The sequence below is a fragment of the Melanerpes formicivorus genome, unplaced genomic scaffold, assembly GCF_026170545.1.
Source record: "Melanerpes formicivorus ecotype bairdi unplaced genomic scaffold, bMelFor1.0.p_v2 SCAF_3, whole genome shotgun sequence".
NCBI classification, from domain to species: Eukaryota; Metazoa; Chordata; class Aves; order Piciformes; family Picidae; genus Melanerpes; species Melanerpes formicivorus.
In genome coordinates this window covers 31,993,071-32,838,352 of record NW_027142355.1, presented here as the reverse complement: position 1 = coordinate 32,838,352, position 845,282 = coordinate 31,993,071, and the positions used below count along the sequence as shown (strand labels likewise).

The 845,282-nt window shown below is 41.3% G+C and overlaps 7 protein-coding genes and 3 long non-coding RNA genes across 41 annotated transcripts in view; 5 read left to right on the top strand and 5 right to left on the bottom strand.

Moving 5' to 3' along the window:
* Nucleotides 1-61,915, bottom strand: part of PDZRN4 (PDZ domain containing ring finger 4) — a 278,600-nt gene extending 216,685 nt beyond the window's left edge. Inside the window, exons 1-3 of one of the 2 annotated variants that reach the window (XM_068170212.1) lie at nt 61,241-61,915; nt 58,629-58,715; nt 53,545-53,649 (exon numbers count right to left, since the gene is read on the bottom strand). In XM_068170212.1, the coding sequence (XP_068026313.1) occupies nt 53,545-53,649; nt 58,629-58,715; nt 61,241-61,915 (867 nt within the window). Of the gene's footprint in view, nt 1-53,544; nt 53,650-58,628; nt 58,716-60,754; nt 60,830-61,240 lie in introns of those variants that run through there. The other variant, XM_068170214.1, reaches the window with a different exon arrangement.
* Nucleotides 61,916-116,700: 54,785 nt separating this feature from the next.
* On the bottom strand, nt 116,701-370,587 carry CNTN1 (contactin 1). Its single transcript, XM_068170206.1, has 25 exons — nt 370,451-370,587; nt 289,382-289,425; nt 256,850-256,954; nt 211,970-212,099; nt 195,834-195,963; nt 194,459-194,631; nt 189,706-189,801; nt 188,505-188,711; nt 186,500-186,596; nt 186,161-186,342; nt 184,939-185,063; nt 181,575-181,692; nt 179,933-180,083; nt 178,926-179,053; nt 176,350-176,525; nt 164,239-164,359; nt 163,388-163,546; nt 159,412-159,561; nt 154,244-154,314; nt 150,706-150,940; nt 145,937-146,040; nt 139,425-139,611; nt 137,816-137,928; nt 135,922-136,078; nt 116,701-119,313 (listed from the first exon to the last, which is right to left on the bottom strand). Exons 4-25 carry the CDS (start codon nt 212,079-212,081, stop codon nt 119,234-119,236), a joined length of 3,072 nt encoding a protein of 1,023 aa, XP_068026307.1. The 5' UTR covers nt 212,082-212,099; nt 256,850-256,954; nt 289,382-289,425; nt 370,451-370,587; the 3' UTR covers nt 116,701-119,233.
* Nucleotides 370,588-370,679: 92 nt separating this feature from the next.
* LOC137458897 (uncharacterized) lies at nt 370,680-418,047 on the top strand. 2 transcript variants are annotated; one of them, XR_010992003.1, is made up of 6 exons: nt 370,680-370,759; nt 376,286-376,435; nt 409,562-409,610; nt 412,979-413,036; nt 416,167-416,230; nt 416,555-418,047. It is a non-coding gene; the product is annotated as an uncharacterized lncRNA (long non-coding RNA). The 2 variants fall into 2 exon arrangements; XR_010992009.1 differs by lacking the exon at nt 370,680-370,759 and adding an exon at nt 370,868-371,163.
* On the bottom strand, nt 409,326-577,690 carry NRCAM (neuronal cell adhesion molecule). 26 transcript variants are annotated; one of them, XM_068170032.1, is made up of 35 exons: nt 577,511-577,690; nt 530,211-530,300; nt 505,111-505,263; nt 489,540-489,704; nt 487,116-487,133; nt 484,595-484,700; nt 481,758-481,954; nt 480,854-480,976; nt 480,325-480,495; nt 479,838-479,894; nt 477,195-477,306; nt 474,991-475,175; nt 472,674-472,805; nt 462,857-463,000; nt 461,609-461,720; nt 460,523-460,689; nt 460,292-460,439; nt 459,630-459,754; nt 458,644-458,673; nt 457,234-457,335; nt 452,219-452,416; nt 452,035-452,105; nt 450,714-450,939; nt 450,292-450,407; nt 445,096-445,300; nt 444,775-444,897; nt 442,941-443,117; nt 441,878-441,913; nt 433,214-433,279; nt 432,558-432,683; nt 431,207-431,359; nt 425,558-425,689; nt 422,264-422,342; nt 416,508-420,489; nt 411,686-411,763 (listed from the first exon to the last, which is right to left on the bottom strand). In XM_068170032.1, the coding sequence occupies exons 4-34, from the start codon at nt 489,628-489,630 to the stop codon at nt 418,650-418,652; spliced, it is 5,568 nt and encodes a 1,855-aa protein (XP_068026133.1). In that variant the 5' UTR covers nt 489,631-489,704; nt 505,111-505,263; nt 530,211-530,300; nt 577,511-577,690; the 3' UTR covers nt 411,686-411,763; nt 416,508-418,649. The 26 variants fall into 26 exon arrangements, with proteins under 26 accessions (XP_068026164.1, XP_068026284.1, XP_068026174.1 ...); XM_068170034.1 differs by lacking the exon at nt 577,511-577,690 and adding an exon at nt 577,414-577,499; XM_068170063.1 differs by lacking the exon at nt 416,508-420,489 and having other exon boundaries at nt 409,326-411,763; nt 577,511-577,679.
* A 125-nt stretch (nt 577,691-577,815) lies between these two features.
* LOC137458726 (uncharacterized) lies at nt 577,816-585,700 on the top strand. Of its 2 annotated transcripts, none has more exons than XR_010991925.1 (4): nt 577,816-578,035; nt 579,721-579,799; nt 581,908-582,107; nt 585,414-585,700. It is a non-coding gene; the product is annotated as an uncharacterized lncRNA (long non-coding RNA). The 2 variants fall into 2 exon arrangements; XR_010991931.1 differs by lacking the exon at nt 585,414-585,700 and adding an exon at nt 584,995-585,324.
* Nucleotides 585,701-596,309: 10,609 nt separating this feature from the next.
* PNPLA8 (patatin like phospholipase domain containing 8) lies at nt 596,310-640,698 on the bottom strand. Of its 2 annotated transcripts, none has more exons than XM_068170030.1 (10): nt 640,488-640,698; nt 638,157-639,370; nt 637,338-637,487; nt 636,031-636,182; nt 634,276-634,370; nt 629,806-629,977; nt 624,615-624,672; nt 622,029-622,223; nt 599,107-599,302; nt 596,310-597,187 (listed from the first exon to the last, which is right to left on the bottom strand). In XM_068170030.1, the coding sequence occupies exons 2-10, from the start codon at nt 639,276-639,278 to the stop codon at nt 596,913-596,915; spliced, it is 2,415 nt and encodes an 804-aa protein (XP_068026131.1). In that variant the 5' UTR covers nt 639,279-639,370; nt 640,488-640,698; the 3' UTR covers nt 596,310-596,912. The 2 variants fall into 2 exon arrangements, with proteins under 2 accessions (XP_068026131.1, XP_068026132.1); XM_068170031.1 differs by having other exon boundaries at nt 640,524-640,698.
* A 15,339-nt stretch (nt 640,699-656,037) lies between these two features.
* LOC137458681 (arg8-vasotocin receptor-like) lies at nt 656,038-662,094 on the top strand. 2 transcript variants are annotated; one of them, XM_068170028.1, is made up of 2 exons: nt 656,038-657,107; nt 658,153-662,094. In XM_068170028.1, the coding sequence occupies exons 1-2, from the start codon at nt 656,192-656,194 to the stop codon at nt 658,350-658,352; spliced, it is 1,116 nt and encodes a 371-aa protein (XP_068026129.1). In that variant the 5' UTR covers nt 656,038-656,191; the 3' UTR covers nt 658,353-662,094. The 2 variants fall into 2 exon arrangements, 1 of the variants encoding a protein (XP_068026129.1); XR_010991902.1 differs by having other exon boundaries at nt 656,634-656,722; nt 658,153-658,240.
* A 7,895-nt stretch (nt 662,095-669,989) lies between these two features.
* The window catches only part of LOC137454550 (uncharacterized), a 259,476-nt gene continuing 84,183 nt past the window's right edge, over nt 669,990-845,282 (top strand). The window contains exon 1 of the long non-coding RNA XR_010990644.1: nt 669,990-670,008. This is a non-coding gene — a long non-coding RNA (uncharacterized lncRNA). The remainder of the gene's footprint in view (nt 670,009-845,282) is intronic.
* On the bottom strand, nt 710,701-719,771 carry THAP5 (THAP domain containing 5). Its single transcript, XM_068170008.1, has 3 exons — nt 719,572-719,771; nt 716,717-716,906; nt 710,701-712,172 (listed from the first exon to the last, which is right to left on the bottom strand). The coding sequence occupies exons 1-3, from the start codon at nt 719,652-719,654 to the stop codon at nt 711,204-711,206; spliced, it is 1,242 nt and encodes a 413-aa protein (XP_068026109.1). The 5' UTR covers nt 719,655-719,771; the 3' UTR covers nt 710,701-711,203.
* Nucleotides 719,878-729,281, top strand: DNAJB9 (DnaJ heat shock protein family (Hsp40) member B9). Of its 2 annotated transcripts, none has more exons than XM_068170024.1 (3): nt 719,878-719,969; nt 723,586-723,813; nt 725,597-729,281. In XM_068170024.1, the coding sequence occupies exons 2-3, from the start codon at nt 723,597-723,599 to the stop codon at nt 726,025-726,027; spliced, it is 648 nt and encodes a 215-aa protein (XP_068026125.1). In that variant the 5' UTR covers nt 719,878-719,969; nt 723,586-723,596; the 3' UTR covers nt 726,028-729,281. The 2 variants fall into 2 exon arrangements, with proteins under 2 accessions (XP_068026125.1, XP_068026117.1); XM_068170016.1 differs by having other exon boundaries at nt 719,890-719,985.

Below are 845,282 nucleotides of genomic sequence, written 5' to 3'. Positions count from 1 at the left end.
CGAATTGTAGACTGCTAATTGTACCGTATGTGGGTGGGAGATACCATCTCTGAGACTTTGTTCAGGTTGCATTACTTTTCTCCTGTTGGAAATGCATTCCTCCACTTCCTCCACCTCATTTCTAGATTCATATCTAATGGTACTACTAAGAGAACAAGGAAAAAAAAAAAAAAAGAGGGAAATAACCAGTCTGACCTTATGGATTGTTCCCTGTATGTCAACCTGACGAGACATAAGAAGGTGCTTCAGAACAAATGCTTACTCTGACAAGGAGCAAGCATCTGACTTGGTTTCAGCTCAGCCACCATCTTAGTAAAGGACTGTTGGTTCATTCAGATGATGAGTCTGGAGAGTCTTCACAGGACAGGTGAATGTTAGACATCACAAATTATATTCCAAGGAGCTAAAAGAAACCATTTAAACAGATCCAAACAGGAAGGAACAACATGATTCTGGCAACGATTCTTGCAAGTCTCAGACAGTCAAAGATGCAAAGCTACATCATCAGGTGATAAGAGATAAATGATAGGAAAAGACAGCCAAGAGGAGTTATATACCTGTAAAGAACTGCCAGGATAAAAAAATAATAATATTAAAAGCTGTGCATATTTGTGAAATGCAGAGAAGTGGTAGAAGTCATTCGTGATAATGCAGCTTTGAAGGAAATCTTTTCTACGCAGATCTCTGGTTTTAAATCCTTGGCTCTGACGCTGCAGAATTGAAAACAAACAAGCAAACAAAAAGCCCACAAACAAAACCCCCACACACCAAAACCCCAAATACTTATTACACCTTCTGGAATTCAGAAGCATAAACAACAGTTTTTGTTGGCTCAAAGACAGTTTGCAAGACTACAAGCTCATACAACTTGAAAGTTAAAAAGTATATTCTAAAATGAGCACAGTCTCCTCTCCAACCTGTGGGACCTCTGGCCCATCCTCACTCTTTCCAGACAAAACTCAAGGCACTTCCTCCCTAAATTGCTTTCTTCCATTTACAGCACATTTACATATACTACTCCATATTTACATATACACACATATGCTACATATTTACATATACATATTTACATACACTACTTCTTGCATTTACAGCACATATATATGAAGCGCTTCTCTATTTTACCCACATAATTTCTTTTTCCCAAATAATGATGAAATTCTTACCTATTGCCTTCACCTTTTATTTCCCATGTCTGCTTCCCTTCCCATCCCTCCCTCTCCTTCTCCTTTTTCTCTTTCATTCCTATTTGACCTCTCTCAGCCAAAACCCAGATGCAGCGTGCTGTCAGAGCCGAGAGAGGGGTGAAAAACAACCGCCAAAAAGGTCCACTCAGAATGTGGCTGAACATAACTTTCCAAACCTGTTCCTTTGGTTTTGTGGACTACCTTTTTTGTAAAGACTTGTTCTGCATCAAACAGGATGTTTCTAACTGATGATGGCATCAAGCCCATTTCCCTGTTTGCTGTATTTCCAGATAGGTGATTTCTCTTTTCTTTTTGCAGAAGAACCATTTCTTCAACTCCACCGGAGTGGAAGGTTTTATTTAAATCCATCTTTAAAAGTGCCCTCTGCAATAGCAAAGGTTTGGGGGATTTGTGTGGGGGTTTTATGTTTGTTGGGGTTTTTTAATAATAACAATAACAAATTACTTTGCAAATATTAAGAAACCCCAGACAAGCAAGCAAAATCTCCAGAATTCAGATATCTAGCCTATGATGAAGACAACTTATTTCACTGTACTCTAACTTTTCTTCCCCTAGAATCTGAATTGCAAGCTGCAGCTGAAAACACCCTTTTGCTCCTTATTTGAAGACTGCCCAGCCCAGAGTCTTAATTATGACTTCAAATGAATTACAGTAACAGTTACTAGGAGCTCTTCCTTTGCTTTACAGTATGTGAGGCAAATTTTACCCTCCTCCCTCCAAATCAGTCTTAGCTAATGAAAATTAGAAACAACTTTAATTACTAAGAAAAATATTCCCCCTTTCCCAAACTGTTAGGGTTTCTTCTAGAAAGGCACAAACTACTCTGGAGTTCTGCAATTGCTGCATTGAGAAAAACACACAAAAAAGATGCAGGTTTGCTTCCACTATGTTATGCTCTATCATGACAACCCACGTTAAAGTTGCATTCTGACAGTTCTCAGACATTTCAATGGGTAACCCAAAAAAAGCACAGATTTCCTGTGTGGAGAATGATACAACAGTTTTCAAAGTCTTTTTCAAAGTCTCTTTTTTCAATAGAGAGGAGCTGATGGTTGCTTTAGTAACCCTAAGTTTCCTCATGTTTTTTTTAAAGCTTTTTTGACTTCCTTTATCCCAATAAATTATGAAAGAATTAAAAAAGAAGGCAGGCATACACATTTGATGGGAAAAATAGTGGCTACCAACACAAGTCTCTCCACGCTCAATATACTTAATCCTCCAGGAAAGGCGCTCTAGGGCTCACAGGCTGCAATGTGCCTGAGCAGGTATGTTTTGTCATTGACAATGAAGAAGTGTTAATGTATTTATTATCCCTGAAAGCTCTAACATAATTCAAGGTCTGTATGCTCCAGTATTTTCTACAGAAAGGCATCAGCTTTCTATTAATGCTTTCTTCTAGTAGAATTTGAGTTAACATGACGAGGTCTGGGGTTTTTTTTTGAGAAAGGAAGGTGCTCAGTATTCTCATGAGACAAAGATGTGTATGTTCAATGACTACTGACCAGTCACAAGAAAGGAAATGTTGGGGTTTTTTTGATGTGGTCTGTATGTTTAGAAGTGCTGCAGGAGGCGTCACAAAGAAGTGGGGGGGAAAGGTAGCTGCAGGCAGGGTTTGACCCTGTGGCTCAAAGAGCTAATAATCAGCTGGAAATCTGGGGAGAGCATGTAAAATCTCTATTCAGAATTCTTCTACCTCACTAAATGAGAAGACAGGAAAAAAAGGCTTTCAATTTCCCTCTGATCCCATTAATAGAAAATATTCTCTACAACAGAGACTATTTTCTCAGCCCAGATAGAAAACTTTCAAGCTGCCCTGGACCTCTAAGCTTGAAAGTCAGTAACAGTAAGTCAAGAAAATCTGTTCTGCTTGACATTGAGGGATTCACTTGATAAACCAAGCTATTTTTTCCAAGCTGGCAAACATCAATGAGCATATGCTCATTGAATTAACCCAGATACTTCCACAGTTGATGGTGCTCCTGACTATACCAGTATAAATAAAATATTAATCAAAACAAAGTGGATGCCTTTAAAAAAAAAAACCACAAAAACAATAAACCAAGCCTGCTAATACATGTCATCAACAGCAATGTTACACCGAGTATGTCTCAATACTAAAGAGGAGCCAGAAGATCAGGTGGACTGTTGCTGGGTTCCAATAACACTATACCATTACTCACTGCAGCTTCTTAATATAGGTTATCTCCTGATTGCAGTAATGACTTCAAATGACTTGGCTGTGAATTCCTATCATTAGCTTTTCCATGATGAAATCTGTTAGTAACAGCAGTAATTAGTCCCACCTTCAGACACTCTTAGAAATAACTCTTTCTAGACACACCCAGCAAATGCAAATACTGAGACACAGCAGTCACTTTATCATTTTGGTTTTGTCAGCACTTTTAGTCCACCTTCAAATTACATATGAAAAGACTTGACTGTCTAGAGCACTTCCGTACAACAACTTTGTTTTCCTTAGCAGCTTGCCCCACGGACACAAATTCTCAATGATGTGTTCATCAAGATTATGTGGTACAATGCAGCAAACAGTCATTTATCATCCGTGTCACTAGGCTGTAAAAGATTTCTTTCCGATGTAGTATTGACAAATACAGCAAATTATACATGGCTTAGCCTGGTTTATGTTGCTGCCTCTTCACAAATTCTGTCAGCTTCAATTTCTGGTCATGAATATCAACCCTTGTTCTGGCAACATATGCTATAAAGAGCAAGTGATTTCAGATAGCAGATAAGACAACTCAGAAAATTACTTACAGCCATGAGACTTAAGAGGCAGCATGTTTGTTTATGTGGGCCATGGCTTAACCCTCCAATCACTCCAGGAATTTCAGATGTGCTATTATGCATAAATGGAATGACATGTTAGAAGCAAATTGGGGGGGGTGAGGGGGGAAAGGGCAAAGGGTGTAAGGTCAGACAGACCGAATCAGAAGTTTGTGAGCAAAGAACAGAGAGAAAACTACATGTGAATAAATAGTAAATGTGTATGGGATCTATAATACTGCAAACAAGGGTTTGAATAGGTAAAAAAAAGTTTCTATGTCTGCTTATTTGAGTATTGTATTTCTGAGGTCAGTAATGCTTTTTAAAAAATACCAACACTGGAATTTGCATCATTTTAGAGATGCAAGAAAGCATTCAAAATACGCAAGGAGTCTGTCATTTATATCTACTCTGATAGATAAGCCCATTTCCTACATCCCAAACGTGGTGCCATAAGACTTCTTGCCCAAGAGCACACCAACTTCTGGCCTCTTAAACCACTTTGCCTGTATTTACAAAACTATAGCCAAGAATGTTTCAGTGAAAATTAATAAAATACAACTACCACAATTATGGTTATAAAATTAGATATGATTAATTCAATGTATTACTGCAAGTTCCAGTTCCAGTGAGATAAAGCCTTTCCCTTACTTGTTTTCCAGATTCAGGAAGCCCAGGCAGCCAAGAGGGCCAATGGCATCCTGGCCTGCATCAGGAACAGTGTGACCAGCAGGAGCAGGGAGGTCATTCTGCCCCTGGACACTACGCTGGTTAGGCCACCCTTGAGTACTGTGTCCAGTTCTGGGCCCCTCAGTTTAGGAAGGATGTTGACTTGCTGGAACGAGTCCAGAGAAGGGCAACCAAGTTGGTGAGGGGTTTGGAACACAAGCCCTATGAGGAGAGGCTGAGGGAGCTGGGGTTGCTTAGCCTGGAGAAGAGGAGACTCAGGGGTGACCTCATTGCTCTCTACAACTACCTGAAGGGAGGTTGTAGACAGGCAGATGTTGGTCTCTTCTCCCAGGCAGCCACTACCAGAACAAGAGGACACAGTCTCAGGCTGCACCAGGGGAGGTTTAGGTTGAATGTTAGGAAGAAGTTCTATACAGAGAGAGTGACTGCCCGTTGGAATGGGCTGTCCGGGGAGGTGGTGGAGTCACCATCATTGGAGGTTTTCAGGAGGAGACTTGATGGGGTGCTTGGTGCCATGGGTTAGTTGTTTAGGTGGGTCGGATTGGTTGAAGGGTTGGACGCGATGATCTTGAAGGTCTCTTCCAACCTGGTTGTTGTTTATTATTATTATTATTAATTATTATTAGGAAAAGCTCATTCACTGACCTTCGCTGACACTGCAGTTACTGAATATTGGGGAAATATGCAACTGCAGTAAGAAATGCTATGCCACAACCATGAATACTGATGGAAAACAAACACAGCAGATCTAAGTCAGGGGTCTGAGATTTGATGAACTGTATTTTCTTTTGAACTTTAGAGATAGGAAACTACGGTGACAAACAGGGCTCCTTGACGTAGACAGACTCCCACAAGATATGAAAGACACAAGTGTGTTGTTATTTCTTTCATACAGTTGGGGAAAAGAAAAATTAAAAATCACTACCATAGGCTCTAATTGCCTCTAAAAATGAAGAACAAGTCTTATATGAAAATGTGCAAAGAAAAAGGGGAAAAGGAAAACACAAAGCCAAATATAAAACAAACACAAAACCAACCCAAACAAACACACATACACGCAAAACCCACCACACATTTCAGCCAAGAAAGGATCTTGATGAAATCAAATTGCTTAGCAATTCTGGACTAACAATACTGTTTAAACTGCCTGTAACACATTTAGACCACAACATTTCTCCTGTTTCGGTAAATGTGCAAAATAACAAAAAATAATTACTAATAAAAGTAAATTGTAAGCTAAGAAAGCTTTATTGCTGTCCTCATATGCTATTGCTACAGCGCTTATAAAAGAGAAAACTTATCATTATGGTTCTTAAGTTGAAGCCACAAAGGATGCATTTCCTTAAGCTATTTAACAACACACATCTACAACTAAACAACTGACATGAAAACACAGAGTAGGTAAGAGCACCAATAATATGCCAAGCTCTGCCAACTGCCACCATGGGGTGCAGGTACCTGACAAATTTAATTCAGGAGCAAAGGCCCAGCATCAAAACAAACTGGGGCACACAGCTAGTGGTCAGACAGACACACCACCAGCCCAGTGAAGCCTTGCAGTATGTAAGGTGGTGTAGAAAGGCAGTTACTCCAGTGTGAGAGCACCCACAAAACTGGTACAGAGTGTGGCCAACTGCTGAAGGTATATTCATCAAATCCATTACATTCATGCAGGTGGAGTAGAACTTAACTTGTTTGTTTTGGATTACTGATTCAAAATGCATAAAACCTGCTACCAGCTTGACAGGAAAACATTTAGTTAGTCTTCCAATTTTGCAAATTAGTATTCTGAACAGGTTTTAAATGGGATTTTTTAAATTGGCATTTAAACTTTTAATTTTCCTTTTCCTGTAAGAAAAAGAGGAAGTGGAGGGGGGAAAAAAAGGAAAGCAAAATTAATATGAAAATTGTATAGCTAGTCCAGTGTAAATGATGCAACATGGAAGAATGTGAAAGGATTGTACTGAAGACTGCATCAGACCAGAAAACTCAGCAAATCTGTCAGTTAAAGCAGCTGACATTGCTTTATGGACTCCATGTGAGACAAAAGTTTTTATGGCCTTGATGCTCTCATTAGTAGTATTTTTTCTTATTAGCAAACTATTGATGAAGGCAAGATCTTCGTGTTGTGTTCAAAAGATCACAATGACAGAGATTCTACCATCTATCACAGTATCACTGTATCACCAAGGTTGGAAGAGACCTCAAAGATCCTCAAGTCCAATCTCACACAGTCTTCTATAGCAGATCACTGCTACTAGTGTCAAGAAATCAAAGGAATACTAGTTGAGACAAAACCACAAAACTGTAAAAAAGGCCTAGTGCAAAACACCATTTTCACTTCAACAGGACTTAAAGCAAATGTTTCAAAACATTCACAGAAGGCGCACGAGTAAGACACAGCTTTGCATACACACTCTGACATATAAACACTTCCTAACTATTATCCAATGAGTATCAGTATGCAATCCAGGTTGAGGCTGGTCTCTTCTCCCAGGCAACCAGCACCAGAACAAGGGGACACAGTCTCAAGCTGTGCCAGGGGAGGTTTAGACTCGAGGTGAGGAGGAAGTTCTTCACAGAGCGAGTCGTTTGTCATTGGAATGGGCTGCCCAGGGAGGTGGTGGAGTCACCATCCCTGGAGGCGTTCAAGAGGGGATTGGACGTGGCACTTGGTGCCATGGTCTAGTCATGAGGTCTGTGTTGATAGGTTGGACTCGATGATCCTCGAGGTCTTTTCCAACCTTAGTTATACTGTGATACTGTGAGGTACCTCTGACATGATATAAATTACCTTGCAGGGGGGTTGTTGTATGCTATATTGTTTACACCATATTTCCCAAATTCTTTTAGTCTGCATAGGGGCAGCCACCTCCCTTGCACTAACATGGTGGTCTCTGCTTTGTTTATGCTTTTTCTTTCTGAATGCAGACTTTCCTCCATCTGTCAGCATCTTTCTTGGCTAATTATTGCTTATCAAGTGTGTTATAGCCCACTTCAGTCATCAAAAAAGTGCACATTGCACTCATTAACACAACTTACCTCCATCATATCTAAGTACTCGCCAGCATGAAATAGCAAATAAAAACATCTAAAGTGAGAGTGATTGAGTTAATATTGGATCTACCCTTGCTTAAAGCTGTATTAACTCATTTAATATAAATTGCTGCAAATACAAATTGTATCTTCCCTGTTTTATCCTGAAATATTTATACATGCATATAGGACAATATAGTCTGTGGAAGCTGGGCCAAGTCTAATCAAAGACTAGTAGTATCACAGTGAAATTTTCCTTACACGATGAGAACTTCAAAAATGCAGACACATCACACCTCCATCTTTGCAGAAAGTCTTCTGTCCCAGCAACACACTATGTTGTCATCCAGCCTTTCTTAGCCAACTTGAAGTTACACTTATGACAACTTCCAAAGAGTTTCAACAAGAATTCAGCTGTATCACAAGCAACCACCAAACGTGATGATTTGCTAAAAACCTGAACAATAGAAGTTTAACTTTTAGAGCTACATCCCTTTAGCCACCCTGGAGAGGTGCAATTCACTGGCCTCTTTCTTCATTAACTGCCTGCTCCGTACAGGTCATTTCCTGCTTCACACTGGCTGCCTAAAACAACAGTCCTGCCTAAATCACATCTGTAAAATCTTTCAGCAGATGGATCAGTGCCAGTCCCTCATGCAGCTGAAATATCCACTGACTGTACAAGCTCTTCAACTTTAGATACTTTGTGAGCTGCAGCCTGCCTTCTCGTGTACAGGCTGCAAAACCTGCACTTTCCCAGTGAGTTCTACAAGCACAAGAGTTTCACCCTCTAAAGAATCCATGCTTCAATTTCTTTATACTGGTTTTAGCCCTTACCTCCTTTACTTAACTCACACATATACAGAGGTCCTTGCTATTAATTGCAAAATTACTGTGGATCAAAAAAACCCACAACAACAAACACCCACCCAAACAAAACAACAAAAAAAACCAAACTACAAAACAGTACACTAGAGTAAGATTAACTCCCTGTGAGATAATCATGTTGAAATGATAATTTCCATGAGTGAAATCTCTCATTACACATTGTTTTCTTTAAAAAGTAGAAAGCAAAGCCATGAAAGCCTCATTGTACCAGTTTAACACAAGCTGCTCTCACGAGCAAGCTCCCCGCACCAAGATCAAGAGGGAATGAAAAACAAACCAAAGTGAGCTGAGATAAGGAGAGCTTAATGAAATGACACAGTGTTACCTCAGCTATTTCACAGAAAGGAGCAGTAGCAGAAGCCAGTGATGAAATGGGTCTCCCACATCCCAAGCCCCCAGCCGGTCCAGCGGAAAACACCAACACGCCAAACCCAGAAACCAAGAGCAGCAAACAGAAAAGGAAGTCTCCCACGTCCCAACCCAAACTACAAGTACTACGATACTTTGCTCCAGTTAGAACTTTCATGTTGGACTGACGGCATGATGTCATCATGCAGATTCAACTCAGCCCCTGATCTTTAGAGACTCCTATTAAATCAAGCAGCAGCAATCATTACTTTAGTCTTAACCAGGTCTTGCATATCTATCCCTGTGAATTATCTCAGCAAGGAGGGAAAGAAGCAGAATTTCACAAAACATCCTGGTTGGAGTACTTCAAAAGATACTCTGAAAGAAGCTACAATGCTGCAAGAAAGCCAAGGGTGAGACAGGACAAGGTAGAGAAGACATCTGAAACTGCTGTTTTCAAAACCTTTCACACGAACCCAGACCAGTACTGTCCCGGAGTTAGTACAGGGCTGTCCTGGAATGACACTGAGAAGCAGCATTATACAGCACACTGTACCAAACATATACGTGGAGGACTCAGGAATATTGCTCAATATATGATTAAAAACTTATCTAGCTGTAGCAGCAAGGATAATCACTTAAGCTTTAAGATGACTGCAGCAAGAGCCTCAAAGTCTCTACAAGGCCATTGATTCACACTCCCAGGGGAACATAAAGTTATTAAAATTGAGCTAGAAATACTGCAACAGGGAATTAAGCTACAGATTTGGCCCGTAATGAAAGGAACAGTGATGAAGAGCGATTAAAGCACAGAACTGAGTTGCAGAAAACCAGAGTGCTCAGCTCAGCTGTTTACTTGCCAGATGACGTGACACGGGTTACACAAAGCCCAACATGCACTCCCATTTGTTCCAAGTACACATGGGTTGGGCAGAGCAGATTCTGCCTACCTGACCCCTAGAAGCGGGGGCATTTCTGTCATACAGTGCATTACTTTATCCCCTTCCCTTTGTCTTGAACAGTGAGGCTCATGGAAGCCAACCAGCAGCCCTCTGCAGGTATAAAGAAAAGACAATTTTGGTTGGATTCATGCAACTAAACGCAAATGCAGCCAATTTCTGGAGCTGCAGCCCATGTATGTCCCTAGATTGAACCAACAGTGCTTCTCAAAAGGCTGCCAGGAAAGAAGGAAACTTATGAGACATTTGTTCCTTTTAAGCTGCTCAACATCTTCATTTTGTATCTCCAAAGAGTCCCAGTATCCTGTTTGCCTGCCTCTGGACTCTGCCAGGAGAAAAACAGAGGGACCTTTTGTTATCTCATTCAAGTACAATAAGATTTTCACTTGGTAGGTCCTGAAGACACATATTTATTGCTACATTGTTCTGGGGAATAATATTTGAGCAGTTAAGTAAGATTTGGGAAAAAGCAGGTTGCTGCAAGTAAAGAGAACTTCTTTGTACGATCACCTCTATGACTGCAAAAAGCTTTGAAGGAGAAAAAAACATAACAAAGAAGATGAAAACTGGGTAAAATTAGCAGAATGTGCAATAAATTCCTGGTTTTTCTAAAATTCATGACTCTTTTTGCAAGAGCGTTAGAAGGAACATAGGTAGGGAGTAGGGCTGGCACTAAGCAAAGAAAAACAGCATCCATTCCAGAGAAAATAACCTGAAAGGCCACAAAGGCCATGAGAAAAATCAGAGAATTCCATGCAGTATTTCCTTCTAAAGTGTTTGTGGAGTATGAGACCAAAGGACTTGTCTTAAAATCCCTATGGAAACAGGCAGAAAGCAAGAGCAGAAGAGGCTCCACCACACTGCATCCCACAGCACTGCCTGTGCTGAATTACCACAGGTGGAATTGTGCATATACAGACATCGCTCAGCAAAGGGTGGGGGGTCAGACTCTGACTGAGCGCTCCTGCCACGTCCCAATATGAGCCAAGGGCAAATCTCCCATGCCACAACCATCAGCATCCAATGTGCAGCCACTAACCAAAGTGACATGTGGAGGGAAAAATAAATAAAAAGAGACAGACATACTCCTGCCTCCACAGGAATTATTGCATAAATAAGTTTCTGAAACTGCTGCTGTAGGGAAGTAGCTAATACTATGTGCAGAACAGGAAAGGAGCACCTCCTCAAGGCATGCACATAGCCCACGGTCCTCCAGGCTTTTCCCAAACTGCTCAAGTATCTCCATCACAAAGAGCCCAGCTCCAGCCTTTCCCACTCACCTGGCAACAGCTTTGTCAGCCACAGCCATAGAATAGACACCTCCCCCCAGTCCATGGAATGATGCCAGTCTGACAGGTACCTTGCAGGGAATACCGTCAGGGAATGGGGCTGTTGCCACGACCAGCTCTCAAGCACACTATCAATGCAGTGCCTGCTCCTACCGACCTGTATGAGCATGTGTGTCCCTGTACACAGAACTAAATGCCTGGAAAAAAAATGAAGTTGTTACCACAGGTGATATACAATACACCAAGACAGTCTTCCCTTTGCTCTGTCCCCCTGATACCAAAAATGCCATACTTTGCCTGAAGCAACCAGCAGGAGCTGGGCATATTAATGTTAAAAAAGCCTATACACATCAAACTAACAAAACCAGAAAACCTAAACAAGCAGCTGGAAGACAGGCACATCACAGCCCCCACAAACAGAGGAGAGAAGGAAAAATATGATCAGATATTTTTGTGCCAGAAGGAGGGTACCATGAGCAGACATATCCCAGCTGGGACCACCTGCTGGGTTCTGCAAGCACAGGCAATTAAACTGCAGACATTAAAGAGGGCAAGACAGTGAAACCATTCCCACAGAGCCAGGAACTCCTCTTTCTTTGTCCACATCTTAGAGCACTCTTTCATCACTCCCATACAGTGGCCAGTAAAAGTTTAGCTTGTTGAAAAGCTCATAAGCCTATAGAAAGAAAAAGGCTCCTTGCTGATGAACTGGCAGAAACACAGCTTTATATGCACCTAGCCATGCAATGCCCCACATGACATCAGAGTTGTGCCATTGCTTATCATGGAAGAAATGGTTCACAAAAAAAAACAACAGAGGGGCATTACACAGGCTACATATGCTCTACAGATTTTCAAATGTTAACTTGCAGTGTAAGAGTAGCAATTGTTCTTGATAAAAAGTCAAAATATACCTGGGTTACTACCATAAGAGTAATAAGGACTGATGACAGGCAGCGCAAAAAGGGAGAAGTGGGAAAGAAGCCAGCACCTTGAGAAGTGGTCAACAGGAAGACAAAAGAGTCCAGAGGGAGTGTAAAGCAGCAGGGTTTAGCAATAACCTAAATTGCAGTGAGTTAGCAGCTGGCAGAACATACTAATAACCAGGAGATTAATAGATTTTTCCAGTATGAGCTCAGAAAACAACATAAAATAACATTACAGTACCCGCATTTTAGAACAGAGAATGAAGTAACAGGTATTAAATGAAGCCAGAGCACTAGAGGGGCGGGTGCAGAGCAAAGTCCTGGTGGGCACTCTGCTAAAGCTCCTACTGCAGCAGACTGCTCAAGCACCTACCAATAGCTCTTAGTTTTTAAAAGTAATAGCAAGCCACTGAGACAAACTTTTGTCCCAAACTGGAAAGCATTTCCTGTGGTTGTAAAGGCACAAAATTCTGCTGTCTTTATCTGGAAATTTTTACAGCACAAAAACGTTGAGTGCAGGGATTAAAAAATGAGCAGGCTGCATCACATTTAGCAAATGTCACTAGCAGGAGTAAGTAAGAAAAACTAAACCAGGTATTGCTGCAACAGGAACAGAACAAAGAGGAGAAAATGCACTCTTTGACCTTAAAATGGGCTTAGTACCAGAAACACACAAGCTCTGTGTCACTGCTGACTACATGGATTCCTATACACTCTCTAGTACTTCTATTACAAATTATTTTTGTATTCAAATCTTTACTCCTCTGCACTGCAGTACCCAAAACAAGTACCCCTATTACAAGAGGGATGTGGAGGTGCTGGAACGTGTCCAGAGAAGGGCCACGAGGATGATCAGAGGGCTGGAGCACCTCTCCTATGAGGACAGACTGAAGGAGTTGGGGCTGTTCAGTCTGGAGAAGAGAAGGCTCCGAGGTGACCTAATTGTCGCCTTCCAGTATCTGAAGGGGGCCTACAGGAAGGCAGGGGAAGGACTTCTCAGGATCTCAGGTAGTGATAGGACTAGGGGGAATGGAATGAAGCTGGAGGTGGGGAGATTCAGGCTGGATGTGAGGAGGAGGTTCTTCACCATGAGAGTGGTGAAACCCTGGAATGGGTTGTCCAGGGAGGTGGTCGAGGCCCCGTCCCTGGGGGTGTTTAAGAGCAGGCTGGATGAGGCTCTGTCCAGCCTGATCTAGTGTGGGGTGTCCCTGCCCATGGCAGGGGGGTTGGAACTAGATGATCCTTGTGGTCCCTTCCAACCCTGAATGAAACTATGAAACTATGAAACTATGAAAAGCTGAGCTAAAAGATCTTTTGACCACAGTTCAGAAACTCTTCCAACTGAGAAATTTCATGCTCAAGATTTTCTCTCTCACCTCCTTTTTTGGTCAGCAAGACATTCTGTTTCAGCCCCACCCCACTCCACTCCCCCTCCCCCCCCCCCAAAAAAAAAACCAACCAAAACCACTAAGAATAAAAAAAAATAAAGTTTGTGTCTTATTTTTAAGAATGGCAAAAATACTTTTTTCAATTTATTAGTTCAGGAGTTGAAAATAAATTGTCAGATTCACAACTGCATAATACTGACAGACAGGAGCACAGATAAATTCTGGAGAAGAGGAGACTCAGGGGTGACCTTATCGCTCTCTACGACTACCTGAAGGGAGGTTGTAGACAGGCAGAGGTTGATCTCTTCTCCCAGGCAACCAGTACCAGAACAAGAGGACACAGTCTCAGGCTGCGCCAGCGGAGGTTTAGGTTGGATGTTAGGAAGAAGTTCTATACAGAGAGAGTGATTGCCCATTGGAATGGGCTGCCTGGGGAGGTGGTAGAGTCGCCATCATTGGAGGTGTTCAGGAGGAGACTTGATGGGATGCTTAGTGCCAAGGGTTAGTTGTTTAGGTGGGTTGGATTGGTTGAAGGGTTGGACACAATGATCTTGAAGGTCTCATCCAACCTGGTTTATTCTATCCTGTTCTATTCTGTATTGCAACTCATGTTTATTACTGGTCATGTTGGAGCAAAGATATAGTTGTGCAAAGTCACAGAATCATAGAATCAACAAGGTTGGAAAAGACCTCAAAGATCATCAAGTCCAACCTGTCACCACAGACCTCATGAGTAAACCATGGCACCAAGTGCCACATCCAGTCCCCTCTTGAACAACTCCAGGGATGGTGACTCCACCACCTCCCTGGGCAGCACATTCCAATGGCTAACAACTCTCTCAGTGAAGAACTTCCTCCTCACCTCGAGCCTAAACTTCCCCTGGCACAAGTTGAGACCGTGTCCTCTTATTCTGGTCCTGGTTGCATGGGAGAAGCGACCAACCTCCTTCTGGCCACAACCACCCTTCAGGTAATTGTAGACAGCAATAAGTTCTCCCTTGAGCCTCCCCTTCTCCAGGAGAAACAGGAAAATCTTTTATTTGCCTTGCATCTTGTTCATGGAGGATTATTCAGGCCATACAGGAACACCACCACAGGAGGATGTAGAGAACAGCACTACTAAATCTCCGCAATGCTATAATAAAAAAAGGTTGTTATGACAATGCTACAGAGCTCCTTTGTATTTCCAGACATATTTTGGTGATAAAGTGTTTTAAAGTCTTTCTGCACTTTGTACATTCTTTATGAATATGCACACTTAAGAGTGCTGTAATAAGGTGGGAAAGGTAGGATGTGTATTAGTAGGAATTCACTGGTAGGATCCTTCTAACTTTTCATGACGAACAAAGATAGGCACACTTGCTGCTGCAAGTAAAGAACACAAGGTGCTATTCAAAATTGGCACAAGGAATGCCTAAAACATCCTCTGGCAACTCATTAAAGAACTGAATTAGTACTAATGAAAAAGGGGGGGGAAAAAAGCAGAAGGGAAAAAAAAAACACACAACCACCAACACAAACAAACACCCCTTCCCCCAACAGGGTCAGTGATCAACTCCAAAAGATATAAACTCAGCCTTTTCTATGAGTGTATCAAGAAAGTGGTTATCCACACAAGCACAGCTGACGAGGAATTAGGCACTGAGTTATGAAAAAGTTGCAAAATACTTCACAAACATCTAAGTGTGAAGCTTATTTATGGAAACCACCAAGACATAGCACACACACACACCCTTTTATAGCAAAGGGTACACAAATACAGTTAGCAATGAGAGGACAGGAAAACGCATCTCACTTTGGGGTTTAGATCCAGGATCCCTCAAATTATTGCCACAGGCATGAATTTTCTAGCAGATAGAAAGGAGATTTTAGCATTTCATTAGCAAGTTTAGCTTCCATATCAAATAACACATACCCATGCCCCCTTACTCCTCATGACATAAAAAACGTATTCTCCCCAGCTCTTACTCCCATATCCAATTTAGTAGTGGTGGATTTATGTAACTTTGCATATGCCTCCACAGTATCCAGATCTGCCTGTTGCTTGCAGTTACAGTTGCATGTGTTGCCCACGTTAATGGAAGCTCTATAAAGGTGTTCTCTACTGCACGCTGTACCTACAAATGCTACTTCTCCCCTTGTAGGATTCCCACTACTCACAAGGTCTCAAGGTCTCAAATTCAGCTACCTCCAAACAAAACAAAGGCTCTAAGAAGTAAAAATTGTGTCAGCAGGGAAAGTTCTTCTTGCAAGTTGCTGGGAAAAGAGAATGACAGATCTTTGTGACAATACCTGAGACTATAAAGGAATTAATTTCATTTTCCCACACTACATCAGACACAGCTGCAGCATTAACTGACTTACACATCCATGGATGTGATATCCAGAATTCCCTAACAGAGCTTCACAAGAGCTAGTAGCATTTGAGGAATTTAAATTCACCCTTTCCAGACTGCTAAAGCTATTGAAGCTTTATGAGCCCTGGATGCTTTTTTCTCCTCTCAGTTTCCAAATGTGAAACAAATACATGTTAGCAGAGACCACAACACTACACTGGCTGACTGTTTGGCAAAGCACCTTCAGACACTGCAAGACACAGAGCTTCTCTCTGAGGACGGATCCACAGAACTAATCCACGTCGGGCTCTCAGAAGATCTCTTCCAACACAAGAGAGGATAATTCAAACACAGTCTTGTAAGACCAGAATAACTTTGATCTTTTTACCTGCATTAAACTTGGCAGCTAACAGTTTAAAATAAGCCTGCACTGTTCACAGCGAGCTAAATGCCTATAAAGTCACTCATCCCTTTCACTGGGCTTATCCATGCATTTCTCCAGTACAGTCAGGCAACTGGAGGCTATGGCTGCAGAATGACTGGTCTCTCCAGGTGAGAGGCAAAAACTGTCTCCTGGACTGAAACATGAAGGAGAATTAGTTAATCTGAGCCATCTTTAGTCTTTGCAATGTTTCAGTTGAGTAGAGCTCGGGTGGTGCAAAATGTTTAGAGTTCAAATACCACCCATACCCATAAACCCAAACATGCCTTTGCACGCTTGCCTTCTATCCCTATGTGAGCTATTCTTTAAATTCAAACAGTATGAGCTGACCTGATTCATAAAGAAATTATCTTTAAAGGAACAATACTTAAACATAAACTAGATAATAGCAAGGGCCACGAGGATGATCAGAGGGCTGGAGCACCTCTCCTATGAGGACAGACTGAAGGAGTTGGGGCTGTTCAGTCTGCAGAAGAGAAGGCTCCCAGGTGACCTAATTGTAGCCTTCCAGTATCTGAAGGGGGCCTACAGGAAGGCTGGGGAGGGACTTCTCAGGACCTCAGGTAGTGATAGGACTAGGGGGAATGGAATGAAGCTGGAGGTGGGGAGATTCAGGCTAGATGTGAGGAGGAAGTTCTTCACCATGAGAGTGGCGAAGCCCTGGAATGGGTTGTCCAGGGAGGGGGTTGAGGCCCCACCCCTGGAGGTGTTTAGGACCAGGCTGGATGAGGCTCTGGCCAGTCTAATCTAGTGTGGGGTGTCCCTGGCCATGGCAGGGGGGTTGGAACTAGATGATCCTTGTGGTCCCTTCCAACCCTGACTGATACAATGAAATCACATCAAGAGTACATTTCCTTTATGAGCACTTGTAGCTTTTTAGGGAGGTCAGCACAGCTCTGTATGGTTGCAATGTAATTTTCACCTTCCTGACATTTCGATCTTTTGAGAGATGCATGAAATGGAAATTATATCATGAGTTAAGTTAAAAAGATTCTGCTACTTATTCTTCAGTATTCAAAAACTCTCATTTGAAACTGGAATAAAACAGATGTCAGAAATAACTTCTGCATTTATACTTAACACCAAAAAGCAAGAAATAGCTTATGGCACGGTAAGGATAGCGGAACGCTCATTAAAAGAGTTCAGTAGCACTACAGCTGTTCTGCATAAACACACGTGGTTAGCTTAAGCATTACTTGGCTGGATTTTTTGCCTTTTGCAAAATGTTACTGTGGGTATAAAACCAAGAACTTTGCACAGAATTTAAAGATACACTAGCTATTTCTTAATAAATCTCTCCCAGTTCAGACAGTAATAAATTCGATAGCCAGGTTCTCACTTCCCTGCTTTTCTGGCAGTGGAACCTTCTCACTTCTTTAGTTTTATTTTTATCAACTTATGATTCATGGGAGATTATATGGCAATACCACTTTGAGTGCAGTGACTATACTCATACAGACATGCACATTAAAACAAGAAAAAGTTTATATTCTGCTTTGGCTCCCTCAGTCACAACAGTAACTATAACACATGGCAACTGCTCCTGTATTCTGAGCAAATACAGTTTTCTTCTGCCAAAACTACTGCAAATTATTTTTTCAAGCACAACTAATGAATAGTTAATTGCTTTTTGCTTTGTTTTCAATTTCCAGAATTGACCTGGGGCACTCTGTTTCTTTGACAAAAAAGGAAGATAGATAATGGGCATTTCTTTAGGGTCTCACATCGATCATTGTTATCAGGACAGGAACAGAGATCGTTCATACTGCTCTGCTGATAATTCAAGAAGCTCATGATGTGAAGTGGCCTCGAGTTCAATGTTTGTTTAGCAGAGGAGATTTCAAGTTTCAAGTTCTACAAGAAAAATAAACACATTCTTTCAGGCTAACTTTAAAGGTTCACGACTGACAGTTGAAAAGAAAAATAAAACCCTCGAGCCCTAACTTCAGGGAAGCTATTTTTTTTGGTGGTGGTGGTGGTTTTTTTAGCTCATCATGAGCAAAGCTATCTATGTGAAAACCATATAGCTCAACTAAGCCTTCTAGCTGCCTTTTCCCCCCTTCTTTTATTAACTAGGTCCTGAATCAATAATCCATTTTAATGACACATGGAGGCAGTGATTTTGGGCAATATTCATGTGCTAATCGAGATAGTTAGCAGCAGTCAAACAAAAGCAAATGAACAGCTGAACTACAGCCATGTGACTGGGAGCCTGCCTAAAGGCTGAGGCTGTCTTGCCACCTCTAGTCCACAAACCAGTAGGGCAGAGACCTGGGAGGTGACCCATTTCCCTAAAAGTATGCTTATTCTAGGAGAGACAGAGGATGCGAACAGGGATATCCTACAGCTACTGCATATTTTTATTGAGCCTGGCAGCTCCAGGTAGCCTAACCTCCCCTTTGCAGCCAAAATCTTCTTCCTCCTTGACCAAATCTCTTTAGGCAATCTACCTACTTCTCTACAACCACATCCATGCATTCACAGCTCTATGCAAAGCCAGGCAAGCCAGCTAACCTGCTGCAATGAAAAAGCTGCAACCCATCCTAAAGCATGGGTCCAGAAGCCTGTCCAACACCTCTTGATGGTATGAACCCCATCTTCAGTGCTACACCTGTGGCCAACATTCCTCACATCCCCTGCACTCTGCAAAGCACAATTCTCCCAACAACAAACTGAAGATAATGCCTAGAAGCAGAAAACTTCATCTGGAAAACTCGGTTAAGATGCAAACCATCAAACACCAGCTTTGGTAATGTGATTCAGTAGCATCAACTACCCTGTTATGCTTCTCAAGAACTATTTCATCCTATCTCAAGATGTGGTACAAACTTACAACCAAATATTAAAGGGACAAACACAGTCCAACTTCTCATTTAAAAAAAAAAAAATCAACTCCAATTTAGTAATCCTCTTAATATCAAAGGAAAATGAAAGCTATTCTGCCCAACTCTGCAAATCATTGCCATTTAAGAAGGGGGGGAAAAAAAGACAATCCCTTTCCTCACAAATCCCACAGACGTAGTCCTATAACTGAAGGCCAAAGTATGCTGTATGTTCAAGCACAAAACTCAAAAGTCTGCCAATACTATAGCTCCTGACTTCTTCAGTTTTCTAATTCCCACAGACACCTTCTTTTCTCACTGTAATGAATGTACAAAATTCCTATGCTGAATGCTGAAAAAGAAACTGAAGCCCACCCAACTCCAAATTCCACCATCTGGAATCACCTATTTCAAACTGACCATCAACAGGAATTTTCAGATTTGTTCTACCAATACTTAGCAGGAAGTTTAAGAACAACTGGAGACTGGATAGGGCTCTGACCTAGTGTGAGGTATCCCTGCCCAGACAATTCTGTGAGCTCCACAGAGTTAGCGGGAAGGAAAGAGAAAGATACTTCAATGGAAGGTTTCACAGATAATTGCTGACATTCATGTAACAGAAAGAGCATAACCTTCTGTCTATTCCAAACACCAGAAAGAAGGCAGGTTGAGTAGGTGATACAAGAGCCTTTGCTAACTACTCACAGGACTGTTCTCAGAACATTTCCTTCAGCATGTGTTCTAGTTTCTGTTCTAATTAATCACTATACTTTACCTTAACCCAGTTTCCTTGCCTAAACAGACTCAGAAGCAGCTCTCCATTTTGCAAGAAAAGCAAATAACTTGCCTTGTTTTGTGTACCTATCAAAACAGAAGCTCCAAGGGTTAAAAAACATCCCACAGCAACAAACGCTAGAGTGACAGGAGTAATTTAAGATAAAAGCTAATGCTGATAATAATGGCTATAAAAATCACCTACTTTGGAAACTGGTAGCCCATCCATAAGTACCATACAAGACAAGCTTTGGAATAGCTCTCTAAGGGAGTACTACAGGCTAGATAATTAGTTTAAAGCTCCATCTCTAAGAGTTGAAAGGATACTACAACCTGACAGCCTGCACCCAGTCCATGGCTGTCTTAAAGGCCTCATATCCAATAATGAGTAGTATGAAGATACAGAATTTAATGATATATTTAATCAAGAGTGCGTTTTGTTTTTTTCCCTAACCAGAAGACTGTATTTAACAGAAGTCAGAGGAAACCTTCAAAGTATATAGAAAGCTCCATCTCATGACCAAGGTCAAGCTATAAAACACTTCCAGAAGTGAAAACAAATTCAGATCGTCTAGTTCATCCTCTGCAAGAAGCACATCTGTCCTGTCATCATGAAAAATGGTCTGGATAGGTGTCCCTGAAAGGTTTATATAGAGCTGTGTGCTTATATAACCCTTCAACCTCTTTCAGCTTAGGCTAGAGAGGTCACTTACACAGACCAGTAGCTGGCTTCAAAGCTGCTGGCTGGAAAAAAAGTGACAGCAATGTATCCTTCCTTACCCTCTCAGCATGCCCACTCCAATTATTCTCCTATATACTAACTTTTGTGATCAATCACATTCCATTTTTCCTTTCTTTGATGATACCGACAGCCTGGCTCCATCTGTCACAGGGTGAAACAACCATCTCTGACTTCAATACATTATATGAACTTCAAAACAGGGCCCTGTACCAATGAAGATTTTAAAGAGTTTCTTGGGGTTTGTTTTGGGTTTTTTGTTTGTTTGTGAGGGGGGTTTTTTGGTGGTATTTACTTCTTTGTAGTTTGGGGTTTGTTGTTTGGGGGGTGGGGTGGGGCAGTGTCGGTTATTTGTTCAAAAAAGGTCTATTCCAAGCTGAAGGCAAGTAGAGCTTAGACTCAGTTTCAGTGAAGGCAGAAGTATACTTATCTTTATGATGGTTCCACATAGTAAGTGTTCTCTTCTGCCTTTTGAAAACACATAATCACAGTGTGTTGTTTCAGGAAAAGAAAGTCAAAGAAAGCTTAAACTTATGTAGACTGCTAGTCATTATTGCTTAGAATACAGCAATACCTTGTTTTCTAATTTCAGGAAACATGATACTGTGTTTGGCCTACAGAAGGCAATGCTTTCACTATGACTGTGTGGTGAGCTGGGATATACACCCCTAAAACCATCAACATGCCTGTCTCTTCTTGATTATATTTTAGTGTTTCTACTGACTATTCATTTCCCACCAGTCCAACTTCTTACATGTTAATTGACGTGACACTGAAGCTCAGGTATCACTGACACAGATACTCACAGATACTGAGATACTGATGCTCTTAGTTCTGCAATGAAGACATCCCTGCCATCCATCACAGCTGGATACTCACATTGTTTGAATAGATGCTGGGTATCCTAGTGCATCAGGATGGCAATCATTTTGGCTTTTCTCCTTCCCCTGTAATTTTTGTCAAAGGTATCAGTGAAACATCAGCCTTAATGAGAATGCTGAAATCTGTAAGTGTGGAACGAAATCCATTCGGGTTCTTTCAAAGCCTGCTTCAAAACTCAACAAGTTTTATACATAATGAAACCTTTGTCATTGCTCATCATTCTCTGGATATCAGGCAAAGTTCCCTTACATACAGTAGTAAATAGACCAAATAGTCTACTTAAACATCAGTATCTGCAGTCAAGGTTTTAGAAGTTAAAGACCCATTACATATTAAATCATATTGTATGGGCACATTTGGCTCAGCAGAACCTATAGTTTCTTCATAGCCTTCTCAGCTGAAGGAAGTCACTGTGCCTGGTTTGTCTGAAATAGGCTTTGGACATTATTAAAACATAACACAAAATAAGTGTCACACAAATCAGGAACCTCACCCAGGAAAAAAAACAAAACAACAAAACAGCACAAAACAAACCAACCCACCCCCCCACAAAACCCCACAACAACCAAAAAAACCCCCAAAACCAGACAGAATAGAATAGAATAAACCAGGTTGGAAGAGACCTTCAAGATCATCGCGCCCAACCCTTCAACCAATCCAACCCACCTAAACAACTAACCCATGGCACCAGGCACCCCATCAAGTCTCCTCCTGAACACCTCCAATGATGGTGACTCCACCACCTCCCCAGGCAGCCCATTCCAATGGGCAATCACTCTCTCTGTATAGAACTTCTTCCTAACATCCAACCTGAACCTCCCCTGGCGCAGCCTGAGACTGTGTCCTCTTGTTCTGTTGCTGGCTGCCTGGGAGAAGAGACCAACATCTGCCTGTCTACAACCTCCCTTCAGGGAGTTGTAGAGAGTGATAAGGTCACCCCTGAGTCTCCTCCTCTCCAGGCTAAGCAACCCCAGCTCCCTCAGCCTCTCCTCATAGGGCTTGTGTTGCAAGCCCCTCACTAACTTCGTTGCCCTTCTCTGGACTTGTTCCAGCAAGTCAACCTCCTTCCTAAACTGAGGGGCCCAGAACTGGACACAGTACTCCAGGTGTGGCCTAACCAGTGCAGTGTACAGGGGCAGAATGACCTCCCTGCTCCTGCCGGCCACACTGTTCCTGATGCAGGCCAGGATGCCATTGGCCCTCTTGGCTGCCTGGGCACACTGCAGGCTCATGTTCAGCCTACCATTGACCAGTACCCCCAGGTCCCTCTCCACCTGGCTGCTCTCCAGCCACTCTGACCCCAGCCTGTAGCACTGCATGGGGTTGTTGTGGCCAATGTGCAGAACCTGGCACTTGGATGTGTTAAATCTTATGCCCTTAGAAATTAGTATGTTCCATCAGCAAGTCTTGAAAAGCAGTCTTAATCAAACATGCCACATAAGGAAAGAGCACGTTAAGACTTTCAGTAATACTCCCAACAGAGACAATGGTATTTTTTTTACCCTATTTAAAACAATAAAAAATTAGAATCCCACCCACCTAGACATCCTGTGAGGTTAACTAGGAAAATTTAATTCTTTGGCACTGGAAACAGTAGCCTACAGAAAAACCATTTGTTTCAAGGTTATCATATGGTAACAAGGTGAAAACACACATTGAAGTTTGAACATGCTCACACTTTTGAGGCTGGACTGGAGCAGGAAGCCAGGCTCCTACAGTAGGATGTCAGGCTCTTGTGCAGATACACCCTCAGCACTGGTGGGATTTTGACTGCTGATGAGTCCTTTGACCAAAACCCCAGTGAACAGAAAATGTTCCCATAAAAGCCACTCTGATTGAAGCCAAAGGCCCATCAAGTGAAAAGGCATTTCTGCAGCAGATGAGCATAGCCAAGAGAAGGTGGTCAGAGAAAAGCAAATTCATACATTCTCCCAGCTTCTACTGGGAAGAGATTCACAGTGGAATTTACAGTCTTTGAGGGTTCTTCACTCCATTGATCTGTTGATTTAGGGTTTTTGCTTGTGTCAAGTGAAAATAAAAGTATTAAGTAATTTAGAAGGGTGGGTTTGAAAAATGCTGGAAGTTTTGACTACAGTCCTGTCAAAGCCTTCAATATTTGCATGTTACAGTTCAGTGCAGAACTTGAAAAATCTCCATGTCTCAATACAATGATATAGTAGAGAGAAACAGGGGGAAAATCAGCATCCAAAGGGAAAAATGAAAACAAAAAAAAATTGTTTTGGACAACATGGTGCTGTTCAAGCTAGAATTTGGATCCAGTTGGGACACTCAAGTTTCATTTATAAAGGGTGATTTCCAAGACTATGCTTCCCCCATGCTGGAAACACTAGTTTGCTATAGGTTTGAAGGAGAAAAAAAAAAAGCTTCCTTAAACCCAGTGATCAAAGGCAAAGTCAGGGAACAGAGGAAATACTGCTGCCACTTCCAACATAAGCAGACTCTGACAGAAAGATAAATCATTTGACTTTTAAGCAGAAAATTGTGGAACACTTTCTGTCTGTTCATGACAAAGTTGTCTTGGGACATAGCAGCTTCTTTTCTCCAGCAATGTTGCAAGTGAAAAAAGCGGAAATGGATAGTGACAAGGAGAGAATCTGATTCCAATTTGCAATTTCAGGCCCAGGAAATGCCAGCTCTAACTTCCCAGGTAAGGTTTAACACTGCACACACAGCAAAAGATACTCTCCATAGACTTTATTACTTCACTTTACAGCAGGGTTACTGGGAAACATTTCACGTTACTCACTACAAGGATAAACCCTATTTTTTTCAAAATACACATTTGCACCGCAGACCAAATTTTGCATTTCAAAACACAAATTCACAGTATCACAGTATCACAGTATAACCAAGGTGGGAAGAGACCTCGAGGATCATCGAGTCCAACCTATCAGCACAGACCCCATGACTAGACCACGGCACCAAGTGCCACGTCCAATCCCCTCTTGAATACCTCCAGGGATGGTGACTCAACCACCTCCCTGGGCAGCCCATTCCAATGACGAATGACTCACTCGGTGAAGAACTTCCTCCTCACCTCAAGTCTAAACCTCCCCTGGCACAGCTTGAGACTGTGTCCCCTTGTTCTGGTGCTGGTTGCCTGGGAGAAGAGACCAACCCCTTCCTCACTACAACCACCTTTCAGGTAGTTGTAGAGGGCAATGAGGTCACCCCTGAGCCTCCTCTTCTCCAGGCTAAACAATCCCAGCTCCCTCAGCCTCTACTCATAGGGCTTGTGCTCAAAGCCTCTCCCCAGCCTTGTTGCCCTTCTCTGGACACGTTCAAGTGTTTCGATGTCCTTCTTAAACTGAGGGGCCCAGAACTGGACACAGTACTCAAGGTGTGGCCTAACCAATGCAGAGTACAGGGGCACAATGACTTCCCTGCTCCTGCTGGCCACACTATTCCTAATGCAGGCCAGGATGCCATTGGCCCTCTTGGCCACCTGGACACACTGCTGGCTCATATACAGGCAGCTGTCGATCAGTACCCCCAGGTCCCTCTCTGTTTGGCAGCTCTCCAGCCACTCTGACCCCAGCCTGTAGCTCTGCATGGGATTGCCGTAGCCAAAGTGCAGCACTCGGCACTTGGACTTGTTGAATACCATCCCATTGGACTCTGCCCATCTGTCCAGTCGGTCAAGGTTCCTCTGCAGAGCCTTTCTACCCTCGAACTGACTAACATCTGCTCCTAACTTGGTGTCATCTGCAAACTTGCTGATGACTGACTCAGCCCCCTCATTCAGATCATCAATGAAGATGTTAAAGAGCACAGGGCCCAGCACTGATCCCTGGGGGACGCCACTGGTGACTGGCTGCCAGCTGGATGTGGCACCATTCACCACCACTATCGTAAGCAGGAGTAACCCATGCACCATGAATTTAATGCAATTTCTAGACCATTACATTTTTCAAATATTTCCAGTGTATCTTTAGGTTCTTTATCCATTCCACCATGAAAAATAAATTCTTGGTATATCAACTCCAGTGACAATTACTTCAGTCTGAAAGAGGTCACTAACTATTCCAGAGGATTGGAACTAAGAGGGGTTGGAACTAGATGATCCTTGTGGTCCCTTCCAACCCTGACTGATACTATGATCACTGGATGCAGTCCTTCTTTGAAGGACTTGAGGCTGAGGAACAATTTTAAAAGAAGCCAAGTTTTTATGCTTCCCTGCTGACAACAAGGGTTTCTCCATACCATAAAAGTCATGAAAAGGAAACTTTCATGTACCAGATAAAGGCAGCCTGTTCACATATTGGGATGAAAGCAAAGAATTTCAGGAAGAAAAACAAATAATTCTGGTTTTGTGTTAATGAGGAACATAACTCAAACCACATTCTTACATGCAGGCATTTACAAGATCTCATTCCAGCACATTCCCTTTGTTGCATTATCAGAAAATTTACCAAGCTGTTCAGATAATGCCATTCTAATTTTTTTTGTATGTGTTAGGCTAGGTTTCCAAAACATTCATGAAAAATAGCATGTACTCAGTCAGTGAAACTTTTGACCCAGCAATCTGGCACCGGCGTTTAAAGTTAACCCCAAACCATCAAACTATGAATTTCCTTACTCTATTGCAAGCTCATTACTGGGACAAGTAAATGGTAAGATCCTGATGAATGGCTGCCACTATTCAATAGATTGAAGAGAGTTTGAAAATGCCTTATCTGTACTCTCTGGTACAGGAAGATAAAGGAAAGGGTGGATAATAACCTTTCATATTGCCTTCAAACACAGGATTCAGTCTGCCTGGCTCCGTGCTCTATTATTGTCTATTCTCACAACATTTATAAGAGAATAAAAACAATTTTCAGGCATATGATTTTTTGTACCATTTTACAAAACAGAAGTGCCATGAATAGCATTCCAAATGGTCCACAACAATCTAAATCATTTTACTAAGTTGCAATTACAAATGTCAAGCATGTTGTGAATGGCACCTACACATAATAGGTTGATTACAACTTGGTTTTCTGTGCTTTAATCATAATTGTTTCTCTCCCTTATAAAGGTTAACACAGAGAGGCAGGGATGATCACAACAGACAGAAACTTCTCAAAACTGATCCAAATTGAAACTTCTAAATATTACATTAAAAATAAAAGATTGCATGTACCTTTTCTTTCTTTCTGACTTGCAAAGAGGATCTGAAGAGATTTTGCTATGTACTGTTATTCTCTGTGTTACTTTATTGCAAACAGACCAGCTCTTTCCTGCCCTGTTTTGCTCAAGGACTTTCCATGGAATCATAGAATTGTTTTGGTTGGAAAAGACCTCTAAGATCATGCAGTCCAACTGTTGACTAACACCACAATGGCCATTAAAACATGTCCTGAGCTGCCATGTTTACACATTATTTTAGCATCTCCACGGTTTGTGACTCCACCACCTCCCTGGGCAGCCTATTACAATGCTTGATGACTCTTTCAGTAAAAATCTTTTTTCTATGCCTCTTCCAGAGCAATCTGAAGCCCTTTCCTCTTTTCTATCATTTCATATCAGGGAGAAGAGACCAACCACCACCCCCCACACACACATACACACACCCACCCACCCTCCATTACAACCTCCTTGTAGGTAGCTGCAGAAACAGATATGAAGATACAATGCATTCAGGCTCAGTTATTGAAAAGGTGGTTTGAATTGTCTGAATTGAACCTCCAGAAATCTTTACTACTTTGACTAATAGCCAGTTAGTTCAAATTATGGATAAGCTGACCAAGAAGAAGGGGTACAGGTTAATAAGAACACATACTTCAAATGGAAACCGAGGAAAGTCTACAACACCTCCAGTCTTCCACTACAGAGGGGAAAAGATCAGGTATTGCAGTTTCCAAATGGAAAGAACAGACGTACATTTTGCCTGCCTTAGAAATCTACTGCAAGCAACAAAAGGACCAATGCTGGTTTTCCTTCTTCTTAACCTTCATCTTTCTACTTAAGGCAGCATATCATTACAAGATCATTTGTAGTGATGCTTGGGGCACCAATTTTGAAAAACAAACAGCCAAACCCTTATGGTTTAATGACACAATGCTGTCAATGACATAGTAGGATCCAGTCCACCCTCAGCAAGTTTGGAGGTGACACCAGTGGTGTGGTTGACACACCTAAGGGATGAGATGCTATCCTGGGGCATTTGGACAAGCTCAAGAAGGGGGCCTGTGTGAAACTTGTGAGGTTCAAAAAGGGCAAGTGAAAAGTCCTGCACCTGGGTAAGGGCAATCCCCAGTATCAACACAGGCTGGGGGATGATGGGATTGAGGGCAGCTGTATAGAGAAGACTTGGGGGTACTAGTGGGTGAAAAGCTGGACATGAGACAACAATGTGTGCTTGCAGTCCAGACTGCAAATCATACCCTGGGCTGTATCACAATAAGCATGGCAAGCAGGTCAAGGAAGGTGATTTTGCCCCTTTACTCCACCCTGGGGAGATCCTATCTGGAGTACTGTGTCCATCTCAGAAGCCCTCAGCACAGGAAAGACATGGCCCTAATTGGAGCAGGTCCAGAAGACAGCCAAAAAAACCAGACAGATGAAACACCTCTCCTAATGAGGAAAAGCTGAGAATTGGGGTTGTTCAGCCTGGAGAATAGAAGGCTGCTAGGGAACCTTATTGCAGTTTTTCAGTTCTTAAAGGGAACCTATAAGAAAGCTGGGGACAATATTTTTAGTAGGGCCTGTTGTGACACGACAAAGGTTAATGGTTTAAACTGAAGAGAAGGGCAGATTTAGACTAGATATAAGAAAGAATTTTTTTATGATGAAGGTGGTGAAGCACTAGAAGAGGTTGCCAAGAAAGGCTGTAGATGCCTCATCCTTGAAAACATTGAAGGTCAATTCGGATGTGGCTCTGAGCAACCTGATCTAGTTGAAGATGTCCCTGCTAGCTACAGAGGGGGATTGGACTATATGACCTTTAAAGGTCCCTTCCAACACGGACTATTCTATGACTCTACATAACATGCTGATATGTGTACCTCATATATATACCACATAGTACATATATATACATGTTATTTCCTATAGAACTGCAACAGTAATTCTGTCAGTGTTGGCTGGTGAATCAGCAAGTAAGTACCCAGGCCTAAGCAGGTTTTCTGTATACGTGAAAGTTGGAAAGCATATGCGAGGGTGACGGAACACTGGAACAGGCTGCCCAGGGGGGTTGAGGAGTCTCCTTCTCTGGAGATATTCAAAACCTGCCTGGATGCATTCCTGTGTGATCTGCTCTAGGTGATTCTGCTCTGGCAGGGGGGTTGGACTAGATGATCTTTTGAGGTCCCTTCCAACCCCTAACATTCTCTGATTCTGAGATTCTGTTAAGCCTAGCTATGTTCTGAAGCTAATACACTGCAAACTATACAAGTAACACATCCATGCCCATTATAGGCAGGACAAGGAAGTCAATCTGGATGCACTCTACAGAATTCTTGGGGGTTTTCTGAGCACTAGCAGTGAAAATACAGACTCCAAGAAGCTTTTGATTTTCCTTTTAAACACAGAAAAAGAAACAAAAATCATTCAAGACATCATCTGTTTCTGGCTAAACACTGACTCAGATCTCAGACGTTGCTACAGCACTTGTCCAAGTCCAAAACTACTATGTGCCTCTACCACATGCTAAGGGCTGCAGGCAGCAGTTGACTACAGAGCCTTGGAGATGACCATTCCAGGGCCACCTCTGAAAAGGGACAGTAAATATTTAAAGGTGGAATAAATTGCCTATTCCCCAGCGGGCCTACTCTATGTGGCACAACAATCTGTAAATGAATAATTGCAGGCAAACAATATAGGTTAGATGATGCATGGACTGCCCCAAGAAACCAAATGTAAGGTTCAAATATGGCAGGTTAATGGAGGAGAAGGGTAGGCAGCTAAGGTCAACAAGAAATCGGTCTTGCCTGACCAGTACCAGTTCTCCCACCTTGTTCTCCTGAAAGTTCTTCCTGTTAAAAGGCATTCATTAACTTAGTTCTTATCACTGGGTAAATCTGATTCATTGACTCAACAGGGTAGCTTTCTCTCCCCAATCTTTGGATGTCCACACTCACAGAAGTCAATTGTTTCCTAATATTTAAAGGACCCCTAGGACCTGAAGCTAATTCTTGTCACTGTCAATCAATGCTGGCCTACATTAGCTTTTCAGGTAATGTATGTAAATGCAAATGCTCAGCTTGATTAAGCATTAAAACTATTATTAAGTGTTATTATCCGGATTTCTCATGCTCTCACAATATTTTCAAAATTATAATCAGCTATGAGCCAATATAAAACAGTTGGATAAGAAATGCCTGCACCAGCCCAAGGAAACTTCCTGACAGCATCAACAAAGAGTAATTATATATCATTAAACATCATTGGCAGCAAGCATTATTGAATAATGGAAATCAAAAAAGAGGAGTTAAGAGAGGTAGGGAGGTATGTTTGCCTTACAGGCAAGATGTGATCTTGATCAGAGTTGTACACCGTGCCCTGTACATCTTGCTGCTGAAAATTGTCTGTATTCTTTAAGGACAAAATAAATGGAGCAAAAGCTCTGATCCGAGACAAAGATCAGCAATACTTAATTAGTAGCACAGTTGTAGGACAGCACAAATTATAGTACTACCTCCCAAGCAGTTTCAGCATTTCCATGAGTAGATTTAGGAGGTGAGCTGCAATCCACACCTGGGCATAGAAAACCAGAGGGAAAAAGCTACTACCATTTGGTTCTTACAGCTACTGCACAGGACATGAAAGCAGAAGACACTGTTCATGAGATCACTAAAATTTAAAGAGTATTTCATTGTGCATTAAGCAACTTTCTACATTTTTACATCTTTTCATCAGTCTCCCATCTACTTCCAGCCTCGTTTCATCATGCTTTTACTTACACTTTTACACTTCCTTTTACTTACCATTTGATAAGTAAAACCAGGGTTCTGTACAGTTTTATTTTCTCTCTCCACACACTAGTCCCTTGGGAGCAATCACAGAGTGACTCCAGTAGCAGCTCTGCCGACAACACTGAGTCCTGCCTCAGAGCGTGGTGGCAGCTGTTCCACAAAGCTTTTCACACAACCACTACATGAGATATGTCACACCTACAGGCAAATCCTATAGGTCAGTCACCTGCAACACTCAGCATTAAGTATGAGTCCACACAGACCACAGCAGTTTTCCCAGTGAGTGGGCTGGTCTACGTGAAAGTCAGGTATGAAAAACTAAGGTACATGATGCAGCTTGCATATGTATATAAACACATGCATTCAAATCATTCTGTATGCTGTCTTTCTGAAGGTCAAACTACTTATTTCACGTTGGTCATTTTCAAAACAAGACTCTGAACTCCAAGCTTCTGCAACTGAAAAATACACATACCCACAACTCATATGTCATATTTTATTTATAGGAAAACAAAAACCAGCAGCAATGTCTGCAGAAATAGTTCCCTTGACATTTTCAAACTGCAATGAAATCATTCATTGTATAAATCCCTCTTAATGAAAAGGCAAGTTCATTAATCAATAAAGTCATTATTCAGAGTGAGGAAACGGAATAAAATGCACTAATATGGCCATTTAGCATTTTTTCGTAAGTCAACTAGTGCTTCATGTAATAGCAGTTCACAGAAACATCCTTACTCACTATGCAAGGTCATGGCACGAGTGCTGTGACCATTTGAGGCTGTGCCTTTAAGAAAGGGGCACTATGGCTGATTGTTTTATAAACAAAAGACAGGTCTAGATGGATTTCATTGGTGGATTGGTAGAGTGCAGCTTTAAGTTTTGAGTACGACTGAGACTTTCCTCAGTTCACTTTCCCTCCTCCCTTCTAGGCTCTCTGCCAGACTGACCTTGGACTGATAAGCGTGAGGCCTACAAACCTACTAATATTTTGCTCTAATTTATAACTGCTTTTAATTAACAACTGCTCCTTTCCTCTCTTTCTAGCCCTCTTTGGGGAAAAAGGGGAGAGAAGGGGGGTACAGAGGGGGGAACCCTCCTCAGTAGAGGAGGGAATTTCATTCCTGTATTACTTTGCTGTATATTTCTGTGTATATATTGTAAATACTGTAAATTGTGTATATATACCCTGCATACCCTAGAACTGCTTGTAAATATAGCATTTCCTTTTTGCTCCTCCTGCTGTGGCTAGCTGTGGTCAATTTTTTTTTCCCTTCACTTTGTGGGGGGGAAGAAGGCTGGGCCTTCCTCTCAAACCCACGACAAAGGCTCTAAACTGCAAAATTATTCAGAAGCACTCTCCCTAAAATGCATCATTTCCATATTTAATTTTATCTCCAACCCCTGAACTTCAAGCTATGCACTACTACTTCCAGACTGTGCTCTTCCAAGTCTTTGCTGTGAGACCATTATAATCTCCACATTATAGAGCAGTTCCTCAATAATTGGAACTGCAAGGAAGATAACAAAACTTACACATCAGCTTCATATTTCTCAAGTAGAATCAGTCCCACTCAACATACTCTCAAGCCTGTCCCAGAGAAAGCACTATCAGGACCTCAAATTTTTAAGTCTCCAACCAGCAAAGAACATTTTTCATAGAGTCATCTCCACCACTATTACAAACATTTGTATAAGTGGTAGTCTCTGAGCATACAATATACTGTTTCTTTAAGTAGCAATATTACAGCACTGAGGAATGAGGGAGAGCCTACACTTAACCAACAGGACTTACATCCTCTGTTTCTTAATGTATCTGTTCAGATATAGCAAGGAGGTCATGTCATTCTAATTAGCATTCTGTGGACAGTCACTATTAAAAAGCCCAGCTTGTCAATGGCAGGTAGCTGTGGCTCTTCTCTACTTGAGTGTCTATCATTAGTCATTGATCCAGCCCAGGCAGAAAACCAAGGGGTCAGAGCAAGCTACATGACTGTGGTTTGAGTTGGGCTCCAACACTGAGTTTTTCTTGACTAACCTGCATAGAGTCTGTAGCAAACCTTCACTCCTTGTGTTACAGCATACAACAGTACCTAACTTAAAGCTAACAGACCTCCCAACAGCTGAGAAAGACAGTATTAAAACCTCTACTGCAAGGGTCTGGCATCCCAGAGGCCTCAAGGATAGCTGAGTGCTTAGTCCCACATACAAGAAGCCAGACCTTGGTTTCACATTTCCCAGCTCCTGAATGTTGGAAAGCTTTCACCTCAGCTCTAGCTTATTGCACTTCAGCTCTTTCCAGCTTTATAAACAGGGAGATAACTCTTGCATTCACAAGGGATGTGATAACCTAAAGGCACTCTTCAATGCCCTTGGCTGTGATTCCATCCTCACTCTTTTGCATGGGAATTTACGGAGAGCACGAAAGCAGTTTAAACCATAACACTTTGGTCCCTTCCATGTACTTTAAATTGTGTTTCTAATTAGTGACATCTTAAACGTTATCATTTTGAAGATAGAGGTGTTTGCAACGTTGATAAGTACTCCTTAATTTCTTTCTCGGATAAGGTGGGAACTTACTACTTCAAAGTAAGCATGGAAAAAACACTTTTTGGCCCCAACTGTTTGGGCACAGATCTCCATCGCTGAGTTTCCTCCAGAGGAATAATCTCTGAATTGGTTTATATGACACAGACTACCAGCTGCTCTCTAACATGCCTCTGTACGAACAGTGCAACTCAAACATTATCAGAACTAACCAAGACCCCTCCACCTGATAGCGCTGCAAAGCCTTTTTCACTTCTGCTTCAACTTAGCTTACAAGACCAGGGAGAAAACAATAATGTAAAACATTTATTAATGTCTTGTTTTCAATGCAGAACCCTGACAGGACACACAATACAGTAGTCTTTGCCAAGCAATTAAACTTACAGAAGATAAGCAGATGACAAGAATTAAACTCATTAATTAACTACATAAAAGCCGCAGATAACAAAAGCAGAGTGCTCGACACTTCTCCAATCCACACAGCACAGTCCCTGCTACCACCTCCTTCCCCATTCTTCAAGCAGCACTGACCACCTTCCTCTTCTTACTGACAGCAACTTATAACTTAATTCATCTGACCCATGACTTTTTGTATCTTCTCAAACAGCATTATCAAACAACAGAAAAAAAATACATAAAAAATAAGAACAGAGAAGACTGATTGTTTTTAGATGACTGCAGCCACTAACTGAAGACTGAAGGCTTCTGCACCAAGAAGGCAGCAAAACATATTTGAAAGCCAACTTCAAAAACACATTTAACACAGAAATGTCAATAAAAACAAAAGTGGCCATCAGAAGCCATTTTGATTTCACCAAGTTCTTCTGCCCCAGTTTTTCACTCTTTCTGTATTCTACAGTTCACCCTGAAATCCATCCCCTCCAAAATAGTCCACATCCTCCTATTTCAAAACCCTACTTCAACCATGACTTCCCCTCTGTTCTAGGCTCCTCATACCTATTGCAGTATTTCAGCACTTCAGACTCGCCCTGCTTACACCTCCCCTCATCTGCTAGGCCATCACTCCCTCCACCACCTTCCTATTAGCTGCTGAGGCCAGTGGGATGCTTCTCTGTCCAGAGGCTGGAAGAGACAGCAAAAAAACCCAAACACAGCAACAACAAAACAACCAAACACCAGACATAACCTCAAACAAATAAATACACTTCTAAGGGAAGAAAAATATAACAGTTTTGAGCTAAATGTAGCATGGTAAAGATCCTGAGGGTCTTTTCCAAACTGAATGTTTCTGTGAAAGAACATGATATTAATCTGGTTTACAAATCTGGTGTGTAGAAAAAGGTATGTGCTGTCTGTAAATGGGCTTGGCACAGCCCTGAAATCAACTGGCTTTTTACTGTGCAGCTCCCAGCTGAGTAGTTGTACCCAGATCTTCAGGGATTCCCCTCTTTGTTTCAACAAGGCATATTAAGAACGGCTTCAGTTCAGAATTTAGGGTTAATCTGTACTATTACTGAGCCTAACCAACAGGAGCTTCTTCATAAAAGCCACTTATGACTACAGAACACATCACACAGATGCACTCACTACCTGTGTGTATTGACAAGCACAGTATTTACATTTAGTATCAAATTTGTCTGCCCAGAAGATGATGGCCAGAGGTATCCTTTTGGTTTGCCACAGACACAAAATCACACCCTGACTTGTCTAGTCACAGATCGCAGCATACCGTAAAATGCTGGTGGTGTGATCTGCCACACATCATGTGCCAGGAGAAGAGGGGAGGATGGGGACCAGGACAGAGACACGAATAGAATAGAATAGAATAGAATAGAATAGAATAGAATAGAATAGAATAGAATAGAATAGAATAGAATAGAATAGAATAGAATAGAATAGAATAGAATAGAATAGAATAGAATAGAATAGAATAGAATAGAATAGAATAGAATAGAATAGAATAGAATAGAATAGAATAGAATAGAATAGGAATCAGACCAGGTTGGAAAAGACCTTCAAGATCATCAAGTCCAACCCATCACCCAACACTCTAATCAACTAAACCATGACACCAAGCACCCCATCCAGTCTCTTCTTAAACACCTCCAGTGATGGTGACACCACCACCTCCCAGGGCAGCCCATTCCAATGTTCACTCCTGAAAGACCTTCTGGGAGCTGGCAGAACAGCCACAACTGTATGGGTCTGACAACCTGAGAACTTAGGTACAGAGCCAATATTGCCATCGTTACTCATCACATTTGAATACTATCAGCTTTTGCTGTTAGTGACTCTTCTAGATTCAGCTGCAAAAAACACAAACAGCAAAACAACCACCAAACAACCCACCACCACAAACCAATCAAAAAAAAGCCACAAAACAAAACAAAACCCCAAACCCTGTGTTCACTGTTCATCCCTAATGCATACAATAGTGACTGCCCTTCATAACCAGTCCCTCAGTTATCCACAAAAACAGAAGAATCAGCCATCACACTGCTATCACAAATTTCATTACTTGAAACTGAATTTATCAAAATTCTACAGATCAGCTTTAAAAGCTCACAGCTTCTTGAAGCACTGCTGCATGAAGGAATGAGTACATGCACTCAAGGCTGTCTTTTCTCTGCCCTTTCCCCACTGCCTTAACAGCATCACTGAATTAAAGGACATAGAAGGGAGGGAAAAGTAGTTACTGTTGACTATCTTCACCTTGATGAATGATCCTTCTTACTGCAAAGCTACCTTGGTTGGAGACTGCAAGCTGTGTCATACTATTCAAGAGCAGTGTAACCAGCAGGAACAGGGAGGTCATTCTACCCTGTACACTGCACTGGTTAGGCTGCACCTCAAGTACTGTGTCCAATTCTGGGGCCCCTCAGTTTAGGAAGGATGTTGACTTGCTGGAACGAGTCCAGAGAAGGGCAACAAAGTTGGTGAGGGGCTTGCAACACAAGCCCTATGAGGAGAGGCTGAGGGAGCTGGGGTTGCTTAGCCTGGAGAAGAGGAGACTCAAGGGTGACCTTATTACTCTCTACAATTACCTGAAGGGGAGCTGTAGACAGGCAGAGGTTGGTCTCTGCTCCCAGGCAACCAGTACCAGAACAAGAGGACACAGTCTCAGGCTGTGCCAGGGGAAGTTCAGGCTGGAGGTTAGGAGGAAGTTGTACACAGAGAGAGTGATTGCCCATTGGAATGGACTGCCCGGGGAGGTGGTAGAGTCACTGTCACTGGAGGTGTTCAGGAGGAGACTTGACAGGGTGCTTGGTTGTTTGGTTTAGTTGGTTGGGTGGTGTTGGATGATAGGTTGGACACTATGATCTTGAAGGTGTCTTCCAACCTGGTTTATTCTATTCTATTCACAGAAACAACTTGCATTTGAAAGGAATTCCCTCCAAAATGATTATAGTTTCAGACCATGAGAAGAGACAATAGTTTGCTACTCACAGGAGCTTTTATAGTTCAATCAGTTCCAAATCCTCACATGTAAAGCAGCAGTTTGAGAAATTATGGCAGTTGGAATGGAATAAAAATGTTAAGTCTCATCACAAAAGCAGTTTTATAGTCATATAGGAACTGAAACTGGAAACCTGTTGTGAGGGAAAGTTAAACTGTATCCAAAATTCACAGTTCAAAAGGCACATTAGAAAAAAAACCAAGAAAGAGAAAAAAAGAGGCAGCAGACTGGAAAAAAATCTGTTTAACAGATAAAACTTCAGATGTTCCTTTTATACTATCCCTTGCACCTTACTACCTAGCCTACTAATAGCTTCACCATATCAAATAAAATGTTACAAGCCTTTCCATTAAAGAGTATTTTAAGAAAGTTGGGGTTTAAAAGGTTTTTGGAAAGCACCACACTGAACATTAAATGTTTATATCACTTTCTTTTAGTTTGACTCCTTTACTTACATTGTTAATTCAGGAGGCAAGGATTATATTTTACACCGGTGTTCAGGTATCTGCTGCAGCAGTGTTCCCTATATTCTCTGTAGCTTCTGTCAGTTCAGTAATACTAGCAAAACCATCTGATCCCCTAGAGTCCAACATGAATACAGGACCATTCTATTTTCCTTTTGCTAAAGTCTAGATTTAAATTAATAATAATAAACAGGTTGGAAGAGACCTTCAAGATCATCGCATCCAACCCATCAACCAATCCAACCCACCTAAACAACTAACCCATGGCACCAAGCACCCCATCAAGTCTCCCCCTGAACACCTCCAATGACGGCAACTCCACCACCTCCCCAGGCAGCCCATTTCAATAGGCAATCACTCTCTCTGTATAGAACTTCTTCCTAACATCCACCCTGAACCTCCCCTGGTGCAGCCTGAGACTGTGTCCTCTTGTTCTGGTACTGGCTGCCTGGGAGAAGAGATCAACATCCGCCTGTCTACAACCTCCCTTCAGGTAGTTGTAGAGAGCAATAAGGTCACCCCTGAGTCTCCTCTTCTCCAGGCTAAGCAGCCCCAGCTCCCTCAGCCTCTCCTCATAGGGCTTGTGCTCCAAGCCCCTCACCAACTTTGCTGCCTTTCTCTGGACACACTCCAGCAAGTCAACATCCTTCCTAAACTGAGGGGCCCAGAACTGGACACAGTACTCGAGGTGTGGCCTAACCAGTGCAGTATACAGGGGCAGAATGACCTCCCTGCTCCTGCTGGCCACACTGTTCTTGATGCAGGCCAGGATGCCATTGGTCCTCTTGGATACAGACTACATACATTTACACACAACATACTTTGACAGGAGTGAGGTTTTTAGGTCTGGATTTTGCTTTGATTTTGAATAGGAAAAAATACAACAGCTTTCTAATTGCTAGACAACAACGTACACATGAAACTTTGAAAAAGTCTCCTTATAGCATTTAAACAACACCTCCTATCCCAAATGTCACCAAATTCAGAACTAGCCACGAGTGCACCACAGACCAATTAAAACCAAATGGAGACTAAAAAAATACAGAAAATAAACAATAAATAAAGTTCCCCCAACCAAAACTGTAAGGTATTTCTACAGCCAATGTATCCTTCCAGCTGTAGCTTTTAATGCCTCCTCAGAGAGGCATCCTCAGAATCAATGCATCTGACACATGTGCATCCTAAAACCTGATATTCTTCTCCACAGCTAAATATGCTTGTTCAAACTGAGTGGAAACATAAAACCACAAAGCACCAGAATAAATTCATAGCCATATCAATAAAGATGACTAAGAAAAACATTTTGCAGGAAACAGCCCCCACATGTCATAATTTCTCAGCCCTCATTTAAAAAAAAAACCACAAGCCACCAGCACACAACCAAACAAAAGCCCTAAAACCTTTAAGTAAATATAAGAAATCCCTCTATGTCAGATTTAATGAAAGCACCTTTTGCCCAACAGCCTGCCTATCTTTTACAACTGTCCTCATTTGATAGGAGGCAGACTTCCTTCGTGTACCTTAGATGTCCATACAAAACAAAAACACACATACCCCCCAAAAATACCCCAAAAAGCAACAAAAATGCAGATTAAAATGTCTTATTTTGAGCAATGAGATAACTGGCATTGTTCACACACACAGTATCACACAGTATCACTTAGGTTGGAAAGGACCTCGAGGATCATCGAGTCCAACCTATCAACACAGACCTCATGCCTAGACCATGGCACCAAGTGCCACATCCAATCTCCCCTTGAACGCCTCCAGGGTCGATGACTCAACCACCTCCCTGGGCAACCCGTTCCAATGACGAATGACTCGCTCGGTGAAGAACTTCCTCCTCACCTCGAGCCTAAACCTCCCCTGGCGCAGCTTGAGACTGTGTCCCCTTGTTCCGGTGCTGGTTGCCTGGGAGAAGAGGCCAACCCCTTCCTGGCTACAACCACCTTTCAGGTAGTTGTAGAGGGCAATGAGGTCACCCCTGAGCCTCCTCTTCTCCAGGCTAAACAATCCCAGCTCCCTCAGCCTCTCCTCATAGGGCTTGTGTTCAAGGCCTCTCACCAGCCTTGTTGCCCTTCTCTGGACACGCTCAAGTGTTTCGATGTCCTTCTTAAACTGAGGGGCCCAGAACTGGACACAGGACTCAAGGTGCAGCCTAACCAAACCAGAGTACAGGGGCACTATGACCTCCCTGCTCTCTGCCCTCTCCTGTTCTCTCGCCAAAAGAACATCACCAGTCTCTCTGTCTTTGTATGGTCTTTCCCTGAACGAACTCCATCTCTCTGAAGTCTGCCAAAAGCGAAGCACTGCTGTCCTGCTTGGGTGGCTGGCATTCTGTACCATTTCAAGCACACATCTGCATCTTCACTCACTAAGACCCATCACCAAGGCTCCACAAACAGCTACTCAGATTCCTCCAGAAACTGGAGAGTCAGCTGTCTTCTGAAAAAGCGCTGAGAACAGTCAAAGCTGAGATCTAGGAAGTGCTCTCAGCTGACACAGCTGTTCACATCATTTCTTCCACTACAGCAGAGTCAGCTAAACCAGTGGTACACTGATTCTTAGGGAATTCAGATTGCCTTCCAACATTTGGGCTTACTTTATTCCAATCCCAAAAATATAGAGATTAATGAGACTGGATATGACATGAATCTGTATGTTAAATGATTTCAAAGCTGGTTTCTAAATAAGGAGACCTTACTGGAGCACTTCAAGTTCATCTTTTCTCATGCAAATACCTGTCAGATTTTGAGTAACAATGTTCTAAGTTTAGCAACCAAAATATCTGTAACATAGGATAAGGGTTGATCTGGTTACTGTAGGTCTGTTTTATTTGTTCAATGAAAAATGTAACACTCAGAGTGTCATTAAGTTAAGACTATGGAGTTAGAGAGCAGCATCTCAAATAGCACAGCACAGTCTGCGCATTCCAAGCCCAGTTTTGTACCTGAAATTCCTTTTTGAGTTTAAGCTGGCATTTTACATATGATGAACATGGAAACTGATTCCTTGTACATACAAGTTCCCATTTGAATTAGTGAAATATATAATTCCAGAACAAAGGAATGTCAGACCTATGTGAAATGGAATGTTAGAAAGTTAAACATTCAGTATTCAGTATCACTAAGGTTGGAAGAGACCTCAAAGATCATCGAGTCCAACCTGTCACCACAGACCTCATGACTAGAGTAGGGAGGACACTACTGCCCACTGTAGGCTTGAACTCACAACCTTCCCATTAAGGGTCTTATGTGATATTACATTATTTGCCCTTAAATTTTATTTATTCTTGGGCGACACAAGATTCAGAAAGCTTCATTCTGGTTTTACAAGAGCTCTACAGTAAAGAGGCCTTTTATTCCAACAATCTGAAGTAAAAAGCACTAGAAAGAAGCAGGTTCATATGAAACTTCCAAAGAGTTTAAAATTCATCATTGCTATTTTCGTCTTTGAGAGGACAAATAAATCTTCTCCTAACTCACTGCACTGAGATTTCAGAGTGAACTAATCACCTTTGCTAAAAATAGGTGCCTAACTCATCTTCAATACTTACAGAATGAGAAAAGATATTTATCATTAGGCAAGATTAATACAATCTTAATTGTCCTGTGTGCTCTGAATTCTCTGACACTAACTTTACATAGGCGGATATTGTTCAGAACTTTGTACGCTGTTGAGTACGATCAGTACTCAAACGAAGTAAGATCAGGCAGATGGCTTGGCACAGCCTGGTTAACATCAGTTGCTATTGTTCACCTACTTAATAAGACAGATTCATTGTGGTTTGGCCAGTCACTTACTGATAAAAGGTACAATAAATGAACTTGGGCAAAATGCAATTCACCTAAAATCAGAAACAGCAACATCAGTGATGGTGCATGCAATTTATGATTAGAATCAAACAGAATCAAAAAAAAATAGACCAGACCAGGTTGGAAGAGACCTTCAAGATCATCGCATCCAACCTATCATCCAACACTACCTAATCAACTAAACAACTAAACCATGCAGCCAAGCACCCCATCAAGTATCCTCCTAAACACCTCCACCACCTCCCTGGGCAGCACATTCCAATGGGCAATGTGTTCAAGAGGGGATTAGACGTGGCACTTGGTGCCATGGTCTAGTCATGAGGTCTGTGGTGATGGGTTGGACCTGATGATCTTTGAGGTCTCTTCCAACCTTGGTGATACTGTGGTAATCACTCCTCTATGAAGAATTTCTTCCTTTTGTAGTAGTCCAGCACATATTTCTCTATCCACTCCATTAGCTTCTCAGGTGTCATTTAATCTCTAAGTGGCTCACTAAAAGTGTAAAACTTAGCATCTGGGTATGGAGTTTAGGCTTCTCCCCTAAGAATAGAACTTCAATAACTTGAAGCAACACATCCTGACAAGATGACAGAGAAGTATAATGCTGGCACTTGTATACAAAGCAATAATTCTGGTTAAGAGAGCAGCAAAAGAAATCTTTTTGTTGTTTTTGAAGTATATAAATTACAACAGACAGGAAATTTCAGATGAAAAGGCATCTTGTACGTGGCAGCTACAATGATTCAGATTGTCTGCCTGTGCCTCTGTCCTTGTTGATTAGAAGAATAGGGTAGCCAGATAAAAACATTAAATATCTGTGCTTCATTTGCCTAAGTGTAGAAAATAAGGGATTGAGCTAACTTTTTTTCCTTCTGATACAAAGTTTATGTTATGACATACAAAAAATCAAGTCAGAGAATGATGCCACACATCTGGCACTAGCACAAGGTGGACGCAGTACTGCAAGGGAAGGCAACAATTCAGCTTTCTTCAGCAGACTGCTGGAGTTTTTACCGTGCAAAAAATGCAACTAAGCTGTTCAAGAAAATGGCACAACAGCCTCAGAGCTCCTGGAACATTTATGTTTCAGGCTGCAGTAGCAGCTACTGTTAAGAGCAAGCTCATGGGCAGGCAAAGGTATGCACTGAAAAAGCTCACTGACAGCACAAAGACCATATGGCTCCACACTTGCCATGTGCCAAAGACTAGCCCAGCTCAATCAAACTCTAACAGAGAAGTGTAGGGATCCAGATGTTTTCATTCGTGCAAGACAGCAAATCCTTTCCATTTAAAATAGCATGCCTTCTTCCTGTGAGCTGCTGGAAGGATTCCAGATATTAACCCACTGATCAGCATGCTTAAAGAGACAAATGCAAAATTGAAAGACCATGCTCTGAAACAGATGGGCAAGCTCTGAGCCACTGGGTCCCTCAAAGGTTGGATGTCTCAAATGGTCAAGAAAAGATAAGATGAAGGCGAAAAAAAACCCTTCATGTTCTGTATCAACCTTTTATGGACCTTCTCCTATATTAGATGACCAATTCTAGACACAGATTTATAATTTATCTCATTTTAAAGAAGATGAGCAATTTGACAGGTGTGTGGAACACAGTGAGGTTCAGATATGGTTTTCATACTCTAAAAGCAAGTAGAAAACAGCAGGAAGTCAACAGCTATAATTCACACACCCCCTCCCCCCCCCCCATAATTTTCCCCTCCCTCCTATTTCCCCTTCTTGCTACCTGTAAAGACAAACATATTCCTCAAAGAAAGTATTATGCAAAACATATCTTGTAAATAACACACATAAACCTATTATGTAAATAAACAGAGCAGCCATTACTTATTTTGTCAACAACAGTTCATACAGAAAATGCTTTCCAAAATGAAGAAACAGCGTTGAGTCATTCTGCACTGCTTTCCTACAGCAGCAGTAATTCAATCAGGTCCACAAACAAAGCTGTAAAATTCCACCACATTTGCAATTCCAAACAAGGCATACACTTACTGAGATGTCCTTCTATTAGTAACAAACGTACTTAGCTTAGTACTTGATTTTACTTAGCCTACTCTTTGATGGTAGCTTGAAGAGAACATATCTGTTCCTGCCAATTTGAAAATCACTTTTTCCATTACAGTATGGTTCTACACGCTGTAGAGCTTTGCACTTTGGAGAGCACAGGTTTGCAAACAGCAACTTTTTTTACATGATTACTTCCATTTTCAAAGCATTTAGAAAGCACAACACTGTACCTGTTTCCAATTACTCCTATTCACAAGTTTTAAGGAGGAGCATCCTCCTGTTCAACCCACTGCTGCATTTCACAGCTTCTTCAAGATTAGGTTCTTGCTTTTTTTATTTAAGTGAAACCATGAATAATGGCTTCATTTTGAGTATTTCTTCACTGGCAGACACTAACAGCTTCTTTTTTTTTTTTCCATTCAGCCTGCAATTATTAGCAGGCTGGTAGCTACTTCTTACAAATATAATTAGCTGATTAAGAAAAAGGGAAGAAGAGATCAAAGCTCTTGGAGCGTACATCCTTGGATTTCAACAATCAATGCAGTGACTTAAGAGGATAAAATACTGCATTCGTGCAACATACGTAGATTGTCATCTCCTCAACCACAACAAAGAAGTCCCTTCATGAAAGGCTGAAGAAGGCTCTTTCACTTTCTGAAAATGTCAAGAGCTTCTTGGGTGCCAGAAGCATGTGCCGTGGACGACAGCTTTCTTGCACGTCCTTCTGCTCCAAGTAAAAAATTCAGTGTGGTCTCAAATTTTAACATGTACTACACATAACTACACATGTAGCTGGGCTTACCAACAATTATTCCCACTAGTCTTCAACATATGAGCCTCAAAGGGTTAGGCCATTCTGAAGTGCTCTCTGAAGCTTCTAACTACATAGCTGACAAGGTTAACAAAAGCCATCAGAAAACACCTTTCCTCTCAAACTTTCCAGAGCTCTCCAGGTTAGGGCACTTTAGTTTCTTAGCAACCATCAAGTCCATCATATCTATAAGACAGATTTCATCCAAGACCAAGGCAATGATACACAATCACACCTGCAACCATCTCCCCATTTTACAGAGAGTTAGCTTGGCAATGGAAGAGGAAAGCACTTTTTTCAGGACTGACCCAAGATCACGTCCAGAGCAAAGCCCAAATAGCAGGCGTCTTCAGAACAAAACTTTGGCACCTTATAAAGACGCATTTCTGCAACCTTGTCTCCTCTAACATAAGCAGACACTAACATGTAAATGTGTGTGTGAGAAATTACTTGAAAAATTCTTAAACAAAACACTCCCTGCACATGCCCTTCTCTTCCTGGGAAAGGAATGAAAGCAGCAGCAGCAGCATCTGACAGACGTTAGCTCAAGAAAGTGCACATGAACACCTCTAAAACCTCACATAAACAAAGATTTCCTCCAAATCTGCTACCTCAGATGGAAATAAAACTGTGTTGCTTTTGCTGCTGGGTGAGATGAAAGTGCTACAGTTCCATTGTTTTGCAAGATTTACCTCAAAGAGTAAAAAAAAAAAAGAATATATAATTCATGGGACATGCAGCAAAGACAAGCTCAAACAGGGCATCTAGGAAGATGCTGAGTTTCAACTTCCCAAGTTTCTGACACGTTATCCCTCAGGGGTGAGATTAGACACTTTAAGAAGCAGATGGGTGTGATCAGGCTTTCACATGTTGCCTAGGGATCTGTGGTACATGGCAGCAACACTGTTTGTGGGATCTCACGGGTTCTTATGTTAGCCAGCTCTTCCACAGGTTAACCAAGATCCTTGTCACCTAAAAGCACCACTGACTTGTCAATTTGGTTACTGTCTCACTCTGTAGGCACAGTATAGTTATTGTGGTTCTATACCAGTGCATTTTCACCTTATGTCCTTTGCCAGAGTTCATGGTAGAGTATATAGATGATCAGAGAATCATAAAATGGCTTAGATTGGAAGCAGCCTTAGAGATTATCTACTCCAACCTCCCCACCATGGGCAGGGACACCTCTCAACTAGATTTGATTGCTCAAGGCCTCATCCAACATCCCCAGGGAGGAGGCATCTCCCTGGGCAACCTATTCCAAAGTCTCACCTCCCTTGTACTGATGAGCTTCCTAAGATCCAGTTTAAACCTCTCCCTCAGCTTAAAATCATTCCTTCTTGTCCTATTGCTGGGAACCCTTATTAAAAGTCCCTCTTCAGCCTTCCTGTATGATCCCTTCAGGTACTGGAAGGCAGCTCTAAGGTCCCACTGAAGTCTTCTCTAAGCTGAACAACTCCAGCTCCCTCAGCCTATCCTCAGCAGAGACATTCCACGGCTCAGATCATCTTTGTGGCCCTCCTTCAGACTCACTTCAACTGCTCTGCGTCATTCTCAGGATGGGGACACAGTATTCAAGGTAGGGTCTCACAAGAGCAGTATAAAGGGGAAAATCACCTCTCTTAACCTGTTGGCCACACTCCTCTTGATGCAGCCCAGGATATGTTTTGCATTCTGGGCCACACAAGCACACTGCTGTTTTGTACTGAGGTGCTCAATCAATACACACAAGTCTCCATCTTCAGAGCTACTCCAACCCGCTCTGTACCCAGCCTGTATTTGACCCAGATGCACAACCTTGCACTTTGACTTGTTGAATCCTCATGCAGTTGGCACAGGACCACTCCTCAATCCTGTCAAGACTCTCCAGATGTCCTCCTTTTCCACAGGTTAGTTACCCTTATTCTTACATCCCCTTCATTCTTCCATCTTATTTACAGGCAAGCACTGGAAAGCATTCCTGTCAAAACAACATGTGCCTGTGCTTTTTAGTTGTAAAGCTCAGTTTCCTGTTTTTCTTCTCCCTTGCATGCTCTCCTTCAACCTTCCTTCTGTTCTTACAGTGACCCAGCTGCTATAGAGATCCACCACAGCCAGAGCAAAACAGAAATATCTCATTGGAGAGAGGGGTAAAGCACATTCAAGATTCCAACACCTAACTCATGTACACTCAAGATCTATTATGCCTAACCTAAGCCACCTAGCCAAAGACCCAACATGGTAAGAGTCGCATAAAACCCATTGTGAAAGATTATTTTCACCACATTCACTTAGCTTGCTCTCTTGACTCTTTTCATGCTGGATAGCATTTCAGAAATACACTGCCTCATCTGCCTTGTGCCCTGTTGCATCTACTCTGATATCTTCTTTGCTTTGTTCACTGGGAGCCCCTTGCAGCATCCAGGCACATAGGATGGTGCAGTACACCAGTTACCAGTTAGCTGCATCTCAGAAGAGCTATGACTCCCAAGATAAAGAGACTTGCTGCAAAGGATGATAGTGCCTTATCTCTTCAATATATCAATTCTCTAAGTACACTCACTGGAAAGTTCATCAGATGGTCATATTCCAACCACGTCTGGCATTTCCACTTTGTTTACATAACAGCCTTGTGAGTATTTCCACAAAAACAATGTAGCATTGTACTTGTACAGGTGCCTGGATTCTCTAGCAGATCAAGGCCAAATGAATACAGCTGGGACCTCAGCAAGCTGCCAGCAGATAGAAACTTCTCGGTTTATACCTCACAAAAAAAACCCAACCCACCTCTTAAAATCCAAAGCATTTGCAAGTTTTTTTCATGATGATACTTTCCACATTTTGCCTTTTTGTGAACCTAAGACTCCATTCAATCAACTTAGGCAGCCAATACTGACTTTCTGATCACAAACCCTTAAGTCATTATTACCCTACTGACACCGAGTTATCCACTTCTTAGCTATCATTTTTGGTTTATTTGTCCCTTTTTGTCAGGACAGGAACTATTTTGTGAAGTCTTACTCTTATTTGCTAGAAAACATTTACATACAGAAGAGTAATTGTATCAGAAGTCCATTATCTGACACTTTACCACCAAAACCCAAACAATCCACACCAACACACATTTTAGGTTACAAATAAACAAAACATCAGGTTCTCTTTCCAAAACACAGACAGTGCATTGCTGTAATTTAAAGTGCTTTTCAGAAAGATGAGATCTCTTCTCCTAAACACAACATCTACAGTTTAAGTCATTGATAAGAGGAATGCAGGCACCTCTCAACACCTGTAACAAGTCCAGTCAAATTTAGACTACTCATATTTGGTAACTCAGGCAGTGAAGTACAAAACTCAAGCATTCCAGGATGCCCACAGCAAGATGTAAGCTTCTAGCATAGTCAGTCACTGAACACCAAGTTCCTACAACTACACATGATCCAGCCTGCACAGCTTTCTGAAAGTGGACAGCAGTAACCACCATTTAGATAACATGCTAGCCAGAGTAAAGACCAGGAGGAAGCAAACCTCAGCTACCGGTATTTATGCCGTCAGAGAACCCCATCTCTGACATCTAGGAAAGTATCCTAGCTAGAGATATCCTAGTAACAGCATTTGCTACCTTCTCTCTCAAAGTCAAGATACTATGAAGTCAGAAATACAAGTACTGTTCAAGAAGGCATCATATAATATACAAAAACGCAAGGAAACTCACAACGTTGGCAGGACCAATACGCCAGATACAGCTCTGGAGAACCTGCATCTATTTCACATCAGATAATCCTGACTCTCAAACACCTGCTAGCACTCAGCTCATTTTGAAGAGGGTGAGTGGAGGCTGGGCTGACACAGGATAACCTTTGCCCAAGTAACAAGGGCAATCACCTGGATAGGTAAACTCAATCCTTTGCAGGTAGGGCAGAGCCCATAAATCAGATCTCTCCCTTCTTGGAAAAGTATCACAGTATCACAGTATAACTAAGGTTGGAAGAGACCTCGAGGATCATCAAGTCCAACCTGTCACCATAGACCTCATGACTAGACCATGGCACCAAGTGCCACGTCCAATCTCCTCTTGAACACCTCCAAGGACGGTGACTCCACCACCTCCCTGGGCAAGTACTCTCTGTTAAGTAAAAAAGTCAACACAGGCAGCAGTTCCTATTCAAATGAAGTTATGTACTAACCTGGTCACACCTGATTTTAAGTTCCTTCAGACAGATTAAATAATTCAGGTGTCCCAAAACCTGTGTCTCAACAGGGGAGGAAAAGGTGAAAAGAGGCTACAAACATTTCTAAGCCTATAGTATAATGAATTTATTATGCCTGGGATATTTCAGACTAACTAGGAGTTATGTAATGAATGGAGGTGCCAGACTTGGTGACCTGCAACATGACATTATGAATCTGTTAAAGATTTAAGAGAACATAATATAGCTAAGGCTACTTTGGGTATATTGAGATCAGCTGAAATCCACATCACTAGAATTTGCTATATAAAGGTTTCCTCAGCCCCTATCCAGACCTTACTGGCCACATTATGTGTAGCTTTGGTTCAAAGTCATCCCAAATCTACCAGCTCTGATCCCAGCAAGAGAGGTTTTTAAGCTATTTCTACAGACAGAATCTGTCAGTGGAGATTCTTAGCCAAATAAACACGACTAGTATCAAAGATTTTGCTTAAGCAACATAGTGAGTGTAATGACAGAAACATGCAGAAGATAAAACATCACAAGGCTGACACACAGTACAGTCAGCAGTCTGGCAATAGTTAAAAAAATTCTGTGTAGGCGCTCTGCAGATGTAAGTTACTTCTGCCAGGATAAGCCTCAAGACTTCATCTTTATTGAATCTGGCTTTGCTGACATGCCCTTCAAGCTGTTGTATGAGTACTCTCCAAAAAAGTGAAAAGAACAAAGGGAAACATGGAATAAGGGCTGAAGCCTTATTTATTATACACTTGCAGAGCTCAGGCTGCATAAACAAAATATGCAGTAATAGCACATATGCATCCATCTCATTTTTCAAATAGACTTAAAAGAACCCAGACTAAAAATGCTTTCCTTCCCTCTCTTCTTCATCATGCCTGCCTCTTAGCCATCAAATTAATGAGAATCAACTGACTAAAACACTAAAAGGCCAACATTCTCATTTCACTTGAGAGTAAAAGAACAGAAGCCTTTTCCTTGCAGTCCAGTGGAAGAAAAACACTTTAACCTTCCAGATTATGATGTAATTAAAGTAAGAGTATTTTGGTTTTCAGCCTAAATCCCTTTTACTTCCACACAAGGTTTTTCACTGCTGTTGTGTTATGAATAGAATAGAATAGACCAGAATAGAATAGACCAGACCAGACCAGACCAGGTTGGAAGAGACCTTCAAGATCATCATGTCCAACCTATCATCCAACACCACCTAATCAACTAACCCTTGCAACCAAGCACCCTGTCAAGTCTCCTCCTGAACACCTGCAGTGATGGCGATTCCACCACCTCCCCAGGCAGCCCATTCCAGTGGGCAATCACTCTCTCTGTGTAAAACTTCCGCCTGACCTCCAGCCTGAACCTCCCCTGGCACAGCCTGAGACTGTGTCCTCTTGTTCTGGTGCTGGCTGGAAAAGCTACTGCAGAAGGTACAGCCATGACTATAAAACTTTATCTCCCAAGTGATGTGAATTAGTAGTAGCTCTTTTCCCTTATATTGATGAAATATTGCTTGGATTGGGTTGGGTTTTGGCATGGGTTTTTTGTTTGGTTGGCTTTTTGGTTTGGTTTGGGTGGGGGTTTTGGTTTGGTTTGGTTTTCTGGGTGTTTTCTTTTTTTGATTCAGGAATTTCTTCTATATTGCAAATTCTGACCTGGTCATGTATTTTATGTACAATGCTGAAGTAAGAAGATAAATGAGCATATCCCACTTTAGTAATACAGTAGTATTTTGCAATATAATGTCTTACTGAATGAAAGGGGACTTGAGAAAATCAGTCACTGTTTTTTACCTAAAGTTGGGCTCAAAACCAGGGGAGATTCTATTTTTTTTATACCAAATTTGTGTAGAATATTACACAGAGGAAAAACAACCCAAAACCACTAAAAGTCCTAAATGACTTGTTAACTAGGCATGAACCAGCATACTTGGAGCTCCATTCAGTGTGGTGCCATTCTCATGTGAGGTTGAACTGACCACAAACTGGGCCTGTCTTCTTTCACATCACCCTGTCAACCCTCACCCACCACCACCTTGCCAGTCTACAGATATCTGTTTCATCATTCAGGTCCTCCAAGACAAAACATTCTCACCTGAGTGTAAAGTCCAAACAAAAGCCAATCTTTTTCAGAAGAAAATGTCAAAGAAGCTCTATGGCCCATATTCTAGGTACACTGGTCTCAAAACCCTGCAGGAACTCAAGTCATTTCACAGTATCACAGTATAACTAAGGTTGGAAGAGACCTCGAGGATCATCGAGTCCAACCTATCAACACAGACCCCATGACTAGACCATGGCACCAAGTGCCATGTCCAATCTCATCCTGAACGCCTCCAGATGGTGACTCCACCACCTCCCTGGGCAGCACATTCCAATGACGAATGACTCGCTCGGTGAAGAACTTCCTCCTCACCTCGAGTCTAAACTTCCCCTGGCGCAGCTTGAGACTGTGTCCTCTTGTTCTGGTGCTGGTTGCTTGGGAGAAGAGACCAACCGCTTCCTGGCTACAGCCACCTTTCAGGTAGTTGTAGAGGGCAATGAGGTCACCCCTGAGCCTCCTCTTCTCCAGGCTAAACAATCCCAGCTCCCTCAGCCTCCTCCTCATAGGGCTTGTATTCAAGGCCTCTCCCCAGCCTTGTTGCCCTGCTCTGGACATGTTCAAGTGTCTCAATGTCCTTCTTAAACTGAGGGGCCCAGAACTGGACACAGGACTCAAGGCACGGCCTACCCAATGCAGAGTACAGAGGCACAATGACTTCCCTGCTCCTGCTGGCCACACTATTCCTAATGCAGACCAGGATGCCATTGGCCCTCTTGGCCACCTGGGCACACTGCTGGCTCATATTCAGGCAGCTGTCGATCAGCACCCCCAGGTCCCTCTCTGTTTGGCAGCTCTCCAGCCACTCTGACCCCAGCCTGTAGCTCTGCAATGGGTTGCCGTGGACAAAGTGCAGCACTCAGCACTTGGACTTGTTAAAAGACATCCCATTGGATTCTGCCCATCTGTCCAGTTGGTCGAGGTCCCTCTGCAGAGCCTTTCTACCCTCTAACTGACTAACATCTGCCCCTAACTTGGTGTCATCTGCAAACTTGCTGATGACTGACTCAGTGCCCTCATCCTGATCATCAATGAAGATGTTAAAGAGGATGGGGCCCAGCACTGATCCCTGGGGGACGCCACTGGTGACTGGCCGCCAGCTGGATGTGGCACCATTCACCACCACTCTCCGGGCTCGGCCCTCCAGCCAGTTCCTAACCCATTTACGTGGCATTTTCACACTTAAGAGTAAATTTCTTATGAAACCTGATTTCTCCCCTTGGCACCCTTCCAAATAGCTATAATTTGGCAAAGTTTCTGCCATAGATAATGATGTATATAAAGTAGAAGGCATCATTACTTATGTCTGCCAGGCTTGGTTCACAATTCCAGCTGCCAATGCCACAGGACTGTGAAATTCATTTGCTGCGCTAGGTTACCCACAAGATGGTCATCTAAAATGTACACAACTCATTGTAGTCAACCACGTGCAGTTAACATTTGTCAAACATCTGATAAAGCACTGAAACAAATTACCTTCTTTATTTAGCAACATGCCTTGAGAACAGATTTTCCCTTGATTTAATGGGATAGTTCTGTCCATTATCCCATTAGCTACGCATTGCTAGAAACACCCTGAGCACCATATTGCCAAACAACTGACTGAAGCTGTTCAAGGCTCTTCAAACAACACTGGTTCCTTCTGCTCTTGATTACTGAAAAATGGTCTCACAAAATATCACCCATTAGATCAGATGACCAAATGAGTGAAAAGCAAGCAATATTACTAAGTCCCTCCTCCTATCACATTTTCACCAAAGCTCATATTCCATGTGTCTGCCAACACTTGAAATAGTTACACCATACTCACAGCAAAAGGTTACATATTGATCTTGCACAATAAACCACAGCAGTTGCTGGGAGGGCACCCTGCTGCAAGCCATTGACAGCTATGTATGGTCAAGGAAAAAAAAAAAATCAGCTTTTGGCCTCCAGTTGCTTCCTAGATCTAGTGTGGAAGAATAATTACTTACTTGCATTTAATATTAGAAGTATTAATAATTACCATTTCTCCTCCTCTTTTTATTTTAGTCTAACAAATTTTTAAACACTGAAACATTTAGCAGAATATTTTGCCTAACCTCAAACACTTTTAAATGCTTGCTTGAATACAAAAGTAATATATCTTAAAGCTGTTGTGTATTAATATGGTAGAAACAGTGCTCCTCCATTCAGAGCTGTATGAATAGTTATGCTAAATTGGATATACAGTTTCACACAAAACTGAAATCTGCATGTTCTCAGTGGCAATTTGAGCATCAATGTGACTTTAAGCAGCCAGATTTTTTTTCAACAAATAAAAGCCCAGGATCAATTATGCTGGCATTTTGAGAAATGACCTCATGTTTAATAAATGCTGATTTGTGACTTTTTTCCTTCCTTCCTCCAAAACCACTCCATTTCATCTTAAAAATCAAGGCACTATAAAAGAACAATAAAATAAAGCAGGAAGCGTTGAGCAAACGCATAAAACTGTATAGCCAGTCAGTCTGTAGAAAATACAATGTGGTAAGTGAAAGAGTAATGTCAGAAGCAAATAGATCTTTTTTTCAGCATAGTGCCACTGCTGTTACCAAAAAAAAATCGAATGTGAAAGCTTTTTGTGTATCTTGGAGTGATACAAGTTATGTTGCAAGTTCAGTTCTGTTCAGCTAGCCTGGTTTCTACTAGAGATATATTTACCTGCCAGCCAAGAGCATGAGCTTTCTTTTACAAGAAAATACACTAATCTGGTTTTACACACTGCTCTAGGCTCCCAACATTAAAAGCAAAGCCAGCATTCAAAAACCCTTGGCTTATACTTCGACTCCTTAACAGCGATATAATGCAAGAAGCCAGCAGCAGCACTCCAGATTTGTCTTACAATCCACTTGTTTCATGTGTCTTTGTTCAAAACCCCATCCAACTGGCAAGTTCATAGCACGCTAAGCCTCCCCTAAACCCAAGGCTGGAGTGATGTATCCTAAACAAACCCAGCAGCTACTGGTACATGCTGTCATTCAGAGAATTTTATTAGAGCTGCAATGTGAAATACCATTTTGACAGGACCCTAAGGATTCTATTTCAGTGACCAAAGCTTTTCCTTCAAGAAGAGAGCTAATTATAGTTACACATGTAGGCTAGGGAGCAGCCTATTCTTCAGAGTTACTGATTCTCTAAAAATTATAGTTTCTCCAGGGAAAAAAAAAAAACTGGCTACAACACAGGAATAAACTTGAAAGTTTCCATGGTAGAATATTATATTACGTGACTAGGAAAGACTTATACTGGTGAGAAAAAAGAGGATCTACTTCTGATCATACAGCCCAATGTATTTTCTTTAATTAGTCAAGAAATCTCACAGCACTGCCCAGCAGCACAGCTTCTCTGCAGTGTTCCAGAGTTACAACAATGATATTCCCTGCACAGGGCAAAATCAACTAGATTAAACATATGAATTTCCATACAGCCATTTGTTTTCTTTCTCAAGTTAAAGAGAAGAAGGACAAAATGTCTCTCTCGCTTATTATTTCAGTGTCTATACCTTTGCCTCACTTCAATCAACTTAATCCCAACACCAATACATTTAATAGTTGTTGGAAAAATCCAGCATGTGTCTTTGTACCTGAGAAATGTTTGAGTAGTTCAATGCACAAGCATCATATTTAGACACGCAAAAAAAAAGAGGAAAAATACAACATAGTATAAAAACCATCAAATCCTTGATTAATCTGATAATATAACAGACTAATCCACTGGTGGGTTTTTTTTTCCCCTTACCTCAATAATCTTGTCATGAATTTGCAGGCCTTCAGCTTTGTCTGCAGGTCCATTTTCCAAAATCTTTGACACATAAATTCCCTCAGCAGGCTCCTCCTGATTGTTCTGTACCAGGCAACGGGGAAGTTGGAAAAGGGATACATCAGCACAAGAAAAGAGATGGCACTAAAATCAGCAGTAATGAAAAATGCAAATCCATCCAAAGCATGCACTCTGCTTTTCTAGCTAAGAATTAAGCTCCTTGGGATTTTTTTGTTTTTTTTAAACTTGCTTAACACAAACTAGTCATTAATCAAAAAGACAGAATTAATGAACTATTTCAGCATTTTTAACAAGATTATCCATTTAGTTCTGGTGATTTTAGTCTAAATGAGACACAGGGTGCAACGGTAATCAGATCCCAGCTAAAATATTTAAAGCAGACCTCAACTTCACAGGAGACAGCAACTAGTACATAAATGTATTGAGAAAATACTCATAAAAATGGATGCACAAGTGATTCTCTCAAGAGGGTAAGGGCTCCTGCAGTACTGCTCCATGTAAACTTTCCCCCCACCACCACCCCTGCATTTGAAAATAAAGCTGCAAGGAACAGTGACATTATTTAGCCAGCATATAGTAGTGATAGGATTTGGTTGGAACTGGTTAACCTCATAAATCCTATTCACATGAGAGACTGAGAACTTGCTCAGCTGTGAAATCCATACAGATCAGCTGTCGACCAAAAGAGAACCTGCTTCCAGTTGAGCTCTATGCACTGCTAGGTACAATTTGCATGAAGGTCAAATTTAAAGCAAGCTTAAGTTATGTGCCACAGCTGGAACGATACACCTGATGTTGTTCCACATGCTAAAATTACCTTATTTCACCATGATAGTTTAAAACAGTTTGAAATCATTATTAATAAAGAAATAACACCAAGCAGACACCACCTGCTTAAACTATTTTTAAGTGTTCATACAAATAATAACCTGGGTAATTAATAAATGAAGCACATTTTTTCCAGGCTCTTTATACTTTGGATAGCAGTTTACATGATGCTTAATTTCCTTCTGTGACTGGTGAATCCCTGACCAACAGAAGAAAAACCCAGGCACAAATATAGGCTGGGCAGTGACTGGCTTGAGAGCAGCCCTGAAGAACAGGATTTGGGGGTGCTGGTAGATGAGAAGCTCAATATGAGCTACCAGTGCACACTTGCAGCCCAGAAAGCAAACTGTATCCTGGGTTGCACCAAGAGAAGTGTGGCCAAGAGGTTGAGGGAGGTGATTCTTCTGCTCTACACCACTCTTGTGAGACCCCACCTGGAGTACTATGTCCAGTTCTGGAGCCTCTATTACAAGAATGATACGGATGTGCTGGAATGTGACCAGAGGAAGGCCACAAGGATGATCACAGAACTGGAGCACCTCCCCCCTGAGGACGGGCTGAGATAGTTGAGGTTGCTCAGTTTGGAAAAGAAAAGGCTCCAAGGAGACCTTATTGTGACCATTCAGCATCTGAAGGGGGCCTACAAGTGAGGGACTTTTTAGGGTGTCGGTTAGTGATAGGACTAGGGGGAATGGATACAAGCTAGAGGAGGGTAAATTCAAAGCAGACATTAAGTTCTTCACCATGAGGGTAGTGAGACACTGGAACAGGTCGCTCAGGGAAGTGGTGGAAGCCCCATCCCTGAAAGTTTTTAAGGCCAGGCTGGATGTGGCTCTGGGCAACCTAATGTAGTGTGAGGTGTCCTTGCCCATGGCAGGGGGCTTGGAACTAGATGATCCTTGAGGTCCCTTCCAACCCTGACAATTCTGTGATTCTGTAAACCATACACGTGCAGGTTTCTGGGTCCTAGGCCCCACTTACAGGAAAAAATATTTAATAAAATATTCTCTTAATAAAATGATAAAGGCTTAACAAAAGCTGGAGGTACTGTAAAACAGGCTTTACAGTACGTGGAAGCTGTGCTGTGCAGACTCAACCCAGGCAGATTTCTGGTTCACAAGTATTTGTTGAACACAACGTTAGTCAGACAAGGACTTTATAAACTTTTTTTCTTTGTCACCAAGATTCAGAGAAGCAAAAGGAAAACTTATTAACAGTTCCAGCAATATCATGAAATTATGAACGGACCTCCACTGAGTTCTCATCCAAACAGCAAGAAATAAAACTCTGATAAAAGAGGCATAATAGCTGTTGATGTAAATGCATGAGGGTTATGGTCCTTTTTCCTTACAAAAACACAAGGCTAGGTTACAGTTCCTTTGCCTACATAAAATGTTTCTTTCCCCCCCCCCCCCCCCCAAAGAAATGTCACTGAATTTTTCAAGAGTAATAAATGACCCAGTAAGGAACAGGCTATTTCAGTCTGGCTTGTGGTTCCACTTGGTAGCATGTGCTGGTATCCACCAGTTCTGACCTGAAAAGGTAGCACCTGATTCCACAGGCTGCATGGCAGAGGATAGAGGGGAGCTATGTAGATGATAGATAAAGATAGACAGATGTTCAGCCTGGAGTAGAGGAGGCTCTGGGGAGGCCTTCCAGTACCTGAAGGGTACTGAGGGAGGCCTGCAGGAAGGATGGAGAGAGACTGTTTACAAAGGCCTGCTGTGACAGGACAAGAGGCAATGACTTCAAGCTAGAGAAGGCGATATTTAGATCAGGAACAAGCTCTTTACCATGAGGGTGGTGGAACACTGGAACAGGCTGCCCAGGGAGGGGGTTGAGGCCCATTCCCTGGAGATATTCAAGGTAGAGCTCAACAAGGCCATGGGCAACCTGATCTAGTGGAGGATGTCCCTGCTGACTGCAAGGAGGTTGGACTAGATGACCTTTGGAGGTCCCTTCCAGCCCAGCCCATTCTATGATTGGTTTACTCAACCTTTAGCTAAGTCTGTGGGTGACTGCAGGAGTCCCAAGCCATGCCTGCAACACACATCTCCCTCCAGGTGTCCTTAGGAGGGAACAGCTTCCACAGCTGGCTCAGCAGGACAGTCCTTCCAGCCAGCTGGGGTCCAGGACAAAAGTGGGGATCAAATCAGCCCTGCTCTATTACAATAATAAATTACCTCCCAGAAACACATACTTATGTGAAATAATTCCTCTCCTGCCAAAATAAGAGACAAGCCTGTAGCGAGAAGTTCCTTTCCTCTTTCCCTCTCTCCAGGTAGATGGTGAACAGTGGGGAACCCCATTATGGACGGAAATGAAACATAGCCAGAAGAAAGTATGTATGTACATTCCCCAAGTCACCAAGAGTCACCTGGTTTCCAATGGGAATAACCTGCATTTTACTTATAAACCACAAATAATGTGGTGAAGGAACACATTCCCATGTAGGTCACCAATAGGACACCGCTGTTCTGTTCTGCTCTTCTGCTGCAGAGACTATGCTTTACTCAAGGGCACGTTTTCCCTGAACAACCTGAATGTACAGATTGCCTTCATGAACTCTTTATGTCTTGTTGGCAAACAACTCCTGTTCTAGGATTTCACTTTATGAACATTTATTTTTTCATTATATCAGTCAACACAATCCTTTTTTTTTTCCCCCCTTCCATATTCTTTGTCTCCAGATCTGTTGAGCAAGACCTCACGCTGGTATCTGGGAACTGACAACAAACGCCTGTGGTATTCAGGTTTATCACAATGAGAACAAAACAGAACAGAATTTTCAAATTTAACTTCAAAGGCTCAACCATCCCTGAGATCTAGCTCTGCCTCACAGCTCCACCAACTTCTCCATCTTCAACTACCAACGTTAATGGAAAACAATGACAATTTCCTTATCTCTGGTCAGCAGTTCTATGAACCTTCATATATTTATGATTTAAACCTTCATATACTGTAATTTAAAATTCCAGGATATTAATTTGAAAAGCCTGTTTGTAATATAAAAAACATTTCCAGCATGCATTCTCAGCATGTAAGTACTTCAGAGAAGCTAAGCTGCCATACCAGGGAAGTTGAGCACTATGCTCCCTCTTCCCTGCAGCTACAGCTGTAAATAGCAGAAGTCACACTGCAATCCAAACTAAAGACTGTCTGGACTTTGTTACTGGTATACTCAAAATATGGACATATTCAAAGCATGTGCATTTTATCTTTGAGCCACCTGTTGTCTTATCCTTCCACCAGAAAACCTAAGAAACTCTTGCTCTGGATTTATAGCATCAACATTAGATAACTGCTGGTCTTCATACTTTACCCACGGGGAATAGTAACTCTGCAGCAGACAGTGAACTTCTTAGGCTAATGGGAACAGACTCTTTGGCACCACTAAATATAGCTTTAGAGCAGAAGATTGCCAAACTAATACACAGGGTCCTATTTCCCTCCTCGATAATAGTAAGTCCCACTAAACAAGAACCTGATCAGTGCATAATTATTACCAAGCTATTAATTTTCCAGTTTAACAGGTTTCTTTACCCTTCATATGTAATGACAGTCCTGATGAATGCTTTTGAAAGAATGAAGGAAAAAAATACAAGCAAGCATATTCTTACACATATTCTATTGGGGGTTAGTGATCCTTATGTATGTTCTATGGTTTTCAATGAACTTTGTAAATACACACTGATAAGACTAGATTGATTTAAGATACAAGATCAATGAAAACTCTGATTAAATTCACAAAGAAAAATGAAAGCAGGCATGTGAGAGCAGGACATGTGTTTAAACTATCTGAGCTACAGAGGTAAATTTTCATCTCTTTTAAATGGAAAAAAGTGGGGGGGGAAGGAAAATCTGTTTCCAAAAATTCCAATGGCTTAATCCTGCAACAATGACTCTTGTAAGCAGCCCCAGAGATTCCCATTGAATGGTTTGCATGAATACATATTACTCACATGGTAACTGTGGGCAGATCAGCCTAAAGTAAAACCAATGGGAATACCTTTCTTGAAAATGGGAATAATTCACCTCTCACAAGATTATGTCTTCAAAAGAGTGACTGCAATTAGACTTGATACTATACAGGTCTTCTATCTATGGAACTGATTCCATTCCTACTGTTAGCAAAAGTAACTCTTTTATCACTAACAGTGTATGTAGTGACAGAAAGTATGGTCAAAATAGCCTACATTTACTTTTCTCATTACCTGATTGGGTCGTCCTCCTACAATATTGAATCCCAAAGTATCATTTTCCCGGTGTAGCATGATCACTAATGGTTTGGGTTCTCCTCCCTAAGAAGCAAGAGATGAAATACTGTTAAAGAACAGAGTTGCAAAAAGATCCTAGGTGAAAGCACTGAAGTACAAAAGATTTTTAGCTGAAGAATTTTCCTTTAAGATAAGGCTTTAAGGAAAATTAGGCTGAAAAGATAGCAAAAGACTTTTCACTGGGAAAAAAAAAAAAAAAATCAAAGGAAAAGTCACATGCCACTGAAAAGTAACAGGTAACACCTGATTATCTTCAGTGCTGAAGTGAAAAAAAACTGCAGGCTTTTGGCAGAAGGAATGCTCAGCAACACTGAAAAATGTCAGAGCTCCAAATGCCTGGAAGTATCTAAGAAAGTTAAACCCCCAACTGTGTCAATGTTTCAGGTATTAAACATATAGGTTAAAATACACAATGCTGTAATTTTCAGACGCCCAAAGTCATGTGGCATCACACATTTCACAGCAACTGTTGCAGAAGATACACACAGAACACGAAACCCATCTCTTCATCCCGACCTTTCACTTCTCTCCAAAAAAAAAAAGAACAAATACAAAGTGATGTCTGTAAAATGCATAAACCAAATGTTCAAAGGCAATGAGGGATTTTAAATTAAAAAAAGTAAAAGATAAAAATAATTAAAAAAAAAAACAAATAAATAAACCACTTCCTTCAGTGGAACATGTAAATAATGTTCTAAAATGAAAACACAAACAAAACAAAACAAGTATTTTTGTTTTGTTTGCTATGGACTCCAAGTCCATAGCACAGCAAGTTAGTTTATTTTACCTTTTTCATATATGCTGCTAGTTTTATTTCAGGATTCATATTCTCCACTAAAAAAAACCCCAAAACCAACCAACCAAAAAACTAAAAACAAACCAAACCAAACAAATATAAAACACCCAAACCGGTATGCATCCAGCACCGTTAGGTGGTTGTGGTTGCCAGTTAATATAATGCCTAAATAAAGTGTACCTTTCTAAACACCCACAATATAACGCTTAAGGATGAAGCCCATATTTTATTCGCTGTGACAGCGAAATGTTTTACTGCCTCGTGATATGTTTGATTTTAATTAAGTGCATTTTTTACTTTATTGATCGTTTTTCTTCCAAACGCCTGTTTTGTGTATTCCCCTTGTCCCATCTGCCTGAGCGGGTTCCGAGAGGCAGCACACACAGCAGCACCTACTGGCAGCGCCCAGGATCGCCTATCCTCACACCTCCTGCCAACTCCTGATCTCTCTCCTCGGTTCCACAACCCTTGCTTTTCTCATACGTCCCACACTCCTTAACAGACGCTGCTGCCCCCCTTCATATGACCTTGTCCCATCTGCTATAGGAAGAAGCATAAATGTATGAGCACACCTCCTAGAGCCAGCAAACTAAGCCTCCTGGATTAACTAACCAAAGCAAAATTTAACAACAACGAAAGATAACAAAAGATAATAAAAAGTCCCAACATTAAGTTTCTCAATACCACAAAGACCTATGTTTCTAGGCATGCTACTGTCCTGCAAACAACCTCCTTTCCCATCTCCCATGCAGCAGTCAATGTAGTTGATGTGTTCCAGCACACTATATTGCCTCAAGAGTGCGTTTGGCTGCTCAGACCTTGTCCAGTTGGGATTTTGCTTCACAAGGGTTCGTGAAAATTTGGGTAAAAAGACACATTCTTTGCATTAAAAAACTGCTCACCACAGCTGGAACCAGCAGTGCCAGAGCCTGTACAGCAACCTTACAGCCAGGAGCTAACACTCAAAAACCAAGCAACTCCCTTACAGCGAATTAAGTCAGCTCACCAGTGCTCATGACAGCTCGGATGGCTTATTTAGCCTAAACGAAGCCAGTGGGTATCGGAGCAATGTCATCAGACCTGAGATGAGAGCCAAACACTACATCGGTCTCTGCTATGAACAGTGTCAGCTGTTACTCTATTCTACCAAATGAGTGACTTTTCTGTCCTTTCACCATCGTTTCCAAAGTTATCCTCCGGGTTTTTTTCAGCCAACTTCTCTGCTGCTCAAATAAAAGTTAAAAGCCACACACCGGAGCTGTCCCACCTGGAGCCAACTGAGCACCAAGAGCAGACGGATCCCTGCGCTGTGGGGAGGCCTGATGCGGGAGGAACCGGGACGCGTTTGCCGGCTGCCCGCCGAAGAGACAATCCCCTCTTCCTTCCCATCGGCTTCCCGTCCTCTCTGGCCAAGCAAGCGACGAGCCGCGCTCAGCCACCGCCGCCACCAGGCACGGCCAGACTCTTCCCTGCCAGGGTTTTCGACGGGCGCCGAAACAGTGACCGACAAGAAACGTGTCCCCGGTAGGGGCTGGTGTCTCTTTCTCGCCGGGAGGCGAGGGACAGGCAGAAGATAAGCAAGGGAAAGGATTGAGATGAGTCCTGGCACAGACCTGGGGGAGTGCCAACCCCCCGGGGATACCGCTCGCACCGTCACCTCGACAAGTCGCTTCCAAGAGCGGCAACAGCGACAGCGGGGCCGGGAAGACCATCGCTGCAGGGGGCAGGCCGGCGTCCCGGCCGCCGCACTCACCTTGCTGGGCTGGCTGCCCGCTAGGTCCCGGGTGATGCTGCTGATGTGGCTCATGTACTGGCCGAACTTCGCCTGGTACCGCCGCGCCGTCAGCTGCACTTCGCTGTGGAGCGCCGACAGCTGCGCCAGCAGCGACTTCTCCCTTCTGCTCCAGCGCAGAGCCTCTCTCTTCAGCTCGGGACCCGACCCCGGGCTGCCGCCGCTCCGCAGCGCCCGCAAGCCGCGGTGTCCGCCGCCCACCCGCGGAGGCTCTCCTGGCGTGGGCTGCCGCGGTTGCTCCGCAGAATCGTCTCCTGAGTGGCCCGCGCGAAGCCCGCCCCGCGGCTCCAGCTCGGCGGGGCCGGCCGGCGGCGGTCCGTAGCGGCACGCCGCGAGGTGGGCGGGCAGCTCCCGCAGCCGCACGGTGCGCCCGCAGCCCCGCAGGCTATAGTCGCACTTGACCTCCAGCTTCTGGACGAGGCTGCGGAGGGGCAGTACGGGGCGCAGTTCGGCGGCCGCCAGCGGCCGGCACCGCAGCGGACACCGCCGCCGCCTCGCCGCCCAGGGCAGCAGACAGCCGGCGCAGAAGACGTGACCGCACGGCGTGGACAGCGGCTCTTCTAGCACCCGCCCGCACAGCTTGCACTGTAGCTCCGCCGCCACCGGCGCCGCGAAGCGCGACGGGTCGAAGCCCATGGTGCGGTCGGGGACCGCGAAACTTTAGGCGCAGCAACCCCGGCCCGGCCCTGGCGGCGCTGGAGCCGCTCCCTGCGGGCGGGCGGAGGAGCGGGGCTGAACCGGCGGAGGAGGGCGGCAGCGCTAAGCTAGAGCTCCCAGAGGCTCCCCTCCACCCTCCCGCATTAACTCCCTCGCCCCAGTGCTCCCGCCCCACGCCCAACCGCGGCACCACCTCCACCTCTCGGGGCGTCCTCGCTACGCGACGGTGCAAGCGGACGAGACACGGGGATCCGCCACCGCCGACCTGCCGCGGCGGCCGAGCTGTGTCCCCGGCAGGTAACGCAAGATTGGCTTGTGGTCGTGGGGGTAGGAAGCGGACAACCTGCAAGGCAGTGAGTCGTTTTGGCTCTTTCGCTGCCGCACAGATGTACCGGTGAGTGTGGCTGTTTCATTTCTCTCCGAAGAGCTCGCTCCTTTTTTTTTGGATACCCAGCAGCTGAGGTCCCCAGTACTAATGCCTGCTTTGTTGCTGTATCAAAAGAAAGAGTCGGGATGGCAAAACTGTTTGTCAAGCTTCCTTAAAAAACAACGTGTATAAAAAACCACTTTCATTTTAAGAAGAGCTAAAACACAGCAAAATCTGGAAACACATACTTAGGATTAATAGCCTGGATTCTACCTCTTCATTGCTGTACAACCCACAACATACACTGAAACATGAAACCCCTAACACATTCCCCACATAACTTCACTACTGAAAACACAGGGCCAGATTGCTGCCCCCCAGCCCCGTGGAAAACCTCCCAGAGGAGAGTGGGAAGGAGCCCTCTGAGAGATTTCTTCAATGGGATCCTTCATGTGCAGGCTGGACATCACTACTTTTGGAAATGACAGAAGGTTTGGTCTGTCCAGGCCCAGATCAAAAGATATTTTCTGGACTGAGGACTCCTGAGGCAGAGCCAGAATGTGCCCTCACCAGTTCTGCAGTTCTTGCCTCAAATGCTGAATCCCAAGAGCATTTCTCCAGGAAAGTCACCAGGGTTTCCATGACCCACTAATGAATTATTCTTTTCCATGACTAAGAAGATGACAGTGGAGCAATGCAGCAGAGGCAAATATTCATCCCTTTTTCCCCAAATGAGGGAAAATTCTCTGCAGGCCTGTCCTTAGAATTGCATCTGGGACCACAGATCTCAGTTACAGTTTGTTTAATAAGAGTTTCTTGGCAATTTGAAAAAATGACAATTGACAATACCTCACAGAACATCTGCAGACCCAAAGATTACCGGGAGGCACCAGTAACCTGCCATTTCCGACTTGCCACAGAAACCCACAATGTCAGTTGGATTACCATGGCCTTAAAATACATCAATGAACTGCAGCATCAGATATATTCTCTTAGCTTGGAGGAAATGCACTGTAACACATTATGCAATATTTCATTACAGATCAAAATCACAGTCTTTCACACACACACAAAAAGGAAATTCAGCACCCTGGGTAACTAATTATGCTGTTAATACTGGGTTTTGATCATGTCATATATGCACTGATTTTAATTGCTTCACTCAGTGTCAGAATCAGTGTCATTCTGAATGTTATAGAAAGTTACTTTAAAATAGTGTTCTACTCATTCATCCTTGAATCTAACTATTCATTTCCCCTCATTATTTGTTTATGCCATCTCTTCTGCCCCAGTGTCCCAATGTATCTTCTTTATCTCCTTATATATGGCCCAGACTCTCAGGTGTGAACTCAGAAGGTAAAGTCATAAATTAAACTGGGCAAAGAACAAGCCCCAACACTGGCACATGATCTGTTAAACTGCTATTGCCTCTGTCTCTGCTAACCTGTTGACATGATGCGTGGAACAGTTTTGGCCAAGGCCTGCAAGCAGCCTCCCAAACCACACTCAGCACAACACAAGGGTTGTAGGGTTAGTTTGGGGTGGCCACCCTCCTTCGGGGATGACAGCTTAGGGGATGAGGCTGCGAGGTGTTCTGGAGTTCCTGGCACATTTTATTTGACAGTACAAATACCGCCAAAGGGACAGTATAGCCAAGTGCGAGCCTCAGTGCCTTTAGGCTTCTTTTAAATTAGATATAAATTAAATGAAGGTCTAGGAATCCAACAGTAGGCATATTAAAAACAAACAAACACAAAAAAAACCCACTAAAAATTCCCATCCTTTCCGTCTCACCTTGGGCACTGATGAAATGTCAGTGTCCTGGTGAAATGGTTCAAAGCAGTTATGCCCTTCCTCTCTTTGTGATGGACTAAGAAACTATCTTTCTTTGCCAAGATGTTTGCATGGATGGCAGCACAGGTGACTGGGTTTATATCAAAAGTAATCTGAGTGCAGGAACCTGAAATACAGATAAATGTACAAAATTCTTCTAAAGGTAAGAGCTGTCTGCATACCAGACCTCCAAATGGATACCTGGAAATGGGTACACATGGGTAAAGGCATACAACATTACCAATATGCTTACACTGGATTATTCCCAGAATTAGTCCTATTGGTTTTAAGGTAATCAGGAAATGAAAATCACAATTCTCATACTTCCCAAAATAGTCCTTAAAGAGACAACATAATTATAGCCTTGTTTGTTCAGCTGAAGTCTCAGCACCTACAGCCTCTCCAGCCATAGTTTCACTGCAATGGTCAAATGCAGATTTAGTGAGATGAAGATGGGCTGAGGAACACAGGAACAGCAGAGCCTTCAGGGGCATCGCCTATGGCTGTGCTGGCTCTGCATAGCTCTACCACTTGCACTGGAACTGCACCCTGCCATGGATGAAACAAATGTTACATAGTGACTTGGCTTCAGAACAGTCCAGATCTTTAGCAACTTCTACCATGTTCCCTTTTGCTTTACCTAGTAAAGCAGCAAAACTCATTTGAAATAGGAAAGCACGTTTTGTTAGTCATATGTACTTAGAGACATGCACACACACACAAGCATGCTTTGAGGAAGGATTTGGTGGGGGGAACACCGCTGCTGAGAGAGCTCTTTATCAGCACAGAAAGCCTGCTGCTCCTGGGCAGCAGAGATGGGAGAAAGAGCTATTTCAAGTATAAAGTCAAGGGTTATTTCTGCCTGTAGCTCTTGCCTCATGCTAAGAGGATCTTCAGTTTAAAGTGTGAACTATACAGCTGTTCCCAAATCTTCTGATGAAAGGATCCTGAGATAAGAATTAACGCTCTGAAATCCTGAAGGTGACTGGAAGCCTCCTGATTCCTCTGAAGTTAATGGGGAAAATCCAATGAACTTTCAGTGTGGGAATAAAGCATGTATATTTGGCTTCCCCCTCTCATTTTCATGATCTTTTTTTCCCCCCTATTATTCACCTGCAGGGTTGCAAAGGAATATTCTTTTCCCAGTCACACTAGTGAAACCTTGTAAATAATTTGAACCAGGAGGACTCAGCAACTTCACTCTGAGAGCAGAACTTAGGCCTGAGTATTTGCTATTAAAATCTGTTATTATCAGAACCCTAGAAAGAATTAATGCCATTGCACTTTGGCAAAGAAAAGATTATGTTTCATTGTAGAGAATCACCTCAGAAGTTTTTCCCCCCTTTATCTTCAAGTCAGCAAGCATTTTTTCTGTACCACAGTTTAACATTGCAATAGAATAAACCTTTATTTAGAATAAACCAAACCAGGTTGGAAGAGACCTTCAAGATCATCTCGTCCAACCCATCAACCAATCCAACCCACCCAAACAACTAACCCATGGCACCAAGTACACTAAGAGAGTTTGCTTAAGTGTCCCTAAGATGGAAGAGTGAAAAAAGAATCTGAAAGCTCATGGTTATTTGCTGAAACCTGAACAAGTATTTGCATTCACCAGCTGAGGAAACTTCCAAAAAACTGGAGACATTTTGTTATGAAGTTTACATACAGAAAACTTTTGTGATCTATGTCGTTCATCAGCAGAAAACTACTATAGGAGGTCTGTTTAATTACACTTGACATCAACTGTCTCCATGACCAACTTTGACCACTAGGGAAATGAGGAGGAACCTCATGGGAGGTCTGGATTTTGCACTTGCCATTTTCATGCATTGAATGGCCTTAAGCAAGTCACACAGCTACTTTTCACTTGCTGCAGTATTCACAGCACTCAGATGAAGTCTCTATAAAACACCTGTCCCTAACAAAGTCACTGCATTAAGGCACCAGCCTTTAGGGCAGTCAACAAAGTCACAGTCTCACAGAAAACACCTGGTTGGAAGAGACCTCAAAGATCACACAGTCCAACCCCCAACCCAGTATAGGGTCAATCCAAAACCATGTCCCTAAGCACCAGGTCCACAGTCTGCTTAAACAGTTCCTGGGATGGCGACTCCACCACTGCCTTGGGCAGACCATTCCAATGGTTGATAACCCTCTCTGTAAAGAAATATTGCCTAGCATTCAGCCTGAACCTCTCCTGGCACAGCTTGAAACCATTTCCTCTAGTTCTGTCACTTGACACCAAGAAGAAGAGGCTGCCCCCCCCCCCTCATTCAATCCTTCCTTCAGGTAGTTGTAGAGAGTAATGAGGTCTCCCCTCAGCCTCCTCTTCTCCAGGCTGTACAAAGAGTCATCTGCACCTTGCAAGATGAGAGGGAGGTAAAAGCACCTTCCAGCATGTGTTGTAAAGCCTGACCTGAGAGGTGTGTTCTGAGGTCACCCACTGTGCACTGAGTGTTGCAGAGAGAAAATTAGGGGCAGTGAGATTGTACATGATCCTTTAAGAGTCAAGGAGCCCAGCATTATAAAAACCAAATGCTCCTGACCATACCTGTTAAGCCTTTAGGAAACTTAACTGTTGGAAATTAAGGATGCCATCAACTCTGGACACCTCCAGCAGCTGAACAGTTATTTTGTCAGTAGTACATTTCTACTTGGGAGTTCTGTGGTTCCAAGTCTGTAGGTAGATAGGAGTGCTGAAAGGTGGCTTTTCTACATCTTCTTAAGAGAATATTTTGACAGTAAACAGTTGGGAAGGAAGAAAGTGCTGTTATGTCTTTTACAGGTAAGAAGGCAGTAAATTAAAATTCTCCAGGTTCTGGGTCAGTATGGCTCATTTAAACTGGGAGTGTGTCTCAGAGCAGGGAATAGGGACTTCCTCCTTCTTTGTCTTTAGGATTGACAAGGCAAGGCCAATATCTAAAGTGGAAGCCCACATCTGTGTGATACAGCTGTCCTTCACCGAGAAGTTTCTGATGGTCAAGGAAGCCAGCAGAGAGGGCAGGCAGTAGATCAAGTGGGAAGAGTGAAAGGAAAGCCAAGAGCAGTGTTCTGACCCAAGAGTGAGTGGAGGTGGTGTCTGGACTGCAGGAGTGCATGGGGATATGCATATCTTAAACCTCTAACAGCAAACTACTAGGAAAGGCAGGAGCAAGCTACACACTTGACCCATAAGACAAAACAGATCAAAACATTTGTTCTAGGGTTGAGACAGTGCTTTTTGTTAATTCTTTTTAATCTTTTTTTCCCCCTGTTCAGTGTTAAAGGCAAGCTATGTTTTAATAAGGCAAGAAAAAAGGACCAAGAATTGATGAGACCCAGGCTGAGAGAAAGCAGCTCTGCCAGGGTGCTAACCTCTCATATGTGCCAGGCCTGTACCACATTCCCACAGCCAGCTGGATCATCGCTCAGCTGCCTGGGAACAAGTTCACCTCAGACTTGTGCTGGCCACCACACCCCTGCCCCATGCCACTCATGTGGCATTTGCACCACTGCCGAACTGTGGATCCAGCTGCAGCCTAAGCAGAAGGCCCTAGCACTGGGGACAAACTCAAAGGAACACAGAAGCCTTGCCTTCGGTCTATCTCATTTCCCTTTCCCAACCCAACTGTTGCAACTCCGACGTGTCCCAGTTCCTAAATTTGTTGTGCAGAGCTAATCCACTGTGTATTCACCTGCTGCAGACACCTCCTCTCAGCACAGAGCTGTTTCCTAAAGGTATGCAGATTGAAAAGCTTTCTCTGTTTTAACATCCATTAGCTCAAGGGGAAAAAATAGGATGATTTTTCACATTACAAAACCTCACAGCTGCTGTCACAGAGCAGAGCCACTCACAGAATGAGATGTGGTGCTCAAACTGGTTTGGAAAGGGAGTGCCTCATGGCTGGTGACAGGCCCTCCAGAGTATGGCTAAGACCTCTTGCCCTGACACTACCTGGTCAACCAGTAAATATATAGTAGCAATTCCTATGGCTTCCTTATCAGGCAGTAACATTTCTCAAGAAAAGTCACCTTGCCCATTATCAGTAAAATTGGGCATGCCACAAACTGAGATGAAAGCAGAACCTCAGCAATGGCTTAGATAGTTTCTCAGATTAGTAGAAATGCTTCAGAATATTGCCAGCTCTCTGTCTTTTGGACATCTCTTGCCAGTGGGACATCCCACTGTTTAGAAAACTACCTTTACCTGTACCTTTCACAGTATTAGCTTGCACTTCTACTGACAAAAGAGAGAAGAAAGCCATGTTCAAAAAGATAGATGAAATAGGACAAACTAAAAAGAAAAAAATGGGGGACTTTTGTGGCAGGATTTTCAGAGCTCTTATGTAAATCTGTGAATTTAAACCTTTGAAATTAAATGTAAATATAATTGCCACCAGAATGTGTCTGGCCTTCCTCTGAGCCAGGTGAGCAGCCTGAGAAATGCGTGCAGGGAATTCTGATTACTTTGTGCATTTTAACATGACACGGACTGGAAAAAGCTAATAGCCAAAGGAAACAAGATGAAAATTAAAGCAACTATTTTAAAAGAGTAGCTAAAACATAGTTTCAGTCAGTGGATGGGAATACAGGAATTTGTGCAATAGACACAAAAAGGAAATGAAAACTCAATATCTTAGTGTTCAAATAGAATAGAATTAACCCGGTTGGAAAAGACCTTTGAGATCATCAAGTCCAACCTATCACCCAACACCATCTAATCAACTAACCCATGGCACCAAGTGCCTCATCCAAAACACCTCCACTGATGGTCACTCAACCACCTCCCTGGGCACCACATTCCAATGGCCAATCACTCTTTCTATGAAGAATTTCTCCCTAACATCCAGCCTAAACTTCCCCTTGCACAGCTTGAGACTGTGTCCTCTAGTTCTGGTGCTGGTTTCCCAGGAGAAGAGACCACCAGCCACCTGGCTACAACCTCCCTTCAGGGAGTTGTGGAGAGCAATAAGGTCTGCCCTGAGCCTCCTCTTCTCCAGGCTAAGCAACCCCAGCTCCCTCAGCCTCTCCTCAAAGGGCTCATGCTCCAAACCCCTCACCAGCTTTGTTGCCCTTCTCTGGACACGTTCCAGCGACTCAACATCTTTCCTAAACTGAGGGGCCCAGACCTGGACACAGGACTCAAGGTGTGGCCTAACCAGTGCTCACTACATCATGATTCCAATTAGTACTCTTGAAAAGCTGGCTGATGGGGCTTAAGGTGAGAATATAAGAATTTTGCTTCTGCTTCATCCATGTCATCTACTTGTTTGCTATCTTTACTGACATTTGTGCATAACAGTGTTCTCTTCAACCTCCTTGCCTGACGTCTCTATACACAAAACAGGCTAAACAAAAATGGCCAAAGAACACTTTGTCACATGCAAAAGCTGTGATAATCCAAACATTAAATTGATCCCAGGGATGGCCCCTCTGAGACCCAGCTTACATTAACACAAATAACGCCCTTCTGAAAAAAAAGAAAAAGAAAAAGATTTCCTGATGTAATGAAGTATTTGTAGGGCTCTAGCAAACAAGACTTCCTCAATTAGAGACCTGTAACATTAATGTCTAATGCTTGCATTTGACACTAGGAATATTATAACTATTTCAAGTAGTAGCTATGTCAAAATATCATCATATGACTGAATATGAGCCAGCACTATGCTCAGGCAGCCAAGAAAGCCAACAGCATTATAGCCTGTGTCAGAAATACCGTGGCCAGTAGGAATAGGGAAGTGACCTTACACAGCACTGGTGAGACCAGACCTCAAGATCTGCGTTCAATTTTGGGGCCCTCACTACAGGAAGGGCATTGAGGTGCTTGAAAGTGTCCAGCGAGAGCAACGAAGCTGGTGAAGGGTCCTGAACACAAGTCCTACCAGGAGTGTCTGAGGAAGTTGGTCTCTTCTCCCAGGCAGCCAGTACCAGAACAAGAGGACACAGTCTCAGGCTGCACCAGGGGAGGTTCAGTCTGGAGGAAGTTTTACACAGAGAGAGTGATTGCCCATTGGAATGGGCTGCCCAGGAAGGTGGTGGAATCGCCATCACTGGAGGTGTTCAGGAGGAGACTTGACAGGGTGCTTGGTTGCATGGGTGAGTTGATTAGGTGGTGTTGGATGATAGGTTGGACGCGATGATCTTGAAGGTCACTTCCAACCTGGTTTATTCTATTCTATTCAGCCTAGAGAAGAGGAGGCTGAGAAGAAACTTCATCACTCTCTACAACTACCTCAAAGGAGGTTGTACCAAGAAGGGGGGCAGCCTCTTCTAGGTAACAAGTAATAGGGTGAGAGGAATGGCCTCAAGTTGCACCAGGGCAGGTTTAGATTAGATATTAGGAAAATTTTCATCACGGCAAGGGTCGCTGCATACTGGAACAGGCTACCCAGGGAAGTGGTGGAGTCAACATCACTAGAGGTGCTTAAGACATTTTTGGATGAGGTGCTTAGGGACAAAATCTAACAGTTGCCTACAGGGAGATGTTAGGTTATGGTTGAACTCAATAATCTTAAGGTCTTTTCCACCCAGGCGATTCCACAATTGTGTGACAATATAGAAGCAAATGTTGTGGGCAGTGACAAAGGATACTTTAGGAGTTTGTAATTTTTCCAGTTCTTGATCTTTTTAGCCTTATTTTTTTCTCTGGGTCCTATTTTCCTAGAGCTACACTCTCACAAACAATGTATCAATGAGCCTGCCTGTATTGAAATACACACAAGTGCTTATTCCACAAGTACACTTAAACTACCTGAATGGCTTATGTTTTATTATACTTAGAATATCTTTTACTTGCCTTGTGCGGAAGATCACCTTGATCAGTTATTCTAAAAACACATCTAGAGCATTATTCTTTCTATCAGCCCCTCTCATTAATAAGCCCCACTAAAAGCAAACAGAACCTGCTCCAATGTATGACTTTTTTCCTTGTAGGTGGATGGGACTCACTATTACTCCACACAAGACCTCTCTGCTGGCCCTTGATTAGGTTAGAAACTGTGACCTTTGCTGAGAGAGAGTGGCTTTTCACAGTACTTTGTGTTTAAGCTGTGAGACAACAGCACTAAAGGGACTGCAGGGAGCTAGAGCCAGGCTCAGTGCTTGATGCCTCCATGCTTTCTGCCTACTTCCCTCACTCAAGTTTCAAGGCAGATAGAGGACCACTCAAGAGCCTGCAACCTTGCTGCTTGGGCCTTCGCTGTCTGGTGTCCACTAATAGCAGAGTTCATGTTACTATGTCCTTCACTGAGAATAGATCTCTCCTCTAACTTTTAGGATCTTTGTCTCCTCCACATTTGTCAGATTTGGTTGACAGAAATAAGGGGTTGAAATGGCATTAAGGAAGGGACCCAAGTAGGCATACACACACAGAGAAGGTTGATGCCAGGTCTTCTCTTCTCAGGAGACCAAACTAAGAAGTAGATTACCTGATAAATCCATACAGGTAAAGCCACAGTAAAGATACTTTGGCTGTTTCTCTTAGTACTTGAGGGAGTGCAGTTTAGCTGGGCATCTTCTGGAACAACATTCACAAAAAAAAAATGTTGAACTCTTTCTGTTTCTGGAAATGTCAAGTGCTGAATCAGCAGTTTTCTACCTCCTGGTTTATCAGCTTTCATCCTAATGAGGCCAAAAATGGAAAAGAACGAACCGATGCTTGGACATGTATTTTATTCTTTACATTTTGAGTTTGACCAACAATTTCTACTCCATTTTTTTTTTTTGTGAGAGACTCAGACCTATTAAAGCATATTTGGACAAGTTAAATCTACATTGTTCCTAAGCTGCCTATCATCACAAATTCATGAACGTTAATTCTGGTGTACTAATGGAGCTTTCTAATGACTACTTACTCCCGCACTGAGGATTGACATGTACAGCCTGATAGTCTTGTTACAGGGTGTTTTATTAAAGTGCTAGAGCAGCTCCTACCTGCTATATTACCTCATCACCATTTTATTAACCTATACAACTTTTCAAGAAAGAAGCCTGGTTTGGAAATGCTGAGCAGCCAACTGCTTCAATGACATCAACAGGAGATAAAAATACTCAGAATCAAATGCACTTTTAGAAAGGATGATTGTGCTTTTTTCTTCATATACCTGTTACACTTGTCCTGTTCAGCCCACTCAGATTTATTTTATAGTGTTGCCTCCCTTCACCCTCTAGCAGTACTGTAGCTGCATGAGGTTCTGCTTGTATCTTAGCAGAATCAGATCAATAACACATAATTTTCATAGTATAGTATCAGTCAGGGTTGGAAGGGACCACAAGGATCATCCAGTTCCAACCCCCCTGCCATGGGCAGGGACACCCCACACTAGATCAGGCTGGCCAGAGCCTCATCCAGCCTGCTCTTAAACACCCCCAGGGACGGGGCCTTAACCACCTCCCTGGACAACCCATTCCAGGGCTTCACCACTCTCATGGTGAAGAACCTCCTCCTCACATCTAGCCTGAATCTCCCCACCTCCAGCTTCATTCCATTCCCCCTAGTCCTATCACTACCTGAGATCTTGAGAAGTCCCTCCCCAGCCTTCCTGTAGGCCCCCTTCAGATACTGGAAGGCCACAATTAGGTCACCTCGGAGCCTTCTCTTCTGCAGACTGAACAGCCCCAACTCCTTCAGTCTGTCCTCATAGGAGAGGTGCTCCAGCCCTCTGATCAACCTTGTGGCCCTTCTCTGGACACATTCCAGCACGTCCATATCTCTCTTGTAATAGGGGCTCCAGAACTGGACACAGTACTCCAGGTGGGGTCTCACCAGAGCTGAGTAGAGAGGGAGAATCACCTCCCTTGACCTGCTGGCCACACTTCTCCTGATGCAGCCCAGGATCTGATTGGCTTTGCAGGCTGCAAGTGCACATTGAGAGTTCATGTTGAGCTCCTCGTCCACCAGCACCCCCAAGTCTCTCTCCTCAGGGCTGCTTTCCAGCCAGTCACTGCCCAGGCTGTACTTGTGCCTGGGGTTGCCTCGACCCAGTTGCAGGACCCTGCACTTGCTCTTGTTGAACCTCATGAAGTTGGCTTGTGCCCACCTCTCCAGCCTGTCAAGGACCCTCTGGATAGCCTCCTTTCCCTCCAGCGTGTCTGCTGCACCACACAGCTTGGTGGGTTGGACATGATGATCTTGAAGGTCTCTTCCAACCTGGTTTATTCTGTTCTATTTAGTATGAAAGTCTGCTATTAACTTCTAAGGGATTCCTCACCTAAGTGAGATAAGGAGGTAGATTTAGGCCTTGGTTGTGTTTTATAATGGATTAAGGGGCAGCAAAATATTGTGTATTAATTTGATATTTTGCTATCAGTTTTTTGGTTGGTCTTTTTTTAATAGAAACAGGGGATACATAAGCTGCAGATTGGGAGAACTTAGCATTTTTGCTTCAATGGGAAAATCTAGATGCATTATCTGGTCTACACTGAGGCATGGCTTCAAGTTTCTTACAGCTCATTTTAAAGCCAGACCATTTGCCAAAATTAGTAATGATTCAAACTGTAATAAAAGCTGAAGTCCCTGCTAGGTCATACATATTAATGCACCATCAGCATAAAATGCCAATTCAAATTCACTGATGACAGTCTCCATCCCATGAGAATCTGAAAGCAGCATTAGCACATTTTGTCAAAGGCTCTCGTGTTAAAATAATACATGGTTGTAGGCAAGAGGAGAGACACAGAAAAGACTTTTTTTTCTGTAGTAATCAGACTTTAAAGTTTCCAAATGTTATTGATCTCTACAGCATCAGAATTTATCCACCTGTGTGTTTGAGCAGTCATTCACTGCTCACCGGGACAACATCCAAAAGTGGCAACCTCCTCTGAGGCAGAAGGTAGATGAACACGGTCTGTTGGCATTTTATATATGAAGAGATACTCTCATTCCCAGGTTGCCTGTGGAGAACATCAATGAGACTCAAAATGTCATTGGATTTGATTGTGTCCCGTACTGAATTTCAGTGCGTCACTCCTCAGGCTGGGCTTGCAAACAATGCGTCCTTAACAAACACTACCAACCCTCTGCAACACCCACTGCCTTCAAGCAGTGTGATTCAAACGCTTTTGTTTCTATTCAGCCCACTTTCAGTTTCATGTTAGCAATGGAATGACTCTCTCCTTCCCTTTCCACCCAAATAATCCTCTCCTTAAAAAACCTCCAGCTTTTAGTGATTAATAGCATTTTGCAAAATCTGGCTAGCCCTTTAGCAGGAACTGTCTGAGTGTCAAGGCTAGGGACAGCAGAGCTCAGGGCTGTCTGTCATTATTCCTGATTCTGCCACTGATGTGCTTTGAGATCTTTAATAAGTTAATTAACCTCTGTGACTCAGTGTAAGCACTGGTGTAATGCACGTAGTAATACTGAACAGAGTCCCACAGATGTAAGGCATGATAAAAGGGTAGAGGACTATTATTGTTACTAGTGATCATTAGTTTGAAATCACAGGCAAACCCAAAAACAACAAGTCCGTTGCAATTAGCTGAAAAGTAGGGTTGTGATATTTAATTACCATTAAAAGGGTACACGATGAAAAATGCATTACGTATTTTCAATTGTACTGCTTGGAGAGAGAGAAGAAATACCTCTGTGGGATATTTGCAGCAAAGACTGGAGGTAACAGCTCTGAAAAACTTGGATCACTAAATGTTGTGATTTTTCTCTCCTAGAATGCAACTTATTTTTCCCTACTGTGTCAGGCAGTGTGGCTATTGTAGCAAGTCTATTTTTGTATGCTTGTTAGTCTTGTGCACTGAAAGATAAGAAGCCATAAATCTGAAGGTTAACTGTACTCTTGTGGCTGCTCTTACTGTTATTATGCTTAATGCTAATTGTGTGTTTTAGAGAACCCTAGGTTTGGGTCAGAGCACTTTTGTCCTGTGTGCTGTACAAACGGATTAAAAGATATTCATAGTCTCAGAGAGGTAGCAAAAGTATCACAATATCACTAAGGTTGGAAGTGACCTCGAGGATCATCGAGTCCAACCTATCAACACAGACCCCATGACTAGACCATGGCACCAAGTGCCACGTCCAATCCCCTCTTGAATGCCTCCAGGGACGATGACTCAACCACCTCCCTGGGCAGCCTGTTCCAATGACGAACGACTCCCTCTGTGAAGAACTTCCTCCTCACCTCGAGTCTAAACCTCCCCTGGCGCAGCTTGAGACTGTGTCCCCTTGTTCTGGTGCTGGTTGCCTGAGAGAAGAGACCAACCCCTTCCCGGCTACAACCACCTTTCAGGTAGTTGTATAGGGCAATGACATCTTTAAGCAGTGCCATTGGTTGTAGCTATCTTTCAGTTTCTTTTAAACATTGACCCTGGGATAGAATTAGATTTAAAAGAAAATAAAGAAAAGAAGAAAAAAGTCTTTTCCATCAGTTAGTGACCAGAACTGAATATTGGGCAGTCTCAAAGATGACATTCCTTTCCAGCTGTCAAGAATTTTCCTTTATTGACTTGTATGTTTCAGCCTATCAAAGAAAAGTTTAATTTGTAGCTGAAATCCTGACCCTCCCATGAATCATGTTTTGTTTTGAATGCAAAGGGCGTCTGTCTGGCAAAGCTGGCAGCCTGATCTCCATAAATATTGTTCTATTGATAAAAAGAGGAATTGGATATAGGGACTATCCAAAATAAATATTTTGCAGGGATCCTGAATGCCTGAATACAATGCAGCAAAGGAATGTTATCACATTTTAACTAATTCTCAGGCATAAGCTGAAGGGAGTATTAGTTTTAGTTGAAAAACTGTCAAAACGCACTTTGCACCTTTCATTTCATGTAGGAAACCAAAATGGACACCTATTTGGGGGTTGCTGGTTTCCCTTTTATCATCTGTAGGGATTTGCCCTTGACTTTATTGGGAGCAAGTCTGGTCTTTGTAGTTTCTAGGATATTTAGAAGAGGATTTCAATGAGGTTTTCAGAAACAGCAGCCCAACATGATCCTGCCCTTTGAGTGGAGGTGGATGGAAAAAAGGGCCCTTTGTGCCCTCCTAGTCAAAAGCTTTTGCCGGCTCAGGGTGACTGTATCCTCATGCTGATGGGGCAGACATGCAAGTGGAAGATCAGCTGTGTATTGCAGGCAGTAGGTAATGGCTGTCCCCAGGATCACAGGAAACCTGTATGCCTCCCTTCAAGTTGGGAAAGCAGAGAGGCCAAATTTCTCCCAGAAACAATCTGTTCTGGGACTCTCTTGGCCTGGCATACCTCCTTGCTGCCCCCTCATTACTCCCTGACAAGACCATGGCCCTAAATATGAAAGACATGCTGCTGTATGCTGGCATACCTCCTCTTTTCTGACCCTTTTGCTCCTACAAAAGCTATTTACAGAAGGCAGAAAATGCGTGCAGAAGGAGGTGAATATGGAGGATTACTTTGTGAGAAGTCCTCAGAAGGGCTTAGAAGAAGTGTCTCAGCACTGTCAAGTCATGACAGAAAATAATCTGACACAGATGCATGAGCCAGCTTGTTCTGAAGTCATCAGGACTGTACCTCTGCATATCTACTGTCATCCTCCTGCTGCTCTTTTCCCAAGGGAGCAACTGAGGAATTTCTCAGAGGCTTTTTCTGCTTATCAATGAATTACATTATTTTGTAACTGCAATATATAGTCTATGACTAACAGAGCACATATTTTTATTGGCTCATCTATTTAAGAAAAGAGAACTCCTGGCATTAGTGCTGAACTGTATACTAAAATTCAAGGATAAGTTATGACCTACTATTTCTTTGTCCCATAACTCACAGCACTACTATGACTGCCATGAAAGAGAACATTTGTATCGTGTATGTGACAGATACACCAAGACTGACTGTTTATTTTCTTCTCTCTTCCTATAAATTATTCATCTTTCTGTACAGTATACCTCCTGAAAAGCATCTCCTGTTTCACATTATTTCATTTTTTAATATGTATGTTCATAATAAAATCACAATAAAACAGTACTTCTGTAATAAAGATAATGGCATTATTTACTTGGAAGTAGATTCTGTACTGAAACTTCCCTTTTGCTTATGTTGTAGATCACGGAGAAGCTTTGCATCTATCACTTTTCCTTGCTGACAGATACAAAGCTTCCAGTGAGAGGTGGAGATAGCATTTTCCCCTGTGTTAACCCAAAAGTTTATGATAAAGTACAAAGAATATTTGCCAAAACCCAGACAACACCAAGAGAGTCAGCCATGCATTTCCCCCGTCATTCTGAATGCACGGGCACTCCTGTTGGAGCACACTGACACACCCATTTGAAATCAGTGCAGGGCTCAGTGTGAGGGCTGAGGCTGGAGGAGGTTTGCCTAGGAACTCAGCCCTGGGCAGCATTGGTTGTGTCACACTTTGGCAGTGCTTCAGCCCAGCCTGATGTCTGTGACCCCAGCCACAGCCTGCTCCATCTCTCCCTTGCCAGCAAAGCTTAAGATGACTTCTTGCCATGTTTCTTGCACAAACAAACAGCACACCTGAGGAAGGCTAAAGAGCTGCTTGTAATAGGAGTTAAGTAAAAAAATTCATGAATAGTTCATGAAAATGTCACACAGCCAAAACCAAGGGCACAGGAATTCAGGCAACCTAAGAGAAATACATTGATTTTTACTATGCCACCCACTAGACGGCAGTTCTTAAAGCCTGTTTGAGGAAGGCTGGACAGCTAATGAAACCACAGCTACTTTTCTTGATTCAATGATTCAGTACCATTGCTTTTGGATACCAAACATTTTCCAAAGTGCTGCTATGCTGAAAGTTACAAGAATGCCTTTCTGATATATCTGTCAGAGATCTGATATTTCTAAGCACAAGCTGAAGTTACTGAAGAATTTTGCTTAAAGCCAGCCTGTGTAATATGGATCTCTGAACAATCATTTCTGCTTTGTTCATCCTCCTCTTTTTCTGCAGTTTGCTCTAATTCTTATAACTAATAAAGTGGGGATCTGGGGGTAGGCTTTTGGTAAACATCAGACAAATACACATTAAGCCAGGAGAAAAAAAATTACTTCATTACATTAAATTTAAGACCTCTGACAAACCATTTTTCTCTCTGAGAGTGCAATGCTTTTTCCACTGGCAAAAGAGTTTTGCATCTGTACAGAGATTAACACCTGGAACAAAGTTTTCAGGCTATGCCTACTGTTGTACCATGAAGCTATAGCTGCATCAGAAAAGAATAAAATAGCTGAAGTTAAATGTCCTATCTTAGAAGCACCGAATCCAATACAGCTGCCTGAATGTAGGTCCCTAGTGCCCTTTCACATTCTGCAATGTCCTACCCGGTACCAGGTACCTTGCCTGTCTCTCAGAGTAGAGAACGCAGGTTCCCAAGGGTTCACAGCCAAACCTGACAGCCCCTTGTAAGGGCCCTGAACACATTTTTCTCTTGGGAAATGCGATCAATTCACTGATCACTGCACAGCTGATTTACTTCAAACATCTCAAGTACATCTCAAGACAAAAGGACTATCTTCTTGCCTTTGTGTGTGTTTTAGCCCCTGTGGGCAGAGGTGCAGTACTGAGGAGTTTGCCCAAAGAGAAGCTTCCACAACCATTACTAATGCCAACGTAGTCACAGGAAAACCTTTGTTTAGTTTCAATGAGCTTTGAACAAAGCTCACCAAGTCATTGTTTCTCTTAAAGACAGCTGAGACCGAGAAATACCAAATAAGAGACAAGACATGACTGCAAAGTTCTAAAATTAAAGCCATCAAAGAGGTGTGACAGGCAATACACAAATAAACTGTGTTGTAAAAAATTGTACTGTTCTTACAGCTACAGTTTCTACCAAAAAATAAATGTGGTGGAATCCAGAAAAGAGCCTGCTGTCTCCAGGTCCCAGGTCAGCAATTTAACTACAAAGGCATTCTTCTTTACCTGTCAGCTGTGAGATGGTAACAGAGATTAGGTTAAAGATGATTATTAAGAGCTCAGAAGTTAGAAAATGCATGACCTAGCACTCACACAACTTTTAAGCAACAACGCAGTGCATGTACCCTAGGATGCCATCTTTCATCACATGCTCATGTCCTTTTTTCCTTCCACAGGTCCCTTCTTAGTGCAAAAAGCTGACTGTACTGTAATTAATGAGTGACAGCTCATGATTTTCTCTTGTTAAGCACATAGCCCAAGCTGTCTTTGTTCTCCATTGCTGAAGCTATGCCATAAAAGTAGGATTATTCACAGCCTCAAGAGCTTTTTTTACTATGCCTTTCACTACAGCACGTATGTACCTCGCTGTCATTTGTGACCTAGTTTCACAAAGCTCCTCTGAGATACAGACTTTCTATTTTTCCCATGTTTCAGATTTGGAAATGCAGTGCAGAATGACTGATGTTGAGTTGAGCAGCATATGGAAGCCTCAGGCTCCAAGGTCCTTGGATATGCCCTGGGAGCTTGAAGAGGAAGAAGCCTTCTCTCTGGTGACTTTAATTGGTGAGCTCCAACCATATTCTACTGAGAAGTTGGGAACTGCAGCATTTCAAAGGAATGTCCCCTGGCCAAAGGTGACTTTTCATAGTGACAGTAAAAGATAAGGACAAACCCTGTATCAGGAGCTTATATGAAAGGACAAACATCCCATCTCCAAGTGGTAGAAGGCTCTACAGCGCTTAAAATACAAGCTGCTATGCAGTATTGAGACAGGTAGAAATATATCTTACTTTATATCTCATGCTCAAAACTGTACTGCTTTAGCCAAAATATTCTTTGGAAAAAAATAAAAAAGAAGTCACATGGAAAATTTCATTCCAAGGGGAGAAAGTTTGGAAGAGTTGTGAGAAAACAGGGTATTGCAACAGGAAATGTGCAGCCTTAGGAATATGCTACTGGTCTGACTGCAGACTCAAAGCATCCAAAAGCAGAGATGTAACATTGAAAGGAATATACTGTAGGGCTCAAAAGAAGCCACAGTAAGGACACCTACAAAACTAATGCCTGGCATAAATTAAAGCCTTTTCACAGATAGTAAGCCCAGAGGATGTTGTAGTCTGTATTCTGGTTATTCATACTTCAGACTTGTGGCACCATGGAAATATCCCTTTCTTGTTTTCCACTGCCTGCTTGCATGGAAAACCAGCTTGCTGGTTATATAAAAATTGAGGTTATCAGCAATACTACTAATTAGCAGTGTAGCTGCCAACTAAGAAGTTAAACCCTGACAAATATGACCTAATGTTACACAAATATGCTTCATCAATCACAGTTTCAAAAAAAATATGCACCAGACAGTATTTTCTTTGGACTAGTAATGGAACCTATTGGCAGTTAGTGTAATTGAAGGCTAGTAAGCAGATTAAAATGTTTGGGGGGTTATAACCTCTACTTGTGTACACACACACAAAAAAGGCTGAAAGTGTTTAAAAAATGATACAGCTTTGAACTAGGGCTTGTTTAAAAGGGAAGAGTTTAGTGGGAGCCTAAGGATCTACAGGCAAAACCAGGTTCACCATGAGTCTGGCCACAGTCAGGCTTTTGGTTGTCTGATGGATGCCTGCTGTTGCTGGCACTGATCTTGCTCACAGCAGCCAGTGGTGTGCCGCAGTTCTGGCATTCCCCTCTGTATCTGTCTGGTATTGCAAGGGAGCTATTATTTCTTTGTCTTACTGTGTGCCCTAAACTTTGAAGCTGTTGTGGAATATCAGTAATGTAGAGAAGCCTGAAGGGCTATTAAGGTGATGGGCTTGTTTGGTCTCTTCCCTTCAAATGGAGTAGAGTCAATTACAGTTCATTTTAATACATTTATTAAGTGCAGAATTTTTTGAATGATGGTTTATAACAGATGGGAACTGAGGAGTGCAAAGACAAATAGGCACAACAGCAAACCAAAAAGAGACATTCAGCATATTGTGTTCTTAGGTTTAGATGTGAGGAAAAAGAAGGTGGTAAGAAATCTTGCATGGGAGAATTCACTTTACAGTGCCATTAAAAAAGAAACACACCAAAAACCCCCACAGAAACAAACAAAAACAACAGTCCAACAATAAAGATGAACAAAACATCCCTAAATATTTGGTCTGAATGCCAATTTCCTACATTCCATACAAGAACATAGACTATCTTCTCTCTTTTTTAAGTGCTGTCACATCAGTGTACTCATCTATTTTAGTACTGACTCAGTAAATCAAGGATACGTCTCACGGCAATATTTATTTAAGCAGCAAAACATTACTCATGCACATAGAGAACTAAGGTTCCATTTATGTTCAGCAATTTATCATTAGACTCTCTGGATTCACATACCATCCCAGCAAGATAAGGAAGTCTGTGAAAAAAGCTCTTACTTATGAAAAGGGAAAAGCAAAATCTGGATATTACACAGATTGCAGTGCAGCGTGCTGGAGGTTTTAATTTAGCATTGGCCAAAGAGAACAGCACTACAAAAGCAGAACATGCTACATGAAAAGAAGACGGCTGCAAGCAGCAGCAGCCACCTCTCATGAACCCACTGACTTCAGTGGCCTTCGGATGAGGCCCAGAAAAAAAGCCACTTCATATGGCAGGCAAATTTGATAAAGGCATAGTCTGAATCAGAAACAAAAGGAGTTGTGGGGAGCTATGCAGAGCAGACCATGAAGCAGAAATAAATAGTATTCATGCAGTCAAAGAACAAGTACAGTAATTGCATTCACTCACATTAAATCCAGTTGACCGATTTCCATGTAAGGAAGATTGAGTTGGGGGGGAAGAATTAAAGTTAAAATATATCTTCAGGATCTGGGCTATACAACTAAGATGAGCCCTGCAGGCAACACTATATCCAGTATGCTTGGCATTTGGCCCTCCTTTGTATTTCAGTTGGGTTTTGCTAATCAAATCCTCAAAGGTTTATAACTTCTACCTCCTTTCCTGGGATCACCTGGCCACCTCCCCATTATGTTTCCAGCATAGCTAAGGTCCACGAAATGCCACATACAAACATTTTGGCCTTTGATACCTCCTCATGAACATGGGTAAGAGATGCTTTTGCCACTAATTTAGGACAGGGTCTCCACTGAAAGAGGTTTCCCTTGTTCCTTATGAAATGAGGAAAGGATCCTGCTGAAATGGCTACACACCAGAAAGCAGCACACAAATGCAGGTGCAAAGCTGCAGTGCCAGATTCCTTCATATCTCCATAGGTACTAGAACTCTAGGATTTTAATCTTTTTTCTAGGTTTTCCAGGGCTGTTTCAGTAAGACAACTATGCAAGTGATTTAGTCAGCAGAAGACAGAGTGAATCTCTTTTTGTTCCAGTAAAAATGGGATTTGCCTGACCTCATTTTCAGCTTCAATAGAAGGAGACATTCAGTCTGAATCTTACAACAGCCAGCAAAAGGGGGTCTAGGGCATCCTTTAAAGACACATAGGTGCAAGATTGGAGAAGAAATTTCAATAAAGCCTCTTATTTTCTCATTACTAAAACAGTGACTAGAAAAAAGAATAGTATGTCATGCCTGTGTGGAAGGTTCAATTAGTGGCAGCAAATGACAACCTAGTTGTGCTTGCCACAACCGTGAATGCCAGGCTGAAGGCACATTTCAGTGCACAGAAATTGTTATATACTTATTAGGCATTTTCCTGTTGATTGTTTGATTCCTGAACAGGAAGAGTTTACCTTCTGCTAGCTGTAGTTTTTCCCACTCCAGAAGCCATCCCTTTCCCTTTCATGGAGATCCTGGTTGTCCTGCAGGGACAGAGACCTAGGTAGGAAAATGTGAGAGCATATCTAACATCATGTTATGTTGGCCTTCAGCTCAGTCCCTCCTTTTTCTGTCCAGCTGCTGATTGTTGCATTTGCTACAGGGCATTTTCCCCGGGTGCTGCAAGAGAACATGGACAAAAGAGAAGAGAGAACAACTCTGCAGAATAGTTACTTTTTGCCTCAGCAGATGCCCCATCCAATTTGTACTACAGCATCACAAACAGCTCTGCAGTCATGGTGCTTGAGCCACCTCACCAGTTTTTAAAAAGTCTTTTCTTGTGTATCTGTTTTTTTCCCCAGAGGTAACCCAGGCACATACAAGATTTTGGATTCTGCACCTTACCCAGCCTCCTAATTTTAAGGCAATTAAGCCTCTTTGAGCATCTGGCTGCATATAAGCATGAAGAGTAAATAACATCCTGTACTTGCCTGTGGATGTTCAAAGACCTTACTAATGGTAATATGGGACTGCTCAAGAATGCCTCATGTTATGGGGTCACTAAAGTAGAAGTCTTATGAGGAGTAGCTGAGGGAAATGGAGTTGTTTAGCCTAGAGAAAAGGAGGCTCAGTGAAGACCTTATCACTCCCTACAACTACTTGAAAGGATGTTATAGGGAGGTGAGGGTCAGTGTGTTCTTCATAATAACAAATGATAGGACAAAAGCAAATGACCTCATGTTGTGCCAGAGGAGGGTTAGATTGAGGAAAAAAAAATATTCACCAAAATGGATGCCAAGCATTGGAACAGGCTGCCCAGGAAATGGTGCAGTTAGCATTCCTGGAAATATTTAAAAGACATGTAGCTGTGGTGTTTGTGGACATGGCTTGAGAGCGACCTGGCAATGCTGGGTTAATGTTTGGCCTTACAGATCCCTTCCAACCCAAGCGATTTATGATTCTATAATCTTTCTTGCAACAAAGCTGCACTTGCCAAAATATGACCTATGAGGAGCTTTTTCTGAAGGACATGAACATTAACTTATGTGTCTTCAGAACAAACATTAATGGCTGAAACAGTTAATATGTAAAAAAAGTTTTTCCTATAGTCATTCTTCCTTAGGTTTCTGAAATGATGTATTCTTTTATCCCCCCTCTAAAATTAGTACATCACCTGTGATGCACAGGCAAGCTGCTTTCATGGGCTACAAGGGAAGAGTGACTATGGGCATGCAGTAAACAGTTACCAAACTGCCAAAAAATTCTTTGTATTGTATACTCAAAATGCCTTAACCAAAAGACGAACCACATGACATTAAATTGGGGTTGGAGTGGCTGGAGAGGTCCCAAACAGAGAGGGACCTGGGGGTGCTGATCAACAGCTGCCTGAATATGAGCCAGCAGTGTGCCCAGGTGGCCAAGAGGGCCAATGGCATCCTGGCCTGCATTAGGAATAGTGTGGCCAGCAGGAGCAGGGAGGTCATAGTGCCCCTGTACTCTGCTTTGGTTAGGCCACACCTTGAGTACTGTGTCCAGTTCTGGGCCCCTCAGTTTAAGAAGGACATCGAAACACTTGAGCGTGTCCAGAGAAGGGCAACAAGGCTGGGGAGAGGCCTTGAACACAAGCCCTATGAGGAGAGGCTGAGGGAGCTGGGATTGTTTAGCCTGGAGAAGAGGAGGCTCAGGGGTGACCTCATTGCCCTCTACAACTGCCTGAAAGGTGGTTGTAGCCAGGAAGGGGTTGGTCTCTTCTCCCAGGCAACCAGCACCAGAACAAGGGGACACAGTCTCAAGCTGCGCCAGGGGAGGTTTAGACTCGAGGTGAGGAGGAAGTTCTTCACCGAGCGAGTCATTTGCCATTGGAATGGGCTGCCCAGGGAGGTGGAGTCACCATCCCTGGAGGCGTTCAAGAGGAGATTGGATGTGGCACTTGGTGCCATGGTCTAGTCATGGGGTCTGTGTTGATAGGTTGGACTCTATGATCCTCAAGGTCCTTTCCAACCTCAGTTATACTGTGATACTGTAATCAAGGTTTGAATAGGCACCCAGAAATCACTGTGACCTGAAACATGGCTATGTGTGTACCGAACTCTACAGAAGCACCTATGACAAAAATGTTGTGTTTTCAAACACATTTGCACAAACATCAAGAAACCAACTAGTTTCATATTTATCAAATGCTGATCAAAGCATTGTTGCAGCTAGGAAGAAAACATACATCAGGCCTTATCCCACACCTAGCTTATTATCTCAGTCCTGTAATCCTGTAAGATATGGTTTAGATAACCTTGCAGTCACTCTAAGATAAACTGTTAGCAAATATATATATAATCTAAATTTAATTGCCACTGGAAAGAAATTAAGTACACTGGATAAAAGGATTGCTTTGGGCAGTCACTGATATGTAGTCTTACCTTTCATATTTAGGTATTTGTGTTTTCAACTCGTGGTTGCCTCAATGCCTGTCCACAGCTATTGCTCCTATTCTTCATAGTAACTGCCTTGGAAACCCTCACAACAGGCTTGGTAGTAGACTAACAGAAGTGTTTAAGGGATTCCAGAGGTCATGTAGTCCAAATCCCTCTGCAGTCAGCAGGGGCATCCTCAACTAGATCAGGTTGCCCAGAGCCCTGTCAAGCCTCACTTCGAACATCTCCAGGCATGGGGCCCCAACCACCTCCCTGGGTAACCTGCTCCAGTGTTCCACTATTGCATTTGGCCATTGCACAAAGACAGTTCACACAAGACATCTTTTTCACCCTGCCATGTTGTGCAATGATTTCCACACACACACAATAGGGAAGGAGAGAACGCTGACAGACTGCTTTACCTCCTTCACTTCAGGAAGGCAAAAACTGCTACAGAAACTGGTTTACAGTGTATTCAAAGAAAGAGAGGAAGAGGGAGAGAGAAATTTGTTTGAAAACCAGCAGTGCTACTTTGAAACATGAAGTTCTAATTCATATGACTCACACTAACTACCTTCCCCAAGCTAGCCAGATGACAAAGCATGTTATAATTATGTGGCTAGGATTGAAATGCCCTTAAAGCCTACGTAACTAGCCAAATGGACTCCACTAAAACCCACCAAGGGCACTAGACCTCACAACCAAAGACCATAGCTAGATATTACAAATGGTAAGGCTGTAGTCCAGTGAAAACATGGTGCTACTTGCAAATTGTTTCTCCCTAAAATGTTTTCTCTGCTGAATGCTCAAGCAGAGTGACACCAGTTAGTGGCCACACATTACAGTTTTATTCCTTCAATCCTTTTCATTACAGCTGAAGTGATAGAAAAAGGGAGGTTTTTTTCCCTTGCATAAAGCTCCAATTGAATAGGCAGGGGAATTGTCAATAATTAGAGCTCTCACTCCTTAAATAAGGAAGAAAAATTCTCAAAGGACATTTTCATAGCAGGATTAGTGTTCTCAACATGGGTCATCAACAGCATAGTTTTCCTCTGTATATCAAGTAATTTGGCCAAATGAGAACACAAGGAGACCACAAACTGTGGCTTTCACTGGCTGGACTCTATCAGCCTTCCATGCTTTTGCTCCCTGTTCATTGCTAAAATGAAAATAGAGCTCTACAAGTAGTGTGCAAAAATGTTTCCATAAACCAGTACTGGTTTGAACAGCCAGCTGCTCAACGCACTGCAAGACCACCCAGAGAGTCCTCAAAAGGATAGGTAAAAAGAAAAACCCCAACAACAGGAAATATTTTCAATGTAAAAAAAATAATTAAAAAATCATTTAAAACGTAGAATGAGACAGAAAAATGATACCTACAAATTTCTGCTTCCCTTTATTCACTAAAACTTTCTATTCCTCTTCCATTTCCTCATCCATACTTCTTAGTTCAAATGAGTTTGTTTACTTTTTCCTGTAACTGTTTTGCCTTCCCCTATACCAGTCTGACTGTTCTTGTTCCCACCTTCAATATGTCCAGTTCTTCCTCTTCCCAGCTCTCTATCCCTCAACTTTTCCATCTATGGCTCCTTCATTTTATATCATATTTTCCATTCCTCCTTCCCTAGTGAAGTGATGAAAGCTAATGTCTCCTCCCTGCCACAGAAGTAAGAACTGGAGCACAAAGGCTAAGACTCTTGTCACCTGGCACGGGCAGCACCAGGAATTCACCCTGCTGTTGCAAGTCACAAGTTTCCCTCTGAAGAATGCAGGAAAGTTACAATACCAATATTAATTTGATTTTCATTTATTTTATTTTTTTTCCCCCTTGCAAGGATTTGAAAGAGCTCTTAAAGAGCTTAGTCTTTTTTCCTAGCAACTCAGTTCAAATGCCAGGCCTGCCACATCTATTGCCCTTCCCACAAGCCTACAGCTGTTTGGGTCTACTTTGCGAGACCTAGCAGGTATCCTAATCAATCTATGGATTTAGTTTTGGCAGTGGATCAGGACTGTTCCTTAAATTTCAGAGATTAATACAAAATAATGCCAATATAAACCTGAGATATTCTATTTCCCTGAAATCACTGAGAATATATTACCTAAACACAATTTAAATAGATTCACCACTACTGAGTAATTCTCAATGATATTTTCTCCTTTGTTTTTAATTTTGGGGAGTGCTTGTGTATTTGGTTCATGTTTAAGTGAGGTTTCTAGAGGTTAATGTCACTGGCAGTTTACCAGGATGTTGTCAGAGGCTGAAGAATAAACCTTGCCTTCAAAACAATGCATCTTTTGGCTGACTTTCATTGTAATCAGCATTGCAATGCCACTCCTTGTTTCTTCTGAACTCATCAGTACAGAGCTGTTGAAAACAGCCTGATGCTTCTCCTTTGCCTCCTGACATTAATCATCGTCAATTAAGTGACAATAAAGTTCAGGTTAATGCAAACAGACATTAATTCTTGTCATCTCCCCATTCTCAGGAGTATTCAAGTTGGACAAGCTGAGAGAAACATTGAAAATATATCCCAGGAAAAACATTCAATTAACATCAGCATTGGAGGGCTTGTCAGAGACCTGTTTTAATGTATGTCTCATTTTCCTCCCAATAACTTCACTTGGTGAAATCCCAGTATCTGCTCAGAGTCAGATGTAGAACTGAGGTGTACTTTTACAAGCATCATCATAAAAGCTTTTGTATCCTTGCTGCAGAATGCACATCAGGCAGTAAACATGACAGGCTCATTTTATAGAGACTTTTAACAGAAACACTGAAATGTTCCCTCACACTGCTCAAATGTAGGACTAAATCAAACTGGGGACTTAAGGGCAAGCAATATTTCTTGAGTGGCAAAAAACTGGAATTAGGTTATTGTTTTCCCTTTCCTTCCCCCAACTCCTCCCCCAAGTGGAATTATAGTCATTTTTAAATTAGCTTAGAAAATTTAGGAAGCTGTCTCTAGTTGAAACTCCTGCTGTTCCAATGTGTGTTGGCAGTAGTCCTGAAATGCCTCCTTCAGCTGGGTGAGGTGGTATCCAGCAGCTACCTGCTCAGACAGCATTCGCAGCTCAGTGCCTAGGCTTGGAGGATTAGCAAGCAGATCTCTTTCCTGAAGGATTTTAAGTTTATAAGGTCTGCTACCTCTTTCAACTAAAGTGCTCACAGCTCTTTCTAGATACAGGAGCTGCTTCTTTAGAATAGAATTAACCAGGTTGGAAAAGACCTATGAGATCATCAAGTCCAACCTATCACCCAACACTATCTAATCAACTAAACCATGGCAACCCCATCCAGTCTCTTCCTAAATACCTCCAGTGATGGTGACTCCACCACCTCCATGGGCAGCCCATTCCAATGGCAAATCACTCTTTTCATGAAGAATTTCTTCCTTACATCCAGCCTAAACCTCCCCTGGTGCAGCTTGAGACTGCATCCTCTTGTTTTGGTGCTGGCTGCCTGGCAGAAGAGACCAACCTCTGCCTGTCTACAGCCCCCCTTCAGGTAGTTGTAGAGAGCAATAAGGTCACCCCTGAGTCTCCTCTTCTCCAGGCTAAACCACCCCAGCTCCCTCAGCCTCTCCTCATAGAGCTTGTACTCTAAACCCCTCAGCTTTGTTGCCCTTCTCTGGACACATTCCAGCAACTCAACATCTTTCCTCAACTGAGGGGCCCAGAACTGGATACATATGCTCTCCATGGTTTCAGTTCAGCCCAGACATTTGCTACCATTAAACCAATGCTCAGCTGCTGCTTCATCACCTACTATCCAGCCCTGGACACTACTGCCACTATCACTACTCCTCTGAAGCTTGCTGCTGCTGCAGCCCCACTGGTCATCAATCCCCATCCTATTGCATTGTCTCCTGGCAGCCTTCACAGAACCACTGCAGCACTTCTGCCTACTGGACATATGAAGGATCTGTGCTCCACAGGGAGAAGGAACTAGAAGTTGTGATTGGAACTGCCTTTTTTCCCCCCACCTTCTTACTTTTTAAGGTGAAGAAGGGCACTTTGGAGAGATGTCTCTTGTTCACAGGTTGTCAGATATCAACCCATATATTACAGTTTTGTGAACATGAAGTGAAAAGTTTAGCCATAGTAAGAAGACACACTCAAGACTTGGAACTGTCCCATCATCTCCTCTTGCTCTCCAACAAGAGGAGGGACTGGTAGCACAGCCAGGGAAGATAAACACTCATACTGGGGGGCACTCATAAGACTAAGGTCACACCACCACTTCCATAAAGCAACATACAACCCCCTGCACTTTCACTGCCAAATGCCCTTTCCGTGGCTTCCCATCCTGGGGGGGGCATTTATTTTCTTTATGAATAGTACCAAATGACCAGGAGCAGAGTGCCAGTTAGTGTCTCTTCTATAAACTCATGCATTACTTGTATTGGAAAAGTGTCTTCAAAATGAAATCATAGAAGGTAATTTACAACAGCAAAATGGTGTCCACAGCATTTTAAGTTTCTCATACCTATAGTTTTAATAAATATTTTCATCTGGGCAGTCTTTTACATACTGCACTGTGCACATAAGTGCTGGCAGGTAGAAAAGCAGGCTTGTTGCTGTCACAGGAAGAGAGAACTTGAATTATTTACAAAGGAAAAGTGTTCAGTCTGGGAATCACAGCCAAATGAGGAAAATTAAAACTCTAGCTCTCAACTCCTGCACAGTGCAAAGGCTATAAACTTAAGATCACCCATCCTGGTTTTTATGTGGCTAAATGACATCTGTATTCAGCAGATAGTTAATATACCAAGTGGATGGAGGTGGACTTGCTTTTCTCTGCTTTGGTTCCTTTAGCATTAATGTATGCTAAATACATGTCTTGACACAGAACTTAGTCTCTGACTTAGTGGTCTTATTTTTGGAGCATACTGGCTTTCATGTTTCTGTTGCTTCTGTGCACTGTTCCTTTTTTTTAAGCTTGCAGAGGTACAAGCCTGCTGACAGAATGACTCAGCTGCTTTTCTCCTATTACTGCTATGTATAGCACATATCTAATGGCAATGATGAGTATAAAAGGATAACCAAATGAAGAGCATGCTGCTTTGTGGATGAGTTGCTGGAACGTGTCCAGAGAAGGGTAACAAAGCTGGTGAGGGGTTTGGAGCACAAGCCCTGTGAGGAGAGGCTGAGGGAGCTAGGGTTGCTTAGCCTGGAGAAGAGGAGGCTCAGGGTACACCTTATTGCTGTCTACACCACCTGAAGGGAGGTTGTAGCCAGGTAGGGGCTGGTCTCTTCTCCTGGGCAACCAGTGCCAGAACAAGAGGACACAGTCTGAAGCTGCACCAGGGGAGGCTTAGGCTGGATGTTAGGAAGAAATTCTTCACAGAAAGAGTGATTGGCCATTGGAATGGGCTGCCCAGGGAGGTGGTTTGAGTCACCATCACTGGAGGTGTTTAGGAATAGACTGGATGGGGTGCTTGGTGCTATGTGTTAGTTGATTAGGTGGTGTTGGATGATAGGTCGGATTCAATGATCTCCTAGGTCTTTTCCAACCTGGTCTATTCTATTCATATATGCTACTACTGCATAATGTGGATACATATGTTCTTCATCTATGCCCACTCAAGGAATTTGACTTAAAGATGTACTTGTTCATTATAAGAAAGATAATGCACTCTTATTGATACTACAACACCACTCAGAAAAAGGCAGATTTTACATCCTTTCTGCAGGAATTTGTTGTAATGGGAGTTCTCTATTGCCTCAGGTTATTGGTGTTCACTGCTCCAGAAAATGAACCACAGTTTTTACTAGAAAAATAACCTTTGCCCTAATAATCTGCTCCCAGAATGATGGGGGCCTGAGCTCTCCTGCACCTTTGGATATTAAAAAGAGGTGTAATTGTCTGAACTTTAAGAGCCAGGTTGCACAGAGGACCCTACATGCTAGAGCTTTCCTTTTCTATGGAAAGGAACTACAAAAAATTGGTTTGTTATTTCTGATCTTGTACAGAAGCTCTGCACTGCTGGTAATCTTTCCTCTATCAGACACACTGAATTCTGGAAATCAAAAGCTGCTGAACATCACCTTCTGCACTGAAATAAATGAGTGGGAATCACTTTGCAAGCAGACACTACTGCAGAAGGAGAAAACAGCTAATTTCTGTTTATTTACCTTCTAGACACTAGACATGAGGTGGAGATCACAAAACTGGCTGCAGTCCTTGAAAAACTTGAAGTGGCCAAATTATGCCAAAGAGGTCCCCCAAAGATTATTTCCATAAAGGCAACACCATCTCACTTGGTAAAAGCTATTTTTCATCTGTTAAAAGTCAAGGAAGAAGTCAAGAAGGAATTAAAATTTGCATAATTTCCATCCTTGTGTTCTCTCTCACACACAGTCAGTCAAGCTCATTAGTGCTTCTGAGGCTGCTCTGCCTTAAAAATATCACCAAAAATTAATTATGACTCCTAGCTGTCAAATAAAGAGGTGACACTGGGGAGCAATCTGGATTGCATGATAAGATGAGTTCATTTGAACAGTGTACCGTTGAATGCAGTTAATGTCATTAACCTTGACATCAAGAATGTAGGTTACTGTTACACTGACTGTATTTTGGAGATCAATAACCACATCAAGGATTTAAGGGTCATCATTACCAGGCAACTAATCATGCATTCTTAATGTGAGGCTGATCCTGATTCCATGACTGCATTTGTGCAGACTGTGAAATGAACTCTTTAGGTTGTCAAGGTCTAAGCAAAAACTCCAAATGGAAGACAGAAGTGTGTGAGAAACTTAAAGATACATTGCTTTGAATCACCATCGTTTTTATAGTCAACTGCCATTGCCTGGCCTGTCAGAGTCATGCAATCAGCTCAGAGATGCAACTTGGATTCAAAGGGAAACAACCAGATATTACCACTTAGTTCTGATTGTCTGGGGGGGAGGGGACACACACTTCAACACCTTTTCTTCCTCTCCAGTTCATGACAATGCAGCCAGAGATGTGCACTGGCTCATCCTGGACATCACAGCTCCACTCTGCAAAATCTCCCCTGGGATCATCAGGCTGCCTTTGCACCCCTCTCCTCAAGTAACATAAGCTCTAACCCTGGGCTAGAAGAGGAATTCGGGGGGCCAGGCCCAGCCACACTATATTTCCCCCCTTCCTATACTTCACCCCTCCCCTGGTCCTCCAAGGAAACCTCCTGCCAAATCCCAGTATTCTCCAAGTGGATGACTACAGCCCTACAGCCTACTGCTTCCTCATGCCTCCAACACAATTTGACTTTTTCACCAGAGAAGCCTTTACAAGGCTCACAGCTTTCTTGGCATCCCTCTTTTAACCAAAGGGCTTTTTAACCCCTGGCATTCTTCTGCCTTTAACTCTCTCTGCTGCTGTGCCAGGATAGCTTGCAGAAACGAGGCCTATAGGAGGATATAATCGCTTGGGAAAGGAATGTAATTAAAAGAAACATACAAAGCAATTAAAAAACCCATCTTCTGAGGATGCTCAGCTGGCACAGTGAGAATCTTGCCGTGGATATTTAATTGTTTGTGTTATTAAGCGCAGACAGGTTGGGTTTAATTCAAAACAAACATGGCAATTAAATAAAAGCTGTATCAATACAACATGGTAACTACAAAGTTAAAAACAAAACAAAACCAAACCAAGGAAAACATGTAGGAAACACTCAGGATTTCAAATAAATGGGACTCCAAATTAACCAGAGTCCTGAAGTTTTATACTCACTGAAACATTAGGAACCAGACATAACACTGGTGCAGCTACCTTGATTATTCCTGGTTTTCCAGATAAATCTGCATCAGATTATATTGCATTTGATGTATCAACAGCATATAAGGAACTCTTCACAGCTGAATTTGTGTGTGATACATTTTTTCCTTACATGTTGTGCTAGCTTATTTTAGAATAGAATTGTCCAACCTATCATCCAACACCACCTAATCAACTAACCCATGCAACCAAGCACCCTGTCAAGTCTCCTCCTGAACATCTCCAGTGATGGCGATTCCACCACCTCCCCAGGCAGTCCATTCCAATGGCCAATCACTCTCTCTGTGTAAAACTTCCTCCTGACCTCCAGCCTGAGCCTCCCCTCACGCAGCCTGAGACTGTGTCCTCTTGTTCTGGTGCTGGTTGCCTGACAGAAGAGACCAACCTCTGCCTGTCTACAACCCCCCTTCAGGTAGTTGTAGACAGCAATAAGGTCACCCCTGAGCGTCCTCTTCTCCAGGCTAAGCAGCCCCAGCTCCCTCAGCCTCTCCTCACAGGGCTTGTGCTCCAAACCCCTCACCAGCTTTGTTACCCTTCTCTGGACACATTCCAGCAACTCATCCACAAAGCAGCATGCTCTTCATTTGGTTATCCCTTTATCCTCATCATTGTCATTAGATATGTGCTATACGTAGCAATAATAGGAGAAAAGCAGCTGAGTCATTCTGTCAGCTCCCTCAGCCTCTCCTCACGGGCTTGTGTTCCAAGCCCCTCACCAACTTTGTTGCCTTTCTCTGGACTCGTTCCAGCAAGTCAACATCCTTCCTAAACTGAGGGGCCCAGAACTGGACACAGTACTCGAGGTGTGGCCTAACCAGTGCAGTGCACAGGGGCAGAATGACCTCCCTGCTCCTGCTGGCCACACTTCCTGATGCAGGCCAGGATGCCATTGGCCCTCCTGGCTGCCTGGGCACACTGCAGGCTCATGTTCAGCCTACCATCAACCAGCACCCCCAGGTCCCTCTCTGCCTGGCCACTCTCCAGCCACTCTGACCCTAATTTTTAACTGTCACTGCATTAATATATTACTGTTAAGGTTTGAGTTTCTTTTCAGTCTGTGCATTTTATTTTGCCATTTGATGGAAATGTTTGATAGAAATCCTGTCAAACATTGGAATTCTGTGAGATAATTCCCATACCCATCAGAAAAAGTGAAAGGTTTTAACTAAGAAAAAAATCCAGACTTCTTATGAATGACAGTACTTTATGCAGTATGTTTCTAACCAATTTACCTATTCTTATCTGAGAGAAGAAAGTGACTCTGTTTGTGTGATGCAGAAACTAATCAGAAAGACTAACTGACCATCATAAGACCAGACAAAGAAACTACTTCAGGGCTGTTATTAAATATTAGGAGCTCTGGATTTCTCATCATCTGCTCAAACCTATAGGTAAAATTACACCACCTACTCCAAATAAAATACTTAATATAACAATACTTCTGATCAGGGAATGAGATAAAGTGTATCTTCCCCAGAGCTAACCAATTCTTTGTAGCTGTTCCTGAATTCTCATACTTATTCCCATTATACCCTTACTGCCCCAAGAGTGCATGCAGACACTTCCTAAGCCAAGTCTCAGAAAAAGCTCAGTTTTTCCTCTTGTCAAAACTGTGTTTGGGAGGAGGGAGTAAAGTGAGCTTGAATGAAAATGTCGACACTAGAGCTACTGTGAAGAATAGCAAACACGATGCCCTAATAAATAATCCCTGGTGACAGGTTAGAAATCAAAGCTCGTTAGCACATAGAGGGAAGACAAGCATTTTAATGCCTCTGGATTCTATCCAGTGCAATTAACACCACATATAGTATATTGTTCACCTAAAGCCATAAATCACAGTAACAAGTGTCATATTATACACAGATCCTGAAACCACAAGAATGAAAACAAGGACTGGCTTAGGGGGAAAAAAATATGTAGAGGATATATGATTTTTTTTTTCCATGACCAATTGGATACTAAACATAGTGCTGAAAATACTTTCAAATTCTTTCAAGATGGATAGTCCTCATAAATATGTCTGGAGGACTCCATTTACCTGGGTAAACTACATTGCTGTAATCCCTGTGGGCCCAGCCCTACCAGGGTAAGTAAGCAAGAATAAGACAGTGGTATGCCTGAAGTGAGTATAAAAGCTCACGTGCATTAGTCAGTACAGGACTTGCTGTAATTTTTTGGTAAAACTCTTCCTGAAGCATTTAAGGCAAAAACTAGTGACACCCAAATTCAAAAGATGCCAGAGCCAAGAGATGTCTGAAACTGAACACACCACCCAGGTGCAGATTAAGCAAACTAGTGATTATTTCAGAGTACTTTGTTTCCAGGTGGGTTGGGCCTCTGGAGGAGTAGCTGTTAAGATTGCTGCTGCTGCTCAAACTCAGGATCACCTCCACTGTTTGATTGTTGTTATTTTAATGACTTAATGCACTGCTGGTGGAGGCAGATCTCTTTACAAGTCATGTGCCTTTTCTGACATCTTTTTATGCATCCTGTCATAGTATCATAGTATCAGTTAGGGTTGGAAGGGGCCACAAGGATCATCTAGTTCCAACCCCCCTGGCACAGGCAGGGACACCCCACACTAGATCAGGCTGGCCAGAGCCTCATCCAGCCTGGTCTTAAACACCTCCAGGGATGGCGCCCCAACGACCTCCCTGGACAACCCATTTCAGGGCTTCACCACTCTCATGGTGAAGAACCTCCTCCTCACATCCAGTCATCTTTTATCAGTAATTAATGCAGAGCAGTAAATACATTGAACTGATTTTTTCTTTTTAAGCAGGAAGAGTTCTTAGGACACTAGGCATGCACAACAACCAGTTGAGAGAGCCATCACCTTACGGCAGAAACTCTAAATACTGAAATGTCGAACAGGAAAAATGTCATTCTGATAAACTTTGCGACCTAAATGCTGAACCAATTCTTTTCAGAGTGTTTTATCAGCAAAGCAGTGCACAGCACAATTGCAGTGCCAGTGATAGTACCAGAGGCACAGGGGATCCCAAAGGCCAGCACCATCCTGAAGTGTACAAAGGACAGAATGTCATTGCATGGGAAGCCTCAAGGACCTGAAGCCTCTGCCTGCTCAGCCACAGTAATAGTAAGCCTCCCCTGCTTTCTCAAGTTCCAAGGTATGCATCCAGTCAAGAACAGGAAATGCATAACAAAGTAAGGGGGAGCAGAAATTTCACCTTTGTGCATGTTCTGAAGGGGTCTTTACCCCACTTCTCATTTCAAGATACTACTGAAAGCATTCAGTTACATGTCTAAATTTCCTTGACTTCCTTAAGACATTGGCTCTTCTAGAAGGGCATGGCTGTAGTTAAGGCAGAGCAAGATTGTTACCATAGTTTTCTAGTCAAGTGTTGCCTATGGATAATCTTCCCAGCCCTACTTTGTCTCTGAGAACAGACATACCTCTGTCCCACTCTTCGTAATTTACCCAAGTTCTACAAGCAGCATTATTAAGACAGGAGGGAGCAGATTCCCACAGATAATGCTTTTCATCTGATCCTCATGCAAAAATAGCCAAGCAGCTATACCACAGGGAACACATGAAGGCGTCTTGGATTGCTCTGTATGTGCAGAGAGGGCTCAGTATGGACTGGTAGTGTGCTCAGTCATGGCATCAGAGTTGAAGTCCATCCCAGCCTTCACAGCACTTACTAATGAGGCAATTTCTGAAGCCACTGGCACACTGTAAATGACCTGGTTAGCCTTCAGCTACCTCCCTGGCTGTTCCAACCCAGCTGACCACAACATTTACAGCTGCAGCTCCAGTAATCATATAATTGTGTGGACAGCTTGTGGTGTGAGTCCAGTGCAAGAGTTTGTTCATGCTACTGTACCAGAGTGTACAGCCCTTATTGCATCTTTTACAGTTCAAAAAGCATACAAACCATACAGAAAGATCATACACCTGTATTGGAGGATTTCTGGAAGCTAAGTGAACCTGTGGCAGCTGCACAAATGACTCCTTGAATTAAGCAAAAGATTGAGGCCAAAGTCCCTATAGTATCTTCCATTTCCCTCCCTCCCCTCCTCACTGGGAACCTTTAACCAACATTTTGCAATAGCCACCACTGGCAGGGTTTAAAGATTCTTAATTACCTGCCACCCTTTGGGTAGGCAATGCTTTCTCTCTGTCAGTAGCACAGCCCTTGGTAGGAGACTGCATCAAGTTTATGGAAATCCATGTGAAAGAAGTCACAAGATTTCCTAGCTTGCCCACATGCCCGAGTCTGCTGCATCCTCTCTGTAAGCAGCTATGTTGAAGCCAAGAGAAGAGGTCAGTCTGCCCCGGCCTGTTTGCTACCCTCAGAATTTTCTCTGCAACCCTGAACTTTTTCCCAAAGTAACCTGAAAGAGCTTTTCACAGTCATGCTCATTCTGTGGGACTCACAGCAGTTATCTGGCAAAAACAAACAAACCCAAGACATTTCCAACAACAAATTAAACAAAGCAAGTACCAACAATCCAAACCTGCATGGATTCTCTGAGCAAAACCCATAACAACATCTTGTCTGTTTACATTCCCTAAACCACTCACCATTTATTCTACAGATGTGTTTTGATGGCAGCATTTGGGGCAGCAGCCAAGCAAGGATAAACACAGAGTTGGTACTTACAGGAGAAAGAAGAAATAGATGAAGGAAAGTTATACTCAGCCAAGCAAAGGTATGGAAGTCACATTGAGCAGGAAGGCAGCCCTTGGGAACAGGAAAAGGAGGAACCACAACAAACATTCTCTCCTCAGCAAACTTCCCCCTTTATACTGAGCATGATGTTTATGGGATACACCTGCAGACTAGTTTGGGTCAGCTGCCCTGGCTGACTCAAAACTGCTAATGGCCTGCAGTCATTGTGTCTGTTACTCCTTCTGCACATCATGCTTGTGATGGCCATGCTGGGGCACATAGTGTTGTTCAAGCCAGTTGCATTTTCTTGGCAAACTGCAGAAAAAAGAGATACTCTGTGCTTATGCTTCTGTGTAGGGGAGACCACTGCACAATCTCTATGTTTTAGCAGTAATTGGATGCTTTTATTGGTTTCATTTAAGCCTTGCAGGCCCTCATCTATGAGGAGTAATAATATTAATTCTTTACATTACCAAATTATTGCAGGGTGAAATATACTATACATGGTAAAGTGCTCCTTTCTGTTGTAAAATGCTAATCATGAATACTCATATCTGAAGCTGGTTACCAAGTTGTAGAAGTTGAAAGTCACCAACCTGATTTACCAAACCTACTTATCTGATTACTATAATCTGATGAAAATACAACTTAAACCCTGAATATTTTGCCCCAGGATATTTTAAGATCAGTGACTGATCTGTCCAAATCTTGAGGGCTGGTAGGATGGTCTCCATGTGGTTAGGCACAGCTATGGAGCAGATGGGGTGTGTGTATGCAGTGAAACAATGCTGATTGAAGTTTATAGTCCTTGTAGTCCAGACTGAAAATTCATCTCTGGTCCCATCACTCCTGGAGTTTGCTTTCCTTAAAACTTTCTGACTGAGCAATGGTCCCGCTTAATACCACCTTCCCCTCTCTGGTATATTGCTGCCATTGGGTTTGCTTGCTGTGAGTTGATGGGGAAGGCTCTGATTATATGTTGCAAAGGCCTTGTCTGTCCTCCTTTTCCTGACACCAAACCTGGAAGGTATCTGTGGTTACTCACTTCAGCATCATTAGAGATGAGTTTAATCTTGCTGGTTTATCCCCCCTCTAGCTACATATTGGCTTAGAGCACAACATCTGAAAAAAAATCCAGTATTTCCATGGTTCTCACCATTGTACCTCAAGCATAAGTAGGACGTAGGTAGGGTGTGAGGAATATATTCAAAGCATATACATTTAAATGCTGAAATGCCAGTGTTTGCCAGCCTTGCCTCCCTGGCCTCCCTCAATACTCAGTGCAGACAGAGCGTCTCCCCCAGCGGGCAAGTCAAAGCGTGCAACCAAGGCTCCTCTCTGAGTCACCCCCAAATTGCCTTTGTTGATTTACTCCAAATGGAGGAGGGGGAGACCTGTTTCCTGACACAGGCATCCCAGTTCCGTGCCTAAACTTTGGCAGAGTCACTGACCTCCCATCTTCCCCGGTTACATTTTTTTTTCCACTTCTCCAGGGAACAAAGAACAATGTAAGAACCACAGGTATTACGACCAATTGAACTAAGCACAGGCTAGGAAAAAATATACTCTTGCCGCATTGCCTTAATGGAGAAACAAACCCTGGCCAGGGATGTGTGACAACAATGTCTAAATCTGAAAGATGGACTAGGATGATACCTGGTGAAACCAACCTTCTCAACTTTTAATGAATCCTGCTGCATGTATAGACCCATAAGCAGGTGTTCTATATATGGGAGAAAACTGGTTCTTTTCCAGTGCATCCTCAACTCTATGCAAAGCAGGAGGAGAGCAACTAAAGTAAGATCCAAAATGAGATATCAGATAGTTCTTTCATCCAGTTTTAAATATATGAATATATAAATCAATGTGCATGTTTATGTGTCTGGCTCCAATTAATAAGCACCCATCCTGTGCCTCAGGCTTCCTGACAAGCATCAGAATTAATAATTTAATACATGGAAGAATGATAATCTTGTGGTTACGTCATTTGAAAGTTGGTTTCAGTTCTTGGCTCTGCCGTAGATTTCCTGTGTGACCGTGGGCAAGTCACTTAATCTCCTTGGCCAAGAACCTCCAAAGTATGTAGGTGCCTGATCCCACCAGTTAGGCGCCACTGATATCTTCAAAATAACATTGCTCAGTTGTTACTTCAGTGGGTAGATGTCTAATTTCTGCCAGTAGGCATAAACAGGGGTTGCTGATGTCATCCCGCAAGCTAATGAGCTGCTTCAAGGCCTTATTCCAGTTCAAACTCCTGGGTCTCCACCACGTCACGGCTGGGGAAGCTGGATTCAGCTCACGAGACCCCAGATGGAAGTTCAGAGGATTTGCCTACCTAGCCAGAGAGAAGCAAGTATTTTTGGCAAGGGAAAGCACCGCCTTTTCACAAGGACTCTGGATCCTCAAAGCTCTTTTCTCAGCTGTGAAGGTTTTTCCCCATCTATCACTTGTCTGAACCATTAATTCAATCCTGCGCATTCAATTAGATAGCAGAGAAGTACAGTACGGGGAAAACCAGAGAAAGGACAGAGGGGTGGGGATGCCCTCTACAACTACCTGAGGGGTGGTTGTGGCCGGGAAGGGGTTGGTCTCTTCTCCCAGGCAACCAGCACCAGAACAAGGGGACACAGTCTCAAGCTGCGCCAGGGGAAGTTTAGGCTCGAGGTGAGGAGGAAGTTCTTCACTGAGCGAGTCATTCGTCACTGGAATGGGTTGCCCAGGGAGGTGGTGGAGTCATCGTCCCTGGAGGCGTTCAAGAGGAGATTGGACGTGGCACTTGGTGCCATGGTCTAGGCATGGGGTCTGTGTTGATAGGTTGGACTCGATGATCCTCGAGGTCCTTTCCAACCTAAGTTATACTGTGATACTGTGACCATGCAGGGAAGGTGACATACCCTCTGCAGCCCTTGGGAGGGGAGCAACCATGTCTAGGCAGTGCGAGCCTCTCCACAGCAGGCAGAAGTGCCCAAAGGCTGTGACTCTTCACTTGCTGTGAGCCTGTTGACCTGCCTTTCCCTTTCTCCTGGTGCTGCTGACTTTCAAAGGGGGAAAACTCATGTTCTTCACTACCAAAGTCCTCACAACAACAGCAAGGGGCTGGTGAGTGCCCCGAGTCCTCTGTGCAGCAAGAGCTGTGACCAGAAACTCCTTAAGCAGTTAAAGAAAAGAAAAAAAAGCCCAACATCAAAACATGCTTGCCCTTGTGAGAGATTTGGCAGGCATTTAGCAACTGGGTGTTACGGGGTCCACTTCCCCCACCTCCCTCAGCGGAGGTTTGATGGGGGAAGACAAAGGCGTGAAATTGCCTTCCCCTCCCGCTGGGGACAGGTAAAAAGGCTTCATTCTTCCCGCCGGGAGCTGAAGCCCCTCACAGGTATTCACCCGTGGGGAGCAGCCCGCGCTGGGATTTGAAACTATGATTGGTTGTGTTCTTCACGCCCAGTATATATTGGCACTGGACACATTGTCTAGGAAAATCTTAACGTGAGTGACCAGAAAGCTATCTGCGCTCTCATTTTGGCTCTCATTTTTGGATCAGTTTTGGCGTTCATTTTGGTCTCGCTCTGCTCTTGCTCTGGATTCACGGTGAAATCGGAGAGATCAGCACTCGGACCTGACTTCTCCCCGGACCTGCCTGCCCTGGGGTCCCGCTGCCTGCCTGCTGCTGGAGTGACCCTGCCTGCCGTAACACTGCGGCTGTAGGCTGGCACAGGCCGGCAGTGCGGCTTCCCTTGCACTGCTCAGGCAGTGCTGCTGCACCAGTCTCGCCTCGTGGCAGCTGTGCCTAAGGGCACTTTGATTTTGGCGGGTCCCTTTTCCTTTGGATTTGTGCCGCATTATCCACACATTGGAGTATAAACTTGCAGTTCTGGAGCCTGCCGAAGAGAGGCCTAGGGACTATCTCCCAATTCCTGCTCCATCCTGGTGAGTGCAGTCGGCGCTGTCTTTGGCTTTCCCTAAGATCCTGGTTGCCTCTGATTTTATAAGTGGGGTAAAGCTATTGTGTGGCTTAGCCTTTTCCATTTTCTGAACTCTCTAACTTGTACTAAAGTTGCCCACAAGCATCCTGGTAGATTTCACGACCGAATAGAACCTGTAAATAAAACCTAACTAGTTTGTGCAGAATTTAGGGGCTGGGTTTTGAGGAAAATAAAGACAACTGTAGTTTATCATTCCCGCCTCGTTAATTGAATCCCAATCAAAACACTGGGTGATAAGAAAATCCATGTATTCTCCCTGACTCCAGTTACTGCATGAGGGTGGTGTTGGGGGCAGCTTGTATTCAGTGGCCAGAGCTGTGGCTCAGAGCCCACTGCCCATCTTTACAGAGGGACTTGACCAGCACTGAGTAAATCCTCATGCAAAGGGAGTTACCTTTGCATTTTGCTGTTACTTCCCTGTAATTCTCTGGAGGAATAGCAATGCTTTTAGACTGTTGGGAGTCTTAGACGTTGAGGACTGGATTTAAACAAGTCAGTCAAGTTGTTCAGGTCCTTAGCATACCTGCTAAGCTCAGCCAGTTGTACTTCATCCCAGGAAAGAATAAGGAATGCAGACCCTTCCCAGGAAAGCTGCGCTTGTGCCTTCCTGTATAAACAGATGCCAAACAAACCCTGTCCTCTCCAAGTAGCAAAAGCAACTCAACTGCCTTCTCTTGTTTCCTGTTTTGCAGTCCTAGCCTCTCCTTTCCTACAAAACTGTAGCTAGGGAGGCACAGAAGAATTACACAGCAAATCTCAGGTCTGCCTCAGAGGACAAAAGCTTCCCCTAACCCTGCTGGTCAGGCTCTGTGAGATTTCGGCAGAGATCACAATACGTGGGTAGATTTAATCAAGTTGGAATGGAAGCTGGCTCTGCTGAGTTCAGTGTAATGTTAAATAGACAAATGAACTCCCATAACACACATTGCTGGAGGGAAGTTAGTTCAGGATATCTTCTATCCCTCTGCGTTGTTGAAGAGTATAGTGCTGCAACAGTGAAAATTTAGGAACTCCTTTGTGGCTTTTAAAGTTACTCAGCACGTGCTCAAAGTGCACAGACTGAGACATTACAGTAATGAACAAAAGAAGGCAGGAAATACATAAAAACAGCTCAACATTTAGAAAACAAGTATTTCAGAAAGTAATTCTTCTATACTTCTGCTACAGGCATCCTCTAGAAGCAATCTTCCCAGTCCTAGTCTGCAGTATTATCAATCCTTGCAGTCAGCACCTGCCCGACAGATGCCTCCAGGCAGGATCAGGGCTTGTGTTGTCCTTCTTGGGATGATTTCTAATGGATAATACGATGGAAAGAACATAAAATTGTGCAGTTGAACTCTTTTCCTCTTCAGCCAAATCATTGCAAAGGTTGATCTTTTTCAGAGTTGGTCTAGCGTATCTAGCACTGACTAAGGTTTGATCTAGCACTGACTAAGGTTTGATCTAGCACTGACTAAGGTTTGATCTAGCACTGACTAAGTTTTGATCTAGCACTGACTAAGGTTTGATCTAGCACTGACTAAGGTTTGATCTAGCACTGACTAAGTTTTGATCTAGCACTGACTAAGGTTTGATCTAGCACTGACTAAGGGTTGATTTAGCACTGACTAAGTTTTGATGTAGCACTGACTAAGGTTTGATCTAGCACTGACTAAGTAAACAGTGGATGTAGCCCTAGCCAAGAAAGTAATCTACCTGTAGGTGGAACACTGGCCATAAAATGCAGTGGAAAGGCTTCCATTATAGCTTTTGGACTACTCTGGACTGAAGGGAAGAGGGTTTACTCCTATTGTCTGGTAGGAAGTAGCAGGCTTTTACATCACATATTATTGTTTAGAAGAGCTCTGTCTCCTATGTGATCTGCTTTAGGTGATCCTGCTCCCGCAGAGGGGCTGGACTCAATGATCTTCAGAGGTCCCTTCCAGCCCCTTGCCATGCTGTGATTGCTCTCTGTGCTGTGGTACACAAGCACAAAAGCATGAAATGCTTTGTGAGCTTAGTCATCATTACATGTAATGATAAGCATTTAGGAATAGTTTATTAACATCTGGCGGTCGTCAGCCTGTAATGAGAGGTAATTTTAACACACCCATTCAAGAAAATAAATTTCTGATGCTTAATGGACAGAAACATTAGTATCCATAATGGAAGGAATTTTTTTCAAACAACAACATTACTTGTTTCCATACTTTTTTTAATGTGATTTACTTTCAGTGTGGTGTTGAGCACACACTTTACAAAGAAAACAAACGGAGGCTTCCTGTTATGAGCCAAAGGAAGTAAAAACCTAAACAGATGGATAGTTTAATGAGCATCTTCACAAATCCACATAATGCTTTTTCAGGAGCCCTTCATCAAGTCTGTGTGTGCATTATCCAGATTTTGCTGGCAGTTATACCACAGAGGAGCTGAGTGATTGCATATCTCATACAGCTATTGTTTAACTCCTTCACACAGCTCTTTAGCGGACTGAACACACAACCTACAGATCCTGTCTCACAGGAGATTGGGATCAAGAACTAGAGACTGGGAAAGAGGGTCAGAGTGCCAGCCACAAACACCCCAGGCAACAAAATATCCTGCATGCCCCCTTAATCATAATTACTGTCCCCATGAGCACACAGCTAGCTGCCCTGTTGTTTAATACAGGCCAGCAGAAGAGACTTGCACAGCCACCCAGCAGTACCTGCACCTTTGTGGAAGAGAGCTCAGGTCCAATCCTTACAGCCCTGTTTGAGAAAGAGGTATCTGATAGCTGTTGGTATGATTAGTGGCAGCTTTTATTCATTCACTTCTCGTAATGCTTACAAACTGTATCCAAGACCTGTGAATTATTTGGGATTGTTCATTTGAAGTCCTCTGCTTCATGAGGTGTCCCATCCTTGGTGCTCCCTGCTGAACCCAGGCATGCCCTCTCACTGCATTCACTTACTCTAGACTCAGGCTGCTATCTTTTTGTTAGTTTTGATGCAAAAGGGAATACAAGCTTTTGGAAGTAGTTCTTACTCCTTTCTCATGCTGTTCCTAGCTTCACCAGCGGTAAACACATAGTGGACATGATGTTTGCAGACATAACAAGAGAATCACAAGCAGGGATGAAGAGGCCATTCTCCCACTCAGTGCTGGTTAGGACACACCTTGAGTACTGCGTACAGTTTTGGTCCCTGCTATACAAGAAGGGTGTGGATAGGCTGGCAAGGGTCTAGGGAAGGACCACAAGAATGACCAGAGGACTGGAAGACCTCTCATATGAGGGGAGGCTGAGAGAACTGGGTTTATTCAGCCTTGAGAAGAGGAGGCATAGGGGAACCCTCATCAGCATGTACAAGTACCTCAAGGGCGGCTATCATGAGGAGGAAGACTCCATTTTTACAAAGAGTCCCATGGTAAAGACAAGAGGTAATGGGTACAAGTTGCTACTGGGGAGATTTGGACTGGATGCCAGAATTATTTGTTTCCCCAAGAGAGGTAGTAGACTCCCCTACATTAGACAATTTCAAGGCCAAGCTTGACAGGGTGGTGGGCCATCTCACTCAAACTACATTTTTACCCTGAAAGGTTGAGTAGATGATCCTTGAGGTCCCTTTTGGCCTGGTATTCTATGGTGATAATGTACTGGAGATCTTTCTTCCTTGTCTGTGATCACAAGAGCAGCTGCACATTTGTTGAGACTTAGAATGGCAATCCTGTCTGCCTGCTCTTGCTCCAAGCTCCAGGGCAGGGGGACCATTCTCTCCTCCTGGTTTGACATCCCCGGCAGATCCCTGGATTCCTTCCCAATCAGCTATCCCCCACTGCAAAAAGAAGTCCTTTCTTCACTGGCTCACTCTACATTTTCTCCTTTCATCCTTCCTAGTAGAGATTGGCTCAAGAAAAGAGGTAAAAACCTTCAAAGGAAGTAGATCTACATTGCTTGCTGAATGGATCTGCAGGGTTTGCTAAGAGATGGCTATCTTGAGACGTGCTTTTCTTTCCCACTCACTCTTTTCCCAGCCATGGGCATCAGACACCTCCCTGGGGATGAGACAAGGATGAGATGGGGATGTGATGTGTCCTTGCAGGTGGGGTTTGGCTCAGCAGGGCCCATGGCTGGGTAGGGCAGCATTATGGGGCACTAGAGATCAGCCTTCCTGCAGTCTTGGTGGAGTAGGGGCTACCCTGGGCCTTATATCTCTCCTTTGTTGATGTATTCTTGGAGAATCTACTCATGGGATGAAGAGCTGCAAAAGGATACACTTTGATTTTCATATGTATCCCAAAAAATCAGCAGAGAACACTAGCCTAATGAAAAATTAATAGTAGATCAGGAACACAGAAACCAAAACCTGCAGCATTCCTGGAAGTAAACATGAAAAGGGAAATGCTTCAAATGCTGATCTTATCTTTGTGATTTTAGAAAAGGATCTTCTAGAGGCAAGGTAATTTTTACAAGCAGCTTCACAAATGTGCTTTCTCATGAGATTTTTCTGCATCCTCTGTTTACTTGCATTTTTAAAGGTCAGACATGGAGCTGACTTCCTTTTGAGTTTTGATGCTGTAAATTAATTCTCGATAGACATCACAGCTCCTGGCATAACATCAATGTTATTGTAGCTTGCATGCAATTATTCTCACAGTGTGTTCTAATTCATTAATTCCTGAGAAGCTCATACTGTCAACAACACTCTGATTTTAATGATATCATTAGAAATAATCTTTTTACTTCTCTGTTTGTTATTTCTCCAGTGGCACAGTTCACAGAACTAACTCTTCACTTTAGTTGCCCTGAGTGTCATCTGTGGCAGGGTGGTACAAATTCAATTTCTCTTGAGCAGACATTCCACAGCATTTTACGTGTTGCATAGTAAGGTTTGAGTCTTTCATTGATGATTAATCTAAGTTTTCCAGCATTTTAAGATCTTGCTGCAAAAACAGTATTCTGGCTGCCTTTCTTAGGGCAGGCAGCCTCCCTCAGCTTACCTTTACATTCATAAGAGGTAACCAGCTGTCCAGGTAGATCTGACCTACCCTCAGCAATAAGCACAGCTCTCCTAAGTAAGCTCCTCTTGTGATAAGCAGGAGTGTTATCAGTCTGTCTCAGAGCTGAATGGCTCATTGAAGACTACAAGTCTGGCTTCCAATACTGTTTCATTTAATCAGCTCAAGCCTTAGAATAAACCAGGTTGGAAGAGACCTTCAAGATCATCGTGTCCAACCTATCATCCAACACCACCTAACCAACTAACCCATGTAACCAAGCACCCTGTCAAGTCTCCTCCTGAACACCTCCAGTGACGGCGACTCCACCACCTCCCCGGGCAGTCCATTCCAGTGGGCAATCACTCTCTCTGTGTAAAACTTCCTCCTGACCTCCAGCCTGAACTTCCCCTGGCACAGCCTGAGACTGTGTCCTCTTGTTCTGGTGCTGGTTGCCTGGGAGAAGAGCCCAACCTCTGCCTGTTTACAACCCCCCTTCAGGTAGTTGTAGACAGCAATAAGGTCACCCCTGAGTCTCCTCCTCTCCAGGCTAAGCAGCCCCAGCTCCCTCAGTCTCTCCAGCAAGTCAACATCCTTCCTAAACTGAGGGGCCCAGAACTGGACACAGTACTCGAGGTGTGGCCTAACCAGTGCAGTGTACAGGGGCAGAATGACCTCCCTGCTCCTGCTGGCCACACTGTTCTTAATGCAGGCCAGGATGCCATTGGCCCTCCTGGCTGCCTGGGCACACTGCAGGCTCATGTTCATCCTACCATCAACCAGCACCCCCAGGTCCCTCTCTGCCTGGCTGTTCTCCAGCCACTCTGAATACATAGAGCTGGTAATGGAGTATCCAACCTGGAGTGAAATTGGCTGTGGTGAGCAAATCCTTCATTGATGAACATACCCTGTCTTCCTACGCACAGCCAAAGTTATGTGTGTATTTCCCCCCCCCCCCCGCCCCGTTCTGCTATGCCGTATGTGGGAATAAACGCTGGCATCCCACAGTCCATCAGTCATGTTGTGAAATTAGATGAGAAATCATGTGTTACTCACCAGGTAATGCACAACACATGTTTTTGCTTATTTTGAAACACATGCCTTCAAATCCTTTAAGTCATCCATGACTCTGATGCCAAGTCTTTTTAAATTGCTGGAATATATCCTTGATCCTCCAAATCTGATCCAGTCCTTTTAAAAGAAGCCTATGCAAGGTTTGACAGAAGTAAAAGTTACACTGTTCTTACCTCTTTCTGTCTGGGAAATTGAGTGATTGCAAAATCCCTTAAGAGACTTTGCTTTCCTTCACAGGTCGACCAGGTATAATGTCCTTTGACAGCTTTATATAATCAATGTTCAAATCCCTAGCTGGGTTTTTGTTTTAAGGAAAGGAGGAGTAAAAAATGGAAAGGAAAGGAGGGAAGTGGAGGGAAGGGAAAGAGAGGGGACCCAACGAAACTTCAGGAGAATCAAGGAGAGAAAAGGAGAGGAAAATGTATTTTTAATCATGGAAATAACCATTTTAGTTTATGTCTGCTGGAAGGCTGAGCTAAGGGACAGCACTGGTTGACTTGCTGGAATGAGTCCAGAGAAGGGCAACGAAGTTGGTGAGGGGTTTGGAACACAAGCCCTATGAGGAGAGACTGAGGGAGCTGGGGTTGCTTAGCCTGGAGAAGAGGAGACTCAGGGGTGACCTTATTGCTCTCTACAACTACCTGAAGGGAGGTTGTAGACAGGCGGATGTTGGTCTCTTCTCCCAGGCAGCCAGTACCAGAACAAGAGGACACAGTCTCAGGCTGCACCAGGGGAGGTTTAGGCTGGATGTTAGGAAGAAGTTCTATATAGAGAGAGTGATTGCCCATTGGAATGGGCTGCCTGGGGAGGTGGTGGAGTCCCCATCATTGGACATTTTCAGGAGGAGACTTGATGGGGTGCTTGGTGCCATGGGTTAGTTGTTTAGGTGGGTTGGATTGGTTGATGGGTTGGATGCGATGATCTTGAAGGTCTCTTCCAACCTGGTCTGGTCTATTCTATTCTATTCTATTCTATTCTATTCTATTCTATTCTATTCTATTCTATTCTATTCTATTCTATTCTATTCTATTCTATTCTATTCTATTCTCTACAGTAACACTGGCCAGAAGCCACCAGGTTATCACATCACAACAGCAACATTCTGGAAGAAGTAAGGAAGGGAAATAAACTATGTTAACAGCCCTTTATAAGCCTAAGTGCCTGACAGACAGAAGGTTTCTAGCTTGCTAAGTACTGATTAAAAAAGGACAAAGTCAGTGATTATGCTGTTTCTAGATATAAAATCCAGTTTTCTACATCCTGGAATCAATAACTGCCAAAGGTGTGGGTTATTGTGCTGTATATCAACACACAGTTACAGTGAACATTGACGCTATTTTCTAGGTCATTTGTATCAGCACATACTTGGCTCAGGCTTTTGAGAGTCTGAATTATTGATTTCTCCCTTGTTTAAACAGAATTATTTTCCCCTCCTTTCTCCTGTACATCTGTCTGAATCACCACATCCACAACATCACAGAAAAGTCGGTGTCATAGGTAATGATAGAAAACTGCTGAACAGAACCCAATGCTTTCTTGGCTGTCAGAGCACGAATTTCAAATTGCCAATATAAAAGCTGCCACAAAACCTGTAGAATTCATCTCTACTGCTTTTTTTAAGGTGTCATTTTTTGTCAGTGTCTGTTTAAATCCCAAGCCTGCTTTAACCTACTTGTAGAAGGCTCACATATATAAACAGAATAGAACAGAACAGAATTAACCAGGTTGGAAGAGACCTTTGAGATCATTGAGTCCAACCTATCACCCAACACTATCTAATCAACTAAACCATGGCAACAAGCACCCCATCCAGTCTCTTCCTAAACACCTCCAGTGGTGGTGACTCCACCACCTTCCTGGGCAGCACATTCCAATGGCCAATCACTCTTTCTGTGAAAAACTTCTTCCTAACATCCTCCCCTGGTGCAGCTTGAGACTGTGTCCTTTTGTTCTGGTGCTGGTTGCCTGGCAGAAGAGACCAACCCCCAGCTGGCTACAACCTCCCTTCAGGTAGTTGTAGAGAGCAAGAAGGTCTGCCCTGAGCCTCCTCTTCTCCAGGCTAAGCAGCCCCAGCTCCCTCAGCCTCCCCTCATAGGACTTGTGCTCCAAACCCCACTCCAGCTTTGTTGCCCTTCTCTGGACACCTTGCAGGAAGTCAACATCCTTCCTAAACTGAGGGGCCCAGAACTGGACACAGTACTCAAGGTGTGGCCTAACCAGTGCAGTGTACAGGGGCAGAATGACTTCCCTGCTCCTGCTGGCCACACTGTTTCTGATACAGGCCAGGATGCCATTGGCCTTCTTGGCCACCTGGGCACACTGCTGGCTCATGTTCAGCCTACTGTCACCCAGTACCCCCAGGTCCCTTTCTGCATGGCTGCTCTCCAGCCACTCTTACCCCAGCCTGTAGCACTGCATGGGGTTGTTGTGGCCAATGTGTAGAACTCAGCATGACCTAGCAACATCCTTAAACATACCAGGGGTTACCTGACCTTTCTTCCAAAGGTGGTACACCCTCTTTTTTCTCCTTAATTCCTTTAGAAGTTCATTAACCATCCAGGCTGGCCGTCTGCCCTGGCAGCTCATCTTCCAGCACATTGGCACAGCCTGTTCCTGTGCCTTCAAGAGTTCTTCCTTGAAGTAGTTCCAGCCCTCCTGAGCCCCTTTGTTTTTAAAGGCTGTTTCCCAAGGTACCTTCTGAGTTAGTTCCTTGAGTAACCTGAAGTCCACCCTCCAGAAGTGCAGAGTGGAGGTTTTGTTGCTGCCCCTCTTAGCTTGACTGTGTATTGAAAATTCAATTATTTCATGGTTGCTGGACCCCAGACAGCCTCCAACCACCACATCACCCACCAGCCCTTCTCTATTGGTAAAAAGGAGGTCAAGCAAAGCCTTATCCCTGGTAGGCTCACGCAGCAACTGGGATAAGAAGCTATTCTCCATACACTCTAAGAACCTTCTAGACTGCCTCCTCTCTGCTGTGTTAAGTTCCCAGCAGGTATCAGGCAGGTTAAAATTTCCCATAAGAAAATCCACTCTTTTGTACCATTCTATCACACATGAAATAGAGGAATGAAGCCGACTGGAAGTCTTGGGATTTGATGCCAAAAGAGACATCACCTTAGCCATGTCACGAATAGAATAGAATAGAATAGAATAGAATAGAATAGAATAGAATAGAATAGAATAGAATAGAATAGAATAGACCAGACCAGACCAGACCAGACCAGACCAGACCAGACCAGGTAGGAAGAGACCTTCAAGATCATCACGTCCAACCTATCATCCAACACCACCCAACCAACTAAACCATGCAACCAAGCACCCTGTCAAGTCTCCTCCTGAACACCTCCAGTGATGGTGACTCCACCACCTCCCCGGGCAGCCCATTCCAATGGGCAATCACTCTCTCTGTGTAAAACTTCCTCCTGACCTCCAGCCTGAACCTCCCCTGGCACAGCCTGAGACTGTGTCCTCTTGTTCTGGTACTGGCTGCCTGGGAGAAGAGACCAACCTCTGCCTGTCTACAACCCCCCTTCAGGTAGTTGTAGACAGCAATAAGGTCACCCCCGAGTCTCCTCTTCTCCAGGCTAAGCAGCCCCAGCTCCCTCAGCCTCTCCTCATAGGGCTGTGTTCCAAGCCCCTCACCAACTTTGTTGCCCTTCTCTGGACTCATTCCAGCAAGTCAACATCCTTCCTAAACTGAGGGGCCCAGAACCGGACACAGTACTCGAGGTGTGGCCTAACCAGTGCAGTGTACAGGGGCAGAATGACCTCCCTGCTCCTGCTGGCCACACTGTTCCTGATGCAGGCCAGGATGCCACTGGCCTGCAGGGCAGGCATGGAGGAGCTTTGTGAGAACTGGCTGAGAACAGCTCTTTGAGCTGGAGATAAAGTCATAGGGAGTCCGCTATGCATCAAAGTATTCTGCCAAAACACAGTTAAAGTAAGATCAGTAATTAACGGCTTCAGAATGCTGTCATAGAGAAGATCTGACTGTTGTGTATGTCTCAACATCTATGGCTAAAATCCTCCTGAGCAGAGAAAATTATATGTGATTTCATTAGTACCATTGGCTAAAGATGAACTCACAAGACAAATCATAGCACTTTAACAATGAAGCATAAAAGGTGGATCAGTAAAAGCCAGAGCACAAGCAGCCTTGCCCTAAATCCCTGTGTAAGGTAAGCATCATGGATTGAATGGAACCTGCTGCTGTTATTCATACCATGCTGCAGTCATGCCAGCTTCAAAAAGTGAAAGTACTACCTGGAGCAAAGTACTATGGGGCTTGAAGTTCAGATTGCAACATGGGAGGCTTCCTGTTCCGGTTGCTGCTTCTGGGTTCTGAGTTCTTGGGTGTTAGCTTTTTCTCTGCAGGGATGGAGGCAAGGTGTGTGAGTGGGGTAGAGCTGCTGGGTTTGGTTTTCTGGTTTATGCTGTTTTTTTCCTGTATTTCACTTTGCTTCTTCAGCACATAGGCTAAGATAAGGTAATCATGCATTGTATTATTAGATTATTAGACATGCATTGTGTAATAGATTATTAATTAAGCTAATCCTGCATGATGGTTATGATATCTCATGTTACATTAAACTCTTACCTCTTCATCTCAGCCCTGACTTTTGTGTGTTGCTCTCCCCCTCACTTTTGTGTTGGGGGAGCAGGCAGGTTAGCCCTTGTGCTAAACCACTACAGTAAGTTAGTAGTAGGAACTGAGCTTTTGCAGATCCTACAGTAACTATTAAGTATCAGTCTGTAGCCAGGTAATGACTCCTTGGCACTGTCTACCCTTGCTGACTGTGGCATGTGCCCACCTGGAGCTGCATGCCCACTTGAACCACCAGAGAGGATCTGAATTTGCCTGGAGTTGAGCAGCCAGTGAAACACAGAAGGGCTGATGATGGACTATCTACGTACCATAGAAGCACTTTCCTATGTGCTGCTTTCAGCAGGTGCCAAATAACTGAAGATTGGAGGTGACATGGGTGAGAACAGCACCATGACAACCATCTAGAGGGGACAATAACTGGTCAGTATTTTTGTATTTCTCTGCTTGATTTGCCTTTTTACCAGACATTGCCATGTCTGCTGCATGCTTTGGGAGAGAAAGAAATCATTCCTCATTTTTTTGTGAAGCTGATAGATGACAGTGATAGCTATGTCAGCACACTAAAGAGCAAAAGCATCAGATTTTAATGACACTATTAGACTCTTAAATATAAACCAGTAAATCCACTCATCAATGCTCATAGGAGGTTGCCTGTTGAAGTCACCAGCTAAATTATCCAAGTCTTTGGGGGAAGGAAAATTTTCGTGATTTCCAATGTCATCCATATTAATCAAGAGAAAAGACCAGAGCCAAGATCAGCTAAAGTGAAGAAAACACTTTCCAGATGTCTTTTCATGATGTCCTTCAGAAAAGACTTGGTTAATTTGCATCCAGGTAAAAGAAAAATGTCAGCCTGTCAAGAAAGGGTAGGCAGTGCTACTTCTGTTTGAGGTGTATTACTTTTTACTACCCATTCATGGGGACTTCAGGGCTTTCTGTCCTTTCTTCTTTTCCGAGCCAAGGGATCAGGCTCAGCCAACATGGATTTAGGAAGGGCAGGTCCTGCCTGACCAACCTGATCTCCTTCTATGATCAGGTGACCCGCCTGGTGGATGTGGGGAGGCCTGTGGATGTAGTTTACCTGGACCTCAGCAAGGCCTTTGACACCGTCCCCCATAGCAAACTCCTGGCCAAGCTGTCAGCCCATGGCTTGGACAGCAGCACTCTGAGCTGGGTTAGGAACTGGCTGGATGGCCGAACCCAGAGAGTGGTGGTGAATGGTGTCACATCCAGCTGGCAGCCAGTCAGTAGCGGAGTCCCCCAGGGATCAGTGCTGGGCCCCATCCTCTTTAACATCTTTATTGATGATCTGGATGAGGGCATTGAGTCTATCATCAGTAAATTTGCTGATGACACCAAGCTGGGGGCAGGTGTTGATCTGCTAGAGGGTAGAGAGGCTCTGCAGAGAGACCTCGACAGGCTGGACAGATGGGCAGAGTCCAACGGCATGAGATTTAACGCATCCAAGTGCCAGGTTCTGCACATTGGCCACAACAACCCCATGCAGTGCTACAGGCTGGGGTCAGAGTGGCTGGAGAGCAGCCAGGCAGAGAGGGACCTGGGGGTGCTGGTTGATGGTAGGATGAACATGAGCCTGCAGTGTGCCCAGGCAGCCAAGAGGGCCAATGGCATCCTGGCCTGCATTAAGAACAGTGTGGCCAGCAGGAGCAGGGAGGTCATTCTGCCCCTGTACACTGCACTGGTTGGGCCACACCTCGAGTACTGTGTCCAGTTCTGGGCCCCTCAGTTTAGGAAGGATGTTGACTTGCTGGAGCGAGTCCAGAGAAGGGCAACGAAGTTGGTGAGGGGCTTGGAACACAAGCCCTATGAGGAGAGACTGAGGGAGCTGGGGCTGCTTAGCCTGGAGAGGAGGAGACTCAGGGGTGACCTTATTGCTCTCCACAACTACCTGAAGGGAGGTTGTAAACAGGCAGAGGTTGGTCTCTTCTCCCAGGCAGCCAGCACCAGAACAAGAGGACACAGTCTCAGGCTGCGCCAGGGGAAGTTCAGGCTGGAGGTCAGGAGGAAGTTTTACACAGAGAGAGTGATTGCCCATTGGAATGGGCTGCCTGGGGAGGTGGTGGAGTCGCCGTCACTGGAGGTGTTCAGGAGGAGACTTGACAGGGTGCTTGGTTACATGGGTTAGTTGATTGGGTGGTGTTGGGTGATAGGTTGGACGCGATGATCTTGAAGGTCTCTTCCAACCTGGTTTATTCTATTCTATTCTATTCTATTCTGTTTTTGGAAATAAGAATAATGTTACAGTGGCAAGGCAAAACAAACTAGTGGCAGGAAGATTCAAGTGGATCATTTCTGGAAGAAATGGAGAGGGGCAAGACTCCACTATTCTGTGCAGAAGGTACTTCCTGGGCAGTCCAAATAACCTAACACTGTGAGAAGAGTGCTGGACAACCTGTGCAAGGATGGAGCACACACAAGTACTAGAAGATACAACAAAATCATACTGCTGCCAAAGGAAAATCCTTGGCCTTTATCATACTGTCTTAGCCTGAAAGACAGACATTTCTGTGATATATTTAAACAAACAAAATGTCTGAATGATAGCATTTGGAAGTGCTTCAAGATCTGTGCTGGAATGTATTTGAGTATTACCTTATGTCTGTTATTTTAATTCCAAGTGCAGGAAGTGCAGCCTAATGAAGAGCTGAGGCAGATCAAGGCTGGAAGAGCTGGTCTTCAGCCAGACATCTATTATTTAAAAACGTATTTTTTAACATTTTCTGTAGGTATAGACTTTGAAGTCTGGAAACAAAGAAGTCTTACTAACAAACACATTTGCTCTTTGGCTCATAGAAATAATAAACCTTTTCTCCTACTAGTTTGTGTTCTATGCCCTATCCTTCACCTACTCGGTGTCATTGCAATGATCTTAGCTTCCATCTACTGCAATGCCATGTGCTTAGGTCTTCCCCACAGCCAATGTTCATCCTGTGCTGTCCAGCCCTTGGGTGAGGCAGGAGCGAGGTGAGCTGTACCTGGCACTGGGATGTTTGCTTGCTGGGCATCTGGTAGGGCAAACAGAACAGAGAAGACCAGTGGCCTTGCTGCAGCTGCCTTTAATGCAAATCCCTCATTTAAATCCCTATCTTCTATTCAGAATACCATTTTCTTCTGAATGATAGCTGCTGAATTTGCTTGCCATCACACAAGAAGTTCAAAATCATTAACAGAGAACTGAGACTCAAACCCTTATTTCTCTTAAAAACCAAGATAAAAATACAAAACTTACCTAATCAAGGTAGTCATAATCTCTGCCTCCCCAGACCGAGCAGGGCATGAGGAACACTGCCACTGACTCTTCTCATTTGTTATCTCTGAAGAGAAGTAAAAACAAGTTCTGCAGCATGACTGCTGGCTTCATGAACTTATGTGCCACATTTGGTGCATTTTCAGGCCTGAGTATGACCACACAAAGGCAGGCAGTATCTCAGTTATTCTTGATGCCATCTCTTGAAATTACAGTGATCACACAAAGCCTTTTAATCAGTTAAAAGTATTGCCATTTCAGCCATCTTCCTTTGTAACACATTGTGCTGGTTTGGGCTGGGATAGAGTTAATTTCTTCCTAATAGCCTGCATGGGGCTGCTTTGGAATTGTGCTGAAAAGTGTTGATAATACAGACATGCTTCAGTTATTGCTGAGCAGGGCTTATACAGAGTCAAGGCCTTTTCTGCTTCTTACCCCACCAGTGAGTGGGCTGGGGTAGGGCAAGAAGCTGGCATGGAACACAGCTAGGATAGCCGACCTCAACTGAGCAAAGAGATATCCCAGACCATATGATATCATCCTCAGCAATACAAAGGCAGGGAAAGAAGGAGGAAAGGGGGGACATGTGGAGTGATGGCACTTATCTTCCCAAGTAATCACTCCGTGTGGGGGCAACCTGCTTTCCTAGAGATGGCTGAACACATTCCTGCCCAGGGGAGGCAGTGAATGAATCCCTTATTTCACTTTGCTTGTGCATGCAGCTTTTGCTTTACCTATTGAACTGTCTTTATCTCAACTCACAAGTTTTCTCACTTATCATAGTATCATAGTATCATTAAGGGTTGGAAGAGACCACAAGGATCATCTAGTTCCAACCCCCCTGCCATGGGCAGGGACACCCTACACTAGATCAGGCTGCCCAGAGCCTCATCCAGCCTGGTCTTAAACACTTACTCTACTGAACTCTACCCCATCCCACTTGGAGTCAGGGGGAACATGTGAGCAGCGTGGTTGGGGTTAGTTGCCCGCTGGTGTTAAACCATGACACACTGGAGTAGAAAATGTTGAATGAAAAAAGAATCTGCTCAGTTAACTCTTGCTTCCAAAAAAATGCTGACAAGCTCTCAGAAGGCTGTCACTAGCATTAGGAAAAATCTTTCTATCTATACAGCCTATAATCAAAGCCAAACAGCTTAACTCCAGCAAAATTCACAGGAAGGCGGGGCATGGATACACAGGATCTCAACCTGTCCATGCTTTTACTGTCACAGATGACCACATCACCGTTACAAAATTAGGAAGTTCCAATTCAAAAGACAGTTACTGTATTTTGAGTAACATTAATACATTTATTTAATTGTATTTTACTTTTCATTCATAAAAAGGACAAAGCACAGTCCTGCTCTACTCATTTGAAAAAAGGGGGGGAAAAAAAAAAAAGAAGGTAAAAAGTAACTAAAAAACAGTTCAATATTCATCAGTATCAAATAATAGTAATATCAATTTTCCTGAAATATAAAGAAACAACAAATATTCTATCTATATAAACTTTAATTAGGAACTTGGCGCCTTCAAGCAGATGATACATTAGTTTCTCTTGACAACGACTTGAAACAGAAGGTCCCAGTCAAATTTACACAGTTATGTGAAACAGAAAAATCTCCACCTCTCTGATCAGCATGTGAGACCTACCTCATCTGTGTGGCTGACTTCAAAAAGGAAGTGGCTTTCCTACCCAGGTGGTTTCCATGCAGAAACTAAAGAGTTTTGCTTTTTACACCACGTGTTGGAAAAGTAAAAGGCAATCATGCATTTGGCAAAAGATGTAGTTGTGGTGGCAGAGTATATAAAAATGAGTTGCACTGCAAAAGAACCAAACCAAAGGAAACAATAAACCACAATTATTTGTGTTGCTTTTTTGTACAGAAGGCTTACAGCGTTATTAGGTTCTCATGTATGAAGACAGCTCGTTTCTCTTTCAAATAATCATACAACTTATGAAACCCAGCAGTGTTTGACACTTTGACATTCCTCTTGTAGGGAAGTTAACACTTTCACCTATTTAAAAAAATTTCATCTTGTAACAAAGAGTTAAAATTAAACTGAAACAGTATTATTGATATTTATAATGAAGACTCTACACTTTTACATGTAAATATATAGTACAAAATTATACAAATAAAAGAAGGGGGTGTAAATTATCAGTAGGCCTATTCTTGCTTCATGTAAAGATTATTATGGACCTCTATAATATCAGTTCTAAAAAGATAAAATCTAGTCCTAAGTAGCTAGCAAGGTTGTGCTAATAAAATATGATTCAAAGCTTATAGTTCTTGAAGCATCAGACATTGCACTATTACTTGAGCCAGCTGATTCAGTATCACTGTTTCTTCAATGTTCACACTCAAACTAATTCCCAGCACATCATGGAAAACTAAAGGCATGTGCATTTCTTTAACAACTGAAAAAAACCCAAACAGACCGACAAAACCTGCCAGCACTGAAACACTCTAGACACAGTCAGAACAAAAACATTCTCTATCTCCATTAGAGTCCCCAGTTTGCAAAGACCATAGTAAACACGTAGCCTCGACTGACAGTTGGGATCTGACTTGCATGTCCTAACACATGGCTGGATCATTCAGTACTCTAGCACATAGGGAAACGGTCTTTAAAACTCTTATTTACAACACTATCAACAATTAGAACAGTATCAAGTCCTTGAAAAAGCATATAGTCCTCCCAAATGTATGCCTTCGTTTTTTTGGAAGGTAACACTTGGAATCTGCAGCATAAAAATGTAAATATAATAATTTATTTATTTATTTTAATTGTGCTACTCTGGTTTTTTTTTTTGCCATTTACTGTATATCTTTTTTTTTTTTCCCCCTTCTCTTTCTATATTTTAAATCTTCTCACTTTCAAAAATAACATACCTTTCCCACCATTTCATGGTCCACTTGGTTGATCTTAACATGGACTCCATCTCCAAACTCCTAAGTGTTAAATTGCTACCTTAATAATAGTATCAGTAATAACGCTAAATCGAACCAAACATTTACGCTCCTTCCCTGAAAGCTGACGTTTGACTCCTAAAATCAGCAATAATGACCAGAACAGAACTTTTCAACAGAACTGTTTCAAGAAAAGAAGATAGTAAGTCTTGTGGCAGCAAAGAACAGGTAAATTCCTTTAAGCTGAGCATGGGTCTTCTGAACATGCTTTAAAAAATTCCTTGTCCCTGACTTTTATTCCAAGGTCTTCAAATTCTCTCCAACAGCCTCAAGAAATATAGCTCTAAACAAAATGAAATGTTTTTGCTTTGACTGTCTCTCTAAAAACCCAGTAATCCCAATAAATTATGATGGGGCCATTCAAAAATATGCAGTACACAAAACATATAGGATAGTACAGACAGACGTAGTACTCTTACATTTATCACATACAATCAACATTTCAATCTCTATTATATTTCACAATTTGTTATTCAAGTTAAAGCACCTACGTATGGTGATTTTACTTCCACTGTACAGCCTATGTTATTGGGTTTTAACACTGTAACTTGCCCCATTGGACCGAATCATGCAACTGTCACAGATCAGCATAAGTGTTTTCATAAGGCATATTGGAACAAGTTAAAAATATTTCTTAGCCTTTCAAAAGTTGATTTACGTCGTGAAGGAGTTCCTGGATGCCTCAGTCCTCTTACAGTTCATAGGAAATTGGTAGGGTAATTTATTTTAAAGTGTAATTTATTTGGCTTAGGATGGTGCCACAGGAATCAAAAAGAGTCGTGGTCCTCATCTTCAAAGGGAGTCCTTTGTGTTAGGTGGAGGACAAGGTAAATCCAGCTACATTCAGAATCCCGAGCAGGCGAGGACACCCAGGGTAGGCACCACCAAGACCAGGAGCAGAGTTGGTACTCCAACAGCAGCACCTGCACATGGAACAGATAATAACATGGTGTTGGTCTTACTTCAGGATTACTTGTGGTGAAGGGGAGCAGCCCTGCATGCAAGAAAGAACACAAGGTACCAAGGCAGGACGATCAACTGGCGTATCTCAGGACAGCCCCTACCTGTGTGGATGATCTGAAAGGGACAAAAGGACTTGCTGCAGTACAGCAGAGGACCCTGCTGGAGTTGTTTATGCAGCATGTTTATACAAGCAGCAAGGCCACTCAGAACACATCAGTGTATTTTGATTTGGCTGGTCCAACAAGCCAGAAGGTTGTATCAGGAGGCAAAAGGTCAAAATAAATATTTAAACATGTGAAAACAGAATTAATGGAGCCTTTGAAATGCGACGAAGCAAAGAGACACCTTTGGAAATGTTAATGTTCATATGATCAGCAATAACCTGAGAGACCTCAAAGAGCCTGGTCCGTTTGTTTACCTGCCAGATTACACAGTCCAGATGGCTGACTTCTACCAGTGTGGCATTCAGGTCTGTTAAAGTCACAAGGGTCTTTCTTAAATAAATATTTTAAGACAAAAAATGTTAATTGATAGCTTACAAATTTCACAGGACTCGTGCTGGCAAGGACATGAGAATTGCTATGACATTAAATGGCTCATCTTCCCATGGTCCAACACTCTGTTAAGAAGCATCTGTATCAGAAAATACCTAAACCACACTATGCCCAGTTGTCAGTTTTGGAGCTGGGCCACAGGAGCTGGAAAATGGGCTGTTCTGTTACTCCAGAGAGGACTCATCTAGGTCAGGATGACCAGCACAGACTGCTCATACAGCTGCTGAACACAGACTAAGGACAGAAGTGCTTGCAGCTGGTGGTGACAGTCCCGAGCTGCTCCTGGGACTGTCCCACCAGACAGCTCTCCATCAGATGTTCTTCTGCACAAAGTAAAAGCATACTGAAAAGGTAACATGCAAAGCAAGCAGCACAGATTACATGTTCTACTTAACAACAGGCACAGTATGACAAATTTCAAGTATTCTTTCATGGAATTTGTAGTCTCCAAAGAGCATTCATATTTTATTGTTATACCTCTTGCAAGGACAAGTAAATCACATCATCTGGGCCAGCATCATGCAGAGAGACAGATCTGTAGGTTTTACAGGTCTGCCTCAGAAGTCTCTGCATCTTTCAGGATAAATAAAGAGTTTAATTCTTCACTTTGTGTTTGTCTCAAATCTATTAATTAGGTGCTTTATTAATTTTAAGTTAGCAAAACAATATCCTGAGGATGAAAAAGAAATTGTGTTTCAAAAGATGTTTTTGGACAAATAAGCACCTGTTAAGTTACCTTCAAGTGTTTACTTCTTGCAGTATTTCTGGCCCACAATAAAATGGAGAGAGTATGAAAACTAGATGGAAATGGAATTGATTGATCATAAACCTAATTTTTTATAACATTTGTGGGCTAATTCCAAATCAGAAAACCCCAGAGTCTTCTTTGTATCACTGCAGGGAGCTGGGTCTAAATGTAACTTTCATCCAAGAGCTCTCTCTTGAATGTGTTGAAGCAGTGTGTGCCCTCCCCACCCCTGGAACAGAAATGTGCTAGTATGCTTATGAGGTGACCAAATACCATGCAACAGGATGTGCCTACAGCTGTTCATACCCACTCATGTACAGCTCCTCAGCCAGCAAATCATTTAACAAAAAGGGGATCATAAGCCCCTAGGAAACAGAAGGCCTAGGGTTTTTTTGAGCTGGCCTTCAGTAATGAATTTAAGTGTTATTAAGTAAGGCAGATCTGAAAGGTAGTGTCTTTCACATCCAAGTCATGACTCATGGAGGAAGCTCTATGAAAACTCCATCAGGGGTCAGAAGACAGGCTCCAAGATGGAAACAACTACTTCCCCTCCTGTTTCTATTACAGAAGTTGGAAACAAGTACTTTTAGGATCCTGGTTTCTCCATTTTCCCACCAGAGAGAAAGTCCCCAGACAGAATTTCAGAGCTTCCCCCACAGAATTTATTTTCAAGTCCAGCCATATTCCTCTTACTGTCCACTCTTCTTTCTAGGTTCATCACCCTATGCCTCCTGGCCCTGGTCACCACCCAAATCAAGTCTTTCTGCTGCTCCATTCTCTTCCCTCTTCCCCACACTATTCTTTACCCCTTTTCTCTTGCTTCTGACACCTCGAAACTCTCCACTGCTACTATTTCCATTCTTACCCCCACTGCTGTGGGGATGCTTTATGAAATCAAGATTTCTCCTAAATTCTTTCTGATGTCCAAGCACTTAGAAGACCAAAAGAAGAGACCTAACAATCCATCAGTTAAGCTCAGCTGTAAAGTGTACATTTCTATGAATAGCACCTTTTTCCAGAGGAAGCAGGATATCCACCTCAGCGAAAGGCAAAACTAAGGAAAAGATCAAAACATTGTTTTTCCATCCAAAAAGAGAGGAATTTCATGCTTCAGATGAACATAGAGGTATCTTCAAATATATTTTCATGCATAAGAACTGCACATTTTGGCAACTGAAAGTATTTGGGTATATTTGTCTGTACTTTTTAGTGAGTTATGAGACACATTCATATTTTCAGTAGTCTTTATCCCCAACTACAGAAACAGTGGTGCTTAATGAATGAATAATATCCACAGAAGAAAAGCAATCCAGATTTCATGTTTAGGAGTATCCACATAAAATATATTCTGCCTTTGACAAATCAGGGTAATGCAGTTGGAAAGACACAACTGAACTTGTGTTTTGAATGCTTCTAATGAATGAAAACATGAGGAAGCAAGCATGAGGAAATTGCTATTTGCATGTAGCTATTCTACAAAGTGACAGGAATAATAAATCTTCCCCTAAGATGTCCTCACTGGCTCCAGAATTAATAGTTAGCAAGTCACTCCATTACAGCAGTTCCTTACAAGGATTAGGTACTATTGCAGAGTTATATATATCAGAGCTTTCCATAAGAAAGCAAATCCTACCCTTAGTTATCACAGTATAGTATCATAGTATCAGTCAGGGTTGGAAGGGACCACAAGGATCATCTAGTTCCAACCCCCCTGCCATGGGCAGGGACACCCCACACTAGATCAGGCTGGCCACAGCCTCATCCAGCCTGGTCTTAAACACCTCCTGGGACAGGGCCTCAACATTATCAGAGCATTAAGAGGACAAACACACCTTAAACAGATCATCTCTTCTGTTGCTAGATTACTAACCCACTTGTCAGGAAACCATACTTTACTGGAAACACCATTCACCAGTGCATGACAGCCAGTACACTTCTGTAGCTCATGAATGGAAATTAATGTAAGTTTGCCTAAGCACACACTACAAGATTTAATTCTGTCCAGTAATGCAATTGTCATCTGCCTGTTTTAACAAACTTGAAAAACACCAGATCAAGACTAAATGGACATGCACAAACAAACATGTGGAAATGAAAACAGAAGGATTATTAGGCTACTTCTGAAGTCTGGCCTGGTATGAGCTGGATATATTTAGTACCTAAAGATTCATTCTTTCCTTAGTGTTATAATTTGTGATCTCTCCTCTCAACCAGCATCTTGTATATCCAGTGTGCATACCATTGTCTACTGCAGTCATCAAAGTCAAGGCCAAAACCAAATCAGCATCACGTGACCTAACTACAAATCTAAGACCCCATTTATGGGCTTCATATCAAGAGTCCTTATTTCTTTCAAATGATCAAACACACACCTTCATTTTTTTTGTTGTTTGCTTTCCAACAGCCCTAAGCAAAAGTTGCAAAATGAGGCAGTATTTCTGTGGAGGTCTTAAAACTGCCTGCCATGAAGTTCCTGGAGTTGGTATTTTCACAGTATCATAGTACCAGTCAGGGTTGGAAGGGACCACAAGGATCATCTAGTTCCAACCCCCCTGCCATGGGCAGGGACACCTCACACTAGATCAGGCTGTTTTCAAGACAAGGACTAAGCTATTTAGAGAAACATATACTCAGATTGCAGCTCAACACTGAATGCAATTTGCATGGGATGTGTGCAGTTAACCTAACTTTTTTCCTGTTGTCTCAGCAGCCTCTCTTACAAATGGCTGCTTATCTGAGTAAATGAAGAGAACAACTGCTAGAAGGGTTTTCCTTCAGTATCACAGGCACTTCTAGTAAAGTCCCACTAATCCACAGCTTTCTGTTTGTATTTTAAATTCTCTGTTTTCATCTCAATCACATAAAATCTGGGATGAAATCTTTCACATTTCTGAATGGAGATCCTAGATTTTACTGACATCTAGAATGGTATGCAACAGTCTTCCAACTATACTCAGAAGAAATGAAATAAATTCAATGCCTAAATGAAACAGGCAATGAACCAGTTCAGACATTGATGTATTTCCCAAGCCTTCATAATAATTTGTTATTAAAAATACATCACTATTTTCTTTAAATGCTACTTCAAGAGATGATATTTTTGGCCGTTCTCCCAACATCAGTATCTTTTTACACTGGATTGTAAAAGAAAACCTAGAGGCCTGTTTAGAAATCTTACTTTCATCAGTTCTGTGAACCAGGAAATTAGTTACTGATCATCTGTGAAGCTGTCAGAAGTGACTAACTTCTCCTTCTCAGTGGAAAGTGTTTGCTGTGCCAACAGCCACAAACTACAAACTATTCCTGTTGTGACAAAACTTTTTCTCTGATTTTGTTATCAGGACAGACTGTTCAATAGTTAATTTGTATTAAATGGCATTACATTTCTTAGTTTCCAGGTACTGAACATTGAGGGGGATGTGTCTACCTGACAGTTCTAGTCTGAGGAGTGTGTTTTTAAAGTATCTTAGCTGTCCCCTTTATCTGGGTTTGTTCTGCATTATGGAGTTGTCTTCAATACACTGTGCAGGACTGGATTAGAGGCAGTGCAAAGTAAAACCTGACATGAGCATACAGTGTGGAGCTGGATCCTCACTGCCACTGTTTAACTCTACAGACCCACTGCTCTCCTGCTGCAGGAATTGTTCAGGCAGAGGCAGTCTGGCTATCTGAACGATACAGTTGCTGCAACACATTTTTCATGCTACAAGTTATCATACATTAAGTAAGAGTAAGGAAGAGAATTTTTGCTTACCAGGGCTGGTATTTTATTATGATTCATGAAGGATTTAAGTTTGTAACTTGTTAAGAAATGAGCCTGCCATTGTGTATGTCTTGCAAAATAGATTTCTATTACTCTGAAAGACAGGCCAAATGTCTACTCATTCTCCTGTAAATAATATTTTCCATTTGGTCTGTGATCCATGGACTAACCTTCTACCAGGGCCATCTGCTTTTATAGCTCCCCTTTTTACTTTCAGAAAGGTAAATGAAAATGTTTCTCCATGCTTCTAACTAAGCTTGTTCACCTCTCCTCTCTGGGAAAAAAATAGGCCACCTGAAATAAAGCCCCCTTGGATCTCTGCCTGCTGTTTGCTAGTTTCTTTAGCATCTGTTAGGCTTTACTAACAGGTCTTTTCTGAGTATGGTAGAACAGAAAAGCAAGAAGGTTAAGCTGAACTGCATAAAAGAATCGGGTGGGTTTGTAGTTCTGTCATCTGGCTTCTGATAAGAAGTTCCACTTTTCCTAGCTGAAAACGCTGTCTTCATGAAGGACTACAGTGAAAGAAACAGGTAGAGTCAGATGACTTAAGTTCTGCTATCCCTGCTCATGGTAAATGGAAAATAACTGAACTAATTAGAATATGCTTATCTTGCATCACTGGCATCATTGCTAAGTCATGGGTCCAACTTTCCCTTGTCTAGGAATAGCTTTGTTTGGGCACGAGGAAATTTTCCTCTTGCCTGTGCCACAAACCTTTCAAGAAAGGTGCTGTGGAGTAATATACAGCCCAGTGAATTCCTATTTTGTAGCAAAGTAGATATATAGATGGAAACAATACTGCCTGTGCACCTGCCCATGCTTTGTGCTATGTTAAGGTTTGCTGTACATATGTGAAACAGCTTTAAAACTATTAAAAAGAAAAAGAAAGAGAACAGTAAGAACTTATTGGAAGTGCTGCTGATGATCTGGGTTGTTTGTCCATTCCATGGTGCACTCTGTCATCTCCTACTTGAAAATCCATATGCCAGAGCCAAGTAAATGTTTTGTTTTGTTCTGGCAATACTGCTTGGCATGTTGGTAGTGGCAGCATGCAGCAGCAGGGGGTTCTCTTCCATTGGCTCTAGCCCTGCTACCGACCTGGGCTGCCAAAATGAGAAGATGTTTTGGACCCTGAGAAAAATGATACTATTTTCAGTCAGTGGGCTATTAATTAACTGCCAATAAATGCAGATTGGTTTTTTTTCTGTCAGAAACCTCTTCCCCTTCACATATATTAATGTTCATTAGAGATTCTTTTGCATGGAGAACTAAACAGAAGACCAGAGGTAATATTTTTCAAATATACTCCTTTAAAGCTTTATACTCAACAAATAATAGCAAGAGCAACTGTGGGGGTCCTCCTGAGACACAGGCTACAGCTGTAGTTGTACTGCAGACAAATTTTGTGAGTTTTAGGATCTTACATGACTTAAATGCTTATATGACTTAAAGGCTTGTCATACCTCTGATCATCTGCCCTGGCCCTCAAGCTGTGAGTGGTTACTCCAGAAAAACTGGCTTACCAGCAGCACTATTTCCAGGCCAAGTAAGGCTGAATCATGTGCTCTGCTAGGATGAGGTGTTCACTGCTGGAAACTGCCTGCTGAAGCATCAGGAGGAGTGTGGAGTGAGTTTCGATAGCTCACCCCTCTAGAAAAGCTTATCTGTAATTATGGTGATTGTCTGGTGTGAAAAAAGCACTTGGCTGTAAATGTTCCAACATAAATGTATTCTGCATTGCCTAAGAAATCATGGTTGCCAGATAACAATTCAGAAGAATTAGATCATTGTCTCAGAGAGTCATTGACTGTGTTTTCATCAAAAAGGGCTATATTTTTAAGGAATAAATAGAAGGGCAGAAGAGAAAGTTTCATAGTAACCCTGAAAAAGAAGAAAAAGGACAGATATTCTTTGGACAGATGGCATGTCTGGGGATTTATGAGGACCTTACTCTTTCTTCAAGAAAATAGGGATTTGGGAATATTTTTTTACAAATAAATTCCCCCCATGTGTCATTCCTTTTCATTTACAAATGCTTCTCCCTCTGCTTCCTTGAGTGCAGCAGCACAGAAAGCAAGGAACAACAGGATCAGGAAACATCCAGGGCTGGGGAGCAACATGGCAAAAACACAGCTGATAAAACTAATGGGCTGAAAATCAGCAAAGAAAATAAGTTAGTTCAAGAGGCTGGCCCAGTTTGAGTTTGGCCTTGGCTCATCAACAGGGCAGAAAAAATACCCAGAGCAAAACAGTGTAGTTTTTACTGCTAAGGATACACGTTGAAGAACTGAGTTGTTGGCCATCTAACTCTTGCTTCTATGAACAGGCTTTGGAATGCAGTGAAAGTGAAATATATGATGCTAAAGGCAATTATTCTTAAAGGTGAGAGTACTTTGACATTTATGTCCTTCAAGTATTCTGAAAATGGCATGAAACATTGCACTATGTAATAAGATGTACTGCTCACTATATCTAAATATATCTATATATAGAGAGAGAGCAAATACAGAATTATGATCACTGGCACTTCAAAGATACTTTTGAGTTAGCAAATATATGTGATTTTATCTATTCTCTAAAGCTGTAGCAACAAACAAATCTGTTTATACACAAAATGAACCTGCCAAATAATCACAGTACAAACTCTAATTGTAAGGAAACATTTATCACTGAATGTAGTGTCAGTAGATCTGAAGTTCAGAAGTTATACTGGTTGCAGGAGCACAAAATACCTAGACATACCTAGTTGTACCTCTGGGACTGGCTAGTCTGACCTCCCACTCACGTCAGGACTACTGCCAACACTGGATGTCATCAGCTGCAGCTTTGCCTAACTGGCACAGAAATCTCTAAAGATGAAAACTCTGGTTAGCCTGTGCCAGCTGCACTACCATCTGGGTGAAGGTTTTTCCCAATGTCCAGCCTGAACCCCCCCCACATTGCAATTTCTGGCCACTGCTCTCCTTTGTATAATTTGCCATCACCAAAACTTTGGATTCACCGTCTTTGTAATTGCTCTTTACACAGTTAGTAACCATGCTTCTGTTAGATTGCCCCACTCCAGCACACTAAGCCTTGGTGTTTATTAAAGGAAGTAGACTCTGGAAACTTCCTTAATTCTAAAGAGCTGTGCATCTTCCCTGCTACCAAAAAATAGAACTTTGGACTGAAGTAACTGAAAAAGTATCACTGCTGTCTTTGTCAGAGAATCTCTGAGTGTTGTTCTCGAGAGCTTTTATCAAAAGATGAGTTACAGCAGGCATCCAACCGAGGTCATAGATTCGTAGAGTATCTCCAGGGATGGGGCCCCAACCACCTCCCTGGGTGACCTGTTCCAGTGTTCTACCACCCTCATGGTTCCTAACATCCAATCTAAATCTACTCTTCTTTAGTTTGAAGCCATTGCCTCTCAACCTATCACTACAGGCCTCTGTAAACAGTCTCTCTCCATCCTTCTTGTAGGCCCCTTTCAGGTACTGGAAGGCTGCTATAGAATCATAGAATGGTTTGCATTGGAAGGGACCTCCGAATGTCATCTGGTCCAACCCCCTCTGCAGCACGCAGGGGCATCCTCAACTAGATCAGGCTGCACAGAGCCCTGTCGAGCTTCACTTTGATGGTGTGATTCACTCTCCTCATTAAGAAGAAAAGGAATCTGACTAGATTAGGTGCATAAAACTGAGAGGTGAACAAAACAGAGAGGTATGACTACGCCACCACTCCAAGGCACCCATAAAATGTAAGATAGTTAATAATGTAACTGAAAAATACCACAAAGGTTTGAATAAAGCAGTTCCACGTCTTGCTAGTAAAAATTAATACACATAAGGATTGTCATGAAAAGAAAGTATTCCCTCCTTTATTCCTTTACCCCTGTGATCATGTCTGCAATCCTGTCTAGATTATTAAGGGGAAAAAATTAATGAGATGAGTCTTCCAAAGATTACTTTAAATCACTCTTAACACTACTTGGCTAGCTTTGATTTCTCAAAGCAATTAAAAACATTGCATAATGCAGTCCAATAGTTAAATGTCCTAGCAAGAGGTGAAAGAAGAGCATGCATTTGTATTAAATTAAATCATTATGCATCAAAGGGATTACACTATTAAAGCAAAATACTCATCTTGGCATTCGCTCTACGAGCTATGCGATTATTTCGGTGATATTCTTCTTTGCTATAGTGCAACACTTAAGCATAAGAGAGTTAAATAACAATAATTTTGGGGTTTTTGCATCTTCCTCTAGTCACAGTATACAATCAATATAAAATATAAACCATTCTGTTTCATTAAAGAAAAGTTGTTTAATGTTCCTGTGTTGGTGGAACAAAGAAAGCCTGAAAGGAGCTGTAAGATGTATCTCAATGACTAGAAAAAATAATGGGGAAGTATAGTTCAGACAAACTGAATGTGAAGGGCAGACCTTTAATCTGTTGATGAACTGATGATTCTGCTGAAACACAAGCAAGCAAAAGCTTACTGAATTAATCTGAACTAATCCTTTGTTGATCAATTACATATTATTCAGACATGTAATTGTACACTTTCTTGAAGCTGGCAGTATATGGCCAACTTTAGTGAGTCTGACCAAAGGCTTATGTAGCTCAGGAGACTGACTCCAAGAATGATAACAGATGCAGGGGAAAGGAAAGGGAAAATAAATAAATCATGACATACAGAACATGACTTTCCTCTGACATTCTTTCCCATTTGTGTCCAAGTGGCTCCTAATCTACTTTGTAGATTCTGTTCCATAGCACCTGAGTCAAAGACTGAATATGTGGCAGAGTTTTAAGTAAAGGCTGACAGAGCAAGCCTGTTTGTAACTTTGCTCTACACACCACCTGTAGCAGAAAGTCCTCCAATTCAATTTTGTGCTATGCAAAAGAGTATTACTCTGATAGTTTTCAATCTGCTATCTGCTCACATTACTAAGTACAGTCATTTTCATAACGTGAAAAAAAGCAACTAAGCTTTTCCTATTGACCTCTCTTACTGTGTCTGTAACCTACCAGCAATCCTTACCACCTTTGCCTCTGGTGAATGCCTCACAGAGAATTCACTTCATAGCTGTGTTACTCTTGCTGATTTTCTCTATACTTCTATAGTATTTTTCTTTGCTATCTTCTAGCATCTTCAGTACCTTTATTTTCTGAGCTCCAACAAGAATACATGTTCTCCCTGGCAGTCACACCTTCCTTCTGGGCCCCTCAGTTTAAGAAGGACCTCGAGACACTTGAACATGTCCAGAGAGGGGCAACAAGGCTGGGGAAAGGCCCTGAACACAAGCCTTATGAGGAGAGGCTGAGGGAGCTGGGATTATTTAGCCTGGAGAAGAGGAGGCTCAGGGGAGACCTCATTGCTCTCTACAACTACCTGCAAGGTGGTTGTAAGCCAGGAAGGGGTTGGTCTCTTCTCCCAGGCAACCAGCACCAGAACAAGGGGACAGAGTCTCAAGCTGCACCAGGGGAAGTTTAGGCTCGAGGTGAGTAGAAAGTTCTTCACCGAGAGAGTTGTTCGTCATTGGAATGGGCTGCCCAGGGAGGTGTTCAAGAGGGAGTTGGACGTGGCACTTAGTGCCATGGTCTAGCCGTGAGGTCTGTGGTGACAGGTTGGACTCCATGATCTTTGAGATCTCTTCCACCCTTAGTGATACTGTGACACAGCATTTTTGCAAGCGTGGGGATAGCCAGCAAAATCTCCACTACGTAACAAACTGAAACATGTACAAAGGTGTATGAAGTTGCAAGAGACTTCTTTTCTGCTAATGCTTAAAGGCACTGTACAGTTCTCATGCCTTCATGTGACCATGCAACGGCCATCAGTGGGAATTCTGCAGACAGTTCCCAGGCACAGCACATGGCACCTCAGACTGAAGATGAAAGCAGGAAGAAGTTACATAGTCCTTTTCAAGACAGTGGCCATTTTTTCTGTTTTCTGATATATAGGAACTACAGATTCCTCTCTTGTCAGGATTCTGTGATAATGAACAACCTACCCTGTCCTTGTTTTGAGTGATATTGCTCTCTGTTGTGTTCTAAATCCATGTACACATACATTCCATTTCTAGTTATAAAGCCTGTCAATCACGACAGCACAGCTTAGTGGAGAGCCTTATGGTTAAAAATGAAGTTTTGTTGTGTTGACACTTGGTGTGCATCCAACCATTCCCATATAAATAAACATAAATGGAAACATATTTTTAGTTTAGTGGAAGCTTTTTTTGGTATGCATAATAAGTTCCAAGATCAGTAACACAGGACTGCCATGCCAGTTAGAGGATGCTTTCATCAGGACTCCTTATGATTTTCACCTGGGTTCTCATTTCTTGTTACTACAACCAGCTTTGCACTACGTGGACCTTTTCAAATGATGATCAAAAGTACCACATAAAAAGTGAATGACCACCTGATTTACTGGATACTCATATGTGCAAGAAATACTAATGTCCCCTTTCAATAACAGTAATGAAATAAAAACATAAAATAAGAAATATGTTTTGATGAGTTACTGCAGGCAAAAAAAAGAGGCACTTTCCTTTGAAAAAGCTGTGCTTCAAAGGAAATGCTTTTTCAGGATCCTAAAACATGCCTCTGGCAAATGGAATTCATATGTGTATGCATATGTGTGCAGTGAACACAGAGAAGCTGTAATTTTATTCTCTTGCTATAAGCATACACAACATATTAATGTCCATGCCACTATTTAAACTGAGAAATTAACCTGGTTTCATAGTTGAAGCTGAAGCTGCATGGGGAAGGCCGCCCCTGCTAACTGCAGAGGGGGCTGGATTAGATGACCTTCAGAGGTCCCTTCCAACCCAGACCACTCTGATTCTATGATCTTCCTGGTTTCAAAAATCAGGAGTTGCCCCCTACCTCCACACTCAGATGACATTTTAGAATTTGAGAGCTTGATTCTATTTTTCCCTTACTCTGTCATAGACTGATTGCACTGCAGCCAGAGCAGTTACACAAGCAAAGCGACAGAAGTTCCTACTGATTGCAAGAGTGCTTTGATTACATTAATATTATCATTATGACAAAGCACTGCAATCCTCAAAGCATGCAAGAAAGAAAGCAAGAAAAAAATCCCATCCTTTTAATACATTTCAAAGCAAACAGATAAGCCCATTATTAGCAATTGAAACTGACTCCTTTGGTTAAACAAGCTGTTCCAACTTTCAGCTGGTTGTGGTATCTCAAGAATGAAGTTGAAATCATGCTGCTCATGAATCTACTGTAACGGGCTTGAAAAGCATCTCCCAACCCTTAGCTGTACCACAGGCATTAGCCAATAAAATACAACAGTTCATGACTACATTTTACACTGATTATAGCTCAACATATATATATCAAGTGATGTTACAGTAAGCATTTGTGTTTCCAGTCATAGGATACGTCCTATTTCAGTAATGGCCACTACATTGCAGCTTTCTAGCAGCACAGTAGCTTCATCTCCTCCTGTTTGGTCTCCATGATGTATGTGCTCATGCAGAGGCACTTCAGCTGGGCTCTCAGCTGGGTCACCATCTTAGAGAAACACTCCTCAGTTCCCTTAAAGTGTTCTACTGACATTTCCCTCTTGGCTCCTACTAGCTCAGGAGCCCCTGGTTCATCTCTGTAAGGCATTGACTGTGCTGCACTGTCCCCAGCATGCTTCAAGGCAACAGGGTGAAGGCTCTTACTAGCACCTTGTCCCTTGTGTGTCATCCCACAGTTTGTCATAAGCCCCATACTGTTATCCCCCTTCCCCCTTCACATCTACTTTAAAGTCCTTGCAATTTCTTGAGCAAAGACTCTCTTCTCCCTTTGAGAAGGGTGTCTCCCATTTGATGTCAGCAAGCCTAGTGCTGTGCAAACCATTCCAGTGTCAAGTAAACCAAAATTGTGGCTGTGCAACCAGCCATGGAGCAGCCTGAATCCCTGTGTTCTTTCAAATGTCACTGCCTGCAATGAGAGAAGAACAAATACCCTTTACCTCAGATTCCCCTAACCACTGTCCAAAGGCTCTGAAGTATCTTTTGATCACTCTTGGACTACAAGTTGCAGGTTTCTCCTCACTTACATGGAAGATCAATAACAGGTAATAGTCTGAGGACTGCACCATCAAGAAAATGGTATTGTTTTCCAAAAGAATTCAGTTCAATACACCTGAAATATAGGCCAAAAGATGTCTTCTGGTATTTTGACTGGTCTCCAGCTACTGATCCAGAAGACCTCAGGTCTACTGCAGATTTTGTCATGCCTGCCAGGATTGTGTGGATGTCCCTGGTAATCTGGGGCATCTCAAATGTTACGGGCTTTGTTTAAGCTTCTCAATTACACCCTAAATGACAACTATTATAAATGAGAGCTTAGACACCTAACTCAAGTTTATTATGTAGATTACCTTGGACTTGATACTCTGTGAACAGCAGGAGGAGATACAGGTTTTCTAGACATTCCTCTCTTTGATGCAGCCTTCCAGTTTGCATAAGGTCTGGTCATTCCTTGTCAGGCTCTTTTGAACACCTGCCCTAGTTGCTTAATTTGCCCTATTCACTCATGCAGGAAAATAATTTGGTTTGCAAACTCCAGATTCAGATGCTTAAAGGTCAAGTAAGGCAATGCTTGTCTCTGAATTTTGTAAGATGCCTTATGTTTTGCCTTAGCTATTGTTTAGATCTCTTGTTAAGCACATAACTTCCATTTCAGCCAGTCAACCACTAGAACACACATTCTTATGAAAGCAAACCTTCTCTTCTTTGTATGTTTCTGAGAAAAACATCATCACCTAGAAGGTGCTCACCATTTTATAATCCCTTTCAGGCAATTATTCTAAACTCTGCCAAGCTACTGGAAAATTTCCTTATGAATAAAAATTAGGAGACATAATTTGCCATATATAGGTGTTAAAACTACATTTCATTCTGCTTTTCAGAAAAAGCTTGATTTGAAACCAGAAATAGCCTGAAATACTTGCCCAATTATCTGTATATTGCATATGCCAAAGAGATTACCCTCCTCTTTGTCTCCTTTTCTATCATACTTTCTAAATTGAGTTCAGGGAATGCTGCTTTTATCTAGGCCATGCGAGGCACAGTCAAACTCTATCTAGCTGGGGAATGGTAAGTTGTGGCTGAATATTTGCCTGCAGTGTGAAAACAGAGAATACAAAACTCTATGAACTAGCATTTGTAGAGTGGTAGTTCTCCCAGAGGTGCTAACTTTGTAGAGGTATGCTTGGGGCAGGCATTACTGGCAAGACTGATAAGCTTGGGCTCAACATCGTACTGACACGATGGTTCTCCTTCCAGACTGGAAAAGAATCTCTCTGCTACCACCTAAAAGGTCTGATGATAGATGTTCATAGATGCGTGATGCGAAGATGATCTAAGGCATGTCCCAAAGATAGCAGTTGCTTCAACTTTTTTGCAGCCCACAAAACATGTTAAAAGTGATTCCCCCAGTGTATGACAGGCTTTGTAGAAGTGGTTGACTTCATACCTGACAGAGTGTATGATTTGTGGATTCAGAATTCAAACAGAATTCAGAATTCAAAGCACAATTATTGAAGAATGTCCATTCAATTTCTAGTGGAATTTCACAGCAAACAGCAGTCTAAACATTTTCACTCAAAACCAAAGGTAAAACACCTAAGGAACTGTGTACCTGAACCAAAATTGCAAAGTAGTGAAAACTGATGACAACATCACATTCACAGAGAAACCCAGACAGCATGGGAACTGAAGCCATTCAAAAACCAACTATACATCATAGCCACGTACAAAATTACACACCCAGGAGAAAAAAGAGACATGCCACACAGATCAGGATGGCACACTGTATCCTGAAAAGTAAGGATTCCAGAAATGATTTAGAACTGCTGTTGGACAAGCAAGGTGAAAAACATTTTATGATCCAGTGCAAGGAAATAAACAGGCAATGAAAGCCTTTAATGAACATTGATGGAGTAGTCACTGTAGGGAGGCAAGACTCCCTCTGCAGACAGCAGAGCTGAAACAATGCACATAGTATCTACAGTCCTAAAGGAATTCTCAGAAGCTGGAGAAGTGAAAAAAAAGAGTTGTTGAAATTATTTAAGACCTGAAGAAAATGTTATCACAGAGAAATTCAAGGCACTCCACCTCTTTAGCATTTGATTAGTCAAGTTACTTATATACATTTCCTAATGGGGAGAACACATCAGGCACAAACAAGGCATTCTACCTGTTTAGCATTTGATTAGTCAAGTTACTGATATATATATACATTTCTTAATGGGGGGAACACATCAGGCACAAAAAGACTCTTTAATCTAGACAAAAGATACAAAAGGAAACAATGATCAGACTCCCAGAATGGATAAATGTAGTTAAAATCTAGTCCCAGAAATGTCAACAGTGCAGGCAGTTAATCATGAGAACAACACATCTGGCAAATGATGGATTCTCCACCTTTAAGATTCCATTTGACAAAAAGTGGAATAGATGCTTCAATAGCTGCAAACAAAAATGGTAATCCTGATGAGTTAACACTAGGTGATACAAACTGTACATACTATTAAAAAGCAGCATACTGGAGGTCCACTCCTTTAGGAATAGGAACCTCCACTTACCGTACACAGAGAATACAGTGCAGGCATTGCTTTATTTAAGGCACAGTAATGGCTACACCAGTTGTATGACAATACTGTTAATAGTTAGTAATTAATATTCCTCAAATTCATTTTTAAATGACAAGGACAAGAATATAATGCATGCATTTAAACCTTAACCTTGTAAAGACATTATTCAAGTACTTGATATTTATTCCTATGTTCTGCTTCATACACTGTGTGCTAAGGCACTACCTAGGTTACAAAACTAAGAAAAGACACATGCAGAGCATGCCTGAGCTTGTATTCAGAGTCAAAACTGAGCACAAGCTGAACCAGCCTGAGCCATGGTCTCTTTACCTATCATCCACACCACTCCAATGCTGAGCCTGTTGCATTTCTCACTGCTTATTTACATTTTTGCATCATATCTTCTCTCTTTCCTGAAAAGTGGACCTTCCCTAGCAACTGGCCTGTGGATCACTGTGAACCACTCACTTTTCTCACTTACTTTGCTTGCAGAGGAAGCTGTCAAAGGAATGAGATAGAGAGGCAACAGGAACTAGAAACCACAGGATTATTGCAAGCTAACATCTTGAGTCTGAGGACTGCATCACGTAGTTGTGCTTGCAAGACTACTAGAAATGGCAGCCTAATGCAGCACCAGTAGAAACAGTTTGATATTTGGAAGACTGGCAGTGCTTCCAGGATTGAGTTGGACTGCTGCTGAAGTGTCCTATGTGCTTTATGAGGCTTCAGAAATATTTTAAGACACTCTAATTCTCAGAGTACTCACTGCTGAAGAGTTACCTCTCAGATTTTGGATGGGAATGGTGTGCCCATCTCTAGACAGTTAACAGAAGGAATATAATCAGTTCAAGATATTCAGTAGTGTGGGAAAGAAGAAGGGAAGTTATCTCCTCACCTGAAATCTTTATTTGAGCTACTTCTCCATCTCCTCCTTCACTGTGTGCACGGACCTCCACAACGTATTCACCATCACTGGGGACTGGGACCTCTATTGTGTGCTTTCCAGTTGAAAACAACTTGCCTTCATGTTGCCCATCTGGTCTATAAAGTACCTGGGAAAGTCATAGCAAGTATAGTTATTGAAATGTTGTATTTCTATGAAAACTGAAAACACATTTACATAGGTACAATGTGTCAGTGAAAAAGAATTAGGTTTGTACTGATAGAACAGAATAAACCAGGTTGGAAGAGACCTTCAAGATCATCGCGTCCAACCCATCAACCAATCCAACCCAACTAAACCATGGCACCAAGCATGATGTATGAAGCCTATATATATCAAAAGAGTAGCTGATGCTACTTTATCTATTTTTACATCAGATGAATCTGGACAGGATGCTTCCTCCTTATTTTCTCTCTTGTAAAATTATGGTACCTTTGGAAAAATCATTTCAGCCCTTGCATTTGAAATAAGTAAATGATGGAAGATAATAATGCAGGGTGGCAGAGAGGATCAAATAAAAATCTGAGAACTCAGCTGGGTTTTATGACATTAAATTTGTTAGCATTTTCATAAATGAAACAAACACTAATTATATTATCAACTCTCAACTAATGCAAATGTTGAGAGTGGTGAAACCCTGGAATGTGTTGTCCAGGGAGGTGGTCGAGGCCCCGTCCCTGGGGGTGTTTAAGACCAGGCTGGATGAGGCTCTGTCCAGCCTGATCTAGTGTGGGGTGTCCCTGGCCATGGCAGGGGGGTTGGAACTAGGTGATCCTTGTGGTCCCTTCCAACCCTGAATGAAACTATGAAATGTGGTGGCATATATCTTGTGAGACTTACAGAAATTATCCTCACTCCTTCTGAAATAATCTCTGTGAAACACTATCAGCAATTCTCAGGAAGCAGTTCAACTCAAGCAAAATTTGTATGTGTAGATCATGATACTAAGTTTCTTACCACCAGGCAGGCAGTGGTTAAATGGGAATTACTTTTTGGAGCTTTCTGTATGCCCTGTAGTTAGTATATACATCTGCTCTAGTTATACAGTAGTTGCACCTAATGAGGTTAAATGTCTGGAGAAGAGGAGGCTCAGGGGTGACCTCATTGCCCTCTACAACTATCTGAAAGGTGGTTGTAGCCGGGAAGAGGTTGGTCTCTTCTCCCAGGCAACCAGCACCAGAACAAGGGGACACAGTCTTAAGCTGCGCCAAGGGAGGTTTAGACTCGAGGTGAGGAGAAAGTTCTTCACCGAGCGAGTCGTTCGGCATTGGAATGGGCTGCCCAGGGAGGTGGTGGAGTCACCATCCCTGGAGGTGTTCAAGAGGGGACTGGACATGGCACTTGGTGCCATGGTCTAGTCATGAGGTCTGTGTTGATAGGTTGGACTCGATGATCCTCGAGGTCTCTTCCAACCTTAGTTATACTGTGATACTGTGATGCCCCTTCCCTTCCTCTACCTTTTCAAACTTTAGGGAAATCTTGTTCCAGGAACTGTAGCTCCCATGGAGATGGGCAAGGAAAGCTGGAACGATGCATATTGGTATAAGGAAAAACTACTGAAGAGTTTGGGGCTTTTAGTGCTATTTTTAGCAGGTTGCTGCAGTCAACTGATTTAATTGTCCCACCCAAATGAATTCCAGTGCCTCAATGCTTTCTCATTGTACTGACTTGAGCCCACTGGCTTTGCCATAAGCCTACAGGACATCTGTGATCTCTGAGCATGATATCTTTGTTTTTGGCATGTAGCTATGTTTAAGTCTGATTAGGTACAAGCGTTCAATACTGTACTATAAAATGCACTTCATGTAGCATACACAAAGATAAAAAATGTTTTCAAAGATCATACTTTGTATCCTTCAACTGCAGACTCGTTCGACATTGCCTTCACGTGATCCCAGGTGATGATGTACCTTGAACCAGATCTTACAGAACTGATAATTCTTGGACGCTGGCTTGGAGCTGAAAAGCAACATAAATGCTGCACATAAATGAGATTTCATAAACATTCACTGATCCTTTTATAAAGCCATGCAAAAATTCCCAAAGGGAAATTATGCTGATGTGATATGATTAAGGGAATGAACTGGAGTGAACTGTTACAGCTCCAGCCAGGCGATTTTGGAAGGCTTGTGCAGCGGCTGCCTTGTGGGTTTGCCTCTCTGTCTTGCCAGAATGGAAGTGGCCAGCATTACCCTTCACAGTGCTGTTGACCATTTGTGTTTGTTGGCATGAAATCATGTTCAGAACCTCCCAAAAATGTGGCTTAAGTCATATATATTCATTGAGATTAAACATTTCGCTAACCATTTAGAGGCATTTCTACAGTATTTACTGCAGTAGAAATTGCAGTACCCCACAGCAGAAACCATTAATTATATTTCAGACAATAAGCTTATAAAATGGTCTTATTCAATGCAAATGAACCCTGCAGGTGCAAGTTGCACAACAGATTATTTAGTGGCAGAAATCCTCACATTAGTTGTATGTATTTTTAGCCCACATAATTGTGTTTTAAATACACAAGATGTATTTCTTAATTGAACGTTGCTCCCCATATGTTAGTGCTAGGTATCATCATTAAGTTAGGAGCTATATTCAGAAACCTATTATGACATGTAAATTCAAGAGTGTCATTCAGATCATCCACTTTTCAAGGCTGCCTGATTCTGGCTCCCTCTACTGTTAATGAAAATGGCAATTGGTCACATTTTAATTGTAAGAATACAAAGCTTCTCATTGCTGATTAAACATAAAGACAGTGCACAGCTGTCTAAGTAATAGCTGGTCTGAACTGGTCATCGTTTGGAACACCATGTCCAGCTTGGGGGCCTCCAGTAGAAAGACAGACATCGGTAATCTGGAATGAGTGCAACAGAGAGCCATCAACCCAGTGGGGAAATGGCTCACTTGCCCTGTGAAGGGACAGTGAGACAGATGGGCTTGTTCATCCTGGAGAAGAGACTACTTTGAAAAGGTCCTAACAGCCCTGTCTGTTCTTATAGGGATGTTATTGAGAAGAAGGATCCAGGCTCTTCAAAGTGGCATGGAAGGAGGATGAGTGAAAAATGGCACAAATTTGATTAAAAGAGGCTCAGAAAAAGTCAGGCACTGGAACAGGTTCCTCAGTGAGGCTGTGCAGTGTTTATCCCTGTAGGTTTTTGAGATCCAGCTGGATAAAGCCCTGAACAACCTGATTCAAGCTTGTAGCTCACCCTTCTGTTAGACTACAATCAGTTTCTTCACTGCCTTTTGGATGCTCTCCACATTGTGCATGGCAACAAAAGAGAGGAAGGGGAACCTTAGTAGAAATTTTCAGACAAAGGACCAATCCCACATCAAGGGAGTACACTGGGTCTATGGATGAGAAGCCACACTTGAAAAAACGAAGGAGATGATGCAACCTGCAATAATGAAATACATGACATTATACTTGAGCCCCTGCTCCATTTACTTACGTGCTTTCCTGGTAATAATATCGATGGTTCTACTGGGAGGTCCATAGCCTGCACTATTGAAGGCAGAAACGTCTACATGGTAGCGAGTGTTGGGCTTCAGATTTTCCACTTTGGTTGAGTATTCTTGATTGCTCACTTGCACCCGCTGTGCAGCTGCCTCTTTATCATGAGCAGCCCAGTAACGAATCTGTAAGCAAGGAAATGGGAGGATTAAATTTAACATACTTAGTCACAAAGAAAGCTCTTACAAAACTTAGGCAAGTTGGGTATTTTTCTACCACATACTCTGGGTAATAAGTGAACTAAAGCACGGAATTCCTTCTACAGGTGGTGATTTTAACCCAGTTGCACACAAAGAAATGAAAACAAATTTATTATGAAACCTTTTCTCACAGTGGTTTAACTTCTCACCTAAGGCATTAGAAGTCTGGGAGATGAATAATGCCTTCAGAGAACAGGGCTATTTTCTTCTTGCTGTTTTGTTTGAGCATTTTACTCTGTACTCTAATACTGTTTTCCTACACTACAGAGGATTAAACTCCACTAGTATTTTCACAATAGTTTGTTTAAAATATCTTACAAATGTAACTATTTTGTACCTCTACCTAGGAAATGAAAAGTATTCAGTCATGTTTGCTGTATGTGGAAGCCCAGATATATGCACCTAATAATTTTCTAAAGTTCTTCAGCTAAGTTCCATCATATTTCATATTCTAATATGACATTTGTCAAAGGAGGTTAATGATTAAACCATGGGAAAAGCATCAGTGTAAACCTGTAACGTCTCAAAAATCCAGAGTCAATTGACCGTAACAAGGCAGCCAAGGGGACACTGGGGACGAAGAGGGTGGCCAGGGCACTGCCCATAGTGTTACCACATTTCAACTGAGAGGTGGTAACTGCTGCACAGCAAACAGCCTGTAGGACAATGAAGCTGGTAAGGTGTCTGGAGAATAAATCTTATGAGGAGCAGCTGAAGGAGCTGGGGTTGTTTAATCTGAAGGAAAGGGCGCTGAGGGGAGACATTATCGCTCTCTACAACTGCTTGAGAGGAGTATCAGTTGTGGCACCTACCTCTACAACTACCTGAAAGGACACTGTAGAGAGGTGTCTGTTGGTCTCTTCTCAAAAGTCACAAGTGACAGAAGAGGAAGAAATGGCCCCAAGTTAAGCCAGGGAGGCTTAGGTTAAGTATTAGGAAAAACTTCAATATCAAAAAACTTAGCAAAGACTGGAATAGGCTCAAGGATATGATGTAGTAGCAGCCCTGCTAGAGTTAGACATTGGTTGAACTTAATGAACTTAGAGGTCTTTTCCAACCATGGTGATTCTGTCTTTTTTTTTTCCCCCAATAAACTGTTCCATTCTACTTTAAGTCATTATGCATTATGAAACACCAGTTTAAAAAGAATAATTCCTATGGAGGGATGGTGTTCTGTAGGATCTGTCACACAGAGAGAGTTCTGTTTTGCACAGCCTTGTGAGATGCAAATGAGAATGAAGACACTGTCAGTCTCTGGGTTTTGTCTGGTTTATAACCATTTGCATAAGATTAAATTACTGCAGTAACCTGAAAAAAGAGAAAAGCCATGCTCATTACATTTTGGTTTTGAGTGGTTTTACTCTCAGAGTTTCTGCTCAGCTTCTAGTGTCCTCCTAGTGATTTCTGGCTATGCTACCATCTTAGAAAATTGTTTAGGAAGAGGTTTACCTTGTTGGCAAATTCAGGCTCAAGGAAAAATCTTGCTTTGTAAGAGTTGTCTGGTGACACCAGGAATCCTGTTAATCTATCTTTAAATAGAAACCACTTTAATCTTCTCTTCACTGATGTTAGTTTTCCTTGGAAACTTCATTTGAGGAATAGGTTAGAGGAGCAGATGGTTTGTTGAGGTGTTAATATTACAGTTCTCTTTACAAATTATAGGTATAACCCTGTACTTTGGCAAGGCTTTATTTCCCCTTGTTCAGGTGTAAATTAATATGTTTAATAAAAATACTTCTTTTACCTCAGAGCACATACTGTGGCTGAATAATAGGTGAACCAGGGGCCTCATCTTCACCTGCTTCTAATATCTTTGGACTTGATAGCAGCCAGTATCACTATATAGAAGTTAATCTCATCTAAAACTAAAGTCTCTTGCCAAGGTTTGCTGCCTCAAGTCTTGCCCACCACTATTAGTGGTTACTCGTACTTTCATTATTACAAATGTCAATATTTTAATAGCTTTTCTCACTCTTTCTTTGTGCAGAGAGAATCACACTGTATTTGCAGGCCAGTCTGGCTCAGATTTCTAAATATGGCATGCATACTTGCCTTTCAGCAGGCACAAACAGATAGCTTTTAGTTATATATCTCCTGCACTGTTTTGGGAGTTTAATCCCTGATCATACTAAACATCAGTTTAATACACATCAGTGATTTAGGCACTCACATTCAGGGAATTCCCACATCTCAAGGTAATTATTTTACTGAGTTAACAGCCTTTGCCACAAAACAACTGAGGAATGAGCACCAAATTGATCCTGCAGCCTTCACCAGCAAGGTGGTAACCTCCACTTGATGAATGGTTTCCAACTGCATGGATCTGAAACTGAAAGGCGGTTGTAGCCAGGAAGGGGTTGGTCTCTTCTCCCAGGCAACCAGCACCAGAACAAGGGGGGACAGTCTCAAGCTGTGCCAGGGGAAGTTTAGGCTCGAGGTGAGGAGAAAGTTCTTCACAGAGAGAGTCATTAGTCATTGGAATGGGCTGCCCAGGGAGGTGGTGTAGTCACCATCCCTCAAGGTGTTCAAGAGGAGATTGGACGTGTGTTGTAGCACTTGGTGCTATGGTCTAGTCATGGGTCTGTGGTGACAGGTTGGACTCAATGATCCTTGAGGTCTCTTCCAACCTTGGCGATACTGTGATACTGCCACAATCATTTCAGCTGAAGATTGACTATGATCTTCAAGTCAGAGTTTTAAAAGTAAGATTATAATAAACTAACTGTTACCCATAAATTGCTGCTGTTGAATGCAACTGGCTGTATACCATGAGCTGGTAATTCTAAGTGGCTGACTCAAGTGTGAGCTTGAGGATGTCACGTCTATCTCTGTCCCTGAGCTCAAACAAGTTTCTAGATTGCAGCACAGGGGAGTCTGTGAAATTCTACATGGCCAGAAGTTTATTAGCTATGACAGGACCAATGGTAGCTTTACTGTTGATATTAACTGGCTATCAAAGACTAATTAATTCATTCTATTATGTTAATTAAGTACCTATTTTACCTGGAGATGGCAAACACACTTTATGCAAAGCTTTTGTTAATAATGAAGCATATGCTGGAAGGTTTTTAACACCTCAGACTTGCAAAACTTTCCACAATGCTATTGTTCATTTGCACTACAGTGATGCTAAGGGTGTTAACGCAACAAGTAATACACAACATAAAAACAACCCCAAGTGAGAACAATGAGTGAAAATGTAAATTACTTCACTGAGAGTACATTGCATTTCAAGAAGAAGTAATATAATTTAAAAATTCAATTAGAATCCTAAATATTATTGTTCTTGGCTGCACTGCTGTGGACTAACTAATCCTATAGTGTGTGAGCTGTGTCACACACTCAGAATGTTTGTCTTCACCTCTTCATTTAATATGCAATCCCATCTATGTATTTGGATCACTGCAACTACTCTTGGGAAAAAAGAAAAATTGAAGTAAGATGACCATCCTGAGAGCTAAAAAAGTACTGATTTCTTTATTTCTAAAGAAATATTTCTATTTCTCTATCTAAATTAATGAAATAAAGTTTAAAGTTTCTGAAATCACTTGGAAATTTCTTTCACCCTCTTGCCTTATCACTTCAAGAAGTCATATTTCCCTTGTTTGCTCAGTAACCCCTCTGTTTTTCTTGAAGACCTGGTGCCCTGTACTTACCTTGTTAGGGTAACTCACAGGTAATGAATCCCCAGAGTACACAGAAGGGTGTTTCAGCCTTAGCTCTAGTCTGTTGTAGGAGATAAGCCAACTGTGGGAAGGAATGCCTTAGCCATCATGAATTAGTGCAGCCTTTTGTGCTGAAACTAGGGAAAACATGCTCTCTTTCATGGTCCTCTCCTCTATTCAAATTTTACTATATTTAAATACATCCCAAGCTGTTGTAAGAGTCATGAAACAACAGCTCTCATATTTATGAGAACTTTACAAAGAAGAATCATAAGAGATACTTTACCCATATTAAGAAAGAATGCTAATAGCATATTTCAGTAAAAAAGTGACAAAGGTGGGGACAAATTTGTTTAACAAAATAAACCTTCATCTATTGCATAGAAGCAGCAGGAAATACAGACAGTGTCTCTGGTAGTGCATGCACTGAGGAGCTGTGGCTTTCAGCATGCCATTGTAAGAACTCATAAATCTTAAATTCCCTATATGGATGGAGATAGTTTTCATACTCTATCTCTTCTTTAAGTGTGAGCTGAGGATACTCCTCTGTAATGGCAAACGTGTCAGCTCACACTCATCATTATGAGGGCAGCCATTCTGACAGTATGCATTAGTGTCAAGAAAATCTGACTCCTCCTGGTGTGAAAAGCATCGTGTCACAGGTGAAATACCTTCAGATGCTTTGCCCAGGGTACTCCCACCTCTTAAATCCTAGCACGTAAAAGGCTGATTATGTGATTTTTAGATACTCCTAAAGACCAAAATGAAGCTGAGAAGGTGTTTTGGTGAATGAGGGATTATGCTAACCTGTATTAGAGCTGAGCAGTAAGTGAAAAACAAATACTGGATTGTTTCTTGATGCCAATAGAGACAGAGCCTTCCAGATGTATTAATTGGAATTTATAATGTAGTTTGAGTGCTCCTTTCCCCAGAACTTGTATTGTAACTTCATAACAGCTACCTGCAGCCTTGCTCTTCTGGAAGAGCCCTCTCTGTTTCTGCCCTGTCCTGTGGCTCCGCCAGGACTACGGGGAGATCTGACCTTCAGAAGCACAAGACTTCATTTTGTTCTTGATGTAGAAGCACAAGCTTGCCCTTTCCTCCTTTTCTTCTTTACTAGAAATGAGGCTGGTGATTGCTCTACAGAAAAACACCTCAGCATTAACACCTTACTGTGCTCCATGGGGCAGTAACTTGTGCCTGTCAGTCTATTTTGTTCTGTAGAGAGATGGGAACTGTTTTCCATAGTCCTGACAACTAGGAGATTTCTTTATAAAAAGAGAAAAAACATAAGAAATTCATATCCTAATGCCACTGCTTGCAGTACATATTCAGGCCACCCCACTTATCCTTACCACTCCAGCTTTCCTACCTCATTCCCTGTTAATCCCAAGCTCCCTCAGCACTCTTTGTGGCTGCTCTCTCTACATCCCCTGGTGTGCCTGTTTTGATTATTCAGGGAGTGCAAACTTCCTGCCTGGTTTCTGTGCAGACTGTCCAGCTTTGGAGCACAAGACTGCTACATGGCTGGCTGAATCTCACACACCTGGCCATTCCATCCAGCTCTCAGTTATGACCATGAATTTGTCCATCCTATTCTGCTGAATTTGTTGTTTTTATGAGACACTATGCTAGTTCCTATTGAGATCTTTGGTATTCTTAGAGTACCCCAAAAGCATTACATAAATCTCATGGAGACAGGAAATACAGAAACAAGTACTACTAATTGAAAGAACACTGATTCATTGATCTTGGTTATAAAAATCCATTCTGTCAGGTCACTCCACATTTGTATGTGCACTACCAGCAAGCAGCCAACAACTTAAATCAAAATCACTAGCAAACCAAGGCCCAATTCCTTATTTTGGAGTGCAGCCAAAGTAAACTGGATGCACACAGCAGAGTTCATCAGCATCCACTGTCCACAGATGATGTTACAGCTTCCCGGCAGGAGTACTACCTGGTTATTCCTGGCTGCACCTACCCTGTGGCTGTCATCACCTTTGTACAAAGACAAGAACAATTTGTACTGGTAATACAACTTAGTCTTGGACCAGACAAACATAACTTGAAGCTCTTTTTCACGTGGAGAACAGCAACCACGAGCAAAACATTGATGTCTTGCACAATAGCACTGTCTCTGTTCTACTGGATTCTGGGCATTTGTCATGTCGTCCAACTTACTGGGGATTTGTGGGTGAATTATATTAGTAACTGCTGATAATTTAAATTGGCCACAAGTTAGTGATAGTTTCACATCTGTGTTGACAATAACACCTAAAATTTCATTTCAGTGTGTTTTGAGAACACAGAAATACGCATTTGATTGTGTAACACAGGTAAGATTCTTTGATCAAACAATGTCTTTTCTCACTTGAAGAGTGAGCACAAACATTTGTTAATGTTTTAGCAATGAAGTGCACAGCACCAAAACCAATCTCTCTTAGGATGTGAAATCTGTACAGCAAACAACAATGGAGAGCAGTGAACCCTAAAGGGTAGACTGCAAGAACAGGAGTTATTCCTGCATTTAACTGTTGAAATTAAATGAATGAGAAGATACACAGTGTCACATCCAAACTCACCTGATATCCATCCACAGATTTATCAGAAACATGGTGCCAAGAAACAGACATTTCAGAAGATGACAGAACTTTCACATTCACATCTGTAGGTACTTCAGTTGGAGCTGAAAGACAAAACACACATTAAAGACCCCATCTCATCCCATGTCAGTGTCATACTTGCTTACAGGGGCTCTTCTCACTTCAGTATTTTGTATTGTTTTCTTGGTATCGGGGAGTCAAGCATGTCAGTCCTTAATCTGGTTTTACTTGAGTAAACTTTACATTCAGTCATGATCTGTATGGGAAATGACTCCATAAGAACAAAGAAATTATCCTGTCACTTGGCTCAGACTATGTATCTTTATGTCTCAACTGGTTCCATGCTGAAATTTGTGTAAATTAAAACCAGGCTTTGATAAACAGAATGAAGCCTCCAGTGATCTTTGCACACAGATTACATACATATTCACGCATATGTCATTTAGTCACGATGATACAAGGCTTTTATGAGACCAGATATTAGATGTAGAGCTGACCAATAGCAATATACATTTGAAAACAGGTGTGAAATAATCCAATAGCATTACTGGCTATGAATAGCACCCTTCTATGAGGCATAAATCACACAGGTTGTTGTGGGTTTGGGATAAAGGCCCAGCCTTCTCCCCCCACAAAGTGAAGGGGAAAAAAGCACCACAGCTAACCACAGGTGGATGAGCAAAGGAACGCTGTATTTACAAGCGGTTTTAGGGGCTGCAGGGTGTATATACACACAATTTACAGTATTTACAATATATACACAGAAATATACAGCAAAGTAACACAGGAATGAGATTCCCCTCCTCCAGCAGGAGGAGGGTTCCCCCCTCCCCGTACCCCCTTCTCTCCCCTTTTTCCCCAGAGAGGGTTAGAAAGAGAGGAAAGGAGCAGTTGTTAATTAAAAGAAGTTATAAATTAGAGCAAAATGTTAGTAGGTTTGCAGGCCTCACGCTTATCAGTCCAAGGTCAGTCTCAAACGGTCACACAGGTCATTTTATTTGTGTTATTAGTTGTGGAGAGGAAGCAGTGCAGAACACAGACCACTATAATGGGGTACACTTGCATTCAGGGCTTAGAATACCAGGTTCTAATTTCATCATAAGAAGCAGTTATTTCACTGCTGCTTGCATTTTAAATGAGGTAAGGAATTCATAAAGCATTAAACTTAGCAATGTCTACAAAAGCTAAGTTTTCCAAGCTAAGAACAGCTCTCTGTCACAAGTCTATTGAAACAAGTTGCAACAGACAGGCATGGCAGCCCAATCTGAGGAAAGCTTTCATACATTTAATCTTCCAAATGGGCATCCAGTCAACTATGCATCAAAACAGCCACTGGTAAGAAAAAAAATCAGTTACATCTCTCGTGAAAAGTATCCTAGGTAACAAAATAATCCTATATGCAAAGTTACCTTTTGTAATTGTCTTTCAGTGACTGTTAATAATGCAAATGTATAATTAAAAAATTATACATTATTGCAAAACTGTTTTCACAGTGACAGGAATTTAGATAAGCAAGAGGCCTGTGCACTCCTTACTAGCAATCATAACTCAGTTATGGCAATGGCAGCTATGACTAGTATTTGTCAGACATGGGATCTGGCTTAAAACGTGTGGGAACACAGAAATTTCCTGGTATGCATATATACACCCCTCTGGAATACTGTATGGCCACATTACTCTAAAATTTCCATACTACCTTTGAGAAGTTGTTGTCTGACAGCAGCAATATCACTTGCCGATTCAGAGGTGCAGAAGTACAGGTGGAATAGATGTGGTCATCTAATCTATTCCCAAATCACTGTCAGAGTCTTCTCCATTGTATCAAGTACAAAACTTGCCCAAATGGTCCATATTGAAAAGTTCCATCTGCTGAGGATTTTGATACAATACTCTGAGCAATATTTCACCTGCTTATGCTTGTTTATGAGCTCCAAATAATTTATATCCTTACTTGGCATTTAAGTTCTATAAATATTTTGTAGTGTCTCCTGAGCCAGAAAGGTGACATCAGCTGCTTTTCTCTAGTCTTCTAATTCAGTAATTCTGTCAGCAACAGAAGCAGTCAGGTGGGCCTCACATTCTCTTCACTGAAAACATAGCACACATCCTCTACATGTGACTACATAAAGTTAAGCCTGGGAACCAATAAGCATACTACAAGGTACAGAGGTGACTTTGTGTATGACTTATCAGAAAAACTCCTCCTAAGCTGCCCCACAGTTCCTGGATTTGATGTGGTCAGTAGTCAGGTCATAGGTCTGCACAACAGTTGTAGGTACTACTGGGAAGATTTGGAGCACTGTGAATCTGAGAGTCTTGGTGACTCTTGTGCTTGAAATCAAAGAAAAGAGGTAGGCTCAATGAGCTTCTATTGCTTTTGCTGCCTGCATCTGGCATCACTGAACAACAAGTGTTCCTATCAATTGCCTGGACTTTGCTAAAGTCCATTTTAGAACATTATAAGCCAATGAAGGGACTTCTTTATCTGGAAGCTGGCATATCTGCCACACACTACTGCCCATCTGGTTTTCCTCTGCCTTCTAGAGTTAATAGAATTTGCCATGTCTGTGAACTTAAGAGAGCTACATGAACACTGCCATTCCTGACGTGGTTAGTATAATCCTAACAAACACATGGGAGCTTATCAATCAGCTGTCAATAACATCTCTGAGCAAAGATGGATTTGGAAACATTATTTGACAGATGCGGCTTTTATTACACCATAGCTATCACTTACACAATTGCAAAAGCAACCATCCTGCTGAAGAGGATATCCTGAGGTGCACTTTTCTGAGAAAAAGGATTGGCATTAACCTCTTCAGACAGCTAAGTGTTGCTAGCTTAAATCCTGAATTATCATAAGAAACAAAAGACTATTTTATCTTTTCTCTGTGTGTGGGCAATTTGTGTCCAAAGTTCCCATTAGTGCTAATGGGAATCACGAACATAAATCTCCAATAAAGTACACAGTAAAGAACAGAGTAAGAAGTGTGAGAATGTGGCCTTGTTATCATATACCTTCTCTTGGCTCTTTGGTTTGGGTCTGTTGACTTTGTGAAGGAGACTCTGCTCTATGGGAAGAAAAATATGAGCAATTCTTTGAGTTTCTGGCAGAAATTAATAAACCTCATTTCTTTAAAAACAGGCTTGAGTGATTACATTGCAATTAGGATACTGTATACGTTTCTTCCGATTTCAGATAAACCTCCTTCTACTACTTTCTCCCTCCTGCTATGTCTGGTAATATCATTTACATTTCCATTTTATAGATCACAGCATGTGAAATAATTCCAGTAAGAATTAAGACAAAGAATATTAGTGAAATGTCAAAGAGGTTTTCATTACATTATTCACTGGATAGCTCTAACATCCAAACTGTAATAGACGATGTGGTAGGGATAGCTTATACTAGACTTAACTGTGGCAATGGTAGCAATAAGCAGTGTGAGCAATCTGGCAGTATAAGCTTAGAGCTTGACATGGTGGTAGGCCATGCTTAGTATAAGCATAGAAGTAGCTAGCAGTTTATCAAAACAGTGCTGTGCCTGCAGCACTGTAACTAAAGCCAGGCACTGGTAGCTATAAACACAGAGAGTTATCTTGGAATAACAGGATGCATACGTCGATCAACAACCTCGCGTGGTACTAGTAGTTTAACCAATAACCTATAATAGTAGGATGTGGGGTCACTGGTGGGGAACCAATGAAGCTATGCCAACGATGCTCTGCCAGTCTATAGAAGCTGTAGAGGTTCCCTTAATAAATGAACAATACTAGATCATATTGGTCATCCGTACTGATTCCATTCTCCGTCGTCAACATGTAACATGCTGGAAATATGTTGCAGTTTGAGTTGGGTGCCCCCCTGCAATGTTTACTTCCTGTGTCCAGAAGTCCAGCCCAGAGGGGTGGACACAGGAAATTATGTAGTATTTCCTACCCCAATTCTTTGCACACTATAAGATGCAGTGCGGAATCTAGCACCTCCTCTTCTCTTCCTCCTCCGTCAGCCGGTAACTGGGGGAGATGCCTCCTGGCTTTGGGCCTGGCTAGGCCCAAGGCCATGGGGGGATGGGCAGTCTCAGACGTGGCCAGCTGAGATTAGCCTAGTAGTGGGGGGGAAGAAGGAGCCCTGGGGGTTTTGGGTGTACCCTCAGGTGGGGATGGGATCTCTCTGGGTCTGTTTTGGGATCTTTCTTTGTCACTGCGCTTTTGGCTTTCTGTAAAAGTTCACTGCTTTGTATTTAAACTTTCCATCACTTTTGCAATCTGTTTGTCTGAGTGTTTATTGTTGCCAGTGGTGGGGAAGGGGGCTGCCTCAACCCAGCACAAAATATAACTAGACACAACTGAACTACCATTCCTTCACAATTTTGGGCTAAATTCTGATAGTGATCTACTGATGTGTGTGGCTTTAGTGTGGTCTGTTATGAAGACAAAAAATTACACCTATGTCAAATGCAAGTATTAAGATCACAAAGACACCACTGTTAATGGTGTATATGTTTAGGAGACCAATATAAAGATCAGAGTTTTTTGTTTTTGACAGCAAGTACAACCAAGTGTTCTGCATCCCACTGAAAGCAGAATCTGACACTGTTTACTCAGAACAACTGCAAGTGTTTTGTGTGAGGAACACACATCCCCCTTGCTGAAGGTGTACGCTGCTACATAAAGCAGCGTCAAGGTTTTTTCTGCTGATGTTGAATGGTGCTAATCTGGACCCTCAGTACAAAACTTTTACTCACCATCTTGTGCTGAATAGATGACAGCAGTGAGACTGAAGGGTCCATCCCCTTTGTTGTTAAAAGCTTTCACTTTTACTTGATACTGGGTTGACGGTGGCATCGATTCATCCTTGTGGACATATCGGCCAATTTCAGGATTAGTAACTGTAACTCTTCTCCATTCTTTCTCACCAAATGGCTTGAAAGCCACTATGTAGCCAAAGTTATTGCCATAGTGGTATTCTCTTGACAAAGGCTAAAGTAAAAAGATAAAACATTAATTTTTGTAGCCAATTAAACATTGTAAAAACACTAAACTAAGGTTCCATTTTATCCTGGTTTGCTTCTAGTTTTCTCCCACTCCCTTTAAAAATACACCATCTTCCTTTAAAAAGATACCATCTTCATTATGTAGCCCTGCAGCAGCTGCTGATTGGTTACTGAAATATTTTAAGAGTTTGCTCCTTGTTCAAACTCAGTGCAAGACCTGTGGCCTTCCAGTATCTGAAGGGGGCCTACAAGAAGGCTGGGGAGGGACTTCTCAGGATCTCAGGTAGTGATAGGACTAGGGGGAATGGAATGAAGCTGGAGGTGGGGAGATTCAGGCTGGATGTGAGGAGGAGGTTCTTCACCATGAGAGTGGTGAAGCCCTGGAATGGGTTGTCCAGGGAGGTGGTCGAGGTCCCGTCCCTGGAGGTGTTTAAGATCAGGCTGGATGAGGCTCTGTCCAGCCTGATCTAGTGTGGGGTGTCCCTGCCCATGGCAGGGGGGTTGGAACTAGATGATCCTTGTGGTCCCTTCCAACCCTGACTGATACTACGATACACTGCCAGATCTGAAAAGGGTGAAAGGCAAAGTAAAAGTTATAGCACCTTACTGCTATAAAATAAATAGAACACACACAACGTTTTCTTTGCTTTTCTGTAAAATAAAGCACACTGTTGCTCATTAAATACACTAATGGAATTGCTCATTATTACTGAACTTCTAAAGAAGAGAAAGACCATTAGTCACAATGTTGAATAATCACATCAATTTGCAAAAGAATCTTTTCAAAGGTATTGTTTTTTCCTGTCTAGCACACAAAACTTCCTGTGAACAATCCTGGAGTAAAATATCACTAAATCATTTCAAGCTGGAAAGTTTACAGATCAGCCACCAACTAGATGATCCTTGTGGTCCCTTCTAACCCTGACTGATACTATGAAGACACATCATGTTCTCCTACAGAAAGAAACCAAGAATGATTGTATACTAAAGCTGCTGTCAGCTGCAGCTGGCAAAAAAGGCTTTCTTAGGGTGTGATAGTGGATATGTAACACACACTATGTAAGCATATGGGCCTGTGTGCATGTGTAGAGGTAAATATTCTTGCTAAACAAGACAGAGGAGAGAATTTATGTGGCTGTCCCAAGTTACAGTAGTTTACCTAAATTTGCTCATCCAGGCAATTGACACAGCCGATGATGAGAGATGGACACATTCAAAGAGTGAATCATCCTACCACTTTGTACTGATGATGGGAAAGATCCAGTTGCTGATTTCCTTTATCTACTTAGCTTCTAATTGGTAAAAGTTTAAGTGAAATTGTAGTCAATTTCCTATACTTAGGAATAATGGAAAGTATAAAATTATGGAAGACAAACTGCTGTAATGGATTTTGCTTTATTTACCAAAGTGCAACAGTCAGGGATCCATCCTCACTCCACGGATCCTTTCCCACAACTATTAGACAGTGCAGCCAACAGGCCAAAATCATGTCACTCATCAGTGCATCTGAAGGCTGCTTAATTTGTCTGACTAAATAAGCTACTCATTACAGAACATTACAGATGACGTTAGGTAAGAGAAGTGATTGAAATATAAATCTCGTTGGGTGTGCAGGAAAGACTGAATTGATCTTGTACTTCAGGTCTTGCATTAGTCACTATTCCCTTAGTTATAATGTTCTTTGTTTAATTTGGTCACAGGCAGGTTTTCACTGTATTGAAAGTGCCATGAGTTTTTTAAGACCAGGCTGCATGAGGCTCTGGCCAGCCTGATCTAGTGTGGGGTGTCCCTGCCCATGGCAGGGTGGGGTTGGAACTAGATGATCCTTGTGGTCCCTTCCAACCCTAACTGATACTATCATACTGTCTGAAAAAACCTATTCCTCAAAGACACAAATGGCCTCACAACTTTATGAAGGTGAACAGAGGAATCACAAGCAAGATAAACCTGGTAACTTCACATGTTAACCTTTGTCTTTCTCTGCCAGACAGAATGTCTCTGTAACTGTTTTTGCTGGATACTGAGAGGCTCTAACATGAGGCAGATAGGCTTTTAAAAAATTTATTTCTCCTCCCTGGCTATTCCAAACACCCTTCAGAAGACTTCAACTCTGTCTCTCTCATGCAACTTTTGCCTGCACAACAACCTTTACTTAAGAATTCTTATCCTCTCTGGTTCTGGGTTTTTGCTTTCTTCCTGTCTTTATTTCTCTTTTCCCTTCTTCCCTGCTTTCAGAAGCATGTAGGTAAATTTAACCCCCCACTGCTTCAATATCAAAATGAAGACAGCTTTTATGTATAGCTATACAAACAATACTTTTAAACAACAAAACACCATAGATTGCATAGCTATAGAACATGAGAGAGAGAACATTTTCAGAAGACTTTGCTTACTGAAAAGTTTTTTTTGAGAACACTGATTTTTTTAACTTGTCATTCCATTATTTTTGTTAGCTATTGGAATGGGCTGCCCAGGGAGGGGGTGGAGTCACCATCCCTGGAGGTGTTCAAGAGGGGATTGGACATGGCACTTGGTGCCACGGTTTAGTCATGAGGTCTGTGGTGACAGATTGGACTTGATCTTTGAGGTTTCTTCCAACCTTGGGGAATTCTGTGTGATTCTGATCTCTGTCCCTTCACTATTTCTATATTTTGTTTAATACACAATCATCAGAGAAAGACAGAACAAGATCAGTATGTGGATATCAATGAATGGTTAAACTGTAGTATGAGGCAACGTTGGTTTATGCTAGTAGTCACATCAGTGTAAAACAAAACACAAGAATTTCCTTAAAACTCTAGTCAATAACTGTGACAAGCTAATTTATAGAACAGTCATGTATTTCAGTTATTTTTTTGGGGGGGGGAATCCTGTAAATTTGTGCACAGCACATTAAAGTAATAATTAAGACATTTTATTTTATGTTGGGGGGGGGAGCAAATCTGCATGCCATTCAGATTGCGAGTTAAAACAAGTCTCAAAGGCAAAATATGTAGAACTTAAAATGCAGTTACATCAATGCATTCGTGGTCAGTGTGTGTTTCAGCCTCTTTGAAACATATTCAGTAAATGTTTTACATCATATGGTAAAATTGCCCAATACATCAACATCTAAACAACTGTCTTCATTCCATGTATTTTATGAGAAAATGCTGAAAAATAAATAAATATACTGTATACAAATTCTGCTCTCACAGAAACTAGTGACATACTACCCATGGGTTTTTCAGAAGGAGGAGATTAGAGACAAGGAAGTATAGGTTTCATACCATCTCAGTGCAACACCTACCATCCATGTTATTGTCAGCTCTCGATTGCTTCCCCCTCCTCCTCCAACGTCGGACGGAGCCACATTAGGAGCTAGTAAAACAGAAGAGACAAGAAAAATGACTACAAGGCATGCAATCAGTAAAAATACCATTAACTACTTTTCTTTTTACCAGGAGGGCAAATGAGCACATGCAGCATGCATCATTAAAATAATGATAGTCTGTCACAGCTCTGAGATTCTGTGGTCTTACCAAGACTAATGCATAGCTACTGCTGCAGGAAATAGATCAGTTCTAGCCATAGCTAGCAATCATTCTTATTTTAATCATATTCTCTACAAATATTGAATTGAATATGCAGAAATGGAGCTCTCCTCATTGCTCTTAAGAGAAGCACCATCTATTGTTATTTTGCTTCCTCAGATCGTGGTATGCCAAGGGCTCGAGTATCCAGGACTTGCACATCTCAACCTTAACAGAATGCACTTAGTTCTATTTCAGTATATATATACACACACACATACATACATGTGTATATATATATATATATATATATATATATATACATACACACATACACACATATAATTTTAAACATTAAACCCATGGATACATCTCTGAAGCATTTGCATCCTATTCCTATTCCAGGTGAGTGGCACATGTCTTCTTTATTGGCATGTTCAGAATAGGTAGGTGTTCAGAAGCTAAGCTGGCACAGAACACAGAACTTTACTAATTGCATTTTACACTGATATTCAGTATAATGAAACAAAACCTATTGTTGCAGAGCCAAGTGGTAAAGCAGCATACCTTCAAGGACTCCCACTGCAAATCATTTCTCTATTCTCATTTTTGTAAGACTCTTTGCACTAAGTGTGATGATTCTACTGTTGTCATCTTTGATGTCTGTGGTGTATCTATTTGCTGTCACTCAATACTGAGGACACAGAAAGCACCATTACAAACTTAGGAAATGATGGTCCACCTATACGGTATGTCCCAGGTGACCATGAATTAGCTGCATGCCCTATCTACATGAACATGTTCTTTCTTTAAAAAATTCTTCTATGATCAGGCATTTTCTACACTAACTGCTGAATGTCACAAGATTGTAAGGGTATGGTTCCTCAGTGCTCTCTCACTAGTTAAGTAAGATGCTTCCTGAGGCATTCTCTGAGGGTCAGCTGAAAAGAAACACAAAGCAGAGACCAAATAATATTTTCAGAAAGGAGAAAAAACAATAAACTTGGAATCAGCATTCAGTGCATGGCTTGCACTATTTGTTTCTGGCCTTCCAGAAAACAAACCAGTGGAGAACAAGACTAAACATACATGCTGTAACAATTCAAGAGGAATCTTGAATTGACTACTTGATGTTGTTGTTACTGAAATGCACAGTACTCACATTCTCTGTTATAAGCATATAACTTCAGTGCTAAGTTAGAAGGATAGGTTTGCTAGAATGCTTAAGCAGTCAAAGAAGATACACAGGCTGCCAGAGAAGAGAAAAAGACTCTCTAATGTCTTACAAATCACACTTTCCAAGAGAATTGCCTTCATTCTCTCAACCATTATTCCCAAGTTTCTCTCTCCATTAAGACCAGGTTACTAAGTTGGGCATATAATTCACCTATACTTAGACAATTATTTGAATGCATCTAGCAGCTAAAATGCATTAAAGCAGATTTTTACCCACTGAATTTCAAGAAATCACTGTGAAAACTGTTACTGATGAAGCAAGCAGGTTTCATGAACAAGAAAAATCACAGCACACATTCTTAGCGTGCTAATAAAAGTGTCTGAAATTAGTTACCTATGGGAAGAGAGACTTCAGAACTGAAGACATTGATAACATTTGATTTTGACAATCTTTGTAAGTTATACAGTCCAAGGGTGTGTGCTGCTGTTTAACACAGAGCACATGTTAAAAATCACCACAAGTTGTGGATATGGATTGTAGTTTGTGTAATCAAATATCTGCTTTCTTCGGAGTTACAGAAAAATGCACATGTAGTACTCATTCTGTAGTGCCCTGGAAGTTTATGGTGCAACCCAAATGCTATTGTTGGTGCTCACAATGAATTCCAATCCCTGGCAGAAAATGCATTTGGAGGCAGAACTCCATCTGCAAGCTGTTACTGATTTATATCCTATTTTGGAATGGCAAGAAGCATTGACTGATGCCAAGGAAGTCTACAATAACATTTTGCTTTGTTTCACCTAGAATGTCTCACAGTCTGCCAGAGATTACAATGGTGCTGTGCATGGGGAATCAGACAACAGACTAAACAGATGGCAGTCTTGCAAAAGCACCACCTTCTGCTACGAAACTGGATGCCATGCCATCTCTTTGGAGGCAAACAACAAATACCTGTAAACTGTGTGAACTACCAATATCCCACCTGAGAACATTATTGCCTCTTCCTTTCTGTGTCTTTTCTGACATTTCAAGAATGTCTATTGTGCACAAGACATGCCAAGAAACATTCGTAGATCTCTAATTTAGAATCACAGAATCATAGAATTGTTAGGGTTGGAAGAGACCTCAAGGATCATCTGGTTCCAATCCCTGCCCACAACAGGGACACCTCACACTAAATCAGGTTACTCAGAGCCACATCCAGCCTGGCCTTAAAAACCTGCAGGGATGGGGTTTCTACCACCTCCCTGTGCAACCTGCTCCAGTGTCTGACTACCCTCATAGTGAAGAGCTTCTTCCTAACATCCAATCTGAATCTACCCATTTCTATTGTTTTTCCATCCCCCTAGTCCTATCACTACCTGATACCCTAAAAAGTCCCTCACCAGCTTTCTTGTAAGACCCCTTAAGATACTGGAAGGCTACAATAAGGTCTACTGAGAGCCTTCTCTACTCCAGCTTGAACAGTCCCAACTCCCTCAGTCTGTCCTCATAGGAGAAGTGCTCCAGCCCTCTAATCATCTTCATAGCCACATTCCAGCACCTCCAGATCCTTCTTGTAATGGGGGCTCCAGAGCTTGTCACTTGTCACTAGCTCACCTGTCTCCTTTCTAAGGGAGCCCACACCATCCCTAGTCTTCTTTTTACCATTAATATACCTATAGATATTTTTACTGTTCCCCTTGGTCTCCCTGGCTAGATTTAATTCTAACTGAGCTTTAGCTTTTCTAACCAGGTCTCTTGCTGCTTGGTCAGCTTTTTTACATGCCTCCCATTCTACCTGTCCTTCCTTCCACTCCTTATACAGTTTCTTTTTGTGTGACAGTGTGTCCAGGAGCTCCTTGCTCATCTATGCAGGTCTCCTAGCATTCTTTCCTGCTTTCCTCTTTGTGGGTAGGAAGAAGGTGATCCTTGAACACTGACCAGCTGTTGTGGGCCCCTCTTCCCTCTAGGGCTTTGTCCCATGATACTTTGGCCAGCAGATGCCTGAAGTGATCAAAGTCTGCGTGCCTGACATCCAGGATTGTAAGCCTGGGATACATCCTCCTAGTTGCCCTGAGGATCTTAAACTCTACTGTTTCATGGTCACTGCAGCCAAGGTTATCCCTGAGCCTCACACTGGTCACCAGCCCTTCCCTATCGGTGAGAACCATGCCCAGCATCGCAGCTTTTCTTGCTGGTTCCTCTACCATTTGGTAGAGGAACATCCTGGAATTAGATTTAGATTCCTGGGCCTTCAAATACAGCTGCTGACCCCTAAAACAGATGATCCTAATAGTCATTTTCATAGGCAGTAACTTCCTTTTACTTTAGCATTAAAGTTCTGTGGTTTTGCCCCTTACCTGTCCAGATTAGTTTTACCAATCAGTTTCTCCTTTCTCCCTGATTAACAAATTTTTTACTGGCCCACATGTGGGTCTTTTTGTATAAAGATTTTCAAATTTGCAATTCAAATACGTTAATTTCAAAATACTAACTAATCAAACAATGCCCTGGCAGGCATACTTTGCACTTTGGTTTTGCATTTCTCCTTTCAAAGCTCAAGCTATAGGAAAACAACTGTAAATACAACTAGGTTGCTCCTGGGTTCTAATATGTGTGAAGCAGGATATAGTGGTACACAGGCTTTGTTTGAAATGGTCTTCTTGCTGTGATACATTAACTCCAAGCACACTACTGTTATCTCCTTTGTACAGTCAAACCAGAATGCATTATCTGGAACAATAAGATCTAATTCCTCATTTGAGTGAGGAATGAATTTTAAAAAGGGTATGTCTGAGCCTAAAGGATATCCTTAAATATGCTCTGAGATTTAAACATTTGGCAATTAGACTGATAAGGGCATATGTTCTGTTGGATAATGTCACAGCTTTGACATGGAATAAGGACACAAGAACAAACCTTCAATCAGAAAAAAAGCCATTATCCAGCATAACACACACCCTATCATGGACTCTTACGCTAGAATACAAAGCAAACAGCAAATGTTTTCCTTGTTAAACACATGTGGTCTTCCTGAAGTAAAGGCCCAAGAATGGGGATACATTTACACACAACATACAGTGAGGGATCTCTGAAAGTTACAGTGTGACACTGTTTCAGCAATGGAGGCAGACTGGCAATTTCTATCCTTTCCTGTCTGCTTTGATGATACTACAAGCCCTATGAGGAGAGGCTGAGGGAGCTGGGATTGTTTAGCCTGGAGAAGAGGAGGCTCATGGGTGACCTCATTGCCCTCTACAACTACCTGAAGGGTGGTTGTAGACAGGAAGGGGTTGGTCTCTTCTCCCAGGCAACCAGCACCAGAACGAGGGGACACAGTCTCAAGCTGCACCAGGGGAGGTTTAGACTCGAGGTGAGGAGGAAGTTCTTCACCAAGCGAGTCATTCGGCATTGGAACGGGCTGCCCAGGGAGGTGGTGGAGTCATCGACCCTGGAGGCGTTCAAGGGGAGATTGGACGTGGCACTTGGTGCCATGGTCTAGTCATGGGGTCTGTGTTGATAGGTTGGACTCGATGATCCCCGAGGTCCTTTCCAGCCTAAGTGATACTGTGACTGTGATACTGTGATACATCTGGACAGTTTGGCATTTGCTTACTAAAATCTGTAGTAGTGTGTTGATAAAAATATGCATATTATAAATTGCTTGACCTTTGTTTTCCCCCAAATACCACTTCCCCCTTACCCCCCCAAATTAGAAGCCAGACTCATTAAAAATGTGAAAATTAAGAAGTACATTAAAACAGCTGACACTTTCTGTTTACGTACGAGCGCCTTCAGTTCGGATTCTCTGTGACGGCATGCTGGGCTCTCCTGTCCCCAGGGTGTTTGTGGCTATTATTCGGAACTCATACTCCATCCATGGAATTAAATCTATCACAGTAGCAGATTCCATATTTCCTTCAATGTCTGCTGGATCTGAAAAACAGGGTAAGAAATGGCTTTAAACCCCAGAGTTTTTACAATAAGGTTAGCAAGTCTAGCAAAGCCACCACTATGCTGCAACAATACACATCCCACTGGAGGACACCATGTTCACGGGATCGCAGGATGCTAGGGCTTGAAAAGGACCTCTGGAGATCTTCAGGTCCAATCCCCCTGCCAGAGCAGGACCATTTAATCGAGCACAGTTCAGGAAAGTCTCCAGAGAAGACGACTCCACAACCTCTCTAGACAGCCTGTTCCAGTGCTCTGTGACCCTTACAGTAAAGAAGTTCTTCCTCATGTTGAGGTGGAACTTACTGTGCTGTAGTTCACATGGGCACCTGGTCACCACTCCCCCTCATCCTTAGTGAAATCCAGTACCTAGGGGTACTGGTTAAGAGTAGGCGGAACATGAGCCAGCACTGTGCCAAGAAGGCCAGTGACATACTGGCCTGTATCCGGAACAGTGTGGCCAGCAGGAGCAGGGAGCTCATTCTGCCTCTGTACTCAGCACTGGTTAGGCCACACCTTGAGGACTGTGTCCACTTCTGGGCCCCCCAGTTTAGGAAAGATGCTGACTTGCTGGAACGTGTCCAGAGAAAGGCAACAAAGCTGGGGACGGGTTTTGAGCACAAGCCCTATGAGGAGAGGCTGAGGGAGCTGAGGTTGCTTAGCCTGGAGAAGAGGAGGCTCAGGGGAGACCTTATTGCTCTCTACAACTACCTGAAGGCAGGTTGTAGCCAGGTGGGGGTTGGTCTCTTCTCCCAGGCAACCAGCACCAGAACAAGAGGACATAGTCTCAAGCTGTGCCAGGGGAGGTTTAGGCTGGATGTTAGGAAGAAGATCTTCACAGAAAGAGTGATTGGGCATTGGAATGTGCTGCCCAGGGAGGTGGTGGGAGTCACCATCACTGGAGGTGTTTAGGAAGAGACTGAATGGTGTCCTTGGTGCCATGGTTTAGTTGATTAGATAGTGCTGGATGATAGGTTGGACTTGATGATCTCAAAGGTCTTTTCTAACCTGGTTAATTCTATATTATTCTAATTCTATCCTATTCTAAATTACTCTTCTGTCCACTCAAACAGAACCATTGTAAACCTCTTATGGCATCGAAACCTGCGCTCGTTTCAATCTCTCCATTTAAATGCTATTGTGCCACAAATTCCCAGAATAATTTTGAATACCCACAGTGAGAATGTGATCCCCTTAACTGGGAAGAGCAATGTAAATGTAAACAACAAATTACCTAACCCATTCATACACGTTTCCATACTGTGGAGGTGAATACACTTCTTTCACAAAATACACTTGACATTATGCAACCTGAGATGAATGATTTGTTTTTGGAATGACAGTAGCAGCAATAACAACAACAACATTTCCACAGTGCAATGCCAAAGTAAATTTGTTGGTTTTTTCACACTTTGTAAATTAGCACCATTTAATGACAGCCTTAACACTGACAAGAAATCAGTTTGGACTATTCATCATTCTTTCATTTGAAAGTGAACACGGAGCCAAACTGGGAGGAGTCCAGAAATCAAGTAAGAGCTTGCAGCGGTGCCAGTGATGGTTAGTATGGTGTTTGGTTGGTTTTTTTGAAGGAATCATCTATTAATCAAAATTATTGAGTGTGTTTCAAATGAAAAAGCAATGGTTTTGAAAATACTGGAAGAGTTCATTTCAACTTTTCAAACATGAGTAATTTATATCTTTCCTGCTAGCCTCTTAGTAAAAGAATTGAAAAGAATCTAGATTCCTCTGTTCCACTCAAAGTGTGAAACATGCTACAGGGTAAGACTGAAAGTCTGACTGCATGTCTCAATGACTATCTCACTAATTCTGTGAAGCATCACTTGAGATGGAGATGTGCATCTCATCATGCCTGTAACATTGCAAACAGGGTGTCTTCCTGAAAAGTGAGGGAGATGGGTTCAAGTGTCTGCTCTGAACCAGGCAAAGCCAAGATCTGAATCCAACACTTGTATCTCCTATCCTGACATAAACGTGAAGGCTGGTATAGAAGGATCCTTCCTCCTGTGTATACTGTCAGTTACTTGAACAGCTCTAATTTCTACATTAATCATTTTTTTAAAGTTCAAAGATATCTATTCCAGAGAAACAATTAAATAAGATGTAAGATGCAGCAAACTACTTCAACTTAAGTCATATACTAGTGCTGGCTATTGGAGGCAATTATATACAGTAGAGCTACATATATTCTTGAATAAAAGGTAGTAGGACTAGTATTTTTAACTTTTCCTCTAAAAATGTAACAGATTTTCACATCAATATGTCAGTTGGGATGGCATTTAACAAGTCTAAGTGCCGGGTGCTGCACTTTGGCCACAGCAACCCCATGCAGAGCTATAGGCTGGGGTCAGAGCTCCCAAACAGAGAGGGACCTGGGGGTGCTGATTGACAGCTGCCTAAGCATGAGCCAGCAGTGTGCCAGCACTGTGCCAAGAAGGCCAATGGCATCCTGGCCTGCATTAGGAATAGTGTGGCCAGCAGGAGCAGGGAAGTCATTGTGCCCCTGTACTCTGCTTTGGTTAGGCCACACCTTGAGTACTGTGTCCAGTTCTGGGCCCCTCAGTTTAAGAAGGACATTGAGACACTTGAACGTGTCCAGAGCAGGGCAACAAGGCTGGGGAGAGGCCTTGAGCACAGCCCTGTGAGAAGAGGCTTAGGGAGCTGGGATTCTTTAGCCTGGAGAAGAGAAGCTCAGGGGTGACCTCATTGCCCTCTACAACTACCTGAAAGGTGGTTGTAGCCAGGAAGGGGTTGTTCTCTTCTCCCAGGCAACCAGCACCAGAACAAGAGGACACAGTCTCAAGCTGCGCCAGGGGAGGTTTAGACTTGAGGTGAGGAGAAAGTTCTTCACCGAGCAAGTTGTTCGTCATTGGAATGGGCTGCCCAGGGAGGTGGTGGAGTCACCGTCCCTGGAGGCATTCAAGAGGAGATTGGACGTGGCACTTGGTGCCATGGTCTAGTCCTGAGGTCTGTGTTGATAGGTTGGACTCAATGATCCTCAAGGTCTCTTCCAGCCTTAGTGATACTGTGAAAAAAAGCCTATTTCTTAATCATTTATCTCTGTAGTTTCAAAGAACAACTTAAACGAAAGGCAATAGCTGAAACTATTATCTTAGTATTTAGAAATGCTGAGTATGTGATGCCCTAATTCCACAGAAAAGCACTTAAGTTACATTTTATTATAGTAGCATAATGAATTCAACTGATAGGACAATTCTGCATAGCTTGTGGCAATGCTTTCTTTCACAAAGCATTCAAAGATATGTTAAAAATATTTTCATAACTGCACTTATTTTCATAATGCACTTACATTAAATCTTGCAAAGAAATATCCATTCATATGCCCTGTGTTCAGGTAGGTGCCTCCTCAATTGCACTAATGTGGCACAATGATGACATCCAGTGGTTAGAAGGATAATCTTGGCTACGTTTTCTCTAGGGGTGCCAGTTTTACCACAACTACAATTTTACCCATCTTATGGCATAACAATTACAGACACTTGTTGGTTGTCCAAATTAACCTGTAAATATTTTTTTAATGATTCTAGAAGTTTCAAGCAACAAGAGGCAAAACCCAGGTGAAAACGCTGGCTGGTTCTTTGACATATTTCTTGACATGCAGTTCAGGCTCTCCAAATGCTGAGAACAAACCTGACAGAACTCAAACCCTATAGGAGACAATAACAGCATCCCAGGCTTCCTTTTATTGTGGCTGTTTAACCAAGCTTACTAACAACCAAATACTTTAAAACCCATCGTCTTTCATTACTTCAGGAATTACTCTTACCTGTTTTGGCATCTTTCCACTCTTCAGATAGAAAGGTTTTTGACTGGATAGTGTATTTAGAAATAGGGCTATGATTGTCTGTTCCACGACTCCAGGTAAGTGCTACAGCAGTGTCTCTAATGTCTTCTACTCTTATACCTCCAGGAGGGCCTGGAGGACCTGGGAAAGAAAAAGATTTATAGTTCAATTCACAGATTAAATATTCTAAAAAACTCTTTCCTATTGGTGTTTAACAGATACAAGGCTTTTGAGCCTCACTTTCTACTTCAGAACTGACTGAAAATGCATATATATATTTTCATACTCTAAATGCACTTGGACCTAATAAATACCAACTGAAACTTTGCTATTTTCTGAAAGTAGCAATACTGAGATTTTCTTAAGTGAAAAAATACTTTGAAACTGCTGCTAACCATTTTCAAACAGTGGGCTCAGAGTAGGAAAAAATACACACTATCTTCCTTCCGAAATTCCACCTAATGATCACCTTCTTGGCAGTCCACCTTTAATCTACACTTCTGCTTGTGCCATGCTGGACTTGACTGCAATTTATATGTAAAAACCTTGTAACTTACATGTGAGAAAAATCATACCCTGAAAGATATTTGTATAGACCTCTTCTGAAAAAGCCATGTGCCAGGAAATGCTAGGGAGAATATACACTCACTTAGACCTCGAAATACCTGGAATAGAATCAGCATCCTGAGTAGACTCTAAAGACTTAGCTTGTTCATGCACTTCTCATTTTACTTTCTGCAATTTCTTGAGAAGAAACATTCTAAACTATCAGAAACACTCTGCTTATCTAGATGAAAACCAGCCACATTTCTGTCTTACCTGGAGAAGCTTACCTCTTACCACAAGGTCAGCTGAAGCTGAGGAGTTGTCCACAATCGTCTGAGCAGTGCACGTGTACCTCCCCGCGTGCCGCAGCTGAACGTTTTTAATGAGCAGCTCGCCATTGGACTTAATCTGTCACAAAGACAGCACTCAGTGAATGTAGCTGGTAAACACCCTGTACAGCAGTGTGATACATGACTATACAGCCCACCTAACTAGACACACAGTGCTCGCTGTTTCTGAACAGCAAGTACTTACTTCAAGAGCAGATCACTCACAAAGCTATGTCTGATTTATACGACAGCTGCCGAAATTGCCCTTTTGCCTGAGGCTCTGCTGCTCTTTACTGGACATGAGAAAAATAGACATCTTAGCCAGTATTTTGTGGGGTTTTGTTTGTTTGTTTACTTTTGATTTTTTTGTTTTGTTTGCTTTACAACATCTCCCTTTCACTTTTTGAGTCCCCCTATCTGAATATTAAATTTAGTCATGTAATGTTTTCATAAAGAGCAGTTAGATGATTTTTCTGCACCCTTACTTCCTCTGCTTTTAATGCATGTTTGTAACATGTCATGGAGTCCTATTAACAGCAGGATACTGTTTGGCTCTTCCTTTAAAAGCTAAAGCAGTACAAACTTCTTTTATTGCCAACTGGCTACAATCAAAGCCCAAATACAGATGCACCAAAGAGTTACTAATCTGCGGCAGTTGCAAAGAAACAGTAACATCCAACGTGTGTCACAGGTCCTCAGAGGAAGGACCACCCCAGTTCTCTGCAGTGATGTTGGGTGATGGACAGGATGATGGCAGTAACTGTAATCCCCACAGTAGGAGCCTGGGCTGTTTGGGCTCTAGGCTGGCTCTGAACTAGGATGGTCCAGGGTGCCCCCTTCTTTTAGCAACCTAGGATGGGATGTAGTCCCAGGGTCCACACAGATGGGCCAGTGAGGCCTCAGTTTGTGGTGATGAGGTTCCTGTCTTGCCAGCCACACTATCTCACCAGCTCAGTCCACCCTGATGCCTGGTGAAGTAGGAGCTCCAAAGAAGCAATTTACTTCCTGTTCAATGAGGCTCATACCCTCAGCATCATTATTACAGACCCCAGTATTTCCTTAACACTTATCACCAATATGAGACTATTGGGAAAATATATAGCTGTGTTTTCAGATTGTTGTAAGATCCACTATCTGCTGCTTCCTGTTGCAGTACAGATAAGCAAATGTGGCAGCTACTGTCCTTTACACAAGAACTTCTGGGATGTGTGCAGAGCACATGATTCCCTAGCTGATGAATGACACGCTGCAAAGAAGAAAACAACATTCCATGTGTGCCAGAACAACATCCTGCACGAGGCAGACCGTTCAGACATCCTGGTACCTTTTGTAGGAGAATATTTCTAGCTTGTATATGGGGCTAGATTCTACCAGTTAAATGAAAGAAAGGAGTATTTAAACAGCTACTTTGGGCAACAGAGCAACTGGGTGGGGGTAGGGATGCTGTAGACCTCTTCTGTTAAGGTCTTCTGGGATTTCTTCTGTTAAGGACACTCTTAAGACTGTAATGCTGGGAATTCTGCAATGCTGTAATAAAGGACTTTGGAGATTCTCTACTCTCTGCATTTCTGGAATTCCATTATGGAGCAATAATGGGGCTCATGCTTCATTTGTCTCCCAAGGGCCTTCCTGAATTGGGGGTTACTACAGGCAAATAGTGAAATATTTTTACCCTATGACACCTCTGTGAACCCACTGAGTAACGAGATGTGCCCCTGCAAAACAAGTAGAAGAGAAGGCTATATCCACCACAGGTATTCTCAATGAAAAACACATTTCATGTTAAGGAAGGGATCTGTACAAATGTTTAAAAACAGTATCAGAGTATCACAGTATAACTAAGGTTGGAAGAGACCTCGAGGATCATCAAGTCCAACCTATCAACACAGACCCCATGACTAGACCATGGCACCAAGTGCCACGTCCAATCTCCTCTTGAACACCTCAATGGTACATAAAAAAGAAAAAAAAAAGAAATGGCTAAATATTTAGCTGTGAGATTCAGTGCCATCATGGAAGATTCTAGGGAAAAACAAAGACCTTCAATCCAATCTCAAATATTAGGGGCTGTGATTAGTGTCTCTGCATCTAGACATTCTGAATCAGTAAGATAAAGCCATGTCATACAGTTCTGTTTCCCAGTTGAAAAGAAGAGGGGGGAAATAGGCCGCACCTTGAGTACTGTGTCCAGTTCTGGGCCCCTCAGTTTAAGAAGGACATCGAAACACTTGAACATGTCCAGAGAAGGGCAACAAGGCAGGTGAGAGGCCTTGAACACAAGCCCTATGAGGAGAGGCTGAGGGAGCTGGGATTGTTTAGCCTGGAGAAGAGGAGGCTCAGGGGAGACCTCATTGCCCTCTAAAACTACCTGAAAGGTGGTTGTAGCCGGGAAGGGGTTGGTCTCTTCTCCCAGGCAACCAGCACCAGAACAAGGGGACACAGTCTCAAGCTGCGCCAGGGGAGGTTTAGACTCGAGGTGAGGAGAAAGTTCTTCACCTAGCAAGTCGTTCATCATTGGAATGTGCTGCCCAGGGAGGTGGTGGAGTCACCGTCCCTGGAGACGTTCAAGAGGGGATTGGATGTGGCACTTGGTGCCATGGTCTAGTCATGGGGTCTGTGTTGATAGGTTGGACTCGATGATTCTCGAGGTCTCTTCCAACCTTAGTTATATTGTGATACTATGATACTGTGAAATAAGTTAAATCTTTTCCAAATGCTCTTAAACTAGCATGCCAGTTTAAAGTCTATATTTGGGGGAGATTAAAATAGCCAGATAAAACGATCCCTGTCCTTTCCAAACCCGAGGGAGGATTTTGGATGCCAGCTGGCAAAATTCTGGTGACAAAAAAATTCAGCACAAGCCGACATCTGCTAACAGATTTCTTCGTTCCAGTGCAAGAATTCACCTCTCAGAAATTACTGAAGTAACCTGATGATTGGATAAAAGGAGAAGCGTGCACACATGAAACAAACTGCTTAAGTCTGGCTAGTGCTACTTCAGCTGATTGACTCTTTATTTATTTAGAATAAACCAGACCAGGTTGGAAGAGACCTTCAAGATCATCGCGTCCAACCCATCAACCAATCCAACCCACCTAAACAACTAACCCATGGCACCAAGCACCCCATCAAGTCTCCTCCTGAACACCTCCAATGATGGCGACTCCACCACCTCCTTGGGCAGCCCATTCCAATGGGCAATCACTCTCTCTGTATACTCAGAGGGTCAGGAAAGAAATGCAGGTTACACCGTGTCTTTTCAGTTGTTGAGTGAGACAAGTGTTGTTAGCAATAGTCAAACAGATGTTGGGTCAGTGAACCACACAGTATTCTCAACACTTTTTAGCTTTTTAATTTTTATTATTTATTTATTATTGACCATTTCTCTTGTAGTTGTTATTAAATATGTGCATGTATATGTATTTCCCCCATACTTTTCACTCAAGACTAATAATACAGGGCTTTTAATTTGATCTGCCAAAGTGCATGCAGGGTACAGAGATGAGGTGAATCTGTGCAGGTGGCCCCCTCTGAAAATCTGTGGGGCTTACTCCACAAGCAAACAATGTCTGGCTGCCTGAATAACCATATGCAAGTCTATTTTATCTCCAGTGGGCTCAGCAACACTGTCGATGGCTTTCAGAAAGAAAAATCAATGGGTGTCAGTATTTCTGCGGGAGCAGCAAGGGCAGCTACCTGCCTCTCTGTCCTTCAAAATATTGTAACAAAGAAAGAGAAGTTAACACTCCTTCAGTTTTCAGTTCCAGGGTTTGCTTTTGTGCTTTGGGGGTCTGTGTGGTTTTTTGTGTGGGGTGGGGTTTGCTCGTTTATTCTTATTCTTTATTTGAGTGCTCTGTCTAAACCTTTGCTATATTAGCACTAAATGTCATTCTAGAAAGAACAACACTATGAATCTCATCACTGTTTGCACTCTAATCTGCAAAGAAACATAAGCAAAAATTGAGCAAAGCAATGAGGTTTAGCAAAATTGCATAAAATTAGAATTATGATAATCCTATTATTAATTCAATAACAAATGATTAGAAATTCATAACAGACATTAATAATTGCTAGCTAACTAGCAGTCTTAGTACACATCAATTCCTATGTTAGCAGTTTAATTAAAAACCTTTATTATATTTATTAATGATGTGCTCTAACATTACTTGCCCTAACATCAATTTCCCACATGGAAACTTGGTCTTAAAATCTAAATGATGAAAAACAGATGGGAAAATATAACATAATTTAGAAGACAACCAACAGACATATGCTGCATCTTGCTGGTTTAGAAGCTCTCCTGGAGCAAGGTTTTATGCAGTTGATGATGAAGCCTTCCATGCTTCAGAAGCAGCCCAAGTTCTTGGTGGTAAAAGAAGAGCTTACAAAGCAAATAAAGAGCATGGGCATCAGCAAATTCTGTCCACAAATTAGATATGAATGCACTGTGTGCTTTCATTCAAAAACCTCAACTTGGATGAGTTTAAGAATGCCTTCCTTAACTCAGAGAATACTGAATCACAAACTGGAAATAGTGATGCCAATACTCAGGGATGTTCCAAGAGTGGCTCACCACCCAGTTATTTACCAAGTTTCAAGCAAAAGCCTTCATCATATGAGGCCTATATTTATGCTTTAATAGCATTGTATGTCCTATTTCATAGTGAAATTCACTGTTCTCTTGATAGTGCACTAAATTACTGAAAGCCATCAGCACATGCCCTTTTGTGATCTAAAACAATTTGTAGGTATCTAGGCTTTTGACTGAAAGCAGCATCTGCTGCTGTTGTTGGGACCTCCGAGGCAATAAAGGAACTTATGATACTATGAAGCTAACAAGTCCTTTGCAGTAATAAAACTAACCTGGTAGAAACAGAAAAACCTGGTATGCAGGGACAGTATTTGTTTTTATTTATTCAGGTTCACAAAGGATACATCTGAGCTTCAGAGGTATTTAATACACAATAGAGATAAGAGGATTGGTAAGAGCTGATGTAGAAAAGATGGGGTTCTTGGTGATGAGATCAGTTTTTCCAAAGATAGCAATAATTTTAAACGTCTTTCCTTATTGTCTATACCTAAAACTAACAATCCTGAGTTCTCATGAATTTTGTTTCTGCCAGTGGAGGACCTGATGGCACAAGTAGAACAGATAACCCAACAGCTATTGTTAATGTAGATGTGATTATAGCTGCTTTCCTCATATTGAGATCTGCAATGACATGGCGACAACATCACCAGTGCAGGTCTATTATATCAATCCTATTCACAGGAGAGCTTATCTCACTTTGTTTTGTAAGCCACAGATGGCATGAAAAGTTATGGGTAAACAAAAAACCCAGCAGCATAATAATGACAGTAACTAAAGAATCTCTTCCTTCAGTGAACTATATTTATATGTAAAGGAAGTACAGTGTTAATTCTACCCCTGACCTGTGGGTTGGGAAATATTTCCAATGAATACAGTATTCTTCCCCATTCAGCATACCACTGAGAATGCCTGAGGACACTGTGCTTTGTACTAGCATCCCTGTGGTAGCATTCCCTGTTATTTCATTCCCAACACCAGAAAAACCCTAGGTACTTGGTTCACTTATGCTTATGGATTACAATTTTATGGCTGATAAGGAAAATTCACAATTAACTGTTAACTACAATTCTCTGAGTACTGCTCACACCTGGCTTTCTCAGCTCCTGCTGCCTAACTAGAGATGGATTTTGGTACTTTGTAAAGTCTCACAAACACAGATTTACAGTCAATTTATTTTGCTGTGTATTTTTTTTTACTTCTGGTGTATCTTGATTCTTGGAACAGACTACAGCTTTTTGTGCTAGAAATAGCACTGTGGATTAATAACAGGTTTCCTCAAAGGCTTCTGTCAGAACTAACTGCTCACTGGCTTCACCCTCAGTACTATGTCTTCTGCTTGCTTTCCCCTCCTGGCTCTTAACCACCGACTCCAAGCATTTCATTCCATGCTCATTACATTACTGTTAAAGCCTAGCCTATAAATTTTACCCCAAACCTAGCCAAAATATGCTATTTCCAACTCACGCATGGCTAAAGCATGTCTGTAAGAAACATACTGAGATGAGGCCTTCGGAGACTTCTGTGATTCTTTTCCAGGAAAATCAGTAGCCCAGCCTGTTACTTGCCCATGCTACATAAACCTGCCCCCTCAGAGAGAAAAATTTTTTCCTCATGTTTACACAGAACTTTCTGCACCTCAACTTCTACCCACTGGCCCTTGTTCTGTCACTGGGCATCACTGAGAAGAGCCTGGTCTCAGGCAGGGTCTCAGATTCACTGATACTGTTTAAGACAATAAACAATGTAGCTAGTACAGGAATACTGATGATATGGAAAATATTTTAGAGTCTATACATGGCTGTATGTGATCAAGATTACTGCAACCTATGTTTGGACTCTTCCTAAGTGTAAGTACAAGTTTCTGACTTGAACCAGTTTAATTATAAAAGCTTTAAGCTTGCAAAAGACCCCTAGGACCAAATTCAATAATGATCATGGAGATCCTCTTTGTGACTATCCAGATTGCTCCAAAAGCACTAAAAAGTTACATAGTTTCATTTTAAAGAGAAATGTTGTAATAAATGTAGTATACTTATTTGAATATAAAATAAGTCAGGTTTTCAGTCTTTATGCATTTAGAATAGAACAGAACAGGATAGGATAGGATAGGATAGGATAGGATAGGATAGGATAGGATAGGATAGGATAGGATAGGATAGGATAGGATAGGATAGGATAGGATAGGATAGGATAGGATAGGATAGGATAGGATAGGATAGGATAGACCAGACCAGACCAGACCAGACCAGGTTGGAAGAGACCTTCAAGATCATCGCATCCAACCTATCATCCAACACCACCCAACCAACTAACCCATGCAACCAAGCACCCTGTCATGTCTCCTCCTGAACACCTCCAGCGATGGCGATTCCACCACCTCCCCGGGCAGCCCATTCCAATGGGCAATCACTCTCTCTGTGTAAAACTTCCTCCTGACCTCCAGCCTAAACCTCCCCTGGTGCAGCCTGAGACTGTGTCCTCTTGTTCTGGTGCTGGCTGCCTTGGAGAAGAGACCAACCTCTGCCTGTCTATAACCCCCCTTCAGGTAGTTGTAGAGAGTAATAAGGTCACCCCTGAGTCTCCTCTTCTCCAGGCTAAGCAGCCCCAGCTCCCTCAGCCTCTCCTCATAGGGCTTGATTCTATGATTCTATGTAGTCATGAGGTCTTGGGTGACAGGTTGGACTTGATGATCTTTGAGGTCTTTTCCAACCTTATTGATTTCTATGATTCTACATGACAAAAAGTAGATCCATGAAATAAAATGCCTGAACATTAGCTTTCCAGACTACCTGAAGTGCTGTATCTCTATGGGACTTGAAACAAAGCGTTAATGTTTGGTTCCTCGATCGGAGATGCAATCATTAAGTCAAAAATCACTGAATTTAATAGTAAGATTTTAAAGACTCCACTTGACACTTTGAAAACTACCCAATTAATATATATATTTTTTTTTCAGGGTAAATATTGTTGTCACAGGAAATCAAAACAGCAATGGGAAATTTTCTTTTGTTAAATAAGTACTAATGTAATGCAAAATAGTGTTGCCCTCAGGAAATGATAGAGACACCAAAGCTGCTATTAAAAAAAGAAGACTTATGCAGGCATTTACATGAATGCCATTAGCATTCCATTATGTGCATGTGACAACAATATTATTTGGAGAATTGAAATACTGTGGTTGTGTCAAGTTTCAGCATGTCGATACGCTTTGTCACATAAATTAATAGCAGTATCATCAGGAAGGCAGAGGAGCACCCTTCATCAACAGGAAATTATAGCACAGAGAGCATGCATAACATATTTTAATATTCATAATGGAATATTTCTTCTTTTGTGTTTGTGAGTTTGGCAGCATGGGACTCCACTGCTTCTAGCCCAGCAGTTAGGGTTGCTGCTGTCTAATGCACAGCTCACCCCTTTGCCTCTGAGAAAGCCTGAACAAACGTGCCACCCAGTGACTTGAGCTCAGAATTGCTAGAGAGATTGAAGCAGTAGGCAGGAGAAAATCCCTCACACAGGAAGGAGAAAATCCCTTATTGCAAGAATATGATACGAAATGAAGCATAAATGTTGGAAGTACAAGTCCCAGAGTTATGTCTTATATAAATATTTGTATTGAATTTGCTAATATTCTGCACTTTTCATTACTTAAGTGATAAGCTGCTGAATAACTACAAACTGCAGTTCCAGATTTCAATTGCAGTCTGTCCACTTTGTCCTGAGTGAGAAAAACTGATGGAATAGGAAGAAAGATTACCTGCACTTGCTTTACATTTGAAAGCACACAAATGAGGTTCAGGAATGCAAAACAAGAAGCTGCTCCTGCTTCAGTCATTTCTACCAATATTGATCAAATGCAAAGAGAGAACAACAGACAAAACAATATCCCTCAGGAAGATGGGAGTTACAGACTGACAAATAAGTTAATTGATATTTGGATCTAAACTACTGCCTAAAGGCAGCCCATTTCTGGGTCTAAACCACAGCAGTTACTCTATAACCCTATGACCCCTCCCCAGCAGAGAAAGGGAGAAGACCCACAGACTAAAATAAAAATGGATTTAATGCTGATACCACTATCAAGACAAGATATATAGAGCTATAAACAGCCCAGCAAAGCAACAGTCATGATATGCAGGAAGGAAGCCCTCAAGAACAGCAGATGACTAAGGACCCTAACAGGAAGCCCTCACAGAAAGCTCTCCTCAGTAACCCTGTATAGGACTTGTTTACATACTGAAAAAGAGCACTGTGACTTCTCAGAGACATTTACAACTCAGCAAATGAGCAGGCTGAAGCAACTCTGACTTTTGAAAGGACTGGATTGCTCCAAATTAGACTAAAATAGTTGCCTCAAAGAGAAGGCAAACAGATAGTGATCCATGGAAAATCAAGTAACACTGCCAGCCTAGGAGAAAGACTCTGCAAGAGGCACTGTTACATGATATGTAATTTTGGACATGAGGTTGAAGGTGAAAATAGCCCCTGGTGCTCCCAAACACTGCAGGCACCACTAGCAACCTTTCCTCTTCACATCTGCAGTACCTAAATGCAAGGATTTTTGTATAATGGAAACCCAGTACAATAGAATAAATATGTACATATTTATTTTTACTTTGCCTCAAGTTTTACTAGCAGAACAGAATGTCTGCCAGACAGCTGGCCTGCAGAGCTGGCAGAAGGAGCCAGGGAGCAGCATAGTTTTTCTCTGTTCCAGAATGGGGTAGTTGGGAGATCTGCTCCGCCGCTTCGATCCCCACAAGTCCATGGGACCAGATGGGATCCATCCTAGGGTGCTGAGAGAGCTGGCAGAGGAGCTGGCCAAGCTGCTCTCCATCATTTTTCAACAGTCCTGGCTGACTGGAGAGGTCCCAAAAGACTGGAAGCTGGCCAACGTGGTGCCCATCCGTAAGAAGGGCCGGTTGGATGAACCAGGGAATTATAGGCCTGTCAGCCTGACCTCAGTGCCAGGCAAGATTATGGAACAGGTCATCTTGGGTGCAATCACACAGCACTGACAGGATGGCCAAGGGATCAGGCCCAGCCAGCATGGATTTAGGAAGGGCAGGTCCTGCCTGACCAACCTGATCTTCTTCTATGACCAGGTAACCTGCCTGGTGGATGTGGGGAGGCCTGTGGATATAGTTTACCTGGACCTCAGCAAGGCCTTTGACACCGTCCCCCATAGCAAACTGCTGGCCAAGCTGTCAGCCCATGGCTTGGACAGGAGCACACTGCGATGGGTTAGGAACTGGCTGGAGGGCTGAGCCCAGAGAGTTGTGGTGAATGGTGCCACATCCAGCTGGCAGCCAGTGAGTAGTGGTGTGCCCCAAGGATCAGTGCTGGGCCCTGTGCTCTTTAACATCTTTATTGATGATCTGGATGAGGGGATTGAGTCCATCATCAGTCAATTTGCTGATGACACCAAGCTGGGGGCAAGAGTTGATCTGCTGGAGGGTAGAGAGGCTCTGCAGAGAGACCTCGACAGGCTGGACAGATGGGCAGAGTCCAAGGGCATGAGATTTAACACATCCAAGTGCCGGCTTCTGCACATTGGCCACAGCAACCCCATGCAGTGCTACAGGCTGGGGTCAGAGTGGCTAGAGAGCAGCCAGGCAGAGAGGGACCTGGGGGTGCTGGTTGATGGTAGGCTGAACATGAGCCTGCAGTGTTCCCAGGCAGCCAAGAGGGCCAATGGCATCCTGGCCTGCATCAGGAACAGTGTGGCCAGCAGGAACATGGAGGTCATTCTGTCCCTGTACACTGCACTGGTTAGGCCACACCTCGAGTACTGTGTCCAGTTCTGGGCCCCTCAGTTTGGGAAGGATGTTGACTTGCTGGAACGAGTCCAGAGAAGGGCAACAAAGTTGGTGAGGGGCTTGGAACACAAGCCCTATGAGGAGAGACTGAGGGAGCTGGGGTTGCTTAGCCTGGAGAGGAGGAGACTCAGGGGTGACCTTATTGCTCTCTACAACTACCTGAAGGGGGGTTGTAGACAGGCAGGAGTTGGTCTCTTCTCCCAGGCAACCAGTACCAGAACAAGAAGACACAGTCTTAGGCTGCGCCAGGGGAGGTTTAGGCTGGAGGTTAGGAGGAAGTTTTACACAGAGAGAGTGATTGCTCATTGGAATGGGCTGCCTGAGGAGGTGGTGGAGTCACCATCACTGGAGGTGATCAGGAGGAGACTTGATAGGGCGTTTGGCTGCATAATTTAGTTGGTTGGGTGGTGTTGGATGATAGGCTGGACGTGATGATCTTGAAGGTCTCTTCCAACCTGGTCTGGTCTGGTCTATTCTATTCTATTCTATTTGTGAAGTTGACGTTGAGTATTAGGTAAAGGAGTGTGTCATTAGACATAAGAAGAAGGGATTTTTACTTGAGGTATTAATTTTGAATAAGCCTGATAAAAGACTGCAAAAAGATAACCACATGCAGACATGACAGATCTATGATTCCTCTCTGTGCCAAAATGAGCGTCTTTGTATTAACTTGTTTAGCTTTCACACAAAATTTTCTTGCTAAGCATTTACAGACTGTTTGACTCCTACCCACCATCTGGGCCCAGTCCTGTGCCAGGTTCCAGAAATATTGATGAGAAAAACATGGGAAAGCAAAAGTGAATGCACATGCACACTTTGTCAAAATGATTATGATCAGGCTACTTACTTAAGAGTTATGTTCACTATTCATCAGAGCTGGATTTAGCTGTGGTACAACATAATTATGTCAATTTAGGTATCTGATTTCAGGTATCTACCTGCAAGTGCACATATGCCCCTGTACTCTGCTTTGGTTAGGCCGCACCTTGAGTACTGTGTCCAGTTCTGGGCCCCTCAGTTTAAGAAGGACATCGAAACACTTGAACGTGTCCAGAGAAGGGCAACAAGGCTGGTGAGAGGCCTTGAACACAAGCCCTATGAGGAGAGGCTGAGGGAGCTGGGATTGTTTAGCCTGGAGAAGAGGAGGCTCAGGGGGGACCTCATTGCCCTCTACAACTACCTGAAGGGTGGTTGTGGCCGGGAAGGGGTTGGTCTCTTCTCCCAGGCAACCAGCACCAGAACAAGAGGACACAGTCTCAAGCTGCGCCAGGGGAGGTTTAGACTCGAGGTGAGGAGGAAGTTCTTCACCGAGCGAGTCATTCGTCATTGGAATGGGTTGCCCAGGGAGGTGGTGGAGTCACCATCCCTGGAGGTGTTCAAGAGGAGATTGGACGTGGCACTTGGTGCCATGGTCTAGTCATGGGGTCTGTGTTGATAGGTTGGACTCGATCCTCGAGGTCCTTTCCAACCTAAGTTATATTGTGATACTGTGACATGCCTGCAAGATGTCTAAATTTTAACTTGATTTCATGTTCTTAGCATACTGCATATTTCTATACCTGAACAAATACAATAGAAAAAGTAAACCAGAAAAGACAGGTACTCACAATAGAGAAAACCAGACCTTCATGTATTAAATAAGGACCTACAGCATCTTACCATGACATTCCTTTCGTAATGCTCGTGCTCTTTCTCAAAATCTATTACGAAGCCGTTTAGAGACCAAATGAATGTCAGGTCTAAAGTGGGATCATGGGATGCAATGCACTGCATGGTAGCATTCTCTCCAACGGTGACATCAACATTCAGGGGAGCTAAAGTAATCCGTGTAGCTTCTGTGAAGTTAACAGCAAACATGGAAAATTGCAATGAATAAATGCTTATTCAAATGCAAGCTCAGCTCTATAACTGTTTGATTATTTATTAAATCATTCTCTCAAGCTCTACTTTACATGATATTCATACAGCTATGTTTCAAAAGACCAAAGGAAAGCTTTTACAACTGAAATGACTCATTTCTCTGTAGCTTTCCCCTGAAAATGGCTTTTTCAGTCTCTGAATCACATGACTATTTGAAGCTGTTTTTATTCATTGACTATACCTATCTAAGGTAGAAAGAAGACAGATGATGACTCTTATGTGATTTGTGTTGCATTTCTGGTTTTAATTATAATACTTCTTATGTTTTAAAACCTGCCTCCAACAAACAGGAAGTTCTACTCCGTTGTCAGTCTGTCAGACTTCCATTAGAGCAATGCAGGGACTATCTACTGAGAAACAATCTAACATATACACAACAAACAATGCAAATAGTTATGTGTGGAAAGGAAGAGAAAATAAAAGCAAAGGAAGAAACGTAAATATTCTCCATCAGTGTCTCTTACTACTATAGAAACAAAACCAGAGTTCTCATGGTACTTGCTAGGGGTCTTGCCACATGCACCAAACTCATATAGCGAATGAACAACATTGTTTTGGAGGGGATTGATTGGATCACTGACACTTGAACCTTTTCTTTTAAATATCAGCATACAGCAAAAAGAGAGAGTATCTTCCTTATGCCACGACATGGAGTGTCTTTCCCATCAATGAGAGTGGGAATAGGGTACCAAACATCTGGAAGACAACAGCCATATGAGAAGAGCTTGCTACCAGTTAAGACCAAGTAGTGGGGACACATTATCCAAAATGCAAAAACAGTTTCTAAATATGTCATCTGCCCCTTCTGTTCCTGCTGTGATGCAAGGGAGATGACTTAGTCTTTTGGATGAATCAGAGCAGAATTGTCTGAAATACTCTAATTATTTTTTACCTAGTTTAGTGTAGGAAGAGGTTGTTTTCAGATAAGTTTGGGGGGCTATAGGGAAGATTTGCCTTTGCTCAAATTAGAGAAAGCTGTGTTTTGTCTTTGACTCTGAAAAGAATGTAAACACCTTGTAACTGAAGGAGAGAAACTAGGCAGAATTTGGTTGGATGTGTTAAAATATTGTTTTGTTATTTCAACCTACTGTATGCCTTAATTACATGTATGCCAGAAGAAAATATCCAATTAAGATGTGACACATGTGCCTTCTGATAGACTAAATAACTTTGCTGTATAACATAGTAAAGGCCTTCGCCTGCTTACATCTTGTCCTGGAAGCATTGCTCTGGGTAATTAGAACATCTATATAACAACAAAAGGAAGCAGTGCAACGAGAAGAATGAAACATCTATATTATAACAGTTCAGAAGGTTTAAAAATCACTGACTTGAGTGTTTCACTGTGCAGACTGAATCCTGATTTTAGAATGTATGATATGACTATTAATGGATTGGATATTTATTGACAGAACCAATCAAAGTAATTCAATGCCTGAGAGAAATATAATACTGCAGATGATAAAAAATATCTCCAAACATTAAGCAAATTGAATTAATTGAAACAAAGTCATAGAATTAATTTGGTATGATAACTTTTGCATAAATCAGCCACAAAACACACATGATTTGATTACACAGATAAATTCTAACATCAGTACATCAGTATTGTGGCATTGAGCTGCCTCACCCAGCATGATCTCTAGAACACACATTAAAAATGTGGTTGATACATGTTTCTTCTGCTGTCAGTAATATTTGATAGACACAGATGCTCATGCATGTCATTTTTCCTGTCTGTATTCTACAGCTATTTATTTATTTATCTTCATATTTTAAATAAACAGTTAAGGATATCAGTATTCAATCAATAAACACTAATACCCCATAAAGGAAGAGAATTTAACAGAGCAATCCTGTGGCTTTATGCCCTTGTCTCACAAACCTAATGTGTATTTCATTAACTGCAATGCAATCTGACTTGCTTACCCCATAAAAAGAAACAACAGAAAAGCCAAAAAGCTCAGGCAGTTCACTAAGAATCCTATTTCTCTGTTTGAGGCAAGGTCCCAGAATTACACCTTAGCCTGACCACTAAACTGCCAAATGGAATGTATCAAAATGTGCCAGTTTAGCAGATCAGATTTAATAATCTCTTAAGGAAAAATCAACCCTGAAGATTCACAGCCTGAGAAGTGGTGCAAATGTGCACAGTTTCTACTAAGCAATATTCTTTAAAAGCATCAATTCATTGTTTAATGAGCAATTAAATTAGAAAGGGAAGACACAAAATTATTTACAAAAGCAGGTCAAAAGAAGTGGTTTTGGGTTGAGGGATTCTGTCTGAAAGAAATGAATGCTGTTTAGAGGTTTACCTGTCATCTCTAGAACACCAGTGCTATTAGCTTTCCCTCGGTTGTTTTCTGCAAAACAGGTGTAGCGACCTTCATCCAGCTTTGTGACGTTGATAATTTCCAGGCTCCCATCATCCCAGATTCGTATGCTACAGCAAGTGCAAAAAACACATCAGCAGAGGTTAGATTTTTGTATTATGCCACAATGCTTTCAGTAGAAATGTAGTAAGTGAAAAGACTGACTACAAACGTCTCTTGGAAGTTCACACACAATCACAGAATCAATAAGGTTGGAAAAGACCTCAAAGATCATCACGTCCAACCTGTCACCACAGGCCTCATGCCTACTAGACCATGGCACCAAGTGCCACGTCCAATCCCCTCTTGAACACCTACAGAGATGGTGACTCCACCACCTCCCTGGGCAGCCCACTCCAATGCCTAACAACTCCCTCTGTGAAGAACTTTCTCCTCACCTCGAGCCTAAACTTCCCCTGGCACAGCTTGTTCTGGTGCTGGTTGCCTGGGAGAAGAGACCAACCGCCTCCTGGCCACAACCACCCTTCAGGTAGTTGTAGACAGCAATAAGGTCCCCCCCCTTGAGCCTCCTCTTCTCCAGGCTAAACAATCCCAGCTCCCTCTGCCTCTTCTCATAGGGCATCTAACTACTGTATTTATAAACACTGCTAGGAAAGAAATATTTCAATAGACTGTGGCATGATTAGATACCCCACACTGCTGGAGTGAGAGTACTTCTACTTGTTTATAGACATTCAAGTATGTTTCATGCCCTTGTGATCCTATTCAATTCTGAAATGCAAACAGCACCAAACAGACTGGCTAAAGTTAGATACCCTACTAGCTACTTGGAGCCACACTGCTACTGACTGGTTGGTGTATCATTTTCCTGAAGTTACACATTCTCCTGGCCCTGAAATCTGCAAAAGTGAGATCTAGACTAAAGGATAAATAGAAACCTAAGGCAGAATTTCTATGATTCGCAGTGTCTGCTAACTGCCAATACTGACCGGCTCCCATTTACAAGCAATTCTGTTCCTTTGCTCCATGAGAATTTTGGCTTTGGAGCAGCTTTAGGCTTGCATTCAATGATTACACGGCCTCCTTTAGCTGCTAGGATTTTCTTCTTCATAGGGTTCAGTTCAAAAGTAGGAGGTGAAGCTGAAAGCAAAAATTTACACAAGTACTGTTAGTGGATTTTCTGCATAATAGATTTTGTTTGTAACATGAAGGCAACTGACAGAACTATTGAACTGTAGACAAGCATCCATTATCCAGAACAGTGAGAAAAATACTAATGGTATAAAGATGTGGTGAGAAGTAGATGGTGACCTAAATGAAACAGCAAAAAAATCATGATGTAGTTCTCTGCTGTGTTACACTAGAGGTTTCCTTCTGTTGGTTTCTGAACCTCCATCTAAATTTAATCTACCAAGATCAAAGTCTCTGCAAATCAATACAAAGTTCCTCCCTTTCAAAAACTTTTTGATCAGTCCTACTAAAATTTAGATTCCTAGAGATCAATTTCTGTAAAAGGTTGCTCAGTGGATCATACTTTCAAAGAACAGCTTGGTTTATTGTTCAGTGGTTTTAACCTTCCTCTAGCAGCTGTAAAGCTACATTCTTCTTAGTAGTTTGCTGTCTGGCCAGCTGGCCTCAGGCATTCTCTCAGAGGCACAAAAGTAATGAGACACTCATGCATTCGTGGTCAGACCTCTGCTTACTAATTTTCTCTTTATTTGTAATCAAATAAAAGAAAAAATGCTTTTAATTATTTTGTGTCTTGGCATATCATCACTGCTAAACATGCCAGCAGAGTGTGTGCACAGCTTGAGAAAACAGAGCTGTTAGTTAATTACAGCAGTATAGAAAAAAAGTGATTAATCCAGGCTAGTAGTGAGTATATAGTAATGGAGTGAGGAACAAAGTACTATTACGTGGTGGGTTGGAGAAGTCAAAAATAGTTTAGCTCTTGGACAAGTCTGGAGGAAAGTGTGAGATAGAAAGAACCCAGACTAACTACTGCAGGGAAATCTCCTGTCATAAACCTCTCTACTATCAGTAAAAACATCAGAAATTGTTTTAAGCTGGAGCACTCTGGATCTGAAAGTCAAACTTTGAACAGGGTGCTCCTTAGGAAAACATCATGAAGTATGGAACAGCTATGTTGCACACAAACATTGCACTTGGTCTGAATGTGCTGTAGCAGGCACAAGCAAAAGGAAGAGATTCACGGGCCTGGTGACTGACCACATATGTTCTTAAAAAAACATATTTTGCTCTACAGAGGAATAAGCACAGGTCACACAAAAAAAACAAAACACTTCTCAATCAGTTTTGCAAGTTTAAAAGGTTGACAGAAGCTTCACACACTTCATATAACTTTTGTACTACCAGTTCCTCTGAGGGACAACAGCAGCTATCAAACTTATGAGATAATACAGCAAACGTTCTCCATAAATTAGTAACTTGATCCCTCAAATCACTGCCAAAACCCAGCTAGGGAGGTCAGACAAACCACACCTCACATAAACTGAGTGAGGGGTCTTAGCTTTATCCTCACAGGAATCTGTTACCAAACCAATGCCTGCAAATACAATTGCTATCTTACTGGAACCTGAAATGGTAATTAGAAGAAATCATCCCACTGACCCACAATCTTCAGTTCCGCATTCGCATAAATGGTTCCATGTGTGTTTTCTGCTATACACTGGTACATGCCAGCGTCGTCAAAGGTCAGACTTTGTATTCTTAGTTCACCTTTCCGAAACTAAAACATAGAATCAACAAAACAAGATGTTAATGCAGGCTATGCATGCTAACAAATTCACATCCACATCCTTTTTCTTTTTTTTTAAGTGACAGTGTTCATAAGGAGTCCTCATACAACACTCGGACACCAGTGAGATTCTATTTTATCCATGTTACATTTCAGTGCTGGGCCCCACGCTCTTTAATGATGATCTGGATGAGGGTGTTGAGTCCATCATCAGTAAGTCTGCAGATGACACCAAGCTGGGGACAGGAGTTGATCTGTTAGAGGATAGGAGAGCTCTGCAGAGGGACCCTGACAGGCTGGACAGACGGGCAGAATCCAACGGCATGAGATTAGTAGGCTGAACATGAACCAGAAGCATGCCCAGGTGGCCAAGATGGCCAATGGCATCCTGGCCTGTATCAGGAATAGTGTGGCCAGCAGGAGCAGAGAGATCGTTCTGCCCCTGTACACTGCACTGGTTAGGCCACACCTTGAGTTCTGTGTCCAGTTCTGGGCCCCTTAGTTCAGGAAAGATTTGAGTTGCTGGAAGGTGTCCAAAGAAGGGCAACAAAGCTGGTGAGGGGTTTGGAGCACAAGCCATATGAGGAGAGGCTGAGGGAGCTGGGGTTGCTTAGCCTGGAGAAGAGGAGGCTCAGGGCAGGCCTTCTTGATGTCTACAACTACCTGAAGGGAGGTTGTAACCAGGTGGGGGTTGGTCTCTTCTCCCAGGCAACCAGCACCAGAACAAGAGGACACAGTCTCAAGCTGTGCCAGGGGAGGTTTAGACTGGATATTAGGAAGAAGTTCTTCACAGAAAGAGTGATTGGTCACTGGAATGGGCTGCCCAGGAAGGTGGTGGAGTCACCATCACTAGAGGTGTTTAAGAAGAGACTGGATGGGGTGCTTGGTGACATGGTTTAGTTGATTAGATAGTGTTGGATGATAGGTTGGACTCGATGATCTCAAAGGTTTTTTCCAACCTGGTTAATTCTATTCTATTAAAATACGATGTGGTCACCTTCCTTTTTTGTAAAAAAAAGAAAGGTTCAGAGTCAATCAAGTATTTTTCTGGAAGTCATAGCTGATTGGCATTAGATACATCTACTCTTCAGCCTACTGTTACCATACCAATGCAAACACTACTAATTCAGAAATAAGAAACAAGAAATAAAATTAATTTTATATACATCAGCTTGGTTTTGCCATGCCCACTGTTCAGCATGTTCTATTCTATGTGCATTGTTTTACAACAGTAAAAGGTCAAAGCAAGTTCCAGTCAAGTAGAAGTTTTTCAGAAGATTCCTCTGAGAGGTAGAATGAACTATTTCATAGAATCATAGAATCAGTCAGGCTTGGAAGGGATCACAAGGATCATCTAGTTCCAACCTCGCCCTGCCATGGGCAGGGACACCCCACACTAGATCAGGCTGGTCAGAGCCTCATCCAGCCTGGTCTTAAACACCTCCAGGGATGGGGCCTCAACTACCTTCCTGGACAACCCATTCCAGAGCTTCACCACTCTCACAGTGAAGAACTTCCTCCTCATGTCCAGCCTGAATCTCCCCACCTCCAGCTCCATTCCATTCCCCCTAGTCCTATCACTACCTGCTATCCTGAGAAGTCCCTCCTCAGCCTTCCTGTAGGCCCCCTTCAGATACTGGAAGGCCACAATTAGGTCACCTTGGAGCTGCCTTCTCCAGACTGAACAGCCCCAACTCTTTCAGTCTGTCCTCATAGGAGAGGTGCTCCAGCCCTCTGATCACCCTATTACTTTGCTTTAATCTAAAAGGAAAATGTAAATAAAAGTACTTAATCTCTCAAAAAATCCCAAAGCCTTCTGCATAAAATTGCACAGTGTCTGGTGGGGTATGTTGCAAATTACAAATAGGTGTCAATCTGGTTTTGAAAGATCACATTAATAAATTCTCACTTCCTGTGAAAATCAATCTGAAAAGTTTTACACCATGAAAATAAGTCAACTGGAATGTAAGAAGGAGTGAAAGATTAAAAGAATACTACTTATGTGTAAAAAAGAGAACAGATAAAGGAAACAGATTTCCTGTACGGTTCAATTAAAAACACATTTAAATCAGATTTTCTTCAAAGAATCTCTCTTTTGTGCTAATTGTAATACCATATTATGGTAGTTCACCATAATTACCATTATCTGATTTAGAAACAAGCTAAATGTTGAAGGCAACTTAAAATAATTTTGCTATTTCCATTTAGAAATCATCTCATAATATTAATACACAGCATAACCTTTTGGTGTACTAGTGGAGAATTATGTATCACTTTCCGCAAGCCAGTACGCAGATTTTGCCAGTGAGAGTCAAGTTCAGTGGGGACCATAAATGCAATTCACTGGCTAAATTACTTATTTATAATAACTACTGGAGGTAGGAAACAGCATTGTCTTTTCTGCTTTAAGCCATCTCCATATGGCAGATGGTGATATCCTCACTCTCCCTCCAAACTCCCACATTTCACTTAAGATACACAGCCAAAGCAGCGCTACCTCATTGTCTGTTTTTGTTTGCTTGCCAAGATCAGTGTCACCACAACTCAACAGATTTAGCATTACATTTAGCATTTAGCCCTCTTTGATTCTCTTTGTTCTTTAATGGCTCATCACACAGTACAATTAATGGATACTAAATACATGCCTGACAAGCCTGGATGGAATATCTGCTTTGTTTAAACAGAATATCCAATGCAATAAACTTAAATTATCAAACAGTGCCCATTTAAACCTCACATCATCTAATATAATGGAACTTTGCAATATTCTGTGGCTGCAAAGAATATGAAAAAATATATGACACAGGAAGACTGTTGATCATTTAGAAGTTGTTCTTTCTTCTCTTGTCTCTACTGACTCCATTGTTTCTTCTATTTTCAGACAAAAGGACTAATTTTAGAGAGAAGCTGATAGGCAATTTTTACCCAAGGAGAAGAAAATAGCATTTACTTATAAAGGTCTGGAGAAAAAAAAAGGACATCCATCTCCTAAACTCGTGGCAAAAAGGCAAGTTCTTAATTCAGAGCTGAATATTAAATAACCTGAACAAATGCATTTCAAAGCTGAAGACTGTGATAAAACTTTTATAAATAGACTTTAATCCCCAGTGCAAGTGGAATCAGTAAATATTTGTATCATAATTAATTTCCTTTCATCCCTTTAATAATACATGCCTCCAAAAATAATCTCCATCAGCTAATCAACCAATCCTGCATTAAGCATGGCAATATACTTACTGAGGCACCATTTTTCAGCCATCTGATTGTTGGAATAGGCTTGCCAGTAGCTACGCACGGCCAGTAGAGGTCACTGCCTATATCCTTCTCTGTGTCATTGATATGTTCGACCCACTCGGGAGCGGCTGAGCACAAAAAAGATGACACCTTGTAAATATAGCAGATACATATTTAATTACTATTACAGGCTGCTAATTTCAGTGCTTATCCCATGATACTTCAGGGAACACACAAAGGAATGATGATAACCCAGCAATGCATCAGCACAGTGCCTTACCGCACAGTCTCAAAATAACTTCACATTGTTTCTTATGTGAAGAAAATATGGATTTGAAGTAATGCTTCACCAATGCCCACTGATAGAAGATGTTACTGCTTACACTGAAATATGAAAGTTATTTCAGTAATGTCATAAAAGTGATAAATGTCATAAATAGTGAAGTTGGTAAAATCATCTACGTGCTGCAAGGGTCCCCAAGAAAAAATCCTTTTGGCCTAGAGAAGATATTTAAGGAATTACTATTGAAAATGTCCCAGATTTTCCTAACCAAATAAATCTAGTTATAGATTTTCCCTATTACAACCAGCAATGACCTTCCAATGCCAATTCTGAATTTGTCTCATTGAAGTTCAAGCACTTAACTGAGAATCTTAACCTAGGAAATGTTCTCTACGGTCAGTAAAGGTAACTTGGATGTTATGTGTGACCTTTTCATACTACAGTTTGGTGGCATAAGTCTCAGCCAAGAAGGCAGGCTACTTAGGACGGTTCCACTATGAGCAACAAGACAATTTTTGTGGTTCCCTCATTTAACCAAATGCCTGAAGGGAAAGGAACAGAGTCTAAAGAATAAAGAGAGAGAGCAAAGACAGAAAAGACTAACATAATAAGGAAACAAGTATAACAAACCTAATGGTCTCTCCTTCCTGGAAGTTCTTTCACTTCTAGTACTCTAAACTTAATTTCCATTATGCAAAATGGAAAGGTATATATGCAGGTATTACAACCAGACAAATTGAGTAGTTGTTCAGTAAGTACACAAATGTTATGCCTAGCTTTCATCATGGGAGTTTTAATTTTGCTCTCTTCTCTTGAACAGCACTGGGGCAGGGTAATGCTATGGGTCAGCAGTGACATCAAGTGTGTGAACACAGCCACTTTCAAAGTAAATAAAAGCAACACAGATAGTGAAAAATAAAATTGTTGAATTGCTCTACCTACCTTGTACAAAAACTCGTGCTTGATGTTTATCTTTTCCCTTATAGTTTTCAGCTTCGCACTCATAAAGTCCTTCATCTTCATACTGAATATTGAAGATCTTAAGAACTGCACCAGACATGCTTATCTCAGCAGTGGCTGGCATGGGTTCAAGGTATTTACTCCATCTGAGTTCAGGAACAGGACTTGAAAAGGTACAGTAAAGTATAAATCATCATGTTCAGAACGGGCTGCTAAACTGCAGACTAAAAAATGTGGGGTTTTTGATGAGGAAACATGTATTTCCATTCCCTGAAATATGAAAGCAAATGGTGCTCTACAATAACTGTAAAACTCACTTACTTGCCAAGAGCAAAGCACTCCAGCGTCACATTTTGCCCCAGGAGAGCATATGTGTCCTTGAACTTCACCTTGATGTCAGCAGGATATACTTTTGCACCTAACATGAAAGAAAGATTCTCAGAAAAGGCACAGCAGACTGGAGTATAGTGAGTAAAACTACCACAGCTCAAGAAAGCTGTTCTTAACATTCTGATTGCAGTGAATAAGAGCCTGGCCATCCAGGAAGTCTGATATACCACGAATCTTTTAATAGTAAGGCAGAATTGTTTTACTCAGCAACTAATTCTCTTTCTCTGGAAGTAATGCCTACAATTTTGTCTGGTACCATGCCAGAACAAAACCTCATTTACTTGCACTTGAAATGTGATGATGTACTGTATGTAGGTAGACAAAACTTGAGCCTCTGTTTTTCACACATCCTTTTACTGCATGGAATATTTTGAATTATTGTGATTTTGACCTAAATATTATCTTAGTAAGATAAGAGAGTTAGATCCAACAAATCTGCATCTTAATGTGGGCAGAGGGATGCTAATGCAATCAAATCTACCTACTGGTGATCCCTGTAGGACTCCTCTTGGCAGCTCTAGATTAAGATCTCAGTGTGAGTTTTGGCCATGGAAAATTTGAACAAAGATCACTGATTTGTAATTCCTCAATTTCAATCACAGTTCTTCACTGCAATATGGGAAATTTGAAAGATAAAAGGGTCACTGCATCCTTGATGATCAGTTTATGAGACTGCTACAAGCTGAGGACCATAGAGATGGTTCCTGCAGAGTCCCAGAGGGTACAAGAAGCTGAACAGTCCATCCCCAGTGGGTGGACACAGGAAATGATATTACATCCCATAATATTGAATCTTCTATATAAACTAGCTGCATGGCCAGTTCTTCACTTTTCTCCCTCTCTCTGCTCCTGGTGCAGGCTGTTACCTCTTGCTTGGTATTGTGGGGGAGGTTTCTGGCCTTCAGTGTTGTTCAAGAGGAGATTGGATGTGGCACTTGGTGCCATGGTCTAGTCATGGGGTCTGTGTTGATAGGTTGGACTCGACGATCCTTGAGGTCCTTTCCAACCTAAGTTATACTGTGATACTGTGATACAGGGGCCTGACTGATTTTTGATTTTTGCTGTGTAATTTTGGCTAGGTTGGGCAGGGAGGCATAGTGGGGGACACTGAGGCCTGGTTTGTGGCCTGGTTGAGGGGAAGGTTTTGGCCTAGTGAGGTTTTGGGAAAGCCCAGGTAGAGAACTGATCTGAGGATGAACATGGATTGTGTATTTTGTATTTTTGTATGTATTTGTGAATAGCATTTCTATTTACATTCCCAGTTCTGAGAGAATGTTTGTATTTTACTCCTTTGTGGGGGGGAGGGGAGGGAAGTAAAATATCTTTCTGTCTGCTCAAACTAAGACAGAGACTCCAGTGACTGAGTTTGAAGTGGCAAAAGGGAACCTGGCTAGCATTTGAAAAACATGCATGGTGAAGAATAATCCAGTAGCACAAACCCACACAGGTGTTTTAGGGGATTGACCATGGGACACAAAGCCCTCAGGCCACTGCTGGATAGGAGATTTCAGAGGGAATTTCTTGGGGAAAAAAAATCAGTTCCTGAAGCTGTTTATCAACTTTTATGTAAATGTTCTGCTTTACAGTCATGCCCCTTTGAACCCATGCCACGTCCAGAAAAGATATGAAAGATTTTGGGATGAGAACAGGGGCTTATCACATAAAAGAGATGGGGACTCTGGGGATGAGAACTCTGTTCTCAATGATATGAAAGGCAATTTGTGCATGAAACTTTGGAGATATCTTTCAGTGGTGTTTTTGCAGATGGGTATGACTTGGACCACTTGATCTGGAAAACTAAACAACGTTGTGCAGTAGCCATTACCACTTGCCATATAATTCCCCTCACAGCACTGAAAGTAGTTATGAATGAGTAAAATTAAAGCACAACCAGTTCGACCACTGTACAGACACAGCGTTTACAACAAGTACTTACGATCGGACTGTGGAATCAGGGGAATAAATTTGCTGAATACACTCTTTGTTATTGAAGGGCTGGACACAAAACATGAATAATTGCCCTTATCTGATGCCTCTACATTTGCAATGTAGAGATTGCCATTGGTCTGTGACACAAACCGCCGTTTGTCCAGAGCAATGAATACTGGGAACTCATTCAGAAGCCAGCGATAACTGAGATCATCTGGAAGAAAATATTTTCTAGTCAGTATTAAGAACCAAGACTAGCAGCTATTTAAGCTATGATACACGATCTGCATATAAATTACTCTGATTTCTAGCTTATAGGTCTTTTCTTCAGGAGAGGCAGCTATGTAAGAGAGAATATACATGTCTCAGTAGCCAGCTAATGCCTGTTTACACTGAACATCAGGGTACTGCTGCCATGAGTACAGATTACTGGGGACCCCGCTACAGTGCACACAACTTTCCCTGAGCACAGCCTTCCCACAGGAACCCAAGTGGGGTGGGAGGAGATGGGTGGGAGGAGATGGGCAGCTGGGTCTTGGCCTCTGGCAGCTGAGAAGCCCTTGACAGGCTTGTGATTAAGAAAAAACCCTTAGAATATTTTAACTTGCAGTGTTACTCAGTTCTTCAGTTCCTCACAATACTTAAGACATGGAGTATGAAAAGTAAAACATTATCCCATTTTACAAAGTAAAAGAGATGGTAACAGTCAAATTCAGCCCTCACTGTGCAACTGCAGATGCTTGAGGTTATGGGCATAATCTCTGCAGAGCTCTTCAGTTGATAATGATGAGAAATAGACACTTCAGAGAACAAATAATCTCCTCTCTGACCCTCTGGGGCTGCCTACTGCTGTTCCATTATTTTTGGAATGATGTTGGGCCCTGTTTTGGATCAACAGAAAGTCTGGAATGACACAGTGACACACCCTCTGGTCTTCTGAATGGCAGCTCAAGTCTCCCCTCAATTATCCAGACCAGTCTGAGTAATTTTGTTTGTAGTATCAAAACTTATGAGCTAAACCAGAAATACTCTCTACATATGGTCAACTACAAGCATATATTAAAAATGGAAACCTAACCTAACCAGCAGGTCTCAAGCTGCATTGATGCTACTGCTTATTTAAACTTAGAGAAAACTTTTAAAAGTAAGTATTAATTTATCTTTTACTCTTAAACCAGCTGAAAATTAATCACTTTGAGATTAATTACCTGGGTAGTGGTAAGGAGGCTCACAAAGAAGCACTGCTCCAACACCTTCTCGTACTTTAACCTCATAACGTTCCTCAGGTGGAAAGGGATCCAGATCTAGTTAAAAAATGAGGAGATGAGGAAAACTGGGGGGTTCACTACTATATATATTTTTAATTATTATTTTAAGCACTGTAGAGATTAATACAGAAATAGAACAGTATATGTCAAACTGATACTTGTGTACCCATAATGCCAGTTCTGCTCATTTTGTCATTACCAAACAGTGAATTTTTTCAGCATTTTAACCCATGTAATTACAAATGCTGGGGAAAAAAAAAAGTGGTGCAGATTGCATCCCTAAGAATAGCTACATTTGAACAAGGAATCCCAGGCAGAGAAAGGAAAAGGATTTTAGGCTATTCTTAAACTGGTTTCTCCAAAATGCAAGTTTAATTTGTTACCATAAGTGGCTTCTCTAAAATGAGTTGGCTGCCCTCCTTGACAAGTCCTGCAGCCAAGGACTGGTAAGCAGTTAGCTCAGACACATCTTTTGTGCCAGGGGTTTGGAACAGAAGTGACTCAGATCCCAGGATAAACCTTAGCTGACCCCCTTTAAATCAGCTTCCATACAGTAGGGTAAAAGGATAAAGGAGTAAATCCTTCATGGAGCTACACATTATCCCACAAACCGGGAGAGAACATTAATGGTATGGTCAGTGATAAGACAACAGTTGCATGAATAACTTCAGCTAGGTCAGTAATTGCACTTTACTGCTTCTTTTCATTCGCATTTTGTGTATCCAGTCTGAAATTAAACTACAAACATCCTGAGGCAGGGCATCTTGGAATGGAATGGGCTGCCCGGGGAGGTGGTGGAGTCACCATCATTGGAGGTGTTCAGGAGGAGACTTGATGGGGTGCTTGGTGCCATGGGTTAGTTGTTTAGGTGGGTTGAATTGTTGATGGGTTGGACACGATGATCTTGAAGGTCTCTTCCAACCTGGTCTGGTCTGGTCTGGTCTGGTCTGGTCTGGTCTATTCTATTCTATTCTATTCTATTCTATTCTATCTTCTCCATTTTTCCAAATGCAGTGAGATTGTAGAGACCCTTACTGGACTCTTGCTGTAAATGTTACTGTGATGCAAACAGTATATTAGTAATGGCAAGTACACAGCCTCTGAATGCAGTATTCTACCACAAAAGTCATTTACTTTAACTTCATTCAGATTACTTCAGCCTTCTTTGAAGGCAGGTAGCTGTCCAGTTCTACTAAATTCCCAAGGCTGGCTCCAGAATATAAGCAAAACTTAAGTTCAAGATCAGCCAGACAGAAACAATAAAGCAAACAAATCAGGACAGAGCTACATACAAAAAGAGACTAAGTAGACAATGGAGACTATTCAGTACTGTAAAATATAATGTACAGTTAGATAGATCCAGTAGGCACTCTGCATGACCCCAAAATAATGAATCACTTAACTCTGTAACAACTGCTACCTTTACTAAGTAAGGTACAATGAAAGGATTCCTGCAAGGCCAAGCACAGCTGTCAGACTTGAATGACTACAAGAATCTAGGAAGCAAACGTCATTATGCTTTGTCAAATGCATGAAAAAAACCTCTAAGAGAGTTATGTCAGTGTCAAGGGAAAAATGTCTCTCTGAGCTTATGAAATACAGCACAGCAGATAATAGAGATCAAACAGACCAGAAGTTAATAGAGATCTTTCCAGTGACTGACTGGATCTTGACCAAATTAGTGCCTAAATGGCAGGCGTTGCAATGGGTCACTCTAGGGACTTCCAAATATTATTTTAAACCATTTTACTCTGTGCCTAACTGCAATTAAGGTGTTGATTTCTCCACAACTACCTCCCAGCTAATTTTATTTCTTGAATGACGTTTGAAGCTTTGGGACAACCACCACAAATTTAGACATGGAATAAGCCAGTCAATTTGTATATCTAAAATGTTAGGCATGAAATAGACTGCTCTGTGCCAGGTGCTTGGAAAAGTCATACAGTTACTCAGATGTAATTGTAGACTTTCTCTCCACTTATGAAATGCTCTGTACTCTGATTGGGTCTTGGTATCTTCTTTGCATAAGCACTACTTGGTTATTACTCAGTAATTATGATAAATGTGATTCCATGAACTCTTAATTGGAAGACATTCATTTTTAGCTGGAATGAGTGAATTAGCATAATCACTGCACTCCTATAAGCACAGGGCTAATATATACAGAGTACGGAAATGTCTCTTCCCTGTCATTCTTGTGACCCTTCCACTATGAAATTGCTGGTCTACTGTTCTGCAACTGCTTCCCACCAAGCAGAACAGTCTATCACCTCTGATTTTGCTCAGCACACCCCCAAAAGCTGGTAAATACTCCTGCAGGGTAAGATTCCTTCCTTCAGGGGGTATGAGTGTAACAGATGAAAAATATTTTAATGAGGTTTAAGGCACTAGATATAAAAGAAAGCCAGTTCTACTAGAGTTCTCAAATGGGTTATCAGACATGCAGTTTATGAGAGATTGTGACTTTTATCCAGTATCTTCAGTAAATTTGACAAAAATAAAATGCCTTCCTCATGTACAGCTGGGCAAGACTTTATAAAACTCTTCTAAATGCTGCTATTTTTCAAGGAGATTGTGCACAAGCAAAGGAAAAAAAACCTCCACTAAAGAACAAACATTTTCTATATTAATATTAGCAACCTTGTATTCAGCTCCTTAGGTACAGTGATTGTGGAAGGAAATGTTTTTCACAGGTGATTGTAAAAAAGGTGGAAGAGAAAACAAAACATTGTAAAGAAAAATGAAAGTAGCTTTTTTTCCAGCTAGCTTTTCACTTCTATTCCTGGCCTCTTTGCCCTATTATAAAGTAAGTATTATATATTAGGATTCTGTTCAGTGTAATTATCCAGTCCACTACCTTCAATATCCAGCTCATGCAGTCAGTGAGTTGGTAAACAGGAAAACAGGCCTCACACTGTTTTGATTCTACTTAGTTTTTTTCATTTACTGTGTGTATTAGTTTAATTTTATTTAGCAAAGGCTATTGCTGTAGCTTTTATCCTGCTGTTTTTTCAGGACTGGCAGCATTGATGCCTATGCTGAGTATAAATAAATATCCTGTAAACTGAATTTTGATGCTGCATCTATTAGAAATAAATAAAAACCTGGCCTTCTGTTCATTGCTGAAATACAAATTAAGATCAGATCAACTACAAAATGTGAGCCATCATCTTATTAAAGCCTCTAAGGTTCCTGCATTTATGTGGTCCCCCAGTCTTAGAATTACCAGCAGGAAGCAGAAATTTTCGCTTTGTCTCTGATCTTATAGAGTACAGAATGAATTCAGCTCATGGAGGCTGCTGAAAGGACAGAAGGGGCACCAAGCACTTCAACACTGAAGGACACACAGGGCTTTGTGAATGGTTGCCACTAAGAGCAGATTCAGGGTTTTGTAGATTTTCCTTTTTTCCTCTTGAAACAAAAATAAAATATATATATATATACAGGGGGGAAAAAATCTTAAGGCAAAGTAAACTAAACATTCCAAACACTGTTGTCAACTTTTCCACTACTTTTCACATAGCACATTGGTTTTTCACAACGCATGTATCTGTTGACAGCGCAGGTCTGCGTATATGCAGACATTCACAAGACTAGTTTATGGTAGTCACAAGATGAAAGAAACATTCCCAACAGGGTCTTCATGCTAGCCTAGGACACTTTACTAGCAAGTGCCATGCATTCCTCTTGCAAGCATCCTCTAGAGTTTGCATGGCAGCAGCGACTCCTCACCATCAAGAGCATTAAGAACAGTGTGGCCAGCAGGAGCAGGGAGGTCATTCTGCCCCTGTATACTGCACTGGTTAGGCCACAACTTGAGTACTGTGTCCAGTTCTGGGCCCCTCAGTTTAGGAAGGATGTTGACTTGCTGGAACGAGTCCAGAGAAGAGCAACAAAGTTGGTGAGGGGCTTGGAACACAAGCCCTATGAGGAAAGACTGAGGGAGCTGGAGTTGCTCAGCCTGGAGAAGAGGAGACTCAGGGGTGACCTTATCACTCTCTACAACTACCTGAAGGGAGGTTGTAGACAGGCAGGGGTTGGTCTCTTCTCCCAGGCAACCAGTACCAGAACAAGAGGACACAGTCTCAGGCTGCACCAGGGGAGGTTCAGGTTGGATATTAGGAAGAAGTTCTACGCAGAGAGAGTGATTGCCCATTGGAATGGGCTGCCCAAGGAGGTGGTGGAGTTGCCATCATTGGAGGTGTTCAGGAGGAGACTTGATGGGGTACTTGGTGCCATGGGTTAGCTGTTTGGGTGGGTTGGATTGGTTGATGGGTTGGACACGATGATCTTGAAGGTCTCTTCCAACCTGGTTTGGTTTATTCTAAAAAATAAAGGTTTATTCCATATGCCCCTACTTGTGTCTTTCTTCTGTAACTATTTCCCCCCAGGTCCTACCACAATTTAAAAGGAGAATGGACATTATTATCTCAAGATCTGGCTTCATCAGTCTCTTGAGTTAATAATTTAAGAATAACTCACTGGGAAGGATGCCATGTCAGCTGAATGCTGAAGTATATTACAATGCTTACAAAACTTTGTGTTGGTCTTTGCAGCGTAAGACACTTAGGATACTGCTTTTACAGAATAATACAGCTATAGCACATGCTAGCAGAAGACACTGGAGTGTAAAGCAGTGGGCATGTCAAGCTAACCATGATGTCTCTGAGTTTTGACACAAGCATTGACTTACATCCAAAACTCAGAGTGGCTTCACTGCTTCTGACAGTTCCGAAGATATTCGACACTACGCAGACATATTTTCCAGCATCCCTTGACTTCTCTGGATTATTGATAACAAGTCTGCCTCCCACCATACTGTAACGCTCTTTGGTTAAATCAATGTCCCAGTTGTTGAGTTTCCACCTATTAAAAAAGAAAAGCCAGATGTAAGATTTGGCCCCAAAAACCCCAGCCCATAAATTAGGATAATCTGTACAGGAAGTCATTAATGTACTTCTATATATGTTTTAAGTTTTCATTCACCAGGAGTGACAGGTCTTTTAAACAGAACAGTGTCAGTCCACTTTGGCCTTCCCAGAGATGTGACACAGGTTAAAATACAATTGCTGCCCTGAAGTAAAAGATGCTTGAGCTGGGTGTGAAGGAGTTAGCTAGTGATCAAGCACTGGGATTATAAACATATCCTCAAACAGTTATCTAAGATCAAATTGGTTCCCTCTGCATCTTTAAAGTATGGACTACTGAAATTTTTAAGAGTTTTGTGCAAACTTTCTGCACAAATGTTTCATAATACTCTCACATTAATTACTGTAAAACCCCACAGGCAGTTCATTGAGTCACTGTAACTTTTACTTTAGGGACTATGAAAGGAACTTGGTGGCCCAGGTCTGGCCCTTTCTGAGTTCAGCTTATTTAAAAAGAGTTACAATACATGAAGAGGGAACCAGTATTCATCTCTATTTATTACTATGTCCACAGGGGGGAGCCAATAACCCTCTTCGAAGGGCTGACAAACAGGCATGCCCAGCACTCTTACAACAAAGCAGAGCTGCTCTGCTAATAGCAACACAATTGTGTAAAACAGTTACTGTGAATTACGTGTGAATCTCTACTAATAGTAGCTGAAGCATTTTTCCACAACAAAGTTTTTCATATCTTGAGTAGCATAGCTGACTCTCTACAATATGGTGGATGCAAAAAAAGCAACATAGCATGTAGAATATCCAGGCTCAGCAGCCAGTACTTCTGTCAGAGTAAAACAGGATAACAAAGCCATTCTATTCCAAGAACAAGGACTTGAACCTGTCATCCTTAACCTAAGTTAGAGAGATAGCTGCTCATTTATTTTTTAAAGGTCACTCTGCTGTTGTTTTACATCTGGATCAGTATTCCTCTCAAAAGCTGAAAACATTTAGCAAAAATGAAGTTTATTGTTTTCAACAGAGTCTGGATGCTTTAGCAGAGCGAATCAAGGTTGATCACAACCATTTTTTCCTGCTTTAAAGACTCCATATTTACCTGTTAAGATAGCAAATCATTTAAAGCCACAACTTGAAACACCCAACGAGTAAAATATGTAAGACCTGAAAATCAAAAGAAGTTACCTGTAAGTAGGAAAAGGAACTGCTCGAGCTCTGCAGTTCATTGAAACTTGCCCATCTGAGGACTCTTCTGGATAGATGGTATCAATGGGTTGCTCCTCAAAAATGGGTCCATAACCTTTGTTCCCTTCCTCTGAAAAAAACAAAAAGGTAGAGTTTGAAAATAATTGCTTTTCAATCAGTAGTGAAACTAAAGATTAATTTACATCACACCTTTCAGATCAAAAATGTAAAGGCTAAATAGTGACTCTCTGAAAATCAAGTTCTATGTGCATCAACAAAACTAGAGCAGTAGGAATAACAGAAGTGCTGGCCTCTTCACTGAGTCCTACTTCCCTGTCTTCTCCACTGACATCATCAATTATATGTCACAGTTTATTACAAATGTGATGGAGATAATTTTGAATTGAAGATATGCCCTTTGGGAATGCAATGAGATCCACTTACTTCACACATCCAAAACAACTACAAACAACTATCCAGAGATTAGGTCTTCCATATCTGTGCTGCATATAAAAATCCTTTACATGACTTGTGATGCTACACTAAAAAGATAAAATTTAACAGGCTCAAGAGATAAACCATAATATAACAGATTAGTGTCCTTAAATCAAAATAAGATTTGGTACTCATGCCTTTAGAAGTCTTGCCCTTGGTTATAAAACATTTCACAGTAAAACAGACAGCTTTTAGAAAATCTAGAGAGGAATCTCTCTATGCAGCTATAGAACGTGAATTATGTCAGTGCTAAAATATCAGATATACATAAACCAATCCTTTCAGAGATCTTTTTCTTCTTGTTGTTCCTAAATTCTGTATTCATAGACAGACACTGGATTACAGCACCAGCAGAACAGTGGCTACAGATAACAAGGAAGTTCCTTTTCCAGTTCATAGTATCATAGTATCATTCAGGGTTGGAAGGGACCACAAGGATCATCTAGTTCCAACCCCCCTGCCATGGGCAGGGACACCCCACACTACATCAGGCTGGACAGAGCCTCATCCAGCCTGCTCTTAAACACCTCCAGGGACAGGGCCTCGACCACCTCCCTGGATAACACATTCCAGGGCTTCACCACTCTCATGGGGAAGAACCTCCTCCTCACATCCAGCCTGAATCTCCCCACCTCCAGCTCCATTCCATTCCCCCTAGTCCTATCACTACCTGAGATCCTGAGAAGTCCCTCCCCAGCCTTCCTGTAGGCCCCCTTCAGATACTGGAAGGCCACAATTAGGTCACCTCGGAGCCTTCTCTTCTCCAGACTGAACAGCCCCAAATCCTTCAGTCTGTCCTCATAGGAGAGGTGCTCCAGCCCTCTGATCATCCTTGTGGCCCTTCTCTGGACACATTCCAGCACCTCCAGATCCCTCTTGTAATAGGGGCTCCAGAACTGGAGGCAGTACTCCAGGTGGGGTCTCACCTGGAGTATGTTTGGGGGGAAACCCCCATGTTTGGGGAAACCCCCACCATTTCCCTTGGGGGTGGATGCAGGTTCAGAAAGCACTGTAATGCTGCAGTTTCATTTTTAAAAACAAATTCATGTAATGAGAAGTCTTTCAAAGACCAGGAATTAGACAGAAAGCCAGAGCTTCTACAAAAATGGTCTACTGTCTTTGCTATTTAAAGCGTAACGTTATGCATACTGCTAGATCAAAAGAAGTCATTTCCAAAGAAAAAGGCAAGAATCACTTTTTTGCTCAGAGCCTTCAATAACAGAGACACAAACCTGATAGCACTTAAGAACTCTTAAAGAGGAATGCAGAATAACAACAGCCTCTAGCAGCAAACAGCCGTATCATATGCAGCTGACTCTTTCCACCTCAGGACTCCAGTGACGTTGTAGGCCACTCAGGCATTTCATGGCATGCATTTTGAACGCTGCCAGCACTATTCATTATCATGAATGTCCATTCCTCACACCTATAATGTGCTTTATATACATTCAGGATAGCTTGCACTACTGCTGCAATCTATCCTGAATCTGGTTCCAGAAGTCTGGCTAGGCAGAAAAAATTGCACAGACTGAGTATCATGTGTGGATAATAATAATAATAATAATAATAATAATAATAATAATAATAATAATAATAATAATAATAATAATAATAATAATAATAATAAAAAACAACCAGGTTGGAAGAGACCTTCAAGATCATTGCGTCCAACCCATCAACCAATCCAACCCACCTAAACAACTAACCCATGGCACCAAGCACCCCATCAAGTCTCCTGAAAATCTCCAATGATGGTGACTCCACCACCTCCCCAGGCAGCCCATTCCAATGGGCAATCACTCTTTCTGTATAGAACTTCTTCTTAATATCCAACCTAAACCTCCCCTGGTGCAGCATGAGACTGTGTCCTCTTGTTCTGGTACTGGCTGCCTGGGAGAAGAGACCAACCTCTGCCTGTCTAAAACCTCCCTTCAGGGAGTTGGAGAGAGTGATAAGGTCACCCCTGAGTCTCCTCTTCTCCAGGCTAAGCAACCCCAACTCCCTCAGCCTCTCCTCACAGGGCTGTGTTCCAAGCCCCTCACCAACTTTGTTGCCCTTCTCTGGACATGCTCCAGCAAGTCAACATCCTTCCTAAACTGAGGGGCCCAGAACTGGACACAGTACTCGAGGTGTGGCCTAACCAGTGCAGTGTACAGGGGCAGAATGACCTCCCTGCTCCTGCTGGCCACACTGTTCTTGATGCAGGCCAGGATGCCATTAGCTGTCTTGGCTGCCTGGGCACACTGCAGGCTCATGTTCAGCCTACCATCGACCAGTACCCCCAGGTCCCTCTCTACCTGGTTGCTCTCCAGCCACTCTGACCCCAGCCTTTCATTCTGAGATATAAACTGAGTGTTGACCAGTGACATGAAACAGCATGGTACAGAAAAGAGAGAGGGTCTGTGAAAAGATCAGTAAGAAATGTTCACACTTGAAGTAAAGTATCATGCCTGTGTGAAGTCTGGAGAGGAAGGAAGGGCAGATTGGGAGTACAAGGATAAAGAAGACCTCATTGAAATTGTGTGTAAAAGAAAAGGGAGAAGTAAAAGTCGGGAAAGGAAGAAGGAAATGGATGCTTTAGATAAAATGAGCATGAGAAGAAAAGCACATTTGATCTGTTCTAGTCCTGCTTTAGACAAAAGGATGGACTTCCTGACCTCCCAAACTTACTGCTGTATTTTCTGGGTATACTTGTGATTTGTACTTTAAATTGGAACAAAAGTTATCACCTAACTCTGACTATTTGAGGCATTTTGCAGTGAATTCTGCAAACAAAATTCAGACTTTTCAAAAGTGGTAAAACATATTAAGAAGTCTTAGCAAAGGCCAAGAAAATATCTACACAGCTGGTGAGATCATGGGTTCTGTGCAAGACTTGTTGCTCCTGGAAGGTGGCCCTGTCATCCCCTCTTCAAGCAACAATTTTCAGCTGGGTAGTGTCATTTTCCCTCTAGGCATTCCTGCAACACTTCTTATGCTTGTCTGACTTCTTAGGCAGCTGCTAAAGCTAAAGAGAGTGGAAATCTACTAAATCTTAACTTTCTGCATTATTTTGCTGCCAGTGTACAGGGTGGAATAGGAGCAGGGGTATGTATAGGCTTCTACCTGCTGAATAGAGGAAAGTTATTAACTGAACCATCTGAAAGAATGACTACCTAAGATAGATGTGTCTAAATGCCTTACTACTACTTACAGATGAGCTACAAAATGATATTGGTACACATCTTCACTGAGAGAGTCACTAGTCATTAGAATGGGCTGCCCAGGGAGGTGCTGGAGTCACCATCCCTTGAGGTGTTCAAGAGCAGATTGGATGTGGCACTTGGTGCCATGGTCTGGTCATAGGTCTATGGTGACAGGTTGGACTTGATGATCCTCGGGGTCTCTTCCAACCTTGGCGATAACTGTGATACCTTTGTGTCCCTGCATAGGCCTGTGAGAGATTATAATACAAAACATCCAGCACATTGAGGGAAAATACCCCCCAAAACAGCAGAAAAATAACAATCAGAAAACACCCCAGGCAATTACTTTCAAGCCATCTCAAGAAACTTCATCAGGAGAGGAAAAACGAAGGCACAATTAAAGGGCATATTCTCTGAATCCTAATTCCTTATAGATTTAATTCAGGGAATGTCAAACTTTTCCACACAAATATGTATTAAAAAATGAACTCTCATTCAAATTACTTAATTTTGCACCATACATGCTTATATAGAACATTGAGGCAAACCATTTTCCAGCCCATACACACTCCTGTTGTGACACTTAGGTCACAAAAAGAACAATTAAAACAAAATCAGTAGCAAATAACCCTTTTATCAACCCTCTACGTATCTCACTTCACTCCACATCCTTCTAGATAACCATCTGCCCACTCAACTGCTATGCAGCCTCTATGTGTACTGCTCCAGGTTCTCCCTCTTGTGTCCTTTGACTAGGAAATTATGCTTATCTGTAAATATAAATGTACTGCAACACTTTTCAATATAGCCACCATATAGATCCACTTGTGCCTCATTTCCAAAAGCCTACTCATGATTTGTTATTCTGAGAGAGCAATTTCATTAGTTCAGTATTTATTTTCATAATGTAATCCTAAATAAATGTGTAAAATCTATCTATGGCTCTAACTACACTGACACTAAAACATGTCAAACACAAACTTGGCATAATTTAACAACATAGCAGACAAATACTGTCTTGACTTTTGAAAGCTGAATTACTTGAGCAAAGCTGGTAGGAAGAAGGGAAGGGACTGACTTGTCCTAACCAAATGCAGTAATTGTACATTAAAAATACCCTAAGGTAATCATATAAACTTCCATCTTATCTTACAGGTCTTAATTTACAAACACATATAGGGAAATCATTCATTCTGTTCATGATACCAGAGGTACATGTCCTTTATATAGGTTTACTGCAGACAGGAAGAAGGTTGTGTAAGGCTGGGGAGAGTTAGGTCACTTGGTCAGTTTGGGATTTGAGGATCAGGAGCCTGACACATGGAGATGATGCGGAAAGAGCATTTCTTAGTGGGTTAGAGCATTAAGCAAAAATTTCCTCTGTGGAGAGAGAGCAGTCATCCAAATCACTTTCTGACAAGTCAATTTATTTTATTATCAGCTAATTTAGTTTTTACATGCCTCTAATTAATTTTGAAAATCAATTTTCCTCACAGATTAAGGACAATACCATGAAGTAAAGCTGTATATAATTATGGGAACCACTATGTGCCTGAGTACAACCAGAGAAGGAAGTTAAAAATATCTATTTATTGAAGATTACCGTGAAAGGTTTTTATTTCACAGGTAAAAATAGCAGCTCGTGATCTTATTTTTTCCAGTAGATTAAATAAAACCAAGTGTTTATGTTTGTTTTAGTAGTTCTTAGCTACAAATTGCACATATCATGTATGCTTTAGAGGTTATGTGTGGCAAACAATGGACCATAAAATTATTTTAAAGCTTTTTCATATAGATAGTATGGGTTTCCAGCACTCCAGTATCTCAAATGTTAATGGGATGACACAGAGGAGATAAATTCAATAGATGAATTTATGACATAACTATGCAACTCCACCTTCTGCTTCTTACTTCTTCTTCAGGGCTCAGACACCCAAGGAACATGGAGAAGATCAAGCATGAAGAGCTATTATTGTCCTTACACCCTCACGTGTCCAAAGAGAAGTGTACCTGTACCTTCTTAGCCAAATCCCAGGGAGCTGGGATTGTTTAGCCTGGAGAAGAGGAGGCTCAGGGGTGACCTCATTGCCCTCTACAACTACCTGAAAGGTGGTTGTAGCCAGGAGGGGGTTGCTCTTTTCTCCCAGGCAACCAGCACCAGAACAAGGGGACACAGTCTCAGGCTGTGCCAGGGGAAGTTTAGGCTCGAGGTGAGGAGAAAGTTCTTCACCAAGAGAGTCATTAGTCATTGGAATGGGCTGCCCGGGGAGATGGTGGAGTCACCTTCTCTGGAGGTGTTCAAGAGGAGATTGGATGTGGCACTTGGTGCCATGGTCTAGTCATGAGTTCTGTGGTTACAGGTTGGACTCAATGATCCTCAAGGTCTCTTCCAACCTTGGCTATACTGTGATACTGTGAAATTTGAGTATCCACTAGTGAAAGTCACAGAAATAAACATTTTTGTCCATGACTCTTATGCAGAAATGTGCTAAAGTAGTCATTTTATTGACATTTTTAAGCAGTTTCCTCCATACTAGATAATTCATCAGTTCCTTTTCCAAACTTTCCAAATATATTATTTTTTTAATGTAATACCATTTTGTTTACCCTTTAAAAAAGATGCAGTATCATTTACTGCCTAGTCAGTCAGCAAGTGTCAGTTCAATCTATGAAGATCATGGGGGTTAAACCCCCATATGGTATTTGCCTTTATGGGACTGCGAAGTCAGACAGCTTTCCTAAATCCATTTCTGAAGCAGAATTTAGTGCTCAGATTAAATGACATTAGATATGATGAATGGGTATGTGTGAAGCTGAAGACAGCTCATGAAGTCAGTAATTTTCTGTTTTGTAATAGAGCTGAGAAAATGATAACCCCAGGCAGCTGGCACATGGTGGCTGAAGTCAGGCATCTTACTCATGTTGTAGTACTTCATTTAACAGAGTCAGACTCATCATCACCAATATTTAATGACTCTTTCTAAGTTCAATCATGATCTTCTCCTTTTTTCTATCAGGTCTATACTTAGATAGTTTCAGAGAGTTAGGAATTTCCTGGATTGGCATTAACAAGGTGAGAGTTCACCACTAGTGCATTGCTTTCCAGGACACCAGGTTAACAGAGCAAGCTGCAGCCCAGTGAACCCAGCACAGTACAGAATCACAGAAAACATCCACTTGGAAGAGACCTTAAAGATCACCCAGTCCAACCCTCGATCCATCACTGAAGGGTCAACACTAAACCCAGTCCCTAAGCACCAGGTCCACATGCTGCTTAAATACTTCCAGGGATGGTGACTACCACTGCCCTGGGTAGACCATTCCAATGCTTGATAACCCTATCAAGTGAAGAAGTAATTCCTAATACCCAGCCTAAACATCCCCTGACACATCTTGAAACCATTTCCTCTAGTCCTGTTGCTTGACACCAAGGAGAAGAGGATAGAATAGAGTAGAGTAGAGTAGAGTAGAATAGAATAGAATAGAATAGAACTAAACCGTGGCACCAAGCACCCCATCAAGTCTCCATCCTTGCTCCAACCTCCCTTCAGGTAGCTGTAGAGAGCAAAGAGGTCTCCCCTCAGCCTCCTCTTCTCCAGACTGAATAACCCCAGCTCCTTCAGATATTTCTTGCAGGTCATGTGCTCCAGGCCCTTCATGACCCTTGTTGCCCTTCTCTAGACACACTCCAGCACCTCAATGCCCCTCTTGTACTGAGGGGCCCTGAACTGAACACAGTACTTGAGATGCGGCCTCAGCAGCACTGAGTACAGGGGGACAATCCCCTCCCTGTTCCTGCTGGCCACAGTGTTTCTAATACAAGTAGGTTTCTTCTGACCTTTGTTGACTACCACTCATTCTTTCAATATACCTATTCCAACATTTTGTTTAATCGATTTGTTATCTAATCTGAATGCAGAACAGTAGAGCAGAAAATTCCCAAAGGGAACAGTACACTGCAATGTTACTGCTTATTTTTCATAATGGTTTGCTCAAATGCCTCTCAAAGACATGTCACTAAACCACTGTAGGACAACTGTGCATCATTCTGTCTTCATATGGCTAGTATAAAAACAAGTACAAATATTACAGATTAACTTTTACTCTTACTTTCTAGTCTGGCATATTATAAGAGATTGCAAGTACACCTTAATTTTCTACATACTTTACAAGATACATCTTCCCACGCTGGCTCAGAGGGTAGGTATAATCTATATTATTCTATCCTCAAGAGTAAAAATAATCTTTCAACTATTTTCTTATTTACAAAGCTATTAATACTTTTTCTTCCTAGAATGTACAAGTGACCCACATGTGGTTTCAGAAGAGGATTATATATTTCAGGTGATTCAACAGAAAGGTTAGCTATATAGTTACATGGTAATTCAGTGGGCAAGTTTAAAGGGGAAGTCAAATATAAAAGTCACTTCCCTCATATCATTCACATTTCGTATTATCATGTGCAAGAGACTTTTTAATGGATGTCTACTTGTATATTTGCCTTATTTGTTCTAAAGTGCCTTTAATTTCATTGAGTCCTCAAATTAAACCGCAAAGCCAGAGAAGCAATTGAATCTTAATAAGGGAAAGAGATGATTAAACAAAATGGAGCAAGCATTTCCTCAACCAGTACATAGGGCACGCAGGCTTCTGGAAGGGCTCCTAGGTCCAGTACTATTTAAAATGTGATTTAAGCAGGAAGAACAACTTGCTTGAATACATCAAAGAGAAAAACATTAGTGTATAAGGAACTGTATGCAAAAGAAACTAACAACGAAAATGATGATGGATATTACTGAAGCACAGTGAAAGGCTGGCAATAAAGTATGTGGGGCTATATATGCCTGTAAGTTCAGAGGCCACAGTGGACTTATCTCAAGGCGTTAATCCTGCAAACACTTCTGTGCATGCATTCTACATACTAGTAAAAAAATCCAAAGCCCCAATATCAGAAGACCAAATCTCCAAACACTAGAAGGAAGTGCTCAAAAAGAAAGCAAGAAAGACTTGAATGCTCCTCAAGACCTACAGATTGCATACTTTAACAAATTACCATTTTGCCTTAAAAAAAGGCAAAACTGTATGAATTTGCATTTAACAATGTCTGCAAAAACCAATTCCTTTGGAAGATACTTGTAAGAAAGTTAACAGTGTATTTTTGATGGATCAATACCTTGTAATCCCACTATAATGAAAATATATTTTCAATGAATGATAGTGACAGCTTTAGGAAGGGATGCTGAAATACTAAGATCTTTAACTTCATCTTTAGGAACGGTAAAATGGCAATACTGTTTGCTTAAAGCGAATAAAAATGAGACAGAATTGAAAGTATTTCATTTAAGTTTGTTAAAGGCTTCCTATTTTTCCAGAAACTTGATCCATTACATGTAAGTTGATCCAAATCAACAAGCTTATGTGTTAAGTGCAATATTAAACATATGTTCAAGTCTTTTGCTGGAGAGAAACCAACGTGATGTTAAAACCCACAAATTGTAACATGAGTGTCAATCACAGTAGCAAATCACAGTGAATTTTTTTTCAAAGGTCAGTGTCAGAAAGAAGCTGAAATGGGTGGAAAACCTTAAGATCCTGTTACTCCTCCTGTGCACCAATACAAAAATATTTCAATTAGCATCTTTACTTTCTAACAAGATATCAGGATCTCAGGTAGTGATAGGACTAGGGGGAAGGGAATGAAGCTGGAGGTGGGGAGATTCAGGCTGGATGTGAGGAGGAAGTTCTTCACCATGAGAGTGGTGAAGCCCTGGAATGGGTTGTCCAGGGAGGTGGTTGGGGTCCCATCCCAGGAGGTGTTTAAGCCCAGGCTGGATGAGGCTCTGGCCAGCCTGATCTAGTGTGGGGCATCCCTGCCCATGGCAAGGGGGGTGGAACTAGATGATCCTTGCGATCCCTTCTAACCCTGACTGATACTATGATACTATGTAACAAGACTTCCTGTTCTATTTCTGTTCATGCTTCCTGTACACTTCTCTATTACCCTGGCATTTAATACCACCAAAAGTAGCTGCTCCAGACAGTCATTTGGTATCACTCCCATCAGTATTGATCTACCCTACAGTGTTGTATCCTGTTACATATTTCGCATGAGAGAGTGACAAAGATCTGTTGACACAGCGTGTGGCTAGATTAACCTTGAATGTTAATGGATGCAGAAGAGAGAAGCCATGGATTCATTCATTATATTAACTAAGTTGTAAAGCATCACAAGCCTAGAAACCATTTGATACTTTGAAGCAGTTCCCAAGTACTGTTTTCAGCATGCCACAGAAATGAGGATCTGACAATATGAGAAGTTCATGTTCAAAACCAAGATGGTCTCGGAATCAGACAAAGTATATCTCTATGAGGCTCGCAGGTAAACAAGGCACTTGTAGGTTTCTGAGCATTAAGATCACAAAATACATTCTGATTTATGTCAGACACACAGCAGTAGCATGAAACAGTCTTCTAAGATCCAAGCAGGGACATGGTAGACAAGGTTAACAGGTATTCAGATATATTCATCTACTTTGTATTTTAGAAGAAAATGCCTCTCTCTCTTTAGCGATTGTGAATAGTACCATATGTTGTAGCAAAGCATTTTGAATAATGTAGATTCTGGCCTTCAGTTCATAATATGCATTTTTGAACCTACTGTTCCAGAGAAAATCCAAGCTATCCATTGTTTCATGTTTAGGGGCTGGATTTTTTAAGCTTCTCTCATAATCAAGCGAGAAAAATTGCTCTTGGCATTCATGGAGAGCTTATCTGCTCAATCATTAATGTGTTTGTGTCCACAAAATGCATGAGGTTGCATTTTATGCTATATAAAGAAGATTATGTCATCCTGATGGAGAAAGGGGTACCAGTGTAAATTAGCAAGATGCTAGTGACATCATTTTTACAGTATCACAGTATAACTAAGGTTGGAAAGGACCTCGAGGATCATCGAGTCCAACCCATCAACACAGACCCCATGACTAGACCATGGCACCAAGTGCCACGTCCAGTCTCCTCTTGAACACCTCCAGGGATGGTGACTCAACCACCTCCCTGGGCAGCCCATTCCAATGACGAATGACTCGCTCGGTGAAGAACTTCCTCCTCACCTCGAGTCTAAACCTCCCCTGGCGCAGCTTGAGACTGTGTCCCCTTGTTCTGGTGCTGGTTGCTTGGGAGAAGAGACCAACCCCTTCCTGGCCACAACCACCCCTCAGGTAGTTGTAGAGGGCAATGAGGTCACCCCTGAGCCTCCTCTTCTCCAGAACCTAAGAACCAGTCAGGACTCAAACAGAAAAAGTAATCATTCCCTACTTCATATTATACCAAAGGGTTAGATTGTCTTTGGGAACCCTGCACCTACTTTGGTGGACCTGAAAGAGCAGGAGGGTTACTTTTATCTCAGATGTGCCAGTGAGGTCCTTGAAGAGCTGTGTAGTTAATTAGCTAGTTTCTCCTTTGTAGCAACTTTCAGGTATGAAAAATGCTAATCCTTGACAGAGCAACTTTTCCACCTATGCCTAAGGATGATGTGGTACACTTCGCTTGTGATCTCAGACTGCCAAGAGGACTGCCAGCCAATACCAGTTACAGTAATTTTAAAGATACTCACATTTGCCTACTAGATACTTAAATCATTTAGGTGATTCTTCCTTCAAAAGCAACTTAAGAGCCTACCATGTTGATCTTGCAGGAATGGCAGTGCTCAGCAAATTAGGGATGAAGGTAAAATGCAGCAGTTACTCTGCACAATCTCCCCACACAAACCATACAATGAAATACCTGCAACGTGCTCAGAAGTTCAGCATGCTGTCACATCCTCATATACACATGAAAATAACTGCCCTGCACTGACAAGCCCGCTGTCTTAATGGCTTTATCACTTTATTGGCGTTTACTGAAGCTTGTGGTCCTAGTGATTTTTGACAATAAGGCAATATGTTCCCTAAAGAAGCAGAAGTACTTTTGAGACTTTTTTACCCCTGGACCTCATTCTGCACAAATCAAAATAGTTACTAGAGTAACAAGCTGCCTTTTGAGGCCTGATCTGACCTAAACTCAGGCACTGCCTGGCTCTGCAATAAGGTAAGAAGTAGAAAAGTTGGATGAGAAATAAAATACTGGAGGAACACAGTAAGATGTTTGATCTATCGATTGTTTTTATAGCCAAATGTGATCAAGTATTCATTAAGCACACATATAGGGCCTCTGCAGCTTTTAATTTTATGAGAAAGAAACAAAACAAACTTGTTGCTGAAAAAGTCTTAAATCTTTTGGTGCAAGGTTATTTATTACCCCCAGTGAAGCTACAATCTACAGTAAGGGTTGCTTTTCAGAGTGCTCTTGGAGCAATGCAAGGCAAATGAATGCAGCAAATCATGCCTCACAGACCGCTGTGATGATTGTCAGTGATGTATGTGGAATGTACTAGATCAAAGGAAAGCTTGAAAATTCAGACTTAGCACCAGGACATGAATTTAACAGGGAGTCAAAGGCAACTTAGATACGTGTTGGAGAGAGCCCAGATGTCAGGGGAAAGAAGAGTCAAATACTACCAGTAATAGGCATGAAATAACTTTCTTGGCAGTGAACTGACAATCATCACAGCATTCCGTGAGGAGTGATTTGCTGCATTCATTTGCCTTGCATTGCTCCAAGAGCACTCTGAAAAGCAACTCTTACTGTAACTGCCTGTTCTATCAGTAAGTGAAAGACCAAATTATTTACAGCTTTTTCACCAATTTATAACTGCAAGACTACATTTCAAGCACTAATTTACCTGGAAAACAAATATTTATCCTGTCTCATTGCAGAAGATATCTAAACTTCTGATGCACTGATTCGTGTAATATTTGCCTCCCTTCAGCCAAGTAAATGCACATTCCCGCTGATGGGGGATGGCCCTTCATTGCGACAATTCTCAGCTTCTGCCTTTGATCTCCACAAAACAGGACTGGCTGAAAGACCAAGGTATCATTTCAAGGCAAACTCCAGATTTCTTTAAAAACTATGTATTTCAGTTTGGGAAAAAGAAATCTTTTCAGATTTCCTGCAGCAGGAAAATACCATTTTGAAAACAGTCAAAAACCCTTAGCTGATATGAGTGTCACAAGATCTGGCACCCTTTCAGGACAAGTTCTGAACATCTCAAGTAGCTTCAGGTTTTCAGCTTCCTAGCCCCTTGTTTCCTAAATATTCCTAGCTGGTAAGTCTGAAAGCTCTCAACATGAATTCTGAATACCTTCAAGTGTTTTGGATTTTCTGGATGATATGACATTTTCATTGCCAAGAAATACACTGGAAGGGAAAATTGGCCAAAGTAACTGCCAGCAGCTCTAGCAGTCATTGGAAATGAGAAACCTTCCAGCAAGACTCAAGTGCTGGGGCAGAGAAAAGACTACAGCATTAGATTTACATAACCCAGATGGGTACCATAAACCCTAGATGACAGCAGCAGTGTAATGGATCTTTAATTATTTATGCTAAGTAGAGCAGGTCTAAGAGCAGAGTGTGTGTGCTACTCAGGCTTGCAATGATACACTAGGAGTAAGAAACTCTGACTGCATAAGACACTTGGAGGTTGGTATTGTATATTGATAAATGGTGGTAGGTCTGGCTTTTGATGAAAAACATAAGCAAGTCCTGGATTTATTCCACACCAGATGATAAATTCTGTTTCTTTGAACTGGGAACAGTGCTATTAGAACATGGTCCCATTTGAAACCCTTCTCACCAGTGGCTCCTATTCTTCTTACAGAAATCATAGCCAATTTCAGGCAAGGAAGAGATCAAACAAACATTGCAATGAATACATTCACACATACTCAAACTGCATGCAACATCATCATACCATCTTTGTTCTTCCTACATTATTTACTCATTATCCTCACAGCACACAAACTTCCCATGCCATTTTAAGGGACCGACCGGGAGGTGCATTCTGGTGCCAAGATTTTTAGCTTCTGGGCACAACTGCAATGTGCATTATATGTAAGTATTAGCACTAATCATCTGACCTTGCCCTTCAAGAAACTAAATGAACTACATGATTGACTCAACTTTTTTCATCAACGAGGATCTGGCATTTGCTTGGCTGCTGCAGCTGATACTCATATGTGTAGCATTACTGATGGTAGCTGACAACCTTGTTTATTAGGAAAAGGCCAGTATTGAAGTGATGAACTTTAATTTTTGTGCAACCTTCATATCTTAACAATTAAAACATATTTGAAACACATAATGAATATATTGCAAGCATGAGATTACAGCATTTTCAAAGCTGTTATTATAACAGGCGTCAGTACATGCTCCAGAAAACTCATATGGAGTAAAGAACTGAGTTGAAACCCTCTGTAGAATAAGATAATGTTCTCACTGAACTAACAAGCACTCCTGTGAGCTATGGAGTAATTTTTTGAAAGTAATGAGCTTACATCACTGTGTTAATCAGATTTGTGGACTCAATAATACAAGCAGTATGATCTCATGGTAGAGAAACTGAGGAGATGCCTGAAATGGTAGGCCAGATTAAGTAAGACTATGAAAAGTTGATTTCAATTAGAAACTCATTAATTACATGAAGAACCCAGAGAAACACAAGAATGCTTTTTGAAATGCAGTAGGACTAGCTTTGTAAATTATACCTCAAATCAGGGAAGGATCTAAAGCCTACCTTGAAAAGAATAGAATAGAATAGAATAGAATAGAATAGAATAGAATAGAATAGAATAGAATAGAATAGACCAGACCAGACCAGACCAGACCAGACCAGGTTGGAAGAGACCTTCAAGATTGTGTCCAACCTATCATCCAACAGCACCCAACCAACTAACCCATGCAACCAAGCACCCTGTCAAGTCTCCTCCTGAACACCTCCAGTGATGGCGATTCCACCACCTCCCCAGGCAGCCCATTCCAGTGGGCAATCACTCTCTCTGTGTAAAACTTTCTCCCGACCTCCAGCCTGAACCTCCCCTGGCTCAGCCTGAGACTGTGTCCTCTTGTTCTGGTGCTGGCTGCCTGGGCATGTTTGACAATTCTGATAGCCTTCTATGACGGTGTCTACCTTGACTTTAGCAAGGCTTTTGACACTGTCTCCCATTATATTCTCATAGGCAAGCTCAGTAAGTGTGAGTTAGAAGAATGGATGGATTGAGAACTGGCTAAACTGAGAGGGTTCTGATCAACAGAGAAGCATTCAGTGGGAGTCCTCCAACTAGTGGTGTTCCCCAGGGGTCACTACTGGGTCAAGTCTTAACTGAACATCTTCATCAATGACCTGGCTGAAAGGATAGAGTGTACCCTCATCATATTTGCTGACAATATGAAACTGGGAGGATTCAGCAAGATCTGGACAGATTGGAGAGCTGGGCAAAGCGGAACCTAATGAAGTTCAACAAGAATAAGTGTAGAGTGCTGCACCTGGGGAGGAAAAACACCATGGATCACTATGGATTAGCTGCTGGAAAATGGCAACCTAGAGAAGGACCTAGGAGTCCTGGTGAACAATCAGTTATCCATGACACAGCAATGTGCCCTTAGTGCCAAGCAGTCCAGTGGTATACTGGGGGCATTAAGAGGAGTGTGGCCATCAGGCCAAAAGAGAGTCTTCTCACCTTCTGCTCTGCCCTGGTGAGACCACATCTGGAGTATTGTATCCAGTTCTGGGCTCTCAGCTCAAGAGAGGCAGGGATATACTAGAGAGTGTCCAAAAGGGAGCTACGAGGATGATTAAGGGACTGGAAAATTTGTCTTATGAAGGAAGGCTGAGAGACCTGGGTCTGTTTAGCCTAAAAAAGAGAAGACTGAGAGGAGATCTTATTAATGTTTACAAATAGCTGACAGGTGGGTGTGAAGAGGAACTCAGTATTCCTAAGGTTGGAAGAGACCTCAAAGATCATCGAGTCCAACCTGTCACCACAGACCTCATGACTAGAGTAGAGAGGACACTACTGCCCACTGCAGGCTTGAACTCACGACCTTCCCATTAAGGGTCTGATGCGCTACCAACTGAGGGACCTGAGGGGGTTAAGGAAGGTGCTAGTAGTATCCTGTGATAGGACAAGGTGCAATGAATACAAACTAGAACACAGGAATTTCTACTTCAACACGAGGAAAAAAGTCTTTAAGGGTAACGGAGCACTGGAACAGGCTGGAACACAGAGGTTGTGGAGTCTCCTTCTCTAGAAGTCTTCAAAACCCACCTGGATGCATTCCTGTGTGACCTGCCCTAAGTGGTCCTGCTTTGCAGGGGGGCTGGACTTGACAATCTCTGGAGGTCCTTTCCAACCCCTACCATTCATTGTAGTAAGTATCCTTCCTTACAGATCTATTAATTCTTTAGTAATTTGCTGTATTGCAGAAACAAATTACACCCATGCAAACAGCATAATTGACCTTGAAATGCATAACACTGAAAACAGTTAAATAAATTAACATGGGAAGTCATCTTACCTGTCAAGCAAAAGACCAAACAGGGCATAATAAGATGATAGATGAAGAGCCACATGGTTATCTTCTGTTCAGTGATTATCTCAAAAGGAATTGTGCCTTGCAACACTAACATTCAGACAGCTAAAAATACCTGGTCAGAGAGAAAGAAAAAGAAGTGATTAATACTGACATAAGGCTTTATCTCATATGACATTTAACTTGCCATATTATCATATTATCTGTCTCAACTGAACACTCAAGAGTTAACATAGGACAGAATAATTTGAATAATAACTGCATTATCAAATTTTCTGGATCAAATGAATGATCTCTTTTATTCAGATTGTTTAAGAGTAGCCAGAGTTCCAGTGACAGTCATATGGTAAATGTTAATACTGAATAGAATAGAATAGAATAGAATAGAATAGAATAGAATAGAATAGACCAGACCAGACCAGACCAGACCAGGTTGGAAGAGACCTTCAAGATCATCGCGTCCAACCTATCATCCAACACCACCTAATCAACTAAACCATGCAATCAAGCACCCTGTCAAGTCTCCTCCTGAACACCTCCAGTGATGGCGATTCCACCACCTCCCCGGGCAGTCCATTCCAATGGGCAATCACTCTCTCTGTGTAAAACTTCCTCCTGACCTCCAGCCTGAACCTCCCCTGGCGCAGCCTGAGATTATGTCCTCTTGTGCTGGTGCTGGTTGCCTGGGAGAAGAGACCAACCCTTGCCTGTCTACAACCTCCCTTCAGGTAGTTGTAGACAGCAATAAGGCCACCCCTGAGTCTCCTCTTCTCCAGGCTAAGCAACCCCAGCTCCCTCAGCCTCTCCTCATAGGGCTTGTGTTCCAAACCCCTCAACAACTTTGTTGCCCTTCTCTGGACATGCTCCAGCAAGTCAACCTCCTTCCTAAACTGAAGGGCCCAGAACTGGACACAGGACTCCAGGTGTGGCCTAACCAGTGCAGTGTACAGGGGCAGAATGACCTCCCTGCTCCTGCTGGCCACACTGTTCCTGATGCAGGCCATCTGAACATCCACTTACAGATTCATCTTCCTAAATCAAAACTATGCTTTGGGCTGGATCTAGACTCTCTCTTTCTCTCTGTGAGAACATCTCACAATACTAGAAATGTTAAAATAATACATAGTTTCTAATCAAATACGGATAGTCCTTTAGGTCAGCAAGTAGAACATTACAATTAATGATTTGAAAGTCTGTGGAACAGTGAAACCTCTTTCAGGAGTAATTTGTCTAGTATATCAACCCTTTTAAACTTTAACATGGTCCTCTGGATCCTTTGGAAAGGCATTATTAATTTTTATGAATTTCCTTTTAAATGTTGAATATAATCATTATTGTGATGTCCTGTTTGAAGTTCTCTCTTTCCCCTCTAGGAGAAACTCGCTGTATTTATACTAATGCCAAGCTAAAGAAATAGGCAGGGCTTTTCTTGAATATTCAAAGATTTTAGATACCAGTTTTCAAAATACTTTACTTTCATAACAAATTTTACTTCTTTCAGTCAGAACATTTTGCTAGCTTTTTGTTTCAGACTGGTGGCTGTTATCTCTTTCTTCAGGGCAATGTGTCATCATGTTTGCAGTGTGCAATTTTCTATTTTGTTTAATGGATTTCTTTTCTGCCATGAATATATAAATGCATCCTTTGTGTCCATCACATCTTGTTCATACTTCTCTTGATTGGCTCTGCTGAAGCCCTGGTTAAGCTATGACCTTCACACAAAGCTTATTGTTGTCTCTCAGGCATACACTGATAGAATAGAATAGAATAGAATAGAATAGAATAGAATAGAATAGAATAGAATAGAATAGAATAGAATAGAATAGAATAGAATAGAATAGAATAGAATAGAATAGAATAGAATAGAATAGAATAGACCAAACCAGGTTGGAAGAGACCTTCAAGATCATCGTGTACAATCTATCATCCAACACCACCTAATCAACTAACCCATGCAACCAAGCACCCTGTCAAGTCTCCTCCTGAACACCTCCAGTGATGGCGATTCCACCACCTCCCCGGGCAGCCCATTCCAATGGGCAATCACTCTCTCTGTGTAAAACTTCCTCCTGACCTCCAGCCTGAACCTCCCCTGGCGCAGCCTGAGACTGTGAGATTTTCTATTCCTCTCAACATATTAAATTTGTTGCTATTTCATTATAAAATATGCTTATACATACTTGAATACCCTTCAGTAACATGAAGCCTAGGACACACTGGCATGCTAAGACAGCACTATCACTTTTTCCAGGATGTAACCTTGATGCTGCTGTTTTCTAGCTTTCCATGCCAAGTACCAATGACTGATAGAGGCTTCTACCCCTTACCAAGATTCTTGCTCTTTCCAGGTCAAAATTATTACAAAATTGCCCTCTTTTTCCATAATTCAAACATTTTAGACCTTGTTTTGAAACTGTCCTGTTTCCCACTTCTGACACTAAGAGATGAGTACATCTGAATTTCCAAGCGTATGTACAAACATACTTGACTCCCCAGGTATGCTTGGGATAAATTCTGTCCTGATTAACACACAGCCCCTGGTTTGAGATGCTGCAGGACAAGCCTGTCTCAGTGTATGTGTTTCATGTCTGTCCTTAAGGTGGCAACCATTGGGCCTTACATTTGTCTCCTCCTTGGAATAACGCTATAGAAAATATTTACCTGTACATGTCTCAGATAGTGAGTCTCCCTTCATGGGGTGTTTTATTAGACTCATAGAAAAATGGCAAGAAATATCACAAGAGAACTGCTTTAGCTCAGAAATTAGAGAAGACATTGCACTTTTTAGCTGTTGCCTTTTTTGGCAGATGAAATCTTCAACAAATGGATCAAAATTAGTTGTCATGACCCTAAAATCATGGCTGTTACATGAAAACAGAGTCCAGCAAAACACATATGAGAGCTAAACAGGGATCTCCAGAGCTGAGATTTACCTAGAAATACTGCCTGGAAGAGGTTCTTATGTTGCCAACAAAAGCATATGCTTACTGTAGCTGGATCCAAGGGGAAGAATTTACTATCTTTACCCTTCTGCTTCTGTTGGCAGTGAAGTTTCTTCAGATTATGTCACACAAAAGATACTCACAGCCATTTTAGGCATCTGCCTTAAATGACCAGGGTGTAACAGCTGTGTCTATGTGGTTTCTCCAAAAGATGGTGGTAGGCTACCTCAGCAAATGACTTTGTACACTTCTGCAGCAACCATATCCAGCCTATGAAGCTTCTTATGTTATGACACTGCCTTGCCTGAAACTTTTATTTCTAAGTGACATGAGTTAAATTGCATAGTTACACTGAAATAATGTACATAATTAAACAGCAATGAAACAGGAACTCCATTGGGAACAATGGTAATTATGCACTAACTCATAGTGATAACAGTGTTCAAGTGTATTGATAGATGAAACTGTTAGGAGTAAACCTGCGTTCACTCTCTGATATTACAGGCATGAGCACAGACAGAAGATCCTTCTTCCTGCTCCTTTGCTGAACTCTGGTTTGATTCTGGAAAGTTACCTTGTCCTCTATCTCCCCAAAAGTTCCTTTCTGTTGGCTCAGTAAAAAATGGCTTTAACACTGGTTCAAATTACAGTAAACAAAAATTGTGTCAACAAATGCTATAAATATCTCTATTTTAGTCAGACACAAAAATATACACCCTGCCAGGATTAAAATCCTACCCCTTGCTCTCCTTTTGGCTGAGTAGGTTCTGTAAATAGAGCACGTCCATCCCTCCTGATTTAGCTCAGCCTGTGGATAAGAACTGAAGCTGTTCCACACCACTCTGCTGAATTTTAGCAGAACTGCCTGCTATGAGATGAGACAGCATGCAGGTTATCATCTGCATGTCTGAAGTGGTATTGCTACCACCCAGCTGCCCAAGAGTCCAGGCATTTGTGGGGCAGCAGCACTTGCGCTGGAGGCAGCACTGCAGGCTGCAGTGCTCAAACGCCATTATCTGACTCCTCTTTTGCTTTACAGCTCTCAACCTTTTTTCTTCACAGTGTGAGAAGGATATTGCTGCCTAAGTGAAATTCATTCCTGAACAAAAGCGCAGTCATTAGTCCAACTCAATTTTCTCCCCTGTAGAAGCAGACAATGATTGTGTGCCTAAGCATACTCCTTTCAGTTTGCCCACTACACCTTCCCTCTTTCCTCACAAGGAAGCATCACAGCTTTAGCAAATGAGTAAGACATTTCAAAAATATGTAGTAAAATGTGCAGGCATTCAACTGCAACTGTGTCAAGTTTAATTACTATCTAATGCTCATTAACACATTCAGGTCCCTTCTGACAGCTCAATTTCCCAAAAGAGCTAGTCACCACTACAGCACCTTTCCCTTGTAGATTCCCCGCTTCTGGAGAGCTGTCTGGAGTGCAGTCCTCCAAAAGGGGTAAAACTGGGACAGTGGCTGCTGAACAGGGACCTCCCAGAACACTTCTGGAGGACTGCACTATGAAGCTTCAGGAGGATGAGAGGTGTTTCCAGGACACAAAGGTTGACCTGCCTCTCTATATTACCCATTGTAAAGGTTCTTAAATGTCCCAAAATGCACTTTAGGAAACTATCTTCCACATTCTCTGTGACTTTCTTAAGGTCTTCACCTTTGGCCTTCATTGAGGAGGAAAAGATACTTGTCTTACAGCTATGAAAATCGCCAGTGTTCTCCATTACTTCCCAACTTAATCCAAACACAGACAACATCATCATTTTGCAAGCATATAAAGCATTAAAATGTAGACACAAAAAAAGGAAATTACAAACAGCAGGTAATGGAAGTCAAATGAACAAATACCACAAATTCAAACCCAATGCAAATAGGCTACATAATCTACTAGGTATGGAATCAAGAAGGGGTGGGTATAGCCAAGGGCAAGAAGAGCAACAGTGGGAGACGTCAGAGGAATGAAAAGGAAGCAAAGAAACAGACCTCAGCATTACAAAGGGGAGGGGTGTCATGTGGGGTGTGTGTGAGGATGAAAGCAATAAACCAGCCCAAAAGGGCAGTCAGAAAGAAAGGCAGAGAGGAAAAGTGATGGAAAGGTAGGTAGGTAAGGCACATGAGGATTAGTCGTTGCCTCTGTCAGTAAATGCCAATGTTTACCATGGCAAGGTCTTCCCTGAACCTCCCTTGATGAGGCTTGGTAGCAGTGTAATTACTGCATCAGCCCCTGACATCTGTTCAGGGCTGCCCTCTGGAGCCCTAAATACTGAATGGGCAGAGAAGGGGCAAAGAAAAGCATTTAGGAGCTTTGGCTTGGTACACTTATATAGGAGAGGTAGATCAAGATGCTTGATACGATTCTCATCTCCTGCTGTATTATGATAATTATACACATTCAAGTTTTAGAATTGGTAGAGATTCTATCCAGATTAGACTATAAATAGATACAATGATCTAGAAGATCTCTCTGGCTCTCTGTCCTTTTTCAAAGCATGAATATATATATATAATTGTAATAATTCACTAGTAAATTAACACAGTGGTATGTTATAATCAAAGCCTTTTAGAAGCCACACAATACTTCAACCTAATCAGTGTTTTGTATTTGGTTTTACTCCAGGCTCTTTTTTAGTGATTTCAGTAAGTATCTGATTGCTTGTTATCTTGATTTTCTTAAGAGTTGACCTCTTTTGCTATGAGGACTTCTCATAAATCTTATTAGTTGCTCAGTATTGAGAATTGCCAGGAAACATTTTTGAATTTAACCAAAGTCATAATGTACATTGCATATCATTTCTTGGATCACCCTTTCTTTTTCTACTAGTTTGGTCTTTGCAATTTCGTTTTGTGATCAATCAACAAGGTTTGGCATTCTGTGCTAGACTGTGCCTTTAGAAAGGGCACTACATCCTATTCAAGAGTCTGGCTTCTCAACCATCACCCATAATCTGTTTATTTACTTCTGAAACTAATACTTTAGCTTTCTCTATTACCAGAAAGGTGATGACAGTCAAGTTCCTTAGCACTACACAGATTCATCTTGTCATGTTGGTCTGGGATTACTGTAAGCAGACTACCAAGCCTGTGCTGTTCTTACAGCACTGCTGCATCTATGAAAGATTTTTGATGTTAGTTGGTTTTCTCTTAGAGCCCAAAGGTGGCTTTAGTTCCCTTCACAAAGGCTTGTAGAAAGGAAACTTCACTTCCTTTTGATCATCTTTGATTTCTATAATTATACTCTTCAGTTCTGCCAGATTTGTTCAAGTGGAAACAGAAGTTCAAATCTACTGCCCAAATACTGCCCACTGGCCCTAACAGTCCACCACCAACAGTCCTGCTTCTAGTATTTTCCACATCATCCTATTTAAAGAACAAGATACTTTCTTCATTTCACATGAATGAAAGTCAGCTAAGAGGCCCATCAATTTGATGGCCCATGAATACTACACTCTTCTTGAACAGAATTCACACTTCCAAGGACAATGTGCAAGATATTTGCTTTCTGTGGCAATTTTCTAGTGCACCATCTTTGGAAGCAGGATGCTGGTGATTAGTCACACTGTGAATTTAACTGTCCTGCTTCCTTTATATTTACACATCAAAGAATGCAGACCTCAAGAATCAGTAACTTCCTCATCCAGTTGCTCAGTGGACAGTTTTGCTTTTCTGTTAGGCACTTAAGAAGTCCTCTAGGACTTGTCTTTGCTTGCCTGTTACAAAATCTTTCCCATTTTTATTTTTTTCAGTCTTTGTTTTAGCTGTTTGTTGTTTTGTCCTCTCAGATAGTTAATGCAACTATTGAGATGTCTTGTTTTTCTTATTTGCAGCCACAGATTCATTACGAATCAACATTAATTCTTTTCCCTACAAGGGTTTTAGAGCGGCCCCTCATTGTATCACAGTATCACAGTATAACTAAGGTTGGAAAGGACCTCGAGGATCATCGAGTCCAACCTATCAACACAGACCCCATGACTAGACCATGGCACCAAGTGCCACGTCCAATCCCCTCTTGAACACTTCCAGGGACGGTGACTCCACCACCTCCCTGGGCAGCCCGTTCCAATGATGAATGACTCGCTCGGTGAAGAACTTCCTCCTCACCTCGAGTCTAAACCTCCCCTGGCGCAGCTTGAGACTGTGTCCCCTATCTATCGCATCTTGCAGCTAATCAACGACTCTGTAACGAAGAATCAGTTAGTGTTGCTCTTATAAACATATCATAGGATATGTTCTAATTTGTGGCAAGATTACAACTGATATATAACTAACTAATATATATATAAAACCAACTAATATATTCATATTAATGATGAATATAGTTTGGTTACTTATCCTGAGTCATTGAGCTGCAAAAGAGTTTTGGTTTGAAATAGCTTCAAATAATGAAGTGTTGCTTAGTGGTATGTAAACACTGGGTTTAGTCATCATGTCAGCAGCAAAGGGTCAGGCAGCCAGGCCTCCAAGTCCCTGTTCACACTGTTTGCTTTATCAGCAACTGGCTGTTCTTTCTTAATAAAAAAGAAAAGGATGACTTACTGCTGCCATAACTCATAGGCATTACTCACACTTTTCTGAAAGCATGCTGTAAGGGCTTTGCTGCTTAAAGAATCCCTGGTAAAAAATGTCAGCAAACAAAAATCAATAAATCTCCTTCTATGAACGAGCATCACACAGAACAGGACGCCATTCTGTTCCTACACTTACAAGTAGATTCCACTGGTGTCCTAAAGCCTAATTAGTTTAACTCTGACACCAAGACGACAACCGAACACGCCCAAAGCAGCACGAAAAAAGGTCAGCCACGAATATAAATAAATATCCACTATTAAAACTGGGAATTCTTTCATATGGTAAAGAGGGTTTTCTGGTTCCTTTGGTTGTCAACTTTCAAGGGACATTAAAATAAAGGGGCATCTCTTGGAGTTCGAATTTTGCTGGAATTTATACAAGACAATAACAGAATATTCAGGATATCATCTTTTAATTAAATCTAAATGAAATCAATTTCTACAAAGAGAAAAATCACTATGGAATGGAATGGAATGGAATGGAATGGAATGGAATGGAATGGAATGGAATGGAATGGAATGGAATGGAATAGAATAGAATAGAATAGAATAGAATAGAACAGAACAGAACAGAGCAGAGCAGAGCAGAGCAGAGCAGAGCAGGACAGGACTAGGACTAGGACTAGACCAGACCAGACCAGACCAGGTTGAAAGAGACCTTCAAGATCATCGTGTCCAACCCATCAACCAATGCATCAGGAAAATGAAGTAAGATTATACAAAAGTCTTCATCACTCTCTGGGCATTTTCTGATTTTCACATCTTCTTGCAGTTAGTAATACCTTCTTATTCATCAGTAAAGGAAGACATGGGAATGAATCATGTGCATTCAGTGTGTTGATAGCAGATGTATTTATATACATAAAACCGTAACAGTTTATCCACATAATCTGTAACTCGGGATACTCTGCAACATACTTCCTATTGTGCAGCCAAAGACAAGCTGGGTGGGAGATTTCATCTTCAAACTGCATGTTTCCTAGCAACTCTCTTTAAATCAGAGTAGCTTTTTAAAAAATTTACATCAATCACTTGGAACTGCTGCGAATGCTTAAAAACATCCCTTTCATCCTGTGAATAAACAGGCAAATCAAGACTAGCAGCTGCAAAAAGGAGGAAAGAGGAAAATCAGTCCAATGTTTACTGGAATTTGCTGGTGGACTCCAGAATAATAGCTTACTTGTGTCTTTTGGTTTGAAGCACACACATTTCAGAATAGCTATTGGTGAGATGCATTGGTGGTTTTTTACAGGTTTCAGCTGCCATCCACTGTTTCAAAGATCCTCTGTGCTGTCAAGGCTGCTTTTCAAGGATACTTAGGAGGTAGACTTAGTTGCACTCTAAAAATTTTAAAAGACAAATGATGGCTATATTTGGTTTCATTACCTACAACTAAAGCACTCTTTCTCTGGTTTTCAGGTTGTTTTGAAAAACAGAACTCTGTTTTTGAAACCTTAGTGTATTGCTTGCTAATCAGCAGTTGATGCTTTTCATGCATGCGTTTTCTGTAAAGCCCTGTGGCTCCTAAGGCATGCAGCGCCTACAGAACTCTCACTCAATGCTTAGTCAGCAAAGGAGGACACATGGACACATACCACCACAACTGGTGGAATAGAATAGAATAGAATAGAATAGAATAGAATAGAATAGAATAGAATAGAATAGAATAGAATAGAATAGAATAGAATAGAATAGAATAGAATAGAATAGAATAGAATAGACCAGACCAGACCAGACCAGACCAGACCAGACCAGACCAGACAAGGTTGGAAGAGACCTTCAAGATCATCATGTCCAACCTATCATCCAACACCACCCAACCAACTAAACCATGGCACCAAGCACCCCATCAAGTCTCCTCCTGAACACCTCCAGTAATGGTGATTCCACCACCTCCTCAGGCAGTCCATTCCAATGGGCAATCGCTCTCTCTGTGTAGAACTTCCTCCTAACATCCGGCCTGAACCTCCCCTGGCACAGCCTGAGACTGTGTCCTCTTGTTCTGGTACTGGTTGCCAGGGAGAAGAGACCAACCCCTGCCTGTCTACAACCCCCCTTCAGGTAGTCATAGAGAGCAATAAGGTCACCCCGAGTCTCCTCTTCTCCAGGCTAAGCAACCCCAGCTCCCTCAGTCTCTCCTCACAGGGCTTGTGTTCCAAGCTGACTGGCCCCACTAGCAGGGATGAGGGATGGGGGGACGGGGCCACTGCCAGTGGCACAGAGCAAGCTGGATTGTATATTCCACATCATGCTGACGTTATGCTCATTGAAATTGAAATAGCATCATTATCTTCCCTGGCATCTCTCTGATGGAGATTCAACAAGATCATAGTCCAGCATGCACTATTACTACATTAAAAAAGGCAATGTGTAAGATGATGCTATTTGTAATTACCAAAACCTGCTGCAGTATCACATTCTGTGGTCTGCTAATCCATCTGCAAAATGAATCATTATGACAACACAATTTTGGTCACTTGGTCATTCTGTTTCTTAAAATATTTCATGGAATAATTTCTACCATTTTTACTGCAATATTGATCATGTTTTGAAACATTCTGAGAAACATGAGGGTATCCTTCTTTGAATAATACAATTTTCTAATTCTCCTTACAGCACCAACAATCTGAGAAAGTCTTCTAATGTGGGAAATGCCTGCAAAATATTTGCGTAACATAATTAAACTCACCAAGAATTTTGCAACGCAATTACACAGAATCACAGAATCACCAAGGTTGGAAGAGACCTCAAAGATCATCAAGTCCAACCTGTCACCACAGACCTCATGACTAAACCATGGCACCAAGTGTCTCATCCAACCCCCTCTTGAACACCTCCAGAGAAGGTGACTCCACCACCTCCCTGGGCAGCACATTCCAATGATGAACGACTCTCTCAGCGAAGAACTTTCTCCTCACCTCGAGGCTAAACTTCCCCTGGCGCAGCTTGAGACTGTGTCCTCTTGTTCTGGTGCTGGTTGCCTGGGAGAAGAGACCAACCCCCTTCTGCCTACAACCTCCCTTCAGGTAGTTGTAGAGAGCAATAAGGTCTCCCCTGAGTCTCCTCCTCTCCAGGTTAAACAATCCCAGCTCCCTCAGCATCCCCTTGTAGGGCTTGTGCTCGAGGCCTCTCCCCAGCCTTGTTGCCCTTCTCTGGACACGTTCAAGTGTCTCAATGTCCTTCTTAAACTGAGGGGCCCAACTCATGTACAACTTTTTCTTTTCACAAACACAGAGTAGCCCTAGGTCACAGCACAGACAGGTTCTGTGCTGATGGTGCAACAGAAAATTCCTTTCCTAAGATACCAAATTTTGACAGCAAGACAGTGGTATATTAACTGGGAGATGGCATCTCGCATGACTGTTTGTTTTGCTAGTTTATTTTAACGCTGCAATCTGTCTGTGTTTTTAAAGTCATCACAGAAACGCATTTGCAATTTTGAAGAGGTAAAACTTCAGCATTTGTGAGTTGTCACATGATCCAAAGTCCAAACATTTGCAGCTCATTTTTTGGACTCTTGAGCAGAAACAAGATGACAAAGAAAGAAGCATACAGTCCTTTGTCAGTGCGGCAACTCAAGGATTTAAGTAGAAGAACAGTGGAAGAAAAGAAATAATGCAACTGTTTAGGACCTCAGAACCAGGAAATCAGGAATAGTCTCTGTGTGATCATTTTGATGTATGCATTTCAAAGCTGTTACTTTTCAAACTTAACTTTGTCTTTATACTTTCTTAGAGTAGAAATAGAATGGAGATCAGATAGTGGGACATTAAAAAATGTTGAAAGGTAAATGTCTGAAAGGAAACTTGTGTTAGGTTTTCTGTGAGAATAAAGCACTTTGTGATTGTTATGAAAAGATGAGCTTCGTAATACATGCAGCAAGCTTCACTCCAGGAGTACCAGCTCCCCTAGCAGAGTTCCTATCAAAGACAGCTTTAAGACCTACCCTAACAGTGAAGCTTCCTCTCTGTTTTTTCATGTATTAAAGCAGCACAGTGTGTATATGTTTGCTATGAGAAGACTATTAATTGTTTACAAGCTGAAGTCTATGGACATTTACAGTGGATAGAGAGGACCAAATGACAGTTCAAGCATCAGCAATAAAGTGTTAAATAATGTAGGTTAATTTACCTCTCTGGTGCACATGAGAATTCAATAAATGCTACATTTCCCACGCTTGACATGGTCAGATCCCCTTTGCTTGTTACTACTGTAACATGGTTAAGACAGACAAATAAAAAAAGCTCTCTTTATCTATGCTATCATATATATCACTTGAGATTACAGTTGAGGAGATTATTCCAGGCACACAGCTATACTCTTCCAGCAAATTATATTATTATTATTATGCTATTACACCTGCCTACCTGTCTTAGAAGAAAAGCAATTAGACTGAGGAGAGAAAAAACCTATGACTTCTTTCCTTTGTTTATCTTCCTCTGCCTTGATATTTGTTTTGCAGGATGCAGTTTGAAGAAATCAGTTACTAATGTACAAGATCAGTATTCATTAAATAATACAGTGCTATGGCTATAACATGTAACAGGTCAGCAGGTTTCACTAATTGCTCATACTTTTTTCCACCACTATTTTATGCTTCATGGCACACCTCAACTCAACATTGTTTGTTTCAACACACTGCTAGTGTTTTGCAATTTGTATTTATCCTGCAAATAGTGTGAACCTACAGCAAAATCTAAATGTACTTGAATTAAATACAGAGAAATGGACAGATGATGGTCTTAAGTGACCAACATCAAGAGGTCTGGGCTCCCTATACATTCTGAAATAAATGTATCACAGTATCACAGTATAACTAAGGTTAGAAATGACCTCGAGGATCATCGAGTCCAACCTATCAACACAGACCCCATGACTAGACCATGGCACCAAGTGCCACGTCCAAACCCCTCTTGAATGCCTCCAGGGATGGTGACTCAACCACCTCCCTGGGCAGCCCGTTCCAACTTTCTCCTCACCTCAAATCTAAACCTCCCCTGGCGCAGCTTGAGACTGTGTCCCCTTCTTCTGGTGCTGGTTGCCTGGGAGAAGAGACCAACCCCTTTCTGGCTACTACCACCTTTCAGGTAGTTGTAGAGGGCAATGAGGTCACCCCGAGCCTCCTCTTCTCCAAGCTAAACAATCCCAGCTCCCTCAGCCTCTCCTCATAGGGCTTGTGCTCAAGGCCTCTCCCCAGCCTTGTTGCCCTTCTCTGGACACATTCAAGTATCTCGATGTCCTTCTTAAACTGAGGGGCCCAGAACTGGACACAGTACTCAAGGTGTGGCCTAACCAAAGCAGAGTACAGGGGCACAATGACTTCCCTGCTCCTGCTGGCCACACTATTCCTAACGCAGGCCAGGATGCCATTGGCCCTCTTGGCCACCTGGGCACACTGCTGGCTCATATTCAGGCGGCTGTCGATCAGTACCCCCAGGTCCCTAATGTGGCTCACCCTATGCCTCACAAATTTGATTTAAACCATTCAGGTAAAACACAATACTTAAAAAGTAATAAGTAATACTAAAAAAGTAATAATTTACTGCTGTTAATACTAAAATAACAGCAAAGTGACACATTTGCTAATCAAAGTTACAAAACAAGCTAGTGTCAAAAACAGACGTAAAATATCAAATCAGCTAAGTCTCCACATTGGCATCACATCATGAAGTAACTAATTCCTTAAATTCTAAGAAGGGTTATCTCAAAGCAATTATCTGCTTGAAATAATGCAATGAATTTGGTTATAACTGAAGTACATTCTGAAGATACTGTTTGAAACTTTGGATTCAAACCTGAATCTGTACGGTTCTAAAAGGCTATTTAATGTCTAAAGCACAAACTTCTTGTTACTAATTCTGATGGCTTCATTATTCATTCTCTGTGGTATATAACCTACAGCTCTTCCTGACTCCAGACAGACACAGGATAGATCTTAAAAGAAACATTCAGGTGAAAAGTCTGACAGTTCTTGTTAGTCTCTTATAGCAGGCATTGAAGAAGTTTCCATCAATTCAGGAAGGCATTTTAAAGAGTCTCTTGTTAAGATTGTATTTCAGGGTCATTTTGACGCAGGGATCTTCCTTTCTGGTGTCTTCCCTTTCAAGAATTTTATTGACATTCATGCTACCAGGCAGGCACACAATTGCACACTTCAATCAAAGCTCTGAAATCTGGGGTTTTTCCTATCTAATAAAGCTAAAGGAAAGATGTGGGAAAAGAAAATGCATTTCATAGGATATGTTTGACCTGTTCAGCTGATATTTGCTATTTGGAAGTCAATTTAAAATTATTCCTACTGTACTTGCACATGAAGAAAGTCTGGCTTTAAACCAAACCACAATTAACAATAAAGACAAAGCAGCCACAGTGTTTTGCAATGCTTAGAAAACCACAGCATTCAGGGCAGAAAGGAATAAATTATGGGGGTCATAAACCAGAATGGGTGTGCTCTGGAGAGCAGCAACTCTGAAAAGCATCTAGGGGATAGAGTGGACAAGCAATTCAACTGGGGTTTCCAGGACAATGCTGTGGCTAAAAGAACTGTGTGACCCTTCGGGAGTAAGTTAATATGAAGCTCAGTTATCATGTGAATTTGCTCATTAAAAATAAGCAAATTTGTTTGGAACTCATGTTGGAACACTAAACAATTATGATGCTGGGTGATATTTATTAAAAGGGACTGGGGAAAAAAGACTGAAGAGATGCAAAATATACATACAAATAGAAAAGGAATGGACAAAATTACTTATGGCAAGTTTCCCTGTTCAACCTATCTGGCATGCCAAGCTGACAACTGAGGAATATCCTGGCCACAGGATCTAGGAATGGGTTGAAAATACTGGAGACAAAAGGGTCCTTTAATCTGTCAGAGAAAGGGCTTAACACTGATTCTGGAGAGATTCAGATGCGCTGTATGGTGAAATTTTAGCAAAGAATACAGTGACATTCCCAGTTCTTGACATCTTCAGTAAATACCAAATACTTTCTTCCAAGTCATAAAGCACTGGACTAAGATCTGATGCAGCTGGTTGAAAACTTACCTACCTCTGAGCTCCCACAGTCTTTAAGAAGTGGAGGTGCAGAATGCAGGCTGCTGCTGCTGTTTCGGCACAGAGTTTTGCCGGAGTGTGATCCTGTGTTTTCAGACTGGCAAACCTTGAGCCTGAACCTCCAGTTCTACTCCATTTCATAGCACACCCCTTCAGTGCTCTTTCAGAAAAGGCCACAAATTAAGTTGCTAGGCTCCAGCAAAAGTTCAAAGGAAATTATTTTTTAGTGAGCAGCATTTTTTATCACTTCTAACAAGCAAAAAACCTCCAACCTACTTCATGTCAGAATACTACAAACAGCTGTGGAAACTGCAAACATAGCTGTGACCGGGAGATCAAAAACGGAGAAAGAATCGATTGCAAAAAAACCTTCTTGATAATAGCTACATCAGTAACAAAAGCTCTTGAGGTGATACTGGGTTATGAATTATCTTGAAAGATGTTCCCTTCACATAGAAATAAAACACCTGCATGAAAAAGATCTTTACAGCCAGCAGCCACTCAGCATTCCATCGGCAGCAAGGTTAAAAATAAATCTCAGTGTATTCCGGCTAAGCGCCACTGCTTCTCTCTCAAAAAAACAAGCTTCATGCTGCATTTTAAGTTGATGCAATAGATCATATGTCAAAGAGCTTATTTTGAAGATTTTTTTCATCTTGATACCTCAAGTGTTAAAAGTAAAGATTTTCAAGACTGGCTTTTAGATCTATTCTAAAGAAAATACAATTTTTAAAGCTTATTTAGGGCTCTCCCTCCTTTCTTTCCCCACCCCCCCTGTAAGTATTCTACTCATTCCTACCAATGCATTTAGCACTGGCATTTCAAACTCCACTGCTCTAGAAGAAATTCTGTTTACTCTCACACCTACACTTTCACTCCTTCCCCAAACACAACTCACTTCTTAACTCTCATTTTTTATTTTCAGCCCTTTTGGCCTATATTCAAGACATTCAAGATGAAGACAGCCACACCCAGTCCATTTCTTGTCAAATCTGTCTAGCACCAGGAACCAGGAGCCTCAAGAACCAGCCTTGTTATACCTTTATCTACTAAACAAAAGCTTCCTCATATAGCACTTTATCACTGCTTGCAGGCATTACCTAAATATTTGTAAGTTTTCTATGGTATGCACCCCTTACTATAAGGCAAGCTTTGTGATATTCTCATGACTTTTCTGTGAAGCCACTCAAATATTTATAATCTGCCTGAAAGGCATCTGCAGCATTTTCCTTAATCTCATTTAGTATATCCCAGTTTATTAAACTCCAGAAGGCATAGTTACACACAGCACTAAGACACTGATTTCTGAGACTCTCTATGCCTTTATTTGAGGGCCTTTCATCTCATGGAGAAGATAAACTAATCCACAGAAGTTTCTGAATTGTACAGATATTTACCTGAGGGAAGGCAGGGAGAGACTGAAACTCCTAGCGACATCTAGCCTGAGCATCATTCCATTTTGCTCTGCATTGTATTGATTCAGTACTAAGGAAGGAACTGTTCATTCCTTAAACCTCTCTTTAAAAACTGTGTGGCGTGACTTTGATTCTGTGAAATGCAGCTAATGAACCGTGCACAATGATTTTCTGTTAGATCTTGGCCTTCTCTATTATTTAATTGGCAATTAGTTCAACATACTGCATTGCACGCACTGCTACCAGGTTACTGGGACAGAAAGTCCTTTTTCTGAAAGGAGTAAAAGCAAAGGAAAATGGTATATGAAATTCCATCACTGGAAAGGGTGTTTGAAAACTCATCACTACCAGCACTTGGCAAAGGCTGAAGAAGGCTAACAGATTGTGAAAACACTGTCTCAATAGGGAGCATCCTGCCAGAGGTCAGGGTGATGTTGCATTAAAAGAACAGACTAATAATAAAAGCCTTTAAAACTGACCACAGTGTTCCTCAGATTTCTTGGCTGTAATCAACATAGAAACCTCAGGGCTTTTATTTTTATTAATTCCCCCTTCTTTTACAGAAAACTGAAATATGACACAACTATTTATATTTGCCTTATTTCTGCCTGCAATATAACAAGTGGAGGATACGGAAAGGAATGACCAATATGTTCATCGCTGCTGCTTTTTCCACATCAGTGAGACCCTGGAATGGGTTGTCCAGGGAGGTGGTCGAGGCCCCGTCCCTGGGGGTGTTTAAGAGCAGGCTGGATGAGGCTCTGGCCAGCCTGATGTAGTGTGGGGTGTCCCTGCCCATGGCAGGGGGGTTGGAACTAGATGATCCTTGTGGTCCCTTCCAACCCTGAATGAAACTATGAAACTATGAAACTATTACAGCTTCAGATTATTACCTGAATTCCCAGCCACGTCAACCTAAGTGAATCACAGATTTCGAGAGTCTTGAGAAGCTGCCTGATTGACAAGTGTGTAACTACACCTTCTGGATAAGGCTACACAATTTGAAAATGAAGCAATCCTCAGTTAGGACTGTGTCTTAGCTGTACAATTTTCTGTGTCAAGAAGTACTTTTCAGGAAGGTGTTGTGGGATAAGAAATGTCATTTCAGGAGTTAAAAACGACAGAGGCTGATTTTAAGAATGATATGGCATCTTTCTTTCTTTATTTTTCCACGTAGAGAATTAAATGCAACAATCTGTCCTAATGTCTTGAAGCAGATAAAAGAGTAAGTGATGTATATAACTCTTGTGCATCCCTGCTGTGATGCAGCTGCTGCTTTTGTGTTACTAATGGATTTCTCTGTTGGCAGAAAAGGAATCTCCAGTCCTTTTTCAACAGGTGACAGGCAAAAACAAACTGCAAATCTTTGAGCTGTCCTGACAGGGAGCCAATTACCACTTCAGCTGACCAGCATCACTTGAAAAGAAAAGTGAGCAAGAAGAAACATGACAGATGATGAAACAAAGATGATAGAAAAAAATATAATTAAAAAAGAGGATTCAATGCTGAAAATAAGAACAACCTCAAAATAAAATTGGGATAGCCTCCTAGTAGATGTACTGTTTTCCTTCCTCCTCTTTTGCATTTGATGGGTGTAAATGCAAAGGCCAGGCCTCTGTGGACTTGATCTATGGATCTTTTCTGGTATCTTAACAAAACACACTTTGCCCCTGGCAAGTTATTCCAGTTCATTATTTCAGTGATTTGGGTTTTAATGGAGTGCTGCGTTTTATTCAGCAGTAAGTACTGGCATAAATTTGGGAAGCAGGGCTGGAGAAGGGGAGAAGACAGAGGGAAGTTTTACTGATCCCTTCCAGTTACAAAATTCTCCACAGGAGGAAAGGCTACTGGCCTCAGGGACAAGGATGCAAAACAAAAGGGGATAAACATGGTGATTTGGCTTAATAATATGCTACCCACTATATCAAACTGGATTAGATACAGTTCATTTCCTGCAAAAGTTTCCCAAGCTTTGCTTTACACTGCCTTGTGCCAACGAAGAGAGTTGTTTCCTGCTACCCCATAAATGTGGGTTTAGTAGAAAGATACAGCTTTAGTACAAAGCTGCCTATTGCACGGTCCTAATGGCAAGCCTCAGCACATGGCATCTCCAACTCTTCAGCTTACTCATACACTGCCCCCCTGCTACCTCAGCTGGGTGATCAATGATGGGCAGATGATAAAGGTCTCTCCCATGCATGCAGTTTTACCATGTTTAACAGCTTGGAGCAAATCAACTTACAGGCTGTAATAATGAGTGGCAGTCCTAACAAAGTACTTCCTTGTTTCTTTCCTTCAGAGTTTGCAGAAAACCTGCCAATACATATGGTGTTGCTGGTTTTGTCATTCACAGCATAAGGCATTTGATTTGATTTGAGCTATATGTAAAAATGCATTAGAGAGAGACATAACTGAAAAGTACCAAAATTCTGTCAGCTGCTTATCATCTTCTTGGAATGGGTATAAAACCTAAGTCCTTTGGGAAAGGGAATGAGTGGTGCCATTGGAGACCAGCCTGTGCAGGGTGACAGGCAGCTCAAACAACATATCCATTAGATCCTCTGGATTTTGTTCTTCAGTCTGCATCTCAAACTGTTGGAACAGGTCCAGAGGAGGGCCACAGCAGAGGGCTGGAGCACCTCTCCTACAAGGACAGGCTGAGAGAACTGGGGTTGTTCTGCTGGAGGAAAGTCCATGCGGGAACCTTTCTGTGGCCTTTCAGTACTTAAAAGGAGGTTTATAAGAAAGGTGAGGACAATCTTTTTAGCAGGAACTGTTGTGGCTTTAAACTAAAAAGAGAAGAGATTCAGACTAGGCAGAAGGAAAAAAATATTGTTTTACAACGAGGTGGTGAAACACTGGCCCAGGTTGCCCAGAGACGTGGTAGATGTCCCAGTCTATGGAAACATTCAATGTCAGGCTGGACAGGGCTTTGAGCAACCTAATCTAGTTAAAGATGTCCCTGTTTACTGCAGAGGAGGTTGGCCTACATGACCTTCAATGGTCCCTTCCATCCTAAAGCATTCTATGATTCTATTAACATGTGGTAAGGTAATAAACAGAAGAAGCTTCTTTCTGTAGAAATAACTGGTACAAGGTCTCTTAGTTCCCTCTCAGGCCTCTATTTTTCCCTTGTCATTCAGTCTGTAGTGAAGGACCTCCCAGACATGCTTCCTTATAAATGCCTCATAAAAGCAACTACTTATTTTGCCAAAGCACAATAAGAAGGTCCATTTCTACAACTGAAAAGAAAAAGCCATCATGAGATTAAACCAGAACTCTTCTTCATGAGAACTCTACTTCATTAAGTGTACAAGGTCATATAAATGCTCAAAGCTAAATTGCTTTAGGACATACATATCTTTCTTTAATGCAAAGAGAGATTAATATGAACTCACAAACTGTCTCACAAAAGTAAGCTGTAATTTTTGCAAGGATGAATTCACATTCTGTTCAAGATGATCATCTGTGTTGCAAATGCCAAAACAACCCCAAAACAAATTAGACAAAAAAGACACTAGTGATGGAAGTTAGAACCCAGGGCGTGTTTTGTTTTGGACTCATTCCCTTAGCCCACCACCAAAACAAGCTGGCCTCTGCCTGCCTCAAATACTTAACTTGTAGGAGACCAGCTCTCACTGTGCTGCCAGGAACTGATTGCATCCATTGTGAGACAATGTAGGACATTGTCATGAAAAGGCAATTTCTATAGGAACAAAGCCCAGGAGACTGGCCAGTCAAGGAGGGACCAAAAATGCCTTATATGCCTCTTAGGGCATAACCTACCTCTTCTGGGCAACTAACTGATAGCACATCCAATCTTGCCATGCCTCAGCTTTATTCCCTTCAATTATTTATACCTATTCACATTTGGACCTTTATTCTATCATTGGCAGAGTCGCACAAAATTAGCATCTCACAGTGATCTTTATACACAGTCATTTAGACTGAATTTGGACACTGAGTCACAAATAAATTGATCTGAGTATAGCTCTGTTCATTTAAGCTGGAAGATGAACATTTTCAGGAGCGAAGCATAGAGTCCATCTCTTTGATTACTTTGATTTTCAGTAACTATTATTGTCATTGCACCACAGCATCTAATATATTATTCACCTACTCTTGTAAATGATTTTGGTACAAACAGTAATTTCACTGAAGTTTAAGTGTTGGGCAATGTTTTGAGAGAAATGCAACCAACTATTAGCAAAAGGTATTTCAATAATTACTTATTATAAAACAGAAGTTTCCTTAAGGGTCTGTGTGGGGAAAGAAAAAGTAAGCTATATTACATGAACCTTAATGTAATGAACATCACTTAAGAGTCATAAGCTGTTTATTAAATCTCCTTTCCTTCTTGCTGAGGAAGCTTACGGTTAAAGAGGGACAAACTGCAAATCTCAACGCTTCTCCTAAAGCTGTTGGAGTACATGCAGTCATAGTATCATAGTATCATAGTATCAGTCAGGGTTGGAAGGGACCACAAGGATCATCTAGTTCCAACCCCCCTGCCATGGGCAGGGACACCTCACACTACATCAGGCTGGCCAGAGCCTCAGCCAGCCTGCTCTTAAACACCTCCAGGGATGGGGCCTCAACCACCTCCCTGGACAGTCCATTCCAGGGCTTCACCACTCTCATGGTGAAGAACTTCCTCCTCACATCCAGCCTCAATCTCTCCACCTCCAGCTTCATTCCATTCCCCCTAGTCCTATCACTACCTGACATCCTGAGAAGTCCCTCCCCAGCCTTCCTGTAGGCCCCCTTCAGATACTGGAAGGCCACAATAAGGTCACCTCGGAGCCTTCTCTTCTCCAGACTGAACAGCCCCAACCCCTTCAGTCCTCATTCAGAAAAACAACTTGAAATTTTACAATGTAATATAGAATGTATTTTATTATTATTGTCTTAATTCAGAGAGGTGCTTGATTCTTGGTGCTCTTGGTGCCACTTCCAGGGATGTTCATAATCTGACTCACTCCAACACAAGTCAGTCGTAGTTATAGATGTTCAGCATCTTTTAAAATTAAGTCCTGTGTCACTGTAAATTACTTAATTGCTGTAATTTAACATGTGTCTGGCACTAAGGTGAGCTTTTGATGAATGCTAATACACAGCAAATACTGTAGTAAATGATACCTGTAAGGAATACATTTAGATGATGAAAGGAAAGACATTTTTAAGGAGGCTATTTCTGCTTGGTGAGTCTGGTGCTTTATTTTTTTCCCTAGCTCTTAACATATCATCATATTAAAAAAGGATATGCATATTCTATTCCTTTTTAGGAGAAAATCTGTAAAGGGCTTATAAAAAAAGCATAGTTCTCAAACAAGTTCTATTCAATATATCAGGGTCAAGTTTTCCATTTCATCTTGTATGATACTTAGCACCTCTCTAAACAGACTCAGCTATGGCCCCCCCTCGGAAAAGAAGACATTCAACAAAACAATGTGAAAAATGGGAGTAAGACGTGACTTTTTACTTTACAGAGCTTCTCTTTTCAACAGTATCCCACAAGGACCATATTTGAGGGAGAAAAGGCAAATAAACCCCCTTCATTTCTGTCTGAGCTGCTAATTTCAGGGTTTTTTTTTAATACAAAAAGCTCTACTAAAACCCAATATTCTCAGGTCTGCTAGAGGTACACAGACCCAACAACACTAAATTACAGAAAGAAGCACTAATCTAGGATTTAACTGAATCTGATTCTGGATTCTGCTCTCATTTGCATCTCCAACAGCAAAGAGCAATCCCACAAACTGCTACAATTGTGTGGTGTGTTTTTTTTGTTTGTTTGGTTTTGTTGTTTTGTTTTTTAAATGTATGTGAGGAGGAGGTTCTTCACCGTGAGAGTAGTGAGGCCCTGCAATGGGTTGTCCAGGGAGGTGGTTGAGGCCCCGTCCCTGGAGGTGTTTAAGACCAGGCTGGATGAGGCTCTGGCCAGCCTGATCTAGTGTGGGGTGTCCCTGTCCATGGCAGGGGGGTTGGAACTAGATGATCCTTGTGCTCCCTTCCAACCCTGACTGATTCTAGGATTTAAAAAGCCAAGATAGTCCTTTTAACTGATATAATACAACTAGAGGGCAGTTGAATGCCAGACGATTGTTACTGCTGCAAAATTACCTTCTGCTAAATGTAACAATTAACACCCTAACTGCATTTGTATTGTGCTAATGCTGAGAATCCAGAGACAAAATTGAGCATAAGCCATTGCAAACCTGAATATAATAATAATTTGTAACCAGCTGAGTCTTAAGATTTCTATTACTCATAGCAGAAGTGGCTTCAGCTTCTCTTATCAACACTACAAATAAACATGCATTCATCCCTAATAAGCACTGCAGGAAGTCAACTGTGCAATCTTAATGATCCTAGAGCGTTTTCCTAAAGTATACAGTTCATAATGTCAGGCAGATTCCAGAATACTATGCCAATTAGGGTATCACGCAGAGCAACAAAAAGGCAACACCAGCTGGAGGCATTCATTGAACCTCGTTGTCAGTGCAGCAATAAAAGAAATCCCGCTCCACCAAAATGAAAACAGTAAACCAAAGATAAGCTCAATTGAGTCAGAAAGTAAAACAATCCTGAGCTTCAACTTCAATGGCGGAGTATTGAAGATCTTTGGATAATCTATGAATTGACAGGATTGGGGGGGGTGGTAATTGGATGCCACCACTGGATGTCACTGGTGCTTCAAACAAAAGGCATTCTACATGCATTTATCAGGCTTCACAGGTTGGAAGGGGCAGCACTGGGAGTTATAAATACATACTAAAACTTTTGTTCAGCTTCCTTTTAATTTTCACCATCTATCCAACTTAATTCGGAAACTGAAGTTGTTCAGTAGGTGTCAATAACACTTAAAGAAGTGAAAGAAGACAACATTAATTTTACAGCTAGTAACCATTCTGCTGCAATTAGCCTAATGCTAACATCATGGTTTAGTTTGTTTTACCAGGCCTTCTGGGACATTATCTGTTGTATTTACTCTTGTGTCTATTCAACACAGACTTGACAACTTCTTTGTTGTATGCTATCATCTTTGTGTTTTACCTCACCCTGAATTTTACTGGCCAGGTAAAATGGGATACTCAAGCCAAGAACAGTAATTTCAAGTTCAACTTAACTGTGTCGTGCAGTTACACCATGTTGAGCAGAGAGGGGGTATTAAGCATGCTAACTTCAATGGGTGGCTTTAAATGAGCTTTCCAAATGCCATGTGTGAACTTGCTAATAGAATAGAATTAACCAGGTCAGAAAAGACCTTCAAGATCATCACGTCCAACCCATCACCCAACACCATCTAATCAACTAAACCATGGCACCAAGTGCCTTATCCAGTCTCTTCTTAAACACCTCCAGTGATAGTGACTCCACCACCTCCCTGGGCAGCCCAATCCATATTCCCAGAAGCTGGAAAGAATGTGCTACATAACAAATGTAAACATCCTCATCCTAAATTTAGTTCACGCTCTTATGGGTGCCAATATCACGGGCTTTTGCTTCTTAATTTACAAAACAATGACACCAGTTTCTGTAAGTTCCACATTTTTTTTGATGTATCCATTTTCTACTCCCCCAAGAAGGGAAGAACTATCTTTCATTGCAGCCACAGAAAGGTCACTTGCTGCCTACTGGGAAGGGAAAGCTGGCTGTGATTACTGCTTGTAAGCACAAGCACCCATTCTCCTCACTTGAGAAATTGACTTGTTGCTATCAATTACATGCAGTTAGCTTTTCCCTGGCAAGTATAAATGCTTTCATGCAGTAATTACAGCTGCTCTGATGTCCCCAGAAGGAAGAAGGGGAAGAAAAATAAATGATGATAATTTGGTTTTAGTACTTTTCACTTAGATTTTATGCTTTTAATTACAATAATGTTACAAATTCATAATTCAGAAGATTTTTTTAATGTAGTTTTGTTTAGTATTTCATAAACTTAGGCTACAAAACACTGTAGCTTTGTAAAAACTCCTCCAACTCTACTGCACTGCTTGTGGGCTCAGAATAAGTAATCTGAGACACATGATTGGCTCTGGCCAGCCTGATCTAGCGTGGGGTGTCCCTGCCCATGGCAGGGGAGTTGGAACTAGATGATCCTTGGGGTCCCTTCCAACCATGACTGATACTACGATACTATGATAATATCATTAAGAATACTAATTGATTTGATACACCATAGCTCATTTATACCTAATACATTTACCATAACAAATCAATAAAAATGAAAAATATATTACTTTATACTGTGGTATGTTTTGTGCTCGAGGTGCAGCTGGGACTTAGTAAGAGACATCTCTCTCTAGCATTTCTTTGTGCATAGACTAAAAACTGCAGCATTTGCATGCTCCTTATGTATTTTATATCCTTTTGCAGCCATTGATGCTACATGTCTAGCAACAGTAAATTAGTTATGAGGAACTGAGTGCAGCAGGTAATAGTACCCTTCTTTTTAAAAAAAAGAATATAGAAATTCAGATATTTATGTATGTTATGAGAAAAAGCAGTAGTTGTTATTTTTAAAGTGAAATCTCTGTGGAATGGTAACTCAAAACTGCACCTCGAGTACTGTGTCCAATTCTGGGCCCCTCAGTTTAGGAAGGATGTTGACTTGCTGGAACGAGTCCAGAGAAGGGCAACAAAGTTGGTGAGGGGGTTAGAACACAAGCCCTATGAGGAAAGACTGAGGGAGCTGGGGTTGCTTAGCCTGGAGAGGAGGAGACTCAGGGGTGACCTTATTGCTCTCTACAACTACCTGAAGGGAGGTTGTAGACAGGCAGATGTTGGTCTCTTCTCCCAGGCAGCCAGTACCAGAACAAGAGGACACAGTCTCAGGCTGCGCCAGGGGAGGTTTAGGTTGGCTGTTAGGAAGAAGTTCTATACAGAGAGAGTGACTGCCCATTGGAATGGGCTGCCTGGGGAGGTGGTAGAGTCGCCGTCATTGGAGGTGTTCAGGAGGAGACTTGATGGGGTGCTTGGTGCCATGGGTTAGTTGTTTAGGTGGGTTGGATTGGTTGATGGGTTGGACACGATGATCTTGAAGGTCTCTTCCAACCTGGTTTATTCTATGTAATGCTATGTAAATACATGCTCTTGTAATATCTGTGACAGTTTTAGGCTGTGCCTTTAAGAAAGGGACAGCTACAGGATACTATAGCTGAAACATTTAGGTGTAAAAAGGAAAACAAAGATAATTCTAAACGAATTTCCTGGGCAGATCAGTAGAATGTAACTTTAAGAACTTACAGTCTGAGTTCTGCTTTTTCTTTTCTGTTCTTGGACGGAGTGCATGCTGCTGACCTTGGACTTATGAGAAAGGAAAACTAACTTTCTTAACTTTCCTTAACTTTGAGCTAACAAAATTTCCCTTAATATCCATTTATCTTTTAATCCTTTTTCACCCAGTTAACTACTAGGGGAAAGGGGAGGAAGGGGGGAAAGGGGTTTTGGGGGAACCTGGGGGGGGATTCTCCTCGGGAGGGTCTTTCTGTGTTATGTTCTTTCCTCTATATCTTTGTATATACTGTAAATACTGTATACTTTGTATATATTCATTGCATTTCATTTTGCTTGTGAAATACAGCTTTTCATTCACTTCTCTGACTGAGTCTAGCTGTGCTTTATGAGGTGGGAGGATTAAACCTTCTCACTACCACAATATCAGTGAAGATCAATTGGATTTTTATGAATTTTTTTAGCAGAAAACAATGCCTGCCAGCTCTGCTGCTCTTTGAGGAAATCAGAGAGAAAGGCAAGTCATTGCTCATTAACAGTGACAAAGAAATAAATTAAAAACTACTAAGTGTTACTAGGAGAGAAACACAAAACACACCTGAAAATGGTGCCATTCTACAGGTGCCTGATGTCCCCAGCTGAGCCACTGCAAACAGTTCTGGTCTTGGCATCCTCCTCCTCTCCCAAATACTGTAAGTGGGAAGGGTACTGACTGAAAACACTGTGTTGACACGAGAAGCATTGAGGAGGAACCAGCACAGTGCATTCTGCTTAAAGAGTCTCTTGAGCAACAGCTTGTTCACGCAATGTGCACCACAGAGAGTCTTCATTTAGGATAAAAACACATATGGAGCACAAGTTGCACTTTAATTTCATCCAGAGAAACTCAGTCTGTGTGCTCCTTGCAGCTTTACAGTGAAAGGAAAATACGGTGGATCAGCAGCAAAAGCTCGCTGCACAGTACCAACGTGTACTGTGGGCCCCACCTCTAACTGTGTAAAGATGTCACATTCTTTTTAATTAATTCAAGATCAATTACACAACTGTGCAGTACAGAAATCTCCAAAACGTGATTACATCCAAAGATGGCAGCTGTGGTTTGGGAATTCCTAAGCAACAAATTTCTGGGGACAAACAATTTTGTAGGAGCGTAGTAAGCAGTCTTTGCCCTCTTTTTATACTCTTTCTTCAATTACTTGAAATTCATGGGGAAAAAATAGTAGGCCAGATGGACTTCTAAAATTTTATGTGATTTCTGATTCTGCACTGAATTTTCTTTATGCATATTCTCACTATTCCTAAACCACCAAATCTTGGATGCATGCCTCTTTGCATACAGAAGAAGGAGGGGGTTTGTGACCATCTCCCTTCAGCTTCCTATTACAAATTATGAGACTTTTTGGAGGTGGCATCTTTGATTTTTCTTTGCTTCTCATGTTGCACTGCTGCCTTAGCCAGATGGAAGGCTTTGCTCAAGTACTGCAAAAATGTTATTTATTATTATACATGTACTATAAATTCTGTTTATACAGGGTAAACCCCTCAAATGTCAGTATCACACACAGTCAAGATAACGAAGCCTCTTGGTGTAATGGGTTGGGGCAGACCCCCTGCCCACCACGGGCAGAAATAACGACTCGGACAAACTGATTGCAAAAGTGATGGAAAGTTTAAATGGAAGAACAGTGAGTGTGTACAGAAAACCAGAAGCATAGTGACAAGAGAAACCCCAAAACAGACCCAGAAACATCCCATCCCCACCAGAGGGTGCACCCAAGATCCCTAGGGCCCCTCCTTCTCCCCCACTGCTAGGCTAGTCTCAGCTGGCCACATCTGAGACTGCCCATCCCCACCCCCTGTGGCCTTGGGCCTAGCCAGGCCCATGGCTGGGAGATCTCTCCCCCAGTTACCAGGGGGCAGAGAGGAAGGAATGAGGAAGTGCCAGACCCCGCTGTGGACTTTATAGTGGTGCAGGAATTATGGGAATGGAATACCTGATTTCCTGTGACCACCCCCTGGGCTGGGCCCACCCCTTGGGACCTCCCAGGTGTTGTCTGTGCAGTGGCATCCGGGCCAGCACCCAGCCTAAACCACCACACTTCGTCTGGCCACAATCACACTGGAATACATTTCTTCTTCTAGCCTAATCAAAGACTGGCTTCCAGAGACAATTTCCTTTTAATATAAACTGCTTTTATACTGTCGCTGTGGTCATTCTGTGCTAAAATGACTAAACCAACTGAACTCAGTCCACACTCATGCATTCACCATAGAGTTAAACTTCTATCATATCATGACCAAATTGCAGATCTATTGTTTCACCTACATTCAGTCACTTTACTACTCAGCATTTTTATGAGAAGAAAACAACCCACAATTTTTCAGTCTCATGATGACAATTTTTTTTCAGCTCTGAATGAAGTCCACAGGAAAACAATATTTGTGTTAAAAGGCATTGTGTAATAAAATAACATAGGAAAGAAAACACCAGAGGCTAGCAAAGCAGAAATGCCTGCACTGCCCTAACCAGAAAGCTTGTTTTACTAAACCTGTTTATCTTCTTTTAACAAACCTGGATTCTTAAAAGTAGGTTTGAAATCTGAGCATGGTCTTTTAAATAGAAATAGCTTGGATTTAAACATGTCATGCATCTACATGGGAATATGAAGTAGATTTGAACTAGCTTGTAAAACAAAAATAATCACATTTATTTAACTTGCAGAGTTCAGAGACTAACTTTAGAGGACTACAAAGCTTACTTCCTTCTTTTAGTTGCAAATGATAAAAATATGATCTCATGTACACTGTTCTGACCTCTGAAGATCTAAAGGTGACATTGATACCAGAGACATCCATCACTGCAAGGCTTCCATTTCACATTTGACACTGCAAGTCCATCAATTTTCTAATTTCTAGCCTCATACTGTGTGGTAATGGCAATGATGTTAGATCTCTGTGTAACATAAAATGAATCTCTTACATCATTTTAAAAACCCCTCAGTTTAGGAAGGATGTTGACTTGCTGGAGAGTGTCCAGAGAAGGGCAACAAAGTTGGTGAGGGCCTTGGAGCACAAGCCCTGTGAGGAGAGGCTGAGGGAGCTGGGGTTGCTTAGCCTGGAGAAGAGGAGACTCAGGGGTGACCTTATTGCTCTCTACAACTACCTGAAGGGAGGTTGTAGACAGGCAGAGGTTGGTCTCTTCTCCCAGGCAGCCAGCACCAGAACAAGAGGACACAGTCTCAGGCTGCGCCAGGGGAGGTTCAGGCTGGAGGTCAGGAGGAAGTTTTACACAGAGAGGGTGATTGCCCATTGGAATGGGCTGCCCAGGGAGGTGGTGGAATTGCCATCACTGGAGGTGTTCAGGAGGAGACTTGACAGGGTGCTTGGTTGCATGGGTTAGTTGGTTGGGTGGTGTTGGATGATAGGTTGGACGTGATGATCTTGAAGGTCTCTTCCAACCTGGTTTATTCTATTCTATAATTTAAGTTCCATAGTATTTCTGATTGCCCAATGTTTTAGCATCAAGTGTCTGCACAGATGAATCTTAGAGCAATTTATAACTTATCCAGGCTGCAATTTTTGGTGTAATATACTGAAGCACTACATAACTTGAGGTGACAAGGGAAAACACCCTCATCAGAACATGTCTTTGCATATAATCATTTGAAGCTTGGCAGTTCTGGGATGCAGCACTACTGGATCTGAGCCTAGGGAGCCTGTGCAGACCACAGCATGGAAGCCTGAAGCACGTTGTACACACAGAGACAGGCAAAGACAACCTATCCTGGCATCCTGTTGTGTGATGTGTGGTGTGGACATGTCCTTAATGCCTAAGCACCAACTAATATTCATAGAAAACAGATGGGTTGGAGGAGGTTCCAAATGCCTGAAGCTCATTTTTGGCTTCATGCTGCTCCTGCATGGAGTATCTGTCAGCTGTATCCTAATGTTTTCACTTGTTTGGAATTAAACTTCTCTTTCTTCATACTCTGTTTGTGACTCTGCACATGTGTAGTGTCTGCTGTACTGATGACTCCCCACCAATGAATCTGCTGAGCTGGTCTGGCAAAGTTAAATGCTGGGGGGAAACTTCAACCCACCACATTGAGTCAGGCCACTTGCATTTTGCCTATCACAACATTTGCCAATGAGTCCAGGGAGATTTTTTTCTTAAGCAGCACTTTCAATGCTAATGAATCTCTCTCATCTTGTTCTATATTAGAACTTGCTATTTAAATCCTCTTAAGGTCTATTTTTTTTTTCCTTTTCAACAATTTAAAATATAACAAAGGGGGGTGTGTTTTAATACGTCCTCAGAGTTCAGCTGATGCAGTTAAAAACACTTATGTATACTGCTCCAATTTGTGTAACAAAATACTTCAACCCCTAATTATTGTATTTCTACATCTCAAGAGAACATTACAGCTCATGGAACTTATTTTAGAAAGTCTAATTAATCTGCCAACACTTCATTAAAAAGTAGGATGCAAACCAAAGGCAAAGTCCCTAAATAACTCATGTATGTGTGCGTGTATACATATATGCCTACACACACACATCAGTACTGCAAATCTTGAAGAAGAATTAAAAATAGAGGGCTCCACCTATCCTCTTATCATAACTAATTGCTTATTCACTGTTTGAAGCCTGATATCACCTTGATTCACACATCGGCCACAACAACCCAATGCAGTGCTACAGGCTGGGGTCAGAGTGGCTGGAGAGCGGCCAGACAGTGAGGGACATAGGGCTGCTGGTTGATGCTAGACTGAACATGAGCCTGCAGTGTGTCCAGGCAGCCAGGAGGGCCAATGGCATCCTGGCCTGCATCAAGAACAGTGTGGCCAGCAGGAGCAGGGAGGTCATTCTGCCCCTGTACACTGCACTGGTTAGGCCACACTTCGAGTACTGTGTCCAGTTCTGGGCCTCTCAGTTTAGGAAGGAGATTGACTTGCTGGAGCGTGTCTAGAGAAGAGCAACAAAGTTGGTGAGGGGTTTGGAACACAAGCCCTATGAGGAGAGGCTGAGGGAGCTGGGGTTGCTTAGCCTGGAGAAGAGGAGACTCAGGGGTGACCTTATTGCTCTCTACAACTACCTGAAGGGAGGTTGTAGACAGGCAGGGTTTGGTCTCTTCTCCCAGGCAGCCAGCACCAGAACAAGAGGACACATTCTCAGGCTTTGCCAGGGGAGGTTTAGGCTGGAGGTCAGGAGGAAGTTTTACACAGAGAGAGTGACTGTCCATTGGAATGGGCTGCCCAAGGAGGTGGTGGAGTCACCATCACTGGAGGTGTTCAGGAGGAGACTTGACAGGGTGCTTGGTTGCACAGTTTAGTTGGTTGGGTGGTGTTGGATGATAGGTTGGACGTGATGATCTTGAAGGTCTCTTCCAACCTGGTCTATTCTATTCTAAAAATGAGTAGTTCTATTAACATTTAATTAGGCATAGAAGTTACCACCAAAAAACTAATTCCTAACCACTGCAATTCAGAGTTGCTGGAATTAACATCAACAAGGAGATATTTTAAAGATAAATGCACGTCACAAGAAGTATCTAAGGTAATTTATAACTTGTTCCTGTGTTTCCTATTTTAACAAACTAAAATGCAGAGAAAATTCCACCACTATGCTGTGATTTACTCCTTAAAGTCCCTTACAACTCCTTGAGTCTTCCCTGTTTTCTTTCTCTGATTCAAGTAAGAACAAAGCTGGACCACCTCTCTCACACTCGTAATGTCTTATTCTAAGTAAATGCTAATAACAGTAGCTTGAAGCAGAAAAGGAATTTGATTTCCTTCTTGTTAGCTCTTTGTGGGCTTCATTTGCTTGTGCCAAATGCAGTATTGACCACTGCAGGCACAACACAGTGCATTACCACTCTGCCTGGCAGTGCAGTCCTGATAACCTGAGAAATCTTATTGGAGGGTCATACTCATCCCTTTGCCAAGGGGCTCAGACTTTCTGAATCCCACAGAAAAACAATCAAGAAACCTGCTGTCAGGTTTCACATCCCACACTTACTTATGTGTGCTTAGCTAAGGAGGCCACTAGGCCTGAGTAACCTCTTTATGAATCTGGAACTGTTCTTTTACTGAGGAAGGCTGAGCAGCAAAATCTGGATTTTTTAGAAGAAACTGGTTAGCTTCCCTAAACAAACAGTTCAACCAAACAGTGACTTCTTTGATTTTAATGCCTGAATTGCAATGGTGTTTGAATAAGCTGAGCATGAGGAAAGGACACCACTGTATTCACATTGGAAGAGAAATTTTCAAGACATTGAGGTTAGTAAGACAGCACTGTGCCATTCTGGTACAGTCAAGATGTCCTAACTTGCCCAGTTTTCAAGGAAGAAACAAGAGTGACTTTGAGACTGTCCTAGACTTAAACCCTCCAGAGGACTCTAGTCCATAGGATTTTAAATCTCTGGCTGGAGGGCACTTTCTGGTACTGCCTGTTCTGGACTCCAGAACTGTGACAAAGCAAAATACCCAGACAGCTCTGCAAGATCATGGTTTTGCCCGTTCCATCACTAAATGTACTTGATGAGCTTTCAGAGACATGAAACACTAGGTAGGTTTGCACAAGCCTCTTCATTGATGCATACCTAATACCACTGGAGTCAGGTAAAATTTAACAGAAAACTGTTAACAAAATGAATCCATGAGATGTGTTACTGTCTTTTACTCACATTAAACCTGACAAATACTCTCATTGAAGTGACCATCTTGAGGACATTTTCTTTATCTGCAATTATCACAGTGCAGTACACCATATGCTCTCCCACCAACCTTGTATTAGAAGAGCAGTAAGCTAAAGACAGACCCTGTTTGGGCTTTAGAATAAATGACTCCATGACACCAGACAGCTGTGCAAATAAAATGCAAGGGCAAGAAGAGATGCTTGTTTTACAATGCTAAGGTCTTCAGCAGAGCTGCTTCTGGTCTGACAAATAAAGGTGGGACAGAAAGGTTACTTATAAAGTCACTGAAATCTTTGAAATCATTGTGCCATGCCTAATAAACTCCCCTGTAGACTCCCATGAGGAGGACAGAAGGACAATGAAAGGACTCAGAGAAAATTGCAGTCACTGGGTATGCCATGCTGCACTAAACTGTACTCAAAACAGTCACCTCTGAGAGCATATTCAAACTGTGTGGGTACTGCAAGTGTGTATGGCAAAATCAGAGAAAGCCTTGAGGACAGTGATACCATGTTGAGAGAAGAGGCAGAAAGAGATTTAGTTTGATGGCTGGGCATGCTGTCTTTTCAATGTCTCAATGTATAGTGGTAGTACGAAAATCAAAGGGCAGCAACATTTACACTGCTGGGCCTATGATAAAAGGCAATGAAATGGGCACAAGCACCTGGTGAGGACAGGGATGGTTGCTAGAAACCAGACTTCAGAAATGACTCTTCACTTCAATGGTTAGCTTTAGAAAAATGAATTGGTTTTGTCTAGAAAGAAATTTACAGCCATTGAGGGAGGAGGATTCTGCAACAACCTTCCAGTGGAAGCCAACAACTGTTCTTACAAACCAAGATGTTTTGGAAGGAAGTTAAATAACACAATGCTTTCTAATAGCAGGAGGCATTTCCCCATTCTATTTTTAAAGAAATCCATTCCTAATAAAGCACCAGAAAATACCATGTTCCAAAAAATGAATTCAAAGGTAAACAAGTAACTATTTGAATATGGCAGCCCTTTATGCTTCTGGGCTTTGACTACTGTAAATCCTTACACAGGCACCTGCTGTCTTTCCAGATCACTGCGTCAAAATCCATCCTTACATGGAGGTGTTCAAGTTTAGATCAAGATCAGCTTGTTATACATCAAAGGTTTGAAAGGCCTAAGGAAATTATTCATGTCCTAATGCCACCACTCTTCAAATAATCATAATGAAAAGATTAACCATGAGACCCTGACTGTGCCTCCCCACAGTCACATTTTCAGATGAGGAACAGAGGACAGAAGCAAACATTCCAGCTTCACCTCTGAGCTGTTTTGTAGAGCATTGCAGTATCAGGGATCAGCCTCAGAAGCAAGCAAATGGGTACAGAAATGCTCTAGTACATTTTGGAGCTATGCATTTCTGCATACATGAATTTCTGCTTTAAGTCCTTCCCATGGCTGGTCTCCTGCTTCTCCATCCTTCCTCCGCCCATCCACAGGAGACATTTTTGGTACATGTTAATACAGTGCAGACATGAAGAAATAGTATCTCAGAAAAAACACCAACAGATCTAGCATAAGGGAGATTACTGGTTGACTGGGGGAAAAAAAGAGTGGTATAAACATCCTTACTTTCAGCTGCCGATTTTGGGCTGCTTTATCTATATTGTACTGAGTACATTATGCACCAGTATATTAAGTACACAGACACAGGCATTTTGTTGGAACTTCTAAGGAACTAATTAGAATAGAATAAACCAGGTTGGAAGAGAGAGGTTGGAAGGGGTGCTTTCCCCTTTACTTATTATTTATTTATAAGTTATTATAAATAAGTAAATAAGTTATTTACTTATTCCTTGTTCTTTTAGCTTCCATGAACTGCACCTTAGCCTTTGGTTTATCTACTTCATCAGATATGTTTCAGCTTAACTATTGCTGCAGAAATCTCTCTGAATAAATAGGTATGGTGAGTGGGTTATAAGCAGCCCACATGGGTTTGGAGAACAACTCTTATGAGGAACAGCAGAGGGACCTGGGGTTGTTTAGCCTGGAGAAAAGGGGGCTCTGAGCAGACCTTATCGCTGTCTACAACTACCTGAAATGAGGTTATAGTAAGGTGAGAGTCAGTCTGTTCTCTCCAGTAATAAGTGACAGGACAAGTGGAAGTAGAATTGTAGAATCAATAATGTTGGAAAAGACCTCAAAGAGTGTCAAGTCCAACCTGTCACCCAAGACCTTGTGACTACTAAACCACAGCACCAAGTGCCACATCCAATCCCCTCTTGAACACCTCCAGGGACAATGACTCCACCACCCCCCTGGGCAGCCCATTCCAATGGCTAACAACTCTGTGAAGAACTTTCTCCTCACCTCGAGCCTAAACTTCCCCTGGTGCAGCTTGAGACTGTGTCCTCTTGTTCTGGTGCTGATTGCCTGGGAGAAGAGACCAACCACCATAGCCTGAGGTTGCACCAGGAGAGGTTTAGGTTAGGTATTAGGAAAAATTTCTTCACAGAAAGGGTTTTAAAACACTGCAACAGGCTGCCTGGGGAAATAATGGAGCCACCATCCCTGGAGGTGTTTAAAAAACATTTAGATGTGTTATTGAGGAACATGGTTTAGTGGTGGACTTGGTAGTGTCTGGTTAATGGCTGGACTTGATCTTATAGGTCTCTTCCACCCAAAATGATTCTATGAATGAATAATTAGTGCAAAGAGTAACATTTATATAGGCTTCAGTTGTACATCTTTCAGGCTAAGCGAAAATAAACACAGTAAATACAGAAATGAAGAGCACACATTTTCTCTGGACTCAATTGCAAATAGCTGGCAGTATAAGGAAGTATATAACTCAAGACAAGATGCATTCCAGAATCAAGAAAACAAAGTCACCTGCAAAGCCTCTGCAGGCACAGCAGAGATACAATAAAAGAGAAAAACTCAAGAGTCACCTTGAAAAGCACTGAGGCAGAGCATTCATCTTCACCACAGGGAACAAAGAAGCAGCAAACTACAGCATCCAGGATATACTGTGGTAGTTAAGAGAATGAAGTTTCTCTGGGAAAGCACATATTTCTGCTTTTAACTTCTTTTATCCTTGTACTTTCCCTGCTTGAGGAAGGTTTGACATGCCTGTCTAAACTCCCATTGGGTTGAAAACAAGAACATGTTACAAGAGAAGAGAGAAGTGTCATGAAGCATTTGAAGAGATAAACCAGTTCAAAAAGAGATTAAGCAAATTCCTGGTGGACAGGTTAATCAGTGGCTGGGTCCAGATCAGGCACTCTCTGATGGAGAAGAGGGAGGGGAGGTAGAGTAGGGGAAGCATTTGTTGTTAGCAACCATTCAAGACAGGATGCTGAACTAGATCCAGTCCAATAGGACTTTCCTTACAGCTTTGCATTATCTCTCTGAACAACTCTGCACTGTATCCATTTTCACTCAAATTATCCTGCTATCATTTCTCTGAATACTACTAAACCTTACTTGGACCCAGCCCTTGGGAAAGGGTCTTTACTGTCCTCTGGAGAATTACAGTTTTCTTTTTCTCAACAAAATCCCAATAAAAAATAATCTTCATGATCTGGATGGTTACCAGGCCACAGATGAACTTCTGGTTGCTGTAGCCCAGGTAGATCTTTCTAACACTGATATTATATAAAAGGGTTTATATTTTACACCAGATGGTCCTCAACTGTCTGGCATCTTCTTGTTTAATGTGTTAGCTTATCACCAATTGCATCTCAGGTGAAAATTAATGTAGTCTGGTTTACATTTAAATGTGTCCCAAATGAAGATTCAGAGGAGCATACACTGGGGACAGAGGGAAGGGGAGCAATGTGTTTCCATCTTGTTAGTATGCTGAGCTAGATACATTTCCATGATAGCTCCTGTAGTATATGTAAGTTTGCTTCTAACCTGTACTGCTTAACTTCACCTGACTCCGTACGTGAACACATGGCAATTTATTTCATAGAACTTAAACTGTCTGAAAAGCAAACTGAGCATTTAAAAAAAAAACAACTCCCTGAGAGACAAACTTCAAAATTATAAAGATGAACTTACATCGTCATTCTACTAGTGACAGAAGGTACAAACCTGCTGCAGAAACTATCACCAATGCCAAGGATTGTAACCTCCTCGTTTTGGGCTGTAGTCTTGGCTTGTGGCATAACTCAGAAAGTCTTGAGGGGTCTGGCTGCCTCCCAGCAGCCTGTGATCACCTGCATATGGGCAGCTGCTCTGAGCCTTTGATGTACTGCACACAGCAACTTCTTCAGCTGCCAGCCACACCACTGGCACAACCCCCACTGTAAGATCTGAGCGCTGCCATCCAGGTTAAGACCATGGTGTATCTAACTTGGCAGTTCTGTCCCTGACAGCATCCCAGAGAATCCAGGCAGGATGCTGTAAACCTGCTACTTCCCCAGAGCACCCTCTGCTTCCAGAACTTCAGGATTTGGAAACTTCCCACATAGGAGGCAGCACCTTTCTGCTTAACAGCTCTTGCTGGATTGCTCTTCTGCAAATTAACTGCTCAGCCCATAAGAGAACGTTTTGCACCTACACCATCCTGTGGCAATAACACCAACAGTTCAAAGATTCAACCATATGGAAAATACATTCTTTTGTTTATTCTGAACACTTTTTTTCACTACAGAACAAGGGAGATCATAATGAAATCATTAAAAGAAGCAGTGATAGTGATTCCTATTTATGTTTTGCATGCCCTTTGTAATACTATAGAGCTCTCCTCACTCTGCTCAGACAGCTCTTACCACAGCTAAAGATGCTTGCTTTGCATCTATGCTACCTCACGTGTTTTGAGAAGTCTGGATATTACATTTCACAACTAAATTCTTCCTGTTTCTTATTTCTTGTAATGTCACATCATTCTGTCTCTCCTCAGCAGTACCGAAGAACTAATCAGACTAGACATGACAACTGGAATATAGAAAATGACACATGATGATTCAAGCACACATTTCTTCTTGGTGCTTGCTAGAAGTAAGGACAGGGACACAAAAATATCCTGAAAGTGAAGTGACAATGATTTGCTCCATAAGACTAAAATTAAGGAGTAAACTACTACAGTGCACAAGAAACAGCCACTCTGAAAACACACCTGCTCAAACACACCAGAAGACCACTAACATGGCTCTTTTTGTAAAGGGTACATAGATACATGCTATCAGAGGAACTCAACAAATCTGGAGTGCTCAACCAAAGTACATCTGAAAAAGTATGAATACAGGGCCTTGAATTCAGTAGTGAGCTGCTATTACTGAGGTAGAACCTGCTCACCTAACGAGGGTAAACCCTGGGTCTGGAAGGAAAGGTATCCTTCTTTTGGCAGGCAGAAATGTCTAGTCATGGAGTATTCCCACTATGGAAGATTGCTGTGTTCTCTTGCTTTCCTAGGATCGTGAGAGGACATGTAAACCTCCATGGAAAAATACTCTTTGCATGGATTGCCTCACAAATTTACTAGCCCTCGTTCTGAAGCTGCAGTTCCGTCTTTAGTGACAATGATACACAACAGCACCCCACCAGTACAAGAACCTGGTCTCTTCTGTCTCTTCTGTGAATTAGCCAATAAACTCCAATTTCACATAGCACATGAAACCCTTGGGAAGCCAAAAATAGACTGAATAAGAAATTTATCTTTCTGGATTTTTCTGCTTCTTACCACTAAGAGTTGCTTCTTCCCATGAAGAGAAAATACACAGGAGAGTTTCATACATCATTAGTGTCAACTTATTAATTAGCTAAGTCTAACTTTTCTAAGCAGTAGATTTCAGAACAGCTCTGCTGGCTAGCAGGAAGAAAGAGGAGGGGTGTAACACTTACCTATTGTGTTGGAGCTGCCTAATAAGAACATGAAGTGCTCAAACACAAGGGTTCAAGTTTCCCAGAGACAGGGAGAAGGCCAATGGCATCCTGGCCTGTAACAGGAACAGTGTGGCCAGCAGGAGCCGGGAAGTCATTCTGCCCTGGTACTCAGCACTGGTAAGGCCACACCTTGAGGACTGTGTCCACTTCTGGGCCCCTCAGTTTAGGAAAGATGTTGACTTGCTGGAACATGTCCAGAGAAGGGCAACAAAGCTGGGGAGGGGCTTGGAACACAAGCCCTATGAGGAGAGGCTGAGGGAACTGGGGTTGCTTAGCCTGGAGAAGAGGAGGTTCAGGGGAGACCTTATTGCTCTCTACAACTACCTGAAGGGAGGTTATAGCCAGGTAGAGGGTTGGTCTCTTCTCTCTAGCAACCAGCACCAGAACAAGAGGACACAGTCTCAAGCTGTGCCAGGGGAGGTTTAGGCTGGACGTTAGGAAGAAGTTCTTCACAGAAAGAGTGATTTGCCATTGGAATGGGCTGCCCAGGGCGGTGGTAGAGTCACCATCGCTGGAGGTGTTTAGGAAGAGACTGGATGGGGCACTTGTTGCCATGGTTTAGTTGATTAGATAGTGTTGGATTACAGGTTGGACTCGATGATCTCACAGGTCTCTTCCAAACTGGTTAATTCTATTCTATAATTCTAACTAAGGATGAAGTGACTAGGCCTCAGCATTGACGCTTGGAGAGCTTTGGGGGCCAACCTATCAACACAGACCCCACAACTAGACCATGGCACCAAGTGCCACGTCCAATAATGACTCGTAAGTTAAGATCAACTGTCTCCTTTTTTCACTATGATTTGTATCTTTTTTTTTTTCTTTCCTGAACCACAGGGAAAAAAAAGTCTTCAAAAGCCCATTGGGGATTTCTGTGTGTCCTAAGATATAAAAAGCATTTACTTATGCACATTAACATGAGAAATTATCTTGCCTTCCATTAGAAAACTCCCATAATACAGTACTACTGCAGGCAAGAAAAGAAATTAGCAGCTGTAATGCTGATAGTAGTAGCCAATGTGAAGATAATGAGCTGTGCATAATTGATAAGCAGCTCAGGTACAGCTCCTCTGCATGTCTTATGGCCTCTGTGGACAATATGGTTAGCTGTGGGAGGAAACAATTGACAGGGTGTGTTGAGGCTGCTATTGCCCATGAATCTTGGTGCAGGGAAATGGAGTTTACATTTCTATGCTACAATTTCTATTCACATTGAACTTCATTTTGAAGTGTGCAATTCATGTGAGATGTAATAGTCATATAAGACATGATTAGTAATAATAATAATTAGCAATAATAATATACGATTCTTTGGGATATTGCTATTTGGGTTGCCTGGAGAAATCAACAATTTATATCAGTATGACTCAGCATAACCAAACATCTCAGACAGCATCAAATCCCAATCAATACTAACAGTAAATTCATGTACTTTGCATTTGTGATATTAAATCACTATGGAACATCAGCAAACCTGTGACTAAACAGGCCTCCCTATATCCAGTGACTGCATTACCAAAAGGCTCCTTGTGAGAGCTTCAAACACCGTCAACACAAATAATCCTCCAGAGACTCCAAAGAGATCACTCCCTGCTTAGATATGAGGGAGTCTGGAGAAGCTCTTGCTTTTCCTCTCAAGGGCTCCTCTTCTCCATCACAAACCCTCTTCTTCCTGTATTCCACTCAAAGTCTCTGCAGAAATACTGTCAGTGGAAGTTTCTGCTGGTTGCACTCCCATTAAACTATATTTGCATGTAGTTGAAAGGGCTCAACTTGACTCACTCTAAGAAACAGCTTTCCTAAAAGAGGTAAAAAGTAAAAATTCTGTTGATACCTCTGTCCCATTTGGCACATGAAAGCAGTCTGTCAGTTCCCAGCTCACAGCCCTTGGCTGTTTCCTGGCTGAGACTTCTCCCCAGGGCTGTCTCTGAAGTTTTTCAATCAAAGAGCATGAGGGAACAGCACGCTCTGCCCAGGAGGAGGACAAAGAATGGCCAAATTTCTGACTGCTCTGCAGTCATTCCCTGCAGCTATGAAACCCCGCTCATCCTCCACTAAAAGGGAGGTCTAGGTCTTCGAGACCTAGAAACTTAAATAAAGACCATGTTTAGGACAAATCCAGTTCTGGCCCTACTATGAAAGACTACATAATTTGGTCCCTAAAAGCAGCTGAAATTTCCTCACAGAACATAAACTAGATTTGGTACAGGCTGGATATAAGTCACTGAAATTTGTAAAGCAATTTGTGATGACAGTCTCTGACATGGAAGTTCATTTCTTTGCTGGTCTAATGAGTAGTCAAGAGATTCAATTCATTCAGGCGTCAGTGCCTTCCTATAAGGAAATCCAGCCTTTGCATACACAAAGTGACTGCTGGGATGCCAAAGTGATCATGTAGTCAGGTATGTACTCTTATTAATACACTTCTTCATTTCTATCAGTTAATCCAATCCAATTTTGTATGTAACTTTTAGCACCATTTTCTCGTCAGTAATCACCAGTGTGAAACTCTGTGACACAAAAATGTCAAACTGCCGGCATTTCTCATGTCAAGAGCACCAGTAAGACTTTCGTAGTCTGTTGGGCTTCTCCACACAGAAGCAAACAAATAGCCTAACGATAATGTCATCCTGTAACAGTGTACAATGAGAACAGCCTTGTATCTAACGAATAAGAGCATCATTCCCATCCACTTTGAAGAAGGATTTGGGATGGAAGATCAGTTGCTGGGCTGAAAAGGGAAGAATGCTGTGGTCAGGTCAGATTTCAGTCCCCAGAGGAAAAGCCTGTATTTGAACTCCCCATCCTGACAGTTTGGGATTTCTGTGCCTTTATGTAGTCTACCTGCTTCCAACACTAAGCCTGCCACACTGTCCATAAGTTACCCTTGTGCACTGGCACTGTAGGAGGCAGAAGGAATACCTGTATCAGATCCATGCTTTAAGACACTCAATAAATAATAAAGGCTCAAAAAGCTCATCTGAAAAGCTCTAAAAAAAGTTTAACTGACCTACATTAATCAATGAACTCATAGCTCCCAGCTCAAAAGGCAGGTGAGTAATTATTTTTATAAAGTAATCTTCTGAGTACCAGTCCTTTTTTTAGTAAAAATGATACTAGTAGAAATCCTAAGACATTCTTACCAGTTTCCTCTAAGAGATTAAAGACCTTTTTTCCAACACACTGAATTATTACTGTGCTATAAGGAAGATCCTCAGCAAATGGGATAAAGGAATTTTAGTTCTGTTTCTCCTCAGCTAGCTCAAATGAGGTTTCGGTGCTATCATTGAATGATGTTTAACAGAAGTCACCTCCAACTCCTTTCAGTGTTATTTACAGATAAATGCTAACAGAAGGCAAATGTGGCTATTCTTAGTCACAGCTGAAAAACTACAGCTCAGGGAACAGATCTATTGAGTAAGCAGGTATTACCTACAGACACGCACACTCTGACACCTTATTCTATTAACAAGCACTGATGAAGTATTCACAGGTTACTTACATGAAATGCTTCAATGCCATTATCAGTTTTCAACTGAAGATGTATTCAGTCATAAACAATCACTTGTGACCATTTCTCTAATACAGCAGGAAATGTAAAAATAAATAAATGACCAATAACAGTGTATAGCATGAGTTACAGGAGGGAAAAAACCCACCACAAACCACTTTTTGCCATGTTATCAATAGCATAGAAGCATGTTGCTGTGAGCAAAGATATACGCCAAAGTATTTTGTTATTGCTAATCTACTATTTTCCACTTTTGGAACAATCCCAACTGCAGGATCATTCAATACACATTAATCCCTGTTATTAATACTTCTTATTAATATGCATTAATTCTGCTTTCTCTCTCGAGTAACAAATGAAGCCCAGTATAGATCAAAAAAAACAAACCTTTCCTTTTATTTATCATAGAGGCATAATTCATAAATGTGACGCCACTTTACTGCAGCAGAGTGTGATAATTTGTGTTCATTCGAGTTTACATGATGCCTAATCATCAGCTCCTGAAACTTCTGAGTTTCCTAGGCAGTCAACCCTTTAGTAATGAACTGTACTGAATGGGTTTGCCCTGCAGCCTAGAGCAAGAACAAAACCAGTAAGATTTGGTAGCAGATGCCAAGTCTCTGATTGCAGATGCATTTATTATAAGACAATTTTCCAGAATTAAGTCCAAGTTGGTTAAAATTTGCAGTGTCGTGATTTAAGACAGACAAGTACCGTCACTGAATCTTCAGCATTATAATGAGAACAAGAAAGAGAATATCCCAACAGGTTATTAATGGAGACTTCTGTCCACACTAACCTGCTTTTTTTTCTAACATCCCTTACTAATAAGAACCTTGCAAAATCTTCCCTTCTTAACCTTTTTGTCTGTATAGTACCCTGGATCATTTCTTTGTATTTTAAATTATATAATTATCCAGTTATCTGAGGGGACTGGAGAGAACAACAACAAATTCTGTTCTTTCTCTAATTACCTATAGTAACAGGAACTAGTTACTGGGCTGCCTTTGTTTTACTTGTTTTTTTCAAGCTGTCTTCTCTGCAGTGACTGAAATATTTACATATGCTTCTTTGAAACTCTCAGCCAAAAAGACTACAGAACACAGTCCCTGGTGGATTTCGATGCCCCTGGATACCTCTGTCAAACGCCTTGGAAAATTCTAGCTGCTTATTATTCTAAGTTATTTCTTAGAGAAAAATAGTATTTCCACTTCTTGACCATTTATCACTCTCATTAAAGACAGCTAATTTAAGTACCTCAGTTTCAAGGAAGGGGGAAAAATGAGAATATTGTTGCAAGATAAGCGTATGTCTGTGACCCTGCGAAGCTAGCTGCGATGCTTTTTTATGATGGTCAGTCCTAAGTCATAAACATGACCTAAGTCATGTTTATTCACTGATACATCTGGAAATAGCAGCAAAGCACTGCTTCAGTAAACCACATATGCTCTGAATTCAGTTTTTGAATGTGCAACCCTTAGCTGTACACATGTGTCATTCATTCTCTCTCACGGAAATATTTACGCTCTTTTACCTAGTTCTTGTGATACATGAAGAGAGGTACTCTGTAATTAACCAAACGAGAAGTGTTGGGAAAGGTTTTTTTTTTTCCTGCTGCTACTCTCTTTTTATATATCTGTTTCCATGGTTGAAAGCCTGTTCAGTCTGCAGATTATGCATTTCAACTGATAACTTCATGGCAGAAGCGAAGAAAATATAATCAATCCTCCGCGGCAAATGCAGAAAGACTACCACGTTTGCAAGCGGCCAGCATTGTGTTACTACTGTGTGAGCTCTGTGCTGATGTCACCCTCCAGGTTTCCCAGCTCGTACGCCCAGAGGTGTGTTTGCACTCAACACATGCAAGATGCAGCGCTTGCCACGGAGGATTTTTAACAGCTCGCTCTCTCTCCCTCCCTTTCTCTTCCACCCAGATACTTCTCTTCCCTAGACATTTATTTTTCTTCTCTAGGCTTCATCTTGCTGCAAGATCCGAGGTGGCTACAGACAGGCAGCTAGTGAGCACCTCCCAGACCTGCATGACTCAGCATCCAGCAGGCCTTCAGGATCTCAGAAACCGGCACCGCCCCTTCCCAGCCGCTGAACATATTTCTTGTTCCCGAGACTGCCAGCTTCCCCCAGCGCGGGAAGGGAGGGTGACAAAAGGACATACTCCTGAGCAAGAGCAGGTGGGGGTGCAGCTTGCTAGGGCGGCAGGGTATCGGCTAGCCCACAGGGCTGTACAAAGCACGCACTCCCACACCCAATGGTGGGCTCAAAAATGCCACTTCAGTTCGATGAATGCTTCACACATTTTTAACCAAACAGTATTAACAATGCCTGACCTCTGGTACAGCATTTTTACAGATAATTACTAGGTAATTAACGACCAAACATACTGTTCACCTAGGTCCTTATGTGTTTCTGTGCAATGTGGCATAAGGACTTAGGGTTCCAAGGCATTTTAGGTGTCAATGCAAACTCAGAATAAAAAGGCATTTACCTGGCTTACCAGCAATGCCTTACGCCTTCAGATCACACAGCAAACAGCTTTCAGGCTTATTAAACTACCTATTTCTCAAGCCTCCGTGATAAAATGTTTCTTTGAAAGCATGGGTGCATCTTCAAGTTCCGGAATGCAGAAACTAAAGCATTTTAACTGTGTTTTCTAAACCACTAAAATCTACAAATGGACAAAGCATTAATTATGCAGATTTATTTATTTTTTTCTTTTTTTTTTAGCATTTATTGTCCAAATCATTTAATGGGCATAAAAAAAGTGTGACTCAACTCAATCTTCTTTTAAAAGGTGGTATCTTTACTGCACACCTACGTTGGTTAGATAATTTTCTTTAAATATAACCTAAGATGTCAAATGTACACATGAGAGGAATGTAAAATTCTTTTAAATTTTTATTCCTTTGATTTTTCTCTAGCAACTTACATAATTACAAATAGCTGTCTTTGTACATAAGGGCTTCAATGGTATGTAGTTTTATGAAGGACAATAAGGACAGGCTTGTCTACTCAGTGAATGCCAGCCCAGACTTTTGCCCAAAATGTAAGTTTGATGATCCTAGTTATTTATAGGACAGCCAAGCAATAGATTCTGGGACTCCTTTTCCTGACACACATTTTACTGTAGCTTGCAAATGCTACCAAAAAATGTACAGAGAAAGGAGAAAAAAAAATAGAGTCAATGAAATTCATTGTCATTACTCAGTTTGAACCACTAATGAAATAGATCATGTTATTATATTGATCATCTCAGTGACTGTCCTGCCCCCCCCAACAGTGCAGTCATCTGTCACAGATAAAAATTGATCAGAAATGCACACTCTGCAACAAACTGCAGGATTCCAAAAGCGTAACAGTATTTACTCTCAGCGATATTTAAACAACCATTTAAAACCAATCAGACTAGTAGGATCCATGCAGCCGTACCCACCCGAGAATCCTGACTCTGCATTCCAGCACAGATATCTGAGTCAATGTAACCACACTGCATCATCATAATCCTGCCTCAGCACATTCTTCTGCACTCAAAGCCACAAATAAAAATGCCCTTTTTTTACCTTAAATGGTGAATTCCTGCTTGTCCTTTTGTTCATAGTAAGTATTCCAAGTCTGTATCTGAACAATACAAGATGTTTGCAGCAATAAACTTCACAGATCCTCTCCTGCGGCAGAAAGCAAATTAAACAAAAAGAGAAAAAGAAAAAGGAAAAAAAAAGACTTAAACTGTGACCTCAGAGTAAAGCACAGCCATTAGCATCCCTCAGCCAACCTTCGGCAGAAAGCAGGTTAGACGGCAGGAAAGCCGGCTCTGTACATAGCTGCAATGCTTTCAAATCAAGCATTCTGTGCTGTAAGCTCGGGGATTTATATCTTCTTAAATAGGCCGTCCCACTCAGTGCTGCTTGTGTGCATGAAAATATGAAGCATTTCACTGCAGTCACTTTATGCAAGAAACTACCCCAGTCATCTTTACAATCTCTGTCACTCTGCTCTGTGCTCTGAGACTAAAGAATGAGCACAGCATGCATAATTCATGCATTAAAATCTTCTGTGCACTTCCTGCAGCAACTGTTACATCCAGTAATGGGATATTGATCAGCTCATCACTAAAACAATAGGGGCTGGGCGATCGCTTTGCTGCAACAAACAATATTCCATCTAAAATGGGATGCAGAAGCAGGCTCCCCCCCTGCAGCACTCAAGCATAACTCCCAACATACATGGCATGACATTTACATATTGCAGTGTTTAATCTGGACACTGTATTTCTATGACCTTTGAAAAAGGCAGCATTAACTGAACCTTTTACTTGAAGTCTGTGTTCTCTGCAGTCTGTTTCTCCTCTTAACACTACACAGCAAGAAAAGCAAGCATGCTTTTACTAACCCCATGCTCAAAGCACAGTAAACCTCCAAAAGCAAAGAGCAGCTGTAAGAGCTTTCTACCCATGACACATTCTTTGCCCTATATACACCCGCAACTTACTCGTACTAAGAGCCTAGACCACTCCCACTTGAACATATTACAATGCATCTATTATATTTTAGCTGAGCAAAGATGCACATATGCATCATTTCTGTTTAGCACATCTCACATAATTTGGTCTGCCAGATCAATTAAAACAAATCCCGAAGTTGCTATTTCTTTCCACAGATCTGAGCATCTTCCAGCCTTTTCAGCATACTCCCTTTTCTTGTATCCCATCATTTAAACAAGTCTCCTCAACAGTCTACCAGCCCTATCTTTACAATCTGTCTCCAGCAGCCTCCACCCTTTGCCTGCCACGTGCTTCTTTCTCCATACACTGGAAAACTGTAACTGCCACTGTTTCATTAGAAAAAGATGACAGATGGAAGACAGGCAAAAGGAAAACACTAGAGCCATGACTGAGGTGAAACACCAAAGCAGTAACAACAAATAAATTAAGCAGAATCTTTGCTTACTCTGGTGTTGGCAGACAGCATAGCTGCCAGAGAGTGAACCACACAGACCTGCAGTTTCCTGAAATCTATGGAATTATTCCTTACTCTTGATGGGAGTTTGGGTCTGAACTTCTATCACTAACATACATTGTCATCATTAAAATAAAGCACTGTAATTGAGGTTTACACAAAAAGAAATTCAAGGGGCTAATAAGACCTATAATAATTATTCCTTTCCAAGATCAAAAAGGTACAATTGTCAAAACAAAAAATGAATGGAGACACTCCACGTTGATGAAAACCTGAAACTGGGGTAAACTGCAGACTCTTCTGCAATTGTAGGCACGAGTCCTCCCAAGTGAGTTAATGGACTATTGTCTGGAGCAAGCAGGATTTGGCATACAGTCTGGAAACTAGAATGAATAGAGGCTTTTTCAGAGGAAAACAGGGAAGATGCTTTGCTTAGTTTGTCTCTCACCAAAGCAATCACCCTTCAGTATATCTAGGATCTACCCCTTTTCCTTATGCTAAGGCATGCCCATACAGTCATTTCAGTGAGCTGGCAAAGGTCCTGACAAGAAATTACTCTATGCTTTTCTGTATGTCTTTTCTCAACAGCTACCTGGGCTATGATACAACAGCAGTTAATCTCTACTTTGTGATACATCAAAAACATTGCCAAATTCATCACCCATCTACCCCAAGTGCTGGGTCATAATCATCTTTGACAAGCACTAAAACTGAAGTTACAAGCTGTAACAAAACATGTGATGTTATGAACCTGATTGCTTCATTAATCGGATTGGAATGGGAAGAAACCTCACAGAGATGAGATTCATGCACCAGGTCATCCAATCCTCAGAAGCTTGCTCTGCCCTTACTATAATCAAGTATTTGGGAAGTGTGCTGGGAAAAAAAAGCTCATGTAGGCACTGGAGACTAGCTCATCCTACACTTACCATTACAGTGGGCATCTGTCACTTCTTACTATTTTGGGATTGTGTTCCAGATAAAGATCTCTAAATTTGGATAGCTAGCAGTGCATGCCTACACATGAGGAAGATGTTTATCCTCTGCCAGAAGACTGTTAGAAGCTGTTCAGCTGTCCAGTTCTTGCAGTCTATTCAAGGCTGAGTCGAATCATTCCCATCTCCACTGACTGTATGGACTACTTTCTGTCGGCTACGGCTTGACTGTGGATGTATGAATTGCATGGAAATACCAACACACAGACCACTCAATTGAGACATCTCAATCTGTCATTTGTATCTGCCAATCTGACACTATTAACTGTGACTCAAACCACTGTCACCCTGCCTGTGGCTTAACAAAGCACTCTTTTTTTCCTGTCACAGGAAAATGTGGTCATTTTAGGCACAGGTAGACTCTGACATCTCTTACTCTCCCTATTCAAGATATGTTTGGGATTCCATAAAGCCAATGAGCAATTGCTTGAAACTGATTTCTAACAAATGCCCTAACACAAGTGCCACTTTGGATAGTTCTGTCCAGAATATTAATTTTCAGCATTGGCCTAGAAAGAAAATGTCTTTCTACATTTTATGAGGAGATAAAAGGTAAATGAAATGCTGAATTTCAAATGGATACTCTCTATGTAAAGTTTGAAATTGAAAACATCTCTGTGTGGATGTTACTGGGTTCCTCAAAGGAAGACTACAAACTCTAGGAATAAAGTAAGTCTTCCCTCCATCAGAGAACTTTGTAAGGAGTACAGACAATAAAGAGAGGAACTGGTATCACTTTCTTTGGAAGACTGCAAAGGTAAGGACCCTTGAGGTCCCTTCCATCCCTAACAATTCTATGATCCTATGAAAATTTCCATTCTCAGTACTACTAAACAGGAACAGTACAAGGAACTCAGACTTGAAAGAACCTTCTCACCTGTGAGAATTAAGCTATCATTTAAAGGCATGATTCATGATACAAGAGGCTTATAAGTACCAATAGCCCACTGCTGCCAAAGATGACTCAGATTAGTTGGATTTCTCAAGAAGAAAGGAACCTTTTCTTAAGCTGTTTCTGGGTTTTAGTTTATTGATGCCTCTTCATTAATGTTCCTACTATAGCTAACAAGCAGTTTCCAGCTTGTAAAAATTAAACTCAGTGTGGGAAGACATTGTGAGTGCTGTGTCTCTGGGGAGAGTATGCTTATAGTTCTAATAAACAGTACACTGCATTCATATTTAACAAGTTACTTTAAAGAAAGTTACTTTGCAATGAATTTCAGGTGAATAAATCTGTATGGTGCTCTGTTGGATCCTGCCTTCTGCAGTAGGCAGTGATCCCTACACTAGAAGATGTGTGCTTTGCAGTTTTCCTTGCTAATTGTTTTGACAGATTAAAAATTATTGTACTAATAATCACCCACCAGTTGTGTATCATTCTACTCTGAGATATTTAAAGAGTGTTCAAATAGAGAACATTCTTCATGGTGATAAATCAGAGGGTACACTTCAGAAATCACTTTTGTTCACATGATTCTAACCAGTTTCTTAGGAGAATATAAAGAGTTGATAACAAAAGCTGAATGGTTGCTAGAGTCCTTGTCTTGAAAACACCCTTAACAGAATAATTTTGGTAAAAATAAGTACCATAATCCAAGGGAATTCCAACTTTAATAGTGGAAGTACAGCATACAATGAGCTTTGTTTAGAAACAAAATGCTGTGAAATGCATAGTTACAAACTGATTAAGATCTAGGTTTGAGCCTGCACTCCTTTGGATGTATAAAGCTTTACAAAGACACTCAGATATAGTCTGTAAGAGAGTCTGTGTCTTCTGCAACCTAGCCACCAGGGGTGAATTGTTTGGGTTTTTTGTGAAGTAAAAGACGACCAGCAACTGTCAGATTTTACTGTGTTAAGAGTAGGAAGGACTCAAGCACATGTGCCTCACTGAGACAAGGGTAATCATTTTCTCAGCAGCCAAGCGGCAGACAGCCTAAACAGTTCCTGCTCCACCACCACCATTTTTGCACCCATCCCAGAGCCTGGGGCAAGACGCTGAACCAGTCAAGATACCACAGAGAAGAGCTCGCCCCCAGTATGGAGGCCCAGCCAGCACACATGGATAATGTTGAAGTAACCATCAACACTCTTCCTACCTAACTGGGGGCCCACCAGGCCCCCTAGCCTTTCCTTCCCCCCCCACCCCCTGTCACCCAGTATGCACCATGGGGTCTCACCAGTGATGACAGGAGAATCCCTCAGCCCTGACAGACTTAGCTTGGGGCTTCTGTCTTTCCTGGGGGGCGTTAAAAAGGGAAGTGGGCAGGGAGGGCAAAGTGGCCACACCTGGGGTGGGAGGAGACTCCAACAGAGCCCAGGTGCTCTGGGATTTTTAGATTGGACATCAGGAAAAAAATTTTCACAGAAAGAGTGGTCAGGCATTGGAATGTGCTGCCCAGAGAGGTGGCTGAGTCACTGACCCTGGCTGTGTTTAAAGGTCATTTAGATGTGGTGCTTGGGAATATGGTTTAGGAGTGAACTTTGTAGAGTAGGGTTATCGGTTGGACTTGGTGATCCTGAGGGTCTTTTCCAACTGGAATGTTTCTGTGATTCTGTAAGAAGGGTTTCACTGCTCAGATGGGTAAAGTCTAGAAACTGGACAAATCAGCATTTTGTGAAGCTACCTGTGTCAGGAAACAGAAATACAAGTGTTTGTCATTGGTACCTTTCATTACATTAAAGTACTGCCTATGTTAGACGTGTATCCCAACAACAATCCATTCTGATAGAACATTAGACTTCAATGCATATTTATTTGCTTTTTTTAGCATTCCCTGATTAGCCAGTGATGAAAAAACATGTAATGAAAATGGCTTACACTCCTTGCTTTATTACTCCAGTTCGACGCTTCTAAGATAAATGATCAAATTGTGTTCAGATTCTTACTATGCCTAGGTAGAAATCAGAAGCTCACAGGCACAAACACAAATGTTGATCCTTTATAATGAACACCAGTTTCAGCACAATACAGTGTCCCATCCCTCCTGGCACATTATCCTTTCAAAGTAGAAACTTCAAACTTAGGAACCTTCTACTCAATTTGAAACGGGAAAGTGTTCAGGGGTCTGGAAGATTTTAAGGTAAGCTAGAGAGTGGACTCTCAGGTACTTTCAATCATGGGATCCCATTTCTAGCAGAGTATACTCTGAGAGCACAAAGCTATTTAATACAGCCATTTCTTATAGGTGTCTTACAAATCTCAATGTTATTTCAGTAACTAGTTGCTCAAATCCCAGTATTTCATGTTCCTCTCTATATTATTCATTTGTTATTCTCCCTTACTGGAGCCAGCCCCCAACCTTGGTTCATAGATTCAAATAGTTAACACTATTCAGCTCACCACTAAACCATGTGACTAACCACCAGTTCTCATTAACATCTTCTGCTTCCCTTCTTACACTGAGCAAAAGCTCTGTTCTTCCACAACAAATTAATTCTGTTCTCCTTCACATTTTCTAGGTAGAAGAGTCTTACTCTACCATTTAACACATTCACAATGACTGTCACCTCGACTCCAATTCTCACATCCTCCTGTCTCTACTTGTCTTTCCACATGCCTATTTCTCCAACAGTAGTCTAACAAAACAGGAATTTGGTTTTTTTTCTCCCATCACCTTCCCTTCCTTTCCTTATTCATGAAGCACAGAAAATGCTTGTGCTCAATCCTGTTTCACCCTCCTTAGAACCACAGGCACCTCACATTTTTTCATTATTTTCTCTCAGAAAATCTCATTCCCACATCCCTGTTTGCTTTAATTATCTTCCCATTCCCTTAGTTTCTTCACTTCCACAAAGTAAAACATTCCCTAGTGTTCCACTCAGCCTCACTTGCCACCATAACATCTTCCTGCCTTTCTTCATCTTGATATAACTTTAAAATTACTGCATGAATTTCCATCCTTCCTCTCCTGCTGGTGTTCATCTTTTGCACTCAAACATAGCACTCAAACATGTCTAGCATTTGCAGTTAGCCAGACCCCAGGAACTAGGCTCATTTTCCAGTTCTTTCAGACATGCCAATGTTTTTTTCATGGTTAGGCGTTTTTGCTTCTGGAGTTTTGGCTTCCTTGATACAGTCTTATCCTGATCTCTGTAACTATTGCTCTGGATGTCATTCAAAGAACACTTTCATGCTTTCTTTGGTGCTCTGCAGGGAATTATTTGGTCTTTTCTCTTAAAACTTTACTCAGGTAAAATCATCTATAAACACAGTGTCAACTACCATCTCCTCTTTGGATACTACACTTCAATACTCTAAGACTCTTCAAATTGGTATCTCAGTCATTATAAATTCAGCCATGAGCTTAAGATCAACCTAGCCAAATTAGGGGGTGTATTAAAAACTAACCATATCAGATCCTTCCTGAATCACTGTGTGCAGTGGAACTGTCTACTCAGCATTTAAGGCACCTGTCCAAACATTATCTCCAACTCATATAATCCTTAGGCCGTCAACTCCAGAGAAGCTTTGCAGAATCTTTCTGCACAATACTGTTTATATATAACTTTAACTAATATCCTTGTCCAGATGCTTATCATCTCAGGACTCATTTCAAACAAAATGTTGTGTGGCTGGACAAATACATCATCTAATCAGAGTGCTACTGCAAGAAACATTCTGCTGGTGCATCAGACTGTGTGAACTCTCTTCTGGCATCCCTCCACTCCTTCCTTCAGTAACTCAAATACAAGCAACCTCATGTTCCCTTCCATGGACCATTCTCATTATTATTCTCATCTGGTACTGAACAGTCAACTAACAATTAGTCTGTAAGTTATTTTTTATCAGCCCCTTGTTAATTTTCAGTCAAGCACTTCCATGCTTCCTCCCATTATACTTCATGCTTTGGAAGAACTCTCTGCAACACCTGCAAAGTCACTCCACTGCCCTCCTTCAAATACCTTCTTAAAACTCATTTGCTATGATAATTACCAAAAAACCTGACAGCATATAGGCTTCTCAGCAAAGCTGAGACCACCATCTATCCTCACAGCGGATTTTCTTTCACTGCTCTTTGCAGTTCCCCATCTGTCTTTGCCTTTGATTTTATACTTCCACTCATAATTACTTATGACTAATTCTCATGGGGAGAGGGACAGACTTTTTATTTAGTTTGTTCAAAGGAATCTCTGGTTGAGAACCGTGGCTTTTCACTATTACCATGAGCAACAGTACCAGCAGGCACAGGAGACTGCGAATCTAACAGAGGCTATCTAATAGAACCTGGGGAAGTCAGGAGTCAAATTTGCACTGTCCCATTGTTACTATGGAGGAGCCATATGAGGCTGAACATAAGAGTCTTTGGCTTCAACAGTAATAAAGGCTGTATCCATGCTAATACACAAAACTTCCCTCCCAACGCTTTCCCTCACTTACAGAGTGATTTACTTCAAATCACTACTGCTTCAAAACTAGCATGAAGGGCAGCATGACTTGCTGCACCATATCCCTCTACTGACTGTCTGCCATGCTGATGGAAAGATTCTCTTCTTCAGGTCTTCTCTTCACTTAGACTTCTTGTCACACCATTACCCTCAGGCCGACAGCTCAAGCACACTACAGGACTGAAGCTCTGTTTATGTTCTGAGCTCTTATGCTTAACAAACGATCTGTTCAATATGATCCTTTCCTATATCCTCAGTACTGCCGTTTTGTACTCTACTGTGCCTACTTCCTCTAAGATGCTTCTGACCTCTGGATTGATTTTTCTATCCAACATTAGTTAAGAAGTCTCTTAATTTGGTTTATAGTCCTGATTCATCATGCTAACAATTTTTATCACTGGATAAACAAAAGCTCTTATACTTGACTTAGTAGTAATTCCCTGTTGGGTTGCTTGGCTTCAAAGCCAGATCCTTCCTATATCCTCATTCACAGACCTACAAAAACATCAGGGAACACCACAGTAATCAAATGAATTATATGTCTTGGAGAAAAGTGGAAAAAGCTGAAAATGCATCAGCATGAGCAGAAATTCAAGGGCACTGCCTGTACAGATCACAGCAACAAGTTCATGGCTGCCCGCTCTTTAAATGTGCAGTTCAAGCCACTGAATGTTTCCAGTTGACTGAAAGGCTTTCACTACAAGCCATTCACCACACTCAAAAACCCAAGAGGCAAACTCCTGCATCCAAGGATCTTGCTGATGTTGCTCTGAAAAGGGTTGGGCAGGAGGGGTCTTCTGGGGGAGGGCAGGAGCACAGGCAGCTGAGTGCTATGGGCAGCCACACAGCCCCTCAACCCTGGGGCACAAGTACATATTCCCTGAATAAGCAGCAAAGGACTTGGCTGTTTGCAAGCATGGCAGTTGTGTGACAGGGCAGGTCTGAGGTCCTCCCAGGATGGTAAGGTGGCAAGCCAGTGGCAGCAAGGTGCCTGGCCAGACACAAGCAACACAGTTCAAGGTCCCAGGCAAGATCAGCCCTCAAAGCAGCTCCTGGAAGAAAGAGGGAGGACACTTCTCATAGCTTTCCTACAAATCTGACCCCAGGTTACACTGCTTCATCATTTCATAGTTGCATTGAGCATTGGAAGAACAAAGGAGCTGTGGAGCCTGTTGATGCATTCAGGACCCTGATGTGTTATGAGCAGGAAATAAAAATGATGAGATTTTCCACAAAGACTGGTGAGGTGAGAGGAAAGATAGGGCAATAAAAAGAAATATGCAAGAGAGCTGTGAGGTTTGGTCTAAAGCTATGGGAACAGAAGCTATGGAAACCATGAACCAAAAATGACAATGACATCAGCAGAATGATGAGAGGAAGGCCACAATGCAGGCAAGGACGAGTGAGGGAGCACAAAAAAGGAGGCAGGCATGATAAAACTGGGTGGAGGTGAACAACAGGTGAGACTCAATGGCAGCCTGAATGTAACTCAATGGACCAAGAGCCAACAGAGTGGCCAAGACTAAATCAAGGAGCAATGATTTGAGGCAGTAGCACTGACTGTCACAGTTTACTTTTGTTTGCTTCCTGTTTCCAGGAGACCGTGTTGGTGTTTTTTTCTAGCTGTAAAATGCTCTTGACATCCTCAGTGTAGCATGTGTCAGAAGAGAGAGACTGAAATCACAGGTGCTGCCAGCCTGCTTGCATGCCCCTCCACATGTCACCCTAGTGAAGTGGACCTAGCCAACTCCTGAAACCTGGGCAGCAGCCTGGTCCCATTTCAGCAAGATGTTATGGCCACAGGTAAATAAAACGGTGCTTTGAAAAAGTCTTTTAGACAGCAAACCACAAAGACAGCAACTGATACTGCCTGCAGGAAATTAATACTGATAGCAGAGTACACAATACTTAGAAGGGTTTCTCTCCTGCTCACTTTGTAATCTACACATTTGGGTTTTTGTGTTTTCTACTTAGTTGGCAGACTTCTCAGAGAGGGCATATTGTACAGCTACTCTGAAGAGTGGCCTGCTGTCTTTCCCATTGCACTGATGGAAGAAAGGAGAGTGCTTTCTCCCACAGCAACCCACTGAATGCTATGAGAGATACATGATGTGCTTGCTTGATTTTACCCCATTCCCTGCTAGCTCTGCATGTCACGCTACACTTTTGAATGAAGAAAATGACAGTGCATTTCCTGATACACAGCATGGGATAGCAGTGGCTGCATGCAAATCACAGGAAAACTGAGGTGGGAGGCCAGTATTTAATTTTCATCCTCATGTCAAACATACTTGCCAGTCAGTACCACCCGGTGTTTTCAAATGCAGGTCAACTTAGATCAGTAGCTTGCCAGTGAAGAAGCCAAAGTGACATAAAATAAACAGAAAGCCTCCTGCTTTTCTGCCACCAAATCCTGTACTGTCAGTGACAATCATCCCTTGCTACTCACCACCGGCACACAGCCCTCTCTCCTCTTTGCCAGAGCATGGCTTTTGAGTTTGTCATCTCCATTTGTTCACAGTTCTCTGAATCAACAGATGCTCCACCACACAACAGACACTGTTAGTCATATCTGACTAACAGAGAGAAAATAAGCATTGAAATATAAACTGCAAAAGCAGTTCTCTTTAGCTTGTGAATTGCCTTCCTCAAAAAAAAAAACACCAAATCAGACATTCAGGTTTTCCCAAGAAAGAGCTTCCCCTGCAGTAATATCTATTCCCAGCAACCACACTTTTAAGCCTCTGCTCTCTCCTCAAGAAACGCTCTGTGAGATTTCTAAGGAAATCTCTGTGAGACATTACTAGCTGCAAACACACAGAAATATGAGCAGTCCTAAATATCCATCAAAGGTTGCAGGGAGAAGAGCCTAGCAGTTAACGGGATTAGAAAACTTTGAGTTGTCAGTGAGAATGCAGTGGGAACTCATTAAACCTGTGAATTTCACTGCTTCGGGGAACAAACCCAAAACTAATCCAAACCAGGACCATCACTCTCTCTCTAACACCATCCTCCCCAAATTTCAATCTGCATAAGTTTCTTGGGTGTTCATGTGATCTTTTCTGCAGCAAAAGGTAGATTTCACCAACATGTAGAGAACAAGATATTTCCGCTGAGTGATGCAGCATCCTGAATGGACAGACTAATGTCTAAAATTTTCTCAAGTAACAGTAGGCAGCACTTAACGAGGAATGCAACACATGATACCAACTACAAGACATAAAGGGTTGCAAATACTACTCAGTATATGTAAGCTGTTTTGCTTGTTTTAAAAGAAATAAAAACAATGTTACTAACACCAAATTCCTAACTGGGACCAAAAATAAATTGCTCTCACTGCCCTCTACAACTACCTGAAAGGTGGTTGTAGCCAGGAAGGGGTTGGTCTCTTCTCCCAGGCAACCAGCATCAGAATAAGGGGACACAGTGTCAAGCTGCGCCAGGGGAGGTTTAGACTCGAGGTGAGGAGAAAGTTCTTCACTGAGCGAGTCATTTGTCATTGGAATGTGCTGCCCAGGGAGGTGGTGGAGTCACCATCCCTGGAGGCGTTCAAGGGGGGATTGGACGTGGCACTTGGTGCCATGGTCTAGTCATGGGGTCTGTGGTGACAGGTTGGACTCAATGATCTTTGAGGTCTCTTGCAACCTTGGTGATACTGTGATATTTTCTCAGAGGAAACAGGACCTCAATTTCAAGTCCCAAAGTGAAATACTATCATGTAAAGGATATACTGCATGAGTATTGTCTTGGAATCAGTCAACACTAAGTATGTAAACAACAAATGAAGGAAACCATCAAATGGATGCCATCTATTTCTGAGAAAATACTTTTGTCAAATGACTAATGTTGCACAGTTTACTTGATTTTAGTAGCAGAACTCAAAACACACAAAAATCACACAAACAAATCTGAGAGAACATCATCATACATATATCTTCTACACAGAGATGTAAATGTTCATCAATTTCAATACATAAAGTTTAAGCTAATAATTTCACAGGTACATACTAAAAACCACAGAACTAAGCAGTTTAATATAAAGATTTCTGTCCATTGTCTAACTGTTTTTTTTTCTGCCATAGTTCCAAGATCAAGCTTTCCTTTTCTTGTTGGCAGATAATGGGATGGCTGAAGGATTGCAAAATTCTCTCACCACTTGTAGAGACACTCATGCTTCACTGCAGTGCAGATGGAGCTATGAAGAGTAATTAACTTCCAGAAAGCTCTCATTGAATTACGGAGGTCTGCAAAACCTAACAGTAGCTCCTTGATAAGCATGGGAAATATATTCCATGAGACTCAATATTATGCCTTATGGGATACACCAGCTAATAGACAACAAAAATTAACAGCATAAAAGTTTCACCGAATCTCACACAGAATGTATTTCTCTCTTCAAGCACAAGGATGATCTGAAGTAAAAGAACTGTGGGCATACAGCTTTAAAAATAAAGAACAGCATTTATCCATTATAGTATTAATTATACATGTATTTAGTGCTCTCTAAAGAGCAAAGGATTAAGTAAAATAATCTTTAACTTAAAAGTGGAACTGGCCATATTCCATCTCCTCACCCTGTATTCAGTGTACTTTCTGCCAAAAAGCATGTAAAAGGTTTTGTGCCTATCAGATTGAGTAATGTCCTAAGATTACCTGACAACAAAGGAGAGGAATCTTCTGGACAATTCAATTACAATGTTACCAGGCTGCTTCTAGAGTACTGATACATTACCACCTCTTAAAGAGCTGGCAATCTTTTCAGATAGGAGTACTGAATTTGTTAGATGTCTCTTGCCAGAGTCTTCCTCTCATTTCCTAACATGAACCTAAACTGCTGGGCTGCACAAAACACTGAGCACAAATTAGTGGCATTTAAATGACGCACACAAGCTTATAAACCATGAATAGGGTTTGAAATATATAGATTTTTTAATCTACAGGCTCTTATTCAGCCAGAGAGCTACAGTTTCTATTAACTTCAGGACTTCAAGGTTGTTCAAGTGCGCAAAATGGGTTTTTTTCTAAGTAATTAGTTATGTTTTGTCACAGACCTACAAAGACCATTCCTGTCTCCACAAGAACAAGGTAAGATACCAATAAATGTAATTCTTGCTTTTAAAAGAAACAGTATGACTTTAACTGAGGTTACCAAGGGGAGTACAAAAGTACTTCTCACTGACACCTATCTAATGCTGGAGTGAGGAGGTATTTGTACCAGCAAGCATAGTATCATAGTATCAGTCAGGGTTGGAAGGGACCACAAGGATCATCAAGTTCCAACCCCCCTGCCACGGCCAGGGACACCCCACACTAGATCAGGCTGGCCAGAGCCTCATCCAGGGATGGGGCCTCAACCACCTCCCTGGACAACCCATTCCAGGGCTTCACCACTCTCATGGTGAAGGACTTCCTCCTCACCTCCAGCCTGAATCTCCCCACCTCCAGCTTCATTCCATTCCCCCTAGTCCTCTCATGGGCAGCATCATGGGCAGGGACTATGATCTCACAAAAATCTGTGTATGAAGGACAAACACTGTCAAACACTGTCCCCACTAAGGCTAGCATAATGTTTTAATTGTCAAGTTTTCAGTAAAAACTATGTGCATGGTATAATATGTACAGGAGGGCTGGAGGGAGTTGGGTTGGCTGCCTATGCTGCTGTGGCACATGGACTCTGGGACTGGAAACCTTCGGAAGGGAAGAACACAACTTCTCTGCAGGCTTTGCTCCCCAACCTGAGCAAGCTCACACGGTGCCCTCCGCCTTCCCAAGCTGATCTTGCTTCCAGATGCCCCCAACCTGAGGCAGCCTGCCATGCAGTGTGGGAATAATTCTGGAGACATGCACAGCAATCTGGGACCTTGTAGCACACAGCAAGTAGGAAATCCCTGAGAGGATCAGGGACTTCCCTGTAGTAAGGAGCAGATCTGCAGCCAAGCCTCAGTGGTTACAAAACCCAGGGCAACTGGAGGGGATTGCATACTGTTCAATTCATGGAAGGAAAAAGCCAGCTATGCAAGGAGACAATCCTATAGTTTTTCCTATTTAATGACATACTCATTACAATTGATTAATTTGTGTCCTAATGAAACCTATCTTATAAATCCCACTTGGTGTATTTGAGTAGGCCATCAGACAGGAAAAAGATAAACATCTGCTACCTCTACTCTCCAAACACACACAAGCTTGTCACTTAGAAAGATTACACAAAAAGTCTCTGACCTTTCAGTCCATGTTTTTGTTACCAAGGAATGTGTTGGAAAGCATAAGTACACTTGATGGCTTGTTTTGTTTGATACATATTCTCATCCAAGGAAAGAATATGAAACTGGTATTAGAGGAAATTACTAAGTAGTACCAAGTGCTCTGAGGTGTTAGAATTGTCAGAAAGGTGGCATAGAACAAAGTTTAATTTGTCAGGACAGGAAGACCAGATAACACAACAACCAGAGACAAAGTGGAGAAAATAAGTGGCTTCTGTGACTCTGCAATGCGACACCAAGTGCGCTCTGGAATGTTCCTACACTGTTCATTTAAAAAGAATACTTAAAAACCCTATCTAAACATATAGCAGTATAAACAGCTCTGTCTCAGCCTTTACCCTTCAACCAAAAAGGTCACTTTACTGTGTCATCCCATGAAAATTCAGGCTCCTACCAAAAATAATAAAAAAGGAAAAATCTTGCTGCACCTCCAATTCTTGTGGATCTATATTCACTGCTTACTTTGGCCTATGCATGGTACTACAACACACACTATTTATGTCACATCTAACTATTGGCATCACATTATCTCCTTTCCAACTTCCCTTACTCACAGCATCAAGCTTCACTTCCTAGACACCAATCAAACCTGTACTGGAGGCAGTGCTGGCGAAGGAAGCTAAATGGTAGAGCTTGTGATCAGACCTATGGTACCCAATGTTGACACCCAAACCTTGGGCTTTATTGGAAGTTGTTCCTAGGAGCAAGGGCTTCTGCTCCACATCACCCAACTGGATGAGGAAAAGAGATGAGCTGTCCTGAGTGCTGACATCCAGAACTTTCACTGCAATTCTCCTGAGCTTATTAAAATAAAGTTTTAAAAAGGCAACCAAGTGTCATCTCCTACAAGCAGAATGAGACCTATCCTGGAGTGCTTCAGCATTCAAAACTGCCACTGACCACAACAGACACCTGCAGTATCTCCACCAAAGCTCTTCCCAGAATGTTCATCACAACGGAGATGCAAGAATCAACAATACTTAAAACACCAGACAGAATTGAGGGGTTAGCACTACAATTTCTCTTCAAAATTCATCTCTAAGAGTTGTAGAAATGCTCACATAAAAGTAGGAAAAGCTTTTCCAAGTGCCCCAGCCTTGGCTTTGTCACTTACTGAAGCAATTTTTATTCTCAAATTCTCCTTTTTACTGACACAAACATCTAGATTTAAGACCCTTAGTTAGATTCCTAACTTTTAAGTCTCTGCTGCTTTTCCCTGTAGATCTGAAAAGGATTTTATCTTTTAAAGGCTAATTTTTAAACATCAATTCATACTGCCTAGTTTTTATCAACAGGGGCAGCTTTGAAGATTCATTATCTAATCCCATGTGACTAAAACAGTCCAACTCTGAATCACAAAGGATGGCTCCTTACCAGAAATAGCAATAAAAGTATTATTGGTAGGCAAGAAAATAAACTGTATTAAGATTTCTACAGCACATTTATGATTCACAGGATCTCAGGTAGTGATAGGACTAGGGGGAATGGAATGAAGCTGGAGGTGGGGGAGATTCAGGCTGGATGTGAGGAGGAGGTTCTTCACCATGAGAGTGGTGAAGCACTGGAATGGGTTGTCCAGGGAGGTGGTTGAGGCCCCATCCCTGAAGGTGTTTAAGAGCAGGCTGGATGAGGCTCTGTCCAGCCTGATGTAGTGTGGGGTGTCCCTGGCCATGGCAGGGGGGTTGGAACTAGATGATCCTTGTGGTCCCTTCCAACCCTGACTGATACTATGATACTATGAAATACAGAAACTGAGGCTCTAATTCCTGTATGCAGCTAGATTCACTGGGGAATTTACAGAGTAATATTATTCATTAATAGTTATTGGTATAATTCCCTTATTATGATGATCAAGGAAGCTTTAAAAGACTCATCTGGAAAGAGGTAACAATCATTTGGGCCTTGATCCAGCAAAGCACTTAAAAGTGTTAATTTTCATCCTGAAAATAACTAACCGGATTTGAACAGGATTGGCATGCTTAGGTCAAGATAATCTTTGCCTTGTTAAATCTATAAAGGGAAAATCAAGTAGAAGCATTATAAAAGTAATACAAGAAATCCTGCCAGACTTTTGCCTCAGTATTGAACCATTATCACACATTCTCCAAGTAGCTGCATTTTTCTGGGAGACTACCGAGTAAGATGAAGAACTTTTGAGGGAATTACTTTGGGGAAAATAAATCCATTGAAGATGAAAGTACACTTAAAGCCAATATATAACAAATAGACAGATGTTCACAAATTCTATATATTGTAGTAAAACCAAAGTCGAAGCATCTTGACCTGAACCAAAACCAGATCTTCCACATCTTATTTTTTTGTCTGGAAAGAGAAGGCTCTGAGGTGACCTAATTGTGGCCTTCCAGTATCTGAAAGGGGCCTACAAGAAGGCTGGGGAGGGACTTCTCAGGACATCAGGTAGTGATAGGACTAGGGGGAATGGTATGAAGCTGGAGGTGGGGAGATTCAGGCTGGATGTGAGGAGGGAGTTCTTCACCATGAGAGTGGTGAAACCCTGGAATGGGTTGTCCAGGGAGGTGGTCGCGGCCCTGTCCCTGGAGGTGTTTAAGCCCAGGCTGGATGAGGCTCTGGCCAGTCTGATCTAGTGTGGGGTGTCCCTGTCCATGACAGGGGGCTTGGAACTGGATGATCCTTGTGGTCCCTTCCAACCCTGACTGATACTATGACACTATGATACTATGATTTTGAAATGTGTTTTCTTCCTTATATTCTTCACAGTATCACAGTATCACAGTATCACTTAGGTTGGAAAGGACCTCGAGGATCATCGAGTCCAACCTGACACCGCAGACCCCATGACTAGACCATGGCACCAAGTGCCACGTCCAATCTCCCCTTGAACGCCTCCAGGGTCGATGACTCAACCACCTCCCTGGGCAACCCATTCCAATGCCGAATGACTCGCTTGGTGAAGAACTTCCTCCTCACCTCGAGTCTGAACCTCCCCTGGCGCAGCTTGAGATTGTGTCCCCTTGTTCTGGTGCTGGTTGCCTGGGAGAAGAGGCCAACCCCCTCCTGGCTACAACCACCTTTCAGGTAGTTGTAGAGGGCAATGAGGTCACCCCTGAGCCTCCTCTTCTCCAGGCTAAACAATCCCAGCTCCCTCAGCCTCTCCTCATAGGGCTTATGTTCAAGGCCTCTCACCAGCCTTGTTGCCCTTCTCTGGACACGCTCAAGTGTTTCAATGTCCTTCTTAAACTGAGGAGCCCAGAACTGGACACAGTACTCAAGGTGCGGCCTAACCAGAGCAGAGTACAGGGGCACTATGACCTCCCTGCTCCTGCTGGCCACACTATTCCTAATGCAGGCCAGAATGCTATTGGCCCTCCTGGCCACCTGAGCACACTGCTGGCTCATATTCAGGTGGCTGTCGATCAGCACACCCAGGTCCCTCTCTGTCTGGGAGCTCTCCAGCCACTCCGACCCCAGCCTATAGCTCTGCATGGGATTGCCATAGCCAAAGTGCAGCACTCGGCACTTGGACTTGTTGAAAGCCATCCCATTGGACTCTGCCCATCTTTCCAGTCGGTCGAGGTCCCTCTGCAGAGCCTTTCTACCCTCTAATTGACTAACATCTGCCCCTAACTTTGTGTCATCTGCAAACTTGCTGATGACTGACTCTACCCCTTCATCCAGATCATCAACGAATATGTTGAAGAGGACAGGGCCCAGCACTGATCCCTGGGGGACACCACTGGTGACTGGCCTCCAGCTGGATGCGGCACCGTTCACGACCACTCTCTGGGCCCGGCCCTCCAGCCAGTTCCTAACCCAGCACAGAGTGTAGTGGTCCAATCCACAGGCTGACAGCTTAGTCAGCAGTTTGCTGTGGGGGACGGTGTCAAAGGCCTTGCTGAAGTCTAGGTAGACCACATCCACAGGCCTCCCCACATCCACCAGGCGGGTCACCTGATCATAGAAAGAGATCAGGTTGGAGAGGCAGGATCTGCCCTTCCTGAATCCATGTTGGCTGGACCTGAGCCCTTGGCCATCCTTCAGGTGCGCAGTTATTGCTGCCAGGATAATCTGCTCCATCACTTTCCCTGGCACTGAGGTCAGGCTGACTGGCCTGTAGTTTCCAGGTTCCTCCATCTGACCCTTCTTGTGGATGGGGACCACGTTGGCCAGTTTCCAGTCATCTGGGACCTCTCCAGTGAGCCAGGACTGGAGGAAAATGATGGAGAGTGGCCTAGCTAGCACATCCGCCAGCTCTCTCAGCACCCTAGGATGGATCCCATCTGGTCCCATGGACTTGTGGATATCCAAGTGGCTCAGCAGGTCCCGAACTAACTCCTCATGGATTTCCAGGGTATTACTCTGCTCCCCGACCCCAACGCCCAGCTCCGGAGACCACTCGTCCTGAACTCCTCCTGCCTTGCTGTTAAACATTGAGGCAAAGAAGGTGTTCAGGACCTCAGCTTTATCCTCATCCTCAGTAACTGTGTTCCCCTCCAGGTCCACTAGGGAGTTCAGGTTCTTCCTGCCCTTCTTCAATAAGCTCTGATCCCTTTTATCTTACCTGATGCAGAGAAGCTGCTTCTAAGGCTGTGAGTTTGTCACAGCTTGTCAAGACTTCTAAAAGCTATCTTACCCATTGCCTTAAAAGAGTTCTACACCTCTTCAGAGTCTCCTATGGAAATTTGTTCTCTTTTGACCACACTGAAAATAAAAAGTAAAAATATCAAAACTCCATGGTATTCATCCTGAAATGTAGACAAGGCCTTTTCAAAGTATGTATCTTCCCCCTATTTTCCACTGACTATGAAAACAGTAGCAGTTATGGTTCTGTAATGTAATTTAAACTGGATTTAGCTGCAGCAGAATGAGTTCTGAAGAACCCAAATAAATGGATGTTCTGCAGTTTCTGAGAACAACATGAACAATTTGCTGTCCGTTAATTCTGCAACATCTGATCATGCTCTCTCCTTTTGTTTGTTTGTTTTTGTTCTTAGTTCAGAGCAACATTATTCTCTGTATATGTAGATATATACACACACAAATAAAAAGTATGTAATTATATATATAGAGGTCAATAAATTCATCACCAGCATCCAGTAATAGAATCTCAGCCCTACACCTCTTGGCTGTCACTTGTCCTATGACAGAAATTTCTACTTCTAAATGAATTCAGCTCATCTGAGGAATGAAACATAAGATCAGGAGTTTCACATAAATCACATTTCAAATAATGCTCTGTCCACGTTCCAGATGCTTTTACAATGTAAGTTACCAAATTCTCAGTGTGGGTTCCTACCTCCCATCTCCTCTCCCTGAGCAGCCAGTGAACATTAGGTTCTAGTTCAGTGCACACAGCATTCAGAGAGACGCCCATTTCCCATCTCTCCATCCACTGCCAATTTATATAATACACATTTTTAATTAGCTTTCATAACTACCCTCATGCTTAGATTGCCAGTGTTCCTGAAGTAATGTCAATGAGTTTCAACATTACATTCTTACAACCTTTCATATCAGATCATGTTGTAGTATGGGTGTTCGATCACCCAGAAGGCACTATAAACACAGCTTCTAGGCCAAGATGTTAGCAGGCAAAGATGTTTATTACATAACACAGCAAAGTTATATAGTCTATCAGAAGGCATATGTGTCACATCTTAATTGCTTATTTTCTATTGGCATGTGTGTAATTAAGGCATACAATAGGTTAAAATAACAAAACAATACTCTAACACATCCAACCAAATTTTGTCAAGTTTCTCCCTTCAGTTGCAAGATGCTTACATTCTTTTCTAAGTCAGAGATCAAACATAACTGTTGCAAAGCTATCCAAAAACAACCCTTCTCCTACAAAATCATACTACCTCCCTCTGCCTGCACAGACCATGCAAATCAACCAGAACAAAAAACCATCATATTCAGAAGCCAAGAAACTAGTAAAATATGTAATGGCCATTTTATTGTTTACATGTTGCATTTCAACTACTCACTACTAGAAAATATGATTGCAAATATCGTTAACTGTACTAAAACAAATTGCATTTGGGTTATTGAAAATAACACTGTTAGTGGAACACAAATGGATTTCCTGACTCATTCAGGCAGAAGGGTAATCTCAGAGGTTCCAGAAACCAAACAGAATAAAAATCAAAAAATCTTTACATCACCATTGAAAAGTGTTTTCATTAATGTAGGTGCACTTCTACATAGCTCCTAAATCTGAGGCAAATGTTTTTCTTTGTAAAACAGTGTGATGGTCTAGATTATAAACTTTATTATGGGGGCGACGGAGATTGGAATCAATACGGCTGACCAATATGATTGAGTATTGTTCCTTTACTGTTCCAGTGTTGCAGGCCTAGGGTGCAGACCTATGGAGCAGGCCTGTAGTGCAAGTATAGCACAGTAAAGTGTAGAAGAAGAAGAGACAGGAAAGGCAGAAGTGCGTAGCAAGGGAACTTCTACAACTTATATAAACTCAGAGAGCCTTGTTGGCATAGCTCCATTGGTTCCCATCGCACTATTACAGATTATTGGTCCAACTACTAATGACATACAAGGTTTGTTGATGCAGGTGCATGTCCTGTTGTTCCAAGATAACTTTCCATGTTTATAGCTACCAGTGCCTTGTTTTAGTTACATGCTGCAGGCACAGCACTCTTTTGCTACACTGCTAGCTGGCTCTGCACTTATGCTGAGCATGGCCTACCACCGTGTCAGGCTCTAGGCCTGTACTGCCAGATTGCTCACACTGCTCGTCGCTGGCATTGCCACACTTTATCTATGTGCCATGTGATACAGGATAGTACAGGGTTACTCAGTTATCTCTGGAAGCAACAGCAACAGAACTGTGCCCAGCAGCTGGGAGAGAGTTGTACCTGATGTGGTCTTTTCACTGCAATTATTCCTAACAGTCCTTCTGCATCTGCACTGGTGACACAAACACATCGGACATCTCCGACACACCATGGTACTGCACAGGCTGGCTCATACAATGCAAACTGTAACCCTGTGGAGTGGCATAGCAAGAACTGAGCATGGAACAGATGTTATGAAAGAGAAGCACTGCATCAATTAGATCAGATGTAGGATTTGTCATATTTTATTATGTTGATATTATATTCTATATTCCAGCTATGTCCAGATATGAATTGAATACAACAACTTCACTGCCTTTTCTTCTCCTCATCTCCAGGTGCACCAGTTTCCTTTCAAATGAAGGCTAGAAAGAAGCTATGTTGCATTTAAGATCTTCTAACATAAAAGGCTAGCAGATCAGGGTTGTTGGAGGGTGCACACATACCAAGATGAAGATTTTGGGGTATACCACAGATGGTATGAATACTGCAGGCATCCAGAGCTTAGCTTTTACTCCAATATCCTAGTTTAAGAGAAGTAAGCAGGAGACTAAAGCAAAAAACATTTGGATTTTTTTTGGTGAGTAATTTTGTCCTCAAGCTTTTCTAATCTTAAGATCTTAAAGAAATATAGAATACAGAATTAACCAGGTTGAAAAAGACCTCTGAGACCATTGAGTCCAACCTATCATATGGGCTGCAAATCATGTCCTGCTTAGGGCCGTAATTGCAGAAGCTTTGTGTTGACTTACACAGTGAGGGTCTCAGGCAAGAGGCACAGCAAAGGAAGAAAACCAGAGCTAGTATTTGTATTATAATAGGGACTCATTGAAGAGCCAGGCAAGAAAGAGGAAGCTATGCTGCATGGAAGGTAGACTCCATGATTTGGAGGAGCAGCCCTTGACAGAATTCAAGATGGTTGTGGACTCTATTTCTTGTCTCCTTGGAGTCACAGGATATCCCTCTTACCCATACTATTTGAAAAGTTAAGTGGGATTTTATATGCTGATGGTCAACTTCTGTGGACCACACTGTAGTCCTCCAGCTATAGCTTCATTGGAAAGATTTCATCTGCAAAATGAACTGTGCTGATCAACTAATTACTTTGTAAAATAATTATCCTGTGTGTCAAAACATTTATCTAAAATATCTACCTATTCATATTTTTGAAGGTATTTTCTAACCTATTGCTTATTTTATACAACTCAAATCACAGACGCATAGAATCACAGAATTATTTTGGTTGGAAAAGACCTCTAAGATTACAGAATCCAATCATCAGCCTGAGACCACCATGTCCCAGAGTGTCATAACCACACATTTCTTGAACACCCCCAGAGATGGTGACTCCACCACCTCCCTGAGCAGCCTATTCCAATGCCTGACCACTCTTTCACTAAAGAATCTTTTGCTAATATCCAGTCTAAACCTCCTGGCACAATTTTAGGCCATTTCCTCTCATCCTATTGATCTGTGGGAAAAGACAAAACTCCACAACTCAAACAAGTTGTGAAGTTTATTATGCTTTATTGCAGCACTGGATGCAGGCAGGATCTCTCTAAAGCCCTGTGTACTGGGCACAATTTTACAAGCACATTTTATTTTCATAAAAGAGGAAGGGGGGGTGTTCAGTAAAATGGGTTCTTAGAAATCTCTTGCATATTCTGTGAGTTCCCCAGAGTCATTTTAATACCGCAAAGCATGCTAGGGAGCCTGTGCGAGTTCTCTGGGGGTCGTACTCGGTGGTCGTGGGGAGGCAGGCCTTGAGTCTTCCTCACTTTTGCCCTTTTGACCTGCTGGGCTGGCACATGCTCTTTTCTTGTCTCCTGCAGTTTTTGGCAGACAAAGATACAATGCAGACACATTTCCTCCTGTTATTCTCCTCTTTTCTCACCAGCCAATCAGCTATCCAGTGTGGTTATTGTGGTATGCTAGCTAAGCTCAAATGGTTTTCAAGATAAGGAATTTTACAAACAGAATTTTACTGACAGTTTTAATTACTTATTTTACACAAAAAGGTTAATCTTCTCCCATATCACTATCACCTGATACTAAGGAAGAGACTGACCCCTCACATCACTACAACCTCCTTTCAGGTAGTTGTAGAAAGCAAAGAGATCTTCCCTCCAGATCCCTCTTCTTCAGACTAAACAATCCCAGATCTCTCAGCTGCTCCTCGTAAGATTTGTTCTCTAGACCCTTCACCAGCTTTGTTGCCCTTCTCTGGACACACTCCAGCAATGCAATGTCTTTCCGGGAGTGGGGCCTAAAACTATGTTTACTTTTTGTTGTATTACTGAACAAGTGGTTTTCCTGAGTTGTTCTCTGCAATGAGTGCTGCTGAAAGCAACACAAATTAATTTTCTCAATATATCATTCCTTCCCCTTAATAATGCTCAAATTTGCCTTTATATAGCCAAATCATGTACCTTTGATTTTGCTCATAGGTCATCTTCTTTTCTCAGTTTCTTCAAATTTCATTCAAAGTACTCCTGCATTGTTTAAAGCTACCTCCTGTTTAGGGGTAATGCCATCTCTTCTCTGTTCCGTATTTTATCACAAGCCATCGGCTCAGCTGGTGACTCTTGGATGACAAGAGCTGGGCAGTGGCAGTCACGCCTCCCCACACTGGGAACCCAAATCACTGCCTGCCTGTCAGAAGCCAAATTTAACAAACTACAGCACTCTGAAAGGCTGTGTTGTTCACATAATTTGAATTTTGTCTTCCACTTTTCTTTATTCTGATTAGTTTGGTACCCAAGGTCATTCAAGATTTCATAAAAGCAGGACTTCTGAACTCATTTTTGTTTTCAGAAATGATCTATAGTGCTCAAATCCTTTTGTCACAATACGATACAGCAAATACACTGATGATAACGAAAATGACATAAAGGATCAGCTCTCAGAATCAAGTAAATGTTTAAGTTCATTGTGATTCCATACTGAATCTAATTTCTTTGTGTAATGGTCTTCTGAAGTGACGTGCTCACGACTGCTAGTCTGTTCAAAGATCAGAGAAAAAGATTTCTGAAGCTGCAGGTCAGACTACTGTCAGAGAGCAAGACCAAAAATTGGTTCACAGTTAATAATTCTAAAGTAAGAAGTAAAATAGCCTTAGTTGCATTAAGTAATGCACAAAGACTCTCAATTTCCCACTCATTCTCAGCTCAGAGGCACCTTATCTCTAAAACTGTCTATCTAGTGAATTCAGTATTCAGTATTCCTAAGGTTGGAAGGGACCTCAAAGATCGAGTCTAACCTGTCACCACAGACCTCACGACTACAGTAGGGAGGACACTACTGCCCACCACAGGCTTGAACTCACGACCTTCCCATTAAGGGTCTTATGCACTACCAACTGAGCCACCTGCAGTAATTACATCTCTTCAAAACTGAAGAGATGAATGGTGAAATAGTTAAAAAATTAAATGTAATGAGTTGTCCTGCGACCAACAGATGTAATGAAACTATTTCCCACAGACTCAAGTCCTACTTCTCTCACACCCTGAACCAAAACAATTTCTGCTTCTTTCGCACCACATTTACTTTCTGACATTCCTTCTGGGCAGGAGACAGCACCTGCTGTGCTTAGCCTGGAGGTATGTGTATGCTGATTGCTGCCAAGGAGAATAAATGACAGCTTTCTACTCAGTAGGGCACTGATTTGGGATTTTCCTCTTAACTGAGCTATGGCCATAGTGAAACTTGCAAGAACTTAATTATCTTCAAGACTCTAAGAAGACTTCCTTCCCATCTTGGGGGAGCTAGATTAGCAGTTCAAAACCTTATGCAGAGGACTGACAGAAAGTGATTGCAAAATCCTTGTTTCCATAGGAAACAGCAAAATGTTGCACCAAATTAAAGCTCCATCCCATTAGTGGCACTGGCAACACAAGGTCTATGAAAATTGATTACATTTACTGAAGTACATAACATAAGTAACTGGCACAATATAGCTAACTATACATTAAAACTGTATTTTTACTATGTATTTAGAATTTTAAATGTACTCTACACATTACAGGTTTGATACATATGTGTATGTAAATAATATATAAAGCATGAAATGAAAGCCCAAAATTCTTAGAATTGTATTGATTCTTTTTAAACTGCAGACCCTCGTCTAAACAGAACCCAGCCTAAATAGGCAACAAGACACTTGTGATCCTCACCAATTTCGAAGGCTCAGCAGTTTGAGTGTGAGCTGATGACAGCTGCTGCCACAGCTACTCAGTAATGAGTCTCTTCACATGATTTACTTCTGTTTTAAATTTTATCATGAATGTAAACTGACTTTAGTTTTACTCTGTATTGAGAGTAAAGGCCAAACAGGATTCGTGTCTCACCCACTCTCTCTTGCTGTCTCTTCCATGCCTCTTCTATGTCCCCTCCCCAAGGGTGGGCAGGCTTTGACCTGAATCACATGTCTTTGAAATTCTGCTCTTAAGAATCCAGAGTTGCTTAAATATTTTCTTCCTAAAAGCCAGATGACTGTTTATTCCTTTCTTAGCTGTACCTCTGAGGAACCTGTGAGTCAAGGGTTTTGTTTGAGTGCTTTGGACAGACAACTCACCTTGTTTGCTTCACTTTCCTTCCAGTCAGAGAAAACCTCTGACTGACACCCTTCTGCTCTCTGTGCTATTTGTGGAGAATTTCCACATTCTCCTTCTCAGCCTCGCTCTGAGAAGACATCATTCAGAGTTGAGCTGCTTGTTTAACCCATAAAGTCATCCACAGTGTGATTGCTTCTGTCACAATTTCCCAGATGCAGTTTGGCTATTACATGCAAATGCCTCTTACAAAATGAATATACAAAGCTAAATGAAAACCCCCTGTCAAAACAGGTTGTGATAAAGATGCCACTCACAGAACTGACACAGACATATTCCCAGCCTGCACAAACATCAATCATTTTGAAAAGTATCATTTTCCATTGTTCTATAAAACAAGGGGAAGAGAGCTCAGAAACACACAGGTGGCATCCCACATCTAAAATATGATCCTCAAAACAATTTTTGTGAGAACGGATTGTCAGGAGGGAAGACAAATTAAGCTGAATCTCCTTAAATTTTCTGGTTTCCTTTCATTTTTAAATTTCAGATCAAATTCTTTATTAACTTATATGGTATGCCTATAGAAAAATCTTTTAAACTGGAATAATATTTTCATAGTATCACAGTATCAGTCAGGGTTGGAAGGGACCACAAGGATCATCTAGTTCCAACACCCCTGCCATGGGCAGGGACACCCCACACTAGATCAGGCGGGCCAGAGCCTCATCCAGCCTGCTCTTAAACACCTCCAGGGATGGGGCCTCAACCACCTCCCTGGACAACCCATTCCAGGGTTTCACCACTCTCATGGTGAAGAACCTCCTCCTCACATCCAGCCTGAATCTCCTTTCATCTTCAAGCTTTGTTATGAAACAGACGAGGGAACATTTTCAGGACACAATGTAGTGGCCATAAGTAACGTGCTGGCATCCCCTGACATTTTTGCCTTTTCCCTGTGATGATCCAGTAGAGAGATGGGGTAGCTGATGGGCTTGGCACTGTCAGTGCTTCACATCTTTCATCTTTTACACAGAAAATCACTCACTGTTTATTAGGTATCTCTTTGCTAGGGTTAGGAACAGGCTGGTAGGAAACTGTAAGAACTGTAAGATGCAGATGTGGTGAAAGAGAAGATACCTTGTGTGGGCAAGTCTGAAAAAGTCAGCAACTGCTGGTGGGAGGGGCATGAAAGATCCTGCCTAAAATCCTGTTTCTAAAGTCAGGTTACTAAGCTTTGGAAGTCAGTGGAAGCAATTACTCCAGAAAGGAGGAAACAGTGAGAGAGAAAAATGAGCTCAGTATGGGACAGCGGAGAATGAAACAAAAAATCCTAACAGAGAAATAAAGATAGGAAACACTTGTATCTAGCTCAGTGTGCATCCCACAGCAGTATACATACATCACCTTGCACAATTTATACTTCAAATACCTACTTTTGAAAGAGCTCTAGATATAACTTAAGTTTCAAAATGAAGTTACCTCTACTGAAAAACAAACTGTCCTTACAGGCCACTGCCCCTCATGCTTCTGCAGAGACACTACAACTTCTAAAAACATTTCTTTGGCCAAGCAGACTTACTTTGCCATTACTCAGACGAAAAAAGTGTCCAGGACTCCAGAAGTGCTCTGCAGTTAGCCTCTGGTGATAATAGACTCAAATCTGTTCCAAATCCCTCACAGTCTCAGGCTGCGCCAGGGGAGGTTTAGTTTGGATGTTAGGAAGAAGTTCTATACAGAGAGAGTGATTGCCCATTGGAATGGGCTGCCCAGGGAGGTAGTGGAGTCACCATCATTGGAGGTGTTCAGGAGGAGACTTGATGGGGTGCTTGGTGCCATGGGTTAGTTGTTTAGGTGGGTTGGATTGGCTGATGGGTTGGACGCGATGATCTTGAAGGTCTCTTCCAACCTGGTTTGGTTTATTCTGTTTATCTATCAAGCACATCAGATGATGCAACAAGTCTGACCTACAGCTGTGGAAACCACCTTTCTGGACCTCTACCCTATAGTTGATCTCCTGGGAGAACAAAGAGACAGCCTGGCTGCTACCAAAACAGACTCACTACTTTCCCAGCAGCTGACAATCTTCCCACCAGAAGACTGCAGGGCAGAGAGCATATGGCCTTTCTCCTGTCTGCACCTGATGTGCATCCAGAAGCTGAACTCATAACATCGTTATTCAAACCACTAATAGATTTTTCTCTGCTTCTCAGCAGTAGCACAGTGATTCCCAATCTAATTTGCAGAAGTAATCACTGGAATCTTAATGCTTTGGCATTTGCAGTGCTCTGCGCTTACAGGGAGATGTCAAAGTTTAGAACAGTAGTCATTGTAATCGAAGGGCTATGGGTTACTTCAAGTAGTGACTTGTCTCTGTCCCAGGCAACCAACACCACAACAAGAGGACACAGTCTCAAGCTGTGCCAGGGGAGGTTTGGGCTGGATGTTAGGGAGAAGTTCTTCACAGAAAGAGTGATTGGCCATTGGAATGTGCTGCCCAGGGAGGTAGTGGAGTCATCATCACTAGAGGTGTTTAGGAAGAGACTGGATGGGGTGCTTGGTTGCATGGTTTAGTTGATTAGATAGTGTTGGATGACAGGTTGGACTCGATGATCTCAAAGGTCTTTTCCAACCTGGTTAATTCTATTCTATTCTATTAATTGAAGGGCTATGGGTTACTTCAAGTAGTGACTTGTCTCTGTCATGCCAAGCCTACTGGCTTTTGTGAATTAGCAAAGGTTTCTCTGCAAGTCCCCAACTAGGAAATATTTGACCCTCAGTATTTGCTACTGATTCTATTCAATGCTTTGTAATACCTGTGCATGTGCTTCAATATTGTCATTAGCAAAGCCAAAATGTTTCACCACCAATGGAAGCAGCACTCAGGAGGTGCCTTTCATTTTAACCCCAAGGGGAGGGTAACAGCACTAAGACATGTTAAGAGACTGTAGTGGCAGCCTCATTAAAATATGCACATAGCTGCAAAGTCTAAGTTAAAAAAACCCACACATAATTAATTCTTGAAGGCACACAGTGCTACCTACTTCACAGTAAAATGAGTAGAAGACAGAAATATACTTGAATGAGGTGATCTTAGCTGGACACATCTTTTCATAATCTCTATTGTGTCAATTGCCAGAGGAAACTGCAAACATGAATGAAATTTTTGAACAGAAAAATAGCAAAATGCATCATCCATCATCAGTAAATTTGCTGACAACACCAAGCTGGGGGAAGGAGTTGATCTGCTGGAGGGTAGAGAGGCTTTGCAGAGAGACCTCGACAGGCTGGGCAGATGGGCAGAGTCCAACGGCATGAGATTGAACACATCCAAGTGCCGGGTTCTGCACATTGGCCACAACAACCCCATGCAGAGCTACAGGCTGGGGTCAGAGTGGCTGGAGAGCAGCCAGGCAGAGAGGGACCTGGGGGTGCTGGTCAATAGTAGGCTGAACATGAGCCGGCAGTGTGCCCTGGCAGCCAAGAGGGACAATGGCATCCTGGCCTGCATCAAGAACAGTGTGGCCAGCAGAAGCAGGGAGGTCATTCTGCCCCTGTACACTGCACTGGTTAGGCCACACCTCGAGTACTGTGTCCAGTTCTGGGCCCCTCAGTTTAGGAAGGAGGTTGACTTGCTGGAACGAGTCCAGAGAAGGGCAACCAAGTTGGTGAGGGGTTTGGAACACAAGCCCTATGAGGAAAGACTGAGGGAGCTGGGATTGCTCAGTCTGGAGAAAAGGAGAATCAGGGGTGACCTTATCACTCTCTACAACTACCTGAAGGGGGGTTGTAGACAGGCGGAGGTTGGTCTCTTCTCCCAGGCAGCCAGTACCAGAACAAGAGGACACAGTCTCAGGCTGTGCCAGGGGAGGTTCAGGTTGGATGTTAGGAAGAAGTTCTATACAGAGAGAGTGATTGCCCATTGGAATGGGCTGCCTGGGGAGGTGGTGGAGTCCCCATCATTGGAGGTTTTCAGGAGGAGACTTGATGGGGTGCTTGGTGCCATGGGTTAGCTGTTTGGGTGGGTTGGATTGGTTGATGGGTTGGACACGATGATCTTGAAGGTCTCTTCCAACCTGGTTGGGTTTATTCTAAATAAAGGTTTATTCTAAACATTACCTGGGCTATTGCAACATAACAGAGTATCAATCAACAGCACCAACTCTGCAAATCTGCAGAAGTTTTAATAGATATTGTTGTGCTCACTGCTATTGTTTGGGGGGGAAAAATAAAAAAGCTGTTGTTTTAAAACCAAAAATCTCAAAGGCACAATTAACTACACTGCTGGGAAAGATGGCACATATCCAAAAGAACTCACAGGTGAAGATCCTTCATGAAGAAGAGGAGCAGATCACTCCAACAATACAGCTTAAGTATAAGAATGTGGAGCAGCAGGAGCTGAGGCAGTTGAGTAATTAATCTCTCTTGAGGGGAGTAAGACATGACTGCACTCTGTACTGGCTGGCACAAACTCCTCAACAATCTGCTATGGAGGAAACAGACTGTCCTTTGTACTTTGTTTATGCCTTTACCATGGGCATCGCTCTTAAAATACTTCAGTGATTCGAAAATAATGCCCCCAATATAAAAGGCAGCTGCATAGCTGTATAAATTAATGCAGAATAAGAAGAATGCATCCCATAAAGGCTTAAACCAGGAAAATGTTGATTGAACTGTTTCTGCTCATTCAAACATATTCAAATTGAAATCTGCAAGATTGTTGAGAAGTATTTAGTCTGAAGCAAGAGTCACATCTAAACACAGATCCAACTCTTTCATACTCTGGGGCATCACAATGCTTAATTTTCATGTGAAGAGACTGAACTGCGTCACAGAAATACAACTATATATGAGAAGTACTACTATATGCTACATAGTATATATCTGGATATTTAGTTAGTCAGAGCATACAGCTTTGTTAGATGAGATGCTGCAGCTTATGCAGCAATTAAGACAACAGCACTACTCACGCTGAATACTCACTGAACTAATATACTTGCCTCTCAACTTCAAATAGAATGCTTGCTCATATCTCAGAAGTATTTCTCTGAGTCAGACTGTGTGAGAAGCACACAATGGGCACCTTGTGCTATCACCTGCAGCCAAATGGTGTCCTAAGTTCTGAGTCCTACCAGAGAGCACTTCTCTGCTGCAGCACATCATGGCTCAGAATCCCTCCCTGTCCTGAAGAAGACACGAACAACTGGCAGACCCTACACACGGCTGTCTAATACCATAAGGTAAGAGAGTATAACAGAACCTGCAATTTCACATTACAGCTGTGCTGCCTTTCCCAATGTCTTTCTGCCACTGTACTTGACGGGCCCTGCTTCCTCTCCACATCCCAGGTGCTCTGGAGAGAATTGTGCAGGAGACAGGCAGCTTACTCCCAGCTGCTTTCTTCCCCAGGGAAAAATACTGGATGAGGAACAGCACATAAGACATTACCCGATGTGCAGGCTTGCTGCAGCTGCACAGATCCAGAGCACTACCTGATGGATTCATAAGCAGGTGCCTTGTCCCAGAAGGAGAATAAGCAATGCTAACTGCCACTGCAGGAAACAGCACTTCCACCTCTCACTCCTCTGTACAGGCCTTTGGCCTTCATTTTGTCTTTATTTCAGCCAAAGAATAAATGTAATAGTCATCTTTGCCTATGGTAACTACAAATTAGAAACAGCAGAAGACTTTGGCCATTATGAATGAAAACAAAAAGCATAAGGTATGTCCTACTCATCCCAGGATCATGAGCTCCTTTGTACAGAACAATAAGCAGGGTTAATGGTCACTCTTTAATAAGAGAACAACATGTGCCATGTGCAATAAGGGTTTATTGGTAAGGAAAGCATGACAGTATGTATGCAGAAAACTAAGCATGAGGAGCAATGCAACAAAGGTGGATAAAATCTCTCTCAAATGGAAAAGGTGTATTAGAGGAACCTGATGGACCTTTTCTCAGATACAAAACAGGTTGCAGAAATGAAAAATCTGCCTCATGGACACTTGTCCCGTAGGAAAAAAGGATATAGAAAAGTACCTTTTTAAGTGCAGGGGACAGAACTGCTATGAAAGAGGACACAGCCTCAGGCTGTGCCAGGGGAGGTTCAGGCTGGATGTTAGGAAGAAGTTCTACACAGAGAGAGTGATTGCCCATTGGAATGGGCTGCCCGAGGAGGTGGTGGAATCACCATCACTGGAGGTGTTCAGGAGGAGACTTGACAGGGTGCTTGGTTGCATGGGTTAGTTGGTTGGGTGGTGTTGGATGATAGGTTGGACATGATGATCTTGAAGGTCTCTTCCAACCTATTCTATTCTATTCTATTCTATTCTATTCTATTCTATTCTATTCTATTCTATTCTATTCTATTCTATTCTATTCTATTCCATTCCATTCCATTCCATTCCATTCCATTCCATTCCAAAAGAAAGTCTGCTTGAAGCAGCATGCATTGCTACAGGCTCAAAAAGCACACTGTTCTTCCACAGTGCCACACGAGCTCCATCAGATCTGGTTGACAAGAAGATTCACTTGTAAATCAAAATAAGAGACTAAGCACAGTTTCTGTGAGGACCAGAAATATTACAGTCTGGTATAATGCTAAGCACAGTGCCAATAGTGTCCTGTACTTAGTAGATAATTTCTGAATAGTCAATAAAAATACAGATCAGGTCCTATGCTTCTGCACAATATATACACAAAGTTTATTTGGTGCAGCTTTCATGATAGGCACAGCCTCAGAAGTACAAACTAGCCCAACCTTCAAAAAGGAACTGATGGATATACACATCCAATATCAATTCAAAGCAGGAAAGCAGTTGAACCAAAATTTTTGCCAGTAGACATAATGCTAAAATGCTGTATTTTAATACAGCTAACATTTAGAAACCAACCACACTGATGAGGTCAAAAGCACAACACTGCTTCTGTGCATTGCTTCAGCCTAAGCTTCCAAATTAACACAGTTTTTAACCACATTTATCACGGCACTGGGACTAATTATTTGCCACTAAGGAAATCACATTTTTCACTTCATTACTTTACACATGGTGATAAATAATTGCTTTAAAACTGGATGTGAGAACCGAAAGAAGAAAAGTCACCAACCTCTACTAAGGCGAGTGTTTTCAATGCAGACGCAGACACAGTATCTAGAATTGAATAAAGACAGGGTTCAGTTGTTTGCTCAGCTCTCGAGTTTTCAATTACCAGTTCTGTCAGTAATTGTTATGCGTATACACAACGCTTTCTTATAATCAGTTTTTGCCAGATGCCTCCTGCAATTCATAAACATGTGAGTTTCCAGTTAGTCACTGTCGTGCATAAAGATAAGACATTAATAAATTCATACCAAAATTAAAATTTAAAAGCAGAGTGAACTTGTATGGGTTTATTTTTTCTGAGTACTTGATATACAAGCTATTATAGATTACCCTTAAAAATAAGCTTGAGTGCACATTTAGCTATTTTAAAGGCCATTAATACCTTATCAGAAAAAACTCGATCCGGGAGCTCTCTCCTGAAGTACATTACACTGAGATGCCTGCTCAGATACATCAAACTCCTGCTTTCTCTAATACAATTTATTCTTCCCTTTATAGCATCTCTTCTGATTCCTCCCTACATTAGTTTCCATCCAGCATACTCTGGCATGCCCTTCTAGAAATATTCAAAAAGCTTTACTCAACTTCAACTCTGATTTCTTCTTTCTAACTCTTCTCTGATTAACAGCTGTAGAAACTGTCACACTACCTTCAAACCTCCATTTCTTCTCTTAGCATTTGGGGTGTAATAATTTATATATGTCTGGATCAGTGAATCCAAGGTAGGAACGACACTGCACTGACACAGCTTGCAACTTTCCAAACACTTCCAAGATCTAATGCAAAGCAAACACATCATATAATACATTATACTAGAGAGTAACCAATAGAGGGCTATGAGGACGATTAAGGAACATCTGCCTTATGAGCAAATGCTAAGAGACCTGGGACTGTTTCATCTGGAAAAGAGAAGACTGAGAGGAGATCTTACTAATGTTTATAAATATCTGAAGAGTGAGTGTCAAGAAGAAAGTGCTATAGTCTTTTCAGAGGTGTCCTCTGACAGGACAAAGAGCAAGGAATACAAACTGGAACACAGGAAGTTCCATCCCAACATGAGTAAAAAACGTCTTTACTGTAAGGCTAGCCAAGCACTGGAACGGGATGTTTAAAGAGGTTGTGGAGTCTCCTTTAGAGACTTTCAAGACTTGTCTGTATGCACTCCTGTCTAACCTGCCTTACGCGATCCTGCTTTTGGCAGATGGGGTGGGCTCAACAATCTCCAGAGGTCTTTTGCAACCCCTGCCATCCTATGATTCTATGATAATTCAGAGTACTGGCTTCAGAAATTTGCCACATAAACACACATGCCTGCATTTCCTTTTGTAACTTCATCCCTTCTACACTAAGTACTTTTAAGTTGTGTTAAGAGCCAAAAGGACAATGATTTAAGAATGTGAATGGAAACTAAGGATTTTTTTTAGATATAGAAATTGCTGATTCCATGGGAGACACAGAAGACCCAAGCACTCAGGCTTCAAAGCTATACTATTTTGCACATAGCTTAGCCAAGGTGTGCTCGCTAGTCTGTTTCCCTTATGCTCTGATTTACTGCAATGCAAAAACAGATGTGCCCATCAGTGATTTGATGACTATTTACAAGACTGGAAATAGAGTAATTTCTCATAAGGCTTCAGTAAGTTGTATAATTCTACTTCTTTGTATGTGCTGTCAGTCTATGTAAAGAGAGTCAATTTTCTTGTGGCACCTTACCTCCAGAAGTTCAATGTACATTTTTCACAGTTGTCACTCTGCTAAGAGAAGAAAGGTGATGACTAATTCCAGGCACACCCCTTCTTCCTCTTATAAAGTAAGTATATAAGTTAAGACATTGAAGTTTCATCCTGCTACTGCTGGACAGAATATCAGAATATTCCCCATCCATAAAGAACATTTCTGTTATTTCCTCCTCCTTGTAGAATACTCCTCAGAGTCTGTGGACAATAATAGTTTGAACCGATCTTACAGAGCCACATACATAAAAGGATTCACCTTCTCATACCTAAACTTTAGCCTCCATTCACTCCCCTGCTGAGTATCTATTTGTATGGTATTAAGTCTCAGTACCTTTGAAAAGTGTTTTTCAAGCAACACACCTCAAGTTGTAGGAAGTTCTTGGAGTAACAAGTATTTAGTACATCCCAACATTGCTGGACTTGCTGGAGCGTGTCCAGAGAAGGGCAACAAAGTTGGTGAGGGGCTTGGAACACAAGCCCTATGAGGAGAGGCTGAGGGAGCTGGGGTTGCTTAGCCTGGAGAAGAGGAGACTCAGGGGTGACCTTATTGCTGTCTACAGCTACCTGAAGGGAGGTTGTAGACAGGAAGAGGTTGGTCTCTTCTCCCAGGCAGCCAGTACCAGAACAAGAGGACACAGTCTCAGGCTGCACCAGGGGAGGTTCAGGCTGGAGGTCAGGAGGAAGTTTTACACAGAGAGAGTGATTGCCCATTGGAATGGGCTGCCCGGGGAGGTGGTGGAATCACCATCACTGGAGGTGTTCAGGAGGAGACTTGAGAGGGTGCTTGGTTGCATGGTTTAGTTGATTAGGTGGTGTTGGATGATAGGTTGGACGCGATGATCTTGAAGGTCTCTTCCAACCTGGTTTATTCTATTCTATTCTATTATACGATAGATCTTGTCATTCTTCCAACACTTAATATGAATGTTTACTTTTTTGCTTCAGTGGAAAATAAACTCCAACACTGAAAAAATAAACTCAAGTCCAGAACGGCTTTCTAAAATGGCAAGCACTTGAAGAACTGATTTCTCATTAAAGCTTTCTCAGTTAACTGTATTTTTATGAAGTAAAGGCTTGAGAGCTACTTCCTGCCATATTTAGTCCAACACTCTGAGGGTACTATACAGCAGCCTTTCTATAACTTTCTATATATTGCTTTCCAAGACCCATCTGTGTTATACCAATCTCTGCACTTGCTGTTAATAACTCTACATTTATTTCTTTCAACTGAAGCTTATGAATATCCTGCAACACAGGAAGCAAAAAAGGGTTAAAAAAGAATCAGCAGACAGTAATTTTGTCCTGGAGAGTGCAACAGTTAAACCGTCATTGTTAATACCTTCCTCCCCTTTCATCAGTAACTCTGGATGGTACTAGTCTATTACTTGTGAATATATCACCTCTGGAAGAGGTGATATATTCACATATTATGGAAGAACCTGTCAAACCCAGAAAGCTACTAAGGAAAAAAAAACAATAAACCAAAACCCAGACAGACCATGGACATGAGGGAACTGGGAATGCATTTTCTACGTGTGAAAAACTAAAGGGCATAGAACTGTCTCATTTTGATTTAAACGTGGAGTATCTAGAATGAAAAGATGAAATATCCAACAACAGTCTGGGAAGCTGCAAATTATATATGTTCATGCTTACAAATTTAACAGAGAATCTTTACTTTTTATTCCCTATATAGTTATCATAGGATCATCATCATTTTTAAACAAAGCCACTGAGGAATGCAGTAGACACAGAAACTGGGTTAGAGGAGAGGTCCTTCTAGCTCAGTGTATTGATCTGGACAATGGCAAGCACTAGATTGTTATGGAAAGAGCATAGAAAATGGCATGAAGGATTCTTGCTCTACTGTACTCTAAGACTTAAACAAAAAAGAAAAAAATCACAACAGTAAAACCAAACACAGATTCAGAGCAGCCTCAGTATGGAAGAGCTCATGAGGCCTGCAGCACACAAATTAAAAGAGAGTACTTTTCTCTCTTTTATCTTCTCTATAATTTGTTAATATCTATTACAAAACCCTTTAAAACAAATCAGCCAACTACTGGCAGCTTGAATGTGCCCAGGCAATACCCAGGCATGGAGTTCAGTGACATCCTAGAGGATGTCACAGTATCACAGTATAACTAAGGTTGGAAGAGACCTCGGGGATCATTGAGTCCAACCTGTCAACACAGACCCCATGACTAGACCATGGCACGAAGTGCCACGTCCAATCTCCTCTTGAAGGCTTCCAGGGATGGTGACTCCACCACTTCCCTGGGCAGCACATTCCAATGATGAACGACTCGCTCGGTGAAGAACTTCCTCCTCACCTCGAGTCTCAACCTCCCCTGGCACAGTTTGAGACTGTGTCCCCTTGTTCTGGTGCTGGTTGCCTGGGAGAAGAGACCAACCCCTTCCTGGCTACAACCACTTTCAGGTAGTTGTAGAGGGCAATGAGGTCACCCATCTTGTCTCATCTTGTTCCTGGGTGAGCAGGTCATGCAGCTCAGACTGCTCACGGCTCAGCACCTCCCTGCTTGCTGTCAGCACAGCAAACAAAGTGAGGGAGATTCTCTAGCAGGATTCACCCCTGGTGACAAAATAAACCATCCTGCACAGATGACTCTGGTAACCTTCACAATATGCTCCTCTGTCATATTTAAGCAATGGCACTGGAAGTGTCATAATTTGTATCTAATTGGTACCTGAATTGAGCCTGGGCCTGAATTTTTCAGTTTATGAGGACAGACAATATTGCACCAGGTGTTACAAAAACATGATTTATTTCAGCTCATAACATAATGAAAACAGGGAGATCTTTTCCAATTTTATCCCACTTTTCCCATTCACAGTGGGCTGTAAAAGATAACGAAGTTACATGCTTGAATCTCTACACATGAAAATGTATAGAAAATCACATGGAATTTCAGATTGTCTTTGCTGATCTAAATTCTCATCTTCAGACTCAATCACAGTGTGAGGCAAAAGAGAGAGCTGCAATGGATAAAGTGTCCTGCTGAATCCAGTAATGCCAAAGCCATCATGAGTAGCTCTTGAAAAGGCCACTTTCAGTCTTTGCTAATCAGAGGACTCACCACTTCTAACACCAGGCACTGGGTGTGCACAGCAATGGCCAAAAAGGGTAATTATAAATTAGCCTCCACTCAGACAAAAGCTGTTTTGTAATACTTGTTACCTGTATGAATCCACTGTGGAGGACACTGTAGGAATAGCATGCCATGTAAAACATCAACCATGAAATAGAAATATAGAGAAAATGAGAACTTTGCCAAACTAAAAGATGGTTAATACATTTAGATCCGAAAGAAATTTGTATATCTATTACCTGCTTAGGAATGGCTCCTGGATGAGAACACAGTATACAAAATCCTTCAAAAATACAAAATGATTGCATTTCTGTACACAATAAAGGGTTTAGATTCCAAGATTTGAAGACACACAGTGCTGTTATCTACCTAGAGACATTAAGGTTCAGCTGAAAATCAATATGCTAGTTTGTCACACCAGAAAAATTACCTTGGTGCTACCCATTAGATGAAGCGCTAAATCTAAAGATCTAACCTCTGACTCAGAAAGGTACAGACTTCTGACATTTTCTAGCAGCTTTTGTAAGAGCTGTTAGTGATAATTTGCCTCCTTTCCATAAAGCCTTCCTCTGCATTTTCACCTAATCCTTTTAAGTATCTGTTTTCATGTTCCAACAAATGTGGCCTTTCCCACAAGTCCTTCACAAAAAATAACCACGAGAAAGCCGCCAAAAGAGATTATGTAGCTTAGCTCTGTCTGTAGTAGGTTCTCATAACAGCTAGAAAGTTAAACTTGCTCTTACCACTTACAATAGAAAATGAAGATTAAAAAAAAAGGTCAAAAGTTACAGTGAATGAAATGCTGTATAAAAAAAAACAAGTATAAAAGTCCTTCCATGTCTTTCAAAGAAAAGTCAGTCAGTCTAGGTATTACTACAGAACAAAAGCTAAAATGAGTATTTCTTGGCTTACACAAACAGTAAGAACACAGGTTGCATAGTGCCAGCAAGAATATAGCTCCAGTACAGCACAGGAGATACGAGCAACACAAAAAGCATTAAAAAAAACAGATAAACTGGGGTGTCTTATTCAGCTTTGTGGCTTGGAAACAGAAACAGAGAAGTATTATTGTCTTTTCAGTTTAGAGTCTGGGTAGTAATGTCAGATATGTATGAAAAATCACAGGTGCCACATAAGAAAGACATATAAATTCACACTGCATTGATGGGAAATCATAAATTAATGGTTGGTTTAGATGCCAATTGAATTTCATAACAGCTCTCTAACTTTAGTTACCATCCTTCAAGTAATTTGCAATGCAAGCTCAGAGCTTATTCCTTTTATGTTCTTTTTTTCCCCCTCTTCTTATTTTTCTTGGGGTTTTTTGTTTTTAAAATTCAGATGTCAGGAAGCTTCTCTAGCAAATGTTTTCCTCATATAAAAAAACAAAACAAAACAAAACAAACACCACCAACACAACAAAACACTAAATATAAAACACAGACTCCTACTGGCTGTGATTTTTCCAGGAACGCTACAGAGGTAGCACAATGAAAGCCAAAGTAGGCTTCTCTATCTGACTAAGATCCTGCATACTCATCAGCGCACTCTCCCAGCCCAATCCCAGCTCCAGAACAGGAAAGATTGGGCAGCAGTCTAGAAGTGCTGAGGCTGGAGACACAACAGCCCAGCAAGACATATCTTGCCTAAACTATCACCCCAAGCACTCAGCCACCTCTGCTTTCCTCCTTCCCCAGCATAACTCCCTGAGGAGCTTCTCTCATTTTCCAGGAGGAGGAGGCACAACTTCTGAAGAGAAGCAGAGCTCTGACCCATCACAGAACAGCATTTCTGTCTATCACTCTCAGAACCTAGAATAAAACGAAAGTGTAGCACAGCACAAGCACAGGAAGATAGCAGAGGCATCAGCCTGCAAATACAAATCACAATGCAAGTGAGTGAGTCAGGTAAAACCAGTTTTAGTGACAGCAAACAGAAAAACAAGTATAATATGGAACTAGGAATCAATGGAGAAAGCACAAATAAGCCAACTGTGCTAGAAAATTTGTAATTATATCTCCCAGAGTATTATGAGGAGGCAGTAAGGGACCCCACTGCCAACATGAAACTTCTAGTGCCAGTGTGCCAACGAGATTCACTATTACCTCACTCATCTGCCCCTCCAGTTATCATTGAGAGGTATCAACACCACTCAGAGGACACTGAAAGGGTGAATGTAACCCCGGAGAAGGGAACATGTACTATAAAGTTGATGCCTTAACAGTATTATTAACCATAATGATGAAGCAGGACTAATCTAACAGTTACATTTTTATTAGAAAGTTAAGACTTCAATTAGGCTAAAAATAAACTCCTAGCTCCACATATCATTCACTACTCTCTGTAAAAAGGAAGATAACACCTGTAGCCCCCCGCTTAGCACTAGAGCCCCGCGCTGATCAGAGCTACTGCAACAGAGAGAAAAAACTACACTTTCAGCTGCCACCAACTTACTAGATGAAGCAATTATTTTAATAGTTTTGGTTAATCATATCAACACCTCACCATCTTTTGCTAGCTGCAGGCTATTTCACTAGATATTGAGGTCTGCAACGGGGGGAAATAGACCTAAGAGAAGTGGAGATTCAATGTCTTGCCTTTCTACAGGTGAGTCCATTGCAAACCCACGCCGTAAACGAGGCAACTTCAGAGTGCAAAGGAGAACACTATCCATGTGCCACAAGCCTCTGCAATGCTTTCTCCCCACTTCTGAACTTAACTTGTAGTTGGAGATGGTCACTGCTCTTGCAAGGAGTTAAAATTGGGTATAACTAGTCATGCATTCATAGTGGAGTACAAATCACAAAGCAGAGAGAAAGATATGGCTTATGTCTTAGAAATTACAAAGGTTCTTATCCTGAAAAGATTTACATATAAGGCATTCCATTCATGCACATAATTCTGCAGGGCCGGGATCTTTAGTCTTTCTTCATACACTGAGCCTATCAGAACAGATAATGCCTCCACTTCCAACAGCAAGTCCTTCATTTTATATCATTGTTCTACCATAAACATAACTCTAGTGTTGCCAAAAGGATTTCCAAAATAATAAATTGTTTCAATCCTTGAAATAATGTACACAATTTGCATTTGAACAGCACACTGTCTAGCCCAAACGGCATAGTGGGACATCCTCTTCATGTATTAGCAAATCTCTAATTTATCACTGATTTATCTCTATCAGGCAAATGACATTATCCAACAGAGAGCAGGAAATTCTGCTTAAAGCCTCTTTCATAAACCATTCTTTATGCGAGAGAGAAATCAATCCTGGCAAGGCCAAAGAGATCTGTCTGTGGCACACTAAGTATACCTATGAATTTCTGCTGCTAGGAATATTTCAAAAGGTTAAAAAGAAAGACAGACATTTGTATTTGACAACAAACAGTTTCACAGTATAGCCAAGGTTGGAAGAGACCTCGAGGATCATCGAGTCCAACCTGTCACCACAGACCTCACGACTAGACCATGGCACCAAGTGCCACGTCCAATCCCCTCTTGAACACCTCCAGGGATGGTGACTCCACCACCTCCCTGGGCAGCCCGTTCCAATGACGAATGACTCGCTCGGTGAAAAACTTTCTCCTCACCTCGAGTTTAAACCTCCCCTGGCGCAGCTTGAGACTGTGTCCCCTTGTTCTGGTGCTGGTTGCCTGGGAGAAGAGACCAACCCCTTCCTGGCTACAACCACCTTTCAGGTAGTTGTAGAGGGCAATGAGGTCACCCCTGAGCCTCCTCTTCTCCAGGCTAAACAATCCCAGCTCCCTCAGCCTCTCCTCATAGGGCTTGTGCTCAAGGCGTCTTCCCAGCCTTGTTGCCCTTCTCTGGACACGTTCAAGTGTCTCAATGTCTTTCTTAAACTGAGGGGCCCAGAACTGGACACAGTACTCAAGGTGTGGCCTAACCAAAGCAGAGTACAGGGGCACAATGACTTCCCTGCTCCTGCTGGCCACACTATTCCTAATGCAGGCCAGGATGCCTTTGGCCTTCTTGGCCACCTGGGCACACTGCTGGCTCATGTTTAGGCAGCTGTCGATCAGCACCCCCAGGTCCCTCTCTGTTTGGGAGCTCTCCAGCCAATTGTGTCAGAAATCAGGCATTACAAGTCACCATCCTAACACACACTATAGCACTAGAAAACATAGAAAATCTCATCTTCCTTACAGCCTGTGTGCATGAGATGCAGTACTACAGCAAATGCCTTATCAAGGAACAGGTTAGCAGCGCTCTAAACTGCAAGACCCTTCATTTCTACATTAACGCTGACCAAACATTAAAAAGAACCCAGAAAATCATGTATTTCATAGACAGCCTCACCACCCACATTCAATTTATTGACAGACAATTAAATAAGGTTCCCTAAAAAGATAGGGATATTGAAATAGCAACCATGATTTTGAAGGAATTAGTAAATTTCATTCCACACTGAAGTTCCCTCTATATCATTTATAAGGCTCTCATTTTACTGACATTTGTGCATAAGAGTAGGCTGGATGAGGCTCTGTCCAGCCTGATCTAGTGTGGGGTGTCCCTGCCCATGGCAGGGGGGTTGGAACTAGATGATCCTTGTGGTCCCTTCCAACCCTGACTGATACTATGATACTATGATCTTTAAACTCTTCACTGAAGGACAACACTGGATCATTAGACCCTGGATTTCAGTGTCTCAGGGAGCATTTTAGGGCAGCACCTGGATTTTACCTATACACTATACTTTGAGCATTAAGTGCAGCAGATTTTGTGGACTGTCCCTGTTCTAGTTACAACTAGGTTTAGTCCCAGTCTCAAATGGCTCCAGACTTTTGTGAATGAATGGATTTCATTTGCATAAGCAGTAACAGCCAGGCAAGTGAGGACACCTTCTATACTAAGTTATTATGAGAGCACATCAATAAGGAATTAGGTGCTATTTCAGTGAGGTGCAGCTCAGAGTGGTACTTCCAGTATTCATTGCAAAAGACACTCCTCATTGAACACAGGAATTGCTAGTTGTCTAGTTAAGGCTCAATATGAAAAGTGCTTTCCTGTTCCATACAAAACATGCCAGGAAGTGCAAAAATGTTTACTGACTCCCTCATTCTCATGTAGTAAATATAGTATCTCTACTACATCTTCTCAGAAGATAGTTTGAACAAAAATGGCTGCAATAGAAGTATTTGCCAAAATGAAAAGCATCAAATCAAAAAAGTTTGCCAGAGTGAACCACACTTAAATGATTTATCACAGTATCACAGTATAACTAAGGTTGGAAGAGACCTCGAGGATCATTGAGTCCAACCTGTCACCACAGACCTCATGACTAGACCATGGCACCAAGTGCCACGTCCAATCCCCTCTTGAACACCTCCAGGGCTCAGAGCTTTTGTCAAAGACCTGGAAAACATTTTTGCTAGGGTAAGAAAGAAATCATCTTCTACACACAAGAATAATGTTAGCAATGTATATTCAATCTGCCCAGGTAGAGTTATGATAAAAACCCTGTTCACCTCTGGGCATGGAGATCTTCAATCTGTCAAAGCAGAATTTGATTAAATCGTTCCAAGAACTGCCAAAAGGTTCACATTTAATTACCAGTGGAATAAACAGAACGAAAGATTGCAGAAAATTACAAGTTCTACATCATTTAAGTTTTCTGATTACTGACTTTTGGGCTTCAGAGGCAGCCTGCATTACCTTCTAAACTAATTCATCTGGTCCAGAAAGCATAATTAATTTCTGCTCTAGAGAACATAAAACTGTCACCACTTCAAAGTATGCTCCACAGGCCTGGATTTACTGGAGAAAGCAAGGAGCTGCATCTGCCCTTGCTTCTACCATGCAGACCACAATTAAACAAATTATGTGATTCTTCATTACAGAATTTTCAGCTAGTCATTGCATGCTCGAGAACTCAAAAGGAATCTGGATGTAGTTCTACTTATGAAACGAGATAGTGTATTCCATCTGCTGTTTGGCTGTCTGGGAACAATCAAACAATTTTTAGACATGCCTTGGATATAAATGGAATAGGACTGCCTTAAATTTCTGCCAGATAGCAGGATGATGAATAACATGGTTTAGCTGGAGAACTCAAACTGGAAGATGAAAAGATAAATCACTAATAAATCTGCAATCCTTAAGGTACTCATTTGTTTCTCTGACAAAATCAAATGAGATATTAAAAAATATCACAGTATCACAGTATCACTTAGGTTGGAAAGGACCTCGAGGATCATCGGGTCCAACCTATCAACACAGACCTCATGACTAGACCATGGCACCAAGTGCCACGTCCAATCTCCCCTTGAACGCCTCCAGGGTCGATGACCACGAGTAGCAAGACTCAGCAAGAAAAAAGTATTTGGGTGTTAATCTTCATTTATTGTGTGGCACTGAACAGAAGCTCTAAAAGCACAAAACATTGAAGACACTTCATTTTTACTTGTGAAAGACTGTTTAGCATCGTTAATAAAGTACCTTTATACTAAAGACGGGTGGAGGTATCTCTCCAAATCACAAAAGGCGGTGTGCGTGGAGAAGTGAGCGCTCCGGTGCGATGTCTGCCCTTGGCCTTTCTGTGGCGCTGTTGCAGTGGTTTTAAAATAAGAAAAGAGGAAACTGCACAAATTCTCTCTTCTCATTGTTAAGCCATTCTGCCAGGCCAGCAGGTCTCCTGGAGAGCTATTAAGGGTTATCAAAGCCATCACTCTGTCTATTCAGACCAGCTATGTCATACATTGTTTTTAGACAGTAGAATCATTGGGTTCTCACTAAAGGAAACGGGAACAAGAAGATGACTCCTTTAAGTCTAAAATGTCATAAATTATAAACAAATCCCTTCTTTACTGCCCAGTTTCTGACATAACAGCTTATATTCCCCACTGAATGCCTTAATGATTTTATCTTGGTGCAAACTGTACATACCATTTCACATAATTTGGCAGAATTGGCATTACAGAGCCAGAAAATGTTAGCCCTGCTTACCACAGTATCCCTAACAGTCTGCTTCCTCATTTTTCTAAGACTCAATCCTGGGCTTAAAACTTGAGAGCTGTAAGAAACCTAATCCATACATTAGGCATGCATCCAGATCAGGCCCACACAGTACTCCAAATTCTTCAAATCATTAGAAAGTGTGTTGTACTTCTGAGGAGTCATCTCCCTTCTGAAGTAATGTAGTAAAAGTGTCTAAATATGTATGTTTATTCTACCATATATAGACTTTTGATTAGCTTCCTAATAAAAATAGAAGATCTAGACTATGTGCTGAAGGGACTGACTTGTGCTTCAGAATTAACTATGTAGCACTATACACCTCTCCTGCCTCAAAGGAAGGAAAAGTTTTAATGGGTACAGATGGAAATTAAAAGTATGAGACAGATGGAAGACATCTTTTGTATTTTTTCTGCAGAGCTCATGGCCAGCATTACAGTTTCTCCATACTGGAGGGTGTGACAAGGATGACAATATAAACATTATTAACTTAACTATAGGACTATAAATGTGAGAGGCTAACTGTGCCTAAGTTCTGATAATCTGTTTTGTATTTCTGTAGCACATAATAAATAGATATAAAAAATAATTAAAGCACTGAATTTTAGGATTTTGCATGACCTTAAGGACAGGGAAGAAAAGCAAGATAATCTCTCAGGGATATAAATGGACCCCATGTCATGGAAAATGACATTAGGATTTAGGAAAACACTGTGAGAGCCTTCCTGATTAACATTATGTATATGAAGTCAGATCACAGAGAGCTCAGTGAGACCAGGGCTCTGTTAAGCTATCTGTATCGCATCAAGCAGCACATCATAGCTCTGTCTGTGGGATGCTTCCACCCAGCCTGTGGCTCTTTTTTCCTGATCCAGAAGATGTGGAGCAGCTGTTTGAAAGGCAAACACAGCACAAATACTTAGATGTCCCTCTTGTGCTTGCAAATGGTCTCACACTGAGCAGCTGCTGCTTGTTCTGCCAGTGCATTAGAGGAGGCAAGGTGCTTTCTCCTGTCCAGATGTGGACTAGCACAACTCTGCTGCAGCTGTCAGTGAGTGCTGAAACTCTGACCCAGCACCTGAGCCATTTTAAAGTACAGGGCTCAGTATTCCCCAGTTTCACAGGGTGATGAAACCAAGACATGCAAATGGCAAGTGGGAAGAAATACCAGTGCAGAGTAGCACGGCAGCCTGTTTGTATGCACACAACATACAAAGCACCTGTGATTCTAGCCTGTTAATCACAAAATGTTAAGAAAATTCCTACAAAGCTTCTAGTTTGCTCTCCTCCCTCTCAAAGAAAACACCTCCTGATGGCTTTCAGAAGCAAGTTTATGAATTATACCAATTATCCACAATTTAATACCAATCTGTTTTTATTCTCAGTGTAATTCATTTTACTTTGTTGACAGCTGTTCCTTTGCTGACAGCAATATGAGTGCCCCTATGAAGGAAGAAAAACAGTTTAAACCCCAGGGAATTCCCTGACCATCTACCAAGTTAAGAAAACAATATTTCTCTTTGGATAAGGGAATACAAAGTGAGAAGGACCAAGCAGTAAATCACTACTGATGATTTATTTTCTGACAGAAAAAGATCTCCATCCCAAGAAAGCTTACTGCTTATCAGAATTTATTACTACTTGTATCAGAAGAAAAGTGGGAAGACAGGTAAGTCTACAGCAGATTGTGGTCCCCATTTAAAGGGGGACGTTTGCTGCTGTGGTATATCCTCAGAAGCATCCTAGTTACTATAGCAATGGAGTGCATGCCTCCTACAGCACCCGCCAAGAAGGAAGCCCTCCTCAAGAGTGCACTGTGCCTTGGTCTGGCTAGCTCAGACCAGCAGCCCCTCTGGGACAGACTCCTTCTGGGCCAAGGAGAACCTCCACCTTAGAAGAACATCAGATTCAGTAAATGAATGACCTCTTCTGTGGTAAGGATTGTTGAGCCAGTCCCATTTACTGCACCAATTCAGTCCTATCTCAGAGTAGGACAGATCTTACTTATTCTTCTTGACAGGGAGAAAGCTAAATTTCTGTCCCCTATTCCAGTCTTTGTTACAGATATTCAAGTACCTTTCTGTGGCTCTAACAAGTCTCTAAGACTCTTCTGGTGCTTAAACCTCATAAAAAATACAAGAATTAGGGAATAAATGTTGGTTCCATTATGTGATGCTATAAATTACTTGACTAGATATTTCTAAAAAGCCTGCCCTAATGAAGAAATCACTTATTCCACCTGGACTCTGTGTGCAAAATAATGGTCTAACTCGGCTCTGGCTGAAGTCACTTAAAATTTCCACCAATTAAACTTGAAACAGCAAACTGTACTAACTGTACTTCCAGCCTCTGACCTCAACAGTGACCATGTCCTTCTACATTTCCCCTTATTATATGAAGTCAAAGAAGGTAATTCATCTTTCTATATTACAGAACTACTGCAAGAACAGATGCACATGGCTTAGGAAACTCTTGTTCTCTCAAGCATGGTGCTTTGAATCTTGCCCATCCCAGCTGGGTCTTGCCCAACACGGTCCCTTGAAAGAAGGGAGTGCATGACTGGTTTGCATTGCAAAGTTGATAGATTACATGATCCAACACTTACAATTTGCTTTTGTCCTCTCAGGGGCACACAGTCATGTGATTATATATTAAAGGCTAAGCTTCAAAATCAAAAGCTAACACCACCAAAAGACAACATTTAACACCAATGTCAAATTGTACTTCTGTTAGTGTCAAGGCTGAGTTGAGTCTCACAGCTGGCTGAACCATGCCTTATAAACTTTCGTGCTTCCTATAAGCTCTGGTCTGGTCTAACTGGTAGCAGTAGTACCCAAGTCAGCAAGCTAAAAGCCAAAAACACCCTTAGAAATTAAAATGATAAATGGGCCATGTTCTAGGGATTGATGGACTGTAATACATACTTAGATTTCTCCCAAAATTAAGTGTATTGTTTCAATGTTAAAATATGATTTACACTGAAGCCTATCAAACTGGCAGAAATCTTCTCCACAGCCAGGGTGTAATTTCTACTGCAAACAAGAACTGGTTCCTCCATTCTATTTTAGATCCCTCATTAGTAGGCTGGAATTTAATTGCTTGCATCTTTTACTTACATTGCCATTCTCCAAAATAAATCAGGTGATGAAAACAAAATGGCACCAATTTTGCAATGTTTTGCTTCACTGCCCTTAACAAGTCAGCACTTGCCTATGACTTACAACTAAATAGCATCCAATACATAGGAAATATATATTTTTTTCACTTGGGAGAATGAGTTTTGAAATGTAACAACTTTTTGACAGTCAGTAAATTAAAGCTTTATGAAGGGAATTTATCTTGTATGATACACATTCACTGTATCAACTACTCCACAGAGTACCCTGGGGAAGTAATTTACTACAAGAAAAATGTACCCATCTGCAGTGGGGAATAAACCACTAATAAAGATGATGAGGATTTTATGGGGATGAAAATTTCTAGAGGATCAAAATGGTTCACAAAATATGAGGGAAGTGCCTGCCACAGGACCAACACAGCAAGATTTGTACAGACTGTTAATGTGTCATTGTTTACTACCTTTAGGGTCACTCTTTAAGAGAGGTTCTGTTTGTTTGTTTTCTTTCCTTGTCTACTTCCTGCAAATTATGTATTTTTGATGGAGAAAACAAAACAAAACAACAACAAAAAACATTTAAGTATATGTTTTAAAGGATTTTTCTGCCAATTTCATGAACAAAGACTAGAGAAGGCTGGTTCACTTCCCCAAAAGGCTGGTTTCCATTTGCCCAGGTAGTCCAACATGTTTGTTCTTTCATTTTCTACATTTTTTATTCTTTATTAAGAAAGCCTCAACAATCAAACCTCAACAATCAAAACAGCAGGCTACATTTTTCTCAGATATAATTTCTGCCATGCTTTTTCAAAGCTTGGAAAATTAGGGAGGGAAATAACTCCCCAACTCCCACAGCTATCCAGAATGGTTTTAAGAGAATCTTGACCAGATACTCTTTTTGCTAGACCACAATGTTCCCTAACAAGAAAACTACATTTCTGCAATTCACACAGCTAGATAATTCCCAACAAAACTATGCTTAGCAGGAAAGAAATGGCAGAAAAAACTTGCTGTAATTCAGATTGGCATGATGACAGATTCATTGCTAGAAGTGGGGCATATTCAAACTGCAAGTGCTTTTAATAGCTTTTTTTTTCCCACAGTCAAGTCTATTCAAATAAGTGAGTCTGTAGGACAGCTGGGAACCAGCAAAATGCAGCAAGAGACTGAAATGCTACATTCAGTTTTAATTGATACCTCATAAAATCTGGAGCTCAGTTCTGTACATGCAATGTCATCCAAGAAAAATATTGGTATTTCATGAATTCTCATTCTTTTAAGACTGTAATTCTGTTGTGATTGGCTCTGCTATTTCTGCACCACTCAGATGGAAATTCTACACTTTTGATCTTGTGTGTCATACTATAACCAACATTATTATTGCTTTGATTTCAAAAGAAGTTTCATCTTCCAAAACCAAAGTTATTTCAAAATTATGGGTTTACTAGTAGCCTATTAACTGGGTAGGAAACTGATATACTGAAACTGGATATTTTATGTCTGTTTGATGCAGACAAGGTCTGGTATTCCAGGCAGCCAGGTCTGTTGCCTAAAGCTGTAAAACACGGCTACAAAAGCACAGCTGCTTCTGCATAGCCCTACTCAAGGCCTTGCATAATCCTAAGCAAAGGAAAGACAGAAGGAATATCAGCACATGAAACTGGTTAAGTATATGCTGATTTCCCAAAAACTCATTGTGCATCATACCAGCAAATCAGCAGGTCTTTCCTCTGACCTGTACAGAGCCCTCCAAACTGCCCTTGATAGTTACATTCCAGCCTGCCCATACACTTAAAAATGATCAAGGTTCTCTAGAACATGGACATTTCCTTTTCTGCTCCTCTATAAAACAACCAGTTGCCTTCAATGACATACTGAACAACTGGCTAAGGTGCTAAGTGCACATCAAGGCTGGCAACTTCCACTGCTGTTAAAGTCATCACCTTCCTCTTTGGCTTTCTAACCCAAAATTCATTTTGGCCCAAACTGAAAATTTTTATACTCATTATGACCAATTTGGAATTGATAAAGGAAAGTATTTGAAGACTCTTCTAAAGTCACTTAATACTCACAAAATCTTCCTCTTTTTTTCCCCTGCACCTCAAACACTGTTTACACCAAAGCCTGTCCTGAAAATCCCCCTTGAGAAATCATAGCTGTAGATGGTAGTTGAACTGTACTGTATTCTTGACAGGTCTTGGTAAACATCTGAAAGCATCCAGACACACAGAGGAATAATTCAAGGCTTTGCAGCCATGTCTTCTTGGATGCTCTAGCTGCAGAGTGCTTAACTAGCTTAGCTGACAATTTTAACATTAAAAAAAAAAATGCATTTCAAGTCTCCTTTATTTTACAGGAATTTGTAGAAGAGCTCCCCAATACATAGAATAGAATAGAATAGAATAGAATAGAATAGAATAGAATAGAATAGAATAGAATAGACCAGACCACGTTGGAAGAGACCTTCAAGATCATCGCATCCAACCTATCATCCAACACCACCCAACCAACTAACCCATGGCACCAAGCACCCTGTCAAGTCTCCTCCTGAACACCTCCAGTGATGGTGACTCCACCACCTCCCCGGGCAGCCCATTCCAATGGGCAATCACTCTCTCTGTGTAAAACTTCCTCCTAACCTCCAGCCTAAACCTCCCCTGGCACAGCCTGAGACTGTGTCCTCTTGTTCTGGTACTGGTTGCCTGGGAGAAGTGACCAACCCCTGCCTGTCTACAACCCGCCTTCAGGTAGTTGTAGAGAGCAATAAGGTTACCCCTGAGTCTCCTCTTCTCCAGGCTAAGCAACCCCAGCTCCCTCAGCCTCTCCTCATAGGGCTTGTGTTCCAAGCCCCTCACCAACTTTGTTGCCCTTCTCTGGACACTCTCCAGCAAGTCAACATCCTTCCTAAACTGAGGGGCCCAGAACTGGACACAGTTTTAATTGCAATCTCTTGGCCATCCAAGAAACACAACAGTCTGTATTTTAACTCCTTCTCAAGTTTAAATATATAAAAGTAGAACCGCTTCAGTTCAAATAATTTTAATTTGGCACTTCAGAATTTGAACTAAAAGAATTAAAAGCTGCTTTTCCTCAGTGCAAATGGAATCAAAAGATAAGGAGATAATTTTTGGCTAGAAATATGTTAGTATTTTGTTTACTTTTTCATCCAAAAATATCCATTTTGGTGAATTTTCGTTGTTGTTGTATTATTTTTGCTACTATTTACTTTGCAAGAAAAATCTTCTACTATATATCTTCCAGGCAAAGGACAGGAAACTGAAGCCATTTTTCCTCAGTTACAAAGCATGAAACTTTCCCTAAATATTTTCCAGAGATAACAAGAGAAGCTATTTCTTTTCTGAATAAGAAACAATGTCAATATAAAATCAGTAAAATATACTTGTAATTTCTACTCACTTTATGAATCCTCACTTTTGTACCATTTTGTGTTACATTTGGCTCTGTGTTTTTATTTTATTTATTTTTTATTTTAGAATAAACCAGATTGGAAGAGACGTTCAGGATCATCGTGTCCAACCCATAAACCAATCCAACCCACCTAAACAACTAAACCATGGCACCAAGCACCCCATCAAGTCTCCTCCTGAACACCTCCAATGACAGCGACTCCACTACCTCCTTGGGCAGCCCATTCCAATGGGCAATCACCCTCTCTGTGTAGAACTTCTTCTTAACATCCAACCTAAAACTCCCCTGGCGCAGCCTGAGACTGTGTCCTCTTGTTCTGGTACTGGCTGCCTGGGAGAAGAGACCGTCATCCGCCTGTCTACAACCTCCCTTCAGGTAGTTGCAGAGAGTTTTGTTGGTGTTTGTGCAGGTCTTTATCACAGATTCAGAGTGCCAAGTGGAGAAGGCAGAATGTAGAAGGAAGCTCACCAGTGCCTTTCAAGAGCATTTTTATTGCAGGAGCAGTGATGTCTCCAGTCACCTTGTAACGTCTCTTAATGCAAATTTAAAAAACGACGCTTTCTTGTCACTAGAGACTGAGAATGCAATTTGCCCTCAGTATTTTCTACAAGAATGATTGCTCTGCCTCTTCTTTGACTGCTCCATCAGCTTGCAGATTGCTGAAGAAAAGCTTCCTATTTTAGACCACATGCTACCTTGCCGAAAGAAACCCCATGAATGCTGGGAATAAATAGTAACGAGAACACAATCAACACAGCACAGTAAGTCTTACAAGAAATTGCCAATATTCTAAATAGGAGTGCACTATCCGGTCAAAAACTCTGATGTAGAGAAAAATGCAAAAGTCTCAATCAGTTCTTTAACAGCTGCTTTTACAAACCCTTTTCAGCTGAAGACCTCCCAGAACTCTAGTGTAAATCACAGTGCCTAGCTTGCAGCAGATGGTGACAGCACAGTATCTTGCCTCACATAAAGACTTTTATTTGCACAGAAGCTCAATAATTCAGTAACAACTTGAGTTTGCAGTAAATGAAAAAACATGAAGGAACTTGCAAGATGGCAAGAATGGGTTATAGTATACCCTGGAACAATTACCACATTTCTAAATCTTTTCCAACAGGTGAGGAGGAGGAAGGGCCTACAACACCAAGAGGTACAGCTTTGAGTGGAAAAAACAGTATTTATTTTTATTTAGAATAAACCAAACCAGGTTGGAAGAGACCTTCAAGATCATTGCGTCCAACCCATCAACCAATCCAACCCACCTAAACAACTAACCCATGGCACCAAGCACCCCATCAAGTCTCCTCCTGAACACCTCCAATGACGGCGACTCCACCACCTCCCCAGGCAGCCCATTCCAATGGGCAATCACTCTCTCTGTATAGAATTTCTTCCTAACATCCAAAGTGAACCTCCCCTGGCGCAGCCTGAGACTGTGTCCTCTTGTTCTGGTACTGGCTGCCTGGGAGAAGAGACCAGCAGAAGCTGTATGGACCATGAACTGGTGAGAAGGCAGTGCAGGTACCTCACCAGAGGGAGAATGACTTTGATTTTTGCAAGTGCTGGCAGGCAGCCAGCCCTGCTAAGAGACAGAGAGACACACATGACACTGACTCCCAAATCCTACTAAACACAGTGATGCTGAATCATATATTTGAGGGAATAAGGTCCTTCTTCCACCACTCCCCTTTTACATCCAAGTGGGACATTTGAACTATTTTTGGTTGCCCTCTAGAGTAGCAACTTTTACTCCAGCACTCCTACAGTTACCTTGTGCTTTCATAATCACAAGCTTTTTTATAGCAGGATATTTGATAACGTTGCCCAAACTAGCCCTGAGAAAATATGCATTATGCACACAAATAGGCTGAATCACAGGGCTGGTTCTGACAGCTGTATGACAGTTTTATTACAGTACAACTACATCAGAGCCTATGGGAATGAAGATTTACTTTTTCTCCATTGATATTAAATACTTTGAAACTACATGATGAAAATGACGCTTGGCTCCTCACTGTCACTGCAGATGAATGCACACATAAAAATGAAACCCACTAGACCATGCTGTCATTTTTTTCCAAGCACATAAGCAAGTTTGAGAGGCAAAGAAAAGAAAGCATCATCAGTTTATTGCGCTTCACAGCACCAGTTTCTCACCTACAGTGACCTGTACAACCTGCTGGAATTCACAAGCTGCTCATGGCTCCAGGATTAACCTTGATCCGCTCTTTAACAGAAAAACAACTTAAGCAATTGGCCTGAGTACATACTTTCATCTTGAAATGGAGAAAAATTTATTTCCATTATTTTTATTTCCCTCTAGTGAGGCAGAGGAAGCTTATATACATTGAAAAAGCTAAGCTATGTTTTAACATCTGTCATGTTTCCTTATCTTCTCATTGAAATCTGCAATGTATAGTTTATCTGAATACGTATTTTCCTGTAATGAGATGCTACATAATGATGTGACAGTTATAGAATAGAATAAACCAGGCTGGAAGAGATCTTCAAGATCATCATGTCCAAGATACCATCCAACACCACCTAATCAACTAAACCATGCAACCAAGCACCCTGTCAAGTCTCCTCCTGAACACCTCCAGCGATGGTGACTCCACCACCTCCTCGGGCAGCCCATTCCAATTGGCAATCACTTTCTCTGTGTAGAACTTCTTCCTAACCTCCAGCCTATTTCAGCCAAAAATACCTTAGTTGAAGGAGACAGGAGACCACCAGCCCTGCAGAACTTATTATTAATATGCTTTTACTTCTGATTATTCAAAGTGAATATTATACTTATACTTTACAATCTAACAACATAATCTAAAAAAACACTACCTGTCAGTTTGTTTCCAAAAGATTCTTTAAAGAAGAAAAAGGGCAACAAACTGGATTTATGTGAAAATTAACTGAAGGAAAGACTGCCAAGGAGGAACTTAATTTTTTTATATGCTTCTTAACTAAAGCAAAATCTGTTTTAATTAATGCAAACTCACAGTATCACAGTACAACTAAGGTTGGAAAGGACCTCGAGGATCATCAAGTCCAACCTATAAACACAGACCTCATGACTAGACCATGGCACCAAGTGCTGCATCCAATCTCCTCTTGAACGCCTCCAGGGACAGTGACTCAACCACCTCCCTGGGCAGCACATTCCAATGATGAACGACTCACTCGGTGAAGAACTTCCTCCTCACCTCAAGTCTAAACCTCCCCTGGCACAGCTTGAGACTGTGTCCCCTTGTTCTGGTGCTGGTTGCCTGGGAGAAGAGACCAACCCCTTCCTGGCTACAACCACCTTTCAGGTAGTTGTAGAGGGCAATGAGGTCACCCCTGAGCCTTCTCTTCTCCAGGCTAAACAATCCCAGCTCCCTCAGCCTCTCCTCATAGGGCTTATGTTCAAGGCCTCTCCCCAGCCTTGTTGCCCTTCTCTGGACACGTTCAAGTGTTTCGATGTCCTTCTTAAACTGAGGGGCCCAGAACTGGACACAGTACTCAAGGTGCAGCCTAACCAATGCAGAGTACAGGGGCACAATGACTTCCCTGTGCCACCTGGGCACACTGCTGGCTCATGTTTAGGCAGCTGTCAATCAGCACCCACAGGTCCCTCTCTGTTTGGCAGCTCTCCAGCCACTCCAACCCCAGCCTGTAGCTCTGTATGGGATTGTCGTGTCCAAAGTGCAGCACTCGGCACTTGGACTTGTTGAATGACATCCCACTGGATTCTGCCCATCTGTCCAGTCTGTTGAGGTCCCTCTGCAAACTCTGTAAGAAATATCTGTTACAACCATCTATTTTCCCACAAAGCTCCAGCACTCTGTCATTGTGTAAGAGGTAGACAGCTCAGGCAATGTAGGAGCAACCACTCAAATCAAGATGCCTCAAAGAATGCCCCTGTTGCACGTTACCTGCACTAGCTATATACAACCATACACACCTGGTGGAATTTGCTGAGGCCAGAGCACTGGAAGGAGGCACAGAATGTACTTTGTACATCATAAGGCACTCAAGATTCTCTAAGAATCATCATCCATGAAAAGTAGCCACTCCCAGATGAATGTCTGCACTTTGAAAATAACAAACCAAAAAACCAAACCAAACAAAAAGAAAAAAATGCCTGTTCAGCATTGAAGTCCATTGGCAAGAACTGAGAAGTTGGGATGGAAATCATAGCTGGTGTTTCCATTTTTCACCATGGCCAGAACAAGCTGAGGTGCAATTGCAGGGTAAAAATCAGTTATAAGACTTGATTCCAGGCATAAGGATTGCTGTGGACCACTGCACATGCTAACAAGACATCTGTTTACACATGAATATATCACAGAAACATTCAGGCTGGAAAACACCTTTGGGATCACCAAATACAATCAATAACCCTATTCTACAAGATTCACCCCTAAACCGTATCCCCAAACACTACATCCAGGGTTGGTGACTCAACCACCTCCCTGGGCAGCACAACCCAATGCCTGACCACTCTTGCCCTGAAAACATTTTTCCTAATGTCCAGTCCAAACCTACTCAGTCACAGTTTGAGGCTGTTCCTTGTTCTATCACTAATTACCTGTGAGAAAAGACCAGAACCAACCTCTCCACAACATCCTTTCAGGTAGTTGTAGAGAGCAATGAGGTCTACCCTCAGCCTCCTCTTTTTCAAACTGAACAGCCCCAGCTCCTTCAGTTGCTCTTCACAAGATTTATTCTCCAGGCCCTTCCCCAGCTTCGTTGCCCTCCTTTGCACTCACTCCAGCACCTCGACCTCTCTCTGGTATTGAGGCGTTCAAAACTGAACACAATACTCAAGGTGTGCTCAAATGTTGTATTTTCTAATGTGTGGTGCCTAATAAACATGAGTAATTTTTAGGATATGTGTTTCTGATAGAATTGTCAGCATTCTGAGTCAGAGAAAATACTTTTATTGAATTAGGCAGCGTAGAAATGGTCTAAAAGAACACTGCTGAAGTACTTGACATTACCACAGGTACCTAAGGCAGTTGAAAATGTCTGGTTTACTTTGTATCTCCTTGCCATGGTTTAAGTCCAGCCTGCAATCAAGCACTATGCGACCACTTGCTTATTGCTTTTCTCACCCCTGGTGAACGGGAAGAGCATCAAAGAAAAGGTGAAACTTTGTGGGTTGAGATAAGACAGCTTAATAAGACAATAGAAGAAGAAACAATAGCAACAATAAAACTTAGAATACCTACAATGAGTGAGGCACAATGCAATTGCTCCCCCACCTGGAATCTGACACTCAGTTCATTCTCGAGGTCTTCCATTGAACCTGGGATCTTATGGTATGGAATATCCCTCAGGATACTTTGGGCTGTCTTGGCTGTGCCCCTGCCCCAGCTTCTTGCAAAAATTACCTCTATCCCAGCTAACCCCAGAACACTTCCAGACAGACTTTTGACATATGTCTTTCTCCTCTTACATATTCACAGACTTACTCTGATTTCTGCACTTATCTCCTAAATTATCAGCTGTATTTATGAAAAATATATACAACTAGAAATTGCTGATTCTAGCCTTTATCAGGGAGGATTAACAAAAAGTTATGGGTTTTAACTCATTTTACAGAGTGCAAGCTTCAAGGACAAGTATAAGGTTGATGTGTGATTCATTTTGTACAGTATTGAACAAAAATGAAGAAGAAAAGAAAGATAGGCAGCACAAATCAAGATTGCTTTTACAACTACTCCTTCTCTGCTACAAGCATCACTTTCTCTAGATTCCTTGGTCTTCCAGTGTCCAGTTTAATTCCCTTCCCTACAAATCTATTTTCCTTTCATTTCTTTTAATACTTTCATGGTAGGAGTATGTAATTTACTTAGGACACTCAATATAGTGTACAGGAAGAACTGGCATCACATTTGCCAACTCACATCACTGCCCTTTCCACCTCTGTTGCTACTCTGTTGCACTGGAAGACAAGCAGGGCAGGGATCATTTTCACATGTCTTGCCATGGTGCCTACAACAGAGTCTACTGCAACAAGCAGTTCAGAGGACTGATAAATCATTTAGACAGCACAGTATCCAAGCTCTTAATCATCCTGTAACAGAAAAGCATGGTCATGCCATCCAGATTGGGTATGAACGCTAAATGGACTGCCTAATGTAGGCAACTTAACCATTTCTTTATACGAGGAAGGATCCAGTAGTGCCTTAAAAGTAAAAGAAAATGTCAGGATGCAGCACATTGTCCTTGCCAGTCCTGTTGCTTTGCACAGCTCTGCAAGTGCTTATCTCAGTGCAGAATATATAATTGCTCAAATCACATACTCAGTACACTAGGTTGATTTACTTGGACAGTACAATTGTAGGTAAGTGTCTTATGGTGTTCTATTGCAGATGAGCATCATAAGGTCATCTCTGGATAAGAGTTTTCACCCTTATTCTGCTGTGCAATATACAACATACTATACAATCATTATTTTAAATCCTAATGTTGCCTTCAAGCAAGGAGTAAGCAGTGCAAGGGCCACAAGGATGATCAGAGGGCTGGAGCACCTCTCCTATGAGGACAGACTGAAGGAGTTGGGGCTGTTCAGTCTGCAGAAGAGAAGGCTTCGAGGTGACCTAATTATGGCCTTCCAGTATCTGAAGGGGGCCTACAGGAAGGCTGGAGAGGGGCTTCTCAGCATATCAGGTAGTGATAGGACTAGGGGGAATGGAATGAAGCTGGAGGTGGGGAGATTCAGGCTGGATGTTAGGAGGAGGTTCTTCACCATGAGAGTGGTGAAGCCCTGGAATGGGCTGTCCAGGGAGGTGGTTGGGGCCCTGTCCCTGGAGGTGTTTAAGAGCAGGCTGGATGAGGCTCTGGCCAGCCTGATGTAGTATGGGGTGTCCCTGCCCATGGCAGGGGGGTTGGAACTAGATGATCCTTGTGGTCCCTTCCAACCCTGACTGATACTATGATACTATATTTCATCCATTATGTGTCTTAAACTATTACCACTCTCAGTTTTATAGATATATGAAGTGGAATATTTATACACAGGAACTGATTAAACTAAATTAATGTAACTGAAGTTACACATTCAGACTGTGATGCAAATGGGAAGAGCATTGTGTCCATTCACAGCCTACTGCCCTCTTCACCAGATAACTCTTACAATGACACTTCTGTCACACAGTGATGAGCAGGGTGCTACAGTTGAATTCTAAGAATGATATTAAAGTCAGAAAGGTTATTTTTATCAAGTCAAACCTTTCAGAAGATCAACTGCTTCCATTTTTCTGCCTTCTCATATGACATTGCTATCATCTATCATTGACTCTGGTTTGTGTGATTTCGATTCCATTTCATTTAAAACACCACACGTGCCATGGTTTTCAGTGTACCATCTATTCCAGTTATATTTGTAAATGGACAATTTCTCTCTCACTGCATGACAGGCAGAATTTCCCTAAGAGAGAGTTTGGCCTAGGTGTTTCACTCTTCTTCCTGAGTGCACTGAAGAAAGGGGCTGGAAGCATGAGCAACCAAAGAAAACCAACACATTACGTGTTGCTGTGCATTTCTGTGAACCATCTTACTCCTTGAAAAGAAACTAGATGTCAGGTCCTTCAACATGGCTAACACTAGCAGGCTGAAAGATTTAGAATAAGCAAGAAATACTTGGACTATGCAGCCCACAAACACAAATGACACCATACTATCTCACATGGCTTTAATGCATCAAACCGAAATGGAAAGAGAAATATAGGGAGACAAATAAGAAGAAAAAAACCCCAAAACTGTCAAATTACATGGAGCAGTCTAGCACAGTTCAGCTGTGAATCCTGAGACTGGAGTGCTGCATATTTCAATTCACATAGCATTCACTTATTTCTGTAGTCCACAAAATGCACTGAACACTGCTTTCAAAAGTAAAGAAACCCCCTGCAATCTGCATGATGACCAGTCATCACTAAGCATGCTAAACATGAAAATACATACATACACACATGCAACTGAACAAAATCAAAGTTATTCTTGTGTTTCTGACGTTGTTGTTTGGGTTTTTTTATATAAGGCTTTAAAAGTGATATTTGGCTATTGTCTGCCAAAAAAAACCAATGCAGTGAACCTTAACTGAAGCATTCCTCATGGTCTGTGGGCGTTCATGTCTAAGACCTACTTTTCAGCCCTCTTTCAATCTTCCTTATGTGGATGGAGTATTTGATTGTTTACTAGTCTTAGCATTTACAAAAGTCACAGTCCGAAACATGACTTGCAGCCAGACATACTCTTTGACAACACCTGTAAGCATAAAGACCAATGACTTAGTTGGCTCAGAAAACAATAAAGATCCTCTTAATACAGTTCAAAAGGCCATTACAATAACCTGCCCTTTGGAAACCTCAAAGAAGTATGAATACCAAGTGACAATGAAAAGACAAAATGTCCAGCAATTATAAGCTGTTATTAAATACAAAGCTTCTGGCACCCTGTATGAAGAATATTTAAAGCATATTTTCTTAATGTAAAACTATGAATTCCTCGTATATTTGGTGATAGATTACTTCCTCACATAAGGGAAACAAACACTTAGACCCAAGCACAAGTAAAGCCTTACAGAAGAGATGTCTTGAGTTTCACTCCACAGCAACATCAGAACAGCAGATTTTGAGACACCTGAGGCAGCTTTTCAAAGAATAAAAGTGGCTTAACTCCACCAGTATTTTTTTTCTTAGGAGGAAGGAAAGAACAAAGGACCTTAGGAAGTTTTCCACGGCAGCTCTTGCCCCTGTTTCCAGTGCTGCTGTCTCAGCTGGGGCAGAACTAGCTGGTGGCAAAGGCCAAGTGTGGCACAGCTGGGTGTGCAGTCTCAAAACTGACTTGTGCTTTTTAGGGCATCTGTTTTGTTATGATTCCAAAGCAAAAACTAGTTAAATAAAAGGTAGAAATATGAATGTATGTAGCTGACTCTCAAGAATGAAATAGTAATGTCAGAGAACTTTTCTGCTTGGTCTTGAAGAGACTGATCAAAACATACAGTAAATCTGAAACTGAAGCATATTTTTGTTATGCAAAGAGAATTGATCAGCAACATAAAAATAGAACAGCAAAACAGTAATTTTTTCTCCATTATGGGAATTGTATCACCCAAAATAAACAACTTCTTCATATCCAGCAGCTGCATGTAAGAGTTGTTTCCAAGGCTGACAACTGACTGCACTATTTATATAATTTAGAAGTCTGAAGTACTTATCATATTAAAATCCAGCATGTGGTAAGGATCTGGTTTTATTTGAGGAGGTCCAAGGCATAGACTAGATCATTATTTTTTTTTCCACTGAATTTATTTGCAGCAGGCAATCATTTAACTGAAATTATTTAGCTGATTTTCCTTCATCATCTGTCATTCTTATTATGCTTCTGTGTATTTTTTTCCTACTTTTTTGTGGAGTATTTCTAAACAAAATACTCCCCGAATTAATGAAACAGCAGAATAGAATAGAATAGGAATAGGAATAGGAATAGGAATAGGAATAGGAATAGGAATAGGAATAGGAATAGGAAAGACCAGACCAGGTTGGAAGAGACCTTCAAGATCATGGCGTCCAACCTATCATCCAACACCACCTAATCAACCAACCCATGCAACCAAGCACCCTGTCAAGTCTCCTCCTGAACACCTCCAGTGATGGCGACTCCACCACCTCCCTGGGCAGTCCATTCCAATGGGCAATCACTCTCTCTGTGTGAAACTTCCTCCTGACCTCCAGCCTGAACCTCCCCTGGCGCAGCCTGAGACTGTGTCCTCTTGTTCTGGTGCTGGCTGCCTGGGAGAAGAGACCGACCTCTGCCTGCCTACAACCCCCCTTCAGATAGTTGTAGACAGCAATAAGGTCACCCCTGAGTCTCCTCTTCTTCAGGCTAAGCAATCCCAGCTCTCTCAGCCTCTCCTCATAGGGCTTGTGTTCCAAGCCCCTCACCAACTTCATTGTCCTTCTCTGGACACGCTCCAGCAAGTCAACATCCTTCCTGGAGAAGAGGAGACTTAGGGGTGACCTTATCACTCTCTACAACTACCTGAAGGGAGGCTGTAGACAGGCTGATGATGGTCTCTTTTCCCAGGCACCCAGTACCAGAACAAGAGGACACAGTCTCAAGCTGCGCCAGGGGAGGTTCAGGTTGGATGTTAGGAAGAAGTTCTATACAGAAAGAGTGATTGCGCTATGGAATGGGTTGCCCGGGGAGGTGGTGGAGTCGCCGCCATTGAAGGTGTTCAGAAGGAGACTTGATGGGGTGCTTGGTGCCATGGGTTAGCTGTTTGGCTGGGTTGGATTGGTTGATGGGTTGGACACGATGATCTTGAAGGTCTCTTCCAACCTGGTTTGGTTTATTCTAATAAAGGTTTATTCTAAACTGAGGGGCCCAGAACTGGACACAGTACTCGAGGTGTGGCCTAACAAGTTCAGTGTACAGGGGCAGAATGACCTCCCTGCTCCTGCTGGCCACACTGTTCTTGATGCAGGCCAGGATGCCATTGGCCCTCCTGGCTGCCTGGGCACACTGCAGGCTCATGTTCAGTCTACCATCAACCAGCACCCCCAGGTCCCTCTCTGCCTGGCCGCTCTCCAGCCACTCTGACCCCAGCCTGTAGCACTGCATGGGGTATTGCAATGGATTTATTTTTCTACATGATCCTATAAAACACTTCTGTTAAATCTCCCTGTTTCCAAACATGACCGTGCTTGCTCTAGCAGCTTTGGAAGGATGGAGAAAATCAAGGCAGGTGATAAAACTTCTTATTTCCTCATCTGGTTTGCCATCTATTCTCACTGCATATAGAGAACTCATTTTCAACAACTCATGAAAAAAGGGTATACTGTAGACATGGCACAGATTACCTGTGGTTACCAATTGTCAACTATCTTCCTCTCAGACCTCAAGTAGTTAGACTGAAAGGATGCATTTCCAAAGGACATCTATATATTTGTGTATCTATATAAATACATGCACATACACACTGTACTTTTTTGCCCTTCCAAGAAGCTGAAGAGCAGTAATTGTTGAAAGTTCAGGCATCTTACATAACAGACATCTCAGATTGCTCTCAAATTGTTTAAAGATACAGATAGTATTTTGGAGCAGCAGTTCTACTGTTTTTAAGTGGAAAACCTCTCTTCAGACAGTTTTTCAGAACTGAAGAAGCTGTAGTAAAAATCTCAAAGGTAAGAAGCCTAGGCTTGGAAGATGCAAACTAAAATCAGCTACAACATACAATTTACAAAAAAGGGAGCATCTCCTTTGGCAAATACATTTGCAAAATCATGTTTAGAATCTCTCAACTTAACCATTTGTATTTTGATTCCACATGTTTAGCAGTCAAGCTTCTATTTGCTCCAGCAGTGTTATTTCAAATTGGTGAGCCACATGTTATCCTCATTTAAGCATAACAAAGCTCAGTGTGTCTGAAATGTTTTCATGTATGCACATGCCAATTATTAAAACTTGCATAAGATTATATTTCAATGCTTTCATGGTTAATTGGTATTGTTAATATCTAATATTTATTTCTGTGATTTCATTTCCCTCTAGTCCCTGCTCATTTTGCATTCTGAAGGAGAGAAGGGCAGTTTTTCATCTGACCTAATGAAAACACTGCCACAACAAATGAGAAACCAACCTGTATGCCATGGAGTCCAGCTGAAGAGAATGCTAATTCTCTGCCTCAATACTGCCTTCAAAGAGATTATTCAAGCCTCTCTCTGACATGGAACACAGCGATCAGCCAGCAAATGCTAGAGATGAAAATAACCTTTATCTGTTTTAACAAAAAGGTGAACTAAAAAAAGCATTCAGTCATGCCCTGAATGTTTACTATAAGCAAAGTGACTTTCTTTAGTGCTGTCCTGGTTTAAGACAGCCTGCTCTCACAAGTGAGCTGACCTCCCCTCCGTCCCCCTACAATCACAGGGAAAGTAACGCCAGAAGCCCTGGGTTGAGATAAAGAGAGAGTTTAATGGAAATAATACAAAGTACAATTACCTTAGCCTATTTCACAGAAAAGCACAGCAAAAGCAGAAGCAGCAGCAGAAGCCAGTGATAAAACAACTCCCTCAAGCCTGCAGCCAGCCCCTCAGAAAAGACCAGCACCCCAAAATGGGAAACAGCACCGACAAGAGGAAGCCTCTCATGTTACAGTATGAACTATGATCCTTAAAATGCTTTGCCCCAGCCAGCACTTTCATTTCAAAGATGGCATGATATCAGCATGGTATTGAATACCCATCAGCAGATTCAATCAGCTAAACCCATGACAAGGCCTTTTTCAGTAACCTTCACTGGTGTACTGTAGCTTTTGGAATTATTATATCAGTATAATTTATTTATATGAGGCAAAAGAAGGGAAAAAATTAGTAATAGGGACCTTTTAATTAATTAATTAATTAATTTGTTCATTCATTCTATCAAATGCCTGAGAAATCTGGGAATTTTCACCTGCAGAAAAATAAAGTATCAGTGTGAGGCCCCAAAAGTAACCTGCACCACCACAACTGCATCTAACTCATTAACAAATACTAACATTTGCTCATGAACATATTTCAATTCACAGTAACCAGTGACACAGAGAAGCCAGTACATTTTGTCTTAGTCTCATTAAGGTTAAAAAAAGTCTTAATGAAAACAGACTGATGTTATCTGCTGAAGAAATGTTTATAAATAAAACCATGACTGGTCTCTAAAAGGAGGAGACTGATCTCTTCAGGAGGAGACTTGACAGGGTGCTTGGTTGCATGGGTTAGTTGGTTGGGTGGTGTTGGATGATAGGTTGGACACAATGATCTTGAAGGTCTCTTCCAACCTGGTCTATTCTATTCTATTCTATTCTATTCTATTCTATTCTATTCTATTCTATTCTATTCTATTCTAGGATTTGGAGCAGTGAAAACGTGATGCATCACTTTCAGCATGACACAGGGCTGCCACTGATCATGCTGGCAAAGGTACTTAGTCTTTTTCATGAAGGCTAGAACCATATCACATGGAATATCCTTTTGGTCTTGCCCCAACTCAAGCCTACTCACTGGTGGGTTGGTGTGAGAGAAGTCCTTGACTGTGTAAGCACTGCTTAGCAAAACTGAGAACATCTCTGTATTTTAAACTATTTCCAGCACAAATTCAAAGCACAGCCCCATACTGGCTACCACGAAAAAAATAACCCTATCCCAGCCAAACCTATCAGGTGTGTACTATTTTTACTTCAGTATTATGAACCAGGAATACCACTTAGGTGTACTTTTCTCTACAGACTACAGTGACCAGCTTTGCTAAGTTCTTTTCATCAAAAGGGTATCACAAATCCATTGCTGGAGCTCTAATTCAAGCTAATGCCTGTCCTTGTGAGAGCTGAATCCTAAAGCAGAACACTCCTGTGACAATCCCACTAGAAAGAATAGATTTTTAGATGTCTAAAATTGTTGAAGTCATTCACATATCTGTCAGGAAAAGATCACATTGCCAGCACTGCATGCAGGACACATTTCAAGGGCAGAACTGAAAACAACATTTATGGATGGTGCAGACACAGCAGTTCTTATAATGAAGTCTTACAACCTATAGCAAAGGATTCAGAACACCTGCACAGTCCAACTTAAATGTATTAATTCAAACTCCAGAAACTACACAGTTCTTACAGTCTCAGAAGCAAGGTGTACTAAATGGTTTAGGTGATTGCCAGCCTCTCTTATGAGCCACATACAGGTGGTGAACCCCACAGCTCAGCTGCTTTTAATACCCTTTCCTCAGGGCACACGATTCTTGTTGCTGCTATGAGTATTAGAAAAACATTGAAACAATTCATCCAGCAACTGAGGTTAGCTGCCCCCCAAGATGCTTCTCTGACAGAAAGAGAAGACAGCTTCACCTGTGGCTCTTATTTTACACAATGTGCAATCTGCAAATTTCAACCACAGCCTAATCTCATATGGATAGCAATGATAAGTAAATAAAGCCTTTAAACCTGCTAAAGTCAACAACTGTTTACTGATGCATTCTCAGAAACTACTTTCCAGTCCAAGACCATTATTAGCTAACCAGTACCACGGTTCTTGAATTTCATACTCCATATCTTCAGTCTCACCAGTCATAAATGTCAGGCAGAATTACTAGTCATTATTTATCCCTTGTTATTTTTTCCCCTCAGTGGTATTTATGTCACTTAGCTCCATTCCACCAGTTCACTGTACACTGCTTTCAGACGTGGTAATTTTTAATCATACTTTTTAGTTTGATGATTTGTAGTTTCCCTTGACTATTCCCTCTATTCCAGTTAGCAGAAGCTAACAGAAGTTCAAAACCCACTCTTTCTATTGCTATTTGTTATCTTCATGGGTTTACATTAGGATTATTATCATCTCAGTCTTCCCTAAATAGTCTGAAAAGGTATTGAATCAAATGCTTTGATATCTGCCAAATTTTTCTTTTACATTATTTATGGACATCAATCGAGAGCAGGTAAACCTTGCTGCACCAAAATGAAAAACTGAAAGCTTTAAGACACAGGACAGTGGGAGGGTACAAACTCTTTTCTAGACATTTTGGATGCACCAAGCCGTACGTACATGTTTCTAGAATGATGTGGAATATGGTCCCCAGAACCCTGCTGGCTTTCTTCCCCCTTGCAGTAGTTTTGGTGTTAGCCACAACAGACACAGCACTGGAGAGATACGTGAACCATCCCACGAGCCATGTGCGGCTGAAAAGCTCTATGCTGGCCAGTTTCATAGTAATAGAAAAAGCAGATGCCATGGGGTGGGGAAGCCTGTTCTAACTTACAGATAAAGCAAGACAAAGGCACCTGGAGGAAAATGCCTTTTGGCCTTTTCATGTCAGCAGAACTGTATTTCATCACAAGACACTCTGGAACACATGTCACATAAATAACCTCTCTGCTTTCAATCATCTATACCTTTCAGAGCCATGCCACCCAGTTTCCTCCTCATTTACTTTCTCAGCTCTTTAGGGCCAGAAGTTGCTTATTTCTTCTGTCTTAAACCACGATAAAATTTAAACTAACTGTTCCTTACTTATTTTAAACAAGAAAACATACTGCAACACTATGTTTTGTGAAGGTCCCTTTGCCCCTCACACTTTTGGTGTCCAGAAAACTCACCTCTTTCTCTTCTCATCCATACAGACCTTGACTTTGCTGTGAACAAGCACCTTCAGATGCTTAACAGCATAGTACATCTGTCCCTGTGCTTTTTTTCTGCCTGAGGCAGCAAGGAAATTTATCATAGGGTACAAAGACAGACTAAAATTATTTGGACCTACTTTTAAGAGGCATTAAGGAAGAATGATTTTTGCTTAGCCTGGAGAAGAGGAGGCTCAGGGGAGACCTTATTGCTGTCTACAACTACCTGAAGGGAGGTTGCAGCCAGGTGGGAGTTGGTCTCTTCTCCCAGGCAACCAGCACCAGAACAAGAGGACACAGTCTCAAGCTGCACCAGGGGAGGTTTAGGCTGGATGTTAGGAAGTTCTTCACAGAAAAGAGCGACTAGCGATTGGAATGGGCTGCTCAGGGAGGCGGTGGAGTCACCATCACTTGGAGGTGTTTAGGAAGAGACTGGATGGGGCACTTGGTGCCACGGTTTAGTTGATTAGATAGTGTTGGATGATAGGTTGGACTTGATGATCTCGGAGGTCTTTTCCAACCTGGTTAATTCTAGTCCTATTCTATTCCATTCTATTCCATTCTACTCTACTCTACTCTAATGATCATGGTAAGCAAACATGAGGCAAAAGCAATAGCTTGGATAATTAGGCAGGACAGGAGAACAAACAACTGGCGCATTTTGCAGACGGAGGTAACGCTCACTTGATTCAGTGGGAAAGGAAATGTAGGAAGCAACATAATATATCCAGTAAGTCCAAAGACACAGAATCACAGAATGTTAGGGGTTGGAAGGGACCTCCAGAAATCACTGAGTCCAACCTCCTTGCCACAGCAGGGTCACCTAGGGCAAACTGCAGAGTAACTCATCCAGGCTGACTTTGAAAGTCCCCAGAGAAGGAGACTCCACAACCTCTCTGGACAGCCTGTTCCAGTGCTCTGTCACACTTACCATAAAGAAGTGTCTCCTAGTGTTGAGGTGGAATCTCCTGTGATCCAGCTTGTACCTCTTGCTCCTTATCCAATCACTGAGCACCACTGGAAAGAGACTGGCATCTTCATCTTGATACCCATCCCTCAGATATTTATAGACATTGAGAAGATTCTCTCTTAGCCTTCACAAGACTAAACAGCCTCAGGTCTCTCAGTCATTCTTCACAGGAGAGATGTTCAAGTCCTGCAATCATCCTCATAGCTCTCATATGGATTCTCTCCAGGAGATCCCCATCTCTTGATTTGGAGAGCCCAAAACTGGACACAATATTCCAGGTGTGGAATGGAGTCCAAAGGGACCACAGGGGAGTGGTCATTCTTACTAGAGACATTCAAAAGTAGTAATGTACTGAAATATTTTTGTCATTATTATTGCCTGTATTATTTGCAGTATCTGACTGAAGAGCAACCCCCTCAGTTATCATACCCACAGTATCAGTGCCTGCTAATTACACATACTTGGGCTCTCTTTTAATTCCTAACACTGTGCTAAGCCTTTCAAATTTTAAGGACAAGCACCAAAACCGAAACATATTATTCTGGCTGCTGTATGTTGCCTCTTAACTGCTCATTTAATATTTATTATTCCACAAAAACAGTTGCAAAATGCAGCCACCCATTTTAAATTCTTCCTTAGGAGTTATGAATAATGACAGGGATTAATGGTCCAAAGCCATTATAGTGGAACCACAGTATTTCAGGGTATAATTGTAAGAGACAATTGCAAGGGAAGGTTTAATAGCATATATGGTAGAACTTCACATAATAAAATAATTGTTCTCTGGCTACCTGCATCATCTTTGAAGTTTCCTACACCAACTTTCTTTAGACATCCTATTGCATATTAAAATATGCTCTTATTCAACTATAAAATAATAACTTCCTCTACACTGCACGGTTTTTGCAACATTGACAAATGATGACCAGCTCGAAGACTCCAGAGCAGAAATCCACAAATTGCTTGTATGTGTGAATTGATTAATCCTTTGTGTCCCCCTTCCAGTTCATAAGTCAATCTGATTGTGTATTTATGGACTGAGACAGCAGAATGCATACTCCACATGAGTTCCTTTTTTCTCAAAATCTGATATATAGGTACCTAGCACTGATACCTACACAGTCACCAACCAGAATACTATTTTTACTTAGCTCAGCTGGGATACAGATGTATTCAGCACAAGCAAACAGTACTGCTTTTGAAAAGTACTGCTAAAACAGAACAGTAGCTCAACAAGCAGAAAGTATCTTCTCGTCTAAACTGTTTGCCTGAGAGGTTGTTAACAGACTTCCTTTTTCTGTCACTTGCTGATCAGCTGAGCGAGTCAAAATCAGGATTCCTCACAAAAGCATAGTATTAAAACCATGAGAAGATTGGGACTTAAAGGGTGAGACATAACATGGCTCCCATCTAAACACTGCTGCCAAAAAAAGCTAAATGTCAGGTTAGTCATCTGCACTGTCGAACATTTGGAGCCTCCTTCTCCCTGACTACATAAAAAGCACAGGTCAGTAGTTTAACTGGACACATACCTTTAGACCACTGAGACTAGCTTAAAGGTCTAGACAAGTCACTGGCTGCCAAGAGCATCTTGGGCTTTTTCCGATCTGTTTTTCATTTTAACTGCATCAGTTTAATGATCCAGACCATTGTAAAGGCTTCCAAACACTAACGCCAACATGAGCCAGAGGACAAGAAGATCCAGCTCAGAGCAAGGAGGATGCCAGATCTTCTTTTCGGTGCCAGGACAGATTTATAGCACAATAAAGAAAATTGCCTCTAACGGTACAAAGGATGCTATTATTCTCTCAGTGTGTGTTTTGAACAGAAGTCCTTTTTGCCTGTGCAAACTACATCAGTGTTTCCACTCAGAAATACAGAATTCTGCTTCTTAGAGTGATTCCTAGTAGCTAACTTCTCTGATGCTTATTTTAGTTAATTAACTAAGATTATAAGAATGGTATTGAAATTATACTTGGCCAAGTCCCGTGCTTCTACTTCAATGTAATCAGCTATCTATAAATAGTTACACTCACTATGGTATTAAAACTCTCCAGGCAAAAAAAAAAAGAAGTTATCTCAACTGTACAGTTTTGGAAAACAAACTCAACAGTTGTAGGAACCACCACTATTGGATATGGGAAGACAGATCTTGGGAGTTTTGAGAAGGCCAATCTATTCAAACAACACTGAAGAATGAAAGGGCAATCAGGGCACTGAAGAAATACCCCCAGTGAATACACAGCCTCAGACAGTTACAGTCTATCAGCTATGACAGGTACAACAAAATTCTGCAATGCTGTTTCCCTGTAATTAAAAATATGTAAGGATACGTTAAAGACATCATTGCACATTGGCCACAACAACCCCATGCAGAGCTACAGGCTGGGGTCAGAGTGGCTGGAGAGCAGCCAGGTGGAGAGGGACATGGGGGTGCTGGTTGATGGTAGGCTGAACATGAGCCTGCAGTGTGCCCAAGCAGCCAAGAGGGCCAATGGCATCCTGGCCTGCATCAAGAACAGTGTGGCCAGCAGAAGCAGGGAGGTCATTCTGCCCCTGTACACTGCACTGGTTAGGCCACACCTCGAGTACTGTGTCCAGTTCTGGGCCCCTCAGTTTAGGAAGGAGGTTGACTTGCTGGAACGAGTCCAGAGAAGGGCAACAAAGCTGGTGAGGGGTTTGGAACACAAGCCCTATGAGGAAAGACGGAGGGAGCTGGGGTTGCTTAGCCTGAAGAAGAGGACATTCAGGGGTGACCTTATCACAACTACCTGAAGGGGGGGTGTAGACAGACGGATGTTGGTCTCTTCTCCCACGCAGCCTGTACCAGAACAAGAGGACACAGTCTCAGGCTGTGCCAGGGGAGGTTTAGGTTGGATGTTAGGAAGAAGTTCTATACAGAGAGAGTGATTGCCCATTGGAATGGGCTGCCTGGGGAGGTGGTGGAGTCCCCATCATTGGAGGTTTTCAGGAGGAGACTTGATGGGGTGCTTGGTTGCACGGGTTAGTTGTTTAGGTGGGTTGGATTGGTTGATGGGTTGGACGCGATGATCTTGAAGGTCTTTTCCAACCTGGTTTATTCTAAATTCTAAATCTGGAAGAGCTGTGAATAGAAACACTAACTAATGATCCATGCAACACCTGGCACAGGACTAAGAATGGCACACTGGAGGCAAAAGGTGCCTTCTGCCAGCATCCCAAGTGTTGCTGCCTCATGGGCAAAGGGAGAGGTGGTAGAAGAAACTGGAAACAGGTCAAGCAGCGCTAAGAATGCTTAAAAAGGAAGCTGTGCAAGGGCTGTAAGAAGCATAATTGATAAGTATTATGTACTTGACTAGTCAACAGGGAACTGCAAACACAGCCCTTGGTCTCTTTCATCCAGAAACAGAATAGAACAGAATTAACCAGGTTGGAAAAGAACTCCGAGATCATCAAGTCCAACCTATCACCAAGCACCACCTAATCAACTAAACCACGCAACCAAGTACCCCATCCAGTCTCTTCCTAAACACCTCCAGTGATGGTGACTCCACCACATCCCTGAGCAGCCCATTCCAACGGCAAATCACTCTGTGAAGACCTTCTTCCTAACATCCAGCCTAAACCTCCCCTGGTGCAGCTTGAGACTGTGTCCTCTTGTTCTGGTGCTGGTTGCCTGGGAGAGGAGACCAACCCCCACCTGTCTACAACCTCCCTTCAGGTAGTTGTAGACAGCAATAAGGTCTCCCCTGGACCTTCTCTTCTCTAGGCTAAGCAACCCCAGCTCCCTCAGCCTCTTCTCATAAGGCTTGTGCTCCAAACCCCTCACCAGCTTTGTTGCCCTTCTCTGAACACCTTCCAGCAAGTCAACATCTTTCCTAAACTGAAGGGCCCAGAACTGGACACAGGACTCAAGGTGTGGCCTAACCAGTGATGACTACAAGGGCAGGTAGACTACATCCACAGCCTTCCCCACATCCAGCAGGCAGTCACCTGATCATAGAAGGAGATCAGGTTGGCCAAGCAGGACCTGCCCTTCCTAAATCCATGCTGTACCAACCTTATCCACAGTCACCAAAAAAAGTCACATGTCAGCACTGGCTCCATAAGCCCTGTGCAGTCTTCCATCATTAGAGCCTGGGTTTATCTCTTCATCTCAGTAAAAGGCTTTATAACCTTCTTGCATCAACAAATTGAAGAGCATATTAGCACTACTCTAAAATGCCAGAGGGCAACTAAGAGTACCCAGGCAGCAGAGACATCACACTTGCATCTCTTTTCTTAGCAAGAGATCATACATCAGATGCTACTTTTTATTCCCACTAGGGAATTTCACTTTCTCAGTTTCATTCCTGTAATTAATGGTTTCCTTAAATTCACAGGCTCTGCTATTTTTCATGCCACTATGTGACTGGGAAAATGCAGGGCAGCAAAGCACCCGGCTTGACATAATCTACTTGCCAGGGAGAAAGGTCATTACACAAAGCCCTTATACCACTAAAAAAAACCCCACACTCCGTTGGCTTCACTTTACAATACTGCAAATGCATTCAGTTAATAATGTATGAAAAAGCACTGACTAATTTTCATGACAATTGATTAAGGATAAAAATGCCTACAGTGATTGAGTATACAAACTCTGAAAGCATTTGCTGTACTTTAGCAACGGAATGCATTTCCCTCACCACCAGCAGAATGGTGTTCAACTGGAAGTTCAATTAGTTAAAAGGTTAAGTTACTTTGTTTTAGCATTTACTTTCAGAAGAGATAAGCCAGATATGATTTTTCCTGACTTAAGAGGAGTGAATGCAGTTTGGGAGACTTTGTATCCTTTTCATATCCCTTACCTAAAGTACATGGGGTTAAAAAATCAGTTGGTTTTTTTTTCAGTTGATGATGACTTCATATGTACTAAAGTCATAACTGTTAGACATTACTGTTAGACAGTAATTAGGTCTAAATAAAAACTAGCAGCCTTCCTGAACACAGAGTAATGTCATTATTGCTTCGGATCACAAATTGAATTGTGAAGAGTAACAGAGCTATCTAATGATTTCTTTGAGCAACAGATCCTAAAAGAGAATGCAAAATGCTATTTTATGGAGAACGTTATTCTACCACTCTTTCTTATTATATGAGCAAAAATAGATGATAGCAGCTCACATTAAACTGAAGAACAAAAAATTTGTATTACCACTGTGGTTTACCTTCTGTTAGAAAACAAAACTATAAACATTCTTGCAGAGGCTTTTTTTATGTCTTTATTATGTAAATGTGTACATTATATTTCATCTGAGGCATCTGATACTTACCCTGCTTTGTTGAGTGCCTTTTGTTCATTTGACACAAGAAACTGATGATCAGGACAAATGTATTATTCTGTTACAAGCAACTCCTTAAATCATTGCCCATTTAGCATGTCTAAAAAATTCCTACTCTTGGACAGCATTACTAGATAGCATACAGTCTGCTACTGACACTCACAGCAATGAATGAGGGTTTGTTTGGCTATTTGACCTATTTTTTTTTTTCAGATTCCAAATGGAAAATTCCAAAAAGCAAGGAAGTAAAGTTATAGAAGAGATAAGACTACTGAAAAAACCCCAAACCAAAACCAACAAGCCCAAACTGTACTCTTTCCACAGCAAAGCATTACTCTATATAACTAAAAATTATAACCTCGAAGAACAGGAAGGCTGGGGAAGGACTTCTCAGGATCTCAGGTAGTGATAGGACTAGGGGGAACGGAATGAAGCTGGAGGTGGGGAGATTCAGGCTGGATGTGAGGAGGAAGTTCTTCACCATCAGAGTGGTGAAGCCCTGGAATGGGTTGTCCAGGGAGGTGGTCGAGGCCCCATCCCTGGAGGTGTTTAAGAGCAGGCTGGATGAGGCTGTGGCCAGCCTGATCTAGTGTGGGGTGTCCCTGGCCATGGCAGGGGGGTTGGAACTAGATGATCCTTGTGGTCCCTTCCAAACCTGAATGATACTATGATACTATGAACTTCAATTAAATTATCTGAATTATTTGGCTTTATTTAAAAAGTGGTTCTTGAGCACCTGAAACCCTGGATCATCAATGCACTAAGCTAAACAAGCTTAGTAGAATTTACATGCTACTTATATGACATTAAAATAGCCACAAACCCAGCAAAAGGCAGAATTTAAGGGCTTTGAAAAGGGCTCTTACTTTTCCCTTTAAAATAGCAATTAATTTATTAACAACTACATCTAGTAAAACATTATCACAGTATCACAGTATAGCCAAGGTTGGAAGAGACCTCGAGGATCATCGAGTCCAACCTATCAACACAGACCCCATAACCAGACCATGGCACCAAGTGCCACGTCCAATCCCCTCTTGAACGCCTCCAGAGACGGTGACTCCACCACCTCCCTGGGCAGCACATTCCAATGACAAATGACTCGCTCGGTGAAGAACTTTCTCCTCACCTCAAGTCTAAACCTCCCCTGGCACAGCTTGAGACTGTGTCCCCTTGTTCTTATTCTAATACATATTCAATTTCTTGTAATAAAAGTATGCTCACCTACTTGTTGCACCACATTACTGTATTTTCAATACAATTTCAAAGTACTCCAGAAATAAATAAGCAAAAAAATGGCCATGGTGCTGTTAAGCCAACAGTTGGCCTCAATGGTCTTTGAGATAGTTTCCAATGAAAGCAATTCTATGAAAACTAGCAATGTTTTGCCATACAAAGAAATTACTGAAAATAATTTTGCCACACAGATCTGTTTTCCTTACACCTAAAATACTTGTTTTTAAAACGAAGTATAGAGTACACCCAAGACTGTACCTTAAGTACAAGTAGCATCAGCCTCATACATCCAGAGAAAACCAATGAGGAAGTGTTCTAACAGGTCACACAGAAAAGATTCTGATCATCTTTTTTTGTCAAATCGCATTTTAAACCTCAATAACCACACAACATAAAGCAAGCCAGTGAACAAAGACCACGGGTAAAGCAAAAATATTTCTTGCTGCTGATACCACCAGTCATATGTCATTTTGCATTAACTGAAATCTTCCATTTAAAAAAGAAATATCAGAGGAGGAAACCCAGTGAGAACAGAAGGGCAGAAACAAAGCTGCAGAGCATGGTAAAAGAATGTGCCAGTGTCACAACACCCAGACCTCCCAAACTGAGTCGGGGAATACTCCTGAAATAGCACGGCAACAGCATGCAAAGGAGGACAAAAATCAAACATTTAGCATGCTTAGGCTAAAACATCAGAAGTTGCATTTTCTTGCTGAGCATTCATCAAAGCCAGCCAAAAGTAGCTTCCATCCATGAAGTATGCTGTGTGAGCAGAAGTCTCTCCTTTACACCATGTTGCTCTGAATCAGTGGAGTAAATTCAGGACAAGCTAGAGATCATCACAGCATGGACTAATCAACCTAAAACAAAAGCATCACTGGCACCAGCAGCTCATCATTTACAAACATGTGACTAGCATGAACATAGTAATATCTTTGTCCTCATTCTGAGGCAGTTATCAAAGATAATTCTGCATGGAAAACTGATATAAAAGCACGTGAGAGTAGAAATCTCTTCCTGGGGCTTAGCTGAACAGAGGCACTTTGGGACTCTATCAGTAACAAAAAGAATCAAGTTCAAACCTCTACTATGAACCCCTGGAACGGTACTGAACTTTCACTGAAAGGCACAAAATGGAAACACACATTTATTTGACTTTGTAATCATGTCAAATTAGGATATGGGTAAGTGTGACAGCACCCTTACACAGTTATGGTGTAAACAGTTAAAGAGAATTTAGAAGACAAGAGAATTTAAACACTGGCTTTTATTTGTGAAATATGTTTAAAATTTGAACTGAAAATATCAGCCAAAGCTATCGAACTATCAATATATCAAATTTTCACAGCACTTGCCTCCTTCTTCCTGTCTTCTTCAGGCCTTTGACACCGTCTCCCACAGCAAACTGCTGTCTAAGCTGTCAGCTTCTGGCTTGGACCACAACACTCTGTGCTGGGTTAGGAACTGGCTGGAGGGCCGAGCCCAGAGAGTAGTGGTGAATGGTGCCACATCCAGCTGGCAGCCAGTCACCAGTGGTGTCCCCCAGGGATCAGTGCTGGGCCCTGTCCTCTTTAACATCTTCATTGATGATCTGGATGAGGGGGCTGAGTCAGTCATCAGCAAATCTGCAGATGACACCAAGTTAGGGGCAGATGTTAGTCAGTTAGAGGGTGGAAGGGCTCTGCAGAGGGACCTCGACCGACTGGACAGATGGGCAGAGTCCAATGGGATGGCATTCAACAAGTCCAAGTGCCAAGTGCTGCACTTTGGACACGGCAATCCCATGCAGAGCTATAGGCTGGGGTCAGAGTGGCTGGAGAGCTCCCAAACAGAGAGGGATCTGGGGGTGCTGATTGACAGCTGCCTAAACATGAGCCAGCAGTATGCCCAGGTGGCCAAGGGGGCCAATGGCATCCTGGCCTGCATTAGGAATAGTATGGCCAGCAGGAGCAGGGAGGTCATTGTGCCCCTGTACACTGCATTGGTTAGGCCGCACCTTGAGTACTGTGTCCAGTTCTGGGCCCCTCAGTTTAAGAAGGACATCGAAACACTTGAACATGTCCAGAGAAGGGCAACAAGGCTGGGGAGAGGCCTTGAGCACAAGCCCTATGAGGAGAGGCTGAGGGAGCTGGGATTGTTTAGCCTGGAAAAGAGGAGGCTCAGGGGTGACCTCATTGCCCTCTACAACTACCTGAGAGGTGGTTGTAGCCAGGAAGGGGTTGGTCTCTTCTCCCAGGCAACCAGCACCAGAATAAGGGGACACAGTCTCAAGCTGCACCAGGGGAGGTTTAGATTTGAGGTGAGGAGAAAGTTCTTCACCGAGTCATTAGTCATTGGAATGGGCTGCCCAGGGAGGTGGTGGAGTCACCGTCCCTGGAGGTGTTCAAGAGGAGACTGGACGTGGCACTTGGTGCCATGGTCTAGTCACGAGGTCTGTGGTGACAGGTTGGACTCGATCCTCGAGGTCTCTTCCAATCTTAGTGATACTGTGATACTGTGATACCTGCTAAATTTGATTACAAGTGTTAGAGTTTACCAGAAGGTAGTATCAGGCTACACAATTTGGCACATATTCTGAAATGCTTACCAAGTAAGTACAGTGTCCTAAAAAAATGCCAATAATGATATAAAAAGGAGTTAGATATGTCATCTATGCAGAGGAATTTTTCCCACCCCTATGCTCTCAGCAACTGAAAAACAAATGCTTCTGCCAACACATTGTTTTGTGTCAAATATAAGCTGAAGACATTTGAGGATATGGGCTTTGGTGCTTATGCATCACGTTTACAAAATTACCCTGAGATTCATTATTCTGAATATAAAAATATTTACCTTTTTAAACCTAAAGCAAAATGTCTGCATCTAAGGCTTGGGGCTGGGTTTTACCTATGAAACATCAGGCATCATGTTTGTGCCCTAGGACTCGGATTCTGTTATTTTCAACAGAATCAGGGTCGTTTTGATGGAATTGTATTAACTTTTTTCATGCTGAAACAGATTTTGTCTGCAGTATCTGTGTGCAAGAATCCACACTCTATTTGCATTTATTCTCAGTATACCATTTCAGAAATATTTTTTTTCTAATGGCCCCAGTATTAATACTTGCTTTTCATTTATTACATCTGCAGTAAACAGTTCCTAAGTGTTCACAGTATATTAAAAACATTTATATGTCTGTACTTCCAACTGTGAATTTCAGTGTTTGGAAGCAGGCAGTTTAAAAAAACCTAACATTTTCTTTTCTTTTCTTTTCTTGTTTTTGATGGGCCAGTGGGGAATTTAGGAACAAAAATTAGCAATACTTTTGCAAGTGAAAATCCATGACATACTACAGAGTTCAGAGCACAACAAAAACTGTCTAAAAGTTCCTTCCAGAGAGGCACACTTTATTTGCAGATACATGCAGACATCAAGAAAAGCATATGGACAGCCTTTCAGCTTAACAAGAAGTCCAAATAAACTGAAGAGATTTAATAATACATTGGAATATTTAAGCCCATTTATCACCTACTATAACCAACTTACTTCCTTAAGCACCCCTCTTCCAGAATAAAGGTTGTTTCTGTTTGACTTTCCAGCCTAAATGATACTCTGGTGTCGGCCCTCTCTCCCTCGGAGCAACAGTGGGGAGTGAAGACTATCACTTGTTCACTTCTATGGCAAACCTGGGCTAAACTGGAGTAATGGGAATATTTTTATCACACATCTCTGCTTTGTGTAGCTTGAGAGAGATTATATTTTTATATATATATAAAAAACAAGAGGGATATGGAGGTGCTGGAAGGTGTCCAGAGAAGGGCCACGAGGATGATCAGAGGGCTGGAGCACCTCTCCGAGGACAGACTGAAGGAGTTGGGGCTCTTCAGTCTGCAGAAGAGAAGGCTCCGAGGTGACCTAATTGTGGCCTTCCAGTATCTGAAGGGGGCCTACAGGAAGGCTGGGGAGGGACTTCTCAGGATCTCAGGTAGCGATAGGACTAGGGGGAACGGAATGAAGCTGGAGGTGGGGAGATTCAGGCTGGATGTGAGGAGGAGGTTCTTCACCATGAGAGTGGTGAAGCCCTGGAATGGGTTGTCCAGGGAGGTGGTTGAGGCCCCATCCCTGGATGAGGCTCTGGCCAGCCGGATCTAGTGTGGGGTGTCCCTGGCCATGGCAGGGGTTTGGAACTAGATGATCCTTGTGGTCCCTTCCAACCCTGACTGATACTATGGTACTATGTATTTTTTACACCTGACTCAGGCACTTACACTCCATGTTCAGAGACAATTAGGTTAAACAAATCATTATGTAAACATATCTAGTTCTCCGCCTGAGCGGTTAACTCAGGCACAAATGTCTACCTTTCAGACTCCTAATTGGGTCAGATGAATGCCAGCAAAATATTTAAGAAAGCGTTCTGAGGGATCCTGAAGATGTCCCACACTTCCCGAGGCCTGAGCATAGAACTGCAGAAGAACAGGGCTGCCATGAGCAAGGGAAAGCAGCAGCAATGGCTCCGTACAGTGGACACTGTCCAGATTTTCTCAGCTCCTACATTTCAGATTCAGCCTATGCAACTCTTTTGCCTGTTAAGAAAAAGATGAAATCAGCTAAGTGAGCTAATTACAGAAAGGAATTGCTGTGTAATGTCTAAAGTAACCTTTCCTCCCTTTCCCAGTTAGACATAGTAAAAATACTTCACATTTCCAAGGAATTAACACGATTTGTTTCCAAACTGTTTACAGAATGTTATTATTCTCAAGAGGTTACATTTAATGAGCAAGGCTATGTCTAAAAGGAAAGGGAATACAGATAAAAGGAAAGCAAGCTCTTCTCTAGATTCTTAAGGTACTTGACAGTGCAGCTCTCTAGCAATCAAGCATATGAAAAGCTTTAATAGCCATGAAAGGCTGGAGGTCAGTGAATACCAGAGAAGGCATTTTTCTTCAGTGAAATCATAACAGTGCAGCATAAGAGTAACTTGATTGGGATTCATGTAGCTTATTTAGTAATTTTTACTGCACAAATGCTTTATTTGCTCAGGAGATTACCAAATTAGGTACTTCAACTCTAAAGGAGTCTAATGTTCATCCAAAAACTCAGGTGATTCAATTTTGAAACCTCCTCCAGAGCTACTACAACTAATTATTAATTGCAACACCATGTCAAGAACAACATTTTAAGGAACAAGAGTTAGAGGCTTTGTCTAGCTACTCTGAAATGGTCTACTTTTATTCTTGTCTTTTCTGTGTCATACTAATTGTACTATGCTGAGGCTGTTGCATACTGTCACTGTTTGTTTAACTACTGGATAACTGCCAGTAAAAAGAAAAATGGGAAATTGTTTTAATGAAGTGGCATTCTGAACAATCTTGGAGGAAAATTCTCTGTCCATATGACTCTTGAGCAGCACCTCTGTCTAACACTTCATCTCTATACTTCTGTAGACTCTTAGATCTAAGAATCTTAGAGGGTTTTGCCAGTGTTTATTATACTTCATCATGGTAATCTTGTAAGGAAAGAAAACAACTGTATCACTCTATGTTAGACAAACAATGCAAATGATGGAAAATAACCTTTATTTAGAATAGAATAAACCAAATCAGGTTGGAAGAGACCTTCAAGATCATCGTGTCCAACCTATCAACCAATCCAACCCACCTAAACAACTAACCCATGCAACCAAGCACCCCATCAAGTCTCCTCCTGAACACCTCCAATGATGGTGACTCCACCACCTCCCTGGGCAGCCCATTCCAATGGGCAATCACTCTCTCTGTATAAAACTTCTTCCTAACATCCAACCTAAACCTCCCCTGGCGCAGCCTGAGACTGTGTCCTCTTGTTCTGGTGCTGGCTGCCTCAGAGAAGAGACCCTGGAAATCCATGAGGAGTTAGTTCGGGACCTGCTGAGCCACTTGGATATCCACAAGTCCATGGGACCAGATGGGATCCATCCTAGGGTGCTGAGAGAGCTGGCGGATGTGCTAGCTAGGCCACTCTCCATCATTTTCCTCCAGTCCTGGCTCACTGGTGAGGTCCCAGATGACTGGAAACTGGCCAACGTGGTCCCCATCCACAAGAAGGGTCGGATGGAGGAACCTGGAAACTACAGGCCAGTCAGCCTGACCTCAGTGCCAGGGAAAGTGATGGAGCAGATTATCCTGGCAGCAATAACTGCACACCTGAAGGATGGCCAAGGGCTCAGGTCCAGCCAACATGGATTCAGGAAGGGCAGATCCTGCCTCTCCAACCTGATCTCTTTCTATGATCAGGTGACCCGCCTGGTGGATGTGGGGAGGCCTGTGGATGTGGTCTACCTAGACTTCAGCAAGGCCTTTGACACCGTCCCCCACAGCAAACTGCTGACTAAGCTGTCAGCCTGTGGATTGGACCACTACACTCTGTGCTGGGTTAGGAACTGGCTGGAGGGCCGGGCCCAGAGAGTGGTCGTGAATGGTGCCGCATCCAGCTGGAGGCCAGTCACCAGTGGTGTCCCCCAGGGATCAGTGCTGGGCCCTGTCCTCTTCAACATATTCGTTGATGATCTGGATGAAGGGGTAGAGTCAGTCATCAGCAAGTTTGCAGATGACACAAAGTTAGGGGCAGATGTTAGTCAATTAGAGGGTAGAAAGGCTCTGCAGAGGGACCTCGACCGACTGGAAAGATGGGCAGAGTCCAATGGGATGGCTTTCAACAAGTCCAAGTGCCGAGTGCTGCACTTTGGCTATGGCAATCCCATGCAGAGGTATAGGCTGGGGTCGGAGTGGCTGGAGAGCTCCCAGACAGAGAGGGACCTGGGTGTGCTGATCGACAGCCACCTGAATATGAGCCAGCAGTGTGCTCAGGTGGCCAGGAGGGCCAATAGCATTCTGGCCTGCATTAGGAATAGTGTGGCCAGCAGGAGCAGGGAGGTCATAGTGCCCCTGTACTCTGCTCTGGTTAGGCCGCACCTTGAGTACTGTGTCCAGTTCTGGGCTCCTCAGTTTAAGAAGGACATTGAGACACTTGAGCGTGTCCAGAGAAGGGCAACAAGGCTGGTGAGAGGCCTTGAACACAAGCCCTATGAGGAGAGGCTGAGGGAGCTGGGATTGTTTAGCCTGGAGAAGAGGAGGCTCAGGGGTGACCTTATTGCCCTCTACAACTACCTGAAGGGTGGTTGTAGCCAGGAGGGAGTTGGCCTCTTCTCCCAGGCAACCAGCACCAGAACAAGGGGACACAGTCTCAAGCTGCGCCAGGGGAGGTTCAGACTCGAGGTGAGGAGGAAGTTCTTCACCGAGCGAGTCATTCGGCATTGGAACGGGTTGCCCAGGGAGGTGGTTGAGTCATCGACCCTGGAGGCGTTCAAGGGGAGATTGGACGTGGCACTTGGTGCCATGGTCTAGTCATGGGGTCTGCGGTGTCAGGTTGGACTCGATGATCCTCGAGGTCCTTTCCAACCTAAGTGATACTGTGATACTGTGATACCAACATCCGCCTGTCTACAACCTCCCTTCAGGTAGTTGTAGAGAGTGATAAGGTCACCCCTGAGTCTCCTCTTCTCCAGGCTGAGCAACCCCAGCTCCCTCAGACTTTCCTCATAGGGCTTGTGTTCCAAACCCCTCACCAACTTGGTTGCCCTTCTCTGGACTCGTTCCAGCAAGTCAACATCCTTCCTAAACTGAGGGGCCCAGAACTGGACACAGTACTTGAGGTGCGGCCTAACCAGTGCAGTGTACAGGGGCAGAATGACCTCCCTGCTCCTGCTGGCCACACTGTTCCTGATGCAGACCAGGATGCCATTGGCCCTCTTGGCTGCCTGGGCACACTGCAGGCTCATGTTCAGCCTGCCATCGACCAGCACCCCCAGGTCCCTCTCTGCCTGGCCACTCTCCAGCCACTCTGACCCCAGCCTGTAGCACTGCATGGGGTTGTTGTGGCCAATGTGCAGAACCTGGCACTTGGATGTGTTCAATCTCATGCCATTGGACTCTGCCCATCTGTCCAGCCTGTCGAGGTCTCTCTGCAGAGCCTCTCTACCCTCCAGCAGATCAACTCCTGCCCCCAGCTTGGTGTCGTCAGCAAATATACTGATGATGGACTCAATGCCCTCATCCAGATCATCAATAAAGACACCATTACCACAAATTTTAAAATACTCCAGTAAAAAAAATAAAATAAAATCTGGGTTGTGTGCTGTTAGGGTTTTCCTTTCCCCCCCATATATTTTACCAAATACACCAGGACCAGAGAGAGAGAGATTTTCAGTGATACAGAACATAGTTAACTCTTAAGGACCATGAACCACAAGTTCTATTTTAGCTTCTCGCAATAGCAAAACAAAGCAATGACAGTACCACTAGGACATGTACTTGAAAATGATTTTCAAGTGACCAAAAATGCCATAGTAATGGTCTGATCTGTTGTATAATGCATGTTACACACAATCATCTGTAATTCTTGCATGAGATCTAATAACTTGTGACAACACTAAAATACAGCTTTTATGAAGTAGGGCATCTTGGTTAAAGCTATTCTAAGAGTAAATAACCCTCAGCTTTGGAAAATATTTTTTACTGTATTTTTACTGCCAGATGTATTTGCTAGACCATGAAATACTTCCACAATGAGCTCTGTGCCTGTTGTGCAAATAGCAGAGAAATGGCAAACCATCAGCCTCTTCAAATTTCATTTCTTTTGCCTTTGGATACACGTGAAAGAACGAAACAAACCAGACACATGATCTTCTAATAAAATTAACATTCATTATTTCATGATAGATAAATTAGAGTTTTCTCACATGGGTGTATGTTACAGAAGTAGCACATCATCCATTCATGTTATCACAGAAAAACATATCACCTCCGCAGCAAGTGCTCCTGCCTACAAGTTACTCCAAAACAAATGTCCCAGCTCTCATACTTATTTAAGGTCCTGGAAAACCACGGTGCAATTACATCTATCTCCTTCCAGTAGCCATTATCTACTTTAATTTCTGAACAACCTCCCTAATTCTTTAACTTCTGAAATTATTCAGGATACAAACATAATGTAATACTTCAGAATTAATCATTACATTCAAAAGCAACAACCATGAAACAACCAAAGAACATGAGAAAAATTTACAGTACTTACATCACTCATGTCATAGAAAGTAAAGCATTAACTAACCCATTATCAGTAAATATTTAGACAAGCCATAATTTCAACAAGTACCTATGTGAAAAATTAATTGAAAGGCAAAATAATCAGTCAAAATCGAAGAGACACCTGCCAACTGATCAATGAACATTTATATATGCAAGGAGATTTAAAATTTTGGAATAGTCAGTGGAATCATTTTAAAACAAGTTTAAAAACAAAAGTAACATGTTACACAGAAATTAAGACTTCTATTCACCTTTTTTGTTTTCCTTACCCAAGCATTATTTACATAAGAATAAGCTTCCAGACAGTTGCAGGGCTTCAGCAATAATTATGGCTATAATTTCTCTGGGAAATTTTACTAACATGTACTAAAATGAATGACTCTGTTGAAACAAATACCAATACACTTCATCTTCTGCTTGTTGGTAATTTTTCCATCGCTGTGCATAACACCAATCTGAACAGCCCTTCATTCTGAGAAAAAATAAAACTGCTAAGATGCAGAGCATTTCTGATTTGGGTGAGACAGGATTATTCAGTTATGAACAGCAGGAATCAATCCCGCCAACAAGAAAAAAATTACTCACCTGTGCACCATCTGGGTGGTACTACTATCAAGATTAGCACACTGCTCTAGAGGCTAATCCGTCTATAACTAAAATGGAGAGCAACTTCCAAACCAGAATGTCTCACTGTTTCTACTGACGTTAGTACCAGTCTGCTGTCCGGTCATTAGATAGCCATGTGGAAATCTAGCCATCTGCACTAGGTGGAGCTATTTCATTCTTGTCGTAAAAGTCCCTTCAGATCAAGTGCAACCTAGCACTGCCAAGTCCACCAATACACCATGCTCTGAAGCATCATATCAACATGTCGCTTAAATAACTCTAGGGATGGTGGCTCAACCACTACCCTGGGAATCCTGTTCCAATGCTTGATAAACCCTTTCACTTGAGACAGTTTTCCTAATATGCTATCTAAACCTCCCCTAGCACAACTTGAAGCCATTTGCTTTTGCCCTATAGCTTTTTACTTAGGAAAAGAGTCCAACACCAGCCCATTACAACCCCCTTTCAGGCACCTGTAGTGTGCAATAAGGTCTCCCTCCTTCCCAATTTGCAAAACTCTACAGGTTACTCTGCTTTCATGTCTGTATCCTTTGTAACAAACAGATCTGACTTCAAGTTACGCTGCAAAAGGCATTTTTACAAACAGAGAAAAATCTGTGTTTTTAAATCACATTTTATTACTTTTGAGAAAATAATTCACATTGCCCCTCTATTTCCTGGGGCTTAACCTTCAACACCTAGTAATTAATCAAGAAAAAGTCCGATAAATGCTGTGACATTTGATTAACATCCCATGCATACACACTCACACACTTCCTTAACAGTGCCCATTAAATGATTTAACTTTCATAATAACATTATGATTACTTCTATTTAAGTAATAATTACATTTCAACACACAACACATTGCATTACTTCTCCAGTCATGGAAATCCTAAGGCTCTTTCATTTAATAGATTTAAAGAGTATTAAACACCACTAATCGATTCTCTTTAGTTGAAGAAATAGAATCACATTTCAAGCGGCTTAGAAAAACCTTAAATTGTATTAACTCAACACAATCATTAGTCATGTTCATCTACCTATCTCTTACTCCTTTTTTTTGTGTGTGTCTCATATGATGCAATTTCTGACTGACTATTCACTTCCAAAAGAAACACAAATGACACTTTTGTGGGCACATTAAGTGATTAAAATATTTACTTTGTAAATGCCACTTTATTAATAAGCACTCAGCTGTATGCTTATATGGAGCCAAAATTAAATCATTTTTGCAGCTGTCAATGTGTCACACAATTCTATAGTACCAGACAAATTCATAATTACGTTGCTGATTGTCAGCAGAACTACAATGGACAGCATTATCACTGCTGGCAAACAAATGTTAAAGTCCTCCAAGAGTCATGCTGTGCCATGACCGCTGCATGCAACACACTGGCAAATTATATTGCTAGAAGGGTTAACTACTGCTCCCATGCCTGTCATTCCATAAAGTATCCTACTAAAGACTGAAGGCCACATTAAAAAAAATGAGATAATTGGCAATTAAAGTCTTGGGAGATTCAGTCATTACTGGGCTTGATCTGAGCCTGAAAGAAATCACTTAAAGACTCCTCCTGATGATGCAAGCTGTAAATAAAGCTCTTAAAATAAATTTTATACAAGTATAGGCCTGAAGGTGTGTTCTATATTTTACACAATTACAACTACTAAGAACGGTGAATTGCTACCACTTCTCAGTTTTATTTTTAGCACATATCCCTTTGTAACACTGAATTAGGGAATCTGATGTTCCACTTTACTATGACATTTAGCTCTGCAGAGACACAAATGGTACGCAAATTAAATTGACTGCAAGACTTAAAAGTATTTTATGACACTTCTTCTCAATTCAAAAGACACAATAAATATCAACCAGTACACAGTATAACCAAATACTGACACTGCAACAATAAACCAGGGCATTTAATACAATTGGTGATAAAATTAATGGGAACCAATCCACCAAAAATGTCCATCACTGTTGTCTGTGTTGTTGCTTACCACCTGTTGCTTACCCATCCTTTTTTAACTCTTCTTCCACTCTCTCTTGTGAGCAAATAGCTTACTTGATGGGTCATCAGGGATTCTCTATGAACACACCTGGTGTTTTACATATTTTAAATGCTAGGGCATTCACTTACAATGAATTACATGCTGGAACAACTTCTCTGGACAATGCAGTATTTTCTTCTTTAGTAGCAGTTCCATTAGGCCTTACTGAGTAGTCTTTGTTCAAACATAAGCTTCAAGGTCACCACTTTAGAAAATCTATTTACCCTAAGAAAGTGGAAAAGTTAGAGTGACCTATTTTACAATACTTGCATGCTGACACTGCTTTCAAATGAACACCTAATTCATAAGATTAATGACATGCCTGAACAGTTTAATAGGATATGGGAATTATTTACCCTGAACTGAATGGGAAGAAAAAAAAAACCAAACAAACCAACCCACCCTACACTCTATAAATAGACAAAAGAGATGTGTTTTACTGAGTAAGGGAGGTGAAGCATACTTGAACTAATGACAAAGACTGGAACTCTGGTACTGCAAAATGTTAATTCCTAACTGTATTTTTTCTTAGACTGCAGACTAAAAGGACTTACCTCTTCCTTACTATGAGTGTATGCCACCAGGATCCCTATGTGGCCCTGTCCAGGTTACTATAGCTCTTATCATGAACTGAAGATGAAGACAAAACAAAATCAATCTTGTTTTGGCTGGAAGACACCCTTTTGTAACAAACCAATGCTTTGATTTTTTGCTACCACTTCTGAAGTACTGATGTGATTTATGCAAAATTAAAATTGTGGCATATTTACACTACATAGGTGCAGTGTTTTAAGGAGTTAGGCTGTTAAATCAGGATGTTTGTCTCAACACGGTCCCATGAAGATAGCAACCAAAGCAGCTGAACACAATATAGAATTATAGAATGGTCCAGGCAGGAAGGGACCTCCTAAGGTCATCTAGTCTGGCCTCCCTGCAGTCAGCAGGGACATCCTCAACTAGATCAGGCTGCTCAGGGCCTTGTTGAGCCTTACACCTTGAATATATCCAGGGAAGGGGCCTCAACTACCTCCCTGGGCAACCTGCTCCAGCTTTCCACGACCATCATAGTAAAGAACTTCTTCCTGACATCCAATCTAAATCTGCCCTTCTCTAATTTGAAGCCATTGCCCCTCATCCTGTCACTGCAGGCCTTTGTAAACAGTCTCCCCCCATCCTTCCTGTAGGCCCCCTTCAGGTATGGATGGCTGCTATTAGATTTCCCCGGCACCTCCTCTTCTCCAGCCTGAATAACCCCAGCTCCCCAGCCTGTCCTCGTAGCAGAGGTGGTCCAACCCGTGATCATTTTCATGGCCCTCCTCTGGACCCACTCCATCAGGTCCATGTCTTGTCCTAAACAGCTCTGCAACTGCAGCAACTGATAACCAGACAAAACCCCAAGTTAGCACTGCTGTCAAGCTGGAACTCACAAACCACAAGTTCTGTGTTCAAGAGTTGTGATGCAGGCTGGAGCTTACTGTGCAAACACACCCAATGGTCAGAGAATGGGCTGACAGTTTTGGGGGTCTCCAGAGAGAAAGCGTCCCCCACAGATGACTGACACGTGGGCAGTTTGAAGACAAACGGCATGCAGCTACTATGGGATGGTGCTAATACAAGTGAAACATGCTGTAACTATGGCAACTGAATGAGGAACTGAGATCACATATGAGGCTGAACAGGGTATAAAATCTCAAAGGTAACAGGAAAGTTTGAAGCTTCCCCCCTGACTGAGGAGACGGTGGTGACTATCTTTGCTTTTGCTCTCTTGCTTTTCCTGCTTTTCTATATTTCTAACTTTTCCCCTTGCACACATTAACAAAATAAAATTCAAGTGCTCTTCTTAACCAACTACCCAGTTCCTTCTCAGTTACATTTGGGGGGTCCATAAAAGAACCTTCTCTTCTGCAGAAGCAGATTGACAGAAGTGTTGACAGTAACATCAGTGTGGCAGCATAGGAGAAACTATTGGTTAATCGCTCAAGAATTTGCCCAGAAGCCCAGGCACACTTTGCAGCTATTGTTGAGCCCCATTCTCCTACACTGCCTTCTGAGCAATTAACCCAATTAAGTTTAAAGTTAGCTCATGCATGTTAACAAATGCTAATAATGTTTCTGATGGTGGAATTATGCACTTATATTGTATCAAGTTTCTGTGGGATTTATTTTACTTTTCATTTCCCCCCCACACCCCCCAAACCGGGGTGACAACTTCCTAAATCAACAAGATCACCACTTGTTGCTCTCTATAAGCTATACATTTCCAAGACAGTAAGCCCCAAGAAATGAATGACCAATTTTGAAATGAATTATCAAGTTGAAGAACCAGGTGGTGGAAAAAACAAACACACACACACACACAAATACCCACAAGAAGCTGAAGTAGAATTAAATGACCAAGCACAATCTTATGTCATCCACAAATGTATGCATAAATCTTATGATCATCAAGTGAGCTATGCTGTTTTGGCTGGAAAATATCAAGGAGTCTGGATGCAGGCTAGGACTGTGCTGAGAAGAGAGATGTGCTCCATTACAGATTAGGAGGCAGACATTCCTTTTTTCCTTATAGATTGGGCTGTGCCATTTTGCCTTCATTACAAACATGAGGCTTATGTTTGGCCATCGATCTCACTGAATATAAACACTAAAACTAACGTGATCAGTATAGTTTTATCTACTTACATATATTATGCTCCTCTGCCTTTGAATACAGTCTCTTAAATCAACTACCACTTCACTGTGTCATGTAAATCAGTTTGACAGTGTCACTGAGTAATTAAAAACGTGGTTAGGTCAGAAGCACAAGTACAACTCAAAGGCTTCTTCCTCTTCAATCAGAAACTGAGTTCAGCTATTCACAGGAGGATTTGCTTTGGGAAAAATGAAGTGCTGGCCTAGAGTCAATCCACAGCAAGCCACTACAACTTTCTTCAGCTTCAGGATAAAGTTCCAAACAGAAACATGATTAGCTGGTTGTTGGCACAAATTAATTTGCACTCACCTGAGCTCAGCATTTTGCCTGGAATCAGACAGAAGTAATGCTCTGCACCAACCCTCAACTTGGAGCAGTCAGAGTTTTGCAAGACAATGAACCCAAATGAATGCCTTCTGTAAAATAATGCAGAATTCAACTACTGTTTTTTCCTCTGGACACACTTTTCTTGAAGCACCCAGGATACCATTGGCTCTCTTGGCCACAATGGCAAATTGTTGTCCCATGGAGAACTTGCTGTCCACTTGGGACTCCAAGGTCTTTCTCTGTGAAGCTGCTTTCCAGTAGGGCAGCTGCTAACCTGTATGCCTGCTGTTATTCCTCCCCAGACACAGGACCCTGCACTTGTCCTTACTAAACTTCATGAGGTTTGCCTGCACCCAGCTCTCCAGCCTGTCCAGGTCATGTTGGATGGCAGCACAGCCCGATGGGCTATCAGCCAATCCCTCCACTTTTGTATCATCAGTGAACTTGCTGAAGGTACTATCAATCCCCTCACCCAGGCCATTGATAAAGATATTGAACAAAACCAGACCCAATACCAATCCCTGGGGAATACCACTGGCCACAGCCCTCCAAGTTGACCTCCAATTAGTGAAAATTAGGGGCTTTTTTTCCATTTAAAAACATCTCTTTCTTTGGTTACTCAGATCTTTGTCTAATCTCACTGACAATATTCGAATACCCCTCTTGCTGTTTTCAGAGGAAGGGTACATAAATTTTCAGATTCACAACAAGTGGAACAGGCTGGAGGTCAGGAGGAAGTTTTACACAGAGAGAGTGATTGCCCATTGGAATGGGCTGCCCAAGGAGGTGGTGGAGTCACCATCGCTGCAGGTGTTCAGGAGGAGACTTGACAGGGTGCTTGGTTGCATGGGTTAGTTGGTTGGGTGGTGTTGGATGATAGGTTGGATGCAATGATCTTGAAGGTCTCTTCCAACCTGGTCTGGTCTATTCTATTCTATTCTATTCTATTCTATTCTATTCTATTCTATTCTATTCTATTCTATTCTAACTACACATAAGGGCTGGCAAGTCCAGTGAAGAAAATGCAATCTTCAATGTAAAACCAGAAAGCACTTTTGTTCAGCTGTAAAACAAAACCTATGTATGGCAAAAAAGTAAATTTGTGGGTTTACATAATTTTTCATTTCATTGTAAATTTACTTTGCTATTGAACAAAGTGAAAAAGTGTGCATCAGATGATATCAGAACCTTGTTCTACACAGAATTTAATCAAAGTATCTTTAGAAGGTGACGTTTCACATTAGTTAATCCACAGAAATGCGGAAAATCATTGGAAAGGTTAGTATTATGCTGCTAATGCCATGAAATTACTTCATGCTGAATCTTTTTAAAATAAAAACAATAGTAAAATACATGCTTTTATTGATAAACCAGGTGACAGTCACTAATTTAACAGGGCATTTTCCCATAAGCGTTTAATTCTCTCTTGGGGAGGAACATGACATTCCAACACTGCACTGTGACTCATATCCCCAACCAGTTTGCTTCCATTTATAACAAGAAGAATATTGACGCAATTACAATCAATTTAGCTGTCTTACAGGTCTTCTGGAATACTATTGAGCAGTCAGTTTTACTAGAAATGCCACAGGGGCAATGAGAGTGGAAAATAGTAGTAATATTCCCTCAGTATTTGTCCACATTTGAAGCACTGAATGCATGAAATTAAACTACAAAGTGCATCTCAGACAATAACAGAAAAACAAAACAAAAAATCTTGGAACAGCCAGAAGGCCTTTATGAAACTGAGCATTTAACTACATAACTATTTTTCTACATTACAATTCGGCCAAAATCTTAGCTATAATGGAGCTGAAAGCACTAATGGCCCAATGCTTACAGAATCAATGCTCCTCCTAAACGATAACACAGAGAAGTTTGCAGAACATTCACAGGCAACTGAGATATTAATCTATATAACCACTCAGTTCTCTATTTCCATGGAAACCATTAAAGAAGAGTTTCCACCCTGACAGAATTTTTCTTTCAGAGTATTACTGAAAAGCTGCCACTGGAACAGCACTGGTTATTTCTTGCCCAGAGCACAGGAAATTCGACGAGAGGTATAACAACACTCTAACCTCAAGATAGGCCAAGTCCACAAGGACCAGAGGGTTAAGGATTTTAGTCATAAAAAGGGTTGTCAAGCATTGGAACAGGCTGCCCAGGGAAGTGGGGGAGTCACCGTCCATGGAGGTATTTAGAATAAACCAAATCAGATTGGAAGAGACCTTCAAGATCATCGCGTCCAACCCATCAACCAATCCAACCCAACTAAACAACTAACCCATGGCACCAAGCACCCCATCAAGTCTCCTCCTGAACACCTCTAATGATGGTGACTCCACCACCTCCCCGGGCAGCCCATTCCAATGGCCAATCACTCTCTCTGTATAGAACTTCTTCCTAACATCCAACCTAAAACGCTTGTAGATGTGGTGCTTAGGGACATGGCTACCGGGTAATTCTGGGTTAACTGTTGGACTTGATAGTCTAAAAGGTCCATTCCTGTGGCAATGCCAGCGATGAGCAGTGTGAGCAATCTGGCAGTCCAGGCCTAGAGCCTGACATGGTGCTAGGCCATGCTCAGCATAAATGCAGTTAGCTAGCAGTGGAGCAAAATAGTGCTGTGCCTGCAGCATGTAACTAAAACAAGACACTGGTAGCTATAAACATGGACAGTTATCTTGGGACAACAGGACATGCACCTGCATCAACCACCTCGTTGTGTCATTAGTAGTTGGACCAATAATCTGTAATAGTGCAATGTGTGGTCACTCATAGGGAACCAACGGAGCTATGCCAACAAGGCTCTCCGAGTCTATATAAGTTGTAGCAGTTGCCTTGCTACGCACTTCTGCCTTTCCTGTCTCCTGTTTCTTCTACACTTTACAGTGCTATACTTGTACTACAGGCCTGCTCCATAGGCCTGCACCTCAGGCCTGCACCACTGGAACAATACAGGAACAATACTCGATCACATTGGTCAGCCGTATTGATTCCTATCTCCGTCACCCCATTACATTCCAACCAAAACAATTGGATGTTCATCTACAAACTTAGTGTGTGAAAGTATATTTGCCAAATATTCTTCCGCTCATCCTTTTCCTTTGTCTTACCAAATGAACGTGAAATACCAAATTATCACTGTGACAAAGATTTAAATTACTATTTTTTTCAGTCAATTAATTTTTCTGAATGTTTTATCTGATAATTTCAAGGTATTTCTTCCTGAATCCCACAGGAACCCACAAACAATGTATGTAAACAGAATTTCATTTCTCAGCACTCAGTACAGCACAAATAAATTTCTAAGCCACTGAAATAACATTAGAGCTATTGCCTTCCCTCTTATTAAAAAAATAAGATTTGAATACATTTCAAAATCTTCCACAAAAATACTTAAAAGGAATGTAAAATTTTAAGTAAAATATTTTAATAGCACTCTTATCACAGTATCACAGTATCACAGTATAACTAAGGTTGAAAATGACCTCGAGGATCATTGAGTCCAACCTATCAACACAGACCCCATGACTAGACCACAGCACCAAGTGCCACGTCCAATCCCCTCTTGAACGCCTCCAGGGACAGTGACTCTACCACCTCCCTGGGCAGCACATTCCAATGACGAACAACTCGCTCAGTGAAGAACTTTCTCCTCACCTCGAGTCTAAACCTCCCCTGGCGCAGCTTGAGACTGTGTCCCCTTGTTCTGGTGCTGGTTGCCTGGGAGAAGAGACCAACCCCTTCCCGGCTACAACCACATTTCAGGTAGTTGTAGAGGGCAATGAGGTCACCCTTGAGCCTCCTCTTCTCCAGGCTAAACAATCTCAGCTCCCTCATCCATTTTGATTCAGTGGGAGGCGATCATGCCCCACAACTCACAGTATCTTGGTTGTTCAGATGGCTGACTGAAACATGTCTGTAGCCACTACAGGAATTTAAGCATTCTGAGAAGGGCTTTTTGTTATAAGAGATATCTAACTGGAAAGAAAAATCATGCTTTTGATTAAAAGTGACAGGTTTCTTAAATTATTTCTAATGCTTTCTTCCTAAAATTAGCCAAGTCACTAAAAAGGTGATCTCTTTTAAATAATACATTCTTCAGAGACAAATAAACAAAAATCAATTCCACATTACAAAGCAATAAAAGTCAATGGCAAACCCCACTTCTGTTGGACCAGAATCGTGTACAAATTCAAGATGAAACACCATTACCGCTTTTCCTGTGAAATCCCCTCATGCAAATATTTAATCATGGACCCGTCAAAATCCACCTCGTGACAGTATCAGCACCAGCAAATGATGCCCTGAGGTTTCAATATGTATTGATTTTTTTTTTTACTCCATTTTGTTATAAACTCGAACACAGAACATAAACCATGACCTACTTCTTCCATCTTACCGTTTTCGTTTACTGCCTCTAGTGATAACCACACGGGTCCCCTGGGCCCACATCAGAATCTGAATCAGAGAGGGAAAATGAACACAATCCCCAACTCCCAACAGTCAAAGCTGAAATTCAGTCCCTGAGAAAAGAACATCCTTGCACACCACCATCTTCCCAAATGTGTTGATAGAGAATGCTCTTGTTTCAACAGCTACCAAAATCCCAAAAGCGAGCACAAAACTTATTCAAAATTAAACAGAGTAAGTAATTTAAAACCATTCAACCTAAACAAACAAACAAACAAAACCCCAACTATATTAATTTAAAATTAAGGAGATCTTGTCATCAAGCAATGAAATTCAGTAGTTATTCCTCTTTCTAATCTATGATAATTATTCAAACTTTGTTCTGTTTTTTTGTTGTTTTTACTGTGCTTACACCTTTCAATAGCTCTAAGTACTGGAGAATAAAAAGGAAAAAAAGTAGGACTAACATACAGCACATCAACAAAACCAGCATGCTCACAAGCCATCATTCAAACATCTAAGGGAGTTACTTGGTATATCATTCATTCAAGGACCAGAAACCCGTATCGAATGGGTTCACAAGAGAGGAAACACTGTGCCCAGGAAGATAACAAATACAAGCACTATCTTTTGGGGATTATCTGGTGAGCCTCTATGCATATCTGTGAGCTAAACTAAGCTGCAGAGGCAGCTGAAAGGAGATAAGTAACACTGGCAAATAGTTTTAAAGAAGTTGCTTTTGAAGGACAACTGAGACTTGCACTCTTTGGGCAGTAGTTGTAGAGTCAGTGTGTTCATCCAAATTTTGGTCTATTCCACTCTGAAATACGATTTCCCCGGATGTGTAGATTTTCAGTCCTTTAGAGAAGCACGGATGCAGTAGGAAGAGGCCAGGACTGACCACATGAAGAATCAGGAGACTGGCTGCAACTGTTGGTCCTCTCGAGCAGGCGAGGCAGAAGAAAAAGAGCAAATGGCATCAGCGCCCTCCTTTTTATAGGCTTGCTGGACAGGAAGGGTGAGTGGAATAGACCACCTTTGACCTGGGGGACCCCCCTCCTGGGAGGGGGAAACCAAGTTCCTCTCTGTTCACCTGGAAGAGGTTTCTTTTGTCCCCTGGGGGAAGCAGGGCTCTTGCAGCCTTCCCCCCCGGATGGGTGTAACCCAGCACAGCAACCAATTCCTGCATCTCTCCACCCTCATAGTAAAGAACTTCTTAGTATCTGATCTAAATCTATCCTGCGCTAGCTTCAAACCATTGCCCCTTGTCCTGTCACCACAGGCCTTTACAAATAGTCCCTCTCCAGCTTTCCTGTAGGCCCCTTTCAGGTACTGGAAGGCTGTTTGCTATAAGGTCTCTGCAGAGCCTTCTCTTCTCCAAGCTGAACAGACCCAGCTCCCTCAGCCTGTCTTCATAGGAGAGGTGCTCCAGCCCTCTTTCCATCCTTGTGACCCTCCTCTGGAACCTCTCCAAAGATCCATGTCTTTCTTGTGTTGGGGCCTCCAGAGCTGTACACAGTACTCCAGGTGGGGTGCCACAAAAGCAGAGCAGAAAGGCAGAGCCACCTCCCTTGGCTACATATCTGTTGATGCAGCCCAAGATATGGTTGGCTTTTGGGACTGGTGGCACATGTCAAGGGCCTCACCAACCAGCACCTCCAAGTCCTTCTCTGCAGGGCTGCTCTCAATCCACTTGTCACCCAGCCTGTACTTGTGCTTGAGATTGCCCTTCCTTATGTGCAGGACCTTGCACTTCACCTTGTTGAACATCTTGAGTTTGGCATGGGCCCACCTCTCTAGCCTATCAAGATGCCTCTGGATGGCATCCCTTTCCTCTGATATGTTGACCCACAACACAGCTTGGGGTCAACATCACTACATTGTTTTATAAAATCTTATTTTCATATTTGTGACAGTAAAAAATCAAAACAAAAATTTCAAGATTAATAACTCATGTAAAGAGTTGGCAGAAATGAGAATGACTACAGTAAAGAATTACATTATCAGTAATTGAAGCTTAAAAATGGCACAAAACTACACAAAAATTAAATGCTGCAAAAAAACTTCTCTTCCATCTCCACACCCAAATATTCACCACTATGTTTACACACCAGTCAGCAAAGTTTTGAGGAACACAGATACTCTCTCACACCTGACAAAGTTTTTCTCTTTGAGTCATTACACAATAATAATATAAAATAGTTGAAATATTTAAAGCTGGGATTTTATTTTCAAAATCAATGTTAGTATTAACTACTCGGTGATCCAAAAATTGTTACATACACAAAGTAGATGTCAAAATATAATAGCCTTTTTTATTACTATTACATTAGTGTTAAGCCCAGGTGGCCTATAAAATAGTAAGTTTGAACTTACCTCGACAGGCTGACCTCGACAGGCTGGACAGATGGGCAGAATCCAACGGCATGAGATTTAACACATCCAAGTGCTGGGTTCTGCACATTGGCCACAACAACCCCATGCAGAGCTACAGGCTGGGGTCAGAGTGGCTGGAGAGCAGCCAGGCAGAAAGGGACCTGGGGGTACTGGTCGATGGCAGGCTGAACATGAGCCTGCAGTGTGCCCAGGTGGCCAGGAGGGCCAATGGCATCCTGGCCTGCATTAGGAACAGTGTGGCCAGCAGGAGCAGGGAAGTCATTCTGCCCCTGTACACTGTACTGGTTAGGCCACACCTCGAGTACTGTGTCCAGTTCTGGGCCCTCAGTTTAGGAAGGATGTTGACTTGCTGGAACGAGTCCAGAGAAGAGCAACAAAGTTGGTGAGGGGTTTGGAACACAAGCCCTATGAGGAAAGACTGAGAGAGCTGGGGTTGCTCAGCCTGGAGAGGAGGAGACTCAGGGGTGACCTTATCACTCTCTACAACTACCTGAAGGGAGGTTGTAGACAGGCGGATGATGGTCTCTTCTCCCAGGCACCCAGTACCAGAACAAGAGGACACAGTCTCAGGCTGCGCCAGGGGAGGTTCAGGTTGGATATTAGGAAGAAGTTCTATACAGAGAGAGTGATTGCCCATTGGAATGGGCTGCCCGGGGAGGTGGTGGAGTCGCCATCATTGGAGGTGTTCAGGAGGAGACTTGATGGGGTACTTGGTGCCATGGGTTAGCTGTTTGGGTGGGTTGGATTGGTTGATGGATTGGACACGATGATCTTGAGGGTCTCTTGCAACCTGGTTTGGTTTATTCTAAATAAAGTTTATTCTAAAACTTCTACTTAGCATAAGCTGAAGTATTCAAACATTTATATATCAATGTTAGCAGTGGTGACAAATACAGATTGTTTAGTTGCATGGAAACAAAAGAAGACAGAGACAGATTAATTTCCTTTGAGAATATTGATTTTAGTTAACTTTAATTACAAGCAATTGTCTAATCTACTTGCAGGATCTTAGAAAATTATCTCAAGGCTCAGAACAGAAATAGAAATATGCTATTTAAAAATCCAGCTCATTTTTAAACTGAAAGAACCTCATTGTTTATTTTTTTTAAGAAAAAAAGGGATTCACAATTTACTGCAGTTACAAAGTATGGAATGCCTCCATAATTACTGAGCTATTAATCACATAAAATTGACAACCCCATATAGTGAAACCATCAAGTCAATGCTCCACAGCCAATATGCTCGAAGGTACGTATCAGAGCCAAATGAAATGTTCAGGTAATTAAGTGTCTTGCAATTAAATTAAGACATTGTTCTGTGTTACAATCTGTATCTAAAGGATATATGAAATGTTAAGCACCCAGACACCAAAAAGCAGAGAAATAGCCTTACCTGACTTACACAGTGGTAAATCAAACTAGGAAGTGATAAACATTTTGTTCAGATAGGAAAAGCACAATTTAAATTTATCTTAATTCTGAAGCATTTGAGATACCTTTAGCAAGTATCAGAAATCAAACTTATCAGATCAGATGCAGCATTTAAAAATTCCCCTTCAAATATATTGTTGCCCATATGCAGCCAAATCAGCATATGAAACAGTGCTAGTGAAAGGGTTTTGGCAAAGAGATAAACTTCTTCATTTCATTCTTGTTCTACGTGTCTATCCATGGAAAGCAACAGGGTACTGCATGAGAAAACTCAGCAATCATCAGATAGGCTATGGTTCTCTGTAATTTAATGCAAACACTGCCTAAGAACCTACATAGGTATATAAAGTGACCTTCAAGCAGCTAGGACAGTACATCAAAAGGGAACTCTCTTAGCAGAGGGTTCAGATATTGTTCAGGTACATAGAAATAAATTAAAATAATTTTATGCAGTAAATGTAGTTGATGGAACAATACTGAATAGCACTGACAGAACAGTGATTGTAGCACTCTCACATTTTTAGGTCAGATCTTTTCATCTAACTTGCAGTGAACAAATAGTACTTTGAGAGCTGTCCAATTAATAGAAGCTAAGAAATTAATCTACTCTTTTGTGGACAAAATAATGCTATGTAAATTATGTCTCATCTTCAAAGTTGGCTGCAGATAAAGCTCATTAAAATCAGTTTCCTGTCAGTGCCACTCCCTTGACGTCAGCTAAATTATTCCCAATGCATACTTCCACACGTGTGATTAATGTCAGATCTAATAACAATCTAATCACAGTGGAAATCCATAATGCCTTCTCCTATTTCTTTCTAAGAACTGCAAGACCTGCAGAGGATGCCAGCCACCTTAATGTTATGGTAAACCACTAGATTTAACACCTTTCCATTTTCAGCATCAGCTGGAAGGTTTCACAGCAACACAAGCTTAAAGGGCCAAATTCTGAATTCTACAAGTTTGGTAAAATGGGACAGATGTTATTAATAACAGAGAAATGGGAAGGACAATCTTGAAATAGAATAAACAGAATAGAATAGAATAGAATAAACCAAACCAGGTTGGAAGAGACCTTCAAGATCATCACGTCCAACCCATCAACCAATCCAACCCACCTAAACAACTAACCCATGGCACCAAGCACCCCATCAAGCTCCTCCTGAAAACCTCCAATGGCGACTCCACCACCTCCTTGGGCAGCCCACTCCAATGGACAATCACGCTTTCTGTATAGAACTTCTTCCTAACATCCAACCTAAACCTCCCCTGGTGCAGCCTAAGACTGTGTCCTCTTGTTCTGGTACTGGCTGCCTGGGAGAAGAGACCAACATCTGCCTGTCTACTTCTGTAGAAATAGTTCACTCCATTATAATAAATGTATTTGCCATTGGAATTGCATAAAATAAGTTAGAGAAAATTGTCATGACATGCATTTCATGTAACATTTTTCAGTAATATGTTCTTAAGAATTGGAAAATGGGATTGAAATTGGTCCCACTGGAACAAAGGAAAAAAACCTCCACAGAAGTATATCAGAATACAAAAAGAATATTTAAAAATTCAAACTGATTACAGTTCAATTCCAAATGTAAAACTCAGGTACTGCAAGCTGAAGTACCAGTTGTCCAAGAGTTGTTTTGTCATAAAAACTCTGGAGTTTCTGTAAATGGACTCTACAGGTTTGGATGTGTAACAGTTACCAGAAAACAGCAGGTGAGAAAGAGCATACATGTATGCCGAGCTAACAAGCTCTGGAGATTTGGCATACTGTTGTACATTCAAGACATGAAAGAAGGACCAGAATCTGCCAAGCACATGTAAGGCCTCTAGACCACGCGACTGCCATCCAAGGGCTGTGCAACTCAGATCACACTTGAGGTTGCAGCAGCAGCAATGCACCATCAGAGGCAGCAGCACTGTATGCACTGCTGAGGAAGCAAAGGACCTGGAGAGGGACTCTCTCTTCACACCTGTCCAGAAGCAGTAACTTGCAATAGAACCCTGTGTAACTGCAAACTGACAGTGTATTTTTATTTTGTACAGGATTATCTTTTGCCACTCATTTCACACAGGTACCCCTAATATTTTTCCCAACTGGCACCTGCTTTGACTTTCAAACACTGTCAGACTGGTTTTCAAAAATATTGGTGAGACTGAGCTGTCAACTCATCTGCTTCAGCAAACAGATGCTGTTCTCAGGGTAAGGACTTCTCCCTCATGCTTCCTACGTGTATGCACGCTTTCTTTGAGAAAACTGAATAATGGCTGATTTTCCCTGGAAAGGAAAAGAGTCTATCTTTAAAAGACTGTATTGTAACACAAGAGAAGGAAGCTATTTCCTTACCCCACTTCTATGCCAATTACCAAGCTGTGCAGCTCACAACTCCCGCTTATTGGAAGCTAGCACCTGCCAACTGTCAGTAGACCAGCAGGAAAAAAAAAACAGACACAGAAATGTTGATATATGCTTCTGCAGTCAGAATTAACAACAACAAAGAAAAAAAAATTTACAAAAAAACAGAAAAACATGAAAACACCAAAAAACAGACACTGTTTGCAACTGTCTGCAAAACCATAAAGATTAATGCTCCTAAAAGTGTGCAACAAATCTTTCTGCTTTTATATCATGCTGAACTGAGAAAACATTTAACCTCAAAGGTCTGGGTGAACAGTTTAAGAAACTGATACATAAAAGATTCCTTCATTGCCTTCAGCTGCCTGACTCTCAGGAAGCCTTCTAGGTTTGACTAGCTTAAAACCAGGAATGCAAACATTGCTACTAATCTACATGCAATAAAGCAAAATTGCAGCAAAAAGGTTCCTTTTTTTTTCTTTAAGTATCCCTATCTTCCAGTGAACTAAATGAAATAGAAATTAATTTACACACTATGATTCTTCCCTCAAAAGTGGTTGAGTTATATACACGGAGTAATGAATACATGCAAGAATGTGTGTAGCATGTCAAATACAAAATTTAATCCTCATTTGAAAACATAATGTAGAAGAAGTATAGGAAGAGCACTAAGATTGTTTAAAATACAAGATTAGCAAATTAACTACTAATATTTAGAAATCAGGACATTTTATCATGCAATAGTCAAAGGTTAAAAAAACCAAAACAAATAAAACAGTCTGTGGTGGGTTGAAATTTCCCCCCAATGTTAACTTTGCCAGACTAAGTCAGTTGGAAGCAAATGGAAGCTCTATTTACAGGCAGAACTACAATCTACAATGGAATGCAATGAATATATACAAAATATACAATAACAAAATATACAATAACAAAATATACAATATTTACAGATATTTACAATTAACAACACAAGAATCCCCCTGCTCAGAGACCAGGGAAGCTGTCCCTCTGCCCCCCAACCCCCAGTCCAAAAGGGAGAAAGGAGCATAAAGGAGTGGTTAGACTTAACCAAACCAATGCAGTCAAGATCAAGCAGAAGCAGATTAGTATCATTTCAGCACAACAAAATGAGCAGAGAAGAGATCAGAAGCGAGTAAATTGTTTTGGTACAACCAGTCTTATATCAGATATCTCTCCATGAAATTGTTTAGAATTATCTCTATTTCCCTTTTTCACACCCAATAGTGATTTATTTACAGTCTTCTACTTTTCTGCTCGAAAGCTGTAACAAAATTTTAAAGTCATAGCCTAAACTACCACACAGTCCATAGTTTCAGTATATTCAGTCATCATTATTTCTTGAATTTTCTTGGCTTGAATTCAAGTTTCAGATTTTTTTTTTCCATCAAAACTTCACAGAGTCACAGAATTAACCAGGTTGGAAAAGACCTTCGAGATCATCAAGCTCAAACTATCACCCTACACCATCTAATCAACTAAACCATGGCACCAAGTGCCTCATCCAGTCTTATTTTAAACACTTCCAGTGATGGTGACCACACCACCTCACTGGGCAACCCATTCCAATGGCCAATCACTCTTTCTATGAAGAACTTCTTCCTAACATCCAGCCTAAACCTCCCCTGGCACAACATGAGATTGTGTCACTGCACTGCATGACCTCCAGAGCTTTTTCCTAAATGTTCAACATTAAGAGGGCTATTATGAAGTCCAGAAATCTTTGGAGAGACTGAGCACAGATTCAAGAGCTCCATACACCTGGATAGACCAGGTAAAAGAAGAGTCATAATAATTAAAAATAATATATAATTAATATAATAATTTAAAATAATCCTACTATATTAATTTCATTTGTTGATTTGATTATATTCTCCAGTAACTAAAATGGGAAAAATCTATCCTTATCCTGGTATCAGAGTTGTCTTCATCATTATTTTTTTAGGACTTTTGAGAGATGTCAGGCTTAGCATCAAATTACAATGTTCAAATTATGAATTAGGTATCAGGTATCCATATTATGTCCTGGGATTGGCAGATGCCCATAATCGTGGCCAGGCAAGCCTTCTGAGATGCTGCTGTTCTGCAGTTAACCATTCAATTAACATCAAACACGTCCACAGATCAAGTCAGAACTTGAAATTATTGGGTGCCTTCCATGAGAACTAAGACTGAAAGACAACTATGTCTAGCAGACAGGTAATTTCACAGGTAGCTGTTCCAAACTGGAAGAATCTTTAAGAGCCTATCATGACAACTGCAGTAAGAATTGGCTGCATTTCCCACTACTTCCTGAAATCTGTCTAGGATGACTGTGTTTGAGACAGTCACATAAATGTATGAGTCTTAATCCAGATGAGCAAAATCAGGCAATTTATTTTAAAACATTGATGTGACTTTCAGCTCAAGCAGACAACTTTAGACTGAAGTCCTGAACAGGCTAGGCAAGTGTTCTCACTATTACTTCCTCTGACCCAGCTTCTCATCACACCCTACCCCTACAGGTAAGATCCACAAGGGTTTCTCCCCAGGCCATGAAGAGACCCTTCAAGGGAAAATGAGAGAAACACCCAAGATGAAAACCAAGTTTTCAAGTTTTAATTGGTCATAAACTCAGAGACAACCATGAGCACAAACAATACCAATATATCCAGCAACAGAAAATGTTGCTATTTGCCAGTAAGATTAATAACATTTTACAGTATTACACAAATAGACACATTGGCTTTTTTTTTCAGGTGTACAAATAACTATAGGTTAAGAGACACAGAGCCAAAACCATAAGTTCTCAGTAACACTATCAAAGACTGTGTAGAAGCCCAAGTGTCTGTGCTCTGTGAGGTTACTCCAAACATCTAAATATTGGTATTCTATACTAAGGTAAGTACTTTCCGACAGAACATACCCTGTCTAGCCCAAAACTTGTGTCTCAATGATAAAGATTAAAGGCCTAATGATAACAGCTTATAAGAAATGCTCACATTTAATTCTATCCATATTTAACTCTGAAAAGCCCTTACTGAATTTTGTGTTCTCACAAAACAAAAAGTACTATTGGAAATGTGTATTTAACAACTGAGTCTCACAGAGCAGGCAAAAATTAACTGCTGGACTCTAGAATTGATGATCTGTGTTTTATGAAGCTGAATTGGAATTATATTGCTGGTAAACCAAAATGCCCCAAATGTATTTATTAGCTATACAGAAATTCCTATTCCCCTTTGAATTATTTTGTCATCTTAGATTCCAGTATCTCCAAGTCAAGCTACTAAATAACAGCTCTTTGGCTGCCTGCAAACCTCAGTAAACAGCACAGTATCTAGCTAGTACCCATACAATACATGGTTGTTGACTTTTTTTTCCAAGATATTTGGAATCTATGGAAGTATATTAATACCCCACTGACCATGAAAATCTTATGTTAATCCACCAGTTTTTCTTCAAGATGATCTGAAATCTGAGGAGGTCTGTTCCATGAAACACTGTAGGTACTTTAATAGTATTACACAATAACACAACAGTAAATTGTGATCTGTTCTCATTGCTTTATGTGGCATATTTGAATGTTTTTGACAGTGTCCTAAAAGACACATACTTTTCTTCCACATTTTGCTTTCTTCTCTTGTCACACCAGTACCTGTAAACATTAGCATAGATGTGGAAAAAGTGCTTGGTATTTAAAAAACAAGCCCAAAAATATCACATACATAGGAAACCTTAGTGACTATCTGCAGGCTTTAGCTAATCACTGACAGTTTACATACTCAGCAACATTGCCAAGGATAAGATCAGCTAAAAAATAATCAGTAGGCCACCAAAGCTTGCTACAGGAATGTAAATAAAATTGAGGTAATACATAAGCATATGGTAATAGGCTATGGTATGGTTCTTTCATAGTTCAAAAAAAACATAAAATCCTAAAGCTCTATGCTTCTTTCCAGTATACATATAGACAAGGTCTGAATTACATGACGCTGCTGTAACTTTGGATACAACACACTGAAGTGGAGTTAATTGCTCTGACACACAAAAAAAAAGTCTTTGTATCCTTTGAATGCTTCAAATAAGATCTCATAGAAATGAGACAAAACCGGTTTTTTGGTTCAGCCACATTTAAGACTGGGTCAGCTGGTCTGTAGAGAACCCACAGAACATACTACAGTAAAACAGTGTAAGCGGAAATGGGAACAGCTGTGCTTTATTACAAACCTGGGGCTGTTTTAGCTACAAAACTTTCTTTATGCCTTTAAGCTTTTGTAGGACTCTGCCACTCTGAGTAGCAGGTTCAAAATTCCCTTTTCAACTTGGCTTAGACAGACTTCCCCCCCAACACCATATCACACCTATACAGATAAGTGTAAATTAAGCTTTCTTCTCAGGCATACCACTTTTCCTCAAGCCCCACAATCACATTTTGTAAGTACATAGCCTAATAATAAACGAATTGGCAAATTGCTGCTAATGAAAATGCAATCAAGTATTTTTCATTCAAAACCCTTTAGTCATCTCAAGTATTCATAGCTAATAAAACACAAATCAGCATCACAATAAAGACAAAAGGCTATTTAATATTTTTAAAACAATTACCCACTCTACTATCCCAGAGGGAGAGCTAACACTGGTTTTACTCCTGATTCATATTCAGTATGATTTCTCCAAGAAGAGACCTGGGAGAAACACTTCAGTTCAAGAAAATCCCTCAAGTAATGACTCATTTAATACGCACATTGGCAGAAGGTCCCCTGAAGAACCAAAAGCATCCATTACCAAGCGTACTTTCTTATTCTTGTTAATTTCCATAACACAATATAAGTACCCCAAAATAATGTTTACATTTTAACATTACATTTTAATAGTGCAATTGGCAACTTCTAAACTATTTTTTTTTAAATCATCCTGCTGGAGATTATTTGCTTCTCTTTTATTATTTTGTGGCATTTATTAAGGAGAACTTTCTTCTTCAGTCTATTCGAGTCAGTCATCAGCAAGTTTGCAGATGACACCAAGTTAGGAGCAGACGTCAGTCAGTTAGAAGGTAGAAAGGCTCTGCAGAGGGACCTTGACAGACTGGACAGATGGGCAGAATCCAATGGGATGACATTTAACAAGTCCAAGTGCCGAGTGCTGCACTTTGGCCACGGCAACCCCATGCAGAGCTACAGGCTGGGGTTGGAGTGGCTGGAGAGCTCTCAAACAGAGAGGGACCTGGGGGTGCTGATCGACAGCCGCCTGAATATGAGCCAACAGTGTGCCCAGGTGGCCAAGAGGGCCAATGGCATCCTGGCCTGTATTAGGAATAGTGTGGCCAGCAGGAGCAGGGAAGTCATTGTGCCCCTGTACCCTGCTTTGGTTAGGCCACACCTTGAGTACTGTCTCCAGTTCTGGGCCCCTCAGTTTAAGGAGGACATCGAAACACTTGAACGTGTCCAGAGAAGGGAAAGAAAGCTGGGGAGAGGCCTTGAACACAAGCCCTATGAGGAGAGGCTGTGGGAGCTGGGATTGTTTAGCCTGGAGAAGAGGAGGCTCAGGGGTGACCTCATTGCCCTCTACAACTACCTGAAAGGTGGTTGTAGCCAGGAAGGGGTTGGCCTCTTCTCCCAGGCAACCAGCACCAGAACAAGGGGACACAGTCTCAAGCTGTGCCAGGGGAGGTTTAGACTCGAGGTGAGGACGAAGTTCTTCACCGAGCGAGTCATTCGTCATTGGAACGGGCTGCCCAGGGAGGTGGTGGAGTCACCGTCCTTGGAGGTGTTCAAGAGGAGATTGGACGTGGCACTTGGTGCCATGGTCTAGTCATGAGGTCTGTGTTGATAGGTTGGACTCAATGATCCTCGAGGTCCTTTCCAAGCTAAGTTATACTGTGATACTGTAAAACCCACCAAAAACTATGCATGTTTGCATATATATATATAAACATACAGCAACATAATGGTGGCTGAATGAGGCCAGATCAGCATATCAGATGAGACAGTTGTGCATTTTTCCATTATGCAATCTAAAAACAACACCAATTAGGTTTTGTCAATGATTTCCAGGTTCTCACTTTGTGAATATCAGCTACTTAAAATGAAATTAGTTATCTAAATTGATAATACTATGCTTACACAAATAAACCATTTATAAAAACATGAGAATGTTTAAATAAATTGGTTGTGATAGAAGTTATCCAGCACAGACTGTAATTTTTCAGTTAATGCATAAGCAAACATTGCAAAAATCTACTTTTCAACAACACAAATCAAGACATAAAAAAGGCAATGAACTATGGTGATGAGCCAAAGAACTTATTCAGCATTCTCTCAATGATTCTGTGATAAGCCTTTTCTTTTTCACACAGACTTAAAAAAAACAACAAACAAAAAAAAACCCACAAAACTACAACAAACCCCAAAACTCAGTATGCAACTGACAAGACATAATGCAAAACTGAAATGGAAGATGCTTAAACAAATTATAACTGACCTATCACTCTACTTGTTTAGAAAAGCGGTCAGCACTGGCACGATTCCACTTGTTATTCCTTAGTGTGTTTTTTTTTGCAGAGGCTGGCACAGTTCTTGGGTGTTACATAAAGAGTCAAGCAAGACATGAAAGAAACCAAAAAGAAGTTCATACATATTTTTCTATGCTAGGATAATGCTGAACTTTCACATTTAGCAGTCTCTAGTTGAAAACAACATATTACAGTCCAGCTGTAGGCTAATTTCGCCATTGTGATTGGCCTGACAATGCCTTTTCCAGGAACACCATTGCTACACCTAGTGAAACTGACAGAACTGTCTACTTTTTCAAAACACCAGCATGCTAGAATACTTTGAAAAATTACGGGGCCAGGAAACTCAGGAGGAAAAGGTATAATAAAAAATCAAAAGTAAAGAGAGTTCAGGAAGTGACAAAGGAGTATTTCAGAATGCCTGGCTTCCCAGGAACTATTTCATCAGCCATCGACTCTGGGGTGTACCTTAGAGTTCCTCTATAATGAAAATCTAAGTGGAAACTGTTCAATATTCCAACGTTTTATAAAAGAACTAAACTGCAGACAGCTGATGAAAAGGGGAGCTGGGTTTCTGGCAATAGTACAAAAGAGTAATAGCCTAATTCTTTACAGGAAGAAATATAGAAAATTAAAAAAAATGTGTATTTCTAGCTGCTCTTTCTCATTTATCTTAATCATTGCCATTTTCTTTCATCTTTGCTCAAAAACATTCAGAGCGAACAAAAAGCAATATTGTGTTTTTAAACAGTACTACTAGCAACAGCAGTGAGTCTTCTAACTTCTATAAATGGCAAGCCTTATCAGAAGGTAAGTTATTCTACCAGACATTTTTAAAAGCTCACTCATAATGACTGGTAAATGAATAGAGGAGGAGAGAGGAGGAGAGAGGAGGAGAGAGGAGGAGAGAGGAGGAGAGAGGAGGAGAGAGGAGGAGAGAGGAGGAGAGAGGAGGAGAGAGGAGGAGAGAGGAGGAGAGAGGAGGAGAGAGGAGGAGAGAGGAGGAGAGAGGAGGAGAGAGGAGGAGAGAGGAGGAGAGAGGAGGAGAGAGGAGGAGAGAGGAGGAGAGAGGAGGAGAGAGGAGGAGAGAGGAGGAGAGAGGAGGAGAGAGGAGGAGAGAGGAGGAGAGAGGAGGAGAGAGGAGGAGAGAGGAGGAGAGAGGAGGAGAGAGGAGGAGAGAGGAGGAGAGAGGAGGAGAGAGGAGGAGAGAGGAGGAGAGAGGAGGAGAGAATAGGACCAGGTTGGAAAAGACCTCTGAGACTGAGTCCAGCCTATCACCCAACGCTATCTAATCAACTAAACAATGTCACCGAGCGCCCCATCCAGTCTCTTCCTAAACACCTCTAGTGATGCTGACTCCACCACCTCCCTGGGCTGTTTCTCAAAACACTGAGACATTTTTTTTTTTTCAACTTTATTTTAGGTTTACCAGTGAGTATTTGACAAGACAGCTGACTGTCTCTATCAAAGCAAAGTCAGCTTTATTGCAAGTTTCAAAGAAAGCACGCTAGTTAGCAATCATCTAGAAGGAAGTCTTCATTAAGAAATATTTAGGGTATAAGGCTGTGTCTCTTTTCCCACAAAAGAAAGTAAAGACATTATTTTGAAATTAGCTTGAATATGAAAAGCCTGAAGAACAGCCAAAATGAAAAACAAAAATAGACTTGAAAGGGGAATTTATGACAATAATAAAACCAAGATAGCTTTCCAAAAAAAATTATGTATTTAATACAGTATCATGTATTAGCTGAATTATAAGCAGGCACTCAAAATTTATCAGTTGAGTTTACAGAAGTTTAAAATTACATGGCCTTCTTTCTGAGTTGTAGTAAATCTTACATTCACTGCAGCTGATGTGTTAGAACCAGTCACTCTCTCTGATTGTCCCATCCCTCTGGTTGAAGCAGAATACCAAGTTCTTGCCCTCATTCAGCAAGCACTGATCATTCCCAAAAAGATTAGCCCATTAACCAGGTACGCTATGACAACATTAACAGCCACTTATCAACATCTAGTCTTTAAATAATTTCATTCAGATTGTGTGAGATTTCCTTTCAAATATAAAAGTTGTGTAATATAAACCAGCTGTATTAATAAAATGGACTCTTTCTTCCAATGGAACTGATGCAGTATCTTTATTCAAACACTACCACTCATTACAACAGATCACATTCTGTGATTCTGTGATCCTGTGCACGTTAACTGACTGTCCTGAAAGGTCAAACCCCAAAACATGCCCTAGCCCAGACTTTGGGTTAAACACCTGTGAAAGTGCTAACCTGGACAGTTCCTGGGGTCCAGATGGTCAAGGCATAAATGTATAGCATGTGTGATTAGCCTTGTAAGCACCTGTGCATGTGCAAACCTGGACACTTCCTGAGGTCCAGATAAACACATAGCACGTGTGATTAACTTTGCAACACAGCTGTGAACTGTGTGTGTCCCTGGCCATGTTGGATATGCCCCATCCTACAGTTCCAGTTATCAGCAGTTGAAGGGTCTGCTCTAGCAGACCAACTACACCCAGGCCTTGTTCTTACCACAAAGAGACAAGAGCCAAATGCTGCCCAAGTAGCAGCTGAAGAATCCACCCTAGCAGACCAACAACTTCACCCAGGACCAAGGCAGAAAGGCAAAAAGCTCAAAGGGAACTGAATCCCAGAAGAGTCTACAGTATACGAGAGAGGCCCCTAGCCCTCTCCAAGTCGAGGACTGCTCGAATTATACCCACAGCATCTGGGAAGATACCAGACAGAGGAGCAAGTTGTGAGTACTCAGCTAATCTGCCACAGGATCCCATTTGTGGGAAAACCACAGATCACAGAACCTGTATTTCCAATTTGAATCGCTGCATTGGAAATGTTAGATCTGTGCTTGAACCATTTAACTGTCTGTATATGTGGAATGTGATACCCACAACCAAATAAAGCCTGTAAATACACTGTGTAAATAACTTACAGCGGTGTTTGGAGATACCACCACCCAAGATATTAAATTATAAAATATATAAAAGTATACATTTTATTACATTGGCCAAGCTCCTGAATCTTGTTATCTCCTGGAAAAGAGACCTATAATATAACATCAAGCCTAATTAATGCACAGAGCAAATCCAGAAGTGCATTTAAATGCCATTACCAATGAAAAAGTAAAAAACAGGATTCTGTATGTAACATTACATTTTGTACATTAATCATTTGCCTGTTGGCATACCTCTCCCTTCCCTATCACAAAGTACTTCTCAGAACATATATTGATATTTGCCCCTGATAGAGACTGACTGCCATAGGATAATGCATGTTTTAAGTGATGTCAGGTTTCTAGCCCCAACTCCTGCTCAAAGCAGAGTCAGCTAAGACATCAGATCAGACTGCTGGGGGATTTATCCAAGTCTTGAAAACTTCAAAGGAGGGCAAATGCCTCCCCAAGTAATCTGTTCCAATGCTTGATGTAATATATCAACATCTTTCTTTGATTTTTGCAAGTAAATTTAGCTGCTGTTAAGATGAAGCACATTACTCAGATTAATGAAGAAACTAACACAGCAGTACATTCAAGTACATGCCTAACAACTTTGAGTACGGGCTAGGGCAGGAATCAACAGCAAATTACTTATGTTTGTATTCAAATGATTTGCTAAACTGGGAAAAAAAGTGAACTATATATGATAAAGTAGAAATTTTCCAATAAACCTATAAAAAGAACACTCATCTCATGACTAAATCATGGCCTCTATGCTACAAGCTAACTCCTTTGCATGGAAACAACACAATCTGACCACTGTATATCAATTACAAAAGTATTACATAAAGGCAAGCAAAGAACTTGTCAAATACGTGTATTTATGTCTTCAACACTGCACTGATCATAGGAACTCCTAAGAAAATTCAACAGATATGAAAATGGTTCTACATATTGTTTCACATCAATTATAATATTCAGTCTGTGGTACAACCAATAATACACCCATACCCCTCATGTCAGACATGAGAGCTGCTAAATTATTGCAAACAGTATTTTCATCTCATCAAATGGACAACCTTATGTAAGCAAAATACTGTGGTGCAGTGGTAACTTCACCAGTCAGTTTTACTCAGATCTCAATTCAGTGTGACACTTAAATCTTCTTTCTGAAAATATTTCTCTGAAGTAGCTGTAAAATAAATCTTTAAGTGAAAAACAAAAACAAAACCCAACCAACCACCAATGATTATAGACAAACCAAAACCATTAGTTAGTTCTGGGGTCCACAAAGGACAAAATTAAGCAAAACTACAGTATATGCTCCAGTCAGAACAGTTGATTTCTTCTCATAATTAAGACTATTTAAGTTGTTCAGCATTTCTAATGTTTACTACTACTTACAACTTTGGCAAAATAAGCATCCTGTCCGTCTCTGCTTTCTGCCTATGCATGTACAGAAACATGTGCTTGCATAACTCACTGAAATATTAATTCAAGAGGTCAATTTTTTAAAGGAACAACGGAGGAAATACAGATCACTTTTTTCTTTCAGCAAGTGTCTTTTACTTCAAAAAATGCTAGTGACTATGTTTTGAAGCCATCAGCATAGGGAAGCTTTGAGTTAATTCTATGATGTTCCCTGTATCTCTAAAAATGTACCAAAACACGTAAGAAACTATTGTGTTGTTTCAGTGCAGAACAAAAGTCACTTTATGGTCTACGAAGAAGAGTAAAAATTGAGATCAATGTTTAGTAAAAGCAGAGAAAAAGTCACTGGAAACTGAGAAGAGAAGGACACTGGATTGGACTGCTGCAGAAGCTCTGGGGAATAAAGAAAATGTAAAGAATGCTAAAAGGGAAAAGACAAGAGAGGTAGGAATGACTGCAAAAAACAGAAGACAAATTTTGAATTGTCAGGACAAGAAATGCCTAAAAAATGAAGACTGAGACTGGTTACAGGAGGATAACAAGACTGTCATTTGGAGACGTATAAAGGACAAAGTGAAAAGGATTGTACTTGCAGAAGACTGGCAAAAGAGCCCTGATCCACCATGACACATCCTCTCTAAAGCCTAGAACAGTAAGGACTTGAGTCTCTCGTCACCTTCAAAATATGCCATCCTGCTTTACCACTGGGACAGCACTCCCATAATGCAATTCATAACACTGAAAGTTCAGCAGCTTTTTCAAAGGATTCAAACTGTTAGCAACCATTGTGAGTCCAACGTGAGCTTTTTTTTTTTGGCTTTGTTTTTTATTTTTTAGGGGGATTTTTATTCCCTTAAGCTTAATTTTCTAGATTTTCAGGCAATTTATGGGATATACATGCACATTTTATCTGAGAACAGCATGAAAGAATATTATTAAGGGTACTAAGTCAACCACTCAAAAGCCAGAAAATAAAGAACACTATTGTCTGTGCAACCTTAATTCACTTTGAGTGTGTACCTTTTTATACAGTATTTCAATAAACATTTATTTCTTCTTCAAAGTTACCTTGCCTCATTCAGTGCCAAAGATGAACATGCACCAAAGGTGATACATAACAATGCAGGCAGGACTCCTGTCTTGCCTACTGAAGAACACGTGTGGTGCATGAGGCAGAAAGAAAAAGGAATAGGTGCTCTGTAATATGCCACAACGGCTTCACAGGCTGAAATCCTGCCTTTCGCAGTTTCCTGCATTTCTCTTACTGTCATACACTCCATTTTGCCCAATATTTCCATAGTTTATAATTCATTGTGAATTCCTCTTTTTCAGTACACTTTGCTGATACATTCACAGGTGTGTGGACCACCGTTACCGAAAGCAGCAGCAGCTGTAGCTTGAGCAAACATGTTTATAAAAAATTGTAGCAATTTCAAACTGGACACCAAAAAAGAGTTAACACTTCCTACCTAACCCTCTTTCTGCCTGTGTTCACTATCTGTAAAAGTCTTGTTTCTTCTCAGGTAGCATTTGATATACTACCAATTATTTGTGAGGCATTCCGAATGTGTACTGATTTCAGCAAAGCCCATATAGATGCTATCAGCGGTCTTCAAAGCTGAGCTGAGTAATGTGGACTATGTAAGTGTCTACATAAATCATGGCTTTGCATAGTGATCAATGAAAAACAGCAAATTGTGTTAAGTAAGCTTCATCCATCCTGTGCAGTACCTGAGACAGGGTCGCCACAGAGAGAAAGGTAACGTAGTTAAGACTGTATCAGAAAGACATGCTCAAAACCACATTTATATATTCTTTGTTCCGTAACCTTTAATGTGGGATTACATCTACATATGGTGTTTAAGATTCTATGCAATCAATTAAGTTTTTGCCTTATCATACAGCTGTGTGGAGGCTGCACTATTTTTTGGTGTCTGTCAGATGTAGACCTAGAAATCTCTTGTTCATTTTGACCAGCACTGTAGGTAACACCAACATGGACAAAGACATAAGTATTTTACATTTTGTCAAGTTTAGGGATAAATAAAGTATATTTTTATGGAATGACAACTATCACTAAACAAAAATGCAAGACTAAGCACCTGATGCTGATAATAACATTCAGAGGTAAGCAAACAAACAAAAGCAACAGGCTCCTGCAACATTAAGGGAAGCTGTTATTAAAGGGATTTTGGTCTATTTTATTGTTTTTACAGCATGTGACAAAGATCATCCTTTTATAGGGATCTGTACAGTATCTGCACTGCAAAAGTTGCTAATGGCAGAAGAGAAAAACTGAGAATTTTTATAACTTGACTCCCATTCAGTTCTGTGATCATTATTTTCACTGGTTTACAAGTAATTTTATTCATGCACTGACATAGACTGATACTAAGTAAAGTGTTATCGGCAGAGCTGGCTGCATTTTTAGGCAATTCTTTGCCTAAGTTGTACACACCAGTAATTACATAATGGCTTGTTTTTAAAACTTTAAAGACCTCTTTAAATATTTTGTTATGGGCTTTAATTTAATAACCACTGAAAACATTCTGAGCTCACAGGTCAAAGTTTACTTTCATTACTAAATGGAGCATGGCTGATTAACTGCATAGATAATCTCCGGTAGGTTTTATAAGCAGAATTAAATAGTGCTTCACAGAGCAGATGGAATTTCTAAAGAGCCCCTCAGCCTGCAGCTCAGCCTCTCCAGGTGACTGAAAGCAGAGCTCAGCAATGGCAATGTCCGCAAGTGGTGTTTCCACTCTCACCAGCAGGTGTTACTACAGTCAATCTGAATTACTGCCATTTACGGGAAAAGTGACACAGGAAAAGCAGCATCATTAGCATTTTACAAGGGGAAAATCAAGTGAAACACTATTATTTTTACTGCAAGAAGGTGGAATATTTAAAAAAATAATCATTGACTACTATTAAATACACCCAAAACACAAACAAGCAAATGCGATGGAGCGAGGCTGCCTGTGGATATGCGGACTGCTGTGGTAGACAGCCCGCATTAACAGCAGCACCGGTGCTGAAACGATGCACTGTGCGAACACGGCACGGACGCGTTTTGCCACACGCCGCCAAAATCCCTACGCACGCCGGCAAACGTTAGAGCCGACACCGAGAATTGGGTTTTCCCTGCGGCACCCTCCCCCAGCCTCTCCGGTGAGCCGCACGGCACCCACAGCACGGACACACGGCAGCTCGCCTCTCCCCGCGCCAAGCCCGCGAAGGGACAGCATTGGCGACAAGATTACGCAGAGAAGGCGTCCCACTTTCAGCAGCCCGGGGGTCCGAGTAATCCCATCCCCATCTGCAATGCCCTAGGAGGGGGCGTCTCCGCCTGTCGTCCGCCCCCCCCCCCTTGCTTCCCGCGCTGCGTTACGGCTGCCGCCCCCAGCCGCCTCACAGGAGCGGGCCCCGCCGCCCAGGCCCGGGCTCCGGTACCCTCCGCAGACCCCGGGAGTGCTCGAGGCTCTCCTGCCGCTCAGTCACGGGACGAAAGGCCGCGGCCGGCCGCTACCTCACACCTGCTCCAGCTCCCCCGGTCCCTCTGGCCACATCAGGAAAGTTGACACCCCGCCGCGGCAGAGCACCCACCCGTGCAACCCACCCGCCGCAGTGCCCCTCCCCAGGACCACCCGCTGCTGGGTTCGCTGCTGCTTCACAGTAGGGACCGCCGCGGCGACGGCTCTTTCTCGTGCCTCTACAGCGGGACACCGGTACGCAAAGCGAGCGGCACCCGATCCAGAGCGAGCCGTGCCCTACCTGTGCTGTGCAGTCGCGCAGCCGGGCTGTCACCCCGTGGCGTCTCGTCTCAGCCGCGCACACCTGGGACGGGATGGTTTGCCTTGGCTTGGCTTTGGCACGGCACGGCTCGGCACGGCCCGCCGCCCGCGCGCCCGCCTGACAGCCGCCCACGCGCGCCCCCCCCCCCCCCCGCCGCCGCAATCGGGGCTGCCGGGGCCGAGCGGGGCGCGGGGAGCGGCGGCGGCTGATTGGACAAGGGTGATGTCACTCGTGCGCGCGCGTGAGCGAGCGCGGTGGTGAGGGGAGAACGCGGAGCTGAGGGGAGAGGTGAGGGGCGAGCAAGGTGGAGAGAGCAGGCAGCGGCGAGGGAGGAAAGATGGGGATGGGAGGGAGATGGGGAGGGGAGATAGGTGAAGGGAGATAGGTGAAGGCGGAGTGATGCGGTGAGAGCGAGGAGAGCCCTGGGGAGTGGGAAGGGAGGAGTGGAGTGAGGAAAAATCAGAGTGAGGAGGCCTGTTGAGAGGAGGTGAGGCGGACGAAGAGCGTAGCAGCCCGTAGCCCTGGCTGCGATGGGTGCGTGGTCTCGGAGGGTGGCGGAGCGGGGTGAGAGGCAGCGGGAGGGTCGCCTCGTCGGACTAGGAGGGGCGAGGGTGAGCAATGCCTGGAAGGCGGAGGGTTCCCTGCGTCCCTCTGTCCCAGCCTGTCCCGCCTGCTGTGACACCCGACTGCAGGTGAGGCAGCGTTCCGCGCTGTCCAGTGAGCATGTGCAGCCCCCCCCCCGTCTCACACTCGCACCCACCCGCAAGCATAGGCGTACGCTCTGCTCATGCCCGAAGGAAGGGTGAAGCCCGCACGAAGCTGGTGCCCAGAGTCGGGCCGTGTGTCTTACCTGCTTCCATATGAGCTGAGGGCAGAAAAAGAGGCAAGAGATGAGATGGGCCTCGAGGCCACAACTGGACAAGAGGCATGATGCTTGGAATTCCTAAGAGGTGTGCCCAACAGAGCCAGGGTCAAATTTTGTCTTAACGTACTCCTCTCAAATTTTGGAATGGCAGGATTTTTCATAAGCTTCTCTTTATTTCCTGGACTTCATATATATATATATATATATATCTTCTATGCAAGATCACATTTCTTAATTACTATTCTTTACCACAGAGGCTAGATAGTTATTTTTAAAGTGTCAGCCTCTCCCATGAGCCCAAGTCCTGGGGATTTGCAAAGGTGTTTTTTTTTTACTGCAGAACTCCTAGAGGGGAAAAAAGACAAAAGGGCTGTATGATTGCACAGGGAGGAAGGTGCACTCTCCTAAAATAAGTGGGGGGCTTGCTGCATACTGTTTATCTGCTTGGGGAAGAGCAAAGTGTGGAGAAATGAGCCACTGGGGAGTTGCAAGCTTCCAAACTTCAGACATCAGGAAGAACTTGTGAGGAATGGGGAACCTGTAAAATGATGAGACGTGGCTTCTCACTGTATGTGAAACACACCTTGGGGGAGAAGCAGGGCCTACAACCCTGGCCCTTCATATTTACAGAGTGACAGATAACACACAGTCACTACCTGGCAGAGCACAGGTTACACTTGAGTAGGTTATGCTGTGTACAACTCAGTAAGGACCAGAGCAGAAAACTTCAGCTAGGTTAAGGCCCTCAGCCTCATGGCCTGAGCTCCCTCCTTGCTCTGTAATGAAATCTTTCAGTTCAGACTAACACCAAAGTGGATGTGTTTCATCTTAGGAGAAACTAGGTCTTTGCCATAGAGAGATACCTGGAGTATCACACAGTCTCAAGCTGTGCCAGGGGAAGTTTAGGCTAGAGGTGAGGAGAAAATTCTTCACAGAGTGTGTTGTTAGCCATTGGAATAGGCTGCCCAGGGAGGTGGTGGAATTGCCATCCCTGGAGGTGTTGAAGAGGGGATTGGACATGGCACTTGGTGCCATGGTCTAGTAGGCATGAGGTCTTGGGTGACATGTTGGACTTGATGATCCTAGAGGTCTTTTCCAAGCTTGTTGATTCTATGACTACTTTTTCACAGTAACTTGAGGTTAGGAGAGGCAAGAGGAAATGTCAGGACTCCTTCAGTTTTAGCCATCATGTTGGGTGGTTCTTGCACATCTGAAAGTTTTTAACTGCCTCCTATAGTTAAATAGAGGATACCACCAACCTTCTGGCTTTACAGTCTGCAGGTCGCAGCAAATTCCATTACATCAGTTACAGTGAGGTCATACTCCTGCAGCCATATGGATCAGGAGCTTGTTGTTCAAGGGTAAAAAAGATAGTTCATAAAAAAACCCTGCAACCTAGCAGATTCTCATTTAATCATTCCAGAGTCAGAGATTTAGGCTTGGGTCTAATTCCTGTGTCTTAATCCAATACTGAGCATTGTATATGTACACAAACATGCAGAAGAGAAAAGCTGTCACGGTGGGTGTGCTTTCAAAGCAACAGGGAGAGAAGTTGCATGCCAGAAAGGTAAAATGCAGAAAGGTAAAGAAAAGGGGAGAGGGAGGGAATAAAGAGTGGATAGCAGGGGTTACATTACACAGACTGGCAAACAGCATATAGTAACAGAACAGAAGGCATTTAAAATACTAGTGAGGTCTGACAATCTGGCAGACCTCACCTAAGCTGCAGGTTTTAGACAGCTGCATTCTTAGAAGGAGAACCATAAAACCACTCCAGCTCCTGAACGGTGTTTGATTCCAAAATTGCCTTAGGGTGCGTTTTGCAGCTAGAAGCAGTAAATGGCAAAGGTCAGTTTTAAGGTGATTGGCTGAAGCAAGTGGTAGGGTGCTTGGTGTGCCCTCAGATGTGTAGTACAGGCAGCTACGTAGTACCACAGCATATTTAATGTTCAGGATGCTCTCTGAAGGATGTTATTCTCTAATGTTCAGTAATTTCAGTTTCCAGTTTTAGTGCCAGAAGTTAAGATGGCTGTCATACACAGTTTGAGGCAGGGTAATTTTTTTCTTTAAATATACCAGTGGGTGTCTCTGCACTGCACAGAACATCCCTGTCTCTCCCTTTGGCTGATTCAGACATCTTCACTGGATCCGGGGACTTAGCAAAACAAAACGGGAGCAGAAAATGTGCAAGAAGCAGAAACAAAATGCATTCAGCACCCTGCGTGTTTGTAATCATCAGCTGTTATACTGGAAAGCTTCCACTGTCTGTTGGTGTGTGCAGCTCATGCACCTACCTATATCCCTGGGTATTTGATTCCTGTTAGAAGCACAAGTCATTTAAGATCCAGCCACAAGGATGAAAGAGGCATAGCTGCAGCCTGCAGCACTTGTGGAGGAACAGCAACCACTGACCTCACTTTGTATTTCCTACAACAAACACTCATTGCATCCACATGGAGGGAAGGGGAATATGGATCGGGGGCAACAGCTTTCTGTTATTATAATAAAATGGAGACACAGGCCAGCCTGAGCTTTATGTACCCCTACCCAGTCTCAGCAATCTTTTAGAGGATTAATAAGATTAGAAGCCCCTATTGTTTTGCTAATGGCTGTTTATTTGGAAAATGGTTTTCCTTGTAAACATACAGAAATGACCATATGTTACTCCGTGCTCCAAGTGCTGCTTTAGAATAAAGCAAACAATGAAACTCACATTCCAACAACAAATTTTACCAAAAAGAACAATTCATTTGCCCTCCAGCTCTGCTGCTGTGGAAGCTTACCTGGTTGAGGGTAATGCATTAAAATAGCTTAAGAGTACTCTTCCTTTGAAAAATCTTGCTGCAGCTGTGCTGCTGTAAGAAGGCTAGCAGTGCTAACCATCTAAAAATCCAGGGTTACTTGGATTCTGCATGGATATTTGCAGAGATAATTTAAACTCTGACTACATCCAAGCCTATCACCCATGAAGCTGATGCATGCAAGATCCTTTTCATTGCTCCCAAATGATGCAAATCATTTCCCACGATACTGACTTTTTTTTTTTCCAATGAAAGTAAGACTTTAAGAGTCATACACCATCAGGCTGAATGGTGCTCTTGTTGAATTCCAAACTCTCCAAAGTGAATGAAACACATTGGGAAGGTAATTTTAATTACAGAGCTTAAAATAGAGCATATTGCAAGACTCAGGGTTGAAATTCTGTGTCTTACAAGTGTATTTTCAATATCTTGTAGTTTGGTCATTGAGACTATTTTCTATGCCTGATCTCTTTCATGATTCCAATATTTTTGGGAAATTATTCAGACATTTTTGCAAATGCCAAAGTACCAAATTAGGTGCTTCTCATGAGCTCAGACAGATTTTTCCCTAGAAACAAAAATACTCATTTCTGACAACTGTAGCAGGAGAGAAGTCAAGAGTATTTTACAGTCTGTTGACCACTGACTGGTACTGTGAGCTCTTGATACCAGTCCTCAGCTTGTAATTTAGGACATTGGATTACCCTAAATTACACTAGGATTTTTAAGAAGCAGTTGCATCAGATCATGGATTGGGTGAATATAAAATTAGCTGTTCCTCTGAGGAAGCAGATCTCAAATTTCCTGTGAATCTAGTTCCCAAAATTAAAATGCTTAACTTTCCTATGAAACTTTTTACTCTGTAAACTGTTACAAGGATATAAGGTCTATACTACAAGACAGATGACATGAGTGTCACTTCAAATGAAGCTGAAAGTTGCCCAGATTCTCTCCTGAGTCAAAATTGCAGTTTCTCACCAGCCCAGTCCATATTCCATGGATGCATACAGGCAAATCCATATAGTTATTTAAACTCATGAAGCCACAGCCTTCTCATAACAAAATGAAGGAGAAACCCTAAATACATAATGTCTGTAGAAAGCAATTTGTGTAGTCCTATATTAGCTATTTCCCATACATCACAATAGCTGTGGATGCCTACACTTACTCATTTTGTCCAGACAATCAGGTCACAAAAATCACAAAATTCTTCAGTTCACTGACAGTTCCATTCCTTGGGAAGATAAATTTCAGTTTTCCATAAGTGTATATGAAAGTCTGCATAAATACTGTGCATCAAGAATACTAAACCACAGTTGCAAGTCTTTTAGAATTATCATTACCTTAGTTTTGTTACCCTACTCAGGTATTATGTGAAACTTCACATGAGCTCACTGGGGGTTTTGTGTGAATTTCTGTCTCATTCAGTATAAAAGGTGAATATATCTGCTACACCATCTCTGCTGCGTTTCCTTGTATTCTTACCAATCCATGGTGTAATTTACAGGTAAGTGATATTAAATAAAAGTTCATGTTCTGTTTTCATTGTGCCAATGAGCACAGTTCCCAAGGGTTCTTCAAGATTCTTCAAGGAGAAGAGGAGGCTCAGGGGTGACCTCATTGCCCTCTACAACTACCTGAAGGGTAGTTGTAGCCAGGAAGGGGTTGGTCTCTTCTCCCAGGCAGCCAGCACCAGAACAAGGGGACACAGTCTCAAGCTGCACCAGGGGAAGTTTAGGCTCGAGGTGAGCAGAAAGTTCTTCACTGAGAGAGTCACTGGAATGGGCTGCCCAGGGAGGTGGTGGAGTCACCATCCCTCAAGGTGTTCAAGAGGAGATTGGATGTGGCACTTGGTGCCATGGTCTAGTCATGGGTCTGTGGTGACAGGTTGGACTTGATGATCCCTGAGGTCTCTTCCAACCTTGACAATTTGTGATACTGTGATTTCTGGCTTTGAACATTTTCCTCAAAATACATAAGTAGGAAAAGATTGTAGTCTCTTCAGTATATGCAACTAAAACAGAAAATGACATATGGTAATTCCTAAATAAACTGCAAATAGCAACTAGATGTCCATCTCAAAGTAGCCTGGTTTTGTTTTTTGTTGTTTTTTCCAGGAATAATAAATACTTTCTCTATTCTTTACAGGGAAGTGCAAAGATGGAAAAGATTTCCCAAAATCAAGCCTGAGGCTGAGACTTCAAACGGATTGAATAGAAAATAAAGAACACATCTGCTGTCTTAGGGTAGGGGAAAAAAAGACTGAAGTGGCTTGCACAGTAACACAATCTTTGAAAGGTATGGAGCTTAGTTGTTCTGTCTTGCTAACTTTCTGCTGTTTGAAATCATACAGCATAAGGATTTCCCAAGAAAATGCACAGATATCAAAGTCATTCAAACTTCAGTAACAATGCATACACCATCTTTACTTTGGCTTTTGGAATTTGCTGTGTTTCAAGCATATCTTTTGAAGGGAGCTGTATATAATACATATTTGTATGTCACTTTTTGTTTGCATTTTAAAGTAAAAAGTTCATCATGTATGAAAAGAAAGCATTCATTTACTTCAAAGGAGAATTACTGTGCAATATGGTTCAGCATCTCTGTAGAAGCTACAGTATGCTCCGGCTTTCTGGAGATTATTGAACTATTCTTTGGTGATATTTTCAGAAGCTCTTTGAGAAGTAGAATTTCTGATCAAAGACTCTCAGTCACAGCAGGTATTTTGGTATAAGGTATTTAGCTATTAGGTACTTAGCATTAGCTATTGGATAGTTTCCACTAAGGCATGACAGATGTTTTGGGCTTTTAGCACATTGATTTTTACTCTTACTAGCCTGCTAGTCATCACTAGCAGCGTGGGATTTACCTTTATTGTTTCCTATATCTTACCTGAAATCAGCCTGACATTCTGTGATGTTATTAGATGGCCTAACCCCAGCTTTATCAGCTGTACTACATCTTGTACAGATCTCTTTCCTTCTGTCCTGATAAGACTATGTTGTGTGAATGTATCAAGCTTTTATGTGAGCAGTGTATATTCTCCAAAGCATGCTTGTATCGTACAGATACGACGTGAGTGACAAGGAAAATTGTCATGTATTTACTGATACTAATGCTAATGTTAAGGCTAACACTGAAACCTCCATTGCTGAAATGTTTGTGCACCTTGCCTTGACTGTGTGTGCATATAGGTAGATACAGATATAGACAAAAATAGATATAGATACTTACATGTGTGCATGCCCCTGTGTACAAATGACTTTAGAATAGTTTTCATCAGGAAGAAAATCATGAAAATTACTGTCCTAATTTTCTTCCAGGGCAGTCTTTTCTTTTAGACCTCAAAAATGTTTTTAATCTTCTCAGCAATACATGGCTAAACTTAATTTAAAGAATTCTCATAGGACTGACAAAATGGTTGCTCAGCAGTCAAGATCTTCTAATAAAGAGCTAATCTTTAAACTACAAAGACCAGGAACTTAAACTTCAAAAGATTATACTTTTTTCACTCAGGCTTTTTCAAGCAAGGCATTTTCCTTCTGAAAAGATAAAAAAAGTAAAGAAATAACGAAAGGGAGATGTAACAAAATGGATACTTTAAAATGTTTATCTGTTTTAAAGTTATATTTTTTAATGCATTTCACAACTAATTTCACCAAATTTAATTAATGTTAGCTTTGAATTAGAGAAGATTACCAATGAGAAAGATACTGAAAAAAAAACCCCAACCATTAAAACTTTGATTATGTGAAAGTTTAATTTGCATTCATAAGGTTCTTTGGAAAACTACAGTCATAACTATTGTACTTTATTTTGCATAATGTATTCCAAATTTTCAAGTTTAAAATATACTGATCTTAGGAAATGTGTTAAAATATTATCCCACTTCCAGCAGTAAAGGATGAAACTGTCAGGATTTTCACCAGGAAACCTGAAACAACTGTCAGCAGCCACCAGTGCACCCTTGCATCAAAGATGGCTAAGAGCATCCAGGGTGGTGTTAGGAAAAGTATTGCCAGCAGGTTCAGCTGAAGTGCTGGGTCCAGTGAGGGGCTCTCCAGGACAAGAGAGGTGCAGACACGCTGGAGCAAGTCTAGGGAAGGACCACAAAGTTGACTTAGGGACCAAACCTTCTGCCCTAAGAGAGGGCTCCTCCTCTCTGTCTCTGAGGACTAAGATGTTTTATACTGGAGAAGAGAAAGCTTGGGTCTTACAAATACATAAAATTATCTGATTGGGGCTGAGTAAGGAAGATAGAGCAAGGCTCATCTCCATTGTGTGCAGGATACATTTATGCACACAACCACACACACTGTTTCAAGTGCCTAGGCATTAGTTATGTTCTTGATCTTCCTCTTTTTCCAGAGTACATGATGCTTGAAGCTTTTCATCATTCACCAAATGTACATCTTAGGAACTGTTTTGTGGTTTGCTGCATATGGTGGTGCAATTGGACGCTATATGGACCATTGGAAAGTAGACAAACTGTCTAGTTTTCTGCTAGTGGGAGTGGAGCTGATCCATGTGTTCTCTTACAGTGTCATTCCTTTTACAAGTCTTTAATTTCTGCTAACATGGTATTTGTTAAATGTTAAACTGTACGAATCTCATTCTGGGTAAAAAAAAACTTTAACATGGGTTCATGATCTCATCAAGTGAGGAAACATGAATTGTAGGAGTATCAGGGTTTCAGTGTGGTGGTTTCTTACCTTCAATCTTTATGATTCTGAGTAAAAGTCAGTATTATAATTTTAGACTAGCAGAATCTCTTTCCTCAAAGTCAGTCCTTCCAGGGTTTGTGGGAATGACAGTGTCAGCCTTGTTTATCTACCTTTCAACTTTATTATTATTTGTGATATAACTTCGACTCTGTTTCTGTCACACTGTGCATGTCACCATTGGAAGAGCTCTACACCTGTTGGCTAGATTTGAAGTACTGGAAGAGTTAAATTGAGTCAAGGCAGGGCAGTGCAGAAATACTTTGCAATTGGCTTTAAGGAAAAGCTGTATTCCATTACAAATCCAAATCTGCATGAGACAGGGCATGCCAGCAGAAGTCTCAAATTCAACGTGAACTGCTCTGATGATAATGCATTAAACTTATCCACAAGAAAAATGTATCACCAGCACTGTAGGATTGGTGCAGTACTAATTCAAAACTTACTTTTTCATAGAGTAAGACACAGGGAAACAGCCTAGTTTTAGATGGTACAGTCTATTCATACATATGAATTAGTGTCTGACATGTGCGCCACCACTGCCTCATTTTGTGCTTACACTTTGGTGCCTGCAAAGCTTTTCTTCTTGGTTAAGAGTTAACTGTGACAGATGAAAGCCTATAAACACAACAGGGATAAAAATTCTAAGAGAAATGCAGTATTATACACATAACATTTCATTTAATGTCAACAAGGCTATAAAAATAAGGGAAGTCAGAAATTACAGCTCCAGTCAGGTTAGCATTTGTTTCTTGGTGGTTTGGTGCTTTTTGTGCTTAGCAGATGCTGTACCTCAAGGGGAAAAAAAAACAACCAACCAACCAAACAAAATTACAGTTTACGATTAATGCCTCTGTAGTTCCTAATGTTTTAGTGACTAATCACAACAAGCTGCACCATTACACTGCTGTACACTCAATTCCTCTCTTAAAAGGGTAGTTTAGAAAGAGGAATATAAGTTCAGTGTGAGATCCATCTGTTCTTTTCATCCAGTGACATTCTAATGGAAAATACAGACACTGAGCAGCAACTAAAGCTTTGAAGGTCTCTGTCCTGAATGAATGATACAATTATTTCTTCTTCATATCTCTCCTATTAAATCTTATTTTCTGCATAACTTCAGTTTGAGACTCTTAATCCTGCTGGGTGCAGATGGCATTTGGAAAAAAAAAACCACACTTCCTAGAAGAAACATCAAAGTCAGGGAACTTAGATTTTTAGTAGCTATGAGTTTTGAGGATATGAGTCTTGGATATCGGTAATGACAGTTAGGTAGCACTTAAGACCTTTTGTTAACCTACCTGTCTACTTCTCTGTAGATATGTCAAGACCAAGTTGTATCAGATCAATCTAATCTCCTCAAACAACAACCTAACCAATCTTGTGGACAGATGAAAGGTGATAGTTGTCAAATACTAGCTACTCAAGGTTCCTCATAAAACACACTGAGCAAACTGGGGAAGATGGTTTAGATAAAAATGCTATTTGCCTGGCTACAAAACCAGTTGGTAAAGCATATTCAGGGTAATTGGAACTCAGAGTCAAAAATGGAGATGAGTGCTGAAAGATGTTTGTCAAGGGCTTATCCTGGCATTGTATTATTTAATATTTGCATTGTTGAGAGGAGTGACAGAAGAGTCTACATTATTTCATCATTTCAAAGATGGTCTAGATGGAAGAGAGCTGTCATCTGGCAAGCCAAGTTTGAGTTCAAAGAGGAATCTTGACAAGTGGAGATTCGACCTGAACAAAAGTAGTGCACTGGAGGAAAGGATCTGAGGTCATCTGAAATAATTCTGGAACACAGGCAGAAAGTGTTGTACTGCTGCAAGAAAACCTAACGTCAGACTTGGACTTATAAACAGCAACGTGAAGCTGCAGAACATGAGACAGTTCTACCTCACTCAGGTCTGGCAGCACAATGTCCAGTTTTGTATGCAACAGCAAGTGGATCTGGAGCAGCTGACAGAACTGAAATATCCTGAGAAGAGTCACCATGCTGTATAGAAAAATCAGAACAAGATGTTTAGCCTAGAGAACAGGGAACTGGGTGGTGCCATGACAGCAGTCTGTTAAGTAAAAGGTGGAAGAGAAGGAAGGCCACCTGTTCAAGCCCCTAGTTAAGAGGACATAAGCACCTGTAGACAAGGCAGCATTAGCTTAGGTACTAGCCCGCAATTTGGGAGCTTTGTAAAAGCAAGAATAATCTCACTAGAGATTATTTTGCTCAGGAATTTGGCTGTGCAAGGGGTTTTCTTTAAAGCACTTCAACCCTGTGATTGATTGTTTCATGGGCATCTAAATCTCAACTAGACTGTTTTCTTGTAGCAAAAGCCTCAAAGCAGTAGTAAAACTGAGTCCTGGATATCTGTATTACCTTTTTGAAGTTACCCAGACCATAGCAATACTGTATTCTGAAAGTGTAAAAGATTCTTTTGCCTGCATTACTCTGCATTCACTGAATGATCATGGAAACACCTGCTGTTTCTTAAAAGAAGATATTCTAATGCAGGCAGTGGTTACTTCATTTTTTGCCCTGCCTAGGGCCTGCTTGGCCATAGTATAGCTTGTCAATTATGGAACAGGGAATTACTGGAAATGCCAAAGTATTGCCCAGATTAATCTCACCTACCTACCCATGTCTGCAGTATAAATGTCTAAAACTGCACCACTTACTCTAAACTCTGTTCTAGGGGAACAGAGAAAACTAGGCAATCTTAGGATGCAACTCCTTTGACTTATTTTAGATGGCTATACTAAGGTGAGATGAACAGAAATACCTCTTTCACTCCATTGACTAGATACACCCTAGATGCGCAGCTCAGGGAATTCTGCATGGCAAATATCCACATTTTCTAAGATAAATTCTGTCTGTTGTGTCAGTTTCAGAGTCCCAACAGTATCCACATAGCAGTATCAGATACACAGCAGTGCTGACCAACAGCCATTTGAAAGAGAAGGTAGTAGAGAGTAGACCTCACTTCTCTCAGTTAACTCCTAGAGCTGTTAGAGGCTAAAACTAGGAGGTATATATAAATAAAGTTGAAACTTCTTTCCTTAAGCCCTCCTGTCAAAATGCTAAGGTCAGGTTCATGCTATGTCTGGAGTTACATATTCATAAGATTATCTTTTCAATCATTAAAGAAAAATAATTTAAAATGGAGGAGCACTTCACCTCCCTTATTCTAGCCTTAAGATTTTGCTGGAAAATAGCTGCCTTTCAGTAAAACACTTTTGTAACTAAGAGCAGTGTACTGTTTAGCCTCAAGTTTTGAGCGTTTAACCCTGGTTTCCTCTACAAGATCAGATTTCTGTGTCTCTGGAGTCAGCAACTGTGTGAAATAGAATTTTTACCCTTGAAGTGTGAGGCACCCTGACCAATTCCGTAATTCCTGGTTCTTCATATTATCAGTCAGGGTTGGAAGGGACCACCAGGATCATCTAGTTCCAACCCCCCTGCCATGGGCAGGGACACCCCACACTACATCAGGCTGGCCAGAGCCTCGTCCAGCCTGGGCTTAAACACCTCCAGGGACAGGGCCTCAACCACCTCCCTGGACAACCCATTCCAGGGCTTCACCACTCTCATGGTGAAGAACCTCCTCCTCACATCCAGCCTGAATCTCCCCACCTCCAGCTTCATTCCATTCCCCCTAGTCATATCACTACCTGAGATCCTGAGAAGTCCTTCCCCAGCCTTCCTGTAGGCCCCCTTCAGATACTGGAAGGCCACAATTAGGTCACCTCAGAGCCTTCTCTTCTCCAGACTGAACAACCCCAACTCCTTCAGTCTGTCCTCATAGGAGAGGTGCTCCAGCCCTCTGATCATCTTCATGGCCCCTTCCACCTCACACCTCGTCAGCATTTGCCCCCCACTGTATTTCCCTGCCTGTGACAGATCACATGCTAATGGCCACAGCCTATGTACCCAATTGGGATGAGCATTTAATTGCTAAGTTCCATCCTCCTTATTGCTTTGCATAGCGCTGAAGTCACTTTCAGGAGAAAAAGCAGAAGAAAACTCTAGCTCTGTGGCTACCAGAGACATTTTTTCAAGTTCCTAGAGGATTATTCGTTCAATTGCTTGAAGATCCTGAATACAGGAGCCAAACAAGATGGCCAGAGGTCATACTCCAGACATCTACCCCACAGAACCCCGAATACCTACACAGCATCTGGCTGTGTTTCTTCCAGTTTTCAAAAAAAAAAAAAAAAACAAACAAAAACAACCATCAAGCTTTGCAGGAAATATTTTGCATATAAAACAGAATAAGTGCCCTGATTGAGTAACTAAAGATGACAAGAAGATTTCTGAGAATTCAGTGAATATTACTCAGATAAATTAGAGCCCTGGAAAAATCAGGCTGAAGAAGCTTTTTCTGAACAGGGGATTATGCAGCAGTCCCTAGAGTTTCATTACGAATTGTTTTGAGACAGCTACAAAACTTTCCTATTTTTGACCGTGACATTTGAATCCCAAACAAGTTTCCAAGGATATTCTTCCCATTTAAAAAAATCCCATAATCTTGCTCAAGAGGGAAAATAAAACTACTAACCCTTCCAAAAAATAAAAGATGTTTTGATGCACTATGGTGTGTAAACATGGCATGCAACACTGCTGCGTTGTAGCTGAACCATTACATGTCTGTCAGAGTGGCTGGAGAGCAGGCAGGCAGAGAGGGACCTGGGGGTGCTGGTCGATGGTAGGCTGAACATGAGCCAGCAGTGTGCCCAGGCAGCCAAGAGGGCCAATGGCATCCTGGCCTGCATCAGGAACAGTGTGGCCAGCAGGAGCAGGGAGGTCATTCTGCCCCTGTACACTGCACTGGTTAGGCCACACCTCGAGTACTGTGTCCAGTTCTGGGCCCCTCAGTTTAGGAAGGATGTTGACTTGCTGGAACGAGTCCAGAGAAGGGGAACAAAGTTGGTGAGGGGCTTGGAACACAAGCCCTATGAGGAGAGACATGGGAAGCTGGGGTTGCTCAGCCTGGAGAAGAGGAGGCTCAAGGGTGACCTCATTGCTGTCTACAACTATCTGAAGGGGGGTTGTAGACCGGCAGAGACTGGTCTCTTCTCCCAGGCAGCCAGCACCGGAACAAGAGGACACAGTCTCAGGCTGTGCCAGGGGAGGTTTAGGCTGGATGTTAGGAAGAAGTTCTACACAGAGAGAGTGATTGCCCATTGGAATGGGCTGCCGAGGTGGCAGAGTCTCCATCACTGGAGGTGTTCAGGAGGAGACTTGATGGGGTGCTTGGTGCCATGGTTTAGTTAATTAGGTGGGTTGGATGATAGGTTGGACACGATGATCTTGAAGGTCTCTTCCAACCTGGTTTATTCTATTGTAAAAAACCCACAACCATCAGCTTAACCAGTAATGCAGTGAATGTGGCTTCGCTGAAATGCATCACAAGTAAAACCTTATTTCCCTAAAGTAAACTTCTACACACTGACATTCAGAGATTCCTGGAGAAGTTTATTCCTTTCTCAATCACTTCCATATCACTGTGATGCACAAAGATTGAGAAAACCCTCGCACACAAAGGTCTGCCATTCGCTGAGTTCAGCGAAACTACCGACATCGTGCAGTTTGATGGCTCGAGCTGTTAATCTCCTGCTTAGCATTTTAAATACCATAGGAAGAGTGATTTATCAATTTTTTATGTGCATATTTATTTTTCAGTGACCTCCAGATAACCGGTGTGTTCCAGACTGCAGTCACTGGAATTGCATTATAAATAAGCAATACAGACATGAAAAGCCACATACACAAATGGGTAAATCAGCAGGTTCTAAAATGCCAGGGGGTGATTGTTCTTTTGAGTTAACACTGAGAATGATGATGATTTGAATTGGCATCTAAATTTAAAAAGAAAAAAAAAAAAAAAAGGAAGAGGCAGGTGCTCCAAGCTAGAGAACCCAAATACTGGTGAGATCTTTCATAGCACAGTGCAAATACAAACCAGATAAAAGGTTAGAGAACATACTGAGTGCAAAACACACTGCTTATCCACCCAGTGTCTGACATAAGTTAGAGCAACAGAAGAATTGTTTGTGTGTGGGTAAGCAAGAGCTGCCTCAGAAGCAGATGCTGAAGATCACTTCTGGCTGAGGCCAGGCTGCTCCTGGTCTGGAATTTGGCAGGAGTACTGGTGATGGAAAACCCTAACACACCATGGAACCGGCATGAAAGCAGCCACAGATCAGGGCCACAGCTGATAAGCAAAACCACTTGTTATTTTCTCATCCAATTTTTGTTTTCAAGTAGCATTTGAAAATCAGCTCTTGAGCAAAGTCCAACTGCATTAAGAGCTTTTAAATGCATGAGGATGGGCTTCCTGCATCAGCAGTGGCACCGTCATGCTGTTAAATGATACTTTCCAACAGATTCAGTAATCTCTGCAAAATGCTGCAGCTATACACCAGAATGGCTCATTCCTTGTACAAACCTGACATCAGTAAAGCATAAAAGATGGAATAGCCAGTAATGACTGCCTGTCAGTTGAGACTTTTAATGCCATATGTAAAGAAAGCACAAAGTCAAGACTAGGTAAAGCTACCACTAGGTAATAAAAAAAAAAATACTTAAAGGAATCCAACAAGCTAGCAATCTGTTAGCACTCTTTTGAGCTCTGTACCAATTTTCAACTCCTAGCTGCTAAAGCCCAGCTGTGCACCCCTTATGTGGCAGCCCACCTGCTATTTCTACTTCTGGAAAGAGGCCACACTCCGTAAGCTGACCTTTAAGAGAGGGATGCCGGAGAAAGTGAAATGTTTGCTGCTTGACCAAGAGAAAAGTGAAACTACTGGAAGTGTTTCAAGGCTTCAGTAGAAATTACTAGCCAACAGCCTGCTGGAGAGGACACTAATTGCACCACAGGTTAAACTTTACTAAAGCTGGTGAGCTTTTTACTGCTCTGCTAGTAAAACTCAAGAGAAGCAAATCTAATGTCTGCACTGTCACTGCTCTTTAGGCAGAGGAACCTTTTACAGGTGTTGCTAATGGAGTTACTTTTATCAGTGTCACCTTAAACATTGCATTAGGAAATCTTGTTCACCTGGCATGTAGATTTCCTGAACTAGTTTTTTTGCAGGCTTGTGACTTGATATTTTCTATGCCCAAGCACACAGAGCATAGTCTTTTGTGAATTCCTAAAATACTGATGTTTCTCTTCAGCAAACCCCTGGATTTTATCCTTAGAACAAGGACTTGTTATTGGATTGGGAGGTAGTCTTTGTACTGATTGTTCTGTAATTTGGGCTCAAACTCAGGCAAACTGACTGCCCAGGTGAGGGAAGATTGTGCTTTTTTTAATATTAATTTTTACAGGTTCAAGGTTTGATGAGCCAGGATGAAATAAGCATAACAGATTCTCAAAGTACATTCAGGCATAACAAAAATAAGTGTGCCTGATCTCTGTACAGACACCAGCTGGCCTGGCATTGACCATGGCATCATTTTATTATCATTCTCCTTACAACAGGCAGACTTCATTGCCCACTGGGAAAGATTCCTGGCTGTGGTAGTTTCCAAATGGTGCCAGCAAACTGTTTGTTGGAGTGCTTGCTGGCCCAGGCCTAAACTGTGCTAGCACTTAAGAATACAGATAGGTGAGGGTCAGTGCCCTGAGGATGTTTAATTCACTCGTACAGCTTTGACCTCAGAGCTGCTGGTCTTATATGCTGCCTTCATATACAAACTTGCTTCTTGCTCTCCCTGTTCCCAAATTAGTTTGAGTTGCATGAGCAACATGCAGAGCACCTATTTTGGCAAGGGAATACTGGACCAGACAGGGCAAAATAAGACAGCGGAGAACTACCACTTACCGCTGCTAGAAAGATTGGGAGTGCCTGGGCCAGGGCAACAGCATCAAGTGGACACAACTGGTTGAGGCCCTGTGAGCAGCATTCCTCTTAGAGTGCCAACCCATCCCCAGACCAGCTCCATGATGCTAGTCTGCATAAGCTTGCTACAGCACTCTAGGAGAAAATAACACATGGTCATATTGTCAAGGATTATAATCCATGCATAAAAGATAGATTGGCCCTGATCAGAAAAGTTTGATTCTACCACCTCGTAGCTGTTTAGTGTCTATCTTTCCAACATCAAGACTGATCTTTAAAATCAGATTATCTGATTTATTTGTCATTCCAGATAGACTTGTATATTCTTTTTCTGTACAGAGATGCCACAAGCATCCTGGGTACTGCCACTAAGCCAAAACACTTCAGGAAATGCTGTTTAAAAACAAAAGAATTAACTGCAAATATAATTAGCTAAGTAATTTGAGCACTTTTGCTTGTTTCAGTTAAAATTCCCATAGTCCATCCTTCAAGTAGAACTCTGGGAGGATGGTACACATACAGTTGTATTGCTTGGTACCTGCAAATATTACTGATTTGTAGCTCTAGAATGAGCTGCTGAGCAGCTTATTGCTTTCATACTGGAAGAATTAGTTTAGAACAAAGGCAGGCTATAGTTGATTACAAACATAACCAATGCTCACATCTGAAAGATCTCCAGTAGGCATCAAAACAGATATTCTACATTTAGTACCAAGTATAGTGGAGGAATTTGTCTGATAAATTTAAGGACTCGTTTCATTTTAGTTCATGCTAAGATTTGTAATTACTTGTGTTCAGATATATCACTTGAAGTCTTGTGTTGGCTTATGTATCAGCATCTGTGCTCATTCAAACCTGACAAAGTCATTGTTGGTTTTATCCACAAGGGAGATCATCTTCCAAAATTCTTACATGCCTTTTTTTTTTGTAGGGAAGCTCTGCCAAGTTAGCTCAAATTTTCACAAAGCTTTATATGTGAAAAATACAAGTGATGACCTCTGACGTGCTCAGAAAATACCAGTGAGATTCGGACCTCTTAAATACCAAATCAGATGTACTCTGAACTAATTAATGCAGTCTAGCCTTTGCTTTGCAGAAGTAACATATGAGATAGTCACAGATAATAGATCAGATGAGAAGAATTAAAAAGAGATAACCTTTTAATAGAGAGCTTAAATTTTGTTTATTAATCAGATCCCTTATTGCAGTTCTGAGATTTGGAGACACAATATGCACTCATTCTGTCACGACAGGATAAAAGCCTCTGACTGTTTACCATTATTTGTAAGCGTATGTTAAATACAAGCTAACACAAGATTAAAAATGGGGTCAAAATCATCCTGATTACATTTTTTGTCACATCTGGCATTCAGTAATTACTTCAATGTCTTGAAATGAAAGTGACCAATTCCGTAAGAAATGGATTATCCATGCAACGTATCACAAGGCAAATACAAACGCTTCCCTTGTAATAAAAAACACATTTCCTTATCTCCCAAGCACACACTTTAGATTCTCCATGACTCCACATACTTGTTGGTGTATTGAAAGAGTCAGATGCAGTGATGAAATCACAGCGCCACTGTGAGGCCATCCTCTCCTGACCTTTAATTTCTTGGAACCTTTTGGAACCCTTAGTTAGCATGCAGTTGAAATAACAGGCTAATGCAAGTTGGGCTGACAGTCACAGGGCGTAATGCTTGGATCATACCCTGCAAGAACCGAGCTTGGGAAGAATTTGCTTGGAAAAAAAATGGTCACAATTAATATTAAAATCAGTAAGGAACTGTGACCATGTGCTTAAGGGAGCAATTAGACAAGCTGTCTGTTTTTGCATGACTGTTAAATTGTGAGAAATGCTCAGAGATCAGCAATACAGTTGATAACCAGTCCAACAAACTATTTTTTCCTCCAAAATGTGTGCCCATTTACATTGAGCCTGTATCTGGAACTAAATTCTGCCAGTTACTCTGTGACTCAGTGACCCCTCCTCTGCAGAGAGGGTGAATCAGGAAAAGGAAAGAAGACCCACAGGTCAAAACAAAAGCAGATGTAATGAGATAGCCAAATTAATACCACTCTCAAGACAAGATATATAAAGATATACTCACCCCAGCAAAACCACAGTAGTCATAATACTCAGGAAGGCAGTCCTCAGGAGGGAGAAGCAGATTAAAGGTGACCCTAAACAGTAAGCTGTAGCAAGAGGCTCCCCTCTCCTCAGCAGCCTTCCTCCTTTATATTGTGATGCTGATTGCATGGAATACACCTGTGAGCCAACTGTCAAGTCAACTGTCGTGGCTGAGTCAAAACTACTAATGGCCTGCAGCCCAGTGGCTGGTCCCTGATTCTGTCCCAGCAAAACCACAACACTGTGCAGCTCTCCATGTCCTCTTTGATTTGGCCTGGGCCATATACAACTGTTTATGTGCATTGCTAAGTGCTTCAGTGGCTCTTAAAATCTGGGCCCTAAACTCTATTTCTGTATGTCTATTCTTTTTGCCAAAATGAGTGTGGGCAATCTCTGCAGGTGCAGAGTGGTGGGAGATCAGAGGGTCAGTACACACTGCACATTCTTGCTTTTTCAGGGCATCTCTGTTTTCAGGTTGCCTACAAGGACAAGCTGAGTGTGCATGATGGCATCTTGGAGACGGTCCAGACTCCAAGCCCTGTTGAGTCCAGATAGATGAGCTAAACATAGAAAGGATGATGAGGTCACAGTGAATTCACAGCTTTTAGGACAGGGAACAGATATTCTCAGCAACAGGCTCTGTCTCTCACCATCTTCACCACTGTACAATACTGCAATATTTTAAAGTCCAAAAAGAGTACTCTTAAGCTGTAGTTTTCTTCTGTTTCCACACAAAGAGACAAAACCAAATAAGTATCTGGAAATCAAGGGGTTCTAAACGTTGGCTTTGGTTGTTTTCCAAGTTGTATAGGCAGGTCAATAGCCATCAAGTATTTATTAACATCTCTGCAGGTCAGTAAAAGGAAGAGAAAACTGGCTCAAAGACAGGTCAAGAAAGGTGATTGCACATAGAACTGTATCCCTTGTAATTAGGGGATCTGGTGAGTGTTTTTCCAGATTTTCCTAGGAGAGAAGTCTTCTATTAGAGTAATATTTTGTCCAGCACAACACATTCACATTATCTAGGGAGCTGGCAGGGGGAGAGGGCAGAAGCTCTTCAGGCTGTGGAAGTTGAATTTAATAGGATTCACAGAAGAGATTTAAGGAATTAATCATCCTTACTGCTGCTCAAGTCCAATTTTTATCCCCTAAAGCTACTACATTTTTAAGCATGTATTTTTGGCAGCACTCTTCAGCAAATATCTCGCCTTGGATCATACTGAGTTGTGTAGGCTCTATGACATAAATGAGCTTCTTTACCATGTCTCTGACCCCTAAATGCCAGTTAGATGTGTAACTAGGTATTCCCTTATCTCACCAGACTGACTGAGTCTTAGCTCTCTACTTACTAAACCCAGAACAGGATACACATTCAGAACAGGGCTTGGGATATGGTGGCACCCAATGCTATTGTGCTTAGATGCCAGGATTCAGAATCAGAACTACCTGTACTGGGTGCCCAAAATGTCCTATCCAAAAATGAGGAAAGCTTAGGTGCCTACAACAGGATTCAAAGCAATTAGCACTTTCACCCTCTGACAGCTGAAGAAAATAGTATATATTTGATATTCCATAGGTGTGTATCTCTCTATGTAGGTATTTCCATCAGAGAAGAAAGGATGTGGAAATGTAAACCAAGCCAATGGTTCATTTGCATTATGCTTATTCCTGTCTGGGTTGCCTCTATCATGGTGGCACTTAGAGTCCGTGAGTGTCCATGGTTCAGAAGAATATGTTTAGGCACCACTTGGGTCCCCCTTATGTCCCATAGACTCTTCATTGTCTGGCACAATGTTTGTCAAGAGGGCTGCCAAGTGCTTTTAATGGGCACTAAACAGGTATGAAAGTGCAATAACTGTGGAGTTTGAGTGTTTTATCAGCTCGCTTTAGATGAGAGAGATACATGGTTCTGCTTTCCTTGAGTTCTCCAAATTCCTCTCTTCTTTAAAGAAATACTCATCTCATGCAAAGCTACCACCTCCAAAACATCCTTCTTAAAACATGAGGACATTGTCCTAGCCTACCAAATGCAAGGACACCTGGTTTGATTACTGTTCTTTCTGAGAAACAGTGAATGTCTCACTTCACAGCAGTGTCTTGTGCCTACATGGCAGAAGAGGTTCATTCATCGGTGGCTGGGCTCACAGCTCTGTACTGGGGGATGGCCAAGACATGCTGCTTGAGGAAGGCAGGCTCACTGAGATTTTCTCATCATTTGATATTTGCTGTGGTGCACTAGAAAAAAGAGTATGCCAGAAATTAAGCAAGTCTAGAAGGGTCGAGCTGCCATCACCGGTTTCATCAACTCCAGCAAAGCTGAGGGCAGCCTGCACACAGATGTTAGGTTCCTTCCCTCTGCTCTGCTTCTGTCTCCAGGGGTCCCAGAGGCAAAGCTTCCTAGTGGCTACTGAGCATAGAAGCCACTGAAAGCACCTGAAAGGAAATGAAGTCCTGCTGACCTCAAGTCCAGACTTAGGCAACTGCATAGAGAACTAAATACCACAGGTTTGACTACTTCATTTTTCAGAATTAGCACACAATGCATACAACAAGCCTGCCCAAAAAAAGTATCACATTCTTCAACCTTCCTATGGGTATTCACAATTTTATAGCCACCAAGAGCTTGGCAACACTGTCAAACATTTCCTCTATTCATTGGCTGGGAGCAGTTTGAGTCTTGCAGGTAAGTGCTGGGTCAGGGCTGTCAAAATTGATAAGGCTGTCAAAATTGATAAGGACTATGAAGACACAGTGAAAAAAGACCTGGAAGGTTTTGAGATGCAATACAAGAATTTGAGTGATTTTGGAAAGGCCAACATTAAAGAGATATTTGGAAGAAGAGAAGTGTTAATGAAGACAACAGCTATGTGAGTCTTCCACCTATCCAACATCCTCTGTATAACAACTGTGTCTGTGTTGAGTCAGGCAGCAAAAGCCAGAAATCTCATCAGATGAATGAAGATTGTGAATCTTTACTGCAGAGAGTACCTGGATCTTCTTTGGAAGTACTTTAATCATCTAATTAGTCCCAACACTGAAAAGTGCACAAGCATACTTCAACTACTATCTATTTTCTGCCTCGGTAGAGAAGTCACCCCTTCACCTCAAGAGAAGTTCAGTGCCAGTGTAGATCACTCACACTATCTAAAAATAACATATCTCTTGTTTCTGGGGAATCTTTCATCCTGAAACCCTTAGCCTTACACTCGAAGAGAAAGATGCTTAAACTGAGATTGCCAAGGTGGTCTATGGATTTGAATGATAAAATTATGCTCCTTCCTAGAGAACTGAGGAACTGAGATATTTCACAGCAATTTTGAATTGGGTTCTTTTAAAGGGTTTTGATGTTTTTTTCTTTGAAGTGCCATGAAAGATATCACAGACAATAACAACAGAAAAAATAAGTACACTGGTAGACTAATAAAGGCTAATTCATCACATTTTTATGACACTGAGATGCCAGACTGGAATATCTGATGGTCTGCCAGATAAATGCTGAAACCCAGTAGTCACACAGTCACTGGAGCTACTTTTGCACTCCCACAAAAGCTGCACTCATTTACTTTCAAACTTGTGGCCATGAGCCAGTGTAAATGGGCAGCTTAAAATTATTAAACAAGGAACTGCTTCTTCAGTTGTGAGAATCTCTCTGGCTACAAACCTTCAGTTGCTCCTGGTGCCATTCAGTCAAAAGTCTAATCCAATTCCTAGCTTTGTGTGGGAACTTGCTCAGACTTGCTTAATTTCTCACTTCACCAAGGCTGAGCTTTTAAACCTGCACGACTTCTGCAGTGTATGTAAACTGGTGAGGGTACAGAACTGCATTCCTCAAATACAGTTTTACATTCTGATAGGAAAAATAATTAGCATAAGCATATTGCTATAATTGCAGTAAAAATCTTTGCTTTCTCATGGTGCTAAACCACCCTGGAATCACAAGCTGAATTCATTTTATGTAACTCCTTTGGATTCTGTAGTTCAGCTGTTAAAAATCTTTATCTTGGCTGGCTCCTAGCAGTCTCCCCCTACATCTGACCAACCAGTCCTGAATACAGACACACGTGAAAGGCTGCCTCGTGCTCCAGGGGATGATGGAAGTATGGGAAGCTATCAGTAGCCAGCTCAGGCTAATGAAAGCCCAACTCCGCAGGGTCTGAGCACGCTGATGATTGGCTGTTAATTATATGGGGCAAGTTCAATTGCATTTCCCTGTAACGGATGATGTCTGTTTGAACATGATATCCACTCAGTGTATATACCCATTTACCCATTTGCAGCCTTCATACCTGCAAAATGTAGAAACTCTTTAGTGAATAACTGAGAAATGTATTTATTATCTTGTTTTAAAATGGTTTTTTTTTGCTAGTCCTCTCTCATATAAACCCCTAAAGAATTTCCATTGTATATGTAGGCAATACATATACCAAGGTATAGGTAGCACTTTGGTATGTAATTCTCCATTCCAAAAGAGCAGTTCTCAGCCTGCTCCATGTTGCTCCTCTTTTCACCCGTTATATTTCTATATACCTTTATATTTCTAACAAATGAACCATCTATGGCTGCTGTGTAGAGTCCCTCTGCCTAGCTCTTTCCATGCTTCCACTGAGTTTGATTCAGCCTCCCTTTTGAAATGTCTCTGCACAGAGATTTTACAGCATTTTTGGAGGAAGAAAATAGTGCTGCTTAACTCAAAGTCTCTTCTGCTTTCAGCAAAGCAGCCAACATAGTTTCACATAGTGTCCATCCTGTGTGAATTCTTGTCTGACTCCTCTTTAAGATCTTCTTCTCTGTTGTGACTCATCCACCTTTCTCATACACTTCAGCTCTGTTTTTCTCCTGTGCCTACTCAGTTTATCTAGCTAGCTGGAGCCAGCCTGAGCTTCCAGCCTGACACCTTCCTGATCTGATCCTTTGCTTGTTGCTTCTCTTTGTTCAGACTTGTGTCTCAGTCAGTCTCTCTCCCTTGTCTGGGACAAATCGAGCTACAGACTTTCCAGCATCTCTGTCATATTTCTGAACTCTCCCCATGATCTCCTTTTTTTGGAACAACTTAAAACTTTATTCTGTCCTCGCCATCTTTTCCATTATTTGACTGTCACATTTCATTTTCCTTCATGGTTTTGTCTTTATCCACATAGTAGTAGTTCTTCTGTCAAATCTCTCTGTCCGTTTGTGTCTGGCTCTTGGGAAAGGAATGCTCTTTGTTAGAGTAACTGGAATTTTTCTGAGGTGTTTTGCTCATATATTTCACACACTTGGTAATGCAGAGCCCATGAAATTGGAAAGGGACTATTTTGGACCAGTAAGGATGTTAAGGGATCCTTTGCCACTGCAGTGCCCAGATTTATTTAGTTTCCAAAGCAAAGGAAAATAGTGTCAGTCCTGGAGCGAGGGATATCGTCGTGCTTTGAAGTTACACTCATGGGAAGTACCTTTGCCCATGAGACATGGGCTGAACCCAGCCACTCCATAAACAGTGATAAATGGTTCAGCTGGAGGTCTGTCTTCCTAGAATTTGTTTTATATATTGCTGTGAAAACATTCCAGTTAAGCAGTCAGCCATTTTGTTGTAGCACCAAGCTACATAACCCTTGGGGTTATGTAGGATCTGCTCAGAACTAGATTCTCAACAACTTTTTTTTTCTTTTCTTCTTTCCCCCTTGTTCTTCTCAGACTTTTATACAGCTTCCAAATGTGAATCACAGTAGCTGTATTCAGTGCCTGGAAGAACAGTTCCTATTCATTATCATCCCTCCTCGGTCTCTCCAGTACTCCTTAGGTTGCCAAATTGCCATCAGTGCTTTTACTCTTAGTTTGCATTTATCTTTGTGTCCCACTGGCTCAGTTTCTTTTTGTGTTCATGGTTTTGTTTGGTTTAGGAATGATAATTTGAAAATGAGTCATGCATTTGTTTGACACAACACCTTTTTTTCAGTGGCATGTCCACCTGCAGGTTAGGGTGCTTGCTTACTCACGTTCTACAGTCATGGATCAAAGTACAATGTCACAAAATCATTATGATTAATAGTGTAGTCCCAATGTGGGAGAGGGCTATGGGAACTCACCTCTTAGAGACGCTGATACACAACAGAACTCAGCTCTGAAGGAGCCAAAGGATCAGAATTCAGCTTTTTGTTCTGCAGTTATGTTGTATGTTATTTGTTGCCCATAACCCACCGATTTTGGATGGGACCTACATGTTGACACTCTGTAACTGAACTACTAGGTGATGGAATATCACTATCAACAGAACCTTTAAAGTGTTTGTAATATACCCAGGTGTTTTTGTAGCCATTTTATCTTCTTTGATGTATTTTCAGCCTATTTTTCAGGTATGTAAGATTTATGCCCCTTCTCTTAGAGTGAAACTTATTTCACTGGAGTAATCATGGTTTCCAGTCTATCTTTTATCAATGACATAACTCACTCACTGGTCTAATGCTCCATTATCCCAGGAACATCACATTGTTGTGGTATTACCTTTCCCTGGAGGAAGCTGAATTGCTTTTATTACTTCCTGCTTGAACAACCACTAATCACTTTTCTGGAGTTCTTCCAACAGGATGACTTCTGTACTTCTGACATGACTGATTCAAATTGCCCTTGCCAGGATTTAACAGACTGAAATATCTGTCTCACTTTCTTCAAGGACAAAGATTTGATTTCCTATAGAATCTGTGATTTAAAATGTGTCAGGTTTTGTACAGTTTCTCATTTATCCTCCTGTTTTGATGAACTTGCCCACATTCTGAGTTTCCTGATGCCAAATTGCTAATTATTTATACCTAGAGCCAAGCTTCATGAGGGTTTACAACCTGTAAATCCTACTGACTTCTGTTCCTATTCAGAAACTAAACTGCCCAGAATTTGTTTAAATTCTTGTTTTCCTGCATTAGTTTTCTGGACTGTGACTCCTTAGTTTGCTAACCTGAGCTGCTAAATCATCTGCTTAATTTAGTGTTATGTAGAGAATAAGTTTTGTTAGACCAACTTTGTTGATAAACAACAAAGTTAGATCTTCTAGGGCCAAGAGCTTAACAGCGGCCCTGGGACAATTACACACCATACCAAACCTTCACCAAGTGAATACTGTGACTGGAAGCTCAAAATACACTGAAGGGATGCTTCTATTGCTAAACTAACAAACTAAAGTCCCCTGAGATTAATAAAACTGCAGCAATGGACTAATATTCAAAAAACTTTCAGATGTACCATTGAATACGATGCCTAAAACAGGGCACAGGGCTTCCTGGGCTTGGGCAAGGAGAGGTTTGAGAATGGTGGCAGGAGAAAATGAGTGCCTTTCCCATGGCCACCAAAAGCATCCCCTTCACCACCCTGCCACAGCCCCAGAAGTGTATCCTGCAGGTGGTAACTTTACAGTCATGTCAGCTTGCTCAGGGGTTTATAACAGTATTACTGAGGCAACATCCTTTCAATTCTTGGGGAAGTGTAGGAAAGAGTAAAGCTGGTTCCTTCTGCTGGCAGGGGCAGATCAGAATCAACATCTCAAATAACTAAGTGGATAGTTGCAAGTCACACAGGTCCTGCTATCTCTCCATTTCTTCTCCTGGTCTGTAATATGCAATTTAACTTTTGGCAGAAGGATTTAAGAGAAGGCTCTGAGTCTAATGGCTGTCTGCCACTCAAGAGAATTTGCAAAACTAAGGGGAATGGTTCATCAGTTTGTCTTGTGAGAGGATAAAGATGAATTTAAAGACAATATCCAAGCTGTTTTTTTTAAAGCTATTTAAATTAGATGGGATGGACCTGATGTAATTTTTAGTGCCACTTAACACAATAAGATCTCAAAAAGCCTCCTTGTGCTGTTGAAACAGGAATAACAACAACCACCAGACCTGATTCCTTCTGATGATGGATCTGATCTCATGGAAGAAAATCACAGATGTAGGAAAAAGAGAAGAATTAATTATCTGGAGACCTCTTTTCCAAGTTATCTTCATTTTGACAGTCCAGGTTTTTAGTTTTAACCAAGTATTTAGATTTGGCTATTTCAAACCAGTTTAGTCTGACTCAGCTCAGTGGGAGCAGATCAATATGAGCTAGCTGCAGATGTACTCCATTCTCTTTCACTACTGGAAGGGTACAGACACCACAACAGAAAGATGAACCCTCTGAAAAAAAAAAACCAAAACACAAAAAAACAAACTAGTGAAGTATATAGTAAGAACAGGGAAATTCTGATCTCATTTCCATTTATGTCATTGCTACATCAATTTCAATTTACTGTTAAGATTAGGAGTCACAGGAAGTTAATAATTTTGAAGCTGACAGCATACATGTTTGCAGTCTACCACCTGTAGTTTGACTATCCAAAGCATAAGCATTTTCTTTGGTGCTCAGAGTTGTTTTCAGAGTGGTGTGGGTCCCCAAGGGACTGTGTTTTTAACTGCACCTATGTCTGGATTCAGTGACAAAAGTGTGCACTCAGACACTAGGTCCATTAGCAATACCCCCAGTTTCAAATGGAGAGTGTGACTGACGATTATCACAGTATCACAGTATCACAGTATAACTTAGGTTGGAAAGGACCTCGAGGATCATCGAGTCCAACTTATCAACACAGACCCCATGACTAGACCATGGCACCAAGTGCCACGTCCAATCCCCTCTTGAACACCTCCAGGGATGGTGACTCCACCACCTCCCTGGGCAGCACATTCCAATGACGAATGACTCGCTCAGTGAAGAAATTTCTCCTCACCTTGAGTCTAAACCTCCCCTGGTGCCGCTTGAGACTGTGTCCCCTTGTTCTGGTGCTGGTTGCCTGGGAGAAGAGACCAACCCCTTCCCGGCCACAACCACCCCTCAGGTAGTTGTGGAGGGCAATGAGGTCACCCCTGAGCCTCCTCTTCTCCAGGCTAGTTAGAACATGATTGTTGAATACCCTTTAGAATAAAGTATTTGGACCAACCCAGTTCTCCCCGGATGTCTTATTAACTGCTATTGAATCAAAGAGTAGAAATTATTTGGATCTAAAATTGTTGGGTTTTTTTTTCCCCTTCCAACAAAAACATTTTAAAGGCATCACACAAATGCACATGAGGCAGTGGGCAGGAAATCTCCTTTTAGGTTTGGGCAATCAGCCATTCATCTCTGCTTTTTGTTTCCTCAAGGTTAATCCTGCTCTCATCATGTTTTAGTGGCAATGAAGTTTTTCATAGAAACTCAATGTGAAGATCATACAGATTAATTTCTTTCAGAGCTTTAGAGGTAAATACATATGTGGTATAAAAGTCTTGTCTCAGTCACTTTTTATGTCTCTGCCTTTTTTGTCCAATCTCTTGCCTAACTACTCACACTCTTGTGCATAGAATCAAAGAACTGTTTCAGTTGGAAAAGACCTTTAAGATCAAGTTCAATGAGTATCTAAGATCTCTACCAAGTCTGGTTCAAAACCATATCCCTTAGCACCACATCTCTCTGCCTTTTAAACACCTCCAGCAATGGGGATCCTATTCTACTGTTTGAAAACACTTTCAGTAGTTTCTTCTTCTATCCAATCTAAACCTTCCTTGAGGCCATTTCCTCTCCTCCTGTCACTTGTTACTAGGGAGAAGAGACCAACACCCATCTTGTTACAGTCTCCTTTGGGGTTACTGTAGAGAGCAATATGGTCTCCCCTCAGCCTCCTCTTCTCCAAACTAAACAGTTCCTCGTAAGACCTGTTCTCCAGACTCTTCTCCAGCTTTGCTGCCCTTCTCCGGACATGCTCCCACACCTGAGTGTCTTTCTTGCAATGAGGATCCCAAAACTGAACACAGTACTCAAGTTGTGGCCTCACCAGTGCTGAGTACAGGGTGGGGCATGATCACTTTCCTTGTCCTCTTTGTCACCCTGTTCCCAATGTGGGCCAGGATGCTGCTGGCCTTCTTGGCCACCTGGGCACACTGCTAGCTGGCTGTCAACCAACACCCTTGTGTGCCTTCTCGTTTGGCACTAACTCCTGAATTCTGCTTAGATGTCAGTGCTTGAATAACTGTGTACATGAAACATACCTTCCATCTGCTACACCGATACCGTATATGTCAGCCACTCTGTATGTGTCCCATACATTTGTGTCCTCGGACCTATGCACTTTTCCTGTTCATTGCTGCTGTCAGTCATTGTCTTTGCAATTCAAACATTTTATTTACCTGGAATATTAATTCTCAGCATCGTTGCACAGATAGTATCATAGTATCAGTCAGGGTTGGAAGGGACCACAAGGATCATCTAGTTCCAACTCCCCTGCCATGGGCAGGGACACCCCACACTAGATCAGGCTGGCCAGAGCCTCATCCAGCCTGCTCTTAAACACCTCCAGGGACGGGGCCTCAACCACCTCCCTGGACAACCCATTCCAGGGTCTCACCACTCTCATGGTGAAGAACCTCCTCCTCACATCCAGCCTGAATCTCCCCACCTCCAGCTTCACTCCATTCCCCCTAGTCCTATCACTACCTGAGATGTTCATGGCTGTTCTGAAAAACACATTTTAAATGTATACATTTACTTAGTGTCCATTTCTTGTCTCAGTCAAGGCAAGGAATTCAATTGTATATTGTCTTGAATAGATCATTCCATACAAGAGGGAGCAGTCTCTGGCAAGCTAATCTGAAGTAAAATTCATTTGTGAGCACAGAGCAAAAGATGAGCACAGTGCAACACACCAGTCTCATGAGAGCAATTACTGTGGCTAGGACCTCCTCATGTCCTGTCTTTAATTAGGGAGAGTCTCCAATACCTCAGAGAACAGTGGAATATTCACCACTTTTGATTTTATCTCACACTGGTTTCCTCTGGAAATATGACCAGAAAATATGATTGGGTCATCTTAGGCTATTTTATTTAATTATTGTCTGAGGGGTTCCTCTTCTTCCCCCCTCTTTGTGCAGGGTAGCACAGCTGTCATAGACTGTCAATGAATGGGATCACAACAGTGCAGCTGTATCGTGCCCTTAAATAAGGATGAGTTGGTGGCCTTGGGGAGCACAGACCTGTTTGTGACCTCTCTACATAGACCCCACTCTGCAGATGATGAGCTACACCCACCAAGGCTTCACCTCACCCTTCTCCCTCCCCTGCTATAAAGCTGCTGCAGTGGTATGAGAGCTGTCTCTCCCTGTGGCATAGCAGAGGTGTGTCCTGGCTGTTTGGTACATGACTCATGCTGAGATGATGCTGAAGGGAGCCACAGTGGACACATGGCCTTTTGGGAGCAGGTACCTCCAAAGCTTCACAGAGCCCTTCAAAACAGAGCCCAGTAATGAGCGAAGAGTGATGCTGTAGGGCTGGTTAGGTCTCCAGTGATCAGCCTGGCCTGAGGATGCCTCTAATTAACAGCAAAGACAAATCTGCTGAGACCAGAGTAGAGTCAACAACGCTCCAAACCCATGTTTTGACTCAGCTTCAGTTGTTTGCCCAAGTGCAAAGTTACACTGAGCCTTTGACAGGAACCATGGAAAGGCTTCATTACTTGTTTGAGCATTCTGAGCCACTGTAACTGAAAACACCTGGGTATATGCACATTACAGCAGAGCTGTGGACATTCTGGAGGTTAGCTGAGCACACCTGATGAAAAGGTAGAGGTGCAGTTGGTAATTACAAGATCACATTACTGTCACTTGGTGACATGCAGCAAGGCTATGTGCTCTTTATTTTAATCAGTTTATGTTTCAATTTTATCTACGGGTTTGTTCCAGAACACAGCTCCTCAAATGCGATTTGAGCGATCACTTCAAGGTCAGGCATGTGTGCAGCTTACTAGCATCTCAGAAGGTGAAAAAAACCCAGTAGTGCACAGATAATGAAATTGACAAACCTTCCTGCAAGGATGATGCATGGACCTGTAGCAAGACTGAAGCAGCATGCCTGGGGCTGTTCATTCTGGACAATAACCTTTCAATGTACTTGTTTATTCAGCCAAACTGTATGAAAATCATAGTATCAGTCAGGGTTGGAAGGGACCACAAGGATCATCTAGTTCCAACCCCCCTGCCATGGGCAGGGACACCCCACACTACATCAGGCTGGCCAGAGCCTCATCCAGCCTGGGCTTAAACACCTCCAGGGATGGGGCCTTGACCACCTCCCTGGACAACCCATTCCAGGGCTTCACCACTCTCATGGTGAAGAACCTCCTCCTCACATCCAGCCTGAATCTCCCCACCTCCAGCTTCATTCCATTCCCCCTGGTCCTATCACTACCTGAGATCCTGAGAAGTCCCTCCCCAGCCTTCCTGTAGGCCCCCTTCAGATACTGGAAGGCCACAATTAGGTCACCTCAGAGCCTTCTCTTCTCCAGACTGAACAAAAATCATCTCAAAGAGTTGGGCCAATGCATTTTCAGTTTGTTGCCTGTTGCTATTAGGAGTGATGAAAGAGAGAGAGAGATTTACAGCTCATTCCTGACCTGCACTGTGTGATTCACAGCAGGTGGCTGTGGCCAGCCTTCAGTATCTCAGTGATAGACTTCTCAGATATGAAACAAGCTGTCTCAGGATTTAGCTCAACTAGCATTTTATGCAGCAAGGATAAAATCGTCACACATGCTTTTGGTATTTCATGTAACATAACGGTCTGCTCATTTCTGAAGGGTGTTTTGCAGATGAAGATACACTGTAATGTTGACTCCACAGAATCACACAGAATGTTAGGGCTTGGAAGGTCCAAAGGTCATCTAGTCCAAGCTGCTGCCAGAGCAGGATCCTTAAGAAATTTGTGCTGATATCTAAATTCCTGCTCCTTCACAAATGTCTCATCTGCCTCTGTCAGAACTGAAAAAGCCGAAAGTCAACAGAATAGTTATAAGCGTGCTGTTGACCAGCATGTAAGGTAACAGCACAAGGTATCAGGCACAAGGAAGTAGAAACAACTTTTGATGGGAGGCCAAAACATAAATTAATGACAAAATGTGTGGCAAGGCTGTCATTTCTGCTCCTGTAGGCTCCCCTTCACATTATTTTCAATAGAAACAACACCTTCCCCACCCCACCCCCCATTTACTTTTCTTTGTCTCAAACCAGAGCAATTCATGTTTCATTCATTAGCTTTTGTCAGCCAAAGTAGTTAGCTTTTCAGATTCAGTATCTGTGTGGTTTTATATGAATTCAAGTCTCACATGGAAAGCTTATTTGAAATTAAAGTCTAAGTTACAGGGAAAGACTATTGCTCATGAGCCTGCAGTGTGCCCAAGCAGCCAAGAAGGCCAATGGCATCCTGGCCTGGATCAGGAACAGTGTAGCCAGCAGGAGCAGGGAAGTCATTCTGCCCCTGTATACTGCACTGGTTAGGCCACAGCTTGAGTCCTGTGTCCAGGTCTGGGCCCCTCAGTTTAGGAAAGATGTTGACTTGCTGGAAGGTGTCCAGAGAAGGGCAACAAATTTGGGGAGGGGTTTGGAGCACAAGCCCTGTGAGAAGAGGCTGAGGGAGCTGGGGTTGCTTAGCCTGGAGAAGAGGAGGCTCAGGTGAGACCTTCTTGCTCTCTACAACTACCTGAAGGGAGGTTGTAGTCAGCTGGGGGTTGGTCTCTTCTCTCAGGCAGCCAGCACCAGAACAAGAGGACACAGTCTCAAGCTGTGCCAGGGGAGGTTTAGACTGGATGTTAGGAAGAAATTCTTCATTGAGAGAGTGATTGCCCATTGGAATGGGCTGCCCAGGGAGGTGGTGGAGTCGCCATCATTGGAGGTGTTTAGGAGGAGACTTGATGGGGAGCTTGGTGCCATGGCTTAGTTGATGAGATGGTGTTGGATGATAGGTTGGACTTGATGATCTTGGAGGTCTCGTCCAACCTGGTCTGGTCTATTCTATTCTATTCTATTCTATTCTATTCTATTCTATTCTATTCTATTCTATCCTATTCGATTCTATTCTATATGCAGGACAATGCAGGACTAAGCTGCACTGATTATCACATCTCATTTTTGATAGACTAGTTTTATGGTACATAGCATTATTTCTCTATCTTACTGAAAACATCATCACCCAGTGAGGAAAGGATGTAAATAACTCTTGAAACCCATTTTATTAAATATATTTTTAAAAAAGAAGCCTGCTAGGCAACAAAACCCAGAACCAAACCTTCAGAAAAACCTTGAGATGAATGACAGAAATTCATGCTCTCTCTCATCTTTTACATGAAACATCAAATCCCAGCCATTAGAACCAGAAAATGTTACCTGCAGTGAAGAACAATGTTGTAATGAGTGTCTCCAAGCTTTGGCATGTAGTTAGAATGTATAGTCTGAGAGGGAGCCTCTTAGAAACATGGACTTTGCTGTGATCCTGTAAAATTATTACTATTGCCAATCAACTGAACCACTGATGAGAAATAATCTCACCAAAATTAGCTACATACTTGGTTTGGTTTGGTTTGGTTTTCCCTTTTACTATTCATAGTAGAATGTTTTCCAGTTGCAGTCTGAAATAGATGATTTAGCAGAGAAAGATTGTGGCTCTGCTGTGCAGCTGTCTCCAGCATGTGAACTGGCTATGGCTGCAATGTCCCTGCTGGAGGCTGCTGTCATTAGCAGAGAAACCTTAACACTCTATTAGACAGTTATTCACTGAAAAAATATTCATTATTCAAACCTCTGCCCTAAGACCTGCCTGAAGTGCCACAAGCAGAAGTCTCAGCTGGTATAAACGAACACAGCTTCAATGGCTTTGGCAAGGCGGTGGCTGCCTGTCTGAATCATCTGTCCTGGGTTCCAGTTCTCAGCATCTCTCTTCTCACCATCAGCAAAAAGAAAAAAAACTGCCAGTTTTTCTCTATTGTTAATCATTAACCTGTGGCTGCATTCCCATCTTTAACCTCAAACAGCTGGCACCCATGAATATTGTGTGGTGCTGATGTGTGACAGTTTATCTATAAGCAGCACTTTGAAAACTTCTGTTATTCCCTTAATACCTTAGGCTCTCCTATTTTATTCTACTGCCTCAGCCCATACCACAAGTCTCCTGCTACAAACCCATGCACACCCTGTAAATACCTTTCTCTTCCACCCCTTCTTGCTATTGCAGAGATGATGTGATGTCAGTCCCAAAGGGCAGAGCTTCTGTCCTCCTCACATGAATGGGCTCTGACATGCTGAGATGGTTCCTGCAGGCAGTGTCCCTCTGAAGATGATGCTGACTGACAATGTGAATCAATTCAGTGTTTCTTCATCTCATTGCAGACCAGCGGGGCTTCTGCTGGTTTGATACTGAAAATGTGTTTTGTGTTGCCTGTCCCGATCAAAAGGGTTAACAGTGGTCACCATCCCAGACACACTTTAAAATGAGTCACTTAAAGTGTCAGAGCAAGGGGGCAGGCACAGCGGGCACTGTGCTGATCTTTGCTCCCTCTGCTACTACACCCACCCTGCCTGAGAGCAATCTGCTGTGTGACAGCTATTCCCCTCTTCATACGTCAAGACCTTAAGCCTTTCTTCTTTGACAGAGAGATTAAGGGCAGTCCTGACAAATTCAAAACAGGATCAAGTACAGTACTTCAGCGAGATGAACTACTGGCCCACAAATTACCTGTGCAGGCTGGACTTCTGGCTTCTCAGGGAAACCTGTCCCCTCCAGTTTGGTAGGTTCAGCCCTGGGCAGCACGTTGCCCTTCTGTACCCACCCTGAGCCTTTATGTGAATCACAAAATCTGAGATTCTTGGCTGCAAACCAACTGAATAACCACTCTTCTTTTTAGCTTTTAATTTGTCTTTTTTTAAATGTAGCTGCCAAGCATGGGAACCTACAAACACTGATTTGGGGACCAATAACCTAGCAAGGCATTTGGCCTGCTGGGTTCCAATTCTGTCTCCAAAAAGAACCATTTCCTTGCACTTTTATCATAGAATCATAGAATGGTCCAGGCTGGAAGGGATCTCCAAAGGTCATCTAGTTCAACCCCCTCTGCAGTCAGCAGGGACATCCTCAACTAGATCAGGTTGCCCAGAGCCCTGTCAAGCCTCACCTAGAATATCTCCAGGGATGGGGCCCCAACCACCTCCCCGAGCAACCTGCTCCAGTGTTCCACCACCCTCATAGTAAAGAACGTGTTGCTAACATCCAATCTAAATCTGCTCTTCTCTAGTTTGAAGCCATTGTCTCTCACCCTATCACCACAAGCCTTTGCAAACAGTCTCTCTCCATTCTTATGGTGGCCTTCCAGTATCTGAAGGGGGTCTACAAGAAAGCTGGGGAGGCACTTCTTAGGATATCAGGTAGTGATAGGACTAGGGGGAATGGAATGAAGCTGGAGGTGGGGAGATTCAGGCTGGACGTGAGGAAGAAGTTCTTTACCATGAGAGTGGTGAAACCCTGGAATGGGTTGTCCAGGGAGGTGGTTGAGGCCCCGTCCCTGGAGGTGTTTAAGAGCAGGCTGGATGAGGCTGTGGTCAGCCTGATCTAGTGTGAGGTGTTGGAACTACATGATCCCTGTGGTCCCTTCCAACCCTGACTGATTCAATGATTCTATGATTCTTCTTGTAGGTCCCCTTCAGGTACTGGGGGCCTACAGGGCCCTTTTGGGACAGAGCTAGCTGCTGATATTCAGACCTAGCATCCCTGTCCCATAGTTCTTACCGATTTACTCTTCAGACAGCAATTCTGCCTAAAATGTCTCTGTAATTTATGATTGCAATAACAAAAATAGGTCAGTTAGAAAAAGGACATTAATGTTATTGCTTACACACACAGCATGACTGCTTTTGCAACACAAGCAAACCCTCATGAACTTGTGCCTTGTGAATCATGATCTTATAACAGCTTTATATACATTTGTGTTCACGTGGGATGTGAACACCGATGCATTGCTTTGGGTAGCAGTTTTCCCTAGGTTTCTGTGAACCAACAACTGTGACTTCCCCCTAGTGGTCAGTTGTTACGTTTAAACGCTAATGACTGAAGATTGGGCTCCTCACATTCACAAAAATCACTTTGTTGTAGAAAAATATAGATAAGCTTCCATGCTGCTAAAGTTTATTGCCATTGCTAATTTTAATAGAAGGGCTGTTTTCTTATTGAAGCAAAGCTTTGGAACCAAGTATCTATTGAGAGTGTATAAGAAAAAAAATAACCTCAGGTAAATTAAAATTCTTGCTAGCTAATTGGCTCATTAATTCTTCAAGTTACATAAGTACACCTAAAGCCTGTAGCTTGTGGGCCATAACAAAATTAAAGCTCTAGTACTCACTTACAGGCAGTGTAAGCAGTTTTGCAGTGCTTCCTCAGGTGGTGTTTGTGTATAGAGACCATCAGATGGCCTAGGAAAGGACACCTTTTCTCTCTTTACTGGAAATCAAACTATTCTAGTCCAGGCCAGCTCTTTTCCTTTCATCTGTCCTTCTACTTGGTCAGAAACTCTTTCGATTAGCAGCCTCTTTTCTTTCCTCTATTCAATTTTTTTCCCTCCCTGAAGAAGCTCTTTAATAAAACATTGATTTTGGTAGTTCAGGTTTGGAGTTCCTATCTTGCAGGTTTTTAATTTACCAAAGACTCTGAATGGCTCCTTGGTACCTTCCTTATCTCAACAGCTTGGAAAGTGCCTGTTTTCCTCAAATTGCTGGAACAACGTTAATCAAATTCCCAAGCAAAGTGCAAAGGGTCTCATCATCTGGCCTTACTCTCTGCTTCCAGAAAGCAGTTGCTTCCCAGGAGATAGCTTTAGCTTGCTTCAAAAAGCAAGGAAATTAAAGCAACTGCTTTGTGTTTATTCCTCCTTCTGAGTATTTCCTCTACCCCAAACTTACTGCCAGTTTTCAATTATGCTTGACAGAAACTTCTAAGATTAGCAAGTCCTTACAAGCTTCTTGAAACTAGAGCTGAATAAATAGAAAAGCCTCTGGAAGGACAATGACAAACCATGAATATATTATGTCCCACACCTAGCAGGTTGTGCTACTCTAGGTTAGCAGTAGCTCCCAATGCCTCTCCCCTGTAGGTACAGTAACCTTTCCCTGCTTTTCTCCTTTTCCCCTTCAGGCCTTACTGTCTTGTCCTTTACAAGAAACCTCAAATTTACCTTCATTCTTTCACTTTCTCTGTCCCAACAGTTTAATTTTCACCTCTTCTTATTACCATGCAGGACAAGGTAACTTTTCATGACAGCATGCCCTCAAAGCCTCTTGCTATAGCACATATATTGCAGACCATCCACTTGGAATATATCCTGAAGACAACCATTTGGAAAACTTAATTTGTCCTTTTAGTCCCATGAAGTCCCAAAGCCCTCCACCTCATTGCAAACAGAAGGCAGAGCAATGCATGAAGTGGGCTGCTAGCTTCTGCCAGATAAGATGCTGGGTTTCAAGACCGAACCATCTCTCTTCCGAGGCCTTTGGATTGGAAAATAGGGCAGCACTCTCTGGAAGATACATATGAAGCACAGTTAATAATCAGAGGTAAATGTAGTTCATTCCTTAATGCAGCAATTTTTAAGAACTTAGACACCAAAATTAAGACTATCTAAGCTTTCTGCGTTTAAAGGGAACATGGCAGGCTGTGAAACAGTCTCTTCAGTTACAGTCCAGTGTCTGAGAACCCTTTCTGTGAAGAAGTTTCTTCTAATATCCAATCTAAAGCTCCCCTAGTGCAATTTCAGGCCGTTTCCTCTTGTCCAGTCTCTTGTTACTAGGGAGAAGAGACCAAAAAAGCCAGTGCTGCCAAATTCACAGCAGGGCAACCTTTTTCAGCCACAAATGAACGATCCATCTCTTGGACATCAAACGTGACCTGATTTTTTTCCCCCCTTTTAATCAGCTCATCTACATATGAACACAGCAGGGAACTTTGTATTTTTATTACTTTGAAATCACAAGGATCATCATTTTCCTCCCTGCTTACAGTCATGATGGATCACATCTACTGTCTGACAAAGTCCTGTTGACATGTATTTATGTAGACAGTTTCACCTGAAGTTTCCACCTCATGTGTACAAAGAGCAGGAAGAGTTCCCTTCAGACATGAAAGCATTATGGCCAGTTGGATTTATTTGCACCCCAGGGGGCATCATCTGGGGGTACATTCCTACAAGTAGCACATTCAGTTATTTCCGTCTCCCCGTGATACCAGTTGCTGCTTCTGCCAGCTCCCTGAAATATTCTTTCCTGAGATGGTAGGAGAGGGAAGGATGAGAGAGGGAGAGGGAACAGAAACTCAACAAGGGCAATTTTCAGAAATCACTGAAATCTCATCCTCATCCTGCTTTCCTCCCTGATTCTTCTTTCAGAGAAGGAGGCACTTCCATCCTGTAGACAGTTATTTCTTTATATATTAGTTCTATAGGTTCTGCCTTTAAAATGGGCCAGACAGCACACAAAGAGAATTTAGTTCCCAAATCTTCTGCCTCTGCTCTGTGGAGCTACAAGGAAATTCTGTTATCCTAGAAACCAAGTGAGAACAGAAGATTACAAGAAAAATCACTATTGGGGTATCCTCTTTAATTCCCTCTGGATTTATACAATCACTTCAGTGGGCAGAAAACCAAAAGCAAATGTGTATCACTGAAAGGAAAATATGTATTAGTACACTGCAGGGAACATGCACACAGAACATACAGCTGTCTCCAGAAAGGGTTAGCAAATGAAATCTTTTGTCCCAACAAAGCCCAGGGAACTTGGGCCCCTTTTCAGGAATTATTTTAAAATCAAAACAGAAACAGTTGTGCTTCACACCTCCCAGTCAATGCACACTGCTGGAAAAATGAAGAGACCTGTACAGAAAAACAGGTGGCCCAGTATCAGTGCCAGAACTGAGGCTATGATGCAGATGACAGCAGCTGCAATAGCCAGAGGTTTCCAATTACACGTAGGAGGCTTGACAGAATGGCATCTGAGTCAGTGATAAAATCCCTCTTTCAAGCATCCTGGCCAAACATCAGCTTTCTGATGTATCTCCTGAAGCATCTGTGCCTCTTGGAATCCATGGCTCTCCTGCAGTCCTGTCTGCAGAGCAGCTGCCCTTTTGCCCAGCCTGTTTCCATTCATACATAGAACAGACAACGTATAAAAAGAGCATTGCAATGGATTTTGTGTACTGTAAAAGATGTGATTTAGAATTTCCTAATTTCATCTACTGTTTAACAACAGACATTCAGAACTGGGTATGTCAGGCAATTCTTTCAAGGTACAAAATGCTGACCTGAAAGCCTCTCAGAGGGCTCTTAATTTTGAACAAACATGCTTATTTCTCTTACTCACTTTTGCAGGTATAGAACACGACTGGCTTGATTTTTTTCTTTGCAGAAACAGGACTAAATAAAGCATCCATAGAAGTAAAGTGTAAACAGCAGGAGATTTCAATGTGAAATGGTCAGACTAGTTGACACGTACAAGATAGGCAACTTTCCCTAAGTATCTTGGCTGCAGTACGTGAAGCCCTGTAACACCAATGGAACAACTTCTGCCAGAGTGGTTCCATCTTTTTTTTTGCTTTGTGCCACTTGGAATTCTTAATGACAGAGTGAATCAGATGTGAGTTCTACTGCTAGTGTAAACAGAACAAACAGTGAAATTTTAAAACCACATTTATTTTCAATACAAAATCTGTTGCACTATTACAGAAGTGACCCTGTATGTTTACCCCCACATGCACAGATCATTCAGCATCTACAATTAAATAAGAGTAAAGTTGTATTTCTCTTTTACCAAAACCATTGGCAAGTTTCAAATGTTCTCTTTGTGCTTTGTAATCAGTGTTTGTGTAACTAATTTCTGGGTTGGTTTTTTTTTTGATTCCCATTAGGAAAGCCGATCAGTGGAAAGCTCAAAGGCGCAAAAGAAGCTTCTCACAGGTAGCGTACGTTTGTGATTTCCTCCCGTTGTGCTTCACCTAAGTATATACATGAAAGCTGTGAGGTGTGCTCTGGTCTAATGTGTGATGCACTGGCAAAAGCTCTGGATGGCTCAATTAGGAATCTGCAGTAAATAAGCACAACAGTTCACTATTTTGTTGTCACAGCAAAATAATAATACTTCAGTAGATGCTTTGAAATCCCATGCACACCGCTGGCCATTGTACTTCTCACACAGTACAACCTGAGCTCCCTTGTTCCATGTGTCTGTAACACCTAGAAGCATAGAGCATCTACCCTTTAAGTGTATTTACAAATTCAACAGAATATCTACATATAAAAAGCTTACTTAAAATTAAACTTGATGCAAGTTATGAAAAACCAATTTATTGGCAAATGAAACTGAGCATTCCTTCAACCATAGGTTGTTATAAAAATTTATATCTGGAGGTAAACATTTGATTGATAGAGTATGCAAGAAAGTAATTTTGTCACCGATAAGGGTAATCCTTTACCACCAAGCCATGTGAGTGAGCACTTGTCAGATTGAATTCCATGGTTCCACAAGGGGTAACCCCCACACTGCTCCAGGCTGTTGATAATGACAAATCTGCCACACTAATCAGGCCAGGACAGGGAGGGAGATGCACTCTTGCTGGTGCAGTCAGCTGGTTTGGCTTTTAAACTGTTTATTTTACAAGAGTTTAAACCTTGCTGTGTTAGTAAATAATTGAATTTTGGTTTGGGTTGGGGTTTTTTTTGTTTGTTTTGGTTTTGGTTTTAATCTTCTAAGGCCATGAAAACATGTTGTGCTGTAACCATCTAGAAAGCATTTATTTCAAGGGAAAAAAAAAGAATCATACTCTTCTTTCTGTCATTTACACTATTGAAAGCCTCCCAATGTTAGCACAACAGTTTCATAACACTTGGTTTTTTTCTTCACATTTTTGCTTTATTTGGCAATGACAGTAGTCCACTAATCACAGTTTTACTGCACCAACTGATTGAGGAGTACAGAGCATTATGGAATGCATGTTGTATAAAGGCACTGAATGTATTTTGCCCTGTGTTTTCTGGAACATTTTCTCTCATTTTTGAAGTTTTTCCTTTCAGTGACCGTACAAATGCCAAAATGCATTGCAATGCGTTCCCTTGTACGCCCTAAAATCGATTCAACGTGTTTTGATGTAAAAATAGAACACTGTGCTGCTGTAATACTTGATAGATTAAAAAGGCTACAAAGTAAGAGGAGCAAAGAGCAGATAATAGGGTCTTCATTAAGCATCAGCAAATGCAAGTGTCATACTTAAATCGTTTAGCAATTATATACTGTACATACTGTTCCTAACTGTCTTGCAAAAAGACATATGATAGCTAGACATTAAGTCACCAATTTCACAACAATGTCCACAAAGACATTGAAGTTCTATGTAATACTACTAGAACACTCTGACGATGAAAACGGAATTCAGCTCCCGGGATTCAGCTGAGGACTGCATAACAAATTGTCCAACCACGTGTTCGGAAGTGTACGCAAAATTACCTGTGAATCGTGTAGCTTTGTTTTCTTTCCCCCCATGCATTATACTGTATTCTCAACAGGAAATAAAATTACAAGTTGATGTTGTTATTGTTTGTGTCAGTTCCTTTAAAAGAAAAACAAAAACCAACAAACAAACCAAAAATCAAAGGAAAAATACGCAAGTCTGGAAGAAAACTTGGATTTTGTATTTGGATCCGTACTAACATACCACTTAATGAGTCATTAGGCTGTAGGACTGTATTGACCTGCATATTCTCATAGCATTAACATCTGGTGGTGAGGAGCTCCATTACCTGCACGTTCTTAGTATGAGAAGCAGGATGTACAAGTGCTTTAAACAAACCGAAGATACAAGAGGACCGAGTTCTGTGGTTACACAAATGAATTCATGGCATTTACAGGAGAAGGAGCCTCAGAGCTTTCATTTCCTTCTGCAGGTTCTTTCTCTTTTTTACCACTGTATTGTCCAATAAAGGAGCCATCCTCATTGAACTGACCATTTACACCTTCTCCATAGTCAACTAAACTGTCATCACTGTCTTCTTTTTTCACAGTTCTGTCCGAAGGTGTCCGGCTTCCTTTTTTTAGAGGTTTATGGTCCTCTGCATCACTGGAGACACAAACAAACAACAAAAGGAATTAACTGATGTGTTATGCATTTAGAGAAAAATCAGCCATGCATGCAGAGTTGATAGAAAGCATGTGTGCAGCCCTGTACTCCTTTAGTAAAACCACATCACATTGTAAAGAGTGGTCAATATGATGCAGCTGACATGGATACGTGATGTAGGAATGGTTTAAACTGAGAATGCCTTCGGTGGAGGGAGGAGGGGTTGTGGGTTCTTTTTTTCTTTCCCCCCATCGTGCATGACTTTTCAATGACAAGACTTGAGTCCTTGGCTTGGAAGCAATTTAGATGCAACTGCAAGCATTAAGAAGTGGGTTGTATAGTTATCAAAACAAATATTTCTTTTGTTCTTCAAAGTAACAAGCTTATGATGTGCTGCAAAGTTAGTCTGTTAAACTTCTTGATTTCTTTGACTCCTCGAACATGAATGAAGAATGAATTTGGTTAAATGAAATATACTGATTTTCTTTACTAGTATAAAGAAAATAAAAGTGCTGCATTTCAAATAATTTGTTACATAATGCAGGCCAGACTCGAGACTTTTGACCTTACCTTTCAAGAGACCTACATATTCCATTAAAAGGGTGCAGAAGAAACAAATGAAAATAGCCTAAGAAGAAAAGCAAAGTCCATATCCTGATAGTGATCAGTATTTTATCAATAATAATTTGATCTTAACATTGCTATGACATTTACTATATACAGGTAAAGCAACAATTTAGCTTACAGTAGCTACAGATGAACAGTTAAGAACATGCTTAGTTTTATTACTTATCAAGGAGGCTGATAAGTATCAATTTACCCAACCTCCTTATCCTAATCCGTAAGCGCTGTCCATGGTCTGACAATGATGATGGTGACTTGGAGGATAAGAGGAAAAGGAAAGGAAAAGAAAGGAAGGAAGGATCTCTCTGGCAAAATACTGTGGTCTTTCCCTTGTCAATGCAAAAGCTATGGTACTGTCAGCATCCTCAAATAAATCTGCAGCTGTCTAAGTTTGTGTTTCATGGAGCAGATGTAGTTGGGCTCTTTTTTGGTAATACTTTACACTGCACTTCAAGTGTAAAGATTTTTAGCAGCTCTAAAGCACTTCCCATTAGAAAACCCACTATCACCAGCTGCGTTTTTGGTGCAGTAATTTGTGGCACTGTGTTACAGGCTCAAAAGTGATTAACTCTTTTTCTTCAATCCCCACAGCTATTTGCCTTGTCTTAAACAGAACACGTGACTTTATTTGCATGTAGGATGCAAAAGAGTAAGTGCTATTTGGTTGCACATGTGTGTGGTTGTTTGGTTTGGGTTTTTGTGGTTGTTGTTGTGTGTTTTGTTTTTTTTTTTCATTTTAAGACTCCCAGCTTATGAAAATTAAAAAAATAAATATGTAGGATATCAAGGAAATAAAAATACAAGATCCACAATATTAGGCTGAATATATATTCAGCAAATTATTTTAACTGTAATTCCTAAGCCCAAATATGTTAGCTTTTCCAAGATTTTTTTCTCTGCAAACCAGAGAAACCATAGAGATATATATCATATAAAGTGACACAGGTTATATTATAAGCTTAAATGCTCTGTTGAGAAACATTTCCCTATTAATAGAAAACCATACACCAATTTTCCATCATGTTGTTTCTCCTCATTTAATCACCATTTTTGGTAGACTCTCAAGAGGTCCCATGCTAAAATCACAGAATCACACAATGCCAGATTGGGAGGGACTTCAAGGATCACCTGGTCCAACCTTTCTAGGTGGCCCAGCACCCTGTCAAGCTGAGTCTTAAAACTGCCCAGTGTAGGGGAATCCATTGCTTCTCTTGGGAGATTATTCCAATGTCTCTCTGTTCTTATGGTGAAACATTTTCTTCTGGATTCCAGTCATATTCTCCCCAGCAGTAAGTTGTACCCATTGCCCCTTGTCTTTTCCATGTGACTCCTTGTAAAAAGGGAGTCTCTCACGTCCTGGTAGCCACCCCTTATGTACTGGTATGTGGTAACAAGGTCTCCTCTAAGACCAAACCCAGTTCTCTCACCCTTTCTTTCTCAGCACACCTGCTTACACTTCTAACATGCTCAGAGAAAAAGCATACCAGGGATTTCACTATTGTATGCATACACAAGTGTAGGGGTGTGTCTTACTAACACTTAAGAAAACATTCATGTTTCATTTACACAAAGGCAAAAACTCTAACCCAGACTCTGTCACTTGGCTTTGTTTTCAGTCATTGTTCTGTACATGGCATGAGGATAAAGTTGCACTGTTGATCTCCTGTGCTCACTGATATTGCAATGATAGAGGCTAGTAACATTTAAAAGTGTGCTACTCCTAAATGTCAAGCATCCAGCAGCAAAGTGCAAATATTTGTCCCACTGCACAGACAAGCAGATTACAGAGACATTACTGAAGAGAGCTCATCCTGGAAGGATGCTATAGTTAACAAGCTGAAGACAGAACTGAGTATTTAAAAATCAAAGGCAGTGCAGTTCCTCAGTTACCCTCACCAGAAGGCATTAGAGTCATACTAACCAAGTGGAGCCCAGACCCTCACTCTGAAGTAGTACCAAGGTCCTGCTCCCAAAGAACACCTGCGGGGTTCAGTGCTTTCTAGGTAAGAGCACACAGTACAGAACACTGCACATAGACTTTGCTGTTTAATTTTAGACAAGCACCTTCATAACTGCTTACAATGTAATAGGTAGGAATGAGCATAAATTAAAATATCTCTTATGTCATGATCCAACAAGTCAGGAAAATGCAAATATCCTGAAGTGTGATCCTGTCCAGTCCAATTTTCTAGGCTGGAATATACACTAAATAAACAATACACCATCACTGTATTTAAAAACCTTTTTGTGTTTAATCCAACATAAAGCTCAATTTTTATTTAAACAAATAAATCTGGGTATGGCAACTTCTGCTCTTAGGGTTTTTGTGTTTGCAGTTTTGAAAACAAAATTCATTCATAAGCCAAACGAAGCAGCAATACTTAAGGGCTGCATTGTCTGTGAATTTTCTACATTTTAGTAAGGATGTAGATTCTACTGCCTGTATGATGAAAACCAAACAAAACTACAGATTTACCAGGACTGTACTGCACAGAGGTGGGCACTGGGCTAAGAACATGGTTACAGTAGCTGCAAAAATAAAATCTGGATCTGGGGATTCCCTCCCAGTCCAGAAAGAAGTTCTTCCAAGACTCTGGCAGTGGAAAAAGATGTGGGATTAGCCAGGGTGCTTTCCACACCTTGTTCAGGAAAAGGAACATGCCATGGTACCACTTTATCAAACTGAATTATGACTCTTGCATTAAATGAAGACAACTTTTTGGGTGAAAGGGAAAGAAGCCGAGGCATAAAAAGCAAAACAACAAGTAGGAGAGAGAGAAGAAAAGTGAACACATCAATGTTTTGGATGGCACTTTTGCAACCCTGGGGTGCAAAGGAGAGAAGGGCCCCTGGTGCTCTGGGGAAACAGATCTATTTCCTGTTTGCCACCACGAAGCAAACTGCAAAAGCTGTTGAACTGCATTATGAATATGGATACCCAAAGGCCTATAGAACACTTTAGGCTGTAGACTATACAAACAGAGAACAAGCACAAGCCCTATAAGGAGAGGCTGAGGGAGCTGGGATTGTTTAGCCTGGAGAAGAGGAGGCTCAGGGGTGACCTCATTGCCCTCTACAACTACCTGAAAGGTGGTTGTAGCCAGGAAGGGGTTGGTCTCTTCTCCCAGGCAACCAGCACCAGAACAAGGGGACACAGTCTCAAGCTGCGCCAGGGGAGGTTTAGACTCGAGGTGAGGAGAAAGTTCTTCACCAAGCGAGTCGTTTGTCATTGGAACGGGCTGCCCAGGGAGGTGCTTGAGTCACCGTCCCTGGAGGTGTTCAAGAGGGGATTGGACGTGGCACTTGGTGCCATGGTCTAGTCATGAGGTCTGTGGTGACAGGTTGGACTCGATGATCCTCGAGGTCTCTTCCAACCTTTGTTATACTGTGATACTGTAATATTCTGCAAAAACATGCTAAAGCCATACATTTTGATACTGTGTCTGCAAGACTTGCTGCTAACCCTGCTTACAAGTCTTCATAAAACTATTCCAATATGCAACCAGGTCAGAGCATAATTTCTTTCTTGTTTGTGTTTGGCTACTGGCTTTTATACTTACCTACTGCAGTATCATGAAATACAAAATGAAGTAAAAATTATCTTGATTAAATGGAGAACTTTTTTACAAGTGTCACATATGCAGTGGGTACAATTAGTAGTGAGAAAACAAGTACAGAGAAGGAACAAAACAGAGGTGAGAGTAAGTATGAATTCTGCATTTAGATCAGACAGCTATGAAAGTTAAGTGTTAATACACTTTCATCATTTCTTGCCTTAGAGATAAATACCATACCAGCAGTTGGAAGTTTCTCACTGAAGACTGACAGGTACCAATTGTTTTGGTAAGTACTGATATGTACCACACACACACACACATTGCCCTTTAGTAAGAATAGTATTTCATATTAAAGCATGGTTTAAAGTATTTTTCATGAGTGCCTGCTTAGTCTGTGAATACATGTTTCTTCTTTGCTTAATAAGACACACATCAAACTTGCAGATGAAGGGATGTGAGAAGTATGGAGATGACAATAATGTGTCAGTGCAAAGTAAAAACTGTTGTTTCTTTTAAAGCACTTCCATTTCACAAGCTATTCAGTTATTGAAAGAAATATGTACCTTGAAATCTCCTTTCTTCTTTCAACTTTTCAATTTTTCTTCCTTAGATATGGGCACATGCAGCAACCAGTCAGAATGGGGGAGACAGTTTTACGATGCCTCTGCAGTCCAGCAGGCAACTAGTTCCCACTAAACTTTGCCACATTCATGGACATGCAAAAAGACTCAATATATGGTTAGCAATATACTACTTTTCCTTATAACACAACTGTCAGATGAAAGGCAACATAGAACAAACAAAATGGGTAAAGCATTCTGGGCTATTGGACTCAGAAAGAGGATGCAGAAGATGAAAACTATCGGGAGTGTATTCCTTTCTCTGTGCCCTCAGGGCGACAGCCCGGAAGTGTTTAAGGATAAGCAATCACATAAAGCCACAGAAGTACCTTGTGTTATGGCATTCCTCCATGCTCCAGGAGAACACCTGTCCCACTCATGCTGCTAAACTGATGGGACTGTGCTGATGTAAAATGCTTTCCCTATACACTTATGCACCTGTATCAATCCAGACTCCAAAATGTTTTACTATTTCTAATCTAGCTAAGACGTAGGCACATCTGTATTAGGTTTTTTGAGTAGTATTAGCTTTAACACCCTTGTAATACTCAATCCTAGCAGAAAGTGGAAAACCTGGGAGATTAAGCTCTGCCTTTAAATGGCAGTGGGTTGAAAGAACTGGTTTTATGCAAGGAACCTGACTCTATCCTTGTGAACATCTTAAAAAAGAAAATCTTGAGAGAAATTCAATCAACTTCCTACTTTTGCTGTTTCTGGTGGAAAATTATAAAAAGGGAAATCAAAGCTGTGATGTAAAAAAAGTGCTGACACAGATGTTCAAGAATTCAAGTAAGAACCATCAATGAAAGACAGGTGTGTGGATGAGGACACAGTAAGATCACTGCCCAATCCAATAGGACTGTTCAGCGACAAGAACTTTTCAGGCAGTCCAGTGACATTGTCTCTTGCACTAGAAGGAACCAAGCTTGGAACTATGGTGCTAAAGGCATAAAACACTGCTAGGTTCTCCTGCAAACAACCCTAAGCTACAGTAAAACTTGAATAACTACAAAAGAAAAAAATACTACTATGATGTCATAAATTATATTCTCATTGTTAATCAATCCAGCACAAGAAGGAAGATTGATGTCTAGCAATCTCAGCACTCCCCAGCAATTTCCAGAAAGTCTCTCATAGCATCTCTAAGAATTTCTTGGGGAAATTGTGTGTATCAAAATGCTGAAGAGGCAAAATAATTCATCAAAATGTGCAAACATCCTGCCATTACCAGACTAGCAGCCCTACTACTGTAGTTGCCCTGTGGGACCTTCTTACAAACACTTTGCAGACTGCAATGAGATGCTGGACTTCCATTATTTCTGTGAAGATAACTAAGAAATGTATGCTTACAGTCTCTCCCTACCCATGAATCCACAGCTCTGTAGGTGCCATTACTTCTGGATTTCTCAGGTTAGGGCCCATGATGGAAATTTAGGCTGATTTATGAACCTACACTGACCTGGAGTTCTAGATAGTCTCTGATTGTATTTTAAATAAACATACATGTGTGGTACCTCTTGGATTTCCTGCAGTCTCTTGGTGCATGCATTCCACACTGTCCACAATTTACTACCTCGGTCTTCTACAACTCGGGAAAACAGTGTTGCTGCAGCAGCACTGCTTTCCTGTGTGATGTGGAAGTGCAGGTATTCCTCCTGCCACAGGAACATAGTGTGCCAGGCCATTCTGTGGGTCCTGAAATACCTGCACTTCCTAAAGCATTACTGCATTCGTTAGACTGACAGGGCAGTGTTGGCTGGTTCTGCACAAAGTATGCTCCTAGACGAAGCTGAAGAGTGCAAAACTTCAAACATCCCAGGAGCCATCCCAAGAGTACTGGGAAGCCCAGAAATTGAATGCAATAAAAATCTCCCCTAAAACTGAGAGCTGTGACTTCTCTAGAATATCTTAATTAGTCATTAAGATTTAAGGAATTCAATTATTTAAATCTTGTTTAGAAGCAACCTAACTTTCTAAGCTGTGGACTTAGTTGAAGAGCAGAAATACTGAAGTCTATTCAAGTATAAATTCCCAAGTCTTTCACTCTTGGCAGTTCCTGAGAAAGGAGGAAGCAAGTTTGTGATCCTAGAAAGTTGCTCTTGATGGTCTGGTGTCTCTCTGAAAGTGAGATGTCCTTTCATACTTGGCATGAAATGACTGCGAGACCTTGTACTTGCCCTTCCCTCCTTTAAACTTGGGAGGAGAACGAAATGAGCCGAGGCACTTGTGGGGATAAGGAAGTGAGGAGCTTCCAACAGACCTCTTTTTTTTCAGCCGATGTAAGGAGTGTTTGTATTCTGAGAAATCCTTCATGATCTGGACCAAGGGTTCACCAAACAGCTTGCCACCCGTGTATGGCAGAGACAGCAGTTTACATTTCAGATCTAGTGATGAGGTCCAAGGACGCAGCCATACAGCTCTCCAGGCTACAGTGAGGCATGCCATGCTTTTAACAGTGAGTCTAAGAGAATCCTCAGCTGCATCATGGATAAAATTAGCTGCAGTTTTACATAGCCTGTGCTTCCTCTGCGTGGCACCAGATGGGACCCATTTCTTTTTGCATCTGCCTCGTTCCTCCTTCAACCATATTAGTAACGCTCTGGAAGCGTAAGTGCAGTAGATAGATACCCCAAGCTGGGCTGCAGCTAGCTTGAAACATCTTTTAATTGCTTCCTCAACCTTTCTATCAGTAGGATCTTTAAGGAGAGCATCCATATTAGCAGGCACTGATAGAACAGAATCACCAGTAACCAATGCTCTGTCTACCTGAGGCAAGGTCCCCCACAGAGCAGCTTTATCCACTGGAAAAGGATAAAGCTTACGCAGGACTGCTGGGGCTTCATGCTTTGCCTCCGGATTATCCCAAATCCTGCACACAAGATCTTCTACTGCTGAATCGATAGGAAGTGCATTATCTACCTTGCCTTCTTCAGAGGGGAGAAGCAGTTCTTCTGAAGATTCAAGGTTGGAAGATTTCAGCATTAACACTCTCTTTATGTGCTTGAACAGGTAATTCTGATTCTCGATGTCAAATTTACGCAGAGGATTTGGTCCTTCTTGGTCTTCTGTAGGGGACTCGGATGACTCCTCCCAATCTTCAGGGGATGACTCAATATCCAAGGCCCTATAAGGCTTAGATTTCTCCTTCCTAGAGGCTGTTTGATCTTTTAAACTGTTCATATGGTCAGACTCAAAAGTTTGGGAACTGCTCACAGTTGCTTCTAGAGGAACCACTGGTACTTCTGTAATTGGTACCCTGGGATGCTTTCCTGAAAGGGACCTAGCCTGTGCCACAGAGGTTATACTTTGCCTGGCTGCTGTCAAAGCATCCTTTAGGACAGTAGCTAGCTCAGGCAAAATTACAGATTTCATTAATGAATTTTTTTCAGATTCAGAGAAGTGAGTAGTAGTAGAAGGTCTTACCTTCTGGTGGTAGGAGTTCTGAGTGTCTTCTGAATCTGAGCTGTAGTCTGGGGTCCGTCTGAACCAGTGCTGGAGAGAGGAATGCTGTCTTGCCAGTGAGCCATGAATTGAGTTGGAGCTGAGAGGTTGCTGGAAAGGGGATGGCTGTCCTGCCTGAGAATCTGAGCCCTCCTCCGACCCCATGAGCTGTTGCTCAGAAGCGTGATGTCTACAGCCATGCCTGTACTTCCGTGAGTCTGACCTCTTTTCCTCTTGGCAGAGGGAAGCAGAGACAGAACTAACCCTTGCAAGCTCTGGTGACTGCCTAGCCCTCCTCCTGCTGTAGGAGGTCTCTGATCTTGTGCTGGAGTATTGATCCCCTGACCTTCTGAAGAAGTTGGATCTGTCAGATCTCAAAGACTTTGCTTTGGTAAAGACAGGGTCTGCTTCAGGAGAATTGGCACAGCTACCTTTTCTTTTCTTTTCCTTGTCCAGTTTCTTTCCTGTCCAAGCAGACATGGACCTGAAGTGATGAAAAAAGTTCAAAATACGCAAATTCCTAGAGTTTCCAATTGTTTGCTTTGGTTTTTTGTTGTGGGTTTTTTTTTCCCCCCAATGAAAACCCTATACCCTTTTTTTCTTAAAGAAGCACTGCATCATAACCCGGGCCATGTGGGACAGACAAACTGGGAACTGAGTGACTGCAGTGATGCTGGGCTGCAGAGGGTGCCAGGATATCTTCTGTAATCTGACTGGTTGCTGCTGCTGCCCTGTCTCTAAGGAAAAAAGAGGAAAGCCCAATATAGACTAATTACACAGAAATACATTTTAGAAAGGAGCTTGTGCATGGTGAACAGGGTGAGTTCTGTCCTGTGAACAAGTCTGAAAGTGTGGCATGCATGTGGCCGTATTCGCCTGACATTGAGGTGGATAAATGCATCATGAAATGATTTAATCAAGCACTATAGATTAATTCAAGCCACTTCAATATGGAGACATAAATTGAAATCTTGCTACAGGTCACACATGAAAGCAGCCTTGAATAGTCTTATTTTAAGCCTGAGATAACACCTATGGAGGCCATGCAATTTGTACTATTCTGTACAAGGCCAATTCCTACTGCTGGAAGTTCCAAGTGTCAAAAAAAAAGAGGAACAAAAAGGAGAATGCAAACTGGACTGCCCGTCAGAACTTCTATAGGACTTTTTTACCTCTGTTCCAAACATTGCTTCACACTCTCCCTTTTACAAGCTGAATGCAATTAATCCATACACACTTACTGCTGCCATAAAATACTGTTCTGAACTAATTAGCCTGAGAACAGAGTATCACAATTTTCTAAAGTCAAGGAAGAATAAACAGAAACTGCTCTTTGGCAGTGAGAACTGTAAAGCTCGTCCAGTCAGATCAAGATGCACATTTCCCCTGTATGAAGAAGCTACAGCAATGCAGTAGATCCCTCTAGAAAAGAATGGGTTTTCTATGCACATCTGTAAATGTCACATCTTCAAAATATTAAAGGGCCTTTACAATGCTTTAGACACAGGAACACCCTATAAAATCTGTTTTAAACAACTACCTAAATGATAATGCTAATGGCACATGTAGAAAACAGCATCATTTTCTGTCCTAAAACAACTCCAACAAATAAAATGCTACAAATTTAACAAACTATACTCATAATTGTTACATGAGCAGACATGCAAAGGCACACTTTTTGTGATGCCTGGAGATCCAGCTAGACTACATTTACAGTAAAGAGCTCTGTTGCACACTTTGCAGCCACTTGCTATGTATCATGTACTGAAATACAGGAAAGGGAGATTTGTTTTCTCCTTGCAGGACATTCCTTCACCTGTGCATATAACATCGCTTCCTAGTTGCTGGATTAGGTATTAGTACTTGCAGCCCTTTCAAATGCGTTTGTTTCCAGTCAATGCAACAGAAGATTGTCTTCAATTAGAAATGCATTTTCAAACCTCATAATCCCAAATGTGCCCTGACGGGAAGGACACTGTATCTGGTGTTTCATTCTCTCAAAGACGGGTTTGTAAATGAAGATTCCTCACTTCAAGACAATCGTGTTTGAACCCAGATTTCACCTCGAGCTTTATTTTACACTTGGATGTTTCATTATTTTTGCCTAATGGTGTAGTTGCAATGCTATCTATAGTTCTGTACAACACTAGATACGGAATCTTTGGCAGCATGGCATAAAAAGTTAGCTTTGCATTATTATGATACCATATACAATGCATGTGTGATATGAACCACACGAACCCACATCAGTTACTCACCTGTATTCCCCAAATGTTCCATCATCTTCCTTCATAGGTTGTATTTCTGGATCAGCATGTGCATCCTCCTTTTCTTTCACTAAAACATTTGAAATAGTAATTTTTACCATGAAACTGCAAGATGAGAAACCTTAAGCTCTCAAACTTACTACATTTGGCAGGAATGTGGTTTGAATACAACTAATTTTCTGAACTGGGATCCCAGGCTGTTAGTTTGGTTTGTGAAGGGCAAGATTTGTTAATCAGTTATAGAGAGAGACCTGTAAGTTAAGACTGTTGACAGAATAAAGTGATATACAGACTTGCACAACTAGCTTTCTCTAATTTCCATTTTTATGGCTACTACTCAAAGCTTTCCCTTGCTTAACAGATAGTTATATAATCCAATATACAATCTCTTACTTTTTCTCTGGTAATTTCCACACTTCATTTGTACATCAGTAGTGTATATACTGTTATTTAAGACGATATGAATCACTCCTGACAGTATTTTCTATGTCTGTAATTACAATAATGCACCTTGAAATGTACCTGGCTGCTATATCTCACACTGAAATGACTTACTACTTTTTCCAAAGAGTAGGCAATCTCAAGATGGTGTGCTAAACCTATGGTGAAAAAGAGTTAACAACCTTGTGCTTTGCATTTATCACTAGCTGTGGAACAGTACATATGCAGTGTCATAAGAAGCATAATTAGCTCTAGTCATTGATAGAATTAATGATACATACTGAATCCGCATCTTCTATAAAGACAGACCTTGACTGTCTATCTGTATGTGTGCATATCCACATGTATGCACATAGAAAAGAACACCTGACATCAAGTAACTCTGCAGATGCAGAGAAAAGGGCATAGCAGGGACCTCCACAAAGTAATGACAACCTCAGAATTCAACTCTTTTCTACACTTCTACTCAAATTATATTTTACTCTCCTCTACATGGTGGCTCACTCCAACTTCTCCCTACTTCTCTCAGTTTCATCAGTTCACTTGTTCCTTTCTCCTAATTTTCCTTCTATTTTTCTGATTCTTTCATTAAGAGGAACTTTTCTTATATCCTCTCTAGTCTCATTTTCCCTTTAAAAAATCCAAATATTAGGTAAAAAAATAGAATAGAATAAACCAGGTTGTAAGAGACCTTCAAGATCATCTCGTCCAAAATAATAATATGATGTCTTCATCCTGTCACTGAACTCTGTGTAGCACTAATTATGTTTCTGTTCCATAATTATCTTTCTGTTCTAAGCCTCTCTTAGATATATTTTTGCTGTCATTACAAATTTTTGCTCTCCATAAAACATTTAAACAGAGTGGGCAGAGTAAGATTCTTGTACTTAATAAGGTGATTCTGCCTTCTCACCTGCCATGCTAACTTCAGCTATAAAAGATTTGCCAATGAAGAGGCAGGGTTCTTAGTGTTCACTGACACTAGCTTTCAGAAGTGCACTGGTCAAAACAAGTAGGAGAAATTAAAATGCAGCATGGATTCTTTTTTTCTTCTTGCACTTTTGTAAGTCCATCTTTTTCATGTCCAAATTCAAAATACAAACTTCAAAATCTTGGTGCTGACTTTAAATAAGCATTCTAGAGTCTAGATAGAATCTGCAATAATAATGATAATAATATAAATTCCAAACCTTCAGAGACCTTCTTGCTGTCTACAACTACTTGAAGGGAGGTTGTAGCCAGCTGGGGGTTCGTCTCTTCTCCCAGGCAACCACCAACAGAACAAGGGGGGACAGTCTCAAGCAGCACCAGGGGAGGTTTAGACTGGGTATTAGGAAGAAGTTCTTCACAGAAAGAGTGATTTGGCATTGGATTGGGCTGCCCAGGGAGGTGGTGGAGTCACCATCACTGGAAGTGTTTAGGAAGAGACTGGATGAGGCACTTAGTGCCATGGTTTAGTTGATTAGATAGTGTTGGGTGATAGGTTGGACCTGATCTTGAAAGTCTTTTCCAACCTGGTTAATTCTATTCTATTCTATTCTATTCTATTCTATTCTATTCTATTCTATTCTATTCTATTCTATTCTATTCTATTCTATTCTATTCTATTCTACTCTACTCAACAGCATTTTGTCACGAAATCAAGACTTAACATGGAACTTAACAACTGTACTTTTTTTTGTAGCTGGGAGAGGAAAAAGAAAAATCAAATTACCCTTTGATGCCCACTTAAAGGTCATTCATATGTACTCACACCTCAACAGCTGCTGTGAGATCCTACCAGGCAGTACTATGGAAACTGATTGTCACTATCCTTTTCAAGAGACCTTTAGTCTATGAATCTACTACCTAAACAGAAATGTAAGACTGGGGGGAAGGAGATATATATATATATATATATATAAGACACATACATGCACATGTTTATGACTTTTGTAATATGCACTCCCAGAAGAATGAGAGTTTTGATAGAAGACACATGTTGTACAATTTCAATTTGTATTTGCAAAATGACAAAATATACTTGGCCATTCCTGTCCCTAATACTAAACAAAAACCAAACCAACCAATTCTTAAAAACTCTAACCAAGAAAAAATTTAAAGGCAAAACCAGCCTAGCTAAAGGATGGTGACTTCAAATTTAGCTGCAAAAATGCAGAGGCTGAAGATGATGCAGATTCTGAAGAGGGTAATGTATTTGAGACAAAACAACACATGAAGGGATTTGTCCTATGAAATGCATTCCCAGTAGTTTAAGTAACATGGTGGCTACAATTTGTTTCCAGGCTTTCTAACCACATAAATTCAAACCCAGCTCATTTTAGTAGGTTAAACCCATCTGCATTACACTTCAACTTGAAGTACTGGGTGAATGTTGTAAGGTAAGGGAAATTAAGAGTGAATTTGTGTAACCACACATAGAAGTCCTCCAGAGGCTAGAGAGTCCCTGGGGGACAGGCAGGATGTTGTAATCTGTTACTCTGTTCCATGTTCCTGTATATTTCTATTTAAGGAAGCCTACAGCCAATTTGTCTCTCTTCTCTCTGGTCTTCCTTTTACCTGAATACCTTTTGTGTGTATTTATCAATAGAATTTCCATTTTAAATTCCAATCCAGTGTGGAGCATTTTTGTTGTACTCCTTGGGAACAGGTAAAGTGTCTTTTCTGCCCTTTTGCCCCGGCTCAAAACTAGGACAGAAGACCAAGTATCTCAAACAAAGTTCAAGCAGGCAGATTGGTCCTGACAAGGCTACCAAATGGTAAGACTGATTGACCATACAGACTAAGCAGCAAGCCTGAGATATGTCATAATGGATTTTTTACTTCCATTGTCATATGTCGTACCTGGATATTTGCCACCTTTATTCCTCCTTATGAAGCAAACAATCAGCAAAATCAAGATGAGAAGAGCAACAGCACACATAAGACCAATGAACCATCCTTGAGTCGCGATGTCTACCTGCCGACTTGCCATTGCTGGAGAAGCAAAAAGAAGAAAAATGAGATGCTTTGCTACCTTTAAATGCTGCACTACTTCAGAAAAATAGTACCTGCTATACAGTATTCATTAACTAAGGAAGAGCATTCACTGTGACAATCAGTACTCAGAAAAACAGTGGTCCTGTGTTTTAGTTACATTTTCATTATTCAAAAGGTTTCCAAGACCATGTGGCTGGAACTTAGTTGGGAGCTCATAAGAACTCTGCCAGCATTTGAGCTCGGCGACTACTTTGCGGAATCTGTGCACGTACTACAGTGCTTTCCACAAACCTCAGAACTGTTCTCAAACATTTTACGTTAATTAAACCACCCAAATGAAATTGCAAATTATGATTCAAACAAAGATGTTGATTGCATTCTCAAAATGAATTAAAAGCCAATACTCATTAGCTAATGCACTTCCATCAGTCTGAAATAGGGAAACAGATGGGTCATTCAAAGCCCTAACGTTCAATTTCAACAAAAAAATCAACAATGAAGCATCCTTTAAAGCCTTATGAAGCATCATCTTTTCTTCCTCCCCTCAAACCTGAAACTCATCCTACAATTTCTCATGATTGCAATGATTTAACATTAGTGAGGACTTAACCCAATGCAGCTGGGAAGCCTTTCCCTGACACCGTTTCTTTCCAAACTGTTGCTGCAGTTGGAAGATAATGTTAATAAACAAATGACACAGGAAACACTGCAGTCACTAATAAGGACAGGAATTATCTGTGCAGCCTAAGGGCTAGATCCCTCCTACTGGTCTCCAACAGAGTAAGAGGATTTTTCTGATGAAGTTATTTTCTGTTCCCCAGTTGGAAACACACTACAGGCAACTGGCCTTAGGATTGCTGTTGGGAGAAAGAAGGACGGGTGAGATGAGTTCAGGATGTGTGCTACAGACAGAAGGAGACATGAAGTGGAGCAAGATGGACATCCATCCAAATCTGTCTGGTTCATTCTTCACCTGCTTCTCCAGCCCTCAAACCAAAGAGTCTGAAACTCCATGAAGAGTTGCCCAAAAGATCTCTCAGTGTAAAGAAAGGGACTTGCAAAACACTTTGTACACACAACTCATTTTGGTTCAGTAGTTTTTGGGTTTTTTCTGACTTCATGAGTTAAGCTATCAGGTCATTAGCTAGGATTTTAGTAAGGCTCAACAGTACTCAGCTTAGCAGACGCTCTGCATTAGGACCAGATGATATTTGACACCTGTCAGCCTCTGGCTGCTGTGAGCACAGCAAGTCTCATGGTACAGTGTGTTTCATCCATGTCTGCTAAGGAAGATCTGTAGACTTGGTCCACTGAAGTGGAAGACTCAATGTACAAACAGCTTTACACAGAGAACTGTGGAAGTCCTAGAGCCTCATGAAGATTTCCACCTCTCCTTAGAGACGATATGCTTTTAAGGGAAGGCTCATAAAAACACATCACAGAGAATCTATTTTCAATGGATTGTTTTCTAGGTGATAAAGAAAAAAATCTCTTCTCCTTACAAAACATCTTGGATGGCAACTGGGAACAGTCCTGTGCTGGTGGTGTTCCTTGAATAATGCCTGAGCCTCGCTTGGCTGACAGCTAGCTGACAAGACACTGTCCTGAGCTGCCAAACATACTAATAAAATATAACAATATATGATTACAGGACAGAATTCAAGTCTATGTTTCAGTATTATTTACTTGTTGAAGGAGGTGATTCTCCCCCTCCACTCTAGTGAGACCCCAACTTGAGTACTGCATCCAGTTCTGGAGCCTCTATTATGGAAGGGACATAGACATGCTGGAGCATGTCTAAAGAAAGGCCATGAGGATGATCAGAGGGCTGGGGCACCTCTCCTGTGGAGACGGACTGAGAGAGTTAGGGTTATTCAGTCTGGAGAGGAGAAGGCTCCAAGGAGACTTTATATTCCAGTATCTGAAGGGGGCCTACAAGAAGGCTGGTGAGTGACTTTTTGAAGCCTCAGGTAGTGATTGGACTAGGAGGAATGGAGCAAAACTCTAAGTGGGTAGATTCAGATTGGGTGTTAAGAAGTTCTTCACCATGAGGGTGGTGAGACACTGGAACAGGTTGTCCAGGGAAGGAGTACAAGCCCCATCCCTGTAAGTTTTTAAGGCCAGGATGGATGTGGCTCTGAGCAACCTGATCTAGTGGAAAGTGTGTCTGTCCATAGCAGGGGAGTTGGAACAGGATGAACTTTGAGATCCCTTCCAGCCCTGCCTGTAGTTAAGATAGAAGCTGAGACAGCCAGCTTGGAAACATCATCTCTCTGGCTTCAGATTACTGATGTTTTTCTGTGGACTGTAAGAAAACCAACTTGTCTGGAGACAGCATCTACCCTCCATTCAATACAGAAGTACTAGGCTAAAATTAAGTCTTTATTTTGCTGCCTATTTTTGGTCTTCATGGGCAAAACTATGACTTGATTTTCATTTAAACAAAACACTGAATTAATATGCCTGGTTACTGGGGAGTTACAATTAGGAGACTTGCCAGTCTCTGTGTAAGAAGATGCTTTTTGATACTTCAGAAAATGGCTCTTCCTTATATGCACATTAATTAGAACTATTTTTTGGGAGAAAAAAGATATCTACATGTTCTATAAGTGTATAGCTTATATACACACATATTTATACCTTGTATAGCATATATATATATATTTGTATCCATGTATTTATATATATCTCAAGTGGCAGTCTTATGAAACAAAATCACAAAGGCAATCTTCCTCTGAATTATAAACACAATGAAAACAAAGTCTTGTTTCCACATGAAGGTTACCACTGTTTTTGAGTTTTGCACTTCTGCATTCAGACTAAGGCATTAAAGGTTGTATAATACATACTGTGACAAAATGCAGATGCACAATTAACATTCAAATGCAGTAAGAAATAACATCAAGCAAAATAACTCATGGATAAAAATATGCAGGATAGATGGGAAAGAGGATAGATGTGAAAACTTACTTATGCAGCTTCCTACATTCTTTAACTTATTGCATAGCCAGTAGCAAAGGATTTCTAGATCTCAGTGCAACTTTAAACATGGCACAACATGCTTGTGCTAAGCAAACTACCTGTGTCAGACAGAGACATTGACTCTTGGTGACCTGCTAATGCAGGAATCAATGCTCTGTGCTGCACTGGTATGCTCCAAAGGTTAAACCTGCATGCTATGGAGATGCTCTATAGCAATGTTTGGCAAATAAAAATACATGGCAAAAGCCTCACAGATGAGGTACTGCAGTTTAATTAAGGACATACTCCAGACTCCAGTATTTTCCACTTTGCCCACTTTTTTTCAGCATTTAAAAGCTCTGATCTATGCTGAAGACAGCGTGACACAACATTTTCCTATAAGAAATATGCTCTGTATATAATTTAATAACGGACACTGAACCTTTCCTTTATCAAAAGCAGAAAAGATCATCTTTACGTTTCCTTCTTCCTTAACTACTCAAAGACACGAGCCAACATGATTGGGTACATACAGGACTCCTTACATACTGGCTCAGTCATTTTTTTTTTTGTGCAGAAAGATGCTTTTGGAAAGGTTTTCATTCAGCTTGTTTTGATTTATACCATGATCTTGCTTCTTGCTCTACTGTTGCTTGGGATGTGTATTTGCATAACATTTGACAAATCTGCTTCTATACCGCTAGTGGTCGCTGGCATAAATAGCCTCTGTTTAGCCCACACATGTTTGGTTGGCACTGTTATTCAGCACCATGATCACAAAACTTTCCAGCAACACACTAAACTGTGAACAGAAATTGAACAAAACAAGGGGGGAGGGAGGGGGGGAGATTTTTAGCAAGTGTCTGCTTTCTAATTGATCTACTGGATGGCATTTAACAAGTCCAAGTGATGAGTGCTGCACTTTGGCTTCGGCAATCTCATGCAGAGCTACAGGCTGGGGGCAGAGTGGCTGGAGAGCTGCCAAACAGAGAGGGACCTGGGGGTGCTGATCGACAGCTGCCTGAATATGAGCCAGCAGTGTGCCCAGGTGGCCAAGAGGGCCAATGGCATCCTGGCCTGCATTAGGAATAGTGTGGCCAGCAGGAGCAGGGAAGTCATTGTGCCCCTGTACTCTGCACTGGTTAGGCCGCACCTTGAGTCCTGTGTCCAGTTCTGAGCCCCTCAGTTTAAGAAGGACATTGAAACACTTGAATGTGTCCAGAGAAGGGCAACAAGGCTGGGGAGAGGCCTTGAGCACAAGCCCTATGAGGAGAGACTGAGGGAGCTGGGATTGTTTAGCCTGGAGAAGAGGAGGCTCAGGAGTGACCTCATTGCCCTCTACAACTACCTGAAAGGTGGTTGTACCCAGGAAGGGGTTGGTCTCTTCTCCCAGGCAACCAGCACCAGAACAAGGGGACACAGTCTCAGGCTGCGCCAGGGGAGGTTTAGACTTGAGGTGAGGAGAAAGTTCTTCACCGAGCGAGTCATTCGTCATTGGAACGGGCTGCCCAGGGAGGTGGTGGAGTCACTGTCCCTGGAGGCGTTCAAGAGGGGATTGGATGTGGCACTTGGTGCCATGGTCTAGTCATGGGGTCTGTGTTGATAAGTTGGACTCGATGATCATCGAGATCCTTCCAACCTTAGTTATACTGTGATACTGTGATTTGTTATTTACTTTGTTGACTTAGAATTATTACATATTTTTCAAGCATATATTCACATTGAACCTACTTTCTTAAATCATAACATTCTGAAGTTGGGGAGGCTATTATTAATCAACAACTATGCACTGACTGCAATGCTTGGAATGTGCAGAAATGGCTGACAAAATGCACAACAAATAATATCAGCTGATCAAGGGCATGCTGTGATGGGAATGGCACATTCAGCATAACGTCAAAGAGCTTCCAATAAATCCCATTCTCTGAGTTACATGAACAAGAGTTAGTAATTTGCTCATAAAGAAATATGACTGAAATATGTGTATGAGGAACTTCAACAACCTTACTGACTCACAGGATATAGTTGTGACAACAAAATCCATATAAAACGAGTATATGACCGGAAAAGAAACATTTCCACTGGTATAAATACATCACATGAGACAACAAATTGAGTCTGCACTTCTGATTATGCAAGCAGTTTAGCTCAGATTCTTTATATTAGAACTGAACAATCAGAGACTGTTAAACTTTATAAGGATATACCTGGCCCTACTAAAGTACTTGCTATGTAAATGCATCCACCTAATTATATTAATTACAAATAAATGAAATAGGTCATCTTTAGTGCACAGTACACAGAGGGAGTGTGAGCAGCAACTATCTTGCCCCTGATATGAATATCAAACAAGTAGAGTGAATTGAAAGAATTAAAACATTCATCATCTCCATAATAAATGTGCTGGCATTATTCAAGAGTAATTCAACATTGCTCTATGAAACGAACATGCAAAGAGACTAGCTACAACAGCTCGGAGAAGCAGTTCAACTTTTCAGCACTTGGTCCACCACAATGCTGGCTACGATACAGAACTGGTATGGTGTGCCTCACCTGGACCTGTCTCAAACACATCCTCTGAACTCCTAAAACCAGACAGGCCCTCAGCACCAACCCGGACTTTATATGCTGTTCCTGGCGTTAAACCCTTTAACACAAAGAAGCTTCGAGAACCATTTACAATCTCTTTTTTCCAATCTTCTTTGCCTACAAAAATTTTAGGAAAACAACATGTTGGAATTTTAATTTTCTCTGTGTGACTGGAAGTTTCTAGACAGAATGCTACATAAACAGTTACTCCACTAAAGCACTGGGTGGCTGATAAAAAGATTAATAACTATTCTTTCCAAGAACATCACAGAAGAATAGAAAACGGTGACATCAAATCATACACTGCATGCAATACACCGAGGACGACAAACTATGTTAAACATAGTTAACATCTCTTAAACATTTGTTCCATTGTAGTAAAGCAATGCTATTTTAATTTGCTTTAAAAAGCCTTATTGAACTTGCAATTATAAAAGACATTAAAACACTTCAATCATTTCAACCAATTATATTTCTGTAGCTTAAGTTAACATTTAGGCGAGGAGTCCGACTTTGAAATCTTAATCTCCCTCTCATTTGTTTTTCTAGTAGAGTCTAAGCTGGGGTTTTTTTGATTGATATCCAGAAAAATGCATTTATATTCCAATTTTCAGATTGTATTTGTGTCCCCATTTTTATATTTATTTATATTCCAATATTATTTATTTTCCCATTTTTATATTTATTTATATTCCAATATTATTTCTATTCCCATTTTTATATTTATTTATATTCCAATTTTATCTCTACTCCAATTTTCAGCTTTACTCATAACTTTAGAAGGACTGAGCCTTTGAGGGGAAGTGGTTTTATTAGCTAGGTTTTAATTCTTACCCGTATTATCAAAGATTAAGGCATGGATTTATGCCAATAAAAGTGTGGAAGTTGGTTGATCTCCTATTTTAAGATGCAATTGAACAAATACTATTGGTTTGATTTGGTTTCTTACTTTTTTTTCCCCCCTGAATTAGGAATAATTTAGGAAAACTGTTCTTGCCTATTTAAATGCAAGTAGTCATATTTTTAGACATGCAATCACTGCATAATAAACTGTATTTTTAAATTCACATTCAGAAGAATACAAAGGAACAAAGGCATCAGACACCTGCTACAACACCCATGTTTATTAAAAGGAAAACTATTTGATCTTACTGATCAAATTAAAAGGCAAATTCTTCTAGACATTTCAGAGCTATCATTAATACTGGGTCCACCTAGGACCATATTTACTAAATGAATTAAAAAAAAAAGAACAAAAAAATCACTGAAAATATATCTGAATGCTTTAGCAAAATTTAATGAAAGGACTTCTTACTGCCTGCTACACCATATTCAACATAAAAGTTCGCATGATCTGGTCCCTCATACTCCCAACTGATATTGGCATAGGTCTCAGCGGCAGCTGTGGTAACATTTCTGATCCTTGGGTAAAGTGGTTGCACTGAATACACAATAGAAAAACAAAGCAGAATACAAAGTTGTGACTTCATACATCAATAAAAAACTAAATAAAGATAAGATTTAAGACATTACTATGTCAATTTAGACCATATACAGGAAAAATATAGTGTATTTGTCATTGTTTCCATTACTGGAAATGGTTGATTAAAGCAGTGTGTTCAGTAATTGAATCCTAGGCAGCTACTACACTAAAAAATTACCAAGTGAAAGATAAGTGCTCGACTGAGCACGCCTTGTATCACAAAACCTGCCAAATACTTCAAAATATCTAATTGCCAACATTCTGGAAAATGCTGTTTCCTTTCATCTAGAAGTAAACTGCGAACAGCTGGAAAGTGAGAACATTAGCAGGGCAATGGGAAATGGTAGGAGAGAATGGAGTTACAAAGGTGGCACGCACCTCCCTGTAAGCCACGCGTCACTGAATGGACTGCAAATGCTTCAACTGCAAACCCTTAATGGGATTTTGTCTCTATTGCAATGAGAATGATAAAAAACAGAAGACAATACCCTTATAGAATGTTGGACGGACAGAGTGCATGACTGGGGAGGTTGCAAAAAGGATTTCTGAATATCCTTCACCACCAGAGATAGTAGGAAAGAAAAAATAAAGAGTAAAACCACTTTGCATCAAAGAGTAACATTAGAATCATACAGTAAAACCTTACCTGTGAAATAATGCATGCACACTCTAAGTTCATGCAGGATTCAAGTAGTTTTACTTACTACACATGTGATAAACACGTATTTGAAAGCAGACTGAAGCATGTGTGTAGCGGCACCTTCACAGAACATTTTGAAATCAGCTTCATTAGCATCATGGCTTCGTGGCACCTTTAGACATTGGAACATTAAATGCCAGATACTGGAAAACCAGTATCAAAATGCTCTGGTGTGAAGGACACAAACCACTGGAAAGCAAGAAGCTGCTCATTTTAGGCACTGTGTCTTACTGCTGATATACTAATTAGATTTAAAGTCCTTTTCACAGGTGAGGACAATGTCCACATCTATCAAAAGAAGTGCTTCTCCTATCAGCATCCTGTAATTAGCCACTTCTTTTCTCCTATCTTAATTCTTTGTTCTCCAATTATACTTGTTACACATGGACATATATTTCGGTATTTTTGTTTGCATAACAAAGAAAAATAGATTTTAATCTATTCTAGTAGTGTGATAGTGCCGATACAGAGGATGCTCCTCAAAAGCAGGAAATTTTTAATGGAAATGCTTCACTTGGTTTGCCACTGGCTTTTTTTATCCTGATGATATAAACAGCATCAAAAATACTTCCCACAGGGCATGAAGCATCAGAGGTAGAGATCTAGTCTCAGTACAGACAGAATTCCAGCGGTTTCATCAACACCAGAAAATGAACTGGGTACAGGCGTGTTCTCACGTCAAGAGGTGCTGCACAGATTTTATGTTATTGTCTGCTTAGAACAAGCTGGCTTTGCCCAGAGGGCTGATTGGGAAAAGTTCCAAATCAGACTCCAAGAGAAAATGGCTTACTTTGGCATAGCAAAATTAATAAAGCTGTAGATGAGCCCCTAGCACAGACTAATTAATATGAGTACCATGTATAGCAAACCATAATTTCTGAGTATTTTTTTAAATACCTAAATTCCCCCAATTTTCCTGCAAATGTATTCTCATGAGTGTACATTTCACAACATCAGACTTTCTATCCCCATACCTGCGTCACATTTTTCTTAACTGTACTCCACCAGCACTCATTCAACTGTTCAAGCTGTATTTAACTAAGTACTCCCACATTTGATGTCTTTGTAGGCAAGTTCTGCTTATATATTTTATAAGTAATTTCCTTCCCCAACAAAAACCCACATGGAAAATAGTATTTCAAGAATAAAGAATGTATTTAGTGCTTGGCTAAAGCAACCTGAACAAAACCAAACAGCAAATACTAGATTTACAAACAGCCACTTAGGTTACTAAGCCAACAACAAAGCCCTGAAGAAATACTGAAGTCAGAGGTGTCTACGGGACATCTAAGGATGTAACCATATACGCTATGGTAATGCAAGGGGATTAGATTCTGCTTCTCTGTGCCACTTGAAGGTAGCAAAGGGAAAGAATAGCAGGCTCTAAATTTAGCAAGGTGCAGAGTCTGAGATTGCAAACAGGATGTATAAATTTCCTTCCTCGTTTGTACATGGGAACAGGTGTTTGTTACAATCAACATCTAACCATTTGTTCTGTCCCAGGAAAACAACTGGTTTGTATTGCAGATATGATTCTGTTGTTGTATTACATCTTGGTTTCTCAAACTCTCATTTTCCTGTGTTTTGCCGTTCCATGAAAGATGTCTAACTAGCAGCAAAACTGCATGACCGATACTGGTCACCAAAGTTAAAGACAGAAGAAACTATGGAACAATAAACTCTTGCAAGCAGATGCCACAGACTTACACTTAACTTCTTTCCACCTCCAATTTCCAGTTTCTGGTCTGATTAAAGAGTTGCCTGCTAGATTAAAGACTTGGTATCTGAGAAATGTCTTTCTGCTCATATGAACGTATATCACAAGTTGGCTTTGAAAATTACTTCCATTTCCTTGGTGTCTTAGTTTCTAAATCCTCCAAGTGACTGATTTATCAGATGTGCTCTTATCTGACTCTTACCAGCAGCTGTTTGTATAAATTTATCCACATGCAGCCTTTGGTCAGATCTAACTGCCTTTTTTTTTCCCCCCTACCAAACAGAGTGCACCGAGACATTGGTTGAGTAATACATATATTTTCAAAACCATTATTTCTGTAATTCTTCCTCTTTCTCACTACTACCTGATATAATTTCCCAGTTGTAGTTAAATCTGTTAAATGTGCCATATTATCAACATGAATATACATGTGAGAAAATAAAAAAGGGCTGCTGGATCCTGAGGTGATGAAAGCCTAGAGTTGAAGTGGTTACAACATTTAAAGCTCATCTCCAATCTACCCAGACTCTTGTCTTCTTATTCAGCACACCTCTAGTTATAATTAAGCTCTTAGTTCTTCAGTATGTTTCCCAGGACTGTTCACAAATGCATAAAGTGTAATTGTCAGTTGGCAGAAACCCTCAGTGTGTGCAAGCACCAGTTGGTGAAAGGGAGGGGCAGAAAGCTTTGTCTCAGGGAGCAGGAGTTTTCAGCAGTGGAGCACTGTACTCTCTTGATCTGTAACCATGCATGATGCTGTGTAGGGGCCTGACAAAAGCATCTCTCTGCAACTGATGGGAATGGATTGTTAATAAGTTCCAAATTTGATACAGACTGATTCTTATTCAGCTACTTCCAGTAAATGAAGCTCTTCTATTCATGCTAGGATGCAATGCAAAGTTTAGCTGGCACTTCTGAGTGTGGTTTCATTCCTGCAGTGAGATATGGCATGAAAGCATTTTCCAGTTGTTGAGAAAGAGGCCTAGGCTCAGAATAAAACTGTATTTTCAAATTAATTTCCATGCTTTCTTGGGGGAAGGTTTTGTAGAGTTGTATTTAGTCTTGCAGCCTCTCAGGAAACAGTTCCTCCAAATAACACTTGGAGTGCAGATTCAATAGAATTTAGTAAGCCATGAAATGAGCTATGAATGGCTTTTAATAAAATAGGTACTCTCTCTCAAGACTCATTTCAGCAGAACAATAAATGAAATAATCCCCTAAGTGACTAAACTTCAGGTGTTTAAGAGCAGGCTGGATGAGGCTCTGGCCAGCCTGATGTAGTGTGGGGTGTCCCTGCCCATGGCAGGGGGGTTGGAACTAGATGATCCTTGTGGTCCCTTCCAACCCTGAATGAAACTATGAAACTAAGAAACTATAATTCTCATGGGAGTCACATAATCACTGGGAATAAACAGCACATAAGTGACGAATACACGTTTAAAAATGCGTGTCAAAGGAAGAAAAGCATTAATTGGATAACAGCAGATCAGAGACAACTCGCTGAAACGCATATGTCAAGTGAAAAAGAAATCCAAAGGTAAAAATCCCACACCCATACACACCAAAAAAAAGTCAGAAGAAAGGTAATAGAATCTGACAGAGCTGTAAGGTGCACAGAAAGGTTTTACTTTTGTTTGCTTTTTAACCTGCAGCTTTTACAGTATGAAATTCAAGCCTCAATGTAACAGCAGGAGTCAATTCCATTTCTGGCAGTGAGAGAGGGGCATTAGTCACTTCTAAGATTATTTAGGCTATTGCAAGAGCATTCCTGTAGTGCAAGAAATACAGAAGCCAAATGCAAGAAATACTTCCACTGACATGCATTTAGCCTGGCATGGATTTTGTGTGATGTCTATGAAGTAAAAGGTATTTGCAGGCAGGTTTCATTGCAATAATCACAATTTTCTCTAGCCTGGCATGCAAAGCATTGCCATTGTTCCCAGGAGACTTAAGAGAGGACAAAACACTGGTTCTGTGTAGCAGGTTGCACTGAAAGAATCACATAGAAATATGATGGGGAAGTCTACAAGGAGAGAGTGGCTGAAGGAGCAGTACAAAAATATCAACTTGGAACAAAAATAATCAATTTGAAAAGGAAAAGCAACTTAAAAAGTAAAAGCAGCTTGAACTTGTTAGCAAAAAATATGGAGACATGTGAAATGATTCGAAGAGGGAGGGAAAACAGATGGTGGGCAGGGAAAACGATTTAAAGAACAGCATTTTATATGGAACAAAGAAAATGGAGATGATTCTGTCTCCTGTGAAGAGATCAGAGTCATGAACTCAGATGAGAATAACTTCAAGCCTACAGTGAGGAGCTACATATCAGACACTCCACCAGAAAAAAGAGAATAATTGGTTCAAACCAGGAGGCTTAGACTACTTGTGTTACTCTCTCGCAACAAATCTATTCCTGTCAATAATACTTGATATGTGAAGTCCACATAAAGTCAGGGCAGACTGGGTGCTGGATTGACAGGTAACTGTGATCTCACAACTTTAATTGCACTTCAGGACAGCTAGTGACCAGTACCTGCTACATGCTGGCTGCAAAGACTGCACTTTGAAATAAATGTGCTGACTAAATCAAAGAGAAATTGAAAAGTGAAACAAGACAGCTTGTGAAATGGGACTGACTTACCACACCATGAGTCCCAACACTTCACTTTCCAACAAAGACAATAATGACCCCCTGTGACTGTTTAGTTTAATAAAAAACTCTCTGTTCTGGTCAAATTTATATTCTTTTCCTTCCTCTACAGACCAGTTATTTTAAAAGTCTAATGGAAAAGGGTAGAAAAGGACTGGACTCCAGTGATGACCTAAGTCACTTTCCAGCTGCTACTATAATAATTTAATATATGAGCAGATTCTTCATTTTTTCTCATACCTCTGTTATGTCTGTCATCAGTTGTCAATCCATAAATGGCAGTATCTGAAGGGGGCCTACAGAAAGGCTGGGGAGGGACTTCTCAGGATCTCAGGTAGTGATAGGACTAGGGGGAATGGAATGAAGCTGGAGGTGGGGAGATTCAGGCTGGATGTGAGGAGGAGGTTCTTCACCATGAGAGTGGTGAAACCCTGGAATGGGTTGTCCAGGGAGGTGGTCGAGGCCCCATCCCTTTAGGTGTTTAAGAGCAGGCTGGATGAGGCTCTGGCCAGCCTGATGTAGTGTGGGGTGTCCCTGCCCATGGCAGGGGGGTTGGAACTAGATGATCCTTGTGGTCCCTTCCAACCCTGAATGATACTATGATACACTGCTTATCTAATACAGGGCACAATACATTATGTTTTACATACACAGTTTTCACACACATCTAGGATACAAGTTGCTAAGAACAAAAAGAATTAAAGTGCCAGAATTTGATCAAACTTAAGTAATTCATTAGAAAGGCAGGGGGGAAACTATTGCAAGTCAAAGAGGAGGATCAAACACATCAGGAGAGCTTGCTCATCTAGTAAAATGAAGTGCCTCATTTATTCATAGGGGCTTGAGAGAATGACATGGACCTTCTCTGTTCGATTTCTTAGAGAGGGAAAATAAAAATCAAATCTTCTAATATGCAGTTTTGCTATTTGATGCAACTACACTGTCTCAAACAGCATTTTTTAGCCTGATGTCCATCTTACAGGTAGACAAGTTCCTCCTTATACTGGACCCCACCTGAGGGGAGCCATCAGAAAACCTAAGTTCTATTCAAATAATGGAAAAAAATGTATTCCTTTATCTATGGGATTTCCCTTAGCCTTGACACCATATTTTGTGTTTTCAACTAAAATAGTTATTTTACCTTACAGGAGAAAAAAAATATCCACAAATCTTGCTTCCCTGCTTATTGGTGACAAATATACTGGATTTCTTTACATCAGTTCAGTCATTATAATCAGACCATCTCAGTTGGGACAACCAGCCTGATCTAGTGTGGGGTGTCCCTGCCCATGGCAGGGGGGTTGGAACTAGGTGATCCTTGTGGTCCCTTCCAACCCTGAATGGTACTATGATACTATGAACTATAAAGAGCACTAAGTGCAGCAGTATGCAGACTGTGGTTACTTTCACTCTTTCTGAAGTGATAAAAAGACAATGAAGGGCTCACATCTGCCTAAAAAGGTGGTAAAAGACACATGGTGGCAAGAGACAGGGAATGCCTTTCAGAACTATAATATTGAAACATTCTGAGATCCTTAGATTTACCATATCAATATTTCTGCCTGTACTTCAATATATAGTTTTACTCTGAGAACTATGTCCCAGGTTGCAAAGGCTGCCTAGGTTCAGATGATTTAAATTACTCCAGAACTTTGTGTCTATGTTTCTGTCTGGCCAGGCCACGTATGTTCAGGATCAGGTAACCAGGACAAAAGACCAAGTGCAGGAATTTCACTGCAGTTTAGACTGGCTCAATCTGGGACGTACTGTCTTAACTTCCAAGATGAAAGTGTTCAAATTTGAAAATGAAAGGATAATTTATGTTTTTCTGGTAACTTCTGCTCTTCAAAACAAAACAAAAAAACAAGATGTTTCTGATAGACCACAATGAAGTTGAGGATCTCTAAATTTCACCTTCTCATTGGCTTGGCTTTGGTCCACACGAGAAAGAATTATATAGACATATAGGCCCTCCTGGACTGAACAGAGTGGTGAAAATTCACTGCTGGGTATCACTTTTGAGCGGGCAGAATATTTCTGTTTTCCAAATCTGCCTACTCCTGAGACCAAAGAATCTGGCACTTGATCTTGGGAATACAATCTTCCTTTTCCTTTCTTATAGTTCCTGAACAGTAGTGAAACAGTTAATCACAATAATGTAAGTAACCATTGAGAACATTCATCTCGGACCTGCAGCAACTCAGATGTCCTAACAGATGTCAGGGCTTTAGTTCCACCCTGTTAGCAGTTCCAAAGCTTTCTTTGCCATTGTAAGAGCTAGATGCAACAAGAATATATGAAACTTTGAAACCATAAACGGCATGGAATCAAACGAAGACATCTGCTTAGTTTTCAGAGAATATGAGATGACAGCTCTGAAATGTGAGCTGCTCCAGCTGATCTTACAAATAAGATGCTTTCTGCTAGCCACAGACTGTGATACAGCTATAATTAGATCTGTTTCACACAGTGAATCCAGTTTTCCTTGCATGAGTTTTTATAGCCAGCTATAAATAATGAGGACTTAATTTACATTTCTGCTGTCAATGTCCAGGACCACAAGCCAGTCTGATTGTTCCAGTCTGTGCTAACTTCTTTAGATTGGACATCAGGATAAATTTATTTACTGAACGAGTGGTCAGGCATTGGAATAGGCTGCCCTGGGAGCTGGTAGAGTCACTGTCCTTGGAGGTGTGCAAAAAATATCACTTTGAGACATGGTTTAATGGCCATGCTGGTGTTGGATTGACAGTTGAACTTGATGATCTTAGAGGCCTTTTCCAAACCAAATAATTCTATGATTCTCAGTTACAATTAGACTGAAAAATAGTAAGGAAGACTTGTCATTAAAGTAAGTCCACAACTCCATACAATTACTAGAAATGCATCTGATACTACATACACTGCATCTATGTATATATATGAAGTGTGTGTGTGTATATGGATATATGTGTGTGTATATCTATATAAATTATATGCACAAATGAATGCATACATAAAAAAATATATAGCTTGATTTACACCAAACTGCATGAATAATGTTCCTTTTTAATGCCTATTATTATTCAAAACACTTATCATTGAGTAGAAAGATAATCTGTGTGAACCAGTTTATGCTGTCTTCTCCATGTGAAAATGCTAATAAATGTTAGGTATTTCACGTACAGATTTTGATTTGGGATGCTTACGGTCTAGGATTCTGAGGCACAGATGTTCACTATTGTTAATGACACACATATAGAGACACCTTCCTGACCTACAGCTACCCAAATGACCCCAGGACAATCTTTGCTTCTGACAGTGAAGGTGTTAAAATTAATAAGAGGTGTGTGCAAAAATGTGCGGTTTGACAGAACTGTTTGACAGAAGAACTGCATCATAAAGACCTAAGTATTACTGAATGCAAGAATAAGGATGATAATAGGTTCCACTCACTGAAATATCCTCAAGTACTCACTCAAAAGATCTGTCAACCTAAGACAGCAGGAAGCCATTTGCCTGTATATTCAATCTGATACTCAAACTGAGAAGTACACAAGGGTACTGGCAGTCATCTGTCTCCTATGCACAGTTGGCTTGAAAATGAAATAAATGTGATCAAATGGGTAGCACTAAGAAACAGTGAGATAAAAAAAAAAGCATCTACTTTTTTAAAAATAAGAAATGCATATAGCACAGGCAGCAAAAAAATCTCCTTTGCTGGATTTAATAGTCCAGCTAATCAGTGCTAGTGCACCTGGATCCTGAATATTTATGACAGTGACATACATCTCTTAAATGTTCAGAAATAATTAGACTTTGCTGAAGCAGAGCTAATGAATTCCCCTGGAACTCTGTGGCAAAATAAACAGATGAAAGGTATAAATAAGCATCCTGGATTCCTTTTAAAAAGTAGAAAATAAACCCACCAAAAAAAAACACCCCAAACAAAATAAACTGAAACAGCACAACACAGAACTGTTTTCTTCTAGCACTGATTAAAACTTTGTATTAATGTGTAGTCCAAGATTTTCTGTCCTTACCACCGCAACTTCCCCATTTGTAACACTGCAAAATCCACACATTAACAAATCATGCAGTTTTACCTTTGCCTGCACCTACAGCAGGACGGAGAATACCAGCTTTAATGGAGGAAAACAAGAATAGGAACACTAGATAATTAGGTACAACACCAAAGGGAACATACATACGTAATTGCATTGTAAACAAGAAAAGCATGCAGACTAGAGAAAATGCATTCATTCAAAGAAATTGCAAACAATCCACATGTGCTGAATGCTGACAGACTCTTACAAGACAAAAATTAGTATGCATGCATTTACAGAACTTTATTGTTCATGCTTTTGAAGAGTCAGGGCTTCAAATAAAGGTAGCTCATATGCAACCTTAATACACTATTAGAGACACTGCATAGCAGACCCACTCATGTATGTCCATTCCAGTGAACTATAAACTTACTCAGCATAAAAATATATTAAAAGATGGTATCAAGACAGACTTTCCCCCTCAAACTGGCCTTTTGCTTTAAATTACTCTTATTAAGTGTTCATATTTGAATAAATATAATTTTCAACCAAAGACTTGCTATAATCAGAAATGTAGAATAGCTATAATAGCTATAAGTATAAAAATCAATAGTGACAGGACTGAACAACATACTTAAAAGTTTCTAAATACTATACAATGTCACCAGTTACTTGGGGGCATAGATGATGATGAATTTACTTCTGCACTTTTTCTCCCAAGTTACAGTTTTTGCCAGCAGTGTGAAAAAAAACAGTTTAGACCACACAGAAGCTCTGTTGCATGCTTCAAAAGAGAAATAAAGTTGCCCTAGCCATAAAGCTGCCTCATTTCACCATTGTTCTCTGTCACCAGTGCAGCTCAACGAAGCAGAAATGGTGAAGGGAGGAAAATCACTTCAAATGCAAAGTTACACAAAACTCTGAAGCCCAGAGAAGCCAAAGTCTTAGAACTTGTAAGTTTGTATCAAAAAGAGGGGCTCTGCTATTCCACTGCAACAGAAAACCTTCATGCACGTTTGGGGTTTACTTCCTTAATGGAAGGTAGCAGTAGTAGTACTAGTTTCAATAAGATCTGTAGTGGTTTTTAAGCTCAATGGGTTTACTTTATACATACCCATCTTACCTTCATCCATAATTGTTATTGCTTCCTCAGTAATCTGACTTCCTGATCCAACTGAGGTTTGTGCATTAAAGTAAAACTTATACCGTGTGCTGTAATTTAAATTTTTTAGTATCAAGCTGCTCTCGTTGGCAGGAATTCTTATCTCCACCAAGGGACCCAATTCATGTGTGTTGTTAACTGTTGTTACAGGGAAAAAAGAAGGAAAGAAATTTAGGAAAATTGCCTCCATTCTCCTTGTGCTAAACCAGGCTTTTCCAGTTCCTATTCCTTTGTTTGTGTGGCCTGCTGCACTGTTATATGAATGGTTATATGTTATAGGAATGATAATCTACTGTTTCAGAAGAAAGTCACCTTTGTGTAAAAAGGATCTATGCAAGGGGCCAAAATTCGGCAGGGAAATAGGAACCACTTACAGATGTAGGTGTTTTTAATGCCAAGCTCCATTCCTGCAAATATCTGAATCCAAGGCAACTGAGTGCACATCAAATCATCTGATTTAACACACACTGGAAATACTGACCATTAAAAAATTCTGAAACTCTCAACTAATTCCCTCATAATAAATTCAGTATGCTCAGGGGGAGCAGGCTGGAACAGGCTGCCCAGGAGTGTTGTGGAGTCTCCCTCCCTGGATGCTTTCCTGTGTGAGCTGGTATAGGTGATCCTGCTCTGGCAGGGCGGGTAGACTAGATGAGCTTTCGAGATCCCTTCCAGCCCTTACCATTCTGTGAAGAAATACGTAAGTGATTTCTATCTAATACCAAGACAAGTGGAAGAAAACAAACTTTCCTAATCTGTTCTAAACACATGAAAGTCTTAAATTTCCAGTGACTGCTGACAAATTTCTGGGTAAGTAAGCAATGGCAGAGGGATTCTAAGGAAGTGATTTATAGCTCTGAGTAAATGGCATGTTTATGAATTTTAATACCATGAAAACTGAAGAAGCAGCCAACAATGTATTCTGATGTATTTTGATCCACTTCTAATGACATTTTCTCTTCAGTTAGAGTTGCTTCTAACTTGGCTGTCAATTATATGTAGGACTTCACCTCCATTTCTTTACTTCCCCTTTACTCTGGTATTGTGAGATCCCACATTGAATACTGCATCCAGTTCTGGTGTATGTATCATAAGAAGGACACAGAGCTGTTGGAGCAAGTCCAGAGGAGGGCCACAAGGATTATCCAAAGGATGGAACAACTCTGCTGTGAGGATAGGCTGAGACAGCAGGGGTTGTTCAGCTTAGGAAAGATTCCAGGGGGACCTTATAGCTGTCTTCCAACATCTGAAGGGATCCTATAGGAAGGCTGGAGAGGGGCTATTCATAAGGGTGTCTAGCAATTGGACAAGGGGGAATGGTTCTAAGCTGAGGAAGGGAAGGTTTAGACTGGATTTTAGGAAGAGGTTCTTCAGTATGAGGGTGGTGAAACTCTAAAGTGGGCTGCCCAGGGACATTGTGGATGCCTCCTCCCTGGGGGGATAGATGAGGCCTTGAGCAGCTAAGTCTAGTTGAGAGCCATCCCTGCCCATAGCGGGGAGGTTGGAGTAGATGATCTCTAAGGTCCCTTCCAATCTAGGCCATTCTGTGATTCTGAGAACCATGGTTTGAAGAAAAAGAAGAGAAAAATGCTAACCTTGTCCTTGAGCAAAGGAAGTTTTCCAAACAGAGTCATCTATATTGTCAAAAGACATTACTGGTTTTCAAGCTTGACATCTATGATGCAATCATATCTTTTGGACATTATGAATTGAACATATTTTTTTCTTAAGAAATGGACTGCTGTATTGTAAGCATATAGTATAAGTTAGAGCTATATATTGATGTTTAACTTACTTGGCTGAAACTTCAGTATATATGATGTCAAAACACCGTTTGGATGGGTCGGTGAACCCCACTCCAGAGTCAGAGAGTCCAGCGTTGGGTTTGTAATTCTCAAAAATGAGGGGGAGCTAGGAACTTTGAAGAACATAAAGTAAATACAAAGTAAATTAACTTAAAACAGCTCATGAATTATCAATTCTTAAAAAAGTTCCTGTCTTGAGACAGGTTATTATTTTATGATGTCCAAGATGCAAATTCAGCAACTCGACACTTAATGTTCTGTTTCCCAATATACCACATTTAAGTTTATTCTCTAGCTTTCTCATTGCATACCTCCTTCAGGGGTCTTAAATACTTTGTCTGGGCTTGCTGGTCCTTCTCCTTTACCATTTACAACTCTAACATTCAGCTTGTAAGAACTATAGGGCTCCAGCCCTGGCAACATTCCAAATGTCTTGTTTCCCCTGAAAGTCAAGATCTTTTTTTCTACATGCCGCCTACTCCTTCTGGACAGACTCTGTACTTTCCAGTAGTAAACCTAAAGACAAAAGAAAATCCACAGTGAGTACTTAGGTGTTCTGATTTGACAATCTCTAAGCTTTTTCGTGAGTATCCATGAATGATAGGTAGCAATAACAACAATTTTAATAAGCTCAGGTGAGACACAGCATAGAGCTTTCCTGCTTCAGAAACAGTAATGTCTACACAACTGGGTGAAGACTATGACCTGCCAGCTCTCTTAAGACTAGTTTGATAGAAGTTCTGGTTTGGAGCTTCATTAGCATGTTGATAGTTAGCAAGTCCATCTGAAAGGTTGGACTCATTCATACCACCCATTCCTTCAGTAAGATGTCTATACAGGTTCCAAAGTAGACCTGCACTTGGCCACCTTGTTGCATCACACACCTGCCCATCTTACTTTTCTGCAATGAGGAAGCCAAATAGATATTTTCTAACAGTAAAGAGACCAAAAGACAGGAAGACTATTCCTCCCTTCACGTGACAATTAGATCAACCACCAAACTGATTCTGGCGTCCATTCTGCTGATGGTGTTTCTGCGAAACTACAGATGAATGTCAGAACCTTGACTGCACTCTCTTTACTGCACAGTCACTCTACCATTATATCTGGAAAAACATTAACAGATGGCTCTACAAAGAGTTATATTACTTCTAGGGTTGTCACCCTCAAATACACATACAGCATAACTTTCACGCATGTACGATCACACACTAAAACTGATAAAGCAAGGTAAATGGGTAAAATTTTGCTTCCATTAGGCCAACTGCAAACCACTTCTAAAATTAAGGAGGCTGGGATTTCACATATGAATGCAAAAAAGGGAGCTGTTAAGACTCTACTTGGTACTGGTGAGATCATGTCTTGAATACTGTGTTCAATTTTTGGCCCCTTAATACAAGAAAGACATTAAGGTCTAGTTCTCATTCTAGCAGCTGCTGTAGAAAGACATTTATAAGGTAACAAAAGCTTGAGGTTTTAGTACTACTAGTATTGAATCTCAGAAGGTATAGTTCATTGTACTTCAAGAACTGATAGCCAGTAATGTTTCACAAAGCCCATTATTATAGCTGGGTCATCACTTGTTGCTAGCCAGCCTGAAATTCAAAGAGAGCTTTAATAAGGTGGGTTTGACAAGCAGTGAGTTAGAAGAGACTAAGAGCAAAAGAGACTATCACATTTTCCACATAATGTATGAAAAACCACTGAGTCCCTAAGAGCACAAGGAAAAAATGGCAACAGTAATAGCAAAAATCATTATTTTCAATTTTTTCTTAGGTTTGAAATGCTTTATAGTACCCCAGTGTATCAAGTAATAGCTGGATTAATACAAAAGCAAAGTATGAGTGATGTGCTGTAGCCTGCTGCTAGTTAGATGTCTTCCTGCTTTGTACATACATTTATCTTCATGACAGGAGTCTTTAGGGAAAAAAAAACCTCTCTTTATTAAGAAGTGTGCCTCTAGTGCAACGCTGCACATTGAGCAGCTGTCTGAAGCTGTTTTATTCCTTAGGAAAGCCTGAGTTTGCTAGTAGGGTTTTGCTGATGTGTTTTTAACAGACAGTCATGTGCTTTGCAAGCTGTATCAGTAACGAAGACACTTAAACCATACTCTGCATCCATTAAAAGTTCAGCTTGTATTCAGAGAAATATTTACAGTAATAACTATCATGGGACTCCTTACACCTTGTCTAGCTTTTAAACTATTTCAGCTAGATTTAGCTGTATCAAAAAAACCCCAAACAACCAAAATAAATTACCTAACCACAAACCACTTAAGAAACTTCTGCCGCACCTGTGCCTTATTAAAGGATATAGCATTGTCATAGTATCAGTCAGGGTTGGAAGGGACCACAAGGATCATCTAGTTCCAACCCCCCTGCCATGGGCAGGGACACCCCACACTAGACCAGGCTGGCCAGAGCCTCATCCAGCCTGCTCGTAAACACCTCCAGGGATGGGGCCTCGACCACCTCCCTGGACAACCCATTCCAGGGCTTCACCACTCTCATGGTGAAGAACCTCCTCCTCACATCCAGCTTGAATCTCCCCACCTCCAGCTTCATTCCATTCCCCCTAGTCCTATCACTACCTGAGATCCTGAGAAGTCCTTCCCCAGCCTTCCTGTAGGCCCCCTTCAGATACTGGAAGGCCACAATTAGGTCACCTAATTGTCATGTTTGTCCTAGCCATAACAGCAGAACCAGTCAGTGGTCAGGTCTGATGTCAGTCCTGTGATCTTGTTTACTTATGACTATTGATTAACTTATTTTAGTTTCAGTTTTCTTTAGCTTTGTGTAACTGTGTAGTTCTATTCCCCACAGAAACAAAGAAGTCATACTCAGATAGACTAACACACTGAAGAGAAGTAATCATGGCATGACTAACTCCTTAGACCAAGTGGAAAGTATGCAACCCAAGGAAAAAGAAATCTTCATTGCAACATGTAGGAATGCCTTTGAAGGGTAAGAACTTAGCACCTGATACATGGGCAGACATTTGTGACTATGTGTTTTTGTATTAATGATCTTTAACACAAATGTTGTGATTTGGATTCTGACCATTAGTGCTGCTGTAATTCAATTAATAATAAACACTAAGTTCACTAAAGTCCTCACATAATGTTACCTTTTGGTTGTCCATTTGTGTATGAAATACCAGGCTGATATGAGACTGTCATCTAACAGATACACATTTAACAGACTACTAAGTTCTGTTCCTCAGCTGAGTTTATTTTCTAGGGCAAAGCACCATACTAATTACAGATACTTATGGTAGCTCATACAGAACTAACTTAAGTCTCTCTGGATGGTGGTGTTTTGTGCCAAGTAAGCGATGGTCCCATACCAGAAACATCCATGTAGTAACCAGCTGTAATGCAGTGATCTACCTTTATGCTCCTCCAAATACTCCATACACTCCTCATTTTTCAAATATTTCTTTTTCCTTCTTTTATTTAAACAGAGGGAGTTTAAATCAGTCTCTCTTATGAAGTAACCCAGTCTGGGCTGTGTAACTACTCTGTTCTGTTAGAACCTATTTATGAGTACACTTGGCAGGGGAACAAATAAGTAATTTTTTATGTTCTTCTGTTGTTGCATAGGAATTCAGTATATCCTCTAAATCTACTCTTCCCTCCACAACCAACCCACCATGCTTCTGCAGTTTCCATTTGAGTTTTTTCTAGTGGGTTTCTAGTGCAGTGCAACCGCTGAAGCAATCTGTCATCTGATTTTCCCTGTCCTCCAGGGACATCAGTTCTCCCAGTTTCAAACCATGAAGTCCCATTTTCTCTTAATTACAATCTTTTGTCTCCAACACAGACTTCTCAGTCATCAGCAAAGCCTGCTTCCTTCGAATACATGAAGACTCCAAATCTTCTGCCATTTCCTATCTCCTTAAATTGAGTTTTTAAACCCAGCTTTTTCCTGGTCTCCAAGAAGACACAGCACCCAGCATGTCCAGAGAAGGGCAACAAGGCTGGGGAGAGGCCTTGAGCACAAGCCCTATGAGGAGAGGCTGAGGGAGCTGGGATTGTTTAGCCTGGAGAAGAGGAGGCTCAGGGGTGACCTCATTGCCCTCTACAACTACCTGAGGGGCGGTTGTGGCCAGGAAGGGGTTGGTCTCTTCTCCCAGGCAACCAGCACCAGAACAAGGGGACACAGTCTCAAGCTGCGCCAGGGGAGGTTTAGACTCAAGGTGAGGAGGAAATTCTTCACCAAGCGAGTCATTCGTCATTGGAATGTGATGCCCAGGGAGGTGGTGGAGTCCCCATCCCTGGAAGCGTTCAAGAGGAGATTGGACATGGCACTTGGTGCCATGGTCTAGTCATGGGGTCTGTGTTGCTAGGTTGGACTCGATGATCCTCGAGGTCCTTTCCAACTTAAGTTATACTGTGATACTGTGATGAGCTAGCAAGTGGCCAGTTACTCAGAATTAAAGATGTGATTAACCATATTATGTCAGAAGATGAGCAATCTTAGCATTAAACCTAGAAGAGACTCCTTCAGAAACTATTTCTCCTCATCCCTTAATATCCATTTGGAATGAGATCTGTAAAACTACTTTCTTTTTTATTTTTATTTCTAATTTGTGCAATGTGTACAAACTGAATTGCACAAGCATCCCATTTGCTTTCAAGGACAGTGTCAGAAGGGGCTAGTGCTACAGGGCTGGAACTCTGTCGAACTTTAAATGAACTGTATGAATGCTGTTGCTCGTCAGGAAAACTTCTGAGCTTACTGAACAGCAAGAGCCCTTTTATATGTCAGTTACTTCAATCCAGATACAATCTCACATAGGAGTACTGGTCCATGGTAGGCTGAATATGAGCAGTGTGCCCAGGCAGCCAAGAGGGCCAATGGCATCCTGGCCTGCATCAAGAACAGTGTGGCCAGCAGGAGCAGGGAGGTCATTCTGCCCCTGTACACTGCACTGGTTAGGCTGCACCTCGAGTACCGTGTCCAGTTCTGGGCCCCTCAGTTTAGGAAGGATGTTGACTTGCTGGAGCGAGTCCGGAGAAGGGCAACGAAGTTGGTGAGGGGCTTGGAACACAAGCCCTATGAGGAGAGACTGAGGGAGCTGAGGTTGCTTAACCTGGAGAGAAGGAGACTCAGGGGTGACCTTATTGCTCTCTACAACTACCTGAAAGGAGGTTGTAGACAGGCGGATGTTGGTCTCTTCTCCCAGGCAGCCAGTACCAGAACAAGAGGACACAGTCTCAGACTGTGCCAGGGGAGGTTTAGGTTGGATGGTAGGAAAAAGTTCTATACAGAGAGAGTGATTGCCCATTGGAATGGGCTGCCTGGGGAGGTGGTGGAGTCGCCATCATTGGAGGTGTTCAGGAGGAGACTTGATGGGGTGCTTGGTGCCATGGGTTAGTTGTTTAGGTGGGTTGGATTGGTTGAAGGGTTGGACGCGATGATATTGAAGGTCTCTTCCAACCTGGTTTATTCTATATTCTATCTGTTTTAATAAATGAGAAACAGAATGCTTTTGACTGTACTTACTTTGTACCCTTGAAGGTGTCCTCGGACAGTTTTTAGTGGAACTGTGTCCCAGTGCACCTTTGCTAATGTGCTGTTAATAACATGAACTTGTACGTTGCCTGGAGCAACCATTGGCACTGTGTGGAAAGGATGCAACAAACACCTGGTTAGAATCAGAAATCACACAAACATACCTTTTCAGAATGAGTCTTTGCATTGCACACATGGAATAAGTCAAATTGTTCCCAGAGCTCACCTCAGCTGAAAAGCTGACCACAAGATTAATACTACAGAGTATTACAAAACCTTATTAGCTTCAAATTGCTTTATTTTAATAAAATTAATACCCTACTGCCCCCCTTATTCAGTATTTTAAACAACCATTGTGTTTACACATTTAGTTGCTTTTAATTAGGATGACTGAGTCAAACTACAAAACTTACAGTCTTCCCCTGAATGTCCAATCACCTCTGATGGCTCTGGTGCATATCCAAGGTCATTTAAAGCTTGTACTTTTATTTCATAGGGAACAAAAGTTGGTGTACCAGACACAATATATTTAGATACATTTGCAACTATAACAGATGTCCACTCATCATCAACATCCTTCTGACGCCAGCTGACTTTGTACTGAAGCCCTGGTCCATTAGACTGAAAACCTTTCAAAGACTGAAAAGAAAATACAGCATGTTTTACAACACTACAAAGCATCTGAAAATATCCAAAGTCACAAAGCAAATATATTGATCCTTCTTCAGGATTTCACTCAAAATGTTCCCTGTGTTCTGTGACAGGGAAGCACTGCCTGTATTTCCAAGCTGTGCAATTTAGATTTGAGAAGGCAGTTCAGGTGCTTTTCTTTCATTAGGAAAAATCACATTGAATGGATGGTGATCCTGGCTAATGCTTATGCAACCATACACCCTGATTTCTGTATACTTATTTTGTTTGCAAAGATTTGTTACGAACTAGAAGAAGGAGAAGCAGACTTACACCAACCCCACAGACACAGGGTTCTCTTGACAATGTTTCTTGCCTGGGATGGGAGCTCTCCTTGAGCTCCTATCATGCTGACAGAACAAACTTCTCCACAAAAGTTGTTTTGTGAAAGAGTGCACAATGATCTCTTATCACAAAAAACTGAGTGTAGACTAATGAGTAACATTAGAATTCAATCTAAAAATAAGAGTCTACTTGAGATAAACCTCAATTTACATATTCAAGTTTGCCTAAATTGGCAGCAAAACATCCTGTATGAACAGCTTATCTCAAGAAATCACTCAAGGGAAATTCAGCATCATAAAACACTTTCTTGGTTTTTTTTTCCCCCCAGAAGACACACAGAATTTCCCTGAAAATGAAGATGGGAGAAATGTCTTGAGTCTTCTTTCTTAAGACTGTTTTCAGCAAGCAATGCCTTGTATCACAGTATAACTAAGGTTGGAAATGACCTCAAGGATCATTGAGTCCAACCTTTCCACACAGATCCCATGACTAGACACCAAGTGCCACGTCCAATCCCTTCCTGAACCTTTCCAGGGACAGTGACTCAACCACCTCCCTGGGCAGCCCGCTCCAATGACGAACGACTCGCTCGGTGAAGAACTTTCTCCTCACCTCGAGTCCAAACCTCCCCTGGCGCAGCTCAAGACTGTGTCCCCTTGTGCTCATAGCATGTTCAGTTAGAACATTACTGTCCCTCATTAAAAATGCTAATTGCAGACTTGAAGTCAAACAAATGAAACCTTGAAAAAACAAACTTACCTCCCATGTTATTACCAAGTTATCAGGTTCTGAGCCTATCCCTTGTACATTAGAAGGATTTTCATCAGGGTCTAAAAATAAAATATTTACACATGAACAAGAATGGCTGCTGTTTGCATTCCAGGCAAACTCAATGCCATTCACAGCATACATCAATCACTGCTGAGCAGGAAGAGTTATTTACTTGCAGATTTTGTCAGGTACTGCTCAGATGGTTCGCTGGGCGGACTTCTGCCAATCTCATTGACAGCTATCACGCGGAATGAGTAGTTGACATACGGAGACAACTTCAATTGTACTGTTGTCTGAGTTCCAGGAACTTCCGTCTGGTAATGCCATACCCCTGGTTCATGCAGCCCATCTTCATATTCAATCACAAAGTCTGTAAACAGAAATTGAATCCAACTTTATGTCAAAACTTGCGACACCCTCCTAGATCAGTGTAGGCATTTCTGAATCACAGAATGTTAGGGGCTGGAAGGGATTGCAGAAGATCACCCAGTCCAACCCCCCTGCTGGAGCAGCATCACCTATACCAGATCACACTGGAACACATCTAGGTGGGTCTTGAATATCTCTGGAGAGGGAGACTCCACAACCCCCCTGGGCAGCCTATTCCTGTGTTCCATCACCCTCACAGTGAAAAAAATTGTCACACAATCATAGAATCACCAAGGTTGGAAGAAACCTCAAAGATCATCAAGTCCAACCTGTCACCACAGACCTCATGACTAAACCATGGCACCAAGTGCCACATCCAATCCCCTCTTGAACACCTCCAGGGATGGGGACTCCACCACCTCCCTGGGCAGCCCATTCCAATAGCTAACGACTCAGTGAAGAACTTTCTCCTCACCTCGAGCCTAAACTTCCCCTGGTGCAGCTTGAGACTGTGTCCTCTTGTTCTGGTGCTGGTTGCCTGGGAGAAGAGACCAACCCCCTCCTGGCTACAACCAACCTTCAGGTAATCGTACACAGCAACTCATGGAACTTCTTATGCCTCAGCTTCTACCCATTGCCCCTTGTCCTGTCATTGGGCATCACCAAGAAGAGCCTGGCTCCATCCTCTTGGCATATTTATAAACATTAATGAGGTCACCCCTTAGTCTCCTCTTCTCCAAACTATAGAGCCCCAGCTCTCTCAGTCTCTCCTCAATGAGGAAGATATTCCACTCCTTTAATCATTTTGTGGCTCTGCACTGGACTCTTTCACGCAGTTCCCTGTCCTTCTTGAACTGAGGGGCCCAGAACTGGACACAATATTGAACAAGCTAATCAGGAGGGACTGATCCAATCAACATCTTTAAAAATAAAGGAAAATAAAATAGAAGTATATCACCTTGAACACAGATCTCAAAAATAACAGCTAGGTAGAAATATAATAGAAACACTCTTACATTATTTTGTTAGTCTCAGTAATGGAGCTACTTGTCAGGTAATGTGTTATTATAAGAGCTCTCTCTCAGGTACTGGATTTTTATGTAACAGGAACCCTTGAACTATCACAGCCATAAAGTGAGATGAGATTAGAATTTTGATGTAAGAGATTGTATTTGGCTGGCAAATGTATTGGTTTTAGTTGTGTCAAGATGACAGTAAGCAGCACATGCACAACATTAAAAGTTGCTGAGTATTCCATTCTCCCCAGTGAGAATGGTTTAGAAAACTATTTAAAGTCAAAAACCAATACTTGAGGAAGTTTTTGAGAGCACTTCTCACTATCTTCAAAAAAGTCAAGGAATGTATGTTCAGAAGCTAAATTACTCGAGAGTTCTCTGTGTGACCACTACAATGATTACTGCTAAGACTCTACAGAGTATATAACCCCAGGGATAAATAGGTGTATTGTTCAACATCTTTGTGGGTGCCATGGACAGTGGCATTGAGTGCACCCTCAGCAGGTTTGCTGATGACACCAAGCTGTGTGGTGCAGCAGACACGCTGGAGGGAAGGGAGGCCATCCAGAGGGACCTTGACAGGTTGCAGAGGTGGGCACAAGCCAACCTCATGAAGTTCAATAAGAGCAAGTGCAGGGTCCTGCATCTGGGTCAAGGCAATCCCAGGCACAAATACGGGCTGGGCAGTGACTGACTGGAAAGCAGCCCTGAGGAGAGAGACTTGGGGGTGCTGGTGGACAAAAAGCTCAACATGAGCTCTCAGTGTGCACTTGCAGCCCGCAAAGCCAATCAGATCCTGGGCTGCATCAGGAGAAGTGTGGCTAGCAGGTAAGGGAGGTGATCCTCCCCCTCTACTCAGCTCAGGTGAGACCCCACCTGGAGTACTGCATCCAGTTCTGGAGCCCCTATTACAAGAGGGATATGGATGTGCTGGAACATGTCCAGAGAAGGGCCATGAGGATGATCAGAGGGCTGGAGCACCTCTCCTACAAGGACAGACTGAAGGAGTTGGGGCTGTTCAGTCTGCAGAAGAGAAGGCTCCGAGGTGACATAATTGTGGCCTTCCAGTATCTGAAGGGGGACTACAGGAAGGCTGGGGAAGGACTTTTCAGGATCTCAGGTAGAGATAGGACTAGGGGGAATGGAATGAAGCTGGAGGTGGGGAGATTCAGGCTGGATGTGAGGAGGAGGTTCTTCACCATGAGAGTGGTGAAACCCTGGAATGGGTTGTCCAGGGAGGTGGTTGAGGCCCCATCCCTGGAGGTGTTTAAGAGCAGGCTGGATGAGGCTCTGGCCAGCCTGATGTAGTGTGGGGTGTCCCTGCCCATGGCAGGGGGGTTGGAACTAGATGATCCTTGTGGTCCCTTCCAACCCTGACTGATACTATGATACTATGGAGTAAAAAATAATGCCTGTTATCAAACACAAAATGGCATTTTTTTAACAGCTGTGAAACAGCCAAACAAATTTCCTACTCGTAGGTACAAGATATAAATTGTGAAAGGTGTGAGAGGAATTGTTAGGAGGAGAAGTGGAGAAGAATGTGAGCACATTCCACAGAACCTTAAGTTTAGATATATGAAATTCACATAAGAATGAAATGTTTGTGTGTTGTGTTACAAAAATTTCCCCTGTCTCATGTGTAGGTAGAGACAGGACGCCAAAATCTGACGCAGACCACATCCTGTTTGCACTAGTAAAGAAATTCTGAAGGGTATCTAGAAATTGCTTTTAGAAGACTACTTACAGTATCACATAGAAATAATGCACAATAGTTTGAGAAATCAGGATGTCCAAGGTAAATAATCCTAATCTTATCCTTCTGGACTTAAAGCTTGCAGATCTCATCCTGACCTGGGCAGTAACAAACAATTCATAGGACTCTTCAAGGAAAAAATATCTGAAAATATTTGAACCTTCTGAAAGATTCTGGAACATCCATAATGTGATTTGTGTAAAGGGATCACTCATAATGAAGTGATATCCTTGAGTCCTGGTCTGCACTTTGAAATAACAGCAGCAGCAGGACCAATGATAGGATCACTTATGAAGCAAATGGTTTCTTTTTCGGGATCTCAGGGGATCATGCAGCAATATAAAATGTATCCTAATTAAACCAGCATCATCTATTCAGAAGAGTTCAGTTTCCAACATCAGACTACATGTAATATCTTCACTCTAGAAAAACTCTGACATGAGCCAGTATCACCTAGTGTCATCTCTTTGGAAACTTTGTGATCCTGTTCCTACAGAAAGGCAAGACTTGTGCCTTCTGATCTGGAAAATATTAAAATGCTGATACAAGAGTATTTGAATAAGCACTAACTTAAATACAACTGAATTATTTACATTAGGCTTATACATAGAATATATTGTTAAAAGTGCATTACTATACATTAGAGAGGTTGTAAAGTGTAAAATGTCAGCAAAACCCCTTGGTGTTTTATCAAAATGATGCCTGATTCTTATGGCTTGTGTTCAGTGTTGATAGCGACCAGCATCCGACCCTGGGAAGCAGTGCTCAATAAGCCTGCCTAGCTCTTGCTCCAAATGCACTGTGTACACTGGCCATGGTAACTTCTGGCAGTTATTAATAAAAATACACTATATAAATAATTAAATTCCTATATTAGGCTGCTCATGTGTCCAGTTCTGGGCCCCTCAGTTCAGCAAGGATGTTGACTTGCTGGAATGAGTCCAGAGAAGGGCAATGAAGTTGGTGAGGGGCTTGGAACACAAGCCCTATGAGGAAAGACTGAGGGAGCTGGGGTTGCTTAGCCTGGAGAAGAGGAGGCTCAGGGGTGACCTTATTGCTCTCTACAGCTACCTGAAGGGAGGTTGTAGACAGGCAGAAGTTGGTCTCTTCTCCCAGGCAGCCAGTACCAGAACAAGAAGACACAGTCTCAGGCTATGCCAGCGGAGGTTTAGGTTGGATGTTAGGAAGAAGTTCTATACAGAGAGAGTGATTGCCCATTGGAATGGGCTGCCTGGGGAGGTGGTGGAGTCGCCATCATTGGAGGTGTTCAGGAGGAGACTTGATGGGGTGCTTGGTGCCATGGTTTAGTTGTTTAGGTGGGCTGGATTGGTTGATGGGTTGGACACAATGATCTTGAAGGTCTCTTCCAACCTGGTTTATTATTATTACATATCTTTCTTTCCTCTTTTTGGACATCAAACAGTAGCATCACTCTATCTCCCTCCTAAATTGCCCCTCCTTCCTCTCTGCTCAATATAAACATGAGCATCTTTCATCATGCTCTACTGGGCACAGCATTTAAGATAAGTTTCCTTTCTCAAAAGTTCATAAATGTTTATTTTCTGTCTTATGGACATGCTTCATTCCTTCAACTCTGGAACAGGAAAAACCCAGAAAACCTATCTGCCTCATATTTTTATGAAGAATAAGCTTCTGTATCATCAATGATGGGCAATCTCTACCGATATTAGCACTCATACTATTTCAAATTAGTGAGAATTACAAAAGAGTTAATCTAAGATGTTAGTAGGTCTCTCCTTCAGAAGCATACAACGGATGATCTCTATGCATTCATAAGGCTGGACAGAACTCACATCAGTATCAACTTGTGTGTTAACTAGTTCAGACTTCTGCTCAGCTCCTCAGGCCAGTAAATAAGTCTTTCTGCTTGCAGTGCAGTAGAGGACATTCACTAACTTTTTATGGCATCTGTAGCAACTTAGTTTGCCATTCTTTCCTGATGAACTCTACATTTATCTCAGAATGGTGGAATCTCAGAAAAGTTAAGGTAATGCTATTAAGATAATGCAATAGATACAAACATACTTGTAATGGGACTGTTATTTTCATCTCCTGGTATCCATGAGAGTTCAACGCTTCTTTCTAGCTGACCTGTCAATTCCAAGTCAAAGGGTGGATTTGGTCGAGCTGTAAACCAAATGAACACAAAGTAAATAATCTTTCTAAAATAGGTTGTTTCATCTTTGAAAAAATCCTATGTTACAACCAAAAGGGTTCCATAAACACAGCAGGGACAGTCTACTCACATAAGGGTGACATAATGACCATTAGCATGCAATTGTTACAAAACAGAGATAAAACAGAGGACTGATATATCTGAATACCTCTACACACTAATAAATATCTAGATGGGATTTTACCTACATCTGATCACACTGTGAACAAATGTGATGTAATGAAATGTAAAGCATTAGGAAGTACATATTTTGCTGATTAAGGTTGGTTATCTACTTTAAGCAGAAATATTTACATGGAAAATAAAGAAGCATTCACGACAAAGAAGCTTTCTAGAATCACTACAAGTATTTTGCATGTGAATTCAGAACAGATAGAGTTCCAGTTCAAACATATTCAGGTTACTAAGTCATTTACTTTTTGCTGTACTTCAAAAATTCCTGAAATGCATGCAAGCTGTTAACACACATTCTTCATAAGGCATAAAGATGTAATTGGCTATTCCAAATTGCTGAAAATAATTAGTTATATAATTGGTTACACAAAAGAAATCAAGATTAATGAGGAGGCTCATTTAAGACTAGAGAATGTAATAGGATTTGCGGAAGAGTCCTTAAGACTGTCACATTTAGAAATGGTTTAGGCATATCCCATTGTTTTTTTAAAACCAAAGTTCAGAAAGCATGTTACAGGCTGTATACTGTGTACTGTAATTTTAAGTTCCTTACTATCCATTGGATCAATCATAAACCAAACTAGTCAATGTGGTACTGTACATCTATGAGCGAAGCAAAATGAAGGCGAAACATGAAAAAAAATAAAGTACACCAGGGTTACAAAGCTGCCATCAAAAACTATGCAAAACCAGAACATAATTTGGTTGGTGCACGTTCTTTGAGAGCAAAGTAGCTTTCTGTGAACAGGTAGATTTACTTTTTTTTAGGTATTTAATTTATTTTAGAGTTATATAACTCACTTTCATTACAGTGAGGAAAACATCCCCGCACTGTAATCAACCTTAGCTAAGGTAATTTAGCTCTGAAAAGAATTTCTTTGTTAAAATACAAAGCAGTCAGCACTGTAAAATTCCAAAGTCCAGTACACCAATAACGAAGTAGCTGATGAAATTGTATGAAACCACACACACTGGACAAACACAGGAAAAAGGGAAACAAAAGCAAGCATGTTGCACTTTTGTGACAGGCAAATGAGAAATAGGTTTGTCAGATGATGTAGAAGGAGAACTTCATATTAGTTTACCGTAAATGATAGCTGGAGTTGGGGGAGCAGCTGAAAAGAACATTAATATAGAGGATTTAATCAGTTAGTAGCCAAAGAAACAGAATACTGTAGGTCACTTAAGACTATAATTATTAGAGACAAAGAAGAGGTAACTATTTTTGACTAAATGGTTGATTTTAAGTAAGACATTGCCAATTTTTCACTGAAAAGTTATACAAGTACTCTTGAGTGTGTTATCCATTTTTAAAATGAGGATAGATCAAGAAAAGTAAGCACTCTTATAAAAGCTTTTAAAGAAGTACTAAGTGATTGGCATATGTGATAGTGTGGGGTGTCCCTGCCCATGGCAGGGGGGTTGGAACTAGATGATCCTTGTGGTCCCTTCCAACCCTGAATGATACTATGATACTATGATTCTTGGATAGGCATAAGATGACAACACAGCTTTAAAATCTGCATCTCAGAATGAACTCAAGTAAGAATCATTCAGGACATTGACTTAAAATTTTCCTACAAACCAGAAGAAGGGACAATCATGTATTGTTTTGTGGCAGTAATATATATTATACAATGATTTGCAATTGTGAAAACTTAAGAGAGAAACTTAACTAACTTAAAAAGAAAATCCTTGCAAAATCAGACAACTAGCCATGCCAAGTTTTCTGAAGCATAATTTAGCTGTAAATGAGATTCTGATATAGCATGTTACATTGAAATATTCTGCAATATGTAATCTACTCTGTCAGCTCAGTTGTGATCCAAATAAAAATCTATACAGCATGAAATTGAATGTGTCCTGTAGCTGCTGAACCCTTTTGTAAGTAGCTGACTTTAAGACTGCATTAAAAAAAGCCCTGAAACACATTTACAAACAGGTGACACTTCCTCTGTCCTGTCCAAGAAACCAACATGTTTGTGCTTTTCATTTTAAATATAACGCTGTTTTCATAATTAACAGTAACTTAACACAATTCTGCTATCATAAATTTTGAGAGTATTCTTACCAACAACAGTAAGCACAGCACTTGCTGAAACACTGTCCAGAGTAGTATTAACTATGCAAGTGTATGTTCCATCATCTTTATCAGTTACATTCATAATGGTCAAGTTGTCTTTACCAACTAGAAACCTGTAAACACAATAGATTCAGCCACTGATTTTTCAATAACTGGTAGTTACAAGAAACTTGCACAAGACATTACCAAATCCCATATGCTTGTCTACCTCAGCAAGTACCTAGACAGCAATGTAAGCTATGGGACTGCATTCCTACCTTGCTCTTGACCATGCTCCCTCAGTAACTGCCTATCCTAATGTGCTTTTATCTCTAAATATCCTCAAACCACTTTTAATTATCTGTGACCCAGAGCAAAATAGTCTTCCATTATCTGCTTGGCTTCTTATGCCAATTATCTTCTCCCTACAGCTGATATACATGGCCAATGGGAACAAGTAAAAATGTTTGCATCTTTCCTTTTCTTTTTTTTTTGGTCTGAATATTTTCATCACTAAGTCATTTAGTCACCAAATATGGAACAGTGATGACATTGATCAGCCTTCTTTGGAAAACCTCATTGGGTCAGTATGTTCCTTTCAAAAATCAGGGAAAGGAGCAGACAAAACAAACTAGAAAACTATAAATAAAAGACAACTATTTTGTCCATACCTTTCATCATCTGGCAGCTCAGCGTTGTCCTTTAACCATATTATTGTTGGTAACAAGGTAGAATCGTGTTTTATTACACACTCAAATGACGCTTGGCCGTATCGCTGAATCACTTTGTATTCTGGCTGTTTAATTATCATTGTGGGATCTGAAATTTAAAATGACTATTAGATATTTAGAAAATCTGAAATTCCATACTGAGCTGTGATGAAAGAACTATTACTTTCTTACCTTTAACTTCCAGATGCACCTCATTTTGTATCTTTCCTAATTCATTCCTTGCTACACATGTGTATGTACCAGTACTATCTTTTTGAGCCACTGGAATCTCCAAGGTTCCATTATCATGGAAAACATATTCATTTCCACGCAAGATGCTGCCCTTCACTCCTTTAAACCTTTATATAAAAAGCAATATAATTATCCAACTTCACAGTTACATTCTGATGTATTTTATTATCAGAAAATAATGAGATTGTGATTGACACATTAGAAATGTGGAGTGTGTCCAGAGAAGGGCAACAAAGTTGGTGAGGGACTTGGAACAGAAGCCCTATGAGGAGAGACTGAGGGAGCTGGGGTTGCTTAGCCTGGAGAAGAGGAGACTCAGGGGTGACCTTATTACTCTCTACAACTATCTTAAGGGAGATTGTAGACAGGCAGAGGTTGGTCTCTTCTCCCAGGCAACCAGCACCAGAACAAGAGGACACAGTCTCAAGCTGCACCAGGGGAGGTTTAGGCTGGAGGTTAGGAAGAGGTTCTACACAAAGAGAGTGATTGCCCGTTGGAATAGGCTGCCCCAGGAGGTGGTAGAGTCACCATCACTGGAGGTGTTCAGAAGGAGACTCGATAGGGTGCTTGGTTGCTTGGTTTAGTTGATTAGGTGGTGTTGGATGATAGGTTGGATGCGATGATCTTGAAGGTCTTTTCCAACCTGGTCTTTTCCAACCTGGTCTGGTCTGGTCTGGTCTGGTCTGGTCTGGTCTATTCTATTCTATTCTATTCTATTCTATTCTATTCTATTCTATTCTATTCTATTCTATTCTATTCCATTCCATTCCATTCCATTCCATTCCATTCCATTCCATTCCATTCCATTCTAAACTACAGATAGAATCATATAATAAGATTTAAGCCTGATTCTGTAGGGATAACCTAACTGTGGTTATGTTAAGGATATGTGATACTGTATTAGCATATTGCAGTTAACACATATTTAAAAACATACTATTTAAACATTGTACCTAGAGTAAAAATAGTTTTTAAACTTTAAATATAACTGTCTCTTTTAACATAAGCACAACAACTATAGCTTACCATTCAATTTCAGGTTTAGGAGAACCGAAATAAGCACAGTCTAGCAACGCAGGACTATCTGCGATGACTTGATACAGTTTATTAGCAGGAGTTAGAATTCGTGGTGGCTCAGCTGAAAAGACAAAGACATCTGAATACAGATACAAAGATGCAAATACAAAACACCAGGACATCAAAAATGGCCTAAAGAGCTATACATCAACATCCTTCTCTGGAGTGATTTCTGGTGTCAATCTAGGTCCAAATATATTCTACTGCCAATAGCCCAAGGAAACAGAAGTATAGGAAAACTATCTTGTGAAAAACAAGTGTTTCTCCCTGGTTTACAAGTTACAGGGATGGGCACCAAAGGCAATGATTTTAATTGGAAAATTTAAATCAGAATGTGCTTGAAGAAGAGAAGCTCCTGGGAACACACTGAACTATGTAATTCTGAACAAATCTGTAGGCAGAAAGAAGCTAAGATGCACTACAGGTGAAACATCTACATATTCTATATTCTTTCATTTAAAAGACAGTGTCTCTCAATCAAAAGATGTGCCAGTTCCTGCAGGTGTCTTCAGAGGCCATTCTGTCTTGATTTTGCTACTGGAGTTTATCAGTTCAGTGAGAAGAGTTAAGAGAGGCCACAATATTCTGTAGTTAAAAATGACATTCTTGGGAAGCCTTCAAGACAAATGCATAATCACATCCCCTTGCAACAGCAATTAAGAGAACTTCTATTTAACTAATCCAAAATATCCATATCAATCATGGTTTACTGAAATACACTAACTTAAGGAATATAATTCCTGGCTTATTCCTTATACTTCCATTTGCTTGAAATAAACTGCCCAAGGAAGTGGTGAGGTCACCATCCCTGGAGGTGTTAAAAAAACCCTTGTAGTCATGGCACTTCAGCACATGGTTTAGTGTTCATAGTAGTGTTGGGTTGACAGTTGGACTTGATGATCTCAGAGATCTTTTCCAACCTTAATGGTTCTATGATTCTATGATTTACATAAACAAAACAGATAAAATTTCTACCAAGTTTTCTCCAGCTTTCACAAGTATCCTTACATAGGAACAATGAAAGTGAAATTCAGAAATATTCTACAAAAGACAAGGTATGTTCTGTGCCTTTTTGCCTTGCCTTTTGCAGGGCTCAGGAAATACATCCACTGAAGACCTTCAGCAAGGCTTGAGCATGCAAGTGTAGTAGGAGGAGATAACAGAAGACAATGTAAAAATACAAAATCTGTTTGTTACCTAGAACATTCACAAATGCATTTGCTAGCAGGTATCCATATTCATTAGAAGCATTGCATTGATATACAGCACTCGACCTTTCTTGCACATGTGAGAAGATAATGGTATCACCATCTACCTTTCTGCTAGGATCTTCTGGAGCAACTGAAAAAGCAAACAAACAAACAAAACCACATGAAACCCCCAAACATTTTCTAAACTGCTTTTGGATGATATGCTTCATGCTTCTGAAAAGAAGATTTATTTTGAATGACCACTATGTCCTTGAGTTTAATGTCTTGGGTGATGTGACCGTTTGAGGCTGTGCCTTTAAGAAAAGGACAGTACTGGGGCACTGTGGCTGAATGTTTTGTAAACAAAAGACAGGTCTAAACAAATTTCATTAGTAGATTGGTAGAATCCAACTTTAAGTTTTGAGTGCTGCTGAGACTTTCCTCAGTTCACTCTCCCCTCCCTTTCCAGCTTGTCTGCTTCTAGGCTCTCTGCCAGACTGACCTTGGACAGATAAGCGTGAGGCCTACTAATACTTTGCTTTAATTTATAACTGCTTTAATTAACAACTGCCCTTTTTCTCTCTTTCTAACCCTCTCTGGGGAAAAAGGGGAGAGAAGGAGGTACAGGGGGGGAACCCTCCTCCAGAAGGGGGGGGAATTTCATTCCTGTATTATTGTTCTTTTTACTTTGCTGTATATTTCTGTGTATATATTGTAAATACTGTAAATTGTGTATATATATCCTGCATTCCCTAAAAATTGCTTGTAAATATAGCCTTTCCCTTTTTGCTTCTCCAGCTGTGGCTAGCTGTGGTTTTTATTTCTTTTTGTGGGGGGAGAAGGCAGGGCCTTCCTCTCAAACCCACGACAGGTGAGTATTCATTGGTTCAGATTTATTCCAATATGACTGAGGAAGTTCTCCCAGTTCTACAAATATTTAACTAATGATGGTAGAGTTCTCATTTTTTGAACTGTCTTTTGGTTTGTTAAGAAAGTAGAGCTGAGACCATATTTTGCATGCAGTAGGGAGGAAAGCTACTTACATGACAAGACGCAGGCAGTGTAAGAAAAATTAGGAAATATTTCTGAATATCAGAAGAAAATGCTGTTAAAAATCATACACTACCCTGCAACTTAAATGCTTCAGCTTTTCGAATCACTTACTATTCTCCAGACACAGAAACAGCCTTACTCAATAAAGCATAAGCAAATCTTTTTAACACAAAATCAAGTCCTCACAAGCGCGGTGGAAGTAATTCAGTAGGTGGCACTCTTTCCCTTATCTAAGAATTATACAATGCCATTTCCTCAACTGCTCTGTAGTAGCCTGAGCTGTAACAGCTCTTGCATCCCAGAATAATCAACAAACAAAATTCTAAGATGTTACTAAATAATGACAGTTCTTGGCTATGATACAACTGGACGTAGTTAGAGAGGTACAACAGACAAAAACCTTTGCTTGTAACAGTGCACTGCATAGGATGCATAAATTATGTTTTAATATTGTAAGAAAATATCAAATAAAACCAGACAAATACATTACTAATAAAGAAACCCCATGGCAAAATTATTGCTACGCTGATATGACTGACACCCTGACATTTTACTGGAGCGTAAATACAATATGTTTGTGGAAGGCACTTTCATATCCAACAATTTCTTGGTTTATTTGGATTCATAGAAGAGACTGATTAACTAAATTAACATCAATTTTCTGTAAGTGACAAACCCTCAGTACTCATCTGTAAAGGAAATAGAGAAATTTCTCCTACATTTTCTCAAACCTGCTGAAATAAGCATGAATTAACTAGAAGAGAAGAAACCAGATGAAGGTCGAGACCACAGTTCTGTGCTCCTGCGTGCAGGTATTCCCACCCTGGGTGAACTCTAAAGCAATTCTGCATATAAAGTAATTATATCAATTTTCAAACAGATACCTCAGGAACAGTTTTCAACTTCATTTTTGACTCTGATTTTCCATCACTGCAAATTGAAATCAGTATCACAAATTAAGAAATGTGGAAAAAGGAGGAGGTACTACTAGAATTAAACACTTTATTCTGTGGATTGCTGGCACTTTTTTCTCTCCTTTTGCTTACATCCTATTGTGTTCCATATTTCACATTATTTTCTATTCTATGTAAATGCCTTTTTCATTAAAAGACTCATGGGCTGAAAATAGATGGAGCAGGTGAGTAGCCCAGCAGGCAGGCCAGCCAGCTGTGAGAAGCAGTCTGTTTCTCCATGCAAATCATTGTTAAATGGAAAATACGGACAATTGCCATCCCAGGAGGTAGGAGATCTGCCCACAGCCATTCCAATTATGGCTGTTCCCTGCCCATGCTCTGGGCTTCACTCCCATGGCCTCTGACTCCTGCAGCAGACAGATCTTTAACGGGTGAACACACTCCCACTCCACCATTCACACACACAACTGGATCTTAGAGAATGCCCTAACTATTAACTTATTATGTAAAATGAAGGCTAGCATCTTCCCTCCCCACTGCTGTATTTAAGGAAAAAAAACAGATAGTCTCTTCAGTTATTTGGAAGTAAGGAGGTAGATGCCTGCTCTCAGAAAACAGCTTCAAGCTGTTGGTCCCACGAGGAAACAAAACCAATCACCAACAAAAACCAACCAAAGAACCTGAGGAAAATGTCCAGTTACACCATTTGACTGGTGCAGCCACTGACATGCTGAAGGGCACTGGTTTTAGAAAGTTGCCTGTTGACACTGGCATCTATTCAACAGCCTGTCTTCTGACATGCCTCATCCTCCCACACAACACCAACTGCTGCCCAGAGAGATTGTAGAGTCTCCTTCTCCAGCAATACTCAAAACCCGCCTGGACACGTTCCTGTGTGACCTACTCTAGGTCATTCTGCTCTGGCAGAGTTGGACTGGATGATCTTTCAAGGTCCATCCCAACCCTTAACATTCTGTGATTCTGTGAGAACCAACACACACATCTTTGCCCATGTACCATGTGTTTTGCAGGGGCTGGCTCTAAAAGTTAGATGCTGCATCATCCATCTGCTTTAATGATCTTTAGTGTGCACTGCTGCACTCATGGCATTGTTGAGGCTGGAAGAGATCTCTGGAGACCATCTAGTCCAACCTCCTACTTAAGCAGGGTGCATGGGGCTGCTCCTCCTCATGTGCAGGATTTTGAACTCCACAAGGCTCTTGTCAGCCCATTTTTCTAGCTGTGGAGCTCCTTCTGGATAGTAGCACGAGCCTCGGCTATATCGGCCACTGCTTCCAGTTTCATGCCATCAGCAACCTTGCTCAGGATACACTTTGCCTCATCATTCAGATCATTGATGAAGATGTTAAACAGGACTGACCCCAGGGGTACATTGCTTGTTACTGGTCTCCAGCCAGGCTTCATGCCACTGATCACCACCCTTTGGGCCTCGCTGTTCATCCATTTCTCTATCCACTTCACTTATCAAGCCCATACTTCAATCATCTTCTTGTTCTTGAGAATAGGAGTAACGTTTGCCTTCCTCTGGTCTTCAAGCACTTCTCACAGTTAACATGATCAATTAAAGATTATCAAGAGTAGTCTTGCAATGACCTCTGCCAGCTCTCTCAGCACTTGTGAGTGCAGCTCATCAGGGCTCATGGACTTACATGGGGCAATGCCAGTGACGAGCAGTGTGAGCAATCTGGCAGTGCAGGCCTAGAGCCTGACATGGTGGTAGGCCATGCTCAGCATAAGTGCAGAGCCAGATAGCAGTGTAGCAAACCAGTGCTGTGCCTGCAGCATGTAACTAAAACAAGGCCCTGGTAGCTATAAACATGGAAAGTTATCTTGGGACAACAGGACATGCACCTACATCAACAAACCTTGTGTGTCGTTAGTAGTTGGACCAATAATCTGTAATAGTGCGATGGGAACCAATGAAGCCATGCCAACAAGGCTCTCTGAGTTTATATAAGTTGTAGAAGTTCCCTTGCTACGCACTTCTGCCTTTCCTGTCTCTTCTTCTTCTACACTTCACTTTACTGTGCTATACTTGCACTACAGGCCTGCACCCTAGGCCTCCAACACTGGAACGATAAAGGACCAATACTCGATCATATTGGTCAGCTGTATTGATTCCAATCTCCGTTGCCCCATGCTTACATACATCTAGTTTGCAAAAGTATTCCTTGACCTGATCCTTTCCTACCAAGAGTACATCAGATTCCAGCTATTCCCCCTGGCTGCTGAGATCAGGAATTGCTGAAGGTAAGTCTTGCTAGTAAAGACTGATGCAAAGAAGGCATGCAGTACTTCAGTCTCTCTCTTTTCCTGAATGAAAAGAGCAACGGCAGGGCCACTCAAGCACTGCCTGTTTGTCTTTAAAAGGATTCCAGTTACATTACAGGATAGCAGCACAAGAAGGAAAAATTGCTTTTGATATGTGTGCCAAATCTTAATTTACACTGATAGGCAAAATAGCAAAGGATTACATAATATTTAAAACGAGTTTGTACAATCAAGATAATGAATGATGAGGTTTTGCTGTAGAATTTCTGTTGCTGTAACAGACAGTTGAACCCTCTAACAGCCAAAATTTACTGCAACAAACATTGAGACTGTTTATGAACATGTCCTTTCTAGACAAAGAGCTGATTGTCTATTTTCATGTCCTTTTTCCATTACTTTGTATAATAAGACAGCTTCTTGACTACACTGCTCTACACTGCTCTCATGAGATCCCCACCTGGAGTACTCTGTCCAGTTCTGGTATCCCTACTTCAAAAAAGATATGGATGTGCTGGAATGTGACTGAAGAAGGGCCACGAGGATGTCCAGAGGGCTGGAGCTCCTCTCCTATGAGGACAGGCTGAGAGAGTTGGGGTTGTTCAGTATAGAGAAGAGAAGACTCCAAGGAGACCTTATTGTGGCCTTCCAGTATCTGAAGGGGGCCTACAAGAACGCTGGTGAGGGACTTTTTCGGCTACTGGGTAGTGCAAGAACCAGGGGGAATGGATCCAAGCTAGAGGAGGGGAGATTAAGATGTTAGGAAGAAGTTCTTCACCATAAAGATGGTGAAGCGCTGGAAGGGAGGTGGTGGAAGCCCCATCCCTGGATGTTTTTAAGGCCAGGCTGGATGTGACTCTGGGCAACCTGATCTAGTGGAGGGTGTCCCTGCACTACCTGCACTAGTAATGACTGTCCTTAATTATCTTGTGCCGAACAAAAGAACCTGATCATCAAAGGGTTTAAGACCTGTTGCCTTTCCTAGGCCAGATGCACAGTTCCAACTGTCCAATGACAGCAGAAGCAGTGGATAAATGTCAGCCCTAACAATCCTCTCCTCTCTGAGACTAAACTGCTTGAGACATCAGAGTCCAGCACATTTCCGGGTGTGGTGAACAGCTTGTGTGTGTACTAACAGAGAACATGATGGATGACAAATCTTCAACCCAGGGATTATCAAGGCCTTTCATGAATGAAATCTACGGGCTGTTGTTTCGCCCTTAAATTCAGTGTGATTACTAATGGAGACTAACTAAACCCTAGGATTCAATGTGAAATGTGATATAAACAAGTGAAGAACATGTTGAAAGAAGACAAACAGCACCTTTCAGTGCCTACTTTGTATAAATCTGTGTGTAATATTTAATAGCTCATCATGGACTATAAACCACTGAACCAATAAATTAGTCTTTTGTGCAGTATTTGCAATGCCTTTTTGAAGTCCAATTATGAAAGTGCTTCCCCTTCCCAATTAATCTGGGTTGTTACTTTCTTAAAAGTTGAGATACTTCATGCATGGTTTCCCTTTTGTAAAGCCATGCTGAATATCTAAGCAGCAGAACACAACGGATTATGCAGCAGTATAAATAATGCAGATCTTGAGTGTTAATTGAGTACAAGGCAAGGCAGAGTCGTGGACTGAACTTTCAATTGCTACTTGCCAAAGTAATTCTAATTGACCTCTAAGGGACTGGCTATGTGAGTTCAAATTACTCCTGTGAGTAAACATTAGGAGGCTCCTTATCACTCTAGCACGTCTTTAGCAGCGTTCTTTTCACCCATGCTGGAGTTTCTCTTTTAAGCATTATTGTTTAAGGGAAATCAATTACAACATTTCAAAGAAACCTAAAACCTTCCTTTAAAAACATCTTTTCACTCTGACTAATATAATCTGGAACAGAATTTACACCACTAGGTTTTTGTTTGGGTTGTTTTTTTTTTTCCACAGGAGTTTAAGACACACTACAGTTTTCTTGGTCATTCCCTTTTCCCTACCGGCATTCAAGCCTCACCCTCTGACTGAGATACGGACGAACGGTTCTTTCTTCCCTCGTTCCTTGTCTGACTCTATTCTTGCTAAACAAAACCGGAAGAATTAAGCATCTCCCAGTTGTGCTTTCCAATAGAAAATTAAAGTATTGCAAACAGATTACTGGCCCACAGGAGGCACAGTGTGGGATACAGATGACAGCAGGGCTTTGAAATTCAAATGTATCTCTTTTTCTTTGAAATCCTGCCATGGGTGTATCTCGCTCAGCGCTGCCCTGGAGCTAAAACAGCTGCTTTCGTTTCCTTTTACAGTGATTTACTAATCACTGAAGCAGAGGGGCTCAGTTCTGTAATTTAGTAACAAGTAAACAAAAAGGCCCACTCTACTTGGTAGTTTCCACACCAGCTTTTGATAACTCAGCTTTATACCAAATCACAAGAATCTGAAGAACTGCATTGCCTGTGATTGCAGTGCTTCTCTTTCTTAAATGCCCTGACAGACTCCATGTACTGGAGCATCCAGTTGAGGGGTTTTTTGCTACTGAGGTTGAGTGGGTAATCATATGCTGCCCTTGTATTCAGGAAACTCAGTGGCATCTTGCAGCTGTTTCTGAAAACTCTCTGTTTCTTAGTGTTTTACTCCTGTCCTGCAAGAATGCAGCACACATTGCTCCTCTGGAAAAAGTGCTTGTCATTTGAACAGAATGTCCTACAACTCTGGCAAGGAAGCTGCACAGTAGGATAAAACAAGCAAAAAGGTGTTAATGGTAGCTGTACAGAAAATAGTAAGGAAGATGAGAATGATGAAAATCCAGAAAGGAAAGAGCAGGACAAGCACCAGACTTCGATTATATGGTGTGCACTGATGTATTTACATACAGTACAAAATTACACTGATGTTTTCCTCTCATACCATTGTTTGATGAGGTGGTCAGTGCTACCTTATGTAACTTATTTAACCCATGCAAATTCTCATTTGAAATATCAGGCTAGATCTGGAAAAATGATGGAGTGGGTCATCCTGGGGGTCATCTCTAGGCAAGTGGAAGAGAAGATGATGATCAGGAGTAGTCAGCATGGATTTACCAAGGAGAAATCATGCTTGACTAATCTTACAGAATTCTGTGTTGTTGTAACTGAATGGGTAGATGCAGGGAGACCAGTGGATGCAGTCTACCTTGACCTTAGTGAGGCTTTTGACACCGTCTCCCATAATGTCATTGTGAGTAAGAGCTCAGGAAGTGCGGGATAGAAGAACAGACAGTGAGATTGATTAGGAACTGGTTACAAAATAGAGTCCAAAGAGTGGGGGCCAATGGTGCCAAGTCCAGCTGGAGAGCTGTGACTAGTGGAGTCCTCCAGGGGTCAGTGCCAGGTCAGTCCAGTCCTGTTCAACATCTTCATCAATGACACTGATGAGGGGACAGTGTCTGCTCAGCAAGTTTGCTGATGATACCAAACTGGGAGGCTTGGCTGATAGGCCTGAAGGCTGTGTGGCCCTTAAGTGAGACCTGGACAGACTGGAGGGCTGGGCAGAGCAGAAACTAATGAGGTTCAACAAGGACAAGTTCAGAGTCCTGCATCTGGGAAGGAATAATAAACTGCACCAGTATAGGTTAGGAGGTGATCTGCTAGAGAGCAGCTCTGTGGAGAAAGACCTGGGAGTCCTGATGGACAAGCTATCCATGGGTCAGCAATGTGCCCTTGTGGCCAAGAGGACTAATGGTATCCCGGAGTTCATTAAGAGGAGTGTGTCCAGTAGATCAAGGGAGGTTCTTCTCCCTCTCTACTCTGCCCTGGTCAGACCTCACCTGGAATACTGCATCCAGTTTTCGGTTCCCCAGTTCAAGAGGGGCAAGGATCTACTTGAGAGAGTCCAATGGAGAGCTACAAGGATGATTAAGGGACTGGAACATGTGCCCTATGAAGAGAGGCTGAGAGATCTGGGGCTTAGTCTGGAGAAAAGAAGACTGAGAGGGGATTTAATAAACATTTATAAATATCTGAGTGTCAAGAGGGAGGGGACAGGCTCTTCTCAGTTGCACCCTGTGATAGAACAAGGGGCAATGGATACAAACTACAGCACAGGAGGTTCCACCTCAACATGAGGAGGAATTCTTCACTGTGAGGGTCACAGAGAATTGGAACGGGCTTACCACACAGGTTGTGGAGTCTCCTTCTCTGGAGCCTTTCAAGACCCATCTGGATGCATTCCTGTGTGACCTGTGCTAGATTCTATGGTCCTGCTCTAGCAGGGGGGTTGGACTAGAGGATCTCTGGAGGTCCTTTTCAACCCCTAACATCCTGTGATCCTGTGATCCTGTGATCCAAATTTGCATTTAGCTAAGATTCCTGAAATAGGTTCTTTCTAATATTTTTGTTTCAAGACATACCCTCACTTTTCCCCCTCAAAGTAGCATATTTTTCTCTCCAGTTCAATGTCTTGTATTCCAAACATTTTAAATACATCTAATGAGGGTCCTCATTTGCCTGTTGCTATTTCCTAGGTTCTCATTGCAGAGAATCCTCCTCCATGCCCAAACTCCATGACATTTACTTCATCAAGAGACTTAAACATCTGAAGCTCCTGAAAGTCACACTGTCATACTTTCAATAGGTCAGCACAGAACAATGTTTTAGAACCCATTATCTCTCATGAGTTACCAGGGTAGATTGTCTGTTTTTATTGCAGCACTTTATGAAAGACAAATAATAAAGATAGAAGGACCAAGTGTGATTTTATGATATGGGCTACACCAAGTGCAAACCCAACTGACACCACACCCCTGCAAGATCTTCCCCAGTACAGTTGTGTGACACATCTTGTGTCTGTCATTCATCATTACCAGTCATACTACTGCAACAATTAAGTGACTCAATCACTAATTCAGGGTTGCTTTTCTTACCCATACACACAGAAACAGATGTTTCACTGCCTTAGGGGTTCCTTTTCTTTGACACCTACTTGGCACAAGCTGTTTGCCAGGCATTTGCTGATGCATTCAATCAGTTTTGCTGCTGCTGCTACTTTGTAGTGCTGCAGTCTGGAAGGCTAAAACGTACTCTAAGCTGCAAATACTGTAAAAGTGCTCTGATCAGCCACAGACATGAGCACTTGACTTTTTATATCACCTTTAGGGTTCCCAGACAAAACTAGCACTGCATTGGGGCAGCAAAGGAGAGATCCAGGAAACATGACTGCCATAGTAAAGCAATGGTAAAAATTACACCCCAGCAGTATCTCTGTAAAATAGGGACGGGACAGCACTGCTGCTAAGGCCTCAGTTCTACAAGAATACTGCCAGAAGAACACCAGACAGAATAGTCAGTAGTATGGTCACAGATTTTAGTGTTTTCAAGCACAAGAGGCACATTTTGTTCTACTTTTGTAAACTGCAGTGTTTTTATCATCTCATTCAGAATTAATTATTACCTGTCAGGCAAAAACTACTCAGATACATGGTGGTCTTTCATATTTGAGAAAAAACCAACAACAACCAACCCACAAAAACAACAAACCACCCTGATATTCCTCATATTCTCTTAGTCATTATTCTGTAAGGTAGTTAAAAATCTTACTTGCTATGGGGACACCATTTGCTAACCAGCTTATATTAGGCTTTGGGTTGCCATTAGCTCTGCAGATCAATGTCCCATCTTCTCCAGGAGACAAGACCAAGTTTCTGGGTGCTGTTATCCAGTATGGAGCAGCTGGGGTTAGAAAGAGAAACACACCAATTGTTTTCAAGAATTATGTCCAGAAAATCAGAAGGCAGAGTCATGGTTACCAGAAAATATTTCAAACAAGGTATATATAGACATAGAGTTACAACATTAATGAAACAAACAAAAAAAATCTCTGTATGTGATACTCAAATGATTAACTGGTAGGTTATACTGTGGTTCAACTGAGCCACTAACTGCCCACTAAAATACTGAGATAATACCCATTGAAATACTGAGATAAGCAACCAGAGGTTCTTTGTTTCATTTAGGGTTGCCTGCTTTGAATTTAACTTGCCCTTCCTAAAGAAAGCAAATTTTATCTGAGGATGGCATCTGCAGAGACTAGAATCATGTGTTGATTAATTTCAGATATCCATGCTCACAGCAGTCAGGCTATTAGGAATGAATTTAGGTTTGATTACATGAAAAGGATGAAATTTACAAATGGCAAAATGCTTGGCCTCCCTGTGCTCAATTGGTGACTGCAGTGGGGCCAGCTGTTTACCTGAGACAGCTGAAAACACAAAGCAATCAAAAGAGATGGAACACTGTCCTTACCAAAAGATACTAATTTATGTTTCCACCTCTTTTGCAGTGAATAACCAGAAACAGCATATCTTATTACACATTGCAATTAAATGTTGTATTTTGGACTGATGGACAGATGCAAACAGAAAATTTAACTGCTGCTCCTAAAAAGGACATTGGATGTGATCACAAAATGATGCTGGTCTACAAGAAAATAAATGTCTATTTAGCATGTAAAGTAAGCACTACAGTTGATTATTTCAATGACTAATTAGCTGTCATTCCAGGGTTTTTTGTATTGTATGGTATTCAAAACATACTTAGGATTCCTATTTGGGCAGAAACCCAGAAATGTAAATTAAGAGAGAAAATGAAGGAAGAATGTATGACCATCAGACAATAGTAAGGGAAGAGGAAGAATGTGAATGCAGAGCAAAAAAAGATGGAAAAAATACAGAGATTAAGAAGAGAGATGGTGAGAAAGATAGAAACACAAGGGAAAGAGGCAGTCTAATAACAGACAATCAAAGGATCTAAATTAAGTGTAGCGCTGGTACAAGCTAAGAAATCATTTTACGACTGTTATAGTACAATCCCAAATTAGCCTGATACTTTACAAAATAACATATTAAAAAGAAAAAAAAAGGAGAGAGAGAGAGAGAGATTAGAGATACTAAAGTCCTTCCACTGGTAGAATTCAGATGGTTCCATGACCAGGGAATTTTTACCATTACCATTCTTCCTTTCAGCTATGTCTTATCCAAGACTGGACAGATGGGCAGAATCCAACGGCATCAGATTGAACACATCCAAGTGCTGGGTTCTGCACATTGGCCACAACAACCCCATGCTGGGGTCAGAGTGGCTGGAGAGCAGCCAGGCAGAGAGGGACCTGGGGGTACTGGTTGATGGCAGGCTGAACATGAGCCTGCAGTGTGCCCAGGCAGCCAAGAGGGCCAATGGCATCCTGGCCTGCATCAGGAACAGTGTGGCCAGCAGGAGCAGGGAGGTCATTCTGCCCCTGTATACTGCACTGGTTAGGCCACACCTCGAGCACTGTGTCCAGTTCTGGGCCCCTCAGTTTAGGAAGGATGTTGACTTGCTGGAATGAGTCCAGAGAAGAGCAACAAAGTTGGTGAGGGGTTTGGAACACAAGCCCTATGAGGAAAGACTGAGGGAGCTGGGGTTGCTCAGCCTGGAGGAGACTCAGGGGTGACCTTATCACTCTCTACAACTACCTGAAGGGAGACTGTAGACAGGCTGATGATGGTCTCTTCTCCCAGGCAACCAGAACCAGAACAAGAGGACACAGTCTCAGGCTGCACCAGGGGAGGTTCAGATTGGATATTAGGAAGAAGTTCTATACAGAAAGAGTGATTGCCCATTGGAATGGGCTGCCTGGGGAGGTGGTGGAGTCGCCGTCATTGGAGGTGTTCAGGAGGAGACTTGATGGGGTGCTTGGTGCCATGGGTGAGCTGTTTGGGTGGGTTGGATTGGTTGATGGGTTGGACACGATAATCTTGAAGGTGTCTTCCAACCTGGTTTTGGTTTATTCTATCAGGTTTATTCTATCAAGAAGTCTTAGTTCATTCTCACACTCTGGACACTAACAATATTCCATTAAAGATTCTTTTAGCATTACCTTTCACAGTCACTGAAATGACATGATGAGCAGAACCTAATCTGTTTCTTGCTATACATTTATAGTTTCCAGAGTCAGCTTCAGAAACATCTATAATCTTGAGAGTTTTCTTGAAGTTTTCAAAAAAGGTTCTGTTGGCTGGCAGTTCCCCACCTTCTTTAATCCAGCGAATTACCGGTGTGGGTCTGGAGAAGCAAAAGCATAAATTTGATTTAGGAACTACAGAAAAGGAAAATGAGAGATCATCAAACTATTTATTTTTTCTTTGAATGTATATGTTACAGATAATTATTTCAAGAGGCCTTACCCAGATTCTGGGGCATGGCCAGCAAATGTGCAAAATATGCCAGCATTTGTTTCTAGGAGGTGAGAAGCCTCACTAACACTGTCAATGGCCATCTGTTTGTAGGCTTAATAATTATAGAATGCATTTGTCTGCTGATTAATCTCAAAACTCTGATGGTTAATAAATGAATACATGAATGTATTTCAAATCTTGTTGCAAACTGATGCTCTAAAAGGCAGCTTCTAGATATTGACAAGTTTACTGTTGTCCTTTGTGCAAGCAATATCCTAAGACTTGATGAATGTCATAAATTTTGCAGCAAAGATGCTCAGGAGCAGAAATATTTTCCATGAGAAAACAAGAAGACATTCAGTGCTGAGTCACTGCACCATGTCTAAATCTTGGCTGTGCCCCATATTGTCCACTGAAGCTGAAAGTTGTCCACAACACATGGAGATACACTTTCTAAATTAAGAGAAATTACAAGGTGTTGTTTACTGAGTAGAATGGCCTCTTTCAAATAGCAATGACTCAAGGTAAATAGTCCCTTAGCAGCCTAACGTGACATATTTTATAACAGAGACACCTAGCAAAGCTGAATTTTAATTAAGGTATCAGTAAATAGAAAAAGTTGTTTTAAACCAAATCTGAATCTGGCCATTTGTGGACCACTATGTAAGCTTCCCTCACTGAATTATTTTGTTAAAAAAAGACATTGTGGCTAAAGACACAAAGCCATATAACATAGTTCATTTTCCCCCTGTTTTTATCCAGCAATTTTAATGGACTGATCAATGCTTTTGTTGCAGCATTCTGAAAACCCATGCAAACATATTATAGATGAATACCTGAGCTGATGCTACTCCCACTCACAGGTGTGGTTTTGCTAGTGGTGATGATGCAGAGAGGTGATCAAACCACAGCCTAGACAGAAGCACTGCACTGATGCTTGTATCAAATTTGTGTAACGCTGTGCATGAGCGTGGCCTATAGAGCTCATGCAAGTGAACTCAGATGCATGATGCTGTGCTGCATCATTTGCAATTGCTGGCTATCCTCATGGCTACCTCAGAACAGTCTGCAGAGTTCAAGCCTGCAGTGGGCAGTAGTGTCATCCCTACTCTAGTCATGAGGTCTGTGGTGACAGGTTGGACTCATGATCTTTGAGGTCTCTTCCAACCTTAGTGATACTGAATACTGAATATGCTTTTTAACATTGTAAACATGTTTCTAGTTCATGAAATAGGTCCTAAAGATTTTCCACTAAATCTATTCTCAGATTTCTTCCTGAGAATGAAACAAATTCATGAAGCTAAATTCTGCTTAGTAATTTTCTACTAGAACAATAACCAGCAGAGGCAAACTTGCATTACATTGAAGAAGCAAGTACCAATTAAACTCAATAACAATGAGAAGCTGATGTAAGGAGCTGAAATTATGTTCTAACAACTCCCACCTAGCTGATCTATGAAGTTATTATTAGCATATGTAAGCAGCCTTTTCAGATTAGACCAGCTGATTTGTATCTATTTTTATATAATTTGAGAGCCTAATGATGGTAAATTCAGGAAACAATCAGAGGCTTGATTCCTTAGTGTAATTTTGCAGCTGTGTGTCTGAGGTTATCCCATGGCATTTCTTGTTGTGTCCTTTAACAAACCAATGGTTACAACCTAAATCCTGTGTATAGGGTTTGGGGATATGAGAAGGCAGACCCCATGCCTCATGTTCATAAGCAATGTTAATATCTGCTGATACCCAAGCAGATGGTGGACCTCCTTAGAAGAGCTCTTTTCACTTTACATTTCTCTTTGAAATACCTAAGCTTATACAGTGGTAATACTTTAAGCAGCTTTGAATAGTTTCCTTCTCTTTCTGTATTTTTATCTAGAAAAACACTGCCTAAAGAGCAACTCACAATCCTGCTGCAATGCACTCCAACAAAAGCACATTTCCTCTGAGTTCCACTTTGGTACTTGTGCTACCTGTTGGTGTTAGAAGAACTGGCTGTCTCTCTGTCACTGGCTTTGCTGCAACAAGAGAAGAACAAAACAATTAATTAGGAAACTTTGGTTTTAGCACTGATCAAATGCACACATCTATTCTCACGTTTTGGACAGAGATGTGGCTCCATGCTGGCCATTTAACTAAAAATCATTGTGTTACACCATTGCACAGCTCAATGAATTAGGTTTTAGGTAGACAAAACACATCTCAACCTGTTAAACACTCTAATTTTGAACACATACATGAAAAATGTTATTATTAAAGATGGGAGCAATCAATTCATAGTTTTTACACAGGCAACTATGCAGCCTGATGGATGGATGTTGAGCCTTAATCCCAAGCAGCCTCTATTCACTTCAGCAGAACTATTACAGACAGGTCACTGATATGAGTCAGAGTGCAAGACTGAAAGTTAGTAAGTTTTTGGGCTTCTATCAAACACAATAAAGCAAAGCTATTGCATTCAGAGATATATATCAAGAGGGTAAAAAGTACTCTCCACTTTGCTTCATTAACTATTTTCTAGACAACATGAGGCATCTTTTCAGAAGTTAAGCCTTGTGTTCTCCTCTTACTATGTATTTAATTTTAATACAAGCTGTTCCCAAGTCTGGCAATAAAGAACCACTGATTAACCTGCAAGAAATAACCATGGTAAACAGACAGCTATATGACCCACTTCTGACATTTGTTGGCTTTTGATGTATTATGACATTTCATATGCCCTCACAGAAGTCAGAATGGAGTGCTTTCTGTAATAACACAGCACCTTCTGTAAATACCCTACCATTGTTTTATAGCAATTTTAATATATAGGATGAGATAGCTCTAAAGTGCAGGAGCAGTTTGAATCATTACAGTAAATAACTGCATTTTTTTAATATAAGAAGAGACATAATAAACTCGTGTTTATTAGGGCACAGGATTTATTGATACATTAACACAAATAAATTCAAATACTATTTGTGCTATGAATTCCATAAAAACTAGTACAGAAACAACTTAGGTTGTCTGAAAAGGGCAGTCTAGAGTCAAGAGGACAGCTGATAGTCACGGGCAATAACTAACCTATCCAATCTATCCAGTTTCTGCATTCCTAAGGAGTGCTGACTCATGAAGCTGGAACACCTCTCCTATGGAGACCAACTGAGGGAGTTGGGGCTGTTCAGTCTGGAGAGGAAAAGTGTGCAAGAAGACCTCACTGTGACCTGTCAGTATCTTAAGGGGGCTTACAAGAAAGCTGGTGAGGGACTTTTTAGGGTGTCAGGTAGTGACAGAACTAGGGGGAATGGAGCAAAACTAGAAATGGGTAGATTCAGATTGGATGTTAGGAAGAAGTTCTTCACCATGAGGGAGACACTGGAACAGGCTGCCCAGAGAGGTGGTAGAAGCCCCGTCTTTGGAAGAATTTAAGGCCAGGCTGGATGGGTCTCTGAGAAACATGATCTGGTGTGAGGTGTCCCTTGGCCATGGCAGAGGGGTTGGAACTAGATGATCCTTGAGATCCCTTCCAACCCTGACAAATTGTATGATTCTATGATTTTGCAAGACTGCAAATTCAGGAGAATTAGCTCTGGTATTTCTGAGTTGTGAGCCAATTACATGGTGTTTTCCTAGCTAATGGTAGCTAATAAATAATTCTGTGCTCAGGTACATATTTTGTGTTTGTTCTTGAATGACATCTTAGTTTTATGCTGAGAATTCAAACTTTGTGTACCCCTGTTTTATTTTATATTCCCATAAATTATAGTTTAAGATGTATAAAACATAATTTGACAAAGAAAAATATGACAATAGAATACACATAATGTATTTTATATCTATCTCCCACAATGTCAAGTGGAGAGTCTAGAACCTCAAGTGATACAGTATCAGTGTTGATCCAAAATCAGCCTTGCTAAACACAAATACAGCTCATTAGGAGGATTCAACCCACATTGTACAAAAGACCATTCAACACAGATTAATGTGAAGATCAGCTTAAACACCAGACAAACACAACTCATCTTTCCCCTAAAATGTTATTGATACAGGTAGCATTAAAATGTTTAGATGTTAATTAATTCCAGTTTTACAACTAGGAAGCATGTTAAAAATGAATGGTACATTCAGTAAGTTATTAAACATGAAGGGCACCTGTTCAATGCTTAATTACTGTAATTAATTATGCAGCATGTGATACTAAATAGTCCTAGTGATAATGAGCATATCAAACTACTAGGTAAATTGGAGGGAAAATCTTTTAAAAGCAGCACAGTTTGGAAGTAATCAAATAAGACTTTTGTTTTTCAATCTCTCCAGTGTGAAAAACCTGATTAATTATAAAAGTTTCTGTTTTTGTGAGCCATATGCTGCAGTAACATTGAAACATTAAATATTTGAAAGAATCACACTGTGCAGTCCCTTTCTAAGGTATGGATTATCACCAGCACTAATAGATACTTTTATTAGAAACTGAAAAGGGAGCAAAAGGTTAAGTAGCCATGGAAGTGAAGTTAGTTAACTAAATGCTACTGTAAAACAAGGAGTATCAGTGGGGACCAGTGTAACTCACCACCAAAAATATCAGTGTCACTCAAATTAGCAGCTATAGTGTCATTCAATGAATCCACTGAAATAAACAGAATATCATGAAGAATGCATACAGGAGGGATAAATCAAAGTACTGGGAATCAAAAAGGTGATGATATGGCCACGGCACGTTAATTACATGATTGATTAATTTGTTTCAATAGTTACAATAATCACAATAACTTGGGTTTGTTGGAGATGAAAAACATCTAAAAATTATCATTTCTTTACACTATTTTTTTTCAACATTTCAAGTCTTCCAAAAGAGTTCTTCAAAAGCCAAAAAAGGGACAGCTTTTAAAGTTAATTATGTGTCAAGGAATCTGGAGACTACATATTAAGTTTATAATTCCTTATTCAGAATTACAATTACAAAATTCCCTAGTGTAACAATACTTAGCTTTGGAAAATAACTTGAGAATTCTGGATAAACACTATGTAAATATGTAACTAGGCAATGCAATACCTACTTGAAAAGACTTTTACAGAAATGGGCTGTTTCTGCTGTATGGTTTGTGTATGATTAAATCTTGCATAGCAGATGTAGTCCTCCCGGGTGTCTTCTGGTTGTACGTTAGAAAAATAAAGGTCTCCGTTTAGACCTTGGGAAACTCTTTCACTTTGAGGCAGCCTTTGGAAAGCTAAGGGAAAACAAGAATATTTATCTCAGTTAGAATACACAGTTCATTATTATGAACTGCAGACTCCACATTTGCTAATTATCTCGACCTTTCTAAAGTTTTCTCTCAAACTCCTTTGTCTTTCTAGTCTTCCCCAGTGGTGTAATCTACAACTTACATTAAGATCTCCAGCTGCTTTTGGCTTCATGCTTTTGGGCTGCATGTCTGCTTGTTTCTTCGTTTCTACAGAAATGAAAATTCTTTGAATTTTAACTTAGAGGGAAACTCCACCACCTGTGAGTTTTGGTAAGCAATCAGCAACTACGTAGAAAAACTGCAAAAAGTAAACTAGTTCTGCATAAAAAAAAAACAAACTCACCATTATCCATCCAAAATATTATAGGTGGTGGTAAGCCAACGGGAGGTCTGCAGTGCAGCACTAGCGAATCACCTTCTCGGACATGGTTAGGCTCTAGTTTTTCTTTTGTCCACAGTGGGGATCCTATAGGAAAAAATGTTAACACACAAGCAAACTATGGATTGACAAGACTTCTAGAATTTAAGGAAGAAATGCACATAATATTCCAGGAAAAAAAGAAAGTAACAACATGCATCAGAATGTAAAGTCCTCTCATGTTTATTAAAGATTTAGTTTTTGTTCTTTTTTATGTTTGCTGAGCATAAAGGAAGTTATGTTGGAAAGTTTTAACTGCAATAATGCAAAACCCCCCACTCCAAAATAAAGGGTAGATGTTCCTAAAACAGTATTATATACACACAGTTTTAATAAAACATTAGAATAGCACATTTTAAACTAGAAGCTTGAAAAAATTACCTGAGAAAAATTACATTAAAAGCTAGAGAAACAGTCTACCATTAATCAAAAGTTTTCAGCTGTATCTTCAGTTCTTTATCAGAGCTATTATAATAACTACAGCATGCATGCATCAGAAAGAGAATAAAAACTGCCTTCAGCAGTACTGTACAATAAGGATTCAAACATTTGATTCTGATTGTAGTGTCATACATACAACTCCATTTTAAACATGGGAGGTCATCTCGATGTACCCCCAGAAAATCAGGCAAGTATTTTGGTTATAAATGTCCTACGCAATACTGGAGAGAATATGAAACATGTTACTACATCAGAAACTATACATTACCTTCTACTATGATCACTTTGATGATTACATATTTAAGACAGAAAAAGTGTGAAGCTTTCAGAAGAAAATAAGTAAACCAAAGAGTTTCATGTTTTACAAACAGTAAGATTTTTCACTTACTAGAAGGCCTTATAACGATGTTGTTGGAAACGGCTGCTCCTCGTTCATTCCTTGCTGTACACTGGTATACTCCCTCATATGCTTCTGCCTTCCCACCATTCATAATATTTACGACAAGAGTGCCTGAATTTGGTTTCATTGTTACCTGTGCATCTTTATCTATATCAAAATGAGTTCCATTGCGTGTCCAGGAGAAGCTAAAATGATAAAAAGAAAAAGAAGAATTTCTTCTTCATTATTCATTTGTAGACTGCATGAAGAAGAAAAATGTAATTTTCAATAATACATGGTATTTTTTTCTTTATTAGTTCAGATTTGTTCCCAAGCTAAATTGACTAATATAAGAATAGAGCACTGTTTAACACAAAAACTCTGGGGATGCTTTGAGATAAAACGCTTGGCTGAATCTGTTAACAGGAGCCCTTTCAAAGTCAGTATTTTAATTGTTTTTAAATGACATTAAAAGATCCTGAAGTTCATCATATATGGAACTGATTTTCTTTCTACTGAAGATGATACAGCAGCATCTGTGAGAACTGATATTGCTAAAGCTGCATTAGCATTTCCATTATAAAAACCTGCTGTTGAAAGGGTTTCTAAACCTGCCTTTAAAAACGTGCTGAAATGTATCATCTCTGGTCCCCACAGGAGACCATTTCTTTTTAATTGGTTTGGCCACTTTTAAGTCATGCACGTGAATTAAAGACTGTGTGGCAAGTTTGATTGCACTACACAAACACCCATGATTCTTTGAATTGTATTTTGCAGTCTGATAAGCCAAATAATTACTCTAGACCATTTCTACTGGTGTTACAGTAAAGTAACTGGTGTTGCTTTAAAGGAAAACGTGTTTTGAAAAGTAGTTACTAAAAATGAGGACTATTAGAACTCATTTAAAAATATGTAAAAATGCAGAGATTCATAGTCTCTGCAACCTATAGTACCATACACACCAATTTCGTATGCCTTGTCAGTAGTCAAAAGTATAGGTACAGACAACTAGACCAGTGCCTCTGAAGTACTGAGCAGTCAGGAGTTCAAGCGCCGTGTGTGAACAGCAGTTTGCATCCTTCTTACAGTTCAGCTTCATAATCTTAAACACAAACTTAAGCTTACTGGTTAGAAAGGTTCCTGAAAATATAAACTTATATGGTATTGAAAAAGCTCAAATTCTAAGTGATTCAAACTGTCTGTTGACATTCTACCGCAGGAGGATAGGACTAGACATATTGTTTGCACTTTGTGGTGGGAAAGAACAGAAGAAAAGAACCTGACCCGCAACACTGCATCACACTGCAGTGTTTCTGGGAGGATTAGTATGCACAGTGAACCAATAGTGAATCTGTTTCTTATGTCCTTGCAGGTAAAGCTGTAGAATCTCTGCAGAGAGATTTTGTGGCCAGCTCATTTCTGGAAATGTTTAAGATCAGGCTAGAAGAGGCTTGGAACAACCTGGTCTAGCGGGAAGTGTCCCTGGCCATGGCAGGGGAGTTTGAAAGTAGGTGATCTTTAAGGTCCCCTCCAACTCAAGCCATTCTAGGATTCTATGGTTCTGTAATCCTCTATGTGAATGATACAGGGAACTGTAATGTTGCTTCAAATGAGAGGAGTGGTACAAACCCTGAATTTGAGCTATATGAAAGTCAGAGTTGCTCAAGCTACAGGTAGCAGCACATCCATAAAGCTTTATGCCAGCTGCTCTCAACAATATGAAGTTATCCTGTTATAACAAACCATTCATACTCTGGGCTGAGAAAATTAACCTTCAGAGCTTTGAGGCATCTCAAGTTGCTGCATTTGCAGGTTATCAAAGTTGGTGGACCAAGCTATTAAAATAAATTATTTGGATGTCATGTCTTTTATAATAAGCAAAACTAAGCACAAGCTTATGAAAGTCATTAGAAAATGCTGCACTTAAATGCTGTCATTTCTTCTGTAGCAGGAAAACAAAGTGAGACAGGGTTTGATAGGGAAGATGAGACAGTACAGCAGAGAGCCCTGGCCCATGGCTCAGACACGTCAGTTCCATGGAGAGTGCTCTCATTGTCTCAAATAAATCCAATTCAAAAAAGGACATTCAAGAGAAACATTTTCAGAAACAGAGTAGTTGTCCCAAAGTGCACAAAAACCATATGAATCTCCAGGTCCCCCCCCCCAGATTCTTGAGAATGGCATTGTGCCTGCTGAATCAAAATGCCAGTAAACACAGTGGGTTTATGGCACTCCTACCGTTAACAGGACCCTAGAAAGGGTGACAGTATCACAGATAAACTCCATCTTCTCCATTCTGTTGCCCAGCATGATAATGACAATAATCCCAAGGCAACCAGAAGGCACAATGTAGAAAAAAGCTTGGTTATTCAGCAGAAGCACATTTAATGAGCACTGTGTGTGTCTGAATAGACAATTATAGACTAATGCTAGTAAGAGCACACAATTACTGCCAATGCCAGAATGCATTACGGCTGCTGCTGTTTGCACTGCAGGTATTCAACATCTTCAACGAGTAGTTTTCAAATATTTCAAGATACTGAAGCAAGGTCTTAAAACAGAAGATGATCAAGACTCTGATCTATACACAGGGTTACCATTCTGCCAAACCCCAAATGAAAGCATTTAAATATACTTGGTGAAGTAAGGCTACAGATTATTCACACTGACACACAGTACACAACTCCCAAGAAAATTCCACTATCTAGTAGCTCTTTAAATTACAATTGAGTGTGTCTTGCTGTATGTGCATATGCACATACTACTTAGTTTACAAAAGTCACATCATTTTCTCCCAGTTTTCCTATGCTGTTAAGCCAACAAGAGCAAAACGAAAAGATACTAACCTAGGAGGTGGCTTTCCTTTTGCTTCACACTGTATTACAATATTCTCTCGGGGGTCAACAATGTAATCTTTTGGAGATTGCTGAGTTATCGTAGGAGGTTGTGACACTTCATTATGGAATATAAGAAACAGAGAATTTAACAATATTTTCAAACTATCAGTGAGACAGTTTTGTAAGCAGAGAAAGCAGAACTGCAATTAGCAAGCACATAATTGACAGAAGAGTGGGATTAAAGCGTCATTTGTATTAGGAGGATGAAGCCCTTTATTCTTGTAAATCACTGTAGCCATACTAACTTCCAGCTGAGCTATGCTCACACACAGACGAAGATCTTGGCCAAAAAGCTTCACAGTGTTTCTACATGCCAAATTTCAACAGGTTTTGGCAAAACCAATGTATCCTGAATGAAAAGTTGTGATGTGTAAACCCACACAAAATGGTTTCTGCCACATGGAAGCAAAAAAAGTACAAAGCTCTGTAATATCTAAATATTTTATGTGCTGTGAAATTCTCTATGGGTGTAAATTTTTCATACATTTATTGTGTTCAACATTTTCAAGTAACCTACAAAGCGTGCTTTAGGAACTACTTTTCAGGAGTAAAACATACATGATAAATGAAAGACTGCAAAACAATAGTCACTAGTTTCCAAATAGATGAAACATGTAGCAAAAGTCTAACACTCATTCTCCTTAAAAAATCCAAGGACAATATAGTCTTGTCAATTTCCCCAGTGTCATGGATTGAATTGAACTTGCTGCTGTTATTCAGACCATGCTGCAGTCATGCCAGCTTCAAAAATGAAAGTGCTAACTGGCGCAAAGTATTATGGGGTTTGAAGTTCAGATTGCAACATGGGAGGCTTCCTGTTCTGGTTTCTGCCGCTGGGTTCTTCAGTGTTGGCTCTTTTCTGCAGGGATGGCAGTGAGGCAAATGGTAGTGGGGTACAGCTGCTCATTTTGGCTTTGTATTTTATGCTGGGTTTTTCGTCCCCCTGTATTTCATGGCACTTCTGCAAATAAGCTAAGTGTTGTATTATTAGATCGATTATTAGCTAAGGTAATTATGTATCTCATGTTATATTAAACTCCTATTTCTTTATCTCAGCCCTGAGTTTTGTGTGTTAACTCTCCCCCTCACTTTTGTGTTGGAGGAAGGGGCAAGTCAGCCCTCACATGCAGGAGAAACATATATTTAACGTTTATGACTTACCAAGTGCTACAGAATGAGTGTCTCAAGCCAGTATTTATTCACCTGAAAAAATACATTTTTGGGTGCCTACCTATTTAATAATTTGTAATTTGCTACCATTACCTATGCTCATTTTTGCATTAACAAAAATAAATAGACCTGTCTATGACATTAAGCTAGTGAGTGAAGTGTCTTCCTCAACATTATTAATCCAGTTACACTAAATTACATAATTTAGTGAAATCTAAAGGACCCAGTTTAGTAATACCCCTGCCCAAATGCTGTCTGTCCAGCAATACAATTTGCTAGTATTTTGAGGTAGTTTCTAGCCATTTTAGCAAAGCATTTCAATCATTAGTTAGCTGTGTTCTCATGCCTTGCTCTAAATTAAAATTGTTTAACTGTTAAAGCCAGTTAAAATTGTAAAACTGAGATTTTTAAGTCTTCCCTCCTATTACACACTAAGCACTCTGTTGCACAGAAAAAAAGTGGGTAACTGTAAAGCCCTACCCCACAAGAAATAAAATCAGATCATGATACCATGATTCCATGATCTGATTTTATTTCATGAGATATAGCAGCTAAGCAGAACAGAATAGGCCATCCAGAGCTGGGTTTTGCTGCTCTTCCTCAGTGCAGAGAGGGAAGTGCTTAAAAGAGGAAGGCAACAGTTTTACATGATGATTACTTCTTGAGTATTTCTTTTGAGAGATGTCAAAGACTGTCCTTTTCACCCCTCTCAGAGGCAGTTCTCGAGGTAAGCACGTCAGATACTTACTTGGAAAAAACAAGCAAGCTCTGAAAAGAGACATGAACACTGCCCAAACATTCAGGATATTCCACCTGATGAACATCAAAGACCTGAAGTCTCTACTCCTGCGCTATCCTGAGAGCAGAGCTCAGTTAGGAGATGGCATAAATGATGAGGGCTAGTTAAAAAAAAATGTATCCACTGTTTTTCAATGATATAAAGGTATCTCCAACTCAAGACATTTAAAACAGTATATAAGTGCACATATTGCAAGTTAATTTGCTTTGTATCCAATATATTTACTCCTGAAAGTAGCAATAAAACATTGCTCGTGCTGATACTGAGTAAAGATTTTAATGTTCAGGTAGCAGACAATCGAAACTCACGCCATTAATTTGTGATTTGTGTACAGTAGTATTTTGTGAACACTGCATGCACAAAACATTCAGCTACAGCAAACCAAGTCATCAACAAAATGTCAGAACCACACATTTTTGGCCTGCAAATTCAGTTTGCAACACAACTGCTATTAATTTGCAGCAGCAGCACACAGCCTAGTTTTTGTGGACAGGAACTTACATTCTTCTAGGAGTTTTGCTTTTATTCCCCCATCAGAATCAGCAGTTGAATGGACAAATGGAGATTAAAGAGAAACATTTGTTAGTTAAAAGAAAATCAGCATTTTTTGAGAGGGAGGATAAGCATCTCTGAAAAGTACATTGGTCACCATTAAAAAGAAAATATTTTAAACATGTAATGCAGTAACTCATGCAGTAGTGCTTGAAATTCCAGCCACAATTTCCATTGTGTCAAGGATTACTACATTGATCCAGAGTTCATGTTATAAGAACTGTTTCTGAAGTGTTGACTTTTTAAGGGCAACCATGGTATGTGATTTTGGTCTTGCAAGGACACAAACCACTGATACTGAGGAGACAGCAAATTAGAATTAAATGGAGTGCACTGCCCTTGTGCTGCAGTCAAAATCAATCCACCCATACGATCATATGGAAATACAAAGAGAATGCTTCAGGCTAGAATTACTTTTACAAAGATGAAAGCACCTAATTGTACTCAACAAACATGCAAACCCTTGTGGTTTGAAAATTAAGCAAACAGCAAAAAAACATCTTGGTTGAAACATCTTCGTTGCTTACTTCAAATATTTTGCATACATGTCTCCTCATCATTAATGTTTTAGAGCCAGTCAAAATGCTTTTGGTTAGCTACACTGTCAATCACCTTTTACCTACTCTGAGGCACTGACGAGTAGAGGAACAGCTAAGCAGAATAAAAACTAAAGGTTCGACTAATCAAGTACATTCTCACTACCAGGTGTCTGTGGTGGGTATATGGAGAAGATCTGCAGAAAATACAAGTCCTTCCCTTGTGCTGCTCTCTCAGAGTCCTTTGTGATGATTATTGATGAGAGCAGTAACATGTAATTTTGGTTAATATGTTTTTGGCTAAAAATTCATGCATGTGACTTCATCAGACCCAGGAAGGTTTAGTAATAACATGTAGTAGGGAACAAGTTAATTGAGAGTCAACATGATACATCTAAAAGGGCTACTTGGTTTTGTCTATTGATGCATTTCTGGTTAATTTAACCTGAAGTGTTGCTCTATACAAAAAATATTAGAATGGTGCACAATTTATATAGTTCCTAAACTACAAGATGACTTTAAATCACAACTTTTAGTGTTCAAAATATATAGGGAGAAAAAAAATAAGTTTAGAAAATAAGACATTCATTCTTCAAACTTTTAAAGCCTTCCTTAAGCCACAGTTTATTGCTCTAAACACATTAACAGAACAACAAGTCTGATGTGATTCAGATATATTGATCTTGTTACAGAAACACGGGTCATTGGTTTGCAAATATGCATGGGGAAAAACTACCAAAGCACTTGCAATTTATGTCAATGATTAATAAAGAAAAAACATGCATTTATGGAAGGTAAGAAGGTACAAAAAACATGGGGTAAAGAAAGCCAGGCAGATTAGAATTAGAGGCCATTTTACTGATGTATTAATCCATTAATTTAGCACCACCCCTAACGTTCTCTTTTCTGGTAATTAGTTTAACAAATGAATAGTCACTGTGAGGTGAAACATGGTTCAGTGAATCCTGAAAATGTGATCCTACTTATCTTAAGAAGAAAATAACAACCTGACACATGAATAATTTCATAAAATTAGCTATTAGGGCTCTACAATGCAGCAGCGACCATTGCTTCCTTTACAGCATGGAGTGCTACCTTCAAGGCTCACCACTAACAGTTGTACCTTAGACAAAAATTTCTGATCTTGTGATTTATTTTCCCTTTTCTACAAGTTTCATCACTACTTAATGCCAGAGCAGAGCACACATGCTTTTAACTTCAAGTCAGGTACTTAAATATCTTCAGGCAGTACTTTGGAAATCTAAGACTCTAACTTACTCTTCTGAATCAGAAAGTAAAATGCTTCGAAGTGTCTGAAGTTTAGATATTGGAGTATCTTATCAGATCTCCTATCGGCTCCTGAAAATCTCTTAAATGAAGATAAGGGTGGATTGTTCATAACAACCAGGAATTACCCTTGGGTTTTCAGCAAATTTTCTATATGACCTTCATTTCACAATTAATATTTAAGTGGGCTTCTCTGCCCTTCTTTAATAGCACAAAATAAAGTGTTCAATAAATACACGTCCAAGTGTGAGTGGGCTTCTCTGCCCTTCTTTAATATCACAAAATAAAGTGTCCAATAAATACACATCCAAGTGTGAGTATTTATGAGAAGCTACATTAACTTTTCTAAAATGAACAATGTAAGTAATTGTATATGCACATTTTCTGAAGATCTTCAGAAAATTAGTGTACATACTCATAATGTCCTGACTGAATTGAGCAAACTCACTCCATATTTAGCTCCCCATTGGAGTTATCTTCATCTTCCTATACAGAAATTATGTAACTGATCTTCCATTATAGTACACTTACGTAGCAAGTCAATACTTACAGTCAAGAGGTACATCCAATGCAGAAATCATTTGGCACAAAAAGAGGACCAAGGAAGCTTTTCTTGCAGATACGCTCTTCTTTTTCATCATGATTTCAGGTATTGAGTAAATCACACTTGAAGAATGGTGTCCAACTTCATCAGACTAGGTAGCCTAGGATAGTGCTGCAAATATAAACAATAAATCTAGTAAACACAATTAAAATAATAATAATATGAACATACTATGGCAGTTGAATGATCACATCTTAATAGTATGAAATAGCAACAATCTACATGCAATTATTATACAGAGATAATATTCACATTACATACTCTAATGAAATCCAAGCAGAGCTCCAGAAGTTCTTAGGATAACTAGATTAACACTTTCCTAGAAATCCAGTGAACACTTCTATAACCTTGTTGAATGGAAATACAAATGCCTTTCCTACAGAGGATAAAGCATCAGTCCAGCTAGTTAAAAACCAGCATATACTAAAGACCATAGTCCTCTGAAGTAGATTTAGAAGATTAAAGTTCTCAGTGTCCACCTAGTCTCTCTTTGAAACATCCTGCAAAATTCTAAGCACAATTTTGCTAAGTACTGCGGGATCTTCCTGCAGCTTTGTCCTAGGTATCTTAATTTCTCCCAGCTCTGCCATGCTGCTGTGCTCATTCACGTTCTATATGGGAGCCTATGTTCCTATTCCTGAATTTTTTATTTCACCCTAAAGTTGAAATACTTTGCCATTTCTACCTGTAAACCAAAATCTAATTAACTGGTAGCACACTATCAAATTCTCTCCTCCTCCTTTCCTGTGTGAAGAGATGGCAGAAATGAAACTTCAGGAAAATTTATCCTGTGAAATATGCTCAATTTTCTCCCCCAGCCAAGCATGAGAGGTCATATTAGGCACAGCAGAATGACTCTGTCTCCCTCCTTATTTTTATGGCATTCAGGATCCAGTTCTACCTCAGAAGAATGTTGAAGGGCCCCTCAGTTTAGGAAGGATGTTGACTTGCTGGAACGAGTCCAGAGAAGGGCAACGAAGTTAGTGAGGGGCTTGGAACACAAGCCCTATGAGGAGAGGCTGAGGGAGCTGGGGCTGCTTAGCCTGGAGAGGAGGAGACTCAGGGGTGACCTTATTGCTCTCTACAACTACCTGAAAGGGGGGTTGTAAACAGGCAGAGGTTGGTCTCTTCTCCCAGGCAGCCAGTACCAGAACAAGAGGACACAGTCTCAGGCTGCGCCAGGGGAAGTTCAGGCTGGAGGTCAGGAGGAAGTTTTACACAGAGAGAGTGATTGCCCATTGGAATGGACTGCCCGGGGAGGTGGTGGAGTCGCCGTCACTGGAGGTGTTCAGGAGGAGACTTGACAGGGTGCTTGGTGCCATGGGTTAGTTGATTAGGTGGTGTTGGATGATAGGTTGGACGCGATGATCTTGAAGGTCTCTTCCAACCTGGTCTATTCTATTCTATTCTATTCTATTCTAGTCTAGTCTAGTCTAGTCTATTCTATTCTGTTCTGTTCTATTCTAAAACTAGCTGCCTGCAAGTCCCATCATCAGCACCAATGACCTATAAAGAGCTTTAAGAATGCAGATTAGAAATCCAAAGGGTGCTTTCTCAATAAATGGACACTAGCTTAAAAGGTATTTCCCAGATGCCAAACTGGTAAGAAAGTTCACAAGAGTAAGCATTAATTTACCTTGAAAAGAGCACTTGCTCAGCTATGCCTGCAAATGTGAAACACAGTAAGTCCACAAGGAGCTAAAGTTGCGATGAAGCAGTTGCCTTACAAATGTTACAGTTATTTGTGCTTCCTTAAATTAGTTCAAGAAGTGAATGCTAAGACTTTCCCTCAATCTTTAGGTCACACATGAAATGATGTCTCTTAACTGTAGATGGTAGCTGTAGATGGTATCTGTCTTTGTAGAAGGCTTCTGAATACAGACTTGAATTGGAAACCAGAATTGCAGCTCAAGCTCTCATCCTAATTTAGCACATCACACTCTCTGAATCTTACTGTACTATCTACAACACAAATGTTTGTTTCAAATTCAAAACATCCCAGCAGGTTAAATTAGAGATGTAGTGCTCCTTAGAGCTCTTGGATACTGCTCACTGGGGCACAACACAAGAGGGCAAATTGCATATTCACATTTAAAGCTATCTACAGTACTGCAGAACAGATTAAAACAACCGAGTGTTTGTCACAGCAGATTAGAAACACAAAATGCAGCAGAAGAGAGAATACCTGAGTTCCAGCTTTTGCATAATCACTTATACAAACTGAAAAAGCAGAAGCAGATGAGGTGGTAACCCAGAAATTGGTTAAGGTGTGCTGTAGAGAAGCATAGCAAGTACTCAGACTTCCCTAGAAAAATGAACTGAAATTTTCTATATTTTAAATGGGCACCCTAAAGCACTGGGGGTTTAGCTGGGGAAGAGAAGCATTTCTTCCATCCCACTTTCGGCATGTATAGTTTCTTGTGCTCCTGCAGTTAGTAAGGGGAAGGAGAAAGGTTTCTCCTGAGAGTGCAGGAGAGCACTCCAGCATGTTTCCTGAGACAGTGCTTTCCACAAAAGCTGATTTTGTTCCATCCACCACAGTTCTTGGCTCTTCTCCAATTAAACTATATTCTCACACACTGTTCTCTTGATCTTTAAGCCATCTCCTCATTTACAGCATCACTGTAATTAGCTAGGTGCTGTCTGTGCAATGTATTTGACCCAGAGTTTACAGATTACTCTTTGGAGTTTTCTGCAAGTGAACCTTGACTCGTTTCTTCTATTGTTTCTTCTCCAGCAGATTTTCAGCTCTCCTTATGAAACCCTGAGAACCTGATTATCCACTTTATTGTCCTGGTCTTTCACTGTGTAAAATGAGTATTGCTGGGATTTGAGAGTATTTTAAAATTAAATGACATTCCCTTTGAACAAGTACAAATGAATATGCAGGCATGGTGAATCAGGGAGGTGCGATTAAAATGACTGTGAAAGTAATACCCTTGAGAAAATGCCCCACATTGCCTACCTCTGCTACTGAAACGTTCAGGTAGGGTACCTACTGAGTCTGCTGCTGGGATATTTGCATGCAATACAGAGTTCAACAGCCAGTGGGAATTACTGTGCTGAGCTTGCACGCTGATTTTTGTCATTCTTCAGACAGGCAATGTGCCCAAACACTTTGTGATAGAACATATTTAACCGAAAATTATTTTAGGGTTGTCAGCACAACTGGGTGCTCATGTTGAATATAATCAAGACTAAATCTGACATAATTTAGTATGAATACAACAGCTGCTGAGTACAACTAAACATTGCTTTGACATAATATCTGCTACAAAATAAGGCCAGGCCTCTAAGTGCGGAGCAGTGCAAAGGCTTCAATTTGAAAACCTGAAATATTTATACAGCAGATTGCCTTTTCCTCCAGCTAATTTGTTTAAGATCCATTGTAACACTGACATTTTGTCCCACCCTTTTCATAGGAAAACATATATTTTGACAGTTTATTTGGGAGTCTATTCACTGGTTTCTAACAAAATAAGATTCTCTGTACCTCCATACCGCTTACACACAACAAAATATAACATCTTCTGTACTTCTGGCTGAGATGCTTATTGTGAGGAGAAAACGGGGACACAAGGTTGAAGCCATGGTGCATTAAACAGGAGTTAATGAAAACATGAATGCACTAAACAAAGTATAAGAATATTTTATATATTATACATAAACAGATTTCAAAGGGAGGACTTTGTGACAAAAGAACAAGGATTGTGTGAAAGAGGTGTTCAGGAGGAGACTTGATGGGGTACGTGGTGCCATGGGTTAGCCGTTTGGGTGGGTTTAATTGGTTGATGGGTTGGACGTGATGATCTTGAAGGTCTCTTCCAACCTGGTTTGGTTTATTCTAAATAAATCCACCTTTTATTGTTTTTTAAAGCTATTATTACTTTTTACAGATGAGCTACAGGAAGACTCAACTTGAAAAAATGAAAGCACCAGTCAATCTGAGGCAGACCATCTGGCAGAAGCATACAACACAGTTTGGGGTCAGTGGTGTTTCGCTGTGACTCACACGTATGGACACTTTTGGCCACAAACAGCAAAGTCAAAAACACTGAAGGAGCTAAGAAAACCAGAATGCATATAGAAGGGATCATTTAGGAAGCAAAATCAAAGATTCCTTGTCATGCTACAAATCAAATGGGACAGGGACCTTTTGTTTGGTTGTAAGAGGTTAAGAGCAAGTACATCACAGAATCATAGAACTGTCTAGGTTGGAAGAGACTTTCAAGATCCAGTCCAACTGTTAACCTAGCATTGCCAAGTTCAGCAATAAACCATGTCCCTACACATCTTTTAAATACCTCCAGGGATAGTGACTCATACATTTCCCTGGGCAGCCTGTTCCAATGCTTGACAAGCTTTTGGTGAAGAAATTTTTCCTAATATCCAATCTACACTTTCCCTGGTGCAACTTAAGGCTGTTTCCTCTTTTCCTATAATTTGCTACTTAAGAGAAAAAAACCTGACACATCACAGCTTACATCCTTTCCCTCTGAAGGAAGTTTCCACATCACCTTGAATCATGTAAAGAGGAATTATGTCTGTCAAAGGTCAAAATCTGCCATGAAGAGGTAACAATATACATGATTGCTGAACGCAGGCGGTATAGCATACTTGACTACACTATACTAGCACTAAGTATTACCAATTCCTCATCAGGATATTAATACACGCAGACACACTCTTCAGTGGGCATTTGAGAGTTTAATCAAGACTCCAGTTGACAGAAGAAACATGCTTTTCCTCTAGCTATCTTCAACATAAGCACATAGCATCTTTGATGTCCTTTTAAGTACAGCTGCAAGAGGTATGAGGGAGTGTCTTGACTGGAACTCAGCCTAGTGCAAAGTTAAAGAAAGAATACTGTTCTACAGAGTCCTATAGAATTCTAGAAAACACCATACTGCCCTCATCCAAATTATTCCTTTGTCAGTCTGTAACAATCTGTTACAGATATATCATATAAAGTCAGCATGGAGTACTTAATTGTCTTCCCTGACTTCCTGTTTATGAAGCTTAAGCCCATTGCTTTGGTTTTGGCTACATCTTATGGGCTCTGGGGACACCCACATGAAAAAGGCTGGATCAAGAATAAACTAGTTTGACAGAACTCCTGAATTCAACAAAACTCCTAAGGACTAATTCACATGCTGCAGGTACTTGCTACTGTTAGATGCTTACATGTCCTTTAGCCATTTTTAAGCTTTTTTGACAAAGGCAGATGGCAAAGCTGTGTGCTGCACTCTAAATGTTCTTGGCAGTTCTATATACAGCAAAAAAATTATCAGCCTGGTCACGCTCCTGAACTCCCCCTACACAGAGAATTAGTCTTTTGGCTCCAGGACCGTATTTCAGCATTCACACTGGTCTCCTTCCCACTACTCAGACACAGTTTTCACTCTCTCAACTTTCATTCTCTATTTTCCCCTATGGGAAAACCATTAAGTCCTTGAAACTCCTTTATTGACAGTCCTGTATTAATACCAGTTAGCTGGTTTGTTACTCATTAAAGTCTAGTCTGTTTCATTATATAGTTTGATTTATGTTTTTATTGATTAGTTTGACATGGCTATAAATCAAATGGTTTTCAAGTCTATTATGTTGACAGCACCACCTAATCAAATGTGTAATTTTATCAAGTATTAAAAAATGAAAATACTTTTTTTTTGTCAATCATTTGTTTTACAAGCCCTACTTTCCATAAAACTGTGTTGAGTGGAATTAATTTTGCTCACGGCCTTTAATTCCCTATCAGCTGAATCCCCAATCAGCTTTTTCCATATGTTCACTGTGATTTATATCAGGCTATATTTACCCTGCTCAATCTGCTTGTCTACTCTGAAACTGGGCAGAATACCAGCCTTCTTCCAGTCTTAAGGAACTTATTAAAATGAAAGCCATGAGCCAGAAATCTCCCCGCTGGTTCCTCTAGAACTCACAGGTGGAGCCACTGCACCTAGACCTTCCAGCTGAAAATATGCATCTTCAATACATATTATTTAATATCCTTTAATCTATTATTAAAAAAGCTCTCCATCCTAACATGATGCATCTTACTTTTTCTTTCATCATGCTATTTGCATGATGGCAAAATCCCCCTCAAAATACTGTGAAGTAGCTTACAAGACAGGGCTAACCCTGCTTCTGTTCTTAAAAATTGGTCCTATAAAAATAAATCAAATATTTGTCTGCTCATCTCTTCCATGGCAATAGCCAACACATCTGCCTTAAGAACAGAAGCTCTTTCACACAGATCACAGTACTGATCACATCTGCATGGCCCCAGCACAATGAGATCCAATTGCTTCTAGAGTAACTTGAGCATCAGCTATGGCTGATGAAATAGCTTCCTCGTCCATGAATTCTGTGCCGCTACTGAACTGCTCTTGTACCAGGTCATCTGACACCCACCCAGCTGATGCAGCCTTGCACAAGTTTGACTCCTCAGCCAGGACTGAGGAGGGTCCTACACAGGCATGAATACTCAGTGCCTACCTAAGCACAATCAGCATCAAATCAGTCCTTTAACAGCGATTTCCTACGTGTTGTGGTTTAACCTGGCAGGCAGCTAAACACCACACAGCCATTCGCTCACTCCCCACCACCCAGTGGGATGGAGAAAATAACTGGAAAAAAAGTAAAATTTGTGGGTTGAGGCAGAGGCAGTTTAATAGCACAGAAAAGAAAGCAGTGGGACAGGGGGGTGGCTGAGTAGGCATACTAATAAAAGAATCAGAGTATACATACACAAAACAAGTGATGCACAATGCAGTTGCTCACTGCCTGCTGATCCGTGCCCAGACAGTTCCCAGGCACTGGCCTCTGACCAGCTTTTCTGCTAGTTTATTCACTAGGCATGATGTCATATGGTATGGAATATCCCTTTGGCCAATTTGGGTCAGCTATTCTGGCTGTGTCTCCTCCCAACTTTTGGTGACCCCAGCCTCCTCACTGGCAGGGCAGTACGAGAAACTGAGAGTCCTTGACCACTGCTTAGCAACAACTAAAACATCAGTGCATTATCAACATTATTCTCATCCTAAACCCAAACCACAGCACTATACCAGCTACTGGGAAGAACATTAACTCTGTTTCAGCCAAACCTGGGACATTAGGATAGGGGTATAAACGAAGATACAACTGTTCAGGTTATTTCATAAGACATCGCTCCAGCAGCCAGCTGTTCCCACTGAATGGGAGACAGGAAGAAACCCCAGGGCTTCAGGTCAGCTATGGTATGTTCCATGCTGATAAGTCACAAGCAACCTGAATATTGCCTTGTTGACTTGTTTCTGAGAGTCTGGGTTTTGTTTTGGGTTTTGGCTTGGTTTTAATTTCTTCTCTCTATATATTTTTCCATTTTGTGAGTTCCTCCCTGCTGCTACCTGCAGCTCATTGGTAATTCACTACAAACACTGAGATACAGTTGAAAAAAGGATATAGGTCCTTAAAAGCCTTATTTCATCTTTCTGCACTAAAAGTACAAGTGCCAGGTCCTAGGAGTGCCCAAAAGTGCAGAGTAAAAGAAATAACTAAGCAGAGAGTTCAAATGCCTAATTAATGGCTGCAGGTGAGCCTGTACATTCAGTCATGATCCACAGACTTGAATAGCCTTGTGAGAGAAGCCACTTCAGTGTTGATTTTTAGAAGGCTGGCACATGGCTGATCTGTCCTTTTACAGCTGTCTTATGTATTCCCTGAGGACCTATTCTGGATTTGGCCCTTCTGAGGATTTAAACAGAGGAGCACTTATTTTCTAGATCCTGCAGAGATTAAATTATAAGCTGCTTTGGCTGGGGCGATTACATACATGGCAGAGCAAAGCTGTGGATAGCCCTCAAACAGGGAGGTAAGCTTGTAAGCCTGGCAAGTCCAGAGTGAAATCAGCAGCTGAACTGCTTTTTCTGATTGCAAATTTAAACTCAGATGTCTCATCTTGCTTGGGTGCTACCTAGTGTCCTAAATTCTTGACTGGATTCAGTCTTTCCCCCTCCTTTTTTTTTTTACCTCCTCATTTACAACAGATGGAACGGAACATAAAAATAATGTTTTAGCACCATTTATTTCAGTAGCCTAAATTAGAGTCACTACAGCCTGAACAAACATGTGCCATCTTTTATGCATACTTTGCTCTCTTTCAAAGGCTTGGTTGAAGTGCTTGAATTGAGCACACCTCGAATTTGCTGAAGACTTTGGGTTTACACAGGTGGGAGTAGAAACACAACTTGCATGGGCTTAGGCAGACATGGTTTGGCTTGAAGTCAATTGATAAATATGCTGATCAAGCAAAGCAAAGAATTCAGTTTGATTATTAAATTTCTCAAGAGTTTGAAATCATTGTGCAGGAATGAGAAAAAACAAATTAAGAGAACACATTTTACAGCACTTGGATGTTAAAAACAGGTACCCACAGGAAATCAGTGAGGAACCATCCCAGTGGGCTGTGGAAAGAGTTTCTGTCTTGTGGCCTCTGAAGCCAACCTATTCAGCTTCCCCTTCTGGGCTGGCAAACTCCTGGTATTTATTGCAGATGGCCTCTCTCCTGGATGGTTAATTGGGATTCATAGCAGGATCCCAGTGTGCCAGCCGCAGCAGCGTGGTTCGCTTCAAATCCATCCCCAGCTTTGAGCATACGCTGGCCTTTGGACTTTTGAGGATGCAGAAGTCAAAGCCTGGGTATCACTAGGACAGCTCTTCAGGCTCTTGACATTTTTAGCAGCATGTAAATTATATAGTTGCTCATAAAGTCCTCTTTCACAAGATCCAATTCAGACTGAACTTCAACAAGACAAAGGTTTTCAAGTAGGCCAGCTTTTTCACTCTAAAAGGTTTTGCAACAGAGCAAAAGAGAACTAATGGGAAAAAATATCTCTGAATCATCAGACTGTTATGACAGCTATACTGTACTGTGCAAACAGAACCAGAAGGAAAACTGCAGAGTGGGCAGAAGGAAAATGCACTATCATCCTGAATGAAGACTCCCAATTCAATGACTACAGTTAGTTCCTTATAAATATGCAAAAATGATGCTCAGCTGAATTACTCCCTGAAATGTTAATTTATTTACCCATGAGATATGATGAAAGGGCTTTTTTTTTCTTCCCCCTCCTCTTCTATTTCTTAACCCACCAGAATTCAGAGCAGGGGCTTCTAGAGCTCACTTAGGAGAAAGTAATACATTCTGTATTACTCTTTTTAATTACTTTCTTTGCATCCCTACAGCTAACCCCCAAAGCACTATCTGTCCAGAAGTATTCCTGCAATCCTGGAGATATTCTTGTGAAAGGCAGACTGTGCAAAAGAGCAGAATCTGATTCAGACAGGGAAACTCCTCCCTGTGGGAAGTAGAGCAGAAACCACTAATATTACCATGAAATGCCAGAATAGTTATGCTAAGGAGGAGGTTGCTCAGAATAGGGACAGTGCCAGAAGCTGAGGACTGAGACATTCTGTCAGATATAAAACCCTAACAAGTACATGAACAAAGGAGGCTAAACAGCACGAGAGAACAAACTGTGCAAACTCCAGCTAGCTGCCTTGAGTAGATTTTTTGGAGATGGGGGTTGGGGACTGTCCATGTATGTGCAACATCTATTTAACAGGCAAAAGTTAGCATGTTTGCTGCTTTAGTTTTAATTAATTCTGTTTTAAAAGTTACATCTGTTCGCTCTCTGCCTACCACGAAAAACTGAAATTACCTCAGAGCTCAGATACAAACTCATCTACACTTCAGAAATATCCCTCCTATTTTTTAAAGTGCTGATAAGGTTCAGGATGATTATACCTGTGCAAATCAGGTCTGGCCCTGCTTTAAACAACCCTAACTCATGCAGCCACTGTTCCAAACAGAATGATGTGAGACTTCAATAAGTGAATCAACTCCTAAAAATTTGTTTGCAGGTATCACTGATGTTGTGCTGCATTTCATAAGCAGGTCACCACACTCAGGTATACAACTGAGGACTGTACATTCAGGGATGACTTGTGCCCTAACAATGGTCAGAAAGGACTTGGCAATTTTAAGATTATCTGACTTTATCACTTCACTATACAAGCACCTCTAGTTCCCCCTCACTCTCAAATAACTCATAATTACACAAGCAGTGCTTTGTCACTTTCATAACACGTCTACTGCAGCTGGCCACCTCAATTCTATAGCTAAAGCAAAGCAGGGAAGTTGGACATTCAAGTTTGCTTCTTTCCTGCTGCCTTTTTTTTTAATATTTACTTGTAGAGCTCCCTGAATAATATAGGCTTGTGTGGACACTGTGGAAGCTTTAAGTGGGAGCATACAATGGGGCAAGGCCTGATAGGACACACACCATGTTTGTGCAATACAGTGCCGTGAACTATGACACAACCTCACTGCCTGTTGCCATGAGTAAGAGCTGACTTACTCAGCTGGCAGTTCAGAAAGCAAAGGAGACTTAGAGTCTACCCTGAGGATCTCATGCAGGGAGCTCACCACCAGACTATGGGTAAATTCTGACAGGGTTTCTCTCCCTGTCTGTGAGTAGGGCAAAGAGTGGTCTGGATGTCCTGGCTTTTTTGCCCACAAATATTAACAATAACGTCAGTCCTCCATTAGGTGGCACATTGACCCAGATATAGGGCAGGGCAGATGGTTCTCTGAGCTTGGAAGGGGAAAGAGTGAGACAAGCAATTGTAGAAGCAAAGCACTGTGATGGGATCAAAAAGATAAAAAAGAAATAATACCTTTTGGATTTTGCTAGATGGAGGGGAAAGGCAAGAAGCAAAGAAAGTGTGCATATATTTAAAGGCATTAAGGTTGGAATTACATTAAAATTGTACCTACATAAACTAAGAGGCAGAGAAATTGGAAGTATTCACCATGATATTAACATGAAATCAGAAAAATCATTTTCCAGCAGCACTGACAGCCATTGTCTGGAAGATGATGGGGAAAAAAAACACCTGTAAAAGCCTAGTGATTTGCACATGAATATTTGCTGCAGTTCTGCCCCCTTCTACAGGGGATTCACAGTGATGGATTATTTCAGCATAGACTTCACCTTTTATTCAAGGGCTACAAGAGCATTATAAATATTTCACTGAAAGAAATAATGGAATGGTGAAAAAACAGTGTTGTGGTAGTTAGGGAATATTTGAAAGCACTAGGGTCTGAAGGCTTCAGATACTCTATGGATCCACTGTGGATTCATTATAAAGCAAACTCCAGAAAGTCTGTAATATACACAGATTTCAGCAGACTGCTGTGCCTCCTTCACTACCCTGACCTTTCAGTCTGAAGCACGAATCATGGGTTTGTAGTCCTCACAAAGCTTTTCCTTTAGTCAGTTGGGTTTTTTTTTTGCCAGCCAGACATTAAAGTCAACATTTTTAGTTCAGAGTAGGAAAAGCACCTTGGATGAAACCATCAGAAGCAAAAATGGTATTTTGGATGAACCAGCATTTCACTTGTTATTACCTCCCCCAGAGAGTACTGTTATCCAAAACTACTAAGGTTCATTCCATCTATTACTATGTTTTCTTTCATATTTGTACAGATTTTAGCCAGTTTTACTGCTACTGACTGATAAGCTTCATCTGTCTAAACAGACAACTGTATAGACCCAGAGCTGTTCTGTTACATTAGTGGGCCAACCTCAAACAAGAGATACAATACACTAAACCTCATATTTTTAGGATTAATCCCTTATTTTGCTGGTGTTATTCTGCCAAATCTGCCATTGGCTTCATCTGAACTTGGCTTGATTAAAACTCTAAAGAGTTGTTCTATAATCTTTATTGCAGCTGATTCTGTTAAATCTGTGCTCCCCAGCCATTTCCTTGTATCTGCACGACCAAAGACCTCCAAAAACCAGTAATTCAAAAACAGAAATGAAGGGCTTATTTTTATGTGTTTCACATTTATGTAAATGTGGAAAAATTTCCCTGCCTTTATGATGTCAAAAGACTAGTATGTAGTTTTAATTGAATGTACTATTTTTTAATGTATCAAAAATAAAACCCTGCAATTCAACTCTCACAGCAAATCTTGCACTTCTAATAGTCTTAAAATACTATTACCAAATTGAAACCTTCTAAATGAGATGTTCTAACCTACATTCCCATATTGTTGTCCTTTCATTCAAAATGTATTTTATGTCAAGAATATTTTCAATTTTCCATTTGTAAGATCCAGAGAGGGCACTTAACACCCTTAACATAATTTTAGGTGCAATTTAAGAAAGCAGCAATAGGACAAAGCCAATAACTGGAGCCTGAGTGAGCTTTTTTACACAAATCATTAATTCAAACCTTTAGGGTAAAAAAAAAGCTCATTTATTCTTCAAGGAGTTAATCCAATTTGTTCCCTAACTGGGAAGTAGCTTTCCCTGCAGTTATCATATATATGTTCACTATTCATTAATGAAACAAACAAAAATGTAATAATAATAATAATAATAATAATAATAATAATAATAATAATAATAATAATAATAATAATAAAATAATCTTACCCAGGACATTGTATCTATTATGTAAGTAAATCCTACACTATGATGTGAAAACCTACATTGTTCACACATTCATTTGAATTTTACATTCACATTACCACTGAGGAAATAGAAGAAATTTCTTTCATATTGCCCTACCAAAGAATCACAGAATATATCTGGTTGGAAGACACCTCAAAGATCATCCAGCCCAACTCCTGACCCAGTACTGAAGGGTCAACACTAAGCCATGTCCCTAAGATCCAGGTCCACACACCATGTTTACTACTGTTTTCTTTGGCTTGTTACAGCTAATTTACCCTTTAACTCAAGATTGCATAAGCAAACAGCCCTCACTGCAAAAACAGTTTGGTTTTTTTTTTTTTCTGTTTAAGGCAATAGAATAGACTAGACTAGACTAGACTAGACTAGAATAGAATAGAATAGAATAGACCAGGTTGGAAAAGACCTCCGAGATCATCAAGTCCAACCTATCATCCAACACCATCTAATCAACTAAACCATGGCACCAAGCACCCCATCCAGTCTCTTCCTAAACACCTCCAGTGATGGTGACTCCACCACCTCCCCGGGCAGCCCATTCCAATGGGCAGTCACTCTTTCTGTGAAGAATTTCTTCCTAACATCCAGCCTAAACCTCCCCTGGCACAGCTTGAGACTGTGTCCTCTTGTTCTGGTGCTGGTTGCCTGGGAGTAGAGACCAACCCCCACCTGGCTACAACCTCCCTCCAGGTAGCTGTAGACAGCAAAAAGGTCTGCCCTGAGCCTCCTCTTCTCCAGGCTAAGCAACCTGAGCTCCCTCAGCCTCTCCTCATAGGGCTTGTGCTCCAAACCCCTCCCCAGCTTTGTTGCCCTTCTCTGGAAACATTCTGCACACTTACACCTATGGATGAGGAAAAGACTTTTTTTCCATTCAATACACTGTTTAAAGTTTGTTTTGTCATTATATAATAAGCACGTATGACATCCTCCTCCAGAAGTAATGGAAGATATTGAATTAAAGCTTCCTCAAGGTAAATGAAAAAATAGCAATGCAAGAGGACAACATACTACAAAATCCTCCCTCCCCAAAACTAAAAGCAATAAAACTCCCTGAAATTCTGCTGTTAGTACCACAAAAGCACTTTATTGCATAACTTGTAACCCAGGCTGCATGCTGGTACTAGCAGAGTGATAAGCATATTACTTGACCCACACTACAGAATGACTACATTTAATAATTCAAAAGGAAAAACAGATTAACAACACACACACACACACACAACACACACACATATATAATAGTTGTACCCCACAACAGGGCATCCAAAGAAAGGTCTGCTTTTTATGATAAAGCTCAACATGAGCTCTCAGTGTGCACTTATAGCCCACAAAGCCAATCAGATCCTGGGCTGCATCAGGAGAAGTGTGGCTAGCAGGTCGAGGGAGGTGATCCTCCCCCTCTACTCAGCCCTGGTGAGACCCCACCTGGAGTACTGCATCCAGTTCTGGAGCCCCTATTACAAGAGGGATGTGGAGATGCTGGAATGTGTCCAGAGAAGGGCCACAAGGATGAGCAGAGGGCTGGAGCACCTCTCCTATGAGGACAGACTGAAGGAGTTGGGGCTGTTCAGTCTGCAGAAGAGAAGGCTCTGAGGTGACCTCATTGTGGCCTTCCAGTATCTGAAGGGGGCCTACAGGAAGGCTGGAGAGGGACTTCTCAGGATCTCAGGTAGGGATAGGACTAGGGGGAACGGAATGAAGCTGGAGGTGGGGAGATTCAGGCTGGAGGTGAGGAGGAGGTTCTTCACCATGAGAGTGGTGAAACCCTGGAATGGGTTGTCCAGGGAGGTGGTTGGGGCCCCGTCCCTGGAGGTGTTTAAGAGCAGGCTGGATGAGGCTCTGTCCAGCCCGATGTAGTGTGGGGTGTCCCTGCCCATGGCAGGGGGGTTGGAACTAGATGATCCTTGTGGTCCCTTCCAACCCTGAATGATACTATGATACTATGATAATATATCTAGGCACAGAAACAAGGCAGCATGATTTCACCCCACAACTGAATGGTAGTGCATAAGACCCTTAATGGGAAGGTTGTGAGTTCAAGCCTGCAGCGGGCAGTAGTGTCCTCCCTACTCTAGTCATGAGGTCTGTGGTGACAGGTTGGACTCGATGGTCTTTGAGGTCTCTTCCAACCTTAGTGATACTGAATACTGAAAAATCCCTGCCTCAGCTGTGTGAGTTTGGCTCACTGCAAGCTAGTCTTTGTCACATTCCCCTAGAGGAACAGAAGAGTCCGAAAACAAAGAGATGAAATCTGAGTGCTCCTGAACTACTTGCGATGTGAAAATGAATTTATTTGAAAAGACACTGGGTTTATAATTTTGCAACCATAACTATAGTTTTTTGGTTTTCTTAAGCTGAGTTATTTATTAAATTTCTATACATGCACAGAAAATGAATACCAAATTTATCTTCAATAATATGGGTACACTAAACACTAATTCAGGATCTCAGGTAGTGATAGGACTAGGGGGAATGGAATGAAGCTGGAGTGGGGGAGATTCAGGCTGGATGTGAGGAGGGAGTTCTTCACCGTGAGAGTGGTGAAACCCTGGAATGTGTTGTCCAGGAAGGTGGTTGAGGCCCCATCCCTGGAGGTGTTTAAGAGCAGGCTGGATGAGGCTCTGGCCAGCCTGATCTAGTGTGGGGTGTCCCTGCCCATGGCAGGGGGGTTGGAACTAGATGATCCTTGTGGTCCCTTCCAACCCTGACTGATACTATGATACTACTATGATAATTCTCACAGTACAATTATTGAAAATTATTTCAGAGCATTCTGCCAGTTCTAAATTTTGCACAGTTGTAATATCTAATGTGTGTTTTTCATGCAAATGAAGTACCAAAAAAAAATGCACATTTCAGATGGAAAAGCTTCAAGAAACTGTAAAACTGAAGGCAAGACATTTAAAAAGTAAAACCAAGTAACATTCCTAATTAGCTTTGATTACTTCAAACACTTGGCTATGCTTTATAGTTTTTATAAATTATCTTACTCTTTGAGGCAATGTTCAGTCAATCCAGTCATAGTTAGAACAACAGTGTATCAAGGCAGCTTGTCAGTCAGACCCCTCTCCTTTGCACATCTTGAAATATTGATCCTTCAATGAAAACACAAAGGGACTGCCCACTCGACTCTCAAGCAACACCTGCAGGTGATACAGCCATATTAGCATAATAATGTTCTGGTTTGCAACATGGAAAGAATGTAAATTGCTATAAATCAACATTAAAGGCTAAATTTAATTTTCTCAGCCAAGCTAATTTGACTTTAGAGAGATGCTGTTGTCCAAAGATTTTTCATTTTACATTAAATTGCTTTACTGCTCATACTCTAGAGAAACCTTAATATAACTAAGACCAGAAAGTATTCTTTAATCTTTAATCTAAAATTAAGTTTTGCTGGTTTTTCAATTTATCCAGAGATTTAATACCACTTAAAACTCTGCTTTGGTTCTATTCATTTTAGTCAAATGTTATTTTAATTGGGCCTGTAAGGACACATAGAAATTACTTGGAAGAAACTAATTTTTTATCTCCTGTTCTTGCATCTCTGAAACCGGCCTGGTTGTCAGCCTCGCCTTCAGGCATTATTCCCAAGGGCTCCACAGCTTGAATTTGTAACTCAGATTTGCTCAAAAGAATAATGTATCTCAAAGCAGTACTTCTGGAAAGCAAGACGCTACCTTTTCCATAAAGTCTGTGGGAAAAAGTTAAAGCCTAAAGCAGGGCTCATGATGAAAGCTTCACCAGGCACATGATGTGGTGAAAGGACAAGGCAATGCTACCCAGCATGTAGTTTCCTGATGTTTACAAGAGTTGACACTATGTATGTACACTACAGAATTAAAGTGCATCCTCACAAAAACCAAGGTAGGACCTCAGAAAACCAGCTGTGAATGTTGTGAATTCTCTCCCTTCCCCATCCTCATCTCTCCCAAGCACGCTTTCTTTTCATAGACAGACATGCTGCCTTTTCTTCCTAAAACCTGTCACTGGACTGGTAGAAGAGCTGTTCTCCATACTGCTGAGACTTGCTGTCCATAAAAAAGGAGAGTGATGGGAAATAAAGTTCACCACAGGGAAAAAAAACCTCTCAGACTTTAAATAAGAAAAATCTACTTCATACTGAAGTAGTAGTTTTGACATGGCTTTTCTTATTGTCAGAACAATAAACCACTAAATATCCTCTCACAGAGGGCTGTTACAACAGCTGAGACTGATAATACCAGTCAGTATCGTAGTATCATAGTATCAGTCAGGGTTGGAAGGGACCACAAGGATCATCTAGTTCCAACCCCCCTGCCATGGGCAGGGACACCACACATTACATCAGGCTGGCCAGAACCTCATCCAGCCTGGGCTTAAACACCTCCAGGGACGAGGCCTCAACCACCTCCCTGGACAACCCATTCCAGGGCTTCACCACTCTCATGGTGAAGAACCTCCTCCTCACATCTAGCCTGAATCTCCCCATCTCCAGCTTCATTCCATTCCCCCTAGTCCTATCACTACCTGAGATCCTGAGAAGTCCCTCCCCAGCCTTCCTGTAGGCCCCCTTCAGATACTGGAAGGCCACAATTAGGTCACCTCGGAGCCTTCTCTTCTCCAGACTCCAGACAGTAAAACAATGGCAGCCTCTCTGCCTTGATTCCTTCCTTCCTCAGCAGAAGCCTGACTCAAGCTGTTTCACTTTAAGGATTTGGAAGTATGTCACCATATTCTAACCAAAACTACAAGATAAATTATTAACTACATTCCACAATTAAGTTAGGTTCAATTTGTCCAGACAATATTTAAACTGAAACAGTTTAATTCCCCAGCAGAATCAATTTTAAAGTAGCAAATCAAGTTGCATCTCTAAGTGCATGAACAGAATGGTTTTCATATCAAGGCAGATATTAGAAGCCACAAGTATGGTTTGGGTTGGTTTTTTTTCCTGTTGTTTCTGTAGGGGTTTTAATAATTTTTTGTGGGTTTCTACATTCAGAGTTCTGTATCTTTTCTAACTCCATAATCCATTCTGTAACAGAACATGAGTGCTGTAAAAAGGAGATGTCTGGAAGTATTTTTCACCAAACCATGGAAGAGGCAAAGACGAACACAGACCTTTTCTCACTCTTCTCTAATCTTGCTAGTAGGTTCCCAGCATTAGACTGAGTCCAACAAATTATATGCATTTTGACATATAATGCTTGTTGCTGGGCAGTTGCCAGGTAAGATAGTAAAATTTCTGCTTAATTAAACCACATTCCTTTTTTCCACAGCAGCCAACACTCTTGGGTATTTTTAATATCACAAGATATATTCACACCAGTATATGCCAGGAAAAGCGTGATATACCTTTTGTTTAGTATTGAAAACCAGAATTTCCAGACAGAAAGCCAACAGATGGCATGACTAAGATGCTCTGAACTTCACACATAAGCTTTCTCACATGTTTAATCTGAGAAAGTTTACCTAAGCCACTGAAGTGGTTTAGCAGAGACACTGAATGTCAGTGGGAAAACAGAAAGAGGAAGGAAAGATTCAAAGGAGATAAATATGGATAAAACATTGTCTTAAACGAAATGAACCACCTCTGATGTATTTGGGCCAAGGCACTTGCACCAAAAAAAAAATGTACTGAGTGAAATTTGAGTCGAGAAAAGAACTATAATTAAACCTGAACTGACTTGACAGCTGAGTAGAAACGAAGTTAGCCATACAATTCCCTTTGCTACTGTAGTTTCCTCCTTTTTCCCAGCAATCTCTGTGGTCTCTTGATCAAAGTACTTTACTAGAAAGTACATTTCAGTGCTTAATCTTCCCCAACTGCAGGTGTGAAAAAGGTGTGGAGAGACTAGGACAACCACTTTTCTTCTTTGTTTTTCTGGGAAGTCACAGAACTATGCAGCTAACTAATTTCCACAAATTAAAATAGAATCTGGCTAAGGGGGGAATATGGAGGAGTGGAATTGACTTGCTACACTCCCTCTTTTGCAAGACTGGTGCTTACACTTATCTGTAACATTGCCTTTCACTTGAATGAAAAAGTTGGTTCTTTATTTAGGGGTGATTTTCACACCAGGTTTTCTCAGATTTAACGACAAGTAGCTGTCAAGAAGATATGGAGAGGTCCTGAGCTCTTCTTCTGTTCCTCACTGCAAGTTCCTGCCCTCTCTTCTGGCGTTAAAGAATTGTAGCTACATCAGTTTGTTGATTCAAGAGAAAAGAAACCTACAGAAGAAAGTATTAGGTTCTGACATGACAAATTTCCCAAAATGAACTGCCTCTTTCATACAACAGCCTGAAATTGAACAAGTAAGGAAACCTGTGAAACTGCACCCCCAGCCTACACCTTCATGGATCTCAGCTGGGTGAATGTTATAATCACGTATTCCCATCACAATAAGTTGACTCTGTTGCTCCCTACTGCAGCACTGGAGAGGAATACTCTGCAATGCCAAGGAAAACTACTTCAGAGCAAAATCAAGCATCTGAAAATAGGAACTGATGCACAATTGCCTCTCTTAAAAATGCTTTAAAAATCCCAGAGACCCTAATATCTCTGAGTTACTCCATTTGACCCAATGAATAGAAAGTCAACAACATCCATTGTGAATGTTCAAATTTCTACAAAGTCCATAAAAGGCTAAAATAAGTTATTCAAAGACGGTCTCCCAAACAGGCTTTCTTTTCAGAACTGCAGACTTACTCAATTTCCCAAGGAATTCTGTCATGCTGCTGTCACAGTTTTCACTTGGCTTTTTCATTCAGATTATTCAATTGCTCAATATAAGCATTCTTTCACTTGGCCTTCAGCAGGGACCCTGTTTCTTCATGTCCCTGTGATTCGCAGCCATACCTTCTTTTTAAACTACTTTTCACTTTAGTATCCCATTTGCTGACTTTAGTAGAATCTTATAACATTTGATCATTTACTGCCTATAGTCATGGAAAAACTAAGATGCACTTCAAGTTAACATGTTCAAATCCTTGTCTCATATTCAGCAACTTCAAAACCCATGGAGTCTTTAACACTTTTTCACATGTTCAGGACAAGATGTTGGATAAAACATGACATAAGGTTGGACTGTAAGCATTAACTTAACAATGGGAAGGGATGCTAAACTTCTCCCTGCCGAGGAGGCATTTAAATAGAATCACAGAATTGTTTCAGTTGGAAAAGGCCTCTAAGATTGAGTCCAACCATCAACCTAACACCACCATAATCAGTAATCCATACCCCAAAGTGCCATGTCCATGTTTCTTGAACACCTCCAGGGATGGCAACTCCACTATCTCCCTGGAAAACCAATTCCAATGCCTGACCACTCTTTCCATAAAGATTTTTTTTTCCTAATATCCAATCTAAACCTCCCTTGGCATAGTTTCAGGCCATTTTCTCTAGTCCTATCACCTCATTACAACCTCCTTTCAGGCAGCTATTGAGAGCAATGAGGTTTTTACTTTTCTACTTCATCTTAAACCTAATCTTGTCTTTGAACTTCTCTTTTTTTCATTAACAGAACTAGAGACATGGCCTTAACATTCAAAGGCTTGGGGACTTTTCTCCATGTTCCTTCCAAAATGGAAGCTTTTTGAATCTGTTTCCCTCTACACTGAAAGACTTTCAAGTCTTGTCCTAGTTTTGAGCCACGAACTGCCCAGGGCAAAAGGACAGAAAAGATACTTTATCCCTTTTCCAAGGAGTAAAATAAAAATGCTCCACACTGGTTTAGAATTTTAAATGGAAATTATATTTACAAATATACACAGGTATATTAGGGTAGAAGGAATACATTTGGGCCTACCAGGTCAAAATCTTCCAGAAACCTCAGCAACTGCGTCCTCAGCAAATTTGCTGATAAACAGCAAACTGTGTGGTGTAGCAGACACGCTGGAGGGAAGGGATCCATCCAGAGGGACCTTGACAGGCTGGACAGGTGAGCCCATGACAACCTCATGAAGTTCAACAAGACCAAGTGCAAGGTCCTGCGTCTGGGTTGAGGCAATCCCAAGCACCCATAAAGTCTGGGCAGTAACTGGCTTGAGAGCAGCCCTGAAGAAAAGGGCTTGAGGGTGCTTGTGGATGAGAAGCTCAACATGAGCTCTCAATGTGCACTTGCAGCCCAGAAAGTCAATCACATCCTGGGCTGCACCGAGAGAAGCATAGCCAGCAAGTCAAGGGAGGTGATTCTCCCCCTCTACTCTGCTCTGGTGAGACTCCATGTGGAGACTGGAGTTCTGGAGCCCCTGTTACAGGAAGGATCTGGAGGTGCTAGAACATGTCCAGACAAGGCCCACGAGGATGATGACAGACTGAGGGAGTTGGAGCTATTTAGTCTGGAGAAGAGAAGGCTCTGAGGAGACCTTTATTGTGGCCTTCCAGTATCTGAAGAGGGCCTACAAGAAAGCTAGTGAGGGACTTTTTAGGGTGTCAGGTAGTGGTAGGACTAGGGGGAATGGAAAAACAATAGAAATGGGTAGATTCAGATTGGATGTTAGGAAGAAGCTCTTCACCATGAGGGTAGTGAGACCTTGAAACAGGTTGCCCGGGGAGGTGGTTAAAGCCTCATCCCTGGAGGTTTTTAAGACCAGGCTGGATGTGGCTGTGAGCAACCTGATGTAGTGTGAGGTGTCCCTGCCCATGGCAGGGAGGTTGGAACTGGATGATCCTTGAGGTCCCTTCCAACCCTAACAATTAAAAACCAAAACACAAACCCAAACCAAAACAAAAACAAACAAACAACACCCCCCTAAAAAAAAAAAGAAAACCAAACAAAACTAACCCCGAACAAACAAACAAATCCTCCACCCCACTCAGCCTTCGCAGGCTCAAGAGCAGCCAAACTGCCCCCTCCCCCGCCCCTAGACTCAGGCCTACCACAGGCTTCAACAGGCCCAGTTGCATAGCTGGAAATTCACTGCCAACCAAGGCCAAGAGAATCACAGAATCACCAAGGTTGGAAGAGGCCTCAAAGATCATCAAGTCCAACCTGCCACCCAAGACCTCATGATTAAACCATGGCACCAAGTGCCACGTCCAATCCCCTCCTGAACACCTCCAGGGATGGTGACTCCACCACCTCACTGGGCAGCACATTCCAATGGCTAACAGCTCTCTCAGTGAAGAACTTTCTCCTCACCTCGAGTCTAAACTTCCCCTGGTGCAGCTTGAGACTGTGTCCCCTTGTTCTGGTGCTGGTTGACTGGGAGAAGAGACCAACCTCTGCCTGTCTACAACCACCTTTCAGGTAGTTGTAGAGGGCAATGAGGTCACCCCTGAGCCTCCTCTTCTCCAGGCTAAACAACCCCAGCTCCCTCAGCCTCTCTTCAAAGGGCTTGTGCTCAAGGCCTCTCCCCAGCCTTGTTGCCCTTCTCTGGACACGTTCAAGTGCCTCAGTGTCCTTCTTAAACTGCGGGGCCCAGAACTGGACACAGTACTCAAGGTGTGGCCTAACCAGTGCAGAATACAGGGGCACCATGACTTCCCTGCTCCTGCTGGCCACACTATTCTTGATCTCCCCCACGAACCATAAGATAAGAGCATGTGCATCCTGACCGGAGAGAAGAAGAAGTGTGTTTTAGCTGTGCACTCCCTTAAACAGAGGAATACAGGAAAATGGAATAGACAGATTACAGTATCCTGGGATGAACTGCCCATCCCCAGGGGATTCTCTACCTTCTGGAGGACTTTTCTTTATGGTTATATCAATTAACTCTTGAATTCCCTTAACCTACAACAGGGCTAAGTACATAGTACTGCAGGAAAAATCCTATAGTCCTCTTACTGAGAGAGCTGGCGGATGTGCTAGCTAGGCCACTCTCCATCATTTTCCTCCAGTCCTGGCTCACTGGTGAGGTCCCAGATGACTGGAAACTGGCCAACGTGGTCCCCATCCACAAGAAGGGTCGGATGGAGGAACCTGGAAACTACAGGCCGGTCAGCCTGACCTCAGTGCCAGGGAAAGTGATGGAGCAGATTATCCTGGCAGCAATAACTGCGCACCTGAAGGATGGCCAAGGGCTCAGGTCCAGCCAACATGGATTCAGGAAGGGCAGATCCTGCCTCTCCAACCTGATCTCTTTCTATGATCAGGTGACCCGCCTGGTGGATGTGGGGAGGCCTGTGGATGTGGTCTACCTAGACTTCAGCAAGGCCTTTGACACCGTCCCCCACAGCAAACTGCTGACTAAGCTGTCAGCTCGTGGCTTGGACCATTACACTCTGTGCTGGGTTAGGAACTGGCTGGAGGGCCGGGCCCAGAGAGTGGTAGTGAACGGTGCCGCATCCAGCTGGAGGCCAGTCACCAGTGGTGTCCCCCAGGGATCAGTGCTGGGCCCTGTCCTCTTCAACATATTCGTTGATGATCTGGATGAAGGGGTAGAGTCAGTCATCAGCAAGTTTGCAGATGACACAAAGTTAGGGGCAGATGTTAGTCAGTTAGAGGGTAGAAAGGCTCTGCAGAGGGACCTCGACCGACTAGACAGATGGGCAGAGTCCAATGGGATGGCTTTCAACAAGTCCAAGTGCCGAGTGCTGCACTTTGGCTACGGCAATCCCATGCAGAGCTATAGGCTGGGGTCAGAGTGGCTGGAGAGCTCCCAAACAGAGAGGGACCTGGGGGTGCTGATCGACAGCCACCTGAATATGAGCCAGCAGTGTGCCCAGGTGGCCAGGAGGGCCAATAGCATCCTGGCCTGCATTAGGAATAGTGTGGCCAGCAGGAGCAGGGAAGTCATTGTGCCCCTGTACTCTGCTCTGGTTAGGCCGCACCTTGAGTACTGTGTCCAGTTCTGGGCTCCTCAGTTTAAGAAGGACATCGAAACACTTGAGCGTGTCCAGAGAAGGGCAACAAGGCTGCTGAGAGGCCTTGAGCACAGGCCCTATGAGGAGAGGCTGAGGGAGCTGGGATTGTTTAGCCTGGAGAAGAGGAGGCTCAGGGGTGACCTCATTGCCCTCTACAACTACCTGAAGGGTGGTTGTAGCCAGGAGGGGGTTGGCCTCTTCTCCCAGGCAACCAGCACCAGAACAAGGGGACACGGTCTCAAGCTGCGCCAGGGGAGGTTCAGACTCGAGGTGAGGAGGAAGTTCTTCACCGAGCGAGTCATTCGGCATTGGAACCGGTTGCCCAGGGAGGTGGTTGAGTCATCAACCCTGGAGGCGTTCAAGGGGAGATTGGACATTGGACGTGGCACTTGGTGCCATGGTCTAGTCATGGGGTCTGTGTTGATAGGTTGGACTCGATGATCCTCGAGGTCCTTTCCAACGTAAGTGATACTGTGATACTAAAAATCCTGCACTAAAAGTTCCACCTCACAGAAAACTTACTTCAGATATAACGATCTGTCTAACAAGATGTAATTAACAAGAGCACCATGTTGGACCAAACTCTATTTACATCACTTCATATGCACAGAGGTGCACTGACCTCACTGGAATTGCACCTAATGCACATAAGGAAGAAAACAAAAATAAAAGGATCTCCTGCTCTCATGTGCTTCCCTGTGACAAGTCTGTTGCACAACAACACAGAAGCCTGTATAGCCCATATTGATTCTTCTTTCACCATGTCTCAGACACATTTCACAATCTGACAGATGAATTCATAAATTTCACTGTGTATTTCATTAAAAAAAATGGTGTTGCCATTCCATTTTTACTACTTTTATGATTCAAAACACGTCCCTTGTAATTCTGGTTGAGTTGCAGTGCTGTTCCTAGTCTAGTTGGTTAGATGTGTGAATTTTTAGTTCTGAAGTGCTATGTTCTGCAAACTCCCTAAAGCATGAAAAAGGAATGCCAAACCTTTCTTATTTATAATAAAGATATATATATTATATATATATATATATATATAATTTCCTCTTATATCCACCAGCCTTTTACATTAGTTTATTCAAATAAGACTTGTTTGGTTTAGTGGGAACAAAATAGTTCAGAATGGTGTAGGCAACTACCACGTATCAATGTTTGTGATCCTCTGCAAAATAATTCTAGCATAGGACCATCCTTCACATATATTTAACAGAATGTATTTTATAAATAGAATCATAGAATCAGTCAGGGTTGGAAGGGACCACAAGGATCATCTAATTCCAACCCCCCTGCCATGGGCAGGGACACCTCACACTAGATCAGGCTGGCCAGAGCCAGTCTAAACTATGCATTTAAAGACTTATTTTTCCTGTGACAGGAAAATTAATCATATATGTTATGTAATTACTTTAATCATAGTTATATAGCTATGTACACACATATTTTGCTGATTATATATATGCAGACATACACATATAAAAACAGTACTTAGTCTGCTCTGAAAAATCAGAATGTGTTGCTTTGATGAGCACTCTCCTTCGAAAATAAAGCACCTCAACTGTGCAGTTTCTGTGCTCACTTGCATCTCAAATGAAAGTTTGGCACAACAGATGTTTTTCATTAGCACACCAGTTTGCAAATGATATGGAATTCATAAAGTTATCTAAAAGTCAAAGCAGCTTTTAAAAAGGAAACTGAAAAATCCATATTTAAGGTGTTTATGTAAAAGGGGTGCAGAAAAAGACAGGTATCATAGTATTATAGTATCATTCAGGGTTGGAAGAGACCACAAGGATCATCTAGTTCCAACCCCCCTGCCCTAGGCAGGGACACCCCACTGTCCCAGGTAGGTAACAGAACAATTGTTAGGTTATTGTGATACTCTGGAATGTTACACATCAGGAGAATTAACCCAAGATCCATCAGAACTCACCAATTTGTATCAAAGAATCACAGAATTACATAACGGTGGGGGTTGGAAGGGGCCTCTGGAAATCGAGTGCAGCCCCCCACCAAGGCAAGTTCACCTAAAGAAGGTCACACAAGCACATGTCCAGGCAAGTTTTAAATGCCACCCGAGATGGAGACTCCACTATCACTCCAGGAAGCCTGTTTCAGTGCTCCATCACCCCTAAATCAAAAAAGCTCTTCCTCACATTTAAATGGAAACTTATGTTCAAGTTTGTGACCATTTACCCCTTGTCCAGTTCCTGGGTGCCACTGAAAACAGACTGGTCCCATCCTCCTGACATTCCCCCTTTAGCACTTAATACAATCCTCCCCTCAGTCTTCTCTTTCCCAGACTAAGCAGACTCGATTCTGTCAGTCTTTTCCTCATAAGGCAGATGTTCTAGTCAACTAATCATCTCTGTAGCTCTTTTCTGTACCCTCTCCAGCAAGTTCCTGTCCTTCCTGGACTGGGGAACCTAGAACTGGACACAATATTCCAGATATGGCCTCACCAGGGCAGAGTAGAGGGGGAGGAGAACCTCCCTTGACCTGCTTGACAGTCTTTTCTAGATGCACCCCATAATGTCGTTGGCCTTCTTGGCCACAAGGGTACATTGCTGTCTCATGGTCATTCTGTTATCCACCAGGACTCCCAGGTGCTCTTCCCTAGAGCTGCTCTCCAACAGATCAGCCCCCGGCCTGTACTGACACCTGGGCTTGTTCTTTACACTTGCCCTTATTGAATTTCATTAGATTCCTCCATGCTCAGCTCTCTAGCCTGTTTCAGTCACAGTGGATGGTTGCACAGTCTTCTGGCATATCAGCCACTCCTCCCAGTTTTGTACCATCAGAAAGCTTGCTGAGGGTATACTCTATCCCTTCGTCCAGATAATCAATGAATATATGGAATAGGGCTGGAGCCTCCATTGCAGCCCTGGCCATGAAGTGACACTTTTTAGGCTATCAAAGCTTCTCCCTTGTCTTCAGCATGCTGTTGCCTTCAGCATATTTCATGCTCACCTATGTGAGGGAGCACACACATGCAAACCTTCTATCTTACAAATCTGTAAAACACCCCAAACAAAAGATTCCCAAGTAGAAAGATGTTTTTAAGCAGAAAGGCATTTAGTTTAGTTTTCTCAGAACAAACAGTGGTAACTAGGTTATCAGCATAAAGATGCTTTATCTGATGGCAACAAAACCCTACTCTAGAGGTAGTCAGGTATGTTAAATATAAAAGAATAATATAATAGAATAAACCAGGTTGGAAGAGACCTTCAAGATCATTGTGTCCAACCCATCAACCAATCCAACCCACCTAAACAACTAAACCATGGCACCAAGCACCCCATCAAGTCTCCTCCTGAATACCTCCCAGGATGGTGACTCCACCACCTCCCCAGGCAGCCCATTCCAATGGGCAATCACTCTCTCCGTGTAGAACTCCTTCCTGACATCCAACCTAAACTTCCCCTGGCACAGCCTGAGACTGTGTCCTCTTGTTCTGGTACTGGGTGCCTGGGAGAAGAGACCAACATCTGCCTGTCTACAACCTCTCTTCAGCTAGTTGTAGACAGCAATAAGGTCACCCCTGAGTCTCCTCTTCTCCAGGCTAAGCAGCCCCAGCTCCCTCAGTCTCTCCTCATAGGGCTTGTGTTCCAAACCCCTCACCAACTTCGTTGCCATTCTCTGGACTCGTTCCAGCAAGTTAACATCCTTCCTAAACTGAAGGGCCCAGAAGTAAAGTACCGTGTTACTAATAATTGTAGGGGGATGTCGATAGGCACAAGAACTTTTGCAGCAAGTTTTCTGCTAAACTAGCTGTAATTCTAAAGATGCTATACTCAAAAATCCATAATTAACTTACACATCAAATCACACAATTGTTTTAGTTGGAAAAGGCCTTTATGATCAAGTCCAACAATTACATAACTCTGTCAAGTCTGGTGCTGAACTATGTCTCTTATCACCACACCTATGGGCCTTTTAAACACCTCCAGGACTGGGGATTGAACCACCTCCCTGGGGAGCCTACTCCCTTGAGAACTCTTTCAGTGGAAAATTTTCTTCTAATATCCAATTTAAACCTTCCATGATGCAATTTGAGGACATTTTCTCTTGTCCTATTACTTGATACTAAGGACAAGAGACCAACATCGACCTTGCCACAACCTCCTTTAAGGTAGTTGTGAGTGAGAAGTCTCCCCTCAGACTCCTTTTCTCCAGACTAGACAATCCCAGAACAACTTCATTGAGTACAGAATGCAATTAAAAGTACATTATCCTTTCTCCATGAAAGAAAGCATACTTTTTGAACAGAGGTGAATGCATTCCTCTGGTAGTGAGAGTAGGCAAGGCCTTCCTTTTTCTACTTGACTGAGACCAAGTGCTGCAGTAGACAGACACAAAAGGTACTGCTTTACTGCTCCCACAGAATCTGTCCATGCCTTGGCTATCAGGACTTGCTTTAAATAAATTACAGAACAAGACAGGGATAAAAGCCATTGTGAATAATCCACAGATTCAATTCTTATTGTATTTTGCCAGGCAGAATATTTAATTTCTTCTGTCATTTTGTCACTAGATTAGGTTAGTCATTTACTTACAAAACTGTAGTATAAATTTTAACATGAGAAGGATATATCCTCTTTCATAGTATCAGTCAGGGTTGGAAGGGACCACAAGGATCATCTAGTTCCAACCCCCCTGACATAGGCAGGGACACCCCACACTAGATCAGGCTGGACAGAGCCTCATCCAGCCTGCTCTTAAACACCTCCAGGGATGGGGCCTCAACCACCTCCGTGGACAACCCATTCCAGGGCTTCACCACTCTCATGGTGAAGAACTTCCTCCTCACAGCTAGCCTGAATCTCCCCACCTCCAGCTTCATTCCATTCCCCCTAGTCCTATCACTACCTGAGATCCTGAGAAGTCCTTCCCCAGCCTTCCTGTAGGCCCCCTTCAGATACTGGAAGGCCACAATTAGGTCACCTCAGAGCCTTCTCTTCTCCAGACTGAACAGCCTCAACTCCTTCAGTCTGTCCTCATAGGAGAGGTGCTCCAGCCCTCTGATCATCCTCGTGGCCCTTCTCTGGACACGTTCCAGCATTTCCACATCCCTCTTGTAATAGGGGCTCCAGAACTGGATGCAGTACTCCAGGTGGGGTCTCACCAGGGCTGAGTAGAGGGGGGAGGATCACCTCCCTTGACCTGCTGGCCACACTTCTCCTGATGCAGCCCAGGATCTGATTGGCTTTGTGGGCTGCAAGTGCATATTGAGAGTTCATGTTGAGCTTTTTGTCCACCAGCACCCCCAAGTCTCTCTCCTCAGGACTGTTGTCCACCCAGTCACTGCCCAGCCTGTATTTGTGCCTGGGATTGCCTCGACCCAGATGCAGGACCCTGCACTTGCTCTTATTGAACCTCATGAGGTTGGCTTGTGCCCACCACCTGTTTCAAAACCACCTTTCCCTTTTAAATTCATGGCTGCTTTGGGGGCATTTCAAAAACTAATATCCTGACAGATGACTGGATGACAAGTTTCAAAGAAATGTGGGTTGTTTTTTTCTTTCTATGGCTAAACATTTGACAGAAATGTGTTTTCTGAATGACACTTTACAGAAATTCAATAAAAAGTATTTATACTCCTAACTTGTAAAAGCCCAAACCACAGGAACTGTAATTATTTTAAAAACTAAGTGCCCATCAACATGTGTATATCCAGTCTTTGTTACTCTGTTCTAGCACTCTACACTGTCATTATCTGTTCTTTCAGCAGTATTAAAAGGCTTTACAAACTGCTGATACTCAGTCATTTACTCTTCAGTGAAGCCCGGGAGCTTTACAACATTACCGGACCACAACAACTATCAAAAGATACTTAGCTACTGCAAAAGAGAGCTCCTGATGCCAGACAGATGACATTATTGAGCTATTACAGCACTCACATCTGCTAATTTTTAGAAGACCCATGAGTGCTCATGAATCCCAGAACAAAACCCAAAGCCCCTGTGGAATAAATAAGAGATTATGCATTCTTCAGCATGCATTATTCAACAATGTTTTTTGCTTTGGATTCCACTAATCTTGTATAGATTAATCATTTAAGGCTTGAAAATGTTGATACTCCATAGATATTTCTACAAATGTAATTCCTTTGTGAAATAGAAAAAGTCTTACAAGGGTTGCAATAAAAGCATCACTGGAGAGTTTTTGGGATCACAACATTTAGATTTCCCCTTTTGTGACAGAGGGAATGCAATCCTTGGTGTTTAATTAGAAGTCTGAACTCATGTGCTACATTTTACTATTCTAATACTGATCCTAACTGAATGGAAAGGGATACTGTAAGATTTTTCACTTCTGATGATACTGTCCACATTGTCCAATCTAGTATTTCATTGATCACATTACAGGGCCACTTTTGGCTCAGATCTTTTCAAACCTGAGGTTATTCTTCGTGCTTCTGCCTAATAAGTTTCAGGAAAATCTTTTAGCCCTGTATCCTTAGACTTACGCATGCTAGGCTAGGTTCCACAAAACCACCTGACAAAACTAGAACCATAGTCTAACTCTTCATCAAATTAAAATGGCTTCCAGTCCACCAATATAGGTCTGTGTCCAATTAATTTCTTCACTAGCGTACTATGAGCTCTGTAAGGTTACAGACAAATGCAGTCAAAGCGGCTAAGGTCAGAGCGGCTGGAGAGCAGCCAGGCAGAAAGGGACCTGGGGGTACTGGTTGATAGTAGGCTGAACATGAGCCAGCAGTGTGCCCAGGTGGCCAAGATGGTCAATGGCATCCTGGCCTGGATCAGGAACAGTATGGCTAGCAGGAGCAGGGGGGTCATTCTGCCCCTGTACTCAGCACTGGTTAGGCCATAGCTTGAGTCCTGTGTCCAGTTCTGGGCCCCTCAGTTTAGGAAGGATGTTGACTTGCTGGAACGTGTCCAGAGAAGGGCAACAAAGATGGTGAGGGGTTTGGAACACAAGCCCTATGAGGAGAGACTGAGGGAGCTGGGGTTGCTTAGCCTGGAGAAGAGGAGGCTCATGGCAGACCTCATTGCTGTCTACAACTACCTGAAGGGAGGCTGTAGACAGGTGGGGGCTGGTCTCTTCTCCCAGGCAGCCAGCACCAGAACAAGAGGACACAGTCTCAAGCTGCACCAGGGGAAGTTTAGACTGGATGTTAGGAGGAAGTTCTTCACAGAAAGAGTGACTGCCCATTGGAATGGGCTGCCTGGGGAAGTGGTGGAGTCACCATGACTGGAGGTGTTTAGGAAGAGACCTGATGGGGTGCTTGGTGCCCTGGTTTAGTTGATTAGATAGTGTTGGATGATAGTTGGACTCTATGATCCGAACCTGGTTAATTCTATTCTACTCCATTCTAAATGTCCTCTTTCAGCTGGTTCAATTAACAATAGAATTAACAAGATTCCAACAATTAATGCTCATAGGAGGGCAATACCCATCAGCAGGGAGAAAGTCAGGCAGTCTGATAGGCTGTAGGATATTTGGCTGACATGGTCCTTGAATCCTTCTCTAGCTGAAAACAAGTACCAAAGGAGCCACACATCCTCGTACAAGGTGGGTGCCTCCCAGAAACAAAATGGAGGTTACACTGAACTAATATGCTTTAAATTTGGGAGGGAAGTACAGGTCAAATAATCTGATTTCCTGAGGCTTATGAGAACAGGTTGCAACAGAGCACCTGAGAGCAAAGGTGCTTTGCAAACCACATCCCACAGGCTCCACAGAGAAGCTCATGTCAGACAACATGTCACTGACAGTTATTGTACTAAACAGACAAGGAAGGTAACTGCATGCATAACAGAGATAAGTGCTGACATCTGTCAAGGTATAAATGCACATGCCACATATTGCCCTTATAATCTATTTGTCTCCCAAGTCTGTGCTCTCTGTTACCTTTCTCTGACATGCTCACTTCTGTGCAACATCTTTTCTTGAAGGTTGCTTGCAACCCTGAAGGCATGATCTAAACCTCACAGCAGAGACCTCCACTGAACAACAGGTGTAGGAAAAGAGCTGAAGCTCTGGGAGAAGGGGAGACGTACTGCAGCTGCAAGAAAAATCATGGGTCCAGGAAACATTTGCTATCACAATCTGCAACTCAGTGTTTGGAGTATTTGTTTGTGTTTTTTCTAGGGGAAGAAAATTTTGCTGTTGACTAGTTGAGTGATTTACTGCTGGACACTACACAACTCAGGGATAGCTTGACAAAGAAACATGAGAATATCAAATACTGTTCACACAAGCCAAAGGATCCTACTTGAACATGTTAGACGAAACCCAGGAAAAACAAACAGATACAGGCTTCCCAGTACTGAACACCATAGTTCCAGCAAAGTATTCACACTGTTGCTTTGGGCATCTACACTCCCTATTACATCAAACACCAAAAGAGACACTTTTGTGCACAGTATTAAGGACAACTAGCAATCACAATGAGAAGATGCCTATCACAGCCAATAGAAACTACTGGAAAACTTCAAATTCTGTCTTTCTCCTGAGAGTTCCTAGTACTGTTAAATCAGCATGAAACCAGAAATTAGAGCCTGCTCAATATATGGTTCTGTCTCATGAGTTTTACAACTGCTTGTAAGTCATGAACAGGAGGAAGAATGTAATACTCTACAGTGTGCTGTTCTAGATGTGAAGGAGCTTCAAAATTTGTGTGGTGTGAGAGCTCCAGAGGATTGGAGAAACATGTCTGAGCAATCTTAAACTAGAAGGAAGATAAGACAGTTGGTAACAGGTTGTTTTAAAAATGCTTACAGGGTTTAAATCTTCCTTGCAAGATTTTTCTCTGGCTGGAAAACATCTATTGCTGCCAGCCAAACATCCATTTTCCCTTGAAGTACTCCCTGAGAATTTAATTGCCCAGTAAACTGCCAACAAAACTTTCAAGCTGTAGACCAGCCCTGAGAGACTCCAGAGGGAACAGTCTGTATACTTAATTTATCTTTCCACAGTCAGTAAGGAGTGCAGAGTTGCTGTTCAGGCCTCCAGCCATAACAAAACAAAACAAAAGAAAAATCAATTTTTGCCAGGACCAAGCTGACTGAGCTAAATGCAGCCATGTGCAGGAGGTAGCAGTTCTTACAAAACACAACCTTAAGTTTTGTTGGAACAATGCTCTTGAGAACTGGGATCGCTATTCAGGTAATTAGTGGCACAAGCACTAGAACTCAAATCAATTCCACATCAGTTTGAAAATGTGTTTCTTAGACTGAAATTTCTACTTATTCTTCCATTCTTGGCAGGTCCTCCAAACTGACTATGTTCCATATAATTCAAGGTGATGAAAGAATAGAATAGAAAGAATAGAATAGAATAGAATAGAATAGAATAGAATAGAATAGAATAGAATAGAATAGAATAGACCAGACCAGGTTGGAAGAGACCTTCAAGATCATCGCGTCCAACCCATCAACCAACACCACCTAATCAACTAACCCATGGCACCAAGCACCCTGTCAAGTCTCCTCCTGAACACCTCCAGTGATGGTGACTCCACCACCACCTCAGGCAGCCCATTCCAATGGGCAATCACTCTCTCTGTGTAAAACTTCCTCCTGACCTCCAGCCTGAACCTCACCTGGCGCAGCCTGAGACTGTGTCCTCTTGTTCTGGTACTGGCTGCCTGGGAGAAGAGACCAACATCCGCCTGTCTACAACCCCCCTTCAGGTAGTTGCAGAGAGCAATAAGGTCACCCCTGAGTCTCCTCCTCTCCAGGCTAAGCAGCCCAAGCTCCCTCTGGCTCTCCTCACAGGGCTTGTCTTCCAAGCCCCTCACCAACTTTGTTGCCCTTCTCTGGACACGCTCCAGCAAGTCAACATCCTTCCTAATCTGAGGGGCCCAGAACTGGACACAGTACTCGAGGTGTGGCCTAACCAGTGCAGTGTACAGGGGCAGAATGACCTCCCTGCTCCTGCTGGCCACACTGTTCCTGCTGCAGGCCAGGATGCCATTGGCCCTCCTGGCTGTCTGGGCACACTGCAGGTTCAAACGATGACACTACACAAGAAATACAGCGAAGAAGAACATGAAGTTACTAAAATATTTTTGTAGTAGCTGAAACAATTTTAGATTCTCAGTTTCAAATCTCAGAATAAATACATTTCCATAGCAAGACAAAATTCTTGCATGACAGGAAATACAAGGCTTAAAAGAGGAATTTCTTTGTAAAGAAAATGCTAAATAACTATAAGAGAAACGATGCCATTTCACAACACTGCAAGCTACGTACTTCATGCAGTTCTGCAAACTCTGTTATCTGTCAGAAAAACATAAATTGAGCTAACACTGAGTCACACTCATGTAGCGTGGTATAAATAATCCATTTGTTGTTTGGGAACAACTGTTTTAATAAAAACCAACTGTTGGTGATAGAATATAGGCTGCTAATCACTCATGACACATTTTATTATGAGTATTTTAGTGAATACTGGTAAAATGGTCAATTAAGAACAAGCAAGACTTGTAAACACCAGATACTCAGGCCTGTTAAGGGTGTTGGAATACATTATCACAAGGGTCTAACCTTAACTGTATTATTTCATTTTTGATTAAAGATAGGCATTTTGCATACAAATTCATACTGAGGACATGTAGAGGATATTCCCTCTACGCTGCTCTCATAAGACCCCACCTGGAGTACTGTGTCCAGTTCCGGAGTCCCTATTACAAGAATGCTATGGACATGCTAGAACATGTCCAGAGAAGGGCCAAGAGGGTGACGAGAGGACTGGAGTTCCTCTCCTGTAAGGACAGGCTGAGAGAGTTAGGGTTGTTCAGTTTGGAGAAGAGAGGGCTCCAAGGAGACCTTATTGTGGCCTTCCAGTACCTGAAGAGGGCCTACAGGAAAGCTGTTGAGGGACTTTTAGGGTGTCGGGCAGTGATAAAGACTAGGAGGAATGGATCTAAGCTAGAGGAGGGGAGATTTAGAGGAGATGTTAGGAGGAAGTTCTTCACCATAAGGCCAGTGAGACACTGGGACAGGTTGCCCAAAGAGGTAACAGAAGCCTCATTCCTGTAAGTTTTTAAGGCCAGGCTGGATGTGGCTCTGAGCAACCTGATCTAGCAGAAAGGGTCCCTGCCTGTGGCAGGGAAGTTGGAACTAGATGAACCTTGAGGGCACTTCCAGCCCTGACGATTACTTCAACAGACCAACTATTAATTCTTACATTTTATTTATTTAAATTAATTTTCTACTGCTTTTCCCATTACTTGAATTGTATTGGTTTTCATATATGGTTTCAGTATTTTAACCTCAGTTCATATCTCTGAAAAAAAGGAAACCCATTGTTTGTATACTATATAATATATTGCCTCTCCCTTCATTATCATCATTGGTGTTCCCTGCAGTGTCTACATTTATCTCTCTACCACTCATGATAACTTCCTGACACAGCATTTATTTTTTGGCTTTTTCTAAGGCACTACTTATGGTGTGAAATTACTGAGATTTTGAAATATATAGCCATGGTCAAATAGGATTAAAAAGATGGCTCAGAAATGGTCTCAGTTTGGGAGTTCGGGACTGACATCCACTGAGAATACCAAACGTGCACAGCACCTGCTAAACTAAAGGGCACTTTTCAGGAGTACAAAAGTAAGAAGCACCTCTTATGCAGAATGGAATGGAATGGAATGGAATGGAATGGAATGGAATGGAATGGAATGGAATGGAATGGAATGGAATGGAATGGAATGGAATGGAATGGAATGGAATGGAATGGAATAGAATAGAATAGATAAATACAGTCAGGAAAGAGACACAGGAGGAAAAGCTGGGGGCAAGAGTTGATCTGCTGGAGGGTAGAGAGGCTCTGCAGAGAGACCTCGACAGGCTGGACAGATGGGCAGAATCCAACGGCATGAGATTTAACACATCCAAATGCCGGGTTCTGCACATTGGCCACAACAACCCCATGCAGTGCTACAGGCTGGGGTCAGAGTGGCTAGAGAGCAGCCAGGCAGAGAGCGACCTGGAGGTGCTGGTTGATGGTAGGCTTAACATGAGCCAGCAGTGTGCCCAGGCAGCCAAGAGGGCCAATGGCATCCTGGCCTGCATCAAGAACAGTGTGGCCAGCAGGAGCAGGGAGGTCATTGTGCCCCTGTACACTGCACTGGTTAGGCCACACTTCGAGTACTGTGTACAGTTCTGGGCCCCTCAGTTTAGGAAGGATGTTGACTTGCTGGAATGAGTCCAGAGAAGGGCAACAAAGTTGGTGAGGGGTTTGGAACACAAGCCCTATGAGGAGAGGCTGAGGGAGCTGGGGCTGCTTAGCCTGGAGAAGAGGAGACTCAGGGGTGACCTTATCACTCTCTACAACTACCTGAAGGGAGGTTGTAGACAGGCTGATGATGGTCTCTTCTCCCAGGCACCCAGTACCAGAACAAGAGGACACAGTCTCAGGCTGCACCAGGGGAGGTTCAGGTTGGATGTTAGGAAGAAGTTCTATACAGAAAGAGTGATTGCCCATTGGAATGGGTTGCCCGGGGAGGTGGTGGAGTCGCCGTCATTGAGGGTGTTCAGAAGGAGACTTGATGGGGTGCTTGGTGCCATGGGTTAGCTGTTTGGGTGGGTTGGATTGGTTGATGGGTTGGACATGATGATCTTGAAGGTCTCTTCCAACCTGGTTTGGTTTATTCTAATAAAGGTTTATTTATTCTAATTCACAGAAAGAAACCTTACGATGTCTGCAGACAGCACCAAGCTCGGTGAAAGTGTTGATCTGCTTGAGGGCAGGGAGGCTCTGCAGAGGGACCAGACAGACTAGATTGATGTGCCAAAGCCAAGTGTATGAGTTTCAGTGAGGACAAATGCCAGGTTCTGCACTTTGGCTACAACTACCCCCAGCAGCACTACAGGCTTGGGGAGGAGTGGCTGGAAAGCTGTTCAGGAGAGAGAGCTGAAACTACTTTTGTTTAAAACTCTCTTTTTTTGTAAGCTGATGTGTTTCATAAATTCATTTTAATTATCAATAAATAAAAGCTTTGGGAGGTATTTTCAGCATAAACAAGCTCAGGCTTTTCCACTAGCAGTGTTCCCCTTCTACAACCTTCTATTTTCCAAACCATTAAAAATGCCTCTGATTTCTAGAAAGAATTTCTGTCACTTAAAATTACTTATATTTACCTTCTTGATTAAGAAACCCCTTACGCCCCCTCAGTGCTGATGTTAAGAAACTATATATTACTGAAATATGCTTCCCTTTTCCAGATGATTTCTCCTGTCAAGTTTCCTAAATTCAACTAGATGATATCCCAGTCCTGTTAGAGGACATTTTTCACAACTGAAGTTATACAAGGAACAGTTTGAAAAATGCCATTCCTGTTACTCTCATTATTATAAATAATTCCTGTGATTTCTACCAATTAAAAGTTTCCTTTCTTAGAATAGAATCAACAGGTTTGGAAAAGACCTCAGAGATCATGAAGTCCAATCTGTCACCCAACACCTCATGACTAACTAAACCATGGCTTCAAGTGCCACATCCAATCCCCTCTTGAACACCTCCAGGGATGGTGACTCCACCACCTCCCTGGGCAGCACATTCCAATGGCCAATTACTCTTTCTGGGAAGAACTTTCTCCTCATCTCCAGCCTAAACTTCCCCTGGTGCAGCTTGAGACTGTGTCCTCTTGTTCTGGTGCAGCTTGCCTGGGAGAAGAGATCAACCCCCACCTGACTACAACCTCCCTTTCAGGTAGTTGTATACAGCAATAAGATCTCACCTAAGCCTTCTCTTCTCCAGGCTAAACAATCCCAGCTCCCTCAGCCTCTCCTCACAGGGCTGTGCTCAAGGCCTCTCCCCAGCCTTGTTGCCCTTCTCTGGACACCTTCAAGTGTTTTGATGTCCTTCTGAAACTGAGGGGCCCAGAACTGGACACAGGACTCAAGGTGTGGCCTAACCACACTCTACAGCACTGTGTCAAACTTCTCTTTGCATTTCACCTCCTTAAGCAGGTCTTTTTTATTAGTAAAGTCAAGGTAAAAACATAAATGGCTGCTATCTAAACATTGTTGACAATAGCTACACTGCTGACTTAACACCACTTAGAATACTTCCAAACCTGGCATAGTTTAAATGACTACTCTTCACACTTTTACACATACACCGTTTAAAAAGCATTCTTTTAGAAACACACATGCAAGTCAGCCAAAGCAAAACTGACAATATTGTTTTAAACAACCCTTGAACTGGGAAGAGACTGATTTCCTGGAGCAACCCTGCCAGAGGCACCTGCTGGACTGAGACACTCTGAGCAGAAGAGACTAGCTAATGGCTGGCTCAGTGGATGACAGGAGAACAGCAGATGTTGTTTATCTTGACTTTTTCAAGGCTTTTGACACTCTCACATAAAATCCCCATAGACAAACTGATGAAGTACAGACTAGACAAACAGACAGTGATATGGGGCTGAAATCTCGTTGAACTGCTGGGCTCATAAGGTTGTGATCAGCATGAAGTCCAGCTGGAAGAAAGCCATTGCTGGTGTACCCCACTGAACAACACTAGGGCGAGTGCCTTTTAACCACTTCATTAATGACCTGGGCAATGGGACAGAGTGCACTCTCAAAGTTTTCTGATGACATAAACTGGGAGGAGTGATTCATACATCAGCTGGTTGCACTGACATTCAGTCAGAGGGACTTTGAAAAGCTGAGTAATAAGCCTAGAGGAATTTAATGAAGTTCAACAAAAGGAAATAAAAGGTCCTGGATCTGGAGGAGGAATAACATCAGCATACATAAGGGATGGCCAGACAGAAAGTAGCTCTGCAGAAAAGCAGAGCTGGAAGTCCTAGTGGACTCAAAGTAGACCATGAGCCAGCAGTGCACCCTTACAGCAAGGAAGGCCAATAGCATCTTGGTTTGCATTAGGAAAATCTTTGCCAGTGGGTCAAGGAAGATGATCCTTCCCCTCTACTCTGCACTGGTGAGACATGTCTGGAACGCTTGCACGTATTCATGGGGTTCCCACTAAAAGCAAAACATAAGCATCCTTGAGTCAGTCCAGTGAAGGGACTGCAAAGATGATTAAGGGATTGGAGCATCTGACATATGTGGTGATACTGAAAAAGACAGGACTCCAGCCTGGAGAAGAGAAGGCTCAGGAAGATCTTACCAATGGGTTTAAATGTGTAATGGGGGCAGGGGTAAACAACACTTGTCAGTAGTGCCCTCCAATAGGGCAAGAGACAATGGGCACAAATATAAAACATTTTCATCTGAACAGAAGAAACCACTTTTCTACTGTAAGGGTGGTTAACCTCTTGAATCAGTTGTCCAAACAGCAAGCAGCTTGAGTTGACTGTGCTTTGAACAAGAGGTGCGTTGATCTAGACTACCTCCAGACACCCCTTCCAAGCCCAGGTATTCTACAGTTCTTTGAGGAAGAGATAAAAGAAAAGCAACTACATTGAGTAATACAGACTACGACTTCACTGTCAGTTGTTTTCTCTGCACAGATCAAGCCTTCAATGAGATAAAACAATTCCAGTGCACATCACTTGTCTGCATCCAACTGCATTCTAAGGTGGCAAGTTGTTTATTAGACTTAGGAAAAGCCTCATTGTGCAGATACAAGACAATGATTCCTTTTTCTCTCCCATACATTTGCTGATACCCAACCCTCTATATTTAACTAGTATGCAAATACCTAACAGAGAATAAGACAATGTATTTGTTTTCACCAGTCAAATAAAACACTTTATCTCTTACAATGTCCATTTGTCTCAGTAAACATCCATCACTTTAATGCATTTCTTTGCCTCCTCTCCAGCACTAAACCTAGTTTAACTGAAACAGATTAATGGCAAATCATCCCTCTTTCTAATGCCTACTCCCTCACATCAATGTATCAACAGTTTTGTTTTACAACTGTAGGAAAAATGAGAGGAACCAAGAGAATGCTACAGAAAAAACTTAGAACATCTCACTCATGAGGAGCAGGCACCTGTGCACTGACCCAATTAGACATTCAAACACTTGTCATTTTGGAGCTGTCTGGTTGTCACTCATCCAAGTAGCCCCAGGGGATACATTGTGTCGTGGCATTCTCTGACAGGAGAGCTGGAGCTGTGGAGGCAATGAGGGCACAGTGCTAGGGTGCCAGGATCTTGGTGAGTGAGAGCAGTCAGTGGCAAAGCCAAAGAACCCCAGAGCTTCCTTAACTTGGTTACCATCCAAAAAGTCTTTCAGAGCCTTCAATGGTTATCTTTTTTTTTTTCCCTTTTCTTTTCAGAGGAGTCCTGTTTAAAAACCTTACAGTAACAGTGCTCTTCATCCAAAGCTACATTTAACTCTTGAGTGACTAAGACGAGAACCATTTCAGAACAGATCTCTGAAAGATCAAAAAATAAAACCAATCTTTGTAGGGGAGGATGCATTAAATGTTGTTTTAGTTATACCGCCAGTATATAGTTCAGAAGTCAAAATGGTTCAGTGCCCATCTCCTCCCTTCTCTGTTTTAAAGGTATTATTGATGCTTTCAGATGCTCTGCCTGCTTGAACACATAAATGACAGATAAAACAGTGTTCAGCCATCCACACCCACGCACGATAAAAGATAGAAATGGCTTGTTCCAGTAGCCTGTATACAGTACTGTATTCAAGACCCCCAAATCAGATTTTTCATGGAAGAAAAAAGCAGATACTAAAACACAGATGACTATTCAGCAGCTGCTTCTGACCTCACATAAGGCTAACTCTATGCTTCGAGTTCTTATGCTGCAAGTTTTATGCAGTTCAAATATAATAGGAGGGAGGGGTTGAAGAGGGCATGAAAAAAAAGAAAAATCAAAACTTAGAAAAGAGGAATTTTAACCTTAGGACCTAAACCATGAGAGAGAAGAATTCAGAATGTCCCCATCACCATCTGTGATCTATGCCAGAAGAAAAAGCTTAGTTTTTTCAGTCCAAAACCATCACAAGTTCCTTCTAAATCCACTTTTTCACTAGTTGACTTGTCCCCCTGTTCCCTTCAGCAAGGGACATAAGAGATGATTAAGCCTTGCTTCAATTATGTGAACCTATGAAATACTTGTAGCTGATTTCCTAATTAACGTATTTGATGTAAGTTCTTTAGTTAAAAGCCAAGTGGACACTTTAAAAATGGCATTAATCCCAAAGTGTAAAACAAACAAGAAAATGTAGGTAAATGCAGAAGGCATTATATGACTATCTTGACAGTACTTACTGAAAAGTGAATAGAAGGATAGAAACTTGACAGAAACCTCATACCAGTTGTTGTTTTATTTTCTCCCTCTGCTACACAGGAAATTTAAAGAGAAGAAAACTATCTTACCTTTGTACAAAAAGCTTCAAAGCAGGATGGTTTCTCTCTTTACTTTCCCTTCTTTCTTATCCTCTGTATGACAGGATGTTACTGCCTTGCCTGAAAAGATATTACACAGGCTGAAATATTTATAAGGAGCAATAACTACGTTCACTCTTAAAACTATAACAAATATATCAGATATGTCTTAATAGAGCTGTAATACTAAATCCAGTTTAGTGGAATGATACCTTAACAGCAACTCATTTATATATGTTGCACTGAGAGAAAAATAAAGAAGCACTGGAAAAAAAAGAAGCTCCTCAGGTTTCAAAATCATGATTTGCATTTAGCTCTCCAAAACAAATAGCTGTTCGCATCAGATCAGATCGCCTGTACAGATAGCCAGGTTTGCTGTATCATCAGCACTTCACAAAGCTTCAACAAGACACAAGGAAAGCCTTTACCACACCTTCTAGCATTCAGTAACCAAATTTAAGGCCCACCTAGTACCTCTCTCTCCTCAGGACCAAACACTTAGGTGCTCTTAGGGATAAAGATACTCAGGATTCTGAAAAAAAGATCTGCTGGAAGAGGTCACAGCAGCTGGCAGCAAGCAGGAAAAGCTTTTGGTCACAAGAGAGAGATCTGGGTTTACCAGCATTTTGTTAATGCTCTATCTAGGAGAAGATCCTAAATTCTAGTTCAGCGATGGGACAGACAGTCCCCTCCCTCCACATAACATACACACAGGTACAGACAGCCCAAACTGAAAGCAAAATACAAAGAAAGAGGAAACATCAGGAGAGGTTTAGTTTTGCACTCAGCTGCTACCTTCTTTGTTTATTCACCAGAATTATGCACCTAGTTCCTCCCTCTAACTCTTTGCTGCTTGAAATCCCTATTTTAAATAAATCTAAGGTTTTGCTGAGAAGAAGGCTGCTTATTTTTCCATGGTAATGCATGTATGGATTTGAACTTTCAAGCAAGCAAGGTTCAAGCAGGATCATGAATGCTGAAAGTGAGCTTCACAAAGTTTCTGAGGATCTCCCTTACAGTCTTTTAATTTTACAGTACACTTTCTCATCTGCAAACTCAGCAATGCCTGCTACTATATGTAGTCTTTATTTCACTAAACTGGTGATGAAGTGAAGCTAGTAACAGATTAAAATCACTGCACCATTATTTTATATACTCTACATAAAAGTAGAGCTTTATCTGTAGAAAAACAATTAAAAGTTCACGATTTATGTGTACATAGACAAAGAAGAGACTGTAAAAGCTCAACTCACAACAGTAGGATCATCTTGATTTTAAACCAAGGTAATTGTAATATTTCTTCCAGTATACTTAAAAAAGCTTTTTTAGTCTTAAATTGTTCTGTCAATTGGCAAGACCCTAACTGTTGATGAGAACTTTCTTGTAGCTGTTTCTTCCAGTAACAGACCATCTCTCATAAATTGCTCTTCTTGATTGTCTAACAAATCAACTTGTTGCTCTTACATAATAAAGCACTGGAAAGAATACACTATCTTTGTAACCTTGGGAGTTTGGCCTATGTAATTAATTTCACTGGGGTGAAATTCACTTCGGTAATTTGCTCTGCTGCCTTCATTCAAGCACTCAATTCACTTCACTGTCTTCATTCAGGCACTCAACCTCCTTCCTATGTCCCGCCTCTATATAAAGTTGGAACAGCTGGTTGCAAACCAACAAGACTTTGATGAGCCAAAGTCAATACAGAACTTGCATTCAGAACTAATACATGCATTCAACTCCTAATTGACCAAAACACTTGAGTACAACGATCACACATATTCTATTATATAAATGCAATGCCTACATCTACCCTGCCATTCATGCTGCTTCCTGGCTGGTTCAGTCCACCAACTCACTGTCTCCAAAACAAAACCAGAACACAGTTTGGGGAACACTCCAGTGCAAGAGACTCTTCCAAAAAGCAGTATAGGCCAAACTTCCTAAGTTTTGATTCTGCACTCCAGACAGCCCTGCAATTCTCCCATGCAAGGCACTGCATCCTCAGCTGCATGCTCAATCTGCCTCCATGCAACACTCCAGAGTATACACCATGGACTTGCAGTATGAAGCTGCAAAATCATCACTCTGGGCTGCAACACAGCTCTCATGATTTTGGATAAGCTGAACTAAACCTCCTAACTAGCAGCCAAATAGGGCTTCAGGAAAATCACAGTACAGAGATGAAATTTAGATTAAGTTGGGTATGGCCTATCTTATAAAAGACTAACTTTCCATAACATTAAAATGTAGGAGGAGACCACCCCATGCCAATTAAATAGGAACAAATTCCTGTCATCAAGGTAGTTATCTATTATTACCAGTAAAGTACATCTGAAAGTTTGGGATGATGTTAAACCCAGAGATGGCTTGTAAGACGCAACATATATCACAAAACCATAGGTCTGTTGACACTGTGGGTAACCTTTCTCACACTTCTAACACTCATTAAAAGAGAGGGGAAAAAAATTATCACCTGCTTATACAGTAATATATATGGTTTGAGACATACTACAATGAATTAGGAGTTTTCATGTTTATTGGGAGGAAAGAAGTGGTGCTACAGTCATACTGTTTTCAGTTGCTGGGTAAGAAACAGTCAGACTATCAGTCTCTTTGGATGCCTGGACTACACAGATGCTGCTCCAAAAATAAATATTTGCTATAGTTCTTCTTGACATCTGCAGCTTTAACCTATTTACAGTCCACGATCAAATTCTTTTGCCCTGACATTGTTTATTTTCTCTGACAGTCTCTTAGGAAGGAGCTTAACAAAAGCTCAAAACTCCAAGGAAGTTATACCCACAGAAGAGTTCCTAAACATCCAAAAATCAACTCAGAAACAATGAAGAAGTAAAAATGCAATCTCAGTCTTTTTACAGTTTGCATTCTTCTTCACAATGCAAAGTGCTTTAAGAGGATACTTTCAATGGACTGGTTGCAGGTGAACAGGTAAAGTCCTGTATATTTCATTATAACCAGGAAACCCATGCCCAAAAATATAAATTTGTATCCAGATGCCTGGTTTAGAAAGTGAGATAGTATGAATTCAACTTAAAAAAAAGAGAAAGTCATGTAAATTCTGATTTTCTGTGCACGACTTTGGCCACTAGCATGTTATGGAAATGTAAAGCATGTTTTACTTTCCTGCACCTGACATTATGCTTACTGTGTACTTAGAGTAGAATAAACCAGATTGGAAAAGACCTTTGAGATAATCAAGTCCAAACTATCATCCAACATCATCTAATCAACTAAACCATGGCGCCAAGTGCCTCATCCAGGCTCTTCCTAAACACCTCCAGGGATGGTGACTCCACCACCTCCCTGGGCAGCCCATTCCAATGGCAAATCACTCTTTCTGTGAAGAACTTCTTCCTAACATCCAGCCTAAACCTTCCCTGGTGCAGATGATTACAAAATTGGTGAAAGAACTAAAATGTCCAATTCACACTTCACAAACATTCCTACTAGTAAGTGTCGATGGGCTTCAGGCAAATAAGATTTAGAATGAGGAAAACCAACAAAACAAAAAACACATTATAATACATAACCGTAAGTGTAAAGAATGTAACATATTTTGTAGTCTGGCCAAAAAATGAATCCAAAATATTCATTCAAATCTTAAGACACTTCAATGTAACCTTAAAAAGAAACAAAAGAGGGCTTTCTCCTAGAATTAACGATATATCTGTGTATACACACATATATAATTCCATTTCATTTTACTTAACGATAGTGCAGAAAGTTATTTAATATAAAATATTTCCATGGGACCTTAAAATATATTTGCTTTGTGACACATAGAATTTATTTAGTGTTTTTAAGCATAGTTTTATGCAGAGCTCCATTATTCACCCCTGTGACATTTCTCCTTTCACACGATGAGTGATGAGGAGCCTTCTGAAAAGGAAGAACTACTCTGCTGATCCATCTTTTTGTCATCTCGATGTTATTTCTGCTAAGGCTCAACCCCCAATTATTCTGACAAAGCAATAACGGAAAAGAACATCCTGGAAATATACCAAAAAATAACTTTTTGGGTTTCTATGTCTCATACACACATCCTCATGAAGTCAATCTCTAGGGCAAGTGGGGCTGCCTAGATTATATTAACCTCTGTAAGAACAATGTGTTAATTTCACACATATAATAATCAAGACAGAGTATAAATTTCACCTGATCTTTACTATGTTGTAAAGCCATGCCTTTCCTTCATGGATACAAATTATAACTGCATTGATTTCAGTTCCTATACTGTTAAAGATTTTAGTAAGTTACACAGAATAGGTTTAATGCCCTCTTTAGAAATATAAACTCCATTTCCTCGTGTTGTCTCATTCCAATAAATCAAGCTAAGATACACAATTCTCAACTATGTGATTGAGAAGAATCAGAACAGAAAAGGGAAAATCTGCTCTACCTTGTGCATACAGCTGTAGTCCTCTTAGTCCTCTTCCCTGTTTTTGTTGTTTTGTTTTGTTTTTTCTTTTCTTTCTGCTAGTGAGATGTAAGAATTTGTGCCATGGTCCCCCTCATGTTGTAATCTTGACAAAACTCTGCTGTTCAGGCTTGCTGTTGCTGGACTGTGTGCAGAAGCACACACAAGAGGAGCCGTTTCCAGCAGCCCATTGCTTTGTCCTCAGCCCTCCCAAGCTTCTGTGTGATCAGCACGGGCTTTGTGGCCATACAATTGGGGTTAAACATTTCCCTGTATTTATTTAAAAGCAGAGCTAAATCTGCTTAGCTGCACAAACTTTTTAGTAAAAGGATGCTCACTGTATTGGGGAATTTTTCTATTTGTTTAAGAATAATTGGCTTCTACCAACAGCAAAAAACCCAACCTAGCTCCTTTTCATTATACACGGTGCATAAACAATGCAGCTAGTAAAATCAAAAGCTTTTTATCCAGATCTTGCCATATGTAGAATTTCCCCCTAAGCAACTACCTGTGACCTGTCTCTCTAAGTAGAGCTCCAGTTTCATTTTTCCTTTTTGTCCATTCTCCTTGATAACTTGCCAATGGGGCAGCCCTCTGATCTCCACTGACACTGGCTCAGAGGGAGATTGCTGCAAAAGCTACTCTTTGTGCTGAGTGGTGAAATTCCAGCATATGCAGGAAAATGTAAACATACTGAGAAATAAATGAAAACATTTTAGAACAGTCACATATGCTTGCCCACAGCATTAAAGTCACCAATTTCACACAGCACGTGAACCTCTGGACCACCATTGCTTTGCAAGGAAATACCTTGAAGCAATGCTGGTACACAAGAGTGGCTGTTTTCCAACTCCTAAAGAAAACAAAACAAAACAAAGAAACAAACAACATACCCACCCAACAAAGCAAAACATTCAACACTTTTCATTTCTGTTCTGCTACAAATACAGGCTCTTTTTTTTTTTTGGCAACTACACTTTAAACATTCTTAACTTTAGGGGGGTTGTAGCTTTTTATAGATAGAAGTCTACGAATTCTGCCAGCATTTATTAGCACCGGCATCAGTTCAGAACAATGACTTCATCTGCTCCTTTGAAGCCTATTCTGTTCTCAAGGCTTATTAGAATAATGCTTTTCTTCACAAAAGCACAATCTCAACTTAATCTGCTTCAAAGCAGATTGCAAGTAAGGTTCAATAATGCTTGCATCTACCTGACCTCTTAAACTTGCTGAAACAGAATCAGAGTATCTTGACCCGCTTCTAGAGCTGCAAAAGACTGAGCTGAGAAAGCCAGAAATCTCAGGAAAACCCAGAGGTGACAACTTCAGCAATTAATTATTTTTTTTGGTGAAGATTTAGTATGAAGTAATAGTGTTAAGTAGGCAAAACCTCTGCCATTCAAAGTTACTGCTCTTGAGTCGCACATTTACAATAGTAGATTCTAATGACAGCAGCTGACATGAAACTGTAGGAAGCTACTTACCATGCCACAAATGATGTACAATATTAAACCACTATTCGTATTTACTAACATTTGATTTTTGTTAAAAGCTCAATTCTCAATCCCACTATTTTCATGGGTTTGATCATTCCTTCTAAAATCCAGACCCAGATGGAAAAGGCAATATTGCCAGTACAGTAGCTTTGCTCCCCTCTGCCTTTGGCAGCACATTATATTAAGAAATTAGCTAAAAATATAGCTAGTGGAAGACATTTTTTGTGTTTGACTGGGTTTAAGGAGAAATTGTTCTCTGAATTTTAGAGCTGAATGATGGAAGAGCCGGGCTCATTTTGTCATCTGATTGACCAAGCCTAATCAGAATTATTTCTGCATACTGCTTCACTACAGCTGTAGATCCATTAAACACTAAATGCTTCAGAGGCTGGTTCCCCTTCAGCTTCCCACTGTGACTCCTACTTTTCAGCCAGTAGCTACTCAGTGGGTTACTCAAAACATTCAAAAAATGGAGGTGCTGTATTTAACAGACAGCTCAAAACCCATAGCTCAATTTGTCACTTGACTGTCAGGACAGCAGCTATCATAATAAAGCAAACTCTTTGTGATGGAGACTTAAAAAGAAGCCTTTGAACTGATTCTTCTACCCGCCAATACATTTTTTTTCTTGGAGAAGGTTTTTAGTCATAGCAGCTATGTTTTTTTTCAACAGAAATAATCATGCCTACCACTGAAAATGTTCATTGAAATACAGGCCTTTTTTTCTTTTTCATAATCATATTACTTGTGGCATCTTACTACCATATTACCTCTTACTACCATATTAGCCTCAGGAAGCCTTGCAACTGAAATAACCATTACTAATGTCTTGCTACACAATTCACATATTAACAAAACTACCTTTTAACCTATTGAACTGTTTAAGCTGAAAATAAGTGTGATGGGCATGCACAGCACACAATTCCTTACTTTGAGATCTGCTTGTCAGAACAGATGAAAAACAGATCCTGAAAAACGTCTACCAATTGCCTGATGATTATGATTATTCATCCATCTATTTTTTTCAAGGCATCTTTGGCTTTTCTTTTCACACATCCTCAGCTCTTCTCAGACATATGACAATATTCAGGAAGAGCCACAAACTCTTTATGCTTTCTAAGGTCAAAGTCCTACTTCCATCAACAAGTAGCATAATACTCAACTGAAATCTTCAAGCAGCTCAACAGCTAACCTCGTTGTGGAGTTCAGCCTCAGACTATGGCAGGTCAGACAGGACAAATAGGTATGGGATCCATAACACTGGAAAGACAGCACTGTTCACAAGCAGTTCACTTGCAGTAACAGGATGAGAAGGAATGGATTGAAGCTTGAGGAGGGCAGGTTTAGACTGGATATCAGAAATAAATTCTTTAGAGGGTGGGTGGTGAGACCCTGGAATAGGTTGCCTCAAGTTTAAACTCTTAAAAGACTTCAAGATTTCCACTATGACAGAGTCCTTTCATAATGTAAAATTAAAAATTTTAATTTCAAATATAATTTGTTAATCAGTGTACTGATCAAGAAAGATTTTCAACTGTTGACCTGGAGATGAAAAAAACATTTAAAGGCTTTAAGACCTTCATTTCTGCAGTCGAGTTAGAACTGCATTTTATTTGAAATACATTTTTATAGTTTTATATTACTTATGGAAAGGGGACACTCAGTATTGTCTTTGTAGTTACACTCCCAATTTCAAAGTATTTTCTTTCAATGTGCCATTCATATCTGCCCAAAGAATACATGTTACTAATATTTTTTAAGTTGTCAAAGGCCTTAGAGAGGTAATGCCGTACCTTGAGTACTGTGTCCAGTGCTGGGCCCCTCAGTTTAAGAAGGACATCGAGACACTTGAATGTGTCCAGAGAAGGGCAACAAGGCTGGGGAGAGGCCTTGAACACAAGCCCTATGAGGAGAGGCTGAGGGAGCTGGGATTGTTTAGGCTGGAGAAGAGAAGGCTCAGGGGTGACCTCATTGCCCTCTACAACTACCTGAAAGGTGGTTGTGGCCAGGAAGGGGTTGGTCTCTTCTCACACGCAACCAGCAGCAGAACAAGGGGACACAGTCTCAAGCTGCGCCAGGGGAGGTTTAGACTCGAGGTGAGGAGAAAGTTCTTCACTGAGCGAGTCATTCGTCATTGGGATGTGCTGCCCAGGGAGGTGGTGGAGTCACCGTCCCTGGAGGCGTTCAAGAGGAGACTGGACGTGGCACTTGGTGCCATGGTCTAGTCATGAGGTCTGTGTTGATAGGTTGGACTCGATGATCCTCGAGGTCTCTTCCAACTTTAGTTATACTGTAACTAACTTGTCTGAACCTGCATTGCATGAATTCACACACATACAAAAATGGAATTTATCACTGTTTAAAAATAATAAAAAGTTCTTCCCTTTACAGGATTTCTCCTTATTTCATACATTTGTCAAATGCTTTCCTATAGGCCTTTAAAAAAAAAAAAAGAATCTGACCCAATGAGCAGATGCATGTCTCTTTCTCAGCAGCTTGAGAAGAAAGAAAACAGCATAGCCATATCTCTGTGGCACCAACAGGCACAACTTGATGGATTAACGCCTGAGGTGAAGTAGTCTCTCTGCAGTAAGTCTCCTTTCATTAGAAGCATATGACATGAGGCCAAAGGTATTATTGTTGGAGATTCAAAATAGAATAGAATAGAATAGAATAGACCAAACCAAGTTGGAAGAGACCTTCGATATCATCGCGTCCAACCTATCATCCAACGCTATCTAATCAACTAAACCATGGCACCAAGCACCCCATCAAGTCTCCTCCTAAACACCTCCAGTGATGGCAACTCCACCACCTCCCCAGACAGCCCATTCCAATAGGCAATCACTCTAATTATTTTACTTTTCAATTGGAAGAAGAGCATTTTGTTTGCTTACCATATTATATGCCACATATAGAATTGCAAAATACCTGTTTCACAAACTTGGTGGAGATTAATAATAATAATAATAAACCAGGCTGGAAGAGACCTTCAAGATCATTGCATCCAACCCATCAACCAATCCAACCCACCTAAACAACTAAACCATGCAACCAAGCATCCCATCAAGTCTCCTCCTGAACACCTCCACTGATGGTGACTCCACCACCTCCCCAGGCAGCCCATTCCAATGGGCAATCACTCTCTCTGTGTACAACTCCTTCCTAACATCCAGCCTAAACCTCCCCTGATGCAGCCTGAGACTATGTCCTCTTGTTCTGGTACTGGCTGCCTGGGAGAAGAGACCAACATCCACCTGTCTACAACCTCCCTTCAGGTAGTTGTAGAGAGCAATAAGGTCACCCCTGAGTCTCCTCCTCTCCAGGCTAAGCAGCCCCAGCTCCCTCAGTCTCTCCTCATAGGGCTTGTGTTCCAAACCCCTCACCAACTTTGTTGCCCTTCTCTGGACTCACTCCAGCAAGTCAACCTCCTTCCTAAACTGAGGGGCCCAGAACTGGACACAGGACTCAAGGTGCGGCCTAACCAGTGCAGTGTACAGGGGCAGAATGACCTCCCTGCTCCTGCTGGCCGCACAAGTTTTACTTGTACAAGACCCTGCAGTGCTGGCTTCTAAATGGCTGTGGTCAGGAAGTTAATACACTTCTAGCAGGTGGCTGAGGTAAGAGAAATGTGTTATGTTCCCCTCCAAAAGCACAGGTAACATATGCACACAACAAATGCAACAAGGCTCAAAGTTCCCTCAGTTTACAACACATATATAGTAAGTAAATGTGATCTTAGAAAGCAAGAGGACTGCCTTTGAGGGAATTTGAAGGACATCACTGGAACTGATCTTGTTTTATCCAGTATCCTAGTATCAGTCATTGTTCTGACATACAAAGAAAACCATGGTATAGAAGTGATCTGTGAATGCCCCATTAAAGCTTTAACATCCATGGTCTCCCAATTCACTTTTCTGTCTATACTGAACACAGTAAGAAATCTGCCAGTTAAAACAAGTTACATTTATCTTCCCAAACACCTTCACATCGTTCTCTAATTTCATTATTTACTGGAAAAGTCAGACTTGGAAATTTATTTGAAGCACACCCTGATAGACAGAGGTGTAACCAGGAATATTCTGATTCAGGAGCTGTGATACGTGAGACACCAATGATGACAATCCTATTCCTTACTGGAAATCTGCAAAACTTACCTGGAAAATACTTCAGCAAATACATCAAGTTACATATAATGAATTAGAATGATTGAAAAAAAAAGAAAGTATTTATTTTAGAACTTCAATAGAGCATTATTTAGGACATCATTCTTGGTAAATGAGCTTTTAGTAGTTCTTTCCTGAAAGTACAGAAATTAAGATCTGTTTTCACTTTGTTAATCTTTAAGGGGTTTTGTTTGAAAAAAATAAACTTAAAACTAACTGCTTTAAATATTAATTTTAGGTATTATTCAACTTTTTTTTGAAAAGTACAATTTATTATGAAAAACATAAAAGTAATCCCAGGCACAAATCCAGGCTGGGCAGTGACTGGCTGGAAAGCAGCACTGAGGAGAGAGACTTGGGGGTGCTGGTGGACAAGAAGCTCAACATGAGCTCTCAATGTGCACTTGCAGCCCGCAAAGCCAATCAGATCCTGGGCTGCATCAGGAGAAGTGTGGCCAGCAGGTCAAGGGAGGTGATCCTCCCCCTCTGCTCAGCTCTGGTGAGACCCCACCTGAAGTACTGTGTCCAGTTCTGGAGCCCCTACTACAAGAGGGATGTGGAGGTGCTGGAATGTGTCCAGAGAAGGGCCACAAGGATGATCAGAGGGCTGGAGCACCTCTCCTGTGAGGACAGACTGAGGGAGTTGGGGCTGTTCAGTCTGCAGAAGAGAAGGCTCCGAGGTGACCTAATTGTGGCCTTCCAGTATCTGAAGGGGGCCTACAGGAAGGCTGGGGAGGGACTTCTCAGGATCTCAGGTAGTGATAGGACTAGGGGGAATGGAATGAAGCTGGAGGTGGGGAGATTCAGGCTGGATGTGAGGAGGAGGTTCTTCACCATGAGAGTGGTGAAACCCCGGAATGGGTTGTCCAGGGAGGTGGTTGAGGCCTCGTCCCTGGAAGTGTTTAAGCCCAGGCTGGATGAGGTTCTAGCCAGCCTGATCTAATGTGTGGTGTCCCTGCCCATGGCAGCAGGGTTGGAACTAGATGATCCTTGTGGTCCCTTCCAACCCTGACTGATACTATGATAATAAACACCTAAAGGATGATTATGTGAAAGCAAAGACTGGGGACCTGGAGATATGCTATGGTAATCCAGCAAATAAAATAAAAAATGTATTTCATTCCAGTGCTGCTCTGGAACTGTTTTTCAAGTGCAAATCAGATTACATTTTTTTCTGCTGTTGCCACAGTGTTGTAGCCTGTCTAAGATAATCCATCAGCACTGACAGTGTTGGTAAGCATGCAGAGTTCTCCCTTATTACAACAATAATGATATTCAGGCAAAGACTACAATCAGCAAACAATTTAAAAACACATTTTCACTCTCAATATGCTACAAACAGCAGAAGATTAAGCATGTACTTTTGACAAAGCTAACTATGGGCACTGGCATTCAAACAAGTTATAGAAAGAAAAATGGAAGTGTAAGGGGAAAAAAATAACCACTGCAGGCTCCTTAAACAGATTTATGGGCATGTATCAACTGGCAGTACTTGCTGTTAACCTCACCCCATTTTGAAATACTATGATAGCTTTTGAAACACACAACAAGTTAAAGCTGTGACATCATTAATGTTTAATCTTACTTTGATTTCAAATACTAGCAAAAAAAAGGAATTCCATAAACAATATACATAGACTACATGGAATAGAATAAACCAGGTTGGAAGAGACCTTCAAGATCATCGTGTCCAACCCATCAACCAATCCAACCCACCTGAAAACTAAACCATGGCAACCAAGCACCCCATCACGTCTCCTCCTGAACACCTCCAAGGATGGTGACTCCACCACCTCCCCAGGCAGCCCATTCCAATGGGCAATCACTCTCTCTGTGTAAAACTTCCTCCTGACCTCCAGCCTGAACCTCCCTTGGCGCAGCCTGAGACTGTGTCCTCTTGTTCTGGTACTGGCTGCCTGGGAGAAGAGACCAACATTCGCCTGTCTACAACCTCCCTTCACGTAGTTGTAGAGAGCAATAAGGTCACCCCTGAGTCTCCTCCTCTCCAGGCTAAGCAACCCCAGCTCCCTCAGTCTCTCCTCATAGGGCTTGTGTTCCAAACCCTTCACCAACTTTGTTGCCCTTCTCTGGACTCGTTCCAGCAAGTCAACATCCTTCCTAAACTGAGGGGCCCAGAACTGGACATAGTACTCGAGGTGTGGCCTAACCAGTGCAGTGTACAGGGGCAGAATGACCTCCCTGCTCCTGCTGGCCACACTGTTCTTGATGCAGGCCAGGATACCATTGGCCCTCCTGGCTGCCTTTGAGAGATTCAATTTTAAAGCATTCAGAGTAAAACTTCCAACTTCCAGTTCCTGAGGACATTTGAAGAATTGGGCCTTTACAATGGGTACAACACTACCAACTCAGTGTATCTGCAGTGTATCTGGAATATCTGCATTAAAAAAACATGTAAGCCAAAAATCAAAACCTATTTTGTAAAATAAAATCTTAAGAAAATAATGACCTTCTTTGATAACTTAAGCAGAGTGTTGGGCTTTTATGTCTAAAATGAACAAGAACTAAGGCACTGAAGCCTCAAGCTGAGGGCAGTTCTATTAAAACAGCTCACACTATTCTGCCAGCCTTACAAAGGCTTGACCTCCTCAATGAAGCAAGATAAATGATGCTGAATCTGGATCAACTTAGATGGCATCAAACAGCAGAGTAGCACTATCTGCCAGTTGAAGAAAGTGTATGTTCCCTCATCCCTCTTAGGTTTATAGTCAAGTTAGTAAACTGCAGATGTGTACATCTGAAGTGAAGCCCAAATATCTTTATTTAAAAAACTAAATTTAAATTGCTTTCAATATAGGTTAAAATGTAAGACTATTTTATAGACCATTCTACAAACTTCAAATCACCACTTTACAAATCCTCTTGAGAGCTGAAATGCCTTAGGGCTACAGAGCAGTAGCAGATGGTATACTCCTGCATGACAATTACACAAACTTCAGAAGACTAAAAACTTAGGTAATGGACAAGATACTAGTCATTCACTGTTAAGGCTTACCTGGTTCTGTCTTCTGTCTTACTCTGCAGTTACCAGGACTCCACACTCCCCATACTGATTCTTCTGACCCCAGTTCCCAATCCACTATTCAAACTGCACAGTTACTTTTCAAGTATCAGCAGTGACCAGAATCTCCACACATAGGTCCTGCCCCTTTTAAACAACACTGCAAGGTACCTGTGTCAGGAGTACTTTCTGCTACGCATACCTGACAGTCGGCCTCCCATTCAAATAAACTCAGCCATACACAGCAAAGTATATCCTCCTTTTCAAAGACCACACAAAAGTGCATCTGGATTTATGCAGCCAGCTACTGAAACACTGGAGAAGAGCTAGACTGACTAACTGACAACACAGGCTGCAGTACTGTCTGTGTAAAATAAACAGTAAGATATTTTCATTTTGCAGCAAGTACACATATTGAGAACATCTGTCAAAGCTACAGGGCACCAAATTAATTTTCACCACCTGTTGGGAAGGTAAGCAATCCACAGAAACCACCTGGCTTCTCTAATAAGCAGCAAAACAAAGTAATGATGAAGATAAAACCCATATTCCTGCCCTCACAATGTCTAGATATGGTTTTTGCCCTGTGAGGAGGGGCAAGGAACATTAACAAAACCACACTTCCAATAGAGATGATTTTAATCTTGGCTACAAGATTGGAAAACACTGTGTGGTTCTGTGAGCTGGCAGGTGTTAAAAGCTGCCAAGGTCTGTGCTCTCCCAAAGGGCAGTGGGAACAGGGTTTTGTGTGCTGCAAACTCCCACTGGCAGGCAGGAAAAGAGCTGACAGCACCACAATGATAATGCTGTCCATAAGCCTGCAAGCTGGGGATTCAGCAATGCCTCAAACACTAACCCTGGGACATGAGAGTGAAGAAGAGACCCATAAGACTATCAGTAGGTATCTGAAAATACATGAGTCAAGTCATCCCTGCCAGAAGCATTAAAAAATTCAGTCCTCGGGGAAGAGGGAGTTCCTCCAGAAGACTTTGATATTTAACACACTGGGAGTGCCTGTTGATTCCTTCTATGTGCAGTTCCCCCACCATCCAATTCCATATTAATTTCATAAATGTTGTATGGAAGGAAGAACTATTATCTTTAAGTTGATCTTTACACACATATCTATAACTAAACCCATTTCCAGCAGTGATTCTATCCCTGCCCCTTATACAAGCAAATGATTTATTACATCAACTGCAGCATGCCTTATCATGTAATGATTATAATGCATATGCATTATATAAGACTGAAGCTCTATCACACTTGCAAATTTATTCCAGTGTTTCTACTGAGGGCTTGATTTTGAAGATTTTCTGAGAATTTTTTTTGAGATAAAGTCTATCAGTTGGCATCATTATAAATAATTACATAACTTAAAAAGAGTTGGGAATGTTAGGTCTCTTTCAAGTGATCTAAACAACACCTTAGCTCTGTATAAGTGATCTAAGAGGTGAAGAAACACCAATAAGTGAACTTCTCTCACAACCTAGCTTTTGCAATAGATTACACAGCAGGAGAAAGAAGACCCCAAAGGTTTGGGGTCAGCTTTTGAAGCTGTGTAAGAGATACTGTTCATAAGCACATTTGAGTCTGAATGAATTTATTGTGCATTTGCATCGCGTATCTTTTCATACTGTTACACCTTAATCTTGTCTCAAGCTCTCCGCTAGTCAAGCTTCAGCTTTTCCAGTTCCTTAGGGTTTCTTCTGATATCTCCTTTCTTCCCAGATCCTTACTCTTATCTACTCCAGTTATTCTTTCTGTCCTCCAAATCTGTGAGCATTAACAAGCTTCCACTCCTTTAAGCCAATCCTTTTCTCCCCATCCCCCAACTTCACAGGCCTAATCTCTTTGCCAAATCAGTCACGTCAAACACACGACTGCTCACAGAAGGGATCTGCAGGAGCTTAGCCACTGGGCCTCCTGACCATCTATACAGTTTGGTCCCTCCAGCTAGCTGTCTAAAATGTTACCTCGCTTAGGGACAGCATTCGTAAGACAGCATGAATGTTATTTCATTCAACAGAGCTCCAACCCCAGCACAGGCATCTCCTGTCACACGTATGCACTTACACTCCCCAGGACAGGCAGTCCAGAACTATACATAACCAAATCCATGCTATAAAAAAGTAACATCCTACTGAGCTGCAGCACAGTCCTGACATTACACCAACCACTTCAAACTGAACCTTCCAAAACCATCAACTGATGGTTTTAACAGAATTACCATGCAGGACTTAGAGGAGACCCAGCAGCAAATGTCACATTGTGAAAATGGCCAGGCTACAAGAAAATGCAGGTTCTACAAGTGCTGAGTCAGACACTTCACTCTGATTGCCTTTTAGGCAATGATCCCCTTCTTGCCTAGAAAGTCCCTCCTTACAGCTCCTTTCCTGTCTCTAACATAACAATGTCAGTAAGAAGAGCTTTTAATTCAAAAGCAGCACACTGGAAGTAAAATTAGCTCTAAGTGCTAAATCGTGACTTGGCATCTAATCACTGTACCACCCTGTGTGACTCACCAAATCAAGAACTCCCAAGTGGCTGACCTTAACAAAAGCAAACCTCCACTATATACCCTCAGTATGATATTTTTAAGGATAAAGAACTCTGCAATACACACTGTTCAGCACAGCTGCACAAGTCAGACTGTTGTGCACATACTGCGTGAGCTCATTTCACATTAAATGAAATAGACTAATACTTAGAAACAGAAGTATATGACTCTTTCATCTATGTAATAAGCCTTTAAAAAAGGCACTGGGATTTCTGATAGCTTAGGGATGGTGGGCAGAGATGTGACTTTTAAATAAATGTTGCTAAATTTCTTCCCTTCCTCAAGCCCCCACATGGGGAATTTCCTAAGAACCCACTTTAGATAAAGAAGCATCTCAATCCAAAAAAGGATTATTTTCTAATTTGAAAACATGAACCCCTAAAAGAGGACATTGTGGCCTTTAAAACTGATGCCTTAGCTTTCCTGTAGAGCACACAGAAGTTTGTCTTTTTACATTAAGAAGCAAAAAAACCCAAACAACCAAACCTATTATAGGAGCTCTGGATGCACAGACAAGACTCACTGCTGACTCATGTTCTCATTTAGATGTTCCACAAGTCACACGTCCAGTCAAGCACAGATCCTCCAAAACTGTTTTCTTGGCTCGTTTTGCTTTATTATCTTTCTGCCATCTTGCCTTCTTTGCAGAGATACCTTTCTGCACCCATTAAGGGACCACAATGTCACCAACAACTTGTGTAAAGGGCTGGATTCAAACCAAAAGACTGGGGGAAGAATGTTCTCCAGGGATTGTGTGGGGGTAGCCTCCCCCATCAGTCACTTATAAAGTGCACACCAGGACCAACACTACATCACAGTATCACAGTATCACAGTATAACTAAGGTTGGAAAGGACCTCGAGGATCATTGAGTCCAACCTATCAACACAGATCCCATGACTAGACCATGGCACCAAGTGCCACATCCAATCCCCTCTTGAACGCCTCCAGGGACGGCAATTCAATCTAAAGATTCACCTGGGGTCACCTGGGAAAATTTACTTCAGTAAACATTATCTGACAACGCTAGCAGTGGTTGCTAGAAAGTGTAATGAACTGAATTATAGTTCTGTTGCAGGAAAAAATATTATAATTAAAGTTACAGGAGTTGGGGCTGTTCAGTCTGGAGAAGAGAAGGCTCCGAGGTGACCTAATTGTGGCCTTCCAGTATCTGAAGGGGGCCTACAGGAAGGCTGGGGCAGGACGTCTCAGGATATCAGGTAGGGATAGGACTAGGGGGAATGGAATGAAGCTGGAGGTGGGGAGATTCAGGCTGGATGTGAGGAGGAGGTTCTTCACCATGAGAGTGGTAAAACCCTGGAAGGGGTTGTCCAGGGAGGTGGTTGAGGCCCCATCCCTGGAGGTGTTTAAGAGCAGGCTGGATGAGGCTGTGGCCAGCCTGATCTAGTGTGGGGTGTCCCTACCCATGGCAGGGGGGTTGGAACTGGATGATCCTTGTGATCCCTTGCAACCCTGACTGATACTATGATAGAGACAGCTAATGAGGAAAAAGAAGCCTTCCAAATGAAGACACCAGGGCATAGAGAGATCAAGTCAACATTAACAGCTATTACATCAACAGAAAATGATGTCAGGAAAGCATAGCAATTTTAATATAGCACAATCTTACATAAAATGATTAACTGGATATCATTATCTGAACTGGAAGTTACTATCATAATTTTTCCTTCACATGAAGAAATGCTGAAACCAGTATTCAGGGGCCGTGGGGGCTTTACTTCCCTGTCTTGAGGAAGGAAAAAAGTCAAATTACAGCATTTCACATGACATCATTTAGCAGAGTGGAGAGATTAAAAAAATAAACCAAATAAACATATACCAACTTCAGCCTTCAATGGTGATGCAAATCTACTGAAATCCTGCCAGTTAAAAACATCAACCTTTATGTTCAGGTTTCACTGAGACAGACACTAAAGATGCTCCCAAGGCTGTATTTGTACTTTGCATCGTTTGTCTGGTGGCACACAAAAGTCTTTGCGAGGTCTTTATTGTTAGGGCCGGGAAGTTAAATGAGGCAATACCAAGAGTACAGAAAGCAGAGACACTCAAGAACTGTCTCATGTTAGTTTAATTCTTTAAACATACAACAAATATTTCAATTATTCTCACAACAGTGTTTGTACTTGCAGAAAACATTTGTCTGCATTCTGAAATCAAGCTTACAAAAGCTTCTCTTTAAATCAGCTCATTTCAGTACTCTTAGGATCTCCTCACATGCACCCTTGCTCTTTACAGCCCACTCACTGCTGTACCACACTGACGTGCCACCCATAGGATTACAAAGGATGCTCAAACAAAGAGATCACCCACTGTTTTCTATAAATCATCTTGATCCTAATTGATTATCTTAACAAAGGTAGCTCAGATGCATATGCATCTGTGGCTGTCTTGTACAGAAAAGAGAAAGAACACAAAACAATGACAATATTACGCTCTGGAATTCAATACTGACAATTTATTTTTACAGTGTGAAAACACAACATTATTTAGCTTTCTCTAACGAGCAGCATATGAAATGCAGCAGGAAAAAAAATAATATATATATATTTTGCTTTAGCCACTCATTATTTACTGAAAAAAATTAGGATGCCCACAACACTGATGTTATACAGAAGTGTAACAATGTATTTCTCCTCATTTAGGAGAAATTAAAGGGGAGAGAAACGTGAAAGTCCAAAGAATCCCTGCTGAGCCCTAAACCCACGTTCTGCTTTCCATGTCTTCACTTCAACGTGAAATAAAGTTTTTACATTTCTGTAAGGCAAACAGCCCACACTGAAACACACCTTTTTCCTCTAATTTGAGAACATTCCACTGTTCAATCTTCAGCTACAAATACCTGTTTTGAAGTTTTCTGCTACATATTCCAACCGCTTTTCTCCATCTAAAGAAAACCTTTCCATGTTGGAAAGATTCTTACATCTGGTAGCCTGAATTACATTTCAACTACTGAACTTAAAACTAAGTAGAACAGGTAAATCCAGACAAACTTACCCTCTAGTTTGAACTACAAAGAACAACTGAGCTTCTTCTCTCTCCCTATCTCATCTAGGCAAACATTTAACCAAGCATTGAACTGGGAGTTCTGACTTGACTGAAATTTAAACCCCTAAATTCCTAAAAGCAGTCCAGAGAAAAAACTTCTGGTTTAGATTTTAGATGACTACTTCCCTACAAGAAGGGGCTTCCTACTGTTCACACCTAGTGAGGTGATCATTTTAGTTTGAGCTGGTGATGGACAACAGGATGGAAAGTTATCATTTGGGATCTAAATATTGTGGAGACTGCAATTACCTTAGGTATATTAACACCACCACATTCCTGGTTCAACACCCACTCCCCCATGACAGAGCACAAGCACTCCTGTGGTAGGAATTGGCTCACTGCATGCTCTAGCACATAAACATTCATTAGGACAGAAAGTGTGAAATATTCCTCATTCTGGGCATTCAGAATATCCAGAAAGTGTCTTTTATTCCTGCCTAGGAGATTGAAGGGGGCTAAGATATTTATCTGGCAGGATAGATCACACAATATAGCCCAAATCATTTTTATCAAGCTACTATCAACAAGAGACACAGAAACAGTCCAGGGTTCAAACTGGAAAATCTCATTACTCCCATCCTCCTCTCCCTCACCAGAGAAACCTCTCTCTCATAAGCAAAGCAAGCAGTGTTAAAAGTGTGTCTTTCTCTTTTTTCTTGTCCCCTTCCCCCATTCATTTCAAGCTATTTGTACTCACTTTTGTTAATAATACTAAAACTGAGGCACTATTCAGCCTCAGACTGTCTCAGATATCTGCTTTATTTCTGTCTGATCATGTGTCTCCATAGACAGCACGGCACAGCATAGCTACATCTGAAGAAACTCAGGTACTAGAAACCTCCTCCAGAGCACCGTGGGACCAGGCCCTGACTCCACAGTCAACAGAGACAAGCTGGCCTCTTCTGAGATCTGTGATGATGCTGCTCCTCCTGGTATTGGTGTACATGGTACAGGTGTGCCCAGCATCATCACAGCCAAGGAAAGCATCTCTGTATGAAAATGTATGTTTCACCAGCCTTTCAGATAACCTGTGAGGCACAGCATGCCTATTCACATTCTGTGCTGGCCCTAGGCTTGTAAATCTCTAAAGGCCTGGGCTGTAAGCAGTTGGATCAGGTCTCTGAACCTCATGCTGGGATCTTGAGCTGTTTACCTGGGAATAGTTTAAACACACCCAGCACCCTGAACCCCAAAAGTGCTTGTTAGCCTGCACATTTAATACATGAATGCAAAAGGCTGGCTTGTATCTAATACTGCACCTAAACTAAACTACTCCCAGCACCTGATGAGAGCTGCAGAGCAGAAACATCCCATCTGGTGCCAACAGAAGCCAGCTCAAGTCCAGGCAGGGCCAGTGCCAAGCCCTGCATGGGAATCCTTTGCTCTGCCACAGCCCCTCTGATCTAACTTGTCCAGCCTTCTGCCTTAGATGGGCATTTCAGCCCCTCCACTGTCCAGGCTAAGGGAGGGCAATTGCACAGGTACACAGTAGTAGTGACAGCAGATTAAAATCAACAGCACAGACGCTGGCACAATCTGAAGGGAGGGCCTGTGAGGAGTCAGAGCATGCTGCTATCTGAAACATGGGCTCTTCTGTGAGCACAGAGGGGGAGGCAGGCTTGATCAAACCACAGGGTCTGTGCCTATTTATCCCAAGATTGAAGTTTTCCATCATGAAAAGATTGTTTTCAGTACCTTGAATCTAGTGTAAAGTCTTCTGGGGCTGGAAGACTTTACAGTTACCAGGACAGATTTCAAAATACATGAGTGCTTAAGTTCATGCAGTCAGCTAGTTAGAATAGAATAGAATAGACCAGACCAGGTTGGAAGAGACCTTCAAGATCATTGTGTCCAACCTATCAACCAGTCCAATCCACCTAAACAACGAAACCATGGCACCAAGCACCCCATCAAGGCTCCTCCTGAACACCTTCAATGATGGTGACTCCATCACCTCCCCGGGCAGCCCTTTCCAATGGGCAATCAACACCTGTCCACTCCAACAGCAATTTGCTGTGACATGAGAAACAAACAAAAACAGGCAAGGTGTGAAAGGTTTTTAGGCAGTAGCAAAACTGTAGTTATTACGTGGTGCTAAAATTTTACCATACAAGATGATAATTCAGTTTCACTTCATGAATGACAGAACAGGTTTTCCCAGTAGAATACTAGGAGCAGCAGAATTATTTCCCAGCAATTAGCAACTTCCTAGGCAAAAACTTCTGCTGTTTCCCTAGATGAAGCTTTTCAGGGTTTGGGTGGATTTTAAACAAAACCAAAACCACAAATAAATAACAAACCAAGAACACAATGACCAAGCAAACAAAACCAACTCTAAATCATAAAGCTTCCAAGAGGAAAAATTGCTTGAGTGCATTCAAAGGATCACAGGATGTTAGGGGTTGGAAGGGACCTCCAGAGATCCAAGTCTGACACCCCTGCCAGAGCAGGAGCACATAACCAAATAATCTAGTGCAGGTCACACAGAAATGCATCCAGATGGGTCTCGAAAGTCTCCAGAGGAGATTCCACAACCTCTCCAGGGAGCCTGTGTTATATATCCTTTACAGCTCACACTTGCATTCTCTCACACCATCAGACCCCAGAACAGTATGGTAGTGCAACCTTTGGTCTGATTCAGTGTTCTGACTCTTACCTTACAAAGGAAGGAGGACTGAATGCAGAGTGTAGGTATCTGCACTAGTGAAGAAAACCTTTGCAGAGGGGTTTACCACCACATTCTTCCCAACTACAATGGGGAGAATTGGGAGATTTCTGCAAAGAGATTTCTGCATCCATGCCCATCTTATGCATTCATGATTTTTTGGGATCTAACCCTTTTTGATGAAGACAAGTCCATTTCAATCAGTCTGCTATTGCAAGAGCACAAGATTGACCCTTAAACTACAGATTCAACATTATTCCTAGCTGCATCAAAGATATCTCACTTCTGAAGATTAGCATTACACGCAGTCCGACTTTTTTAAAGCCATGAAACATTTGGGTTCTAACAGATATAAGTCAACAACAAATAATAAGATTAACTCTTCCAAAATATAAGGCCTAAGAAAAAAACCAATAGACTTATTTTAAGAAATCAAGACTTTTTTTTTTAGAGCAGGTAATTATTCTCAAATGTAAATAAAATCTAAATTATAATGACCATGTAACATCCAAGGGTAACATCAATTGAATAGTTGATCTTTAATCAAGTTTGTCTCATAAGTATTGTTGCATTTCATTTTAGTCATACTTTAATGAGATTTGCAACACAGGCTAGTAAGACTGAAATAGGTTACTGTGCTAAGAAGGACTGCCTCAGGCAAACTGGGGGAAAAAAACCTGAGACAATGTGCTCTTCAGCAGCACATCATGCTGCCTTCATCTGTCAGCTCTATTCTATACCAACATGCTTATGATCACAGAGATAGTGCTACACTAGCCTGTTAGACATTTAATGAAACCACCCCAGAAGAAGAGTACAAGAGGACTTTCTGTTGTCTTTTAATTGCATATTTCTTTGATAAGAAAATGAGGGAAAAGCTCTCACGCATGAGGCTATCGCCCTAGAGACAGTGTGGAATCTACATTTCCTTTCAAAGTGTATAAACATGAGCCTAAGAGCAACAGTGCAACAGGGTGTGGAAAATGCCATAGGAACAACACTAGATAATTTCAAAATAAATTAATATATAAATGTACATTATGCAGAACATTCTTCATCCACAGTAACTCGTTTTTCTCCCAGCTTCATTGTAAGACAGCTTTGTACAAACCTCCTGTTGTTATTAACTAGAATAAAAATCAGAAAACACAGCAATAACAGGCATGTTTTCTATAAGGGAATGACTGACTAACCTAAAAGCTGGTCCACCACTAACTGCAATGAAAAGATATTACAGATGCTGGCTTCTTAAAAATGGGAAAAGGAGCTAAACAAATCGGTCCGCTACAGATAGAAGAGATGAGCTAGCAGGAAACAACAGATAAAACAATTACATACATTAATTGGCAGTAAAACAATTACATACATTAACTGGCAGTAGGGACAAATAAAACAAAAATCTGCATACAGCTTTCTCCTCTCCATTCACCCACAATCTTACTTTAATAAAGCTAATTGACATTAAAGACTAATGCAAAAACTGCTGGAGCAGGTCCAGAGAAGGGCTGGAACACCTACCTTACGAGGACAGGATACAAGAGTTGGGGCTGTTCATCCTGGAGGAATGGTGGCACCAGGGAGACCTTATAGAGGCCTCCCAATACCTGAAAAGGGCTTACAAGAGAACTGGGAAGGGCCTTTTTACAAGGGCTTGTAGCAATAGGATGAGAGGAAACAGACTGAAGATTGAGGAGGGTAGATTTAGACTGCGTATTAGAAAGAAATTCTTTACAGTAAGGGTGGTGAGACCCTAGAATGTGTTACATCCAGGAGGTCATGGATGTCCCCTCCCTGGAGGTGTTCAAGGCCAGGTGGTCTAGTGGAAGGTGTTGCTGCCCACAGCAGGTGGGGATTGGAATTAGATGATCGTTAAGGTCCCAGCCCAAACCATTCTACCAATCCATGAACAATGTGATTCTTGGGATGACCATGTGCACACCAGAGATTTTAAGTACAGGCTGAAATCTTCGACTTAACAGGGACAGTTAATATCTTAGGAGCAGCTAAGGGTGCCCATCTTGGCCTTTCACTGGAAGCAGATTCTCTGTAGTGGTTTTGCTCATTGGTTTCTTTTTAAGCTCTTCTCCATCACCTATACCAGAGGGGTAACCAAATTCATGCTCATTCAACTCCACAAAGTAACTAGGGGTGCAGGCAGTCAGTGAGAAACCTGGCTGGATCTCTGAGGCCACTGTTTCCATGGCAGCTCAGATCTCAAGCATGTCTAGAGGACTAACGGTGAAAACACTGGCTGCCCTGCTTAATAAGAAAATTACAGTAATGGAAGGTTGAGAACAAGCAGGGCATCTATTGATCAGATTTGATTAACTGAGAGACAGTATTATACAAGAAGTCTTTCAGACAAAGTATGTTATTCAAAGCAATGTCCAATTTCTTAGCCCTACCTATCACCTTCAACACAATTTCTCAGCAGTATGAAAACTCTCTGAAAACTTGCCTAATTCTAGTAGCTACACTCCCCCAGCCTATTTCTACAGGATGCTGACATGGTCATTTTAACAAGCTTTAGGGAATATTTAACCATCTTTTCATGTCATTCAGATGCCTAAACACATTAAATCAACTCCTTCATATTCTAAAGGCCATCTCTTCTTAAATAGAAACTACCCTTTGCCTATCTAATCTTAACTCCAGATACAGAAAACCTGAAACTGCCTTCACCTACTACACTTTGATTTGTTTGGATTTGTTTCTACTTCTAAATTCAGATATATGTTAGGCTGTAAGAAATAAGAGAACTGAAATTGTGTTTGAGCCTGTCTTCCTATAGAAATATAATCTACACATTCAAGGGTTTACCCAAACAAGGAGGAATATAACACTCTGTTACACACAACATGCTCTGTTTCCAGAGTAGATGGTCAATTACTTACATGAAAGGTTACATTATCATAGAAATATACTGACAAATGACAGTACAGGAGGTATTTTTGTGTGTGTTCATTTTGAGTTTTGTTCCTAAGATAACCCAGTTCTCTCCACGTGGTTTTCCTCTCATTTTTTCCATGTTTTTTTCAGTATACAGACTGTTTCTTCTCTCAGTACAGCTGAAAACATTTTTAGTTGTCTGCTTCTTCCACACCACTCTTTGAAAGAAATCTTTTGTTATCTTGCCATTACTAGTCATTTACCATCTCTTGAGAGCTCTGATGTTTCACTTTGATTGTCTCCAACTGTCCTTTCTTACTGTCCTGCACAGTGAAACCCTTACACTTACACTGACTAAGGAAAGGAGGAGGAAAATAAAGAACAAAGATGCCTATTTGCAACTTACTGGAAACTTGAATCCTAAGAGGGGAAAAAAAACCACCACAAACTCAAAAGACTACATCATAGCAAAGAATTACTGCCAGTCCAACTTAGCACGTAACAACCAACACACTGCAAAACCAGAAAGGCCTCTACACAGGCAGCTATTTAAAAAGAAGTCTGAATCAGTCAGCATTCTCAACATGACTACACAGAACAGCAATGTTGTCACACTGCCCTGAAGTTAAAGCTATTCTGATACAAGAAAAGGTTGGGGAGCACAGAGCCAAGCTATATTCTCCCTGGAAGGAAGTTCTGCCCCACATACTGAGCTGCCACTTGCCCCACCTCCACAGCCTGGCTTTGGGACGTGGTTGGAGCTCACACATCTGAAACAATACACCATTACTCCGCAGACACTTTGTCACTTTGCACATTTGACACATCTTAGGTTTTCTGCTTGTATGATGCAAAGGCAAGAAACCTTTGATACAAGAATGAGCACAGAATGATCTCATCTTCATCAGCATATATTAAATCAGAAACTTAAGCGGAACAAGTGTCTATAAAAAAGATATACAAGAATGTAATTCACTAAGTTAAGTCTCTGGGGAAAAGAAATCACACTGTTTTGAATCAGGTATTTATGCCATAAGTAATTAAAACAGTTATTTTAAGACAGTCCAGGTATGCATTCCCATGTTATAAGATGACTGTTTCAAAACATGACTTGGGAATAAAAGATGCTTTGTTATTGAAGGCAGAAAAATCAGCTATCAGATTTTCAACTACTTACTGTAAAATAATTTTTAAATTCTAACATATAATATAGTATTAGACCTTGAAAAAAAAGACATTGATTTGTACACAGCTATGAATTTTCTCCCTACTACTTCCAACAAGCTACTACATAGGACAGATTTCATCCATATCGTTCCTTACACACTTTCTCTCTGCTTCCCATTCTGAGTTCCAGTAGCTTACAGTTACCGGTGTCTAACTGGTTTAGTCTGTATTTGAAGGCACCAAAGGAAGTTAAAACCACAGCAACCAAGAGACAGAGAAAGCATCCAACAGCACCTGAATGAACACTGGCTGCTAAATGCAGACTAGGCATTAAGTAATGGAGGGGAAAAAGTACAAGGTGGGAGCCTTCATTACCGACTTTGGTTATGATGTGTAGCTTTAAAAGTCTAAGAAAGTAATTAAGTCATTCAAAGAAGGAAAGCTGTTCTGAGTCTTGCAGGGATCCATGCTCAAGCTTATGCTGTTCAATGTACTTAGAAATGGCACAGAAAAGGAGCAAAATATGAGCCTAGTACTATTCCCAAATCAATGGTTCTAAAAGACTGGCTGCAATTGTCAGGAGGGCAATTAAAGAAGGGCTTTGCAGTACAAAGGCAGAAGACAAAAAAATAATATCAGAAAATAAAGCAAAACAAAAAGAAAACAAAAAGAAATCATCTATACAGGGAATTCTGGATGTACTGCGTAACAAAAAAAGACCAACAAACAACAACCCACCAAACAAACCAACCCAGCCCCAAACAACAGCCAACAACTAAATCGGCAATTAAATGCTGGGTTTATGATTACTGTTGTTAGGGATGCACAGGGCAACCTTCATCACCACTAGGTGAAAAAAAACCACACAAATGAAGTATCAGGAAAGCAAGAGAGAAACAACATGATTTTCAATGTATACTGTATATACATTTGATATTTACAGTATAAATCCATGATATAGTTAAAACTGCATTTGGTGGGTAATTTTGGCCTCTTTTTCCTCAGAAACCTCTTTTATTCTTCAAATCTTAGAAAAACCCCCTGCAGTCACACTGGAAAACAGTTTAAAAGAATCCTCTTGTCTTGTCTTTTCTCTCATTTATAGAGATTATCTCTTATTAGAGATAACACAGTATGATCTTAATAGATGGCTTTTATAATAGACAGAAGTATGCAAAACTAGGCTTGCTTTACAGATACTTTCTCACTAAAACTCACCAAAAAACATGATGAACTAATCCAGAATCCAACTTCTGTTTTCTGAAAATGATTATAGGAGAGATAGTAAAGACAGCACTTGCAGCTGAAATAAAAGGGGGGAAAAAAATCTGCTAAATATTCCCCCTATTTCAACACATTTAGTACTTGTATTATGCAGAGATACTAGCTTTCCTTACATCTCTGACAAAGGGACTGGAGTGAGCAGTGATCTGCAAATTAATTTATAGTAGCTTGTTACTGACCATTAACAAGCTTGGACATAAAGACTGCTAAACATGCTTGTGCAGAGACTTCCTAAATGCAAGAGAGACCAACATCAGCTAGATGTACACTTACATTTCAGACTGACCGTGGCAGCAATAGCTCTACTAATCATGGAGATGAAAGGATATGCAGTCTGTCAGAAAAGGGAACAAAGACTCATGGCTACAGGAGAAAAGCTCCCTGCTCACTGGGTTAGGATGCTTCATTTGCAGTATTTGAAGCAAAACAGCTCGTCAGGAGGTTTTTAACCACCCATTCTCTTTTGTTTCATGGTGGAATTAGGTGATATGATCTATAGCTAATTGTCTGAATTCTTAGAACAGGCTGATTAAGCAGTAACTTAGGCTGGGCCACACTGGTTTAATACAGCTTTGAAAAACAGAAGGCTAGATCATCACCATACTCACATCTGCAGCATAAAACAAACCCGTGACCTTTTGTTCAGAGAGAAACATCAGCCCCTTCAAGGAAAGGCTCCATCCAGACAGAAACAGGCTCTTTAGGGAAGACAAGCAGGGCAAATGAGATGGGGTTGTCACCCTCTATGGCCATGGCCAGCTGCAGTGCATGGAGTTCCACCTGGGAATGGATGAGTCCAAGGATTTATGGCTCTGGATTAAAGAGAGTGCAGGGACCTATGACATTAGAGCACCATGCTGCTACAGGCCACCCAATCAGGGAGACTGAGCAGATAAGGCCCTTGATAGACAGACAGGAACAGAGAGTTCACAAGCCCTGGTCTTGATGAGGGGTTTCAACCACCCAATATCTGTTGGAGGGGCAACACAGCAGGGTATAAGCAATCCAGGAGGTTCCCAGAAGGCACCGATCCTTAGAGCAGTGAGAAAGGCACAGATCAAGCCCACTATGATGGTGGCAGGACATCTGAAAAGGTTGCCCTGAGAAGTTGTTCAGCCAGACCAAAACACAGCACAGAGAGTTATGAGGAGTCATAAAAGGGAACAAGACCAAAGCCAACAACCATACCTCAATAAGCAGGCAGCAATTGAGAAAAGGACACACTCTTCCCAGCACCCCAGGAAGCACTCTTAGATATATATGGAAAAGCCAAGACTAAGGCCATGGTAGTGAAGACCTACATCAACTCAGATCTTTGGATTCATCATGGTGTTCTGCTCATGGAGTGAAGAAGGGAAGAGACATACTTAGTTTTGGAGAAGGAAGGACTCATTACAAGTTCTGGACTGTGTTATGTCAACAGATCATTTATTTAAAAAAAATATATAAAATTATATGACTTACATGGGAAACAAAAACCAACTCTTGGCCACAACAACCCCATGCAGTGCTACAGGCTGGGGTCAGAGTGGCTGGAGAGCAGCCAGGCAGAGAGGGACCTGGAGGTACTGGTCAATGGTAGGCTGAACATGAGCCTGCAGTGTACCCAGGCAGCCAAGAGGGCCAATGGCATCCTGGCCTGCATCAGGAACAGTGTGGCCAGCAGGAGCAGGGAGGTCATTCTGCCCCTGTACACTGCACTGGTCAGGTCACACCTCGAGTACTGTGTCCAGTTCTGGGCCCCTCAGTTTAGGAAGGATGTTGACTTGCTGGAACGAGTCCAGAGAAGGGCAACGAAGTTGGTGAGGGGCTTGGAACACAAGCCCTATGAGGAGAGACTGAGGGAGCTGGGGCTGCTTAGCCTGGAGAGGAGGAGACTCAGGGGTGACCTTATTGCTCTCTACAACTACCTGAAGGGAGGTTGTAGACAGGTGGATGTTGGTCTCTTCTCCCAGGCAGCCACTACCAGAACAAGAGGACACAGTCTCAGGCTGCGCCAGGGGAGGTTTAGGTTGGATGTTAGGAAGAAGTTCTATATAGAAAGAGTGATTGCCCATTGCAATGGGCTGCCCAAGGAGGTGGTGGAGTCACCATCACTGGAGGTGTTTAGGAGGAGACTTGATGGGGTGCTAGGTTGTATGGTTTAGTTGTTTAGGTGGGTTGGATTGGTTGATGGGTTGGACGCGATGATCTTGAAGGTCTCTTCCAACTTGGTTTATTCTATTCTACATTAATTTACTAGTAAATGCCAAATTTGATAATGCATGAAAGCACTCAAAACCAAGTCACATGTGGAGATAATCAAGTATATCTTTGTACCAACTACTGTAGTCTTCACTATAAGAGCTAAAAAAACCTGTTGAGCCAAAAACCTCATTTGGATCCTATATGTCATAGGAAAAATGTATGCATGCACATCATTCATAGAAAAAATTTAGAGTTACAATTAGTTCATTAAGAGAGAGGTTACAAATTCACAAGAATATCAGTTTATATCTAATGATAGAATAGAGGCAATGAGGCTGATGAGCGGCCTCGAGCACAAGCCCTATGAGGAGAGGCTGAGGGAGCTGGGGTAGTTTAGCCTGGAGAAGAGAAGGCTCAGGGGAGACCTTATTGCTCTCTACAACTACCTGAAGGGAGGTTGTAGCCAGGAAGGGGTTGGTCTCTTCTCCCAAGCAATCAGCACCAGAACAAGAGGACACAGTCTCAAGCTGCGCCAGGGGAAGTTTAGGCTTGAAGTGAGGAGAAAGTTCTTCACAGAGAGAGTTGTTGGCCATTGGAATAGGCTGCCCAGGGAGGTGGTGGAGTCACCATCACTGGAGGTGTTCAAGAGGGGATTGGATGTGGCACTTGGTGCCACGGTTTAGTAGTCATGAGGTCTGTGGTGACAGGTTGGACTTGATGATCCTTGAGATCTTTTCCAACCTTATTGATTCTATGATTAATTCAGAAAACAAGGCAATTGGTTATTTTAGCTACCTTTATAGAAAAGCCTAAAATAATCCTAGACAAATTACATTTCCTAATTTAGAAGGCTGGTGATGAATTTAAGTTTTACTTCAGCTGCAGTGAAAATGTTAATTTTGATCAAATGCAGACACAAGGGCAAGATTCATAGACCTCACTCTGAAAATGAGTTCAAAGGAAGTATCACAGAAGAGCGTAGTTCAGTGTTCTCACCATGAGTCGTTGCTGGACATACAGTATTACAGAATGTTAGGGGATGGAAGGGACCTCAAAAGATCATCTAAGTCCAACCCCCCTGACAGAGCAGGATCACCTACCAGATCACAGAGGAACATATCCAGGTGGGTTTGGAATATCTCCAGAGAGGGAGATTCCACAACCCCCCTGGGCAGCCTGTTCCAGTGTTCTGTCACCCTCAGGCTGAAATAAAAACTATTTCCTCATGTTTCCACGGAACTTCCTCTGCCTCAACTTCCACCCATGGCCACTTGTGCTGTCATTGGGCACCACCAAGAAGAGCCTTTTGTGGAAAATGAGAAGTCAGCTTTCATAAACTGACAAGTTTATGAAAGTGACAAGTGTTACTTCCTCTCATCCTACTACCATTTTTTATACCTCTATTCAAAACCAAAACAAAAGCACCTACACGGACTTAAATAATTCCCTGAAAGTCAAGGCCAGGGTAGATACCTACATTGTGTGTCCACAAGCATTCAACATGGATCAGGTCATCTTTTGCAAATTGAGTAGGTTTGGCACAGAAACCATTTGGCAATGGTCTGAATAAACCATTTCAGAAAGCTTTTTTTTTTTTTACTTTCTTTTTTTTCTTCTGCCTATTCAGAGCCAGCTGAGGATGTAGTAGGGACAGAGGAAAAACCACACATTTCCTCCTACATATTATTTACCACAGGAAGCAACTTCACGGAGCATGTCCAGAGAAGGGCAACGAAGTTGGTGAGGGGTTTGGAACACAAGCCTCATGAGGAGAGACTGAGGGAGCTGGGGCTGCTTAGCCTGGAGAAGAGGAGACTCAGGGGTGACCTTATTGCTCTCTACAACTGCCTGAAGGGAGGTTGTAGACAGGCAGAGGTTGGTCTCTTCTCCCAGGCAACCAGCACCAGAACAAGAGGACACAGTCTCAGGATGCGCCAGGGGAGGTTTAGGCTGGAGGTTAGGAGGAAGTTCTACACAGAGAGAGTGATTGCCCATTGGAATGGGCTGCCCAAGGAGGTGGTGGAGTCACCATCACTGGAGGTGTTCAGGAGGAAACTTGATAGGGCGCTTGGTGGCATGGGTTAGTTGATTAGGTTGGATGATAGGTTGGACGCGATGATCTTGAAGGTCTCTTCCAACCTGGTCTATTCTATTCTATTCTAACAAGTGTACTGATAGTAATCTAGCAAAGAGAAGTTAGTGTCTATATCACAGAGCTCTCTCACTTTCAGTTTATTTTAAAAAGCTTGCTTAAACATCATATACAGGTTTAAATCACACAGAAATTGAACAGCTCCATCTTATCAGGAACTCATGGTCCATAAGTGTAGAAACAAAAACAGACACAGAGCTTGGTTAGCCTACAGTGCATGCATATTTTAGAGATTTCAAAACTCTCTCTTGCAAACAGAAGTTTAAACATGTTAATAGCATTTGTCACATACATAATAGGATGATTTTAATTGCTCAAATACCTACAAAAGAGTGCATGGAAGATGCCTACAGTTAGGATGGGAACAGAGGAGAGATAAGGAAGGAAAAAACCAACACACCCAAACAAAAAGAAACCAAACCCAAACAAAACTAAGTCCTCCTGAACAAAATAAATGTGGTTACCAAAGTATGTATCTTCAACCACCACTGAATAACCCTGTTTCAATGGGAACACCTACACCTCATTTTTACCTAGAGGAAATTACTGCATCACGACTGCCTTGGAGTCAAGCTGTCAAATGACTTTTTAGAGATTTTATTCTCCTCTTCTAAATACAGTCTCTCTTCTGTTTCAGCACTTCAGCAGGCAGACCACAAGCACAACATGAAAGCTTTACCCCCACTAGTCCCTTATATTCAAGAGCAGAGATGTGAAAGCCATGCAAATCACAGGTACATCCTTGATCAGACTGTCTTTTAAGAGCTGAGTACATAGTGTCTCCAGGACTAACTCCTACCTACTTGAAACTGAGGAGTACAGGGAGAGAAGAGCTTAGCAGGAAGGCATGGCTTTCTCAGCTGCTTCCTCGGTATTTAAGGAACACCAAACTTCATATCCCATTGAATTTTCCTCTTTTTGAACATAAATTGTATGCAATCATTTTAAAAGAGCTTTTCTTAGGGTGCCTTCCAGTCTTTTTTTCTTTTTTTATGAGAAACTATCACCATCAAAAAATGCTGAAAGTCAGCATCCCACTTCTCAGTTCTCTCAGAAATAATTACCACCCCCTTGCACAGCACCTCAGTACCCAACTGAACACTGCCTAAAAATGGCAGACTGTGAATACTCCAGAAATTTATCTTCTAAAAGGATAGGCTCTGATTACCTCCACAATATTCAAAGTTCTTAAGGCCTGTAGCATTTGGGAGCTGTATTTTGGTAGTCACAGAACAGAGCTCTGAAGAAATGAAAACTAAGCTCATGCAAAAACTGTCTAGTTGCAGTAAGAGATATGAACACAAGTCACAGAATACTAGAAAACCTTTGCTCTCTAAAAATAGAAGAAACTAGCTATGCAAGCCATAGGCTGGGGTTTTCTCTGCTTGCCTATTTATGTGCAATGCTAACATTTCACAAGTCCTTAAATTCTTTTGTGCTTTTTCTCTCTTAGGTTTCTATTACTCATTCATTGGTTTGCATGTATTAAATGTACCTTGTAATGCAGAAACACTGACAATGTTTCTGTTGGAAATTCCTTCTTTACTGTGAGGGAGAGAGAGCACTGGAACAGGCTGCAGAGAGAGGTTGTGGAGCCTCCTTCTCTGGAGATTTTCAAAACCCACCTGGATGCATTTCTGTGTGGAGTGCCCTAGGTGATCCTGCCTTGGCAGGGGTTTGGACTCGATCTCTGGAGGCCCCTTCCAGTCCCTAACATTCTGTGATTCTGTAATAAATATTTGGAAAGAATATGGTACTCAGTAGAAGATATTAACATATTTGAATGAAACTGGGCATAAGCCACAGTGAAACACAAAAACTGAAACTACTTTGGGGGGCCAATAAAGTGTCCTTTCAATTAAGTTTATTTATAGGGAACCTTGGCTACTCAGTCCATCAAACATTTTCACTTTCCAACAGGAAACACTACCTTTGTAAGAGACTTACTTTCTTGTGTTGATCTAATAGGGAGTAGTACATTTCAGGCCATTTAGAGCATAAAGCAAGGACAACAATGCAGAGCCACATGAAGCTGCTCTGTGCCAGCTGTGTAAGCCTCCTGAAATTTCATTCACAAAGAGGTGAATATTCTAGGTAGATAAACAATTCTCTTCCATGCAGCATTTGTGGTACTGTACATATGAGGCCTTTTAGAAATTCTTTAAATTTCAGCTGCCTGTAAGGCTTTCCTTATGGGTCAGTACAAAACTAACACAATCACAGAATCACCAAGGTTGGAAGAGACCTCAAAGTTCATCAAGTCCAACCTGTTGCCCAAGACCTCATGACTACTAAACCATGGCACCAAGTGCCACGCCCAATCCCCTCTTGAACACCTCAAGGGATGGTGATTCCACCACCTCCCTGGGCAGCCCATTCCAATGGCTAACAACTCTCTCTGTGAAGAACTTTCTCCTCACCTCAAGCTTAAACTTCCACTGGCGCAGCTTGAGACTGTGTCCCCTTGTTCTGGTGCTGGTTGCCTGGGAGAAGAGAACAACCCCTTCCCGGCCACAACCACCCCTCAGGTAGTTGTAGAGGGCAATGAGGTCACCCCTGAGCCTCCTCTTCTCCAGGCCAAACAAACCCAGCTCCCTCAGCCTCTCCTCATAGGGCTTGTGCTCAAAGCCTCTCCCCAGCCTCGTTGCCCTTCTCTGGACATGTTCAATGTCTCAATGTCCTTCTTAAACTGAGGGGCCCAGAACTGGACACAGTACTCAAGATGTGGCCTAACCAGTGCTGAGTACAGGGGCACAATGACATTTCACTGATTTGACAGGCAATCTCACATGTGGCTCACACACATTCTGCCATGCAGGAAATGCATTTGGTCTTTTGTTGGTTTTGGAACCAAGAGTCTCTCTGCCTTAGGAAAAAAGTTATAGGGGGTGTGATGGGCGAGAGCAATTTCAGGTTTTGCCTGCAGAAATTGTTTGTGATGCTCCTAAACAAAGGAGCTATCAACCTTGAAAGCTATTTTAAAACATAATCACAATTCAGATTTTAAGTTTATCATTCTAAATACAAAAAATGGCAAGTCATCTAACCTGAAAAAATCAAGGACTTGGAAAATGGTATTCTGCTGAGCCTAATCCTAATGTGCTCTGTTATAATCAAACATACATAACCCAGCAAAATGTAGCCTCTGGCTTAAAAACAATCCTGTATTAAAGCCATAGGTAATCTGCCTTACGTAACGCTATTTGCATTTTTTAATCCTGTTAAAAACACTTGTGACATCAAATCAATGTCTCCTACTCACAAATGCAACATCCAAACAAGGAGTTGCACTCATCTAGTAGAACTGTGTTTGGGCTTTTTCCTTATTTTATGAGTAGCCCTTCTGCAATTACTGTGGTATACATAAACAGAGCAGTGGTATCAACCGAAGCTTAGTCCTTTAGTACAAACAAATTAGAGAACTATCACCACCTGTCCTAGGAAATGAAACTAGAGACTGATGTTCCAGTTTGGTGAATTTAGAGTAGAATAGAATAAACCAGGTTGGAAGAGACCTTCAAGATCAAGATCCAACCCATCAACCAATCCAACCCACCTAAACAACAGCACCAAGCACCCCATCAAATCTCCTCCTGAACACCTCCAATGATGGTGACTCCACCACCTCCCCAGGCAGCCCATTCCAATGGCCAATCACTCTCTCTGTATAGAACTTCTTCCTAACCCCCAACCTAAACCTCCCCTGGCACAGCCTGAGACTGTGTCCTCTTGTTCTAGTACTGGCTGCCTGGGAGAAGAGACCAGCCCCTGCCTGTCTACAATCTCCCTTCAGGTAGTTGTAGACAGCAATAAGGTCACCCCTGAGTCTCCTCTTCTCCAGGCTAAGCAATCCCAGCTCCCTCAGTCTTTCCTCACAGGGCTTGTGTTCCAAACCCCTTACCAATTTATCTCATCTGTGGTTAGAGCACATACCCAATGATGGCAGATCCAAATTCAAGCCCATGTGAGAAGAGCTGGTTGAGCAGGACCAATGACAATTTATTACACAACGCAGGCTCATCGGAGAGCGGGATCTGGCATACCAACTCTCCCAGCCATTCCTTGCTGCACAGGGGCTCAGTTTTAAGCCTGATGTTCTATTTCAATTTGCAAATGAGTGCCCCACATCCTGCCAACTCTCGCATTCACTTAGAATAATAACAAAGATCCATCTAGCCCCAGGTCTCATCTCTGACAGCAGCTAAATGCAGATGCTCAAGGGAGAAGCATACATTTGTGGCAATACTCTCCCAGCTTTCATTAACTGGAAGCTCAGAGGCTTGCTGCATTTTCCCAGGGCTCAACTCTAGTGTTGTACTGTCTTGACAAAGTACTAACATTTTCACACCACTGCTGTCATCAGAATAAAGACCTCCCATTTTGGAAGTGATATTATACTGTTTGAAACATTACATGTTGTTAGTGGCAATGGCAATAAAGTTATCAATAAGAACTAGCAGAGAAACTACACTTAAGTATACTGTGCTTCCATAAAAAAGCAAAATGCCATAAATATTTTCTCAAATTCCTGTCTAAAACACTCTAGATTGTGGCACAGTCTAAGTGATGTCTAATTGTGGAGAAAACAAAACAGAATTAACAACTTTGGCCTATAATTATGTTCTTAGGCATCAGCACTGGTGCTGATGTGCAATACAGTCATCACCTCACAAAGTATCATTCCCACCTTCATTCCTCCCCCTTCCCTACCAGATTTGAATAGCACAGTTAATTTTCAATTATCCAAGGCAGTAGAGGGGTCACATAATCAAGAAAAAAAGCCACAGCAATGTATAAAAATTTTAAGATTAAATTATAAAAGAACACTCAACAGTGTAACTGAGGCCAAAGAGGTCATTTATACTGTTAAATATGAATGGACACAAATCTCTTCACTAATCCCACAGCACTGCACAGAAGTAACTCTCCTGCTCCCTGACCTAAGCTTCCTCACAGGAAGCTAATTTGGGCCCTTTTACACTTACAGTACAGTTAATACACAACCTGAAACATAAATACAAATAAATTAACCTTAGCAGAAACCACAGCTTGGAGAACAAGCAGAATTACATAGAATAAACCAGGTTGGAAGAGACCTTCAAGATCATCGCGTCCAACCCATCAACCAATCCAACCCACCTAAACAACTAACCCATGGCACCAAGCACCCCATCAAGTCTCCTCCTGAACACCTCCAATGATGGTGACTCCACCACCTCCCCAGGCAGCCCATTCCAATGGGCAATCACTCTCTCTGTATAGAACTTCTTCCTAACATCCAACCTAAACCTCCCCTGGCACAGCCTGAGACTGTGTCCTCTTGTTCTGGTACTGGCTGCCTGGGAGAAGAGACCAACATCCACCTGTCTACAACCTCCCTTCAGGTAGTTGTAGAGAGCAATGAGGTCACCCCTGAGTCTCCTCTTCTCCAGGCTAAGCAATCCCAGCTCCCTCAGCCTCTCCTCATAGGGCTTGTGTTCCAAACCCCTCACCAACTTTGTTGCCCTTCTCTGGACACGTTCCAGAAATACATATAATGGGAAAATCTTTTACTTAAAATCACTGTATGATGATACTTCTAATGACTACAAATTGCCAGTGTAACATTAAAACCATTATCAGTCAGCTGGATGTGTAAGGGAATCTCCACATCCCCATCCTCCCCTTCAAACCATAATTATGAAATAGTCTCAAAACTCATCATATTTCTGTTACCAAGGCTTCTACTTTTCAACAAAATGAATACCTGGATTACAAAGGAGTATCATCCGTTCATGCTGAAGATCAAGTCAGTGGAGATAATCTGGCCATGCTGGTTCTCCAACCTCTAGAATGATGCCAACTCCCTCAGCCATCTGCAGGGTATTTTATTTTCTTTACAATATAGCTGTCAGCCTTCCAGTACTGAAGCACTATTCAGAATTAAACTGGCTGGATATAATTCCAAGTTTTCCTTTCCACATCCCCAATAAGATTAAGTGCCTCAAATCCAGCTTTGTTAATTGCAAAATAAAATACAAAAATCCTTTGACAAGGGAGGTATGCTCTACAAAATGCTTCTGAAAGTGGAATATTTAAACACATCCTTTCACACACTGTTTTTAAACTCTAGTACTGAACAGTGTAGAATAATATTTCTTTTTCCTGCACAATATGAATATATTTAGTAGAGTTCTTTAAAAACATGAAGGGCTACAAACCTACACTGACAGCACTGCATAATACTTATTAATTGTGTCCAGGAGCTGTAACCATAAATTATAATCTCATTAGGACTGCCAGTGTATGGACAGATAGCCACAGCCTCAAAGAACACACAGAAATTTGCAACATAACTTTATGTGAAAACTCAGAAGTCATTATGCAGCAAACAAAGGTTTTAAGATACTTACTCCAAAGTCTGACTGTCTAATTATATTTAAGTATGTAAGCCTTCTTAAAAGGAACCTTTAAGTTTTGTTTTACAGTTCTGTCCCCACTATTACACAATTGTGCTGAAAGTAAGATTTACATACTAATTACTTGCCAGTGCCTGAATAGCAGGTATTTAAAAATCTATCATAGGATGACAGAAACAGCAATGAAGGGATAAAGAAGACAAGGGAATGGGAAAAAAAAATGTTGCTCTTCTGGGTCCTACTTACAGACTTGCAAGGGTTTCATTTTGGACTCCGTGCAAGTCTTTGTTTGAGGATTAGTGTTCAGAAATTGAATTACATTAGGAAAGCTGAGTTACATTTTGTATTCTATCAGAAAAGCGATGAGCTCTATTTCCAGCAATATTTGACGTTAAAAATGATCAGTAGCTCTATTTTGGACTGATTAATACATTTAACGTTGAATGACATTATTGACAAGGACATAAAATGTTTTAAATTCCAAGTTACATTCAAGCAAGTGCTAACACAGTCTCAGTGTAGTGCCTTTCTTTTTGTTAATTATAAAACTAAATGAGCATTTCATCTGGAAAAACATTATTTAATTATAATAAAGTAATTATAAAATGAAAATTCTTAATTCCACTCGCTTGAATTCTATCTTTGAAAAGTATCAGATTAGGCAGAGTAACTCGTGCATTTGCTCACCATAGTGGATTATAAATTGTTTTCCATACCCACAGATAGAACATCCCACTAATGAAAGCAAATAGACAACAGTTTTAATGGACACAAGTTCAGAAAGAGATGATGACTCACTCCATCCATCACCACCCAGGGTACATCAGGCCTCAGCAACAGGGTGTCAGCATTATTCTGCTTCTTCAGAGAAACATGTGCCTGCACTAGCCTGCACTGTCACACAAAAAAAGAAGGAGAAGAGGAGGCTCAGGGGTGACCTCATTACTCCCTACAACTATCTGAAAGGTGGTTGTAGCCAAGAAGAGGTTGGTCATCCCTGAGTCTCCTCCTCTCCAGGCTAAGTAACCCCAGCTCCCTCAGCCTCTCCTCATAGGGCTTGTGTTCCAAACCCTTCACCAACTTTGTTGCCCTTCTCTGGACTCGTTCCAGCAAGTCAACATCCTTCCTAAGCTGAGGGGCCCAGAACTGGACACAGCACTCAAGATGTGGCCTAACCAGTGCAGTGTACAGGGGCAGAATGACCTCCCTGCTCCTGCTGGCCACACTGTTCTTGATGCAGGCCAGGATGCCATTGGCCCTCTTGGCTGCTAATTATGCTTGTATACTTTCCTGGATGTGATGAGAAACCTACTGCTGTAGTTCCCTGCCCAAGAGGATGAGGAGGTTGTGAAGAAGTACGTGAAAGAATAAATTGGAGAAATTCTGCCAGATAAAGTTTTGAGGATGATGTCTGCAAACCATCTTGAAAAGGACCTCTCCAGAAATCTTGCTGTCAAAGAAATTGTGCATCATGGAAATGAGAGTGGACAAACTGGAAATCTAGGACAGCATTTAAAGCTATTTCAATGATGCCTCACAACTGAGAGAACTGAGGCCCTCAAAGAGCAACCAAAGCTCTTAAGACTTGCATCTAAAGAATACTGTGGCTTTGAAAAAAAATGAGGTAAAATATTGCTTTCCTTACAAAAGCTGTCTAGGTCTTAGAGAAAAATAACTCAAAGATACTAGTAACTTCAGATGGTGCCTGAGCAGTAAAAGTGAACACAAGATATGCTTGAATTAAGCACCTACATTTTTGGCAAGAAAGCAAAATATAAACTACTGAACATCATCTTTCACTAAAAACTACAGTACAGGATTCCTCAAAAAGGTTACTTTGTTGAAGTATTTGATTTTAAGCCCATGATATTAAATATTTCCCCTGACATTCTGAAAAGAAAGCTTACTCATTCTGAAGGGCAAAAATGTTAAAAAGGAAAAGAAGAATATGAACATTCTGGGGCATCTTCATGAAAATGTGAACTTCAATTCAGACAGAATTAAATTAATCTTTAAGCTCAAGGCAGACATTCTTGAGAAAGAGGTCTACTTTTCATTTCAAATGAACATGGACACAGTCCTAGAAATTAATGTTTCAATTACTGGACTCAATATGAGTAAATTAGTTAAGATAAACAAGTCATTGTTTATAGGTCAAAAGACATGACCTGATGACCTGTTCTGACAATACAGGAATAGAAAGCCACAGGTGAGTTCTAAGCAGATGTATTTACTTTCATCTTACACTGACAAAAACATAACACTATTGAATGTTTATGAAATTTTGTGCATCTATACTGACCTTTAGTCATTATCTCACTATTTTTACAGGTAATGGCAGCCTCCTTTCTAAGAATTTTGGTTTGGAGTCATTAAACAATGTGTCTGCCCTCTGGTGGTCACACTCACCTTCCTATTTTCACACATCTTTATCTTTTACAAGTTAAATATACACTTTATACAACTACCACCTACTAGGTCTAACAAATAATTTAGCTTTTAGTCACCCTGAGCTGGCTTGTTATATTCAACTTTATAATGCAATTAATAGCCTGCACATGATTGAAGATGTTCCTCGCTCTGTCCATATCTACAACTAAGTTTAAAGAACAGTTTTAAAAGTTCAAACTACAATAAAGCAGAAAACTTGCAATAATTGCAATTTCAATTGATATTGAGATTGTTTGGTACTGTATGGAAGCTGATGTTACACCCTGCAATACACTGAAATGGTCCATAAGTAAATTAAACACTTCTGAAAGAAAAGACAGGAGTTAAAAGACTATTGGCATACTAAATGTATTCAAGCTGTATTATGAAGGAATTAGATGATATAAAACCCACATAGACAAACTTCAGGAGGATTCAAAATACACTTGGTATGTAGAACACTGGTAACAGATTTGTTAGTTGAGTAGCACTTGAGGTAAGAGGAAGACAAAGTATATATGTCCAGCTCTAATATGAAAGGTGGGCTCTTTCATGTTCCCACAGATGTCCCAAACAGATTTGTAGTATTATTTGAACTGGGTTGCTGTAACAGTGATACTAGTTCTTATCTGTCCCCATGTCCTAATCAAGCCTATGCCTAACAAGGAATAACAATAGCAGCAAGCAAAAGCTCAGAAGTATATGCGTTCTTTCCAAAAGCCTCAAGAGCATACACTCCCCCTCTCATCTTCATTACCAATTTACTCCCTATCTTTCAATGGTTCTGAACTTCACTATAAATAATAAATGTGGTGGTAAATGGAAGTAGGAATCTTGTTACATCTGGTGAAAAGACCCTATCCTGTCCAACATCTCCGGTCACATGAGCTCTTGTCCTCATGACTTAATGACTTGATCACTGCAAACTAAAATGATTTCTGCATACTCCAGAGAGCAACCTCTTCAAAATGTGGCATGACTCTGCAACACATCACAAAAACACTGCTAGTGTTACTCAGATCTCAATTCACCATGTGGAATATGAGTTACCATTATGTCCTGAACTGACTTAACAACAAAGCCTACTCACACTAAAACCACTAAATTGCTCATAACTGAAAATGCTGACCATCCATGGAGAAAACAACTCTTCACAGCAGCCAGATCCAGCGCACAAGGGTTACCACTCCAAGATTCAAGAATAACTAGAAACTTCAAGTTATCCAACACTGCATGCAAAACCTCCATTTTTATTATTTTCTTTTTCAGTGCAGAGCTCCCCTGTTGTAAACTTCAAGTCCTGTACTGTTTTGAAAAGATGGGAAAGGAAAAGTAATACACCTCCCTCTCCTGAGCTTCGCTAAGAAATGGATAGTCAGAACAGATTAAAAACCAGTAAATTGGCCAGCACAGCCTATTAACATTTCATCTCACTCGAGAGGAGCACCAGGTTTTGACTGTTTGTGGCCAGGTAATGATTGCAACAAAATTACCAAATTCAGCTGAGCTGACAACCAGAAAACCCCTTTTGATTCTCAAGGGCAGCAACTCAAGGAGATTAAACTTTTCCTTGTATATTTCGTTTGTCTGGACACCACAGTACTGCCTACAGACTGGGGGGCTTAGTGGAGGGACCCACAGACTCTAGCTTACTCACAGTGCTATTAACCAAGCCACTAAACCAATTCATCCCACCAAACAGACATGGCCAAGCTTACTTCTTCTTAATATCACTTGAAAATTATAAGAAGGCAGGCACCTCAAGCACCTCACCGCATTTTGATTCCCCTAGAAATGCGTACAACAGCAGGGTAGGAAGCCTCACTTTTTAGTCCTCCTAAAACCCAGAAGTAGAGGACAATTTATCCTGTTACAAAGTGTAACTCAAGGCCTACAAGCCTACAAATGAACAACAGTCAATTCTTACATAGTCTTTTAAAGCCCTTTCAATGACAGGGAATATGTCACAAAGATAACTGGGACATATAATATTTCCCTTCAAACTACTTGATTTGATAATTACTAGCAACAAAACCAAAACCAAAACACACCACCACTGTCCTTCACCAACCAATAAAGTCTTGGTTTTCTTCTTTTGCTCCCCTTCAAGTAACTAATTTCCCTGCTTTTGACATGTTCTTCAAAATTCTTCCCCTCCCTCAGGATTGGTTGCACTTCCCACTGAGGAGTTATCCCCTGCTTCACAGTATCACTTAGGTTGGAAAGGACCTCGAGGATCATCGAGTCCAACCTATCAATACAGACCCCATGACTAGACCATGGCACCAAGTGCTTCATCCCACACACTTTTATACAGGAGTTGTACATAAACTCCCTCTCAGTCTTTTCTACTCAGATCTCCCAAGACTCTTTTAAGATTTCTAGTGAATACTATACCCAATTCCCTCACTTCCTCAACCTTTTTCTAATGCAGAAGGCAGTAATACACTTTGGGTTTCATCCTACTCACACAGTGGTCCTCCTAATACAGTGGTCCTCTTCATGGAGGCCTTTTTCCCCCATCATTCATTACCCTCAGCCTCTTTCTTTGATTTCTTTTTATTGTTTTTTAATTTCTACTACCCTGCCCATGCTCCAATAGTCAATGGGAAGACTCCCTTTTGCCAGTGCTAATGCACTGTTAAGGTAACTCTATGGTAGTTTTCTCCACCAGCAAAATTGTTCCCTGACTATAAATCTTGTACAGAAGTTGCCTTTGCATTAATTGATTATATACAATGCTTTTGCATACACACACATACATATAGCACTACATTGCTGTGAGACTGTAAAGGCAACTCCTTTACATGAGCCCTCGGAATCAAGTTGGATAAATGCAACAACACTGAAAACATACAAAAAGGGAAGGCAGAAGTGAGAGGCACAGTTCAGAAAAAGAATATCTGTACTCATGTATAAACACTGTTAGATCCTGATTCAGGTAACAGTCTATAGGAAGATGGTATGTTAATATTTTGGGTGGCATCTGGAAAAGCCTCATTAACAACCGAAGATTAACGTACACAACCAGGAAGCTATGGATCAACTTTTGTTCTCCTCAAAGAAGCTATTAAATACTAACAACTACATACTTTAAACCAGAAGAAATTAAAATGTCATGTATACTTAACAAGGCCAGCAAAGTATTAGGACAACTGCATTCTCACAGGGATACATTCAGGTTCAGCAGTCTTACCAGAGTGTTCAGAGAAATGGGAAAGACGACACTGGCACTAATTCTGTCTGATTTGACTGACAATTTAAACAGAGAGTTCCTTTCTAATGTGGTTGCTTTTTAAAGTTATCACATCCTCATAAGTTGAGCTGGTCTTTTTTTTCCCCCCCCTCAACAGGCTATTTTTGTGCCTCTGAGATGCTCTGCGCGAAATGCTGCTTTTTTTAATAAACTTTAGTTGCTCAAAGTAGAATGGGGGTACTGTGAGCTCTTACAGAAACATTTTATAATTCAAGCTGTTATGCTTCCATACTAAAAAGTTAACAAGGAGAAAGCTGTAATCACATTATGAATTGAGCCATTTCAAAACCAAAACAGTGTAGGAAAACAGTGTATTCACAAAATGAATACTAAGATACATTTATCCTGATTCAAACAGCAGAACAAAAAAATAACTAAGAATTGAAAGCTTCTTACAACAGTTAATAGAGGATCCAGATGAACATTTCTGTACTTATTCAACATTTACTAGAAGGGAGAAGTGAAAAAGCAATCCAGGAGTATTTGCAATGCAATTAGGCTAGACAAGTAAGTCTGAATGTATGCCAGCTGCAGGGGCCTGCCCTTAATTCACACAATCAAATGTCTAGTGTGTCACACAGTGTCTAGCATCAGTATCTTCAGTATTAAATGTTTCATCAGATACGTAGTTGTTTACTGAGCATCTTAATCGGGGTCTGAACACATATCTAGCTGTACCTCCTAGCAGTCTATATGCCAGTCCATCACCATCTGTCAGTTAAAGCTTCCACAGACAGAAAAAAATATCAACGCAAACAAATGTGTTCGGCACTCAAACTAAGCTATCATTCACATTTCAGCATAAGAGTTGAATTCCTTTTCAGTGTTCTTCAACTTTGACCCAGCTCTACCCCCTCCTTCACTGAAAAGGGCAAAGACAACAGCCCAGCAAGTGGGACAGGCAAAACAGACCTCCTTTGTTCACTTTTTCCCTTTCAGTTTTCTATTGAGGTAAATAACTGAAAGCTCAGAGAGCCTCCAGTAGCTCAGAAGAAAGCAATATAGCAAGCTTGCAGATATCCTTTCCTGGTTAACAAACAGTAGGCAAAACTTATGGTGCATCATATTAATCTTATTATTGCAGATTAACTCTTTACAAACTTCCTCTCTGTTACGTATTTCCAAGACAATAGTTATAAATCCATGATACAATATCTCTAACACTAAACTAAATAAGCAACACACATATTTACCAATTTAAAATGCAACAAATTATCACTGCAGAGAAAGCATAACTGAATTTTCTGAATACTATCAGCCCACTCAGGAAGGCAAAACTGAATTCATTGCATATTGCCCAGCAGACAACCTCCTACATTATTCCCTCAGCTTACATTACCAAGATATACTTTCTCTTTATGGCTTCCCATTTTACCAACTATGTTCACAAAACATAACAAAATGCACATACCCAGGGAAAATTGAATAGAACGATTTTACTGTACTGTTCCAACATAATAGAAGGTAAGTAATCACAATTTAAGGTGAATTGAGACAAATGAATTAAACTACAGACTTACAGCAATACGACAGCCACAGGCAAAACAGATTTAATTTTTAGGCTGATTGAGCTATTTAAGCTATGCATTAAGCTGTTAACAAAATCCCAAACCCTTTGTGTATTTAGGATGTTTTATGCTCAGGTACTATCGAGAGTCATTTCCCTGCAACAGCAAGAATGGGGAAAGTAGCATTGCCTTTTCCTGACTTGAAATAAGAATCCTCAAACCAATAAAATCTGCCCATTAAGGAGACATCTCATTAACCACAAGAATCTCTAACCCTGTTACTAAAGCTTCTGCCATCACCTTTTGAGAAACAGATAAACATCATCACAATGAAGGAACAGGAGGTTTCAGTAGGCACCCATTCTATTTATTTCATTCATTTCCTGAAAATAAAGATCATTTTAAAAAGATGAATTTTCTTACTACAACCCTTCTCATCAAAAATGGTATACAAGACAAATATTATAATTTCTGCAAGAAGATGAAGGAATGATAACCTAACTCAGATCCTGGTGATCTCATTTACCTTGAGCATTATTACTTCTGCATATTGTTACCACGGCCGGTAAAGGTAATTACACAATTAATATACCAGTATCAGTATGATTAATTGTGGATTTATACCGTGGGTTGTAAAGAGGGTTTTAGCTCCATCACTAACACCAACTGCTCCGCGCTCCCTTATCATCCAATGTGGTGACAGAGCTGTACAATGTCCCTTTAGCTATATCAACTTGATAGGATCCAGAATGTGAATTCATTCAATGGATTCTGAGTTCCACCAATATCAAGCAGCTTATGTGCTTTACATTCAGTGTTTTCAGGATACACCACTTTCCCAATTATATATTGATACAGTCTGACAGTTAATTTTAGACTCCAACAGAATTTCACAGTGCTTCAAAATTCAAGTATGTAACTTTTACAGATTTTAGTATGAAACTCATCATCAGCTCTGGCCACCTGCATCGCAAATCCAATTCAAAACTAAGGGCAATCATTCATTAAATGCCTGAGGTCCATCCATACAAATGGTAATATCAAACAGATTAAGCAAAAATGAAAAATAGGCAACACCTACAAGTCAGTGTTCTGATTTCTAGGTCCTCTGAGCTAGTATGTAACACTACAGGCTCCCTCTTTCCAGCTTTTGCCAAAGACTGCCAGCAAGACGCATGTCTTGGCATATATGCAGATCTCAAATTCAAGTTCAGACGCCTTCTGATGTTGCACGGTGACCTATTCTATGCACAGCCCCATACGTCCCCTCCACAAATGATCACATCTATTATGTTAAATGGCAACAGAAGTTGAGACAATTAATAGTGCACCTGTAAGATGCCATGAAGTCTCCAGGTTTCATCTAACATTTCCATCATATACTTGATTAAAAATCAAAATGTAAGTTAATACTCATAGGAAGAAGTATAGAAAGGCAGGGAACACGAGAAAAAAAGAAACCCAGGGGGTTAATGCTGGCTTCTTGAACCTCAGCACAAGGTTGTTCTGAATAAGTGGGGAAAAGCTAGACCTCTGTGGACAAGAGAAGGTCTTGTGATCTGTATGTTCCACTGCAGAGTAACATATCACATTTTCCATTGTTTTCTCTAACTATACAGACAACTAGGAAGTAGTACTCCTTTCAGAGAGTACTTGTCAATATGGAACAGCCTTATTGACTAAGCTGAAGCACACTATGATCTTAAATATTTAAACAGCTTGGCATTATTAATCAGGTACTGTTTACACTTTGACTCCAAAGCCTTGGTTTAAACACATTTCAGACTTCGAAACCAACACATCTATGCTGAAGAGTTCACCAGTAGCTGAAGGTTCAGTTAATCATTACTTTTTAACCAAAAAAGCAAGCGTATTTGCTGCTCGAATACATTTTTTTTTCTTTTTTTTGCATTAATCACCATAAAAAGAGAGGAAAACAAACAAGGGGAAATAGAAACAGCCACACACGCTTTCGCAATTTTATATCTAAATAACACTGGCGTTGCTGCTCGTTACAAATGCAGAGAAAAAGAGTCAATAAATAAACGTGCAGAAGGCGGAACACAGATCCCGGCACTTCAGCACAGACAGCTCCTTCATCGGCACACGCCGCCCGCCCCCGCCAAGCCCTCGCCCCCGCCGGCCAGCGCACGAAATGGCGACCTACCCGACGAGGGATGCGGGCGCGTCGCAGACGCGGAGCGTCTCCGCCCGGCTGAGCCCGGCCAAGGCGGAGACGCTCCGCGGCTGCGACGCGCCGTGGCCAGCCCACCCGCCCCCGGGAAGTCCCCACCGGCCGCCGCAGCAGCGGGCGGGTGCACCAGGTGCCTCCTCACAGCCGCTACCGGCGTCCCCCGCAGTGAGCTCTCCGCGCCTGGGCAACTAGCCGCTGCCGCCCGAGGCTGGGGCCACGCCGCGCCCCGCTCGCTCATCCCCTAAGAGGAGCCCCGGCACCTACGGTGGACCCGACCCAGGCGGTGTAGGGCAGCGCAGCGCGGACGGGTGTCTCCTCACCGTCGGGGCGGCAGGGCTCTTCACAGGGGGCTGCCACCGGCTACCGGTGCGACAGCGGGCGCGACACGGTGACAGGGGTGGTCAGGGCGGTACTCACGGGAAGATGCAGCCCCTTCGCCTGGGAAGAGGGTCGAGGGATACCCGGGGCCGCGCTCTTCCTCCTCCTCCGCGCTCAGCAGCCCAGCGAGAAAAGCCGAGGCAGGCGCGCTCCCGCGCGTATCACCTCCCCGGCACCCCCGCCCCCGCCGTACCGCGGGGCGCGTTCCCGCGGGGGGCGGGGAAGGCGCGCGTCTGTGCGAGCTGCGCCGGGCCGCGCGCGGCAGGGGGCTGGGTGGCTGGGGCGGGGCGGGGCTGGCAGAGGCCTCCGTGCCGGTACTTCGCACCTGAGGTGGCGCGGGGCGGCCGGCTCCATCTTGGGCATCGCCCCACAGCTACCGCCAGGGGAAGGGAGTGAGCTCCAGCAGTTCTCCGCCGGGGGCCGGCTGGCTAAGCCCCTCCGTCCCTCCCTCCGCCACCCGGGTGGAAATCGGGGTAAAATCGTCTTCGCGCTCTGCAAGCAGACCTGCGGGCGGTGGCGGTTCTCGACCTTCCCAGCGGCCGCCCCTTCTGATACTACTGAAAGGTAGCCGACCCGGCCTCCCGGCTCGGCGGGAGCCTCCTCAGCGCCTGTGTACGGCGACGGCAGCAGCTCCCCTGCCCTCCCCCGGCCAGGGAACGCCAAACAGCCGTCGGGGCACCCCCACAGTCACCCCCCCACACACCAGTGGTGCGGGCCCTGGCAAAGGCGGGGTTTTAAATAGATGCATTATTGTAGCCTGGCAATGCCCCCCTAAATAGACGGTTTCATCTAGTTCCCAAACTGGAGACAAGGATATTGTTTTACACTCGAGAATAGTGCTATTGAACTCTGTCGTGCAGCTCACGTGTGTAGTCAAACACGGGTATTGGCAGGATTGGAGCCAATGATTTGGGCCGTTGTGGGTACAACAATACAGTAAGTTAAACTGACTTCGGAAAGACAGAGGCTTGCATTGCCGGCTTCTGGGGGGGCGGTGGAATCCTCCACGGCATGCTGGTTGTCCTGGGGACTGCCACAAATAGCGGAGCCGGTGGCCTGCCCACAGCTCGTACCAGCACGTTCTTCACCAGGCAGAGCAAAATTGAATTAGGTTAAATTTCCAGTTCACAAGTTCAGGAAGTCAGGCATTTTGATGCAATCACTGAAAGAGCAGCTCTGGATGAGACCGTTTGCATGAGTCTCAGAGGAGGGTTATTTCAAATAAACCTTTCTGCTGAACACGCTTCTCAATCGAGAAGCACTCAGTTTTCACCTTCCCCTTCACATCTTGCAGTTCATTTAATACACAATGTCAGCATTTCAATATCGTTTTGACACTTATATGGGCTACACTCAATATTGCTCAAAATTAATCCAAGTCTACGTTTAACATGCAGCAAATGCGATTATCTGCCATTGCTAAACTTGCTTTTGGATCAGCCATTTTATGCATTGCAAGGTGACAACTTTTATAGTGATTAACTATTTATTATACATTTCAGGAAACAGCTCTCAAGGTGAACTTTATAGTGATAACTTCATAGTGCGAAATGCAATGCTCAAGATAAGCAAAAAGCCCTTAGCAGAGGGCTTTTGTATCTCTGCAGAAGCCCCCTTAGGACTCTGGCAAGTTAAATCTGAACAGCTGATCTACTGAAAAACAACACTCTAGATGAATAACAGATTCTGTAAATGATACAGCACATGCATATAAATATCCAAGGGTTAAACAATAAGTCAGGCTGCAGACTTTGGATCTCCTATCAATCTGAGGCCAGGATATTATTGTTTGAGACATGAACATGCACAGATTAGATGGATGTGAAAAAAGTCCTTTTAGTTTTGTTTGTTTACTTACTTCTTTTTGCTGTTATACAACTCCCATATTCCCAACTAATTTATTTGATCTTAAATACAAAACCCCTACTGTCTTCCTAAACATTCAGCAAACAGGGGGCCTCAAATAATAGGATCTTGAATGACTTTGATTCCAAGATACTGTGTTCCATGAAGAGAATATGCAGCCACTCTTGGCTTTGAAAATATATGGGTGTAAAATGTTAAGAGGGCAGTCAGCCTTTGAAATAGGTTGCCTGGGGCAGGGGGGGATGTGACACAGACACACAACATGGCACTTTGGGACATGGTTTTAATAGCCATGGTGGTCTTAGGCTGATGGCTGGACTCTATAATCTTAGAGGTCTTTTTCAACCAAGCTGATTCTATGGTTCTGTGTTTTTTCCACATAGCTAACTCTTCAAAACCTTGCCACATTCCCAGAGGAAGGTGATGAGCCCAGCCTTCAGGAGGTGGACTGAAGAACTGCAGGTCGCTTCGTGGGAAAGACTTGGGTTGAAAGTTGTAACTATCTTAAAATATATCAGCAAATATCTGCTTAGTATTTGGATGGCAAATGTACCAAATCTTAAAAGCATAAATCTGTGGGCTGTGACACGATGATCTTGAAGGTCTCTTCCAACCTGGTCTATTCTATTCTATTCTATTCTATTCTATTCTATTCTATTCTATTCTATTCTATTCTAGGCAAGTTAGACCACAGAAACCAAATAAATTAGGAGATGTCACTGTTGCAGGGAGGGTACAATAAGCAACTATATTGATCCATGATCAGGAAATGTTGCACCTGGTATGATTATATCCATGTGAATTTAAACTCTGTAATTTTTATATCCCTGAGATAAACAAACACGTTCAATAGCACAAAACACAACTTCCCAAAGCATTGCTGTAATTATCAGTAAAGAAGTAAATTCAAAGGTTTATGCAGCCTATTAAAGAGCTAGGAGCCACTTCTGTTGATGGCATCCAATATTGTGGGCAAGTGCCATCTATACTGGCAGGATGGTGGCACCAGGTAAAAACAGACAGGTAGGCTTGTTGGCATAAACAGCAGCAGCCATTATTATAAGCAGAAGTTTTGTGGTTGAAGGAATATTAACTTTCAAAGTTCTTTTCTGCTACTTTGAATCTTTTCTGTAGTCATTCATAACATGTATTGCCACTTTGCTTGCTGCAATTACATCCATGGATGGCCAGTTCCAAATGTAGTGGTTCAGTCTTTTTGTTGCCTTTATATCAGCCTTGATTCATGTGGTATCTGCTATCTGCTTCTATATTAATCTGTTAGGGGTTTTTGGTACACCTCGCTGTGGGAAGCATTCATCAGGTACACAACACATTCCTTTAACTTACAGTCAAAATATATGCATGTACACATGATCATAATGTTTTGACACAGGAAAAGCTATCAAAAACTTGTCTGTGATTGGTATGAGACATGATTTGGATATTTGAAAGTGTTTTTAGCAAGAGGTTACCAAATAAAATACTCAGAGGGCTGATACATTGCAAGAGGCTAGTGTTAACTGAAAAGAATTCTTTGACATTTTGTTCCTAGCCCAGATGTTTTTAAGGGATGTGGCAAGACATCTTGGGTTGTTCATCTCACCTAACTTTAGATGTCTACTATGTCAATGTCTGCATTTGAGCTAGTCACTCTCTCCACTGAGTATAAAGTATACCAGGAATAGGCACTTTTAGTGTATGATTCATCTAACCTATTTTAGATGTCTATGTTAGGATAAGCTGAGTTGCATCCTAGAAATGTCTGTTTCCCTCCATTGACTGTAACAGGACCAATGGGTGTCTTGTTCAGCTGTAAATGTCTGCATTGTAAGAGTCTGCATTTACTCAGCTGAATGCCACCCATGTGATTTTAACTTGAGTTATCCCACTGTCCCATGTTCCCCTTGTTTTGAGGTGTTACAAGGGTGAATGGAGCAGGCTATAGCACACAAAGTACTTTACACAAAGTACAATGGTGAGGAATGCCCCACAGAATACGTTGAAAGTCAATAAAATTTAGACTAATTGTATTCAGTGGATTGTGAGGTGCTTTCAATCAAAAAATGAACAACTTTTAAGATTAATTTTAATATCATTTCCTGGAAATTCACAGAGCTGGATCTTCCTTCAGGAATTAGTTGCTTGAATTAAAAATGGAAGGAGAGAATCCTCTTCTTTGAGGAGCAGATAGAGAGGAGGAGTGGTTGGTGTTATCACCTGTCCCATCTCCCATTAGCTTGATCATTAGAATACTGTGAAAGAAAGTAGGAGATCTGGATTCACTTGTTTCCTTTGCTTAAAGAACTAAGGGTACACTATAAAAGTATCTAGGAGAATCTGAGGAGGAAGACAGAGTTTTCAGTCCACCCCTATTGATGATCTCATGCTCTTCTAACTTGTACAGGGTAGTTAAACACTGAGAGAAAGTAAAGTTACATGCACAAACTACATCTCACATATACAGAAACTCTGTAATTGATTTATTTGCCTGTGTATGGGGAAACTAGACTTATAGCCCTATGTTTGCACAATTTCACTGGGGTTTTTTGTGTCTTTTTTTTTCCAATTAGATGCATAACTGGCCTCCCTTCTGAACAGCTTGACTATCTAAAGATTAGAGCATTAGGCTGAAAAAGGAGCTAAATGTATGTCTCACACACCCTGAAGATTTCCAATCATAGGAAGATATTGCCATCAGCATGGTTTTGTGGCAAATTTAATCAATCAGATGGATGTGCTCTGAGAATGCTTAAAGGATCAAGTTTTTCAGGTAAGAGAGGTGACCTTCCATAGATACCAAAGCATGCAGACCACAGTACTTTTAGCTACGGTCATAAGGTGATTGCAAGGAACATAAAGGGTCATATGAACTTGCCATAAACTTGTGCTTAATGTGATCTATGGCATATTACAAAAGCTATGTCTATTTTTGACAGCTTCATTCAATATAGTGCAATGGCTCAAGTCAATGAAAATTTGATATTGATTTCAACAGGACCAGTGGTTTATCTGGTATATAAATAAAGGAAGGGAGTCCTTCACACAGAAGACTAAACTGTCTGCAAACACCTAACATATTCTGTGTGCATGATTAGAGTTCAAATTTTTCCATTAGGAGAGATTGGCTGAGACAGTTAAAAATCTTTTAGAAGCCTAATTCATGGTTCAAGGCTTTTGAGGAGTTGCTCCACAAAGATCAAAAGTCTACAGACACCAGGAGGTTTATCCAAGGGACTTTAAAGCCCTGACTACTAAGCAGCTCTATTTTCAAAACCAGGAGTTTAAAGTCAAGTCTGACCTTATGATTTAACCTGTTTAACATCTTTCAGCTAAATGTCTCACAGGTTAAGAAAATTCATCTTCAGTGGGGAGTTTTCCATTATGGAAATGAGCTAGTAAGCAACTAAAAATATTCTGGAAAATGCCTAATAATAACTATGACAGCTATAACTCTTGCTTTAGTGAAACCTTGTTCCACCATTGTGCATATACCTAATGTCAATGAACTTAATGATTCACACACAAAAGAATTATGTGCTTCAGTAACTTCAGATGACAGAGGACAACAGTACACTTGGTGAAAGAGTAAGGTCTGCTCCCTTTCCCAATGCATGGATATGAATTTTGATCACATGTAAGGCTTAGAATGAAGGAAAGCTTTTGCCTGGGAAACTGAGAGAGGAGGAAAGGAAAACTTCGGTGAAAAATTACATCAAGTCTTTCTGAAGTTATTCTTTGGTCTTGAAGTAGAAAAATGCCCAAAGGGCAAGACTAGAAGTCTGCTTGTGTAAGATGCACCTTATTCTCTGAGTTTGTTGTACCTTAGAAGGATGAGATCAGTTTTAAATTACAAGCACCCCATTGCCATAATGGCTTATGTTTGAATTTCTTGAAGTTGCTCAAGTGAGAGAATCTCTGGATCAAATGACTAGCTCTATTAGGTTCCCAGAGGAGAGATGTCAGCTCATGGTCCTTGTAGCTTTCTGAAGCAGATAACAGTGAAAAATCAGCTTGTTTTGTTTGTTTTGTTTTTCTTTTTTCTTCTCATAATCAAACTTATTTCCAAGACTCTTATGTTTTGCTCACCATATCATGGTAATAATTATGTACTGTAAAAGGTCCAGAAAAATGATAATTAAGTGAAAGGTTTCACACTTGATGTTTTTATTTTGGTTCGTTCAAAATCCCAAACACAAAGACCAAATGCCCAGTATAGGAGGAAAAGCAATACCTGCACAGCCCATCACTTCAATAACAATGTGGGGTGTGAGTATTCTAAGCATTAAGTGTGGTTAATTAATAATCCCAGCCCTTTGGGAAGCCTGGAAGACAAGCTGAGTTCCTCTGAGAATGTTCTAGTTGTGATGACCTCTAGGTATGAACTGGGAATTCAGAAGAGTTCAAGAAATGTACCCTAGGTGAATCAAATACTTCTCAGAACTCAGAAAACAATGTAACAAAAAACATTTCATTTGGAACACAACAAACAAATTAAAACCAGTACATTTGTGCTTCACAAGAAATGCAACATGGACACATTTAACCAAAGAAAGGTATTTTTAAATGAAAAGATGCTGAGATATTCCAGATGTTGACAGGTGACATCCTACAGGAAATAATTTTCCCTATGTTTCTGAGGTTAAATTGAAGTGTAGCAAATTTGCAAGGGTCCTGTTGCATGTGCAGGTGAGAGCCTCAGCACAAACAGAACAAATGCCCTTCTTTTATGCACTCATTCCTAATACAGAATCCCACTGATACACAAACAGCAAGCAGGTTTAGTTTTACCATTCTGTCTCTAGCAGATGAGCTTCTTCCTGTGTTTTTGTATTTTGCTTGATAATTTTCAAACCACTTCTTAGTAAAGCAAACCAGTGCTTCACTGTGTCCTCTTCTGCTTGATCTCCTCTAACCCCCCAACTTTTGTTGCATGATCCTGAGCTTCAAGATTTTTCTGTTCTCTTCTGGCAAGAGCATGTAATTTTCCTTTCATAAAACTGAAGGAAAGCGGCAGAATTTCTGAGAAGAATACTGGAAATGAGTGTTCTCTGCCTTACTATTTACACTTTACAACAATTATTTTGAGGTTTGGTTATCTTTCATCTGTGTGCTGTATATTACTCAAATACATGAAAAACCTTAGTTATCGATGGTTCCTGGTGCTCACACTTTTCTCTCACTGCAAGTGAGTCCTTTTCCAGGTAGCATTCCTAAGACTCAGGTTTTCATTCCAAAACTGCCATTGCTCCTTACAAAGTGCTCAGGCAGGGCTCATGTTCAAAGGATAATCACTCCTTTCCTCTTGTTCTGGAACCTGCTTCCCTGAATGCTGTGATGCTGACTGCTGCAAGACTCCAGCAGTTTCTTCAGCTCAGGAGTTCCCTTGAATATTCTGAATACCTGCACAAGCAGATTACCGGCTGCACACCCTCAAATCAGGTGGCTGAAGTGGCACAGCACAGACATGCAGTATTTCATCACCAACACTGGTGCAGAAAAGTTTTCCTGGTTTACCCAAACTGACTAATACCAACTACATTTTTCATTTATTTAATAATAAAGGCAGGGGAGAAGCAAGCCTAAAAAGGTAAAGCATGCAGTTTTCTTGCTCCTTGGTGCTGTCAATCCCAAGTGGTGACAAACAATGTGTTTTGCAGGCTGGTGCTAGCCCTTGCAGGTGTAGCTGACAGACTGATTCCCACGCCTGGATGTGAGATGGATCAACTGACCCTAGGACAGGTGGTGGAAACCTCTGGATCTATGGGACTGATTTCCTGACTTTTAATCTACTACTATGGTCCCTAAAGTGGAGCAGGAGAATGCCTGTGCCTTCTTACAGGGAACTTTCAACTGGGCATGGATATGCCCAGGGGTTTTTTGTATGCATGCATGCATGCATGTGTTCACTATTTCCCACTACCATGGGTAAGAAACCCAACTTCAAGTCTGAATTTCCTCACATATTTAAATATGCCTAAAGAACCATTTAATTTAGCACATTCAATAGTATTTTACATATTTAATACATTAATATGTGCAATCAATACCCAAATGAAGTTGTGTGTTATTGTTTCAGTCTCTGCCTTCAAGCCAATCATCTGCCATCTAGATTTCTCTTCAGGAACATGGTATGTATATTACCTTTGACATCCAACTATGTTTTTATCTGCTAACCCTCCACTTGTGTGCTATTTTTTGCTGTTGTGACTAAGGAGGAACCTTCTACCATACCCCAAATCAATATCTAGTCACTGTGTATGATCTTGTGTTGTTTTAGCTATGTAGTAATTATTTCTCATTTCCCCAATCATCTGTTGTTCTGGGAAACATTTGTCCATTGCTCAAAGGTTTAGAAATGCTGTAACTGACATTTTCCAGCAGGAGAGACAAGGCTATTACTCTTCTGCTGTACCACTTTTATCATTCTTTGCTCTTTGGCACAAATTCAAGAAGTAACATGAAAAGAGCTACCTTAGACAAATGCACACTTGTCCAGAGACAAACAGAAAAATAGATGAGCACAAAGGCTGCTCTATAAACCACCTGACAATTGTTTGTAACAGCAGCATTAGGTTTGAAAATTAGGCATGTGATATTAAAAATAGCATTAGAGATACAGGGATATCAGGAGTCAAACCAGGTGTGGACAAGTCCACAGGGCAGAGGTAAAACCCAATAAAAGTTCTCCAGAGTGTGAAACAATTACACTGGGGAGGGGAAGGGTAGGGGGGAATTGGGGAGTGGGGTAGGGAAAGGACCTTTCCTGGTAAAAAAGAAATGGAAGATCTTGAGCTAGTAATCAGGTAGGGACTCATACAGATATGCTATCATACTTTTTGTCCCTAGGGAAGTAAATCTAGACCTTGATCTTGAGTCACAGTAGCTAGTATTGTAGACTCTGAAAGCAAGATGAGAATGAGGCAAGATGACTTGTCTGAGCAAAACTATGAAACCTAGACTTCTTCACAGAGACATGGAAGAGTAGATGCAACTGAATGCACGTCTGACTACTTGCCACCATCTACTTTGATGTCTTGTTTTAGTAACAATAGAGACATGCATAGATACTAGAGATACATAGCTCTGACACATATACCTGAATAAAAGCTCAAAGATATAAGATACTAACACTGATCCTTCTGTGAACTGATTGTTTGACCTTCACAGTAGGTGACTGCAGACAAGAGGCTAGCACTTAAACACAGTCTAGTTGTAGCAGGTATTGTTTAATTCAGGCTAAATGAAGGCTGCAGAGCTATATCTCTATAAAGCTATTTCAGTATGTCTGCATCAGATTAGAAAATCAACTGCATTCAGTCATTTTCTAATCTGCTGTCTGCTGTTGTGGAGGAAGGTTTTATGAGATGCAATGTGTTTGTTTTTACAAATACAGTCTGACAGGGTGACTTAACTTCTGAAGAAGCTCTTTATTCTTCTTCCTTTTTGGGTAACTAGGGAAGAAAAGCTGTCCAGGAACTGTCATGATAAGCAAAGCACATAGTTCTGAGCACCTAATTAGAAGTTCTGTTTGCTATTCTGTACAGGCTTTGGGTCTCCTTTGCACAGTTTCTTGTTTGTTCATTGTCTTCCCTTAGCATGCCTCTGGTAGCACACATGCTTTGGGGCTCCGGAAAAAGACCAAGCTGATGCTTGGGAGCCAGGTTACTCAAGGAGCAGTATCTTACACTATTGTTCAGACAACTTCCTCCTTTGATATGTGGTGATTTGAGACTGCTAGCACATAGTTCATGCCACCTCTGTGATGCATACTTCTATCTGCAGAGATAGCACATCTCTGCAAAAGCATAGCAGCACAGGCACATACTGGGACCAGTTATGCTATTCCACCGCCACTAGGAAAGTCCTTGCATGATAGAAAACCTCACATTTGGAATAGTAGTCTGCCTATCTTCATGTTACCCCGCAACAACAACCAGAAGCCATTCAAGTGTCGTGTCATGTTAGCAGAGTAGCACCCATGCTTGTTCTTTGGCTTGCTCAGAAAACATACTTGAAAACCTCATCCCGACACTGAATCCGGCTTGGGAACTTTGTTCTCCCATTGTACAGTACATTTCTCTGGGACAGAAGGTTGGCATAGGACTCTTCTTTTGAGGAACTGTCCTGGGCAGAAAGGAGAAGGCTTGCTACAACCCCCCTGCTAAGAACAACTCTCTGCCTATCTTGCAAGCATCCCTATATGTTAACTGGACACTTGATAACAGGTCAGTCAGAGATAGTCTTGATAGAAAAGGTTACCAGAACAAGGTACCTACTGTCAGCTGGAGTTTATTTGTTCCTGGGACCCCACACCTCTGAAGTGCTTTTTCAATGGGGAACTTACCATGGGGACCTTCTGCAGAAGGACCTCTTAACACTGCCTGTCTTTCACAATGTCTTTATAAAGTTTGGCATTCCAAACCCACCTCGAAATCGGACATTTCAAAGTATTTTAGGGACCTGAAAATAGTCTTTTCTAGTGCTGTTAGTGCCTCTGAGCTAGCTGTTGGCTGTTATGACCATGGAGCATTGTTTTCTAAGGCCTGGCTCCAAAAGCATCTTCTTTACAAGTAGCTATTGTGAGGGTTGAAAGCAAAGGCATTGTCTCCTGGACAGTAATAATGATCTAAGTCTTCTTCCTCATTATCTCCAGAGGAAAGAGAAGCATCTTTTTCTCTTTGATTTTGTAAAGGGCTGACTGGTCAGAGGGACTACTAATATGAAGTGGCTGCAGCTCTAATGTGGAGGAAGAGAATATCTGCTGACTAATTGACTGCTGCATGTGTACAGCTGCTGGAGTCTCCCATGCCAGCAGGGGTCATTTGCAGAGAAATCAAGTGGCCATGCACCAGAAACTTCATGGAAGTATGTTGATTTCTGGGTGTGCCACAGTGACAGTAGTTTCCAACCAACTCATACCAGTTGCTGACAAAAAATGGTAGAAACTCCTCAGTTTTGAACTAACACATTGTGCTGACTTGCCTAGAATAGAGGTAGTTTTCTTCCTAGTAGTCTGTATGGGGCTGTGCTTTACATTTATGATTTAAAAAGTGTTGCTAATACCCAAGTGTTTTAGCTACTGCTGGGCAAGGCTTACACTGAGCCAAGGCTTTTTCTGTCTCTCACCCATGCCACCAGTGAGTAGTCCGGGGGTGAGCAAGAAGTTGGGAGGGGACAGAGCTCGGACAGCTGACCCCAACTGAGCATATGATACCATGATCACCAATATAAAACTGGGGAAACAAGGAGGAAGGTAGGGATGTTTGGATGATAGCTTTTTGTCTTCCCAAGTGATGAAGCCATGCTTCTCTGGAGATGACTGAACACCTGCCTGCTGGTGGGAAGTGGTGAATGAATTCCTTATTTCACTTTGGTTGTGCACATGGCTTTTGCTTTACCTATTGAACTGTCCTTAACTCATGAGTTTCTCACTTTTACTATTCCCGTTCACTCTCCCATCCCCTCACAGGGAGAGAGAGTGAACGGCTGTGTGAGGCTTAGTTGCTGGCTGGGGTTAAACCACAACACACATGCTGGATATATTTTGTTCTGGAAACTACTCTTTTTTTTTTAAGAGTATTTGTTTTAAGTTGAATTATGATGCACCTGCTGTAAATGTATTCGTTTGAAAAGAAATTATACTTAGGAGCAGATGTTAGTCAGTTCGAGGGTTGAAAGGCTCTGCAGAGGGACCTCGACCGACTGGACAGATGGGCAGAGTCCAATGGGATGGTATTCAACAAGTCCAAGTGCCGAGTGCTGCACTTTGGCTACGGCAATCCCATGCAGAGCTACAGGCTGGGGTCGGAGTGGCTGGAGAGCTGCCAAACAGAGAGGGACCTGGGTGTGCTGATCGACAGCCGCCTGAATATGAGCCAGCAGTGTGCCCAGGTGGCCAAGAGGGCCAATGGCATCCTGGCCTGCATTAGGAATAGTGTGGCCAGCAGGAGCAGGGAAGTCATTGTGCCCCTGTACTCTGCTTTGGTTCGGCCGCACCTTGAGTACTGTGTCCAGTTCTGGGCCCCTCAGTTTAAGAAGGACATCGAAACACTTGAACGTGTCCAGAGAAGGGCAACAAGGCTGGTGAGAGGCCTTGAACACAAGCCCTATGAGGAGAGGCTGAGGGAGCTGGGATTGTTTAGCCTGGAGAAGAGGAGGCTCAGGGGTGACCTCATTGCCCTCTACAACTACCTGAGGGGTGGTTGTGGCCGGGAAGGGGTTGTTCTCTTCTCCCAGGCAACCAGCACCAGAACAAGGGGACACAGTCTCAAGCTGTGCCAGGGGAGGTTTAGACTTGAGGTGAGGAGGAAGTTCTTCACTGAGCGAGTCATTCGTCATTGGAATGGGCTGCCCAGGGAGGTGGTGGAGTCACCGTCCCTGGAGGCGTTCAGGAGGAGATTGGACGTGGCACTTGATGCCATGGTCTAGTCATGGGGTCTGTGTTGATAGGTTGGACTCGATGATCCTCGAGGTCCTTTCCAACCTAAGTTATACTGTGATACTGTGATACTTACCTGAGAGGTTGCAGTGTGCTGAGCCCAGCATAAGAGATGAGGAAAAAGCTTTCATTTTCTTAAAGAAAATCTGAAATGAACACACTCTACAGACTAGACAAACATTATATATATATAGGAACAGCATCATGCTGGAAATATTTTGTCTTCTTTTCTCCTTTACTATCTCTGACATACACAACCATTTATTTTTGTATTAATCCACACAATAAACAAGAGCACACTTGCTTCTTGACAATCTCATCTAAGCTTTCCTTACTGATCTGTAGCTCTTCCCAAGGATTTATGACATATCTAGTGCAAATTATTTAAAACTCAGTCTGCCATAGAAATATTAGTGTCTTTTCTGGTGTATTCATACCCAGATTTGTCTAAGTATTGTTCATTCCTGCTTGATGATGATTTAAAATCTAAGATTTAGCAAGAAACAAACCAGGTAGAATGGACACAGTTTTGAAGTTATGACATGCTTATGTCTTAGCAGACTGTAAAGTAATGCTTTGAAGTCAGATTTAGTAGGGCACATGTTTTTTTCCTTTGATTCCACATTTTAAGCAGTGCCTGAGATATCTGCCTTTCCTTGTAGGAGGATAGAAATATTCCCTACTCGGCTTTTAAACTCTTCAACGTTGCTGCTTCTTTTCTTTACAATACAGGTCTTGCCATTTCTTGGAAAGAAAATCCTTAGTACTGTTTGTATACAAGTGGATACAGGGGCTTTGAGCTACACCATCTAAAAAGCTCTTCACGCTAGCTGACATAAGTCAGTGCAAAATGCAGATTCTAATTGGCCTTGTAATGACAACTGATTTATGCCTGTGTAGTGTTTATACATATATGTGTATGTAAGAAAAAATAGGTAGAGGATAGGCCTTTGAAAACACAGCTTCTGTATGCATCTTCAAACATAGCCATAATAGACAAAGGAAATCTGTCAGCAAACCCATTTTCCATTTAGCTGGTAACTTTCCAGAAAGCTGTGTTCATACCAAATCTAATAGAAGCTCTTGCCCTACCAGATCTGTTTTGTGGAGGGCTCTGAGTCATCTATGGCCTCATCTTCCATTTTTTGGGAAAAACAGTAAACGAAGGAGAAGGAATCTGGCTTTAAATTTCTCTTGAGTATTCTCTGCATGGTTTCAATACAGTAACATCAGGTTGTAACTTTGCCTAGGAAAAAAGGTCTTAATAGCATGGTGTAAGAAGTATTATCTTACTTTAAATTATGGTGAGGTTTTGTTCTCTTGTGTCTTTTACTTGGCACCAGAGAGGCTTCACTTCAAATACTGTGTTCAGTTTTAGGCCCCTAACTACAAAAAAGGCATTGAAGTGCTAGAGTGGGTCCAAGAAGGACAACAAAGCTTGTGAAGAGTCTGGAGAACAAGTCTTTTGAGGAGCAGCTGAGGGAACTGGGATTTAGGGTCTCCTTGTACATAGATCATTAGAATCAAAGAGGTGACCTAGAGTCTTCTTCTCTTTCTTTGTAATTTTTAATTTCTTGGTATGGACTCTTTCTTTCTGCCTTTCAAAACAGGAGTAAGGACATGATACCAATTTTACAAAGATTTGGTATTTTCTAAACTAAAGCATGAACTTCCTGATTTTCTTTCCAAGGTATAAATCTGGCACATTTTGAAGTGGGAACACTCATCTCGGCAGACAAATCTTCTTGTCTTCTCTGAATGAATGAGTTACCTGGAATGCTTTTCTACTATCTTGTGATTTCTTATTCCACATTCAAAATTCACATTGATTTTTTTTTTCCAGATTTGTTCACATTTTCCTGGTCAAGGAGTTCTCTGGTGCACTGATCTGACATAGGTACTTTCATAGCTGTGACTCCTGACTGGGTTTCAGTTTAACTGGGTAAGACTGAAGGACAGACTGAAGGAGTTGGGGCTGTTCAGTCTGGAGAAGAGAAGGCTCCCAGGTGACCTAATTGTGGCCTTCCAGTATCTGAAGGGGGCCTACAGGAAGGCTGGGGAGGGACTTCTCAGGATCTCAGGTAGGGATAGGACTAGGGGGAATGGAATGAAGCTGGAGGTGGGGAGATTCAGGCTGGAGGTGAGGAGGAGGTTCTTCACCATGAGAGTGGTGAAACCCTGGAATGGGTTGTCCAGGGAGGTGGTTGAGGCCCTGTCCCTGGAGGTGTTTAAGCCCAGGCTAGATGAGGCTCTGGCCAGCCTGGTCTAGTGTGGGGTGTCCCTGGCCATGGCAGGGGGGGTTGGAACTAGATGATCCTTGTGGTCCCTTCCAACCCTGACTGATACTATGGTAACTGTGTGGCATGCCCAAGGGTACTTCTTCAAAGCAGGATTTCTTCCACACAATGATCTGCATCAGAGTATTCCTTCTCCCATTGTTAATTTTATGTTTTTAGTCTTCATAAGCACTTTTTTTTTCATTCTAGACCATTTTCTTCTCAAAACTGACTTGTACTGAAATCCCATCGTTCAAAATATTCATGAGCCTTCCTAGAGTCACCTGTGAATTCTCATGTTCCTCAAGCCATTCAGATTGATAGCTAAAATATGCTGGTATTTGGCCCAGCACTAATCCCCCTGCTCCCTATGAATAAACCTGCTTAACTTAACATTATTTTTCCTTATTTAGCCAGTTGTAACTCCTCTTCAGTTCCCCTTATTCTTTTTTCCCCAATTGAAGTGTCACATCTAATACCTTAATAAACTTATGAAAATCGTTTTACTTTCCTATACAGTGCTGTAGGAACACATCCACAGTGGTTAGGATTTCTTGCAAACTGCTACTATCTTCGAAGTAGCTGAAACCTAATTACAGCTAGAGTGATAAAACTGTTGCACCTGCCCATTTTAAAGTGGTTTAGAGTGAGAACAAACTCCTAATTAGTGCCTGATAGACAGTGCAGCACTTGCAAGGCTGAGGATCAAAGAGTTTAGTTTGAAAGGATTCAATACATGCAACTTGCCAATTTATACGCAGTGGCCTAAAAACAGTCTAAATTAATTACTCTGTAGCTCAACTCAATTCCATGTGCACTTCTAAAAGCCACACCTAACAACAACAACAACAAAAGTGTTACAGCAAAAATAAAAGAGGGAAAAGTGTGAATGAAGGTAGTAGCTTCTGGCAAAGAAAGTGTAACCACAAATTCAGATCTTGTCCTAACTGAAATAAACTCCTCCCTCATTCTCCTGAGGACAGCAAATAGCAGTAGAATTAAACCAAATCAGAATCATTTTGCAGAATGAATCTGATTTCAATACAGTCTTTTCTTCTTTGTGTGTAGTTTTGACCTCATGGGTTTAGGAGCTGCAATATTTTTTTACCCTCTCTAGGCACAAGAGTGAATTTGTGTTTCACAAGAGGTTTACCTAATGTTGTTGGTACAGGTTTCCATGCATGTGCTCTGTCTCAAATATAATACATATGCAACACAGAACCAGACTTCATTTAGCACAAACCAAAGATTAAAGTCAAGTTTGACAGAGGTCTAGCATGAAGCCCACGCACTTCTCATGTCCTGCTGAAGCTACGCACACTGGGATTTTGCAGAGAGAAAGCAACCAGCTGCAAGTATCCTTTGGAAGGCAGAACTGTAATAATAATAATAAACAACCAGGTTGGAAGAGACCTTCAAGATCATCGCGTCCAACCCATCAACCAATCCAACCCACCTCGACAACTAACCCATGGCACCAAGCACCCCATCAAGTCTCCTCCTGAACACCTCCAATGATGGTGACTCCACCACCTCCCCAGGCAGCCCATTCCAATGGGCAATCACTTTCTCTGTACAGAACGTCTTCCTAACATCCAACCTAAACCTCCCCTGGCGCATCCTGAGACTGTGTCCTCTTGTTCTGGTACTGGCTGCCTGGGAGAAGAGACCAACTTCTGCCTGTCTACAACTTCCCTTGAGGTAGTTGTAGACAGCAATAAGGTCACCCCTGAGTCTCCTCCTCTCCAGGCTAAGCAGCCCCAGCTCCCTCAGCCTCTCCTCATAGGGCTTGTGTTCCAAACCCCTCACCAATTTACTTGCCCTTCTCTGGACTCGTTCCAGCAAGTCAACATCCTTCCTCAACTGAGGGGCCCAGAACTGTACTTACCTCCCTTTCTGAGCTGATTAAATGCATTGATGTAAATCCACTAACAAAAGCCATGTCAAGAAACATGGGTTCAGCTGAACCTACTGATAGGTATTCAATACCATGGTGACATCATGGCAGCCTTAAACTGGAAGTGCTAGCCAGAGCAAATGATGGGAGGCTAGATGTTCAGATTGTAACATGAGAGGCTTACCTTTTCTTAGTCCTGCTTCTGATTTCTGGGTTGGAGCACTGGACTTTTCTGCCGGGATGACTATGGGCCTGCAGGGGGTTGTTTTATAGCTGGCTTGCTGCTGCTTTTCTGTGGAACAGGCTAACATAATGGTACACTACATTATTTCTATTAAAACTTACCTCAACCTGGGGCTTTTTGTGTCACCTTCCCTCCCCTCTTCGTGTCGGGGAGCTTGCTTGTGAGAGCAGGCTGCATAAAAACAGGACAACAGTGTAGGTATCTTCACAAGTATATTGTTAACTTCTTAAATATGGGATCTCAACACTCAGCCAAACAGCTGCATTTAGCAGTCTAGAATACGTTCAGTGTAGTCTTCTGGAAGACAGATTAAGACTAAAAACCAAGGCTCTACATGAAATGACCATTCTTTCAAAAGAGCTGTAGTGGAAGCTATGAAGGGAGCTCATAAAGAACTAGATATTTAAATAAAGCTCACGTGAGATATTCTGTACTCATTCAAGAGATGAGTAGCTTTAATTAACAACATTAATCAACATTAGTATATTACATTAGTCAACTCCTAGTATAAATCCTGAGAAGATTAATGAGTATATAGAGAACTTTTTGACGAAGAAAAATCTTTGCATTACAACAAGAAACATTCCACCTGCAAAACCTAGCTCAAAATAAACACTTAATCCATTATCTGGACATTTATTTTTGTAATGATTGAATTCAAATGTTGTAACTTTGTCCACTACAGGCAAGCATTTAAAAAAATGAATACCTATTCCAAAACCTATGACTGGAAATTTATGAATCCAGAATAATGCCTTTGATAGCCTTATGGATGCTAAGACTCTGCACATTCACAGAATACTACGTGGCAGATTCTAAGACAACAAAGGATCTCAACTGTCTTCCTCCAAGTTCCCTTCTTAAAGGCTGCCCAATCACATTTTCATTGTTTTTAGCCAAGAAATACAGAAGATGACTATCAAACAAAATGTGTTTTTTTAAGCAAAGCAATAGCAGGTGATGAGTACCAAAAAGCAAAGTGACAAATGCATTGGTTTTTTGGTGAAACTGCACATTTGATATCCTGCATTAACCAGACATTTTATGGAGCAAATGTATTTATGTACTACAAATGTCTACCAAGAGGCAAAAATTCACCCAGAAATGTATCAGGCTGTTATTAATGCGTACAAATCCAACATGTAACAGCAACTCTATCTAACTCACATTTCACTGCAGTCACACCATTTTGAAGACCAGAGGTGTACCTTTCTGTTGGAAATGTTGTTTCATTGACATACTACATTGTCATAGCTTACCACAATACCCTTCCTGGCATCAGCAGAAAGTTGTGAATGAAAGAGCAGTAAGATCATAGTGGGCTCTGACTGTTAGCTTTAGAAGTTTAAGGTAATTTCAAGAGGATGCACGTATAGAAGACAAAAGGAAATGTATAGAAAAGGGCAACGGAGTTGGTAAGGGGTTTGGAACACAAGCCCTATGAGGAGAGACTGAGGGAGCTGGGGTTGCTTAGCCTGGAGGAGACTCAGGGGTGACCTTATTACTCTCTACAAATACCTCAAGGGAAGTTGTAGACAGGCGGATGTTGGTCTCTTCTCCCAGGCAGCCAGTACCAGAACAAGAGGACACAGTCTCAGGCTGCACCAGGGAAGGTTTAGGCTGGATGTTAGGAAGAAATTCTATACAGAGAGAGTGATTGCCCATTGGAGTGGGCTGCCTGGGGAGGTGGTGGAGTCACCATCATTGGAGGTGTTCAGGAGGAGACTTGATGGGGTGCTTGGTGCCATGGGTTAGTTGTTGAGGTGGGTTGGATTGGTTGATAGGTTGGACGCGATGATCTTGAAGGTCTCTTCCAACCTTGATGATGATGATGATGATGATTATTATTACTATTATTACTATTATTATAATTCATCATCTTATGTATTAATGGCTAGTTTTCTTCTTGACTAGAGGCACCTGAAGTTTGACATCCAAAGCAGAAGCTTCTGTTGTAAGCTTCTCCCATGAAGTATTTAATGCTTTTATTTCCTTTGTTGTGTGATAGCAATAGCTTCAAGTGAAGTTTTGAGATGGGAATTATTCTCAAGTAAGAAATGAACCATCTGAAGTTATCCTGGTAAAAAAAAACCAATAATCCACAAGTCCTAAAAACATCAGTTAACTTTGATAATTTAATATGCCATTTATAGTCATCCAAACATCTTATTCAGTAGTACTATGTACAAACCCCACCAAAAATAAAAAAACCCAGAATTTAAACGTTATCTTTCAAATGTAAAAGTGCAATTAACACAGGCAAAGGTTTTGTAACGACGTTACACTTCCCTTCAATTCACAGGCTGCATGGGAACCTAACAGGGACAACTGCTTACACTGAAGTGAAGGAGGATTTGGTTTTCTGGGTTTAATTTTGAGTCAGCCCGGTAGTCGATAAAGTTTTACTGCCACCATAATCATGGTACATACATCCAAAAATGCAGAGCACAATTGTTCTCATAATTCTTAGTTTAACAGACTTTCAGAAACGTTAAGTAGAACAACAGTAAGATCCATTAAGTTCAAAAAATAATGAACACCATTGAAACGTTGTATCAAAAGAGTGTGCACCCAAGAGCCATCCTGAATTGCTTTCTGCAGAACTCTGCTAGCTTCCCAAAGATGTTATTTACCCCCAACAGACACTCTTCCCTTACAGCACTGACTGGGTTTTCTGGAACAACAAGATTTACATTTATGGTCTTTCATGCAATACATGTTCACAATTTGGAAAAAAAGGGAAGGCCTTCATACATGTCAGCCTTTAATCTCATCCAGTCCTGAAGTTTCTGCAAAGCTGTTTTTTCTTGAGTTAATATTTTTGCAGCTTTTTTCAGTTTTTCTTCATTTCGCTCTAAATAACGAATTCCATCTGTCTGCAGCTGATTGAGTTTCTCTTTACGACTTTCATCCAGAGCTATGTCTTCATTCATAAGAGGGTTAAATCTGAAATAAGTGTCTGAAGGCAACAGTGCATCCAGCATGGTGTGAACTTCTGTATTAGAAACAAACGAAGGAAACAGTTATATTCACATGAGACAGTCTCTGAACATCAAGTGCTCTGGAGTGGCACAGTGTCAACACATGCTGCTTTGCTAAGGAAGGGTTTCTGCACCATAGCCTTATCAACAACTCTTCCTCATTAAAAGATTAGCAAATGACCCTGTAAGCTCTGTTTACTCTGGAAAACCTTCATCCTTTATTCTAAGATGACTTGACTGGTATGACAATTAAGAGGGCTTTGCAGCTATCCAGATTTTTAATTAGATGTACATTCCATTCCATAACAATGAGAGTGCCTTCTGATGAGAATGAATGCAACGTACACATTCCCATTCAAGACACTCATGATTTGTGACACTCACTACTACGTGAAGTAGGTATTATGACAACTGTGTACTCTTCTCTGATCTCAGGAAGTGCAGTAAACAATATATAGGTTTAAGCTTTCTTCTGTTAGCCAGTAATTACATTTTTATATACTACTACAGATTTTGAGTTTAACATTAATTTACTTTTAGCTAGTACAATAGTGAACTGACTATTTATGTTCCACTCTTCCTTTTTTCTTCTTTTATAGCCTAATTTCTCCTTTTAGTTCTCTCTCTTCTTCATTGGCTTCCTTAAAACTCCATTTCCATGACTTCTTTCATCTTTCATTCTCCTTTATTTTCATCTTTGCATTCTTACTACAGTTCTCCATGCTTTTAAATACCTACTGTTACATAAAAATTTTAAAGTGATAAAAGTAGTATGGGTAAAACTACAGCAGGAAATTCTCATTAAGATGAAATAATCTTTGCTTGGTCTCTCTTCCTGTAAATTACTCAGCTGTGTTCCTGTTGGCTCATCACAGCCAGTACTTTGTGCCCTATTTAAGTCTCCCCTTTTTCCTTCATAATGCAACTTCTTATTTGCTCACATATACTCTCTCCTCTCTTTCCACTTCCTCTCCTTTTCTTGATTTTTCAGCTGCAATGAAACTTTTCCTACCTTCACAGAAAGTGGACAGCATATGTCTATTCTTCCCCAAATTCCTACTGCTTTTCCATGATTGTGGGTAAAATAAAGGCTGACCAAAATCTAGCTTTTTCTTACTAGCGACAGTTTGTTCAAAGAGATCATGAAGCAAAGGATCTAGACTGAGAGGATTTCTTGGTCCCTAGCCTTTCACAGCATCAGTTTCCTTTGCTGGGGGGCAGAGCACCTGCATATCAATATTTTCTCTTTCTAGAAACAAAAGAGGTGCAAACTGCTGGTGATAGAGTTCCAGTGTGCTCTCATAAGAGGAACAAAATTGATTTTGGAAAACACATGGTTGGCTCCCCCTGACAGCAGTGGACATCATGGCTATTGGTGGATACAGTCTAGTCGTTGAAGAGGAACATGTATAGATGTGAACAGCACTGAAATACTTTTTCTGAAGATGATGGGAAACCAGTCAGTGTTCTAGATTAACTATTAAGCAAATATAAGGAAATATGATTTTTCTATTGAAATAAATTCCTGAGTATGCTTTTATTCTGAAGCACAAGTGAAAACAGATCACTGTGTAAGTCCTGTGGGATTACCGCTGTAATTCTCATAAATCTTAAGGTATCTTTTATCTTTAGTATACCTGTCATGAGCTTCACGTTAACAGCAGCAACATAATCAGGATGAAGATTCACAGAGACAAGGCTAAGAAACACTTTCACATTATCATCTCCAGAAAAGCTCTAATACTGGTACTGGATCACCAACTATATACCATGAGTTAAAGAGACACATTTGCAGTAGTTTCAATGGGGCTGGTAGAAAGAAAGGGAAAGACAAAGGGTTGCAGATTGCTCTCCAAGTTGGAACTGTAATTCTGAGAAACGTAAAAAAAGCCCTGAAAACAGTAGCAATACAAATATATCTTAAGACACCAACCTTCTGTATCAGTTGCACTGCTGATCACATTTGTGAGCTTGGCTTTCAAACTGGTGTATGTGACATTGGTCTTCCCCTCGCTTTCGTATCGGCCAGTGCCCAGCGATATTAGACACTGCAATGGAACATTTGGCCAAAGACACTTGCACTCATGGACTGCCAGTGCAGAAGGATTATTTAGAAGCAGACCTCCATCCTGTAAATGGAAAATAAATTTTAGTACTTTGCATAACATAGGGTCAAAAAAGAACTGCAACTCTAAACTAAAATAAACACAGCAGTAATTTACAAACATCAATGCAGCAGCTGTGCAGCTAGGCTTCCTGAACTTATGGACACTGCCAGAGTAGCTCTTGGGTCTGTGGCCAGTTCTGTTCCTGTCAGTATGGTGTAGAAGAGGTAGGCTGAAAGAATAGCATTCACTGGAATATCTGAAGAAGTTATGACTATCTTCTGAAGATCTTTTAGGTAACACAGATATGCACACTGGCAATTTCTTAATCAAAACGTCTGCATGACAAAGTGTTTGGTATTATGAGGACATATCCTCTAACACAATACAAATTACTACCTGCAGATTCCAAAACAAAAGAATTTTAAGAGCTAAACTTGGTCAAAGCTATTTTATAAGCACAGTGGTTACCTAAGATGCTGTAGCCTAGCGTTAAAGACTTGGAAAATCACAGGAATTGTTTAGGTTGGAAGAGACCTATTGAGCTCATCTAGTCCAAATCTCTGCTCAAGCATGTTGCCTAAGGCCATGTCCAGTCAGGTTCTGTGTATCTCCAAAAATGGAGACTCTCTGGACAACTTGTTCCAACATCTGACCACCCTGAGAGTAAAAACCTTTCTTATGTTCAGATGGAATTTCACATGTTTTCATTTGTGCCATTGCCTTTTGTTCTGTCAGTGGGCATTACTGGGAAGAGTAAGGCTCCCGCCTCTTCATTCCCTCCCAGCCTTTATTAGTGAACATGAGGTCACCCCTGTGCCTTCTCCACTCCATCTCTCCTGACAGAAGAGATGCTCCAGTCCTTTACTTTGTGGTCCTGCACTGGACTTGCTCCAGTATGCTCATCTCTCTTGTACTGGAGAATGGGATACAGTACTCCAGATGTGGCCTTAGCAGTGCAAAGGAAAGATCACCTCTCTCAATCTGCTTGTCTTGTGAATGCAACCCAGGATGCTGTTGGCCTTTTTTGCCACAAGGGTGCATTGCTGGCTCGTGTTCAGCTTGCCCACCAGGAAGACCCCCAAGGTCCCTCTCTGTCAAGCCGCTCTACAATCAGTCAGTCCCCAGCTGGTGCATCAGGTTATTCCTCCCTTGAACTTCATGAGAATTCTCCAGTCTGTTGAGGTGGCCAAGCCATCCATTCCTCCCAAGTTTGTACCATCTGCAAACTTCCTGCAAGTGCACTCTGTCCCATCATCCTGGTAATTAATGAAGATACTAAATAGTATTGGTCTCAGGATTGACCCATGGGGTACACTACTAATGACACACTTCCAAATGGACTTTGTGACACTTATCCCAATCCTCTAGGCCTGGTCATTCAGTTATCTTGCAACCCACCTTGCTAACTACTTATCTAACCCACCCTTAGTCAGCTTGTCTGTGATGTTATGTCAAAGGCTTTACTAAAGCTGAGGTAAGTAACACCCACTGCTCTTCACTTGTCCACCAAGCTAATCACCTCACTGCAGAAGGCTACCATGTTCGCCAGTCATGAATTCTCCTTTTTACATCCACATTCACTACTTGTGATCACTTAGTTGTCCTTCAAGACTTTGGAAATCCTTTCCAGAAGGATTTCCTGCGTCACCTCCCAAAGGATTTGGCTGAGATCAACTAGCCTATAGTTCCCCAGAACTTTTGTCTTGCCCTCCCTGAAGACAGGAATGATATCTATGCTCCCAAACCTCTCCCAGTCACCACAATTATTTCAAGATAATCAAGAGTCAGCTTGAAATGCCATCAGCAAGCTCCATCAGCACTCATGGGTGCAACCCATCAGGGCCTATGACTTTATAGACGTCCAGTTTACCTGCTACCAAACCTGGCGCTCCTCCACTAAAGTGTAAGTCCTCCTTGCACTAGACCTTCCCTCTAGCTTCAGAGGCCTAGTATTCCTGAAAGCTTTTTTTTACTGGTAAAGACTGAGAAAAATACAGCATTAAGCATCTTGCCCCTTTCTATAACATTTGTCACTAGCTGCCTTGCCCCATTCAGTAGTGGGTGCATGCTTTCTCTAGTCTTCCTTTTGCTGGTTAAGAACTTGTTAATTTCTTTGTTGTTGCCCTTCACCTCTCACCACCACGGTCACACCTCCCTCTAAATTCAACTACAAGATGGCTTTTGCTTTCCTAAGCCCATCTCTGCAAGACTGGGTTCTCCATTGCTTTCACCTTTTGTACATTCCCTTTTTATGTCTGAGTTCAGTTAGGACGTTCTCATTCACCCATGCCTGCAACCTTTGCTGGATTTCCTACTTGTTGGCATGATCCTGTCATGAGTTTGGAGGAAGTGATCACCAAGTATTAGCCAGCTCTCCTGGCCCCTCATCTCTTCAAGGTCACAACCTGACCAGAGCTCTGAGGATGATGAAACCTGCTCTCCTAAAATCCAGGGCTGCAGTCCTGTTTTTTCCCCCTGCTACCTTCTCTTAAATCTTGAACTCTGTAACTTCATCATCTCACAGTCCCTGTAGCCAAGGCTTTCTCTGACTTTCATGTCCTGACTAGTTCTTTCCTCTTCCTAAGCATCAGGTCCAGCAAAGCACCTTTCCTTATTTGACTTTGGCATTGGCTGTGCCAGGGAATTGTCATCAATGCACTTGAGAAATCTCCTAGGTTGCTCAAGCTCTTCTGTATTGTCCTTTCATCGGATATCAGCATGATTCTAGTCCCCTCTGAGGACCAGAACCTGGGAACATGATGCTTCTCTAAGTTGTTTGAAGACCAGAATTTAGCCCAAGACTAACAGGAAGAAAGGCCACTCTTAAAAGTCTGGAAATGAGAAGAAACATCTTTTGCTTTACGTCAAAAGCACAATTCCTTGTGTCCCACACCTGACCAATCACATTACAAGGACAACTTAAAAAACAGCAACTCTACTCAGGAACAGCCTAGAATAAAAAAAGTGGGTTTCAGTTGATAAACATTTTACAGAAACCCCTTTTAAGTACAGCTGTGCTAGATAAGTAAAACCACCATTAGTGAGCTGAGGTTTTTTATGACTTGTTTTTTAATTAGGCTTTCATTTCAACCTACAAAAAGCTCTTTGAACTCCTTCTGGATACAGTCTGCTTTGCTGCTAACACTGCAAAGATGAATGGTCTCTTCATGCTAACTACCCTTTGCTTATGCTTACTTAGTTTCTACACAGAAAACTAAATACAAGGATGTTTTTGTTTCCCCATAACTCTTACTCTAAATAGGAAGTAGTTAAGAGATCTCCTTAGCTGCTTGGATACCCACAAGTCCACGGGACTGGATGGGATCCATCCTAGGGTGCTGACAGCTGGCAGATGAGCTGGCCAAGCCACTCTCCATCATTTTTCAACAGTCCTGGCTCACTGGAGAGGTCCCAGATGACTGGAAGCCGGCCAATGTGATGCCCATCCACAAGACGGGCCGGTTGGATGAGCCAGGGAATTACAAGCCTGTCACCTTGACCTCAGTGCCAGGCAAGATTATGGAACAGGTCATCCTGAGTGCAATCACACAGCACTTACAGGATGGCCAAGGGATCAGGCCCAGCCAGCATGGATTTAGGAAGGGCAGGTCCTGCAAGGTAAGGACCTTTAACTAGGAGTCTACTACTTACTTTACTACTTACCTTTGTGGTGATAACTTTTTCCTTTAAATCTTAGACTAAAACCAAATAATTTCCACCCATCTTATCAATATAATTTAAGTAAATATGATTGCTTCCCTATGGGAATTTTTTAATGAAAATCTAGGGATATGTAATACTGGACTATCATATGTTTTGTAATATTGTCAAATAAAAGATCAAAAGGTAGTGAAATGCACATACCAAGTATGTACTGGGACAATAGCTAACAGCTTTGATGTACAGCAATGACATCCATATTTAAACATTCTCCCAATTGATGTTTATTGAAATGGCAGTAAATACACACTCTTAATAATTCTTAAGATTTCAAAGCCAGGTTGGATGGGTCCTAGAACAGTATCACAGTATAACTAAGGTTGGAAGAGACCTCGAGGATCATCGAGTCCAACCTATCAACACAGACCCCATGACTAGACCATGGCACCAAGTGCCACATCCAATCTCCTCTTGAACGCCTCCAGGGACAGTGACTCCACCACCTCCCTGGGCAGCCCGTTCCAATGACGAACAACTCGCTCGGTGAAGAACTCTCTCCACACCTCGAGTCTAAACTCCCCTGGCGCAGCTTGAGAGTGTGTCCCCTTGTTCTGGTGCTGGTTGCCTGAGAGAAGAGACCAACCCCTTCCCGGCTACAACCACCTTTCAGACACATTTCAGAACACATTTCAGAACAGTCTGGTCTAGCAGGAAGTGTCCCTGCCCATGGCAAGGGGGTTGGAACAACATGATCCTTAAGGTCCTTTCAGTATTCACCATCCCTTCCAATCCAAACCATTGTATGATTCTGTGAATTCTAGCATTTATACAAGACCCATGTCAGTTGTGGAAAGTAAGCAATAGGACTTAATAAGGAAGTGGTTTTTTTTCCCCTTCTCTCCAAACAGATAATGGTTGATAATGACCCCATCTTGATCAATATTGTACTTCAAACCAGAAACCAGCTTACTCTGTTAAACTGCGATGTTACAGTATCACAGTATAACTTAGGTTGGAAAGGACCTCGAGGATCATCGAGTCCAACCTATCAACACAGACCCCATGACTAGACCATGGCACCAAGTGCCATGTCCAATCCCCTCTTGAACGCCTCCAGGCACGGCGAGTCAACCATCTCCCTGGGCAGCACATTCCAATGCCGAATGACTCGCTCAGTGAAGAACTTCCTCCACACCTCAAGTCTAAACCTCCCCTGGCACAGCTTGAGACTGTGTCCCCTTGTTCTGGTGCTGGTTGCCTGGGAGAAGAGACCAACCCCTTCCCAGCTACAACCACCTTTCAGGCAGTTGTAGAGGGCAATGAGGTCACCCCTGAGCCTCCTCTTCTCCAGGCTAAACAATCCCAGCTCCCTCAGCCTCTCCTCACAGGGCTTGTGTTCAAAGCCTCTCCCCAGCCTTGTTGCCCTTCTCTGGACTTGTTCCAGCAAGTCAACCTCCTTCCTAAGCTGAGGGGCCCAGAACTGGACACAGTACTCAAGGTGTGGCCTAAGCAGTGCAGTGTACAGGGGGCAGAATGACCTCCCTGCTCCCGCTGGCCACACTGTTCTTGATGCAGGCCAGGATGCCATTGGCTCTCTTGGCCACCTGGGCACACTGCTGGCTCATGTTTAGGCAGCTGTCGATCAGCACCCCCAGGTCCCTCTCTGTTTGGGAGCTCTCCAGCCACTCCGACCCCAGCCTGTAGCTCTGCATGTTCATCACATTGCTCTTTTGCTTACAATGGCCTGCTACTGAAGCAGTAAATAATGTTATTAGTTAGAGTATTAAAGACTGAATGAAAGAAAGACTACAACAAGTTGTTTAAATCTGCAGCTCCAGAAGCCTTAGAATTAAGTCAAAGGCTGAAATTCTTGTGGAAAAACTTCATGAGTTTTAAAACGAATTTCAATGATTTCAGATATATGTAAATTCTAAAGAAACTGTAAGCAAAGAATTTTCCAGTTTTAAGATTAACCCTTCTGATCCCAAATAATTCCTTAATCTATATAATACTGGGGGTATTGGGTTGGACTGAGCCGGAGTTCATTCTCCTCACAGCATCTTGCGAGTGCTGTGTTTTTGCAGCAGTAGCTGATAACATAGCAGGGTTTTGGCTACTGTTGAATAAGTATCCAGGCTGTGTCCTTTCAACATTTCCTTGCCCCAAGAGTGCATTGAGGGGTGGGCAAGACCTTGGGAGGGGACATGGCTGAGCCAGCTGACTCAGACTGGCCACAGAGGTATTCCATACCATATGACATCAGCTCAGGTATTAGAATGAAGTGAAAGAAGGAAGTGTGGGGATTCATCCATGGGGTCTATCCTCCCAAGTAACCACCAAGCTTAGAAAGCCCTGCTTCCCAAGACCAACCATCATCCTGCTGATGGGAAGTAGAGACTAACATCTCTCTGCTTTTTGCTTCCACGTGGTCTATCGCTGTTTGCTTATTACTGTCATTAAAATTGCTCACTGGATGGGGTGCTTGGTGCCATGGTTTAGTTGATTAGATAGTGTTGGATAATAGGTTGGACGCGATGATCTCAAAGGTCTCTTCCAACCTGGTCCGATCTATTCCTACTCTTTTCCTATTTGCTAATTGTTTCCCCTCCAATTCTGTTGAAGTTATTCTATAGTAATGTTACAAAAAGTAATCTGTATTGTTTATAATTTAATAATTTTAAGTATTTTTATTGTAAGCAGTGAGGTTTTAAAGTATGTTTATAAGAATATGCTAGCCAAAATGCAGTCTAACCATAAGACTGAATGTTGCTAGTAGCATGAAATGTCTTGGTGACTAACAAAAATAGCTTCTTCTATATTAGTTTCTCTGGGCTTTCATGTCTTTGAAGTTTGATGCAGTTAAACAACTTGCAGTAAACAAGACCAGTTTATCGGATCTATGATTACAGATATATCTGTTGGCCAAAATCTGAATGTCTCTTTTCAGAAGGAAGTCATTCACTTTGTAAGCCTATTCAATTTCCTGGTATGATCTCATCTTTGATCCACCTATCTCTCAATCTCACATTCAAAGTTTTCAGCTAGTGTGATGGCAGAATTATCATATTCCCAGCAGGCTTCTGCAGGGAAGAATGACAAACTACAAACAGTAGTCTGGAAGCAAAAAGTTTAAGCCAAACAATTAAATGTATTGATTCAGGCCATGGACTGAAAGAACTTCATGGCTGGGGAACAAACAAAACCAAACACTAGCAAAGTACTTTTTAGAAACACAGCAAAGTGGATAGTTGTGAAGTGTTGTGGAGAAAAAGACACCAGTCACTGACAAGTAAGGAAGGAAGGTGCAGTAATGAAAAGCTGCACGGAGGACTCTGAGGAATAACTGTGGGGAATTTTCATGTCCCTACCTTTCCATGAATAAAATTGTATTTATACTATGCTGCATTCTAGAATGATGTAAGTACAGTGATCAGTAGCTGCCAACATCAGCAAACTGTGCTGACAGAATGCAACCTGCAAAGTGTAGGAACGCTGGTGCATTATTTGTGCCCATTTTCTAAATGCTACATTTTATGGAATACATTGTCAGAATATAATTTATAATTCAAAAGCATATATAACACAGGCCCACACCAGCATAGCACAATTCTGATCTCCTGATGCCTTCATATAAACAAAGTAATGCACGCAAAAAAGAACCCTTATAGCACATACAATAGCATAAAATCTTATGAAGTGGTATTTTAAAGATCTAGATGCACTTTAAATTCTACAGAATCATGTAGCCTTAAACCTTTTCAATTTAGCCTGGAGAAGAGGAGACTCAGGGGTGACCTTATTGCTGTCTACAACTACCTGAAGTGGGGTTGTAGACAGGCAGAGGTTGGTCTCTTCTCCCAGGCAACCAGCACCAGAACAAGAGGACACAGTCTCAGGCTGCGCCAAGGGAGGTTTAGGCTGGAGGTCAGGAGGAAGTTCTATACAGAGAGAGTGATTGCCCATTGGAATGGGCTGCCCAAGGAGGTGGTGGAGTCACCATCGTTGGAGATGTTCAGGAGGAGACTTGATAGGGTGCTTGGTTGCATGGTTTAGTTGGTTGGGTGGTGTTGGATGATAGGTTGGACTCGATGATCTTGAAGGTCTCTTCCAACCTGGTCTGGTCTATTCTATTCCTCAAATTTCTCTGTTCCTTTCTGACAGACTGGAATATCTTCAAATGTTCCTCCTTTCATCTATACTATTAGATGTATTGCTACGGTATGGTACTGTCCTGTGCACCCAGAAGAAGACAGACAATATGAATAGTATATTAGATAAGCTACCAGATCATCAACATGCGCTTGGGTTAAAAGCAAAATAAAACAACCAAATGGGAAAGGGAAGTTCCCTGTGCAACTGTAACTGGATTTTTTAGGGCTTGATGGTCATTAGCTGTAAGTCTAAAGCTGTAGCTAATATGTTTTGCATGTTTTTTGATGGCTACAAAATTGTTAGGATATAGTCTCATGCATGATTTATCTTCCAGATAGCAATTTATTTAAAGCAGGAAAGATGCACCTTTTGTAGGCATACACTCCAATAAAAGCTCTCTGATGAAGATAGCCTGCTGGCTCATTTCTAGGGATAAAGACCTCATTACACATTATGGAAATGGGGGCAGATTCTGAAGGAAGGTATGTCAGGAAATCTCAAATCAATTGCTCCAGACCACTTGGGAACCTGGTAGCCTAATGCCTGCTGCAAATCTTGTCCCATTCAGGTAATTATGGTGAATGTGCATAGATCATCCCTGACATATTTAAGTCATTACTTTGGAAACAGTTAAGATAAAAAGATAAGTTTAAACCATACCATGCCCTGGGCAGGTGTTTCTAACAAGTTCTGCATACACTCATAGGTTATCATTACATTTCCTAATTTTGTCAGACCCAAGTTGTGCCTTGTAATTATTCTGTGTGCCACCCTGTGTGTGCTGCACAGTTTCAATTAAGTGATGCTAAACTTTGTAAAGAAAATAATCTAGCACAGGATGAAGGACATCACTTAAAGCCAAGCCTGATACTTGGAAGCCGAGTTTCTTGGCTCCATAGTAACCACTTCACCTCATGGCCTGTGCAGACATGCTTTGCATTTTAGTTCACTTTTACAGACTTGATCTGTTTACTTTCACTGTCGTGAAGAAGTGGAGATGGAATTAGTACAGAACTACCAGAGGCTGGGGCAAGACAGGCTAAGACTCTGACTGGATTTATGGGGAGTATTTTGTGGTTAACGTCAAATAAAGATGCAGATTAAGGACAAGGCTTATTGCTTCAAATGAGGAGTGTGAAGAGCTGGTGCTCTGTAACAAAGGATTACTTCTTAGAAAAAATAAAATAACTCCAAACCCCATCTGATCTAGTTTCCATTAGTAAAACAGGCACACCTTGCCAAATCGTTCTGTAAAATCACAGAATCACAGAAACATTCAGGCTGGAAAAGACCCTTGGGATCACTAAGTCCAACCGATAACCCTTCTCTACAAGGTTCACTTCTAAACCACATCCAAATGACCTTTAAACACATCCTGGGCTGGTGACTCACACATTTCAATGTCTGACCAGTCTTTCTGTGAAAAAGTTTTTCCTAATGTCCAGTCTAAACCTGCCCTGGTGCAGCTTCAGGCTGTTCCCTCTTATTCTATCACTAATTACCTGTGAGAAGAGACCAGCACAGCCTCTCCACAATGTTCTTTCAGGTAGTTGCAGAGAGTGATGAGGACTCCCCTCAGCCTCCTTTTTTTCAAACTAAACAGCCCCAACTCCTTCAGTTGGTCTTCATAAGATTTATTCTCCAGGCCCTTCCCCAGCTTTATTGCCCTCCTCTACACTTGTCCCAGTACCTCAACATGTCTCTTGCACTGAGGTGCCCAAAACTGAACACAATACTTGAGATGTGACCGCTTCAGAGCTGAGTACAGCAGATTTAAGTGGCAGCAAATGTCTTCAGAGCAGAAGATCAGAATGGGAAACAGAGAGAGTTCTTTCACTACCTGTAACATCTCTTCATACAAGTAATTTCAAGATTCACATGCCAGCCTACTGCTGTCATTGCACTGGGCACCCAGGGTCATTATGAGCATGTTAGTATGTTCACACTCAAGGCTTTAAGTTTCTTTCAGTCAAGCACCACTGGGCTACCAAATTACAGGGTTTGATACATGCTTTTTGCAATAACGATCTATACCTTCAGATTAACCTTACAATAAACCAGTCCCTATAGTACACAGCACAAATACATTCTCTTCAATATGAAGGTTATATGACAATCCTCCTCTTTTAAATGCATTTTAAATTGTTTGAAATGTACATTAGTTATAGCTCTTATGAGTAAGGGGTCAGTCTGGCCACGGTGCTATGGAGAATGAAACTGCTGAAGAGGAGCTCCCAGCAAGTATTGGAAGTCTTTGTGGTTGCTACACAAACTATTTTGACCCGATAAACTAGATAATGTTTTATAGACACAAAACAGTACAGAAGTAGAATTGTTTCCTCTACCTTGGTCACACACAACAGAAGGTGGTACCAATACTCCTGACAAATCTCTTTCTGAAACAGAAACAATTCAGTTTCGCTTCATTCTAATGGTTAAATCTGATCCCCTTTGCTGCATGAGAAAATCTTTTTAATGCTGGTTAGATAATTTTGTATAAAGCATATGACCACCTAGAGGTATTTTTTTATACAAATATTTAATGCAACTAATTTAGAAATAGTCACTCTTGCTTCATAATCATGCTAAAATGCTGTTGGGTCAATTATATACAATTTATTTTGCACTATGCTGATTACCAGAGGCACTAATTGGTGGCAGTTATTAATGCAATCCTCCTGTACACTGAATTTCTAATCATTTCAGAATGAATTGATTCCCTCACCTAAGGAGAGGCAGAGATGCTCCTTTAAATTCCTGAAACAAACACCTTGTGCTCATTACTTTGTAAGGGTATCTCAAAAACTATGATTTCTCTCAGTCCACCATAAAATCAAACATTTGAAAACTGCGGCAGGTAACCGCTCAGGTTGGCACTGACAAAGGGATTCCCCTCAAACGGGATAACAAAAGAATACAACAGTCTGTACAGCAAATGAAAATGCATTTATACTTATGTGGCTGTCAATGGCTCCATGTCCCAGTGGAGGCCAGTGACAAGCTGAGTCCCTCAGGGATCAGTCCTGGGACCTGTCTTGTTCAACATCTTTGTGGGTGACATGGACAGTGGCATTGAGTGCACCCTCAGCAAGTTTGCTGATGACACCAAGCTGTGTGGTGCAGCAGACATGCTGGAGGGAAGGGAGGCCATCCAGAAGGACCTTGACAGGCTGGAGAGGTGGGCACAAGCCAACCTCATGAGGTTCAATAAGAGCAAGTGCAGGGTCCTGCATCTGGGTCGAGGCAATCCCAGGCACAAATACAGGCTGGGCAGTGACTGGCTGGAAAGCAGTCCTGAGGAGAGAGACTTGGGGGTGCTGGTGGACAAGAAGCTCAACATGAGCTCTCAGTGTGCACTTGCAGCCCGCAAAGCCAATCAGATCCTGGGCTGCATCAGGAGAAGTGTGGCCAGCAGGTCAAGGGAGGTGATGCTCCCCCTCTACTCAGCTCTGGTGAGACCCCACCTGGAGTACTGCATCCAGTTCTGGAGGCCCTATTACAAGAGGGATGTGGAGGTGCTGGAATGGGTCCAGAGAAGGGCCACGAGGATGATCAGAGGGCTGGAGCACCTCTCCTATGAGGACAGACTGAAGGAGTTGGGGCTGTTCAGTCTGCAGAAGAGAAGGCTCCAAGGTGACCTAATTGGGGCCTTCCAGGAAGGCTGGGGAGGGGCTTCTCAGGATCTCAGGTAGTGATAGGACTAGGGGGAAAGGAATGAAGCTGGAGGTAGGGAGATTCAGGCTGGATGTGAGGAGGAGGTTCTTCACCATGCGAGTGGTGAAGCCCTGGAATGGGTTGTCCAGGGAGGTGGCTGGGGCCCCATCCCTGGAGATGTTTAAGAGCAGGCTGGATGAGGCTCTGTCCAGCCTGATCTAGTGTGGGGTGTCCCTGGTCATGGCAGGGGGGTTGGAACTAGATGATCCTTGTGGTCCCTTCCAACCCTGAATGATACTATGATACTACTATGATACTGTTGAATGACACTAACATTCGAATTTATATTACTGCTGTCTAACAGCTTGAAGAAAATCAGGTGTATTAGTTACATTTGTACTTCTACTTCAGCTGCAGTAAGAGAACACTACAGATATCACCTTACATGAAGTAAAAACACACAAAGATTTAAAGTTTACCAAAAAGGTTCCTTTTCAGTACAATGTTTCCCAAATAGTTCTCCTAATTTTTTTTGGTCAAAATTAGCAACACTGTAACATCCTGTTTGCATACACACAAATATGCTAAATGCTTCTGACAGCTACCAGTACCAATGATATTATAAGCTAAACAATGATATATTTTACATTATTTTACCCTACATCAGCCATGCTTGCTCTTGACATTTCTCCAGAATAAATGGCAGGCTAAAGTAGACAGCCAGATGATTATCTTAAATTATAAACTCATCCCAGTGAGTCACTAATTGACAGAAGATAATCAGCTGCTCTGAAGACATTGCTGAACTCATGGGTTTATGTCAGATATGGAAAATGCACTCTTACACTGTGCTGATGAAGATTTGCTAAATATTAGTAGCTTGTATCATAAAAGAGGTAATTATTCTGCAATAAAATATATTGTCAGGTATTTCATTGAAGACATAACCTGTGCAGCATAGATTTAGTTCCATGAATTGTGTAGTGAGCAACAGGACACATCACCAAAACAGTATGGAGTTTAACTGTGCTTCCTAAATGACAAAATGCCCATAATATTACAAGTGAGGATCGTGGTGTGCAGCCAAAGGAAAACACCTGACCTCTGGTTGAAGCTACACTGGCCCCTAACACATGCCCAAACTCAGATTCTCCATATGATGTTTGCAAAGCACAGGCAAGGCTCAAGGGTACAGTTAATAAATAAATAAAACCACCACCAGCACAAAAACCTCCAACACATGGATCTGAATACAATCCTTCTGGATTCAGATGGCACTAGGGTAATTCAAGTCTAGAGTGTTTGTCATTTCTGACACCAGTTAACAAAGGAAGACTATAAAAATTCCATTTGCTATGACAGGGTGTATCTGACTAAGCAGAAAGCTCTAGTATTCAGACAAAATAACCACATCAATATAAAACTTCCACAAGGGAGCAAGAAATCGCAGATTCAGAGATATTCTAATCCCAGTTTGAAAGCTGATAAAGACTCAAAACATTTTAACGTCAATAACGTGAGTAAGGTGATTACACATTGAAAGTGATTTTGTTAATGTACTGACCTATACTTTTAGTTGCCAGTTTATTGAGTAAAATGTCAGGAAATTCAAAGTGCTTTGAGAAAAATACAGGAGAGTATGAAAAGTAGGAGTGATTCACAGTATCACAGTATAACTAAGGTTGGAAGAGACCTCGAGGATCATCAAGTCCAACCTGTCAACACAGACCCCATGACTAGACCATGGCACCAAGTGCCATTCATAGTGAATCCAAGTGACTCATACTATTGGATATATCACTGATAAAAGCTCCTCAAAACCTGCTGGCCTTTACTCTCTTTAAAACTGTATTACCATATGAATCTTGTAAACTAGCTTTACAGACACCTCATAAAGCTAAACCTATTGCAGACTCCACAAATCTATTTTTATCTTTCATACTGTGATTTCAGACAGAGAAGGGATTTACCATAAACTCTCTTGATTTCTAAAACTATTCAAGCTAATTGTATTTCTTAACATAAAGATTGTATATATGCTGAATCAAACATTAGATTTCATTGCAATGGAAACAAAGCAGGTTCATAACTAAAAGGTTTGGTCTCTATTTCTTCATTTTTTCCCCATTTTTAATCACTTATTGAAGGTAATTGATGTGAAGGGTTCAGGTCTTGGATATGAACTACCTAATATTTACGTCCACAGTATGTGGGGGGTAGGGGAAGATGTCTGTATATTAAGGAGGGAAATGGAAGGAAGGAAAATGTCTGTGTATTAATTTAGGACTCATGAAATAAGCACATGTGTAGAAGAAACAAAAAATACAAGATAGGTTTCTCAAAGACAGATAGAAACAAATGGTTAGATTAAGAAAATCTGGATTTATAGAACACCTTACATGCCAGACCACTGAAAGTGATACAGAGACTGCAGTGGAGAAAGAACTGGCTAATGTAATGAGATGGGACAGTACTCTATGCACTGAATGGGGAACTCTTTGGCTGGGACTTTTTTCTATCAGAGCTGCTCAACAGTTGGTTTGAAGCTCACCTCTAGTATTTTCTCCAAAGCATGCAACTACTCATGGAATCTATTACTATAAAGTTAGAAGCTTTGCAAATATGAAGGCCTTACTGCAAATACTTGAAGAAAACTCAAATGAGACAACATACAGCCAAGGAAAATGCTCATAAACACGAAGCTATGCTCTTCAGGCTAAGTTGGAATCAAACCAAGCATGAGAAAGAGCAGAGCACCACCACTGAACGATTTAAACCACTTATATGTGAAGTATCACAGTATAACTAAGGTTGGAAGAGACCTCGAGGATCATCGAGTCCAACCTATCAACACAGACCCCGTGACTAGAACATGGCACCAAGTGCCACATCCAATCTCCTCTTGAACACCTCCAGGGACGGTGACTCCACCACCTCCCTGGGCAGCACATTCCAATGACGAATGACTCTCTCGGTGAAGAACTTTCTCCTCACCTCGAGTCTAAACCTCCCCTGGCACAGCTTGAGACTGTGTCCCCTTGTTCTGGTGCTGGGTGCCTGGGAGAAGAGACCAACCCCTTCCTGGCTACAACCACCCTCAAGGTAGTTGTAGAGGGCAATGAGGTCACCCCTGAGCCTCCTCTTCTCCAGGCTAAACAATCCCAGCTCCCTCAGCCTCTCCTCATAGGGCTTGTGTTCAAGGCCTCTCCCCAGCCTTGTTGCCCTTCTCTGGACATGCTCAAGTGTTTCAATGTCCTTCTTAAACTTCAGGGCCCAGAACTGGACACAGTACTCAAGGTGCAGCCTAACCAAAGCAGAGTACAGGGGCACAATGACTTCCCTGCTCCTGCTGGCCACACTATTCCTAATGCAGGCCAGGATGCCATTGGCCTTCTTGGCCACCTGGGCACACTGCTGGCAGGTAACCACAATTTTAAGCTGCCCTTTCCTCTGAAAAGGAAATAGCACAGTTAAGACATCATCTAGAATGCAGTATTCCAGCCTGATCAAATTCCTCTGAATTTTGCTTCTAAGTTAGCAATGCTAGTTACAAATCTTGCATATCCTTCAACATTGGTCATACCAAAACATACTCAATAGTCTAGGTTCAAGGAAAGATTACTCAAAATGCAGCAGGTGCAAATACAGACTTTTAGGATGACCCAGACAACACAAAATCTATTTTGCAAGACTAAGACTGGTATATTTAGACTAGTGAAATAAAAAAAGGAGATGAGTGCTTTCTAGGTACACATTGGAAGGGTATACACTACAAGAAGGGAAATTAAAGTAGGGAACAGTACCAGCACGAGAAGAATTTGTACCCATCACCTAGGAATAGATTTAAGAATGAAAACTAAATATTTTCTGGTCATGAGAAAAAAGAAGAAATCTTTCCTTGAAATAACCTTTTGTAAGGGTAGCAACAGCAAAGAGAGCTTTCCATGTTTATAAACTACAGTCTATGATGCATTTGGTAACCGTGACAGAGGACTGAATTTCACCTGAGGGAAATAATTTCATTCTATGCCCTCTTACTTTTTTTTTCCTCTAGGGAAACATCAGCTGAAATAATCATCAATTCTGTAGCAAAAGATCTAATACACATCTGCAACTAAAAACAGCAGTATAAAGACATCCCCTGTAAAAGAAACATTGTAAAGTATCTTTGCAGAGACTAACAACTGATTTGAGATTTGCAAAACTAACACTATAGAGTAATCCTTTTATTGGAAGAGAAGCCAAGTACAGTTAGCAGGGCTTAGATACCGTGTCCCCTTCAACTACTGCATATTGAACTAATTGAGTTTATGCACATGTTGTGATGGGAATAATTTTCACCACATGTACAGTCCTAAGACGACTATCCATGACAAGAGGGCAGTGTCCTAAATTACAATAGCAAAGGCAAATTAGGAGCTAGATGGTAGCAAACAAAGCATGAAGTGATTGTTCATATTAAGTCCCAGACCCCTACCTATCATACACAAGCTTTCCTTAAGCGAAGAGGTAAAAACCTATCCATAGTCCCACCCACAGCCTTTGACTTTTCCCTCTACTGAGTATTGTAAGGCTATTTCCTATGGGAATATGGCCCTATTCACGTCAGTATTAGACAGATATACAACCTAGGAAAATAAACATTTCAAGCTACTAAATAAATTGCTCTTTTTAATCTAGGAAATGATGGCTGATAACACCTGAACTTGAGAGCAGCAACCTAGCTTGTCTCTACAGAGATGAATGAGTTCATTCAGCTCACCATTTTTCATTATGCCAGCCTCCTGATTTTGCAAGATTTGTTTTATAGCAAGTATTAGCTGGTAAACAGTGTCACTGAAAGTACATGGACTCAGAAGTCTAAGCAGAAACATAGCTACTTGTAATATAGTAATATCATAGTATCATAGTATCAGTCCGGGTTGGAAGGGACCACAAGGATCATCTAGTTCCAACCCCCCTGCCATGGGCAGGGACACCCCACACTAGATCAGGCTGGCCACAGCCTCATCCAGCCTGGTCTTAAACACCTCCAGGGACGGGGCCTCGACCACTTCTCTGGACAACCCATTCCAGAGCTTCACCACTCTCGTGGTGAAGAACTTCCTCTTCACATCCAGCCTGAATCTCCCCACCTCCAGCTTCATTCCATTCCCCCTAGTCCTATCACTACCTGAGATGTCCTTCCCCAGCCTTCCTGTAGGCCCCCTTCAGATACTGGAAGGCCACAATTAGGTCACCTCGGAGCCTTCTCTTCTCCAGACTGAACAGCCCCAACTCCTTCAGTCTGTCCTCATAGGAGAGGTGCTCCAGCCCTCTGATCATCCTTGTGGCCCTTCTCTGGACACATTCCAGCACCTCCACATCCCTCTTGTAATAGGGGCTCCAGAACTGGACGCAGTACTCCAGATGGGGTCTCATCTGAGAGTGAGGTGTGTTTGGTTGGGGTTTTTTTGGTGTGTGTTTTTTTTCCCCTAAATAACCACTCCAAAATCACATTAGAGAAGCATAATCCTGAACTATCTGAGATAAAAATGTTTCCAAGTTAAATGCCTAAACAAAATAGACTCTCAATTTCACTTCACTAAACACATCTTGCAGTAACACCTCACTTAGCAAGTTGCTGCAGAGAATCTTACGAGCTCTGCGAAATACCCGAGCAGTTTCACAAAGGCTGGTAAACTGGATCATGCACGCCCACCCTAAGAGCTGCCAACCAAACCTCTAGAATCCAGAGAAGAAAAAGAAATGCACATATCCACGTAGCTAATATGTTCCAGCAGACTTCCTCTTCCTTAAATAGCAGGCGACATTGCCTTGAAGGCGGTAGGAAAATGTGTATGGCAACAAGTAGACAGAGAAACAAAGAAATATTTGTTTCTATCATTGTGAGAACAAGATACACCTACTAAACCACAGTCTGCATAAGCTCTGGTGCATACTGATCACCATGGCATATCCTAAGAATGAAAAGAACTTCAATGTGACCTATATTCTATGTCTTCTTAGAGCCTGGGAAGCACCCTTGAATCTAATTTTAAAAGCTACCGTGTAAAACCAATTAGGGTAGGATCCACTAAGAGAATCACTTTTGAAGGCCTCTCCTGTAACAAGCCACAAAGATGAAATGGCTTTACAGATGTACTGCCTAATAAAAGAAACAAAGATTTGAAAAATATGAAGAAACTGTGTAATAGATATATATTTTTTTTATAATGAAGCTGAGAACTGAAATTTTAGTTGCATATTATTGTACAACACACACTTTTATTTCTAGGCTGCATTGCCACCATGCTTCCTGTGAACACTTATCTGCCCCTGCTAACGGATCAGCTGCCAATTTAACTGCTTTACTACCTGCTCTTGCTCAAAGAAAATATGATTACTTGAACACTACTATAAGTCAACATCAGTATTTTAATAAATGAAACTGTAATGCAGCAAGGAAATCATGGGAAGCTATCAAGAGAGCGATGATCAAGTCCCCTGTATTCAGATGAGTGCATTTTACTTTAAGAAAAAAATCTGTGGCTTTGTTAAACTTGCTACCATACATACACACACACACACAATTCCTGCTTCTCTTTGAATTAATTCTGTGGTACCATTTTTTCCCCACTGTAAAACTTAGTAAATTAATTATGCATAATGATTTTGTTAAATTGCTCTTTTAAGTAACTGGTAATTTCCTCAGCCTATTTACTCTCTGCTTAAGTGACATTATTGAGTATCCCAAATGCATTTCACACAATAGAGAGAGAAAAAGAAAAGGAATCCAAACCCCTCCTTGGGAGGTAGGGGGAAGAAATAATTTAAACTCACTGATTGTAACAGGACTGAGGAGAGGTTGAGTCCTCAGTGCTTCATAAATAGGTTTTAAAATAAAGAAACTGCCATGTGGCAATACAGCTTCTATATTGTAACATCATGACTTGGTCTCTCTTGACTTGCACAGTTCCTGGAGAAGCATGTCACAGGGATTAAATCCCTTTGAATGTTAATGTGTTCCTCTTTTGAACCACAAAGAATATTAATCCTCCTCCCCTCATCTACCAACAGCTGCACTGTTTTTTTCCTACTTAACAGACTGGAACTAGATAGTGTAGCATGATTGACCTGAAAGTAAATATTGCTGGTTTTGAACTGCTTATTTTTTGCTGAAATTTAACAAACCTGGCATCAGTTTACACTAATAAGAAGCAGCATTCTGGCATCCAGAAGCCTCCAAACAATTACATTGGAAGAACTGCAAACAATGTATTAACATTGTTAAAAAAAAATTCAATGCACTTCAAAATCCCCTCCAATATTTACAGAGACTTGTACAGGAAGTCAGGCTGGAATGTTCCCAAGGAAAGGCCATGCATGTGTGTACACAAATACACATATGTATATTAATATACAGATTATGGAAAAGCGAGTTTTACAGCAAACAGCTACAGTTCAGTTCAGGCACAATTCTAGCATATATGTCTAGAGTGTTTAAGGGCAGGCTGGATGAGGCTCTGGCCAGCCTGATCTAGTGTGGGGTGTCCCTGCCCATGGCAGGGGGGATGGAACTAGATGATTCTTGTGGTCCCTTCCAACCCTGACTGATACTATGATACACAACATCTTTAGGAATTAATCTCACACATAGCTCTTATTCAAATACTTCACACAGCTTGTGGAAGGACTCCAATTTCAGAAAAAAAGCTAGATAATGTAAGACAAAAACGTGCAGGCTGACCATAAACCAAATCCACTAAATCTCTATTATCGACACATTTGAGGAGTCCTAAGTCAGATCAACTACCAGAATGCTTTTCATTCAGACTGAATGTACAACTGACTGATAAGCTAATATAAAACCTGGTCTTTATATATAAAAACTTCAAAGCCAGGAAAACAAATCTCATTGTATTTACTGTTCTGGATACTGTTCTGGTTGTTCGAGGTGACCTAATTGTGGCCTTCCAGTATCTGAAGGGGGCCTACAGGAAGGCTGGGGAGGGACTTCTCAGGATCTCAGGTAGTGATAGGACTAGGGGGAATGGAATGAAGCTGGAGGTGGGGAGATTCAGGCTGGATGTGAGGAGGAGGTTCTTCACCATGAGAGTGGTGAAACCCTGGAATGGGTTGTCCACGGAGGTGGTTGGGGCCCCATCCCTGGAGGTGTTTAAGACCAGGCTGGACAAGGCTCTGGCCAGCCTGATCTAGTGTGGAGTGTCCCTGGCCATGGCAGGGGGGTTGGAACTAGATGATCCTTGTGGTCCCTTCCAACCCTGAATGATACTATGCTCACAGGCATCTTACAATCATTTGCATCTTTGGGTTGTCTCTATTCTTTGAATTATTTAGAAATATCAACACTGCAGAGCAGGTGATACATAAATTAGTAAGAAAGTAGCACAGTTTATGCTCAGAGAAGAGATTATACTGATTACTAAATGGAAGTTTCCTCTCTCCAAAAAAACCCCTCAGAAGTCCATCATCTCTCTCTGACACTGTACTTCAATATTGAAGCATTTGGCATAAATTGTTATTTACAGTTTTAAGATTTATGGTACCATCAAGAACAGCTAAAAATATTTCACTTCACTGATTTCTGTAGTTTGCAAGCAGCACAACCTGTTATACAGCTTGCAGGCCTAAAGGGTAAGACAGAAAAGAGCAAGTATTTTCACATATGCTACAAATGTTATTATCACACACAACCTGGATGAGTAACTTAACATGAAAATTATAGTACACTTCCAGAGCAAAAATCTTCTCTCTCATACACACATGTATTCTTTTCAGTTCGTCTTGAATACTTCAAGAGAGATTTTCCACTGTGGTACCATTACACCCAAGAACATAAGGGTAATGGTGTGCTACATGAATGGAGGCTCTTACCCCCAGCGTTAAAACAAGGTAAATCAAGGTAGCTTGAATGGGCAGTGGTGAATTTATAATCCACATAGAAATCTGCATGAAGACAGTTATGTAGCATTTGCCATGTAGCACCTTGCTAGCTGGTTGTCCACAAAACCCCAAGCATGTCCCACACAAACCAGGCAATTATGGAAATACAGATGTGGCAAGATAAATGTAATCTGGGGAAAGAAAAGCATGGAAGTCCTTACAGATGGCAATCTTTGGATTCTAAAAGGATTCAGAAGTGTTTAAATATCATGCCTGGGTGGAAGACAAATTGTTAAGTTACATGAAAGTTTAGCAACTAGTTCTACCACAATAAAGAGTTTTAGTACTGAAAACATATTCAGTTCCTTATGGCTCACATCCTATGCCCTTGCATACTAGCAATTAAAATACATCAGAGAAAGAATGATGACTTTGTGAAGGAGTTGTTAAGATCATATGGAAGGGCATTGTCCAAAGACTGTGGAATAAGGAAAAAATAACTAGACTTTATTCTAGCTCTGTGAACCCAAGAACATTTGATCTGATCTCTGACACTGATCATACATCCTCTAGTCCGGTATATTGGACCTAGAAGTGAACATAGATGAAGTGAATAACCACCTACTGCATTTGACACAAGTCTGGCAATTCAGAAATGATGTTAAGACAAATAATTATCTAAGCACTGCATGGAAGTTAAACCCCATGCTGTTTATTTAGCTATTCTTCATACAGAGGCACAGACAGATTTTGATGTACTCTCAATTCAAGGAAAGAGGGGGTGGAAAGGTGAGAAGAGGAAAAAAAGTGCTTTACATATCTTAACACTGACCCATTCAAGCAGTTAAGGAGCAGCTTGGAAGAGTTCCAAAGCCTAAAGCAGCTCCCTTTCCAGTTTTGCTTGGCCAGATGGAAGATGAAGGCATTCCAGGATTTCAAGCAGTGCTTAAGACTGCAATGTCTCAGATTTTAGCTTTAAAAAAAAAAAATCCAAACCCTCATTTGTTTATTTCAGGTAGAATTTGATTAAAGTGTTTTGCGAATAACAAGGTGCAACATAATGGACAAGTTGTGAGGTAAGGAAGGGAGGGGAAAAGACGACAAAACAGGATAAAGTGGAAAAAACTCAGAATCAGGTGTGTAGTTGCACCATTCTGCCCTCCACAGAAACCCTTCCCCTTCCTCCTCTAACTTATATAGAGCTTCTGTACCCTGAATATAATTGTTTCATGTCATTATAAATGTTAATTCAGACTGTGAAGTATGCTGGTTCTTTCCAGATAACATTCTAGCTGGTTTTCTGTATCAGTGCTTTTGTTTATTATCTCTTAAGCTAATGATTTTCTTTCACTATTTCACCTTGTACTCCTTTAAAACTTCAGTATTACTCATGCACATGACAATGCACAGTCTTTCCATGGATGCCATGAGAAATCCTGTATGGGATTCAGGTATTACTTAAAATATGCAGCTATTGCTTGCTAGTAATTAAGGCTAAAACCATGACATAAATTAACATAAGTAGTATAAGGGATGCTTTCTTTAAATGTAAATGATAGAATCCCACACTGTCTGTGATGAAGGTCTGTGGTTCAGTCACTCTTCCTAATCTTTTCCACCACAGATCACCCTCAGAGCTTTTTAAAAATAAACACTAATAGTTTGAAATTACTGTAAAAAGGATTCCTTTAAAGCTCAGAACTGCAGAACAATAAAAGAACACTGGAAAACAGGAACTAGACAGTTTAAAAACTACTGAAGAAATTTGCCTTGCTCTCTACTGATCAGGGTCACCAACAGAAGCTATAACACAAAAAAATAGCAATACATTGATAGGACACATTGCTTTATACTCAAGATACTTTCTTGGGCTGCTGTCCTCTAAGTTAATCTTACTGCCATAGCATCTAATATTCTCATTAGCTCAGCACCAGGGTAGAACTTAATAAGCTATCAATGAAAAGACTTAAAAGTAGATCACAAACTGAAATTATACATTAATAAAGGGAACACTGAAACTCAGAACTTGATTCTTCCCCCACACTACAGTATTGTTAGTCTTTAAGTCATACCATCTGTTAAGTGAAAGAATGCTCAAGGATATACCAGTTGTAAGCATGAAGCCAGATGCAATTTACAACTCTTAAAGTTTCCTTCCAGGCAAGGGAAGAAATGAACAGCAATAGATCTTAAGTCTGTATTGAGAAGACTAAGATTTTCAAGCCTATGCCCTTTTCAGTTCTTTAAGGGCTATACAAGCTAAAAATACCCTTTCTTATCCCCACCCATCCTGGATTTCCCTTCTGCTAACTTAAATTTTTATTCAGAAATTCAGACAACTTTTTGTTTCAGGTAGAATATTGGAAAATATTTACTGTAGAAGATTTCAACTCACCTGATGAAGATCATTGCCCAAAACATACTCCTGAAAGTAACCTGGTGCAGCAGACGACGCTCTAATGGCTTGCCACAGTTTGTACTGACAGCCTCCAATATAATGAGACTTAACACCAGGAAAGTGATTGTAGTTTCTAAAAACAAATGCTTTCAGTGGTGTTCCTCTGTTTACAATGGTGCTTACTGCAGCTACCTAAGGAATTAGGAGAAATAAAAATAGTTATGTGATGATAATAAAAACAATAGTATGAGAATGTCAGCTTCCCACAGTACAAAATTCCATTTATACATTAAATGTGCCTCTGGAATCTTATTTGGTTCATTATTAATTTTTATAATGCCTATCTAAACTTTAGAAAGTGAAAAACCCCAAAACTCCCTAAAGAAAATGCTGGTTTTAACCTGAAATTAATTGCTTCCACTGGTTATTCTGATTCTGCCAATATCTATCCATTGACAATTAAACAAAATCCAGTGCTGTCTACAAGATTTTAAAGTGTTTTGCCTTTATGAATAGCAGTTCACTCTTAAAAGCCTGTAACCAGCAATTCAACAATGCCACGAAATACAAATGGTAGAAAAGTCAAATGATTTCTTATGAAAAAAAGGCAGGGAAAAACCCACAGCCACCAAACAATAAAACCTTGAAGGTTTTTTGTAAGGACACTGAAGTGTCACTAGTTAAAAATCACATATGTAGATCTACATGAAAAGTGGTATTGATATAAACGAAAACACATGACAGCAAAATCTACATCTTACAGATACAACCACAAGAGATGAGAACATCTATGGTTAAGGCCAAGTGTTAGAATGTGCAATAGTGCATCCAGCCTGCCTGGCACTGCCAGAACAATACCCTTCAGCAGCTAAGCAGAGGAGGATGTTTCTGTGAAATGTTACTCAACAGCACCGGCAGCTGATGCTGTGATATCACTGTATTAATTTCCATTCTTCAGCTAAGTTAAATGGTTACATTCACAGTAAGCCCATCCTTATAGAGAACAAGAGTCTAATTTCTATACAACAATGCAGATGGAGAATGCATTCATGATTCTTATCTTCCTCACTGTTTTTTTCAAAAGGTTGGTTTAGCACTAAGCACTACTGGAAGGAGTAAGTAAAACAGCTTTGGAAAATTTCATAGGAGACTCAAACTAATGCTTGATATTTTTGGCAATGCCCATATGCACTTTCACTTCATGATGCAGTTCAAGTTGTAAAGTGCTGAGCATCTTCTGGAAGAATCCACTGCGTCATGAATTTAACATCAGCAGAGCAAACCACCCCACGTTTTATTTTGATTGCACTGTGCGTCGTGAAGAGTGCCATCACTGCCAGAACTACAAAGCTACTGCTGGGAATAGCTAGTTTCAACTCTATTTATATTCATGTTTTACCACTGAAGAACATGGAAGGAAGCCAAAGATCCTGGTTCAAAGATAACTTTCAAGTCAATGTAGGATAGCTTCTCTCTCAGAAAGCAACATACCATTCCAGCCTTTTCATGTCCTTGTTTTAGACATGGACTAGGAATGCAGTCAGTCAAACATGTTTCTATCTTTAGAAAAATGTGAATATCTTCCATTTAACAGTAAAGCATTGAATATAGTACTATGACACCAAAACACCTGTTAATTACAGATTGTTCTCAAATATGTGCTATTATATTTCTCTTCTTTCTTCACACCCTATCATTCACCAAAAATAAAATACTTGTGCTTTCTCGTCTTTCACTCTTGTCCTGCTGATGCATGTAACTCCCCTCCAATTAATTGATGTCCTTCATATAATACAGGAAAAGCAGAGAACTCAGGGCCTATGTATGTGACTGGAGAAAACCTAGTAATCTAGATGAAAGTCAGGAGAAGCCCTGTTCCCTCATGACAATAACAGACTACAGAAACATGATGGGATCTCCAGGTACTAGAATTCTCATATGAAAAAAGAGACTTTGCACAACTTCAGGTAGCCAACTCAGTGCTTCTCTGGGTATAAGCCTCTTAACATCTCTGAAACATATTCTAATTGGAAGTATTAAATGAAAATGTGAGAAACTGCTCCAGATGTTTAAGAATTGAATTTTCATCCTTTAAAAACATGGCTTACTTCACATAGTATCGGTCAGGGTTGGAAGGGACCACAAGGATCATCTAGTTCCAACCCCCCTGCCATGGGCAGGGACACCCCACACTAGATCAGGCTGGCCAGAGCCTCATCCAGCCTGCTCTTAAAACACCGCCAGGAATGGGGCCTCAACCACCTCCCTGGACAACCCATTCCAGGGTTTCACCACTCTCATGGTGAAGAACTTCCTCCTCACATCCAGCCTGAATCTCCCTACCTGCAGCTTCATTCCATTCCCCCTAGTCCTATCCCTACCTGAGATCCTGAGAAGTCCTTTCCCAGCCTTCCTGTAGGCCCCTTTCAGATACTGGAAGGCCACAATTAGGTCACCTTGGAGAGACTATCAACACTCATGCCATTTATCCAGTATTTTTCTATGGAGAGTACTCTTACTCAGAATTCTTTAATGTACTTGTGAAACACACAATTAGTATTTACCTTAGGAAACTATACTTACCTTTGGACACGTGGAATTTCTTGCAGTTTCAATCATAAGATTTGACCCCATTTTTTCTCTAAAAATAAGTGAAAAAAAATGAAAAATGCTCCATCAGTTCAACATGAACAGAAAAGAAACATTTCCATCATCCTTTCTTCGGTGAACATTGCATTTAACAGAAGCAACACTTGGATTTCACTTTAATAATCTGCTTTCTAAGACCGAATTCTATGGACCAGTATTTCTAACCCTTTTCACTGTCAGAAATAAGTCTGACGAGTGATTGAGAGCTTAATTCAGTAACTCACTTCACCACATACTTATCCCAAAATGATCAGGATTACCCAACTACTTTCCAAGAGGAAATTAAGTTGTTTGCTACATTTAAGAATCAAAAAATCATCATCTTTATTAAGCAGCTTTACAGCAACAAAAATCAATATAGTGAACTGTTGTAAAAACAAAAGCTAAGGAAGGAAGATGCCATTCTACATTATTTAGAAGTTAAAACTCACAAATTAAATCTTCCATAACAATAATTCAGTATGCACTTAACATTCCTTTTTGAGGTGGAATTTTTTCTTATGCATACATGGTTATAGATTTGACAGTGAAATCCTGCAAATGGAGCCAGTTATCAGTAGCAATCTCAGATGCTGGCACAAGATTATTGGCTCATCTTTATCTTTCTGTGTTGATTTGCTTGTAATAAAGATATAAAGCTCTACAGAGTGGGTGCTCCATTCTACAGAGTGAGCTTTCATTTGAACCAGCAAGTTTTATTCCTTCACTTGGTCACAGCCTACACCAAGATAGTGCATCCACCTTATTCTGCAGTTTTCAGTATTGCCACTTTTTAAGGTGATTCCATGTGTCATTAAGACATCATCTGTGACAGTAAGGAGCAACACTTCCACTGTTAAAAACAGCATCTTTAGCAATCTAATAAGATCAGAAGCTAAAAGACCCTTTAAATGCTATAACAGCAGTAGTCCTCAAGACAGACAGTAAACTATGGAAGTAGGACAATTTGCTGTTCAACTGTTGGTTATCTATGCTTGAAGGATGGCTGTGTACACGTCCTTGAGAGGGAGGAAGGGAGATAGCTTCTAGTCCTATGATTGAAGACTGCTGCTGACAGTTCTTACATCAATAGTGCTGCTTTATTTTTTCCCAAAAATGCATTAATTATAGTCTCAGTCATCAACCAGAAGGGGAAGAGTGCCATCTGCACTCACTAATTGGTTACAGAAGGAGATGAAGGCACACAGAACTCTGAAGTAGGAATATACAGAAATAAAAGATGAGACTGACAGAAATGATATGTAAAAGGCATCACTTTTATCTACTTCTTCAAATCTGTATTAGAGATTTTTTCCCAAACTCTGAAGCCAAAACTTTTAAAAAATGCACAAATAGCCACTGCTTAATTACAGGAACTGGATACATTTTTTTGTATGCTGTTTCTTACAAAAGCCAGAACTGATGCATCAGAGTAGATACAAGAAACCCCTTAAAACACAATGCAACTCAGATAATAAAGTCTAAAGATAAAAGTTCCATACCAACCCCAAATTTATTTTAGCGTTGTGGTAGCCATAATAATGTAATAATGTATTACAGAAATGTCTTTGTGAAGCCTCACAGCCTTCTTGTGTTCCTTACCGAAGTCACAACACAATTAATTTCACTTTTTATCTCATGCTATGTTGAAAGAGAAAGTCCTTAGTTGTCGCCACTCTGTCATTCTCAAAGCAAAGGTGCAAACGGTAATTCTCAAGATACCTTGCTATTTCATAGTATCATAGCATCATTCAGGGTTGGAAGGGACCACAAGGATCATCTAGTTCCAACCCCCCTGCCATGGGCAGGGACACTCCACACTACATCAGGCTGGACAGAGCCTCATCCAGCCTGGTCCTGAACACCTCCAGGGACGGGGCCTCAACCACCTCCCTGGACAACCCATTCCAGGGCTTCACCACTCTCATGGTGAAGAACCTCCTCCTCACATCCAGCCTGAATCTCCCCACCTCCAGCTTCATTCCATTCCCCCTAGTCCTATCCCTACCTGAGATCCTGAGAAGTCCCTCCCCAGCCTTCCTGTAGGCCCCCTTCAGATACTGGAAGGCCACAATTAGGCCATCTCGGAGCCTTCTCTTCTCCAGACCGAATAGCCCCAACTCTTTCAGTCATTTCAAATGACTGCTCTAATTTGTACACTTGTGTGAGTTCCCTTTCAGTCACTGGCTATTTTTCACTAATCCTGCATCAGAAGCATTCTTTAAAATGGGGTAACTGAGACTGCAAACAGTCCCTTGATTGATACTGTAACAGAATTTCTGTATTGCCAGTTCCAAGCCTCGCACACAGAATCATCTCATCTGACCACAAGTATACAGATGTTTCATTAAATCATCCATGACAACACTCAAATCACTTCTGATATTAAAGTTATTTTAAATCCTGTAAGCATTTTACATTATGCCACTCATGAGTTATTACTTTATGTATAATTTGATTTCCCATGCTAGGTTTCCATTTATCTGCTTTGTTTGTGTCTGTCTGCATCCTATGCCCTCTAGACATGACCTACTTAAGCGAGTCTCCTTTACAAACACTGCTACTTCATTGCTTCGAGTTACTAATATTGCAACACTTACTGAAATATGCTATGATGAACAGATTGCTAACCATATGCTTAAAGAAACAATCTACTGGGCCACAGCCAGGGTCAAATCAAACAGTCTGGAGAAAGAGCATTCAATTCAAAAGGAAAAATTATAACTTTCCAACACTTCTAACAGCCACAAAAGTACCAGCAAACTATGACACCTTTACCAAACCTACAGGAGACTCTTCTATTGCGTGTGCCATAAGGATACAGAACATCTCACCAACAACACTGGAAAGTTTAAGCGTGTCTGGAGTGACTAACTGGTCCAGAATTTGCTGCCCATCTAGATACTGCAGAGCAGTTTGTTTACACTCCCATTTGCATAACAAACACTGGTTTGAAGTGTCATTACATGGAACCCCAAACAAACATATTAACCCATGTTCCTAGCTTTTACCCTACTCTCCTTATAGTGCCTGATTGCTTCAAGATAACTAAAAACCCATACTGGGAATTTGTAATCTTGTGAAAATCCCTAGATGTTCACCAAGTTTCTCTAGTAGTTTCTCAAGACAGTATGAAAGAAGAAAACTTGTACATGTAAGCAAAAGTTGAAACAAGAAATTTTGAACTGTAAGTCAAATGCAATTCAATACAGTGTTAGAGCAATGCATGGTAAGTATAAGAAAGCAATAAAAGTAACTGATTAAAACCAGTCTCCAAATTGCAACTTAAGGAGTACATAGGAAGAAGTAAAATACACATATATGTAAGACAAAATAATTCCCTACAGCACTCAGAATAATATGCCAGTTGACCAAAATTAGTTGCCATTTGCTGAAATGGAATTCATGATAAGCCTCATGATTGCATGCAACATTAGCCTAATGCAACATTAGCTTAATTATTTGCAGCAAGAATACTTTCTGACAGAAAAGAATACCATCAATATAACCATAGGGCTAAATGTGTATTGCATATTTCAAGCAAGGCTGACAAGCCTACTGCCATTTAAACAACAAAAACCCATCCAGCACACATAAGGCAATAGAATGGAATAGAATAGACAAGACCTTCAAGATCATCGCATCCAACCTATCATCCAACACCACCCAACCAACTAAACCATGCAACCAAGCACCCTGTCAAGTCTCCTCCTGAACACCTCCAGCAATGTTTTAAATCCAAATCAAAACATAAACCTGTTTTCCCAGGCAATGACTGAAAATCAGACTAGACCTTCTTACTGCCATAACGAGATGCTACAAAACCTGTCAATTCCACATCACACAGAAGCCTAAAGGAATCCCTACTGTTTCAATGAAATGCTGTGCAGGCATAGCATCTTCCTTCAACGCTGCAGAATTAGGACAACAAAAAGCACTTGTCAGTTGCTAAATTTAAGTTTTCATTTAGTCTATGGATAGAATAACAGTGGCCTGACTTCTGTCCATTGCACAGAAGTAGAGCGCTTTACCTCCCTTGTGTTACACGTAGCTGCAAAGGATAATAGCATTTAAAGACGTGTAAAATACTTTCACATGAGGTAAATCTGATCTTCACAGGACTTTTTTTAGTTAGACAGGAGAGGAAAAGGGGAATGGCAGAAAAATAACAAAGCTCCTTTCTAAAACAAAACCCCCATGAACTCCAAATAGCTGAGAAGATAACTCATGTTATCCACATCATAAGCACACTTATTCCCCAAAACAGGCAAAAATAGAGCAAAGTACTTGAAAGCCTCTCCATTTCAGGGAAGAAGTGAGATGCTTAGAACTCAGGAAGTACAAGTATTTCCACTATAATTTCTGGAAAAATCTCTTTCAACCCCATAGAACACATTAAGCATATTCTCAAATTGTCATCATTTATCCAAATCAACTTTTTACCACTTTACATTTGCTCTCAGAGAAGGTTGTTTCAGTAGCCACGCTAGCTGCTACTTGGGAAGCTATGATATTAGGTTGCTAAAAATTATCAACAATATAAATATGAATGCAAACACATAAGAATAGCACTAAGTAATAGAACTTGTACCATTTTTTTCTGCCAGTAACTTTTCCTGAATATCCATTAATGTATTTGCACACCTATCTCTGAATAAATACCATTTCATTGGCAGCTCTGACAGAGGGTATTTTTTATGGCAATCTCTACAGCTCATTTCCCCTTTCAAAGGAAGGGACAATGGGCAAAAACCCACAATATAGCAGCTAAGATTAAAAATCCCTACTGCAGCACATTATTTCATTTCTCAGCATGTCTCCTATAAGGAAAAAGACACAGCAGGTGGCTAGTAAAATTTGTAGCAGATCTATAATGAGTCAGATCAGGCAGAGCTGGCAAGCACACAGGAATATAATCAGAAATCAGTCCATTAAAGCTTACTCTATTCCCCAGAAGCAGAAATCATTACATTAAAGGCTTTCAATGTTTTGGTAAATATGGAAACAGATATTTCAAAAGACTGAAAGTGTATGCAAATCCTTTCCAGTTTTCTAAGCATTTGCTCACCAGTGAAACAGTACCAAAAGCAAAGGCTCTCAGACATGACACTAATTATTTTTCCACCTGATAATTTTTTTTACTTACTTGAGCATTTTTTCCCATATGTCACTGTCATAAAAGGCATGGCTCCAACCCATTTTGACTGTTCCAACAATGACATTCTGCTTAAAAACATCTGATCCCAACTTGCGATACAGTTCTTCACACTCATCCAGAGGAATATGGAACAGCCCCAACATAAAAGCTAATATAGCTCCTGGAAGAGAAATAGTTCAAAATGTAAAATATAGCCTGCAGTAAGACCATAAAGATGGATTACCATTCAGAATAAACTTTATTTAGAATTTAGAATAAACCAAACCAGGTTGGAAGAGACCTTCAAGATCATCGCGTCCAACCCATCAGCCAATCCAACCCACCCAAACAACTAACCCAAGCACCAAGCACCCCATCAAGTCTCCTCCTGAATACCTCCAATGACAGTGACTCCACCACCTCCTTGGGCAGCCCATTCCAATGGGCAATCACTCTTTCTGTATAGAACTTCTTCCTAACATCCGACCTAAACCTCCCCTGGCGCAGCCTCAGACTGTGTCCTCTTGTTCTGGTACTGGCTGCCTGGGAGAAGAGACCAACATCCGCCTGTCTACAACCTCCCTTCAGGTAGTTGTAGAGAGTGATAAAGTCACCCCTGAGTCTCCTCTTCTCCAGGCTGAGCAATCCCAGCTCCCTCAGTCTTTCCTCATAGGGCTTGTGTTCCAAACCCCTCACCAACTTCGTTGCCCTTCTCTGGACTCGTTCGTTTAGTTCATAGGTTAGCAGAATACCTATCTTTAAAAGATCAGCTGAGATTTGTGTCTCTATATTCCTGCTCAGAGAGCACAGACTGTATTTTAGAAGGACATACACATGAAAGGAAGAGTCTACTTTCAAAAACTATGAGAAGTTGAAAAATGGCATTAATTCATTTTGCAGATTTCATCCCTGCAAAACAAATACATGGCACAAAGCAAATCCACTGCTCTATGTGGAAACAGAAATGAGCAAGGGAAATCCATGCTGTGGTATTAAAAATACAGTTGGGAGGATTACTTGCTATCTGGCAAATGCTGAGTCAGGAAAGAAAAACTACAGGAAAACTGTATATGGAAGAGAGTTTTGACTAGTCAGAAACATGTTTGGTTGCAACCATTTGCAATCGGTCATTTATACACACTGCCATCTAGTGTGTGCCTAAAATAATGATGATGTACCCTTGAAGGAACAAAACCCACCAGATCCAAAAATCCTGCATGCAGAATATCATGAAAAAGAGTATAGAAAAATACAATTCATGCACCCCTGCAATTCGTGGATATATTAAACTAAAAGGGACATATGCAGCCTTTAACTCTAATTGTGCAATACTGTGAGGATAGGTAATTAAGCATTAGAGGTAATTAGGACACGAGGTTTTTCCAAACTGGAGATTAATGCAATAGGTCTTAATAAAATTAACTTAAAAGGGAGTAAATTCTTGAAACAGAGCAAGAATAAAACACATATTCAGAAAGACGTACATAAAGTTAAAGGTGGCTTTAAAGGAAACATAGCTTTGAAGCTTCTTTTGCTTTCTCAAACCTCACCACCATGGCAGCTGACAGTGAATACATGTGCTCTTTGTTTTTTAAACAGTTCCTAACATAACCTGGGCCTACTTGACACAAGGTTTCATCAAGAGAAACTTACTAAGCTGTCAAATCACCACATGCTTCTATTCACACAGACTAAACATCTAGCAGCAGAGAAACAATCTTTCTGAGTCATGCTTCCTCTGATACCTTCTTTTCCTCTTAACTCTCCATTTTACATCATCATGCATTTGCTGTTTTAGTGAACAGCTTCAAAGAGCTGAAATTCACAACAAACACTGCCATTTCATGTTGAGAAACAGCAAAGCCTGCAGTTTTTATCAGCACACAAGTGGCAAAAGATAGTTATCAAAGACACAGTACACATTTGCTGAAACCTGCTGGATGATAACCATACATTCAAAGGAGAGCAAGGTCAAAATCAAAGCTGAAGTTCAGTGAAAGAAGTTCCTGATGCTTATAGATGCATCTTGCTCTGTATCACAGACTCCAGCCACCACCTCAGCCTTGATGGCAAACACTTCAGGGGGAAAAAAATACTTAAAAACTGGGAGGCTGAGGAGTGTACCTGGGAAGAACACAGGGATATAGCTGACTAGTAGGACACAAGACAGGGAAGAATATATTCTGACAGAAAATTATTCCTTCTTTATTCAGCATTAGTAAGACTTCAGTTGATGTGCTATATCTGGACCTGAATAGTATCACTCAAAAGAGATGTGGACTAATTGAAAAAAAATACACAAAAATTTCCCCCCAAATCGACAGGTCAACAAAATCAGTCTGTCAGGAAAGCCTGAGTAAGCAGGCTATGACAAAAGCCTCTAAATGCACAGAAGGCTGCTGCAAAGAGAAAAGAAAGAATCTGTTATCCATGCTCCTGGGCAGTCAAGACAAGATGAAAGAAACTGAACTGCAATAGTAAGATCCACATTAGAAATTTGGATTGGTTTTCCCACAGCAGAGAACTAGCACAGATTTTCAGAAGAGGTTTAAAAGGGTTAGAAAACTGTCAATAGTGAAACACACACAGCTGATCCCTCCCTTGGGAAACAAGATAATCTCCTGAGGATGCTTGCAGCTCTACATGTAATACCATGACTCAACTTGATTCATGAGTTCTGAAAAAAATACTTCTACCACTAGAAAGGTTTTCAAAATGCATTACAAAACTGGAAAGACATGATGGGGGGGTGGGAGGTGGAAATCCAACACAGAAGAATGCCAGCTTTATTTAAGGAGGTCTCTCCCTCAACTGCAAATCACTGAAGGCTGGAAGAATACATGGAGGCACTAGCCCTAGGCAGTTCCCAGTAAGTTAGGAGGAGTATTTTGGGAGAACATCCCTATGTGAAGATGTGAAGTTCTCATGCAAACTTCACATACATTCAAAACAACTACAATTCAGAGGGCTTTGTAGGAAAATGCACTGGAAACCAATATGCTTTGAGAACCTTTAATCACAGTATGCCAATGACTGAATCCCTCAGACAATCCATCTCAATGTCACTAATTATTAGCTCAAAATAGAAAACTAGGAAAGAAGTGTATTCTTTAAATTCTTGGGAGGAGGCCAGCACATTTGAGTCTATTTTGAGCCTATTAAGCAAATGCCTGGAAATACAAACATTTTCTAGTCACAGTGATCTGCATTTAATTTTATTTATGAATTAAACCATATGGAAGATATGTATAGTGCAAGAAAATTCAAGAATGTGAATTTATATTAGCAACTGAACTACACCATCTCTCTTATCTTTGAAATCAGCATTATGCTGCTACAGGTCTGGTATTTCTGAAAGACATGACTATGCCTTGGAGCTTCCTCCTTCCTAGGGAGAAGCAAATCAATACGTCACAAGAGTGATTAAGGCTGGGATCAACTTCTAGAGGTCGTCCAGTCCAACCTCATTTTCAATCAGGTTCAATTACAACAGGTTACTCAGGACTTGTTCAGCTGAATTTTGAGTATTTCCAGGGATGGGGATTCCAGAACCCATACAGACAACTCCTAGTGTCTGACCATCCTTGCAAGGAAAACATGATTCCTTGCAACTAGTTGTAACTTTTTATATTCCAGCTTGTCTGTTGGCTTTTCCCCTATCACTGTACACCTTTGGGAAGAGTCTGGCTCTGTCTCCTATGTATTTTCCTATCAGCTGAAGCAGTAATAAGGCCTCCCCTTTGCCTTCTTATCCTTAAGTAAGCCCAGATTTGCACTCTCTCCCTATGTATCAGGACCTCCAGCCCACTGACTGTCTGCCAGCTCACTCAGTACATAAAAGAACAGACTGAGGGCTACTGGGGAACCAAAAACTAGACATACAGTGGCCAGAGACTCTTAATCTCTTTGGTATGACCTTGCACATACAAGCCAGTATGTGGTCAGCCTTCTTTGCTGCAAGGGCACACTGATGAGTCACGTTCAACTTGCTCCCACACGATCAGGTCATCTTCTGCAAAGCTGGTTTCTAACCTGTCAGCCCACCTCAGATGGATGGCTTTGTATTTGGCTTTACTGAACCTCAAGTGGTCCTGTCAAGCATCACTGTACTGATCACTTCCTCTAATTTAAATCATCCAAGATGTTGCTACACACCCACTGTGTCCAGCCGTGCATGTCATTAATAAAGACAGGAAAAACTGCTGGCTCAGTATCAATCCCTGGAGGGCATTACCTTAGTTGCCTGTAAAGATATTTTTATCTGTGCACAAAATAAAGGTTTCATTGATTAAATGACAAATCAGTTTACAGTTACAAGTGCATCATGAACCACCTAAAGTTATTATTTAGAAGTCACACCTGTACTTTCCCAGCATACAAAGTCAGAAACTAAAAGTTCTGCAAAAAACTATATTTATTGTCAGAAATTCTTTTGCTGTATTAATAGGAAAAATTCCAGCTTGTGGCTTAAAAGTTTACCTGTGCTTACACCACAAATGTAGTCAAAAAGCTGATGAACCGGCTTTCCAGTTAGTTCTTCTAGTTTCCGTAGAGTCTGAAGTGCAACTAAACCCCTGAAAAACAGAAATCCTTCACATGCAATGGTAGCTTTATTTCACATTGCTTTAATTAAGCCCACCTTTGCTTAATTACAATTAATGAAATAATTAAAAAAACTACAACATTAAGAACCATGAATATGTCATGGACTGAAAGAGTAGCAGAACACAAATGAAATGTAATGATGAATGCTCGATACAAATTACATACTCAGGCATACCAAAAATAGCACTCCACAGCTCAAACCATACTGTTTTGCAGCAAAGGCTAAGAGATGATAATCATCTGTGCATGTACACTCAGGATAGATTTTAGCTCCATCTATACCATACAGTGCCTGAGGCCTGGTTCTAATATATTGGCCCTTGGGGGACAGTGTTTTTGTCTGTGCATTTTTTTTCTGCCTCAATTCAATGTATCTGAAATAATGGAAGAGATTAATTCCAGACCATCAGACACGTGCTTCTGCAGCACAAGGCTGAGTATCTGGCATGCAAGTTGCTAAGTCTGCTGGGCTACAGCTAGGGAACTGCGTATGGCAAAAGGAATATTAAAGTACTTTCTTGCCAACACAGTCTGCTGAGAATGGCACCTTCTCTGTGCTGCCCCCTAAATCACTCCTGGCTTGTGCTGAAGAGCAGTAGCCAACCTAGTCCAAAACTATAACCAGCTGAAAGCCACCTATTAAGTGACACAACAGCCAGTCACCAATCAGTACTCAGGCTCACTTCATTCAATGTTACAGATGTAGATACTGCTTCTTAAAGGTAAGAAATCTTATCATGTCACTCCTCTAGAAATCTAACAGAAAAATTAACACACTTTATTTATACATGTAGGCATGGTGTACTTTTATAGAATGCATATTTGGAAACACAAATGTTAAGTTTTGACATACACTTACTCCTTTTTGAAGACAACTGATTTTGATGTGCTTGGGGAAACAAAAAGACTGCAAAAACACAGCTTTACAAAGACTTCACACTTCCCTTTTCTACCAATAAAGATTCGTGAACCAGTAAATATTTGCCACTAAGATTTCTTCAAATATGCCTGAAAACAGTTTTCAGTAAACATCAGAATTCCTATTTCATCAACAGGCTTCTGCTACTACTCTTTACAAACTGTAATAGGTACATAAACTCACAGAGAACTAAAGCACACATAACTAACATCATGTGGTGCATAAATTAAAGGAAGTAAAAAGCATTAGTTGATGTAGAAGAAATATACATTAACAGGATGGACAGACTAGCTTTTACCACTAGCATCTTTGTATGAGATCACTTCAGTTAAGGCAGGTCACCTTCCATAAAAGTGCAAGACAACAGAATAGTCACAGCATAAAGTACCTGTAGCTTTTGGCACCAGTTTTGTATTTCTGAGATTAAACTTGTGTGCATGCTAACTCAAATATCCATTTCATTTACCTCCAAAAGGAGAAGACCAACCCATGTAGCCAGCTTTAAATGGATAGGTAATTTCAGTGTCATAGAACTATGAATGCCTGGAAATTTAAGCATAAATGGATGGAAAAATAGTACCCATCACTTGGATAATCAAATATAACATAAATCTAAATTGCATCTCTGGGCACCAACTTATTAAAGAGAAAGTTAAATTTTATTTCCAGTATGTAAAAGACTACATGTATATAAAAAAAGGAGCTTTTACCTCGTTCCTCCTCCATCAATAGTAAGGACTCGAATTCCCCAGCCTTTCACAGGGTCTGTATATCCAATCACAGCTAAAGTCTCTCTAACAGCAGCCTGAAGACTTTCGTCATTTGCCTGTCTGAGTCGCAGTAGGCATGGGATTAATTTTTCCTATTGAGAAATACAAAAATCATTCATTCTAATTTTATGTTTATACCAAAAGAATCCGTATTTAAATTTACTAGCTGGGTAAAGTAGTAATATATTCATAGAATGGCCTAGGATGGAAGATTGGAGATCATCTAATCCAACCTCCCAGCCCTGGGCAGGGACACCTCTCAACTAATTTAGGTTACTCAAGGCCCCATCCAGCCTCACCTTGAACATCTCCAAGGAAAAGTTTCCCCCTGAATTGAAATATGTATTTATCCATCTCTCTTTCTAGCAAGGGAGAAAAATGTGTCATACATGCCTCATTGCTGAAGTAACTATCAGAATTAAGGTAAAATAGAAATCTTCCAGGTATGTCAATATTAAAACAAAACAAACATTAAAATCCTTCTCACACCAATTAATTGTTAAATGCAAAATTATTATCACAAAGATATAGAGTATTGTAATAAAAATGGGAGTAGTGAATGTACTTTCACAGTGCAGTAATTCACATCTATTAAAGTGGACAACTGACCTGTACCCTGTCTGGATGATTAATCCAGCCCACTCCAATCCCAAAGATCTCCTTTCCAGCAGTTCTGCAATCTATGCCATAAATCCATTACAGCTTGTGGAAAAAGGCATGAGACTGACAACGCTGTTATTTGGCTAGTACTGCTAGAATAGTCTAGCACCCACCTCCTGTCCTCTCACTGCAGGAAAGAATGAGTAGGACTAGATTGTGTGAACTTAATTGATGGTTATACTCCACTCTTGACATCTCTTCAAAGGAAGCATGCAAACAAGCATAAAAACTGTTGTGCATATACAGATCAACTGTACCATACATTCCCATCTGGTGAGTTGCAACAGAGCACACAGTGTACAACCTTTATCTAACCACTAGAATCAGCTATATCTACCCACATGACAATGCTGTATGCTTCTAAATTAAACACTGGCATTTTAAGAGCCTTTAGCTAAACTGCTGGTAGTTCACAAATGAATCTGCTTGAACCACCTGAAAAAACAGCTATGAAGGGAGATAGTCACACTGTCAATTTTACAAATAGAAAATACCACCATCCCCAAAACACAGAAGAAAGTTTTATGCTATTCTGTGCCAGCTGTCTGGCAGATATTTATGTCTCTTTGCATAAAGATTGTTTGCACCTTAATTGCAACTCCTCTGCTCTCTGGAAATTCTAGAAGATGATAGGTCAGCTCTTCAACCCTGCTGATACAGACTCTTCGATTAGAGGATCTTCGTAGGGCTTGAACTAAAGCTCGAGTCCTGTTATCAATACTCACTCTTGCAATAATCTAAAAAAAGATAGAAGTTATACAAGTAACATAAAACTGCTTTAAGAAAGGTGCAAAACTTATTTTAAGGCTTCTGAGAAGTAACAGACAGCATGCTGTACGAGAAATCGGCTACAGGCTGCAAGTAATAAGCATTGCTCCAATGTAAACAAGCGACCTTGGACTCTGTTTACTAGAAAAATAAAGGTGGCTCACAGCAACTATACACCAAATACACATGTCAGCATGTAGGACAACTCTGAAGGTATAGTATTTGAACCACAAAGGAGTGCAAGATTACAACAAAATCATCTATATCTACCTAGATATTCTCTCTCTCTCTAAATATAGATGAGCTAAACATATGTATATACTATACATAGGTGTACACTCTATAAATGAGCTTACATATACTTACATAAAAAGGATACACACATAAGTACATATATATGTAAGTTTCTATAACTGAAGTAGGTATACATAAGTTCATCCATTTCATGTATGTGTGTAAATATATATGAACTTTTATGTACATGCACAACTATGTATACATGTACTTCTATGTACTACATATTTATGTATCTATCTACATGCAAGTTTACATGTATACATGTATACAGAGTGTGTATATATACTTGTATAAAATACACATAGAAGTAACATATAAAGAAACACTAAACAAAGACTTGCCTTTTCTCTCTGAAGAGACAGATGCTTCTCTCTTTCTTCTGCAGTCTTAGCCTCTTTTGCTTTGTCCTCCTCAACCTTCTCAGGGACTTCTTGCTCTGGTTGTTTACTCTTTTCTTGTGAAACAACTTTAGCATCAGATCTTAATTTGGGAACCAACCCACCAATGTAACTATCTACAAAAGCTTGTACACTGTTACTGGGATATGAAAGAAAGTTTGCAATACTTTTTTTAGTGGAAACTGGAAGAGCAGTATTTGCCTTTTCAGCACCCAGAGTCTCTGCCTCAGGAGTGAAAGCAGCTGCTGAATCCACAGTCTTCTCTTCAGTTATTAGAGCATTTTCTGCTGAATCAAGCTTAGTCTTCCCTTCACTTTTAGAGTCCTGTAATAAACCATCCTTTTTTCCCTCTTGATCCATAATGGAATTATTACTGAAGTACCAGTTGATATGATCAGCTATGAAGTTATAAGTCTCTCCAAAATGTGTAGAAAAGTTGCTTGCATGAAAAAGGTGGTTTTCGCTAAATGCTGAATCTTGTAGACTCTCTTGATTAGTGCTACTTGAGCTTACTAACATAGACTCTGAGGTTTCAGTTGCACAAGTGGATTTCTTTGCAGCTAGGCCTCTGGTGCAATCCTGTGTTCTGGCATCTGCGACTTGTTTATCATTTTCTGAATTTGCATTGATGTTACTTGCATTTGCATTACTTTTATTTGCCTTTCCCAGAGTACCTGAGTGTGACTTTAACCGAGCTATCCGTGAAACCAGTTCACTGTGAGTGCCAGACACTGCCTTTGAAACAGATTCTATAGTACTCTTAATTCGTGACATGCGATTGCTCACTTTTGTAAGTCCTTTGGAAGAGGAGGTTAAAAGTTTAGAAACTCTGTAGTATAAAAATTCATGGCTGTAAATGTATTTGTTATACCAAAATGTTCTGCTTCTGGCCCATTTACACCGGGGCTCACTTGTATGAAAAACTCTTGGGTGAATGGCATGATTTATCCTCCAGCAGACTTTAGGTCTATACAAATAGAGGCATTTGTTTCTCTGCTTCCACCAAAGACTTTTTGGATTAATCACAAAAAACAAGTATGTGTCTAAAGATAAATGAACTGTCATAACTTATAAATAATTGCACCTCTTCTGCCTTGCTGTCTACTTCATTCCAGAAAACATTATTTCAATAAGTAAGTCTTCTAACACGGTGTTATCTGGAAAAGAAAATAAGACAACAAACCAAAACAGCAAACAATGAAAGCCCCGAACTAGTAAGTTAAACTAAAATTACAGATTGCTTAATGCAGATTCAGCTTCTTTTTTTAGTTCAGTAAAGTCTGATAAATATTCCAATCAAGTGATCTCACAGAGATACTGCTCAGGCCATTCCAACATTTTAATTCCATCACATTATTGCTTAAGGGCCCATTTATCTTAACAGCTGTTGTGACACAGAGAAATGCTTGCTGGTGTTTCCAATAAAGAGAAACATCTCTCTCTTGAGTAACTTATCTTGTGCAAAGACCAAATTTCAAATGAAACTGTCATTGTATTACCACCCCTTTGCAGAATTCCTCCCAGGGAAGAAGCATATCAATTCTTTGAGCAAAACTCCAGTAGCAAGCCACAGGTTCAACAGTGTCCTATCTTAAAAACTAAGGTGAGTATAGAAACCTTGCTGTACAAGGAGTTTCTGGGGCAGATCATACATTTACACAGTATGTAAGAACTGTGTTGAAATCGTTCGCTGGAGCAAGTCCCTTATTTGCCGAAATGGCAAGTCCAGACTTCTCTCACTCTTGTCACAAGTGCCTGACGCGACAGGTAAACTAAAGCCGGCAGAGGCCGACGGCAAAGTAACAGCCCAGGCGATAAAGCCACAGGCAGCAGCATCGTTACTTACTGTTTCCTCAGCAGCTGCCTGAACCTACGCTGTGCCTGTCCCACAACTGCTGGGTCACTGCCGCCGCCGTGCAGCCGGTTCCAGGCTACGGCCGCGGGCGGGGGTGCTATATAGACACCAGGTCGCCTCCTGCCCCGGGAGAGGGAGAGCGTTCTGTTCCTGTCTTGCACCATTTCGCAGAAAAGGCTTCGAGAGCGACCCGTAAACAAGCAGCAATTCCTGTACTGTACCGCCCTGTGCTTTCCTGTTCCGTCCTGTCCTCTCCCGTCCCCGTATGCCCCTGGCCCTGTCCGGCGGTCCCACGTTACATGCCCACACGCACCCTTACGTCAATCACGCCAGTCCCGCGTGCCTGGCACGCGCTCGTCGTGCACCCCCCTCCCTCTGTGTTCCACCCCCAACCCCCCCCATATGTCCTCTCTCTTTACCGGGGCGACGCGGCCCACGCCGGTGGCGGCAGGTACCTGCTGGGCAACGGCTCCCGACTCCCACCTCCCCCTGCTCCCCAGGCCGCCGCAGAGCGCCAGGCAGAGCCTGCCGCCCTCGGGGCCACGGGCCGCGCGGTACCACCCCAGCGGAGCCGGCAGAAGGGCAGCGCTAGCAATAACAACAGCTGCACGGAACACCCAGCTGGGCGACGCTACTGCGCCTGTGCCGCGCCCTGCGCGCCGGAAACAGCTGAGACACGCGCCCTCTCACCGGCCGCCGCGGCGGGGCGGGGGCTAGCGGCGGGGAGCGGCCGGTGTGACGCAGAGCGGTCGCGCGGCTCGTGGGGCGGAGCTTGGCGGACCAAGGTCAAGGCCCAGGCAGCGGCGGCTGGGGTGGCCGTGCCTGCGTGCGAATTGTGGCGAGCGTGGGCGGGGCGGCGACGTGCGGAGCGGCACGCAGTGGGTGGGCCGAGGGACGGTTCGGGTGTGACTCGCCTTGGCGGGCGGGCGCGCCCGCGCGCTGTTTTGCTACTGGTGGGTGACGGTGGGGCTCCTCGTGCCCCTCCCTTGGACGCGCTGAGGGCGGGGAGGAGGAGCAGCTCCCCTACCCGGCCTGGCTCCTCTCCCCTGCTTGGTGCAGGTGGTGCTGCCCTATCTCTGTGCATTTCCCGCTTCATACTGGAAGAAGGGTCAACAAATACTGAGTTTTTAGTAGATGGGATAGGATGAAAGGACACACTGGTATTGCCTAACCAGGCTTAAGAGTAGTAGCCGGCCTGTGAGATTCCTGCCTTTATGGCCTGTGTGAAATAGGATTTTCACGAGGTTTCCTAAATTTACTGTGAAGATGGCAGTAGGCAATGCACTGCCTGCACCTGCTGACTGATGGATGCCTGGCCTTGAAGGTTAGGAGGATGCTGTACTGTTGGAAGTTTCAAATTCCAGTGATCGGATTCTGTTCGTCCTCAAAAAGGATCGATTTCTTCATTATATTTTTGTAAAAATCGAGCAGATTGAACTTTCTGCATCTCACAACCCAAGGCATTCTTCAGCTCTTGAATAAATGATAAATATTAACTGGCTATTTTGTAGTTTCTCATTTGCCTCCTGTTAACGTGGTGTGGCGATGCCCGCTGGCTGCCAGCTGCACACGGAAGCTTCTCGTTTCCCCTCCATCAATAGGACATTTAGAGAAAATAAAAGCTGAAATAAGGAAAGGGAGATCACATACCGAGTACCATCATGGGCAAAAAAACCCCTCAATGTAGAGAAATTAAAATTTGCTGTGAATTAATAACAGAGTAGGATAGTGAGTAATGAGAACAAATTTTAATCCACTTTTTCTACATTCCTCCCTTCTTCCCAGGCTTCACTTCCAGTTTTCTGTCTCCTGTTGAGCAGGGCAGAGGATGGGGAATTGGTATTGCAGTCAGTCCATCCCACATAATTTCTGCTACTCCATTTTTGGGGGGAGGAGCCCTCACCCTGTTTCCTGGCTTTAGCATGCAGTCCTTTCCACAAGAGACAGTCCTTCGTCAGCTTTGCAACGTCATTCTTTCCCATAGGCTTCAATTCTTTTCAGACTGCTCCAGTGTGGGCTCCTTCCATGGACTGTAGTCCTTCAGGAGCAGGCTGCTGCAGCATAGGTCCCCCCATGGAGTCATGAGTCCTACCAGTGAATCTGCTCCAGTGTGGGCTGCAGGTCTTAGCAGGACTCTACTGCAGCACAGGCTTCCCACAGGGTCAGATCCTTCTTCAGGCATCCACCTGCTCAGGCATGGGGTCCTCCATGGACTGCAGGTGATTATCTGCTCCACTGTTAACCTCCATGAGCTTCAGGCACTCAGCCTGCCTCACCATGGTCTTCACTACAGGCTGCAAGGGAATCTCTAGTCTGGCACCTGGAGTACCTTGTTCTCCTCCATCTTCACTGTCTTGAGTGTCTGTAAAATTGTTTCTCTCACATACTCTTAATCCTCTCACCAGCTGCTGTTGCACAGTAGTTTTTGCCCTTGCTTAAACATACAACCACAGGGGCACTACCAATGTCACTGCTGGGCTCAGCTTTGGCCTTGCAGCAGGTTCATTTGGAAGTGGTTCCTTCCAACTCAAGGGCATTTTCTTGTATCTTTTCACAGAGGCCTCCCACTACCAAAACCTTGTCATGTAAACCCAATGCAATGGAATTTTAACATGCTTAAAAGATTATGAAGGTAATACTTAAAGGCAATATTCCAATATCACTTCCTCAGAGGCCACAAATTGCTTATGAGCTGCTTATGTGTAGGATGCTTCTGCACAGGACAGCGGTGGTTCACACTAAGGTGCTCATCTGTTTCCTCCTAAATGCTGTCAGGGTTACTGTATTCTGGCTTGATGGTGGCCTGTTTTGCAGGCATGGTCTGCCTACCTTGTCTGTAGATGACGATGGTTTACTCTGAGCAACTGATTTTAAGACCTGTATGCTATTCATTAATTTATCATGGGATTTCATTACATATGGTTAAGCTCATGTTTAACCTAAATAGCTCAAACAATAGTGGTGTCTGCTCTAAGTGCCAGATGTAGCTGAGCAAAGGAGTTTTGCTGCCTGTTGTCATTTGAGTTTCTTTAGGTAAAAGCCACGTACTGGGACCAAGACATTTCTGATATGTTTTAGACTGTGGCAGCAGTGTTAGCTTAAGCAGCTTCCCCAGCTGTGTCTATCCTTGTGCAAGCCCCAGGACTTTTGTTTGCTTGCCAGTGTGGTGAACTGAATTGGACCCCATCAGGTGACAAAAGAAGCAGTGTCCTGTCTGAAACCACAGTCTGAGCTGGCTTTAAACAGGCTAACTTGCATTCTTATGACAACAAAGGGCTAGGCAAAACAGGAGCTACAACTTCATTAACAAGAAAGTTTGGCCATGTTAAGCGTCATGCTGACAGGGTACATCCTGCCTCTCTGACTGGCAAATAAGGTACTTGTGGTAGGTGGCAATTCTCTTCTGCACCTGCTCAGGTGTTCATCTGAGCTACATACAATGGTATGTTGGTTCATAACTTTGCTAAGAAGAAGATTCAAGGATTTCATGTTTCTGGTCTAATCACAAACCCATGTGTTCTTGCTACATGGCTTTCCTCAAGGATGAACAGACCTGACTGATCTGACAAGTTCAGAGACCCATGACTTGTCAGTTTTTCAAAACAACCATGCAACTCCAAAAAAAAGGAAAATCACTGGACAAAAAAAAGTCATATATTCCAGGCACAAATTATACATTCACACCTTCACGAATATTTTGTCAGTTTAGCCTTCTTTTTACTGAGGTCATGACATTAATAAGAAATTATCACAACTTTATTTATTTGCTGATGACGCAGAACTGGGAGGAGTGACTAACATTCAGAGAGACCTAGACATGATGGAGATTTATGCGGGGAGAAATTTAGTAAAATTCAACAAGGGCAAGTGTAGCCTTGCATCTGGGAAAGAACAACCCCATGACCTGTTTGTTAGAGAGCAGCGCACAGCAGAGGGACCTAGGAGTCCTGGTGGATAGAAGGATGACCGTGAGCCAGCAGTGTGCCCTTGCAGCCAAGAAGGCCAATGGTATCCTAGGCTCCATTAGAAGTGGTGTGGTTTGTAGGTCAATAGAGGTTCTACTCTACCCTGGTGAGGCCACTTCTGGAATAGTGTCCAATTCTAGACTACTTAGTTCAAGAAGGACAGGGAACTTCTTGAAAGCGTCCAGCACAGAGTCACAAATATTAAGGGAGTGGCATATTTCCCTGATGAAGAAAGGCTGAGGGAGCTGGGTCTCTTTAGCTTGGAGGAGACTGAAAGGTGACCTCATTAATGTTTATAAATATGTGAAGGGTGTGTGTCAGGAGGATGGAACCAGGTTCTTATCAGTGATGTCCAGTGTTAGGACAAGGGGCAATAAGTGCAAGCTGGGGCATAGGAGGTTCCATGTGAACATAAGGAAAAACTTTTTCATCGTGAGGGAGACAGAGCACTGGAACAGGCTGCCCAAAGAGGTTGTGTAATTTCCTTCTCTGGAGATATTCAAAATGCCCGGATGAATTCCTGTATGACCTACTCTAGGTGATCCTGCTCTTGCAGGGGGTTGGGACTAGATGATCTTTCAAGGTGCCTTCCAACCTCTAATGTTCTGTCATTCTGTGAAAAGACAGAAGCTTAAAGTAAGCTAATTTTGTAAGCTTTCTCAGTCGTCAAAGGTGAGCTGATTCATCCTATTTGCCTAAACACCTACATTTAGCAGAAAGATAGAAATCCACCTGCACTATTCAGGTGGCTAACTCTAGTTTATCATAGTTTTCACATCGTATGGAACTGATCCCATTTATCACATTTTGATATATAATTTTACTAGAATGTACATTAATTCTTTGAAAAATATTTTTGTTTTAAAACTTTTCCATGGGAAAGTTCTCTCTGCTAGGTCCCATACCCAGTACTCAGGCTCTGTCAGAATGGTCCCTTAAAATGTGGTAGTTTCCAGTTTAGGATAACACTGAAAGCAGTTTGATTTTCATAGTATCATAGTATCATAGTATCATAATATCATAGTATCATAGTATCAGTCAGGGTTGGAAGGGACCACAAGGATCATTTAGTTCCAACCCCTCTGCCATGGGCAGGGACACTCCACGCTAGATCTGGCTGGCCAGAGCCTCATCCAGCCTGCTCTTAAACACCTCCAGGGACGAGGCCTCAACCACCTCCCCAGACAACCCATTCCAGGGCTTCACCACTCTCATGGTGAAGAACTTCCTCCTCACATCCAGCCTGAATCTCCCCACCTCCAGCTTCATTCCATTCCCCCTAGTCCTATCACTACCTGAGATCCTGAGAAGCCCCTCCCCAGCCTTCCTGTAGGCCCCCTTCAGATACTGGAAGGCCACAATTAGGTCACCTCGGAGCCTTCTCCAGACTGAACAGCCCCAACTCCTTCAGTCTGTCCTCATAGGAGAGGTGCTCCAGCCCTCTGATCATCCTTGTGGCCCTTCTCTGGACACGCTCCGGCACCTCCACATCCCTCCTGTAATAGGGGCTCCATAACTGGATGCAGTACTCCAGGTGGGGTCTCACCAGAGCTGAGTAGAGGGGGAGAATCACCTCCCTCGACCTGCTGGCCACACTTCTCCTGATGCAGCCCAGGATCTGATTGGCTTTGCGGGCTGCAAGTGCACACTCAGAGCTCCTGTTGAGCTTCTTGTCCACCAGCACCCCCAAGTCTGTCTCCTCAGGGCTGCTTTCCAGCCAGTCCCTGCCCAGCCTGGATTTGTGCCTGGGATTGCCTCGACCCAGATGCAGGACCCTGCACTTGCTCTTATTGAACTTCATGAGGTTGGCTTGTGCCCACCTCTCCAGCCTGTCAAGGTCCCTCTGGATGGCCTCCTTTCCCTCCAGTGTGTCTGCTGCACCACACAGCTTTTAATGAGTGCTATCCTGTAACATAATTTAAAATATAAGTCTTCTCAATGTACATATTCACATGTAATTTTTTAGGTAAGATGCAAACTTTTATAAGTCAAGTTACGGATGAAAGAGGCTTCTTCGGTGTGTGTGACTTTTGTCATGTTAGCGCCAAAGCATTGTGAAGTTCAGACTATAAGTGAATTTTATTAATTTATATGTATGCTCTACTTTCAAATGCCATTCACATTTATACAATTAGTCTTGGACTGCTACTTGGAGAGAGAGTTGTAATGGGGCCATTTAGTAAAAAAAGGATATCCACCAGAAATAACTGTTCCAAAATTTATCTTTCTAGGATTCTCTCTCTTGATCTACCGAATGTGAAGGTTTTCTATGTTCTTACACTCTTCATTATAAGTGGTGGCAAAAATACACTGCAATTGATGTTGGAAATCATTGCAAAATTCTTACTCTTTATTGCTATTCCAGTGCAGTTCAGTGACTTCAGTTAGATGAATTAAACCTGAACAGAACAACTTCTAGGATTGAGACACTAATTCTGAGAACTTCGTTTTCACATACTCCCACTAAATATTTGACATAAAGGTATTATATGGATAGCATTTGAGTATGTACAGGAAGGGGGTTTATTTTGACTTGCCATTTTGATTATGGATGGTATTCTGAAAACACATCACTGCCACCTAAGAGACTCAAATTGAAAACTCCCAAGTATTTCAAAGCACTATGACACATAAACTTACAATGGTAGGGTAGTATTCTGCTAATAATGGCATCTGAGATAATTGCTGAAATTTAACGTCTTCATTTAAGCCTTAGGGAAAATGCTGTTTTCTACTTTCTTTGTCTTAGTTCGACATAGGCAGAAGCTGTGTAGCTTCCAGCTGTTTTCGGCTTTGTACGTGCAGAACACAGGTATTCTGCCTCTTGACACTAGATGGCAGACAAAAGTGGGAAAACATTTCATTGTTGTCAGAGAATATTGAAATTCAGACTTATGCTAGAGGTCATATTCATGCCCAGTCTCCTGTGGTTGCTGTAATAGTGATTCTGTTATCTTTCAGCACTCAAGAACTGATAAATACGAATTTTGTTAACTGCAGCATCTGGTAGAGAGTATGAATGTGAAAGTGCCAAGGTTCTTTGCATGAGTGGAGGGAGGTCAAAAGGCAGGGTCTCTTTAGATCCACTGGAATTAATTCACTATCCATACTGTTTGCAATTGCTTACTCAGTATTCCTGGAGAAACTGAATCCTTGCTATTTGCTTTGTCTTTTAATTAAAACGTTGAAGTATGTCTGACCTTTGCATCAGCCCTTGAGGTATTATGCTAGGTTCCATCTTAGTACTTTTCCCTCTGTCAAAAAAAATGTGTATAGAACTCCTCATCTGTGCCAAAAGTACTTTGTTATTCTTCTCCAAAGCCAGTCCATCATTGTTCCTTCTAAAGTTACAAGTTGTTTCTCCATTTTTCCTTGTTCTGACCAGCCTTGGTGATGTTCCTTGTCTGTCAGTCATTTTTCACAGCCCCAGTAGCAGGTGGGCTGGCAGGCCATTTAGTGTCCTAATAGAGAATCCAGACTGCAAATGAAAAAGATGTACTTTGCAGAAGCCTATGTACCTGCTTTGTAATGATGTATTTTTCCCTCAGCTTAAAGTAGCCTGACAAAAGTTGCTCAGCTCCGTACTGAGGGTACAGGTAGGGTATTTTAGGGCAAACACTATTTATTAAAGCTGAACAAATTTTTACATCAGTAATGGGAAAAAGACATTAGAGAATGGTTTGCAAGCCGTGGAAGGTATTTCTACCTCCATAACTCAAATATATGAATTAAGCAAACCAGTTCCAGACAAGTAGGCTCTTACTTCTTGCTGCCAGTAATGACTGTGAAATCAGAAATTCACCCAAAGAATGAGGTCAGCACTGATGAATAAGTCCTTACTGAAACAGGTTAAAAAGTGTTTTGTTTTTTTTTCAGACATAATGTCCTTAGGGATTAAAGAGGCACATAGTAATGTACGTAGTTAGTGGTACTGTTTTATGGAGAGACCTGGGACGTACTGAGTTATGAGTCACAGGGGACTCATGCCCATTGTTTTTTCTATGCTTCAATGCCTGTAGTTAGGTCATATTGAAGGACGCACTTAATTTGGGAGACTCTTGTTCCAAAATATTGCCTAACAGTAATTATAGGAGTTTGATGTGTTGCAAGTCCTATGTTTTAAGGCTTGAAAGCTGAACTTGTTGTTATGTAGCCCTTAATCTTATTGAAGTAACATCCCCTTCTTTTAAATTCACAGTGAGGCATCCAGATTGCGTGCAAGTAAGCAGCATTTGTACACATGTACTCATGTGCGCAAAACATAGGCGTATGTACAACTAAAAGCTAGATCCATTTTGAAGGGTTTCAATTCCGCTTTTGCTCTATAGAACAGGGTAACTGGGACAAAGTGTTGTCCCATGTTCATTATAATGTTAATTTGAAAAGTTAAAGGTTGTTTATAGTGCATCTAGACTGGAAATGAATAAGATTCTGGGTTGTCTTGACATTTTCCAGTAGTATTTTGGCTTCTCTGAAAGTTCTCTTTCCTGCCCAAAAGCAGTTTAGTCCAAATCAAAGCTTAACCCTTTCTAAGGAATGGAGTTATTGACATTATTGAGAATTTTGTCTCTCCTTGTGTTGTGACAACGGTATTCATAGCTGCCTATGTTGCATGGCTGTGTATGTGCTGTCTGCAAAACATTTTCCTTTATATTTTGATGGCATATTTGCTTTAGCTTCTGCATTTGTGGCTGATTTCGTTCCACAGACCCTCTCTAGTGACTTTGTAACTGTGTAGGGTTGGAGCGAAGAGTGGTCCAAAGAACCTTGTTTATTAATGTAACTGTTGAATTAGTGATGGGATTTTTGTGTTTGGGTTTGTTGGTGTTTTGTTTGTTTGTTTGCTTGTTTGTTTTTTCTTAAGACAGCAGAATTGCAGGAGGTTGTACCAAAACAACAGCAAAGGGTGTAAACGATTTTAGTATGATAAAGGTGACTTGCAGTGAAGTACTTCATCCAACATACCCTGAAATTAAGCAGTATTTTTTAATACTGAAAGATATAAATCTACCTTGCTGTAAGTGCACTCATACTATGGCTCAATCCTTGAGCAGTACTCATGTGTAACTTTGTCTAATCTCCATAAGACCCTTAATGGGAAGGTCGTGAGTTCAAGCCTGCAGTGGGCAGTAGTGTCCTCCCTACTCTAGTCGTGAGGTCTGTGGTGACAGGTTGGACTTTGAGGTCTCTCCCAACCTTAGTGATACTGAACTCTCCATTACACTACTTCCAAAAGGAGTTCTCATTACATTTCATAGTACATACTTATATTAATTCATCTCCTTGAATGCATTCTCTGTCACTAGGGCAATTTCAATACAATACTATGTTAACTTTTTTTAATATCAATCCTAGAATATATTACTAAATATTTTATATTAAAATATATTAAGAATTAAGTTTTTTTTTCTGCCAGAATCTTTTACTGCATACTTAATCCCTTCCACCCTCTAAGGTCTGTGGTAGCTGGGTTTTACATTGAGAAATTTGTAAGAAATAGAATCACATAAGCACTGAGGAAATTTTTTTTTAATCCCTTTAAACTCCTCTAGAGCTGCAGGCAATCATGCAAAAAAATTGCTTTTCTTAATTAATAGGTTTTCATGATTGACGAGTACAATGACAAAGATCTTCTGGCTCTTCAGATCTACAGAATCTCACAGAGAAATGTGACAGACCTGGGTTTCTTAAATCAAAGGCAGACAGCAGTATTTCCCACTTGATCTTTTCTTAAACAGGAACTCTTTAGAACTTTTTTTATGCATTCCAAAGTAAAAGAGTGCAAACCCATTATCTTCTAAAGTTTTATTTAATAAGTAGTGTCAGCCATGAGATGAAACAGTTGCAGGCTTTTAGAAGTCAGTGGAGGGCTTTTGACAATAAAATGCACGTATTTCTACTTCAGCATTTATTCCTTGCCTGGTTTGGCAAAGAGCATCTCCAATGAACTGAAATTCATGCAGTTCTTGGAAGACCAAGATTGTTTAGTCTGGTAAAGACTTGGTTAAGGAGCAATCTAATACCAGCCTATAAGTACTTTGTGGGTAGCTATTGAGTTGACGGAACCTAATTCCTCTCAGCAGTGGCAGGTGAAGTAATACAGGACAATAGCCATTCTAGGAGGTTCTGAAGTTGCATTAGAAAGTAATTTGTTACCAAAAACACTGGAAGAGGCTGCCTAGAGAGGTGGAGTGTCCACACTTGAAGAGTTTCAAGACCTGGTTGAGCAAAGCTATATCTGATCTCATCTAGCAAAGGTGATAGTCTCACTTCAGAAGTCAGTTATGCCCTAGAGGAAGATAACAAGATCTCCCTTCCAGTCAATATTTCCATGACACAGTGGTTCTATAATTATATTATTGTCACAGCGAATATCGTGGCTGCAATTTGCTTAAATTCTAGCTTTGAAAATATCTTCTCAAACAACAAAGGGGATTGAAAAGATTACACAGCTACAAGTGTAGAAAATAAATGCTTACCCAATTTACATCTTGTATAGCCTCAGTAAATTCAAATGAATTACAAATAATTTTAAATATTGGATAGAATCATAGAAGCAACAAGGTTGGAAAATGCCTCATAGACCATCAAGTCTAACCTGTCACCCAAGACCTCATGCCTACTAGACCATGTCACAAAGTGCCACATCCAATCCCCTCTTGAACACCTCCAGGGACAGCGACTCCACCACCTCCCTGGGCAGCCCATTCCAATGGCTAACAGCTCTCTCTCTGAAGAATTTTCTCCTCACCTCAAGCCTAAACTTCCCCTGACACAGCTTGAGACTGTGTCCTCACATTCTGGTGCTGGTTGCCTGGGAGAAGAGACCAACCCCCTCCTGGCTACAACCACCCTTCAGGTAGTTATAGACAGCAATAAGGTTGCATGTTGGACTCTGCCCATCTGTCCAGCCAGTCAAGATCCCTCTGGAGAGCCCTTCAACCCTCTAACTGATCAACACCTGCTCCCAACATGGTGTCATCCACAAATTCAGTGATGACTGACTCAACCCCCTCATGCAGATCATCAATGAAGATATTAAACATGATGGAGCCCGGCACTGATCCCGGGGGGACACCATTAGTGACTGGCTGCCAGCTGGATGTGGCACCGTTCACCACCACTCTCTGGGCACAGCCCAGATGTCAGAGAAATGGTGGAGGAGATAGTAGCTGGACAATGTTAGAAATAAAAATGCCAAAGTAACAACAAACTAGGTAATAGCTCATCTTACAAGATAATATTTTAAAAATTATACACTAAGAAAACTGCATGGAAGGATTTTAGAAATTTAAGTTATTCCACAATTCTAACATATTGGTAAAGTAAAGCCTACAGCTAAATGAGTCTTAGGCCCTCTCAGTACACCCTAGAGCAACTCAAACAGTACATTCTGCTTACATTTTGGCACAGAACTGAAGCTTTGATTTTCTTCTGCACAAGAAAGGTGTTGATGAGCTTGTGCGATCTCATGGTTTGTGCTCTGCACCAGGGGGTGGTAAAATAGCTGTTTTCATGAGATAAACCCAGATAGTGAGGAAATTTTGGGTCCTTCCAAATGCTGGTGATCCTGCTTTTGTACAACATCTGACAGACATCAGATGTTCTCCCAGCACAGATGCCATCTGTAATGGGGTTTGTCCTCCCTCCCATGCTGTGGAGCCTTTTACTTTATGTAGCAAACAGTCATATATCTTCTCTTGATAGGCTGGGATGTCATCTCTGTCATAATATGCACCAGCACTATTTCAGGCTTTAACTACAAGGCTCAGTACAGAGACATGTCCAGTTCAATGTCATTAACTCCTTCGATACATTTTCCACAGGGTTTCTGACACAGGTTGTTCAGCCTGGAGGAGACATGACTTCAGGGGGCCAACAGAGCACCCAGCTGCCCCTAGGTACCTACAGGGAGGCTGGCAAGAGGTTTGAGACAGGTTTTTATGAAGGTCATGGGAGAAGAATGAGAGAAGATGGCCAGAATCAGGGGAGAGTCTAGTGGCACACTAGGAAAAGGGTTTTTGCAATGAAAATAATTGAGTGTTTGCAACCAGTTGCCCAGGGAGGTTTTGAAGTCTAAGCTTTTGGAGGTTTTCAGGACCTGACTGGAAGAAACATTAGTAAACAGATCTCAATACAGTGTTGTCCTTGCCTTGGTCAGCTGTGTGATTCTGTAATTCTAAGCCTAAGTTTAAGGCTTAATCTGTGATCTGAATCCCTCCACACTAGCTAACCAGCAAACACTGGATGAGAACCCTCTCTGCGAAATTCAGCAGAAGCTAATTAAAGTGTGCCTTCCCACACTATTGAAAGTAAATAATTTAAGAAAAGAATTTAACTTGGACAGATATGGTTTGGAATGAAGCAAAACAGGACAACAGAAGGAGGCTATTGGAGTAGCAAAAGGAACAGTTGAGACTACATAAACATTTTCATGTTACCCTGTTTTTCTCTTCTCAGCAAGTTATATTCCCAGAGTGGATTCAATTTCAATATAACATCATCCTGAATGTCTGCTAATGTGGATGAAAAAGGTGGAAAGGGCACAAATATAAAGTTATGAAACCATTAACAAATATTGAATCAATTATAAGCAAGATAGAGTCTTAAATCACTAGGACAATTTGTACAAGGAGGGCTGCATCCCTTTTTATAGACATGGCAAAAGCAACTTGTCACATAGTGTTCTTGCCCTTTAACCTATGTCAATATCCTGGGTCTGATACATATAGCATGTCAGCTGCCCAGACATTAGAATCATAGTATCAGTCAGGGTTGGAAGGGACCACAAGGATCATCTAGTTCCAGCGCCCCTACACCCCACACTAGATCAGCCTGGCCACAGCCTCATCCAGCCTGGGCTTAAACACCTCCAGGGATGGGGCCTCAACCACCTCCCTGGACAACCCATTCCAGGGCTTCTCCACTCTCATGGTGAAGAACCTCCTCCTCACATCTAGCCTGAATCTCCCCACCTCCAGCTTCATTCCATTCCCCCTAGTCCTATCACTACCTGAGATCCTGAGAAGTCCTTCCCCAGCCTTCCTGTAGGCCCCCTTCAGATACTGGAAGGCCACAATTAGGTCACCTCGGAGCCTTCTTTTCTTCAGACTGAACAGCCCCAACTCTTTCAGTCTGTCATTATGTACTGTGTATATGTGCAGGCCTAGGAAGAGTTAGTTGCATGTTCACAGGGACCTTGTTCAAGGTGTAGGTAACAAAACAAATTTGCCTGAAATATATCTCTGTCCATACATTATGCATTGCAAAAGTTGTATATATATCTGTTCTGGTTCTACATTGTGATTAGTCTTCCAATAGTATCCCAGAAGTGGTTTGTGTTGCACATTCTAGCCTGTTTACATATAATTCCTTAATCATCTTTCAGATCATAAAATAGAAATTTGTTTTCAATCTTCCATGCCTGACCGTGAGCTTAGCTTCCTATTCAATATGTTCACTTAGTCCTAGCTCTGCATAGATGTACATGTTCACTCCATATCCAGGTAGAAGAATAAAGACCTTACCCTGCTTTTTGTTAACTCTTGGATGAAGATGGTCAAGGTAAATGATTTTGAGGCACACATCTGAAATTTTGTCTCCATCTGAAGGCAAAAGTGAAGATAAGCTGTCCTGCCTTACAATGTAGTATTTGCCATCAGCAGAATTGCCAGGAGTTCATGGTCTGTGGCCAGTTCAGTTGCTGGGTGAAGGAAGAGTGAGGTTAAAGTCAAATCCATTTGTTCCCTTACAGTCTTGCCATGCTGTTTCACACTAATTGAGAGAAAGTCCAAACTGGGTGGAGAACTAAAAGAAACAACCTCAGGTACCCAAGTTTTCTACAAATAGGATTCCATTTAGGAAAAACAAAGTATTTACCAGGCATATTAGATTAAATTGTTGTGTTTCATACTTGTTGCAACATGGTCTTAGAGAAAAGCCATTGTAGACTCTGGCAGCTGCAGCGATGTTCATCCAAATGTGTTACAGATACTTATAGATGCTGTCAATGGTAGCTTCCTGGGATTGTTCAGCTCGTCAGTTGTCTGTTCTCATAGTCTTAGTCTTGTTGGAACCATTGATGGTGCCAGAGAGTGGTGGTGAATGGTGCCACATCCAGCTGGCAGCCAGTCACTAATGGTGTCCCCCCGGGATCAGTGCTGGGCCCCATCCTGTTCAATATCTTCATTGATGATCTGCATGAGGGGGTTGAGTCAGTCATCAGTAAATTTGTGGATGACACCAAGTTGGGAGCAGGTGTTGATCAGTTAGAGGGTTGAAGGGCTCTCCAGAGGGATCTTGACTGGCTGGACAGATGGGCAGAGTCCAACATGCAACCTTATTGCTGTCTACCACTACCTGAAGGGTGGTTGTAGCCAGGAGGGGATTGGTCTCTTCTCCCAGGCAACCAGCACCAGAATGTGAGGACACAGTCTCAAGCTGTGCCAGGGGAAGTTTAGGCTTGAGGTGAGGAGAAAGTTCTTCACCGAGAGAGTCATTAGTCATTGGAATGGGCTGCCCGGGGAGGTAGTGGAGTCACCATCCCTGGAGGTGTTCAAGAGGAGAGTGGACGTGGCAGTTGTTGCCATGGTCTAGTCATGGGTCTGTGGTAACAGGTTGGACTCGATGATCCTTGAGGTCTCTTCCAACCTTGGTGATACTGTGATACTGTGAAGGAGTGAAAAATGTTCACACTGTTTTTATGTACTGTTGTACTCTATCTCACTATCCCATTTATGAATTTTGCCTTTTCCCTGTTTGTAGATACATGAAAGCATTTAGTGCCAAAGAGATGGCAGTCTGACTGTGAGATTCCTGATCTGGCTTTGTAATACAGTCATGATCACAGCAATTAATCAATGTAGATGTAGTATTATGTAATATTTATGCAGCATGGACATACTTTTAATCTTACTGGCTTCTATTTCAGAAGACTTAAAATTACCAGTCTCCTGACTGTGATGAAAAGGATATGAGTGCTCTAGCTTTAAAGAAGACTGCATACAAATATGTGTTCTCTTTCATATTAAATTGAGTTACTTTATTAATTCTCTCTTTTGTCATTAAGAGAGCAGAATGAGGGAGAGCAAATGAAATTACATCCAAATTTCTAACCTTATCTGCCACTAACAATTAGCAAAAGTCATCCTGGAAAGTCGAAGAACAATGAAACTTGTGGTCGTAATACAACTTACTCAACACAAATAAAAAGGATTCAGTAACGAAAAAATACCTCCCAGCCTTTAGCAGTGTAGTAGAAGACCCTTGGAAATCATTTCATTATAGAGACCATTTCCTCTGTTAGATTTCCCACTGAGTTGTTCACTTACTTTTCTATTAAATCCTCAGTAGACTCACAGTCTTATTAAAAGTAATTTATTTCACATGTGTTATTTTTCATTTCGCTGAGAAAAAAACCTGTAAGCCTTGACCTCATCTTGAAAGAAAAAGATTATGTTTAGAGCAGTTCAAATATTTTTCTTTCTGTTGTTTTTTTCTTTCTTTTAGAATCAGGTGACTCCAAAAAAGAGTAGGGAAAAACAAAACAAAACAAAACAAAACAAAGCAATGGAAAAATGCATTTCTTTGCCGCATTTAGGATGTGGTCATGCCCCAGGAGCCTGGAAATTTGTAGTTATGATGCTCCTGAGCTCAGGGGCTCAACTTTCCAGCGGCGTATAAACATCCCTCCTGCTTCAGCTGAAGCAAGCTCTCCTGATTTGCGTAAAACAATATTTTCAAGAGCTCTCCTGAGTACGATCATTTAAGCATGAGTTTGGCCACAGCTATTTACAAGTTCGAGTTTTGACTGAAGTGAGTAGTTGAATTACGTTACGCCTCTGAAGTTTGCCTTTTATTTATATATTTCCCCCAGTTGTGTGGCTCGATCTGCCATTGGCTGCAGTCCCTGCAGCCTACCCGAGGGCTCTGCAGTTACATAAGGCTCTGTCTGCTGGGAGCCTATATAAAGCCTTTCTGCACACCAGCAAGAGACAGAATTTTACCAAGATCCAGGTCTCACTGCTTTAGTTCACTCAAGCAGGAGACTTGAAGATACACGGAAACCTGAACCCAGGCTGGTTTGTTTGCTAGCCAGTGCTTCACAGCTGTTAACCCGAGTTGCAAGTAGCAGCTACTGTGAGTAGCTTCTGTGCATTATGAAGAATTTTTCATTTCCTATGCAGGATAACACACATCAGACTGAGAGTCCTCCTCCTCACAGATTCCTGAGTTTGACAAATCAGTCAGATCCTGTTGGAAGACCAGAACGAGATGAGCAGTTAGCTCAAGTAGAGATTGCTGTCCTGGGGGTCATATTTCTGACAGCATCAGTAGGCAATTTTATTCTCATACTGGTACTGTGGCGAAGAAGAAAGAAGCTCTCTAGGATGTATGTGTTCATGCTTCATCTCAGCATTGCTGATTTAGTGGTAGCCTTTTTTCAAGTGCTGCCTCAACTCATATGGGATATTACAGACGTTTTCATAGGGCCAGATTTCTTGTGCAGAATTATCAAGTACCTGCAATTGCTGGGCATGTTTGCCTCTACTTACATGATAGTTGTCATGACAGTGGACAGATATCAAGCTGTTTGCTACCCTGTGGTCACTTTCCAAAAGAAGAGAGCTCTCTGGAACATCCCCATTTGCACCAGCTGGTCTATATCGCTGCTTCTTAGCCTACCACAGGTATTTATCTTTTCTAAGACTGAAATATCTCCAGGTATCTTTGAATGTTGGGGTGAATTTATTCAGCCATGGGGCCCAAGGGCGTATGTGACTTGGATTTTTGTAGTTATATTCTTTATTCCCTCAGTCATCCTTATTGTGTGCCAGATTAAGATTTGCAAAATAATCAAAAGAAATATTCATGTGAAAAAACAGAGTGAATGTGAATTAACAAATCAGAAGCAAGTCCTGCCATCCAGAGCAAGCAGTGTGAACTGTATTTCAAAGGCTATGATCAAGACTGTAAAAATGACAGTGGTGACAGTTGTTGCATATGTTCTCTGTTGGTCACCTTTCTTCATTGCACAGCTGTGGTCTGTGTGGTTCCCCAGTGTCATAACTGAAGGTAAGGTCCTCATTCATAACTTCATAGCAGGCTAGCATTTTACTGTGCTGCTTCATATTTGCACTTTGCTTTTTGTGCAAGAGTTACGTGTAATAATTTGAGTATGATTAAAAGAAATACCTAGATTGACTATTGACTGTATTGAGTTAGTTACAGAACTTCAAGTGTTACTTGATCAAAACATCATATAAGTGTGCAGTTTGTGTTTGTGTTTCGAGTGGTGAATGATTTAAAGATCGATGATCAGCATAGTGAATAGTACAATCTGCTCCAGCAAAGGTTTAGACTTTTAAAGGTTTTAGACATTAAAGCAGCAGTATTTCAGATTCTTGAGGCAAAGAGATTATTAAAAGTCATAAAATAAATATTTCATGTTTACTGGGTACAACAGTGATGTTACAAGACATCTGTTTTTTTTTCTGAATATTGAAATCATATTGATGAAATCTCTGTAGCACACTATGAAACAATAAAAAGCTGTGAAACAGCTGCTTGTGAAGCAAAAAAGCAAGGTTGAAAGAGGTACCAAAAAACATGTTGTAAACAAGATTAATCTTGTCAGACTTACACTGTTGCCTCTTTGTGAGAGGCTGTCTCTGTGGGTGACTTTATCTAAGTTCACCTTTTGTAACTCAAAGGTAAAAATCAAAGGGATAAAAAAAAAAGATAATAGCTCTGCCTCATGAAAAAAAATGAATCTTCTGATCTGTGTTTTAAGAATTCTTCCTGTGAGTGTGAATTTGAATCTTATTCTACATACCTTTATATCTATATCTGCATAGCAGGTTAGTAATTGCTTTTAAATTTTATGTAACTACACCAAAAAAGAGCTACATCAAGCTACTTAACTCTGTAATGCTTACAATACAGTGTGTTTCATACCTCCAGCAATTACAAATTGCACTGAATAAATGAAAATTTCCTACTACTAGATTAACTTTAATATGTGAACAAGGTATACCAGAAAACACAATACTGTGAAATCATTACTTATTTGTATGAGTGCTTTATTTACTCTGTTAGTCCTTTGCCTATTTCATTCTAGGTTCAGCGTTCACCATTATCATGCTCCTTGGCAATTTAAATAGTTGCACCAACCCCTGGATTTACATGTATTTTTGTGGCCACATTCCATATTGCACAAATAAGCATCTGGAGAACACCTCAGCTCAAGAGGAATCAGCAGTCACGGGGAGCATTCACCTAGTAGACAGAGACCCTGAGGAAAACAGTACTTCTGCATAAACATCGAGTACTTTCTGTTGCTTTATTATTTTTGCTGTGTTTGCAAGTTGTATTGCTATTTTACCACCACCCCTTGTTTTGTGGATAAAGAAGCTGGAAAATCGTCTTTTGTTGTGTAAATATATTCCTCTGCTGTTCTCTAGCATATACAGGAAGTTTCTGTGTTGTGCAAGTACTTCCATCACCACTGTGCTGTCAGAATGAATTCTTGTGAAGCCCGTCAAAAAATCATGAAAGTATCTAAAATATTTTATGCCCTGATGTACTTTCTTTTCTGTGATTCTGGGTTTCTAAGTAGTAAAATTTTATGACTGTCTGGTCCAACAAATTGAAACATAATTGGAAAGGAATCTGATGTAATTAGACTTGAATATGTTTTTGAATTGAACCATGAATTGTTTATTGTCCTCGTTTGATTGGAGGCCAGTCTAGCAAAAATTTAGAAGGCAGCAGAATGTCAGAAAAATCCTTTGCCAACTATTTAATACCTGTTTCAAATTAACTCCCTATATACATTTATCAAATGCCAAGCAGCTTAATGTAACTTTTAGAAAAAAGAATTCAGTGTCCTTGTGACACTGAACACTTCGGTCTCAGATGCCATTGTGCACCACAGGCAGTGTGACAGTCCAGGTTTGTGGCTTCATACCATGGGATTTGGTCTTCCACGCATTCTCTGATATGCAAGCAGTGAACTGACACCCCCCCCCCCCCCCCCCCGCCTCCAGATGCACAAATGCTTTGGGTGCTTTCATTTGGTATTCAGATTCATTTGTTCTGGCATGCAATTTATTGACAGAATGTGCTTAGAACCCCTTCAGGTTCAAATTCAATTATATCCCCTTTGTGGTAAAAATAAATCTTCCTATCTTTATCTCAAAATGCCATTTCCTTGCTAGTTTGTGGGTGTTTTATGCAGGTATCTATTTATTCCCCTTTCAGTGTATGCAGTCTAATCAGAGGAATATGGAAGGAATATCAGCAAGTCTTTTTCAGGTGAGAATAGAGCTGCACCCACAGAGATTCTTGGTGATACTTGTGTGTCATCTGCCTGCATTATACTATTCACATTTCATTTTTATGAGTGCTATCTCAAATTTTAGTGGAAAAGCTATAAAAATGGGATTTTTAAAATAGTCTTTTAACTGTGTAAAGAAATATTGACTGTAAGTATGTAATGATAGGACTGTGAGAAGTACTGCAGTACAATGAATAGTTATGATTCAGGTTAACACATGCTGATATGAAAGAATATTCTATAATCTCCATTCCATGTATAGTTAGACCTGATAGGGGTACAACCCAAATATTGATGTTCTTTATGATAGGAAAAGGTAGTATTCCAATCCAGCTGGTGAGAAGAACAGGTCTCCAGCAGGTAGGAAGAGGAAGAATTAGATAAAGCAGTACCAAAGAGGAATGGACAGCATCTGTATGAAATCTTTTATTGTAAATGCAGTTGATTTACACACACCCCCTTTAACTGCTAGTTGTTCATTCTTCCCTGCAACTTGTTCCCTGATAGAGCAATTCTGTAACTGAAATGGCAGTGTTCTTATCTGGGATATGAACATGCACAATACAATCCATTCTATGAACATGATATTTGTTATATTCAGCCACTAACTTTAAGACTTTCAGTCTAATTAGCTCTCATTTAGGTTCTCCTTTATGACTTGGTAAATCCATGGGTAATGGTAGGGTTGCTTTTTTTTTTTACTTGACAGAATCACATAGAATGTTAGGGGATGTAGTCCAACCCCCTGCTAGAGCAGGATCACCCAGAGTAAAATACGCAGGAATGCATCTTAACCTTACATAGCAAAATAGGCAGTGTTGAAAGGAACAGTAAATAGAAATACTTCAACCTGTGCCATTGTACTACTGGATTGGCACACTGAAAGCCTCAAAAGGTACACATTTGCAAAGAAAATGGGCTTTCAAATTGTATCCAGTCATTCAGATTCAGAACCCAATGTAAGTCACAGTACTGCTCAGAGACCACAGTAGAGCTGTGTCATTACACGCCACCCGGTCTGGCCTCTGATATTTAAACTGTATAAATTCTACTACTTACCATTTCTGGATTGCTCATATATTTGTTCCCAGCTCTATAAATAAGCTGGCAGAGCTTGATGTCTCAAATAACAGTAGTTCAATGTGTTCTATGAAAGTCTGAGAACAATATTAACCGTCCATATTTCAGATATTTTGATCGTGAATGAATGAAATGCCAGAAATTCTTAAATTCCAAAATGAATACTCACTGTTCATGATGTTCCAAACAATGATATTTTTATCTCTCAAGTGCTTACTTTCAAATTATTATTTTTTTGGTTGTCTTTCCCCTAAGTGAGTTAGGCTGCATTTTTCAAATCTAAGTCATCACACTGCATAGCCTGACCTGCCTGCCCCATGGACAGCACTGACCCATGACGAACACACTCGATCAGGAGTTTGATTATGGTCCACAATTTTCTTTCAAAACTCATTTTCAAATAATGGAAAATTCATTGTGGTAACTATTTTCCCACTAATAAAGTATTCTCTATAGAGCTTTAAGCATGTTTTAAAGAAGAGGGCATTTAAAAATACAGTGATGTTTTTTCCTTTGTGAATTTGGCTGTCAGTTTTCTTGACAGTTGTCACGTGAACATTGCATGCCACTGCTTTCTTCCATATTCTTCCTATTCATATTTCTTCCATATTCTTCATCTGGACTATGTATTTTTCAATTCACTGTCACTTAGATTTCCAATAGAAATTACAGTGTCTCATTAAGAGGCATGACTGTGAGACATCACTGCAGTCTGGCCAGGGTGTTTAATCCATAAGGGAGGCTCAGAAACTCAAGCATACACATCCATGGAGGCACTGTTGGAAGCATGTTGTGACAGTCTAATAAGTTTGTCTCTCTCTATGTGAGTCAACAAAGATAAAAGTGATAGCAGAGCCACTGGAAAGAAGGTGGAAAGAATCCTGTCCACCAATCCTGGATGCAAATCAGCTTGTGATTGCATCGTGATAACACGGGACTACAACAATGGACCCAAGGACCCAGCCATCACACCTTTAGGGCAAGATAATCACCACCTGTTTCCTGAGCTTTGTCTGGATGGAGACAGGGTAGACGGAGATTCCCCCCTCCTCCAGCCAGGGTCTTGCCTAAACACACAGATTTCCTGCCACTGGAATTCCTGAGGGACAATATTTGACTACATACCTAAGGACTAAAAAACTGTATAAAAGACTTGAGCAACTACTGGTTTAGAGAGAGAAACACAGGAGAGAAACAGAGGAGAGAAACAGAGGAGGAAAACGGGGAGAAAAATGGAGATGAAGGAAAACACAGGAGACGGGCCAGGCCGCTGAGAAGCCGGGACAAATGCTGCTCCGGAGAACAGAAGCTGCCCGGAGGACCACAGCTCCAGCCAAATCCTCAGCACCGTTCCTGTATCAACCCAACATCTCCCCAGAGGACCACAGCTGTTCTCCAGCAAAAGCCTCACCACGGTTACTCTACAAACCCAACATCTCCTGCAGCACCTTTCCTCCACAGACTTTATCTTGGGGGGGATGAGGGGTGTGGTAATATAATTCCTTTCCTCTTCTATCTCTCGTCTCTCTCTCTCTCTCTCTTTATTTTCTCCCTCTCCCTTTCTTATGTCCACTTTCTCTATTTTCTCCCTCTTCCTTTCTTATGTCCACTTTATTTATGTAATAAATAGTCTAGCTGTTGATACTTTGGCCTCGTTTGTGCCATTAATTTCACAACATGGGAATATTTAAAAGAACTGTGTCTCTGGACCAAGACATCTAATGTCTCCGGACCGTGACACATGTGCAAATGGGAAAAATCCAATTATCAGGTGAAAATTTTCCTCATCAGTGCCTAGGTTCTGTTTTCTCACACAATTTCTGAGCCCAAAGGGAATGAAGGAAATGGCTATATTCTTGATACTGGCACTGCCAGATAGTTTCTGGTTATCTGGGTAGGGTTATTTTTGGCTTTCTGGGGTTTTGTTTCCCTTGGGAAAGAGACAGTTCAGTTCTAGGTGTTTGTTTCTTTCTTAAAAATTAATGCTTTGTGTTTCAGAGGACAGATAAGAGAATTCAAAGACAATGTAATCTATCAATTCTGTACAGATTTAGTATGGGGAAAATCCCCAAACCTTAGTAGAGTGAAAGGTAAGTCCCAATATATGTTTTGCATTCTTTACAGTATGTTTTGGTAATTATGTTATTCAACAGAACTGCAGCTGTATTTTCATAGCCAGTCTCAGTTCAGCTACTTGCAAATGGTGAATACTGAAGCCAGAAGTGTCAGGTCATAATCTCTTTAATCTGCCTATTAAATGCTGCTGGCAAATTTTAAAGACCATGCCAAAACAATGCCCTGCCAAATTCACTTTGGTCACTTAGTTTGACAGTTGTAACTGGTTATTTAGGTAGGTCAAATAAGCCCCTCTTGTCTCTCTGTTGTTGGGGGAAGACTAGCAGTTTGATGTGGAGACCCAGGTTGGAACTGGCAGAGTTTATTATGTGAGGCAGACACAGCATGCAGATATGGATGTATTGTCTAGCTCCCTAACACATGAACAGAGTAAAAGCATCCCTAAGTGCATCCAAATGTTAGCTATTCTTGGCTAAACAGTATCATGAGCAGACAAAGGCAAAGCAAGATGCTGTGACTAGTCAGTTCTTCCAGTCAAATCCACTTTGGATTGGATTTGTCAGAGAACAAAAAAAAAAGAGGCAAGCCTTTTTCTATCTTCATAAGCTAGGAATCTGGCCCTGAATGCCCTGGGTGTTTCCTGTGGAAAACATGCCTGATTTTGAACTAGATGTTTCATACATGCAGCAAAACAGGAAAACAGTTCAAATGAGAATTGCATTACTTACAGTGAGGCAGTCAGAAATAATTTGTTTACTACCACATTAGCTGATGCATATAGATTTGAATAGAAATTAAATCACACTATTAGATAATCAGAAATTAAATGATGGAATTTATGACTTCAAAACTCCCAACTGCCATCCCCAAATCCAGCTCTTCAGTATTATGTGTGCCAACAATAGGTTCCTCTGTGCTCTCACAATCCCTAGTGGACCTTCTGCAATACAATTCCCAAACTCTACTCATCCTAATCTATTGCAGACATACCCCAGATTGTCCTCACTTTGCCTCTGTGTCTTTTTTCTTGGGCTTGTGTGATGCTACCTTGATTGCCACTTGAGGACATTGTGAGAGTAATCTCATTAAGAAAGCAAATATTGAAGAACTCTACAAGTTCTCTGTAAAACTCCCACTACCTTGTGCTTCACTTTTTCAGAAATGAAAGAAGAAGCTTCAAGTGAAGCTAACTGGCCATACTCCCTCCCTCTTGCTTTTCCTGCCAACACAGCAGAGCAGAGCATATGCTTTTGACTAGAAAAGTTAGCCCTAAATCTAAGTAATCTGTTATCATCCAGCTCCATAATGAAATTTGAAGGTTATGAAACTCTAACCAGAGGTTTCTTGAATTTATGTCAAATGTTTCCCTAGAGGTACAGTGCAAACATTCTAGAATAGAATAGAATAAACCAGGTTGGAAGAGACCTTCAAGATCATCGCGTCCAACCTATCACCCAACACCACCTAATCAACTAACCCATGCAACCAAGCACCCTGTCAAGTCTCCTCCTGAACACCTCCAGTGACAGCGACTCCACCACCTCCCCAGGCAGTCCATTCCAATGGGCAATCACTCTCTCTGTGTAAAACTTCCTCCTGACCTCCAGCCTGAACTTCCCCTGGCGCAGCCTTAGACTGTGTCCTCTTGTTCTGGTGCTGGCTGCCTGGGAGAAGAGACCAACCTCTGCCTGTTTACAACCCCCCTTCAGGTAGTTGTAGAGAGCAATAAGGTCACCCCTGAGTCTCCTCCTCTCCAGGCTAAGCAGCCCCAGCTCCCTCAGTCTCTTCTCATAGGGCTTGTGTTCCAAGCCCCTCACTAACTTCGTTGCCCTTCTCTGGACTCGTTCCAGCAAGTCAACATCCTTCCTAAACTGAGGGGCCCAGAACTGGACACAGGACTCGAGGTGTGGCCCAACCAGTGCAGTGTACAGGGGCAGAATGACCTCCCTGCTCCTGCTGGCCACACTGTTCCTAATGCAGGCCAGGATGCCATTGGCCCTCCTGGCCGCCTGGGCACACTGCAGGCTCATGTTCATCCTACCATCGACCAGCACCTCCAGGCCCCTCTCTGCCTGGCTGCTCTCCAGCCACTCTGACCCCAGCCTGTAGCACTGCATGGGGTTGTTGTGGCCAATGTGCAGAACCCAGCACTTGGATGCGTTTAATCTCATGCCGTTGGACTCTGCGCATCTGTCCAGCCTCTCTGCAAAGCCTCTCTACCCTTTAGCAGATCAAGTGCTATTGTATTCATCAAGTGCTATTTCATATCAAGATTGATATTCTGAAAAACCTTTTAGCATTGGGATTTACCTTTCTTGCATCTATTTCAGTATACTTATGTGGGGGAAAAAAAAAGTTACAATTATGTATTACTCAAACTTTAGCAACAATTTTGCAACTCCTGAATTTTGAGTTAACACAGGAAGCAGTAGGACCTTGTGGAAGGACAACACCACTTGGGAAAAAAGAGTGAAAAAATGACAAGAGAAAACATGTCACCTTGAAGTTGTATGGAAATTATGGCTGGGGAGTTGATTACAGTTAGAAACAGACAAGACCTTACATCTCAGTAATCACTTTTCAAAAGAATTGGTGCAGTAACAGACAATAAAACCAGGTATTCTTGTCATTATTGTTGTTATCATTATCATCATCATCATTGAAATGAAATCAGCATATAACCTTCAATGTTTTAAAACAAAATGTAAACTTGGCACAGTGTGACATATGTAGACCGGTAAAATAATACAAAAGACATGGTTTCAATCACCAAAAAAACCCCACCTTATATCTCTGATGGTTTTTATTTAGATAAAAGGATATAGACATGTTCTTTGGGTCAAAGAATGTTGTTTTGTGCATCAAATTACATGAAGCTTCCCAAAGAAAAATTTGGGCACAAGACATTAACATTTTGTTACATATTTATATGTTTAATCGTGTCGATATTAAACCACAATTGTTTCTTTAAAATGCTGGTCTTGTACTCCTTAACTTATTCTTCAGTTATCTATATCACCACCTTTGAAGGGATACTAGGAATAAATTACCTGGTAGCTATCACAGTATATTGGGCATGTTTGCCCGCATCTCTAAATGCATTAATAGATGTCTGGCCTCTGATGATTTAATGATGAGTGGCTTCAGATTCTGACTTATGGATGGGAAAAATGGTACTTCATCATAGGGAATACAAGCCTTCTGGCAAGCAGTCATGAAGTGGGTAGACTGCTTATTGATTCATTTAATACAAATTCAGTGATCAGCCAGAGATAAAATTGCTGATGTATCACACATGAAGAACTAGATAAATCAGAAAACTGGCTTAGTTTAAAAAAAATTAATTCAAAGTTATGAACTGAGGTTTGAAACCAAGTGCAAATGCACCTTCAGACTTACAAATTCTGCATAAAGGCAAGTTGGAGGAAAAGGTACTTAAAAAGCGTCTTCATGTTCTGTTCTATTTAGGACTAGACCACTTACTACAAGATTAAAAACATAGGAAGGTGCAAACAAGATTATTGCCTCATCCTACCACTTCCCTATGAACAAGTTTATCGCATCTGTCTGGTTTAAAGTGTGGTTTGGAAAAAGGCTGAATCACATGAAAAACCTGTGGTTTCCTTTGTGGTCTCTGGAGAAGATGGGGCTATTTCTCCCTGAGTAGGCTTTAAAACAATGTTGACAAACATCTTAATGTGTCACATGCAGAACTACGGTTTTGAACCATTTCCATACTATGCGATGTTAGTCCAACGGTCGTGTGTGCTCTCAGTTGTTTGGTTGAATGGCACATTTGTTTGCACCCTGCCTCAATACCAATTATATACATTTAAGGAAGCATAGACTGTACAAACCAGGCAGTAACTAAGCAAGCTTTCTGCAGCACATATACTACAGAACAGCAAGTTGTAACAGAGAGATGAAAGCATAGATTTGAGGGTCAGTGAACAGTGCCAGTTTGTATGACACAATTAGAGAAGCATTTGTGGTAATTTTTTCCTGTCCCCCTGAGAACGTCTACGGATTATGTAATAACTATTAAGTTTGCAATTTGTTCCTTGGCAGATGAACAGTTCAAATTTCATGCTGCTTAAATTACTTTCTTCTGTGTGTGCATGTCTGTGATTTGGAATTGATTGCTGCTTGAATAATCTGGCACCTCTTTTTTCCCAAACCTTTTCTTTTTTAAGTTTGAGACTGTTCTCTTTGAAATCAAAGTTTCAGTGACTGAATCATAATCTCAAAGCAATGAGTATCTAGTGGGTGACAATAACCTGCCACCTTTTGAGGCTCCTAGTCTTAGGTTTGGCTGAAGGCATCAGCATTCAAAGTAGTGCAAGGGTCTGGAAGAATCCTTGTGAACTGTTCTCAGGGGCTCCCCAAGTCCCTGGCATGCTCTACAGAATCAGAAATTTGTTTCATTTGGAAAGACCTTTAAGATCATTGAGTCCATCCTTCAACCTAAGACAACCATGACCATTAAACTGTGTCCTGGAGTGCCACATCTACATATTTTTTTAACACCTCCAAGGATGGTGACTCTACCACCTCTCTGGGCACCTTATTCCAACTCCTGACCACACTTTCAGTAAAAAGTTTTTTCCTAATATCCAATCTAAACCTTCCCTATCACACTTTCAAGCCATTTCATCTCATTCTATCACCTGATACTGGGGAGACCAAGACTCAGTTCTCTACAACCTCTGTTCAGGTAGTTTTAGAGAGCAATGAGGTCTCCCCTCAGCCTTCTCTCCTCCAGACTAAACAATCCCAGTTCCCTCAGACATTCTTCATAAGACTTGTTGTCTAGACCCTTCACCAGCTTTGTTGCCCTTCTCCAACACCTCAGTGTCTTCCTTCTAGTGAGGTGCCCAAAACAGAACCTAGTAGTCAAGATGCAGCCTCACCAATGCTAAGTACAGGGGCACAATCACTTCCCTACTCTTGCTTTCTGCACTCTTCCTCATACAGGCCAGATCAGAGTCCAGTTGGAGACCTGTAAGCAGTGGTGTTCCCCTGGGGTCAATACCAGGTCCAACATCTTCATCAATGACCTGAATGAGGGGACAGAGCATACCCTTAACAAGTTTGCTGATGATACCAAACTGGAAGGATTGGCTGACACACCAGAAGGCTGTCCAGACATTCATCAAGGTCTGGACAGACTGAAGTGTGCTATACAATGTGAATTTTAGATACTCATAGTATCTTGAGTGCTTAAAGGAAGAGACCAAAACACATGCAATGTCAGCAAAATGAAACCTGTGAAATATAAGCCTTTGGAAGAACAAATTGTTTATTGAAGAACAGAGATTTATTACAGCTATAATTAATCACTTATGTAATATTCTCATTCTGCATGTGTTTGTCTTCCTGAATATGAAAATAATATGACTTAAAGCAGTAAGAATGGAAAGAAACGAGGTGGAGGGAAAGGAATGAGAGACTTTAAAGTTTGCTTTAAATAAAGATGGGAATATGATGATCATGGAGAATAAACAGGAGTGGTACCAAGGGTACCAGTGAGTGCAATTCCTCAAAAGTTCAGCCTAGCTCAAGAGCTTCAGAGACTAGCTCTCCAGTAAATCTCATCATTTTTGCAGGTATCTATTTGGAAAAGCATGTTGGTAACCAATTCTGAGAAATTTGTCATATGGCAGCAACATTGAGTTTCTTATAAAGTGTTCTTAAGGGAACTACAGTAAATTTTAAGAGGGTGAAGATTGTAGAGGTTGCCTCTGTTCTAATTTTGTTATCCTAACAATCCAGCCTACTTCAGAGAAACTGGGTGTTAAAATGTAAGTGCCAATATATCATCCCTATTTTCATTAAGCATGGCATACTAGTCTTGTTGAATGTCAATTAAATGAACAGAGGCTTCTCAGGCTATTAAGGATCCAATTACACATTGAGAACGTGTCTCAGATCTGTGTTTGAAAAAAGTCAAGTGTGAAAGGTAGTTTTATCTCTCAATTTGATTGTGAATGTGCTACATCATTTTTAGTAGCGATGCAGTTGATTGCTATTGATAGTTGCCACCAAGGAGAGCTGCAAGTGGGAAGAAGAAACAGTGGTGGAAATCAGCTCAGGAACTAGGCACTGTGGAGGCAGATACACTGGGGCCTGGCTCCAGAGTTGGGACAATAGATCCAAACAAGACTCACAGCAGGACTCAATATTTGTTGCATATTTGTGGTCAAAAATAAGACTACTTGAGGAAAATGGACAGGCTTGAGTAAGCAAAGCATCTTTCATCCTCCATACTGGGTTCTGTGTGATTCCTCAGATTTGAGATAAAGATTACTTTTAACTTTGCTTTAATGTTACTAGAAAACTGTGCATAGAATATTACAGTTTTTTATAGTTTGTAGCTGTCGTAACACAGAAATTTACATGAGTTCCTGGGAAGCCCTCATTTGACAGAGTATGGGTTTTATCTATTATTTTTTTGTCTGAGAGGAGCAAATCAGTTGGACAATTTGGTTCAAGCTGGGTGAATGGTTTCAGATAAAAAAGTGTAAAAAACCATAAAATGCAGTTCAGATATGAATCCAGGCACACTTGAATGTGGCAATGGAAGGAGGACATTGTGCTTTCCTCACCCTTCCTGCCTCCACACTAGTGTCTTTGCACCACAAAGAACAGAAGTGACTGTGCCGCCCTCTGCATTTTCTCTGTCATATTGAAGGACCTACTTCAAACAGGAGCTCTTGAAGGCACAGGAACAGGCTGTGCCCATGTGCCAAAAGATGAGCTGCCAGGGAAGGTGACCGGCCTGGATGGGCAAGCACCTTTTGAAGGAATTGAGGGGAGAAAAGAGAGTGTATTGCCATAAGGAAGGAGAGGAGACAATTTGAGATTCATTTAAGGATGATGTCAGGTTATGTAGGAGAAAAATTAGCGAGGTTAGCCCAGTTAGAACTTAAACTGGCCACTTCTGTGAAAGACAATAAAAAGCATTTAAAAAAATATATTAATACTAAAAAGAGGGGCAAGAAGTCATAGAATTGTTAGGGTTGGAAGGGACTTCAAGGATCATCCAGTTCCAAACCCCCTGCCATGGCCAGGGACACCTCACTCTAGGTCAGGTTGCTCAGAGCCACATCTGGCCAGGCTTTAAAAACCTCCAGGGATGAGGCTTCCACCACCTCCCTGCGTATCCTTTTCCAGTGTCTCACCACTCTCATGGTGAAGAATTTCTTCCTAACATCAAATCTGAATCTACCCATTTCTATTTTTTCCCCTTCCCCCCCCCACTTTTCTATTCCCCCTGGTCCCACCAGCTGACACTCTTAAAGTCCCTCACCTGCCCCATTTTCTCCTCAAATCCAAGTGCACCTGGGCTCTATTGGAGTCTCCTCCCACCCCAGATGTGGCCACTTTGCCTTCCCCACCCATTCCCCTTTTTAATCCCCCCCAGGGAAAGCAGAAGCCCTAAGCTGAGCCCATCTGGGCTGAGGGATCCTCCTCTCATCACTGGTGAGTCCCACGTGGTGCACACTGGGTGGTGGTGGTGGTGACAACAAAGGCCGGGGGGCCTGGTGGCCCCCCGGCTGTTAGGAACAGGATTGATTGCAACTCTGATATCATCCATGGGTGTGCGCTGGGCTTCCTTACTGGGGCTGAGCTCCTCTGCTCTTTACTGGACTTTGAGGGCAATATTGTAACTGAAGATGATGAAGAAAAGGCTGAGGTACTAAATAACTTTTGTCTCAGTTTTCAACAGTAAGGCAGGAGGACTTCAGGATAACTGGCCTCCTGAACTAGTAGATAGAGTCAGGGAGCAGTATAATCTCCCTGAAATCTATGAGGAAGTAGTTTAGGACTTGCTGAGCCATTTGGATTCCTACAAATCCATGGGACGGGATGGGATCCATCCTATGGTGCTGAGAGAGCTGGCAGATGAGCTGGACAAGCTGCTTTCCATCATTTTTCAGCAGTCCTGGCTCACTGGAGAGGTCCCAGAGGACAGGAAGCTGGCCAACATGATGCTCATCCACAAGAAGAGCTGGATGGAGGCACCTGGAAGCTACAGACCTGTCAGCCTGACCTCAGTGCCAGGCAAGATTATGGAACAGGTCATATTGAGTGCAATCACACAGCGCTTACAGGATGGCCAAGGGATCAGGCCCAGCCAGCATGGATTTAGGAAGGGCAGGTCCTGCCTCACCAACCTGATCTCCTTCTATGATCACGTAACCTGCCTGGTGGATGTGGGGAAGCCTGTAGATGTAGTCTACCTGGACTTCAGCAAGGCCTTTGACACTGTCCCCCACAGCAAACTCCTGGACAAGCTATCAGCCTGTGGCTTGAACAGCAGCACTCTGTGCTGGGTTAGGAACTGGCTGGAGGGCTGAGTCCAGAGAGTGGTGCTGAATGGTGCCACATCCAGCTGGCAGCCAGTCACTAGTGGTGTCCCCCAGGGATCAGTGCTGAGCCCCATCCTGTTCAATATCTTTATTGATGATCTGGATAAGGGGATTGAGTCCATCATCAGCAAATTTGCAGATGACACCAAGCTGGGGAGAGGTGTTGATGGATTAGAGGGAAAAGGGCTCTGCAGAGAGACCTTGACAGGCTGGATGGAGTCCAACATGATGACATTCAACAAGTCTAAGTGCCAGGTGCTGCACTTTGTTCACAACAACCCTATGTAGCACTACAGACTGGGGTCAGAGTGGCTGGAGAGCGGCCAGGCAGAAAGGGACCTGGGGGTACTGCTTGATAGTAGGCTGAATATGAATCAGCAGTGTGCCCAGGTGGCCAAGAAAGCCAATGGCATCCTGGCCTGCATTAGGAATAGTGTGGCCAGCAGGAGCAGGGAGGTCATTGTGCCCCTGTACTCAGCACTGGTTAGGCCACACCTTGAGTCCTGCGTCCAGTTTAAGAAGCACATTGAGATACATGAATGCGCCCAGAGAAGGGCAACGAGGCTGGTGAGAGGTCTGTGGCACAGCCTTATGAGGAGAGGCTGAGGGAGCTGGGGTTGTCTTAGCCTGGAGAAGAGGAGGCTCAGGTGAGACCTTATTGCTCTCTACAAATAGCTGAAAGGAGGAGGTAGCCAGGGGGGTGTTGGTCTCTTCTCCCAGGCAACCAGCACCAGAACAAGATGGCACAGTCTCAAGCTGAGCCAGGGGAAGTTTAGGCTGGAGGTGAGGAGAAAGTTCTTCCCAGAAAGAGTAATTGGCCATTGGAATGGGCTGCCCAGGGAGGTGCTGTAGTCACCATCCCTGGAAGTGTTCAAAAAGGGATTGGATGTGACACTTGAAGCCATGGTTTAGTGGTCACGAGGTGTTAGGTAATAGGTTGGACTTGATGATCTCTGAGGTATTTTCCAACCTGGTTGATTCTATGATTCTGTGATTATCCATTTCCCCCTTCAAATAAAAGCTGGCCTGAGTGGAAAGGACACAACTGAGGGGCTGAGCAGCCAAAATAGGTGGCAAACATTCAAGTGACTTCAAGTCTAGTACATATATGTCTACTTTAAGTCTCCTATATATTCATTGATGTGTGAGGGACAGTTTTGATACGCAATACTTCTGGAATGGCCAAGCCTGTGGCTAACAGATGATGGTGTAATCTGGAGTTTGCTTATGCTGGTAATTTGGACCATGGTAATACCCTTTCAAGACAGAATTTCCTAGGGACCATTGGCACTGGAAGCAATGTGGAAATCTGCCTGTGGTGTCCTACAAATCTGAAACAGCTGACCATGACATTTAGAAAGTTCACTCAGTAGAGCAAGACAAGCTCAAGCCTGGGTAAGTATATAGGGATACATTGTTCAGCCTGTGTATGACCCAAAACATTTACACACTGTCTTGTAAATGGATTATGTGATAGTCTACAGAGCAGTACAAACAAATCCAGCTCAGGCAAAAATATGCTGAGTTGACTGCTTGTGGAAAGCCAGACAGTGCACAAACATTTACAGACATAGGCATATATGCTGCTTCAAAAAGAAGATACATTAAATTTCAGAGAGGCTTTGGGGAATTTGTTCAGGGTATGATTTACAAAGCTTTTTCATGTATATGAATACTCACCTTCTATTAAAATGGATGGGAACTGAGCATCCCCACCCCTTAAAAATAAAAGTGTGCCATAAATCAATTGGTGCCTCTGTTTCCATTCTTTAAATGAGGAATAATCACTGTCCTTTCTTTCACCTCTCATCCCTCATAGGTTTTTCTGTAGCCACAGTTATCTCTTTACATAGGTACAACATCTAGAACAATGAAGTCCTGATCTCAAGCAAAGCCTAAGCAGGATAGTAAAGTAAATAATGAGCAATAAATTTTTGGAGTAAAAACCATTAAGTAGCTAATTCTGTGCAGAAATGTGCTCTTCCTGAAGTAGAGTTATTTGACACAGTCAGGGTTTTCTTAGAGTATGGTCGTAAAGTCAATCGAACAGATTGCTGCAGTTGAGAAGAACAATTCCTTTTCATGGCTGCTCATGATCTTACATCCCCAGCCTCTCCCTTGTGCCTGCACTGACTGATGGGAGCTGGGTCAGGGAAATAAATTGAGAGAAGTGACTCACTCCTACCTAGCTGCATCCTTCTCTGCCTTCTACGGATCTAGCATTCACATTCAAGCTGCTCTCTTTTTTTTTTTTTCTCAGGAGTAATGGGCACACTTTGGGGGCATGTGTTACCTTTCTGTCAGGTTGGGTTGATGATCTGCTTTATCTTACTGTTTTAGGAAAGCAGAAGCAGCTTTAGTAATACTCTAGGAAAGTAGCAATAGTGGTGGGAGGCAGTCTGAACATCAAACAACAAGCTGAGACTTGGGGGGGGGAGAAAGATATTTCCATGTCCTCTTGACAACTCAGTGATGTACAAACATCACAGCAATACAGCTAACTCCTCAGCACAGAAAAAACTGAGCAGCCTGCTGATCAGTCAGGTACTATTAAAACTGGAAAGAAGAGACTGAAAAGCTAATCTTTTAAATAATACAGACAAGCTGCTGTACTATCTACTCAACACTCCTTTTTCACCTAATAGCTGCCTAGAGCTGCCCATTAAGAAGACTGCACTAAGCTGCTTTGAACATATGGTATGGGCCTTTGCAAATAAAGAACTTCAGTCGCATACAGAATGACTTCCATGTGGACTTATTCTAGAATCATCCTGGAGCTAAGGCCAGATTGCTCCTGAAGTCTCCAAAATTCTTTTCCTTGTCATTGTTTTTGAAGATAGGTATAGCATTTACCATTTTCTATTCATCAGTCTGATAATTATCTAGCTCAGTTAGGAATGTAGGAATTTGTGTTTAGCCAAGGTGGTTTTCTGCTCTGCCTGCCCACTTCCTTGCAAACTAGGATGAATTGCACTTCTGCATCCTGGGGATTGTCCTTGGAAATCGTCTCCAACTCTGGGGCACTTTTGCCTGTAAGAACAGCCTCCCAGGAGGATTGGTTCAACAATTCCCTGAACAAGCTAAAGTCCAGAATCTTTACTTATTTCTTAGAATAATTGCGGTTGGAAGGGACCTGTGGAGGTCATCTGGTCCAGTCTTAGACCCAGAGTGGCTCCAACCTAACCCTTGTTGCTCAGAACCAAGGACAGAGGTTTTGTGCAATTTCTGGGCTGTCTCTTCTGCTGTTTGACTACCTTCTGAGCTAAAAAATAATAAACCTGTCTATTCAGAATTTTTCTTGTTTTAACTTGTGACCCTTGCCTCTCATCCTATCACTGAACACCTACAGGAAGATTCCGGCTTCATCTTCCTTATACACTTACACTGATGTTGTAATATAGATGCTCTGCTGCCTACCTTTCTCACTTTCTTCAGGGTCTACATTGCTGTCCCTGCAGCCAAAGCTGTCCCATCCACAAACAGCTCTTCCTTGGTTTTGAGTAAAAGATCCAGCAGAATATCTCCCGTTGACAGCATGTGTGAAATAATCCCCCTCAAAACATTTAATGAATATCTCTGTTGCATGGGTAAACAATGTCTGAAAACATTCCTTCCTTATGTTTAATTACAAACTGAAAAACTAAAGCTTGAATAAGTTTCTAGCTTGGCAAAAACTCCTAAAGTACAGTACTGTGGCACTGACATGAACAACATACACACAATACATAACTTTTTCTTGGAATTTAAGAACAATGTGCAGCTCCATTTATAACCTGAAAATATTTTCTGTCTTAAAGGTACTAACTTGCATAATACTAAAGTGCATTTGTGTAAAAGATTGAACATCCTTATTGGAAAGATTTCATTAGAAGCCATTGGTAGCACAAGTATCACAGTGTATTTTAGGCTGGAAAGGACCTCGAGGATCATCGAGTCCAACCTATCAACACAGACCCCATGACTAGACCATGGCACCAAGTGCCACGTCCAATCTCCTCTTGAACGTCTCCAGGGATGGTGACTCCACCACCTCCCTGGGCAACCCGTTCCAATGACAAATGACTCACTCAGTGAAGAACTTCCTCCTCACCTCGAGTCTAAACCTCCCCTGGCGCAGCTTCAGACTGTGTCTCAAGTATAAACACAACACCAACTACAGGAGTAGATCTGGTGCTATGGTTTAGTTGATTGGATGGTGTTGGATAATAGGTTGGACTCAATGATTTCAAAGGTCTTTTCCAATCTTGTCTGTCCTGTCTTGTCCTGTCCTCTTTGCATCTTGACTAGTGGCCCCAAAAGGGGCAGCAAAGCCTATTTGTGTAATCACTATTCTGCAATAATTTTATTACCAACTACCACTTAGGTTGTCTTGCAGAATTTAACATAGTGGTGAAAAATAACTATTGATGGGTTTAAATGTTCACAAATACTCCATTTTGGTTTAGATGTTTTGCTGTTCAGGTGGTTCATGTAACACATTAATATTCACTTTAGTTGACTTAGCTCACTTCCTTTAGTGAGACCATACATGAGACTTACCTCTCTTTGAGAAAAGAGTTTAGATAAATACAGCTTTCTGGCAAGCTTTCGATACTTATGTCTGCTGTAATAACTTCCCAACTAGAGCACAGTAACAAACACAGGACAACAGTGTATTTAGATGTATTCAGCTAAGAGGTTTACAACTGTTAGGAGACTCCAAATAGCACATAATGTGACCATATGTTCCTCAGCAACACAGGCTGCCGTGAGCTCTTCTGATCTGCATTCGTGTCTTTACACTAGCTTGCTACAGCAAAGCTCATGGGTTTAGTTCTTATATCATTATATTTGAAAGTCTAAATCCAGATAATCTGAAACATCACCTAATGCATAAGAATTAAAACATCTTTCCCTCTTTATGTGCTATGGTATAAAAAAAGTCTGTTGTACATTTTACAGGTACACATTTATGTGTACAGAAAACATGTAACATAAAATAAATGAATAAATTCTGACAAATACTGTAAGTCAATGTGCAATCCTAACCAGCCTCTGAAAATGTGTCTATTTGTGATCTTGTTCTCCTTGCACCTCAGTTCCACATCTGTTAAGAAGGGCTCCTAACACCCACCACTTCAACAGGATGCATATATTTATATATATGCAATGGAATAGAATAAACCAGGTTGGAAGAGACCTTCAAGATCATTGTGTCCAACCCATCATCCAACACCACCTAATCAACCAAACCATGCAAACAAGCACCCTATTAAGTTTCCTCCTAAACATCTCCGATGATGGTGACTCCACCACCTCCCCAGGCAGCCCATTCCAATGGGCAATCACTCTCTCTGTGAAGAATTTCTTCCTAACATCCAGTCTGAACTTCCCCTGGCACAGCCTAAGACTGTGTCCTCTTGCTCTGGTGCTGGTTGCCTGGGAGAAGAGACCAACCTCTGCCTGTCTACAACCTCCCTTCAGGTAGTTGTAGACAGCAATAAGGTCTCCCCTGAGCCTCCTCTTCTCCAGGCTAAGCAATTCCAGCTCCCTCAGCCTCTCCTCATAGGGCTTGTGCTTCAAACCCCTCACCAACTTCATTGCCCTTCTCTGGAGACGTTCCAGCAAGTCAACATCTTTCCTAAACTGAGAGGCCCAGAACTGGACACAGGACTCAGGTGTGGCCTAACCAGTGCTGAGTACAGGGGCAGAATGACCTCTCTGTTCCTGCTGGCCACACTGTTCCTGCTACAGGCCAGGATGCCATTGGCCCTCCTGGCTGCCTGGGCACACTGCAGACTCATGTTCAACCTGCCATCAACCAGCACCCCCAGGTGCCTCTCCAGCCACTCTGACCCCAGCCTGTAGCACTGCATGGGGTTGCTGTGGCCAGTGTGCAGAACCTGGAACTTGGATGTGTTAAATCTCATGCCATTGGATTCTGCCCATCTGTCCAGCCTGTCGAGGTCCCTTTGCAAAGCCCCTCTACCCTCCAGCATATCAACACATGTCCTCACCTTGGTGTCATCTGCAAATTTACTGATGATGGACTCAATCCCCTTATCCAGATCATCAATAAAGATATTGAACAGGATGGGGCCCAGCACTGATCCCTGGGGGACACCACTAATGACTGGCTGCCAGCTGGATGTGGCACTATTCACCACCACCACTCTCTGGGCTTGGCCCTCCAACAGGCTCCTAACCCAGCACAGAGTGCTGCTGTTCAAGCCACAGGCTGACAGCTTGTCCAGGAGTTTGCTGTGTGGGACACTGTCAGATGTTCAAGTACTGGAAAGACAATGTTTAATGCAAAGTTTTATTGGAATGGAACACCAGAAGTATTAAGCTGATTATCAAACAAGAGAAAGTTTTTGAACTCTATGTAGTGAATGATCTAAGGAGAAAGAAAATAAATAGTAATCAGGCATTAAATTTAATCACTATTGTAGGCACAAGATGATATGGGCTTCTTCATTGTCTGCCAATATATGAGAAATGGTGGGCATTATGATTATTGAGATTAGCAAATGATTGATGCTAGTCCATTTAACCATTTGGTTTTGAAGACCCAACCTTCTTGTAATCTGGTGTTTATGTCTGTGTGTCTGTGTATAGTGGAATAAAGTTTAGGTCATTGTGAGTAAGTGACTCTATGCAGACAAGATGTTCTTTTCTGGTTTTGCTGCTTGCCTCAAGCTTATCCTTATCAGTACCAGCATTTCTGGCCATATGTAGCTTATTCTTCAAAGGACAATATTCACAGCCTGATGACTTTCTGCCTCTAGTAGTGTTTGTGTTTTATCTATTTTGTAATTGTTTCTGTTATGAGCTATGAATCCTTCATTTGCATTCAGTTCAATTATTATTGCTGTAGGGAAGATTTTTCATAGATATTTTCGTCTCACTAAATTAAGAAATTGCCAAATCATGGCTGTTGCTTATTGTAGCCTCATTTGGAGATATTCTTTCTGGTAAAACATGGTCAACTCCAAGCCACTGAGACTGGAGTGGCCATTCTTACATTGTCCAGGAGGGTTTAGCAGTAAAGTATTCATCAATACTGACAGGACACGCATACCTGAATTTATGTACTCTTATTTGAAGATGCCCTCTGTAGGCAGGGGAAATGAAACCGGAAATTAAGATCTGTAACAAAGGGGTCAAATGTCTCTCTGTTTGGGTGTATGTCATCATGAAAAGACTCACAAATTACTTCACATTCACATCTATCAAAAATGGAACAACATATTCTTGTTTTTCTGGCATTGCTTCTGCCTCTGTCACTGTGCCATTAATGCAGCCATTAGCCTAGTGTCAGTGCATTGGGTGCTAGTTGCTGATAACCTTAGAAATGTTGAGTAGTGTTATGTTTTCAAGTGTTTCAGGTGTACCATTTACAAGGAAACAAATCAATCCCATCTGTCTAAAACTAATGCAATTACAGCCCCACATCCCATCATTTGTTTTTGGATGGAAAAATGCCCCCAAACTTAATTATATTTATGTCTCAGTTGCACAGCTGTTCTGGATCTGTCTGTTTATTTTTTTTGATATTTCAGGTAGTACTCATGGTCTCCCAGAAACAAAATAAACCACATGCTGTCCAAAACAGTAATTTTAGCCAGACATGAAATTGCTTTTGCCTGAAATCTCTGAGTGAAAGATTGTCTCAGCAGCTCGTTATTGAAGTAGTTCTTGTATTATTAGTCTGTTTAATTTGGCTTCTGCTTGACCCTAGTTCTGAATACAATATCATTTGAGAAGAGCCCTCTATTAATTCTCTCAGATGTGAGTTTTGATGGCATTTATTCCTGCTGAAGGAGAATAGGAGATTTGCTCTGACCTCATTGGCAGTATTTCTCCTTTCTGGACTCAATTGTGTGCAGCTGGGGAAGCATGAGGTCTGTGTTTGGAGAGGGAATACACTGGGGGCAAAACACACCACTGCAGAAGAGAGTGAGAATTGTGGTCTTTTTGATAGAAACATGGTCATCTGAAGCAATGTGAGCCCCACAGGTAAGGCAGGAAAAATATCAAGCTATACAAAAGCACATTGTTAGTATCAATGGCCTCAGCTTGTTTCCAAGGTGAGAAGCTTATGCATAACTTGTGGCTTATTATTATGATATCTTTAGATGGGAATGAAAGCTTTGTACAGGATGAGTGGTATTCCTTTACAAAGAACTGTTTCTTATGAATAAAGGTCCCCTGAGACTCAAATATAACAATGCATTAGCATGGGTGGTGGGAGAAAGTGACCCCTTCTTCAGCTGTGGCATTAGGTGCTTTCCTTTGTTGCTGTTCAGCAGAATTTTACACTAGAAATTTGTTCCCCACTGAGTTTCATACAACAAAAGCTTTTATGCACCTTCAGTTTATAAGTATTCTTTATATAAAATGTACTTCATGGCAAAATTTAGAGAGAGGAAGACACCCTCCACTGCCTATCTTGTGGGAATCTCCTCTGAGCACTCAACAACTGTATCTGTAACAAGAAGCAGTTCTGGAGGAAAGAGGGGACAATTAAAAAAATTATATATATATGATTTTTTTTCACTGCCAGAGTAATTTTTCTTTTGAAAGCTTTGTCTGTGGACTCATTTTGACTGTATTTTAGCTGAACTTCTGGATACATTTTGCAGAACTTGACTAAAGGTTCCCAGTATTGATTTCCCAAGTCACCAGAGGCTGGCAGATGTTAGCACAATAGTTTATTTAAGAGATACTTTTTCTCCCTCAGTGTAGGAATACTGGCACTATGGAGGAATGCATATTACAAGACTTTCACTAAACTAATACATTTTGCTTTCGTATGGAAACGTGTTATTCTTATGACACTAATTTGTTTTATTGCTCATCTGAGATCTTCTGAGGATTTCCTTCATCTTTTGGCATCTGCTGCTGACATTTTATAAATATTAATGGTTGAGTCTCATAGACACTGTCTAATCTGAACCATTGCACAGATTTATGCCAGTCAGTTCATCTATTACTATATTATGCTCTTTTGTGTTTTTAACCATCAGAGAGTTGGTTCAGGTCTGTTTGCTGACTGTATTTGTATTCGAGGGCTGTGTTCATGCTATCAGATGAAACTTTCTCACTTAAAAAGCAGTCATGTCTCTGCTAATTCTGTTCTGCTTTGAAGATGGTTTCTTAATCCTCTTTTATGGAGGGGATGGTTCTTTTATGGATCCCCTGAATAAAACCAAGAAGGAACTGAGTACTTGGTTGGGAAAAGCACTTGAATTTTATTTTGCTTATGTTGCAAGAGGGAAAGTTAGCAATATAGAAAAGGAGGAGAAAAGCAGAGATAGTTACCACTGAGGATCCAGATGATGTCTTGCTGGTCCTGAAGTCCTTAATTGGTGGAGGAGTACCAAACTTCCTTGGTAGCTTTGAGTTTTTATACCTTTCCCAGTCTCATACATGGTCACAGTTCCTCACTCAGTTACTGTGGTTAGAGCATATTTAACTGGTGTCAGCACCAGTCCCATGTTAAGTTATGTGTGTCAGTCCTGATTCCACAGCAAGTTGAGTATTTCAGTTGCAGTTCCCATCATGACCAGGGATGCCTTTAGACCAAGTTGCTCAAAAGCACCACCAGTCTGGTCTTCAACACTTCAAAGGATGAGGCGTCAACAGCCCCTCTGCGCAACCTCTTTCAGCGCCTCACCACCCTCACAGTGAGGTGCTTCTTGCTTGCCTCTAATCTAAATCTAGCCTCTTTCAGTTTGAAGCCATTACTCCTTGTTCTGTCAGTACACTTCCTTGTAAAATGTTCTTCTCCAGCTTTCCTGTAGCCCCCTTTCAGGTTAGGTCACTGCTAAAGATAATTCAAGCTAAATGTACACATTTCAGTGAGTGTGCACTAAGGTGGATTTGCTCTCCATTCCATTTTCCCTCCTGTAGGGGCTTTAATCTGGAGTTCAAGAAATGAGGTTAGTGTCTGGGGCCATCTGCTCCTTAGACACCTGTAATTTATTTGAAAGAGCTCCTGGAATCCCACCTATAAGTTCTCACAAGTTAGTTGTGGCAGTTGCTACCACATGAGATGTTTGATTCTCCAGAGAGTAGTAAAAAGCCCACTAATACCAAAGATTTTACACAGTCCTGAAAGACTAGCTGATTTAGGGAAGTAATCCAGAACATCAAAGCATAGATCTAGAAAGTACTTCTAGCATGCTAATAAAAGTTAGTTAGACACAAGGTTATGTGTGAAATTCTGCAACTGCTGGAAAAATTCTTTCCTCCTTTCTAAGAGCTGTTTACAGTGTTCAGTGAGAAACCCAGTATTATGGGATGTACCTCGTTTAAATAGTGCTATGGCATTTTATAAAAATTAGTCCCTTGGGAGGTCTTCTTTCTGTAAACTAATAGGATTTTGGTGAAGGCTATGTGCTGTGTTCTGTGTCCTCAACCAAAGCAGTTCTGGACATTTACACAAGGCTGAACCTCAGCCACAGGCAGCAAGATGACATTTAGACAAAGAAGATCCCAATTATCAAGGGGACTAATTTTAAGTATGGATATAGGGACACACTCCTTTTTCATGTGCTTAATGCTGTGATTGGTAGACTCTGGTTTGGGTGTCAAGAAGTCAGAAGACACTGAATCAGATTCCCTTTAGTTTCTCTTCTAGTCAGTGGGCATAGAATCGTAGTATCAACCAGGTTGGAAGAGGCCTCCAAGATCATCCAGTCCAACCTATCACCCAGCCCTGTCCAATCAACTAGACCATGGCCTTAAGTGCATCTTCTGGACAGATGGGCAGAGTCCAATGGGATGGCATTCAACAAGTCCAAGTGCCGAGTGCTGCACTTTGGCTACGGCGATCTCACACAGAGCTACAGGCTGGGGTCGGAGTGGCTGGAGAGCTCCCAAACAGAGAGGGACCTGGGGGTGCTGATCGACAGCCACCTGAATATGAGCCAGCAGTGTGCCCAGGTGGCCAGGAAGGCCAATGGCATCCTGGACTGCATTAGGAATAGTGTGGCCAGCAGGAGCAGGGAAATCATTGTGCCCCTCTACTCTGCTTTGGTTAGGCTGCACCTTGAGTACTGTGTCCAGTTCTGGGCCCCTCAGTTTAACAAGGACATCAAGACACTTGAATGTGTCCAGAGAAGGGCAACAAGGCTGGTGAGAGGCCTTGAGCACAAGCCCTATGAGGAGAGGCTGAGGGAGCTGGGATTGTTTAGCCTGGAGAAGAGAAGGCTCAGGGGTGACCTCATTGCCCTCTACAACTACCTGAGGGGTGGTTGTGACCGGGAAGGGGTTGTTCTCTTCTCCCAGGCAACGAACACCAGAACAAGGGGACACAGTCTCAAGCTGTGCCAGGGGAGGTTTAGACTCGAGGTGAGGAGAAAGTTCTTCACCGAGAGAGTCATTTGTCATTGGAACGGGTTGCCCAGGGAGGTGGTTGAGTCATCGACCCTGGAGGTGTTCAAGAGGAGATTGGACGTGGCACTTGGTGCCATGGTCTAGTCATGGGGTCTGTGTTGATAGGTTGGACTCGATGATCCTTGAGGTCCTTTCAACCTTAGTTATACTGTGATACTGTGATCTCCAAGAGGCAGTCAATCTCATCATCAAGTGTCCATGATGGGTTATGCAAAGCTCTAACTTTCTTCCAAGTTCTGGAAGTTTGTTATTCTGTTAAGTATGTAAAGATGGACTGAGATGAATGCCTGAGATCACAGATCTTGATTTATTTTTTTTTTTCAATGCAGTCTATTGCAATTGAAATCTGTCTTTGAAGGTACTTGTGAGCACATATTATGAGGTATGCTAGCATTGATCATAGCTTTTGAGAAGCAGCAATCAAAGAAAATTAAATGCTATAAATAGGTTCTCCTTCAGGGGTTTGCACCTTTGTCTTCAGCTAAATTATTGCTACAGTGCTCTGCACAGGTATAAGTCATTTTAAGAGACACAGCCAATAGTAAATCACTCTGCTGTTAATTTACAGATTCAAAATGAAAAAAACCTGTTTTTATTTGTACCATCTGTTCCTGGTGCTCAAGCTCCGGGGCATTTTAATTTTAGCTCTGTGAAACTCCACGTAGAAAACTTGAAGAAGAAAACTTGAATTAGACATGAAAAAGCATGAAGATTTTAGCTACCAGAAATTTAAGTGGTTTTCCCAAGATTTTGATTCTGGACTTCCACTAATTCTTATAAGACTTTGATTACGTTTTTCTATCACTTTCCACATTCATACAACCATGTGAATGACTCTAATCATAATCTAATTTCTATCGTTCAGTCTGTCCTCACAGGGCAGGTTCTCCAGCCAACTTTGTAGTCCTCTTTTGGACTATCTCCAGTCTGTCTGCGCTTTTCTTTAATTGTGGGGACTAGAACTGGTCACAGTATTCCAGGCACTGACTAGAGTGGGAGGATCACATCTCTGCAAGAAGCTTTTTAGAGCTACTGAAGTTGTTATGACTGAATTAATTACTGTATCTCTTTCCCTACATTTTGACATCATGTATTGGATAACACACAGAAGAAACACAATGTCTCGATTCTTTCCAGGGCTCATTTCTGCCAACTCTGGTAATCACTATCTTGCAGGAGGGTTCTGCTTTTGTGCTGAAATACAGACAGATTTCTATCTCAGATATCTGTATGAAGGGCAATTAGTTAAGAAACAAAAGAGCCTTTGCTTATTTGGGGATTACGCTGCTTTCTGCTTGGGAAGCATAGCTGTAGGGAACTGTGATTGTTGAGAAGCTGAAGAGATCTGTACTATGGTGAGAGTCAAGAGGTCACTGCCTTTAGTTTTTTGCATCACTTTCCTGGGAAGAACTGAACTGCTGTTTCTGAGTAGAAATCTCAATTAATCCTGAACTGTTTCTGGTATGGATTCCTTCCAGCTCCTCTACTAAAAAGGGAAAAAAGCCCAAAGCAGTAAGTCACAACAAAGAATTGTTCACCTCTTCAAATCTTCCAACACATTGGTTTCTTTTGTAGTATTTTTTTTGATCCTCTCTGTTTAGTGTATGAGTTTTCTCTTTCTCTTTTTTAAGAATAATTTTCCAGGGTAGAGCAGAGAGTCTGCTGAGAGCTCGACAATGCCATTTTTTTTAGTAGTTTGCTTCTTTAATTTGACATTATTATTTTTGATTATTTTATTAACAAGGACTCAGTTTAACATATTTAAAGTGTTCTGAGGCTGTGGTTGTAATCCTCATTTTTAAAATGTCATGCCATTCCATTGCAACATTTTCCAGATGCTGCTTATTGTTTACTTCAGAGCAATAGCTTTATTTAAGATTGTCCTATTGTAGGAAGTCTTCCTGAGAAGAGCATTTGGGCTGTCTCTGTCTGTCATGGAAATAACTTCTAGTTGGCCACATCTGTAAGCAGGACAGGGTCTTCCACAAGTCATGAAACTCAGTAGCTTGACAGAGGAGAGAGATCCTTCTGGTCACCTCATGGATGGGTTGTGGAGAATCCATACCTGAGATCACATGCCTTAAGATACAAATCTATAAGCCACCAAACTTCATCAATTTTGTACTACAACTTCATTTTCTGTTTTTTCCTCCTCTGGTTCAAAGCTAGGCCAAAATGTCTATTTCTTGTTCAAAATCTATTACTCACTGTGACATCATTGAAAATTCATCACCACACTGTATGTGCCTGGGCTTTGTTCAAGTATCTTTTTGAAACAAGTTGTGGTGGTGTTTCTCACTGTGACAGGGAAAATCTGCCCTTGTAATCATATAGGACTGTAGGACCCTGTCTGTATGCACTTCCATCATCAAAGGCTCAGCTCTCCAGCTCATAACAGCCAATTCTGAAGCAGAAGCAGCAGCTGACTTTATTCTATTTATTGGAAATAACTGTCTTTTTGTAGTATGAAAAGGGCTTGGAACCTAATGTAGCTGTTGTTGGTTATGTATGTTTCAGTCCGCCGTGTAACACCCACAAATAGCATTTTGTAACAGCAGTAATGAATTTAAAGAGCAGTGAGGGACATTTAGTTTGGATATTGGGAAAACACCTTCTCATGGGCATATTTAGGAGTGGAATTAGGTTGCCTAGGGAGGTCAAAGCATTTTCATCACAAGAACCTTTTAGACTCTTGTTTGACAAATGTCTGCCATTTGTCTGACCAGCTAAATAACAGACGTGCCTGGTAATGTGACCTTTCAAACCCTTTCCAGCACTATTTCTTATGATTGTCAAGAAAGGAACAGCATTTATGAGTTAGGAAACAGGAGCACTCAAGCCTCATAAACAGATTCTGAACTAGCTTCACAATACTGCTGTGTAACAGGGAATAAATCATTAATATTCCCAAACCTCAAGGTGCTCCACAATAATAATGTGGAGAACACAGAGGAAGTATCATCATTAAATACAGAGTATTTTTAGACATACAAAAGGACATGGTTGTTAGTAGCCTAGCAACAGGCTCCTCATCCATCATGGTGGTGCATTTAGAGAGACACAGATGTGCTTGAATGAATACTTTAAAGACAGAAAAGGTGAAAATAAACTGGAAGCTCTCCTACTTACTCAGCAGCAGCAATTACAATAACTTTCTGTAGGGTGTGTTCTTTTCTTGTCATCCATGGAGGCTTGCAGATTTCCAACAGCAAACTAGGATGTAGGAACATAATGTCATTAATGAGGATATTGTGGAATAACTGAAAATATTAGTTCTGATAAATGAGATCCTGAGGCTAAAGCCCACAAGGATTCATATAGTCCCCTAATTGAGCAGCTGGGTTTTTCCAAGTTGTCAGGTGTTATACCCATGTCATTTGATGACAGAGCAACACAGAGTTTTTTGTGCTATTTCTAGCTACTTTCCTACACATCTTTGGCCTTTTCTGTGTATAAGCATGGTTTTATTGTTAGAAAATTATCCATAGACCCAGTAGGAAAATGTGGGACTAACTGAAAACTCTTTCATGGCTTGGAGATAAGCATTGATCTCAGGATGTTGTTATGGCTACCTATATTGGGCCATTGAGCTGAGGGGGAAGAGTAGTTTGTATAGGTATGCAGCACAGACTTTCCAATGATAACAGATCAATTTTAAAATGCATGTGCAGAGACTGGTGGAAATGAATCAATATAGTTTCCCTTTTAACTCCAGCACCTTTTCAAATATGACATATTTGATCTCTGAGGTACATCTTCCTGCTGTTATGTAGAACTAAAGAGTCATACTTAATTAGAAAAGGAGTCCTGTTTGTCATTGATGTTGTATTCTTTTACTAGTTTATAGTTTTGTTTACAGAAATGTAACTTATGTATATTAAGGACTTGGATGGACCACACTGTAGATATGGAATTGGGTGGATGGCCGCTCTCAAAGTGTTGTGTTCAATAGCTCAGTGTCCAAATGAAGACCGTTGCCTCAAGGATCAGTACTGGGACTGGTGCTACTTCTTGGTGACACAGACAGTGGGATTGAGTGCACCCCCAGCACAGCAGGGGGTGTTGGAACTAGATGACCCCTTCCTTCAAACCCAGTGCATTCTATGATTCTTGTCTCCTTTGCTGAGAAATCCATGTGCAATCCTTGCAGAAACATTAAGTGCTTCTAGAAGAATAGTTTTACAAGACAGATGATATACAGGGATGTAAATTGAGTCTTTTCCATTGGTCTGATTTCATTAGATTCATTAGGGACTTGCAAACTGAAGCTTATCTGTACACTCAGCAGCGCTCCTTAAGAGCTGATCTTTTCTTGTGCTTCAGAAGAGGGTGACATCTACCCCATCACTCTGCAAGCAAGTACGAGTATGCCTTTTGTCACAATTTGATTGGCAAAAAGTATGGTGAGAGACAAGTTTGGACTTGGGAGTCAACTCATGTCAACTCTAGAAATGCAGTGGTGATCTTCCCCAGCACTGAAATGCTCCCTAGAAGCAACAATTCATTTAAATTCATCTGTTCTCCTTGTTGCTCAGGATGGATATAAAGCTATGACTTCATCACAGGTACCTAAGGATTTAAACTGCACAATGTACATCATTTTGTTTTCACATTTACTTCATCTCTTTGTAAACTTTGGAGTCATTCTAACAACAGCTGTCTCAGAGTTAGGTCTTTTATTATCCTTTAAATGTCAAATGCTCTTATCTAAAAGGTTTTAGTCATCTAGACCAGATGGGATAATTCATTTTTGTTATGAGTGCTTTTAAATGTGGACAGCATAAAATAAAGACATGACAAATATACAGAAGGATGGCTGGAAGAAATAATATATAACTAAATGGTTTCAGGAAGATCAGATATGCCATTTCTGTACTTTATGTCAGGAGGGATTGCTGCAATTTCATTGTCTAGTTGGTTTTTTTATGTCTGTATAAATACACTAGACATCGTGAGCTGAATACACAAAAAGAACATTTATCTTACCATGTGGAGTTACAGGCAAGAATAAGGTCCATCAAGTGACCTTGCAGACAGTGCCATGAGTTAGGTGCATGGTAGAAGCCTGGACCTAGAGCACTAGTGTGAGGTGATTCCATAGCCAGTAGACTGCAAATGACAAGTGTCCAGGCAAACAAGCAACTACTCAGGAAAGAGGTAGACCTGGAATTCTTCTGTTCTGTGATTTTGTTTCCAAAGCTGAGACTTCCATTGGAGATAGCTCTCATTTTATTTTTTCTTTATCTTTCATATTTTTTTTTAATGTTTATTTTCCTGCAGACAGCTGAACAAAGCTAATGCTTAAATTGTTTCCTTCCAAATCTGTCAAAGGCTAGCTTATTTGGTGGATCATTAGTGGTGTCGGTTCTGAAACAATAGGTTCCATAGTTGCCTCCCAGCTAGGCTTCAGGTTTTATTGAGGTCCCATTCAAAATCATAGTAAAAAGGTTGTCTGTCACTTAACACAGATTAGGACGGCTCAGTCTAGAAGCATTTTCCCTGTCAGCTATAAGGAGACAGATACTTCAGGGATCCTGGGAAACTCTGGCTAAGGAGATAAGTAAACAGATCTCCTGCCCAGCCAGCTTTCAGCATTCACTTCTTCCTAGTATCCTCAAGACTGAGACACTCAAATCCAGGCTTGATCTGATTGCATAGCTGCTTGCACACCCTCTAACCATGTCCCAAAGGTACAATAAGACTGAAAGTCTTCCAGAATTTTCTTTGTAAATAATGAGGAGCCAACCATCAGCTTTTATGTTTCTTTCACCCCGCTTTGCCGGCCTGAGTAGGGAGGTAGTGCTGCTCAAGATTTCTGGACAGCTTCAAAAAGCATAATGTGGTATACTGCTGAAGTATACTCCTTTAAACATTTCTCTTGGCTGCTCATTTAGTCCACTGTTTGTAGAAGTGTTACCAGTTTAAAACATGAACAAAATCACAGGCTCTTTTAAAGCAATAAAACATGGGTTTATGCAAAGAAACAAAAATGTATTGGAGTACTTGGACTTCAGTTTAATATTTAGTGCATGCTTGAGTCATTTTATCATGTTTTTTTGGTGAAAATAGGAGAACTACAGACTTACTTAAGGCTCTCATGTAATGTTTTAAATACAGCATCTTGGGCATTGTTATGTTATTTATTTCTAGACTTTTAGAGACACTTCTCCATGTGTATGGTGAAATAAGGGGGAAAAATGTGAGAAGGAGGTTAGAGTGTCACACTTCAAGTGTAGATGTATGGAGTGGGTATCTGAAAATCCTGAAATGTGAATTTCAAGGTCAACTCTCCTAACATTCTTCCTCACCTTCCTCACCTCATCTTCAAAGCCTGACATCTTCAATCTGTTTCGAAATCAAACAATATGCTCCTTGGAAGAATACTGACAGATTCAGGGACAAGGCATTTCTAGCAGAAGTGTTTTTGTGCAAGTGAATTCAACAGCCCTGACTATTCCCTGGTGAGCGGTTTGATGCCTGGAGCTCACACCTATCAGAACCCTTCTTTTCTTTCCTTGACTATCAGAATAAAGATGAAAATGTTGTCTTTGTCTCCCAAATAAAATTTTAGGGGAAAGCCCAGCAACCATATATATCTCACTTCTCTTATTTTTGTTAAGAGGCTTATGGGAAGGGATTTTCTAAAGAAGCTTAATAGCCTCCACAGAAGCCCTACAGATACACTGCCAAATAATATGGGCAGACTAATGATATCACAGAAATAATCTGTAATAAAGGAAAGAAAAAACCCACAGCTGATAAATATATATTTAAACAGAGTGTAAAGAACTGAAACACAAGAATGTGAGAGGAGGAAATATGTTTTCCAAAGCACAAAGGATCTTATTTTAGTTAAACAAGTATTGTGGTTTAACTAAGCAATTATTTTTACTTTCTCTCACATTTGGCCTATCCAGCTCTCAGGATAGATATCCAGATGGGGAAAGCTGAATATTCATGGTAAGCAGTAGCAGCTGGTAAGTTAATCAACTGACTCAATGTTTCTGGTAAAGATTGCCCTACATATGCATTAGTTATCTATGAATATACATAACTGGAAACCAAGCTTCACGGGCTGGTAGAGGTAACAAGTGAAAATTAGAAGTGTTATTTCAAGTATATCAGGAAAAATATCCAAAGCAGCTTTAAAATAGCAGTCTGCAGCTGGGATTTGATGTTGATCTTTTTGTCTCAAGTTGTGCCAGGGGAGGTTCAGGCTGGATATTAGGAAGAAGTCCTTCACGAGAGAGTGATTTACCATTGGAATGGCCTGCCCAGGGAGGTGGTGGAGTAGTCCTCCCTGGAGATCTTCGACAAAAGACTGGATGAGGCACTTAGTGCCATGGTCTAGTTGATTGGATAGGGCTGGGTGATAGGTTGGACTGGATGATCTTGGAGGTCTCTTCCAACCTGGTTGATACTATGATTCTATAAATGAATTATACCTGAATAATTGCAATGGGAAAATGTTTTCAGATAGAGAAAGTATGCACTGTTAGATTGCATTATGAATATTGATGTATAACTTTTCAAGAGAGAAGCAAAGAGATAAATAGATTCCCAGTGCTTTAAAGCCACTTACTGTTGCCATCCTTTGTGACTTCATTTTCATGTGAATTGAAACGGATTTGTTGTCATGGAAGTTTGTTTTCATCAAAAGTTTCTAAAAATCAGCATTTTTCAATATTAAGAAAAAATAAAACTGACTCTTCCTAGGGAGCTTAATGTTGAAAGTGTCTAAGCACAACACAATTTTAAAAGGGCTGAAAACATGCATAAACACCACATTATTCCCTCTTCAGTACTTCAGAATTCTAGTAGAGTTTAATGCACATTCACCAGATCTAGATGAGGAAATTCTTATTTCAAGCTGTGGTCTGCCTGCATCTGGCTCACTGCATCTTACTTTAAAGAAACCTCGTCATGGCAAGGTCTCTGAGGCAGGCTGTTGATCTGAGTGGGCTGATCTGGTCTCCACAAATTAGGTGTATTTCAGATGTAGCTGTGGAGTGAGCACCTTGCTTTCCCTGCCTAGGCAGAAGATACAGGGGATGTACCTTATCTTCTCTGGGGCCATTCATGCAGTTTCTGACCCAGAGCCACCATATGGGGTGATTTGCAGGTAGAGATGAAGCTTCTCTCTTTCTACACTCATGTGTCCAGGCAATATATCTTCCTCTGGCACTGGTGGTGTCCTGAAAGCTGCACCGATCCAACAGGATTAAGCTGAGGATCTGCCTTTCATAAGGAATTGTGGTGAAGAGGTTATTAAATTTATGAATATGAAATATGACTTATGAAAATATTATTTTTATTAATTATAAAACTATTAATAACCGATGAATCACCAACTTATATACATGTTCTAGTGCACGTTCGTGAAATAGATTCCACAAGTGGCTTAGTGTTATGATTGTAACTTAATTGAACTAGTTACAGACTATCTCTATATTTATGTAATGAGGGGTGCAGTTCTGCCGCTTGGCCACTAGATGGAGACTCGGCGGGACGCGGGCGGCTTCTGGCTATACACAGCAATATTACAATCTTTCTATGCGTCAGCGCTTACTCTGCTAGACGCGGATACTTTGAACTGAGTGCTAGTGGATGGGAAGCACGTGGAAGATGTTCAATTCCCTCCAGACGACAGGGATCGGTCCTGGTCGGGGTCGGCTCGCACGACAGGGCGGGACGACGGTGGCCGGTGGTTGGGCCGACCCCCGTAGCTTTGCCTGCTGCCGCGTCGTCCTTAGAATTTGTCTAAGGCTGAAGGCATCATAGAGTTTTTGTGTGTTAATACATTAACAGGACCAGGGCTGAGCTTTGGTGGGTGCTTACTATCTGCTAAAATGTTTGCAGAAACTCTGACCCAGTTCTGGTCTTGTTCAGCTAGTGCTTCACAAACAGCCTCTTGGCTTGGGGTAGTCAGTACAAGCCAGACACCACTACAAGATAACCATATTAATATATAAAACTATACTCATAATATTAATATCAGGAAATGTACCATATAGAATAGCAACATATTAGTTTACTAAATAATAATACAATCTTTTATATTATTAAGAGTTACTATATAATATATTGCATTTTACCTAGATATTATTATATAATGAATTATTAATATATACCTATAGTGCTAATGTAATTGTTTTGTTTAGGAGGAATCAGAGATTTTAGCTGCATACTTGTGCTATGCTGTACTGTTTGTCTCAGAATGAAGCAGCAGCTTCCATTCCATCTGACTTGCCAATATAGATGTGACCACAAAGTCCAGCAGCTTGTCTGTAAGCAGAGCAATGGCTTCTAAATTGCTGTGGGTTGTATAAACTTCTGAAGGCCTCTGCCAGAAACTATCTCATGAAGCTATAGATAACAGAGGTCAGCTTATGACAAAACCATGAACACTGCCTTTGCTTGCCTGTAGCCAGTGGCAGATTTTGGGATCACTGCAGCCGTGGGGGCCTGTGCTCACCTTGTTAGTTCTTTTCTAGTGGAATGCTTTTCCAGCTTTCTTCATGCTTTGTTTATGGTATCAATATAATTCTTAGGAGTGCAAATAATAGGTAGCATTTCTACCTACAGAAAAGAAATGTGCAGCCTCATCAGCAATTCTGCAATGGCCACAACTTGCCACACTGATAAGAATCACACTGGGGTCATTCTCAGGTTCACAATCCACAGGAAAAAGCAGAGCTAGAGTCTGGTAAAATTATACTTGTTCTGTCATCTTGCTAAAATGTGTTTTAATCACTTCCCTTTGTCAGGCCTATGCAGCCCTCATTTGCTAGGAGAAATTAGCTGCAACTAATTTACAAGCAATGGGCAACAGGCAACTTATCTAGAGCTTACACCTGTTGCCTGGATACAAATCTGTTCAAATGCTTTTATACATAAAATGCTTTTAGGGTGTTTGCAGCAATTTGTTTTGATGACAAGTTGTCAAACAGAAAGGCAGGGCACATGATATTACTACCTCAACCTCCTATGTGAGACAAAGTGCTGTCCTTATGCTGCCGCTGAATATGTGTAATAAAGAACAGCATCATGGTGAGCCCTGTTTGGTGAGAGAATCCATGCAGCCTCTGAATATGGCTCTTATTTTTCTCTAGAGGATTAGAAATCTGAGAATGCAAAGTGCAGAATTCAGTGTAATCAGCTGGCTACATTTACTAGCACCTGCTGCTATTTTGCAAAATAAAACACCAGAGAAAACTATTCTAAAAAGTAAACCACCACCAGAAAGCCCCAATGAAATACATTGAGTTAATAAAGGACAATAGAATGGGTATATCTCTTTAAAGTTGAGCTGTTAATATTGACTACAAGAATGGTGAAAATCTGTAAGTAGAAACAAACAAAAAAACAACAACCCAGAACAGATTATTGTAGTCTAGAGAGGTGTTTTGAACCAGCTTCTCCCCCCCCCCCCCCCGTCCTTGTTCTAATCCATCTGCCTTGCCAAAATTAGCCTGTGTACAGATACATGAAAATACTGGAATTCCCAAAGTGAATGCTAAGCTGAATCCACATGTCCAGCTGCTGAACTATGTCCCAGAAACACAAGGCTCTGGTGGGAAACAAGGAAATCTCCTTTGCAGAGACTGGCTGCTCACCCTGGTCATACCCTCACTCTGCTTTTGGGAGAACAAGCAGTTTGATATAACATTAACGTATCAAGTTATGGGCTAGAAGATATGTCTTTTTTTTTTTCAGCAGAAAAAGAACACAAAATGGCAAACAAAAGGAGGAGATGTGAGAACAGATGTGAAGCTTTTGTTGCATTTCCCCCTCTTAATTTATCCCCTATGTTTTTGGGCTTCATCAAAGGAAGGACATTAGAGTGTCCTTTAAGAGTCTAAGACCTTAGGAATAGTGTGGCCAGCAGGAGCAGGGAGGTCATAGTGCCCCTGTACTCTGCTCTGGTTAGGCCGCATCTTGAGTACTGTGTCCAGTTCTGGGCTCCTCAGTTTAAGAAGGACATTGAGACACTTGAGCGTGTCCAGAGAAGGGCAACAAGGCTGGGGAGAGGCCTTGAACACAAGCCCTATGAGGAGAGGCTGAGGGAGCTGGGATTGTTTAGCCTGGAGAAGAGGAGGCTCAGGGGTGACCTTATTGCCCTCTACAACTACCTGAAGGGTGGTTGTAGCCAGGAGGGAGTTGGCCTCTTCTCCCAGGCAACCAGCACCAGAACAAGGGGACACAGTCTCAAGCTGTGCCAGGGGAGGTTCAGACTCGAGGTGAGGAGGAAGTTCTTCACCGAGTGAGTCATTCGGCATTGGAATGGGTTGCCCAGGGAGGTGGTTGAGTCATCGACCCTGGAGGCGTTAAAGGGGAGATTGGACGTGGCACTTGGTGCCATGGTCTAGTCATGGGGTCTGTGGTGTCAGGTTGGACTCGATGATCCTCGAGGTCCTTTCCAACCTAAGTGATACTGTGATACTGTGATACCTCTGAGTGAGGAACTTACTTTTGGTAATTTGTAATATTGCTCAGGTTCCCTTTCTCTGGCAGCTTCCCAAGCAGAGCATGGGCAGACTGGGTAGAATAAGCTGGTCCCCATGCCTAAAATCTTCATCATGATACTATAGCTAAAGATCATTTATGTTGGTTTATCAATTTTATTTTTTATTACATAAGTTTCTAACAGTCAAGATTCTTCTGTCAAGAGCTCTACTTTACTCGATTGCTTGAAGTTTGTAAAAATGTAAACAAATTCATAGGTATTTTTTGCCCATGTATTTATAGAATCATAGAATGCACTGATGACCTTTAGAGGTTAAACCTCCCTGCTGAAAGCAGGAACATGTCCAACTAGATCAGGTTGTTCAGAGTCCCATCAAACCTGACCTTGAATGCCTCAAGGGATGAGACCTCCAACCCTTCCATGGGCAACCTGTTTCTGTGTTCCACCACACTTAAAGAACTTCTTCCTAATGTCCAATCTATGTCTCCTCTTCTTTAGTGTAAAACCATTGCTCCATGTCCGATTGCTACATGCCTTTGTAAATGGACCCTCTCCAGCTTCCTTGTAGGCCCCCTTCAGGTCTGGAAGGCCACTATAAGGTCTTCCCACAACCTTATCTTCTCCAGGCTGAATGATTCCAGTTCTCTCAGCCTGTCTTCATAGGAGACACGTTTCAGCCCTCTGGTCACTTTTATGTCTCTTCTCTTGACCTGCTCTCTAAGATCCATTTCATTCTTTTGTTGTTGGCCGCAGAGCTTGACACACTACTCCCAGTGAAGTATTCCCAAAATACAGCAGAGTGGCAGAATCACCCTTCTCAATCTGGTGGCCATGGTTTTTTGATGAAGCCCGGGATGCAATTTGCCTTCTGGGCTATAATTGCACATTGTTGGCTCATATCCATCTTTTTGTCTACCAGTACCCCGAGTCCTTTTCCTCAGGGCTGCTCTCTATTACATTCTCTTCCATCCTGTATTCATAATGGGGATTGTTTTGCTAGTCTGATGAGACTTTATGACAGTATGATGGGTTTAGGTCAGTGCACACAAACCTCTCTTCCCATATTGCAAGTCATGACAGTTCAAGACTGAACTTTTACTTCTGCAGAAGAGAAGGCTGTGTTTTATGGCTCCTTAACACAGCAGCTCCAGAATTATTGATGTCATGCACACTTATAAAGCAAGGTTATTTCTTCTCACTAAAAAGCATGGAAGACATGGTAAATGTCCACAGGTTTTGCCTTGCAAAAGTTTTGTCCATGTATTATCATGAAAAGTCCTATTGAAGTAATCCTTAAATGTACTTAACAATGCATTATTAATTATTATTAGTATCAAAGTCTGCAAAGTCCTTTCAGATGCTTTGCTTTTGAATAGTAATTATCATAAATTAATGTCAGAACATCAGATGATTGTAGCTGCTTAGGCCAAAGGTCCACTTAGCCTGACATTTTGCCTCCAACTGTGGTCATAGGTGCAAGAACATGGCAGGTGTACATAACACTTCTCTTCTACCCTCCTAGATGTATTTGCTTACTTAGTGAGTCTAAGCAGTAGAAAAGGTGCCCAGATGATGTCTTTCCAATTCATCATCAGTCTCTTGAGTTAAATAGACTGGTTGCACCCAGAGTGTCCTCTGGCCAAGTTCCATGAAAGTCCCTGATGTAAAAAGGTTCTACTCATTGCATGAAACACTACTACCCTTTGATTAGTTCAAACATTTATGATATATGGAAAGGAGTGCTCGCTCTGTAGAAATTTTATTTAAAAGTATTGGTGACCTTCTGTTTTCCTCCATAATATGTGTCTATGCATTTGGTTGCAATCTGTATTGATATCATGACATCTACAGGATTGAAACCTACTATACCTTTGTCAACCAGTCCACTATGCATCTGTGGTCAACATAACACCTGACCAGCTCCTGCATTTTAGGATGAGAAACAAATGACCCAGTTTAAAATCAAGTGTAAGGTTTGACCCACGTGGAAATAACCTGTGTGGCATATTACACCACCTAGAGCAGGTCTCCACTGGTGGTCTTCTCCCTTGTACAGATGACAACGGCTGGATCCCTCTCTGCCTTCTGCCTTGCAGGTGCTGCTGCCAGTAACTGCTGTGGCTGTTCAGGGAATGAGAAAACTTGGGTGCTGGAATTAATAGAAAAGCTTATAAAATGTTACAAACCACCCTCTTTCCAGGTGGATCACGCTGTAGATTTACAAGCTTTCATTTCAGAAAGTCATTGTGCTTTGACCAGGAGATTCAGATGCAAGAGGAAGTACTCAGCAGCCTGGGAAATTACAAAGCAAGCAGCAGACATCCTGGCACTCGCATGTTCTTCTGAAGGTAGCAGCTGCTCTAGTCTGATTAGCAGCTATGAAACTGTTTGTTTGTAAGCCAGACTGATAAATAATATGACTCTTTCAGTACCAAGTCTGCTGTTAGATAACAGAATGAAAATATAATTTTTACAGTGTTTCTTTTCTAGTTGTATAGCATGTGTGTTACTCTGAAAAAGCAAGGCCCTGCAATGCTGAAAAGTGCTATCTCAATGTGGTGCATATTATTTCAAAACTGTGAGGCAAAGAAATGAATTGGTTCAAACTATTGACTCAGACCAGAATGAGCTTGGGTCAGTTGGTCAAAAGGAGTCCTCATTTTCCCTTGATTCTGAAGTATATTGCTGGCCATCAGCAGTATCCAAACCTGGTTTTGTTCTACCTTTCCAGATAAAAGGGCTGCTTAACAGCATGTTTCATCTGCAGAGCAGAATTAACATGATCCTAGCTACTCTGGTTATCTAGGACTATTTAGGCAGCCTATGGGAGCTGGCAAAAGCTGAGCATGCTAAAGAGTGTTTCACCTAAGGTTTGGCACAAAAGAAATTTCATAAAGGGATAACACTAACTTCAAAGTTAAGCAAGTTGCATGAAAATTAAATCCCATTGAGTGTGACGACAGCTGGACATACCAAATAAGATTAGACAAAAATGCAGTAGTCAGAAGATTTAGCAAGTGGGCAATTCCTATTTAACCCTGGAAAGAATTTATGAGGTGGGGGAGAAAAGAATATTCCCCAGGTACCCTCATGATACAAATTTGATTTGCACTTAAATATCTATGGCAAAGAACAGAGGAAAACGCTGGAACATAAGTGAAAGTTTACACAAAGGGATGAGTTATCTGCAAGGCAATTTGTTCTCGGTGAAACCCAAAAAGGATCATATGTATTTCCTGAGGTTTTGCAAATTGTCATACCCCTGACCTGGTACAGATCCATTAATTTACTGGAAGTGAGAAGATCCTGCCTGCTTGTCATGCTTGAGTGTTACCATGCCTTGTGGATGAGCCTGGCAGCTGCTCACTTGGACACCATGTTGTGTTCCTGGTGGTGACATCTGTGGAGAGCTGCTCAAGCAGAAAGGCTCTTTGTGTGGAAAACAGTGTCTTTTTGGAGCCTACTAGGGGTGGCTCAGGCTGTCTAACAAGACAGTGTGCACATTATAACAGCCATGATGCTAAAATTAGAATTTCCCTTTAAAATCAAGTCTTCCAAGTTATTAATAGTTGCGAGTGTGTGACTCTATGGAATAATTGGAACAGCATATGAGAAATAAGGGGATTTATCAATGACAAGATCTTTCCCTCTCTTTCCATCATTTATGTTCTCCAGTACATTGCAGTCACTTCTGGCAAAGTACTGTGCTAATTAGCTTCAGTTTCCCTGGGGAAAGGTTCTGACAGTTTTTTGTCTTCCCCTGAGAATGTGCCTTCACACTTTTAATCATAATATGCTGATGCTGCCTCAAATCACATCAGTATCTCAAAATTCATAATAAAGCCTATAAAGTGGTAGTGGCAAGGGTGTTTTGCTTTGCTTTGGGTTTTTTTTGGTTGTTGTTTGTTTCATATATCTTGGCATTTTTACTTCTTAAGAAATAAACTTCAACCTATACATGGATATATGTCCAGATATACTTACAAATCATCTGCAGAGATTTTTGGTGATTGACTTCTGAGACTAAATTTGGAATGATGGGCAGATAAAGGTAAGATTTAGAGGCAACTGACAGCTCTGGGTTACGCTATCAGAAGTAGGAATGGCACTGTTTACTCCAAATTATATAAACTGATATTCAGGTCCTTTTTTTTTCCACTCTCTTTTGATAATTCTGTTTCAGGCACAGCCTGAAAACAAAGCAGAGCACTTAGTATGGGAGGATGACGCTGTTCCACTGCCACTGACTCAAAGGGATGTTCCTAGTTTTCCCTTGGAAATGGGATGTCTCTAATACCATTGTAACTTCAGAGATTCTGCTGCTCTCTTATTCACCAGCATTTCATTTTCTTTTCATTCTTTTTCTTGCTGAATAAGGGAATGAGAAGATTTAGAAAATAATTTTTTTGAATTGATTAATTATAAAGCAGCATCTTTGTGTTGTTAAAAATCAAAGGCATTGCTACTCATTCAGAGAAGCTGTGTCAAAGAATAGACCATATTTTCTTCTTGCATTTTTTTCCCTGAGGCTGTTGCATGGGAGTCACTCCATCAATTCTAATGGGTTTTACGTGATCATGATGCTGTCTGCTCCTGGCAGAGTCATGCTGTCTTAAAATCAAAATGACATTTCTGCAGCCTTAAAGTAGTAGAGATGGGACATGGCTGGAATCATTGCCATTCTTATGGCATGTTATTTTCTTTTTCCTTGATGATAAATTCTTACCAAAGCCAGAGGATATTAAAAGTCATTTGGAATTCTTCCACCAAAAATATACCAATTACTTGGTCTATACACTCTTGTGTGAATGCAAGCTTCTCTTTGTGCCAGTATTAAATTCAGAAATTGCAACTGAGAGCATTTGCATTTTGTTTTATACAGTGCTTGTCTGTAGAATAAGAGCATTTCAGCCGCTGTGGGCCATGCCAGTACCCAGGGACCCTGGCCTCTCGGAGAGTCCTTTTGGATCAGGGCTACAGTTGTGGGAGGGACAGAGCGGGTTTGAAGGGAAGTCACATTAAGTGATCTCCAGAGGCCTGGTAGAACCAACATTTCTGGTATTTTATGGTTTCCTGATTTGTGGCTAAGACACTAGACTGAGATTTTCTCCAGCTTTTCTGAGGACATCCACCTCTCTGCATAGTTTTAGATCTATAGAACAGGGGTGGTTAAATAATTTTTTCCCCCCTCCTGCTAGTTGATTCTTCTATTAAACTCATTACTGGGTGTGATTGCAGGGCGCATTACCCCTGAAATGTATGTCCTCTTCATTACAGCAACGAGAATGAAGCCAGTGGGCAGTTGTGCTGCCACTGTGATGATGGGTCATGGGAGATGAAATTTGGATCAAAGTTTGATACTTTGTGTTACTTTGGCCCTCACTCTCTTTCAAGCCACATTCAAAGTATTTTTATAGCATGTTTTATAGCCCCTTCAGGATCACGAGTTAGTTCCTTTTACATTTTTCATACTAGATTTATGTTTTGGCTCAAGTCTTAAATAAATGTTTTCAATTACAATGCTTTTAATTGGTTTTTAAAGTATTGTTTCCTTTTGCCTCAAACATTCAGAACAGAAATGTGATATGCATGGAGTAAAATCATCTGAATGTTTAGCATTAATGATTACATATGAGGAAAACATCACCCATCTAGGAGTTAAAACAAACAAACAAAGGAAAAGAGCAATAGCAACAAGCACGTTGCACATGTGACTGTGGAGCTGCTCTAAAAGGAAGCAGCTGGCAATAAGCCAATAACATAGTTTGTCAATGGTGCAACACTTGTGGGTTGTCTTTGCCAGGATTCCTGTTCTTGTAGAACTGCATTTTGCATATGATATTTGTGTTAGGTTACTGCTCTCGTTTCTTAGATAACTAAAATGTTTTCAGTCTGGCAGGGAAGGTTTGCATTTCTTCCATTAGGACCTATTTTACAATGCTTTCTTTTCAACAGCAAACACCAAACTTAGAGGAGTGTAAATATTTGTCTTCCACTGGGGTCGCTCTGAAACCCTTTGCCACAAGTACAGATCACAGCTGACTGGGAGGCAGCATCTGGCTCATCTTGACCTCATTGGGAATTTTGATGTGTGCAGGCTCTGATACATTTGCAGGCAGAAGAGAGAGTAACATTTTTCAGCTGAAGCACTGAATAAATTCAGACCAGATCTCTTGTTATTTCAGATCTGTGTAAGGCTTTCATTAGTATACTGCTTGAGTGCCTTGACACATCATATCAGGTGACAAAGGTACTCCCTCTCCTAGCATTTGCAGAGTCTTCCCAGCTCCACGGCTGTATAAATTGTGTTACCTTCTCTTAGCAACCATTGCTCTCCCTTTGAGGGGGCTAGTTACAGCAGCCAGCCGTGGCTGGGGTGGCTTCAGACATTGGCACATACCTCCAGCCCTGGCACAGTACTCCCTGTCTCTGGCCAAGCATCTCAGATCTTCTGAAAGTAAAAGTTTAGTGGCCAGATTTATACAGGGAGCATGATGTGTAACACTGAAATACCTTTTAAAATGCAACATTTAGTCTTTAACTTATTTTAAAGAATTATAAATACTTGAGGAAAGGGCAACTGTATGAAAAACTATGTTTGGCACTACCTAAATCTTACTCCAGCAAGGGACATGGGGAATGGACAGAAGAGATTTGTAGTCCTTATCTTGCATAAGGGAGATATTAAACATCCATGCATTAGGAACAGCAATGATAAGTTTCACACATCTGCCCATGACTCTGGTGCATCTTCATGTTGTTTGTGGGATCTAACACTGGGCTGTCTGCCTGAGCTGGGCTCAGGGAATTTCTTTCATAACATAATTGGGCTTTTGCTGTAAAGGACAGGAAATGGTCTGGGTGGTAGCAAGGCTGATCTAAATATTCAAAAGTTATGACTTTACTTTTGCTTCTTCACTCAGATTCTTTAAAAAATCACTATTCTTCTGGAAAGGAAAGTAAAATGAAAAGGCACTTAATGCTTTAATGTCCCTGCAGTTCTTAAATATTATTGGCTTCTGCTTTTTCTCCAGAGAGCTGCAGAAATATGGAGTGTTAGGCAGATGTCAATATTCATATCAAATTGGCCATTCCCAGCTACAGCTTGTCTGAAAGAGAACCTGTTTCTGTTTCAGAAGCTATCAATTTGCTCATTAGAATGTCATATAGGGAATTTCCCAGAAGGCTATTGATCCTGTCAAATGCTGGGCTAATGTTAAATAGTGATTTCAAACATTGCAGAGTGTTAGAGGCTGTCCTGCAGGACCTATTACTCTGATGCGTAACATTTCAATACTGCTTGGTGTTCCATTGCTAAGAATTGTTGTAGAATGAGTAAAATACATTTTTACCATAAATGCTGAGAAGTAAGACTGTGTTGGGGTTTTATGTTTAGAAGGAGAAGATCTTGTTTTAAATGCAAGCACAGTATCTTCCACGTTTTGCAGATGTGTGTGTGCCTTCTGATCAGCTCATACCACTTCAGCACTGTGCTCATATCAATGTACAACACTCACTGGATCACTTCACCTGCAACAAAACTGATGTTATACACCCACTCCCTCCATACATACCAAAAATGTGGACAAAGGTGAAAATTAATTTCAGATGTTCAATATATAGAATAAAATATCTGAAGTTATGTAAATAAAAAATTGCATAAATGTATGAAGGAAAATCTTTCAAAATGGATACTAGAAGAAGTAAATCAATGGCTTTAATGCAAAAGATGTGAAATGCAATTTCATTTGAATTCATGACTGATCTCATTATGGGGAATTACGCATTCAAAAGTTGTGAAATTAGTAATCTCAAATAAAACTGTGACTAAGCTCCTGTTTCTGTAGAGACTCTCAGATAAATGTCAGTCACTAATATATTTTTAATTAAAAATCTAATTGGGATTTGCAGTTGCTCCTACTTAATCTCCATAAATGAAATGTAGTTGGGTGCTTATTATATGGGGTTTTTTCTTTTATTCTTTCTTCTTGCAGCACTTCCTGCCCCAGTAAGTCTCAGGAGCTTGGTCTGTTGGTTCATTTTCCACTACACTAAGGAGGAAAAGCAGGATAAAAGCCAGCATCAGTCCCTGTTTTGCTTCTTTGTTGAGTCCTTGCTGGAGGCCTAAGTTGTTATTCAGTTCATAGACAATGCCATCCAAACCTTGAGTATTTGCCCTTCTCAAAGTAGGAAAATGCAGTGGTTGTGTACCAGGTGGGGAGGTGAGTCCACTGGAGATGAGTCTCCCCACTTTTTAGGGGACTCTACAGATGCTACACAGACAACTGACTTATGGAGAGGAGCTGTTGTGTTGCTTGTAAGGTATGGATTCCTTTCTACAGGTTTTGGTTAGGGCTTTGATTTAAAAAGAGGGTTTGCTCTTGTACTTACCTTTATTTAGTGGCAGCCATACATCAACTGCTCCCTGAAAACACCTGGTCAGTCTGCTGAAGCCTGCCCTTGGGAGGCTAATTCGTTGTTGTGTGTGTATTTATATTGTCAGTAGGCACTGAGACAATACAGGGCTGTTGCTGCATAATTGCCCTTGACCCAAAGCCATCTTTACACAATACAGGATTTCTCATCACATAAACCACTTCGTAAAGAGCTTTGATGTAAGTTTCATAGTATCTGCTGGTAAGTGTAAGATTTAAAGGGCTTGATGCATTTTCCATGCTGTAAAACTCTCTCTCATGCCCTTATTATCCCTCATCTCCAAACAGTAGCTATTCTGATAGTTGAGAGCTTCTGAAGCCTATTTGTATGTGGTCTTGTAGTCTATTAACTCAGACTCAGGTTCAGATTGCAGGTATTTATGATTTATAATGTACTTAACTGAGCAGACATGGCTGAAGAAGACCCTATTGTGGTGTTTGCTACTACTCCAAAGTGAAGTTATAGCACCCAGAAGGCTGTTTTCAGTCACCAGGGGCTATAGCATGTGAAATGTGTCTGACTTTAACTAGTTTATGCTACTCAGGAAGTGGTGCAGAGCTCTTTTGTTTGATGTACACCCTGTGAGGATGCTCTGCAGCTGTGAGAAATGTACTGAGGATGTACTCTGCCTAAGCTAGGCATGTGGAGAATCAGTTTTCCTACCTGATCAAATATGTTACAGAGATAGAGGTGTCTCAAAAGCTTCAGGAAAGAAAAAAAAAATGCAAAAAAGCTGTAATTACATAAATTAAACATCTGAGCAGAATCCCATCTACAGCTTTCAAAGGTCTTCTTCTTGTTATTGGGTGAACAGAAAATTAAGACAGAATTTGGAAAGATTACTGTGCCAAAGTCCTTTATATTAGCCTTTAGTCTTCCTATCTTGTACCTTTTGAAACACAAAGTATTTAGGTAACTTCAGGTATTTATAGTATATATAACTTACCTAAATCTGAAATATTTGTTGAGAGCATCCCACTGCCCGTAGTCAGTAGATCATAGTATCATAGTATCATTCAGGGTTGGAAGGGACCACAAGGATCATCTAGTTCCAACCCCCCTGCCATGGGCAGGGACACCCCACACTAGATCAGGCTGGACAGAGCCTCATCCAGCCTGGTCTTAAACACCCCCAGGGATGGGGCCTCGACCACTTCCCTGGACAACCCATTCCAGGGTCTCACCACTCTCATGGTGAAGAACTTCCTCCTCACATCCAGCCTGAATCTCCCCACCTCCAGCTTGATTCCATTCCCCCTAGTCCTATCACTACCTGAGATCCTGAGAAGTCCTTCCCCAGCCTTCCTGTAGGCCCCCTTCAGATACTGGAAGGCCACAATTAGGTCACCTGGGAGCCTTCTCTTCTGCAGACTGAACAGCCCCAACTCCTTCAGTCTGTCCTCACAGGAGAGGTGCTCCAGCCCTCTGATCATCCCTGTGGCCCTTCTCTGGACACGCTCCGGCACCTCCACATCCCTCTTGTAATAGGGGCTCCAGAACTGGACACAGTACTCCAGGTGGGGTCTCACCAGGGCTGAGTAGAGGGGGAGGATAAGTAGGTGTTTCCTGAATTAATTTCTTCTTCATATCAAGTATTGAGATGCACCTCAGAGTCAGGTGAAATGACTTCATTGAGAGGACTGTGATGGACTGGATGAACACCACTTTCTAGGTACCCAGAGAAGCTCCAATGCCTGGTCTCACCAGCCTTGAGGCTCATTTGGACCTCTGAAGCCAGCATTTACCTTGACAAAGCTCTCTTCATCATCTGGTTTTGCAATGCCACTCTTTTACAGCTCTGTTCCATTCTGTGGTAGTTTTAGGCTATGCCTTTAAAATTTAGCTGCAGATTTCGAGCAGAAAAATATAAACAAATCACTATTGGGTGTAAAAAGGAAAACAAAAGACTATTCCAAACAAATTCATTGGATAAATGCCTGGGATTAAAGGAGCTGTATCATAAGAATTTTTCACATTTCCCATTCCCATTCCTTTTCTTTTCTCTTCTGATCTTGGCTGTTTAGCTTCGTTTGAGAGAGAGAGAACGTGCTTCTGGCTGACCTTGGGATAAGTCTAACCTACTACCTTCTCTCTCAACTCCTCTCTCTTTTTTGGGACAGGGGAGCTTAGGGGGGGGGGGAATGGAACGGCTTCACAGGTCTTTTTGACCAGGGGGTTTTCATGTTGTTTGCTAATTGTAAATATCTGTATAATATTGTAACTACTGTATATTTTGTACATATTCATTGCATTCCATTGTAGAGTGTAGGTTTTGCTTGTTAAATACAGACTCATTTGCTTCTAACTGAGTTAGTTTGGGTAAAAGTTAATGCTGGGGGGAAACTTCAACCCGCCACACACTGATTCATAAAATCACATGGACGCTTCTGATCTGTACAGCAATGCCCTATTATCTGTTGTATTTTGAAACTAATACTGGAATAAGGAAGAAACTTGCTTGAAAGTGCAGGACTAGCATCCTCCTACTCTAACGTTGTTTGTATCATCTGAAAGTTTTGTATTCTCAGAGCACTTTGTCCCAAGACATTCTGAGTGTGGGTAATGTCGCATGTGAAGCTGTTGGGCACGTATCTTCCCAGTTTCAAACCCATGGCTGCGGTACTTGAATAGCAAACCAGACACCCTCGATGAAGGGTGTTATTAAACACTCACGCTGTTATCCTGATTAATATGCAAATAAGCAATGCTGAACAGTTTATGGGATTCAAACTTTAACCACTGACCCACTTCAGCAAATGAGGAATGCAATCATGCTCCGTTTAAGGACAGTGAATATATCTTTTGCCATTCGCTTGGGCAGAAGGTTCTTGAATTTCGTGTTTTATGCTCGGAATATAAATGAGTTTCTTCTTGTCTGAAGCTTTATTTCTGTAAGAGGGAATACAATTACTCATACTGTTTCGTTCAGCTGCTACCCTCATTTATTAAATGTCCATCTGAAGTACAAGGGGAAAAAAACCCTGCATATTTAATGTTTGCTTATGTTTGAAACACAGAATGAAAGAAAAAAAGCAAGGCGTCAGTCTAACTTCTACAGCGTGATCCAGTAGCGCCATCTGCTGCTTAGAGGGAGCACTACTATTTGAAATCTGGCCACTGCATAATCGTTTTCTATATAAATATATGATTTCCAAAAGCATCTGTACAGTTTAACCTTTTTGAAAGGATGTGACCCAGACTTCTACATTGCTTTTTTTTTTGCTTTCAGAAATGCCACGCAGAGTGTTGTTTGCAGGAAAAGCAGAAATTCAAACAGGGCCAAACTTTTTGCAGTGTACCCAGTAACATTTAACACTGCTGCTACTGGAAAAAAGCCCTTTGTTTAGAGGTCCTACTGCGTGTGGAAAATATCTTGGCACAAGCTCACATCTTCTCTGCAGCAGTAAATGGGCTGGTAAATTTGAGTGCCATTATGCTGATTTCAGTGAAGGACAAAATAAAGCACTGATATCCAGCAGGAATAAAATTCTAAAGCATTTCCAGAGATTCACTTGAGGTTGCAGAAATGCAAATTAGCCTGTGTTAGTAAATCATAAAATTCTCCTGTAAATGAGCAAAGAAAAATACATTTTTGTCCACCTCTTGTCTCATTTAAAAGTCATTAACAAGCATATAATCTGTGCCTTTCTCTTTCTCAGTGTCTTTTTTCTCTTGCCTGCGTGCTGGTAATTCAGAGCACATCACTGAGTTTTCCCTCTGGCTTTGAGCAGTGCATGGCATGTGGCATTTGCAAATGATGCTGCACTGGCAATGCAGAGATGCCTCACAGGAAGGCACTTTTGTCAGGCAGCAACTCTAAATGCCAAAGCAAACTCCTTCTTCCCATGTTCCTGAACATCTCTCACTACACACCATGCACAGGTGCCATTCTCCTCCAGCCTTACAACACAGCATGAGACTTCCCACTTATGGAGCTTACAGAAGAGGTGAAGGCCCAAGTCACTCACAGCTAATCTGAGTCTTAAGTCTTTCCTCAAGACTGCACACGTGGACCTTGTTTATTTCTGCCTGGGAAGTGATATTGTCAGCCTGGTGCTTTCACTGTCTCCTGGATTTGCTCAGAATGCAGGTGGGTCTTTCTCAGCCTGTCTTACCAAGTGGATAAAATCTCTCACAAAGCAGGCTCTGGGTGTCATTGCCCTACTGTCGTTAAAATGTTCCAAGCATCTAAGAGTAAAGAAATTTCAGCACTCACCTCAGTGAGCCTAGCAACTATGTAACCTGCTGCGTGGAGTCTACTACTGTTACTGACACCATTAGCTAACTACGTCTGCACGAATCCACAGTGTGAAGGCAAACCTTGCTGCTATGAGCCCTCATCTGGCGATTGATGGGCTCCGTGAGTGGTGCACCATTGCACTGCAACATGGAAGGGCTGTGCCTAGTGTTTTGCTGGGCAGCACTGTACACTGGCTGAGGAAACTCTGTAGTCAAGGCCAAGAAGGCCAGTGGCATCCTGGCCTGCATCAAGAATAGTGCATCCAGCAGGAACAAGGAGGTCATTCTGCCCCTGTACTCAGCACTGGTTAGGTCATACCTTGAGTACTGTGTCCAGTTCTGGGCCCCTCAATTTAAGAAGGACATTGAGACTCTTGAACATGTCCAGAGAAGGGCAACAAGACTGGTGAGAGGCCTCGAGCACAAGCTCTATGAGGAGAGGCTGAAGGAGCTGGGGTTGCTTAGCCTGGAGGAGGCTCAGGGGAGACCTTATTGCTGTCTACAACTACCTAAGGGGAGGTTGTATCCAGGAAGGGGTTGGTCTCTTCTCCCAGGCAATCAGCACCAGAACAAGAGGACACAGTCTCAAGTTGCCCCAGGGGAAGTTTAGGCTGGAAGTGAGGAGAAAGTTCTTCATAGAGAGAGTTGTTAGCCATTGGAACGGGCTGCCCAGGGAGGTGGTGGAGTCACCATCCCTGGAGGTGTTGAAGAGGGGATTGGACATGGCCCCTGGTTCCATGGTTTAGTAGTCTTGAGGTCTTGGGTGACAGGTTGGACTTGATGATCTCTGAGGTCTTTTCCAACCTTATTGATTCTATGATTAGTGGGGGGGAGGGAGGGCGGGGAATTGAGTTGTACACAAGGCAGTTTTGATGAAAATGTGATTAGGTATGAGGGAAACCAATCCATTATTCAAGAAGTTAGGAGATGGAGGGAAGTGTCAGTTTTAAAATGAAGTATACAACTTCAAGTTTACTGGCAAGGTCTTGGAACATAAAGGGTTCAAGTGTAAAGAACAAATAATTAGAACTTCAACTGTGGTAAAGGAGAATAAACAGACTTCAAGGACATCTAATGAGACATTTAGACTTCTAATAAATGCTTGTGAAGAATATAAGACTGCAGTCAATATTTGTACCACTGATGTGAGAAATGCCAGATACTTATCAGGCTGATAAAACCAAAAAATCCATTGCAGCTGGCACTGTATTCAGAATGAGGTAAATAAAACTTCACACTCCACCTCATTAAGAAGATGAAGAAAAGGAAAAATAAGCACCAGTTTGTTCTAGATGGAACTACACTACTTGTAGGTAAGCATAATAGAATTGGTGACCTTTAAATGGAGATCTAAGAGAAAGCCAAATGCCAAATTCCTGCAGTGTCCAGAGGACAGAGGGAAAAAAATACAGATCAGGAAGAAAATTAAGATAATAGCCCACAATCTGTTAAATCTGTAAAGTGTTGAAGTAATTAATTATACAAATAGAAACAGGCAATCAAAAGTATTAAAAAAAAAGATGAAAATGCAAAATTACTTAAAAATAAGTAAGAACATTTAAGTGGAATGAAGCCTGATACACTACAGAAGGAATCATGATTCAATGTGCCCCTACTCTGATGCTGGGTTAAGACTACACAAAGGCAGTTTCCACTGAATCTCAGGGAGTTAATACAGCACCTCCTAGAGCTCCTGAGTTTAGTGAAATAAAATTGTGTGCAAAGGCTGTTGAGCTTTATGGTCATGAAACACTGAAAACATGTACATGCAGCATCTAAGTGGTGTGTGCCAATTTCCAATCATGGTGCTTTTCCTTCCTCACAGTAATTAGCCTGAGTAATTCAGTGTCAGCATTCAATTGAAGCAAAGGATTTAGCTGTATTTTCCTGGAAGCAAGAAGAGCCAGTCATACTACTAAATACTTGTAAATAAACACAAAATGTGTCTGCCCAAAATATTTTATTGGAGTCAGTTTGCAACAGTCTGCAAAACACAATGTTGGTACTGGTCTACCTTTAACCAGCTTTGTGGAGTTTCATGAAGACTGGTCCTGAGAAAGGCTATATACAGAATCATCTTCTTTTCCAGACAGCCTCTGGTGTTGTTTTGGTGATGCTGTCCACTGCAGAAACCATGAACCTGGATGGGGGACACACCGAGATGGATGGAAACCCTATGATCTGACACAGAGAGCAACTTTACCGTTAAGGAAAACTCTAAATGTAAACCTAAAGTTGTAAAGCTCTACTTGAAAACACTGAGTTAATAAACTGTCATATTATTTAACATCTATTGTTAGACACCATTGCTTAAACAGCTTGAATACCCTGCTTGGTAAGAGAGTAGGGGTTACTTCAGGCAACAGTTAGGTAATAGGATCAGGCCAGAAGAGCTAATTGTAGGCCTAAATAATGACCTATTTGTCACAGAAAGCTGTGTGTAAAGAAAGACAGAGGGCCTGCTAAGTCCACCTATGCCCATTGGACTAAATCACCTTACAGCAGCAAAATTTGTGGAGTTCCTGGGTTTTTCTGCTATAGTTCCAAGAAATTCCATAGAAGAGTTAAATTAACCCTTTTCTTTTCTCCAGGTTGATACATAGCTATGTCACAAATTACATTCTCAATTTGAATACTGGAAACTATTAGTAAAGGTACAACTCTACCAGTAATTTAAATGCCACGTTAAACCACCTCAGTTTCTTCAGGAATAGAGCCTGGCTGCGGCAACAACTGTTTTAACTTGTGCCATGGCTGAGCTGTCATTGCCACCCAAGACCTACAACAGATTTTTGAACTGGGTGGTTAAGTCTTGAAATAATGTCAGTAGATTTGTGGAGACATCCATGAAATTTCTAGAATTGATATAGCATTTTGAAAATAACTTGGAAAGAACTCTTGCTTTATAAAAAACCCCAAAAAAGTACAAGTCAGAGAGGCCACCTGGACAACGGTCCCGAGATTGGACCTTGCATAGCAGCAGTTTCTAGAGGACACAGGACAACCCCTTAAAATTTCAATGCACTGTAATCAGATGGAAAAAAGTAACTGTCAAGAGTCCCTATTAATAATTCATCATACTATGACTGATCCTTATCTTCTCTAGCAATTTTCCTAAGCATATTCAGTGCTTAGTCTGAAAGAAGCAAAGTTCAGGGACAAAACAAGCCCAGTACAGTGGTTACTAATACACACTAACTTCTTACACCACTGTGCTTTAGGGGACCAACTTCTAGGCAGCTACTCCATAATTTCCAACAGTTACTGAAATTTGATTAGCTTGCAACTTACCTAGTTGGAGATTGTCATGGGTTAATGCCCATTCTGAAAACAGGGTGGAGGGCTTGCAAGTGCTTTGCCCTCCCTGCAGGGCATTTCTCCCTGGGAAACTGAAGTCTGTTCCACTCCCCCCTCCCTGCCCAGCTAGGGTATAAAGGGGAGGACACTGCTGCCCAGAGAGAGAGGTCAACTTGGTAATTAATGTTGCTTGATCCTCAATTCCTTGTTAGAAGAATCCCAGAACAGTTTAGAATTTGTCTGATAGAGAATGCAGGTAAGAGACTGCAAAGCATCCCATCTGCTCTAGTGGACTGGTGGTTGGGGACAATTTTGAATACAGAAAATACATCCACATGCCTCAAAGTAATCTAATCATTGTAGAATGGAATAGACTAGAACAGTTCAGTGGGAAGGGACCTACAACAATCTAGTCCAACTGCAAGGCACAATTGGACTAGATGATGTAAGTGCTAGTTCACTGGACTAGATTCTGCAATGAACTCTAGATCTAAGGGTAAGCAGAAAATATTTGAGCAGTTTAATGTCCCTCACAATAAATTGTCAGTATCCTTCCACTGTAGTGGCATGCTGTGCACTAGAACCAGTTAATAAAATCAGTAGGGATGAGTGGATTTCTAGTCTTGTAATTCCATTTCTTGAAGACCAAGAAAGAGAAAACTAATGAGCCAGATTCTGCAACTTTCACAGTTTTGTCTGCAAAACAGTTTTCTTCACTGTATTATTAAGGTCATATGCATTGCACACCTACAGACTATATGAGGACCAATGCTGAACTATTCAGCCCCCACTTGAATAGTTAAGAGCTTCTTTTACTACACAGCAAAACTATCACTGTTTTAAGATGTTTTATTTTCCATTTGAGCTGAATCATCATAAACCACTCCCCCTCCAAACACCACCACCCAAAAACCAGCCAACCAACCGAGATGGACCTCTTCACTCTACCAATATTGTTAAAGAATTTTGTTTGAAGCACCCTTCATTGCAGAAACAATTTTAATAAGGTCAAAGTGCACAAAAAGCTATCAGAACACTTACGGCCTCGGTGGCCATTGTGTACTGCATACTTCATTCTTCATTTCACAGAGAATTAGGACACTTTTTGTTTCCAAACAACAAATTTGTAACTGTCCATCCTGCATGCTTATTCTGTCCATTATACTGCTGCCCCAAATGCATGAGGTGCACCTTTTAGAGAGGCCGGCAGCTAGAAAGGTTTAACTTCTCTTTATGCATACAATTATATACTCTGTTTTCAAAACTTTAACAGGCTTCATTTTCTTTTACAGCTTTCTTGCAAGTCAGGTTTTATAGGCAATGTTCTAACCTAGCTTTGGTAGTGGTTGGTGTAACATTTTAAAGAAGAATTGTTTTTCACATAATTTACATCTGACATTTAAAACACTGTGACCAAAAGCAATGCTAATTTGTACAGACAGACAGAGGCTAAAAAGATATTTTAGAACAATCACTGTAAGCCTTTACTGGATCATAGTCACTTCAAGTGTTGTAAAGCAGTTTTCTACAACCTTCAGCTTTTCTTCAGAAAGCAGGTTTTCTTGCTTCAGTTGTCCAATGAGTGCTTCCAAGGATCTCAGCCTCCCCAATGTCTTTATCTCCTGCATTTCAAGCAGAGTGATTTTAGAGTGGAGCTTTGAAATTTTTTGCCAAAGGTGATCTCTATCTATGTCTTGTTTGCAGTATGAATGCTCAGTTTGTAATACTTCACTTCCACTATATGCATTCATGCACTCAGCGTTGTCAGTTTCTGTCTCCTCTGTGTCAAGAATCTCTTGCTTAACAGGCAGGAAAGAACTATTAACTATTTCAGGCTCTTCTGGACTCTCGACTGGCACAATGATAGCAATGACAGATTCTTCATTTCCACTGAACTGTTCAATAGTCTGTGTGACCGTACTCAGTAAAACTGTGTTTTCACTTGCTGGCTGTACTTCAACAGAACAGCCTACAACATGAGAGTTAGGATTTTCAATTGCATAGTCAGTAATTGAACCTAAAGTATTTTTCAGTTTCAGAGAGGAATTCAAGTAATCAGGGTCTGTAAATTGCAAGACTGTAGCTGTACAACCTACTGGATCCTCCACAGAAGTATGAACACTGGTAGCTTCCATGCTCTGGACTGCTGCTGCCATTAAAACAGGATTAGGTTGATGTACATGCAGGTTAGATGTATTATCAAGAATGATACTGTCTGCCTGGAAGTCTTCTCCATTTTGAAGTTGCAACTTTTGAATCTGTAAAGGTTTACTCAACGCAGTAGAGCAAACTACTTCTGCTTTTTCACCTAGGTTTTCTGCAATTACAGAACTTTTCTTTGGTATACAAGGCTCAAGTGACACAGATGCTTTCTCTGATTCCACACTTGAATTTGTTTCTTCTGGGTCTTCTCTCTTTACCTCTTGCACGGTGCTCTGGGAAGAGTCTTTTTCCTGAAGAGGGAAAAAAAAACAAACAACAAACAAAACCCACAAACCCAAACACCTTGTAATTAGCAAATCACTTGAACATAAAAAAACCTGGGCAAATCTCACTCTATAGCATGGTACTGTGTAACCACTCATTTAGACAAGCACCTTAAAAACTACACCAGACATGTGGAAACTCATGAAGTGGAGGATGGAGCACTGGAACAGGCTGCCCAAAGAGCTTTTGGAGTGTCCTTCTCTGGAGACACACAAAACTTGTCTGGACGTGTTCTGGTGTCCCCTGCTCTAGGACCTCCATGACAGGTCCCTTCTGAGTCCTACCATTCTGTGATTCCATAACTTTCCTTCAGATCCTAAATGTTAAAGCATGATTTTAAAGCTCTAAAGTACTTTTTTACTTTTCCAAACTCTAAGGAACTTCACTGATTTATGTGAGTCATCATAATTTTAAAACACCTTGAAGAGAAATGGCTTGACAGATCTGTTTGGCACAGACTGACTAGCACCTCCTATTACTATTTGAAACACCTGTGTTAAATACATGTGTATTAAATATGCACAGTATAAGATTTTTTGCATTAAAGCTGCAAGAAAATTGCTTTGGCCAGTTATGTCATGTGCCCAATAAAGAGAATTTAGTAACAAAAAAGATTATGAACACAAGCCTGCAAAACAGTGAAATGTCTTTGTGCATTTACACACAGGCACAATTTTAAACAAGGAATTAAAGAGAACAAGCTGCAGAACTTTCACTCACGCTAGGCTTGTGGACTGAAAAACAAAACCAAAATACCCCAGACTAAACCAAACAGAACAAGGATCAGCTTTAGCTTTGCTAAGTAAACATGGGCCAGGCAAATGAAAAAGCAGAAAGATAATTTTGAAGTGAATGTTCATAAAAGCATGCATGTAGTCTGAAGTATTCTCAATACATTATACTTTGTCATTTGATTTTATAGGAAGATTCAACATTAAGACTGAAGAATGCATACAAATATAGAATGAATGCATTTGGTTCATAGTATCATAGTATCATTCAGGGTTGAAAGGGACCACAAGGATCATCTAGTTCCAACCCCCCTGCCATGGGCAGGGACACCCCACACTAGATCAGGCTGGCCAGAGCCTCATCCAGCCTGCTCTTAAACACCTCCAGGGATGGGGCCTCGACCACTTCCCTGGACAACCCATTCCAGGGTTTCACCACTCTCATGGTGAAGAACCTCCTCCTCACATCCAGCCTGAATCTCCCCACCTCCAGCTTCATTCCATTCCCCCTAGTCCTATCACTACCTGAGATCCTGAGAAGTCCCTCCCCAGCCTTCCTGTAGGCCCCCTTCAGATACTGGAAGGCCACAATTAGGTCACCTGGGAGCCTTCTCTTCTCCAGACTGAACAGCCCCAACTCCTTCAGTCTGTCCTCATAGGAGAGGTGCTCCAGCCCTCTGCTCATCCTTGTGGCCCTTCTCTGGACACGTTCCAGCACCTCCACATCCCTCTTGTAATAGGGGCTCCAGAACTGGACACAGTACTCCAGGTTACCTCTTATCTTTTTAAAGGTGGTACTTAACATCACATCAATCTTAGGAATTTTGAGAGAATGGATATTTGCCCCTCTCTGCTGTACTAGCAGCTCAAAAAGGACTTCTCAGCTTAAAAATTCTACCTAGACAAATCGCTTATTAAATAAATTTGGGAACCATGTCCCAGATGCTTGCCTATCAAAACTGCCATTAAGGTTTAAGGAAAAGCACTGAAACACCTCTCTGAATAGAACTGCTGGAAGATACTCATTTGCATTGAAAAGCTGCTTTTTCCATCTTTTTCTGCCCTTCTAAACAAAAATGCTTGCAAACTAATGTAGAATGGTTAGTGATATAACTAATGTAGAATGGTTAGTGATATTCAAATGCTGGCTACTAACATTGCTCATGAGACACAGACATTTCTCATTAGAAGAAAATATAATTAAATAATTTAAACATTTCTGGGAAGATATCCTTCACTTGTTTCATAATACTTAAAGCAAGATCATGAAGAACAGTACACAAGTATGGCAGCTCTTCCCTCTCTTTGCTGCTCTCAGTTTTCCAAACCAAGAGGTTGCAGGCAAGTGTTAGAAAGCAGATTGGGACTTTAGGCTCTTGTTCCTCTACATTAACTTAGGAATACAGTAAGAAGGGCTTTTCCCCCAGGGTAACAACAGCTCTTTACCATGTCTTTCTGGCTATTTGGTCTGTGAAGAAATCTTGGTTTTGTGGTAACTACAGAACCAGTGGCCAAGTCAATGGATATGGTTCATTTGCTGAGGTGGTCATTAACAAGGTTATGTGTAGATGTTTAGAAAAGTGCAGTTAAAAGAGTGAGGTCAAAGAAAATAATGCCAGAGAGATAAGTGAGACAGTGTTACAGATACCAAGAACTGACACCTGTCTTTCAATAGCAGGGAAGTTATGGACACATTGAAAGGAAGCATGGAATATGCTTATTCTATTCTTCTATATATTCTTTTCCTAAACTGGATAAATTTATCCAAGACTTCCCGTACATATCACTGATGTAAATATAATAAAGCCATTGTCATGTTCTTGGCAGTAACACTGCTGCGCCAGGGGAGGTTCAGGTTGGATGTTAGGAAGAAGTTCTATACAGAAAGAGTGATTGCCCATTAGAATGGGCTGCCTGGGGAGGTGGTGGAGTCGCCGTCATTGAAGGTGTTCAGAAGGAGACTTGCTGGGGTGCTTGGTGCCATGGGTTAGCTGTTTGGGTGGGTTGGATTGGTTGATGGGTTGGACATGATGATCTTGAAGGTCTCTTCCAACCTGGTTTGGTTTATTCTAATAAAGGTTTATTCTAATAAAATGTTTATTCCATGACTCTACCATCCATCTTTAACTGTACCATGACTGAGATACAAAGCCTACATTTCTGAGGTCTCAGGTGTTAGAGAGGTTATAGACAGGAAAGAGAAATGGGTTGTTTGAAACTAATACATTCCAAACCAGTATTTATGTACAGTTAATAAAAGGCCCTGAAGGAACACCGGACTATTAATTAAGAATAATTGCACAGGAAAAAAATATTTAGAATCATAGTATTCTCATAGGCAGTATATATAGAGAGAGTGATTGCAGATTGGAATGGGCTACCTGGGAAGGTGGTGGAGTCACCATCATTGGAGGTGTTCAGGAAGAGACTTGATGGGGTGCTTGGTGCCATGGGTTAGTTGTTTAGGTGGGTTGGATTGGTTGATGGGTTGGACACGATGATCTTGAAGGTCTCTTGCAACCTGGTCTGTTCTATTCTATTCTATTCTATTCTATTCTATTCTATTCTATTCTATTCTATTCTATTCTAATTTTTCTTTGGGAAATTTCCCACAGGAAATGCCTCTGTATTTTCCAATTAAAAAAAAAAAAAAAAAGAAAATGAACCTCCAGTCAAAGTACAGGAAGTTGTTCCTTTACACTATGGAATCACCTATCAATTTTGTGTCCTTCCTGTTGACAAAATATTTTGATGGATGGGAATTCCGTTTAAAAAATGAAATACAAATATATTACAGGTAAGTGGAACATCTGTATGACATAAATAGCTGTTAGCTTTGTACTGCAATAAATAGAATAAACCAGGTTGGAAGAGACCTTCAAGAACATCACGTCCAACCTATCATCCAACACCACCTAATCAACTAAACCCATGCAACCAAGCACCCTGGCAAGTCTCCTCCTGAACACCTCCAGTGATGGTGACTCCACCACCTCCCCAGGCAGCCCATTCCAATGGGCAATCACTCTCTCTGTGTAAAACTTCCTCCTAACCTCCAGCCTAAACCTCCCCTGGTGCAGCCTGAGACTGTGTCCTCTTATTCTGGTACTGGTTGCCTGGGAGAAGAGACCAACCTCTGCCTGTCTACAACCTCCCTTCAGGTACTTGTAGACAGCAATAAGGTCACCCCTGAGTCTCCTCTTCTCCAGGCTAAGCAATCCCAGCTCCCTCAGCCTCTCCTCATAAGGCTTGTGTTCCAAGCCCCTCACCAACTTTGTTGCCCTTCTCTGGACACACTCCAGCAAGTCGACATCCTTCCTAAACTGGGGGGCCCAGAACTGGACACAGGACTCAAGGTGCAGCCTAACCAGTGCAGTGTACAGGGGCAGAATGACCTCCCTGCTCCTGCTGGCCACACTGTTCCTGATGCAGGCCAGGATGCCATTGGCCCTCTTGGCCACCTGGGCACACTGCAGGCTCAACCATCAACCATCACCCCCAGGTCCCTCTCTGCCTGGCTGCTCTCCAGCCACTCTGACCCCAGCCTGTAGCACTGCATGGGGTTGTTGTGGCCAATGTGCAGAACCTGGCACTTGGCTGTGTTAAATCTCATGCCATTGGACTCTGCCCATCTGTCCAGCCTGTCGAGGTCTCTCTGCAGAGCCTCTCTACCCTCCAGCAGATCAACTCCTGCCCCCAGCTTGGTGTCGTCCGCAAATTGACTGATGATGGACTCAATGCCCTCATTAAATACATTATGCCCTCATAAAATACATTACCTCATCATCTGGGGAGGCGAAAATGGTTGGTACAGCTGTGTGTTTCAAGTACCGTATACCCCATCGCACGTCAAGGGAATCGGGGGTAAAATGATCACTGCAGAGGAGCTGGTGCTTGCTTGGAGTCCAGGCATCCCGTTTCATATTCCGCAACCATTTCTCAAGTCTCTCTTTATCATGAAGTGGAAACCTTTTTTTTTTAAAAAACAGTTGAAAAAAACACACAAAAACACAAACAAAACTTTTATTTCTATTTCAGTTTCTTTCTTCTTTTTAAGTAAAGAGTATCTCGCTGCTCCTTGCAAGGCAGTCTTTCCTTACAAAAGGATTAAATCCTTTGAAAATGTTTTAAACATGGAATGTTAAGCAGGATGTCACTGAGTGGTTGACTGTGTTCTGTGTTACAGCAGTAAAGATTTTTTACAGTGTTGATGGCCCATATAATATTGTGTCGTCCATAGATGACTTTTCAACCATCTTTCTTTTCAAGGGCTTTTAAACTCATTGTCTCTCTTTTTGTTGACTAAAAATGACATCAAACACAACAAAGTGGAGCAATTTGAAATGTATTTTTGGGGGTGGGTGGGTCAATTTCTGTCAGTCAGGAAGGGAGAGGACACTGTTTGAAGAGAAAGCTGATCGTCTTTATGTTGTTCTTATGTACAGATATTGCAACAAAGCTAATAATTCCCACCCAAGCAAAGGACTGCATTTTTCCAGTCACTGTGCAGTCTTTGGGTAATACAATCTCTGCTTCAGAGAACTGAACTCCAAACTCTTTCAAGCAAGTGAAACAATAAGGGAGGGACGTGGAGCTGCTGGAGCTGGTCCTGTGGAGGCCATGAAGATAATCGGAGGGCTGGAGAACCTCCCCTATGGGGACAGGCTGGGAGTTCAGCCTGCAGAAAAGGAGACTCCAGGGAGACCTTATAGAGGCTTCCAGTATCTGAAGGGGGCTACAAGAAAGGTGGGAAGGGACTTTTTGTAGTGAGAGGGAATGAACTGAAGCTTGAGGAGGATAGACTTAGACTGGAGATTAGGAGGAAATTCTTGACAGTGAGGGTGGGGAGACACTGGAACAGGCTGCCCAGGGAGGACATGAAAGTGTGACTGCAGTGAGGACACCTCCCTGGAGGTGCTCAAGAGGGGACTGGATGTGGCACTTGAAGCCATGGTTTAGTTAGTCATGAGGTGTTGTGTGATAAGTTGGACTGGATGATCTCTGAGGTCTTTTCCAACCTTATTGATTGTAAGTTACAATGTTTTACAGAGAAATCCTAACCTGCTTCAGAAGGTATAAACATCCATAAGGATAAAAAAAATAACAAAAATCAACTGATTTGGAAAAGATAGGCAAATGGTTGGATAAATTACATAGGAAAGTGAAATACATTAAAAGAAAGTGGGTGAAGATTTGTAATTTACTTAACGAATTGCAATACACAAATAGAAGGTAAATTAAAGGTGCATTATGATGGATGCACAGTCAAGCAGTTATGGTAATGGCAACATGAACATCCAGACCTCTCCTGGCTCTCATCTCTTACCAGATAGAAATCACAGTATTTTGTAACGACACTTACAGATTTCTCTGGTGCCTATCAAGTTTCTTTCAACTCTAACATATAACAGCATATACATAAACCACAACTTCAATTCTGAGCACTGTTAAATAACTACTGATAATAATATTCCTTAGAATCATGAACAATAATAATTTTTAATAAAAGAAAATCCATGCATTTGTGTGTATGAAACTTAAACAGACATAGTCATGTGGTAATTAAACCCGACCTGATCATATTATATCATATCATATCAACCTGGTTGATCCTATGATTCTATATCTGTAGGATGTAAAAAGTATTAGCTGTTGGCAGTAGGATGGCCAACAAAAAACACAGAATCACATAATGTTAGGGTCTGGAAGGGACCTTGAAAGGTCATCTAGTCCAATCCCGCCTGCCAGAGCAGGATCACCTATACCAGATCACACAGGAACACATCCAGGTGGGTCTTGAATATCTTCAGAAAGGGAGTCACTCCACAACTGCAAACGTTGGTATTTTGAGAGAAAGATACTCAAGATTCCCAGGATAAATGTTCACGTGCACCCCTTTTCCAATCTTTAAGAGTTGTTGCCATTTCACTTTTGAGGTTACCGAGGAAACAGAACAACCTTTATTTGGCTCTGAGTGTCTACAAGAATTCAAAGAACAATTGCGGTAAGAAAAATAAGCTCTTGAGGACAGGTTAGAGGTTCAGTCTTTTCAAATCCACTTAGACTGTGTATGCCCAGTTGCAGCATTACATATATTGAGCAACAGAACTTAGTTTGGGATGTTACCACACAACATTTACGCCAGCTACGACTAGGTCACAGATGGGGCTCAGACCCAAAAACACAGAGCAGCAGGGGTAAGCGGTGCTACTTAGCTCGAATAGCTAAACAGCCTCGTGATTAGAGGCGCAAATTTATTGTTTTAGTCGACTCTCCGTGGCTTTCACTCTATAAATCCTCTGCAACTATTCAAGACCCCTTCGACCCCTGCACCTCTCCTCCCTAAGCAAACACCGTCCGTTTTCGGTCGGCTACGTGTGTGATTACATACTCATCCTGTCGACAGTTTTGCCTACACCTTCCCATCTGCCCCAGAGATCAGAGTGTTATTTCCCTCCTACCTCTTGGGGACAAGTTCAAAAGCGAATACCAGCTCCTAAAGTTAGTTTCTCGCTCATTTATCCCCTCCCCCACTCCGGCTCCCCAGGGGCCGCTGCGGGCCTCGCCTCATTTGGGATTTGGCCTATCTGATATTTGCCGTCTCCAGTGTGAACCCTCATTCCCAGACACTCACGGATAGAAGCTCAGCTTGCGCTGGTCTCTGGCGCTTTGTCCCCCACGGTTCTTGCAGCAGGACGCAGCGCAGTACCGCGGCATGGCGGAGAAAACCGGCCCAGGTGCAGGGCGGAACCATCCGCACAGCGGCACGGGCCGCGGGGGGCGGCAGTCACGGGAACAACTTCAGCTCCCACCACCCCCGGCGTCAGAGGAAGGAACTCCGCCCAACGGCGGCAGCTACGGCCCTCGCCGCCCGCGTGCCATGCATCACGTGGGGCTGAGCGGCCAATGTCGCAGCGCTTCGTGTAGGAATCGCTGTCGGGGCGTGGGGGAAAGTCTGCGCGAGCGCTGACGAGGGTTGGGCGGGAGTGGAGCGCGGGTCGCTGTGGGGCAGCGGCCGCTGTGCTGGCGGCGGTGAGTCGGGGCTGAGGTAAGGGAACGGCGGGGAATGGGCCAGCCTGCCACGGGGAGAGGAGACTGGACCGCTCTGGAAGGGCTTGGGGAAGGCAGAGGGGTGCTGAGGTCGCTGGAGGGAAGGCGGACGCGGAGGGGTTGGTGTAATTAGAAGAAGCTGGGGCAGCTGAAGGAGGGAGACTGAGGATGGTGTGGGAAAGGAGAGTACTAGGACTCGCTTTCGTGTATGTATTTGCACTTTAGGCCCCTTGGGTCTCTTATTTCTTGCTAGGCCCACCTACTGTGGTCTTTCCCAAGCCTGGCCGATTTGGAGGTAGGACAGCGTCGCTTAATGAATGTCGCTGGTATAATCTGCTGAAGTCTGGCTCGGTTTCACATTGTGATACGGCTCTAGAGAGGTTTATTAGGGGTCTGGGGAGGGAGAGAGAGACTCTGGGTCGTTTCCCTCTTCTCCAGAGCAGATTTGCATTCCAGTCAATATAGGAGAAGCCATGAAAAGTAGAAGCCTCGTAGTTTGACAGACTTTCCCGTAGCGGGCAGTGGACTGGGGTACTTGCTTACTCATCGGTATAGTCGAGGAGCCGCGGACAACTTTGATAACTTGCATGCTACCAATAGATAGTTTGCAGAAATAATTATATGACAGAATTCATGTAACCGGAACAGTAGTCTTGCTGTGGATTTTCTGAGTATGTGAAGCGTTTACCAAAGCTGTGTGCTAATTACTTCTAAAGAGGGATGGAATAGGAGGTTTGCATTGCAGGATGGAAGTAGCTCCACGTTTTCTGTATGTGACACATTTTATTCCGGGTGCACCGTTCTTAAACATCACTTCATCATGCAGCTATTGATAAATGTCAACAAACCGATCACCCCTGTGATACTGTGATAAATGTTAGACCGTGTACTTGTTATACCGAGTTTAACAGTAGTGGGCATTTGTAACTGTTTCTCTGTTTCTGCGTTAGAAAAATACCTAATTCTCTTAGTAAATGTACCCAAAAGAAATGTAGTTCTTCGAAGGTGTTAGAAGGGACGGATTTGTGGCATAACCTTAATGTGCAGGAGTATACAGAACTGAATGAATTCAGGAATGTGTTTTCAGTAACTACTGTGCATAGCCTGGAAAGTGGAACTTAACCTGCACTTTTTCGACAGGGAAACAGAGATGAGACCCAAGCAAGAGTGTTTTAAAGAGGCTATTCTGAAAGTGATAGTAAGAATAGTTTGAGATGGTAGGGCTAAGGTCAGACATTTAATGTCTTAGTTAACGGTAGCCACAGTCAGATGCTGTCAGTGTTTAAAACAGGTATTTTCTAAAAGGCAAATTCAATGGCTGATGATAGTGTCTAAATGTAAGATGACTTATGTCTTTGTGGTAAGTTTAAAATGTTGCTTATGAGTTTGTATTGTATTTGATTTTAATTTATGTTTAATTCTTGAGTTATGTGGAATCGTGCAAGGGCAGCCTTAAATCTGTTGAGTAAAAGAGTACTGGAGCTTCAGTATTGATTTTCTTTTTAATTTATTTTTTCTTTTGGTATACTTTAGAAATTCAGGTAAAAGTAGGGACAATATAGCATAGACCTGCATTAGAGAAGTCCTAAATGTAGAAAAAGGAAAAGTTTGGTGTAACTCATTATCAAGAACAATAGGAGTTGAGAAGGTTAGGCAGGGCAGAAAACTTCAAAGGAATGACTTGATTTTCCTCAGGCTCTGATGAGCTTGGGAGTTATAAAACAGGGTTTGGCTCTTAATGAAGACATAAAGTGCTCTCTTCAGTGTAATAGTAGAAATAGAAATGTTAGCCTTAAGAGAATACACTAGGTGATTATGTAAGCAAAATTCAGGTGTATGGAAATGAAGTGAAATAAAAACAATCTCACATGTGAGATGAAGATTTAAATCTGCATCTGTAAAGCACAAATGAAGAAAGCCCCCGATGTGTGGAAGTATTGTACAAGTGTGTGGCTCTCAGTGCCCAAGAGTCAAAGTTTCAGATTAGTGAACTGGTGAGAGAAAGTATGTAGAAAAGCATTGGAAGGGCTCATAAAAAGGTCTAGTATCATGCGTGAAAAATACTGACGTGTCCATTTGGTATATAAGGGCACTGATCAAAATACAAATTGTTTCAACTGCTGCTCTTTAACACTTGATATCATGCAGGCTGCTAGCCAAATAAATTCTTAAGAGGGCATGAGTACATTAATCTTATGAGCTTTTTGCTCTTGCCTCACAACATTTATTTTAGCCACTGACATACCTATTAGAAATTAGAATTAGAAATTTACATTGTGGGGATTTGAGTGTTAATTTCTTTGGGCTTGCTATTAAACACTTTATTGTTTTATGTACCTGATAATCAAAGGTTTTGAACTCTATAAGTGTTGGGGCCATGTTACTGTCCAAGAATATTTTGACTTTAATGGTACTTAGATTTATTCAACGTTTGGGAAAGTAATGCCATTCATCTCTTTGAAGTTGTACTTAGAGTACATTCAAATCAGTGTAATCTGGTGAAGGGAACATGTTTCTCTGGCATGATTCAAGGCCTTGTCATATATTCTGCTAGTTAGGTGACAGCCAGTATTCTGTCTTGGAACATTCATGTTTATGTACACTGTTTTAAACATACTATGCCCAACCCTTGGAAAATCGTTTGATCTCCTCTTCTGGTAAGAAGAGTTCATTCTGTCCTTGATAAAAATCATGAAAGATCGTGTGACTATGTGGATATGATTTTTCTTACGAGTTGTTTATGTTTATGCCACAGCTTTTCCCATGAGTTCTAGCAGTTTGTTGACAAATACATTGCTGAAAAGAATAGCTGCAACTTCTATTTATTGTTGAACCTGCTTGTCTTGTATCAAAGACTTATTTTCTGAGTTCAGTTTGAACATAGAGTTTCATATGTAAAACTTTATATGACATTTATCAGATAAAATCTTTGCTATCAATTATATGGTAGGTGTTTTTATTTAGAGTACAATGTAATACAAAGGTAAGCTAAGCTTAGCCCTCTGTAAAGAAACATGTGCCCTACTTGACTAAACTCTTGTTTTACTCTATTCTGTTCTCCTTAGGTCAGTTAAATGATCTGAAGCTGAGCGTGAGCGTCTAACAGTCTTGTTACGTGTTGCAGTTGATCTCTAGGGCAGTTGTGTTTTCAGGCTCTTACTGTTTTAAGTACTGTATGGGTTTTTGTAACCTGCACTTAACTTAGAGCTGTTTTCCTTATGGTCCTGTAACTTGAGAATTAGTTACTTAGTTCAGGTATGCCAGCATGACGTGTTTATGATACAGTGAAATGGGTATTACGGCAGCCCTTTTGGATAATGTACAGTTAAGAATAGGTGTGAATCAAAGATGAATACTGAAGCGTGCTTCTGCTGCACATTTTGCATCAATGTGCAGTATTTTCATTTTACATATTTTGTGGTTATGAAACAAGGAGAATGAAATTTGACATGTTTGAAACAATATGCTTTCTTGTCTGTCACTGAATAACTCCCAAAACATACAGGTGGTCTTCTTCCAGCTTGTAGTTGTACCTTTAAGTTTTATTGTGGAACCTGAAATAACTTGCTCTTCAAATATATTTTGTTTTTCTTTCTAGGGGCCAGAGAAATGGCAACGACACAATCTGTCTTCACATTTGCTCTCTGCATTTTAATGATAACTGAATTAATATTGGCTACGGAGAGCTATTATGATATCTTAGGAGTTCCAAAAAATGCATCTGACCGCCAGATCAAGAAGGCATTTCACAAGCTGGCTATGAAATACCACCCAGACAAAAATAAGAGTCCTGGTGCAGAAGCAAAATTTAGAGAAATTGCAGAAGGTAATATGTGCTGACCTTAGTCTTAATACTTTGATATGTGGCATGTGCCTGTGAGCTAGTGTGGTAAGCTGTGTACTGTTTTTACTGAATAGAGGGTAAAAAATTTTGGTGGTGTGTTTTTTTTTTTTCCTTCTTAATTCTACTTCTGAAGTGTCCAATGCCCAATATCAGTATCTGAATTGTCCCTGTGTCCTTGCACATAGACAGGCCTTCTACATAGTTAATGCATTCCTTCTTAATTAGGCTTTTTGGCCTATACCTCTTGTTGCAAAAATTACTTGGCAGTAGGACAGCTTCAGCATGAGGAGGTTAATTCTTATCTTTTGATCTGTCTTGTAAGATACATCTCAGGATTGCTAGGGTTTCAGGGGGACCTAACAGCAACTTTTCTAATAAAGATGGGAAGACTATTAAAAAAGAAACCCAAAACACCTAAAGTCCAAAAACCCCAAGTCCCAATCAAACTGGGGGGAAAAAAAAAACCCAAACCAAAACACAGTGAAATGCTTCAGTGGTTCATGATGGGAACACATGATAAAAAAAGGTGCAAGAGGTTTAGAGTGGTTTATAAGGAAAAAAATTTTCACCTGAGAACGAGCTAGTGTTGGAGCAGGTGGTTTAGAGAGGTTGTGAAGTCTCCAACCTTGGAGATTTTCAGGGATGAGTGGATAAATCCCTGAGTTACAGGTTGATCTCATAACTGACCCTATTTTGAGCAGGAGGCTACAATAGAGACCTTCTGAAGTCACTTCCAGTGTGAATTACCCTGTAATCCTAAGAATATGCTTCATAAGTGTTTTGTGATTAAAATATAGTGGTGGAAGTAAACAATCAAGAAGAGAAAAAGGCTTGCTGAAATGTAAGGCGCTCCCACTTATGTTCTCATTAGACTCTGTTATGACATCTGTCTGTTGATGTAGCTAAGAAGAGATTTCTGTGTTTTGCTGCTTTGCCTGCAAAAAAAATTCCTTTGAAAGATTGTCATTAATGTAGTGAGAGGGAAGGACAGTCTTGTTAGATACTTAGTCAGTTGTTAAACCCATGGCAGGAGGAACTAGGAACTCTTAACACAAACTTAAGTATATAGAATAGTTGCAAGCCTTTGACAGACAAGGGAAGTCCTTTAAACACTTGATGTTATCAGAATGGGAATATTACCTCTCAGAGTTTCTGCTTTGGAACATGAGTAGCTGTAGTGGATCAAAGAGTGGGTGGAAACCTAATTCCATTTCAGGTATATCTGATCACAAAATCTAATTCTATTGTTGAATTTTTGAAAAATTGGAAATTTGAACAAAAGGGAAATAAATTTCCTTTATCTCCTTGATGCTTTTCTCTTTGCTTAGTTGTAACTGCAGTGACTTGCTGGCAAGTAGTTTTGCAGACATGGCAGTTTCTGTGATAGGAATGTGTCAGGCAGTTCATTTTGCTAGGCATTTGCTGGCCTTCAGTCTTTCTGATCACCACGTGTCCTTGCTATTTTCTTTCCAATATAAACACTAAAACTGGTTTGTGTGAATTGAAAATGTTGAGTATATAATCTGTTCTCATATTGTAAATGAAGGACAATGTATTTTTGAACTGCTGATTTTTGGATTGGAGAACGTTAAAACATGTTGAGCTTAAATGGGATTGCGTGTCAAATGAAAGTCTTGCTTGAAGTTTATCCTGCTGAGGGAGTGGGAAAAAGCTGTGCTTTGTATTTGTCTATGACTTAATTTTTTAGTTTCTTTTAATGGGAATGTAAATAAACTTTTATTTATTCTTTTTTAAATGGAAACAGCGTATGAAACATTATCAGATGAGAATAAACGAAGAGAATACGATCAGTTTGGCCGTCATGGAGGACAAGAAACTAATGGAAGCCCATTCCATCAGTCATTTAATTTCAACTTTGATGATCTGTTCAAAGACTTTGATCTCTTTAGTCAAAAGTCCCGATCCAAAAAGCACTTTGAAAATCACTTCCGAAGCCACCGGGAAGCTCACAGTCGGCAGAGACGTTCTTTCCAGGAGTTCTCCTTTGGGGGTGGACTGTTTGACGATGTCTTTGAAAATATGGAAAAAATGTTTTCTTTTAGTGACTTTGAAAACGCACACCGGCATGCGGTGCGAACTGATACCCGCTTTCACGGATCCAGCAAGCACTGTAGGACTGTCACTCAGAGACGAGGAAACATGGTGACCACCTATACAGACTGTTCTGGACAATAGTGTTTCTTTTCATCTCTTTTCTTCTTTCAACACCTTCATAATCTCTCTTGGTTTTGTGCTAACATGGAAAAACATTCTTTGAACTGTTTGTTCTAAAAAACACTTAACTGCTTTCAAGAAACTCTAGATGAAACTAATTTTCAGCATAGAAATAATACACGTTTGGAAAGTGGACGTCTCGGTAGGAACTTACAGTGGGAGAGAAATAATTTCATGTGACAGAAGAAATTGTATGTAGTTCAGTTTAGGAAACACTTCCCATAAATTTGAACTTCAACACAAGATACATAATTTAAATCTCAGAAATGTGATGTACTTTTTTTTCACGTGTGCCAATTCAGGACTGTTTGAGTTACTGGTGCATGGATTGCAGCAGAGGAGATACTCTAATTTTGAAGTGCTGCTTTTTTTTTTATTATGTCTTTCCAAGTTTTAACTAGCAGTTTTTACCTGATGTGGACTTAACTGTGCAAACTAGGTAATTTACACAAAATAGCAGTAGAAATGGGTCTTTGTTACTCTTTCCAGCATTGCAAACGTATCAATAATAAAACACTTTTTAAAGCTGGAAAACCACAAGAGGGGGTATGTTAAGATTGTAGTTCACCTAGGAGAGTGATGTAGGAGTTAATTTTATTTCCAAATAGCCTTTCATTGGCCTGAAAATATCTTAGGAGTTGAGTAACCCTTGACTTATCGAAGGGGTAGTCATGTATGTTAAGTTTGTGTGCACGCAGACATTTTCTTCCAAAAATACCTTTTTTTTTCAAAGCTTGGAGGAGCACTCTGAAAACAGTCTTATTTGAAGCTTACTAGTGTTACCACGTGTGCAATGTACTTCCTCTCGCTCTCTTTATTGAACTTAAATACTTCTCTGTGCTCTCATAAACTAACATAAGCTTGCCTACAGATTCCTAGGGTTTCTGGAATGGTCTAAGTAAGAACTAGATTGTATTTGATAGATTGATTATTTGTCAGCAGGAATTTTTCAGTATTGTGATTTGAAAGGTAAATTCTTAGCATAAACACAGGGGGAAGAAAAAGGAGACAATTACAGTTGTTGTGTTCATCTGGTGACTTGTGGTGTTTGAATCTGCTAATAAGGACAGTCAAAATTTCATGATGGAAATCCATACCCAGTCTAAACTATTGGGAAAAAAAATAAACTAGCAACAACCACCCAAACAGAAAATACCAAAAAAACTCCACAGAACAACTTCACACTCCCCAACAAACCCCTCAGCTGTTCTAACTGATGTAAATCTGGGTTTTGTGTATTAAATTGGTTCCTCTTAAAAATATTACTGTCACCTACATACTGCTGTCCCATCAGAGCAGTTGGATAAGAATTTACCTTTCAGATTGACTGCATGAGCAAAATGAGCATTTTAAACAACTGTGTTCTAAATAGACTTTGGTGTCTTAAAAATCTTTATCAAAAGAAATGTAACCCTTTGCTTCTCAGATGGATATTGAAAGCTGCCTGTTTGCTAAGTAACCTTCCCTTTGAGGGGTATGTATTATTGCTCCAGTTTTCATTCACTAAATACTTGGAATGGATTGTTGCATTGTATTAAGTGCTTTTCCTTTTCCACGTTCTTCTTTATTTATTAATAGACTAATACCTCATATATGGTCTTTATAAAAAGCCAGTAATTTGTGCAACATTATTGGAATGTGCAATATTCTTACAGTAGGAAAAGTGCTGGAGTATGTTTGTTATTTCCACCTTTTTTCTGTGTAAGTAGAGATTTTTAGTTTCTTTGTATAGTTAATATATGATTCAACCAAAAGTTGTAATTCATGTAGATTTCTGCTTTGTTTAATATTGTCCAGCAGTCCTGTGCATGAAGCAAGTCATCTGCCTGATTCTTATGTGGGCATCCAAGTGAACAAATTAACTTAAAGGTCTGAATTACTTTCACAATTACAATGTTAGAGTCTTGTGGTGGTGTGTTTTGTTTTGTTTGTTTTTAGAGGGTGTTTCTGTATGCATTTGAGGAGGTTTATTCGCACTGAAAAGACTTTGGAAAGATGTGGCCTCTAGTATAGACGTAAGAGTATTAGTGAATGTTGCTCAGGGGTGATGACTGTGGGAACTTTGAGGTGGGAAGCAGCTCTAGAAGCAGGATGAAAAGATGAAATATTAATGCTTTTCTTGGTCTAGTGAATATTTTCTTTAAAAATATAAGGTAGGAACAGGAGAATAAGCAGTTCTCAAGTATGGAAAAAGGAGTACTTAAAATTCCTACTAGAACCAAGCCACTTTTCCCAAGGTAATTTCTTCAGTTAAGAATTTGGGTCCATTCCCTAATCCTGAATTAGAAGACCGAAAGCTAAAATGAGCGTTGTAAGTTGTAGGAAACAGCCACCTCCAAAATTTAAGTCTGTTTTAAGTGACTGTGTGAGTTTGCTGTCTTGTGCGTTAAGCTTTTAACTGAAAATCAAGGGTCCTTGGCTGCTTCGAGGTTAGTGTTCAAACCTTACTAGTACAAAGTGAACTTGTTGTCCTGAACACTTTAAAGTCGAAGTATGAAGCTGATAAAATGATAGGGCTGCTAGTTTTGTAGCTGATACTACCATAAGAGGACTTCTGACTAGTCTATTTTTATCTTCTTGCAAATAAAACAGCCAACTAATACTTCCTGTTATTCCTATGGCTTCTCCAAGTGACCTTTTTGCTTGATTTGGGTGTTGATGCAAAAGAGAGCTTGTCACTAGTATTGCAGACTGTGGCTATCCATATGGCTTTCTATGATGAGTAGTGTACTTTGAATAGACTTCAGCTGAAGAAGTTCTGTTAGGTTTTCCTTAGCCAGCATTCTGCAGTTCCATGGCTATCAGAACACAAGCTTGCAAAACATGTTGTGCTTCTGACTTCAGAGCTCTTGCGCATTCTTTTCCTATTTATAGTGTTTGCTTCATGGCAGGCTCTCCAGTGGAAGTCCTGATATAACCTCATGACATCCCTGACTTCAGGAGTTTAAGTGCCATCATTGATCTCCATATCTTGTGAAAAGACCCATGAAAACCTGGGTATTTTTTTGTTGTGAGAGGGTGAAAAATGCAGTTCTTCATTTATGAAAGACACTTACGCATATGTAACTCCAAATGGTTGAGTTTCTACAACTCCCCAAAACATGTTTGGCTGTGGGTTTTTTTTTTTTCCATTATACTTTTGAAACAGTATCTAGTGGAGATGAAAGTACTGTAAACTTAAGTAGGGTGCCATTACATTAAACCTATGAACACTGTTTGTGTGTGGTGTTGCTTTTTCTTCCCCCACTTCCCTTCCCCCAGGATGTTGACGGAAGCCAGATTCAAGTGGGTTGCGTAACGCTTGGTTTATGGAGCATTTTGGCTACTACCATTTCCCTGAACGGGATGCTGGGGTTGGCATGGAAAAGGGAGTGGAGCTGAAAGAAACAGGCTTTAATTACTTGGTTTGGTTTTTTGTTCAGAAATGTTTTGTATAGGTTGGAGATAAGGCATTATGCTTGTAAGCCAAGCTGGAAAAAAAGCCTGTTCACAAGGACTTTTCTGAGGGGCAGTGGGCAGAGCTGAAAGCCTCCACCTTGAACTGCTGGCTCTTGGCCTGCTACCTGTGCTCTGGCCACACTGCTGCGGTGCCACGTCTGTGTTGTGTGCATCTAGGCTGGCAAAACCAGACCCCCTTCTGAAGGGCACCCAGGAGCAGAAAGAGGATGAGGAAAGTGCTTCCATTTTTGAGCTGTAGGCAGCTAGGAAGTGGTGGTAGTGTCTGGCCACTGGGTGCAGACCTGACCTCAGACCTGTCTATTCCAGTGGAGATGCATGAGGTGTTCCCATTGTATGGGCCTGATGCTCAGACTTTGCAAATACTGTCCCAGACTTTTTTGAGTTGGAGATACAGGTGAGACTAAGATAGGAATATTTAGGGAAATGGATCATCTTCTTGTTTGGGTTTTTTTGTTATTTTATGGGTGTGGGAGTTGTTTGGGGTTTTTGTTTGTATTGTTGTTTGGATTTTTTTATTTTTAATGCAAGTACTTTGAAAGCAAAATAAAAAACAAAAATCAAGAGAGGGAAATGAGCTTAGGAAGTGTGATTTAGATGGGTGTATGATGATGTGGACTGAGAACCAGCTGAAGAAGGGAGCTCAGAGGTTTGTGGTCAGTGCGCAGTCTAGCTGGAGGCCTGTAGTCAGTTGTGTTCCACAGGGGTCAGTACTAGGTCCAGCCTTGTTCAACATACTCATCAGTGACCTGGATGAAGGGGCAGAGTGCACCTTCAGCAAGTTTGCTGATAATAGAAAACTAGGAGTGGCTGATAACTCTGCAAGGCTGTCCTGCCATTCAGTGAGACCTAGACAGGCTGGAGAGGATCATAATAAAGTGCAACATAGGCAAGTGCAGACTCCTGCACGTGGGGAAAAACAGCTCTGTGCACCAGCACAGGTAAGGGTTTGGCCTGCTGGAAAGTACCTCTGTGGAGAAGGACCTGTGAGTCCTGAATGATACAAAGTTAACCATGAGGGAACAGTATTTTAGGGTAAATTAAGAAGAGGGTTGCAAGTAGGTAGAGGAGGATATCCTCCCCCTCTGCTATAGTGAGGCCACATCTGAAGTATTGTGTCCAGTTCTGGGGTCCCCAGGTCAAGGGAGACAAATAACTGCTGGAGAGAGCCCAATGGAGGGCTACAAATATAATGAGGAGAATGGAGCATCTCTCTTAGTTCCAGGTCTCCCAGCCTTTCATAATGTTTAGCCTGAAGTAAAGACTGAGAGGGGATCTTATCAATGCTTATAAATATTTAAAGCTTGAGTGTTAAGAGGATGGGCCAGGTTACTGGCCCACCTGGTCACATGGCACCTTCACTGGTGATTACTGACAGGACAAGGGGCAACAGGCACAAACTGGAACCATTCATTGAAAGACCAGGAGTTGTGAAAACTCTAGGTGACAAAACTCTTAGTACTGTAGCTTGTCCTGGAGGGTAGGACATTGGTTTAGTGTCCAGAACGTCTGCTGTTCATGGTAGATGAGGTCAGCCTGCTCTGAAGTGCAGAATATTGAGTAGCACACATCAGCTGACCCTGAGGCTATACATGTGTTGCTGTCTTCTGAAACGGCAGTTTCCATTGAACCCTCCTGTTAGGCACCACTTGTCCCTAGAACTTTATCTGGATGTGAGAAAGAGGGAGGATACATGTTAGGTGGTTACTTGATATTGCCATCATCTGTACTTCATCTCGCACTGTCGTGGAAGTGATTATGCTAAATGGGAAACAGGAAAGATGAACTGAACCTTCTCTGTGGTGTCCCACTTGACTTTATTCCATTTCAGTTTAGCACCTGGCACTTGCAAGATTTTTAGCCTTGAATATGCAGGGATTTGGGTCGTGATCTAATGAAAAAAATGTGTTTTATGCCCACAGGGCAGGAGTAACATACGTTTCTCTTCTGCTGTGCAACAATAGGCACTTTAGAGAACACCATTAAATTATAAAGTGAAGCTGAAATGCTTGTCCTGGGGCTGAGGTAGGGGAACCCATTGAAGTGTCATAATTGTAATGCTGAGCATGCAGAGCTCCAGCTGAGTAAAGAAGATACTCCCACCCAAATTCCCTAATGAATCCAAGCAGTTACTGTGATTTGGTCTTCAATATGTCAATATGGTGACCTGAAATTGTTTGAAAATAACATGAGTCTTTGGGTTAGCTGCCCAACGAGCCATGCTTGGATAAGTAGTTCTGCTGGCTCTTGGTAGCTAAAACTCGGAGACAGGTGGGGAGGCAGGGCAGAGGGAGTGCTCAGTGTGTTTCTGGGATCAGTGTACAGATGTTATCACTTGTGTACAAATAAATAATTAGCTGTGCAGATGGAACATACAGCTTCTGCTAGGAGCTGAATATGGAGTTTGTGGCTTGTTGATGGAAGGGTTATTAAAACCAAAAAACCCACATGGTCTCCTCCTCTTCTTACATGCCCCTACCCCCCCTTTATTTTTTTCCCTTCTGGGGCTCTACTCCAGTTCTACATTTCCTGTTTGGCTGTAGTTCTAACATTTCTACTTGCTTTGCAAGTGCTTGTCAATTCATTTACATATCTTGTAAACCAAGGACAATTCTCAACATGGTATAAACCATTTAAGTGCAACCCAGTTTCCTCCTGCTTCTTTCCCTGTATCTTGTTGACTTAACCAAGTACACTGCATGGGGTTTCGCACTGCTTTCATTTTGCCTGTGGGAGGACAAATGATACTCAATCTTGTAGAAAGCAAGACAGGTGCTGACAAATGATATCTTACATAAAATCTGCTGATATAAATTTAACCTACAAATGTTTGTGGGGGGAGAAAAAAATGAAAAAGAAAACTGACCTTGCAGAATGAATTTGCATCTGCTCAGAACTTTGCATGCTAACTTTGAAGTTAAAAGAAATGAATAAAAACAAACAAACAAAAACAACCACCAAACCCCCAAACCAAACTAAGAAATCTTTACCATGGTGGCTGTGTAGACTAACTTGAGTCGGGTAACTGTTGTTTCTTAGAAACCTTTTTCTGTGTTGAAGGAAATAGAACTTCTAACACATGCTAGATAAACAAGAATGTGTAACAGATACTGGAAGGAAGTAGCTGGAGCACTTAGACTTCCATGGGTACCTTCATTCTTGCTTAAAAGCAATGATTAATTCCAATGTATAGGCACCCAACACAAGTAACTTCTGGTACTTCATGAAGTTATCCCCTTGTCATCTGAGCTTTGTTGTTTCTAAGTGCCATCTTAGGTCTGCCCAGATCCAAGAATTTTGGATCAAGTTACATGTCCTTCACTGGCTATGAAAATGTAAATACTTACTGTGAGTTATCACTGCTTAGACCCACAATAACTTGTTAGGTGTTCATAATTCAGTCATGCATTTGAGCTCTGACCTGAGTTACCTGTGGTTACATAAATTATCTGAGAAGAGGAGGCTTGGGGGGAGACCTTCTTGCTGTCTACAACTACCTGAAGGGGGGGTTGTAGCCAGGTGGGGGTTGGTCTCTTCTCCCAGGCAACCAGCACCAGAACGAGAGGACACAGTCTCAAACTGTGCCAGGGGAAGTTTAAGCTGGAGGTGAGTAGAAAGTTCTTTACAGAGAGAGTTGTTAGCCATTGGAATGGGCTGCCCAGGGAGGTGGTGGAGTTACCGTCCCTCGAGGTGTTCAAGAGGGGATTGGATGTGGCCCTTGAAGCCATGGTAGTCATGAGGTGTTGGGTGACAGGTTGGACTTGATGATCTTTGAAATCTTTTCCAACATTATTGATTCTATGATTCTAAAGCCACAGGGAGAGGCCAGGTTTCCTGGCTCCTGATGTTGTACTCTTATGATGAGGTTATTCTGAGTCTACTCAATTGGGTGCTGTCTTCTGATTTAGAGTCAGATTAGCATCCTGTATTAGGTAATGGTTTTGGCTGTGTTGCAAAGCATATCCTGTGTTTGCAGTGCTTCTATTGAAACATATTTCTTCCATTATGATTAAGGTGGATCAGGAATGACCCCTGTTTTACACCGATGGTGACGTATTATACCTATTGTATGATGTATTATATTTCACGCATGGATCATTAATGGAGAAGACAGGGTTGTGGTTTTTTTTTTCCACATCTCTGGATTTATCAGTCAGTCAGTGTATTGAAAAGGATGTGGATGGGAAAAACTGCAAATGCAACAAGTCTACATTAGAAAAACAGCGTAAGCATGGAGAACAGGCAATTTGTCATGGAGCATCTCAGCTGTCCGATCAGGAGTCTTGATGTGCCAAGGAGAGTGCATTTGAAAGAGGTAATATGACTACATTATTGCATGTACATTCTGCAGGAATCATGTGGATGCACATTATTTATGCCTGTATGTTCCATTTCCAGTAGGTGGCTGTCACTTCTCACTGACTGAAGTACTGTAAAATAACAGCTGTCACACCTCATGAGACTCATTCTATTCTAACAATGTCATAAATCTGTTTTCTTGTTGTCCGTGAAGCTTAAGAACCTCAGAAACGCCACACTGCACAGCAATACTCCTCTATGAAATAAACCCAAGCTGTTCTTGAGTGCATTTTTGTAAGCCATTGTCTTGGGTTAACACAGCCTGCTCTCACAAGCTGCCCCCCTCCCCCACATAGATGGGAGGGAAAGGAACACACAAAAAACCTCTGGTTTGAGGTAAAGAGGGTTTAATGAGAAGGCAAGAGGCACGATTGCTTTAGTCTATTTGCAGAAAAGTGCAGCAAAATGGAGGAGCAGCAGCAGAACCCAGCAACCTCCCATCCTCCAATGCCCAATCCACAGCCCACCCAGTGGAAAATCCCACCACCTCAAACCTGGAAACAGCCACTGGAAGAAGAAGACTCTTGTTACGATCTGAACTTTAAGCCCCATGATACTTTGCTCCAGCCATCGCTTTCACTTTGAAGCTGCCATGACAGCAGCATGTTACTGAATATCATCAGCAGATTCAACTATGACAGCGATACAATTCTTTTCAAGACAAGGCAAAAGAAATTCAAATTAAGTTCTGAAAATATATTAGACACCTGACACATTCTAGAAATAGAGAATTGTTTCCTTTGGACATGCTTGAAGGTTTTACTCCATTTCAAAGCTCAAAATTCAGCAAGGGAGATTATTGTGCCTTGGAAAGGCTGCTTTATTTTCCCAGAAACCCATTGATAGCCTGGCCTTTCAGGGTAAAGATTGTTTCTTTTCTAGAACTGCTGGAAGAGGGGAAAAGAAAAACCTCCAAAATTTTGTTGCATTGGTTTTGTGACAGAACAGTTATGAAAGTAATCTCTTTGCAGTAGTTTCTTGTATAAGTAAATTGGCAATATCAGTGAATATTGTAACTTCCCGTGAATACAGCTATGTTCTAGGGAACAAAGCCTGTCATATTTGCTCAGCTGATCTGTAGAGCTTTATGAAGCGAGAGTGGACATAAACCAATATTAAAACCTTGAAAGAAGTAAAGAACAAGACTTTCCATCTGAGGCACATAAAATTGTGGGGCAATTATTTGAGTTAGATATTTTCCCTGTACAGAGCTCTCAAGTGTATCTTCTATAATATACTGAAACTAATAACATCAGTGATTCTGTCAGATTGATCTTGTATCTATTACATGGAAAGTAATTCTGATGCTTCACTTCTTAGGAGTGTTTCTGGGAAATTTTGAGAAGCCAGGATGAAGGAACAATAAAGTGGCAAACAGAAACCAAAGCAGATGAATGTATGGTGATACTCATGGGGTAAAATGCAAGGCAGTGGGCCTAGATTTGACTGTTACCCTTAAGGAGACCTAGCAGTTTGGAACAGATTCAGGAAAATATCAGCTCTGTGTTTAGGAGCAATGAGCAAAGCAAAAGAGATTTTGGGAAGGGTTAGCCAACAAAAAGGACATAGTTTTGCCACAATGTAAATGCATCACAGAATGTAACAGGTTGGAAGGGACCTTGAAATATCACCTAGTTCAAGCCACACCTGCAAGAGCAGGATCACCTAGGGTATGTCACACGGGAATACATCCAGGCAGATTTTGAATGTCTCCAGGGAAAGGAGATTCCACAACCTCTTATTCCACTCTTCTGTCACCCTCAGAGTGAAAATTTGTTTCCTTATGTTCACATGGAAACCTCATATGCTCTAGCTTGCACCTGTTGCCCCTTGTCCTATCATTGGACATCACTGAGAAGAACCTGGTTCTGTCCTCCTGACACTTAGCCTTCACATCTTTGTAAACTTGAATGAGGTCATCCCTCAGTCTCCTCCAAGACAGCTTTCCTCATCAGTGAGTTGTTCCACTCCCTTCAGCATCTACTCTTTCAAGCAGTTCCCTGTTCTTCTTGAACTGAGAGGCCCAGAGCTGGACACAACATTCCAAATGCGGCATCACCAGGGTAGAGGGGAAGGAGAATCACTCTCAGCCTACTAACCACACCCCTTCTAATACACCCCAGGATGCCATTGGCCTTCTTGGCCACAAGGGCATGTTGTTGGCTCATGGTCATCTTTATGTCCACCAGGACTTCCATGTCCCTTTCCCCTATTTTGCTGTCCAACAGATCCATCCCCAACCTATACTGATACATGGGGTTGTTCTTTCCCAGATGCAAGACTCTACACTTGCCCTTGTATTTCTTTACAATTTTTCCGTGCGCAACTCTTCAGACTATCCAGGTCTTGCTGAATTGCAGCAGGGCCTTCATGTGTCATCCACTTCTGTCAGTTTTGTGTCACCAGCAAACTTGCTGACAGTGCCCTCTGACCCTCCAGGTCACTGGTGAATATACTGAATAATACTAGTCCCAGTACCAACCCCTAAGTTATTCCACTAGATACAGGTGGCTCTCTGGAGGATAGGCAGAGGCCTCAGAATGTTCAGTGGTAATGAGGTAGTGGATATGCATTGTCTGTTCACTGTCTTTAGGGCTACAAGGACCAGTCTGTGCCAGGAAAATAACTAAAATAAGCAACTCTTAGTGCAATATATTATAGAGTTGTAGAACTTGCTAAAAATACAGTCCTGACAAGACTATAAGACAGATTCAAGGTGAAACTGGGCAATTTTTGGAAGAGATTTTTGTTGGGGTTTAATAAAGATATAAATCTCTTCAAAACCAACAATTTCCTGAGCTAAAAACATTTGGAGTTGAGTGGAGCAGAAGGGAAAAACACCAAATGTCCTTACCCTGTGCCAGCCTCCCTAGGTGTTCACTTGGTGGAATCATCTGAGACAGACTACTGGACTTGAAGGACCCTCAGGTTGAACTAATGCAGTCATTCTGGTGTTCTAAGTCTCTTAAAGTTGCATATGATATTTAAATATTTTAAATCATGCTGCTGCTTTTCGAGGTCACCTTCTACCTTGTTGGCAGTCTTCTAGCAAGTGTAGTCTTGCAGATGCCTTCCTAATCAGCTTGATGTTCTCTGTGTGTGGGTGTATAGCTGGCCAAAAAGAGATATGGAAAGGTTCAGAGACTTGCAGAAATTTGTTTTGGAAGGTCTTGTGTTTTTGAAGAATTGTACTCTCTGTTTTAAAGAAATCTCTGTGGAATGAAGATTGTTTAATTCTTAGTTTTGTTAGAAAGTAGTGTTTTTCCAGATGGAGGTAGATTTCCTTCTATAAAATTGACCAGCTCTCCTTAGCACTTCAGCAATGAAAGGAGAAATATCCTCCGTACTTCCAGATTTGCACTCTGGCCTAATGAAAGATTAAAACTGTCTTCCAAGCATATTTTTCATACATAACTTCATATGTTCCTGGTAGCTTGCCATTTGAATGAATCAAATTGTTTGCAAAGGCTATAACCTAGGAACTGATCAAATATCATGGAGGTGGACCAAATGCCCCTGAACTCTTGGGCAAGACTAATTAAAAAACTTTCTGGAATCAAGACCTGGCAGCTGCTGGGAATAGCAACTGAGCATTCAGCAGCAAACTTTTCAAATGTCTCAGGTATAGTTTTACTGCCAACTATTTTATCAACTTCAGAGGCTGCCATACCTTCAAAAGATAATTGACCATAGATGGATCTAAAATGCTGAATGGTATCATGGAAGACAATGGTTTTCTTTTCAGGCCCATGCTGCAGCTTGGAGCATACAGTGCACAGGCTTCAGCAGCTCCTCAGAATAGAGACATCCCCAGGCTGAGCTGTGCCAGTGTTGTCTTGAGGCTAGGCCAAGGAGATGGGTTGGAAATGGAGTTGCACTGTTTTTCTGCTTTCTGGAGATTGGCCAGACCTTGGCATACTTGAAAGCAATTAGGGAAAACAGAACCAAACCAAAAGCAGGTCAATGTGACATTGCTGAGAGCCTGGCACTGGCTATTTATTGTCTGAATTAACCTTTCACACCAGTTTTTGATAAAGCTGCTGTTTCCCTATTGAGACAGCATCATTTTTTCTATTCTCTGTGAGGAGAATCTGGGACCAAATGTTTGCTGAGGCCATGCCAGAAACAAAGAAAACAAGAATGTGTTCCTGGGGTGCAAGGTAAGAGTCAAGCTGGGGCATCCTCTGAAAGACTTAAAGCACAAGCTGCTACAGTGAGGAATAAACCTGGCATGCCTTTGGGTACTGATAGCTGACACTGCCTGCATTTTGTTCTTTTCTGTCTGTAGCAGCTAAAATGAACATAACATAAGAGAGGCAATGAAGCAGAAGCTTTACTAATTACTGAGTCTCTGCTGGTGAAGCCGTGTTAGTTCATCTAACCTTGCACTTTCCACAGCGTTCTGCTGCTGCCACTACTGAAAAATGTGAACTGCCAGAAGCACTCTTCTCTCACATTAGCAAAGAGGAGGTTACTGATGTAGCTGTATTAAACTGGAGGAGAAATGGGGGAGAGAGATGGGCGAGACTGCTTTTTTATCTCCAGACACAGTCATATTGGCAGCATAATATCAGCTTTCAAAGTGAATGTTGAAAACTGAAGCGAGTTCAAACACACAGCATTTGCTGTTGACATTTTTATGATACCACTTTCTGTTACAGACGGAATGGACTTTTTTAGGTCTCATCCACGGCCTTTTGACATTGTTGTCCAGTTATTAGCTGTGCAATTTAAAATCAGGACATAATGGAATTCATGTTTTGCAGAAAGCCTGATAAAGCTGAAACTCCAGGAAAGCAGCATTTTTATTGTTTCACCACTGGATGGAGACAGCACTCTAAAACTTCTGAGTAATTACTAATGGGACTGTAATGAAATCCTTTGTGATAAAGAGATTGAATATATTAGTAGATGCTGCAGCAACAAGAGTGGAACACCAGCTAGATTTATAGCAGAAAATGTATTGAAGTAAAATCCTTTAGATTTGTGCTTGACCTATTTTTATGGTGAGAAAAGAAGAGATTTAGTTAAAAAATATGAATTCCACTTCTCTCAGTGTATGCACAAAGCTGCAATGACATAGACCAGCAAGAAACAAAGGAAGATAAAATGAAGCTTTTTAGGATCCTCTTTATAGTGTCCCAGGCCACAGTATATTTTTCCTGACAGTAGGGTCCTTTGGCTGTGTGGGTCTGGCCTTGAGGGCTTTATACTGCTTGTAGCTGATGAGGTCGTGCCAGCAGTGTTTGCAATAAATGTCTTGTTTGCAGTGCAGATGCTTCCCTTGCTCAAGGACACTGGTGAAGAAGTCACTGGGTGGGAAGCAGGAGCAGAAGTAATTTCCACCAACCTGCAGATTGGTAGGATGATCTTCAGAGATCACTGCAGTTTCAGGGGCAAGAGTATGAAGGAGGGACAGCCTGCTGTATCAGCGTTCATTTTTGTCCTCACATATTTTAAGACATTCTCTTTCTTCTCTCTTTGCACGTGTGTGCATCCATGAGAGATAGGGAAGGAGGAAAGCTACATTGGGTTTAGCCCCATCCCTTGTACTTTCCCTTGAACACTGTACTTCTCTGTTGCCATCAATAGCTTTTGCAATTGTTAAATGACTTAAAGGTTAACTAAATTAATTCAAAAGAAATTATGTTATTGTAAGTTTTGTAGAAATAGGCAACTAGATAGTTTGGAGACTCTTGAATTACCCTGACTGAAGAGAAGGCTGAAGCATGAGCTCATGTATTAGTGAACCCACTGGGTTCTCCCCTGGGAGAAGCTTTAATCAGAATTTGCAATCAACCACAAGATAAAAAAAACATAGGCAACCAGGCTTCATCTGTTCCATAAGCACTAGAACTTTTTTGTTGAAGCAACAAACAGAAAAGTTGACCATCTCTTCTCTGCCTCCAGGTCACTGAGTCTGCATGGAGTTTAAGAGCTGAAAATTGAGGAAAAGAATTTTTATGTATCTGCTTGTCATACTCAGGAGATGCATTTTCAGGCAGTTCTTTATGAATGGAATTGCTCTTTGGAGAAGGGCATGGGGAAGGAAGTTTGAATATAACAGTGTGTGACAGCTGCTGATGCATACCTGTCAGTTTTGTTCTCCAAACACTGTATCTTCTGGATCCATTATATGCTAATTTACATGAAAATGTATTAATTTTCTCTGAAACCGAGGCTTCAAGTGTAATTTCTTTGCCTGCAGCCAAGCCTGATACTGATCTTCAAGACCAGATCCTTAATGGTATTTATGTGTCCTATTCCTGGGTGAAATTATTCTCTCCACGCTCTAGAACCCCCAGGGAGAAATCTGTTTCTGAGATGATAAAGTTGATCATTTTAATAAGGAGAAGGGCACAGACAATGTTTAGGCATGAAAGGGAGCTGACCATCTATCTGCAGGTAGGATTTGTTTGCAGTGACAGATTTTACAAGCGTGTGCCTTGTGCTGTCTTAGAAGCTCTGATAAGGCACATAGAGGACAGGGAGGTTATTTGAGACATCCAGCATAGGTTTACTAAGGGTAAGTCCTGTCTGACAAATCTAGGGCTTTGTAAAATGGAGTCACTATGTCAGTGGACAAGGGAAGGGCAATGGATGTAGTCTGTCTGGACTTGTGGGGTATTCCCCCACAACAACTTTCTCTCTAAGTTGGAAAGATATGGATTTGATGGGTGAACTGTTTGATGGATAAGGAATTGGCTGGATGGTTGCATACACAGGGCAGTGGTTATTGGCTCAATGTCCATATGTATATGGGGAAAAAGTGGTGTCCCTCAGGGGTCAGTGATGTTTAATATCCTCATCAATGATATAGACAGTGGGATCAAGTGCATCCTCAGCAAGTTTGCAGACGGAACCAGCATTCTATCATTCTATCATTCTATTATTCAATTGCTCAGCTATTGGATATGTACCCATCTCATCTATTCATCTGGTGTGCTGTTGTTTGTAGAAAGAGGTAAATATAGGAAGTCTCAAAAACTATCTTTCCATCACTATGTTGTGGGAGCAGAAGGATCCTGCCCACCATAATTTTACTGGCTTTGAGGAAAGCCCTCTTGTAGAAGCTGGTCAGGGAGGGGATATTCTGTTGTATACTGCCAGTTGCTGTGAAATTATGGACTACTGCTTTGGTCAGGGGTAATAGATGTTTAAGAGCAGAAGCCCTCTAGAAAGAAATATGTCAAAAGTCAAACTCTGCTTTAGGTACTTGATATGGGAACGGAACTATTTATTGGATGGAATTATGAAGTGTTCCTTCAATATGAGAAATTGAAGGAGATGCAGTAAAGGAACATGAAGAGTACATGCTTATAGTGGTGATGAGCACAGATGTGCTGTAAATACATTAGAAAAATTATATACAGGACTGGTAGAGATAATACCAAAGCCAGGGCTCTGAGCAGTGCTTAGCCCTTGGTGGTGAGACATGATCAGCAGAAGGCTCTGGAGAGACTTTGTTTCAACATTTCAGTAATGAAAGCGTTCTTATGAGAAAGAAAGGCACAGGCTTTTTAATAAGGCTTGCAACAACAGGTCAAAAGGTAATGGTTTTAAATTAAAAAAGGGCAGATTCAGACTAAATATAAGGAAGAAATCTTTTTCAGACAGGTTGCCCAGAGAGGTAGTCGGTGCCTCATTCCTGGAAACATTCAAGTTCACCTTGGACTGAGCTCTGAGGAACCTGTGGGCTTTTTATTGGTATATATGAGTTGGCCAAACAATTTATCAGAGCCCTCTTCTACTCTGCTCCATGTAACAGCCTGCAGCTCCACAGGTGCCATGTAGGGTGAAATGGAGTGGTCAAACATACATATCATGCTTTGTTGGCTTCCAGATGACTGTGGGACAATATCCTGCATCTCTCTACCATCAAGCTCAAACTGCCACAGGCATGAGCTGAACATTTTCTTATTTCTCTACTCTTGGACATGACAAACATTCACTGTGACAAACAGCTTTGTAAATGGTTAGCCAGAGCCCTATGCAATACTTTGGACTAACTAGTCTAGAGGAGAGCATGTACTTACTTTATATATAGATATTTTTTTTGGCTGATCTATCCTTATGCTGTAACACTGGTACAAGTACAACATAGAGAATTACAAGTTTTCCTCCTCATAAGGAAGATCAGAAGCCTTTACTTTAAAAGACTAACTTGCCATTCACTGCCCTTTCTCCTGATGTAGAAATGCTAGCAAATGCTAAAGGAGAAGGAAGAATTTGTCACTAGCATCATAATTTCCTAACCCATAATTTGGGATTTCAAATTAATCACATCTGGTTCCTTCTCAGCTTCTGCTTCCTCCAGTCTGGCCCAGATCCATTGGTCATGAAAAGCTTCCCAGTCTTACCAAATTACCACTCTGCATGATTAATCACTCAAGCCACAGCCATAAAGATATCTGCCAGATCAATGGCTGTCCCATAACTTCCAAACAGTCTCCACCTGGCTGAAGGCCAGGCTGATTAAGAGGCTTGCTATGTCAAACAGGAAAATCTCTGATTTTAGTGCTGGGGAAAAAAGAAAATAGGGTAAATTTTGACATGAAAACCTAACAATAGGTTTCTTCACAGCCTAAAATGTGTCTGAATACCCCCAAGACTCCAGTTTTACTTCACAAGGGATGAATACACATTTCTGTTTCGGTTTGAATCAGGAGTATGGTTTTGATGCACTTATCAAACTTATCCTTCTGGCTGAATTTTAGAGCCATTCCAAATCTCATATAATAAATTTCAGGTTATCGATGAGACATCATTGTCCCTTCAATTTGACATAGATATGGGAGAGTCTCAAGCTACCAAAGTACTTTTCTTCATGTCATTTTTCCTCTGATTTGAAAGCTTTGTGATAAAATATACTACATGAAAAAGTCCACCTTAAAAAACAGGTGATGTCAACAAATGAACATGTGTATACTCTGATGTATTTATTTATTTATTTATTGTAAGGAAGCAAGTGGGAGTGTTGAAAACATAACCCAGAGTAGCATGTGGGAATCTTTTTTTTTTCACCCTGCGGTGGTCAATTACTTCCCTTAAAAATAAAGGTTTTACAATTATCATAGAGATAAGTCTTGAACTGCACCTAGGGAACAACATATATTAAATGAGCATAAAGATTGTTGTAAAGTGTTTCAGTTTGGCTCACAGCAAATTCTTGTGCATTTTCATGAACATATTACATGATTCAATTTGTTAAATATGCTTCTGCTTATATTTAAAATTAGAATAGAATAGAACAGAACAGAACAGAATTAACCGGGTTGGAAGAGAGCTTTGAGATCGTAGAGTCCAACCGATATATCATCCAACACTATCTAACCAACTAAACCATGGCAACAAGCACCCCATCCAGTCTCTTCCTAAATGCCTCCAGTGATGGTGACTCCACCATCTCCCTGGGCAGCACGTTCCAATGCCCAATCACTCTTTCTGTGAAGAACTTCCTAACATCCAGCCTAAACTTCCCCTGGTGCAGCTTGAGACTATGTCCTCTTGTTCTGGTGCTGGTTGCCTGGGAGAAGAGACCAACCCCCACCTGGCTACAACCTCCCTTCAGGTAGTTGTAGACAGCAATAAAGTCTCCCTTGAGCCTCCTCTTCTCCAGGCTAAGCAACCCCAGTTCCCTCAGGCTCTCCTCATAGGGCTCGTGCTCCAAACCCCTCCCCAGCTTTGTTGCCGTTCTCTGGACACGTTCCAGCAACTCAACATCTTTCCTATACTGAGGGGTTTCCTCTTCAAACTACAAATGTAGGCACGTTGTCTTGGCACATTGTCTTTTTATTTTTGCTAATGCCTTGTTTGCTTGATTTATGTGGTTACATTTCACATGGGAAATGCAAAGAAAACAGAAACCTGATTTTGGGTCCAATGCATGGGAAAAGACCTATCCACAGCGTGGTTGCAAAGCATCTGGCCTTTGCTACTAAGAAATAGTTCTGTTCAGTGAAGCTGAGTGTTTAGTGATGTATGAAGGGAAGAGATGAGATGAGTGGGAGTGCTTAGCACACACACAGAGGTCTGGAACAGGTAGAAGACTGAACATGACCTTGGCTGTGTTAAGAACCCTCTTCGTGTAGGCCTTCAGCTAACAAGAAGTAATTGCACTGCTTGCAGGGTAAATGGCAAAGAGTACTTTGGGATTGTAACAGCTATGGAATGATATTTTCTGGTTAGTGCCACTAAATAACCCAGAGAGATTTGTAGCAGTATTACAGTTCCCCACTGTCACTTAAAATTATGGTGGTATCATTGCAAAAGGGGAATAGTTCCTGCTGTGACTCATATTTCTACTGCAGGAAGAGGAATTACTCCACCAAGCTCACCAGTCATTCTCCTCTGCCCAGTCATGTTGGTATTCAAAGAGTCCCAGGATGATCTTTTCAAAGACAGTGACACCCTCTCCTTTCCTGACAAAGCCCACTCATTTCGAAGCCCACACAGGAATGAGTCATTGGTTAAAGACTACTTTTAAGTAATTCTGAACTGCCAAACACAAAGCACTCCATTTTGCAAATGTTACAATCAGCCAAAGCCAGGTAGATAGTCAGTGGAGAGTACATACAGACAACACAAACACAGGGCAAACTTCCTGATGTGCCATACTGACAACGGAAGTCGAATAACGCTGTAGGGTACGCCTCTTCTTCTCACCTCATTCTGCTCCCTTTTGCTCTCTTTTGCACTCTGTTTTCCATATATTGTATTGCAAAATGAATTCCTAAATACTGACAATAGCACAGCATTTAATCCAGTGACTTTTCTTTACAGAGAAGGAATTAAGATTCCAGACTGTAGGTGTTAGTATCTATTTTGGAAAATGTGAGTACCTCGTTAAGGATTGCAATATAAGTGGTTCCAACATGTTCCCATGGTCTCTCACATTCCAACTGAAAAGGCAATTAAATAAAACTTCTAAAAGACTAGTTTTCCTCTTGACTGTATTGTGCTCACATTGTGTATATATATTATATTATATATTATATGTATATTATATTTTATATATATATACACATATATATTTAGAATAAACTTTATTTAGAATAAACCAAACCAGGTTGGAAGAGACCTTCAAGATCATCGTGTCTAACCCATCAACCAATCCAACCCACCCAAATAGCTAACCCATGGCACCAAGCACCCCATCAAGTCTCCTCCTGAACACCTCCAATGATGGCGACTCCACCACCTCCTTGGGCAGCCCATTCCAATGGGCGATCACTCTCTCTGTATAGAACTTCTTCCTAACATCCAACTTAAACCTCCCCTGGCGCAGCCTGAGACTGTGTCCTCTTGTTCTGGTACTGGGTGCCTGGGAGAAGAGGCCAACATCTGCCTGTCTACAACCTCCCTTCAGGTAGTTGTAGACAGCAATAAGGTCACCCCTGAGTCTCCTCTTCTCCAGGCTAAGCAATCCCAGCTCCCTCAGTCTTTCCTCATAGGGCTTGTGTTCCAAACCCCTCACCAACTTTGTTGCCCTTCTCTGGACACACTCCAGCAAGTCAACCTCCTTCCTAAACTGAAGGTCCAGAACTGGACACAGTACTCGAGGTGTGGCCTAACCAGTGCAGTGTACAGGGGCAGAATGACCTCCCTGCTCCTGCTGGCCACACTGTTCCTGATGCAGGCCAGGATGCCATTGGCCCTCTTGGCTGCCTGAGCACACTGCAGGCTCATGTTCAGCCTACCATTGACCAGCACCCCCAGGTCCCTCTCTGCCTGGCTGCTCTCCAGCCACTCCGACCCCAGCCTGTAGCACTGCATGGGGTTGTTGTGGCCAATGTGCAGAACCCAGCACTTGGATGTGTTCAATCTCATGCCGTTGGATTCTGCCCATCTGTCCAGCCTGTCCAGGTCCCTCTGAAGAGCCTCTCTACCCTCCAGCAGATCAACTCCTGTCCCCAGCTTGGTGTCGTCCGCAAATTTACTGATGATGGACTCAATGCCCTCATCCAGATCATCAATATATAAAATATATAAAATATGCTAAACCAGTATGTCTTTATAAAAGTAAATGTCTGAACTCTTTGCACATATATTTATGTGTATGTGTTTATGTATATACATACTCTGTCATGTATATATGTGGGCTTCCTCTCCAGGGCTCTTATTCTTTAATGGGTCACAGACACACAGAATGTAATAACTAGGCATGGAAAAAACAGAGAGAGTTCACTTCCTTTGCCTCAGGAGGTTATAGTCCTCAGTGGAGAGCATGTGTGCTATTAAGCTGATACTTTAGAACATACCAGAATGGTTTCCTATGTGAAAATGCTGACAGGATTATTTGGTTTTATCATTCTAATAATGAAGGATGGAGGAGCTGTCTGGAAAAGAAGTCACAGATCAGCAGATCCTTCCTTTATGCTAATTGTATTTATTTTAATTTTGCTTTGTCTTCTCTCCTTTCCTCTCTTCCCTTCTTTCTATTACATACTAGGATGTATAGAAGAGTAGAGCAAGATCTCCCTTTTCAAACCTCTGCAGAGGGCCTACCTGCATGGAGCTGACATTAGAGCTTTTGTGTTAAGGTTAACCTGTGTCTTTTCAACAATTTGAGTGCGAAAAGTTGACATGATCAGCAGCAGAGCAGTACTGGCTTTAGAGTAAGCCTGACTGCAGGGGCAGCTGAAATTACTGTTGTGCCCCTTGCCCTAAAAAGGACAAGTAAAAGCTCAAGGGAGTAATTTTCACCCTTACCAGTAAGTCGCAGGAGGAGTTGCCCTCACAACAGTTCTCCAGTGTGTATGATATTTGGCATAGAAAATTTTGGTCTGCCAAAATGTCCTGGTTGTTGTTAAGATGGCTGGGCATGCCTGCTCTCAGATAGAAAATGAAGAGCTACAGTAGGCTGTACTATGAGGTAGAGGCTGTGCCGTGTATCTCCTGGGGAGTGACTTCCCAGGTGCTCAACTCAATGAAAACCTGTGCTAAAAGCACAAGAAAAAGCTGAACTTGTCTGAAGGCCCTCAGCTTGCAGGGACTTGAGAGAAGCTGACAGAAAAGCAAATGGCATCAAGAGGTGAATAAGTGATATTTTGCTCATTATATTGCTAGTGGAACCAAAGCTCACATTTTTCCTCCTGACACTCTGGTATTGCATAGAAATACCAATTTCTACTCCAGCAGTCCAGTGAATTCTTTGCAAAATCAGTCACTTCTAAAGTTGTTTGCATCCATTATTCATGTATGCATAGCAGTTTCCATTAATTTCTTACCCCCCCCAAAGTGTTAAAGAAGCCATATCAGGTATAATATAGGACCAATGTTTTATCTAATTTAGTATTTACATAGAATTAAACAAAACAAAAGTTTGAAGATTTCAATATAAAGGCTGTAGTATAATGTATGTGATAGTGTGCTGTCCCAGTTTTGTCTGGGGTAGAATTGATCTTCTTCCTAAAAAGTTCCACCATGTCATGCTTTGGATTTAGTGTGAGAATAACACAACCACAAGCACTAAGTAGTGCTTATCCTAAGTTAAGCATTTGTTAGTTTCCTATGTTCTTCCAGGAGAGGGAGCATGGCCAGAAAAGCTAGCCTGAAGTAGCCAAAAGGATATTCCATAATGTAGGATAACCACCATGAACAATAAACCATGTCCAAAGTACCATGTCTACAAGGCTTTTGAACACCTCCAGGTATGATGACTCTGCCATGTCCCTGGGGAGCACTCTTTCAATGAAGACATTTTTCCTAATATTCAATCTAAACCTCCCCTGGAGAAACTTGAGCCCATTTAAGATCTCGCTGTGTCTTCTCCAGGTTGAACAGTCTCAGCTCTATGTATGTCAGATGCTCTAAGCCCTTTATTGTCTCCTTAGACATTTGCTGGACTCACTCCACTATGTCTATTTGTGTCTTGCCCTGTGGATCCCAGACATGGACCCAACACTCCAGATGTGTCTCACCAGTGCTGAGCAGAGTGGGAGGATCACTTCCTCCACTCTTCTGGAAATGCTTCTCCTAATGCAACCCCAGAGGCTTTTGGACTTATTTGTTGCAAGTGTACAGTACTGGTTGATGTTCAACTTTGTGTTCCTTTTCTACAAAGCTACTTTTCAGCTGGTTAGCCCCCAGCCTGGACTTGTGCCTGGGGTTCTTCCTGCTCAGGTACAAGACTGCCCTTCTCTTTGGTGAATTTAATGAAATTCCTGTTTGGCTACTACAAAGGAAAATGTTCAACCTTCACCCTCCTTTCCAGTGATAAAGTTGATAATCAAGGGAAAAATGCCAAAGGAAGATTAAAAAATAAGCAGAGAGATGCAACCTATCTCTTTAGCTATAATAGGATTTGCCATGTGTACTTTCCTTCCTGATGTTTGAGTTTGTTGAAGCAAATCCCATTATACCTAATAACTGTACAGACTGGAGAACCTTCTAAAAGAGACTGATGAGTATTAAATAGTACAGTCTGAATACCTTAAGTGTGTACTGAATATGACAATAGAATAAACAGAAAGCATTCTTTAAAAGAATTTTTCTGTGACCATCACTGACCTTGGTGTCTCTTGTTAAAGAAAAAACAAACCACAAAACAACAATTCTCTTACAGTGGAGGAGAGGTGGAAAAAGGGTTACTGCTGCCACACTATTTCAAAACCTGGGAAAGAAGGCTGGATAAATTATCTCTGTAAAGAATCAACTAAGAAGATTATTTTGCTCTATGAAAATTTGCATTATTATAATTTGCACAATGTCTTAAGACAAAGTTAGATGAAGCATGATAAAGTTTATTAGACTGAATCACAGGAAACCTTTTATATGATTGGAATCAGTACAGAGGACACACAAGTACAAGTAGTTTGAAAGTGGGTTTTCATGTAATAAATATTGGCAGTGCAACCTATGTAATATATTGCTGCTGACTTGCACTTCTCTGTCTGGCACTCCTATAACCCCAGTGGCTTCAATAACACTTTAGATGCTCTTTCAGAAACATCAAACCCTTCATCTTTTTTATTTAGCTTTTTCAATCTGACATAATCCTTTTTTTATGTTACATGTGGTGAATTTTCTTTGGTGTACTGATCCAGCCTCACTGAAGAGAGCAGAGGCTCTATGTACTTTGGTAGTGATAGCTCTAGGTATTTTGTATATTTGTTCTCATTTTTCATGTTTCATTTGTACCTACTATTTAAAAGAAATTTTCTTGGTATAATGCTGATTTATTTCAAGTTAAAAATCTTACAGCTAAAATCTAAAGGGAAAATGTGCGGAGAAGAACATTTGCTTTATCAGAAATCATTGCTTGGCAAAAATTAAACCAAAAGAAGCAAAATGGGATTACAACAGTGCACCTATTCTGCAACATAATCTTTTATTCAAGCTCTACTGGACACTAAAGAAATTGATGGTTAAAGAACACATTATATCATAAAATACTTACATCTGACTGCCTTAAATTGGATACAAAGAAAGCAATTTATCACAGTATCACCGTATCACTTAGGTTGGAAAGGACCTCGAGGATCATCGAGTCCAACCTAGCAACACAGACCCCATGACTAGACCATGGCACCAAGTGCCACGTCCAATCTCCCCTTGAACGCCTCCAGGGTCGATGACTCAACCACCTCCCTGGGCAACCCATTCCAATGACGAATTACTCGCCTAGGAAGACCTAGGAAGAAAATGTTAACTGGTGTAAGTTGATTTAGCACTGTGGAAACCAGTAAGAAATACAAAAACTTGAGCATCAACCCCACCTCAGCCGCTGAATAGTATGGCTTTCTGTTCAGGAAGCTGAATTTAACACTTCAAGAGACTGCTGTATGAAAGTGGATATGCAACTGCTCTTTTGAATAAGCAAAGTTCTCTGCTCTTTCTATATGAGTCTGTGTTCTGTTGTTTAAGGCAAACATGAAAAAGTCTATCAGGCAGACATATCTTTAAAATGTAGCCCAACTGCCACTTTCAATTTAAAATGCAATTTTTATGGTTTTGCACAGGAGTTTTCTCATTCAGGGACACATAGAGGGCCAGAACAGGCCGATGCAAGTTGGTATTCAGACAAGGACAATGCAAAAATTTAATAGAGAAGCTAAAATGTTGAAAAATGGAACAGAAGGCTTTATTGACACACATGCTCAATATCGTGTCTCGAGGAAGGGCAAACATAGAAATCTCAGCACATAATTAAGATTATTACTTAATTGGCATAGCAGAGGCTTTAGGGAATAAGTCATATGGTTGCAATATTGATATGAAGGGGTATAGCTGGCTGAAGACATTTGGGCTGATAAAAGGAGGAAAATATGTTGCTTTACAATTAAGAATATAGAAAGAGGAAACAAAGACATAAACAAACACCAGTGAAACTCTCTGCTAACGATAAAAAAAGGTCAAAATGAGACAACACTCCTTACAAGGGTTAACTGTGATGATAATTTTTAAGGAGGTAAAGCAGCTATGGGGTTTTTGTTGTTTGTTTGTTTTTGTTTGTTTTGGTTTTAATTAACATTTATCCAAAAAGTAAGAGTTGCACATCTTTTGGTGGAGTCAGCTGGAGATACAGGTTGCCCCTACTCTGCTAGGGAGGGGAGGCTTTCAGACTGGATGAAAGTTCAAATTTGTTTTGAAGCGAGGAGCTTTGAGATGGTACAGCACATACTCCTAAGAGAAAACCCTGAGTATCTTTCATCCTTTTTGGACACAGGAACTTCACATACTGCCCATGTTCTTGCAATGATATCAGAGAGGCTATCCTGGTTCTGAGGAGCATTGCCAAATAACAGCTACAAAGGCCTCCCTGGCTTCTATTAAGCAAATACTTAATGACATCAAAGGCTATAGGAGCACAAAAACTGTCAATGAGCCGAGTTGTAGATTTAACCAAACCATAGAAAAACTCTTGGAATATGCTGAAAGCAATTTCTTCACACTGGAACATAAAAGAAAGTAATTAATGCTAGTGATTCTTGATTATGAACAACAGGGGAAAATGAAATCAGAATTTAAAGATGAAAGTCACAACACTTTGAAAATGATGAGAAGGGACAAACTTTGAAAAGGCAAGACATGTCCTTTCTGCTGAAGAAAGGTCAAAGAAAAAGAGAGTTAGAAAAAGAGAGTTAGTGGCCTTAGAAAAGAAATGTCTGAAACGTCTGTGCAAAGGAAGCATAAGGAAACAATGTCACTGAGTGATGAGTGCTTGCTGAGCCTGCACAAAATGTTGAACTGATATCCTGGTACTGAGGACGAGGCAGTCTTGTGTGCCTAGCACTGGGAGTGCAAGAACTGAGACACAAGTATCAAAAGTGTAAAATGTAGTGAGAATACGTTTTATCAGTACAACTTATTGGTAAGGAGAAGACTGAGAAATAATTAACTCCCCTGGCAAAGATCTAACTGCAAATTATGCTAACAAGGTGGAAGGAGTTTGATGTGCAGCCTGTTGTGGCCATCACATTGAGTGTTATTTTGATCAGATGGTTAACTCCACAATGCCAGTGACAGGAGGCCCAGAGCAGCAAACTCCTGAGAGAATATGTTTGAATGTTTGTATAGGTTAGTGTCTTCGAACTGAAGAGACTTGATACTTCTTCAGGAGTTCTTCAAGAATAAATAGAAACAAATGCCAGAATCATTAGCTGTAAACTTTTTTAGAAAGGATGACATTCCATAGAGGGCAAAAATTATCTGTCTTCAAATGCAATAATAAAGAAAAGAGAAATTACAGAGCAATCAGCCCAACTTAGTATGTAGAATGGTTGCAGAAGAAATAACTAAAAAGCTTGGAAAACAGCTAAATAACAAACAGCACAAAGAATAGATTTGGGAAAAAAATAAGGTCATTTCAACAAAATTATTTTCTATTAATAATTGCAGGCTTTTCAGATAGCGGAAAACCCAACTTGCTTTAGTAGCTGTTTGTCTCTCTGTCCTCCTAAAAAACTCCAGGCAAAAGTTGTCTTGATTAAATTCCTGTGACAAGAAAAAAGGGACTGTGGAATGGTGCTCATAGAATAGATTTGAAAGTTCCTGGTCAAAGTGAGAAATTATTTCAAATGATGTTCTAAGTGGATTTTCCACTGTTGGCCATTACTTCCATCAATGACATAAATGAAGTATATATTTATTTCATGTGCAGATGGAAAGCAGTTGGAAGAACTATGGTGGATAGTATTTGGAATTCAGAATAACTGGCAAGTTGGATATATTGGCTGAAAATTATCAAAGGTGTGACCTTTGTTGATAAATAAGAACAGAAAATGTGGCCTGTGTTGAAAGAGTGATTGTGCTATGGAATGGGTTGCCCGGGGAGGTGGTGGAGTTGCTGTCATTGAAGGTGTTCAGAAGGAGACTTGATGGGGTGCTTGGTGCCATGGGTTAGCTGTTTGGGTGGGTTGGATTGGTTGATGGGTTGGACACGATGATCTTGAAGGTCTCTTCCAACCTGGTTTGGTTTATTCTAATAAAGGTTTATTCTAATAAAGGTTTATTCTAAGAGTTGAGAAAGCTGAGAAAACATGGTGACATCGTAATGCCCTGCAAATATGCAAAGGAGGCTACAAAGAAAAGAGCGATTGATGGTCTCCATACATGTTAGTATGAAGAAGAGAGGTGGTAGTGTTGAAATGGTAGAAAGAGGGTTTCTGGCTGCACATCAAGGAAAAAAAAAAATCTAATCAACTTTGTCAAGCAGTGGACCTGTGTATGAAGAGGGTACTGGACACCACAACCTTTTGTTGCCAACATGGGATAGAAACATTAGTACTGTTAATCTTGCCTGGGCACACACCAGATGACTTCTAGAGGTCTCTTCCTTATCTGTTTTGCTTCAGAGAGTAATCATGAACTATTCTATTTGAGGGCAAATGAAAGGTCTGTATAACATACAAGTGCTCTCTTTGCTTGTGGTCAGGATCCTCCTGTGTGGTCTGTGTAGCCAGACTGACACTGTTTCTCTCATGAGTATGCTGAACTCTCATCGGATTCACTTTTTCCAGGTATATCAGATAGAAGAATTTGCTATAAATGGTTTGGTAGGAGGAAAAGGAATGTTAAGCAAAAGATAACATTTCTGTTTTCAAACCTAAACTTTTTCAGTGTCGAGTATGAAAAGACCTCTTCAGAGGATAAAAAAAAGAGAGAAATATACAAGTGCTCCAGTTTTGCCATGGAACCAATTTACATATGCCTTACCTATAATTTTAAGCATCATAGAACTGTGGAGAATAGATATGTTTTCTATGTTTTGGTGGCTGCACTAGATTGTAATGAATATGGTAATGTCTGGAAGCACACTGCTCCCCTTTTCACTAATGTCATAATACTACAACATTTTTAAGTAATGTGTGTTCAAAAATCTTGTCCTTTTCAGTGTTCTTTGCATGTATTTTTGTAGTTGCATATTAAATATGCTCCTCTCTTCTGGTGCTGAGGAAAAGGAGAGAAATTGAGACTGTGATAAGTTTGGATAAAATGCAGGGGTGACAGTCATGTCTCGCTAATCAAGAATGATTTAGTTACTCTTATTCCTATGGATCATTTGATTCTTACTATTTAGAAACAGTTTACCACCATTAGCTGCCACAGCAAATAGTAGGCTTCAGTGATGAGTTTCTGTGATAAACACCCTTTAAACATCTTTGCTTGAATCTCTGCATCAGAACACCTGAATGTGTGCTACAGATGAGGAAATGTAATTAACCTGAATTCCATTACATTTCCTGTATTGTAGGCTGCCCTGTCCAACTCCACAGCTTTGCCAGAGACAATGCTCAGCAAATATCAGGGCAGTTGGAATGTATTTCACACCTCCATCATCTGTCACTTTGCTCATATATTCTGTGTCTTTATTTTATTTCAAAGACCTTCAATCTCACTATATATTTTTTTTCTGGGTGCAAAATTAAGAACATGGATAAAGAAACACTCTGCACATTCATGCTCAAAAGAAACAATTTGCTTAGTACTGTGACCTGTTTTAGTCAGCTGCATCAGGATGTACAGGAGGGTTAAATGCCTTAAGTGGCCAGCAGACAGCAGAGAAAATTAAAACTCTGCTTGAGGTCTTTTAGTATTGTGTCAAGGATGAAATGGAGTGCCTGTTAATCTCACGAAAGTGTCAGAAAATTGAGGTTAGAAGGCTCTGGGGCTGCTGGGTATGTCATGCTTCCTGTGCATAGGAAGGGAAGAGTAGTGCTGTCAGCTGTGGGAGGCTTGCCTTGCTCTGCTTGCTCACTTACATGCAGACCCCTGGCTCAGAAATGCCGGTGATGACAAGCTTGCATCAGCCAGCAGGTCTCCAACCACAGACTTGTTTCTGTCAGCCCTGACTGCAGAGTCATAGCTGATGTTGTGTTAGTTAACAGATCCCCTCAAGTCTTGTTCTTGTACAGCTCATTAGGCACCCTCCAGATTTTTGTATGGACTGAGATTCATGTTGCCAAATGCATCCATAGTTTGTAACATACTCACTTTTCTGCAGTTCAGCTGTGCAAAAGGTATTTATGCCATTTCACTGGCTTGTGCAGATATTGCATGAGTATACAACATGTGAAATATTCCTCCATGGTGAGATCCAAGCTCATAAAATGACCAGGATGAGAAACAGAACTTCTTGGAGTATTTAACCCAAAGAAATTTCAAGCCCTTGTGAAAAAGAGAAAGATTTCCATTTGTTACTTCTTGCTTGGAAAAATATTTGTCTGGAAAGCTGGAAGTCCTCCTGGTGGAAGCTGAGATTTTGCAATGCAAACAGCTGCATCCTCATTTTTTAATTGATTTATTTTTAAAAATAATTTATTTGTTATAAATCCCATTTTCCTTTAAAACAGGCAGGATGGAAAATTTTCCACTAGTGTCATGGGGAAGAAAAAAATTGGTACCGAATTCCTTGACAGATTGCTTCATGATAACAACCTACTCTCAAGTCAATGCAAGGTGAAATAATTGCAAGTATCCAGTGTGGTAAGGCACTAAATCCCAGCAGAGCTCATTTGCACCTCGACGTTATGGCTTCCAAAAATGTTTTTGATAGCAAATGTCCCTTCTTTTGAAATGTCCCTTTCATTGAAGAAACAGTCTATCAATCCTGATATAGTTTTAAAATGGTAGAAGACCACAGTTCCTCATTGTGCTGCTTTCTGGTCAGTATGGTAGAAGCCAATTTAGTTTTTTCACTTGGAAAAAATCAGACAAGCTTCTGGGCACAATTCAGGTCTGAAAGGAAACCAAAAGACTTCAAAAGCAAATATAATCTGAGACCACCTCTTTGGAGTTTATGTAGCAGGTAGACCATCTTGGAAAGAAAAGGTGAGAGTAGGAAGATGATATTTATATATTTGAATGAGGAAGACAGTTAATCAGGTTGTTGATTGCATTATTGGAGGGAGGGATCATATTCTGTGCGGTACAACTGCTAGTTCAGCTGAGTCTGTGGGGTTTATTTTAATCCAGTTATAAATTTTAGCTCCCATGCTCATTTTTGCAAGGTATTTTGTGGGTTTTCTCTAAGCCACAAGGTTGAGGATTAGAGACAGAATGATTATTCTGTGAGAAATGTTCATCCACTAGCAACTGCCTAATCCTTTATAGATTGCCTGGGTGAGTTCATTCTGCTGTGAAGTGTTTGCTTAGTTTCACTGACATAATTACCCCGGGACTATCTGATGTGCTGGCTGAAGAATATAACATGCCTGGATGGGCAAGAGCAAGTCTGGAAAGATATTTAGGGTGGTATTTTGGGTTCGCCCCTGGAAATCAAAATTCAGGCACAGACATACAGCAGTTAACAAGTCCATCATCCTGCAGCCTATGCCAGCTGTAATGGGGTAAGTAACCGCTCTGTACAAAAGGAGTATTCCACAAGGTATAAGGAAGCTGTAGTGCCGAGTTTGCACGCTGAGAGCAGCAGAGCCCTCATGGTTTAATAGTACAGTGTTTCACCAGGATTCCTGGGAGGAGACAGGGATTCTTTGTGTCTGCCTTTTCAGAGAGGATGCAAAGGACTCTTTTCTGATCATGGATCTGATTCTTCTCCAGGAAACTCAGTGTCAATTGATCATAAAATAGGAACGGGCTGTAGCCCATGCTTGCCATGCTGTTTTGATCTGTCTCTTTTTATTCAAAAGGGTGGCCAAGGAGAGCCATAAAGAGGTCAGGTGGCCCTGCCCAGTGAGAGGGCAGAGCCTGCCTGTAACTCCAAGACATATTTATACTTAATATTACTGAAGAATGATCCATCAGCAGATGGAACTATAACTAATAGCTGCTCTGCTGTCTAGCTTAAATATTTCAAACTGACATGTTTGTAACTATGCTAGGTAGTTTTTATTTAGAGTGTATTTTGGATAGAATTAGATACCATAAAGATGTGAGGAATTGGAAACAAAGTTGGTGGGGATTAGTTAAGTTTAAATTTATCATAGACCTAAGCTCCCAAAGAGGTCTTTGGCACCTGTTCAGTCATTTGATCTCTGAGGCCTGTGGGTACCCTTAGAGTGCTCTAGTTACATGCATGTACCAGGACTCATAGGATGCCTTGCCTACGCCAAGACTTCCGAGGCCCTTTGGCTGCTCCTAAACATTGAGCTATGCCTAGATTACCTATGTCATTCTTGCTTCCCTCCACTGCCCTAAGTCAGAGAGCAATTATCAATCAGTTCCTCTTTTTTTTTTTCCCCATGGAACTGCTGTGGGAGGATAAACAGAGCAGAAGAAGAGGGAAATATGAACTACCACATTTCTCCACTCCTTGCTCATGCAGCAGCTCTCACTTCCTTTACAAGGTGAAATAAAACATACTGGGAAACTTCTGCCTTTACTGGCCTGTCACTTTAGTATCTGAATGGAGGAAACCAGCACCCATGGATATGGCACTTGTTGGCTTGGCTGTAACTAAATTTTAAAGGCATAGCCTAAAACCACCACAGCTGCTGGTCCCTAATTTTGTGTGGGTAGATGAATTTGAATATGTTATTTCCTGAGAGTGTAGCATATCAGATGCCACAGACTTCATTTGTGTGATTAGCTCCAGTAGTTACTGTCTAGGACTTTCCTCCTTTTACTCACAGAGACCACAATCAAAGAAAAGGGCCACAAAGGACACCTCCTTGGCCCTTTTCCAGGCATATGGATACAACATCCAGTGGATACCTATCTGTCACCACCAGACTCTCTCTGTGGACTGAAATATTACAAGGCAGAAGGGTTATGTCACCAAAGCCTCCCTTGTAGAAGCTAGTGCCTCTGACAATCCCTTTCCGTGGGAGAAAGTCCCTTAAAAATCCTAGAACAAACCTTTAACTGTAGCCTCTGTTTTTCTTTAGTGTATAATTTCTGGTGACCAGGAGTCTGAAGAGTCCTGGAACTGATGAATTTGGAGTTGGACTTGCAAATTACAGCTTTGAAAGTGGTCTAGTGATCTCTTGAACAAGGACTAAAAGGACAAAAAAGGGATTGGGATCTGGGCATGAAGAAAAGGTGTATCAAAACCAGCTACAAGGAAATGTTCCACTCATACATCAAGGTCCGTTATCTTTGTTTATAGCTTTTCCAAATGCATCTGCACTCTAGGGAAGTTTAAGCAGAAATGGGACCTGTCATACCATGCAAGAATCAGCCTGTCAAGCATGTTTGTGTTGAAACTTCAGTACAAGCATAGCAGGACTGTGTGTGATTTCACATATGCCCACCATCACATTATCTTAGCTGGGATCTGAGTCATGGTCAAAGACTGGAAATGGGCTGATGAAGCTGGGACTATTCTATAGAGGTGGATCACACCAGAAAACTTATGGATTCAGCTATTGAAGGGCTGAGCTGACCCAACCCCAGGAACAGCAATTATCAAGCAGACCAAGAAGCATATTTAGACGCCTGTGACCATCTGCCTCACTAGCTTAAGATGCCTATATGCTCCATCTGTTTTTTACTGGGAAAACAGGGCATGAAATAGGGTATAAATTGCATGCATACAAGGGGCTTGGATTTTGATGTCTATTAGTGCACTAAAGGTCCCATGTGGGATTATATATAGAACATATAAAAAAAATAAAGGCAATGTGGAGGGAGTAGATGTATCAGTTCTGCTCAGAGTTAGGTGATACACTGAGCGTGGACTTCTGACACTTCCACATGTCCATGCTTTCCATAGAGAAAATACTGCAAAGTGATACTGTTCTGCAATAGAGGTGATGGTTCTCTCTGCTGCTTGAACTAGCTTGAACTGTGCAGTAGGTGGAGGAGCTGAACCGAGTCCAAAATGTTTGATAGAATAATGTTCTTGAATGCCCGGTACTGTGACTGAAGTACTCAGTGATAAAAAGGATTCATTGGTGCTTTATATGGCAAGAAAAAACCCCCAACCAACCAACCAACCACCACAACAAAAAGAGAACAACAACAACAAGAAGAAAACAACAACGACGACAAAAAACCCACAAAGAAACAAAAACCCACAAAGAAACAAAAACCAAAACAAAACACAAACCAATCCCCCCAAAACCCTAACCAAAACCCCCAGCAGCAGCTGTAGATGTTTCTGCTTGTAGGGTCATTCAGACTGATAAAATATTCTAGGTTGTCCTGAATGTACCATTTACATGGTTTTTCCTTGGCATAACCATGCCCTCTCACATGACACCCCCAACATGTTTCAAGGCCAAGTCTACAGTGTATAAAGAGTTAGATTTTAGAATAAACCAAATCAGGTTGGAAGAGACCTTCAAGATCATTGTGTCCACCCCTTCAACCAATCCAACCCACCCAAACAACTAACCCATGGCACCAAGCACCCCATCAAGTCTCCTCCTGAACACCTCCAATGACGGCGACTCCACCACCTCCTTGGGCAGCCCATTCCAATGGGCGATCACTCTTTCTGTATAGAACTTCTTCCTAATATCCAACCTGAACCTCCCCTGGTGCAGCCTGAGACTGTGTCCTCTTGTTCTGGTACTGGCTGCCTGGGAGAAGAGACTATCATCCACCTGTCTACAACCTCAATTTTGGGGCATATTTGAAGGGGGTTCTTTCAAGACAGAAACTTTCAGTTTTCAGCTGACCTGGCATGCAGTGGAATGAGCTAGGTCATCCTAAGATAAATTTTTACACTGTGGATGAGATTATTTTTCCTAGAATTGTTTGGGATTATTATTTCAGTAGCGTTTTGGGACTCTGCTAAAGGCACAAACAAAAGCCTCAAAGCAAAAGTTGCTCCAGAGATTAGAAAACTCAAACAGAAGTAATAAAAATTAATTTCTAAGACTAATAAGCCAGTTTCTTTGCAGAAATCAGCTGAGCAAATAAATCCACATTAATCATCAAAGGAAAAAGGGTAATCTTATTAAACTTTATTTATTTTTTATTTTCTTAATTATAATCTCCTGTTCTTTTTATGATCCCCTTTAAAGCTTCTGGCAACCTTCGCATGCAGCACCAAGTTTTCTTCAGTGCTTTGCCTAATTAGTTTGCAAAGGAGTGACAGCTGACATGACTTCCATTAATCAGTTCTGATACTCTACATTAAATTTTCTTTTGCCTTGTGTATTAGTTTGGTGCTGAGGGGTTGTCAGGAAGTGGTTGAGAATCCCTCTGGGCTTGTACATTTGCTTGAAACTGAAGTGTAGGAAGATAATAAATCATGTGAATTTCTGGCACTTCTGCACTTTGTCATTAGACTTTTGGAGCAATTAAAGCCTGACAGTTCAGCCACACTACTTCCCTTGTTTTGCTCAAAAATGAAATGAAAGGATTGGTTTTTAACAGACAGCATCTTCGCTTTTTTAGATCTTCAGCTACATTTCTAAACATATAATTTTCCTGCTTCATCAACTGTTTTCTATGTCACGGTTCCCAGTTTTGCAGGGAGAGAAGGCCTTAGGCTGCAGACCATTACCGGTTGTGAGGCAATCAGGACAGCTGACTTGAGGTGGCTCATAGCAGTATCCAATACTAAACCTTTAGAATAAACCTTTATTAGAATAAACCAAACCAGGTTGGAAGAGACCTTCAAGATCATCGTGTCCAACCCATCAACCAATCCAACCCACCCAAACAACTAACCCATGGCACCAAGCACCCCATCAAGTCTCCTCCTGAACACCTTCAATGACGGCGACTCCACCACCTCCCCGAGCAGCCCATTCCAATGGGCAATCACTCTTTCTGTATAGAACTTCTTCCTAACATTCAACCTGAACCTCCCCTGGTACAGCCTGAGACTGTGTCCTCTTGTTCTGGTACTGGCTGCCTGGGAGAAGAGACCATCATCCGCCTGTCTACAACCTCCCTTCAGGTAGTTGTAGAGAGTGATAAGGTCACCCCTGAGTCTCCTCTTCTCCAGGCTGAGCAACCCCAGCTCCCTCAGTCTTTCCTCATAGGGCTTGTGTTCCAAACCCCTCACCAACTTGGTTGCCCTTCTCTGGACTTGCTCGTTTAGTTCATAGGTTAGCAGAATATCTATCTAGATATCTGTCTAGATCCTTTGGAAAATTTCCTTCTTCAGTAGATGCAGATACTAATAAAATAGAAACATGTCAGAAAAGAAATAGTTTATATTTTTACATTTTTATAAAAATGTTTTTTAAAAGAAACATGGAAAGCAGTTTAAATTCCATGTATTTTACCATTGTGATAAAGAAATGATAGCAGAACCCTCCAATTGCTGCTTCCAAAGTTCCTTGGTTGATGAGTGAAATGTGTAGCCTAGTAAAGTTATTTTGTATCATCTACAAATAATCCTAAAAAAAATAATATATATATATTAAAAAAAAAAAAAATATATATATATATAAAAGCAAAACCCAAAACACCCCCCCCCAAAAAAAACCCCAAACCAACCCCAAACCCAAGCAACAATGAAACAAAACAAGACAACCCAAACCAAAAAACTGCAACATGTGAATTGAAGTAAGATGTTAAATTCCTGAAACATAACTTAAGCAAACCATTGTATTGTGGAAAATATTCACTCAGGTCCTAGCCTTACAATGATTCACAGTATCACAGTATCACAGTATAACCTAGGTTGGAAAGGACCTCGAGGATCATTGAGTCCAACCTATCAACACAGACCCCATGACTAGACCATGGCACCAAGTGCCACGTCCAATCTCCTCTTGAACGCCTCCAGGGATGGTGACTCCACCACCTCCCTGGGCAACCCGTTCCAATGACGAATGACTCGCTCAGTGAAGAACTTCCTCCTCACCTCGAGTCTAAACCTCCCCTGGCGCAGCTTGAGACTGTGTCCCCTTGTTCTGGTGCTGGTTGCCTGGGAGAAGAGACCAACCCCTTCCCGGCCACAACCACCCCTCAGGTGGTTCACAAAGCTTCACAAAGCTGAAGTCATTGAAACCCTATTATTTATCTATGCTATGTGTGCCATCCTCCAGCCCTGCTCACACATTTGATTGGGCTACATCACTAAATGTGATGGAAAAAGTGTTTGAACTTTTTTTTTTCTACCATAAGTAATATGTTGGCATTACATATAGAATAAACCAGGTTGGAAGAGACCTTCAAGATCATCGCGTCCAACCCATCAACCAATCCAAGCCACCCAAACAACTAACCCATGGCACCAAGCACCCCATCAAGTCTCCTCCTGAAAACCTCCAATGACGGCGACTCTGAGAATTCAGAGTGAATTGGATGAATAAGAATATGAAAAACTGGAAATAAGTTGCTTCAGTTGAAAGGGAAAGTTTGTAATTATACAGAAGGCCTAGGATCACACAGAATCATAGAAACATTCAGTCTGGAAAAGATTCTCAGGATCACCAAGTCCAACCCAGAACCCTACACTAAGTTCACCCCTAAACCATATTCCCAAGCACCACATCCAAACAACCTTTGAACACATCTAGGGCTGGTGACTTAACCACCTCCCTGGGCAGCACATTCCAATGCCTGAGGTATCTGATAATTTAAAAAAGCTGAGGTTTGTTCATACTTTGTATGGGAGTGTTAAATGCAATAGCACCTCATTAGGGCATGCTAATTTGTGTGTAACACGGAGACTAACATAAGAATGTATATCACAGTCCAGTTTCAAAGCTGATTGAAAGTCTTGTTTTGTAAAGAAAGGCAGACACCAATCCATTTTACTAATGAAGATACACCTGCCAGTAACACACTAATAGAATCCACAGTCATTTATCTTGACATAAATTTTCAGTATTTGTTGCAAATTTATGGTCTTCAGTAACTCATCAGGAAACATTTGGTTCTCTCCTGAGGTTGAGACATTTCTAAAATCAGATAGCTAAAAATGGAAGCACCTCTTACACATAGCCGGAGAGATCTTGCTGCAACAGAGAATCTGAGACCAAAATTTATGTGCTTTTTGAAAATGGATATCGCACCACAAATAATTTGCGATGGTGTAGAGGAAAATTGACAGCATTGCAGGGTAGAGGTCAAACAAATGCAGCTGGGACTTAGCTGTGGTGATCTTTCTTTGGGGAGAGTAGGACTGCTGTGAAAGCTTAGATTGACAACATCTAAATTTTTTTTAATACCCCCTGACTACTAAGGTGGCAATTCTTTTTATCAGATTAGTGGATGTTTTAAATAAGTAATTGGAAAGTTTCAGCAATATTTGTTACAGGCATTTGTCTAAGATGGACAAGGAACTTGACCTGTCTTATCTCAAAAAAACTTCAGCTGTAAACATAGTAGGAGGGGGATTAGGAGAGGGGTGAATTGAGCCCTGTGGAGGCAGAGTGGTGAGCTGCTTCTTTCTACCCACCCATATGGCTGGAAGATGTAAGTTTGAGCATGTGAATCCTAAATGTGACTTTTTATTCACATTGTAATTTCTAGAAGCGTTATGTGTAGTGGCGTTCTTTGCAGATTTAGAACTGTAGATTACACACATATTTCCCAAGATTATAATAATTCCTAGAATAGAATAGAATAGAATAGAATAGGATAAATAGAATAGAACAGACCAGGTTGGAAGAGACCTTCAAGATCATCGTGTCCAACCTATCATCCAACACCACCTAATCAACTAAACCATGGCACCAAGCACCTTACCAAGTCTCCTCCTAAACACCTCCAGTGATGGCGATTCCACCACCTCCTTGGGCAGCCCATTCCAATGGGCAATCACTCTCTCTGTGTACAACTTCCTCCTAACCTCCAGCCTAAACCTCCCCTGGTGCAGCTTGAGATTGTGTCCTCTTGTTCTGGTGTTGGTTGCCTGGGAGAAGAGACCAGTGTTAGTGAAATCTTATGGTCTGCTGTTTCAGTGGGGGTAGGGAAACCCATTGGAGACCCATGTAGTACCAAAGACATAGGGTTGTTGATGGATTAGTAACCATAGGAACACCTGAGAACAGTTAGGTAGGAATTAGGATTTGGCCCAGCAAAAAGGTGTCAGGACCATTAGACCAACTAAGTGCATTTACACTAGCACACACACAGCATGGGAAAGAAACAGGAAGAGCTGGAAGCCATTGTGTATCAGGAAATCTATGGTATAGAGACTACTGCAGAAATGTGGTAGGATGTCTCACACAACTGAGATGCTACAGTCAATGGCTACAAACTCTTCATAAAGGACAGGCAAGAAAAGTCCTGTATTGTCAGGGATGTCAGTTATGATTGATGATGATGATGATTATAGGGTCAAGCATTCATGGGTAAGAATCAGGGGGAAGACCAACAAGGCAGATATCATGGTGGGTGTCTGTTATAGATTGCTCAACCAGGATGAAGAGACATAAAAATGTTCTGTAAGCATCTGTGAGAAGTCTTGTGATCCCTTATCCTTGTTCTTCTGAGGGACTTCACATTCCTTGATGTCTGCTGGAAGTACAACACAACAGAGAGGGAGCAGTTGTGGAGGTTCCTAGAGTGTGTCGAGGATAACTTCCTGACAGAGCTGGTCACAGAGCCACCTAAGAAAGGCACTCTGCTGGACCTGCCATTTGTGAACAGGGAAGGACTTGTGATGCTTGGAGGAGGAAAATGAAAGAAAGAAAGTACAGAAAATGCAACTTGGAAGAATGTATCATGAGAATGCGAGGCTGAATCTATGCCAGCTAATGAAAATTTGTAAATCAATCAAAAACTTGACTTGTTTTCAAGAAGATATTGAAGTATTTATATAATACAACAATTACATTATGTGTTCATTATTCCTATGTCTGTGTGCTCAAGAAAGATGAGTTGATGACGGTAAGAGGGATAGCTGTAGCTACCTTAAAAGAAGACTAAAGCCGGCTGCTCATTTTCTGTAGTCTCCTTCAATTAGCATGAAACCATCATAAAGATACAATTATACCTCATTAGGGATCCATGAATCCAGGAAATGAAATAGTCCCTTCTCTTTAGAGGCTGCAAACAGCGACCAAAAAAGTGCTTTGTGGCTATAATCTATTTTCTTTATGTCCCTGCCATGGATTGAAGCAGTTATTACAAAGCTTGTCTAATGGTTTGGTTTAAACATAGTTTCTGCTTACATGGAAATGACTCCACCACTAAAAAAACATTAAATATGTTTGTTTTTTTCCTGAAAAAATAAGTATTCTAGACAACTAATATTATAGGAAATCAGCATGTTATAGTAGCAAAAGCCATTGATAAAATTGTGATTTATGAACTTAGGATAAAAAGCACAAGAGTCTGACTTATGCTTAGATTGAGAAAGTCTCAGACTAACTGGCAGCAAGCAAAGCTTGGAGGTAGCTCACAGAATTTGAACAGATTGCTCTAAAGTTCTTGCTGTTCTGCATTCATGAAGGCCTAGTGCTTCTTTGTTTAAAAAGAAACAAAATTGTTCTCAGAAGCTGTCATTTAAATGAATTTTCACTGGTGTATTCAGCTGCTAGTGTTTCAGAATAATGCCCTTAATTAATGATTTCTGGAAGGAAGACAAAGCACAATGAAATTAGACATTCAAGAATGTAATGAAAGGCAACTGATACAGGTTTTCTAAATATCTCATGAGACAACAGAAGTTTCTGTATCAAGTGTCACTTCAGAAAATGGCACATTTCTATGGGGAGTAAGACACAAGTTTGCACATGATGCACGCAGAAGTGACAGGTATGTTGTTTAGCCTGTTGTATCTCCTTTCATGGAATGTATAGGCACTGGAGGAATTTGCAACCTGGTAAAGTCAGGCTAACATTGTATTTGGTTCAGATAGTATTCATAACTGGGAGTTTCCAGGTGACAATCATGAAAAAAAATCAAAGACAGAAACTGTTCCTTGTCACTGTATGCAGGTTTTGGAATTGTGTGAATGGGATCACAGTATCACAGTAACACAGTATCACAGTATCACTTAGGTTGGAAAGGACCTCGAGGATCATCGAGTCCAACCTATCAACACAGACCCCATGACTAGACCATGGCACCAAGTGCCACGTCCAATCTCCCCTTGAACGCCTCCAGGGTTGATGACTCAACCACCTCCCTGGGCAACCTGTTCCAATGATGAATGACTCGCTCGGTGAAGAACTTCCTCCTCACCTCGAGTCTAAACCTCCCCTGGCACAGCTTGAGACTGTGTCCCCTTGTTCTGATGCTGGTTGCCTGGGAGAAGAGGCCAACCCCTTCCTGGCTACAACCACCTTGCAGGTAGTTGTAGAGGGCAATGAGGTCACCCCTGAGCCTCCTCTTCTCCAGGCTAAACAATCCCAGCTCCCTCAGCCTCTCCTCATAGGGCTTGTGTTCAAGGCCTCTCCCCAGCCTTGTTGCCCTTCTCTGGACACGTTCAAGTGTTTCGATGTCCTTCTTAAACTGAGGGGCCCAGAACTGGACACAGTAATATCTGGTCATACTGAGGGCCTGCGTAACTGAAGTAGCCAGAAACACAATACCGGGCTTTGATGCAAAAAAAAACAAGATGCAGGAAAAGAAATTCAGGCTGTTTTTTCTTCCTCAATTTCAGACTGATTTCTTCAACATGTGCATCCTGAGTGAGAATCCTGACTTTAGCAGTAGAACAGCAGATCTTGATCTCAGTATCATTGTCCATTGGATGTGGCGTGTAGTGACACGGTCTAGTCAGTGTGGTGGTGTTAGGTCATAGGCTGGGCTTGATGATCTTGGAGGTCTATTCTAGCCTCAGTAATTCTGTGATTATGTGATTTGTTGGCAATATTAATTAGGTCAAAGAGGAGAGGAGGAGGTTAGGAGAGGGGCTAGCTGTTATATCTGGCATTCATGTTCCTGTCTTTGATGTGGGCTACATAAATCTGGGGCTTGCATATTGGTGGTTTTTCTTCAAGATAACATTTTTTCCAAGCAGTTCTGTGATGAGCCTGCTGGTTTTCTGTCTCCTGTTTCAAAGGCTCTGGTTTTGATAACTTGTACAGAGAACTTGAATCCTGAAATTCTCGCTGAAAGTGGAATCACCTGCTCACCCAGGTGCAATGGTTGTATCTTGCTGAGAGACAGCTGCAAGTAGATTCTTTAGCACATCCACAAAAGGATGAGAGATAGAAGGAAAACCAGAAATCTGAAGAGAAATGTGATGTGGCATGGTTACAGCAATAAGAATGTTTTTCATTGTGGAGTCAGACTGTAGCAAGATTTTTAGTTTATGAGCCTCTCATGTTCTCTACATCAATCAAACCCAAGTATATTTTCAACTGATGGTGGGACATGATCATAGGTACTTTTTTCCTGAGTTTAACCAGCAAAGATGAATATTGATCTATGTCTTTGTATTCACCACTTTGACAGCACAGCAATAAAAAAAATTCTGAATTTAACTGACATCAAGTCTTATTTTACATTACCATAGAGAAATACATTCTTGTGATGACAGGATCAAAGGTAGAAGATTGAATGATAGTACTGCAGAACTGAGCTGTTGTAGAAGTTACCTCCATAAATAAATCTTGAAATGCTAAACATTTAACTTTTAACACTACTTTTGATCTCTGATGTGTACTCTGAGAGATGAAAATATTGCCCTTAATGTCAAACGCTGCATCTGAATCAACAAGATTTCAATAGATTGTATGGCATTATTTATAGTTAGAAGAGTACCTGTTAAAACAAGGCTTTTGAAAAAACACCTGGAAATGCTTGAGGTGACAAAGATGTTTATTGTGGAAAGAGCAGAAGGAACAGATGGACCTTTGAGGTTCCCTTCCAACCTGATGCATTCTATGATTCTATTCTAATACCATACTTCAACTCTAAAATCATAACATACAATTTCTCCAGTGATAAAATTCTTTATGTTGTTGCTGTTATTAGTTTTCCCTGTTTAGGATAGTCCAGTTCTAATGTCTCTGAGGTTACATAAAGCAACCACAATGCCTGATGAGGATCTTTGATTATTCTAAGGTAAATAAGACTGTCACTGGAAAGAACAAAATCCCTCTAATTTTCTAACATTTTATAATGACACCACAGATTGCAAAGTAGGTAGTGGACTTGCCATAGTTTTGTTTAAGGTGCATCTATCACAGTCAAACAGTTGGAGCCTATGTTAAATACATTGGTAGGGTGGTTTCTGAAGTGCAAGTTGTTGCAGATTGAGTCATGCGCTTCACTCATAAGACCAACAATATAGCAACAATAAGAGCAAAAATACAATTTACTGATATAAATAGAGAGTTAAAGTTCAGTGGCAAATATGGCAGCAGTTTAACATGATTCTAAGGCTTGATTATTTAATGCATGCACTTGATTATTTAATACATACACTTGATTTTTATAGAGGACCCAGTCAGACAAAGCTATCGGGGGGAACCTTCTGATAACTCATGTGATTCAGAAGCGACTCCCCCTTGCTTCCTAAATTCCTTCCTGGAGAGGAGTCTAGGTGCAGCTGGATCCAATCCTAGTTTCAGACTTGGTCAAAAGCTTATGTCTACAGGATTATATGTATGCAGTCAGTCCATTTTATCACAAAGAATTTCAAAGTTTACCAAGAACCTGTGGCAGCGAGGAATCTCTCAACCTTGAGGAGTAACTTTGAGACACATCCCTATGCAAAGGGTCGTCCTGGCATGCAGCCTGCTGCTGTGCAGCAGAGATCACCTGGCTCTGGGCTGTGTACTATTTATAAAATAGGATGATTGACTTATGGTCATTTTTGCATACCAGGAAGATATCTGGATCGCTTGCAGACAGCCCTTGGCTACTGTGTGGCCATTCAGAATAAGCTGGATGCAGCCACCACAACCCCAGTGGAGGTTATGGTTGAAGTGGGAAGGGGTGAAGAACACCTTCACAAAGTAGACAAAATAGAATTCAAGGGAAATTAGACAATGTGAATGTGCCCTTTGGCTCATTCCTGTGACCTGTGAGTTGATGTGCTATGCCTCTGAATACTGGGACAAGATGGATATAAGGTGACAGTTCATTAACAAAATGATCCTATTTACAGACAGGTTGGACTTGATGATCTTTGAGGTCTCTTCTAACCCTGATGATTCTGTGATTCTGTGAAATGCCAGGTAAAATGGTCCATTTGTCCCCCTGAAATGCAGCAGTTTTAGATGTTTAAGGTAAATGAAACCCCTAGGTATGGCTTTGGGGTTTTCCTAAGAAGTCGTATGTTGAACACCATTCTACTTACCGCAGAAACTAGATAAATAAAAGAATCTTTATAATGGGGGTACCCCTCTGTTCAGGTCCCAAACACAATGGTTAAGATAAAAACATAATATCATGAGAAATGATTTTATATTTTGGCTTTGGAAAAAGAGTATCTTGGCTGGAAATCTTTGGGACATATTCAAGCATTGCCCATGGTTTAATTTTAGAATAGAACAGAACAGGACAGAACAGAACAGAATAGAATAGAATAGAGTAGAATAGAATAGAATAGAATAGAATAGAATAGACCAGGTTGGTAGAGACCTTCAAGATCATCATATCCAACCTATCATCCAACACCACCCAACCAACTAAACCATGCAACCAAGCACCCTATCAAGTCTCCTCCTGAACACCTCCAGTGATGGTGACTCCACCACCTCCTCGGGCAGCCCATTTCAATGGGCAATCACTCTCTGTGTGTAAAACTTCCTCCTAACCTCCAGCCTGAACCTCCCCTGGCGCAGCACAGTGAGATATAATTTATTCCAGAATGTAAAGGATGACCCCACCCCAGAAGAAACCCCAGGGACTTTTCTACTGGGGTTTTTTTTTGGAGGTTAGTATTCAACACCCCCCCCCCCCCCCCCCAATGCAGATCAGACCAGTAAAGCCAGTTACAACACTAACAGCTGCTGTGTCTTTCCACTACTGCTAAATTTCATCAATACAAGCCAGACTTATTACTTACACAGCACACTAGGTAGCAAATTCCTGCAGTAAAGTGACAAATTCTTTAAGCAGAAAGCAAAAGTTCTTGCATTTTTCATATACAAACTTCCTACATTGGCAGAGTCAATACCTATTCAGAAATTTAATAAAGAAACTGTTAAAAGTGAAAGAACTTCACTGGTTGTGGATTTTGAATTTTCTAATACCTAATGTCAGTGAAGCTGGAAATTCTCCTGTTAAAATTTTTTATAAACTATCACTTTATCTCTCTAGGGAAAGAGGCTCCTTATTAAGGAAAATCTTTTTCTTCTGCAAATTGCTAGACCTTATTTCTCTGGTCTATTACATTGGTGAGATATAGGCAGAGTCTAGTAGGCATGAAAAAAGTATAATCTTCACATTTGAAAAACCTGTGAAGCAAGGGTATAGTCTGAGAAAGAGATGAAGAAAGTGTTAATAAATGTTATTACATCTGATGATAAGTACTTGGAAGCCCATGAAAATAATAGCAGGGCCTATATGGCAGGAACAGAATTTTATTCCCAAACTACAAGTAATGAAAGAATATGAACTGGCAAACTAGACTGGAATCAGTGGACCAATAAAAAAATACTCTATGACTATTAGGACATTCAAATACTTGTGTTAAAATAAAGATTTTTACATGCAGTAAAGAAAGATAAATGTTGCACTGAACTGTTGAAAAGACCCTATTTGGGGAATGGTGGATGAAAAATGACTTACTATGGAGTCAGGTACCATAATGTTCTCTAAGATAGTCAAATAACAGTTTTGTTAGTTAAACATACTTATTTTGTTTTAAAATCCAGATGAAGAGAGCAGCTATATTCTAATCCAGAATCATTCATAGCAAAAATTAATACCAATAGCAACTCCAACCTTGTACATTACAATTGATTGGTTTTCAGGTTTTGGTTGTTGTTGGTTTTGTTTATTGTTCTGTAGCTATTTAGGATTCTTTGGAAATGTTCAGATTCAAGTGCAGGTGAATAACCAAAATATATTTGAAAGTTTTGGATTATGTTGACTAATTTGTGTCCCACAGATTCATAGAATAAGTTAGAAGGGATCTCTAAAGGTCTTCTAGTCCAACCTTCCTGCAGTGATCAGGGATGTCTTTAACTAGATCAGATTGCTCAGAGCTCCATCCTCCCTGAATTTGAATGTTTCCAGGGATGACACATCTATCACTCCTCTAAACAACCTGTTCCAGTGTTTCACCACCCTCACTGTGAAAAAACTTGCTTGTATCTAATCTGTAACTACCCTCTTAGTTTAAAACCATTATGACTTGTTTAAAACCATTACCATTTGCCCCATCTTTCTTATAGGTCTCCTTTAAGTACTGAAAGGCTGTAGTATGGTCCCCCTCCCTCCACGGCCTTCTCTTCTCCAGGCTGAAAAACCTCAACTCACTCAGCCTATCTTCACAGGAGAGCTGCTCCAGCCTTTGGATCATTTCTTGTGGCCCTTCTCTGGACCTGCTCAAACAATGGCTCAGGGCTTCAGAGCTGGATGAAGTACTCCAGGTAAGGTCTCCCCAGAACCACCTGCATCAACTTGCTGGCTCCAAATGGCTCATGTCCAGCTTTTCATCCACCAGTACTTCCAAGTTGTTCTCTTCAGGGCTGCTCTCAATCACATCATTCCTCAACCTGTATTCATACCAAGGATTGCTCTGATCTTGGTGCTCTGGCTTTGCACTTGGTCTTGAACCTCACGAAGTTCACATAGACCCACTTCTAGAGCTTGTTTAGGTCCCTCTGGATGACATCCTGTCCTTCCTGTGTGACAACTGTACTGCTCAGCTTGGTGTCATCTACAAACTTGCTGAGGATCCACTCAATCAATGTCATTGATGTCATTGATGAAGATACTAAACTGTATTGGTCCCGGTACAGGCCCCTGAGGGACACCGCTTGTCACTGATTTCCATCTGGACATTGAGACATTGATCACTACCTTCTAGATGTAAACATCCAACAGTCCACCCATCAAATCCATGTATCTCCAATGTAAAGAGAGAGATGTTGTGCTTTACAGAAGTTCAGGTGACATCCATCGTTTTCCCTTTGCCCACTGATGTAGTCACTCTGTTGTAGAAAGCCATTAGAATGGTCACCTGCCCTTGGAGAAGCCACACTGGCTGTCTCAAATCACCTCCTTGTTGTATGATTGTGTCATGTGATTCAACTTTAAGGGCTGATCTACATTTCTGATCTACAGCCTGGTCTACATTTCTGTAAATAATAAAAGAATTAGGTGTGAATTTTAATAATTATTTTGAACAAAATATAGAGTATCAAAAGTATAAATGCTATTATATCAAGGCAGTGATAAAGAGAAGTTTTAGAGAAGTTCCATGACTGTGAAAAACAAACTGCCTACAAAAAGAAAACAACCTGGAATTCATACATGAATAGAATCTGACCATCTTTTCAGGTCTGGAATTCAAAAGGTAGATGTATCTCTATCTGAAAAACTTGAGAGAAAATAGGTGTTTTAGCAACCCCACTAGTCAGGAGTAGAAGATAGTTGGTTCAAAAGAAATATGACACTTCTGTGGAGCACTGCATACTACACACAAAAAACTTATTCAACAAGGTCATGCAAGAAGGAGAAATTTCCTTTTCTTGAAAGGAAAAAAAAAGTCTATTACACCTAGAAAGACTGAGTGAAATGCTGGTTATAGGGACCCATTACAGTGCTAAGCATTGATGCAGAGGTCCTTATTAAAGTGCTACTGGACCAGGGAGTCTATTTAGATGAGAACATCCAAATTAATCAAGATTTAATTTAGGCTAACAAGATTCTAAGATCCATGACACTCCTAATATATACTTGTGGTCTAATGACCTTTTGACGTAGGCAGTACCTAAAACAGAGTGAGGATTAATCAGAAACCTCTGGCAAAACAGAGCATTTGCATTCCTGCTCTTTACAAGATGCTTTGGCTTTTGGCAAGCTGGAAAGGTGCTTTCCTATTTTTCTCTAGGTTAGGGAGGGGATCCAGGGAGGGATGTTCCTTATTGCTGCCACTGCTGGCTGCAGACAGGGCATCTCTGGCCACCCAGGAGCCCTCAAATCAAAGGAATAAAGGTCAGAGAGGGTACAGAATATTTGACAACTCTGATGAGCTAATTCTTGAACACTTTTTATTTGTACTGCCCAGGGAAGTAAAAAGTTAAATCTCAGTTGGTAGAAATCCTATTTTATGAAAAAAATCCATTTGTTCTATGAAACATGCTATTATTATCTTAAATGGGTTAAAAGTGAAAAGAAAGGAAAAAAAAAAAAGGTAAGCCCCAAGGACATTTATCCCACATAATACAATGGTTTTAAAGGTAAATGATATATTAGTCTAGTATAAAACCCCAAAGCACTTAAAGTAGGCACTATGAAAACTTCTAAGTGGATAGAAAGGCTGCTCTTAAAATGTATGCACATCCCAAATTTAATTTTCTATCTCAATATTCACATGCATTTTTTATCAGACAACAGTACAAAGACTCAACACGATGCTCCTCTGCAAACAGAGCACAAGGATTTGCATATCAGTTTTAAATAAGCTTTCCAAGATATGCAGTCTTGCAGCTTGCACCACAGTGGCGTATTGTCCTGCAATTCGGGTGAAGGATGTTACAAAACATTGTGCAACCTTATTCAGAACTGTGGATTAAAATGAGGAGAAAATAGCACGAGGAAATGGATTTCTCAAATGGCTTCTGAATAAGAGATATGTTCACGTGAAGAAATCTCTTTCCAAAGGCTGTCTTCTATCTTAAGATTTCTAGATAAATAGGAAAAAATTACAGCACTCCTTATTTACTACTGCCATTAAAAATAAGGAATTGCTCCTTAAACACTCTCACTGTTTATTTCTGATTGGCTAACTGGGCAAACCACCCAATTCAATACACTTTTGGAAAGAAGAAATGCTTCCCATCTCACCAAGAAATTTCTATTAACCCTGGTACTGCGTGCGTCGTTTCATTTGGAGGAGTGAAGTGATATATAGAATGGCTTCTAATATTTTAATCTTCTGATTTTATGCTTAAAAAAGGCATATTTTTAAAATACTTCCCTATATGGTAGCCCTTGCTACTGTGACAATGTCCTTTTAGTGCATTCACGCCTCAACCACCTACACACCTTGCTAAGTGCTTTTCTGAAGTACTCTTATGGTATCTCTGACTTTCAAAGAATATAAACAAGTCAAACTTTGAGATGAAAGGCAGTGTCTTTTACTGATAGCACATTCCTCTTTGTATTAGTTGGCCTAATAAAAGCTTCTTCCCAGAAATCTTGTCTATTAAGAGATTTTTTCTGTGCAACACTAATACACTTCAGTTTCTAGCTGCTAGACTCTGAAGTGCTCACATAGGAAAGGAACTATTTCCCCTTACACCAAGTGCGTTCTTCTTGCTGTAAGAGTATTTTGGTACAGAGAAGCAGTGGACACAGTAATTTAATTACTTAGACTATTGAGTCCTGATTTATAAGGTGGGGAAAAGTTCAGCACACAGGAACACTGAGACTCTAGGGGGTGTCTGTGGCTATTTTAATCAACAGCTGTACACAACTTCAAGAATTTCCTTTAGAAAATGTCAGTCTTCAGGAAGATAGTGGATGCTAGTCCTGATACACAGCTGGGGTTTTTTTCCATCTTCAAATGTTTCAACTTTGACCTTAATGAATGCCTATACAGTTCAAATATATCTTCTGACTGGTGCATAGTTGCCTAGATGAAAGAGTTCAGCTACTCATCTGCCCTCATCTTTTGCAATGGACTTCCCTACCAGTTTGTTTTCCCTGAATCATGCAAACACTGTCTTTCTGCATATTTATTGGAATAAAGTAAAAATTATTAGCTAAAATGCAATTTTCTGTAAAATGAAGCTTTAAAGAACATTTTTAATTGGATTTCATTGATGTAGAGTAGTAATTGTTTTAGGCATTTTCTTTTAGGCATCTTCTTCATCATAATTGACTTTTTTTTTTTGGTTATTTCTTGATGTATAGTACTAGGTTTAACTGTGGGAATATGCAGCCAATCATAAGGCATAATTAAAATGATAATAGGAAATGTCTTTATTAACTTAATTTTGAGTGTTATCTAGGGGAGAATTAATATTTTGAAGAGCATCTGACATCTTATTTTTCTTATTAAAATTAGAATAAAAAGATAAAATGTTCTTATTAATCTGCTCAAGTGCCAATAACTGTAATTTCAGCAGCAAAACTTGATAGCATGGGAAGAGGAGACTCAGGGGGGACCTTATCACACTCTACAACTACCTGAAGGGAAGCTGTAGTGAGGGTTGGGCTCTTCTCCCAGGCAACTTGTGATGAGAGGACCTGGCCTGAAACCGTGCTAGGGTAGATTTAGTTTGGATGTTAGGAAGCACTTCCTCAGGGAAAGGGTAGTTAGACACTGGAATGGAGTGCCCAGGGAGGTGGTGGAGTTGCTTTCCCTGGGGGTGTTTAAGGAAAGATTGGATGTGGCACTTAGTGACATGGTCTAGTCAATTTGGTGGTGTTAGATCCTAGGATGGACTTGATGATCTCAGAGGTCTGTTCCAGCCTCAATAATTCTGTGATTCTGTTTCTGTGACATACAGTTTGCATAGTTATGTTAGATTTGTAACACACACAAAATAGTTTGCATCCTTTAAAGCACTTTGTGAACAGTTTTTCTGCTCTTACAGCTACCTCTGTTTCACTAGAATCCTTGAGGAAAAGTCAAGTCAGCAGAGTTTCTTGGGTGTGACAAACAGCTGCAGAGTCAAGGAGTGCCCTCAGTACCCTGACACTTTACCAGGCCCTTCAAAGCACTCTTGATATACCTGAACTTGCCTTCTCTCTCTAACCCTAGGTCAACATCTACTCAAAGAACTCTGTGACCAGACACTGACTGCATGGCTTTTGGCATTTCCCACTGACCCTGCATGCTTCACATTAAACAGGCCAAACATATGGGAATGGCTGCAGAAAACAAAATAAAAAGTCCCAAAAAACAACCCCTTTTGTTCAAACCTACATGGCTAGATGAAACCTAGAAGCATCCCTCTGCCATCTTCTCAGTGAGTGATGAGAGTAGCCTGAACCACTCTCTCACTAGAAGGATCCCACGTCTGGGCAAAAAGTACCCAGCTGTGCAGCACAGGCTAACACATCAGGAAGAGAAGAGGAGCCTTCCTGAGTTAAAGATGAATAGGTTTAGGTTTATAAGAACGTTCTCAGCATTGGGAGGTTTAAAATATCAATAGAGATTTAGAGAGCTTTTTCATCTTTATTTTTTAAACCATTGATTCTTAGTTTAGTGGATCCTTCAGATTAACATTTTTAGCATTTTTTTTTATGACAGCAGATTTTTTCCATTCAATAGCTACAACTAATGAGATAAAGATACTTCACTATTTTGAGCCTGAAAGGGAATATATCATTTGACATCTGTATATGAAACGCCTCTGAAGTATTTTTTTCTGCTCAGACCAGGTGATGCCAGCTGTACAGAGCATTGAATCTACATAGTATTATGTATGTGTGTATGTGTATATATGTATGTATCATAGTATCGTAGTATCATAGTATCATTCAGGGTTGGAAGGGACCACAAGGATCATCTAGTTCCAACCCCCCTGCCGTGGGCAGGGACACCCCACACTACATCAGGCTGGCCAGAGCCTCATCCAGCCTGGGCTTAAACACCTCCAGGGACGGGGCCTCGACCACCTCCCTGGACAACCCATTCCAGGGTCTCACCACTCTCATGGTGAAGAACCTCCTCCTCAAATCCATCCTGATTTCCCCACCTCCAGCTTCATTCCATTCCCCCTAGTCCTATCACTACCTTATTTTCTTATTATTTTACTTTAAATAAGGTTCAACTATAAAATTGTAGGGTCAGTGCTTTTTTTTTTCTGGAATAGAATCCCAGGTTTGTTTTAGGCTGGAAGCTGATTACAAAGCTGCTATATTTTTAGGTGAATTCTATCTGAACTTGCAGCAACCCTGTGTTTTGTTCACTGTATTGGGGCAATTAGTGAAGAGACATGAAACTCTGGAAAGGTGGTGAGGAATTACAAGCATCTGCCCAAAGAAAACAATGAACAATGGAGAAATCTTAGAATAGCTGAAGGAGCTAAAAATGGATAAATAGACCTGGCTGTACATAGACAATCCAAACATTTCTTCATTCCAAGCTCACTGCAACATTTCTTTAAGGAAAACCAGCAAGTCAACATCCTTCCTAAACTGAGGGGCCCAGAACTGGACACAGTACTCAAGGTGTGGCCTAACCAGTGCAGTGTACAGGGGCAGAATGACCTCCCTGCTCCTGCTGGCCACACTGTTCCTGATGCAGGCCAGAATGCCATTGGCCCTCTTGGCTGCCTGGGCACACTGCAGGCTCATGTTCAGTCTACCATCGACCAGTCCCCCAGGTCCCTCTCTACCTGGCTGCTCTCCAGCCACTCTGACCCCAGCCTGTAGCTCTGCATGGGGTTGTTGTGGCAGAACCCGGCACTTGGATGTGTTAAATCTCATGCCCTTGGATTCTGCCCATCTGTCCAGCCTGTCGAGGTCCCTCTGCAAAGCCTCTCCACCCTCTAGCAGATCAACTCCTGCCCCCAGCTTGGTGTTGTCAGCAAATTTACTGATGATGGACTCAATGCCCTCATCCAGATCATCAATAAAGATGTTAAAGAGCACAGGGCCCAGCACTGATCCTTGGGGCACACCACTACTGCCTGGCTGCCAGCTGGATGTGGCACTATTCACCAACAGTCTCTGGGCTCGGCCCTCCAGCCAGTTCCTAACCCATCGCAGTGTGCTCCCGTCCAAGCCAGTTGTTTAGCCCCAGGATCTTCTCTTCTTTTTTTGATAAATACAACTTCTGTGTTTTTATAAACACACCTCCTTAGCACTTTAACAGGTGTTAATTACTGTGGAAATTGTTATTATTAATTTATTTTTATATCATGACTTTCTAAAACCTGCCTTAAACTGACCTAGAAGTTCATTTGTATTCCCACCCTACCCGTACAGATTCATCTCCTGGAAACACTCTGCTTGCTCCAGTGAGCTCTGTATCTTAGGGAATCCCATTTTGTCCATGTCTGTGGACTCTGGTTGATGCAGACCATTGCTGGAATGTTGACACCCAACTTTCATGGCTGTCTAGGACCGTGAAAGATGGAAAATCAGTGCTCCTTGGGGACACCATGCCAGCTTTTAGTGGAAACTTGATGTGTGGTGGCACAGACAGATGAGCACTTAACAGAGCAGGAGTGGTTATCTAGCACATATATTTCTAAGAGAAACATGTGGATGCATTGTGCTACCTTGAGTTTTTCTTTTAGTATCTCATGGTCCTACTCTTCTCTGTGGACTGGACTCTCAAGACAGCCTTTGGAGTCTGTGATAGATAGTTATGTGATAGTTTCACTGTAGGCTGAGGAAAATGTCAGTAAACTGTTATGTGTGTAAATCTAGGTGGAGAATTTTATAATGGCAAAGTCAAAAGTCAAAAGTCAATGCCCTGAAGCACTACAGCAGATCAGAAAAGAGGTCACTAAGACAGGCAAAACTTAAAATGCAACATTTTAATGTAACATGAGAATATTGAATTGAAGCAAATTAAATTATACCACCAGGATTTCACATACTAAGCATTGGATTCTGACAGGAATAGGAAAACCCTAAGAATATTTGAATTCAGAATATTTGGATGGAAGTTTTCCATCAGAACTAGCTTTTAGCAGTGAAATTGCTGCTGCTATCAATGTTTATGATGATTACTTTTAAGTTGGTATGTATGCATTTGCAGGTAAAAAATCATTCCTGAATCTCTCCCTGAACAATAATAGCAAGAGTACTTCCTTCGAAACTTCATAATTTTGGTGTTTGTGTACATGTTGAAGTTTTCAGCAGCAGAGCTATAGTTTGAATTTAGAAAGCTTTCCACTTTCCACTGCACTTTCCACTGTGCAAAATTGCTTTGTCTGATCTGGAAGTTCTCTTCCCATGTCAATATGATTGGCCTCATTAACATTACACTAATAAATTCCTGTCATTGAACAGGTGCAGAGTTGAAAATCATGTTAAGTTTCGAAACACCTGCTGTGTGGGCTCACCAAGCCATCACAATGTTCTTTTCTCTTCTTCTTGATGCTTTTACATGCATAGAAATCAATTCAATTTGTGCCTAAATTGATTCAGGTTTTATTTTGTTTCTGCCCGAATACAGTTCTAGTCTTAAACCCAGAGATATACAGTGTTTGAAATTCATTGTGTGCATTTTAAATAATGCTTCAAGTTAAGCTTACTGGAAGGTATGTTCATGGATATAACTGACTGCAAGTGACTACTGCAGAATAACAATGGAAGATACATTTAAATATTGCACACTGATTCTGAGATCAGTTCAGAAAGCCATTAAGAAAAAAATGCTTAAATGTCATAAAAATGCTAAATATTGCTAACATAATCACAGTATCACAGTATCACTTAGGTTGGAAAGGACCTCGAGGATCATCGAGTCCAACCTAGCAACACAGACCCCATGACTAGACCATGGCACCAAGTGCCACGTCCAATCTCCCCTTGAACGCCTCCAGGGTCGATGACTCAACCACCTCCCTGGGCAACCCGTTCCAATGACGAATTACTTGCTCGGTGAAGAACTTTCTCCTCACCTTGAGTCTAAACCTCCCCTGGTGCAGCTTGAGACTGTGTCCTCTTGTTCTGGTGCTGGTTGCCTGGGAGAAGAGGCCAACCCCTTCCTGGCTACAACCACCTTTCAGGTAGTTGTAGAGGGCAATGAGGTCACCCCTGAGCCTCCTCTTCTCCAGGCTAAACAATCCCAGCTCCCTCAGCCTCTCCTCATAGGGCTTGTGTTCAAGGCCTCTCCCCAGCCTTGTTGCCCTTCTCTGGACACGCTCAAGTGTTTTGATGTCCTTCTTAAACTGAGGGGCCCAGAACTGGACACAGTACTCAAGGTGCACTGATTTAGGATATCTGGGAGGCATTGCAACCACTTAAGCTTCACTTGCTTGGTTTATGATGATCCTTAAAACCTTCCAGGCTTCGGCTGCCATCTGAGTTTTCATCTCCAGGACTTTGTTTCCTTTCCATTAAGTTCCTTCTCATGTTCTATTTGCAGCTTCACGTGACTTTGGCTTTGATTTTTAAATCTGACTGAGGCTCTGACCAGCTTGATCTAGTGTGGGGTGTCCCTGGCCATGGCAGGGGGGTTGGAACTAGATGATCCTTGTGGTCCCTTCCAACCCTGACTGACACTATGATACTATGACTTGAAGAACAAATCTTACCTATAACTGTTTTCATGAGTATTTCATGTTGAGCCAGCAGTTATAGAAATGCATAATTATTTTTTTCTTGGAGGTCAGAAGTTTAGGGATTTTTTGACTATTGAAATACTGGGAAGTGCTTTGTGACAAAGTGCCAGAACTAGAAGTATTTTCAGACTGATATATTCATGTAGGATACATCCCTAAGTCTATGTTGGTCTTCATAGCAACAAGGAATAGATTTGAAAGAATATTCATGAGGTATAAGGTGTATAAATAGTTTGGGAAATATCACTGCTCTTTACCCAGAGGTTATAGCCCCTCTGTTTGAAGAAGCTCTATCTTCTTTAGAAATAAAAATGTTTAAATCTTGGGTTTTGTCAGACAACTTTGATTTAGAGAGCAACCTTGCTTAGCTTACTAGAGTTTTGCAGCTTTGAAATTTCTGTTTGTGAGACAGAAGAAAATAAATTGCTTAAAAATTATTTTGGTCTAAAAGAAGCTTAGAGATCTATTTTATAAGGCTTTGTTTTATTTTATAAGGCTATAGTAGAGTTCTCCTTCCTGTCATGCAATTGCAAATTAGATAGCAATTAGCTATTCCTTTTAGGCATACCTGTAAGACTACATTTAACATATTAGTGTTTGGTTTTTCTGTAAGAATGCTATTACCAAAATATTTACCCAATCTACTTAAAACAAAGAAACAAAAACTTGTCATTCTTTAGCGGTTTGCAATCATGCATTACAAAGAAGAAATCTCTACAGTTTCAGATAAGAACTTATTTTGTTCTCCCGTGCCTAATCAATGCACAATAGCTCCCTTACACAGCAGGTAGTACCCTTTTAAAGCACATTATCCCCCATAAAGAAAAGCTGCCTTCAATTTCATTTTGTCAGGCAAATCTCTACAAGTCTTTTGCTGAAGGTAGAAGCACTCCTGCCTTGAGTGGATTAAACAGTGGCAAAGCACATGAGTGAATCCCTGTGGGAGCTTTTCAATGCTCAGGTGTCCTTTTTTAGGTAGAGAACAGCATATTCCACTTTCCTCTGTAAAATAAGGATGCTGATAACAATTTCAGCGATGGGCTGTGAGAATGAATATATTAATGCTTAGAGTCCTTAGATGTAAGGCTCTGGATAAGAATGAATCATTATTATCATTAGAATTAAAAACAATTTTGAGGACTCACAGCCACTTTCTGAAGGTTTCCATGTTAGTGTTTTGATGTCTCGGTTTGATTTCCTTGTGACTCCTTATGAAGAATGATGTACTGCAATGCTGATGAACTGCAGATGAATGTCTTTTTAGCCCTTTCATTTCTCTCACTTTTTTTTGTGAACTAGTCTTTGTTAATTTTTTTTTTTCTTTTTCATGTTTAGTTTGATCCTCCATCTCCTCAGGACTTTTCAACACATGTAAAAAGGAGGTGTCACAACACATATGTTTAGAATGAAGGATATGCTACTGTATATCCTTATATACTGAAAGCCTTTCAGAATAATTCTTGAAACTTGTGGTCCTTGAACAAAGGATTATGCCTATTAGATATATACTTGTTCTCAAGTGGATTGGCACGAGGAAATCCCATTAAAGTTAATGGGAGGTAGAAGAGCATATGTGAAGAAGGCAACATCCCTGAGGAGGTAATAAAGATGTTCCATTTTCTGCCTACATAAAATGTCAGAGCCATCTAGAACTAATCTTGCTTATTATTAAAAAAAAAAAAAAAAGAAGAAAAAAAAGCTTGAAAAGCTGCTGGAGAGTGAAAAATGCAAGACTTTGTCTGCATGCTTAAGTGTAATTAGGGAACAAAGGTAAAATTTAAATGATGTTTTATCCATGTTCAGTACATGAATATAGAAAACTAACTTCATAAATGGCACAAACATACTGTCAGGGAAAAACAGGCATTATGCAGAATATCTGTGCTTGAGAAGCAATTGAGGCAATGCAGCTACTCCCATTGATCAAGGAAATCCATTTATTTTTCTACTCATTTCCATAGGATGAACCATATTTTTTTCTTGTCTATTCTGAACCTGGGTATAAGAGAGATGCTTGTTTGATGAGTATTTCAATATCAACAAGCAAAGTTTTCAGCCTGCTTCTGGATTATTCTGTGTGTCACTGACACTTTAATGCAGGGTTTAAAAGCTTTTGTATTAGTCATGTTCCTTTCCTTGGGAGATGGATTTGCAGTGGTAATGCTATTTTATCTTTCATTCTTTCAGTAAAATAGCATGGGCGTCAGGTTGTCTCAACCAATTAAATATCAATTCATTTGAATCGTACACATGCTTAGCAATATCCCTTTTAGACCAAAGAAAATTTAATAGGTATCATGGTAAAGTCTCAACAGAAACATGAATGTATACTGAGATGCCTTGAAATCAATTGTGCTGTTTCCCTGATCAGGAAATTGGCATTTCAAATGCTTGGATCTAAAAGAAATGTCACATCTTGCAAGATACAATTTTTCTCTCTTCACTTCAGCTAAGACGATGGACATTCCCCATCTGCTCATGGACTGGAGGTAGAAGAGGAGAGGGAATGAAGAGTGTCAAATGCATGCTCTGCCCCAGAAGCTGTTTGTAAAGGGAGACAAATTTACATTAGCTGTGATTTCCATACCAGGAGCTTTGAGAAGGGGGGAAAAGGCACTCTGCCAGACATAAGAAAACAATTTAATCCCTTAAACTACCTTCAGATTACTAATTACAAAAAGTGTTTGCAAACCTTATTTCATCATTTAAGAGGTAGCATTTTGTTTCTTAGATTTTTCATCCTATTCAATAATGTTTATTTTTCTTTTGCAGCTACCCCTCTTAATAAGAGTGCATAACTGGTGGAGAAGTGCTCTGACAAACTCTGCCCAGGAATGCACTCCTGCTTTTTGTGCTCTGTTCCATGAAGCTGGTTTAATGTGGTTTGCCCTTCCTTTCCAGCACTTAAATTAAGGTTAAGGAACAACTTCTTCCCTCTTACAGGTACTCTTTGTCAATCACTATTCTTGGTGTACATTGTTACAGTATCACAGTATAACTAAGGTTGGAAGAGACCTCGAGGATCATCGAGTCCAACCTATCAACACAGACCCCATGACTAGACCATGGCACCAAGTGTCACATCCAATCTCCTCTTGAACACCTCCAGGGACGGTGACTCCACCACCTCCCTGGGCAGCCCATTCCAATGACGAACGACTCGCTCGGTGAAGAACTTTCTCCTCACCTTGAGTCTAAACCTCCCCTGGTGCAGCTTGAGACTGCTGTTATTGTACTTGTGATACACTTGGTCCTCAGCAATTGTGTGTGCATCTATTTGTTTTAATGAATTTGTTTATTTAAAAAGTGGGCCACAAATATATTTGTACCTGCTGAATTCACATGGCAATTTAACACAAATATTTGAATCTGAGGCTAGCATGAGGCTAGCAATGTACCTGCTCTGGGCATCCTATTCCAGAGTCCCACTGCCCTCATACTGAAGAACTTCCCAAGATAAAGTCTAAACCTTCTCTCCCTCAGCTAAAACCATTCCCTCCTGCCCTATTGCTAGACACCCTTATGAAAAGTCCTTCTCCAGACTTCCTGTAGGATCCCTTGAGATATTGGAAGGCGGTTACCAGTCAGACAGAGCAATCTGGACTGATTTTTCCATATGCAGTGAGTCACTTTCTTATTGCATCCTTTTCCTGATTTGCATAGAAGAAAAAAAAAAGGCAAGATTTTCATGTTTCAACTTTTCTTGACATTCGTGTCTTATGGGGAATCCTGACATACAACAATGATTCCAGAACTTTGCTATACCTGGATGACGAGAGCTGACTACTGCAGTGTTTAAAAAGTGTGTTGCTGATAAGGAATGAGGAGATTCTCTATTTCAGCTTTAACATAAATCAAAGAGAAATGAAGCAATATTGAAAGCATCACATATTATTTTTGACTCAAACATTCTACTCCTTTCTCTTGATAAATAATTAAAGACACTTTCTACTTTGGAATGCAACAAGAGAGAATTTATGTGATTTATTTGCTCTTCAAATGAGAAGAGCAGTAACTTCTCCCAAGTTTGACAAAAACACAAGAGGAAATTTCCACAAACACAGCAGCCTCTCATTTACATTTTAATGCTGAAATTGCACATCAGAGCTAAGCATCAGATTAACTTCTTACTGACAGAACCAAATCATCATTCTAATAAAAATAACATCTCTAGCAGGTGATTATGGTACTGTCAGACTCGTTGGTTTTGTAGAAGCATTTTCAAGACAAAAATTCCATTTACCTTCCTAGTTTGTAGATGGGCTTGTGCTCAAGCTCACTCTTGCTTGTAAGCTATATGCAGTTATTTACCCCAAAGCTATTAGGATCCTTGATTGTGCTTTTTAATATGACCTTTACATACTATTTTTAAAATTAGCAACATCTTTAGGAGTTTTTAGCATTGCAAACACCTTTTTTAAGTCAACAGGCCAAGCTTCAAATTTATGTTTTGGAGGCTAAAAGAGCTCCATTTCATTTAAAAGCAATGAATTAATTCATTGGAAGTTTTATCACTTCATTAACAAAACCATGTGACTTCTTCTATGTCAAAGATAAACTACTATATACTATTCTATATTTCTGTTATATACATGGCAAACCTCTTGATCAACTCACTGTTTATGTTATTAGAAGTGTTAATGCAGGCAACAATGCTTTGTTTAATCATAATTTCTTTGTATTAGTATAAAAAGACCTATGAGGGGAAGTCAGAGCTCTTTTACCACATAGGCATTCCCTTCTGTTTAACAATCTAATAGAGGTTTGCAAACATATATTAATTAAGCTTCAGAAGGTCCCTTAGAGGGAGACATGGTAAGTAGCACTGTCCTTGTCACACAAATAACAAAGAGGCTTCAACTTGTTAAAAGTTACACAGCAGTTTAGTTCTAGTCATGGAACTGCCAAGTAATTGCTCTGTGTTCTAATGAATCTTTCACTATTAATTACTTTTTTTTTTTTTTTCAAGTATGATGCTGACAATAAATAACAAACTAAATACACAATGGATAGCGAATATCATGGAACAATCTAACTGTTAGTATCTCTCCTTGGTTGTTTCTTAGCAGAGAGGTTATTTCAGATGTGGTGCTTTGGGTTACAAATGCCAATAAGGAATATGTTCTCTTCTCGGTATGTGTTTGTAAGTCTCATTAATGATAATGGAAGCTATGTGCCTGCAGGAGAAGAAAAAGAGAATGCATCTATCATGTCAATGATCCATGAAGTTCGAAGAAATTATATAGTATACTATAGAGGCACTGAAGGAGTCATTCTAGCCTACTAGGTAAATAATGAATTTTTTAAAAGCCTCTACACAGAATATGCATGTAAGTATACTGCACAGCTCAACTGAAACCATTGTATTGTTATTGAATTACTGTGCTTTAAGATAATGATCTTGAGCTGAATGACTTGATATAACAATTGATGTTGGCATAAAGATTTTTCTTGAATGAGCATGGTGTCAAGACCATAAGCCAGCTGCCAGCAGAGGGGAACCAGAAGTAGACTATGCTGCTTGTGATGTAACTAAAGAGATTTTGGTCAGTTCTCTGAAGAGCTTTCTGTTTACATTTTGCAATGCTTATCAGTGAGACACCTGATCTCAGCAAGTTGATATACAGCACAGAGGTTGTGGACAACAGAGGTTATGGTGTGTAGGTCCCTAATAGAGAAAGTTAAATGTCAATGAAGCCCTGACTCTGGAGCCATTATATGGAGCAGTGAGGTGCTTTAAAGCTAGCAAATAGGATATATAGTGTCTAGAAGTGTGACTAAAATTCCCTCATCCGAGTTACAGCAGTCTTCTGGGTGCATGTATGGCAAAGGTGATTTTTCTTTCTAGCAACCAGAATCTCAGCCTTTTAGAGTATCTGCAAAACAGACAAGACAGATGGGATGTGTCACAAATTGAGAAGTAACTTGGCTGAGGTTAACCAGCTGAGTAAAGAGCAGCAGAGCCAAGAATATAATTGAAGTTTTTCAGTACCTCGTTTGTTGCTCTGTCCCACATGTACCAGTGCTTTTTTAGTTGCTGAAGATTTTTCCTATGCCACATTATCTCCAAATGAAAACTAATCTGGGTGTTTTTTTTTGTTTGTTTGTTTTCTTTTTATTTTCCCTACATGTCATTTAGTCTGAGTGTGAACTCACTCAGTAACCCCAGAAATATTACAGAGAAGTTCTCTATCTGTGCCTTTTTAATATGCTAACTACTGCAAAAATGAAATACTTACATCTTTCTTTAGATACATCATTGAACTTCAGCATAGCTGTATCTGGGACAAGTCTTACCTCTGGGGAAAAGGGTATGTATGTATCTGTTTAGATCTTCAAATGCTAATGTCTTTGCAACATGAAAAAATGTGAGAATGGAAATAGGTTGTTTTTCAGCAAATGACACAATGGTTGAATATAATAACAAAAAAGCAGTTTCCAGGTGTTGTCTATATCTCCACCTGAAAGCAAAAAACCCACCCCAAAACATGTGGGGAGGGAAAGAGCCTTTTAGCTGGGTGAAAGCACGGTGACAATTGGAGTGTGAACCACTTACATATTTCTGATGTAGTTTGTGTAATGTCTAATGCTATCATAAGTAGTTCTTGATAAAATAAATGCATAGGATTAACTTTTGTTAAAAGACATGTGCCAATATACTAAATGGTGGTCTAGCACTGCTGTGCAACAAAGGCTTTATCAGTACTAAGCTGAAATCAAAAGTTTGCAGCCAAAGATCTCACTGGGATTCATCTGCTCTGGCAAAATACCTAATTGCTGCAATAAATTAAAAGAGATGCTGATTAATTCTGTCAGCTGTGCTTTTCAGCATTTGAAACCTGAAACCTATTCTTGTGTCATTAAATGTTGGAGAAGATTTGACATTAGCTTCAGCCAGAGAAGATCAAACTTTATTTAGCTAGTGTATTTCTGATTTGAGACTGGGAAGACATTATTCTGTTAATAGAATAGACTTCACCTTATGAAATCTTCATTTCTTTTTCTCATTTCAGAAGAGAATTGGGTAGTTTTGCTGTATGAGGTTCATCAGATCAATAACGGAACACATGGAAGCTTGGTAATGACTTGCCTAAACAGATGTTATGCCCTCATCATTCTGGGTTAATAGGTCTTCTATAACAAAGTGACTTCATAAGCACCTAGAAATATGATGTACTATCAGAGAAAAGATTTTAGATTCAAACTGACATTGTGAGAGGAGAAATGGAGGGCAGACAAAAGGAGCAGAGCTGCAGCAGCATGAAGGAATGAAGAAAGAATAGGGGGAAGGTGATAAGACAAAAGTGGATAGCTAGGGACATGAAAAAATTAGTGAAGCTTGACAGGAGAGAGGCTTAGGACAAAAATAGTGTGCCAGCATATAAGGACCTTCAGAATTTAATTCCATTTTCTGGTTCTTGTGCTTTGAAAAACTTACATTAAGGACCCTACCTGAGATCTGTAACAGCAACTGAGGCAGTGACTGGAGATGAAGTTATAGCTGCTTCTGTAGAGCGATCTGGAGTTCTCTTTACTCAATGAAAAGGTGATAAGGTGATACCAAGAACTCTTAAAAGTGAGAAAAGACTGTGGTTTAACTTCTAAGACAAATCTTAAGACTATTTGTTGAACTGCACTTCAAAAATATAATTCCAAACTTTATATAGAAGGCTTCTGTTGAAGAGATACTGCTATGGATATGTTATTTATGATCACTCGGTATTAAGAGATCTCCCAATTTAGGCATTCATATTGTACCCAAGTGCAGAAATAGAGATTTGCATGCGCAGCCAGCAGGCAGTTTTAAAGTGAGTTAGCAAGGTTTTACAAAAATCCAGGAGTTTTTGTGCGCCCTTGATCTGGAAATCTTGAACTGATACACTTACCTAGTGGGACACTTGTATGTGGGACACAGAGAATATATTGTCCATTGATTAGGACTGGAGCAGTTTTTGACCAAACAATGGCTGGTTTTCATTCTATCTATTTCATGGGGCTGAGCCCTTACAGGTGCAATTACACTGGCATAATTTCAGTTTAATACTGTAATACTGTGTCCTGTTCTGGGCCCCTCAGTTTAGGAAAGACGTTGAGTTGCTGGAAAGTGTCCAGAGAAGGGCAACAAAGTTGGTGAAGGGTTTGGAGCGCAAGCCCTATGAGGAGAGGCTGAGGGAGCTGGAATTACTTAGCCTGGAGAAGAGGAGGTTCAGGGGAGATGTTATTGCTCTCTACAACGACCTGAAGGGAGGTTGTACACAGGCGGTGGCTGATCTCTTCTCTCAGGCAACCAGCACCAGAACAAGAGGACACAGTCTCAAGCTGCACCAGGGGAGGTTTAGGCTGGATGTTAGGGAGAAATTCTTCATAGAGAGAGTGATTGCCCATTGGAATGGGCTGCCTGGGGAGGTGGTGGAGTCGCCGTATTTGGAGGTGTTTGGGAGGAGACTTGATGGGGTTCTTGGTGCCATGGTTTAGTTGATTAGATGGTGTTGGATGATGGATTGGATGTGATGATCTTGAAGGTCTCTTCCAGCCTGGTTTATTCTTTCTATTCTATACTAATGTAAAAGTTTAGTAATGTTTAGATAAAATGCAAGGCAAACAGAATGCTTGTCAGCTAGTCTTATTGGAATATTTGCCATTGCGCCTTGATTGTTGTGGGTTTTTTTTTCCCAAGTACAGAAGAACCATTCATGAAACTTCATATTTCTAAAAGCAGAGATTAAAATGACAAGCAAAATGTACCTGCCAATATTCTATACAGAAATCAACCCAAGGAAAAAAAAAGCAATGCAATTATGAATTCGCATCTTCCTGACTGTCTTCAGCTGTATATCAGTTATGATAACACATGCCATATCTCCCTGAGTCCCAATCATACATTTGGAAATTGCTGTAATTTATCAAAGCTGCAACACAAGTCAAGTTTCGGCAATAAATGAGGTTGGAGAGAATTGGATCTCTATTCAGAACATGTTTCATTCAGCATCAGCTGAAGCCTGTGATTTTTGCTTGTTGATACTGCAGCTTTTGGAAAGCAAAGAAGAAATTAGTAGAATATAAATTGGTAAATTTACCTGTTGTTTGGTGCTACATCAAATTTTCTTTCGCCTTTCCCTCTCCTGTCTGAAACGGCAGTGACCCAGCAGTCTATATTTCTTGGCACAACACAAGACCTGCCTCAGTGAATATATTTGAGAATAGACCACACATACAGTTTTATTAAACTAATGCATCAGCTCCCAAAACATCAGGTCTTCACTATTTTGATCTAAATTTTTGGCAGTGTCCAGTATTTTAGGATGGTGTTATTCTTTGTCTTTCTTATTGCATCGTTTAAAGAACAAACCAAAAAGAAGCACTAAGTAGCCATTTCGTCAAGTGATCTATGTAGATTGCACAGTGGGGCTGGGAAAGGAGTACTTTATTTGGGGAAAAAATGAATTGGAAAGAATTTCCAGCTAGCCCAGCTTTTAAAAGGGTACCTGGGGTAACCAAAAATAAACACAAATAAGAAAAAATTGCAAAGAGATGGGGAACAGCTTGGATTGTATTCTTTTAACGTACAACGATATGCTTGATTTTTATGTGGGGTTTTTTGCTTGCAGTCATATTTATTGGTATAGTTTAAATGTTTTGTTCTGACAGTGTATCCCTTTCATATTTTGTTTTCTCTGGTGTCCAGTCCTGCATGTATACCCTTACCTTTACCAAGGAAAGATACTTGTCTGGTAATTGCTCTTATAGGTGCAAGGTGAATCGCATTGATAAATATTACCAGGATCTATTCCATTTAATTCTATACCACTGCAACCAGATGATGCATGTCCTGTGTCCTTCACTATCAGCAGTAACTAATTTAATCTGCCACTAGATGTCATTCCTTTTTCATGCAACCATGACAAAATGAAAATTTCTACTTTAAAATTTCAGGTAAAAACAGAGGTTTTAAAATCAAAGACCTAATTTGCTGTCTTGATAACGAACCAAAAATGCTTGTTTGTTTGTTTGGGGTTTTTCCTCCTCAATTGTTTTCACATATGAATGAGGTGTTGTGAATGTACTAGGGACTTTCTGCAGACCTGTCTGCACTTAAAAGAAGATGTGAAAAGATTTCAGATGCTCAAGCAGGATGTTGATGCTCTGTTTTGATAATAGGAGTTTCAGGGTGGTAGAGATTGATTCTGCTAGGTGAATGTCAGTATTTGAGGTTCAGTGGCATCTGTTTTGATATTTGTCAGCCCCAAATCCTATTTCACTAACACACAGAACAGCTCTTGGCTAGTATATGTCACCTGTCTGCTCAGAACTGATTTTCTTGCTGTCTTTTCTCACAGCCTCTCATCTTTTCAGGTTTCTGGCAAAAGCCAGCAAAATTCTTCAATTTTTGTGCCTCGCAGGAGGCTTTATTTTGGATAGTGACAGGTTCCCGTAAAGGCTTTTATTCTTTTTATTATCTGTGCCTATTACAAAGCGTAGCTGTTTCTTTCTGTTTTTTGAGATGAAGAGTTCAGAAAAATCCAAACAGCCTACAGGAAAAAAACCCTGTTACATTTTGTCTTCAGTACTCACAGGTTCACTTTGTAAAACATGCTTGCTGTTTTTTTTTTTTTTGGTGAAAAAAATATTTAGCTTTATGTTTTATTGCATTGAATGTACATTACAATGATAATTTACAAAGGTGTTAAAACTTTTACGATAATCACTCGATAGCCTTTAAATGTATATTTCACTGCTCTAATCACAGACATTCATCAGACAAGATGGGATCCATCCTTGGGTGCTGAGAGAGCTGTCAGAGGAGCTGGCCAAGCCGCCCTCCATCATTTTTCAGCAGTCCTGGCTCACTGGAGGCTGCACAGGCCGCTTAGCCTGGAGAAGAGGAGACTCAGGGGTGACCTTATTGCTGTCTACAACTACCTGAAGGGGGGTTGTAGACAGACAGAGGTTGGTCTCTTCTCCCAGGCAGCCAGCACCAGAACAAGAGGACACAGTCTCAGACTGTGCCAGGGGAGGTTCAGGCTGGAGGTCAGGAGGAAGTTTTACACAGAGAGAGTGATTGCCCATTGGAATGGGCTGCCCAGGGAGGTGGTGGAATCGCCATCACTGGAGGTGTTCAGGAGGAGACTTGACAGGGCGTTTGGTTGTTGATTAGATGGTGTTGGATGATAGGTTGGACGCGATGATCTTGAAGGTCTCTTCCAACCTGGTTTATTCTATTCTATTGTATTCTATTCATTAGTTTTGTACAAGGATGCAGCACCAAATTTACAAGTGTACTCTGCAATCATCTAAGCAACATTAAATGTAATAAAAATGTGTTCAGTGAAGCGTGACAATCCACATCTATTTTCTGTAATCCATGATCACTGCAGGGACGATGACTTCATGATGCTCTATGAAAGTAAGATGGATTTGAGATGAGAAATATAGTAATTGTTTTAATATCTGTTAATGTATTGTGAACTGTCATAGCCTTTTAGACCACAGACAATATACTGTTGGCAATATTCTACTAAAATATTTAGATAGTATACTGTTGGTGCATTAATTTCCTAACACTTCTGGTTGATATTAAATTTTGCCTCACCTTCATTTCCATCTGTTTTATCAAACTGCAGGTCTTATTGAAAAATGTAAATCTCTGACATCTTTGTTTACCATTTTATTAGAAATTCATTCCTCTTTATTTTTTTTTTTTGAGCAAGAATACTTAGCACAAGATGCACAACGTAGCAAATTTTATTCTAATATAAAAAAGTAGATAAGTCTGTCAAATTAGAATGTAAATATTGCAGAGCTCTTCTGCTGGCTCTATATTGAAATATGATTGTGCTTGCCCTTGAGAAAAGAGGTATTTGATGAATCTCAGATTTGAGACTTGGGAAAAGGTAGTTCCTCCACAGATTCCTTCCCTAATCCCTAGACTTGTTATTCTGGGCTCTGCTCATTGCGAAATGACCCTTATGGAGAAGAGTGTGTGTTCATGTGTTCCAGTTAGAAATATGTTCTGTTATCACAATACTAATATAGTATCATAGTATCATCATTCAGGGTTGGAAGGGACCACAAGGATCATCTAGTTCCAACCCCCCTGCCATGGCCAGGGACACCCCACACTACATCAGGCTGGCCAGAGCCTCAGCCAGCCTGCTCTTAAACACCCCCAGGGATGGGGCCTCGACCACCTCCCTGGACAACCCATTCCAGGGCTTCACCACTCTCAGGATGAAGAACCTCCTCCTCACATCTAGCCTGAATCTCCCCACCTCCAGCTTCATTCCATTCCCCCAAGTCCTATCACTACCTGAGATCCTGAGAAGTCCTTCCCCAGCCTTCCTGTAGGCCCCCTTCAGATACTGGAAGGCCACAATGAGGTCACCTCGGAGCCTTCTCTTCTGCAGACTGAACAGCCCCAACTCCTTCAGTCTGTCCTCATAGGAGAGGTGCTCCAGCCCTCTGATCATCCTTGTGGCCCTTCTCTGGACACGTTCCAGCACCTCCATATCCCTCTTGTAATAGGGGCTCCAGAACTGGACACAGTACTGCAGGTGGGGTCTCACCAGGGCTGAGTAGAGGGGGAGGATCACCTACCTCGACCTGCTAGCCACACTTCTCCTGATGCAGCCCAGGATCTGATTGGCTTTGCTGGCTGCAAGTGCACATTGAGAGCTCATGTTCTCATATAAGATGGTCTGGGTCACTGCCTGTGGTTTGACTTCTCCTTCCCTACCAGAATGAATTCTCTCATTGAACTGTTTCACTGTAGTAGCAGAAAATAGTTAATAATCTGTGGAAGTGCAAATAAATATTTTTAGGAGTCACTTACCCATTCTCTAATTTGAGTACAGACTTTTATATGAAAAAGCTTGTGTTGTGTCAGCTAGACCAATGGTCTATAAACATTCAAAATCCTTGTCTGGAGCAGTCTTCTGATGGCAAGTACCAAGTGCTTTTGGTTATTTCATCCTTGCTAGTTGGACTGCAGCACACTAAAGATTCTGGCCATGACTCCTAGGTTCCAAGAGTATGGGTATTACTGCTTTCTTCCTCTTAAACATTAATACTACTAGCATATGCCAGATGTCATCTCATTTCTTAAGATCAGGATATTGACATTTAAAATACTTCTTGCTGTGTTATTTGGTTTAACATCTTTGTTGGCAACATGGACAGTAGCATTGAGTGCACCCTCAGCAAGTCTGTTGATGACACCAAGCTGTGTGGTGCGGCAGACACACTGGAGGGAAGGGATGCTATCCAGAGGGACCTTGACAGGCTGGAGAGCTGGGCCCATGACAACCTCATGAGGTTCAACAAGACCAAGTGCAAGGTCCTTCATCTGGGTCAGGGAAATCCCAGGCACTGATATAGGCTGGGCAGTGACTGGCTTGAGAGCAGCCCTGAAGAAAAGGACCTGGGAGTGCTGGTGGATGAGAAGCTCAACATGAGCTCTCAATGTGCACTTGCATCCCAGAAAGGCAATCACATCCTGGGCTGCATCAGGAGAAGCATAGCCAACAGGTCGAGGGAGGTGATTCTCTCCCTGTACTTTGATCTGGTGAGACCCCACCTGGAGTACTGCCTCCAGTTCTGGAGCCCCTATTACAGGAAGGATCTGGAGGTGCTGGAAGGTGTCCAGAGAAGGGCCACAAGGATGATTAGAGGTCTGGAGCACTTCTATGAGGACAGGCTATGAGAGTTGAGGCTATTCAGTGTACAGAAGAGGAAGCTCCAAGGAGACCTAATTGTGTCCTTCCAGTATCTGAAGGGGGCCTACCAGAAAGCTGGTGAGGGACTTTTTAGGGTGTCAGGTAGTGATAGGATTAGGGGGAATGGAAAAACAATAGAAATGGATAGATTCAGATTGGATGTTAGGAAGAAGCTCTTCCCCATGAGGGTGGTGAGACACTGGAACAGGTTGCCCAGGGAGGTGGTGGAAGCCTCATCCCTGGAGGTTTTGAAGGCCAGGCTGGATGTGGCTCTGGGCAACCTGATCTAGTGTGAGGTGTCCCTGCCCGTGTCAGGGGGGTTGGAACTAGATGATCCTTGAGGTCCCTTCTACCTCTAACAATTCTATGATTCTATTTGCTGCTTAAAGATATGTCTTCCATACTACCTCAATACTAGTTAGCTTTCAATCGCCTGTGTTGTGACCACGAACTCACATTAATTCTGTGCAGTTATTAAGGTCCTTTCAATTAAATGTGTCTGTGAGACAGACACATTTAAGAGTCATGGTCCTAGTCTCTGAATGTTTCAGGAAATTTTCTGCTAGCATTTGGGGTAGCAGGAAATGGCCTGAAATATTTAATATTTTATGTATGCAGTTAAAATATCTTCTACTAATTTATAGCCCAGGAGAAAGGTTTCCCAGCATGGCTGATGCAAAATCCTGATTTGGCTAATTTCTTAAAACACTAACCCAGTTCCTCAGTTGTGGAAAATTGCTCTTTCTGTCTCACATGGGAGATGCTCCCTATCAGGTAATGCTGTATACCAGCCCTGTTCCTGCAATCACCAAACAGGACAACACAGAGTACTACATGTGTTTTCATAAAAACTCTTAGGAGGTGCATCACTTAGAAATTCTGAGAGAAATGTGTAAAGAACCAGACAGGCTAACAGGGCATTGTAAATGGCTAACTTCTGTTCTGAATCCGCACACAATAGCAGGAGCCAGCATCCATCCTTGATGTTGTGGTGGCTAGCCTGAATGAGAGCAGAACTCTCTGTCTCCATGGACAATTGCAGACGCTCTTGACTGCTGTGCTCTGAGCCAGCTGGACACAAGCCAGGTCAGTGCAGAAACAGTATCAGTCACATTAGTATAGCTTTGAGTTGAAACTAATAAGCCTTGGTAAATCTGAATGTGTTTCACATGCCTAAGCTCTTAATTAATTCTTAACAATAGAATTTTTTCCACTGGATCAACATATACACCTAGGTCATGAAACCCATTTTGTATTTTGGTGATCCTTTCAAAATTACTGTCTAAAAAACCCTATAGTAATAAATATCTTGGTATGGTATGACTAACTCTTGATCCCAAATCGTCATGGGAGTTTGCAAAATAGCTCTGTAATTAATATTATCGAATTAATATAGCTGATTTAAGTGCTTAGAAATACTGAGCATCACATTCCTAATAAATCTAACAGCATTGGCTTTAGCAACATTTATTACTCATGAAAAACAGCTCTGAGGTTTAAGAAAATTCCTTCCTCTGCAGTTCTGAAATAGAAGAGTGATTTTCCCTCCAATCAATAGATACAAATAACAGTCATTACTAGCATTACTCTGAAACTGCACATTCTTTACTTCATTTTAGCTGGAGGTCTCGCACAAGCTTGTTTTATTTAATAAAACCAGATGAGATTAGTTTGTACATCTAGACAAGCTTAACCTGATGCAAGATGACTTTCTCAGTTTGGCAGGTAGACTGTAAATTATGAAGACGTGAGTACACAAAGGAAGAACTGTAGTTAATTTTATCAGTTTATAAAGCAAGCCAAGGTTTTAATAACACCAGGGGAATGAAACTGAACATTTCTTGAGCAGGATGCCATATCAGCAAGCTTCTTATCTTTGGTGTAGGCCAATGATTGTAAAATCAACAACCTCACATAGAGTTTATAGCCAATATATATAGGAAATTAAAAACATTCCAGTTCAGAGCAGTAATGTGTAGATTACCTGAACAGGTGAAATGCTACAGTTGTGATTTTTACAGTTTCATTTATACTTCTTGCAAGATACTAAGTATGGATTCAAAGCATATGATTATCATAGTATCATAGTATCATAGTATCAGTCAGGGTTGGAAGGGACCACAAGGATCATCTAGTTCCAACCCCCCTGCCATGGGCAGGGACACCCCACACTACATCAGGCTTGCCAGAGCCTCATCCAGCCTGCTCTTAAACACCTCCAGGGACGGGGCCTCGACCACCTCCCTGGACAACACATTCCAGGGTCTCACCACTCTCATGGTGAAGAACCTCCTTCTCACATCTAGCCTGAATCTCCCCACCTCCAGCTTCATTCCATTCCCCCTAGTCCTATCACTACCTGAGATCCTGAGAAGTCCTTCCACAGCCTTCCTGTAGGACCTCTTCAGATACTGGAAGGCCACAATTAGGTCACCTCGGAGCCTTCTCTTCTGCAGACTGAACAGCCCCAACTCCTTCAGTCTGTCCTCATAGGAGAGGTGCTCCAGCCCTCTGATCATCCTTGTGGCCCTTCTCTGGACACGTTCCAGCACCTCCATATCCCTCTTGTAATAGGGACTCCAGAACTGGACACAGTACTCCAGGTGGGGTCTCACCAGGGCTGAGTAGAGGGGGAGGATCACCTCCCTCCACCTGCTAGCCACACAGATATTTTGTAGTCTGTACAAGATTAGTTATTATGTTGTATGCAACAAATCAGCAGTTTTAACACATGTTGCATAGTAGACATTTTAGTGTCTGTTCTTCACTGAAACACATTTGTAGGATTGTTTCAGCCAGTATTTTCACTGGTATGATTGTATTAATATGTAGGTTTATTTATTTATTTATTTTTAATTTAAAAAAGCTATCTTCAGCAAAAACTATCAGCTATCAGATATAACTAATCTATTGTGTGTATATATATATATATATATATATTATATAGGGAATTACTGCATTTGTTGTGTGCAAAGTCCTATCATATACAATAGCAATACAGAGACAGGTTTGAAGCAAGTTCAGTTACAGCGTGCAAAATGATTCTGTGGGAGGATTTAATTTCATCTGATTTTTGATGTCTATAATGTTGATGTGCATATCTGAACTATTCATCCTAAGCTTCTTTTACAGTTGATGAAAAGAAAGAGGCACTTTGAGGTGTGATTAGTATAACTTTTTTTAAGATACCCACTTTGGTATAAGAGAAACTGCTATTAAGGTGCCTATTCATGCTCATTAACTGTGAAGGCAGCAAAACGAAGACATAGATATCTGCATTTGTTTTCCATGTCTCCAATAGGCTTTGGATTAGTCTTAAAAATGAGCCACCTCTTTCTGTAGTCCTCAAAAAGCTAAACTGCCTCAGCAAACTGAGGCATACTACAGATGACAAGAACACTTAATCATTCACAAGTTGTCCAGAAATTTCTGAGAGAAAAGCTCCATGTTTTATTTGATGTTGAGCTGGATGTTTTTAATGAGTCTTTTTGACATTAATATTTGTAAATTTGAAAAGATCTCTTGTAGACAATTATGAAAACTTCTAGACTCCTTTCATCAGCAGCATGTGGCAGAAATAGTCATTTGTGAATTTGCCTGTTTTACATTTGAGAATTGAGTGGGGTGTTAGCAGTACTGCTGCAATCCATGAGTCTCATGCCTTTGTATTCCTCTGATGGAATTCCCTTTCATGTGGGAACACACCTTTTAGGAAAACTTTATTGTGCTTTTAAGTGTCACTGAAGGACAGAGTTCACAACTGCATATCCTTTGCCTTAGCAGAGCATGGATACCTGTTGTCCCAACTGTAAATGGACTAAGAAACTGGAAAACAAAAGGGGAAAGGAAGGAAACTGGCCATAATGTTTCTTGTGCTTCCTATTTTGCAGAGTAGATGCAGATCTCAGTCAGTAAGAAGTATAGTGCATGTGCAATAACTGGTTTTTTCATTCCATTTTTCATTCAATGGTTTGAACCTCAACCACATCCTTGAAGCCTACAGTACAACCGCTATAGATTAAAGGCATGCAAGACAGTGCAGGACTGAGTTCAGAAGGATATGAAAGGAATTTGCTTCCTGAGCTTGTATCTTTCAAGTCTGTTCAAAATGAGTCTTTGATACCTCCATAATTAGGTACACAAAAATTTTTAGTGAGAGCACTATTTTTCTAGTTAGTTGAGAATAGAAACTATTATTTCTTTATGCAGAGAACTTTTTTTCAGGTAGTATATGTATGTAGGCTGTCTCTTTGAGAAAAGAAATTTCAGTCTACAAAATAGCACTTACTGAATTAGATTCCTTCTCTTTTAACTTTGCTTCACTCGGAAAAAAGTTGGCATGGACAGTTTCTGTCTTGGTGCAGAACTTTGTCAAATAATTTTAAATTACTAGCATCGTAACTACATCCCACTCTTCCACCTTGCAGAGGTCTAGTTGGTACATAAAAGGAAGAGAGTACAAACTCCAGAGCTGCTTCTACATCACAACTAAAGTATTTAGTGAACTGGTTTTATTTCCAAACTGGAAGAAGTTTTAGATAAAGAATCAGGGACCCATAGCCTTAAAGTGTCAGGTCTAGCAAATATTCTGTAGATATTGTTCAGAATAGGTTTAACCATGACAATATCAGACAGTAGTGTCAAAATTTTTCTTCATTTGTCAGTAGCTGTCAATAAATATCTCCTGATACGTGACATTGTGCTGCAAATCCCATTCCATCATTATACCATTGTTAAGTCACTGTTATACCATTCATGCTATTATTCCACCCTTTCTTTGCAGAATATGGAACTCTGAAAAGTTAAAAAAAAGAATAACAAAAGGTGTACAAATTTAAGAATTTGTGGAGAATTCAATCCTCTCAGAGGTAAATAATTTGGTAAATCTTAATGTAAGGGTCAAAAGACCAAATAAGCAATATTGGTTGAAAAGTGCTGAGTTACTACAGAGTTAGTCCTAGCAATATACTTTACAATGTGTAATTTTTTCAGTCTGCAAAGTGATTCACTGGAATCTGGCATAAATAAAGTTGATTCACGCTGTTCCTTGTGGTATGGATCATAGATTGGATCATTGATAGCCTTCTTCATGCTAATGTACTACCACAGTAAAAAAAGCAAAGCATATATCTAAAAGAATAGGAATGAAGAATGAATACTCATTTTCTGAAGAAGTGATGTTAGAATTTGCAGATTATTTTGTTAAAATGGAATAAGATAGGAAAAGGCAATCGTTACCAAGCCATTAACTTTTCATTTCAACAAGTACTTGTGCTTATTCCATCGAACAGGGGGTTTGTATGTGCTCCCACTGGCTCACCTGCCATAAAGAAACGTATCAAATAAAAGTGTGAAGTTTATATTGTAAGTCTTGTACATTCTCAGGTGACAGGGAAACATAAAATATGTCAGCACAGTTCCAGAAGAATATGTACTTCTGAATTCATTGGGAATTATAGCTCCAAAACTGGTCCTTTCAGATATCACAGAGAAAGAAAAAGATAACACCAAATAGCCTGCTATTTTGTCAATTGCCCGTGACATTTAGGGTGATTCAATAACTAAATTTACATTTCAGTTTTGGAAAATTAGGAAGATTTCTTGATCTGCAGAATACTTTCCATTTAAGGGAATTCTGGCTGTACAAACGCTTAAAGTTGAAATGTAGCTGTTAAACTGGCTCCATGCTAAACTATGAAGGAAACCAGGGAAGGAAGTTTGTCAGTCAACATTTTCTCTACAGTGATCCAGTTGTTACAGATGGACAGGAATTATTGATCTCACCTAACTCGAGCCATGCAAATGTCAGGCATATAGCACTTTTCCTGGCTTCCTCTATATTCTGAGAAGAGGTGTCAGCCTCTCAGAGGACACCTCATCCAACTCTGACACAGATTGGGTGCCAATTTTCATGACTTATTCCATCTGAACCATTGAGCTGCTTGACAGACAAGAAGGACATTGCCTATTTCTTTACAAGAACCTTTCAATAAGGAAAATGTCCAGACTTTCAATGCAGCTGATGAATGGGCTTTCTTAATGTTTTGAAAAATAAAAAGTGATTTTTGAACTCACAGTACATTCTCTTCATCTTCATTAGGTTGGTAAAAAAACACAGACATGGTACTCTGGGAACTGGTTTATTGGAGATGGTTTATTTGGCATGGTAGTGTTGGGTTGGTGGTAGGGCTCAATGATCTTGAAGGCCTTTCCCAGATGAAACAATTCTATGATTCTATGAATGCCTAGTAAAGCTGTGCTAGGGCAAGTGAAAACCTGCATTAAAGAAAGTATGAAGTGTGAAGCTTACATTAAGAAAAATTTTAGCTTCCCTATTTTCTAATACTCAGGGTTCTACTTCTCAGTGGACATAGGTAGAACACTCAGTTAAAGTCCATTTCCTGATTTTGAGGCCTAAGTCAATTAAAAAGATGACACTGCAAAGTAGCACAAGAAATCTTGTTTCATATTTAAGTGGATGTTGTGCATTGGGACTTGTAATTTCCCCTTTTCTTCCAATCCAGCGAAGATAGTAGCAGTAAAAATGGGCTTACAACTTCAAAATCCCATTTATCCACTATTGAATTACTCAGACTTATTTGAAAATGCCACACTTCCTTCTCCCACTTTTTATACTTCTCTGATCTCCTAGTTCCATTACATATTGAAACAGCGTATATTCAGGGAGAAAGAAATAAAAGTCTAAATTCACAGTTCAGTGGAGAGCATCCATGTGTAAACTGATAAATTTAGAGTAGCTAATCTAGATTCCCAAATGCTATTTTTTTTTTTTTAACCTGAAATTAAGAACCTAGTGGGTCTAGAACAGAGATTTTTCTTGTTCCAAAGAAAGGCATATCAGCATGTGCTGGCCAGCTGAAATGGTAAGTTGGCACTAGCACAAAGCCCTCACTTCTTTGATGGGCTGGTTCCACAGCATGTTAAGCCAGATTTTTCTGGTGCTAAAGATCCTCTTATGAACTGTCTGGCTGTTCATTTGTGGTAAACCTAAAGAAAGAGAGTACTTGTCAGCTTGTGAATTTCTTTGACACTGTATATCAGTTTATCTCCTCATAGCCACCAAAGAATCTTTAAGATGATGCCGTTACTAGAAAGGAATAATCACAAATGTGTATTTTATATTCAATCTTTGATATGCAACTGAAAAAGCACTATGGCATTTACAATCTGTCCACAGTTATACAAAACCAAGAGAGTTTACTGCTATTTTAGAACCTGGGAAACTTCGGGCTGAGACAGCTTATAAAAAGAGCCACAACAATGTCCGAACAGATTGGTAATAAATTAGAGAGGTGAAAATAAAATATATCCCCAGAATACAATCATGTAGCTCACAGGTGATTTTAACATATGATGTTACCTGACTGTATTATGGCTTTTTCACAGTTCCCAAGGAAACGGCCAGAGATGGTGTGGAGATGAGAGAAGAAACAGTAAATCAGGGTTTCATAGTCTTTCCCCAACATTTATGAAGACAGATAGCCTCCCAGTTGAGGGTATCTTTCTCAGTACAGTTGTGTTAACATGTGTGAAGGAGGCAACCAGTAACCCACACACCTTCTCTCTCTTCCCCTGCCCACTTATCCTTCCATTTGTACAAGCTTTCCACTTGTGTTGGTGTTTGCTTCAAGGAATGTTAAGAAATCATTTGTACCTTACCTGCTGTTTTGTTGTTGTATTCCATCACCTTTAATTGATATCTACTTTTTTTTTTCCTTGGGAAAAGAACAAATGCATATGAAAGAAATGCCCCAGAAAAACTGGGCTAAGGAGAAGTATTATCCTGTAATGGTCCTTAATTTAGTACAGCTTAGTACTAATTGCTCATTAGTCAGGAGTCTGGACTGCATTCAGTGCACACATAAATTCCCATTACTTGTGTGCTGTGAAGGCACAACAGTACAGGCATTAAGATTTAAAGATTATGTTTTTCCTCTTCTGTTTTTTCTTTTCATGTCCTTCCAACTAAAGCTGATTTTGGAACAGTAGCCACATGCATTAGGACCCAGATGTTACTGTAACTTACCATTTTATTCTCCAAAATGGCCAGTACCCTTCAGATGTGACTGACTTTCAGTTAATAAATGTGGAAAAGCTCTTAAATGTCTAAATACAATACTAGAATATGAAACAAATACTTCCATTTAGGAGAAAGAATTAGAGTATTTCAATGGAAGCATACAGTGCTGAGCAGGGGCCAGTAAACAGAATCACAAAAAGTAAATAGGAATCAATGTAGAAAATGTCTTTCTACTACTGTAGATAAAGAATACCTAAAACTTGAGTACTGCTTGCCCTACTGCTTCCCCAGAAAAGGATGGCAAGGGTGGTAAAACAGACAGGATGGTTTCAGTAGATTAGAGAAAAAATGGTTACACAGAGATGATGAGAAAAGTCTGCAGACTCCTAAGGGACTTGAAAAAACTAAGAAGAGATTTTTAACTGCCTTTTCATAAGGCAGAAAGAATCTATATAAAATTAATCTGATTCAGAACAAGTTAGTATAAAATATAGCTGAGAAACTCTTTGGCATATCACTCCAGGGAGGATAAATTTTTAGGTGGATTGTGAAAGCAGCTGAACAAATTCATTGAAGAAAAATTCTAATTCAGCTAATAACCTAAAAACTGCCACCTCTACGTTAGGATTCATGCCCTGGAATTGCTAGAGGCTATATTGGGAAAGTATCACTATTACTTGTCATGTTCTTGCATCCATCTCTGATATCTGCTATTGTCAATTATCATAGACAGTCTGTGGTGCAAATGGCATTTTTTCTGATCCAGTTTGATCATTTTTATGTTCTCTTCTTTCATCTTCTTAAAATAAATCTGCTTTAATGGTCCATGAGCTTAGTCCTTTTTAGTCTGTTGACATCTCTAGAGACATCTTTTCAAATCCAAAAATTAGAAGCAAAAGCATAAAAGTTAAAGGAGTCCCTTCCCAGAACCACAAGAACAATTTTAGTGATGACTTTGCTATACACCCCAAATATTTCTTTATTAATAATCACATCAATCTGAACCCAGGTGTCTCAAATTCTAGCTGACAATCATGTCTAACTTCAATCTGAAGCTTTTGAAATACATGGATTCAGTTCTTGGTATCCTAGGTAGCCCAGTGGTATTTACTGGTATTTAAGAAGCTGATGAGTACTTTCTCCAGTTAACATCTGGCCTTTAACTGTGTATAGAAAACGGAAATGGTTTTGATATGGAATGTAGTTTGACTTAACCTTGATGACACCTTCTAGCTAGTTGAACTCTCATCCTTGTCACTGTCTGGTATAGCATGCAGTGCATCATACCTATTTTGCAAGGGTACCTGGGACAGTGGGATAACCCCTGAAGAGACATGTCTGTTGGGCTGGGCAGGGACTTGGTGTCACTGTCCTCCGTTCTCTATGTCACCATGTTTGGCCAGGCAATGGGCAAGTATACATTATGTTATGCGCCACAGCCCTGCTTCCCAGATCATCCTGAGAAGGAAATTTTCTGCACAAGATTTTTACTCCTGTTCTGCCTAAGTACCTGATTTTTAACCATTGGAAGTCAGTTGAGGTGCAGCCAAGAGATATATGAACATTTTGGTCAGAGTACAGATATATGTCGAAATGACACCAGTATGCACACTGGAGTAGGACCTCTAAGGCACTCTTATATCCCATATATGTATATATGAATGCTGATTTTTGGGGGGCTATCTAAGGTGGCCCTATCACAGCATTCTAACTCAATAAGCTAAAATTGTTGTCTGAAGAGATGCAATGCAATAATTTTTCTCCCAGAGTCTGATTGAAAGCATAAGAAAAGAAAGGGGAAGGAAAAAAAAGGGAGGAAAAATACTGACATTGAGCCCAAAGATTTTTTTGATTAAGCTGGAAGAGGCAGATTGGGACTGCATTCCTCATGGGTCAGATAAAATCATTACTTACAGGCTGTTTTCTTTTTAAACCATTCTCCAAACAGAGACCACTAAGTCAATTGTAGCATTTCGTTCACACTTGATGTAGAATCACTTTATTTCTTTCCTGTAGTGTTTTTCCTGAAACTAGGTAAAGAATAGCTTACAGACCTCAAGGTGATTTCAGACCCATAAAAAATTGAGAAGCAGGGACTTCAGAGCACAGGAGATAATCCTTTGATAAAGAAACCAGAAAAACGTCCCACCCACAACATATTTTTCTTTTCAGAGAGACGTAATTTGTTCCTGTATTTTGCAACACATATAAAATTCCTTTTCTGTCTTCTTGACATTTCTATAAGCTCAATTCTGCATACTGTTTGTAAACAAAGTATTATTTTTTGTATAAGAAAACATCAGAGTAGATTTATCCTTCACTTTGAAAGCCCTTTCACTTCTTTGTATTTAGAAAAACCCATGCTGAGCTTTTGACTGAAATCTATGGGAGCTTTACCATTTGCTTGGATTAGGTCCTTATTGATTCAGTGTGATTAATACCTATGCTGCTTCTGGAGTTAGTGCCGGTTTTTTTCAGACTTGTTTTTATAGCTGTCTGTAGGAACAGAACAACAAAGACCTGCATTTCTTTGCATACCGCTCAACAAACATTGCTTCCATCAAGTTTTCCATTGTCAGATCTAGACAGAGCTCTTTTGATATGATATTACTGATGCTGACATTAACTGATCATCTTGAGTGCACCTTTGAAAAACAGAAAATAGTACATGGCTTCAGTTCTGAATAGAAGAGTAATAATTCTGTTTTATCTGTGTGCCAGGAAGCAAAATTCCAACCTGCTTTCACAGAGAGGAATTTGCTGATGTGTGTTACTGCCCTGAGGCCCACTTTCACATACTGTACAGCTCTGACTATGAAGTGGTGTGCAAAAATACTTAGTTTTGCAATGCCTTAAGGGCCTTACTTCTAATGGAGTCAGAAGGGAGTGCTCTGTATTTCTCCATTAAACAAAGACACTGTTTCTCAGAGTTTATAAATAGCTGCCCATTTCTTTTATTAAATATTGTATTTGCAATAAGGACACAAATTTCTATAATTAGGTAATTATTTCAGAGTTAGGTACTCATGATGGGTCCAGTCATATGGTATATCTCTGTATCATTCTGCTGTGAGATTATTACTTATATTCCACTGTTATTAAAGTAATGTAGATAGAAATATATAGTTTGAATCAGAATTACTGGTGAGACCCCACCTGGAGTACTGTGTCCAGTTCTGGAGCCCCTATTACAAGAGGGATGTGGAGGTGCTGGAGCGTGTCCAGAGAAGGGCCACAAGGATGATCAGAGGGCTGGAGCACCTCTCCTATGAGGACAGACTGAAGGAGTTGGGGCTGTTCAGTCTGCAGAAGAGAAGGCTCCGAGGTGACCTAATTGTGGCCTTCCAGTATCTGAAGGGGGCCTACAGGAAGGCTGGGGAAGGACTTCTCAGGATCTCAGGTAGTGATAGGACTAGGGGGAATGGAATGAAGCTGGAGGTGGGGAGATTCAGGCTAGATGTGAGGAGGAGGTTCTTCACCATGAGAGTGGTGAAACCCTGGAATGTGTTGTCCAGGGAGGTGGTCAAGGCCCCGTCCCTGGGGGTGTTTAAGAGCAGGCTGGATGAGGCTCTGTCCAGCCTGATGTAGTGTGGGGTGTCCCTGCCCATGGCAGGTGGTTTGGAACTAGATGATCCTTGTGGTTCCTTCCAACCCTGACTGATACTATGATACTATGATAACACTGTTTTAAAAAAATTTCTAAACCAGATAGCTTTTGTTTGGTTATTTCTTGCCCTGAAAATGGATCTAAAATATTAATGAAAAAGTACAGAGAATTTTAATCCTTGAAAACACTTTTCATCTCTTGTGGGCCTGAACAGGCTTCTCATGGTCTCCAAAACCACTTCTGGTGCTTCACTCTTAGATGTCATAATAGAGAACTGTAAGAAAGAGTTTTTCACTACTTCCAAATTCAATTTGATGAAATTACAGAAACACATGAGATTGAAAGATAACTCTTCTAAAATCAGGTAAATGCAGGTTTTATAGCACAAGTGGAAGTCACTATGATCAGGATGCTCAGTATTATTATTTGTTGATGTCAAAACTTCATTGTGTCATTCTTGTTTTTACCAAAATAACTGCTGAAACCAACATAGAAAAGTCTCTTGAAATGTGATATGGTAAAGTCATGTGGTGTAAGCAGTTGTGAAATCACATCTAGTTCTACAATGAGCTGTAGAATGACTGTGTCCTGCCAGGCTTTTATCTCACATTTATTAACATCTAATAAGTTTTGCAGATAAAGCAATGGCCTGATTTAATTTCAAGTTGGGTTGCAGTGGGGCTCTGACTCTGGTGACCTTTGACAGGCAGAAATTTCAGTATCACTGCATCATTCTTCAGACCCTACACATTGCCTGTAAGCAAAGAGGGATTTGATTCCTAGTACTTCTTGTTAAAATTTACTCTGATAATATTGACTATAGTTATTAGAAAAGCTGGTTATGTGAACAAGTGGTGTTCTCAGTCTGTTCCAAATATATGACACCAAGCTGAGTGGTGCTGTCAATATGCCAGAAGGGTGGGATGTGATAAAAAGGGACCTGGACAAGCAGGGGAATGAATAGAATAGAGTAGAGTAGAGTAGAGTAGAGTAGAGTAGAGTAGAATAGAATAGAATAGAATAGAATAGAATAGAATAGAATAGAATAGAATAAACCAGGTTGGAAAAGACCTTTGAGATCATCGAGTCCAGCCTGTCATCCAACACTATCTAATTAACTAATCCTGGCACCAAGCACCTCATCCAGTCTCTTCCTAAACACCTCCAGTGATGGTGATTCCACCACCTCCCTGGGCAGCCCATTCCAATGGCCAATCACTCTTTCTGTGAAGAACTTCTTCCTAACATCCAGTCTAAACCTCTCCTCGTGCAGCTTGAGACTGTGTCCTCTTTATCTGGTGCTGGTTACCTGGGAGAAGAGACCAGCCCCCACCTGATAGAGTAGGTCCAGAGGGGGGCCAAGAAAATGATCAGGGGGCTGGAGCACTTCTGCTACGATGACAGGCTGAGGGAGTTGGGCTTGTTCAGCCTGGAGAAGAGAAGGCTCCAGGGAGCCTTCTAGTACCTGAAGAGGGCCTGCAAGAACGATGGACAGAGGCTGCTATTTAGTGCTAGGATGAGAGGCAATGTCTTCAAACTAGAGAAGATTAGATTCAGATTAGATATTAGCAACAAATTCTCTGCCATGAAGGTAATGGAACACTGGAACAGGTTGCCCAGGAGATGGTTGGGGCCCTATGCCTACAGATATTCAAAGTGAGGCTTGACAGAGCTCTGGACAGCTTGATTTAGTTGAGGATGTCCCTGCTGAATGCAGAGGGGTTTGGACCAGATGATCTTTGGAGGTCCCTTCCAACCCAGATCATTCTATGATTCTATGACATTCTAACATACCATGGGCAAGATTGCAGTACTCTCACTTTCACTGAGAGCACATGTACCCTTTATCCACAGAAACTTCTTGCGGAGCAACATGCCGTAGTCTTTCAATAGCCTGAGTGCAGAATGACTTGGCCTATGTGAAACACAGCTATTTGGCTTTCTGGATAGCTCTGTGAATATTATTTCCTTCTGCTGTACTAATTTTAAGGGTAGATGAAAATAAGACCCGAAGGATTACACAATTATAACGACATTTATAGGCTGAGCAACCCTGTACACTATCATTTAAGGGCTGATAGACATGCTGTTCATTTATAGATATATTCCACTTACTGTTTTGGAGTGTTTCTAGCTTTGCAATTTTTTTTCCCCTTTTTTGTCTCTTCCTTTCCTCCTCATCCCCTTCCACTGAGTTTGTCTTATTTCTGTGAGCTCTTTTTCTACCAGACAATATTTGTGTAATTTTCAGTTTTACTTCTGCTGTATGTTGAAATTTATTTTTGTATTTACTTTTCATCAGGCAAAGAAAGGGATGGCATGGTTATCAGTTCATTGTAGCAGAAGCAGAGAGTGAGTGAAGGAGAATATTAACGTGGAACATTCAAGTGTAGAATCACAAAATAAGAGAGAGAAGGGAAAAATAATATGGGAAAAATATTAATTGTCTGCTGATCCTTGCTAGTGCTACTAGAATAAAATATGAAACATATAAGAGAATTTGAGAAACTGAGCTATGAAAGATGGTAATAAGCATCTGCCATAAGGGAAAACTGTAATTTTGAGGCTGGAGAAAACTTAAGAATGAAGCATTATGACATGGAGAACATAATACTTAAAGCGCAACTTTTCTCCCCTGAGAGAATAAAGATTAAGGAAATGACATAGCTAAGGTGGGAAAGTGTGGTGAATCTGTCTCATCAATAGAAGGATTACGAGCCTTACAGGTAGACTTCATTTTCCATGACAGGGGATAGAATATGGTATGAAATAACTAAATAACTTCCTCTGAACTAAGGAAGATGTATTACTGGAACAGGTAAAATGTAGGCTGTGGTATTAACCTTACTTGTTGTCATTACAAAAACCTCCAAAGCGTTTTATTCTCCACAGGAAAGATGGATGTAAAGCAGGGACCTGTGACTGAAAATGATGTTCTAGGATTACACACTGAAATGGAACCACTAAATGAACACAGGAAAATATTATACCATCTGTATTGACTTTATAAATTAAAACACCGACTGTGTCAAACCAATAAACTTCAGTGTTATTATGAATCAGCTACTAAGTGACAGTAAGATTGCACTCCTGAATCTAAAATTTAGGATAAAGCAAAGTTCAGGGCATGATTGTTAGTCTGTGTCCTGGTTTAACACAGTCTGCTCTCACAAGCCACTCTCCCCCCACAGAAGCACACAGAAGCCAGCCCAGTGGAAAAGACCAACACCTCAAAACCTGGAAACTGAAAGCAGTAACTGGAACAGGAAGCCACTCATGTTACAATCCAAACTTCAAGCCCCATGATACTTTGCTCAAGTCAGCGCTTCAGTTTTGAAGCTGGCATGATAACAGCATGGTATTGAGTATCAGCAGCAGATTCAACTCAGCCCATGACAGTCTGAATTGTCCCATCAATAACCATAACGAAAATCAAGCAAACCAGATTAATGAACTTTTGTTAATATTATACTTCTTCCAAAAATGTTAAAATCAACCCTGCATCTCTAACAATATTGCTGGTTTTAATCCACATTAATAAGGGTTTACTTATTGGTCAAAACCATGGCTGATACAAGCAAAAAAAGTACTAAATAAAAAATTGGAATGATTTATAAGTATTTACAGGTACTGCAATCTACACTGTAACAATATTCTAGATATAAACAAATAACAGATCTTGGTAAAAAAAACGTTTCCCATAAAAGATTAGGTGTTCTTAGAGATCTTTGGAGTCAGTATCATATTCCTATTTGTATGCTTATCATAAAGCTGGAAATAATTATTAATATCAGGGTAGATGTAAGTGGTGTACTTCAGTCTCTGCCAGGATACAAACTGGTAAACTCACTTTGGTTGTGACTGTCTGTGGTAGGTTAATTCCAGCCACCAACTGAACACCCACTAGCTGCTTGTTCAGTCTGTCCCTGCCCCAGCCAGATGAGTGAGAAGAATAGCAAACCTGAGGAAAACCTCTATGTCAAGTTAAAGGTAGTTTAATAAATAAAGAGGGGAAAAACAAAAATCACAGAAGTGATGCAAAGGCCATCACTCATGCCCTCCTGTAAGCAGACTAATGCCCAGTATTTGTCTGAGCAACTGTTAAGTTGGAAAACCCAAGCCCTCAATTTCTTTTTTGTTGAGCATGATGTTATATGGTTTAGAATATCTCTTTGGTCAATCGGTGTCAGCTGTCCTGACCGTGTTCCCTCCTAGTCTCCTGCACAATCCCAGCCTACTTGCTGGTAGTTGGGCTGAGTGAGAAACAGAAAAAGCCTTGAAGCAATTGATCAGCAATAGCTAAAAGAGTGGTTTGTATCAGTATGGTTTAGTCACAGATTCAAATCAGTTTCATAGAGGATGCTGTGAAGAAATTTAACCCCATCCCAGCCAGGCTCACTACACTGTCTCAGGAACTACAAAATTTGAAATGTTTAATGGCAGTTGTGTTTGTATGAGCCATAAAAGTCATGGGCATCAATAAAAGCTATTACTGATGACAGTCATTACCATACAAAATTTATTCTCAAAATACTTAGTAGCAAATGGCAGCTCTTAGGAGAGTTGGTTACTAAAAGAGCTATACACATAACCCTTTGACTATTTTTAATATTCTTTAAAAATTTCATTTTGTCCCTTTCAGCTTTCCTTCCTTGAAAGATACATCTTGCCGACAGAAGTAGTTTTACATGCCACATGCAGGAAGATAAGGGATTAGCATGGGAGATATACCAGTCTTCCAGAAATACTTCTACTTGACTGTCTGCTCCTTCCTCCTGCCAGAGCTTACTGCTCCCTGAGGAGGGGATACAGAACAAAGTTCCTACCCACGCCTTAGCTGTAGGGTGCAAAGTCTGTTTTCTATCTTAAAACCATCTCTGCATGCCACTAAAGTTAAGCTGCAGGATACGAACTGATAAACCTGACACACAAGTGCAAAATCCTTCTAACTGACTCTGTTTAAGGGGAAATAATTTCTGAGAGAAGGAGCCAGACACTTCTTGGACTAACATCTTAGGTTTCACAAATGCTTTTCTGTCTATGCCCCTGTATAGAACATTAATCATTAAGTTATCCTCACTTTCCTGGTGGTCAAAATGGTTTGGTTAGCACTATGGGCTGTTGAATATAGGGTGATTTTCAATGCTTGTGATGTTTATTAATCTGTAAAACAAATGATGCGCCCCTCATAGCTTTGCATCTCCTCGTTCATCAGCTGAATAATTAAAGTTTGTGTCAATTCTACTATGGTAAACAGGCAAATCAAATCTTTACCTATAATGGAACAAACAAGACAAATTTTGTCCTTGCCTAAAGGGACAAGATCATTGCCTTGAGCTAACATCTATCATTAGCAGCAGTTAATTAGAATGAAGTAAAGCTTTAAATGCCCTCACTCAGGTTTATCATCCAGGACTTCAAGCATTACTACAACTGTCAGTCATTTCAGTCGTTCAAAGATGTTTATGAAAACTATGTAAGTATTTTTTCTGTAGGGTTCAACAGCAGGAGGCAACAAGTCCCTTCTGTGTGTTGACATTTGAGTGTTATTACAAAAAAGCTTTATCAGGCTCCTTCTAATCTCATTTTCTCTTGAAATAATGTCATCTTTCTATTGGAGAGACAGTGCTCTGGTACTTCAGTTACAGATACTCCTAAAAAGTTCTGATAAAGAAAGAAATAAAAGCTTAACAATGCTTTATATAAAGCAATTATTTTTTAAGTGTAATAGTAAGACAGCTATGTTATTTAATGTAATATTTGATTTTGATATTATTTGTCAAACAAAATTCAAAGCTCTCCATCCTTACTTAAAGCGATGTCTTTGGGTCAGTGAAGTCAAAGGAGCAAAAGTGTGAGCTTTCTCCAATTATGAAAGAAAACAGAACACATTCAGTGGCATTTTCCACTGCCTTTGGTTTGTTATGGATAAATATTTTCTCTCTTTGGGGATGTGAAAGAAGTCTGCTAAATGAATAGCATGTTATGGGAAAGTATGGGTGAGTGAAACAGCAACCAGCTGTGGAAATGCTAGCTGCTGGGAAAAGGCAGTTACTGTGCAAAATTAATTCCCATTCTACACATGCCAAAAATCACCCCTGGAAATTATATCCTGTGTGTAAACTCAGTGGGTGTGCACATATACACATAAAATTGAGCAAACAAGAGACTTGCTTATAAATGCCAAATTATCCTACTGTAACCTTAGTAGTTTACAAATAAATGCTTGACTATAATCCTGGAGTGGATTTCTAAGAGCAGAGAACACAAAGCTTTTTTGAGCAAACTTTTAGCCTCTATTTGTAGCATTCAAAAATGAAACGTCAAACACATCAACATCAAACACAGCACTTTGACAGGAACCCACTTTACTGCAAAATAACACTCTGTTTTTTTGAAAAAAGAAATATTTCCACTCTTAAAATGTGAAATAACTGTGCTTTGAAGTAGTAGTGCAACAATGGTAAGTCCCTAGACACAGAGAAAGAATGAGCAGTAACCTTAACTAGATCCCTGGCTGCTGCTGAAAGCAGAAAGACAAGGTTTCGGGCACATAAGCCCTCAAGATGTAGGTCAGATATAGAAGCAACATATTTTAAACTAAGCATAGGCTTTAACTTAGTTATGTGAGTAAGATGGTCCCAGAAGAAATGTAGGTGCTTGGTATCTATGAGACATATGAACAAAGGAAAGAAATATTGTTAGAATAACTGTGAAAGAGCAGAAGAGGCACACACCACAACCTGCAGCTGGAAGCAGCACAAATGAGAATATGCAATGGAACCAATGTTTCTCCTAAATCCAGTATTTTGGTGTCTGGTGGAACAAAGAATTGTCATTTACAGCCTCTTCTTCTGAGGTTGAAGCTGTTTTCATTTTATTGCTTTTCCTTGAGCAATCCTGGGCTGCATCAGGAGAAGTGTGGCTAGCAGGTCGAGGGAGGTGATCCTCCCCCTCTACTCAGCCCTGGTGAGACCCCACCTGGAGTACTGTGTCCAGTTCTGGAGCCCCTATTACAAGAGGGATGTGGAGGTGCTGGAACGTGTCCAGAGAAGGGCCACGAGGATGATCAGAGGGCTGGAGCACCTCTCCTATGAGGACAGACTGAAGGAGTTGGGGCTGTTCAGTCTGCAGAAGAGAAGGCTCCGAGGTGACCTAATTGTCGCCTTCCAGTATCTGAAGGGGGCCTACAGGAAGGCAGGGGAAGGACTTCTCAGGATATCAGGTAGTGATAGGACTAGGGGGAATGGAATGAAGCTGGAGGTGGGGAGATTCAGGCTGGATGTGAGGAGGAGGTTCTTCACCATGAGAGTGGTGAAACCCTGGAATGGGTTGTCCAGGGAGGTGGTCGAGGCCCCATCCCTGGGGGTGTTTAAGAGCAGGCTGGATGAGGCTCTGTCCAGCCTGATCTAGTGTGGGGTGTCCCTGCCCATGGCAGGGGGGTTGGAACTAGATGATCCTTGTGGTCCCTTCCAACCCTGAATGAAACTATGAAACTATGAAACTATAATCATAGAATTTCTCTGGTTGGCAAACACCTCTAAGATCATTGAGTCCAGCCATGACCAGGGCCTTTAAACCACATCCAGAAGTGCCATATCTACAGGTTTTTGAACACCTTCAGGGATGGTAATTCCACCACCTCTATGGGCAACCTGTTGCAATGCCTGACCACTCTTTCAGGAAGAAAAATTTTCATAATATGCAATCTAAACCTCCCCTAACACAATTTTGGCCATTTCCTTTCCTTTTATCACTTGATACTAGGGAGAAGACTGACCCCCACCTTACTACAACCTCCTTTCAGGTAGTTATAGAGAAAAATCACACACATATATATATATATATATATATATTATATAGAGAGAAAATGGTGGGTTGGATTGGTTGATGGGTTGGATGCGATGATCTTGAAGGTCTCTTCCTGGTTGTTGCTGTTGTTATTATTATTATTATTATTATTATTATTATTATTATTATAAATTATGTCTTCCCTCAGCCTTCTCTTCTTCAGTCTAGACAAATCCAGCTGCTCCTCATATGATTAAGCCTCTCATAATCAGATCAAGCACTTCTAAAGTGTGAACACAGAGACTCTGCTAGCTCCTCTGGGGTTAGAGTTGACACCCTAGTGGTGTTTGGTATGTGTTGAACCAAACCAACACAAAGAATTTGAGCTTTTCTTCTGTTTTACAATGTGCTGGTATGAAATCCAACATAGCATGCCTAAATTATCATAGTTACAGAATCTCCCACTCTTTTTGGTAGGTAGAAGTATTTCACTCTTTATGCATTTCTGCAAACAAGGTGGCAGGCTTTGCACACCTGTTTTCATTTGAGTTGTGTGGTATTTTGCTGCTGGTGCAATGTTACACATCCAGCCTGAATTTGCCTTTACCATTTTCTCAGCTGGTCTGTAACACTGAAGTTTAAGGAAAATTCTTGATATTTACTAAGCAGTAAAGCCAAAAGCAAAATGGTTTATGATCACTGACATTAGGCTTAAAGTGTTACTATAAATGGAGTTTTCTTCGTTGCAAATGCCATGGCCAGCACTTTTTTTCCCTAAAGATCAATTAGAATAAAGAATTTTATAATTCTACCATTTATAAATTCTTTAAAAAAAAAAAAGACTTTCTGCACATGAAATTTCTGATTGCTCTGCTAAGGCAAGCAAGTGCCATTTTTTCGTTAAGAATTATACTTCATGCTCACTATAGAACAATCTCATAAATAGTTGAGAGAAAACAACATAGATGTGTGAAGGATTATTTAAATCCTGCAGTAAATCCCTCAGTAAAACAGGAACTGTGCACTGAAATAAACGAGAGAAAGTTTGAAGGAAACATAGTACTTCCTAAAAATACCTATGATAAATTGACCTAATAGTTCAGTCCATACAGCAATTGAACTTCTTTCCAGGGCAACGAAAGGGGGACATCTAAACAGAAGTAGTGCAAAGGAGAACCTTGTAAAATTTATGAGGAAGGGAAGGGAAAAAGGGAAGAGAGAAGAGAATGAGAGGTGAGATTCAGCTCACTTCAACAGGTACATTTGAGCTTAGGTCTGTTTTGTGTTCACTGGATATTAATGTGTATTTTCAAAGTGAGATTCATTTGAGTTATTTTAGATGCCAATTAAAAAAAGAAAAAAAGATGAATTGTGCTCTGAAAGTGCACATTTTTTCTACCAGCTATGGATGAAGGATAGGATGAGTAACTTGGCTGAATAGGTCTAGAATATCCACAGCAAGAAAAAACCCGAATCCCAGATAATTAATCTTTCTGGCCCAGAATTACATTTTCTACTTCCATCTCTGGCAAAACATCTCTAGAAAAGCTGTCAGGCTTGAAAATAAATACAGGGAGAAATACGCAATTAAGCTCATCTCAACTGTCTTGCTTTGGGTCTATTTAACCTGAGCTTTTTTCTCAAGTGAATTCACAGAAGTATTTTCATGAGCTAAGTTCTCAAAATTTTTGATGTACTCAGTGCTGTCCTTGTGAGAAGGATGAAGTACTTAGAGGCACAGGCTGATGTTTGATGCTGAACAGCATCTTACTCCTCAGTTGCTCCATTATACTAAGTATGTGCATTCATAAAGTGAAGATCAATTTAAAACAAGCGAAGTGGCACAGTTTAGCCCTTGCTGCTCATATTCCTTTATGACCTGAAAGAAATCAAATTCCTTCTCCGTAGCACTCCAAAGTGTCAACCCCCTCTGTTATAGCAGGGTGTTTATGTAGCAGGTGGTTTCCTTAAATGATCCAAAATAAATTTTATAAACTACTAATTTGCTGTAAAAATAATTGGCAATCTTTCATGACATTTCTTGCTGAAAGTATCATGCAGGTAAAGGTCAGCTTCCAAACACTGCCAATAAAAATAACCTCAGAAAGTTAAATCTGCAATATAATAACTGCAATTTTTTATTATATCTTAAATGTTCTGGTGACACGTAAGAAATCTACCCTAGCAAGTCCATTGTGTAAATCAGCTCATGCCTGTACCTTCTCACATATTTTCATTATCAAATACAAATCTCACACAAGGAATAAATGTCAGCTAGTAAATTTTTGAATGTCATAAACATATTCATGAATTCTACTCTAAATATTTCAGTACATCATAAAGGGAATAGATACACCTCTCATCCATAAAATAAGGATTTATGTCTCAGCAAACCCCCTGGTTTTATAATGCTACTAATAGTTTTTTTTTAAATCAAGCTGGGCTATGATAGATAATAAATTGTTAGCTGTGCCATTAGATCATGCCAGATGCAGCACAGTGTTAAGGCCCAATAAGAGATGACTGTAATTAGTGTAGTTTAAACACATTATCTAGAAACTATAATAGGAATTTTAGAAGCAATGCACTTGACATTTATAATTTAAGTACCACATATATGCCACTTAGATATGTGCATTTTTACTGACTGTTGTATTTAATTTTAGATTTTGAATCTTTTCACTTTCCTAGTGGTACATGTAAGGCTGTCATCAATCATTATTTTAAAAAGTTAGCTCTGAAACTTTGGTGATTAAATTAAATTCCCCATGGAATAACTTATGCCTGATTTAAGGGCAATCTGCAAACGCAGATAAGCAGATGAGTGTATACATCATTTCTGAAGAGGATTCGTGGGATGGTCTTAAACAATTATGTGAGCTGATTTACAAGCTATCAAGCATTCTGGACAGAATGTACCACATGGATACAGTCACTGGTATCCTGCCAAAATGGCATGCATTAAAGGAAATCCCATTAGCAGAGAGAAATGAAATAAAACCTAAACTTGTCCAGATGGTTAAAAAAGATCATATTGAATGAATTCAGAGACTAGCCGACTGATCTAACTGTATGGCTACTGCTGTAAGACTAAATTGTTTTAAAGATTAAAATAAAATCATTAAACATGGTTTCAATGAAAGGTCACATCATGCTTCAGAATGCAGCATTACAGGTTGCATATCTTTAACATTTTGTATAAAGATTTGCATGAATTAGGAGTTCCAGCAACCTCAGTTTTGTGGAAAGAACCCGAAGTACCTCATATGTAGGGATACCAGTGAGACTGAGGTTTATTTTTGTTTGTTTGGTTGGTTTTTTTCTTTGCTGTTCTTTTTAAATGTAATTTAAATGTAACTTAATCCCATTTCAAAATTCATTTTTTTTTTATATGTCAGTCATCTGGAGGAGATTAGTCTTCTATCAATTAATATCAACAGACAATAATCAGAAAACCATGGGTTGCTGTTACATTTATATCATCTAGAGACATTCCCCTGCAAAATGGGTGTAAATTTATTTTGACATTGTCAGTGCTCTGCTAAGTCCAAGGGTCAGTGCTTGGTCCTTAGGAAGGTGAAGCACTAATGGGAAATTCCTGACCTTGTGCAGAGGGCATGCTGAAACTCCTGTGTCAGGGCATTATGTCTGACAAACAAGCCAAAGAGTTGCTTCTCACTGTGGTGCCTTTTAGCCTGCATCAAGTGGGCACTTCTGGTTGCTTGTGGAGAGCTGCTGTAGGGATTACATGAGGCAACTCTGAAAAACATTGTGAGACCATATAAATACCTCTCAGTTAGAGAAGAATCAGATGTCAAATTTGGACATATCTGTTCTAATCTCAGAAAACCTCACAGGTATAAAATGGTGAAGAGAGCTTCTTTTTATTTATCCTATTCTATTTATTCTAGATATTCTGCTCTAGGTTTATGATGATATGGACCACAGCTATAAGCTTCAATACTGGGGAGGGGGCAAGTTTACCATGCTTACTGTCAGTACTCTGCTTTCACATTTGTAGTGAATGATTTTTTTGGACAATACCCATCCCGATAGTACTGCTCTCTTCAATAGCTAGACAAAATTTTCTGAATTACCTGTGGTATGTATGCAAAGGAGAGCCAATGTAGTTTCAGCAACATCCAAAGGGGGTCTGTGCATATCAGACATACAAATTAAATCAGCTTACCTTCTGCATTCCGAATGAAAATTAACTAGGCACAGAACAACAGCACAGAAAATCTGACCAAAATTAGTAAAATCTTCCATTTTGATTGAGAAAAAAAAAATCCTCACTTGATACTTAGTAGTAGTAGCAGTAATAATAATAATAATAATAATAATAATAATAATAATAATAATAATAAAAACCCAGGTTGGAAGAGACCTTCAAGATCATTGCGTCCAACCCAGCAACCAATCCAACCCACCTAAACAACTAACCCATGGCACCAAGCACCCCATCAAGTCTCCTCCTGAACACCTCCAATGATGGAGACTCCACCACCTCCCCAGGCAGCCCATTCCAATGAGCAATCACTCTCTCTGTATAGAACTTCTTCCCAACATCCAACCTAAACCTCCCCTGGCACAGCCTGAGACTGTGTCCTTTTGTTCTGGTACTGGCTGCCTGGGAGAAGAGACCAACATCCGCCTGTCTACAACCTCCCTTCAGGTAGTTGTAGACAGCAATAAGGTGACCCCTGAGTCTCCTCTTCTCCAGGCTAAGCAACCCCAGCTCCCTCAGCCTCTCCTCTTAGGGCTTGTGTTCCAAACCCCTCACCAACTTCATTGCCCTTCTCTGGACTCGTTCCAGCAAGTCAACATCCTTCCTAAACTGAGGGGCCCAGAACTGGACACAGTACTTGAGGTGCAGCCTAACATGTGCAGTATACCGGGGCAGAATGACCTCCCTGCTCCTGCTGGCCGCACTATTCTTGATTCATGCTGCACAATATCCACATATTTCATTTTGGCTATCTACACAAGTCAATGAATTTATAGGAAGAGTATAACTGTGCAATCTTTGTAATGATTCATGCAGTTAAATATTCTATCATTAAGAAGGAAACTTATTTCAGAAATATGCAGAAATATGTGGAGGTACTTAAATTTTCATTACTTTTTTTTCCTGATACATCAAATATTTCCAATCATTTTTTTCTCCCGCAAAGAAGAAACTATCAATCATCAATTCTTTCACTTGTGATATAACAAGGAGTGTCTTTAAAAATTAAACTCATTTTTAACAAGCTCATTAATAAATCTTTGATGAAATGAATACCCAATAATTGTGCTGCTACTCATTGCAGAACTTCAGTATTAAAATGTTGTATTGTCAGGTGGGTTTAAAAGTATTTATTTTCTAGTATTGTGATAATTCACATAATAGTAACTATAATAATTCAAACATAAAATTGCTGTCACTGTATACTTTGGACAATGTTGGATATTTAGATATAGAGTTTATATTCCTGCATTTGGCTGGGAAGAAGAACTGGAAATACTAGAAATTCCAGTATCCTTACCAATTTGGACATGAGGAGCAGACAGAGTTCTGTATGTAATTATTCGTAAATATTAGAGCCTAAATCTTTTTGACTGGCTCTGTGTTGAGTTGGATCTATACCTGAAAGGCAGATATTTTCCATTTCACAAGCTGTTAAAACATTACTAGAATAAACCTTTATTAGAATAAACCAAACCAGGTTGGAAGAGACCTTCAAGATCATCGCGTCCAACCCATCAACCAATCCAACCCACCCAAACAGCTAACCCATGGCACCAAGCACCCCATCAAGTCTCCTCCTGAACACCTTCAATGACGGCGACTCCACCACCTCCCCGGGCAACCCATTCCATAGCACAATCACTCTTTCTGTATAGAACTTCTTCCTAACATCCAACCTGAACCTCCCCTGGCGCAGCCTGAGACTGTGTCCTCTTGAAAAACCTTTATTGGTCAACGAAAGACAGCCACGTATTCTGACCTTTAAGATCTAGATCATTATACTGCTGATGTCAGATTAACTGCTCCCCTGTTCCCCCCCCCCCCACCTTTTTTTTCCCTCCAGGTTTTGATATAGCAGAAAGCAAATGCTTTGCTTAAAGTCAAGAACACAAATTTTCTACATTTTCTAAATTTTCTGTTACCCTACAGTTACACATTCCTGGTTTAACCTTTTATTTTTCCTGATTAAACAGCTTGAGATTAGCTCTGTTGTCAGCAGTGGTGGAGCAGAGCCAGGTACCAGCAGGAAACAGACTGTTAGAACTGTATGACTGAGGGAAAATAGGTGGTTATCATCTGTGTTAGAGGGGTCAGTGGGGATTGAAGTGACTGTCATCAGTGCTCCTCTAGAAAAAGACCATTAACACCCATAAATCTGGCACACATTTCTCTCTAGGTACAATCTGCTCCATCCACTACACTAATTGTCCTAATGGAAAATAGGTGTACGAGATCAAACAGCCTCTGTTCATCAGAAAGGATCTTAAGAAAGGATAGTGGATAGGAAAATATCCACCAACCTATTAGTCTTGATCCTCAGGGTGTCTGCAAAAAACTTTCACAAGTAGAACCTAGGGACTGAAAGTCATCACTTTAATGAGTATTAAAATGTATGAACTCCAGACATACATTAGTTTTCCAGCTCGGAGTAGCTTTGATGCTTCTCATCAACAAAGGCAAAATTTATTTATTGTCCAAGCCTGAGGAGTTTGGTCCAGAGTAGAATGGTTCTGCTCTGGCTGTGGGAAGGGAAGTGAACAGAAGGGCAAACCTGGATTGGAGAGTTAATGTGCAGTCAAAGAAGCAAAGGAAGTAATGTGTAACCTAGGATGTAACCTAGGATGTATCAGCAAGTGCAGCCAAGATGTCAAGAGAAGAGATTATTCTCCTCTATCTGGCACTTGTGAGACTGCATCTGGAATACTGTCTCTGGTTTTGCACTCCACAGTGCAATAAAAGCATACTGCAGTGAGTCCTGTGGAAGTTCATCAACATCAGAGAACAGACCACTGATGTATAAAGAGAATTTGAAAAAATGAGTTTGTCCAACTGGAATTAAAAAAGGGCAAAAAAGGCATCTTTGTGATTCTTCAGCTGCCTAGTGGGATTATTCTCAGAGTGGGAAGGTGACAAACAATGAACACAAGATGGAGCATGGGAAATTCTGGTTAGAAATAAGGAAGAATTTTTTCACCACAAGGATGGTCAAACACTGGAAGAGGGTGCCTAGTGGTTGTGGATCTCCATACTCTGGTATAGTCAAAACAAGACTAGGCAAGACTCTAAGTAAACCTTGTCTAGACTGGCCCCAAGCAGAAGGTTGGTCTAAATGACGTCCGGAGGTCCTTTCCAACATAAATTATTTGGTTTCTATGATCTGTAGGAAATCAGGGTGATGCTTCTGTTGACAGAAAAGGGAAGCACAAAGGTCTCCCTTTGCAATAGCAATAGTGACCATTTTCCATAATTTTACCAAGCTCTGGGAAAAGCAAAATAGCAAAACAGAGCTGGGTGAGTTTTTTGCCTCCACAATGTGCCTTTCTAGGCAAAGCCCTTCCTATTAAACCTCTAAATCAAAATGAATGACCTCTTTTCACCGAGTTTTAGGTGTGCTGATATGTCAAATGCCATGAAAACACAGTATTCCTGAAGTCTTTTGTTAATTTCCAATTATATAAGCTGCCCAAAGCCTTGCACATTTTGCTTTTTAGACCTTTGTGATTTTATGTCTCTGTTATTTAGAATAATACTAACTGAAGCAGGGTAATATTGTCGGCTTTGTTTTGCAAGAACATATAGTATATGTATATGCTTAACTATTTGTAACACATTTTCAAGGATTGAAATGGAAAGTGCTAAACAGATTAAAGCTACTTCAGATATTGAGTGAATTGCAAACCTGACGATATCAAAGGAAAAGATGATCTACTTGAAAACCAGCGTACAACTTAAACATGCTTTTATTACTATTTTTTTGCAGCACTTTAGATAAAAATTCACAAGGTAAAAAGGATTAAGTTATACTAATGGCCAATCCATCCAGGATATTTTTATTAGTGTGTTCAAATCTGAAGTGATATGAAGCACAAGCTTTGAGCTCAGCATAACAAGACATTCCACAGAGACTGCAGGAAAGAAACCAAGTATTACCAGAGATGTGTCAGTAGGAAGAGTAAGTTGCTTTCTAAAAATGACAGGCAGATAGCATTTAGGGGAAATGGTTCATCTTTGTTCACATGTTTTATAGCAAGTACTTGTTTCACAGTATTTTTCTACTAGATTGGGATTTCACTGTAATGTGTGTGGTGGTGATGTTACTACTAGTCATGTTTGGATATTTTTGTATTAGTTTTTGAATATTTAGGCTGCTGATGTTTGTATGAAATGCAGCCTACATAGTGCACAGTCTGGGAGACCTGCCAAAAATAAATTGCAATAATCCAACCTTGTTGTTACAAAGGCATGAATCTAAAGCTCAACATCTTGCTGAAACAGCAGTCATCTTAATCTTGTTATACTCCTGAGGTGGTAATATGAAGTCTTATCAATATTGTTGATATGGCTTTCTGAGGAAAGCTGAGGGTCAAAACTGACTGAAATTTATCATGAAGAACATTTCTTTGAAGGATGTCCAGAAGTATAACTGTGATTCCATATTAAATTGTGACTGAAATGAGTGAGATATAACTGCTTTTATGTGGAAGCGCAGCAGGATGCAGGCAGCAGTCAAAAGAATTATATAAACCCAGTGAAATGAAATAAAAGATGATATTTACATTTTCACTTATGATTATCTGATTTTAAGGTTGTCCTGTAGGTCTTTACAGAACAAATAGAGTTCTCTAGTGTGCCCTGCTTTGTCTGAAATCAGAAGTTTCCAGGAAACCCGTATCTGGATTTTTACAGCTAAATCACCGTAAAGGTTGGGGTTCCATTTGTTTCTTAAGAAACAGTCTGATAAGATAAAATCAGATAAACTTAGACAATTTTTTTATTAACAGACTCATACCCATTTGAAAATTAAATCCTTCTTAATTTATGTTTTGTTATCATTAGCATAGATATCTTTTTTTTTTCTTTGTATTTACAGATTGTAAAGCATAGCTATGGTACGTATTTTTTTCTCAATATTATCAAAAGACTGACTTTGCAATAACTCAGTGCTTTAGGCCTGGTGTGGGCTTATCTTAGCAGGAACTGACTTTATGTTGTTTTCTCTGTGGCAACAATCGTCTAGAAGTGAGGGCCCCTCAGTTTAGGAAGGATGTTGACTGGCTGGAACGAGTCCAGAGAAGGGCAACAAAGTTGGTGAGGGGTTTGGAACACAAGCCCTATAAGGAGAGGCTGAGGGAGCTGGGGTTGCTCAGCCTGGAGAAGAGGAGACTCAGGGGTGACCTTATCTCTCTCTACAACTACCTGAAGGGAGGTTGTAGACAGGCAGATGTTGGTCTCTTCTCCCAGGCAGCCAGTACCAGAACAAGAGGACACAGTCTCAGGCTGCACCAGGGGAGGTTCAGGTTGGATGTTAGGAAGAAGTTCTATACAGAGAGAGTGATTGCCCATTGGAATGGGCTGCCCGGGGAGGTGGTGGAGTCACCGTCATTGGAGGTGTTCAGGAGGAGACTTGATGGGGTGCTTGGTGCCATGGGTTAGCTGTTTGGGTGGGTTGGATTGGTTGCTGGGTTGGACGTGATGATCTTGAAGGTCTCTTCCAACCTGGTTTGGTTTATTCTAAATAAAAGTTTATTCTAAAATAAAGACTTTACTTTGGTCTGGTTTAGCTCTCTGTGTATGGTAAAGATCTTAAAAATCTCATATAGGCACTTAGATACAAACATTAGCTCTTTAGGGCTGAAGTGGACCTTTGGAGGCTATTGTATAACTCTAATAATGTACTGGAAACTTTAAATGAGAAGCAGCGAATAAAAGGTACAATGGCTATGTTAGCAAAACCTAAAAGTAATCTCAAGCCTACTTAAGGTTTGGAGTAGTGGAACTAAAAATAACTATCATGCCAATTAGTATCATAAGTTTCTTGGTTAAGAACTAAGCATACTGACAACTCTCGATACCTACTCTTCCCCTACTGCCATAGAAATTCTTCAAGGTGTGAACCTTAGAATGTAGAAGGATATTGGAAGGGTGAGCATGGCCCTAGAGAAAAGACTGGGAAGTTTATGTATCTGAATTTTAACTGTATTACAGATAAATGTTGTCTGTAATTTAATAATTTAGTGAACCATTCCAAGTTTCTGTGACAGGCAATGGGTTGAAGATACCACTACGATATGAGGTATATAAACACACATTTTTCAGGTAGGTAAATTTCGTTGTAGCTACTTTGAAAGCAAAATCTCCTTGACAACAGTTTTCTCCAACTGGCAGGGGAGAAAAGCATTGATGAAGAAATCTTGCTGTATAACTGGATGTTTATTGTCCCTTTTAGAACAGACCAAGTGGGTCTGTGTTAAGACAGAGCCAACTGACCATGACTCACAAGGTTGGGGAGTCCATGGCCATGCTATTTTTCTAAAATAACTTTACAGCTATTTGTTGAGGGTTTTAGGGAAGGCCTCCAGCCTTCTTCCCCCCGCCCCGCCCCGTAAGTAAAGGGAAGAAAATTGAAAGAGAAAAAAAACCCACAGCTGGATTAGCAAAGGATTTTGTGCTGTATTTACAAGTGGTTTAGGAAATGCAGGTTTATATCCATAATTTACAGTATTTACAATATATATACAGAAATATATAACAAAGTAACACAGGAATGAGATTCCCTCCTCTGCTGAAGAGGGTTCCACACCCCTGTACCCCCTTCTCTCCCCCTTTTTCCCAGAGAGGGTTAGAGAGAGAGAAAAGGAATAATTGTTAATTAAAAGCAGTTATAATTAGAGCAAAATGTGTTAGTAAGTTTAGTACAGGCCTCATCAGTTCCAAGGTCAGTCTGCCCAAAAGCCCAGAAGCTGTGAGCTGCAGAAGGAGGGGGATAAAATGCAAGACTGCCCGAAGTCTCTGCTGGATGCAGAGTTTAAAGTTACTTTCTGCCAATCCACCAAATGAAATTAGTTTAGACCTGTCCCTTGTTTATAAAACATTCAGCCATGGTGTCCCTTTGTTAAAGGCACATCCTCAAACAGTCACACTGTTGCATTGGGTTTGTATGGCAAAGTTTTGGTAACAGCAGGGATAGCTTCTGTGAGAAGCTGGTAGTAGCTTCCCCTTTGTGTGAGCCAATGCCAGCCGGCTCCAAGATGGATGTGCTGCTGACTAGGGCCAAGCCAATGAACAACAGTGGTAAGGACTCTGTGATAATGTATCTGAGAATGGGAAAAAAAAGATGTGCAACAGCAATTGCATCCAGGTGAAAGAGGTGAGAATATATGAGAGAAAAACTCAGCACATGGCAGAGCAGGGGAGGCGCTCTAGGTACCAGAGCAGAGATTTCCTCACAACCTATGGTGAAGACCATGGTGAGGCAGGCTGCTCTTGTGCAGCCCATGGATGGTAATGGTAGAGCAGACACTCACCTGCAGCTCATGAAGGACACCACGCTGAAACCTATGGATGAACCCAAAGGAGGTTGTGATCCTATGGTAAGCCCACGCTGGAGCAGATTTCCTGGTAGAAGTTTTCATCCCATGGAGACCCAAGCTGGAGTAGTCCATTCCTGAAGGACTGTGCTCTGTGGATGGGATGTCTGCTGGTGCAGTTCACAAAGAGATGTCTCCTGTGGCAGACACCCCATACTGGAGCAGGGGAAGAGTGTGAGGAAGGACTGCAGAGACAACATATGATGAATTGACCACAACCCCAATTCCTGTCCCCCCTGCAGGGCTTGGGGAGGAGGAGGTGGAAAACTTGGTAATATGTGAAGATGAACCTGGGAAGAAGGGATGAGTGGGAGGAAGGTGTTTTAAGATTTAGTTTTTATTTCTTGTTATCCTACTCTGATTTAATTGGTAATAAATTAAGCCAATTTCCCCAACTTGAGTCTGTTTTGCCCATGACAGCAATTGCTGAGTGATCTCAACCTGTCCTTATCTCAACCCATGAGCATTAAATTATATTTTTATCTGCCCTATCCAGTCAAGGAGGGGGAGTGCTAAAGCAGCTGGGTGAGTACCTGGCATTCAGCCAGTCAAATCACCGCAGCTACACATGTCTCTTGTCTCCCTCACTGCTCCTTATAGTGTTGGATAAGAACATAAAGACTGGAGAGGCTATCACCCTCTTAATATTTATGGCAGCAGGAGTAGTTTTTAACTCAATTTCTTCAGTCACTTCATTAAATCCTCCAAACTTCTGATTTTGTGAGAGGTGGTTACCTTGAATGATAAGGAACTGTCTAAAGAGAATATTTAGTTTTGCAGGATTGCAATCTCCTCCGGTGATCCCAATTCTCTTGGCTTTCAAGACACAAATAGAGCCAAAGCGCCATTCCATGATAGATCAGTTTCTGTGGAAGGAGACACACTTGATGACAACTCTATTAGAAGGTGAATAGATATTTCCTTTTAGGAAATAAACTCTTTTAAATTTTCTATAACAGCAGCATCATTGCAGAAGGTCTGGTAATGCTCCTTTCTTTAAGACCAATCTAGTATGACCTCACCACACAGCATGAGACAGTTTCCAGGAAAGCTGGTTTCATCCAGGTTCTGAAGTAGACAGACAATGTGGAAACTAGGGAAGAAAAATGGTGCTGGCAAGAGACCAGACCCCAGCATTGTTCTTGGCACAGGCACAGATAGGTCTTTCAACTTACAGTGTGAAGACCTTTATCTATGGTCAGATAACAGATATGTTGATTGTAAACAGAAACTATTAGAGAATGATCCAACTTCTTTTAAGGAAAAGGTTCAAAAGCCATTTAGGATAACATTGGAGCACATTATTTTAATGAAAAGGCCATATAGTAGCATCACATTTTCCACCTCGAATAGCCACATCCTTGTTCCCCTGAGATCTGGTCTGAGGTTTTCAATATTAATTTGAAAGTGCTGTCAGTTCTCTTCATATGCAGAGGAATGAACTGTGCTCCTCTATAGTATGGGGGTCACAAATGAACAAAAAGGCATTGTTAAAATCTTTGCAATCACTGGATACAAGGTCAAGTGCAATGTCCTGCATCTGGGCTGGGGCAAGCCCAAGCACCAATATAGGCTGTGTGAGGTATGGCTCGAGAGGAGCTTCAAGGAGAAGGACTTAGGGGTGTCAGTTGATGAAAAACACATGAGCTGGCAATGTGCCCTTGCAGCCCAGATGGCCAACTGTGTCCTGGGCTGTAACAAAACAAGTGTGACCAGCAAGAAGAGGGATATGACTCTGCCCTTCTCTTCTGCTCTGTGATACTGCACCTGGAGTACGACATCCAGTTCTGGTGCCCCCAGCATAGGAGGGACATTGAACTGCTGGAGTGGATCCAGAGGAGGGCCACCAAGATGATCAGAGGGCTGGAGCACCTCTTCTATTGTGACAAGCTGCGAGAACTGGGGCTGTTCAGTCTGGAGAAAAGAAGGCTCTGGGGAGACCTTGTAGAGGTCTTCTGGTACCTGAAAGGGGCCTACAAGAAAACTGGGAAAGGACTTTTTGCAAGGGCTTGTTACAAGGACTTGCAGTAATAGGATGAGAAGGAATGGCTTTATGCTTGGGGAGGACAAATATAGACTGGATATTAGGAAGAAATTCTTTATATTGAGGGTGACACTGGAACAGGTTTCCCAGGTAGGTCATGGATGTCCCCTTGCTGGCAGTGTTCAAGGGCAGGTTGCATGAGGCCTTGAGTGACCTGGTCTATTGGAAGGTGTGCCCCCCTATGGAACGGTGGTGGGAATTAAGTGATCTTTAAGGTCCCTTCCAACCTAAACCATTCTATCAATCTATGAATTAATGCTTTGAAAGGATATTCAATTTAAACAATATTGACTGTCTTGCTGAGGTTTTCTCAGGATAGAAAAGGTGTAGGAAGAATTTGACTGATACAGAAGAGCTTGCTTCATGACCAGTGCTATCTGCTTCTGGACTATGTTGTATACTGGACCTTTGTACAGGGAAGGACATGATGACTTTGTATTTTGCAAGAAGAGACTCCCTCAGGGCAACTTTTCTTACTACAGGTGTCCTTCCCCTTCACCCCGCTGAACTAATTTAGTCCACAGATGGCAAGAAATTCTTGCTAACAAGAGAGAAATTTTCACCGCAAAAATAGTTCCAGTCAGAAACTGAGTTATAAAAGAGATGAACTTGAGTTCAGGCAATAAAAATAGGATTTCAACTGCTGTTGTAAAGCACACTATAGAAGAGCCTACATAAAAGACTTTATATGCAAATAAAGTTCTTTTTGACTATACTTTTTATGAAAAATAAAAAGAATATAGTTTTGCACTGGATACCAAACAGATTATAAAGAATTGATTCAACTTCACTCTCCAGACAACTTGTGAAATATTCTTGTTCATTGTTTGATTTGAATTGCAAAGATAGATGCATGTATGTGACCACTTTTAAAAGAATAGTCTATTCATGATCTTCTTTTCTTAATTAGATACAGTTTATCGTATCCTTGTGAATAGAAATGGAGCTAAGCATGTGTTTAAGAACATTGTTAAGTGGTCAGTTGTTGCTAAGTAATATAGAATAGGATAGGATAGGATAGGATAGGATAGGATAGGATAGGATAGGATAGGATAGGATAGGATAGGATAGGATAGAATGGAATAGAATAGAATAGACCAGACCAGGTTGGAAGAGACCTTCAAGATCATTGTGTCCACCCCTTCAACCAATCCAACCCACCTAAACAACTAAACCATGGTACCAAGCACCCCATCAAGTCTCCTCCTGAACACCTCCAAGGATGGTGACTCCACCACCTCCCCAGGCAGCCCATTCCAATGGGCAATCACTCTCTCTGTATAGAACTTCTTCCCAATATCCAACCTAAACCTCCCCTGGTGCAGCCTGAGACTGTGTCCTCTTGTTCTGGTACTGGCTGCCTGGGAGAAGAGACATCATCCACCTGTCTACAACCTCCCTTCAGGTAGTTGTAGAGAATAATAAGGTCACCCCTGAGTCTCCTCTTCTCCAGGCTAAGCAGCCCCAGCTCCCTCAGCCTCTCCTCATAGGGCTTGTGTTCCAAAACCCTCACCAACTTCATTGCTCTTCTCTGGACTCGTTCCAGCAATATTCACCTATACAAAAAGCCAGACTGAAGTACAAGGTATGAAAAAGAAGCTGGAATCCATAGATCATAATATCAAATTAATTATTTTTTTTTTTTTTTTTAAAATAACCCCACATGGCAACTTTTGCCCCAGGGACTATTGGACATACACACAGGGGAAAACATAGATCATCACTCACCATTGAAAAGGCAATTTATTAATCTAAGGTATCACAGTATCACCAAGGTTGGAAGAGACCTCAAAGATCATCGAGTCCAACCTGTCACCACAGACCTCATGACTAGACCATGGCACCAAGGCCATGACCAAGGTCAATGGCTGGATAAAGTTGTGAATTCTGCATTGTAGCTCCTCACTTTAAATCCAGACTACAGATATTGATTTCAGCCCAGAACACAGTGGCTGTATCATTTTCATAATAAATATTCACCGTGGTTTGAAAACACACATGCCTATTTTCCTCAGTACTTTCTAGGATCAACAAAACATATATATTGAATGCTGTAATATTATTTAGTGTTGTATCTTTTGACTACTAGTGTTACAGAAGTAAATAGCAATTTTACAGCCCAATATTTCTTTTAATTTGTCCTGGGAACTGAGAGAAGAGGGAGAATGAAATGGCAATAGGGAGCAACCTATGTCCTAAATAAAGCTTCTTTTTTGGCTTTTTTTGACGCTATTATTTGGACATGTTTGCAGCTTAGAACTGATTTTGGATGAAAAGGGATAAAATCTATGATCTGTTAGATTCTGATGCCAGTAAATATCCTGCCAATTCCCACTCCCTAAATGTGTTATAGCAGCACCATGTCCCCAGATGCTGGCTGTAAAGACAAACTACAATTACTTACCAAGCAAAGAAACTACTGTGAAACAATGCAGCACTCACTTTGATTTTTGTGGTAAATTACTACAGACCACAATAGAAGCACAGTCCTGTTAATAACATAGCTATCCAAGGACTGCATATAATTCTTCCTGTCTCCTTCTGGAATATATTTTTTTCATATTAATTTTGACTTTTATAACACTGCTTATAAAACAGAATGCCCTCTAAAAAAGTATTCCAACAATCAATTATCTATTTTCAGTAAGGCCAGGCTACCCTGAAGGTATTAGCAAATGTAAAGATTGTAAGCAAGAAGTGCACACACATGGATTGTATACTATCTTTGCTTTTATATGGAACAGAAGACCTGGTAGTGAGTATTGAGCTAATTAGGTCTCTAGGGTCTCATGGTACAGACTGAATAATGTCTCAGTTCCTAGGGTCTCTTTCTCATCTGGAAACTGCAGAATAAGGCAAGCACTGAAAATCATCACTGGGTTTTCTTTAAATTTCCTGATGGGTTTAATAAGCTTATGCTATTGTGCTAAACTTTTAATTAAGCTGATATATACATGTTCCAAATGTTTGTACAATATTTTTCTTTACATTAAAATATTCTGCAGTGACTCTCCATTTGAAAAAGATATTCAAAGCAGGTCCACAGTATCGCAGTAGCATCAGGTGGGATAATGAAGTGAATATGTACTTTTGGAAAGGTCTGGTAGCACTGTGGATTTTGGCAGGAAAAGGTAAAGCAATGTTGTGTGAAACTCAGTGTAATTTACTGATTAGCACATAATCTATGTGAATAGCTCATCTAAGAGCCTGCAGAGTGCTTAGACACTTGCTAAACTTGACTCGATTATTAAGACTTTTGTTCATCTTTCCTTGGATCAAGTCCGTTGACCTCAAGAAGTAATCTGTGGGCTTTTTCTCCAAGCTAATTAAATGAAGGGAGGACTCACATTGTCCCTTTATTCTTAAACTGAAATCTACATCTTTACTTTTCAGATGATCTTGGGTTTTGACACTTGGAAGATTTCTGTATCTCAGAAGACAGCTCATGATACATGCTCTTGGTCTGTTGAAAGCCAATGCATCTTCCCACTTGCCCCTCATTGAGATTCCTGTGGTTCTTTTTCTGTCTAGCTGCTCCCTCTTCTCTTGCTACACAGCACAGGGAAGAGAGGGGGTACATGATATATGCTATCTCCCTCATCATAACCTTCTTTTCAGTATAGAATGAAGCTAATAATTCTTATGAGATTGATATGGGGAGAATTGGGGTTGACTTCCTGTTTCCTTTGCCTCTTGTATGCTATCCTGTGGAACCTGCAAGCCATTTCTGCTTGGGCAGGGAAGCTTTACCTTCTGCAGACCTGCACTTCAGATGATGTAAAGGTGCACAGTTCCCTTTAAATTAATTAAATTTAAATTGACTTACACAACTGAGAATTTGGCTGCCTGCTGAATTTGCAATGAGTCCCTCACTTTCGTGTGACTCTAAATGATGGCTATGATCTAATAAGTAGCAGCTCTTTGCACAGCAATTTGGAGTGAAGAGCCTCTGCTGAAAGCCAGCTCCTGCTGTCAGGCTGCAGAGGTGACTACCCACAGTGGAGCCTGCCCTTCTCATCATCCCTGCATGTCTCTTGTCTCCCTCACTGCTCCTGTTGCTGATTCAGCAGAACCCCAGAGCCATGCCAGGCTACAAGGGGAAAGGAGGGCAGAAGACAGGCAGAAGGAGTTGACCCTTCCCAGAGTGGACAAATAATACCAGTAATCAAATGCACTGAGAGGTTATAAGGGTAGGTGCCTCTTCTTTTATTTCAGGCAGCACAAGTTGGGGACCAATAACCAGAAGGTATTTCTTAGCCTGCATAAAGTAATCCTTCTTAATTTTTACCAGTTTGCTGGTACAGTAAATGCTGGTGCTCAGCGCTGAAGATGGATTAGAAAATGGATCTGAGGTCAGAAATTGATTTGATGGCACTCTGACTGGAGTTTTGCAGTGAAGTGCTTGGTGTGTTGTTGCCAATTTCTCTTTGTTGCTTCACAGTAAGTGACACTCCCTTTCAGCTCATCTCTGGTTAAAATTCACAAACACTTCCAAGTAAAATTTTCCAAAGAGCATCACTCTGCTTGGCATTGTGGGCTTTATGAGAAACATCCCTGCACAAGTTGGTGGAACAGCTGATACCTACATGGCAGAACACTTCGGCATGCATTTATGGATAGGTTTAACTGTATTTCCAAATGCTTTGATGAATCTGGCCTGCTGCTTGATCCTAAAGAATGCTGAAGGAAATAAGAATCATCCAAGTCTGGGCTTTGGCTGGAGCCTACTTAGTGAAATGTTGTCTTCCTGAATGGATGTAGAAAGCTTACAAAACACTGGCATGGTCTGAGTATTCAGACCTTGAAGGGCAGGACTTGACCTGTAACATGCAGACTTGTCATTGTCTGTCAGAAAAACTAAAATAAAACCAAACCTAATAAAACTCAAACCAAACCAAAACACCAACAAAACCAAAACCCTTAAAAAAATCTAGTTATGGAACTGTTTAGGGGATTTGAGGAATAGGGTGCTGCTCATATTTGTGTTTCCTCTTAAAACTAACCATTCTGACAACAATAAAGTTGTTAAGAATAAACTTTGTTTCTTGTAGTTTGCCTTCACTGAGCCCACATTAAGACATTAGGAAGTGCTGGAGACTCTATGAAAATGGTCACAATCGTTTATGTTTACTTATTATCAATAAAAGTAACTTTTACATCTAATTTTAGAGCATGGTAGAGATTACATGGTAGAGCATGGTAGAGATTTAGCCTGGAGAAGAGGAGGCTCAGGGGGGACCTCATTGCCCTCTACAACTACCTGAAAGGTGGTTGTAGCCAGGAAGGGGTTGGTCTCTTCTCCCAGGCAACCAGCACCAGAACGAGGGGACACAGTCTCAAGCTGCGCCAGGGGAGGTTTAAACTCGAGGTGAGGAGGAAGTTCTTCACCGAGCGAGTCATTCATCATTGGAACGGGTTGCCCAGGGAGGTGGTTGAGTCATCGACCCTGGAGGCGTTCCAGCGGAGATTGGACGTGGCACTTGGTGCCATGGTCTAGTCATGGGGTCTGTGTTGATAGGTTGGACTCGATGATCCTCGAGGTCCATTCCAACCTAAGTGATACTGTGATACTGTGATACTGTGATACAATGACTTTTTGTATTCCTTCAATAATCTCAGACAACAATCCAATTCCACTCCAGTCTACCAAAATACTGTTAATAAAGAATATACAAAAGGTCATTCCTGTGATTCTTTTAATTTTCTTTCTCATTTCCATTTTTAAAGAGACTAATGACAGCAGAAAAAGCAGGATTAGGATTCAAAGGCATCTGATTTATTCTTTTCCAATTTTTAGTTTATGTAGTGTTTTGTTATGGCTTTGTTTTTTTGGTTTTTTTTTTGTTCTTGGTGGTCTTGGTTTTGTATGTTGTTTTTTTTTTCTTTCTTTCTTTTTTACAGTAGACTCATTCCATTATGCTGGCTTCAAATAGGGTTTCTGTGTGCTTAAAGTTAAGGATACACAGAAATATTCTGCAGATTTAGGACATTGTTATAAGACCTTATTCCTTATTATGTTTGTAGCCTTTCTTGTATCGCTTAGCGTAAATGATGCATTTTAAGTGGTTTTTGCCTGTTCACTGATGCACAGAAAAAGGAGCAATCTCCTATCTTTACAAATTAATAAAACTAAATATATTCCAAAAGGTAAAAATTCTCAGAACCTGGGAAAGAAACATTGGCTATTATACAGTGCACACATTTGTCTGCTGTATTTTCTTTGGCTGGGGGCAAAATTGTTAAATAAATCTGTCAGCTCTGCTGCACTCCTGGAATCTCTATGTGCTTTGGATATTTTCTCTACCACTTCAGCTAGCAGTTAAATATGGTACTATGTGATCAAGAATTAAACCATATACTTTCACATGGGAAAAAAACCCCAAGTACTTCTGCAACCAAAAATTGTGAACTTTCGTTTCTGAGTATTCTGAGCAACTAAAGTAGGAGTGATGGCTTCATCTCTAGACTTTGACACTAGAATATTTCATATTTAATTTCCTGAAACATGTATTTCTGCTCTTGGCTGCTTAAACTGACAACAAAATGAAGTACAAAGGCCTTGGATATAATATACTGCTCCCATAGTCCTGGAGTGATCTCTGCAGGCTCCGAGTAAGTGCCCAAACCTGCCAGGATACCAGCTACACCACAATTAATTTATTCCATATTGCTCCCTTTAATGATCTTTTGAAAGTACCAAAATGATTTCACTTCCACAGATACTGTTCTTCCCTATCTCATCTTCATTCTCCCTCTCAGCTTGAATTAAATAACAGAGATGAGACATTTATTTTTGATAGCATATTGTTATAAAGGAGATAGGTCTATGGCATTGTATAATATAAAAATCTTCATTACACAGATAGGTTTGAGTGCATTCTTCTCAAAAGAAAGTAATGTAGTTGAATTAATTCTTAGTACATTCAACACATAAAGCATCACTTTGATTGTGGTACAGCTCAGTAAGCACTGCTGAGTTGCAACAGGGAGGGAAAGGTTGCCAGCACTTTCAAAAATGTAGGAGACTATAGGCTTGCTTCCCATTGTCATCCTGATATACTGAAAAGAAACTCAGCAGTCACAGTCTGATTCATATCTGAGTGACCACACAGTAGTACAAAGGCATTTCAATATGCAATCACTTGACCATGCATTGAATTCACACTGAGAAAGCTGGTGTTTTGTATCCAACAGAGCTTTCACCTCAGAGGTGCCAGAAACTCACCATTAGACTGTTAAAGCTGTTGGATCTTTTCTGATGCCATCTTCAAAGAAAGATAAAGTGCTTTGGAAAGCTGCAGGGAGTAATTGCTTTTTGGCCCATTAGATAGATCGAGACAGCTAGGGAGTTGTATTTCTCTGGAGATAATTTTATTATTTAGTTGCATGTGTACACACAAACTCTAATTAATATTCTAATTCTGAACAATCAATAAGGAAAAGTACCCTGTGTACGTTCTGCTCATTACACTGAATCACAAACATGCATTCGGCAGAGCAGAGGTGTACATAAGGATGGGAGAACACCAGGAAGCAAGAGTTAGGAACAGGCGTAACTAAAAGCTTTGCTTTGTGCCAGACACATGGATTGCCATGAAGAGTGGCATTGCACTGCTAGCAAAGACGTGGGAGATGTCTTATTCCTTCCTCTAACGGGTAAAGCAGTTGGAAATACACACTGTGTTCTTCTTGCTGAAACAGTAGTCCAAATGCCCCATTTTTGGGGGGCTGTACCTGTGCTCTGCTTTATGTGCTCCTGGTGAGGTACGTGGTCATATCATGCTTCCTACCCTGGAGCATACTTTAAAACTCCCATATAATTCTTTAATTAGTTTTCATTGGAGCAAAAACTTCCTAAGCACTTGTTTCTTTTATTAAAATTATTTGTATTAGCACAGTGCCCATAAACTCATTGAAGGTGCTATGCAAGTAAAGAGTATAAAGTTATAATGAATGTTCATATTTCAAGTAGCTTTCAGTTCAAATGCACCACAGGATCCAGCTGATGTGGGTAAATGTGGATGTAGGATGACACAAATTGCTGATGCTAGTCAATGAGTTAATTTTTCCTTCCACAGAGTACAGTAAGAGAATGTTTAAGGAGAATTTGAGAAAAATGACAAAATATCTTCATGGACAGCTTTCCATACTTGAACACACACACAATCCCAGAAGTATCTGTTCCAAAATGTAATAAAACTGTCAGAGTGACAAGGTTGTTATTTCAAAAGAGAGCTGATAGATTGAGTACAGGAAAAAAAGCCCAAACCCCAACTTTGACAGGAAAGACTATCAGCTTGTATTTGATATGAGGAAGGGGAAGCTAATAGCAGGACTCAAAGGGAAAGGTGACTTTATTAATCATCTTTGGAGCAACGTTGTTCCACATACTGTTAGGAGAATATGGGCTGTATGACAAGGTGGGTGGCTGTGTAGAAAAGACTTATCTCAGAGATGAAAGAATGTGTAAGGTTTATAGTCGGAAAGTTAGAACTGTCAGTGAAGCCTTAGTCAAAGACTACAGACCTGAAAGACAGGCACAAGGATAGCCTTGTGCAACAGAACTGAAAGGATAGCAAAACTGTAGGAGGAGAAAATGAACTCATCTGATCTCAGAATTTCTGCCACAGATATTTTCTAATGGAATAGAATGCAGGAAGCATTGCCAAAGTTTTGTCACATCTAAAACTATCAAAAGAAATGTTGTAAGAGGAAAGATAAGGACTAGAATTAAGGGGGAGACTAAAAGTACAAAGGAAATCAAGAAGAGGGGAGGAGAGGGGAGGGAAGGAGAGGGGAGGGGAAGGGAGGTGAAAGGAAGGGAAGGGGCAGGAGACTTGAGGAGGGGAGAGGAGACTCGAGGAGACTCGAGGAAACTTGAGGAGACTCGAGAAGAGTTCATATTCAAAGTTTAGCCAACAGCATTCCTAGAATGCGTATTTCTGTACATGGATGGACAAAGTTAGGCAAAGCCCAGCAAAGTTTGAGACTAGACAGAACAGTACTGAAATAACTTATCTGCCCAGAGAATGTTGCAGTCCCTGAAAGCAGGCAAGTAGGCAGATGACACAGATGGCTAAGACTGGATCCCATTCAAAGTATTTGATGTGCATGCAATTTTGTCCATGTACTTGTGTTACTCACTTATTCACCACTGAGGCTATTTTACATGTGATCTCAAATTGTGTTGATTGACTCATCATTTCAAAGAGTTGTGAAGAGGGATTTTGAAAGTTTCTGATTCATATATTTTGAAAATTTCAATTATTTAAACAGAGGAAGAAAAGGATCATTATCATCAAGCTACACAAGCTAAGAAAGTAGTGCAACGTAATTAAACTTTATAGCTTATATTATAAGTAAATTGCTCATGCAGAGCAGAAAGATTTTTTCCCCCTCTGTTATTCTGAACATTAAATTCTGGCTGTTTCCCAAGAAAAGATAATAAGTAAGATGGGGCAGTGTCTTTATCTGATATGTCAAATCCAAGTTTCTTTTGAAGGAGGGAGCTCTAATCTGTGTTGCACAAGGAGTCATATATTTAAGCACTGAGCTGTTATTTTTCTCTCTTTCTGTCTACAATGTGGCATCCTTTTGACATTTTGTCTAAATACTTAAATCAAAATGGTTGTCATTACGTATCTGGTACACCCTGCAGCACAGAGGGAGGTGTATCTTTTTCTGACGTGATAAAGCTGTTAAAGAATCTCTTTTTAGTTTAAGTGTATTTAGCCATATGGTATATCAAATAAAGTTTTCAGAATGCCTTGAGTCTTCATCCAAGTGAACATAAACCAAGATATTCACTAAACCTACATATCAAGTATATATATGTATAAAAAAAATACATCAGATAAAACCATGGTAGGCATATTTTTTCAGAAAGACTGTCTATGTGAATGGGATTTTTGTCTCACTCCTGGGAAAAATGAAGTAGCTAAGATGCTTTAATGCATTCTTAAACCTATGTCAGTTCATTTTTAAAAATGATACTATGATTTCCCCTTTGCCACTTCATTTTTATTGTTATTTACAGTTGTCTGTATTGTCTTTCTTTATAGTGACTATCAGTTCATGCTCACTATGATCTGACCTTCAGTGCTTCATATTATCTAGATTACAGCTATGAAGGAAAGTACCAATTATTTTAATCTCCCCTCCCTTTTTTTTGGTTTAATAATTGCTTATTCATCTGCTCTAAATTTTTTCCACTCCAAGATGAAGATAAAAAATAACATAGTACTAATCTGCATTTAGATCATTGATGTGTATATATTATTTTACACTTGATAGTATTCAAATTTATGCAGTTTGGAAGTTATTTTCCTTGTAAACCCTTCTGATTACATAATTTCCAAAACAAAGATTAATATATTATTTGATTCTCTTTAAAAATACAATTAATTCACATGTGAAAAGAAGATACAATTTTTTTTTCCACCAAAGTTATTTGACCCTCATCCTCCAACTGTTAGATTCTTCTTACTTCCTTCCATAGCTTGTCTGCTCCAAAGATAACTATTTGGAAGCAGACCAGTCTCATAGAAGTTTCTGCTTCTACAGAGGAACTGTGTGGACTCTTAGAATCAACTCTCTGCCTACATCGCTGTCCAATACGATGGGAAATATTTTTAGCAAAAAAGTCATAAGTTGTGCCAAATGTAAAATGTCACAAACTGGTCTTTTTTTTTTTCACAGTGGTTTAAAGGATAAGTTAGAGCTACTCATAGACAAGTAAGCTGGATTTTTGACAGCTCCTAAGCCCTATGCTTGGAAGCTAATCTTGTTACAAAATATTCTCTGAAGGGAGTTGTGCAGAAATGGAAGAGGCTCTGCTATTCATAGTACCTGGTCATTATGTCTGTGGATGTCTAAATACAAAAGGTTCACACTCATTTATGTCCTGCATGGGCAGTTCTTCACTGAACGTGATGAAGCAAATTTCCTGTGAAGTCTTAATATCAGTCACTCAAACTAGACTATGGTAAAATGATCTGCTTTTGCAATACCAAAATGTTCAATGCCAAAAGAGTTGACCTAGTTTACTGAAGCAGAAAAATAAAAATCACCTTTTATTCTAAGATCACAGCTGAACATGAACCTATAAACTGAAGCTGCATCTACGTATTTACTTGTTCCTGTGTAGCACTCAGTTCTCATTCTGAGTTACCACTTTCACCATTTGTTAAAGCAATAGTTAGGAAGTTTAATCTTTCTTGGTAGAAGGCCTTTGTGGAGGAATGTAGGTAATTATTGGCATAGGAAAAGGAAGAATGTCCAAATAAAGGAAAACAATGCCCATGGCTTTATCATGCCTTCCTGTCAAAATCTGCCATGCTACAAAGATCTTCAGATGTGTGTGATGTTTCTGTTGAGAGAGCTGAGTGTTTAAACATGGGTAGATTACTCCCCAGTGTCCTCTGAAGACCATAGTGACAGCATGGATTGAGCTGACTACTTTCAGCATTGGTTTAAGCCTCAGTCAGTATTAAATTCCATTCTTTGAGTCCAATGAATCAGGCTTTATGACCCTTGAGACAGAGCAGTAGCTTTCAAAGACTCTGAGAGCTACCTTGTTAATTGGCCTGAATATCATGCAACTAATGAAGAATTTTCAAGGTTTCTGTAAGCTCCTGAGATGTCAGAGTGATATTGTAGTGGCGGACTCTAGTAAGAAGGGAATAATCTTTATCAGTACCAACAGAGATAAATAGTCTGGGTGAAAGGGCTGACACACATTCACAACATGAAAATAAACATAGCCTTGATTCTCTTTTTTTAATTCTCTCTTCATAGCTTCTTACATAACCACTTCTTTGTAAACATCTTTAATGCATTGGAGAAAGCGAGTGACAGTTGAACCTTCAGGAGAGTTGAACAGTAGAGATGAACTAAATGTTTGTGAATTCTCTCACAGTTCTTCATACCCTAGCATCACACACAAAGACTGTATATTGATGTCAATAGCTGAAGAAGATTCTTCAGCGCTTTTCTTTTTTTCTCTTTAAAACACGGGTTGCAATGGCTCAGTATCTTTTCATTTGCTTTCAAAGAAGGGAAGAGGAAAAGATGTGAGATTTGTCAATGGAGGTACAAAAGGACCTGTTTTTAATGAACAGTAAATTGTACCTCATTAACAGTAAGCTTAAACAAATGACAAAGCTTGGAAAAGGCGACATTTCGTGCTCTTTCTGCAGAGTTTTTACAATGTCCAGAAGTACAAAAATAACCATACAACCCCGAGTGATAACCATCTACTAATATTATTTCTGTTTCTCAGAAGACATTTGCTAATATGGAGAAATTTTATTAACATTTGGTTAAGGACATCTGATACAGGAGCAAGAAGTATGAGTTTTAACTACTGCAATGTACTCCCTCCCCACCTCCCAATATCTTCCCTTTCTTAACCAAATACAACTGTTAGCACTTGTAAATACTGTTTTTAACCTCTGTTTTTCCTTGATGTAATGTGGTCAAAACTTGGGATGCTGTCGCTGCATTTTCAGTTTGTATCTGACTGAGTTGTGGATTTCTGGTTGCCTCACCATTTTTTTTTTTTTCATAGGATTTGTATGTTTAAAAGAAAACTTACATGTGAAAGCAATATTAATATGAACAGGCAAATCCAGCTGACTGCTAGGGTATTCCTAAGATTCTGCTTTCAGCCTAATTTTACTCCCATGAAAATCAGTTGTAAAACTCTTGCTTCACTTTTGAAAACCTCAACTCTGGTGCCTTGATATCTCATTATGCTAGTAAAGGGCAGAAGTAATTGCTCATTGTATAAAGCACAATTAAAAGTGAGCTGTAAGAAAATACAGAACCCCAAAAATGTGGGACATGGTCAAAACCGTTTAGAAGAAAAGGCTGAACTGTTCTGTGAGTCAAGGATGCAAGTTCCTGCTCTCTGAATAAATCAATTGATTATGCCTGGAAAATGTGTAACAATCAAAAAGACAAAACAAAACAAAAATCCACCTATGTCAACCTGTAAGTAATTAAAAGTTTCATACATAGATTGATTTTTAAAACAGTGTTATTCTGAACTTTAGTTCTCTGTTCTTGTGACAAGTATTCATGTAGAATAATGAAACACTTTGAAATGCAATTAAAATCAACGTCTCTCTTTGACACAAACCCATTACATATACCTTGCTTTTTGTTTCTCTTAAAAATGCAGTACTATTTGAGAAGCCTCAAACTAGCATCTGCAGTCAATGAACGAATGTTTGACATAGCTTGATGGTAATAGCAAAATGACTATTTTTTCCTCATGCAGAAGATGATCAATCTGGCAGTTTTTGTGTTTCCTTCTCATATGTCTTTATTTAATTTTAATGAATCTTATTCAGTGTAAATAATGCTGCTCACTGCAGGGATGTCGGACTAGCTGACCTTTGGATGTCCCTTCTGGCCTGGACCATTCTATGATTCTATGATTTCTTACTTGGGTCAGGAGAATAAGGGTCTGTTGTATAGATAGTTTGTAACTGAATGTGCCCTAATTTGTCCAGACAGGGCAGCCATTTTTAGGCATTATCTGCTGGAGCAGAGAGCAGTCATTATCTGAACTTACAATAAAATGGAATTTTAAAATGTTATGGAAATATTTACATTCATGAATTGATACTTACATATCTATAGAATAGAATAGAATTAACCAGGTTGGAAAAGACCTTTGAGGTCACTGAGTCCAAGCTACCACCCAACACTATCTAATCAACTAAACCATGGCTCCAAGCCATCCAGCCTCTTCTTAAACAGTCTCTTCTATCTATCTATCTATCTATCTATCTATCTATCTATCTATCTATCTATCTATCTATCTATCTATCTATCTACCTACCTACCTACCTACCTATGCTTATGCCTATCTATATATCTATATCTGTATAGATATAGATATATATCAGTCCCAAATATGAAGTAGATGGAATGCGGAATGCCAGATTGCATAGATTAAAGACAAACAGTGTTCTGTAAAGCAAGAATCATGTCCCACTTCCCCCCATAGCATGTGGCAACCTCTAGTCCACATGGCAAAGACTAATCTAGGTCAGCATAAACTGTGCAGTTGCATAGCAGAAGAAAATGCTTACAGTGCTTAGCTTTAGCATATCAGTCAGGCAAACTGTCACCTCATCAAAGTCTTTTACAAAACTGTTAGCATGGCAGTTTGTTTGATTGTTAGTCTTCCAGCCATTTGGGGATCAAATGTGTCCTCCTTTATGTCACTTTGTGTATGGTTTGTTCACACTTCATGTTTCTATCCTGTTAGCACTTGTGATGGACTCTTGACATTTTTGGTTTCCCGAGTGGTCTGAAAGGAAATTTTTCCAGAGTTCCCTGGGGGAGGCTGAGATCATGTGCAAATCTTTCCTTTAATGTGTGACAGTGTGTTCCCTCCCACAACCTGACCTTTATTTTCTGTAACTCTGCTAAAGTGATAACCACTAGTGGCATCCATAATATACACAGCTGATTGTGATGGCTGCATCTGGCTCAAAGTGGATTCAAGGGATACAGCTAACAGCACGATAGCCAAAGGACAAATTGAACAATGAATCCAACTAAACATGGTGCTAGTCAATGTCTGACTCAAACCACATTTGGAAGAAACTAACTTCTGTGGTTGCTACATAAATATGAGTCAGTTATCTTACTCCATAAACATTGGAAGGCCCAGGAGCTGTTGACATCTTCTGCATAGCAGTATGTTGCACACCAGAAACTCTTCTTGACTTGGAAACATCTCTCAAGGTTAATCCTTGAGGCTGAGAGACTCCTTGCCACCACAGATGCTTGGCAAACGACTAATAGCATGCTTAACTTTGAAATCTTAGCTAAGTGTTATGAAGGATTTATGGTACACATATAATCCTTTAGACTTAGACCATTGACTAATTCTGGATTCAGACACACCTGAACTCCCCTCTAAGTAGTGATTTAGAATTCAAGGTGGCCCTTTCTGAACCTCATGACTCAACAAGAGGATCTCCTTGACAATTTTGTACTGGCTGTGCCCTCTAGGCAATAAATAATCAAGTGTATGTTGCCATCAAATCTTCTTAAACCACTGCCACGTTTACCATGGAATTTTATTAAATTCCTGGTTTATATCAATAAACATATTTCTACTTCTCTCTTACTAGTGGTGTGTCACTTCATCCGCATCATAATGCTTGAAATACATCCATTGAAAGAAAGGGTAAGTTCCAGAGGTCCCTCAGCACTTGATTTTGGAGGTCAGTGTTGTGTTTTTCAAAGAGGAGAGGAAGAAATGCCAGGGAACAAACACAGGCTCACCTCCTGCAGGAGCAGTTTCTTCTTATCAAATGAGAACACTGAAAGATAAATCCATCTTTTTTGCTGCACACTACACTTCCCCCCACCCCCCCCCCCCTTTATTTTTTTTTTCCTTTTTCATAATGCTATCTGTTTTAATCTGTTTAACCAGAGACTGAATATTCTTATAACGTACGTAGACTTCAAGTCATTGTAATCATTTGGCCTCCGATCTAGTTTGATATCTTATTTTGTTCTTTTATAGGTCTCATTATAGGGCTTCATCACTTGTGCACCTGGGTATTTTAAATGTTTAACTCCACTGATTTTCACAGAAGAACTGAGTAAATGAGATAGTATGAAATTAATGTTTGCAATAGGATCAGTTTGGTTTTTTTATTGAAAGTAATCAGAAAGTGAGATCTATCATAAAACCCCACATATAACCATGGCAACAAGCAATCAATGAAACAGTAAAAAATGTGTGCTGGCAAGGAATGTTACTGTTTATCCAGCTGTAATTTAGTCTGAAAATGCAAAGGTTTGTTATCATTAAAGCAGTGAAATTTGACAGCCTCCTGAGAAGTGCTTCTTCCTTCTCTTTCTCCTAGTCCTCTCTAGTTACATTTAGGGAGAAATTTGTTAGGGTTTATCATGGAGTTGTTTGTTAAGTAGGGCATTTTGTAGCTTTTCTTTCTAAGCAGGAGCTATGGCACTCACTGGGAATTAGACATTTAACAAGACTTTTGACCATTTACACAAAAAAGAGATCTTAGTTGAATAAATTGGATCATCACACAAATCCATTTCAACCCCAACAAAGAAATAAAATTTGCTTACATTTTCCGGACATCTGAAACTTGCTAAGACTAAGCAGGAGCTAGAGAAAAGGAGACCAAAAGAACCAGATTGAGTTACTGTTACTTGATGTCCTGATAAGCAGTATCTTAGGTAGTTGGAACAATATCTAGTAGTGATTTCAGACGGTTCAGAGACATTTCTTCAAAGAACAAGTTAAACAGGAACTAATTTCAGCAAAGGTCAGATAGATGTTACTAGGCTGGACATTGGATTATGTAAAAAAGAAGCAGATCAGCACCTGAAGCTAAATAAAATGCAGAGACAAATGCAGCAGCTCAGAAAGACCATACCGAAAAGATAGAAAACAGAAGGATAAAACAAAACCCTGCTCCCTTCCCTTGCAAGGAAGGAAACTGAAAATTGAGTGGAAATATGTCCCGGGTTAACACAGCCTGCTCTCACAAGCCCCCCTCCTCCCACACAGACAGGAGGGAAAGTAGCACAAAAACCCCTCTGGGTTAAGATAAGGAGAGTTCAATGTGATCATAAGATGCACAATTACCTCAGTCTATTTGCAGAAAAGTGCAGCGAAATGTAGAAGCAGCAGAAGAAGCCAGAAACCTCTCCCACCCCCAAACCCACAGCCCACCGAGCAGAAGAGACCCACCCCCCCAACCCAGAAACTGAAAGTGGACTGGAACTGGAAACAGGAAGCCTCTCATGTTAAAATCTCACATTCCAGCCCTATGGTACTTTGCTCCATCCAGCACTTTCATTTTTAATTTGGCATGACAGCATCATAGTATTGAATATCATCAGCAGATTCAACTCAACCCATGATAACAATGATAGAATCACAAATGCTGTAAATAGAGTCAAGAAAATGGAAGTTCAGAAGGAAGAGATCTCACAAACAAGAAGCAATATAGTAGAAACTTATCATGAACTGACAGTCATAGCTTTGGACAATGATATCTAGAATTGGTTTTAACACATCCAAACATCTCCCTTTATGTGATGCTTCTTTGTTGCTGTACAGGATGCTAAGAAATGATACAACACTGCGAGAGTTCTTGCTCACTTGCAGCTCTTTTCTTGCTCAGAATTATACTGGGAATTGGCAGCTATTTATGACAGCATTTAATTAAAAATTGCTTTTACAGATATTACTTTTTTACCACCATGTCTATTTAAGTTTGCCATGGGCAAGAATCTTAAAATTGTGTTCTCAGCAAAATCTATGCAAAACTGTTAGAGTGCTTTTGGAATCTTTAATGCTTCCCTGCTGAAATATCAGATGTAGTGGGGTGGGGGAGTGGGGACTGGAAAGAATAAGCGAGGAAGATCTACAGTCACCCCTACAGGCTTATACATAACTCTACTTTTATCTCCCACATAGAAATGTACTTGTACTTTGCTTCACTGTTGTATAAAGCTTCAAGTTTTTTTAAAGATAGAGGTATTTTCTTGCTACTGTGATGAAAAATTCAAAACATCTTTACATCAGTAGTTCACTCCAGTGATTTGACACGGAGGACATCAGTATCTCAGTTTGCCATGCATAATGCATCGTGCATGATGCTTTATTGCTGCCCCACTGCTGCCTTTTGAAAAGGCTCTCAGAACCTCTGTGCTCCTCAAAGTTCTATATTGTAGGATGCGAGTAAGAATAAAAATGCAAGTCAGTTAACAAGTTGTGTTTTAGTTGTTTAATTGACACACCTTCAGATTTTTTTTCTTTTTGTCTCAAAGGGTTTCTGAAGAGCATTTAGTTGTAATTGTTTACATGCATCCCTTTGTAAATTATGAGAAGCTACATCAACACTCCTGAAAAGGCTTCCTGCTCTTATTAAATCTTCATTAATCTTCTCTGATGTGCCGAGGCCGTCTTGTTTAATTGGTAGTTTGACTAGTTTGAATAGTTACATAAATTGCAGATTTTCTTCCTTTCATGTCAGGAATCCTGAGCTTTCAGCTGGTGCTGAATAAGCATGTGCATCCGTGAAAAGACTATATCACAACCATGTGCAAAGGTGTATACTCAGAAAATGTAGTGTTAAACTGTTTTCATATTGCTAAGGAGATGCTGAGGTAAAGCAAGCTGAACCTGGCTGGATAACATCTCAATCCAGGGCTGTGTACAAGAGGTAGTGTAAGCCTCTTCCTCCCTTTCTTCCTTCCCAAATGCAGCTCTCTTCTGCATTCAGCTAATCTCCCTATTCAGCCAACCTCCCCATTTTATAACTGAAGAAATCTCCAGATCTGGCATCAGAACCTTGCCACCTTATGGGACTCACAGCCACTGACACTTAGCTTATCCGCAACTCCTTTCCTTGAAGGGTCTGAGAAGGAAGGTTTTTAAAAGAGAAATCATGACCTGAAGATGAAAAGGTAGAAGGCATGGTCTTAGAGGGAGGATGCTTTGACAGTCTGAGTGTAGCAAACTCCACCTTATCCTGTGATTCCAGACCTAAGGGAAATAATATGGACTTTTGCTCTTTGCAGACAACTGACCTTCAGAATGTCCCAACCCTTCCATGAAAGCCTCCAGCAGTGAGCCAGGCGGAGACAGTAATCACTCTGTAGGACATAAACCAGTTTCTATGAGACTTGTGAAAGTGGGATCAGGAAAAGTGGCTGAAGCTCTATGCAGTCCATGGAAAGAGAACTAGGAAACATCCTATGAAGGACTGACTTGGCCCTAGCTGCAGTCAATAGCAGAGCACTTGATGACAGTTTTGAACCACCTCTTAGAGCTGATGTTGGATGCTGGTGAGTGAGGTTGTCAACTTCTGCTGAGACATGGGGAAATTGAAGTTCATGGGTAGATTGTTTTGCTTGGTTTTGTTTTGTTTTGTTTTGTTTTGTTTTGTTTTGTTTTGTTTTGTTTTGTTTCTACCACCACAGAATGTTTGATTTGGCATCT

Coding starts and splice junctions, on each gene's coding strand:
- CNTN1 (XM_068170206.1), bottom strand. CDS start 212,081: ATGTTAGTGTTGCAAGGCACAATTCCTTTTGAGATAATCACTGAACAG. Junction 164,360..176,349: donor ATTACGAAAGGAATGTCATG/GTAAGATGCTGT, acceptor TCTTTGTGACAG/ATTAAGTCCAATGGCGAGCT. Junction 146,041..150,705: donor CATCTATTCAGCACAAGATG/GTGAGTAAAAGT, acceptor TTTGTCTTTCAG/CTCCAACTGAAGTACCTACA.
- NRCAM (XM_068170032.1), bottom strand. CDS start 489,630: ATGATGAAAAAGAAGAGCGTATCTGCAAGAAAAGCTTCCTTGGTCCTC. Junction 479,895..480,324: donor TTCTGTAAAAGTCTTTTCAA/GTAGGTATTGCA, acceptor TGTTTATTTCAG/TGGATTCATTGAATGACACT. Junction 443,118..444,774: donor TATACTGAAGTTTCAGCCAA/GTAAGTTAAACA, acceptor CTGTAACAACAG/TTAACAACACACATGAATTG.
- PNPLA8 (XM_068170030.1), bottom strand. CDS start 639,278: ATGACAGTTCATTTATCTTTAGACACATACTTGTTTTTTGTGATTAAT. Junction 599,303..622,028: donor TGGGCAATGATCTTCATCAG/GTGAGTTGAAAT, acceptor TTCCATTTACAG/GATGGAGGTCTGCTTCTAAA. Junction 597,188..599,106: donor CAGTGCAACTGATACAGAAG/GTTGGTGTCTTA, acceptor TTTCTAATACAG/AAGTTCACACCATGCTGGAT.
- LOC137458681 (XM_068170028.1), top strand. CDS start 656,192: ATGAAGAATTTTTCATTTCCTATGCAGGATAACACACATCAGACTGAG. Junction 657,108..658,152: donor CCCCAGTGTCATAACTGAAG/GTAAGGTCCTCA, acceptor ATTTCATTCTAG/GTTCAGCGTTCACCATTATC.
- THAP5 (XM_068170008.1), bottom strand. CDS start 719,654: ATGCCGCGGTACTGCGCTGCGTCCTGCTGCAAGAACCGTGGGGGACAA. Junction 716,907..719,571: donor CGCAAGCTGAGCTTCTATCC/GTGAGTGTCTGG, acceptor TAAAAAAAAAAG/GTTTCCACTTCATGATAAAG. Junction 712,173..716,716: donor TCGCCTCCCCAGATGATGAG/GTAATGTATTTT, acceptor TTCCCTCTTCAG/GAAAAAGACTCTTCCCAGAG.
- DNAJB9 (XM_068170024.1), top strand. CDS start 723,597: ATGGCAACGACACAATCTGTCTTCACATTTGCTCTCTGCATTTTAATG. Junction 723,814..725,596: donor ATTTAGAGAAATTGCAGAAG/GTAATATGTGCT, acceptor AAATGGAAACAG/CGTATGAAACATTATCAGAT.